Below are 1,046,058 nucleotides of genomic sequence, written 5' to 3'. Positions count from 1 at the left end.
GAGGTACGTGTAAATTTATCCACATGCACATTTACTGAGCACATGTATACATATAGCAATGATAAAAGCACAGAAGCAACAAACAGCAGTAACATGACACCAACAATTACAATTTTTCTATATTATATGACAATGTATCCGTCATGTGAAACCATAACATTATAACAGTAATTTCATGAACACATTCTAAAACACAAATATGCTTATGTGGAGATTTTTTTTAAAAGTCTGACTGAATACATCAATGTCCCGTAGCAGTAAGATTGTCTTGTGATATATATCATCCTTTACCATTGAAAATTTGTTAAAGAGGTCCACGAGCCACAAGGACGGTGTGACACCACCGCTAAATGTTGCAGTTTTGACCTTAATTATTTTATTCGTGACTAGAAACTAAAAGGCAGCGAGCCCAGAACATAACCTTACTATTCCTTGAAACCAAAACATATTCTTACCATTGATTGCACAGGGGTCAAAACTGATATCCATATTTTTCTTATTCTTCCAATATAATATACCTTTGGAGAGTCTTGTCCTTCAGACCTGGTTAAGGTTAAAAATTGCACTTGAAGCGACAGAGATAAACGAAATTCAGATTGCAGCAGCTAAAACATTAAATTACGCGAAATACAATAAACTGCTACAGTTCAATTAATTTGAAATTTCACTGGTGACAAGGTATACTACATCCTTAACATCAAGCTTGCGACATTTAACGATGGTTGAGACAATTAACGTCAATCTTGCGACATTCAGCGGTGTTGCGATATTTAATTGTGCCACAGAAGGTGTATTTAAGAGTTGTTCCTGCGTAAGGATAACAAAACGAAATTCATGTAAAATACAAGGACATATGTACAACAGGAAAAGTCACAGTTAAAGAACAGTTTACACTTATACAGGACTCCGCTTCACAGCAAGCGATAGTATATATGTATATATGTGCACTTGCAAATTACTCACATGTTGGAGTTCTGGATCTTTGTTCTTAGAAGTCATGTTTATTAGCTGTAGAAGTCTTGTAAATTACATGTGGTGATATCGCTAATTTCCTTATTTGCAATGGAACACCCGCTTTTCAAATGCTGTTGCTATGAAACGTGAAAATTAATACCAAATCAATACATAATACATGACAAGACGCGTTGATTTCCAAGAAACACTAAACTGTTTAAAAGAACCAAAGTTGCGTATTAAAATGACTCTTTTCTAACTAATTAGCAAATGCATTTTCTGTTTTAATAAGTCCTCTTGGTCTAATAGCCTTATATACAATCATAGCCTTTGTTTCAATATCTGTCAGCTATAGCTTTGATCTGAGCCTCCGATGGCTTCACATTGTGATCAAAGAACTAGAGGTAAAATAAATATTAAGACCATATTGTTTAGCTTTATACGACTATAGTAACGGTTCAACAAAGAAATAGCCTAGAAATAAACTAGAGATATCTCTAAATGTAATTCATGCCTAACGAAATGCTTGTCTGAAAATCTGCTTTCACTTTGTCACTTAGTCATTTGCCATTATATCAAGTTTCATAAAATACCCTACAACAAATGGGAAAACATGCTAACAATTAAGTAAAAAAAGGAAGATACTTTTGCAATTAATAAAGACAGGCCTATGGTTCCTGTTCTCTTTGCGTCCACCTTTTGCAGTCTTTTTAAACATCAGGTTGCAATAAATTCCCTTCAGGGAAGTCAAAATACTGAAAGTGTGTAAAAAAGTTAATATAAAAGATTGACAATCTTAACATTATGAAAGAAAAAAATCATGACTCTTGAAGCTTTCACTGTATAAATCTACTGAAAGTCCCTATTAAAGATTCAAAAATATTATCTTTTGAATGTCCAAAAAATGTGAACAATTCTGTTAATAATTCTATAATTATGAAAGACATAATTGTCGTTTTCGTGTTTTCCATGTCAATTATTTTATTACTGTTTTAGCATCTTTACGAACAAATCATGGACTGTAGAATTAATTGTCATACAGGATAAAACAAAACAGCCTCTGTAGAAAATCTCTTACTTCTTTTGAATAATGTTGCCTCTATATTTTGAAGGGCACGACCTATGATGATAATATTACAACATGAAACTCAGATTTGTGGAGGAAACAAACACAATACACTAACATAGAGGTGTAAAACCTGAAATAATTACAAGATGCTGATAAGCAAAATATGTTACGGTAACTTGTTTGAAATTATATAATATGATATTAGTTGACGGATGTTACAGCGGAGCATCATGTGGTTAATATGAAATGACACCATTATCGTTCGCAAACAAGAACACTTAAAGATGGCAAAGGCCCTTTATAAAGGATATCCAACTTTTGACACCGTAACCATTACAAATTCAGTTCAAATAATATGAAAAACTTATTACATTATAATTATTACATTATATATACTAAGATGACTGGAAATGACAGAAAAGGGGCAAAGTACGTATTTTACATTAGTAAACATTAGATAAAGCTTGAATGATGCTGTAAACAAATATCTTCTAGCACTGACCAGTTAAACATTAATCAACAAAGTGGTAATATGACATCAATGGAAATAAAGAAGCTGCAAATTAATGACTATCGGTTTGTCTTATAGTTTGAAGTGCGTACTTTAGGGAATCGGCTAATAGGACCAATGCGAAGATTCATAACATGAATTACATTGTTGGTAAAACCGTAAATTAGAAGATTTTGGTTTTGCTGACAAAAACAATTGTAAAAAAGTTCTTTAAATGTAGGGATAATACACATTTTTATGTATTTACATCTGCAAAAGCCTAACCAAGATCGAAGGTCGAGGTAACGAACATATACCATGGGCGTCTGCAGATATTAATACACAAAACAAACATGTACTGTCGCTATTCTTGGATGAGAAAATATAAGACTCGAAGACTAAACGTATTGTTTTCATAGGTGATGACATTACGATTCCGGTAAAATTCTTAATTACAATTCTGTTGTTCTTGGAAACGGTCAACCTGTTTTAAATATCCAAAATCAGGGCGAACAATTCAACAACAATACCAAAAGCATTTAATCAATGTTTTCAAACGATCATTTTTATTAACAAGCATGTCATTAACCATTTTTTAAAAGAAAAAGATTGCTTAACAGGAACACAGTTTAAGAATAATAAATTCAAATATGACTTAATTTGCGCACGAACAGTTATTTTGAGTACGAAAGTATTGACCTGCTTCAGAGTTCGACTATGCCACTCTGATACGGAGTGATTTCCCGTAAACGATTTACAGTCAACTCGCCCCCTAGTCAACAATTTCAAAAATTGTCATTTCGCCCACACCCCACCCCAACACACACACCTTTCGGCCCCTTCTTTTTTAGTCTTATTTTATGTCAAAGTTTCCTAGATTATGATTAATATAATCATGATGTAAAATATGTGTTCTGTAAGATATGTTCTACATAAAAAAACAACATAAAAATATTACTTAACAAACTACATTTTTTTTGCTTTAAAATACCCGATCGTATGTAAAAGTGCAGAGAGCATGCACGTTTCGAAGCTTAAAGTGTGCATTGACTAATGCGGCCGTGTTTCTTTTTTAAAGATACTTCTTGTTATGACTGAAAAAAACTGTTGAAAAAGGCGTTAAACGCGACAGAGACACAGTATAGTGCATAATGAAAGTAAAGACCAGGTTGGAATTGTTCACAAATGATTAAAAGGAAAGTCAGGATTGATGATTTCGCAAATTGAAGCGGCTTGGCATTTACTAAAGGTGCGTTCATAAGTGCTAAATGGTCTGATACTTAAAGACTATAAAATGCGCTCAGTAATACACTCTTCTCAGACTTGAGCATGCCATGTGTTAATGCTATTAAATTACTCAGTATAGTAACAGAGTGAGCAAAGAAATGGAAAACTTTGCAAAAGAGACGAAACAATGTGTTTCTTCCTTATTAAGTAACTTTGGAAATCTCTTCGATGACAATGTAAAAGAAAGAAGACGATTTTACGAGACAAAATATCAGCACAAGCAGAAAAGAAGTTCTGTTCAAGCTTTGGAAAGATGGAAGAAGGGGAGGAAAAATGTTCTTATGAATATGCAGAGTGAAGACTGTATCAGAAAGAATCAAAAGTTATCTAGCGGCGATGATTTTGATAATTTTGAACGAGAGAAATCAGCTCAGGTGGATATAAAGCGTTACAAGCCACAGAACGAATTAGAGGGTGTTAAAGGAAATGCACCGAAACGTAACACAGAATTATTGAAGAAACATCAACGCTTTTCATTAGACGATATAGTAACAACGAATAGAACTGAGCCAACGTTGAAGGAAAATATGAAAATTAAATATGGCGTAAAACATTCTTACAGTTTTGATGACGCCGAAAGTTTGTATTTTCAAAAGGCTCAGCACAACGCCGAGGATCCATACTACTTCAGGTACCGCTTCAATAGTAACAAAAATGATCGGTTTGAAGAATCATCTCAAAACCATGACGTAAAAGCAGATTTACACAAAATGAACGACCATTGGAGAACATTAAGAGAAAAGATCATTTCAACTGATGATTGTAGGAGACTGGAAAAACGGGGGGCCGTTACTGCACAAGCAAAAACAGGTCCGAATCATTGGAAACTATTGAAAGAAAATGTTTCCAAAGCCGTTACATGTATGGATAATGTGAGAAGGAAATCGGTAGACGTGTTGATGAATATTAAAGAAAAGTACGGGTCTTCATGTTGCTTAGATGGTGGCTCACTTTCGCACAGCAGCAGCGATGACTGCAGCAGCAACATCACGAAAGACACAGATCTCTCCAATCCTTTCAGTACCAAGAGACCAAAGTCGGCAAGGCCAGAGGTAAAATATTTTCCATTTTGTGCTGAATATGATGGGCGCTCTGTCCGTCGTACAAAAACAATATCCGAATCAATCCAAGCTATATTAGAGGAAAAGAGAAAAGCAGAAGAACTCAGCTTACGACGAGAAGTTGAAAAAATGGTTACCGAGATACTGACAGTACGAATGAGTCGATTTGATGATACGTGTGAGAGCACAACGGAAAATGGTCTTCTTCAGAGCATGGTTGAAACTGATATTCAGAAAATGAACTATAATGATGGCGCTGATATTCATAAATACAGCAGTCTTGAAAACGATGATGGAAGCTCATATGAAATATCTGAGCCTGAGGCAGATACCTTTTCAAATATCTCTCAAACAATGCAATGCTATACCAAGCTTAACGTAAGCATGGAACTGATAGAGTATAGAGATAAACTTAAAATTACTATTTTCTCCATTGAAAACATCTCCGATTTGACAGAAACGGAGAAAAATGAAAGAAGAGTATTTATAAAGACATGCCAATTGCCACAAAAAGGCGTAAAGCAAAAGAAAACGCAAACACTGAAGGGTAACGAGATGATAGTCTTCAATGAAGATTTTGAGCTTAATGACATTTCCGCAGATAATGTTGAAAATCTTGCAATTCGTTTTCGAGTTTACCTAAAGGCCAACAAATTTTATCGTAGTAAAAACAGGTGCATAGGTGAAGCTCTGATTTGGCTAGATGATGTTGATCTTAAGCAGAAGGTAAACCTGTGTGTTAAAGTAAACTCGTATTTATAAGTGATAACTTTGTCTGATGCTGCAACATTTTAGAGAAATTGAGTTCTCTACACCTGTCATAATGACTTGACATTTATATTATCTGACGAAGCCTCATATTTATATTAAATGTGAGCACATTGTGTTTTCTTGCTGCTTATTTTTGTTTTATGTAAAATAAATGTATACATTTTGTATAGTAATAAACATGTTGATGAATCACTGTTAATTATCTTTCCTTTCTGCATATAGCATTTTCACACATTGTGATTTACACCATCTGACAGAGCCATAGCTGATGACAAGTTTGAATTGAAAAAAGTGAAAAAAAAAATGTTTACCCGACCGAGACAAAGAATATTGAGAGCATGTTTGCAACATAAGCGACATTAATTAATTACACAACAAAATGAAACTAATTTTGATGACTTGAAAATGATTGTATAATCTAAGGATGTTGTGTTTATACAACAGCAACATGTAAATTATAATACTATATACAATAACGTAAAATACTAGTAACACTATGTATTGACTTCAGTATTCAATTGTATTTATTAAATTTATAAGAAATGTTTTTTCCCCTTTTTTTCTCATATGCCTTGATATACATGGCAAGTGTACTACTATACAGCCTTGAATTACATGATAAATATCCATGATTTAACCATTTTTGGTCTTGTCCTTTATTTTTGTGGTCAATACAGAATTCTAATACCATTATATATAGGACAGTCCGAATATAAAATGATACTGACCTTCTATTTTTCGAACCTGAGTGACATAATGCATATAATCGCTCATTTCACGGAACGCCCATGTGCCTATGCATTTTCTATTTCAAGGCAACGCGGTGATAGCCCTAGTTTAGTGATAACATGTTTATATTTGCGATTCTTCAAACGTATTAACTATTCTGTTTTTACAAATTTTGCTTTATCTCATTAAACAACATGATACTTGGGCTATCACAGGTATAAAACTTCCATTCGGCATTATACATATCCATACATATTTAATCAAATCACTGAAAGTGCTGACAGCAAGGGGCTCATTGCAGATCATGGATGTCAGATGGACAAATGTATACTCTCAGTAATACCAGCCTAGTATCAAGTACCACCATTAAAGTCAGATACATTCAAAAACCCTCTTTGTTTTGTTGGTTTCATGCCAGATTTCAACAGACTTTCAGTAAGAACCAGTAGAGTGTGAGTCACGACTTTCTCACATAAACAAGTCAATTTCCAAGTGTACGTCATTGGAGTGAGTATCAGAGATGGGCTGCGCAGAGCTGAACGCAGTTGAAGGAGATATCAATATCTCACTTTAGTCCATGATGTCTAACTGTTGAATGTTGACGATTATTACCGCTGATGCACAAGACCATGACTAAGACATGATCACTCGTAATTACAAACAGAGAAATTAGATTAACATAAAAGGTATCCGACAAAATCAACCATTATACTAACTGTACAATAATAACAACGAGGAGATGACTACTCAATAAATAAAATCTCGACAACTTGCTTCCAGTGGTTTGTCAAAATCGTGGAGACACTTCTGAAGAGGAACCCCGGAATATTGTTTACAAAAGGATTTTTTTTACAAATCCGAAACTTGCACCGAAAAACAGATGGCCCATATTGGCGTATTTGTTATATATATTGTATTAATATTGGCTAATTGTATAATTATCTCAAAACAATAACTATATTTTGGTATTTATTCTATCACTAGGGGAAAGATTATAAATATCTTTTCATAAGTCGGAATTGAAACTGACTCCATTTGTAGTCTGTTCCACTGATCTGCCTTAGCAATACAGCGTCAGTTATGGGGGCAAGGGACAGTAAATTTGAAAATTCCAAGAATCTGCGTTGATACCAGTGCGAAAAAAGCATTAAAATTCCAGTTTTGAGAAATTCCCGGAAAGTGTTGAGCGGATATATTGCATATATTTAACACTTCATCATGTGACATTTTCTGCCTGTCGATTCCGTTGTTCCTATAATAAAAACGAGTTAAACTCCGGTTTGAGGACACTAAATTTTGAGGCAAAAATGACACAAAATGCACACCTTGCGCGACCTGTACCGCAGTATCTGCAAATGACTGACCTAAATCCTATCTATATTTTTAAAGCATGTGACCAGACGATAATAATGGTGGGAAGAAAAGTATCTCATAATCGTTTACTTTTTCCGCAAATTTGAGCTGAATCTGGATGGATGGATGGATGGATGACCGTTTCTATTTTTTCTGACTTCCGTTTCCTCAGGTAAGATTTTAGCCCGGCCGCCTACACGGAGATAGGAACTTCGATTCAAGCATTTATTCTGTTATTTTACACAATAATTACTCGTACGCAGGAATCTTTAGTTCTATAAACACCATAAATAACCAGTTGAATATAAAGGCCTTCAAAGTACACCTGCCTATTTTATCTAAAAAACGTAACCGGGCCAAATGCGAAGCTGTCCCTGCCACTTAACAAACCAATTACAAGCGAACAGATTTCTTAGACTCCTATTTCAGCCGAGTCTGTAAGACAAGGGAAGCCACACAGTCCAACAGATTTCTGTATCGTATCAATACCATGATCCACCGCGCGAATGCTAATCTGAAAATAGCCAGGCTTTCCCTAAGAGAAATCTAGCACAATATAAACCTTGGTATTGAATGCTCATAGAAACTTGTCTTAATCCTCAAAAGCAAAGAACTTGACTTGCGTATCGTCAATTAACAAACAACATGTTATAAGAAAAACATTTTTCTCTGACATTGTGCCAGTTCCATTTGAAATGTACAAGCAACCTAAATGCATGCAAAAATACAATGTTTTAGCTTGATATCAACATTTTCAGTAACATACGACAATGCGTCAGATTTTGCCAAAAATAGCTGTCGCAACATAATTTTCAAGCAGTTACCCTAACAGTAGCCTTGTTTTGCCCAGTTTTGTCATTTTCTGCTCTGATCTGCATACAAATTACACATTTAAACTGTTAAATATGTTCATTTTTACCTCTGATTGCCAGAAATTAGCAATCTTTAGGCTATAAATATGCAGTTTTTGAAAATAATACACCCAAAACAGTGAAAATGTGATATTTTTGGGTCTTATCATCATTTACAACAAAATTGCAATAAATTTGTCATTTTCTATCAAATTCTAATCAAAGTAGCCCTTTTCCACCCTCATCTGGCCAAATTTCAATTTTTACCAATGTCATCTTATAGGTTACAACACATAGCTGTTCTTCTTTATTCTATATAAAATTGACATATTTCTAATGGCCGCAGCACACATCAGGACCCATTTTAAATGTCTGTAACTTACATTTTCTTGAAGAATATTATCAGTGCTAAATAAATATCAAAAGAAAAGTGGGGGTCATGTTTGATGGAAGAAAAATATTTTTAATCAAACACACAAACTGCAAAATCAGCTAAAAAATGAGACCCCAAATTGTAGTGGTGGTGTATGATCAAAGTTTACATGAAAAATTCTGTTATGTTGTTATTTCATTATGAAAATGCTACCTACATGCCAATCATAGATCTGTCATGTGATTTTAGCAAAAACATTGCAAAGAAAATAAGGAAAATAGCTCTACAGAGCAAAACAAAAAACTGAGGACTATTTGTATCCACCATTATGCGACTACCAATTGTTTTCGCGCCATTTTCCTATTTAGTGTCTGTATGCCTAAACCTACAACTATGAAGGTTTAAACAATACACAACTGATACGCGCACTGCCAGATAATTCCAGTGGAAGTGTCTAATTCCATAGCATTGTCCCATACAGTTCACGCGTGATAGGCACGATTCCATTCGTTGAAGGTCGCTTTCGCGTAGGTAGGAATGCATTTTTTTAATTCTGTAATTACAATATTTTAACAGCGAATTTCTCTTGGGTGATTTCTATTGTATAAGTAATATCACTTCAAATCCATTTTCCAGCTGATATCGCAAATGCTTACCGCTGCTTTCTTTTTGTTAACCAAGGACTACTTTCTTCATGCGAATTTGGCAGTTCAAATCTAAAGGCTTTCATCGAGTGTCTTCGGATTTAGCCTAACTAAAGCACTGTCTCTGACGAGACCCTTGCTAAAAACGTTAACACTAACTGAACCTGGACACAGCCACACTTCACAAAATCTGCTTTTGTCTAATAGTCTCAAATTTTGCTGTCCGTTTTCAGCCATGTGTAACAATGATTCATATAAAGCCAATAAAAAGAGTTCGTTTGTTAGTTTAAACCAGTTACTAGCGGATGCCTACCTGTCTCACAGCACACTTAGGTACTAGCGGTCTCACAGCACATTTAGGTACTAGCAGATGCCTACCTGTCTCACAGCACATTTAGGTACTAGCAGATGCCTACCTGTCTCACAGCACATTTAGGTACTAGCGGTCTCACAGCACATTTAGGTACTAGCAGATGCCTACCTGTCTCACAGCACATTTAGGTACTAGCAGATGCCTACCTGTCTCACAGCACATTTAGGTACTAGCGAATCACTTCATGTGAATGTGAACTTCAGAATGTGAAATATTGAAGTTAGGGAGAGTGGTTACGGAGACCATACTGGTGCGTTGTTTGTTTTTCTGTAAAAACAAACTGTTGAAAAACGTAAGTTCGGGTGAGGGGGTTTATACTCCATTGATAAAATACACTTTAATTCCAGTTTTCAATGTTATTTTATTATGAGATTTTGTCTTAAGATGGAAATAAAGTCGTCATAATTATAATTCTCTCATTCCTCTGGTCTAAAGTCACTTATTATCATAACTGTAAAATATTTCATTTCTTGTTTCTATGATCTGTCATTTTCAAAGTCCGAGCCAAAAGTAAAGAATCCCCTTCCCTAGTTCTGACCTAGGTTTATATACAAAAGCAGGTACCCTCCCATATTTGGAGTGTATCATAGTGATGAAAGACAAAGATTACCCCTAATATTTATGAGGATAACCGTTGACTGATGGTACCATCCCAAATATGGAACCACCTCTAACTCTAACAAACCAGACATGTTTACGATGGTACATGATGACAACATACCCAGATAAAATGATACAAAATGATACACACTCCAGTCCCAAGCAATTTATGAGGGTAACTGGTGAATGACATCTCTAGTAGCAGAGGCCAAAGTTTCTCATCAGTAGAATCAATTAATAAATCAGTTTTAATAAGACTGCTAAATTTACAACACTCCCCCACCCTTAGCTTCTTAATTGTCCCCAATTAAGTTTAAACATTAAAATATAAGTGACTACTGAGCCAGACTCTTGCTCTCAAATACTATGAAGAAGATACATAAAAATATGAATACCTAAACTGTTATATCATTGAAATTGCTCCTCAATATAAATGATTAATTGTCATGAATAGTAGCAAACGTGCTATACTCAGTGTTTTAACAAACTCAGGATTATAGTTCAGAAGAACTACGTGACTAAATACTTCTCAAAGTAGTATACATGTAAAATGACTATTATACTAATGTATGTATGAAACATTAAAAGTGTAAAAAAAAATCGCCAACTGTCCTAGTAAAACACATGTAAAATAAAATCCAGTGTTGAATTCAGTTCATCTAATAAGGTGAATATATATTTGTAAGTACATTCACACAATGTTTATTTCACTCACACTAAGTCCTGGTGCCTTTATTTATTTTAACATTAACACAGTATGATGATAGAAATAGGCACAATTTTGATTAATTTCATTGATATGGTAGTCGTCTTTACCATTTACTAATGTAAGTCCAGGTGCCTTTAATTTATTTAAATTAATTAGAAAAAAAGGTAATATGGCAAAATGTTCGATTTTATATGGCTATGGTAGTCGTCTCTACCAAAGTTTTAAGTCCTGTGTGCCAAGAGCATCTAATTATACAACATATGATTTTAATAAATGGCACAAATCTGAAAATGAAACCCACAAATAAATCCATTTGAATACACCAAGGCTGAATGGGATTATTATTACCAATGCAGCCACTAATTAAATCCATATAAAGAATAATAAATCCATTTGTATACACTTATGCTGAATGGGATTATTATTACCAATGCAGCCACTAATTAAATCCATACAAAGAATAATGAAATTAATAATTACACACTTATAATCCAGGATGAATATAAGTTAACACTTTAAATCCAGAAGGAATATGAACTTAATCCAAAACAATTAACACTGTTAATACTTATAACTATTGTGTACCATGTTGGTATGGTCTGTATTGGGTCCTGTTCCTTGAACTTCTCCTCACTTGGTGACTGGTACTGTCCAGGCAGGATTTGAAAGTTTGCTGGTACCCTTTCATTTTTGCTTTATGATTATTTTCCTCAGACTTACCCATGTTTGATTGCCAATGGGTCATTTTACTTCCATGAAAAGGTTTCAATCTGTCATGATGTACTATAATGTACCGATTTCCGGGTTCTGTCTCATGAAATGGCCCCATTATGTCCGTTTGTATATGATCCATAGGACGGCCAACTGTGTACTCTGTTAATGGTGCCCTCGGCATGTTTTTCGGCCTTTTTCGGAATGCACACTTTTCACAACTTTTGATATGCAACTGGACGTATTCCTTCATTTTATACCAGTGATATTTGAGATGTAATTTGGAATATGTCTTAGAAATTCCTAAATGTGCTCCAGTAATTGAATCATGACAAGATATCAAAAGTTCCTTATATAGTACTCTTTGCACTATCAACAAACGCCGATGGTCCTTTGCACTGACAATGTACTTTTTAAATAACACTCCATCAATCAGAGTTAACAGGTCATAATTTAGCCAATAATTCCGCACACTTGGTGAATTCCCAGCCACCTTATCTCTCAGGGGTCGTCTGTTTTCTTCAAGCCACTGTATCACAATTCCTAAATCTGGGTCAGCTCTCTGTAATTTGGCCATTTTGACAGGTGAACAATTAACTGTGTTAAACTGTTTGAGACAATCTAAGTTAGATGTTTGCGCTGCATCCTCGGATAATGCAACATGTTCATCCAGTATAGAATTTACGTCCTTGTTCAACACCTCCTCGTTATTGTCACCAAAGTTGAAGCTATTTCCACTTTGTACGTACCCATTTAAATCCAGACTATTATGGAATCGAAGTCGTTGAACACGATTTCGGAAGTACTTCCCAGTCTGTTTTAATCCATGGAAAAGTGTATTGAAACATCCTATCAACTTCATGATTTGCAGCTGCATGAGCACAAAAATACTGCTCCATAACCCACTATTTTGAGCCTTCGCTCGTAATATGACTGGCCTATTCTGATTCCCCATATTCAAGTTTTTATCGAATAATGGAACAATGTCATTGAATTGTGCAAAATCTGACCAGGAATCGTGGTTCTTCAAACAAGTCTGACACCCCTTACATGTTCATGACTGTCATCATCTTCAATTGTGACAGAATCTTTTTCTTGTTGCTTTTTAGGTCCCATGATTGTCACTTAATTGTCACCACAAATATATTAAATAGAAATATATGTCCAAATTTCTGATAAGCACGTGTGTAAGTCCGTTTCCGTCGCTGCCACCAGTGTTGAAAAACGTAGATTCGGGTGTGGGGGTTTATACTCCATTGATAAAATACACTTTAATTCCAGTTTTCAATGTTATTTTATTATGAGATTTTGTCTTAAGATGGAAATAAAGTCGTCATAATAATAATTCTCTCATTCCTCTGGTCTAAAGTCACTAAATATTATAACTGTAAAATATTTCATTTCTTGTTTCTATGATCTGTCATTTTCAAAGTCCGAGCCAAAAGTAAAGAATCCCCTTCCCTAGTTCTGACCTAGGTTTATATACAAAAGCAGGTACCCTCCCATATTTGGAGTGTATCATAGTGATGAAAGACAAAGATTACCCCTAATATTTATGAGGATAACCGTTGACTGATGGTACCATCCCAAATATGGAACCACCTCTAACTCTAACAAACCAGACATGTTTACGATGGTACATGATGACAACATACCCAGATAAAATGATACAAAATGATACACACTCCAGTCCCAAGCAATTTATGAGGGTAACTGGTGAATGACATCTCTAGTAGCAGAGGCCAAAGTTTCTCATCAGTAGAATCAATTAATAAATCAGTTTTTATAAGACTGCTAAATTTACAACAAAACAAAGAAAAACTCCCAACAAATAATCAGCTAACAAAAATGCATTTACATTGGCGTATTAAGCAGAACTTTCATAAACATTTTAGATATCATACGTATTTCAATTTACCTGCTGAAGTTAAAGTAATTCCCACAATCATTTGTTTTTTTTTTCTGACTGGGGAAAGGAAAGACTTATTAATAAATAAATTAATAAAAACTAACAAATTAAAATGACGTTGTGCAAGTCAGTTTCTTACCTCTCAGATCGGTGTTCATGAACTGAAAAAAACCCGCGGTCGTGCGGTAACACCTCGAGCGCTATTCAGATTTTGACGATGACATCTTAAAGTTGATAATTTGTTATTCTATTAGTATGTTACCATTTTCTAAGTGCAGATATGCGGCTAAACATTGCCGTTTTATAAACTTAGTGCGTGTTTTTCAACTGAAGCATCGCCTAGATTCATACAGTATTTTTATATATTTACTTACAAAAAAAGAGGAATACATTCAGAGACATTTCCCTGCTCTAAATAAAATACTTGTAAACTGGTACATAAGTATATCCTTCAGACTGCCTTCTAATTATAAAACAGATTTCATGTAAAAACACATTTAAAAAGTCACAGCAAGTTCTACCTTATCTGACTGATGAAAAGGTAGACAGGCGAGCAGGCATATACACGGATAATATTGAATAACAGTTGTCTTAATATTAAAAAAAATCAAAACCTATATCACCCTCAATCCGGAGTTCATCATTCTATTACATGTTATATATATTATCTTTATCAATTAACCCTAAAATGGATTAATAACTACACTGCTGCATTTTTACCATCCATGCATATCACAGAATGGGTGTCGAAAAAGTGATTAGACTGGGGTTGAAATGTCCAAGGAGGGGTCGAAATGTCCGAGGTGTTGGGGTTGAAATGTATCGAGGTGGAATTTACGGTCTCTCGAAATGTCTTGCAAGCGTTTGCGCAAGTCCAACCGGAAGGCGAAATTACGATATTAAAACATCGTGTTTTCGCGGTTTCGCCTTTGCAGTTGAGAGGGCGAAAACGCGAAAACACGATACAAGATCGCGAAAACACGATGCAAAAAATATCAGTATCTTCTTTTCGCGTTTTCGCCCTACTTATCACGAAGGCGAACACACGAAAAGACGATGGCAGATAGTTTTATAGCGATAATTTTTGCTTCGTGTTTTCGCGTTATAGCACCGTGTTTTCGCGTCAAAGTATCGCATTTTCGCGTAAAAATATCGTGTTTTCGCGATTTCGCCCTTAGGACGACAACGCGAAACTGCGATGGCCCCAACGGAACACCGTAGTAAATGGTTTATATTCACTCGTTACCAGGTTAAAATGTGATATCAAAATGTTCGACCACTTGGCTGAACCAATACTTTTGTACTGCGCAGAAGTATGGGGAGTATATAACACAAGCTTTGTTGATCGAATACATATGAAATTTTGCAAAAGACTGCTAGGAGTTAAATAACAAACAGCAAATATGGCAGTCCTTGGAAAGTTAGAAAATATCCTATTTCGATTTTATGTAAGGAGAGAGTCGTGAAGTATTGGTTAAAACTTAAACATAAATAATCCGGGTTCTATTATGGCAGATATTTTTAACACTCTGTGTAAGAATATAAAATCGTCAAGATGTAAATTTTGGGCTAAACATGTTAAAATACTGTTAGATCCGTCAGGATATGGATATCTATGGGGAAAAACTGAATTGAATGTTATTTTTTTATTTAATGTTAAAAACCTAACTACGAGACACATTTCTACAAGAATGGCATAACAATGTAAGTAGTTTGCCGAAGTTAGAAGACTACGCCAGATTTAAAACTTCGTTTAGTTTTGAGTCATGAATAATATTGATAACGATTACTTGAGAAAGTTGTTTACTTGTTTTAGAATGTTTTCTCATTGCTTAGCTATTGAAGCTAGTAGATATAGTGGTATAGTTAGAAATCAAGGATTATGTACATATTGTACCTTTCATGCGGTAGAATCAGTACACCATGTTCTTTTGACTTGTCCAAGATATATGAATATTCGCTCAAAATACTTGCCAAAAATATCATGGCCAAATCTAAACAAAATTAATAATTTGATGTCTTTTGACAGAAAGAAAACTCAGAATAATATTTGTAATATCTGAATTTCTGAAGGAAGTATATTTGTTAAGAGGGTAAATTGTTTTTGTTCAGGTATGTTGTACAAACCATATATCATATTTCTTTACTGTTCGTTAGCCCAAGACATGTAATTGTCGATATTGCTAATAAAAGTTGTTGTTGTTTTTCAATGTTTTGTTATTCATATTGTATTGTGTGTTTGATATTCATATTAAATGTATCGCCATTCTTGTTGCAAAAGTTGTTATGGTTATTCTGTATTTCATTATTGTTATTGTATGTTTAACAAATAATCAATGTCTTGGAGTGGTTGTAGTTTAATCTATCACGGTTCAGAGTTCAGATGCGCAGGTATTAAACCACGAGGGCGTTAGCATCTGAATGATAAACTGTGGTTAATAAGACGACAAACAACAAAAATGCCTTGATTGTTTTCATTCTTACAAGTTCGCTGAAACAGTTTGATAAAAGTTATGCGGGGCGTCATTTATGCGATTAGTAAAAAACTGGACGTCATGCATCAATTTGACGTCCTAATTTACGTCATATTGCTCTCTTAACCGTCCGCGTGTCAACCTTGTTTATCGCAGAATATACAGAGCTTAAACATCCTCTTTGTTTAACTGGCAATCAAATCGAGCCATGTTAGCATTGGTATTTTTAATCGAGAATGTTTCCTTATACATATTGTGACACGTCATTCAGTAATGTAATTATTATTGTATATCGAGCTATTTTTATTGTATACTTGTTTTATCCGTATTCTAAAGGTCGTCATTGCATTTGTTTGTTATTGTATGCTTCATAAACTATTAAAACAGTAGCCTTACCATGTGGGGACCCTAAAACGTATAAGAAACATATTTGTTCGTAATAAAACGGAGGTAAACCGCATTAATTTTGTTCATGCCAGAACAAGAGATAATAAAATTAAAGAAAAGTCAAAGAAGGCTTATAAAAAAAAGAGAGGGACAAAGAATTAATAATTTGGCTAAGTCTGAGCCACGTAAGTTTTGGAAAAAATGTGAAAAGGTCTATTAATAAAAAAAACCCAATAAACCTGATACATTGACATTGGAAGATTTACAGGCACATTTTAGTAATTTATTTGGAGGAAATGCTAATCAAAGTGATTTTGACCCCTTGGAAAATCCAATAAATAATGACTTATTTGTTGAGGAGTTTAATATTGATATTACATATGATGAGTTACACAGTGCAGTATTTACTCAGAATAATAACAAATCGCCAGAAATTGATGGCTTACCTGCTGAATTGTTTAAGTCATCATTTGATTATATATCGCCCTTACTGTTGAAATTATACAACAGAATGTATAAAAATTGCGAGTACCCACTTGCATGGGGAAAAAGTATTATAAATCCTATTTTTAAAAAGGGTGACCCAAATTTAGCGGATAATTACCGCGGTATATCTTTAATACCCATTCTGGGGAAAATTTACTCACAAATACTTCTAAACAGACTCACCAATTGGTCAATTAAGTATGACAAGTTATGTAAATGAGGAAAGTTTCAATTTGGATTCCAAAAGGGGAGATCAATTATGGATTGTATTTTTATTTTGCATTCTGTTATAAACAAGGTGTTGGATTCAGGTGGCAAGTTATATTGCTGTTTCATTGATTATGAACGTTGTTTCGATAAAGTGGACCGAAGTCTGCTAATATATAAATTGCTTGCAGAAAATGTTCACTGCAAAATGGTTAAAGCCTTAAAGGCAATGTACTCAACTGTAAAATCATGTGTGCGATATAATCATTCGCAGCCAGACTTCTTTGAGTCACATGTCGGTTTGAAACAAGGCGACCCGTCATCTCCTTTACTTTTTATGTTTTTGTGAATGATCTAATGAATAATATAAATTCGGATTTGAATGATATATTTACTATAGAGGAAATGAAGTTATTCCTTTATTCCTTTTACTCTATGCTGACGATCAGACAGTATTTGCTAGGTCTCCAGACAGTCTGCAAAAGTTGTTGAATGATATTGAAAATTATTGCAATGCCTGGGACCTTAGAATTAATACAGCAAAAACTAAAATCATGATATTTGAGAAAGGGAGACTAACACATCATGACTTTTATTTGTACGGTTCTAGCTTGGAGGTAGTAAATAGTTTCAAGTATCTGGGTATTAACCTGTATAGAAATGGTAACTGGTATAGGAGTCAGAAAGACATAGCTAAACATGCATCATATGTATTAAATGGTTTATTCCAAATATTCAAATCAATTGAATTACCAAATTCACAAAAACGTAAGCTTTTTGATGCATTAGTGTCTTCTATTCTACATTTTGGAGGTGACCTGATTGGTTCATACCCATGCACAGACTTGGAACTTGTTCACACTAAATTTCTAAGAAGAATCTTATTAGTGAAGCGTTCAACAAATACCGCGGCTTTGTATGGTGAATTAGGTAGGGTACCGCTTGTTATTATCCGTAAGGTTAGAATGATCAAGTACTGGCTCAAAATTCTGAAGTCACCACATGATAGTTTAATATATAAAACCTATGAAATGTTAAGGTTAGATGCAAATGCGTCAAGATCTTATAATGGTAGAAACTGGGCCTTTCGATAAAACAACTGTTGCAGGAACATGGGTTGAGTAATGTTTGGGACAGCAATGTACATGAGGGGATAAATTTTCTCATGATAAGACAGAGAATATTATGATATGTATCATCAACAATGGTATGCTAGTATAAATAACTCCAGTAAACTGAAAACATACAGTGTATTTAAACATGACTTTAATTTTGAAAGTTACTTAGATAATATAGCTATACCTAAATTTAGAATAGCACTTTCAAAGTTTAGAGTTTCTTCACATGAATTATCAATAGAAACTGGAAGATATTATAATATACCACAGTCTGAGCGCAAATGCCGTTGTTGCTCGATGAATGTAGTTGAAACAGAGTATCATTTTCTGCTGGTGTGTCTTTTTTATAGAGACCTTAGGAGAAAGTTTCTTCCGCCATATTTCTGTCACTGGCCAGCTATGAATAAATTTGATATTTTGATGTCTTCAGAACAAAAGTTTGTTCAGTTACATTTAGCAAAATACATATACTTTGCTGGAGAAAAAGAAAAACAATGTAACTTGAATATTAGTGAAAATACAATTCATACATGTATTGGGGATGTGCATCACTGTGAATGTTAAAATGATCTATCAATGCCTCTGTATTAACTCTCACCAACATATGTGGCTATATATATATATATTAATAATAATATATATATTATTTTGTGGCTATAAACACTATAACATGTTTAATGCTAATAAAATCTTTGTATTGTATTGTAAAAATAGTCTCTGTGTTGTTTTTTCTTTTCCTTCAGGATAATAGTCAATATAATGTTTCTTTCTTTCTGGTTGATTGAAGTTCCGCTAATGCCAGTTCTAGGGGGGCGTCAAAAATATTGAACACCTTTCTTAAACATGATCACTAAAACTTAGTCTGCAAATATATTGTTTTGTTGCGTTCTATGATTTCAAAGGATCGTCTAATAGGTTTTATTTACTGTCGAAGACTCAAAAGTTGGAGTTATATTTCTTGAAATAAAACGGGAATATAATTGCTTATTTTTTATTTCGATAAAGTCAATCAATTTAATCAATTTATATATTCAATATTCATTTTACAATTTCTTGTGTACAAAATCCTTTGATAGACATATATATACTTTATTCAGTATACAGTCATGATAATACAAATTACATAATATGTTTGATTTAGGTCAACATGACACATGATCAAACTTGACAATTAATAACACGTTCTGATAAAGAGTTTAAGTACATGCAAATTCACCTCGCTGTGATATATAATCCTAACAATTGCAAAGTTGTGGCAGGAGACTATGTATTTTCAGTTTAGTACAGTAGAAGTACAAAAAAATAGAAATAAAATAAAATAAACAATGTAAATATTTATAGTTACTCACTGTGTGTTAATCAATTACACAAGATTTTCTGTTTTCAAAGGCGCTGAATATGAAAGTAGCTAAATTTCTTATGCCTTTTATGTTGTCAGATGTTAGTAATTCGACTGTCTTTTACTTTTTTGTTTGTTTTACAGAAATATGGCCTAATATATTTCTTTCTTAAATTATTATACAAAAATATTCTAGCAAAACATGGTATTCGTCTTCTAGTTTATTAAATATCATTTTCTTCTGCTCTTATTCATATTGAAATGCTTAGATACTTATATTTATGTATATTAGTATATACATGTCTTGAGATGAGTTACGTCTCATGATACTTCGTAAAATGTTGCAGAATGTTAACAATCAATTTATGATAAAAGTTAATTCCGAAACACAAACAGGTTAAAATTTCTGCAAAATCCCGACATAAATTAACTTAAATTTCTAATAATATCAAAACATAAAACTGAACTAATGTAAAGTATATATACTAAGATTTGAGAGCTCAAAGGGATATGTAGGAATGTCTTATGGTTTCATATTATCACTAGTAATTCATGAATTGCCGCTGTAAATCAATTTTATATCCAGTTTGCGCAAAACTTAATGTTGAAAAATCAATACGTAGAGACGTCACAGTGTTAAGAATTTAGCTACTCGAAGACAAATACATTTGATGATAGAGTTAATTTACGATATTATAGAAACGATTTCTTTTCACAGACAAAAACATATCTAACACAAAAATAATTGTTTAAGACAGCGTCTGAATTGTTGGCTCATTCCACAATATATAATGATATTAATAGGACAGCTTAGAATAATCAAAGCATTACTTATGGAGATCAAAATCTGTTTTACTTCACTTATTGGAAGCACTTGCTTAATGGCGAGTTCAACAGCATCTACCGTGAACAAAATAGAACTTGGTATTTCACATAGCAAAAATATAGCAACAATACAAATGAGCATTAACGTTGTCCTAGAATTTTGCTTATCCTGTCGGTCAATAGAATTCGTTTTCCTTTCAAACAACCATCTTCTCCTTTTTTGTGCAGCAATAACTGTTTTTATCAACATTCCAGTGAGAACTGTTAAAATTATACAAGGTACAATACTCAAACACACTGCTCTAATAAAAAAGTATATGATGACATAAATTTCAACATCATTTCTAACCCAGTTCCGTGATAGAGGAATGCAACCTGTTGCATAAGTGTTGTCTTTCAGGAAATATACCCGTTCATAATATGTATCCATGAACCTTGTGATATGCATCAAAAATCCAACAATATGCAACATGATAACCAATACAACAGAAGAACTTGACGTAAATTTTGAATGTAAATTCTGTTTGCATATAAACAAGTATCTCTGTACCGCCAAAGCTACAGTCTGTAACACAGACACAGTATGGAATATAACAGCACATACGATCAATAATTTGTACGGAAGGCACCACGCAAAAGGGATGATATCCCCCTGATAGTGTAATGTGAAAAAGTTAAAAAAGACTGGAAAGAGACATGCAACAGACATCATGTCACTGAACGCTATTCCAGCTAAAATAATGTTCGTAGCACTGCGCATCTGTTTTTTGAGCATGATCACTATCACGACAGAGTTGGTGAACAATGTGAGAAGTATAACTGGCGGAAAAACGTATCCATATAGAGCTGGAAATCCGTAATTTAATGGGAAAAGGTATGATAAATGTAAGCAACCTTCACATGACACTGAATTGTTCACATCCATTTTCATTTTGTAGCCTAGTAAAAGCACACTTTACATTTCTTTTGACTGTATATCTGATTCAAATATCCTTTCAAAAAAGCTAACTACAACAATATAACTATACATTTGTGAGAGGACACAGCCTTAACATAGCTTGCATTTCTGAAATCACGATGATTAACATAGGTTTTTATTTGTCTGGCAAACATTTGAAAGGTCGTGATATTTGCTGCAATTCTGTGTATGCATTATAACACGATGGATATATGAATTTAACGATACCATTAACAAAAATATGTTGATTTGGAGCAATTTCTTCTCGTAATGTGAATAACATTGGGCTAAGTATTGTTTTAAGAGGCCTATTATTTTCATTAACTCATAATTAACACATTTCTGTTAGTTGCTGACAACTGATGGTATTCTAAATATGTGTGACCGAAATCAATCCACTACTGGTTTCCGTTGTGAGGGTTGAAAGAGTAGACTAATAATAGTTTGTAGCGAACAGAAATATCAGTTAGAATAACATACCTATTCAAATCTTGGTCTCTTGGGTATTATAATTTTGGACTTCGTACGACTTCACTGTGTTACCTGTTTCATTCAGTTCGAGCAGTCCTTTAGACCCGCTGAGCAGATAAATCTTAAAGCTTGAAAATCGATAGCTTCTTTCATATACATATAAACAGCAAACTCAGGCCGAAAATTTGCGTAAATACTTTTGTTCAGTAGTTCTTTAATAGTACAGCGAACTGAAAAATGCACATTAAAGTCTCAGACTAAATTTTAGTCAGAAAACGCTAATGACTGGTGTAATGTTAACTTCACCATTTGCAGGAAGCATTAAAATATTTTATATATAGTCTATCATTAAATTTCTGTAACCTGGAGATACAAGCTTCGTATGGCAGTAAATACATGGTTTAACGACTGCTATATATTAAGTCGCCAAACCTAAGCTCTTTATCTATACATTTGTCCTAACAAATACAGAACATTGGTGCGCCTTTTATCTATTCTATCTCACAAAACTAGTTTGTCACTTAAATCTATAAAACATCTTAGAAGCATAGAGCGCGACCAAGCAAAATAATGGCATACACGGTTTGACAGAATCTTGTGTAAGACTGATAATAAAATGTGCAACATACCTTACGCCCACTTACACTGACTTAATCCTTAGCCTGCTGGCGGCAAGTGATTCTGCCTTTGCGACCAGTGCAGACCAAGATCAGCCTGCACATCCGTGCAGTCTGATCATGGTCTGCACTGTTCGCTATTCAGTCAGTAATTTTTCAGTGAACACCCCTTTGAATAATAAGTGGTATGGCCCAAACTGAATGATGGACCGGTCCATTTTAGATATTTAGCAGGGTAAGGGTTAATCGGAATTCTATTTTAGTAAAATTAAATTGACTCCATGATCCTAGAGGACCAGAAGTACGCTTAATTGCATCATGCAAATTGAATCATAGTTCCTAGGTCTGCTTATTATAGATTCTAACCAGATACGTGTAACAGTTCCGAGTGCGGCCTTTGATTTGGTGAGTGGACTTGCAAATATTTCGTTGCTGGAAATGACTTGGTCTGTAGTTCCAACAAATATTTCAAGTATCACTGGCGTGTGTATTTTGCATGAAATTCTTCTTTCTAATAGAACGTTTGTGCACAATGCACCTCGTGAAAGTCTTCCCTTTCCAACATATAATTTCTTATTATATAGCTAGATTCAGCACCAGTACTAACTTGTTTTCAGCAAGTGACTATCAACTTCTCCATTTTAATAATTGTGTCATAGATGGAAGAAAAATGATTTCAGACACACTGTGAAATAGTCAGGGGCATCAAAGCAATATATCTGCATTCTTACTATTCACCTAAGCGGGCGGGCTATATTTTCTTTGAATCGGCATGTGCTACTTTTTCTATAAAATAAATAAATTCAGTTAGAAAAAATGTAATACGTGAAATTATCTTGTGAAATGCAAGTGTACCTGTATTTGTAAGACGCAAACTTTAGTGGCATTGGCTCTGAAACTTGTTTACACTACGTCTTACACTTGTAAATCAGATCTGAATATAATGATGCCATAATTACTTTTCGTTGAGGACACGGCCAGTTTGTGTGAATGTACAGGTAAATAAAATGTACTTTGTACAAATATCAGAGTCACAGTGACTTCATTATTGTACGAGCACGTTCAAATGCACTTGTGAATATAAAATCTGAAGTTTTAAACAGTCATGCTAATTTACTAGCTAAATAAAATTTATAGGACAACTTTACGCTGAAGCTAATCATCATGCATTTCGTGTGTTGACAATGTACGAATTAAATAAGCAACCTCAATTACACATACAAGAAGTGACAAAATGACTAAAGCGATCGAATCCTAAATTTAAAAACTACCTGTATAATTGGAATTCTATTTTTTATTTCTATCAATCTATCTTTTATCTGAACCAGTCAGACGCGTTTGGCTGATATCATTTAAAATTCGCTAGCATGAAATTTCACGCAAACCACAAAAAACAGTTTCGCGCAGGCATTAATTCGCGCATTTTCAATAAAAAAAGTTGTTTTTTTCATAAATCGCCAACATCGCATGTGTCACTATTATGTGCCGCCTGTAAATAAAAGCGGTCCTTTAATGATGTTGTTAAAAAATCAATATGACAGTGCAACTGATAATTGGTGGCCTAGTTTTTGACCCCAGATAACCCATTTTTCAACTTGACCAAGATTGTCTCAAGACAATCATTCTGACCAAATTTTATGAAGATCAATTAAAAATACAGCCTCTATGGCATACACAAGCTCAATGTTGACAGACAGACAGACAAACAGCGACAGACGCCGGATATCGAGCCACCACAATCACTCACCTGAGCAAAAGTTAACAGAATGTACAACTATTCAAAATTTACAATTATAGCCTTCTGAAAAATCTTCATCTAAACAATACTTGGCAAATTCATACATAGGTATATCCGATGGAACAGTGACCGCATATTATTTCAAAAGAGGAAGACCCAAAGTAAATATTGTAAACTTTTCAATATAACATTAAAACTATGAACATAGAGCTCTCTTGTGAAAACAGAACTATCTCCTTGGCGACATGACTACCTCCTCCACCACAGAGCTGTCTCTTATAATACAAAGTGAATATTTTTACTCCCAAACCATTTTCGGTATATATTTTATTTCCAAATGCATTGTATACTTTACAGCTATCTCATGCCTACTCGGTTTGCTTCTTAATATCAGTTAAAATGCAAATATTTGACAATGAAAGTGCTTTCATGACGAAACGGCCAAATTCACTGCTAAATCAACTTGCTGGTAAACACCACCACGACCACAAATCAAGAATAAATTAGCAAACTTTAAATTCTCTGTAAAGTTAAATCATATCTACATCGCCTACCATTCCCCGATTTTTTATATTCGATACAATGCTTGTAAAAATGCAAAAAATATGATGACACTCACCTTTGTTGACGTTCTTTTATGGCGACATGCACTAGCTCGAAAGTTGTGACAGAGCGATTTAGTGTATACCTCTGAAAGAGGTAGCTCTGTTGTTTACCAGGCGTGTTTTATGTTGTGGTAAAACATATATTTTGGAAGACACTACTTTTTCCTTTCCAGTTTGTGGTCTCTTTCTGCCAGTTCTACTGTATATATATATATTGTGGCCTATTTTTATGTGTGATCTTGAAATACTAATAAACTTTGATAATATGGCAGTTGACCTCAATACAACCGACACTGTTTATTTTCCAGTACAGGTAAATCCAACGATTGCTTTACAATAGATCTGTGACGGATTATCTTTAAACACCCCTGGACTTATTGGACCCAACTGCCACATTATCAAAGCTTATTCGTAACTGTATACCAGAATTTACAATAACAACGCGGATCATACATCCACAAACAATAATACCCATCTGTTAGATGTAGGCACGCATTGATTGTATAATATACTGACTAAAGGTTTTTATGATTTGGTTTAACTCCATTCAATTAAGAAATAATTTATAGCAAAAGAGTGCTTTAACACTATTTATGCACGATGACTTTTCCACAATAACTCAAAGACATAGAAAGAAGTTGGTTGATTCATCTGCCACCTGTAACTGGTCGTAAACTGCAGACGACAGGCTTTAATGAAAAACATTTTACGTACGTGAACGTATTCAGGCGTTATTCACCACACTTCGCAGACGTATTGTCTGAAAAATATTCTCCGGTAAGTGGGTATATTCATAATTTATTATATTTAAATATTGTTCCTCATTCAAAATAGGCTTGCTGAAGTGAACAGGCCTCCGCATTTTCCTTCATAGAATATTTGTACAAATACATTACTCGAATTCTAACGTATGTGATATTTTACAACAAGGAGTGGCTTTCAGATAGGTACGGTTGAATGGAGGGATATCACATATTCTTTTCTTGTTATAGCATCAACAGAATTACGAGGGATTGGTTGATGCATAAATCATGGCTATTGTTCATTGTTCTTGACCTTACGTATTCGTCTTTTAGTGATCAACAACTTAAAAAGTTTCGAAGCTAAAAAGCTTTTATAGCATTGAAGAATAATTGACCAAAACATCACATTATTTTTTTCCACAAAGTTAATCTCTTGTTCAACATTTAATTATTTATGAAAAACAATCGAAACAAGTTTTGCCTACTTAATAATTATGATTGTATCCATCCGTCCAAGCACTTGGTTTATAAAGGACTACATCATTCGCAAGCAAAACGAGTTATATCATGTTTCCTGCTTTTTAATACTTTTTCTGTTTGAACTGAGAATCAACAAATTAAGTTAAATATTGATCATTTTAATTCATCTGAAGGAATCCACAGAGCAGAATTGTGTTCCCTTTGCAACGATAATATATACTCCTCACTCTGAGCATAAATGAGCAACATAGGGGTATGCGAAACATTATAAGACAAATCGCTTTCTATTTATAGCATCCTAGTAGTATAAGAATTGTTTGTTTTGAGACATCTGACCCCATTTGACCTTTTGACCCTTGGTCCGAACTGACCAATGCCGGACAATTTAAAATTCACAGGTTTTAAACCCAACAATTAACCCAACCCTAAACTTATAATACTAACTCGCGAAGCTGAAAATTTCGAGGTCTTTGACCCAGTCAGACCTACAGTCTTCGGTTGCACTCGTACACTTGTACCTCAAAATCTAACGACACGGTGTCATTTTCTTTAACAAGTTTATCAATAATATCGTTTGATGAAGCGACGAGTTTAAACAAATATTGACTCAATGTAAGCGACACCGGTGCCGCTTTATTGGATTTATTTTCATTCATAAAACCGATATGTTACATTTGTAGTACAATTCGTTTAAACTTCCTTGTGATCTATTTACGTTTTACAGGGTCTTTGACCCAGTCAGACCTACAGTCTGCTGATTTAATATAAATGTCATAGGTAAATCAAGTGCATTTTTTAAAAATGATAATGCGGGAAACCACAAATTCAACCAATCAAAAGCCTGCCATTTTTCTGCCACGAAGGCAGCAAACTGTCATTTGCTTTTACTTTGGCCGAATCTTTGGCCGAATCTTTGGCAGAACTTTGGCAGATTATATTATATTATATTTATTAATAAAATGTAAGGTATTTGATCTTATTTTCAATTAGTAAGTATATTATCAGGGTACACATAGTAATTAAAACTTTAATTAAACCTTTAATCCAAAAGGCTGTTTCTATCATAGGATACAGGTTCATCTGATATGTAGAATTTGATGTAACTGCCCATCAAAAGCATAAATGTTAATTCTGTAAATGCATGAATCGTCATACGGGTGAATTATCAAACATTGTTCCTTGTTTTAGATAAATTTATTTTTTTCTTATACATTAGATATTAACTTATCAGTATCAAAGTCCTCAGCTGCCTCAGCTGTTATATTTACATTATCAAATATACCAAAAAGTAAAACATCATCCTGAGGCCTATTATTTCGCCACCTAAATATAAAAATGTGATATTGGGCTTTTAGTCGGTTTATACGGTTCACCGGGGAGCTTGCACCCTTTAATAAAATCTTAATATCTATTATATAAGTTCCGGTTTTTCTGACTATAAACACACCACTCAAAAGCATATCTGTCATCTATTTTATATTGTTGGTTTTATGCTTATATAAATCTTTATAATCTAAGATATTCCAGGTCTTATTTCAAATATATTTAAATAGTTCAGATCGGCCATATTTTTATATGTTGAATGTATCCAGGCACCACGACGGTCAAAAAACTTTTTCATTTGTATGTAATCAAAGTATGATTATAATAGTATTCAAAGAGAAACGCTTCATGTCTCACTTCCTCTACCCTTTTTTCTTATTTTCCTGTCTTTCTTTTTAAGTTTAAGAATTTATTTCAGCTAAATCATCAACTCGTTTTGTTGTAGCAACTCAGAAGCAGATAAATTGTCAACAGTTTTCTTTGTTCTAGCTAATGTGTTTCTTGTTTTAAGAAAACATTTTTTACTTTTGTAATTTCTTGGGTATTAGTGGTAATTTCTTCGACATTAGCGGTTATTGCTTTAGTATTAGCAGTAATACTTGGGTATTAGCAGTGATTGATTCTCCTGTTTATCTGATATTTTAACTACAGAGTCCAAATCATTTATTATTTTTTTAATTTTATCATTAATTTTATCATTAATTATCTTAATTGCTTCTTCTTGTTTAGCTGATATTTCAACTACAGAGTCCAAATCATTTATTTTTTTAATTTGATCATTAAATTCATTAATATCTTCTTGTAATTTTTTTGTAATATTACTTAATTCTGCATATTTTAAATTGTGACGGTTGTCAACAATACTAATCCAATTTCGAATTTGTTTTTTTAAAGTCATCTATTTTAGAATTAATTTTCTTTTTTAAGGTTATCTAATGCTGTATCATGGTCATCACCTCTTTGTGAAGCTGCCTTTTCCAGTTCAGATTTATATCTGCAAATTTATTTGAAAATAATTCTAATAAATCTTTATGCTTATTTTCAGTTTCAGTATTTAGTTTATTTATTTCTGTTCTGATTTCTAACTGATACATATTTTGTAACTTTTTCTCAGCTTCAATAATCTTGTCTTTTAGTTCTTCATGTTTAATCATACTATCTTTTAATCTTGAACTTGAGTGAATAAAATGTTTAAATTAACTCGAAATACTTCTTTTATGTTGTCATCTGTCAATCAGATTTCTCTTCAAGTTCTTTAATAGAATCAGTCATAGCTTTCATTTTTCTTCAATTTACCTTGTAATTGATTAATTAATAATGAATTCTTTTTAAAATCTTTTGTTAATTCTTCAATATTCTTTACTTCTTTTTCAAATTGTCTGTTTTATAATTTGTGTCTTCAATTTTTTAAATCTCTATTCCCTTTTTGAATTTTTTTTACACAAAGCTTGGAATCATCGGGGGTTTATCGGGTTTTCCTGGGTTTTATTATTTCTTTCCCTCCCAATCAATGTCTATTCATTGTTTTTAAAAGTTCCTTATTTCTGTGAAGATCGATTCCGTTCCTTTTTAACTTTTTGAATTGCTTTTTATAGCAAATACTTAAATCAATATCAAATTTTAAACTTTATTATTACGTCAGGTACTTATTTTTTTAAAACAAAAAAAACTCCCTTTATTAATTTATTAATATTACCATAAAGTTTTTCTTAAAAATTTCCCTTTGTTTGAAAAATATAAAAAAACCATTTTTTTTTGTTCATTCAAAACCGTCTATATTTTTTCATCGCAAATCCTATTTTTCCCATTTTAAACTGGACTTTAAATAAAATAAATGTGAACAGTTAATCGAATTTTTTTTTGTGTTTTATAGTAAGACTGAATAAAAAAATAAAACAGTTTTTGGACGTCCTGAAAAAAATTTTTTTTATTTCTTTTGAACTTTTTATCTTCACTACAAAAATCATCAAATATTACTATTTTTTGTTTTTCTGATTCAAATTCTCAAAAGGTTCAATTGGTTTGGGACACTAAATATTCAATATTTCATTTGGATCATTTTAAATTTTTTTTTTGAAATTTTGATTTAATTGTTAATAAATTTTGATTTTTAGATTGTTCAGGTTTTAGATACAATAAAATTTTATCATAATATAAAAAGGGGTTTTTCAAATAAGCTTAAATTTATTTGTTTTTCCAATCCAGAAATCCCTATTAACATTCTAAAACATGAATCTGGCAAAAAGGAAAAAAATTGTTTAAAGTTTTGGATTTATCTTTTTTTGTATCATTTTTTTGAATTTCCTTTATATAATAACATTATTTTACTTTTTTTTTTCAATATCTTACATTATCTTACTTTTTTTTTACATTATTTTACTTTATCTTACATTTTATATAAATGCAATCAAAATTAATAAAATAAGAATAAGAAAAAATAGTCGGACAAAAGAAAGCTCTTAGAAAAGAAAAATAGAGAAAAAAAAGAAAGTACAAATCGGATTGTATAGAATTTATAACCAATTACTGAAAAAAAGAAAGAAAAAAGAACAATTAAAGTCATTAAAAGCTTTTCCGGGAATAAAAACAATTAGCGTTACAGTGATAAAAAGAAAGACAAAAAACTCCCCGGGGTGTACCACGCATTCCAAAAAACCGAAATTTCATGGTTCCTGAAATGGGGGCGGGGGAAAATAAAAAAAAGGGGAAATAAAAAAAGAACCTACTGAAAAGAAATTAAAAAGTACTGAAAGATTTAAAAGAAAACAACTTTAAAATCGTTTCACCAATAGATTGGGGAGATAAATTTGTTGGGGGTTTCTAAGATGAATTTAAAAGATTAGAAGATTATGGAAGAAAAAAGAGGGGAAAAAAACTAAAAAAAAACTGATGATACAACTAAAGATACAATTAAAGAATCAAAGAAAAATTTTAAGGCAATTTAGATATAAATATCGTAAAAATATAATACAAAATAAAAAATGCCCCATTATCAGATTTTGCAAAACAAAGTAAAGACAATGGAAAAAAAAAAAAAAAAGGGTTTTAAAAATTTAAAGTTAAATGGAAAATTAAAATAATGGGAATATTAAAAATAAAATGAAAAAGTAAAAAAAGGGAAAAAAAAAATAGAAAAAAGGGGCAAAATTAATAAAAAAAAGCCTCCTTTTTTTTTTTTCAAGTTAACCCCAAAAAATACCCGATGGTTTTAAAAAAAAATTTTAAGGAAAAAACGGGTAAATGCATCCTGGTTTTATTCAAAATGGTAATAAGTAAAAAAATTAAAAAAATTTAATTGCATCTTTAATTATTCTTTTTGTGCATTAAAATTTGTAAAAAGGGGAAAAAACAAATTAAATAAAAAAAAATAAAGAAAACGTAAAATTTTCAAAAATTACAATAAAAAAAAAGAAAAAATGAAAAAATTTTATTTTTATGAAATGAAATTTAAAATAATGATGTTAAATTAATTAATCCATAAAGTTATAATATTCATTAACAAATTTATGGTTCTATAATTTTAAAAAAAACTTTAATAAAAACTTTTTAAATAAATTTAAGAAATAATAATGAAAAATACCATTATCGAAAAAATACTTTTATCGTATAACATGATAAGATGTTTTAATTTAAACATAATTGAAAAAGAATTTTTGGTTTATCAGAACAAAATTTAAAGATGTGATTATTTTGGGTTGAATTAAAAAAGTATCTTTATAATTTTTAAGAAAAATTTTTTCTTAACCCAAAAATTTTTTTTAATTCCTTTACATTTTTTTTTTAATGTTAACTTCAAAAAATTTTTCAATAAAATAAGAATACATTAAAACTTCTTAATCCCAAATTCAACAAATTACAAAAACCGGCAAGCTTTAAATTTCCAATTACTTTTTTTTTTTTATCGAAATAAAAATTTTGAGTTTGTTATCGTAAAAACACTATTAACAATAAAAATTGTCCTAATAAAGGGTTTTTTATCATCTTTTTGGTTTTTATTTAAAAAAAAAAAAACAGGTCAGTAAAATATTTCAATTAAAACCCTCGTACTTTTTTTCCCCTTAATGAATTATAAGAAAATCCCTACATTAAATATTTTTTTGATAAATCCAAATGCACATTCCAACATAAAAAAAGGTCTGTTTAATAACAAACTTCTTTTATTCTATAATACCAAAAAGGGGGTTTTTGAGTTAAACATCGTTTTTTTAACTAACAAATGAATTTGGCTATTATTTTTAAAAAAATATTTTCATCTGAGTTAATTTTTAAAAAATTCCCTTTTTTTCGTAAATTCCCCCCCAAACGTCTTACCGAAAACAGAAAAATTTTCATAAAACTTTAAAAAAGTCCTTTTCAATGAATTTTTTGCTTTTAAAATCTTTTTTATATTAAAATCAAATATACTTTTTTAAAAACCCAAGGATTTTTCGTCAAAAGTTAATTTTATGTATTTTGTTATTTTAAACCCCCAATTGTGTATAAAATTAAGATTTTTAAAGAAAACAACAATTTTGTTTTTTCATTAAAGTTGGAACCAAACTTTTTTTTACATACCTTTTTCCTATTTCAAAATTCTGTTTTAATATTTTTATATAAATCAAAAGCCAAAGATCTGGTTTTTTTAATTTTTTCAGGAGCTAAAGGATATTTTTTTTTTTTTGTGGGTTTTTTTTGTAATTCTTTTGGATATTCAAAATCACTTTTTTAAACTATAAAGTTTTTTTTTTTTAAACTTTTCAATTAATTTCTAAAATTGTTTTTCGGATAAAATTTAAATTTCCAGAGGGAAAGGTTTTACAAAAAAATAGCCCACCAAACGGTTTATTTTTGGCTCAAGGCATAAATGTTTTTTTTCTTTCTTCTTTGAATTTAATCTTTCATATATTTTTAAATTTTTTTGCTTTTTTTCTGGGTTTTTTTGTTTTTTAAATATAACTTATTTTTTCCCCTCCATCCCTTTTTAAATTTTTAAAAAAATACCTTTTTTTTTAAAAATCAGTTAAATTAAAAATTTAACTTAATTTCCATCAAAATTTTTTAACATTGCACCCCCAAAAACAAACCCGGACAAAATAAAAATAAGGACAAAGGATCTAATTTGTAGTACTCCAAAAAAAAAATTAAATTTTTTTAAAATTTTTGAATACATCAGCTAAAAATAAAACGTCAGTTTTTAAATAAATCATGAATTCTCCCCGTGTTTTTTTTTTTAAATTTTTCCAAATATTTTTAGCATGTTCGTATTCATTATCAGAAATATTAGTTTCATTTAAATTTTTTAAAAAACTTTTTTTGAAGGGAATTTTGTTTTTTTAAAATTTTTTAAAAAATCCATGAATCATATGGAAAACACCTTTTGTTTTAATAAATCTAGTAAACAAATTCTTAATAAAATTTTAAATTCGGAATATTTTTTACTAAGTTTTCCAATGATTTAGACATAAATTGGAAAGAATCAATAAAGACCCAAATCAAAATCATAAATGCCATATATCTTTCCATATTTTAAAAACATTAATTTCTTTTTTTAAATTTCCCTATTTTTTTGCATAATAAAATGGGCCGTCATACCTTAAAATTTAAAAAATAACAGGGAATTTTTGTGTTGTTTAAAAAAATATTACTTTGATGGCACTTCCTCTGAATTTTCCTTTTTTATGCAAAAGATCCCCTACTGGGCCCTTTACCTTCCCATATATCTTTTTTACAGTTACAAAAATTTTTTTTTTTAAATTCGGGTTTAATCATTTTTAGACATTCTTATTTTTTTGTTAAAATGTTCTTTAAATTTTTCTTTACAAAATTCCCTTCCCCCAACATTTTTTTTAATAAACTTATAAACGCATTTGGCCCCCCAAAAACTGGTTGGTTTTGTATATTTATCGTCAAAAACAAACAATTTTTAGCCGTAACCAACTATATGATTTTGATATGGTTCAAAAATAAGACAGTTGATTAAAACAGTTAAAAATTTTTATTATTGATTCAAAATCAGCATAAAATTTAAAAAAATAGCTAAACCTTTTTGATAATTTTAAAATTTCTTTCTTCCCCCTTTTGGCATTTTTACCCGGATCCATTTTTAGCTAAAAAAATTTGGAATAGTTTCATTTAAAATTCTTTTTGAGTAAAATGTTGAGACAAGATCTACAAAAATTTTTTTGTTTTATTTTTTGTTTGTTATTCATTAATCTTAAAATCTTTTATCCAAACATAATGTTGGACTACAGTTCTTGAGGGGTTCAGTCATCTCTTATTTAAACATTTATTTTTTCATTTTTTTTATCATTAGTTTACAACAGTCACATGTCTTCTAAAGATATTTTTAATGTACAGGGGGAAATCCCGTAGTTCTTCATATCCCAAAAATATTTAAAGAAAATTTTATTTTTAAAATTTTTATTTTAGGATTTGATTTAAATTTAAAAGGAAATTTAATTCCAGTAAATCAAAAACGTTTTATGTTTTTATAATTTAAAAATCTTTTGAATGTTTTTTTTCAGGAAAATTTTTAACTAATGAACCACTAAAAAAATTTTTTTATCATCTTCTTTATATTTATTAATCCTTTCATTGGGTGTGTAATGGGGTTTTGGTATTCAAATAACTTGAACACCAATCATCTTATATCTATTTAATAAAAAAATCAATGACCTATTCCCAGCAATCCTTCAAAAACCAATACCATTTTTATTTATATTCATCAAAAAACTTTATGTAAATTTTTTTTTTTTTCGTTTTTTGTTTAAAAATTTTTAAAGCCTTTTATTGAAAAAACTGATTTATTATTGTATCTTTTATCCATTTTGCAAAAGGTTTTTTTTTAAAACAACATTTTTTTATACCTTTTAAGTTTTAATTCAGATTTTTAATATTTCAAAGAGTCTTTTTTATTTAAATAAATTGATTCTTTGGGTTTGTCTATATTAATTTTAATTTTAAAAATTTTTTTATATTTTTTGTAGATCTCCGATTTCCTCTATATTTTTTTAGAAAAAAAAATCACTAAGGAAAAAAGGATTTAAAAAAATAATTTAAAAAAAATAATAAAAAAAATAAAAAAATAAAAAATTTTAAATTTTCTTTTTAAAAGAATTAAAAAAAAAATTTTTATCTTTTTTCCCCGGTTTTTGATATCCACTTTTAACTTGGTTTTTTTCCCTTTGCAGCACATTTTTTTAACCTGAATTAATATAAGGGCTTTGGATGCTGCAAAAGTGCTTTTTTTTTTTTTTCATTAGTGTCACAATCGGTTTTCAAAAACTTTTTTAGGATGTTTCGAATATTATTTGGGGCTGGGACATCACATAATCTTCGCATTTTTTTTTCTTTTTTAAATACAAACCCCAGTTCCATTTTAAAAAATTTTTTTTTAAAAGATAAGGATCTATAAATTTTTTTAATTTATCAATGACATTTTTATTTCACGTAACTATTTGATTAAATTTTGATTTTTTAAAATTTCTTCTTTTAAAAACTTTTTATATGAATTTTGTCTGGATTCATTATTTTTCCTAAAGTGCGATAATTTTGGTTAAACATTTATCACCTTTCTATTTAACCATCAAAATAAAACTTATAGAAAAAAAAAACCCAAAAACCATGTAAAATTTTAAAAACAGCTCTTTTTCTTTTTTTCTTTTAATCCTTAATTAAAATTTTTCTAGCATTTCAAGAGGTTTGAATAATTTTTTTTTCTTCTGCATTTTTAATTATTTTAAAAATATCCTAAAAACTTTAATTGGACTTCTTTATTTACTTTTTTTCCAATCCGGCTTTTTTTATAAGTTGTTTTTATTTTTGGTGATGTGATTTTAAAAAAAAAAATTTTGTCGTCAAATTTTTGTTGTTTGTAAATAGGTAATTACTGTGGGAAAAGCCCAAAATCCCCAAAAATAGGAAAAAGCTAACAAACTAAGCACTGAGCAACCAAAAATCCCCCTTAATATATAATCCAGTATTTACCTCCCACAAAATTTAAAACTTTTTTTTGTAAGCAGCAGCTATTTAGTTTAAATGAATAATTAATTTATCTATTTTTTCTATTTCCCTTATTATTTAAAAATTTGATTTTATTGCTCATTTTATAATTTAAAATTTTTATTTTTTTTAAAATTTTGTTCAAAACGCAAACGGAACCCAACTATTTAAATTTTTTTATTGTAACCTTTTTCCCTTTTTCTAAAGCTTGCTTTTTTTTAAGCTCGTCTAATAAATTTTTTTTTTTCTAAAAACTTCTTGTGTGTAGGGAAAAGTTTTTGTTCATAAAATGAACCTTTAAATATTTCACCATTTAAATTTTAAATTTACGTTCTGGATTTTTATTATTTTTTTAAAATTTTTAAATATTTCCTCTGTCCGTTTGGTGTATTCCTTTTTCAAAAGTCTTTTTAAGTTTGCTAAGCGAACTCACACCCAAATTTTTAAATTTTTCTTTCTCTTTGGGTTTTTTAAAACACCATATAAAATAAAGTAAAAAACCTTTTTTAATTTTTTACTAGCTTTGGTTGGTCCATTTTTTTACGAAAGTTTTGTTTTTTTTTTTATCAACCATATTGCAAATTATTTAAAAAAGTAAAGTATTTTTTGCTGTAAAAAAATTTTTCCCCATTATTCTTTTAAACTTCTATTTAAAACTTTTATTACTACAGCCTTTTTTTCATTAAATGTTTTGAAACATATTTAAACTTTTTTTTATTCAAAATGACAAACTTTTTATTATAAAATTCTTTTCCCTTTATCTACCCTAAATTTTGTGGGAAACCTTGCTCTTGGGGCTTTTGTCCCTGAATTCTATCTCAGAAATTTTTTTTCAAAACTTTAGTAACAGTTTTCCAGTTTTTTTTTTTAAAGGGAAAAACCCAACAATTCTAAAAAAAACAATAACGGGTTAACAAGTATTTTACTCCTTTTTTAATATTTTTTTAAAAAGCTTTCATGTCGACTAAATCACTGCCAAATATCTCAATTCATTAACTATCACTCTTCGTTCCTAAATTTCCCCTTTTAAATTTGGTTTGTGTAATTCTTCCCCTAATTCTCCTCCCGGGAGCTTGGTCAGTGATTCCCGGGGTATACTCTACCCCCCTTTTCCCTTTTTTTTACTTTTTTTTTTTGTCCCCGGCCAAATTTGTTTTTTTTTTAATTTTAGGTTTTTTTACAAATAAATGTTTGCAAACTTTCTCCAAATGTTTTTGATTTAGTTTTTTTAAAATTTGGGAAACATTTGCTTATCACTGTACCCTTTTTACATCACGTCAAGATAAAAAATCATGGGCCATACTACTGCACCAGTTCATTGACAGGGGGGTCCATTATCTAGGGATTTCCTGCCCACAATAATTTTTCCTGGGAAATGTTAAAAACCTTTTTTAGTAAAAAGTAACATTGCTTTTTTGGGAATATCTAAATTACCCCCTGTACTTTTAACAAACTTTGATTTCATCTTTCCACAAGATGAACAGGTAGCTTTTATCATTTTTCTCCCATTTTTTGTTATAACATAATGGGGGTTTATATTATCAGTAAATCTTCTTTCTTTCAAACAATATATTTTATTTTGTAAACTCATCTATATCATATGTATTTAAATTTAACTTTAAAACTTTTTAGTTGGTTTTTAAATGGGTTTAAAACCAGTGAATTTTAAAGTATTTTAAATTGTCCGGCATTGGTCAGTTCGGACCAAGGGTCAAAAGGTCAAATGGGGTCAGATGTCTCAAAACAAACAATTCTTATACTACTCATCCTGTTTTTTTTGACAAAGGATATCACAATTCGGGCTTCGTAGTACGACTGGAATATAAACAGAGACTTATCCTGGAAAATATGTCATAGATTAGTGAAAGAAAAATTGAGATACGAAGAAATTTCTGCAGACTTACTGATCTAAATATCGTTCAAGGATATCTGGATGGTGTGTATAAATGGTTTGTTCTTGCTTTCCTTTCTATTCCATACGAAAATATAGCAAATAAATCATGTTTTACTTCGTTTACTTAAAATCGGCATTTCCTTCGCATAAAGGAAAAAGACATGAAATATACCCGCGGTGCTTAAATTGCGGCACCGGAGATAGAATTGCACATATACGTTTTGTGAAATGATATTTGTATGTCAGATCACAACAGCGGCATACTTTTCGTTCAGACTAAAGTGAAAGATGCATTTAAGTACAGAATAAAGTGAGTAAGTTTTTAGACTGAATCAATGTGTACTGGAGGTGACATAATTATATTCTTCTTACAACTCTTACGCGTACGCGTATCTTGATCTGCGTCTGGATAAAATGATTGTATACCATTAAATTATTGTTCCATGCAGACAGTAGAAACAAAATATTTAAAGTCGGTAGATGTAAATAAGTCTGATCTCTACTGCTACTTATATACCGATATATACTATATCAAATTTGATTGTTATAAATGTCTTACATTTACGTGGCAAGGGCTTGATATCTATACTCAGGATTTGGAAATTAATAATGATATAATTTTGCTTTCCTGGTAAAAACCAACATACCCACTGCTTTCCTGATGTTGTTTTTGTTGTTGTTCTTTTGTTCATGCGAAGTACGGAAAACACTTCATAATGATAGATTTAACCTAATTGCCGAAACAACCAGAGAAAACTTTACATCGTACGTGTCATATGCTTCAATAGGTACGTTTGTATTACGGAAAGCGGCCATCTTGATATGTTCAATCTATTTCCTAATAAGATTCCCTTTGAGACGACCATGAATTCAAATGAATATCTGTAAGTAGGGAAAATATAAAGTACTCCATTTCAACAGGTTTATATATGATACATTTCTGGACCAAAAAAAAAATTGAGCCTACATTGAACAAACATTTAGCATATGCAAATTTCAATTTTACCAAAATAACTTATCTATCTTTTCAACATTTATTTTTCACTGAAATACTGCACATTAAATTACAGTCTGAAAGATAAAATGAAACATGTATTTTAGTTCGTTCGCATTCAATTTTCAGGCATGGTTTTGCTTAAATTTAGAAAATGTTTAACGTATCTGAAAAGAAAATCCATGTGTTCGCAACAAGAAAATCTCCTTTTCCAAATACAATAAAATAAGCAAACAAATACGTCTGGTCCACCAAAACTATATTCAGGAACTCCAATTAAGAAGTACGAAAATAGAATATATGATGTTTTGTTTGCTATATCTTCCTTTGAAAAGGAAAGTTAGCAAGAAAAGAACATTTATGTACAGCACTGTGGTTCGGTTTAACGACGTTTTGATAAAAATGCCTGCAGAATTTTCACCATACCTCATTCGTTCTTCCACTATTTAAGACGTCATTTTCTAGGATAAATCTTTATTTATATACAAGTCGGACTACTAAGTCCGATTTTTCTTATATCCTGTTCCAAAAACTTATTAACATAAAGAAAATGAAACCACATACTGCAAATATGTCTATTTTTTTGTGCGCAAATCGTTCACTGGAAGTGCCGAAATTCCATTAAAGCGGAGCACCGATGGTGCTCGAATTGCGCGATTAGCAGCCGTGTACATGTGATTTTGTAAAATCCTCTTTTCAAACTCATTTCTGATCTATTAAATCACTAGTTTTAATCTAGATGTCATACAAAGGTAAAGATTTCAACAGGTACACGTATTAAGGTTAAAAATATCTTATTGTTCTGAATATGATAGTTAAAACATTTGAAAAAGATAGTTAACGCAATAAAACTACGGTAACGATAAACGTATTATGTTATCACAACGGAAATGATTGTTACGGATCTTTGACTTTACCGTTGTTAAATATGTTAATATCTGAATTTAATGACTATCATACCATTCTTCAGTTATGCGTATTGTTACATTATTATAAAAGTATTACAAACACGTATTTCACTTCAATTCAGTACAGGACCGTTTCAAAATTAATAAAACAACAACAACATGAAAACATTGCGATTGTGAACTCTCTATCTCATTCCTGATGGAATTCATTTCTACGAGGGTATGAGAGAATATAAGTCAATGTCCTCTTTTATTAGCAATAAACGTGTTTACATCAACACAAACTACAACAACGTACGTATATATATAATAACCACATGAATAACTTCAGTTGCATGTATCACCGTAGAATACTGAAAACCTAATATGCAAATATAAATGTGTACGCATGTTAACAATTTTTCTCTTTTTCTATATATTGGTATGAAAATAGAATGGCTTAATTCACAGTCAAGTCAAATGTTATTTTTAATTTATAACTTTGTTAAGTATACTAAACTCGGAAACTAACTGAAGATATTTAACTAAAAAGGAAATGTAACACTGTGTAATTAATTTGTCCATGTGCTATAAAAGTGCTAAATATCCACTATCACCCCCATAATTATCCATGCATGGTGTTAAAATTTTATTACAGTGAAAAGGTAATAAAAATGACAAGCCAGGGACTGTCTTATTAAGTATCTGTTAGAGCTTACTCAAAAATTTGTATCTATTACATCTGATTGACATAAAATCCCGATATGAAACTTCTAAATTAATCTTCGCTTACGCTGTCAGAGTTTTGATTAACATGCTAAAAGATTGAAATACGGATAATTTACTCTCCATCTTATCATTCATTATGTATATATTGTCATTTAACCATATTAAAACACTTCGCTGAAGCGAACTAGTTAAAGAAAAGGTTGAGGAATCTTGCGTGTCAAGGTGTGTGCAAAAAGCAAAAATAAATCCGGCACATTTTTGACAGTTGAGGACTTTCTTCATCCAATACAAGGATCATATTTTGATGTACTTAAGAAAACAATTGGACAAATAATCAAGTTGACACTTTCTCTAAGAACAGACAATTTCATCTTTGTGTCTGCCTTTTTCCCCCAATAAAAGATCCCATATGTATCTACTTTTGTTTACCTCTGGTTCCTTCTTTCACGCATTCGCATGTCAGTCAAAATATGTATAACCTTTAATCATTGTTATGAAAAATAGACGCAAAACAATTGATAAATTATGATGATTACATCCAGGTATTTAAAAACGTAAATTTACTTTGACATAAAATTTGCGGTAACTGGAAACTACCTGTATACCGAGTCGACTGCTCGCATTCGGAAAAATCCGGAAAATTCCGAGTCGGCCCGAGTCTTCATTTTACAAGTAATAGTGCTGTTATAAAACACCCAAAGGGTAAGTTAAATAAAATATTTTTTTTTAAATTATTTTTGCACTGTTGAGTCGAGCAATAATTATTCTGTAGAACATCACCGAAGCAAAAATGATTATTTTCACCGATTTTCGTACTTTGAACAATATACAAACAAAACTTACCCTAAATTTTAGCAAAAAATAGACATCTACAATTGACGTCAATGGCAAACAAGGGTGGTACGTTTAAAAGTCCAAAGGGTAAGCGAAAGCGTAAACTTACAACATTGAAAATGATATCATCATTTAGATGAAAGATTAAATCAACGAATGCCACCGAAGCAAATTCGTTATTTTAAACCATTTAAAAGATATAGCGAATAAATTGAAATAATCCTTCTTTATTTAATGTGTCAAAAAATCGATAATACCGTAACTATATAAAACTTTCCATGTTTTATACTCTTTTCATAGGAGATCAAAATCCATCCTGTATTTTATAAAAAAGATATTTTATTACACAAATCATTAATATGAAACTATAAAAGTCATGATGGAGAATATATTTAGATATGTAACATTTTGTAGCTTTTACCCAACGTCTCTAACTCTTAGACCAATTATTTGAATGATCGTTGTACAGTAAGCACTAGATAACCTTTCTACTTCACATCTTACATACCTATGCGCCATAGAAATGGCTGTGTATGGTATACATTGAAAAAATTACCCTTTGAGCAAATTGTTAAAAGCTTAATAAGTAATGATATCATCCTTTAAATAATGATACCTAAAAATGTTATAAATTCATGAAAATTAACCCTTCTACACACCAATTATCAATCTGACTATCTGAGCGAAAAGTATCCTTTTATGTAGGGTTAATAAACGCTTTTTGTGTATTAACGTTTGCAGAAGCCGAGACCGTTTTCACAAACATTGCCCCAAAACAAACGTGTATTCTTGCATAAAGAAAACATTTATATGTATATGTAATGACTTTACGATTCCGGTACATTTTTTAATTACAATTCTGTTGTTCTTGGAAACGGTAAACATGTTTTAAATATCTATAACCAGGGCCTAGAAATCAACAACACTACACCAAAAGCACGTACAGAAGGTTTTAAAACGATTTTTTATCTCTCGTTTTACAAACATGACATTACCAATAATATTTCATATTACTTAAAAATTGGTAAAAGGAGGACAATTTCAAGAATAATAACTTTACATTCGAGATATTTTGAGTACGAATATATTTTGAATACGGATTAGTACGAACATAGTGAGAAGCTTTCAAACTTTTTACATAAATTCTTCGAGAAATAGATAAAAGCATACCGACTGATACTTACCAAATCATTAATATAATTCCTAAAAAACAAACAAGTTGCAAACGATTCTTAAACATTCACGGTTAAACCTATGCACAAAACTGGCAAGTGGGAAACTTTACAAAATGTGTCATATGATAGCGCATGACCATGTAAATATTGAAAAGTTTATCTACTGTGAAAAGCGTTTTATTTCTTGATTTTGTAGCAAACCTCACGTTTTTTTGCTAGCGTTATATAGTATTTGACATATAATTGACGTCTCAACTAGAAACGTTGGTAAGAAATCCTTACCACATTCTTTAATCAATAATAAAAATAAAACGAAATGGTAAAAGTGCTCATGATATAAACGGCGTAAGGATATAACACTGTCTAAAATTTACCTTTTGTGCGTTCCTCAGTCATATTGGGTATGTTAGTGTTTGAGACGTACCTGTATATACTTGAATTTATTCATTAGCACGTATGTTAACTACGTATGTAAACCATTGTTGGGCAAATGATATAGCCTGTTTCGTTCATCTGTAACAAACAAACTGGCTCATGGAAGTTTCTTGTTACATATCAACTGACCTGTCATACAAACTAATGTGAGTCGTTTATTTAGCATGTGAATAGTTGTGTATATTCAACGAGGTCATTTCTATAAAAGGATTTATTAGTGTTGGAATAATATACAAAAAAATCCATTGTTTATCCAAAGGTAAGATTGTCTAAACTTGATTATATCGAAATACGGGGCAATTAATAAAAATGTAAATGCCAGTCAATTTTTAGGCTGGCGATATTCGCCAGACTATTATAACCATATATCGACTTTCTGTAAAGTTCAACAGGTGCTGAGACTGACAACACAAAATATAATTTCATGTGCAATTCAAATAGTCCGCCACGTTAATCAGTTTTGCCATAGAGTTGTATAAAGATTGTTAAACTTACCTGTTTCAATAGATCTACTAGCGCGAACATGTTATAATAATGTTTTATTTTCCTAACGGTAAATACTTGAAAGATAACATTATAAAATATTAAATAATGATGGTAAATTAATTCGCCTCCATGAATGAAATGTCCGTATGAATGGAACTAACTCAACGTTGACCGCTTCGTTATAGATTATGACCTCGGTCTATAAGGAGCTAAGTAAACAAACGCTGATTCCGAGAAACAATCGTCGATATGAATTATACAGCGCATTATTCGACGACCTGACATAACGTCCATAATAAGAAATATGAAATATCAATTAAGATGAACTTATAGTGATATGGATTATGTCAGGTCTTATATTTAGGGCTTAAGTTTTAAGTATCTATTCTTTCAGATCATTTGTTATAGATACTAACGGACGTAATCGCTGCGTGATTGCCACAGTAACGTGAAACAAATGACCACATTATACCTGTTTTTAGGCTATTTTTATACTAAATTCGTTTTAAACATTCTGACGAATACTGAAAGATATAATGTAAAAAGCGCTTTGTCACCAATTTGCATTAAGGGTGGGGGTGTAGATGTAGCGAGTGTTGTTTAAACACACGTTTTTAACTTTTTCAGGTTATACTAAGATAGTGGACCCGTATTGGTAATGTGTAACAATTGCACTAACTTGATACAGTCCTGAATTTAACATATTTCGCACTGTGAGTCATCTTTAAATGACTCTTACCGTGTCGTTGTTGTTTGTTTGTTTTTTATTTGTAAATTTTGTATAAGTTATGTCTTTTTTTCCTCCAGCTGAAACAGAGACAAATTTCAAAGTGATAGCTGTTGTGCAAAACGATCACAGAGAATTCATTTTACCAAATATTTTTCTAAATGAAACCTCAAAATATTGTGTAACAATTATAAAACACAAAATAAAATTGGCGATAACAATTTTTCTGGGGAGCCTCGAGTAAAAGGATTTAATCGGAAAGAAATTAAGCTCCAACTTTTGAAAATTATGGCCTTGCTCTATGCATTCATAAAGAACCATAGGGCAGAAGTAAAACCAACCTACCTACATTTATTCCAAACTTTGTAAAAATAAATGCAAAATCAAGAACTTTGACAAATGTAATTAAGTATTTTTTAAAGATGTCTAAACATTCACCCTTCAGGTCAAATTCATTTGAAACCGCAAGAAATGACTAAGAAATGCCTAATCAAATAAAACATTTCCGCTTTTGTACGAGAGATCAATGATAATATGTCTTAAAAAACAACAGTTTATCTTACTCGACAAAAGAAAAATAATGAACAAAATTTGGTCCTAGTAGGGTTTGAACCTACGCCCTCCTGAAAAATTAGTTAAAGTAATCTCATGGTAGGAACTGAATACTCTTCAAAAAATACATTATTACGGGTACGTCAATTTTCCTAACCATCGTATTAAGGAAGCAACATGGCTAGACAATAATCATTAACAGTCCGGTTTATAGCGGGGTTCGAGCCCAAAATTTCCCTCATACCGATAAGAAAATCGCCCCATTTGATCAATGTTCATACATTCACACATAATGTGTGTGTTGGGTGGGGGGATTGCATATCGAAATATAGATGTTGTGTTTGTTACCTTTATATTTTATCTGATATTATGTCCCTCAATGTTTATTATCGCTTCGTAAGAAACATATATAAACGGTTATGGCACGCCAATTGTCCAATAATAGCGTTAACCCAGGTTTACGGTAAAAAAGTAGAATTAACAATTACAGATAAACAAGGGTTTTCGAACGTAAAACCAGATTTTTCTAATACTTACCCATATTTTCGGGCGAAAACACGCCCGTGAACCCAGGTTTCAACTAGGTTTTTCAATTGAACTTTGAATTTCGGCCGTTATTTTAACTTCACGAGTGTGAACCTACGTTTACGGGAGTATACCAGGGTTCTCGGGTGTAAACCATAGCTTACGAACGTGAACATATGTTAACGATCGAGAACTTAGGTTTACGAACGTGAACATGGGTTTACAAACGTAAACATAGGTTAACGCTGGTGAACATAGGATAATGACCAAAAACCATAGTTTTGTTCGAGAAACCACGTTTTTCGAACTTAAACCTACGTTCACGTTCATAAACTATGGTTCACGCTCGTAAACCCAAGTTCATGGTCGTAAACATGGGTCCACGTCCGTATACAATGGTTCTCGGCAATCAAATTATCCAACAATTACATTCTTTGTCGAAAAAATATGATTATCGAATACTAACATAAATTTTTAAGCGAACACACAGTATAACGGGCTTAAACTATAGTTTACTCTCTTGGACCCATGTTTACGTCCGATAAACTAGGTTTCTCGATTGAACTTTTACTTGGATGCACAAGTTAATCAAGATCACAACAATACTCTATGCTCGCCTTAGTTTAATATGGAAAACCCATAATATCTAAGATTGAACATCTTTCCCGCACAGTTTTCATTCAGTGTTTTGTGGTAGCCAGCCTTTCTGTACTTTCAGTACTTTGATTATAACCTTAATCATGTTAATGATACAAGTAAACTTGTTCATAATTATCAATCACACATAGAACATCTGTATATAGACATTAAAATTAGTATTTTATTATCACCTTTTAGTTGAGCCACACTTTTGAAAATCCCGGGCAACTGAATGTTCTGTTTCATAGCGAGTGCGAAAAGTATTGTTTTCTTGTTAGAGCCCTCCGTGCCCTTCACTGGTGTAGGTTTGAAGCCTCGGTTTGGGAGAAAACTTTTTGAGGGAGCCATCCAGCTGACTTAGGGACGAGTGGTGGTTGTATCCAGGTGCCCGCCCATACTTAAAACGATGCCTGGAGTGGCACCTGGGGTTTTCCTCCACCATCAAAAGCTGGAAAAGTCGCAATATGACCTTAATTGTGTCGGCGTAACTAAACACTTAACTGTTATAAGATATGTTTTCGTGATAGCTGAAAGAACGAAAAAGTTAAATTACGGGACCGTCCAGTATTTTACATATTGGATCGTTTGAGGCTTATATCTTACTTAAAACATTGTTTTTATGACATAACCTATAAAAAATTACGTATAAACCATTGACGTAAAATATTCTTGAATTAATTCGGTTTTTATTCACATTAATGCATTTAATAAAAGTTGCTATATGATTATGAAATACCCTGTAGATCCTCATGACAATTTTACGCACGTTTTTCTCATAATGCACGATTGCGTTTTTCTCGGGTTTCTCGCCTTCGTGATATTGGACTTTCGTTAGCCCGGGATTCTCGTGATGCTATTAATTGTGTTTACACATGTACACTGATGTACGGAATAAGCAGTAATATTCTCATGAGTGGCGGCGGGAGGAGATAAATTTTGTGACATTTTAGAAAGGATTTATTTTAATTCATGGCTAGGATAAAGTGATTATGTTTTTTATTTAAATGTGTACAAGGAAACTTTCTTTGTGTTAAAAATTACAAGGGTATGGCGGATTATGATAATGTTTCACTGAAAGTATAGTTGAAATCGGACAGCTGGAGAAAATGAATGCTGCATGTGCACTGAATGAGAAAATGGGTTGTTTGTTTACACGCCTGACAATATACTGTTGTGATTTATTAGTTCAATGACAGTTTTTGTTGGGTTGTACATGAACTTGCCCGAAAATCTTCAAACTTAGTGCAAGAAGACTTACAGAACAGACATTTTAATATATTATCGGATACAGCTACTGGTAAGTTCAAATCATATTATTTTCGTTCCTTTAGACGCATAGTGGCGAGGCGGATGCAGAAAACTAAGGAAAACTTGCTTTCAGTATGATTTTTATTGATGCACTCGAAGCTACTCGTATTTGTGTTGTTAATAATACAACGGATGTTTAATGTAGTCACGACTGAAATACTGAAAAATATATTTAATATCATTCACTTTGAATCTATTAGATTTATTTTCACTAAAATCTCAGTATTTCATAAAATAGCATAGAATGAAATAGAATATACGAGTACAAAATTAAAAGATATTTCGACAAAACTAAGGTTCATGCAAGTACATGTGTCCCTTAATTGCAGTTCCTTTTTCTTTCCGAATAGGCCATCTCACAGACTGAACAAATGTGAGCAAATGCTTCACACTGGCTTCGAATACAAGAAATAAAGGCAATTTATTCTACGTAGGGTGCAATAAACGTTTATTTTTTTTAAATAAACATCCTGTTTTTTTTACAGTTTTTTTTCAATACGGATGTAATACTTAAATAAACATAAACTGTAACTGTCAATACCCAACAAATCTATGAGCTGCACCATAAGAAAATCAACATATTGGTTTTGCGACCAGCCTGCGCAGTCTGGCCAGGATCCATGCTGTTCGCTTTCAAAGCCTAATGCCATTAGACAAACTGTTATCGAACAGTATGAATCCTGCCCAGACTACGTGGATGCGCAGGCTAATCTTGATCCATGCTGGTCGCAAACGCACTCTGTTCGTTTTCCCACGGCGCGGCTCATATCATTTTCAGGGGTTTACATGAACATTAACGTGTAAGCATTTGTTTAGTTTTTTCTATGTACAGATGAACGGATAAATACGGGAAATGTGGAATGTGACATAACAAAATATGAGCCATGTATACGATGATGCAATGCTTCACCTAATTTTCGTATATCGCAAATTAGTATTACTATTATTTTTATGCTTCCCGAAGGGCGAGCACTTTGGTTGACACTTTGTGCGTCTTTCCGTCCGTCCGCCCGTCCGTCCGTTGTATAACTTAAAAGGTATTAACGGCATTTTATTAAAATTTCACATAATCATAGAGCAATCAAAGAGCAGTGTCAAAGAACCATAGCTCTACCTTACCTAGCTGTTGGATTATCTCCCTTTATTATACAAAGTAAGGCTTTTTCCGGAGCATTACTTGAAAAGTATTGATGACATTTCATTTAAACTTAACAAAATCATAAAGGCTATTGACAGTACGGCCTAAAAGAACTATCATGATTGGTCTTATAAAACTGCTTTTTCAATAGAGAGCAATAAATTCTTGCACAATTTTTAAAACTGGAAGAAATTATTGCTCTAGGGAAACGTCGTTTAAGGAGTAAGACTACGTTGACGCATGCAGAATACATATATGTATAATGCTATTTTTAAAATTTTGCATCTAGATCTATACATAAAATTTAATTTTGATATTAATTTTCCCTTTTAGTATCAGTACTGTGTCATTTTATTGGACTGCTTTCATTTGATTACAATATTTCTGTATGGAATTACGCTACATGTATTGATAAATATTGGACTACACGAAGACATTGATTTTGTATATAAATCGTTTTCCTCGTGCAGTCCAATATTAAATACACAGTCCAATATTAAAATATAATATTGGACTCCACGTGGAAAATACTGAACTAAGTCCCATTGAAAGCAGTCCAATATTAAAAATACAGTACAGCGAGAACAAAGGAGTGACGTCATGACAATGTTTTAATTAATAATGAAATGTTATTTTCAAATTTCATATTTGGAAAAAAAATCAGTTATTGTCCGTAAGTATTGACCTGGCACTCATGAATATTCCGTATATTTCCGTTAATTAATTTTCGAACCCACATAGCGATATAACTATTGCATATACATTTATATATTTCTTCGATATTGTCGCAAGTACAGGTAGCTGTGCAGACAAAGCGTTTAGCTGTCAATCTCAGGGTTGTGGGTTGAAGTCCTAAGTCTGGCCATATCACCTCTTTTTCCAAATTTTGTATGCAAACTTACCACTTATCTGATCAAACTTATCGTGATTTTATGGTTCATATATTGGAAGTTATCAAAGCGTTGTAGAAAAAGTCGAATAAAAATTGTTTTAAATGTATCTTTGATAGCGTTTTCAGAAAATAAATTCTACAAGAGAAAACAATTAAGATTCATAAAATGTGACACAAAAATAATGTAAGAATAAAAGCAGTACCGATAAAATTACATTTAAAAAAAAGATATAAGGTGATTTCGAACCCTTGGTAATGTGCGTGAAAGTCAGACACCTTACCACTATACCACCGTGTCATCGGTTAACATTTAGGTTACTATTTTCATAATACAAATATTGCGTAAATAAACGAAAACGTACGAAAATATTGGCGAAGATTAATGAGTGCCAGGTCAGTACTTACGGACAACACTAGATTAAACATGTTGTGTATATATAAACAGTATTCAATATGTTTGTTATGTCAAAAAATAGTGTACAATAAATGTAGAACTAGCTGCAGTTTGAAATTGTACTACAACTAATAAAATGTTTTGTAACAAAATACTGTTACATCTTTAAAGTCAATGCTATGTAATAGAGAATGTTTGATATCTAATAGCCAATCTTATGGAATTCCTAGCTTCATGATACAGCTTTACATGAACTTTGATTACCTGCTTTCCTTTGAAAAGCTTCTTAAACACGCAACTCTTTTTAACACTGAAAATTATGGTGTTACGTTAGGGCTAACGACTGCTCCCTGTAAACGCGAACATACGATAGTATGATTGCGCAACGCAACAGTACAAAGGCAATGCGAGACAGTACGATGGCGATAACACAACAGTTCAATGGCGAAACGTGCACCGTACTTTCGTGCTTCCCCATCGTACTGTTGCGCATCACCATCGTATTATGTGCTACACAATCGTACTGTCGCGCTTCACCATCGTACCGGTAGTGTCACCATCGTACAGTAATCTCAGTTGTTGTCAAGACAATTTAAGTCTATTGAAATGCACGAAAGTGCGATGGCGAATCGTGATAGTACAATTGCGACAGAACAATGGCGAAGCGCGACAGTACGATGGTGACATGACGGTGGTAAAGCGCAACAGTACGATGGTTACACTACGATGATGAAGTACGCTAGTACGATGGCGAAGTGCGACAGTATGATGGCGAAGCACAACAGTACGATGGCGAAACGCGACAGTATAATGGCGAATCAAAACAGTGCGATGGCGAAACGCAACAGTACGATTAGCTGTCAGTTTTGTACTGTCCCGCTTCACCATCGTACTGTCGTACTTCGCCGTTATACCATCGGTTTTACACTCAGGCTTCACCAACGTAATGTCACCAACGTACTGTTGCGCATCGCCATCGTTCTGTCGCGCCTCACCATCCACCATTGTAGTGCCAACATCGTACTATTGCTGCTTCGCCATCGTTCTGTCGCGCTTCACCATTCATCATCGTAGTGTCAACATCGTACTATTGCGCTTCGCCATCGTTCTGTCGCGTTTCACGAATCATAATCGTAGTGTCATACGAACTAAATCACCACCACAATATGCAAGACCAGTTACGGTATATTACGGTGACATTTGCATATATATATTCACATCTCTAATTTTTATGTCTCACTAGTAACAGTAGTGACATTCTAATCTTTTTAACTGATTGGGACCAGAGAAGCTATGTTTTCTCTCTCTGAAAGTTAACTGGATCTCGAGGATACATTGAATATATAGAGATAGTTTGCATTATGGGATATAATAAAATTCAGAGCAGTTGACTAAAGGATACAAGTTCGCATTAAAATCTTTAACAACTAATTGGGTCTCCAATAAGATTCGTTCCGTAATTGCTGGGTCTCTTTCCATTTATTGGGTCTTTTTGTACTATTTATTTGGTCTTTGGCCCAGTATATATGTTGCATATGTATAAACATTATACAATATACATAGAAATTATGTAGAGAGATAAGCGGTCGGTATACTCGTAAATGATCAATAAAAGTAGTGTGGAAATAGAACGGCGGATTAATCCTCTTACAGTCTCCAGAATACGGTTGTAATAGATTGAAACCGCTTCGCAAACGTGCAATACACCTCATATCCCCTACCATCAGTATAAGCGAACATTAAATGGACCGGCACCATTACCGCGGATGACAAAATAGTTACGGTGTACAAATGTATATCTGACCGTTGTCAGCGTGACTTGACACCCATTTGTACCTTGATTTATTTGTACGTTGTTTTATGATAAAGCCAAAATAAATCTTACAAAGTTCATGAACTAATTGCAGTTTAACATATACATGATATAGACCTTCAAAAGAAGTAGTAATACGCTACGCTATGCATGTCTTCTGATGTAGTCTGATCATATACCTACATGTAGTAGAAAAAATATACGTATATGAAATATGAAATATGAAATATGAAATATTCTTGTGTACAAGAAGGTGTTTGAACAATTGTAGAGATTTAGATTTCAAGCGAAAAAGAAATGAGACAGTTTTCATTATGGAAGGCGAACCTCAGTTTGATAACTTTTTCGCGAATATAATGTAGTTTTCACAATTGTTTATTAACAAATCATCTATTATATGGTCAACTAAAATGTATAGGTCCTTATGCTTCTTTGTGAGGTATTTGTGTTTGTCAATGACTTGATAATAAACAGATTTCTGGATGAACTGAAAGTCAAATTGAAACTTTAGTATTTTATTCTATAATTTTGGACTCAAATTCAAACAGTTTCACATTTCAAATATAAATGATAAAGTGTTAAATCATCATTTTCATGTTTTAGACTTACTTCATTTTTTGTTAAATAAGGCGGCCCCTTGTCCATTTTACAGAGCTCCCTTACGAACAAGGATTGAGCTATTGCTCTCATCTTTAACCTGGCTTCTGTGTCGGCGTGGTCGTCTACGTCCACTACCTGCATGATTAAGGTTGTGTGAGTAATTTGGTATCTCAGTAACATGTGATGATTGGACATGCAATGCACAGGTCAAATGACCCTACTTTGTTTTTTCACAGAGTTATGTCCATTCCTTCACTTAACAATTTTAGTTAAATGTTTTGTGTAAGGTGGCATCTCAATGACAATTCGTGGGAATGGATTGAAACAATTGTCCAGCCTGTTGCTCTAATAATATGTAATACACATAGTACTTAACTCCATTTTGCATCTTTTACAAAGTTATGCCCCTTTTGCGATAAAGAATTTGGGTTCAGTTGTTGCATGAACGCTAGTTAAATGGTTTTTATGATTGGCGTCTGATTTTCTATTACTTTAATAATGTTTGTTTCTACTGGCTGTATTTTCCATGTGCCTGGTTAAATTGGTTTAAATAATGTTGTCAAGTGTATATTTCTGTTGATGTTCCGTGGACAGGGGAGTATTCAGCACAATGAAGTATCTCTCACATCTTGCAAACTTTGGGTTCATACGACTTACACATACAAACAAAATGTTGATAATTTACTAAACATTTATAAATTAATAACATTCTTAGGGCATGCTGGTGACCTATTTGGAATTTAATCGGGAAAATTACTGAAATGATTTTAAGGCAAACCTCTCGAAGGTCTTGATTATTTGATTAGTAAATACAACTAAACATGTATTTATGATACGTTTCATTGCATTGTAACCACCTTTTCATCTAGAAACACAATGATAAACGGAAATGACGTAACGTAAACGTGCAAGACAGCGCTCAAGCGCTGAACAACCTTAACCTTTCTTCCTGTGTAACTCTTTTTAGTGTTGTTCAATATAACAAAACAACTACCTACCTTTAAAGTGGTAAATGACTGTTGACCTTCAATAAACTGTTGATCTCGACTTCGTCTCTGTCAACAATTTCCCAAAGAGGGCCGATAGTCGTTTTCCGTGACTGAATAATTCTAACCATGGATCACTTAAAGGTAGATAATTGTAAACTGTTGACTGGCAAGCCATTTATTAAGAGTATGATTTAATTAGACACTGTTTAGCTTTTCTAAAGTATATAAAACTATTAAATACAGATGTCTTCGGAACTAGAACACCTTAATGGCAATGGCAAAAGAGAGAGTAAAGTGGAAGGTGTTACTTTGAACAAATGGAGTAATACAAAAGACGACATGAGCTCAGTTACTGACCTGAACCGAGAGGAAACAGCCTGGATTGAATCCGATAAAGAAAGTATCAGCCACGACCGTGGTGAATGGGCAAATAAATTCGAGTTCTTTTTGGCAATAATGGGCTATACAGTGGGTATAGGAAGCGTCTGGAGATTTCCCATAATTTGCAGGTATAACATTTAGTATCAGTTTACACTTGTATAAGAATGTGAATATAAACTTTGCATAATTCTGTAAATGAGACAGTTGGAAGATCACACGACTACCGTCTGTAATTGACTGCATGCCCTTTGTCCGTCAAATATGTACCACTAGTATTAAGGAAATGATACAGCTTGTTTTTGTACCATTTGTACAACGCCGTTGAACTTCATTCACTGAATTGGTTTTCTTCAGTGAAAGAATGCTATTGGCTTAGAAACATTCGTCTGCCAGTAACATTCTTATGCTCGCGTTTTGACTTCAGTAAAGTCAATAAACCAGATGTGAAGGGCACTGTTAATTGCTTGATTTTCCAATATTTTTATAGATAGTACTGGCATCAAAAGCTTTTTTTTTTACACCAAAGGCTAGTAATTTTGATAATTTTATTTTTCTGTAATGTCACATTCAAATCACTCATTTGTTTTCTAAGTTTCACGCGCATTTATTGATAATACTTTAAATTGAAAATAAGCCATCTTAATTATCACGATGCCATGTCATAAAAAAGCTTCTGATTTAAAAACTCTTTATTTTGGAATCATGATTTAACCATCCTCCCAATATCAGAATAACAAAGCAAAACAAGTACAGATGTCTAAATGGAAGAGCCATATTCAGCCACCACACGTTATTACTTAATTTTGAACTGAACCACCTCTCAAAGACAATTCACTCGCAGTTCTATATTATCTTTGGTTTCAGTCGCAATGGCGGAGGTGCTTTTCTGATCCCATTTTTCTTTTTCCTGATAACATCCGGTGGACCCCTGTATTACCTGGAAGTTTGTCTTGGACAATTTACGGGACAAAGTGCTGGACTTGCATTTGAATATTGTCCGTTATTCAGAGGTACCGGTAATTGAACATTTCATTGTTAAAAGTCAACAAATTTAATTTATTTAAGGTAGTTCTGCACGTTTGGATCGAAATCTTTTCTACAATGTAGAATTTTATTAAACTCTGATTTTTCAAAACTTCAGAAAATACCTAGAAATTTCAGCAAATAAAAAAGATAGGGTCGTGTGCTTGATATTTTGCTAGACTGATTTGAAAAATTTGGACCTCATGCAATATTTCATAATGGGAGTCTATCGGAAAATCATAACTTTCATAACATTTTCGCGAATAGAATTTTTTCTACAATGTAGATTTTGATGAAACTTCTCACGGTTGTTAATAAATATATGGACTATAATTTGGTGAAATAAAATGTATACGTCCGTGTGCTTATTTTTGAGATATTTGACCATGATTAAAGTGAACCGAACATTTCACGCTAATTTTAACACATTATTTTGAATTTTTAACGTACCGTATGTTTTAATATCATATTTTGACTTTAGAAATATAGCAACAGTGCCACTGTAATAAATTTACTCACAGGTTTCAATTAATTCATAAAATGATTTTCATTTCCGTACGCCCAATCCAGGCTTTATTCTACGTTTTCCGGATAAATAACGTTACGCCATCACTTCCGGTTTTTCAAACGTGCAGAACTACCTTAATAAGCCTAAACCCTAGTGGCAATTTGCTTGTCAGACCAGATTGAACAATATATATATATATATATATATATATATATATATATAGATATTACTCAGGCACCTACATGCCAGATGACTCCCGTCGTGTTAATGACAACTAAAGATGCGTGCATTGATTATAAATTATTTATGTAAAATATGAAAAAAAAAAACCTTGATACTTTTTCACCATTCCCAATTCTTAAAGTATATTTCTTGAAACGTCATGACGTTACTTACGTTTATGGACGTTAATTTCCCGCTTTTTGTTGAAATACGCTACTGCGGAAAAGAGTGCTTCAAAGAAAATACTTCATCTTGCTTTATGTATTCTATGATTTAGTAAAATACCGTAAGCAAAAAAATTCTTCCACTGGTTGTTGATACAGATGGAAATATACGGCTCTCGGGTAACTGAATTTTTTCGGTAACTCGGCAGAGCCTCGTTACCGCCAGATACAGTTACCCTCGGACAAGATATTCCTATCAGCATCTACAATCAGTGGCAGATTATCATAATCAATTCTACTTATGATTTCAGGCCTGGGCATTTTGCAAGTGGTGATATCATTTACTGTTTTATGGTATGTAATATCTATACTGGCATGGGTCCTATATTTCCTGTACAGTTCATTCTGCCCCGAGCTGCCCTGGACCACATGCAACAACTCCTGGAATACAGAAAATTGTACAGGTAGACGTTTTATATTTTGATACAATCAAGAAGTCACGTTTACGTGCTACATTTTATTACATGTGATACTGTTACCACATTAGAATGTGATAGTAAATTTTGTATTCAGGGTTGATGGTTAATAATGTGTCCACTGATGCAGTTATAATTTGTTTCAGTATTTTGCTGTAACCCTATCGTGGGTTTGATACTAAAATAATACATGGTTCGACTGTCAAGGTTACTTAAATCTTTGTTTACGAAACATATATTCAGTATTCAATTTTTGGTATTTCCGTCGTAACTTAGAGCATCAGTTTTTACAACTTCATGAAAACAATTATTGTCAGTATCTTAAAAGTGTTCGTGTTACCCTGTAAAAACATATCGTCAGCACCTTGTTTAATTTTTAACCTTTAGCCTGCTGGCGGCAAATGATTCTGCATTTGCGACCGGTGCAGGTCTGCACTGTTCGCTTTTTCAGTCAGTAAATTTCCAGTGATAAATGGTACTTCCCAAATTGAATGATGGACCAGTCCATTTTAAAAATTTAGCAGGCTAAAGGTAAATGTTAACGTAAATCACATTCAAGCAATATCGTCATTATTCTGGATGATTTTCAGAGCAAATTCACATTTAAACATGGTCTATCATCAATATTTTCACCTGCTTGTTACTAATGTTTTAACAATGTCAAGATTTCAAGGGGCCTCCGTGGCCGAGTGGTTAAAGTCGCTGGCTCCAAATCACTTTCCCCTCACCGGTGTGGGTTCAAACCTCACTCAGGGCGTTGAATTCCTCACGTGAGAGAGCCTTCCAGCGGGCTTACGGAATGTTGATTCTACCTAGGTGCTTGCTCGTCATAAAATAATTCATGAAAGCTGGAAATATGACCTATTATTGTGTCAGAACGACTTTAAACCCAACAAAAATATGTTTATAGTTAGAAGATACTAAATGTCCCCGCCACTTTCTAAATGACAATGTGTATTATGTTTTTATCAACATTTCCAGTCTCACTTTTTGTAAACCACTGTTGTCTTGAAAATCTGTCGTTAGGGAATCATATAGGATTGACCATAATGCAATGACACAATGGTCACGTGACCTAGCCACGAATATTGCGTTGGTTGACACCAGGAAATACCTACTTTCATTTTCGGTTTACCTAGAAGCTTCATTAAACCTTATATCTGGTATGAGAATTGCCTTTACTAGGCCGGAAAATGGTACTTTATTTTGATACAGTTGAGTGGACCACGGAGGCATATCCGAAGAATTACTACCATCGCACCTTATTTGAAATCCATAGTTCTGCTTTGCGCTCATATAATACCAGTTACATTCCATTCATTCTGCAGTGGTTAAACGTTGTGCCGATACAATGTAAAGGTCATATGGCGACTTTCCAGTTTTGATGGTGATGGAAGACCAAAAGTGCCCTCCGTGCATTATTTCATCACAAGCGGGCACCTGGGCAGAACCACCGACATTCCGTAAGCCAGCCGGAGGGCTTCCTCACATTGAAGAATTCAACGCCCCGACTGGCGAGTGAGGCTCGAACCCACATTGGTGATTGGCAAGCGAATTGAAGTCAGCGATCGTTACCACTCGGCCACGGAGGCCCCCTATTAATTCTGTAGGGTGCATTTTTAATGTACTTTCAGATAAACTTTTAGCAAAATATTCCAGTGGGTAAGACACCTTGTCACTCGTTTAAATTGATTCTACATCGCACTTAATAGGGTGTTTTCAGTTAAGTTTATATAACAGAAAAAATATCAGGTAATAACTAACTATTACTGCAACAGTGTGTATTTATAAATGGAAAATTATTTATCACCTCTGTTAATTTCTTATGTTCTAGCCACCTTGAAAGTATTATCTGAAAGAAGAACAGTACAGGATACCGTTTACACAAATATTTCACAATTGAATGATACACTTATCTCTAATACGACGTATAACCTGTCGATGTCAACACAACCCATCGATTCTTCTTCGAGTTTCCATGTAAACGGATCAACTCTTATAAAATCGAGCTCATCGGCATATGAGTTTTGGGAGTAAGTAATTAAAATGAAAGTCCTAATAGAAAAAAAGGTGTTTATCCAAACCATTTCTGATAAATCTAAATGTTTGCAAATATATAATGCAAATTACCAAATGAAGCGATGAAACGTCTAGATTATTAGTGTCTGTGTGTTTATAAATACCATTTAGAACTCTGACTGACTTTCGGAAGTATACAAATTACTAACAGTCGTCTAAAATATATATGCATCATGCAATATTTCCAGTGTAACTCTGTAGGGAAACTAACAGGTACTTTACGTTCTTTCCTCCTGAATAATGACTGGGGTCGTCTTTCGATATATTGGAATGAATTATTGGTGTCCCTTGGATGCTTTCGTATAATCATGATTGGATAATCAACAAGTGTTGAAATATTTTACCAAAATCATCTTTTATAGTTGCTTATATGTTATTTTGAAATACAATGTGCTTATTTTAAGCACGCTTCTGTTCAGTTATGTCCAGTTTAAGATATATTGTCATTTTAGACAAAATACGTAAACATACATCTTGGATTTATGCAAATATTTGTGTTTTCCATACATAAATCAGTAATATCCTAAATATAAATGTTCTTTAACAGAATTGGATTAAAAAAAACGGATGGAATTGTCAAGATTTACAGAAGTTCGGGACATTAATTATCAGACGAATTCGTCTGTCCGCGTTTTTCATCAACATATACAATTTCAGGTACAACGTTATAGGACGATCTCGTGGCCTTGAAGATATGGGAAGTCTACAACCGCACCTGGTGATATGTCTGTTTCTAGCCTGGGTATTCTGTGTTGCTGCAGTCATAAAAGGTGTCAAAACTCTGGGCAAGGCATGTACCGTAATACGCAAAAAAAAAGTTACACACATATTTACACATTCAAAATTCATATGACATCTTCATTACCAATTACCAGATGTACAGAATCTTTCAGTCGTATTGAAGGACCCACTTTTAGATATCAGCACAACTGAAAGCGGATTTCTTTCGTAAAATGTTTTGTTCATATATCCTTTCCGCGCCTGTATCGTAATAAAACGTATAAGCGTCTGAATGGCCCTTTCACGCTTCCGTGGAATCAACATTTATCACACGAAATTCATCTTAAATGTCTAGGTCTGCAGCTCCCAAATACAGAAATACATGTATCTTACATCCGAGGCATATACTGTCACTTTTAGAAACATCAAAAAGGACCGTTTAAACGATTTGACGAAATTCCAAAAATCTCCATATATCCATAATATGCTGCTTTATGGACCTCTGTGAGCTTTTTGTTTATTCCGAGTTCAAATATGTTTTCATAGATGAAAAGCTGACATCTCGAGTCAAGTATATATCGTTAGAAAGTGCTGACAATTGACTCCATAGAAACAAAAAAAAAAAAAAAAAAAGAAGTGCACGGGCATACATTTAGACGGGGTGACCCCTGTGCGTGACTCCTGACTATAAACCAATGCAAATGCGACTTTCGTTTCCAAATTTAGCCCGTTTACTTTCATTTTCTTTACTTCCAGAAAAAGTTGCCTGGCGAGATTGTATAATCAAAGCGCTCAAAGCGCTGATGGTGGCTGCTAATCAATGTGTAAAATATTCTTAAGAAAGTGACATCTGAGGAATTGTTAATATAAACCGGAAGAACTCTTTTTTCAAAATGGCCTTGGTTATAAAATTAATCCTTTTTCACCGCCAGTCGTTGTTTATATACACACTGATTCAGTCTTTAACGAATGGTTTTGATCCTTTTTTATTATTTGTGACGAAAACTACAACATAAATTACATCGACGATGTTTTACTATAAATAAATAATATAAGCTTTTTCTCCAAATCATTCAGCTTTTAAGATTTCTTTCTAAAGCTTTTGGACAGTGCCTGTCATGAATTATTTACACACTGATTTGGTCCTTATCAGATACCTGTGAGATTTTTGTGAATGAAAACAACACAAACATACACCACAAATGCACCTCAGAATGTCAGTTCTGCAACCAGTGTGTTTTAGAGGTGCATCAATTATCACTCCATCCGTTAAACTAAAAAATCCGCTCTACATAACAGCAGGCTTCGCAAAAACCGAGAAAAAATCGAAAAATATGTAACTGGCGAAACGAAACCGTTTTAATTTTTATACATATATTTGTATCAAATCAGATATATTGAACCGCACCATAAGAAAGCCAACATAATGCGTTTGCGAACAGCATGGATCAAGACCAGCTTGTGTATCCAAGTAGTCTGGTCAGGATCCATGCAATTAGCTTTCAAAGCCTATTGTAACTTGAGAAACCATTAGCGAACAGCATTATCCTGACCAGACTGTCAGGATCCTCAGCTTGATCTGGGTCCATGCTGGTCACAAATGCACTATGTTGGTTTTCTCATGGTGCGACTCAAATGAATTTAGCTGAGTTGGACAGAATCTGTCTTAAAACAATTAAATTTTTAAGGTGGTCAAATCTGTTACCCGACGACTTGCTATAGACTGCCGTTTCAAAAAGGCGAATATTAATTTCATCGTTAATTGGCAGTATCAACGCCTAGGGAAATCCATATCACTGCTGATTATCGATTTTCTATAAATAGTAAAGGCCATTTATGAAAAAAGGGGAAAAACTCGCAAAGAATTGATTTTTGGTGAAAGCATTATACAATATGTATGTAACAGCATACTAAAAGTATAGAATGTTATCATGGTGCAAAATGCATGTTTTGGGGTAAAAAGTTAAAAAATATTATTGAAACTGTGAATTTCTGGAATCGGTCCATAATGATGTCAATATTTTTATTAAGAAAGCGAAATTTTGCATAGTAGTAGAAAATTATAACACAAAAAAATTAAGCTCATGACTATTTTAAAAAAATCCAAGATGGCTGCCAAAATCCAAGATGGCCGCCATTAAATCTCATTACACAGGAAAACCGTTTAAGCATTTCACAAAGTTCAAATGGTGTGAAAAATGACCAGCATCATAGAAGATACAAACATTTTATTTCAAAACACACAAACTTCAGTCTTAAAAAATTCAAGATGGCTTCTCAATTCCAAAATGGCCGCCATACGGTCATATAGACAATACAGACCCCGAATAAAGAAACGGCTCTAAAAATGGTTTGAAAATATTTTTCTTGCATCAAACATGACCCCCATTTTTTTCTGATTTTTATTTAGCACTGACAATGGTCGTCAAGAGAATGTAAGATAAAGACATTTAAAGTAGGTCCTGATGTGTGCTGCAGCCATTGGAAATATGACAATTGTATATAGAATAACGAAGAACAGCTATTTAGTCTGCTGTAACATACAAGGGAACATTGGCAAAAATTGAAATCTGGCCAGATGAGGATGGGAAAGATCTAATTTGACTAGAATTTGATCATGTTGATAGAAGATGACAAATTTATTGCAATTTTGCTTTAAATATTGATAAACATAAAAAGACCACATTTTCAATGTATTTGTGTGTGTGCACAGTTTTTTTTCTCAAACTGCATTTTGGTGTCCTAACGATTGCTAACTTCTAGTAGTTAGAGGTACAGTTGAACATATTTTACAGTTTAAATGTGTAATTTGCCCTAGCAGTGTAGCAGATCGCAGTAGAAAATGACAAAACAGGGCAAAAGTAGGCTACAGTTATGGTAATTGATTGAAATTATTTTTGCCAAAATTTGACGAGTTGTCACATGTTACTGAAATTGCCATAAAACCTGAGAAATTGTTGGTATAAAATGAAACCTTGTATTTAGGTTGTTTGTACATTTCAAATGAAACTGGCACAATCTTCGAGAAAACGTTGATCTTATAGGCATACATACACTTAATAGGAAAATGGTTAAAAATCGTAGTCGTATAATGACGGATTCACATAGTCCTCATTTTTGGCTCTTTAGAGCTATTTTCCTTATTTTCTTTGCTTGACATGTAGGTAGCATTTTCATAATAAAATAATAACACTACAGAATGTGTCATGTTGACTTAGATCATACACTACCACTGTAGTCTGGGATCTCATTGGTTAGCTAATTTTGCAGTTTGTGTCTTTGACTGAAAATATTTTTCTGCATCAAGCATGAACCCTGCTTTTCTTTTTCATTTTATTCAGTATTGACAATATTCTGCAAGAAAATATAACTTACAGACATTTTAAATAGGTCCTGATGTGCGCTGCAGTCATTGGGAATATGTGAATGTTATAAAGAATAAAAAAGAACAGCTATTAAGTGTGTCATTACCTTAAAAAAACATTAACTGAATACATTTTACTAAAGTACGATTCGCAATAGCATAGAAATCTATATCATAACAACACTTCCACATAACATATGTAAATATCGGGATACGAGTTATATGACGAGTGTATATCAAAATCCCCTTGATCAAAATCCCCTCCACTGAAAAATGACTGGGTGTTACAAAATCCCCTTCACACATTTGCAGGGGTTATCATAATCCCCTCTGTGATTAACATTATAGATATATAGATATCAGTGCTCCAAATTATATTATGTTTGCTAAAGGCATTGTATTTACGTGCTTTATGCAATAGACTTTTAAGTTGTATATATTTGTATTTGAACTTGATGAAATAAGTAAAAATCACAGAGGGGATTATGATACCCCCTGCAAAAGTATGAAGGGGATTTTGTAACACCCTGTCATTTTTCAGTGAAAGGGATTTTGATCAAGGGCATTTTGATTGTCTCCCTTATAGGGGACACAGGAAAATGCTTACGCCTTAAATATCTTGAACAATGTAATGTGTCCAATCGCTATAGTGACTGTGCTATGTTAAAACGTAGAGCTGGTGAGACCATATGCAGTACCTTATAAAAAAAATTTCTCTGGCTACCTCGCCTAAATGATTCATGACTGTAATGATTTCAGGGATCAGACGAATCACTCAGTGTTTCAAACTAACAACCTTAAACTAATGATAATCAGCTCAAACTCATATAGGCTGGGAATATTGTGTTTAACCCTTTTTTTGAAGTTCCTGTCCGCCAATGTCTTTGAATTGACAACATACGATGGTCCTTTCGCATAGATGTTCAGCCGGTGTTCTCTTATATGAAGCTGCAACTCAGTATGACGCTCCTGGATGGTCAGCGCATATATGCTTTAAAATATAGCATTAAAATGACCCAAATGCCTTGGCTGTACTTCACCGATAACGTTGAACCTCGTTCTCTTACTGACTCAGACGATTACCAAACCAAACGTCTCTGTCTCAAATTTCCAATAATCAGCCTGTATTTTCTATCGTCTATCCCGTAAAGATTTAATTTTTATGCGCTGGCATTAACGCTCGAAACCTAGTTACAATACTGCAACTCTTCTTTAGTCTCAAACGTCTTTTTTATATAATTTATCTGCCCTGACAGTGTAGCTGCAACCGCTTTTTTTTCAAGGTACTGGGATAAAGTATAAGTTAAATCATTGATGTGTGGATACAGAATGATTTCATTGTAATTCATCCACTCATCTATACCCTAGCAGAGGTGTGCTTTGACTGGTGCTATTTATGGAACTTGTTTCTGATTGGCCCAAATTCGAACATATTTTACATTGAATACACGAGTACATGAACTAACAAATAGTTGGTTCTCTTTTACTATATGACTGTATATAACACAATGTGCGATGCTGAGATCCAGCTATGACTATTATTAACCCAAGTCGTTCATAAGGTTATAACACACTAAATAGCTGTTCGTCTTTACACTATATAAAATTGATATATTTTCAATGACTGCAGCACACACATCAGGACCAATATAGAATGTCTATTATTATTTCATTGTTAAAATGCTACGTACATGTCAAGCATAGATCTTTCATGTCATTTCAGAAATATAATTGCAAAATATAAGGAAAATAGCTCTACATAGCAAAAAAAAAAAAGAAAAAAAAGATGAGGACTATTTGTATCTACCATATTTTTCATGCCATTTTCCTATTTAATGAAGAAGACAAGAGCTGTCAGTGAACAGCACGCTCGACTATTCTCTGTGCTTCATAGTATAATATAAGCTATGAGTAAAACTTTAACATTACAATAAGCATATTCTTAGTTGAAAAGGGGCCATAATTGAGTCAAAATGCTTGATAAAGTTGCCTCCTCCATTTTACAGAATAGGGTCATGATGGTAAACAAGTATGCAAAATATGAAAGCAATATCTCAATGGACTTTGAAAATATTTGGGATGGTACGCAAATTTTACGTTACAATAAGCATATTCTAAGTCGAAAAGGGGCCATAATTCAGTTAAAATGCTTGATAGAGTTGCCACCTCCTTTTTACAGACTGGGGCCATGATGATCAACAAGTATGCAAAATATCAAATCAATATCTCAATGGACTTTGAAAATATTTGGGATGGTACGCAAACTTTAACATTGGTGTGATGCTCACACACGCTCACGCCGACGCCGGGGCGAGTAGGATAGCTCCCCTATTCTTCGAATAGTCGAGCTAAAAATTAACTGAAAACACTTTTTAATGTAATTTTGTCTCAAAACCATGATTATCATATGGGAAATGATCTTACTAAGAAAGAAAAGTACCCATACTCGTATATTTTGTTAATAAATAAGAAAGTTATTCAACTTATTGCTGCTTTACGACAGTTTCTACTGCCGAATGACTCAGCAATTTTATCTCTGTACTTCACTATTGCCCCGTATTGAATCTGCTGGCAGATATGTTTTCCATCTTCGGTAAACTGCATACTGTAACTAACAATAACCAGCTTATTATATGTAAAGGCAATGATATGAGACAATTTGACATAAAATCGACGACAATTCTGGTTTAAATGTCGTTTTTATGGCGGCCATATTGGATTTAGGACGCCATTTTGTTTTCTTCTAAATTTCTAATTAGTTTACATTTTCCACAATATAGTAATCTAATGTTGTGCCAAAGTTGGACCTCGTTAGATGCATAAATCTGTTGTTACGAGCCGATTCCAGAAATCCGCAGTTTCATTAATATTTTAAACATTTTAACCCCAAAAATAGACATTTTGCATCATGATATTTTTCTATACTTTTTATATGTTGTTGCATACATCTTGTATAATACTTACACAAAAAATCAATTCTTTGCGAGTTTTTTCCTTTATTTGGCATTTTGGCCATAAATGGCCTTTACTAAAATAGCCTAATTAACATTTGGTCATATTTTCGCGTGTTTGAAACGAAAACAAGACTAAGTTGACATTCTTAGATCACTAGGGTTGCATTAATATATCTTTCAAGTTGATAGCTATGACGAACATTTAAGTTTATTCTGACATATTTGAAAATTGCTACAACTTGCTGGAAAACCTATGGGAGGTACAAACTGGTATTGTCTATGGACCGGAAATGTTCGGAAACTTTTCCGTTGAAATTCCGTTTCTATTTTTAGCCGTGGATTATTGCTAGCAGAAGTCATCGATCTTTATTAAATACAGCCTTATATTTCGGGAGTTATACATATGACACTGCGGTTAGGAAACATGTTTGAATTTTCAGTCTAGATTCCCAGGCTAGGTTTCTACCTTTTCTACGTTATAAGCTACGTGAACTCTAGGGAGCTAATCAATATCATCGCTCCAGTTCACATGACATGAGGTCATCGTTTATTCACGTGACCATAAATTTGCATATTTGCATTCATACACGTGGTTGTTTTAATTAAAACGTTGACTTCAGTTTGTATTGATTTTAGTCGCCGAATTGACACTAAAAATGATATTCAGGCATATATTGTAGCATTGCATATTATGCACGTTGTGTAGATAATTGTTTCCATGAAAAGCCTGGAACTATTTTTGGTTGTGTTGTTAGGACGGTCTTAAGAACTGACAAGATTTCTCAAACTGAGTATTCTTTTTCACACTGGTGGCAGCAGCCACCAAAAATGTGATCGTAGTCCTTAGAATACAATACATCATCGCAAAAATGTTTAGCTACTAAATTCCTAAGAATATGTGAAACACTGGGAACAGCTTCAAGTGACAATACATTGTTTAGACTAATTTTGATTTGCAAATTATTTCTTCTTAATTGTACATCTTGTTCCTATTTCAGAATATAAAAATGCTACTGTGTAATTCAGGTCGTGTACGTGACTGCTACAGCTCCATACGTATTTTTGACAATAATATTTATCAAAGCTTTAACAATGGACGGCGCCATTGACGGTATCAAAGCCTTTACTGAACCTGATTTCTCCAAACTTTTAACAACTCAGGTAAATTTAGTTTCCTTGGCATTCGATCTATTTAAGTAAATGTGATAAAAAGTAAGTCCATAGAAAATTTACTCTCACTGTCGCTTCATTAATCATATCGAATACAATGAAAGCATAATCCAAATCGCTCCATGATAATTATCAAGCGTTTTGTTTACTGACGGATGATATTGCTCATGCGTTGGTAAGGCAGAAAAAGCCCATAAAGGATTCTTTCAGTTATCTTACGATGCATGCTGTTTGAAAGCTTGTCATCACATTTAAGCATTTGTAAGCAAAGCTAACCTAGCTTCTTTCACATAAGTCGTGTACACTGATTTCATTATAATATAAAATGCACTACCAATGTCTATTCTATTAAGTAAAATATAGATTAAAGTACTACTTCTCACAAAACATGGACAGAATTTTGTGTTGACTGTTTCATGTCTTATAAAGTTTCATGTACATACATTCTTATCAACGTTACAGAATATTGATTGTATGGTAATTGTATGTCATCATATCACACGTATTGAGTAAGGCAAACTATCTCTCATTTTACTTTGCTAATTTATGAGTTTTCCTACCTTGCACCCATAGGCCAGAGTAGTCTCTGTGAATTATAATAAGCAATAGTAACTTGTCTATTTGAACAGCATTACCACTGACTCAGTAAAAAAGACAATTAGTATAAATTTCCAGGTGTGGTTAGAAGCAGCAGTACAGGTGTTTTACTCACTAGGACCGACCTGGGGAGGCGTCATCACCATGTCAAGTTATAACAGATTTCATCAAAAATCATTTTGGTAAAGTCATTCATATAAATTAAAGTTTCTATTCAGCTTATCCGTCTATCGTCACCAGTCCCATTACTTTTATAAACTGCTCGATGGTTGGTAACCAAATAAAGACAGGTGCAGAATTTCAAGAACTCTACTAGAGTTTGTTAAAATGGTTCCTCTAGACTCACTAGAGTCTAAAAGAGCTAGACATAAAAAGGCAAGAGAAACTAAAACAAATAAAACGTCTAAACTTCTTTTTTGGTCACTCGAGATGCATGCTCCAGAGATGATAACTAAGGAAATCGTTCACTTTTAAAGCTGGTCGAAAATTTTGCGAATGAACGGTTGTGTATATTTATTAAATATGTAGGGATCTCCTTATTCATTTTTAACATCTTAACAGCTTTTTGATAAATAACTCTGTGAAAAAATGTGTTAAGAAAATAAATCATTAGAAGGTGTATCATAGTTTAGAATCGCATGCGATAACAGTTAATCTGATTGCATAAGATCTTTATGTTATCTGATTTGTTAAATATCAAGGACGTTTGTAATAAATGCTTATTAAATCATTAAAATTTAGTTTTGCACATAACTGAAGTTCATGGTAATCATGTTTGATAACATGATATACTAACTTGTTTCAGGTCGTCTACAATATGTGTCGCATTTGCCGGTTTCACATCATTCTATAATGGAATGGTTGTGTTCGCTTTGCTTGGATTTATGGCAAATTCATCTGGTATGACAGTCGAAGAAATAGCGCAGCAATCAGGTAGGCAGAAATTATATAAGTATTAAGAAAGGTTATAGAAACAGCAGGTGGGAATGCCATTAAAGACATTAGATAAGGTATACAGGAGAAACAAAGCAATAGCACAGCCATAAGGCAAGTATATAGTCGAATCACAAACAGGACACAACTAAAAGCTATATCGGTATGAGTCAATCACAGAAATAGCCCATCTACCAGCTAGCTGGGTAGGTCAAAGACTTAGCGAGGTAGATCAAAGACATTGCAGTTAGATCAAACACGTAGCGCATTGATTTTAAAACAACTAACAGAAACAGCTAGCAGGTAGGTTCCTCGAATGCAGTAAAGTACCGGAATCAGGTAAGTGTGGCGTTCACAGAAATTCCACAGCTTTTAGGTAGGTGCGAGAGACGCAGCACAGCACAAGGATCAGGTAGGTGTGGCGATCACAGAATTTGCGCATGTAAGAGTGGCGAAAACGTAATTACCACTGCAAATGGATAAGCATTGCGAAAACATAAATAGCACTACGAGCAGGTAACTACGGTGGTTGCAGAAAAGGGACAGGTAGATATGGCGATGGGACAATAATAAGGTTAATGTGGTCATAACATAAAAAACACAGCGAAGGTGCATATAAATAGCACAGCCTTTAGATTAGATAATTACAATGAGCGCCGCTAAAGCACATGAGCTAGGTAGGAAAGAATATTACATATATAGCAACCAACACAAAACAAAAATGTATAAAAAGTTACAGCATGCACGAGGAAAGCTTCTATAAGTTTTGCAATATTAAACAAGTTGAACGATGTACATAATGTTATGAAATGTTGAAAATAAACATTCACTATGTTATCTCCTCCAACTTTTCATGTGAATAATTTTTATGGCGCATCAATATATGACAAAAGGACGATATTATAGCCCTCACTACTTGATTTTCGTCTGTCATTTATCCTTTAAATGTGCGAATGGAGTGTTGGTGTTCCGTAATTGACATCGTGCTCATCGAATAATGTACTTGTTGAAGTAGTTGTGTTGTTTGTTTTATCATTATGTCTGATAGAAACCTAGAATTATCTTTACTAATTGCTCTGTTACATAGGTCCTGGCCTAGCGTTCGTAGCTTTTCCAACAGCACTCAGTTTGATGCCGTTACCTCAACTGTGGTCCGTGTTATTCTTCCTGATGTTGATTGCCGTTGTCTTTGACAGTCTCGTAAGATATCCAAGTTATATTCCGTCTTTTATTAGAGATACATACATTTGTGCTTCATGCAGGACTAACAAACGGCAATAAGGTTTTCTGTAAATCATAAAAAATACGATGGTCACTCATATTTTATTTTGAATGTTTACCACTTTTGCCGCAAAAGATTATGGTCAGAATTTGATCAATATATAACCACGTCACAAAATAATGAAATTAACGTTGAATGTCCTCCTTATTGATAACTGTTGTAAGGACATTCAAAATGAAAATCTTCAGAGCTTCGAACGCTGATCGGATTTTAAAATAATTGCACACGTATTTGTACAGGATAAACAGGTGGCCCTTTATTTTACAAACAGAACACAAAATAAATTTTATCATTACTTGATGGGCCACATATTTTAAAACAAAACAGGCCTAGGAATTTATTTTCATTTTTATAGTAATTAAAACAACATGTACACTATTTGAGTGTTCTCAATTTCCTTCAGTATGCCAATTTACTTTGTACAGTTTGGTATGTTGGAGACAGTCACTAGTGGAATTATAGACCAGTTTCCACACCAGCTGTTGAACAGACGGGTCCTTGTCAACATTTTAACTGGAGTATTTTTCTTTATTACGGGACTTCCGTTAACAATGAATGTAAGAACTTTTATACTTCTAAGTTATGACAAGTCGCATGTATCAAATACAAAGACATTATTCAATTTCATGATCATGTTTTACATGTATAAAGTCTTATTTTTTTTTAGATTCATCTTGTTCATTACTTTCCTGCTGGTTGAAATTCAGGTGGGCTTGGAAATAGAGTTATTGCGTCGAAATACTTTCGGTCTTTTTTATGCACGTAACATTTTTATACAAACATATACGTGGAGTGTGAAAACACGTGCCACGACTCGAAGGTTTTGCCAAGCTTAAAGGGTAAAACTTTAGTGTCAGTCTGTCTTGTCCGGAATTATTTAATGCGTTATTTGAAGTTTTGAAAAATGGCGCAGGCATTCACCAAATGTCACGCCCGCAGGACTCTGACACCTGGTCAAAGGGCAGTGCATCACGTAGAGATCTAGCAAATATGTGGCTTTTCTTAATATCCGGACTGTTACATCTTATGCACGAATGGAGCGTCAAATCACTGCACACACGTTTATGACAGCAAAATGGTATGTTCCGTCAAGACTCACCGTCTAGTTAATAGGTTTTCACCATATTTACTCAATTTCTCCTTTAGGCTCCATAAGGTATTTTAGACACAGATGGACATCCCAATGCCTAAGCACTGGTATCAAGAGTCAATGTCATATTTGTAGAACAATGATTTATCGTTATTTTCTGTCCGAACTAAAAACTTTCTAAAGGTGAAAGGATATTCAGACATTTCCCTTTACAAGATGATATCATTTTGTCAAGTGTTAGACTCAGACCTCAGGCATATATGTCATGAGGTAAAGTATTGTTACTTAGAGATTCAGTTAAGGCTGGTAGTATCCGTTTTACATTAAATTGCTTGCAAAACTGAATGAACTTCGATTAAAAGCATATGTTGTTATTTGTATTGAGTCCCGTTTCTGGCACAACAGTATCGGTGTCAGTTGTAGGATATACAATTGTAACCCAGACTGTGCACAAAGCGGCCTCTTGGTTTTGTTATTTCTAGTGATTTCTAGAATGGTGAGGTTCTAACTGTATAGAAAAGCAGAGAATAGGAAAGGTAAGGATCCTTTTCAATCATAGGTTCATGATTCAATGTTTCCAATTTAAGCTTGCAATGAGAGGCATGTGGGGTGTTGAATAATTTGCATGGAAGCGTTTTATGTTTAGATTTGACTATGTATGTATTTTTGTTTGTTATAGGGCGGAATTTACATCTTCCAGTTGGCAGACTGGTATTTTTCATCATTTGCTTTGCTGATTGGATCTTTGTTCGAGTGTATCTCAATATGCTGGATCTATGGTATAATTCTATGATGCTTTAAGTTTTAAAGTAATTAATTTAAAGGGTCATAATGACTTTGATTAAAATGTGGCTGCAACATTTTTATGAACATAAAATATATTATTATCTTGTTAAAATCCAATGTTTGATAATTGTTTATTCATGTTTGACTATATGGTTAACGTTATAGAAGGTACTACAAAATAGACTGTATTGAATATCTCCCTTAATAATATTGACTTCATACTTTGATGTGTAATATTGAAAGTTGAATTTTTCTAACTATTCAATTATATGTAGTCTCTTTATGGACAGCAGCATTATTTGTTTTTAACATAAAATTAAAAGCCTTATAGAACTTTCATAATTAATGCATAACATAAAGATAATGTTTAATATATTAAGTAATACTCATATTGATAATAAAATGATTAAAACACATATAATAACAACCTTGTTCAACGATTTGGTATCCGGCGAGAAGTAGTAATTATCTACAATGTACATTTGTAAATATTAAAAAACAGTGCTTTAATTAGTGTTCTATCTCATGTTCCGCTGTGATAAAGAGGTCTTTTTACATTACTTTTTATTGACACTGTCTTTTTGCTGCTATGCTGAACTCATAGTTTTAGATAGTAACGGTGAATGATCAATTTATTGTTTAGATAAATGCATTATTCAGCAAAGTTTAGCATTCTATGGGTACATGAAATAGACAACTATTAAACATGTACAGTAACACATGCAGTCTCTTGCAATTCATCTGTGAATGTCATTGTTCATAACATAAGCGAAGTAACAGCATTTACTATCACATCATTCGGAAATACTTGTTAATTTAGTCATATTCTAAAACGTCAGATTGCTAATAGTTATATCAAAGGCAATGACCTCCAGATTTTTTGTTGAAAATGACGTTTCTTCAAAATTGAAGCTTGGTCAAATTATGTACATTAGAGCATGAGTTTTTGTTTCTAAACTATCTTAAAATACCAAATCAAGACAAAAAAAAACATGCATGAGTCTTGAATTGAACCCGGGTCGCCGCGGCATGTAAATATTTTCCTGGGTCTAGACCAATGTACCATGTACAGATTTTTAAACATAACGCTTTATAACTAAGGTAATGTACTTCCGCCACCCCTTTACAATTGAATGGAAAAATAATAATAACAACTATTTCTTATGTGTATCCATAATAATAATAATCTGTCAGTAACTAAAGTTAAAAAAATACAGCATCTAAATATTTTCTGTTTTAATATTTTTGTCGATCTGGAGGTCAGTGCCTTTTATTATCAAACACTCTCCATCCTTTATCAATATAGCACACACATCATAAAACAACGTTAAGAAAAGTGACTAAATGAACAAATATATCCAAATAATGTATTAGTATGTATCTTGGCTTATGACCGTAATATTAACAATTAGCAGAGTATTGATACTATAACTAGTGTTTTATTTTCAGGAACAGAAAGGTTTGCCCGTGATATTTACATAATGACGGGACGCAATGTTTCTGTGATATTACGTATAATGTGGACGATCGTAATACCTTTATTTGTAACGGTAAGATTGATTTATGACCTCAGAATTTACATTACTAACTATTTACCGGAAAATCAGTCTATAAACTGCATGACAAATGGCTGCTTTTATTATTTTATGCATCTGTATATCATGTTTTTATTTTCTTGTCATTTGGTAGGAATGACCTAAACTAGACTAGTATGCCATTTTACGCATTTTATGCTGATTTGTAACTAGTTTTACAAAAGATCTGTCTGTTACGATTACATTTGTCAATATATACTTAAATATGTGCCGAATATTTTAATACATATTTCAATATGCCCTAAAAGCGTTTGTTTTCATTTTTTACGTTTCAAATCTATTTCAAAGAACTAGGACTGTTATACATATCTATAATTTTCTCTTTATGTCATTAAAATAAAAATAAACTGTTTATTTCAGATTGCATTTGTAGCACTGCTGACTCAATATTCAACACCCGCCTATGGTGATGGGTACAAGTACAGCTCCGGTGCCGTGGCTACCGGCATTATTGTTGGTTTGATACCAATCATTGCAGTGGTCATTGTAGGTATTGTGTCTGTACTAAGACAGAAAGGGTCGACTTGGAAGGTATGCTGTATTTCTTCCTTCACTATAGATACGTTTTATATTATAATGATATTTGTAACATTGTAATTAAAAATAAGAGAAATTTCCAGAGTTTGCAAAAGCAACCCATTTGTCTCATTAGAACCTTCATTCAATTTAGAAGTTAGATGATACAATCAGATGATATTAGTTCATAGTTTCTTTAACTTTCAGCGTTTAAAATGCAGTTTGAAGCCAAGTGATGAATGGGGACCGTATCAAAGAGAAACAAAGGAAAAATACAGATTGAAACCTTATATTTACCCAACTTCTTGGTGGCAAAGTTTCGTCTTAAATATTATAGGTACAAACGATAAGCCTAGTCTTTGAGCATTGCTCACTAGTGGTAGCGTGTTACGTTTTGGAATTCGTCAAAAGCAGGATTTTGGAGTCGACAGTAAATTGGTATAAGAACTGTCTGTCAGTCGATTCTATAAACAACCATCCATGTCTAACCCTTACCCTGCTAAATTTATATAATGAACTTGCCCATATTTCAATTTGGACAGTACCATTAACTGTTAAAAGGGGTTTTTTCCAAAAAATAATACTGATTAAATGATGATCAGACTGCACGGATGTTCAGGCTGGTCAAGATCTTCACTGGTCGCAAAGACCAAGCATGATAAGGGCTAAAGTGTTCGCATTATTCAGATGTGTGCTCAAATACAATAGTTGAATTCTAGGATTCAAGGATATTTTTAGCTTTATGGCAGTCAGTTTTGAATTTTGCCAGTATTTATTGAACATTAAAACTACCGTGATTCGTTTTCTCCACTTGCGTTATTTCAATTTTTTTAACAAGTTTCAAAAATGGTTAAGCATTTTGATTCAAGTGTTGTTGCAGGTGATATGTTTTCAAATATCCCAATAAAAGAACTATTGGGCTGTCAGATCGGCTGGAGGAACGTCCTGATGAAAACAGGGCGTCACTTTATAATTCCACTTTTCGAAACTGCAGGGTTATATATACATGTATATATATATATGCTTAATATCATTGTGAACAATTGTTATGTTTTGACTATAGATTATATATGAAACTCAAAACTCATAATAAACAGAATTATATCACATATTACTTTTGCTTTTCTCATTCTTATTGTTACTATACCATATTTATATAGCACCCTGTCTAATGATAAACAGGTTTAAAGATGCAACGCAATTCGCTCGATCGAGAGAGAGAGGGGGAGAGGGAGAGAGAGAGAGAGAGAGAGAGGGTATCTCAGACAAGCTCTACTGTAGAAAATGCCAGCTTTTTCCTTGCAAGAAACAGTGCCGTAGCCTTTTACTTTTGAACACAGAGTAAACGTTATTCCACGACGCTAAACATGTTATAAAACCAATTAAATGTAACAGAAATATATGTTATCTCTTCATAAACGGGATGAATTAAAACATAAAATGAGCATTGTATCTTTTATATCTAAACCATTTAATAATTTGGTATGGAACGAAACAAATGTAAAAGATTATTTTGTCATATGTTAACTTTTTCTGCTGAAACACCAAAATGATTCTGTGTTCCCTTACCTACTATAGACAAGCAAATTCCAACCCAAGTCTTCTTGTAACGATATCGACTAGAATTATACCAAAATATGACCTGGGGCCAGTTGTTCGAAAGGCTGTTAAATTTAACAGTCCGTTAAGTTAACAGCCCGTTAAATTGACTAACGGACTGTTACTTAACGGACTGTTAAAAAAGTGTTGCTCAAATGATTTTAACAGGAGTGTTAACTAACACTCATGTTAACTTTTAACAGGTGGTTAAATTTATTTAACAAGCTGTTAATTGCCACTGTCTGTCCCACAATTCCACTTCCTGTCTCCTGCAAAATGGCATCTGGCAGCCAAAATTTAGAGCTTGACAGTAAAAATACCAAGAAATCAAATAAAACCAGATCAAGCAACTTCAATGCAGACGAAACCTTAAAGCTGGAAGAGCTGGTAAGGGAAAACTTTGAAACACTTAACTCAAAATTAACCAACACAGTAACGAATATCAAAAAAGCAGAAATATGGAGAAGTATTAGTATGCAAGTTTCAGCATTAGGCTATGCACACCGGTCGGAAAAGACATGCATGGAGAAATGGTCCAACTTAAAAAGAAAAGCAAAAGAAGAAATAACAAAAGAAAAGATCCAGAGGAGGCAGACAGGCGGAGGGGCAAGCCAAGGATCCAGCCAGCAGTCAAATAGAATTGCAGACCTGTATCAAGATGCTGCATCATTTATGGGCATTAGTGGCGGCCTTGACAGTGACGAGCCTGGTAATTTACTGTTGTTTTTATTCATTATTATAATACAAGACGATGAAACAAAAATTCGTCTGCATATTTATTTTTAACTTCGCTGTTCTATTTTTATCTTATGGAATTTCCAACAAAACCATCGGACACATGTCTAACTGAATGATAAAGATCATTTAGAACATGCTGCATTTTAAGTCAATCTGATATACCATTTCTGTCAATAAAGTTCTTTTTCTTACCATCTGAATGTCTATTTGGACATTTTACTCTATAAAACAACTGACCCTATCATCCTTATTTTTTCTGTAAAAATGTGTCAAAGTCGCTTATACCAATGATGATATCATTACATAAAGAGCCCAAAGGATAATTAAATACGGAAAGAAGTCAATTTTGGAACAGAAACTTACCTATATACTCCAGTCAGCTTCCTATAAAAAAATATTGATAATATGAATGGTTCACACGTGCTAGACACATAATTGAATATTTTATATTATCTGACTGTATTGAAACATAGAACCATGGGCAATGCTAAGACTACTTGCATGAAATTATTTCATTATGATGACTATATCTTTATATATTTCTATTCATCCATTACATTTCAATTCATCCATTACATTTCTTTTTAGATGGTCAGCATTTTCTTAGCAATCAGAATTCAGATCTCTATCAAAACACGGAATCTGATGTCAGTGTTATTGATATACAGCCTCCTGCTCCTGTCACACTGCATGTAGAAACTCCAGAAGGCTCAAAGACTTCAAAACGTCTTTCTGAGAGTAAACTGTAAGTAAATATTTTAATTGTATTAAAAATAATAATAAAAAAAAACAGACCACCTACTATTTATGTGATGTTTAAATAGATCTGAGTCCAGATTTTGGTTGAAAACTATGTTTTTTGTATGCAAAATGGGCCACACTCAAGTGGTGTGAATATGTTAAAAGATTTGTAGTCATCTATTCAAGTTATTTTCAACAGCATGAGAAAATGGTTTTATACAATGTATCAAGACATACATCAGGAATTTTGAATCAATAATATGAATTTCTCTTTTGACTTACAATCCATTGTTGCAACACATTATATCAGAAAGTGTCATTAGATGGACAATGATTTTTGTTTATGAATGTCCCAAAATGTGTGATGTGATTTAGGTAAAAAATTATAAGAAATAATTTAATTTGAGCTAAGCTTTATAAAATAGATTAACAAGCGAGACAACAAGTACCATTTACTTTGGCAAATATTCACTGTGATCAAACATTCATTAGAAAAAGACAGAGTTGTTTGAGTAATTGATTGATGTGTACTAATTTGTCATGCAAATCAAATTGTTAATTTTAGACTGCTACTTTTCTTCTCTTTATTTCCTTAATATAGTTATCTCAGTCAGTTTTCTCAAGTTGATCAAGATATACAATTTTAACATGCCTGTGTAAAATCAGAAAGATTTAATCAGTGAATATCATTATTTGAATAAATATTTTCTTTTGACTTATAAAAAATTCTTGCAACATTTATTCAGATGTTATGAATAGATGAACATGTATGTAAAGATATTTAAACTCCTTCAGATTTATCTGATGTATATGATAATTAACACAGGCACAATAACATGCACTTTATATTTGGAAAATTCATTCATAATATTTAAATTCAACATTATACAGCTAATTTATAGTTGTTGGAAAAGTGAATTTTGTGTGCTAATGCCCAAAATACAAAGTATTGAGAATAGGTAAAAAATGGTAAAAATATTTCTGTTCAAGTTTTGTTACTTACAATAGCATGAACAAGTGTGACACCAATTACACTTCATTTAATATGCAATGTTTTATTGTGATTTAAAATTCATCAGGAAGGACAGAGCTGCTTGAGAAAGTAATAGATGTGTACTACTTTTACAGTATGATTGACTTGTTATTTTCATATTGCTTACTTTCTCCTGTTTGTTTCTTCAGTATATTTAACTGAATTAACAATGTATCAATAATGAACATTTCTGTAGAAAGTGTCAGGATTGAAGCAGTGAATATCATTTTCTGAATAATTATAATGTTTAGACTTATGATAAATTGAAGGAACATAAATGCAGAAAGTGTCAACAGATGAACAAGGATAAGAAGATTTCTTCTCCAACAAAGTTAGCTAACTATAATGATTAATACTTGCTGTACTTTATATCTGGGAAATTTCATCATGTTAGAATACATTAAATTACTGGTAAGCTATTATAAAAAGTGAATTTTGTGTGCAAATTCACAGGAAATAATCTTAAACTGGTTTGAATTCATAGTTAAAAATTATCCAAAACAAGATTCTGTTTAGTTTACTTATATACAATAGCATCAGTAGTTTGGACATCAAGCATACATTATTTGTACAAAGTTTCATTGTGATCAAACAGAACAGTAAAACATAGAGCTTCTTGAATAAGTGATTTGTGTGTACTTAGGGCAGAAAGAGATATGATTATTTTTTACTGCTTAAGCCCTCTTATTTATTTCCATAGTAAATATACATCTGTTATTTTGCTGCAGTTTAACAAGATATAAATTAGCAGTTTACATGACTGTATGAAATCAAAATGACTGAATTAGTGAATATCAATTTCTAGACAAATAGTCTGTTCTAAAATAAGATAAATTACTGCAGCATAAATTCAGAAAGTGTGAGTCTAGATGAATAGATACTTAACTAGTTCTACTCCATCAAAGTTAAGAAACTTATAATGGCTAACACAGGCACAAGCTACATATTATATTTGCAAAATTTCATAATTATTCATATATGAAATAAAAGTTACAGCTGTTGATGAAAATAAGTTTCATGAAAATTGTCAAAATAGGATTTATAGTACCAACATCTCTGGATAAATGAAGCAATGCCTCTCCTTAATCTTAACATTTAGCTGTTTATGTAATTATTTTAGTTATTAATGACTTAGAGATTTTATCATATCTATAAAATGAAGATAGATTCAAGCCATAAAGCTATCATTTCTGAATCAAAAATATATTATTATTTAAGACAATATCAGCTTGTGCTAATATGTAAAACTCCCCAGTTTAAAAACCAATTTCATTTAGTACAGTATAGATGTTGTGTGCAAATGGGCCAAAATCTGAATACTTTCTTGATGTTTGATCTTCTGATATTCTGTGATTTTGTTAATGCATTATTTGGTCTGCACTCTACAAAATAACATGTCTGTGTGAATTAACAAATAATCAAGGCCTTCGCGTTGTTTATCGTCTAATTTACCACGGTTCAGAGTTCAGATGCGTAGGATGTGAACCACGAGGGCGTTAGCCCGAGTGGTTAAATACTGAAGCATCTGGATGATGAACCGTGGTAAATTAGACGATAAACAACGCGAAGGCCTTGATTGTTTTCATTCTGACATGCACGTTGATATATTTCAATAAGTATTATACTGGAATTCATTTACACTAGGAGTAATGTATCGGACGTCAGGCGGCTACATGACGTCATAATTGACGTCGTAATGCTCTCTTACCGGTTCGCGCGTCAACCGTTGTTTATCGCAGGATATACAGCATTTGATTTTCTTCTTTGTTTAACTGGAAATCAATCGAGCCATGTTAGAATGTAGCATAAGTTGCATAAATATTAATAAATTTAATGCAAACTCCTATTGCATTGGTAATGGAAAAATCAGGACTGTGGTTGAATGTGTAACATTGTAACATGGCATGATTTGATTTCCAATTAAACAAAGAAGAAAATCAATTTCTGTATATTCTGCGATAAACAGCAATTGACGCCCGGACTGGTAAGAGAGCATTATGAGGTCAATTATGACGTCAAATTGCCACATGACGTCCGATGCATTACTCCTCACGTAAATGAAGTCCAGCATAATATTTATTTAAGAAATGAAACTATTTTTTTTTGATGTTCATGCGAAATGAACGACAGAATAGGATTGTGGTTCAATTCCTATGCATCTGAACTCTGAAACGTGGTAAATCAGATGATAAACAACTCGAAGGCCTAGATTATTTTTAATTCTAACATGACTCGGTTTGATTTCCAGTTAAAAAAGATTATAATTAAGGAATTAAATCAAGCTCTGTATATTCTGCGAGAAACAACGGTTGATGCGTGGACTGGTAAGTCTGAGAATTTTGACGTCAATTATGACGTCAAATTGCCGCATGACGTCCGATACATTACTCCTCGGGTAAATGAAGTCCAGCATGATATTTGTTAAAATATTTCAATGAGCATGTCAGAATGAAAACAATCTAGGCCTTCTTGTGATTTATCGTTTAATTCAACACGGTTCATCGTTCAGATGCTTCAATATTTAACCACTCGGGCTTAAACGCCCTCATGGTTCAATGCCTATGTATCTTATATTTATTTAAAAAATGAAACTTTTTTTTTTTGGTGTTCATGCGAAATGAACGACAGAATAGGATTGTGGTTCAGTTCCTATGCATCTGAACTCTGAACCATGGTAAATCAGACGATAAACAACTCGAAGGCCTTGATTAATTGTTAATTTTAACAGGACTCAGTTTGATTTCCAGTTAAACAAAGAAGCAAATAAAGCTCTGTATATTCTGCGATAAACAACGGTTGACGTGCAGACCGGAAAGGGAGCATTATAACGTCAATTATGACGTCAAATTGTCACATGATGTTCGATACAGTCCTCGGGTAAATGAAGTCCAGCATAATATTTATTAAGATACGTCAATGAGCATGTCAGAATGAAAACAGTAAATACCTTCTTGTGATTTATCGTCTAATTTACCACGGTTCATTGTTCAGATGCTTCAGTATTTAAGCACTCAGGCTAACGCCCTCGTGGTTCAAATCCTACACATCTGAACTCTGAACCTTGGTTAATCAGACGATAAACCACTCGAAGGCCTTGATTATTTCTTAATTAGATATTTGGTCATATCATATAGGCATTATAAATACTACTTCCATGTTCTACAGTTGTATACCTTAATTATGACAACAAACCAATGAATGTTGTGTTAAATCCATATTTCAAATACTTTGCATTTATAATTAACTCAATTTATCGTTATAGGCCTTGTACCAGACGGGTTAAGAGAAGTAGGAATGATGTCTTAGTGGACTATCAGATATCATACTTTAAAGGCATGGTTGAACGACAGGGATTAGAGAAAGAGTTATTGGAAGTGAAGCTCAGGATCTTGAAAGCGGCTGAAAATAAGATGAATGAGCTTAATGCAAGAGAACTTCTAAATCTGATAAGCGAACAATAATATTCGGTTAAGTTCATAACAGCGTATTTATTATTTGACAGCTGAGTTTCTATTTATTTCATTTCTGAGTATTATGCAAAATATTGATGCACAATAAAATTTCGAACAGTGCTGCCATCTCTTTCTGCATCGGCTATGTCTTCATTTTCCAGGTCTACAGCTTCATCCTGGTTCCAGTCATCAAGTTCAGGCTCATTCAACAAGATCGCTATGTTGAAAAGTGCAACACAAGCACATACAACTCGACAAACCTTAGATGGTGCCAGTCTTATCTGAAAAAAAGAGCAACTAAACACCTGTTTTTTTTTTATAATAAGCAACATCCAATGATGCATGCGCAGACCACATATTGCAGAAAATAAGTTTAGAGTGTAATAATTGTAAAAAGATTATATAATTGCACGTTATATATTCATCTAAATTCATTTGACAAAAACGACATAACTTTTGATATGTTGTCCGCGTGACTCGATGTTTTAAATGATTTGGTTAAGACTTAAAAATTATGTCTACATAGTACCTTAAACTCAATATCATTATGACATCCCGCTTAGCTAAGTAGGGAGAGCGTAGAACTATGGATCGCAGGTTCGTGCGTTCGATGCCAAAACAAACAATGCAATTACAGCTTGTTTAAATGGGTCAACTGTGTTGTTGCACTTATAAAATTGGTCCAGTTTATACGTTGGTCAGGGCTACGGATATGCATTGTATTTTGGCATCAAAATATTTCTATAAAATGCTTCTTCCCCTTCCGTTTGGATCTGTCCATGTTCACAAACACGTTAAATATAACTTGTTACGGCCTAGAATGTTTATACATGATAGTATCAACACATAGACATGTAGTCAGTACTGTAGTGGCATAAAATTCAGTCATGAATAAAGACTTATTTAAAGATTAAATGTATACTTCAGAATGAAGGACATGAAAGCGGCGTTTCAATTGTCCAAATGCTCTTTCTATTGTGACACGTGTCCTTGTGTGACTTTGCTGGTAACGTACTTTGCCTTCCGTGTCTGTCACAAGAAATGGGGTCATTAAAAAGGGTCTGCATGCATACCTGTATTCATTGAAAAAAATGCATAATTATAGCATGGAATTTGTATCGTGTTATGCCTGTGGAGATTCCATTTTTTTTATTTTAGAACTGTCACTTGTGTAATAGCTGAAGTGACACAGATGAAGAGAAGATCTTAAGGATGGATATATTCGAAAAACAAACTGATATTGCTACATGCTTTAATTTATATTAATGTAAATTGTTTGAAAAAAAAATCATATGGTTAAACCAGAAACATAAACGCTTTAGATATAGACAATATTAAGAAGTTTAGAGTACAAGAACTGTGGACTTTAAAAACTGATTGAATATTTCACTTAAAAACATATTTAAAATGAACACTCTCATATCACAACTGTCCTGATTAATATACACACACAACGAGTTGGGTTTTCACTGTGCAGAATTAACTGCAATAATTTGCACGTACTTACATAATCTATTTTGCTAGACTTGCCGTGTCTAAACAAAGGATTATTGTATGTATAATATCGGAGTCTTTAAATTTTGAGATATACTTTACCCACTGTCGCCTAGTAATACACCATCAGAAAACGCCTTGTTTTCCCGTTCTAGCTTATGGCATAATCCAGACGTCCTAAAGATATGACTGTCATGACACGATCCCGGCCAACTCGCATTTACACTGGTGAATCTTCCTGTTAGAACAATAGATGCATACGTCATTTATATAATAAAAACACCGTGTCACATTTCATAAATGGTTCTAACATGGTCGGATTTTAAAGCCAGTTAAACATAGAAGATTTCAAGCTCGGTATATAAATAATTTCTTTCATAAACCAGAGAGCTATAAAAATAAATTTGTATTTTATACTTTTGGTTCACGCGCGGACCGTTAAGAACAATCAGGCAAATCTCTGCGTTACAGTAAGCTTTTCGGTACATTGTTGATACGCTCTGTTCTTGAATGTGAACTTTCCGCTAGATACTTTACCTTCTTGGGCGGACTAGATATCCGGACCTGGAGGTTCTCTTACCTCAAATGAATGAATTTAAATAGTAATTTAGTACCAAATTAAAATCAATCATTAAAATAGGTCAAAAAGTACACAACTGTGAATGGTTTATGTTCAATTGAAAAATGAAGTAACACCCATCAAATCTGTAGTACTTTATCAATATATATGTACACAATTTTCATACCGTTCTTTATGGAGGTCAAGCCGTTCAGAATGAATTCATGTGATACTGTGTACGAGAGAAGGGGACATGAAAGTTAAGGTTCCTACATTCTATAAGGTAATTGTGATCTACACAGACAACTGAGTGATGGATTTTATACACATAACTTGGGATGTATTTTAGGATATTGTTAGCCTTGTTTGATACATTTTGTATGTGAGATTTCCAACTAAAGTCCTCACTGATGGTTACAACTAAGTACTTAGCATTTTTAGTAGTTTTTAATTCATGGTTATATAATTATAGGGAAAGGTGATGGTTTTTCTCTTTTTTGAATTCTAATCACTTCGCACTTATCAGGATTAAACTCCATGGACCAGGTCTTTCCCACAGTTCTAATTTACGGAGGTCCTGCTGGACAGTCTCACAGTCATGCATGGTATCAATAGTGAGGTTAACTACTGTGTCATCAGTCAAAGTCTTACAACTGCTTTTAAAGTGAGTCTGACAGGTCATTGATATAAGTAAGGAAAAGGCAAGGCCGAAGGACAGATCCTTGGGGTACCCCTGACATTACAGGTAGAACACCTGATTGGTGGCCTTCTGCAACCACGGTTTGACGTTTTTGAAGGAAAGATTTAATCCGCATGACAGTATTCCTGTCAATACCTTATTTAAATAGCTTATATATATACCAAAAGATTGTGTCAACTTTATCAAACGCTTTACTAAATTCCATTACACTGAAATCTGTCTGTTAACCAGCTTATAGGTTATCAAAGATTTCTTGACTAAAAGCAATTAACTGGGATTCGCAACTGTGCTTTGAACAGAAACCATGTTGGAAGGGATTAAGCATGCAAGTTTTTATTATCTAGATGAATCATAATATTTGATACTAAGATATGTTCCATCAATTTGGATGCAATGCAAGTAAGAGAGATGGGCCTGTAATTCATGGCTTTGCTGCGAGGGCCTTTTTTGTATACAGGGCTAACGATAGCCGTCATCCAGTCCTGTGGCACACTGCCAGTACCAAGTGAAGGCATGAAAGTTTTAGTCAAATAAGGGGCAATTTGGTGGCTTATCTCTTTTAAGAGTCTTGGTGATATTTTATCTGGACCTCAGGCCTTGTGAGGATTTAGATCTATAAGCAGTTTTGGGTTTTGGTATCCCTTCATTTTCAATTGTGATATTAGCCATGGAATCTTGTGAGGTTTGGGTTTCCCCTAGTTCTGGCTACCATAACTTATCCTGTCACTTGCAGTATTTTCGACCCGATATCAGGGTGCCGTATATCTTTCTTGATATACCGTCAGTTGATCATGTGACCAGTGATATACGGTCAGTTGATCATGTGATCTTATGATCGATATTGTTGTCATAAGAAATTTTGCAACGAAACCATCATCATTGTGTTGGAAATGTCCGAACTAAGAAAATGAGTGGTCAAATAATGAGTTTTTATTCAAAAACGAAGAAGTTATTGCGATTTTGCCGGTAATCACGTCATTATATAAGTGACGTCATTACGAATATGACGTCATTAAAGCGGTTGTCGCACACTTATTTTTGTAAAATGAATTGCCAAATATCGGAAAATGAAGTAATGACAAGATAAATAGAATAATAGGTTAGTGCCTAAGATGGAGAAAGTTTATCTGGCTCGGCTCCGGACGTTATCAGGTTCGCCTTCGGCTCACCCGATAACCTCCTCCACCTCGCCAGATAAACTTTCTCATCTACGGCACTAACCTATTATTCTCTATTTAACTGGCGCTGTTTTTAATTTCTGATGGTCTTGTCCATTATGTTAGGGAGAAACCCCATTTGGTTAACTAACCAGTATCAAACCGCAACATCTCGCACAGTCTCTCGTGAGAAACTGATGACATCTTGCAACAGTTCAGAGCACGTGTTTATTTTTGAAAATAAAGATCAAATTTTTACCTATTTATGAGTTCAATTTAATCATAACATAACAATTTTAGATAAAATTCATAAAAAAACATACCTATTAAGCTCTCAGAAAAGGTCAATGAATAACGATTCTATACCGCCTATTGGTTTTCAAAATGAAGAGTACCCTGATCAGGTCACAACTGCAGTGGCGGACAAAATATTGCTGACAGAGGTACCAATTTGAAACGTGTGTGTATAATTTATGTTCAAATGATGTTGCATCTATCATTTTATGCCAGATCAAAAGAGAAATCCGTTAGAAATATTTTAAAGTAAAAGGTTAAATCATTGCATTTCATTTGATGAAATTATAGCGTGACAGACTTTGGGCACGATTCCTGGTTAGGTTTTAGTACAGGATTCGTTTCAGCTCAGAGATCCGTAACAACATATAAACATCTCCGAGTTGAAATGTTTTAGCTAGGTTTCCCCATATTCAAATTTTGATAATTCAGACAAAAATTCAAGACTTAAGGGTTTAGGTTTTGACAAAAAAAACTGACTCAAATTGTTCATTTAAAATAGTAACTTTCTTTGTTGGACATGTACGTGTTATTCTATCAGAAATCAGTGTTGCTATTCCAAGTTCGGACGTGACGGAGACAGCTGCAGTCAAAAGTTATCGCGCTGTCCCGAAACGTCTATTATTTGGACTAACGGAGGTCCAGCTATTAGTTTCACCTTGATATGTTCATTTTATAAATGTCTGATGCAATATACACAAATGAGCATGCACAATTGTTTTCAGTCGGTATTGGTGGCTTTCATGACTTTTCTCCAGGGCCGTATTTTCAGCCAGCTAACTATAGTTTCCAGGACCGTATCATAAGTCCGATTATTGTCATTTAGACTCCATGTTGTAAGCGGTTTTGACCTACATCAACAGATGAAATGATGAATTTTATTTGTAGATTTAAGAGGATATTTACCTTTGTCATCACAAACTGCTTGGACTGAAATACTATGAAATCCTTTTCTGTTGACGTAGGAAGCTTCATCGCCAGCAGGAGCCTGTATCCTTACGTGTGTTCCGTCGATACAACCTATCACGTTTGGGAAACCAGCGAGCTGGTAAAATCCAGTAGAAATCTTTTTCTTTTCATCTGGAGTGGGCCATGATACAAAATCTTTAAAGTGGCCCAATAAAGCATTGGTCACACTATCTACTGCCCGACTGACGGTCCTTTGTTGAAGCCCATAGTATCTCCTATTACTTGGTACATAGAACCAGTGCAAAAAATCTCAATGCAATTAAAATTTGTTGCTTAGGTGACAAAGCACAACTACGATGTGTGGGCCTCTTGAGGTCATCTAACAGTAAATTTTCAAGATAATTTATGCCATTATTTGAAAAGCGGTACCTCTCCAACATTTCATTGTCGTTTAGGTTCTGTACGTGGGTCGTGTGCCTATATTCACGTTGCTTTCGCACATTGACAAACAAAGCGGCAGCCATCTTGGAAAGCTCTGTTAAATTTTAACGGAGCTCCAAAGCTTGATTAGTTTAACAGGAGAATCTTCTGTTAAAACTAACGTTAACTTCATCCGTTAAGTTTGAGCAACAGAATTTAACATAACGATTAAATTTAATGATTCGTTATCAGATATAACGGACCGTTAAATTTAACAGCCTTTCGAACAACTGGCCCCTGACGTTATTTCATTTCAACGAAGTCAAACCGTTAGTCTCGTATTTCTGGGCTTTTAAAAATACTCGTAAAAAAAAATTCCAGACTTTAAAGTGTTTATAAATGTCTATAACAGGACCACAACCTTAGGAACTATTTACTACAACAACGACCAAATCGTGACTCCAGCCAGTCGGTGCAGAATCAACAATACTTTCAAATTTCATCATTAGTTCTTTGGACGTATGCCGCCGGCATATTGAAAATCTGTCGAAAGTGCAATATGTACTATATATCACACAAATATCACAAGACATCCGCATCATAAGACATCCGCAAGCCATCCTGAACGCTATGAATAACAGCAGGAACATGGATTCGAGCACATCAAAAATAATCAAAATTACGGTTTTTAAAATGTTTAGATCATTTGTCGTCAGCATATAATGCAATAAATAGCTTAAAAGTATTTGATGGTGCATCTCATATGACGGACAAAATCTTGGCTTGAGTCACCGCTTTGGTTCAGAAAACAGCAGTAACAGAGTACCAAATTAGATTCAGTTTCGTAGCCTTTTCTGGATGTATGCTGTCGGCATATTGAAAATCCACCATCTATGCAGTATGCACTTTTTATTGAAGAGATATCACAGTTGTAATAGTGACGGTCCTTCACTACTGTAGTATATCAGCCAGGTTCAATGCATCATTAAGTCTTCTTAAACATTGTGAGTTACAACAGAAATAAGTGTCGAGCGAAATTTCTGACATTAAAAGTACGATAATTCTAATCAACTTAATGCTTCAATTGTTTAAACCGATTTTACAAACTCATTAGATGACCATAATGGACCAAATATTTGTACTAGTCTGTCGTTTCGGTGAAGAATGCAGCTGCAACCGGGCTATAAAAATTCGTGTTTCATAGACAGTATGCTACGCTATAATAAAAATCGCCGCCAATTCAATATGGACGATTTATTGTACAAACATCTCAGCAATATATTTATGTGGTTCAGTGCATCCGCCAGCCCTCCTGAACGTTGTGAATTTCAGCATTTACATGGATTCGAACATAGTTTACGACACATTATGATTAATAACGGTAGCGACAGGTTTTCGACAGCTCATTATGCATTAATAGGTCACAGTGTATGTCATGCAGTCCCCGGTGATGATCTAAGCGGACCAAAGTCCGGCTCGAGATAAAGATGCCGATTTAGAAAACAACAATAACAGACCTAAAAAGTATGTTCAAAATTCGTAAATAGGACATTTTTGAACGTATTGCGCCGGCACATTGAACATCCGTCGGGAATACAATATTTCTTTCACAGAAGCGCATAGACGTGATTCAATATACCCTCAAGCCCTTTTCAACTTTGTGAATTACAACAGTATCAAGGATTCTATCAATACAGTTTTTGTAGTAGCGGTATTAGCAGTAAAACTGATGTTACTCATTTAACTTCTATTAATAATACCAGTAATACAGCGGACACTACCGTTACTGCTGTACTGCTAACTTAATGCTGATGAGGTATCAGTCAATTTGCTAGAACGTGCATATAATGGCCGGAGGATTACGTGTCAAAACATAATATTTACGCTGGACAACCTTAGAGTATTGTTTAAAACACAATATGCAAATTACAGTACTTACCGGGCATGGTCATTTTGAAACTGATTTCATTGAATGCTAGTTAAATATCGAAAAATAATGTTTTATAGGAAAATCCTTTAAAAGGACTGTTTATGTCACTACAATTTACGAGTAAAGATGAGTTATTTTCATAAGCAGTTATGTGTCTATTAAACGCGCCTTTTTTTTTTTAAATTGATGCCGATTTCATCAATTCGTTCAATTTTATACACATAGAGCTACTGCTTGTCATTTCAAGTGTCACAGATGATTTGAGTTGCCTTTATCAGTTTTTATCACCAAATGATTAAATATAGGTATAATAACTTAGCTTTTACAAACATCAAAATATGCGGTAACTTATCACTTACTGTCCCATTCCCTAGATACAAATAGAAAATGTCCCTGACAGAATGCATGTATTATATATAACAATGTATGATGATCAAGTCATTGAAAAAGTTCATTTTTCGCAAACGTACATTGCTGGAAAATAACACTTTGCAGACTTCCATGCAAAGTCGAAAGTTCCCGTAAACGATCCACAATTTCCTTTGGAAGGCTCATTCTGCCCCCAGTTAGTGTAATCTTTATCCAGTTCTGTTTGTGTAGACATCCATTACCACTTCCCTTCAAGGTGCACCATTCCAAGTCACCAGCTCTCTAAATTTTCAAAACATACACGTATATTCAAAGCAGTACCACCACAAAATCAGTCGGCGACATGTGTTTTATGCAAATAAGCATCTGTCACTTAAATATGTGCGTGAAATTAGCCAGAGCAGCCAGAGTAGCCAGAGTTTAACCAGAGTAGCCAGAGAAGTCAGAACTCTGGTTACTCTGGCTAGCCAGAGTAGCCAGAGTTCAGCCAGAGAATCATAACTCTGGTTACTCTGGCTGGCCAGATTAGCCAGAGTTCAGCCAGAGTAGCCAGAGTTCAGCCAGAGAAGTCATAACTCTGGTTACTCTGGCTGGCCAGGGTAGCCAGAGTTCAGTCAGAGTGGAGTGGCCAGCCAGAGTTCAGCCAGAGTAGCCAGAGTTCAGCAAGAGTAGCCAGAGTTCATCTAGTATCCAGAACTCTGGTTACTCTGGCTTGCCAGAGCAGCCAGAATTCAACCAGAGTAGGCAGAGTTTCTAGATTTTTAACATGTTCTGGCTACTCTGGTCAGCCAAAGTAGCAACAGTAGCCCGAGACACCAGGATATCATTTGCTCTGGTAACAGAGTAGCCAGAGTTCAGCCAGAGTAGCCAGAGTTTCTAGGATTTTAACATGTTCTGGCTACTCTGGTCAGCCAGAGTAGACAGAGTAGCCAGGTCCCGTGTTCGCAAAATATTTTCAGTCTTAGCTGAGTTTGATTATGAAACTTAATACTAGTATGTCATTTCTATGTAAATAGCATATTTAAAACTGAATTTCAAGTTAATAACTATTTTCAAGTGGTTAATTAAAGTAGCTCTGGTTACTCTGGCTGGCCAGAGTAGCCAGAGTTTCTAGGGTTTTAACATGTTCTGGCTATTCTGGTCAGCCAGAGTAGCCAGAGTAACCAGGTCCCGTGTTCGCAAAACATTTACAGTCTTAGCAGAATTCGATCTTGAAACTTAATATGTTATTTCTTTCTAAATAGCATGTTTAAGGTATTAGATCACTAATAGAGAACCTCCTTTTTGAAGAGTATTCAATTCCTGCCATAAACCTACTTTGACACCAATTCTTAGGGGGGCGTAGGTTCAAGCCCTACTGGGACCAAATTTTTTCCCCTTATTTCCCTATTTTTGTAGTAAGTTTTTACTTCTTTCAAGACTTTATTGTGAATATTATTGTTTTCTTGTACAAAAATGGAAACAGATGAATCTTATAAGCGATTTCTTGGTGTTCAAAGTGAATTTACTACTTAAACGGAAGTGGTAGTGTTACACATCTTTCAAAAATATTGAGTTACACACGGTGAAAGTTCTCTATTTTGCTTTCACTCTTAGATTATATATTGTGGAAGAAATTTAGGTAGGTTTTACGTCTGCCCTAAGGTTATTTTTAAATGGAGTAAGCAAAATTCAAAATAAAAAACACAGCATTCGACCTTATTTTTTCAATGTTGAAGTATGAATTCTGTCTCAAATCCGTTTACTTGAGGCACCATAGAAAAAAATGATATTGACATTTTTATTTTGTGTTTTATAATTGTTTACCAATAGTTTGATGTTTCTTTTATTAAAATTAATGGTAAAATGAGTTCTTTGCAAACATTTTGGATAGTGGCTATCACATTGAAATTTGTCTGTACTTAAGCTTAAGGAGATACCATAAGTTATACAAAATTTATAAAAAACGACATGGTAAAAGTTGTTTAAAAATTGCAAAATAGTGCAAAACACGATTACCTTTCAGAATATACCAAGCAAAGGCCATTTTGTAAACATTACTATTAGTGCTCTAATACCTTAAAACTGAATTTCAAGTTAATAACTTTTTTCAATTGGCTATGTATAGTAGCCAGAGTAGGCAGAGTTCAGCCAGAGTAGCCAGAACTCTGGTTACTCTGGCTGGCTTGTGTAGGCAGAGATCAGCCAGAGTAACAAGACTTTATTAGGATTTTAACATGTTCTGGCTACTCATACCAAAGCAGCGTAACATCAATGCTTGAAACTTAAATGGCCGACACTAGAACATAGAAGAATACATGCATGCCGAATAATGTTGTACAAATAACCATAAATCAAATCAGTCAGTTTCAGTTTTAATATTGCATATGCCATGTTTTTGTGATTTTCCTACATATCTGCGATATGTCACATGTTTAGTTGTTAAGCGCCCTTGAACGTATATTTTATATTAAATGGGCACTCAGCAAATCTGGATTAATAATAATAATAATAATAATAATAATAATAATGATGATGATGATGAAGATGATGATAATAATAATATAATAATGATAATAATCTTATATACTAAGTTTTTCTGCAATGGATGCAATATGGTCTTACAGTATTCTAATTGCGGGCGAACGTATGTTTTTAGGCAGTTTCTTTAATATTATTGTTATTACATTGTACATATTTTTTATAAATCTGAGAGTGTTACTAGCTTTTGAAGATGTAATTTCAATATGTGTTTCCAAGTTAAGACATAACTAATAGTAATCCCAAGATATTAAGCATTTTCTGTAGTTTTTAGTTCTTGATTAAGTAATTTATATGGAAAGATGATATTTTTTCTCTCTCTTTTTTTTTGAGATTCATATTACTTCGCATTTATCAGGATTGAATTACAAAAACCAATTACGTTCCCATTCTTCTAATGTTGTCAAATCATCTTGAACTTTGTAAGAGTCTATTAACGAGTCTATGTTAAGGAATATGATAGTATCATCAGCAAATAAGTGTATTCTACCTTTAACAGAGTCAGGAAGGTCATTGATAAAACAATGGAAGAGACAAGGACCCAACACTGAACCTTGAGGAACCCCCTGATAGAACTGGTAAAAGAGTGTGAGCCTTCAGCTACTACAGATTAAGAACGGTTACTAAGGAAAGATTGAATCCGGGATAGAGAGATTCTGTAGACACAAATTTTGACGATTTTATAGAGAAGGAGTTGGTGATCGATCTTGTCGAAAGCTTTCGAGAAATCCATTACAGTGAGACATGTTTGTTTCCAGATTGGAGATTGTCAGATGTTTCTTGTGTAAAGGATAATAGTTGAGCCTCACAGCTATGTTTGGAACGAAAGCTATATTAGAAAGGTTTGAGAAGATTGTTGACTATTTTGATTTTTTTGTGTTTTATGTATCAAGTGATTCATAAAACGGACTTCTGCTAGAGTAGCCAGAGTTTCTAGGGCTTTAACATGTTGCGAAATGACCCTTTTTGTACCCTCGGTTTTTTTAGTGTTTCATGTATCAAGTGATTCATCAAACGGACTTCAAAGAATTGTCTTACTTATCAGTTAGCTGTCCTATAACTGTTTAATCCAAACACAGTCAATATCGTTTCATACTGAGGAATACCGAGTTAATACAACATGGAATGTTGATGGTCTGATGGCATAAGGTGACCACAATCAATTTTGAATGACATTTTGCGTTTTGATTGGCATGTCATAGGTACCTACCTTTTTTCCAAGGGTTTAGATGAAATACCGTTATTAAGCCGCTTTAAGTATATGTGTTCACATGTCAACATTTCGTCAACTTTCCACAACTTTAAAATGCATATTTCAGGAATTGATTGCTGTCAACAAGTATAAAAAAATTTATTCTCCAATTTCTTTATATTATGTCTTCAAGTTAATTTATTTGGTACAAATTCAAGGCAAACACTGAAGTTAAATATATACAAAACCAGAAGCCTTCAAATAAATATTCTTTATTTTTACATTTAAAGTTATATGGAATTCACTGCAATTGTTTATGATATCAGTATTAACAAGAGGACCCATATGGTCCTGAATAAGGTCCTGAATCTCTTACTTGGACCTTGTGGATTATGACAGTCATAGTAAAATTCACAATTTGTAATTGTTAACTTTAGATTCTGATTGGATCCTATTATCTAAGAAGCCTTTGACCCATCTTAGTGTGTTTCCTCTGACTCCGTATTCATGCAATTTTAGAAGAACTTTCTCATGGCTAACCTTGTCAAAAGCCTTACTAAAATATGATAGTATAAGATCAACATTTTTTGTATACTGAAGTGACCAGATCATTTACTAAAATAACTAACTGGGTAACACATGATCTTTTTTCCCTAAATGCGTGCTGTAGGTCATACAGAATACCATGGATGGTGAAGTGCTTAACAATAGATGAGGAAACAATGTGTTCAAGAACTTTGCAAAGGACACATGCTAATTAAATTGGCCTGTAATTTACTGGATTTGACCTATCACCTTTTTTAAAAATGGGGCCAACATATGCGGATTTCCACTGGGATGGAAGTGATCCTTCCTCCAGGGATTTCTGTAATATGACCTCAAGGATGGGGGATAGATCTACAGAGAGTGTTTTAAGAATTATAGGCTTGATTTTGTCAGGACCGTTGGCCTCATGGGGGTTCAGGTTGCTCAGAAGTTTCTCAATACAATTTGCGCCTATCCTAAAATTTGGCATAGTAGGGACTGATTCACTCATATGCGCGATTACGGGAGAAATACAAAGCCAGAGTTGGGCACCATAGTTCTCTGTTCAAAGAAAATTCCAGATATAAGTGTGACACCAACTCCGACACACACGGATGCCATACTAAAGGATTTCACGTGACTGGGTCCGTACACGTGCTTTTTGGCCAAGACAGCTCTTTAAAAACCACGTAACACGCCACTTTGCGAAAAAAATGCATTTACTGGTTTTACACCCATAACCGTTTCGAGTACCTGTGTTTTTTACTTTCGATTTGGTGCCATTTTTTTTCAACAGAAGGAATATGAGACAATACACTTGGGATAAAATATGCCATGAATAAGATCCAGAATGGGTCAATTCAAAACAAAAGACCATGACGGCCATGTCGCACTGCACTAAATCACAGTCCAGTGTGGTATGGCATACAGCCGTATAAATACTGAAGATCCAAGACGGATCGGTGTCGCTTCGTCGTATCTACCCTTCGTGGGAGGCAGAATTTAGCGCTGGGGTGCAGCAAAGTCCCTTTGGAAACCTTGTGGTAGTGTGGTATGTTTGTCTGTATTTTCTCTGGCTGTTCTGGCCAGCCAGAGTAACCAGAACCCGTGTGCATTTTAGTTATTCTTGGTTACTCTGGCCAGCCAGAGTAACCAGACTATGTGAAATTTATGAAACAGGCTGTCCTGGTCAGCCACAGTAACCAGTGTTCTAATTACTCTGGCTACTCTGGCAACAAGTTTTACTGTATTTTCTTTGGCTATTTTTGATTAGCAGGGTAGCTAGTACCAATGGCCATCTCGGAAATTCTGGCTGTTCTGGCTAGCCAGAGTAGCCAGAGCAAAAGAAATCATGGTCACTCTGACTACTCTGGCTGACCAGAGTAGCTAGAACATATTAAAGTCCTAGAACGTCTGGCTATTCTGGCTGCTGTCTGAAAAATAAGACAATTCTTTGAAGTCCGTTTCATGAATCACTTGATACATATAAAACACTAAAAAATCAAACCTGAGAGTACCAAAAGGGTCATTTTGCAATAGGTATTACAGTATTTTCTCTGGCTATTCTGGCTAGCCAGGGTAGCTAGAACCAATGGACATCTCGGAAATTCTGGCTGTTTTGGCTAGCCAAAGTAGCTAGAGCAATTGAAATCCTGGTTACTCGGCTACTCTGACTGAACTCTTGCTATTCTGGCCAGCCAGAGTAACCAGAATTCTGGCTACTCTGGCTAAACTTTGGCTGAACTCTGGCTACTATGGCCAGCCATAGTGACCATAGTTCTGGCTACTCTGGCTACTCTAAACGGCCACTTGAAAATAATTATTAACTTGAAATTCAGTTTTAAACATGCTATTTAGATAGAAATGACATATGAGTCGCGCCATGGGAAAACCAACATAGTGGGCTTGAGACCAGAATAGATCCAGACCAGCCTGCGCCGCGCAGGCTGGTCAGGATCCATGCAGTTCGCTAACAGTTTCTCCAAGTCCAATACGCTTTAAAAGCGAACAGCATGGATCCTGACAAGACTGCGAGTCGCAAAGCCACTATGTTTGTTTTTTTCATGTCAAGGCTCAATTATTAGATTTCATAATCAAATTCAGCTAAGACTGAAAAACTTTTGTGAACATGAGACCTAGTTACTCTGGCTACTCTGGCTGACCAGAGTAGCAAAAACATGTTAAAATCCTAGAAACTCTGGCTACTCTGGCCAGCTAAAGTAACCAGAGCAAATGAAATCTTGGTGACTCGGGCTACTCCGGATACTCTGGTTGACCAGAGTAGTCAGAACACGTTAAAATCCTAGAAACTTTTGCTACTGTGAATGAACTCTTGCTACTCTGGCCAACCAGAGTTCTGACTACTCTGGCTACTCTAAATAGCCACTTGAAATTAGTAATTAACTTGAAATTCAGTTTAAACATGCTATTTAGATAGAAATGACATATTAAGTTTCATAATCAAACTCAGCTAAGACGGAAAATGTTTTGTGAACCAGGTTACTCTAGCTACTCTTAAAATCCTAGAAACTCTGGCTACTCTGGCCAGCCAGACTAACCAGAACAAATACAATCCAGGTGACACGGGCTATTCTGGATACTATGGCTGACCAGAGTAGCCAGAACATTTTAATATCCTAGAAACTCTGGCTTTTCTTACTGAACTCTGGCTACTCTGGCCAGTCAGAGTAAACAGAGTTCTGGCTACTCTGGCTGAACTCTGGCCAGCCAGAGTAACCAGAGTTCTGGCTACTCTGGCAGAACTTTGGCTACTCTGGCCAGCCAGAGTAACCAGAGTTATGACTTCTCTGGCTAAACTCTGGCTACTCTGGCCAGCCAGAGTAACCAGAGTTATGACTTCTCTGGCTAAACTCTGGCTACTCTGGCCAGCCAGAGTAACCAGAGTTATGACTTCTCTGGTTGAATTCTGGCTACTCTGGCGAGCCAGAGTAACCAGAGTTCTGACTTCTCTGGCTACTCTGGCTAAACTCTGGCTGAACTCTGGCTACTCTGGCTAAACTCTGGCTGAACTCTGGCTACTCTGGCTGCTCTAGCTAATTTCACGCACATCACCTAAATAGCTTATATTTCTTATGTCAAGCATATTGTTCAAACATTTTGTTCCCTTCTAGTTCATTTATCAGAATCAAAATGCGAGAGACAATTTTGATAAGTTCTTAGAATTTTCACGAGTGGGAGTAAAATGTGCAATATCTCTCATACCCGCTTGAACCGATATTAACGGAGCACACTGAATAATTTCAATGGTCTAAACAGATCATAAGATATTACAACACTGACTTCAAGAAGGCCGCCACCCAGCACTGGTCTGTTTCTGAGATAGGATAAGACTCACCCCCGGGACATTTATGGATGTCACAATACTGCCATCTTATATCTGGATCAATAGTATAGCACCATGGCAACCCTTCCTTATCCGGATCACGGCAATAGTTAGCAGCATCAGCAAGCGTCGTTTCCGGGAACGTTTCTATATTATTTCGACTGTGGCTATGTTTTTCAAGCCTTGATATTCATTTGACGTAATTGGGAAACATTCTGAAATAATCATATAAAGTAACCTGAAGAAAATTTGAATAAAAACATTATATCCTTTTTAAAAATTACTATGTATGTAGGGTGTCATGCTAGGAGCATATTCGCGGAAAGGTTTTTTAAATTAAACTGCCAAAGTGCCACATCTTCTTTTCAGAAAAAAAAACCCCATCGATTACGGAATGTAAGTTGCTATTGAGGCAAGTCTGTGGTAACTTGAATGTTCATTAAGTATGCTATATTCATAATTCAGCATGATACAATGGAGCACCACGATGGTTGTTGAAATTTGCTCACTACACTATCGTTGAAATGACGTATCGTGCTGCTTTGGTATAGACCGTACTGTACTATTATTAATGACAGATTTCTGACGCACTGATTACTTTCTTTGTATTTTACATAATACACTATTGTTAAATAAATCGTAGTTACTTTAATTTTACTTTTATTTATAATGACAAAGAAAGTAAACAGCCAAGATAACACATCAGAACAACAAGTAATCAATAAGTAAAACAATTAAACAACACGAAATTATAGGTAAACCCGATGGACTCTCTCGATGATGATTACTTCCATCGACAAGGCACATACGTAGTCTTAGAGGACGTCTTAAAAGAAGTTTCTTAGAACTCCAATAAGTAGTGGTTGAGAAAAAGCACGCACATAATATGCATATTAACTCTTAGAAGTACAGCTGATGAATTTTAGCTGAATATCAACCACGGATTGCTGAGGAATACTCCGGACAGTTTTCAAACGTTATATAATCGAAGGGCAATAACTCAGGGAAAAATATTCTACCAGAACATGAAGATTATAGGCACTTTTCCTATAGAGAGTGAAGATACTTATGAATTTTCGCTGAATTCAAGCCAGTGGTTGCTGAAAAATAATTCGGACAAGGATGGCGCTATAGTTTACTTAGCTGCCTATGAATTGTCGCTGAATATCAACCATGGATTACTGAGGAATACTCCGGACAGTTTACAAAGGGTGAATAATCAAAGGGCAAAACCTCAGTGAAAAATATTGTAACAGAACATAAAGATTATATGTACTTTTCCTATTGAGTGTAAAGCTACTTTCGCTGAATTTAAGCCAGTGGATGCTGAGAAATAATTCAGACAAAGATGTCGCTATAGTTTACTTATATTTAGCCATCAAGGGCACAAACTCGGTGAAAAACCTGAATGTAATATACGCATCTCTTCATATGAAGTTTCTCTGAATTCCAGAGAGTGGTTGCTGAGGAATACTCCGGACAAGAAATGGTGTCATAGTTTACATACTAGTACGAGGGCTGTTCCAAAAATAATGTCATTTGTGTTTTATTTCGCGGAAATCGTGTCATGTGTACACAAAACCACCTCGTGTCGATAGAATGATCACTGAATCGTAACATATGTAAATATTTCGCTCACACGTTCACTGACCTTAGTACAGTGTATATTGCTTTATAGCGTATTCATTACACTTTACACAAAATGACTGGGAAAAGAGCTGAAAATTTGCTTGAAATTAGGGCCTACATAAAAGGTAGGTCGCTACTCGGCATGAAGCTTGTAGATATTCACCGTGAGGTGTGCTACATTTATGGGGAGGGTCAAATGTCTCACAGGACTATTTGTAGGTGGGTAGCTAAATTTAGGACCGGACAGCAGCAACTCAAAGATGCTGCTCGCACAGATCGTCCTGCAACAACTACGTCGAAAGGTAACATCGAAAAAATCCTCAATTTGCTAAAAAAGGATGCCCGATTCACCGTAAGGCAATTGGCCCGACTGACAAACTTGTCGTTCGCACGAGTTCATGAAATTTTGAAGAAACACCTAAAACTTAGAAAAATAAATGCAAGATGGATACCCCATTTGTTAACAGATGAACAAAAGAGGACTCGTGTAACAATGGCAAAAAAACTTCTGAACATGTACCTAAAAAAACAGCAAAAAGGTTTTTGATAATATAGTTACTGGTAATGAAACCTGGGTTTATTATTTTGAACCAAAGCGGAAGTATTTCAACCGAATTTGGGTCACCAAAAATGCGAGACGCCCAAGTATTGCCAAACGAATACGAACGGTGAAGAATGTTTTGTATGTATTTTTTTCACTCATAAGGGTCCAATCATTCAAATTCCGGTACCAAAAGGCAGTACGGTCATAGGAAAATTCTATAAAAAAAGTTGTTCTAAGAAAATTGAAGAACTACTACAAAAGTCGCCGCCCCAAAACAGGACTTAAGTACCTCCGACTTTTGCATGATAATGCACCCGCTCACAAGGCACGCATTGTGACCGAGTTTTTGGAGTCAGAGAAGGTTACCGTCCTTCCACACCCTCCGTTTTCGCCAGACCTGACCCCCTGCGACTATTTTCTGTTTCCTTAACTTAAATATCATCTGTCTGGAAAGAGATACAAATCGAGAAATGCTCTGGATCTGCTGTTTATCAGTATCTGATGGGTGTTCCCATAGAAGAGTATGAACAATGCTTCCAAAAGAGGATTGACCGGCTCAAAAGGTGTATTCAGGCTGACGGAGAGTATTTTGAAGTGCAGAGCAAGTTTAAATGATCAGAACATTTGCAGTATATGAGAACCGATACAAGTGACATTACTTTTGGAACACCCCTCGTATGTTGAATAATCAAAAGATAATTAATCATCGGACCTGAACACGAAGGTAATATGGGTATATTCTATTGAGAATGAAGCTCGCTAAATTCCATTCAATGATTGCTGAAAAATACTCTAGATAAGGATCGTGCTATAGTTAACTTATGTCAAATTATTAAGGGGCAATAACTCAGTGAAAATTTTTTCGACATGAAGAAAATATGCGTATCTGTTCTTGGAAGTGAAGCTCCCTATGAAATTTCGCTGAATTCCATCCAGTGGTTGCTGAGGAATACTCGGGACAATAAGTGGTGCTAAAGTGCATTAATATCTAAAAATCACAGGGCAATAACTCAAAGAGCAACAGACCGGAACATGAGGATTATATGCGCATCTCCTCTTTGGAGAGAAGCTTCCTGTTATGTTTTGCCTAATTCTGGCAAGCAATTGCTGAGAAATGCTCCGGATCAAAATTGCGGAACGGACGGACTGACGAGGTGGGGACATACATGTTCTCCCTTTCGGGGAGCATAAAAATAGTCTGTAGCCGGATGAAATGGCTTAAAGAAAGCATACATCTAGTGGTCGTATGTTATACTACTTTGTACTTACACATATCATATTTTCAAGTATAAATCTTACTTACACAGTACTTTTTACAACAAACCTAAGCACATAACGCAAGTTCTTGACTACCACGTACGTTCTACATTCTTAATCTTGTGTTTTCATCATTTTTGCTGTAAACTGATAAAATGAAACACCATCATTTACCTCTAATATCGACTTGTCTTGCAACAGTTTTTAGAAACTGGTTTTCTGCAGCAGTGTTTATCTCGACAAGATAACCACCTAATTTTTGACAACGTCCCTGAAACAAACATATCCTTGTAGTTAAATTAATTAATCTAACATCCTTTAGATTTATGTAGAAATCAAATAAGGTCCATTTTCGTCATGTTGATATAGGCGTTGTTTAGAAACTACTAAACGACTAATTAGAAAACAAACTTTTTCCTTTTTATAGCCTTACTTTTCTCTTCTAACACTGTATAATTTTTCACCTAATTTCATTTGATATACCTAGAATTTTTCTGTTTTAAATTCTGTCATTAATCAAAGAAATACATCCATTTGGATTAAACTTTCCGTGTTTTACAATAAAAGCATGACGTCCGTTGTAGAACCACAGCAAATGATAATGTCATTGATAGTTGTATTCATAACCTGTATTCATATGACATCTTTTACCTATAAAAGTTAGTTTTCATTGTTCTTGATGACTGAAGGTATGTGATAAAAAGATCATGTCATGAATGTGCTGTTCTAACAGGTTGTAACGCTCTCTAAGGTTGTGTAAAAACGCAATCCCATACTTCGTAGAATGATCCTGGTCCAGGCACTGGAAATTTCTCCCACCTAACGAAGAGGCCAGTACTAGTTCTTCTTAGAAAAGACTGCTTCGTGTGTTTCGGTGCTATGCACCGGGTAGGTTAAAGAACCAGACTTCTGTTCACAAAAAGCTAGGTTAAGTTAGCCGGTCAGGCCCTTAGTGGCTGCCTTTGTGCTATGTAAAGCGCCATTTAACGTGTTTATCAAGAAATAATAAAATAATATACTTTCTACTTTACAAAATCAACTTGACCAATTACAATAGCACAGGCATATCAAATTTCTTTTTATTCCATTTAAATGTTATTTGTAAATTTTATTTATAAAACATATCCTGTGACTTTGTTTACTGTTCTATGAAAGGGGTTTCACTGTCAAAGTGATTTAGGTAGATAACTTCGAATCACTTTCCTCTCACTGACGATTGTTTGAAACTTCCCTTTGGGCGTAGAATTCACGGGAAGAGCCAACTCTACTGGATTACGGAAGGTCGATGGTTCTACCCAAGTGACTATCTATGCCGGACACAGTACCCGGATAGACATTTGGGGTATTCTTCCATTATCCACCATTGTGCGTACATTGTGTCAATGTGTAAGAGAGACAGTTTACTTATACTTGAGCAGAATACAAATTCAATGATCTTAACTTCACAGTGACCAATGTTCGTTTGGAGATTTCTAACAATCGTTCAAGGTTATTTGTAGTTAAATTCCCATTTATCTTGCATTTCTTACGGTCAAGAAACGTCTTGAACAGATCAGATATATTTCATATATTGTTATTAATTTTCTGATAACAATTTTCATTACAACAAAATGGCTGCCACATCGCTGGCATATAAGAATCAAGTCGGATTATTATTCCAGCAGCTACAAATATATTTTTCCGCGAGTAAATTTGGTGTTTTATTGCTTTTTATGTACAATAATATAAATTTCGAATGATAAAATAACCATAATAGGCGGAAGTAGAAGAAGAATAGCTCTGTTACTCTGTAGAAGATAATGCGAAGATTTGGCTCATAAGTTCATAAGCTGAATCCTAGTAAAGCAAAGAATTTAACCTGTTTTCGAATCAGCAGTTTGTTGAGGGATCATTTAATCTACATTTAAAATAGAGGATTTGTTGTTTGTGCCGTTTGGCGGCCCGTACTTCCAATCAGGGCCGTTATATATTTCTCTTTTAGGGCAAAGCCATTATTTTAACTGGGGACCATACGCCGCTTTTCATGGAATTGCTGTCTGTGCATCAATAAAGGGTTCATGTGCACCGCCATAAGAATACCTCTGTGGGTGCCTTTTGATTATATTCTGGTACTAATAACATATGTTGAGTTTTGCTCAACCCGGTGCTAGAGAACGTGGACGGTAGCTTGCATTTCCACTACCATTCATGAACAGCCTCAGTAGCATTTTCGTTTATGTCGTGTTGGGCGACCGATTATTTTCCATTTTTTTGTATTTTTTAACAGCAAATAGGATGAATGCGAATGTTTCTAGACATTTCTGGAATAATGAAATCTGATGGTTTTCATAAAGTTTTTAGTGTTTTTAATAGACCTATGTAAATGAGCTTTGTCAAAATGCAGTTCAGTTTGCATTTATAGGATGGTCTTTATCAACTATAAACAAAACATGGTGCCATAAACCATGCAGGTTATAATTGCTGATTCTTGTCTGCACAGGAAGTAGCCTTGTTAGTTTACAAAATCTGTAAATTATACTATTAGGCACCTGTTTGTACGTATTTGGCTTGTATTATTTTGTGATCACTTACCATTGAATTGTCCAGTTATGACTTATTAGCAAATAGTGAAGTGGAGTAGCTGCCAAGATAAGGATTTCGTAAACAGCATAAATAGTGTCCAAATTCAGAAAATGCGGAATTTAACTTTAGTCGGTAAGGTAAAATCGTAAGACCGGATACGGCATATAGGCTGACGAGGAAATTTATTTCTGGCGAGATAATATCATTAGCCATTTGTGCTATGTCCGGGAATTTTAGCATTCATTCCTCGGTAGTTTCTAGTTTTCAACATGTTCAATGTCTGTTTATATCCCATGAGTCAAGCCACATCTTCTGGAAACATGATTGGTTTCTTTGTCGAAAATTCGAATATTTGTCCATTCCGCAGGTTGTTTCGTCGGTTTTTTTTTGTTTTACGTTATCTACGTACTTTGCGTACATGGCCATCATTTACGCATCAATAGATACGCTGCTTTCGGGTTTTGTCACCATATTGTCACATTTTCTTGTACAGTAATACCTTTTATATCAATAGTTTACAAGCATCATCACAAGTAACGAAGCTTCCCCGACGCCCTTTGCACAATGTCTTATACATTCTCTTGGAACATGCCCTTCGCTTAAAATTGAGCTGATGAACATTGCATGCTTTCCTGTTAATTTACCCAGAATGTTTCAGAAATAACATGATGAACTGTTCCGAGAAGATCTTGGCTTACATCTGTCTTTGTGTCGGTGGATTGACCGTCCAGATACATTACATGCGGTTGACTAATAATCTCAGATGTTACTGTTTGCGGTTTTAGGTATGTTACCAAGTTTTTTTTTCTTGCCATAATTTTTCATAATTGTATATTTTCTAGCTATCCCTGTTTCAGTCACCTGTTCCATTACAATTTGGTTATTGTTGTGAAAAGTGTGTATATATCTTAAACAGATAAAATACAGTGTTATCAGATTTTAGAAGTTATTAAACATCTACTTAATGCATAAAAGCATCTGTCAATCATGCACTAGATCTAGCTTATTTTACGTTTGATGTAGAGATGGTACCTACCAAGTAAATCTAAGGAAAACAACTCTGAATTGACCAATAAATTGAAGCTAACATAAAACATTGGACAAAAGTGAAAGAAAAATCAGATGGGTCCTTTTTCCAACAACTGATCAGGCAGACAAAATATGACCTACATTTGTTTAAATATGATTGTATTCAATATACAATATGCACACTTTTCTCATGGCTTACACTGACAGTTATTTTATAAGTTGTAGTGAGGCCCTGATAGAAAGTTTAGTAATGCATGAAGATAATGCAAAATAATGCATAAATTCCTTTAAAGAAAATTTACGAAATTAAGAAACGTTATTAAGTTCTGATCTTTTAGTCAATGTTATTTATTGTTCTTAATGGTGATACATTGGTTTACACAAAATTTATATATTAAAATGTAAAATTTCTATATCCAACAATGAGAAATAACAAAAAAAGTTAAACTAGTATCACTTTTGTGTAACAAAGTAGCTAGATTGCGTATATTTGTCACTTAAATGAATCATTTTGAAAGTGTTTCTTATGCTTTAGTCATTTGGAAGAGTTTCTCTTACTGTTCAGGAGTACTTTGCTTCAAATAATGTACACTGTGTAACACAAAAACTAATTGTAGTCAAATATAATTACAATGTTTTAAGGTAGTGGTTGTAATTACAACATTTGAAGGTGACTCATAGATAATGACTCTATGTAATGTATTTTAAGCAATTCAACATTCTCTGGATGGAACTATCACGATCATTGCTTTAATTGAAAAACGAATAAATGCTGAAAAAGTATATGGAGTTTGCTTTATTTGATGATTTTCGATACAGGTCATATACTTAAACAAGCAATAAGGTGTTTTATTTATTGGTTTTAACAAAGTGAGCGAGTAACTTCAAATATCAACATTAATTTTTTACCTCAACTGTTTACAGAACTTGAAAAAAAAAAGAAAAAAAGTTTTTGTTAGGGCCTCCCATTTACAATTATATCTGCAATTATCACCTGAATTGAGTACATTTATGAATGGGAAATATTGATGGTAAAATGTTGTAGGGGTTTGTTTACATTATAAAACCTTTAATAACTTATTTCAGGTAAACTTTTGGTATGGTTTTGGCAAGCTTATGATAAAGAGCATTTCATTCTCTTTCACACAGATTTTTTTCAAGCGTTTTAGACTCTTGGCTAGTCTTGGATTTTGACTTTATTAAAAGACAAAAGGAAGTTCAGTATAGGCTCTTTCAAAGTGTTGAAAGTAGACTAAACTTACATTATACTTTATTGAATTTATTTACCTGTGGAAACGTTTGATAAAGACTATAATGGGGGAAATCCTAAAATCATTGAAAAGCTGTCAATACAAGAGTTGTCCATTTTGCTTCAGATATTTTGAGAAAGTCGTTTTTCAAATATCAAATAATTCTATTTTTACATGGAGAAGAGGAAAAGCATAAATATATTTAAAAAAGTGGTGCACTTAGCTATCATTTCACTCTGAAAAAATATGTAAAGATGAATTTGAATTTTTTAGGTACCATCTCTATTTGATGTACATATATTTGTAAGTGTTCTGTTATTTTGATTGTAGTGAATTATTTAAATCGATTTTAGTAGCTACGGCTTTCCTTTGGCGTTTGGATTAGTAAATCAATACATTAAATTTAATTAGTTCAATTCTACATATTATGTAAACAGGACCTTGTGAGTCAAACAAGTTTGTTTAAATAGTGTTTCTGATGCCATATTACAGGCTGATAATGGGATAAATATTTTTACACAAAGTTGTAAAAGTGCAAGGCTTAGAGGTTAGATATTTCGCATGAAGCACTGACTTGTGGTCTCTAATCCGGTGTGTCGTAGGACTAAAATTCGGCCAGCCATATGAGTTTATAAGAGAAGGCCCTCATGAAATTCATAAAAGAGCTGCTTTCGCACTTTCATACACTATAAATTATATTTATATTGAAAGGTCATACCTCTAGTTATTTATGAACATTAGTTCTTTATTTAAATTTAAATTTACAAACGTCAATTAAAAAGACATTGAACTGACAGTGACCAGTGTTATGTTTCCTGCGAAGAGATGAACACCAAGTGTTAGTCATATTCATATTTTACTTGACACCAATCCCTATATAAAGTTTGTAATATACGACCATCCATCTAGTGAATTAGAACTTTACTCACAAAGATCCCGGATTCATAGCTGATAACAAATGTGCCATTATGCAAAGTGATTGAGAAAGCTATTCTGTGGATGCTTTAAACATGTATAGGCCAATGCAAAATGCCTGCCAGAGCGTCAATTATAAGTGAGTGAAGTATTGTGTACGATCTTTCATCAATGTCAACACTAATCCTTTAATTACATGCAGTCTACCTGGCACAGATTGGTCGTAAAATAAAAAGTGACAGTTTGGTTCTATCAGCAAAACTATTCTGGTAATATATCCATTCAAACATCTTCAATAGGGAAGTAGATGTAATAATTCATGTTAAAAATCACTCTTTATTGAATTTTTGGCCACCTTGCTTTTATCAAAACATGAAAAGTCATCGATACAGCTATGTAACATCCATTATATAATACTTGTTTTGTCTCAATGACGTGACGTCATTTCCTATACACACGACGTCAAACGACGTAACGTCACGTCTCGTACTATTTCACATGTGTCTGTCACTCAATATTTGTGACATATTTAGCATTGCAGCCATGTGGAAATTTTGTACTACCACCTGCAAGTCCCTTTCAGTATGACCTACAAAATGGCGATTGATAGGCCAACCTGCTGTCTGATATCACGTAAATGTTCTCTTATTATTTCTTTCAGACTCCTCTCAGTTTCCCCAATATATACTGTTTTAGTGCATGGTTTGCATAGTAATCTATACACTAGATTGGTATCACTACAACTGGTATGTTTTACTGTCTGGTATGTGTGGCTGTTTGTGGAGTCAGCTACCTCCCCTTTAAATATCAGTAGGCAAGGGCAGGAACACAGTTTTGCCATGTACCAATACATCACCAATTTGTTTTATCTCTTCTGAAGGCTAACAACGGTGGTTCCTGGAAGACAGTTCTCATACGTTCTGAATTATAGAGTACTTTTTGATGTTTTCGCAAGATGTTTCGTATATCTGGTAGCATTTTGGAATAGGTCAGCACCAATGGGACCTTCTTTTCTCCTGGTTCAGTCTTCTTTTTTGTTTGTAATAATTCCTGCCTGTCTAATTAATCGACCCGTTGCAGCTGCTGTTCAAGCTCTTTACTACTGTATCTTCTTTTTCTTAGCTGTTGTTTCAGTTCCCTGTGTTTAATATAGTCAGATTCTATTTCACAAATACTTTTAATTCTTATACCTAGGACATAGGCTAATGCTTTCTTGGTATGCGCCGGATAACATGAAGCTTTCTGTATATACAGCTGTTTGTCTGATGGTGTTTGGTACAGTTCAGTATAGATGTTACCATTCTCTAATCTAACCAGCGTGTCTAAAAATTCCAATTTTTGATAACTCCATCTCAGTTCAACTTTTACGTTCTTGTAAATATTATTTGCAAATTCACTAAGTTGCTTTAGCTTTTTAATGCCACCTGTCCATAGCCCAAATCCATCATCAAAAAATCTTTTGTAGAACCATGGCTGCACCTCGAAATTCATTAGTTGTTCATTCCACGTTCGCATGCAGCTGCATGCAATTTTTTTTCCTAGTCGCGAACCTGTTGCTACTCCGTTAGTTTGTATATAGTGTTTTTGGCCTAAATCAAAATTGTTGTTGTACAGTACAGTTTCTATCATTCGTAGAACACATCTAGCTGGGATTATTGGTTTAGAATGGGCTGTTTAATCTGTGTAATCTTGTCTATAAAATCTGTTGTGTCCCGTAATTAACTTGGTGACTGCGTGACATATCCATTCAATTCATATTCAGCTAATGGATGTTACATAGCTGTATCGATGACTTTTCATGTTTTGATAAAGGCCAGGTGGCCGAAGTTTCAATAAAGAGTGAATTATTCTGGTAAGAGTGATTTTTTTAACATGAATTATTCTGGTAGTAGTTAAAAAGTACATCACGGTTCATCGAATTAACATTTTTACTAAGTAAAACTAGTACCAAAGAATTTTAAAATTTACCTTTAGACAATAGCGCTTGGTCTTTAAGTTCACAAATTGGTTCAAGTTTTACATTTGTACAACTGATGTCAACCCATTTGTAATCAAAACCATTGTCAAATGCCACACAGTCTTCTTCCATGCCAAGGTTCGTTTGGTGCCCAGTCTGTAAAATCAAATTCACCTTTTTATACTTTCAAGTGCAAAGTTAAAAGGTTAAAATGATCAAAACATATACAGAATGCGTTCTTTTCATCATTAATTATTTTATCGTTTAACATAACATGCTTTTTCTTGTTTTTCTCTTATTTGTAACTGTATTACTGAAGTAATGTATCAACAAAAGCGATTAATATTCCCAGACGCCTCCTTGATACAAAAAAAACGTTACATTTTGTGAAAATGATATTTGACTTTCAAGTGTGACGATGACCTTTTATTTTGTGACCTTGGATGCATACTCTGTATGTGGTTTCATGTGATTAACAACTGATGCTTATTATAAGAAAATTCTTTAAAAGATAAAGAGCGGACACAAATATATGCAATTCGATCTTTGATCGTTTGCCTCTAGGTGCGATCTTGACCTTGGGCCTAGTGACCCGGGTTGAGCACTCTCGTTTGAATGAAGTTAAGAACGAACTGGTGCTACCTTTAAGAATTTATTCTGGCGGTTAAGAAGATATGGAGTGGAAAATATTAAATTTTATTTTATCTTTGACCTCGCGGTGTAAAACTGACCATAGACTTAGTTACTCGGGTCATGTGCCCAGCACTTCTGTACGATGAGGTAAATATTTAATTCTAGTTTTATGCAAATCTTCCAAGTGGTTTAGACAATATGGAGCACAAACGAAATAAAGTCATTTAATTTTGACCTCCAATTGTGACATTGACCTAAGACTTAGTTACCATTGTCATGTGCCCCGCACTTCTTCTGGAAGAGGTAAGTATTTGATGCTAGCTATATGCAGAAAAAGGTCGAAACTACGATGGTAAAAGTCGCAACAAAATCATGATGATGAAAAGTCAAAACAACGAAAGAACGATGGTTAAAAGGTGAAATTGCATTGTTAAAAAGTGGAAATAATTTTCTACTTTTAACAATAATTGCTTCGTTGTTTCGACTTTTTACCACAGTATTTTCGACATCAACCATCGTAATTTCGAATTTTCACCAGCGTTGTTTCAATAACCTTATTTCGTAATTTTGTTCTTTCGACTTTCTTTTATTTAATAAAATGCTATGATGACCTCAGCGTGACATCGTAATTAATTCTTAGCTCGCATTTTGATGTTTTCTGAGAAAACATGATTTTTTACATTAAATGAGAAATAAAACATATGTTGACGGCAATCAAATAAATAGAAAAAACAATTTATACACTCAATTCAAACGTATTTAAGTAAGTTCAAGTATTAAGTGTTGTTGAACTTACTTAAATACGTTTGAATATTAAGTATTAAGTGTTGTTATATTTTCTGAACCTTTGGGATCATACAATCCATCCAATAGATGTGTAATAAAGTTCCACTTAAGCTGGTGCTAGGGGCCATGAGAGGTACTGCACATTTCATTACTTCTCATTAACAGACTCAATCTAACCGAGTCTGCTTGTATTCTTTTTTGTTGTTGTTGTTGCATTCTATGCTTCCTAGGGATTTTTTAACAGATTTTATAATTCCCTAGGTTTAGTCAGTAATAAAGGTGCATATCCAGGTACAGAGAGGCACCTGGTTTAGTGGTCTTGTTTTGTGGTTGAAGACGATTTTCCTTTAAAATATATAATCAACTTTCTTTTAACAGAACGAACCAAAGTTTTCCAACTAAATAACTTAGAGTATTAAAGTGTAAAAACTTTAAGTCTTATAAACTGAAAGATAAAACCCAAGACTTGAACTTTTTGTACATAGCTGACTGCATCATGCCAGGAGTGATAAAATACTTAATTAACAGATATTTAAACATAATATATAAACATTTACCTGAAAATGTTAACGTCGTATTTAATGTATTCCAACGCCATTCATTTTCCACATTCTTGTCAGTAAGCCCTAACCAATGAAGTTGCTCTGAAAAAAAACCCACACTGATTTGGATAAGCAACTGTTTTATTATAAATCGAAAGGAAACCTCCTAATAAGATAGCTTTCCTTAAATCATCAAGTAGAAAACTTATTTCATGTGTTATTATTACAAGTTGAGTCTATCAGATGTAAGTCATTCTTCCAATTTTAGTGAATATCATTTCTGATGTTTCCAGTTTTAATGATTAAAACCTTGCCGTCATTTTTCGCAAGTTTCTTGAAAGAAGGTTTGAGAAGGAAGTGCAGCCTCACTACTGCCTGTTTTGTGATCTTATAAACACAAGCCTTTATGACCATGGTCATTACGTTTTCAGAGAAACAATCAAATCGAGCTGTTATTCCTTAGCACACTGATCTCAGCAATTTCGATTTGCTTGTCAGCTTGGTCTCATGAAGTTCGTTCGAAAACCAGGGACAGCTTCGTTGAAGTACAATTGTTTTGTGAGAACAGAAGCATATACATAGCACCAATTGATGTATGACTGTGAATATATGTAGGTATGCGTACATGCTGATTCATGCTACACGACTGGAGAATATTAAGTATCCCTATACATCAACATTGTGTATGCTTTAAAACAGCTGCACCTGATATACATTCAAATAATTACTGCTGATTATGTTGATGAGTTTGTTTCATCAGGAGAATATTACATTAGGTACTTTATAAAAAGAAAGAGATACGATTATTTGCATTCAATAAATTCTCATTTACAGAATATGTATGGAACAACGATATAACAAGAATTATCATTACATGAATGATGAAAAAAAGGTGTATGCTTTATAGGTCGCCCTAAATAACCTAATTCATTTTATGTAAAATAGATGTGTATATATTATATACTAGACTCATCAATGCAAAGAAACTGTCATATAACTGTTAAGAGTAATGTTAAATATTATGTAATTAATGTTTACTGGCGCAAACGACCTCGATTAAAACCACTTATCAAATACTATGTTTTACCTACCTCATACAATAGTTAATATTTTATTACATCAATCTCCTTTTTTGTAAACAACACTGATTTTAAACTCCTTTATTGTGCGAAACAACATCAAATTGGACGATTCCTTGAGTATATAGAATTCTGAGACGACAATTTATTTTAAAGGTGATAAAGAGAAAAAGTTTGATTACCTTTTAATCCTCTCAGGTGGTTTCTTATGAAGCTATTTTCTTCTACTGATTCTAGCTGCAAGAGGTAACTCAAATTGCTCGCAGTAATTCTGAAAATAAAACAAAAGGAAAACAACAGGCCCAAAACGACACAAATATGTTGCAGGGTCTTTTTCATGGACGGTAGCGGAAATGCTGTCGTCCACGCCCTCTAGCCACAGGTTGAGCAGAACTCAACAGTATACCTATTACAAGTGCATAAAGACAACCACATCTGCAGATGTATTCATCTGACGGTGTACATGGAACCTTGTGCAATTTATGAAAAGCGGCACATGGTCCCCAGTTAAAATAATGGGATTGTCCTAAAAGGAAAAAAACAACGGACAGAACTAAAGAAACTGGAATATAGAGGGAGGAACGGATATTACGGAGCCTGCATATCACAGGCACTGCCAAAGGACATGTTAAAAATCAGGTACCATATCCAAGGGTAATAAGACAATAACCATTTTTTGTTTTGTTGCGACATTAACAGACCGACACAATTCAGAACATATGGCGACTTTGCAGCTTTTATGGTTTAGAAAGACCCTATATTTTCATCATGGGCGGGCACCTGGGTAGAATCACTGACCTCCCATAAGCCAGCTGGATGGTTTCCTAATGTGAAGAATTCAACGGCCCAAGTGCCAAAACGAGGCAACAGCGCAGAAATACAGGCCCCAAAGAAAAATAACATCTGACACAAAGTAAAGATAAGACCATTTCACCCTGTTGACAAATACTCCGAATGGGAGAAATCGACGCCATGCTTTCCCGTAGTTTTGATCATTTGTTGCACACGACACGAATATCTTTGTCACTTTCATTCTAACAAACAGGATGAGTGTTATAAATTGAAGCCTGTTTTGGGCTAGTTTTACCCTAACAAGTATAGGAATAAGATTTTACGATAAAAAATGTATGACGCAAAGGAAAACGTTTCCGGCCAGTGAAGGCCTTCTTCACTTGCTATGAAATTGTTACCCATAGTCCATAGTTTAGTTCAAAACTTCTGTATCGTTTCATGTATATGTTACTGTATGAGATAGGTATTTTAACCTTTACAATATTCCGCTTTTATTAAATTTTCCGTTTTATTAAATTCATATAAAATTTTCATTAATACATGCTATGATTCATTCGTGAATTCGTAGATATTACTCATATTTCACACAAAAGTTCTCTCACTATAGTTAAATAACGACTATATATTGGGACAAACCTTATAGTTGCTAATTGCTCGACATTTATTGGCTGAATAAAGATGAAGGTCATGATACACAGCAAATTATAGTTCTTTAGCGGACGTGGTTATCTTATTTACCAAGTTAAACGCTATATCTTGGGATTGGTTTCTAACTGATTATGGCACTTCAACCGACGTATCTATTTATATTTTATGAATTTACTATTAAATTGTAAATAAAAAATATTTTCGGAGTTCTTGCGAAATGAATGACAGAATATGATATTGCTCTAGCGATTCGTAGCTAATATCCCGATCATATCCTGTCACACATTTCGCAAGAACTTCGAAATAAATAAATTCATTTCTTATATTGACTTTATATCTCCTTTCTATTTGTTTAAAATATGTTTTTAGAAACTGAACAAATTTTGTTGTATGTCACATTAGAATCGGCTTCCCGGTCATTCTATTCTCCGGACAGAACAACTGCGACGTCATATAAGAATATTTAGATGTTATTATGCAGGGCTGGTGTGCCTTGAGGCGATATTGGTATACTAGGTAATGTACTGGCCCGAGGGCTCTAGCCCGTGGGCAAATACCGGTCTGGTCAATATCGCCTTAAGACACACCAGCCCTGTTTTATAACCTTTTTTTGCATATGTTCCACTATACTGTTAAAGTGAAAATGACATTGTAATAACTTCATGTTGCACAGCGTCATTGAATGTTTATATAATAAGCGAGAATGTAAAAGTTTTCTGATGACGCTGACGTCATTTCCTTTCAAACATTTGTTTTTAATTCATGCATTTTAGTGCCGTAGTTTCTTGTGTCAGCCTTATTTAACCACCATAGAAGAAGAAGCTAGCGAAATTTGGTATTCATACCATGTATTCATTTGTAAAATAAATGTTAGTTTGTATTTACTTGACATTCTGCCAGTGAAAGTATAAAATCTTGAAGTTTTGAATAGCCGGAAGTGTGCCTGATATGAATTTTTGGCACACCCGAAAGTGTGCCTGATATCGATATCAAGCACACCAGCTCACACTAACGCAAATATTGGCCTCACCATGCTCATATACGTTTAAATGCAATGCAAATTTGTTACTATATTTAGTAACATATGCAATGAAATTAAATATCACTGGTTGAAGATGCAGATGGGAATATCCTGTTCAAGGGTAACAATTTTAGGCGATACGGAGGTTCCGTGAGCTGTTAGATTACTTGTTTACAAAAACATCATTCCGTTAAAAAGAAACATGTACCGAAATGTTCCGTTGGTAATGAAACTCATTCTGACCATGGGGCGTAAATTGTAACAGCACGTGAGCAATTTTCGAACTCCTGTCTTTATTTTATATTATATGTTTTTTTTCACTGACCTCTATTCCTTTGTCAAGAGTTCAAGAATGTTTTATAAATTGTATCTAGTGGATTTACAGTCGTGTAACCAGAAACATAACGAGATTGCAAAGAGATTATAACATTATTAGAAAACAGAATGTTGAATACATGCTCATTATACTTAGTAGTGATATTGGTCTGTTATTTGAGACTTCTAGTAGGTCCTTCTTTTTCACTATAGCATACGCAATTTTGATGGTACTGCAATAAGGAATAGTTGAATAAGCCACAAGGAGATTGGTTAATTCTTCAGATAGTTGTTTAAAAAAACATGTCGTTAACATTATAATATATGAATCGGACGCTTTTCCTAATGTCAGTGATATCGATTGTAGTGCCATAGTTACCTTCTCTTCAGTGAATTCAACAGAATTTAGACGTGGTGCAGTTTGCTCTATAGGTATATACGAGATTTTTTGTAACTGTCATCAATGTAAGTAAGTGCATTAGCTTTATCAGAATTGTCTTTGTAATATATGTAATTTTTTCAAAGTATTGGTATTTGAGAATTATCTGAGCTTGATTTGATAAATTGTTTGAATGTTTTCTAGCATTCGGAGGGAGGGTGCTAGCTACTGAGGTTTTAATTTCATCACAAAGCTTAATAGATATGTTTATTTAGGACGACAGTTCTGATACGTGTATGTTTGTATTGTGTCCTGTGTTCCAGATTCTGTGTTCTTTTAACTTTGTTATGCATTTGATTTCTTTTCCTAATGTGTTTTAAAATTTCATTATGCAACATGGAGGGTCCTTTGTTAAGCTGTTATATTCTATGTTGTGTATTCAGTTCTGATATAGGTATGATTCCGGACTCTCTTATTTCGAAATGTTTCAGAATGATTTTCAAAAGTACTGGACTCGGTATGAATTGTATTTCTAAGCCAGGTTTCAGTGAATAAAAGAATATCAATAAGCAGCAGTACACATTCAATTATTTCCTTTTTGTGATAAAAGCTTTCATATTTATATATAATGAACAAAGGAGAATTTTTTTCAGAAATTCTGTTCAGGAACTGCTTGGGTCAGGGCCATGTTTTCATGGACATCGCCAGCAAGAAAAACCATCGACCGCCAGGTAATTAGTTCAAAATTTTAGAAATATTTTAGACCCTTGATTCTCATATGTTTTGTGACGATATAAGGAACAAAGGAGATATTTTTTTCTAAAACTCTGTACAGGAACTGCTTGGGTCAGGGCCATGATTTCATGGACATCGCTAGCAAGAAGAACCATCGGCCGCCAGGTAATCAGTTCAAAATTTTAGAGATAGATCTATTTTAGATCCTTTATTCTCGTAAGTTTTTTGACGGACAATGCTACTCTCATCTTATATACATTGAGATCTACACACATTATGTTATTTCGAATTCGAGAAAGTGAGTTGGTGAGATATATTCACAGTGAGAGTGGCCATCAGTGTTAGGAAGGAAGAAGACAGAAATATTGACTTGAAAACTAAAAGAAAAGCTGTACTATGATAAAACAATGGAAGTAAGGATACATAATTCCATTTGTAGCATTTATATTACAAAAAGCAATATTGTTATAATTTGATAATTGAACAAAACATTATGTGTAAATTGTGGTGGGTGCATTTTCGTTTTATGGTCAAAATATATAGAATTCTAGATGCAGAGAATTTGGTGTAAATATTTAGATATTTAACAGAATGCCATCTCACAAATTTGTAAATTTTCAAATCACATGCTATTTGGCCAAAAATAAATTTTGACTTCTGATGTAGATATCAAGTAGTTGGTTTAACGTTGATTTTAATAATAAATAAATAAATATATATATATATATATATTATATAATATAAAATATATATAATATTATATAATATATATAAATAATATATATATATATATAATAATAAAAATGTATAAAATTATTAGTATGCAATACGTGATTTATATCGAAAACGAACAAGTATATACTTTATACACACATGCATGGCTAAATAAAAATATGTACGTGCAACACAAATTCAAGCAGAAATTGGTGATACAGCCAATATGCCACCCGTAGTACATCGCAGTCAAATCTTATCTATACTCACGACTGGAAAATTGTATCAATATTGAAATACACAACAGGTACTATATATATATATATATATATAGCCCTTAGATTTAGACAATAGGAATTCTTACGTGACTTGGATCTTCTTGTGAATTCATTGGATACAGAAAACGGCAGTGAGTTACCAGTCAGTTTTTTATTGTTTTAATTTATGAGCTACAATCATATTGAATAGTTTTTTCTTCTTCAAGGAAATCGAACTGGAAGTAGTAGAATAGAAACACGAACTAAACACATACATTATCATGGTTAACATTTCAAGGGCGGGGCTCCACATGGGATATTTATCAAGATCTTGACTGAAATAAATATTAGTTGTGGAACCCTCAATAGTTTTATCACATGGAAAGTTTTAAATAAAAAAATAGTGACTATGAATAGTTTATGTATTTTTATTTGATACTGTATTCCCTCTTTTCAACCGCAGAAAAAAATGTTGCAAATTTGCAAGACTATTTGACTGACAGCCACAATGTGTATATTACAAGGACACGTGTCCAGGCCAAAGAGAAAAGTTTGAGACCATACGTTCATTTCTAAATAATTTCTATAATACATTAAGCATGGAATAAAGATCATCTGCATCTGTAAATAGAAAGCAGGTTTTGGCTTCAAGCCCAACGCATTGTCTTTACAGAGAAACCTTTGTAGAAACCACCTGTGATTGTAAATCACGTGACTCTAAAGACCGCTAGCTTCATTTTCAAATTAAACATTTTCCCTTTGTTTTAATTTATTAAAATCACCAGTGCAAGAATATATACGTTTGATTTCTGTCTGAGCATCAATCTGACTAAAGTACATCTCCTAGGATCTGAGAACGAGCTATTGATAGCCTCGTTCTGACGACCCTTTCGCTAGCCAATCAGAGCTTAACTTACAACATCTTGCAAATCTATAGTTAGCCTTGATTTTTGATATTTACAATTCTTATGTCGTAATGTGTCAGATAGCCGGTCAGCTCAGTCGGTAGGCCACTTGCTCTGTAAGCGAGGGGTCCCGGGTTCGAGCCCTGGATTGTCTGCACATTTTTCTTACTCTTTGACATTCGAAAAAGTCTTCTGATTGGTTCAAATAATAAAAGATTTGCGAAAATAAAAATAGCAATATTGGAAATCCAAAATATACAGAAGAATGTGAACAGGTCATTCTCAGATTTTTGTTTAGAAAATCAAGTACAATAGTCGGATTATCTGAGCATGCACTTTTCATGTGAATTAGACCAAAAGCCAAATTATTGAACATTACTTTCTACGATAACCTGTGAATAAAGTCATACTTCACATAAAAAGACACCGATTGGCTTTCCAAAACATGGTCTTAAAAGTCAAACCTGCGATAGAAAAACATAATGAACAGGTACCAGACTTTTAGCAAAATTGCCACACTGTGCGATATATTTGCTTCATGTAGGGTCAAAAACAAAACGGTTTTCTTTATTAAAGCTTTTAATACTAAAATGTATTGGAGAATTGAACTGTACAAAATCAAGTAATGTTTTATAATATAACATCACAGATTTTGTCTGTTTATATGTTATACCATGCTTATCAGTTTGAAACGATCACACCATACAAAAAGGTAGAAATAATAGCAAATATTTAACTAACTTAAGCAGAACAACTTTTCTAACTCCACAAATGTTTTTTGTTATTATCTATGACATATTCGAATGAAAGTTGGACACAATTGTAAATTATTTTGCTTTTATAACACATATCAGTAATAATAGTCGAAACCTTTACAGTTACAATAACAGTTACAAAAATACCCTGTGCTCAACATGACCATGTTGGACAAAATCACGCCCCCACGCCTTGGATTTTTACAATCATATCCAAAGTTTCGCTTCATTCCGTGTAAAAATTCATAATTATCAGTTTAAGACTTGCTAAAGTTGCGCAACATCTACGTTAGAGAGTTCATGCTTATTTCCAATCACAAATTGTATAACATATAAAAATACAACTTGTGGAAAAGTTCACATGTCCGACCAAGTCCGTCTTCTATCTTTTTATTATTGTGACGTTGGCCCAAAAATTATTTAATAAGGAGGTAGTATACCATAACATTTGTGTGTGCATATATGCCCAACCGGAAGCTGACGTGACGATTTACGACAAGGCTTAAAGGCTTAAGCCAAACAATAATTAATTGCGTTCAGTTTTTTATTGGCAAATCGGCAAATACAATTACCTTTGGCCATCTAATAAATATCAAAGTGAATATGTCCAAGACATATATTACATATATATTACAATGATATGTACGATACCGACGTGAAAAATATGCTAAATAATGTAATATGACTTCTAATGAAGTATGTAAATGTATATATGTTAATAGTTAATTAAAATACTATTATCATCGCATGTGTTGAAACTGAATTCAAACGACGCATACAACGCACACTCAAGCATAAAAAAGAAGAAAAATACAATTTTACCAAATATTGAACACCAGGTTTTATTTCAGATGCCGAAAGGCTCAATTAAGCTTCATTTAAGTAAGCGTCACATTAAATACTTTCAAGATAATCAGCATGATATTTTCAAACTTTTATTTCTAAAGAGAAAATATACATCATGACGGAACACTGTTTCTACATTCATCTTTATCATATTAGTTTTGTGATGCACGTCCTTTTTATAACTCTTTTTGAAATACAAACAAATAACGTAGACATTTTCAGAAAATGATAATTCACATTTTGTACAAGTGTACACACTTTGCTGGGTTAAGAGGTTGGCATTGATTCTTCCACACTGAATGTACACACGCATTGATAGTACACTATCAAACCTATGTTAAACCTAGTCCTAACCTCAGTCAGTATATTGTACACTCAGACATGCGTACATCCAATAGATGCAATATAATGTTGGCATGGGTTAAGCGTTCAATAGTAGTGCTTAAAAGGAAAACATTCCTTTTGTTTCATTTCTTCTTTTTTATCGAAGATAAGGTATTCAAGAAAAGAACATATCACTAGTTGAAGGTGCAAATTGAAATATTACACTGTCAGGTAACACATGCACGCCTCGTGAGATCCGATCCGGCAAAAATCCACTTAAACCGAATACAGCATCCCAGATCGAGCTACTGTTATAATAACCCTATTATCTAGTTTTTTAATATACATGTATTGTATGCCATTAAGGAGCTTGTCTCCAGATTATGTAAATAGTTTCGAAATCAGAAAAGGCCTTCCTTGGTTAGTAATTGTAAATACAAATTAAAATTAAAGCGGTTGAGTGTGTTCCACATTACTTGATAACAAAACACCCGTGCAATGTGTACAATATACAGTAAAGCTCTCTTAAGCGTTAGTCATGCAATGAAAGATGTGATGTAAAAGTAATAATTAGCTGCATGTATTTCATATCCTACTCATAAAATGTTAAATGAAATACTAATGATTTGTGACGTTTGATACATGTACGTTGCTACCTGTCCGTATTGAGGCTGTCCCATTAAGGCAAACGAAAAACGAGAGTAAAATATGAAAGGCAAAATTCAAGCGGTTAAAATGATTCTTAAGTAGAACGCTAAATAACCTTAAAGGTGAGATTGAAGGAGTAACTAATTATCTTACTAAAAATTAAAAAAATCAACAAAGCAGCGAACATATTTTGAATGAGTTTCAGTGACGTATTTTAGTGGAGCATTCGTAGTAGGTGAGGGCATGTGTTATAAGGGAGGCCAAGTGTATATACAACATATTGGGTCTCCAGTAAGATTCATTCCGTAATTCCCGTGTCTCTTTCCACTTATTGGGTCTTTGTGCCATTTATTGGGTCTTTAAAGACAATACATAAACCCAGTATATATGTTTATGTATGGGGTGTGTTCTTATGTTAATTATATATTGCAACAGTACTCATTTTATTAGTATTTATCAGCTGCTAAACATATAGAATTATCTGATTTGATGGCATGTGTTTCACTGAATAATCGAAATATTAAAGTGAACTATAATTATTTGGTACTTTCACAGGTATTTTTTACTGGTTAGAAACTATAAAGTGGGCGAATTGAAGTAAAAACATGAAATGAAAGAAAATTTGTGAAAATATTTCATCTGGTGTTCATTTATGAAAGATATTCAAATGCTACACTGAAACAAACAAGTATCCTATATGTGATCGGTTTTATGAAATGTTCATTTTATAACCAAAAAACAAACAGAAAACAAAAAAGTTATATACTCAATGTAAAACCAGTAAATTAAAGCATCAATTAAAATGAAGGTAAACGCTGACGTCAGGATTGTCCAACGTTTTTTTTTGACGTCATCGACGTCACTTTGGCATCTTTTGAATTTTCCGTTAGCAGCGAAAGGATTAAGGCGATCATGGCATACTAGACGAATTTGCCTCATGACGTCCGGTTCATTACTACCCTGATAAATAAAACCCAGCATAATATTTATCAAAATATTTCAATGAACATGTAAGAATGAAAATAATCAAGACCTTCTAAAGGTCACCTTATGGTTTAGATGCTCCGATATTTAAACACTCGGGCCTGCCTGCGCACCGGAACTCTGAACCGTGACAGTGAGGTCAGAAACCTCATTTGATTAGTAAATACAACCAAACATGTATATATGATATGTTTAATTACAATGTAACCAACGTTTCACCTAGAAAACAAAATAATAAACGGAAATGACGTAACGTAAACGCGCAAGAGAGCGCTCCATCGTTGAACAACTTAAACCTTTCTTCCTGTTTGTCAAGATACGAGTTATATGACCCAGGGAAGTGCCTACGCCTTTAGTATCTTGAAAAATGGAATGGGTCCAATCGCTAAAGTGACTATGTCTTAGACTAGCTGACAAACGATGTAGAATTTCTTTGTTAAAACGTATAGCTGGTGGGACCAAGTATCTCATTTATAGAATTTATTTTCCTCTGGCTACCTTGCCTAAATAATTCGTGTACCAATGATTCGTAAATGATTTCAGTGAGGAGCTAAATAATTTCAGGGATCAGGCAAACCACTAAATATTTCAAACTAACAATCTTCAATTAAAATCAATCAGCTCAAACTCCTATAGTCTTTAGATACTACACTTGACTGTCTGTTTTGTTAAAGTTCCCGTCAGACTTTGTCTTTGAATCATCAACATACGAGTCCTATCGCATAGATGCTCTACCTATGTCCTTTTAATTGAAGCTCACTAAGATAAGCCGGACTCCTGGATACGCCGATATGCTATCACATATAGCATTCAACTATCATATAGGTACATGTCAAAAGTTTTTCCGCCGCCAGAAATGTATATTCAGATCAGTCATAATCAATGTCCTTTTAATGATCTCATAAATAAATGGGGTCATCTGCAGGTCATGGCAATCTAAATATTAAATTATATCCTAAAAAATCTAATATCTACAGTATATGCAAACTAACCACACTTTCCTAACCAGAATCCTAACAGAAGTAATGTAAACACATTTCCATTAACTCATCTCTATCAAAGGTTATCAGCTCACTGAATAGACTCTTCCACACATTTATACTACATATTAACTCTTTGAAGTTTAGTAGGCTGTAGCATTCTCTAGGTCAAGGGTATTTTTATTACCTTCTGTAACTCTGTATTCGCTAAGATAGATCAGTGTAATAGACTACTCACTGAACAGCTGATTATTTGTTTACATGTTATGTACGCGGATATTGATGACGTCATACACAACCTGTTTTTACAATTTGATATTGAGAAAAAGCATAATTCCACAAATCTCCGATGATCACCACCAAATTATAAAATTCTTGTATCTAAGTCAAATGTACCACACGAAAGGCGAAAATTGTAGAAATAAAAATGTAAACAAAAGGATCGTGTGAATTAGGTCACGGTCTTCCGAGATGGTTGTAACTTACGGCGTGTTACGAAGATGGTCGAAACGTGTCACGTGACACAAGTTTTTTTCTTATTTAAAAAAATTATATATATCATCATTTAAATAAAGTGTTAGTGTATCACACACATCTACGAACAAAAAATCTGTACAGGATCGAAAACCTGTCACGTGACTTGCTCCATGTCCCACACGCGAAAATGTTTTAGCATACCAATAAACCCACCGCCTCCTGGCGGCGGGTAATTACCCCAATGCTTTGGCTGTACTTCGCCAATAACGCTGAACCTCGTTTTTAAACTGGAACCCACCTACTGTCTTAGTAGATCACCAAAACATATGTGTCTGCCACAGCTTTCCGATGCAAAACAATAACCCTGGACCGTCTTTAAGCTTGATCTCACCTACTATCTGAGTAGATTACCAATCTCTGGGTCTCTGTCTCAGCTTTTTGATACACATCCTATATTTACTATCGCCTATAGCATTCAACTACCCTTAAGGTAAAACTATGCGCTGGCCCTATAGCTCAAAACCTTGTTGAAATTCTGCAACTGTTCTTTAGTTTATGAACTTCAAACGTCTTCTTTTTAATAATTTTATCCGCCCTAACAGTGTAGTTGCAATACATTCCTTATCAAGATACTGGGATGAATCATTAGTTGAATCCTCGATGTGTCTTCAATCGCCGGATACAGACTGATCTCCCTGGCATTCATCGGCCTATTTATACCTTTGCGGAAATGAGCTTTTATTGGTGCTATTTATAAAACTTGTTATAGTCTATGAACTTCAAACATCTTCTTTTTAATAATTATATCCGCCCTAACAGTGTAGTTGCAATAAATTCCTTATCAAGGTACTTGGATAAATTATTAGTTGAATCCTCGATGTGTCTTCTTCTATCGCTGGATACAGACTGATCTCCTTGGCATTCATCTACCTATTTATACTTTAGCAGAAGTGAGCTTTGATTGGTGCTATTTATAGAACTTGTTTCTGATTGGTCCAAATTAGCATATAGTATTTTACAACGGGTACTAGCTTTAACAAATAGCTGGTTCACTTTAATTATTGCATATGATATAATGTGTGATGCTGGTATCCAGCTAACACTGTAATTAACCCAAATCGTCTATAAATGACCCAAATCCTATTATTTACAACAATTCAACTATATTTATAGCAATGGTAGCATAAAAAATGAGTCAAGCAGTATCTGTACTTATGTATAACGTTATCAATATATCAAATATACAAATTGTTCTGACACTATGTAACTCTTTTTATTGCTGTTCAAAATAACAAAACAAATACTTACCTTTAAAGTAGAAAATGACTATTGAACTTCAGTAAACTGTTGATCTCGATTTCGTCTCGGTCAATAATTTCCTGAAGAGGTTCAATATTCATATTCCTTGACTGAATAATTTTAACCCTGGACCACTAAAAGGTAGATAATTGTATACTGTTGATTGGCAAGCCATTTATTAAGTGTATGATTTCTTTTCTTTTCTAAAGTGTATAAAACTCTTAAATACAGATGTCTTCAGAACTAGAACGCCTTAATAGCAATGGTAAAAGAGAGAGCAAAGTGGAAGATGCTACTTTTAACAAATGCAGTAATACAAAAGACGACATGAGCTCAGTTACTGACCTTAATCAAGAGGAAACAGTCTGGCTTGAATCAGATAAAGAAAGTATCAGCCATGACCGCGGTGAATGGGCAAATAAATTCGAGTTCTTTTTGGCAATAATGGGTTATACAGTGGGTATAGGAAGTGTCTGGAGATTTCCCATAATTTGCAGGTATATCGATAAGTATCAGTTTACACTTGGTTAAGAGAGCAAATAAAGAAAGAGATTCGTATGCTAGTAACATTGTTATGCTCGTGGCTTAAACTTATAGTCAGTTACCCAATTGTAAAAGACTGTTATTTGCATCGGTTCTCAGTGTTCCAACCTTCTTGAGAGATAGCACTGGCGTTAAAAGCTCTGTCAGAGCAAACGATAGTGATTTTGATATATTTTGTCTGTAATCTTTGAAATCACTGTTTACTTTAAGCTTTTGTTTTCTTTTTTTCTAAGTTTCACGTGTATTAATTGACAATAATTTAGATTGAAAAGAGACGTGTTAACTTATACGATGTCATAACATAAAAAGCTTCTGGTTGAAAATTGTTTTCTTTTTCAGTCGCAACGGCGGAGGTGCCTTTCTGATCCCATTTTTCATTTTCCTTTTAATATCTGGTGGACCTATGTATTACCTGGAAGTTTGTCTTGGACAATTTACGGGACAAAGTGCTGGCCTTGCATTTCAATACTGTCCATTATTCAAAGGTAAATGAATATTTCATTGTTAAAGCCAACAAGATCTATTCAATGAGTATCTGAATACCTTTTCATTCGACTTCTTTGCTAGCATTCCAGCCGCCTAAAACATATAATCGTTTGTCCTTTTGTTTTCAGGCCTAGGCATTTTGCAAGTGGCGCTATCATTTATTTGTTTATGGTATGTGATATCTATCCTGGCATGGGTCTTATATTTCCTGTACAGCTCATTATTTCCCGAGCTACCCTGGACCACATGCAACAACTCCTGGAATACAAATAATTGCACAGGTAGACTTTTGATATCTTGATACAATCACGAAGTCACGTTTACATATTACATTTTATTACATGTATACGTTTACCACATTAGTATGCAATATTAAATTTTGTTTTCAGGGTTGATGATTAATAGAAGGAAGAAGAAGAACTCGAACCAACATTGGTGATGGGCAAGTGATTTGAATTCGGCGACCTTAACCACTCGGACACGGAGACCCTCTATTAATTCTGCAGGGTGCTATTTATGTACTTTTTGATAAAGGTTTAGCAAATATTCCAGTGGGTAAGACAACTTGTCACTCGTTTAAGTTGAATCTACATCGCACTTAAAAGGGTGTTTTCATTTAAGTTTATATAACAAAAAAAATATTAGGTAATTACAGTAATTACAGTAACTATGACTGCAACAGTGTGTATTTATAAATTGAAAAGAATTTATCGATTCTGTTAATTTCTTATGTTTTAGCCATCTTGAAAATATTATCTGAAAGAAGAACAGTTCAGGATACCGTTTACACAAATATTTCACAATTGAATGATACACTTATCTCTAATACGACGTATAACCTGTCGATGTCAACACAACCCATCGATTCTTCTTCGAGTTTCCATGTAAACGGATCAACTCTTATAAAATTGAGCTCATCGGCGTATGAGTTTTGGGAGTAAGTAATAAAAATAAAAGTCCTAATAGAAGATAAGGTCCCAAAAGGGTGTTTATCCAAAATATTTCTGGTCAGTCTAAATGTTTGCAAATATAAAATGCAATTTACCAAATGAGGTGATGATACGTCTAGACTATTAGTGTCTGTGTGTTTATACTATTTAGAAATCTGACTGACTTTCGGAAGTATAGAAATGAGCCGCGCCATCAGAGAACAAACATAGTGCGTTTGCGATCAGCGTCCACGCAGACTGGTAGGGATACATACTGTTCGATTTAAAACTCTGTTGCAATAAGAGAAACCGTTAGCGGATAGCATGGATCCTGACCAAACTGCGCGGATGCTCAGGCTGGTCTGGATCCATGCTGGTCGCAAACACAATATGTTGGTTTTCTCTTGGCGCGGTTCAAATTACTAACAGTCGTCAAAAATATAAATCAGGTATCATGCAATATTTCCAGTGCAACTCAGTAGGGAAATTAACAGGTTCTTTGCGTTCCTACCTCCTGAATAATGACAAGAGTCGTCTTTCGATATATTGGAAAAATTATTGGTGTACTTTGGATGCTTTCGTAAAATCATGATCGTAAAATCAACAAATGTTGAAATATTTGACCCGAATCATCTATTATAGTTGTTTATATGTTATTTTGAAAAACTATGTGCTTATTTTAAGCACGCTTCTGTTTAGTTACGTCATTTAAGACAATATACGTAAACATACATCTTGGATTTATGCAAATATCTCTGTTTTCTATACATAAATCAGAAATATCCTAAATATAAATGTTCTTTAACAAAATTGGATTTACAAAACGGGTTGAATTGTCATGATTTACAGAATTTTAGGACATTAATTATCAGGTGAATTTTTTGTCTGTCCGCGTTTTCATTAACAGATACAATTTCAGGTACAACGTGATAGGACGATCTCGTGGCCTTGAAGATATGGGAAGTCTACAACCGCACCTTGTGATATGTCTTTTTCTGGCCTGGATGTTCTGTGTTGCTGCAGTCATAAAAGGTGTCAAAACTCTGGGCAAGGCACGTACCGTAATACGCAAGAAAAAGTTACACATATATATTCACACATTCAAAATTCATATGACATCCTCATTACCCATTACCAGATGTATAGAATCTTTAAGTCGTATTGAAGGACATACGTTTAGATATCATCACAACTGAAAGCGGATTTAATGTACTGGTGATATATCCTTTCCGCACCTGTAACGTAATAAAACGTAATAATACCCTTTCACGTTTCCGTAGAATCAACATTTATCACACGAAATTCATCTTAAATGTCTGGGCCCAAATACAGAAATACATGTATCTAACATCCGAGGCATATACTGTCACTTTTAGACAACATCAAAAAGGACCCTTTAAACGATTTGACGAAATTCCAAAAATCTCCATATACGCATATATGCTGCTTTACCGACCCCTGTGAGATTTGTGTTTATTCCGAGTTCAAATATTTTTTCGTAGATGAAAAGCTTACATCTCGAGCCCAGTATATATCGTTAGAAAGTTCTGAAAATTGACTCCCCAGTAGCAAAAAAAAAAAAAAAAAATGCACGGGCATAATACATTAGACTAATGCAAATGCTTCTTTCGTTTTCAAATTTAGCCTGTTTACTTTCATTTTCTTCACTTATAGGAAAAGCTGAAGGTCGTCTTACGTCACTTTCTGTGTTGTCAAAAACATACGTATGCCTGGCGAGATTGTATAAAAAATGTTTAGATACTAAATTCCTAAGAATATGTGAATCAGCGTATCACTGGCAAAAGCTTCAAGAGACAATACATTGTTTAGACGTATTTTGATTTGCAAAAATAAAACTTTCTGAAATTATTTCTTCTTAATTGTACATCTTGTGTATTATTGTTCCTATTTCAGAATATAAGAATGCTGCTGTATATTCCAGGTCGTGTACGTGACTGCTACAGCTCCATACGTATTTTTGACAATAATATTTATAAAAGCTTTAACAATGGATGGCGCCATTGACGGTATCAAAGCCTTCACTAAACCTGATTTCTCCAAACTTTTAACAACTCAGGTAACTTTAGTTTTCTTGGCATTCGATCTGTTTAAGTAAATGTGATGAACAGTAAGTCCATAGAAAATTTACTCTCATTGTCTCTTTATTAATCATATCGAATACAATGAAAACATGATCCCAATCGCTCCATGATAATTATCAAGCTTTTTTTACTTACGCATATTGCTGGTGCATTATTAAGGCAGAAAAAAACCCATAAAGGATTCTTTCATTTTATCGTACGATGCATGTTGTTTGAAAGCTTGCCATCACATTTATGGATTTGTAAGCAAAGCTTACACATCCGTCGTGTACACTGATTTCATTATAATATACAATGCACTACAAATATCTAGTCTATTAAGTAAAACATAGATAAAGGTACTACTTCTCACAAAACATGGACATAATTTTGTATTGACTGTTTTATGTTTTATAAAGTTTCATGTATACATGTTCTTATCAACGTTACAAAATATTGATTGTATGGTAATTGTACACGTATTGAATAAGGCAAACTATCTCTCATTTTACTTTGCTGATTTATGGGGTTTCCTGCCTTGCACCCATAGACCAGAGTAGTCTCTGTGAATTATAATAAGCAATAGTAACTTGTCTATTTGAACAGCACTACCACTGACTCAGTAAAAAGACAATAAGTTGTACAAAACCTTTTCCAGGTGTGGTTAGAAGCAGCGGTACAGGTTTTTTACTCACTAGGACCGACCTGGGGAGGCGTCATTACCATGTCAAGTTATAATAGATTTCATCAAAAATCGTTTTGGTAAAGTCATTCATATCAGAATTCTACTCGGATTTGTTAAAATGGTTCCTCTAGACACACTAGTGACACCAAAACAAAACAACATAAAACCCAAAATAAAACGTCTTAACTACTTTTCTGGTCCTTCCAGATCCATGCTCCAGAGAAGATAACTAAAGAAATCGTTTACTTTTAGGTATAGGGTTGTAAAGCTGGAGATTAGAATACGAAGAAAAATTTTGCGAATGAACGGCTGTTGAGATTAGCTGGTGAATCATAGTTTAGAATCGAATGCGATAACAGTTAATCTGATTCCATAAGATCTTCATGTAAACTGATTGTTAAGTATCAAGGACATTTGTAATAAATTTAGTTTTTGTATTTAACTCAACTTCATGGTTATCATATTGATAACATGATATACTTATACTAACTTTTTTCAGGTCGTCTACAATATGTGTCGTATTTGCCGGTTTCACATCATTCTATAATGGAATGGTTGTTTTCGCTTTGCTAGGATTTATGGCAAATTCATCTGGTATGACAGTCGAAGAAATAGCGCAGCAATCAGGTAGGCAGAAATTATAGAGATGACGCAGCTATCAAGTAATGAGGACGGTTTTAGAAACAGCTGTTGGGAATGCCATTTAAGGACTTTGATAAAGTATACAGGAGATTCAAAGCAATAATACAACAATAAGGCAAGTATATAGTCGTCACAATCAAGACACAGCTAAAAGCTATATGAGTCAGTCACAGAAATAACCCATCTACCAGCTAGCTGAGTAGGTCAAAGACATTGCAGGGTAGATTAAACACAGAGCGTATTAATAATAACACAGCTAACAGAAACAGCCAACAGGTAGGTTGGTCTGGTGCAGTGAAATACAGGAATCAGGCAAGTGTGGCAATCACAGAAATACCACAGCTGTTAGGTTGGTGCGAGGGACGAAGCACAGCACTGGGTTCAGGTAGGTGTGGCGATGACAGAAATCTTACATCTGTTAGGTAGGCGCGAATACCACTGTGAATGGGTAAGCATGGCGAAAACTTATATAGCGCTACGACCAGGTAACTACGGTGGTGGCAGAAAAGAAACAGGTACATATAGCGATTACATATCAATGGGAAATAATCAGGTAAATGTGGTCATAACATAAACACAGTGTATAGACTCTATACGCGAAAACGGAAGTCGCCAAAAACTAAGTGTTCACTTTTATTTTTTCAAACTGTCGGTAGTAAGTATTTTTTATGTTTTTCTTTTTTTGAAATAAATATTCTTGTTGTATATGTTTTTCAGTGTATGATAAATGTCTCTGCAATACACAGTCGTTACATTAACGCTTGAAATTTAAACATATTTTCACCAAAAACACAGATGGTCAAAGCAAAAGACGAAGCATTCAGGCTAAAAATGCCCGTTATTTTGGAATTGCGAAGGAAATTCGTCTCGGAACCGCCTCTGAATGTCTCATTATCAATCCGTGCACGTGAGTTTATACCTACAAATATGCATTTACAATCGTGAATAGTTGAAATATTGTTAAATCCAACATCCATCTGAATTATGCACTGTCGACCTAGTCGCAAAACAATATAAAACTGTTCCACTATTCGCCAACACGCTGTACGCCTATTCAATAAAGAAATGATGAAGTGTTTGGGCTTATAAGCTTAATACACTATGCTCATTGAATTAATAGCTGTAAGTTTTGTTTTGTATTTTACTTGTAACAATCAAATAGTATTTATTGGTCTATTTCACCAACGATGTCCTTGTCTTGGACAAGAAATAGAATATGTATGCCTGTTTCGGCTAATATACAAGAAAAATATATATTTATTCCGTTCAGTTTGACAGGACACATTGTTTTTATTTTTTTCTTTGTATTTTTAGCTCCACTATTCGGAGAATAGGGGTGAATAGGAGTGCTATTCTACTCGCCCTGGCTTCGGCGTTGGCTTTCTTGGTTGAAGTTTTTCGGCAACCATTGTTTTTCTGTCACATCTATTTTTTTACTTTTGTTTAAATCTTTCTGTAACTTCACATAAAAATTGTGCAGCATACAAACAAAGCCTTTTTATGCAGGGGCTGTGTCCATTATACCCAAGGTCAAGGTCATCCAAGGTGCTATTCTTAGTGTTTAAAACTATTTTTTGTCTTTAAATTTAGGCTGCGCCTACAGACACACGCCCTGTTATTAAACGAGTCCCGCTCACCTATCATGTAGATTTATTCAAATTAGTTGTACGTGTAGAACAGCTGATCAATGTAGTCACTAGGGAGCCGGGTCATTTTCAGTTTGTTCTGTGGCGAATACTGCAATAATTTTGAATGAAAACGGGAAAGACCTGGATGTTAGATTTTGAATGATATCATCGGTTATTAAAATAAACTGAAATTACCAGTTACCGCGCCGACGAGTTGTGCCACGTAACGATTACATGAATGATGTGTTAGTGATTAAAGTTCCTAACGGTGTAAACAATCTAGTCATTATTATAAAAATATAATTTGAAACACTGTGCAGGTTAGAGTTTATTAGTACACATTAATCAAATTAAATTGGTCCCGCGGCTGTGCCGCGCTAGACCAATTTAATTATTTTGATAAATGCTTACTAATAAACACTAACCTATACGAAAAGTGGAATCGAAACTGCAGTAATAACATCTAAACTGGTCCATGACTGTTCTGAAAACGAAAGAAATTATAACCGTTATTTTCTAACTGTTGGTTAACATAAAACAAAGTTAAAACATTGAAATATAAGAAAGAAAAGAAGTTTCGAATAGGCGTACAGTTTTTCAACTAAGCGTACAGTCCGGATTTTAAAAACTACGATTAGTGGGCCAGTAATATATCGAGTAGTGGGACAGTGTAATCGGCATACCTGTCACAAAAAAAACACATTTTTCTGAAAACGTATTCTTTACCATAGAGTCATGCTAGTATTTACCGATGTGTAAGTTCTTCATCTACAAAGTAGCAAAGGTTTTAATCCTTTGCAAAAGCTCATGATACATGTATTTCAAAGAATTGAGTTTCGTTACAAAATCGAACAATTATCAACACTTGATTTAACTTGAAATTGAGTATATAATGACTTTTATTAGGCGTGTTTGGTATCTACGTAAACAGCAGCTCTTGGACAATACGTAAATTAAAAATACACTTACTTTATGCAATATTAACGAAATAAACAAAGAAAATCCAAGGCATCCGCGACATCAAAGATATGTGTTTTGATTTTTGAAAGCCTAGTTGTTGGCGACTTCCGTTTGGACGTACAGAGAGTCTATAGCGATGGTGTTGATTTATCATCATATTAAAAGGACAACCTTTAGATTAGATAATCACTATCAGTGTCGCTGAAGCACATGAGCCAGGTAGGAAAGAATATTAATACATATAAAGCGAAAGATGAACCAACACAAAACAAAAATAAATAAAAAGTAATAGCATGCAGGAAGGCTATACGTTTCCCAATTTTAAGAACCGAAATTTTTAATTTTGAACGATGTACATAATGTTATGAAATATTGCAAATACACATTCACTATTTTAAACATGTTATCTCCTCCAAATTTTCGTTCAAGATTTAAAAAAGATGTGCGAATAATTTTTATGACCATCAATATATGACCAAAGTATGATATTATAGCCGTCGCTACTTGGTTGTCGTCTTTGGAATCATTTATCCATTAAATGTGCGAATGGAACGTTTATATTGGGTCGTGCTCATCGGCTAATGTACGTGTTGAAGTACGAGGAGTGTTCGATATGAATTGCTTATTGTCCTCTAGCTCGATATCCACGTGGGGCACGATAAAAACCAATACCTACCTGTATAGGGTTATTCAATACCTACACAACGGTGTATAAATGTACATGTTAGACTAAGTGTAAGACATAAAATTTGCCATTTGAATACACGCAATCATTGACCACTGTAGTAAAAATGGTTGGTAGAAGCGTCGACAAGAAAGATGAAATACGGGCTTACATCAAAGCTCGCTCAAAACTTGGCTGTTATTTGAAGCAGTTGATGACTGAACTTTCTACTGCTTATGGACCTTCTTGTGTGTCTTATGACACAGTTCGGCAGTGGAAAAAGAAATTTGAGTCTGGTGTAGAGTCCATAAAAAATGCACCGAAATCAGGTAGGCCAAAATCTGCATCTCGTAAAGAAATCGTTTTCAAAATAAAGGAAATCATTGAAGGAGATGCCAGATTTACAGTTCGTGATATTGCACGAAAGGTAGGCATATCACTATCAACGGTTCACCTTATTTTGAAAAAGCATTTGAAAGTCAGAAAGATTTCTGCTAGATGGGTGCCACATCTGTTGATTGATGAGCAAAAGAGGCAACGGGTTAAAGTGGCCAAAAAGCTGCTTCAAATGTTTCCAAAATATGACAAAAAGCAGTTTGCCAATGTCGTCACAGGTGATGAAAACCTGGGTCCATTATTTTGAGCCCGTCAGAAAGGTTAGCAATAAGATCTGGGCCACTAAACACAGCAAACGCCCAATAATTGCCAAACGTTCTTTGAGTGCAAAGAAGGTTTTGTATGCAATCTTCTTCTCTGGTGAAGGAGTCGCAATAAAGTGCCGGTGAAAAAGGGCAAAAGCATCACCGGAAAGTACTACAAAGACGTAGTACTGAAGAAACTGAAAAAGTATTATCAGAAACGACGCCCTGCCACTGGTTTTAAACATGTCCGTCTTCTACATGACAATGCCCCGCTCATACCTCCGCAATAGTTACGGCGTTTTTGAAGAAAGAAAAAGTAACTGTTTTGCCTCACCCCCCGTATTCCCCAGACCTTTACCCATGTGATTTCTTTTTGTTTCCGAAATTGAAATCATTCCTTGCTGGGCGGAAATACCCGACAGGCACTTGGATCTGCCATTCATCAGTACCTTATTACTGTGCCCAAATCAGCGTACCGTGACGCCTTCAAGAAGTGGATACATCGGATGAAACTTTGCATTTCTAGCCACGGGGAGTTCTTCGAGGGCATGAAATGAGCCATTTTGGGCTAAACTTGAAATTTGAAGTCTCTAGATAGAAATAAGCAATTCATTTCGAACATCCCTCGTATGTTGTTGTTTATTTTATCATTATGTCTGATAGAAACCTAGAATTATCTTTACTAATTGCTCTGTTACATAGGTCCTGGCCTAGCGTTCGTAGCTTTTCCAACAGCACTCAGTTTGATGCCGTTACCTCAACTGTGGTCCGTGTTATTCTTCCTGATGTTGATTGCCGTTGTCTTTGACAGTCTCGTAAGATATGAGTTATATTTCGTCTTTTATTAGAGATACATACATTTGTGTTTCATACAGGACTAACAAGCTGCAATAAGTTTTTTTTTGTAAATCATGAAAATACGTTGGTCACTTTTATATTTTTATTGAATGTTTACCACTTTTGCCGCAAAAGATTATGGTCAGAATTTGATCACTATATAATCACGTCACAAAATAATGAAATTAACGTCCTCCTTATAGATAGCTGTTGTAATGGCAAAATCGGTAACGTCGGATTTTATGATAATTACAAGCGCATTTATACATGATAAACAGATGACCCTTTATATTATAAACAGAACACAAAGGAAATTTTACCACTACTTGAAGGGCCACATATTTTCCCAGGAATTTGTGATCGTTTCTCAGTTTTATGGTAATTAAAACAGAATGTACAATATTTGGGTGAACGATATGTCTCCACTGTGGCCATCTTGTTCTCAATTTCCTTTAGTATGCCAATTTACTTTGTACAGTTTGGTATGTTGGAGACAGTCACTAGCGGAATTATAGACCAGTTTCCACACCAGTTGTTGAACAGACGGGTCCTTGTGAACATTTTAACCGGAGGTTTTTTCTTTATTACGGGACTTCCTTTAACAATGAATGTAAGAACTTTTATACTTCTAAGTTATGACAAGTCGCATGTTGAACCGCCTCAGTAGCCTAGTGGTAAGCGTCCGCTTCTAGTGCTGGAAGTTGTGGGTTCGATCCCTGGCCGCGTCATACCAAAGACGTGAAAAATGGTACCAGTAGCTCCCTTGGCGCTCAGCATTAAAAGGGAAACTGGCCTCTTCTCTCATACCCTCGTGGCGATGGATGCTATCAGGAATGAAGTGTCGAGAGTGATTAATATAAGTTGTAGAACTTCCTTCACAATTGACCTAAAATAAATTATGTATAAACAAGTCGCATGTATCAAATATACAGATATTATTCAACTTCATGATCATGTTTTACATCATGCTTGTTGAAATTTAGATTGGTCTTTGAAATATAGTCATTGCGTCCAAATATTTTCGGTCAATAACTTTGTTATGCATATATACATTTTCATATAGATTTACACAAACATGAACGTGGAGTGTGAAAACCCTTGCCACAACTCAAAAGTTTTGTCAAGCTTTAGTGTCAATTTGTCTTGTCCGGAGTTATTTCATGCATTCATTGAAATATGAAAAAATGGCACAGACATTCACCAAATCTAGAAATGCCAATGCATTACGTAGAGATAAGCTAATACGTAGCTTTTCTTAATATACGGACTGTGGCATTTTCTGCCCGAATGGAGAATCAAACCACTGCACACACGTCTATGACAGCAAAATGGCATGTCCCATCAAGACCCAGAGTCTGGTTCATATGTGTTCACCATATTTTAGGCAATTTCTCCTTTACTTCATAAGTTATCTTAGACAGAGATGGATATCCCAGTGCCTAAGCAAAATGTATTCAAGAGTCAATGTCACACTTTTAGAACAATGGTTCAAAGTTATAGTTTTTGTCCGAACTAAAACCTTTCTAAACGTGAAAGGATATTCAAACATTTCCCTTTACAAGATGATATCATTTTGACATGTGTTAGACTCAGACCTCAGGCATAAATGTCAAGATCATTGCATGTGGAAAAATATTAGAGATTCAGTTATGGCTGGTAGTATTCATTTTACATTAAATTGCTTGCAAAACTTAATGAACTTCGACTTTGAAGAATATGTTCATTTTATTGTTAAGAGTCCCGTTTCTGGCACAACAGTATCGGTGTCAGTTGTACGAAATACAATCGTGACCCAAACTGTGTACAAAGCGGCCTCTAGGTTCTGTTATTTCCAGTAATTTCTAGGATGGTGAGGTTCTAACTGTATAAAAATGCAGAGAATAGGAAAAGTAAGGATCATTTTCAATCATAGGTTCATATACAATGTTTCCAATGTAAGCTTGGGATAAGAGGCATGTGGAGTGTTGAATATTTCTCTCACATAAACAGATATTGTAAATAATTTGCATGGCAGCGCTTTATTTTTAGATTTGACTATATGTTATGTATTTTTGTCTGTTATAGGGCGGAATTTACATCTTCCAGTTGGCAGACTGGTATTTTTCATCCTTTGCTTTGCTGATTGGATCTTTGTTCGAGTGTATCTCAATATGCTGGATCTATGGTATAATTCTAGCTATGATGCTTTAAGTTTTATAGTAATTAATTTAAAGGGTCATAATGACTTTGATTAAGATGTGGCTGCAACATTTTTATGAACATAAAATATTTTATTTCCTTGTTAAAATCCAATGTTTGATAATTGTTTATTCATGTTTGACTATATGGTTAACGTAATAGAAGGTACTACAAAATAGACTGTATTGATTATCTCCCTTTATTATATTGACTTCATAATTTGATGTGTAATATTGAAAGTAGCATTTTTCTAACTATTCAATTATATGTAGTCTACTTGTAGCAGTGAGCACAATGCCCAACTTTATAGTGCTGCCTCACTGGAATATCACACCGTAGACACGTGGCATGATACCCCACCCAGTCACATTATACTGACACCGGGCTGACCAGTCCTAGCGCTATCCCCTTAATGCTGAGCGCCAAGCGAGGAAGTTGCTAGTACCATTTTTTACGTCTCATTTTTCATTCTCCGTGACTATTTGATAAACGACATTGTGTCTGAAATCATTAGTCCTCCACCTCTGATTCATGTGGGGAAGTTGGCAGTTACTTATGGAGAACAGGTTTGTACTGGTACAGAATCCAGGAAAACTGGTTATTTTAACTGCCCGCCGTTAAATGACTGAAATACTGTTGGAAAATGGCTTTAAACCCAAAACAAACAAATAAAAATTTTTTCAGGAACAGAAAGGTTTGCCCGTGATATTTACATAATGACGGGACGCAATGTTTCTGTGATATTACGTATAATGTGGACGATCGTAATACCTTTATTTGTAACGGTAAGATTGATTTATGACCTAAGAAATTACATTACTAAGTATTTACAGGAAAATCAGTCTATTAATTGCATGACAAAAGGCTCTTTTTATTATTTTATGCATCTGTATATCATGCTTTTATTTTCTTGTCATTTGGTAGGAATGACCTAAACTAGACTAGTATGCCATTTTACGCATTTTATGCTGATTTGTAACTAGTTTTACAAAAGATCTGTTTATTACAATTACATTTGTCAATATATACTTAAATATGTGCCTAATATTTTAATACATATACGTCATTTCACTTTATTTCAATATGCCCTAAAAGCGTTCGTTTTCATTTTGTACGTTTCATTTCTATTTCAATGAACTAGGACTGTTATACACGTCTATAATTTTCTCTTTACGTCATTCAAAATAAAAATAAACTGTTTATTTCAGATTGCATTTGTAGCACTGCTGACTCAATATTCAACACCCGCCTATGGTGATGGGTACAAGTACAGCTCCGGCGCTGTGGCTGCCGGCATTATTGTTGGTTTGACACCAATCATTGCAATGCTCATTGTAGGTATTGTGTCTGTGCTCAGGCAGAAAGGGTCGACTTGGAAGGTATGCTGTATTTCTTCCTTCACTATAGATACGTTTTATATTATAATGATATTTGTAACATTGTAATTAAAAATAAGAGAAATTTCCAGAGTTTGCAAAAGCAACCCATTTGTCTCATTAGAACCTTCATTCAATTTAGAAGTTAGATGATACAATCAGATGATATTAGTTCATAGTTTTTTTAACTTTCAGCGTTTAAAATGCAGTTTGAAGCCAAGTGATGAATGGGGACCATATGAAAGAGAAACAAAGGAAAAATACAGATTGAAACCTTATATTTACCCAACTTCTTGGTGGCAAAATTTCGTCTTAAATATTATAGGTACAAACGATAAGCCTAGTCTTTGAGCACTGCTCACTAGTGGTAGTGTGTTGCGTTTTGGAATTCGTCAAAAGCAGGATTTTGGAGACGGCAGTAAATTGGTATAAAAACTATCTGTCAGTCGATTCTATAAACAACCATCCATGTCTAACCCTTACCCTGCTAAATTTATATAATGAACTTGTCCATCTTTCAATTTGGACAGTACCATTAACTGTTAAAATGGGTTCTTGCCAAAAAATAATACTGATTAAATGATGATCAGACTGCACTGGTCGCAAAGGCCCAGCATGATAATATGGGCGGCGGTTACCGCCAAAATTAGTAAATATACAACCCATTCATTAACGAGCCAGTCAGTGCAGTGCATTTTAACACCGTCTAGTCTAAAATTCTATCCCGTTCAGTAACTTTTCATTCAATGCATTGTATTTAGATACCATTTAATACAAAACTTCATTCCATCCATTTAAACATGAAACGATAAGTTGAAAAAGTCGAGGCGATGAATCGAAATGTGAAACTGTCCGATAAGTTATGGTGCCATGCAGCCCAATGTGAAGACGTTTGATGCAACATGAGTTCATGCTGTGTAAAATCAGATGATTCATTAAAACAAGACATCATCTTATGCATATTGAAACCACGGTGTTTAATTAATACGAAGCGGTGTATAAGACCTTGATGCCATGCAGTGCAATGTGAAACCGTCCGACAAATTATGGCGCCATGCAGCCCAATGTGAAGACGTTGAACGCAACCCGAGTTCATGCCGTGTAAAATGAGATGAGACATTATTACTTGACGCCGTATAATGCATATTGGAATCGCCTTGTTTAATATTAAGCCCCCGGCTCCTACGCCTATGTTTACAAACATCACAGGTCACAGTTATTGCATAATATATATATAAGCATGATACCTGAATCACAGGTGCCCGTCCAGTCTTGGTGCCCATATGGGTGCCGCCCCTTCCAAAAAAAGAATAAAATAAAAACACTGTGTTAAGCTTAAAACGAAAATAAAATTGATTTTGTTTCCTTATATAGTACTCTTACATGGAAAAGGTGCTTGTGTTGCCGTAATGCTATGGAGGTTTTGTAGGACAAGCCGTGGAACAACCAAAATGTCCAGTTCAGTAACAGTTGAGGCTACCTTGCTGCAATTTACACATCATGCATTTATAAAATAGTGAACAGTCTTGTTCTGCCTAGCAAACAGCCTTAAATAACTTACATTTAAATTCAAACAAGCCAAATTGTCTAGGCACTTGCAAAATTACAGTGACGATCGGCCATTTTGTTTCAAAACGAAAGTAGAAAACCTATTCCGTTGTTGGCGTCTTAGAATTTAAATATAAGTTATTAAAGGTTGTATACTAGGCAGAATAGGATTGTTTACTGTTTTCTAAATGTCCGATGTGTAAATGGCAGCAGGGTAGCTTGCATTGGTACTGAACTGGACATTTTGGTTGTTCCACAGCGTGTCCTAGTAAACCTCCACAGCGTTACGGCAACACAAGCACCTTTTCCATATAAGAGAATATAGGATTTTTTGATTTTTTTTGTTTCAGCATTAAAACAGTGGTTTTTAATTTTTTTGATGGGAAAAGATGGGGGTGGGGGAGGAGGGTCGACACCCGTATGGGCACCAAGACAGGACGGACACCTGTGACCTAAATTACCTATATGTTACTTTATCTTAAATAGTCCAGGTTGGTTTCAGGTTTGCAAAACGTTTGTTTTAGTGCGTATGATTGAAACAACTACATAGAAATAGAAAAAAAACACCACGTGCTTAAAATGGCCGCGTACTAAAATTGTCCAATTTTCTACGCACCTGTGAACGTACGATCTGCATGAAAAACCAATGCACATTCGGTAAACATTGTGGTTAGCAACGTTAATTTAAACACATACTTCCATAACACAGAATCATCAGGATATAACACAGATGTCATTTTATCACAGTTTTAGAATATCTTCGAATAACTGCAAGTTTATTCAGTTTCTCGCCACTGTGTCGTATATATGTACTAGTAATCATGATATCATAAGGCCTGGCTATAGCAGAGGAACCAGCATGAGAACAATCTGGTCTAGTCGCGTAATTGCGGACAGGTTTTGAACACTATTTTTTCACTTGGCATGGCCAGAAAGATCTAAATTAAAGCTGGTTTCTGTTTAAATTTCATTGTGGGTGTATTTTTGACATTTTGGTAGAAAGATTGGGGGAGGAGGTTGTATTTGGTGAAGTGAAACTCAGTTTTAGTATGAGTAGTACTTCCAGTTCACAGCAGTATGATTTTGATGTGATTTTACAGTAAGCAAATGTGACAAGAGAAATCTCTCTTAGAGGATATATGACCCCTACTTTTCTCTTCATTTTATGTCAGTTTCATCATAACTCTTTAAAAAGAAGTAAGGATTTGTTCTCTAAAATAGGTCTAGCAATGTTTGGTAGCTCATTAAAAAAATGTCAGTTTTATATAGAATATATAGGGAATACTATTTATGCTAGTTTGACCTATAACAAGATCGTCTGGATCACGTGATATATAAATCGCTCAATGTCTTTTATGTTTTGGCAAAATAATCTGAAAATTACACCCACTACCCCAACCTGAGTATATATTGGGGGTAATATAAGAACAATAGAAAAGGACAAATGTTTAGATAACTTTTTTATTAACTTCAACAACTTTGTAAGACATACAGAATCAACAATATAGTGAGATTATTCCGAATTATTCAGATTGTTTTTAACAAATGCAAAATAGATAAAATTGCTCTCGGATGATAAAAAGATATATCAAAAATATTTACTACATTTAAAATGTAGATATTAGCACTTTTCTAGAAATACTGAAACTTTTGTGCGTTTTTACTATTATTGTGTTACCCCGATCGGGGTAATAGAACCCGTAAGGCACCTCCGATCGAGGTAATATAACACCGATCGGAAGATGTGCCCAATATTTTGACTTATAAGAAAAGCTTTGGTTCATATTTTCAATGAAGATTACTTATTATGATGACAAGTTTTATGAAGTGCGTGAACGCGAGACCACGACTAAGACGGCATGAAGTTGTAATGAATCGTTTCACTTTACAATACACATACTCATGTGTCGTTAAACGACTTCACTTTGGGCTGCGTGGCATCAAATTTTTATACGCCACTCCAAATTACACAACACGGTTTCAATATGCATTAAACGGCGTCAAGTTTTAATGAATCGTTCCACTTTAGACAGCACGAACTCATGTTACATTAAACATCTTGACATTGCACTGCATGGCATCAAGTTTTATACACCACTCTGAATTACACAAAGCGGTTTCAATATTCATTACACGGCGTCAAGTTGTGATAAATCATTTCATTTTACACTGCACGTACTCATGTTGCGTAAACGGCTTCACATTGTGCTGCATGGCATCATGTTTTGTCGGTTTATTTCATATTACGGTGCATTACAACAAGTATTTCAGTGCATCGTTTCATGTTTAAATGGGCGTCATGAAGTTTTTTATTAGATGATTTCAAAATACAAAGCGTTGAATCCAAATCTATTGGACGGGATGAAGTTTTAGATTACATGGCGTTGAAATGCAGTGCACTCACTGACTTGTTAATAGATGGATTGCATATTTACTAACTTTGGCAGTAACCGCCGCTCATATGATCAGGGCTAAAGTGTCCGCATTATTCAGATGTGTGCACAAATGCAATAGTTGAATTCTAGAATTCAAGGATTTTTTTTTAGTTTTATGACAGTCAGTTTTGAATTTCGCCAGTATTTATTGAACTTTGAAACTACCGTGATTCGTTTTCTCCACTTAAGTTATTTCAATTGTTTGATAAGTTTCAGAACAGTTAAGCATTTATGACTACATATGGTACTAATGTTTCAAAGAAGATTTTCTTTCAAGTGTTGTTGCAGGTGATATGATTTAAAATATCCCAGTAAAAGAACTATTAGGCTGTCAGATCGGATGAAGGAACATCGTAATGAGAAAAGGGCGTCACTTTATAATAATCTGTATAATTAGCCTTTCCGAAACAGCAGGGTTATATATACATATGTATATACATGCTAAATATCATTGTGAACAATTGTTATGTTTTGACTAAAGATTATAAATGAAACTCATAATAAACAGAATTATATCACATATCATTTTTGCTTTTCTCATTCTAATATTTATATAGCACCCTGTCTAACGATAAACAGGTTCAAAGATGCAACGCAATTCGCTCAAGAGAGAGAGAGAGAGAGAGAGAGAGAGAGAGAGAGAGAGAGAGAGAGAGAGAGAGAGAGAGAGAGAGGGTATCTCAGACAAGCTCTACTTGCAAGAACCAGTACCGTAGCCTTTTATTTATGGATACAGTGTACATTTTATTCCACGACGCTAAACATGCTATAAAAGAAATTAAATGTTACAGAAATATATGTTTATCTCTTCACAAACGGGATGAATTAAAACATAAAATGAGCATTGTATCTTTTATATCTAAACCATTTAATAATTTGGTATGGAACGAAACAAATGTAAAAGATTATTTTTTCACATGTTAACTTTTTCTGCTGAAACATCAAAATGCTTCTTTCTTTCCTTACCTACTATAGACAAGGTCATCTCCTTGTAACGATGTCGACTAGAGTTATACCAAAATATGACCCGACGTTATTTGATTTCAACGAAGTCAAACATGTAGTCACGTATTTCTGGGCTTTTGAAAATACCCGTAGAAAAATTTCAGACTTTAAATTGTTTAAAAATGTCTTTAACAGGACCACAACCTTAAAATAGGAACTATTTACTACAACATACATACAGTCCCCAGCTATAAGTGGACCAAATCGTGATTCGAGTCGGTGCAGAATCAACAATACTTTCAAATTTCATCATTAGTTCTTTGGACGTATGCCGCCGGCATACAGTGCAATATGTACTATATATCAAACAAATATCGCATCAATATCCCGACGCAAATCAAGACATCCGCAAGCCATCCTGAACGCTATGAATAACAGCAGGAACATGGATTCGAGCACATTATGCACTTTTTATTTGATAGATATCAGAGTAGTTATAGTGACGGTCCTTCAATACTGTAGTATACCGGCGAGGTTCATGTCTTCTTGAACATTGCGAGTTACAACAGAAATAAGGGTCGAGCGAAATTTCTGACATTAAAAGTACGATAATGCTAAACATCATAATGCTTCAATTGCTTAAACCGATTTTACGAACTCATTAGATGACCTGAATGGACCAAATGTTTGTACGAGTTTGTATGAAGTTTCTCGGAATTCTCTATAAATAAGAAAATGTCGCGGACAGAATGCGTGTATTATATATAACAATGTATGATGATTAAGTCATTGAAAAAGTTCATTTTTCGCAAACGTACATGGCTGGAAAATTACACTTTGCAGACTTCCATGCAAAGTCGAAAGCTCCCGTAAACGAGCCACAATTTCCTTTGGAAGGTTCATTCCGTCCCCAGTTAGTGTAACCTTTATCCAGTGCTGTTTGTGTAGACATCCAGTTCCATTTTCTTTCAAGGTGCACCATTCCAAGCCACCAGCTCCCTAAATTTCAAAACATACACGTATATTCAAAGCAATACCACCAAAAAATCAGTCGGCGACATGTGTTTTATGCAAATAAGCATCTATCACCTAAATAGCTCACATTTCTTATGTCAAGCATATTTTTCAAACATTTTGTTCCCTCCTAGTACACTTATCAGAATCAAAATGCAAGAGACTATTTTGATTAGTTCTTAGAACTTTCGCGAAGGGAAGTGAAATGTGCAATATCTCTGATGTCCGCTTGTCCCGGTATTATTGAGCACACTGAATAGTTTCAATGGTCTAAACAGATCATAAGATATTACAACACTGACTTCAAGAATAGGAATATTTTAAGGCCCCCACACAGCACTTTAAGACTGTTGTTGGTCTATTTCTGAGATAGGATAAGACTCACCCCCGGGACATTTATTGATGCCACAATACTGCCATCTTATATCTGGATCAATAGTATAGCACCATGGCAACCCTTCCTTATCCGGATCACGGCAATAGTTAGCAGCATCAGCCAGCGTCGTTTCCGGGAACGTGTCTATGTTATTTCGACTGTGGCTATGAGGTTCCTGCGAATCCCATCGCTGGCATACATGACCCTCATATGTCGTGTTTTTCAAACCTTGATATTCATTTGAAGTAGTTGGGAAACATTCTGAAATAATCATATAAAGTAACCAAAAGAAAATTTGAATAAAAACATTATATCCTTTTTATAAAAATTACTGCGTATGTAGGAGCATATTCGTGGAAAGATTTTTTCAATTAAACTGCCAAAGTGCCGCATTTTCTTTTCAGAAAAAAAAACAACACCCCATCGATTACGGAATGTAAGTGGCTATTGAGGCCGGTCTATGGTCACTTGAACGTCATTAAGTATGCTATATTTATAATTGAACATGATGCAATGGAGCACCACGATGGTTGTTGAAATTAGCTCAAAATATCGTAACAGATCTTAAAGATTATATGCGCTTTTCCTATTGAGAGTACAGCTACTTTTGCTGAATTTATGCCAGTGTTTGCTGAGAAATAATTCGGACAATGATGGCGCTATAGTTTAATTATAGCTAGCGATCAAGGGGCATTAACTCAGCGAAAAACCATCCGAACGGAACATGAATGTAATATATGCATCTCTTCATATACAGTTTCTCGGAATTCCAGACAGCGGTTGCTGAGGAATACTCCGGACAAGAAAAATTAATGGTACTAGTACGTTGAATAATCAAAAGACAATAAATCATCGGACCTGAACACGAAGGTAATATGTGTATATTCTATCGAGAGTGTAGCTCGCTGATTGCTGAAAAATACTGTAGATAAGGATCGCGCTATAGTTTACTTATGTACAATTATTAAGAGGCAATAACTCAGTGAAAATATTTTCGACCGGAACATGAAGAAAATATGCGTATCTGTTCTTCAAAGATAAGTTCCCTATGAAGTTTCGCTGAATTCCATCTAGTGATTGCTGAGGATTATATGCGCATCTCCCCTTTGGAAAGAAGCTTCCTATGATGTTTTTCTTAATTCTGGCAAGCAATTGCTGAGAAATACTCCGGAGAAAAATGGCTCAATGAAAGCATACATCTAGTGGTTGTATTTTATGCTACTTTGTACTTTTTACACCTATCATATTTTCAAGTATAAATCATACTTACACAGTACTTTTTACAACAAACCTTATATATAATGCAAGTTCTTGACTATCACGTACCTTCTACATTCTTAATCTTGTATGCTATATCATTTTTGTAGTAAACTGATAAAATGAAAAAGGAAAGCCAGCATTTACCTCTACTATCGACTTGTTTTGCAACAGTTTTTAGAAACTGGTTTTCGGCAGCAGTGTTTATCTCGGCAAGATAACCGCCTAATTTCTGACAACGTCCCTGAAACAAACATGTCCAGGTAATTAAATTTATTAATCTAACGTCCTTTGATGTAGAAATCAAATAAGGTCCGTTTTCGTCATGTTGATATAGGCGTTGACTAATTAGAAAACAAACATTTTTATAGACTTACTCTTCTCTTCTAACTCTGTATAATTTTCCCCCTACTTTCATTTACTATACCAAGAATTTTTCTGTTTTAAATTCTGTCATTAATCAAAGAAATACATCCATTTGGATTAAACTTTCCGTGTTCCACAATAAAAAAAATCTGACGTCCGTTGTATAACCACAGCAAATGATAATGTCATTGATATTTGTATTCATAACCTGTATTCATAAGACATCTTTTACCTATAAAATTAGGTTTCATTGTTCTTGATGAGTGAAGGTGTATGATAAAAGGATCATGACATGAATGTGCTGCTCTAACAGGTTGTAACGCTCTCTAAGGTTGTGTAAAAACGCATTCCCATGCTTCGTAGAATGATCCTGGTCCAGGCACTGGAAATTTCTTCCACCTAACTAAGAGACCAGTACTAATTCTTCTTAGAAAAGACTGCTTCGCGTGTAGCCTTAGTGGCTGCCTATGTGCTATGTAAAGCGCCACTTAACGTGTTTATCAAGAAATAATAAAAATAATATACTTTCTACATTACAAAATCAACTTGACCAATTACAGTAGCACAGGCATATCAAATTTCTTTTTATTCCATTTAAATGTTATTTGTAAATTTTATTTATAAAACATATCCTGTGACTTTGTTTACTGTTCTATGAAAGGGGTTTCACTGTCAAAGTGGTTTAGGTAGCTAACTTCGAATCAATTTCCTCTCAACGGCGATTGTTTGAAACCTCCCTTTGGGCGTAGAATTCACGGGAAGAGCCAACTCCATTGGATTAAGGAAGGTCATTGGTTCTACCCAGGTGACTATCTATGCCGGACACAGTGCCCGGATAGACATTTGGGGTATTCTTCCATTATCCACCATTGTACGTACATTGTGTCAATATTGAGAGAGACATTTTACTTATACTTGAGCAGAATACAAATTCAATGATCTTAACTTCACAGTGACCAATGTTCGTTTGGAGATTTCTAACAATCCTTCAAGGCTATTTGTAGTTAAATCTCCATTTATCTTGCATTTCTTACGGTCAAGGAACGTCTTGAACAGATCAGATATATTTCATATATTGTTATTAATTTTCTGATAACAATTTTCATTACAACGAAATGGCTGCCACATCGCTGGCATATAAGAATCAAGTCGGATTATTATTCCAGCAGCTACAGATATATTTTTCCGAGAGTAAATTTGGTGTTTTATTGCTTTTTATGTACAATAATATAAATTTCGAATGAAACAATAACCATAAAAGGCGGAAGTAGAAGAACAATAACTCTGTTACTCTGTAATGCGAAGATTTGGCTCATAAGTTCATAAGCTTAATCCTTGTAAAGCAAAGAACTTAACCTGTTTTCGACTCAGCAGTTTGTTGAGGGATCGTTTAATCTACATTCAAAATAGAGGATTTGTTGTTTGTGCCGTGTGGCGGCCGTAAAAGGTCTCCCCGTACTTCCAATCAGAGCCGTTATATATTTCTCTTTTAGGGCAAAGCCATTATTTTAACTGGGGACCATACGCCGCTTCTCATGGAATTGCTGTCTGTGCATCAATGAAGGGTCCATGTGCACCGCCATATGAATACATCTGTGGGTGCCTCTTGATTATATTCTGGTACTAATAACATATGTTGTGTTTCGCTCAACCTGGTGCTAGAGAACGTGGACGGTAGCTTGCACATGAACAGCCTCAGTAGCATTTTCGTTTATGTCGTGTTGGGCGACCAATGATTTTCCACTTTTTTGTATTTTTTAACAGCAAATAGGATGAAAGCGAAAGTTTCCAAGACATTTCTGGAATAATGAAATCTGCAGTTCAGTTTGCATTTATAGGCTGGTCTTTATCAACTAAAAACAAAACATGCTGCCATAAACCATGCAGGTTATAATTGCTGATTCTTGTCTGCACAGGAAGTAGCCTTGTTAGTTTACAAAATGTGTAAATTATACTATTACGCACTTGTTTGTACGTATTTGGCTTGTAGCATTTTGTGATCACTAACTATTGAATTGTCCAGTTATGACTTATTCAGCAAATAGTGGAGTGGAGTACCTGTCAAGATAAGGATTTCTTAAACAGCATAAATACTGTCCAAATTCAGAAAATGCGGAATTTAATTTAATTAGTCGGTAAGGTAAAATCGTTAGACCGGATACGGCATATAAGCTGACGAGGAAATTCATTTCAGGCGAGAGCGAACTAATAATATCATTAGCCATTTGTGTTATGTCTGGGAATTTTAGCATTCATTCCTCGGTAGTTTCTAGTTTTCAACATGTTCAATGTCTGCTTATATCCCATGAGTCAAGCCACATCTTCTGGAAACATGATTGGTTTCTTTGTCGAAAATTCGAATATTTGTCCATTCCGCAGGTTGTTTTGTCCTTGTTTATTTTTTGTTTTACATTATCTACGTACCTTGCGTACATGGCTATCATTTACGCATCAACAGGTATGCTGTTTTCGGGTTTTGTCACCATATTGTCACATTTTCTTGTACAGTAATACCTTTTATATCAATAGTTTACAAGCATCATCACAAGTAACAAAGCTTTTCCGACGCCCTTTGCACAATGTCTTATACATTCTCTTTGAACATGCCCTTCGCCTAAAGTTGAGCTGATGAACATTGCTTGCTTTCCTGTTAATTTACCCAGAAAGTTTCAGAAATAACATGATGAACTGTTCCGAGAGGAACTTGGCTTACATCTGTCTTTGTGTCGGTGGATTGACCGTCCAGATATATTACATGCGGTTGACTAATAATCTCAGATGTTACTGTTTGCGGTTTTCGGTATGTTACCCAAGGTTTGAAAAATATTCAATATTAAGCCAACACAAATGTTACGTCCGGGTAAAATGACAACTGTCTGGAACTCGTATATGTGAATGAAAAGTCTTGAAAAGCCAAAGTTCAGCTACATAATATTATACCGTGTAATTTCTCATATTGTAGTAGATAATTTTATTGTTTTTGAATTTTTGGAAAAATGAAAATGTATGCGTAAGGTATTGCAAGTCGAAAAACAGTGCTATGTTTGTTTTCACAATATATTCTGGTAACACTCCATAGCATTAAAGCGATACCGAGACCTTTTCATATACTAGTACGATATTTATATGTTTTTTAAACCAGTAGAATAGGGAGATATAGATGGCATAAGAAAGCACTATAAAGGCTAGTTCGTCAAAGAAATGCATGTTGCATATATTTTATTCATTTTATCAAACTATGGTAAATATATAATAATATTGATTTTTAATTCGTACATTGCAAAAATTCTTTGACACCGTTTCTTATCTTCTGACGTCTGTTGCTTTCCATTGAGTTTTCTATGCATGCTTTCTTTGCTTTCCCATTAAAACTCCAATAACATTTCGTCTCAACTCACTAATGTATATCATATAGTACTTACCATTGCCTCTAACCACATGACTGATTGATTACTGAAGTAGTAACATGATTGCCCGTATGTCAACCAGTTGTCGGGACAACCTGAATAAATATAGATGTACATACAGTATGAGGAACATCTGTTATGACAACAATCAAAAGCATATATCTCCATATGAAAGCACATATGTATCTTTCCTATTAAATGACTAATACAGAATAACAAATAAATAATTTAACATTACACCATATTCTCCCTCTTCGGGGTGGGGGGAGGGGGTAAAATGTTGAGCATTTTTAATGCATCAACAATTCTGCATTTTCATACGATGCAACTAACATAATAATCGATTTATCAATGATAATATTTCTGTTTATTCTTTCCGACAAAAATTAATACATTAAAATTGCAGTTACGGAAATAAGACACGCTCGCCAATTTGTTTAAACTTATTGTAAACATTTTCCTTTGGACAGAGCTTTAAAACTTATATTGTACAATATTACTTATGGAGAAAGCAGGTACAAATGATCCCTCAAGCTTTATAACGCATATTAAAGATGTAAGTGCTTACATATGCACTTAAACGCTTGAAGACATGAACCATTTTCCAACTGCATCCAAGAAGGTAAGTTATAGGACGAGTTTGTTTTCTTGCCATAATTTTTCATAATTGTATATTTTCTAGCTATCACTGTTTCACTGAATAATATTCAAATTAAAGTCACCTGTTCCATTACAATTTGGTTATTGTTGTGAAAAGTGTGTATATATCTTAAACAGATAAAATACAGTGTTATCAGATTTTAGAAGTTATTAAACATGTACTTAATGCATAAAAGCAGCTATCAATCATGCACTAGATCTAGCTTATTTTACGTTTGATGTACTCATATTTGTAAGTGTTCTGTTATTTTGATTGTAGTGAATTATTTAAATCCATTTTAGTAGCTACGTCTTTCCTTTGGCGATTTGAATTAGTAAATCAATAAATTAAATTAAATTAGTTCAATTCTACATTTTATGTAAACAGGACCTTGTGAGTCAAACAAGTTTGTTTAAATGGTGTTGCTGATGCCATATAACAGGCTGACAATGGGATAAATATCTTTACACAATGTTGTAAAAGTGAAAGGCTTAGAGGTTACATACTTCACATGAAGCACAGACCTGTGGTCCCTAATTCGGTGTGTCGTAGGACCAAAATTCGGCCAGCCATATGAGTTTATAAGTATGCCCTCGTAAAATTAACAAAAGAGCTGCTTTCGCACTTTCAATACACTAGAAATTATATTTATATTGAAAGGTCATACCTCTAGTTATTTATGAACATTGTTCTTCATTTAAATTTTAATTTACAAGCGTCAGTTGAAAAGACATTGAACTGACAGTGACCAGTTTTACGTAATTCCTGCGAAGAGATGAACACCAAGTGTTAGTCATATTAATATTTTACTTTACACCAATCCCTGTATAAAGTTAGTAATATACGATCATTCATCTAGTGAATTAGAACTTTGCCCACAAAGATCCCGGATTCATAGCTGATAACAAATGTGCCATTATGCAAAGTGATTGAGAAAGCTATTCTGTGGATGCTTTAAACACATATATGCCAATGCAAAATGCCTGCCAAAGCGTCTATTATAAGTGAGTGAAGTATTGTGTACGACCTTTCATCAATGTAACCACTAATCCTTTAATTACATGCAGTCTACCTGGCACTGATTAGTCGTAAAATAAAAAGTGACAGTTTGGTTCCATCAACAAAACTATTCTGGTAATATATTTATTCAAACATCGTCGGTAGGGAAGTAGATATAATAATTCATGTTAAAAATCACTCTTTATTGAATTTTTGGCAAACGATGTAACTATGTAACATCCATTATATGATACTTGTTTTGTCTCAATGACGTGACGTCATTTCCTATAAACACGACGTCAAACGACGTAACGTCACTTCTCGTACTATTTCACATGTGTCTGTCACTCAATATTTGTGATATATTTAGCATTGCAACCATGAGGAAATTTTGTTGCAAGCTTCTTTATCCATTTCTCCTCTACTATACACTAGACTGGTATCGCTACAACTGGTATGTTTTACTGTCTGGTATGTGTGTCTGTTTGTGGAGTAAGCTACCTCCCCTTTAAATATCAGTAGGCAAAGGGCAGGAAGACATATCAGGAGAAGATCTAAAAGCTCTGTTAGTTTTGCCATGTACCAATACATCACCAATGTTTTTTATCTCTTCTGAAGGCTAACAACGGTGGTTCCTGGAAGACAGTTCTCATACGTTCTGAATTATAGAGTACTTTTTGATGTTTTCGCAAGATGTTTCACATATCTGGTAACATTTTGGAATAGGTCAGCACCAATAGGACCCTCTTTTCTTCTGGTTCATTCTTCTTTTTTGTTTGTAATAATTCCTGCCTGTCTAATTTATCGACCCGTTGCAGCTCTTTTTCTTAGCTGTTGTTTCAGTTCTCTGTTTTAATAAAGTCAGGTTCTTTTTCACAAATTCTTTTAATTCTTATACCTAGGCCATATGCTAATGCTTTCTTGGTATGCACCGGATCACATGAAAGTTTCTGTATATACAGCTGTTTGTCTGATGATGTTTGGTACAGTTCAGTATAGATGTTACCATTCTCTAATATAACCAGCGTGTCTAAAAATTCCAATTTTTGATAACTCCATCTCAGTTCAACTTTTATGTTCTTGTAAATATTATTTGCAAATTCACTATGTTGCTTCAGACTTTCAATGCCACCTGTCCATAGCCCAAATCCATCATCAAAAAATCTTTTGTAGACCCATGGCTGCACCTCGAAATTCGTCAGTTGTTCATCCCACTTCCGCATGTAGCTGCATTCAAATTTTTTCCTTGTCGCGAACCTATTGCCACTCCGTTAGTTTGTATATAGTGGTTTTGGCCTAAATCAAAATTGTTGTTGTACTTGTTGTTGTACAGTACAGTTTCTATCATTCGTAGAACATATCTAGTTGGGATTATTGGTTTAGAGTGGGCTGTTTAATCTGTGTAATCTTGTCTATAAAATCTGTTGTGTCCCGTAATTAACTTGGGGACTGAGTGACATATTAATTCAATTCATATTCAGCTAATGGATGTTACATAGCTGTATCGATGACTTTTCATGTTTTGATAAAGGCCAGGTGGCCAAAGATTCAATAAAGAGTGAATTATTCTGGTAAGAGTGATTTTTAACATGAATTATTCTGGTAGTAGTTAAAAAGTACATCACTGTTCATCGAATCAACATTTTTACTAAGTGAAACTAGTACCGAAGAATTTCTAAAATTTACCTTTAGACAATAGCGCTGGGTCTTTAAGTTTACAAATTGGTTCAAGTTTTACATTTGTACAACTGATGTCAACCCATTTGTAATCAAAACCATTGTCAAATGCCACACAGTCTTCTTCCATGCCAAGAGAATTAGGTTCGTTTGGTGCCCAGTCTGTAAAATCAAATTCACCTTTTTATACTTTCAAGTGCAAAGTTAAAAGGTTAAAATGATCAAAACATATACAGAATGCGTACTTTTAATCATTAATGATTTAATCGTTTAACATAAGATGTTTTTTGTTGTTTTTCTTTTATTTGTAACTGTATTACTGAAGTAATGTATCAACAAAAGCGATTAATATTCCCAGACGCCTCCTTGATACAAAAAACCGTTATATTTTATGAAAATGATATTTGACTTTCAAGTGTGACGATGACCTTTTATTTTGTGACCTAGGTTGCACACTCTGTATGTGGCTTGATGTGATTAACAACTGATGATTATTATAAGAAAAGTCTTCCAATGGTTTAAAAGGTAAAGAGCAATCACAAATATATGCAATTTGATCTTTGATCGTTTGCCTCTACGGGCGATCTTGACCTTGAGCCTAGTGACCCGGGTTGAGCACTCTCGTTTGAATGAAGTTAAGAACTGGTGCTACCTTTAAGAATTTATCCTGGCGGTTAAGAAGATATGGAGTGGAAAATATTAAATTTTATTTTATCTTTGACCTCGCGGTGTAAAACTGACCTTAGACTTAGTTACTAATGTGTCCACCACTTCTTTACGATGAAGTATATATTTGATACTAGTTTTATGCAAATCTTCCAAGTGGTTTAGACAGTATGGAGCAGACACGAAATAAAGTCATTTAACTTTGACCTCCAGTTGTGACATTGACCTAAGACTTAGTTACCAAGGTCATGTGCCCAGCACTTCTTCTTGAAGAGGTAAGTATTTGATGCCTAGCTATATGCAGAAAAAGGTCGAAACTACGATGGTGAAAGACGCAACAATGACAGTGAATAGCCAAAATCATGGTGATGAAAAGTCAAAACAACGAAAGTACGATGGTTAAAAGGTGAAATTGCCTTGTTAAACAGTGGAAATAATTTTCTACTTTTTACAATAATTGCTTCCTTGTTTCGACTTTTTACCACTGTATTTTCGACTTCCACCATCGTAGTTTCGAATTTTCACTAGCGCTGTTTCAATATCCTTATTTCGTAATTTTGTTCTTTCGACTTTCTTTCATATAATGAATTGCTATGATGACCCCAGCGTGACATCGTAATTAATTCTTAGCTCGCATTTTGATGTTTTCTGAGAAAACATGATCATTTACATTAAATGAGAAGTAAAACTTATATAGACGGCAAACAAATAAATAGAAAAAACAATTTATACACTCAGTTCAAACGTATTTAAGTAAGTTCAAGTATTAAGTGTTGTTATATTTTCTGATCCTTTGGGATCATACAATCCATCCAATAGATGTGTAATAAAGTTCCACTTAAGCTGGTGCTAGGGGCCGTGAGAGGTACTGCACATTTCATTACTTCTCATGAACAGACTCAGTCCAACGGAGTATGCTTGTATTTTTTTTGGTTGCATTCTATGCTTCCAAGGGATCTTTTAACAGATTTTATAATTTCCTAGGTTTAGTCAGTGATAAAGGTGAATATCTAGGTAGAGAGAGGCACCTGGTTTAGTGGTTTTGTTTTGTGATTGAAGACAATTTTCCTTTAAAATATATATCTACTTTCTTTTAACAGAACGAACCAAAGTTTTCCAACTAAATGACTTAAAGCTGGTATTATAAACTGGAATATAAAACCTAAGAAGTGAATTTTGTACATGGCTGACTGCATCATGCCAGGAGTGATAGAATTACTTAACTAAAAGATATTTAAACATATACAAATATTTACCTGAAAATGTTAACGTCGTATTTAATGTATTCCAACGCCATTCATTTTCCACATTTTTGTCAGTAAGCCCTAACCAATGTAGTTGCTCTGGAAAAAAACACTGACTTGGATAAGCAACTGTTTTATAATGAATCGAAAGGAAACCTCCTAATAAGACAGCTTTCCTTAAATTATCAAGTAGAACACTCATTTTATGTGTTATTATAAGTTGTGTCTATCAGATGTAAGTCGTTCTTCCAATTTTAGATAATGTCATTTCTAATGTTTCCAGTTTTAATGATGAAAACCTTGCAGTCATTTTTCGCAAGTTTCTTGAAAGAAGGTTTGCGAAGGACGTGCAGCCTCACTACTGCCTGTTTTGTGATCTTATATAGACAAGCCTTTATGATCATGGTCATTACGTTTTCAGAGAAACAATCAAATCGAGCTGTTATTCCTTAGCACACCGATCTCAGCAATTTCGATTCGCTTGTCAGCTTAGTCTCATGAATTTCGTTCGTACACCAGGGGCAGTGCGTTGAAGTACAATTGTTCTATGGGAACAGAAGCATATACATAGCACCAATTGATGTATGATGTGAATATATGTAGGTATGCGTACATGCTGATTCATGCTACACGACTGGAGAATATTAAGTATCCCTATACATCAACATTGTGTATGATTTAAAACAGCTGCACTTGATATACATTCAAATAATTACTTCTGATTATGTTGATGAGTTTGTTTCATCAAGAAAATATTACATTAGGTACTTTATAAAAAGAAAGAGATACGATTATTTGCATTCAATAAATTCTCATTTACAGAATATGTATGGAACAACGATATAACAAGAATGATCATTACATGAATGATGAAAAAGAGGTGTATGCTTTATAGGTCTCCCTAAATAACCTAATTCATTTTATGTAAAATAGATGTGTATATGTTATATACTAGCTCATCAATGCAAAGAAACTGTCATATAACTGTTAAGAGTAATGTTAAATATTATCTAAATTAATGTTTACTGGCGTAAACGACCTAGATTAAAACCACTTATCAAATATTATGTTTTACCTACCTCATACAATAGTTAATATTTTATTACATCAATCTCCTTTTTTGTAAACAACACTGAATTTAAACTCCTATATTGTGCGAAACAACATCAAATTGGACGATTCCTTGAGTACACAGAATCCTGTGACCACAATTTATTTTAAAGGTGATAAAGAGAAAATGTTTGATTACCTTTTAATCCTCTCAGGTGGTTTCTTATGAAGCTATTTTCTTCTACTGATTCTAGCTGCAAGAGGTAACTATCAAATTGCTCGCAGTAATTCTGAAAATAAAACAAAAGGAAAACAACAGGCCCATAACGACACAAATGAATATGTTGCAGGGTCTTTTTCATGGACGGTAGCGGAAATGCTATAGTCCATGCCCTCTAGCCACCGGTTGAGCAGAACCCAACATTTGTACCTATTACAAGTGCATAAAGACAACCTAGGCACATCTGCAGATGTATTCTTATGACGGTGTACATGGAACCTTGTGCAATTCAATAAAAAACGGCGCATGATCCCAAGTTAAAATAATGGGGTTGTCCTAAACGGGAAAAGAACGGACAGAACTAAACAAACCGGAATATAGATGGAGAACGGATGTTGCGGAGCCTGCATATCACAGACTCTGCCAAAGGACAAAATTAAAAAGCAGGTACCATATCCAAGGGGTGATAAAACAATAACCATTTTTTGTTTGTTGCGACGTTAACACACCGACAGGACATATGGCGACTTTCCAGCTTTTATGGTAGAGGGAGACCATATTATTTCATCATTGGCGGGCACTTGGGTAGAATCACCGACCTCCCGTAAGCCAGCTGGATGGCTTCCTCACGTGAAAAATTCAACGTCCCGAGTGAGGCTCGAACTCACATCGGTGAGGGTCAAGTGATTTGAAGTCGGCGACCTTAACCCTCTGGCCACAAAGTCCTAAAAACAATACCCAAAGATATCAAAGCAGGAGTATTTCGATCCACACAAAGCTGAAAAAGTAAACAGTACACTAACACAACTGAAGAGATCGGAATATGACAGATATGATTGAAACAAAAAATGAATATGTTAACTAGGTTTGATATCTTTGATAGTGCTTTGCAGCGCACATTTATAAATCTCTGTTTGCTGATAAAATGTATAATATATTACTGGTAATTAAATCAACTGAGCACGTACATATTCAGAATATATCATAGTTATTCCTTCTCTTGAGAAGGAATATTATAGTTCAATAAGTCACACTTGACTGGGCTACTGATACCGAAAGCTGTTGTCATTACAAGCTGGCCAATAAAACTCCGTGACCTTAGAAATAACCTCTGACGTTAGACTATTCTTTCCTAATTGAGACGACTCTCTGACTGAACGCGTTCCGTGGATTACATATTACTAAACCCGAGGATGTTATTTCCTTCATTCTTGAGGAATATAACATACATTCAGTCGACCAGATAGACAAATATCAGCAAATTTAAATGTAAACAATTGAATATTATCGTTACCTTGAAATGCATAGTTAATATATGAAAACAAAATCCATTGTGACCCTCTAATTATGCGCAACAAATTCATGCATCGAATCGTAAATGATTAACCGGGTCAATGTCTTATTGCCGTATTTACTCTACTGAAAGTGGTAACAGATTTAATTTGTTGCTGGATTTAACAATTTATGTTAAATAACTAGCGTAAATACTTACTTGAAATTTTTTGGCAGTATAAAACAGACATTGCAACCAAAAATTTACAAGATGATCATTTTATATTTATATAGATACGCCCTAGAAGGAACTTTTGCTATGCTTTAACTTGTTATACCTGTGCTTCCAAGAAATTTCGTTCTTTGTCCATTGCAAACAAATAGCAAGAGGCGTTGTATGATAACCAACCATCCGGACACACCGTCATATCTTTTGTTCGTACTGTGTTTGGCCGATTGTATCCAAACGTTTTAGAAACTTTGTTTTGTTTCTGAGAAATGACATAACTCTCCGGCAGAACTAATCTGCACTCTCTGTCTCCACTTGTAACAAAATATACAAGTAATCCACATCCAATACACATTACTGTAGCTACATTTATTATCAAAGCTATTATTATAAAAACAGTCGATTTCTTGAGGTATTTGCCGTGTGTTGTTGGTCTCGTAGATTTATGAGAATTCCCATGTTGTGTTTTTGAAATTGTGTATACATTTTGAGAAGAATTTGTTCGCGTTTCAAATTCATCAAAATCACAAAAATGTGTTTCCTCCATGTTTAAACCTGTCAAAAGTTTTATTTTTAAGTTAAACACAAAAATATTTAAACCTTTATACGAACTTATACTCTAATTTATTCATAAACACATGAGTTGTTTTACGTAAACAAACAAACTTAACTAATGCGAATTAACAGTCTCTCTTCGTATTTTAGCAATACATCATGTGATGTGAATACATTATTAAAATGGTAACACGATAAATGTATATGTTTACAAAACATAAAAAATAAACAGAAGACAGAGTTTCTCTCTAATTTCGAATAAGGTGAATATATATATATATGATTCCAAAGAAAGTTGAGTACAGTATTTTTTCAGGGCCTTAAAAATCAGTCGCGCTCACTAGCTTGGTGCTGTTTCAAATGTTCAGAAGACGTTTATTGTAACTAAATGTACTTTGTAAAATATGTTCACAAGCTTAAAGTGTATGATTTACTGTCAACCTTTTGACACCATCAGTTTCCTTCACTTCATTTTAACTAGGTATGAGCGTATGTTGATATGTACAGAACATTAACTTCATGATATCATTAACCCATGTAAGAAGGCAAAATAACGAGGGGAAAGGTCTCGTATCTTTTGATAACTTTCTCTTACTTAAAATCAAACTGTGCAAATATCTTATTAGATGTTACATCAAATGTCCTGGATTAAATGCGTGCTTCTACACGTTGATATTAAACTTTATTACAGTTATTAAACATCAAAGTGTATTTTAACCTCATTGCATGGATTACTTCTATTTTAGCTTTATTCTGGAATGTGATTTCAATACTTGTAAGTGTATGCGCACAAGTATTAAAACCTTATATATGATCAAACAAGCTAAGAGATCTAAAAGGAACAAAAAAGTCACAGCCACATTAAAACAAACCTTTATAACCCTGTCAGTGACATTAAAACAAATTCGTTATGACCCTGTCAGTGTAATGTTTCAGCCACATTAAAACAAATCCGTGATGACTCTATGAGTCTTATGCAAATAAGCCACATTTAAACAAATCCAAAATGACCCTGTCAGTTCAATGCTTAGCCACATTAAAACAAAACCATTATGACCCTGTCAGTTCAATGTTTAGCCACATTAAAACAAAACCATTATGACCCTGCCACATTAAAACAAAACCATTATGACCCTGTCAGTTCAATGTTTAGCCACATTAAAACAAAACCATTATGACCCTGTCAGTTCAATGTTTAGCCACATTAAAACAAAACCATTATGACCCTGTCAGTTCAGTGTTTAACCACATTAAAACAAAACCATTATGACCCTGTCAGTTCAGTGTTTAGCCACATTAAAACAAAACCATTATGACCCTGTCAGTTCAATGTTTAGCCACATTAAACAAAACCATTATGACTCTGTAAGTTTAATGTTTTAGCCTCATTCACAAAACGATTATGACTGTCAGTTCAATGTTTAGCCACATTAAAACAAAACCATTGTGACCCTCTAAGTTTAATGTTTTAGCCACATTTAAACAAAACTATTATGACCCTGTCAGTTCAATGTTTAGCCACATTAAAATAAAACCATTATGACCCTGTCAGTTCAGTGTTTTAGCCACATTCACAAAGCCATTATGACCTTGTCAGTTCAATGTTTAGTCATATTAAAACAAAACCATTATGACTCTGTAAGTTTAATGTTTTAGCCATATTAAAACAAATCCGTTATTACACTGTTAGATATAGACATAGAACGGTGCCACAGATAGGGTAAGCCAGCAGTTAATTCCAATTATAATCGATAATTTACTTATACTAAAGCTAAACGGAAAATATACAATGATAGATAGAAAATGGGTGATTGAATATTAGTCCAAGAGAATTCGTCCCGGTTACCACGAGAATATTATGTTGTTTTTTTCAAACCAGCAGCTTAATCAAATAGATTAGGTTACAATAGGTGAATCATAAGTCATATTCCAAAGGGAAGTAACGAGTGCGCTGTTAATGTATTTTGACAAAACATATGTTATGTACCTTTGCATATACTTCAGTTTTGTATTTTGCACATGTTTGCACGATATCTGAACTTCTGATTTCAATACTCGTTCTGACTTTTAACTGCATTACTTCTAACTTCATGAAGTCTATCTTCAAAACGTATGACTTCGAACTTCCTTAAAACCTATTTTCAGCTTCATTACTTTCTACTCCCTTACATGTTAGAAGTAATTGGAGTTTGAATTAAAAAAGACTTTTAACAAAGGAAGTTGGAAGTTAGAAGTTATGTAAATGGAAGAGAGAAGTAATGAAGCTGGAAATCAGAAGTAATGATGTTGAAACCTGGAAGTTAGATGTACCTTATTGAAAGCTGGAAGTTAGAAGTAATGAAGTTGAATCTTAGGAGTTAGAAATAAAAAAGTTAGCAGTTAGAAGGAATGAAATTTGAAATTTGAAGAAATGATGTTGGAAGTAAGAGGTTACTTATAAGTTTGAACTTATAAGCTAAAAATAATGAAGTGAGCAGTTTGAAGTTACAAGCAATAAAGTGTGTCCGACGCCTTTATTTCGACTGATTTATTTTGTATAGCTAAGCTATACACTTCCAAGAAAACGTATTAGACGGTACATCGTGAAGAAAATTCCTTGCGTCTTTTACCTTGTTTACAATAAGATAAACACAAAATAAGAAAGGAAAACTCTAAAGGTGCATTTGCACAACAGAAAGTTAATTACGTGTTTTATTGTTTTATCAATTTAGGTGAATCGTTGACACAGTTCTTTGTGTTTTCTGATAATGTATCGTTCAGCGAACTGTACCGATTGTGGCAAACGAAATTTTTTTTATAAATCAGTCTCCTCCGCTTTTACATCGAATACGCTACAATATCTACAATGCCAAAAGAGGCAACAACGCAGAAACACCGCCTCCAAAGAAATTTTACATCTGATACAAAGAATCATTAAAGATAAAACCATTTTAGCTTATTGACAAATAGTACGAATCGGAGAAATATAAGCCATAGTTTCCCGTACTTCTGATCATCTGTTGCACACGACACAAATAGCTTTGCCATAGATAAAAAGCTGCTTTAAAAACTCTGTCATTCTACCAAACTGAATGAGTGTTATAAAATGAAGCTGTTTTGGCTAGTTTTACTTTAACAAGTATAGGAATAAGATTTTACAAGAAAAAAAAAGAATGACGCAAAGGAAAACGTTTCCGGCCAGTGAAGGCCTTCGTCTGTTGCTTTGTAGCCGTTGCCCATATAATGCTCTAACAGAACTTACTTAGCTCAAAACTTCTGTATCGTTTCATGTATATGTTACTGTATGAGATAGGTATTATAACCTTTACAATATTCCGCTTTTATTAAATTTTCCGTCTTATTAAATTAATATAAAAAATTCATTAATGCACGCTATGATTCAATCGTGTATTCGCATATATTACTCATATTTCACACAAAAGTTTTCTTACTGTAGTTAAATAGCGGTTATATATTGGGACAAACCTTAACAGATACTAATTGCTTACTAAGGTCATAATACACAGCAAATTATAGTTCTTTAGCGGATGTGGTTATCTTATTTACCCAGTTAAACGCTGCATCTTGGGATTGGTTTCTAACTGATAATAGCACTTCAGCTGAGGTATCTATTTATTTATTTTTTTAATTTATTATTAGATTAAAAACTTTTTTCGGAGCTCTTGCGAAATGAAGACAGAATATGATATTGCGCTAACGATTCTTAGTTAATATCCCAATCATATCCTGTCGTACGTTTCGCAAGAACTCCGAAATAAATAAATTCATTTCTTATATTAACTTTATATCTCTTTTTTATTTGTTTACAAGATGCTTTTAGAAATTGCACAAATTTTGTTGTATATAACATTAGAATCTACTTCCCGGTCATTCTGTTCTCCAAACAAAACAACTGCCACGTCTTGTAAGAATACATAGAGGATATTACATGAGTGTCTTTTCATATTGAGTTTATCAAACGAGTTGAATAAAATGATAAAATGCGAGGCTTTGCCGAGCATTTTATAAATTTTATTCAACGAGTTTAATAAATTCAATATGGAAAGTCACAAATGTAATATTCTTTTTATCACATGTAGCCTTTCTTGTCGAAAAATAAAAAAATCGACTTTCTTTTACTATATAAACAAGACAATTTGACCGACGTCGCCTATAGTATAAATGACGTCGACGTCAAAGCTTTATTACACTAGTGTATTATCATTTTTATTTAATGGTTTTATTACACTCCCGCGTCGTCAAACATGTGATAAAAGTATATATCACTAGTTGTAGAATCAGATGGGAATATCCGGTTTGAGGGTAACAGTTTTAGGCGATACGGAGGCTTCGTGGGCTGTTAGATTACCAGTTTACAGATACAGAATTCCGTTAACAAGAAACCGAAAAAGCATATTATTCGCATCCAAACTCATGCCAATATTTTATGATTATTTGGATATGTCACGGAAAACGAACTTAATTGTTACTAGTCGAAACACAGTTAAGTCAACAGAAACAATACAAGAAGTTTTAACATTATTAGAAACACAGATGTTGAATGCATGCTCATTGTACTAAGTAGTGATAATGGTCTGCAATTTGAGACTTCCGGAGGGTCGTTCTTTTTATATATATATAGCACACACGTTTGCTAACTTCAGCTCTGATAGTAGTTTGCAAATCGATAAGGACGAGTTGAATAAGTCACAAAAGGGTTTGGCTAATTCTTCAGATAATTCTTCAGGAAACGTGTTATTAATTTTAACCGACAGACCGGCAACTTTTCCTAATGTCAGTGATTGTAGTGTCATGCATTCCTTCTGTTGAGTGATTGCAGTACAATCTAGATATGGTGCAGTTTGATTTGTACGTATAAACGATAGTTCTTTGTTACTATCATCAATGATAGTTTAAGCTTAAAAGTAAGTGTTAAGTACGTTAGCTTTATCAAAATTGTCAGTGTAATATATCTCATTTTGTTTTCTAAATATTGTCTGAGCTTGATTTGATAAATTGTTGGAGTATTTTCCAGCAATCAGAGGGTGCAAGTTGCTGAGGTTTTAATGTTATCACAAAGTTCAACAGACATTTTCATTTTGGCATTTCTAATAAGGTCGATAGTTTTGTTACGTATCTGTTTGTATTAAGTCAAGTGTTCTTGATTCTGTGTTCTTTTAGCTTTATTACTCAATCCTTGTCTTTTCCTTCCGTGTATTCGAATTTCATTATCAATGAACAGTCCTTCTGTCGATTTGTTATAAGTTTATTTGGTATATACTGTTCTGTTATAAGTCTAATTTTCTCTCTTGATCAATGTCTTTATGAAACTGACTCCAAGTCTCTCTGGTATAATTAAGACAGCAGAAGATATAACAGTGATAACGAATATTCTAATCAAGGAAAGGTCTGTCCAATTCCACAAATAGCTAGTTTTACATGTTGGCGAAAGAAGGAAGAGAGAATTTGATGACTCAGAAAAGTGAGTTGGTTGGGAAATTATTTGTGATAAACTATATTGCATTATCATATCATTAATTTTCCTTCCAGTAAAAGATATTTTAAGATTAAGATTAAATCTCAATAACTATGTCTTATACATCAGTATCGTAAGTTAGCCCGTTTGAATTTTCTGTATTTGTTCGGACTACTGGCAATGCCATAAAGTAAAAATTCAGTTGGAAACTTTTAATTTAGTCCAAATGCTTTCAATGCCATGCACTTCTAAGTCATGTCATCTTATTGCAGCAGGAATGTGATTCTTGGCGTAAACTAATATTTCTCTATTAGTATCTTTAGAAATGGTGCAAGATAATTTTCAAAGTTATCAATCTGTATCAATGGCATCATCAAGCCGGGTTACCGTGAATGAAATAATATCAAAAGGCTGTAGTTCACTTTTTATGATTAAAGCTTTGAACATTATATTGAACAAAAGAGAGATTCTTCAGAAATTCTTCGACAAAATGTATAAAAGAACTCCTTGAAGTTAAGTCGGGCCAGGATCTTTATGGACATCGCCGGCAAAATGAATCATCAACAACTAAGTAATTAGTTCAAAACTTGAGAAATATTCTATACAATTAAGTTCCTTAATTTCGTTTAGACAATCGAACAGCGGCGCCCTTTTGCAGCGCCTTCCTGGTCGTCACGTGACTTTTCTATGGGTCTAGAGTTTTCTTACCTTTGAGTCTAGTTTATGTTTTACGCGCTTGCGCTCCGCATAGAATTTGATAGTAAAAAATTTTCTTCGATTGTTATATAGCACTTGAATAAAAATGACAGAAACTGAGCAAACAGTTTTAGACAAAAGCGATAATTCTAACTGTGAGGAACTTAATTTTGACGAATGGGTTAAAGCACTTGGATTACCCGAAAAAGTTGTTCAGTGCCTCTGAGAAACTAAAGCTTGTTGATGTGACGGATCTACCTTTAGGGTCAATTAAGCTTATAATGGAACAAGTGGAGAAATGGAATGATTGTGTCGTCAATACACCTACATTACCGAGTGAATCCACGAGTGAGACTTTACTCGATGCGGCAGGTAAGCCACTTGATAATTTGCTGCTTACAGAAAATCACTTTACTGCCATCCGAACCAGAACACACCAAACAAACCAGTTAATTACATGGACCCTAGAGTGTTATTGACTCTGAATGCAAAATCAAAAAAGGCTGTCCATACAATACACTTTCTCACGGAAAAATGCAAGAAAAGACGACAGAATAGGCGGAAAGAATTTGTGCTGAGAACGGGGTCCGTTCTCGGACCAAAATTTTTCACAATGTACACTAAACCAGTTGGTACAATATGCAAGAAACATGGATTAAATCGCCACTTTTACGCCGGCGACGGGCAGCTTTATTTATCTTTCAAGCCAACAAATCAGGTCTCTCAGAAGGATGCTTTACGCTGTGTTGAAAACTGTCTCGTCGAGATTGTATCGTGGATGAACAACAACATGTTGAAAATCAATGCCGATAAAACTGAAGTCATTGTATTTGCCTCTCAAAGAAACGAAAAACATATTGAATCGGTTTCTGTGAAAATTGGAGAAGAGAACATTAAACCATCTAAATGTGTAAGGAATCTTGGTGCTTTTCTATACTCCAAAATGAGCATGGAAAAACTTATTAACTCTGTTTGTAGATCAGGATACGGTCAGCTACGTCAATTAGGCCATCTCAGGAAATATCTAAATACAGATGCCACAAAATCGCTAGTAAATTCACTCGTCACTTCACGCCTTGATTATTGTAATGCGCTCTTGTATGGTGTTCAGAAGTCCTTGCTGAATAGACTTCAAAATCTTCAGAACACTGCAGCTCGAATCATAACGAGAATATCGCGTTATGATCACATTGCACCGGTCTTAAAAGAACTGCATTGGATACCAGTTACTCACAGAGTGGACTTTAAGATTCTATTCTAGTTCACACATATAAAGTATTGCATAACCAATCACCGATCTATGTTAAAGACTTGCTAGAACTCTATCAGCCAGTGAGAAATTTGAGATCCAAGAACAACTCAAAACAACTAGTTGTTCCAAAAAGCAAAACTGTGAGGTAGGGTGATTGTAGTTTTGCATCAGCTGTACCGAAGTTATGGAATACTCTTCCGGCTACCATTAGAGATGCTAAAAGTTTGGATGCTTTCAAAAGATCATTAAAACACACTTTCATTTTGGCATTTCTAATAAGGTCTATTGAAACTAACTTTGCACTGGAAAACAAACTATTGTATGACTGTGAAATAGAAGTTATTTACTGTTGTTTATTGTTCTTTAAAATATCTAGTATAATAAATATATAGAGTCAAACCTGATTCTAGCTAACAACCTTTAAATGTTGAACTATTTTTAAATATATTTTGTGTTGTATTGTGTGTCCATACCATTCTGTGATATGTAGTTTGTACAGCGCTTTTGAACGTTTATTTTATAGATGAAAAGAGCGCTATAAAAATCTGGTAAATGAAAATAATCATCATCATCATGACTGCCGTTATCGCCACTCAAAACCGCAAGGGGGAAGACAAACACCTGTTACACAAGGCGGTCAACAATCAACGAACAACCAGCCATCTATGTGACACGCCGCTGCGTCACTCAGTTACAACGCTTGGGAGCGACATCTTCCAAAGGAATACTGCGATCGCGAATTTATCTTAACTGGAATTAAAGACGGTTTCTATATAGTGAACCCAGACAATATCTCTGGTCCCGTAAATGTAGACAATTATAAGTCTGCCACTTCCGGGAATATGCGCGCGCGGTCTGAATCTCAGATCAAATATGAACTTGCTAATTGCCATTATAAGATGTGCATGAAAAGCCCCATATTGTGTCTGCACTTGGAACTATTCCCTAAAAGGATTCCAACAAAGTGAGATTAATTCATGATTGCAGCCGCCCTGCCGTTTCCTCTCTAAATGACTTCGCAGCTACTAACCATTTTCAATATCAAACGATTCTGGATGCTGTAGATTTTGTGACACACATAATTGCTACTTCGCAAAAGTAGATATAGTGTCTGGGTACAGATCAGTTAAAATACATCCATCAAATTTCAAAGCCACTTGTCTAAAATGGCGTTTTACCGGGGGCAGTCATTTTACTTATATGGTAGATCAACGTTTACCTTTCGGTGCCTCGTGCAACCCAGAAATTTGTAATAAGATTACACAGTCGGGAAGAGAAATTATGGTGAAGAAAGGTTTTAAGACAACAGTATGTTACCTTGACGATTTTCTTATAATTGCTAAAACTTATGAAGAATATCAAAAAGTTTTAACAACTTTGCTCAGACTTTTACGAGAACTTGGATTCGCCATAAATTACAAAAAAATATCTACGGACCAGTGCAAAAAATAGTATTCTTAGGAATTACCTAGGACTCAATTTATATGACAACTAGTGTACCCGGTGAAAAATCATGTGAAATCCGGAAAATATTAGAGCAATTCCTGCAGCCAAAGAAAGTAACTAAACGCGACATTCAGAGCCTTGCAGAAAAACTTAACTGTATCACACAATGTATTTATGGCGGAAGGTTCCATATGCGAAGACTTTTTGAACGGTCAGCAAAGTTGAAAAGTGCGTGGCATAGAACACTTGTAACCCGCGAGATGAAATTAGATTTAATGTGGTGGTTAAACTTCCTGGATATTTTTAATGGTTTCATGCCAATGATTGATGGCCGAACGGGGATAGCGGTCAGCATTGATTCTAATTGTGTTTAAACAGCAGCGGGAGGTTTCTACAATGGAGATTTTATATACACACCTTGGTCTTAACAAATTTCTCAGATGCCAATAAATTACCTGGAAGTTATGTCACTTGAACCATCCGCCCTCCGATGGGCCCCATTTTGGACCAATAAAAAGTGTATGTACATTGTGACAACAAAGCAGTCTGCGCAAGCATTAATAAAGGGACAAGTAAAGACCCAATAGTAATGGCTTGTTTACAGCGTGTGTTTTGGTTGTCAGCAATATTCAATTTTCGGTTAAAAGCTGTGTACTATAGTGGTGTTTCAAATTTTCTTAGTGACAGTTTAAGCAGACTACATGAAAAGAATGGATATACCAGACTTTTATTTCAAATGTCTAAATCGGGTTACTATATTTAATCACAGGTGGGCAAGAGGCCGACTTGGACAGAGCTGTGCAATTCTACACAGTTTGTGCTTTTGCAGACTCTACAAAACGGGCTTATAAAACACATCGGAAATCTTATCTGGATTTTTGCTCCAAATCTGGATATGCCCCTGTCCCATCAACTTCATCTACTATTTGCCGTTATGCAGCTTATCTAGCAAAATGACTTTGTTTTGCGCAAGAAACCTATTACTCCAGAACATCTACGTAGCATATCATCTTTCTTAGATGCTACGGTATGGACTGTATGTTTGATTATGTTTTACGGATTACTAAGGAAAAGTAATGTGTTGCCAGTGCAGTTTAGCCCGGAGAAGCACCTAAGGCGGAGAGATGTAACATTCCTTTCTTGGGGTCTTATGCTTCATATTAGATGGAGTAAAGTGATTCAGTTTAAATCACGAACTTTTGACTTACCCATACCCCGCCTCAAATCAAATCTATTTTGTCCTGTCCAAGCTATTTTAACAGTTTTCAGCTTACTCCTGGATCAGATTTGGACAGCCCTGCTTTTATCTACAAAGTTAATGGCAAATTGTTACCCCTTACTTGTGATCTTTTCATTAACCGTGTCCGCAATTGCCTCGCTATAAGTGGCTTAAACCCTTCGGAGATAGCCATTCATAGTTTCCGCAGAGGCGGAGCAAGCTTTTTTTACGCAGTTGGCCTTCCTACAGATTCCATTAAGTTGTTAGGTGATTGGCGCTCTGCCTGTTACCAGTCATACATAGACAATGACGCCCAAACGCGTTTCCATATTATTCGTCTTATACAACAGGCCGTTTAAACGGTCTTTGTACTCTTTTTCCTGTAACTACATCCCTACCATACTCTACGTCTGGTGATTGGACGATACTTTGTATTGATCATCACATGTATATTATATTTTATTGTCGGAGGGTCACATGTATTATATAATGTTGTGTAAATTGAAGTAATTTGCTTCATATACTTTTCCCATGCTTGGTTATGTATTATTACTTATTTTTAATGATCATATGTCTTGTGCTTAATGCTTTGGTTATGCTATAATTATTTAACAAATAATTATAGCATAACCAAAAGCATTATTATTAATGAATTCACATATATGTATTTTGGCGCGCTGCGCATATTAGTTAGAGCTGTAGTTAGTTTTAGGTAATAATAAAGCTCTCAGTACCACCCTTTACTTTGTCTTTGTTTTTTTTTTTTTGTTGTTTAAATAGAATTAAGTTCCTTAATTTCGTTTAGACAATCGAACAGCGGCGCCCTTTTGCAGCGCCTTCCTGGCCGCCATGTGACTTTTCTAGGGGTCTAGAGTTTTCTGACCTTTCAGCCCAGTTTGTGTTTTACGCGCTAGCGCCTCGCATAGAATTTGATAGTAAAAAAATTCCCTTCCTACCCTCCCTTAATTTATGTTACCTGTAAGTTTTTGTATTGCTCTTACTCTGTGAGTTAGACGATACTTTGTATTGATCATCACATGTATATTACATTTTATTATCGGATGGTCACATGTATTTTATAATGTTGTGTAAATTGAAGTAATTTGCTTCATATACTTTTCCCATACTTGGTTATGTATTATTATTTAATTAATGATCACATGTCTTGTGCTTCATGCTTTTGGTTATGCTATAATTATTTGTTTAATAATTATACATCTGTTAACGCATTATTATTAATGAATTTACATATATGTATTTTGGCGCGCTGCGCATATTAGTTAGAGCTGTGGTTAGTTTTAGGTAATAAAAAAGCTCTCAGTACCCCCCTTTACTTTGTCGTTTTTTTTTTTTGTTTTTTGTGTGTGTGTGTGTTTTATTTTTTTTTTTGTTTAAACTCTCTTTTCTCTTATTAAACCTACTCTTACCCTATGTACATTGAGATCTACAAACATTATGTTATTTGAATTCCAGAGATATATTCACAGTAACCGCAACCTAAAGTATGAGGAAGGAGGAAGACAGAAATAATGGTTTGAAGAATAAAAGAAAAGAACAAAGGAATTAAGGATCAATAATTCTAATTCTGTTTGTCTCATTTAAATAACAAAAAAAAAAAACAATACTGTAATAATTTAATAACACTACAAAAGAAATCATGTGTATTTTGTGGCTTGTGATAGATATATATCGAAACCATTGTAATTGTATATAAATAAAGAACAGTATACAATAGTTTCGCGCTCAGTCCTCGATGTATAGTATTCTAGATGCAGGGAATCTGGTATTAGTATTTAGATATTTGACAAAATGTCATCTCACGAATTTTGTAAATCAAATCAAATGCTATTTGACCAAAATTGAATTTTGACTTCTCCTGTATACAACAAGAAGATGGCGTAACGTTGCTTTTAATGTACATTTAAGTACATGAAATATATCATACGTGATTTATACCTAAAACGAACAAGCTATATACTTAATACAAACATGCGTGGCTAAATGAAAATATGTGACGCAGATTCAAGCACAAATGTTTGATACAGCCAATATACATTCCTTAGTGCATCGTAGTCAAGTCATATTTATACTCACGGCTTGAATATTGTAACATTATTGTAATACACAACAGGTACCATATATGTAGTCATTATACAAGGCGTTAATTAGTGTCAGGCGATTGAAAGAATAGGAATTCTTACGTGATTTGTGTATTTTTTGTCATTTCATTGGATACAGAAAACGGCAGTAAGTTACGAGTCAGTTTTTTATTATTTTGATTTATGAGCTGTAAGCTACAGTCATATAGATTTCTTTTTAAAGGAATCGAACTGGGAGTAATAGAATAGAAACATGAACTTCATCATAAATTTACGTTATCGTCGACATTTTAAGGGGTTCCACAGGGGATATATATCAAGGTCCTTGACTGAGATTGTTATCAGTTGGGAAGCCCCAAGAGTTTTATCACACGGAAAATTGTTTCAGTAACTTAATACCCTCTTTTGAACCCCAGAGAAATGTAATAAGACTATTAGAGTGACAGCCATAATGTGTATAATACAAGGACACGTGTTCAGGCCAAAGAAAAATGTTTTGTAAAACATGTTTGGAGACCATACGTTCATTTCTAAATTATTTTTGTATTTCACTTTATTTAAACATCAGCATTAGTATATAGAGACCACGCTTTGGCTTCAAGTCCAAAGCATGGTCTTGAGACTACATGTGATTATAAATAACGTGTGCCTGTAAAGACCAGTAGCTTCATTTTCAAATTTAATGGTTCCGTTTATTTTAACCTGTGATTAATTCACGAAGAATTCAGTCTTTTCCTTTTTGAGCATGCACTTTACAGTCAAACATGTGCTTAAGGACAACAGTGAACAGAGACCATGCAAATTAAACAATACCTTTTACAATAACCTGCGAATAAAGTCAGGCTTCACGTATAAAACAATCTTTTTGCGTTCCAAAGCATGCTCTTAAAGTCAAATTTGTGATAGAAAGCACATGTGAACAAGTACCACCTAATTATCTAGACCGTTAGCAAGATCGTCACCCCATGCGATATTTTTGCTTTCTGTAGCGCTTTACTTCAAAACCAAAATGTTTTTCTTTGTTAAAGCTTTTGATACTAAAAAGTATTGGGAAAATGTGCTGTAAAATTGTTCACATGTCGGAATAAGGCCGTCTTCTAGCTCTTCACGAGTTTGAGATTTTATGCTCATCGAAGCAGGAACATATAGTCGCCACCTTTTCCTTCCGTCTGTCTGTCTGTCTGCCTGTCCATCAAACTTCTTGTCCGGAAGATATCTCAAAAGTATTGAAGATACCAAGTTGTAACTTTATACAATAATAGAGGTCAGTAGGAGGAAGTGCAATGATAAAGAACCATAATTCTAGATGGTCCCATTTTTAAATTACTCCGTTTTATGCAAACCTTGTCCGGGGCATAACTCGAATACTATGTAAGGCATTGACTTCATATTTAATATATTGATAGAGGTCAGTAGGAGGGGATGCATTGACAAGGAACCTTAACTCTATGTGGTTCCATTTTTGAATGATCTCCCTTCGTTTGAAAACCTTGTCTGGGGCATAACTTGAATACTATCTAAGGCATTGACGTCATGCTTTATCTATTGATGGAGTGCAGCGACAAAGAACCATAACTCTAGGTGGTCCCATTTTCTAATTATCTCCCTTTTTCGAAAACCTTTTTCAAATCGATCTTGAAGATGGCCTAATTTTAGATTATTTACATGATTTTTAATTTTCCCACGGTATTTTCCCATGGCGTCTTGGCGATTCGCTTCTAAAAAAAAACTGCGCGGAACGAACGGTAACTTTAATCATACAACTGGCGACAACAGGTGCAGCACATGCAGTTTTTTTAAGGAAAATCGGCAAATTTCTCACTGCATGCTATTTCGGCACTTTTCGGTTTTAACGGAAAGCAAGATATAATTACGTCCGAAGATTGCCGAATTGCTTACGAGAATACGTAATCACACGGAAATTCATGCTGTAATCACTGATCCATTACCACTTTAAAATATTAGAATTACCTTTACTGATCCAAAAACCACTTTAAAATGTTAGAATTACATTTGAAGACCGTGGCCCTTTGTGTTACACTATTTACAAGGAGTTCTTCTGAACGGTCAGAGAAATGCATCAAAATGAGTAGGGTAAAATGGGGTAACTGGGACAATGGGGAAACTGGGACATTTTACACTTTTCAGTAAATTGGGGTAAATATTGGTTACGTTCCCTAAATAAGATCATATGTTGAAAAAGGACATTCAGTGTTAAAGCCTAATATGACAAAACTTTTCTGCCGATGGATTGGAAAATATTTTAAGAATCGATTTTCTTAGACATATGTTGAGAGTATTACTAATTAAATAAAAATAAGAAAACATAAAATTACACGCTGTAAATAGTTATGCCTATTTTTTCAGATGGTGCATTAAAATATTCTCGTTATGTTCCTGTCTAGTGAAACGCACAGTAGAAATAGTCGTCTGACTTTATAGATGTATTTGCTTATATGTGGTCGGTATATCAATAAGATCTTAAAGATATTTAATTTCGGTACCGTAACGGCTTGATCATAAATGTGACGTCAATTTTGACGCAAGAAGCTGGTTCTCGTATACACAAAATATCGCATTTAACTTGTTTGAAATATTGAAGCGTATTATGTATCATTGCAAATCAAGGACAAGGCATTATTTTTTTTACAATTCTATAAAAAAGTATAATGATTTTGTTTTATTGACTTTCATTTTGAACAATAAAGTGGCCTGTCATGAACCGTTGCGTTGACGTCAGACAACGACGTTATAAAACAGGTGCTTGTTTGTGAAATATGGCATGTCCAAAATATATATATTAGTATGTGTTGATACCTTCAGTTATGGGAAGAGTTGCAAAACTGTAGGTATCACATTACTATTTCATACAATGGGATTTGTTTTTGAGAAATTACAACATACTTTATTTTTTAACGTTCCTTTTCAAAAGTGTCCCACTTACCCTAATGTATTGGGGCAAGTTGGACACTGTCGTTAAGAACAAAGTTCTCCATGATTTTATTTTTGAACGAACTGGATGCTGGAAGAAAATGGGGATATGCTCCAATGGACAGTACATAAAATGTTGTACATAACTGGACATAACCACTATAAACTGTCAACTTTTAATCTTTTTCCACAAATGGAAAGAAAGTCTAGTAATGACGAAACTCTGATATTTTGTAAGTATACCACTAGTTCACAGGCGTGGTCATAATATATATTAGCTTAACTCTGGTGCAACTACTGAATTTTCTACCCGATACCAAGTTTACATGATCTAAGTCACTGTTTAGTCACATACGTTTATTTAAAGGGAGATCGTTCCGCGAACCCCTCCCACTCATTCCGCGTAAAATCTGGTGAGTTTAGAATTTTTGATAGTCTAATAGGCTAGTACTGATATTTCTTTCATGTTTAAAGAAACTGTCGGCAAATCTTATATTAATAAGTAGTATTTATACTAGGTGAAGCGCAGGAACCAACTGACAGTCAAGCCAACATAGTAGTTCTTTTAGTTAATTACTCCTTTAAAAGATGACGTTGTGTCAAATATTCAGGCTAAAGCAATAACCAAATATTGGCCAGACAACACATTTTAGGTACAGTTGCCAATAGTTTCCGAGAGCGTATGTCCATGTGTCCGTCTAGATCTCCTTAACCCTACCTTCATTCCCCTCACATTTCATCCCCTCCTCCCCGAGTCTTCCTGTATGCAAAAAGCTAGTTAATGTCCTTATTTCTTTGTGAAAAAAGACAGACATTTTAATTGTCCCATTAATTTTTGATAAAATCTATGTTTTAAGACTGTTTAAAATTTTGATCAGTTTCAAGTGTAAAAATCACATATATAAGTACATAATGGATTATGTCAAGTTTATGTTTAATTCATACATAGTTATTTACACTTATAACATTTTTCTATTTTAAACGATTTATATAATAAGCATATATTGAAACAAATAATGACATAATTTAGGCAAAACTTGGACATATTGATTTCTTTATGCATCCTTGTTTTACAAAACAGTCATAAATTGTAATTAATACGGAGCTATATTTTCAGTTTAGAATTCGTTTTTGATCTGTGGACATGAATGGTTTCATTTGTGATAAATGCGACTGTAATTTACATAAATTCTAATAAAACTAAAATGTCCCAAGTTACCCCAACTGGGTGGGGTAACTTGGGACACTTGACCAATGTTTAATTAATTTATAGTTAATCACAGGTTATCAGGTATTTGTAAAAGTTTACATTCGTCATATATTATATAGGTTGCGCATACTGAAATATCAATAAATCAGGTATATATTTTGTCTTTCTAAAATATTACTCAACAGTGTTTCTTTAAGTGTCCCAGTTACCCAATTTTACCCTAAAGTATCTGAAACACTTTCAAAATAATGAAATGAAATGGTGAATATAACAACATTCTACGTAGGTTGCACCAATAAAGTGGTACCAGTTTTAACTATTTTTGCCATTTCTTATTCTCGGATGTTAAATTTTTCATCAAATTATGTATGATCAAAATCATTCTTACTGAGATTTCCCGCTTAGGTAGGCGAGAAAAAAATATTACATACTAACATAAATCAGCAATGTTTGAACTTAATGTGCTCGAAATAGATATTTAGGCCATTTAAAACCAAACAATTCTTTGATTCACTCTTGTTAAATAGTACTGATAACCTCAGCCTAACCAACTGATAATGTACTAGTATGTTACAGTGATTTCTAGGGAACAATGAAGATGCTATATGTGCATATCATACATTTTGATTAATTTATCTTAAATCAGTATCTTAGCAGAATATCTACATTACGAAAAGTCCTTTCAAAATTCTATGTTATTATTTCAAATGCAAAAAGATGACCACTCTGATCAGCAGTTGCTCAAAAAGTCGGAAAAGTATCAAATAGTTACATACACTTTGTCATATTCACAGTGCATCATTCAGTAGATCTGATTTAACTTTTATCTTTTATCTTTTGTCATTCAGAAGATACAAGACATTTTAATCTGTTCTTCATGTTGATACCTTTGTAAATATTTTATAAAATGAAACAAACAAAAAATAAATACATGTGTATATAGTTTCTTTAAATCAATATCAGGGCTTTGTTTTTTAATTGTATTTTTCAATTTAGTTTATGTAGCATCATAAAGTATGACATATTCATCAAGATTTTCATATAGAGCATTGATATTTTCCATCAAACTCTTTCTATCACTACCACATCAGTTACGATAAAAAAAAAGCGCGCAGTATTACTGTCTACACTTCAAAATGTATTGCACGCAGTATAGATTGAGAACGAGATATACTGTAACATAGTTACCTCGTGCAAATGCGCTTGCGTGAAATTCTGTACTAATTCTGTGTCAATTTACTCTACAGGTTTTTTTTTTCAGACGTTATAGTGTCTATGCATTCTCTGTAGAACAGTGGAAGGCAGATGTATATTTTTATTTTTGTGTTCTGGATGCTTAGATATCACTGTTAGATTATTGTGAGTTCACTTTTAATACTTGACATGATTGAATTAGCAAAAAAGGTTTGCTGAATAATGTAAAATGGTCATTGATTCTATTTTTACTAGAAGATTATTGCAAGGTAAACCTGTTAGTTACTTTTTCTATCTAATAAGATGCATTATTTTGGTGTATGTTTGACAGTTCTCAATGTTTTTTTTGTTTGCACATTAGTGAATCGAAACTCCGAGGGAAGCTATTTAAACTGTGCATTTATTTGTGATTACAATTTGCTATTTCGTTAATTTTTAAATGTTATTTCCTAATACCCATTTGGCTTTGTGGTAGGTAATCTATTGCCATGTCATTAACATCGTTCTCTTCATTATATCGTAAACGTGCACGCAGATGACTATAAACATATGTTTCCTATCCTGGAATTTTAAAGGGAAGTTTGATTTAATGTTTTGTTCTGACAAAAACTGCATAGCCTGCCTGATTTTTCATTTAATTTCTTATCCAACCAGCTTTAACAATGGCAGAATCATTAGCATATACCTTTTTTTTATTCCTTACCACAGCTGACATATCATTAATAAAAGATGAACAAGGATGAAAACTTGAGAAACATCACGTATTACATTGCAGGGTATAGAACATACACATGAATCAACAACACGTTTTTGTATACCAGTTTTATATTATTTTTTGAACCAATGGATTGTATCTTTGACGAGAACTATCGCTTATAGAGTCAAGTCTAAAATTGAGTAAGCACCTTTCTAACGTTGTCCATCAGAAACAAGTTTTATTTTATTTATTTCTATTCTGAATTTGATAAAATGTTTGATGCAGATGTCAACGGAACTTGAATGCTTAAATAGCGATGGTGACAAAGTTGCCACACTTAAAGATGCTTCTACTGAGAAACCGAGTGATACAAAAGATACTGGCCTTGACAATCAGGATTCAAGCTGGCTAGAAACAGACGTAGAATGTGTAAATCAGGACCGAGGTGTATGGGCAAACAAATTCGAGTTCTTTTTGGCAATAATGGGTTACACAGTGGGTATAGGAAGCGTCTGGAGATTTCCCATAATTTGCAGGTATAACATTATAAGACAATTTTGCATTTGGTTTCTATTCACTCCAGTATATAGGAGTTATTAAATATAAATGCTTGTACATAACAGGCGGTGAGGGAGTCATTATATCATATGTTTTCATATCATGTCATTAACTAGCAAACGTTAGTGCCTTGAGACTATCAAACTGCACAATTATTATTATATTTACAGCCATTATGCATTTTGTAAAGAAAACACTTATGTCTGGTGAATTCAAGCACATGTTTCAGTGTGTCTGTAGGCCAGACAGGGTCACTTCTAAGCATGAAATTAATTTACATTTATATACCTATTCTGTATTTCAGTCGAAATGGCGGAGGTGCCTTTCTGATACCGTTTTTCTTTTTCCTGATTACATCTGGTGGACCTCTATATTACCTGGAAGTTTGTCTTGGACAATTTACTGGACAAAGTGCTGGGCTGGCATTTGAGTTCTGCTCATTGTCTAGAGGCAAGTATTTATTTGTTCGATCGCCAGATGAAATTTCATAGTGTACTCTGTAATAATGAGTTCATTCAATAATGGAAGCAATTGATTTCATACGAGGCAGAAACAGCTGATGAATTATTATGTTACATAATTTGTAATGACGTCGATATTACTAAAGCGCGGTGACGGTAAAGACTGATTTCTTCACTCAAGCTAAAATGCTCAAATGTGCGTGTTAAGAAAAAAATAATTATCAAAATCTAGTGAAAGCTGGATAATTTAAATTTGTTTACAATTAATAGCCCAATTAACACAACTTGAGGATCGAAGTTCAAATTTGGAAAGGCAATATTCGAGTTAGCAATGAACTTGGGGCTAGCTCGAAGACTGAAACTCAAAATTCCAAAATATTGAGTTTGAACTGAAAATGAATTTCGAGCCTGTTGGAAATTGAAGTTTAAATTTTCAAAAGGCTGCATTTCTACCAGGTATTATATTTTGAGAAGATCGAAAGTCAATGTTTGATAAAATCTAGATCTAGATCCAGCCTTAAATGTTGGCGGTTCGAAAATTGAAATTGAAGATGCAAAAGGACAAACATCTATGGTCAATCTCCTAGACCGAACTTTAAATTCAAATGCCGAATTTCCTGCTGGATTTAAAGTTAAGACCAGCTCGAATATCAAAATTCAAAGTTTTCGTTTTTGTTGAATTTTGAGTTAGCAATAATTTCGAGTCAATGCTAGCTCGATGATTGCCTCTTTGAAAATTTAAATTCCGATCTTCCAACTGGCTCGAATTCAAACCTAGTTAGTTTCATTTCCCGTTACGATGTCTTTTAGGTCTTTGTCAAAGCATGATAACGAGTTTGTGAACATCATATTTTCACTCGACTATACAAAGCATGTGGAGAGCTATCCTACTCGCGCCGGCGTCGGCGTCCACGCTCGCGCACGCGTCCACACTGTTGTTTATGTTTTGATGCACTCTTACACTACCTTTTTTATAACTGAATGGATTTGAGTCAAACTAAAATTAGTTGATCCACACCATCCCAAATCATTTCACTCAAGGTCCATAACTCTGGCAACAATTTATTTATGAATTATGCCCCCTTTTTACATAGAATTTAGGTTAATTTTGATGCATTATCATTACATCTCTCTTAAAGTGTTGATGCACTTTTGCTCTATCTCATTTATGACTAAATAGATTTGTTTCAAGCTTGAAATAATTGATTTACATTATTAGCCACATGATATGACACACGATGCATTGCTCTTGCAGAAATTATGTCACTTTTATGTTTAGTTAATGATTTGATAGTCTATCTTTGTTATTACTAAATACCTCTGACTCAGACTTAAACTTTTTTTAATTGGGGTCATTGAGCACTCCAGTGATAGCTCCCTCAGATGTGCCCTATTTCACTATCAATCATCAGAATAGTGGAGCACGTTTTCTGCACTGACGAGTCTTTATGAACTAGGTATGGATTGAAGTAAAAGCAGGTAACAAAATTTAAAGACAGTCTTACTATAGGGTATCCAATTGCTAAATACAGAAATAAAGTGACCGTGTCGATGTGCTTAAGTATACATGTTTTTTTCGGTAGTTCCTATTATTTTGATTTTAGGCTTAGGTATTTTACAAGTGGCGTTGTCATTGTGTGTTCTGTGGTATCTAATATCTATAATGGTATGGGTATTGTACTTCCTGTACAGTTCATGCTTCTCCGAGCTGCCCTGGACAACATGCAACAACCCTTGGAATACAGAAAATTGTACAGGTACTCAATTTAATTCTTATACTATTTTCATAATTACTAGTATGAGGACTTCTTATCAGTATACATCGGTTATCATGGCAACTTGCGACACATTGATGTTTTAAGTTTATCATGGTAAACGGTATCATATGAAACATACTTTTGAGGGCAGACGCATGCCTACACGCTGAATGGTACAGCTTACTTGTGTGAAGTGATCAATTAAAGCTCCATGACAGCAGCTGTCGAAAATAAATGTATTTGTGATTTTCTATTTTTCAGAGATCTTGGAAGTATTAACGGGACGAAAAACAGAACAGGATATCTATAACACAAGTGTTTCATTGTTAAATGATTCATTTTACACAGTTACAAATACTGACAACTTGTCCGTACCAAATCTGCCTTTCAGCTCTTCTCAGACCAATCATTCAAACGTCTCAACTCTAAGATCAAGTTCCTCTGTGTATGAATTTTGGGAGTAAGTAGCTTCCTTTATAGTACTGACGAAAAAATAGAACCAAATCATATTTTAAGAGATTGTTCAAGCATTATCATTTTCAGTCATAATTATCTTACGTTTAAGTCATCTATCAATTATATGGTCTATTTAATGCGTTACTTTTTGCGCGTATGTTTATTTCATTTGTTGTAAATTTTCATTAAGATCTTAAATCGATGACATTTCAGGTACAAAGTGATAGGACGATCACGTGGTCTTGAAGACATGGGAAGTATACAACCACACCTGGTGATCTGTCTATTCCTTGCCTGGCTATTCTGTGTTGCTGCAGTTATTAAAGGTGTCAAAACTCTGGGCAAGGCAAGTATCGCGCGTCGACAAATCTGCGTTTAGGTCGCATCATTTTATGTGATGTCGAAATATGATATCACATAAGAACATCCACTTCCTTAAGGAAATCATTATTAACGTTGGCAAAACTTTGACATCAGTTCTTTTTTTCTGTTTTAGCAACTTCATTTTAAAAAAAAAATTATTTTATCTACGTAACAAAACCATCTTAGATATACCATATAGCATAATTGTAACAGTTGGACTATCTGCTGAAACAGACAACACGTTGTTAACCATACAAAGACGTATGTGAGATGTATTTTGTAAGTCACCGACTGTAAGCTGTGTTCAAGCCCTCAAGCGAAAAGCTGAGCTGATGCATTTGGGGAGAGGAACTCGAGGGACAGATGCCATGCGTTTGTTTCCAAATGCTTGCATTTCGTTTAATTTGTGACTGTTTTGGCATAAATGATATTCATATTCTATGTAGCACCACTACCAATCATTTTTAGAGTTTTTGGTTCCTGCTGTAAATGAAATAGTTCGGGTTCTAAATACTGAGACAGCACGTCAATCTTCGCATTTGTATAAACATGGCCTCAGAATGATAATTTTAGATGATACATAACGTTGTATTGTATGAATCCTTATTAATCGTTTCGCTGGTAAATAGCTTTTGATTTATGGCCTGTCTATAGTTTGCTTATCGGGTAATAGTCTTACATTCCTTGTGGGTTGTTCTTAAGACATCTTTTTTGGGTTAATATGCGGACGACTAAGAAACAATATGGTAGAAAGTTTTGTCATCCATCCTAGCAAATTCAGTATAGGTTTGCTATGCATTAGTCAAAACTTGAAGAAGAAAAAAAACCTTCATAAAGATAATTCTGGTATCATGTTATGAAAAATAAAGTCAATTGTAATAGAACACTGACTGAATAGCTTGCCGTTTGTACTTTTACCATTTACCGGCAACAGATTCAGTAAATGTATTATGAGACATTGTATGTGATCCATTTCTACTTAAAAATATATTTTTTCGATATAATGTAACAAAATGCCAGACGGAATTCAGATGCGCTTCGTTCGATGTAAAAAAACTTAATGCTTATGTAGTTGTATAATAAAGTTTGTATGGAATAAATTGCCATCTGCAATCCTTTGTAAATACTGTTCATTCTAAAGAATATTTTACTCAGCACCTTGGAGAGAATACCAACGGAGAAATATCCAGTAAAGACCCCTTTTGGCTTAAAGACCCTGTAGGATTTTTTTCTTTTACTTTTTTTTTCAGGTCGTTTATGTGACAGCGACAGCTCCTTACGTATTTTTGACGATAATATTCATAAAAGCTCTAACTCTAGATGGGGCTATTGATGGTATAAAGATATTTGTTAAACCAGACTTCTCCAAACTTTTGACAACTCAGGTAACTTTTTTACTTTATATAAAGGATATTACTTGAGTGTCTTTTCATATCAAATTTATTAAATAAGTTGAATGAAATAATAATATGCGAGGTTCTGTCTAGCATTTTATCAATTTTATTCGAGTTTAATAAATTCAGTATGGAAAGGCACAAATATAATTTTATTTCTATCATATGCTACAAAAGAAGAAAGTTTGATGTTTCAGCTGGAAAAGCTAACTTGAATACATAATATTTATCAAGGTTCACCTTCTGTCAAGCATTATTTTTATAGGAAGCTTCACTCCAAAGAAGAGATGCGCAAATTATTTTTATGTTCCAGTTGGATGCTTTTTCACTGAGCTATTCAGCATTAGTATACTATTGTACTGTTTGTTGTCCGGAGTATCCTGCAGTAACCACTGGCTGAAAATCCATCGAAACTTCATAAGAAGCTTCATTCTTACGGAGAAATGCACATTTTATATCCAGGTTCCGGTTGGATGACTTCACTGAGTCATTGCCTTTTGATTATTTAATCTTAGTATGCTATAGCACCATTTCTTGTTCGGAGTATTCCTCAGCAACCACTGGCATTAATTCAGCGAAACGTCATATGAAGCTTCTCTCCCAAATGGAAATGCGCGTTCCGGTGAGGTGCTTTTGAACTGTGTTTAGTGCCTTTTGATTATTCAACAATACTATACTATAACTTACATCGCTTCTTGTCAGAAGTATTCCTCAGCAACCTATCGCTTGAATTCAGCGAAATTTCATCAGAAGCTTCTGTCCCAAAAGGAAATTCGCATATTATCTTCATATTTCTTCTTTGCATTTTTGCCCTTTGATTATTCACCATTGGTATACTATAATAGCATTTCATTTCTGGAGTAAACATCAGCAACCATACACTGTAATTCATAGGAAGCTTCACTCTGAAGACGAGTTCATGTTCCGGTCGGATGACTTTTTACTGAGTCCATGCCCTTTGATTATTCAACTATAGTAATAGTATTTCTCGGCAACCACTTGTTGGAATTCAGCAAACTTCATAGGAACATTCTCTCTTAAGAGGAGATGCACATATTATCTTCGAGTTTCGGTTGGATGACTATTCAACAATATTATACAAAAGTAACAATTATTGTCAGGAGTATTTCTCAGCCACCACTCGCTAGAATTCAGTGAAATTTCATTGGATGCTTCTCTGCCAAGTAGAATTTGGCTTACTGTCTTCATGTTCCATTCCGACAGTTTTTTCACAGAGTTAATGTCCTTTGATTATCCATCAATAGCATTCTATAGTACCATTTCTTTACGGAGTATTTTCGGCAACCACTAGCTAGAATTCATTGGAAGCTTCACTGCAAAGAGGAGATGCCCATATTGTCAGTTGATCTTTTGACCGAGTTATCGCCCTTTGAATATTCAATATTACTAAACGATAGCGCCATCTTAGCCATGAGTATTTCGCAGCAACCACTCGCTGAAATTCCTCGTAACTTCACTGGAAGCTTAACTCTGAAAAGAAGATTAGCATATTATCTTCATGTTTCGGTCGAATGAAGTTTACTGAGTTATTGCCCTTTTATTATTCAACCTTTGTATACCATTTCTTGCCCAGAGCATTCGCTGGAATTAGGAAGTTTTACTCCCAAGAGGAAATGTGCATATTATCTTCATGTTCCGGTCAGATGATTTTACATTGAGCTATTGCCCTTTTATTATGCAACATTAGTTTACTTTATTTACCATTTTCTGTCCGGAGTATGCATAAGCTACAACTCGCTGGAAATCTTCGAAACTTAATAGGAAGCTTTACTCTTTAGAGGAGCTGCGCGTATTCTCTTGTTCCGGTCGGGTGGTTTTTCACTGAGTTATTGACCTTTGATTATTCAATATTAGTTTACTTTAGCGCCATATCCTCAAGAAACATTAGCTGGAATTCAGCGAAACTGCAGTGGAAGCTTCATTCACTCTTAAGTGGAAATGTGCATACTGTGTTCATGTTCCGGTCCAATGATTTTCACTCGGGTTTGATTATTCATCATTAGTAAACTATACCGCCATCTTTGTTCGGAGTATTTTTTAAGACGAGGAATGGAGGAATGTGCATTTCGTTTTTGTTTTTTTTTTTTTTTTTTTTTTTTTTGGGGGGGGGGGGGGGGGGGGGGTTGGCAAATGCTTCGGTTTAATCAATATTTTGTTATTGATATTATTTCTGCCAGATATTGACAAATTTCAATGGTCACAATATTAATACGTAAGACATAACGTAGTATGTTTATCAAACCTACTCGCAAACAACAAAACACCAGAAAAAGCTGATATCCCATTTTGCATTTTACGTAGCAATAACTGCACCATTCTACGAATTAAATGATTTAGTCCATAATCTGATACAAGCAAATAGTATATTAATATGTTTTTAAGGTGTGGTTAGAAGCAGCGGTACAAGTGTTTTACTCATTAGGACCATCCTGGGGAGGCGTCATCACCATGTCAAGTTATAACAGATTTCATCAAAAATCATTCTGGTAACGTCAGACTGTTCTGGTGAATTTTATTATTTTTATTTCATTCAAATCAAACAAATAATACAGATTTAGTTAGCAATGGTTTTAAGAAAAGACACAATCATCAATGTCTTTCACTATAAACCTCACAGTATTCTTAAACCTTGTAGCTACCTGTGTCTCAGGATATTCGAGAGGTATACCGGATCAGTAAGGCACGAAAAATGTCCGACAATTATAATATTACATTAAGAACTGCTGCCTCATAAAACAGATGCGGGATATATCTCGCAAAAATATCTCTATTATACATAGTCTGAGACACATTCATTATTATGGCATCTCAAACGTAACTAATTTATATATCTGTGTTGTTATTTTTTGTCCGTTATTGTTATGTTTTGTTATTCATATTGTAAACTCTGTTATTTCAATATTGTGCAGCGTCGACATTCTAAGTACACGCGGTCTACTTCCGTCCATTACTAGTCCTTGTTACAAAGATAATTCCCAAATGAAAAAAAGAGCGCAACATCCATTACGAATAACAAGATACCAACAGTTAAAAGACGCTGAATATGAATGGGAAGTTGTTCAATAACAAAAAAGAAATAAAGCAATCGCAAAAATACAATAATGATAACAAAATATCGATTGGCAATAACGACTTTTACATTAAGAAAAACATAACATTGAATAACATTCTAACACAACCCGATTTCTTTCCCTATTAAAAAAAGAAGACTGGAACTGTGTGTTAATATGCAACACACACACACACACACAATTTGTACGTCACAACGATTACGTCATAGCTGCGCGCTGTAAAAGAAAACCACATAGAACATGCAAATATTTGGTGAATCTCTTCAAACATGTACACAATAATGCTTGATAACATGTTAGAATCGAAAAAGGATATTTCATTAAGTGATTTGTCCTTGAATAAAATCATAATTTATCATTCAGCTGTGTATTATTATAATTTCATTGCATTCAAACAATGAAATGTTTCGACGACAAATCACTAAATGAGATATATTATTTCTTAAATAACGAACATACTTTTAGGAATTATACAGGCAACAACCACGATTTCTAAATTAGGAATACCAAAACATTAAATACGAACACGGAAATACAACAATAACAAAATACTGAATAATAATAATAAAACAATGAATAACAGTACCGAACACACAATTATAATAATACAATGGATATTTAAGGCGTAAAAAAATGTTTGTTTCCGGTGGCCCGACCTACCCTATTTTTCTGGCCGCCGATCCTAAAGTTTTTTAGTGGTAAAATCGGGCCGCATATTTTTGCGACGCCGCGCAATAAAAATCGTGTCGTATATGTTCAACTTTATCCGCACACTAAACGTCATGAGAGTCATGAAAAGTCAGTTTTAGATGGGATTTATAGTAGTAAGACGTTGAACAACCACTTGCACCTTTATTAATTCACAATTTGGGCATACCAGTCAAAACTCCATTGTCTGACATTTCCAGTTAATCCAGAATTTTAGACTGGGGTAGGGGTTGATGGTATTAATCTCAATGCAGCTCAAAGATGCAATCATGTTCCTGGCCAGTGGGCTTTTATTTGGTTTTAGTTTGAAATATAAATATTGGTTGTTGAATAATATTCAGTATAAAAAGTATTATTTAAAGAGAGAATCCACAGCAAGATTTCATTCAAGTTTCATGTTTAATCAAATATAAACTCTGCTCTCCGCAAGTAATTGCCAACTTCTCCACATGAATTAGCGGCGGAGAATGAATGATATAGGACACAACGATCCTATGACCACTCGATCGACTGCTCTACCTATTGAGCTAATCGGACGGGCTAACCTGGAAATGAAAAAAAAACAACAACAAAACGCAAACATGTAAAGCAAGTATTTATTCCATAATATTTAAATACATGTGTAATCCAATGGCATTTTATATTGCTAAAACATTATCAAAGTCATTGTACGTTCAGGTGTAAATCAAACATAATAATAGGATGCATGTTTATAAGGTTTATAATCTCCCTGTTTGAAACTACGATGGTGTTAGGTTAAAAAAAATCCTACCTACCTACCTACCCTATTTTTTTTTGGCCATGCAACTGGAAACAAACAAATTCTTTTTTAGGCCTATTTAAGCAACATTTGACATGTCATACATTATCTGCATTAAAAATATTCTGATATAGCACTTGCATGTGTTACTTCTTGCCAATCTTAACATGTAATTGAACTATTTTTTCTTTACTTTCAGAAACTGCAGTATGATGAAAAACTACTATTTCAATATTTATTTCAATATTGAAACGAAATATTGCTTGCTTAAAATATCGCATCTATTTAAAGCTTTGTTTACTAAAAATGATTAATTACTCTATCGTACAGAAATGATTATTGAAACGTGCCTATGTGGTACATCATGCATAGCGTTTCATGGCTAATTGTTTCAGGTCATCAACAATATGTGTTGCATTTGCCGGTTTTACAGCTTTCTACAATGGGATGGTTGTATTTACGTTGCTAGGATTTATGGCGAAATCATCTGGTATGACAGTCACAGAAATAGCGAAACAATCAGGTAGGCAGAAACGTCCCAGAAATAGCGCAGCAGTAAGGTATGCAGAAATGTGACAAAAAAGTGCAGAAGTCGGATAGGCAGAAATGTTAGGTAGGTAAAATATCACAGAATTAGCGCAACCAATGTCAGAGAAATAGTGCAGCAGCTAGGTAGAAAGAAACATTTAAAAATTATCACAGAAATCATAAAAAAAAACATATTACTAAAATGCGCAGCTAACAGGCAGGATAAATGTCAACAAGCAGGTATGTAGAGATACTAGTATCACAGAAATTGCGCAGAGATAAGTATAGTATAGCAAAACTGTCAGAGAAAAGGCGCAACGGTCAGGGTAGACATGCCAAAGAAATAGCGTAACAGTCAGGTAGGCAGAAATGTCACAGAAATGGTACTGCGATAAGTATGGCAAAATGTAACAGAAAAAGCGTAGCAGTCAGGTAGGTACAAAGCCCACAGAAATAGAACAACAGACAATTAGGCAGAAATAGCGCAGCAGGCAGGTAGGTGGCAATGTCACAGAAATAGCATATAAACCGTATAGACCGAATAGTCAACGAAAAGAGAAGGTATATATAGGACAATTACAAAGTAACAATTATGGCAGTCACATTAAACCTACATAACGTAAGTGAAATACGAAATAAAATCTGTAAAAAGATCCTTTTGGAGCATTGTATGCAACAAAGGAGAATAATAGCAGACTCTGTTTGTTGAGTCTGTTCATGAGAGATAATGAAATGTACATCACCTCTAACGCCCTCTAGCACCGGCCTAAGTGGAACTCTATTACACATTTATTGAATGGACTCCATGATCAAAAAAAAACCAGAAAATATAACAACACTGAATCCAAGTACTGGGAGACTTTTTACAGCCGCCACACAGCACGTTGTAATAGTTAAATAGTAAAATCTGTAAAACGATCCTTTGGAAGTTTAATGTGCAACTAAGGAGAATAATAGCAAACTAGGTTTGATGAAGTCTGTTCATGAGAGGTAATGAAATGTGCAACACCTCTCACGCCCACTGGCACCGGCTTAAGCGGGACTCTATTACACATTTATTGAATGGACTCCATGGCATGATCCCAAAGAACTAGAAAATATAACAACACTGAATCCAAGTACGTCGTAGAAGCAGGACATCAGACGAAAATTTATTATACGTTGTTACTAAGCAAACATAACATCTGTAGACCGGTCACAGAAATTTAACAACAATCAGGGAAGAACGGCAATCATAGACATGATACAAGAACCACATACTTTATAGGTTAAGCAGTTACTTATATATCACAGTCATCAGGTGCGTAGGGAAATCAAAAACAATATACAATAAGAGCTGTTTGTAAAGCATTTATACTCCCATGATGACTAGTCCCATTTTCTGTCCCGAAATCACTATGATCTTTACCCTTGTCCTGCTGATCGTCAGCGCAACCACAGACAGTCAACCTGTGATGTTTCTGGACAAAACGTCATTACGTTATTGAGCAGAAACGGTTGTCAGTTCCAAAGTCACTGTAACCTACTGACCCAAAAACATTATGGTCCGGCTATTGACTACAGGGAATCTTCAAATAAAGTTTGAAGGCAGTTGGCCAAGAGTTACTGACTGGAAAGCGTCCTCAGTCCCAATGTGACCTTGACCTTTGAGCTAGATTTGCTCAAAGGGTGCTCAAAAGGTTTTCTACAGATCTCAGGCAATCTGTTGATACAGTTTGAAGGCTGTGAGCCGAGGTTTTCATGAGTAACTGAGCGGGAACCGTTTTCAGTCTCACGAATTTAGATTTACTAACGACCCCCTAGCCCCCAACCCCCTCCCCGCAAAAAAAATTAGATGTCATCTACTGACCAAAGACAATCATTCCATGAAGTTTGACCATTATGAGACCAAGCAATCGGAAATTCAAGGGTTTACCGACTGACCAAGAGATAGCAGATAATGAGTGGAACAATAAATCCCCTCTTTCCAAAGGGGAACACAGCAATCGGTTAAACGGTCACATAAAAATCAATACCATACATGTTATTAGTGAATTAATTTGTAAATATGGTAGTCACAGGTCGTGTAGTTTTGGGCAGTAATAGAAAATATATTATGTAAGTAAAACCAGCAGTCAAACAATTACATCACACAATGCTCTTGAATAGAAAGACGTTCACGACATAGCAAAAAATTCTGTAAATAGGGCATTCACAGTATAGAAATCAATAATATCAATTATTTATACATATATATGTATTGTACTGATTTCGCTGCTGTTTGTCTAATGTTTTGATTTGGAATGATGATTGTCAGGAATTGGGGCACTTTGGATCTTCCTCCATCAAAAGCTGGGAAGTCACCATATGACCTACAATTGTGTCAGTGTTACGTTAAACCCAACAATAACAGAACGAAACCAGCTGTGTGTAGTGTTTGGAGTTCTCAAAAATAAACGTATTGAACCAAGGATAAAACAAACACTGAAAGGAACACATGCAGGCACCACCTTTGCACAACAGTTTTTTCAGTTTAAGTGAACTATTCTGAAGTACTTGAAGCAAAGTTCTTGATGCTGCTTGTTACTGCTTGTACAAAAGTTGATGAGGCAAAGAGATACATGTACTCATTTCAAGTACACGTCTTTGTACATCTTGCCTGGCAATGGCTTAAATACCCCTAATAGTATGCGTAAAATGCTGCTGCTAAATCAAACCCCATCTGGTGCTTTTGGTGAAAATGTTATTCAATAGTTAAACAAGAATCGCTGAAATATATGGTTATCGATTTTCAATATTGTGAATATTTTGAGTTAACTTACAGACCTTGACCTTAGAACACAGCAATTTTAGAGAAAACGCGGGATACTTATTTTTTTGTATAGAAGCATTCATTGTAGATATATAATATTTTATATTCATTTGGCATTACATGAATGTGGCTATATATGGTTGAATTTCATTTCTTGTATGTTTCAGAACGTTTGTTAATTTAGAACACTTAGCAAGCAGTAACATTTTCCAGTAGTACTTTTCTGAAAGACTACACATACATGTATATGATATATGAAATGTATTTTATTTGTTTGTTCTTGACTAATCAACATACTAAGCAATCTGCTTTATAATTATGTTGATAGGTCCTGGTCTTGTGTTCGTGGCTTTTCCAGCAGCACTCAGTTTGATGCCGTTGCCCCAACTGTGGTCCGTGTTATTCTTCCTAATGCTGATTGCCGTGGTCTTCGACAGTCTTGTGAGATGTTTTCCAATTACATGTATTCCATTCATTACATTGCCAATTAGTCTATTCAAATAAAAACAAAAGATAGATTATTAAAAATTATAAGTTTTGAATAATACGTCAGATAATACATCAGATTGAATTTACACTTGCAGTTTTTTAAAAATATCGTGATTTAGTCTTTTTGTCTGATAAGTTCAACAAATTCTGTAACCATTCCAGGTGTTTGGCAGATTTATCTCTTTAAGCACTGTGCCTTTGAACTTAGGCAACCGGGTTTTAAATTATTGCTTTCATGCACAAGGGGTTTAATATTTATACATCTTAAATGAGATGACGATAGTAAAAAGATCTATTCAAAAAGACTGCAAATGAATTGAACATTAAATAATTTACATATTTCAGTTTGGTATGTTGGAGACAGTCACCAGTGGAATTATAGACCAGTTTCCACACCAGTTGTTGGATAGAAGGATTCTTGTCAACATCATTACCGGACTTTGTTTCTTTATCACCGCACTTCCGCTTACAATGAATGTAAGAACTTTTTAATTTGACATTCGCATTTCTGTGTATAGCAAAATCGTAGTTTCGTGTATTTTCACAGTAAATAAGTACATGAGTTCGTAAAAAATGCATGCTATTGCATGCCCTTGCTCCATTACTTTTTTGCAATATTCAATATAAAGCTTTTCCCAGTGACTTGACGTGGTTTCATCGTAACAATGTTTTGTATTAAGTTTGTATGTTACAGGGCGGAATTTACATCTTCCAGTTGGCTGATTGGTATTTTGCATCATTTGCCTTACTCATTGGATCTTTGTTCGAGTGCATTGCAATATGCTGGATATATGGTATATTGGAATTTTGTAATAAATAAGGCACAATATAACCATCGTAAATAATATATTTAGCGTTGTCACAATATACAATACATCATATGTAGGGGCATTTTAAAGACCGATGCTTTGTCTGTCAGATAATCAGACTAAAGGTTCCCGTTTATACTACTCTATTCTTTTTTAAAATATCCATATGACATAGTAAAACGACCGCACAACTATCTAATTATTTCGCCGTTTTATCAATGATCAAGAAATAGTGTACAAGATTAATTTTAATTTGCTCATTTTGGTACGTTGAGGCTTATGCAATGCTGTATTAACACATACATACATACTGTTTAAGGAAATTCTGCTTTCTTTGAACGTTGTTTCTGGAGTAAATGCTACAACTAAAAATGTTGACAAGATGTATGAACGAAATATCTACATTTCCATGGTAGATACTTGAATAGATTAGGTAAATGAACTAGATGTCCGCGCAGAGCAAATACTTGAACCGGATGTCTATAAACAGTAAGTACTTGAACTAGACGTCCACACCGAGTAGATACTAGAACTATATATTCACTCAGAGTAGAACTATTGTTGACATCATGTATAAATATAATAACTATAGACTATAGATGTTTACGCATATCAAATACTTGTGGTAGCATTTCACTTTCAGGAACAGAAAGATTTGCCCGTGATATTTACATTATGACAGGACGGACAGTATCTGTAATTCTACGTATAATGTGGACGATCTTGATCCCTTTATTTGTAACGGTAAGATTTAGAAATAATATAGTCTCCACCTCTTGATCAGTACTAAACAGTTATTGTATGATGATGATACAGATATTATCATACGGTAAATGTTCTATTTTATGACTGCACATAAAAAGAGTAGCATGGTTAATACCTCATTTAGATTGTTCATAAAAAAAACATGATTACAGACAGTCAATACCAAATTTAATAGAAATGTTATGAGGTTGCTGATTGGATTATGCGTTTTTTAGAAACTAGATTTGATTGGTTGATGTTTGAAATATCTATATCTAGGTTAGTTTTTGAGTTTGTCACAAGACCATCATTTTTTTGCGGTAAATATCATTTTCTGTGGACTTTCATTTGACTAGTTATCGACCAATGGGATAAGCGGAATTAACGTGTCTTTAATAAACCGATATATTGTTCACTCGGCTTTGATTAGAATTCCATAATATTACACTAATATGTTTTCATTTATATGTCATGTGGAGATAGTACCTATTTTTTCAAAACAGAAGTATGAACAGAAAAAGCTTTGAAACGCATACAAATGTCCATATATTTCTCAAACAGAGGTTTATTAAAAATATTTTAACTAAAAGTACATATTTTGAGCATATAATATTTCCATATAACAGAACTTTTTGTGAACAAGGAAATGTAACTGTATTGGACACAAGACAGAGCATCAAAGCGACATAATATATTGGATTACTCGATTTGAGGATATCTAATTTTATATTCAATAGTGATGGCCCATCATACTGTTTGCTAAAATATAGAACAACTTGAACAGTCCTATAACCTTCAAACATACTGTGAAAACATTTAATTTCGTCGGCACGAAATTTCGTGATTTTGGCCAAAACGGCTGTTTCGTGGGGACGTAAATTCGTGTAATTCAATTTTTTTTATATATGATTTCCAACATATTGCAAATATTTAAGATCTGACTGGGATTCGAACCCAGGACCTCCCACCCTTAAGGAAGGCAGACACCATTCCGCTATAACAGCAGATTCTATAGCTAGAAAGTGTAAGTGCGCCCTTATTCTCTGCCTGACTTCAGTATGTAATATGGAACAATTTTGTGACAATGACATGTTTTGATTACCCCGGATTATCGGTGTATTGACTTTGTTAGCGACGGATAACTCTCATGTAAAGAAAAAATATATTATAACTTCTCTACAATTTCAATCGGTCAAAACTGCACAAATTTCTCTGGCGTAAATATCGCTTTCAACAAATATTTTATATAAGTGTTCTTTTAACAGAATTTGAACGGCGAAGCAACGAGCTTTGTCCAGATCTCAGCAATAATTTTACTAGTTTCCAGAAAATTTCAATCGATGGGAACTTAGTATCTATTTGCATTACATAAAGCCATTAGCATTCGCAGTCAAGATATTGATTTAAACATATTTTATTACTTTCTTTTCATGACAACATATAAATATATACATATAAAGAACTTACACAAAACATTTAAGGAAAGGTAAAAGGGTTTGAACACAAGTTCATCTAACGTTAGTAATTTGGTCCGTCCGCGAAGGTAAATTTATATTATTGATTGCACTTGTAGTAAACCCCAGTCCCGGGGTTAAATTGTTCAACGAGGACCTAAAATGTGGTTGTTGGCAATGTTCTTATTGCTCGAGTTTTGGGAGTAAATGTTCAGGATGACCGACACCACTGGCTTAATTAATTTAAGGAAAAGCCAGATTCCTTATAAAGCCACTTTCTGGGCTATTTCAAAGTTATTATAATGCCAAGTGCTGTAATAATAAGTTCAATTGTTATAACACCACTTAGATTATAATTTGGAAAAAGTCAACACATTATGCAGAATTAAATGAAGACACAAGAGTAAGTCCAGTTTTATAAATCTATTTAATCAAAAGTACTCTCATAACCACACATTTACAACTACAAAGATCTAAATTATGTCTACAAATAAGCTTCTACAATTACTATATACACCAATTATGCAATTTAGTTCCTTTAAGAATATGTCAAAATTATCAGAAAAGTCCAAATAAAATGCATGTAATAATTCCAGTAATTTTCTTAAGCAAATGAATTAAACTCTAAATTTCTAAATTATTCCCCAATAAAACTAAGTCCAAAGTTCCTAAAATTGGCTCCAAATTTCCAATATTTTCCTAACAAAGTGAAGTGTTTAATCCAAAAGTGTAAACTAGAAGCCAAGAAATAACTGATAAGCCCATATTTATAGAGAAGCACCAAAAATGCTGCAATCTGATTGGTCAATGACATTTTCCCAAATATGTAAAACTTTTCTCACCAAATGTAAGAAACAGAATAAATGTCATCAAAAACCAATTACATAAACACAAACTAGAAGAAAAACTGCACCTTATCAGTATATTTCAAATTACAAATAATGATTTAAAAGTACTTAAATCAAGTGTCAAAGAATTGACACACAAATTTTCCCTAAGATATCCAATATGGCTGCCAAATCAGTCTTCACATCTAAGGGCCATTTTTAAAGGATTACAACAGAACAGGGCTTCTAAAAAATCTACAAAATTTCACATAACTAAAAATTAATACCCCTGACATGACAGTTAAGTTTCAGACCTGAACAATATCTCTAAATATTTTTAATAAATAATTTTCATTGGCCAGCTCTAGTCACATAAGAAATGGACTAGCAAAATGTAAACAAAGTAGATTTTTCAAGATTGCTTTAAAGCTACATAATGTCATGTCCTCAAACTTTACATAAATATTAAGACATATATTTACAATATATTGAAAGTGGAAATACCATGGCAAAATATAAAATATGTATTTAGGAGCATTTAATGGTTTCTGCTGATAAACTTTCTCGAAGTCGGGAGTTTTTTATGTATATTTTTGGGAATAACTTGAACAATATTTACTCAATAAGGTTCAAATTTTCAGCAAAGCTCCGTCTTAATGTATTCTTTAATATATGATAAAAGAACATGGTAATGTAAACTATTTATTCAGATATTTACAAAAAGCAAAATATTTCTGTGCCAAAACCCATGCAGGTTTACCACACAGCTCCTCCCTTTGGAAAGAATGCATTTGACCAAAATGCATTCCATTCCGGCCTCGGAATGTCACATACAACATATTATATAAAATATTGAGGTTTTGGCAAAAATTTAATATTAATAAATTGCATGAAACTAGCAATATATATATATCAACATCAAGCAAATATTAGCAATATGCTATCAGCTGGTTCAACTCTATATCAGCTGAAATAATTCTTACTCCTTACACCAATATTTCACAAAACAAATGGCACCATTGCCATGACTCCTTAAAATGCACTTGTACTGACTAATTTGTATTTATTTTTCTTTTCACAATAATAATAATTAAATCTCAAACCAAAATAATGAACAAATGAACATAATCAGGTATAAATGTACTTTCACCATATGTAACATTATGAGCACCTGCAGACTTGCAAAGTATTACCAATCTACTGACAAACTTCAAACAATATAGAGACAGGTAAGTGTTCGACCTGGCAATTTAAATATTGAATGAACAGTCACAAACTTGACATACACAGAAATGCATAACTTTTGAATGCATTAATTTAAGTGATATCAAAAATACCAAACAGTAATATCTTTAAGAAAAACAACTCTAACCATATTGCATCAAAAGTATTTATATTTTACACAGTATATAACTGTTGGATACACTATGAATGTAAGATAGAAATACTCAAAATAGCCTTTCATACAAATCAGAAGTAATCCAGTCCACCAGTGAACGGTGCAATGGTAAATCCTAGCTCAATTCCTTTGAACGGTACCATGCTAAATCCAGAATCAGCAGGCAGGCGGTCTTCTCAACAAATCCCAGCAAAACCTACAAACTCATTAACAAGAAAGTTAATAACAGTCGGCTAGACAGTCTTGAAAAATTGACACACCAAATCCATCACAAATAGAAATAGCACAAATTACTCAGTAAAGTTCCAAGTCCTATAAAACCATAGATGAACTTTATAAAGAGTCTTACAAGTTAATTAGTCTGATTGATCTGAAAAGTTCGGTTCAATTTTCAACACAAAATTAAACTTCTGATGTCCGCCACTTCACGATCAATAGTTCTCAAAGTCATCTATTACTCTTCTTGGAAGTTTACGGATTCCAGCCATCAAATCTATTGATATTTTTCCTACAAGGAAACATCATATAAAATGTTACATTGTCTCAGCTGTCTAAATAGCACACATTTGAATAGACAGCACAGTTCTGCAATTCTGGTCCTATAGCATCAAGTTTATATTTACAGATATTTACAAAAGAAGTCACTGTCTTCAGCAAAATTCATCATATATGGCTATAATGAAATAGTCAAATATAGATGGAAACATGTTAAATTAACATTTATAGTCACAAAGTCTTTTTGATGAGTTGGTCAAAAGTTGTCTCCTCTGCTTGTCACGATCCTTATTAGATGGTGACCTATACTTTATTGTTGGTATGCTTGAGCTTGAAGTTTTGTTCTTTTCACTTTCCTCGATTCTTGAAAGGGAAGTTGTTAAGTCTGTGAAAATGTTGATAACACACTTTTGCATTGATTGTACTCCGTCATAAAGTCCTCTCCCTGGCGCCCAACACGAGTACTTTTCCCCATGAAACGAGTTGTATTGTTCTTACAGGTCTCAAACCATGTAATCATCTCTACAGCTTGATAAATGTCCCTAGGTTTCTTTGTAAGGACATCGTAAGCCAGTCTTTGGTCTGGAAGTCCTCTTAGAAAGTGTTCCACAGCAAGTTGTTTGTATATTTGAAATCCAATCATCCCTGGATATGCCCTTGCCATAAGCTGATTTACCCGTGCACTGTATTGTTGAAGTGTCTCAGAAGGGTGTTTTTGAATACTGTACAAATTAATCCTATGGATTTCTGGCACCGCACTCTGCCCAAAACGAGTTGTTAGAGCCTCAATGAGTGTCTGTGTGTTTTCACGTGTATCTGGGGATAAGGTAGAGGCAAATTTCACAGCATCACCTTTCAAGGCCAAGATTAACTGTAATCTATATTGTTCATCTGTCCATGCATAGTATTTAGAAAACCGTTGTAGCTGCCATAAGAAAGCCTCAAAATAACCTTGCTTCCCACTGTAGGTAGGTAGTCTGTATCTGGGTTCATAAAAGTCTCCTTCATACTGGTTCAGGTAGCTTGGAGTGTGATTCCAATCTTGGTCACAATTTCTCATTTTGGAATTAACATACATTCCAGAATTAAAGTCAGTATTCATTCTAGAATCCATCCTAATGTCACTTATTAAATCCATTTTAGAATCACCATGTCTACAGATTCTACTCCAAAGCCTTAACTTTTTATTGTCTCAGAATTGTGGAAATATTCTGGAGTGTGATTCCTATCTTAAGTCACAATTTCCTATACTGGTATCAGTTTCAACATAACATCCCAGAATAACTGTTAAAATCCATTCTAGAATCACTTTTAAATCACTTTATTACATACTTTCATGAATCACTTTGTCTACTCCATTAAATGATATATAGCTTTTCTGTACATTAGATACAGATTTTTAGCCTTTGTCACAAAATTTGGGTTTTAAATCCTCTTTCGATGTAAGTATCCCACAATTGTGATAATCCACTTTAGAAAGCTGTAGAAAGAGCATCTATGGGATTAATTATAACATTTAACTTAGTAAAATACATGGAAAAATGTAGCAAGCGCACCGATGCTGTGCTCCCCTGCCCTTAACTCTAAGGTTTAAAGAAAATGTAGCAGGCGCACCGATGCCGTGCTCCCCTGCACTTAACACTAGGTTAGTAATGGTCGCAGGTGCACCGATAACAAGCTCCCCTGCTCTTAACACTAAAGTTAGGAAAAAATGTTGCAGGAGCAAAGACTAAGAGCTCAACTGCATCTACAACAAAAGTCATGAAAGAAATGTACAGGCGCACCGATGCCGTGCCCCCCTGCCCTTAACTCTTAAGGTTTAAAAAATGTTGCAGGCGCACCGATGCCGTGCTCCCCTGCATCTAACAAAGTTTGAAAAATGTAGCAGGCGCACCGATGCCGTGCTCCCCTGCTCTTAACTCTAAGGTTTAAAGTATGTGGCAGGCGCACCGATGCCGTGCTCCCCTGCCCTTAACCCTAAGATTAAAAAATGTAGCAGGCGCACCGATGCCGTGCTCCCCTGCTCTTAACACTAAGGTTAGGAAAAAATGTTGCAGGAGCAAAGACTAAAGGCTCAACTGCATTTACAACTAAAGTTAGGAAAAATTGTAGCAGGCGCACCGATGCTGTGCTCCCCTGCCCTTAACTCTAAGGTTTAAAAAATGTTGCAGGCGCACCGATGCCGTGCTCCCCTGCTCTTAACTCTAAGGTTTAAAAAATGTTGCAGGCGCACCAATGCCGTGCTCCCCTGCTCTTAACTCTAAGGTTTAAAAAATGTTGCAGGCGCACCAATGCCGTGCTCCCCTGCTCTTAACTCTAAAGTTTAAAATATGTTGCAGGCGCACCGATGCCGTGCTCCCCTGCTCTTAACTCTAAGGTTTAAAAAATGTTGCAGGCGCACCGATGCCGCGCTCCCCTGCACTTAACACTAAGTCTGAAAAATTGTGGCAGGCGCACCGATGCCGTGCTCCCCTGCCCTTAACACTATGATAGGATTTGGGAATTCAGAAAAAGTGAATGACCTGATTTAATAATCACAGGCCCAATCACCCAACTGAAGATTTGTATAGCAATAGAGGAAAGCCTAGTTCATTCACAGGCCTTTCACACTATCACCACAAGAAAGAAGGAGTTGTGATGCAATAAGCGATAGAAGAAAGCCTAGTGTATAATACAGGTCTTCCCTACTATCACCTATGTTTCAAAGATATGAGTATAATCCAGAGGTCCTGTTGAACTGCTGAGGTCCGATTATTAAAAATGATTCCTGCAGTATAAATTATTTCCAAATAATATTTCTGTATGAAATCCCCGCTTCTGACGCCAATTTTGTCGTAAACCCCAGTCCCGGGGTTAAATTGTTCAACGAGGACCTAAAATGTGGTTGTTGGCAATGTTCTTATTGCTCGAGTTTTGGGGGTAAATGTTCAGGATGACCGACACCACTGGCTTAATTAATTTAAGGAAAAGCCAGATTCCTTATAAAGCCACTTTCTGGGCTATTTCAAAGTTATTATAATGCCAAGTGCTGTAATAATAAGTTCAATTGTTATAACACCACTTAGATTATAATTTGGAAAAAGTCAACACATTATGCAGAATTAAATGAAGACACAAGAGTAAGTCCAGTTTTATAAATCTATTAAATCAAAAGTACTCTCATAACCACACATTTACAACTACAAAGATCTAAATTATGTCTACAAATAAGCTTCTACAATTACTATATACACCAATTATGCAATTTAGTTCCTTTAAGAATATGTCAAAATTATCAGAAAAGTCCAAATAAAATGCATGTAATAATTCCAGTAATTTTCTTAAGCAAATGAATTAAACTCTAAATTTCTAAATTATTCCCCAATAAAACTAAGTCCAAAGTTCCTAAAATTGGCTCCAAATTTCCAATATTTTCCTAACAAAGTGAAGTGTTTAATCCAAAAGTGTAAACTAGAAGAGCCAAGAAATAACTGATAAGCCCATATTTATAGAGAAGCACCAAAAATGCTGCAATCTGATTGGTCAATGACATTTTCCCAAATATGTAAAACTTTTCTCACCAAATGTAAGAAACAGAATAAATGTCATCAAAAACCAATTACATAAACACAAACTAGAAGAAAAACTGCACCTTATCAGTATATTTCAAATTACAAATAATGATTTAAAAGTACTTAAATCAAGTGTCAAAGAATTGACACACAAATTTTCCCTAAGATATCCAATATGGCTGCCAAAATCAGTCTTCACATCTAAGGGCCATTTTTAAAGGATTACAACAGAACAGGGCTTCTAAAAAATCTACAAAATTTCACATAACTAAAAATTAATATCCCTGACATGACAGTTAAGTTTCAGACCTGAACAATATCTCTAAATATTTTTAATAAATAATTTTCATTGGCCAGCTCTAGTCACATAAGAAATGGACTAGCAAAATGTAAACAAAGTAGATTTTTCAAGATTGCTTTAAAGCTACATAATGTCATGTCCTCAAACTTTACATAAATATTAAGACATATATTTACAATATATTGAAAGTGGAAATACCATGGCAAAATATAAAATATGTATTTAGGAGCATTTAATGGTTTCTGCTGATAAACTTTCTCGAAGTCGGGAGTTTTTTATGTATATTTTTGGGAATAACTTGAACAATATTTACTCAATAAGGTTCAAATTTTCAGCAAAGCTCCGTCTTAATGTATTCTTTAATATATGATAAAAGAACATGGTAATGTAAACTATTTATTCAGATATTTACAAAAAGCAAAATATTTCTGTGCCAAAACCCATGCAGGTTTACCACACACTGTATTACGATGGAAAAATGACAAAATGTATTTGGAAGAAAACGAAGCTAAGCAAAATAAATAAATAACAACACTATTGGAAAAGAAGTAAAAAAAATACCTAGAAATTAATAGAAATTGAGAAAGATGGAAAGATAGGGAGAGGGAGAGTCCGAGGTCCTGTGTCATAACTGTAATTGCGTTAAGCTAATAATTCAGCAGCATATCTTAACGAAAACGATTTGTATGTTTGATACATTTTTGTAATCGATACTTTGACTAAGATCGACCGTCCAATGATTCCTACTCATTACGTACATTGTTTACATTTTTATTCCTTATGGGTATGCATATAAATCGCATTGCATTACAAAATCAGTACGTACGGTCTCTAAGCCATGCATGTCCAACGACCCTATGATGTGATGTTACTAGATTATCTGTATTTTGTGCTTATAAGTAGTTCAATATATCTGAGCGCATTAATTATAAGAAACTTGGTCAGTGTCGGTAATGTTTCCATTAGAGTATACATTTTAAATACTGAATGTTAATTTATGTTGAAAATAGTCCCGAGTATTGTAATTGATCCGGTAGGTAACAGTTTATCTTAATTTTTAGAATAGAATTTGACAGGTTCCTTAATGTTCAATTTTTGTTACAGATAGCATTTGTAGCCTTGCTTACAAAGTACTCAGAGCCTGCATACGGTGATGGGTATGAGTACAGCTCCGGCGCCGTGGCTGCCGGCATTTTCGTCGGTATGATACCAATCATTGCAATGGTCGTTGTAGGTATTGTGTCTGTACTCAGGCAGAAAGGATCGCTTTTAAAGGTATTTTGCATTTCGCATTTTAATACCTTAGTCTTTTAAGAAAATTAATTATAAACTTGTTTATATAATAGTGTGTAGCTGATTTCGAGCTAGTTGCCTTCAGCCAACTGAAGCATGTGCAGTGCATTCGCTAGTACTACTAGTAAATTAAAACTTGAAATATTCGAATTGTACCAGGTGCCTTCTTGCATTGTTAAGAGTCGCAATAATACCTAACATTTTAAACCCGCCCGCTTAGCTCAGTAGGTAAGAGCGTTGGTCTACGGATCACGGGGTCGCGAGTTTGATCCTCAGCGGGGCGCATGTTCTCCGTGACTATTTTATAAACGACATTGTGTCTGAAATCCTTAGTCCTCCACCTCTGATTCATATGGGGAAGTTGGCAGTTACTTGCGAGAACAGGTTTGTACTGGTACAGAATCCAGGAACACTGGTTAGGTTAACTGCCCGCCGTTACATGACTGAAATACTGTTGAAAAAACGGCGTTAAACCCAAAACAAACAAATAAACAAACACCTAACATTTTCGTTTAAACCCAAGAAATATTGATATAAGTAAAATTGTATTTTAGTTATAAATAAATGTATATCTTTATTAACAATAGATGTTTGTAAAACACATATGCCTAATTTTTGCCAGTTATAGGGTACCAAGGGAGTTATTTAAAGTCTTAAATATGCTATGGCATTGACCTTTGGTGGTCTAATGATCCTAAAACTATACGAGATGATCAAATGCAATCTTGCCATGAAATTCATGATAACATGCGCAGGTGTTGTCCAGCTTTATATCCTTTCACCAATTTAGTATCAGTGACACTTTAACCTTTAATGTTGACCTGCAGCATATTAAAACCATCTACTGTCGATAGACAATCATGCTTGCTATTGAGAAGAGAAGAAATCATTTTTAGTCCTGGTGTAATCATGAATTGACCTGTGACGTACTGACACTGTTCAATCAGGTCGTCTACTGGCAACAGGTAATTATCTAATGAAGTTTGTTAAACCTAGACAAAATTATTCTGTAGTCATTAGTAGTAGGAAACTCTTTTCAGCCTCGAGGATATTTTGACATTGGCGTTTGACCTCCTTATCTCAAAATCAATGCGATTCATTAACTAACCGTAGGCTATCATGCTATGATCTCTGGTAGCCGTAGGTCTAAGCCGTTTGCGGCTATTGGCCATTTTAGTTTCAATATCAATGTAATCTTGACATGTTTTTCTGACCCCTATATGATTGGGGACATCCTCTCACAGACAATCATTCCTCGAAGGTTGACAGACATTGTATAAAACATTCTGTAGTTATAATTCGGAAACCGTTTTCAGCCTCGAAGACCATTGACCTGCTGACCCCCAAAACAGTAGGAATAAAGTAATTTATGTTGGGCACAAGCAGTCATCCTGTGAATTTGACAGCGCTACACCAAAGCACCCTAGTATAAATTGATATTAAACTGTTTTTAGTCTTAAGGTCAGTGACATATTGACCTTTGACCTGCTGACCTTTTGAAAACATACGGACGTTTACCGAACACAGGCTATCGTGTTATGAAATTCGATTACAGTAGACCAAAGCATTAATCGGAAACCAAATTGTCTACCGTTCGATTGACCGAGAGACAGACAGGTATTCCGACAATGATAAAAAAAAATAAACCAAGACAATATTCATCTACTTATCACTCATAGAAGTTTAAATGGTTATTTTGTTACTTTTTAGCGTTTTAAATCCAGTTTAAACCCCAGTGATGGATGGGGACCTTACGAACAAGGCACAAGACGGAAGTACGAGATGAAACCTTACATTTATCCGTCAACATGGTGGCAAAAGCTCGTTGTAAACATTACAGGGAGATAAATAATGTGCCTGATAATTGAGTTCAGACATGTCGAAGTGACGGTTAGATGGTAATCTGAAATAAAAATCACTTTAGGTAATTTGCATATTCAAACATTCATTCAGATGATGTTACAGATGTGATATATCTTAAGCAAGCAGACGGGTATAAAACATAGTGTTGACTTTATATAACATGTGCCCTATATGTGTTTTTGGAGTGTTTGGACACATTCAAATTGTTGTTACTATGATATATTATATAAAGTAAACAAAATCGAGTGCATCGTGTTTATGTGACAGCAATGCCTAGTTGAGAGGTGTAGAAGATTCGAGGCGTAAGGAATACCATGATCGTGTTTGAAATATTTGCATACACGTGATTTTGTCTTTAATTTCAAGTGTTTAGATACAGCTTTGGCTATGTGTTAGTTCTGCTTTAAAACATTAAGACTGATCATTTGGTCAATGACACTTAGGCATGATCACCAAGGAATATCTAATTAAATTTTCAATTACTTTGCATTTTTAATAATAATAATCAATTACATTCTTATTACTTCTGTTTATAAATTAAACTTACAGATAACTAGACAGACACCATACTTTTGTTACATCTTATTTTTATAACATGATTTACTGTCAATGAGATTAATAAGTATAAGTTTTCAAATGAAATCTTGTTTTCCCATCCTTTGCACTATATGCTTGTGAACTTTATTGTATGTATGTGATTTATGTACATGATATATCAATGAAATACTTTTTAATCAAAATGTAAATGCTCGCGTTACAATAACTTTATTAATGCAATCAAGAGTACTTTATTATTTCTTTGATCACTTTACAGTTTTAGACTAATACAAACATTTCTGCGTACACTTTTCCGGTTAGCTGGTTATTTAGTATTTTAAAGTACGGGCAACAAAGGATCTATAAACAGTTTGTTGATATTTTCTGTAATGATACTTCCTAAGAACATGATAAATATAATAATTTAAGGTCTTTTTGATCAAATAGAAAAAGTGGAAACTCCACAGGTCGCTCAACTGGACGAAAACATTAATTGGGAAAAAAACAGTTGCATTAACATACATTTAGGTTACACATAATAGGTGTTTATTATACAATGTATCACAAATGTTATTTACAATTTACATCTAGTTACGGTTCATTACTGGACAATTCTACTAGCCGAAGCTTATCCTATTCTTACAGTTTCGAACTTCTTACATAGTGTGACATTTTATGTCGTTTACATGGAAAAAACAAGTAACCTTAGAAAAAACTTGGACACTGTTAAGATGCATTCTCTTAAAATTATATAATACATTAATTTAAATCTGTAATGTAGAAGATTTTGTAGTACTTTCAAAGTTGAGGTAAATCCTTGAAACAATCAGGTCACTTGGTCAAAGGCATTAAAATTTACTCTTTTTCGACAGAAACTGATTTGATTTTCAAAGATAATAAACGCACCATACGTTATAGAAATTGCATACACTTGGAAGTGTGAATGAATAAATTGTTACATGCAGAGAAGTATAAAATACATAGCTCTTTGTTATATGAAATCATACACCAAAATGCACTAAAGACAATATTCTTGCCCAGATTCGTATAATCTTTATGAGGTACTAGTATGTGATTATTAAAGCAGGAACACGACTAGTGCAGCATTACGACTATAGCGATCCATATATTCCTGTAAAAGGAGTGTCGTTAATTCTTTTAACTAAATTGGACTGTAAATGGACTTTCAAGAGAGCATAATTTGTCTTATTTGTCACGATAATGTCTGTAAATATAATGAACGTTCCAGACTTACATTCATATATCATGACATAATGAGTCAAATAAACGGAAATCAGTAATAACGTACCGGGAATAAAAGTATCAGTGTATAAATATAAAGGATTCATGTTAGACACTGATTTTATTTTAATAATAGTCAGGTTGTTCTATTTTACATGATGCCTGAGAAGATTATATTAACCACATGATTGTTTACACCCTGCACCAAATTCAATTAAAAAACACAGGACTGCATGTTTGGGAAAAAACGTAAAACTCTTGACACATTTTTTTTCAGTTGCAAGACTTTTTATTTCGAATATTGTGTATAATTACCCGTCATGCATATGTTTTTGTCATATAAAATAGTGTTTGCGTGTTTAAACAGGTAAAGGGTTTTATTTATGTAGGCATTCAAAATTAGCTTTCATTATATCACGTATTTGAAATAAATTCAACATATCTGCATGCGTTTCAAGTATGTGTTACAATCTTGTCTTAAAGGAGAGTCTGTAACCTTCTTGTTGCGATATCACTTTAAAGTGATAGCTTATCAAAATTGATCGAAAACAAATTGTTTTGATGTCACCTGCTATCTTCTTTGTTACCTCATAAGTGTCCAGGTTAACCTATTAACTACCCGTACTAGAGCATTGTCACTGATTTTGTGTTTCAAGTAAACATGTATATACTAAGTTAATACTAATTCATTTTAGCATGATTATGATGAAAGCTTGAAGCTTATTTGAATTACCCTCGAATCCGCTTCCTCGAAAATCCAGTACTTCTGCAAAAGATTTTATTTTAAGCTCTTTGCTATAACTAGTTGTCATGTTCAGTGAAAAAGTATCGACACAATGTTACTATACTATATACTTATTCTCCTTCTGCATGGACATCATCTTGTATTTCTAAATAAAGGATATCCATCATCCTAATATTACCTATCCACAAACAGTCTCAATTAAACCGACCCTGCAACATTTTCATATTTGTAGTGTTGGCCGACCAGTGGAGTTTCGTTTCCAATTTTCTATTTTTTCCCGGGTGAAACGGGAAAGAACGCCATGTATAAATTGTCTGTGGGCAATCAGAAGATTAACTGTCCATTATACTATTAATTTAAACTTTTTGGGCTAGTTAATGAAAGCAACAACAGGATAGTGGAACATCAAAATGAATCTCGTAAATTTAAATAGACAGACAATATCATTTTGGCAAAGAGATTTCTTCTACAAATATAAAATGGAACTTATTTGGAATTCAAGGTTCAGTTTTATAAAATAGAATTATTAGAAAAAATAAAATTTCATGCAGATATTTTGTTGTTGATGTACTAGCAACACTAATCACTACATTAAAAACAGAAATCGTAGTGTTAAAAGGTTTTACATTCCTGAATGCGAAGTAGAATAAAAGATTCCATTTTGTGTGCTGCAGCAGTCGTAAGGCTTAGAGCTAGAAGCATGCATACTATTAACAATGTCTGCAGCCATTTTCTTTCAGTGTGATCATAGACTATATTTTCACTGGTAAAGAGGTATGTTCATGTACAAAAGCAGACAAATGTACAATATTTTTATGAAAATATTCAAACTTATCAATCAGCGTTCAATATTTTGTGTGTGTGTGTGTGTGTGTGTTTGTGTGTGTGTGTGTGTGGGGGGGGGGGGGGTTCCCCTGACCCTTTTCTGACTTTAGTTATCCGATGTTAATTTTTTAATGTATGCGTTACAATTATAATTTCTTGCAAAACACAATGTGTTCATTACACATTACATGTCGAAACATAACCTTGTAAGATCACATTTCATTACAATTTCACATAACCATTTACTCAGTCTGATTCTGTGAGTACTTACGCAATATCATTTTACAGATAAAGATTATAGGATATTTGGTAAGAAAAATGTGTTGGCCATGTAGAATACGTAAAATAATTTGTTGCTAAAACTCATTTCGAGCATTCATCGAAGTATGTATGCGTTACTTGCTATAAGAATAATACTGATGTCAATTTTGTAACAGCAAATACTATTATATTTAATTTGATAAGATATAGAAATGAAACTATAAAAGTTTATAATCGGCTTTATACCATCCAGTTAAAAACTTTCTTTCCGTCAATATGCTTATTACAGACAACTTTTCTGCAATATTTCGTATTACAATGTAAATGGTATTTTTTAACATTTCGTTAATGTAAGTTTTGTCATCTCAGTTGGGCATAGTTACATAAATTGTTGTAGATAACTCAGAAAATAGTAAAAAAAGTGGATACTCCACAGACGTTCGGTGCTCAAACACTTTTAAGACATGTCCACAGGATACGGACTTCTTGATATTATCAAAATAATGTATTTTGAGGTTACGAAGTCTGATTACAGACGGTGAAATAAGAGAGACACTGACTGTGAGCATGCGAAGTTTGTATTGTTTTATCGTGTTTTGATTATGACATATCTTACTCCAGCAGACTGGTGTGTGCTGGCTTCATAGTTTCCTACTTCGTTTCAGATCAATAGATCAAACAATTCATATAGAAATGTCTGTCAAGACCAGTCGTAAAATTGACGAGACTGCTTCCTTCCCGTTTAACAAGCGAGATTGAATTGTTTTTGTTTTAGGCCACAGGAAAGGAGTGTGGTCTGAAAAGGAGTGTGGTCTGAAAAGGTTGACTGATACATATTTTGAAAATAGAATGTATAGCACTTGAAAACTGTGTTACACTTATTTTTATGGTATTTCGCTAAAAGTAAGGTATGGTGTAATTTATGTAAAATGACCTGTAATAAAGGAACATGGTTAGGGTTTAAGAGAGTGGTTTTGCGCGAATAAACCAGTTGGAACTTCCCATGTGTGGTTTAGCCACTAACCGTTCGAAGACGGTGCCCTGCTGTGTTCATTCTTCTTTGAGTTGGAACTTCCCATTGGTGATTTAGCCACTGACCTTCCGAAGACGGTGCCTTGCTGTGTTCAGTCTTCTTTGAGTGGGCAACTGCATCCTTTAACATATAAGATATTTTCTCTTCGTTGTAATCAACAAAATTCTTTTATTAATTTTTCAGTTTTGTACAGATTTTGCAATAAAGAATATATTTACGGGAAGACAAAACTATACTCGTGTTGAAATCTAATCGCGTTACTCCTAATATCCAAGCGTAATTTTTTGAATTACATCTTTTTTCATGGATTAAGCTTTTAACGCAAGAGAAGGAGTGTTACACCGTACATAATGCATAAATGCAATTTCAGTTAAGGCAGCATTTGTATCTGTTCGTATTTCTTTCTTTTCTTTTTTTTTTTGGCAGCAATTGTTAACAAAACAGTCAAACATTCTGTTCAAAGTACATGTTATATCCTTGAAAGCGTCAGTCACATCCTCTACACCGGACTAATCCTCCGCAAATCAAAGTACAAACAGGTAGACAATGCAAGTGCTTCATATACTCTTCCCATCTACAGAATATATTTTAAATAGAAATGCCTGATTATAATAACACCAAAATAAATGAAGCGGTTAAGCATGATCACTGGTGGAAAAACGGGTCAAACTAATTAGTTCAGAAAATAGTGCGTGATCAGTGCGACAACATTCATTATATGTAGGCATACTACAAAACATGGAGTGGAGTCGTGGAGTGGAGTCATGGAGTGGAGTGGTGGAGTGGAGTCAAAATTGGAGTGGAGTCGTGGAGTGGAGTCAAATTTTGGAGTGGACTCAAATTTGGAGTGGAGTCATTGAGTCAAAATTTTGAAATGTTGTATTAAGCCTGTGAAGCTCCGTCTAAATTCCTGTTAACAAAATAATTGATTTATTGCCCTCTAGAGAAAATGCGAGTCAGTATATATATAACATATTTCTAAAAAAATAAATGTAGTGTCTATATCTATGTTCTAGTTCCATGTATTTCTAACACCTACCATGCGGTTGATTAAATATTTAAAGTTTTTATTAGAGTATATTGGATGGTTGTTGCCTACATTAATTTTCATTTTAAGTGACAGGAGAAAGGACGTGCATTATCATAGTGGTGTCAATTCCAATTAAAAATGATGAAAAAAATGTGTAGCATTTTATGATGTAGCACTGGATTTATTATTTAAATTTGAAATGGCATTTGCATTTATATATTAAATGTTCATCACATGGAGATAACATGATATTTTTCTTGTTTTTTTTCTTGTTAATTATAAGTAACAGACTTTTAGGTGAAACTTTATAAAATACATGTTTCTTATCTGTGAAATGCATTTGAGACCACTCGGATGAAGGGGCTATTGGAATCATTAGGTCAATGTGACCATTTGAAGAGAATTTTCTTTTAAACATTACAAGCAACAGCCCATTTCTTAACGATCTTACCATCACACTTGCACCAGATTTTAATTCTTCATATCATTTGGATTGATGCAGAAATGAAAGTGTAAACGTGGGAATCATTTTATTTTTTATAGATCAAGGCCTTATAGCTCTGACTCTGCTAGACTTTTTAGTCTGATTTGCCTTGTAATCACTCCTGATCTAGATCTAGATCTTAAGATCACTTCATATTGTTTATAAATATGATTAGGATTCCAAAAGAAATCAAGATACATGTAATGTACTAGATCTAACAAGGTGATATGTAACAAATTGTGTTATACTGAAGGGCCGACAACTCTTGACTTACAGTATACCGGTGTAGCCCAGAATCAAACTTGGCTGAGATTTTAAGATTACATGTGCATTGTATTTTATTTTGATATGTGTGTACATAGATGAAATAGTAATAAATTAACTAAATTATTTGCCCAATATATTTCCAGAAGGTATTTAGCTACCTGTGATAAACACAGAATGGTGAAAATCAATGAAAAATCCAAGTATTAGACAGTTTTGGATGAGCAGAAACATACCGCAGAAGTGGTAAACTTAGCAAGGTGGAAATTTTGGCAAATTGTAAAAATTCGCTAATATTTGTAAATAAAATTGTAATGTACCATAACAATGTGTTATCATTACATAAGTCAGGAAATCAGAAATTTGCTAAAATTTGTGCACCCCAAACAGATGGATTTCAAAAATTGCTAACTTTTTGACACTCAGAAATACGAGGGTCGTTCAATAAATAATGCTACTCCATGTGTAGTTCCTTAACTGGTGGTTATTTTTCAGTGCGGTTTTACACTGTAAAGCAATTTTTTGGGAACAAAGTAACATCGAAATAAAAAAATCGTTAAAGCCAAATTATAAAAAAAATAATTATTTGAATGAGGTGTACACGCTGGTTACTGGAGCATATCAAAAAATAATCATAACTTCGGTTTGACCTGGGCATCCAGGTCTCAGAATAATAGAATAACTTGTGAAATCTCATAATTCTATCATTTTTGTACGAGATACAGCAATTTGTGATGAGTTTGAGTTTGTTTTTAAACACTTATTGCGTTTTTCATTTTACAAGACAACTAAAACATCTTAACTCGAGGTTAATTCCATCTGAAATGAGTCTCGCTAGCGATTAATCTTAAGTTGTAAGAACTTGTTTCGCAATCGAAAATAAAGAAATTAGTGTAAACTTAAAATACAAGAATTTTTTCAATGATCAAGATCACACCTGACAAAATTGCAGAGGCTTATTGTACTCAACTTCTCATTTTTCGAGTAAAAATGTGCAACCATTTAATACAGTTACACTAAATTGTGGGTTGCTATAATGGAAAAATGTTTCATTATAGCAACCTGCAGCCCGCAAAATATATACATGTACACAAAATTGCGGGCTTCGGGCTGCAGGTCGCGGGTTGATACAATAGAAATTTTGTCAGCAATAAAATTAATGAATTTAACACACCAACATGCATGCTACTTATTTTTTTATTTACCCGAGCTAAACGGTAGTCATTTTTGCAATATCAGTGGACATAAACAATTTCAAACACTAATAATGCATAATCACAAATATTAAATTATTTATGTAACAAGTTTAAATATCTAAATTTTATCTGACTCATAAATTCCTCGTTTATTTTAGATTAAATACTGTTGAAATAATTCATCTAATAAGATAATTAAACTTGTAAATTGATATTGATATTTGGTATTTAGAATGGGACTGAAAGGTTCTCATAATAAATCTGTCAACAAGTTTTGAAAATGATCTAAGGCCAAGTGAAAAATTTGTTAAGTAAAACAACAAAAACAACAAACTTCAATAAAAAAAAACACTGATGAGGAGTGTTATATTTGTTCACTGATAAAGGTTATGAAAAATAATGTCTATTATTATACCCAGCCCATCAGAGAATACATCAAGTAGTAATTAGAACATGCTCCTACAGTTGTTCAGTTGGAACTTAGTTTTGGAAACTTGGTTATTACTTTTTACCAGTATTTTATACTGTGGTCTATTTGAATATGTTCCCATGGGTTGACCGCCTTTTGATTTGTTTACAACTGTTCTCAAATAAATAAATTTGTATTTCATATCTATGTGATGCTTTAAAATCTCTTCAAAAACAATGAGATAAAATATACTGACAATTAACAATTTGACCAAGCCCTCTGTTCCGTGTGGCTACAATCAATGTAAGACAAAAGCATTATTATGTTGAATAGTTATAAAAATATCAATAAATAAATATTATTGATAAAACAAATTTGACTCCACTCCATGACTCCACTCCAATTTTGACTCCACTCCATTCCAAATTTGACTCCACTCCATGACTCCACTCCAATTTTGACTCATCTCCACCACTCCACTCCATGACTCCACTCCACGACTCCACTCCATGTTTTGTAGTATGCCATTATATGTATGGTATGTCTGTCACGTTCTGTATGGTTCCTGTTCAATCGAAACTGACAACGATCAAATGGGAATAACCACGTTCAAAGTTTGCAATGCGTGTATTGTCAATTAAAGTGCCAACATCAAATTAGTTTAGCGCGGCCACTTATGCTATCTTACTTGAAGACAATTGAGTGATATACCATTCGTTATTTTAGTATTCCTAAATTAATTGAGTATTTGTGATAGTTAGTCAGTAATCAGTGTGTAGTAGGGTAGAGTATACGGCTACACTAATGTTGCCTTGCTATATGAGCTAGCTTTCACAGCGACGTGGAAGAGTGCCTGCCTTAGGTGTGAGAGGTTTCGGGTTCTATTCCAGGTCAGAGCTAAAGTATTTTCAGTCTCTTACGTTAGCATCCAGCCTAAATAATTCACGAGTAGATTAAAGAGTAGATATGAATGGACACGTAAAGATGTCACACAGATCAATCTGACTAAAGTACATGTCCTATTACGCTACGCATAGGATCTGAGAACGACCTATCCATAGCCTCGTTCTGACGACCATTCCGCTAGCCAATCAGAGCTTAACTTACAACATTTTGCAAATCTACCTGTAGCCTTGACTTTTGATATTTACAATTCTTATGTCATAATGTGTCTGGTAGCCGGTTAGCTCAGTCGGTAGCTCACTTGCTTTAAAAGCGAGGGGTCCCGGGTTCGCGCCCTGGAATGGCTGCACATTTTTCTTTTCTCTTTGACATTCGAACAAGTCGTCTGATTGGTTAAAATAAAAATAGCAATACTGGAAATCCAAAATATACAGAAGACGTATGTGAATGGGTCGTTCTCAGATCTTCGTTTAGAAGATCAAGTACTTAAGTCAGATTGTCACACAGATGTAAAAGAATCTAAAAGTTCGAGGAAAAAGTTCTAAAACGGAGGGATGTGTATAGTAGGGTAAATTTTAAGGGTGCTAATATAATGTCTTGCTGTATAAGCTAGATTTTATAACGGCGTCGTAGAGTACTCGTTCTATATGTGCGCGGTCTCGAGTTCGAACCCCGATCAGGGCTGAAATTATTTTCAATCTGTTACAAATGTCGACCAGTATAATCATACAATATAAATTCTCACGTGACCTGTACAGGTACACATTTTGAAAACTGAACAGTGGTATTTTTATGATGAAACGTGTTCATGTATTTATTTTTGTGGAACTCATTTCTGAAATATGTAGTATGGTTATGTTCTTTTTGCTCTATTGACACCTTAAGTTATGTAATTGTTGAAAAACATAGATTCGGGTGTGGGGGTTTATACTCCATTGATAAGATAACACTTCAATTCCAGTTTTCGATGTTAGTTTATTATGAGATTTTGTCTAAGTGATGGAAATAAAGTCATCAAAATTATAATTCTCTCATTCCTCTGATCTAAAGTCACTTATAATTATAACTGTAAAATATTTCATTTCTTGTTTCTATGATCTGTCATTTTCAAAGTCCGAGCCAAAAGTAAAGAATTTTCTCCCTAGTTCTGACCTAGGTTTATATACAAAAGCAGGTACCCTCCCATATTTGGAGTGTATCATAGTAATGAAAGACAAAGATTACCCCTAATATTTATGAGGATAACCGTTTGACTGATGGTACCATCCCAAATACGGAGCCACCTCTAACTCTAACAAACCAGACATGTCTACGATGGTACATGATGACAACATACCCTGATAAAATGATACACACTCCAGTCCCAAGCAAGTTATGAGGGTAACTGGTGAATGACATCTCAAGTAGCAGAGGCCAAAGTTTCTCATCAGTAGAATCAATTAATAAATCAGCTTTAATAAGACTGCTAAATTTACAACATAATGCTTTGTTGATTTTTAATCATTGTTTGTTTGTTTTTTGTTGTTGTTGTTGTTGTTTTTTAATAAAATTCAGTATGATAATCATTGTTTTTATAAATTGCAGTATAATCTGTATGTAGGGGCCTCCGTGGCTGAGTGGTTAAGGCCGCTGACTCCACATTGCTTGCCCCTCACCGATGTGGGTTTGAGCGTCACCTGGTGCGTAGACTTTGTCATGTGAAGAAGCCATATAGCTGGTTTAAGGAAGGTCGGTGGTTCTACCAAAGTGCCCAACCATGGTGAAATAATGCCCGGAGGGGCAACATGGGTCGTCCTTCACCACGAAAAGCATGAACAATTCCCAGATGATCTGTAAATATGTCAATGTGACGTTTAACCCAACAAAAACAAACAATTTGTATGCAAACAATCAAAAGTCATAATTCTTAAGTATAAAGCATATCTTTTTGTAAAGAACTGTAGTCTAGTGTCTTGTACATGATTAGATTAACCACTATCCTCACATTTAAATTCGGCCTCTAATTGGCGTTGATAAAAAAGTTTACGATGTCCCTTAAGTTTATACAGCAAGGAGTACCGTCTAGATGGGCCTATCTAGACGGTACTCCTTGCTGTATAAACTTTGATCTATACATCAAAGTTTACCGTGTACACTGTTTTATAAACCTCTCTGGGAGTATACAACAAGTTTTTAGGATAGAGCATGTTCTATTTCTGTAAACCTTGGCTGTGCCGCTTTTGTTTATTTTACCAATTACATCGAATTAAAGCGAATTAAAGGTTATTTTATGACATTTCAGAAGTATTGAGAGTATGAAAGTGTACAATTTATGAATTTATTTGTGATTATATACAAAAATGTTGGCTAGTTGGAGCATCGCAGACACAAAAAAAAATTAATTGAATATTATTATCGGGAAGAAGAATAATTATTATGGAATATAAGAAATCCTAATTATTCCAAGAAAGACTGCAGACAAAGAGCACTTTTGATAAGGGGTGTGACTAATTCCAACAGTTGAAGAAATGAAGGTCTGTCCATGCGTATAAAGTTTTTAAATGCTGTCGGATCTTCAGCATCAAGTTCATGTAACAGTGCATTATATGTACCAAATTTATCCCTTCTGGCTATCCATGACCTCACCTATTGTCTTCCTATCAAATTATCCCTTCTAATTTGCTTTACAGTAACACAAATTATTACTAAACAAACACACAACAAAAGGTCTTCTTCAAGCGTTGCCATTGTGCAGAAGGAATGTTGGAGGGAAATTATTAAAGGATAATGAGTTGCGGAAACCATGATTTGCCGTGTAGATGTACAAGGTGTACTCTTTTAAAAAAATGTACACCTCAGGTTTATACAGCAAGGAGTACCGTCTAGATGGGCCTTAAGATTTAGGCATAGCGCTAATGCGTCTGATTTATATCAATATGTCAAACTATTTATAGAACTTGACTTCAAGGTATAGAATCGGAACAAGCACCGTATTAACTTCATGCTTACGTACTCTAGCAATATTTTAGTTTTACTATCTGTATGTACTTTTTTTTTTACTTTTTTAAAAAAAAGAACACACAAATATAACTGAAAAACATGTTAGAAATGCTTCTGCAAAGAGGCGATATTTGCTCGCTAGTCATTAACTTTTATTCATTACTTCAAGTCATCGAATGCAGACACGTGTTTATATATCAATAAACGGCTGACACATGTGTTACACGACAAAGCATACTTTATACAACAACATTTAGCTGACCAAAAGGTTCCTTCTAGCGCATATGCAATGATTTTTCTTTTATGAAAATCCGATTTTAACACCATTTTACAGATATTTAATATGACAGTGATGAAAGTCTGTTAGTTTACTTTATGTTCAATATTAAAATCTTCGAAATTCTGTGCAGAAGTAGCACTCCCCCGTATATTTTCGTCACGTGATTAACACAAGTGAGCACCCGCATATTATATATACAAAAATATTTCACATATTCATTTACGAAACGCGAGTAAAGGTTCTAAACTGGTTAAAAAAGTGAAAAGAAGCATTTGCAAACCTGAACTTCAGCATTTGCAAATTGCACAGATATATCAGAAGATATAAAACATCACGTAACAAGTGACTATTGCATAACATGATTATTTGGCAGGAGCCTATTTTAGATCATGCATATTCATTATATTAATCTCTATTCTACAGTGTCAAATATTCAATTCACGGGTTAGTACTCTATACGAATTATTGTTCCTTGTCAGCCTGCTGTTAAATAACATGCATTTCAAAATAGATTTACGTAAAGGCGTAAGAACACACATTGGCATACATTGTAATGAATATGCATACGTCCAAGATGGCGGCGCCCTACTGGTATTCGGGTGCCTTTGACAGTAACCTTGTTTCCATTACCTGCTCAGTCAAGTGTGAAATGTTGACCATAAGTGTTCCTTCTCAAGAGAAGGAACAATGAAAAATGGACACAGTTCCCTACATCATCAGTTTTGTTATATGTCTTCGTACACTTAGTTGTATATTTACTTGAAGCTCGACTTGGTTTAAAAATTTCCAAATATGTTACCCATTGTCAACGTCCACGTCAGCATTTCATTAGGTTTTGCTTGTTAGCAGGTTTCTCAGAATCTACTAGGGCGAATGCTTTCAAAATCCACACATGCTAAGACCTCCTGTTACTCTAGCTTACATGTTATCAAGTATATATCCCTATTCAACTAAGAGATTTTGAATTTTGTAAAAGTTTTGCATGAATGTTCTCTATTCACTTAACGTGTTTCATAACTCTGACATATTCTTTGTCAAGATGTGTCCCTTTTAAGAAAGTTCTGTGAAAGTTTTACCATGTAAGCAGCTTTCTCACGAATGATTCGGAGGGCTGTGGAACTCTTCACAAATCTTCGGCATAATGAAAAGACATTAATGAGCCTACTGATCAAATGTTACAAATTATGCACTTTCTTTAGTTCGAGTTTTTATAACTGCTGTAGTCTTTAATTGAAATTTGACCAATGTTTCATTAATTAGAATTTAATATGTGCATAAATTCTTCGTTATTTTTCCTTTACAGAATAAATGTCATGTACCTGAAAAACGAAAATATTTTGTAAGTACCAAATGTAATTGATCTAAAGAACTTTAAGGAATATAAATTGTCGGTCTAACAATTAATGACTCGTATTTTCATAAGCAACAGTTTTATCTATGATGTACATATTGTTTTATTATTTCTTCTCGTTTTGATATACCTTCCCCCAGTAAACTGCCGCACGCCGGCTCAATAGTTTCGCCAATAAATCAAATGAAAAATGTAGAACTGTCATAACCAGTCAAGTAAGAGGAGACCACGTCCAATTTCCCTGGTGATATTTAGAAGCTGTTGCTGAGAAAGCCTTATAAATAGTTTGTCAATGAGAGATACAGTGACATGAATAAATGAACGATCTCGTTAGGTCTTCACTACGTGAACCTTTTCTTAGTACATACGTTGTGTAATTTGTGCTTTAGCATAACATTTGTATACAGGAGAATACGATCTTAATATACTGGATATTTATAACGTAGTAACGTGAAATAATATGATGGGTACTAATAGGCTTTCATTTAATAACAAGGGAATAAAATTTATTTTATATAAGTACATAACTTAAATTACAAATGCAGCATGGCTTTATCGGCCAAGTTTGTTAACATTTATACTTTGAGGCAAATTAAGCACATTTCCGGGAGTTGTTACTGCCGATCTGCTTCTTTCTGGTTCGCTTTTGGGGTTAAATAAAAAGTTATATAGTTGCTAAATGTGTCGGACTATCCAAGTATATCGAATAAAAATGCTTCACTCAACAGTTTTCAAGTAAGAAGACGGAAAGTAATGAAATTATTGTCATTTATGTAAAATCTTCCACATGAGGATTGCATACAGCGATAAGTATACAAACAAGACGAAGAAACTGTACAAATTACAAACTTCCAAGAATATCAACATATATAAGTCAAATAAATGCATTATTAAACGTTCAGCTCGTCAAAAAATGTAGATATACATAATATAAAATGAGCCCGTATAAGAAAGTAAAGAAAAGACTAATACTGACAAAAATCTAAACATTCACATTCAATCCATATCCAAACTATAAAAAAAAAACAGATCAAATCAATTAGAGGATTGTATAAATCAAGCTTTTGCATAAATGTATCACAAAAAAAAAGAACATATGCAACAAGATTTTCAAATTGCAACCATCCGTACACAAACAACCATGCACCACACTTGGTTCTAAATCGTATTACCTTGCTTATTTATAGACAATTAGATGTGTTATGACCACGTTTGAATCATAACAAGATAAACCGAAATCAGCAATATTTTCGATATACAATGCGTTGGCAATAAAGTCAGATTCCTAGCCAACAGAAAAGATCCCTAGTTGTTGACTTAAGATTGGTAAAATTGAATATTTTGTTATTTCTACGAGGACCATTTCAGATAATTTAAGAACTGTTTATGTAAGTGTTATTGCACGGTAGTCCCTTGCGCTTATTCCCACCGTTGTGTATTGTGACAGTTATTCCATGTTTCATTACGTCTGGAATATTCTGCATTTCGATCCGGTAAACAAGGTGGCCAGTACAAGTAATACAAACGCACCACCGTATAGTTGATGTTCATATGCAATGTCATCAGCTCCAGATGCTTTTCACAATGGATACGTTTGCAATATACTGACAATCGATTCAGTCTCATGTCTTGTTTAATGTTACGCGTACCTTATCTTCAACAGTGCTCTTCCAGTTGGAGTCATACGTGGAGTCTGCAATAAGTGTCTATAAATTTTTGAAGTAGTGTTCCCACTGCTATATAATCAGAAATATGCAAAAGACAATTTAATTGTTATAATGTTTTATGTAGAATTGAGTTATTTTTTGTACAAAAAAGTCTAGATCCTTAATAACTCAGAAGGAAGTATTGATACCCGTGATTTTTATGTTTCATTCTGTTGTATGTGATGTAAGCCACTTATAATTATACTGTTAAAAACAAAAAATGTCCGCTGGGAAAAAAAGCTATATATGAGTATTTTGGTTACACTTGTATATTATATGAGACATTTTCTCGAAAAAAAAAATAGAAAAGAATATTTCATGTAACTTTTGAAATTTTCGTAACTATTTGTGTCGGTTATGTAATATTATATTTATATATAAGTGAAAATTAAAGGGAAATGTGTGAACAAATTTGTTTTGTTACAAAATTTAGTTTGCGGTTGTTCACATATTTGAATACCAATTTTAAATTGGTCATACATTTGCCTTGCTATACATTTAAAACGGGCATGATGACACACCCTTATGATCGCTTAAACTGAAAAAGTATTGAAGTAGATATATGTATTTTTTTATTCTCTCCGTACAGAAAAATACATGAAATGTCCTTCAAGCCTTGTAGGTGGATCAAGACTCGTCGACAGACAACATATTGGACGAAATTAGAATTAACATGACTGTAACAGCTAAAATGCTTACAGATATATTGTACGAATCTTTCACTAAATATTTCTCCATTAGATATTTACTTTAAATGCAGATTTTAATACTTTACCCTTTTCATTATTTACACAAGCGACGTCAATTTTAACATTCTGCTGATCATATAGATGAAATATTGAAATATTAATCCCAGAAAGGCATTTCCTGGACCGCCAAGAAAGGCATTTCCTAGGCCGCCAAGAAAGGCATTTCCTAGACCGCTGCTTCATAGCACATGTACATTTATTGTTTTAACAATTCTCATTGCGAAATACATCTACAAGTAGACTTATTGTGCTTGCTTCTCTTCAGATCAGTAAATCAACCTGTTTGCAGTAAACATTAAGTTACAATGGAACATGAATAACTTATATTTCCACTTCTTTTGTAAAACATATGTCAACCATCGATTTCCATAACCGATTTGTTATAAAGTGTACATAATTATAAACTGACAATTTTTTATTTTGATGTCTATTTAAAATTATTAATTATGTCCGATCTAATATAATAGGGTTATTATAACAGAACCTTAAACGGCAATCTATTCGGTTCCACTGGATTTTGTCAGGCCTTGATCCAACGAGCCGCCTTCGCCGGATGTGTTCCGGTCTGGCAAAATCCACGAGAGATGAATGCATCATTGCAGTTCAAGGTATTGTTGTTATGACCCTTTTTATTATACACAAATACCTGGAAATACATGAAATGTCTAGACGCCATCATTAGGTCATTACTGGTTGAATGTTTCCGTATCCGATGAGAGTTGAATACAAGATTTTGTATTCGTAAGTTTAATACAAGCTGTATTGGTGACTGGAAATTCGTAGGTATATAATACAATAGGGTTGTTTTAAGAAATGAAATATATTTTTCGGTGTCCATGCGAAATGAACGACAGAATAGGATCTGCAAATCCATGAATCGCGCTATTTCATTTCTTATATTTACATTATATTTCCTTTCCATTTGTAAACAAGATAATAGTATAAATTGCACACATTTTGTTGCATTTAACATTAAAATCAGCTTCCCGGCCATTCTGTTTACCAGTTTAATTTGCCGATCCTATTCTGTCGTTCATTTCGCATGAACACCGAAAAAAAAATTTTCATTTCTTATATTTACATTATATTTCCTTTCCATTTGTAAACAAGATAATATTATAAATTGCACACATTTTGTTGCATTTAACATTAAAATCAGCTTCCCGGCCATTCTGTTCACCAGACGGGACATCTGCGACGTCATCTAAGGAACGTTCTCCCTGACTATACGCGGACGTCGTCAAAACAGCGGTCCGTTATCACTAAGCAGCGTTGACGTAACTTTCGCGCCTTTCCTTTTGTTGTTCATACGAAATGAACGTCATAATTTTCAATGGAAAAGAATAGGGCGAATGTAAATATATAATAATAGCTCGATCTGGCTTGCTGTATTCTTGCCAGATCGGATCTCACGAGGTGCGCATGCGCCGAGTGTGATCCGACCTTGCAAAATTCATGAGAGCCGGATACAAAATCCCAGATCTAGCTACTGTTACAATGACCCTTTTATTATATACACCCAACTGAAACACTGTTAAAAAACGGCATTAAACCCAAAACAAAACAAAATCCAACTTTTTGTCTGTTGTTTTGTTATCGAACAACATCTTTAATGTTTATCGATGTTAAAAAGAACTGAGTGAAGTTTTTATTTATAGAACTGTGCCAGGTCTGCCTGTTCATATTTAATTGTGAAATACATGACGCATGTTTCACAGAATTTATATAGGCATATAATAAAGTAGTTTATCACGGTGGCCTCGTGCTGTAATTCATGTCAGACAGAAAGACAAACATTTCCTATATTTGTTGTCTATCCATAAATTGTTGTACTCAGGTCGAATGGCGCATCTAAAAATCTTTAACTGAGGCGCACCAGCAGCAAACATCATCCATTATAAAGATACCTGAGGGTCAACGATAGTAGTCCAAACAGGGTATGATATCGCATTTCAAATGTGGAAGCATAACACGGATGCCAACGTCACAGGCGACGAGAATATCAACTCAGACTTTTATAGCTGGAAATCAAAGTAAATATATTTATTTTTCAACGTTGTCTATTTGTTTATCGGCTATATCCTGATGAAAATGAATCAAGCGAGCACTAGTCACGCTTCTTGTGGCACAGAGTAACTTAACTTAATTTTACAAACGGGATAAATTTATACATTTGAAATGCTTTCCAGAAACAAATTTCGAATCTATAGAAGGTGTCTTTTAAAATCACACAAGTATTCATTCTTAAGTGTATCTTTCTATTGAATAATTAAATCAGTAGGCCTTTATGGTTATACTATCATTTAAGATATTTTATCGTCATTCCAGCATGTACATTTTTTGGTCTGTAATGATAGGGTCATTGCGAAAATCACCCGCCAGGACTTTATCCATTTTACCCAGTATAATTTTGTTATGATTAAACGCAATTCATAACGTTTTAGAGCGTTTGTCTTTTTTATAGCTGAAAACCAAGAAAGAATAAAATATCTTACCTAATATCATGACAGTATCACTTCTATACTTCTCTGAGATGATTCAATCAATAAATGTAATTAGCAGTATAAACAGCGTGTTCGTAATGAGCAGAAGTAAAATGTCACTTGCACTTGATACCGCGATCATTTGGTGTTATGAGGAATCTTACTTAGAGTTATCTATAGATTTTGGTTCAGTGTCGCATCTAATACTATCAGTTGTTATCTGTTAATAACGTATAACGTTTAAAGCGTAAAAAAATGTTTGTTTCCGGTATCCCGACCTACCCTAAATTTTTGGCCCGGCCCTAAATGTTTTTATGGCCTTGGAGATTTTTTTCTTCAACTTTTTAACAAAATGTTGCAAAACTGCACATTTTATGATTTAAACATGGCCAGTGTTGTTAGAAATCAATTTACTGATGCTCTAAAGGCATAATCCCCTTATTTGTATTCATTTTTTGACACAGAAATAATTTCCGAAAAGTCTCCCTTAATAAAAATAATTCCAAAAAAAAAAATTTCCGACCGAATTACCCTAATTTTTTGAAGCATGTTACTGGAAACAAAGAAGTTTTTTAGGCCTTATGGAAAAACACTATTAATAAGAAAAATCAATTATGAAGAACAATATAAAATGACACTTCAACGAAAATAGTTGAGAATTTAATATCATAAATGGTAAGCAGCTACCATTAGCATATATATAATATATTATAACATATGCACACAGAATGAATAATTTCCTTAAGATCTATAAAATAAATTGTAGAATACAGTACTGGCAGGTAAGAATAATGCTTCCAATTTAAGATATTATTCGGTAAAGCAACAGTTACTGAAAGAAAACATTATCAATATTTAAGGTAGTTCTGCGCGTTCAGATAAAAAAAAATCTACAATGTAGATTTGATTATACCCTGATTTTTAAAAAATCATTCTAGACTGATTTGCAGTCTGGAAAATCACACTTTGATAACATTTTCGCGAACAGAGTTTGTTCTACAATGTAGATTTTAATGCAACAACTCGCAGCCATTAATAAACATATTAATATTTTTATGGCCATTACTGTGGTGAAATAAAATGTATACGGCCTTGTGCTTATTTTTCAGATATTTGCCCATGATTTAAAAGGTCCACACATTTAAAGCTGCCTTTTAGAATTTAACGTGTCAAATGTTTTGATATCATATTTAAACTTAAGAAAGATAGTCATGTCGCTGTTGTAATCTATAACTTACTCCGCAAGGTTACTCACGGTTTGCCATTGACACATAAAACAATTTTCATTTCCGTATATACCAAAAAAGTAGACTGCATATAGGGAGTGCGATTAAAAAATGTCATTATATCTATTTTCAGACGATTCAATGTCCATAACTGAAAATGCTGATGACTTATAGAACAGAATATGCGGTGCATGTTCATTAACTGTAGTATATCAATGAACGATAGCCTGACATCCATTTTAATTTTCTGACACTTATGCAAAACAATATTTTTTTTCATTTTTATTCTTTGTGTCTTTATTATTTAATCATATTTGTAAATCTGACAATTTGTTTCTTTCACTGCGGAACTGATGTCAGTGTTTGGTGTTCTGGCGTATGTACGGAATAAATCTGATACTTAATTCAAATATTTGTTTCTCCTTATGATATATAGTTATGCAGCAGACTGTTTTGTACCGACTCAATAAGTTCCTAATCCGTTTTGGATCAGTAGATCAAATATTTCATATAGACCTATCATAAACAGTCGAGACTGATCCCAGTCATACAAGCGAAATTCAGTCGTTCTTGTTTTCTTCTTAACTAGAAAGAAATATTAATGCAATCCAGTCTGTCAGAATACATCAGGTTATTGACATATTAGGATGTGATATATTTGCTGGTAGCGAACTTCAAAAAAATGCTTACATCTGGTTAAAACCATTGAAAAGACATAAAATAAAAAGAAATTATGTTTGCTTTTACAAGTAAGATCAAAAATATTTTATTCGTGGACAGCATGTTTGTCGCGTCTGAGTTATCACGTCAAAATATGCTGCAGGTGTCCAACGGATATATATATATCAGGGTATCAGTAGCTCATATTTCTCCTTCACATAGGTTAATAAAATTAGATCGTCACTGTCTAACAACATTATAGAACAGCTTCCAGGGACGGAAAAGTCGCCATCTTGCACAGCAATAGTTGCAAAAACGTTTTTACGTACATATAGGCATATATATTCAGCTGTGCAAAAACATTCATTTGTTAGTAATTGCAAATAGAGCTATATATAAAACACAAAGTGACTTCATTAATTTAGGTAATCATTCGTTATAACTAATTAAATCTGTAAAAAAAAAACCTTGGGTGCATAGAATGCAACCAAGAAAAATCGATACAGTCAACATCGTACATGCACGCACCTGACATAAGCGATTTTTCTATTAAGGTAGTTCTGCACGTTTGAAAAACCGGAAGTGATGGCGTAACGTCATTTATCCGGAAAACGTAGAATAAAGCCTGGATTCGGCGTACGGAAATGAAAATCAGTTTATGAATTAATCGAAACCTGTGAGTTAATTTATTACAATGCCAATGTTTCTACATTTCTAAAGTCAAAACATGATATTAAAACATATTGGACGTTAATAAATTCAAAATAATGTCTTAAAATTAACGTGAAATGTCCGGTCCCCTTTAATCATGGTCAAATATCTCAAAAATAAGCGCACGGACCTATACATTTTATATCACCAAATTATAGGCCATGTGATTATTTACAACTGTGAGAAGTTTCATAAATCTACATTGTAGAAAAATTCTATTCGAGAAAATGTTATGAAAGTTATGATTTCTCCATAGACTCCCATTATGAAATATTGCGTGAGGTCCAAATTTTTCAAATCAGTCTAGCAGAAAATTAAGCACACGACCCTATCTTTTTATTTGCTGAATTTTCTAGGTATATTCTGAAGTTATGAAAAATTAGAGTTTAATCAAATTCTACATTGTAGAAAAAATTTCGATCCAAACGTGCAGACTACCTTAAACGTACACTTAAAATCCCACCCTAACGTTTTTGCTATATAAATACATCCCATTGAACGACCTTTTCATCACGCGACAAGTGGCCAGTGACACATAAAACCAGTCCCAGCAGGTATAATTAAAAGCAAAAGTATCCATTAAACGACCGTTTATAAACCTCTCTCATCCGTCTTTTTTGCATATGTATGTAATTAACCTTCCTTATAGTTGAGCAAACAACATTTCAACGTTCAGTGGACCAGGAGAAATATTTACCATATTTAAACAAATTTTGAAGAAACTTTATAGATTTTTACGAATTGTTAATCAGCAGTTCAGTATATAACTTGTCATTCTGAATTTACCAAAATCTATTAAGAGACCATTCTGTTAAGAGACCACTTTTTGCCGGTGCCTTGTGTGTTCTCTTAACACAATATCTGTTGTACACGCCACAAATTTCTAATAGAAATTTCAATTATTACTGCCAGTCATTATGTCTTTTTCAATTATTACTGCCAATCATTACGTTTTTTTACTCGTAGTTTAATTATCATCCTTAATGTTTCCTGAGACCAAATTATGACATAGTTAAAAGTTAATCGTAAAATATGATTCACATAACTTGTTTTCAGTAGTATTATGTAAAATTTGTATGTTTAAAAATCGAACTAAAAGGTGGTAGTTTTGTCCAACGGCCAGGCAAATACATGTATTGCAACATTTTACCTGTAGTATAATATAATAGGGTTATTATAAAGGTAGTTCAATCTGGGATGCAGTATTCGGCTTATAGAGTGGATTTTTGTCAGATCGGATCTCATGAGGCGCCCAAGCGCCGAGTGTGGTCCGTTCTTGCAAAATCCACGAGAGCCAAATACAATATCCCAGATCCAGCTACTGTTGTAATGACCCGTTTATTATATACCTCCACCTTTTTGTTTGTTGTTTCGTTATGGAACGAAACTTTCAATATTTATCGATGTTTATATAGAACTGAGTGAAGTTTTCATGTGAGCTATTTATAGAACTGTGTCAGATGAAAGTAGTCGGCAACATACAATACAAAAGGTACAATATGGATGTTTTTCTGCCTGTTCATATTTTCTTGTAAAATACAAGCAGTATTTTTGACAGAATTTATATAGGTATAATAGAGGCCTATGCTGGTTCTTCCCAGGACAGACGGCTTCGCGTGTATCGGTGCTATACACCGGGCACGTTAAAGAACCAGACTGTCTATTCGAAAAGAGCTAGGCTAACTTAGCCGGACACGTCTGTATCTGAAAAGTTCTCTCTGTCTTTTCTGGGGGCTTTATCTCACTCTGTCCCTCTGGTCAGATCGCTCTGTGTCTGTACTAGTAGAGGATGATTTCGCGCCCTGTGTGGCTGCAGTTGCTGTAAAGCGCCTTTGAACGTGTTTACCATGAAAAGGGCGCTATATAAATCTGGTATAATAATAATAATATAATAAATTGTAAAAATCAAACTTAAAAGCCTAGATATTAGCAGTGGGCCAAGGGAATACTATCTTCATCAGTGCAGTCGGGTGCTATATTAACTTTCCCAGTATGGTTCCAGTAAATAGGAGAATCTAACTGTATCAGTAAGTGAGAAGGCTAAACAATGTATTTTATTATCGAAGGTGGATTTACCGGAAGTAGAAAGAACAGCAAACACGTTTTATCTGGTTGATGTTAACAACCATAGTTTTATAAATATAAACAACAATTTATTCAGTCTTGCAACCTTATTCAGATTGAATTTCAGTTAATAATCTTGTGAACATTTGTTTGAAATATGTACTGTACATCTTTCTAATTTTTATTTTACTGCTTCCTGAATATTGTAAAGCTGTACTTCAATGTTATAAAATAAAGTATAAAAAATATACACATTATTTAACTTATCACTGAAACGGAAAATTTCAATATTGATTAAAAAACAATAATTTGATTTTATCCCATTATGTTATATTCCAAAAAGAGTAATTGCATGTTTGCCATAAAAGTGTTTTTTTTTTTTTTTCCATTTTCGAAATATTGTATTAAAGTATCAGGTTAGATCACTTTCACTGGTATGACATTTTTAATTATTATGATATTGGCAGAATTTTTTTATCAATATAACGAAATAAAAAGTTGTAGCTCCGCCACACTTTGAGAGTTGGGTCAACATATGCTTTCGATCCCGACATTTTGTTCAAAAATTTATTTTCACAGAGATAGCAAATATAGGTAAAAACCTATGTAATTGCAGATATTTTTGGATATTTTCAGTACTCTAGACTGAAGTAAAACCCGCTGGAAATGGATATGTGAAGTTGTCTGAATATTTTCGGGATACCTGTTGAAAGGTTTGACAAACGCTCTTCCTCTTCCCCTACCCTTTGCCCCTCAACTTTGAAATCCCTTCTGAACCAATACGTAATAAGTAGTTATATTCGCTGACTTCGAAATATTTGCCCCTTACCATTATTGTTTTGAATCCCCTATTGAGATGGAGAAATATTTTATGAGAGAGAGAGAGACAGAGAGAGAGAGAGAGAGAGAGCTTTTTGCTATCTTACCTTAAAAGTACCCCGTTTTTCGATTGTAATAAAGAAAGAGTAAAGGTCATCTTTTAGAAATTACTCTACTTAAAACAAAAAACAGAAAATTGAAAAATAAATGCTAATCGTTCCAGCGCTTTAAAGCTATAGAAATTTGAAGCATGTGTATAACTATATACTTTGAAAGTGCACAGTGCCATATTGGCCATACTTTTCATTATGAGCTGTCAGTCATATGTAAACCCTTTAACAATACATCGCAAAGGATCATAGACGAGAAAACTCATGAATGTATAAGATGCAAAATATTTTGATATAGCGTTTAACAATATCGTTGTCTCTCTTTTTACTCTTTTGCGAACAAAAGAATCTACCTCATGAGTTAAACACACACAACAAAACAAAAATTGAGTGTATGAAACATATTTCCATTTATCCACTTCTAAATGAAATTGTTTAAGAAAGAATAGAAAACGCAGATATTTATGAGTTCTATACTTCTTTTAGAAGAAATGGGGCTGTTATAAAATCATGTAACTTGCACCTGATGCAACAGTCATTAAGCTTTTAAACTTGTTTTCCGTGAAAGATCGTCATGTCTTCCATCAAGCGAATTGCCTGTTCAATTTTCATGAATAGCGCATCCTCTAACAAAGATGTAAAACCTGGTGTCCAACAATGAAAGATATTTCTATCTTCAATTGTGCGCCACACAAATTTTTCTTTTATTTCATGTTCATTCAATGGTTTTTCAATACTACAAATTTTATCCACGGAACGTTACTCATAAAGGGAAAAGTAACACGCAATCATGACGACACAATGTTTATGTTGAGGAAAAATAAATAATTCTTTGATTTTTTCTTTATTTCCTTTATATTTTAATTAAGTGGAGCATTATCTTTAGATGTATAGGTATTTACATGCATCTATTTATTTATTAATGTACAGTTAGGGGGAAATATCTTATATATCATTTATATTCGTTTCCGTTCAAGTGTAGTTCTGTACCGGAGAAAACTATAACTAAAACACCCAGTGAAAGCTTTGTAGGACCACATTCGTAACAGATTCGTACGTATGCGATCGCATTCGTAGCAGGTAAAATGTGTTACGAATGTGTTTGTCCAACATGGAGGTTGACATGAGAATCACATATGTATCATGTTAAGTTTTATACTGCAAATGTTCAATTAGTTGGTTGTCATCGCAACATCATTAAATGACTGCCATAAGCACCATTACAAGTTAGCTTCATTGTCGTCGACGTCAATTACGTCATAAAAGGTTTTGAGCCGCATCATGAGAAAATGGGCCTTCGGGAATCTTCGAGGCCTTGCAACCAGTGTGGGCCCAGATCAGCCCGTGCATCCGCGCAGTCTGATCATAGCCCACACCGTTCGCTGCTATTTCAAAGAAGGCTTATTCTGCCTGAATATGAAGTTTACTGAACTTTATTCAGATGCATAAATGCACAGGTCAGCCTTAATATTGAGTTTCCGGAAATTCACGAAAATGTCCGAATGCCAATTTTCCCGTGACTTGGCTCAATTTTTATTATCATTTCTAAATCCATTGCCACTACTACTATAATATGATTACAACTTCAGCTACTTCTACTGTTACCTCGACTAGCTGAAATGTAGTCCCACATGCTCAGGTCACTGGTTCGAACCCGGTGGCGACATAGATTTGTACCTATCTTTCGTTATCCAAAGCTGTCTCAAGTTGGGTGACAAACAGGAAGTTGCTATGTCCTGGGACAAATTATATACAACTTGTCATGGACGGAGTCGTTAGCCTCAAGTCTAGGAGGAACCGACCTTGTGCATGCTGTGAACTAATGTCTATGAGATTTTAAGAAAATACACCTTAGTTTTTAATTACCCTCACCCCACTGAGCTCGCTTGTAAGGAAAGAGGCCTTCGTTTATTATAATCCCGCCGTGAAATAGCGGAGTTTGTGCGTTCGTGCAGTTATATATAGGTTCTTGTCCTTGGTATAACTTGCCCATGCATTGTCAGATTTTCAAATTATTTGGTACAAATGATCATCTTTGAACTTAGATTTGTTTTGTTATTTTGTTGTAATATATACATTCTTGTCCGGATCATAACTCGCTTTAGTCAGATTTCCAAATACTTTGGTACAAATAACCACCATTTATTGACAATCTGTAGTGATCAAATTACACCTATTACTGCAACTCAAATTTTGGCACCCTGTAGAATGGTTTTGATGAATATTATGATTGTTTGTTGGATTCAGAGCGCCTGTTTTCAACAGTATTTAGGTAATACAATTTAGGGCATTTAATCTTACCACTGATCCTACAACGGACCAGTCAAAGATGATGATGATGATTATGATTATGATGATAATGATGATAAAATGTCAAAAATATTAAAATCAGTACAACAGTATCTTTATGTTACTAACAGACAACTTCCCAGCTTAAAACAGCACTGATAGGCGAAAATCGCAACAGATACGAGTAGTTATCACCAGGTCTCGAACGTGTGTCTCTCGACACGCTGGTCGATGGTTAGTTCCTCCCATTAATAATATATTAATTGAAATTATACCCTGGCTCATTGACGAGTTTACACTCATACAATCGTTTACGGGTCTGGTAAAACGCACCGATACACGTGAAGTCTTAACTGGGTGGATGAGAGACACAATATCTCCGGAAATTCCGGCTCTGACTGGGAATTCAACAGGCTCCGCCGGTTTCGTAATCTGCAAAACTATCCACTGCATCACCCTCATCTATGGAGTTACTTGTACCGCTCATATAGAGATACAAAATAAGAATGTTTCCATACGAATACAGACACCAGGCCTGGCAAGAAGACTCTCTTAGTAAATATTATCCAATATATTTCACGTCAGGGTATTGAATAGGACATATTTCATTTGATGTATCCATTGTCGTCAGTATAAGTTTTTTTTATTTTTGATGATCAAAGCAATGCGGATTGACAAAGGTATACAAAACGAAAACGAAAAACCTATCTGTAAAAACGAACCTGCGCACGCCGACGACATCAGGATCAGAACAATAGCCATGAACAGTCTTCGAATAGTCAAGCTAGTCACTATTCAAAAGTATACATAAATGTATAAGTATACATAAATGTATATATACCCGGTGTTCTACGAAAACAAGCTTTTATAAGACTTTCTTTGTAGTCGAGACTGCCTTGATCTTGTTTTTAGTGCATTTTATTTGTTGTTGAAGCGATACAATCAGCGATTTGCCGAATATAAAAGTTGAATAGGGATTGCATATGGTGTGCACCTTCCTCTTTAATCATACATATTCATATATTCATGCATTCAGTAAAAATGAAATCTTACAAAGCAAAACCGATATGGGAAATTTATTAATGACATGTACATGTAGAACCATGCTACTATGTACAGATCAGTCATGATAACTGTATTCTTTCCAAGTTTAATTGCCAGATAACAAACCAGTACCAAGATATTAACCTGACCGGAAATATCCCTCTAATCAACAAGAGGGTCGTCATGGCCCACTATCGCTAACATGAGTAATACTACACTTAACATGTTTTTAAACTTGCGATTTTGCCATTTCAGGGGCCATAACTTTAAGACAAATAGCGTGATGTGGCTACTCTTCGAGGAAAAATAGCAAGATCTTAATGATATATAATTTCAATGCATGTTTGGTCAAAATCAAAAAATAAATGTGATCTATGTCATGTTTACAATGCTAAAGTCAGCAAATTTTGTCATTTTAGGGGCCATAACTCCAGGACAAATGGTGCTATATAGCTGGTTTTTGCACGGAATCGAAATGTTATAGATATTTAACTTCTATACAAGTTTGGTCAAAATGAAATAATAAATATGGTCTTTATTGTGTTCACAAGACTAAAATAAGCAAATTTTGCCATTTCAGCCGTTAATCCGAGACAAATGGCGCGATATGGCTGTTTTTAAAGGAAATGAGATCCTTTATAAGTTTGATAAAAATCAAATAATAAATGTAGAATCCATTGTGTAGACAAGGATAAAATCAGCATGTTTGTTTTGACAATTCAGGGGCCGTAACTCTAAGTAAAATGGTGCAATACGGTTGTTTTTTTAAAGGAACCGAGATCTTATAGATATATAAGTTGTATGCAAGTTAAGTCAAAATAAACAAATATGTGGTCTCTATCGGGTTCACAAGGCTATAATCAGTAATTATTTCCATCTCTTGGGCCATAACTCCAAGGCGAATAAGGTGATATGGCTGGTTTTTGAAAGGAACCGAGATATCATAGATATATACACGTTCTGTGCAAGTTTTGTCAAAATCAAATAATAAATGTTGTCTCTGTCGTATTCACAAAAAAAAAATGTGAACGGACGGACGGTCGGACGACGGACGACATACAAAGGTTGATCACAATAGCTTACTTTGTCACTTCGTATACAAGGGAGCTAAAACATGTTACAAATGTGTTTCAGATGTAAAAAATGCACTTTTTTGTTCATTTTTCCGATTGAAAATGACATGTGACAAATGTGATCAGATGTCACATCAAAAATCGGCATCGATCACATTTGTCTTATACGACTCCAGACACATCTACATCACAGCGTTGTAAAGATGTGATTTAATGAAATTCTTTATATATTTTGTGGGGTTGTATAGAATGTTTCAATTCCATTGAGTGGTAATGGAGCTGTTGATGTTGAAGTCATTACAGCAAATAATGGGTGACATCTGTCATAAGCCGTTTCAGTTAAAAAAAAAACTGATAGTGGATTTGATTTAATATACAAAAATCACTTTGATGTCTGCTTATTAGCTTTTTATCTGAAGACAAATCTAATTTATTTCATTTTGTAACACTAACCAGTCGCTGCTATTTCATCTGAATACTGTTCTAGTGGTATCCTAAAACAAAGCATAATTAAATGTACATTTTTCATATGAAGTATGGTTCATTTTTACCTAAGCAAAACAATGGATAAAAGTGAAATGTCTTACACCAAAAAAGACTGTTATTACGCTTAGTTCAGAATATGTGAAATGACTAGTGGGAAACAGTTCTGCAGTTATTTCACAAAGTAGAGTTCACAAGTAAAAGACCTATGGTATGCCATGGTTGATTAAATAGAGAAGTGTACTTTACTTTTTGTTTGGTTGATGTGGTCGTTTAAAATAATTAAAAAGACATGGCTTATGACAATGATCTTTCAACAGCCAAAAATTAGTAAACCCTAATACACATCAAATACATTTTCCTTATACAACCTTTCCTTATACAATTTTCACATCTAGATATTCTAGATAATATATGTATCTCAGCTAGATATATCACAATAATGTCACAGCCATAAATGGCATTCCACATGTGCCTGGACGGTGAAACTACGTGTGATAATCATGAAAAAGTGTAACTTGCACATGATACCATAATCTTTTAGTAATTGCAAACTTCAAATTCAGTAAAAGTACGTGACATTACCAGAAAACTATTTATGATTCAATTAAGAAATGAACATAAAGAAAATCGTACATATGTTATTTTTTACAGGCGGTTATTTCAGATAGATTGGTACCACTTACTGCAATTAAAATCTTACAGAGTGTTACCTATGTACAAAAAACTATTTAAGTTCATTGTACATAACCTTTAACGTACGTGATTGAGACAAATTTAACTTTTAATGGACATACGATGTACTTTAGTGCTGAATCTGTAGATACATTTATGCACATATTGATCACAATAACGAAGCTCAGTTTCAAGTTAGTGGTGAATTTCGAGCCAGCTCGAAGATCGAAATTCAAATTTTCAAAACGTTGAATTCAGAGATGAATGTCTTAAGTAAAATCTCTACTGTCGCCTGTGTTGCAGAAAATTACAGTAATGAGTAAAGGACCTTCCCTTCGGCGCATATCCTTTGTAAGGCTACATAGTCTGTTTTCTCGCATCAGCATCATCTTCTCAAAAGTATTTAACATGTTTTCCGTGGATATCAATTTTATTATAAAGATATATGCAATGCACCTAAATGAAGTCAAACGTGTTCTGAATAAGTTCATTTCGGGAGATAAACATTATGTAACACATATATTTTAGCAGGGATATTTTCTCATTTTCATCAACCTCACATGAGAAGCGATATTCTTTCCATTAGTATCAGCGGTATGTTTTAGAGGACCTATAAAAGATCTTTTCGTCTTTGTTTGCACTAAAATGAACTATTTTTCGGATCAAATATATCTATCCACATTCCTTTGGGCAGATCTTTAGTAAGATGGCATACTCTGTTTTCTCTCTGTATCTTTTCGAGCGCGTTTATCTTTTGCACATTAGCAGCCATATAGTTGTATAGAAACAGGTCGTACATCTAAACAAGGATAGCTTTTAAAAGAGCTACAAAGTGGCTCGCTTAGCTCTTGTTTTGAGAGGGCAGGTATGGAGCTCAAAGTGATATGCCATATCAGTATCATTAAGGATTCTTTTTAGAAGGATTTGCCAAGACCTCTTTCACTAGTCTTTTTTACGGGTCATTAACATCCCCGTATGAAATAAATACACATATGTAAGATTATCCTGATAATGGAAATCAGAGGCGGGTCACAAATGTTATGTACATAGGAGACCGCAAATGTATTTTTGAGCGATAAGTTGCAAACAAACGATAAACTATTAAAATTATTGGTTTACGTCTTATTTTAAGCAATAACATACACTCACAGTAATTATCTAACATAGTAACGTCAAATTACTTTACAGAATTGCTGATTAAAGACCAGACTCACTCGGGCATGTTTGCATATTATACGTTATATATATTTTGTGATAATACTACGCCCAGCAATTCTGAATTTTCGCCAATAATGTGATTTCGGAAATATCAATAATGTCAACATCAGAAGATAAAATAAAATACTCGAACTCGCTATTCTCAAATTCTGGTTATTTTAAAGACATTTTCAAGTACTGTCCCGAAAACACGTGCACAAAATAATATCATTTTAAGTCGAATGTTGGTTATCTCGAAATAAAACGCTCGATCCCTTGGAATTCGAGACACCAATTTTCAACTTTACAAGAAGATCTTATAAAATGATTGTAATAAATATTTAATCAAACTAAGATTACAATTAATCGGATAAGTGAGATCTATTACCAATTTTTGTCTACATAATAATGTGTGATTTTTATGTCTTTTTGAGGTAAGTTTATATTATCAAGATTTATGTTTGAGCTTGTTATACAGAAAACATAACTTACCTTGTGTGCAATTCTTCATGTGAGGAAGCCATCCAGCTAGCTTACAGAAGGTATGTGGTTCTACCCAGGTGCCCGATCGTGATGAAATAGTGCACGGAGGGGCACCTGGGGCCTTCCTCCACCGTCAATGCTGGAAAGTCGCCATATGGCCTATAATTGTGTCGGTGCGACGTTAAACCCAATAACATAAAATAAATAAATATTTTGTGTGCGTTTTGGCATCATATAATAATTTAATTATCACAGATCATAAAATTGCTATTAGTAGCAATTTGTCTCTATTTGTCCCTATTGTAGGGCATATACTTTAAAATATACATTTGTAAAGGGATCCTTCAAACATTAGGGATTGTTTCCTACAGAGTTTTAAGAAAGGAAATAAATGAAAATGTCCTGCAAAAAAATTTGTTTTAGATGAAAGTTTGTAGCTTGTATGACCCTGTATTTGTTCAAGAGCCGAATGATGATAAGTCTTCCTTTTTCTGTAGAGGATAGAGAATTTTTGAGTATCATGGATAATGGTTTAAGTAAACCACTAGTGGTAAGTAGACTGCTCCACTCCCTTTCAAGTCCCCTAGGCAGAGGTTACCCAATAACAGATCTGAAGCTCTTAGACGAGCTAAATTGTTTCATACTAGCTTGCAGAAGAATCCTGAAAAGAAGGAACATATGACAGAGTTCATGGGCAAAATACTGTTGAATGGTCATGCTGAAGTTGCACCAGATTTACTAGATGGGGAGGAATGTTGGTACTTACCAATATTTAGTGTTTATAATTCAAAAAAGCCTGGTAAGATCAGAGGTGTTTTTGACTCATCATCTACATATCAGGGAGTATCTTTGAATTCAGTTTTGTTAACAGGTCCAGACCTTACTAACAACTTATTACGCGTTTTGATGAGGTTCAGGAGAGGACTGGTAGCAGCTGCTTCAGACCTCGAACAAATGTTTTATTGTTTTGAGGTTAATAAGGAACACCGAAACGTTTTGCGGTTCCTTTGGTATCAAGACAACGATACAGAGAAACCTTTGATAGAATATCGCATGTGTAGACACGTTTTTGGTAATAGCCCCTCTCCTGCTATTGCCACATATGGTCTTCGTAAATCAGTAGAGAACAGTGAGGAAGATGTTAAAGACTTTGTTTACAATGACTTTTATGTACATGACGGTCTAACGTCTCGGTCCTGTCCAGAAGAAGCTGTAGACTTAACCCTTTTCCAATCAGTACTCCACTGGAAACCTATACCTACTGGGAACATAGATCTGTGTGATCTGATAAGCCTGTCTGAACAGAGATATTTGCCTATGATAATATTTTGCCAGTTATTCACATAAAAATGAGGGGGTGTTTCACTTTAAACTATTCAAAGTAACAAAGGCCATGCAAAAAACATAACAACACATGCACAGGATGGGAGATAATTAAATAAATTTACAGTAGATGACACTTGCTAAGATCTTAGTGGGGAGTATGTCTATTTAATCCCCACTCAATTAACACTAATAATTTCCAGTCATTGACACTTAGTTGATATTTGCTGATTTCCTCTGATATAAATTCCTTTTATATTGCTTTATTTTCCATTTTATCACATCTTACACTGACATTATTTATGCACAATTAAATTCTGATTATGTACAAACTTGCAATACATTCATAATTATATATAAACACATAAAATATATACTATATACTGTAAATGAAATTGTATTATATATATCATAGTTGAAATATTTGTCTATATACATGACTAAACAATATCTCCCATTGATATTTACATTTAACACTTTCTTGACTTGTTTACTGTTTTATTTTTTTTTGTACTTTCTATTAAATTAAAAAAAAATCAACAAAATTAATACAAATTTTATTCATATGCAAGTAGTTCAATTTGACACCTGACCAAATGTTTCTTTGAAAAGCTATGAGATTGCCTGAACGAAAACTATGATAAATAAATAGATAAATAAAATTTAATAAATGAATAAATAGAGTCTGCTGACATTCGTGATTTGAGTCCCCATTTTGTCGGCTTGTTAGGTATTTACTGTTTCAGCAAAAACCGGCCTTTGAAACCAATCACTGCTTCATCAACTGACAGATTACGACTTGGATGGGTAATATCACCCTTGAAATTTCTGTTATAAAGGTGTATAAGTGGCCAGACTTTGAATAACCTGTCGCGATATTGTCAGTCGGATCAGGCTGATCACGGTTATTTGAGATGATTTTTCAACTTACACCAACGTTGAATAGGCATGTTTTGGTAAAACACTCTACTCGAAGTCGGTCATCGGAGCTCCAGAAATATTTCACATAATGTTACGTTTTCTGACGATTATCATAACCAAAGAAGAAAGTCCGTATTTCATTTGCTGTTGTTTCTCCCTGAGCCTCCCAAACATCATCATTCCTTCAGTCAAACTGTTGTTGTTTATGTTGAATTTCTTGCCTTGTACCAGTACCATAAAAAATTTGGTTTCTTCAGCAATCATTAAAAAAAATTTGAACCGAACATCGTGTCAAAAAATTATAAAATCTATTTGAAATTTCAGTCAAATTTTGTTCGGCATCACGAATAAAGTCCCTAACATACCTCGATGAAATATTCGAGTCAGATTTCAATAATTCATCAACGGTCGTCGGTCTTCCAGAGGGGTGTCACATTCCGAATTATTTTCTATTTGTCACGAGTATAATTCTACTATTTCCGACGTATCGGAGTCGCTTGATAATTTCTCCGACCAAATATCACTAATATTCACAACTGAATCTGGATCCCGACGTAGAATTTCGTAAATATCGTCGTGACAAAATTGTCCGAAATCTCTATCGCTATCCGCCATTTTGGTACATGTACAATTCTATTTTCCGAAAATGAGTTGGGGATTTCCAAAATTTGCTGTATAAATAGTAACGTTTTGAAAGCGAGACTCGGGCATGATCGTAAAATGAACTTTTCCTAACCGATTTAAACTTTTAAACCAATAAGTTTTCGTCGTTTTCAATCGGAAAAAGACGACTATTAAACAGTGCATTATCCGGGCGGTTTCAGGCGAATCGTTTGTAGACAGCACGGGCGGATTGAGACGTTTCGTTGGATAAGCGATAAGGGCGGATTGGGGCGATATGATTGGAAAAGGGTTAATGCAACAGTCCCAGGTAGCTCTTATGCATAGTTCATTGCGTCTTCATAAGGTAGCATCTAATGATGTAGAGGTAATGAAATGCTTTCTAGTTGATGATCTTGCTAAAGATTTGAGAAGTTTGAACTTTGAGAAAAACTTACCTATGCATCGTAGCCTGGGCCTTGAGTGGGATTTGAACTCTAATTATTTTGTTTTCGTGGTTGATACACCACAATGTTAACCCTGCAGATATTTGGAAGCAGAGGTGATTCTCCTGATGAGCTGCAACGTAGTTTATGGTTTTTAGGTCCAACTTTCTTACGTAATCAGTCTTAGTCAATTCCAGAGTTCTTTCCCATTGTTGACCCAGAACAGGATAAAGAAGTCCATTGTAATGTGTCAGTCAATGTTGCTAGTATTAAAGTTTCAGAACACTTTGGAAGCAGTAGGTTTGAAAAGTTTTCATCATGGTCTAAACTTGTTGCAGCTCTTTCTAGCTTGAGACATATTGCTTGTTCTTACTGCAGTGAGTCACAATACAAAGGTTGACACAGATATCCACTTTCTAAGAGTCCAGACTTTCAATTGCAAACTGAATGTCTCATTTTTAAGGTTATTCAAGGTGAAGTTTACATGAACGAGGTCATTTGCTTGAAAGGTCATCGCAATATTGAAAGGGATTATTCTATCTTAGCCCTTGGCCCATATCTTGATGAGCATTGTGTTCTTAGAGTAGGTGGTCGCTTAAGTAGAAGTGGTCTTAGGTCTAGTCAGAAACATCCAGTAATTGTGCCAGGAAAGCACTATGTAGCCAAACTTTTAGTCAACCATTTCCACACCCTTGTGCAGCATCAAGGTCGACAATTGACTGAAGGTGCAGTACGAGATGCAGGTTTCTGGATAACGGGTGGAAAAAGTTTAGTTTCTTCTCAGGTTTACAGCTAGCTAACCAGTGACCACAACACTTTCTATTGTTCCAAGATTTATTGGGTTTAATATATGCGCGTGTCGAGTGTGGTAAGAGTACCATGAGGGGGCATAAATGGACCGCTATATTCTGTTGCTGTTTTTTTTTTAATTTTGGAAGACACCACCTCGTGATTTTTTTTTTTTTTGATCTTTTTAGCATAAAAACTGAATACATTTTCAAAAATATATGCATGATTTGGCAAAGTATATATACATGTCCCATTTTAAAAACAAACGATAGGGTATTTATAAGGTTACTGTTGTTATCTGAAGGCAGAAATATAATATATGCATTTCTTATTCTCAATGGTTGTGTTCCATTCCAACATATCATTGATGATATACGAAAATAGATGTTTTGTCTAAATCTCTGCTATGAGAGAAGAGATACAAGTATTCCTCTTCTCAGTGACTAAAATACTGTTAGAATCGTAAAGATGTTTGTTTTATTTACATGTAGCAGTCGTTTTCAGCATAAGAGTTTACCTTCGAACTTAAAGGGAACAATATATTTACATGAAAGTCCTCGTAAGGTTTACCGAAGAATTCATCGGTGATTTAGGAGTTATGGCATGGTTCCTAACCTTGAAAAGTGGTGTAGTCCACGTAATAAATTTTGTTTTAAAATATAACTGGTTGTAAGACTTTTCTACATGGATAACCATTTTTATTACAAGTTGTATTGACCTAATCATTTCGCTTGAGTACAATATTGCTGTTGGCGTTGATGTCAGATCACAAAGTTTTTTTGTAATAAGCTGATAGTAGATTTGATTTAGTATAGGAACTTTCACTTTGATTTCTGTTTATCACCTTGTAATCTAAACAATCTTTTCATATTACCTTGTAACACTAATCATTTGTTGTTATTTCAATTTAATACAAGTCATTTTGTAACCGAGAAGCACAGTATGGCGTGACGTCGGCTGAATAGTTTCTTTTCTTTTTTCATTTGTCCGCACCACATTATAACGTAATGTACCTGAGATGAAATGGGCGTGGCACACCTAGTACGTACCGTAATTGTCCGAGGGCATTATCCCGTAATCCATTATAAACCTAGGTGTAGAAGACACGCGTAAGTCGTGTTTTATACGTTGCTACACTACGCGCTGAAGTTCCGCTATAGACTAGAGTGTGTCATTAATACCTTATTAGACACACCAACAACTGGTCTTTGTCTAATTTTAAACGTGTTTTTTTTCGGTTTACAGTCAGGTTACAGTAAATACATTCGTTGGTGTACTTTAAACCAGTGCATTTCGTTGCCAAGTTTTATCTGTAATGCGATGTTTGTTATTTAAATACCAAAACTGTCACATTGATTTTGAAAAAGTATGGCACTTGATAGTGTAAAGGTTACAACTTGATTGTCTCAATAATTTCCTCCCGTATATCACATCAAAAATACCAAAGAAATCATACAGTATGACGAGACTGCTTCCAATTATCTATGAGATATTAATACGAAGCTAGGCAAAGTAACTAGAACGAATTAGGTTATACAATGACATACATGAATGAGAGATCTCGTTTTAGTACGCGTAGCTATACCACACATAGGCCCTAAAGAGCAGGTATTTTCAGCTCGTTATATATAGTTATACGTCAATTATAAATGAGTTTTAATAGCACAAAAAAAGAATTTTCATCCCATGTATTAAAAGTTTTGCATATTCTATGATATGCAAAATCGAAAGTTAAAAAGAAATAAACAATTAGTTGGCCTTGATGGGGTGACATTTGAAATGTCGTGTGTGTTGCAACAATGATTGCTTAACCATATGAAAAATATGTACGTTTATTACTATGCGTGTTTGCAAAATTATATCATATGAACCTTCAACAACAGTTTGATTTATCAAAAAAATAAATATCACAAAATACTTTATATAAGAAAGACAAAGAAATTTATACGACCAGACAAAGAACTACCTACTTTGAAATAAAAAAAAAACACGCAAGCTGTCGACATCTACATTTGCCATTTCACCTCAAACCTTTTAATCCTTTGCATTAATTGAGTCCCGACATAGTTTTAATGTATTTAAAATATAAACATTTGAAAGATTTGGAATATATTAAAATAGTTATCTATACAAACAGAATAAAACCTTGATAAGTATCAGTATGACTGAATAGAAAGACTCTTTTGCCGTACTTGGTCTGGTATATTGTGGTGTTGAATAGTTCGTATAAATTCTCTCTACTATATAATAATTTATAATGCGAACTTGTATCCTAGCGGATCTCACGTATGGGAAAGTCAACTGTTCTGAATTTAATTATATCCCTTTAATAATAGACACTATCTCTATATATTCAATGTATCCTATTTCAGAGTGAGAAAATATAGCTTCTCTGGTCCCAATCAGTTAAAAAGACGAAAATGTCACTACTGATCTGGAGACATGAAAACGGAGAACTGAGGATATGTGCAAATATTGAACCAGTGCGAATGTGTAATACAATTCGGGTGCGTATATAAAGCAGCATCGAAACTTAATCTTACTGGGTTAGTGGGCTTACCGTGGCATGTGCGCGCAGGTGCTTTGTCGTATTTGGTCTGGTATATTCTCTATATATAAAACAACCAAATAGTGAAGATTCATTCTGAATTAACGATATCTCACCGTGCTACATTATCATCTAAAATGCGTAAAGCTTTATAAGCTAACATATTTTTCCAAAATGTTGAAGAACATACTAAAATAATTTCTGGTCATAGAATATGTTTCAGTAAAGTATTCTGCCAGTTGTATAAAAGATGGACTCTAAAAAGGAATAACACGTGTGTCTGTATGTACAAATTACATCAAAAGAAAGTTTGCGAGTATACTTGTTACTTTGTCGATAGTTAACACCAATGTAAATCAAAGTACTGAAAGTACAGAAAGGCTGGCTACCACAAAACACTGAATGAAAACTGTGCCGGAAAGATGTTTGCAAAATCTTAGATAGTATGGGCTTTCCATATTAAACTAAGGCGAGCATAGGTTATTGTTGTGATCTTGATTAACTTGTGCATCCTAGTTAAAGTTCAATCGAGAAACCTAGTTTATCGGACGTAAACATGGGTCCAAGAGAGTAAACTATAGTTTAAGCCCGTTATACTGTGTGTTCGCTCGAAAATTTATGTTAGTATTCGATAATCATAGTTTTTCGACAAAGAATGTAATTGTTGGATAATTTGATTGCCGAGAACCATTGTATACGGACGTATGTTTACGACCATGAACTTGGGTTTAACCATAGTTTATGAACGTGAACGTAGGTTTAAGTTCGAAAAACTTGGTTTCTCGAACAAAACTATGATTTTTGGTCATTATCCTATGTTCAACAGCGTTAACCTATGTTTACGGTTGTAAACCCATGTTCACGGTCGTAAACCTAAGTTCTCGATCGTTAACATATGTTCACGTTCGTAAGCTATGGTTTACACCCGAGAACCCTGGTTTACTCCCATAAACATAGGTTCACGCTCGTGAACTTAAAATAACGGCCGAAATTCAAAGTTCAATTGAAAAACCTAGTTGAAACCTGGGTTCACGAGCGTGTTTTCGCCCGAAAATATGGGTAAGTATTAGAAAAATCTGGTTTTACGTTCGAAAACCCTTGTTTATCTGTAATTGTTAATTCTTTTTTTACCGTAAACTTGGGTTAACGTTATTATTGGACAATTGGCGTGCCATAACCGTTTATATATATTTCTTACGAAGCGATAATCAACATTGAGGGACATAATATCAGATAAAATATAAAGGTAACAAACACAACATCTATATTTCGATATGCAATCCCCCACCCAACACACACATTATGTGTGAATGTATGAACATTGATCAAATGGTGCGATTTTCTTGTCGGTATGAGGGAAATTTTGGGCTCGAACCCTACTATAAACTGGACTGTTAATGATTATTGTCTAGTCATGTTGCTTCCTTAATACGATGGTTAGGAAAATTGACGTACCCGTAATAATGTTTTTTTTGAAGAGTATTCAGTTCCTACCGTGAGATTACTTTAACTATTTTTCAGGAGGGCGTATGTTCAAACCCTACTAGGACCAAACTTTGTTCATTATTTTTCTTTTTTTTTTCGAGTAAGATGAACTGTTGTTTTTCTAAGACATATTATCATTGATCTGTCGTACAAAAGCGGAAATGTTTTATTTGATTAGCCATTTCTTAGTCATTTCTTGCTGTTTCAAATGAATTTGGCCTGAAGGGTGAATGTTTAGACATCTTTGAAAATTACTTCATTATATTTGTAAAAGTTCTTGATTTTGCATTTATTTTTACAAAGTTTTGAATAAATGTATATAGGTAGGTTTTACTTCTGCCCTATGGTTCTTTATACATAGAGCAAGGTCATATTTTTCAAAAGTTGGAGCTTAATTTCTTTCCGATTAAATCCTTTTACTCGAGGCTCCCCAGAAAAATTGTTATCGCCAATTTTATTTTGTGTTTTATAATTGTTACGCAATATTTTGAGGTTTCATTTAGAAAAATATTTGGTAAAATGAATTCTCTGTGATCGTTTTGCACAATGGCTATCACTTTGAAATTTGTCTTTTTTTCAGCTGGAGGAAAAAAGACATAACTTATACAAAATTAACAAATAAAAAACGAACAAGCAAACAACAACAACACGGTAAAAGTCATTTAAAGATGAATCACAGTGCGAAATATGTTAACTTCAGAACTGTATCAAGTTAGTGCAATTGTTATACATTACCAATACGGGTCCATTAATATAACCTGAAAAAAAGTTGAAAACGTGTGTTTAAACAAAACTCGCTACATCTACAACCCCACCCTTAAAGCAAATTGGTGACAAAGCGCTTTTTACATTATATCTTTCAGTATTCGTCAGAATGTTTAAAACGAATTTAGTATAAAAATAGCCTAAAAACAGGTATAATGTGGTTATTTGTTTCTTATCACGTTATTGGGGCAATCACGCAGCGATTATGTCCCTTAGTACCTACAGCAAATGATCTGAAAGAATAGTTTCTTAAAACTTTAGCTTAAGATCTTCAGCTCTCTCGGTTTATATACTGGATTTGGACGGGAGAGCTGAAGTGCACTCCGTAGGGAAATCATACCAATAATCGTGCCAGAAATCTGACACGCTCGCGTTTGTACATTTTAAAAGAAATCGGCAGCAGCACTTTCTGATCAGTTAATATATAGTAAAATCTACCATTGTGCCAAATTTTACGCATTGAAACCCATAATTGATGGCAGAACTACCTGACAATTTCGAACTGGTCTGAAACGTTTACTCTACGCCGCCATCTTGCTCCTTTGAAATACGAGACTGACCTTTCACCCGCGCGAACCGCTAAGAGAGCACTCACATGTGCCGCTTCGTATTTGAAGTTGCATCAGCATCCCGGTGGCACAAAAACTTGGGAAAATGGTTATTTTTTATTGAAATTGATTTGAATTATTACTTTCATAGATAAATTCTTAAGAAAACTTGTATGTATAAATCATTTCTTTTGTTAACAAGGTGCTCTAGAGACTCTACATGTGTATTTTTAGCGGCTCGCGCTGTTACGTCATGCGAGAATCTCGTTGTAGCTATTCAACAATGGCCGCCGAAATGATGCTGATCTAACAGTGACTTGTAAAAATCGGCGATTTTATTGTAAGATTTGCTTCCAGAATTTGATAAATGGTGTTAACTGATGTAGAAGTGATTACTTTATCAAGATACCCATACACCTTCGTTCAAAATTTCAGTTGTCTACGTTTGCGACGAAAAGTTGGACAACTTTTTATTTTGGTATGGTTTCATAGTAGGCCTGGTCCAAAACTCTAAAGCCGCAACTATGAAAAAAATAAAATATAAAAAAGCAGCATTTAGAGTTTTGGAAGCCAGGACTATTAAAACTTAAGCCCTAAATATAAGACCTGACATAACTCATATCACTATGAGTTCATTTTAATTGATATTTCATATTTCTTATTTTCCAAATATGTCAGGTCGTCGAATAATGCGCAGTATAATTCATATCGACGATTGTTTCTCGGAACCAGCGTTTGTTTACTTAGCTCCTTATAGACGGAGGTCATAATCTATAACGAAGCGGTCAACGTTGAGTTAGTTCCATTCATACAGACATTTCATTCATGGAGGCGAATTATTTTACCATCATTATGTAATATTTTCTAATGTTATCTTTCAAGTATTTACCGTTAGAAAAATAAAACATTATTATAACATGTTTGCGCAAGTAGATCTATTGAAACAGGTAAGTTCAACAATCTTTATACAACTCTATGGCAAAACTGATTAACGTGGCGGACTATTTGAATTCCGCATGAAATTATATTTTGTGTTGTCAGTCTCAGCACCTGTTAAACTTTACAGAAACTCGATATATGGTTATAATAGTCTGGCGAATATCGCCACCTTAGAAATCAAAATGGGTCAGTTTACGAAGCGTGAAACATCTGATTAGGAATTCCTATGTTTTGAAAGCCGGACTATTGTAATTTTACAGTTAGGCCTTAGTTGTCCGTGGACAAGTAAAAAAGTTGTCAGTCGAAAAATTTTTAATTCACATTCTTTAATCACGATCAAAATGCAGCTGATGCAAGTTATTTTTTATTTTTCGCAGGCCGGCCGGAGACCGTCTTTCTCAGATACAGCAAAAGTCACTGAATCACAGAGACCTGAAAGATATATCATGTATTTGTATGTTTTCTAATAATCTATAAACAATATCTGCCATATTGTCACTGTAGTCTGTACATAGCTAATAGTAAGACCTCGGTGCCAAATTTCCATATTAATACACAAAGTGACTTGATTTGGTGGCTAAAAGCTTTGTACACAGACATCACACCTTCCTCTTTTGCATAACAAAACTACCTACCCAAGCGTACTTTTAGTACTCTTTGCTGAATTAGGGCTTTGTTGATTGTAAAATATCCATTCTAGAGCACATTGTTAAAATCTGATTTGAATATTATTATATATATATAACTGACTGCAGTCCATATGACTACAAATATCTAAAGACCACTAAACGCAGGTACTACAAATAACCCATAAAACTATTATCGGGCTCCCGTGTTTATCTGAAAACAAACATTTTGGCTGCTAGAAGTGATTACGCTAGGTCACTAAAGTCAGTATGATTGTATACGATAATTTCATGTAAGTAATAAATGACTATGACCATTTTTAAACAACCGTATTAACACTGACAAAGGTGATAGTGTATAGCATGTGTGAAGTTCTTAATCTGTTAGTGTATTGGCAGATACAGTTCCATCAGGATGGCGGAACTTATGCGCAAATAATGACTGACCAATTAATATGTAATGAAATGCTCCCAGACGAGCAGTTGCAGCTGAACTAATTCAACCTCGTATCTCTTTATGATGATGCCTGTGAGGGATTTTGCACTTTCTATTACCTCTCATAAACCGACCCGATCAAACACAGCCTGCTATTATTTTGCTTGGTTGCATTCTATCCTTCCAAAGGATCTTCATAAAGATTTTATTATTTTATACATCCATATACTTTTCTATTCTATTACGAACAACCTTCGTTCATGACTATTCATCAATACTTTGAATATATAGAAACATGAAATGTGATTGAGGGAGTGCTGCAATTTATATAGAATTTAAATTGATACATTTTGTGTAAAGGTATGTTTATATTAACGGTTTTTTTTTTTACTTTGATCCATATGACGTAAAACAGCTGACAAAATCAGAGTATCAGATTATAAACTATACCTTCTGGTACTGACATTTGTCATCTGGCAATCAAAACAGGAAAATATGTGGGTGTTATGAAAACATTTTCTTTCAATAAAGCTCGTAGAATTACAAGACTTAATCACAGTAACATTTCCGTTACAACATTAACTTATTTATTTACAGTACAAATGTAGCATGTGCTTCTCCCATTTTTTCTTCACACCTGCAATAGGTAAATATGACAAATAATCCACACTTCATGTTACTAAATGCAAGCATTAAGTGCTGTAATGACGTGGCAATTAGTAACTACCGTAAACATTATCACTTGTGGCAGAACATATATAAATACTTCAGGATATCCGCAAAACACAAGCGCTTTACCATCCATGTATGCTGAACAAATTTTTATTTCATCAAATATTAAAAAGCTTAGAAATTTGATACCGGTGGTACAATTTTGAGAAATACCAGGAAATAATAGAGCGAATGTATTACATATACTTAGCACTTCATAATGTGACATTTCCAGCCTGCCGATTCTGTTGATTTTATGTAAAATGTTGGTCTCAGGACACTAAATTTTGAAGAACAAATGGTCAAAATTGCACACGTTGGAAGACTGTCCCGTATTATCTACAAATACAAATGCAATATTTAAAAGCAGGTGTCTGATAACCGTTTACTTTTTTCGCAAACTTTAACCGAAGCGGGATCCTAAAGCTGGATGACCGTTTCCGTTTCGTCCGACTTCCGATACCTCAGGTAAGATGTTAGACCCGACCGTCTACATGGATCTAGGAAAATAAATACACGCATTCATTTTTACAGAGCAAATACTCGTCCGTTCTATAAACATTTTAAATAACCAGTTGAATATAAATCATATTAAAATAAATCTACATATTTTATTCTAAAGAAATTCCCTGGCCTCTATGCGAAACTGGCCCCTGCCACATTGATACAACATCTTTATTAGACCTACACCGATTTTGGTTGCGCTGTTTATGAACTAGCAACGATCTGAGAAATACTGGACCCTCAGTCTCGCCTCCAGTGCTATTAAATTTAATCATAAACTAACCTAACTAATTTACGATATCAATGCAATTGTACATGAAACATTAGACAAACGCTCACCAAGAGGTCTCCTATATGTGTTATTTATTGATAGTAAGTTATAAACTTGGCGTGCTATCTAACAGATAAATGAAAAATGATCAAGTCTTCTGCTAGCATGGGCATGAAATACATTGCACGTGTTTTCATTGCTTTAGATTTCAACAAAAAATCACATGAAGTGTCATGGTAACCAAATAGTACTTAAATTATCATTCATAAAATTTCAGAAACATATATATCAAGATTCCTGCGGTCACAATAACATTATGAACAAACTCTAGGAAACATGAAAAAAAAAGATCTTACAGCACAGAGTGCCTAGTATTCGCTATTACTTTGTTTTTAATCTATGTTAATGGAACTGGAAATGTCAATACTTTTCCATACTGACGTCTGAATTTTACATCGGGTGCATGACGTCATTTTCAATGTGTGTCTTTGCGTTTATGATTTTTATTTACGTAAGTATTGTCAATCTTATGCTATTGAACACTTAATGTTCTTTACGTAATATAGATATGTGTGCAGTTTAAACAGTGAGTATTAGCTTTACATCGAGATACAGCGAAAAAATATTAGGCTCCTTTAGTCGTACACTGCAGAACTCGTGCATATTTCTTGATACAAAGCTAATAGCCTTAAAGTATTTTTTCATTATATCATCTCTGTATATAATTATTTTCTTCTTAGATGTGCATATTAAAGGCATTAGACACGCGAGGTTTAGTAAATGGACGGAAACATATTGTCATTAATAATGTTCATATTTCTGACTAGATAGCACGGTATTAGAAGATATTTCGACACAACATTTTTCTAACGTATTTGTATAAATGATTGAAATAGAATATGCCGTTATTTTTACTGCAGGCAAAACTGGTTGAAATCTTATATGATTACAGGAATATGTTTAAAAACAGCCGTTATGTGAAATTATAATGTATTACGGAAATATATTGTACAGTACTTGACATTCTCAATTACGCTGCACTTTTTTTTTAAGGATAAGGAATGTCCGATAATAAGTTATTTTTTATGAAAGCCCTTCTCAAGCCTTTCATAACACTAAAAGAATTTTTAAAATCGGACAACTATTGAAAAAGATATGGCAGTTTGAAATTTAAGAAAATTGCTGATCATGGAGGCAGCCATTTTAGTTTTTGTGACGTCATTTACACACTGCTTAATATTTTATTTGGCTAATAACCTTTTAAAAGATAAATTTCATATGTTTCTTGAGTGCAAGATGTAAAACATGATAATTTCTTTTATTATAGCTAGAAAAAGTAGAATAATTATTTTCAGGAAAGTTCAAATATGTATCTAAAAATTTAATAAATCCGCCATTTTGTTTGTATTTTTTTCCATGGAAACAAAATGGCCGCCATTTTTATCAAATATTTAAATGCTCATAAGTTTTCTCAATAGAATTCTGCCACCTGTAAGATCAACGTGGCGGCCGAGTATTGTGACTGCAGCATGGCGTAATGGAAGCGAAATAGATATATATGTAAATAGGTCAGATACAGCTTAAATGGGTCGAATTATTACTTCTAATGTTATCATTACAATAAACACGTAAAATGAATAAGAAATTGACTTGGTTGAAAAACTGATTACTGGACTGTACGTCATGGAGAATGTTAACATATTTTAGCGATGTCTCACAAGCTCATGATATTCTTCATGTATTCATATATATTCCAATTCTTCAGGATCTTAATAGAAAGGAAATACCGGTTCATTAAATTGATCGTAACTACTTATAATCATACTCAAAGCTTCAAGCAACCAGGTTTTACTAGAGAATGAAATAATACCTGATAGGGCACCTACATCAATAAGCCGCAAAAGTCGCCATATGACCTCAGTTGTGTCGGCGTGACTCTAAACCCAAAGAAACACAAATGAAAATAACTTTTATTTCAATACATACGCATAATGACTGAAAAGTTCTAAATCAATGTGTAAGATTTATTTCTTTGTTGAGGGAGAACCTAGTACATTTTTGAACTGGCTGGAAACCAGTGCCCAGAAAAAAAGTTTTACATTCATTATTTTCTCAGACATTATTTGAGTTAAAGGAAACTCGTGCTGCCTACACATTAGCGCATTCTACGTCCGGAAATGTAATAAGCACCATTTAGTGACGTACAACATGAGTCTTCTAGGGGTCAAATAGGTTAATAAAATATAGAAATGTTTCCCATTGCTTTAAGCAAGTGGCTTAACAAATAAACAAGACTGTCAAAAGAATTTACAAAAGCAATTGAAGCCATGTCTTTATAATTCGAATTTCTTTTAACACGAATACGTAATAATTGAAACTAATACAGAATAGAAATAATGCGAAAGTTGACAGTCGTTTACAGTGATGTGAACAATACTGTAAAATGAAAATAGACCATCAGCACAAACGCAATATTCCGTTCAGTACTTTCTTCGTCATTTATTACATCAGCAAGTTAGATATAATTACTGGGCATGCGGAACACTTTCTTCATTTTCAAAAACGACCGAATGTTGCTTTGTAAACACACGTGATGTTTCTTCACAAAGCTTTACCTATATTACATTACCATGAAGAACAAGCATACAAATGATCCAGAATAAGCGATTTCATGACAAATATCTTTTGTCAAATCGTCACGGAAAACAGACGCCTCGCTCGGGGATCGAGCTCACGAGATAGATCCGCTCTCTCCCTATTGACCTAAGCGGGCGGGCTATAAATATTTGAAACAACCTATGTGGAATTTTGATTTCTTTTCATGGTTTTTATGGGGTTTTTATGGTCTTAATCCATCAAAAAGGTTCTCAAATGATTACCAATTTTGAAACAATTCTGATGAACTTTACAGGGGTGATTCGCTGTCAATTTATTAACATCCACATTAAGTTACAGACTACATTATTTTAACAACAATATATGTTCAAGGTTTCTTTTGTATAAAAACAGTCGTCATATCAATTGAATTCTATCAATAATTTTGATTTCATCGTGTTTAACTTTTTGAAACGCCTCCATACAAAAACGCCCTCAACCGGCCTATCGGACTTACTATTTTTAAACGATGCTGGAAAAATACTATTTGATTTGATATATTTTGTCTAAATCCATCAAAAAGGTGTCACGTATATGTATGGATAGATTTACTGAAATAAGCTCCCCTTTTCTAATTCTTCTAACTTGTGTGCGTGTGTGTGTGCGTGTGTGCATGCGTACATGCGTGCGTGCGTGCGTGCATTGTGTGTTTATCTCTGCTAAATTCTGACAGATTGGGACAAATATTTGATGATTATTACATACTCGTTTCTATTCCCCGTTAAGTTACACTGGTGCCGGAAACGTCAATATTTTCCCATACACTGACGCCTGAATTTCATATCGGGTGCGTGACGTAATTCAGTGTGTGTTGTTGCACTATTTTTTTCTATTTAGTTCAGTATTGTCAATCCTATTCAGACTATTGAACATATTTATGATATTTACATCATATTTATAAGTGTAGATGCGTATGTAATAAAAAGGTTATTATCTTTGCATCGGGAAATATGCACTCGTTCTTCAGCGGAAGAATATTGCGCTCCTAAAGTCGCGCAATATTTCGGCTGAAGAACTCGTGCATATTTCCCGATACAAAGCTAATAGCCTATAATTACTTTATTTTAATAAAACATAACAACAATAATGATCCGAAGGAAACCCATTTAGCCGTAACGGTTACAATAAGAAAACCCTTAAACCAAAAGTCACATTCGACCGCAATACATGGCTTTACACAAAGCATTCCTTATATATACATGTTAATCATACATGTTGTTATATATACAAATCAAATTGAATACGAAACAGCAGGAAACTTAATGCGGAAAAAAGCTATCGATTTTGATTTTCCAAAAACCGACGCATCTATCTTTAGACTATTGCCTCCAGTATATTCAATAATTTCCTTGTCATATCAGACCAACTAAATCGTACATAACTGTCACAAACAGCACTGTTCAGTGACGAGACTGTTTCCAAATTCCCTTGAGAGATTTAGATGTAGCTAGGTCAAATAACAAGACGAAAATGGTATATAATAGCATGAATAAAAGATTGGTCTCGTTTTATTACCCATAATTATCTAACACACAGACCCTCAAGTGCTCTTTGTCCCTCTTGTAATTATCTTATGTATACTATATATTTGATATTTTATATGAGCAAAACTATTGCAGATTTTGTTTTTGTTTTAAACCGATCAAACGTGAAACACTTTTACGTTGTATTTATAAAGCAATACTGATAACAGGCTCGTTAAATTGCTTTGTATAGTTTGGCAATGTGGATAAGCCTATACCATTACCATATTTTTGGCTGTCGTACTGAAAGAATCACATTTTAATGGCCATCTCTTGAATTGGAGATACGTGATAGGGTCATTTATAATGGAAGCCTATGGAAAAAATAATATCAGTGCCTGGCCATATAAAATATAAATGCCAAGGCAACTGTCTGCAGTACAAATATATTATAAAAACCTGAATCACGTACCATTGATTCGGAAAATACCAATGGTATAAATGTGATAAAATATCCACCATAATCAGACTCGCTAAATTCTAAAACTTGCCACAGCATGAAGAAATAACCTAATATCAACTCACAACACGATTCAATAGCACCTTAATTCTTTAATTATGTTGTGAATTGATGCTGCTAACATAATGCCCTTATTTTTCCTGTATTTTTCAATAAAATGTGTAACATGTACAATGCTAACTTTTTGATTATTTAATTTGTGTGAGTCATAATTTGATAACTTACTAGAAACATACATGCTTCAAGATATATTCAGGTTGCTAACAATAATGCCTTTATTTTTCCCGTATTTTTCTCCTTCCGATACATGTATAACATGTACAATATACACTTATTGATTGTTATATTAGTGTAAGACTTAACTTGATAGCTTATTAGAGTCGTACATGTTTCAATGTATATTTATGGTGCTAACAATAATATCATTATTTTCCTTTATTTTCATCTGCAGGTACTTGCATAATCTCATTCTCCTGTTAACAGTACCTTATCTACCTGTATTTTTTCAGTATAATAAATTATAACAACCATTATATGACCATTGACCAACAATGTAAGTTGTAAAACTGTTTACCAATAACTATGTACACCATGTTGTATACGTTATTTAATAAACATTCTGTTCTGTTCTGTTCTGTTCTGTTCTGTTCTATATTAGACTGTTCATTTAATATCGAATGTATCTTTTCAAATGGACTATCGAATTGCTTGATAAAACTTACAGGTTAATAGATATAATTATTATCATAATAACGACATCGTAATGATAATAATAATGATAACAGGTCTATCTATCATAAAATTTTCTTTTTTCCCGAAAGAAAAGAGTTCCATTGTTGTCAGTCAGAGTAGAAGGCACATGAAGGTTTATGATAATTAAATAGCAGACTTAATCATTAAACATAAAATTTCGGATAAACATAAAAAATAAATATGTTCCCATTGTCACCAGGACACAACTTTCTCACTGGTTGCCAGGAAAACGAAGAATGTCTGAAACAAAAATCCGTTGTACAGCATATAATGTTAGCTACTTTCTCCATTTTGCTGTCTCTGTACATTTTAAAGAGATTAGACACGCGAGTTTTATTTAGTAAATGGACGGAAATAACTTGTCATTAATTTCTAACTAGTCAGAATAAGTTTTAGAAAGCGTCTTTTTAATGCATAGTTACAAATGAATGAAATAGACATTACCATCAATTTACCCACACATAAAAACCGGTTAAATTTAATGCTAAGCCTTACATTAAAAAATCAAACAACACCAAATCATAGAAAGAAAAGGTTGTTTCACATAAAAACGAACAGCATATAAAACATATTATTCTACAAAAGAATTGTCAGTTTACTGATATATACTTTAAATTCTAGAAAAAGACTGCATTAAAGGGCAACACGTTCGGACAGTCCCATGCCTTTAAAAACTAACCATTTGGAATGCAAAGAACTGTTACATATTACTTGTTTTGATGCATTTGCAATAATGTCCCAGTGTTGAAATATCACGTAACTAGGTGGAACGTAGTTTTAAGCAATCGTTTATATTCAATCCTTTACAAATGACATTCATTTTTAAAGGGAGTAGGTGGGGGACTTTTCTAATATTTTAAGTATCCATCGTACAGAACATGTTATGGTGAGGTAGATTGTAGGTAAAGATGTTGGTCGTTCATCAAATATTTTTGTGTTTTGATGATGTACTCCTTAACAGCAATACCGTCTATAATAGCTCGTTTATGAATGAAACCGGTACAGAATTAAAATAAATTACATAAACACATTCAGTATAAATTTAAAGCGGAAATATTCCAACATTCTATTAATATATAAGCATTTTATCACTACACTTGTCAAATGTTCTAAATACACACTTTGGGACTGTGAAAAAAATTAGGAAACAATATTCCAAAATTCAAACATATTTGATATATACTCAAGTTTAAGAGAAACTTTACCATTGGTGCCAAAATCATTGACGCGTAACGAAAAAGATGTCTAACACAAAGTCTTCGTGCATTTATCGTATGTGTAAAAATATTGATCAAATTTGTCTATACACGGTTTATTGAATTAATATAAATAAAATGACACACAATTATTAATTATTTGGTTTGTTAAGGGTGACCCTTAACGGAAATATGTGGAGTCAGTATGATAAATTGGCGTTAGCCGAGTCCCCCCATATTTATCATACTGACCCTAGATACTTCTGTGAAGGGTTTCTAACAAATACTTAATTGCTTTGTGTTACCCGCCACATATCTATAGCCTAGATCGAAGATCCTCTTTAGAAATATAGTGAGTCACCACGGGAACCAACTTTTAACCAGTGAAAATGGCAGAATCGTATGGGATATAAAACAAATATCGAAATGTAGCACAGTTGTCTTTGGAGGTGCTTCATGTCAAATGCAATATGTATGATTGTGAACGTTATTTGCATGGAATCTGAGAAACATAAACGTGTTATCATGATCACATATTGAAAGTCCGATGTTACGTAAATTCATTCATAACGAACGATGAAATACTTTTTTTAATATTTTAGAATCATTTTGGTATTAAAAGTATTCTTACATAACGATTAATTAGTATATCCCTTTTGTTTTTGGTGACAAACTATGACTCACTTTTAAAAGAACAACAATATGTCTGCCTAGGATATTTGACTACCAATAACGTATGTATAGGAAAAAACAGCTGCATTTACAACCCAAAAGCATTGCGCGACTTTGGCAGCAAGGACTTAAGTCTATGCACGTTATGACATTTTAAACGAATATTTAGCATAAATAGACAGTAAAATATCAATTACGTTCTAGCCTTCGTTGGTAAATTGATGATGAACATGCAAGAACTAAAGTGAACTCTATCCTTTGCTGTCAGACTATTTGATAAATGTATACATGTGCAACACAATACATTAGTTACCAGCGCTAAATCTTTGCTCGGCTGATAGATATTACGATGCGTCGCGGGGCGTGTGCCTTCTGCACAATATCAGCAATACGTTTCTGAATGAGTGTGAGAAGGTAACTGACTCGCGGCGTAATAACTCTACAAGTTAACATATATGAATGGCAGTGTCGCAGTAATTAAGGGCAGAAACAAAATGCTCCAGGAAGATTATTAAACAGTTCTTCAAGCCTCGGAACCATTGAATTTACATCTCTTGGGTTTTTAAATGCAAGACTTACTACAGTTTCACATAAGAAGTTTAAACAATATTGTTTCGTATTGAAAAGAATTAGAGGTAGTGATATAATATCGTAGAGTATAGCTTTACATCTTCCTTGTCTAGTGATCACAGTCCTAAGGCTTATCAGATATAATCCAATTGGCGAATAATGACATTTGTTTCATCTCAAAAAATGAGTTATTTCAAAGTTTATATTAAACTTTTCCTGAAATGGCTGTCATATTTATCACTTTATTGTTGGAAGAAGTTGTATGAAAGATAGCTTAAGAAACGTCTATATCAGTTAAAAACATTTGCATTTAAACGCAGTAAAGTTGTCTTTATCGCCAAATTCAAATGAAATATCATTTACAGACTTCGGCTGGATTCAGTAATGAAAGAAAAATACTCTACCGAAAGTATACCTATTTCTTCAAGTTAAATAAAATTTATCATTTTCCTGTAGTGCAAAATGTGTTTTTAGCCTTGACGTTGCTATAGAAAGAAGCAGTTGGCACCTGTTGTAAAGCCTACAAATTTATGGTAGAATTTCAGTCTACTTTTATTTTGCTTATCAGATTTTTTGTCTAAAACAAAATTGACTACATGTATATCATTTAATAACATTAACCGTTCGCTGTTATTACATTAGAAAACTAGTAGAACTTTTGTATCCGGGCAACAAGGGATAACAAGTGACATGACTGTAAGTTGACCTTTCACTGATACACTGCACACAATTACAAAATGTGGCCAAGATAAAGAGGTTAATATATGGCTGCAGTGTGCCTCCTAGCCGTAATGGCACATCTAGAACAATAATATCCGAGAGCTTTATCCCGAGTGTCGTTGGAAGAATAGGTGTTCCATAATCTAGAAGGCGCATGACAATGGTTCATTGACCGTTTTGATATAACCATTACTTTATCAGTTAAGCAAGTGAACTGGTATTTGGGTAATTTCAACTCATATTTGTTACTATTTGTAGAACGTATAATAACAAGTTAAAGCATACCATAAGTTCCTTCTAGGGCACATCTATATAAATATAAAATGACCATCTTGTAAAATTTTGGTTGCAATGTCTGTTTTATACTGCCAAAAAATATCAGGTAAGTATTTACGCTAGTTATTTAACATAAATTGTTAAATCCAACAACAAATTAAATCTGTTCCCTCTTTCAGTAGAGTAAATATGGCAATAAGACATTGACCTGGTCAATCTGTTATGATTTGATGTGTGAATTATGAGCACATTTTCAGATAACAGGTATCACTAAGTCACACTCAATGCGGTCATCCCTATTATTAGTAACAAACACACGTGGCAGAGAGATTTTCGGACAGTAGAATTCTATAGCATAATTATAGAGTTAATTTTGTTTGTTTGTTTGTTTGTTTTGGGTTTAACGCCGTTTTTCAACAGTATTTCAGTCATGGAAATGCGGGCAGTTAGCCTAACCAGTGTTCCTGGGTTCTGTACCAGTACAAACCTGTTCTCCGCAAGTAACTGCCAACTTCCCCACATGAATTATCAGAGGTGGAGGACTAATGATTTCAGACACAATGTCGTTTATCAAATAGACACGGAGAACATACGCCCCGCCCGAGGATCGAACTCGCGACCCCGCGATCCGTAGACCAACGCTCTTACCTACTGAGCTAAGCGGGCGGGCAATAGAGTTAATTTACTGTAAGGATTGCATATGCATATTCTTATCTCACAGAAAATGATGTACTTGGCCAGTGTTACAAAATGTGTTTATATTTAAGGCACTAGTATGCATATTAACTGAGATGGTTGAATATTTGATGCATTTTGTTCATATCTTTTAATATAACCATAAATGGTATATACATGTAATAATTGATCATGTATACATATTTTTGAGACTTATTCTTTGTAAAAGAAATGCTTATAAAATGTCTTAACAATTGGTGCTAATTTGGTGTGAAAACAGTTTACTGCATGTTATAATAACATCAGGTAAAATAGATGTTTCTGTAATTCAGTCAACAGAGTTCTAGGACATGTCTGAATCCATTTAAGTTCCTAAACAGAAAAAAAAAAATGTGTAAAACAATATTCAACCATCACATAACATTCATTGAGTCTATATAAATATTAACACACATCTCTCTGAATGTTTGTCCGAATCATAAAACCACAAACCTGGGTTTTATCAGGTCATTCTAAAAATAGACACAGGGGCTGATTAGAGAATGTGCTATTGCACATAATTAGAGGGTCACAATGGTGTTTGTTTTCACATATTAACCATGCATTTGAAGTTAACGGTAATATTTGATTGTTTACATTTAAATTTGCTGATATATGGCTATCTGGTTAATGTACATATGTTATATTCAGGAGGAAATAAAAGAATCAATTAATCATCCTCCGGTTTAGTACTGTGTAATCCATGAGTGGCCTCAATTGAGAAAGAATAGTTTAACGTCAGAGGTTATTTCTAAGGTCACGGAGTTTAATTGGCCAGCTTGTAATTACAACAGCTTTGGTCATCAGTAGCTCAGTCAAGTGTGACTTATTAAATTAAGATATTCCTTCTCAAGAGAAGGAATAATAAATTTGGTTTATCACAGAACCATTATTGACATATTTTGATCCAGTTCCTTGTCCTTCGGCTTGATTTATAAAGATAGGGAGCTTATTTTATATAAAAAGATGAAATTAAATTGAATATGAAAACAGCTGGGCACTCATTATTATTTCTTCATAGTTTAGTTTGGTTTGCCCAAAAACAACCTTGTTATATATACCTTTTTTTTTCTTTCCTATCATCACCAGTAGGTTCAGTAATTTCCTTCAGCATATCAATTAATAAACATGTAACTGTAAAATACAGACATGTCAGTAAACATACTGTTTCCAATTTCCCATGACATATTAGGCTATGTAAAATAACTAGAAGAAATAATGTTATACAATGGCATGAATAAATGAGAGGTAACATTTTATTACACGTAATTATCTTATACATACATCCTAAAATGAGCTTTGTTGGTATCATACTTATATCATACATTAAATTATATATACATATGTTACAAAAAAAATGTATCAGTTACCTATATAAAACAATATTCTAACACGATTCGCAGCAGTTGCTATATAAACTTATAGCAAAACCGCCTAAACATGAATCTACGGTAAGATATAGCTGTTCCATTCCACCCTATGATTGTGACAGAATAATTTGTATATTTGATATATTGGTAACGTAACACATAAGCACAGATATTGCTTGACTCCTTTTTCATGTTGTCATTGCTATAATTATTGTTGAGTTGTTGTAAATAATAGGATTTGGGTCATTTGTGATTGATTTGGGTTCATTATGTGGATAGCTGGATCCCAGCATCACACATTATGACATATACAAAAGTTAAAGGGAACCAGATATTTGATAGAGCAAGTACTCGTTGTAAAACGCTATGTTTAAATTTGGACCAATCAGAAACAAGTTCTAAAAATAGCACGTCTGCTAAGGTATAAATAGGTAGATGGATGACAGGGAGGGCATTCGGTATCTGACGATAGAAGAAGACACATCGAGGATTCAACTAATAATATATCCCAGTACCTTGATAAGGAAGTTATTGCAACTAAATTGTCAGGGCGGATAAATTATTAAAAAGAAAAAGTTAGATGTTCGTAGACTAAAGACGAGTTGCAGAATTTCAACCAGGTTTCGAGCTATAGGGCCAGCGCATAGGAGTTTTACCTTAAGGGTAGTTGAATGCTATAGACGATAGCATATATAGCTGAGCATCGGGAAGCTGAGACAGAGACCCAGAGTTTAGTAATCTACTGAGATAGTAGGAGAGAGTTCCAGCTTATAGACGTTTCAGCGTTATTGGCGAAGTACAGCCAAGGCATCGGGGATATACCTATATGGTAGTTGAATGCTACATGTGATAGCATATAAGCGTTGAGCATCCAGGAGTCGAGGCATTTATATAGAGTTGCAACTTCAATTAAGAGGACAGAGGCCGAGCATCTATGCGATAGTACTCGTATGTTGTTGATTCAAAGACATTGTATGACGGGAACTTCAACAAAAAGACCAGTCAAATATAAAGTCTCCAGCCTATAGGGTTTGAGCTAATTGAAAATTGTTAGTTTGAAGCATTTAGTGATTTGCCTGATCCCTGAAATTGTCTAGCTCATAATTAAAATCATTTACGAATCATTGGTACACGAATCATTTAAGCATTGTAGCCAGAGGAAAATTCTATATATATGAGATATTTGGTCTCACCAATTATGCGTTTTAACAAAGGACATTCTATTTCGTTTGTCAGCTAGTCTAAGACATAGTCACCTTAGGGATAGGACCCATATCATTGTTCAAGATATTAAAGGTGTAGGCAATTCACAGGGTCATATAACTCGTATCCTGACAGATTGTAACTGACTGTGAGATTTTACTCTGCTTCCGTTATATGCCGACTAAATACTCGACTTTTTCAGAGCTTAGTAGAAGTAATAAAAAGTACATCAAAATTTCTGAAACAAACAATTTCTAACTGATGAATTTACATTTGTTTATATTTTACCGTAAGAAAATGTTTCAGACCGGTAAGTTTCAACTTCAACATCAGTGCATCTATATCTGGTTGTGTGCGTAGATTACAATTTCTGCGTTGTAGGCACCACAAATGTTAACTAGATTCTACTTTGACAGTAAATAAATTATAATTCATGTTCCTATCTTCCAGACACAAGTGTTTACGTGTTTATATGTCCTTAAGGTAACAATAGAAATATTGCAATTTCTAAAACAGTGATACAATATAAAAGTAGCTATCACCCTTTTTGCAATTATATACTTAATTTCGATAAAGTATTGAGGCCAGTCAAAAATGTTTCGTTTTGCCAACCTTTAATAAAACGAATACTCAAGTTTACTCCCTTGCTAGAATGAGCCAAGTTGTAAATATATGACGAGAGGTATTTATCTATAGTGTATCATGTCTTAAGCATTGAAACATCGAAAACGTTTGATCTATTGACTATGCTCATGCAAGAATTGATGATCTTTCGATCTGTCAACCTTCATGATTGTAGTGTTCTGTACGTTGATAACAGTACATAATTTACTAAATTTGTTAAATACTAGCCCCTTCGACGCTCTTCCAAATATTTCCTTTCCATGAAAAAGATACCCAGTAAACACCTGACGTCGTACCGACGTTGGTTAGACGTTGGATTTTGGTCGCGACGTCGGCGACTTGGATCCAACGTCTAACCAACGTCATATCCACGACGTCTAATAGACGTCAGACTTAGACGTCTAGAAGACGTTGGAATTACGTTGGATAGAAAGTCTGATAAATGTTTTTAGTTATAAAACTAACTGGTATAATTTTGCTAGTATAGTTTAAAGATATTTACTTGTTTTCATAAAGGCCTGGACATGCACTTATTAATAATAGTTCATTCTCACAACAAACATTATATTAATTTAATTAATATAAATGTTACAATATCGCTTGAGATTGTCTGCTTTCGGAGTCGGATTCTTTTCACGAACTTTAAACTGTTCAAGATAAATATGCATTCTATACACATGTATAGATTATTCTAAATTCACAAAGATCTTCTCTTCTACACATGCTGTCTACCAGTCACACATTCGCGAGATAAGCCTGCATCGGTTTACACAGTCTTCCTGTAATTTGATATTTATTGGGATAAGATAGAGCAAGTTTATAAATACTTTAAACAAAGAGAAGGATCCGCAACGTGAGTGACAGATTTTTAAAAATTATACTTATTTTGAAAGTTATACTGTTTTTTATTCCGTATTTTTTTTTAAAAAAAAAGACTTATTTTGGTGTGTTACTTTAAAAAGCAATTGCATTTAATTATATTTTACGAAGTTATAGAATATTTTATTCATAGAATTTAAAATATTACATATTTGTTTGGCACGTATTAATTATGTTCTTAGTAATAGCACTAGTATATTTGTATATGTTAAATAATGAAACTGTCAAATTTTATACATTTCAGGTGGAAATGTTGGCGGAGTTGAAGAATCAAACAAAAATGACGAAACTTGAAAGTTTCAATTACTGCATTACTTTTTGGACCTACTGTATTAGACTTACGTCGCCATAATATGAAATAAAGATGATAAAATACATGTGTTGGTTACTTGTTTGATTGCAAATTATGTTGAAAATTTGATCAGATTTTGGTTGAAAAGCGGTTAGATTTAGGTTGGAAAAGGGTCGGATTGCGACGTCTAGCCAACGTCAGGATCCGACGTCTAAACGGTTTGCAAATCCAACCAAAATCCAACGTTAATCCGACGTCGGGGTCCGACGTCTATACGACGTCTAACCGACGTCAAATGCCTACTGGGTAAGGAGTTTAAATACATCTATCTGATTTACGAAGCAACTATAGCGGATTTCTAGTACCGCATAATTGATTAAACTGAATATTTGAAGCTCTCTGGCAAATAATATTAAATGATACTACCACATAATTCATCGACGTGTAAAACAGCTGTTTTCTTGCGCGAAATGAGTCAGAAATATATATTATTATGATATATTTACAACTTGGTTAACACCAGATAAACCTCCATTTTATTTAAGGCTTTTTTCAGCAAACATTTTGATTGGCCTCAAAGCCACATTAACAGAAATTATATCTTGAAACCATTTACTTAATGAGGCGTCTGTGATCGTGGCCGAGTGGTGATATCGAAACCTTTGCCCTTCCTCGAAATGGGTGAGAAAGTTATTTTGGTTCTTCAGTTGTTTATTAGAACCACAGACTTTCCGTAAGTCAGTTAGATGTTTTCCTCACACCAAACAAATTCTACTACCAAACGAGGTTTCAAACCCATAGTTTTGAGGAGCAAGTAATTTAACGTCAGCTGCCGTAACAACTCTACTACAGAGACCCAATTTTGACAAATATTACGTGGCTATATCTATAAGTAAATGCAGCTATGTTTAACAAAAAGAAAGAAAAATGTATTGCTATAGTCTTTCAAAAGCAAACATTTTAAAATTTACTACACAAGAAATATTTTCTGATACTATAATAATATCGAAGTCCTTCATTTCCAGCTTGTTAACAGAAGGTAGGCGGTTCTGCTCATGTGCCGGTCCATCATAAAAAGCTGGAAAGACGGCATATGACCTTTAATTGTGATGATGCGACGAGAACCGAAAAACAAAATATTTTCTAAGTACAAAAATGTTTTACAAATTTGTGCTTTCATATTTGGCTTAAATGTTTGTTTTTTTTATCAATTCTTGATTACAGCCAAAACACTAGGTTTTTTTCAAACAACACCATACAAAGGGTTCATCGTTGTTTTTCTTAACATACCCTTTTTGAAATATTCTCTGCTTGTAAAAATTATTCTGCATCAATAATGTTTTAACCACAGTTCAACATTTGTGCAAGTGTTGTTCTGAACTTCTTGCTCATTCCACAATATATGAAAATATTCACTGGACAACTCAGTATCACCATTATATTTGATATGCTTATCACAATCAGTTTCGCATCTGACACAGAATAAAAATTTATAGCTATTTCTATTGCGTCTACGAACAGAACAACAGCGTTAGGAATTTCACAAAATAGGTGTATTCCTACAACAACAATCAACAACAATGTTGTCCTCACATTTTGTTTGTCCTGTTGGTTAAGGCCATCAAATCGTCCTCTAAATAAACGTCTTCTCTTCACGCGTTGTGACGTCATAGATTTTATCAATAAAATGGTTAAGATTGTTAAAACTATACAAGGTAATAATCCAAAACATGTTGCTCGCAATATGAAGTAAACATTTATGTATAACTCGAGGTTTGTTTTTACCCAATCGCGGAAAATGGTTATGCATCCAGGTGTGTTTGACTGCACGGAGTATGCAGGCACAAAATAGGAGTCCAGAAACCTGCTGGCATGAGCAATTATTCCAATGATATGTAATATAATTACAACTTTCAAAGATGAACAAAAATTAAAGTTTGATCGAGATTTAGGTACACAAATGAAGAAATACCTTTGTGTTGCCAAGGCAACGGTTTGCATTACAGATATATTATGAAATGCTGAACCAAGTACTATTAACAGTTGATATGGAAGACACCAATCGAACGGTACAAATTCTTCGTATTTACCCAAAGTAAAGAAGTTAAAAAAGACAGGTAGAAGTGATATTCCACACATCATGTCACTAAATGCAAGTCCAGCTAGTAAAACATTAGTTGCTGTTCGCATTTCTTTCTTTACCAGCACTGTAATTACGAGACAATTAGTAATTAAAGTAAACACAATCACTGGTGGAAGAACATATCCAAATACTTCCGGATATCCGCCGTATAACGGAAATTGTGTTGATAAATGTAATAAGTACGACAGATCCATTATGTTCTGTGTTGCTTTCGTTACATTTAAACTTTCATCCATTTTCTTTGCTTATTTTCTGCTTTGAAAGTGATTGGTGCGGACTCTATCGCTAGATAATCCTTTATGTCATCCTTTCTTTAACGATTTACCATCCATTATTCTTTGTATACTGAACAAATTGTTATCAGATATTGCACATCCTTATATAAACATCTTTATTGACCGCAGCTACTGAACTAGCAGCTATTTGAGAAATACTGGACGCTAAAGTCTCGCGGCCAGTATTATTGAAGCGCTGGTTACGAACGTATTGGACTATTTTTTCGAGAGGAATGATACTATTTATGAAACATCGGACAAGTGCTCAGCAAGAGGTCTCTTACTCTTGTCATTAAGAGATTGTAAGTTGCAAACTTTAGAGTGTTATCAAGCGGATAAATACAAATAATCAGGTTGTAAGCTTTTTTGGCAATACAGTCAGATCATTCAATACAGGTTTTCACAAGCTGTCGCTCTGAGTGAAAAATAGGTATTACAGTAATGATACATAACCTCTCAGGATACATGAAAAAGATATAGTCCCGACTTCACGAGGCCGCAAGTCGCGCTTTGATTTGAAAGCAATTGTATTCGCTGAAAGCCAAGGATTAGCGTATCCCAGCATGCCTTACTCTCGCCAGCATACTTCGGACAATATTTCCTTTTTAAATGTGAAAGCGTTTATATACACGAAAATTAAATATAAGTAATTCCATAAAATGAATGTATAAATGTATTCGATTCACATTCAGAAATTCCACGAACATCGCATAAGTTTATATAACAAGGATATCTGCTAGAAGCAGGCGAAAACTGTTATAGCAACTAAGAGCGAGGAGTGATACGTTCAATATTTGTGCTGAAAGAGCAATATATGTGTATGTAAACATATCTGAGAATGATAAAATAATCAAATATCCTTTTTTCAGATGCACATCATCTGTTTCTTGCAGTTTCATATGTTTATTTAAAAAAAAACATTTTTAATACACCAGATAATTAAACAAAACAAAACGCAATTCGAGTTAAAGATTTTGATAGAACAACGTACATTTTCCGGAAATGCTTAGAAATTGTATATAAGGATACAACAATTATCAGACTCTTTTGATAAGTCCTGAAGAATATCCGCAAATTTCTGCAACAATATGCTGTACCATGACATGTCCCATATTTTATAGTATGCTAATGATATTCTTTCTGTGTTTTAACCCTAAATTTCTATAATGGACTGGTCCATCTTTGAATTTGGACAGTACCATTTATCATTTGAAGGGGTGTTTACTGAAAATTTACAGACTGAATAGCGAACAGTGCAGACCATGATCAGACTGCACGGATGTGCAGGCTGATCTTGGTCTGCACTGGTCGCAAAGGCAGAATCATCTGCCGCCAGCAGGCTAAGGGTCAATGTCTGATAATAAGTTTATTTCAACTTATCTTTTGTTTAAACTCCTTGTCAAAACGAAAAACAATGTCAACAAGGGGAACTGTAAGCATCAATACATTAACAACATTAAGATCTACTTTATTCCAGTGTCCAGCCGCGAAATGTCCAAATTGCTTCGCTTACAAGGTCATGTTGACTTGAAATGCGAGACATTTGACAAACTTAGCACGATTACGCTGAATAATTTCCCTGATGACTTTTACGGGCATTACTTTCCGTAAGAAAAATAATAACTAATAAATTTGCTAATGAATTGTATATCAATCAAACCTTTTCAATGTCTTCGGAAACAGCCTTTCTGATATAAAGGTTAAAGAGAGTGGTGGTGTCTCGAACAGACTCCTCGTTCCGTTTTGATATTCCGTTTGATTTTACTTTCTTTTTTATTTTTTTACTAAGTTGTTAAGTAAATGATCTGTTTCAAATATTTTCGAAATATGTTTATGTCAAAAAAAAGAGAATATTTTCTAATGTCATACGTTTTAGGGTTAGCTTCAGAGAAAAGCGTTTTTGTTTCTTTTTTACGCTGCGTGAATTATTTAAAATACTTGGTATCAATCATCATTAAACTTACGTATAACGTTTGTCGATTTATTTCGTATATAAATCCTTCCGCTTAGCCCAATAATGAGAGCGCTTATCTACGTGTCTCGGGGTCCTGAGTTCGATCCCCGGGAGGGGCGTATGTTCTCCGTGACGATTTGATGAAAGAAATTGTGTCTGAAATCATTCGTCCTCCACCTCTGAATCATGTGGGGATGTTGGCAGTTACTTGCGGCGAACAGGTTTGTACTTGTACAGAATCCAGGAACCCTGGTTAAATTAACTGTCCGCCGTTATATAACTGAAATACTGTTGAAAAACTGTACTAAAACCAAAACAAACAAACAACTTTCGTATACAAATGGCTTATTCTACGTTATCCGGATAAATAACGTTACGCCATTACTTCCGGTTTATCAAACGACGTGCTGAAAAGTTATGGACGTCCGTCCAGTCATTGATGTTTGGGCCCAATATCCTGTGTGATTGTATTATCCGCCTAGTGTGTTTCTGTTTGAATTTTTCATCATTAACAATCATTCATCCATGAAATCGTGGGTTAGCAATGCTCTAAGTAATCGCTATTTGTAATGATTATTAAATAAATAGTGTAAATGTTCGCAAAATACACATTATAACTAAACATGGACAGATGAAAAGAGCATGACAGGTCGACAACTACGTTTTCGTAAGAAATTTAGTGTGTTCTATTTTTCTTGAAAGATTTTTAAACGTTATTTCTATATCGGGTACAATTTGAAATATTCTGTTGTTATTTCTTCAATATCTTAAATATTACTGAAATTACGTTATGCTTAGAGCAATTTGCTGTCGATAACATTTCAGATTTTCGATGTACTCATTTAACCCTTTCTTGAAAAGTCTCTAAAATGCACTAAATGTCTGGACGAAAAATATTATACGGAAAGGAAATGACAACAAGAACAAAATAATATCATTGTTGTGTCCTACCGAATAAGAATATGAAATAATTGTGCAACCTGTAATCATTTTCTAGTGTTCTTAAGATTTAGGAGTATATTATCAAAATAGAAAAAGTGGAAACTCCACAGGTCGCTCAACACGACATAAATGAAAACACTGAAATAGTTAGTAAAAAAAATCTTTACAAACAATCAACCTCTCCATTACCTTCCTAAAGAACTGGATTCTTAAGATATTCTAAAAACGTTGTCCCCCTTTAAAAATGAATGCAGTTTGTAAAGAAATTTTTAAAAAAGCTGTTCATGAACACTATGTTCCACCTAATTTTGTGAAATTTCAGCACTGGGATATTATTTCAAATGCATCAGAACGAAAAAATGTAATAGTTCTTTGAAAGTGGTGAGTTTTTAAAGGCGTTGAACTTTTCGAAAGAATGGTCCCTTTATGCAGTCTGTTTCCTGAATTCAATGTCTGCATCAATAAACTGACTATTGTTTTGTAGAGTAATGCATATATTTATATACGATTCCATTTTCATGAAAAAGCTACCCATTCTTTCTATGATTTGATGTTGTTGGAATTTTTTCTCAAAATATGGGACAAACAATTAAAACTGGTTTCAACCGTTTTCTAGAAACACGACCTTCATGTGTATTTTTCTGATTTTATTGATGTGGTATGGTAGTAAATTTGATAAAATTATAAAATTGTTTGATTAGGTAATTATGATACTAACAACATTTTCATGGTAATATATATTACTTTTAGTATATTTTAAGATTTCAGCAAATTCTGAAGTGGCTGATTAGCTGGTGGGGGAGGGGGGAAGTGGAGGGGAAGGGCGGTTCATTATCAGTATTATAAATAATAAGTATTGTAATATATTCTGAAAAACTCTCAAGTGTAAAACAAAATTTCCATTGCCTCAGTTTTATTCATTTTTGCCGACATTTGTGATTTTTATTGTAAAATGACACAGTTTATATTTCTTTCTTTAACATTTGGCTTACAAAGCTTACAAAGTATGAAAATCATGCTCAGAGTTTCAATCAACAGTGCTGTAAATTGCCACAGCGTTTAAGGACAGAGTAAAAATGCCAATCAGAACGTTATACAAAACAGCTTTGCATGGACTTGTAAAAAGCATAGAAACGGTTGCTTAGATAAAAATGCCTTCGCATATTTTACCTACAAGAATCTTTTTTTGAGAAAATGTTACAATTTCTGAAGCAGAAATGAATAAATAATCATAGAATAAAACTGAAGTTAGCAAAATTGCTCACCCAAACCTAACCCTACATTTGGATAAGAATTACGTATGTACAAAATTTAGTTATTTTGCACAAGAAACGTAAACCATACTTTATTGTTCCAGACACATAACAAAAAATACACATATGCAGCGACTGCAAAAGTATCTCCTTTCAGGTATGACAATTTTTCCAAATATCTGAATGAATAACTGTTAGAATTTAAAAGATATTTATTTTGTCTTTCACCGGATTTCAAACATGAGATATATAATAAAGACCTTACATTTCAGTTTAGCGGAAACGGTATGTTTACATGAAATAGCGCAGTTGTTAAAGAATAATAAATATCCGCGATGCTCGAAGAATGTTGTATATTTCATATAATCAAACTAATCATCAGTTTTTCAGACTGTATGGCTATTAAAACAAATGTCAAGATTTTCTATAGCTAACGTTTAGTGAAACGTTCCTCAACGATGTACGAGTTAACTAAGTTAATAGGAGTTTTCTTACATGTAAAACGTTAATGATGATTTTATTTAAGAAATAATATACCACAACCACTGATTTGTCATTGAATAAAATCAGCAATAATATCACGAGGATGCAGCTCGAGTGACATATTAATACGCATCTTAATGTCAAAAAGAAATAATTTTATTCAAGAGCAAATCACTGTTTGAGATATATTATTTCGATTCTAACATGTCATGAAGAGTTTTTATGTACATCCTTGATGATATCCATTAATATTTGCCTGATTTCTCTTAGTATCTTTTCCAACGCGCCACTATTCCTGTTGACGTTATGGCGTAATAATTGTGATGTCAGAAAAAGTTATTGTTACATTTAAGCTTTCTTTGTTTAATAGGGAAACAAACCGGATCGTGTTAGAATCGCATTTTCGAAGAGAAATGTGCCATGGGGTTTGCTTTCTTCAAAGACATGTATCCATCCCATTTCAGTAATTCTATCGTTTCACTGAACAATTATGGAAGTGGAAATTCGCCTAGTGTGCAGTTGAAAACTATAATTGACATAGGTGACAAGAGATATTAAAACATGCCTCCAGATCGTTCGACAACAAAAACATGTTAGATATCTTGAAATAAATGCTATATTTCTTAAGAAGGTTTTAAAACTTAATTACTGACAAACTTTATGTTACGGAAAATCACGAGAATTTGCTGTTTTTACTACTTTTTACGATGAAAATCGAAAAGCGTTTGTCACGCTTTTACTCCATGTAAACTGTCTAGATTATAAATATCTATATTTTGAAGTCATTATTCACTAATTCAGCTATAGCGTTATTGATTACAACGACGGGAAAATGTCTTTATTGCCACGGCGGTCCGGGGTTCGATTCCCGACGCGGTCATTTTTTTTTTCTTGATTTGGAACTTTTAAAATATTTTAGAAGCAAAAATTCATATTCTTATGTTCATAATAAGACCAAACTTCAATTTGAAAGAAAGACTATTTTTTAACCAAATCTGGAGGCATGCTGCTTTAAACCCGCATAGATAAATATGTTTGTTGCTGTAAAAATTGTACGTTAAAAGTACTTGTTTTTTCACCATCAATGTAAAATAAATGATAGCTATTCGGTTAATTTCAAAAACAGATATGAGAATGTATTCATGCTGTCATCCTAACTTTCTCTAACACGACCCGATTCGTTTTCTTACTAAAGAAAGAAGGTTGAAACTTGTATGTTATTATGCAACAATTCATTTTTGACGTCACAATTATTACGTCATAGCATCAAAGGCTTCGTGGCGCGCTTGAAAAGACAGGCAAATATTTCATGGTATCGTCAATGATCACCGAATACATAATAATCCTTGTTATTATGTTAGAATCGAAACAATATATTTCAAACAGTGATTTGCTCTTGAATAGAATCATTGCTTATCGTTTATGTCGTTTAGATGCGTATTATTATGTCAATCGTGCTGCACCCTCGTGATATAATTCCTTGGCATCTAAACTCCAAACAATAATTTTATTCAATAATATTTCATTCTTTGGGATATATTATTTTTAAACACTATTATACTGATAACATTTTGATGAGCTGTATGTAGATGCTGAATACACATTCTTGAAAAGTTTCTGACTTTAAACATTTATGAATACTGTCCTGCATCCCCCATTCACTTTCCACAACTTCATACAAAACTTTGGATAAATTCCTTGTCAACTTTATTGCAAGGATCTGATTTAATTTAATTCTAGATTTCTTTTAAGAGACTTCAGCTCAATGCCATGTCATAGGATACAATACGTTGCAGAAAGATTAAACACTTCTTCAATAAGTTGTAAACAATTAAACATTTTGCTTGAGTGCATTTTTTTTTTTTTGTTATTGACGTTTAAATGTAATATTGTTTTTGTTGGGTATACAGCCACACCGTCATATTTTAATTCGTATAGCGAACCGTAAAGAGCAAATTTCGAAGTTAGCTACCTTAACCGCTCGGCTACGAAGACCCCTTCAAATAGTAGGTGAAATTTAAAGGTAGGCGTCCGTTAAATTTTCTATCACAAATTGATAATATATTTGATTTAGTATATTAAAGGATCCTTTCACTTTGATGTCTGTTTACTAGCTTTTCATATGAAAATATCTTATTATATTATTTCTAACACGTATGGCAAGAGCTCTGAATATGTTTTCCTTTTGACTTGTCCGCCCTTAGAACTATGGATTGTTATCGAGATAAGAAGTTTATATATGGCTTCGAAGTGTCCTCTGGCTTTAATGACACTGGCTCGTTGGTTTTATTCCAATGTCCATTGTGAAACTAGTGTGCCATTATGGTCAGAAGTCACAAGACCTTTCATTGACCTTTTTCTCATATACATTGATATATGCGCCCTATTGCATAGTTAACTTCTTATTCACCTGGTAAAGTATGCACTTCACCAATAAAAATAAATATTTGGCTGTTACTTCAATACATGTATAAAAAGAGTACCACATCTGTGGTTCAATAAACAGGCAATTAACATAACTCAAGAACTAATTACTAGAATATAATACAGTTTTGCATATTTCCAACAAGTCTCTAGCATGTTCATTACATCATTTCTGCATTTGTATATATTTTACCTCTCTCCAGATATTGATTAAAAGGAAAAGACCGGCAGTTAATCATGATGTATGAAATTGATCATAACTGGTTATAAATCATGTTCCAAACAACAGTTGTATAAATTGCCGGTTAGAAGCAACCTTTTGGTGAAAGTCATCGCAAAACTTACACAGAATGTAAAGGCACATAAGTCTGTTTTTCAAATACCATAAAACACGCGGAGTGTCTCTGCGATAGCAAATATTGAGAAAATACGACTGTTGTAATTATGGAAGATTTTTATTCTTTAAATGCATTTAACTGTTTTAAAATTGTCAAAACAGTAAGATCCCTTGGTCGAATTTTCCAATATTAAAGGTGGATAATCAGATTTTGGCCATGTAACGGATTTGTTCGAAACTTTAGCATCTGATCATTCACACTCATTTATGTTCACTTAACACTTAATACAAATTAGATTTTCACTGGAGGTATTTTTAAAATTTCATTTTCCTATCCTGTTTGCCCAACCAAGATAGAGTTATTTTATCATAAGTATAAATTTGATAAACATACTTTGCCTAAGGAAATGTATAAATATTAGACATATTGTAATATATTTGTAAAATATTTGCATTAAAAATTATATATTTAGATGGAATTCATTAGAAACGCAAGTCTGAAAAATTATTATTACCTCCCTTTGCCTATCTTGGTTGCGCAACCAAGATAGGTTGGAAATAAATGAATTCAGAAGCTACACACAGCTTAAAAACTTGCATTTTGGTTTAGATTGTTCAATAGTTGATATGTCTATCAAATGCAAATGTAAAACTAGACATTGTATCGAAATAAAAAGAAATACCCAGCTTTTTATATACTTTCATATTAAAGGGGAGTAATTACAAAAATTTATAGAAATAATAAAATATACATTTCAAATAGGAATCTAACTCTATGTAATCGGTCTTTTTGTTCCTTAAATAATTCTCTACCAGAATATACAAAAAGTAAAAAATGTCATTAAATGTTGATTAAATGTGATTGACCACCTTTAAAAATGGACACACCTTTCATATTGCTTGATGATATGTTTTTCCAGAAGGCGATTATTGGTCACTGATCATGGCTTAAGATTACACATCTGTATTCAGAAGACAATCCTGTCATACATATATATTATAACAAGGTTTGCAACATTTCATCAAATGTATTTACAACAGAATGACCACAGTCTATTCAACAGCCCGTTTCAAATCTTCCACATGTCTTTTTATACAATGTCATTTTCAAATCAATTAGAATCAAGATAAAGTGTAGCATACACCTGATGTAAACAATTCTGAAAGATATGTTATCATGACATGTAAGTATTGTACATGTTGTTCATCATATACTAGTAAAAACAATTTAGTGAAATCAGGAAACCAGTTATTTAGTTATTTATGTAATGTAACTAGTCAATTATAAAGACAATGTCATGTCTGTATATGTGAACGTAAGCATTGCATTTATATTTTATATGCAATAATGTTATCTATTGTAAGTGTAAAGAAAACATACTTTTTATGGAAAGGAATTGACTCTTAAAGAGGAACAATTGCTACTTCCGATCTATATAACTTAATGTGTGAGTTATATTTTGCTTATATTTTGCTTTTAATGTTAGAATTTGTTAACAAAAGCTCTACAGAATTCTTCATTTCTCCAGGGCGCATGCAAAACATTATATAATCATTGCCGTTTTCACAGACAATCACGACAGACAGCAAAATATCTTTTAACATCTAATTCGTTGTGTTCTTGTGTAAATACTCGACTAGACATATTTAATCAAATTTGTACATCTGCTGCTTTATTTTTTCTTTGATTTATATACAAGAACAGCTTCGGGTTACTTCAACATTGATGTTCCAAATGCTTTAAGGCATGTATACGGACAAAAGTTATATACTATTATATCGATTTGTATGTTAAGACACATGAAGGTAACTAAAAGAAACAAATGGTAGTGATGTTGCGCGTTTTGTCCGCAGACAAATGTATTTATTGTTTTATGGTTTCCTAAATTCAATTTTACTGTAAAACTCGTGAACATACTACATTTGATGTTCCTTCGCTAAAGATATCTTTCAGTGTTACACTAAAAGCTACAAGTACCCTCTATATATCGTATACTTTTCAGTGTGTTAATGAAATACAAGAATGAAAAATATCTGATCATTTCTACGAAAGACCCATGGTGACATTTCAACTTCATTATTTCACGATTTCTGCTTCCTGATTTCACGATTTCCACTTCATGAATTCACGAATTCACGATTTCTGCTTCCTGATTTCACGATTTCCACTTCATGAATTCACGATTTCACGAATTCACGATTTCACGAAAAAACTTCACGATTTCTTGATTTCACGATTTCATGATTTCACGATTTCCTGATTTCACGATTTCCACTTCATGAATTCACTAAGCAAAAAGGTGTTAACTAAAGTTAATTAAAATTTCACTTAGAGTTCATAATGTAAACAATTAAGAATTATAAGAAGCTGTACAAGAACTATATTTGCAATGAAACGAGCTTTATATTATTAAGAGTTTCCACTTTTTCTTAATATTGTTGCTTATGTTATAATGTTATATATCGTGTAAAGTTTATACTGCGGATAATCTATAACAACTTTGAAATTTGAAGCTTCATTAATTTCATTAGTATCAAGAAGAACTCGAATTATTTCAGAACTGTTAAACATTTACAAAATGCAGATGTCGAATGATGATATTATCTTCCGGATTGAATGGGCTTTTTGGATTCCTAAAGTTTAAGGGGAAGTAGGTGCTATAACTGATAATGTTTAAATATAAGTTGTCGGTGGGTACTTGCCACGCCGCCCGTGACAATCCACTGACAACTGACTTGTTTTCCCTGTCAGGAGGCTCTGATAAAATGGATCTATTGCTTGAAAGGTTAATAAGGTTTATCTTCTGTTTATGACTTTTGCTGTTTTACTGAATGAAGATGGTTGATAACAACACTTGGTTTCTTGATAAGGGTCGTCGTCTGGAATTTCAATTGAAAACATTAGCTTATTCTTCTTATCAGGGACAGTGTAAGGAAATTTGAAGTCGTATTTTTTCTTCCATTTTTGGGGAAAATCTCTTGAAGGAAAGCAAAAACATTTACAGGCTGTTACTGTTAGTGCATCGTTTTCAGCGTTCTCAAGACGATACCGTTTAAAGGAAAGTGACAGAATTCTGAAATATGACTACAACAAGCATCAACTGTAAAGAATAAATAACATACACATGTGGCTTACATTTTATCACATTTTCCATGAGCTACATCTCAACAGCAAACTTTAAAATCAAGTAAGGTATTAAAATCAACATGAAGGTCTGAAACGACTTTATTCAGCTGAAAATGACATTGATAATAGCTGTTTTATTTTTATGCAGACAATTAGAACTTCTGAGAAATACTTAGGAACAATTTCAATGACACGTCTGTCACGAAACCTATTGGGTATGTCCATAAAAATCAAAAATTTAAACAAAAAAAACATTTTAAGGCAATGTCTGCCATTGTCATATCCATACCTGCTTAATATGCTATAATTTCTTAACCAGAGTGGTTTGGAACAAGACTGTGTAGGTCACAAGTACGGAGTTATAGTATGTTTCAGTTATTTCATTTTGTACTTCGTACTTTTGATTCTATAAATCATGTCAAACAATGGCCACCAATTCTTTGGCAAATATAATAGATCTACAATTCTCTTCACAGGGTCAGAATTGGCCAAAATAGAGATGTGCGAAACACTACGAGAAAATTAATAAAATCATGAAAATACCTGTCAATATAAACGTCTTTTTCTATGACAGAATATGTTTTTAACAAAATGAAAATAACGAAACACGATCAGTTAAAGTGTAATACATCAAACCATCATGTTTGTGTCTAGGTGAAAAGTTACAGTGCTATATTGGCCATTTCTGATTATATTTCATTGTAAGCTTCAAATTCTTCGACTTCACAACGCTTTAGACCGAACATAGAAATGCAAAACATATCTGTTTTGTTATAGGGAATCGATCCTACCGATTTTTGTCGCGAACGATCCCTCTACGGTAACATACGATATATACCGAACGAGATATACTATCGAATTAAAAAATGTGGTCCTCCGGCACTTGCACAGATCGTCTGACTTGAATTTTTTGGAAGAATACGCTTTTTCTTGTGCGTAATAAGCGTCCACATAACTTGTCCGAACCGCAACGTCTTGCACATCAGTACAAATATGGGCAGTATTGATTTTTATTCCGAAATCTACCTTTAAATGGATACAAAAGAATATTTCTGGGCAAGCTGATGGACTGTAACGATTCCCGATTGAGACATTGCCTTATTTCATATTAACGTTAGACAAAAAATACTGGAGCGATGAATTTTTCCTTTCTTTTTTTCTTATTTTATAGCTGAACACATCAAATTGTTTTCTTTTAAGAAAGAATATACATCATACAGAAAATTTTTTAAAAGGATAAGAGATACGTTAGTTAATTAATTTCTTATTGAAATTATACGGCATTAATATATCACTTATTTTTGTCCTTGAGAAAGAAGACCTGGTATCACATCCATTTGCTGTCTGTTTCAGGTTCTTTGCAACCTAAAACATATGAACTATTCAAGAGCATATCAATGAATTGAGTCTGTTATTTTATATGTTTTAGACAAATTATTTATGTTCATTGTACATGGCTTTTCTATGTTCTTATTTTAGACACTTTATATATTTAGTATTAAATTGCTATATTTTAGTGTCGATACGTTAATGCATGTATTATCCTCAATAATCAAATACATTTTTTTATTATTTGAAGTGTTGGGAAGCGTATCAGCAATGGATCTTCTTTTATGGGCATATATTGTTTACGCGTATTCAGCACTCTAGTAGCATCATTTCTAGTCCTGATATTTAATGTGCTTACATGCTGCCTAGAAACGGTCATTCGATTATTAAGACATACACAGTGCATGAAACAGTCAGTTACTATATAACTTTAAAAACATGATGTGTAGTACAATAGCAGCATTCTGACAAGCATGTCTATACTAAATATAACAATCATTTACTATATAATTGGAATAGCATGATGTGTGGTACAATTGTAAGTACAAAGAACCGAGGAAATCAGAATTGTTCTACGTTTTAGTTAAAGTTCCATAAGACTTTTGATTTTATGTTAAAAACAGATACTGCTAATATCAAAATGGAGACTACACATAATTGAATAGTTAGAAAAGTCATTTATAAATTAAAGTTTTTAAGTAAAAATATCCCAGTTATAAAACTGGATAGTTTCTTTTGCTGTTCAGTATATATAACGTTATAAACATGATGTGGTACAATGATGTATTCTGACAAGCATGCCTATACTAAGTACAACAATCAGTAATTGTATAACTTTAATAACATTATGTGCGGTACAATGGCAACATTCTGACAAGCATTCCTATTCTAAATAAATTAATCAGAATACATAATCTGTGACAAAATTGCAGCATTTTGACAAGCATGCCTATACTAAATACAACAATAATTTACTAAATAACTTGAATATCAGGATGTATGATACAATGGCAACATTATGACAGGCAAGCCTATATTAAATACATGAATTAGCATTGTAAGTACAAGGAACAAAAGAAATTTGAATTGTTTATGTTAAGTAAAGTGTGCATGAACAATCGGTAGCACCTAAATGCAAACAGACATAGTCTGATATAACATAGAAGTAAAATAAACGTCGTAAATCATTTTTCAAACACAAAAATTGATGAGGTTTAGCAAGTTAAAAGCATTTTCAAAGAAAATTATGTTTGTGTACATAGCTGTATCATAGGGTTAAACTACTAATCAGGCCCGATAAGAGATCAATCGTTCTTCGCAAACCTACTTATACAATTTAACGTTTAAACGTATAAAACATTTGCTTCGTTTCCCTTTATGTCACAAATATTGTAAGATTTTAATTTTGAATAATGTAGCTTTGTCGATTTATTCCGTATTTCAAACACGAGTGCTTAAATTTTGTGACGCCGCTGTTTTCTCTGAGAATTTGCTGTGTATTAGACGCAGCACTCTTCTATTACAAACGAAGGAGAGCATAATGAACAAACCCTGGCCAGCATTCAGCGTAACAAATAAATATGCAAAAACGTTAACTTTGGTGAACACGAACATAAAACCAAAGATCCATGTCAGTCCCGTAAGTGTAGACAGCTTTGCAAATATTGCAATGTTTGAGCGCTCAGTTGCTCCGGCAGAAGACATGCTCGGATGTTTGCTTATCTTGTAAACAGTGATACAGAACATGCCTAGATTGAGGACAATAATTATGGCAGGTGGTATGGCCGCAGCACACATGATCATAACAGAATTCTTTATATAACAACCACATCCCCCGTAACCAATGTCATTCCCGCCTGATTGTACCTCGGCTGTTATTACTGTGGCAACAACAGCCACTGTGGCAACACTAGTTGTAAAGATCGTGTAAACGGTGAAAGTTAAACAATCATTTCGAGGAACTGCCCGATTTCTAACATTCATGAATACTTTCAGCATATGATAGGTGCATATAAACATCCAACTGAATGAATTCACAAAAGAAAAATGTGACTACTGCAAAGAAACTACATAGCCATGATATTTCTATGTCTGTTATAGTGTTTATTAAAGACATTGCCTGAAAGGCGAACATACTTGTAACTAACGCCATATTGTTCATGCCAGGTAAAGTGCGCAAATATTTGAAAACGGATAAACTATCAAGGTCAAACTGAGTGACAGAAGAGAAACGCTTAAACAAGAAATTGCCATATACATAATGATAATCAATAAATTTATATCCGGCGATATTTCCTCATCTTTAATGTGATAGGTATTTATTGACAGGTTACTAATGTGCTGAAAATAATCTTCATGACAGAAAAACAGATGTGTACTATTTTCACGGAGGGCCTTAGATGTAAATTCATCAGTAAGAATACTTGCGACACTTTTTGACTCGTTACAAATGTTTATGTCGTCTGCAAATGATAATTTAGGTAGAACAACTCTAGGACAGAACGGCTCGGGTTCTATATTAAGTAGGTCAACAGAAGACATATTCTTAATCTCGTCATTGAGTATATAAAAACTGAAAGTGTCGTTTGGCTGGTTAGGCTCGTATTACTTCTTGTAGACTGCTATCCCGCCAACATTCATACGAATGATCTTGTTTGTCATGAAATTCTGAATTGAATTCTCTGAAATTTGCTACAAAGTTGCCATATCTTAATAGCTGTGTAAACACTAGAGTAAAGGCAAGCACCGTTTCAAACAAGCGTCTGCGATGGTTTGTTCGTTTCATCATGATTTCTATGCTTACATCAATTGATCGTATAAACCTCAGGCTTATTTGTTTGTTTGACTCAAGTTTGAGTCTTAAAGCTTCTTTGAAATGAATAGCCCCTTGTATGCGTCAAAATGAAACATCCCGTGTAACAAGTAATTCTGATTTGTCTTTTATTTGTTTCGTCAAATATAGAGGTATGTTTTGTAGGGAATCCCTCGCCCGGCTACGTAGATCAGGAGTAAGCGATATTTCGATAGATATCGATGAAATCTGGGCAGTATCGTTTGGTTGGCATATCATATTCCATGTACTTAATGTCATTCCGACAGGACATTGCAGATTCCATTCCGATCTCTGAAAAACGAGAAATATGACGATATATTGAACAACTGGCAACTTTTCCAACATTTATTAACTTTTTATTTATGTTGGTTTTGAATGGAGCCTATAACGCTATTTGCATAACGCCCTTAAGGTTAACTTTTAAAATCGCTCGCACAATAGTTACAGCTATATATGGATACGCCAAACAAACACAATACTAATCATTACAAAAAATACAAATAAAACAGGTTTTTGGACAGTAGCTATAGAATAATTATAATACCAAAGTGTAAAATGAATTCACGGTCTGGACAAAGTTGCAAACAAACATTGGGAAAGAATGCACTGACCTTTTCGGTATCATAAATACTATTCGGATGACAAGAGTTGTTAGTATCTATTACTTTACGTTTAGATACTGTAGTATATCCATCGCGTGGCTTGAAAAAATCTATAATCGTGATGTAAAAGGCACCTGAATAAGCAACTTCTGGTTCAATTAGACAGTCCCGTTCGATATCCGTTTCTTTAAAGCCGTTGCAGATAAAACAATGAATGTTTTCGAACTTGTTTTCATAAATTGATGTATAGGACAAGCAAGATACCTCAGTTTCTTGATCATATATAAGCCATTGTCCTGTCAAATTACAACGATCAATGACATTTCGATTGCAATCATTCCCTTTGTATGGTGTAAACAAAATATTGCAATAGTCACCGCCTCTAAAATCAAGGTTTGCTGATAGGTCGCGGATATAAGTTAATCCTTTATTAGATTTCAAAATGTTTGAAAAACACATATATCTCAAACTTGCAAACTCGAAATGTTTCAGTTCTACATTATGACACTCTGCGCAGTAAATATTTTTATAATTTAAATTTGTCAATTTATCGAAAACAGGCAAAATGTAACGTCAAGGAACATCAAATTAAATGTCACTGTATTTCCGCCTGCATTTGATTTGTATGTCGGTATCACGGTAATTGTATGGACAATCTGACACCATCATGTACGATAATCCATTGACTTTATAAGAATCATATCTTTGATGTTGGGAATCTACACAATGCAAAATTCTTGCGTTGTAAAGAGCTTCTTCAGTCTCCAATTTACCTGAACGGTCCTGACAACAAATGAAACCACAGTCGTCACTACAGTTACATGCCTGACAGCATGGTGTGTAACGCAATGGCTTGGTCACTCCCTCTGGAGGTACCGTGGCGTTTGTAGAGCACGTATTGGTCTCTGGACAGTGCTCAGTAAACTGCTCAATTCTTCGTCGGATAACGTCATCGAGAGAAGTATTAAAAATTCCAGATGTACACTGTATATGTGTAATAAAACAAAACATAAGCGCAAATAATATTAAATATGTATTCATATTTATACAGGCAAGATTCAGAATAGGATACTGTCGCTGCGCTTTGACTATATATACGCTAGCAAGATATCCGAGAATGTTCTCTTGGTTCACCTTAAAAAGGCTTTCGCCAGTTCAGTCTCATAATCATCCATGTAATAGAAAACGGTTTTGCCGCCGTGTTTGCGCGATGACAAAGAAGTATTGTTTAGCTTCTAGTTCGCTCGTCAGTAATGTGGACAATTAAATGTTAAGTTAATTATAGCAAATTATTTGCTGCCATGCAATATCCTAAAAGCTTTAACATCTAAATAACTAGAACAATAAAATGTAATTTGACATGACTTAAAGTTTTGTTATTTTTCATCTCGGAAGAATATAGTTTTATGCGTTGTTCGTGGGTTCGTCCATCCTTCTGTTTCTCCGTTTCACGTTACCCGTCAGTCATTCCACAGCCATATCTCAATAACGGTTAGTCACATTAATTTGATGTTTTGTGTGTGTTTGCATTCTCCTGATAGTTACTCCCATGTACTTGTTTTGACAGGCACGTGTAAAAGTATTCTAGCTTCTCTAATTTGTAATTAGATATGCATGCTCTACACAATACATCTCCGTTGGTGTGAGAAGTTTGGACCATTGTTCCAAGTTTCGTGAATTTGGTAGGTAATGTCTTAAATTTTAAATAATGTGAAGCAATAAGTTTAAAGGGAGATTATTCTATAAATATTCAAGATAGATTGATGGTTCTCATGCTCCTTACTTCCCCGATTGTGTCTTCATTATTAGTTATTATCGTTTATTATTCTGTCAGAAACAAAAGACAATAGATCAGAAGGGGTATTGTTCACCAGTTTAACATGGGACCCAATTCGTGATTATAGGCGGTAAGTGAGTTGAATAGGCTGCTGAGTTTTCACCACTCGCCAGTCATCGTTCCACATTTAAGCCCGGTCTGAGCTTTGATTCGACTATTTTTATGCAATGATACAAACCAGAAAGCTCACAGAAGATCGATGGTTTAAGGTTTTGCCCCAACTATTGTAAGACATACCGCATGTTTATGGTAAAACACTTTTATAGCTGGCATTATTCTTTCCTCTTTTGTTGAGTCTGATGAAATAGTTAGAAAACTCTATGACAACTAGATCTTATAATCCACTGGGACTTTTTGATACTTGTCTTCTGACCTTTATAGTTTGGTTCTTTGTAGCGTTTCTCTTGTTGCTAAATTGTCTTCTGCAAAGAAATCAAGTATATGCGGCGTACTTGGGTCTTTTAGAGGGAGGGCGGAGTATATCTTTTGACACGCTCAATCTTTAAGTTTACATTTCGTGTCTTCTGCTACCATTACGTGTTAGAAATTAAACCAACGGTGATAAATGACAATGATTTTAAGTGTACAATTCTATAAAATATATAATTCTACATATTTTTGGAAGGGTATTTCAAATCAGAAGAGATCAAATGAAACTGATCATAAAGTTTATGACTACAATGGGATATAGATCATCAAAGGGAATAAAACGGATTACCATCATCGTTTCTGACCAAGATTTAAAGTTTTGTACCCGAAAGTTTTACTGCATTTTATACAGTATATTTGCTTCAGGAAACAGTGGTATAGTTTTTAATATATGTGTTCAAGTTTATTTTATACTTTTATATGTGTAGTGGCAGATGGTATATTATCCCTTTAACCATTCAAATAGATGTGACACAGATCTCTCAAGCAGGGAATAGTGTAAAACATGTAGTAAAACGTGGGATTGCCCCTTGCCTTTACAAATAAAAGGTAAGAGTAGACTCACTGGTAACATTACGCCTTGTTCCATAATTAATGCTGGGTAAGACATTTTATTCGCTCCATAGACCTTTATCTTTTTGCTTTTGTAAACTCTATAATCAGTTTGATCAATTTAGAGATGTGAAGACCTTTCCAAACATGTATGTACTTTGTAAATATAATAAAACAGAAAACTCGGTAATACAATCTACATGTCACTTTATGGTGTTATTGACACCATTTTCAGGGTCAACAGATTGAAGTGTTATCTGGTATTGGATTTCATGACATTTTTGGTTGAATTTCATCCCGTAATTGTTTTTGTCTCAAGACGCGTTATTTAATAACAGGAATTTTTGTTACCGCCATGCAGATGCTTGATCGGTTTATTTATGGTTGGGTAAGAAATGCATACGAACACAAGGACGCACATCCAATACGAATAGCCACGTACCAAGAACACAGTCTTCCAAAAATTTAACCCTCAAAGATAAAAATCGCGTACCAAAGATTCATATTTGGGAACTATCGGTCGAGGATGGAGATCTTAGGGAAAATACGGAATGTGTTGTCTTTTTTAACTTTAGTGTTCACCTACGATATAACAAGGTCTATTGATAAACCCAGAATCAAATGATTAATTGGATTATTTTAAGCAAGAGTCAGTAATGTCTATATTTATCCACCATTATATTTATAAAAAGGATCAACTCAAGAAATAGAATGGATCTTAAATTTCTACACAAGCTTATGATATTTGTGTAAAAACACAAAAGATCAGTTCTATGTAGAGAGAACTTAATTGTTCATGGAAAACAATACCGAATTGCCCCAGGATTATGTAATAATGTACCTGAATGTAAATAATTGCGGGTATTCGAAATTGTGCTGTTTTATATCCATATCCCAAAAAACAATTAATGTAACAAACAATTAATTCTATATCAATTCTATACTAATTTTATACTGTTTAGTATACTATTACAGTATAGAATTAGTATAGCATTGTATTGTATACTATTTGACCGTCAATAATATTACTATATCGTAAACAATGGTGTGTATACCATTAGTATACTATTATACTACGAAGTGAACTTGTGCATAATAGTGTCGGAACATGAATTATATTGCCTGGTTTAGGACTTAAGGGCCTTTGAATATTGTACAGAATTATTACTTATTTCTCAATGCTTATAAAAGGCCCCTGCCCGGAAAACTCCTCCTACAGATTTCGAGAGATTTGGCTCATTCTTACAGAAAGATATTATGATGCAATAAACCTGTGCATTGAGTTAAGATATACATTTACCATGTCTGGTCATTTGAAAGTTAACAAAATGCAAAAATAACCTATTTAAAGGCTTGTCTGGATAACTTCTATCCCAGTTTTTAAGGGATACAGGAGCGTTGACTACGAAGTAAATTTATGTACATTTTAGGACATATGTTCAAGTTATGGCCCTTAACGTTTTATATAAACAAACACAAATTTGACAAAATCTACTGGAAATAAAGAGTTTTTAATGCAGAAAACAATGCACTAAGTTTCCAAAGTTAACTCAATCTATCAAAATTGTACACAAAGATTATGCAATCAATTACTATATAACTATAATAATCAATTACTATATAACTATAATAGAATGATGTGAGGCACATTGTCCGCATGGTGGCAAGGGTGCCTATACTAACAGTCAATTGCTATATAACTTTATAAATATGATGTGGTACAATGATGCATTCTGACATGCATGCCTATACTAAATACAACAATCAGTAATTGTATAACTTTAATAATATGTGTGACAGAATTGCAGCATTCTGACAAGCATGTCTGTACTAAATACAACAATCGTTTACTAAATAACATGATTAACAGTATGTGTGGTACAATGGCAACATTCTGACAAGCATGCCTATACTAAATAAATGAATCAGCGTACATGATGTGTGACAAAATTGCAGCATTTTGATAAGCATGCCTGTACTAAATACAACAATAATTAACTATATAACTTGAATATCATTATGTGTGGTACAATGGCAACATTCTGACAAGCATGCCTATATTAAATACATGAATTAGAACTGTAAGTATAAAGAACAAAGGAAATCGGAATTGTTTATGTTTAGTTAAGTGTGTATGAACAATCGGTAGCACCTAAATGCAAACAGACATAGTCAGATATAACACAGAAGTAAAATAATCGTCGAAAAATAACATTTTTCAACACAAGCATTGATGAAGTTTGGCTAGTTACAAGTATTTTCAAAGAAAATTATGTTTGTGTACATAGCTGTATCTTGGGTTAGAACTACAAATCAGACCCGAGAAGAGATCAATCGTTCTTCGCAACCTTACTTATACAATTTAACGTATAAACGTATAAAACATTTGCTTCGTTTCCCTTTAGGTCACAAATATTGTAAGATTGATTTTAATTTCGAGCAATGTAGCTTTGTCGATTTATTCCGTATTTCAAACACGAGTGCTTCAACTTTGTGACGCCGCTGTTTGCACTGAGAATTTACTGTGTATTAGACGCAGCACTCTTCTATTACAAACGAAGGAGAGCATAATGAACAAACCCTGGCCAGCATTCAGCGTAACAAATATGTATGCAAGAGCGTTAACTTTGGTGAACACGAACATAAAACCAAAGATCCATGTCAGTCCCGTAAGTGTAGACAGCTTTGCAAATATTGCAATGTTTGAACGCTCAGTTGCCCCAGCAGAAGACATGCTCGGATGTTTGCTTATCTTGTAAACAGTGATACAGAACATGCCTAGATTGAGGACAATAATTATGGCAGCTGGTATGGCCGCAGCACACAAGACCATAACAGAATTCTTTATATAACAACCATATCCCCCGTAACCAATGTCATTCCCGCCTGATTGTACCTCGGCTGTTATTACTGTGGCAACAACAGCCACTGTGGCAACACTAGTTGTAAAGATCGTGTAAACGGTGAAAGTTAAACAATCATTTCGAGGAACTGCCCGATTTCTAACATTCATGAATACTTTCAGCATATGATAGGTGCATATAAACATCCAACTGAATGAATTCACAAAAGAAAAATGTGTGAATACTGCAAAGAAACTACATAGCCATGATATTTCTATGTCTGTTATAGTGTTTATTAAAGACGTTGCCTGAAAGGCGAACATACTTGTAACTAACGCCATATTGTTCATGCCAGGTAAAGTGCGCAAATCTTTGAAAACGGAATAAACTATCAAGGTCAGACTGAGTGACAGAAGAGAAACGCTTAAACAAGAAATTGCCAAATACATGATAATCAATAAATTTATATCCGGCGACGATATTTTCTCATCTTTAACGTGATAGGTATTTGTTGGCAAGTTACTAATGTGTTGAAAATAATCCTCATTGCAGAAAAACAGATGTGTACTATTTTCACGGAGGGCCTTAGATATAAATACATCAGAAAGAATTCTTGCGAGATGTTTTGACTCGTTACAAATGTTTATGTCGTCTGCAAATAATAATTTAGGTAGAACAACTCTAGGACAGAACGGCTCGGGTTCTATATTTAGTACGTCAATAGAAGACATATTTTTAATCTTGTCATTGATTATATAAAAATTGAAAGTGCCGCTTGTCTGATCAGACTCCTGCAAGCATATCATTAATCCTATAAGACTGGTATCTCGCCAACATTCATAAGAATGTTGTTGCGTATCATAGACTTCTGAATCGAATTGTCTGAAATTTGCAGCAAATTTGCCATATCTTAATAGTTTTGTAAACACAAGTGTAAAGTCAAGCACCGTTTCAAATAAGCGACTGCGATGGTTTGCTCGGTTCATCATTATCTCTATTCGGACATCAATTGATCGTATAAACTTCAAGCTTATTTGTTTGTTTGACTCAAGTTTGAGTCTATAATCTTCTTTGAAATGAATAGCCCCTTGTACACCGCCAAACGATACATCCTTTGTAACAAGTAATTCTGTTTTGTCTTTTATTTGTTTCGTCAAATATAGAAGTATGTTTTTTAGGGAATCCCTCGCCTGGCTATGCGGATGAGGAGTAAGCGATATTTCGATAGATATCGATGAAATCCGGGAATTTTCTTTTGGCTGGCACATCATATACCATTTATTTAATGTCATTCCGACAGGACATTGCAGATTCCATTCTGATTTCTGAAAAATAGAATATGACGATCTATTGATTAACTTGCATTTTTGCTTATATATTAAAGAACGTGATACTTGCATTATTTATTAACTGTTTTGAGTGAAGACTTATGCTATCTGCATAAAATTTTTAAATCGCTCCTACAGCAATTATATCTATATAGGATACATCTAACAAATGACAAAACAAACACAAAAAAAGTTTTTGGACAGTAGCTATAGAATAACCATGAAACGAAAGCGTAAAAGTAATCCACTGTCTGGCCAAAGTTGCAGACAAACATCAGAAAAGTAAACACTAACCTTCTCAGTATCATAAATACTATACGGATGACAAGAGTTGTTAACATCCCTTTGGTTACTTTCAAATACGTATTGATAGTAATGTTCATCGTGTGGTCCGGAAAAATCTATAATCGTGATGAAATACTCCTCTACGGTACTTGTATAATCAATTTGACATGAATATTCTATATCCGTTTCTTTAAAGCCATTGCAGATGAAACAATGAATATTTTTGAACGTGTCTGTATATACTGATGTATAGGATAAACAAGATGCCTCAGTTTCTCGATCATATATAAGCCATTGTCCTGTCAAATTGCAACGATCAATGAAATTTCGATTACATTCACTCCTTTTATACGGTGTAAACAAAATATTGCAATGGTCGCCACCATTAGAATCTAGGTTTGCCGATAGGTCGCGGATATAAGTTAATCCTTCATTAAATGTAAATCTGGGTGATTCAGAACATTCATAGTTTAGACTTGCAAACTCTAAACGTTTCAGTTCTACATTGTGACACTGTGCGCAGTAAATATTTTTATAATTCAAATTTGTCAGATTATCGAAAACAGGCAAAATATAACGTAAAGGAACATCAAATGAAATGTCACTGTATTCCCGTCTACATTTGATTTGTATGTCGGTATCACGGTAATTATATGGACATTCTGATACCATCCTGTACGATAATCCATTGTGTTTAAAAGAATCATATCTTCTATGTTGGGAGTCTATACAGCGTTCAATTCTACTGGCGTTGTGGAGAGCTTCTTCCGTCTCCAATTTTTCTGAACGGTCCGGACAGCAATTGAAACCACAGTCATCACTACATTTACATGCTTGGCAGCATGGTTTATGATTATATGACCGGTGCACCCCCTCTGGAAGTCCTTTCGCGTATTGAGAGCATGTACTAGTTTCTGGACAGTGCTCAATAAACTGCCCAATTCTTCGTCGGATAACGTCATCTAAAGAAGTATTTACCTTTCCAGTTATACACTTCTGTATACGTGTCATCAAACAAAACATAAATAATGTAAAACATTTATTCATATTCATAACATGTAAGATTCAGGCTGGAAAAGTACCGCGATGTTTTGTTTTAAATAGCAAGGTATCCGATCGTAACAATATGCTCTTCCTGTTGGCTTTAAAAAGACTTCCGCCAAACCATCTCATAATCATCCATGTTTTAGAAAATGTGTTGTTATTCAGACCGTTGTCACCGTATTTGCGCGATGATAAAGATAAGATATTAATCACTATATTTTAATTTGTTTCAGTGGACTCAAAATATCAGTTTGTGGCTTAATTCCATGCGAAAGTGAACACTGTATTAACATTTCATTCAAGTTATTGACGCATCCACTTGACTTTTACAAATTCAGTTTTCTCATTTTATATACTTAGGTCCGGCAATTTTTTGATATATGCTTTCAACACCGATATTTTGTTGAAATTCCTAAATTATGTTTTCCGGCATAAATTCCTAACATATTTATTCCTGTAATATCTAAATAATGCCACACCAGATATAATCAAGTAAATTATGTGGTTTGTTAGTTACAAAGGGCAATTGTATTTTTTTCAGCACCGAGATGTTAGTATCATTAGGAATTAACTGCAATGTAATTTCCTAAAAGCTTTAACATTTAGCTGGAAATGTTAGATAGATATTGATATCTTATTGAACAAAAGGTCATAGACCCATGAGTTCACATTCTCTATAAGCATTGCATAGTATATTATATTCAATAATATAAAACATGTTATAAAAATAAAAGCTGATAGCTACCATCAATTTTCATTTACAGTATATGATTAGGCAAAGTAAAATATAGCAGAAATGTGCCAATACATATAAAATACCATGTTACACAATTAAAAGCAAATTATACATTCTAAAATAAGATTAATGAGCATGCATATAAATTTCAAATACAGTGTGACATGTTCCTCCAATTCTAGTACACCATATTTTTTGTAATGAATAATAATAGTAGTAAAAATATCTCTTTGCATAAATTTCAAATGAATAACATATCACACCGAATTAGGATAAAACTTTAAAACTTTCTATAATAGGTTCTTAAAGTAAACGGATAACGGAAATATAATTATACATGTCAGTCCTTCTGTCCCTCTGCTTTACCTCACTTGTCCGTTATTCCACAGCCATATATCAACAACTATTTGTCACATAAAGAAGATATTTTGAGTGTTTACATTCTGTTACAGTTGCTTTTACAGACACATGAAAATTTATGTTAGCTACTCTCTTTTGTAACTGAATATGCATATTTTTCGCCATTCTCATCCATCAGAGGTTCATCAAAATCTAGGGAACCATGGTAGAACTCTGGTATGCCAGAATGATTTTATGTAATCTATCACAAGTTAAATGGACTATTCTTCAAAGTAATATTAAATGCCTTTGGTAGACCTGTAATGGCTTAAATGTTAAATGATGTGAAACAATATGTTCAAAGGGAGATAACTCTATAAATATTCAAGATTCGAACTTCTTATTTACCTGATTTGCTATTTATAATTGTGTCACATTACATCATCGATTGCTGAAATACGACTGTTATTAGTTAGTTTTTCATTCTGTTAGAAACAAAAGAAAATTGATCAGAAGAAAGATTCTAATATGCTTGTCCCTGTTAAAACACACTTCCGCTGGAATGACGTCACGTTAACGTGCGGTGACGTCAAAATTTTTGTTGCGACCAAGAAAGAGCGCTACTATATTTTATCTACTGTTTTAGATTAAAGGTATGTTAGAATCGAATAATTTGTAGCAAAAACGTGTTTTGACCCTATTTATACACTCGGGCGGTAATACGTCGTACAAATAATTTCTTACGCTCGACGTATAACCGCCCATCGTGCATAAATAGTGTTAAAACACTCTTTTGCTATAAACTATTTCTTAATTATAACATGGGACCCAGGTCATGATTATTGACGATAGATGAGTTTAATAGGCCACTGACCTTTCACCACTTTCACATTTAGTACCGCAAATGTTTTGAATGCAAGGATACAAACCAGAAAGTTATGACCCGACTATTGTGAGACATTCCGCGTGTTTATGGTTCAACACTTTTACAGCTGGCACTACGCTTTTCCTGTTTGGTTAAGTCTGATGGAACAGTTGGAAAACTCCATGACAATTGTTTAGATATCTGTCTTCTGACCTGATTTGCTGGGTTCTTTTTGACGTTTCTCTTGTTGCTCTGTCTTCTGCAAAGGCATCGGGTATATGCTGCGTATGTTCTTTCAGTATATATTTGGCAAAAATTTTTAAAGTTTACATTTCATGTCTTCTGCTACAAACCCGTGAAGTTCAACCGATGACGATAACTGACGAGAATAATTTCTATATACACTGTCCTGAAATGTTGGAACACAGTATGAGTTAGAGCAATGTTTTGGTGCGAACCGCTTTAAACTCCCAACTGCCCGTTCTTATGCGGTTCCTATATTAGTGTGTTTTGTTGTATTAATTGTTTGACAGTATCAGTGCATTTTGTTTAAATATTAATCGTTTACACATCCATACAAATACAGTTAGTGTTGCATTTCTGGGGATGCTGTGTTTTTGTAAACGTAGCTGTTTTTATTTTGTTCTTGGATGTTTTAACAAGATGCCAATAAAATCTGTAAAAAGGTCCTTTGGAAGCAAAGAATATATAAATAAAATATATTTCATGGAATTGAACAACATGGATTACCCATCATCATTTTTGACCAAGATGCATTTTATACGATATTCTCTTGAGGGAACAGTATCATAGTTTTAATATATGTGTTCAAGTTTGTTTTATGCTTTTATATGTGTACTGGCAGATGGTTATATCTCTTTAACCAATCAAATATCTGTGACACAGATCCCTCAAGCAGGGAATAGTTTAAAACATGCAGTCAAACTTTTAGGTATAGTGGGGTTTCCCCATTGCCTTTACAAAGAAAGATAAGAGTAGACTCACTGGTAAGATTACGCCTTGTGCAATAATAAATGCTGGGTAAGACAGTTTATTCGCTCCATAGACCTTTATCTTTTTGTTTTTGTAAATTCTATAATCAGTTTGATCAATTTAGAGATTTAATGGCCTTTCCAAAACAGAAAACAACGTATACATGTTTTACCACGTTGTGATGTAATTGATATAAGTTTCAGGATAAACATATAGAAATATTTCTGGCATTGCATTTCATGACATTTTAGTGAAATTTCATCTCATAATTGCTTTTGGTTCCACTCGCGTTATTTGTTAACTGGAATTCTGGAATGCAGAAGCTTGGTCAGTTTATTCATAGTTGTGTAAGAAATGCGTACGAAAATAAGGACAAATATTAAATCACGTTTCAAAAACGCAACCTTCCTTCTATTACATAAAAAAGAAGAAGGCGATTATATGTACCTTCAAAATAAGTAGGTAGAAGATCTATAGATACTGTAGATTCCTATCTGAAAATTATCGGTCAAAGACGGGAATTTTAGGAAAAGTACGGAATCCGTTGTGTTTTTAACGTTAGCGTTCACTTACATATTTTTTACTTTGTAACTCTTGAATTTTGCAATTATTATACTGTACACGTATTCCATACCGTTCTTTACTTACTAAACCATTTATTTTGCCTCGACCTACTCTACGAAAATACAACTCGTCCTGAAACTGTTTATATTTCTGCTTCCGTCCCCTAAAATGGTGCCCCTTTTTCAACACCTGTAACATTTCTACAGTTGTAACTTTTAGGCATATTTACAGCTGCAACGTTTTCATTTATTATAGCTGTAAGATTTTACAGCTGTATTTAAATTGCCTAATTCCAACTGTTTAACTTTCATTTTACAGCTGTAAAGTGAAATCTACACTGTAAAATCAATGTTGTTATATCAAATCTACAGGTAATAATTTAAAATAATCGTAAAAACAGGTATTTTATAGCTGTATCAATTCTTACAGAATACAATAGACGTGAACTACTTGATACTGGGGAAAACATTCTGGGGGATATTCGGCTAAATGTTACTCTAGGAATTTAAAAGTATAGTGACACAAGAAGGGTGAATACAGAACTGAGTCAATATGAGATATCGATGAAGGTCAATTTGAATAATTTACACGTAATGCGTAATTTCGTCTAGGAAATGAACCTTTTACGAACATTTCAAATTACATGTATGACCATATTATCTTGAAACTACGCAACATGTCACAAAACTCTTAACAAAATTCAGGATATATGAATCAATTACAGCAGCAAGAGGCGAGGTGAATATTCGTGTATGTAATTTCAATCAAAGATCTGTCAATAAAAAGACACTTTCTGTGTGTGGTAATATAGTTGTAAATGATTTGGACTTTATAACACTCACTGAGACTTGGCTAGGAACTACCCTGCAAACGTGCATTGAACTTGTACCAAATGAATATGTTGTACGATGCAGCAGCAGCCGTGGAGTGGGTGTGGCTTTCATCTATAAATCGAGTGGCAGTGAAAAGTAGACCACCACCAACAAACAACATGGTCTAAAGACAAGTGTGTTTCTAAAGGAAGAATGGCCTACTTTTCTGGCTAGATTCTACAGCTGATAAAGACATCAGCATTGTGAATCATTGTAGGAATCTTGAATTTTCATCTCTATATTCCATCATAGAGATTCTATAAGATTTGCCAGCGATCTTCCGTCATGTGGTATGCATCAACTGTGAACGGACCTACCCGTGGTCTACCAAGGACAACAGCAGAGTTACATCAGGTGACGCGGTCAACGATCCAGGTCTTTAATATGTAATATGAACATTATGCGATCAGTGCAACGCTTTTGCCATAAAACAAGCTCCGATGCTAAAGACGGTTTCTTTTCGGAAAGTTCGCTTTACTGAACTTGATCCATTACAAACATGGGTTTTGAAGAAATGTATTAGGAAAATAAAAAATAAAATAGAAAACCACAGGCCGCCCAACACCACATAAACGAAAATGTTGTAGGCTCGGTTTGACTGAGCCTGCTCATGGACGGTAGAGGAAATGCAAGCTACCTTCCACGCCCTCTAGCCCGGGTTGAGCAGAACTCAACATTTACAAATGTTATAAGTACCAGAATATAATTTAGAGAAAACTCTTGCAATTGATCAATACAAACATTATAGATACATCAATGGAGTTAGGTTATGTACCAAAAGACTGTAAGAGTGCAAGGATAAGGCCGTCGCGTTGAACCTTTCTTTTTTTTTTCTTTGTTTTGGGTTTAACGCCGTTTTTCAACAGTATTTCAGTCATGTAACGGCGGGCAGTTAACCTAACTAGTGTTACTGGATTCTGTACCAGTACAAACCTGTTCTCCGCAAGTAACTGCCAACTTCCCCACATGAATCAGAGGTGGAGGACTAATGATTTCAGACACAATGTCGTTTATCAAATAGTCACGGAGAATATACGCCCAGCCCGAGGATCGAACTCACGACCCCGCGATCCGTAGACCAACGCTCTACCTACTGAGCTAAGCGGGCGGGCTTCGCGTTGAACCATTTATTCTTGAAAGTTACAGGCAGTAGAGGCGGCACCTGAGTGAACACAAACTCCATGAGGGACTGTAGTTTCATTCAACTTAGGCAGCTTTGATAAAGGTATAGAATGACATTTTCTGCGGTCTCTTGACCAAACTTCTATAACAGTCCTCGGGATACTCGATTTGTCTGCAGCTTTCGACACTTTTGATCACCAAACACTCTTTGAACATCACTTACTTACACACACACCACGAGTGAGACCACGCTTTCTTTGGTTTAACAATATTTTATTCAACAAATAGTATGTGATTACAATATATGTTACAAAAGCAAGGGATCGAGTTGTAAGCTAATAAGCTTTTTTAGAAACTCTTTCCCGCTTTGTTTGTTAGGCAAATAGGGATCTGACAGTTAACAATGGCAGTGTCTTACTGCACTCTACACATCTGAGCTATTTTTATTCAGGTAGAGTTCCAGTTACCGTTTTTCTCCCTGCAAAACGTATGCTGACAAAATTACCCTCCCAATAGTATTTTCTGTAGTTTCCATCTAAAATTATTATACATAATTATGTAAACCTAACACTGGAGAGAAGTGTGAACATATTAATTATAACAACCTGTATATTGTGACAGAATCCCCTTTCACAAGAAAATGACTTGAAAATTCCCTGTCAGAGCAAAATGAACTGGCCCCATTACCCAAACTTGAAGAGAGGTCCCTGGGTATAACCTTCTTGCAGATAGGGACCAGAATCCCTAAACATTTGTAAAGTTTTATTCGTTATAAAGTTATTTCAGTTACTTTGAAATTGCGTCGTCAAGTAATTTGTGGCCAGTTTGACTGTGGAGTGAGGTCAGGATGGATGTATTAACTATAATTCCTTTATTTCCTAGAAAAGCCAAAGACATATTTTCCCTTTGCAATAAAAAGCATTTTGAAATACTGAAAAAATTTTGTACATGCGCTTTTTAGCTCACCGGAGCACGAAGTGCTCAAGGTGAGATATTATTACCGATCATTGTCCGGCGTCCGGCGTCGTGCGGAATGCGTCGTCCTTCAACATTTGCCTTGTTAATAAAATCTGTAAAAAGAATGCAACCAAGAAGATTAATATTAGACTCGGTTTCATTGAGTCTGTTCATGAGTGGTAATGAAATGAGCAACACCTCTCACGCCCCCTAGCACCGGCTTAAGCGGAAACTCTATTACACATATGTTAAATGGACTTCATGATCCTAAAGGACCAGAAAATATAACAACACTGAATCCAAGTACGGGGAGACTTTTACAGCCGCCACGCGGCACTTAAAGATTGCTGTTGTGACAGTTAATAAAATCTGTAAAAAGATGTTGAATGGACTCCATGATCCCAAAGGACCAGAATATATAACAACACTGAATTCAAGTACAACACTTTAGAGGCCACAGTTGTACCCCAATCTCTATGAAACTTGGTCAGAATGTTTGTCTTGATGATCTCTAGGTCAAGTTTGAAACTGGGTCATGTGGGGTTAAAACTAGGTCAGTAGGCTGGATCAAAGGAAACACTTGTTAGCACTCTTGTTAGAAGTCCACAGTTTAAGTTTGAAACTCATGGAAATTAGTCAGAATGTTTGTCATGATGACCTCTAGGTGAAATTTATATCTGGGTCATGTGGGGTCAAAAACTAGGTCACCCGGTCAAATCAAAGGAAAAGCTTGTTAACACTCTAGAGACCACATTTATGCTCCTATATATCTTCGTGAAACTTGGTCAGAATGTTTATCTTTGTAATTGCCGGGCCAAATTTGAAACTGGTCGTGTACGATCAAAAACTAGGCCACTCGCTTAAATCGAAGGAAAAGTTTGTCAACACCCTAGAGGCCACATTTATGAACCTATCTTCGTGGAACTTTGTCAGAATGTTTTCCTTGATGATATCTAGGGCAAGTTCAAAATTTGGTCATGTGGGGTCAAAAACTAGGTCACCCAGTCAAATCAAAGGAAAAGCTTGTTAACACCATAGAGCCCACATTTATGAACCTATCTTCATGAAACTTGGTCAGAATGTTTTTCTTGTTGATATCTAGGGCAAGTTCAACACTTTGTCATGTGGGGTCAAAAACTAGGTATCCCCGTCAAATCAAAGGAAAAGCTTGTTAACACCCTAGAGGCCACATTTATAAACCTATCTTCATGAAACTTTATCACAATGTTTATCTTGATAATTTTAGACCAAGTTCGAATTTGGGTCATGTGGAGTCAAAAGCTAGGTCAGTAGGCTAGATCAAAGAAAAATTTTGTTAACACTCTACAGACCACATTTTAAGTTTGAAACTCAAGAGAAATGGTAAGAGACCACATTTTAAGTTTGAAACTCAAGAGAAACGGTAAGAATGTTTGTCTTGATGAAATTTAGGTCAAGTTTGAATATGGGTCATCTGGGGTGGAGGTGGGGGGGGTCAAAAACTAGGTTACTTGGTCAAATCAAAGACACAAACCTTGTGTATGCAATAGGCGCTGCAGTTTTCATTTGCTGCGCATGCAACTTGATCAGAATGTTTGTCCCCATAAAATTTCAGTCACGTGGGGTCAAAAACTAGGACACCAGGTCAAATCAAAGAAAAAGCTTGGATATACTCTAGAGTCCACATTTGTGTTTCAAGCTTTATAAAACTTGGTCAGAACGTTTGTTATCATGAAGTCTTGAAAAATTTCTAATCTGGGTTACGTGGGGTCAAAAACAAGGTCACGAGATCAAATCAAAAGAAAAACTTGTTATCACTCTAGAGGCCACATTTTTGTTCCAATCTTCATGAAACCTGGTCAGAATGTTTACCTCCTCGAAAAGTCGGAGAAATTTGAAACTGGGTTAAGTGTTGTCAAACACTAGGTCACTAGGTCAAACATGTTTACACTGTTATGGTGTGTTACTCAGGTGAGTGACCTAGGGCCATCTTGGCTCTCTTGTTTAGTGTAAGGTTAACATATGTGTAATAATTTAGAACGTGAGGCACATTACATAAACTAAACACTTGGTTACATAAAATGCAGTAAACAGTCACGTCTATATATATATAAGTAGAGTAGAGAGAATTTATACGAACTAATCCCCACCCGCCTTGCAGAACAAACAAGCGTGTGCATTTCACAGCAAGATACTTACTGCTTTATATACACACCCGAATTGCACTACACATTCGTACCGGTTCAACATTTACCTATATACTCAAATCTGTTTTCATGTCTCACAAATCAGCAGTGACATTTTAGCCGTTTTACTGATTGGGACCAGAGAAGCTTTATTTTCTCTTTCTGAAATTTAACTGGATCTCGAGGATACACTGAATCTATAGAGATAGTTTTAAATATCTACATTTAAGACAGTTACACAAAAACATATGTTAACTGCATAAAATATAAAATGAGGAAACAACGTTAAATATATTTATCGCTCATATATAATGACCGACCGATTTGTTAAGATAAATAATAAGAACAGACTGCGTCGATAAGGTTTTAATTGTAAGGAAATAGGGCTACTTAGATATGATAAAAATATATATTTTCACGCAAAACATGTGTGTTTTGTATTATTAATATATAAATATATAATTCCTGATAGAACCTTATTTTTTGTATCGATATAATGGGGTCAATTTCCTACTATATAAATGTGGTAAAATAATAACAATAATAAATAATAATTATAGTGGCTTGTGTAATTGTAATAACATATATACAAACAAACATATTTAAAGAAGACCTGGCCCTATGGGCCTGTATGCCACTTTATAAACAGCGTAATAACTGACACATGTTTATACTCGTACACAATGGAACATAAAGAAAAGTTTAACATTTTTAAATCTCCCGTACTTTATACAAATATATTTTACTGTTAACAATTGCATTCATATCCAAAGAAGACGACAAGGATAAATCACATATATGTTCAACACAGTATTGTTCCAATCAAGTTTTATAAGAGCAATAAAGCAATAATACTTTAAATGGTAAAATTAACAAATATTACTTAATGAATCTATACCATGAAAAATGTAAAAGTTGTACATATTTAACACGGAGAAAATAATATGTAGATTTTTTATATTTACTTATTCTTATATGATATGCTTCCACAAAAAACTGACACATTTTGTAAGAAAATCTTAAACCAGATGAATTTGTTTTTCATTGTATCTTTTATTGGTTTCCGGCTGCACGTTATTTTATGCCAGTAATATTTGCTCCACAAAGGAGAGTTAGGTCGGTGACATGGCTCTCTAAGGCAACCAAGAGGGCGGTCGATTAGGCAATAGGTACCGGATCATATTAATTAATAAGAAAAATTAGAAAAAGATATGTTAAAATTATGTTCAATTGAAAAGCTATGAAGTAGTTGAAGATGTGAGATTTGAGTAAAATAGAACTGTTTCTAATGCGACTAAGCTGAACAAACCAAAATGTAACAACATTGTATATGTATCAGGCTTCAACAGTATAAACTAACATTATACCTGTTATGACAATAATATATGAAATGACCTCCTTTTAATGACTTGTAAGATATTAAATATGGCAAATCACTAGCATTGAAAACTGTTATCATGTACATATTTTCATTCAGGGGCCTCCGTGGGCGAGTGGTTAGGGTCGCTGACTTCGAATCACTTGCCCCTCACAGAGGTGGGTTCGAGCCTCACTAGGGGCGTTAAATTCTTCACATGAGGAAGCCATACAGCTGGCTTACGGAAGATTGGTGGTTCTACCCAGGTGTCCGCTCGTAATAAAACAATGCACGGATGGGCACCTGGGACCTTGCTCCACCATCAAAGTTTGAAAGTCGCCATATGACCTATAGTTATGACGCTGCGACGTTAAACCCAACAAAAATATTTACATTCGACATTTCATAAACTGTAACAACAATAGCAATCCAACAGCAATCATGAAAACTTGCAGACATTTTTTTTCAAAAATTATCTAAAATAACTAATTAGGACTTGATTTTTGAAAATAGACTGGAGATGAAAATACGTCAATAGTACTTTAGTTGAAACCTGCTATAAGAATACAATCATATTAAGATAGTGAGAGGTAATAAAAAGACAAATGCCTTCTTCATAAAACAATGTTTAGCCCCAGAATTTAGATTTTGTTGTACTTATGCGATTTAAATACCTGATTTACATGTCACAAACTGTTTAAGCATATACTTCTAATTAGCTACTTGAACATTGGTCACAGGAAAACCTCACCCATGCACAAAAAAAAATAACTTCAACACTTTAATGGACTGGAAGTGAAGCTGTGTTAGCTTTTTACAGCTGCACTTGAGTACTTTCTTTAGATCATGAAAATGCAACAAATAATTGATAATTTACACATAGCATGTAAATGGAAATAACAGGAATTACAAGAAAAAAGATAATAATGAAATCGATATATAGTATAATCATATTTCTTCATAGAAATGAAACAAATGTTGCTTAGCCGTTCACAAACGCAATATCACCTTTGGCACAAACATTACATGAGGAATCACATTTTATTTCTAATCATAATATTACAATGAATATAAAATAAAGAAATTTAATCAAATGTTAATGAGATCATGAACAGCATAGTGAAATAGGTCAATACAACTAAGTAACAGCATGAACATAACGATAAACACAGTGATGTTATCAAAGTAACAAAAAAGCAGTTACAATGCAATGAAAAATACGACAATAATATTTTAAAGCAGACATATGAAAGTGTATATCTTCAGTTTTAACTTTTAATGTGAATTGTGCCAATTGTATTTCTGATAAGTGCTTTGAATGTGCTTTATTTTTCTGCTGGACTTTCGTATTTATTTTTGTCTTAACTAACTCGGTCAATCCAAATATGACCAGTTCTCTTAAAAGAATACCTAAAATCATATGGATAATAAACATATTGCTGAATTATGCACACGTGGTGATACTCTTACATTTGAACTATTCGCAGTACTGTGAAATATATTAACAACTATTAATAATCAAATTATCTTATATTTACATGGCTTTTGTGCATGTTTTTATCGGTTAGGCATATAAATTTACAGTTCATATTTAATAATAATTTCTAATTAAGTGATTACATCTTTCAGAAAAAAAATTAATCGGGAATTTTTCATAAATAGATAATACTGAAGAAGCAGAATATTTTCTCTTTGTAGCGTCCGAAACAAAATTCCTTCACGCCTTGCACGTGTATTATTTTTCATTGACAATCGAATGTTCTGGTGTTCTCCAAGAAATAATAATAGTTGACTTAGACTCTATAAAGCTGAATATATATGTATGATTGATTATAAGATAATGAAAAAGGTTATGTGTTAATGTTTTAAAACACGACCTGAGCTGTAGGCATCAAATTTCGTCATTTGAGGACATCTCCAAAGGCAACAATTGTCTATTTACGGAAGCAACTGTAGCGTTGGGAGTTTCCACTATTTAAAGGTCTGAAACCACTCCGCGCACCGACGTGATCAAAGTCATCACTGCTACGACAAGTAAGATCAGCATCCCCAGAACGAAATCGACCAGGGACTGTCGTTTCATGTGTTGCCAGAGCAAAATTGTCTGAACTATCGGAAGTCCGAATGTAAATGATTGTCTTTGTACACTCTTGAGAACGTTTTGTAGACATGTTAGTGAACTTGAACTTCAGAACATTCAGAATTGTAACAAAGTTTCTATTCATTGAGTGTCATAGTGAATACAAATCTTAGAGGATATCTGTAATATATATTAAAAAAGAGATTAACCTCTACTTAGGGGCTTATATTGGCTTAATGCCTGCAAATAGGTATAATAAGGCCACAACTAATTTAAGCGGTTAAAGTCTTTGTCTAACCTAACTAATGACAATTCGTGTTTTTCCTGTTTTCTAATATTTGAAATAACAGTATGTGTTAATCAGATCATTTGCCGTTGTATTCTTTTCTTTAGTGTTGTTAGTGGGGGACAATAGATGGTGAAGTCCTCGTCATTGCAGTGATGCATATAATGCCTCAAGCAAGTCTACAGAATACAGTCCAAACATATTGTAAAATCCCATAATACGCTTCAATTTATCTGGGAAATATATGATGAAATGGCACTTATAAATAAAGAAAATCCATTTTGTATAAATGAAAGTTTTTTATTGGATTTAACGTTAAATAATTTAACATTTATAGGTCATATGGCGACTTTCCAGCTTTGATGGTGGAAGTCTCCAGGTGCCCTTGGAACCGTGCATTATTCATCACGGGTGGGCACTCGGGTAGAACCATTGACCTTCCGTATGGCAGCTAGACGGCTTCCTCACAGAAGAATACAACGCCTTGAGAGAGGCTCGAACCCACATTGGTAAGGGACAAGTGATTGAAGTCAGCAGCCTTATCCAGTCGGCCAGGGGGTCCCTTGAATGATAGTTACACGAAAACAGTTGAGAAATTAATAAGACAAACAGTAAGCACTTTGATTTTCTCACAGACAGGTGTCTATACCGACTGATATATTTAAATATATACTGTTCTCCAGCACACAGTTGTACAATAGATTAATTTCCCTTGGCGTTTCAGATCAATAGATCAAACGTATCACAAAACTGACATGTAAGAAGATTGCTCCTAATTTCATGCGAGCAAGATTAAGATTTAGCTTCTGAGAGAAAACATTATTAATATTTAATCAAAACATAGAGAAACAAAAACATGAAAAAATGAGAGGGTTCGGTCTGTTAACAATAAATATTGGTTTTTACATTGAGGTACTATTGCGCATCATCCTGATATATAGTTCATAAATTCAATTAGAAGGCCTTATTAGAAAAAGTTCGTATATTTATAACCTAAAATTTAAGAATGTACCAAATGAAATAGATATATGGGTGAAGACAGGTGGTTACATCAGATTGTATTAATCAAAAGAGATGAATATAACACAACAACTTATCGTAACATTTAATCATAGTTTATCAAAGTTCTCAATAAAGTCATTCATTATTATTTAGAATGGAATAAAGACATGACGATCGTATTACATCCATATCAGTTCATTTCTGCTGTGTGACTAGGGTTGCATTTGGTGTATTCGTTGATTTCGTGGACTCCATAGTTAGCAACTTATTTCAACACATTCTGAAGCATTTTTCCATTTAATAGTTCAGTTAGCTTTGAATTCATTTTAAAAAAGCGTTTGGCAGGGTATTTTCCAATATAACTGGCTGTAAGATTTCGATACATTGCAATTTTGATCCCATCTGTATTGATACGAAATGTTAAGAATATCATAGCAACATAAAAACAAAAATTACTAAAACACGAATCGGCAAACAATTTATAGATTGACTTTCCTGTAGAAAGAAATATCATTTTCCTTTAAGGAATTAAACTTGTTCAAGAACTCTTTAAAGATTTAAAAGTTTGTGCTACCACATCGGGGAAAGTGTAAAATCATGACTAATATGAAAAATACATTCACATGAGCCTGCAAAGGACAAAATAAAACTGTAAATGCTTCGAGAATACCGTTCACAAGGATTGTTTTACGTTTTCACCAATACATACATATCACTCTCCTGTATACAAAACGCACGTTGATTATTTTACGCTTTCACCAATACATATATATCACTGCCCTGTATACAAAACGCACGTTGATTATTTTACGCTTTCACCAATACATACATATCATTCTCCTGCATACAAACCGCACGTTGATTATTTTACGCTTTCATCAGTACATATATATCACTCTCCTGCATACAAAACGCACGTTGATTATTTTACACTTTCACAAATACATATACATTACTGTCCTGCATACAAAACGCACGTTGATTATTTTACGCTTTTTCACCGATACATATATATCATTCACCTGCATACAAAACGCACGTTGATTATTTTACGCTTTCATCAATACATCTATATCGTTCTCCTGCATACAAAACGCACGTTGATTACTATACGCTTTCATCAATACATATATATCGTTCTCCTGCATACAAAACGCACGTTGATTACTTTACGCTTTCAGCAATACATATTATATCATTCTCCTGCATACAACACGCACGCTGATTATTTTACGCTTTCACCAATAATGAATATCACTCTCCTGCATACAAAACGCACGTTGATTATTTTACGCTTTCACCAATACATATTATATCATTCTCCTGCATACAACACGCACGCTGATTATTTTACGCTTTCACCAATAATGTACATCACTCTCCTGCATACAAAACGCACGTTGATTATTTTACGCTTTCACCAATAATGTATATCACTCTCCTGCATACAACACGCTCGCTGATTATTTTACGCTTTCACTAATAAGGTATATCACTCTCCTGCATACAAAACGCACGTTGATTATTTTACGCTTTCATCAATACATATATATCACTCTCCTGTATACAAAACGCACGTTGATTATTTTACGCTTCCACCAATTCATGTATATCTCTATATCAATCTCCTGTATCCAAACGCACGTTGAATCGTCATTTACAGTGATAATACCTTCTATTTACCTCTTCAATGAACAGAGCTAATATTTTAAGTCCTTCTGTATCTATGTAAATTGCACTTGATGAAGAAAATTGACCATCTGTGTACTTCTTGCATCGGGTATATACTTGTATAGTATTTATCTTTGACATTATTATGGTAAAAATAAAACTCATACTAAAGTTAAATCAAATATTTTTCTGGTATGTTGTTTTATAAAGCGGTAAAACCTTTCCTGTAGCAATAAAACTTCTATTAAAATATTCAAAATATGGCAAGATGCAAGCACATAAATATAACAATAGTTAATAAATGATGCTGGAACAAGAACCTCACTTAAGGAGTTACGAATCACAATGTAAATTTTGACCATTTTGTCAATATTTCAGGAGTTCATGATTATGCTTATAATACATGAGGGAATATGTAGGCTTCTTTAAATGCCTACTGTAGGCCTGAATAGCCTAAAGGAACCAGGTTGGGAGCCATTTGGTCTACTGACGTAATTGCGGACAGGATTTTTTTATTTATTTTTTTCACTTGGCATGGTCACAGAGGTCTAAATTAAATCCTTTTTTGGTTGTTGTTGTTTAAATTTCATTCCGGATGTATTTTGACATTTTGGTAGAAGAATGTAGGAGTAAATGAAGTAAATGTCAAATTTAGTATAAGTAGTACTACAAGGTCACAGCAGTGTGATTTTGATGTGATTTTTCAGTAAGCAAATGCGGCAAGAGAAATCTCTTTGAAGACAGACGACCCCCTACTTTTCTCAGTTTTATGATAATTCTTTAAAAAGAGGTAAAGATTTGTTCTCTGAAATGTGTCTAGCTATGATTGGCAGCTGTCAGTTTTAAATAAAATATATAGTGAATACCATTTACGCGTGTGTGCACTGCATGTTACACGCATGGCTGTAAATGCCTGCACTATTTATTATGATGGAATAGTAGACCACTCTACTCGTTAACAAGCAAAATTACATAAATATTTTTTTATTCTTTTTTTTCATTGATACACAGGTAGTGGTAAAAATCAAGGCGGACTATATAAATTCTTAAGACGGTCGTTTTTCTTATGAGACGATGATTTAATTCTATTTATTACAATTTAGGACCCAAATTTGACTTTTGTGAGCTATCCTGGTAAATATCATCCTTGAATATCTACTACTACTGTTGTATGCCAAATACATTTTGTGTAAATATATCTATTAACTATCTCCAAAATAAAGCAATTGCTATATTGATATTCCGATTCGTAGTGAAATATTATAGAATTTACTTAGGAATGTAAATTTCTCTAGGAAAAAATCGAGAATGAAAAGAATCAAATGGTGTAGGTCAACACTGTTATTTCACTACTATTCCTCAGTATTGCGAGGTTGATCACAAACTTTAAAAACATCAATTGACCAAATACAATTTCACATATTTTTCTCAGAATTTGCAATATATGAAACTTTAATAACTCTTATGACTATATTGCAAAATCTTTTTACGAAGGCTTTCTCCATCTATGCACAGATAACTTTCGCCAAGAACTCTAGAGATAAGACGTTTAAATGTCAGTGCCATAGGGTGTGATACTTAGAATAAAGAATTACATTTTTTAATAGATTGAATGAAATTTATCATTTCCCTTGTGTCGAACATCGTTGTTAGCAATAATGCAATTATTGAAATTAAGGGGTGACATCTGTCGTAAGCCGTTTCAATTAATGTTTCTAATCCAATCTTTTAATGGATTTGTATTAGTATGCGAAAATCATTTTTTTCTGCGAAATACCGTTTAATCTAAAAAGGGCTGATTATACTACCTCATAATACTAAACATTCGCTGCTGTTTCATCTGAATGCTGATATTTTGTAACCGGAAAACACAATGTAACAAGAGACATGGCTAGGTGTTTTGTTTTTTTTTCATTTGCCTCCTTCACAGAATTATGAAGGTAGCCGAGATGTACTGGTTAATTACATAACAGTCTTTGATATATACGTGCTATTCGATCCGGTGCACTGTGTTTCAGTAAAATTTATGACAAGAATGAAATTGATATATATATATATATATATACAGAAATAAGAAAATGAAATTGAATACGAATACATCTAGGTACACCGATGATTACAAAAATATGCTACACATTTTGGTTTTCTCATAGATCTCTTAACCATATCCACTGACTTCTTTCCCGTGTAGGCTAAGTAATTGCCTTTCACATATCAGACCACGTGGATCAAGTGAATCATACAAAAATGTCAAACACAGCCATGTAAGTGACGATACAGCTTCCAAATTCTCTTGAGACAATTATAGATGAAGTCAAGAAAAGAAACAAGAAGATATTGTGTTATACAACAACATGAATAAATGAGAGGTCTCGTTTTATTACCAATAATTATCTAACACATAAGCCCTTAAGTGCACTTTGTTAGTATTGTAGTTACATGCAGTTACAAGTATATAATTTATACAACAATATACAATTATGGAATGGCTTGCCGGTCAAAAAAAATATTTTCCGAGGTCCGAAGGACACAGGATCAATAGCTTTTTATCGTTGACTTGTAAGCAATTTTCTCATCGCATGTAATCAGAAATAGATTTCATTTAGTTGTTAATTCACATTTTAACTTTAGCTCAACAAAATATAACGCTAAACTTTAGACCGGTAATATAGCACAAACTATAGACTGGCGATTCAGAAGAAGTCATGTCATAAAATAAATGAACTGTATTGCAACGGGACAATAGTAGAATAGTCTCTCCTTGCATGTAAAATACATCTGATAATATGTTCACGTGTAAGTACGCATATTTAAGAATGTTCAAAATGAAATATCAAAAAGGGCATATTAATTATTTGGCCTGGTCCAGGGAGGGTTCACATTTGAAAGGTCTCTGCAAGTTGCAACAATGACTGGTGTTAAAGGGAATAGATTTAAGTGTATGTATGTTTTACTGTGCTACAAAACAGTTTCATCGTTGGAAAAAAAATAAACATGACGTAACAATTTCTTTGATTTAGCGTCACGCCGACACAGTTAAGGTCATATGGCGAGTTTGACACAGTTTAGGTCATATGTCGAGTTTGACAAATAGTTTAAGAAAGGAAACAAAGGTATACTGCTACAGTCTTTCATCAAAGACCAAAAATAAATTTTAATATACATGAAATACTGTAATCTCCGGAGTGTTTCTATAAATATATTCTGAGCTTGACGGATATCACTTCTTCGGGGTTTTTTCAGTTCCTAATTACGTATGTATCACTTGACACGATACCGGATCTATTTGAAAACTGTTAATTCTGTCAGAACTATACATATTTGTTAATGCACGTTTTAACCACAGTTCAACATTTGTGCCAGTGTTGTTCTAAACTTTTTACTCATTCCACAATAAATGAAAATATTCACTGGACAACTCAGTATCACCATTATATTTGATATGCTTATCACAATCAGTTTCGCATCTGACACAGAATAAAAATTTATAGCTATTTGTATAGCGTCAATGAACAGGACAACTGCATTAGGAATTTCACAAAATAACTGTATTCCAACAACCACAATCAACAACAATGTTGTCCGCACATTTTGTTTGTCCTGTTGGTTAAGGCCATCGAATCTTCCTCTAAATAAACGTCTTCTCTTCACGCGTTGTAACGTCATAGATTTTATCAATAATATGGTTAAGATTGTTAACATTATGCAAGGTAATAATCCAAAACATGTTGCTCGCAATATGAAATAAACATTTATGTATAACTCTATGTTTGTTTTTACCCAGTCGCGGAAAACGGTTATGCATCCAGGTGTGTTTGACTGCAAGGAGTATGCAGGCACAAAGTAGGTGTCCAGAAACCTGCTGGAATGAGCAATTATTCCAGTGATATGTAATATAATTACAACTTTGAATGACGAACAAAAACTAAATTTTGCTCGAGCCTTAGGTACACATATAAAAACATACCTTTGTGTTGCCAAGGCAACGGTTTGCAGTACAGATATATTATGAAATGCTGAACCAAGTACTATTAACAATTGATATGGAAGGCACCAATCGAACGGTACAATATCTTCGTATTTACCCAAAGTAAAGAAGTTAAAAAAGACAGGTAGAAGTGATATTCCACACATCATGTCACTAAATGCAAGTCCAGCTAATAAAACATTAGTTGCTGTACGCATTTCTTTCTTTAACAGCACTGTAATTACGAGACAATTAGTAATTAAAGTAAACACTATCACTGGTGGAAGAACATATCCAAATACTTCCGGATATCCGCCGTATAACGGAAATTGTGTTGATAAATGTAATAAGTACGACAGATCCACTACGTTCTGTGTTGTTTTCGTTACATTTATACCTTCATCCATTTTCTTTGCTTATTTGCTCCTTTGAAAGTGATTGGTGTGGACTCTACCGCTAGGTAATCCCTTAAATTATCCTTTCTTAAACGATTTACTATCCATTATTCTTTGTATACTGAACAAATTGTTATCAGATATTACACATCCTCATACAAACATCTTTATTGACCGCAGCTACAGAACTAGCAGCTATTTGAGAAATACTGGACGCTAAAGTCTCGCGTCCAATGTTATTGAAGCGCTGGTTACGATCGTATTGGACTAATGTTTCGAGAGGAATGATACTATTTATTAAACATCAAACATCGGGCAGGTGCTCAGCAAGAGGTCTCTTACTCCTGTCATTGAGAGATTGTAAATTAAAAACTTTAGTGTTATCAAGCGGATAAATATAAAACAATCAGGTTGTACTCTTCCTTGGCAATATAGTCAGATCATTCAATACAGGTTTTCACAAGCTGTTGCTCTGAGTGAAACATAAGTTTAAAAAGGTATAATAGTCATGATATATAACATCTCAGAAATACATGAACAACAGATATAATCACGTCTTCACGAGGCCACAAGTCGCGCTTTGATTAGAAAGCAATTGTGTTCGCTGAAAGCCAAGGATCTCGGCAATAATTAGCCTATCACAGCATGCCTAACTCTCACCAGCATACGCATTTCTTTATATGGACATTACATGTATTTCATTTTTAATGTGAAAGTAGTATAGTTAGTGGACAGTACGAACTTTCATGCTATCTGAATGTATTTCCACCGAACTTTCATCTGATTCATAAGTTCAAATTATTCAAATAGGGTGAATTTCATTATAACAACATATGTGTTTATTTAAAATAATCCATTCTTGTACACTAGATAATTAAACAAAACAAAACGCAATTCGACTGAAGATTTTGATGTAACAGCGTACATTTTCAAAAAATAGTTAGAAACTGTGTATAAGGATACTACAACTACCAGACTAATTTGATAAGTCCTGAAGAATATTTGCATATTTCTAAAACAATGTGCTGTACCTTGACATGTCCAATATTGTAAAGTATACTAATGATAATAAGTCTGATTATAAGTTCATTTCAAATTTTCCTTTGGGCCGAAAATTTATTTCATTCTGTTGACCCTATGTTTCCTGTCAACCAATTAACATAGCATGGGTTTATGTTCAGAGTGGCAATATATCTTTGAATGATTTCTATTGCTTCGTATTCTTTATACTGTCTTTGATTGGCAAGTTTTTGTTTCTTGTTGTTGTTTATTTGGTTTTTGTGTTTTGCTTTTTATTGTTGTTAGTGTTGTTGTTGTTTTTTTTTTTTTTTTTTTTTTGTGTTTTGTTTTTTTTTCTTTTGTTGGGTGGGGGGTTTGTTATATTTTAACACAAATTGTGCCTGCTTGTGTAAATACTATGCATGAATAGTTTTTTCTAAGTTTCTTTGTAGTAGCATTATATTGTAATAACGTTATATTAGAAAATAATGATGAGAAGAAAATTGCATGTTATCAATCTTCTCCGTTTAGGTAATTGTCCACCATTTTCGTCTTTTTTTAAAACTTTGTGGTCAAAACGAAAAGCAAGGTCAACAAGTGGATCTTTAGATGAAATAAATGTAAGCATCAATACATTAACAATATTAAGATCTACTTTATTCCAGTGTCCAGCCGCGAAATGTCCAAATTGCTTCACTTCCAATTGCAAGGTCATGTGGACTTGAAATGTGAGACATTTGACCAACTTGGTACAATTACGCTGAATAATTTCTCTGGTGACTTTTACGGGCATTCCTTTCCGTACGAAACATCATTGTCACTAATAAATTTGCTAATGAGTTGTATATCAATCAACTTTTTGCAATGTCTTCGGAAACAGCACTTCTGATGTAAAAGTTAAAGAGAGTGGTGGTGGCTCGAACAGACTCCTCGTTCAGTTTTGATATTCCGTTTGATTTTTCCTTTTTTTTTTTTTTTTCTTTTTTTACTAAGTTGTTAAGTACATGGTCTGTTTCAATTATTCTCAAAATATGTCTATATAAATCAAAGAATATTTTCTAATGTCATCCGTTTTAAGGTTAGCTTAAAAGAAAAGACTGAAGCTTTTGCCTACTTAACACTATACGTAGTTGTTGGACAGACGCATGTTCGGTTTTATAAGCTTGTTTTTTTTTTACTTTTTTACGGTGCTTTTTACGCCGCGTGCATTATCTTAAGTATTTGGTATCAATCATCATCAAACTTGTGTTTAACGTAAGTCGATTTATTTCGTATACAAATGGCTTCTACGTTATGGCTAACAAACACTAATATACGATTTGAGGATATATCTCAACTTAAATTATGACCCTTCAGTCGATATATGACTATTTTGCAAAGTTTAATTTAAGGTAGTTCTGCACGTTCGGGAAATTATTTTTCTACAATTATAATCAAATTAAACCATGATTTTTCAAAATTTCAGAATATTCGGCATATGAAAAATGGTAGGGTCGTGTGCTTGATTATTTGCTAGACTAATCTAAAGAGTGGCCCTCACGCAAGTTATCATAATGGGGTTCTATGGGAAAATCCCAATATTTCGATAACATTTTTGGCAAATATATTTTTTTCTACAATGATATAATATTGTGTTTTATTGAAACTTTCTACTATCGTTAATAAACATATGGGCTATGATATGGTGAAATAAAATGTATATTTCCGTGCGCTTGTTTTGTAATACTTGCCTACGATTAAAGAGACTCAACTGATCTTAGGAAATTGTTTAGAATTATTTAACGTGTCAGCATTTATAATATCATGTTTCACCTTTAGAAAGAAAATAACCTCTTCGTTTTTATATCTTTATTCACGGGCTGCATTAATTACATAAAATGATTTTTGCTTCCAATATACCAAGTCCATACTTTATTCTACGTTATCCGGATAAATGACGTTACGCCATCACTTCCGGTTTATCCAACGGCATGCAGAAAGGTTATATACGTCCGAGTAATCATAGGTATTATGGGCCCAATGGCCGTTTGAGTATTCTGTATGATTTCATTGTCCACCTAGTGTGTTCCGTATGTTTCTGCTTGAATTTTTCATCATTTACAATCATTCATCTAAGACTGTGTTTTTGATACATGAAATGGCGGGTTAGCAGTGTTCTAAGAACCCGCTATTTGTAAATGATTCTTGAATAAATTAGTGAGAATATTCGCAAAATACACGTAATAACTAAACATGGACAGATGAAAAAGACAAGGACTGGACGAAAGGAATTTAGTGTGTTTTATTTTTCTTAAAAGATTTTTAAACCGAATGGCTTTATCGTGCATAATTTGAAATAACTTAAATATTACTGTAATTACGTGCACGCTCAGAACAATCTGCTGTTGACAACACTTCAAAATTTCAATGTACTCATTTTACGATTTTAACCTTTTTTGAAAAGTCTCAAAAATGCACTAAATGTCTGGAACAAAAAAAAAATACGTAAAGGAAGTGACAACAAGAACAAAATAATGCCGTTGTTGTGTCCTATTTAATAAGAACATTAAATAATTGTGCAACCTGTAACAATTTTTTAGTAAAAAAGACCGAACTATACACCTCTATGTTCTCCATTATCAAAACACAGAAATAGTTAGTAAAAACATCTTTACCAATAATCAGCCTCTCCAATACCTTCCTGAAGAACTGGATACTTAAAATATTCTCAAAAAGTTGTTCACTTCATTTGTAAAGAAATAAAAAATATCAGTTCAAAAACCTGTTCCACCTACTTGTGTGAAATTTCAGCATTGGGACATTATTTCAAATGCATTAGAACGAAGATATTAACAGTTCTTTGAAAATGGTGAGCTTTTAAAAGCATTGAACTGTCCGAAATTATAGTCTCTTTATGTAGTCCTTTTTCGGAATTCAATGTCTGCATCAATAAACTGACTATTGTTTTGAAGAGAATACACACTTTTATATACGATTCAATTTCCATGAATAAAGCCACCATTTTATTTCTATGATTTTATGTTGTTGGAATTTATTTTTCTCAGAATATGGGACTAACAATTAAAACTGGTTTCATCCGTTTTCTAGAAACACGACCTTCTTGTGTATTTTTCTGACTTTATTAATGGGATATGGTAGTAAATTCAATCAACAGTGCTGTAAATTGCCACAGCTTTGTAGGACAGAGTAATAATGCCAATCAGAACATTATACGAAACAGACTTGTAAAAAGCATAGAAACGGTTGCTAAGATAAAATGCCTTCGCATATTTCACCAACAAGCATCATTTTTGGGGAAATTTTATTTTGCACAAGAAACGTAAACCATACTTTGTTGTACCAGAAACAAAACAAAAGATACACACATGCAGCGATTGCAAAAGTATCTCCTTTCAGGTATGACAATTTATCCAAATAACTGAATGAATAACTATTAGAATTTAAAAGATGTTTATTTTGTCTTTCTCCGGATTTCAAACATGAGATATATAATAAAGACCATACTTTCCAGTTTCGCAGAAACGATGTTTACATGAAATAGCGCAGTTGTTAAAGAATAATAAATATCCCTGATGCTCGAAGAATGTTGTATATTTCATATAATCAAACTATTCATCAGCTTTTCAGACTGCATGGCTATTAAAACAAATGTCAAGATTTTCTGTAGCTAACGTTTAGTGAAATATTCCTCAACGATGTATGAATTAACTAAGTTAATAGGAGATTTCTTACGTGTAAAATTTATTAAAGATATAATATATCACAAACACTGATTTGTCATTGAATAAAATCAGCAATAATATCACGAGGATGCAGCCCGAGTGATAAATTGATACGCATCTTAATGTCAAACAATGATTTTATGCAAGAGCAAATTACTGTTTGAGATATATTATTTCGATTCTAACATGTTATTAAGAGTTTTTATGTATATCCTTGACGATATTTATTAATATTTGCCTGTTTTCTCTAGGTATCTTTTCCAACGCGCCGCTTTTCCGGTTGACGTTATGGCGTAACAATTGTGATTTCAGAAAAATGAATTGTTACAGTAAGCCTTCTTTGTTTAATAGGAAAACACACCGGGTCGTGTTAGAATCGCATTTTCGAAGAGAAATGTGTCATGGGGTTTGCTTTCTTTAAAGACATGTATTCATCCCATTTCAGTAATTCTATCGTTTCACTGAACAATTATGGAAGTGGAAATTCGCCTAATATGCAGTTGAAAACTATAACTGACAGGTGACAAGATATTTTAAGCCCGCAAAGAGAAATATGTTTGTCGCTGTAAATAACTGTACGTTAAAAGTACTTGTTTTTTCTTCACCATCAATGTTAAGTAAATGATAGCTATTCGGTTCATTTCAATAACAGACATGAGACTGTATTCATGCTGTCATCCTAACTTTATTGTGTATTCTAACACGACCCGATTCATTTTCTTACTAAAGATGGAAGGTTGAAACTTTGTATGTCATTATGCAACAATTCATTTTTCTGACGTCACAATTATTACGTCATAGCATCAAAGGCTTAGTGGCCGCGCTGGAAAAGACAGGCAAATATTTAATGGAGTCGTCAAGGATCACTGATGTATATAATAATCCTTGGTAGTATATTAGACTCGAAACAATATATCTCAAACAGTGATTTGCTCTTGAATAGAATCATTGATTGTCGTTTATGTCGTTTAGATGCGTATTATTATGTCGCTCGTGCTGCACCCTCGTGATATAATTCCTTGGCATCTAAACTCCAAACAATAATTTTATTCAATGATAATTCATTCTTTAGGATATATTATTTTTAAACACTAGTATACTGATAACATTTTGATGAGCTGCTGAATACACATTCTTGAAAAGTTTCTGACTTTAAACATTTATGAATACTGGTCCTGCGTCCCCCAGTTACTTTTCACAACTTCATACAAAACTTTGGATAAATTCCTTATCAACTTTATTGCAAAGATCTGATTTAATTTTATTTTAGATTTCTTTTAAGATATTTCAGCTCAATGTCATGTCATAGGATACAATACGTCGCAGAAAGATTAAACATTTCTTCAGTAAGTTGTAAACAATTAAAGGGCTAGAAATGCCTGACGAGGAGTTAATTTTATATGAAAGCCATCCTGAAGCCTTTCATAACACTGAAAGAATTTTTTAAAATCGGACCATTATTGAAAACGATATGGCAGTTTGAAATTTAGGAAAATGGCTGATCCTGGAGACAGACATTTGAGTGTGTTTATGACATCATTTACACACTGATTAATTCTTTATTTAGCAAATAACCTTCTACATAGATTAATTTCATATGTTTCTTTAGTGTAAGATGTAAAACAAGGTAATTTCTTTCATTATAGCTGGAAAATGTAAAGAAATTTTTTCACAGAAATAAGTAAATACAGTTCAAATATGTATGTAGAAATTTGATAAATCCGCCATTTTGTTTTCTGTTGCCATGGAAACAAAATGTCCGCCATTTAAATCAAATATTCAGATGCTCATAACTGTCTCATTTTCAAGCCGATTTTGATTCTTTTTCACTTCTTTAAATGATTTTATAAAAACAAACTATTAAACGAAAGTTATATTAGAACAACATTGACTTTAAACATTTTGCTTGAGTGCATTTTTTTTGTTATTGACATTTATGTTATATTGTTTTTGCTGGGTATACCGCCACACCGTCATATTTTAGTTCATATGGCGAACCCAATCCGTGTAGAGCAAATTTCGAAGATAGCTACCTAAACCGCTCGGCTACGAAGGCCTCTTTTTCTCATTGCATTGATATATGCCCCTTGCATGATTACCTACCTATTCACCTGGTAAAATATGCATTTCACCAATTCAAATATATATTTGGCTGTTATTCTAATACATGTCTAAAAAGAGTACCACATTTGTTGTTCAATAAACAGGCAATTAACTTAACTCAAGAACTAATTACTAGAATATAATACAGCTTTGCAGAATGTCCACATATTTCCAACAAGCAATATCATGTTCATTACATTCTTTCTGCATTTGTATATATTCTACCTCTCTCCGAGATATTGATTAAAAGGAAAAGATCGACAGTTAATCATGATGTATGAAATTGATCAAAACTGGTTATAAATCATATTCCAAACAACAGTCTTATAAAATTGCTGCAGAGATTTTAAAAAGTAGCAAAAACTTAATATAAAAAGAAATTGTGACACATTGGTGAAAAACATTGAAATCTCCGTAATCCTGTAGAATTAGTAATTTATAACTTATAATTATATCGGCACCAAAGACGTAAACATTGTGTAAGGTAGTAATTTTTATACAAAGTGTATGTCATCATGGGATTTGTAGCCTATATCAACGTATGAAAAAAGTTATTTCTCTATTTTGTATGTTATGAAAACATCATCCAACACCTGACTTTATTCGTAAAAGTCTTAAAATGGTTACCTGTACAATTACGAAATACAGTTGTATTGTGAAACATGTACCTCATTTTCCAAAATTAATATAATCTCTGCATCTGTTATGCATATGCATGAAAAAATCTATTGAAATCTTCATATAAACTCTTGTAGCAGCCATGGCATACATGTGCATTCAGATATTTACGATCTGTTTCATATATTGTATACGTCGACATATGGGATGTTATTAAACATGTTATCGTTATGTTGTTTCATACAACAAGTGCCAAACATTTAAAGACATAAGTTTCTGTACTATTGGTCCAAAATTAATTGTTTTTTTTGGATAATTTTTTTATATGCGATAACAAAAGGTGTTAGTTTTTAATCTTACGTGGTGTTTTACATTTCATCATTAATATTTTAGCGTTTGTTAAATTAAATGTACAGCGCCATTGAATACGTCATTGTATAGAAATAGGCGTCAGTTTCAGTTTTAGTTTTTATGATTGCTTTTTGAGAATTTCTAAAAGAAAGAAATAGATATATGCAGCTCAGGTCCTGCATGAAAGAAAAATAAAGAAAAAAATTATCACCTAGGGAATAAAATACCAGTTATCATACGTAGATCTACAGATCATTATATATTTCCAGAAAAAGCCGCCGTTACGTTATAGCATTGTCCACAAGAGTACTATGATATTTGTTTAAGCAAAATAGATTCAAAATTTATTCATAGTATGAATTGCTACAATGATTTACTAAAAATGTCGTGTAAATGAGTTAATAAAGCTTAATATTATAAATGTGTTACTTCGAAAACTGACGAAAAATATGAGTACAAGTTAATTAACCCCATAAGTCAACAGATATTTACTCATCACAGTATTGAGAGGCTATATACAAAACAAAATACTCTTATGTAGAATGAAAATATTTTCACAAGAAATGTCATTCAATGTGTCTTCTACTACATTATGAATTAATTAAAGTATATCATATACTTACAATTATGTATGCTGCTTTATATCTGTTATTTACCTGGAAGATATCAGGGACAATATCGTTTTGGTAACACAAGAGTTATAGTACTTGAAACACCTATAAGTGTCATATTTCACTTTTTAATTAATATTTAGTAAAAAGAGCTATGTTACCTTTATGCACCCGTTAAATGCCACATTTTGGTGAAAGTCATTGAAAACTTACACAGAATGTATATGCACGTAAGTCTGTTTTTCAAATACCATAAAATACGTGAAGTGTCCCTGCGATAACAAACATTGAGAAATTATAACTATTATATGATGGAAGATAAGTTCATTTAATGCATTTAACTGTTTTAATTGTCAACACAGTTTGATCTGGTTGCGTGATCCTCGGTCAAGTTTTCCAATATTAATTTGTACATAACTTTTATATTGCTTGGTGATAGGTTTTTTTTTCAGTAGGGGATTGTTTGTCACATATCTTGCTTAAGATTACACATCTGTATTCAGAAGACAATTCTGTAATTCATATATATCGTAACAAAGTTTGCAACATTTCATCAAATGTATGTACAACGATATGACCACAATTATATTCAACAGTACTTGTCAAATCTGCCACATGACTTTGTATACAATGTCATTTTCAAATTAATTAGAATCAAGATAAAATGCAGCACACACCTGGTGCAAACAAATCTGAAAGGTATGTTATCAAGACATGTAAGCATTGTACATGTTGCTTATCTTATACTAGTAATAAGAATTCAGTTGGCTTGGCAAAAATGTTGAACTGTATTCAGTTATGTATGCAAATCAGTTGGCTTGGCAAAAATGTTGAATTTTATTCAGTTATGTATGCAAATAGTCATTTATAAAGGCTATTTCATGTCTTTAATGTGAACGCAAACATTGCATTTATATTTTATATGCAATAATATGTTATCACGTTATCTATTGCAAGAGTACGAAAAAAAAACAACATTTTTATTGTGAAAAGGAATTGAATCTGAAAGAAGAACAATTGCTAACATCCGATCTATATAACTTAATGAGTGAATTATATTTTGTTTTCAATGTTACAATTTCTAAATTAAGCTCTACAGAATTCTTCATTTCTCCAGAGTTCATGCAAGTTGCCGTTTTCACAGACAAACACAACAGACAAAAAAAAGTCTCTTTTAACATCTAATTCGTTGTGTTCTTGTGTAAATACTCGACTAGACATATTTAATCAAATTTGTAAGTCTGACATCTGCTGCTTTCTCTTTTTCTTTGATTTATATACAAGAACATTTTCGGGTTACTCCGTCATTGGTGTTTCAAATGTTTTAAGGCATGTTTACGGACAAAAGTTATATACTGTTGTATCAATTTGTATGTTAAGACACATGCAGTTTACTAAAATAAACAAATGATAGTCATGTTGGGCATTTTGCCCGACGACAGTGTATTTATTGTCTTATGGTTTCCAAACTTCAATTGTACTGTTTAACTCGTGAATATAATACATTTGATGTTCCCTCGAACCTACAAATGCTTTTTATATATCGTATCAATTTCAGTGTGTTAGTGAAATAGAAGAGTGAAAAATATCTGATCATTTCATAGTAAATATCTGTGAAGTTGTTTTCCGTTGCAGTTTTCTTTTTTTTTTTTTCATTGCGATCTCTCTTTCTCCAGCAGACTAGTGTGCCCTGGCTCTAAAGTTTCCTGTTCTGTTTCAGATCAACAGATCCAACAATTCATTTATAACTGTCAAAAATAGCCATGGAAGTGGTGAGTCTAATCCCAGATTTACAGGAGAGATCGAATTTTTAACTTTGAAGAAATATTATTGATATTTTAACCTGTGGAAATAAATGGCTTATATTTCGCAATGATTTGATATTAAAATGTAGATAAACATCTAATTAGTCACACGCACGCACGCACACACAAACGCACGCAACCCCCTCACCCAACACACACAGGTGAGTGAATAATTTACTTTTATTCAACAACGAGAATTCAAACTATAAATAATAAAATAAACAAGGACAAACAAACACTTAATAAAAAGTGGGGCGCCGCCTTGGAATGGTCAGTGGCAAAAGACTGCTGGGAAGTTCAAGCCAGTTAATTACACGTATACCCTCACACTTTATCCCCATCACGTCCCATCTTTACAAGTCAGTTTAATTTATTTTTTTCCATGAGGTGAATTGGTAAAAGGCATGGTATATAAAACGCACAATATATGAGCCGCGCAATGAGAAAATCAACATAGTCGCCTCGCGACCAGCATGGATCCAGACCAGCCTGCGCATCCGCGCAGTCTGGTCAGGATCCATGCTGTTCGCTAACTGTTTCTCTAATTGCAACAGACTTTGAAAGCGAACAGTATGGATCCTGACCAGACTGCGCGGATGCGCAGGCTTGTCTGGATCCATGCTGGTCGCAAAGCCATTATGTTGGTTTTCTCATGGCGCGGCTCATGTACTAGAAACTAAAAGGGACTGTACATACATGCGCAATGCCTTTGCAGAAAGCATATCAACGACAGAACACACCGTTGAGCGATTGGTGAAACAGACCAATAAACAAATACGAAAAAAGCTTAGTCCTAGAGGCCTATGACGAAGTGTTTCATTTGTCACCTCAGACACAATCGAAAAGGAACGCGTTACATCCATCTGCAATAGCGCTGAACCCCTCTCGTATCATAAATTTAAGTATGGATGATATTAGTAGATGTAGAGAGATATAAATAAAAAAGGAGAAACAGTATCCGAATGTACATTTGTAGTTTAACTGAAGTTCTCGTGGGAAAATACTCTCAACCATTTGACAAAGAGATGCCTTATAGTATATATTAAGAATATCATCCAGACTGTATGATTCATTATTAAAATGCAGTAATTAGGTCTGCTTGCTTAATGCTAAACCTTAGGGCTTTCATACTATTAGTAATACAAAATCATCTCTGCCGTAACTTGTGCGCCGTTGATTCCCATAGAATTTCCAATCCAGACATAAATGTTTTTCCGTGTAAAGGAGAGGGCTTTCCAATCTTCGTCACAAGTCCAAATGGTATAGTATTTAATAATGATGGTGTGAAAAGGTTTAATTGAAATTTCATACAAGAAACATAGCATTCTTCCAAGCATAATTATTTTTCATTAAAGTAGTTACTTACAATATTAATTGATAAACTTGTATATAAGGTAGAAAACTGAATGTTCTGACAGGATACACTTTTCAAATATTAATATTATAGTTATCTATGATTTTACTAAGCAAAACGGTGTTAAATAAAGTTAACTAAAAATTCACTTAGAGGTCATAATGTTAACAATTAAGCTATATAAGAAGTCGTACAAGAGCTTTATTAGCCTTGAAACGAGCTTTATATTATTTGGACTTTCCACTTTTTCTATTTATATTGTTGGTTATGTTATATATGGTGTAAAGTTTATACTGCGGATAATCTTTGAAATTTAAAGCTTCATTAATTTAGTATCAAGAAGGACTCAAATTATCGATTTCAGAACTGTTAAAGATTTACAAAATGCGGGCATCGAATGATGCTTCATTAATTTAGTATCAAGAACGACTCAAATTATCGATTTCAGAACTGTTAAAGATTTATAAAATGCGGGCACCGAATGATGCTTCATTAATTTAGTATCAAGAAGGACTCATATTATCGATTTCAGAACTGTTAAAGATTTACAAAATGCGAGCATCGAATGATGATATTACCTTCCGGAACCAAAACATAAATTAAATGGGCTTTTTGGATTTCTAAAGTTTAAGGGAAAGTATGTACTATAACTGATAATGTTTAACTGGTCCTTTTTGTTTAATTTGGGCAGTACCATTTATTATTTGAAGGGTTGTTCACCGAAAATTTACTGACTAATAAGCGGACAGTGCAGACCATGATCAGTCTGCACGGATGTACATGCACTGATCGCAAAGGCAAAATCACATGCCGCCAGCAGGCTTAACGTTCTAAACGTTTACAGGCTGTAAGTGCATTGTAATCGGCGTTCTCAAGACGATATCGTTTAAAAAGAAGTGACTCAACAGATTCTGAAATATGACTACAAGAAGCATAAAAAGCAATATCTCTAGGAATTCTGATTTTTTTAAAGAATATATAACATACACGTGTGGCTTGAATTTTATCAAATTTTCCATGAGTTACATCTCAACAGCAAACATTTAAATCAAGTAGGGTATTAAAATTAACATGAAGATCTAAACGATTTTATTCAGCTAAATATGACATTGCTAATATCTATTTTATTTTATGCAGACAATTGCAACTTAGTGTTTTTGAAATATTTAGGAACAAAATCAATGACACGTCTTTCACGAAACCTTTTGGGTATGTCCATAAAAACAAAAAATTAACAATAAAACACATTTTAAGGAAATGTCTGCCATGGTCATATCCATACCTACTTGATATGCTATAATTCCTTAACCAGGGTGGTTTGGGGCAGGACTGTATAGATCAAAAGGAGTAATAGGGAACCGTTCCTATCCCAGAAGTAGCGACAAAAATCGGGATCGATCCCCCTACGGTAACATGCGATATACCGAATGAGATATATACTTTCGAATTAAAAAAAAATGTGTACTTCCCGCACGTGCATAGAGCGTCTGACTTCGGATTTTTTGGAAGAATACGATTTTTTTCCTTGTGTCTAATAAGCGTCCACATAACTTGTCCGAACCGCAACGTCTTGCACATCAGTACAAATATGGATATATGGTATATATACACGTAGTATGCACTTGTAAATAAAAGCACCTGGTGAGCAGAGTTCATATAAATAAATATACCTATCCAAGAGACGGAAATACATTATGGTAAGTGTTGTTTTTATTATTACAAAATCTACCGTTAAATTGATAGGGAATCGATCCTACGCTAAGCGGCGAAAATCGGGACCGATCCCTCTACGGCAACATGCGATATCCCGAATGAGATATTTACTGTTTTTGAGCCGGGGCTTTGCTCCGACTCAATGGAATTAAAGACGGAAAATGAAAATCCACTACACTTTTAGTGCAAAACGTCAAATAACAAAACTGACTGCAGCTATAACAAAGCGCATAAATCAGGAGTGGTATAGTACGTCATCAACAGGTGCACGCAACACTTCCCGATGCGGCTTTTTTGTGTCAAAACTTCTCGATTCGGTGAGTAAACTTGCGATTATTACATAGATAACTAATAGATTAGGAAATGACATATAGTCTAAAGTACCCGCACATACGTCTAGTTCATCATTTACGTTTGTATTTTTCAAGAAAGCCTTCCGTTTAAGAGAACATTCGTGCACAATGCACTTCATGGAAACACTTCCCTATTCACCACACCATATTATGTCGCATAACAAGTGTTTACATGCATTTCTGATAAATCCAAGCATTGACGGGTGTTCTTTTATGGTAAACAGATGTCAGTGATACCTTGATTAGTCATTGGAATCTAAACTTTCCGAAGAATCAGTAAACTAAAATTTCGCCTTCCCGGTTCACCAACTGAATTGATGTCTTTCCCGGCTCACCAATTTCCAGTATGACTAACACCGGGCTGGTGCTCATGTAAATGTGATCACGCTTGCCTGGAAGTTCTATTAATTGGAATAACTAATTGTTAGAGTGCTCGCACTAGACGGTCCGTAAACTTCATTTAAGCATTTGAAGATAATATTGAAAGAACGAGGCATATCTTGAACATATGTTGTATACTATAAACGTGCATATGTATGATATATTTTCTATCATGTCCTTATATTTGTTATTTCAGGTACATGAAAGATGAAAAAGGAAACAAAACTTCTAGTCTGCATCAATGGAATTGTCAATATATGTTAAAAAGGATTGTTGAGTGATTGGCATGCAAGACATAACTGACGTATTATATTTTCCAAAAGCTGTACGACATAATATTTGAGAAGTGGAGAACATCCTCTAACGGAATTAGCCCAGACAAGGATTTCAACGCTCAACTAGGTCTCCGTACCAAACACGACTATGTCGGTTGCTGTTTGAAGGTATGGATATAAATAACTGATTTAATTTCAATAATTTTACAGTAGATAAACCTTAATCAGGGGTATAGTTAGATAGGCACTTCAACACATAATAATATAAATAGGAAGTATTTTGGAAACCATTAGTTAACTTGTTACTCTAATTATTTTTTCATGATAACTATATATGGCGTGTCATCGAAAACAGTCGAGTATGATGGCTTTGAATCCGAACTTGAGTTCAAGGCAAGTCTCGATGAGACAAATAAGAATATGCATTGATAATATGCTAAGTAAAGCAAAATTATGTAGTTAAATTATTATCATGTGCTGTTTTTTAAAGGAGCAACCTTTTAATATATTTTTAAAGGTATAAAGTCGCACCAATGCAGTTTAGTTTTTAATGATATGCTACTATTTAATTTTGTTTAAACGTTTCAGGGCCACGTGTTCATCACAACTGCTCGGGAAAAAATGAGAAATTTCTGTATCGCGCCAACGAAATGTACTTATTAAGAAGTTTTAGATGTGCGCTGGGAAAGAACAAGAGTGACTGCAACCGAATTATAATTACAATGTAGTAGAATGGGACATCGATTGAATCTACACTAGAAAGCGGTTCAGGATTTAACATTTGACTAATGTTCAGATTTTGCTTGCAAATCTTAGTGCACCCAATTACATGTTAAAACTCGAAGTGAGCTTGAACAGTGGTAGAACAATTTTACTTGCAATGTAAATTATTTTACTTTTCTTAAACTGTTTAGTTGTTGAAAATGTTGTTGTATAAAAGATTTTTTTTAAATAGGAAATTTTACTGATTTTTTATTTAAACCCTTACACAGTGAAAGCCGCTGTGACATAAACATACGCACATATTATACACTTCCAAGACATAGCAACATTTTCCTTGTTATCAGCTAATGTTATATATTTACACAAATCAACGAAAGTAGATTTATTACTTGGTTGTAGCAATTCTAAATTTTATACACACTTACATGAGTATAATGATAACGTTTCATTAACTTTGGTCGTAATTCTTTATAACTCAACATTTAAAAAAAATGAAATTCACCTTAAGTTTCATTAAGATCGCATATCTGACAAATTCGTTCCACATTGTATACCTTAATTTTCTTCGATCAAGAAGTAGTGTACATCTCTATGTCACATATTCTCAACAATTGGAAATATTCAGACACGACAGGGAACCTTAAAATAATTAAAAAACTTTTGTGGTAATTTTAGTGTAAAAGAAAAACGATAAAAGACTATTGGTAATTAATCATCACATATTCTAAAACGCACAATACCCTCAACAACATGGTTATTATGAAATTAAAAATGTTTTATTTTAAATGGTCGTTTGTTTTCATCCACATTCTAAATAGACGACAGCAGCTTTCTGTGGAAAAAATGTCAAAGAATATGTCAACTTCTATAGAGGAAGGAATTACACGGAAAAGAAAGCTCTGAATGTTATTGATAAGTTACCGTTAAAACCAATTATTGCCATGATATACACATTGATATACATATTAAACTGGAAAATGTTGAGGTTTTTCCAACTACACTATAATTCAGAAATTTCATTAAAAACACACGAAAATTGATAGAGTGGCAATGTAGTATAGTCTGTGAACGTTTATTGACCGAAACATAGAGATAACAAGAATATTTACATTGTTGTGTTTTACCCGTTATGAGCATTAGTGTCAACTGCATTTCATACAAAGTTTAATACTGCTGTTGCCTTTCATCAAAATCTGTCAAATGGTATTTAGAAGAAAGGAGAGGCACTGACTAGACTCTGTGACTTCAACACAGACAGAAAAAAAATGTTTCAATAAAAAATTACAATTGTTTGAAGGGCACCATAATCACGCAAAATCACATTAAATTCCGTCTACAAAAGCTGTTCATGGCTAAATATTGTACGGTAATGGTCACACGTAACAGTGAGCTGTTTTAAACGGTGTCTGCACATATTGCCAGTGAGTGAACCTCAAACAACGACTACTTTTGTGGTCTTCATTTCTGACTTTTTCACAAACATCCACAACAAGCGGATATTGTTCTTTCTACAATTCTGATTTTTTGACGTGTCATTTTATTCCCGAGAAATGCATGAATTACTATATGCAGTTTATGTTCATCTGCCTACGGATATCATACAGCTGAACCCCAAGTGTTTAGCTTCATAATTTAATTTTGATAAACATAATATATCAGGTGTTTCTGTTGTGAATTGAAAAAGAAAGAGTAAATCTGTCATAATATAGCCCTTGAAGGTAAATTAAGCACTGTTTTTACTGACATAAACGTTCATTGCTAAATACTAGTTTTGCTGGTATGGCAACCGAAGTACCATGCGTCAAAATAAATTGAAAGGCTACATATAATTAAGTCAAACACGATGCCACACGGGCAGTGAGCCGGGAAGTGCATCGTTTTACCTAGTGAACCGGGAAGGCGAAATTTTATATTACTGATTTCTTTGAAACTATAGATTCCGATAATTAATTAAGGTATCACTGACCTCTGTTTGCCATAGAAGAATACCCGTCAAGGCATTTAGTCATTAGAAATGCATGAAAACTCTTTTTATACGATATCATATGGTGCGGTGAATGGGGAAGTGTTTCCATGAAGTGCATTGTGCTCTTAAACGTAAGACTTTCTTGAAAACTAGAGACACATGCGGGTACTTTAGACTATATGTCATTTCCAAATCTATTCGTTACCAATGAAATAATCGCAAGTTTACTCACCGAATCGAGGTGTTTTGACATTAAAAAAAGCCGCATATGGAAGTGTTGCGCGCACCTTTTGATGACGTACTACACCACCCCTGATATTCCGTACTTTGGGATATTTTCGTGTCGGCAAATTTTTGCCCTTTTTAACCCAGAATGTAGTGTTTTTATTTTGGTGTGTGTATTTTTCGCCATCTTACATAGGTGGCGAAAATTTGCCCAAAAATTTCATCAAAATCCAACATTACCCGCATTTTTGAAGAGTATCCAAGTTAGGTTACTTTTCTGCGATTATCCAACAACACAAACTGCGTACATGTGACTTTATTATATCTGGTATGTATACTGAAATTTATTGCAAATTGTATTAAAACATAAAAGCAATAAAACTGGTTAAAATGTTTTGTTGAAAATATTTGAGAATAGACGTTTGTTTTCACACTGTGACAACCATGTACAGTAAGTGTATCGAAATTCTAACCGCCTATTAATTATCAACTACACGTTTTCAATAGATTTAATAAAAATTGGTTAAGGTGAGAAAATCTCGGGTTTCTTCTTTTTGTAACAATCCAGGTAAAACAAAAGCAATTATCCTTTTATACCCGATGTCAGGTATTTGCAATCGATAATCAATGTAGATAAACAGTTATTGTAATGTTAATGTTTATTGGTGTCAAATTTTGGACATAGGTATATTTTTTAGCTTTATATTTTCGCCACTTCATATGGGTGGCGAAATAGGCGAAAAATTAACCATGACGAAAATATCCCAAAGTACGGTACATCATGCAGAAAAAGAGAACAGTAAAATTTAATAGGATAAGAGATGCATTCGTTAATCAATTTCTGATTGAAATTATACTGGGAAAAAGACAGACACTAATATATCATTTACTTTTGTCCCTGAAAAATAAAATAATGTAACTTAAACCTGGTATCACATCCATTTAGTGTTTGTTTCAAGTTCTTTGCAACCTATAAAGATGAACTATTCAAGAGCACATCAATAAATGAAGTCTGTTATTTTACGGGCAAATATTGTTTACGCATATTCAGTATTCTAGCAGCGTCTTTTCTAGTCCTGATATTTAATGTTAGAAACGGTCATTGGATTATTATGACATACACAATGCATGTAAATTAGGTCAAACGTGTTCTAATCAGTGAATTTCGGAGAGATAAACGTTTGCAATATCTATCACTCCAGGGAATTTTTTTTTCTTTAATACCGTGTTCACACTAGCAGATCGGTTTTATTTTTATCAGGCACTAATTGGCTATAATTGGTATTTGACATTCAAAACCCATCAAAATATAATCTAGTTTGCGTCCACACTAGGCAAAGAAATGAGGTTTAAATATATACATGCAATGTTGTAAGTTAACAAATATCTTGCAATAAGCAAAAAAGGTTACAAAGAATTGAGGCTAACAGAAACAAGAAGGGGTCATCAATGTTTAAACTTCTGTATTCATCTAAGTATTTCTGTTCATTCCATCTATTGTCCATTTTGAGCGTCAGCATAACTCCATATCGCAATTTAATGTTTTTGTTTCACCAACAGTCCAATTACTTTTGCCAGCCACAGCATCAATTGTTTGATACAAAAGAGAAACACATGGTATTCTTCCTTCAAAAGGTAAGATCTGTGGATTTGGGATTGTAAAACCAGTTATAACCCACATTTGCGTTCACATTTGTAAAATAATGTAGTATTACTTTTTAATGTAGTATTAAAACCACCTCCCGAGGTAGTTTTAATGCTACATTACAGAAACCACTTGACCTTTACAAAATTCACGTTTTACACCACATATAGTGTGGACGCAAACGAGTTTAAAAAATAAACCCAAGTTAATGTAGGATTAAAAACGTAGTCTGAACACGGTATAATAATTGTGTTTTTACCAACGTAGACTGACAAGTGAATGAAATTCGTCTTAAATTTTATCGTTTTATAAAGTAACGTACCTGCTACAAATACACAGATCTGAGATTTTTTCCTTTCGTGGTAAATTCTTTAAGTAAAGGTTAGGCATCCTGATCCAAGTCAATGATTTCATAGTCACTTTCATTGATTTTAAATATAGAAAAGTACTGACAACATTTCTCACTAAAATCAGTTTAAATAAGAATAGTTACTTTCATAAAGTTACCTGTTTAAAAAGAAAAATTAAAGTATTTACATAATTATAATGTTTTATGGAACCAAATAAATATTAGAGTTTTTGTAAATTATTTCTTTGGAAAGTATATACTTTGTACTACACTTTATCAAGTTATTAGACTGATGCTAATTGATGAATAAGATATCTTTCAGAATACGTCAACTAAAACTCTTGCCCTATGTATTAATTCAGATTTATATGTTGCTGTTTTGCCAAGTTCTTGCATTCTTTAATGGCTTGCTCAGATTTCTAGATTTTTATGACGTCATTTATCCCAGACCACATATGACAGTTCTACACAAAGAGTTGTTTATTTCAGACCAATTTAGGTTTTAATGAGACGTCAATTAAATGTTATAAAATGCATTCAAACAGTTGAGATTACATTCTGCTGCAGAATTGTAATTGTATCTGCAGGTATTGGTCGTTTTAGATTTAAGACACAGGAATGTTGACTGGAATGCTAACGCATTATTTTAAATATTGAATAACCTCTACATTATTGTGTATTAGGTGACGTCATTCTATTTTGATACTTATTGTTACTATCGGACACGTTACTGGTTATAACAATAGCCATACCAAATTTTGCATTTATTGAAAACACTCGTATTAGTATCAGATAAGTTGTCTAACTTTAGTAGTTATTTTTTGAACCTATATGAATTCTCCGTTTTTGCATACAATAAAATAAATTACTACCGGGCCAATAACATTACGATGTTCCCGAAGTCATAAATATCAAACCATATGCTTTATAAACAAACTCTTTAAACTGGTACGCAGTTGGCGATAAACTAAAATAATTCTCAGGCGATAACTATCAAGCACACGGTAAAATATTAAAACGAACGGTTTTATGGCAATTGCGCCTTCAGCAATTATCTAAAACAATAACATCAAATTATACATATTGAAAAAAGTGCTAAACCTCTACTGAAAGGCTTAATTTGCCTTAATGCCTGCAAATAAGTATAATGGTTTGTCTAATCTAATGACAATTCGTATTTTTGCTGTTTTCCAATATTTGAAATAACAGTTTGTCGGTGATTCCGTTTGTTTATCAGATTATTTACCGTTGTATTCTTTTCATAAGTTTTGTTAGCGGGAGACAATAGATGGTGAAGTCCTCGTCATAACAGTGATGCATAGAATGCCTCACGTAATTCTACAGAATACAGTCCAAACATACTGTCAAATCCCATTATCTGGGAAATGTATGATGAAATTGCACTTATAAATAAAGTAAATCCATTTTGTATAAATGAAAGTTTATTTGTTTTTTGTTGGATTTAACGTCGCACCAACACATTTATAGGTCATATAGCGACTTTCCAGCTTTGATGGTGGAAGACCCCAGGTGCCCCTCCGTGCATTATTTCATCACGGGTGGGCACTCGAGTAGAACCACTGACTTTCCGAATGACAGCTCGATGGCTTCCTCACATGAAGAATTCAACGCCTCGAGAGAGTCTCGAACCCACATCGGTGAGGGAAAAGTGATTTGAAATCAGCAGCCATAACCAGTCGGCCACAGAGGTCCCTTGAATGATAGTTGCACGAAAAAAGTTGAGAAGTTAATAAGACAAAGAGTAAGTACTTTGATTTTCTCACAGACAGGTGCCTATACCGACTGATATATTTAAATATATATTGTTCTCCAGAAGACAGTTGTACAATAGATTAATAATTTCCCTCGGCGTTTCAGATCAATAGATCAAACGTATCGCATAACTGACATGTAAGAAGATTGCTCCCAATTTCATGCGAGCAAGATTAAGATTTTGCTCTGTAAAGCAACTGAGAGAAAACATTATTAATATTTAATCAAAGTGAGAGAAACAAAAACATGAATAAATGAATGGGTTCGGTCTATTAACAGTAACTATTGGTTTCTACATTTAGGTACTATTGCGCATCATCCTGATATATAGTTCATACATTTACATAGAAGGCCATACTAGGAAAAAGTTCGTATAACTATGACCTAAAATTTAAGAATGTACCAAATGAAATAGATATATGGGTGGAGACAGATGGTTACATCAGATTTTATTAATCATAAGAGATGAATATAACTCAACAACTTATCGTAATCATAGTTTATTAAAGGTCTCAATAAAGTCATTCATTAGATTGGAATAAAGACATGACGATGGTATTACGATCATATCAGCTCATTTCTCGGTGACTATTTGTGGTGTGTGACAGGGATTGCATTAGGTGTACTCGTTGAATTCATGGATTCCATATTAAGTTAGAAATTTATTTCTACACATTCCGAAGCATTTTTTCATTTAACACTTCAGTTATCATTGAATTCATCGTCAAAAATCGCGTTTTTCAGATTATTTTCCATTGTAAATTTAACCATTTAAGATTAAGATTAAGATTTCGATACATTCCAATTTTGATCCCATCTGTATTGATGAGAAATGTTAGGAAAATTTTAGTAATGTGAAAACGAAAAATACACGTATCGGCCAAGAAATTATACCTTGACTTTCCTGTAGAAATAACATTTTCCTCAATGAAATTAAAACTGTTAAAAAGAATCTTCAAAAATTTAAATGTTTGCGCTACCACCTCATCATGAGTAACTTATATGTGTTTTTTTCACAAATGAAAACACATTCACATGGGCCTACAATAGACAAAATGAAACTGTAAATGCTTCGTTCACTAGGAATTTTTCACTCTTTCATCCTGTATACAAAACACACGTTGAATCGTTATTTACAGTGATAATATCTTCTATTTTTCTCTTCAATGAACAGTGCTAAATATTTTTTAAATCCTTCTGTATCTCTGAAAATTGCAGTCGATGTAGAAAATTGACCGTCTGTGTACCTCTTGCCTCGGGTATATACTTGTATCTTGACATTATAATGGTAAAAATAAAACTCATACTAAAGTTAAATCAAACATTTTTAAAGCGATAAAACCTTCCCTATAGCAATAAAACTTCTATCAAAATTTTCAAAATAAGGCAAGATGCAAACACATCAATATAAAAATAGTTTAGTTAATAAATAATGCTGGCTCGGGAACCTCAATTTACAATCAATGTCAATTTTGACCATTTTGTCAATATTTCAGGAGTTCATGAATATAATTATAATACGTGAGGGAATATGTATGCGTCCGTAGTTTAAATGCCTACTGTAGGCCTGAATAGCCTAAAGGAACCAGGTTGGGAACCATCTGGTGTAGTGGCGTAATGGCGGACAGGTTTTTTAACACATTTTCTTGTCACTTGGCATGGGCAGAGAGGTCTAAATTAAAGCTGTTTTTTTATTGTTGTTTAAATTTCATTCTGGGTGTATTTTTGACATTTTGGTAGAAAAATGTAGGAGAGAAGGTATGTATTTGGTGAAGTAAAAGTCAAATTTAGTATGACTAGTACTACAAGGTCACAGCAGTGTGATTTTGATGTAATTTTTCAGTAAGCAAATGTGGAAAGAGAAATCTCTCTTTGAAGATACATGACCCGTGCTTTTCTCAGTTTTATGATAATTCTTTAAAAGGAGGTAAAGATTTCTTCTCTGAAATGGGTCTATCTATGACTGGCAGCTCTTTAAAAAATGTCAGTTATATATAGAATATATAGGGAATAGCATTTACGGGTGTGTGCGCTGCATGTCACATGCATGGCTGTAAATGCCCGAACTATTTATTATGATGGATTGTAGGCTGATACAAGTTACCAAGTCATTAACAAGCAAAAAAAAAAAATATATATATATATATTTCTTCTTTTTTTATTGATACACAGGTAGTGATAAAAAATCAACGCGGACTATATAAATTCTTAAGACGGTCGTTTTTCTTATGAGACGGTGATTTAATTCTATTTATTACAATTTAGGACCCAATTTAGACTTTTGTGAGCTATCCTGGTAAATATCATCCTTGAATATCTACTACTACTGTTGTATGTCAAATAAATATATCTATTAACTGAACTATCTCCAACGTAAAGCAATTGCTGTATTGATGTTCCGATTCGTAGTGAATTATTACAGAATTTACCAGGGAATGTAAAATTCTCTAGAAAAAACTCTAGAATGAAAAGAATCAAATGGTGTAGGTCAACACTGTCATTTCACTACTACTCCTCAGTATTGCGAGGTTGATCACCAACTTTAAAAACTTCAATTGACCAAATACAATTTCACACTTTTTCTCTCAAAATTTGCAATATATAAAACTTTAATAACTTTTATGAGAGTGTATTACAAAATCTTTTTACAAAGGCAATGCTGTGGAATGTAACTCGAGGAAAATCTCCATCTATACACAGATAACTTTCGCCAAGATCTTGTTCAACTGAACTCTATATCTAAGACGTTTAAATGTCAGTGCCATAGGGTGTGATACTTAAAATAAAGAATAACATTTTTTAATAGATTGAATGAAATTTATCATTTCCCTTGTGCCAAACATAGTTGTTAGCATTAATGCCATTATTGAAATTAAGGGGTGACATCTGTCGTTAGCCGTTTCAATTAAAGTTTCTAACCCAACCTTTTAATGGATTTGTATTAGTATGCGAAAATCACTTTTTTTTTTCCTGAGAAATACCGTTTAATCTAAAAACAAGCCTGATTACACTTCCTCATAACACTAAACATTCGCTGCTATTTTATCTGAATGCTGATATTTTGTAACCGAAAGACACAATGTAACAAGAGACACGGCTAGGTGTTCTTTCACTTGCCTGCTTTCACAAAATTATGAAGGTGGCCGAGATATACGGATTTATTACATAACAGTCTTTGATATGCACGATATACGTGCTATTCGATCCGGTATTTATAGATATATATACAAAAATAAGAACATCAGTTGAATACGAATACATCTAGGAACTCCTTACAACAAAAACTCCACATTTTGATTTTCTCTAGATCTCTTAACCCTATCAACTGACTTCATTCCTGTGTAGGATAAGTAATTGCCTTTCGAATATCAGATCACGTGGATCATGTAATTCATACAAAAATGTCAAACACAGCCACGTAAGTGACGATACAGCTTCCAAATTCCCTTGAGACAAATATAGATGTAGCCAAGAAAACTAACAAGAAGAAATTGTGTTATACAACAACATGAATAAATGAGAGGTCTCGTTTTATTACCAATAAATTATCTAACATATAGGCCCTTAAGTGCACTTTGTTGGTATTGTAGTTACATATAGTTACATGTGTACACTTCATACAACAATACACAATTACGGAATGGCCTGCCAGTAAAAATGAAAAAACACAACTATTTTCCCATGTTCGAAGGACAGAGGGTCAATAGCTTTTTATCGTTGACTTGTGAGCAATTTTCTCATCGCATGTGATCAGAAATTGATTTCATTTAATTGTTAATTCACATTTAAACTTTAGCTCAACAAAATATAACGCTGAACTTTAGACCGTAAATATAACGCAAACTATAGACTGGCGATTTAGAAGCAGCCGTGTAAAAAAATGTATATTGGCCTTACCAAAATGTGTAAATTATTGGATGGGATACATTTTCCGGACAGTACCAGTTTCCGGACACATGTGATATCCGCTTTATTTCGTTGCGATTCATGTAATTGTTTCATCTAGATCATTTAAAAGTTTGTTATTCATGTCTGCCACAAACCGCTATATTATAAGGCTGTATAATGTTTGGGTTTTTGATGATAACTCACCTGCGTTTACAAAACAACTTCCGGTCTTAACTGGGCATGAAGATGGCATTGCGCATGCGCAGTAGTTCACACTTGCCGAGGTATCAAGTGGGGAAGAAATAATTAAACTACATAATGATTGTCTGCTGATAACATGTTTTACTTTTAATTTCAGGGTAAAAGTTACGTAAGATGCAGGGTTGCCGGTTTTTGCACTTATTTTATTCTATATCTATTGGAATTATCAAGAATTCGTGTTAGAGGAAATACGAGTTTTTTTATAGTCAACCTCGGTTTGCTCTCGTAGCTGCTATTGAACGCCGGGTTATGTTTCATGCGCAATTTTGAAGAGCTGAATGATAAAGAAATGTGTAGAAATAGTTTAATTACTTATTTTGATATCGAATTAACAGCAAAATACCGTCAAAATATTTGTCCGGCAACTGGTTTACCTGACGGGGAAAATAACTTCCTTTAGTGACCCCATTTGAGGCCCCATGGAATTCATATTTTACGTTACAACGCGATGCTGATTACAACAACGGATGCGGAAGGAGCTGAAGTTTGTGCAGTGTGGGCTTCATTTATGTCAAATATTTTTTTAGGGAATAATGGTACCAAAATATGGAAATGTGTCCGGAAAATGGTTCCCAGCCAGTAACTGTATTAAAACAAAAGTAGAATAGTGTCCCCATGCATGTAAAATACACCTGATGATATAAGTTGCGCACATCTAAAAATGTGCAAAATGAAATATTCCAAAGAGCGTATCAATTATTTGGCCTGGGTCAGGGTGTGTTGACATTGAAAGGTCATGCGTTCTATGCAAGTTGCAACAATGACTGATGTTAAAGAGAATAGATTAAAGTGTATGTATGTATTACTGTGCGTTTTGTAAAATATATCGAATAGGACACCACAAAACAGTTTCATTTGTTGGAAAAAAAAGTAAATATGACGTAACAATTTACATTTTTGTTTGATTTAAATTCACGCCGACACAGTTTAAGTCGTATGGCGGGTTTGAAAAATAGTTTGAGAAAGGAAAGAAATGTATACTTCTACATGCCAAAAATAAAGAAAGTTTAATACACATGAAATACTTTAATTTTTGGAGTGTTTCTATTAATATATTCTGAGCTTGACGAATATCACTTCTCCGATTTTCTTTTCACTTCTTAATTACGTGTGTATCACTGGACATGATAATGATCTTTTTGAAAACCGTTAATTCTGTCAGAACTGTACAGATTTGTTACAACACCTACACGTTTTAACCACAGTTCAACATTTGTGCCAGCGTTGTTCTGAACTTTTTACTCATTCCACAATAAATGAAAATATTCACTGGACAACTCAGTATCACCATTATATTTGATATGCTTATCACAATCAGTTTCGCATCTGACACAGAATAAAAATTTATAGCTATTTGTATAGCGTCAATGAACAGGACAACTGCATTAGGAATTTCACAAAATAGGTGTATTCCGACAACAACAATCAACAACGATGTTGTCCTCACATTTTGTTTGTCCTGTTGGTTAAGGCCATCAAATCGTCCTCTAAATAAACGTCTTCTCTTCACGCGTTGTGACGTCATAGATTTTATCAATAATATGGTTAAGATTGTTAACACTACGCAAGGTAATAATCCAAAACATGTTGCTCGCAATATGAAATAAACATTTATGTATAACTCTAGGTTTGTTTTTACCCAGTCGCGGAAAACGGTTATACATCCAGGTGTGTTTGACTCCAAGGAGTATGCAGGCACGAAATACGTGTCAAGAAACCTACTGGCATGCGCAATTATTCCAATGATATGTAATATAATTACAACTTTCAACGATGAACAAAACTTAAAGTTTGATCGTGATTTAGGTACACAAATGAAACAATACCTTTGTGTTGCCAAGGCAACGGTTTGCAGTACAGATATATTATGAAATGCCGATCCAAGTACTATTAACAATTGATATGGAAGGCACCAATCGAACGGTACAATATCTTCGTATTTACCCAAAGTAAAGAAGTTAAAAAAGACAGGTAGAAGCGTTATTCCACACATCATGTCACTAAATGCAAGTCCAGCTAACAAAACATTTGTGGCTGTACGCATTTCTTTCTTTTCTAGAACTGTAATTACGAGACAATTAGTAATTAAAGTAAACACTATCACTGGTGGAAGAACATATCCAAATACTTCCGGATATCCGCCGTATAACGGAAATTGTGTTGATAAATGTAATAAATATGAGATATCCACTACGTTCTGTGTTGTTACCGTTACATTTAAACCTTCATCCATTTTCCTTTGCTTATTTTCTATTTAAAAAATGTTTGATGTTGACTCTACCACTAGTTAATCCTTTAAGTCATCTTTTCACAAACGATTTACCATCCGTTATTCTTCGTATGCTGAACAAAGTGTTATTTTATCAGATATTGCACATCCTTGGTGTAAACATCTTTATTGACCGACAGACAGTTTGTTTCCGCTGTTGCTGAACCAGCAGCGATTCGAGAAATACTGGACGCCAAGTCTCGCGGCCAGTGTTATTGAAGTTAAGCTCTGGTTATGAACTAATTGAACTAATTTTGCGATACTAATGATATTATATATGAAACATCAGGCAGTTGCTCGATAAGAAGTGTTATTGATAAATAGTGTAACAAATTTAGAATGCTGTCCGAAAGATAAATATCTTGAGTTTTACATGAAGTATATATTTCTGAAGTTTGGCATGCAGAAATTTCAGTGAAAGAAGTTGCAACAATCATACAGTTTTGCTTATTTCACGGCAACATCTGATTTGTAAAATGTTAAAAATAATTCATAAATGCATCGATATTTCAAACAAGCAAGTTTTAATGCAACACATAAGTAAATCACAAAACGCACATTCTAGCATAAACTACTGTTTTTATCGTTTTCAGGGATTGTTTTAACATGAGAGTAAATGTGTGTTAACGGTGAGACTCTCGCGCTCACGCGCTGTGGGCATAGTGTTTTTTACATCTTTTACATTTGCGCGTTCTGTGGCAAAGTGTAAACCTATGACGACCCTATAACAGATAATACTAAAGGGAAAGACGTAAACGTAATCAAACGGCACTGACATTCCTGGCATTTCATAGACATACTCGTTTTATGCTAAAATAACGTTAACGCGTGTGCGTTTCATGGTAAAAGACAAGCAGAATGAATCCCTTGGGAAGGGATACATTGATACCATCGTCCTACTGGGTTCGGGCACCAACCAGTCCCGCGGGATTCTGTAGATATTGCAACTTGAAAAATCATGCGTTATCCCTACAATAACGACATTTTCCATAGGTAAAAAATGTTAACTTTTGAGCATAGTTCTGAGGAAAGTAAATTTTACCTTTAAGTCCAAGTAAGATCTTCCCATATTCACTTTTGGCTAATCTTCCCATATTCACTTTTGGCTAATGTTGCGAAAATTGTCTATTTTGTTCATTTTATTCAATCAATGCCAAATGCTTTGGTGCTAAGTGCTTATTTAAATTATGATCTGAATATATCAATGGATGAATACATCCTTTAAATATAGTCATTGGCCTTCGTTACATAACTTTTTTCTCTATTAGAATTTGTTTTCCTAGACATTTTAGAGATAGTTTTGGTCCGATGTTCCCATGGCCGGTGGAACATGTTGTTGCTCAGATCTTGAATTTAAATAATTATCAATCATGAAGAATTTGACGATTGACATTTATCATTTGGCAATAAACATTATCTGTTGGTCATTTAGCATTGGCATTTATGGTATGTATCATTTAGCATAAAAAAATGTCATTTTGTTCGGTCAAGGAGAAAATAGCCAAACTATGGTAGTTTAGTCATTGACTGATAAATCTCCCATCTTTCTTTTTACTTGAAATATTTTTACCTATATTGATTGAGCATGTTTACGTTCCCAAAAAAGATGCCTTAATGTCTCTCTTTTCTCCTGACAAGTGATATAAAGGCCATTAGACATTCCCATTAAATTTAACTTATGTTCAGTAAAAATAGTTCTATGGAGAAACTTCCATTGAAATTGCTTTGCTTTAGAAGAAGCATATGATTAATAAATAGACCCATTGAAAGCTTGTGCCAAATATTGCTTCCCATTTGCATTGTACTGCAAGTTTATTTTGCTTTGTGAAACATCTTTCCGCTTCAAGTCAGTATAGATTTTATAACAATTTGAAGCTCCGCAAGATTAAGTAAGTGGAAGATTTAACTTAATTTCTAAAACATAATCTTTTAATTTTACCACTTTAGATCGTGGTATAGTTTTTGTTAATATTGACTATTTGGAGATCCAGTTCCTTTTATATTGTAGTTTTTGAACAATATTTGTACTTTTGGTGAACATGTTTTCTTTAGAGTCCCATATATCCGCAATATTTATAACATTACATTTAGTAAATGACTCGAGAAACAGTGGCCTTTCTTTATACTTAATTTCAAAATTCCCAAAAAAAGGGATTCGTGTTTTAGGTACTTTCTCCCTTGAATTGATACAATTGTCCTAAATTCTACCCAATGATCATTCGATTTTGAATAAAAGTTAGACGTTTTCACATTAAAACCTAAACCTTTCAAAGAGAACATCTACATATAAAATATGTTTGTGAGAAACGCTCATCTTGTGTTTGCAAATAATGTCCAGTTTTGGAGCCCTGAATGAATTATTCGTTATATTGTTTTGACATTTACACCTTTTTGGATTAAACGTTTATCTGGAACACTTAAGCCGCCGTATTCGTACATAAGACGAATCGTCTTTTTATTTACTAATAGTGCTTTTTTTTATTATTCCAAATAAAGTCGTGGATAAGCTTTTCTAGTATGTTGATATATCTTTCTGGAATACCCTCTTGGTTCTTTTTCATAGCTTATTTTAGATACAAGATAACTTTTCAATAAAAGTACTTTGCCTTGAAATGTTAAGTTTCGCATTTTCCATACGTTTAAATATGTTTTTATTTTGTTTATTTTTATCATCCATACTACATCATCGTCAATATTATATCCATGTTAGGCAGATTTTTAATGTTTTTACAAAATTTTTGGTTATTATTACCTTTCAAATCCGGTTTTTATTCTTTATTTTACCTAATAACAACCCGGTGTTTTTTTTTTTTGGTTTTTTTTGTCTAATTTTGCTCCTGAAGCTTGTTCATATTTTGATAAATTGTGGAAAATGTACGGTAAATACTTTTCGTTTTTACACACAAAAAATTGTGTGTCATCGACAAATTGACTGATTCGCGCTTCTGGAGAAGAATTATTTTGTGACGGTAGTTCTATACGCTGAATGTATCGCACATGCCATAGCTTCCGCTTGTATAATGTAAATTAGAGGAGCGACAGGGCAGCCTTGTTTGATTGAACGCGATATTTCGAAATAGTCTGACATAAACCCATTTGTTTGAATTACGGTTTTTGAACCTTTTAGCAACATATATATCCACTTCCTGAAGTTTGTTCCAAAGCTGAATTTGTCTAAGCATTTGTCAACCCATTCCCACTCCACGCGGTCAAATGCTTTTGATTGATCGAGAAAAATGATTAACCCTTTTTCATTTATCTCATCAATGTAGTTTATTACATCCTAAATGGAGCGATTTGCTTCACTTATACATCTTCCCCGCATATATCATTTTTGATCGGCATGAGTAAGTGATGATAGAACTGGTTTTAATCGCTCAGCTAGGCATTTCGATATAAGTTTGTAATCTACACTTAGTAGCGTGATAGGTCGCCAATTTCCCCCTTTCCCCGTTTTTATATATGAGTGATAAAATACCTTTGTACATAAAACTTGACATTCAAGTAAAATTTTAATGCAGGGCATCAAGTCGCCGGAGAACTGAATTTACCACACTGGATAACCGGCTATCCTGACGCCCGCTGGACAAAAAAAAAACGCTGGAAAAGTAACCCAGCTGTAAATCGGTGGGTAAAGTTTTTCATTTATTTCTATTGAAAAGAAGCCAATTCTTGCAAATCAACTTGACAGTTTTACCAAGAAATGGACATGGCTTACATTTACAATTTCTGGGCCGAAAACGATCGTTATGTTTTAAGAAATTCCCTAACAAGTTCTTCAGTTTGAAAAATCGAGCAAAAATCCATAGTTTCGCGCAAAATACTTTATTTATGAACAACCTATGTAAACTTTTACCATCTGGTTTAACAGATGTTTCCTTTCGGAACACCTGTGTAAAGTTTCCGGGTTCTACGTTCTTTCTGAAAAAATATATTAGCCGTTAAATAGGCATGGTCGAGAAAAAAATGACTGTCGAAAACGGCCGCTGTAGTTGCAATAGAGTAAGACAGTCGTTGAAGTCAGCTGTGCTGTCGGCTATCGAGAATACAGCTGTATGAAAGTAAAAGACACTCTTGTAGACATGTTACATGCCCCGTAGTGTCTCTTCTTCGTGTATATTTTGTGTCTGTATAATCTATCTGTGTTTTTTTGCGATTTCTTTCGTCTTTCATTTGTGTAAAGTGTGTATACTTGCAGACAGTAAACAGTTTATATATATATTAATTCCTTATTGCCATGTCGAGTAATTCTGGTTGATTTCATTATCATTGTCCTTTTGTTTTAGGGTCTAAAATTGCTTAGTTCCTTTTGTCCGTCCGCCAGCCCGCCCGCAGTGTCTTGTCCGGGCTGTGATTCTACATGCATGGACTGTTTCTCAAGTATTGATTTTTAAACTTCAAATTACCAATGATACAAGTATGTGTGAGGCCTAGTCACGAATGACCACCTCCAATGTTAGTGTCGGACTGGCTATTTCTACATGCATAGACCAAATTTCAAATATATTCATGATATTCCATAGGTTTATAAAGCAATATTTCTTGTCCGGCGTAGATCTATGACTTTATTATTCCTTGAGAGATTTTGAAATATGTTACACAAATATTTACTTCAGCCAAATGGCCTTGGACATGCCTCTTTACCTCTGAGTCACATTAATACACGAATTTTAGTATACCTGAATACACCAAAAATATTGTGTTACGTGTAAAGCATCTATTTTTTATACAAAAAGTCATTATGTATACATGTGAAACAATATACAATACCTAACGTTGAACAAATAACAGTGTAAGATCTTGTTGACAGAAAGAACAAATGTGTGCACTGTACAAAAGGGGAGTAACTCTTGTGACATAAATCATGGGATCCTGGATCGTATGATCGTATAAACAAGCAAAGAAGAGTTCAGATCTACCTTGTTATATGTTGATTTAATTTAAAGCTACATATGGCTGGCATGTTAAGAAATAACCGATTTGATAAATGAACACTATTCTTTAAAAGTCATGTGACGTTTGCAAAGTTATGCTTATTTAGATTTTAAACAATCGTTTGCAACCGTTTGCATCTAAACATCAACAAATTGCAGTTTTAGACCATGTATGAACTGGTAATTTTTGAAAAGGTATTTATGAATAAAACAAAATAGCAGATTTACATTAAGAGCAATTAAATAATTATGAATGAACAAATAAGATTATACACCTATCTAGCACCGCACTAAGAACACTTTTTAAAACAAGAACGGGCATTTGAGATTCATTTAAGATACTGAATTCTTCAAACGAAATTCAAATAACTGACGACCAGAAGCAATCATTTGCACTTGCAAATCCCGAGGTGGAAGTACTTTTTGTAGTAGAGCGGAGGCACCTGGAGGGGTATTCCTTCACCAGTAAAAGCTGGAAAAGTCTGAATTGTTTCGGTGTGACTGCAAGCCTAACAAAACAAAAAACTATATGGTCGGCTTTCGCATGGCGAAAAAAAAGGCAAGAACACGTGTACTAGGTTAAAATTCATCCCGGATGTGAAGGAGTATAGTCATAAAGCCTGTTGAAATGAAAGTGCTATTTTCAAAAATAGTTAGTTTTTCGTCAAATCACTGCCAGTAATACATTTTACATACAAAGGTATGCAAAATCATCGGAGTTAATGGATAGTCTATAAATGTTAACATCCGAGTTCAGCGACAGCACTAGCGGCTATTTTCGATAGTCATTTTTTTCTCGACCATGGCTATTTAACGGCTAATATAGTTTTTCAGAAAGAACGTAGAACCCAGAAACTTCACAAAGGTGTTCCAAAAGGACACATCTGTTAAAGTTTTCACAGGTTGTTTATAAACAAAGCAATTTGCGCGAAACTATGTTTTTTTCTCGATTTTTCAAACTGAAGAAATTGTTGGGGAATTTCTAAAAAGGTAACGATAGTTTTCGGCCCAGAAATTGTAAATGTAAGCCATGTCAATTCCTTGACAAAACTGTCAAGTTGATTTGCAAGAATTGGCTTCGTTTCAATAGAAATAAATGAAAAACTTTACCCACCGATTTACAGCTGGGTTACTTTTCCAGTGGGGGTTTTTGTCCAGCGGGCGTCAGGATAGCCGGTTATCCAGTGTGTAAATGTCAATTATATTAGTGTCGCACGGCGTGATGCGTTTCTGAATTTGAGTTCTGGAGAATGTAAGCGACAATGGAGTAATACGTCTATATGTTAATGTTAACAAATTCAGTAGACAATACATAATTTAATCATATATTTATTGTTGTTTTCTGCTTACGATGACACTTTAAACTTATTTTTGTTCACAGAAACTAAAAGTAAACAGAACACATCAAAATTTATTTAACACAATAACCATAACAAAACTCAAATCGGGATGAGAAAGATGGATTTGATAACGTAAATGTTCTGAAAAAATGCATTTATGCAGTATACAGGGGTTTGCAAATCTATGTTCCAATCAACAAGCAATTAACAATGTTCAAGAACTAATTACTAGAATAGAGTACATATTTCTGCAATAGTGTTGTGTGGTGGCACGTTATTCCAGTATTCTCCAGCATGCTAATGATATCCTTTTGTGTTTATATATATTCTGCCCTCTCAGAGATATTGAATGAAAGGGAAAAACCGGCATGTAAATCAGCTGCATGAAATTGATCATAACAGTAATAAATCATGTTCAGAGCTCCAAACAACACTGGTATCTGCAAGTGATCTGGAGAAAAGTAAAATTGTACATAAGGAAAATAATCATTTTCTGGCAGATTGTAAAAAATAATAGAAAAATCATTTTATCCTTTAAAATTTTAAACTTTTGATTCTATTGGCACCAAAGACGTAACGAAATTTACGATCCGAATTATTTTCCTCTTAAACAAAAAGAAAAAAGAACGGAAGGGTGATGCTATTATGCAATAATACAGAATGAAGAAATAATCAGAAACGCTAAAATTTCATCAATGAAAATTGTATACATATAAAGTTCATAATTTACAAAAAAGGCGTAATTATCATTACAATCTTTCAAGTATGATGATTCAATTCTGTTATATACAGATTGATACGAGTCCCACAATGCGTGGGCAGCATCAGCAATACACATGTATATGCACAATTGTATATATATAACATATACATACATACGTATACATGCAGATAGAAAACAATTTAATTACACTAGTAAATTGGAAAACGACTACCTTCCAGTATGTGTGAAAAGAAGAAAAAGAAAAAAAGAGAAAAATATTCTACTGGTAATGTGATATTAAAGAGATTCGCATTTTCTAAATTAGATGTAATGTACATTACTTGGATTAACGAGATATGTCATGCGAATTCAGGAAATAAATGTCATTTCTTGTAGAATGATATAACATTAACCAATTAATATCCAGTTTGCTTTCATATAAAATCCACTTGCTTTATAACGGTTTTTCGACATATTCCCATAAAGAATTAGAACTTCGTGATTTTGGATGTCTGTAAATTAATTGAGAGATAATGATTGTTAATTCTTTAGAAAATTTAAACAGCTGATACATTTAAAATTCTGATGTCAGTTGTAAAGCTAACTGCTGCCAAATCATTGAAGAGTTCCATGTTTGTTGATTGACACTCGGGTACATTTTTCCTATTTTATGAAAAAAACGAGACGGCTAGGCCGACATTCCATTAATATCCTGTAGTTCAGTAGGGCCTATTAAATTCAGAAATGCAAAAACATTTGACATTGTTCCTGCAACGGGATTATTGCAGGTTGTCCAAAAAGTTCAAAATTGATGATTTTGGCGTGTTATTTTTAACGGATATGGTACAACTTTCGTTTTGATAGCTTTCTGTATTCTTGCATGACAGTCCTGATTTTGTGATTAGTGTTAGATATGTCCTTGTGTGTCGTTTCCTGGAGTTTAATTTTATTGAGTTATGCCTATACTGGTCAAACATAACATCGATTCTTTCATATTTTTCCTTTGTTCAAAATTGCATCAACACTGACCAAATATTGTTTCTCTTTCTATTTACCGATTGGCCAGCCACAAGTATATGCAGACTTTCCTGGTATATTTATCTGTCCACTTATCTCAATGCCCTTGACAAGTTCATCTAACAATGTGGATTTCTTACCCGTTTTGAGAGTTCCATTTCAGAACTGGCAGCAATTCATGTTTTAGTATTTCCTCCATATTAAGGTCCCTGTCTGCATTATATGAAGTCACTAAACGATGCGGGTATTTCGATCTGCTTTTCTCAGCTATTGACCTTAATGCTTTATCAATGTTGGACGAAGAAGCAAATGTAGATGGATTGTCCTTTTTCATTGTATCGCGTAGCTGAACGTTCGATACATTCTCACTGTTTTGAAACTGTAGTCTCTCCCTGACAAAATTATTAATATTTCTTGGCCTAATTGGAGGGCAGACAATAGAGACTTTTCTATGGTGTCCGTGGCTATGTCTTTAGTTACTGCATTCAGCAAACGTTCAACTTGCAAATTTGGATCAGCCGCATTATCTTTTTGTAACATATTTAGAACTGATTCTTCAGCTTGTTTGTCCACAAATTGCCTGCACTGTGATGTTTCCTTGTGCCAAGTATGTCATACTAATTATTCCTACTCCTTTCTTCCCAGTTGAATTCAACCATTCTTGGTTTTGACCAGGATCCACCTGATTGACTTTTGTGTTTGATGTTTTTTCCACAAAATTGCCACTTCTGAACTCTTGCAAGACTTTATGAAGCAGATGATGTGCATCGTTTAGATAGACAGTCCCCCTACGTACATAATTTGTATGATCATATCTATGAAATAAAGGCAGCATGCATCGAAATACGTGAGGCATAGATCCCAAAGATCATTCCTTGTAGCTCGCGTGAACAAAAGAAACACTGGTACTATTTCCAGGTGTGTCAACGAGAAGTTAGGTTTTTGACCATTCTAATCAAAATTGTCAAAGTGACCTCTGAAGTTGCATTTTCCAATGCAGTAACGAGATGAATATTAATGTCTCTCTCTTTCTAATTGTAATTGTGGGAGAAACGTTCAGAGAGCCTATCTTGTAAGCCCTAATTCTCCTGTTGTATTGCTTTCCAGCCAAGATCTGATGCGCGGCAATAGGACCCAGAAGATTGGATTTAACCAATATTTCATGTAAACTATGCCGATGCTTTCGTATGTTCGCCTTTTATTTTCAAGTAATTCATTGATATATACAAACCACACATTCTAGGTAAAAGCTTGCCGCTTTATGCGGGCACTGACCATTTCAAATCCATACGTTTCAAGTAAAGAGCCTGGTTTGCAGTTATGTCTGCAGTCCAAGTCTTTCCGATATATGCATACTTTTCTGAGAAAAAACAACAACAATGTTTAAGCACTGGGACATTATTGCAAATTGTTCAAAACGAAGACATGTAACAGTTCTTTGAAAATGGTGAGTCTTTAAAGGCACTGAACTGTCCAAAAGTGTGTCTCTTTTATGCAGTCCTTTTCCGACATTCAGTTTATATATCAGTGCTTTGTAGAGTAAAATACATGTTTTATATGCTGTCCAATTTTCATGTGAAATAACCCTTCCTTTCTATGATTTGTTTTAGTGTAAGGCTAAGCGTTAAAGAAGCATACATGTACTTGTGCTAAATCGGACAAGACTAATACAGCATATCACGTTGAAGCGATGCAGACATCAGTCAGATCATTTTATAACAGTTTCGTAATATATATCTTACATGACATATATAAGGTCACATTGCTTATAGTGTGCTATGTTTCTAAAGTCTGTAACCAAACTTTCTTTCCATGACTTTCCGTACAGTAAATCAGTGAAAGAAATCCACGGCTATTTATCAATATCTTCACATAAAGAAATTTTTAGATATACTGGCATGTAATTCTTATTAAATCTACCTACCCTATTTGATTTGATGCCGTCCGTTTTTCAACAGTTTTCAGTACCAAATATGTGGTCAAGTGGTCAAGTACTATTTTCCGCAAAGAACTTGCAATTAGAGGTGGAAGACGACCTTGTCTTAAAATCATCGAAGAGAATTCGATTCTAAAACCTCCCGATTGGGACAAAGTGCTTTGCTTATTGCACCAACTGCGTTGGCTATACACAACTTATGTCGCAGAAAATTCAAAACTTTCGATAGGTGAAAAAGTGGGATTCCAACTGTATAAATAGTGTGTGTAACGATGTTTAGACAGTTCATATTCAACAACAATGATGCTTGTATTGTATTTCGTATCTTTGATATGGCAATGTGCTACATCACAAACTCTCTTAGATGTTGCAAACACGCTAAATGCAAAAACTTTTGTCAGCTATGTACAAGCGACCGGTTTAGCATCACCGTTTACAAAAAATGGTAAGTAACATTTCTTTTAATGTTATTGTTGTAAACTTAAAATACATAGCTACTATTTCACTTCTTGTTTCTCTTACTGAAAAAAAAACCGTAAGCTGTCGCCCTTAGAAACTGTTAAAATATACCAGAAAAAGTGAAATAACTTTAAGCATTGTTAAGAAACAATTATTCTTGAGGCCAACTGGCTTGTTGTCGACTAAAATGTTCAAAAGAAGCAAATCATTATATTGCAAATAATTGATGTGATAGTTAATGTCTGTTGAGACAACACACCAGATCAGGTCCCGTTTTCACAAACCTAGTTATTTTTGCAGCTATCTTTCAGAATAATGAATAAATGCAACACTGTTTTTAAGTGTGTCACCAAGTTTTCTTTTAGTTTAAGGTGATGTCGAATAATCTCCTCGGCAATACAGGAATTGAATGTTTCTGACTCGGAATTAATTTGATACCGAAAAGTAAAATGTGTTTCCATGTGTCCCTTTACATACGCAACTACTTAATCTTGCAAAGTGTAGGAAGAAAATTGGCGACGGGTCCGAAGCGCCAACGGCTTGGAAATTGCGCCTCTCTTTGAAAAGATGCCAATTGTACATAGCAATACGAAATTTATTCTGCAACATCCGGATCCCGCGGAAACACTTATTTCCAGTAGATTTGGTGTATCTGTTCTCGTTTTGTTTAAGCGCCTTTGGCAGTATAGTGCTTATCAAAGACTTTTTTCATGTTCTAGGTCAGTTTACATTGTTTGTTCCGACTGATGATGCCTTTAATGCTCTACCAACCGATGTGAAAAGGCAACTGACGAAGGAGCCCGATCTTTTACGGAAAGTGTTGATGTTTCACGGAGTTGACGGAATCAAGTATTCGTCACAGCTTGCCGATGAAATGGAAATCAATTCGTTAGATCTGGATGCGAAAATAAGGATAAATATTTACAATAATCCTAAAACGGTAACTAATGCCTTACATTTTAACACCGATTCTTTTGCTATGGACTTAATCTAGATAGTAACTTTTAACTTAGCAGCCATTAATTCGTCTATTCTTGTTGCATTTTAATCTCCTTCTTTAAAATGTATTTTAGATTGTTTTAGCGTCTGGGAGTGAAGTTATACGCACGGATATAAATGCGACTAATGGCGTGATTCATCTCCTGTCACGTGTCATGTTTCCATTGCCAACTGCAGACGCTGTTCAGTATCTAGCCCAGAACAACGACCTTGGGACACTGTTGTATTCTGTTGCCATGACACCCCTAAGAGCAGTACTTCAAGGTATTAGTACATTTCAGCATGGGTTTAATGGCACGTTTAAAAGGTTTCAGTATTTTCAAATGGCCACGCAAATTAATAAAATACGTTTCAGAAGTAATTTTTTTTTGTGATGAAACTTTCAGGATATTTTAGTGACCATAAAAGCAACATGTCCGTGCAAAATATTGTGAAATTTGGGAAAAAATCGAATTTGTAATTTTGCACAGTTTTGACAATAGAAAAATACATTTTGGCCCTAAAATTGACAGGACATTATTAAGGTATTTTAAAATTAAAAGTAAGATGTGTTTGCAATCACGCATGCCCCATATGATGGCCTCCCTTTATTACTATGACCTTTGTCCTTTGACCAACTGACCGAAAAAACAATATTGGTTATATACAGACCACAGCCAGTCTTCCTTAGACGTTTGGCGCCTGCGATTAAAAGATTTCTTAGTTATCAATAGGAAACCCATAGTAGACAGACAGACAAACAGATAGACAGACAGACTTCGATTTAAAGGAAAAGGCAACGTTGTTCTCATGTTAATTCCATGTGCTAGGTTTTCTTAAATCATTCAAAGAAGTGAAAGAATTTTCAAAATCGGATTAAAAATTTAAATATTTGATCAAAATGGCGGCCATTTTGTTTCCATGGCAACAAAATTATTAAATTTCTAGATGCATATTTGAACTGTATTTACTTATTTCTGTAAAATAATTTTTCTACTTTTTCCAGCTATACTGAAAGAAATTACCATGTTTTACATCATATACTTACACATTTTCTTAAATTTCAAACTCCCATATCTTTTTCAATAATGGTCGGATTTTAAAAATTCTTTCAGCGTTACGAAAGGCTTGAGGATGGCTTTCATATAAAATTAACTTTTTGTCAGGCTTTCCTTGATGAAAACCGATTTCCAGGTCAAAGGCAAGGTCACCACGACCCGGTCCATGACATTTGAACAACTGGCATCAAAATCGAAAGGGGTCATCGGCCAACCATGCTGGAGATTCGTGTAGTAAAGCATTCTTCAATTATCGTTTCAGTCTTAAGGTCACTTGTCATTGACATATTAAGGGTCTTCTTCTGACAATAGGCAATTAACCTATGAAGTTTGATGACAGTAGGTAGAAGCGTTCTTCAAATATTAAGTGGAAACTGTTTAAAGTCTCAAGGTCAAAGTGACCTTGACATTTGACCTTCTGACCTCCAAAACAATAGTGGTAATCTACTGACCACAGGCAAATATCCTACGAAATTTGATGCCTGTTTGCCAAAGCGTTCTTCAGTTATCAGTCAGAAATAGTTTTTAGTTTCAAGGTCACTGTATCCTTGACCTTTACTCTACTGATCCCAGTTAGCCATCCTATGAAGCTTGATGATGAAAAGCTGAAGCGATCTTCATTTATTGATCAGAAACCTTTTTCAGTCTCAATATCACTACAACCTTGACCTTTGACTTATTGACCTTCAAAATGTATGGATGTTCTACTAACAACAGGCAATCATCCTATGAAGCTTTATGCCTGTAGGTCAAAGCGTTCTTTAGTCCTCAAACAGAAACCATTTTCAGTCTAAAGATTAGTGTCATTGACATTTGACCTACTGACCCCAACACCAGTAATGATCATCGACTGACCACAAGCAATCATCCTTTGAAGTTTGATGCCAGTTGGTGAGTGTTCGTCAGTTGTTTTCAGTCTTAAGGTCACTGTAACCTTGACCTTTGACCTACTAACACCAAATCTAAGAAGGGTCATTTACATAATACATGCAATCATCCTATAAAGTTTAATACTTGTAGGCTAAATTGTTTTTCAATTCTTGATCGGAAACCGTTTTCAGTCTCAAGTCACTGTGACATTGACCTTTAACTTAAATATTAGGGGTCCTCTAATGACTCTCTGAGTTCCTAAAAATGTTTACAGTTTAAATCTGTATCTTTACCGATAACGTGCAGTATTTATATATAAAAATGTGCAATGTAAAAAAGTTCTCTCCAGCCAACAGAAGAAATATTATATTAGTAACTTCAATGATATTTAAATTCATGATTTTGACATTTCATAGAATTGTTTTATGACTTCTATATTCTGTTTTGAAGAAACCGTTGATAACATTATATGTCGGAAAAAGTATAACACAAATAATGCTGTACATGATGCGAATATTGTATTTCATTCCAGCTGGGGGACCATTTACAATATTTGCACCAAACAATGATGCTTTCAACAAGCTTCAAGTTGGTTACTGGAGCGACCTGTTTAACCAGAATTATACAGCATATGTAGGTAGGACCATTTGTCTGTTTTGAAAACAATGTAAATTATAACCAATCGATAGTAAAGAGCTATAATCAAAGATCTACTAGTATTAGCAGCCAGTAACAATTCTGTTCTTATTAATTCCTTGCTGTAAAATATTGGAGGAAATATCCAAAGCTCATGTTTGTCATTTAAAATACTTCTGGCTTAACCAAATGGAAAAAAAATTGTGAAATAAGAACTGATATTATTGTAAAATCATATTTATGAAACAATGCCTTTGTTATTGTTTGATTAACCACTATTCAAAGTTCAGATGCCCAGGATTTGTTTGTTTTGTTTTGTTTGGGGTTTGACATTATATATTATATCAGAATTTCCTGTCACTGGTCCGCAAGCCAATCGTTATTGCAGAATATTAAATGCCCGAATTCCTCCTTTGTTTTACCGACACAGAATTGAGTCATAATAGAATTAAGAAATTATATATCTCATTTAGTGATTATGATAAAATCATTGTTTGTGAAGAAATTATATCATGAAGGCGCAGCCCAATGCATCTGAATAATAACCCATTGATTTCATCCAATGACAAATCACCAAAAGAAATCTATTCTAACATGATATATCAAGTACATTACCTACATCTTTGAAGATATTTACCAATGATTTGTCTCTCTTTTGGTGCAGATTTTCTTTTCCAGTGCAATGCTGTGACATTTGACCCCATGGTGTAATAATTGTGTAATAAGTCTTTTTTGTTTAATAGGAATATAATTTGGACCGTGTTAAAATGAATAATAATGCACAGTCTTGGAAATCCAACATTCTCAGTGAAATACATACATGTAATAAGTTCAGAATCCCAAAACTGGAGGTTTGCCATTTTTCAGCTGGAGTTGGGGTCTCAAAACTGGAGGTTTTTTTATCGACATAAATTAAGCGCGCGGACACAAAACTTGGAGACAAAATCCAACAGTTTAGGCCACACAATAATGCATAAGTCTACACCAGAAGAAAAATCCTTATAACTCTTGATCTGAATTTTGACAGTTATGCCACTTTTTAACTAACATTTTTTTGGTTAAGTTTTATATAATGTCCAGTATCTCTATTACATTCAAAGCTGTAGACTATTTTGCCCCTTTTACTGGCAAAGCTTTAATTCAGAGTCAATCACTGAGAAAAGTCGAGCATGACAGAAGCTCACTCTTGTTCTAACTTTAAACTTTCTTAACAGATTAAATTTGTAGAAACAAAATTTCAGTTTAGGTCTTAAATGTAGGTGAACATGCATTAACATTATTCTACTCGAGGACTCTAAATTGGTCTGAACACAACACATAAATTATGTAAATACCTTACCCCACCCGCTTTCGTATAAAATACTGATCACAAATGATTTTGACATGAAAAACAGAAAACAGAAATGCATCAACATATATTTAACCTTATCAAAATAATGTAGACTGATGTTATCAAATAAATGAGTGTGCGTTTTCATCCTATTTTCTATGAAATAAGTCCGACTTAGTAGCAAATTAATTTGGTAAACATTGGAAGAAAATGGCGTAATTGCATAAAGGGAAATAACATTCATGTTCTAAAAATAGTAATGGGTTGGTTTATGCGATTTTATTACAGTACTGAACAAAACTTTTCCTTGAATAATCAAAAATTTATTTCAGCAGGGAACTATTTCTTATGACTGGGAGTTTTTTGCTTCAGATTGGTAAAAAATGGAGTCTAATTGGCATTGAGAATGGGCCGACATTTGGCCCCGTGAGACAGGTGGAAAAGACCCTGCTTGTCTAATCCCTTATCAAAACAAACAATCATGTTATCAAAATTCACATGTGAAAAACAACTCTTTCCTCCAGCTACATGGGTGTCAAACATGTATAATACACAATAGTCGGTGACACTTTGATTACTGTGTAAAAATGTTTGGCACTCCTCGGTAATTATCAACCCAGTCATAATACTGATTTTTAATTTGAAAAGCTGGAGAATTATGGTTTTTGTTGGGAGACGGGAGGCAAGGTGAAAAAATCGGGATTTTGACCCTCCCGCGCGGGAGATCACATGTATGGTGAAATATATAGTGTTAAATGGCCTCAATGCGTTGCATACACATATATTCTTGTTGATTTTATACAAATATTTTAAAACAATATATTCATTTAAAATAATTCAACTTTCCAAGATAGCTACCGACTATATTGTTGCTTCATTCACTGTGTTTAGCTGTATTGGCTATATTGCAGATATGCTGAAATACCACGTTGTTCCTGGGACTGTGTATAGTGCTGGACTGACAAGTGGTCCAGTTGCTGCTCTCACTGGGCAGACACTACATGTACATGTCAATAACAGTAAGTACATAATGTATTCATCATTTTACCAATCTGTGTAAATGCATCCTTAGAAACGTGTTGGAAATTGTTTTGACATACTTAACTGTTTGATATACATAGCTCAGTCAATAACTGCTAAATCAGTAAATGACAACTATTACAGTTAACTAATACAATGCTGTTGGCTTATGGCTATTTTTTTTCAACTGTATTTCAGTTATAAATGGTGAAGTGTCTGTTAGTCACTGTCCCTTCTGCAAAAAATCTGACAGCTTCATAATGTATATCAGAGGCCGAGGATGGTGTTTGATTCTTCCTTTTCAGTCCATCATTATTGGGACTGTATGCCTTTCCTTGGATTCAAACATACAGCCTATTGGAAGCCTTCTGCACAATTTAATAATCTAGCTAGGACATGCCTATTCCCACCCTACCAGTAGGCTTTGATTTCTATTAATCAGTGTATTAACCTTTGTCTTAAGATATTCAATACTGATATGTTTGTCTATATTTTCAGATGGTGTGATGATCAACAATGCATCAGTGGTGCTAGCTGATCAAACTATCAAGAATGGGGTCATCCATGTCATAGATGCTGTGCTAATTCCAGGACCTTGAGCATTCAAACCCTTTTTATACTGTTGAATTTTGTAATAAACTATTTTTTTTAGGATTTTATTTTCATTTCTGTTTTACTCTGAAAACAGCTTTCACACACCAAGCTTACATCTAGTACCCTGTTGTCTTGAAGAATAAATAATTAATAAAGTCTTTGTTACTTACACAACAGACTACAATCAAGACATACATAATTTATTATTATTATTGACATGATTTTGTATGATGCTCAAAGCTCTTTTCTGGAACTCTGAACATTTACTAATACTGTATGTAAAATCATTTAATTTCGTGGGCAGGAAATTTCGTGGATTTGGCCAAAACAATAATTTCGTTGGGATATGAATTTGTGGAATTCAACTTTTCAACATAAAATGAATGGGAGCTTACTTGTTCGTTGGGATTAAATTTTGTTGATTGACTCAACCATGAAAATGAAAATTAGTCCCCCACGAATAATGATTTCATAGTATTTCAACAACAGGGCCATGATGGTAGAGACTTACCCTAAGCCTTCTTTACGCAAGGGAAACAATCCATTTATATAGTGAAATTATATAGTGATCACCGTTTGTTTATCCTAATCCTGCCCATGTTATATCAGTGCAAAGGAAAAGAAACTTATCTATGTTAAATGTCATGCGTGATAACACAGTTATACATCTAAAAGTGCATCGTTAGCATGAGGTTCTAGGTCAATAGCCACCTAAGCCTATCATAAAGTCTTTGCGGAGTTGTCTCCATTTTTTCTAAATATTTTACCCGGGATCATTTTTTTCAGCTCAAATAACTCTTTTTCAGGAAATGATATTTTAATAATTTTTTCAGTCCTTGTATTTTGATGCAATTACCTTCATATATATCTAATATAGATAGCTCCTACTTGAAGTTTGTATTTTTAGTTACAATGCCTAATGATGGACCTATATCACTAATCTAAGATTCACAGCTTGACTGAATAATTTTGGAACAAGGAAAAATACAGTGAAATTATTTTCAAATCCAGCAGAGATTTCAGTGGAGAAGATTTTCCAAGTTTTCCAAACGGCCATATAGGGAAAATCTGCCATACCCCGAAGGCTTTTTAATAAAACCAAAATATTTCTAATAATTTGAAGGAATTTAGTAGAGGGTAACCCAAGGAACACTGCTGTTAAACTTCTTTCAAATAGAGCCAGCAGTTTTTGAAGTTTTCCATATATTAAAATAGAGAAAACAAGCCCCCAGGCAGCCGCACTTTTCAGCTAATCAACATGGCTTGAAAGAATTTGATTAAAGGTAACCCAAGGATAATTGCTTTTCAATCCAAATATGGCTAGTGGGTTGAGAGAAGATTTCTAAGTTTTCCTTAGTCATATAGGAAAAACTAGCAACAACCCCTAGCAGGCATGTTTTTAATGAAACAGAATGATTTTAAGGAATTTAGTCGAGGGTCACCCAAAAAACATTGTTGTGAAACTATTTTGAAATCCAGCCAGCAGTTTCAGAGGAGATTTTCAAAGTTTTCCATACAGCAATGTTAGGGAAACAAGACCCAATTTTAACAAAACAAAACGATTTTAAAGAATTTGGTCGATGGCTAACCAAGGAAAATTTCTGTGAAATTATATCAAAGTTGGACCAGAGGATTCTGAGATTTTAAAGTTTTTCCTTTTGGTTGCCAGGGCGACCAGAATTCTGTATGCTTGACCTAAATTTGAAGGAATATGAAAGTGGACCACCAAGGAACATTCCTATTAAGTCTGGCTAAAATTGACATATCGCTTAAGGAGATGTTCTTTGACAAAATTGTGGATGCAGACTGACAGAATGATGACAGACATCCATCTATCCTCCAAGCTAGTCATGAGCACTTCATTGTGAGCTAAAAAAAGAAGACAACTGACTCTTTGTATTCAAAGTTGCAAAAAACACTTCTACACAAAGTCGAAGTAAATGACAATAACAGAACAGTGAAGAACAACTGAAAACTGATACATTTGTTAATCATTTTATTCCCTTAAGATTTATGGTACAAATAATTCAACCTTTGAATCATTATGTAGAAAGAACCTACAATGGAAACATACAATAGTGCAATGTTTTTTTATTTGCTGACATTTTTATTAGTCGTTAATACCTGTACAAAATGATAAAATATATTCCAATCAACCTCATGTAAACATACATACACATAGATATAGCTGTTGTCAATGCAATGTTATATGGAAAATCCAAAATAAAAGTTTTAAGGTGATTTTATGACTAATGTGTGTTTCAGTTTTAGCATACTAGTATTATTGTTTAATGTATTTAACTCAGTTTTGTGATACAACACTGTTTAACACTTTATCACGCTGGACACGACTTATTCTGCCTTTGCGACCAGTGTAAATCCTGATTAGACTGTACATCTGTGCAGTCTGATCATGATCTGCACTGTTGGCTATTCAGTCAGTATCTTTTATGGAATCTCCCCTTTAAACAGTTAATGGTACTGTCCAAACTGAAAGATGGACAAGGCCATTAAAGAAATGTAGCATGATAAGGGCTAATGTATCTCCTCATAGAGTGGAAATGTGTATTTGCATTATCTGCAGTTTTTACCTGCTGTGTGCTAATGTATATTGATAAAACATTTATAAACAATAAAATCTAAATATTTTGACCTGTCAAACTAAGTTATCTTTTTATGACACACCCTGGGGACAATATCAAAGTCTTGTGTGTGCACCTGTTAAATAACAATTAACCAAAAATAGAAAATGTGTAAAACTTTGCAATGATCCAAAGACTCTATCACGAGATGAATTTCTGATTTATATCTTTATTTTATCTGGTGAGCATGCGCACTAGTAATTACTATAGGCATTGGTTTCAGCCAATCATTGCTCCCCATTTTTTCGGCACGCTGAGTTTAAAACTTAAAACATCTCAGCAAGGTCTTGCTAACAATGAATAAAGACAACATTGCATAACTGCAATTAATAAAAATTTATTCCTCTAAACGGATGTTTAGAAATTTACCAAAAGAAATAATAATATTCCTTGTAATTCAGTGTCGATATTGGAAAGAATGCAGTCGAGGCCAAGTTTTGATTGGTTCACGAAGATTTGTCAATAAACATCGCTGACTGGCTAAACATTATACCTGTAATGCAACCAAATTAAAAATATCAGTGAAATGTGTCAGAGGTTCAACCATGGAACCTCTGGTATGTGAGAATGGTTTTATGTAAGTCTGTTTCTCTTTATATTTCTCAATACTTGACATGTCAGTAGTATATTCAAAGAAAATTTTTTGCATTTATAGAAACTGTTCCATAGTGTTGACCTGTCAGACAAAAAATTGTTATTAAACGATACATGTCACTTATTTTCTTGGTTATTTTTTGTGGTTTATGGGTCATTTATGAACATGGGGTTAGTATTTCTTTTTTTAAGATGGGCCTGGCTTTGAATGACAGCTCTCAGAAGATTGTTTATTTTATAAAGAACATACAGCACATTTATTTACTACTGTCCTATTGTTTGTGGGGGACTAATTCTTATACATTCCATGATTTAGTCAACCCAAGAAATTTAATCCCTTTGAAACACAAAAAATCCAATTTCTTGTTCCTTCAAAAAACTGATATCCACAAATTCAAATCACTATGAAATACATTTTTATAAATAACATGAAATTTTCTACCCACAAAATTAAATATTTTACAGTATGTAGAATAATTAAAATTATACCTTTTAAATATTGATTAAAGGATATTACTATAGAGATGAGAGAAGCTCAGTATTTGAACAAAGACCACTAGACATTAAATTCCACAAAAGTTTTATTTTCAGATGCTTACAAACATAATGCCAGATCTGTGACTTTACTTCTGAAAAGGAAGGTATATCTAATGCCTATCTTTCGCTAAAATATTTTATCTTTAGACATTTGCTTCAAATGTAGAGATTCCTACACAGACGTATTTAACTTTACTAAATATATAAACATAGCATGTACAGCTACATCCACAATAAAAATTCATGCATTTGTTAAAAAAATTCAAGTTTTTTTTTGTGGTAGTACACATAAAATCTTATTCTGAGTTTAACTACATGTATATGAGGGTTGATCAAAAAGTAATGTCACTGGAGCCATAAAAACAAGTGCACTGAAAAGAAAACAACAAAAATTCCTCTTTTTGCAATAAGTTTTGGAAATATCATAAAATTCTATTGCTTACTAAGGAAGGTATCGGCATCGGCATGCGCAGAAAGGATTGTAACATAGACCAACTCAAGTTATTGACATTACGGGTATAAAAAACTGATATTTTTGTCACTAAGCACACAGTGAACTTTAACCTGCGCAGATACCTCTGTAGTTATCATGACTGGCTGCCCATCAACCTAACTTCATATAATTATAATTTCAAATGACACATGTATTACTTGTATTTTGATGTCAATTGATGACTGTTTGGTTGTGTTGTTTTTTCTATTTACAAAAGAAAGCCTACCTTTGAACTTTGAAGTTCTATGTAATTAAAACGAAATAACCCTAAAATATAAAATCTACCTGTGCAATCTTAAAGTAATTAGTGTACATCTTGATAAAATTATTAACGATGAATAAATGTGTGATGAATGCTGCAACATTATTTCTGGATCAACCCTCGTACATGTATATAGTATATACTATTTAAAACTTAATGCACTAGTTCTGCTAATATGTATAAACTTGTTAATTTTAAATATAACTGTAAACAGCACCTGTTCACATATTCAGATATGAAATTTGGGTCTAGTTTACCTTTAATCTGACTTCATTATTTTGAAAACAAACAACAATCTCGCTCCCAAATATTACAAAATACAACAAGGCATTCATACACCTATCCAGATAAATAAATCAATGAAATCTTCTTTCAATTATAAATGTAGTGTAAGATAAGCAAGCACTGACAAATTATCTACAGTAACTGTTGCTGTTTCACTGTTTACATACTTGCACAGTCAGCTCTAATAATTAATGCACTGTTGCTAGGTTGCTGTATACTTTGAATGTGACTTGAACAATCTTGAAACAACACAACATTGTCTTCCTTCATTGCTGCCATGTTTTGTTAGAGTTATCTCCCATTTGTCATTACAAGAGACGGTGTTGAGAGAAGTTCCTTGTATTCTCTGAGAGCGTCTCTCAGGGCCTTACACACGCTGGGAGAGGGTGATGTTGTACAGTCCACTAGGTACGGGTATAGCTGTATAACCTGGTTCCACACGCTCACTTCCACTGAAATATACAGTAAACTCTCTTAGCAATTTAAGCATGAAATACAGTAATAATAACCTGTGAACACAATACAAAGTTCACAATTTATTAGGGTACTACAGTTTTGAACAACTGTCATAAACATATACAGGAAATTTGTTTGTTTTGAAAGAGATATATTCCAGCAGTGGGAAAATTTCAAATACAAATGTATTTTCAGGAGCATGAAGTTCAAGTGAAAATGTGAGAATTTTCTTTCTCCGAGAAGAGATATATTTCTAATTCAACCAAACTGGTATTTGGAAATGAATTTAAATTTCAGTGTGGGAAACAGATCTGCATAAATAAACATGATGTCAGACATCTTGTGACGTTACAAAAATGCACATGACACAAATTTGATTTCATTTCTTGCAACATAACATTATCAAATTCTCCTTAAGAAAAGTTATTTGAAACAATGAATATATTATTAAGCTCAAAGCACAACTACAATTTTCGTTCCATTTTAAGCCAAAAATTATACCTTATTACAAAGAGTACAAATAAATCAGCAAAGTTATATCACTTAAGCTAGAATTACAGTGTGTGTGATATTAAAAAAAAGTATTTATTTCTATGGACAATAAACCTTAATACAGAAAAATTCAGTAAAAAACAGTCAGTACAGTTGCTAAATACTTCTCCACTTTAATATTTATTTCCATGCACTGACATTACTTGAATAAATTGCAAAGAATCAAATCAATATAGAAACTAGAGATGCTTTTGAGAAAAGCGCATGTCTCCCACAACTGCCCCTATGTAAAATGTCTAGTTTCTTTAGATGGTTTAGACGAGTGGATCCAATTATATGGTCTGGATGAGTGGATCCTATCAGTAATTCAAGGGCCATAAATCAAAAGTGCTTGGGTGGATTTGGCTAGTTACCGACCTTGGCTAAGGTCTTATGGCCAAACGCATTTTGTTCAAGTTTAGTGAAGATCGGATGAGAAATGTTGGATTTAGAGAGCGGACAAGAGTAAAAAGGCGGATTTTTCGGTAATTCAAGGGCCGTAACTCCAAAATGCCTAGACCGATTTGGCTAGTTATCAGACTTGGCTGAGGTCTCATGGTCAAACACATTTTGTTCAAGTTTGGTGAAGATCGGATGAGAAATGTTCGACTTAGAGTGCAGACAAGAGTAAAACTGCCAATTTTTCGATAATTCAAGGGCCGTAACTCCAAAATGCCTGGACCAATTTGGCTAGTTATCAAACTTGGCCGAGGTCTCATGGTCAAACACATTCTGTTCAAGTTTGGTGAAGATCAGATGAGAAATGTTCGATTGTGCAGGTAAGAGTAAAACTGCCAATTTTTCGATAATTCAAGGGCCGTAACTCAAAAATGCCTGGACCGATTTGGCTAGTTATTGAATCTGGCCGAGGTCTCATGGTCAAACACATTTTGTTCAAGTTTGGTGAAGATCGGATAAGAAATGTATGAATTAGAGTGCGGACAAGAGTAAAAAGGCCGATTTTTGGTAATTCAAGGGCCATAACTCCAAGACGCCTGGACCGATTTGGCTAGTTATCAAACTTGGCCGAGCTCTTATGGTCAAACACATTTTGTTCAAGTTTAGTGAAAATTGGATGAGAAATGTTCGACTAAGAGTGCGGACAAGCTTTGTGACAGACACACACAGACACAGACTGAGTAAATCAATATGTCTCCCACACCACTGTGTGGTGGGAGACATAATAAACTGAATCAAGTTAAATTGTAGAAATTAAATGTAATTTGAATTTTGGAGTAAAGGTTAAGCAATGTAAACTTGAGCTCTGCAAAGTGGGGTAATATACATCTGAAGGTCTACACAAGAACAGGAGAAAATAAATTTAAAGATTTTTTAAATTTTTTTTGGGGGGTGGGGGGGGGGGGGATTTGGGAGGGGTGATGTTATGTAGTAGTGAGTTCAGCATTGCGGGGTTCTGTGCAGCAGCAGTGATGGAAAACTACGGCAACAGAATCAGAAAGTGAATGTGCTTTACACATCATCTCAATGCAACCTACCTATATGCCAAGTCGGACGTCAATACCTTGGATGGTTATTAAGTTATGCTCTGGACACAAAATATGACACAGATTTGACCTTGCTGTAACCTTGACCTTTGACTAATCAACCTTGGTCACGCACTCAAAGCCATAAAAATATACAAGTGAACTAAAAAGCACAAGAAAACCCAATGATTTTGTACATACCATTTGCTTGTGGCGCCCTCTTCAGTGAGGCAATTAGTGTGGTCACAGCTTTTAGTACAGATGCCATCTCTGCCAACCTAGGTCTGAAATAATTTTGATGTTCTACAATGATATCATGTACAGTACAGTACAGGACCTCAACAGCAGAGACAGATTGGTAACAATGATGGAATTTTCATAACAATGATAATAACTTTCAATATTATACAAATAAGTTCCTCTTTCTCTAACAATTTCTCCAATGAAACAGCAGTACAGCAAAGAGCTTTAGTCTTAAATCAGCAGTTAAAGTTTTAACTTTATTTCAGAGAAATGAGCCGTGCCATGAGAAAACCAACATAGTGGCTTTGCGACCAGATGGATCCAGACCAGCCTGCGCATCCGCACAGTCTGGTCAGGATCCATGCTGTTCGCTAACAGTTTCTCTAATTACTATAGGCTTTGAAATCGAACAGCATGGATCCTGACCAGACTGCACGGATGCGCAGGCTGGTCTGGATCCATGCTGGTCACAAAGCCACTATGTTGGTTTTCTCATGGCGTGGCTCAAATTACAGTGACCAGTTAATATGTGCCCTAATGCACAATCATGGTCTGGGTAACAGCTTGTCATCCATTATGAGAGGTTTGAGCAAATCTTGGGACATAATGGGAGCAAGCTATCCAGCCAGCTTTCTCAACCAAGGTCCACAGTTAATGCTTCCTCTGCCATTAAATCAGGAAAGTTGCCATATGACTTGAAACCCAACTAACAAACGGATATACTTAAGTATATATTTAAACCAACAAACATTATATTGAAGTGTACCTCGGGAGTGGACATTTCCCACTCAGCTTCTCATCTTCTGCGTATTTCTTGACCACATCCTGGCAGCGTTGTAACAATGATATCACAGCTAGTTTGGTTATACAACCTTCGTCTGTTTTTGATCTGTTGATGTAGGAAAACTGTAACAAGGTCTCAAAGCATGTCTTAGCAAACTCCTCTCTCAGTTTCCGACTAGAATCAGTATCTGCAAGAAAAACATTTACTGTAAAATTATTGAGTTTCATGGCTATGAAATTTTGTTGCTTTGCTTTAAACAGGCTACTTTGTGTGGATATGAATACAATGGATTTCACTTTTTCAACATGTATTGGAATTTTTTCTTGCTCATAAAAATTAAACTTCACAGAACAGGGCTCTTGCGAGTGGGCGACTTGGGCGAAATACGCGCTTTGGAACTTCAAACTTCGCTCAAATCTAACTTCAAAGCGAAATGCAAGTTGCCCGATTTTCTTTGACTTCCGCACTCGCTAATTACTGCTACCCGGACTGTTGACAATTTGCACGGTGTCATAACAAGTGTTGAAATACACAAACACACGCCGATAGCATAATCTAAGCTCCGCTTACTTCAGGTACTAGCAAGATTTTCCCCGAGAAGTGTGAAAGCAAATCAAATTATCCGATACACCAGAGTCGATTGTGTTCAGCCAATTAGCGCTGCAGTTACGTTTTTGACACTTCTCGTTTAATTGTCAACATGTTCGAGTGCAGAAAACAATGTTTTATAAAGAAACTGCTGATTAACCATGCGATTTATTGGAATATTGTACACAATTATTTGTTATCTATGATAAAAGAACGACAGGTAATGTATTAACTACATTAAATTGACTTCCATCGTTGAATTGACTTGAATTATGTAATTCTAGTTTACACAGTTTACTTTCAGTTTTATTCCAGAGAGATACTGACATTTACCGAGGTCGTGACTCGGTGTTAATAAACACTTTATACAAGATATAATCAAAATTCGGCGGGTTACATTTACAGCATCGGCTTGAATTTTAATGACTTTTTTCAGAATTTTGTAATGAAACAATAACCATTGTATGGGAAATGATCTAACTAAGAAAATCAATGTTCTTTATCTAGAATCAAGAAAATTACAGCCACTTTCTGAATCACTCAACAGCCTTGCGGTAGGAAAAGTCTCCCCACTTCTCCCTAAAGATCCCCACTTCTCCCTAAATCAGCTTGAGGGAGAAGTGACTTCTCCCAAAAAATTGGACCTAGCTAGACCCCTGCAGACTGACTCAACCACAAATTATATAGAGGGTCATTGACCCTAAAGCGCTCACCTGGGTAAAAGATTTCAAGCGTGTTTGTATACCGTAATGTAAAAGTACAGAGTTGGGTTTATATCAATATCAAGGATCTAGCTATTATGGATTCAGAGGAGATATCCAATTTTTTTTAAATATTAGCCAATATTATAAACATGTCACACACAGGGACTTTGCCATTTTTGACCCTAGGGCATAATTTGAACAACTGTGGTAGAGAGTCAAACCCTTATACATGTCAAATATCAAAGCTCTAGCGCTCATGGCTTCTGAGAAGAAAATTTTCAAAGTTTCTTATATATAAGCATACAGGGAAAACTGACCACGCCCTCTGGCTGCCATGTTTTTTTAATCAACATAATTTGAATATTCTTTATAGAATGTCACACAATTACAATTTATGTGAAATTATTTAAAAATCAGGCCAGCAGCTTTACGAAAGAAGATTTTTTAAAGTTTCCACGATATACATATAGGGAAAAGTGACCACACACCCTGGCAGCCATGTTTTTCAATGAATTGGAATAATTTGAATAATTTTGGTAGAAGGTTACATAAGAACCATTTCTGTGAAGTTATTTCAAAATCAGACCAGGGGTTTAGGAGGAGACATAGTTTGAAGATTTTTCTATTTTTAGCTGTGGCCCCTATGTGCAACCAAATGGATCTGTTTGAACAATTTTAGAAGAGCACCACCCAAGGAATATCCAGGCCAAGTTTCATCAAAATCAATTCAGTGGTTTTGGAGATGTTGTTTAAAGAGATTGTTGACTGATCACAATAACTCACCATGAGCACTTCATACTCAGGTGAGCTTAAAATTCATCCCCCATGAATATTAATGACTTTAAAATATTCGCCATTTCATTTCTTAGAAAGCTTTTTTTTGCAGTGGGTTTATTTCTAATAAAAAAGACACACTCATTAAAATGGTTGGGATTTAGGAGATGGCCAATTAGAGAAGCTAATATATCTTGTAATGTTGAAAATAAATGTCAGTAACTATTGAGGACTGTCTCATTAAATATATTATTGACATCATTATTTAAGGTTAGCATAAATTTATCTAATTTGTATAAAATGAGTTATTTACCTGGAACTAGTATTAGTATAGTTAATTTCAAGTAAAATAATGGAAACATTTGCATGGTAACAAGGGCAATAAATTGTTCATTGTCTTTAATCATTCATTAAGAGTACACAATGGTTAGAAAGTAAAGGCTTGGGTTACTTACCAATGAAAGTGTCAGAAGATGTAGAATGTATAGAACCTTTGTTTAGTATGGACATAATCTGCTCAACAAACTCTTTAGGCATGCTGTTAGCATAGGGCAGAATATCATCCCTTATCATGAACACAACCTGTAATACAAATATCAACACTGGATTTATACAAGCCTCTAGACTGATAAATGTCTAATATGTTTTGTGTTTAACATCAAACAACTATAGGTCATAAATTATGGTGACTTGCATGGCTTTTGATAGTGGGGAAAGACTCCTGCATTCTTTCATCATGGACGGGCACTTAGGTAGAACAATCAACTTTACCACCCAGAGTTCAGAGTTCTTTGAAAAAATGAGCATTTTTATTAAAAAGCTGAAAGTGTGTAGAGGCTAAAGATCAAACTGCATTTGGTGAACATATTAAATCTTTCTCATAATTACTTCACTAGAAATTTTAAACCGTGTGAAGGATCAAACATATGTCATGCTCACACTTCTGGAGATTCTCCATCCAAGTCTGTTACATTTACAAATTTTAAATGTGATGTTAACAGAAACAGACCGTGTCACTGATTGTTCCTGTGACAACAACTTATAAAATGTAACTTTTACCTTACAATCTAAGGCTTCATCTCTTTGAAAGTCTTCAATTGATAGTGTAGGTGGTGTGGGACTGTAAAAAGAAGTAGTAAAGATAAAAGTTTCTTGCATACCAGACGGGGATTTCCGGTATTTTTACCGGTGCTGGAAAAATCCATCTTACACCCCAGGGTGTAAGATGACTCTCGTGCTGTAAATGACGTATTACGAACTACATATATATGTAGAAGATTTCTGTAGTAATTTATATTTTCTTTTAAAAATGGAATAAAAATTCAATACCTTGACAATTCCTATTGGTTCCTGATAGTATATTTCTCGATTCAAATCACGTTATTTTATCAAAAATTCATAATGTTACGCTGCAACTGATCAAACAAAACCAGAACTAAACATTGTTATTTGTTTTGAAACATCATGACGTATTTCCTGTTTATGGACGTTGGTTTCCGCGCTTTGTTTAAATACACTGCTATAAGAAATAGTTCTAAAAAGAAAGCCGCTCGATTGATTTTATTTTTATTATTATTTCTTGAATTGGTATGCAAGAAAAAGATTCTGTCACTGGTTATAGGTGCAGATGGAAATATCCGGCTCTCAGGTAACTGTTTAGATGGTTACTCGGCAGGGAGCCTCGTTACCGCCAAAACAGTTACCCTCGAGGCCGGATATTACCATCTGCACCTACAACCAGTGAAAAAATCTTATAGAAAACAAGTGATGTGTTAGTATATTTCAGTTATACATTGCAGTGTGCTTAACATTTTCTTAAAACATTCCCTGTATCATTACAAACTTATTCCCCACACATGACCAACAACTTCCTCAAATGAATCAGATACCAAGGAATGACTTGACAAACTACTGTAAAACATGCTCCTTGCTGGAGGTTCAAACATTCAAACCTCTCAAATAGTAGTATTCGAGGGTTCAATGCAATAAGGGTGTATCTACATATAATAATCATATCTTATTGCGTTGAACCCTCGTATTGTGCTCTCCTTACTGAGGTAAATGAGAGGTCTCCAAAAAGTTTTTAAAATTCTGTGATAAAATTTCATCTTACAGCTTCATAACTGTTGACAATATTTCTCTAATGAACCAGATTTCTTTTTGTTCCCTCTCATTTGCAAGTAAATGTACATTAAAACTTGTTCATACTATTACAAACACAGAATGAATATACTAATTAGAAGAAGTAAAATATGTTACTTTTTCCAGCTGTACATTTCTGTTTAATCGTACTGTTTCTTGATTATTAATAGTATTAACTTATCACCCAGTGAAAATGGTAAATGTAATACACAACTGTATGTCTGATGAAAAGTACAGGAATACCAACAGTAAATATTCATAAAATATGGCATGGCAACAGAAGACTGTTTATTCTTTTTCATTAAATCCCTAAGTGTTGCATGTCTACAACCTAAGAAAAAAAACTTTTGTTTATGTTAATGTTGATAAAAGATTTTTACTTTTTTGAGAACAGGAACTCTTCTAGTGTTATCCCTAGCTCTGTCCACATTGACTGAAATCCTTTCTCTGAAAGTAGATATAAACTATGTAGTCGTATGTTAATGTAAGGGACATAACAACGTCTTAACTGATATGTTTTTTCAGGCAAAATTACTTCCCTTCTATATAATTTCATAGCAGGTGCGGACAAAACCATCCATGTTCTATAATACTAGCATTGAATTATCTTGTATGTAACTCATCCTACCCTATTTCCCTAAAGATTAGATATTGGACCTTTTATGAGTAAGCCTACAGACAAGACCTTGTATGCAAGTCAACTTAGCATGTTTCCTAGCAATAGGTAAGCCTGCAGACAAGACCTTGTATGCAAGTCAACTTAGCATGTTTCCTAGCAATAGGTAAGCCTGCAGACAAGACCTTGTATGCAAGTCAACTTTGCATGTTTCCTAGCAATAGGTAAGCCTGCAGACAAGACCTTGTATGTAAGTCAACTTAGCATGTTTCCTAGCAATAGGCAAGCCTACTGACAAGACCTTGTATGCAAGTCAACTTAGCATGTTTCCTAGCAACAGGCAACCTTGTATGCATGTCAACTTAGCATGTTTCCTAGCAACAGGCAAGCTTAAAGACAAGAACTTGTGTGCAAGTCAGCTTAACATGTTTCCTAGCAACAGGCAAGCCTACTGGCAAGAACTTGTAGGCAAGTCAACTTAGCATGTTTCTTAGCACCAGGCAAGCCTACAGACCTTGTATGCAAGTCAACTTGGCATGTTTCCTAGCAACAGGCAAGCCTATAGACCGTGTATGCAAGTCAACCTACCTTGTTTCCTAGCAACATGCAAGCCTGCAGACCAGACTTTGCATGCAAGTCAACCTACCATGTTTCCTAGCAACATGCAGGCCTACAGACCAGACTTTGCATGCAAGTCAACTTATCATGTTTTCCTAGCAACAGGCAAACCTTAGTAACAGACGAGGCATTGTATCAGATTGATTTACCTTGTATGCAAGTCAACCTACCATGTTTCCTAGCAACAGGCAAACCTACAGACAAGACATTAAGTAATGAGTTGATGACCAGCATCCAGGTACTCTGTGATGGACAACCATACTTCAGGTTCAATGGCTGACGGAATGTCTGAAAACAAAGTTAATTCATTTCATTTCATTTCATTGAAGCGTAACTAGTTATCTAGAAGTAAAGTGAAAACCCGTATGTGTGTTATGAAAAAGGCAAAGCATAGTTTGATTCAAAGCAGTAACTTATCCATCCATATTCATTCCAACCTTGCAAAATAAGCCATAATTATGATATATGGAAAGAACATGTACCCTTCACTTTTAACTGACTTGACAAGAATGGTATAAGCTATTTAACTTACAAAGAATCTATGACTTAAACAAACCATAAATCTATGGCTATAAAGTAAAATGTGACCAATAAGTTTTTAAGTATTGTTACCTTGAATAATATTTAACTAACAACCAACTTACCTTCTATGTATATTTGTTAAATTAAAAACTGTATTCTGCTTACAGCAACTTACTTTAAATCTTTGGCTTGATCTTCAGCTCAGATCAGTAGGTTTTAAACCTGTTACCATCAATCTGCAACTTACCTTGAATCTATGAGACATAATGTCCAAGTATGAAATTTGAGCTAAACAAAGTTGTATTAAATCTTAGTATAATATGACTATGGGTTGTAATATGTGAATTTTAATCACCAATTTGCACCTATGTCCTTAATGAAAGAAAACATGTTGCCGTGTTTAATTTTAGGGAGAAATGCAATAAACTTTGGAGATACAGTCATAATAAAACAAAAGCACCCCCTTGCGGGTGCAGACGCTCATCTGATTTTTTTTTGTCTCTGTATTAAAGAAATATTGTCCTACCCATGATTTTCTAAGTCCAAAAAGGGCCATAATTCTTACAAAAAGCAGGATGGAGTTATGTTTCTTGATATACAGTGTCAGCTTATGATGGTAAACAACTGATGAAAGTTTCAAAGCAATAGCTTTGATAGTTTAGAAGAAAAATTTACCTAAACATAAAACTTAACCAAGAAATCTGATATTTTCTAAGTCCAAAAGTGGCCATAATTCTTACAAAAAGCAGGATGGAGTTATGTTTCTTGCTGTACAGCGTCAGCTTATGATGGTAAAACAACTGTTGCAAGTTTCAAAGCAATAGCTTTGATAGTTTAGGAGAAAAGCTGACCTAAACACAAGTTTTAACCAAGAAATCTGATTTTCTAAGTCCAAAAGGGGCCATAATTCTTGCAAAAAGCAGGATGGAGTTATGTTTCTTGCTTTACAGGGTCAGCTTATGATGGTGAACAAGTGTTGCAAGTTTCAAAGCAATAGCTTTGATAGTTTAGGAGAAAAGCTCCTAAAAGTTGACCTTAACATAAAACTTAACCAAGAAATCTGATATTTTCTAAGTCAAAAAGGGGCCATAATTCTTGCAAAAAGTAGGATGGAGTTATGCTTCTTGCTGTACAGGGTCAGCTATTGATGGTGAACAAGTGTTGCAAGTTTCAAAGCAATAGCTTTGATAGTTTAGGAGAAAAGCTGACCTAAACATAAAACTTAACCAGGCAACGCCGACGCCGACACCGATCAAGTATCATGACAGTAACTCATCTTTTTTTTCCAAAAATCAGATGAGCTAAAAATGAAAAGATGTTAGGACAATATTTTCAGAAAATTATCAACATTTTCACATTATCAAACAATAACTTACTTCAGGAGTTGCAAATTGGTAGAAGTGCCCACATTTTAGTGGTTACAAAATGGTTGTAAGGTTGCGTATTTGGTAAGAACCGTAATATAGAATGGATAGCTTTTATTGATATGATCATTTTAATTGCTATCACCATCATTAGTATGAAGTAGTCTTAGCTTCTACAGTTTAAGCAAGATGACAGAATGTCCTAAAGGAATGTAGGATAAAGTTCCCACCCCCTGTTCAATTTGACAAAGGCTGACAAAATCACTGTCACTAATGATGACAAATGCCCCCGCAGCGCCTTGACCTTTGACCTGGTGACCCCAAAGTCAATAGGGGTTGTGTACTCAGTAAGTACTATTAGCATGTGAAGTTTGAAGATCCTGGGTGCAGTGGTTCGCGAGTAAAGTGCCTTCAGGCAAAAAGTTAACATTGGCCCCTGTGACCTTGACCTTTGACCTTGTGACCCCAAAGTCAGTAGGGGTCGTGTACTCAATAAGTACTATCGGCATGTGAAGTTTGAAGGTCCTGGGTGCAGTGGTTTGCGAGTAAAGTGCCTTCATGCAAAAAGTTAACGTTGGCCCCTGCGACCTTGACCTTTGACCTGGTGACCCCAAGGTCAGTAGGGGTCGTGTACTCAATAAGTACTATCAGCATGTGAAGTCTGAAGGTCCTGGGTGCAGCGTTTCGTGAGTAAAGTGCCTTCAGGCAAAAAGTTAACGCTGGCCCCTGCGACCTTGACCTTTGACCCCAAGGTCAGTAGGGGTCGTGTACTCAATAAGTAGCATGTGAAGTTTGAAGGTACTGGGGGCAGTGGTTCGCGAGTAAAGTGCCTTCATGCAAAAAGTTAACGTTGGCCCCTGCGACCTTGACCTTTGACCCCAAAGTCAGTAGGGGTCGTGTACTCAATAAGTACTATTTGCATGTGAAGTTTGAAGGTCCTGGGTGCAGCAGTTCGCGAGTAAAGTGCCTTCATGCAAAAAGTTTACGTTGTGACATGCTAGCGGACGGACAGTTGAAAACTAATATGCCTCCCTTGGGGAGCATAAAAATACTATTTTTAAGATGATAATTACTAATTCTAAACAGAATGAAGTGAAAATTTGGACATCATTATAAAAATTTAAAGGGAGTATGATTTGTCCATATTCTGTCCTAATTAAAGCACCTAAAACTGACACTGAATGATTACAGTCGACATTGTACTTGTGACCACCTCTATTAAGCGATTTTTGTATTAAACGACCGGTCAGAATCCCTCCCAACTGTTTTCAGTACATAAATTCATTCCATTAAACGACTTTTTTATTAAACGACTAGTGACCACATAAATATAGTCCCAACATGTAAAATATTCAACAAAAGTATCTATTAAGCAACCGGGTACCAAATTCCCTCCGGGCATTTCTTCACCTGTGTACTTGGCGAGAAGTTGTTTTTTTTTTCACCTGACTGAATGCAATTAACTTTGTTCACGATCTTAAATCAGATTTTGAAATCATACATGTAGTTTTTCGCCATCATGGCATCTACATAGGCTAAAAGCAAAGTACATTAACAGTTAAAAATAACTTTTCTCTTCACCTGACTGAAATTCATTAAGAGACCGTTCCATTAAGAGACCACTTTTTAGGAGTCCCTTGGGCGGTCTCTTAATACAGTGTCGACTGTATAATATTGACAATTATTTGCAAATTTGTATGAAATTTGGATGTTTTGATAAAAACATTAAACCTCAAATGACTTGCCTTTTAACAATGTAATAGCATTATTGTAAAGCTTTTAAAATGTTCAATATTAAACTCTACTGTAAAGCCTTAAATTATTTTTGGTATACAATTTCATCCAATTCAGATCTCGCATTTCTAATTTTGTTTAATTTCCACATTTCTTCAAGTTTTTTTATGTACTTTAAAATTCATAACATGGAATAGGACAGATCAGTCTGCTTATAAATTTCAATGATTCCGATGTAACATAATGACTTCAGCTTAAGATAAACCCATAAAAATATCCCCTCACAAACCTTTCAATATTTACAGTACTGATATTTCTAGTGCAATAAACAAGGCCAAATATGCACAGTATTATAATCCTAGATTAGGTTTGTTTGTTCACTGGACAACTTGTTATAGGGGTATTGGTCAACATGTTGTAACATGGACAGGTATAGTGAGGTCAATGCTCGACAGGTTACTTCCGTTTCATAAATCCACAATGGCAAATATATTTAACCTTCCGCAAAAAACTGTTCACATTCTACTTTAACTGAAAATTAAAAAATAGCAGTAAAAAAACATTAGCTTTCATAACTTTTGTATGTCAGTTTTGGTCACATTCAGGAGACAAAAAGAAATACATAAATCATTTTCTAGTAGTATTTGTTCCCATTTATCAACTGTTGCTCTTTTCTTGTTTAAAAGATTTTCTTTTCAAATTATTTTTTAGTAATATAAAATTTAATGTATAATTATGGGCTTAACATGATTTTTAAATATATAACGGCCAATCTGATTATTAAATTTAAGTGCTGAACTGCAGACATCTTTTCACTGCAATTCTTTTTTTTAAATCTGAAATATGACCCCTTCTGATAAATAAATCATATCTTGTTTTTCCACTCCTATATCTTCGCAGATGAAGTCCTGCCATTCAAATGCATGAAATTAACAAATGAAATGTGATGATGATTAAGGTCCATGCATTCATAACAACAGAAGTACCCTCATTTTTCCAGGAAGTGGACATGGGCTGGATTCCTTTCATCACAATCATGCTTGATCAATTTAAACTGTACTAACAGCAACAAACTTTGAACTATGACCATCAAAGCAGTTGACCAATGTCCAGATCTTGTCAGTGAAGGTCTCTGGCCTGTCTCTATACAGATAATTGGCCATCAATGGTAGCTTATCACCTCTTATATCATAGCGTCCACTAAACGGTCAATTTATGTCACTTATCTAACTACATGTATTTAACAGTACATAGTCTTCACTCTAGTGGACCTAGACAATAAATAAACTCAAAATGCATTCCATACACCCGCCTCCCCTTCCCACAAAAAGAGAGAACAAAATGAACGATACACTGCTAGAGGCAAGTGATTATGCCTTTGCGACCAGTGCAGACCAACATCAGCCTGCACATTAGACTTACAAAGTCTGTTTAGATCAAGTTATCTGTAATAAAGTTTATTCTTTCTTCATACTGATGCTAATATTTTCCAAGAAAACCATTCTCTGTCTAGGCTCATCTCAACAGAGTCAGAGGTTAGAGATATTGTAATTTGTTTCAGAAAATGCTATCAAAGAGGATTGATTTTATGGCCAAGTGCTTTACATTTAATGACTCTAAGGACTGATGCCAGTCTACATGCACATCCGTGGTCTGCACTGGATGGACCATGTCATTTTAGAACTTTAGCAGGGTAGAGGTTTAAGTTTGAGACAGGCTATATATTCAGGTCCCAATTTCACGAAAAAACTTAAGTAATTGCTTAGCTAAGTCTGTTATTTCAAATGCTTGTTTTTGCCATTTATGCATCTTCAATGTTGACTTTTTCATCTATATCAGACCCGTACATGACTTTCATAGATCAAAGCACAACAATTCTGAATTTTACAGAAAATGAAGTATAAAAATAAGAAATATACTTAACAATATACTTAAGTTTGTTATATCATGCTTAAATAGAAATATCAGATTTGCGTGACTGAAGTAAGTATTGCAGACAAATACTACTAAACCATAGTTTAATTTAGCTATAAATACATTGGTATAGAAAAAATCAACATTGAATAACAACAGCTTAAGCAATAGCATGATTTTAAAATAACAGACTTAACTAAGTACACTGGGACCCCTTTATAAGGCTGTCGTCGGGGCCCAAGGTTCGAGACCCGCGGATCTTGCGGGGTAAAATTTATAATGCGGGTTATGTAATTACGTAAGTTTTTTCATGAAATTGGGGCCAGACTTAATGGAGAAATTCACATAAAGTTGAAAGAGCAAAAGACATTGAATGTTCAAAAGATCAATGAAATAAAACAGATATGAAACTCCTGAAAAACATAGAGCATGATCATGTTAAATCTCAAGTATACAAAACGAGTTAAATCTCATCAAATGAGATCTTTATTTTTTTATTAACTGTTTATTATTTCACAAGGAAATGGCCAGCTTTGTTATTTATTATTATTTTGGTGGATGTTCTTCCATAATCTTGATTTATTTTCTCCAAGCATTTGAAACAGCTAGATCTATTTCCTCCAAGCATTTGGCGATTATATAGTTTGACAAAATTATGTGATGGGATTCATTGACAATGATGAGTAAATCTACAACTTAACATATCCTATACAATTCTATATTGTTATGAATTATAATAGTTCATTACCTGTTTAACATATCCTATACAATTCTATATTGTTATGAATTATAATAGTTCATTACCTGTAAGTACCCAGTATGAAAATAAACAAGACAAATGCCTCAAAGATATATAATTTTACATGCTGTGCTGGCAACAAAATGTATCATCCATTTCTCCCCTCTTGACATTATCTAAAAGAGGCAGACACTCAAACATGACATTAAGGGCCAATCAATACTTCACTTGAAAGCTATTTATAAGCCATTAATTTGAAATTATGTGGCCACCCCAAGGGAGGCAGTACCTTAAATGACCACTGGTCAAGCTGCTGATATGGTCATACAGGAAGTATCCACTGAGTTTTACACAGCTGACCAACATTTTAGCAATGCAGTATTTCTGATGGCTAATTCACATTTTAAGTACTAGTTGAAATTTCTGCTCCATTTTCATTCAAGTAAGGTTTTTTTAAAAATATTTTACTTAGCCGAGATCACTTTTAGTGATATATATGCACCTGAATTGGTCAATGCCCTTGTCTGGGAGGTTAATGAAGCTTAACCTGGGATGTAACAAATGTAGCACAAAGTCTCACAAGAATAAAACCCACCTTGCTGGATTTAATCAAGGTGGACAAAACCCCGCTTTGATTTTGATGATTAAAAATTCTAAATACAAAGGCTAAAAGAAATTCAAAGAACACAACTTTTGGGATTTCCTTGGCATTCCGGGCATAACATACATCTGAATGCCTTGAATTTGGAAGTTATAGCTGGCACATACTGATTCAGACAGACGGACAAACTAATCACCTGCCTCCCTTTGGACATTGTAACAACATCAAAATTTATTCACAACAATCATGTCATTATGTTAAGCAACCCGTGTCATTTTACTGGATAAATATATAACAAGAGCACCGCCTTGCGGGTGCTGACGCTCATCTGATTTTTTTTGTGTAATAGAAATATTGTCCTACCCATGATTTTCTAAGTCTAAAAAGGGCCATCATTCTTGCAAAAAGCAGGATAGAGTTATGTTTCTTGATGTACAGTGTCCACTTATGATGGTGAAAAACTGTTGCAAGTTTTAAAGCAATAGCTTTGATAGTTTATGAGAAAAGTTGACTTAAACATAATACTCAACCAAGAAAATGATTTTCTAAGTCCAAAAGGGGCAATAATTATTGCAAAAAGCAAGATGTAGTTATGTTGCTTGCTGTACAGGGTCAGCTTATGATGGTGAACAAGTGTTGCAAGTTTCAAAGCAATAGCTTTGATAGTTTAGGAGAAAAGTTGACCTAAACATAAAACTTAACCAAGAAATCTGATATTTTCTAAGTACAAAAGGGGCCATAAATCTTGCAAAAAGCAAGATGGAGTTATGTTTCTTGCTATACAGGGTCAGCTTATGATGGTGAACAAGTGTTGCAAGTTTTAAAGCAATAGCTTTGATAGTTTAGGATAAAAGCTGACCTAAACATAAAACTTAACCAAGAAAACTGATTTTCTAAGTCCAAAAGGGGCAATAAATCTTGCAAAAAGTAAGATGGAGTTATGTTTCTTGATGTACAGGGTCTGCTTATGATGGTGAACAAGTATTCCAAGTTTCAAAGCAATAGCTTTGATAGTTTAGGAGAAAAGTTGACCTAAACATAAAACTTAACCAAGAAATCTGATATTTTCTAAGTACAAAAGGGGCCATAAATCTTGCAAAAAGCAAGATGGAGTTATGTTTCCTGCTATACAGGGTCAGCTTATGATGGTGAACAAGTATTCCAAGTTTCAAAGCAATAGCTTTGATAGTTTAGGAGAAAAGCTGACCTAAACATAAAACTTAACCAGGCAACGCCGACGCCGACGCCGACGCCGACAACCGCTCAAGTGATGACAATAACTCATCATTTTTTTTCAAAAAATCAGATGAGCTAAAAATGAAAAAACGATAACATTTACAACACATTCGCTTTGTTTCGCTTCAAAACTGACCAAAAGTGAACACTTCCATGACAGCGGTAAATCCCACACCTAACCAGCTAGAAATTCCATCAAAGTGACTTTCTGTTCAATCAAAAGATTTTAATTTTTATCTTTTCTAATTGTATTTCCTGCTTTAAATGACCTGACAGTGCAGTGAAGTGGGGCGGAATGATTTTAAAGCTGATTGGCAGTGATATTAAACCCATCAATTTCACACTTTTCTCATCTGGGTCTTTGATCTACTTTGGCTTACATGCCTCTAGGCAAATATAGTTAATTTCTCTCATCAATGCAGAAAGATCTTATCCTCCATTTTTTCCTTAATAATTTACCTGTGAAGAATTACCCTGTATCTATGTCATTTTTTTTTACCTTAAAAATATTAGGATAATCTTCCCCGACTCTGGAAAATTCTTGATTGGAAAGCTGATCAAGAATGCTTAATATTACTGCTAATTTATGATAAAATAATTATTTTTTGCCTTTTAACCTTTAGCCTGCTGGCGGCAAGTGATTCTGCCTTTGCAACCGGTGCAGACCAAGATCAGACTGCACGGATACTGTTTGCTATTCAGTCACTAAATTTTCAGTAAACACCCCTTCGAATGATAAATGGTACTGCCCAAATTGAATGATGGACCAGTCCATTATAGAAATTTAGCAGGGTTAAAGGTTGATATCAGCATGCTCCTTCTTGCACAATTGTGGGTGGAGATATCTGCATGGAAAATTGTACAATGCTTTTGTTACACAATATTTAGTGCTATTCTGCTTTTTTAGTTTTATCTTAAAACAACATGCCCAGCTATATCTCTTATCCGAATGTAAGCAATTTGGGTTTCATTTATGTTTTATATCGCATGATGTTTTCACTTTTCAGTCATAAGTTGACATGCACAGGCTTTATGCTGAGGTCATCCATAAATCATGATAACAGATGTGCAAAACAGCTTGCAAATATAGAATGCACACAAAAATAGCCCGGGGTTATTGTCATGATAAATAATTAGTGCCATCATATGTATAGTTTAATGAAAAATACATATCTCATAACTGTGTAAACAATTAATAAATTTCCACTGGACTAAAAATGAGATCTAGGCACAAACAAATGAAGAAGCACTTTGACTTCTTTTGCATTCATTCCTCATAACGTAAATTTAAAAAATGCACTTCTGAAAATTTTTGTTTTCAGTACAAAATAAAATCATTTTCTTTGTATAGTTACAAAATAACATGCAAATAAAGTGTGATGTGTGATGTTAAAATGGACCGCCTATGAAAGTCTTGTTGTTGTTTTTTTTGATAATTCAGAAAGTATATAATGTTCTCATATTATTGACATCTTTAGTCTGTATTTTAATTAAGGACTTGAACAAAAACAGCTATTCCCAAATTAAGAGAAAATATTAAGTTCTGAATGTTGATTAATGTCAATTTCAGTATAATGTTCGTTTTTTACGCAATCAGTAAACAATCACCAAATTTTAAATCTAAATATTTCCTTAGTATTTACTATCAAGAGGCAGCTCTTTATGCCAAATGATAAATTCTCAGACAGTGGACTGCAGTGGTATCTGAACCCTTCCTGTTCAGGTCATGCAAGTTCTTGAGTACAAAACTTGCATACGACAGCTGATTACAACTAAGACCTTGATTATTAAACATAAAATATTTCAATATATCTGACTATTACAATATCAACAGAAGTTGCTAATGAAACTTGTACAGTTTCAGTAAAATATCAAGGTCTAACATGATAACCTCCTGCAACAATATAATAATCTAGATTTATTTGAAGCAATACAAGATTATAATCTGTCATTTTGTGCAGATTTTAGAGAAAGCTTGTCAAAAATCCACTTATCTGCAAATTCCATTGCAGCAAAATAATACCTCATCAATGCAAACCAATATACCTTTTGTGCAGCAAAATACTTCAATTGAATTTGTAACAATGCCAAAAAAGATTAATTGGAAATTTCCTATATAATCTATCCATCTACTTTTCCTATACCCTCAAGATATTATGGTTGAAAGCCTGGATAGCTATTAGTCAATTATGTGTACTGTGATTATGTAACATTACATCATATTGGATAAGACAGGTCACATGACCAACACAGGTAATCAGTATGCAAGGTCGTAGGGTCAGTATCATTGAAAATCATTGGTGTATGTGTGTTGAGTGGGTTTGTGTAACATTGACAAGTAATCTAGTAACTATTGGCCAGTCTTATGTGTAAATGACCAGTGGGCATAACATAGCATAACTTTATGTGATAAGAGTAGTGTTACCTAACTTTAACACATCACAGCATCCTGTGTTTTTAAAATTTGAAAATTTTCAACATTGTTTCCTTGAAGAATGGGAATTTTACAAAATTAATAGGTAATGTATAGTTCTTATTGATGTACTTTTAGTATAATAAGTAGCTTGTATGACTGAGTCAGTAGTAAACAATAGTAGTGGGCAGTATGCCAGTTCAAATGCTAGGTCAACAAGTTTGTTCTACAATAACATGGGATGGTCAATGCTGAAATAATTCTAAACTGAAATAAAAAGAATCATTATAAAATGTGCAGATAGATTTTTAGGAGGAATTACTCTCAAAACTGAATGTGTACTAACCTTTAATGTTTATGTTGCTTTAAGAATGTGCTATTTAAAAACACAACAAATGGAAGCACAATATTCTGAAGGAACTGCTTGCAATTCTGTAGATCCAGAACAACTTTAACAATTTGTTTTACACAGTACTTTTTGTGTACCTTTTTCATGTAGAATGTTGGCTGGATGCTTTGTGGACCAGCCAAGTTGGCAATTTTACATACTCGTTTCAGTTAGGCCACAGACTGCGGACAAAATCACCCCCAACCCCACAGTGTCATTTTTTCCAATTTTATCAGAATTTGCATATACGATCAATAATTATCATCTTAAAAATTGTAAAATTGTATACAGTTGATTAGTCAGTTCCAGATCATGGGGGTTCCGATCACAGCACTGTTTACACTTATATGATGAAGATAATCATTTAGTTCTTGGCATGAATATTTGCTTCAATGTGGGAAATAACATATATACCAAAATATAACTTTTGCAGATCACTGGAATGTGAAGAAAAACTGAATTTCCTATTTTGTGATCCAGAACTCAACAGGGACACAACACAATCAAATTATTTTTTAAACAAGAAAATAGTTTTGTATTTCCAACTTGTCAATGTGTAATGATTTGGTCAGATGAGAGAAAACAATTATTATTTCACAGGTGTCCCAGTGCATTTTAGTTTTATTCTAAAATGATCTGGGGTAGACCAAAATGATCCGTAACTGACCAAAGTGGTAACACCACTGACGCTCCTACAGCATAATTATTTACTTTGCATTTTCAAACCAAATGTGGAGATTTAAAAAGCAAAAGGATTTTCCTTTCTCCCTGTGCAAAAATGTGTTTTAGAAATATATTTTCAAAGCTAAATAACAAATATAGCCTTTAGTGATCCGGAACTGCCTACTTGACAGTATTTTTTTTCATTTATATTCATGTTCATTAAATTTCAAAGTTTTTAATAAAAAAATCAAAGGGGGCAATTTGTCTGCCTTGCCCAAGTTGAGGGGAGGGGATTTTCACCTACGTTCACTTCTTGTTTCTTCTGCCCAATTTAAAAGGCTTGTAACTGTCTTTAGTCCATTAATTTTGCTGACCTTTCCTTGGAGAAAACTCAATACACAATTTATCAACAAAAGAAAATATTCAATGAAAATCCTAATTGTTAATAGGCTTGTAATTAAACCAGAATAATTAGCTGTTGAACAGTGTAAAACCTTGGGTAGGAAGTCTATTCAATGATTCAAGTAGTGTCATTGATTTTGATAGTAGAATAGATTTTACTACAATGGAATGTAGGAAATAAACAAGTTATGTCACATTTGACATTGATGGACAATGGTCAAATCAGAGGTGAGAATTGGGAATGAATGGAGGGCAAATAGTATAGAAAATTTAAAATGTACCTTGTCCTGAATGGACAAAATATGCCATTTGATTTTAACACTTCAATGTTTTATATTGCTTTGAAACAGTTAAGTTGTTTTTTGCTGGTAAAAATCCAGTATGTATATTTGTTAAAAAGTTGTCAATAAACATATTTCACAATGTTTAAGAATTAAATAAAGAAATCACTTTTTTAATGCCCTTGAATTAACATCTAACATTTTGGAAAAAGCATTAAAAAACTGCATTTTGTGTGTGTGTGTGCTCTGCATCCTCTATCATATCTATGCATGGGTATAAAACATTATTTGTTGAAGTGAAGAGAAGACTATTTATCTGTTAAATTATGTAATAGATAAATGACCGTTTATGTTTGCTTGACTATTCTGTAAAAAAATATAATAGTATAATTTAAAATAAATTAGTAATAATGAATAATTTATTGACTGCAATTCTGTAAAAAAAAAATCTGAAAATAAGAAATAATTTTGCAATGTCTTCAAATGTATTTATTATGCAAACATGTTGAGGTATGAACTGAAAAAGTTGAAAGTGTGCAAAAAATATTACAGTAAAATAGTAAGAATAGTTCACATTTAAGTGAGATTTAACAATTAATGTTGAATAATATATTTTTGTTTCCTTCCTTATATTTCTGTAAACTTTCCTGTTTTCCATATGAATTCAAAAAGCATACATGTGTTCCTTAAGATAAATTTTTGCCTGTTTCAAAGTTGATTTTATACAGTTGTTCTTTTTAAGTAAAAGAAAAATATATATCTTTTCCTAAAAATCAATATAATAGAACAAAACAACAAAAAATTGAGAATTTTATATATATCTATCTCTGACACTCCACGCATTTAATTTTTTTAAAAATGTATTTCCCTTGAAGTTTTAAGTTATCCAGCACTTTTCACAGTCACACTATGTTTTTGTTATATTTTAAAAGTTATTTTTTAGCTCTATATTAAACAGCTGAATAACTCTTTCACAATGACCCATCTCTTTCAATACACTACATTTAAGTGTGAAAATCAAATTCTTATTACATAATGTAAATTACTACACCAGATCTGATGCAGAAGTTGCTAATATTACACAACCGGTCTGACCTTGAAAATGGGGTGAAATTTACAAAGGGAGATAACTGATGTGATGTCACATTACATAAACTGTGATCTGTGATGTCACATTACACAATTAACATTCTAATGACACCATTTTACATCCCTCTGTTTATACAGCAGTAATTTGATGTAATGTTGAAGAAGTAATCATGGGGGCAGTAAGGTCATTTAAGGATATTCTAAACAATATTGCATGCAAGTATCAATATTTACTTACTGTTTAAAAGTTGAAACAATAATCATAAATAGAAAATTTCAAACCCATTATGCCACATAACCTTCTCCAATTTTCTGTATTTTACAATGACAATTGTTTTATTTTTCACTTAAAAAATTATTTTTTACTTTGCTTATAAGCCTTCCGCAGTTTTCTAATCATAAGGGAAAAAGCTCAATTTATTTATTTATTTTTTTCCAAATATATCTGAAATTTGTCTAAAATGCATTCATATAAAATGAATGGATTTAAATGTTTATGAAAGTTGGACATCTGGGATGTCATATGTTTGGTAGTACTACATTAGTCTTACAACATTCTGATGTTTAGACCTCGTATCCAGTATTTTGGTCTTTTCATCAGGAAACTGGGTTGAGGCCCTGGACTTTTAATTGGGTTAAATGCTTTTTTGGGGAAAAATCATTTTAATCAAACTGACTTTTATAAAACTGTCTCACACAATGGCTGATGATTTTATAAGCTTGCATTATAGTGGACAAAATGCAGATTTCTCACATTCTAAAGATTAGTAAAGATTTAAAATATGCTTGTCCTAACATTTTAAATACATCTTAATATTTTTGGAAGAAAATTTTGACAATTCTATATTATATCAGGATACAATTATCATTTAGATTTTCACCACACATAACAGGCAATATTTTATTATACATTATCTAAAATACACAGAGTTGAGATTATCTAACTTACTGTTCCACTTACAATATAGACGAGATAAAGAGTCCGTAACAATCATTTAGATAAAACTATATATGTCATGTATGTGGTATTAATACACTGAAAATATGTAAATTAGAAATTAAATAAATGAATAGGGAAAAAGTTGGTATTATTGTGATTGTGTAATATTTATATTGGAAAAAGTTGGTATTATTGTGATTGTGTAATATTTAATTTGGAAAAAGTTGGTATATCTGAGACTTGTGTGATATTTATATTGGAAAAAGTTGGTATACAGTATCTGTGACTTGTGTAATATTCATACTGGAAAAAGTTGGTATATCTGTGACTTGTGTAATATATTTATATTGGAAAAAGTTGGTATATCTGTGACTTGTGTAATATTCATACTGGAAAAAGTTGGTATATCTGTGACTTGTGTAATATTTTTATATTGGAAAAAGTTGGTATATCTGTGACTGTATAACTGACTGGAAAAAGCTGGTACTTCTGTGATTGTGTAACTAACTGGAAAAAGCTGGTACTTCTGTGACTGTGTTATATTTCATTCGTAAGCACATTTGTAAGGTTGGATACATTTATTTTTAAGTAGGTCGTTGAAAATTTAAAAAATGTCTTCTAACAGTTTAAGCTGAAAGGTGAATTTGCCCTCTGTGTATTTATGTGTGAACATCACCGGTGGGCCTGTGTATTTACCATGATGTCACATTGCACCTTGACAACCAAGAATGATGTAATATTATGTCATGATAATATTACCTCTAATGACATATCAAAAACTATTAAAGGGTGATAATCTTATTTCAATACCTTTTGTCACAAAAACTGTTTCACTGTGGAATACACAACTTGGTGTCACAACATGAATCTGGAAACAACTTGCTGTGAACAACTTGATTTGATAATATTGTTAAGGTGAATGTCATCTTGTTGCAACATAAACTGCAATGGCTTGTTACTTCTAATATTGGATAATAGTATTTATTTCATAGAAGAGGTGAATTTTTTTTAAAGAAATTCAAAGGTAATGTATGAATTACAATCAAGGAGACTTCAAAGTTTTATGGTGTCATTTGAATTACATGTATGTCTTTCTTAATGATTCATACCGATTTCTAAAAAAAATTCTCTTATCAAGCTGTTTCCATTTTCTTACATGCACTAAAATTATGAAAGAATGTCCACATAATTAGCTTCAAACAAAAATAGTATTTTGATGGAATAAGATGACTGCCACATTTATATTTCTAATTTAAAAAAAATCCATGTTACAATCAAAATCATACCCAAGTAAAAGACACTCTGGGTTGCCAATAAATATATAAACTAAGATAAGCACAGGAGTTCTAGTTTCATTGGCAGTAACCAGTGAGACTACCAGATGGTGTTCTGTTACTAATACAAGTACCAGGAACAGAGTGGTTCTAATTAACTAGCCAATAAATCATTGCTTGCTTGATTAGTATAAATAAGTTGTAAATTATATGTTTATATTAAATTATCATACTGACGACTTATACCAGAAAGTACAGATCAGGATCTCCTGTGGAATATCTGCTAAATTTATTTCAATGAAACATTATTTTTTTGTTTAATCTGGTCTAGTCTGAAACCAACATGTTAGAGTACTAACAAAAGTCTTGGAATTTCTTTAAATACATCAATTTTACTTTATCATTCTAGGATGAAGGCTCAGTGAAGATTTGGTCAATGTCTCATTTATGACCTTCACCTGATCTCCATAGAAACCAGCTCAACAACAACAGACATCATGCAGGACCCCTACTCTGCCATGATGAGCTCTCAGCAGAGAACAGATCATTTCAAATCCTATCAAATGCAACGTCAGAATTCTACTACAACAAACCAGTCACCGCCTGGAGCTAGTTCAAACTTTAACATGAGTTACATGCATGGACTTCAGTATGGAACTATGGGAAGTTCTGAACTCTACAATGCAATGACAATGCCATCTTCTATGGCACAAGAGTTCTCCCCTTTACCGGCACATATAGGTTCTCATAACTCTATGAACTCCAATGCAATGTCACGAATAAATCCAACCACCCACACAATCACAAACACTGCAACTTCAGCAAATGCATCATCGCCACCAAATACATCTATGCCAATATCTGACGTTTCTTCTCCTGGACCTTCATCGAGCAGACTAAGCATGTCGCCAGATGGTCAAAGTCAGGGAGGTAACTCTCATATTTCCAACCAATCTCCTGGTGAAATCGGTAAAACTGAATCAAGTGACAGTAGTTCTGTTAAATCGGGAAATGAGGATGATAACGGAATTCCACCAAAGAAACGTGCACTAACCATGCCAGAAGAACCCAGAGATGACTCATACTGGGAGAAGCGTAAGAAAAACAATGAATCTGCAAAAAGATCTCGCGAGGCACGCCGAATGAAGGAAGAGCAAATTGCTCTGCGTGTTGTATACCTAGAGCAAGAAAATCTACAGTTAAGAACAGAAGTGTCGCTCTTGAAAGGCGAAATTGAAAAATTGCGATGTATGTTGTACAATTCCTAATATGCATATTTTAATTGGGAACTAGGAAAGAAAAAAATACGGCAAAATGCGCATTAAATACGTATCTAATTTCACAATTAACTGTTTATACTCAAATAAAGTAACTAATAAACATTATTGATATATATTGAAGACACAAGTAAAGCTGTGCCATGTGTTTTTATCCTATTTGCGCTAGTGGTTTCTACAACAGTTTAAATGTATTCGCAGACACTGAATCGCTGGATTTTTTGGTCTTGTATACGTATGGAGGAGTTGAAACACAAAATACAAGAGGAGCTTAAAACCAATTGCTCAAATTTTACGGTGAAAATAATTTTTGTGAATATTTTATGGAACTTGCTCAAATTACTCAGGGATATTTATGGTGAATTTAAACTCAGGGATGTATTACAAAAACTCAGGACCAATTTCTTCTGGTGTATTAACACCTTCACATTTTGTGATTCTTCGGAATAAACTATAGTGATACATAAAAACTGGAAATTATGGAGTTATTCAAACCCGGTGAATTTGACTTTAATGACTCTGTTTCATTGTTCTTGAGTACCAGTATTACTTGTATATTTGCAATTCTTTGTAGTGACATATTCATTGATGTAAATCCATGTTATTAATACCTTGCTGCCATATATGTTTCATGTATATCATATATTGTAAATGTAGTTGTTTTTTTTAAAGATTCTATTGCTGCAATGTTAAAAATGAACACTTTATCCAATATCATTATTGCTCTACTGGAAGGGAAGCCATTTCTATTTGAAAAACTCAAAAAAGGTGGGCATTTTTCTGCTTCATTTTATCATATTCCATAACAAATGCAATAACATGGAATTTCATTTTCAAGTTTCATACCTTTATCACTTTTTATGTATTTATGTGAATAACAATTCATGTTATTACCTTACTTCTAGCAAATACTGGATTCCACATGTTTTATTAAAATTATAAAGATGAAGTTTACCACTTTACAGAATTACTATATATAGCTGGGCATTTTAGAGGTCTAATTCCCTTCTTCTTTAACCTTTACCCTGCTAAATTTTTAAAATGGACTAGTCCATCATTCAATTTGGGCAGTACCACTTACTATTCAAAGGAGTGTTCACTGAAAATTTACTGACTGAATAGCGAACAGTGCAGACCATGATCAGACTGCATGGATGTGCACTGCAGGCTGATCTTGGTCTGTACTGGTAGCAAAGGCAGAATTACTTGCTGCCAGCAGGCTTAAGGTTAATTTGTTTGTAAAATATATAGTTATGAATTATAGATCATATTCTTGAATTGTAACAATTTTACTAAAAGTGAAATTCTCTTTGAAAAGGCGTTTGGTCTCTGTACTATATGTGAGATTCATAATTTTTGTGTTCATGGGAAGTATATTACTCGTTTTTTTCAGGCATTTCATTGAAAACTATCTTGTTATAAAATGTGTGATAGATTTTTTTTTTGTGGAGTGACTGTGCCATTGTTATGCAGTATGCACTGTAGAATTCTCCATTAAATGAATTTAAACCTTGTTATGCAATATGTTTAGTACTCAAACAGAATGAATGTTTTGTTTTAAAAATGCAATATCGAGTGTGTGTGCTTGATTGAGATGTTGTTGTGTACATTGAACCATATTACCTTTTATCAATTAGGGCATTAAAATATGGCCAGCAAGTCGGTTATAACGGGTATATTGTAAGATTATGTACAGTCATGTCTTTAAACTGACAGTTATGTCACATGAATGAAATAGTACAATGATGTATATATTATTATTGTTTTACATTACAGATGTAATAATATATGCTGTGTTTGTATATATATCCCAGCCGCTACATTCATGACCAGTATAAACGGTGTTAAACCCCAAACAAACAAAGTATTAACTTGTTCTCCACAATTAACTGACAACTTCCCCTCATCGCATAGGAGTGAAGAATGATCTGATGTCCAGCTTTCTTTCAATAAACATGAACAGCTTGCAAGTCTCTGTTTTAGGGCTGGGGCTTGCACTTTTTTCATAGTTACAGACCTTACCTGTTAAGCAGGTAATACTTCTACAAACTTTACAGACAATACAAATGCTTTTATATCTTTACTGATTTTTCGTTGGACTTATATTAAGAATAGGTAGAACTACTGCACTTGCCCATGGATTCATTGACATTGGTGTCCCTATTTGGTGCATGTAAGCTGGGATCTCAGTAACGACTTGTAGGAATGGACTGAAACTTCACACACTTACTCACTATGAGGAGCTGACTTACCTAGCAAGGATTCATCACTCTGTTCTGCTTTTTTACAAAGTTATGCCCCTTTTTTAACTAAGCAATTTTTGTATGTAAAAGGTATCTCCATATCCACTCATGGGAATAGATTGAACTTCCCACACTTGTCCCCTGTGATAACCTGACATGCAGTGTACAGGTTCCATAACTCTTTTTCGCATTTAGAAAATTTCCCCTTTTATCTACTTTTATATTCGTTCAACTGACAAGGTTGTTCAATAGTCAAGCATTGCTGTCTTGTGACAGCTCCTCATGCATAACCCTTTCCATGCTAGAAAAGCAGAAAAAAACCCATAAAACACAAGGAAAATTTCAACTGCAACACTTGAGCCGTGCCATGAGAAAACCAACATAGTGCATTGGCGACCAGCATGGATGCAGACCAGCCTGCGCATGTGCGCAGTCTGGTCAGGATCCATGCTGTCCACGAACAGTTTCTCTAATTGCAATAGGCTTTGAAAGCAGACAGAATGGATCCTGACCAGACTGAGCAGATGCGCAGACTGGTCTGGATCCATGCTGGTTGCAAACGCACTATGTTGGTTTTCTCATGGTGCCACTCAAATACTGCACTCCCAGAATCATACAGGAAAACTTAATCTATAATAAGATAAAGGGCACTTATGCAATATACTATAAATTCATCAATATTTTGAGGATAATTTCTTAAGATAGAGACAGCAACTGCTATAAAGCAAATCAGCTTTTGCTGAGCTCACATTAAAATATTACATACAGTCAAACCTTTATTAAGTAACCAGCCAATGGAGTGGCACAATAAGACCATTTGAAATCAGACCAAACAATTATTTAGGAAATTAGCTGACTGGCTTCTTAAGGCAAGTGGGTGCTTATTTCAGAACTATGGAACTGTTTAAAAGTTGTTGTTTCAAAAATCAGCTAAAATAAAGTCCGAAACTGACCTAAGTACACACCTATTTTCTCCATGTGAAATATGTATAAGATCACACATGTCAGTGCATGTGAAATTGACAAGCTGCCTGTTTATGACAACCTTATTTGTACTGTTATCTCAAACTTGATAAGATAATCAACAAGCAGTATAATCCTTTTGTATTCGGTCATAGATAGACATTCATTTATGTTCTTACATGTTATAAATATCTCATATTAAATCTTCATTCAATACAAGATTATCTCTCCAACAAGGGCATTAAGAATTATAAGAGCTGATTAACCAAATACTTTATTTTTCATTCATAAACTTAATCGTTCTTTTAAGAAAAACATATTTATAGAAAAACCAAAGTTTTATCCAATAACAGGACCATGAATTGGTGTAGAAAATGACCACATAAAAATACCTGCTAGAGATACTATCTAATTTTTTCTAAACAAAGACATAAAGTTATATTACATAATATTATTACATTATGTTGTTGTTGTTTTTTAAATGCATGCAAATGTCCATATACTTCTCAAAAATAAAAATATTATAATATATTTTACCAGGAAGTATACTAAATATAAAGATTTTTTAAAATAAAGGAAAATTTTGTTAAGGAAATGTAACTCCTCTTGGACATGTTGAGCAGAAACATCAAAGGGACATAATACACTGGATATTTTCTATTTGGGTGTATATCTATTCTAGTGACCTGGATAGCTAAACAATGGTCCAGTATACTCTTCACTAAAAATATGAAACAGTTGATCATTACAATAACAGAACTGATCCCATTACCAATGACCAGATTTGAACCATATAATTAATTAAGAAAACAGTTCATTAATTTATCATATACTTAACAATCTTAGCAACATGTACAACTGATTCCAGTATGAAATTATCAAATACCAAATTGGTATAATTTATGCCAAATATTCAATAAAATATTTCTAATTATACTTAAATACTAGAGATGCTTTTGAGAAAAGCGCATGTCTCCCACAACTGCCCCTTAGAAGATGAAAAATGTTAGTTTCTCTAGATGTTTTAGACGAGTGGATCCAATTAGATGGTCTGGATGAGCGGATCCAATCAGTAATTCAAGGGCCATAAATGAAAAGTGCCTGGGCGATTTGGCTAGTTATCGAACTTGGATAAGGTCTTATGGCCAAACATATTTTGTTCAAGTTTGGTGAAGATCGGATGAGAAATGTTCGACTTAGAGAGCGGACAAGAATAAACAGACGGATTTTTTCGGTAATTCAAGGGCCGTAACTCTAAAATGCCTGGACTGATTTGGCTAGTTATTGAACTTGGCCGAGGTCTGATGGTCAAACACATTTTGTTCAAGTTTGGTGAAGATCGGATGAGAAAGGTTCGACTGAGTGCGGACAGGAGTAAAAAGGCCGATTTTTCGATAATTCAAGGGCCGTTACTCCAAAATGCCTGGACCGATTTGGCTAGTAATCGAACTTGGCCGAGATCTCATGGTCAAACACATTTGTTCAAGTTTGGTGAAGATCGGATGAGAAATGTTCGATTAAGAGTGCGGACATGAGTAAAAAGGCCAATTTTTCGATAATTCAAGGGCCGTAACTCCAAAATGCCTGGACCGATTTGGCTATTTATCCAACTTGGCCGAGGTCTCATGGTCAAACACGTTTTGTTTAAGTTTGGTGAAGATTGGATGAGAAATATTAGAATTAGAGTGCGGACAAGAGTAAAAAGACCAATTTTTGGTAATTCAAGGGCCATAACTCCAAGACGCCTGGACCGATTTGGCTAGTTATCGAACTTGGCTGAGGTCTTATGGTCAACACATTTTGTTCAAGTTTGGTGAAAATCGGATGAGAAATGTTCGACTTAGAGTGCGGACAAGCTTTGTGACAGACACACACAGACAGACAGACTGGAGTAAATCAATATGTCTCCCACACCACTGTGTGGTGGGAGACATAATTACTACATTCTATTGTACAGATTATAAATCTAGCATTTACAATGCGGGGGAAATAAAATGCCAGGCAAACAATTTTCAGTATGGTACAACTACAGAACCATAAAAAATTTCATTATTGCAAAAAAATTACACTTCTTTATTAGAATTTTCACTTCAAACATGATGGCAAATGAAAAGCCAATGAAATTTCAAAGAATAAATTTACTGGTTGATTTTATTAAGTTTATTATCAAAGTGTTTAAAAAGAGATTTTATTGTCAGATGAATATAAATAATTTTGTAAGTCAACTTTGTATTTTCTTTTGTTTTCATTTGCTTTTCTTTTGGCAAGAGTCAATGACGTCACAGCTGTAGACAAAACGGCTACAGCCATTGCCCTTGCCATCTCACTGTTTTACAGATTATAAAATTGCTGTTAAATGTTTCTTCTTGGGATACGCAATGAGAACAGTAACATTTTTGGGAATATTTAAACATATTTTATCAATTCTGAATGAAATGAATGCTGCAGATTATTGTCTTCTAAAATACAAAATTCGTTACCCTGCTGCATTATCTACAAAAGCATATTAAGCCCCCAAAAAACATTCAAAAATCTGAAATTACATTATTTGGCAAACAGGCCTTCACCTTTCTGTTTCCCTGGCCATTTACCTATGATCTACCATGACAAAGTTGTGAAACAGATTAACTTGCCCACATTCCACCAACATCTACATGTGAAGCCTGGCAGATCCCCGGAGATCTGGTAATAAACTGGACAGTAGCTGAATCAAGAAGGTTTTAACTGATTAGTGTTTGACATGGGGTCCCTTGTGTACCCTGATAAAGGGTTTATGCTAAATTTAACAGTTTAATTGAGATTCCCAGGGGGCTTACAGCTATCAAGGAGTAAATGTTAGAGAAGAGGAGAGTGGGTGGCCTGACAGTTCCCATAGATAACTTACCAGGTATTTCCTGTCCATCACTAGTTCTTGTGAATGGAACAATTGTTTCAAATAACCACCTTTAGGCGTGTTTTAGTTTAGTAGCTTACAACAAAATGGTTGCTGCTATTATTTAGAGCATGACTGGTTGTTAAAACGACTAAATACATTTTTGGCACTGTGCAATGACTTAAAAATACTTTTTTGTTCAAATTAGCGCAGTATGTATGATTAGCAAACATTAACTCCTAAATGGATTCATTATGTTTAAAAGTTAAGACTGCTGAATTAAGGAGAGCATAGTACATTATGCTGGAGGAGATTCACTGATATTAAGTAGTGAGTTTTGAGCTACAAAGTTATGTTTCGAGTCGAAAAATTGAGCGATATCATTTAACTTCTAAAAGTACCATTCTGAAGTATGCATACTTTTGATAGTATCTGCTTATCACGTTGGCCGCTTAATCCAGGGGTCGTGGGTATGAGCACCACTGGAGTCATGACCACGACTTTTCGTATGACACCAGTACTGGTTTTTCCAGGAAGCAGATATAGTGGTTCAAAATAAGCTTAAAGCTTTCATTACAATCAAGCTAAAAATAATAAGTATAAACTAACCGGTTGTCCTAGGCATGCTTGTCTTAAATATTAATGAAAATTATTGCTTTACACTGTACATTGTATTTTTTTTTCAGCTTAAAACTCACTTTTTCCTGTAAAGTTCAAACTCACTTCTTCAACTTGAGGTGCAAGATGGCTACACCACAGGAGGGTTTCTTTTTAGCTCGACTATTCATAGAATAGTGAGCTATTGCACTCGCCCATGCGTCGGCGTCCGCGTCGGCGTCGGCGTCCGCGTCCCGATTTTGGTTAAGGTTTTGTATGTAAGCTGGTATCTCAGTAACCACTTGTGGGAATGGATTGAAACTTCACACACTTATTCACTGTGACAAACTGACTTACATTGCACAGGTTCCATAACTCTATTTTGCTTTTTTACAAAATTATGCCCCTTTTTCGACTTAGAAATTTTTGGTTAAGGTTTTGTATGTAAGCTGGTAACTCAGTAACCAGTTGTGGGAATGGATTGAAACTTCACACACTTATTCACTGTGATGAACTGATCTACATTGCACAGGTTCCATAACTCTATTTTGCTTTTTTACAAAATTATGCCCCTTTTTCGACTTAGAAATTTTTGGTTAAGGTTTTGTATGTAAGCTGGTATCTCAGTACTTACTAATGGGAATGGATTGAAACTTCACATTCTTGTTCACTATCATGATCTGACATGCACTAAGCAAGTCCCATAACTCTACTCTCTTTTTTTTCAAAATTATGCCCCTTTTTCGACTTAGCAGTTTTTGGTTAAATTTTTGTATGTAATCTGATATCTCAGTATCCACTAATTGGAATGGATTGAAACTTCACACACTTGTTCACTGTCATGATCTAACATGCACTGTGAAGGTCCCATAACTCTACTTGGCATTTTTACAAAATTATGCCCCTTTGACTTAGCAGTTTTTTGTTAAGTTTTTGTATGTAAGCTGGTATCTCAGTATCCACAAATTGGAAAGGATTGAAACTTCACACACTTGTTCACTGTCATGATATGACATGCAGTACAGAGGTTCAATACCTCTACTTTGCATTTTACAAAATTATGCCCCTTTTTCAACTTTTGTATTCATTCAATTGACAAGGCTGTTGAATAGTCGAGCGTTGCTGTCCTCCGACAGCTCTTGTTTTAAGTGGCAAGCTGCCAGTTAAAAAAGTTCACCAATGACCTTTCTATGACATTACAGAGCCCAGATGGTTTCAAGTGCATTCAGCTCCTGTCTCCAGCTTAGTCATTAACTTCTCATTTAGGCCAGTCTGTTGAAATCTGATTTCTAGTCTTCATATACAAAATCTCTTTACAGTTTTATTTTCAACATAAAGCAGAGATAAGAAACAAGACAACTTTTCAGCATGAAGTAGAGCAGAGGTGGAGAATAAGTGACCTTCAATGTTCTGGATTAAAAAAACAAAAAAAAAACATCACGATCAAATTGTTAATGAAAACACAGGGGTAAAACTAGAGACAGTTGTATCCTAACCAGTAGAGTTAATGGACCAGTACTGAAACTAAATAATCGTATTAACAAATAATCAAGGCTTTCAGTGGTTTATGGTCTATTTTACCAAGGTTTTTAGAGTTCAGATGCATAGGACTTGAACGAGGGCATTAGCCCCAGTGGTTAAATACTGAAGCATCTGAACGTAAACCATGGTAAATCAGACGATAAATCACATGAAGGCCTTGATTGTTTTCATTCTGACATGCTCACTGACATAATTTAATAAATATTATGCTGGACTTCATTTACCAGAGGATTAATGTATCAGATGTCATGCGGCAATATGACATCCTAATGCTCTTTTACCGTTCCACGCATCAACAGCTATTTATCGCAGAATATACAGAGCTTGATTTCCTTCTTTGTTTAACTGGAGATCAAATCGAGTCATGTTAGAATAAAATATTTACAAAAGTCTGATTTCTCAGCCAGCAAGATGCATGTTATTCTAAAGCCAGAAAATCAGGAGAATTATCTATCTTAATAATTTCTTCACCTGTTCTGGTCATTAATGACTGAAATCAAAGCTCAAACATGTCACTATCCCTTGGCCTAATCACCAGTGGCATAATACAGCTCTAATATTCTGAAGTATGTGGTAATTACAAATTCATTAATAGGACAGAACAAAATACCCCTCCTTGCTGAACTGCACCTTAAACTGGTAATTGCCAAATTAAATAGCAATGCTGTCAATCACAAGAAAAAAGGGGCACCTGGCCAGTCTGTAATTAGGTGAGAATGCAACAAGGTGGAGAAGCTGGGATTAAGTGGGTGTAAGTGGGAGTATCAGTAGGCTGCAATTTTTGGCACGTGCTTGCATTGTCAGCGTGGGCTAAGTGAAAAAAATGCAGAAATTGCATCTGATTGACTGATTCAGGTATGCAATTTCACAGATTTCTTTTATAAGTTATTCTGCATCAAACAAACAAAAAGGTTGACTTTTAAAGGTAATTCGAATACACTCACATGGACTTACAGGTTCAGTTTCTCGGCTACTGACATCATTTTTGCTCAGGCTATATAAATTTTTCTAAAACTTAGAACAAGTTGTCAACAACCCTCCCTAAAATCTGGCTTTAAATATAGAATTTTTCTTAAAGTAATTATGGGAGCTCTAATGCAGAAATGAACTTGTTTAATAATTATTGTATTTGTGTTGCTTACTAAGTCCAAGATTATTTTTGTCTCTTCATTTTGAAATGTAATAGACATAATTACCTATATTTTTGTTGTGACAAACATTACAAATGCTGTAAAAAAAGTGTGTTACTGTCAATGAACAATTTAAGGGGACAGTACTGTATCATATACTAAGGAGCAAAGAAATACTGTATTATTCCCCCTGATCACTAAGGATGGACTCCACTGCCTGTGACTATTTGACAGTAACTGACTGACTGACAGACACCCTACTTCTGGATATTTGGAAGATGTTAACTCAGCTGATGTTCAGTCAATCTATATTAAAGCTGTTTAGCTGAGCAGTACACAACAAGTATAACCTAGCTGAACTGACCTTCTTTAAAGCCTGTGCCGAGTGCCTCATTCATTTAAAGCCTGATTTACTGACAAACCAACTGATCTACAAATAAAAATATATTCTTTGACAACAATTTTTTTTAAATTGTGATGACTCGCCCTACAGCAATGACTGACTGACTAAATGAATGACTAATATTCTGTAAATTTAGGAATGTTTGACTTTTGTTTTTTTGTTTGTTTTAGGTTTAGTGCTACTTTTTTACAGTGTTTCAGGTATGTTACCTGTTCTGCCAACTTCTCCAGGTCAGAGGTGGAGGATGAAATGCCTTCAGGCACATTGTCTTCTTTAAAACCATTATGGAGAACACAGACCTCGCCCAGTGTCCTGCAATCTGTAGATCTGCACAGCCCTTAGTTAAGTAGGCTGATTGACTGACTATAAAAGACTCATAGACCAACTTACTTTGATGATATTCTGTAGGACCTGTGCCTGTATGTATGACTGGCTGTAACTGACTAATTTTCTGACTGACTAAATGCCTGAGTGACAAACTTACTTTGATGATATTCTGTAGGACCTGTGCCTGTATGTATGACTGGCTGTAACTGACTAATTTTCTCACTGACTAAATGCCTGAATGACAAACTTACTTTGATGATATTCTGTAGGACCTGTGCCTGTATGTATGACTGGCTGTAACTGACTAATTTTCTCACTGACTAAATGCCTGAATGACAAACTTACTTTGATGATATTCTGTAGGACCTGTGCCTGTATGTATGACTGGCTGTAACTGACTAATTTTCTCACTGACTAAATGCCTGAATGACAAACTTACTTTGATGATATTCTGTAGGACCTGTGCCTGTATGTATGACTGGCTGTAACTGACTAATTTTCTCACTGACTAAATGCCTGAGTGACAAACTTACTTTGATGATATTCTGTAGGACCTGTGCCTGTATGTATGACTGGCTGTAACTGACTAATTTTCTCATTGACTAAATGCCTGAATGACAAACTTACTTTGATGATATTCTGTAGGACCTGTGCCTGGATAACCGCTGTATGACTAGCTGTTACTTTGTACATATCCACAATGAACTCCACACAACGCTCAGCAAATGGCACAAAATTCATTGTCACCCAATCCACCTGGTAAATACAAGTAACACAATATGGCAATCAACCTGGTAAATACAAGTAACACAATATGGCATTTTTTTTAATGCAAATACCTATAATTAATTATATGAAATGTCTCAAGTAGGACAGATAAAAAAAAGTTCATGCATTTTATCTTACTGGTTGCCGACCCAGATTAGGACAATTTCACAACCTTTTCATCTGTCATATTTTAATTTTTAATTCAAGATTCATGAAATAATACCTGAATCAAGTTCAGTTCTTCAGTGTCGCTAAACACAAATTAAACTGAACACGTCACTGAGGCCAGAATAAGGGTACGTAAATTTAACATTTTCAGCGTGTTGCAGGACCCAGAAATCGGACAGTAGGAAAATACTAATTATCATCACTTCTGTTTGGCAGAATCACGTTTAAGTCGGTTTTGATGATAAAAAGACATTTTAAGTATTGTTAACCTTGTTTACATTCAATTGTAAATGTTTCATGCTGCTGAGAGTTTGAAAAATCCAGCTGGCCTACATACGACACAAAATTTTAGGTAAAACAATTTGGTTTAAACGCATTTAACTCGTGGTATTAATGGGAAAACATTGATACTTGTTTCATAACACACAATTTTCTCATCGGCATTTAGCAGATTGTAGATGAGTTCCCCTTGAATAATGCAGGGGCATCAAAACATGCATGTGCATGAGCACTGAAAGCACATGCAGCTTCCCCCTGTGAGAGCTGTCACAACATTTCGTGAACAAATGTAAATATTCCATTTTTGAAAGTTTAACTTACTGATTTGCGATTGTTGCAGATGAACATATGTTGCACATAATGCAAACGTCTATGTACTTGTCAAGAAATGATCAAATATTATGCCAAAATAAGCGTTTACGCGACTGTTCGATTTTCTGGGTCGTCCGAAATTCTGTGTCGCCAACCAGTACTCTTGATCAATTAATTTTGAAAACCTTCTTGCAGATGAACTTTGATTTCTAATACTGATGCAACTGCAGACAAAATGTGCTGTTCTGGTACATTCATCATATGGCTTTGTAAGCCAACATTTGTCAACAAACACTTTATTATAACAATTATAGTCAATGAGTTGTGTAAAACTGTTCTTGTATTTGTGGAGAGTTTAAAATCATAGCAAAGATCTTTAAATTTACACAAGTTACAACACAACCCGGTATGAAATTTTACCTTATGGACTGATGGAACTGAACGGACCTTTCTGAACTGAAAGTATGTTATACAAAGAGCATTCAAGACAGTAGCCATAACATCACAATTGTTTACCATTCACTTAATTACGATGTTTCTATTTTCAATAGGTAAGTAACATTTAAATGTCTTCTTTATTTCACTTAGAGAAGGCAAGCAAGAAAGCTGATTACTCTTGAAATGGGTAGACTAATGACTTCCTTGTAAAGAAACCCTTTAAATGCTTATATACTCATTTGAACCTGTCTGTAAATGGATGCAGACATTTGTAGACAGAGAAGTGTAATATTTGCGCTATTACAGCAAAATTTGCTTACTTTCTAAATAAATGTCTTGGTTTTTAGTTTAAAATGCACTGCACAGGCAGTATGTACTGTTGTTATACGCGCAATTATAGGCAAAATTCTGCAATACTCACATACATTTATTTTTTGTGAAAAATTGAGTGGTTTTGCCTTTGTGGCCAGTGCACACCAAGATCAGCCTGCACAGACTAAGATCAGCCTGCACAGACGTCTGTGCAGGCTGATTCATGGTCTGCACTGTTTGCTATTCAGTCAGTAAATTTTCAGTTAATACCCCTTTGAATAAAAAGTGGTACAGCCTAAATTTAATGGACCAGTCCATTTGAGAAATCTGGCAGGTTAAAGGTTAAAACAGTTATAGATTTCATTTGAAATATATTCTTACAGTAGGTCCTTTGACAGATCCAAATTGTTTTGTTTCTATCTTGCCAAACTTTGGTACTCTCACACCATAGTCAACGTAGGTCAGCAGTTGGTCATATATATCTGGATACATCGTGTGCATCGAGTCTGGGCCCTCCTGAACTGTCTGTTGATTACACATTATAAAAAAATATATCAACTGTTTAAATACTGACAATGTTTATTTCAAAACAATAACTAAATATCTAAAATATAATCTACCGGTACATGACATTGTAAGGCTTGTTCAGCAAAGAACTGTGTACAACAGTTGTAATCACTGACTGCATGGTATTTATTCCAAACTGCAGACCACCCTACCCACCTTATTCATAACCCAGTAAGAGTGCACCTCAGAAGATGCGATCCTTGCAACCAATTTCAAAACAAAAGACAACTGCCTTTTGAGAGATGTAACCATGGCAATCTAAAGACTGCAGATAAGGACTGAGATGTTACCCTGTGCAACTAAATACATGTATATAACCAAGGAAGGTTGATCATTAGGAGATGTAACTATGGCCGCCAAGGGTATAATTCAGGAAAGTTAATTATCAGGATCTAGATGTCATCCTTATTATAATCAATAAAAATTGCATATTTGAAGATCTATTTTACAATTCAAGAAGGTTGCACCAGTGATGTATACCTGACTGCCTAGTTTTATTTATTTATTTATTTTGTAGCGTTTAAAGTCGCACCGACACAATTATAGATCATATGGTGACCTTCCAGCTTAGTTGGTGGAGGAAGACCCCATTATTTCATCATGAGCAGGCATCTGCGTAGAACTATCGACCTTACGTAAGCCAGCTGGATGGCTTTCTCACATGAAGAATTCAACGTGATTTGAAGTCAGTGACCTTAACCACTCGGCCATGAAGGCCCCAACCACGTAGTTTAATACAACCCAGGAAGGTGGAAGATTAGATGTAACCCTGGTTAATTTATCTATAATAATTGCATACATGGAAGGGTGGGGAGAAAACAAGTACAATTTTATTAGGCTATTTTCTCCTTTAAAGAGAATTCCTATAGTTTTTTTCCTTTCATAGAATTTTTTTAAATTCACATATATGATAGGAAATTTTGTGCTGAAAACAATGAACAAATAAAAACAATAGGTCACCAGGCTTGTTTTTGTGAAAAATTGTACTGAACACACCCACTGTTGCTGAAACTGCTAGCGATTTTTCAACATTTTCATAATTTTCTGCTTTTTTTATAAATACCAACCAGAATATACATCAAGACAGCACAATAAAGTTTTTTCTTTTTACAGATTTTATTATATTCTTATTTGATATCATAGTCATATTTGTAATACTCTATCCTTACAATAATGGGTACAAATGAAAAAAAAATATTGTTTAATATTTACTTTTGTGAACTTTTTTCAGTGAAAAATACCCATAGTGAAGAATATTTTTTTAAATTTTGAAAAAACTCTTTCATAGAATTTTTTCCTGTTTTTCTTGTGTGTAGATAATTGTATTGTGAGCATAAAAATGGCTAAAAATATATGGGTCACCAGGCTAAATTTTATGTTAAGACCGCTAGAATACAATACCTGTTCGGACGGAAAATGGCGCGAACCTGGCCAAATTGATTACATGAATGTCTGCTAGAAGTTAAAAAAATGTTTTAAAAATTCTTAATTCTTTCTATAATTGAATACAAAATAATCTGAAAGGTGATATTGTCTTATCAGTACTAAGTCAATTAACTTACATTATATGAACAACACTGTCTTTGTACTAAAATGCGATGTGAAAACACAACCATAAAAATAGCAAGATACCTGTCAGGCACGATACTTTTCAATACAACATAAACCAGTATCAACATTTGATTACTGATAAAACTTATCAAAAATGTTATTTCATTCAAGATTCCTCATATTTAAGACTGTCTGTAACATGTTTCAACAAATGTTGACTTCAGTTCAGTTTTCCATAGAAAGTGTCGGCTGCGCAGAAAGATGCGCATAAAAACTATCGGAATTCCCTTTAAAGAAAATTTTAGGAGAAAATACTGAGTAATGATTATTGAAACTTCTTCTGCTGTAATACTTACCTATTGTGGCGAATCTTTTAAATCTATATGTTTTGTATGGTTTAACAAGCTACATGTATTTCAGTCTTAAAATTACTTAATCATCACAATTTACTGAAATGAAGTAACACATACTTTACTAGACCATTAAAAAAGTGTACCCTGCTATAATTTCTGAGAGTCTGGCAATAACGAAATCTTGGGGAGAATCCTGTATAAGAAGATGTCACCCTGACTTTCTTGTTTTCAACCCAGGATGCATATTAAGAGATGTACACTCTGTGATCCAGTTTTACAGCCCAATAAAGTTGCATATTAGATGTAACCAAGGCCCTCTAATTCATAACCAAGAAAGGTTGTGCATTAACCGATGGTACCATGGCCATCTATTTATAATGTAGACAGGATTGTCAACCTTGCCACCTAGTTTATTACCAAGAACTAAGATTAATATTAATGTGTCATAAAGGGGATTTGGTCCTACCATAAATTCTGCAGGCAGACCAAACACACAGGGACAGTCATTAATCTTACAGTAGTCAGTATTTTTCTATCTATATCTACATACACTTTTCACCTGAAAAATTCCCTTGTCTATTAAATTTGATAAATATCTCTTGCTATGACTCCAAAAATATTGTCTGCATCGTTATAGAGAAAACTGAAGGTAATAAGTTCAAATTATGTCTGCAAATCACACAAGCACCACATCTGGAAATCTAAGTTTTGTTTTGTTAACATAAAAGCTTGTGGTTTCAACCAAAAAAGTGTATTTTGGAAACACGAATTTGTTGATTCCTCATTCTAAAGTTAAATCAATGGAAATTTCATTTGTTTTGTTGGAATTTTATTTCATAAATTTATCTAAAAATCCTGAAAAAGCAGTCCCAAATTGAACATTTATGATTTCACAGTTCAAATCTGAGTGATATACATATAGATAAATAAATCATATTCTATTCCATATTTTTCTAGAAATCTTTTCCCCTTTCATATTTCAAAATAAAGGCCGACTGTGTTCTTGTACAAAAGAAAAAAACATTTCAAAACAAGAGCTGTCACTAATGGTGACAAATGCCCCAGCAGCACCTTGACCTTTGACCTGGTGATCCCAAAGTCAATAGGGGTGGTGTACTCAATAAGTACTATCAGCATGTGAAGTTTGAAGGACCTGGGTGCAGTGGTTCGCGAGTGAAGTGCCTTCATGCAAAAAGTTAACATTGGCCCCTATGACCTTGACCTTTGACCTGGTGACCCCAAATTCAGTAGGGCTGGTATACTCAATAAGTACTATCAGCATGTGAAGTTTGAAGGTCCTGGCTGCAATGGTTCGTGAGTAAAGTGCCTTCATGCAAAAAGTTAACGTTGTGACGAGCAAACTAACGAACGAACGAACGAACGAACAGTGAAAAACTAATATGCCTCCCTTCGGGAGCATAAAAAAGTCAGAATCAGCATTTTTTAGCCAGGAAAACTGTTCTACCATGAACTTTTTACAGGATTAACTAATAAGAACTAAAATACCTTAATTATGGCCTCAACAGCTTGTAAAGTTGCTTCTTGAAGAGGTGTAGTAGACACATCTGGGAATGTAGGAATTATAAATGGTGATGAATCACCATGAACAGGTACTGTTAGTGCTCGCTTTAATACTTCAGATAATTTCTGTAGATCTGTAACTGAGAATCGCACTTTTATATGATCCAACAGAGGTGGGAATGTTTGAATTAGAGCAGTCAAAAATGGTTGAGATGGAATATATAGTGAAGAAGAGTCCTCTGGCGGTTTGGTTAATTGTGAACCTATATTTAGCCACACTTTCCATGCAGATGACCATAATGCAATGTCATAATCGTTAGCACTTCCTGTTGTGTCATCATCAGCCTCATTCTGAGATTTTGACTTGATGTCTGCTGCAGGATCCCCTGTTCTATTCATAGCCTCAGCCGTTGGAGGCTTGACAGGAAGTGTCTGTATCGTGTAGCTGCTTGTGTCTTCCTTGGTAATAAGAAGCATCTCTTGAAAACTTTTGATTGCAGCAATGGAGATTTCAGCATTTTGACAAAGGGCAGCACCTTCTATATGGTCCAGCAATAAGGCCCAGGCATGTGGAAAATCTTCTAAATAAAACATTTTATAATGATCATTCAAAATTATTCTTAAATATTACGTATTTATTATGCAATTGGTTGCTTTTAGTCTGTATCAATCTTCAAAATACTACTATATTACATGACTTTAACTATAGCCAGGAATCAAACCAGCATAGAAACAACAAGAACACCTGGTTACAACAAACCAAATAATTTATGTTGTTACTAAAAATGATAAAATCACGATACAGCCAGCCCATTGCACAAGTAACCTTAAATTAAATACAATATATTTCAGCTGAAGCCAGAAATCATTAGTCATATTAGTTGTTTTACTTTTAATTATTTACAGATGATATAAGAAACACTGACTATACATTGGTGAAACATAGAAAAGTCTTACTGTAAAAGCCTTGTAAAATTTTACGCTGTGCTGTGAAGGTTCGAGCCACACCAGCCAGGGTGAGGACCCTGGTTTCTGCCCATTGCTTCTCTGCAGTGTCTCGTGAATGATGTATAAGTATATTTCCCTGTGTTGACTCATCCTTGGTGGTCGGTGCTGAGCTTGAAAGCTTCTTCACATTGTCCAGCAATGGAAACAACACCTTAATGTAAATAAAACATGTATAAACTTGTACAAAAGAACTAGTTTAGCTGCCATAATATGAAGTTTGATTATTTCAAAAGACAAGTACAACAACCAACACAAAAACAAAAGGAAACACAAAAAGATGTTTTATATTTCTCAATTCACTAGTAACATGTTTTCCATTGATATGACCTGACCCCATGTTCACAAAAGATGTTTGGTCTCAGCTGATTTTGAGACTGAAATTTTAATAGCAAATTTTGTCAGAATTTTTGTCAGATTAAATTTAAATTGAGACTATCACATGGGTATGAAACGTTGCCTGCGGCACAAAATGTGCCGCACTGAAATGAAGGCATCGCGCTTCCGACGGCGCAGGCATTGCGCAGGATGTTTACAAAAATAACAAGCACGGTCAGTAAAATTGAATGTTTTTGGTTATTGTCTTGTTAAAGTAAACACTTTTTAGAAATCGGGGAATGCAGCGGGATGTAGTTATGTCTTGCTGACAAATCCATGCCCAGTTTGTGAAGAAATATGTAATATTGTTGTTTTGAGCGTTTTTTTCATCGGATACAGTAACGTGAAAATTACAAAAGCAGTGAATATTCCGAGTCATTTCACATCCTGCAGAAAAAGGAATGATGTATTTCTGTAGTATATTATAAAAAGACATGATATCTGATCGATTGAGATAAAATACATGCCAAGGAAAAGGCATATCCCCTCGTTCTGCCGACTTTTCAGTGCAGTGCCGCAGGCATCTCGATGGTGCCGCAGGCATCGCGAGGGGCGCAGTCATCTTGAATACTATTGTAGTCAGTAGTATGTGTAATTTCGACCACCTAACATGTATTAAAGTACAAAAAAATCAAAAACAATGTTGTTCCTCCAGTTATTGTGTAAGACAAAATTTTCTGAACCCGAACTTTGTAATATTAATAGCTATTTTAAGAAGTATGCAGTATTTTTTCTCGCTGTTTTGGGGAATGGGGCCAGGTCGCTTCCAGTTGGGAAAATCACGTCATTTTATATCGAACTGGGATTATTTTCTCCTAAAATAACAATATTCAATTACAAGACATTACCATTAGTAACAATCATTGATGCTTACTTCAAAGCAAGGTATGAAAACCAGCATTGGAGCACAAAAACTGTCATAACTTTTGTCATTTTTCAGCCAGTTTTGATGTTTTTGTTTCAGCATCAAGTATTGTTGTTTATATTTTCTTTACAGTTTTGGCGTACTATTTTGATTAGCGATGAGCTGAGTTCCCCCACCCCCACCTTAACAAAAAAGAAAGAAAAACGAAAAAAAGAAATGGCAAAAAAATCACTGTTTTGGCTTTCCGAAATAAGGAACGAAACAGACAAAAAAAATGTAAAAACATGAAACTTCCCTTAAAACGATACTGTTCACAAATTTTATGTGGAAAAGAAGCAAATTATGAATTTATCGAATGTTAAGTATCTTGTTAATTTTATATTTTCAGATGGATGTGCATTCAGTGTTTATTAAAAGGGAAAAGAAAATCATTTAGAACTCCTTATGGTCAGACGTAAACTTTGTGTACTGTCAGTGCACAGACCTAAATCATATTTGAACGACAAAGAGTGAGTAAAGTACGTTAATATTTTTGTAGAATTTCAGAAATATTTAAAACAAGTTAAGCCCCATTTTGGACAAATTTTTCGAAAGATCTCAACTTCATTGGTTCTTTTCCACACAAAACTTGGGAACAGTAGTTTTAAATATTCTTCGATCGTTCGTATTTAAATATCTTGATCTAAGAGTGAATTTGGTGCTGATGTACTGTTACAGAAAAACATGGCGCGAGATGAGCCAAAGAAGTTTCATGTTTTTACGATTTTTTATTTGTTTTTGCGTTCCTTTTTTTTTGAACGCTGAAACGCAATAACAGCGATTCTCACCAATTATTTACTAGTTTATTTATCCTTTTTTTTTGGGGGGGGGTGGGGGGGGGGGGGGGGGGGGGGGGGGGGGATTCAGCTCACCGCTTTTAAAAAAAGTACGCCCAAACTGTAAAGAAAAAACACTCGATGCTGAAAAAAAAAAAAAAAAAATGGTTGAAAAATGACAAAAGTTATGACAGTTTTTGTGCTCCAATGTTGGTTTTCATACCTTGCTTTGAACTAAGTAGCAATAATTGTTACAAATGGTAATGTTTGGTAATTGAATATTGTTATTTAGGAGAAATAATCCCAGTTCGATATAAAATGACGTGATTTTCTCAACTGAAAGGGATCTGTGCCCCATCCCCCAAAACAGCGAGGAAAAATATATCAAACTTCTTAAAATAGCTATTAATATTACAAAGTTCGGGTTCAGAAAATTTTGTCTTACACAATAACTGGAGGAACAACATTGTTATTGATTTTTATTGTACTTTAATACATGTTAGGTGGTCGAAATTACACGTACTACTGACTACAATAGTATTCAAGATGACTGCGCCCCTCGCGATGCCTGCGGCACCATCGAGATGCCTGCGGCACTGCACTGAAAAGTCGGCAGAACCAGGGGTTATGCCTTTTTCTTGACATGTATTTTATCTCAATCGATCAGATATCATGTCTTTTTATAATATACTACAGAAATACATCATTCCTTTTTCTGCAGGATGTGAAATGACTCGGAATATTCACTGCTTTTGTAATTTTCGCGTTACTGTATCCGATGAAAAACACGCGCAAAATAACAATATTACATATTTCTTCACAAATTGGGCATGGATTTGTCGGCAAGACATAACTACATCCCGCTGCATTCCCCGATTTCTAAAAAGTGTTTACTGTAACAAGACAATAACCAAAAACATTCAGTTTTACTCACCGTGTTCGTTATTTTTGTAAACATCCTGTGCAATGCCTGCGCTGTCGGAAGCGCGATGACTTCATTTCAGTGCGGCACATTATGTGCCACAGGCAACGTTTCATACCCGTGTATCAATCACTATAAATTCTGCGTAGTCACTTACAGATAGATATTAACTTAACATACATATTTTAAACATACAATTTAGATATATATAACAAATAAAGTTTATCAAACTGTGCTGAGACTGACATTGTTTTTTGAAGATTTGGCCAGAAGTTCTCATTCTATCCATCCACTGCCCGACTTTAAACCCTACATATTGTGTCCTAGATCCAAAATTATCTAGTTTTCAATCCTTTTCCAAAGGAAGCACCCATTGCAGCTTGAAGGACTTTGTTTCATCAAAATATTTTGTCTCAGTTTTCGTACCTTCCATAAAACTTTCTTCCACGACTCCTGTTTCAGCAGTCCACCATGAGCAGATATTGTTGAGAAAAGTGTCTGACCCGCACTCTTTCTCACTGCTGGTCTCGCATCAACACATAAATCTCCCAGACGTGTGAACAAACACATCCAGAGTCCATCAAATGATGACATGCCATCAGACCTCTCAGTGACCTTGACCTCTTCCACTGAAGGCCTGGTTTCAAGGTCATGTTTGATCCTCTCTCGATTCTGATAGAAGTAATCGGATATATTCCACTGAAAAAGAAAAACAGTCCTCTTATAAATTTCCTATCAACTTCTAAAATGGTTTATTCCATCTATGAAATAGTCATAAAAACCCAACAAAATAAAAGCTTTTAAATTATATTTGTGTTAAAATTTTCCATTATCTAATATGTGACATAAGTCAGGAAAGAATCAGGCTAAATGAGCATTTATCGCAAGCAATACAACAAATGATCTTAGCATATCTGAACATGTACATTTCACCGCAGTAACTTCATATAAATGTTAGAAGTCATTATACAAAGTTCTACGAATTTCAATATATGATGCTTTGTGAATAAGATATTTCTTAGTCGTCATATTCAGCTATCTCATTGCAAACTGTTTCCATGTCACCAGTTATAATGGTCTCGCTCTGAGACAACAAAATGTTTCATTCTTTTTGTGTTTCATTTTCACTTTAGAAATAAGTCAAAATAGCTTACCAAGAGTCCAACTGCTGTTAAACTGACATTAAGTTCCTGTTTTTGAAGTCCAAATTTGGCAGCAACATCAACAACGTCTTCTAGGTAACAACATGGTATTATTGGTAGGAAGTCAGTAACAACCAACTGCAAACTTTGAAATGCTGTTTGCACCAACTTTTCCCTGAAATATATATATGTGAAGGGAAATGTTTTACAACATCACATATACATGATTTAATAAGTAACTTAAAGAAAATATTTTGGTCATTACTTTTCCAAGTGACTATTACTGGTAATAAGCATCAACTAGACACATGGATTTCCCAATGGAGAAAAAATGGCCCAAGCTGGCCACTGATCCTGGTTTTTCACAATTATGCTAGTGTCTCAAAAGGAAAATATCTGCTTTCACTATATACATATAGGAACCAATATATATATACAAGAGGGTCATGATGACCCTGGATTGCTCACCTGAGTAATATAAGCCACATGTTTCAAATGGCAAACTGATGCTAAAATATCAAGAATGTAGGTCATTAGGTCACATTCATGGTAACTGAAAGTCAGTTTTAGGATCAGTGTACAATTCATCCAAATTTCAAGGCTGTATCTTAAAAAATAAGAAAGTAGGTCAGTAGGTCAAGGTCATAGTCAAGTGATCCCTAATCACTTGGGGTCATCAGGTAATTATAATTAAACAGTCTAGGAAATATGATCTGATAATTTTTGAAGTATCTTTTCCTATATAACTCATAATTATATCAAGTGACCCCCAAGGCAGCACCTCTTTTCAACCCAGGGGCATAATTTGAACAAACTTGTTAGAGATCCACTAGGCAATACTACATGCCAAATATCAAAGGCCTATGCCTTGAACTTTCAGACAAGAAGATCTTAAAATTTCCTATATAAGTCTATGTTAAACTTGGTACCCCCAGGGCAGGACCTCTTTTCACCCTAGGGACATAATTTGAATAATTTTGGTATAGAAACGCTAGGAAAGGCAACAAACTTAATATCAAAAGGCTAGGCCTTGCATTTTCAGGTAAAAAGATTTTTAAAGTTTTTTTCCTATATAAGTCTATGTAAAACTTGAGACCCCCAGGGGCAGGGCCTCTTTTCACCTCAGGGGCATAATTTGAAATATTTTGGTAGAGGACCACAAGGCAATGCTACATATAAAATATCAAAGGCCTAGGTCTTGTGGTTTTACTTCTCCAGCCCGCCAGTGAGCGCACGTCTCGAGAAGGCACAGGGCATTGACAGAACTAGGTCATTGGCATTTTTCTGTCAATGTCCTGACTGAAGCTGGCGGGAGTGGCCGTAAAGGGGACTGTTTGTGAAAAGGAGCTATGTACTTGGCTGACGGCTTGCTGTTCAGACGGCCTGCAGAACATTGACGGCATGCAGAGAAGCCCCCGAGCTGCTCAAACTCCACGCTAAACGTGGGGGGCGAGCGGGGAGGGGCACACCAACCACCCACAGAGGAGGAGCAGCAGAGGATAACAGCGGCTTGCAGCACTTACCGCCCTTTTAAGGGCGCCTTCGAGCAACCACGTCTCTATATGGGTCTCTGTCGTTTAGGTCTCATTGGCCGTGACAGTGATTCACTTTTGGCATCAAAATTACTTTTCTTTGGCATATACTCTACGGAAATTGCGTAGAGGTAAATTTTCACCACTTTGGCTTCAAAAATTTATCTTTAACGGCATGCCTGGTGACATGTCGGGGGTCTATACTCCACATAGCTTTCATGCTATACTGTGCCCTAACGGGTGGATGGACCCTTATTAAACACAAATAGAAGAAGTCTTGTGGTTTTAGACAAGAAGATTTTTACTATACAAGTCTATGTAAAACTAGTGACCCCTGGGGCGGGGCCTCTTTTCACCCCAGGGGCACAATTTGAACAACCTTGATAGAGGACCATAAGATGATGTCACAGGCCAAATATCAAGCCTCTATGCCTTGCGGTTTTGGACAAGAAGTTTTTCCTTTTGGTTGCCATGGCAACCAGAGTTCTGCATGGAATTAAATTCTTTGAACAATTTTTAAAGAGGACCACCCAAGGATCATTCCTGTGAAGTTTGGTGTTATTCTGCCCTGTGGTTTTAAAGAAGATTTTTTTAGAAAATGTTGACGGATGGATGACACACGACGGACGACACACAACGTACGACACACTACCGACGACAGACATCGAGTGGTCACAAAAGCTCACCATGAGCCTTTGGCTCAGGTGAGCTAATAAAGGAAAAAGGAACTTTGTCCTCTATTGTCCCTGAAAAAGGGTCACTGAGGAAATATTTTTGTGAAATTTTGCAAAATCAGACCAATTTCATTACAACAAGAGCTCATAGAACACGAAATGCCCCTCTTGATGCATTCAGTAATTGCACAAGAAACAGAAATAATTTGGTCACTGTACACGAAAGTTCTACTGTTCGGGTCAATGTGACCTTGAACTTTGACCTACTGACCTCAAAATCAATAGGGGTTATCTGCTGGTCATGAGCAACCTCCCTATTAAGTTCCGTGATCCTAGGCCTAAGCGTTCTTGAGTTACCATCCAGAAACTGTTTAACTCTTCTGGGTCATTGTGACCTTGACCTTTGACCTACTGACCTCAAAATCGATATGAATCATCTGCTGATCATGATCAACCTCTCTATCAAGTTTCATGATCCTAGGCCCAAGCGTTCTTAAGTTATCCTCCGCAAATGGTTAAACTATTCTGAGTCAATGTGACCTTGATCTTTGACCTACTGACCTCAAAATCAATAGGGGTCATCTGTTGGTCATGATTAACATTCCTATCTACCTTCATGATCTTAGGCCCTAGCGTTCTTGAGATATTATCCGGAAACTGTTAAACTGTTCCTGGTCACTGTGACCTTGACTTTTGAAGGGGTCATCAGCTGATTAAGACCAACCTCCCTATCAACATTCATGATCCTAGGCCCAAGCCTTCTCGAGTTATCATTCAGAAACAGATTGGTCTACATACCGACAGCCAGACATCTGCAAAAACAATATACCTCTCCTTCTTTGAAGGTGGGCATAATAATGACTGGTTCATTGCAGCATCACTGTCGTCAATGCCTGATTGGCTGGGTCAACACAATCTCTAACAACTGCTAGCTGAAGCCCAATATAACTGTTGTCAAGGTATGATTGGTTGCGACAACTTGGTACTTATCCTGACTGCTTGTTGCAGACTAACATAATTGTGGTCAAGGCCTGTGAGTCTTAGTTAGTTACTTGTTACAGTCTCTGTAACTCCAAGCATGGGGACCAATAACATTCAGATTGAGAGGCCATCCATAGTTAAGAGAGTCACAGTAATCTACCTTGCTCATTAGCGACTCACAGGGTTTCCATGGTAAAGGGAGTCACAATAAGCTAACTTTGCTGATTGGTGACTGCATTGATAATACTGCCAACCATGGTTGAGGGTCACAATCACTTACCTTTGATAATTAGTGATGGCACCAATAATATGGCCAGCTATGGTAGTCATAGTAACTTATCTTTGATCATTAGTGGTCACAATAGCCTAAATAGTTTCCCCTATATATTCTATATAAAACTGACCTTTTTCAAAGAGCTACCAAACATAGCTAGACCCATTTCAGAGAACAAATCCTTACCTCATTTTAAAGAGTTATGATAAAACTGATATAAAATGAAGAGAAAAGTAGGTGTCATGTATCTTCTAAGAAAGATTTCTCTGGTCACATTTACTTACTGTAAACTGACATCAAAATCACACTGCTGTGACCTGGAAGTACTACTCATACTAAAATTGAGCTTGACTTCACCAAATACAACCTGCTCTCCCATTTTTCCTACCAAAATGTCAACAATACATCCACAATGAAATTTAAACAAAAACTAGCCTCAATTTAGATCTCTGTTGCCATGCCAAGTGAAAAATTAGTGTTCAAATACCTGGCAGCCATTACGTGACTAGACCAGATGGCTCCCACGCTGGTTCCTTTAGTTTAGTTAGGCCTAGTGATGGCACCAATAATATGGCCAGCTATGGCAGAGTCATAGTAACTTATCTTTGATCATTAGTGATGGCACCAATAATATGGCCAGCTATGGTAGAGTCATAGTAACTTACCTTTGATCATTAGTGATGGCACCAATAATATGGCCAGCTATGGTAGAGTCATAGTAACTTACATTTGATCATTAGTGATGGCACCAATAATATGGCCAGCTATGGTAGTCATAGTAACTTATATTTGATCATTAGTGATGGCACCAATAATATGGCCAGCTATGGTAGAGTCATAGTAACTTACATTTGATCATTAGTGATGGCACCAATAATATGGCCAGCTATGGTAGAGTCATAGTAACTTACATCTGATCATTAGTGATGGCACCAATAATATGGCCAGCTATGGTAGAGTCATAGTAACACCTTTGATCATTAGGGTCTGCAATAATAATGCTGGTAATAACGGTTATAGTTTCTTCTATCTATCAACTTAAGCTTGATTGTAAAGAAAGTTAAAAACTTAAAATTTATAGTTGTCCAGTTTACTTCCTGCAAAAAAGCACTGGTGTCATAAAAGGTCTGGTCATGACCCCTGCGGGGCTGAAGGGCCAGACATGGTTTAGTCACAATAACTTACCCTTGATCATTAGTTACTGCACCTATAACACCAAGAATGAGGGGCCATCCATGGTTGAGTGTGTCACCATTGTCATGGAGAATCTGGAACACACACTGAAGCTGTTTCTGTCTGATATCAGGCTGTGTTATTGTAGACAGGTCTTGTAGAGGAGCGAGGATACTGGACTGCAGTTTCTGAAAAAAAAAAAAAATGTCAAAATATTAGAATGTATTCTGTTTGCTATTTGATAAAACAGATATATTGATGTTTTGATCAGAAAGGCAATTGAAGAACAATATCTATGCACTTTCAAAGACAATGTTATTACTAGAGATGCTTTTGAGGAAAGCGCATGTCTCCCAAAACTGCCCCTATGAAAAATGTTTAGTGTCTCTGGATGGCTTAGATGAGTGGATCCAATTAGATGGTCTGGACGAGTGGATCTAATCAGTAATTCAAGGGCCATAAATCAAAAAAGCCTGGGCGGATTTGGCTAGTTATCTAACTTGGCTAAGGTCTTATGGCCAAACACATTTTGTTCAAGTTTGGTGAAGTTCGGATGAGAAATGTTCGTCTTCGAGAGCGTACAAGCATAAAAAGGCAGATTTTTCAGTAATTCAAGGGCCGTAACTCCAAAATGCCTGGACCGATTTGGCTAGTTATCGAATTTGGCCGAGGTCTCATGGTCAAACACATTTTGTTCAAGTTTGGTGAAGATCGGATGAGAAATGTTCGACTTAGAGTGCGGACAAGAGTAAAAAGGCAGATTTTTCAATAATTCAAGGGCTGTTACTCCAAAATGCCTGGACCGATTTGGCTAGTTATCGAACTTGGCCGAGTTCTCATGGTCAAACACATTTTGTTCAAGTTTGGTGGGGATTGGATAAGAAATGTTTGAATTAGAGTGCGGACAAGAGTAAAAAGGCCGATTTTTGGTAATTCAAGGGCCATAACTCCAAGAAGCCTGGACCGATTTGGCTAGTTATCGAACTTGGCCGAGGTCTCATGGTCAAACACATTTTGTTCAAGTTTGGTGAAGATCGGATGAGAAATGTTCGACTTAGAGTGCGGACAAGAGTAAAAAGGCAGATTTTTCAATAATTGAAGGGGTTAACTCCAAAATGCCTGGACCGATTTGGCTAGTTATCGAACTTGGCTGAGGTCTCATGGTCAAACACATTTTGTTCAAGTTTGGTGAGGATTGGATGAGAAATGTTTGAATTAGAGTGCGGACAAGAGTAAAAAGGTCGATTTTTGGTAATTCAAGGGCCATAACTCCAAGAAGCCTGGACCGATTTGGCTAGTTATCGAACTTGGCCGAGGTCTCATGGTCAAACACATTTTATTCAAGTTTGGTGAAAATCGAATGAGAAATGTTCGACTTAAAGTGCGGACAAGCTTTGTGACAGACACACAGACAGACACACACAGACACAGACTGGAGTAAATCAATATGTCTCCCACACCACTGTTTGGTGGGAGACATAATAAACAGAAACCATATTTTTGTGTGCCTGAGGCCTGATTGAATTGTAATGACTGAAAATAATTTGTCATAGATATAGATAACTCATGCAAAGATTGAGCTCTCCCCATCACCCACAACAGGTCAATCTATACTGCAACTCTCAAGCTCGTAACCTAGGCACTATTCCAAGTATGTACAGGTATAAAGCAAAATTTTCAACTGCAACAGTCTGTCATTCTCATAGTGCTCCAACAGTTCACACTGAAGAAAGAATTTTATACAACAGCCATGATGCCATGCTGAAACACCTTTACAAGGCCTGGTTTTCTTGGCATGTTGTTCAGCATAATATTTTAAATATAACTCTTCTATACAATGCCGTGTTTCTTTCCTATACTTGTTGTCTCCCTTTGATAACAATACTGCTTCATTGAATAAATATTTAAGAGGGACACACATGAACACTGGATGTTTAATTACTAGACTCATTTATATAAATATTTATAATTAAGTACAATGAATTAATAACTTATGATTCCCATCACCCCCAAATTTTCATGCCAGATGATCCTTTTTCTTGTCTTAAAAATAGAGTTTTTTTCCTATGATATTTGAACTTCAGTGATTTGCAACAACACATTCTGGAAGGTTTGTTCTATAACCAGTGGTTGTTATATTTAACAGCTGACCTATGACATTGTCACACAATATAATTATAGAATAATTTTCAGTTTGTTCATTAACTGGTTGTCTGGACAGAAGAATCAGAAAGAGTCATAAAGACAAACTTTGATGTACTTTAAGGTATTAGACCCCTAATAGTAATGTTTAAAAAATGGCATTTGATTCGTATATTCTTACAGTTGAGCGTGCTTCGCACTATGTTGCAACTTTTAAACAACTTTTACCGTGCCGTTTTTTATAAATTTTGTATAATTCATGGTATTTTCTCAAGCTCAAGTAGAGACAAATTTCAAAGTGATGGCCTTTACCCAAAATGTTTGCAGAGAACTCATTTCACCATTATTTTTTTTATAAAAGAAACGTCAAACTATTGGTAAACAATTATAAAACTTAAAATAAAACTGTCAATATCATTTTTTCTAGGGAATCTCAAGTAAACGGGTTCAATGAGACAGAATTCTAACTCCAACACTGAAAAATTAAGGTCGAATCCTGTGGGTCTGTTTTGAATTTTGCTCACTTCATTCAAAAATAACCTTGGGACAGAAGTAAAACCTACCTACATTTCTTCCACAATATGTAATCTAAAGAATGAAGGCAAAATAGAGAACTTTTACCGCATATAACTCAGTATTTTTAAAGATGTCTAACTCTACCCCTTCTGTTTCGGAAGTAAATTCACTATTAATAGCAAGAAATCACTTATCAAATGATTTTTTCCCACTTTTGTACAATAAATCGATAACGTCTTGAAAGAAGTAAAAACTTACAAGAAAAAAAGGAAAATAACGGGAAAAAAAAAAATTGGTCCGTGGGGCTTGAACCTACAACCCCCTGAGAATTGCAGTCAAAGTAGGTTTATGGCAGGATTTGAATACTCTTCAAAAAGGAGGTACTCTATTATGGGCCTAATACCTTAAAGTGACATCATGAAATGATTCAAGCTTTATAGAGTACCCTGTATATATCAAAATATGAAATTAAGATAAAGTGAAACAGTGAACAAGAGCGGCAAAATCTGAGCATTTCAAATCCCAATAAAATTGAATTTTTTCAAATGATGCATTCAATTTCTTGAATGGATATGCTTGAGTTATGGATATGTTTTCAGAACAAAATCACAGTTTCAACTTCAGTGTTACACATATATGCAACTGTTCATAATATTAATAGTGAAGGAAGATGTAATAGTGAAGGAAGACCCCAGGTGCACCACTGCATTTATATCATCAAGCACAGGTGGACATCAGTACAGAAACACTTACTGGTAATAGAATTTCTGGCAAAGACAGAACATAATGTCACTTACAGGGGGACCTTTGTGGAGAAAATTATATTACTTTGTCGCTGCATCCAAAAAACAAAATAATCTCACACATTTCAACAAAGTGAATTGTGCACCTGAGACTGACAAGAAGTGTAACTATAATCATTAAATTATATCTAAGTTGTTATTGCATCAAATAAGCTCATACAATACATCTGGGCCTTGATGTATTAGTTTATTTTGGTCATCAATAAACTTGGTAAGTCTGGATGTGAATTAAAAACTTTATGCCGGGTAATGCAGGCATCACTTGAGGAGGATCTTTATCTATTAAAGGGAAAGGTAACGTTGTTCTGATGTTAAAGGGAAAGGTAACATTATTCTTATGTTAATTCCATCTGCTAGGATTTCTTAAATCTTTCAAAGAAGAGAAAGAATTTTCAAAATCGGATTAAAAATGAGAAAGTTATGAGCACTTAAATATTTGATAAAAATGGCTGCCATTTTGTTTCCATGGCAACAAAAAACAAAATGGCAGCTTTGTAAAATTTCTAGATGCATATTTGAACTGTATTTACTATTTCTGTAAAATAATTTTTCTACTTTTTCCAGCTATACTGAAAGAATTTACCATGTTTTACATCTTACACTCAAGAAAGATAAGAAATTAATCTATTTAAAAGGTTATTTGCTAAATAAATAATTCAGCAGTGTGTAAATGATGTCATAAACACACTTAAATGTCTGCCTCCATGATCAGCCATTTGCTTAAATTTCAAACTGCCGTATCTTTTTCAATAGTGATCCGATTTTAAAAATTCTTTCAATGTTATGAAAGGCTTGAAGATGACTTTCATACAAAATTAACTTATTGTCAGGCTTTCTTGCACTTTAACCTTGCTTCTGACCAAGTCATATATCATAACTACAATGTATTAAGTTTTAGTCTATATTCTCTTATGAACAAAATTATAAACAAACCAGATTTTGTTGCAGTGGTGGCTGGTGACTGTAAGCTAATGCAGACTGTACAAGATGTGTAATTGCCTCAGCTCCCCAGTTCCTTAATCCTGTATGTGGATGTTGGCTCACCTGAAAATTCAACAAAAAATTCTGCTCATACTGGTATGAAGTTCTTATATATTCTAAATGTTTAGCACTTAACCCTTAGCCTGCTGCAGGCGAATTTAACAGCCTTTGCAAACAGCTTGGAACCAGATCAGACGCCGATTAAATCGGCGTCTGATCAGGTTCCAAGCTGTTTGCTACTCTGACAATATTTCTTCCAGTTTTGGAGCAAATTGAATGAACTTTACAATTCCAGCAGACGACAATTTATCTAGCATGCTAAGGGTTAAAAGAACTGTAATTTACACAAATCAAAACAGACTATTGACATTTAGTATTATTGAAAGTGGTAGGGGGAGGCAAATGTTCTCTGTGGCCAGTGATAACTAATGTCCTCTTCTTCTGAATCAGAGGTCACTTGTCCTTGTGGAGAACACACCTAAGGTGGCAAGGAAAACACCAAAGGGAGAATAAATGGTGAAACAACCACTACACAACTGGTTATACTAATCCATTATAACAAGCTAATAATGTGTCAACACTATAAAGCCGAAACTTGAAGAAAACAAGAAAGTGAAGTATTGCCATTTGAAACAGAGTCCCCTGCTGAAAGGGAATACAGTTATAGAAACTACAGCATAACATTTAAATACTGATGATGTATGTACAATGTATGTACAATATTATGCCATTATGCTGCAAAATCATTCATTTTCATGGGGGACTAATTTTAGTGAATTTTGCGACAGAAGAAATCCTTGTCAAGTAGCAAACAGTTTGGGTTTGAAAATGCATGTCTGAAAATCAACAGCTGTTAGTTGCATCTAAACATCTATCAAAATGAAAAATATATTTCATTTTTGAATTGGTGTGGAAATTTGGGAAAAATCTAAAGAAATACATTTATCATATTAAAGGGAAGTAACTCTGAAGAAAATGCACCAATGCATTATTTTTTCATTGGGTTTGTATGACAATTTGATTTTTTGTTGATTATTTACTATTAAAATCTCTTCATGGATAGCCCCAGTTATGGAGTGCACAGGAGGAACAGTTACACTCTATTGGCCCCTGACCTCCAAGACTGACTTGTAAAAGACTAGTTCTTATGAAAATTCATTCTAGACACACCTAATAAAACATTTATAGAAAGACTTGTTGATCAATGACTATTATAGGCAAGCCATTCTATAAATGTTTACTATATTGTTTAAAAATCAATAGAAATATAGGATAATTTCACGGAAATACATTTTTTTTGTGTTAATTTCCATTGCATTGAAATAAATCAATACATAGACTTCAAAATGCATGAAACTTAAATAACTTCTACCAGAAACAACACCAAATTATGTCTTCTCTTCTAATGGCAGTGAACAGTTGATGCAAAGAGCAACCGAATAGCAGCTGCCACTAGTGACGAACTAAGTATCTCTAATTTTACTCATCAATCAGGCTTGAAGAAAGAGAGACATTTTAAACCATTTAAAGCAGCAAAATTTGCATGACAGCACAATTTACTTGACTCTGATTGACATTAAATACTGACAACCCAATACAGTTGCTTCATTTTTTTGTTTCTTTTCCTTTACTTGGAGTTAGAGAAAAACTTTGTTTTTTTTTTATTAAAAGTTAAAGGGGCACTGTGTCCTTTACATTTATATAAAATTTTCAAAATTTGGAAAATGTGACTATAAACAGTGTACTTAGGTATTCTGAACCACTTTTACAAAAATTACTGTTTCAAATGTATTTCTTTTCATCAGTTGTAAAATGTCTAGAGTTGACCCACATTTTAGACTAATTCGAAATACCCGAGTAGACTGTATAATAGTAAGTTCTATTTAAACACACATGTAATCTTTAAGCTATATTAAAAAGCTCTAAGAAGAAATTTAGTCGCATAATAAAAATGTGACATAGGTCTGTATCATATCAATAAATTAGGATTTTGGATTTTTCAAAAACAAGAGGACCATGATGGCCCTATATCGCTCAACAGAGTTTATCAGGCCTACTGACCTAGTTTTTGACCCCAAATGACCAAGTTTCGAATTTGACCTAAAGATCATCAAGACAAACATTCTAACCAAGTTTCATATAGATTGAGTCACCATTGATGCCTTTAGAGTGTTAACAAACTTTTCCTTTGATTTGATGATGTGACCTAGTTTTTGATCCCAAATGACCTAGATTAATATCGGACCTAGAGATCATCAAGACAAACATTCTGACCAAGTTTCATAAAGATTGAGACACAACTATGGCCTCTAAAATGTTCACAAGCTTTTCCTTTGATCTTGCCTACTGACCTAGCTTTTGACCCCACTTGACCCAGATTCAAACTTGACCTAGAGATCATCAAGACAAACATTCTGACCAAGTATCATAAAGATTGAGTCAAAATTGTGGCCTCTAGAGTGTTCACAAGCTTTTACTTTGTTCTGGCCTACTGACCTAGTTTTTGATCCCACATGACCCAGATTCAAACTTGATTTGACCGGGTGACCTAGTTTTTGACCCCACATGACCCAGATTCAAACTTGACCTAGACATCATCAAGACAACCATTCTGAGCAAGTTTCATAAATATTGGGTCACAAATGTGGCCTCTAAAGTGTTCACAAGCTTTTACTTTGTTCTGGCCTACTGACCTAGTTTTTGATCCCACATGACCCAGATTCAAACTTGACCAAGAGGTCATCAAGACAAAACATTCAGACCAAGTATCATAAAGATTGAGTCAAAATTGTGGCCTCTAGACTGTTCACAAGCTTTTCCTTTGATTTGACCAAGTGACCCAGTTTTTGACCCCTGACCCAGATTCGAAGTTGACCTAGAAATCATCAAGACAATCATTCTGACCAAGTTTCAAGATTGGGTTACAACTGTGGCCTCTAGAGTGTTCACAAGCTTTTCCTTTGATCTGGCCTACTGACCTAGTTTTTGATCCCACATGACCCAGTTTTTAAATTGACCAAGAGATCATCAAGACTAACATTCTGACCAAGTTTCATAAAGATTGGCACAAATATGTGGCCTCTTGAGTGTTCACAAGGGAAATGTTGTCGGACGACGCACGCCGGACAATGACCAGTCACAACAGCTCACCTTGAGCACTTTGTGCTCTGGTGAGCTAAAAAGTAACATGGAGTTGTGCCCCTTTAGTATAATTAAGAAATGAAATGATTTTTTCGGTGTTCATGCGAAATGAACGACAGAATAGGATCGGCAAATTAAACATGAATCGCCCGCTAGAGATTCATGTTTAATTTGCCGATCCTATTCTGTCATTCATTTTGCATGAACACCGAAAAAAATAGTTTCATTTCTTATATTTACATTATATTTCCTTTCAATGTGTAAACTAAATAATATTATGAATTACATATAATTTGTAGCATTTAACATTAAAATCAGCTTCCCGGCCAATCTGTTCACCAGATGGAACAACTGCGACGTCATCTAAGGAACGTTCTCCCTGACTATACGCGGACATTGTCAAAACAGCAGTCAGTTATCACTAAGCAGCGATGACGTAACTTTCGCGCCTTTCATTTTGCTGTTCATATGAAATGAACGTCAAAAGTTTCAATGGAAAAGAATCGGGCGAATGTAAATATTATGTAATGACAAAAGCCAAAAACATACTAATATATGATGACTGATTAATGCAAAAATGGGTAAATTGGTTACTGAATTATATATATTTAGAGTGAAACTAAATCAAGTTAAAAATATACATACACTTAAGCACCATTTTAATAAATTTTGTAGGAATGGCTACCAACTATTTCTGGATATAGCAATCAAATGAAGACTACAAGATTAGTTTGGATTGAGAAGAGACAACACAGACATAAGCTATATACAACTTTGATTTATCCCAAATTAGAAGTATTATCAAATCTAAATTTAGCAGAGGAAATCATCAATCAAAACTAAAAAAAGAGACAATTTAACAGAATATTCTGTTTATGGAAAAGCCTTCGTCTTAATTGCATAGGAAGTTTAATGGTGTGAAACTTTTAATCAATTCCAGGTATTAGCATGCCCAAGAATGGTACAGTTGTCTGCACAAAAAAATCTCACATCATTTCGTGACTTTGTGTCTAATTATTTTCAAATCCCTTGATAAATGGCAGAGTTATGGACCAGACAAGAAACACTTATGACTTCTAAGTGTGACCTTGGAGCTACAGTCTGGGCCTTGCGCATGACACATCATCTCAATATAGGGAACATTTATGCCAAGTAATTTCAAAATCCCTTCATAAAAGGCAGAGTTATGGACCAGACAAGAAACAGACCCTGTTAACCTTTAACCTCTAAGTGTGACCTTGACCTTAGAGCTAGGGAAATGGATCTTGCACATGACACATTGTCTCATTATGGGGAACATTTATGCCTATTAATTTCAAAATCCCTTCATTAATGGCAGTTATGGACCAGACATGAAACAGACCCTGTTAACTTTTGATTTCTAAGTGTGACCTTGACCTTGGACCTAGGGGTCTGGGTCTTGTGCATGACATGTCATCTCATTATGGTTAACATTTATGCCAAGTTATTTCAAAATCCCTTCATGGATGGCAGAGTTATGGACCGGACACAAAACAGACCCTGTTAAACTCTGACCTTAAAGTGTGACCTTGACCTTGAAGCTAGGGGTCTGGGTCTTGCACAAGACACGGCGCCTCATTATGGTGAACATTTCTACCAAGTTATTTCCAAATCCCTTGATGGATGACAGAGTTACAGCCCCGGACAAGCATTTACTCTGAAGTACGGATGGACAGATGAAAAGTGCAATTTTAAAAATCTGATCAACATATAAAGTTACCTTGACATAAACAAGAGATCACAAAGTGATCTTGGCGCCCACCATTGAGCTATTTTTGAATGTTCCAATTTTCAAGACTAGATCAAGGTCTAAGTTCATTTCAGTACACAATACTGTGCATGTGGTCCAAATTTGAAGCTGTAGCTTGAGAAATGTGAAAGTAGTTACTAGGTCAAAATCAAGGTCAAAGTTAATTTCGGTACACAAAACTATGCATGTGGTCCAAACCTGAATGCTGTAGCTTAAGAATTGTGAAAGTAGGTCACTAGGTCAAAATCAAGGTCAAATTTCAATTCAGAACACAAAACTATGCATGTGTTCCAAATTTGAAGCCTGTAGCATGAGAAATGTGAAAGTAGGTCACTAAGTCAAAATCAAGGTCCAAGTTCATTTCAGTACATAAAACTATGCATGTGGTCCAAATTTAAAGGTTGTAGCTTAAGAATTGTGAAAGTAGGTCACTAGGTCAAAATCAAGGTCAAATTTCATTTCGGAACACAAAAATATGCATGTGGTCCAAATTTGAAGCATGCACCTTAAACAAGAGATCACAGAGTGATCTTGGCACCCACCAATGTGCCATTTTTGAGTGTTCCAAATTTCAAGACTTATTGACTAGCTCAAGGTCAAATTTTCATTTCCGTACACAACACTGTGCATGTGGTCCAAATTCAAAAGCTGTAGCTTGAGAAATGTGAAAGTAGGTCACTAGATCAATTTCAAGGACAAAGTTATTTGTACACAAAACTATGCATGTGCATCAAGTTTGAAGGCTGTAGTTTGAGAAATCTGAAAGCAGGTCACTAGGTCAATCTTAAGGTCAAAGTTTATTTCGGTACACAAAACTATGCAAGTGGTCCAAATTTGAAGGCTGTAGCTTGAGAAATGTAAAAAGAGGTCACTAGGTCAAAATCTAGGTCAAATTTCACTTCAGAACACAAATCTATGCATGTGGTCCAAATTTGAAGCCTGTACCTTCAAAAATGTGAAAGTAGGTCACTAGGTCAATGTCAAGGTCAAAGTTTGTTGCGGTACACAATCCTATGCATGTGGTCTAAATTTGAAGGCTGTAGCTACAGAAATGTGAAAATAGGTCACTAGGTCAATCTTAAGGTCAAAGTTCATTTCAGTACACAAAACTATGCAAGTGGTCCAGATTTGAAGGCTGTAGCTTGAGAAATGTGAAAGTAGGTCATTAGGTCAAAATCAAGGTCAAATTTTATTTCGGAACACAGAACTAAGCATGTGGTCCAAATTTGAAGCCTGTACCTTCAAAAATGTGAAAGTAGGTCACTAGGTCAATGTAAAGGTCAAAGTTTGTTTTGGTACACAAAACTATGCATGTGGTCCAAATTTGAAGGCTGTAGCTTGAGAAATGTGAAAGTAGGTCACTAGGTCAAAATCAAGGTCAACTTTTATTTCGGAACACGAAACTATGTATGTGGTCCAAATTTGAAGCCTGTACCTTCAAAAATGTGAAAGTAGGTCACTAGGTCAATGTCAAGGTCAAAGTTTTTTTCAGTGCACAAAACTATGCATGTGGTCCAAATTTGAAGGTTGTAGCTACAGAAATGTGAAAGTAGGTCACTAGGTCAAAATCAAGGTCAACTCATGTCAAGGTTCATTTTGCCACTCAAAAATATACATGTGGTCCAAATTTGAATGTTGTAGTTATTGACAAGAAGATTTTAAAAGCTTTTCCCTATATAAGTCTATATGAACCATGTGACCCCCGGGGCGGGGCCATATTTGACCCTAGGGGGATAATTTGAACAAACTTGGTAGAGAACCACTAGATGATGCTACATTACAAATATCAAAGCCCTAGGCTTTGTGGTTTGGACAAGAAGATTTTCAAATTTTTCCCTATGTAAGTCTATGTAAACCATATGACCCCCAGGGCGGGGCCATATTTGACCCTAGAGGGATAATTTGAACAATCTTAGTTGAAGACCACTAGATGATGTCACATACAAAATATCAAAGCCCTAGGCCCTGTGGTTTTGGACAAAAAGTTTTTCAAAGTTTTTTTCCCTATATAAGTCTATATAAACCATGTGACCCCTTGTGCAGCGCCATATTTGATACCAGGGAAATAAATTGTATCATCTTGGTAGAGGACCACTAGATGATGCTTCATACCAAATATCAAAGCCCTAGGCTCTGTGGTTTTGGACAAGAAGATTTTCAAAGTTTTTCCCTATATAAATCTATGTAAATTTCAGAAATAAACAAAGGGACATAACTCACTCATAAATTGTTGAACCAGTCTGATTTTCAGGGGGACAAAACTAGGGTACCATTACATCATTTTGACAAAGTTTGTTCAAAATCCCCCCAGTAGTTTCTGAAGAGATGTGATAACTAGAAATTGTTAACGGACGGACGGACCACAGACGCAGAGTGATTTGAATAGCCCACCATCTGATGATCGTGGGCTAAAAATGTGAATGTAGGTCACTAGGTCAATGTCAAGGTCAAAATTTATTTCTGTACACAAACCTATGCATGTGGTCCAAATATGAAGTCTGTAGCTACAGAAATTTGAAAGTAGGTCACTAGGTCAATTTCAAGGTCAAAGTTTTTTTCAGTAAACAAAACAATGCATATGGTCCAAATTTGAAGGCTGTAGCTTGAGAAATGTGAAAGTAGGTCATTAGATCAAAATCAAGGTCAAATTTCATTTTGAAACACAAAACTATGCATGTGGTCCAAATTAAATGTGAAAGTAGGTCACTAGGTCAATGTCAAAGTTTATTTCGGTACACAAACCTATGCATGTGGTCCAAATTTGAAGGCTGTAGCTACAGAAATGTGAAAGTAGGTCAACTCATGTCAAGGTTCATCTAGCCACTCAAAACTATACATAAGGTCCTAATTTGAATGTTGTAGGTTATGACAAGAAGATTTTAAAGTTTTTCCCTACATAAGTCTATATAAATCATGTGACCCCCGGGGCGGGGCCATATTTGACCCTAGGGAAATAATTTGGATTATCTTGGTAGAGGACTGCTAGAAGATGCTACATACCAAATATCAAAGTCCTAGGCCCTGTGGTTTTGGACAGGAAGATTTTCAAAGTTTTTTCCTATATAAATCTATGTAAATTATAAAAATAAACAAAGGGGCATAACTCACTCAAAAATTGTTGAACCAGTCTGATTTTCAGGGGGACACAACTAGGGTACCAATACATCATTCTGACAAAGTTTGGTTAAATTCCCCCCAGTAGTTTCTGGGGAGATGCGATAACAAGAAATTGTTAACGGAAGGACGGATGGACGGAAGGACGACGGACCACGGACGCAGAGTTATTTGAATTTCCCACCATCTGATGATGGTGGGCTAAAAATCAAAGCATTCATTTTTGACATTTTAACTGTGGTAGCTCTACAGTAACCCTCCTATTCAGAATAATTAGAGGCAACAGTGATCATAATATCCCTTCTAAATCACATTTTCCGTGGCCAGAGGACAACAATGACCATAAAGTCCACACAGAATCACAACTTCGATTGATGTTGACAAAATTCGAGGGCTCAGTGCGAAACCAGTCTATCTGCTTCTATTTCTATATTTCTATATATACTTAGACTTGTTTCGCTCTGAGCCCTCAAAATGTAAACATTCTGATGTACTAATAAACTTTCATAATGTGGCAGTTGAATCCAGTAAGTCCAGGGGTGTTTAAAGATAATCCGTCATAGATCTATTGTAAAGCAAATATTGGATTTACCTGTATTGGAAAATAAACAGTGTCGATTGTATTGAGGTCAACTGCCACATTATCAAAGTTTATTAGTTGATTCAATGCAAGCAGTGCCCCTTGTCTTGGACAATAAGACACTGAGCCAGCACTACTGTATTGCTGAAACAACTGTATAATTGTCAATCACTGTATGCTTAAATTTTCATCCGAGTTATTATGATTTGTGTGGTGTGTAGGTGTGTTATGCATCGGCTAAAAATATTTATATTGAACTGACGACATGGTAAATGTGCATGAGGCGCAAGAGGAAATGGTGGGGTACAAAATATGGTGATATTACCTCCTCATGTGCTGACTAAATTCAAACACAATGGGTAGGGAGTAACAAGAAGTGTACATGAAAAAACAAATTGAGGCAATACTACAGTCGAATTTGATGGCTCGAACTCGAGGGTCCCGTGGAAATTAGTTCGAGTTTTCCGTTGTTCGAGCCATCCAAATGGCGGCTATTTTGAATTTTGGAATTTGAGGGCATGATGTGTTACAAACCTTACACCGTAATATATTGTCATATTGTACCTAAATGCGTGTACGATACGATGATAAATAAAAAACGAACGCTGAAATATGCTTTATTATTTATTTTCAAACATGACATAGATACGGAAAAAACACAGATAAAACACTAATATAATTATAAGAATTTGGTGAAGACAGCATCATATAGAAAGACATGAATAACAAACCTGTTTGAATCATAGTCCAGTACAAATATTATCAAACATATTGCTTTCCAGTAGCCGACTTAGCTATCGCCACGTATCGGGGTCCTTTGCTAAGTTGTTCAGTCATGCTAAAGCAGTATGAAAGCTGACGTCGGATCTCCCGTTTTAATGCAGAAAAAATAAAGGCAGACGTAGTATGTACATTGCTCAATCATTTTAAATAATTTTATTCGTATAAATCAAAGCCCATTAAAGCATTGCAGTGAACGAAAGTCACTTTGTTTAATTTGTTTGTCGTATATCGACGCTAATTACGTAAGCGTGTGAAAATTACGCACGCGCCGGTTAAAGGGGAAGCTTGGCGAATGTCAGGCAGAAGTGTGAAAAACTTTGTAAATACAAGCCATCCCGGCAAAAATTGTCTGTTCGACTGAATAGGTGTAATTATCACTGTAATTAAGCTGAGAGGACCACCAAATGAGTTCGAGAGTTCGAATTATCGAAGTTCGAGCGATCCGAGGTAAAACTATATAGAATAAAGAAGGAATAAATTCGGGACCGGGCGAAGAATTCGAGCCATCCCGGGTGTTCGAAAGATCCGAGTTCGAGCCATTGAAGTTCAACTGTATTTGTAATCAAATAAATATTTAGGCATGTGCTTGTTGCATTTTCACGCCTAGTCAGTGTATAATATTTTTCTGTAAGAATTCTTAAGAGTTCAGAAGATAGGATTTTAATGTTTAATCATCAAAAGGCTGATAATGATGACTCTGTAACTTACACTGGTGAGAACTTCAAACTTATTCCTTCAAGTGCTGGGCTGGAAACAGAAGACAAATATATCTTCAAGCCCCTATGTGACCCTTATTTTCATGTGATAAGAGCTATTTTCTTTTTAATCCTTGGACCTCTTCTTGCAGTTATCTAGAGGATTCACATCACTATTGATTGTGAACTTTTGTGACTTTCTAGGTCTCAAAATGTCTGCTCTTTCAATTCAATTAACCGATTTCTGGAGACACAAGCGGAAGTATTCTCTATTTCTAATGTTATTTTATAGTGCCAATGCAAATAACAATTAAATCTTATTTTATAAAACTGCACCTATTGTTGTAGCAACAGATAAGTCTGGATTATAACACATTCATGTTATTCATTATATTTACTGCATTTGCTAACGAAAATCTGATTACATTAGAATTTCATTGAAACTATCCAAACATTATTGTGGGTGTTACATGAATCTAATTATATTATAGTTTCCATAGCAAAAACATTTCTTTCAGTAGTGACATTAAACAGAATCAAGTTCTGAGTGGAAAACATAATCAAATATTTCATAAAACCTTTGCTTTCTATTTTGTTAATATGCAGTTACTGCATATATATTCTACTTAAAAGAATACACTTAAACCTGCATTTGTCACCACCTGTATTAAGCAACCACTTGCCTTAAACAGCCAGATTGCTTTTTTAAGGACCCAGACTGAGATTCCCTCTGGACTGGCTGCTTAATACAGGTATGGCTAAAGCCACCACAGAAGAGTTACACAAATATTGTTGAAATGGAGGGGAAAATTCACTAAGAAGGGAAAATATAGTAGTTTCAAGAGGTATTTATTAAGTCAACAAAGTATTTCTGATGAAAGGTAAAACAATAAATGGTAACACACGACTAGTTATTATGGCATTGGTCAGGTTTTCTAACCCAATATCAATTTTTAATTAAACTAAATGTGTAGTGACTATCTGCAACAATATTGTAAGATAATCAACGCTGCTAAACAGTAATTTTAAGTCTGTAAGGCACAGGGAACTGCGTAATATTACTGCCATCAGTTACTTAAACTAGAACTGTCACAGGAGTGACTTATACCCCACAATACTGTCTTGTCACAGAATGGCAACCATAAGAAATTTTAAAGATACTTAGAATAATATAAAATGTAAAAAAAATCTTATTACTTAAAGAAAATTTTTTCTCGTCTTTGGAGTACTTCATACTGGGCTTCCACAGCACATGTAAGTAATACTAGTATATTATGTCCCAGGATGAGGGATGAGGTAAATATAAAAATCTCTAATATTAGAGATACACTAAAAATGAATACAAAAAAGTGTCTTACCGACACGTTACTGCAGAAAAATGTTGTTACTTTTTATATAGGACTAATAATAAAAAATACCTAAAATATTGAAAATCTAAAAATAGACTAATTCTTGGAATTTAAGGGGAAGTAACTCAGTACAAAAGTTATAAAAAGGTTACTTCCCTTTGGCTCTAAGCCAATCAGAATGATATATAGTGAAAATGTAACTAAATTAACCTTTAATTCTAAGTAAAAAGGGGCATAATTCATGAAAAATTGGTGTCAGAGTTATGCATCTTGTGTCACATGTGGGTGATGAGGTGTAACATCTAGTTTAAGTTTGAATCAATTCCATTTAGTAATAACTGAGATATAGTGGAAATGCAACAAAATTAACCTTAATTTCTATTTATCTATTTGGGTTGTACAGTGCACCAACACATTATAGGTTTTATGGCGCCAAACAGGACTGCAAATTTTGGTTTCACATCTCATTTACATCGAAATAAAAACATGAGGTATGGAATCAAAATTTGCATACCTGCTGGAATCACAGAGTTACAGCAAAACCAAGTGTTAAGACACTATTAGTCACCTCTTACGATCATGCAAGGGTAAGGCAGTGGTTCCAATTCTTTTCAAGTAAAAGGGGGCATAATTCATGAAAAGTTGGTGTCAGAGTTAGGCACCTTGTGTTACAAGATGCGGGTGATAAGGTGGAACATCTTTTTTATGTTTGAATCAATTCCATTTAGTAATAACTGAGATATAGCAAAAATGCATCAAAATTAACCTTAGATTCTAAGTAAAAGGGGACATAATTCATGAAAAGTTGGTGTCAGAGTTATGCATCTTGTGTCACATGATGTGGGTGATAAGGTGGAACATCTATTTTAAGTTTCAATCAAATCTATTTAGTTATAACTGAGATAATAGATTTCGCAACGGGACGTGACTGGACAAAACTGCCTCGTACACAGCCCCCCACAATCATGTTTGGCGGGGGTATAATAATTCATAGCTATGAAAATAACCCCTCAGATGCTATATAGTCAGTCACATACAAGGCAACTTAGTTTGTATTGGGTGAATGATTAACGACAGTCAAAGGTCACAGACAACCAATGGTAAATCTGCAATGCTGTGCAGTATATCATTTCTGATATTCAACGACATCCAAAAAATGTTAAAACTTATACCAGAAGTCATTTATCAAGAGTTTTTCTTGTATGTATTATTTAATTTGTTAGCCAGTCCTCTACACATATATGGAATACTGTAGCACATCTATCTTCTCCCACCCTTTCTGAAATGTCATCCCTCCACCAAAACTCCTCATAACTCACACCAAGATCAGCATGCTACTGTACAATTTATTGTTTTGCCTAGTCAGGGGTGTTTTTTTCTAACTAACTAAAATGATTTACAGCATTACAACAATCATAAACAATGAATACCAACATCCCTATTTTCTCCTTTGAATTATCAATGTTTTTTTATCTTGTTTGGGGTAGTTCCCCTTTGAATAAACTAACTGTAGACACCATGACGGAGTAGCCAGAAAGGTCTTGAAATGAGATGCTTTACATGTCTGATTCTTAACTTAACTTTTGCATTATATAGTGATACTTTATGGGCATTTAGGTTTTGGTAAACAGTTCATTTCCTCTTGCTTATTTTATTAAAGTAACAGAAAGAGCAACTGTATAAATCCCGCACGATAACACAAACGATAACATGTTTGATAATTATGATTTTTTCTTCATTAAAACATTTCAATACAGAAAATATTTTTGTATAACATTACAGTATGCACTTAACTTCTATCATTGACAACCTTTTTTGAGTTCAACGATGCATGACAACCATAACAATCAAACAATAATATAAACATGCTGTCGTTTAAATTATCATGTGGGAGTAGTAGTATGTGAAGTGGAATGGAATCATCATTGTGTAGAATCATCTCTACTTTGCTTAAAAATAAATATGTGTATCCTTTTTCTAATTATTTCTAATTAGAAAGATTCAAGTTCAACACTAGCAATTAATTCCGCACAGTAATATAAATTTTGATAGAGCTATTCCATTTCAATTATGTAAGCTAACACATGTCTGCATGTCTGTGTTACAAACATGAGAAGAAGTCCTTTACAGGTATTTCCATTTTTCGCACTAGTGACCCCTAAAAGGCGCAAGGTGCCAAAATTTGAATATTTTTGGGAGCTGAACTAATACAGTGATGCTACAGACCAAGTTTGATGAAGATCCATCTAGTGGTTCAAGAGAAGAAGTTATCTAAAGGTATTTCTATATTTAGCTCAAGTTGTCCCTAAGAGATGTCAAGCCCTCCCTTTTGAATTTTTTGGGAGAGGACCTTATGATGATGCTACAGATCCATCAACCAGCTTATGAGTATAAGTCATTTACAAGAATTTATTTATATTTCTAGCTCTAGCAGCCCCTACAAGATGCAAAGTGCCTCCACATGAATTTTGGGGAGGACATTATGAAAAAGATCAAGTCTGATGAAGATCCAGCAAGACAGTGGTGTTAATAATAGTATTTCTATTTTTAGCTCTAGCTGCCCCTGAAAGGGCCCAGGTGTCCTGATTTGAACAAAACTGGAAGAGGTCCTAAAGGTGCTAAAGATCAAGTCTGATGTAGATTTGAACAAATTTGGGAGAGACATTAAAATGGTGTTACAGACCAATTGCCCAACCTAAGGACAGATTTTTTTCATTTTTTCTGCAGTTTCAGAAAGAACACATCTAACTGGAGCCCAGTTACTTTTCAAGTATTATCATTGTAGAAACACTTTTTTTTCAACCAAACAACTGAAAAAAATTGATTGGCACAATAACTACATAACAAACCAATTATGTAAGATAGACAAAGCATGGAATGTAAACATAGACACCATGACAGTCTTGAAGTTGACATCAGATGACCTGATTCTTAACTTTTGCATTATATAGTGTTACTTTATGGGCAGTTAGGTTTTGGTAAACGGTTCATTTCCCCCTGCTTATTTTATTAAAGTAACAGAAAGAGCAACTGTATGTGAGGTGGATTCTTCATTAAGGTTTACAAGTATATCACAAAACAACAGAAATTATAAGTAAACAAACAACTTTTTGACAAACAACTTATCTGTCCAATAATACATGTTTTACTGTTCTGTCCCATAATATTGGATACTTAAAGTATTTTAAAGGAGTTTTCCCCCTTTAAAAAGAATGCCATTTGTAAAGAAATAAATGTAAACAATTGTCAAAAATGATGTTTTACCTAGTTATGTTACATTTAAACACTGGTACATTGTTGCAAATGCATCAAAATGAAGACATGTAACAGCTTTTTAAAACATGGTGAGTTTTTAAAGGCGCTGAACTGTCCAGAAGTGTGGCCCCTTCATGCAGTCCCTTTCCAGAATTCAGTAAAAATATGAGTAAATTGACAATGGTTTTGTAGAATAATATACATGTTTTGTATGTTGTTTAATCTTCATGTAAAACAATGCTTTCTTTCTATGACCTGGTGATGTTCAAACTTTTTTCTCCGAAACAAGGACCTAACTCTTAATGGGAATCAAAACGAAAACAAAATCATCGTGTAGAATCATCTCTACTTGCTTTACCAGCAAAGAGCAATTTACTTAAAAATAAATATGTGACTCCTATTTCTAATTAATTCTAATTAAAAAGTTTCAAGTTACACTGGCAATTAATTCCACACAGTAATATGTTTTGATAGAGCTATTCAATTTCAATTATGTAAGCTAACACATTGAACAGTTCATATAATCATAATGTATGCATGTCTGTGTTACAAACATGGGAAGAAGTCCTTTACAGGTATTTCCATTTTTAGCACTAGTGACCCCTAAAAGGCACAAGGTGCCAACATTTGAATATTTTTGGGGAGCTGAAATTATAGTGATGCTACAGACCAAGTTTGATGAAGATCTATCTAGTGGTTCAAGAGAAGAAGTTATCTAAAGGTATTTCTGTATTTAGCTCAAGTTGTCCCCAATAGATGTCAAGCTCTCCCTTTTGAATTTTTTTGGGAGAGGACCTTATGATGATGCTATAGATCCATCAACCAGCTTATGAGTAGAAGTCATTTACAAGAATTTATTTATATTTCTAGCTCTAGCGGCCCCTACAAGATGCAAAGTGCTTCCACTTGAATGAATTTGGGGGAGGACCTTATGAAAAAGATCAAGTCGGATGAAGATCCAGCAAGTGGTGTTTAACAGTATTTCTATTTTTAGCTCTAGCTGCCCCTAAAAGGGCCCAAGTGTCCTGATTTGAACAAAATTGTAAGAGGTCCTAAAGGTGCTAAAGATCAAGTCTGATGTTGATTTGAACAAATTTGGGAGAGACTTTATAATGGTGCTACAGACAAATTGCCCAACCTAAGGACAGATTTTTTTTCATTTTTTCCGCAGTTTCAGAAAGAATTTACACATCTAACTGGAGCCCAGTTACTTTTCAAGTATTATCATTGTAGAAACTCTTTTTTTCAACAAAACAACAGAAAAAAGTTGGCACAATAACTACATAACAAATCAATTATGTAAGACAGACAAAGCATGGAATGTAAACATATAACCTTGTTGAATGAAAATTGCCAGTGAGAGGAATTAATGATCTATCAGCAAGGTATACCTGCCACAGTGAGTGCCTGATATTGTCTGAGGACTATCTGACAGGGACAGGTGGTAGCTACAGGCATAGATTCCACACTAATTACTTTTTGTTCTTAAAAAAAGTTACATAGCTGCACCCTATGGTTTTATATCTTTTTTACTTTCTTACAATGCATAAAAGTATCCACACCTGTCAAACTAGAACTGTCACAGGAGTGACTCATACCCCCACCATACGGTCTTGTCACAGAAGAATGGCAACCATAAGGAATCTTAAAAATACTTTGGAGTACTTCATCCTGGACTTCCACATATAAGTAATACTAGTAAATATATTAAATCTCTAATATTAGAGATACACTAAAAGTGAATATAAAAAAGTGTCTTACCGACCCATGTTACCACAGAAAAATGTTTTTACTTTTTACATAGGACTTATAATAAAAAAGTTAGAAAAATACCTAAAATATTAAAAATCTAAAAATAGGATTTCTAAAAATAGATTAATTCCTGGAATTTAAGGGGAAGAAACTAAGTACAAAAGTTAAAAAAAGGTTACTTCCCTTTGGCTCTAAGCCAATCAGAATGAGATATAGTGAAAATACATCAAAATTAACCTTAAATTCTAGGTAAAAGGGGAAACAATTCATGAAAAATTAATGTCAGAGTTATGCACCTTGTGTCACATGATGTGGGTGATGAGGTGGAACATCTATTTTAAGTCTGAATCAAATCCATTCAGTAGTAACTGAGATATAGTGAAAATACATCAAAATTAACCTTAAATTCTAAGTAAAAAGGGGCATAATTCATGAAAAATTGGTGTCAGAGTTATGCACCTTGTGTCACATGATGTGGGTGATGAGGTGGAACATCTATTTTAAGTTTGAATCAAATCCATTTTGTAATAATTGAGATATAGTGAAAATACATCAAAATCAACCTTAAATTTAAAGTAAAAGGGGACATAATTCATAAAAAATTTATGTCAGAGTTAAGCACCTTATGTCACATCATCTGGGTGATGAGGTGGAACAACTATTTTAAGTTTGAATCAAATCCATTTAGTAATAACTGAGATATAGTGAAAATACAACAAAACTAACCTTAAATTCTAAGTAAAAGGGGACATAATTCATGAAAACTTGGTGTCAGAGTTATACACCTTGTGTCACATGATGTGGGCACATGATGTGGGTGATGAGGTGGAACATCTATTTTAAGTTTGAATCGAATCCATTCAGTAGTAACTGAGATATAGTGAAAATACATCAAAATCAACCTTAAATTCTAAGTAAAAAGGGGCATAATTCGTAAAAAAAATGGTGTCAGAGTTATGCACCTTGTGTCACATGATGTGGGTGATGAGGTGGAACATCTATTTTAAGTTTGAATCAAATCCATTTAGTAATAACTGAGATATAGTGGAAATACAACAAAATTAACCTTAAATTCTAAGTAAAAGGGGACATAATTCATGAAAACTTGGTGTCAAGAGTTATGCACCTTGTGTCACATGATGTGGGTGATAAGGTAGAACATATATTTTAAGTTTGAATCAAATCCATTTGGTAATAACTGAGATAATAGATTTCGGGACTGGACGGGACGGGACGGGACGCGATGGGACGTGACAAAACTGACTCCTATATACCCCCCTCAAACATGTTTGATGGGGGTATAAAAATATTTTTGTAATATGTTTTGAATATATAACATTATTTCCAATCTGAGAGTGATGTGCCTCAATTGCTGCCACTCTGAGAGGTCACACTAAAGAGAATACATTGTCCTCCTATATATTTGTTTAATAAAATCAAAACATGCTATACCTCCAGAATCTCTTGACACCAAGGTGGTTGAACCAAACATCATTTCTATTGTCATAAGCCAAGTAAATATTAACATCCTCTCTGCATAGAATATTAGGGCATACTTAATTAAACAGAGCATCTCCAAACCAACAATCAACTTATCTGCTGCAGGTTCATCATTTTGAAATTTCATTTTATACCATTATAAATAAGTAACTTATACTTTGTATATTTTCTTATCATTTTTCACCATTTTTCAGGTTATATTAAACCTGTAAATTTTTCCTGTATATCGACCAGTTCTACAAAGTTCAACATAAAAAGCAGACAAATAACTTGCTGTAATGTCACAGAGATAGAAGGGTTCCACCAGGAGATATTATGATGTTAATTTTAAAAAGTTTCTGAGTTCAGACTATCAAGGAAATAATCAAGTCCCACATAGAGTATTTGTTGTAGTTTTCTTTTGTGTAATCATCAAATAATCATGGCATTCATGTGGTTTATCACCTGATTAAACCACAGCTCAGTGTTCACATGTGCAGGAATTGAACAACAATAACGAAGACTGGAGTGGTTTGTCCCAGCATCATACTGTTGAACTGTGGTTAATCAGATGATAAAACACAAGATAGCCTCGTAAAAGTTTATTGAAATTTCATGGGAGGGGATCCAACATGTATTCCCAAATGGGCACCGCTTAAAATCATATGTTGTGCTTCCAGTAGTATATATGTGGTAAACTTTTCGCAGAAAAATATGTGAGATTTTTAATTGTGATTGAATATTGTGAAAATGAAATTGTTTTGCCAAAAAATCGCGATGCAGTGCAACCGAGTATACATTACCTAGCATGTAAGTGCATTTACCTTACCTGTATTTGTAGAAATGACAGAGAAAAACGTATCCTTCGTGAAGCGGTATAACTGAAAAATAGCACATTAGAAACAATAGAAACATTTTTATCAACCGGTGGAAATATGTTGTTTAGTTGCCTTGCACCTGCTTAATTTTGCCCTCGCAACCTTCCGTATGCTAAACCCCATCCAGACGAAAAAATATTTGGCGATCACTTTGCTAGTAAAATATTTTTGGGCGAAAAACCGAATGGGATACATATGTTATGCATGGGCTACATATGTGGGGCATTAGACTTTTTTGAACTCCACAGATCTTGAGCTTAAAATGGTACCTGGATAAAGAAACGAACAGGAAATACGTATATGTCACAGTCCAGAACTTATATACATGTGTATGAAAGGGATAACATATTAGAAGCGAGCACAGCTTTAAGCTTACATATGATGTTGTAGAACATTTCCACTAAAGAGTCAACGCATCTCTCCTAAATCCGAAGGCATTAATGTGTTGCTTATGTGTGTTGACCTGTGAATGTCGGAAATATGCATGTATAGTTTGGTGAATAGTATATTAGTTGCCGATACGGTCTGCGTAATTATATGTTCTTGAACCTAGTGTTCTTTTCATGTTTGTTTTACCCGTTCATGTGCGCCTCTATATATATCTTCAGCGGTATTTTGCATAGTTATCTTTGGAAATTGTCTGTCCGTGAACTGAGTTATAGAGCAAAATCAAAAATAAAATTTAATAAATACTTTACGGTCAGGGTGTTTCAGGGGGGGTTTTGGTTTGCCCGATACAGAACTACTGGCCCAGCCTCTTCACTACATGTACATATGATATTGTGGACCTGGCACTTACTTGTGTAAAACCACGTTGTTACATGTATACCGCAACTCCACATTCTAGGCCTATCATAGTTAGTGGATATATAGGAGGGAGGATATACTGCAAGGTACTCGGTCATATAATCAGAACATAGCTGCGTCTGGTAGGTTATTTAATCAAATTAAGGGCCCAGGACATGTTTCATAATTTAATGACCATGCTCAGTTATATTCACACAATGTTTGACCGAGTACCTTGCAGTATATCCTCCCTCCTATATTGCCACAAACTATATAGGTCTAGCTTGCAAAGTTACTGCGTAGTTCAACACAAGTAAGTGTCAGGTCCACAATATCTTATGTATTGGAGCGGCCGGGCCAACAGTTCTGTCTTGGGCAAACCAAAATCACCTCCTGAATTGATATCCCAGACCCTTAAGTATTTATTACATTTTATTTTCGAGTCCGTTGCCCAAGACACAGATATTTGTCTCTATAACACAGTTCACGTACATGATTCAAAGACAGACAATTTCCACAGTTAACGATGCAAAATACCGCCGAGGATATATATAGAGGCGCACATGAACGGGTAAAACAAACATGAAAAGAACACTAGGTTCAATAACATATAATTACGCAGACCGTATCGGCAGCTAATATGCTATACACCAAACTATACATGCATATTTCCGCCATTCACAGGTCAACACACGTAAGCACCACATAAACGCCTTCGGATTAAGGAGAGATGCATTGACTCCTTAGTGGAAATGTTCTACAGCATCATATGTAATCTTAAAGCTGTGCTCGTTTCTAATATGTTATCCCTTTAATATACATGTATATATTTTTTGGAATAATATGACATAATTATACTTAACAAGTATTTCCAGTTTGTTTCTTTATCCAGGTACCATTTAATTAAGCTCAAGATCTGTGGAGTTCTAAAAAGTCTAATGCACCACATATGTAGCCCATGCACAACATATGTATCCCATTTGGTTTTTCGCCCCAAAACAATTTTCTAGCGAAGTGATCCCCATAATTTTCTTTTCCTGGGTGGGGTTTTGCATACAGAAAGTTTCCAGGTCAAAATTTAAGCAAGCGCAGGGCACTTACAACATGTTTTCATCTGTTGATAAAAATGTTGCTATTTTTCAGTTATACCGCTTCACGGAGGATACGTTTTCCTCTGTCATTTTTTTTTTTTTTGGATTTAACGTCGCACCGACACATGATAGGTCATATGGCGACTTTCCAGCTTTAATGGTGGAGGAAGACCCCAGGTGCACCTCCGTGCATTATTTCATCACGAGCGGGCACCTGGGTAGAACCACCGACCTTCACTAAGCCAGCTGGATGGCTTCCTCACATGAAGAATTCAACACCCCGAGTGAGGCTCGAAGTGATTTGAAGTCAGCGATCTTAACCACTCGGCCATGGAGGCCCCTTTTCTCTGTCATTTCTACAAATACAGGTAAGGTAAATGCACTTATGTGCTAGTTAATGTATACTCGGTTGCACTGCATCACGATTTTTTGGCAAACAATGTCATTTCCGCAAGATTCAATCACAAATAAAAACCTCACCTGTTTTTCTGCAAAATTTTTAGCACATATGTACTACCGGAAGCACAACATATGAATTTAAGCGGTGCCCATTTGGGAATACATAATTATGTTGGATCCCCTCCCGTGAATTTTATGATACAAATTTTGCTGAACATTATTTATCTAAGAATAGAAGTAATGATCATCTGTTGTCATTTTGACATCATAAATGACATCATAATGCTGTCGGCATGCCAACTGCTGTTTACTGAATATTTTATCATTGTTGTTTTCATCCTTTGTTTAATGAACAACAAATTAGAAAATTGCTTTTTCCTTTTGTTCTTCAATGCCTTAAATACACTGGCAGTGACTTTTATGAGTGAGTAGTACATGTGACAAGCTAATGCAAACTTTCTGAGCAAGCAAAGCAACTTATGGTACCATATCTAGAGATGTCAATCACATAAAGAAATGACTTCTGATCTCAGCCTCGTTAACAGATTTCTGAGCAAAACCTCATAGATTTCAAGATTAAGTCTTCCTTACTGCCCTTTATTCCTAATTTCATACAAAGCTCATCTTTGAAAGCTGCAAGTAAGATTACACATAAAGTACATACAGATTTAAATCAAGATACAGAATTTGTCAATTTTGAATGTCTATAATTATGTAAAATGTTTGCAGGCAGAGAAAAGGCTCTGTTATTCTGGGTATTATTTTGTCCTGTCAGATATCCAGTCAATGGAAAACGCCTCACTTAAGCTATTCCCAAATCATACAAGTTGAGTATAGATGCCAGTAAAAGACTTCAAAAGAATTTGGTAAAATATCAGTGAATTTGTTCGAGTATGAGCTGTCTACAAACTGAAAAACATGAAGTACTATTTAGTAACAAAATGTAAACAAGAGGGCCATGATGGCCCTATATCGCTCACCTGTTTTCATTGCACTTGAGGACAAGAAGGTCCTCAGAAAAAATATCGAAGTCCAAAGGACAGTAACAACAAAGGGAAAAAATTTAACCAAAAAGAAAAAAAAAATTATTACAAGGTACAGATATGTCAAAATACACATAAAAACTGGAGGTACCATCCATGTTGTACCACAGAAAAGTGGTCTCGGTTTTTCCCTACGGCCAATAATAAAAAGTTATGAAATATAAGCTATTTATAGTAACGTAAAAGGAAAGTAATTAAAAAAAAAGTTATTGTAAGTGAACAAAAGAAGGATCTGCCAAATAAATCTGTTGACATAAATGAAATTTCAGATCAGTATCTTCATTAGTTACGGAGATATACCCATTTTAATTTGAAATAAAGGGAGGTAATTTGACATAAAATCAGTCCATAGTTATCTACCCTGACTGGCTTAGTCCAACTAATGACAATAATGAAATTTCAAATAAGTCCTATAAGTACTTACTGACATAAATCCATTTTCATTACAATCAGAGGAGGTAATCAGATATAAAATACCTCTGAACCAACGCTTGGATCTGATTTGTCATGGAATCCAAGAATTATTGTTGTTAAAGTTATTTTGGAAGTTTGTTTCGAATAAAACCATAAATGAAGTCTCTATATGGCTGCAAAAGCCAAAATAGCCAATTTTGGACCTGTATGGGGCCATAACTCTGAAACCCATGATGAAATCTGGCCAGTACAAGAAAGGAACCAAGATCCTGTGGTGATACAAGTTGTGTGCAAGTTTGGTTAAAATCGAATCATAAATGAAGCTGCTATTGTGCAGACAATGTCAAAATAGCTAATTTTGGCCCTTTCAGGGGCCATAACTCTGGAACCATTTATGGGATCTGGCCGGTTCAACTAAGGAATCAAGATCTTATGGTGATACAAGTTTTGTGCAAGTTTGATTAAATTCAAATCATAAATGAAGCTGCTATTGTGCAGACAAGGTAAAAATAGCTAATTCTGGCCCTTTCAGAGGCCATAACTCTGGAACCCATAATGGAATCTCACAAGTTCAAGAAAGGAACCAAGATCTTATGGTGATACAAGTTGAGTGCAAGTTTGGTTAAAATCGAATCATAAATGAAGCTGCTATTGTGCAGACAATGTCAAAATAGCTAATTTTGGCCCTTTTAGGGACCATAACTCTGGAACCCATTATGGGATCTGGCCGGTTCAACTAAGGAATCAAGATCTTATGGTGACACAAGTTTTGTGCAAGTTTGATTAAATTCAAATCATAAATGAAGCTGCTATTGTGCAGACAAGGTCAAAATAGCTAATTCTGGCCCTTTCAGGGGCTATAACTCTGGAACCCATAACGGAATCTGGCCAGTTCAAGAAAGGAACCAAGATCTTATGGTGACACAAGTTGTGTGCCAGTATCATAAATAAAGCTGTTATTGTGCAGACAAGGTCAAAATAGCTAATTTGGCCCTTTCAGGGGCCATAACTCTGGAACCCATGACGGGATCTGGCCAGTTCAAGAAAGGAACCGAGATCTTATGGTGATACAAGTGGTGTGCAAGTTTGGGTAAAATGAAATCATAAATGAAACCACTATCGTGCAGACAAGAAATTGTTGACGCACGCACAGACGCACGCACGGACTGACGATGGACGAAGGGTGATCACAAAAGCTCACCTTGTCACTATGTGACAGGTGAGCTAAAAGAAAAACCACAAAAAAAAAACAAACAAAAAAACAACAGCAGTGAGGTAGTCATACTTCCAGATTATCTACATTGCATGAGGTCTTAGTTGTTATTGGGTAGGGTAATTTATGATTATTAGATTGTTCCTTAGGACTTACATTACAGACCAGTGACTTATGTTTACCTCACACCATATACAGCTTCCTAGTACATAAAGATGTGTTTTTTTCTAGGAAAACTAGGTTGTTCATGACATAATCTCCTATATCCAACCTATAATTTGCTTCAGGGCAGCTTGCTGGAAGAGAGGATGTGACTGGCTTACAAACTATAACTGTTTCTGAGCTGCATAATTTAGGAAGAAATGAGACACAGTCTAGTCTGCATCTGACAGAGGCTTGTCAGTTTTCTCCTACCTATTTCTTGCAATATGCAAATAAATGAATAAAATTTAAGGCAATCACATTGAGATGATAAATGAGCAATTAAGCTTAAATTGTTTTAACACTAGGGAATGTCTCAGAATGAACACAAGAACATGTACAAAAGTAAGGGAGAGAATGCCACACACATTCATACATATTATAAATCAACACACAATGTATGACAGATGGGTCTGTGAGCAGGCAGGCCAGTCATAGAGCATAGAGATGGGTCAGTGAGCAGACAGGCCAATGGTAGAGCAAACAGATGTGTCAGTATGCAGGCAGGCCAGGGATACAGCAGACAGATGGGTCAGTGAGCACGCAAGTCAGTGGTAGAGCAGATAGATGGGTCAGTGTGAAGACAGACCAGTGGTAGAGCAGATAGAGGGGTCAGTGTGCAGACAGGCCAGTGGTAGAGCAGATAGATGGGTCAGTGTGCAGACAGGCCAGTGGTAGAGCAGATAGATGGGTCAGTGTGCAGACTGGCAATGGTAGAGCAAACAGATGGGTGAGTGTTCAGACAAGCCAGTGGTAGAGCAAATAGATGGGTCAGTGCGCAGACAGGCCAGTGGTAGAGCAGATAGATGGGTCAGTGTGCAGACAGGCAAGTGGTAAAGCAGATAGATGGGTCAGTGTGCAGACAGGCCAGTGGTACAGCAAATAGATGGGTCAGTGTGAAGACAGGCCAATGGTAGAGCAAACAGAAGGGTAAGTGTGCAGACAGGCCAGTGGTAGAGCAAACAGATGGGTCAGTGTGCAGGCAGGCCAGTGGTAGAGCAAACAGATGGGTCAGTGTGCAGACAGGCCAGTGGTAGTGCTAAGAGATGGGTTAGTGTACAGGCAGGCCAGTAGTAGAGCAAATAGATGGGTCAGTGTGCAGACAGGCCAATGGTAGAGCAGATAGATGGGTCAGTGGTCACACAGGCCAGTGGTAGAGCAAATAGATGGGTCAGTGAGCAGACAGGCCAGTGGTAGAGCAAACAGATGGGTAAGTGAGCAGACAGGCCAGTGGTAAAGCAGATAGATGGGTCAGTGTGCAGGCTGGCCAGTGGTAGAGCAAACAGATGGGTTAGTGTGCAGACAGGCCAGTGGTAGAGCAGATAGATGGTTCAGTGAGCAGACAGGCCAGTGGTAGAGCAGATAGATGGCTCAGTGCTCAGACAGGCCAGTGGTAGAGCAGAGAGACAGTTTAGTATGCAGGCAGGTTACTTATAGAGCAGATAGATGGGTCAGTGAGCAGACAGGCCAGTGGTAGAGCAGAGAGACAGTTTAGTATGCAGGCAGGTTACTTATAGAGCAGATAGATGGGTCTGTGAGCAGACAGGCCAGTGGTAGAGCAGATAGACGGTTCAGTGTGCAGACAGGCCAGTGGTAGAGCAATCTGATTAAAGTAGATATCCTATTACGCTACAGTTAGGATCTGAAAATGAGCTATTGATAGCCTCGTTCTGACGACCCTTCCACTAGCCGATCAAAAGCTAACTTACAACATTCTGCAAGCTTAAAAAAGCCTTGGTATTCGATATCTACAATTCTTCGTAAGAAGGTCAGATAGCTGGTTAGCTCAGTCGGTAGGGCACTTGCTCTGTTAGCGAGGGGACCCGGGTTCAAACCTTGGACTGACTGCAAATTTTTCTTACTCTTTGACATTCGAACAAGTCGTCTGATTGGTTCAAATAAAAATAGCAATATTGGAAATCCAAAATATACAGAAGACGAATGTGAATAGGTCGTTCTCAGATCTTCGTTTAGAAGATCAAGTACTTTAGTCAGACTGGTGGTAGAGTAGATAGATGGTTCAGTGTGCAGATAGGCCAGTGGTCAAGCAGACAGATGGGACAGTGAGCAGACAGGTCAGTTGTAGAGCAGACTGGTGGGTCAGTAAGCAGACAGGCCAGTGGAACAGCAGACAGATGGGTCAGTGTGCAGGCAGATCAGATATAGAGCAGATGGGCCAGTGAGTAGACAGCCTAGCGGTAGAGCAGACAGTTGGGTCAGTGTGCAGGCAGGCCAGTGGTACAGCAGACAGATAGGTCAGTGAGCAGACAGGCCAGTGTGCAGGCAGATCAGATATAAAGCAGAAACAGCCCAGTGGTAGAGCAGACAGATGGGTTAATGTGCAGGCAGGTCAGTGATAGAGCAGAGAGATAGATTGGTCAGTCAGCAGACAGGCTAGTAGTAGAGCAGACAGACTGGTCACTAAACAAACACACCAGTGGAAGAGGAGACAGAAGGCTATTTATAGAGCAGGTAGATGGGTCAGTAAACAAAAGGGCCAATTACAGACAGCATGTCCACTCATTTTTAAAATTAAGGGTACATGTACCTCCTGTCTTTGCAAAATAGGGGTACACTCAAAATTTGCAGATCTGAAATTTTTCTATCTAACTATTTGTATTTGATTTTGAAATTTGCATATACATGTTTTTTCATGCAGACTTGTGTCCTGCTTTGCAGCAATTTGTATGAGAGATAAAATAAAGCATTAATTTTTCATCATGTTTTATTCTCTGTAATGAAGTTCATGATACATTTATAAGGATTTTTCTTGAGCGGAATAGCTGGGTGCAGTGCCCTTCTGCCCGATTCACTGCCCTTTTGCCCTTTCAGGCCTTCAGGAGTAAATTATTTCTATCCAAACTGCCCATCAATCATATGTCAAAATATCAGATGTCCCAAATAAATGTCAATCAATACGCAGATGTGACACTCCCCGACTACACACAGGTGCTGCATATTTGCCCGAGGCGTGTATGCAGTAACAGTAATTAAAAATGATTAAAAGGTGATGACCGACTGTATGTAACAAACAACAATTAGAGAGGTCTGCAATCAAAGCAAACGGCAAAACAGATTAAAAAGGAAGAAGAAAAAACATATTTTAGAAAGTAAGAAAGAAATATTTTACAGTCTGGTGTTGATTAAAAGTCAATAAATTGGACAGTTTTGTTGTTCACAATTTGATCTCGGTTGAATATAATACTCAACCTTTAATAAGTATCATAATATTTATTCTTTCATCAAAATACTATTAAATTTACATGAAATTGATCTTGTTTAAAAGAAAAATAAACCACTCAATCTTTTACAGAACATAACAGCAATCTTAGCGCAAAGAGTAGTTTCCCTTTACTGAAATGGCGAAAAACGTAAACAATTTTATTAGGAAGTTGGAAAATCGTCTATACCTTTGTATAATACTCACCCACGATTCAGGGGTGGTCCTGATTTGGCAGTTGAACATAGGAGTTTCGAATCTCTGCGTGCATGTACCCCCAACAAGAGATTTTTATGCATTGCATTAATTTTGATATTTTGTGCGTGATTTGCAGTGCGTGAATGGGCAAGCTGACAGAGCAGATAGATGGGATGGTTCAGTAAAAGGAAAGGCCGGATCAGACAGATGGGTAAAATGGGGCTAGATCAATCATATCAGTGGATACTAAGATACCAGCATACATAAAAAACTTAGGGAAATCATGATGTCAGTGTAGAGGCTGACACATTAAGCTTATGATGATACATCAAGACCTCAACTCCAGTTGGACAACATTCAGACTTCTAATTCAAGGTTCATTGGCCGTAGGAACACTGAGTGCTTGGGGAACAATCAGACAGTAATTAATCCCTCTGTTTTATCTTGGTCTCAAAGTAAATTGAACTGATGTATATATTTTGTCAATGTTCTCCCCAGTTCTATCCAGATTTTAATTACAAAACAGTTTTTCTAATCCAGGAAAAACAATAAAATGACATGAGATCAGTGTATCACAAAACTTGAACCCTCCAGACTACTGTAAATTTCAGGTGGAATTTCTTGGCTCGCCAAAATATTTATGCACCAGAACAGCATTTTGCAATGAAAATGAGGAAGTACAAGTTATAGTCCATTTACAATCTAGCAAACTTGGGCCAATTTGTTTGTTTTGTTAATGTAGGTAACAATTAAATTGGGTTCATTGTCTATTAGACAAGTCCACTGACACATGAATCATGCATGGCAATTTTTTGTCTGAAATCACATGACCTCATTACTTAGTCACATGACCATGAACACAGACAAGCAGAAAGCAATTAATTGGTAATAAATTGGTTCAGTACTATCCATATGCCACATAATTTTTATTTGTACCCTCTTAAACCATGCTTACTGCTTTAAAAAGCTTCCAGATGTCCTTCTGCAAACTGTCTGTAAAATTAATGGGAAAACATTAGTAAGAAATGTTCTTATATTTCCAGTTCCTATACATATATAGTCTCTCTAACACAAGGGGGCAAGGGACAGTAAATTTGAAAACTCCACAACTCTGCGCTGATACCAGTGCGAAAAAAATCATAAAAAATCCAATTTCGACAAATTCAAGGCAATTGTTGAGCGAATGTCTCGCACAGACATAGCACTTCATTACGTGACATTTTCAGTCTGCCGATTCTGTTGCTTCTGTGATAAAAACGAGTAAAACGCAGGTTTCAGGACACTAAATTTTTAGACAAAAATGGCCCAAAATGCACTCCTTGCGCGACCTGTACCGTATTATCTGCAAATGACTGACCTAAACCACATGCATATTTTTAAAGCATGTGGCCAGACGAAAATAATGGTGGGAAGAAAATGGTCTCATAACCGTTTACTTTTTCCGCAAATTTGAACTGAAGTTGGATGGATGGAGGACCGTTTCCGATTCGTCTGACTTCCATTACCTCAGGTAAAGTTTTAGACCCGACCGTCTACATGGAGCTAGGAAAATCGATACAAGCACATATTTATTTTACACAATAATCACTCGTACGCAGGAATCCTTAGTTCTATAAACATCATAAATAACCAGTTGAATATATATGCCTGTAAAGTATATAAAATTATGTCTATTTTATTTAAACAAGAGGACCATGATGGTCCTGAATCGCTCACCTGTCCCCACATGAACTGGGTATGACGTCGTTTTTTCTATTATTTGACATAGTGACCTAGTTTTAGAGCTCATGTGAACTAGTTCTGAACTTGACCTAGATATCATCAAGATAAAAATTCTGACCAATTTTCGTGAAGATCCATTGAAAAATATGGCCTCTAGAGAGGTCACAAGGTTTTTCTATTATTTGAAATAATGAACTAGTTTTTGAAGGCATATGACCCAGTTTTGTATTTGACCTAGATATCATCAAGGAGAACATTCTCACCAAAGTTCATGAAGATCTATTGAAACATATGGCCTCTATAGAGGTCACAAGGTTTCTATGTTTAGACCTAGTGACCTAGTTTTCTGAACCGCAGTGACCCAGTGTAAATTGACCTAGATATCATACAGTGAACATCACAACATTAAAAGAACTTATGAAATCATATGCCTCAGTAGAGGTCTGACACATTAATCTATATGATATACATCAAGACCTCAACTGCCAGTTTGACAACATTAGACTCAATCAAGTTCAATGCCGTAGAACACTGATCTTGGACAATCAAATGAAATTAATCACCAATGTTTACATGCCAAAGAATTGAATGAGTAATAATTTGTCAATAGTCACCCAGTTTATCCAATTTAATTACAAACACAGTTTTATACTAACCAGGAAACAAAATAAAATGAACATTGAATTTCAGTGATCACAGAAAATAACCTCAGATACGTTACAATTTTCAGTGAATTTTGACCCCAAATATTTATGACCAGTAACCAGTTTCAGTTGACTAGATAGTGATACAAGTTAACATGTCTCACATTTTCATGACTACACAATTGACAAATATTTTGTTGCTCTAAGAGGTCACAAGGAATTTTCATTTCTTATAACACCACTGACAATGAACAGCAGTGACCCATTTTTTGTCGAAATACATGACCATATTACATTAAGATCACATGACATGACCGAAACTAATACAGCAATCATGGTAATAAATTGTCATCTACATAGTCACAAATTTTCTATTATTTACCCTAAACCAGTACTGTTTTAAGGCTCCGTGCCCATTCGAACTGTGCCTAAAATCATCAATGAAACATTTGAACAATTTTTAATGCAGATCCATGAAAATAGACTCTACAAGGGGCAAGGATTCGTAATTTGAAACTCCACAACTCTGCGTCTGATACCAGTTGCAAACAATATCATAAAAAATCATTTCGACCAATTCAAGCAATTTTGACGAAATACGGCCTCGCACAAGACAAGGATTCATTACGTGACCTATTTCAGTCTTGCCGATACCTGTTGCTTCGGATATAAACGATAAAGACAGTTCAGACACTAAATTTTAGACAAAAATGCCCGAAAATGCACTCCTTAGGCGACTGTACCATATTTATCTGCAATGATGACCTAAACCACATATTTTTTGAAAGCATGTTGCCAGTTACGAAATAATATGTCGAAGAAAATATCTCATAACCATTTATGGACTTTTCGAAATCTGGACTGAATGGATGGTGCAGACGTTTCCGATTCGTTAGACTACCATGACCGTAAGTTTTTGACCCACCGTCTACCGAGCTAGAAAACTTCGATACTAAGCACATAAGGTTAACACATACTGACGAACTTCATAAACCAGAAAAGTGACCTTAGAGTGTCAAACAAATAAGATTACACCAGTGAGGATAGAATGCTGGAAAGTATCAAAAAGCTCATGTCTACTTTTGACAGTGTAAAAAACGTACCCGGGCCAAATGCGAAACTGGCCCCTGCCACTTTAAGATTTTTCTTTTTATGACCAAAAGCGGATTTTACTAGTTCTGAATTTTAATACCTCTTTTGCGAATAAAACCACACAAAAATAATTTTAGTAGCATGAAAAGATGTCTGTATGTGAGCGTCTAAACTAGCCCACCCCTCTCGCGCAAAATGAGCCAAAATTTACAATATGTCGCTACGAGACAAATAATGAAAAATACGTCTGTTTTTATCATTTTCTGGCGTAATTCAATGTATTCTATCAGTAAAAATGAAATAAAGTCATATTCGCATCATTTTGCGAAAATAAAATGCCCCCACCCCCTATTTGCCTATTTCATTGGGTCCCCACCCCCCAAGCATCCCCCTGATTGATGGAAATCAGAGCTGATTGGCTAAATATGCGCTATGTGGGTAAAGAATAATGAAAACGGTGTTTTTACGGTGCTAAAACAGTGTTAATGGTGGCAGAATTAAAAAAAAATTGTCTGTGCAGATATTGACTTTCAAACCTTGATGTGTCCTCACCGTAACATTTTTGAGCTGCTGTGCCGTCATTTAGCGTTTTAAGTCCCCAGAAAGTTTAAAATATCAATCTAGAGGTTCTAAACTACCTAAAACTGCGCGAAATCAAGAGATTTTTCGAAATATAATTTTGGTCGAATCACTTATGGGGGCAAGGGACAGTAAATTTGAAAACTCCACAACACTGCGCTGATACCAGTGCGAAAAAAAACATAAAAAATCCAATTTCGACAAATTCAAGGCAATTGTTGAGCGAATGTCTCGCATAGACATAGCACTTCATTATGTGACATTTTCAGTCTGCCGATTCTGTTGCTTCTGTGAAAAAAATGAGTAAAACGCAGGTTTCAGGACACTAAATATTTAGACAACAAGAGCACCGCCTTGCGGGTGCTGACGCTCATCTGATTTTTTTTCGTGTAATAGAAATATTGTCCTACCCATGATTTTCTAAGTCTAAAAAGGGCCATCATTCTTGCAAAAAGCAGGATAGAGTTACGTTTCTTGATGTTCAGTGTCCACTTATGATGGTGAAAAACTGTTGCAAGTTTTAAAGCAATAGCTTTGATAGTTTATGAGAAAAGTTGACTTAAACATAATACTCAACCAAGAAAATTATTTTCTAAGTCCAAAAGGGGCAATAATTATTGCAAAAAGCAGGATGGAGTTATGTTGCTTGCTGTACAGGGTCAGCTTATGATGGTCAACAAGTGATGCAAGTTTCAAAGCAATAGTTTTGATAGTTTAAGAGAAAAAGTTGACCTAAACATAAAACTTAACCAAGAAATCTGATATTTTCTAAGTCCAAAAGGGGCCATAAATCTTGCAAAAAGCGAGATGGAGTTATGTTTCTTGCTGTACAGGGTCAACTTATGATGGTGAACAAGTGTTGCAAGTTTTAAAGCAATAGCTTTGATAGTTTAGGATAAAAGCGGACCTAAACATAAAACTTAACCAAGAAAACTGATTTTCTAAGTCCAAAAGGGGCAATAAATCTTGCAAAAAGCGAGATGGAGTTATGTTTCTTGATGTACAGGGTCTGCTTATGATGGTGAACAAGTATTCCAAGTTTCAAAGCAATAGCTTTGATAGTTTAGGAGAAAAGTTGACCTAAACATAAAACTTAACCAAGAAATCTGATATTTTCTAAGTACAAAAGGGGCCATAAATCTTGCAAAAAGCAAGATGGAGTTATGTTTCTTGCTATACAGGGTCAGCTTATGATGGTGAACAAGTATTCCAAGTTTCAAAGCAATAGCTTTGATAGTTTAGGAGAAAAGCTGACCTAAACATAAAACTTAACCAGGCAACGCCGACCGACGCCGACAACCGCTCAAGTGATGACAATAACTCATCATTTTTTTTCAAAAAATCAGATGAGCTAAATATGGCCCAAAATGCACTCCTTGCGCGACCTGTACCGTATTATCTGCAAATGACTGACCTAAAACACATGTGTTTTTTTAAAGCATGTGGCCAGACGAAAAAAATGGTGGGAAGAAAAGTATCTCATAACCGTTTACTTTTTCCGCAAATTTGAGCTGAAGCTGGATGGATGGAGGACCGTTTCCGATTCGTCTGACTTCCGTTACCTCAGGCAAAGTTTTAGACCCGGCCGTCTACATGGAGCTAGGGAAATCGATACATGCACATATTTATTTTACACAATAATCACTCTTACGCAGGAATCCTTAGTTCTATAAACATCATAAATAACCAGTTGAATATATATGCCTGTAAAGTATATATGTCTATTTTATTTAAAAAACGTACCCGGGCCAAATGCGAAACTTACCCCTGCCACTCAAGTCGTGGAAAAAACTTTTAAAACATTAAGTTTGTTGTAGGAGGAAATAGCACAAACTAAATTAAACATAATTCATATTAGCTTAAAGTATAGTTAACACAAAATATGCAATATGCAGAGCAACTAAAAAATCTTGAGACCTGCCATCGGTAGACACAAAACAACACCTTAACTATCATATAACCTTTTGTGTGTGCGACTTAAAGCCAAATTTGTGTGGGATTGAACTTATAATCTGAATGATTGTTAACAATGACTGTTATACATTAACAAACATTTCATTGATACTAGCCTGGCAAGTGTTGTGAAATACTTCAAAGTATTAATGTCACATTTTGACATCAAATATATATTTATGTCACACTGTCTATATAAACCTCATGTATAATTATAAAATCTATTATAAATCAAGATATTTTACATTACTGATGTACTTTCTAGATTATGTATTCTGATAATACTAGTATTAATCAAAGGAGAGAGTATAGTCCCCATTCTTTGGAAATATCTTTAGATAAGATATTGAAAATTCCACAACTCTGCGCTGATACCAGTGTGAAAAAAATCATAAAAAATCCAATTTTGATAAATTCAAGGCAATTTTTGAGCGAATGTCTTGCATAGACATAGCACTTCATTATGTGACATTTTCAGCCTGCCGATTCCATTGATTCTGTGATAGAAACGAGAAAAATGCAGGTTTCAGGACACTAAATTTTGAGACAAAAATGGCCCAAAATGCACACCTTGCGCGGCCTGTACCATATTATCTGCAAATGACTGACCTAAAACGCACACATATTTTAAAGCATGTGGCCAGACGAAAATAATGGTGGGAAGAAAATGGTCTCATAACCATTTACTTTTTCCGCAAATTTGAACTGAAGCTGGATGGATGGATGACTGTTTCCAATTCGTCTGACTTCCGTTACCTCAGGCAAAGTTTTAGACCTGGCCGTCTACATGGAGCTAGGAAAATCGATAAAAGCACATATTTATTTTACACAATAATCACTTGTACGCAGGAATCCTTAGTTCTATAAACATCATAAATAACCAGTTGAATATATATGCCTGTAAAGTACATATGTCTATTTTATTTAAAAAACGTACCCGGGCCAAATGCGAAACTGGCCCCTGCCACTTTAAGATTTTTCAATTTATGACAAAAAGCAGATTTTAATGGTTCTGAACTTTAATACATATTTTGCAAATAAAACCACACAAAAATAATTTTAGTATCATGTAAAGATGTCCGTGTGTGAGCGTCTAAACTAGTCCACCCCTCTCGCGCAAAATGAGCCAAAATTTACAATTTGTCGCTACAAGCCAAATAATATAAAATACGTCCGTTTTTATCATTTTCTGGCGTAATTCAACGTATTCCGTCAATAAAAATGATATAAAGTCATATTTGCATCATTTTGCGAAAATAAAATGCCCCCACCCCCTATTTTTGATGGAATGCAGAGCTGATTGGCTAAATATGTGCCACGTGGGTTAAGAATAATGAAAATGATGTTTTTACGATGCTAAAACACTGTTAATGGTGGAAGAATTTTAAAAAATTGTCTGTGCAGATATTGACTTTCAAACCTTGATGTGTCCTCACCGTAACATTTTTGAGCTGCTGTGCCATCTTTTAGCGTTTTAAGTCCCCAGAAAGTTTAAAATATCAATCTAGAGGTTCTAAACTACCTAAAACCGCACAAAATTAAGAGATTTTTCGAAATTTAATTTTGGCTGAATTCACTTATGGGGGCAAGGGCCAGTCAATTTGAAAATTCCACAACTCTTTGCTGATACCAGTGCGAAAAAAATCATAAACAACAGCTGTCCATAAGACAGCGCGCTCCACTATTCGGGGTTTGATGGTAAAATGAATATATGTCTGAATAAGAGATCTCTACTTTAAAAGGAAGATACACCAAGGGGCATAATTCCATCAAATACACAAACTTGAGTTTGATAGTAAAATGAATATATGTCTGAATAAGAGACCTTTACTTTAAAAGGAAGATACACCAAGGGGCATAATTTCATCAAATACAAAAACTTGAGTTATCAGGATTATTACAACATGCAGATGATGATGATAAAGATATAGTTTGAGTTTCAAGTCATTATCTTATAAAGTACCAAAGTTATGTCCAGAAAATGAAGTTTGTAAAAAATTTAAGTATAAAAGGGGCATAATTCGGTCAAAAATACAAACCAGAGTTATGGAGATTGTTACCATACATGCAGATGATGATGATAAAGATACATTTTAAGTTTCAAGTCTTTATCTTATATTGCATTAAAGTAGTATCCATAAAGCAAGATTGCAAAAAAGTTTAAGTACAAAAGGGGCATAATTCTGTCAAAAACACAATTAAGAGTTATGGGGTATGTAGCCACACATGCAGATGATTATAAACAAATACTTTTAATTTTAAGTCATTATCTTTTAAAGTACCAAAGATATGTCTATAAACGAAGCTTTCGAAAAAATTTAACATAAAAATAATTCAAAGTATAACTCCTTGGTGACCTTGACCTTTGGTATAATGGGCCCAGTCCCTTTACATACTTTGTATGTATGCTGGACAATGTTTATGTGAACTTACAGTATGATATAAGCAAAAGTAACAAAGATATGACAGAAAAACAAAGGTTGCCGAAAAACTTTAACCTTAAAAATAACCTAAGTATAAGACCTTGGTGACCTTGACCTTGTGTATAATGGGCCCAGTCCCTATACATACTTTGTTTGTATGCTGGACAATGTTTATGTAAAGGTACAGTAAGATATAAGCAATAGTGACAAAGATATTACAGAAAAACCAAAGGTTGCTGAAAAACTTTAACCTTAAAAATAACCTAAGTATAATAGCTTGGTGACCTTGACCTTGGGTATAATGGGCTCAGCTTCTACACATACATTGTTTGTATACTGGAAGTAACAGTAAGATAGAAGCAAAAGTAACAAAGATATGGCAGAAAAACAAAGGTTGCCAAAAAACTTTAACCTTAAAAATAATCTATTTTTTTTTTTTTTTTTGGGTTTAACGTCGCACCGACACAATTTTAGGTCATATGGCGACTTTCCAGCTTTAATGATGGAGGAAGACCCCAGGTGCCCCTCCGTGCACTATTTCATCACGAGCGGGCACCTGGGTAGAACCACCGACCTTCCGTAAGCCAGCTGGATGGCTTCCTCACGTGAAGAATTCTACGCCCCAAATGAGGTTTCGAACCCACATCGATGAGGGGCAAATGGTTTGAAGTCAACGACTCTAACCACTCGGCCACGGAGGCCCCTAAAAATAATCTAAGTATAAGACCTTGGTGACCTTGACCTTGGGTATAATGGGCTCAGCCCATAAACATAAATTGTTTGTATACTGGACAATGTTTATGTGAAGTTACATTAAGATATAAGCAATAGTGACAAAGATATGATGGAACAAGAGTGCCAGAATGTCACAATATACGCCCGTCACAGCAAATTTCTTTACTCTAGCACCTGTATTTGCAGATGTAATTTTAATTTTATGGTTGTTTAGTAATCATTGTACACCTTTTGTTTTTCTAAGTACAAAAAAACTCATTAACCAGGTAAATAACTTAAACACCTAAAATATAAGTAAAGACCTATGTGTACCACAAAATGTCTTGGTGTTTCCTCACCGCATTATAAAAAAGTTTACAATATAAAGTTATTATAATAAGAACTAAGGAAGTAAACTTTGAAAAAAAAAAAAAAAAAAAACAAAAAAAAAAAAAAAAAAATTGTAAGTCCACAAAAAAACTCCTTACCAGGTAGAGATTGTCAAAATACACCTCAAAATTAGGAGTAACTGCATGTTGTACACAGAAAAGTGGTCTGATTTTCCCTACGTCTAGTAAAAAAAAGTTACAATATAAGTCTATTTATAGTAACAACAAAGGGAAGTAATTCTAAAGAAGGGAACTGCGCATGACACTTAGTCTCATGATGGTGTATAATTGTGCCAAGTTACATCAAAATCCCTCTATGCATGAAGAAGAAATGCTTCGGAAAGTCATTTTTGTATCTGACCTTTGGCCTCTAAGTGTGACCTTGACCTTAGACCTAGGGACCTGGTTCTTGCGCATGACACTCCGTCTTGTGGTGGTGAACATTAAATTTTGTGCCAAGTTATATCAAAATCCCTCCATGCATGAAGAAGAAATGCTCCGGACAAAGTTTTCATTCTTGTATCCTTTGACCTCTAAGTGTGACCTTGACCTTAGACCTAGGGACCTGGTTCTTGCGCATGACACTCCGTCTTGTGGTGGTGAACATTTGTGCCAAGTTATATCAAAATCCCTCAATGCATGAAGAAGAAATGCTCCGGACAAAGTTTTCATTCTTGTATACTTTAACCTCTAAGTGTGCCCTTGACCTTAGACCTAGGGACCTGGTTCTTGCCCATGACACTCCGTCTCATGATGATAAACAATTGTGCCAACTTTCATCAAAATCCCTCTATGCATGAAGAAGATATGCTCTGGACAAAGTCATACTTGAATTTGACCTTTGACCTCTAAGTGTGACCTTGACCTTAGACCTAGGGACCTGGTTCTTGTGCAGGACACTCTGTCTCATGATGGTGAACAACTGTGCCAAGTTTCATCAAAATCCCTCCATGCATGTAGAAGATATGCTCCAGACAAGGTCTGTGGACGCCGACCGCCCACCCGCCCGCCCATCCGCCCGCCAGGGGCGTTCCCATAATACGTCCCGTTTTTCAAACGGGCCTATAAAAACGAAGGTTGCCGAAAAACTTTAACCAAGAAGGGTCACGCCGACGCCAACGCCGGGGCGAGTAGTATAGCCCCCCTATTCTCCGAATAGTGGAGCTAAAAATCCAATTTTGATAAATTCAAGGCAATTGTTGAGCGAATGTCTTGCATAGACATAGCACTTCATTATGTGACATTTTCAGCCTGCCGATTCTGTTGATTCTGTGATAAAACCAAGAAAAACGCAGGTTTCAGGACACTAAATTTTGACACAAAAATGGCAGAAAATACACATCTTGCGCGGCCTGTACCATATTATTTACAAATGACTGACTTAAAATGCACACATATTTTTAAAGCATGTGGCCAGACGAAAATAATGGTGGGAAGAAAATGGTCTCATAACCGTTTACTTTTTCCACAAATTTGAGCTGAAGCTGGATGGATGGAGGACCGTTTCCAATTCGTCTGACTTCAGTTACCTCAGGTAAAGATTTAGACCCGGCCGTCTACATGGAGCTAGGAAAATCGATACAAGCACATATTTATTTTACACAATAATCACTCGTACGCAGGAATCCTTAGTTCTATAAACATCATAAATAACCAGTTGAATATATATGCCTGTAAAGTACGTATGTCTATTTTATTTAAAAAACGTACCCGAGCCAAATGCAAAACTGGCCCCTGCCACTTAATGCTTGTGTAATATAGAGCTTTACCCAAGGGAAACAACCTGTTTATAGTGTAAATTTCCTATTCATGTATTTCAATGCAATGGAAAAGTATACTAATCTATCTATATTACCTGCAATATAGGATAACATTGTCATGCACCTGACAATTCCTTGATTTTCTCATATTTCCCATACTTTGACACACACACACATGCACACACATACATATTATATAGGCAGTATACAGAAGACGAATGTGAATAGGTCGTTCTCAGATCTTCGTTTAGAAGATCAAGTACTTTATGAGCATCACAAACAAAAAATCCACCATTTTGACTATTTCAAGGCCCGTAACTCTGTAATTAGCGCTAAAATCTCAAGAAGAATGCAAAGCGTGCCAGGTCATTTCTTGATAAAGTCTCATGCAAGGTTTCATGAATAAACATCAAATACTTTTTGAGATAGACACGTCATTAGGTGAAATAAGCATTTTTGACTACTTCAGGGGCAATAACTTTGGAAATAGGGGGGTGGAGCCAGACGAAAAATAGGAGGTGTGCAAGTTTATATCATGATAAAGACTCATGCAAGTTTTCATAAATTTATATCAAATACTTTTTAGCTAGGCACGTCACAAGGTGAAAATGTGCATTTTTGACTATTTCAGGGCCCATAACTATAAAAGCAGGGGGCAGAGCCAGATGAAAAATAGAAAGTGCGCAAGTTCATATCCTGATAAAGAAATATTCTGACAGAAAGATTCCTGCAAGGTTTTATCAATTTATATCAAATACTTTCTGAGCTAGGCGTGTCACAAGGTGAAAATGTGCATTTTTTACTATTTCAGGAGCCATAAGCCTGAAAATAGGGGGCAGAGCCAGACGAAAAATAGGAAGTGCACAAGTTCATATCATGATAAAGACTCATGTAAAGTTTTATCAATTTATATGAAACACTTTTTGAGCTAGGCGCGTCACAAGGTGAAAATGTGCATTTTTTAAAAACTATTTCAGGGGCATAACTCTGGAAATAGGGGGCAGAGCCAGACGAAAAATAAGAGGTGCCCAAGTTCATATCATGATAAAGACTCATGCAAGGTTTCACCAATTTATATGAAATACTAAGGCACGTCACAATTTTCAGACACATGGACGGACGGATGGACAGACAATACCAAATCTATATGCCCCCTCCACTCTGTTGTGGGGGCACAAAAAAAGCCATAAATCTGACAAAATGCAAAAGAAAGTCATAAGTCAAGGTTCTTGCAAGCTACCTATATTCCAAGTTCCAATGGAATCGGTCACTCCTAACTCAAGTTTCTGAGCGGAAACCAAAAGTTGATGAAGCCCGTCCGCCCAACGATATTTGCCAATCTTTAAACCAGTTTTGCTGAAAACATGGTTAATAATGCAAGCAAGAAATATGCTCTTTTAGCCAAGGTACTCGACTAATAATGCTAAACAAGTCTGTAAAGTTTCAAAGCTATTTCTCTTATAATTTTCAAGAAAATGAACCTAAACACAAAATTTAGTCAAGGAATTCTAAATAATAATGCATGAAAAAAGCCATTATTCTATCAAAATCTATGTGAGAGTTACGGTCCTTAAAATACTTACCCAATGATGTTAAATAAGTGTGCAAAGTTTCAAGGCTATACTCTTGTAGTTTCTGAGACAAAGTGGATCTACAAAAAATTCTTAATCAATGCCGATGCTGACAACAACAATCAACAACTTATTTTTTTTTTCAAAAAGAGGAGATAAAAGGTACTTGTTAGTTTCTAAAAATAATTCTGGAAATCACTTTTCAAAATAATCTTACATTTCAGCATTTAAGTCCTTTCTTAGACACTCACACTCAAAGAAATTAATACCTTTAGAAAATCAAATCCCCTAAGATAATTGGTACCGCTAGTTTTTTAATTAAATTTTTTAAAGCAGCTTCTGAAAAAGTCAGACTTTGAAAAAAATTTGCATTTCTCTATTCAAGTTTATGCCTTAAGCTACAGGATTGTGGTATATTAAGAAAAGAACAGAATCTGTATGCAAACACACTTTTTATAATTTCAAAGGTCTCATGGCAGATATTAAGATTCTGTTTAGGTTTTTCTGTCAACGGTAAGACAGTCTGAGAAGTACAGGGTGATTCAGGCATCTAAATTATGGATTTTTTTAAACAGAATACAAACATGAGCTGTCACAGGAGACAGCACGCTCGACTATTTAGATGCTGGATAGCGAACTTGGGCACATCTGAGGAAGCTAAGAGCTGTCACTTGAGTGTTTAATGACTCAAAATATGGATAAAGATATTGGACAAAAGCATTTGTGTCAATTGGATTTAGTAATAACATAGATAAAGTGTATCAAAACATTAAATAAATACAAAAGGGAAATGATTCATGGAAAACTTCTGCAAAAGTAATGCACAATGTGTCATATCATGTGGCTAACAATATGGAACAACTATTTTAATTAATTAAGTTTGAATAAAATCTATTTAGTAACTAGAAGATGCACATGTCTCCCCCAATGCATAGTTGTACAGGCATGAATTCAATAGGGGACAGGTGCGAAAGTCAAAGAGACACTGATGGTTGGCTGCAATAGGGATCATCTACCTGGCATGTCTAATCATTACACTAAGTTTCAACATTCTGGGCCTAGTGGTTCTCAAGTTATGAATTGGAAATGGTTTTCCATGTTCAGGCCCCTGTGACTTCGAACTTTGATCAAGTGACCCCAAAATCAGTAGGGGTCATCTACTCTGCATGTCCAATCATCCTATTAAGTTTTAACATTCTGGGTCAAGTTGTTCTCAAGTTATTGACTGGAAAGAGTTTTCTATGTTCAGGTCCCTGTGACCTTGACCTTAGCTCAAGAGACCCCAAAAACAAAGAGAGTAATCTACTCTTTAAGTCCTACCATCCTATGAAGTTTGAAGGTTTTGGGTCAAATGGTTCTCAAGTTATTGATCGGAAACTGTTTTCCATGTTCTGGTCCCTGTGACCATGACTTTTTATCAAGTGACCAAAAAAGCAATAGGGGTCATCTACTCTACATGTTTAATCATCCTATAAAGTTTCAACATTCTGGGTAAAGTGGTTCTGAAATTATTGATCAGAAACGGTTTTCCATGTTAAGGCCCCTGTGACCTTACCCTTTGAACTAGTAACCACAAAAATAATAGGGGTCATTTTCTCTGTAAACCCTATCACCCTAAGTTTGAAGGCTCTTAGGTCAAATGGTTCTCCAGTTATTGATTGAAAATGAAGTGTGACAGATGGATGGCCCCTGTGACCTTGACCTTTGATGGAGTGACCCCAAAAACATTAGAGGTCATCTAATCTGTAAGTCCTATCACCCTATGAAGTTTGAAGGTTCTAGGTCAAATGGTTCTCAAGTTACTGACTGGAATGGACAGCTGGATGCACGTGACCTTGACCTTTGATGAGTGATCCCAAAATCAATTTGAGGTCATCTACTCTGATGTCCTATCATCCTATAAGTTTGAAATTCTAGGTAATGGTTCTCAAGTTACTGATCAGAAATGGTTTTCCATGTTCAGGCCCCTGTGACCTTGACCTTTAACAGAGTGACCCCAAAATCAATAGGGGTTATCTACTCTGCATGTCCGATCATCCTATGAAGTTTCAACATTCTAGGTCAAGTGGTTCTCAAGTTATTGATCGGAAATGGTTTTCCTTGTTCAGGCCCCTGTTACCTTGACCTTTGATGAGTGACCCTAAAAACAATAGGGGTCGTCTACTCCATAAGCCATGGGGCACCCTATGAAGTTTGAAGGTTTTAGGTCATATAGTTCTTCAGTTATTGATTGGAAATGAAGTGCGATGGACGGACAGGGCAAAAACAATCTTGGGGGCTGGGGTGGGGGGAGGGGAAGACATAATAACTGAGATAGAGCAAAAGTGCATCAACCAACCAACTATAATCGAAACCTGAAGTAGTACTGGAAAGGAGATACGATTTTGAAGCTTTATTAACAAGCAAATTCCATGAATTGGTATCCCCACCGAAAGGGTCTGTGGTGAGGAACGGCAAAAAAATATATCTGGCAAAAAGTTAAGAATGTTATAAAGAAGCAATTAACATCATTAGTCAAAATCAAATTAACAGAAAATGAATGCTTTTTTTGAGTGTGTGTGTGGGGGGGGGGGGGGGGGGGTTACAAAACTTTACATGTTGATTATAAATACTGATGGAAAACTAAAAAATGAAAAAAAAAAAAAAAAAAAAATTGCAGGAAGGGGTGGGGAATGCATGTTGGGGTGGTGAGCATGACTGGGTGGAGGTGTGAGGTGAGAGAATGATACAACTTTGCATGTTGATAAATATTCATGGAAGATTTGAAAAGAAAGAAATAAAAAAAGGGATGAAAAAATGAAAAAAAAACATTTTTTTGGTGGAGGGGGGGGGGGGGGGGGGGGGGGGGGGGGTGGGGGGGGGGGGGGGTATGACCAAGGCAAGGTGGCGACCAGGTGTGGGTACACAACTTCACATGTTTATAATAAATGTTCATGGAAAAGAATGAAAGAAGTTTAATGAAATTCTTCCAATTGGTTGGTTTGTTATGTACAAATCTGTGAATTTTTAAACAATTAAAGGGCTGTAACTCTATGGAAAATTGACCAATAAAAAAGAAAATGATGGGCATCATCAAAGTATGTTGGTTCATAGTATTTCAAGTTTCATGAAATTCTACAAACTTGTTACTGAGAAATGACTGCAGATGTGTATTTTTCATTAAATCAAGGGCAACTCTTAAGGGAAATTGACCAATCCAAAAAAAAATCGACAGGCATCATTGCAGTATGTTGGCTCATGTTTATTTCAAGTTTGATGAAATTCTACCTGCTAGTTACTGAGAAATGGCTGTGGACGGACATTTTTGTGCATTTTTCATTAAATCAAGGGCAATAACTCTAAGGGAAATTGACCAATCAAAAAAAGAACTTAAAGGGCATCATCACAGTATCTTGGCTCATATCTATTTCAAGTCTGATGAAATTCTACTTGCTAGTTACTGAGAAATGGCTGCAGACATTTTTCATTAAATCAAGGGCAATAACTCTTAGGGAAATTGGCCAATCCAAAAAAAAACTTGACAGGCATCATCGCAGTATGCTGGTTCATGTTTATTTCAAGATTCATGAAATTCTACCAAGTACTGAAGTAGTTACTGAGAAATGGCTGCGGACGGACGGAGGGAATGACGGACGGACTAACGGACTGACAACGCCATTTCAATACCCCACTCCCGATTTCATCGGTGGGGGCTAATTAAATCCATTTAGTAACAACAGAGAAATGGTGAAAAAGCATCAAAACTAGAAGATGCTTTTGTAGAAAAGCGCATGTCTCATCAAATGCATAGTAGTAACAGGCAAGAAGTCAATAGGGACAGGAGCAAAAGTCCAGGAGACACTGATGGTTGGCTGCAGCAGGTATCATCTACTCGGTATGTCACAAATCACTCTGGCCATGATTGAATGTTTCAACATTCTGGGCCCTAGTGATTGGAAATGTTCAATGGGTCCATCTAAATTGATAAGGTCCATCACCTCTTGTAAGTTTTGAAGTTTCTGGGCAATGGTTTCAATTATTGATCGAATGGATTTCAAGGTTAGGTCCCTGTGACCTTGACCCTACAGTGACCTCAAAAATCATAGGGGTCATCCACTCTGAAAGTTCCAAGTTCTATCCCCTATAAAGTTTGAAGTTTTGGTCAAATGGTTCTCAAGTTATTGATCAGAAACGGCCCAATTTCTGGCCCCTTGAACTTTGATCAAGTGACCCAAAAATCAATAGGGGTCATCTAGTTTACATTTCCAATCATCCTATGGAGTTTCAATATTCTAGGCCAAGTAGTTCTCACATAATTGATCAGAAACAGTTTTCCATGTGACCTTGACCTTTGATCGAGTAACCACAAAAACAATAGGGGTCATCTACTCTGTAAGCTCTATCAACCAATGAAGTCTGAAGGTTCTAGGTCAAATGGTTCTTCAGTTATTGATTGAAAATGAAGAGTGACAGACAGATGACTCCTGTGACCTTGACCTTTGATGGAGTGGCCCAAAAAACAATAGGGGTCATCTACTTCATAAGTCCTATCACCCTTTTAAGTTTGAAGGTTCTGGGTCAATTGGTTTTCAATTTATTGATCGTAAATGGATTTCAATGGTCTGGTCCTGGTGACCTTGACCCTTAACAGTGACCCAAAAATCAATAGGGGTCATCTACCCTGCATGTCCAATCATCCTATGAAGTTTCAACTTTCTGGGTCAAATGGTTCTCAAGTTATTGATCGGAAATGGTTTTCCATGTTCAGGCCCCTGTGACCTTGACCTTTAACAGAGTGACCCCAAAATCAATAGGGATCATCTACTCTGCATGTCCAATCATCCTATGAAGTTTCAACATTCTGGGTCAAGCAGTTCTCAAGTTATTGATCGGAAATGGTTTTCAATGTTCAGGCCCCTGTGACCTTGACCTATGATGGAATGATCCCAAAAACAATAGGGGTCGTCTAATCCATTAGTCAAATGGTTCTCCAGTTACTGATTGGAAATGAAGTGTGACGGACGGACAGGGCAAAAACAATATGACTCCCCCGAGTGTGTGTTTGTTGGGGGTGGGTGGGGGGGGGATGGGAGGGGGTATGGGAGAGAGACGTAATTAAACTAAAATTCTAAGTAAAAAGGGGATATAATTTCTTGAAATATTGTGACATATGATGATGTGGTACAACTATTTTGAGTTTGAAGCAAATCCATTTGGTAATAACAGAGATAGAGAGAAAGTGCATCAAAACATTAAGCTAAAATTTTAAGTAGAAAGGGGATAATTCATAAAATATTGGTGCAAGAGTTATGATCCTTGGGTCATATGATGTGTGTGATGATGTGGTACAACTATTTAAAGTTTGAATCAAATCTGTTTGGTAATAAGAGAGAAAGTGCATCAAAACTTTAACATAAAATCTTAAGTAAAAAGGAGGATAATTAATAAAATATCAGTGTCAGTTATGGCCCTTATGTCAGATAATTAAGGTGATGATGCTGAACAATTATCTTAATTTTTAAATCAAATCCCTTTTGTAATAACAAAGATATAGTGAAAACAAATCAAAATTGACATAACATTCTAAGTAAAACTGGGGCATAAGTCATGAAGAATTGGTGCCAAAGTTATGAACCTTGTATTTTTTTATTTATTTGGGTTTTACGATGCACCAACACAGTATAGGTTATATGTCGCCAAACAGGACTACAAATTTTGGTTCCACATCTCATTTACATCGAAATATCATACAATGTGGGTGATGATGTGGAACAACTATTTTAAGCTTAAATCAAATCCATTAAGTAATAAATGAGATAGAATGGAAGTGCACCAAACTTTAACATTAAATTCTGAGTAAAAAGGGGGATAATTCATGAAATATTGGTGCGAGAGTATGACCCTTGAGTCATATGATGTGGATAATGATGAGCAATAACTTTTTCAAGTTTGAAGCAAATCTATCAAGTAATAAGAGAGATAAAGAGAAAGTGCATCAAAACTTAAACCAAGGTGCTGAGTCGGAAGCACGCCGACCCCAGCTCGAGAAGGATTATAGTTCTTCATACTTCATATCGTTGAGCTAAAAAGGGTTGGTTACTTCAAAATAACATCACCACTATTTACAGCATGATTCTTAAAGACCAAGTCTCCTGAGGTTTTTTGACACTTACAAAGCCAAAATAATATAACTAAAACATATTTTGTATTTGTTCTTCCTATGACAAACAGGAGTGCGTTATGTGCTTGCACCAAAATGTTTATCAGTACGCCTGCATGTTTTCCTTGAAAACTGAAAAAATCAAATGTCCATTTCATTCCTACTCATTCCAATTTTCAGCAAAAATCAATGTATAAGTACAATTCTGGTAAACACATCATGATCAACAAAGCCATGGTATAACACAGTTGTTATAGATACAATTTCTGAAGATACAATCATGGTAAACGTAATCACTGTAAACAAATTCATGATGGTAAACACAGTAATGGACAAGGAGCTGTGTTTTCAAAATGCAAACTCATGTCCCCAGGTGTATGACAAAAAAGGATTTAAATTCAAAGGTGAAGATCAAATGAAGGTCAAGGTGATCTAAATATAGGTCAGTTTGTAGCTCTTGCCACAAGGTTTGATGAGTATGTATATGAACTAAATAGGGTCATTATGTGGGCTGCAAGACAAAACATGTTGTTTATTAAGGGTTTTGGTTTGAAGGTGAAGGTCATATGAGGGTCAGTGTCATTTATATATAGGTCAGTTTGTATGTCTTGCCACAAAGTTTTTTGAGTGCGAGTATGAAGTAAACCGGGTCAAAAATGTGGGCCTTTAGTTGGATCTTTTTTTTTTCCAACTCAAATAACTTTTTTTCAGAAAATGATATTTTGATAACTTTTTCAGTTTATGACTTTGATGCAGTTAACTACACATATATCTAAAATAGATAGTTCCTACTTGAAGTTCCACTGCCTATATGGATATACACTGTATAATGATTTGTTTGTTTGTTTGTTTTGGGTTTAACGCCGTTTTTCAACAGTATTTCAGTCATGTAACGGCGGGCAGTTAACCTAACCAGTGTTCCTGGGTTCTGTACCAGTACAAACCTGTTCTCCGCAAGTAACTGCCAACTTCCCCACATGAATTATCAGAGGTGGAGGACTAATGATTTCAGACACAATGTCGTTTATCAAATAGTCACGGAGAACATACGCCCCGCCCGAGGATCGAACTCGCGACCCCGCGATCCGTAGACCAATGCTCTTACCTACTGAGCTAAGCGGGCGGGCTACTGTATAATGAAATACATCAATAAAAGCTGTGTCAGATTTGCAGACATTCCTGAAAGCAAGGACACATTAAAAACTTGGCACTTCATACATAGTATCTAAGGATATGGGGGCAATGTCCTTACATACAAATGTGTTTTCTTGCAATCTGAAGTAAGGGCATACTTCTGTATTATTTAAAAAAGTTATAACTGTACTGGATCCAACTTTTTTACTACCCATTACAACCTGTATCTGATAAAAACGTAAAAATTCTGGGACTTGGCATCAAACTATGTAATTTATTTCTCTTTTGTTGACTACACATCTCTGGACTGTCATCAAATCGCAAATAACAAACAAAAACTGGCTAAAAGAACAAAAAAATTCTTTTCATACTAAAAATTTCTGATAACAGAAGAAAGTTATGCGCTAATTAATCTAGCAAATCAACAATACTGTTTCTATGTTGTTATAAAACAACACATTATGCTGTTTTGCATTCAAATACAAATGTTATTTTCATAATATATTCACATTTCATCATCATATATCAATACACTGTACAAACAAATCTTTATTACAACAACCTCATTTATCATGCAATAACATCTCATAATATAAAGAAAATTCATTATTGTAATAACCGGGCAATAACCAAGTTTTCAAAGTCTATCTGTGAAATAACACTTAATTCATACTTAACTAAAACCAGTTCCATACAAGAGATCACAGAGTGATCTTGGCACCCACAACTGAGCCATTTTTGATAGCTCTAAATTTCAAGACTAGCTCAAGGTCAAAATCAAGGTCAAATTTCATTTCAGTGCATATCACTGTGCATGTGGTCCAAATTTGAAAGCTGTAGCTAGAGAAATGTGAAAGTTGGTCACAAGATCAATTTCAAGGTCAAAGTTCATTTCGGTATACAAAACTATGCATGTGCTTCAAATTTGGAGGCTGCAGCTTGAGAAATATGAAAGTAGGTACTAGATAAAAATAAATGTCAAATTTCAATTCAGAACACAAAAATATGCATGTGGTCCAAATTTGAAGCCTGCAGCTTCAGAAATGTGAAAGTAGGTCACTAGGTCCATCTCAAGATCAAAGTTCATTTCGGTACACAAAACTATGCATGTGGTCCAAATTTGAAGCCTGTACCTTCAAAAATGTGAAAGTAGGTCACTAGGTCAAAATCAAGGTCAGATTTCAATTCCGAACACAAAACTATGCATAAGGTCCAAATTTGAAGCCTGTACCTTCAAAAATGTGAAAGTAGGTCACTAGGTCAATGTCAAGGTCAAAGTTTTTTCTGGTGCACAAAACTATGCATGCGGTCCAAATTTGAAGGCTGTAGCTACAGAAATGTGAAAGTAGGTCACTAGGTCAAAATCAAGGTCAGCTCATGTCAAGGTTCATCTTGCCACTCAAAACTATACATGTGGTCCAAATTTGAATGTTGTAGGTTATAGACAAGAAGATTTTAAAAGCTTTTCCTTATATAAGTCTATATGAACCATGTGACCCCCGGGGGGCGGGGCCATATTTGACCCTTGGGGGATAATTTGAACAAACTTGGTAGAGAACCACTAGATGATGCTACATAACAAATATCAAAGCCCTAGGCTTTGTGGTTTGGACAAGAAGAGTTTCAAAGTTTTTCCCTATATAAGTCTATATAAACCATGTGACCCCCAGGGCAGGGCCATATTTGATCCTAGGGGGATAATTTGAACAATCTTAGTAGAAGACCACTAGATGATGTCACATGCAAAATATCAAAGCCCTAGGCCCTGTGGTTTTGGACAAGGGCTTTTTCAAAATTTTACCCTATATAAGTCTATATAAACCATGTGACCCCGGGGCGGGGCCATATTTGACCCCAGGGATATAATTTAAATCATCTTGGTAGAGGACCACTATGATGCTTCACACCAAATATCAAAGCCCTAGACTCTGTGGTTTTGAACAAGAAGATTTTCAAAATTTTTCCCTATAAATCTATGTAAATTATAAAAATAAACAAAGGGCCATAACTCACTCAATAATTGTTGAACCAGTCTGATTTTCAGTGGGCCACAACTAGGGTACCGATACATCATTCTGACAAAGTTTGGTCAAAATCCCCCCAGTAGTTTCTGAGGAGATGTGATAACGAGAAATTGTTAACAGACGGACGGACGGACGGAATGATGGACGGACTTTGGACACAGAGTGATTTCAATAGCCCCCCATCTGATGATGGTGGGCTAAAAATGGCTTCTCAGAATAAACCAAAGTAATAATTCATGCAACACCTAAGTCCAAAATAATCAGCATGGCTCAACTAGTTTTTGTGGTAGTTTCATATCTTGGATTCAAACATTCAACCTTCTTAGTTCATCTTAGTAAATAAAATCATATCCTGCTTTAAAATCATTATTTAAGTCATCATCAACAGACAAATCAGAATTCCCTGGAGCTGCTGTTCTCTCTGTAAACGCTAACACTCAGATAATGTCTTCCAATTAAGCTGTTTAAAACAAATCGGATTGTAACTCAATTTTCAACTTGATGTTTTTTAATCTCTGCAATTATTCAGGATTTTTTTTTTAAAGCAATAGCTGGAACACAATCAGCTTGTGTTTTAACTATTGCAAAAATTGATGGAAAATCGAAAAATACCAAAAACTGTATGCAAATGAATAAAAACAGGACTCTGAAATACTAGGAATGCTTGACAAAAGTATCCATAATTCTTTTCAAACTAAATCTGGATTTGATTGACCAAGAAGATAACCATTTGCATTCTACATAAACTTACGGTGTCCTAGACTGTATGAGGACCAAAAGTTAACCATTTGCATTCTATATAAGCTTACGATGTCCTAGACTGTATGAGGACAAAGAAGTTAACCATTTGCATTCTGAGGACCAAGAAGATAACCATTTGCATTCTACATAAACTTACGATGTCCTAGACTGTACAAGGACCAAGAAGTCATTCTATATAAACTTACGATGTCCTAGACTGTACAAGGACCAAGAAGTTAACCATTTGCAATCTATATAAACTTATGGTGTCCCAGACTGTATGAGGACCAAGTAGTTAACCATTTGCATTCTATATAAACTTATGGTGTCCTAGACTGTATGAGGACCAAGAAGTTAACCATTTGCATTCTGTATTAACTTATGGTGTCCTAAACTGTATGAGGACCAAGAAGTTAACTGTTTGCATTCTATATAAACTTATGGTGTCCCAGAGTGTATGAGGACCAAGAAGATAACCATTTGCATTCTATATAAACTTACTGACATCCTACAGAGTGAGAGGACCAAGGAAATAACCAGAAAGTTTCCAGTGAAAGTAGAAAAGGTATGACAAGCTAGAAATCTGGTACCATATCCTCTTGTACTGGTAAATCTGATAGTGGGGCATGACAGAAACCCTTTGAAAGAAACTATTTTTACCAAACATTACAACCTGATATAGTCATTGGGTCAATTAATGAAGTAGTAATCAAGTGTCTTTGCTGCAAGAAAACCTTCCCTTCCAAGAAAACAAAATGCACAAAATAAGTTATGAGGGGCAAGAGACAGATGTTGCTTTTTGGATCAAGAGACTTTCTAGTACTGTCTCTCTGTGAATAATGTTCAAGGTCCTTGGGATGAAAACAGAAGCAGATTTAAAGACAGTTCTCTGCAGGCTGAGACAGATCTGAAAATGGTTCTCTGCAGGCTGGGACAGTTTTGAAGACGGTTCTCTGCAGGCTGAGACAGATTTGAAGATGGTTCTCTGCAGGCCAAGACAGATTTGAAGACAGTTCTCTGCAGGCTGAGACAGATTGGATGAGGGTTCTCTGCAGGCAGAGACAGATTTGAAGATGGTTCTGAGACAGATTTGAAGACAGTTCTCTGCAGGCCAAGACATATTTGAAGACGGTTCTCTGCAGGCCGAGACAGATCTGAAGAGGGTTCTCTGCAGGCCGAGACAGATCTGAAGATGGTTCTCTGCAGGCAGAGATAGATCTGAAGACGGTTCTCTGCAGGCCAAGACAGATTTGAAGATGGTTCTATATCTGAAGACGGTTTTCTGCAGGCTGAGACAGAGTTGAAGACAGGTACCTGTATGCTGAGACAGATTTCAAGACAATTCTCTGCAGGCTGAGACTGCTGGATGGCTTTCTCAAATGAAGAATTCAACGCCCTGAACAAGGCACAAACCCACATTGGTGAGGGGCAAGTAATTTGAAGTCAGCGACCTTAACCACTAGGCCATAGAGGTCCCCAAAAATGAAAATGTGCTTAAAACAAATCTCTGACAAAATGGTAACAAACAACTGTTCTGGACTTGTCACATAATTGTAAAGTGTCCATATGATATGACACAATGATGGGCAGTTCTTTGCAGAAGATTCTGGCAGTGTATCAACAATAATTCTAAATTACAATTTTGTCTGAAACATAAATTGTCTGAATCATACCCTTTAGTCTGTTTACAATTCATACAGTTGTTAGATAATATGGACAGTTGATAGTGGATGCTTTTCATTTTGTCTTTGATCTGTCATTCCCTAATTTGCTGATGGATTTCAGTGTGAGCATTTTTATAATTCATCACTACAATCAACAGGCTACAATCATGAAATTGCTGTTCAATATTTTGTAAACAAATGCAAGCTGAACTTTCTGTGTAAATGTCAGTTAACAGTGCCACTGCACCAGTGAAACTAGGAATCAGTAAACAATGATAAAAGTTGTTAGAATAACGGCATTTATTAAATTAAAAAAAAATACCAGTATCAGGAATATGACCATGTTTGTATAATTATACAATGCATTCATGCAGGGAGTGATCAAAGACAAACTTGATATGAGCCGCGCCATGAGAAAACCAACACAGTGGGTTTGCGACCAGCATGGATCTAGACCAGCCTGCCCATCCGTGCTGTCTGGTCAGGATCCATGCTGTTCGCTTTTAAAGCCTATTGGAATCAGAGAAACTGTTAGCGAACAGCATAGATCCTGACCAGACTGCGCAGGCTGGTCTGGATCCATGCTGGTCGCAAACCCACTTTGTTGGTTTTCTCATGGCACGGCTCATATATTGTTATTGATGTGTTTATCTAAGTAGCTCAAACAAGGTGTGATAATGCATTTAGCAATTAGCAAATGTAATTTATGATATGAAGTAACTTGCACAGCCATTTGCAAATCATCTAACACTCCATGCAAGCATGAGTTATAGCAAACACACAACAACTTCTTGTGCTACTACATCAAAGTATATGTCCATTAATCCCTATGTGTTCATCATATATTTTAGAGATCACATTATTCAAAGGTTGAACTATTAAGATAACATCCATTTAACCCTTACCCTGATAAATTTCTAACATGGACTGGTCCATCATTCAATTTGGGCAGAACCACTTATTATTCAAAGGGGTGTTCAATGAAAATTTACTGACTGAATAGCGAACAGTGCAGACAATGATCAGCCTGCACGCATGTTCAGGCTGATCTTGGTCTGCACTGGTCGCAAAGGCAGAATCACTTGCTGCCAGCAGGCTAAGGGTTAAGATGTTGAACATACAAAAATTCTGGAGGAAAAAGTTAACATTTCTGGAAATGAGTAAAATCTCAAAACTTGTCTTTAGGACAACTGTCCGTGAAAGAAACTGAATTTGCAATGAGGATTAAGTGAATCAAAACTATATATATTACTGTAATAATCTCTACCTTTTGACTACCTGCATCTACATTGAGTAGAAGTTTTTTTATTGTGACACTAGTGAAAGACGCACACATGCACAAACACCAAAAAGAAGATATTTAAGCTATTTCATCTGTCACTTCTGCATCATCTATTTAGTTTTGTGTAGTTTGAAAATAATCTATGTGTAGCCTCATGCATACACCTTGTTGACAAACAGTTGATTTCAAATTTATTTAAAGTTTTCACTTTTCCTGAACTGGCAAAACACCTCATATCAAACTGCACTAATTTGTGTCCAAAGTTATTTTCATTTGTTTCCAGATCAGCCATGTTTGCACCCATGTTTATGATATATGTATGAGTTTGAAGGCCTAGTCAAGCCTTGTCCACAAGATGACAGAAAATATTTACTGTTGTTACAGACACAAGAAAATGCAAAAGTTGTAATAACTATGGCTGACTAAAGCATATGAAACATGAAGAAGGTATAATTTCATTGACAATACCATTCTTTACATGTTCTGTAACATAAATATTATAGTATCTGTATGAAGCTAACCCTCAAAAGGGTTCTTGCCCTTGAAACACATGACCTCAAAAAGCAAAGGCAGCCAATTCTCAATACAGTTTGGCTGTTCCTCATTAAAGTGTGGCTTTTCATATCAGGTCTTTATTCTTGCTTTGACAATGTGACAGAGACACCAGGTCTTTGTTAAAGACTTCTGGGAGTAATATTCTTACCTTTTACTTCAGATATCATTACAATTCACTTGTCTAATTATATTTTTAAATCTTATAAAACAGACAATGAACAGAATTAAGGTAAAATTCATATCAACCAAAGTTAGAAATAATTCTATCTCATACCATAAATAAAGTTAATGGAAGGTCTGGTACAGATAAATATGATCATATATGAATTTATGATGTCATGTCATAAGAAGATAGAATCTGCAGCAATAGTCCGCAACATAAAAATGACAGTAAAGATGAAGTATAATGCACATGTAGTAAGATTTATATTATAAAAGAGACTGGCTACATGACTAAGCACCAATGTCTGCTCTAAATTCATCTAAATATCCTAATTATAATGAAACTGCATCCTAAGTTTGCAACCCACAGGCACATTTTTGATTACTCTGATTATATAAAAGCTCCTTGGTATTTTTATCACCTTCTGACAGAGTTTCAAGTAAAAGTGTGCTTAATCATTTACAAAGCTACAGTCTGTTAATAGTGTTCTTCAAAAATGTATATGATTTTCCTCAGGATATAACATAGAATCATCCTTGCTAACAACTGTTCATTGCCTGCAGTTAACAGTTCAACAACAGAAAATGAGTAAATTTGCAATAAAGAGCAAATTATAGAGAGAGATATACTGTCAGTAACAAGAGACAGGTAATTTCCGGGTGTAAGTAAACAAATATATCTGCCAATGATACATTCCATATACAGAAGTAATTTCCTGTGTATCTATGTCCACTGTTGCATGCTTCAGGCTCCACAACACCCACATACATTACAACATGTCAGAATCAAGGGCAAATTCTGAGAAACAGGCAGAGGACTCTTATAAGTAGTTCTTAAATCAATCGCTGGGACTGTGCTATATTGATATATGTCTTCTGGTCTGTTTCATTTGGGCCTTCAGGGTGTTTCCATTATAGTTCTGTGGTAAGGCAGTGCCCTAATTCCTTTATTTGTTCATTTTGTCATGTGTGAATGCTTTGGGTGGGTGTGTGTGGGTGTGGATGCTGGTTGTGTATACATCTGCATGCTGTGCATTGCTGTTTGGGGAGGCTGGATTTTTTGGAATGTGGCTTTCCCTCTTTGGCATTTATCCTTGTTTTTGTTTTTTTGAAAAATCTGTTTCTTTACCAAAATCTGATTAATAACTTTAAAAGCAATGGGGAGCACAGAAAACAGTTTATCTAGAACAATTTATAACACAATTAACAAACCAAATTCATCAAGTGCTACAGAGTGAACTTATGTTATTGTCTAGGACATCTAGGGCAGGTAAACCCAAAGACTGGGACTACAGTGTCTAGCATCTAGAATCGGAAATGTGCAAGCCCACTGGCTAAGAGTCAACTGTATAAGGACATTTGGGGCAAGTAAGCCAGAGAAGACTGCATTGAGGAAAATGTTACAAAAGTTCTATGCAGAGTACAATGACATGCCACACATATCAAACAAGTCTCACCAAGTGCATTCATATTAATAAAATCACAATAATATTATTCTAATGTTTTCAGTACGAGTTCTGCTAGAATAAATAAAATAATTATACTGGATGAGACAAGCATCTGATATATGGAACTTTATAAAGAAGAGTTGTTTTCTTCAATCTACACAAAGGATCAAAATGTTCTTAAGCTAACCATTAATCTTGCAGTATCTCCTCAATCAGCAACTATATATAAACATTTTCCAATTCCTCTGACAAGAACTATTTAAAACCTACTGATAGAAGCGAAAAACAACAACAAAAAACACTGACATTCAATGTACTTAATACATCTTGACAAACGGGCAAACTGTTTAAAGGAATTTCACTGATGAAAAAAAAAACTGTAAGCGATTATTTAAATGTAAAGAAAAATTGATCTTAGGCTAACAGCTGATGAATCTTATCAGCTGGAACAAATTGGCAAATCAGGGAAAGACAAATCAAAACTAAATCTGTCAATTTTATCTCAGCATAAAAACTACCAAACTGTCTTGAGAAGCAGCAGATACTTTCTGGAATCAAGCTGATTAATGTGCTAAAAACCCAGGAAGGATTTATGATCTTTTAAATGTTTTCTGTTGAGTTTAGGTGTTTTGGAATTTCCAGTATAATTTAGGAGACAATAATGATCACTGCAAGTAAGGGTGACAATTCATAGTAGCATTTCCAACCTGATCATCCCAAATTATAAAAGAAATATCACATGATATTTATGATTGTGAAAACAAACAATCTCAATTTTACTCAGGAATCTTATTCAGTGATGTATTCTCAAAACATAGAACAATTTCCCTAAAAATGCCTTTAAAAGGACAAAAAAGGAAAATTTTAAAACTTGACTTTTATAAAATATTAATTTTTAACAGAACTGTTCTTTGACCTTGTCCATCACAAGGTACAGAATGTTGAACGAAAAATTTGTTTACATTTTGTTATGATTCTCTTAATGTTTTAAAATGTAATGAGCCAAAAAAAAAAAACTACTCTGTCAAATGGAGACCTTATCATAAATGAAACTATCTGTAAAAAACATGGATGAATATCCAACTCCAAAAACGCAGCCTCTCCAGTCTTTAAATGTTCTTAAGTCCACATACTTTCTGACAGACATTGCAGTACTGAATAAACAGATATATGTTCAACTTTGTTTTTAACTCAAAGCCAATTTGTTTACATTTTGTCTTATCTTTGATCTAAGATGCATTTAAAGTAAATAATGAATGTCTGAAATGCAAAATTAGGGTCATGCAAGTTTTGCAAGTTTTTGTACTGCAAAAGAGGACCTATTCACATCAAGAATTATTCACAGCATATGATATCAATTTTGTAATGAAAAGAAAACATTTAATGTAGAATTTAGCTTAGTTTCCTAATACTCTGATGTATATCTGATTATACAGCAGGAAAATCAAAAGAATCCAAGCTATAACAAGATTTGTAGAAAATATAACATATAAAATAATAATAAAGATATTTCATGAAGCAAGAAGGCAAATTAACAAAGAAAAGTTTCTTTCATTCTGCACAAAGGATCTCAATGTTCCCATGTTAATAAAATTCCTCATTAATTTTGTGGTATCTACTCTCTAATCAGCACATCTTTATCAAAAATGCTGTTTTCTTAAAAGAAATCAGACAGGAACCCTTCATAACTCTACTGTCTAAGAAGCAAAAACACCACTGATGTGACTTTAATACATCATTATGAAAGGGCAAACTGTTTTATAAGTATTTCACTGATGAAAAATCCTGTGGCTATTTTATCATAATATGTAAACAAAAATCTCACTCTGATGAGTCTTATCACTTTGAACAAATTGGCAAATCAGGGAAAGACAAATCAAAACTAAATCTGTCAATTTTATCTCAGCATAAAAACCACCAAACTGTCTTGAGAAGCAGCAGATACTTTCTGGAATCAAGCTGATTAATGTGCTAAAAACCCAGGAAGGATTTATGATCTGTGTTGAGTAGTGGGTGTTTTACTTTTACAGTTATGCTATTTGTTCACTACAATGCATTTATCTTCTTGTACTGTAAAAGATGATTGAATCACAACAAGAAACTTCCAAAGTATTTGACAGAAATATATATAATTCAGGAGGAGCCATTTACAATGAAAATATAATGTAGAAAGCACACAGCTATATATCAGCAGACAAAAGTGATGTCAATCAAGCCAAAATAGAACCAGAGTCAGAGATTTGTAAAAGCTAAAAAAAACAAAGTTTGCCATGACTATAGAAAGTAAATATAAAAGCAGATTCTAGATATTAAATTATACATCAATTTGAAGCTGAAGGTACTAAGAGTGTGGCCTCCAATGTATCACTGACATCATTTTTGTAGCCAAAATCACAGTTGTCTTACAGCAAACATTTGGTATATGGATTTTAAATAGTGTGTGCCAAAAAAAAACACTTTTAAAATGTCCTTATACAGCACATGGAACAAGGCTCCTTCCTTACAACATTCAAGCATGGTTGGCACACATGACATGACATTCCACTCAGTCACATTATAATGACAACAGGGTGATCAGTCCTAGAACTATTCTTAAATTAAAACAAGAGCTTGTAGAACACGAAATGCATCCCCCCCTGATGCATTCAATAACTGCACAAAGAACAGAAATTATTTGGTCACTGTGCACAAATGTTCTACTGTTCTGGGTCAATGTGACCTTGACCTTTGGCCTACTTACATGAAAACTAGAAAATGCTTTTGTAAAAAAGCGCATGTCTCCCCCAATGCAAAGTCCTATAGGCAAGAAGTCAATAGGGGTCAGGAGCAAAAATCAAAGAGACACTGATGGTTGGCTGCAATAGGGATCATCTACTTGGCATGTCCAGTCATCCCGCTAAATTTCAACACTCTTGGCCTAGTGGTTCTCAAGTCACTGTTCAGGCTCCTGTGACCTTGACCTTTGATCAAGTGACCTCAAAATAAATAGGGGTCATCTACTCTGCATGCCCAATCATCCTACTAAGTTTCAACATTGTAGGTCAAGTGGTTCTCAAGTTATTTCCAAAAAATGATTTTACATGAACAGGCCACTGTGACCTTGACCTTTAACAGACTGACCCCAAAATCAATAGGGGTCATCTACTCTGCATGTTCAATCATCCTATGAAGTTTCAACATTCTGGGTCAAGTGGTTCTCAAGTTATTGATCAGAACTGGTTATCAATGTTCAGGCCCCTGTGACCTTGACCTTTAACAGAGTGGCCCCAAAAACAATAGGGGTCATTTACTCTGCATGAACAATCATCCTATGAAGTTTCAACATTCTGGGTCGAGAGGTTCTCAAGTTATTGATTGGAAATGGTTTTCCATGTTCAGGCCCCTGTGGCCTTGACCTTTAACAGAGTGACCCTAAAATCGTTAGGGGTCATCTACTCTGCATGACCAATCATCCTATGAAGTTTCATCATTCTGGGTCAAGTGGTTCTCAAGTTACTGACCTGAAATGGTTTTCAATGTTCGGGCCCCTGTGACCTTGACCTTTCATAGAGTGACCCCAAAATCGATAGGGGTCATCTACTCTGCATGACCAATCATCCTATGAAGTTTCAACATTCTGGGTCAAGTGGTTCTCAAGTTATTGACTGGAAATTGTTTTCCATGTTCAGGCCCCTGTGACCTTGACCTTTAATGGAGTGACCCCAAAATCGATAGGGGTCAATTACTCTTTATGACCAATCATCCTATCAAGTTTCAACATTCTGGGTCAAGTGGTTCTCTAGTTATTGATCGGAAATGGTTTTCCATGTTCAGGCCCCTGTGACCTTGACCTTTGACGGAGTGATCCCAAAATCAATAGGGGTCAATTACTCTTTATGACCAATCATCCTATGAAGTTTCAACATTCGGGGTCAAGTGGTTCTCTAGTTATTGATCGGAAATAATTTTCAATGTTCAGGCCCCTGTGACCTTGACCTTTGACGGAGTGACCCCAAAATGAATAGGGGTCATCTACTCTTCATGACCAATCATCCTATGAAGTTTCAACATTCGGGGTCAAGTGGTTCTCTAGTTATTGATCGGAAATGGTTTTCAATGTTCAGGCCCCTGTGACCTTGACCTTTGACGGAATGACCCCAGAAACAATAGGGGTCGTCTACTTCAGCAGCCCTACAACCCTATGAAGTTTGAAGGTTCTAGGTCAAATGGTTCTCCAGTTATTGCTCGGAAATGAAGTGTGACGTACGGACGGACGGACGGACAGGGCAAAAACAATATGTCTCCTGGGGGAGACATAATTAATAGGGATCATCTTCCTGATCACAAAATCAATAGTGGTCATCTGCTGGTCATGATCAACATCCCTATTAAATTTCGTAATCCTAGGTCTATGCGTTCTTGAGTAGGAAATAGTTTAACTGTTCTGGGCCACTGTGACCTTGACCTTTGGCCTACTTACATAAAAACTGATAGGGGTCATCTTCTGGTCATGATCAACCTCCCTATCAACTGTCATTATCGTAGGCCAAAGTATTCTTGAGTTGTCATCCAGAAACCGTTTAACTGTTCCGCGGGTCACTGTAACCTTGACCTACTGACCTCAAAATCAAAAGAAGTCATCTGTTAACCATGATTAACTTCCTTTGGCCTACTGACCCCAAAATCAATAGGGGTCATTTGCTGCTAATGATTAACCTCCCTATCAACTTTCATGAACCAAGGCCTAAGCGTACTTGAGTTATTATCAGGAAGCCGTTTAACTGATCTGTGTCACTGTCACCTTGACCTTTGACCTACTGACCTTAAAATCAATAGGGGTCATCTGCTGGTTATGATCATCCTCCCTATCAACTTTCATAATCCTAGGCCCAAGCATTCTTGAGTTGTCATCCAGAAACTGTTTGACTGTTCCTTGTCACTGTGACCTTGACCTTTGACCTACTGATCTCCAAACCAATACGGGTCATCTGCTGGTTTTGACAAACCTCCCTATCAACTTTCATGATCCTAGGCCCAAGCATTCTTAAGTTCTTCTTCAAGGAAACAGCATATTAAAAAAAAAATGCTTGGACTGTGATTAAATAAACCTGAATGATATTTTTGTGACAGTGCTGATCCTCATTGGGAATGAAACTGCTGTATGTTAAGATGATCCAGACTTGAATTTATCCCTGACACTATAATGTAATTTTAGTTGTACAAATCTCCACTAGGTAGACAGCAAAAACTAAAGTGTAATGTGAAGTGTAATGTGATTGAAATAAATTTCCCGAATTTTAACAACCTATCAGACATCCAAAGTTGTCTTATTGTCTTGTTAAATTGTCAAATGTATTTATCAGTTCAACAAGTGATACATCAAGTTCTAAATCACACAGAACACAACAGTAATATAACCGAGACCTTCAAGAGACAACCATTTAAAGAAACCAATTTACTTTATAATCACAATTGCTACCAGATTTTGTGTTTCCATTCTAAGAATAGTTCAAGGTGATAGTGCTAATAGTATTTGAAATTGTACTTGACTGTTCCCTATTTAACCATAGGTATTCAGTCAAAGACCCTGTAATACGAAATCTCCGTCAAAACTTTCCTAAGTAAATATCACAGAATTTTTATATTGTATCAACAACTAAACAGAAATTTATCACATGCTTTTTTGACATAACTTAAACTAGATATGTGTGCAAAATCTTTTGAACTTTTTAGAAACATCTATAAGAAACTGAATACTTTGTTTAGTGAAGATCAAGTATTAGCTTTTTTATGAGAAGTAAATGTTGTTGTTTTTTTTTCAAACCTTTGTTGCCCCTAGAAAAGGCCAAGTGGAATCATTTGAACAAATTTGAGAGAAGTTCATATAAGATGCTACAGCCAAAATTTGAATATCTATCAAGTGGTTCCTCCGAAGAAGTTGTTTAGTTCAAGTAGGCCCAAAAATGAGTGAAGCAAAATCATCTGAACAAACGTGGACAGAGGTTTATATAAGGATGCAACATCCAAGTTAGGTGAAGATCAACCAAGTTGTTCATAAGAAGTTGTTATCTAAAGGGTTTTCTATTTTAAACTAGATCCTGAAAGGGTTCAGGCTGAATCATTTGAGAGAAAGTAAATATGGTCCAAGCCAAGATACTACAGCTCCAAGCTAGGATGCTACAGACCAAGTCAATGATAAAGAGGAGCAAATGTTTAAGTAAAATGATGATGCAGGACAATCAATGACGAATCGTGCACCTTTACTAATACCTCACCCTGAACTAAGTACATGTAAGCTAAAACGGATATCAGAAAATTACTGAAATGAATGTAGATAATAAAATTTTACATAGCTCTGTATCTCCCTATCAACCTTCCCATACAGGAATCAGGCAGAAACCAGAAAGTGACTATGAGAATGGGATGCTAATAGAAATGTCTACTACATACACTCATGCTGGGTAGCATTTAGATAATCTTTATAAACATTCAGTGCCTCTAGTAAAATCTGAAAGGATATCATCTGTTTGTATCATGGAGAAAATCAGTAGCTATGAAATAAATAGGGACATATGTTACCAACAGGAGACAGGTAATTTCCTCATACGTAAATGAAATATATCTGCGAATGATAATTCCATATATAGTGTTAATTTCCTGTGTATTTATGTCCGCTGTTGCATGGTTTAGGCTTCGCAATACATACTGTTATTACGACTTGTCAGAGTCATAAATAAATGTATGATTTTTTCACTGTGTACTTCAAGAAAATAGGAAAGTTAATAGACTATCAATTCAACTAAACAAAAAAGATCAGTAAATAAACTATCAAGTCAACAACAGAAGAATCTATATGCAAAATTACTTATAAACTTAAAAATGCAACAGTGCCGCATCTTGGTTTATACCAGGAAAGCAAAATCATTACTTAATTGTAATAGTCCACTTCATGCTGATAATATACACTAAGTTTCATTTGTTAATCGTGCCGGTGTGACGTTAAACCCAACACAACAAACAAAGTTTAATTTGAATTGTTAGAAATCTAGAAGGAGTTGAGAAGATAACCTACATATTTGGTCCATGACAGTGTTTGAGAACAAGAGCTGTCGGATGACAGCACGCTCGACTATTCGAAGAATTGAATGAAGAATAGGGTCAAAATATTACCACGGATTTTCAGACAAAAGAAAAAATAGATTAAACTAGAAATGTGTCCATGGGACACAGATGCCCCCACTACATGACATTAAAATGACAATTTTTTCCCAGGTCAGGGGCCAGAACTCCTACAATACTGAATGAATCCGGATGCGAAACCCCAGGTGCACAACTGCACATGCTGACCAACATTCCTGTAAACTTTGGTGACTCTAGGTCAAATACTTTTGGAGCTACGCACATCACAACATTAAAATGACCCATTTTTAACTAAGTCAGTGGCTATAACTCCTACACGACTGAATGAATCCAGACGCGAAACCCCGGGTGCATAACTGCATAATTATGCTGACCAACATTCCTGTAAACGTTGGTGATTCTAGGTCAAAAACTTTTGGAGCTATGCGCAACACAACATTAAAATGACCCATTTTTTACTAAGTCAGGGGCCATAACTCCTACACGACCGGATGAATCCGGACGCGAAACCCCAGGTGCACAACTACACATGCTGACCAACATGCCTGTAAAGTTTTGTGACTCTAGGTCATATACTTTTGGAGCTAGGCGCGACAAAAACACTAAAATGACCAATTTTTACAAAGTCAGGGGCCATAACTTCTATATGACTGGATGAATCCGGACGCGAAACCCCAGGTGCACAACTACACATGCTGACCAACATGGCTGTAAAGTTTTGTGACTCTAGGTCATATACTTTTGGAGCTAGGCGCGACACAACACTAAAATGACCAATTTTTACCAAGTCAGGGGCCATAACTTCTATATGACTGGATGAATTCGGATGCGAAACCCCAGGTTCACAACTACACATGCTGACCAACATGGCTGTAAAGTTTTGTGACTCTAGGTCATATACTTTTGGAGCTAGGCGCGACACAACACTAAAATGACCAATTTTTACCAAGTCAGGGGCCATAACTTCTATACGACTGGATGAATCCGGACGCGAAACCCCAGGTGCACAACTACACATGCTGACCAACATTCCTGTAAAGTTTTGTGACTCTACGTCAAATACTTTCAGAGCTACGCGCAACACAACATTTTCGGAAGGATGGACGGACGGATGGACGGATGGAAGGACGGACAAGAGCAAATCTATATGCCCCCCTAAAGTGGGGGCATAACAAACAATGTTCCTGTATTTGTGGATTTCGATAAGTCTTGCACTAAATGGCAATGTGTATGAAAAACTGAACCAATTTCAAAGTGCAGAAAGGGCCATAATTCAGCCAAAATAGTTGACAGAGTTCTGTACTCTTATCTACAGATGGTGATAAACAAGTGTTCAAAGTTTAAAGCCACATGCCAAATAGTTTTGACAAAACATGGACTTGTACAACAAGAGGGCCATGAAGGCCCTGTATCGCTCACCTGACCTATTGACCTAAAGATCATCAAGATCAACATTCTGACCAAGTTTCATTAAGATATGGTCATAAATGTAGCCTCTAAAGTGTTAACTAGCTTTTCCTTTAATTTGACCCGGTGACCTAGCTTTTGACCCCACATGATCCAGATTCAAACTTGACCTAAAGCTCATCAAGCTCATCAAGATTAACATTCTGATTAAGTTTCATGAATATATAGTCATAAATGTGGCCTCTAGAGTGTTAACAAGCTTTTCCTTTGATCTGACATAGTGACCTAGTTTTTGACCCCCACCTGACCCAGATTTAAAAATGACCTATAGATCATCAAGATTAACATTCTGACCAAGTTTCATTAAGATATGGTCATAAATGTGGGCACTACAGTGTTAACAAGCTTTTCCTTTGATTCGACCTGGTGACCTAGTTTTTGACCCCAGATGACCAAATATCAAACTCGTCCAAGATTTTATTGAGGGTAACATTCTGACCAAGTTTTATTAAGATTGGGCCAAAATTGTGACCTCTAGAGTGTTAACAAGCTTTTCCTTTGATTTAACCTGGTGACCTAGTTTTTGACCCCACCTGACCTGAGGCGACGTATATTACTGATATACCTCATTGGCCAGCACAGTCCCTTAGCTACATTTTTCACCCGTGTTAATCCTGTTGTCACCACCGACAACAAAAACTGCAGAAGTAGGATGAGTAATCTACAAGTATTAAAACTTTTAATTCCATTTATTTCTTAAGAAATGGTAATGTTTCTAGTAAACAAGGGAACTACATCATCCACTCTAGCAAATTCTGACCACTCTTTGTGACGTTTTATGCATGTTTTGCATCCTTTGCAAGGCAGGTTCTCCAACACTGTGTTCTGATCATAACAGTCACATTCACCTGGAGTACAGGGTATTCTACTTAAACTGTCACTGTTCAAATGTTTACTGCCCTTTCTGTGCTCTATTTTGAAATTAAACTGTGCAAGTACTTCCAACCATCTTGCCATCTGGTCTGTGGGAGATTTGAACGACATAATCCAGCGCAAACTAGAATGGTCAGTTCTCACTAGAAATTGTCTCCCTAACAAATAATGTCTAAACTTGTGCATAAATGTAACCATTGCTAACAGTTCACGCCGTGTCACACAGTATCACCGTTGTGTCTTGGTCAGAGACTTACTTGCAAACATTATAGGTCTTTCTACTTCTGCCTGTGCTTTCTGACAGAACTGCATATGTGAAAGGCATCCGCCGACCCCAGTGTCACTCGCATCCACATCCAAAATAAACAATCCCTGATCATTCGGATATGCCATAACTTCATCTCCAACAAGAGCAGATTTCAGATCCTCAAAAGACAACTGCTGTGCTTCACCCCATTTAAATGGCTGACCGGCCCCCATCAACACATTTAATGGAGCTGCTCTTGTAGAGAAAGATTTAATGAACCTCCTGTAGTAAGAGCAAAATAGAACGAAACTTCTAACATCGGTCAAGTTCTTTGGAACTGGCCAATTCTGAATAGAAGACACTTTATCATTAGTTGGCCTGACACCTTCAGCACTCACAGTAAATCCAAGAAATTGAACCAAAGTTCTAAATAGGTTACATTTTTCTGGTTCCAACTTTAAGTTTGCATTTTTCAGACGTTGAAAGATTTCTCTTAGTCTACTCAGATGCTCTTCAAAATTTTTGCCAAAACAAATTATATCATCCAAATAGATTAGAAGTGTTTTCCATTGGATTCCGCGGAACACTAATTCCATACATCGCTGAAATGTTGATGGTGAATTTGAAAGTCCCATCGGTAAGGTTACATATTCATATAACCCATTCCTACTTGTACAAAAGGCAGTTTTTGACCTATCTTTCTTATCGACCTCAATTTGCCAAAATCCGCTAGCTAAATCACAGGTGCTAAAATAAATCGCTCCGTCCAAAGAGTCCAAACACTCATCAATTTTTGGCAGGGGGTAAGCATCTTTTACCGTCGTTTCATTCAATTTTCTATAGTCGATACAGGCCCTGGTGTTGCCATCACGTTTCTTTACGAAGCAGAGCGGAAATGACCAAGGACTTTTACTTTCCTTGATAATTCCTGCACTAAGTTGTTGTTGGATTATCTTCTCTTCTTCTCCCTCAAACGCTTTTGGTACTCGTCTCGGGGGTATTGTTATAGGTCTTGAGTTTCCGGTATCTATAGTATGTTTCACAACGTTTGTCCGTCCCAAATCACTTGGTCCCGTTGAAAATATTGTCTTAAATTCCTCTAAAAGGCCGACTAAATTAACCTTTTGTTGTTCAGTCAGATTGGCACAAGAACGACTGTACAAATCTTGCAAGGGCTTACTCCATTTGGAGATAACACTGCCCAAATTTGTGTGATCAAAATGTAAATTATCAGAATCATTTTGTGAAACTCCTGTTTCACCATCAAAAATGTCACTATCTTCAATTTCTTCTACAAACCCCAAAGTTAATCCTTTTTCAATAGTGACATTTTCAGGAGATGTATTTATAACCCGAACTGGTACTGAATGTCCCTTTTTCATTCTTTCAGCATTAAATATTGGATTTCCAATAATAATGTTCTTTTTAATGGCATCTTTCTGCACAGCTGATTTACCAAATTGTCCAATTTTAAAGTTAACATTTGCACTTATAGTCTTCCCTGGAATAACACATTCAGATTCGGGTGGTAAACATATATCCTCAGCACTTGTAACCCGAACTGCTCTGAGTGAAACATTTTCAATAAGAGTTTCACACTTCTTTCCACCAAGTTTTAAACCATTTTTATTTAAGTTATAATCAAAATGGTGTAAAAAGTCTAAGCCCAAGAGGCCATCCTCCCTAATAGCTGCTACCAGTATATCCCATTGAAAGCACTCTTTTCCTATTTTTAGATCAATTGTGGCTATTCCGTCCAGCTGTAAAAGTCCATTGTCAGCTACTTCAAGTCTTAGAGAGGGGTCCACTTGTTTTAATTCAGGCTTTTTCGAATGGGGAATTTTATTGAATAGAGCTGTGGACATAATAGTTGCACAAGCACCAGTGTCAACCACAAAATGAGAAGGTATATCACAAATGTAAGTTTTAAGCAGGATTGATGTTCCAAAATTAACACCACGACATTTAATTATTGTACTATTTCTAACTGAAGATTGGACTAATACCGGGCCGGTGGTATTGGTCCCACTTAGTTTTCCGATTTTCTAGCATCCCTCTTGTCCTCCTCCTTGATAGGACAGCCGTTAGCAAAATGTCCGGACTCGCCACATTTGTAGCAAACAACATCACCATGTTTCTTTCCAGGTGCCTTTCGAAATGGCCTCTGTTCCTGCTTACCAGATTGACTACCACCAATCTGGTTTGCCAAATAGTCAATTTTTTTCCCAATCGATGTTTTAATATCCGGACCGAACGCCTGCAGTCTGCTCTCAGTTACATAATCATTTGAAGCTGGCTTGCTAGCAGGCTGCACTTCTTGAATCCTAGCCCCTCCTTTCATTTCGTCCTTAAGACTATTAAAAGTCTCAAGAATCATCCGTGCCTCATCAATTGACTTTGGGTCCTTCATACCAATATGAAGGGCTGCCTGCTGGTCTTGTAGACCCTTAATAAAATGGCGAATGTTAATTGTCTCTCTAGTAATATCATCAGCCGTTGGGTATCCCTTGATCACCAACTTCCTTATCTCTGAGACATATTCAGCCAGTTTTTCCTTTGGCTGAAGCTTACGATTTTCAAGTTCAGCCAAATATGAGGAACTTGTACGCCGTTCCTTGTATCGACTTTCGAGAGCTGCCATCAACTTTATGTATGATGACAGGGTGTCTGTAGTAGTCTGGTTGAATGCATATTCGGCAGCCTCACCCCTAAGGTTGCTTTGCAATCGGAAAAGGCACTCATCTTCACTCCATTTACAGGACTCAATCAGAGCCCTGAATGGCTTGGCGAAGCTCTCCCAGGTGCCTTTTCCATCGAATAGTACCTGGCGTGGCATTGGGACATCATGACCTTTCCTATGTGTCATGGTGCCCTGAACCATGTTCCTGTATAATTCATTAGCTCTAGTGAGGTTCCTTATTTCGTCATCCTTTTCATTGGTAAGTCGATTTACTTGATCTTGATATTGTCTGAGCAAGATATTCTTTTCCTGCACAGACTCCTGGAAGCCTCTCTCCTTTTTCTCCTCACTGATCGTTAATTTCCGCCGCAGTTCATACATTTGCCTGCGGAGTTCAATTTCCACTTGCGAATCCTCACGCTCATCTGACTCAGGGGTATGACACTCCTGACCTTCACCACCCGTTTGCTTTTTAGGTGGCATTTTGTAAACTTTAAATATGCCACCAAAATTAACACTAATTTAAAAATCACATATAAATTTTTCACAAGAATATTTGAAATTTTATTTTTAAATACAAACACTAACACCGTTTTAATATATCACTGATCAAGCAGAATGAAACACTGTTAGAAAGGACACTACTCACTGGAACTTTTCACAGAATTTTTAAGAGATACATTTATTTCAATTAATTCCTTCATATAACTGTCTTTCTTTTCCAAGATTTTTGAAAAACACTTAAGATATTCCAAAATTGTGAAGGGAAGATTTAACTGCTGTTGTTTCAGATGTTCTAACAAATTTTCTTGTTCTTGATGTAACAAGATTATTGTTTTCCTCAAATCTTCAATTTCCAAATTTGACATATTTAAAACAGCATAACTGATAATATTTTATTACACTAGATGATCAATGACTAAATACATCCACTAAATATACTTAGGTATTTCATCGCACTTCTTTTTCCACTTTAGTCACTTTTTATTTATATTTTTACACTATGAATTGCTGAACAGTATCCTGGATAACTTTTAGGATTGAAGCTACTGTTAATCCCAGAACTCTGTGCGAAAAAAATATGGAATATTTGGATGAATGCGCTCTGTTGCTTTTCCAACTGGTTTTAAAAACACATTTTCAATGTAATTATTTAACATTTCATCAGAAATAAGACAGCCGGTATTGTTTCGTCGAACAAACTGTTTTTTTGGTGGTGGACTCCGCTTGTATATCTCCGCAAATGAACTGACTTTAGTTTGTGATGACATTTTCAGATTCACATAAGAATCACAGTAAAAATTTGTTTGAAAGCACTAGTCTCCTCAAGGATGTGTTGAAGTCCGTAAATCAAAAATTAAAAATCCTCTTAGTCTTCAATTTTAGAAATCCCACCGCTGGTCACCAGTGTAACCGTATCTACTCCTCACTGATTCAGCTAGTAGTTGGCAGAACCTTTTCTGCCTGATAAATCTTATAACTATTCGCTGCCACCATCCAAGATAACTTGGAAACTTATTAAGTAATAAAAATAAGCAAAACTTGTTACTACTAATACTAATTTTAATTTACAGTCAGTCTGCACAGTCACACATTTTTATAAAGTCCAGAATACAATGTATAATAAAATGTCAGATATGAATACGCAAGATTTTAAATGCAAATACAAACAGTCAATTATAGTAAGATGTAACTTTCAACAGGATATACTGGTGCAAAATACAAAGTTTTAACCTAAACTCAACTTTCTCTAAAAAGACTCCCCTGTCTCTGTTTTTCCAAGGCTATATATACTCAAGTATTATATAATATACCCGAAATATCAGATTAACCTGAAATGTAAGATTAACCCAAAATAATTTATATCTGAAATATCAGGTTAACCTGAAATATAAGATTAACCCGAATTATAGAATATGTACCTGACTTTTCTGGTCATTTTAACTGGAAAGCATATTACATAATATATAAAATTACATAAGATACCTGAAGTTTCAGGTCAGCCAAGAGACATTATTACATATTAGATCAGTGAGCCTCTAGGGATTATTGTTCAATACACTGCAGCTAATTACCAAACAATTGCTGAATACCGTTACAGTTATGTAATGTACCCGAAATCTCAGGTCTACTGTTATGGTCAATTGATATAATAGGTACCTGAAGAAATTAGCTAACAAAGATTAACCTTCAAATACAGTAACCTAAAATAATACTTTAACAGTTTTAAGACTAGATATTTACTTGCAATTTAAGAGAATCATATAATAGGTAAGTCTAAAATTGCAACAAGATTAACATTCTGACTTGGTTTCATTTAGATATGGTCATAAATGTGGCCTCTAGTGTGTTAACTTGCTTTTCCTTTGATTTGATCTAGTGACCTAGTTTTTGAACCTAAATGAACCAGATTCATATTAGAACTTGAGATCATCAAGATTAACATTCTGACCATGTTTCATGAAGATACAGTCATAAATGTGACCTCTAGAGTGTTAACAAGCTTTCCCTTTGATTTAACCTGGTGACCTAGTTTTTGACCCCAGATAACCCAATATCAAACTCGTCCAAGATTTTATTGAGGGTAATATTCTGACCACGTTTCATGAAGATACAGTCATAAATGTGAAATCTAGAGTGTTAACAAGCTTTTCCTTTGATTTAACCTGGTGACCTAGTTTTTTACCCCAGATAACCCAATATCAAACTCGTCCAAGATTTTATTGAGGGTAACATTCTGACCAAGTTTCATTAACATTGGGCCAAAATTGTGACCTCTAGAGTGTTAACAAGCTTTTCCTTTGATTTGACCTGGTTACTTAGTTTTTGACCCCACATGACCCAGTTTCGAACTTGGCCTAGAAATCATCTAGATAAACATTCTGTGCAAGTTTGTATCAAATCAATTTCAGCATAAACTAGAAGATGCTTTTGTAGAAAAGAGCATGTCTTCCCCCAATACATAGTAGTAATAGGCAAGAAGTCAATAGGGGACCGTCTGAGAAGCAAAAGTCTAAGAGACACCGTCAGTTAGCTGCAACAGGGATCATCTACTCAGCATGTCCAATCATCCCAAGAAATTTCAACATTCTGGGCCTAGTGGTTCTCAAGTTATGGACTGCAAATAATTTTCCATGTCCTAGCCCCTGTGACTTTGACCCACCTTTGATCGAGTTACTTCGTTACAATGCAAAACTAAGTAAACTTTCATAATATTTGTCGTTTTTCCATGGAGGCAGGAGGGGGACAGGGACTGGAAGCAGATACTAAAGAATAAGTTACTAAACTGAAGTTACTAGATCCTCCTAAAATAGTGCTTAGTCATCTGGTAAAGTTCAGAGTTTGTAGTCCTTACTTTTTTTTATTTTCTGGCATAAGTCTGGAAACCTAAGTTATTGATAATGTAGTGACATAATACAATCTATATTTACGAAATTCACTGCAAACCACAAGAGATAAAAGTCAACATTTACTAGATTTATTTAGAACCACAAGAACCAGTTTATATCCACAAGAGGTTGAACATTTTTAGGATTAGCAACATATCACCAAACCATTACCAACAATCTTCCTGTTCAATACATGTTTTACTGTCACATAAGACTGGATACTTAAAAAATTCTCAAAAAGTTGTCCCCCTTTAAAAATGAAAGCCATTTGTAAAGAAATAAAACTAAACAAGTGCTGTAAACTACTTTAAACCTTAAGTTACATGAAATTTTAGCACTGACACACTATTTCAAATTCATCAAAACCAAGTCATGTAACAGGTGTTGAACTCGCCTAAGCATGTATAAATATATACCCTATTCAATGTATCAGTCAATCTATAACTGTTTTGTAGAGTAATATCATGTTTTATATTTTCATTTTAATTTCATGAAAAAAAAACTATTTGTTTTCATGATATGGTATTGTTTGATTTTTCTTTCCAAATATAATGAAACACTAGGGTGATTGACACAGGAGTTAACTAAAACAAGAGAGCCATAGTAGCCCAAAGTCACTCACTTTTATTTGACCATTTGACCCTGAATATATATATTTTTTTGTATGACAAACCGAATCACCAATGGTCACAATTGTGTCTAGTATAAAAATGCCAATGTCCATATTTGAACAAATTTGAGAGAGATGGTTTCAACGATACAATATGGACCGAGGGTGATGAAGATTGGCCAAGTTATTAAAGGGAAAAACTCATTTAGAGATATATTTATTTTCGATGGTTCTAGATGCCTTTTAAAGGGGTAAAATTTGAAGAACTTTAATAGAAGACTATACAAGAATGCTACAGACCAAGTTTGGTGAAGATCCATCAAGCACTTAATGAGAAGAATTTGCTATTTAACAGTATTTCTATTTATAGCCCTAGTGGTCACTTAAAGAATAACTTCCCCCATTTGAACAAAATGAACAGAGGACCCTTTAACCCTCAGCCTGCTGAATTTCTAAAATGGACTGGTCCATCATTCACGTTGGGCAATACCACTTATTATTCCAAGGGGTGATCTATACAAGCTTTGTGGAAATACTATGAGAACAAGAGCTGTCACTATTGGTGACAAATGCCCCCGAAGCATACACACATCATTTTGTGACCTTGACCTTGACCCAAGAGAGCTGGGTCTTAAGTGTGACACACCTTCTCAATATGGTTAACATTTGTGTCAAATTATTTTCAAATTTCTTGATAAATGGCAGAGTTATTGACCAGACAAGAAACACCTTTGACTTCTACGTGTGACCTTGATCTTGGAGCTTAGACTTAACCCTTTCCCACATCGATACAGAATCGTTTTATCCCGCGTCTCATAATCAATCGCTTTATTTTCGTTCTTTTCCTAAAGAAACAAATTCAGGATGTTTACTAACTCAAAATATGGGATTTAGTCATCATTATTTACATAAAAGATCATGTGGTTACTATTTAAATTTATCGAGTACTTTGCAAAGAAAGACACCGGGGTTTTTTCCTACATGTGCACGACGCTACGTCATGGAAAATAACTGAGAAGACTGCTTGCAACTAGCCGTTTCGCGGGGCTTTCCTCATTCTAAAAATAACAACCATTTAACATCAAAGTATTTTTAAATGTGTTAGGTCATGAAGGTCATGCGTGATACAAGCAGATTTCCCCTAAACAACAATTTGTGTATACGATGGCTTGGTATTTATGGCCTTACATAACAGGAAGTGTTAATCAAAACAGAAGGACCGCGGCTTTCAAATATTTTATGACACCCCAAGAGTTAATTGCAGTGGAAGTCACCCGTGATGTACCGACGTTTGATCATCAAAATATTACGTAATATTATCTTCAAAATATTTAATTTTTAGCACAAGAATACTGTAGTCGGTTACGAGTCTCGATCTCCGTGATCTTTTTGCACTTTCAGAAATTTTACGATCCGTTATTTTTGTAGTGTTATTCAGTTTGATGGTTGTTTTTTATATAAATACTTACCGATTCCGATTCGGAAGATAAGTCTATTAACTATAAATCAAACTTTCAAACATCAAAATGAAATTGTATATGAATTTCAATGTGAAAGTAATCCAAAACAGAATTTTATGCCCAAAAAATATATATTCCCGTACTTTAACACTTTATATCTTCGAAACTCAAAGAGAAACTACAATAAATTTTGTATCATCGGAAAGAGAATTTAAATTGCTATAAACTTTATATTGACAAAAATAATGTCAAACTTACAGAAAATATTAAAATAATGACATTTTTAACATGAGTGTGTGTAATCACAAAATAATGCCAACACCTCTGTTCAGATAAGACAGTCACCTTTATCAGCCATATACCGATTATTGATTATTGATTATCAAATATCAGTGTTATGTAAAAGAGGTTACTTTGGCTTCTGTTCTGTGTGGTAAAGCGTTGAAAGGGGTCTATGTCTTGCGCATGACACATCATCTCAATATAGGGAACATTTATGCCAAAAAATCCTTTCATCAATGGCAGAGTTATGGACCCGACAAGAAACAGACCATGTTACCCATTAAAAATCTAAGTGTGACCTTGACCTTAGAGCTAGGGGTCTGGATCTTGCGCATAACACATCTCCTCATTGTGGGGAACATTTAGGCCAAGTAATTTCAAAATCCCTTCATCAATGGCAGAGTTATGGACCGTACACGAAACAGACCCTGTTAACCTTTAACCTCAAAGGGTGACCTTGACCTTGAAGCTAGGGATCTGGGTCTTGCGCATAACACATTGACTCACTATGGTGAACATTTATGCCAAGTTATTGACAGAGTTACAGCCCGGACAAGAATTTACATGGACCGACAGACAATGAGATTTTAATATGACCACCTATGGGGGCTAGCATAACAAGAGCTGTCCGTAAGACAGCCAAGCTCGACTATTCGAAATATTGTCACAGAAGCAGGAAATTATTACCCAAAATGTTAAATATCGAAAGGGTTTTAAGTTCGAAACGGGACATAATTTGACCAAAATGCATATCAGAGTTATGGGACTTGATGCTATCAACCAGTTTAATAACCCCGAAGAAACATGTGAAGTTTCAATTCCATATCTGCATTAGTTTCGGAGATAGTAACTTGCACGCAAAACTTTAACCAGAATTTTCTAAGTCCAAAAGGGGGCATAATTTGCTCAAAATACATGTTTAGAGTTATGGAACTTGACCCAGTGAGGTTGGTAACTGACCTAGAAAAAGAATAAATAAGTTTCAAAGCTATATGCCTTTTGGTAATAGCTGTATGTACTTGCACGCAAAACTTTAACCAAAATTTTCTAAGTCCAAAAGGGGGCATAATTTGCCCAAAATACACGTCAGAGTTATGGGACTTGATTCTATCAACTAGTTTTATAACCCCGAAGACACATGTGAAGTTTCAATTTAATATCTGCATTAGTTTTGGAGATAGTTACTTGCATGTAAAACTTTAACCAGGATTTTCTAAGTCCAAAAGGGGGCATAATTTGCTCAAAATACATATCAGAGTTATGGGACTTGACCCAGTGAGGTAGGTAATTGATCTAGAAAAAGAAAAAATAAGTTTCAAATCAATATGCCTTTTAGTAATAGCTGTATGTACTTGCACGCAAAACTTTAACCAGGATTTTCTAAGTCCAAAAGGGGGCATAATTTGCTGAAAATACATGTCAGAGTTATGGGACTTGAGCCAATGAGGTAGGTAATTGATCCAGAAAAAGAAAAAATAAGTTTCAAATCAATATGCCTTTTAGTAATAGCTGTATGTACTTGCACGCAAAACTTTAACCAGAATTTTCTAAGACCAAAAGGGGGCATAATTTGGCCAAAATACATGTCAGAGTTATGGGACTTGACCCAGTGAGGTAGGTAATTGATCTAGAAAAAGAAAAAATAAGTTTCAAATCTATATGCCTTTTAGTAATAGCTGTATGTACTTGCACGCAAAACTTTAACCAAAATTTTCTAAGTACAAAAGGGGGCATAATTTGGCCAAAATGAAGGTCAGAGTTATGGGACTTGGTGCTATCAACTAGTTTTATAACCCGGAAGACACATGTGAAGTTTCAATTCAATATCTGCATTAGTTTTGGAGATAGTAACTTGCATGTAAAACTTTAACCAAAATTTTCTAAGTCCAAAAGGGGGCATAATTTGCTCAAAATACATGTTAGAGTTATGGAACTTGACCCAGTGAGGTTGGTAATTGACCTAGAAAAAGAATAAATAAGTTTCAAAGCTATATGCCTTTAAATGATAGCTGTATGTACTTGCATGCAAAAACTTAACCAAGGTGTGACGCCGACGCCGACGCCGACGCCAGGGTGAGTAGAACAGCTAGACTATTCTTCGAATAGTCGAGCTAAAAACAACTGAGATAGTGCATGGTTATGAAACATTTTGGAACTAAATGGAAAACAAGCAAAAAGGCATTTAAAGCTTTCCTGGAAACATGTCCTGAAAAATTCACATCTACTTTATCACTCACATGTAAAACATGTAAAAAAAGAAATATTAGGATAAATGTGACCAATCAGTGGATAATCAGAGAAATGCATCTCCAAACACTGGTGACCTTCCATACAATGTCAATGTCTAATGAGACAAAACTAGTCTAGATATGTTCTTCTGCTACAATACCAGCTAAAGAATTGTTCTGAAATGATCCAGCTGGATCAATATGATCTACTTGCAAGCATGGCAGTGCATAGAAACCACCTCATCCATCAGTTGTTGGAATATTTGTAAAATGAGCTGTGCCATGAGAAAATCAACATAGTGGGTTTGCGACCAGCATGGATCCAGACCAGCCTGCGCATCCGCGCAGTCTGGTCAGGATCCATGCTGTTCGCTAATGGTTTCTCTAATTGCAGTAGGCTTTAAAAGCGAACAGCATGGAGTCTGACCAGACTGCGCGGATGCGCACGCTGGTCTGGATCCATGCTGGTCGCACACCCGCTATGTTGGTTTTCTCACGGCACGGCTCAAATGATCTCAGATGATGTATGTTTAACAATACTTTATACTATTATCTGCAGTTAAAGAACATTTTTTTACACATTTTGCAGGAATATTGAGACAGCAATGTCAAAATAGAACTCTTTGCAAGCAGAAAACAATAACAGCATTGAAAAAGATTTATTGGCAAATGTACTCTGCTTTCAATTGTTAGTCTCAGTTGGTCATATACAGAATGTACAGAGACAACACATGATGGATCTGCCCTCAAACTGATATTGTCTTCACTGAGGGAGCTCCAAATAAGAAATACACCTTTTATTATCTGCAAAAAAGCAAACACAAAACTCATAAAAAAGCTTGATCAATTCACCATTGACTTCCTTTTTCTAAATATATCTCTCACAGAAAACAATAAGGACCAGAAAAGATAATGTTGTGTAAAAAAAGACAATTCCAGACAATCCCAGATTCAAGATTAAAGTGCACAATTCATCTAAAAGGCAATTAAATGTTGAAATACTAATATATCCTCCAAATGCAGCACCAATAAACAGCATATACTATTTTATTGGCGAGTCAATGGTTTTCCTATAATTATGTCTCAATTTGTCTTCATTTTACTGCAGGGAAAACATGATTCTTTCCAAACTTCTCTGTTCTGTCAACATAGAATGAAACTAGAAAATGCTTTTGTAAAAAAGCGCATGTCTCCCCCAATGCAAAGTCCAATAGGCAAGAAGTCAATAGGGGTCAGGAGCGAAAGTCAAAGAGACACTGATGGTTGACTGCAATTGGGATCATCTACTTGGCATGTCCAGTCATCCCGCTAAATTTCAACACTCTTGGCCTAGTAGTTCTCAAGTCACTGTTCAGGCTCCTGTGACCTTGAACTTTGATCAAGTGACCTCAAAATAAATAGGGGTCATCTACTCTGCATGTCCAATCATCCTATTAAGTTTCAACATTGTAGGTCAAGTGGTTCTCAAGTTATTTCCAAAAAATGATTTTACATGAACAGGCCCCTGTGACCTTGACCTTTAATAGACTGACCCCAAAATCAATAGGGGTCATCTACTCTGCATGTTCAATCATCCTATGAAGTTTCAACATTCTGGGTCAAGTGGTTCTCTAGTTATTGATCAGAACTGGTTATCGATGTTCAGGCCTCTGTGACCTTGACCTTTAACGCAGTGACCCCAAAAACAATAGGGGTCATTTACTCTGCATGAACAATCATCCTATGAAGTTTCAACATTCTGGGTTGAGAAGTTCTCAAGTTATTGATTGGAAATGGTTTTCCATAGTCTGGCCCCTGTGGCCTTGACCTTTAACAGAGTGATCCTAAAAACATTAGGGGTCATCTACTCTGCATGACCAATCATCCTATGAAGTTTCAACATTCTGGGTCAAGTGGTTCTCAAGTTACTGACCCGAAATGGTTTTCAATGTTCAGGCCCCTGTGACCTTGACCTTAAATGGAGTGACCCCAAAATCGATAGGGGTCATCTACTTTGCATGTACAATCATCCTATGAAGTTTCAACATTCTGGGTCACGTGGTTCTCTAGTTATTGATTGGAAATGGTTTTCCATGTTCAGGCCCCTGTGACCTTGACCTTTGATGGAGTGACCCCAAAATCAATAGGGGTCATCTACTCTTCATGACCAATCATCCTATCAAGTTTCAACATTCTGGGTCAAGTGGTTCTCTAGTTATTGATCGGAAATGGTTTTCAATGTTCAGGCCCCTGTGACCTTGACCTTTGACGAAGTGACCCCAAAATCAATAGGGGTCATCTACTCTTCATGACCAATCATTCTATCAAGTTTCAACATTCTGGGTCAAGTGGTTCTCTAGTTATTGATCAGAACTGGTTATCGATGTTCAGGCCTCTGTGACCTTGACCTTTAACGCAGTGACCCCAAAAACAATAGGGGTCATTTACTCTGCATGAACAATCATCCTATGAAGTTTCAACATTCTGGGTTGAGAAGTTCTCAAGTTATTGATTGGAAATGGTTTTCCATAGTCTGGCCCCTGTGGCCTTGACCTTTAACAGAGTGATCCTAAAAACATTAGGGGTCATCTACTCTGCATGACCAATCATCCTATGAAGTTTCAACATTCTGGGTCAAGTGGTTCTCAAGTTACTGACCCGAAATGGTTTTCAATGTTCAGGCCCCTGTGACCTTGACCTTAAATGGAGTGACCCCAAAATCGATAGGGGTCATCTACTTTGCATGTACAATCATCCTATGAAGTTTCAACATTCTGGGTCACGTGGTTCTCTAGTTATTGATCGGAAATGGTTTTCCATGTTCAGGCCCCTGTGACCTTGACCTTTGATGGAGTGACCCCAAAATCAATAGGGGTCATCTACTCTTCATGACCAATCATCCTATCAAGTTTCAACATTCTGGGTCAAGTGGTTCTCTAGTTATTGATCGGAAATGGTTTTCAATGTTCAGGCCCCTGTGACCTTGACCTTTGACGAAGTGACCCCAAAATCAATAGGGGTCATCTACTCTTCATGACCAATCATCCTATCAAGTTTCAACATTCTGGGTCAAGTGGTTCTCTAGTTATTGATCGGAAATGGTTTTCAATGTTCAGGCCCCTGACCTTGACCTTTGACAAAGTGACCCCAAAATCAATAGGGGTCATCTACTCTTCATGGCCAATCATCCTATGAAGTTTCAACATTCTGAGTCAAGTGGTTCTCTAGTTATTGATCGGAAATGGTTTTCAATGTTCAGGCCCCTGTGACCTTGAACTTTGACTGAGTGACCCCAAAAACAATAGGAGTCGTCTACTCCAGCAGCCCTACAACCCTATGAAGTTTGAAGGTTCTAGGTCAAATGGTTCTCCAGTTATTGCTCGGAAATGAAGTGTGACGTACGGACGGACGGACGGACAGGCCAAAAACAATATGTCTCCTGGGGGAGACATAATAAAATAGACAGATTCATACAGGAATACTTGATATGTGCAATGATGATCCACAGAATCTATCATGCATCGGATGCAAAAGTTCAGAATCTACAATAGCCGAATAGTTGTAAGGCAATGTTATTACAGGCATTTAACAAGAGCTGTCGGATGACAGGGCGCTCGACTATTCGAAGAATTGATTGAAGAATGGGGTCAAAATATTTCTACAGATATTCAAACAAAAGAAAAAAATACATAAGACAAACAATGTTCCTGTATTTGTGGATTTCGATAAGTCTTGCACTAAATGGCAATGTGTGAACCAATTTCAAAGTCCAAAAAGGGCCATTATTCAGCCAAAATAGTTGTCAGAGTTATGTACTCTTGCCTATAGATGGAAATCATGATGATAAACAAGTGTTCAAAGTTTAAAAGCCATATGTCAAATATTTTTGACAAAACGCGGACTTGTATGAAATCAGAACCAAATTCCAAGTCCAAAAAGGGCAATAATTCAGCTAAAATATAAGACAGAGTTATGTACTCTTTCCTACATATAGAGACTATTATACTGAACAAGTGATAAAAGTTTCAAAGCCATATGTCAAACACTTAACACAAAATATGAACTGGTACGAAAAACTTAACCAAGATTTCTATGTCAAAATGGGCCATAATTCAGCCAAAATCCTTGATGAAGTTATGTGCTCTTGCCTATAACAGGACATGGTGATGGTAAACAAGTGTTGAAAGTTTCAAAGCTTTATCTCAAAAGACTTTGTCAAAATATGAACTGGTACGAAAAACTTAACCCAGATTTCTAAGTCTAAAAGGGCCAAAATCCTTGATGGAGTTATGTGCTCTTGCCTATAACTGGACATGGTGATGGTAAACAAGTGTTGAAAGTTTCAAAGCTTTATCTGAAAAGACTTTGTCAAAATGTGGACTGGTACCAAAAACTTAACCAAGGTGTGACGCCGACGCCGTGGTGAGTAGGATAGCTCTACTTATTCTTCGAATAGTCGAGCTAAAAAACCACTTTATTGCAAACGTCATTCCAATTACTACACCAAGTCAGTGTTACATCTGATATATTACTGTACTTCGGACATTAAAGTGGCATTATGCGCATTTTACCACACACAGCGGGTGTTTGGTGAATGTTTTATAAAAGCAATTTTCGGTTGCTGTGCATTTAAATGTGTTAAATTAATGAAAAGCCACGTAAGTATTTAAAATTTGATGCTTTAGAAATAAAAAAATAACTAATAAAATAATAGTTCCCCTTCCCTTCATTTCACACAGTGATCCCCCTTACCTATAGGTAGAGATTTCTGAAGTTAAGGGGAAGAAAACCCCTGCTCACTTGATTTTTCTTAAAAAGTCCCCCAGTCAAAAAAAGAAGTTTTTGGGAAATTATTTTTTCGTATGGAAACGGGAAATTTGGTATACGGGGTTAAAACTAAAATTTCCCTCCCCCCTTTTTACACACACGCTATTCAGCTGTTTTTTTACTTGAAAAATGCACATAATTCCACTTTAATTAAGTTAACAAATGTGTTTCTACGCAAAACACTATCTTATAGAAAAATGATTTACTGATCTAACAATTTCATCAATTATCTTATCTTCAGACCTATCAGGACATGAAAATTTCAGTTATGCAAAAAAAAAAAAAAAAACTAAAAAATTGTGTGTCCTTGGGACACAGTCCCCAAATCGGGCACTGTTGATTTTTGACAAATTTAAAGGGGCCCAAACTTTGGACTGGCATTTGTGAAACCCTTTTTAAAATACAAGGTCCAATTAACATCTAAATAACTATCCGTTAGGTCTGGTGACTCTGGTAAAATATTTTTTGAAATGCACAGCCAGCCAAATTTTGGTGGGGGATAGGGGGAAGAAACCCCCAACCCCCAAAATTTGGGGGTCTCAAAAATTCTTAAAAAAACAAAAAAAACAATTTCTTAAAAAAACACCTTGGGGAAGGGAAAATTTTTCAAATATAGCCGGCCGGGGAAAAAACCCAACTAATGACTTTGCGCCCACATGGACGCCACCCCGCGCACCCGCAGTCTGGTCGGGGATCCATGCTGTTCTTTAAAAGGGTTTCTCTAATTCAATAGGCTTTAAAAGCGAAGGGGCATGGATCCTGCCAACTGCGGGATGCACAGGGGGACAGGTTCCATGCTGGTCGCAAAGCCTTTATGTTGGTTTTCCATGGCGGGGCTCATATATTTTTAAATAGAAAAAAAAGGGCAATCAAAAAAGAAAAATAAAAACTAAATCTCTAAATTCATCTCAGAATAAAAATCTATCAAACTGTTTTTAAAACAGAGAAAATACTTTCTGGAATCAAGTACTGATTAATCTTATTAGTGCTAAATATCTCAGACAAATAGAATGTTTTGAGACCTAAAGATACTTTTCTAAATAAGTAGTAATGCCAATTTAAAGGACAATTACCTTAAGGAACAAATATATCAGAAGAACACATACATATAAAATAACTTACTACTCTTTTCTATGAAAATGTAATCAACTTTTTATTACTCCCGCAATGACGGGGTAATTTTTTCCGCACAAGTAAAAATAAAATGGCATGCCGGCAATCAGTTCCTTGACTTACAAAAAATTTGAGTTCTGTAACAAGACATCCTTTGCCCCATGAGAAGATCTATTGCCCTGAGAAGATCAATTGACTTTGAACCATCTTTTTGCCCTTGAGACCTCCATTTGACCTTAAGAAGATAAATTTTTGACCTGGGAAAGATCAATCTGACCATGAAAGACCCATTTGACTTTGAGACCATTCTTGCCCTTTGGACATCATTTGACTTGGGACATCCTTTGCCCAAAGAGAAGATAAATTGATTTTGGGAATCACCCTTTAATTTTGAAACCACCAATGCCCTAGAAAAGAATCCTTTGACCTAGAGAAAATCAATTTGACTTTGAGACCATCCATTTGAAGTTGAGAAGATCCATTTGACCTAGGGATGATCAATTTGACTTTGAGACCATCCAATTGACCTAGAAAAGATCCAAATTTTGACCTAAGAAGATAAAATTTGACTTTGAGCCCTTCATTTGCCTGAGAAGTAAATTTTTACTTTTAGATGGTGGCTTCCCGAAAGCATCAGTGATTATTTCGTGTTGGTTTCATAACAATTCTGATAAGTTTGGGATATTAATTAGCTGAAAACTTTCAATTAGAGACCAGACAACTAAAGAGGCCCCTGCAGGTGATTCCATAATACTCCCTTTCATGGGCAAAAAAAACATACCAATGAAATTACCGACTACTAATTTTGCAAAAAAAGGCCTCAAGGACTTTTATTTACTACTGTTTATTTGTTTTCCCTTTTTCTATTTTCTATCTTGTTTTTTAAAACAGTGTATTGTGCAAGGTCAGTGACTCCCCATTTTTCAAAATTGAAGGACAAGAATTTTTGTTTGTTTTTTTTGGGTTTTAAATGTTTTTTTCAAATTTCGTTTTTAAAGCCAGCATTAGCCTAACCGGGTTTTCCCCTGCTTCCCCCTCAGTGACTGCCAACTCCCAAAATTCAGAGGTGGGGGACAATGATCAACCAATGTCTTTTATCAATTGTCACGAGAACAACCCCCCCGCCTGGGGATCAAAAAAGGGAATCCCTGTCCATAGAACTGCGCCTCCCTATGAGCTAAGCGGCGGTGTCTCTTGACTATAATTTTTGGGGGGGGTTTACAGATAAAAATTTTTTTTGGTTTTTTTTCCAAGAAGTGTCTGTAAGCTGAAAGTGGAAAATACCCCCTATCTCTTTTACTCCTTTTTAAACCGTTAAAAAGTCACCCCTTCTCGCTCCCCCCCCTTTTACGGATGCTAAAAGGGAAAGGGGTTATCTCCTTCCCTATTTAAAAACCAGTCCTTGACTGTCAAAATAAAAACCAACCAGTTACAAATAGTCCATTATGGAAAAAATACACCTTTGTTTAAAATTAACCATATTTTTCACTACCAAAAAATAAGTACTGTGGGGGATGCAAAATTCAAAACCAATGAAAAGGGTTGACATCAAAAAGCTTTGAAAACCCAAAACCACTACAATATCATCCGGGAAAAAAACTTTTTTGCCCTATTGTGCGAAATACTACAATACATTTTTTTTGGAACTCCCTAAATTAACATAAAGAAATGGGATATTTGGTTGTTTCAATCAATGAAGATTTCCTATCCATAGACCATAAAGAATAAGAGAGCCACTAGAACAAACAGAATGAAATTAATTTAAGACAGATTACAATTAAATCAGATAAAACAGGCAGGATAATTTTGTCTATTTTTGTTTTGTTTTGAAAATCACATTTATACACATTCATGCCATACTTTAAAAGGTTAGTGCCACTAGCAACATGCAGAGCATTTATGTGGAACTATCAACCTTCTGCAAATCAGCTGGATAGCTCCCAATTCGGGACTGAGTGAGACAAGTGATGAACCTGAACCCCACCCAAACCCTACAATTTTCCATCATTCGATTCAAGCATATTTAGGTACTTTTATTTTGGCCAAATTTTTTTCTTTTCCCTTCGCTTTTTTAAAAAAAGCCACTCAATCAGGCATGGCAAATGGTCTACAAGCAAGTTGATGCCAAAGGGGGAAATGCAGAACACATAAGAGTTTTTAAATTTTTATCTTTTTTAGCCTACCATTTTAATACCAAATTGACCCCCATAGCCGCCTATGAGAAAACAAAAAATGCATTTGCGACCACATGGACCAGCCACTGCGCATCCGTCAGTTGGCAGGGCCATGCTGTTCGCTTTCAAACTATTTCATTATGCCTATTTGGTTTTTTTTTGGGGCGGCTCATATTACAAAAATAGTTTTCCCATCACTTTTTTAAAAAAAATCTACTCGTATATAAAGAAACACACATCCTGACATGTGTATCATAAAGCACAATAAGTAAGGATATGATTTCTCTGATAGTCAATGGAAAATAAAAGAGTACATACCACCGCCATAAGCAACCTCTTACCCAAAACGACGAACAAAATGTTATAAAATAAATTATCAAAACGTGGTGAACTCCTGAAAATTGATTTAAAAAAAAAATGGTTTGGATAATATTTCCCCGAACACTTTGTACCCCAAAGCCACATATAAGTCCTTTCCAAACCCAATAAATTGCTGTTTAGGGATGGTTTTTTTTTTCTTCAACCCCTTCTAGGTGCATGTGCAACTTAATTTTCTATAGACAAAACAGTGGCTGCCCTTTCTTTTCAGATTAAGTCAAGAGTTTGTTAGTATCAATAACAAGTATATATTTAGTAGATATAAATCACAAATAATAGAGAGACCAGCAAATCAATGAAAGCAAAATTTTATTGGGGGCTCTCTCTCATAACAAAATTTTTTTGCAGCCGTCTCCCAGGGTGGGAAATTATGTCGCATTGTTGTCTGAAAACCAGAAAAAGTACTGAAGTTCTGGCTTTCCAAGCAATAAGCAAACAAGATAATCTATTACAGTTAACCAAGAAGGTGTCTCTCTAAATCAAAGTTGGTTTTCAGCAATGGTATAATTCCCGTATAGGTACCAAAAACTGTGTTTTGACATGTATTACGTAAAATGCATGAATTTAAATTTTTTTCAGGCTAAATCTGTGAAAAATTTTGGAAAAGATGCTGTAAAAAAAAAAGTCAAAACTAAAAATTTTTGTCACAAGTGGGGTTTTTTTGTTTTTTGTTGTATTAATTTGGCCCAGGAGTTAATATCTACATTATAACGGCTGGCTATTAAGCCATTTTCCTGCATGGTCTTTGAAGCGAATGGGATACTTTCAAAAAAGGAATATTAGCACAGATCTTCCAGTCTTTGGGTTTTTGAAAAACAAAGGTAGAAAAAACAACATTTCTTGAATAACACTAAATTTCCTTTCCCCTTAAAATAAAACTTTTCATATATAAAAAAAGTAAAAAGGTTCAATTTATTTGATCTGAGTTTTTGGGTTTTTCTGGGAAAAAAGAACTTATTTCACCCTGACTTCAAAGTCAATTCAGTTTTTGAATTTCCAAAAAAAAGTAGAAAAACTGCAATTGAAGAAAAAAAGGTTTCAAAAAAAAAGCTTTTTTTAAAAAAAAGGGTGTCTCCCCAAAGCAAATCCCATAGGCAAGAAGTCAATGGGGTCAGGGGCAAAAACAAAAAGACCTGTGGTTTGGGTCAAAAGGGCACTCTTGGCATTCCGTCATCCCGCTAAAATTTCAACACTCTTGGGCCCAGTGGTTTTTCCCCGTCACGTTCAGGCTCCTGGACCTTGCCTTGATCAAGTTACCCAAAATAAAGGGTACTACCTGCATGTCCAATCATCCTATTTAAATTTTTAACATTGTAGGTCAAGTGGTTCTCAAAATTTTTTCCCAAAAAAAGATTTTAATGAACAGGGCCCCTGTGACCTTGACCTTTAAAAAAGACCCCAAAAAAAATAGGGTCCTCTACTCTGCATGTTCAATCATCCTATGAAGTTTTCAACATTTTGGGTCAAATGGGTTTTCAAGTTAGTCAGAAGGGTTATCATGTTAGGCCCCTTGCCTTGACCTTTAAAAAGGAGTGCCCCAAAAACAAAGGGGTCATTTACTCTGCATGAACAAACATCCTATGAAATTTCAACTTCTGGGTCGAGAGGTTCAAGTTATTTTTGGAAATGGTTTTCCTGTTAGGCCCTGTGGCCTTGACCTTTAAAAACGGACCCAAAAAAACGTTAGGGTTTCTACTCTGCATGACCAATCATCCTATTTAAGTTTCAAACGGGTCAATGGTCTAGTTATTGACCGGAAAAGGTTTTTAATTTCAGGCCCCTGTACCTTGCCCCCTTTTTGGAGTGACCCCCCAAAACAATAGGGGTCACTCTTCGCATGTACAATCATCCTATGAATTTCAACATTTTGGGTCAAGTGGTTCCTAGTTATTGACAAAGGTTTTTAATGTTCAAAGGCCCCCGTTTTCCTTGCCTTGACGGTGACCCCCCAAAACAATAGGGTCATTACCCATGACCAATCATCTATGAAGTTTCAACTTCTGGGGTCAAGTGGTTCTCTAGTTATTGATCGGAAAGATTTTCAATGTTTAGCCCCTGTGACCTTTACCTTTGATGGGGACCCCAAATCAATAGGGGCATCTACTCTTTATGACCAAACATCCTATGATTTTAACATTTTTGGGGTCAAGTTTCTTAGTTTTGATCGAAAAAGTTTTCAATGTTTAGGCCCCCTTTGGCCTTGCCTTTTACAGAGTGCCCAAACAAAAAGGGGGCCTACTCTTTAGCCAAACAACTAGAAGTTTCAACTTTGGGGCAAATGGTTCCTAGTTTTGATCGGAAAGGTTTTTAATGTTTTAGGCCCTGTGCCTTGTTTCGGAGGGCCCCAAAACAAAAGGGGGTCATCACTCTTCATGCCATCATCCTATGAAATTTCAACATTCTGGGGCAGTGGGGCCTAGTTATTTATCGGGAAAATGGTTTTCAATGTTCAGGCCCCTGTGACCTTGACCTTTGACAGAGTGACCCCAAAAACAATAGGGGTCGTCTACTCCAGCAGCCCTACAACCCTATGAAGTTTGAAGGTTCTAGGTCAAATGGTTCTCCAGTTATTGCTCGGAAATGAAGTGTGACGTACGGACGGACCGACGGACGGACGGACAGGGCAAAAACAATATGTCTCCTGGGGGAGACATAATTAAATATCTAGATTCAGTTTCAAATGGGTGTTTCAAATTGGTATATTTCTGTTAGACATTTCAGGCCTCTGCTGATCATTCTTTTATAGAGTTATATAAGTTTAACTTAGTTTTAAGCCTGTGTACTGGACTAAAGCCCATCATGGAACTGTAGTTATAATGTAAATGTGATCAATGCAAGTGTACTTAACCCTCCAAATTTAAAATGATAATAAAATAAAAGCTGCAGGTTTCAATGTGTAATCAATTAAAATTATGCATGATTTAAATAATTAGACTAAAGAGTGAACCAATTATTGTTGATATGATCTTGAGAGAAAAACAGAGTGTAGACCATCTCAGGATCAAACCTGATGTCACCACAGAGATATCTTTGAGTAATGAGGCCATTTATTAATGGTCATTTTTATGTTATCTAAAAAAACCTGATATGACTGCAGTTATTGACATTACCAAAATTTGGACAAGATGTTATTGTCATAATTGATTTATTGGATTAAATCAATTTTGGTCAATAATATAATTGTGACCTGGTTACAGATAATAACAACAAGATGTGTTACTGTTTTATCCATCTGTTCTATAACAAGGTTTCTCTATGATAACTAAAAGATGCTTTTGTAAAAAAGCGCATGTCTCCCCCAATGCAAAGTCGTAGGCAAGATCTTTATAGGGGTCAGGAGAGAAAGTCAAAGAGACACTGATGGTTGGCTGCAATAGGGATCATCTACTTGGCATGTCCAGTCATCCCGCTAAGTTTCAACACTCTTGGCCTAGTGGTTCTCAAGTCACTGTTCAGGCTCCTGTGACCTTGACCTTTGATCAAGTGACCCCAAAATAAATAGGGGTCATCTACTCTGCATGTCCAATCATCCTATTAAGTTTCAACATTCTAGGTCAAGTGGTTCTCCAGTTATTTTCTGGAAATGATTTTACATGACCAGGCCCCTATGACCTTGACCTTTAATAGACTGACCCAAAAATCAACAGAGGTCATCTACTCTGCATGTTCAATCATCCTATGAAGTTTCAACATTCTCGGTCAAGTGGTTCTCAAGTTACTGACCGGAAATGGTTTTCAATGTTCAGGCCCCTGTGACATTGACCTTTAACAGAGTGACCCCAAAATCAAAAGGGGTCATCTACTTTGCATGTCAAATCATCCAAAGAAGTTTCAACATTCTGGGTCAAGTGGTACTCAAGTTATTGATCCGAAATGGTTTTCAATGTTCAGGCCCCTGTGACCTTGACCTTTAATGGAGTGACCCCAAAATCAATAGGGGTCATCTACTCTTCATGACCAATCATCCTATGAAGTTTCAACATTCTGGGTTAAGTGGTTCTCTAGTTATTGATCGGAAATGGTTTTCAATGTTCAGGCCCCTGTGACCTTGACCTTTGATGGAGTGACCCCAAAAACAATAGGGGTCATCTACTCCAGCAGCTCTACAACCCTATGAAGTTTGAAGGTTCTAGATCAAATGGTTCTCCAGTTATTGATCGGAAATGAAGTGTGACGTACCTACGGACAGGGCAAAAACAATATGTCTCCCCCAGAGGTGGGGGAGACATAGTTAGTCAAACATTTGACAATTTAGGCTGTTGAACTGTTATTATTATTATTATTATCATTATTATTATACCAGATTTATATAGCAACCTTTTCATGATAAAAACGTTCAAAGGCGCTTTACATAGCGCAAACGCAGTCAACACTGGGTGCGAAATTCATCCTCTACAGAGTGAAGAAATGAGTTCAGGCTACTTACACTATTATGCAGCAGTTGCACCCAGCTCATGAACTTATACATTAGCTTCGGAGTTAAGTTCATAAGAAGTCAGACGTTTGTTTAAACACTGGCTATTTGTCTTTATAAACACATCTCTTTTAGAAATATACACTGGGGAGGATGAAACTCTGTATTAACATACAAAATATTCAATAGTCTTATTCCTGGAAATTATGCCCATGTAATTCTGATAAATAGCTTCCTGTTAGAATAACCAAATAAGTGAGAAAACATTAGTCACTGTCCCTGTTTCCTAGTTTCATGATTAATAGACTGTACATAAATGTGCCACGATAAGTCTTAATTTCAGAATGTTAATTTTATTTCCCTTCTAAAATGTGCTTTTTCACTGACAAGCATGTTTTAAAACTGGCAGTAAACATAAACATCATTCACACAAAACCATTATTATTAACAGGAATCAATATCACTGGTTATATACCAATTTTTAACAATCACCACGTCAAGATGAAATTCTTGAGTTAAGGAACTTTTTTTCATGAGCAGTTCAAAATATTTCATGAACAGTTCTAGCATAATATGATCAGTTCATAAAGTGTGTTCAATAATTCATGAAATTTTCATGAATCCAACAGAAGTAATTCATGAACTATATATTTCTGGCAAACTTACTGGTAATTCATGAACAAGTAATAATTATTGTTCAAGACCATTAAAACCTTAAAAATTAATGTTTAAAAATATAGAACTACAAGTTCACGAAGAGTTCATGACCTTTAATGAACATTAATTCATAAAAATAATTTCCACAACCCTTTAAAATTTTTTGTGATGTTACAATTTTTGGCCATTCAAAGTTGTAAAACTAGTAGTAGTTGGTACAAATTATTTAATGTAGTTGTATTATTCCCACTAGAAGTCCAAAAAAGGCTCATTACTGTAAAGAAATAACCAAGAAACATTTCCTTCTAACAAAACTTGCACTAACGTTGTGCATGTTCTAGTTCAACATATCTTCTGTGTTTTTCTCTTGGAATTTTAAATGCTGTAATGAATGTTTTAAAGAAGTTCCTGAAAATGCAGAAAAAAAGAACATTTAATGAATATAATTGAGCAGAAATCTAATGCATTTTTGTATAGTTTTGATAAGCTATTAAATTTGTAACAGAGAGAACCCAGTTTAAGAAAGAAGTATGAAGGATGTACAATAAACACTGGGAAAAATGCTCTCATTTCTTTTATGTATCATTAAAAATAGATACTGCTACATGATGTTGATAAGTGAAATCTTTAGTCAATATAATGTTAAAATCATAATTTTTTGGAAAATAATCATTAAATGCTAGTCCCCATGGCAATGTCATGTGACGTCATCTAGCCAAAATTTGTTTCTTTTCCTGTTTTATGTTGGTTATATAAACCAATTTACTGTAATTTTACGAGTATAGGTCGCATTTGTGTATAAGACGCAGAGAAAAATATCTACAGATTTTTTAAAAAATGCTTATACCTGTGTATTGGTCGCAGAAACAAAAAGGTATCTCAAAATCACGTAAATTTGTAAGAAAATGCAATTTTCCTGGCAGCAGTCTGCCAATGTTGTGGCACCCATAATTTTAACAAAGTTGTGAAAACGACTTATTAAAATCGCGAAGTGTGATACTACTAAATTAACAGTTTCAATGGAATTTATTTATTTATTTATTACAGGTTAATCAAGTGACAGATGAGATGCTATTGAAAACACAGGTATTTGAAGTTTTGTCCAAACTATCTCAAACTTCTCAACATCTTTTCGATCTCATCACCTTCTCAAACATCTCCTAATCATCGACTTGTGTGTTGCGGCAATTTGTAATTACAGTTGGTTTGATGTACCACCCGTCTGCGCTTATAAGACTATTCGCCTGTAAGACGAGACCCTAACTGTTATCCAAAAAAATAAAGATTTTTTGCTGACGCTCACATATAAGACAAGGTGTAAAATTGACTGAGATGGTCAGCAGTTTGTTAATGCAGTGATTGATTTTTATCAGCTACCTTGTAAAATGGACATGTCTGATTGTTGATCGGCAGTTTGTTTCTGCTACAAATATTTTTTGATGACGCGGTAAAAGTGACAGGGGTCGATCACTGGCAGTTTCATAATGCTATAAATGCTTTTTGATTACACTGTTTGTAACATAGTAACTACCCTGTTGAGCTGTAGTTCATGAACTGATAAGCGTTCATGAATGTTCCTCAAAAAGTTTGTGAACTGTTCACGAACCAAAAGTTCATGAATTGTTCATGAAACTATTCCTGAAAAAGTTCACCAACTGTCTGTGAACCTAAAGTTCAAGAATTATTCATGAACTGGTTCTTCAAAAATTTCACCTTTGGTGCATGATTTTAAGTTCACGAATTATAATCAGTAATCAAACAAGTGACTTCATTCAGAACTCCAGTGCAGTATTTGATTTTATTTCAATTATGCTGATGGTTCATGAACCTGAAGTTCATACACTGTTCATGAACTTCAAATTAATGAATTGATCAATCAAGTCTGAAATTCATAAAATTCATAAAACAGGATCCGTTTACTTGTAAAAGCTTCTAGTATAGTATTTACAGCTAAAGGCTAATACCAGAGTTACTGATAACATACATATGACTAGGAATGTTACTACATGTATTTTGTATTTTATGTTGTCTGCAATTTGTACAAAATTTTGATTAAACATTGGGGATAGCTAACAGAAGTTTCATCATTATTTGGCAATTTAGAAAATGTCACTGGCAAAGAATAATGGTGTACACTGATACATGGTTGGTGAATTTATTGATGTCTTTCATTTCATACCAGAAATCCTTGAAATATTCATGAACTTGTTTAACCCTTTCCCACATGGATACGTTTATCACCGTATCTCTCGATTACCGAACAGAAACGTATTGACCCGAGTCTATCGGTTCCCCGATAGAAACGTATTATACCGATTAACGGCCATTTGAACAGAATCGTTTTATCCCGTGTCTCATAATCAATCGCTTTATTTTCGTTCTTTTCCTAAAGAAACAAATTCCGGATGTTTACTAACTCAAAATATGGGATTTCGTCATCATTATTTACGTACAAGATCATGTGGATACTATTTAAATTTATCGAGTACTTTGCAAAGAAAGACACCGGGGTTTTTTCCTACATGTGCACGACGCTACGTCATGGAAAATTACTGAGAAAACTGCTTGCAACTGGCCGGTTCGCGGGCTTTCCTCGTTCTAAAAATAACAACCATTTAACATCAAAGTATTTTTAAATGTGTTAGGTCATGAAGGTCACGCGTGATACATGCGAATTTCCCTAAACAACAATTTGTGTATACGATGGCTTGGAATTTATGGCCTTACATAACGGGAAGTGTTAATCAAAACAGAAGGACCGCGGCTTTCAAATATTTTTATGCACCCCAAGAGTTGATTGCTGCGGAAGTCACCGTGATGTACCGACGTTTGATCATCAAAATATTACGTAATATTTATCTTAAAATTTTTAATTTTTTAGCACAAGAATACTGTAGTCGGTTACGAGTCTCGATCTCGGCGATCTTTTTGCACTTTCAGAAATTTTATGATCCGTTATTTTTGTAGTGTTATTCAGTTTGATGGTTGTTTTTTTATATAAATACTTACCGATTCCGATTCGGAAGATAAGTCTATTAACTATAAATCAAACTTTCAAACATCAAAATGAAATTGTATATGAATTTCAATGTGAAAGTATCCAAAACAGAATTTTATGCCTAAAAATATATATTCCCGTACTTTAACACTTTATATCTTAGAAACTCAAAGAGAAACTACAATAAATTTTGTATCATCGGAATGAGAATTTAAATTGCTACAAACTTTATATTGACAAAAATAATGTCAAACTTACAGAAAATATTAAAATAATGACATTTTTAACATAAGTGTGTGTAATCACAAAATAATGCTAACACCTCTGTTCAGATAAGACAGTCACCTTTATCAGCCATATACCGATTATTGATTATTGATTATCACTTATCAGTGTTATGTAAAAGAGGTTACTTTGGCTTCTGTTCTGTGTGGTAAAGGGTTAAGAATGAATCAAGATTTTTTCATGAATGTCAATATACCTATAGAATTCAAGAAAAATTCTTGAAAAAAAATGATGAACATTTTATGAGCAGTTTAAGAATATTAAATGCTTAAAACATTCTTGATGTGTTCTTAAGAAAAAGTCATCTAAGATTCAATAAAAGTACTAAAAATTCAAAACCTTTTTCTAGTTCAGTACCAGTTCTTGAACCCAATAAGGAGTTTCTGAACTGTTCACTCATTAAACATAAAACTTAGGTTTTCCTTTTACAATAAATGAATAAGTTCATGAACTGTTCATGAATGTTCATGAACATTAAATTTATGTCACATGATCAGTTTCCATTATTTTGTTGCATGCTGGGAGATTTTTTGCACATGTGATTCAGCAATTTTTTAGAAGTTTGTGCAGCACATGAGAAGGAAATATTTATCATACTACAGTAAGGAATGGTTTAAAAGGAACATGAGTATACTGAATATCAAATAAGTATTTATGGTGTTGTCATAAATTGTTCATTTTAAAAATATAAAATCCTTTTAAAATGTCACATGTTTTCACGACCCTGAAACAAAGCTAGTATCTAATCTGAATATCAGTCTTGAGCTTAAAGTAAATTAGACCGTCTAGCAACTGAATTTTGGATAAAATTCCACTTGGGATTTTGTTGTTTTTTCCGCTTTTTTATATTTTTGAATTTAAAGACCTTTTTCAGTGTCGTATGAGGGCATAATAATTTTTAAATGCAAAATGGACACAATTGGATGTTCTTGGGATTTAATCACAGGTTTAAACAGTGCAAAGTGTTCTCAAGTCACTGACCGGAGAAAGCCTGCTTTTCTCAGACAGGCTTTATCAGGCAGTTGCTATAGTAACGTCACTATTGTCAAAATCACTGTTTCTAATTCAGCTGGGTTCATCAACTTTCCATTTATCTTGTTACTTTCAGTTCATGAACCCCTGGTTCATGAACTATGGTTCATGAACTATGGTTCATCAACTTGATGAATAGTTGATGCCGCAAAAAGTCCCATTTGTAGTTGATGAACTGTTCATGAATAGTTCACGAATAGTTCAAGAATTATTCATGAAATGTTCATCAAGTTCGCGAATTTCTGGTTCATCAAATTCATGAACCTATCAATTCATGAATTTGTAGTTCACGAACTTTCGTGAACTATTCGTGAACAAAGTTCTGGAATAGTTCAAGGATTATTCATGAACTGTTCATGAATTTCTCAACAGGGTAAATAATCTACTGCTTTAAATATTTCAGGTACCACATGAATACAGTTCGGAAGTCATGGACCACTTTCTAAAGGACGATTATTATATTTACCATATAATGCCATGATTTCATGTCTTGATTGAATAAACTGTTTGTTTGTGTGTTTCATTTTCGATATGTGATCGACATGACCCAAGATTACAGCAGACTTATAATAGGCAAAAAATGGAGTAATATAGTTGTAGAAGATATACTTTTTGTGTATCTAAGCTATGCTATTTCTATTACGGATATTACTATGACGGGCTGACAGACAGACGACGAATATAAATTCAACGGTGCTAAACAGACGTAAAAATGTACAAGGTTATGGAAAACTGCTAAAAATTGTTTGAATTGGCGTATAATTATACATGTTTGCATATTCTAACAACTGCTTTATCCGTGCCTCAGGGTATTGATTGAATCTCAAACACCAAACGGGTAATAAATTATGACAGGTGTCACTCTATCAATTAGTGTCGGTCCAATTGTAACACGCTTACTAGTATCTCCCTGTCAACAATTATTTTTCAAATCATGATAAATGTTACTATTGTGTAGCAGATGACAACTGTAAAAAAAGTTTACAAAATAAATAATTACATATAAACGTTTCCCCAGCAGAATTTCAATTTTTTTCTCTAATGGGTTTTCGTATTTTATAATGTTCGTTTTGTGCTATACTGACTCAATGCAACTGTTAACAGGTAAATATAATACTAGCAGTTGTACACTATGCCGATCTACCGTGATGGTTTAACATCCATTTTGTTAGTAGTTTAGACATATCCATTTACTATATTCCGTTTCCTGTTTCACTTTAGACGAATGCTGTTTCAGTGCATCATGTGAATAAAATACGATTTTCTACTTGTTTTGCAAGGATATTTCAGTACAAGTTGAGGATTTTCCTGTAAAAATGTTAAAGTTCTGTTACTGATAGAAATTTCACCATTTTTCGCAGAATTTCTACATGATTTTGGCTAAGAAAAAAACTTGGATATGATTTTGATCAACTTCTTCTGACAATTTTGGGTCTTGCTTTTGCACTTGCATATAAGACGAGTTGGAAATTAAAGGTAAAAAAGTAAGCCTCAAAAGGTCGTCTTATAAGCACAGATGGACGGTACTTGCAAAATGTGTGAAAACACAAACTTGGGAAAGTTTTACACAGGTTTTGCTAAAAACTTAATGAGTTATAGTAATGCGTTGTGAAATATATTTTAATGAAAAACAGAATTTCTTTAAAGCTTTTGCGGAAGCTCTTAATTTGACATTTTATACAAAATTCATTTAAGATGCTGGGTCTGGATACCGGCTATCACCTATGCCCAATTCATAGGTAGTTACTCCCCTTGAATTCCCTTCAATGTAAAGGTACATGGTGTAAACAAAGATTGATTTTCTTAATTTTTTAAGCCAGGGAAAAAATGTGGTCTTGTCCTATACCCATGTATAGGTCCTGACCATAATTTTGGTAAAAAGGTGTGACCTATACTCATATGATTATGATACTTGCCACATACTTTTCAAGTTTGATGGCTATTATAATTATCTTTCAATAACAGACCAAATATCCATAACAGACAAATAAATCAAGGAAACAGACCAGTCAATGGAGAATATCATTGCAGAAATGTCTAAAATAATCATTTCTTGATAAAATATCAGTCTTCTATCTTAATAAAATGTCAATATTGTCATACTTTTCCAGACTGTTTTGTGGTTTTCAACCAAGAAGGTTTCTACACTGTTATCCAAACCCCAGCAAAATGGAATTCATGAGATCATGAATATTTCATCACCATTATGAATTATTCATGAACTGTTCTGGATCACTTCTTAATCTGACTTCATGAAGTTTTATGCATGAAGTGTCATTTGATCTACTACATGATGATATCAAGCATTATTGACAGATTCATAAAATCCTTGAAATATTCATGAACTAGATTAAGAATGAATCAAGATTTTTTTCATGAATGTCAATATACCTATAGAATTCAAGAAAGATTTTTGAAAAAAAAAAATGATGAACATTTTATGAGCAGTTTAAGAATATTTAATGATTCATTAAAAGTACTAAAATTCAAAACCTTTTTCTAGTTCAGTACCGGTTTTTGAACCCAATTGTGAGTTTCTGAACTGTTCATTCATTAAACAAACAAGAGGGCCATGAAGGCCCTGTATCACTCACCTGACCTACTGACCTAAAGATCATGAAAATTAAAATTCTGACCAAGTTTCATTAAGATATAGTCATAAATGTGGCCTCTGGAGTGTTAACTAGCTTTTCCTCTGATTTGACCTGGTGACCTAGTTTTTGACCCTACATGACCCAGATTCAAACTGGACCTTAAGATCACCAAGATAACAATCTGACGAGGTTTCATGAGGATATGGTCATAAATGTGGCCTCTGGAATGTTAAATAGCTTTTCCTTTGATTTGACCTGGTGACCTAGTTTTTGATCATACTTAACCCAGATTCAAACTGGACCTTAAAGTCATCACGATTTACATTCTGACCAAGTTTCATGAAGATACAGTCATAAATGTGGCCTCTTCAGTGTTAACAAGCTTTTCTTTTGATTTGACCTGGTGACCTAGTTTTTGACCCCAAATGACCAAATATCAAACTCGTCTAAGATTTTATTAAGGGTAACATTCTGACCAAGTTTCATGAAGATTGGGTCCAAATTATGACCTCCAGAGTGTTAACAAGCTTTTCTTTCGATTTGACCTGGTGACCTAGTTTTTGACCCCAAATGACCCAATATCAAACTCATCCAAATTTATTGAGGGTAACATTGTGACCAAGTTTCATTAAGATTTGGCCAAAATTGTGACCTCTGGCGTTTTAACAAGCTTTTCTTTTGATTTGACCTGGTGACCTAGTTTCTGATCCCAGATGACCCAATATCGAACTCGTCCAAGATTTTATTGAGAGTAACATTCTGACCAAGTTTCATTAAGATTGGGCCAAAATTGTGACCTCTAGAGTGTTAACAGTCAAATTGTTGACGCCGCCGACGGACGGACGACGATGACAGATGACGGACACAGGGAGATCACAAAAGCTCACCTTTGAGCACTTCGTGCTCAGGTGAGCTAAAAACTTAGGTTAACCTTTTACAATAAAATTCATAATGTCACATGATCAGTTTCCATTATTTTGTTGCATGCTGGGAAATTTTTTGCACATGTGATTTAGCTATTTTTGAGAAGTTTGTGCAGCAAATGAGAAGGAAATGTTTATCATACTACAGTTAGGAATGGTTTAAAAGGAACATGAGTACACTGAATATCAAATAAGTAATTATGGTGTTGTCATAAATTGTTCATTTTAAAAAATATAAAATCCTTTTAAAATGTCTCAAGTTTTCATGACCCTGAAGCAAAGCTAGCATCTGAATTTCAATTTTGAGATTAAAGTAAATTATACATTGTTTAACTTAATGTTTTGTATTTTATACAGCAATTGTTTACTTCTTATTTAGCTCCCAATCCCACTCTAGTTTACTGTTTGACTCAACATGTCATTTGTTGAGGGTGGAAAATGTTATTGTCACAGTGACTCAGCAGAGACTAAAACAATCTCTAAGCCACTAACTGAACAACACTTTGACCTACAGGAATTTTTCTTGTATCAAGCTATACCGATATTGTTCAAAGAATTCCATTACATGCAGATCTCTCCAGTTTCATAGTGTTACACTCCTACCAGGTTACCTTGTTCATGAAACTTGTTTTGTTTTTTTACAATTTTTTTTTTTTTTTTTTTTTTTTTTTGGTTGGATTTAACGTAGCACCAACACATGATAGGTCATATGGCGACTTTCCAGCTTTAATGGTGGAGGAAGACCCCAGGTGCCCCTCCGTGCATTATTTCATCATGAGCGGGCACCTGGGTAGAACCACCGACCTTCCATAAGCCAGCTGGATGGCTTCCTCACATGAAGAATTCAACGCCCCGAGTGAGGCTCTAACCCACATCGATGAGGGGCAAGTGATTTGAAGTCAGCGACCTTAACCACTCGGCCACGGAGGCCCCCCCTTTTACAAAAATAGTTCATGAATAAATATTCATGAAAATCAAAATTGATGTTTCATGAATTTCAATACATTATCTCAGCTCTTAATAACAAGTGCATGGATACCACTTAATTGGTACAGGTATTATTTAGTAAATATGATGGATTACTGTATCATTTAAGGCAAAGAAGTCCTTTTATAATGTTTTGTATTGTTCATGAAATATTCAAGAAAAGCACAAATTAATGTCTTCATGAAGTTATAAGAATATTTATTCTTGAAGTGTTCATGGAAAAAACATGAAGTGCAAATGAGACATTGAAATAAAGAACAAAAAAATGCATGAATTCTTCATGAAGTATTTTTTTCAGGAATATTTTCATGAAGATTAATAAATACAAACTTCATGAATTCTTCATGAACACAGGCTATGCTTAATTTCATGCATTTTTAATGCATTTACCACTTCATGAATAATTCATGAATCTGTTTTCATGATGCATCTGTCTCATTTGCACTTCATGTTTTTGTCATGAAGACTTCATGAAGTCTCCTCATGAAGCATTTCTCATGAAGAAGTCATGAATGCTTCAAGAGTACTTCATGAAGTATGAATAAACATTTGACAGGGGAATTGTGACAGAGATTAATACTGCAAGAGTGATGGTGCTTTTTTTATATTATAAAGATTTAATAAAAAATACTGCAAGAGTATTGTTTTTTTGCAAGATTCGGGAAAAATACTACAAAAGTGGTGTTGTTTTTTTTTTCAAAATTCAATAATAAAATACTGCAAGAGTGTTGGGGATTCAATACAAAATATTACTAGTGTTGGTTTCTTGCAAGACTGTAATTTCTAACAAAAACAAAACTAAAGCAATATGATATAGAACAAGAGCACCGCTTGTGGTTGTCAACGCTCATCTGTACCGTATTTCAGTGTGTATAGGTCGCACTTTTTCTACCCATTCTGCTGCCTGAAAAAGTTCCTGCGACCTATACGACAGAACATTGCCACCAGTTTTTTTTTTCGGGCCAATTTTCTGACCGTAGCTCTCGCAAAATTACGTGCATCTGTTACGAACGAACAAAATGGATAAAAAATATCAATATCGGCGGCTTTTCAACCAATAGCGGTTACTTTCAATAAAATATATCGTAAATAACCAATACAGACTATTAAAATCACGAATGACTTTAATTCAAAGATGTTTTTGCAGACTGAATCACGTTTGTTTCTACTTTCATTTTACTGGACGCCATTGACATGTACTCCGGGTTGGATAAATTCTGGACAGATCCGTCCTCCATTCCAAACATTGTTTATACTAAGTCTTAGCGTATTAAAAAACTTGAAAGATAATTTTTTACTTTTGATTTTTAAATAAAAGAAAAAAATCCAAAAAGAGATATTTTGTTAATCTTTTTACTCAGAATCAAAAGAACGCGGTTAATTACATGACACGGAAAGGTGTTATAATTGCTGTGCAAACAATTCACACTTAAACTTGCATGATAACAGAATGTAAACGTAAACCGTCTGCTGCCAATTAGTGTCAAAAAGCCGCTTTTCTTTGATATAATCTGTTACCGATACTACTGTTGGTACGAAACGGTTGGGAACGAAAACAACACTGTCCGATTTCCACCAATCAGGTTCTGATAATAATTCAGTCCGCGGCATCAATATGGCCGCCGCCATAACTTTTTTGCCGGTAAATATTAAATATTGCTGGGGGAAAAATCCGAAATTTAACTGCGACTAATACGCTAGAAGTTCAATTTTCCGACCATTTCCAGAGCAAAAATTAGATGCGGACTATACATTACCGCGACCAATACACACCAAAATACGGTAAATGCTTCACATAAGGCAAAAAGGCAAGGAATGATTCACCTACAACTCTTATATACTGTGCTTTCAAAGATAAGTGAGTACAGTTATAAACGAATAGGTCAACAAATTAAATACTTTATAAATAATCTGATTGACCAATGATACATGCAAACGTGACAATGGGGGTTCTCAGGCTACACTCTAAAGTACAGCAGTTTTCAGGAAACATTTGACCTTAACAAAACCAATTTTATAAATTAAAACAGCCATAATTTTGAGAAACAGCAAGGGAGAGTTATTGTTCTTAATAAATACCTTATGCTTTTTTAATTAGACAAGCTCAAAAGATTTGTACAAAAAACAACAATAACAATTTGCCATAAATTACAGGTCTGCAACAGCTAGCTTTAAACAGAAAGTAATAAAATTTGTCTGGAAAATTGGAAGAATTAATCTGTATTGGAACATAAATTGTCTCAAGCAGGGAATTCAAAATAAGAGAAGGTAAACACTATATAGTCTGGCTCTATGCTTGATGAAATCACCTCTGACCTCCTTCCTTCCAATATATGTTCTTCTGCTGGAAAATAAAATTATCCAGTCCAAGGTGGGATCTGTTCAGTGGATAAGGTAAAGAAGTTAATACAATTTGCAAAATGACATCTACCGTATTTTGGTGCATATAGCTCGCACTTTTTCTTCCCATTTGGCTGCCTGAAAAAGGTAACTGCGACCTATATGACAGAACATTGCCAGCAGAATTGTTTTCGGGCCAATTTTCTGACCGTTACTCTCGCAAAATTACGTGCATCTGTTACAAATGAACAAAATGGATAAAAAATATCAATATCGGCGGCTTTTCAACCAATAGCGGTTATGTTCAATAAAATATATCGTAAATAACCCATATATACTATTAAAATTACGAATGACTTTCATTCAATGGTGTTTTTGCGGTTTGAATTACGTTTGTTTCTACTTTTGTATTACTGGACGCCATTGACAGGTACATGTACTACGGGTTGAATAAAATCCGGACAGATCTGGCCTCTATTCCAAACATTGTTTCTACTAATTCTGAGCGTAATAAAAACTTGAAAGATAATTTTTTTACTTTTAAAATTTTTAAATAAAAGAAGAAAAAAAACTCTAAAAAAGATATTTTGTTAATCTTTTTATTCAGAATCAAAAGAACGCGGTTAATTACATGATGCGGAAAGGTGTTATAATTGCTTTGCAAACAATTCACACTTTAACTTGCATAATTGCAAACCGACTGCTGCCAATTAGTGTCAAAAAGCCGCTTTTCTTTGATTTGAGATGCAGTCTGTTACCGATACTACCGTTGGTACGAAACGGTTGGGATCGAAAATAACGCTGTGCGATTTCCACCAATCAGGTTCTGATAATAATTCAGTCCGCGGCATCAATATGGCCACCGCCATAAGTTTTTTGCTGGTAAATATTGATGGGGAAAAAATCCGAAATTCAACTGCGACTAATACGATAGAACTTTAATTTTCCGACCATTTCCAGGGCAAAAATTAGATGTGTACTATACATTACTGCGACCTATACAACCAGAATACTGTATATAGTTTTAGGATATACAATTTTGTTGAGTGTGCAATGGTCTCCACTTTGTCCTAAAATTCCCATGAGACCTCCACAAATATGCATTGTCTGCATATTGTGTCTGTCTCATATTCAGATTCTGTTGTTGGAATTAATAAAGGGCATAATAACAGACTGGTTCATGTTCAGTCGGAATATTTGATATGCACAGTGTAGTCTCACATAGGTTCAATTTGCCTGCAATGCATTCAAAAGGGTACAAAATCATATTTCTGAGGTATAAGTTAATGCAGGAGTCATTTTGAATTAACTGATGCTTTTAGAGAACAAATTTGATAGTAAACAACATGGATGATGTTATTATCAAGTTGTAAGTGAAGATCAGATGAGATGTGCAAGTACTGGCGATGTCACTTCTGTATGTATCAGAATGAATTGTATCTTTCAATTTGAACTACCCTACATCCCAGTTTATACAGTGTCTATTTCCTAAATCTAAACAAGAGGGCCATGAAGGCCCTGTATCGCTAACCTGACCTATTGACCTAAACATCATCAAGATTAACCTTCTGACCAAGTTTCATTTAGATATGGTCATAAATTTGGCATCTAAAGTGTTAACTAGCTTTTCTTTTGATTTGACCTGGTGACCTAGTTTTAGATCCCACATGACCCAGATTTGAACTTGACTTAAAGATCATCAAGATCAACATTCTGACTAAGTTTCATGAAGATACTGTCTTAAATGTGGCCTCTAAAGTGTTAACAAGCTTTTCCTTTGATTTGACCAGGTGACCTAGTTTTTGACCCTACATGACCCAGATTCGAACTTGACTTAAAGATCATCAAGATTAACATTCTGACCAAGTTTCATGAAGATACAGTCATAAATGTGGCCCCTAAGAGTGTTAACAAGCTCTTCCTTTGATAGTGACCTAGTTTTTTAACCCACCTGACCCAAATTTGAATGTGACCTAAAGATCATCAAGATTAACATTCTGACCAAGTTTCATTAAGATATGGTCATAAATGTGGCCTCTACAGTGTTAACTAACTTTTCCTTTGATTTGACCTGGTGACCTAGTTTTTCATCCTATATGACCAAGATTCAAACTGGATTTAAGATCATCATGATTAACATTCTCACCAAGTTTCATGAAGATACAGTCATAAATGTGGCCTCTACAGTGTTAACAAGCTTTCCCTTTGATTTGACCTGGTGACCTAGTTTTTGACCCCGATTCGAACTTGGCTTAAAGATCATCAAGATTAACATTCTGACCAAGTTTCATGAAGATACAGTCATAAATGTGGCCTCTAGAGTGTTAACAAGCTTTTCCTTTGATAGTGGCCTAGTTTTTTAACCCATCTGACCCAGATTTCAATGTGAACTAAAGATCATCAATATTAACATTCTGACCAAGTTTCATTAAGATATGGTCATAAATGTGGCCTCTACAGTGTTAACAAGCTTTTCCTTTGATTTGACCTGGTGACCTAGTTTTTCATCCTACATGACCCAGATTCAAACTGGACTTTTAGATCATCAAGATTAACATTCTGACCAGATTTCATAAGATACAGTCATAAATGTGGCCTGTACAGTGTTTACAAGCTTTTCCTTTGATTTGACCTGGTGACCTAGTTTTACACCCCAGATGACCCAATATTGAACTCATCCAAGATTTTATTTAGGGTAACATTCTGATCAAGTTTCATTAAGATTGGGCCAAAATTGTGACCTCTATAGAGTGTTAACAAGCTTTTCCTTTGATTTGACCTAGTGACCTAGTTTCTGATCCCAGATGTCCCAATATCAAATATGTCCAAGATTTTATTGAGGGTAACATTCTAACAAAGTTTCATGAAGATTGGGCCAAATTGTGACCCTTAGGGTGTTAACAAGCTTTTCCTTTGATTTGACCTGGTGACCTAGTTTTTCATCCTACATGATCCAGATTCAAACTGGACCTTTAGATCATCAAGATTAACATTCTGACCAGGTTTCATGAAGATACAGTCATAAATGTGGCCTGTACAGTGTTTACAAGCTTTTCCTTTGATTTAACCTGGTGACCTAGTTTTAGACCCCAGATGACCCAATATTGAACTCATCCAAGATTTTATTGAGGGTAACATTCTGATCAAGTTTCATTAAGATTGGGCCAAAATTATGACCTCTAGTGTTTACAAGCTTTTCCTTTGATTTGACCTGGTGATCTAGTTTCTGACCCCAGATGACCCATTATCGAATAAGTCCAAGATTTTATTGAGGGTAACATTCTGACTAAGTTTCATTAAGATTGGGCCAAAATTGTGACCTCTAGAGTGTTAACAAGCTTTTCCTTTGATTTGACCTGGTGACCTAGTTTTTGACCACAGATGACCCAATAACGAACTCGTCCAAGATTTTATTGAGATTAACATTCTGACCAAGTTTCATTAAGATTACTGGTAGGCCAAAATTGTGACCTCTAGAGTGTTAACGTCAAATTGTTGACGACGACAGACCGACGACAACGGACGACGGACACAGGGCGATCACAAAAGATCACCTTTGAGCACTTTGTGCTCAGGTGAGCTAAAAAAATGTAAATAGTCCTTCTCATCTTCACACCAGTATCCTGACAGGCAAACAATATAACTCTGCAAATGTATTAACAACATTTTTTGCCTTGGTTGTTTCCAAATATTTCTGACAGGACTTTTTGCATAAAAAAAGATCAAACGATTTAACATACACATATCTTGATGAACGAGCAAACTGTTTTCTTTAAATTATTTCTAAGATTGGCAAGGAATAAAACTTGACGAATATCAGGTAAGAACCACTATGGCAAATCAAAAATAAATTTGTCAATTTTATCTGGGCATAAAAATACCCTTTCAAACTATCTTCAGTAGACAGACACTTCTTTGAAGTCAAGCTGAATAATTTCATGTACTGAATTCCAAAGATGAACATGTTTTCGTAATCACTGAAGAAACAGGCCAACTACTCAAGATGTTCCACATATTTTGAAAATGATGATATTCCGACTTGTTTCTTAAAATGATTTTCATGGTAACTTTGTTGTCACAATCAAAATAGTTATTAAATTCATAAAAACAATTAAATGTGAGGTAAGGGAAACCTTTGCAAATGGAAGTTATACAGCAAATGACACATTCCAGATGGATATGTCTGCAGATCTGAAATAAAATAAATTGCTTTACAAAGCCCAAATTTATTAATCCTTTAAATTTTCTAAATTGACATTGTCAGTGAAACATATCAATAGCTGCATTTTACAAAATAACATAGTTTTAATTTTCTAATATTACCGAGAAATAAAATTCCACTATATGCCAATTTCGCAAAATAGTTGTGCACTTATGTCACAAACTATTCCAAAACAGTGTTAAAGGCAAGCCTAATCTTAAAACATCATTTTCATGAGAAAACTGGTTCTGCCCTTTAAATAAGACATCTGATCTCCATGAACAGACATACTAAATTAGGAAAATGAACAGGTCAACAGTGTATATCACTGTAGAAATACCAAAAATGACTTTATCTTAATGCAATATCAGTAATTTATGATACTTTTCCAAGTGCTTTTGATAATAAAAGCAGCATACATAAAAAGCAATAAACCATATCAATAAGAGATTTATGCCTTGTCTCTGATTCATTTCTACAGAATTGCAAATCTAAGTTCAATATAAAACATGAAGGTTCCAGTGATCCAACGTAAATGTCACCAGCAAAAGACCATTCCTGGTATATCAAATTGTCACTCGTTTTTGCTTTCTGATAGCATCATACATAAAAATTCATGTTTACCAAATATTAATATTCACTGACAGTTCAAATATTACATGCCTACCGGGTATTCGGCATCCTGGGCTTATATGACATAGATCTGTTGAGTCTCTATGGCGCTGACTGGCATACTTAGGAGGTTACTTGTTCAGAAATTTAGAAAGGTGATCAGATGTTTCAACGTTATGCTGTAAGTACACTGCACTGGCGGTGCTATGTATCACAATTTAATGAAATACTGGTATACTACGAAAAGATGTTTTGGTAACAGCTGCTTTCCTTCTTATTTCTATGTTTTACGAAAATGCAATTTTATGAAAAATGCGCTCCTACGAATGTATCGTTATGCCCATACAGCCTGTTTTCAACTTGTCTGAGTTAAATTGCAATTTTACGAATATCAGTATAGGCTAAGTTTTCACACCTTCCATTCTTAATGTGTCAAGTCCAGCACTATGCTGAACGGTCGTCACGGTGAAGCGTGAAAAAAGCTTTAGAGTGGAAAGTGTCACTGTCCATTAGCTGGTCATAAACTGTAATATTAAAGTGTGAAAACTTACAAATACCCTGTAAATTACAACACAAGTTAGACATTAGAGTGATTAATCTTTTCTCTTGTAAATACTGGATGGGATAGCACAACAGTCACACTTGCAATGCTTCAATATCTATACTCGTTTTATCATTCCAAGCAATTCATTGAAAAGTCCAGGTCATCTGGAAGGATAGCTAAATCGGAATAGGCAATTTACGTTTTTGATGTATATGTTTTATGTATGCATTTATGTTTTATAAAATGTGCAAAAAAAACACACTTGCAATGCTTCAATATCTATACTCGTTTTATCATTCCAAGCAATTCATTGAAAAGTCCAGGTCATCTGGAAGGATAGCTGAATCGGAATAGGCAATTTATGTTTTTGATGTATATGTTTTATGTATGCATTTATGTTTTATAAAATGTGCAAAAAAAAACACATCCCGTCTTTATTATATTTTACATTCCAGATACCTTCTGAGTTCAATATTCAAATTAGATTTGTAGTTTTTTTTATAGTAAACCCAGATGTACCCAGGTGTACATATAAATCTAGTATACAGGTCTTCCGATACGAAAATCACGTGTAAATATCACGTGTATATATTACATTTGTGTAGTTGTTATGGTGTCACGCTGCGAAATTTCCTATGCTGCGCTCCAACGAAAATGCGATATTACGGAAAAAATGGCCAGTCCCTTGGCTTTTCATAGGACTGCGATTGTACTGTATTGAATAATAATTATGCTACTTTTCCACAATTTAAAAGGTTCTAGGAATGATAAAACAACTAGTGAATGTATAAATGTTTTAAGACATGTAAGCAGCATTCATTTTAGTTTAAAATTTGTTAATTTACTTAATTTTTCATCAGCATAAAGTTCTTAACAGACAAACATTCAGAGGAACTCTGTGAGACTAAATCCAATGTTGTGTAATTTGAAATAGCAGCTGTGAAAACATTTTAAGAGCAAAACAGACATTTTCAACTTTAACAGAAACATATGACAAAACCTATACATCTGTTTATCACTCATTTGCACAAGGAAAAAGACGAAGGGAGATTAGGACAATCAGTGGCTAAGTATGGAAATACAGCTACAGCCTGTGGTGGCCCGGCCCCAACAATTGTCCAAAACAAATATGGTTATGTAAAGCAACTTCAAGAACTGTTTGTGTAAAAAGTAAAGCCTGAGACCATATTATGTGTGTATCTGTATAAACACCAAACTCATTCATCAGTTCTTAAATTTTTGTTCCCAAGCTGTTCAACAAAAGATCAATTTCCAGACTTTATAATCAGCAAAAGCAAACAGCAAACAACTTAGCTATGCAAATATTTAAAACAAACAATGAAAAAAAACAAAAAAAAACAACCTACTTTATATAAAAAAATCAAACATTTTCTTAAACCCCACCCCCGCAAAAAAGGTAAAACATTTTGGGGAAGAAAGGTTAGTGATTATTCAGGTAAACAAAAACTGATTGCAGAATCTGTCAGTTAGAACGACTTGGCAAATCAGGAAAAGACAAATCAAAACTAAATCTCTCAATTCCATTTCAGAATAAAAATCCTATCAAACTGTCTACAACAGACAGCAAATACTTTCTGGAATCAAGTACTGATTAATCTTATCAGTGCTAAATATCTCAGACAAATAGAATGTTTTGTGACTTTTCAATAATATAAGCAGCCATCTAAAGACATCACCTTTCATGAAACAAAAAATTAAAAAGAAAATGTGGTTTTAGGGACGCAGCTCCATTTAAACAACAAGAAGAACACAATCATGCATACAAAAAACATTCCTACTCGTGTAATAAAACATTATTTAATTTCTGAAACTGGGGCACAATCTGTAATGACTGTACAGGCAGATTGTTATAATAACACAAATGTTTACAGGTTCTGGCCTTCAGACTATCCATATGACCTTGACAAGATCAGATCTGTATGAGCCTGCAAAGACCATTATGACCTTGAGGAGATCCTTCAGACCTTGACATGACTATATATAAGCAGCATACACATTAAATAAGAAAATCTAGATTTTTAAAAGCCTCCTCAGCTGTATTACTTCTTGTGGATTTCGTCTTAATACATCTGTTATACGTTACCTACACAGTAAACAAGAGGGCCAAGATGACCCTAGGTCACTCACCTGAGTAACATACCATAACAGTGTAAACATGTTTTACCTAGTGATTTTATGGAGACAAATATTCTGACCAATTTTCATCAAGATTGGACCAAAAATGAAGCCTCTTGAGTGTACACAAGAATTTTCTTTGATTTGACCTAGTGACCATGACCCAGATTCAAACTTATCCAAGATTTTATGAAAACAAACATTCTGACAAAGTTTCGGGAAGATTGGAGCAAGAAAGTGACCTCTAGTGTGTATACAAGCTTTTCCTTTGATATGACCTAGTTTTTGACCCCACATGACTCAGTTTGAAATCATCCAAGACTTTATGATAACAAACATTCTGACCAAGTGTTATGAAGATAGAATAAAAAATGTGCCCCCTAGAGTGTAAACAAGCTTAATTTTTTATTTCAAATCAAAGCATAAATGAAACCTCTATATGGCTGAAATTAAAGGGCCAATATAGAAAATTTTTCCCATTTTAGGGGGAGTAACTCTAGAACCAATAACTGGATCTGCTGGATTTATCATGGAATCCAAGATCTATTGTTGTTAAAGATATTTTGCAAGTTTGTAAAAATGAAACGATAAATGAAGTCTCTATATGGCTGCAAAAGCCAAAATAGCAATGTTTGACCCTTTAAGGGCCCATTACTCTAGTTTTCGAAAGGATGCCAATACAAGTTGTGTGCAAGTTTTATTAAAATCAATTGCAGAATGTGGTCTCTATTGTGTTCACAAGCCAAAAATAGCAAATTTTGGCCCTTTAAGGGGCCATAACTCTAGAACTCATGATGCGATCTGGCCACTTTTCGAAAGGAACCGAGATATTATGCCAATACAAGTTGTGTGCAAGTTTAATTAAAATCAGTTGCAAATGTGGTCTCTATCCTGTTCGAAAGTCAAAAAAAGCAAATTTTGGCCCTTTAAGGGGCCATAACTTTCGAACCCATGATGGGATCTGGCAGTTTTTGAAAGGAACCAAGATATTATGTCAATATAAGCTGTGTGCAAGTTTGATTAAAACTGATTGCAAAATGTGGTCTCTATCAAGTTCACAAGAAATTGTGGACAGATGACAATGGACTGACGACGGGCGATCACAAAAGCTCACCCCGTCACTATATGACAGGTGAGCTAAAAATAGAGTCATATACATCACATCTGTTTTATAACTACATTATGGGAACAATGAAATTCTGAATCAATATACAAAATATTCAAAATCCCAGGAAACTTTGCCTGTGTAATTCTGATAAATAGCTTCCTTTTAGAATAACTAAATAAGTTAAGACAACATCGATCACTATCCTTATTTCTCTGTTTCTAGATGAGTAGACTTGACCATGATAAATTTCACTGTCTAACTTATTTGCACTCTAAAATGTGCCTATCTTTTGTTTAAGAAATAATACAGTCTAACCTGTCTTAAGCAGCCAGCCAGGGGAAGCAGACAATCTGGCCGCTTAAGCCAGGTGACCGCTGATCGGAGGTGCAGCCAGTATATGTATTTTTCAGACTTCTGACCATTTTAGCCTTTAGGCCCATTTCTTTTTCTGTTTTCTATTATTATTTCACCAGGATATAATGACGTGCATTTGCCTTCGAATTACGAATGGTCTTCTTAGCAATCTAAAACTCCAGCGTGGATTTTTACAACAAAAATTGTTACAGACAATTTTCCAACTTCAAAACAAGTTTGTTTACAATTTTCACCATTTTGGTAAGGGAGCTACTCTCCGCGCTTATTGTCTACGCTAAAATGTAAGATTGCCGTTATGTTCCGTAAAAGATAGAGTGGTTTATATTTTTTTCAAACACAATTAATTTCGTATAAATTTAATAGTATTTTGATGACAGAAGTATAAAAAAAACCCACAAATTATGCTACTAATTAGTTATCGAGTATTATCTTAAACGGAGAACAAACTGTGAACAACAAAATTGACAAGAGGTGACACGCTAATTGCCTATAATTACTGGCCATTTGATCATAATAAAAAGGGGATTACACCTTTTTTTATCAGTTTTAATTGAGAAGCTCATGTCATTTTGTCGTTCTTTAGGTGAAGTCACGCGAAACTCAGCAATCATGTGCTTCTCAAAAATCAGATATCTTCGGCGATTATCGCCTAAAAATAATTGGTCTTGGAAGAAAAATGGCCGCTGAAAGGGGTCAAATAGGGTGGTCGGGAGGCAATTTTGGTGGCCGCTGGCCGCAGACGGCAGGTGGCTGCTGAATAAAGTGATAAAATAGAGGAAAATCCATCGGGGGCGTCATAAAATGACCGCTGAATGAAGATGACCGCTGATCGGAGGCTGATCGCAGGTTAGACTGTATATCTCATTTTGTGATTTGTCGTTGAATAAAATCACCCGAGTGATATAATAATACGCATCTGAACATGAAAACAATAATTTTATTCAAAAGCAAATCACTAAATGAGATATATTATTTTGGTTCTAACATGTTATCAAGGATTTTAAAGTACATATTTGACGATATCCATCAACTATTAGCCTGGTTTCTGTTGGTTTCTTTTCCAGTGCGCCGCTATGTCATTTGACGCTATATTATACTTAATGACTTTGACATCAGAAAAATGTATTGTTGTAAAATAACACACCACCTTTCAGCCTTCTTTGTTTAATAAGAAAATGAATTGAGTAGTGTTAGAATTATAAATGATAATATTTCAAAACTGGCAGTTCACAAGGAATACTGTAACTCACCTCAAAGACATTACCTGGAGCATTTCACATGAACCTGGATAGACATATGTTTTCAACAGATGAAGTTACACCAAAATAACACTTTCTTTCAACTCAGTTCTTATATTAAAATAATTCTCCCGTATTTTCAATGCTTACATTTATCAAATATATCACCCTTTAAAGTAATAAGAACTTTGAACATCTAAATTGTGCTACACATATCATTTTCTGTAGTGGGTATACACATAGCATACATGGGAAGATACACGTTTTAGTATTTTTCAATCTGTGACATGTCTGAACCAGTAAATATATTTTACAGAGAAACATATAATTTCTCTCAATTCTTCAGACAGAAAGTACTTTACTTTTTGACAGACTCATCTTTTGTTTGATTTTATTAATTTGCAGGTTTTACATTTTACAATCACGTTATTGCATGTTCCGCAGTGAACCATTACAGAACTTTAACTTCAAGTCTTGGCAATTGTGCTGTCAACAACATTCTCAAAATTCAAATCTTACACAAAAATCTGCAGTTAATGTTCATTGTTCATTCTAGCTAATACATTGCATGTTATAATTAGGCTTGCTCTCACGGAGTTTAAAATTACAATGAATAATAATCAGTTCTTGAAATACAGGACAAATAATTGTGTCACATTTGATGGATTTGAGCATTTGTTTTGAGAAGCTGAATTCCTAATTTAGAAATTATCATATGCTTCAATAATATTGTGTATGTAATTTTTGACAATTAAATACTAGTTAGTCCCGCCCGCTTAGCTCATTTGGGAGAGTGCAGATCTATGGATCATCGGGTCATGAGTTTGATCCCCGACTGGGGCATATGTTCTCTGTGACGAATTGATAAAAGACATTGTGTCTGAAATCGTTTTTCCTCCAGCTCTGTTTCATGTAGGGACGTTGGCAGTTACTTGCGGAGAACAGGTTTGTACTGGTACAGAATCCAGGAACACTGGTTAGGTTAACTGCCAGCCGTTTCATAACTGAAATACCGTTGAAAAACAGTGTTAAACAAAAAAAAAATCAAAAAAAATAAATACTGGTTTAAAAATGGAGTTGTCCTCTCAAATGACATCTTTTAATAAAATCTGTAAGAAGACCCTTCGAAAGTGCAGGATGCAATCAAGCAAAATAACAGCTGACTCAATTTGAGTCTGTTAATGAGAAGTAACGGAAAGCACAAAATCCCTCACATCTCCTAGCATCAGCTTAAGCAAAATTCTATTAAATAGAAAGAATGGACTCCATGATAAAAGTTTGGGATGTACAGCAGTGGCAATTTCCCCAAGATTTCTGCTATCAAATTTTGTCTGCCTCATATTCAGACTTTGCTGTCAGTGAGTGACTGCAACAGAAAAATTTAGTACTTAAAATGGCCAAAGATGATCCACAGACATCCCAACTTTTTCTGAATGCCAAGTGGGAGTTTTTGCCTTCCATAGTGGGAGATTAAGGTGTTCAAGTGGGAGATTTTATACCGCGGTAATAATGTTCATGATAACGAAGCTTTTAACAAATCTAATGATAATATAAACTTATTTGCCCTTACAAAATCACTGGTCTTAAAAAAATTCACTTGTCTATATCTTATTATTCATGCATTTTTAATGTTTTGGAACAATAATACATGAAGCCTTCTGTGCAAAATTAAATAGTTATGGCACTTTAAGCACTATGTCTAAATTCAAAACACCACTGATAATTAAACCTGCACTTTTATTTCTTTTGTTGGAAAGAAGACTCCCCAGGTGAATTTTACATGACAAACAGTACAGCTGTTAAAACTGTAAAAACAAACTGTATATAGCTAAAAGAATAAAAGTTCAAGCAATAGAAAATTTACTGTTTGATTCTCATCCTTGTCAACCAGTATTTAAAACCCCTGGCTCAAATACTTTTATTGATCAAAATCCTGTTATCCAAAATTGAATGTCCGGGTATTGTTACACTTTCGTAGATTTGCCTAAATCTCCAGTTAAAAGGATGTGTTTGACAAATTGTTATGATGCAAAGACAGTTTAACAGCATTTGATAGTAAGTGATATTAAAATTTACCATGACATTTCCTCTTATCAAAATGATTTTAAGAGAAATGTTTTTTAAAACCTAGCAGGTTGACTCGGCGACCATCTACTTTCGATTTCAAAAAGTTACAGAAAAAGGTAAAGCCAGTATAATTTCTAATCTAAATTTGATTGAATTTAATTAGATATCTAATGTCTGGATTTTAATTTCAATTGTGACACATTAATCAACACCTGGCTTTGTTAAATCGTGTAATAAACAATAATCAGCACGGGTAGAATAAGGTGCGAAAATATCCGAAAGCTGTTGTTTACAGACTCGTCAGCAGTGATACAGTATCAGATAGGCGCAAAGAAGTGGATTATTTCATAATTTGTGTGTGTTTATGTTGTTTTGTTTGTTTTTTTTTAATCGGGAGATTGAGACTTCTGATCGGGGTGATCGGGTTTTACAACCAGAATCGGGAGAAACCCGATCGGATCGGGAGAGTTGGGATGTCTGGATCCAGTAACATCCAGAGTACAAACTTGACAACAGATTTTTTGTAATTGTGAACCCTCTCTGTAGTACTCATCTCTGCATCCAAATGAAGTATGACATGCAAGAACTTAATCTGATGCCTCATTGTTGGTGTTGCAGGTTTTTCCAATGTCATTCTGTTCTACAATGCATGGAAAAGGATACAAAATATAATATTCTTCTATAAGCCTCAGCTATGTTGTTTATTTAAATTGCTTTTACAATTATGCAAAGAAATGAGTTTTATTTTTTTCCCACTAAAAGTTAAACTTAGAAATCATGTTCATTGTAAACAACAAGGAAGATACAATTTTCTATGCTGTCAGTTACCAGGAACAGCTAGAATGTCAAAGTACAAGAGGTCTCTTCAATATTGACAGGACAAACTGTATTAGAAATGTTTGGGTTTTTTCAGTGTACTACATTCGATAATCTTGTCCGATCTTCAGACCAATCAGGAAAAGCAAACAACAAGTGATTTTTTTAGTTGTTTCCAAATATTTCTAACAAAAAACTTTTACACAAACAAAAAATTCAACAAGATGAATGAGAAATCATTTCATTGATCTGACAGGGAACAAAAACTGTTTTCAAACAAATTGGCCAATCTGAGGAAAAGGAAATTAAAAATATATTTCTCAATTTTATCTATGTATAGAATGCTTTCAAACTGTCTTCAGCTGACAGCGGACTCTCTGAAAATATCAAACTGATGTGATGTACCGAATGCCTCAGACGAACCAGTTAAAGACTGCTTTTAATGTTTAGCAGAAACAATCAGAGCAACTAAACAATAAACTTAAACAATAAACTTAATATTACTTCCTTCTAAATTAATCCAACACTGGAATAATTATCAGAGAAATCAATAACTAAATAATGGAAATGACAAGAAAATTGTATTTTTCATGTTCATAATATGAAAAGCAGAAACTTCATTATACACATCTAAAGTCATTATTTGTTTCTTTGTTTTGGGTGTAACGCCGTTTTTCAGCAGTATTTCAGTCATGTAACGGCGGGCAGTTAACCTAACCAGTGTTCCTGCATTCTGTACCAGTACAAACCTGTTCTCCGCAAGTAACTGCCAACTTCCCCACATGAATTATCAGAGGTGGAGGACGAATGATTTCAGACACAATGTCTTTATCAAATCGTCATGGAGAACATATGCCCCGCCCAGGGATCGAACTCACGACCCCGAGATCCTTAGACCAACACTCTCCCTAATGAGCTAAGCCTGCGGGCTTCCTAAAGTCATAAGGACCCAGTTCAAGATGTTATGGAAACCTTTTCAAGTAGAAGTTATTGTTAAGACCTGCAATAGCAAACAGCAAAAGGGCTAAGAGTTCCCGAGACAACATAAAACAACTTCTTTCAGTTTACTGCTCCCTGAATTATGAACAAATTCAACACAAATCTTTCAGAATCCCCTTATGGATGTTGACTGTGGATAATTGCAGCTTTGCATGCACAAACCTTAATAGACTTGACTTTTAGAATACAAGGGCCTGTGTGGGACAGGGTTTACCTAACATGAAAGGACAGTGGGAAGGAGAAACCTAGTCACAAAGCTATCAAAGTTACTTATCAGCACTGACTAGAGGGTTGGCTAAACACCTGTCTGAAGCAAGCTGACATGATACTGTAAATCACAGAATTGCACATATAGTTTATGACATCAGAATTTTGCACATGGATGTAGCTTGGAACAAGAGCACCGCCTTGAGGGTGCTGACGCTCATCTGATTTTTTTTGTATAATAGAAATATTGTCCTACCCATGATTTTCTAAATCTAAAAAGGGCCATCATTCTTGCAAAAAGCAGGATAGAGTTATGTTTCTTGATGTACAGTGTCCACTTATGATGGTGAAAAACTGTTGCAAGTTTTAAAGAAATCGCTTTGATAGTTTATGAGAAAAGTTGTCTTAAAAATAATACTCAACCAAGAAAATGATTTTCTAAGTCCAAAAGGGGCAATAATTATTGCAAAAAGCAGGATGGAGTTATGTTGCTTGCTGTACAGGGTCAGCTTAGGATGGTGAACAAGTGTTGCAAGTTTCAAAGCAATAGCTTTGATAGTTTAAGAGAAAAAGTTGACCTAAACATAAAACTTAACCAAGAAATCTGATATTTTCTAAGTACAAAAGGGGCCATAAATCTTCCAAAAAGCAGGATGGAGTTATGTTTCTTGCTGTACAGGGTCAGCTTATGATGGTGAAAAACTGTTGCAAGTTTTAAAGCAATAGCTTTGATAGTTTATGAGAAAAGTTGACTTAAACATAATACTCAACCAAGAAAATGATTTTCTAAGTCCAAAAGGGGCAATAATTCTTGCAAAAAGCAAGATGGAGTTATGTTTCTTGATGTACAGGGTCTGCTTATGATGGTGAACAAGTATTCCAAGTTTCAAAGCAATAGCTTTGATAGTTTAGGAGAAAAGTTGACCTAAACATAAAACTTAACCAAGAAATCTGATATTTTCTAAGTACAAAAGGGGCCATAAATCTTGCAAAAAGCAAGATGGAGTAATGTTTCTTGCTATACAGGGTCAGCTTATGATGGTGAACAAGTATTCCAAGTTTCAAAGTAATAGCTTTGATAGTTTAGGAGAAAAGGTGACCTAAACATAAAACTTAACCAGGCAACGCCGACGCAGACGCCAACGCCAACGCCGACAACCGCTCAAGTGATGACAATAACTCATCATTTTTTTTTCAAAAAATCAGATGAGCTAAAAATGAGGTGATCTACTACCTTTCCACATTAGGTAGGCAAGAAAGGTTGGTAGTTACAGCTTACTTTCAAGAACACTAATAACACTGACACTGAACACAAGATCATAATCATGCAATAGCTTTTGATTCAGTGGAGATCCATCCTCTCAGTGGCATCAGCAATGAAGGCTGTTTTACCCATGTTAAAAGTGCAAGGGTAGTATCAAACTTAAATGCATTTTGCATCTTATATATTTTTGACAGATTTTACAAACCTTAAATGTATAATCTTAACAGACCTTTACTCCACATTATATATAAGAAACCATTTTTAATATCACTGAACAGACAAACTAAATTATAGAAGGAAACTGGTGAATGGTGTATATCATTACAAAAATGTCTAACATGACTGTATCTTAATAAACTATCAGTACTGTCATACTTTCCAGGAAATTATTGTGGATTTTGATCATAAAAACAATACATCATATCAATAAGAGATAATGCCTAGACACTTATATATAGAACTTCAAATCAATTGTTATACGGCAGTTGCATAAGGCACAAAGTTCAATTACCAAGAAATTCAATTCATATCCACAAGAAGATATAAATTCCATTTTAGTGAATCAACTTATGTCCACAAAAGAAAACAATCTTTTCAATATCTTCCAAATCTATTTCTATGGAAGATAAATTTAGTCAGCATTTTCCAGATCAATATTGATATCAACAGGAATATAAAGTAAATACTTTCCAGATACATTTATATCCACACAAAATGAAATGATCAACATTTTCTAATCTGATTTCAATTCACAAGGAGAAAAAAATCAACATTATCAAAATCAGTTGATGCCCCTGTGAAATGCAGTTCTTGAAATCATGAACACTTCAAACCATTAAAGAACTGTTCACGAACTAACCTTCAATAGTTCTTGATTTGTATTCATGAATTTTTGGACATGAACTGTCCTTTAAATGTGTTCAAGAAAGAAACACACCGAGTTCAATGAATTGTCCATGGTAAAAGGTTAAAGGAACAATCATTAGGTTATTTTCTTGAATCTTTCATGCACTACTCATGACAGGTAGTTCATGAACTAACGAAGAATCATGTTCATGAATGGTTCACTGCTAGTTTGTGAAGTTAAAATGGCACAATAAAAACATATAGCAAGAAGTTCATGAACTATTCATGTTCAAAAAAATATCAAGAACCATTTGTGAAGTGAATAGTTCATGCACATTAGTTATTGAAGTCATCTTTCACTTTTCATGCACTGTTCATGAACAAGGTATTTAAGAATGTTTCAAGAATTTGTGCCATTTTATCTTCACGAACAATTCTTGAAGTGTTCATTAACTCCATTCATGAAATATGCATGCACTGTTCATGAACAGTGATGTTTCATTTCGCAGGGGTATCCTCAAAAACAAATACACATAAAACAAGAGCTGTCTCCATAGGATGACACATGCCCCCGATGGCACTTTGAATGAATAGTTATGGCCGATGTTAGAGTTTAGGACCTTTGACCTACAGACCTGGGTCTTGCGCGCGACATGTCGTCTTGCTGTGGTACACATTCATGCCCAATAATTTTAAAATCCATGCATGAATGACAAAGATATGGACTGGACACGCCCATCAATGCACTATCATGAAATATGACCTTTAACGTCTAAGTGTGACCTTGACCTTTGAGCTACGGACCTTGGTCTTGCGCGCGACACGTCGTCTTACTGTGGTACACATTCATGCCAAGTCATTTGAAAATCCATCCATGGATGACAAAGATATGGACCGGACACGAATGCACTATCATGAAAATGACTTTAACGTCTAAGTGTGACCTTGACCTTTGAGCTACAGACCTGGTCTATGCGCACAACAGGTGTCTTACTGTGGGACACATTCATGCCAAGTTATTTGAAAATCCATCCCAAAGGAAAGACAAAGATATGGACCGGACCCACGAATGCACATCATGAAAAATGACCTTTAACGTCTAAGTGTGACCTTGACCTTTGAGCTACGGACCTGGGTCTTGCGCCGACATGTCGTCTTACTGTGGTACACATTCATGCCAAGTTATTGAAAATCCATCCATCGATGACAAAGATATGGACCGGACACGACAATTGCGGAAGACTCGAAGCTACAGACGGTTCCAAACTATATGCCTCCTTCGGGGCATAAAAGAATAAAAGAACTCATTATGAAATATGCATGCACTGTTCATTGACAGTATTATTCACATATCCAAAAACAATACAATAAAACAAGAGCTTTCATGGATGACACTGCCCCGATGCACTTTATGAATAGTTATCGATGTTAAGTTTAGGACTTTGACCTACAGACCTGGTCTTGCGCGCGACATGTCGTCTTGCTGTGGTACCATTCATGCCAATAATTTTAAAATCCATGCATGAATGACAAAGATATGGACTGGACACGCCCATCAATGCACTATCATGAATATGACCTTTAACGTCTAAGTGTGACCTTGACCTTTGAGCTACGGACCTTGGTCTTGCGCGCGACACGTCGTCTTACTGTGGTACACATTCATGCCAAGTCATTTGAAAATCCATCCATGGATGACAAAGATATGGACCGGACACGAATGCACTATCATGAAAAATGACCTTTAACGTCTAAGTGTGACCTTGACCTTTGAGCTACAGACCTGGGTCTTGCGCACAACAGGTCGTCTTACTGTGGTACACATTCATGCCAAGTTATTTGAAAATCCATCCAAGGATGACAAAGATATGGACCGGACACGAATGCACATCATGAAAAATGACCTTTAACGTCTAAGTGTGACCTTGACCTTTGAGCTACGGACCTGGGTCTTGCGCCCGACACGTCGTCTTACTGTGGTACACATTCATGCCAAGTTATTAGAAAATCCATCCATCGATGACAAAGATATGGACCGGACACGAAAATTGCGGACAGACCGACAGACTGACAGACGGTTCAAAAACTATATGCCTCCCTTCGGGGGCATAAAAAGAATAAAAGAAATAAAATACGAAAAACAGCCTTCATTTTTCAAGTTAATATATTCCTAAAGAAAGATAAAAATCAACTATTTCCACATTAATTTTTTAAATGAAAGTTAATATTCTTAATGTTTTAAATAAAGGTCCAGAACTTGAAACTGTTTTTCTATGATGGTGACTTTCACACTAATAGGAATCTGATAATGCAAGTTGCAAAATGAAGAAGTGTTGAAAAGTTCTAAGATTCTGGGCCATGGAGACTTTCAAAGTGTTTTGGGAAGATTATTATGTGGTAATGACCCAACTACTCTGAGACACACAGTGCATATTTAATATTTAGTCCTTTTACAGTTGGAAGCTACCACAAGACTCCATGGTGGGCAGTTCTCAAAGCCACCTGGGACTGGGCTGCTTTGACACTTGTCTTCTGTCCAGTTCCATCAGGACCTCAATGCAAAAGTACTGAGTTCATGTGTATGTGGTTCTTTATGTAACCTTCAAATAATTTTACACAAACATTTTTGTGTTTTCGGTTTTCAGTTTTCAATACATATGATAGGGATTTACCTTGTTTGAATAACTTTTATTGATACTATTATGTAACTCAGTGGAACATTGTGGGAATGATAAGTGAGGGACTGGTGCAATTAATTTGTGTACACTCATCAGTTTTTCCACTGCCAATTCCAAGACTGCCTACTACAGTGTTTTTACTGTGTTTATTTCATTCTTATTGTCTAAGATGCTGCTCTTGGGTTATGCTTATTAGAGAGGCTGCATGCCTATATTCCTATGTGATCATTTTCCTTGTTTTTTTGGGTTTTTTAAATGACCATTCAGAAAGTTCAGAAAGGGTTCAGGTATTCCATAACAATTATGTTGCATAAAGAACACTTAGCTTACTTCAACATGATTCTGTTTTAGACACTTTAAACAAATAACAAATGAATGAATTTTTTGCATTCACTTTAGATTTAAAATGTGTAAATCAATTTATTTAATATTTCTTAACATGCAACACTCCTAATTCATGTAAACATTCTGAGAAAATCTGTAATTGGAAATAGCGGCTGTGAAAACAGTTTAATCTTTTTCAGCTTTTGTTGAAATATATGCCAAAATTGCAAACATTTGCAAATGAAAGAGCTAGAAGTAAGATTAGGATAAATGTGAACAATCAGCTGATAGGTAAGGAAATACTCCACAGTTACTAGCTTTACCACTTCAGCATTTAATGAAACAGAAGTCTTTCATTGTTCTTTTAGAACAATGCTCTGAAACCAAGTTCAAGAAATGTTAATGAAATGGTTGGTTCAGATGGTGCCAATTATAATCTGTTTATAATATAGTAAAACCAACCAATCCCTCTGCATTGCTTCTATTATGATCTCAAACAGAAAGCAATATTTCGAGAATTGTTCTTTAAAACAAATGGTAATGGCAAGTTAAAAGAGTTCCTCTAACACTTCTCTACACCCCCACCCCCCGTTTCTACCCGCTACCCCTTCTTCTATATTTTGCATAAAATACTTGTTGGATTTTTGAAGCAACCCATCTATAATATTTTTCCGTTACAGCTTCTTTTTGTTGTTGGCCTACTTTGCAAATGCATGGCTCTGAGGCTGTTTGTTGTGCTCTGTGCTTCCGAGAAATCTACCCTTACCTATTATCTTTTGAAACTTTTGCAGGGGTAAAGACATTGCAATGGAAAGATGAACAAGAGCTGTCACTAATGGTGACAAATGCCCCCGCAGCACCTTGACCTTTGACCTGGTGACCCCAAAGTCAGTAGGGGTGGTGTACTCAATAAGTACTATCAGCATGTGAAGTTTGAAGGTCCTGGGTGAAGTGGTTCGCATGTAAAGTACCTTCATGCAAAAAGTTAACGTTGGCCCCTGTGACCTTGACCTTTGACCTGGTGACCCCAAAGTCAGTAGGGTTGGTGTACTCATAAAGTACTATCAGCATGTAAAGTTTGAAGGTCCTGGGTGAAGTGGTTCGCGAGTAAAGTGCCTTCATGCAAAAAGTTAACGTTGGCCCCTGTGACCTTGACCTTTGACCTGGTGACCCCAAAGTCAGTAGGGGTAGTATACTCAATAAGTACTATCAGCATGTGAAATTTGAAGGTCTTGGGTGCAGTGGTTCACGAGTAAAATGCCTTCATGCAAAAAGTTAACGCTGGCCCCTGTGACATTGACCTTTGACCTGGTGACCCCAAAGTCATTAGAGGTGGTGTACTCAATAAGTTCTATCAGCATGTGAAGTTTGAAGGTCCTGGGTGCAATGGTTCGCGAGTAAAGTGCCTTCATGCAAAAAGTTAACGTTGGCCCCTGTGACCTTGACCTTTGACCTGGTGACCCCAAAGTCAGTAGGGGTGGTATACTCAATAAGCACTATCAGCATGTGAAGTTTGAAGGTCCTGGGTGCAGTGGTTCGCGAATAAAGTGCCTTCATGAAAAAAGTTAACATTGTGACTAACGAACTAACTAACTAACAAACGAACGAATGGATGGATGGACAGTTGAAAACTAATATGCCTCCCTTCCGGGGCATAAAAAGTACAAACAGAAAAATAACAATACATAAAATATTTGTATTCTCAGCTGGTCATACACACACAGTACACAAATGATGCGAATTCATGAAACTGTAGGAAATCCAAGTAAAATCGCTTTTATATTGTCTGCAATAAACCATTACTACTAAGCTGAAACTGCTTTATTAAATCACCCCTGACCTCTTTCTTAAATATCTTTTCTTTCCGATGAAACTATCTCTAGAAAAAGACACATATTTCCAATAATTTGAAGCCCTATATATCTTCAAAACTTAATTTATAGAAAGTGAGGCTGCTTATATTTGTTAGCAGGGCAATGGTCTCCATAAAATATCAACACATACACTGGTTTTTCAGATCTCCCGATTTAAGAAAAGATACTTTGATGTTTTGTGTGGTGATATATTTCTTAGAAGAGTCAATTTGCCTAGTTATACTTATGTAAGTAAAACCTATGCAACAAAGAAAAATAATAGCAGACTCAGTCTGAGTCTGTCCACGAGGGGTAATGAAGTAACTGCAACACGACCTCATGCCCCCCTTACACTGGCTGAAGCAGAATTCTATTATAGTGAAACTGACTGGACTCAAATGATTGAGGACCATATAGGACCACTGTTTAAAATCCATCGATTTGATGATATATATATGTATGAAAAGATCTCTATGCTGATATTTACTTGTTGTTGTTTTTATATTGATTCGTAATTATTTTAGCATTCTTCAGTAAAATTTCTCTCTTTTCTAGATCTAATATTATGTAAAATTTTTCTCTTTTACAGATATATTTTATAAAATATGTATATGTAAAGAAGACGTGATGTCAGAAAATTCAGTCTTCTCATATTTCTCATAGAGTTTTAACCTTTACCCAGCTAAATTTCTAAAATGGACTGGTCTATCACACAATGTGGGCAATACCACTTATTATTTGAAGGGATGCTCATTAGAAATTTACTGACTGAATAGCAAACAGTGCAGACCATGATCAGCCTGCACGGATGTGCATGCTGAGCTTGGTCTGCAATGGTCGCAAAGGCAGAATCATTTGCCGCCAGTAGGCTAAAGGTTAAATTTTTTTGTATATTGGAATACTTAAACTGATCCACACAAGACCAGATGAAATATTAAACTTTAGGTCTGTAGTTATAACAAAAAAAAATTAGTTTTGCACTGAAATTCTTAAACATTGGACAACAAAATGTTAACTTGTTTTATACAACCTATGTAAATAAATACAAAATAAGCTTTTTTTTGAAATGTTAAAAATGCAAAATAAATACACTAGAAGTAATACTAATGTTAACAGAAAAAAGTTGTCAATGGTTTTACAGAGAAATAAGAGAATGTATTATGTATCTAGAAAATACATCACTCCAAACGATATAAGGTCTAGTCAACTATCACCATACAGGCTGCTATGATATGAACATTGAACTAACAGAGAGATCTGCATGTAATGTAGAGGTGCGCGGTATTACCGGTATACCGGTAACCGTGGTACCATCTTCCCGTGGTACGATACCATGGTACTATCGGGGAATACCGGTATTTTATCCCTAGTTCTGTTTATTTTTAATTTACATTTTCTATGTAGCCTTCCGTAACAGCAATTGACACCATGCATGATTTTCCAATTTATATCTCTGGAATTCCCATGCTACTATTATTAGTTTCCAAAAATAACCACCCAATGGTACAACTGAACATGTATGATCGACCGCGTGATCCCCAATCAAAACCCTCGAAAACCTCCAGATTATTCCGTATAGATGGATGACGTCATGGGCGCACTTGCTTTTACTTTGAGTCTGGTAAATTCGGCGAGTCCCGAATTCTTGTTTAAATGACGATAGTTTAAAATATCCCGGTATGTGTTTGCATGTATTAAAAAAGAAATAAATAGTATGGAAAATGTTGAGTCGAAATTTATTATTTTTTGTTTGAAAACGATTTGATGAAGCCTTCATGCTATTTGTAAACGTTACTGGTTTATCAAACGTGTGCACAAATCGAGCTTCAAACAAGCGCGACCTATACACATGTGACCCAGTGCTTCCCTAGAGACAATATGGCATCTTCCGACGAATACACGCTGGTAAAAAATACTAAGGGTCATTAATCTAACTAGTCATTAGTCAAGTTAATATTCCAGTGTATTTTTTTCTTTAATTCTAGTCAAGTACCTAGTCTTCATTGTTGCTCATAATAAATTAATTATTTCTGAGAGTTTTTCAATATTTCTATGACCACTACCATAGCTGTAAGTCTTACGATAAATATGGTGGTATACCGTGGTATATACCGTGGTAATTAGGAAAAAACCGTGGTATACCGCAGTATTTTTTTCAAGGCGGTACCTAGCCCTAATGTAATGGAATTCTTTAAACAATTTCGATAGAGCTTGATACAAGAAAAAATCCTGTAGGTCAAAGTGTTGTTCAGTTAGCCTGGCCAGAGACTGTTTTTTTAGTCTCTGCTGAGTCACTGTGACAATGACATTTTCCACCCTCGACAAATGACATGTTGAGTAAAACAGTAAACTAGAGTGGGATTGGGAGCATAATAAGAAGTAAACAATTGCTGTATAAAATACAAAACATTAAGTTAAACAATGTATAATTTACTTTAATCTCAAGATTGAAATTCAGACACTAGCTTTGTTTCAGGGTCTTGAAAACTTGTGACATTTTAAAAGGATTTTATTTTTTTTTAAATGAATGATTTATGACAACACCATGCTTACTTATTTGATTTTCAGTATATTCATGTTCCTTTTAAACCATTCCTAACTGTAGTATGATAATTATTTCCTTCTTATTTGCTGCACAAACTTCTCAAAAATTGCTGAATCACATGTGCAAAAAATTTCCCAGCATGCAACAAAATAATGGAAACTGATCATGTGACATTATGAATTTCATGTTCATGAACATTCATGAAAAGTTCATGAACTTATTCACTTATTGTAAAAGGTAATAAACCTAAGTTTTATATTTAATGAATGAACAGTTCAGAAACTGACAATTGGGTTCAAGAACTGGTTACACTGAACTAGAAAAATCTTTTGAATTTTAGTACTTTTAATGAACCTGTGTTCATGAACAATTTTGGTTCTTTGTCTTAGTCTAGACCAACAGTAACTGTTCGGGAACTGGTAAACTTCTATAAGTTCTTAAACTTTTGCAGTTTTTGAACCAATGTTCAAGAACTATCATTGTTCTAGAACCACAGTCTAAGAACTGTTATGCTGGTTCAAGAACAGTTCTTTAAGTTCTTCAGAAGTTCTTGAATGTTCAAGAACTTAATACTAGTTCTAGAACATTTTTTACAGGGTCATAACCCAGTAGTTCTTGAATCACAATTTCAATCATTATCTGAATTTCATTTTCAAGTTCATGAATTTCTTAAATTATTTAATGGATTTTCTGAAATGTTCATGAACTACATTTACATGTTCATGAAATGAAAGTAATATTCTTGAACTTGAGACTTCATGAATTTAAGTAAGTGAACTTTTCCTTGTAGTTCATGAACTTTTTTGATAATTCATGAATTCTTACAAATTCATGAATAAATTCATGAAGTTCATGAACCTTTTTCACAGGGGCGATGTTTAGGAAAGAGTGATTTCTTTCAATCTGCACCAAGGCAAACACCATGATATAGAAAATCCATTTTTTGTTAATCTGACAATTTCATCAATAATCTTGTCTTATCTTTAGACCTTTCAGGACATTCAGTAAACACGGTCCCTTTCAAGTGAAGTATTTTTTTTTTTTATTATTATATCATACAAAAAGAATGACTTTATCTAATGGTCCGAGAGCTCACGGACTTTTATTGCAACAATTGAGGCCAAAAGAAGTTTATACATTTTTGGAAACAATATTTCATATCCTGCATGAAAACCCATTTCTTAAGTGTTAAAGCCGTGCCTATCTATATTTTGTTCACTTATGTTTGTGATAGGGGAGGTAAAACTCACTTGTAAAAATATAAGGGGGTAGGGTAAAGTTTACGCCTACTAGTTTTTTCACTGATTAATTACAGTAACTATCTGATTGTCAGTAAATGTATATATGTCCAACAATGACAGCAATAAGAAATTCATCAAAAAGGACTGAAGGGCAAACTGGATATTCAAGGTCAAAGGTCAGACTTATGTAAAAATCACAAAAATTGGCATATTTGAAATTCATTTTTATTCTTAATAAATAGTTTGTTATCATAAGTCACTCATCTTTATTTATGTAATGTGTGTATATCAGCCAAAATTAGAAATGCAAATTTTATTGCGAAAAGTCAAGGTCAACCCTGATAATTGAAGGTCAGAGTTCATTTTAATGCAAATATGTGAAAATTATTACCTCACCTTTTTCTAATCTGTTGAATATGTTTTCACATTGTTAGTCAGTGAAGTTAATTCGTTTTAATGTTTGTATGTCAGGCAAAGTCAGCAGTGCAAATCTAACCCTAAAAATGCCAAGAGTAAAGCTAATATCAAGGGACAAAGGTCAAATTTGTGTGAAAAATCGCATGAATAGCTTCCTGTTTGAAAAACAACAGATATGTATTAATCATTATAAGTAATTGCTCATGATTTATTTTAATGTATATATGTCTCACAATGTCAGTCATAAAGATATCGTCTAAAATCAGACAAGTTCAAATGTAATATTAAGGGTCAAAGGTCATTTTCAAGTAAAAGAATGAAAAACTAGCTCTTTAACTTTTCTCGTTTTCAACAATGTCTTGTCGATATTAGTCAATGATATCAGTTCATTTTAATGTATAAATGTTAGGCCATGTCTGGTATGCACATAAAATTTCAAAACATTCAAGTTCAATCATAATATGAAAGGTCAAAGTTCAAAAAGTGAGTAAAATGTTGCAATAATATCACCTATTTGTAATATATTTTTATTGTTTAAAAGTATTTGTTTTGTCATTGCAGTAACTGATTGTTGTTCATTTTACAGTATATATGTCAGACGATGTCATAGCGGAGACAATAAGTCAAGGTCAAACTTGGTATTAAGGGCAGGGGTCATTTTTTGTGTAAAAGATCAAAATGTAGCATACTTACTCATTACTTTGTTAAAAAATAGCTTGTTGTTATAATTCACTGTTAGAAATTTATTTTAATGTATACATGTCAAGCAAGGTCAGCAATGTAGGTTTTATCCTAATAAGTCAAAGCCAGCCCTTTTTATCCAAGGTCAAAGGTCAAATTTGTGTGAAAATCCGCAAAAATAGCATTTTTGCAATGATCTTTCTTTATTGTTTTAGGGTATTTTTGTCAACACTAGTAACTGATCATTATTCATTTTCAAGTATATATAACAGGTGATATCATTCTTCCTTAATTATGAAAAATCAGTCATTGTCAAACCTGACATTAAAGGTCAAAGGAGAGGGTGTTCAAGAAACTTGCCATTATGAAAAAATGGCTTGAGCAAGATGGAGAGCAAATGAAAAAATCCTACGGCAAGTCTACACAGGCACCGTTCGGCCATAGCAGAGTACGCATACACCTCATGGGTAACTGCTTCCAAAACCAGTACAGATAAACTGGACGAGGTTCAAAATTCAGGCCTGAAGATAATTCTTGGAGCAATGAAAACAACTCCAATAAAAGAAATGAAAAAGACATCTAACTTTGAGCCATTAGAGACAAGATGAGAGTACAAAGCTCTTGTGCAGGCAGAGAAGGCAAAGAGACTTCCTTCACACCCACTCCATTCAAAATTGAGAGCAGAACTAAAAACATACTGAAACGACAGAATCTCAACGATATCGTCAAAGAACTGCAGAAATGAAAAACAGAAGCACTGGACACAGAGACAGAGCTGCTTGTGCCCGATGAATGGGTTCCTACACAATGTGCTCCAAAGATCAGATTGGAGGTACCAGGAGTAGAAGAAAAGGGAGAACAACATCAGGCCCATCAACAATCTTTTATGCTAGAAATGATCAATGACTGCTATCCAGCACACTCTTGGATCCAAGCATATACCGATGGATCAGCGGAAAAAGCAGTTCAGAATGCTGGAAGTGGTACTTACATCAAATTTTCTCTCACTCTCTCATCCAGTCGGCAAGAGATTCTCAGACTTTAGAGCCGAGACGCAAGCCCCCACTTCGACTACACCCCAACTGTATGAGCGAGGAGAAGATGGACACAATATTGTTTTCCTGACAGACTCCAAGTGAGCTCTTCAGACTCTCTCAGCAGGTCCATCAGACATCTTAACGAGACAGCTGCTGGAAATGTGGGCATAGCCGGAGATGAAGGTGTGGACAAACTTGCAAAGGAAGCAACCAAGGAAATACAGTTCCAAACCTCCAACTTCATACAGAGAATCTCAGATTCTGCAGAAGAACAGATTTTCGTCAGAATGGAAGAACATAAATGATGGAGGCTACCTGCCAAATCATGACAGTCTGCACAAGCTAATCAGGCACAGCAAAATAACTATCCTCCATCAGTGCACTTGACACTGTGGCCTGAGAAAACATATGAAGAAGCGGGGTGATGCAAAGACACCAAAATGCCAGTGCGGATCTGAGGAACAAATACCATTCCACATCCTGCAGAGCAGTTCTATCTGGAAGACGTACACCAGGCAGTTTAGCCCATAGACATCCCAAATGAGACCAAGCTGTGGGGAGATGCCAGCGACATGCAGAAGCAGTGAAATTCACTGCCGCATCTAGTGGCAAAGCAATGCCTATCTATATTTTGTTCTGGAAATTTGATGTAGGCACCACTTGCAGCATTATGAACTGCTTTTTCCACTGCTCCATCGGTATATGCTTGGATCCAAGAGTGTGCTGGATAGCGGTTATTGATCATTTCTAGCGTAAAAGATTGTTGGTGGGCCTGATGTTGTTTTCCCTTTTCTTCTTCTCCTGGTACCTCCAATCTGATCTTTGGAGCACATTGTCTAGGAACCCATTCATCGGGTACAAGCCTCTGTGTCTAGTGCTGCTGCCTTTCCTTTCTGCAGTTTTTTGACGATATCGTTGAGACTCTGTCGTTTCAGTCTGTTCTTAGTTCTGCTCTCAAGTTTTGAGTGGAGTGGGCATGATGGTAGTCTCTTTGCTTTCTCTGCCTGCACAAGGGCTTTGTACTCTCGTCTTATCTCTAATGGCTAAAGGTTGGCTATCTTTTCCATTTTTTCTATTGGAGTTGTTTTCGTTGCTTTGAGAATTATCCTCAGGCCTGAATTTTGAACCTTGTCCAGTTTATCTGTACTGGTTTTGGAAGAAGTTACTCATGCGGTGGATGCGTACTATGCTATGGGCCGTACGGTGCCTGTGTAGACTTAACATAGGATCTATTCATTTGCTCCCCAACTTGTTAAAAGCCTTTTTTTCATAATGGCGAGTTTCTTGAAGACCCTCTCCTTTGACCTTTAGTGTCAGGTTTGACCTTGACTAATTTTTCATAATCATGGAAGAATGATATCATCTGTTATATATACTTTAAAGTGAATAATGATCAGTTACTAGTGTTGACAAAAATACCTAAACCAATGAAGAAAAATCATTGCAAAATGCTGGGGGTTTTTTTTGCGAATTTTCACACAAATTTGACCTTTGACCTTGGATAAAAAGGGCTGGCTTTGACTTATTAGGATAAAATCTACATTGCTGACCTTGGTTGACATGTATACATTAAAACAAATTGTTAAAGTGAATTATAACAACAAGCTATTTTTGAAAAAAGTTATGAGTAAGTATGCCATATTTTGATCTTTTACACAAAAATGACCCCTGATCTTAAATACCAGGTTTGACTTTGACATATTTTCTCTTCCATGACATTGTCTGACATATATACAGTAAAATGAACAACGATCAGTTACTGAAATGACAAAACAAATACTTTTAAACAATAAAAATATATTACAATAAGTGATATTATTGCAACATTTTACTCACTTTTTGACCTTTGACCTTTCATATTATGACTGAACTTGAATGTTTTGAAATTATATGTGCATACCAGACATGGCCTAACATTTATACATTAAAACTGAAATGATACCATTGACCTACATCGACAAGATATTGTTAACAAAGAGAAAAGTTAAAGAGCTATTTTTTCATTCTTTTACTTGAAAATGACCTTTGACCTTTAATATTACATTTGAACTTGTCTGATTTTAGACGATATCTTTATGACTGACATTGTGAGACATATATACATTAAAATAAATCACGAGCAATTACTTATAATGATTAATACATATCTGTTATTTTTCAAACAGGAAGCTATTCATGCGATTTTTCACACAAATTTGACCTTTGACCCTTGATATTAGCTTTACTCTTGGCATTTTTAGGGTTACATTTGCACTGCTGACTTTGCCTGACATACAAACATCAAAAAGAATTAACTTCAGTGACTAATAATGTGAAAACATATTAAACAGATTAGAAAAAGTTAAGGTAATACTTTTCACATTTTTTGCATTAAAATGAACTTTGACCTTCAATTATCAGGGTTGACCTTGATTTTTTGCAATAAAATTTGCATTTCTAATTTTGGCTGATATACACACATTACATAAATAAAGATGAGTGACTTATGATAACAAACTATTTTTTCAGAATAAAAATGAATTTCAAATATGCCAATTTTTGTGATTTTTACAAAAAATCTGACCTTTGACCATGAATATCCAGTTTGCCCTTCAGTCTTTTTTGATGAATTTCTTATTGCTGTCATTGTTGGACATATATACATTTACTGACAATCAGATAGTTACTGTAATAAATCATTGAAAAAACTGGTAGACATAAACTTTACCCTACCCCCTTATATTTTTACAAGTGAGTTTTACCTCCCCTATCACAAACATAAGTGAACAAAATATAGATAGGCACGGCTTTGACACTTAAGAAATGGGTTTTCATGCAGGATATGAAATATTGTTTCCAAAAATGTATAAACTTCTTTTGGCCTCAATTGTTGCAATAAAAGTCCATGAGCTCTCGGACCATAATCTACACCCTGAAGAAGGCCAGACCGCGAGTTTTCAAATATATATTTGAGGGAAACAAGGAAGAAATTATTTATGTAAACAAAAATTGATCTTAGGGCCAACAGCTGAAGAATCTTATCATCCAGAACAAATTGGCAAATCAGGAAAAAACAAACCAAAAACTAAATCTGTCAATTCTATCTCACATAAATATCCTATCAAAATGTTTTCAGGAGACAGCAGACACTTTCTGCAATCAAGAGCTGACTAACCTTATATTTACTAAATATCTAAGACAAATAGAATGTTTTGTGACCTAAAATAACTTTCTTTATAACCATTTAAGGACAATTACCTTCCTAGAACAAAAATATTTCAGGAAAACTGCCACAAACAGTATCAGAAGACAAAATATATACAAGACAACAAAGCTGTCTATGAAAGTAATAAAACCACACCTGCATCTTGTCATAATGATACTGAAGCAGACTGTTTTAATCATCCTTGATCCTCCTTGCTATATAAACACTTTATAGCAGACCAATTTCAAATTGAGAAGACAAAGATCAATCTGACCTTGAGAAAATCCTTATCAGCTAGAGAATAAAATCTGTAAAAAGATCCTTTTGAATTGTTATAGTTGGCAAACAAACTACATAGTAGCAGACTATTATAATGAGTCTGTTCATGGGAGGTAATGAAATGTGCAAGCCCCTCAAACCGCCTAGCACCAGCTTAGCTAGACTTACACAGTCTGTTGAGATTTAACATTTCCCATTTTTTTTTTTTTTTTTTTAAAATATATTTCAAATTTTCTGTAGCTCCCTTTTACTGTGGCTTATCTCAAAAGAGGCTAGAGATATTGTAAATTTAATGAGAAAGTGGTATCAGAGAGGATTTTATGGCCAAGTTCTTTACAGGTAATGACTCTAACGACTGATGCCAGTCTACAGCTTAGCTAGTAGAATTCTACTATAGTAAAAATGAATGTACTACAAGTCATGATCCCAAAGGACCAGAAAATATATAACAACACCGAGTCCAAATACCTTGAAAAGATTCATTTGACATTGTAGACATGATGATGTGCAGAAGGTGCAGACACACCTGAATGAGCAAACTTACAATGGGATTAAAAAGCTTACTTTAAGCTCAGCTAATTGCAGCTTGTAACTTTAAGGATGTGTTATTTATGAACTTGTTCTTTATGAATTTGTCACACATCAGTTTCATTATAAGTAAGAAGGGAGTCCTGTGCAAACTGACTTTTTTACTTTATAGTGCAAAATGGCATTTTTTTAACATGCATGTTTTGAAGAGAACCAAAACCTATAACTAAGTTTGTTTTCCTGTGTGTAATAAAAACATATTATAATCTTGCACAAAAAACATGCATGTTTTATCTCAAATATTCTGTTTTAATTGGGCCTGCTTCCTGGGAACATCAATTGCCTTCATGAATATAATACACAAAAAAATACTTCACATTTGCCGGATATAATTGGTTGTTTTTTCTTTCTATGCATCAAAATGAAGTTTAAATTTCCACTCACACGCAAGGAGAATTTGGTTCATGAAGTACATTTAAATCTTGTTCTTTTAAAAATGGAAATGAAGCTAGACAAGAATCACTACAATGTCATACACTTTATCTAAGATAATCACAGGGACATAACTCAGAGAAAAATCACTCAACCACAAAATCTGTAATAGGCTATATACCAATAAAAGAAATTGTTCTTTGTTTCATATAAAATTCAGCTACTTCAGAACAATTTTTTTACAGTTTCTAGATTTTCACTCCGTCGTAGACCTATTTTCCACAAGATATCCATACAATTGCTTCAAGAAAACGAAAAGAAAAAGGGGTGTTGAATAGTATGCAGTGAAATGCAAGTCAACTGAAGTCAGGTACCCTCATATTGCCGCATTTCAGAAAGCACTCAGCAGAATAAAACACCCTACATTCGTTTTCAAGTAAACAACTCGAAAACATGCAAATATTAGCATGAAAAGTGTCCTATTTTATGTAAAATTCATTCCACAAGTGAAATAATGCCCATTTGGCCCTTGATTTATGCGCAAATGCGCGAAAAATGGAAAAATTAGGATCTATTTATTAGGGACTTCTTTCGACTACACCAAGGAAGCACATTTTTGACCGAGTTACTGCATAATAACCTAATAGGTGCTCATGCAACCTAATGCTTTGCAGTACTGATCATTCCTATGAAGTTTCAATCAATTCCCACTAGTAAGTGACCTTTAGCCCCAAAAAACTGAGCAGAGTTGACAACAATTATTTACAACTAGACTTTTTACCCATCACTCCTGCGAAGTTTCACTGAAATTGGCATGTTTTTTTTTAAGAAGTGCAGACAAGCCAGCAAAATGATATGGACTGATGGTAAAAACAATATGTCTCCATATAACTTCCATATAACTGTCATAATTTTGTAAAATAAATAACTGTCCTTTTGACAGTTAAAATACTGCTTGCGGAATTGAAACCAATGTTCTAGGAAGAAAGATACAAAGGCACATTGTCATTAGTGTATTAAATTTGCTGCTAAGAATGAATGTTAATGTTGCTGACAAATTGGTCAATATTGAGTACATCAAAGTAACATCTGAAATGATCATTCCTTGATTATATAGCAATGTTTTCATAATTTTTAAGACCCTAAGGTTTTAGTTCTTCACCCTGGAGGTGAGGTACAGGATATTTCAAAGACCTGTATTCCACTAAGACTTAATATTAACAAAAGGAACTGATACAAGCAGTATATTTCTTATGGCACACAATACTGCTTGTATCAGGTGATTTGTGACCGTCGGTTCGGCGGCTCCAAATAGTTGTGGGGGGAAATTATGCTCAAGTGGTAGCTGACCACCGAAGACCGATCAGTCAACAGATATTTTGTTGTGGGGTCATTGCCCCTGTATGGTTGCACAAATGATGAACTCCATGTTTCAGTTCAGTAATTAATTCTTTTATTTTATGATGGACACCAATGTGTAGTTTATGTAATGTTATTTCAATATTTTAGTATAGTCCAGTATTCTAAATGTTATCAAAGTTCTATGATCAAAATACAGTTAAAGATAAACACATCCAAGACAAGCACCAAATTTGTATTCTATACTGTCAATTTAGTTTGGCAATGTTGCTTGTTCAAAATTTCAAAGAAGACTGATTTTTAGTTGGAAAACAAATTATAAGTTTTCAAGGACAATCTCCAGGGTAACCATATTAGCCAATAAAAATTTAAAAGTAATTTTATATTTAAACCAATGAAAATTATTGTAACAAAAAGGTGAAATCATTTACTTAAGAATTTAGAAGTTTACTTAAGAACATGCCTGGGCTTCACACTTAATCAGCCAAGGAAGCCAAGGTGTTTGTTAACAAAAGCACCTAATGCAAAGTGCTAAAAGCAAAATCTGTTTTATAATCAAAATTGTTTAGAAAGTGATAAAGTAAAAATTTCTGACATGTTTAAGCAGGAAAATAATAAGTTAAGTAACACATGTTCAAGCAAATAATGTTACAAAATAGAAAAATCAATTTTGAATAATTTTTACTTAATTCACAAGATTTGAAATTAAAATAATAAAATTTTAATTTATCATTAAAATTTTATGAAAGAATTTGGCTGATTTTATAGCCTGGTTACACATTAATCACCATGGAAAACAACAAGAGAAGTAAATAAGCTAGTCACCAGGTCCCTAAAAAGAGCACCTGTCCTGTTATTTATTACATAATCTGCCTACTCAGTTCTGATTTAAGAATAAACAACTAAAGTATGCTGTGATTTATGTGTTTAACCAGATGTAAAACCACTCATAATGTTAACAAGTTTTGAAATTTTGCATCTTTCCACACAATTAACTGACAATAATCTGTAAAATCAATTAAAGATGCTCCATATCCTCCCTTTAAACAGCATTCAGCAGAAGATGTAAAGAAAACTTATTTTTTAATCATCAGACACCCAAACCTGTCTTATTTACTTGTTCAATTGCTACCCATTCTGCCAAATGCATTTTTCAGTTCCCATTGGCTAAATATTTGGCTAGACCAGTATCTGGTTAAAGACCTGCTCCAGTCCTACCTTTTAACCTTAAATTGTCACTGAAAAAGCATGAAAATCCGGACTATGAACAGAGACACCTGTCAAAATAGAGTCTATTTTGTATAAAATTCTATATAAAATACCTGTGGTTTTGCATAGCCGTTAACTGTTACCTATTGTAATCATGGGTTGCATACACACAACAGAATTTGAATAGCTGCGGAGAAGGGCTTTAAGTCAGACATTAACCAACATCTTGAAATGACTATTTTCTAACTTGTAATGAAAGTTTCAAGAAAATATTAAAAGTGTTAAAAGTATTATTTACCGCTTCCTACAATTTATATTTTAATTTGAATTGTTTCATTATTACAAAAGCTGGTACTTGTAGAAAGCCTGAAAACTGTTGTAATCTTAATACTTACCTTAAACCAGTATAAAAAAAAATTCTTTTGCAATCTGCATCAAAGCAAATATCACTTTATAGAAAATCTATGTTTATATATATGTAATTTTCAATAGTTTTGTCTACCAAGACCAAAAAAAACCAACTAATCACTGTTGAGAACTTTACAACACAAGATTCCCAGAAAAAACTTTATAAATGAAGAAGTCAAACTGTCTTCAACCTTTTTTTGCCATGATTATTTAATATATAAAAAAAATTCTGGGGGCTAACAGCTGATAAGTCTTATTAACAAAATTGGCAAAACAAGAAAAGACAGATCAAAACTATATATCTGTCAATCCTATATCCTATTGAACTATGTTCAGCAGACAGCAAATATTTCCTGGCTTATAAGATAAATAAAACTGTTTTTGTGACCTCAGAATGTTGTCTTAGTCATTCTGTTGACCAGAACAGACAGAGAAATTATTTCAACACCATATACTGGATGGATGCATATTCTCACATGAAGACTTTATTTTAAGAAAGGAGCACCAGACCTTCATCATTGCTTTTACTTTTATATTGTTTCATACATGTGATCTCCTGCGCAGGAGGGTCAAAATCCCGATTTTTTCACCTTGCCTCCCGTCTCCCGACCAAAACCATAATTCTCCCGCTTTTCAAAAAGAAAAAAAAGAAAAAGAAAAAAATCAGTATTATGACTGATAATTACCGAGGAGTGCCAAACATGTTTACACAGTAAATCAAAGTGTCACCGACTGTTGTGTATTATACATGTTTGACACACATGTAGCTGGAGGAAAGAGTTGTTTTTCACAGGTGATAACATGATTAATTGTTTTGATAAGGGATTAGACAAGCAGGGCCTTTTCCACCTGTCTCACGCGGCCGAATATTAACCCATAGGCTTCATTATTTACCAATTTGAAGCAAAAAACTCCCAGTCATAAGAAATGATTCCCAGCTGAAATGAATTTCTGATTATTCAAAGAAAAGTTTTGTTCGGTAATAAAATCACATAAATAATTGTTGGAAAAACCAACCCATTACTATTTGTAGAACATGAATGTTACTTCCCTTTATGCAGTTACGCCATTTTCTTCCAATGTTTACCAAATTAATTTGCTCATAAAATCGGGCTTATTTCATTGAAAATTGGATGAAAACACACACTAATTTATATGATAACATCAATCTACATTAGTTTGGTAAGGGTAAATACATCTTGATGCATTTCTGTTTTCTGTTTTTCATGTCAAAATCATTAATGATCAGTATTTTATTACGAAAGTGGGTGGGGTAAGGAATTCACATAATTTATGACTCGGACTATGAGTTGTGTTCAGACCAATTAAGAGCATCGTTTTTTGTTTTCAGTCCTCGAGTAGAATAATGTTAATGCATGCTGTTCACCACCATTTCAGACCTAAATTGAGACTTTGTTTCAGCAACTTTAATCTGTTAAGAAAGTTTAAAGTTAGAATTAGAGGGAGCTTCTGTAAGACAGCATGCTTGACTTTTCTGAATGATGGACTCTGAATTAAAGCTTTGCAAGTAAAAGGGGCAATTAAAGCTTTGTCAGAAAAAGGGCCATAATAGTCAACAGCTTTGAATGTAACAGAGGACATTATATAAAACTTTAACCAAAAAATGTAAGTTAAAAAGTGGCATTTATAACTCTGTCAACATTCAGATCAAGAGTTGAGGATTGTTTCTTCTGGTGTAGACTTATGCGTAATTGTGTGGCCTAAAATGTTGGATTTTGTCTCTAAGTTTTGTGTCCGCGCGTTTAATTTATGTCGATAAAAAACCTCCAGTTTTGAGACCCCAACTCCAGCTGAAAAATGGCAAACCTCCAGTTTTGGGTTTCTGAACTTATCACATGTATGATTGTTTTTTGGTTCATTCTCACACTGACACAAGTATAGGTCATATGGCACTTTCCAGCTTTTGTTGCTAGTGACAGACACCAGGTGCCCCTCTGTGCATTACTAAATCACTGGCGGGCCACTGGCACCAGAACAGGAAGAAAAAAAAATGCTGTACATGTTATATCTACCACTATGTATACTTCAAGAACCATGGTCATAAATGGGAAAATATACTAACCCAACATTTCCATCGTGTGTAAATGGGTACTGTGCATATTGGACAAGTTATAATTTATCGTCGATCACACACTGGTCACACTGCCTTAATATTTCTTATCGCAGAGACAGTTTATATTTCCATCAACGTCACAGAAAAAAACTTGAATCATTGAACTTCCTTATGAACTTCCGGTCTAGAGGACATGGCCGTGTGCGCAAGTTATGCTCCAGACACAAAATATGAGGTACAGATTTGACCTTTGAGATTCATCTGTGACCTTGACCTTAGTCCTACCAACCTGGTTCATGTGCTGTGCATGCTGTCTGATCAACACCTACCTATACACCAAGTTTGATGAGTTATACCCTGGACATGAAATATGACAGATAGATGGACAGACACACTCAATCACATTATGTGTCTGTTTTCCCAAAACAGGCATATAGAAAAGAAGATCGATAATTCAACTAGTAAGCAACATAGAGTTATGTTTTTCTACACTGCAGCCTCTAGAATTGTTTAAAGATTAAAGAAGATTCCTTTAGCAGTTTTAGATTTATGGTCTATTATGAAAAGAGAGGTAATTCAAACAGTAAGCAAGACAGAGTTATGGTTACTGTACACTGCATTTCTTCTCAATGGCCCCTACCACTGTGATATGTTTTAGACTGTTTAGGAGTTCTGCTCTTAACAGAAGTGTTACAAAATTATTGCACATGTGAATGGACATCAAGATGGATTCACAGATGGACAGACAGATCGACACAGACCATAAGCACATCCCCTTCACTGGACTAGCTCCTAGACTGTGACATATCTTTTAAGCTCACCTGAGCAATGCTCAGGAGAGTTTTTCTGATCGCTCGATGTCCGGCGTCTGTCAACATTTAACTCGTGTATGCGATAGAGGCTGTATTTTTCAACTGATCTTCATGAATTTTGGTCAGAATGATTACCTTGATGAAATCTAGACCGAGTTCGAAAATGGGTCATCTGGGGTCAAAAACTAGGTCACTAGGTCAAATCAACGAAAAACCTTGTGTATGCAATAGAGGCTGTATTTTTCAATTAATCTTCATGAATTTTGGTCAGAATGATTGCCTTAAATGAAATCTAGGTCAAGTTCAAATATGGGTCATCTGGGGTCAAAAAGTAGGTCACTAGGTCAAATGAAAGGAAAACCTTGTGTATGCGATAGGCTGTATTTTTCAATTGATCTTCCTGAAATTAAGTCAGAATGATAACCTTAATGAAATCTAGGACGAGTTTGAAAATGGGTCATCTGGGGTCAAAAAGTAGGTCACTAGGTCAAATCAAAGAAAAACCTTGTGTATGCGATAGAGGCTGTATTTTTCAATTGATCTTCATGAAATTTGGTCAGAATTATTGCCTTGATGAAATCTTGGTCAAGTTCGAATATAGGTCATCTGGGGTCAAAAAGTATGTCACTAGATCAAATCAAAGGAAAACTTTGTGTATGCGATAGAGGCTGTATTTTTCAACTGATCTTCTGAAATTAAGTCAGGATGATTGCCTTGAAGAAATCTATGTAGAAATTTGAATATAGGACATCTAGGGTCAAAAAGTAGGTCACTAGGTTAAATCCAAGAAAAACCATATGTATGCGATAGAGACTGTATTTTTCAATTAATCTTCATGAAATTTGGTCAGAATGATAGCCTTGATGAAATCTATGTCAAGTTCAAATATGGGTCATCTGGGGTCAAAAACTAGGTCACAAGGTCAAATCAAAGAAAATACTTGTTTATATTCAAAATTTTTGCTCTAATTTTAATGATAATTACATTTTTGATCCAATCTTACTGAAAATTGGCCAGAATATTTTTTTCCATGAAATCACTAGGTCAAACATGTTTACAGTTATGGTGTGTTTCTCAGGTGAGCGACCTAGGGCCATCCTGGCCCTCTTGTTTACATTCTTATGGTTTAATGTAGTGACCCAATCTATATCCTCTGTGAAAATATCTAAAATAGGCTGGCTTTTGTCTCTACGAAATGGAATTAGACAAAGAAGGGGAAAAATGTAGATATAGCTTTTTTACCAGTCTAGTGGTTAGTCTACCTCTTCACCTTTCTAAAGGGGGATAAATAAATGTTGCATTAAACAATAACTAAGTGATGCATGCACAGAAAAAACTAGATTAAGGAAACAGTCTAGTCAATTGAGTAGATCATTGTAATGAAAATATTTATTGCTTAATAAAATATCAGTTCTTGCTATCTTAATAAATATCAATCAATATTGTCATACTTTTCCAGACAGATTTTGCTTCTTTTCACAATAAGAGACTGATATAATTATGTTTGCGTATTTGAAGTAATTTAATGATAGAATTTCTACTGAATAGTACAATAGTACATGTAAACAAGATTTTTACATATTTCTCTCTGGAAACACAGGAAGACAATGCAAGCAAATTTATTATATTATAATACACAAAAACTTGAGGTATACACTTAAAAGTTAATTTTTTATCAGTCTTTATCAGTTCCACAGTAGATTTCTAATTAGGTATATATCAGGCACAAGGGATAGACATAAATGGTACCAATTTACTTTAAAATGAAAGATATGTTAGAGCTTTTGTTTTTTACTGGTCTTTGCCTTTAATAAATATTAATCACACAGCATTCAGTTTCATTCATAAATAGTGGAAGTAACTCAAGCAGGTTGTTTCTGTATTGACATTTTTATTGCCCCCTTGTGCCAAGCATAGGGAGACTGTATGGTTCAGCTGTCAAGACAAAAATGTGCTCTTTTAGAAGATTAAAACCCTTTACTTGTAAAATGTTTGCAGTATTTATAAACAAGAGTCCAAAATGGGCCTATGTCACTCACCTGAAGAGGACCTTGACCATCTGACCTTGCTTCTGACCTAGTTTGGTGCACATCTTTTAAGAGGTTCATTTAAATAAAAGTTATTTAAAGTTTTTTTTCTATATTTTGCTGTGATGTCCCAAAAATGCATTAACATTAGAACAAACTTGAAGATTTTTTTCTATTTCTAGCTTTAGTGTCCAATAAAAGGAACCAAGCAAAAATATTTGAACAAATTTAGGAGAGGACCTTACAGTGAGGTTACAGATCAAGTTTGATTAAGATCCATCAAGTAGTTCATGGAAACAAGTTGTTAAAGGCATTTCTATATTTAGCTAAAGCAATCCCTAAAAAGGGCCAGGTATCTCTATTTGAGAAAAATTGGGAGAAGACCTTATAATGAGGCTACAGACAAAGTTTGTTGAAGATCCATCAAGAGGTTCATGATGAGAAGTCATTTTAAGGCTTTCCTATTTTTAGCTCTGGCAGCTCTTACAAGGGGTTAAGTTCCTCCAATTGAGAGAGGACCTTTTACTGATGCTACAAATCAAATTTGATGACAATCTATCATGTGGTTTATAAAAAGAAGTCATTTAATGCATTTCTATTTTTAGCTCTAGTGGCCCCTAAAATAGGCCAAGTGTTTCCAATATTTGGAGAGGACCTTATGATGCTACAGACCAAGTTTGACGAAGATCCAGCCATCAGTTCATGAGAAGAAGTAGTTGAGAAATATATCTAATTTTAGTTCTAGTGGCTCCATCGCCCTCACTTGAACAAATTTATGAAAGACCATATAATAATGCTACAGACCAAGTTTGATGTAGTTCATGAGAGAAGTTGTTTAAAAGTTTTTCTATTTTACCTCTGGCGACCCCTACAAGAGACCAAGGTCAACAATTTGAAGATACATGATAGAGGTCCATACTAGGATGCTACTGAGTTTGGTGTACATTGACCAGTAGTTCCAGAAGAGAAGATGTTTAAGTAAAAATGCTGATGACGATCCACTTATACTAATAGCTCACCTTGAACAAATTTCAGGTGAGGTTAAAAGGCAACCATGCAGCTAAGGAGCCAGGCTAATTTCCCTACAGAGACTAAACTAAAACAAGAATAAGTCAATGGTAAGCAGGACTATCCAGAAATAAAAACAGGCTGACATTTCATCATTTCTTCAAACAAAGAAAAGAAAGCAATCGCTTGATGATAAGTCTAGACCATATTCTTTATAATGCATCCATTTACCAGACAATGACTATGCTGCAGAGAGAAGAAGCCATATATTTCAACAGAACTGCTGAAGTCAATGGAAAGTCTCCAGGCTGCTTCCGGCTATCAATCTCAAAGTGTTAAACAATCATACTCTGGCTCCTGAATACAACTTTACTTGTAATACTGACTATCACAAACAGATATTGTTACTTATTGTAATGATTCATTTACATGATATAGTATGAAATAATTTTATGCCATGAGAAAATGATGTGATTTCTGAAGCCTTAAAAAGAATAACCTTTTTTTTGAAAACCCCGGACAGTATTGTTTTCTCTTCTTTCTTGAAACTGGCTTGATTATATATTCCAGAAAGGATGGTTTTATCGACTTAGATCAATAAAATATATTCAAATAATGAAAACAAATGATATCTTCATCATTTTAGGAATACTTATCTTATCACTCTAGAGACAATTTGGGAATGGTGAGATAAAAATTTATGTAAAATAGACAGCGCTAAATCATTACCGTGGATCTTGAAATACAGAAATCATAGATATACATAATAATCCAATATATACAAATTATTACAACACATAAACCCTGACCCAGAGAAATCCAAACTGACCGGCTTCCAAGTTTCTAAAAACCAATCAATCATTTCAATCTATGAATTTTCAAAGTACATAATGAGTTGGGAGTATGTTAGTTTCTCATAAAGTCATCCTGTAGTTATGTGCTCCCAGTATGTATCTCAAAAATCACTGGAAGTCACTGCCATTACAAATGTCTAGCAAGGTGATTGCCTTAAAAAAGCTATCAGTTAATGTCATTATCATGGAAGGCAATCATTAACATTTTTAACCCCCCCGCCACATCTCCGTCCTTCTGTCCTTCCATCTGTCCGTAACATTTTGTGTCTGCTCTGTATCTCTTTTAACTCCCTGAAGGATTTTCATGAAACTTAGACCAAATGATCACCTCATCAAGACGATGTGCAGAACTCCTGAGCCAACCATGTCGACTCAAGGTCAAGGTCACAGCTCAAGGTCAAAGGTCGGAGCCTTCCATTTTGTGTTTGCTCTGTATCTCCTAAACCCCTTGAAGGATTTTCATGAAACTTTGGTCAAATGATCACCTCATCAAGATGATGTGCAGAACTCATGAGTCAGCCATGTCGACTAAAGGTCAAGGTCACAGCTCAAGGTCAAAAGTTTGAGCCTTCCATTTTGTGTCCGCTCTGTTTCTCTTAAACCCCTTGATGAATTTTCAAATTCAATCATGGCAACATACATGGACTATAAAATATAATTAACAATGTCAATCGCTTCCACCCAGTACCATCAACCCTTTCACCACCCAGTACCATCAACCCTTTCACTATACATAACAGTGGCGGGGGATATAGCTGTCTTTCAGACTGCCTTGTTTGCCTACTTACTTCCTTGATGTAAGTTAGTTGTAGACAAAAATGCAATGCTACAAAAGCTAGAGCTTCCATGTCTCAAGAATAACCATTTTCTGCAATAGGCTGTCTTGGATTGTTCATTTCCCTTGACAGCAGATAAATTTCCTGTAAAATGAAATAATTAGTAGAGAGGGTAACTAGTCAGGGTATAAAGCCACTGCTATGCCCAATGTTGATAGTAGGCATATGATGGTATTTTCCCTGGTTTCAGTTTCTTCAGTAAATGCCTTGACACTAGTTCACTTTGGAATTGGCTCCCGGCTAGTGCTGTAATACTTGTCCTGCAGGAAGGGTGTAAGTTTTGACCAAAACTATAAATAACAAGAGGGCCATGATGGCCCTGTATAGCTCACATGAGTACCATTGCTCAAAATGATATGATCAAGTTTTGACATAGAGCACATAGGCATGTATATACATTTTAATAAGATTTGAACAAATTTTGTAGAGGTCCACTAGGCAATGCTACATATCAAATATCTAAGATCTAGGCCTTCTGGTTTATTTTTAGGAAATTTTGAAGATTTTTCTGTGTACAATCAAGTAACCCTATGGGGCGGGGTCAATTTGACCCTGGGGGTCATGATTTGAATAAATTTTGTAGAAGTCTACTAGGCAATGCTACAGGTCAAATATCTAAGATCTAGGCCTTCTGCTTTATTTTTAGAAATTTTCTGAAGATTTTCCTATGTAAAATCAAGTGACCCCTGGTGCGGGGTCAATCTTGACCCCGGGGGTCATGAGTTGAATAAATTTTGTAGAGGTCCACTACGCAATGCTACATGTCAAATATCTAAGCTCTAGGCCTTCTGGTATATTTTTAGAACATTTTTGAAGATTTTCCTATGTAAAATAAAGTGACCCCTGGGGCGGGGTGAATTTTGACCCCGGGGGTCATGATTTGAACAAATTTTGTAGAGGTCCATTGGGCGATGCTACATGTCAAATATCTAAGCTCTAGGCCTTCTGGTTTATTTTTAGAAAATTTTTGAAGATTTTCCTATGTAAAATCAAGTGAACCCTGGGGCGGGGTAAATTTTGAATCCGGGTCATGATTTGAATAAATTTTGTAGAGGTCCACTACACAATGCTACATGTAAAGTATATAAGCTCTAGGCTTCTGGTTTATTTTAAGAAATTTTTTGAAGACTTTCCTATGTAAAATCAAGTGACCCCTTGGGCGGGGTCAATTTTGACCCCGGGGTCATGATTTAAACAACTTTAGTAGAGGTCTACTAGGTAATGCTACATGTCAAATATCTAAGGTCTAGGCTTCTGGTTTTTGAGCAGAAGATTTTTTAAGATTTTCCTATGTAAAATCAAGTGACCCCGGGGTCATGATTTGAACAAACTTGGTAGAGGTCCACTAGGCAATGCTTCACACCAAATATCTAAGCTCTAGGTTTTTGAGAAGAAGATTTTTAAAGTTTTTCCTTTCGGTTACTATGGCAACCAGAGTTCTGCATGGAATTCAATTCTTTGAACAATTTTTGAAAGGGGGCCACTCAAGGATCATTCCTGTGAAGTTTGGTGTAATTCTGCCCAGTGGTTTTCAAGAAGAATTTTTTTTTAGAAATTGTTGACGGACGACGCATGACTGACGACGCACGACGGACATCAAGCAGTCACAATAGCTCACCGTGACAGGTGAGCTAAAAAAAACAGCCATGCAGAAGTTGGATATCTACAGCCAGGCAAGCACAATGAGTGAACATTCTAGGCAGCTCATCCTAAAGGACGACTTGCTTTCAAAGCTCTGATGAAGGATTTTATGACACAAGAAGGAGTAAGATATAGGTTTTCATACTTAGGAATGTTCTGACTGTACTTGGAGTAATATTTATCATAATTCTGATTTTATCATGTTGATTTCTGAGTGAATGTCATGTGAACTCTTTAAAAAGACGTAATCACCAATTTAATTATTTTAACTTATTCTATGTTCTTCAAAATGACTGCAAACAAAGACCCACCAATCCAAACCTAAAAATCTGAAGTTTATTCCCGAAGTGTCACAGCCTAAGATTAAAATCATCCTCCAACAGGATGCAATCAATTACAAAGAATTTCTGATGTAATGATATAACTTTGCAACAGATCTATTTATGGTGAAGTGAGAAATTTATTTAACCCAGTATATTGTCTGGCACCTTTAGAGTGATGGAAGCTTCAAGAAAATGCCAAAGTTAGTGACAAGGCTGAGAGAAAAGGAAGAGAAACTGCAGCAGCAATCAAGGGGAAAGCAACACAAACACACAAACAATTTACTTAGAGTCTTATGTCCACATCCACCCCTACATTTTGGAAACAAGAGCTCGTAGAACACGAAATGCCCCCCTTGTTGCATTCAGTAATTGCACAAGGAACAGAAATTATTTGCTCACTGTAAACATAAGTTCTATGGTTCTGGTTCAATGTGACCTTGACCTTTGACCTATTGACCTCAAGATTGACCTCTTTATTAAGTTTCGTGATCCTAGGCCAAAGCATTCTCAAGGTGTCGTACAGAAAGGGTTTAACTGTTCCGGGTCAATGTGACCTTGACCTTTGGCCTACTGACCTCAAAATCTATAGGGGTCATCTACTGGTCAAGACCAAGTTTCGTGATCCTAGGCCCAAGCATTCTCAAGTAATCATCTGGAAATGGTTTAACTGTTCCTGATCACTGTAACCTTGACCTTTGACCTAATGACCTCAAATTCAATAGGGGTCATCTGCTGGTCATGACCAACCACTCTATCAATTTTCCTGATCCTAGGCCCAAGTGTTCTTGAGTTATCGTCCGGAAACCACTTTACTGTTCCTGGTCACTGTGACCTTGACCTTTAACTTACTGATCTCAAAATCAATAGGGGTCATTTTCTGGTGATGATCAACCTCCCTATCAACTTTCACAATCCAAGGCCAAAGCATTCTTGAGTTATCATCCTGAAACCGTTTAACTGCTCCGGGTCACTGTGACCTTGATCTTTGACCTACTGACCTCAAAATCAATAGGGGTCATCTGCTGGTCATGACCAACCTCCCTATTAACTTTCACGATCCTAGGCCCAAGCGTTCTTGAGTTATCATCCGGAAACTGTTCAGGGTTACTGTGACCTTGACCTTTGACATACTGATCTCAAAATCAATAGGGATCATCTGCTGGTGATGACCATCTCACTATCAACTTTCATGATCCTAGGCCCAAGCATTCTTGAGTTATCATCCAGAAACGGATTGGTCTACATACCGACCAACAGACCGACCTACCGACATCTGCAAAACAATATACCCCTCCTTCTTGGAAAGGGGGCATAATAAGACTGAGGTTAAAGGGAAACTTATCAAGACTTCAAACTACTAAATTAACTGGGTTGCTGCCAGTACTACACAAGTAGTTATGTTGAAATTCACAGAAATTAATAATATTAAGACCCCACCTGCAATTCTGTATTTGTCAAAATGGGAACTTAATTTACCATTTTTCTGACGATACTGGGCATCTCATGGTTGAAGGTAGTATCTGAGATAGGAAATATGAAGTATGGATCTCTTTAGGTTACATTATACCAATTCAATTCCATCTTTATTTCATATAAACTATCAAATCTTGTCAGACCTCATTTTCAGTACTTGAGAGCATTTCAATGATATAAAAACCATATTATAATAATTATAGCTATTTAGACTCTAACATGTCTTCTTACCACAGGGGCGTCGGAAGTGGGGCCGCAGGGGCCGCGACCGCGGCCCCAATATTTTGCCCAAAAACGATTTTTTGTAAATTCATAAGTTGGAGTCGCAGGTCCGCGGACCAAATATTTTGTATAGTATATTAAATTTTTGCCTTGCGTTAAACAATACACGCTGTCCAGATTAGTGTGTTACCGTGGTGACGGTGACACGATCGGGGTGTTAATTGGAGTCGTACACACGTGTCCGTGATTGGACTTAATTACGCATGAACAAATCAGCATGTTTTTAATTGGCATGTCTTTAGTCAATGGAACGTTTAAGCTATACCCAGCCGCAAAGATCTAAGGTATTACCGGTAACTTATAAAACTCAGAAAAATAATAATCATGTTTTTATTTAATGAAAGAGGTAAGTGTTAAGTTTTATCACACCGCTAAGATGTAAGGAATTAATTACATAAATTGTTTTTACTCAAAAAAATGATATTTCAAACAAAAATAAGAAATGAATGTAACAAGAATGATTATTGTTCAATACATTAAATACAAAAAAAAAAACATACATGCATTCTTTGTATTGCGTTATACATTATTAATTCTGATAAGAGTTTATTAAACTTTATTTTGCTTATAGTCATGTAAATAGTAAGAAAATACTGGAGACTTGAGATGCGATTCGGTACCCTTAAATGCACCAGAACTCGCCATTTATGATCCTGTTTTAAAAAAAATTTCAGGGGGATGCCCCCTCCCGTACCTACCCCACCCCCTCGCGGCCCCAGTATCAAACACCTTCCGACGCCCCTGTACCAAGAATGAAAGAATAGAGATGTTATTATTACATATAAGAAAATAATCTGATCTGAAAAATAATTATTACCCATGGTCTAGATCTTTTTTTTTTATCAATAAGCCAAAATTATAACTGTCACATCCTTATATGACTCATTACTACATTCTGGACACACTGAATAGTCACTTCCTATCTTTTAAATATGAAGAGTCAGATCCCTTAGGATTTGTGAAGCCCTGACAGCTGTAAGTGGGTTACAACACCAAGTAATCAGTCCTAGAGCTACCATGGGCCTTGCACTTCTATTTAATTTGTAACTGCTTGGTTACTATAAGGATATTATCTGGCAACAGGAGATTAAATCAATGGTGACGAGTTGAGAAAGGTCCCGGGATTCATTGGCAGATAACACTTATTTGGCCTCTCATCAGACATATTAGCATATTAATGTGTTTGTTGAAACAGAGGTAACAACCTTGTGTGAAATATATAGGAACAACAGAACTTTAAATGTTCAGTCAGAATGTTCATTAAACTTGAAATAGAACTAGCAATGCTTGAGATGTTAGAATACAAGAGTTCTGTAAGTTGTATGGCACTTTCACAATAGAACATGACTATACTGAAGCTATGAATAACTGTAGATAATTTATTTCAGATAATATTATTATCTTTTTATGGTGAAGTTTGTACTAAGTTATCTGACCATCCTTCTGTACTAATGAGTTATAGACTAGACAAGAAGTGAATATATCTTTGACCTCTTCTTGTGATCATGACCTTTGTGCTAGGGGTATTCATGTCATCATGTTACTGTGGTGATCTTTGTAATACTGACATGCAAAACATTATGAGCCACACATGAGAAAACCAACATAGCGCGTTTGCGACCAGCATGGATCCAGACCAGCCTGCTCATCCGCGCAGTCTGGTCAGGATCCATGCTGTTCATTTTCAAAGCCTATATATTGCAATTAGAGAAACCGTTATCTGAAACAGCATGGATCCTGACCAGACTGCGCTGGTCTGGATCCATGCTGGTCACAAACGCACTATGTAGATTTTCTCATGGTGCCGCTCATTTCTAGAAGCCGCAAGTAGTTTCAATGGAGTAGACCACACAGAAACAGACAGCACAGTTAAACTCAATGAGAATAGTTTTGTAAGGCCAAGTTCACAGGTAACAGACTAAGGTACCGTCATCCTACAAATATAAGATGCACATTTTTTTACGAGATTCTGGCCTCAAAAGACTGATGCGTCCTATATATGGGTATAGAAAAAGATCAAACATTTCCCCCAACTTAAAAATTAAGAAAATTGATCTTTGCTTATCCCGCGTACCTCTATATTGAAGAGAATTCAAGGGGAGTAAATACCAACGACTCGGGCATAGCTAATAGCCAGTATCGGGACCCGGCGTCTTAAATTACTTTTGTATAAAATGTAAAATTTAGAGCTCGCGTAATAAAAGATAAATAAATGCTGTTTTTCATTAAAATATATTTTACAACGAATTTCTGTAACTGATTATTAAGTTTTTAACAAGACCTGTGTAAAACTTTCCTGGCGCATTTTCACACATTTTGCATTAAAATACTTGAAACTCCATATCAGGTAGTCCGGAAATCGATTAATCTAATCTTCAAACTAATTTTGATAGTTGTCTCTTATCCTCTTGTTCATCGGGAAATTCACGCCTGAGGCATTACTTATCTTACACCTACTGTCACAGTCAGCAAACAATTAACTGTTTGTTAATCATACTCAGAGGCAATTGTAAAAATGTGCATGCGAGATTTTAGAATGATCTTATATGATCATAGCCGCTGATCCATAAAGTGTAAAACAATTTGCAAACCAGTCTTAAAATTACGTCATAATTTTATATACGTCATAACTCTAGACAGAGTTCATGGGTCACGGGGAATTTTATTTAGTTAAGATATAATTGTGATCAATGCAAGTGATATTGAAATATCCCTCCCTATCAATATAAATAATGAAATAAAAGCAGCAGATTTCAATGTGTGATCAAACTGTAATAATATGTCATTATGCATTAATATTCAAGCTGATAAAACAGATATAAAACCCTACTATGAAACAGAAATACTGTCTCTCACTCTCTCATAAAACTGAAACATTATCTTGCTAAAAGCAAGCAAGTCTTAAAATAGCATTTTATCAATAATGATTTCCTTTCAATATCTTTTTTTTTTTTACTTTCATGGGGCACATTTCCAGATTTATGTCATTTTTTTTCTTCAAAATTTATGAAATGTTCATTGTAAATCAAACTATGCAGTGTAAGTTCTAGGCAGAATTAAATATTTAAATATTTAAATACACATAAATAGGGACTTTTTTCAAGTATACTAATTAATAAAACTCGTCTATTTTTTCTGGTATTTGATTCATACGTCAAGTGCTTTCTTTTTAAACATTAACTCTTTAATGCTCTGTCTTGATCAGGAAATCTTAGTGTTTGAAATTATTTTTTGTAATTTTTTGTCCAATGGCATTGCAGTATTTTTCGAATTATCAGGAAATTTATTTTGGTAAATCAACATTTACTTCCAGTCATTTATTAACCCGGAAAGTCATCAACCTATACTTAAAGTGTGGTCTACAGTTCCAAATATAAACTATTCTTGTAAGGATACCAGACCTTTGCTTATTACCATATTTATATACAGTGCATTCATGATGCTACGAATCGCAATTTAACGCAATACTGGTATACTACGAAAAGGTGTTGTGGTCCCAGCTGCTTTTCTTCTTATTTCTATGTTACAAAGTCGCGGTGCAGTTTACGAAAATCCAATTTAACGAAAAATGCGCTCCTACGAATGTATTGTTATGCCCTTAAAGCCTGTTTTCAACTTGTTTTAGTTGCGATTTTACGAATATCTGTATTGTCTAAGTTTTCACATCTTCCATAAAGGCGTGAAAACACTTTAAAGTGGAAAGTGTCCCTATCATTTAGCTGGGCGTAAACAGTTATTAAAGTGTGAAAACGTAGTAATTAAATTCAAAACACATACGCTGTACACTATGACAAAAGTTAGTGGTTAATTCTTTCTCCTATAACTATCAGATCGGATGGCATACCAGTCACACTTGCTTCAATATCTATACGTCTCAATCACTGAATAAAGAAAATAAAAAATACTTAAGTCCTGATCGTCTGTATATTGTCGTTTTATTATTCTGAACTATTCAGTAAAGGGTAGCTGAGGGTATCAGAATATGCAGTTGCGATTTTTGTTCTCGTGCAACAATGTACCCTGTATATGTTTTATGTACAGTGAATAAAAAGTGAAGAAAAAAAACGTTTAATTTTCTAAATACCAGATTCGAATAAGATTTGTAGTAAACCCAGATGTACATATAAAACTGGTATACATGTACTCCGATATGAAAATGACATGTTTAAATACTTCCGGTTACGACGTGTAGATATTAAGGTGCTGTATAACGAAATTTCCTGTGCTACGCTCCAACGAAAATGTGATATTACGGAAAAAAACGGCCGGTCCCTTGGCTTTTCGTAGGATCGTGATTGTACTGTATACAGCTTTATTTTATTTTCAATTCCTACATTTATTTCATGAAAGATTAGTTTGTCGCATTTCTTTATATGATACATTATGTTTAAATAGTATTTTCTTCAATAAAAAATGTGTCTATTTCTTATAATCAGATAATTATATCCTAGAGAATAAATATGACTACCTATTATCTTAAATTTGTTTTATCAATTTCTTAATTGAAATCAGTGTATTTCAACTGCAGTCTCTCTATTTTCAGTTATTATTCATTCAGAGAAATTAGATAATGTTAAACCATTTTAAAGGCAAAATTAATAAGCCACCAACTGTCTCTATCTGGTAATTACAACAGCTCATTTAGGAAATTACATTTACAGAATCGTAATGCCTGCTGAGCAAATTTCATAAAATCTGCAGTGAAATTGGAAAGAAAAATGACAAGGTGGCTCCCTGCAACTAGAAAACACAAAAAAGACATTTCCTCAATGAGAATCAATATAAACTGCATCTGTAATGATATTTTTATAATCATGTTTGTAACAAATGAACAGTATAGGAGACAGCGTGCTCAACTATTTCGATGCTGGATAGTGAAAATGGGCACATCTGAGGAAGTTGGAGCAGTCACTGGAGTGTCCAATGACTTCAATGTGGATGAAGGTATTGGACAATAGCTTATGTTTGTGTCAAAAGAATTAAGTAATAAGAGAGATAAAGATAAAGCATCAAAACATTAAATACCGGTAAGTATAATTCTAAGCAATAAGGGGGCATAATTAATGAAATATTGGTGCAAGAGTGATGCACCTTGTGTCATATGATGTGGGTGATGATGTGTAACAACTACTTTTAGTTTGAATCAAATCCATTTAGTAATAACCGAGACAGAGTGAAAATGCACCAAAACTTTAACCTGAAATTCTAAGTAGAAAGGAGAGATAATTCATGAAATACTGGTGCTAGTGTTATGGTCTTTGTGTTATATGATGTGAATGATGATGCCGAACAACTATTTTAAGTTCGAATTAAATCCTCTCTGTAATATCAGAGATATAGTGAAAATGCATCAAAATTAAACTTAAATTCTAAGTAAAAGGGGGCATCACTCATGAAATATTGGTGCCAGAGATGTGGAACTTGTGTCATATGATGTGGGTGATAAGGTGGAACAATATTTTAAGTTTGAATTAAATCATTTTAATATTTTCAACTATTTTGTCACGGATAATGGTTTCACTACCCGATTCCCCTTTTCTCAATTATAACATAAACATGTTATCATTACAAATACCGTGCGCGAGTAGTACTCATTGGCACATTTTCACATAATGACATATACCTTTAAGCTACCTGCAGGACAAGTTTCATTTCAATATCTTAAATTGAACATAAATGAAAAACTTGACGCCACCCAGCCATCTGCATGCCAAAGGACATCTTCAATTTGATAACCAGGCTTTCAACTTTGAAAAATTAAAAATGAACTATATGGATTTTGGAGTTCAATGATCTTCTTATCTAGTTCAAAGTAGCTTCAATGATAAATGATTGGAAAATCATGTAGTGAGGTACTTCTGGTGTATTCTGGGTAACTTGAACAGTTAAAATCTGAAATAAATGTATAATCAAAACATTTATCCAAAAAGAAATCCAATTTAAATATTTTTGGGTGCCTGATTTCAAAGCTAACATCATAATCTTGACTTATAATTCAAGATATGAACATATGAGCAATTAAGGATTTCAAACAAGTACAAATGGCGCATTTATCTTTTTACTAACCATATGTATAATAAAATGCTGAATAAATCAAATAATAAGATAACTCTCATGTAAGGTTGTGAAAAGGAGATTAAATAATAACTTAACAAATATTATTTGGTTATTTAACATTGTTCTGTACAATACTGAGATATATTTTGGATGAGTACCCTGCTGAGAAAACCATATTAGCGGCTCGTCCAATATGGTTTTCTCAGCTGGGTACCAGTCCCAATATATCTCATATTGTACAGTACAATGGTAAATAACCTTTTTATTCTATATTTATTTTATTGTTTCTGCCTTTTCTGTATTTTCAACCCATAATCAAACCCTACTTCACCCGATTTACGTTCGGAACATTTTCAAGCGTTTCGGGCTTTATGGTATGTTTAACATGGGACTGTTGAACCATCCAAATACAGAAAAAACGTGCTTCCAATACGGTAATATATTGTACGGTCACGCGTTGCAAATGAAAGTTCGTGATTGGATAAATAAAATAGATATAGAATAATATACACCTGATGCTATTTTTTTTTAGTGAGAATGATTGTAACTGTATCTGTGTTATAATTACAGTCTCTAGGGTATAAGAAATTGTACTTGAAAAAAAAAAGTAATTTAGATGACACTTTTACCACCAACAACTTTTATTAGCAATATCAACAATTACATTTTTTTTGGCTAACAAACAGCAAAAATATGTTAAATATAGTTTGTACAGCATGCACATATATAAACAACTTACTGTTTCAACAAAATTAATAATACTTCCTTCAGCTATTTGCAAATATTATTTTGAATTTTCTTTCTGTCAGCGGAAATCTTGCCCAGTGTTCACAAAACATTTTCAGTCTCAGCTGAACTTGATAATGAAACTTTATTTGTCATTTATATCTAAATAGCAATTTTAAAGCTAAATTTTAAGTTAATAAATATTTTTAAGTGACTTTTCAGTATTGATGGTCAGTCTAAATTGGAATTAAGTCTTGCAGCTTTAGCAAAATTGTTATTTAAATTTCAAACTCAGTCAGCTGAGACAGAAAAATGTTTTGTGAACACTGGGCCTGAACTTACAAAATTTTCTTAGATTTGGCCATGATATTTCTGTCAAGTATTTTTAGGGAATGTTCATATATCTCAGACAAGCCGTAAGAACATGGTATTCCAATTCTACTGTCTTTTAAGTGACAGTATATACATAATTTTTGATTTTCTTACTATTAATATAAATGAAAATATAAAACTACATAAAAAATTATACTAACAAGAGCTGTCTCCATAGGATGACACATGCCCCCGATGGCACTTTGAATGAATATATAGTTTTGGCCGTTGTTAGAGTTTAGGACCTTTGACCTACGGAACTGGGTCTTGCGCGCGACACGTCGTCTTAATGTGTCACACATTCATGCGTAGATATTTTAAAATCCATGCATGAATAACAAAGATATGGACCGGACAAGCCTATCAATGCACTATCATGAAAAATGACCTTTAACGTCTAAGTGTGGCCTTGACCTTTGAGCTACGGACCTGGGTCTTGCGCGCGACAGGTCGTCTTACTGTGGTACACATTCATGCCAAGTTATTTGAAAATCCATCCATCGATGACAAAGATATGGACCGGACACGCCCATCAATGCACTATCCTTTAACGTCTAAGTGTGACCTTGACCCTTGAGCTACGGACCTGGGTCTTGCGCGCGACACGTCGTCTTACTGTGGTACACATTCATGCCAAGTTATTTGAAAATCCATCCATCGATGACAAAGATATGGACCGGACACACCCATCAATGCGCTATCCTTTAATGTCTAAGTGTGATCTTGACCTTTGAGCTACGGACCTGGGTCTTGCGCGCGACACGTCGTCTTACTGTGGTACACATTCATGCCAAGTTATTTGAAAATCCATCCATCGATGACAAAGATATGGACCGGACACGAAAATTGCGGACAGACTGACAGACCGACAGACAGACTGACAGACCGACAGACCGACAGACGGTTCAAAAACTATATGCCTCCCTTCGGGGGCATAAAAATGTCATAAAAGCCAACAACAAATGTTTAGCTTGATATAGCAGCAAGATTAGAATAAGTCCCTCAAGGAATTTCCTATACTGATGAGAAATGGGATAAAAAACTGCTTCACTTGTAGATTACTATCTAAAGCTTACATTCCCAGTTATTTTAACTGACAGACTGGAATCAAGGCAAAATAATGTAACTAATATAATAAAATCAAATCAAATAATTTAGAATACAAATAATACACTGTCAGTGAATGTTTCAAATTTAAATATTAAATCCTTTGGTACTATATTTTGACCATAAAGCTTTTGGGGCATGCCAAACTGGATCAATTTGGACATCATGGTATATAACAGTTATTAAATCTGTATCATCGTGATTAACCATGGCAATTTGTTCACATCTTTTGGATATTGGTCACATTAAGAAATGATTTCAAGGAGCCACGGTAAGAGATTTCCGAGAAAAGTTACAAGTAATATCCAAATTACCCATATTTGTAAGTCATAAATCAGTCATACTGTAGACGGAAATCTGTGATAGGGAAAAATGGACCGCCATGAAATCTGAAATGTCATTAGGTTTATTTTGCTCTTTTTATAATTTGTTCAAAAAGTCATTTTTATGGCAAAATAATACTGAATTATGAAAAATAAAGTTAAATATTGAACGGACATATCCATTCTGTTTCATTGTCATTATTTCTTTGTTTCACCAACATCCCTGAACGTGTTATTCCTTACATCTGCAGGCAAGCTACTCATATAAACAACTGTAAATTAATGGGGCAGAGATATATATCCTGACATATATTTTCAAGGGGCAGACATAAATATCTTGACATGTATTTTCATGGGGCAGACATATATATCCTGACATGTATTTTCATGGGGCAGACATATATACCCTGACATGTATTTTCATGGGGCAGACATATATATCCTGACATGTATTTTCATGGGGCAGACATATATACCCTGACATGTATTTTCATGGGGCAGACATATATATCCTGATATGTATTTTCATGGGGCAGATGTAAATTTTCATGGGGCAGATGTAAATATCCTGACATGTATTTACATGGAGCAGACATATATATCCTGGTATGTATTTTCATAATGTACAGCATGATTGTATACGGATATAGTTTCTATGGTATGCAAGTCTAAACTAGGGAAAATAAAGGAGTACATACCACCAGCAACAAGCAAAAAGTCTTACCTGAAAGCAGAATAAAAATATTTATAGAAACATGGAAATCAATAAACCATAGTTAACATGTGCACTGTCTTTTAGTATCAGTAACAAGTATAGATTTAGTACATAGTAAGGAATGATAGAAAGACAAGCTATATAATGACATCTAATTGCACCTGACTTTCTCAGCAAAGCTTTCAGAATACTGATATCCTTTCCGCAGCCTTAACATACTAAAACGTATTAGCGTCTGATGGCCCTTTCACACTTCCGTAGAAACAACATTTATTACACGAAACTTATTTTGAAAACATTTCTGAAATGTCTAGGTCTGCAGCTCTCAAATACGGTTATATCTTACATCTGAGGCATGTACTGACACTCTCAGACAACATCAAAAATGACATTTTGAGCGATTTGATGAAGTTCCAAAATTATCAATGTACCCTTGATCCGTTACGGAGCCCTGTGGGATTTCTGTTTATCCAGAGCTAAAATATTTTTTCGTAGATTAAAAAGCAGACATGCTGTACTAAAGCCCAGGTAATTTCAAATCGTAATAAAATGCTGAAAACTGGCTCCCCAATAGCAAAAAAAAATAAAAAAATAAGAAGTCCACGCGCATACATTTAGATGGGGTGACCCCTGCGCGTGACCCCTGACTATCTACGAATCAAACTGCGGCTTTCGTTTTCAAGTTTAGCATTTCTACTTTCATTTTATTTACTTCCGGAAATAGCTGAATCATTTTCTGTGTTATCAAAAACATACATATGCCTGGCGAGATTGCATAAATATGTGCTGGCCGTCCTGAGGATATTGGGCAATGTTTTCTTGGTGAAGAAAAAATAAGACAGAAGGTCAATTCTATATGTAGAGACAGAACATAAAATTTTCAAAGACTGTGAGAAACACATTACATAAAGTGTGAGAAACACATTAAATAAAGTCTAAAAATTGATTTCTAACTCCATCAAATGACTAAAAATCATTTTACAAATACAAATTTTATATAAGTTTTGTTTATATCAATGACTGAAGAACTGAGAATTAACTTTATACTGGTGTTTGCAAAGAATGATATCTGTGCTTGCCAGTACCTACTTGAGGCAAGAGTAATAATTACTCTTGCCTCAAGTAGGTACTGGCAAGCACAGATATCTATTAGTTTATTTCCCTTGCATGTTACAAAATTGGGTGGAAAATGAAAATAGTTTAAGATACAATATCATAATTCTTTTCACAACACAGGCCATTTGGATATATGCTTAAGTGTATGATATACCCTTGCTGCACTGCTTCAGATGTTTTTCTCAGCTTATTTACTTAAAAACACACAAACTTTTACCAGTTATAATCCCATAACAAAATGAAGTATCACTCAGATACTGGTATACTACATTTTGCTTGTAACAAGACGATTTTGTAATCTATAACAGGCAGGAATTATATTTATTTGTATTACTGTACCTATAACATGTGTATACTTTCACTTAAAATAATAAGACACAAAGAAAACAGTAAAGAAAGGTTGGGACATGGGATAACTCTTGTAGATGCTTGTTATACACCTATACATGTAAGATAAGTTTAATAAGGCATTCCATTGTGCAACAAGAAACGCGGCAATGCCACGAAACCAGGTTTTCAACACTTTTCATAAGAATAAACAAGAGTGCCAGAATGTCACAATATACGCCCGTCACAGCAAATTTCTTTACTCTAGCACCTGTATTTGCAGATGTAATTTTAATTTTGTGGTTGTTTAGTAATCACTGTAATTCTTTTGTTTTTCTAAGTCCACAAAAAAACCCCTTACCAGGTAGAGATACCTTAAAATACACCTAAAATTAGAAAGTAACAACTATGTTGTACCAAAAAAAGTTACAATATAAGTTATTTATAGTAACAACTAAGGGAAGTTGATCTTTAAAAAAAAAAAAAAAAAAAAAAAAAAAAATTGTAAGTCCACATAGAAATCCTTACCAGGTAGAGATTGGTCAAAATACACCTCAAAATTGGATGTAACATGCATGTTGTACTACAGAAAAGTGGTCTTGATTTTTCCCTACGTCTAGTAATGAAAAAGTTACAATATAAGCTATTTATAGTAACAACAAAGGGAAGTAATTCTAAAGAAGGGAACTGCGCAAGACACTTCGTCTCATGATGGTGTATAATTGTGCCAAGTTACAACAAAATCCCTCTATGCATGAAGAAGATATGCTCCGGACAAAGTTTTCATTCTTGTATCCTTTGACCTCTAAGTGTGACCTTGACCTTAGACCTAGGGACCTGGTTCCTGCGCATGACACTCCGTCTCATGATGGTGAACAATTGTGCCAACTTTCATCAAAATCCCTCCATGCATGTAGAAGATATGCTAACCCTAACCCTAACCTAACCCTAACCCTATTTTTAGTAACAATGACCTTGACCATGATCCCAGAAACCCCAAAATCAATCCCAAGCTACAACTTTATATAAATTTTCTATACACCAAGTTTCATCAAAATAGCTCATTCCTAAGTTAAGTTATTGACCGGAAACCCTTTTTCTATTTTAAGTAACAGTGACCTTGACCTTGATCCCAGAAACCCCAAAATCAATCCAGCCTTTGTCTTGATATAAGCTACATACATACCAAGTTTTATTCAAATACCTTTACCGAAACAAAAGTTATTGACCGGAAACACCAGTTTGACGCCGCCCGCCCACCCGCCCACCCGACCAACGACATACCCCAAAAATTTTGAGGCTTACAAACACACAGATGGATGTTTCCTGCATATATGTACTAATACGTATGAATACCACTACAATACAACACTTCCATTTTTACAGTATGCCCGCTTAGCTCAATAGGGAAAGCACTTAAGTCTACAAACTGCAGGGTCATGAATTTGATCCCTAGGCGGGGCACTTTATTCTCTGTGACAATTTGATAAAAGACATTGTGTCTTTAATCATCCGTCCTCCACCTTGGATTCATGTGCGGAAGTTGGCATTACTTGTGAAGAACAGGTTTGTATTGGTACAGAATCCAGGAACACTGGTTTAAGGTTAACTGCCCGCCATTACATGACTGAAAAGCATTGAGCCAAAAACAAACAAACACTTCCATTTGTTTCAAATGGATGTATCAAACTTCACGCTATCCAATCAAGATATCTGCTAACCATTCTTAGAATAGTTTTGTAAGGCCAAGTTCACAGGTAACAGACTTAGGTATGTTAAACTTCTAAATTTCTGTTACAGATTCACAAGTCAGACTCCCATATCTGCTGATCACTTATGATGCTTAGTTCTTGTGCCATGTGCCAGACTTGTACCAGACTTAACACCTAACTCTAGACAGAGTTCATGGGTCATGGGGAATTTTATTTAGTTAAGATATAATTGTGATCAATGCAAGTGATATTGAAATATCCCTCCCTATCAATATAAATAATGAAATAAAAGCAGCAAATTTCAATGTGTGATCAAACTGTAATAAAACATGATGCAAATAATTAGTCCAAAGAGCAAATTGCAATTGCTGATGTTGAAAGAAAAACACAGTGTAGACATCTTGGAATCAAACCTGTTGTCACCACAGATTTATCTCTCATTTATTAGTTGTCATTCCTATTTTATTTGATAAAAAAATAGTTAACTTCACTTATCAAGTAACAATCTTGACAATTGAGATTGGCAGCAAAAAGAAAAAACATGTTACAGAAAGTGTTTTCTACATCAATAGAGCCTACAAACAAAATTGTTTCTGCTAACGTGACTGACCCCTATATTTCGCCCCTACCCTGCAGTTTTCATTACCAAAAATATTCATAAGTAGAAATTTAAAACATTAAAACATTATATTGACATAATATCAACAATCAACAAGATTAAACTACTTAAAGTTACGAATCATATACCTCGTAAAAAGACCCCGGGTTTTTGACAGTGAGCAGCCACAATTCTTCTGTGTATCCTTTGCATATTTATAGGATGTGAAGTTGTGCTTCTGTTTTCATTTCACTAAGCCAGACCAGAGTTATGGTCCATGACTTTGTGAAAAATAGCTTTAATGAGGGGCACCAGAGTCCTATGGACACATATCTACTTTTTTTTAATCTGACATCTATTCTAGGAAACTAGGGCAGTTTTCCCTACTAGATCAATATAGAGTATTCTCTTAATGGAAACAAATTTCTGTATCTTCAACATACTAAGAGTACTCATCAAGAGTTCTAATTTAGGTAAAATAGACATTGGGCTAAATCATCAATTTAAATCTAGAAATACTGAAACCACAGAATGATATAAATAATAATCCGATACAAACAAAATATTACAAGAGACAGGTTTCAATTTTCTAAAAACCATCAATCAATCATTTCTACGAAATTGTATGTTCCGAGTAAGTTCCTTGGTGGTAGAGCCTACAATGATTGCAGTGTTTCATAAAGTTATCCTGTAGTGATGTGCTCCCAGTATGTATCTCAATAATCACTGGAAGTCATTGCAATTACAAATGTCTAGCAAGGTGATTGCCTTAAAAAAAGCTATCAGTTAGTGTCATTATCATGGAAGGCAATCTATAACATGTCTAGGAAGGTTCAGGTCCTTTGTTACTATAGTCTATTTCAACCTGTAGATTTTGTTTTTTGCTTTTTGTTGGGTTTAACATTGCAACAATACAATTATAGGTCATATGGTGACTTTCCAGCTTTGATGGTAGACGAACACCCAAGGTGCCCCTCCATGCATCATTTCATCAAGAGCCAGCACCCTGGTAGAACCACGGACCTTCTGTAAGCCAGCCGGCTGGCTTCCTCACATGAAGATTTCAATGCCATGAGTGAGGCTAGAACCCACATCGGTGAGGGGTAAGTGATTTGATGTCAGCGACCTTAATCACTCATCCACGGAGGCCCCCTTCAACCTGGAGAACTGAAATAACTATGTACTTAGGTAAAAGTTGACCATGGATTCTCCTACCTCTACTAACATCTTAGCAGTTGTATATGCTTAGGTGCAAGTTGACCATGGATTCTCCTACCTCTACTAACATCTTAGCAGTTGTATATGCTTAGGTACAAGTTGACCATGGATTCTCCTACCTCTACTATTGAAACATCTTAGCAGATGTATATGCTTAGGTACACGTTGACCATGGATTCTCCTACCTCTACTATTGAAACATCTTAGCAGATGTATATGCTTAGGTACACCTTAACCATGGATTCTCCTACCTCTACTAACAAAGTTGGCAGTGCTTTTCTGCTTCTACCACTAACCTTTTAACAGCTTTATATACTTTGGTAGAACTATGGATTTTACTACTAACTACTACTACTACTACTACTGCTACTTATGTGTAAACAGCCGTATATAATTTGGTACAAGGCAACTCTTAATAGTGATATTCATTAATCTCTTCGGGTCTATCTTTACAGGATTTTGAAGTCTTCTTCAGAGCCCATTTGCTACCTCAAATAAAAGATGACACTGGAAAACAGCAAAGATCACTAAAATTATCTTCCAGAATTTAAAAAAACACAGGTGCTGATAATGTGATATCAGTTTAGTCAGCCATTAAACTACCCATTACTTTTTCTGCATCATTAACCAGAAAATTCAGGCAACTTCTCTATCAGCAGAAAAAATCTCTCCAGAACAAAATGTATTCATCAATATGATATCTTGCAACAAAACAGTTAGGGAAACATTTTTTTAAATGAAAGGATGCGTCTTTGTCGATATCATTTGTACTGTCACGTAATGTAGTAATTGTCTCACTGGGGGTATTGGCATAATTCGGATGTGCTAAGTCTATTCTGACATCTATCTAAGGTAAACAAAATAATTTATATCTCTTGGGATGTTACAAGATGACAGCTTTCATATAGTACTATCACTCCATATCATTATATGTAAGCTTGAACAAAATTGGACAAACAAAGCTGAAATGACTGTCCAGATCATCTGGAGAGAAGCAAGGCATGAGCTTCAATGTAGGAAAGATATAGAACTGTTGTGTAAGTGGATTTAGTAAGAAGAAAAGTGCTCCAGACCTTTGATGCAAAGCTGGTTTTATTCTGAAAACTAGGTGCTTTTGAGAAAAGCGCATGTCTCTCACAACTGCCTAATCATCTGAATAGTAAGTCTGTCTTTATATACTGTTTACATGTTGGAGTAAGCGGCCTATTGGTAATTCACATGTTGGAGTAACCCGCCTATCAGTAATTCAAGGGCCATAATTCCATAGTGCCTTGGCCAATTTGGCTAGTTATCGGACTTGGCCGAGGACTTATTGGCAAACACATTTTGTTCAAGTTTGGTGAATATCGGATGAGAAATGTTCGACTTAAGAGTGCAGACAAGATTTGTGACACACAGACACACACACAGACAGGAGTAAATCAATATGTCTCCCACACCACTGTGTGGTGACAGACATACCGTATTTTCCCGAATAGACGCCCCCGGGGGCGTTACATTTTCCAAAGAGGGGGCGTTCATTTGAGGTAAAAAAATAAAAAATAATTTTTTTTACAAAACTTAAAAACATCGTTCAAACCAACTGTAAAGTGTTTCTGTGTTGTTTATTTCCCCCAAAATGTAATTATTTGGCATCCAATTTAATGCAGTGTGTCTTAAAATTATGCATTTAAATACGGTACCTCATGTATTCCGTGACACGCTCGCAACATTACACATTACGCCATCATACCCAAACAGCTGTGTACTCCGATAATATTTTCCTTAGTACATGCGGGTACTGCAATACACAATGTCAGTCGTTTGACACGCTGCTTATGTGCCGGCTTTTAAATTAAAAGTTATTAAAACTGCCGAAGAAAAGGTTAACACTTTGCCGCAAATTTGTTTAAAGTCGACAGGAAGCTTGTGCGCGGGTGGTGCAAAAACAAATCAAAAATGGATTTACTGTTTAATTTTCTATTTGATGATTGGATACGTACCGTACTTAGTATAAACGTTTTGGATTTACGGTACATGTACTGTTTAAAAGTGTGTTTAATTCTTAATACATTGGATACTTAACTGTAAATTATGTGGACTTATAAAAATGAGGTGATTTTTTTTCGTTCTTGTTGACTTTTTTTCCCCCTCCAAAACGGGTGGGGGGCGTTAATTAGAGGGGGGGCCTTAATTCGGGAAAATACGGTAATAATTTAATGACAGTAAAATTAAATCAAGTTACTTATTATATTTCTTATGTTTAGATTCCATTATGTAATCATTAATACTTTCAGATGAATAACAGACATATAAGTCAAAATATACTTGGTACTTTCACAGTGAAATCTATCAAAAAACACAAATGTATCATTTAATATGGTTTGGACTTACTAGTAGTTGTAACTTAGTGAAAGGGTCGGTTCTGTAAATCTTTTTGCACTAAATTTGGTATGTTTAGGCATAAGCATGTACAGCCCAGCAAAAACGGTCATTGAAGTAACAAGAGCTCATAGAACACGAAATGCCCCCCCTTGTGGCATTCAGTGATTGCACAAGGAACAATAATTATTTGGTCACTCTGCACAAAAGTTCTACTGTTCTTGGGCAAAGTGACCTTGACCTTTGTCCTATTGACCTCAAAATCGATAGGGGTCATCTGCTGGTCATGATAAACCTCCATATAAAGTTTCGTGATCCTAGGCCCAAGCATTCTCAAGTTATCGCCCGGACACATTTTTAACTGTTCCAGGTCACTGTGACCTTGACCTTTGACCTACTGACCTCAATATCAATAGGGTCATCTGCTGGTCATGATTAATCTCCCTACTAAGTTTTGTGATCCTAGGCTCAAGCGTTCTAAAGTTATTGTCAGGAAACAGTTTTACTGTTCCAGGTCACTGTGTCCTTGACCTTTGGCCTACTGACCTCAAAATCAAAAGGGGTCATCTGCTGGTCATGACCATCCTCTCTAACAACTTTCATGATCCTAGGCCCAAGCATTCTTGAGTTATCATCCGGAAACCGTTTAAAGTGTTCTTGGTCACTGTGACCTTGACCTTTGACCTACTGATCTCAAAATCAATTGGGGTCATCTGCTGATCATGACAAAGCAACATACTAACTTTCATGATCCTAGGCCCAAGCATTCTTGAGTTATCATCCGGAAACCGTTTAACTGTTCTGGGTCACTGTGACCTTGAACTTTGACCTACTGATCTCAAAATCAATAGGGGTCATCTGCTGGTTATGATCAACCATCCTATCAACTTTCATGATCCTAGGCCCAAGCGTTCTTAAGTTATCATCCGGAAACTGATTGGTCTACATTTCAACCAACCGACAAACAAACCGACCAACCGACATCTGCAAAACAATATACCCCTCCTTCTTCGAAGGGTGGCATAATAAATCACAACAAGAGGCCCACACGGGCCTAAGAGGACCTTGACCATCTGACCTTGTGTCCAACTAGGTAGATGAGATAGAAAATGTAGCTTCCAGGTTAACAAGGTTTTCCTATTAACTGACCTAGTGACTTAGTTTTTTGACCCCGGATGATCTCAATAATAAACTCCTAGGAGAATTTATTGAGGGTCACATTCTGACCAAGCTTCATTAAGATTTGGCCAAAATTGTGACCTCTAAAGTGAAAATGGTCAAATTGTTGAAAAGGGACATGTATGATGCAAAAATGACAGACACTGGACACGGGGTGATCACAAAAGCTCACTATGAGCAACTAGTGCTCAGGTGATACGTGCTCAGGTGAGCTCATAAAAAGAAAAATTGCTTTTTGTGTTAGATGAATTTCATTTCTTTGTATGAGCTTCAAAAGTAGTATTCTCACGAGATACTCATCAGAATACTATTTTCGAAGCACTTATGAGAATACTATTTTCAAGCTCATTTAATGAAATAAAATAACATCTTATACAAAAAACAAAACAAATATCATCCATGTCTTACACAAAACTGATGGTACAATACAACAAAAATGTGATATAACTGATGGTACAATACAACAAAAATGTGATATAAAAGAACTATTCAAAAAAGACCAAAATAAACATTGACAAACACTGATTGGAAAGGTATCACTGATTGGATAGGTATTATAATTGATAATATATTTCAGTAGCTGATTCTGCCAACCAATCAACCACAGATGACATGCATTTGTATTACTAAGTTACTTCAATTTAAATCTCCAGTCAATCTTTCAACAAATACAGGCTTTTTGTCAGTACCTAGAAGTAAAAACATCTTCTTACATGGTTCAATCATAGATTTTCACAACAGATATATATTTATCACCATGGTGTAGTGAGAAAATTATTAATAGAAGTATATTGTCTGGCACCTTTTGAGTGATGAAAGCTTTAAGAAAATGCCAAAGATATTGACAAGGCTGAGAGAAAAGGAAGTAGTATTGACTGAGACAAATTACTACTTTTGCAGTGCTGATAATCTGAAAGGCATTTCCCTAAAAAATACCGGGAAGCTCATGGTTGAGTATGGTAAAAATTCTAAGTAGATGGGTGTAAAGGAAAATAAGCAGTTAATTTGTTTTCTTTAATTTTCTTTGAAAAAGAAATGTCTAGGCTGCCTGGTGTTTTGCAACCCTCTGAAGGAAACTATCTGTTTTTGTTGAAAGGTTTTTACTCCTTGGAGGTGCCACTAAGATATAACATGGCAACGGATTCACACATGTTTAAGTTAGAATATGTAACAATTCAAGAGTACCTACTCCTTCCATTCTGATAATCAGTTCTAATATATACCATATTCTTAGCTGACTATTTATTATTTCATGTCTAGAAGACAAGACTCTTTTAGGATAAAAAAAAAAAACCCAATGGTATATGAACAACTTACAATGTTTCATATGTGTTCAATAGAAAAGATTTAATAATCTGTTTTTATTTTTTCCAATTTGCCAAAGAGACAATATTAAATTTTTGTTGTTGTCTGTATTTGTTTTTCTTCTTCCCACAGCGGAGACAAGATCTGTTGATTCTCATTCACCATTGAGACAATATTTTTTGTATTTGCTATTTCCAGTTCAAGTTTGCTCTTGAAATTTTTTTATACCATAATAATTCTATTTATAGCCCATGCTCTAATAAACGCCCAGTCCCGACTTTTTGTAAAAAAAACCGGCCTTTTTTAAGAAAAAAATCAAAAATACGATGTTATCTAATAAGCGCCCATCCTATGAATCTTAGAAAATAATCCTACCTTTTATCAGTTAAACAGCGAGTTTTCTTATTTCCCTTCTGATGTAAGAACGTACATCACTTTTCTTGTCTTTAATTCCGTATATTTTATATGAACACAGTATTTCAATGCCCGCTCCTTGCACGAACAATAGCACTATCACTGTGTTCATTTTCCGGTTCTAATATGCATGTCAGTATAGTTCCGAAAGGATGATTAATTTTATGAACATGATAACCTTTTATGGCTGCTTTAACTGAAACTAGCACACATGCCGCCATATCATATATACATGTAACGTGTATTGACCCAGGTAAACATGTGCTAATGCAAAGGCGCGCGCTTTTCGTAATTACGTCACGTCACTAGTCTAACATTTCAAGACAGGGGTCCCGCAAGGGAAATTTAATCAATACTCGATTCAAGGCGCTTTGGTCTAAAACAATAGGGTGTTTTTTAAATTTGCTTGAAAATGACAGAATCACGAACAAAAATACTTAATACTATATTCACCACAGAATAAATTAAATTTAATAATGTATCTTGTGAGTTTTAGCTTGGCCGGTTATAGTACCGATATAGTACGGCCGTTATCGATTTTTGTACGACTATCACATCCTTACTTTCTTATAGTCACCGGTACATTCAAAAATAAATATTACATCAAGATTTTGAATGTTTGCTGGTGATTTGTCTCTATTATTCGCCCATCCCTAACTTTTGAGCCGACCGTGTTTCTAATAAACGTCCGGGCTATAAATAGAATTATTACGGTATTTTGTTTTTGTTGTTTCCAGTTCACTACAGAGTTACGCTTTATGTTTCAAGTCCAGTTAGCCCTAGAGACAAAATTATTATTTTGCTACAATTGTTTCCAATTCTATCCTGAGACAAGATTTGATATATATTTTTTTTTTGTTCATAACCCATTCAACAGAACCAGACATGTCTAGAAGCTGCTGTCAATTTTGGGATGAAAATCTTACAATAAGACTGTTAATATAAAAAAGATTATCACTGAGCAGAAACCATGCAGTAACCATGCAGAAATACTGTCTACTCCATGTTACATATCCCTGCCAAGAGATGTTTCAAAATGCCAGACATTATATTTAAATAGTGCTAATACTGTCATTTACTAGCAGTATATTTCAGAAAAGTATTACCTTTTTATGCTCCAAAAGTAGAAATGTTGTATTAACTGCAAATAAGTGCAACTTTATGTGGAATAATCTGTATCATCAAACAAAAATGATTTGATTATCTAAAATGGTCTGAGTAGCTCAAAAATATCTGGCAACATGAAAAGACTGCGCAGTTTACAGACAGAGCTATGGGCAGACCTTATAAATGTATCATAGCAGAAAAAAAAGTATTTCAGACAAATGTAATTAAACAATTTATAAAGGCCTGACAATGTTAATATGTCACAGAACAAAAACTGATCATAATTTATGAAGGCCTGACAATGCAAACATGCCACAGAACAAGAGATGAAAATAATTTATGAAGGCTTGACAATGTAATCATGCCACAAAACAAGAGATGACCATAATTTATGAAGGCCTGACATTGTAATCATGCCACAGAACAAAAGGTGACCATAATTTATGAAGGCCTGACCATGTAAACATGCCACAGAACAAGAGATGACCATTATTTTGAAGGCCTTACAATGTAAACATGTCACAGAACAAGAGATGACAATGCAAACATGTCACAGAACAGGAGATGACCATAATTTATGAAGGCCTGACAATGTAAACATGCCACAAAACAAGAGAAGACCATACTTTATGAAGGCCTGACAATATAAACATGTCACATAACAAACAAGAGCTGTCTCCATAGGAGGACACATGTCCCCAATGGCACTTTGAATGAATAGTTATGGCCGATGTTAGAGTTTAGGACCTTTGACCTACGGAGCTGGGTCTTGCGCGTGACATGTCATCTTACTGTGTCACACATTCATGCATAGTTATTTTAAAATCCATGCATGAATGACAAAGATATGGACCGGACATGCCCATCAATGCACTATCATGAAAAATGACCTTTAACGTCTAAGTGTGACCTTGACCTTTGAGCTACGGACCTGGGTCTTGCGTGTGACACGTCGTCTTACTGTCGTACACATTCATGTGAAGTTATTTGAAAATCCATCCATCGATGACAAAGATATGGACCGGACACGCCCATCAATGCACTATCCTTTAATGTCTAAGAGTGACCTTGACCTTTGAGCTACGGACCTGGGTCTTGCGCGTGACACGTCGTCTTACTGTGGTACACATACATGCCAAGTTATTTGAAAATCCATCCATCGATGACAAAGATATGGGCCGGACACGCCCATCAATGCACTATCCTTTAACGTCTAAGTGTGACCTTGATCTTTGAGCTACGGACCTGGGTCTTGCGCGCGACATGTCGTCTTACTGTGGTACACATTCATGCCAAGTTATTTGAAAATCCATCCATCGATGACAAAGATATGGACCGGACACGAAAATTGCGGACAGACTGACAGATCGACAGACTGACAGACCCACAGACAGACAGACGGCTCAAAAACTATATGCCTCCCTTCGGGGGCATAAAAATGGCAATAATTTATGAAGCCCTGGCAATGTAAACATATCACAGAACAAAAAATGACCATAATTTATGAAGGCCCGACAATGTAATCATGTCACAGAACAAAAATGACCATAATTTATGATGGCCTGACAATGTAAACATGTCACAGAACAAGAGATGACCAAAATTTATGAAGGCCTGACAACGTAAACATGCCACAGAACAAGAGATAACCATAATTTATAAAGGCCTGAACATGTAATCATGCCACAGAACATGAGAAGACCATAATTAATGAAGGACTGACAATGTAAACATGCCACAGAACAAGAGATGACCATAATTCATGAAGGCCTGACAAGGTAAACATGTCACAGAACAAGAGATGACAATGCAAACATGTCACAGAACAAGAGATGACCATATTAATTTATGAAGGCCTGACAATGTAAACATGTCACATAACAAGAAACAATGATAATATACAAAGGCCTGGCAATGAAAACATCTCACAGACAAGAAATGACAATAAATAACTGACCTGACCATAAAATGGGTCAAAGACCAAGAATGACAATAATTTATATAGGCCTGACAACAAATGTGTGAACTAGGGTATGGATCTTGCTTGTGATGTATCATTTTGTTATGACGGTCATTTTTCAAAAGCAGGGCAATATATGAAATTTCAAAGTATATTAAACTATGACAATATTCAAAGAAAACGTTATTTTTAAGGAAGATGCTGATAAAATAGTCCTAAATTGAAAAGTTAATTATATGTTCATATCTGCATTTTTTAGACAAAATCAAAATTTTAACTTGAAATAACTTACTAGATACATGTTAGTGTTTCATGGAAAACAAATGACATGTTCTTGATTCATGCTTCTTTCTACAGAAACAAAGATCTTTACCATATTTAGCACCAATAGATTATTGGATCAAAAGTACTTATCCCAACAGATTTATTTTATTTATCTTGTTGGGTTTAACATTGCACCCACATAATTATATGACAACTTTCCAGCTTTGATTGTGGAGGGAGACCCCAGGTGCCCCTCCGTGCATTATTTCATCACAAGTTGGCACCTTGGTAGAACCACCAACCTTCCACCGCCTGGATGGCTTCCTCACATGAAGAATTTAACACCCCGAGTGAGGCTCGAACCAACATCGATGAGAGGCAAGTGATTTGAAGTCAGCGACCTTTACCATTCGGCCATGGAGGCCCTTACCCCTATAGAGGTCCAGCAAAAATATTGGAAAACAGGTTCATTAGCTCAGAACAGAATAAAAGGTGTACTTCCTAAATTCTCGAGTAAAAACAATTTTTCTATATTTAGTAACAATGACCTTGATTTAAGCTACCCAAGATAGAACCAACAATATTCAAGTCTCTAGGCACTGAGTTACCTATTTACCTAGTTCAGATTCCTTATTTTGTTACAAACTGCAAGTTATTTTGCAAAAAAGAAACATTTTTTTAATTTTTAGTTACAGTGACTTTGAACTTGACCCAAGCAACTTAAAATACAATTTAACTTTGGCCAACATGCAAGCAGCTTCCTGAAACTTTTGCTGCAGGACCCTATCTCTACCTGAAGTAATTGTGCAGACACTATTTTACTATTTAACCCTTAGCCTGCTGCAGGCGAATTTAACAGCCTTTGCAAACAGCTTGGAACCAGATCAGACGCCGATTAAATCGGCGTCTGATCAGGTTCCAAGCTGTTTGCTACTCTGACAATATTTCTTCCAATTTTGGAGCAAATTGAATGAACTTTACAATTTTAGCAGACGACATTTCCAGCAGACGACAATTTATCTAGCATGCTAAAGGTTAAGTAAAAGCAGCCTTGATCTTTACCCCAAAGCAAATACCTCAAGTCTACAGGAAGGCTACATTATTATTATACACCAAGCCGGGTCACAATATCTCATATGGACCTAAGAATTTAATTTTGAGGCTGAGCGCCAAACTATTGTATCTTGTTCTAATTTTTATACTGTTACAATACTTTCGTGCTTAGTACACACTATGCCAATTTCGAAGAAACAGTCTCTCTATAAGGCCATAAATATCGTCTCCGTTGAGTAATCTGACTTAAACGTATAGGGCCACATTTCCTTATAACAGTTAACATTACTGCCACATTTTATCAATCATTTTTACTGATACACAAAACATAATACTCTAATAATCTACAAAAAGGTTCCAAATTAGAAACATTTATGAAATCATAAACTGCATTTATCTGTACATTCATACAATTACCCTCAAGAAAAAACAAGAGGGCCAGGATGGCCCTAGGTTGCTCACCTGAGAAACATACTATAACAGTGTAAACATGTTTGACCTAGTGATTTCATGGAAACAAATATTCTGGCCAATTTTCAGTAAGATTGGATCAAAAATGTGGTCTCTTGAGTTTAAACAAGTATTTTCTTTGATTTGACCTAGTGACCTACTTTATTACCTCAGATGACCCGTATCCGCGCTCGACCAAGATTTCATCAAGGCAATCATTTTGGCCAAATTTTATGAAGAACACTTGATAAATACAGCCTCTATCGCATAAACATGGCTTTTCTTTGATATGACCTAGTGACCTAGTTTTTGACCCCAGATGACCCATATTCAAACTTGACCTAGATTTTATCAAGGCAATCATTCTGACCAAATTTCATGAAGATCAATTCGAGGGCTTGGCGCAAAACTATTGTATCCTGTTCTTTATTTATATACACTTACAATAGTTTTGTACCAAGCCCTCGAATTGAAAAATACAGCCTCTATCACAAACACAAGGTTTTTTTTGATTTGACCTAGTGACCTAGTTTTTGACCCCAGATGACCCATATTCGAACTTGGCCTAGACTTCATCAAGGCAATCATTCTGACCAAAATTCATGAAGATCAATTGAAAAATACAGCCTCTATGGCATACACAAGGTTTTTCTTTGATTTGACCTAGTGACCTTGTTTTTGACCCCAGATGGCCCATTTTCGAACCGGGCCTAGATTACATCAAGGTTATCATTCTGACAACATTTCATGAAGATCGGTTGATAAATACAGCCTCTATCGCATACACAAGGTTTTTCTTTGATTTGATCTAGTGACCTAGTTTTTGATCCCAGATGACCCATTTTCGAACTTGGACTAGATTACATCAAGGTTACCATTCCGACAATACTTCATGAAGATCAGTTGAAAAATACAGCCTCTATCGCATACACAAGGTTTTTCTTTGATTTGACCTAGTGACCTAGTTTTTGATCCTAGATGACCCATTATCTAACTTGGCCTAGATTTTATCAAGGTAATCATTTTGACCAAATTTCATGAAGATCAATTGAAAAATACAGCCTCTATCGCATACACAAGGTTTTTCTTTGATTTGACCTAGTGACCTAGTTTTGACCCCAGATGACTCACTTTTGAACTTGGCCTAGATTTGATCAAGGTAATCATTCTGACATAATTTCATGAAGATCAGTTGAAAAATACAGCCTCTATGGCATACACAAGCTAAACGTTGACAGATAGATGACAGACAACAGATGCCAGACGCTGGACATCGGGCGATCACAATATCTCACCTGAGCTAAAAATCTGAATCTTTCTGAATTGTTATCTGAATTATTGCTGAACATTTCTGAAATTGTCTCAAAATCCCTTCTTTGCTAATTTCCGAATACTTGCTTAAATTGGCACAATTCAGACAAATTCAGACATAAAGTCAGAGAAATTCAGACAAAATTCCGAAACATTCAGACAAGAGGACCATGATGGTCCTGAATCGCTCACCTGTCCCCACATGAACTGAGTATGACGTCGTTTTTACTATTATTTGACATAGTGACCTAGTTTTTGAGCTCATGTGACCTAATTCTGAACTTGACCTAGATATCATCAAGATAAAAATTCTGACCAATTTTCATGAAGATCCATTTAAAAATATGGACTCTAGAGAGGTCACAAAGTTTTTCTATTATTTGACATAATGATTTAGTTTTTGAAGGCATGTGACTCAGTTTTGTACTTGACCTAGATATCATCAAGGTGAACATTCTCACCAATTTTCATGAAGATCTCATGAAAAATATGGCCTTTAGAGGTCACAAGGTTTTTCTATTTTTAGACCTACTGACCTAGTTTTTGACCGCACATGACCCAGTTTCGAATTTGACCTAGATATCATCAAGGTGAACATTCTCACCAATTTTCATGAAGATCCATTGAAAAATATGGCCTCTAGAGAGGTCAAAAGGTTTTTCTATGTTTAGACCTAGAAACCTAGTTTCTGACCACAGTTGACCTGGTTTCGAACTTGACCTAGATCTCATCAAGATGAACATTCAGATTGACTTTCATACAGATCCCATGAAAAATATGGTCTCTAGAGAGGTCACAAGGTTTTTCTATTATTTGACATACTGACCTAGTTTTTGACCACAAGTGACCCAGTTTCGAACTTGACCGAGATATCATCAAGATAAACATTCTGACCAATTTTCATTAAGATCCCATGAATAATATGGCCTCTAGAGAGGTCACAAGGTTTTTCTATTATTTGACCTACTGACTTAGTTTTTGACCACACATGACCCAGATTCGAACTTGACCTAGATATCATCAAGATGAACATTCTGACCAATTTTCATGCAGATCCCATGAATATATGACCTCTAGAGAGGTCACAAGGTTTTTGTATTATTTGACCTAATGACCTAGTTTTTGACCGCATGTGACCCAGTTTCAAACTTTACTTAGATATCATCAAGGTAAACATTCTGACCAATTTTCATTAAGATCCTTGAAAAATATGGCCTCTAGGGAGGTCACAAGGATTTTCTATTTTTAGATCTACTGACCTAGTTTTGGACCGCAGTTGACCCAGTTTCGAACTTGACCTAGATATCATCAAGATGAACATTCTGACCAATTTTCATGCAGATCCCATGAAAAATATGACCTCTAGAGAGGTCACAAGGATTTGCTATTATTTGACCTACTGACCTAGTTTTGACCGCAGTTGACCCAGTTTCAAACTTGACCTAGATATCATCAAGATGAACATTCTGACCAATTTTCATGCAGATCCCATGAAAGATACTGCCTCTACAGATGTCACAAGGTTTTTCTATTATTTGACCTACTGACCTAGTTTTGGACCGGACGTGACCCAGTTTCAAACCTGATCTAAATATCATCAAAGTGAACATTCTGACCAATTTTCATACAGATCCAATGAAAAATATGGCCTCTAGAGAGGTCACAAGGTTTTTTTATTATTTGAACTACTGACCTAGTTTTTGTTGGCACGTGACCCAGTTTCAAACTTGACCTAGATATCATCAAGGTAAACATTCTGGCTAACTTTCATGAAGATCCATTGAAACGTATGGCCTCTAGAGAGGTCAGAAGGTTTTTCTATTTTTAGATCTACTGACCTAGTTTTGGACCGCAAATGACCCAGTTTCGAAGTTGACCTAGATGTCATCAAGATGAACATTCTGACCAACATTCATAAAGATCCCATTAAAAATGTGACCTCTAGAGTGGTCACAAGCAAAAGCCAAGCGATCACAAAAGCTCACCTTGTCACTTTGAGACAGATGAGCTAATAAACAAGGAACTGCATTCAATAAACGCTTGATGCCCCTGGTGGCATCCTTGTCGATACAAAGCAACCTAAGTCCAAAACGAGGTCAAGGTCAAACTGAGGTCAGGTGATGTTTGAAGATGAGGAATGGTCACAGGTTACATCTGTATTAGTATCAATTCATTTTTGTAAGCGGTATTAATGCTAGACGAAACGGTCCCATTTAGTTAACCAAGAGATGGCCCATATAAAGCAACCTAAGTCCAAAATGAGGACAAGGTCAAGGTCAAACTGAGGTCAGGTAATGTCTGAAGATGAGGAATGGTCATGGGTTACATCTGTATTAGTATCAATTCATTCTTGTAAGCGGTATTGATGCTAGACGAAACAGTCCCATTTGGTTAGCCAAGAGATGGCCCATATAAAGCAACCTAAGTCTAAAATGAGGTCAAGGTCAAGGTCAAACTGAGGTCAGGTGATGTCTGAAGATGAGGAATGGTCACAGGTTACATCTGCATTAGTATCAAGTCATTCTAGTAGGGGTATTGATGCTAGACGAAACGGTCCCATTTGGTTAACCTCATACGGACGGATGAACGAACGAACAGACGGACAGGACAATCACTATATGCCTCCCGCATCAGTAGATGCCGGGGGCATAATAATTTCATGAGAGTAAGCTCCTTAATAATGTCTTAATGACAAAAGCAACAGCCTCAAATGTTAGCAATAAACATCTATCAGTGAAAATTCTATTATACACCCATCAGAATAAAACTTTAGGAGAAAACCATTTGAACAATGTAATGTTTGTAAATGAACAAAATAAAACAACTATAAACCACAAATATAAAAAGGCATTTTTTTTTTTAATTCATTATGCATGCAGTGACTGCCAAAACCACTCCTCCCTAACACTTTCACACTAAACAGAAGTAGGTGTGAAATAATTTAAACAAAGCAAAGAACAAACACTTTTAGTTCAAGGAAACAATGAAGTTTCTACTAGGAGAACCCATATAAAATACATATGAAATCAAAATACATTTTCTAGTGGAGGAAAGAGGTGGGTAGGGGAATGTGATAATTTATCTTTATTGTAATATGATAAGTTTCCTTTACTGTCATCAAACAAGTGGGCCAAGATGGCCCTAGGTTGCTCACCCGAGTAACACACCATAACAGTGTAAACATGTTTATCTAGTGATTTCATGGAAACAAATATTCTGACCAATTTTCATTAAGATTGGACCAAAAATATGGCCTCTTGAGTGTAAACAAGCATTTTCTTTGATTTGACCAAGTGACCTAGTTTTTTACCCAACATGAACCAGATTTGAAGTTGTCCAAGATTTCATGAAAACAAACATTCTGACAGTTTCAGGAAGATTGGAGCAAAAAATTGGACTCTAGAGTGTATACAAGCTTTTCCTTTGATCTGACCTAGTGACCTAGTTTTTGAACCCATGTGACCCAGATTTGAAATCATCCAAGACTTCATGATAACAAACATTCTGAGTAAGTTTTATGAAGATTATACAATGATTAAAAGGAAATATGTTGTTTGTATTAATTCTAGTTCTTTAGCATACCATTTCTCCAGAAAGCTACAATATTCACACAACTTCATTAAGTGAATGCAAACCTTCTCAAATATTTAAACATACATTTCAAACTTTGTAAGATAACCCTAAAAACATGAAAGAACTGCCCAATAAGAATAATGTTTGATATATTATATACCATCTTATTACTGGAGATGACCAAATAGGCCCAAGTTAACAGAATTATTTTAATATACTGATAAAAAAGTAACAGTTCCTAAATTTTTTATAGTACTTTTTCAACTTTAAGAAAGAAAGCATTTTTGATTCATATGTTCATCTAACAGAATTTGTACATGTGAAATTTTAAGGAATATTCTAGTTTAATATTTCTTGTTACACAGTACTATATATATGTTTAACATAAATAAATTAGATTTGGAGTGTTTTAAAATGATTAAATAACCACAATTTTCGTTTTGGAGATCCATTTGAAGACCTTGTGTTTCCTTTCTGCAAATTCTACAACAAATATAGTCTATAATGTTCAGCACTGCAATATATTTTCTGTTAATTATTCTTGTTGTCTTAAATATAAATTGCACCTGCATGGATGTAAATTATGCATAAATAATTTGTTCTATGTTTACTGAAATTTGAAGCACAAACACAGCTACTGTAAAGAAAATTTCTAGACAAATCCAGTGCAAAGGAATAATGAGATACTTCAAGCCCTTTGATACCAGTGTTCCAAGCAATTAAATATAGAACTTCAATACCACCCCAAGGGGTGAACTATTTTCAACATAAACTTACTTTCTGCTGTTGCATTCTAGAAATTTAAAGATACATGCACTATTATTTTGCAAAGAAATCCTCTCATCAAAACAGGTATAAAACCATAATCATTATGAGACAGAAATAGTGTCTCTCACTCTCATAAAACTGAAACAATATCTTGATAAAAAACAGTAAATGAGTTTTAAAATGTCATTCTATTAACAACAATGACATCCTTTCAGCTTTAAATAACTGTTTTACTTTTAAGTTAGTGATTGTACACTGTTGAATATGTCATCAGGTGTTTAAAATGACAAGGACATCAAATTGCAACAGGAATTTGTTATAAAGCACAGCCACCAATACCGCACTCCATAATATGGAAAGAAATCCATCGAAAAGGCTTCAAAAAAGATTTTCTAGATGTATCACATGGGTACTGTGTCTCCACAAGGAATGAAGTCTACAATTCTGTATTAATGTCTTTCCAGATTAACCTATATATATGTTTCATAATCAGTTTTTACTGGTGCTAACTTAACCATTACACTTACACTGCTTTTTTGCACTAGTATTAAAATATCATACTTTGATCCTGTTTATGATTTTTTTGCCCAAACTCTCTATCTAATTTTTGCATCCTCGTCATTGTCATCATTTGGCACTGATGTCATTTCCTTAATCATGCTTATTTTGTACCCTGAAGAAGGCTAATTTAATGAAATATTGGTAATAAATAACTGTTACATTTTGTAATTTTGACTACTTCTAATACCTATAAATTATGGTCACAATAAGCTTATTGGTAATTCTTCAACATCAACTGACGACAAGTCTGCTGTGAAATAATCTTATTGGGTTTTATATTTCCATTTCGTTTCATTACAAGATAAACCAGCTCTAATGACTAATATAGTATTTATTTCTCATTTAAAGATATACATTGCCCATCTTTCACTAAAATATATTATCTTAAGGTCTTTACTTCAAATGTAGGTAATCCTTATCAAAACATTTAACATTTTATAACTAACTATATTAATATTATAAATTAGTTATGTATGTAGAGCTACAGTCATAATGCCATGCAGTAACAGTTGTTTGTTCAGTGATACACATTTTATATTGTATTATATTAACCCTTACTAGGCGTTCCATAACAACATTTAGATTGTAAAGATCCCTGGAGCCTCTATTTAGTTATTTTCAAATTCATTAAGAGAAATTACAATTTAAATGGCAAAATTAATAAACTACCATTTTCTGTCTGGTTACCATAGTAACTCACTTCACAGAATCAAACTGAACAGTACAGTTCAGGTCAAGAAAGCAAACAGTAAAAAAAAATATTTTAAATTTTTAAAATATTATAACTTCTGATAAAAAATTATAGGATATTTTGTAAGTAACTTTAACTACAAAAATGCATCATTTAAAGTCATTTCAATGTTTTTACTAAATTATACCAGATTTACTTGCTCAGTTGCACATTGGGTACAGTATCAGAATAACTATGAGGCAGAGCTCCAGATAAGCTTTTGGTGCAAATGGGTATTTACCCATCACTTTTTGTCTGAATTGGGTATTCGAAATTTGAATTGGGTAAAAACAATATCATTACCCAGCCTTTTCAGAAGTAATTGGGTATTTGCTAAAACCAATTGGGTATTTTACCAATCTCGCACTAACAATTGAGTATTTTTTGCTCACAGTCTACATGGTATATATCATTGAACAGGATTGACTATGTATTTAAAATTGTAATGAATGTTCCATACTGTTGTTTTCTTTTTCACTTTTTATAATGAAGTCGGAGATCAGTTCAACCACAATATCCCGAACGATGTGGTCTCCACAATGTGCATTCTCCCAAAAGATATCATCCAGTATTGGTGACACTACATCATCACAAACAGATATCTGTCATTTTTGAACAGCAAAATATCCTACTAATTAGTTTGTGCTGCAACAATGTTTATTCTTCAACTCTTTTACATTTTATCGGCGTAAAATTGTTTACAAAGTATCCAAATAACACCGATCAGCCGACTGAATGATCCTGTGATTTTTCCGATAAATTGCAACCTGTTCTGCAGTAACGTATAACCAGTCAGTCAAATCTAGCATTAAAGTCTCGTACCCGTTCTAGTAATAAGGAAAATGGAAAATGCGATACGTAAGCTATTTTTTATTAATTGGGTATTAGGAATTTTACTTGCGTTTCATTACGCACACTATGAATTCAATTGGGTTTTCTGCAATTTTAATTGCGTAAATACGCAAATACGCAGCTTATCTGGAGCTCTGCATGAGGTCAATATAGAACAAGAGCTGTCTCCATAGGATGACACATGCCCCCGATGGCACTTTGAATAAATAGTTATGGCCGATGTTAGAGTTTAGGACCTTTGACCTACAGAGCTGGGTCTTGCGCGCGACACGTCGTCTTACTGTGCCACACATTCATGCATAGTTATTTTAAAATCCATGCATGAATGACAAAGATATGGACTGGACACGCCCATCAATGCACTATCATGAAAAATGACATTTAACATCTAAGTGTGACCTTGACCTCTGAGCTACGGACCTGGGTCTTGCGCGCGACACGTCGTCTTACTGTGGTACACATTCTTGCCAAGTTATTTGAAAATCCATCCATCGATGACAAAGATATGGACCGGACACGCCTATCAATGCACTATCCTTTAACGTCTAAGTGTGACCTTGACCTTTGAGCTACGGACCTGGGTCTTGTGGGCGACACGTCGTCTTATTGTGGTACACATTCATGCCAAGTTATTTGAAAATCCATCCATGGATGACAAAGATATGGACCGGACACGCCCATCAATGCACTATCCTTTAATGTCTAAGTGTGACCTTGATCTTTGAGCTACAGACCTGGGTCTTGCGCGTGACACGTCGTCTTACTGTGGTACACATTCATGCCAAGTTATTTGAAAATCCATCCATTGATGACAAAGATATGGACCGGACACGCCCATCAATGCACTATCCTTTAACGTCTAAGTGTGACCTTGACCTTTGAGCTACGGACCTGGGTCTTGCGCGCGACACGTCGTCTTACTGTGGTACACATTCATGCCAAGTTATTTGAAAATCCAGCCATTGATGACAAAGATATGGACCGGACACGAAAATTGCGGACAGGCTGCCAGACCGACAGACTGACAGACGGTTCAAAAACTATATGCCTCCCTTCGGGGGCATAAAAAAGTTCTCTGAGATTATAGAATTTACTTTTGAATATTAGTAAAGGGGAGTGTGTACCTTTTTTGTTTTTATAGGTAATCATATAATTCAGTATCTCAATCAATTTTATCTCGATCAATTTTTTTGGAAAGAATTTCCCATTATTTCTATTTCATATTTCTTTGCATTAAAGTGTACTTCTGTAGCAGTGAAAATTGGAAAACAAAAATCCCACTAAATCCACTGAAAAGCATGACATAAAATAAAATAATGCTGTAATATGTATTCAAGAGACAAATTACAGCCACTGTTTTCCTTTCTTGGAAACAATTTCAGTTTAATCTTTTTCTCAATCAAAGTTTCTACTTTATAGCAGAAACAAGAAATTCAGTAAGACTCCGTGTCTGCTTTACATCAAAAACAAAATATCCAGTGCCTAGTAAGACTCCAAGTTTCCTAGTCAGATTCAATGTTTCCACTTTACAGTAAAAACAAGAAATTCTGTGCCTAGTGAGATTCAAAGTTTCCACTTTACAGTAAACACAAGAAATTCTGTGCCTAGTAAGATACAAAGTTTCCACTTTACTATAAAAAAAGAAGAAATTCAGTGCCTAAGTGAGACTCCAAGTTTCAACTTTACAGTAAAAGCAATAAATTCAGTGCCTTGTCACATTCACTTGTGTGAAGTTTAATTAATGTAGAAGATGCCTTTGTAGAAAGGCAGGTGTCTCCCCCAACGCATAGTTGTGTAGGCAAGAAGTCAATAGGGGACAGGAGCAAGTCAAAGAGACACTGACAGCTGGCTGCACTTGGCATGTCCAATAATCCCACTAAGGTTCAACATTCTGGGCCTACTGGTTCTCAAGTTATGAACTCGAAATGGTTTTCCATGTTCAGGTCCCTGTGACATTGACTTTTGGTTGAGTTTCAACATTCTGGGTCAAGTGGTCCTCAAGTTATTGATCGGAAATGGTTTTCCATGTTCAGGCCCCTGTGACCTTGACCTTTGATGGAGTGACCCTAAAAACAATAGGGGTAATCTACTCCATAAGCCCTGCCACCCTATTAAGTTTGAAGATTCTAGGTCAAATGGTTCTCCAGTTATTGATCAGAAATGAACTGTGACGGACAGACGGATAGGGTAAAAACAATATGTCTCCCCAAACTTCATTGTTTGGGGGGTACAACAAGAAATCAAGTGCCTAGTGAGACTCTCTTTTCTACTTTACAGTTTCAATTTTCTGGGTCAAGTCAGTTTCTCAAGTTACTGACTGCAAAGAGTTTTCTATGTTAAGACCCATGTGACTTTGACCTTTGATGGAGTGACCCCAAAAACAATAGGGGTCATCTACTCTGTAAGTCCTATCAACCTTGAAGGTTCTAGGTCATATTGACCTGAAATGGATTTCCATGTTCTATCCACTGTGACCTTGACCTTTAATAGAGTGACCCCCAAAATCAATATGAGTCATTTACTCTGCATGTCCAATCATCATATGAAGTTTCAACATTCTGGTTCAAGTGGTTCTCAAGTTATTGATCAGAAATGGATTTCCATGTTCTGTCCACTGCGACCTTGACCTTTAATAGAGTAACCCCAAAATCAATAGGAGTCATCTATTCTGCATGTCCAATCATCCTATGAAGTTTCAACATTCTATGTCAGGTGGTTCTCAGTTATTGACTGGAAATTGTTTTCCATGTTCAGGCCCCTGTGACCTTGACCTTTAATACAGTGACCCAAAAATCAATAGGGGTCATCTACTCTGCATGTCTAATCATCCTATGAAGGTTCAACATTCTGGGTCAAGTGGTTCTCAAGTTATTGATCGGAAATGGCCTCTGTGACCTTAACCTTTGATAAAGTTACCCCGCAAAAAATAGGGGTTGTGCACTCCATAAGCCCTGCCACCCTATGAAGGTTGAAGGTTCTAGGTCAAATGGATCTCCAGTTATTGATTTGAAATGAAGTGTGACAGAAGGACAGGGCAAAAACAATATGTCTCCCCCAGTGGAGACATAATTGTGTCAAGGGGATGAGTAGAGTTAGTGCGCACAAGATTACTATGGACCGATGGACGGACAACCTGAAACCAGTATACTCCCCCTTACAACTTCGTTGTTTGGGGCGTACAACAAGAAATCCAGTGCCTAGTGAGACTCCCAAGTTTCTACTTTACAGCAAAACAAGAAATTCAGTGCCTAGTAAGACAACAAGTTTCTACTATACAGCAAAAACAAGAAATTCAGTGCCGAGTAAGACAACAAGTTTCTACTTTACAGCAAAAACAAGAAATTCAGTGCCTAGTAAGACAACAAGTTTCTACTATACAGCAAAACAAGAAATTCAGTGCCGAGTAAGACCCCCAAGTTTCTACTTACAGCAAAAACAAGAAATTCAGTGCGAGTAAGACAAAAGTTTCTACTATACAGCAAAAACAAGAAATTCAGTGCCAGTAAGACCAAGTTTCTAATATACAGCAAAAACCAGAAATTCAGTGCTGAGTAAGACCCCCAAGTTTCTACTTTACAGCAAAAACAAGAAATTCAGTGCCAAGTAAGATAACAAGTTTCTAATATACAGCAAAAACAAAAAATTCAGTGCCGAGTAAGATAACAAGTTTCTACTTTACAGCAAAAACAAGAAATTCAGTGCCGAAGTAAGACCCCAAGTTTCTACTTTACAGCAAAAAACAAAAATTCAGTGCCAGTAAGATAACAAGTTTCTACTTTACAGCAAAAACAAGAAATTCAGTGCCAAGTAAGACAACAGTTTCTACTTTACAGCAAAAACAAAAATTCAGTCCCAAGTAAGATAACAAGTTTCTACTTTACAGCAAAAACAAGAAATTCAGTGCCGAGTAAGACCCCCAAGTTTCTACTTTACAGCAAAAACAAAAAATTCAGTGCCGAGTAAGATAACAAGTTTCTACTTTACAGCAAAAACAAGAAATTCAGTGCCAAGTAAGATAACAAGTTTCTACTTTACAGCAAAAACAAAAAATTCAGTGCCGAGTAAGATAACAAGTTTCTACTTTACAGCAAAAACAAGAAATTCAGTGCCTAGTAAGATAACAAGTTTCTACTATACAGCAAAAACAAGAAATTCAGTGCCGAGTAAGACCCCCAAGTTTCTACTTTACAGCAAAAACAAGAAATTCAGTGCCGAGTAAGACAACAAGTTTCTACTATACAGCAAAAACAAGAAATTCAGTGCCTAGTAAGACAACAAGTTTCTACTTTACAGCAAAAACAAGAAATTCAGTGCCAAGTAAGATAACAAGTTTCTAATATACAGCAAAAACAAGAAATTCAGTGCCGAGTAAGACCCCCAAGTTTCTACTTTACAGCAAAAACAAGAAATTCAGTGCCAAGTAAGACAACAAGTTTCTACTATATGGCAAAAACAAGAAATTCAGTGCCAAGTAAGAATCCCAAGTTTCTACTATACAGCAAAAACAAGAAATTCAGTGCCAAGTAAGATAACAAGTTTCTACTTTACAGCAAAAACAAGAAATTCAGTGCCGAGTAAGACCCCCAAGTTTCTACTTTACAGCAAAAACAAGAAATTCAGTGCCGAGTATGACAACAAGTTTCTACTTTACAGCAAAAACAAAAAACTCAGTGCCGAGTAAGATAACAAGTTTCTACTTTACAACAAAAACAAGAAATTCAGTGCCGAGTAAGACTCCCAAGTTTCTACTTTACGCAAAAAAAAATCAGGCGGTAGATACAAGTTACTTTACAGCAAAAACAAGAAATTCTGTGCCAGTAAGATAACAAGTTTCTACTATACAGCAAAAACAAGAAATTCAGTGCCAGTAAGACCCCAAGTTTCTACTTTACAGCAAAAACAAGAAATTCAGTGCCGAGTAAGACAACAAGTTTCTACTATACAGCAAAAACAAGAAATTCAGTGCCTAGTAAGACAACAAGTTTCTACTTTACAGCAAAAACAAGAAATTCAGTGCCGAGTAAGACCCCCAAGTTTCTACTATACAGCAAAAACAAGAAATTCAGTGCCGAGTAAGACAACAAGTTTCTACTATATGGCAAAAACAAGAAATTCAGTGCCGAGTAAGACAACAAGTTTCTACTATACAGCAAAAACAAGAAATTCAGTGCCTAGTAAGACAACAAGTTTCTACTTTACAGCAAAAACAAGAAATTCAGTGCCGAGTAAGACCCCCAAGTTTCTACTATACAGCAAAAACAAGAAATTCAGTGCCTAGTAAGACAACAAGTTTCTACTATATGGCAAAAACAAGAAATTCAGTGCCGAGTAAGACTCCCAAGTTTCTACTTTACAGCAAAAACAAAAAATTCAGTGCCAAGTAAGACAAAAAGTTTCTACTATACAGCAAAAACAAGAAATTCAGTGCCGAGTAAGACCCCCATGTTTCTACTTTACAGCAAAAACAAAAAAATCAGTGCCTAGTTAGACCCTAAGTTCTGTTTTTTTGCAGCAAAAACAAGAAATTTAGTGCTTAGTAAGACTCCAGTTTTCACTTTACAGCAAAAAGGAGAAATTCTTAGTGCCTTGTGAGACTCCTTAACAATAAACACATACAAATAAATGCTATATGTTTACTACTGATCATTTTTAATGGTCTCTTATATAGGCAAATAAATTGTATTTAAGGTGAGTCAATTCATACATCATTTCCTAAATTGAACTGGACAAGAAGTGTCTCTTGACAATAACTGTGTCATTTAGACAAGTCTCCACTGTACAATGATGGAGGCAGCTTTATCTCCGGCAATTGTCAAGCCTGTTCTAATACTTGAGTATGGAACGCCAGAGCTGCCTTATATTATTAGATGAATATGAGGTTATCTTCTTTAGTTAAGTGTAGTATCTTCTCAAGATCTTGTTATGTCTTGTTAATTTCTGTGTTATCACGTTGACTTGCAATGTTATCATACATACTATCTTCTCAAAGTGACATATTATTTTGTTAAACGACCATTCTATTTTCTCAAAGCAACATGCTATCATGTCCACTGTGTAAACTATTTTGTCAAGAGTGACATATTATTTTGTTAAACGACCATCCTATTTTCTTAAAGCAACATGCTATTATGTCCAGTGAACATAATATCTTCTCAGAGTGACCTACTATTTTGTTAAATGACCATCCTATTTTCGTAAAGCAACATGCTATCATGTCTAGTGAACATACTATCTTCTCAGAGTTACCTACTATTTTGTTAAACAACCATCCTATTTTCTCAAAATAACTTGCTGTCCAGTGTGTATACTATTTTGTCAGAGTGATATATGTTTTTGTTAAACGACCATCCTATTTTCTTAAAGAAACATGCTATCATCTTCTCAGAGTGACCTACTATTTTGTTAAATGACCATCCTATGTTATCATGTCCAGTGAACATACTATCTTCTCAGAGTGACCTACTATTTTGTTAAATAGTCATCCTATTTTCTCAAAATAACGTCCTGTCCAATGTGTATACTATCTTGTCACAGAGACGTATTATTCTGTTAAACAACCATCCTATTTTCGCCAAGTAACATGCTATCATGTCCAGTGTGTAAACTATCTTATCAGTGTGACATATTATTTTGTTAAAACTACCATCCTATTTTCTCAAAATAATATGCTATCATGTCCAATGTGCATACTATCTTGTCAGAGTGACATTCTATTTTGTTAAACATCCATCCTTATGCTATCATGGACAGTGATTTCAGGCTTCCCTAGGTGAGCTATGGGCCATGTAGTGTCCCCGAAACCAATATTTGACTCCTTTTCATCATACTCAATCAGATGAATTTGGTATGCTGCAAGAGACATTGAAATGCTATTTAACATGTAGTATTTTTGCTCTACTCTCTCCCTGACATTTCAAAAAATTATATTTTTGTCAGTCCTGGCCAATTATAATACCATATGACAAAATGGTTTCTCATGGCATTATGTTTTATTCCTGTTTATTAATGTGTTTCCTATTGCATTATTTCTAAAAGAAATCCTCTGATATAAATAAATGTACATTGAAGAAGATGTTCTCACAGACATAATATATTCTGAAATGATCATAATGCCTATCTTATAAAGGATTTGTTCATATGAACATATAAAACTAAGAGTACACTCCACCAGCCACTAGCAAAAGTTTTACAAGAAAATATATAAACAAACATGATCTATAATTATTATAGAATATCAAAATTTTATCACAATTATGAGGAATGAATCTGACAAGATGCCCAAGTGGGCCTAAATTGCTTACCTGAACAAGACCAGATTGACCATCTGACTTTGCTTCTAGCAAAGTTTGGTGGATATCCTTTAATCAGTTTATTAAGATAAAAGTTATTTCAAGTTTTTAACCACCCAAAAATGTGTAACCATTAGAACAAATTTCATGGTAAGAAGTTGTTTTTAAAAAATCTCATTTCTAGCTCTGGTGTCTCCCTAAAAGGGACTTAGCAGAGCTATTAAAATGAAGCAATAGACCCAGTTTGATCAAGATCAATCAAGCAGTACAAGAGAAGAAGTCATTCAAAGGATTTTTCTATTTTAAGCTCTAGCCATACCTAAAAGGGGCCAAGTATCCCATTGGAACAATTTTGGGAGAGGATCTTGTAATGATGTTACCGTCCAAGTTTGGTGAGCATCCAGCCAGCAGTTTATATGAAATTGTTAAAAATTTGTTTGTTTTCATATTCTTACTCAACTTGCTCCTAAAAAGGTCAAACTCCCCCATTTAAACAAACCTGACATTCATGCAAGGAAGCTACTGACCAAGTTTGGTTTTATTCTGACCTGTATTTTCTGAGGAGAAGATGCTTAAGCAAAAATGTTGATGCAGGATGATGAATGCCAGACCACCTATGCCCTCAAAAACGTTCAGTTGAGCTAAAAATTAATAGGCCATTACTGAAACAAATTGACCTTTCAAAGACACAAGAAATTACTTTATGAGTTGTCTGTTTTTTGGGGCTTCAACAGGATAGGTAACATGTGCAATATCTTTAACTAATTGTATCTCTAAGGAGTACAGACAGTAGCTGACATTTTCTATTAGATTGAGACAAAGTTGGTTAGTATCAGTAACAAGTATTACATTTTGCAAATAATCAAGAATGACATAAAGTCAAATAAATCAATGACAAAATTGCATCAGAATTTTTTCCGCCTTACTTTTTTTCCTGTGATACTTAAAGTAAAAGGACTCAAGCTGAGCATGAAATGTTTCAAAGATTTAAACCCGCAAATTAATATCCCCATGAAAAAGCAATGAAATGTTCTGCCTATGAAATTAACTGGAACATTTTACATGAAAAGCAATGACCAATCATTCTAAATGACAGCAATGACCAAATACAAACTGGAACAATTGTTATATGAAAGGCATTGACCAAATACATCAATTGGAAGATTTTACATGAAAAGCAATGACCAATTACACTAACTGAAACATTTAACATGAAAAGCAATGACCAATCATTCTAAATGACAGCAATGACCAAATACAAACTGGAACAATTGTTATATGAAAGGCATTGACTAAATACATCAACTAGAAGATTTTACATGAAAAGCAATGACCAATTACACTAACTGGAATATTTAACATGAAAAGCAATGACCAATCATTCTAAATGACAGCAATGACCAAATACAAACTGGAACAATTGTTATATGAAAGGCATTGACTAAATACATCAACTAGCAGATTTTACATGAAAAGCAATGACCAATTACACTAACTGGAATATTTAACATGAAAAGCAATGACCAATCATTCTAAATGACAGCAATGACCAAATACAAACTGGAACAATTGTTATATGAAAGGCATTGACTAAATACATCAACTAGAAGATTTTACATGAAAAGCAATGACCAATTACACTAACTGGAATATTTAACATGAAAAGCAATGACCAATCATTCTAAATGACAGCAATGACCAAATACAAACTGGAACAATTGTTATATGAAAGGCATTGACTAAATACATCAACTAGAAGATTTTACATGAAAAGCAATGACCAATTACACTAACTGGAATATTTAACATGAAAAGCAATGACCAATCATTCTAGATGACAGCAATGACCAAATACAAACTGGAACAATTGTTATATGAAAGGCATTGACTAAATACATCAACTAGAAGATTTTACATGAAAAGCAATGACCAATTACACTAACTGGAATATTTAACATGAAAAGCAATGACCAATCATTCTAAATGACAGCAATGACCAAATACAAACTGGAACAATTGTTATATGAAAGGAATTGCAGACAAAATACAACTAGAAGATTTTACACGAAAAGTAATGACCAATTACACTTACTGGAACATTTAACATGAAAAGCAATGACCAATCATTCTAAATGACAGCAATGGCCAAATACAAACCGGAACAATTGTTATATGAAAGGCATTGACCAAATACATAAACTAGAAGATTTTACACTAACTGGAACATTGCACATGAAAAGCAATTGGAACATTTAGCATAAAAAGCAATGACCAAATATAGTAGGTGGAACATTTTACATGAAACATTTGACAATTGTATTACAATTTATATGATATTTGAAAGATTATATATATATTAGATCTTTGTAAAATCAAATTGCTAATTTGAAGCAAAAAAGAAATCAATTTATATGTTATGTTTATGTTTAGCTCTCTTACTTTTAACATTTAAATTGATCAATTAGATCAAACTTTTGAAGTTATAAGAATACGGAGGATGTAAATTAAGGTCCTTTGCACATCATGAAACAGTACATATCTTTCACCACTTGTCATAATACATGCCTTCTGTATCACACAACAGGAGAATCAATTTTAATAGTGTATTACTGGCTGTTGGCAATTTCACTTAAAATTCAGTTTGTTTATGTTCTGAAGAACATTTCTATATTCACTTGCACTGAAGTCATGCATGTTCTAGCTCATATATTCTATATTTGATTTAGCTGGCTCCTTGGGAATTTCAAACATGTTAATGAATATTAAGCAGTTCTTGAAATACCAAAATAAATATCACATTTGTTCAATTTAATTGAGCATAAATCTGATGTATTTTCGTTTAGTTTTTGATAAGCTTTGCATCAAAATAAATATCTTATCTCCTCTAGTTGCATAGTTTGCAGAGAATTAAGTTCAAAAAGTATATGTCACTCTTCTGGAATGAATAAAATTTTAACAACTGAACAAAATTTACATTATTCTTGAACTGTTCTAGCATTGCATTTGTTGCAAATCATGAATAATACTCTAAATATCAAGGTAAAGACAAACAATTGGTCAGTTGAGTGTACCACTTTGTCATTCCTTAATAAAACATCAATACTCTTGTTTTTTGAGACAGTCTGTGTTATATTTAACAAGTATTGTAGTACATAAATGCCAGTGACTCAGATTCTTTAAAATCCTCTCTTTGCTATTAATTCTTATGAGTTCTCAAATGACAAAATAAAATTTCTGTCTGTCAAGAATGTTTTAAAGATACAGAATCAAAGTATAAGTTTTGTATATTTTCAGTAAAAAAATAATTATTTTTTATGTAACAAGAGATCAGATGGTGGGCTAAAAATGAAGGGCCATAACTCACTCAAAAATTGTTGAACCAGTCTGATTTTCAGGGGGACACAACTAGGGTACCAATACATCATTCTGACAAAGTTTGGTCAAAATCCCCCCCAGTAGTTTCTGAGGAGATGCGATAACGAGAAATTGTTAACGGACAAACAGAAGGACGGACGACCCACCACGGACGCAGAGTGATTTGAATAGCCCACCATCTGATGATTGTGAGCTAAAACTTGACCTCAGACTAATAGCTGATGAATCTATCAGATAGAACCAGTTGCCAAATCAGAAAATACCACAATCAGACAGTGGATACTTTCTAGAACCAAAGGAGCAATGCCTCTGTTTGTTTCATGGTGCTTCATCTAGAAAGAATCCTGGCAATTCTAAGCTTGAATGTGTAATTTTCATATGAGCCATGCCATGGGAAAACCAACATAGTGGGTCTGCGACCAGCATGGATCCAGACCAGCCTGCGCATCTGCGCAGTCTGGTCAGGCTCCATGCTGTTCGCTTTTAAAGCCTATTGGAATTGGTGAAACTGTTAGCGAACAGCATGGATCCTGACCAGACTGCGCGGATGCGCAGGCTGGTCTGGATCCATGCTGGTCGCATACCCACTATGTTGGTTTTCTCATGGCACGGCTCATTTTACTGCTAGAAATACAAGAGTACTCCAATATTACCAGCCTCTAACTTCAGGTAAGAAATATCAGGTAGACTCCAGACAGCTGAAATACTCCAAAAAGAAATAAAAAAAAAAGTAATCAGTTGACAGGTATTTTGTTTAGGCTTTCAATTGTCTGCAAAATGCATGGCAGTTTCCTCTTAGCTTTCCCCTCAAACTTTTAATGACACATAGCAAAAGGCCATTTGGATCTTTAATGTAGTTTGTAGTTTGTCATAAGTAGAAGAAGGTGGGATGGGTATGTTTAGAGTCACACTGACATAAAAATGGTCTATCTGTGACTCTTTCCCTTTTGCTGGTGCAGGACAAACCTAGGCTGAGGCATCAACACAAGCATTATTTAAAGCATGGATGGGCACCTGGGTAGAATCACAGACCTTCTATAAGCCAGCTGGATGGTTTCCTCACATGAAGAATTCCACAACCCAAGCAAGATTTCGAAACCCACACTGGTGAGGGCAAGTGATCCAAAGTTAGTAACCTTACCAACTCAGTCACTCATGGAGGCCCCACTTTTGTCACTAACATCCTAACAGATGCAAGCTGACCATGGATTTCACTTCTCCTGTCAATAACATGTTAACAGAATGTATAGTCAAACTTCACTTAATTCAAGCATCACCCTTTGCTCGAACTCATCATTAAGTCCCAGCAAAATCCCTGTATAATGTATAATATTCAATGGCCTCAACAATTGATAACTCAAACAAATTCAAATTCTAGTAAACAAAGTTTGACTGTATATGCTTAATTTGGTAAATGTTTCTCTATGAATTCTGCCACTTTGGCTACTAGCATGTAAACAGTTGTATTCATTTCTCTCAGGTCTGTCTCTGAGGGGTTTGACAAAGCCATATCTACACAGCCATATCGTTTCGTTTTGAGTTTCGAGGAAAAAGGCACCTGCTGCCTCTATGAAAAGATGACACTGGAAAACAGCAAAGGTTAAAATAATTATTTTCTAGAAATTAAGAACACACTTGTTGATAATATGATATCAATTAGTCAGCCATTAAACCACCCATTTAAATATTCCTGCATCATTACCCTGACAACTCTGTCAGCTTCTCCTTTCTTCTTTTATACCATCCAAAAAAATCTTGCCAAAGCAAAACAATATTGTTCATCATAACAATGTCTTGAGAGAGAAATAGTTAGGGACTTATTATGGAAATGAATAGATACGTCTTTGTCAATAACATTGTCCTGTCACGTAATTCAGTAATTGTCTGATGGGGGTATTGGCATAATTCTGAAGTACTATGTCTATTCTGACACCTATCTGAAGGAAAGCTGATAATTTATTCCTCCCAAGATGTTACAAGATGACAGCTTTCATATGGTTCTGTCACTCAACAGCATTATGTAGTTAGAACTATGTACATAAACTTGACCAAAAACAATAAAACAAGAAGCCCAACTGGACCTCATTAACCCTTACCCTGCTAAATTTCTATAATGAACTTGTCCATCTTCCAGTTTAGACAGTACCATTAACTGTTAAATGGGGTGCTTGCCAAAAAGATACTGACTGAAAAGCGAACAGTGCAGATCTTGATCAGCCTGCACATCTTGATCTGCATTGGTCGCAAAAGCAGAACCAATCATGTCCAGCATGATAAGGGTTAAGTTAGTCATTATAAGTTATTTCAAGCTTTTTTCCATTTTTGCTCTGATGGTCTCAAAACATGTTGCCATTATAGAGAGTTTGAGAGAGTTTGGTCCATAAAGTTCCTAGTACTTTGTTCAAAACCTTACCAGCTCTGACAATCTCAACCTACCCTCAAGCAAGACCATTTAGTAAGCGAACCAATCTGTACAATAGACATGTGTCTATAGGACACTGGTGCCCCCTCTTCCTGTCACTGTACATGGTTAAATGACTCTAAGTGAAATTTTTTTTTAAGATATACCAAAATTTGAACAAGGAGCTGCGTTCAATAAACGCTTGATGCCCCCGGTGGCATCCTTGTCGATACAAAGCAACCTAAGTCCAAAATGAGGTCAAGGTCAAACTGAGGTCAGGTAATGTTTGAAGATGAGGAATGGTCACAGGTTACATCTGTATTAGTATCAATTCATTCTTGTAAGCGGTACTGATGCTAGGCGAAACAGTCCCATTTGGTTAACCAGGAGATGGCCCATATAAAGCAACCTAAGTCCAAAATGAGTCAAGGTCAAGGTCAAACTGAGGTCAGGTGATGTTTGAAGATGAGGAATGGTCACAGGTTACATCTGTATTAGTATCAATCCATTCTTGTAAGCGGTATTGATGCTAGACGAAACGGGCCCATTTGGTTAACCAAGAGATGGCCCATTTGGTTAACCTCGTACGGACGGACGTTTCTACATATGGGTACTTATGTGGCTACTCTTTTGTTCTCTCTATTGTTCTTTTAGCCACGTAAGAGAAAAATAGCCACATAAAAGCCTTACGGAATGAATGACATCAAAGAAAAAGTACAGTTACCTATTGTTCCTATAGCCACCTAAGTATGCAAATGTGAGCTCGGACGGACGAACGAACAGACGGACATGATGATCACTACATGCCTCCCGCATCAGTAGATGCCGGGGGCATAAAAACAAATTTTAAGTAACTTATGTGTAGTTTTTACTTTGTCAATGACAATAGATCTAGTATTGCTGAGTGAAATCCTAAACAGGAGACAGTTTAGAATCTTCCAAGGATTAGCTATACTGACTGCTATGGCAGAGAACAGTTATCTAGCACATCTTGAGAAAGATTAGCAATTTCTATGTGTTTTCAATCGACAGGAAGACAAGAGTGACATGGTAAATAAAATTTTAGAAATACAATACCAAATAATCGGTTCTCTTGCACTTTTATGTACTTAATAAATCAACCAGATTCCTCCTTTGTAGGAAGTCTAACGAGAAGTTAATATAAGGAAATGTCTGGCAACAGGAGACAATGGTGATGAGTTGAGAATATTCCAAGGATTCACTGGAAGAGAACAGTAACTTGGCACATCATCTCAAAGAGCAGCATTTTTATGTGTTTTCTGACTCAAAGAAAACTATTTAAAATAAAATCCACAGGAATACCATTCAATCAGATATTCACCAAATCTGTTACTGAAAAATTGATTGTTCAAGACAAGGTTTCGATAAAACAAGAGCTGTCACTAATGGTGACAAATACCCCTGCAGCACCTTGACCTTTGACCTGGTGACCCAAAAGTTAGTAGGGGTGGTGTACTCAATAAGTACTATCAGCAAGTGAAGTTTGAAGGTCCTGGGTGAAGTGGTTCGCGAGTAAAGTGTTTTCATGCAAAAAGTTAACGTTGGCCCCTGTAACTGTGACCTTTGACCTGGTGACCCCATAGTCAGTAGGGGTGGTGTACTCATAAAGTACTATCAGCAAATGAAGTTTGAAGGTCCTGGGTGAAGTGGTTTGCGAGTAAAATGCCTTCATGCAAAAAGTTAACGTTGGCCCCTGTGACCTTGACCTTTGACCTGGTGAGCCCAATGTCAGTAGGAGTGGTGTACTCAATAAGTACTATCAGCATGTCAAGTTTGAAGGTCCTGGGTGCAGTGGTTCGCAAGTAAAAGGCCTTTATGATTCATTGTGCTATGTATAATACAAGATAAGTTATTGCTTATAATGATCAGTGCAAACAATATGACTGTGTGTGACAATGTTAATTTGATGTAAGTAATTTACACTGTATCAGCAGTGCTAAAGGAGTTAAAGCGTATAGGTAGCAATCTTTTGACAATTCTGACAAAGCCTAATCAAAGCCTTGAGATGTCTGGTGGTTGCGGGTTTTGCTTAGATGTGTAGCACATGAACATCCTTTGGATGTGATTTGGAATCAAACAAGTTAAAGCATAGCAAAAGTTCCTTCTAGGGCACATCTATATATAAATATAAAATGATCATCTTGTAAAATTTTGGTTGCAATGTCTGTTTTATACTGCTAAAAAATGTCAGGTAAGTATTTACGCTAGTTACAAATTAAATATGTTACCACTTTCAGTAGAGTAAATACAGCAATAAAACACTGACCCGGTCAATCAATTACAATTTGATGCGTGAATTTGTTGCGCATAATTAGAGGTTTGCAATGGGGTTTGTTTTCACATATTAACCATGCATTTGAATGTAACGATAATATTTAGTTGTTTACATTTAAATTTGCTGATATATGTCTATCTGGTCGACTGAATGTACATATGTTATGTTCTTCAAGAATGGAGGAAATAAAAGAATCTATCAATCATCCTTGGGTTAAGTAATATGTAATCCATGGAACGCGTTCAGTCAGAGAGTCGCCTCAATTAGGAAAGAATAGTTTAACGTCAGAGGTTATTTCTAAGGTCACGGAGTTTAATTGGCCAGCTTGTAATTACAACAGCTTTCGACATCAGTAGCTCAGTCAAGTGTGACTTACTGACTTAAAATATTCCTTCTCAAGAGAAGGAACAATAAAGATGCTACATGATTGTCAGAAATACACTTAATTTTGGTAGCGGGATAAACCTGCAACCAAAAACAGAAGCCAAACAGTACTCATTTTCAAAATGAATACTAAAGCCAGAATATCTTAACAATTCAAAGACAGGATCAACTCCTTCCATGTTAACTATCAGTTTATGTATGGTTACTGCTCACTGCTTCAGACCTGTTAACATGAAATATAGAAAAGTTACACTTCTACAACCTATACCCACAAGTTGGTCTTTGCTGAATATTCTCTTGTTGAAAGCTAACTAAACCCCAAGACAAAAATACTGAGGAAATTAGTAATTCAACACCAAAGTGAATAAGTGGAATGTGCATAAACAGATATAACTATTTGCGGTCCAAATCAACAGGAAATCAAAATATATGATTACTTTTGCATGGTTTATAATCTTTAAGCTGATTTTTGTTTTATGAAAGGAAGACTAATTTAGTATGAAAGAACATTGATACAATCTTCCAAGAGAAAAGATTAAATACATTGTTTTGTTTTTTGTTGTTGTTTCCAGTTCATTCAAGAGGTAATTAAGATTCCTATTTTTTTCCTGTTGTAATTTTCCAATTTGTTTATGAGCTTGTTTTTGTAGTTCATAACTCATTCAACAGACAAGATTTTATATTTTTCCCCAGACATGTCTGGAAGCTGCTGTCAATTTTGGGATGAAAATCTTACAATAAGACTGTTAATATAAAAGATCATCATTGAGCAGAAACCATGCAGTAACCATGCAGAAATACTGTCTACTCCATGTTATATATCCCTGTTGTGGTTGTGCATTCAGAGACAAAGGGAAGTAATAACAATTTTCAAAACTTGAATTTCTAATGAATTGTAGCTATTGGAGAGATCGTGTTTGTATACAAATCCATTGTATTTTCTATTTTTAGAACTGATAAGACACTGATTGGGTGGGCAGAAGCCAAACGTCCATGTTTCTTTGCAAACAGTGATGTTTTTGTAACGGCCTAAACTTTCTTAAAATACAAACTATATCAATAATTTTTTAATCAATGGAAAGGTTATAAAACAAGCAATTTATTAATTACTTTTAATTATTATTTCGAAATAAAATGGATTAATTATGAACGCTTAACTTACAGTGTTTTTCTAAAAGTTTTGAACAACACTACGCCTCTATTAAAATTATATGTCATTTAAAATGGTTATTTATTTTAAAAAAAGATATTTAAATACGAAAATATGAAAATTGTAATTATTTCAAAACTTTTGAATTTTGAAAATCCATAAATGAGCGAAAGTTATTAGAAATTAAAAATTCCGATCCCATACACAAACGATGTAAAAACTTTTGTTTTGCCCACCACCAGGTAAACAGATCTTAATGCGTGACGTCACGGCGATCTCTCCTATATATAGAATTGTAAATACAATTCTTTAAACAAGAGCACCGCCTTGTGGGTGCAGACACTCATCTGATGTTTTTGTCTCTGTATAATAGATATATTGTCCTACCCATGATTTTCTAAGTCCAAAAAGGGCCATAATTCTTGCAAAAAGCAGGATAGAGTTGTTTCTTGCTGTACAGAGTCAGCTTATGATGGTAAAGAACTGTTGCAAGTTTCAAAGCAACAGCTTTGATAGTTTAGGAGAAAAGCTGACCTAAACATAAAACTTAACAAATAAATCTGATATTTTCTAAGTCCAAAAGGGGCCATAATTCTTGCAAAAAGCAGGATGGAGTTATGTTTCTTGCTGTACAGGGTCAGCTTACGATGGTGAATAGGTGCTGCAAGTTTCAAAGCAATAGCTTTGACAGTTTAGGAGAAAAGTTTACCTAAACATAAAACTTAACCAAGAAATATGATATTTTCTAAGTCCAAAGGGGCCATAATTCTTGCAAAAAGCAGGATGAAGTTATGTTGCTTGCTGTACAGGGTCAGCTACTGATGGTGAACAAGTGCTGCAAGTTTCAAAGCAATACCTTTGATAGTTTAAGAGAAAAGCTGACCTAAACATAAAACTTAACCAGGGAACGCCAACACCCCTGTAAAAAATGTTCTAGAACTAGTATTAAGTTCTTGAACATTCAAGAACTTCTGAAGAACTTATAGAACTGTTCTTGAACCAGCAAAACAGTTCTTAGACTGTGGTTCTAGAACAATGATGGTTCTTGAACATTGGTTCAAAAACTGCAAAAGTTCAAGAACTTATAGAACTTTACCAGAGTTCTTGAACAGTTACTGCTGGTCTAGAACCAAAATTGTTCTTGAACACAGGTTCATTAAAAGTACTAAAATTCAAAACCTTTTTCTAGTTCAGTACCAGTTCTTGAACCCAATTGTGGGTTTCTGAACTGTTCATTCATTATACAAAAAACTTAGGTTCATTACCTTTTACAATAACGAATAAGTTCTTGAACATTAAATTCATAATGTCACATGATCAGTTTCCATTATTTTGTTGCATGCTGGGAAATTTTTTGCACATGTGATTCAGCAATTTTTGAGACGTTTGTACAGCAAATAAGCAGGAAATATTTATCAACTACAGTAAGTAATGGTTTAAAAGGAACACGGGTATAATGAATATCAGATAAGTAATTACGGTGTTGTCATTAATTGTTCATTTTAAAAAATATCAAATCCTTTCAAAATGTCACAAGTTTTCACGACCCTGAAGGATCTGAATTTCAATCTTGAGATTAAAGTAAATTATACATTGTTTAACTTAATGTTTTGTATTTTATGCAGCAATTGTTTACTTCTTATTATGCCCCCAATCCCACTCTAGTTTACTGTTCTACTCATGTCATTTGTTGAGGGTTTAAAATGTCATTTCACAGTGACTGAGACTGAAAACAGACCACAGTCTCTGGCTACTAACTGAACATCACTCTGACCTATAGTTGACAGATTTCATAGGATGGTCAGTCTGCTAAATAACAGTAATGTAGTTTCAAAAAAATGTTGTTTGTAGCCCCTGCCAAGATCAGTTCATGAAATTTTCGACAGGGTTCTTAAATTAGTTCTTGAATTTGTTCTTGAATTTATTCTTGAATAGTCAAAGGAAGGGACTCAATTATATCGAACTTCTGTAATCATATCTAGAAGTTCTTGAACTGTTCAAGATCATTGCAGAATTAATACTTGAACTAGTTCTTGGATAGTTCAAGAACATTAAATTGTCATTCTAGAACTAGGAGTTCAAGAATTTGTTCTAGGTTTAGTTCTAGAAAAAGTTCTAGAACTGCCATTTAATGTTCATGAACTATTCTAGAACTAGATTCAAGAACTGTTCAAGAACTATTTCTTGAATTCCTCGCAGGGGCACCTGGATGCCGACGCCGGTCAAGTGATGACAATAACTCACCATTTTTTTTTTCAAAAAATCAGATGAGCTAAAAAGTAGTACAGTATGTCTTATATCTTTCCCTAAGCAAATCTTACTGAGTTTATACTGATGCCAAGTTTAATCTTGGTTGGGTAACCAGCATAAGAGAGTACTTGCAGTGAAAATCTAACCTGCATTAAGTGCTATTAAGTGAACACAAATAAGTGAAAATGAACAAAGCCATTACTGATTAAACTCTAGGTAAAATTGGTAAGTTGTTCGAAATGATGATTTAAGTGACAGTCTCCATTATAACCATGTAGAAATCTACATTATGTTCATGCAGCTCTAAATCAGGCTTCCATTACCAGTACTAATACCATAATTACCAGCAAACTGCATAACAAGCATTAATCTTGGAATGATTAGTTAGGAAAAGTCAAATGTTCATTTGAATCAATTTCCTGACATTTCAAAGCAAATAACCTGTGCAACAGTTATTTCATCTGTAGTTAATTTGCAAAAATATCGGAGACATTCTGGCTGCAAATTTTTTAATTCAATATAGGAAAGAAAATCTGCTCTTGGCCACAAATACAAAACTGAAATCACAGCTGCTGGTGATGAAGCTTTCTCTTTTGTAAATACTGTATTGACCTTACATATATGGCATCACATTGCACAAAATGACTTTGTATATGGTATCATCTTACATAATATGACCTTGCATGTGGCATCACATTGCAAAATGATCATTTTATTTGGAAATTTTTGTAGAATTTCTTCTGGCAAATGTTCTTGTATATCTAACATTTGTCTACAAAAATAAATCCTTTGTCAAGAAATGGTTATAATATTATGACCCAGCGAAGTGCCTACTATATCTTTATCAATAAAATGGGCTTAATCACTAAGGTGACTATGTCCTAGACTATCTGACAATCAAGATTGAATGTACTATTAGGCCCAGAGCTGGTACATGGTTCATACAGACATTCCCTAAAAAATTCAAGTAGTTTTCAAGGAGTTTTCAAGTAGTTTTCCTCCATTTTCAAGGACTAAAACGGGCGCAATGTCACTGTTGCTGAGACATGAAATAACCAATTTAAATCCAATTTAGGACAAAATTAAACAATGTAACACAAGATTTATGTAAAATACAAATTTGTATTTTAGCTTTTTTAGGAGTTTTGGATGGCATTTACCGCAATCATAGAGTGAGGAGCAAAAAAAGCATCAATTGTTTCAGTCGAACTTCTCATGGCAGAGCTGTTTTTATGTTTTTCGCTTTTGGAATGTGATTTTAATGCACTTTCTCCCATAGCAGCGATGTCGATTATCTTGTCACAAAAAAAACACAAAGGCATTTTTGTTTTTCGCCTTTGAATTCCCGTAGCCAATGTTTATAATTGTCATCAGTAAGCCACTTTTGTGAAAAGACACAATTGTACTTTTTAGAACTCATGTTTTTCTCCTTCAACGCATCACGGATAAATTACACAGTGTGGAAATTACTTGAAAGAGCATAAAACCAGTAAAGTACAGTACCGTACCATACTATCGCCGACTCCGTGGCAGGCCCTTATGGCGGTAACGGTTGGTTTTTTTTTGTTATTTTTAGTTTATTTTGGTCCGTTTATAACGTTTGTCCATTTTCACTTCGCACCCGACGAATTTATGGACTATTTGCCATCTTTTGTACGTTTTTTCCTAAATTCAAGTAGTTTTCAAGTAGTTTCTGACTGTTACAAAATTCAAGTAGTTTTCAAGGAGTAGGCATCAAATTCAAGGACTTTTCATGGCCTGTGCGAACCATGTGGTAAGACCAAAATCTATTCTGTATAATTTTCCTCTGGCTATCTTGCTTAATGATCAGTAAACTGATGATTTTCAAATTATTTAAATTTTGAAGTAGTAATTTCAGGATTCATGCAAATCACTCAATGTTTTAAACAAATAGCATAGAGCAATGTCGGCAGTTATCGACACCTTAGCATACACTTAAGATAACATTTATTGAACAAGTTAATTGAATAGTTATGAACTTTTCCGAACATTAAATTCATTATAACACATGTTCAGTTTCCACCATTTTGTAATATCTAAAAAAGTATATAATTAAAGGAAAACTACAGCAAGGAATAGTTTAAAAGTTACATGAATACGATTAGCATCAATAACATCAAATAAAGTTATGACACTGTCATCATCAATATACGAGTTTTCATGGTCCTGAGAGTTACTACCCGACTTTAAATCTTGCAACTAAAATAAATTATACATTAATTCATTTTTTTTATTTTATGCAACAATTGTTCACCTCCTCTTATACCCTCCCCCTCCAACCCCTTTGATAAAGTAGGGTTTTACTGTTTTTCTCATGTCAGTTGTTCAGAGCTAAAAGACAGTGACTGAGACTGCACACTGTCTTTGATAATAACTGCACAACACTTAGAACCCCAGAGACCTGGCTTTGATTAGTCTACTAGACCAGAAAAACAAAGTCTAGGCAGATCAGGTTTTCTGCCCAAAGAAAATTCCAGGAGCTGTTCATAAACTGCTCATAAATAAATTCATGAACTGCTAATAAATTATTCATCAAAAGAAAATGAAACTATTCCGATTCTTGAACTGTACATGAAAATATTTTAGGAATTTGTTCATACACAGTTCATCAATAAATTATAAAATTTGTTCATGAACAGTTCATGAAATAGGCCAAGACTGGATATACAAATAATTTATGAGCAGTTCATGAATTTGTTCATGAACAGTTCATTACATTTTCATCAGACTGTTTTGGGTTTAATGCCATTTTTCACCAGTATTTTAGTTATGTAACGGCAGTCATGTCTACAACCATGTACATAATGTAAGGATATATTTCCTATGGTCTAAAAATGAAAAGTGTACATACCACCGGCCACTAGCAAAAATCTTACCTGAAAATAGACAAAACAATCTATATAATATTAAGTACAGGTTGCTTAGCATGAACATTAATAAAATAGTGGGGAAACAAGAGGGCCAAGATGGCCCTAGGTCGCTCACCTGAGTAACATACCATAACAGTGCCATCAACATTTTTTTCCTAGTAATTTCATGGAGACAAATGTTCTGACCAATTTTCATTAATTTAATTAAGACTGGGCCAAAAATGTGGCCTGTTGAGTGTAAGCAAGCATTTTCTTTGTTTTGACCTAGTGACCTAGTTTTTGTACCCTCATGACCCAGATTAGAACTCAAGATTTCATGAAAACAAACATTCTGACAAAGTTTCGGGGTAGATTGGAGCAAAAAAGTGGCCTCTAGAGTGTATTCAAGCTTTTCATTTGATTTGACCTAGTGATCTAGTTTTAGACCCCATATGACCCAGATTCAAAATCATCCAAGATTTCATGATAACAAACATTCTGATCAAGTTTTATGAAGATGTGCCCCTAGAGTGTAAACACGCTTATTCTTTGGTTTGACCTGGTGACCTTGTTTTGACCCCACATGCCACAGATAAAAACTGATCTGAGATTTTATGCAGACAAACATCCTGACATAGTTTCATGCACATCAAATGAAAAATGCAGCCCCTACTGCATGCACAAGGTTTTTCTTTGATTCAACAGGTGACCTAGTTTTTGACCCCAGATGATCCAGATACAAACTTGAACTACAGATCATCGAGATCATCATTTTGACCAAGTTTTTATGAAGATAGGGTCATAAACATGGCCTGTGGAGTGTTATTAAGCTTTTCCTTTGATTTGACCGAATGACCTAATCATTAACCCCACATGACCCAGATTTTAACTTGACCTAGAGGTTATCAAGAGAAACATTTTGACCAATTCTCACGACCAATTCAAACTTAAACTGTGGACTCTATAGAGTGTTAACAAGATTTACAAGATTTTCCTTTGATATGGCCTAATGACCTGGTTTTTGATTACACATGACCCAGTTTCAAACTTGACCTATGGATTATCAAGACAAATATTCTGACAAAGTTTCATAAAGATGACTCAAACTGTGGCCTCTAGAGTTTTCACAAGCTTTTCCTTTAATCTGACCAGGTGACCTAGTTTTTGACCCTACATGACCCAGATTTGAACTTGACCTAGAGGTCATCAAGACAAACATTCTGACTACTTCTCATGAGTTTCAAACTTAAACTGTGATCAGTAGGGTGTTCACAAGATTTTCCTTTGATCTGGCCTAGTGACCTAGTTTTTAACTCCCATGACCCAGTTTTGAACTTGACCTAGAAATTAATCAAGACAATCATTCTGACCAAGTTTCATAATGACTGAGTCACAACTATGACTTTAAGAGTGTTCAGAAACTTTTCCTTTGATTTGACCGGGTGACCTAGTTTTTGACCCCACATGACCCAGATTTGACCTAGAGATCTTCAAGATATACATTCTGACCAAGTTTCATAATGATTGAGTCACAACTGTGGCCTCTAGAGTGTTCACAAGCTTTTCCTTTGACTCTACATAACCCAGTTTCAAATCTGACATAGAGGTCATCAAGACAAACATTCTGACCAAGTTTCATAAAGACTGAGTCACAACTGTGGCCTCTAGAGTGTTCACAAGCAATCTTGACGCCCAAAGAGACCACGATTGGCCCAAATAAAAACCCAATTTGAACTCTACTAGGATTGTCAAGACAAACATTCTGACCCAGTTTAACAAAGATTGGATCACAGCTGTGGCCTCTAGAGTGTTCACAAGGCAAATGTTGACGGATGACACACGACAGACGATGCACGATGGACACTAACGGATGCCAGAGAATGACTGGTCACATAAGCTCACCTTGAGCACTTCATGCTCAGGTGAGCTAAAAAAGTAATATGCCATATTGACAATTACCTTTTAACTACATAATGAATTAGTATAAGAGTTGGGAGGTATAGAGAATGTGGATTCTGTGATAGGCAGTTCTTAAAGCCCATAGAGACTGAGTTACTTTGAAGTTTGTTCCTGGCCTTTCATGTTGGGCCCTGAATTCATCATGGTGTTACTCTTAGTGTGGCACGGAATATAAATGTTCTGCCACTGACTTCTAAGGTCAAACCCCACCATGTTCAATATTGTGTTTGTACCATCCTTGTTCTTTGTTTTACCTTGTATATTTTATTTGTATTTTGTCAGGACAGCAATGCTTGACTGTTCAAAAGCCTTGTCACTTAAAACAAGTTGAAATAATGACAACATATAAATTCACAGTGTATAGACTCTCTGTACGCCCAAACAGAAGTCGCCAATAACTAGGCGTTCACTTTCGTTTTTCAAATTGTTGGAAGCTGTCGGTAGCAATCATTTTTTTGTTTTCTGTGGCTATTTGAAATAAATATTCTTCTTGTATATATTTTTCAATGTATGATAAATGTATCTGCAACACACTGTCGCTAAATAGACACTATCACATGAAAATAAAACGTATTTTAACCAAAAACACAACCGGTCATAGCAAAAGACGATGTATTCAGGCTAAAATTTAAAAAATGCCCGTTATTTAGGAACTGCGAAGGAAAAACGTGCCAGAACCGCTCTGAATGTTACATTATCAATCCATGCACATGAGTTTATACCTACAAATATGAATTTACAATCTCGAATAGTTGAAATATTGTTTTATTCAACATGCATCTGAATTATGCACTGGCCGCCTAGTCGCAAAACTTTATATAAAAACTGTTCCACTATTCACCAAAACACTGTACGCCTATTCAATAAAGAAATGACGAAGTGTTTGGACTTGCAGGCTCTATACACTGTACTCCTTGAAATATAAATTTTGTATTGTATTTTACTTGCAACAGTGAAACAGTATTTATTAGTCTGTTTCACCAACGATGTCCTTGTAACAAGAAACAGAATCTTTATACGTGCTTCCGCTAACATACGAGAAAAACATATATTTATTTCACTCAGTTTGACGGACACTTTGTTGTTTTTCTTTTTTTTTCTTTGTATTTTTAGCTCAACTATTCGGGAATAGGGGTGCTATTCTACTCGCCTCGGCTTCCACGTTGGCTTTCTTGGTTAGATTTTTTCGGCAACCTTTCTTTGTCACATCTTATATATTTATTTCGCTCAGTGTGACAGGACACTTTATTTATTTTTTTTTTCTTTGTATTTTTAGCTCGACTTTTCGTGAATAGGGATGCAGTTCTACTTGCCCCTGCTTCGGCGTTGGCTTTCTTGGTTAAAAGTCTTAAGGCAACCTTTTTTCCTCACATCTTTTTTTTTTCTTTTGCTTATTCCTTATTGTAACTTCACATAAACATTGTGCAACATAGAAACAAAACCTTTTTATACAGGGTCCCTGAGTCCATTATACCCAAGGTCACTCAAGGTATTGCACTTAGTGTTTGAAATTACTTTTTGAATTTAAGCTCCGCCTACAGACACACGCGATGTCTGCCTGGTTGCTTTGTACAGTCAAAGTGTGCAATGAAAATGAGTCCCTCTCATCTATCTTTCAAGACGGTAGTAGCTTTATTCAAATTATTTATACATGTAGATCAACTGATGTAATCACTAGGAGCCAGGTCATTTTCAGTTTGTTCTGTAGCGAATACTCAATAATTATGAACGAAAACGAAAAAGAACCGGATGTTAGCTTCGATCTGCTTGATTCTGAATGATACCAGCGATGCTTTAGAGCCGGATATTAAAATAAACAGAAATTACCGCGCCGATGGCAACTGTTCCTTTTGTGAAAGATGATAAAGTTCCCGTCGTAAAGTCCGAACAAGTCTTTGAGATGCCGAAAATGGATCAAACACTGAGTTGTGCCACGTAACGATTACATGAATGATGCGCTAGTAATTCTTATGCGTAACGAATCTAGTCATTTTTGCAAAAATCAAACACAATGCAGGTTGTGTTTATTAGTGCGCATTTACCAAACTGAGTTAGGCGCACGGCTGCGCTGCGCTAGACTAATTTAATTTGATAAATGCTTACTAATAAAAAGTAGAATCGAAACTGCAGTAATAGCATTTAAACTGGTCCATGACTGTTACGAAAACTAAAGAAGTTATAACTATTATATTTTAACTTTTGGTTATTATAAAACAAAGTCAAAACATTGAAATATAAGAATGAAAAGAGGTTTTGAATAGGTGTACAGTTTTTCGACTAAGCGTTCAGTCTGGATTTTAAAAATTGCGATTAGTGGGCCAGTAATATATCGAATAGTGGGACAGGGTAATTGGCATTTATATCTCTGAAAAACACATTTTCCTAAAAGCGTATTCGTTACCATAGAGTTGTGCTAGTATTTATCTATGCGTAAGATATTTATCTATGAATTAGCAAAGGTTTCAATTCTTTGCAAAAGCTTGAGATACATGTATTTCAAAGAATTGACAGCTTCATTACAAAATCGAACAAATACCCACACGTGATTTGACTTGAAATTAAGTATATTACGAGTTTTAACAGACGTGTTTGGTATCCACGTAAACAGTTGTTCTTAACTGATGTGTAAAATAAAAAATACGCTTACTTCATGCTATATTAACGAAATAAACAATGAAAATCCAAGCCATCCGCGACAGCAAAAATTTGTTTTGATTTCTGAACGCCTAGTTTTTGGCGACTTCCGGTTTGGCGTACAGAGAGTCTAGACACTGTGAAATTACTGAGTATGTAAGTACATCAGAGGCAACAAATTAAATAATAAAACTTTGACCTCATTAAGGGTCATCTACTGACCAAAGGTAATCATCTTATGAAGTTTGATGACTGTAGGCCAAAGTGTTCTTCAAGTACAAATTGGACCAAGTTTCAGCTCAAGGTTACAATGACCTCTAGGGTCATCTGCCACTCTGGCTGCCCACCACAGAGTTTGGGGTCCCTGCACTAAAGCATTTTTTTCAGTTATATAAAACTGATCCGAAACTAAGGGAACAAATGTAAGATGGACGGATAAAATTTGTGAAGTCCAAAAAGAAGTATAACTTTGTAAACAATGCACAAGTGTGTGCAGTTTCAATACAGTACCAACTAGTGGTTATTGACAATTCTAACATTGCTCCATTTGACTGCCAGTTAAACAAAGAAGAACGTCAAGCTCTGTATATTCTTCAATAAAATTGACAAAATGACATCCAGTTCGTTACAACTAGGATAATGATTTTTAGCAAAATATTTCAATGAAAACAATCAAGGCCTTCTTGTGGTTAAACCTTTAATTTACAATGGTTCATCGTTCAGATGCTTAGATCAATTCCTGCCCATCTGAATTCTGAGCTGTGAAAACACTCAAAAGCCTCAAACAAGCATGCATATAAAACTTAAAACATCAATGCAACAAACGAATGGTTGAGTGCAATAGCTCAAGGTATTGCTGATAAAAGTACCTCACTCATCTGTTCACTTTAATATCAGATCAATATCTGGATTCTTAAAAAGAGGAAAATATGCCAATGACAGATGTACAGATGCACAAATGTGTACATAGGTGGCTACCAGTTTGTTTTCTGTATATTGTTCTTTTTGTGAAATATTTATTACAATATCCATTGTGAGCAATGATGGAAATCCCATAACTAATAAAGATCCTTTTACCATGGGTATATCAGACCAACCTTATTTTGTCACACTCCTGTGTGGCATTTCGGACACCTACCGAGATATCTCTTGATCTTTCTTAAAACATACTTTCATGAGGCAGAGTTTTTATGCCACCTGGATAAAATCAGACCCTAGGCAGAAACATGGAACTTACTTGAATTATGATACCATATTGTAATCTGCAAGTGGTACCCCATGCAATAAAGATAGTGAAATAAAAGCTCGGGTTTCAATTTGTAATCAATTGTAATTATGCATGATACAAATAATTAGAAAGCCAACCAATTGTTGATCTTGAAAGAAAAACACAGTGTAGACATCTCGGGATCAAGCCTGATGTCACCACAGAGATTAACTCTTGATTAATGAATGCATTTATCAGTGGTCATTTTTATGTTATTTGAAATGAATAGATATGAATGCCCTTATCAAAATTACCATCTTTTATGGTAAAATATTTTGCCCTAATTAATTTATTTGATTGAATTAACATTTTCTATAAAGCATGGCAACAGTTGGTAGCAAAAACAGATCACTACAACAATAGAACTTTTAAAGTATTATCAAAAAAATTTACTGTCTGATGTCTGATCCAAATTGATGATCCAACAGCACCTGAATACTAAATATATGAGCTGCACCATGAGGAAACCAACTGTGCGTTTGCGACCAGCATGGATCCTGACCAGCCTGTGCATCCACACAGTCTGGTCAGGATCCATGCTGTTCGCTAACTGTTTCTCTAATTCCAATAGGCTTTGAAAGCGAACAGCATGGATCCTGACCAGACTGCGTGGATGCGCAGGCTGGTCTGGATCCATGCTGGTCGCAAACACACTATGTTGGTTTTCCCATGGCGTGGCTCATATTGCTTTTATGGTAATTTTGTATGTCTGATAAACCAGAAGTAATGGTGTTTTCACATTATTTACAACTGTATCCAAAAATAAAAACAAGAGGGCCATGAAGGCCCTGTATCGCTCACCTGACGTATTGACCTAAAGATCATCAAGATTAACATTCTGACTAAGTTTCATTAAGATATGGTCATAAATGTTGTCTCTAAAGTGTAACTAGCTTTTCCTCTGATTTGACCTGGCGACCTAGTTTTTGATCCCACATGACCCAGATTCGAACTTGACCTAAAGATAATCAAGATTAACATTCTGACTAAGTTTCATGAAGATAAACTTATAAATGTGGCCTCTAAAGTGTAAACAAGCTTTTCCTTTGATTTGACCTAGTAACCTAGTTTTTACCTCACCTAACCCCGATTAAAACTTGACCTACTGATCATCAAGATTAACATTCTGACCAAGTTTCATTAAGATATGGTCATAAATGTGGCCTCTACAGTTTTAACTTGCTTTTCCTTTGATTTGACCTGGTGACCTAGTTTTTGATCTTACATGACCCAGATTCAAAATGGACCTTGAGACCATCAAGATAAACATTCTGACAAAGATTCATGAAGATAAAGTCATAAATGTGGCCTCTACAGTGTTAACAAGCTTTTCCTTTGATTTGACCTGGTGACCTAGTTTTTGACCCCAGATGACCCAATATTAAATTCATCCAAGATTTTATTAAGGGTAACATTCTGACCAAGTTTCAATAAGATTGGGCCAAAATTGTGACCTCTAGAGTGTTAACAAGCTTTTCCTATGATTTGACCTGGTGACCTAGTTTTTGATCCCAGATGACCCAAAATTGAACTCGTCCAAGATTAATTGTGAGTAACATTCTGACCAAGTTTCATTAAGATTGGGCCAAAATTGTGACCTCTAGAGTGTTAACAAGCTTTTCCTTGATTTGACCTGGTGACCTAGTTTGATATTTGACCTCCAGTAATGTGAGCACACTACATTATTAATCCAAAATTCATCCAAGATTTACAAATTGATGAGTGACAGCAATTGAGAACCTGACCAAGTTTCATTAAGATTGTGCCAAAATCGAGACCTCTAGAGTGTTAACAAGGTTTTCCTTTGATTTGACCTTGTGACCTAGTTTTTGACCCCAGATGACCCAATATTGAATTCGTCCAAGATTGTATTGAGGGTAACATTCTGACCAAGTTTCATTAAGATTGGGCCAAAATTGTGCCCTCTAGAGTGTTAACAGTCAAATTGTTGACGACAGACGGACGACTGACAGACAACGACGGAGGACGGACACAGGGCGATCACAAAAGCTCACCTTTGAAATAACTGATGGAAGTATGGGGTCAAAATATTACCAGAGATTTTCAGACAAAAGAAAAATAATAGATAAGACAAATAATGTACCTGTATTTGTGGATTTGGAGAAGTCTTGCAATGTGTAACCATGATGGTAAGCAAGTGTTCAAAGTTTCAAAGCCATATATATCAAACAGTTTAGACAAAATATAGAATGGTATGCGAAACTTAACTAATTTCTATGTCAAAAAAGGCCATAGCTGAGCTAAAGTCCTGGTTCTAATTATGTAGTTTTGCCTACATATGTAGACTATGATGGTAAACAAGTGGTCAAAGTTTTAAAGCCATATGACGTACAGGTTAGGCAAAATATTGACCGGTATGAAAACTTTTACTGATTTCTAAGTCCAAAAAGGACCATAATTCAGCCAAAATAGTTGACAGAGTTATGTACTCTTGCCTACAGATGGAAATCATGACAATAAACAAGTGTTCAAGGTTTCAAAGCCACATGTCAAATAGTTTTGACAAAACACTGACTTGTACGAAAATTGGTAAAGCCACATGTCAAATAGTTTTGAGAAAATGCTGACTTGTACCAATTTCCAAGTCCAAAAAGGGCCATAATTCAGCCCAGATAGCTGACAGAGTTATGTACTCTTGTCTACAGATAGAGACTGTTATAATAAACAAGTGATAAAGATGTTCAAGACAAGACTAGTTCAATATGCTCTAAGGAATTTGTAAAGTTCCTATAAAATCTTCAACTGTAAGAAAATGTGTCCTACAATCCTACAAATAAATGAAGTACATATATCAACATTATTGAACACAACTTCACAAAAATAAACAGGATGAATAAAACTATCCTTTGGGATTTAAAACACCACAATGTTGGGAAATTATTTACATTTATATAACACTTAATGAGAAATAAAATGAACTGACATAGTTTCTCTATCTACCTATTTATTTCATTATGTGGAAAAAGTTACTGTAAATGTAGAAAAAAAAAACAATCATAAATGTCTAACAAAATACAGAGGCCAATGTTCAGCAGTAGTGCATGGGAATATACATATCAGATAGTAAAGTCATTTTATTTCCAGAACAAGAGGGTCTCAACACTCACCTGTTAAACTTGGCCTTGGACTCATCAAGATAAACATTCTGACCAAGTTTCATGCAGATAGGGTCATAAATGTGGCTTCTACATTGATAACAAGCTTTTCCTTTGATCTGAGTGGGTGACCTAGTTTTGACCCCATAATTATGATCTAGTTTGTACTTGGCCTAGGAATCATCAAAATGAGCATTCTTACCAAGTTTCATGAAGCTTTTGATTTGAGCGGGTGACCTAGTTTTTAAACCCACATGACCCAGTTTTGAACTTGGCCTAGGAATCATCAAAATAAACATTCTTACCAAGTTTCATGAAGATAGGGTCATACATATGGCCCCTATAGTATTAACAAGCTTTTCCTTTGATTTGAGTGGGTGACCTAGTTTTTGACCCCACATGACCCAGTTTTATACTTGACCTAGGAATCATCAAAATAAACATTCTGACCAACTTTTATGAAGATAGGGTCATAAGCTTTTCCTTTGATTTGACATGGTGACCTAGTTTTTGACCCCACATGATGCTGTTTCAAACTTGGGATAGAGATCATCAAGATAAACATTTTATGCAAGTCTGTATCAAATCAAAGCATAAATGAAACCTCTATATGGCTGAAAGGGCCAAAATAGAAAATTTTGCCCCTTTCAGGGGCAACAACTCTAGAACCAATCAAGGAATCTAGCTAGTTTTTGAAAGGAACCGAGGTCTTATTGTGACTTAAGTTGTGTGTAAGTGTTGTTAAAATCCAATGTAAAATGCCACTTCTATTGTGTTCACAAGGTAAATCTTAACAAACTTTGGATCTTTCATGGGTCAATCAGGGGCCTTAACTCTGGAATCTATGATTGAATCTGATGGATTCAAAAATAAAACAAGAGCACCGCCTTGCGGGTGCTGACGCTCATCTGATTTTTTTTGTATAATAGAAATATTGTCCTACCCTTGATTTTCTAAGTCTAAAAAGGGCCATTATTCTTGCAAAAAGCAGGATAGAGTTATGTTTCTTGATGTACAGTGTCCACTTATGATGGTGAAAAACTGTTGCAAGTTTTAAAGCAATAGCTTTGATAGTTTATGAGAAAAGTTGACTAAAAACATAATATTCAACCAAGAAAATGATTTTTCTAAGTCCAAAAGGGGCAATAATTACTGCAAAAAGCAGAATGGAGTTATGTTGCTTGCTGTACAGGGTCAGCTTATGGTGGTGAACAAGAGTTGCAAGTTTTAAAGCAATAGCTTTAATAGTTTAAGAGAAAAAGTTGACCTAAACATAAAACTTAACCAAGAAATCTGATATTTTCTAAGTCCAAAAGGGGCCATAAATCTTGCAAAAAGCAGGATGGAGTTATGTTTCTTGCTGTACAGGGTCAGCTTATGATGGTGAACAAGTGTTGCAAGTTTTAAAGCAATAGCTCTGATAGTTTAGGATAAAAGCTGACTTAAAACTTAACCAAGAAAACTGATTTTCTAAGTCCAAAAGGGGCAATAATTCTTGCAAAAAGCAAGATGAAGTTATGTTTCTTGATGTACAGGGTCTGCTTATGATGGTGAACAAGTATTCCAAGTTTCAAAGCAATAGCTTTGATAGTTTAGGAGAAAAGTTGACCTAAACATAAAACTTAACCAAGAAATCTGATATTTTCTAAGTCCAAAAGGGGCCATAAATCTTGCAAAAAGCAGGATGGAGTTATGTTTCTTGCTGTACAGGGTCAGCTTATGATGGTGAACAAGTGTTGCAAGTTTTAAAGCAATAGCTTTGATAGTTTAGGATAAAAGCTGACTTAAAACTTAACCAAGAAAACTGATTTTCTAAGTCCAAAAGGGGCAATAATTCTTGCAAAAAGCAAGATGGAGTTATGTTTCTTGCTATACAGGGTCAGCTTATGATGGTGAACAAGTATTCCAAGTTTCAAAGCAATAGCTTTGATAGTATAGGAGAAAAGCTGACCTAAACATAAAACTTAACCAGGCAACGCCGACGCAGACGCCGACACCGACGCCGACAACCGCTCAAGTGATGACAATAACTCATCATTTTTTTTTTCAAAAAATCAGATGAGCTAAAAAGATGCTTTTGGCGTTTGTAGAAAAGCGCATGTCTCCCCCAATGCAAAGTTGTATATGCAAAAAGTCAATAGGGGACTGGAGCGAAAGTCAAAGAGACATTGACAGTTGACTGCAATAAGGATCATCTACTTGGCATGTCCAGTCATCCCAGTAAGTTTCAACATTCTGGGCCTAGTGGTTCTCAAGTTATGAACTGGAAATGACTTTCCATGTTCAGGTTCCTGTGACCTTGACCTTTGATCAAGTGACCCCAAAATCAATAGGGATCATCTACTCTGCACGTCCAATCATCCTATTAAGCTTCAACATTCTGAGTTAAGTGGTTCTCAAGATATTGATTGGAAAGGGTTTTCTATGTTCAGCCCCCTGTGACCTTGACCTTTGACGGAGTGAGCCCAAAAACAATAGAGACCATCTACTCCGTAAGTCCTATAACCCTATGAAATTTGAAGGTTCTAGGTCAAATGGTTCTCAAGTTATTGACCAGAAATGGATTTCCATTTTCTGTCCGCTGTAACCTTGACCTTTAATAGACTGACCCCAAAATCAATAGAGGTCATCTACTCTGTATGTCCAATCATCCTATGAAGTTTCAACATTCTGGGTCAAGTGGTTCTCAAGTTACTGACCAGAAATTATTTTACATGATCAGGCCCCTGTGACCTTGACCTTTAATAAAGTGATCCCAAAATCAATAGGGGTCATCTACTCTGCATGTTTAATCATCCTATGAAGTTTCAACATTCTGGGTGAAGTGGTTCTCAAGTTACTGACCAGAAACGGTTTTCCATGTGACTTGACCTTTAATAGAATGACCCCCAAAATCAATTGGGGTCATCTACTCTGCACTTCCAATCATCCTATGAAGTTTTAACATTTTGGGTCAAGTGGTTCTCAAGTTATTGATCAGAAATGGTTTTCAATGTTCAGGCCCCTGTGACCTTGACCTTTAACAGAGAGACTTCAAAATCAATAGGGGTCATCTACTTTGCCAATCATCCAATGAAGTTTCAACATTCTAGGTCAAGTGGTTCTCAAGTTACTGATCGGAATGGTTTTCAATGTTCAGGCCCTGTGACCTTGACCTTTGATGGAGTGACCCCAAAAACAATAGGGGTCATCTACTCCAGTAGCCCTACCATCCTATGAAGTTTGAAGGTTCTAGGTCAATATAATGAAGTTTCTATATGGCTGCAAAAGCCAAAATAGCAAATTTTGGCCCTTTAAGGGGCCATAACCCATTAAGGTATTTAGCAAAAATAATTCCCATGGTGGCTCTCAGAATAATTTTGAAAAATCTATATATTTAATGTAATGAGTGTCATATTTGCTATGACGATTGTAAGGTTATCATTTTTTGAGAAAATAGTATAAAGGATAAAACACATCTTATTTTGAAGGAATGTTCAGACAGGAATAATGGAATTCTTCAACTGTTTTTATACCAGTGTTAAAGATTTTCAATATCTGAAATGGAGGTGAACTATTTTCAAAATAGCACTGTTTAATGTAAGTGTTCTAGAAAATAACATGAAGAACCTTTTGATAATATACAAGCACTGTCATAAATGCAAAGAAACCCTGTAAATAAAACAGATATAAAACCAATTATTACAAAACAGAAATACAAATGTACTTGTTTCACACTCCCATAAAATCTCAGATTTTCAGATATTACAACGCTGTGCATGTTTCTCTATAGCTGGTCTTTAAACTGCATTCTGTAAACAATTTTGACATCTGTTATCATCTTATGTTGTAGCTTTATTGTTCCTTCTCTTCTCTTATCCCTTACCCTGCTAAATTTCTATAATGAACTTGTCCATCTTTCAATTTGGACAGTAACATTAACTGTTAAAAGGGGTGCTTACCAAAAATATACTGACTGAATGGTGAACAGTGCAGACCATGATCAGACTGCGCGGATGTGCAGGCTGATCTTGGTCTGCACTGGTCGCAATGGCAGAAACACTTGTCGCCAGCAGGCTAAGGGTTAAGGAACACTTAGAATTGGTAAGTCACACTTGACTGAGCAAGTGATCGCAAAAGCTGTTGTCATTACAAGCTGGCCAATCAAACAAGTTAATAAAGCTATTTGACATTTACCTCCAAATGTGACCTTGACCTCAGACCTATCTAGCTGGATCATGCAGGGTTCTAGAGAGTATAAAGTTACTAGGGAGATCATAAAGTTACTGTATTTGACTTTTGACCTCTAAGTTTGACCTTGACCTTGACCTTGGACTTAGTGCATGAATCTCATATCATATTATCATGGTGCATATGTATGTGTAGTTACTTGAAAAACAAACAGCAAGTCTGAAATAAAGGTATTTGAGCTTTGAACTTCCAGTGTGACCTTGACATATATATTTACCCAGGTTGTGCACTCTACAAATCACCTCAATCAGGAAACAACTGATGCTAGCTTTCTGAAATCCTACCAGTGTTTTTGAGGATTTGGAGCAGACACAAAGTTTAGCTATTACACATTTGACCTTCGAGTGTGACCTTGATCTTGATTGTTGTGCCCTGGATTGTACCTGCCATTTGTCATATTATCATGGTGGACGTGGTGTGCAATTATCTGAAAATCTGTAAAACTGTTAAAGAGATATGTCTAAGTAAAGAAATTACTGAGAGATGGACCAACAGATGTGCATGACTATTATATTATACTATGTATATGTGGATATAAATTTATAATCTGTATCTGGGGATATGAAAATCCTTTAAACAATTTGGATGCTCAAAATTTTATCAGCTTTAAAACATTTTTTCTTTGGCGACATAGTTCTATATATTTGATTTAACCTTTTTACTTGCAACATACCAGCTCTATGATGATGATTTTAGTCTATTTTAGAAACTTAGAAACTTAAAATAAACCTAGATTAAGACATTAATGAGAATTAATAATCAAACCCCTGTACCTAAACTTATTATTTGATCAATTTCTCATTTTCTTTAGATAGGTTTCTCTATATAGGGTAATTAAGTTTGAAATCATTAAGATTATATTTACCACTTTTATGGCAAAACTAAATAGATCACCAAAATGGTCCTTGCCTGGTAATCACAATAACTAATCTATGAAATTACATATACTGAATTGAACTGCCTGCTAAGCAGATTTCACAAAAGCCATTTTTGGAAGTTGTCAACATTTATTACACATGCCTAGGCTTGATAAAATAAGAAATAATGTCTACAATAACTCCAGGAAAAATATTCTGACATGAAAGTACCAAAAATATGTGCATGTCCACTTCTTGTTGTAGAATATACCAAGCTTCATTCAAATTGGATGGGAAATGTAAGAAGAGTTGAGTACCCAATGTTCTGAGGTAGTTATAATATTTCGAAGTCAAAAAAAGGACCAAACCTAAAAAAAAAATGTAATCAGATATTGAAGTCCCAAACATATGAACTTGGCCACTTCAAGTTCATGATGTTTTTCATTTTAATAGGATGCATGGAAATTGTAGGAGGACAGGAGTACACAAGGCTGCACACACTGTATGCCTCTCAGATCTTCGACAATGTGAGGGGTGGGGTAACACCTGGAAAGTGAAGATACAAAATAAGATGTGTTTCACTGATAAAAATTAGTGAAGAGGAAAGTTTAATATACATTTAATAATTTTTCAGAACTGCAAAAGCAAAGTGCTGTATAACATTAAATATCAATAACAAGGCTTGTTTTTCTTTTAAATTTGCTCTAATGACATTTAATATCAAAATCCAGGCTTGTTCTGTTTGTATATTTTCCCCACTGACATTTAATATCAATAACCAGGCTTGATCTTCTTGTGTATTTCCCTGATTGACATTTAATATCAATACCCAGGCTTGTTCTTCAGTGAGTTGTATAATTCCCCCAATTGACATTTAATATCAATAACCAGGCTTGTTCTCCTTGTATATTTCCTCACTGACATTGAATATCAATGACCTATAGTGTTTGTTTGAACAATTTCCTTACAGCCAGTTATAAACAAAAGTTAAAGCAGTATTGAGAAGCAGTTTGCAGAGATAATTCTGTCAAAAGGTTTGGCAATGAAAGAACATTGTGTCCTTGATTTTCAAAATTGAAAGATTTGGTACAGAACCGGATCCATATTTTAAATGAAAAATATTTTTGATGATTTTCTTTAAATGATAATAAAACTGTTAGTTCCAGGGCTGCCAGGATACATATTCCTTTGAGATACTTAAACTTACTATTTTAGGATGGTAAACTATTAACATAATGGTAAAATGTTAATTTTATTAGACTGAAAGAAAATCATTAACTTACTCAAGGTAATTCTACATGTCTGATTAACAAAAACTGAGAGCTTAATAAGTTTACATTATAGAACAATATTTTTTTCAAACCTGCAAAACTACCTTTTGTTCATTTTTGCATTTCATTGTTTCCAGTCTGATGTAACAACATACAACAACCAGTCTGTAATACATACATATGGAAGACTGATGTTAAAAAAAGCTCAGAATCTGTAACAGCCCTGAAAAACATTTATGTTGCCTGTTTACTTAACAAACTATCAACATTTGAACAAACAACTTGTTCTCTTTGATGGAACATTTTTTCTGATGAAAAAGACAAGTAAATGAGGTAAGAAGGTGGTAACAGATGATAGGGACATTCTAACACACAAATATCCAACAAAGGAATGCTCAGACAGATGAAAAATACTCTTTGCTCATAATAGATTATGACAGTTCAGACTTATACATTGTTAATTTATAAACATAGCTTTCTGATGTTGTATTATTCAGGTATATATTTGCTAAAACATTATGAAATTCTGCTAAAATATGATAAAGAGGAATATGCACCGTATTGCAAACTTTAATGATTCCCAACAGAGAACTACAGCTATATGTTTTGGCAGAGAATGTCTGAAAGATAAATTATTTCCAAACAATCTGTTATGCACCATGAAACAATAGTGATTTGCACATATTTTTCAACCAGGCCTGCTGGGATTCAGATGTTAGATATGCAAGCATTTAAGTGATACTGCATCCTCTTTCTATATAGTAAATGTCTATGGGGGAACAATTTCAGACAGTGCTGAAATATTTCCAGGAGAATCCTCTTTGACACTGCCTGATCAATTCTGACAACATGTTACAATTTTCTGACAATATTGTTACGACTCAGGGGTGTTGTGGAGATGGGTAGACTAGGCGTACTGTAGAACTTTGGGTAAACTTCACTCAAGTAGTCGGAAAGGCAATTAGGGTATAGCCAGGTTGACTCAGAGTACCGTAAAACTAACTAAACCAGAGAGACTAATAAGACTCAGGTTAACAGTTAATGAAATTTATTAATGTTGATATATCATACTCCAGGAAATACAGGTGAAGTCATCACATTAAACAAGCACATCTAACTGATAACAAATGTAGTCACAAATTCTTCTTGATAATAAATGTATTCCTATATTGATGGTTAAATTCTGCCAGTAAAAGTGCAAACTTGTCAAATGAGATTAAGACTGTTCCGGCTTTCCATAGTTTACAGGTAGCGAAGCGCGTTTCAATGAACTTTAAAAATGTTTTACAAATCAATACTGAGCACTTTTACAGGTACAAAATGCAAGATTTAATATACATCTCTTTTTAGATTAATCTATTTATGACTGATCTGGCGTTCCATAACTTGTAAATATTGATGCAGATTCAAAGACACTGTTCAGCAACAGAAATTCCTTTTATAAAAATATAGTCACTTATATTCTCAGTACTTTATATAAATCCATTAATTGCCTTTACTTTAAATAAGGCATGAATATGTAAATACATCTGTGTAGATAAAACTTGTAGAAATGTTACTAAATGAGGTATCAAAAAGGGCTTTTATAGACCAATGGCTTTTAATTAATATAAATTCTGATTGCAGAGCAACTTTCTTACATCTATGTTCAGCATAGTGTTCATTTTAAAGGTGGTCAATCACATTTAAACAACATTTAATGACATTTTTTACTTTTTGTATATTCTGGTAGAGAATTATTTAAGGAACAAAAAGACCGATTACATAGAGTTAGATTCCTATTTGAAATGTATATTTTATTATTTTTATAAAATTTTGTAATTACTCCCCTTTAATATGAAAGTATACAAAAAGCTGGGTATTTCTTTTTATTTCGATACAATGTCTAGTTTTACTTTTGCATTTGATAGACATATCAACTATTGAACAATCTGAACCAAAATGCAAGTTTAAAAGCTGTGTGTAGCTTCTGAATTCATTTATTTCCAATCTATCTTGGTTGTGCAACCAAGATAGGCAAAGGGAGGTAATAATAATTTTTCAAACTTGCGTTTCTAATGAATTCCATCTAAATACATAATTTTTAATGCAAATATTTTACAAATATATTACAATATATCTAATATTTATACATTTCCTTAGGCAAAGTATGTTTAATCAAATTTATACTTATGATAAAATAACTCTATCTTGGTCGGGCAACCAGGATAGGAAAATGAAATTTTAAAAATACCTCCAGTTAAAATCTAATTTGTATTAAGTGTTAAGTGAACATAAATGAGTGTAAATGATCAGATGCTAAAGTTTCGAACAAATCCGTTACATGGCCAAAATCTGATTATCCACCTTTAATGAAAATCTATTGAAACAAGCCAAACGTGGCTTTAGGTCTGCAAGTTTGAACTGAAGTGATTGAAGATGGCCAAAATCGGGCCCTTTTATAGTTTTCCAGAGAAAATGACCCAGAAAAGTTTACCAAAACAGTAAAAATGGGTTACTTTGGGTAAATTGACCAAATGGTTAGTGACCGACGGGTCACAGTGACCGAATGGTCACAGTGACCTAAAACGTTAAACTCTGCTGAATACTGCCGTATCATAAAAATGGCGATTTTATGAAATGTTTACATGAAAATAACATCAAAATATGCACCACTGGGTTAACTCTAACATGTTCAAGTGATTTAAACATCTTTGTAGATGACAACGATAATTTGTGTTGCTTAGTAACGGTAAATAGTCCAACAATGCAATGCGAATAAGGATGCATATCCTGTCAGGAAATGTGACAAATTCAGAGAGTTATCATGAAAATATTGTGATTTATGCAAAATTCAGACTGTACAAAAGGATCACACTTATCTTTAACAAACAATTAAGTACTGTAGATTAATTGTGCAAAGTCTATAATGATTCACATGTAGGAAAATGTTACAAAATCTGGATTAAATGTGCACCAGCCGAAACGGATGTCTCTCGGTAAATGTAAACAGAGTTCGGATAAGATTAAAACGAACATGGAGGTGTATAATATGAGTTTGGTCTGTCATATTATGTAGATCAACACATATGTGTACAATTCTGTGTTTCGTTACTGTCAGCTTGCGAGGGAATGTCTCTAAAACAGTTCAGATCACAGCCAAGATCGATGACTTATTTTATAAAACATGAAAATGGTAAGTCCCCATTGTTCGAGTCGTTACAATATGACCTATTATATGGTAAATATCATTGTGTAGTTGCTTATAAAATCAGGTATCTCAATCTGGCTTCATTTCAATGGAATATCAAAATCCTCAAGTAAAGCATCTGAACAACAGAATGATGAATGCCATCTAAATATGTATTTGTGAATGTAAATCTTTAATAAATATAATACAACTGTTACAGTTCTTATATGCATATAATTCTTTAGGCAAAGTATGTTTATTAAAGTTATACATTATGCTAACATAACTAAGTCCTGGCTTTAAGAATACCTCCATGTATCAAGCACTCAGAGAACACAGAAAAGTGTAAATGATCATTCGTTAAACTTTCGAGATATCCATTACTTGGTCAAAATCTGATTAACTACCCATAAATTGAAATTAAAGAATAACAGATTGAGACTAAAAATAATATTTATTGTTCTCTTCTCTCTACTGTATTATAATGACATAAAAAAAACTACAGAACTAAGACCTAATAGACCTATTAACTATTCTTCATTTTACTATTACTGTAAAAGCTCGAATATATTACGCTAGCATGTATATTACGCACCCCCGATTTTGTATCAAAATCTTGGGAAAAATGCTTACATTGGAATATATTACGCACCGAAAAATCAGTCAGAAAACGTTGTTTACAAAGTTGAAATCGGCCATTAGCGGCATGCGTAAAAACGATTTCTCATGAAAATCACAACTGCTGCATAATCGGTTACAGACAACAGTGACAATATCTGACAGACAAATTCTTTCTAAAGTATTTTCTCAAGCTGTCAACACCATAGTACACTTTAACTGACGTGCGAACAAACATCTCATAATTATGGGCACATCAAACGAGAAAACCGTGGCTAATTAGCGTGTTTGTTTAACAATGTACGAGCTGATGTATTGATCAGTAATAATTTGCTGGAAATAAAGAAGTAACAAACAATCTGTTTTAATTGCAATTTATTTGAGCATCCTTGAAAGATAATGATTTTAATGATCAAACATCTACAACCCGGAACCGTGAAATTTTGTATTTTGCCTAATTATTAAACTGACACATTATCCGGTGCTCTGGATATGTACAATACTTATTAATTAAATTCATAAATACAAAAAGTTTAAACTCACCAATAAAATCAACTTTACCATATATCATCAGAGGTTCCGTTCTGTACGTGTTTTTAGACCCACCAAATAAAAAGCTCTTCAAGAGGAGGTTAAAAAAGCACGGCCCAAAATGTAAACACGACAGTTGACAAAATTGTCCGATTTTCGCCGATATTTTCGGGTTTTCAAGCGGGGAAAAAATAATTGAAGCTCTACCTTGGTACATATGATGCACCCCTTTGAGAAAATGAAAAAAATCGTAAAAAAACTGCGTCATATATTCAAATTTTTACAGTAGTGTTTTTATTCACCTCTCTGAGAACATTCTGAATGTTTGAATTTTATAATTGTCAATGCAATCAATTACAGATTTCCATCTAAATTCTGAACCTGAGCATTCACAATAATTGGGGTGTGACATTAACTAACAACATATTAAAAACTATAAAAAAACAAGAGGGCCAAGATGGCCCTAGGTTGCTCACCTGAGAAACACACCATAACACACCATAACAGTGTAAACATGTTTGACCTAGTGATTTCATGGAAAAAATATTCTGACAAATTATAATTAAAATTGGAGCAAAAAATCTTGAGTATAAATAAGTATTTGCTTTGATTTGCCCTAGTGACCTAGTTTTCGACCCAGATGACCCATATTGGAACCTGACCTAGATTTCATCAAGGCTATCATTCTGACCAAATTTCATGAAGATCAATTGAAAAATACAGCCTCTATTGCATACACAAGGGTTTTCTTTGATTTGACCTAGTGACCTAGTTTTTGACCCCAAACTACCTATATTCGAACCTGACCTAGATTTTATCAAGGCAACCATTCTGACCAAATTTTATGAAAATCCAGTGTAAAATGCAGCCTCTATCGCATACACAAGGTTTTTCTTTGATTTAACCTAGTGACCTACTTTTTGACCCAGATGACCCATATTCGAACTTGACCTAGATTTCATCAAGGCAATCATTCTGACCAAATTTTATGAAGATTAGTTGAAAAATACAGCCTCTATCGCATACAGAAGGGTTTTCTTTGGTTTGACTTAGTGACCTACTTTTTGACCCCAGATGACCCATAATCAAAGTCAACGTAGATTTTATCAAGGCAATCATCCTGACCAGATTTCATGAAAATCAATTAAAAAATACAGCTTCTATATCGCATACACAAAGTTTTTCTTTGATTTGACCTAGTGACCTACTTTTTGATCCCAGATGACCCATTTTCAAACTCAGCCTAGATTTTATTAAGGTTATCATTTTGACTTAATTTCAGGAAGATCAATTGAAAAATACAGCCTCTATCGCATATACAAGCTTTTCCTTTGATTTGACCTAGTGGCCTCCTTTTTTACCCCAGATGGCCCATATTCGAACCTGACCTAGATTTCATCAAGGCAATCCCTCTGACCAAAATTCATAAAGATTAATTGAAAAATACAGCCTCTATCGCATACACAAGGTTTTTCTTTGATTTGACCTAGTGACCTAGTTTTTTACCCCAGATGACCCCTTTTCAACTCGGCCTAGATTTCATCAAGGTAATCATTCTGACCAAAATTCATGAAGATTAATTGAACAAGAGCACTGCCTTACGGGTGCTGACGCTCATCAGTTTTTTTTTTGTTTAATAGAAATATTGTCCTACCCATGATTTTCTAAGTCTAAAATGGGCCATCATTCTTGCAAAAAGCAGGATAGAGTTATGTTTCTTGATGTACAGCATCCGCTTATGATGGTGACAAACTGTTGCAAGTTTTAAAGCAATAGCTTTGATAGTTAATGAGAAAAGCTGACTTAAACATAATACTCAACCAAGAAAACTGATTTTCTAAGTCCAAAAGGGGCAATAATTATTGCAAAAAAGCAGGATGGAGTTATGTTTCTTGCTGTACAGGGTCACCTCATGATGGTGAACAAGTGTTGCAAGTTTCAAAGCAATAGCTTTGATAGTTTAAGAGAAAAAGTTGACCTAAACATAAAACTTAACCAAGAAATCTGATATTTTCTAAGTCCAAAAGGGGCCATAAATCTTGCAAAAAGCATGATGGAGTTATATTTCTTGCTGTACAGGGTCAGCTAATGATGGTGAACAAGTGTTGCAAGTTTCAAAACAATACGTTGGATAGTTTAGGAGAAAAGCTGACTTAAACATAAAACCTAACAAAGAAATCAGATTTTCTAAGTCCAAAAGGGACCATAATTCTTGCAAAAAGCAGAATGGAGTTATGCTCCTTGCTGCACAGGGTCAGCTTATGATAGTGAACAACAGTTGCAAGTTTCAAAGCAATATCTTTGATAATTTAGGAAAAAACCCTGAGTCCTAAACATAAAACCAAGAAATTTTATATTTTCTAAGTCCAAAAGGGGCCATAATTCTTGCAAAAAGCAGGATGGAGATATGTTTCTTGGTGTACTGGGTCAGCTAATGATGGTGAACAAGTGTTCCAAGTTTCAAAGCAATATCTTTGATAGTTTAGGAGAAAAGCTGACCTAAACATAAAACTTAACCAAGCAATGCCGACGCCGATCAAGTGATGACAATAACTCATCATTTTTTTTTTTTTTTAAAAATCAGATGAGCTTAAAATACAGCCTCAATCACATACACAAGGTTTTTCTTTGATTTGACCACGTTTTTGACCCCAGATGACCCATTTTCGAATTCGGCCTAGATTTCATCAAGGTTACCATTCTCAACAAAATTCATGAAGATTAATTGAAAAATACAGCCACTATCGCACACACAAGGTTTTTCTTTGATTTGACCTAGTGACTTTATTTCTGACCCAAGATGACCAATTTTTCGAACTCGGCCTAGATTTCATCAAGGTAATCATTCTGACCAAACTTCATGAAGATCAGTTGAAAAATACAGCCTCTATCGCATACACAAGCAAAATGTTGACAGACGACAGACAGACAGACGACAGACGCTTGAGAGATCAGAAAAACTCACCTGTGAGCTAAAAATCAATTTCTAATTTTCACTTTAATTTCAACTACAAAGTAAAATTTCAGTATCATCTAAATAAAACCTCAGGGCTACTTCAAAGCCTGTAAAAGTTTTATATTTTCAATCAATAAATTTAAGAAATAAAACACAAATCTGTTTATAATCTTAGGTGCAATTTTTTTGTCATAAAACAGCACTTTGTACAGGTGTACAGGTGTAAAATTTTATACAGATTAACAGTTCCATTAACCCTTAGCCTGCTGGCGGCAGATGATTCTGCCTTTGGGACCAGTGCAGACCAAGATCAGCCTGCACATCCCTGCAGTCTGATCATGGTCTGCACTGTTCGCTATTCAGTCAGTAAATTTTCAGTGAAAACCCCTTTGAGTAATAAGTGGTACTGTCCAAATTGAAAGATGGACCAGTCCATTATAGAAATATAGCAGGCTAAGGGTTAAAAAGAACTACCTAAGAGATGCTCAAATGACATAACAGTATTGTCCCGTTAATTTAATACTTAACACTAGTTAATTTAAACAGTAATGCCTACCTCAAATGACATAACAGTATTGTCCCTTTAATTTAATACTTAACACTAGTTAATTTAAACAGTAATGCCTACCTCAAATGACATAAACAGTATTGTCCCTTTAATTTAATACTTAACACTAGTTAATTTAAACAGTAATGCCTACCTCAAACGACATAAACAGTATTGTCCCTTTAATTTAATACTTAACACTAGTTAATTTAAACAGTAATGCCTACCATAATGATACAGAAGTGCAAGCTGAAAAGATTTCTAGAACAGTCATCTTTATCAATGGTTTGGTCTCAGTCACAATGAGTACATGTACCAACTTTCAATGAAAGACCTTCGGCATAATTCTTTAGAAATTTAATTAAAGTTTCATGTATTTTCAGAAACTGTTCAAAAATTGTTTTGACCATTTTAAAAACATAAAATGACTTCAACCATTCCATTCTTATTCAACAGTTTAAAATATCAAAATGAACAATTAGTTAAATATTTATTGAATATAGTTGGAAAGCAACAAGATTCTGAGTATTTAGACATTGAATAGTTAACATCTTAAATGTATCTAATCAAGCCATCAAACAAAATAAAATTTCTGATTTAAATATCTACTGGTACTGATGATAAACCCGAACAGACCATAAAGTCGAACACCTTGGAAATATTCGATTGCAATCGATGATTTATAAAACTGAACACACCATCTAATAGTTCCCACTTACAACACCAACTGGTGTAAACAAAAACAAAATTGGTAAATATTGTGTATAAATAAATGATTTACATAAAATTGTATAAAAAATATTTATCCAAAATTACTGGGGAAGAGGGTGTTTTTTGCGCATGTTCACTGTCGAAACATGAAGGTCGGACATATGTTAACTTTTCATTACTTGATCAAGAATGACTGTTGCAGCTTTTTGGGGAAAGTTTCAATATAATAATACCAAGAAAATTTTGTAAATGACAAAGTGTTCGAATTTATCATCAGTCAACGTTCATACAGTCCCCTTTTCACATACCCCTTTCAGGCCCTCACTTCGTGTGAGTTTGCTTACTAAATATAAATTTGAATTATGTAAAGTTTTCAGCAAAGGTTAAGCTTTATTGTGATACCGACCACTGATTTCAATTTGCAGAAATAAAAAAGTTACAGATAAAAAACCTCATTTTCTGTTCAGGTTTATCATCAGTACCAGTAAAGGTTCTTAAATTTCAAAGTTATCATAATAATTCTACCACATTTCTACAGATATTAACACAAATGAGATAATAAAGATTTCAATCAAATCGAAACGGCAAATTTATCTTGTTTCATACCATGTGTAGCGTAATAATTTTCAAATCAATCAATTTATATGATAAATAAAGCAAATTTTCAAAATTTCCAAGTAAATGTTACAGATTAAATATTTAAAAAAACTTTTTTCCTTGAAAATGCTGACATTTATAGGATGGACAGTAGTAAAATAAATCAGCTATATGTGCTATATAAATTACACAATCTTCTGAGAGCTGTCATGCATTCTAAGCCAGGACCATTTTAAAACAAGAGGCCCAAATGGGCCTTAGTCGCTCACCTGAGGCAGACCTTGACCTAATTAGATCTTGCTTGTGACAAAGTATTAAATTTAAAAAAGAATTTAAAAAATTAAAAAAAAAAATTTAATTAAACCAGAGGGCCATGATGGCCCTACATCGCTCACCTGTTATCATTGCACTTGAGGACAAGAAGGTCCTCGGAAAAAATATCTAAGTCCAAAGGACAGTAACAACAAAGGGAAGAAATTTAACCAAAAAGAAAAAAAATTCTTACAAGGTACAGATAAAATTGGTGGTACCATCCATTTTGTACCACAGAAAAGTGGTCTCAGGTTTTCCCTACGGCCAATAATAAAAAAGTTACTAAAAATAAGCTATTTATAGTAACGTAAAAGGGAAGTAATTAAAAAAAAATTATTGTAAGGCCATACCAAATTGATTAATAGTTCTTCGGAAAATTTTCCAAAAAAATAGGAGCGGGCGAGCGAAATTTTTATTTTATTTTTTTTTTCTCAATTTTCATCTTTTCAGAGGCGGGTAGATTTTACATGGAGCCAGTGGGCTTTTTTAAATTTTTTTTCCCAGCTTGAACCCTTGAGGAGGCGGTTATGATTATATATCAAGTTATCATTTCTTTAGAAATAACACAGAAATCAAACATTTACAGTGTGGGTAACACAGTATATAGCTTTTCTATATGTTTTAAAGACTACATGAATGATTTTGCAAATAAATTCTTGCCAAAACTCACTGAATCACTTTATTTTTTTTATTTTGTAATTTTAATTACTAAGGAATGAGTGTCTTATTTTTAATTTTGATTTTTCTACAATTAATCTGAAGACGTGCCTATTTAATGGCACAGGATGAGGAATATTTAAGACAAACAGGCACATGATTGTGTGGAATAACATTTCTTCTGAAACACAGTTAGATGGCTTTGACACATGAACAAATGTGTGCCCCTAGTGGAACTCCAACCCATAGAGGTGAGGGGAAGTAATAAACCACTTGACCAGTGAGACCAAACGGAGTTGGGCAAACAGATGCTTTGACATTGCTCGAATCCCTTTGGAATAATTTCTTAACAGATCATGATCAGGCTAGCTTAAGCTTTTGTGGTAGAAATTCATTTCAAGCAAAAATAATAACAGACGGACTAAGAATGATCCCAATATGGCCACCCTTAAAAAGTGTTGTTTGTTGTGCTTTGACTGAACTAGAATTTAGAGTTGGGGAAGTCTGTTTTCTTTTCAGTTTATTTCGTTCAATCAATTTACAGCCAATTTTAAATATATCTGGCGTCATGTTACAAACAGGCAAAATTTGGGGTTACAAAAGGACAGATTTTGTTAGAAATTATTTTCATATCAACACTACTATTTGAAAAGTTTAAACAATTTTTAAATTGATTAAATGCGTTTTGATAGAATATCTGACTGCTGTACTAAAGAAGTTACGTTCAAAAAGATTTGGGCCGAGACAATGTGATAGGTCGGTCAGGATCTGTGAACAAATATTTTTTAAGATAGTAGTTGGCCTCAGCTTTAGGCTCTAGATCTAACATGCTGAAATAAACAACTGATAACAAATGGTTTGAAAACTTTATATCTGAACAATTTTTCCCAAATATTTTTAACTGCATCCCGTGCACGTCTTACAAGTCGGGCTTCGTTCTTGTCACTGTATTGAACAAAAGTAGAATGTGCCTATTTCATTACCCACCGGCACATCCAAGGCCATGTGTGGCACTAGCACAGACTACTCCAGATTTAAAACAAATGACGAACAACACCATAATTCCTTACTTTTTGAGTTTGGATTATCAGCTACATGTATTACGGATGCATAAAATCCGATCAATATCATTTTGACGCATTAAAACAACGATAAAACCTGTTTTGTCATTATTATTCCAGACCGCGTAATCGAAAAAAAAATTATTTTTTTTCGGAGATTTTTATGTACGTGCGGGCAGGTAATTTTTATTTTTTTTTCTCGGGAATGAAATTATTGATGCGGTAGTTCCGACGAACGACATATCAATTTGGTATGGCCTAAGTGAACAAAAGAAGGATCTGCCAAATAAATCTGTTGACATAAATGAAATTTCAGATCAGTATCTTCATTAGTTACGGAGATATACCCATTTTAATTTGAAATAAAGGGAGGTAATTTGACATAAAATCAGTCCATAGTTATCTACCCTGATTGGCTCAGTCCAACTAATGACAATAATGAAATTTCAAATAAGTCCTATAAGTACATACTGATATAAATCCATTTTGATTACAATCAGGGGAGGTAATCAGATATAAAATAACTCTGGAACCTACGATTGGATCTGTTTTGTCATGGAATCCAAGATTTATTGTTGTTGAAGATATTTTGGAAGTTTATTTCAAATAAAACCATAAATGAAGTCTCTTTATGGCTGCAAAAGCCAAAATAGCCAATTTTGGACCTTTAAGGGGCCATAACTCTGGAACCCATGATGGAATTTGGCCAATTCAAGAAAGGAAGCAAGATTTTGTGGTGATACAAGTTGTGTGCAAGTTTGGTTAAAATCAAATCATAAATGAAGCTGCTATTGTGCAGACAAGGTCAAAATAGCTAATTTTGGCCCTTTCAGGGGCCATAACTCTGGAACCCATTATGGGATCTGGCCGATTCGATAAAAGAGCCAAGATCTTATGGTGACACAAGTTTTGTGCAAGTCTGATTAAATTCAAATATAGATGAAGCTGCTATTGTGCAGACAAGGTCAAAATAGCTAATTCTGGCCCTTTCAGGGGCCATCACTCTGGAACCCATAACGGAATCTCGCCAGTTCAAGAAAGGAATCAAGATCTTATGGTGACACAAGTTTTGTGCAAGTTTGGTTAAAATAAAATCATAAATGAAGCACTTGTTGTGCAGACAAGGTCAAAATAGCTAATTTTGGCCCTTTCAGGAGCCATTACTCTGGAACCCATAATGGAATCTGGCCAGTTCAAGAAAGGAACCAAGTTCTTATGGTGATACAAGTTGTGTGCCAGTTTGGTAAAAATCAAATCATAAATAAAGCTGCTATTGTGCAGACAAGGTCAAAATAGCTAATTTTGGCCCTTTCAGGGTCCATAACTCTGGAACCCATAATGGGATCTGGCCAGTTCAAGAAAAGAACCGAGATCTTATGGTGATACAAGTTGTGTGCAAGTTTGGTTAAAATAAAATCATAAATGAAACCACTATCGTGCAGACAAGAAAATGTTGACGCACGGACGGACGACGGGTGATCACAAAAGCTCACATTGTCACTATGTGACAGGTGAGCTAAAAAGACTTTTAAAAGTATTTCTTTTTTTGCTCTAGCGGCCCCTAAAAGGGGCCAAGTGCCCCCATTTGAACAACTTGGGAGAGGACCATCTAAATATGCTACATACCAAGTTTGATGAAGATCCATCAAGCGGTTCATGATAAAAAGCTGCTTAAAAGGTATTTCTATTTTTAGCTCTAGCAGCCCCTAAAAGGGGGCAAGTGCCCCCATTTGAACAAACTTGGGAAAGGACTATATAATGATGCCACAGGCCAAGTTTAATGAAGATCCATCAAGTGGTGCATAGTAAGAAGTCGTTTATATATATGTTATTGGGTCTTTCTTTTGTCTTTTGAAGACCCAACAATTGACCGAAAAAGACCCAATAAGCCACTCTTATTGCAGACCCAACAACTTACCTATTTTAAGGAGAGAGAGAGAGAGAGACAGAGAGAGAGACAGAGAGAGAGAGAGAGACTTAAAATAGGTATAGACTTAGAGAGAGAGAGAGAGAGAGAGAGAGAGAGAGAGAGAGAGAGAGAGAGAGAGAGAAGAGAGAGAGAGAGAGAGAGAGAGAGAGAGAGAGAGAGAGAGAGAGACTTAAAATAGGTATAGACTTAAATAGGTAAGTTGTTATATATAGACTTAAAATAGGTAAGTTGTTGGGTCTGCAATATATATATATATTCATTTAGATGAGAAAATGTTTTTATTTAAAATCCCCGGATTGGTAAAGAAGACCTCACAACTGGACACTTGAAAATACAATAAATGGATGATCTTCTTTGCTAATAAATAAGACATTGCTGTAAGAGTACTAATATTGAATAGCTTTATTATAATGATAGCAATAGGGATTTAGAAAATTTTGCAAGAGTACAACCATCAGTGAATGGTCTGCATTAAAGGGAGCATTTGTGCCAAAAAAGTTAATCAATATGTTAGAGCTTAGCTGACAAGAACAACAGAACACAAAATTTTTTGCTTCCAAGTTTTACCTTGACTTTTGAGCTACGAGTCTGGGTTGTTTGTGCTACAGTAACTGGAAAACTTGCACTAAGTAATATTAAAATCCCTTGATGAATAAAACAGTTATGGAGCAGCAAGAAGACATTAAATAGACTTAAGTCTTGTGTATGACATATTGTCTTACTTTTGTTATACAGTATCAAAATTCCTTCAAAAATGGATCAATTATGGAATTGTTCCAAATTGCAGGATGTCCATGATCCATTTTTAGGTCATAATATTTTATTTTGCTCATTTGTAGAATCTAAGACAAGTTCACTGCCTCTAGGTAATTGTGCCAACTGTGACTATAATTATGCAGCAAGAACCAGACAGATTTATGTCCCTAATTTGAAAATGGTGTGTCATTTAAAAGATGAGAACAACTGGAGAAGCTGCAGGCTATTTTGTTATAGATAATTATAACATTTTTCTGTCAATATTTACATAATTATTACAATTCTGCATACAAGTTCACCCCATCAATATTTGTCATAGGTTGTAGGATTGCCATTGATTACTAAAGTAAAACAATTAGGCATCAAAGTAATCCCCTCACTAGCTCTCTCAAAGTCTCTAGCAATAATGAGTAAATCTGACAGGAGGAAATGCTGACACCAATTCCCAAGACATCATATCAACTGTATGTCACAGATATTTTACAATCACACAATAAATGTGTTTCCAGTTTTTGAAAAGAAGAAAGAGAAATACAGCAACAGCTATTGCCTGAAAAAAAACAAAAACCAATTTACACAAAATATGTTTGTGAACCCCTGATTCAAGCCTTAAGTCTTTAAAACAAAAAATTTTGGTCAATTTAATAATAATCCAAACTTTCCCAAGCTAGCTCAGTAAATGTTTTATAGATCTTGTTTTAAATCAGTAAATTTCAGCAATAAAATAAAGTTCAGTTGCAAATCTTAATATGATCTTAATTATGCAATTGATTTATCATAAAACTGCAAATACAGTTTTTGATTTTTATTTAAAATGGCTTTAAATCCAGAAAGTATAGTTCTATCATTTGGCTGCACAAACAATCAAAATAATGGTTCTACCAACTGGCAGGACATGGCAATAGAAAGGAATGGACAGTGGCAACAGAAAGCATGGTTCTACCACTGAGCTGATAATGGCAACAGAAAGCATGGTTCTACCACTGAGTTGGATAATGGCAATAGAAAGCATTGTTCTACCACTGAGCTGGATAATGGCAATAGAAAGCATGGTTCTACCACTGAGCTGGATAATGGCAATCGAAAGCATGGTTCTACCACTGAGCTGGATAATGGCAATGGAAAGCATGGTTCTACCACTGAGCTGGATAATGGCAATGGAAAGCATGATTCTACCACTGAGCTGGATAACGGCAATGGAAAACATGATTCTACCACTGAGCTGGATAACAGCAATGGAAAACATGATTCTACCACTGAGCTGGATAATGGCAATGGATAACGGCAATGGAAAACATGGTTCTACCACTGAGCTGGATAATGGCAATGGAAAACATGATTCTACCACTGAGCTGGATAACGGCAATGGAAAACATGATTCTACCACTGAGCTGGATAATGGCAATGGAAAACATGATTCTACCAGACTGAGAGGTACTAATAAGTTTGTTTAAGGAAAACATTCTCTGTGACCATTTAAACATTTATCTACTGTATGTACCTCCAAACAATGTTGGGAAGTAATCAGTTACCTGTACAAAATGTATGGAATCCACTTGTAGATTGACCAAAATAAAGAACTAAACAGCATTAAAATCACAACTGCTAAGTTTATTGAACTTCTTATCTGGTTCACTGTTGGATTCTGGGTATTTAGACATTAAACAGTTATGAACTGAAATAAATATATAATCAAGCAATTTATCAAATTAAATTTCCAATTTAAATATTTAATGGTACTCAATTTTAGAATTTAACACAATAATTCTGACAAAGTTTTGAAGATGTAAAGACAAATGAGCAATTAAGGATTTCAATCAAATCAAAATGGTAAATTTATCTTGTTTCAAACCATATTTGTGATCATAAAATTCCAAATCAATCAATTTATATGATAAAGAGAACACTTTTAAAAACATCCACATAATTCTTGCAGATTAAATACTTCTGCAATATGTCATCAACAGACTTGAAATAATGTAGTTTTTCCTTGAAATGTTTGGAATAACAATTACTTTTCTTTAGTAAGAGAAACTGAAAAACATACACAAGTTGAAAATGGGCCTTTAAGTTACTCACTCTATAAGACTTTGGTCATCTGACCTTGCTTCTGACCAAGTCTGGTGAACATCCTTTAAGAAGTTCATAAAAAGAAAGTTGTTAAACGTTTTTTTTTTCTATATTCTGCTTTGACGGCCCAAAATTGGAACAAGCTTCAAAATAGGAAGTACCAGTGTTCATATATTTTTTCTATTCTTAGCTCTGGTGTCCACTAAAAGTTACCAAGCAGAATCATTTGAACAAATCTGTCAGAGGACCTTGCATTGATGCTACAGACCAAGTTTGATGAAGATCCATCTAGCAATTCATGACAGTATTTTTATTTTCAGCTCTGGAGACCTCTAAAAGAGCCAAGTGCCCCAATTTGAACGAGTTTGGGAGAGGACATTAAAATGATGCTACAGGCAAGTTTAATGAAGATTCACTCAGAGGTTAATAAAATGTCATTTAAAGTGCTTTTTATCCATTTTTAACTCTAGTGGCCCCTAAAAGGAACCAAACATCCCCACTTGAACAAATTTGGGAGGACCTTACAGCGCAAACCAAGTTTGATGAAGATCCATCAAGCAGTTCATAAGAAGAAGCCATTTAAAGGTATTTCTATCTTTTAGCTCTAGTGGTCCCTACATGGGGCCAAGCAACCTCATTTGAACAAAACTGGCAGGAGACCTTACAATGATTAACTTACACATTAAGTTTGATGAAGATCCAGAAGATGTTTAAAGGTATTCTATTTTTAGCTATGGTGGTCCTTAAATCAAGCCAAGTGCCCCCATTTGAACGAATAAAGGTTGACGAAGATCCATCAAGCGGTTCATAAGGAAGAGTCATTTCTACTTTTAGCTCTAGCAGCTGCTAAAAGGGGCCAAGCATCTCCATTTCTGGAATTTCAGGGGAAGACCTTAAAGTGATGCTTGAGACCAAGTTTGCTGAAGATCCAGCGATTATTTTATGAGCAGAAGTCATTTAAAGGTATTTCTATTTTTAGTTCTAGGAGACATTCCCATTTAAGAGATTTTTATTATTAGCGGCCCATAAAAAATGCTAAATGCTCCCACTTGAATAAATTTAAGAGAGGTACTTATAATAATGCTACAGACCAAGTTTGATGAAGATCCATTATGTTAAGAAGTCGTTTAAAGGTAATTTTATTTTTACCTCTAGTAGCCCCTAAAAGGGACCAAGTGCCTCCACTTGAACAAACTTAGGACATGACCTTATTATGATGCTACAGAGTTTGATGAAGATCTATCAAGCAGTTCATGAAAAGAACTTATTCAAAGGTTTCTTCTATTTTTAGCTCTGGCGTCTTTAGAAGTGGCCAAGGTAAACCAAATGAACTATATAAAATGATATTCCTCAACAGAATGAAAGCTCTAATGGAAATTAAACATATCTGAATGTAAAATAAGACTATAATTTAACTTTCATATAAATATGAGCTCACTCCTATGTTTTCTGTAAAATACAAACAGACTAGAATTCCTATTATAAAAATGTTTGGTGTTGATTATTTAACCACTTCTTTATTCTTGTTGACTTGACTTTGCTTTCATCACCTATAATCTTCACAAGCTGTTCATTTCCATTCACAAGATTGGCAGGTAGACATAGGAAAGTTTGTTTCTCACATTAGATAGTGAAAAAAATCTCTGCTAAACATCCAATGATTGATGTAACATAGAGCTATCCACAGGATTACCTGCAAAAATATTATGTTAAGGACATATCAACATGATCATGTTGACTTTGTAATCAGTAAAATGTTCCTTTGGGAAAGTTACATGCAAAAACTATCTTTTATTGTAATATACCAAAACATTCTAGGAGAGATCAAAAGATGTAAAACACACACATACATACATAAAAGTGCAAAAAAGTTCAAAAAGCAAACTTCCAAACATACTTACTTAAGAAAAAAAATGCTATTTATGTTTGTTTATACGAGTATAAACCACACTGTTACTTCTTGCAAATCCACGAATGATACTGGCGATTCTTGAGGTTCCAGGTCCTAATGCACCAAAATAGCAGTCAATGCTTATCAAGTAAAACTCGCTTATAGCAAATTAGGTTATAAGGAATACATAGACAAGACACAAAGTAAGAAGGACAGAATAATGATGTAGCCAATTCATAATTTTGTGCCCCTTTTTTTTCACTGAAAAAGCTGGTGACAGTAAAAGACTTAAAAAGGGGCATAATAAAAATAGACAATACACAGGATCATGCATCTCTTCAATCAACTGCTTTAAAGAACGTTGCCTCAAGGCACTGGGCTGAATAAACTAGCAGCATGCACCAGACAGATTCATGATCCATACGTGTCTGTTTGTAATTTAAAAATGGTGTGTCAAACAAGAGGGCCAAGATGGCCCTAGGTCGCTCACCTGAAAAGCACACCATAACAGTGTAAACATGTGTGACCTAGTGATTTCATGGAAAAATATATTCTGATCAATTATCATTAAAAATGGAGCAAAAACCTTGAGTATAAGCAAGTATTTTCTTTAATTTGACCTAGTGACCTAGTTTTAGACCCAAGATGATAATATTCGAACTTGACCTAGATTTCATCAAGGCTATCATTCTGACCAAATTTCATGAAGATCAATTAAAAAATACAGCCTCTATCGCATACACAAGGTTTTTCTTTGATTTGACCTAGTGACCTAGTTTTTGATCCTAGACAACCCATATTCGAACTTGACCTAGATTTCATCAAGGCAACCATTCTGACTAAATTTCATGAAAATCCTGTGTAAAATGCAGCCCCTATTGCATACACAAGGTTTTGCCTTGGTTTGACCTAGTGACCTAGTTTTTGAATCCAGATGACCAATACTCGAACTTGACCTAGATTTCATCAAGGCAATCATTCTGACAAAATTTCATGAAGATCAGTTGAAAAATGCAGCTTCTATCACATATCCGAGGTTTTTCTTTGATTTAACCTAGTGACCTACTTTTTGACCCCAGATGAAACATAATCAAACTCAACCTAGATTATATCAAGGCAATCATTCTGACCAAATTGTATGAAGATCAACTGAAAAATACAGCCTCTATCACATACACAAGGTTTTCCTTTGATTTGACCTAGTGACCTACTTCTTGACCCAAGATAACCCGTATTCGAATTTGACCTAGATTTCATCAAAACAATCATTCTGACTTAATTTCATGAAGATCAATAGAAAAGTATAGCCTGTATCGCACACACAAAGTTTTTATTTGATTTGACCTAATGACCTACTTTTTGACCCGAGATGACCCATTTTTGAACTCGGCCTAGATTTCATCAAGGCAATCATTCTGACCAATATTCATGAAGGTCAGTTGAAAAATACAGCCTCTATCGCATACACAACGTTTTTCTTTGATTTGACCTAGTGACCTAGTTTCTGACCCCCAGATGACCCGTTTTCGAACTCGGCCTAGATTTCATCAAGGTTATCATTCTGACCAATAATCATGAATATTAATTGAAAAAATACAGCCTCTATCGCATACACAAGGTTTTTCTTTGATTTGACCTAGTGACCTAGTTTTTGACCCGAAATGACCCATTTTCAAATTCTGCCTAGATTTCATCAAGCTTATCATTCTGACCAATATTCATGAAGATTAATTGAAAAATACAGCCTCTATGGCATACACAAGGATTTTCTTTGATTTGACCTAGTGACCTAGTTTTTGACCCGAGATGACACTTTTTCGAACTCGGCCTAGATTTCATAAAAGTAATCATTCTAACCAATATTCATGAAGATTAATTGAAAAACACAGCCTCTATCGCATACACAAGGTTTTTCTTTGATTTGACCTAGTGACCTAGTTTTTGAACCCAGATGACCCATTTTTGAACTCGGCCTAGATTTCATCAAGCTAATCATTCTGACCAAAATTCATGAAGATCAATTGAAAAATACAGCCTCTATCGCATACACAAGGTTTTTCTTTGATTTGACCTAGTGACCTAGTTTTTGGCCCCAGATGACCCATTTTCAAACTCGGCCTAGATTTCATCAAGGTTATCATTCTGACCAAATTTCATGAAGATCAGTTGAAAAATACAGCCTCTATCGCATACACAAGCTAAATGTTGACAGATGACAGACAACAGACAGACAGACAGACAGACGACAGACGCCGGACATCGAGTGATCAGAAAAACTCACTTGAGCATTGCTCAGGTGAGCTAAAAAGAGAGAAAAGCCAAAAATAGTGTAGTATTCTCAGTAGCAGTTATGTAACCTATTCTGCAACTTCTGCATTCTTCATACCAAGCACAACCACAACAGCTAGATGAACCTTTATCACTGCATCAATATTTGTCACACATGGTAGATTGCCATTGATTACCAAAGTAAAACAATCTGGCGTCAAAATAATCCCCACAGTGGCTCTCTGAATAATCGTCTCCAGCAATAACGAGAAAATTTGACATGAAGAAATGCTGGCACCAATTCCCTAGACATCATATCAACTGTATGTCGCAGACATTCTATTTTGAAATAATAGATATTTAAGGTAACAATTTGTATCTGATAAAAGGTGTCCTAATGCTTGCCATTTTCCTGTATTTTAATTCAATGGCATAATAAATGATGAAGAACAAGCAAATTCGATGAATTGGAATCCCCCGCCAAAAGGGTCAGAGTTGATGAATGGCAAAAAAATATATCCAGCAAAAAGTTAAGAATGTTACCAAGAAGCAAACAATTTCATTAGTCAAAATCAAATTAAAAGAAAATGAATGGTTTGTTTGGGTGGGGGTGGGGTGAGGATAAATATTGATAGAAAATGAAAAATGAAAAAAAAAAAAAAAAAAAAAAATGGGGGGTGGGGGGGGACCAAGGTAAGGTGGTGACCAGGTGTAGGTACACAACATCACATGTTTATAATAAATGTTCATGGAAAAGAATGAAAGAAGTTTAATGAAATACTTCCAATTGGTTGGTTTGTTATGTACAGATCTGTGGATTTTTAAACAATTAAAGGGCAATAACTATATGGAAAATTGACCAATCGAAAAAAAACTTGAAGGGCATCGTCGCAGTATCTTGGTTCATGTCTGTTTCAAGTTTGATGAAATTCTACCTGCTAGTTACTGAGAAATGGCTGCAGACGGACATTTTTCATTAAATCAAGGGCAATAACTCTGACGGAAATTGACCTATCAAAAAAAAACTTGACGGGCATCAGCACAGTATCTTGGTTCATGTCTATTTCAAATTTGATGAAATTCTACCTGTTAGTTACTGAGAAATGGCTGCAGACGGACATTTTTTATTAAATCAAGGGCAATAACTCTGAGGGAAATTGACCAATCAAAAAAAAAACTTGACGGGCATCAGCACAGTATCTTGGTTCATGTCTATTTCAAATTTGATGAAATTCTACCTGTTAGTTACTGAGAAATGGCTGCAGACGGACATTTTTTATTAAATCAAGGGCAATAACTCTGAGGGAAATTGACCAATCAAAAAAAAAACTTGACGGGCATCATCGCAGTATGTTGGTTCATGTTTATTTCAAGTTTCATGAAATTCTACCAAGTAGTTACTGAGAAATGGCTGCGGACGGACGGACGGACTGACAACGCCATTTCAATACCCGCCTCCCGATTTCATCCGCGGGGGATAATAAAATAAGTCTGACTGGATAAGAAAAAATTAAAACATTTGAGACATCTGAATAGAAATAAGCATCCATTAGTCACTTTATTCATGACAGGGTCATATCATCTTTGATCTAATTGGTAACCAATTTAGAGATGGCAGCTAGAGAAGGCATTTTAAAGGATTGTACAGATGAAAGGAATTTGACATGGCAGTTTTAATAATTAGCAAATACATAACAGGTTATCTCTCTAAACATGACAGTTATTCCAGGGCAGGTCCAATTTCGACCAAAGAGGCATAATATGAACAACCTTGAGTAGAGGACCACTACACAATGATCCATGCCAAATATGTAATGTCAGATAGTTTAAGACAAGAAAACACATGGCATGATGGTTTAAGACAAGAAGACATGGCATGATGGTTTAAGACAAGACGACATGACATGATGGTTTAAGACAAGAAGACATGGCATGATGGTTTAAGACAAGAAGATAAATGGCATGATGGTTTACTAAAAGAAGACATGGCATGATGGTTTAAGACAAGAAGACAAATGGCATGATGGTTTAAAACAAGAAGACGTGGCATGATGGTTTAAGTCAAGAAGGCTTGGCATGATGGTTTAAAACAAGAAGACGTGGCATGATGGTTTAAGACAAGAAAACACATGGCATGATGGTTCAAGACAAGAAGACTTGGCATGATTGTTTAAGACAAGAAGACTTGGCATGATGGTTTAAGTCAAGAAGGCTTGGCATAATGGTTTAAGACAAGAAGACAAATGGCATGATGGTTTAAGACAATAAGACAATGGCATGATAGTTTAAGACAAGAAGACATGGTATGATGGTTTAAGACAAGAAGACAAATGGCATGATGGTTTAAGACAAGAAGACTTGGCATGATGGTTTACAACAAGATGACTTGGCATGATGGTTTAAGACAAGAAGACATGGCATGATGGTTTAAGACAATAAGACAATGGCATGATAGTTTAAGACAAGAAGACATGGCATGATGGTTTAAGACAAGAAGACATGGCATGATGGTTTAAGACAAGAAGACAAATGGCATGATGGTTTAAGACAAGAAGATTTGGCATGATGGTTTACAACAAGAAGACATGGCATGATGGTTTAAGACAAGAAGACATTGCATGATGGTTTAAGGCAAGAAGACAAATGGCATGATGGTTTAAGACAAGAAGACATGGCATGATGGTTGAAGACAAGAAGACATGGCATGATGGTTTAAGACAAGAAGACTTGGCATGATGGTTTAAGGCAAAAAGACAAATGGCATGATGGTTTAAGGCAAGAAGACAAATGGCATGATGGTTTAAGACCAGAAGACAAATGGCATGATGGTTTAAGACAAGAAGAACAAGAGCTGTCCGTAAGACAGCCAAGCTCGACTATTCGAAATATTGTCACAGAAGCAGGAAATTATTACCCAAAATGTTAAATATCAAAAGAGTTTTAAGTTCGAAAGGGGACATAATTTGACCAAAATACATATCAGAGTTATGGGACTTGGTGCTATCAACTAGTTTTATAACTCCGAAGAAACGTTAAGTTTCAATTCAATATCTGCATTAGTTTTGGGGATAGTAACTTGCATGTAAAACTTTAACCAGAATTTTCTAAGTCCAAAAAGGGGGCATAATTTGCTCAAAATACATGTTAAGAGTTATGGAACTTGACCCAGTGAGGTTGGTAATTGACCTAGAAAAAGAATAAGTAAGTTTCAAAGCTATATGCCTTTTGGTAATAGCTGTAGGTACTTGCACGCAAAACTTTAACCAGGATTTTCTAAGTCCAAAAGGGGCATAATTTGCCCAAAATACATGTCAGAGTTATAGGACTTGGTGCTATCAACTAGTTTTATAACCCCGAAGACACACGTGAAGTTTCAATTTAATATCTGTAGTAGTTTTGGAGATAGTTACTTGCATGTAAAACTTTAACCAGGAATTTCTAAGTCCAAAAGGGGGCATAATTTGGCCAAAATACATGTCAGAGTTATGGGACTTGACCCAGTGAGATAGGTAATTGATCTAGAAAAAGAAAAATAGTTTCAAATCTATATGCCTTTTAGTAATAGCTGTATGTACTTGCACGCAAAACTTTAACCAGAATTTTCTAAGTCAAAAAGGGGGCATAATTTGGCCAAAATAAAGGTCAGAGTTATGGGACTTGGTGCTATCAACTAGTTTTATAACCCCGAAGACCCATGTGAAGTTTCAATTCAATATCTGCATTAGTTTTGGAGATAGTAACTTGCATGTAAAACTTTAACTTGCATGTAAAACTTTAACCAGAATTTTCTAAGTCCAAAAGGGGACATAATTTGGCCAAAATACATGTCAGAGTTATGGGACTTGACCCAGTGAGGTAGGTAATTGATCTAGAAAAAGAATAAATAAGTTTTAAATCTATATGTCTTTTAGTAATAGCTGTATGTACTTGCACGCAAAACTTTAACCAGAATTTTCTAAGTCCAAAAGGGGGCATAATTTGGCCAAAATGAAGGTCAGAGTTATGAGACTTGGTGCTATCAACTAGTTTTATAACCCCGAAGACACATGTGAAGTTTCAATTCAATATCTGCATTAGTTTTGGAGATAGTAACTTGCATGTAAAACTTTAACCAGAATTTTCTAAGTCCAAAAGGGGGCATAATTTGCTCAAAATACATGTTAGAGTTATGGAACTTGACCCAGTGAGGTTGGTAATTGACTAGAAAAAGAATAAATAAGTTTCAAAGCTATATGCCTTTAAATGATAGCTGTATGTACTTGCATGCAAAAACTTAACCAAGGTGTGACGCCGACGCCGACGCCGACGCCGACGCCAGGGTGAGTAGAATAGCTAGACTATTCTTCGAATAGTCGAGCTAAAAATGGCATGATGGTTTAAGACAAGAAGACATGGCATGATGGTTGAAGACAATAAGACATGGCATGATAGTTTAAGACAAGAAGAAAAATGGCATGATGGTTTAAGACAAGAAGACATGGCATGATGGTTGAAGACAATAAGACATGGCATGATGGTTTAAGACAAGAAGAAAAATGGCATGAAGGTTTAAGACAAGAAGAAAAATGGCATGATGGTTTAAGACAAGAAGACAAATGGCATGATGGTTTAAGACAAGAAGACGTGGCATGATGGTTTAAGACAATAAGACAAATGGCATGATGGTTTAAGACAAGAAGACGTGGCATGATGGTTTAAGACAAGAAGAAAATGGCATGAAGGTTTAGGACAAGAAGACTTGGCATGATTGTTTAAGACAAGAAGACAAATGGCATGATGGTTTAAGACAAGAAGACGTGGCATGATGGTTTAAGACAAGAAGACAAATGGCATGATGGTTTAAGACAAGAAGATGTGGCATGATGGTTTAAGACAAGAAGAAAATGGCATGAAGGTTTAAGACAAGAAGACTTGGCATGATTGTTTAAGACAAGAAGACAAATGGCATGATGGTTTAAGACAAGAAGACGTGGCATGATGGTTTAAGACAAGAAGAAAAATGGCATGATGGTTTAAGACAAGAAGACAAATGGCATGATGGTTTAAGCAAGAAGATGTGGCATGATGGTTGAAGACAATAAGACATGGCATGATGGTTTAAGACAAGAAGAACAAGAGGACCATGATGGTCCTGAATCGCTCACCTGTCTCCACATGACCCAATTTTCATGAAGATCCATTGAAAAATATGGCTTCTAGAGAGGTCACAAGGTTTTTCTATTATCTGACCTAATGACCTAGTTTTTGAAGGCACATGACCCAGTTCTGATCTTGACCTAGATATTATCAAGGTGAACATTCTCACCAATTTTCATAAAGATCTCATGAAGAGTATGGCCTCTAGAGAGGTCACAAGGTTTTTCTATTTTTATACCTACTGACCTAATTTTGGCAACATGTGACCCAGTTTCAAATTTTATCTAGATATCATCAAGGTGAACATTCAGACAAATTTTCATGAAGATCCATTGAAAAATATGGCCTCTAGAGTGGTCAAAAGGTTTTTCTATATTTAGACCTACTGACCTAGTTTTTGACCACAGTTGACCCAGTTTCGAACTTGACCTAGATATCATCAAGATGAATATTCAGACCAACTTCCATACAGATCCCATGAAAAATATGGCCTCTAGAGAGGTCACAAGGTTTTTTTATTATTTGACCTACTGACCTAGTTTTTGATGGCATGTGACCCAGTTTCGAACTTGACCTAGATGTCATCAAGGTGAACATTCTGACCAATTTTCATGAAGATCCATTGAAAAGTATGGTCTCTAGAGAGGTCACAAGATTTTTCTATTTTTAGACCTACTGACCTAGTTTTTGACTGCAGTTGACCCAGTTTCAAACCTGACCTAGATATCATCAAGATGAACATTCAGACCAACTTTCATACAGATCCCATGAAAAATATGGCCTCTAGAGAGGTCACAAGGTTTTTTCATTATTTGACCTACTGACCTACTTTTTGAAAACACGTGACCCACTTTCGAACTTGACCTAGATATAATCAAGGTGAACATTCTGACCAATTTTTATGAAGATCTATTCATAAGTATGGCCTCTACAGAGGTCATAAGGTTTTTCTATTTTTAGACCTACTGACCTAGTTTTTGACCGCACGTGACCCAGTTTCGAACTTGACCTAGATATCATCAAGATGAACATTCAGACTAACTTTCATACAGATCCCATGAAAAATATGGCCTTTAGAGAGGTCACAAGGTTTTTCTATTATTTGACCTACTGACCTAGTTTTTGAAGGCACGTGACCCAGTTTCGAACTTGACCTAGATATCATCAAGATGAACATTCTGATCAATTTTCATGAAGATCTTGTGAAATATATGGCCTCTAGAGAGGTCACAAGGTTTTTATATTTTTAGACCTACTGACCTAGTTTTTGACTGCACGTGACCCAGTTTCGAACTTGACCTAGATATCATCAAGCTGAACATTCTGACCAATTTTCATAAAGATCCCATGAAAAATGTGACCTCTAGAGTGGTCACAAGCAAAAGTTTACGCACGCACGGACGGACTAACGCACGGACGGACGACGGACGACGGACGCTGCGTGATCACAAAAGCTCACCTTGTCACTTTGTGACAGGTGAGCTAAAAATGGCATGAAGGTTTAAGACAAGAAGACTTGGCATGATGGTTTAAGACAAGAAGACAAATGGCATGATGGTTTAAGACAAGAAGACGTGGCATGATGGTTTAAGACAAGAAGACATGGCATGATGGTTTAAAACATTCTGCCAAAATATCTGATAATACGTTTTCGCAATATCATTAAATCGTACTTTAAACCACACAAAAGGTCATTAAAAATAGTCTATCAACATTGCACACACTTCAGGCAAAGCTACTGATACCATATGAAGAGAGTATAAATTTTCTGATTATGAAAGCTATTATTAGCAAAAAGAATGTAGAGTAACAAATTAAATAAATTGTGCACTTGCAGATCACTAAGTTATGAGATATTAGAATACTGTTTCAGGCTTTAAACAAGCTAACCAGACTGTTTCAACCATTTATCATGAAAACACACAGAAAATAAATCATAAAAGACCTACATAAACAAGGAGTGTAAAATTATATTCCTGGGTTTGTGACCAAAGATGTTTCTTTTTTAGGTTTTATGTTTAAAAGTGAAGATCATATGAAGGTCAAGGTCATCTATATATACGTCAGTTTGTAGGTCTTTCCACAAGGTTTGTTAAATGTGTGAGTATGAACTAAATTGGGTCATTAATGTGGATTGAAAGAACAAAAATGTTTTTTAAGGTTTAAAATTTCAAGGTGAAGGTCATATGAGGGTCAAGGTCCTTTATATATGTCAGGTTGTAAGTCTTGCCAAAACACTTGTTGAGTGTGGGTATGAACTAAATTCGGTCTATTATGTTGGTTGTAGGACAACAAAATATTGTTTATTAAGGTTTAAAGTTTCAAGGTGAAGGTCATATAAGGATCAAGGTCCTTTATATATAGGTCAGTTTGAAGGTCTTGCCAAAACATTTGCTGAGTGTGAGAATGAACTAAATCCAGTCATTTATGTTGGACCACAAAATATTGTTTATTAAAGTTTTAAGTTAGAAGGTGAAGGTCATATGCAGGTCAAGCTCATTTATATATATGTCAGTATATATATATGTCAGTATGTAGGTGCCAAAGGGATTGTTGAGTGTGGGAATGAACTAAATCAAGTCATTAATATTTGCTGCAGGGCCAAAAATGTTGTTTATAAAAGCTTTTAGTTTGAAGGTGAAGGTCATATGAGAATCAAGGTCATTTCATTTATATATAGGTCAGTATGAGGTCTTGCCCAAGTGGGTATAGCCTCAACAAACATTTTATATAAAGGATTCATAATTATTCTAGGTCATATACTTTTTGAGCTATGAGCATCACAAACAAAAAATCCACTATTTTGGCTATTTCAAGGGCCATAACTCTGTAATTAGCATAAAAATCTCAAGAAGAATGCCAAGTGTGCAAGGTCACATCATGATAAAGACTCATGCAAGGTTTCATCAATTTATATCAAATACTTATTGAGCTAGGTGCATACATGCCATATTTTCAGACGGTCAATAAGGAAGATTTGTCTCAACAGGGCATTTTTTAAGGGAGATTTGGGTAAGAATAAGGGAGACTTTTATTTGCTCATTTTTTACGTGCTAAATAGCCGTTTTCACGAAAAAAATCATCAAGTATTCTATATTGAATTGATGAGTGGAGCCAACAGTTGTGTACAGAATGCATGATTTTTACTACAGCACTTTACTTAATCCAAGAAAATTCAGAATTCCATAAAAGATTGAACCAGGAACTTTGTTTTTGCTTTATGTGTTGATGCTTCTGCATCTGGAGAGAGTGATCTTTTTGACATGTTTAACCATACAATACTCAAAAGATTGCGGAGATATCATGTCAAAACAGTCTATTAAGGGTAGTCATTTCTTTTCAGAATTGAAGTTGTTAAAAAAAATGAAAGTCCTTCTTTTGCTCGATTGTCCATGTTTAGATTAAAACTACATGTATTTAAACTGGGAATTCTTCTCCTGTTAATTATTACAACATGACAATTATATCACAAAGGAATGGCAGTCAATTCTTCGGGTAGTATGGACTGCAATTTATTTCATAAAATTCACTTATCCGAATTCATGTCTGTCCGAAATTCTGTGTAGTTCGGCATTAACTCGCCAATTTTTGTTAAATTTTAATTGATTTTTTTTGCATGTTGTGCAAGTATTTAAATTGAGAAGCATAAACTCGGTGTTAGCACTAACCTGTCTCATCCTCTGATGGCTCGATAAATATCGAGGTCAGCAAAAACGAAAGTACACTTTGGCAGGTGGCGGTAAAATGACGTAATTTTAAGACTGGTTTACATATTGTTTTGAAAACTACAAATTAGCCCCATGCACATGTTGACAATTGCCTACGGGTAAGATTAAATGGTGATGGTGACTGTAGGTGGTAAGATAATTAATGCCTCAGGGATTATAGATAACTATCAAAATTATGTTTGAAGAGTATTTCCGGGCTACTCGATATTGCATTTTAAGTATATTCTAAAGGTCTTCATTGGGTCCAAGATACGATTTTTCGACAGAGAACTTTTTTTTATTTATATTTTTTATGGGAGGTTTTCATGTCCCGGCGGGAGACCGGGAGATATACTGAAAATATGGGAGGAAAAGGCTCCCGGCGGGAGATATGGCATGTATGTAGGTGCGTCACAAGGTGAAAATGTGCATTTTTTACTATTTCATGGGCGAAAAAATAGGTGCGCAAGTTCATATCATGACAAAGACTTACGCAAGGTTTCAACAATTTATATCAAATAGATTTGTCACTGCTTGATGATACCTTGGAATGAAATATGATTTCTTACTAGTAAAACATTTTCCTTTGCAAAAGCATCATGCACTAAGTCTTGTCGGAGTTTGCAACATCCCTATCAACATTTATGACACTCGCCATGTATGATAATAATTATACAGGCACCAATGTAAACTGATGGGACAAGCTATTATAGCTAAAAGACAAAGTCAACATGTTTAAACCATAGTGAGTTTAAACTATTATGACTTAAGTAATCGAATTTGGCCATCATGTTATGGTTTTTATGGTCTGTATGATTTAACTGGAGAAAGCGAAGAGTACATACCACCGCCTACTTGTAATTCTTACCTGAAAATAGACAAACAAACTATATACCTTTGTTAAAATGTTTGTAAATCTGACTTGTGAGACTGAAAACTAATGAGAAAGACGTTTTTTTAAGAGCTAGGAAATAACTCTATTTCTCCAATATTGTAGGTAACATGTGCAAAGTCCAGTGTTCATTCCAGGCCGCGCCATGGGGCCATAGGCGCATATTTTACTGTATTGGCGCATAAAAGTTTGCCCTATAGCGCCCGTCGGGCGCACACTTTTTCAGAAAACAGTCCTTTTACAATGAGCCGACTTCCAGAAGTTGTGAATCGAATACGACTCTTCCGATGACGTAACGCGCATTTTCATTGGTCGATGTTAAAATAGTAGCCAGTCTCCGGTCGCCTAACAACATACAGCTTTCAATGTTGCTATGCAATGGCGGACAGAAAAAAACAGTCTCGATTCGGAGAAAAAAGAAATCCAATTTTACGTTTTTCTCTAACCGTTAAAAAAAAGCAGACGATGGAGAACAAATTTCCAAAGAAAGATGACATGTTTGAGACCGCTAGACCACTCAATAGCCTAACCTCTTAGCCAAAATCAGGCGACAAACATTAATTCCGTAGTAAATCCGCATTCATGGCTGTCGGACTTTCCGTGGTTAAGTTTCGGTAACGGTCAAAATATTATGACTTGTTTCGTTTTTTGTCGTGTTGAGCGACCTGTGAAGTGTCCACTTTTCTCTTTGTAATTATGTTTTACGAACCGCGAAAATAATACCTTGAACTCCATGTAAGAAAAGTGTTAAAAGTACAGCCTTTCCTTTCCTGTAAATCAGTTTTTCTTTCATGGCCCCTATTTTTTTCAAATGTCCCCAATTTTTTGCCATCATGGGGCCCTTTGACCCCACTTAAAAAAATCCTGGAATGAACACTGAAAGTCATTTACTAACACTGACAATGCAGTATCAATAACATTTATAGTCTGTATATTATCAGGAATGGAAATGACTGACATTAAGTTCAACAAAAGACTCTTAACATTTTCTAAAATATTTACTGGCACTTATGCACTATTCACAATGAAAAGATATTTTCTGTTTGCACATGTAACATATTCTACATTTGTGAACACTAATTTTTTACTTGTATCTCACCCTGAAAGAATCAAAAGCCTGTAAGACTGACAGTGGGTTTGGAAGTCTGACATAAGAGAAAAGTTCCCATCAGATTTCTTCATTCTCTTGTGACAAATGGGGAAAGACATAATCAGCAAGTGATCATAGAAACATTTATGTTAACTAGCCAAAATGCTAATTTCTGCTTCAGTTATAGAATTACATTCTGTCATATATAAGTCACCTTGAATTATGTAAAGTACGAGGGTTGTCCCAGAAAATCACAAACTTATTTTATTATTTCGAAAATAAGCGATGCATCAAATAATTATTTTAACTGATATCATTTCAATGTATACTCGACAGGACTATAGAGTTTAAATTTAAATATCTATCATATTATTTGAGTATTCTTTAAATAATGGATGGCAGTCAGTGCTAGTCGGAGCATGCTCAGTTTTCCTCCTACAAAAAGAAGCGGGTTCCTTTTAAATTCATGTAACCGATATACATCCTACACGATTAAAATTTAACGGCAACGTGCAGCGCATAATTATGCTGCGTTTCAAGTCTTTGACATCGCTTATGTTAAAATAGTGACGTAATTTTCAAAGTAACAGTCCCATGCACTTTCAGATTTGGCAACATCAGATAAGTTCGCAGCGCAGAAAGTATTACAGTATTATGTTGCTTCTCACTTTGAATCACTTGCCCAAACTTCCTAAAAACATTTGTGCGACGTAAAGACAAGTGTCTTGCTAAAATTTGCCTGTCTTCCAGAATTTTCCATTTCTGGTTTAGTTTGTGAAGGACTCATACCGCGATCTACACAATATTTTTGCGCCGCAAACTTATCCGACGTTGCCATTTCTGAAAGTGCGTGAGACCGTTACTTTCAAAAATCCATTTTTCTATTTTGAGTTACACTGACCTTGACCCTGATCCAAGTGACCTCAAATACATTCCCAACCTTTTGTGTTTGATAAAAGCTATCTACACACCAAGTATACTGACAATATGTACCCAAGCCAAAGATATAGAGTGGAAGCCATTTTTCTATTTTTAGTAACAGTTGCCCCAAGTATCATTCAAAGCTAATTTTTCAGAAAAGCTTGCTGTACACAAATTTTGGTGGAAGTAAGTAAGTAACTAAACTTTGCTGGTGAAAACACTGAGAAAAAAATCTATTTTTAGAGAAAACTGTGACCTTGACCTTTTCTACGAAAACCTGGTTAAAAAATACTCAAAAAGCATGCGTCGACTAGCACTGACTGCCATCCATTATTTAAAGAATACTCAAATAATATGATAGATATTTAATTTTAAACTCTATAGTCCTGTCGAGTATACATTGAAATATTATCAGTTAAAATAATTATTTGATGGGTCGCCTATTTTTGAAAAATTTAAAAACGGATTTTCTGGGACAACCCTCGTACATGTGTACAGTCTTCATTGTAGTAAGACAGGAAAGTTTTAATGCTGTCTCAAAAGCCTGTAGAGAAACATGACTCTTTAAATCAGTGATCTTTGATCAATATGTATGATATTAAATGATCACTTTCCATTATTATTAATAATGAAATAAAACAGCAGGTTTTAATCCTGTGATTAATTACCATAAAGCATGACACACATCATTAACCCAAGAAGCAAATCAATTGTTGATCTTAGAATAGAAGCATAGCAAAGATATATTGGGATCAAAGAATAATATATGCCCTTACTGGATTTTTAATGAAACCAAACAAAATTTAGCACGCTTTAACTGAAAACTTAGTACATTTAATTTTAATAACTTACTGGTGTAGTGTTTAGAACAATAAATTTTGGTCTATATGGAATATGTTAAGATTTCACAAAACTTATACTAATACAGTAAAAAGATTTCTAGAAATTGTAAATACAGGGTGATACTGTATTATAAGCATTTAAAAAAATAATGAAAAATACACACAATCATATCATGCTCACACACATAATTTTATTTAATGTGTGTTTGCACTTACTCTAATACACACTTCAAATATGATCCTTCTCACTAACACTCACTCACTGTGATGTGCACACTCACTGGTTTAGTGTCTAACACTGTGAAATCACTGATATATGTGGAGAATCAATTTTGGTGAATTTCACGGTTGCATTAATCAATGAAATTACATCCCAATGAATCCTATTTATGTTTCTTCAGAATCTGAAATACAAAAATTCTAATCCCAATTTGACCAATTTAACCCATAAAAGTTTGTGTCCATAAAGATGAATAACTTCACAGTAAGTACAAAATTTCTTCTATATTTTGACAAGTTCTGGTTCAAGGAATATTAATGCTTGACAATACAGTATCATACTTGAGATCAGTTTCATACACAGCCAGTAAAAGAACAATAAAATAATTTTCTGGGGTTTCTGAAGGTTTCCAGAACTATGGATCAGTTGATATTATTCCCTTCAATAGCCTACTAACCCATTTTTTTTGTACTGAACAATAAAAACATTTCCCATATCATCTTTTACTGACACCTGACCCTAACATTAAGTATATAAAAATAAAAATTGTAACACCTTACTACAAGTTTATGAAGAAATTCACCACTGAGAACTATAAAACATGATCCATAATATTACTGCAGTACTTTATCATCAATTCACAGGATGTTAAGAACTATCCTTTCTCATATAAAATACCACAAACCCAATTACATAAAACCACAGAATATAATTTACATTTACATAACCGCTAAATGAGAAATAAAATGAATTGACACATTTTCAGAGTATAAAAAATTGTCTTTTTCAAGAAAATGTAACAATTATGGAACATTAATATGTCTCCTAAGATTATATAAATATTGCATGCCTGAGAGGGTGATATGGAAAATGTTCACCGAGAGATATATGAATATTGACCTAGGCGCCAGCCGAGGTCTATATTCATATTTCGAGGGGTGAACATTTTTCATATCACCCTCTCAGGAATGCAATATTTATTTTATTATACCGAAAGCTTATAAGGGTCAAAGCATTAACTGGAAAATCAACATAATAATTTATTTAACATTAAAAACTAATTACTAACCAAATAATGAAGACAGAATTAAAAAGTGTTTACTTGTTAGGACTCGTAATTTGTGGCGACTTTGCTGTAATATGACTTTTTTGATAGATTTAGTCGAGACGTTTACATATCGCTGACCCCTATATTTATTTTTTAATATTTCAACATTGCGTCAGTCAGTAGCATTCCGAAATCGGCGATAACTTTCTTTCTCTAAATGAAACATATAAGTGTGAGCACTCATTTTCTTAGTTAGATCATTTCCAAGCTTATTGTTGTAGTTTCGATTCAATATTTGATGAAAAATTGTTTTCGAAATGTTTTGCACATAGCATAAAAAAGAAAATAATCAATGCGAAAGTATCAATCTCTCAACGGGTGATATGAAACAATAATATCACATGCGCAGGAAAGACAAAATAACGCTGGTGCGCATGTGATATGAAATTATGGATCATATCACCTGCGCAGAAATTGAAAATAACGATTTTGCGCGTGTGATATAAAATCACTGGGGAATATGATATATTATTCAAGTTAAACTAATGGGAAATTTGCATTGGACAGTTATGTGAGGTATAATAAATCTAAATATTGAAGTTTAACGGTTTTGTTGATATGTTTCAGACTTTCCAGCAAAATTTGTAGATCATGATTTTGGCTTAGGCGGTTTTCCAGCAACCTTAGCAGATATTCTTGTAGGCTTCCAATAACCTTTTAGGCTTTCCAGCAACCTTTGCTGATACCTTTTATGCTCTGCAGTAACTATTGTTATTTCATTCAGGCTTTCAAGCAATCTTTGCTGATAAACCCAGTGAATAAAATCATGGAATTCAGTTGGAATACATGAATAAATTCCACTGGAATGAATCTAGGTGGATTTACTGGAATTACATTTGAATTACCAAATAATTCCACTGGAACTGGAATTTGGAATACCAGTAGAGGTGACACTCACTGGAATTTTGATTTGTGAAATACTAGACAGTGATTCCTGGGGAAAATTGGTTTGGATACCAGTGACAATTCACCACTGATTTTCAGATTTTGAATAAAATAGAAACCAAAGTTTAGGAACAAAATATGGTTTTTTATTAGTTTGAAATTCTGTACCATATTTTTGTCATGGTATTCATGTACTAAGTTTATTTGTTGAAACAAAAGTTTTAATCAATTATAAATTGTGATATTTTTTCTGTTTCTTTTATTCATATAATTTTAGTCAGATGCATCATATTTTTGTCATTGGTTTTCATGACTTTTATTCTTATACATGTAAATATTTTGATCAGTTCTTGATTTCCATGCTTCTTACTTTGTCAAAATATGTGTTTTTGTGCCCCCACTATGAGTGGTGGGGCATATAATTTTAGTCTAGTGTCATCCATGCATCTGTACGTCCATCCGTTTGTGTGTATGTGTGTAGGAAAAAAAAATGTGACGCGCCTAGCTCAAAAAGTATATAATAAAAATTGATGAAATATTGCATAAGTCTTTAACATGATATGAACGTGTGCACCTCCTATTTTTCATCTGTCTCTGCTCCCTATTTCTAGAGTTATGGCCTCTGAAATAGTCAAAAAAGCACATTTTCACCTTGTGGTGCACCAAGCTCAAAAAGTATTTGATATAAATTGATGAGTCTAAATTATTATGATATGACCTTGTGCACCTCCTATTTCTATTTTCCAGCTGGCAATGCACCCCTCTCCCAAATTCCAGAGTTATGGCCCCCTGAAATAGTGAAAAATGCACATTTTCATCTTGTGATGATGCACCTACCTCAAAAAGAATTTCATATAGATTAATGAAACCTTGCATGAGTCTATAACATGATATGAACTTCCGGGCACCTCCTACGTTTCGTGGCCATCGCCTATTTCTAGAGCTTTGGCCCCTAAAATAGTGACAAAATGCACATTTTCATCTAGTGACTCACCTGGCTCATAATGTATTTGATATAAATTGATAAAAACTAGCATGAGTCTTTATCATGATGTAAACTTGCACATTTCCTATTTTACACATGATGATGACACCAACATCCAATTAAAAGCAACATTGCAAGATAAATATTTACCTAACGCAAGGATTTAAGTCACATGATAAATGAATATCCACTGACAGACAGGGCCATCTGTCAGAATCGTCACCTGTCCAGTGTCCCTTGAATGCCCGCCAGTTGCAGTGCGAAAAATGCTGTCCATGCAGTGCATTTTTTACCATTGAATTTCATTAGATATCATTAAAGTACCTTGTTTTTTTTCATTGACTTACCACTGAAATACCATTTATTTTCCATTAGAATTCTTCCAGGTGAGAGTTGTGGATGTAATTTAACTAGAACAAAAAGGATTTCCACTGCCTTTAGGGGTGGGGGTCATCAGCATTTCACTGGTATTGAGATGATATTCTGCTTGTATTCAGATGGAATTCCACTGGAAACTTGATGGAATTCAACTGGAATCTTGATGGTATACCCCTGGTATTTAAGTGGAATTCCACTGGAAACTTGATGGAATTCAACTGTAATCTTGATGGTATACCACTGGTATTCTAAGTGGAATTCCACTGGTATTCTGGTGGAATTCCACAGGTATTTTGGTAGAATTCCACTGGTGTTTTTCAATGGTATTTTGGTGGGATTCCACTGGTATTCCAAATGAATTCCACTGGAAAATAATCGCTATTCCAGTGGAATACCAACACTATTCCGTTGAAAAATACCAGTGGAACTGAGATGGAATTCCAGTTGATGTTTCAGTGGTATTCCAGATGTTCATTTTCACTAGGGAATCGTTTAAGTTTTCAAGCAGCCTTTTAAGATGATCTTTAAGGCTTTCCAGCAACCTTTTCTAATTATCTTTTAGGATTTCCAGTAACCTTTCCAGATACTCTTTTAGGCTTTCCAGTAACCTTTTCAGAAAATCTTTTGGGATACTCTTTTAGGCTTTCCAGTAACCTTTTCAGAAAATCTTTTGGGATTTCCAGTAACCTTTCAGATAATATTTTAGGCTTTCCAGTAACCTTTTCTGATTATCTTTTAGGATTTCCAGTAACTTTGCTGTAACCCTTTTAGGCTTTCCTAAATAGTTTTCTGAATCACTTCAACTGATAACTTCCTCACACAAATCAGATGTGGATGGTAAATTACTTTAGACACTAACTTCTGTCTAACTGTCATGGACAACATAAGCCACATCCGGGAACAGATCTCAAAACTTCTTAAATCAAAATTGTCTGCCCAACCCACTAAGCTAATTCTGTCATTCTTTCATAATTTCTCACAACAAAGTCTTGAGCTCTACTACCTGAGCTTACATTGTCATGCTTCTTCATCTATTCATTTCAAACACTTGTGTTCTTCCAAACTGAGCTCTGTCATGCTTTCACAGCTCCAAACATCAAAGTCATGTATACTATCTACTAAGCTAACTCTGTCATGTTTTCATAATTTCTCACATCAAAGTTATTTGTTCTTCCACACTGAGGTAAGTCTGCATTCATAACTTCTCAATTCAAAATCTTGCAGTCTACTTACTGAGCTAACCTACAGTTACTTAATTACATACATGTTCCCTCAGTAATGTGAAGAAGCCCTGTTAATACTGAAGCTGGTAAAAATATTTTTTGATATGACAGAAATATCTGTCTTGCACTCTCATAAAATTTAAGATTTTCTGATATTTCAGTACTGTTATTGGCTATTTCTCTGCATGATAGCAAACACATTTTTCAAGTAATATTTTCTGTTTGTTTTTTCATCCCAATAACTCTTTAAGAGACAGCTTGTCCTACAGTGTTTATTTCAGGAGTTTCATTCTGGTTACAGTATTATGGCACCATATTTATTAGGTTTATTACGAATTTGCACATTTTAATCAGCTTTGATTACCTTTTTATTTCATCATTAGTTGGAGCACAAATCTCCTACTCAAGATCGCATTACATCCAGATTGCATGACATCCATTGTAATAGCCGAGTCCCTTTGCCTACTTGGCACATAATGATTAATGAACATAAAGTTAAATAAAAAAGCAAAAATAGTACCTGATCTTCTCTGTCAGACAATTTTTATTTGAGAAAGAGGATAAATATGTTAAAATACACCTTAAATAGTTTTTCAATTAATTCCTTAATTAAGCCGAATTTGTTCAGTGTCTGCATTCTCTCTACTTAAAGTTATTATTCAGTTTTCACGAGAAATAAGATAATGTTAAACCATTTCAATAAGAAAATTTATACACCACCAACTGTTTTGGTTCTGGTTATCACAATAACTCATTTAGGAAATTACATTTACAAAATCGAAATGCCTGCTGAGCAAATTTCATAAACCTTCAGTGAAATTGGAAAGAAAAATGACAAGGTGGTGCCCTGCAATTGGAAGACACAAGAAATACATTTCCCCAATGGGAATCAATCTTGCAAATCATTCACTGAATAAAAGGAAATATTTATTTAATCATTCTAGTATCTCAAGCAAGTTTATTGTAATATACAGCCCACTATCTACATCTCAAATAGAGACTGTAACTGGCATCATGTGTTTAATGGGATTTATCTATTTCAGTTAAAAGCTGAACAGTGTGAAGCAGTGTGTAAGTTGTTCTACCACCATCAAGACAATGCTGTCAAGAAGTTCCAACACTGAACTGAGGGCAATTTTTCTGACTCTGCCTTTATTCTTGCATAAACATTTGGTATTAGCTCCAGAATAGCGTAAAACTTCGGCTTCAGTTCAAGCAGGAAATAAACCTTTGGCTTCAGCTCCAGCATTGAGTAAATGTTTGACTTCAGCTCCAGTACTAAGTAAACCTTTGACTCCAGCTCCAGCATTGAGTAAATCTTTGGCTTCAGCTCCAGTACTGAGTAAACCTTTGACTCCAGCTCCAGCATTGAGTAAATCTTTGGCTTCAGCTCCAGTACTGAGTAAACCTTTGACTCCAGCTCCAGCATTGAGTAAATCTTTGGCTTCAGCTCCAGTACTGAGTAAACCTTTGGTGCCAGCTCCAGCATTAAGTAAATCTTTGGCGTCAGCTCCACCATTAAGTAAATCTTTGGCTTCAGCTTCAGTACTGAGTAAACTTTTGGCTTCAGCTCCAGCATGGAGTAAACCTTTGGCTTCAGCTCCAGTATTGAGTAAACCTTTGGCTTCAGCTACAGCATGGAGTAAACCTTTGGCCTTAGCTCAAGTATGGAGAAAACCTTTGGCTTCAGCTCCAGTATTGAGTAAAGCTTTGGCTTCAGCTCCAGCCTGGAGTAAAATTTTTGCTTCAGCTCCAGTATTGAGTAAACTTTTGGCTTCAGCTCCAGTATTGAGTAAACTTTTGGCTTTAGCTCCAGTATTGAGTTAACCTTTGGCATCAGCTGCAGCATGGTGTAAACCTTTGGCTTCAGCTCCAGCATGGAGTAAACAATTGGCTTCAGCTCCAGAATGGAGTAAACATTTGGCTTCAGCTCCAGTATTGAGTAAACCTTTGGCTTCAGCTACAGCATGGAGTAAACCTTTGGCCTTAGCTCAAGTATGGAAAAAACCTTTGGCTTCAGCTCCAGTATTGAGTAAAGCTTTGGCTTCAGTTCCAGCCTGGAGTAAAATTTTGGCTTCAGCTCCAGCATGGAGTAAACCTTTGGCTTCAGCTCCAGTACTGAGTAAACCTTTGGCTTCAGCTACAGCATGGAGTAAACCTTTGGCCTTAGCTCAAGTATGGAGAAAACCTTTGGCTTCAGCTCCAGTATTGAGTAAAGCTTTGGCTTCAGCTCCAGCCTGGAGTAAAATTTTTGCTTCAGCTCCATTATTGAGTAAACTTTTGGCTTCAGCTCCAGTATTGAGTAAACTTTTGGCTTTAGCTCCAGTATTGAGTAAACCTTTGGCATCAGCTGCAGCATGGTGTAAACCTTTGGCTTAGCTCCAGTATTGAGTAAACCTTTGGCTTCAGCTTCATCATTGAGTAAACCTTTGGCTACAACTCCAGCATTGAGTAAACCTTTGGCATCAGCTCCAGCATTCAGTAAACCTTTGGCTTCAGCTTCATCATTGAGTAAACCTTTGGCTACAACTCCAGCATTCAGTAAACCTTTGGCTACAGCTTCAGCATTGGGTAAAGCTTTGGCTTCAGCTCCAGCCTGGAGTAAAATTTTGGCTTCAGCTCCAGTATGGAGTAAACCTTTGGCTTCAGCTCCAGCTTTTTTGTTTTTGGTTCAGCTCCAGTATTGAGTAAACTTTTGGCTTCAATTCCAGTATGGTGTAAACCTTTGGCTTCAGCTACAGCATGGAGTAAACCTTTGGCTTCAGCTACAGCATGGAGTAAACCTTTGGCTTCAGCTCCAGCTTTTTTGTTTTTGCTTCAGCTCAGTATTGAGTAAACTTTTGGCTTCAGCTCCAGTATTGAGTAAACCTCTGGCTTTAGCTTCAGCTCCATTATTGCGTAAACCTTTGGCTTCAGCTCCAGTATTGCGTAAACCTTTGGCTTCAGCTCCAGTATTGAGTAAACCTTTGACTTCAGCTCAAGTATTGAGTACACCTTTGGTTTCAGCTCCAGTACTGAGTAAACCACTGGCTTCAGCTCCAGGATGGTGTAAACCTTTGGTTTCACTTCCAGTATGGAGTAACATTTGGCTTCAGTTCCAGTATTAAGTAAACCATTGGCTTCAGCTCCAGCATGGTGTTAACCGTTTGGCTTCAGCTCCAGCATGGAGTAAACAATTGGCTTCAGCTCCAGAATGGAGTAAACATTTGGCTTCAGCTTCATCACTGAGTAAACCTTTGGCTTCAGCTTCATCACTGAGTAAACCTTTGGCTATAGCTTCAGCATTGGGTAAACCTTTCGCTTCAGCTCTAGTATTGAGTAAACCTTTGGCTTCAGCTCTAGTATTGAGTAAACCTTTGACTTCAGCTTCAGCATTGAATAAACCTTTGACTCCAACTTCAGCATTGAGTAAACCTTTGGCTTCAGCTCTAGTATTGAGTAACCTCTGACCTCAGCTTCAGCATTGAGTAAACCTTTGACTCCAACTTCAGCATTGAGTAAACCTTTGGCTTCAGCTCTTGTATTGAGTAAACCTTTGACTCCAACTTCAGCATTGAGTAAACCTTTGGCTTCAGCTCTAGTATTGAGTAAACCTTTGGCTACAGCTTCATCATTGAGTAAACTTTTGACTTCAGCTCCTGCATGAAGTAAACCTTTGGCCACAGCTCCAGTACTGAGTAACCTTTGACTTCAGCTCCAGCATTGAGTAAACCTTTGGCTACACCTCCAGCATTGAGTAAACCTTTGGCTACAGCTTCAGCATTGAGTAAACCTTTTGCTACAGCTCTAGTATTGAGTAATCCTTTGGCTACAGCTTCAGCATTGAGTAAACCTTTTGCTACAGCTCTAGTTTTGAGTAAACCTTTGGCTTCAGCTTCAGCACTGAGTTAACGTTTGGCTTCAGCTTCAGCATTGAGTAAACCTTTGGCTTCAGCTCTAGTATTGAGTAAACCTTTGGCTACAGCTCTAGTATTGAGTAAACCTTTGGCTTCAGCTTCAGCACTGAGTAAACCTTTGGCTTCAGCTTCAGCATTGAGTAAACCTTTGGCTTCCACTTCAGCATTGAGTAAACCTTTGACTTCAGCTTCAGAATTGAGTAAACCTTTGGCCACAGCTTCAGCATTGAGTAAACCTTTGGCTACAGCTCTAGTATTTAGTAAACCTTAGGCTTCAGCTTCAGCCTGGAGTAAACGTCTGGCTTCAGCTCCAGTACTGAGTAAACCTTTGGCTTCAGTTCCAGTATTGAGTAAACCTTTGGCTTCAGCTCTAGCATTCAGGGAACCTTTGGCTTCAGCTCCAGCATGGAGTAAACATTTGGCTTCAGTTCCAGTATTGAGTAAAAATTTGGCTTCATTTCCAGTATTGAATAAACATTTGGCTTCAGTTCCAGTATTGAGTAAACATTTGGCTTTAGCTCCAGCATGGAGTAAACATTTGGCTTCAGTTCCAGTATTGAGTAAACATTTGGCTTCAGTTCCAGTATTGAGTAAACATTTGGCTTTAGCTCCAGCATGGAGTAAACATTTGGCTTCAGTTCCAGTATTGAGTAAACATTTGGCTTCAGTTCCAGTACTGAGTAAACATTTGGCTTTAGTTCCAGCATGGAGTAAACATTTGGCTTCAGTTCCAGTATTGAGTAAACATTTGGCTTTGACTCCAGCATGGAGTAAACATTTGATTTCAGTTCCAGTATTGAGTAAACATTTGGCTTTGACTCCAGCATGGAGTAAACATTTGATTTCAGTTCCAGTATTGAGTAAACATTTGGCTTCAGTTCCAGTACTGAGTAAACATTTGGCTTTGGCTCCAGCATGGAGTAAACATTTGATTTCAGTTCCAGTATTGAGTAAACATTTGGCTTCAGTTCCAGTATTGAGTAAACACTTGGCTTTAGCTCGAGCATGGAGTAAACATTTGGCTGCAGTTCCAGTACTGAGTAAACATTTGGCTTTAGCTCCAGCATGGAGTAAACATTTGGCTTCAGTTCCAGTATGAAGTAAACATTTGGCTTTATAATATTTCAAGCACAGAATTTACCTTTTGCTTAGTTTCAGTACTGAGTAAACAGTTGAATTAAGTTCCTAGAATGAGTAAACCATTGACTTCAGACATTTGACTTTACAACTGTAAATAAAGATATAGCTTAAGTTTCAGTAAATGTAATGGCTTTTGTTACAGCATGGAGTTAGTTAACACTTTGACTTTAGTTTTTTTTGACAACAGAAACATAAAACAAAACTGACAGACATGCTCATCAAACTCTTGATATAAATGCAAACTGCTTATTCTTTTGTGGTAAAACAATATGCTGATAAAAGCAGCATAAGGAAGATGGCAAGTAACTGAGGTATTCAATGTAGTATGACTGAAAGGCTCATTTTTTAAATACTAACACAGTAATGGAACTTGGCATACATAACTAAGACATTTTTAGGTAAATGAAAAATACCTATTGCTCAGGGAAAATATAGATAAAGACATTTCAGACAAATTCCTGTCAGAGAATATCAGACTTATAACTTGGCTAAGTTAAAAACATGGCCTAATCTCTTGTTGTATGCTCATTAGATCAATTACATACATGAATTTGCAAAAAAAACATTATAGTTACTGATGTTGTGGGAACCCATGCATCTAAGCTAGCTGCTGCTTCAGTACATTCTCTTAGAAAGAAAATGACATCCATTTATGCACTTGCTAAGGTTTGAGAAATGCAATTATACCATAATGACAAATATTTCACTGTAACAATAATAAAACATTGACTTCAAAAACTAAATTTATGGTAACAGTGTTTAAAAATGTATAGGTTGTTATCAGTTAGGTATCTAGTCATCAGTATTACTATAATAGTGTAATGCAATCTGTTAGATGAACAACAGATTTTAGTACATTCAGTATAATCCAAGGAAATGGTGAAACAGTTGGTAAGCAGTTGTTTTACTGAATATGTAACATTTTAGCAATCTTTAACAGTTTAACAGTTTCTAGCATTTGTTCAACTCATAAAACAATGAGCGAAAGCATTCATATTACATTCCAACATTTGAAACAAGTATTTATATCAGATATAAAAAATACAAGAATGTGTTAAATATGCATTGTAAAACAATAATGGTTTAAACACACTTTCCTCAATCATACCTGCGGGGTTCTGAAGTGTTGATACTACCTATGCTGCTCTTTGTTGTCTATTATAACAACCTGTTGAATGTTGGAACATTTCTAAGAGATAATCATGTTTGAAATTTTCTGATCAATTTGACAAAGCGTAACATTTTTCTAACTATAATTATGACCCTCATCTTAAATAATCAGAAAATATTTGAGGCTTTTCATTTGCTTGCAAGGTGAATAATCTGAAAGGGGCCATCAAAAGAACATCAATGTGAACTTGGCTTAGAGGTCTACCAGGAGATGTTCTCTAAAGAAATTTAGGGTGATGGATAGACAAGAATCAAACAAGTTCCAAATGAGCACTTCCTGCTCAAGAGTCAGCTTTAAAACAACCATGCAGAGAAATTAATGGCTGATGCACAGCTGTCAATGTCTTTTTTAATGGCATCAACAACAACAATGGATCACTGAAAGATTTCTGTTTTGCCACCAATAGTGACAAAAGTTTCATATATTTACTAACTATAAACAGGTTCATGTTTTTAAATGCTTATCTGATTTATAGAGAACAAGATTCCAGAAAGTGTTGAGAACCAGTCAAACATTTCACAATGATTAACCATGTATCACTAATAGCCAAAACTGGTCCAAATTACTAGCTGTTTAGACTTCCAACATTCAAATAACTCTTGATTGTTAGTCTGTCAACTTTTTACAATTTCTATAAATAAAATCTGAAAAGTAGATCCCTCGGAAGCACCGAGAACAAAGCAAACAGTGAAAATTGCAGACTCGGTTTGATTGAGTCTGTTCATGAGCAGTAGTAGAAAATGGAACACTGCCCATGCCCCCTAGCACCGGCTTAAGCAGTATTAAATCTTCAAATCTATATGAGTTGAAATCAATGATCCCGAAGGACCAGAAAATATAACAACACTGAGATAAGTCGGGGCGACTTTTTACGGTCGCCACACAGCACTTAACATCCACTGTTGTGAAGTAAAGAAAATCTGAAAAGTAGATCCCTTGGAAACACTGAGAACAAAGCAAACAGTGAAAATTGCAGACTCGGTCAAACCAAAGAAATTGCAAAAATACTGAGTTTTTCTGTTAGAGAAAAAAGTTGCATCAAATGGCTCTTTTCAAACACTTTTTCTAGTTTCAGATATAGACACCCTATCCTCCTATCCAAGGTCTCAGTATAAACTTCTCTGATTCTCTTTTGACTATTTTGACTTACAGAGTGGACACTGGTTTTCCTTCTTTTTTCAGAAAGAGTGACCCACTGGACTTGGGGTTGTTAATGTCACACCTACTGTATTACAGGTCATATGGTGTCTTTCCAGTTTTTGATAGCGGAGGAAGACCTCATGCCCTTCCGTGCATTATTTCATCACAAGCAAGCATCCACTAACCATCAGTAAGCCAGCTGGATAGCTTCCTTGCATGAATAACTCAATGCCCAGATTGAGGCTCAAACCCACATTGCTGAGAAGCAAGTGTTTTGAAGTCAGCAACCTTAATCACTCAGCCACTGTGTCCTCTCCAATCTTAAAGAAATATTATTAATTAAATTACTGAATAAACACTTTTTTTCTAGGTTAAGCTACCTTATTCTAGCCTTAACTGCAAGCAATACCTTGGTACTGTTACAACATAAGCATCCTTAACAGTCAAAGTTTCGTTTGATTCATCGGATGTCCTTACTTGCTGATTTTTTTTTCATATCTAGTAACAATGACCTTGACCTTGATGCCAATCCTCCTATATCCCCTTACAACAAGCTACCTATTCGTCATTTGTAATTCAGTATATCAAGCAAAACTCAAATTAAAGAGAGGACATTGCTTTTCTATAATTAAAACCAGGGTCTTACCATCAGCAATCAATTCAACTTCTTTAGGCCTATGCTGATATGATTTTGACACCATCCACCTGCACAATGACTTTGGCAGATTTCATATTTCATTTTTCTAAAAAGCCTACAGAAAACAATAAACAGATGGAGAGACAGAGACAGCACCTGGTACCTATAATAACATTATAATATTGATATCAATGACCTTAGTAGATATTTTTCTTTGCATGTTTCAGAAAAGATCAATCTCTGACTGCTACCACAATGTAACAGCATTGATATTTTACAAAACACAAGAGTTTAACAATTCATAGATATTTGTCTATATCAAGAATATAACATAGTAACTACATATATTTCATGACCTTAATTATTAAAATAAGGACTTCCCAGGTACCCTCAATCAGTTTTGACAATTTTATCTTTCACTTCATGTTAAAGAGTGGTGTATGGTAAAAGTCAGTTACCAAGGATGAATGCCAGGCAATCAATGATCCTATTACTCAGGATGAATGTCAGATAGTCAACCATCATATTACTCAAGATGAATAACAGACAATCAGCCATCCTATGGTGGCAGGGGACAAAATATTTAAAAATTCCACAAATTTGCATTGATACCAGTGTGAAAAAATATCATAACAAGAGCTGTCCATAAGACAGCATGCTCAGTGCTTGACTCTGAATTAGAGCTTTGCCAGTAAAATCTTTATAAAACTTTAGCAAAAAATTCTAAGTGTTAAAAAGGGGCTAAACTCTGTCAAAATTCAAATCAGAGTTATAGGGATTGTGTAGACTTTGAAAGTAAATACTGTTTTAAGTTTCAAGTCAAAAGCTTTGATAGTAATAGAGATATTTGACTTATCAAAAACTTTAACCAAAACATTCTAAGTTAAAAAGGGGCATAACTCTGTCAAAATTCAATCAGAGTTATGTGGATTGTTTTATCTGGTGTAGATTTTGATAGTAAATAACTATTTTAAGTTTCAAGTCAATAGCTTTGATAGTAACAGAGATATTTGACTTTATCAAAAACTTTAACCAACGGCAATGGCAACACTGAGGCGAGTGCAATAGCTCTATTTTTTCTTTGTAAAGTCGAGCTAAAAGTTTTGAGAAATGTCCACATAGAGTAAAGCGTACAAACTGCATATACTTAGCACTTCATCATGTGACATTTTTAGCCTGCTTATTTCGTTGTTTTTATGATAAAAAGAAGTAAAATTTTAGTTCCAGGGCACTAAATTTTGATGCAAAATGGCGTAAACTGCACACCCAGAAAACCTGTCTCATATTATCTGCAAATGACTGACATATAACACAAGTATATTTTTAAAGCATATGAACAGACAAAAAATAATGGAGCTAAGAAAAGTGTCTCAAAACGTTTAATTTTTTTCGCAAATTTGAGCTGAATGTAAATGGATGGATGACCATTTCCGTTCCTTTGACTTCAGTTATTAAACTACAGACTTTAGACCCCAACCATCTACACAGAGCTAGAAAAAAAATTTTTTTACACAACAAAATTAATACTCATCCATAGAAATTCTTAGTTCTATAAACATCATAGATAACAAGTTGAATATAAATGCCTTTAAAATACCTATTTTATTCAAAAAACAAATGTGGGTCACAACTCTAAACTGCCCCTGCTACTTATTTTATACTCTGGATGAGTGTCATACAATCAATGATCCTCTTACTCAGAATGTATGTCACACAATCAGAGATCCTATTACTCAGAATGAATGTCTCAGAATGAATGTCTCAGGATGAATGTCAGACAATCAATGATCCTATTACTCAAGATGACAGAAAGTCAATGATCCTATTACTCCAGAAGAATGTCAGACAATAAACAATCCAATTCAGGTGAGCCAAAAAGGCAAAAATTGTCAAACTTGGTCCAGTTGGAATCAATTTTGAACATTACCGTCTACTTGCATGTAAAGATACTAATAGAGAATGTGTGTTCATGTCCTGGTTATAAGAAAATGTTGATTCACATCTTTATTATGGCATTATTCTTTTTTTTAAAGAGTCTTTCAACATCTTTCATAGAAATCAGTTATTTTAGTATTCTCTCTAACTAAAACTTTAATCCCAGGGATTGTGCTTCCCTGAACTGAGTAAATGCAGCAAAGCAATAATCTAACTGATATCTAGATATTCTTGCATATTCAAAATGCCTATTGTTGCAGACAGCTGTCAACTAGAACACTATTATTTTCTACTAATGATGGACAGATAACCCAAGAATATTTGATACTACATTAATTTTTAGGGGTGTTTTTAAACACAAAGTCTGGATAAAAAAGTGTATCCTGTTTCTGTTCCTTCCTTGTTGCTGGTAAAAGAATGTTTTATTCTAAGACCTTTTAAAAGCTGACTGTACTGGAATCAGACAGTATAATATCCCACAAGACACACTTCAGATAAAACAAAGAGCATTTTCGGATATCTTACTGGAGTTACTACAGTAAGTTGAAAGCTCCAAAGTCGAATGACCAGAGGGAGCGAAATGCACATGTGCTTAATCTCTAACCTACTAGTCCATAACCCCCACTTCTCCGCAGGTAAACTTGATCATAGATGGCGACACACGTAAACTTACTATGACAAAGAATATTTTAAAAACGGTTTTTTTGTGAAATCAAAGCTTTTTAAGCATAGTCATGCCAGAATGCAAGTGTTTATGTAAGATCTTTATTTTATTGAAAATGTTTTGGTGTATATCGTGTTTGATGCGCATTTTTAACTCAAGACCAGAATAATGCTTTCGGGAATGATTACACACATAAATTTACTGCGCCCAGAACCTCTACTTGTGTAACTCGAGTGTTCAGAGGTTGAAAAACGCTTAAGTCCAGGAGTTTAAGAAATAAAGCAGGTCTATACACTCTTTGTTTGCTTCCTTCAAGTAGATTCATATAAATCAGTACAGACAGTCACAAAACAAAAAAAAATTTAATGTTGCTTATTTAGTAACATCTTTACTTTTGTTGACCATATGACTTTCCTGTCATCATCTTTTATCGTCAATGTCTGTTCAATTCCATTCAAAAGATTGACATGTTGACAGAGAAAAGCTAATTGTCTTGTTATGGTGAATGTTTGTGCCAAATTATTTGAATTATCTATCCATGCACAAGAAAGTTATACAGCGGGCAGGAAAAATGATCTCAAATCTTGACCTCTAAGTCTGACCTTGACCTTTAAGGTAAGAGTATGGATCTTGAATTCAACAAGTAATTTTGTTATGGTGGTCATTTGTGCCTAGGTATTTCAATATCTGACAAGGAACAACAAAGTTCTAGGCCTGATATGACAGACGCACACACAGACAGGGGTAACATTTTTCATCACCCACCCCTATCTTTAGTAATAAGAGCATGAAAATGGAAAAATGTTCCTTGGGGGAAGATACCAGCAATATATATCTGTTTATTCTATATATAAAGTTTAAATAATTTAACACTAATAGAAAATATTAAAAGATAAATTATCAATGACAGGCTGCCATTGATGAAAATGGTTTCAATATATCAGCTGGTCCCTTGTGAATCAGATGATAGGTTTTGCCTGAAATTTTTTAGAATAGTTGAGGGGTAATTAAGTGATCTTCCCTCTGAATTTTCTTCAAAGGCTATTTTTCTATTAGAGATTAGTTTCTCAAGTTTTATGTTAATAATGCTTTTTCATTTTATAGGCAAGGCTGACTTAGATACTTAATTTTGTCCAAAGAATAAATATGAACACCTCTATTTGTTTGCTTATATTCGGGTTAAGTGCAGTTTTTTGTAGTAATGTTGTGCAGTTTAAATAACTAGTGTTTCTCAAAGGTATTTCTATTTTAACTCTAGTGGCCCCTTAAAGGGCCCAAGTGCACCCCTTTTAACAAATTTGGCATATGACCTTATAATGATGTTACAGACCAAATTTGATGAAGATCCACGAAGCAGTTCATGAGAAGTACTTTAAAGGCATTTCTATTTTAAGCTCTAGTGGACCAAAAAAGGGACCAAGTGAAAAAAATATGGCAAAAGACCATATAATGATGCTACAGACTAAGTTTGATGAAAATCATCAGGCAATTCTTGAGAAGTTGTTTAAAGTTATTTCTAATTTTAGCTCTAGTAGTGGCCCCAAAAAGGGGCCAAGTGCCCCCATTTAAACAAATTTTGGAGAGGACCTTAAAATGATATTACAGACCAAGTGTGAAGAAGTCCTTTAAAGGTATTTCTATTTTTAGCTCTAATGGCCCCAAAAAAGGGCCAAGTGCCCCTGTTTGAACAAATTTGGGAGAGGACCTTATAATGATGCTACAGGCCAAGTTTAATGAAAATCCATCCTGTGGTTAAAGAAGAAGTCGTTTAAAGGTATTTCTAATTTTAGCTCTAGCAGACTTTATAGGGGGCTAAGTGCCCCCATCTGAACAAACTTGTGAGAGGAAGAAGTTCTCTAAGGTTTTTCTATTTTTAGTTCTGGCAGGCCCCTAAAAGGGGCCATGGTGAACCATTTGAACAAACTTGATATCCATGCAAGAATACTGCTAACCAAATTTGGTGTAGTTCTGACCAGTAGTTTCTGAGGAGAAGATATTCAAGTAAATCTGTTGACGTAGGACGAAAGATGATGGACAACATATGATGGACGCTGGACTATTCACCTATACTAATAGCACACCCTTAACAAAGATCAGGTGAGCTAAAAAGTGAAACACCTTGTAGTTTAACACTTTTACAAAAGAGCTTTGTTTTTTGTAGTTCTTTGTGCATTTAATTCATTCTGACATAAGTTAATGATAGGAAGACTGTAAATGTCAATCGAGTATTTTTAAACAAAACATTTTAGCCCATACTTTTATTATATCTTTACAGATAGATAAAATATATACTTGACTGGTGTATGATAAGCTACTTTGCTGCTTTCTTGAAATTGTCTTTCATGAACTGGACAAAAACTGTCTATGTACAACAAATGAAAATAGTGTTCAATAAAATTTCATGACGTATTCTTAAATATTTATAATCAGTAACAACTATCTCTTCACTTAACAAGTCCATGAACTGTTCTGCTCACGCAGCCATTGGTCAGTCATGTATTTCATGTATTCACACGCAGCTCATCAACTTGTATTCTTGAACAAATGAAGAACAGTTCATTAACTGTCTTCTAAATTACGTAGAACATAATGTTCAAGAACTGTTCATGAACAACTCAAGAACAAAATTGAGCTATTCATGAACTGAAATCAAAAACATTTTTATGAAAATTTACTCCTCCATTGTTTAATTTGTCTCATTTAAAATTTCTGAGTATGCTTCAAATGTTTTTGAACAAGTTCATAGCAGTTCAGAAACAATTCACAAACTAGGCTCTTGGTTGATTATTAAAAATTCTTAGAACTCTTTCAATAAATTTTGCAGTTGAATGTCCATTAACCCTTATCATGCTGGACACATTACTGATTCTGCCTTTGCGACCAGTGTAGATCATGATCAGCCTGCACATCAGTGCAGTCTGATCATGATCTACACTGTTTGCCATTCAGTCAGTATCTTTTTGGTAAGCACCCCTTTTAACAGTTAATGGTACTGTCCAAACTGAAAGACTGACAAGTAGTTAAGATTCTGCAGAAAATTCTGCTAAAAGTCTATACAGGAGTCCCTAGATATCTTTACAGTCTCACCAGTGTTTTACTTTAAGACCCTTGCACTGGTCTGCTTAGAAATAAGTTCTTTTTCCCAATTTTCCTGAACACCATTTGCAGTTCCTGCTAAATTCCCTGCTCAAATTCAGAAGACTTTATAATTTGAATCAAATAAAGATAACAAATGGACAAAGTTATGTTCAATACAATAAAGGCAATCAATACACTTCTAACAGAAATTACCAAAATAAATCACATTCATATGAATTTATTCCATATGAGATATCATTCATTCCATTTTCAGACTTAATTCCAGGATGTTCCATTGTTCAGATTGCCATTAAGCATGTAATTTAGGAAATTCTGAAATAAAATTGTGAAATGAAACTTAAAGAAAATCAGACACTGTTTTTGCACTATGCATGATGACCTGTAAAAGGTGAAAGCACTCAGACAGTATTAATTTCCAGGTGACAAGGCTACTGCAGTGTTCCAGGTGACGGGGCTGCTGCAGTGTGAGGCTTCAGTGCTTGAAACTTACAGGGATTCTACACTTACCTCATTTTTTTTTATAGAAGTTGCATTGATCGTCACTTTTTAAGAAATTTTTGTTGTTCTGGTAAAGTTTAACTTTTTTAACTGCTGTTTAATTTTTAAGTTTTCGATTTCTATTGCTTCAAAACTCAAAAATGATAATGTAATGCAGCACCACCATTCTATGTCTTGAAAATCAGATTCAATTATTTGCAGTATATGTCACAACTAGTTTGATCCACCATTTATTTTGAATTGTGGCTTTATTTCAAAAGGTTATGAGACCAAATCATTCTAAAGGTCCCTGTGGGTATTAGAGGTCTTTAAAAATGATAATTTTATGAACAAACATGGACTGAAATTTCAATTGAAGATGTTTCCTAGTATTATTTTCTACGAACAAATTTTATTTGAATACTATATAATATATTCACTTCAATATAATATTATATTGTAACATTTTCAGTGATCATTAGTGTAAATTATGTAAAGGACAGAATATCAGCATGCATGGCCAATTTGAAACCATTATTCAGAATTGCGCAGTTAATGAATATTTTTAATATTCATAAATTTTCATTTCAGTATAATAGAATATTACATAACTTATATAAAATCAATATATAAATTTAAAAATTCACATAAAAAAAATACATTCTTGCATGCCAGATAGGATTTTTCTGTGCTTTTCCGGTGCTAGAAAAACTCATCTTACACCCAGGGGTGTAAGATGACTCACGTGCTATGATTTATGAATGAATGCGTAAATTCATACGCTACTATAACAAAATAGCATCTTAAAGAAAAACCTTCATTTTTCTTTATATCTTCTACAAATTGAAGAATAAGGCATGCAAGAAAAAGAATCGATCACTGGCAGTGGGTAAAGATGGGAATATCCGGCACTTGGGTAACCGTTTAGGCGGTACCTCGACAGGAGCATCGTTACTGCCTAATCAGTTACCCTCGTGCTGGATATTCCCATCTTTACCCACAACCAGTTAAGGATTCTTATAATCAGATTTTTTTTAAGAAAATTTCTTCTCAGAATATACTAAAATGTAAAGACAATTGCAAATATTTTCATTATAGATTTTTTTTTCCAATATATGAATTTCTTTTCTTTTTTACTGTAAGAGCATCCATATTTAGACCTTCTCTGTTTTTTATAGATTTATTTTTGCCAGGTGCCAAACATTACTATATCCTACTGCCTCATTTTCATTATGGGATATTTGGTTTAGCAAAATCATCATTAACACAGGTCTCTAATAGATTTTAATTATAATACATATTTAAAAATGAATCTGACTGAAACCTAAACACAGTTTATTTGTATATTAACACTTCCCAAAACTAATATTCTGTCATCTTACATGTAAAGAAGCATTTTGTTTTCATAGCATTTACATTTCCGATTGTTTACTGTAAGCTGCTTTACACAAAGTTTTAACAACTAGATCGATATTGTGCATTTTAATTGACCTGGCGAGGAGGGGTTTGGCGATGGTCCACTGCATTATTGTGCAGGATATGTAGTATATTTGGCAACCTGATTTCTTATTTAGTGGCCATCTACCTTACGTTGTTACCAATGTAGCATTGAATTTTAGTCTTTAATTATGGAATAAAACAATTATATTGCTCTACCTATTTTGCTCGTTTTTGAGATTACCATTATTTGCGCAAGTCAGAGATTAACTCCGCCCCACCAGGTCGAATAAAATGTACAATACGACAGCACAAAAAGTTGCACTATAGCAACTGTCAGAAATGCCCTTGATTAAATTAGTCACTATAATTATCATTGACTGAATAATAACAGGATGTTCATTACAACCCTACTGAATAATAGACATTAGAAATATTTAAAATATTTCCGTTCATAATCTCTTTGAAATACCAAGCATCAAGGCAGCTATTTTGACGGAAAGTTCTACAACTGCTCAGTGCAAAAGAATGTTGAAATACTTCAAGTGCTTTGATACAAATATTATAGCAATATCTCCCCCAGGAGATGAGCCTTTTAGACACATAATTATTACTTTACTTAGAAGTACTTTAGAAATTTAAAACCAGAAGTACTGTTTTTAATAACTGCGATGATATAGTGATGCAAATGTGTTGTTAATGGAAAGAAACCATGCATAAAACCAATATAAAACATCTCATAATAAAACATGTTACCACTTTACTAAACACTCAGACTTTTTGTCATTTTGCTTTTAAATTGCAATTTGTTTTTAAAACCTATAATTTTTCTCCATAACATGACAAGGTTTAGGAGTATATCATCAAAACACAGAAATACTTGATAAACAAACAACATCCTAACCAATATTTTACCTGACCATTACATGTTCTGCCGTACGACTGATACTTTAAATATTCTGAAAAAGTTGTCCCCCTTTGAAAATGAATGCCATCTGTATAGAAATAAAAATAAACGATTGCTGGAAACTGTGTTCCATCTAGTTATGTGAAATTTCACTACTTGTATACGCTACTGAAAATGCATCAAAAGTAACATATGTAATAGTTCTTTGAAAATGGTGAGTTTTTAAAGGCATTTCACTGTCCGGAAGTGGGGCCCATTTAGGCAGTCCTTTTCCAGAATTCAGTGTTTATATCAGTATACTAACACTTGTTTCATAGAGTAATATACATGTTTTACATGCTGTTCAATTTTCATGTGAAACAACTCTTTCTTCCTATGATTTGCTGTTGTTTGATTTTTTTCTCAAAACGTAATGCTTAGCGTTAAGAGGTAAAGCGATCAAGAACAATATATAAATAATTATGAGAATTTTGGAAAGCACTGCATCTAACAACAGAACAATATTAGCATTCAGTATTTTCTTTTTTCAAAATTTAGTCAATCAGAAAAATAAAGAAATTCAATATGAGCTGCAAATGTTAATAAGATATTAAGATGTTAATCCATAATATTTTTTCTATTAACTTTTGATTAGTGTGTTCAGATCCCCAGAGCATCTCAATTTAAAGTTATTATTCATTAAGAAAAGTCAGACAATGTTTAACCATTATTAATAAGGAAAATTAATAAGCCACCAACAGTTCTCCATCCGGTAATCACAATAGCTCATTTAAGTAATCAAATTTACAGAATAAAACTGCCTGCAGAGCAGATTTCACAAAACCTGAAAACAAATTACATAAATTGGACAGAAAAACTGAGGAGGTGGTGCCTGCCACCGGAAGACATAAGAAATGCATTTATTTCTTGATGAAAGGAAACAGAAACATCTCAATTTCATTTCAATAAAAGTGAATCGTGCACTGCTAAAGCAGAAAGCTGACAGCTTTTTATAATTATGATTTTATAATTATGATTTCAATACAGAACTTGATCGATGAAAAATATATATCTGAAAGGTACACAAGTTCTTTTTAATGTGTTAAAGCAACTGTGAAGAACTAAACAAATAGTATATAACAATAAGCTCATACATAAAACAGGCAATAATTGGTACCTGTACAAAACTGCTTGGGTATTTAACACCATATTGTCTTAATACGTTACAATACCAAGAAGATAAACAAAACATGGACTGTGAACAAATGCTGCACCACAGAATATTGTATATACAGATTCTGATCAAGTTTCATTTTTTTGGTGCTCAGGTGCACATAAAATGACAAACATTTATTTTGTCTGCATGCTTAACAAACTCCCAATATTATGCACAAATATTTTGATTTATTTGATGGAACATTATTCCCAGGAAAGAAGTGTAAGTGAGAAGAACTGCAGACAAATAAACTAGTTAACAAGTAATAGCAGCACTGCTTATTTGTAAATTCTTACACTGTAATGAAAGATGACAAGCATAACAAAGACATTTTAGCTGGAAATGGATATTGCTTTTCTATTGTGGATATTTCAAAGTTTTTGTGTCAGCAATTCACTTACCATTTATTCTGCAACTGACCACCTCAAATTAAGTTAGACTGACCCTGATCACTGTGTCAATACTTGTCATAGGCTGTAGGATTGCCATTGATTACTAAAGTAAAACAATTAGGCATCAAAACAATCCCCACATACATTGGCTCTTTGAATAATTCTCTCTAGCAATAATCGGTAAATCTGGCATGAGGAAATGCTGGCACCAATTCCTGAGATTTGTGTCACAGATATTCTACAGGCAAACAATAGCTGTCTTTTGCAATTTTGATATAAGAGACATTTAATCAGTATTTTAGCTTTACTGACAATAACATTTCGTCTCTATCTTTCCAAAATAAAAAAAATATTAATTTACAAAATCAAATCTTTCAATATGATTGCTTCCTGTATATTTAAATTGAATTCATGTGAACAATGCTGGACTGACAATAGCTATCTTTCCATATCTTAATATTATCATTTTACAAAACAGAATCTTTTAACATGATTGCTTTCTGTGTATTTTATATTAGACTAGGATACTGGTGGGAACAATGTCCAGACTGACAATAGCTTTTCAAAGCAAGGAAGTAATTAATTGTTTCACTGAATCCTTTCTATGGATATTCCTATGTACAAATGTGTTATTATACTAACAGATACTTGTTTGACATGGCTTGAAATGCACAATTTTGTCTTGTAAAATTTCAAAATTTTGCAAAAGAGGATCTGATTTTATTAAATAAGATCAACTTCAGCTTCAATATTCTCCATGCACACACATGCAGAAGCGCATTCACACGATAATTTAGAATATCAATGTAATTGTGCAACCCCACACCCCCGCCCACTTGTTCTGGCCTCAAGCCCCAATCTCATTAAAGTCAGATCAACATTGGGATGTTCAAGATACTGTCCGCAAACAAGCAGCTGCCTGTTAAGGATACAATTTAAGTCTGGTTACATCACTGAACAACCAGAAACATTATACAATCAAACTTGTTCAAAAGACCACAGTCATCTGTTAAAAGACCACTTTCATTTAGAGACCACTTTTACAGTTTAATTTTAAGTTGTAAAAGATACCATGTTGTATTAGGAGATAATTTTGTGTTAGGACTAAGACCAGTTTCAGCCCATCCATTAGGTGGTCTCTTAATCTCATTTGTATTGCAATGTCAAATGTGCGCAAGCTTCATTATAAGGAAGGCTACTAATTGACACTATATCATTGGAGCGAAGGCAAATATTCCTAGTAATTTTCCTGATTATGAAAGACAATATTTAGCAAAACAATGCAGACCGACAAATTGAATAAGTGCACCTGCAGACGCCTAATTTATGAGATGATAGAATATTGGTTCAAGTTTTATACAAGCAAACTACACATAAATAATCTGGCAGTGTCACAGTTACCAAGATTTATCTAAAACCCACTGCTACCATGAAAATATCAATCATAAATGACCTAAAATAGCAAAATAAATCATCAGTTTAATATGGCTTTTCCTGAAAAATAGTACCTAGTTTATTACTTACAGAAAATAAACACTGCAGGAATAATGTAAGGAAATCTGTTTTTTATGGTAACAATGAACCATTCTAGGATAAATCTTAAAAATAATTTACAAAAATGACAATTATGTACTTACCATTGACACGAAAAAAACTATTTTGAACCGGAACAAAAAAATCTCAAGGAAAACTAGCTACCTTTTGTATCTTGATTAGTATAGGTGTTTAGCATCACTTTAAAATGTTTGCTCCAGAAAGCATATTCAAAACCCCTAGCAAACAAATTCTTTATGTTGATGAATTAAATACAAACTCACAACAATTGTTAGGAAATTACTGTGGTAAAAAATATCTGCCAACTTTTCTTCAGTATTTTGTCATAATAAGATACAATCTTAATTTTTTATTTCATTGCCATGGATACAGGTTACCTTGACCTTGTCAGATATGGCAATTGACAATGAAAGCTTAAAACCACATGTAATAATCACTCTGACTCTCAACCTACATTTTCTGATTCAAACCAGTGGACACAAACAGTTCCCACCTGGTAAAATTTAATCAACATGAGAGTCTTAGAGCTCAACAAAACAGACAAGCCAGCTGGATGTAACAGGTATCTAGTTTACACATTCCAAGTCAAACATTTCTATTATCTCTGCTACAAGCTGTGCCTGTGTTGCACACTGTAACACTTCTGTCAAACTTGTATAAATAAATATTCTGCAACATGCAGTTGAAAACTCTAGCAGTATCATCATACTTCATTGTATGTTCACTGGAAAATCATGCAGTATCATCACACTGTACATTCATCTCTCAGTAATGTGACTGCATTTTCACTGTTACACATGAAAAGTCCACTCAGTGCAGCAATATTGCTTGTATGTACTTGACATTTCAGATGACAAAGTTTACTGTATGTACTCAACACTCCAGATGACAAGGTTTAATATCATGCCCTCAAACTGCAGATGACAAAGTTTATTGTATGCACTCAACACATAGTATGACAATATTTACTGTATGTTAAACTGGATGACTTTTTCCCTGATAAAGTAAATTATAACAAGAGCATCGCTGCAGGAACTCGTCTGATTTTTTTTGTCTCTGTACAATAGAAATATTGTCCTACCAGTGTTTTTATGATAAGTCCAACAGGGGCCACAGTTCTTGCAAAAAGCAGGATGGAGTTACGTTTCTTGCTGTACAGAGTCAGCTTTTGATGGTGGACAAGTGTTGCAAGTTTTAAAACAATAGCTTTAATAGTTTAGGAGAAAAGCTGACCTAAACACAAAACTTAAACAGAAATCTGATTTTTTAAGTCCAAAAGGGGCCATAATTCTTGCAAAAAGCAATGTAGAGTTACGGTTCTTGCTGTGCAGAGTCAACTTTTAATGGCAAATAACTGCTCCAAGTTTTAAAGCAATAGCTTTGACCGTTAAGGAGAAAAGATGACCTAAACGCAAAACTTAACCAAGAAATCTGATATCCAAAAGGAGCCATAACTCTTGCAAAAAGCAGGATGGAGTTATGTTTCTTGCTGTACTTGATGTACTTGCAGCACATTGTCTTTAGGTAATGGACCCATAATGACAATCAGCATTTTCCATGCAATAACATTATCCTCTGTGGGTCATTTCAGCATCCTTTTGCCATGGTTGTTTGTGTATCTTGCTCCGTCATATGTGTATCTTGTTATATTATAATGATAAACACATATAATTTGAAAAAACCATTAATCTTGCATATAAAAATGCCTTCAAGTTATGTCAATGACTGAAATGAATCCCTGTTATGCTTCATATCAGCCTAGACTGGGACTAAAACCCAGCTCTCACATTTAAGCCAGACACTATACCACTGCACTGTAACAGCAGTTTCTGAAGCACCCCTTATTCTTCACCTGGCTTCATTCCATTAACGGGAACCATTTTGTGACAATGACATGTTTAAAGTACTCTGGAGCGTCACTGTATTGACTTTTTTCTTTAGTTTTTCAAACAAAACTGCCCAAATTTCTCTTCCATATTTTTCTAGAGTATGAATATACTGATTCAATATCTTTTATATTTGTCCTTTAAGCAGCAAGCAAACATTGAAGACAGCAAGTTTCATCAAAACATGATTTTACCAAATAAGATCACATTTAACTTTTAACATTGGCTGTCAATTTTGACTAGGACTGACTGTCTTTCAATCAACTAGATATAATCTATTGTTACTGGTGCAGTGATTACCAAAATAAAAAGTATGTGAAGAACTCTTGGTGAAGAACTTTTACCAAAATACACTCAAAGAATAGCTCCTCCAGCTGTACAAGACCAGGCATAATCTGATGCATTAAATATCTTACGTGCATTTTTTGTTGAATACTGTAACTTTAGTTGTAACAAGAGAGACATAATTTCCACACCTGTAACAATGGAACTACTCAAATGTTTTAAATTAGATGTTTTGTTGACTTAAGGTATGGAAAGAACCAAATGGCCAGGTATAAATTTTCCCCAGTATATATAAGGTTATAGTTTCTATGGTTTTGGGGGAAATGAAGAATACATACCATCAGCTTCTAGAAAAACTCTTACCTGAAAATAGACAAACAAAATCTGTATACTATTATCTTAGGCCACACCAAATTGATAAGTTGTTCATCGGATTTTTTTCTGAAAAATTTGAGGCGGCGAGCGAAAAAATAATTTAAACATTTTTTTTGGTTTTTGAGAAAATCAGGAGCGAGCGAAGAGCGAAGAAATATATTTGTCTTCATTTGGCTCTCAACTGACTAATAAAAATCTTAAAATAGAATGTATAGACCTTTTAAATTAAAAAGTAAGTCCCCAGGGATTGAGAAAATCTAACCCGCAGACGCACAACAAAGCGAACTCGTGAAATAAGGTAATAACATTGTCATACAGTACACTGTAATCAAATGTCGAATCGAATATTTACTGCTATGAAAATGTAGCATTTTTAGCTGACTTTACAAAGTTTTTGATACATCATATGTGAGTGTTGCTAGATCTATTAAAGCTTCTGATTTGAAACTTAGAACAGTTATTTACTGTCAAAGTCTACACCAGGAGAAACAATACTCTTAAGTCTGAATCTAGACAGAGTTATGCCCCTTTTTATCATAGAAAATTTTTAATTTAGTTTTATATAATGACCAATAGCTCTGTACTTTAATAGCTTCTGACTATTATGCCCCTTTACTGGCAAAGCTCTGATTTAGAAAAGTCGAGCATGATGTCTATGTACAGCACTTTTTTCCAACTTTAAACTTTCATAACATTAAATTTGTTGAAACAAAGTCTCAATTAAAGTCTGAAATGGAGATTAACGTGCATTAACATTAGTCTACTAAATGATTGGAAAATATGAAAATCAAAACTGTCCTGAAAACAACTTGTAATGTAAATTCCTTACCCCACCAACTTTCGTATGCAAATGCTGATCATTTGGACAGGAAAAAACAGAAAACAGATAAGGCCAGAGTTTTTTTATTTTTCGTTTTACGGGAGCGCCGGTCCTAAATATTGCAAAAGTGGAATAAAATTAAAATTCATTTTCCCGAATTTTATTTTATTTTTTCCGCCGGTCGGTTGTTTACAGCCCCAAAGAAAATAAAATTAGTGTATTTTCACATGGACGTAATTTCACAGGAAGGGAGTTTAACGCGTGCAAAATCTCGTGTTTTGCCGTACATTTGTCGGCATTAACAGGGTGTAAAATTCCACTCGCCTGCTTGCATCGGCGAGTTAAGTCTGAGTAGGATGAGTGGACCTCGCTGTGTACTCGACCGATCGGGCGAGTGGTTTGTTTACGTCCTTACTTTATCAAAATTCAGAAATTACATCTACAAAACGTCAACAAACTTTGGGATGGTTCAGTCGCTACCTGGATTGACTGGAATTTACCCGCGAATCGTAAAGATATCAAAACGTCATGCCGGTAATTTTCCATTCCACAAGCACGTGTGACCTATCGTAACATCTAATTTACATTGACACGTACACAAAAACCGTGTGTAGTGCATTCATTTTTTTAATATTTTCGCTTCAAGTTTTCAACACCCCTTGAGAAATAATACTTTTTGAATTCTATAATGATTTTAATAAGATATCGACAGAAATGTAGGCAAAATTCTATAAAAACGGTCGAATTTTCAGATAATCATTTGTAAAAATTCAAACAGCGCGATCTTAGTTACTTATTTCTTTCTAAAAGTAAATAAATGATGAATACTAAGGGCTTAAAATTCAGACTTTTGACCAGAAAGTACAAAAAACAGAATAAAAAAAATCTTAAATAATGAAAGAGCGGCTGCAATTACAATACATGGAGTAAGACGATTTTTGGCAAACAGATTTCTGTTAGTGCGGCAGAATAGGTTACGTGACCTCATGAACGTAAGTAGAAATGCGATTTTAAAATAAAGCAATGTGATGTCACTGCGGTTTTTAATAAGTTTTAAATGAATCTTTGTACATGTATTTTTTGACCAACAATTTAAAAGTTTTTTCTTGTCAAACAATAATGTAAATTCCTTGAGGGCATATAGGTCACAGAGGTAGGATATCCACTATAGTAACTATCGTTTGAGACATTTACCTTTTATACGGGATATAGCACATTCGCTTTTGATAACAAATAAAAGAAGAAATTTTTTATTGATTTCTATTTCTCAGCAATTTTTAGAACCGATGCGGTACGATCAGACAGTGATATGTCACATGGCGCGAAAACATGACGTAATGTCATGACAATCTCGAGCAAAAATACCGCTTTGATCTCCGCTTCAGATGTCAAGATACTGACACACTTCTTATAGCTCTTAGAGGGGGTGTAAATTGATCATGAAAACAAGGTCAACATTACTTAGTTTATCACTGAATTACCGATAATCTTTAACGTTTTTTTTTTCTCTCTTTCTTCACGGGTGGATGGACGATGATTGTATCCAAATTTTTTTAGACACTTTTCAAACTATATTTTTTTTTTGGGAAATAACAATATTGTACATAATAATCCTTTCATAAAAGTGACAGTAATAAAAGTATTAAATTGTCTAAAGATTGTCTTACTCACATTTTGTTTTCAATAGATTCAACTTACAAGTTTGCCATAGAAAGGTAATACAATATCAAAGGTGCTTTGACATTAAATTTTATTCAAAACATTAGTTGTTTGCAGAACAAATAAATGTTTGTAACAGCTGATTTTTTTTACATTTTTATTTCAATGGTGACCCCTCACACTTTACACAGGCTTGGGACTGTCTGGCATAAAGCAGCTGGTAGTGTTGGCAAAATCTCAGACAGATGGTCCATTTCTTTTGTAACTTCAATAGAATTCATAAGTGTATAAAGAATAATAAAGAATACTTTTTATTGGAGACAATATTTTGACAAAAAGTGATGCAACTTCAGTACTTGAACTTAGTGTAGTATAAAAAGGTGCAAATTACAGAAGCAACTTCAGTACTTGAACTAAGTGTATTATAAAAAGGTGCAAGTTACAGAGTTAAATGAGGTAAATTTTCAGATAACTTTTTGCTAGATTATCTTTCGTTTTTCATCACTGAAAAAAAAATCTTGCCCTCTGCACTGTGACTGTTATTCAAAGTTATTAAATACTTTATTTTGCTGATAAAATCCAGTATATTATGAGCTGGCATAAACTGTTAAGTTAGCTCGTTAAAGATGATATTGGTGAAAGATACAATAAGTAAATATTATGTATAAAAAGCAGAGGTTACACAGATGAAGATGCAAGCAAACCAAACCACCAAAACTACTACACTACTAGGCCACTTTATACCAGACATGTTTAGTCTCTACTTGCTGTCACTGAAATTTACTGTGGCTGTTGTAACAGATAAAACAAGAGCTCGTCGAACACGAAATGCCCCCCTTGATGCATTCAGTAATTGCACAAGGAACAGAAATTATATGCTCACTGTAAACACAAATTCCATTTCGGAACACAAAACTATGCAAGTGGTCCAAATTTGAAGCCTGTACCTTCAGAAATGTGGAAGTAGGTCACTAGGTCAATCTCAAGATCAATGTTCATTTCAGTACACAAAACTATGCTTGTGGTTCAAATTTGAAGGCTGTAGCTTGAGAAATGTGAAAGTAGGTCACTAGGTCAAAATCAAGGTCAAATTTTATTTTGGAACAAAAAACTATGCATGTGGTCCAAATTTGAAGCCTGTACTTTCAAAAATGTGAAAGTAGGTCACTAGGTCAATAACAAGGTCAAAGTTTTTTTCAGTACACAAACCTATGCATGTGATCCAAATTTGAAGGCTGTAGGTACAGAAATGTGAAAGTAGGTCACTAGGTCAAGATCAAGGTCAACTCATGTCAAGGTTCATCTTGCCACTCAAAACTATACATGTGGTCCAAATTTGAATGATGTAAGTTATGGACATGAAGATTCTAAGTTTTTCCCTGTATAAGTCTATATGAACCATATGACCTCTGGGGCGGGGCCATATTTGACCCGAGAGGGATAACTTGAACAAACTTGGTAGAGAACCATTAAATGATGCTACATTACAAATTACCAAAGCCATAGTCTTTGTGGTTTGGACAAGAAGATTTTCAAAGTTTTTCCCTATATAAGTATATGTAAACCATGTGACCCCCACGGCGGAGCCATATTTGACCCTAGGGGAATAATTCGAATAATTTTAGTAGAGGACCACTAGATGATGTCATATACAAAATATCAAAGCCCTAGGCCCTGTGGTTTTGGACAAGAGGTTTTTCAAAGTTTTTCCTATATAAGTCTATATAAACCATGTGACCCTAGGTGTGGGGCCATATTTGACCCCAGGGAAATAATCTGAACAATCTTGGTAGAGGACCACTAGATTTTGCTACATACCAAATATCAAAGCCCTAGGCCCTATGGTTTTGGACAAGAAGATCAGAAACCATTTAACTGTTCCTGGCCAATGTAACCTTGACCTTTGACCTAATGACCTCAAAATCAATAGGGGTCATCTGCTGGTCATGGCCAACCTAACTATCAATTTTCCTGACACTAGGCCCAAGTGTTCTTGAGTTATTGCCTGGAAACCATTTTACTGCTGGTCACTGTGACCTTGACCTTTGACATACTGACCTCAAAATCAATAGGGATCATCTGCTGGTCATTACCAACCTCTCTATCAACTTTCGTGACCCTAGGCCTAAGCGTTCTTGAGTAATCATCTGGAAACCGTTTTACTGTTCAGGGTCACTGTGACCTTGACCTTTAACATACTGACCTTAAAATCAATAGGGGTCATCTGTTGGTCATTACCAACCTCCCTATCAACTTTCATGATCCTAGGCCCAAGTGTTCTTGAGTTATCATCCGGAAACCGTTTTACTGTGTAGTGTCACTGTGACCTTGACCTTTAACATACTGACCTCAAAATCAATAGGAGTCATCTGCTGGTCATTACCAACCTCCCTATCAACTTTCATGATCTTAGGCCCAAGTGTGCTTGAGTTATCATCTGGAAACCGTTTTACTATTCAGGGTCACTGTGACCTTGACCTTTGACATACAGACCTCAAAATCAATAGGGGTCATCTGCTGGTGATGACCAACCTCCCTATCAACTTTCATGATCCTAGGCCCAAGCGTTCTTGAGTTATCATCCGGAAACGGATTGGTCTACATTCCGACCGACCGACCGACCGACCGACATCTGCAAAACAATATACCCCTCCTTTTTCAAAGGGGGGCATAATAATTTTTGTCTTCCACTTAAATTAAGTAAAACAAGCTTTCTGAATTTTAAAGACTTGCCAGTGTGAGTTACAGTGCCTGAAGCAGTTTATTCACAAGCATGCATGAAAATTTTAATCAATGTTCATCCTGTATAAATGGCTTTTATAGTCTTAAAACATAACAATACATCACAATATTAAATACTGGACACAAACACAAGTAAACAAAACTTGAAACGAAAGTTAATCAAAATAAAAAAAATCTTAAAAAACTCTATTTTATATTTATTTTTTTCCGAGATGCTCACTTTCAAGCTTTTTATTTTTATTTTTATTCCCTCCTCCCCCTGCTCATTTTTCAAAAATCTCCCGTAAAACGAAAGATAAAAAAACTCTTGCCTAAGTGAAATGCATCAATATGTAATTTACCCTTACCAAAATAATGTAGATTGATTTTATCAAACAAATTAGTATGTTTTTCTTCATCCAGTTTTAAATGAAAATAGTGAAATAAATCGATTTTTGTAGTATGTAATCTGGTAAACATTTGAAGAAAATGGCGTAACTGCATGAAGGGGAAATAACTTTAATGCAACTAAATATAAGTATTATGATTTATTATAGACGATGTGTGCGTAGTATGTATTTATTTTGATTAAAATCCATTGAGAACAGTCTGGAACTGGAAGTATAAGCATTTATACACTTTTACGTCCGTAAAAAGTAGCGCACCAAAAAATTTTGGATTGATTTTTTTCAATGGGGCGAGCGCAAGCCAAAACCAAACAAAAATATTTTTCTTGTGTTTCTGAAAATATACGAGCGGCAAATCCGATGAACAACTTTTTAATTTGGTGAGGCCTTACATTGAAATGACTTGACAAAAAAATGTAAACTGGAAATTATATGAAATAACATATAAATCATGTGGCTTTTAAAGATAAAAAGACCTGATCTGTTCTGCTTCAACCATTTTAGGTAGCAAAGGCAACTTTTTTTTAAAATTAGATTGAGACAAAGTTGAATAGTATATAACTGATTCTTGTCAAATATTTTGACATATTAAATTATGTCCATATTGCATTTAACTTTGTGTGAAGTGTGTGCATGTGTTTACCCTGTGTGCATTTGTGTGTTGGGGTGGATGAGTTTAGAGTCAAATCAACACAATTTAGGTTATAATGGCAATTTTTCCAATTTTAGATGGTTGCAGAAGACACTCAGTGCCACTCTAGACATTGTGAATTCTACTCCCTAAGCATGGTATTGAATCCACATCAATAACAGGCAAGTGATTTGATAACAAAGATCTTAACCACTCTGCCATGGAGGTCAAAGTATTTATTAAACTAAAACAGGATGGTTTGAGATTTGACAGGCTTTGATGTCTTCTGCAGAGTCTGCAAGCTGATGCCACAGATTAGCGAATTTTATCTTTAATTAGTTATCATTTATCAATGTGTGATATTAAAAGAGCCATGCCTATTAGTATAGATATAATGAAAAAGAACCTGCAGGCTTTAATCTTGTTATCAATTTCGATACAAATGCATGACAGGAGCAATTAGGCCAAAGAAGGAACTGTTGATTTTAATGCAGACATCTTGGTATCAAGCCTGTTATCACTACGGAGATACCTGTTGATTAATGAGCTAATTCATTAGTGGTCTTTATTGTCACCTGAAACAGAATCAGATACTGCTGCTAAGATCAAAGTTAATCTCTTTTGCAAGATAAAGTTCCTCAAAAGTAGTGAGTTAATTAAGTTACTGTATCTTGAAATTTGACAAAGCTCCACAATATCATGTTTAACATTTCTGACCTTTGCTGCAGTTTGCATCAGCTCTCTAATATACAAGCAGCTCTAAATTCATCAAACTCATAAGATCCTAAGAGAAAGTATAACCCTTACCCTGCTGAATTTCTATAATGAACATGTCCATCTTTCAATTTGGACGGTACCATTAACTGTTAATTGGGGTGCATACCAAAATGTTAATGACTGAATGGCAAACAGTGTAGATTATGATCTGTGTAGATTATGATCTGCACTGGCCTCAAAGGCAGAATCAATCGTGTTCAGCATGATAAGGGATAATACACAACCAAGCAAAATAACAGACCCAGTTTGATCGAGGTAATCAAAAGATGACCCCAGCATCATCTTGTTGGGCGACTTAGCAATGGACATACCTGTAAATCGTGTCTGTCTGACCATTCTTTGGCCAAGACACCATGATGGATCACTAACAAGTGATTTTACCATTACAGACCTATTTGTCTTATGATGCAAGGCCTACATTGCCCTCTTGTTTATATTTCTCCTTATACTACTTCAGTACTTTTCCCAATACATTCTCCACTACTTTGCTTTTACCTTGTGATGCAATGCCTTCATTGCCCTCTTGTTTATATTTCTCCTTATACTACTTCAGTACTTTTCCCAATACTTTCTCACTACTTAGCTTTTACCTTGTGATGCAATGCCTTCATTGCCCCCTTGTTTATATTTCTCCTTATACTACTTTAGTACTTTTCCCAATACTTTCTCACTACTTTGCTTTTACCTTGTGATGCAATGCCTTCATTGCCCCCTTGTTTATATTTCTCCTTATACTACTTCAGTACTTTTCCCAATACTTTCTCCACTACTTAGCTTTTACCTTGTGATGCAATGCCCTCATTCCCCCCTTGTTTATATTTCTCCTTATACTACTTCAGTACTTTTCCCAATACTTTCTCCACTACTTAGCTTTTACCTTGTGATGCAATGCCTTCATTGCCCTCTTGTTTATATTTCTCCTTATACTACTTCAGTACTTTTCCCAATACTTTTTCCACTACTTAGCTTTTACCTTGTGATGCAATACCTTCATTGCCCCCTTGTTTATATTTCTCCTTATACTACTTTAGTACTTTTCCCAATACATTCTCCTCTACTTAGCTTTTACCTTGTGATGCAAGGCCTTCATTGCCCTCTTGTTTATATTTCTCCTTATACTACTTCAGTACTTTTCCCAATACTTTCTCCACTACTTTGCTTTTACATTTCTGCCTTTTGTTGTCTTGTATATGGCATTGCCTTCCTTTCAGACCAATTCTAGTAAACCTACATTCTATCATTCACCTGTCCTAAGCTCTTACCCAAGATGACTAATATCCAGCAAGACATATATTTCATTTAAACAAACATAATATAAATTAAATAGAATGTGTCAAGAAAGTTTTTCTATGATTTTTACCTGGTGATCTAGTTTCTGACCCTAGATGACCAAGTTTGGAACTGGGTCTAGACTTTACAAGGCAAATGTTCTGACAGGTTTTCATGGATTTCAGGAATAGAATTTGATACCTAGTAATTGCAAACAAGGTTTTTCTATATCTGACCTTGTGACTTTGTTTTAGACTTTATTTGATCCAGTTTTACACTAAACCTAGATTTCTTAATGACAAACAATGTTTCTGAGATGTTAACAAAATGTTCCATGGTTTCACCTATTGAGCTAGTTTTTGACGAAAAATTGCCCTGCTTGTAACTAATGACCTTGATTTTACAAAGAAAACAAGGAGCTGCATTCAATAAACGCTTAATGCCCCCGGTGGCATCCTTGTCGATACAAAATAACCTAAGTCCAAAACGAGGTCAAGGTCAAGGTCAAGCTGAGGTCAGGTGATGTTTGAAGATGAGGAATGGTCACAGGTTACATCTGTATTAGTATCAAGTCATTCTTGTAAGCGGTATTGATGCTAGACGAAACAGTCCCATTTGGTTAACCAAGAGATGGCCCATATAAAGCAACCTAAGTCCAAAATGAGGTCAAGGTCAAACTGAGGTCAGGTGATGTCTGAAGAATGGTCACAGGTTATACCTGCATTAGTATCAAGTCATTCTAGTAAGGGGTATTGATGCTAGACGAAACGGTCTCATTTGGTAACCTCGTACTGACAGACGAACGGACGAAACAAACGTACGGATGGATGGACAGGACAATCACTATATTCCTCCAGCATAAGTAGATGCCAAGGGCATAAAAATTCTAGTTTAGTTTATACTAATTTTTTTAGCCCAAGCTCTTGAGTCTGCTTCTTGGAAAATCCAACTTCACTGTTCACAATATTAAAATACCAAATATAGTTTCCCTGGTGTGATTTAGCTACAAAAACTGTAAATTTAAAATAATTCTTATTTTACGTGCTTCTATGTATTTTGTCCAAGAAAAAAAACTCCTCCAGTTTCCACGAAACCATGAGACTAATTTTTAATGAACTATTTATTTTACATTCCACAGACTAGCATAAATTATGGTGCTAACTCTATAAATTTCATAACAGAAGTACCAATTAGAACTGTATATACCTTATTATAGTAAAAGAACAAATCACTGTGCCACTCCTGGGAGATTTACAATATGATAAAATCAGATGCACCACCTGATACTCTAATTAACTGATTGTTTTACTTTAGCTTCATCTGTTTTCTCAAATTAAAAAAACCCCATTGTGATGCAAGTATAGGAGATTCATGCTAAAGCTGATGCCAAGCAATCAAAGTTCTATAATCATCAAAAAGGTTACATGCAAGAACTGTTACGAATAATCTGTTTTCTATTATGTCATTCAAGTTTGCATGTTATCATGCAAAATTTGGCTACTGTCACGGAAACTAGTCAATCTACACTAACTGTTTTCTCTCACCATTTAAAAGTCACATTAAAATTGTCAAAAGTAATTACTTTAAACAATAACAAAAAGTGTTGCTAATTTACATCAAAGATAACAAATAAATGGAATTATTTCTTTTTATGAACAAGAGATCACAGAGTGATCTTGGCGCCAACCACTGAGCCATTTTTGAGTGTTTCAATTTCAAGACTAGCTAAATGTCAAAATCAAGGTCAAATTTCATTTTGGTACACAACACTGTGCATGTGGTCCATGCATGTGGTCCAAATTTGAAAGCTGTAGCTTGAGAAATGTGAAAGTAGGTCACAAGATCAATTTCAAGGTCAAAGTTCATTTCAGTATACAAAACTATAGATGTGCTTCAAATCTGGAGGCTGCAGCTGAGAAATGTGAAAGTAGGTACTAGGTAAAAGTCAATGTCAATTTCAATTCAGAACACAAAAATATGCATGTGGTCCAAATTTGAAGCCTGTAGCTTAAGAAATGTGAAAGTAGGTCACTAGGTCATTCTGAAGATCAAAGTTCAAATCAGTATACAAAACTATGCATGTGCTTCAAATCTGGAGGCTGCAGCTGAGAAATGTGAAAGTAGGTACTAGGTAAAAGTCAATGTCAATTTCAATTCAGAACACAACTAGAGCTATCACTAAAGGTGATGAATGTACCCCCCGCATGCACTGACACAGTACATTGCAATTTGACGCACACAAGATTGCATAATTATGTGGACTGTATGTATATAGACTGTATGTAAACAGTATAGTAACAAAAAACAAAGTCCCATAACTATGCAGAATATTTATCTAAAAGAATGTAACATACACCATGCACAACTAGGGTTGGTACTGATCACTTGTGTGAAGTTTCATTAAATTGTGTGTAAGGGTTTGGTAGATTAGGCATGCACAAGATTGCATATGCAGACTGCATGTATATAGTATGTTAACAAGAAACAAAGTCCCATAACTCTGCAATTTTTGTCGCTGAAAGAACCTTACATGCCCCATACACAACTACTGTTGTTACTGATCACTTGTGTGAAGTTTCATTAAATTGTGTCAAGGGGATGAGGAGAGATGGTGCGCACAAGATTGTGTCTATGTATATAGTATAGTAACAAAAAAAACAAAGTCCCATAACTCTGCAAATTTTTTTTCTGAAAGAACCTAACATGCCCCATGCACAACTACTGTTGTTACTGATCACTTGTGTAAGTTTCATTAAACTGTGTCAAGGGGATGAGGAGAGATGGTGTGCACAAGATTGTGTCTATGTATATAGTATAGTAACAAAAAAACAAAGTCCCATAACTCTGCAAATTTTTTTTCTAAAAGAACCTAACATGCCCCATGCACAACTACTGTTGGTACTGATCAGTTGTGTGAAGTTTCATTAAATTGTGTCAAGGGGATGAGGAGAGATGGTGCGCACAAGATTGTGTCTATGTATATAGTATAGCAACAAAAAAACAAAGTCCCATAACTCTGCAATTTCTTTTTCTAAAAGAACCTAACATGCCCCATGCACAACTATTGTTGGTACTGATCACTTGTGTGAAGTTTCATTAAATTCTGTCAAGGGGATAAGGAGAGATGGTGCGCACAAGATTGCGTCTACGGACAGACGGACAGACGGACAGACAGACAACCTGAAACCAGTATACCCCCCCTTACAACTTTGTTGTCGAGGGGTACAAAAATATGCATGTGGTTCAAATTTGAAGCCTGTAGCTTAAAAAATGTGAAAGTAGGTCACTAGGTCATTCTGAAGATCAAAGTTCATTTCAGTAAACAAAACTATGCGTGTGGTCCAAATTTGCAGGCTGTACCTTGAGTAATGTGAAAGTAGGTCACTAGGTCAAAATCAAGGTGAAATTTCATTTCGAAAACACAAAACTATGCGTGTGGTCCAAATTTGAAGCCTGTACCTTCAAAAATGTGAAAGTAGGTCACTAGGTCAATGTCAAGGTCAAAATTTTTTTTCGGTATACAAAACTATGCATGTGGTCCAAATTTGAAGGCTGTAGCTTGAGAAATGTGAAAGTAGGTCACTAGGTCAAAATAAAGGTCAAATTTCATTTCGGAACATGAAACTATGCAAGTGGTCCAAATTTGAAGCCTGCACCTTTAAAATGTGAAAGTAAGTCACTAGGTCAAGGTCAAAGTTTCTCCAGTGCACAAAACTATGCATGTGGTTCAAATTTGAAGGCTGTAGCTGGAGAAATGTGAAAGTAGGTCACTAGGTCAAAATCAAGGTCAAATTTCATTTTGAAACACAAAACTTTGCATGTCCAAATTTGAAGGCTGTAGCTTGAGAAATGTGTACCTTCAAAAATGTGAAAGTAGGTTACTAGGTCAATGTAAAGGTAAAAGTTTTTTCAGTACACAAAACTATGCATGTGGTCCAAATTTGAAGGCTGTAGCTTGAGAAATGTGAAAGTAGGTCACTAGGTCAAAATCAATGTCAAATTCTTATTTCGGAACACGAAACTATGCATGTGTTCCAAATTTGAAGCCTGTCCCTTCAAAAATGTGAAAGTAGGTCACTTGGTCAATGTCAAGGTCAATTTTTTTTTTCTAGTGCACAAAACTATGCATGTGGTCCAAATTTGAAGGCTGTAGCTACATAAATGTGAAAGTAGGTCACTAGGTCAAAATCAATGTTAAATTTCATTCTGGAACATGAAACTATGCATGTGGTCCAAATTTGAAGCCTGTACCTCCAAAAATGTGAAAGTAGGTCACTAGGTCAATGTCAAGGTCAAAGTTTTTTCTAGTGCACAAAACTATGCATGTGGTCCAAATTTGAAGGCTGTAGCTACAGAAATGTGAAAGTAGGTCACTAGGTCAAAATCAAGGTCAACTCAAGTCAAGGTTCATCTTGCCACTCAAAACTATACATGTTGTCCAAATTTGAATATTTTAGGTTATTGACGATTTTAAAAGCTTTTCCCTATATAAGTCTATATGAACCATGTGATCCCCGGGGCGGGGCCATATTTGACCCTTGGGGAATAATTTGAATAAACTTGGTAGACAACCACTAGATGATGCTACATTACAAATATCAAAGCCCTAGGCTTTGTGGTTTGGACAAGAAGATTTTCAAAGTTTTTCCCTATATAAGTCTATGTTAACCATATGACCCCCAGGGCGGGGCCATATTTGACCCTAAGGGGGGTAATTTGAACAATCTTATTAGAAGACCACTAGATGAAGTCACATACAAAACATCAAAGCCCTAGGCCCTGTGGTTTTGGACAAGAGGTTTTTCAAAGTTTTTCCCTATACAAGTCTATATAAACCATGTGACCCCCAGGGCGGGGCCATATTTGACCCCAGGGAAATAATCTCAATCATCTTGGTAGAGAACCACTAGATGATGCTTCATACTAAATATCAAAGCCCTTGGCTCTGTGGTTTTGGACAAGAAGATTTTTAAAGCTTTTCCCTATATAAATCTATGTAAATTATAGAAATAAACAAAGGGCCATAACTCAATTATAAATTGTTGAACTAGTCTGATTTTACGGGGGACACAACTAGGGTACCAATACATCATTCTGACGAAGTTTGGTTAAAATCCCCCTAGTAGTTTCTGAGGAGATGCGATAACGAGAAATTGTTAATGGATGGACGGAATGAAGGACGGACCACGGACGCAGAGTGATTTGAACAGCCCACCATCTAATGATGGTGGGCTAAAAATGTGCTTCCTTTGTAAAGCTTTAAACAGAGGAACCTTTATATTATGACATCTTTCATAAGCCAAGACTCTTCCCCTTTTTTGCTAGTAAGATGGAACCAGTGTAATACATAAATACAATTTGTCTGTGTTGAAGACATAAATATAATTTGTCTGTGTTGAAGACTGAACTGTAACAATGGAAGAAGATGTTTTCCCTAATGTGTTGTCAACTGTTAGATCTGAATGCAGATTTTCTGTCAGTTGGCAATATTCTCTCTCTGAATTACATCAGTGCAAGTCCTTGAAAGAAAATGTTAACAGCATTTCAATAAACAGCCTGATGATTTCTGAAATTGCTATTATGTTACTTCTGGATGTGGTCATAAAACTCATAACATGAAGTCTACAATGAAAAAATACTTGTCCAGATTTTCTGTCTTTTCGACCTAAGTCTTACAATGATTGAAAAATGACTGTGTTTTTTTGTAGGTGTGTGTTTCAGGCTATAGTACTGTATATCTCTGCACAATTGTGTGACTAGAAGTTGTTATTAAAAATAACTGTTGTACATTTAACTGTGATTGTACTTCTACAAACAGTAATCTTTTTTTTTGTCAGTCTATTTATTTAGTGAAGATAAATTCATTTGATGTGGATTTTTTACATTAAACATTGTATCTAACCTAAAAATATTGTATTTTAGTGAAAGATGCTCAATGAATACTATTTTATTACATAGGTTAGTATTTCAATCTCACATATGGAAACAATATAGTTTGTTTGTATATATAAGGTAACCCATATCAGCAATTCCTCCAGAAGACTGTTAAGTTATCTTAGTGGGAGGATAGTGCAAGATACAGAAGATGCTCCAATACCAGGTATAAAGTATGTATACATGGGACTCTTATCTCGGTGTTACTAATATTTAGCTGGAGAAGCAGGGGCTTGAACGCACGACCCCTGGTTTCGTAGTCAAACAGTGTAACCACTAACCCACTGCGTCTGCTCTTGTAACAATAAAGATTGGAAGATATACATTTATACCAAGATGTACTCTCAGATAGATGTTTAATCAAATCACTCAAGCTCACAAAACAGTTCAGCTTTCTATCTCATCAAATATACTGTCTTACTCTGATAACCATTTGCCTAGAAAATAACGTAACATAAAATTATCAAAGGTATCACTAAACAGTATTATAGCTAGTGGTAACAGAGGAATCAAACTTAAAATTTTTTAATCAACAGAGAAGATATTTTTGCATTTAATAAAAAAAAAATGGGATTTTAAATATGTTATCTAAAGGTAAGGGAGTCATTCCATACTATATTTAATAACAAATGCGTTTTATTATACATAACTGAGATACATAAAGAAGTATAAAGAAAATCTTTTCTTTATATAACTGAACTTAAAAACAACATTGCAAGTATTTTTGGGGGGAAGGAAAGTAGGTAATACTATGAACATAACTGATATTTAAGCTCAGTGTTGGTTATGGATTGATCTAAATACTGGACTATTTTTTAAAGATAATTTTGGTTTATTTTATATTCAAATGTTGTTTTTTTTCCCTTCTTGACAGAATTTGTTATCCCTGCTTCTCCCCATATGTCAATGAACAGGACTGAGAAAGTCAACAGATAAAAAAAAAATCTACAAAATCTTGCCCCCTCCAATCTCCAGACTTTGATTATTGTTTTTTTTTTCTTCTCTCTAGAACATGAAAACAGTTTTCTAAAGTAAAACCTCAAATAAAGGTCATATAGTTTGTCTCTACTGAAGGCTAATATGAGAAAAGACAGACAGTTATTCCCTTATGTACTATTAAATGGTAAGATTTGGATGCACATTTTGTATGAAGTGATTTTTTTTTCCAGATGATACAACTAATGAAACATTATGGCATGTCGATAAACAACTACTGTTTCACTATTTCTGGAGCCAACAGTTTATTTTCTGAGCATAGTTGCATGGTGTTCATAAAATCCATTACCAGAAGACCCATAACATGAACCCATAATACTATTAACTACTGATTTTTTCCAAAGCAGTACATTTATTGTCAATCAGACACCCACCCATTCTCAATGCTATGGAGTTGAAAATTTCATTATTAACAAGGGATTCTTATAATAACTATAAAATAGTATGTTCTGTTTAAATTTTAAACCAGTTTGTCTCATTAAAGCCTTTCATCAATATGCTGATCTGACATTATGCTAACAATACCTTTAAACTAAGCACATGTTCTGCAAGAATCCTTTTATTACATTACTTAATTGGCTCACCTACTGAGTCAAATTAATTTATATGAGAATTTAATGAGAAAAAAAGGTTTTAATGAGGAACTTGCACCTTCACATCATATCAATCATAAGCTTAATTTCAGGCTTTATAAGGAAAGGCAGATTTATATCTTTCTCCCTCCTGTGAATCAAATGATGACATCAAGACTAGTCCAGAGGAGTTGTGGGGGGGGGGGGGGGGGGGGGGATAAGTAGGGAAGGGACAGAACAGTATGTATAAAATAGACTAGATGTAGTAATTCCAGCTTAACTAACTTTGTTAAAGGAAATTAATGAACATCAAAATGTACTGAACCCCAGAGTAAGTGTGCCTGTGGTGTTGACTGAAGCAAACCAAGTTTGCTAATATCTTGTTTGACTGCTTGGTTGCATCTATGTTTCCAAGAAATCTTCTTTAATACTAACTTCATTACATCAACAGGATCAGTAGAATAATGTAATTCATAGACCTTACACAAAAAGATAGTTGAATATGTTGGAAGTAAATCCATAAATTCATTGAATTAGAGATTAAACATATTCCAAATTAGAAGGGTCTGTGAAATGTCAAATGTTAGCATTGGTCAACAAAAAGATATTTGCTTGACATTAAATAAAACAAGGTAAATGTAACCAATACAAGTCCTACACCTTGGTTAGAATTGTCCAAGAGAAAATTTATGCAATTAAAATCCAATTTACTAAGAAGGAGGTTATTAAACTGTGAACAAATATGTAAATCATTTCAAGTAACTCAGTTCAAACTTTTCTTGGAAACTAAAATTATATATTTAATTAAACAACTTGATTGACAAGCTTCTGCAAAGTTTCTGGAGGGAATACTCTAGACTAATAAATATTTTAATGATTACATATAAATGTTAACAACACAAAACATCAAACCATTTGTCAATCAAAAAAGAACTTAGAACAGAAATAAAGATAAATCTACTTTAAAATTTCTAACTTAATTCCAGTTTTATGAGAATACATATGAAACCTGTGGAAAGCTGGAGGCAATAACAGAATTAGCAGTTATTATCACATATCATTTACCAGTCTTTCAATTCTTCCTAAGGATGTAGGAGAAAAAAACAACATAGTTATAATGATTATATAATTGATATCATTTATGAATTTCTGGATAAAACTGAGCAATATTGAACAGCTGCAGCTTGCATCATAAAATAGTAAAATATAGCCGAACTTTGACTTTTAATGTTCCTTCTATCTCTCTATCTTTGAACTATCAAACTCCAAGATATATCAAAGTGCTGAATGTTGACAGTAAAATACATAATGACCCACACTGGACCAACACAGGCTGATCACAATAGCTCACCCTGAGCACTCATGTGAGCTAAAAAAAAAAGATGTTAAAGACATGAAGAAATTGACTTCTGAAGTTCAATGTTCTTATTAAGATTTTTTGCACAGAAGATATTTTTTTTGTTTTGTTTTGGGTGTAACACCATTTTTCAGCAGTATTTCAGTCATGTAACAGCAGGCAGTTAGCCTAACCAGTGTTCCCAAGTAACTGCCAACTTCCCCACATGAATTATCAGAGGTGAAGGACGAATGATTTCAGACACACAGAAGAGTAAAGCCTTTTTCAGTTAGAATAAAATTAACATTTTGAGTTCATTAACTGCAAGTAAATGAACTTAATAACATCATGACATCAACAATTGTAGAGTCAAGGGAAATTAAAAACTATCCTAAACAACAGGATATATATTTGGTTTACACAGTATTTATTTCGAAAACAATATGTACATACATGCAAACATATGAGCAAAATATACATAGAATTTGCAAACAAGTTATATGAATTGGTTTCATTTGGGTGTGTAAAGTTTAATGGTGTTGATCTGAAATTGAAGTATGTGTTTGCCTGACATGCTCATGATATGACAATTCAAACTTAAAACAAGTGACCAAGTACTGCAGTGGCAATAAAAAAGTCGCCTATTGGTGTTAAAAAGGGTAACATGCATTCTGACCAAGTTTCATTAACACTGGATCAAAACTGTACCCTCAAGAGTGCAAAACAGTCAAATTGTTCCGTGGGGACACAGGGTGATCATAATAGCTCACCTTTGTGCTCAAGTGACCTAGAAATTATTCCATTCATGAACATTGCAAATCATAGGGTAATTTTTAAGAGATGAGGTGATTAATATGTTGAAGCTATTTTTTCTGTGCAGTTAAATAATACACATGATTGTATTTAACCTGACAGTAACCAATATGCAAATTTTAATATCTGGTACTAGGTTAATTAGGCTGAACTCCTTATACAGTGATGGTACACTTCAGGCAGAACAATAAGGGGTTGATTGAAAACTGACCATTGATGAATATAACTGATATTCAAGCTCAATTACTGAACTTCTTGTTTTATATGGATTGATCTAATGTACCCAAACTATCTTTTTTAAAGATAATTCTTGTTTACTTTATATTCAAATTGTTTTTTTGCTTCTTGAGACAGCACTTGTTATCTCCTGCTTCTCCCCATATGTTAATGAACACTGGACTGAGAAAGTCAACAGATAAAACAATCTACCAAATCTTGTCCCAACAATCTCAAGACTTTTGTATTTTTTACAGTTGTATTTTTTCTTCTCTCTAGAACATAAACACAGTTTTGCTTTTGTAAAAAAAAGCGCATGTCTCCCCCAATGCATAGTTGTAAATGCAAGAAGTCAATAGTGGACAAGAGCAAAAGTCAAAGAGACACTGATGGTTAGCTGCAATAGGGATCATCTACTTGGCATGTCCAATCATCCCACTAAGTTTCAACATTCTGGGCATAGTGGTTCTCAAGTTATGAATTGGGTACAGATGTCCATGATCAGGCTCCTGTGACCTTGACCTTTAACAGAGTGACTCCAAAATCATTAGGGGTCATCTACTCTGCATGTACAATCATCCTATTAAGTTTCAACATTCTAGGTCAAGTGGTTCTCAAGTTATTGATTGGAAAGAGTTTTCTATGTTCAGCCCTCTGTGACCTTGACCTTTGACGGAGTGACCCCAAAAAACAAAAGGGGTCACCTACTCTGTAATTCCTATCTCCCTATGAAGTTTAAAGGTTCTAGGTCAAATAGTTCTAAAGTTATAAACCAGATATGGATTTCCATTTTCTATCCACTGCAACCTCGACTTTAAATAGAGTGACCCAAAAATCAACAGGGATCATCCACTCTGCATGACCAATCATCCTACGAAGTTTAAACATTCTGGATCAAGTGGTTCTCAAGTTACTGACCAAAAATGGTTTTCCTTCTTAAGTCCCCTGTGACCTTGACCTTTAATGCAGTGATCCAAAAACCAATAGGGGTCATCTACTCTGCATGATCAATCATCCTATGAAGTTTCAACATTCTTAGTCAAGGGTTTTCAAGTTACTGATCGGAAATGGTTTTCCATGTTCAGGCCACTTTGACCTTGACCTTTGACCGAGTGACCCCAAAAGCAAAAGGGGTCGTCAATTCCATAAGCCCTGTCACCCTATGAAGCTTGAAGATTCTAGGTCAAATGGTTCTCCAGTTATTGATCGGAAATAAAGTGTGACGTATGGACGGCAAAAACAACTGAGACATAATAAAAGTGATATGATTCCTCTCTACTGAAGACTGAACTATGAGAAAAGACAGACAGTTGTTCCCTTATATACTATTAAATGGCAAGATTTGGATGCACATTTTGTATGAAGTGAATTTTTTTTTTCCAGATGATACAACTAATGAAACACATCTATGCAAGTTCTTACAAGTAAATCATTATGGCATGTCAATAAACAACTACTATTTCACCATCTAAATCAGTTTATTTTCTGAGCAGAGTTACATGGTGTTCATAAAATCCATTACCAGTAGACTCATAACATGAACCCATAATATTATTAACTACTGATTTCTTCCAAAGCAGTACATTTATTGCCAATCTGACACCCACCCATTCTAAAGCTATGGAGTTGAAAATTTCATGATTAACAAGGGGTTTTATTATAACTATAAATAGTATGTTCTGTTTAAATTTTAAACCAGTTTGTCTCATTAAAGGCTTAAATCAATATGCTGATTTGACATTATGCAAACCATACCTTTAATTTAAGCCAGATGCTCTGCAAGAAACCTTTTATTACATTACTTATTGGCTCACCTACAGAGTCAAATTAATTTATATGAGAATTTAATGAGAAAAACAGGTTTTAATGAAAAACTTGCACCTTCACATCATATCAATCATAAGCTTACAATTCCAGGCTTTATAAGGAAAGAAGATTTATAACTTCCTCCCTCCTGTAAATCAAATAACACCATCAAGACTAGGCGAGAGGAGTTGGAAGTGGGGGAAAAGGGAGGAATAAGTAGGGAAGGGACAGAAGAGTATGTGTAAAACAGACAAGCAATTTTGGCTAGAACATCATAGATATTGTAGTAATTCCAGCTTAACTAACTGTGTTAATTTAAAGGAAATTAATGAATATCAAGATGTGCTGAACCCCAGGGCTAGTGGGCCTGTGTGGTTGACAGAAGCAAACCAAGTCTGCTGTTGTCTTATTTGACTGCTTGGTTGCATTCTATGTTTCCAAGAGATCTTCTTTAATACCAAGTTCATTAGATCAACAGGATCAGTGGAATAATGTAGTTCATAGACCTTACACAAAAGGAACGTTAAATATGGTTCATTGTGTTTGTTGGAAGTAAATCCATAAATTCATTGGATTTAGAGATTAAACAGATTCCAAATTAGAAGGGTTTGTGAAATGTCAAATGTTGGCATTTGTCAACAAAAAGATATTTGCTTGACATTAAATAAAACAAGGTAAATGTAACCAATACAGCAATATAAGTCCTACACCTTGGTTAGAATTGTTCAAGAGAAAATTAATGCAATTAAAATCCAATTTACTAAGAAAGAGGATATTAAACTGTGAACAAATATGTAAATCATTTCAAGTAACTCAGTTCAAACTTTTCTTGGAAACTAAAATTAAATGAGGAAATGAATTAATATAAGTTATCGCTGAAAACTTGTTTTCAGATCCTTTACATCATTTTGATTGTAGATGTTATTGATATATTTAATAAATACTGTTTAAACCAAAATTAAATGTTGAATTAAACACCTTGATTGACAAGCTTCTGACAAGTTTCTAAAGGGAATACTCTTGACTAATAAATATTTTAATGATTACATATAAATATTAACAAAACAAAGTATCAAACCATTTGTCAATCAAAGAAGAACTTAGAATAGGAATAAAGATAAATCTAACATTAAAATTTCTAACATTATTCCAATTTTATGAGGATGCATATGAAACCTGTGGAAAGCTGGAGGCAGTTACAGAATTAGCAGTTATTATCACATTACACTTATGAGTCTTTTCATTCTTCCATAAAGGAATTAGAAGAAAATAACAACATAGTTATAATGGTTATTTATAATAGTAATTCTGTTTGGATAAAGTTGAGTATACAATAATGAACAGCTGCAGCTTGCACTAGAAAATAGTAAAATATAGTTGCACTCTGTTAATCAAACTTTCAATGTTCCTTCTATCTCTCTATCTTTGAGCCGTCAAGCTCCAAGATATGTCATAGTGCTGAGTGTTGACAGTCAAATTGTTGATGACGCACACAGGACTGACACAGGGTGATCACAATAGCTCACCTTGAGTGCTCATGTGAGCTCAACAAGAGCTGTCATTAAAGGTGACAAATGCCCACACAGCACCTTGACCTTTGACCTGGTGACCCAAAAGTCAGCAGGGGTGGTGTACTCAATAAGTACTATCAGCATGTGAAGTCTGAAGGTCCTGGGTGAAGTGGTTCGCATGTAAAGTGCCTTCATGCAAAAAGTTAACGTTGGCCCCTGTGACCTTTGACCTGGTGACCCCAAAGTCAGTAGGGGTGGTGTACTCAATAAGTACTATAAGCATGTAAAGTTTAAAGGTCCTGGGTGCAGTGGTTCGCGAGTAAAGTGCCTTCATGCAAAAAGTCAACATTGGCCCCTGTGACCTTGACCTTTGACCTGGTGACCCCAAAGTCAGTAGGAGTGGTATACTCAGTAAGTACTATCAGGACGTGAAGTTTGAAGGTCCTGGGTGCAGTGGTTCACGAGTAAAGTGCCTTCATGCAAAAAGTTAACGTTGTGACGAATGAACAAACTAACTAACAAACGGACAGACAGTTGAAAACTAATATGTCTCCCTTTGGGGGCATAAAAAGAGATGTTACAGGCATGGCGAAATTGACTTCTAAAGTTAAATGTTGTTATAAAGATTTTTTTCTACAGAAGACTAAAGCCTTTTCTAGTTAGAATAAAATTAACATTTCGAGTTCCTTTAAACTGCAAGTAAATAAACTTAATAACATCTCAGAACAATAAAAATGTCATCAACAATTGTAGAGTCAAGGGAAATTAAAAACTATCCTAAACAACAAGATATATATTTGGTTAACACAGACAATATGTACATACATACATACATATGAGCAAAATATACATAAGATTTGCAAACAAGTTATATGAATTGATTTCATTTGGGTGGGTAAGTAAAGTTTAATGGCGTTGATCTGAAATAAAAGTACAGTCGAAACTCGGTATCTCAAACTCGCTTACCTCGAAATTCCGCTTAAGTCGAAGAAACTTTCAAGTCCCTTCAAATTTCCTACTTTACATATGTACTTCAACTCCGGTTACGTCAAAATTTGACTTGCCGAGATTCCGGATATGTCGAAAGGGATTTTCAGTCCCGTCAATAAAATTCAAGTGCATTGTAAACTCGGTAAGTCGAAGTGAGAAAAATATGCGATAAAATTTCACACATCTCATTGTGGATGTGGTTGGTTTTTAACACATGTTCATGTTTATTGCCTAACCAGAAAGCTGTGATGCCCGACATATCAAAGGTGCGGCAATTATCAAAGTGAGACTATGTCATACTTGTTTGCACGTGCCATAATGATAATTGTTTGATGTAAACATTAGATTTCTTAACTAGAAAATGCTTTTGTAAAAAAGCGCATGTCTCCCCCAATGCAAAGTCCTATAGGCAAGAAGTCAATAGGGGTCAGGAGCAAAAGTCAAAGAGACACTGATGGTTGGCTGCAATAGGGATCATCTACTTGGCATGTCCAGTCATCCCGCTAAATTTCAACACTCTTGGCCTAGTGGTTCTCAAGTCACTGTTCAGGCTCCTGTGACCTTGACCTTTGATCAAGTGACCTCAAAATAAATAGGGGTCATCTACTCTGCATGTCCAAGCATCCTATTAAGTTTCAACATTGTAGGTCAAGTGGTTCTCAAGTTATTAATCGGAACTGGTTATCAATGTTCAGGCCCCTGTGACCTTGACCTTTAACGGAGTGACCCCAAAAACAATAGGGGTCATTTACTCTGCATGACCAATCATCCTATGAAGTTTCAACATTCTGGGTCGAGAGGTTCTCAAGTAATTGATTGGAAATGGTTTTCCATGTTCAGGCCCCTGTGGCCTTGACCTTTAACAGAGTGACCCCAAAAACGTTAGGGGTCATCTACTCTGCATGACCAATCATCCTATGAAGTTTCATCATTCTGGGTCAAGTGGTTCTCAAGTTACTGACCGGAAATGGTTTTCAATGTTCAGGCCCCTGTGACCTTGACCTTTGATGGAGTGACCCCAAAATCGATAGGGGTCATCTACTTTGCATGTACAATCATCCTATGAAGTTTCAACATTCTGGGTTAAGTGGTTCTCTAGTTATTGATCGGAAATGGTTTTTCATGTTCAGGCCCCTGTGACCTTGACCTTTGACAGAGTGACCCCAAAATCAATAGGGGTCATCTACTCTTCATGACCAATCATCGTATGAAGTTTCAACATTCTGGGTCAAGTGGTTCTCTAGTTATTGATCGGAAATGGTTTTCAATGTTTAGGCCCCTGTGACCTTGACCTTTGACGGAGTGACCCCAAAATCAATAGGGGTCGTCTACTCCAGCAGCCCTACAACCCTATAAAGTTTGAAGGTTCTAGGTCAAATGGTTCTCCAGTTATTGCTCGGAAATGAAGTGTGACATACGGACGGACGGACGGACGGACAGGGCAACAAGAGCACCGCCTTGCGGGTGCCGATGCTCATCTGATTTTTTTTTGTGTAATAGAAATATTGTCCTACCCATGATTTTCTAAGTCTAAAAAGGGGCATCATTCTTGCAAAAAGCAGGATAGAGTTATGTTTCTTGATGTTCAGTGTCCACATATGATGGTGAAAAACTGTTGCAAGTTTTAAAGCAATAGGTTTGATAGTTTATGAGAAAAGTGGACTTAAACATAATACTCAAGCAAGAAAATGATTTTCTAAGTCCAAAAGGGGCAATAATTATTGCAAAAAGCAGGATGGAGTTATGTTGCTTGCTGTACAGGGTCAGCTTATGATGGTGAACAAGTGTTGCAAGTTTCAAAGCAATAGCTTTGATAGTTTAAGAGAAAAAGTTGACCTAAACATAAAACTTAACCAAGAAATCTGATATTTTCTAAGTCCAAAAGGGGCCAAAAATCTTGCAAAAAGCAGGATGGAGTTATGTTTCTTGCTGTACAGGGTCAACTTATGATGGTGAACAAGAGTTGCAAGTTTTAAAGCAATAGCTTTGACAGTTTAGGAGAAAAGCTGACCTAAACATAAAACTTAACCAAGAAAACTGATTTTCTAAGTCCAAAAGGGGCAATAATCCTTGCAAAAAGCAAGATGGAAGTATGTTTCTTGATGTACAGGGTCTGCTTATGATGGTGAACAAGTATTCCAAGTTTCAAAGCAATAGCTTTGATAGTTTAGGAGAAAAATTGACCTAAACATAAAACTTAACCAAGAAATCTGATATTTTCTAAGTACAAAAGGGGCCATAAATCTTGCAAAAATCAAGATGGAGTTATGTTTCTTGCTATACCGGGTCAGCTTATGATGGTGATTAAGTATTCCAAGTTTCAAAGCAATAGCTTTGATAGTTTAGGAGAAAAGCTGACCTAAACATAAAACTTAACCAGGCAACGCCGACGCAGACGCCGACGCCGACGCCGACAACCGCTCAAGTGATGACAATAACTCATCATTTTTTTTCAAAAAATCAGATGAGCTAAAAACAATATGTCTCCTGGGGGAGACATAATAAGCGATCATTTGTTATGAGACGTTATGAAAACTGCTTTTAATTTAAACAGTTGGGATCTTTAATAAGGATTAATTTGAGGTAATCGCGATGAGACTGTAAAAGAAAACTTCTTTGGGGAAAGCATCATTCGTTCAAAATGTCAGATCGAAATGCTGTCAATCCTCCGGGAAAGAAACAAGGTACGAAAAGGAAACTTGCCTCAAAAAAACAAAAACAAAAAAGAAAAAAACATTTGAGGTAAGTGCCATTTTTATTCTTCGAAAAACTGAAAACTTCGATAAACACAAACTGTACAGAATCGTGTACGCGTAAAGTGCCAAGAGCGTATACACGGCATCAAAGAAACAGTTTTTATTTTTTTTTTTATTAAATCTTTTCGTAACTTAACCAACTTTTTTCATCATTCGTCCATATACATCCCTCCTCATAACTCGAATTTCGGTTATCTCGAAGTAAAAAGCACTGTCCCTTGAAATTCGAGATACCGAGTTTCGACTGTATGTGTTTGTGTATATCTGAGGCCACTGACATGTCCATAATATGACAATTCAAACTTAAAACAAGTGACTGAGTACTGCAGTGACAATAAAGAAGTCGCCTACCAGTGTAAATAAGAGCTGTCACAGGAGACAGTGCGCTCGACTATTTCGATGCTGGATAGTGAAACTGGCCACATCTGAGGAAGCTGGAGCTGTCACTAGAGTGTTTAATGACTCCAATGTGGATGATAATATTGGACAATAGCTTGAGTCTGTGTCAAAAGTATTAAGTAATAAGAGAGATAAAGATAAAGTTATCAAAACATTAAATAAGTATAATTCTAAGCAAAAATGGGGCATAATTCATGAAATATTGGTGTAAGAGTGATGCACCTTGTGCCATATGATGTGGGTAATGATGTGGAACAACTACTTAAAGTTTGAATTAAATCCATTTCATAATAGTTGAGATAGAGTGAAAGTGCACCAAAACTGTACCCTGAAATTCTAAGTAAAAGGGGGATAATTCATGAAATATTGGTGCAAGAGTTATGACCCTTGTGTCATATGATGTGAGTGATGATGTTGAACAACTATTTAATGTAGAACCTCAAATAAAAGTGATTTAGTTAGTTGCTACTAAAGGCTGAACTATGAGAAAAGACGGATATTTATTCCCTTATATACTATTAAAGTGTAAGATTTGGATGCACATTTTGTATGAAGAGCAGCAAAAAGCGTATATCTTTTTTTCAGATGATACAACTAATGAAACACATCCATGTAAGTAAATCATTATGGCATTTCAATAAACAACTACTATTTCACCATCTAATGATTTTTCGAACCATTATATTATCAGTTTTTTTCTGATGCCAAAATCCACAGCAGAGTTACATGGTATTCATAAAATCCATTACCAGTAGACCCATACAATGAACCCATAATATTATTAACTACTGATTCCATCTTCCAAAGCAGTACATTTATAGCCAGTCTGACACCCACTCATTCTAAATGTTAATGAGTTGAAAATTCCAATTTTAACAAGGGATTTTACAATAACTATAAATAGTATGTTCTGTTTAAAATTTAAACCAGTTTGTCTCATTAAAGGCTTTATTCAGTATGCTGATCTCACATTATGCTAACATACTTTTAAACTAAGCCAGATATACTGCAGTCATGCTCTGCAAGAAACCTTTTATTGCATTACTTATTGGCTCACCTACTGAGTCAAATTAATTTATATGAGAATTTAATGAGAAAAACAGGTTTTAATGAGAAACTTGCACCTTCACATCATATCAATCATATGCTTAGTTTCAGGCTTTATAAGGAAAGGAGATTTATATCCTTCTCCCTCCTGTTAATCAAATGATAACATCAAGACTAGGTGAGAGGAGTTGGAAGGGGGGAAATGGGAGAAATAAGTAGGGAAGGGAGAGAAGAGTTTGTGTAAAATAGACAAGGAGTTTTGGCTATAACATCATAGATATTGTAGTAATTCCAGCCGAAATAACTTTGTTAAAAGGAAGTTAATGAATATCAAGATGTGTTGAACCCCAGGGCTAGTGGGCCTGTGTGGTTGACAGAAGCAAACAAAGTCTGCTTTTATCTTATTTGACTGCTTGGTTGCGCTCTATGTTTCCAAGAAATCGTTCATTACATCAACAGGATCAGTGGAATAATGTAGTTCATAGACTTTACACAAAAAGGAACATTAAATACGGTTCACTGTGTTTGTTGGAAGTAAATCCATAAATTCATTAGATTTGAGATTAAACATATTCCAAATTGGAAGGGTCTGTGAAAGGTCAAATACCATGGCATTGGTCAACAAAAAGATATTTGCTTGACATTAAATAAAACAAAATAAATGTAATCAATACACCAATGTAAGTCCTACACCTTGGTTAGAATTGTTCAAGAGAAAATTAATGCAATTAAAATCCAGTTTACTAAGGAGGTTATTAAAATGTAAACGAATACGTAAATCATTTCATGCAATTCAGTTCAAACTTTTCTTGGAAACTAAAATTAAATGTTTAATTAAACACCTTGACTGACAAGCTCTGCTAAATTTCAGGAGGGAATACCCTTAACTAATAAATATTTTAATGATTACATAAAAATGTTAATAAAACAGAATATCAGACCATTTGTCAATCAAAGAAGACTTAGAACAGAAATTAAGATAAATCTAACATTTGATTTCTACCTTAATTCCAATTTCATGAGAATACATAATTATGAAACCTGTGGAAAGCTTCAGGCAATAACAGAATTAGCAGTTATTATCACATAACATTTATGGGTCTTTTAGTTCTTCCTAAGGATGTAGGAGAAAATAACATCAAGGTTATAATGATCACAATAGTATCTGTTTGGTTAAAGTTGAGTATACAAGAATGAATAGCTGCAGCTTGCACCAGAAAATAGTAAAATATAGTCGAACTTTGTTAACTCTGACTTTTAATGTTCCTTCTATGTATCTATCTATCTTTGCGCTGTCAAGCTCCAAGGTATATCATAGTGCTGAGTGTTGACAGTCAAATTGTTGGTAACACACAGGACCAACACAGGGTGATCACAATAGTTCACCTTGAGCACTTTGTGCTCATGTGAGCTAACAAAAAAAGATGTTACTGACATGAAGAAATGGACTTCTAAAGTTCAATGTTGTTATCAAGATTTTTGCACAAAGGACTATTTTTTTATTTATTTGGGTTTTACGGTGCACCAACACAGTATAGAGTACATGGCGCCAAACAGGACTACAAATTTTGGTTTCACATCTCATTTACATCGAAATAAAAACATGAGGTATGGAATCAAACTAAAGCCTTTTCTAGTTAGAATAAAATTAACATTTTGAGTTCATTTAAACTGCAAGTAAATGAATTTAATAACATCTCAGAACAACAAGAGGGCCATGATGGCCCTATATCACTCACCTGTTATCATTGCACTTGAGGACAAGAAGGTCCTCAGAAAAAATATCTAAGTCCAAAGGACAGGAAAAACAAAGCGAAGAAATTTAACCAAAAAGAAAAAAAAATCTTACGAAGTATAGAAATGTCAAAATACACCTAAAAATTGGAGGTACCATCCATGTTGTACCACAAAAAAGTGGTCTCAGTTTTTCCCTACGGCCAATAATGAAAAAGTTACTAAAAATAAGCTATTTATAGTAATGTAGAAGGGAAGTAATTAAAAAAATAAATATTGTAAGTGAACAAAAGAAGGATCTGCCAAATTAATCTGTTGACATAAATGAAATTTCAGACCAGTATCTTCATTAGTTATGGAGATATACCCATTTTAATTTGAAATAAAGGGAGGTAATTTGACATAAAATCAGTTCATAGTTATCTACTCTGATTGTCTCAGTCCAACTAATAGCAATAATAAAATTTCAAATAAGTCCTATAAGTACTTACTGATATAAATCCAATAGCCAATTTTTGACCTTTAAGGGGCCATAACTCTGGAACCCATGATGGAATCTGGCCAGTTGAAGAAAGGAAGCAAGATCTTGTGTTGATACAAGTTGTGTGCAACTTTGGTTAAAATCAAATCATAAATGAAGCTGCTATTGTGCAGACAAGGTCAAAATAGCTAATTTTGGCCCTTTCAGGGACCATAACTCTGGACCCCATAATGAGATCTAGCCAGTTCAAGAAAGGAATCAAGATCTTATGGTGATACAAGTTGTGTGCAAGTTTGGTTAAAATAAAATCATAAATGAAACCACTATCGTGCAGACAAGAAATTGTTGACGGATGGACGGTCCACTACTTTCAGATAATGGGCCATCAGCCAAAGAGCCATTTTTTAAGGGGCCAACAAGGGCCTCCAATCATCTGCTGGTCAACCAAAATGGCCCCCTAGTTTCGGACACATTGTGTAATGGGCCATTTCTTGAAAACACAATTTTTACCTCCCCTGAGGCCCTGTGACTCATTTACAGCAAAAAACAAAGGGCCATGGCCCCTTGCTTATAAACGGCCCCTAGTCACCTCTGGGCTACTAAAATGGCCCGTTATCCCAGTTTAGAGGCACGGACGTACGCACAGACGAACGGACTGACGACGGACGAAGCGTGATCACAACAGATGGGGGCAAGGTCGGTGCAGTTTTACAACTTAACATGTTGAAGGTTTGAACATTTAAAAAAAAAAAAAAAAAAAAAAAAAAAAAAAAAAAAAAAAAAAAAAAAAAAAGGAATGGAAATATATATATATGTTTATATATATATATTTTTTTTTGAGTGTGTGTGTGCGGGGGGGGGGGGGGGGGGGGAAGATGAACGGGTGAGGAAACAAAACACATGTTGATTATAAAAATAACAAGAGCTGTCGGAGGACAGCAACACTCGACTATTCAACAGCCTTGTCAATTGAATGAATACAAAAGTCAATAAAAGGGGCATAATTTTGTAAAAATGGGAAAAAGGGTTATGGAACCTTCACAGAGCTTATCAGCTCATAAAGTGAACAAGTGCGTGAAGTTTCAATCCTTTCCCATAAGTGGATACTGAAATACCAGCTTACATACAAAAACTTAACCAAAAACTGCTAAGTCAAAAAGGGGCATAATTTTGAAAAAAATGCAAAGTAGAGTTAAGGAACCTACACAGTGCATGTCAGATCTTGACAGTGAACAAGTGTGTGAAGTTTCAATCCATTCCCATTAGTGGGTACTGAGATACCAGCTTATATACAAAACCTTAACCAAGAATTTCTAAGTCGAAAAAGGGGCATAATTTTGACAAAAATGCAAAGTAGAGTTATGGGACCTACACAGGACACGTCAGATCATGACAGTGAACAGGTGTGTGAAGTTTCAATCCATTCCCATTAGTGGGTACTGAGATACCAGCTTACATACAAAACCTTAACCAAGAATTTCTATGTCGAAAAGGGGACATAATTTTGTAAAAATGCAAAATGGAGTTATGGAACCTGTCCAATGTAGGTCAGTTTATCACAGTGAATAAGTGTGTGAAGTTTCAATCCATTCCCACAAGTGGTTACTGAGATACCAGCTTACATACAAAACCTTAACCAAGAATTTCTAAGTCGAAAAGGGGACATAATTTTGAAAAAATGCAAAATAGAGTTATGGAACCTGTGCAATGTAGGTCAGTTTATCACAGTGAATAAGTGTGTGAAGTTTCAATCCATTCCCACAAGTGGTTACTGAGATACCAGCTTACATACAAAACCTTAACCAAGAATTTCTAAGTTGAAAAAGGGGCATAATTTTGAAAAAAAAAAAATAGAGTTATGGAACTTGTGCAATTTAGGTCAGTTTATCACAGTGAATAAGTGTGTGGAGTTTCAATCCATTCCCACAAGTGGTTACTGAGATACCAGCTTACATACAAAACCTTAAGGTTTCGATGGAGGCCTTGAGAAACAAAAATCAAACAAGACCAAATCATAGAAAGAAAGAGTTGTTTGACATGAAAATTGAACAGCATGTAAAACATGTATATTACTTTACGAAACAAGTGTCAGTATACTGATATAAACATTGAATTCCGGAAAAGGGCTGCCTAAAGGGGTTCCACTTCCGGACAGTTAAACGCCTTTAAAAACTCATCATTTTCAAAGAACTTTTACACATGTTTGTTTTGATGCATTTGCAATAGCGTGCGAGTGGTGAAATTTCACGTAACAAGGTGGAACATAGTTTTCAGCAATTGTTTATCTTTTTTTCTTTACAAATGGCATTCATTTTCAAAGGGAGACAACTTTTTCTCAAAGATTACTTAAAATTATCGGAAAAAGTTGTTTCCCTTTGAAAATGAATGCCATTTGTACTTAAAATAATCGGGAACAGTTGTCTCCCTTTGAAAATGAATGTCATTTGTAAAGAAATAAAGATAAACAATTGCTGAAAACTGTGTTCCAACTTGTTATGCGAAATTTCACCACTCGCACGCTATTGCAAATGCATCAAAACGAACATGTGTAACTGTTCTTTGAAAATGGTGAGTTTTTAAAGGCGTTTAACTTTCCGGAAGTGGAACCCCTTTAGGCAGCCCTTTTTCCGGAATTCAATGTTTATATCAGTATACTGACACTTGTTTCGTAAAGTAATATACATGTTTTACATGCTGTTCAATTTTCATGTCAAACAACTCTTTCTTTCTATGATTTGGTCTTGTTTGATTTTTGTTTCTCAAGGCCTCCATCGAAACCTTAACCAAATCGGGACGCGGACGTGGATGCCGACGCATGGGTGAGTCCAATAGCTCTACTATTCTTTGAATAGTCGAGCTAAAAAAATTTGGGGGGGGGGGGGGGGGGGGGGGGGGGGGGGGCAGAGGATGCATGATTGGTGGTGGTCATGACTGGGTGGAGGAGCAAGGTGAGAGAATAGTACAACTTGCATGTTGATAAATATTCATGGAAGGTTTGAGAAAAAATCTAAAATAAGGAATGAAAAAAAAATAATTTTTTTTTAGGGGGGGGGGGGGGGGGGGGGGGTGGGGGGGGGGTGTGACCAAGGTAAGGGGGTGACCAGGTGTGGCTGCACAACTTCACATGTTTATAATAAATGTTCATCGAAAAGAATGAAAGAAATTCAATGAAATTCTAACAAATGGTAAGTTTGTTATGTACAAGTATGTGGATTTTTATGCAATGAAGGGGCAATAACTCTGAAGTTACAAAAGATATCCGAACGAAACTGTGTGTGCACAACCACATTATGGTGCTCTAAATTCTGTTTAAGTTTCATAGTACAAGGTCAAATATATCAAAAGTTATGATGCAGAAATTGCCATATTTATAGTACCCTATATAGTTAACACTAGAAACTTCTAAGGGCCATAACTCTGGTGTTACTTGGGCAATCTGACTGAAACTTGACGGGCCCCATAACTCATAATGGTGGACATGTATATTAAGTTTGTTTGAAAAAAATAAAAAATAAGGAATGATTTTTTTATTTTTTTTTTGGGGGGGGGGGGGGGGGGGTGTGACCAAGGTAAGGGGGTGACCAGGTGTGGGTACACAAGTGTACATGTTTACAATAAAAAATTTAGCAATCAAGATCACTGATGAATGTTAAATGAAATACACCCAAATAAAAAATATTCAATATAAATTATTATGTCCCTATTAGGTACTATCTTTAAAACATGTGTGAACACTCATAATTTCTTAGTTTGATCATTCTAAGGTTTCAATTCAAAATCTGATAAAAAAACAACTATTTTCAAACTTTTGGATGTGGAGAGCCAAAGTATTAACAAGAGCATCGCCTGTGCGTGCCGTCTCTCGTCTGTAAGCGCTAGACAATATGCAAGAAAAGAGTTATGGTTCTTTGTGTTCGTACTCATGTTAACTGATGACAAAAAAATTATATGAAGTTTCTGTAAGTAATCAGGGACAGTGAACTTAAACAAAAAACAACCAAGAAATACTGATTTTCAAAGTTCAATATTTAGAGAGTTATAGTTCTTGACCTACTTACTAATCTAATGATAATAAACAAGTGTACAAAGCTCTTATAGAATTCATGAAAAGTGGGCCTCAATAAGAATTTACACATACATGAACACAGGAAAAAAACTATCCTAAATTGAATATCTTTTATTTCAAACAGCGAGAACCTGCATTGTGTGCCTGTAGAATATCTTTGACAAGAGTTGATATGATGTCTACGGAATTGGTGCCAGCATTTCCTCATGTCAGATTTTCTCATTATTGCTAGGAACAATTATTCAGAGAGCCACCACGGGATTACTTTTGTGCCTAACTGTTTTACTTAAGTAATCAATGGCAATCTACAGTGTGACAAATATTGACGCAGTGATCAGGGTTCATCTAATCGCATGACTGTGCTTAATTTGAAGTGGTCAATTACAGCATAAATTGTAGTCCCAATACGTGCCTTTAGTTATCCTTCCCCCTACCTGATGGTCTGTCCATAGAGTCGCAAGCAGCATCTATTTGATATCTGCATAATCAAGGTACTTCAGACTCCTAGACATGATTGTTAATACAATGAAAGTTTCATGGCAAAAAGAAAAATAGTTCTGAAGAGCGAATTTTCTTTTGTGTTTGGTTTTGCATGTGTAATATGTTACATGTCACAGCAGCTGAAGAAAGTCACCTGTTGACCTAATTATCATTTGTTTTCCGCTACTGGTGGCGTCACAGCTTTATTATGTTGCTGTAGGCACATTTCATTCAGTATAACATGTTCCAGTGCAAGATATAGTTACTGGAAAGCACATCTCAGTTAACAGCTCACATTATGTTGGGTCAATGAGAACAAGTGCTATGCTCTTCATATAAGAAGATACAAATATTCCATTTAATCATTTTGTTACAGTAATTGTTGTTGAGCCACTCATTTCTTTTAAATGATATTTTCTCTTCACTTCAGGCTTAGAATGTATTGAAAGATTTCATCAATATGAATATGTAATAGGATTATTACAGTAGTAGCATGATCAGGGATGCTGTATTTTTTATTAAAATAGTAGGCTAAGCATGATCTGGGATGCTGTATTCCACTTGTCGGATCACACGAGACGCACAAGCGGTGAGTGTGACCCTACCTGGCAAATTCCATGCGAGCCGAATGCAAAAGTCCTACATATAGCTACTGTTATAATGACCCTTCTATTATATACCTCCAACGTTTTGTTTTTTCTTATCTAACGAAATCTTCAAAGTTTATTGATGTTAAAATAGAACCGAGTGTTGTTTGCACTGGTCAAGCATATTAAATTAGTCTGGCAACATACAATACAAAAGGTACATTATTTAATTATTTTCTGCCTGTTTGTAAAGGTATATAATGAATAGTTTTCTCTAAGTCTAACAACAAAACAAGATGACTTGTTAGAACATTTCCTCAGTGGGGTCTAGGGAAACTTAAGAGTACATACCACCAGCCACAAGCAAAACTCTTACCTGAAAATAGACAAACAAAATCTATATAGCATATTATTAATAACATCAACTAAATTCTGGTGATTCTTGTGCATGTATTACTAAGAAAGAACATGTATAAACAAGGCAAGTCGCATGCTGTTCATACATTTTTTATCTTTCAAAGGATTTGCAAGGGCCATATATTTATTCTTGTGCAAATGAACATCTTGATGGCCACCCAAGGAACGTTGCTGTCAAATTATTTTGAAATCAAGGAGGTATTCCAGAGAAGATTTTCAGTTTTCCATATAACCATATAGGGAAAACTAGCCCCGCCCCCTGGATGCCATGGTTTTTAAACAGAATGATTTGAAGGAATTCAGTAGAGGGTGACTTAAGAAACACTGCTGTGAAATAATTTTGAAATTGGGCCAGCACTTTCAGGGGAAGATTTTCAACAAGAGATCACAGAGTAATCTTGGCACCCACCACTGAGCCATTTTTGACTGTTCCAATTTCAAGACTAGCCCAAGGTCAAATTTCATTTCGGTACACAACACTGTGCATGTGGTCCATGCATGTGGTCCAAATTTGAAAGCTTAGCTTGAGAAAGGTGGAAGTAGGTCACAAGATCAATTTCAAGGTCAAAGTTCATTTCAGTATACAAAACTATGCATGTGCTTTAAATCTGGAGGCTGCAGCTTGAGAAATGTGAAAGTAGGTACTAGGTGAAAATCAATGTCAAATTTCAATTCAGAACACAAAAACATGCATGTGGTCCAAATTTGAAGCCTGTAGCTTCAGAAATGTGGAAGTAGGTCACTAGGTCATTCTCAAGATCAAAGTTCATTTCAGTACACAAAACTATGCATGTGGTCCAAATTTGAAGGCTGTAGCTTGAGAAATGTGAAAGTAGGTCACTAGGTCAAAATCAAGGTGAAATTTCATTTCGAAACACAAAACTATGCATGTGGTCCAAATTTGAAGCCTGTACCTTCAAAAATGTGAAAGTAGGCCACTAGGTCAATGTCAAGGTCAAAAAATTTTCGGCACACAAAACTATGCATGCAGTCAAAATTTGAAGACTGTAGCTTGAGAAATGTGGAAATAGGTCACTAGGTCAAAATCAAGGTCAAATTTCATTTCGGAACACGAAACTATGCATGTGGTTCATATTTGAAGCCTGTACCTTCAAAAAATGTGAATGTAGGTTACTAGGTCAATGTCAAGGTCAAAGTTTTATCTGGCGCACAAAACTATGCATGTAGTCCAAATTTGAAGACTATAGCTTGAGAAATGTGAAAGTAGGTCACTAGGTCAATGTCAAGGTCGAAGTTTTTTTTCTGGTACACAAAACTATGCATGTGGTCCAAATTTGAAGGTTGTAGCTTGAGAAATGTGAAAGTAAGTCATTAGGTCAAAATCAATGTCAAATTTCATTTCGGAACACGGAACTATGCATATGGTCCAAATTTGACACCTGTACCTTCAAAAATGTGAAAGTAGGTCACTAGGTCAATGCCAAGGTCAAAGTTTTTTCCGGTGCACAAAACTATGCATGTGGTCCAAATTTGAAGGCTGTAGCTACAGAAATGTGAAAGTAGGTCACTAGGTCAAAATCAAAGTGTCAAGGGTCATCTTGCCACTCAAAAATATAAATGTGGTCCAAATTTGATTGTTGTAGTTATTGACAAGAAGATTTTAAAAGCTTTTCCCTATATAAGTCTATATGAACCATGTGACCCCCAGGGCGGGGCCATATTTGATCCTATGGGGATAATTTGAACAAACTTGGTAGAGAACCACTAGATGAAGCTACATTACAAATACCAAAGCCCTAGGCTTTGTAGTTTGGACAAGAAGATTTTCAAAGCTTTTCCCTATATAAGGCTATGTAAACAATATGACCCCCAGGGCAGGGCCATATTTGACCCTAGGGGGATAATTTGGATCATTTTGGTAGAGGACCACTAGATGATGCTTCATACTAAATATCAAAGCCCTGGGCTCTGTGGTTTTGGACAAGAAGATTTTCAAATTTTTTCCTATATAAATCTATGTAAATTATAGAAATAAACAAAGGGCCATAACTCACTTATGAATTGTTGAACCAGTCCGATTTTCAAGAGGACACAACTAGGGTACCAATACATCATTCTGACAAAGTTTGGTCAAAATCCCCCAGTAGTTTCTGAGGAGATGCGATAACGAGAAATTGTTAAAAGGACGGACAGATGGAATGACGGACGGACCACGGAAGCAGAGTGATTTGAATAGCCCACCATCTGTTGATGGTGGGCTAAAAATGTGCATATAGCCACACAGGGAAATCTAGACACTGCTCTCGCCACCACTGACGGCCATCCTTTTTATTGAAACAGAATGAATGACCTGATGGAATTTGGTAAAAGGTCACCAAAGGCACATTTCTGAGAAATCACTTCAAAATCAGGCAAGCTGTTTCTGAGAAGATTTTTAAAAAATTTCCTTTTGGATGATATGGCAATCAGATCTAAGCATGGGCAACTTATATTTGAAGCAATCTGAAGGAACACTAAAAGTTTGGCTGAAACTGTCTTTGTGGTTTAGGAGAAGATGTTCATTAAAGAAATTATGGATGATGGACAATGACAAATGCAAGTCTATAATGATTTTCACACAGACCTGGTTGTAATATTTTCAGGATATTGGACATAGGATAGTGACAGGCTACATTTACATTTTTAAAAATGAAAATTAAACAAGAGGGCCAAGATGGCCCTAGGTCGCTCACCTAAGAAACACTCCATAACAGTGTAAAACATGTTTGACCTAGTGATTTCATGGAAACAAATATTCTGACCAATTTTCATTAAGATTGGACCAAAAAATTGGTCTCTTGTGATAAAACAAGCATTTTCTTAGATATGACCTAGTTTTTGAACCTAGATGACCCATGTTCAAACTCGACCTAGATTTTATCAAGGCAATCATTCTGACCAAAATTCATAAAGATCAATTGAAAAATACAGCCTCTATCACACACACAAGTTTTTCCTTTGATTTGACCAAGTGACCTAGTTTTTGACCTCAGATGACCCATATTCAAATTCAACCTAGATTTCATTAAGGCAATCATCCTGACCAAATTTCATAAAAATCAATTGAAAAAAACAGTCTCTATCGCATACACAAGATTTTTCTTTAATTTGACCTAGTGACCTAGTTTTTGACCTGAGATGACCCATTTTCGAACTCTACCTAGATTTCATCAAGGCAATCACTCTGACCAAATTTCATGAAGATCAACTGAAAACTACATCCTCTATTGCATACACAATGTTTTTCTTCGATTTGATCTAGTGACCTAGTTTTTGACCCCAGATGACCCATTTTCGAACTCGGCCTAGATTTTATCAAGGTAATCATTCTGGCTAAATTTCATGAAGATCAGTTGAAAAATACAGCCTCTATTGCATACACAAGGTTTTTCCTTAATTTGACCTAGTGACCTAGTTTTTGACCCGAGATGATCCATTTTCGAACTCGGCCTAGATTTCATCAAGATAATCATTCTGACCAAAATTCATGAAGATCAATTGAAAAATACCGCCTATATTGCATACACAAGGTTTTTCTTTGATTTGACCTAGTGACCTAGTTTTTGACCCGAGATGACCCATTTTCGAACTCGGCTTAGATTTCATCAAGGCAATCATTCTGACCAATATTCATGAAGATCAATTGAAAAATACAGCCTCTATCGCATACACAAGGTTTTTCTTTGATTTGACCTAGTGACCTACTTTTTGACCTGAGATGACCCATTTTCGAACTCGGCCTAGATTTCATCAAGGCAATCATTCTGACCAAAATTCATGAAGAAAAATTGAAAAATACAGCCTCTATCGCATACACAAGGTTTTTCTTTGATTTGACCTAGTGACCTAGTTTTTGACCCGAGATGACCCATTTTCAAACTCGGTCTAGATTTCATCAAGGCAATCATTCTCACCAATATTCATGAAGATCAATTGAAAAATACAGCCTCTATCGCATACACAAGGTTTTTCTTTGATTTGACCTAGTGACCTAGTTTTTGACCCGAGATGACCCATTTTCGAACGCGGCCTAGATTTCATCGAGGTTATCATTCTGACCAATATTCATGAAGATTAGTTGAAAAATACAGCCTCTATCGCATACACAAGGTTTTTCTTTGATTTGACCTAGTGACCTAATTTTTGACCTGAGATGACCCATTTTCGAACTCGGCCTAGATTTCATCAAGGCAATCATTCTCACCAATATTCATGAAGATCAATTGAAAAATACAGCCTCTATCGCATACACAAGGTTTTTCTTTGATTTGACCTAGTGACCTAGTTTTTGACCCCAGATGACCCATTTTCGAACTCAGCCTAGATTTCATCAAGGTTATCATTCTGACCAATATTCATGAAGATTAATTGAAAAATACAGCCTCTATGGCATACATAAGGTTTTTCTTTGATTTGACCTAGTGACCTAGTTTTTGACCCGAGATGACCCATTTTCGAACTCAGCCTAGATTTCATCAAGGTTATCATTCTGACCAATATTCATGAAGATTAATTGAAAAATACAGCCTCTATCGCATACACAAGGTTTTTCTTTGATTTGACCTAGTGACCTAGTTTTTGATCCTAGATGACCCATTTTCGAACTCGGCCTAGATTTCATCAAGGTTATCATTCTGACCAATATTCATGAAGATTAATTGAAAAATACAGCCTCTATCGCATACACAAGCTAAATGTTGACAGACGACAGACGACGGACGCCGGATGCCGGACATCGAGCGATCAGAAAAACTCACCTGAGCATTGCTCAGGTGAGCTAAAAAAAAATATATATAACATAGACTAGGGGCTAGTTTAGCTATCACACTGACTGATATTAAATGGCCAGGTAGAATGCACTTTAGCAGTCCCCGGAAGTTTACAATGCCCAGCAAGCTGGGTTGTGGGACTAAGCAAAGACTGCTGCCCCTAAAATCTTTTAATCTTTTAAGACATTTTTAAACTATCATTATTATAGGGACCACTAAGTGCAAGTGCTCCAAAAGGCTATATCTCTTTCAACAGAGAATTCCTGATACATAATTATGCAATACTAAGCCTTGGTACTAAACCTTTCTACAATGTTTTGGGGGTTGTTTTATGGGATTGAAAGGCAACAAAAATACTACCTAATCTAACACTTGGTTGAAATCCAACTCCCAGTTTCACAGGAATAGTCTGAACAAAGACAGACAGACAAAGACAAAATCATTATATCTCCCAATATATTTTGTCAATAATAAACACATAACTGAAAAGAAGTTCTTTGGAATGTTAAAAGTTAAAATATATACCAGTATTGCAATTCTGAACTGCAGATAACATTGTATGACCTAACAAGCAGCAGATAACAAAACAAGTCCACTCACCTGCCAGTGATGATCTACAAAAACCGTTAATTGCATTACTTATTGGCTCACCTACTGAGTCAAATTAATTTATATGAGAATTTAATGAGAAAACAGGTTTTAATGAGAAACTTGCACCTTCACATCATATCAATCATAAGCTTAGTTTCAAAGCAGATTTATATCTTAATCACACTGTAAATAGCAGATAGGATTAAAGGAGAAGGGGAAAATAGAACAGGACAAGAATTTTGTGGCTTTTGGATAAGTATATGTAAAATAGATTAGGACTTTGGCTAAAGCTATATAACACTCACTAAACAAGTGAATGGAGCAAAGTCATGCAATACAGAAATCCCTGCTAGAACCTCCCAAACCAAAATACAAGCATACAGCAAGCTTGTGAGAAGTTTGCGCGAGCTTACTGCAATCTGCAATCTTAAAAAGACTGCAGTCATGTAATATAATGCTTGCATAGAAATTAAGTTTGCGGATAAGTCTTGCTTCGCAAGCTTGCAGCGGACATCCTGCAATCTTAATACTATTTAAGACTGCGACTAGCTTGCGATTCTGTAACATTTTTAAAACTCTTTCAGTTCATTGATATGTACAAAAGGGAGATAATACATTTAATCAATTATTAAATTTTTTATGTCAAAATAGGCTGTTTTAAAAAATATTGTCCCTGATTTTTAAGTCTTTATCTACTGATCACTACAAATAACGTTTCATTGGAAGTGCGAAAGTTTTATAAACTGTCAATTTAAAGGAAGTACATATATAATTTTTAGACTCTCAGGTTATTTGGTCTGCTCACAATGACGAAGATAGTCCTTGATATGCATGGTTGCACTTTGTGCTCAGGTGAGCTAAAAATAAATGGGAAAAGCTGATTTATAATCTTTCTCTTCATACAAAGAATTATGTCTCATGAAACAGAGACTCTATTTAAAGTCAGGTGTGAGTAAAACAATTGTGAATACCCTCTATAAAGACATAATTTTGATATGGCTTTGTACATATAAAAACCATATTGTTTTTGGGCTGTCATATTGTTGTTTTTTTTGACAAGGTCATAAATGGGCCACTTTTGACAGGTGGTACATGATAGTGACACATGCGATGCTGGCGATTTCTGAAATAAATAAATATTTTGTTTTAAAATTTTTATCTTAAATTGAAAATGCGCGAATTAAAGCCCACGCGAAACTGTCATTTTTGCTGTTTGCGCGAAATTTCATGCCAGCGAATTTAAATGATTTCACAGTAATTGCCCCAATGGCTCTAGTTACCTCAGATATGCCCTCTATGTCACTATTCAGCACTGAAATGATCATGCACACTGCTACTCTGACAACCTCATGCCAAACAAGTATTAAGAGAAGTCTATTAACCTTTGAGATGCACACACACATATATAAAAATATATAAGATTCCGGATGATATTTTTCCAGAATAAAACTAATGCTTTATTAGGGAAAGATAATAAAAGAGGAGTCTATATCGGCTATAAAGCACTTTATGAGATGCCAGCATAATGACATTGTCTCGCTGAACAAACAGTGTAAGGAAATCTATACTAATTAAGCAGAAAAACCATCATCTCTGAGTATAAAATGTAAATTCTTAGGTAACAAATCTTCTTTTTTCGTGAAAAAGAAGTATGGGGTATCCTTTTATGCGTCCCTATCAATATCATATAATACAGACAGCAGCCTAAGCTTTCAAGACATCAAAATTTCCTAAATAAGGTCTTTTATACCTTTGTCATTTGAAACAAGAGGACCATAATGGTCCTGAATCGCTCACCTATCCCCACATGACCTAGTGTTGAACTGAGTACGACGTCGTTATTTCTATTATTTGACATAGTGACCTAGATATCATCAAGATAAAAAGTTCTGACCAATTTTCATGAAGATCCATTGAAAAATATGACCTCTAGAGAGGTCACAAGGTTTTTCTATTATTTGACCTAATGACCTAGTTTTTGAAGGCACGTGACCCACTTCTGAATCTGACCTAGATATCATCAAGGTGAACATTCTCACCAATTTTCATGAAGGTCTCATGAAAAATATGGCCTCTAGAGAGGTCACAAGGTTTTTCTATTTTTCAACCTACTGACCTAGTTTTTGACCGCACGTGATCCAGTTTCGAACTTGTCCTAGATATCATCAAGAGGAACATTCTGATCAATTTTCATGAAGATCCATTGAGAAACATGGCCTCTAGAGACGTCACAAGGTTTTTCTATTTTTAGACCGACTGACCTAGTTTTTGACCGCACGTAACCCAGTTTCAAACCTGACCTAGATATCATCAAGGTGAACATTCTCACCATTTTTCATGAAGATCCATTGAGAAATATGGCCTCTAGAGAGGTCACAAGGTTTTTCTATTTTTAGACCTACTGACCTAGTTTTTGACCGCACGTGACCCAGTTTCGAACCTGACCTAGATATCATCAAGGTGAACATTCTCACCAATTTCATGAAGATCCATTGAGAAATATGGCCTCTAGAGAGGTCACAAGGTTTTTCTATTTTTAGACCGACTGACCTAGTTTTTGACCGCACGTAACCCAGTTTCAAACCTGACCTAGATATCATCAAGATGAACATTCTCACCATTTTTCATGAAGATCCATTGAGAAATATGGCCTCTAGAGAGGTCACAAGGTTTTTCTATTTTTAGACCTACTGACCTAGTTTTTGACCGCACGTGACCCAGTTTCGAACTTGACCTAGATATCATCAAGGTGAACATTCTGATTAATTTTCATGAAGATCCATTGAGAAATATGGCCTCTAAAGAGATCACAAGGTTTTTCTATTTTTAGACCTACTGATCTAGTTTTTGACCCCACATGACCCAGTTTCGAACTTGACCTAGATATCATCAAGGTGAACATTCTGACCAATTTTCATGAAGATCCATTGAGAAATATGGCCTCTAGAGAGGTCACAAGGTTTTTCTATTTTTAGACCTACTGACCTAGTTTTTGACCCCACGTGACGCAGTTTCGAACTTGATCTAGATATCATCAAGGTGAACATTCTGACTAATTTTCATGAAGATCCATTGAGAAATTTGGCCTCTAGAGAGGTCAAAAAGTTTTTCTATTTTTAGACCTACTGACCTAGTTTTTGAGCCCACGTGACCCAGTTTCGAACTTGACCTAGATATCATCAAGGTGAACATTCTGACCAATTTTCATGAAGATTTCATGAAAAATATGGCCTCTAGAGAGGTCACAAGGTTTTTCTATTTTTAGACCTACTGACCTAGTTTTTGACCGCACGTGACCCACTTTCGAACTTGACCTAGATATCATCAAGATGAACATTCTGACCAACTTTCATAAAGATCCCATGAAAAATGTGACCTCTAGAGTGGTCACAAGCAAAAGTTTACGCACGCACGAACGCACGGACGGACGGACGGACGACGGACGACGGACGCCACGCGATCACAAAAGCTCACCTTGTCACTTTGTGACAGGTGAGCTAAAAAAACTTAAAAGAAAGCAAAAGGCTATAAATGCTTTCAGACTTTCTAAGAAAGTAAAATTGTTTGACTGTGTTCCTCAATCTTTGTTAAAAGAAATTAAAGCTGTAACTTTGAAGAACCATCACTGATTAGACTAAGTTTTATCATATTTTAACTATAATGAAGATCTTTGAAAAAATGACATTAGTTCTCCATTCTGGGCATGCTTGCTTTTAACCAAAATATGAAACATGGGGCAGGGGGCTGCTTCAGTAGTGCCAGAGTTATGGACCTTGTGTCCTATGATGTGGGTGCTGATGTGGAAAACCTGTTTCAAGTTTGAAACAAATTCATTTAGTAATAACTGAGACAGAGTTAAATTGCACCAAAACTTAGACCTTAAATTCTAAGTAAACAGGGGGAATAATTCATGAAATGTTGGTGTGAGAGTTATGACCCTTGTGCCTTATGACATGGGTGATTATGAAAAATAACTATTTAAAGTTTGAAGCAAATCTATCTAGTAATTACAGAGAAAAAAAGAGAGAAAGTGCATCAAAACTTTAACCAAGGTATGGACGTGGAAGGATGCCGGCACCAGGTTGAGTACAATAGCTCTCTATATACCTTGTATAGTCAATCTAAAAATCCTTTAATGGATGACAAAGTAATAAACCAGAGAGGAAAAAAATCCTTACTGGCCTTTGACCTTCATGTGTGACCTTTACCATTAAGCTAGAGTCTGGATTTTGTGCAGAAGTCATCTATTTATGGGGAACATTTGTGCCAACTAATACTGTAATACCTCACTGGATGACAGAACAAAACAGACACACTTAATGCCATGCTAAGTTGACTTCCAAGTGTGACCTTGACCCTTCAGCTAATGGTCTTAAAAACTGTGCATGACATATAAACTTATTATGAGGAATATTTGTGCCAGGTAAAATTAAAATCCCTTGATAGTTTGTCGAGTTACAGACCGAACAGGAAAAAAGTCCTGTTGACCTTTGACCTCCAAGTGTGACCCTGACCTTTGAGCAGGATTCCAAGTTTTTCACATGACATGTTGTTTTTTATGGGCAACATCTTATTATTGGAAACATTCATGCAAAATAATATTATAATCCCTTGATGAATGGCAGACTGGACAGATGGAATGACAGAAGGACAAAATGATGAATGGATAGAAAAGCACAGTCCTATAATCCCAGAAATTGGTTTTTCAACTAGAAAGGGATTAAAAGCCAAAATTCTATTCCACTGTGCAATTTAAATGTTCATAGCATATGCATAATGTTGCAAGGTTGTCTGTGATAAATTTTTTTTACTCCCACAAATTAGCATAAGATAAAAAGAAAATTTATTTATTGAAATACAGCAACATCAATAAGGGAGACAATTCTGACATTATCACTCATGCTTCATATTCAGGGAAATATTGAACTGTCTCTCTTACCAATAAGAATATAAGGGAGACAATTCTGGAGAAAAAAAACTGAATTGTCTTCCTCATCGATGACCATACATTTTGATATATGCACAAGAGGAAATGTCAGAATTGTCTCTCTTACGGATAATGATACATTCTGATATCAGTATCACACTGAAAAAACAAAAACAAAACAAAAACATTCCTATATGTTGTATTCTAAAAGAAAGTTTCTTATACAAAATTTTTTCAGGAGATGTAATTCAAGCACTTTTTATTCAAGACTGAGATGCAGTTCCCCAGTTGTCATGACATTCTCCTTGTTGTCAACCTGCACTGTTATTATGCATGCCCAGCTCCAGGATTTATTTAAGGGGAAAATAATTGAAATTCAGCCATTCCTGAATATCAATTACAAATCAATTCCATTTGCAAATTTAATCAGACAGTTTAAATTATTTCATCAAGGGAAATGAAAAATTCAATTAAACTAACATAAAAAAAATCCAGAAAAAAAATCACAGCAAAAAAAACAAGAGCTGTCCGTAAGACAGCCAAGCTCGACTATTCGAAATATTGTCACAGAAGCAGGAAATTATTACCCAAAATGTTAAATATCAAAAGAGTTTTAAGTTCGAAACGGGACATAATTTGACCAAAATGCATATCAGTTATGGGACTTGATGCTATCAACTAGTTTAATAACCCCGAAGAAACATGTGAAGTTTCAATTCCATATCTGCATTAGTTTTGGAGATAGTAACTTGCATGTAAAACTTTAACCAGAATTTTCTAAGTCCAAAAGGGGGCATAATTTGCTCAAAATACATGTTAAGAGTTATGGAACTTGACCCAGTGAGGTTGGTAACTGACCTAGAAAAAGAATAAATAAGTTTCAAAGCTATATGCCTTTTGGTAATAGCTGTATGTACTTGTACGCAAAACTTTAACCAGGATTTTCTAAGTCCAAAAGGGGCATAATTTGCCCAAAATACATGTCAGAGTTATGGGACTTGATTCTATCAACTAGTTTTATAACCCCGAAGACACATGTGAAGTTTCAATTTAATATCTGCATTAGTTTTGGAGATAGTAACTTGCATGTAAAACTTTAACCAGGATTTTCTAAGTCCAAAAGGGGCATAATTTGCTCAAAATACATGTCAGAGTTATGGGACTTGGCCCAGTGAGGTAGGTAATTGATCTAGAAAAAGAAAAAATAAGTTTCAAATCAATATGCCTTTTAGTAATAGCTGTATGTACTTGCACGCAAAACTTTAACCAGAATTTTCTAAGTCCAAAAGGGGGCATAATTTGGCCAAAATACATGTCAGAGTTATGGGACTTGACCCAGTGAGGTAGGTAATTGATCTAGAAAAAGAAAAAATAAGTTTCAAATCTATATGCCTTTTAGTAATAGCTGTATGTACTTGCACGCAAAACTTTAACCAAAATTTTCTAAGTACAAAAGGGGGCATAATTTGGCCAAAATGAAGGTCAGAGTTATGGGACTTGGTGCTATCAACTAGTTTTATAACCCCAAAGACACATGTGAAGTTTCAATTCAATATCTGCATTAGTTTTGGAGATAGTAACTTGCATGTAAAACTTTAACCAGAATTTTCTAAGTCCAAAAGGGGGCATAATTTGCTCAAAATACATGTTAGAGTTATGGAACTTGACCCAGTGAGGTTGGTAATTGACCTAGAAAAAGAATAAATAAGTTTCAAAGCTATATGCCTTTAAATGATAGCTGTATGTACTTGCATGCAAAAACTTAACCAAGGTGTGACGCCGACGCCGACGCCGACGCCAGGGTGAGTAGAATAGCTAGACTATTCTTCGAATAGTCGAGCTAAAAAGGAGAAAATAAACAAAATGTTGATTAAAAAAGAAATTAGAGGTAATTTACCATTTATGGCTTTCTTGCCTGGAAAAATTAAGGAATCAAACAGTGTGATAGTGGACAATTTGAGTAAGCACCCGTTGAGTCGAAATAGCATAACGGCAAGAGAAGCAACTATATTGATTATGATCCTCACAGACCAATCACAGTCTGGTATCGGAGAGAACTATTTCAGAAATAAGCTCACAATTGAACAGATAGGAGTAAAACCTTTAAACAATCATGGTGATAATAAACAGATATTTCATTTTCACAGTTTTGCGAAACAGTTTAGGTACAGTTTAAGTACAGTTTAAAAGTAAATTGGGAATATAAACTTCAGTAGACATACGGAGATGCTGTATTACTGGTTATAAAACAGGTAATTATAGGAATAATTATAAATTTTATTCTAGAAATAATAAAACATAAAAAAGACTGTTGAACTTTAAATAACATTATTTATTTGATGTTTTCTATTTTATGATGGATTTGATAAGTTAAACAATATCAGACAATAGGATACATTAAAGTGCTTACATATAAATATTTAAGTGCATCTATACTCTAGTACAGAAGCATTATATTATATAATTCATTATGAAAGTCTTCAGTTAAACACTGAAGGCTTGGGGGGGGGGGGGGGGGGGGGATGGTCATAATTCTACAAAAGGTTAGTTCTTTACTCTTTTTAACATTTAAGGCTCTGCAATCATATTTCTTATTTTTAAAGTCTGTACAAATATATGATTACAAAATATATGATGAAAATATTATTATATATTTTTTGTAAACAACAGCAATCATGTTGTTTTTTTCCAGCATTCACTTCATCAAAAAGATTTACTTTATGAACCTTGTTAAATTAATTTTTTTCACAACTGATATTTCTGATTTCTCAAGTTTCGTACAAAGATACTGCTACAAAAAATATGATGATAACATTATTTTGTTGTTAACAATGGAAATCCTTTTTTTGCAGCAGTGATTTACTTTATAAAACTTATAATTGATTTTTTTTTCACCTCTTTCCACTAATAATTTCACTGTAAGCTATTTTTTAAAAAGAGATCATCTCTTTCTTTCACATTTTAATATGATGAAAGGAAAACGAAAACATGAAAGAGGTAATAATTAAAAGCCAATGCAATCCTTTTTTTAAATTAGCTCTTTAAATGTAATATTTTTGCAAGAAAAAATAACATGTAAAAGTTCTTCTGTTAGTAGCCACAATATTATTAAACTCTGATTTCTATCTGAAACTACATGTCTAAACTAAATCTCAGAAAATATGTTGAAAGAGGATAATTTTTGATCCAATGATATATTTTTTTTTTTCACAATTTTTCTAGATAATTTCAATGAACTGAAAGGGATTTTTTTCTCGTTAATGTTTTGTTTCTGAAGCTCAGGGAGAAAAGGAAAAAAAAACAGGAAAAGAACAGAACTATATTAAAACATTAGTGTAACATATCTGCAGATATAAAACCAAAGCCAAGAAATATTATCATCATGCAGTTACATATTTTGAGCATACAGTTGTCAATTATCATGAAGGAAGCTTAGAAAATTGGATGAAAGTAGGTATAGATAGTCTTTGATCCTATGGTCTAAATTAGTGTACTCAGTAAGTTACACAGCTGATTCCGTGCTTCTGTAGGTTCCCTGTATCAAAGAACTTTGAAGAGAAGGAATATTTACATTTCAAAGTGGTGGATGGATCAGTGAAAGATTATCATGTGATTATTTGTAATGTTTATTGTATAATCCTCTAATGATCTATAGCTGCAATATATTATAAATAAATACTTGACATATAATAGCTTACAAAATGTTTCGGCAATAATGGAAATAACACATGGAATTTTGCTCACTTAAGTAAGAAAATTTAATTATTTATATACAAGCTGATATTTGTTTCAGATGTACATTGTAATGTAAGAAAGGTTTCATAATTTATATTATACCTTAACTTATTGACTAATTTCTGATTTTTCCAATATGTCAGTATTTTGTACACTGCCTTTTTTGATTGCGTTTGGTTATATAATTATGGCTGTACACCACATATATCGTTAATTATAATATAAAAAATATAACATCCAGTTACTTTCTATTATATTCTATCTTTCAGATACACTTCAGTATAATTACAGAAAAAATCTGAAATATTTAGAACATAAAAACTTTCTGTTCGAAGAGATTCTGACTGCTAAAAATGGTTCATACAAGGTTCAGTCCATGTTTTTTTTTTTTTCAAACATGTTTCAGAAATACTCAGAAATATAATTTCATGAGGGTTGTTGTATTCTGACATTAGAAATTTGAAGATCAATGCCTCCTGCTTTCAAAATTATGCATCTTTGATCTTTTTCCTACAGAAAAAAGTACTTAATATTACTTCGCAGAAAAATATTCTAATTTTGGAACAATATCTTAGAAATTTCTGTTGCTAATTACAGTACTCAAATGTCTTAATTTGTTTAATTACATAGAGTGTAACATCATAATTAGATAACCTGAAAATTCTGTAATCTTTTATTTTATATCATATCTCAAATTTTATAGATTCATAAAAAAAACTAGCCAAACTAATGAACAAAAAATAAAGATAAAAGAAGAGTTATATCATCAACATTTTTATTATAGAAAGCACAAAGTTTGCACCTCTAAGCAATTCCTTTAAATAAACATGTAAACATAAAACTAATTATTTTGTGTCCTTTTTGTTGTTGAAGTTTTGTTAACTTTTAATGAGAAACATTCACACCTTGATTAATTCATGGCAATTGAATTAAGAGCTTAATGATTTACAGGAAACAACATTTTAAAATATCTACGTAATCATGATTTCCTGGCACACTTGCATAATCACGATTTCCAGATATATTTATTCAAACACAATATAGTGCAATGCTATTACTTTTGTTTTCATTCTGGAAGGCTTCACACTTACTATATTAATTCAAACACAATATACTGCAATGCTATTACTTTTGTTGTCTTTCTGGAAGGCTTCACACTTACTATATTTATTCAAACACAATATACTGCAATGCTATTACTTGTGTTTTCATTTTGGAAGGCTTCACACTTACTATATCAATTTAAACACAAAATACTGCAATGCTATATTACTTTTGTCGTCTTTCTGGAAGCTTCACACTTACTATATTTATTCAAACACAATATACTGCAATGCTATTACTTGTGTTTTCATTCTGGAAGGCTTCACACTTACTATGTTTATTCAAACACAATATCCTGCAATGCTATTGCTTTTGTTTTCTTTCTGGAAGGCTTCACTCTAAGTCTTACTTACTGACCTTTTAAATAACAACCATCAACCATTTTGTTCCTAATAAATTAACTTGAAAACATGAGAATAGTGTGTCTCATATCTTAAGCAAAATAAGTGTCAGAAGTTAGATAACATCCTGTTTCCCCTGATTAGCATTCAAAGCAGAAATCTAATAATTTCATTATAGGGCTTTTCTTTTTGGCTTGAACACAGACACTTGCTTCAGACTGAATAATTGCTATTACCCACAAGGTTACATACAAGTCAGAGTGAGGGGGTTAGAGCCAGGAGAGATTACTCATTTTCTGTAACCATCAATACAACTAATTAATTTATCAGTTTTATTAATTATGCATGCAACGGTGTTGTTGAGGTTACTAATGGACTGAGGACATGAAAGAGCAGAAGTGAGATCAGTCTTGGATGCATGCTCAATTCCAACTTGCGAAACAGTCTGCAGATCAATGACAATACCATTAAAATCTGTCCATCATGAAAGGGAAAACAATCTTCATTCATTAGCTGGGTCAACTGTTGTCAGCCTTCTATTGGAAATCATTATCTATTATGAATGATTTGTCAATAAATTACAATGATAGAGTACACTAAAATCAAATACATCATCTTCATGTACTGATCCTTCACTGATTGTGGCACCCGGAGTGTTTGTTAATGTTCTCGCTCTCTTTGATTATTATGAACTTTTTTCTTTCTTTTTTTCCTACTGGCAACCTGCTTTAATTACAATGAGAGACATTTTCTATTAGAAAGATTAAGCTTGCAATTTTACTGGGTGGGTAAATTCACAGGTTTAGGTAGCAGACTGCCAAAAGTCAGGTTCAGTTTACAGAATCGGATCTGCTTGATTAATTAAAAGACAAAAAGACAGACAGACATATTATTATCTCTTTATTTTCACTCACTGTAAGCAATCTAGAACACTGGGAGACACGAACTGTAGTCAAAAACATAGCACTCAGAGGACCTTTTTTTATTGAAAGTTTATCCCTTTAGACAGGCAGCTGTTATTCCTTTAAATGGACAATACATTTTCTCTATTTTTTTTTTCTTCCAAGAATGGCATTCCCATCTCCCACCAGTATACAACTTCAAATATTCAAGCATTTGTTGCACATTAAGATTTCATTACAGCAATCTGTTTCCTAGCTAACATTGTGGAAGTGTCTTAAAAGCTATTGGGAGTTAAGAAAACCCATTTTTGTCTTCTAAACTGATAAAAACATGTAAATTTCTCACCCATTTTTGCTTTCTGAAGTTGCAAATGACACTCAATCTAATTTCTGAAAGTAGCTCTCTCCTGTGTTTAGGTCAGCATTTTATTGATGGAAATGTGAATATATTCTAGAGAAATAAATGAATGCCCATGTTTTTCTGGAATTTCATTCATTTAAAGGGCTAGCTATACCAAAGTTATCTAGCTCTGAACTTCTATAGATCTGTAGCTTACAATAAGACAGAATTCCCAAAGAGGAAGAAACACTGACAACTTAAGATGTTAAAAATCAAGCCAATTCCACACAGGAGACACATGATGTTTTATCTTTTTTATCTTGCTATTTTAATGACAATAAGAGTTGTCTGTTGACAGCAGTCTCAACTATCCAAAGAATTGATGCAAGTATGGTGTCGAATACAACCAGAGATTTTCAGACAAGTAGGCAGATAGATAAGACAAACGATGTACCTGTATTTGTGAAACTGGATAATTGAAGTCTTGCACTTTATGGCGATGTGTAACTTATTATCATTATTAAGTAATTTCTATGTAAAAAGGGCCATAACAGAGCCAAAATCCTTGTCCTAGTTAGGTAGTATTGCATACTTATGGAAACTATAATGATGTTAAATAAGTGGTTAAAGTTTTAAAACCGTATGTCTAACAGTTTAGACAAAATATGGATTTGTGCGAAAACTGAACCAATTTCCAAGTCCAAAAAGGGACATAATTCAGCCAAATATCTTTGACATACTTACATACCCTTGACTACAGATGGAGATCATGACTATGAACAAGAATTTAAAGTTTCAAAGTCACATTGTCAAATAGTTTTGACAAAATGTGGACTTGTACAAAAATTAAACCAATTTCCATGTCTGAAAAGGGCCATAATTCAGCCAAAATAAATGACAAGAGTAAAACATTCTTGCTTACAAATAGAGACTGTTACAATAAAGTTTACAAAAGTCTGAGTATTATATTTTAGCAACTGTAGCTGTTACTAGCCAAATTTTATACCCATTTAATATAAAAGAAAGTTGTAACTAACTTGTAATAGTGTGCAACCTACTTTTTTGACCATTAATCAGAGTGAGTTATTTTCCAAAAAATGTGGCTTCTTATTCCTGAAGACCAATGTGACTGTAGCAATGATTTTCGAAGAACAGCTCTAAACACTGATGCGTACCAATGACCACCCCTTCATCATATTTCAAATGAAGCCAACACATTTTTGTTACTTTGAGGTGTCAGTCAAAGATAGGCAGAGAATCCAATACGATTTGTAAACGTCAATTAAATTAACACGACTGACTCTGCAAATCTGATTGGTCAAACGTTGATTTCACACTATGTCAGATAGAGTCCATGAAGAGAATTCTTCGAGCAAAAGAAACCTCGGCCGGTCACTCTGCTACGCTCCGTTTTCCCTCCCTATCTGTTTCTTTTTCACGAAGAATTCACTTCATAAACTCTATCTATAAGGAGGAGAGGCAACATTTGCAATTAGTTTGTAAAGTCAGGAACGGTAAATAAAACACAATATTGTGTGAGAGGGACAAGAACAACCTGATTGACTGTCTAAAATTTTATATAAATTCCATTAGCTTGAGACTTAAAATTGTGTGACATGTTTGGTAATGAGTATACATACAATCTAAAACTATAACAATAAAATGTTTACAGAGAATAGATCCATTAACTGTTGACAATACTGAAAGGTTACAACTTGGACCTGCTGAACAATATCAATATGTTCGAACATGATCTTTCTAGTTAAGGTTTAGGTCCATGTTTTGGAGAAAAAAGTTCGAACATCATCAAATCATAGAAAGAAAGCATTGTTTTACATGAAAATTTATTAGCATATAAAACATTTATATTATTCTACAAAACCATTGTCAATTTGCTGATATATGTATTGAATTCCGGAAAGGGACTGCATGAAGGGGCCACACTTCTGGACAGTTCAGCGCCTTTAAAAACTCACCATTTATTAAAAGCTGTTACAGGTCTTCGTTTTGATGCATTTGCAACATCGTGCGAGTATTTAAACTTTACATAACTAGGTAAAACATCGTTTTTGACAATTGTTTACATTTTTACTTTACAAATGGTATTCTTATTTAAAGGGGGACAACTCATTAAGAATAGTTTAAGTATCCAACTCTGTGGGACAGAACAGTAAAACATGTATTGGACAGATAAGTTGTTTGTCATGGTGCTGTTCATTTACTAAAAAAATCTGTTGTTTTGTGATATACTGCTAAACCTTAAATGAAAATTTGGTGTAAGAACTGCTGTATATATATATGTAAGAATTATAATTTATGGAGATAATGAGAAACTATTTTATCAAAAGATGAGCACAGGATTAAACTATATTTAGGAAAAAAAAGAATAGCTGAAAAGAAGAAATTCTTGTTCCAAAAAAAAAAAAAATCAAGTTTACATACTTAAATTAAATTATGATAAATGGGTGACATTATAACAAGAATTAAACGATTTGTTCATCATGACCAATTTTCAACATGGCAAGGTGGACAATGTTAAATTTTTGCTCATGGCTGTATATGGGTAATTTAATCTTTTGTTTAATTCAACATTCATATTGTGTCAAAATATAATTTTCTGCAGTTAAACACAGTGATTAATTAGAAGAAAATTATTTTCCCTCTGCGGACCACCGTGAGGCCTTAATTTTGTGCTCTGATGAGCACGTGTATTCTCACAAAGCGTGGTCAGTTCATTCAGCACTTGGACAGTCAATCGTCAACATGTCAGACGATTTTTTATAGGATATGATTTCATAATCTGTTGGTGTTCCATCTTGTCAGAATTTTACTACAGCTGAAATATGTTATAATATAACATGCTACATAATAATATATAGATTGAATATATGACAATATCTGATACAAGACTGATTATGAATTGCTTTATATAATATACATAATGTTGTGAAAAATGTTAACGTCGACAACCATTAGTCGCTTATTTACATTAAACAATAATTTATTTAATTATTGTTAGTTATCATTTTAAGGTTGTAATTACAATATTTTACATTAAATATTGTGATCACGTCGTGTCCGTGTGGGTATGATTTGAGTGGAGAAATAGTAGTGTGAATTTGTCAGACATGACTGTATTATGCGATACTGAACCTAACTACGTATTAAGTAAATACCCTGGAAACAGATATTTGCGTATATAAAAATTGATTGCATGTTCACTTAAAGAGAAAAAATGGCACTTAAATACTTCAAGGCTTTTTTGTTATTTTGTGAAATTACATGTGTTACCAAAGGTAAGCAAGTACCTTTATATGTTTAAATAGGAATTTTTCTTACTTACTCATAGACAAAGAGGTAGTTGCAGGCAAACTGTTAGGATATACATTATACTCTATCTACTTCAAGGTAGGTAGCCTAAACCCTACATCCTATCAATTAGATCTGATCTTATATTGTTGTTTTTTTTCACCTAGGGTAAAAAAGAAATTATTTTGGCAGACAAATTTTCATGGAAATCAGCTCTCAGCAAGAAGGATTTCAGATTAATTGCTTTGTTATCTAAACTGATTACTTTGAGAGTATAAAATCTTTTAACTGTTTGGTCAGGTGTGAATAAATGGGAAACTTTATTTCGAGATATCAGATTTTTGAAATTATTATACAGTTAAGATAACAGAATTTAATTTCTCTACCAGAGATCATTATTAAAAGCTAAAGACGGAATTAAACTATTTCTTGAAGCTTCTAGATCACGGAGGTCTAATTTTGTTAAACTGTTGCCTTAAGCTGCTGCCAAAATTATTTCAAGTCAATAAGCCATTGCTGGGGCTGTTAAATTATTTTACACCTATGGCGTCCATGATTATATGATTTCCAAAAGCCCCTGTATCATTTAACTTTTATGGAGATCTGTGATATAGCTATTGTACTTTTTAAAGAGGTCCTGACCTCTGCTAGCAAGATTTATGTACACTGTGAACTTAATAAGGAGTCTCTAATAGAAATTTATCCCCAGGGACTGCAAGCTACAAAGTGCTCCCCCAATACAATACAAGTCCCCAAGAAGCTTAGTCCTAATTGGCACAATGTATATGACACAGAGAACAAGAGTTGGTTCTTATTCAATTACCAGAACAAAAGTGAGTATATTTTCCCCAGTAATCAGATCAGTCATATATTGATCTGCTTCACTACATTTGCAAGCACTCACATTTAATATGCCCTACAGGCATTTTGTTCCGGACATGCCTTTAATTGCTTAACATTTGAGTGAACATAGGGAAGCTTTTCAGGATTGTAAAATTTATTATTTTTATATGCATTATTGTTATATCAAACAGGAGAGGATTTATCTGTGTATAAGTGAAAATTTCAGGTATGTTGATAAAAGTTATATATATATATATACAAAATATTTTCTAGTAAAGATTCACAAAGGATAAAAAACAGTTTTGCCAGACTTACTTTAATGCACAATATGCACAGAAAGCAGATTGTGATGGTTAAATATTTCCTATTTTTTTCTGACTGAAAAATGGTCGGTCTTTTTTTTTTTTCTTCAAATAAAAAGCATACTTGTTCAAATGTCAATATCATCATTTACAGCAGTTGAATAAAAAATCAGTTTTAAATATTTATAAAACCTCATGCAAAATGTTGATTTTGCTCACACCTGTATAAGTACTAAATCTGCATTTTTTGTATTTTGTGTCAACGATGTAACTTTGAAAATTATTATAATTATTTATCAAATGTGATTTTTACAAATTCTGACAGCATATTTTAAATATAAGTTAACAACTAAGCAATGCTAACAAACTAAGCTTATATACTTTAAGAGAAAATGGTGAAAAGAAAGAAATTAAAAATATAAATAAGAAACAGATGTGTATTGCATATTTAAAAGCCAACTTCAAGACATTTAACAAAGCAACTGGAACTTCACTGTTAGACTCTTCAATCTGTTGTATAGTACCATATAAGCAGTTTGGACTTAAAGATCACTGTTTTTTTGATTAAGCAGTTCCCTATGGCAACAAGTCTTTGTGAAAGTACCCCCTTGTGAAGGCATTCCTTACTGCAATTTGAGTCTGTGAGTGCATTCCTATACCACTATCTACACTATCAGTGTCTTTGAGAAGGCATTCCTTGTATTTAACAACTGTTATTACAATCTGCACTACAACACATTTGGCAGATTATCTAATGAGACATTGCATATCTTGTGCAACATCTGAATTATATATTACATAGCCTGTACATCTTGTGCAACATCTGAATTATATATTACATGGCCTGTACATCTTGTGCAACATCTGAATTATATATTACATGGCCTGTACATCTTGTGCAACATCTGAATTATATATTACATGGCCTGTACATCTTGTGCAACATCTGAATTATATATTACATGGCCTGTACATCTTGTGCAACATCTGAATTATATATTACACGGCCTGTACATCTTGTGCAACATCTAAATTATATATTACATGGCCTGTACTTCCTACTGTACACTGTTTGAACTGTATACTCACAGCCTTGAGCAACAGTCTTCTTACAGAATTTATAATTCTGTATGCAACACAATGTTGTTTTTGAGGTTTTAAGTTTGAAGGTGAAGATCATATGAAGGTCAATGTCATCTATACATAGGTGAGTTTGTAGGTTTTGTCCCAAGGATTCTTGAGTATGAGTATCAGGTTATTAATGTGAGCTGTAGGCAATCTGGTTCATTATGGATGAAGGTCAAGGTCATCTTGGTTGTTTGATTGCAATCTTAACTAGCAGCCAATCATGATCATTATGACAAAATATGTTGTTTATTAAGGTTTTAAATTTGAAGGTGAGTAACATATGAGGAACAAGGTCATTTATATAGGTCAGTTTGTAGGTCTTGCCACAAGGACTGTTGTGTGCATGATTAATAATAAAACAACAGACTTTTATAAACTATTCATGGCCTGTTTAACAGATGTACTGAATAACATTTGTAAAATACAAAGATTTACAGTGGAAAGAGAAGAGAAACAGCACAAAAAATGTAATCATCGTAATGCCATTCATCACCTGATACCATGACAGCAGCCTTTTGTAGATGACTGTATCATATAAATCACTGTGCACAAAAATCTCAGCTCTTCTTCTTTGACATTTTAATATAATATAAAAAACTGTATATGCAATTTATCAAGAAACTGTATGTGCAATCTATCAACATTAAAATCAATCCTTCTGACACCAATTTTAATACATATTTTTTGCTTTAATAGATAAAGCAATCAAATAGCTGGTATGAAAAAATACATTATTCATAACAGACTAAATTCCTTTTGTGGGCTTCCTCGGAGTATAATGGCGTTAGCACTGCTGGGCGCAAAATAAATGAGGAGACTCCCGAGGGTCAGACATCTTTTCTTCTATCTGAATGCCAATATGCTTATAGGTATGCTTGTCCTAAATTAGTTATAATCTGATTAAATTCTTGGCATTCTATTACAATTTTTGGAAGATGAATCACTTTGTGTAACAAATGTGACTGATAGCTCTTAGAAAATAACAATGACAAAGTTTGAACACTAAAACACAATTTGCTTTGCAACATGATTGTGTATGTACATAATACTAATGTAACAGTCTTCATCAAATTCCAAATATCTGAAAAAATATCTGTTTCTTTCTTTAAAGCCATTCAACGAAAATATGCAACATTTACCTCTGAAAGAGTTTTAAATGTCTATTATTTTAGACCCTTGAGAATAAAAGCAATTAAATGGCCTTCTTAAAAAGGAAAAAAAAAACTCTTTCAATATGGTATAATTGATTATTAACTGTCTGAATATCTCATTTTTAAATTCCTCTTCCCTCTTATATATCTCAAACATTTTTCATGACTGAAATATTTGATATAATTATCTTCCTGTAAGTAAAATTGCCAAAACTTGTCAGCAAACAGTCTGTTTCCTGTCAAAATATTCCAATTCATCTTTAAGGCTGCTTGAAAAAGAAACCACTTTCCTGTGTCAATCTTGTAATTGTTGTTGTTTATATTTCCCACTCCAAGAGAACCTCTGCAAAATCTCATTTGAGACAATGTCACATAAAGTAGCTGTATACTGCCCGGTCTCCCACAAATATATAGACTTCTATGTCCTAGACTGGCATGTTTATGGTTAAATGGTGGCCAATGTATCCTTCATTACACATAAACCATTCAACTGGAAGAGACCTTTTTCCTGGAAAACTAATGAATACTCTCACTCACTCCATATGGTGGGGGAAAACTTTTTATGCTTTCTTGGAGCTTCTGCCTGAAACCATTCAAGCTTAGTAAATAACCAAGTAAAAAGATTTTCTGCTTTATTTGCACCATTGACCATGACATTAACCATTACTGACAATGATGTTGGAAAATCAAATGCAAGTAGAAACAGAACCCTGTTCAGTTAATCACTATATACTGTGCATGGATTTAATACAGCAATGGCTTACCTCAACAGTTAATCACTATATCTGCCATAGATCTGAGCTACCTTCTGCAGTTATTTACTACATTTTCCATTGATTTGATAGGAGCAATGGCTATCCTCTATGGGTATTCACTACATTTTCCATTGACTCAATGGAGTCATGGCCACCCTCTACAGTTAATCAGTATGTCTTTAATAGATTTGATGGAGTAATGGGTATTCAAGCAAAATATGCTATGATCTTTTACTCCTAATGGATGGAGGAAGTTGATTTTGCATAGCCTTGCTTAAAAAGTTTAAGTTATGGTTGCTCCTTTACCTAAATTTGTGAGGACCAATACCCTAGTTTGACTATATTTATGTTTTACTCTATACAATCATGTGATTCAACAAGGAATTTCCTTATTTACACTGTCTACATTCTAAGGTAAAACCTGGATAAGTGTGAAATTGGCTAGCCACTATAAGGTCTAAATCTCACCTACCCTTTATAAGAGTTACCAACTTCTCCAAGACAGTGTCTCAATTTTTTAGTTATTTGTTTACACCTTTTTATATATTATGTATTTTGTCTTGTCTTGTATTCAGATTAGTATTACCCTGCTTTGATCTCTGTGGCTCTTGTGGAGTTTGCTTTTTATGTCTCTAGTAGATATTGCTGTTTGTTGCTATAATATAGTGGTGTTTGTTGTTTTTGACTCTAGCAGTATTTGCTGTTTTTGACTTAGTTTTGTCTTTGTAGATTTGCCTGTTTGCTTCTGTGGATTTGGTGTGTTTGCTGTTTTGACTCTAGCAGTTTTCTGATTTGTGGATTTAAGTGATGTCTGCTGTTTGTAGCTCTTGCCATGTTTGCTATTTGTGGATTTGGTGCTGTTTGCTGTTTGTAGCTCTTGCCATGATTGCTATTTGTGGATCTGGTGCTGTTTGCTGTTTGTAGCTCTTGCCATGTTTACTATTTGTGGATTTGGTGCTGTTTGCTGTTTGTAGCTCTTGCCATGTTTGCTATTTGTGGATTTGGTGCTGTTTGCTGTTTGTAGCTCTTGCCATGTTTACTATCTGTGGATTTGGTGCTGTTTGCTGTTTGTAGCTCTTGCCATGTTTACTATCTGTGGATTTGGTGCTGTTTGCTGTTTGTAGCTCTTGCCATGTTTACTATCTGTGGATTTGGTGCTGTTAGCTGTTTGTAGCTCTAGCCATGTTTACTATTTGTAGATTTAGTGATGTTTGCTGCTGTTTGTAGTTCTTGCCATGTTTGCTATTTGTGGATTTGGTGCTGTTTGCTGTTTGTAGGTCTTGTCATGTTTGCTATTTGTGGATTTAGTGCTGTTTGCCATTTGTAGTTCTTGCCATGTTTGCTATTTGTGGATTTAGTGATGTTTGCTATTTGTAGCTCTTGCCATGTTTACTATTTGTGGATTTTGTGCTGTTTGTAGCTCTAGTGGTTTTTCTTGTTTGTGGCTATAGTGGTGTTTGTTCCTTGTGGCTTTTTTGGTGTTTGTTCTTTGTGGATCTTGAGATGTCTCTACTGGTGATTACTGGTTGTGGCTCAAGTGGTGATTGCTGTTTGTGGTTTTAGTGGTGTTTGTTCTACTCGTATTTGGCAGTGTTTGCTGTTTGTGGATGAAGTGGTATAAGCTGTTTGTGGTTCTAGGTGTTCACTGTTTGTGGCTCTAATGGTAATTGCTCTTTTGGCTTTAAGTGTGTTTGCTGTTCGTGGCTCTAGTGGTGTTTGCTGTTTGTCCATGCTCAAGTGCTGTTTGTGGCTCAAGTGGTGTTTGCTGTTTGTTCATGTTCAAGTGCTGTTTGTGGCTCAAGTGGTGTTTGCTGTTTGTGGCTCTAGTAGTGTTTGCTGTTTGTTCATGCTCAAGTGCTGTTTGTTCATGCTCAAGTGCTGTTTGTGGCTCAAGTGGTGTTTGCTGTTTGTGGCTCAAGTGGTGTTTGCTGTTTGTGGCTCTAGTGGTGTTTGCTGTTTGTGGCTCAAGTGGTGTTTGTGGCTCTAATGGTGTTTGCTGTTTGTGGCTCAAGTGGTGTTTGCTGTTTGTGGCTCTATAGTGGTGTGGTGTTTACTGTTTGTTCATGCTCAAGTGATGTTTGTGGCTCTAGTGGTGAATGTTGTACTCAATTTAGGGATATTAGTGTCTCCATAAAATTGAATTTTTTACAAATTTTATTGCCAGCTTTGCAACAAAATGTAGTGAATTAAAGCAGTTCCACATTAATTTGCTCTGGCTAATTGATATGCTCAATCATTAGTGACAAAATGCAAATGTCACATTTCTCTCAAAAATTCTGAATCAAGAACACATTATTAAGCAAAAACTTGTGCAGTCAATTTTGTTTGGAGTGTAATGTGTTATAATCAAGTCATTAAAATGTCCAGGAGTGTTCATTTATCTAATGAACTTAAAAAACCTAAAAAGGCAATAATAAATAAATTGATACCTTATTAAATTAAAAACTGATAAAATATTAATTTTCATCTGGTTAAATTTTTCTTCTGTTAGTCAATGATGCCATATATCTTACGGTGTTTTTTTTTTTTCATTTTAACAATGGAATTTTAACTGAAACTTTATCAACTGATCATTTACACATATTCATGCTTATTGAAAACTTTACAGTCCTGTAACAATTTTACTAGAGGCTAAGTACTATAACTTAAATATCTGATGGAGTTTTTAAGCACAAGTATAAATTTGATTAAAGTACTTTGCATAAGGAATAATATATTAATTTAAAAACAATTGTATTACAATTATCAAAGATCACCATTTACAATATCATGTTTAGCCGAAACTTATCATTAGAAATGAAAGTGTGTATAATTATTACCTCCCTTTTTTGCACATCCAACATTGAATTGAAATAAATGAATTCCAAAGCTACATTGTAGTTTTTAAACTTGCCATTATGGTTCAGATTATTGAAATATCATGACATCTATCAACTACAAATGTAAAACTGGAAAATATATTTAATGAGAAGAAATAATACTAAGTTTTTTAACTTTCATATTAAAGGGAAGTAATTACAAAATTTTGTAAATATCAGTAAAAAAAACCCATACATTTCTAACTTGATGTAAAGGACCGTCTTATTTATCAAATATAACTGTAACAGTATTTTTAAAAACTGAAAAAATCATAAAATATTTACTTAAATGTGATTGACCACTCTTACTATCAGATCAATTTTGCAGTTTCTTCAAAAGGGAACGGGCACTGATTTCTGATACTTGTCTTAGACCAACATAAAAAGATTTAAACACACATAAGATCAAACTAAATTTGATCGTCAGTTCTAAGTATCTGCATACTTGTGGTCTTTTTTACTGCTATATTGTAAGATATTCTTTATTCAAATCTTTACACCATTAGCATAGTGGTTTAGGCATCTCTCTCATGAATGGGAGGTTGCAAGTTTGAGCCCAACTGGGATCTATTCGAATGTAACCAGTTGGTGAGCCGCTGCCTATTGAAAGAGCAGTTCCCATTAATTTTGCTTTCTTGCCTTGTGCCAGACATTAGAGAAAAGCACTGGAGAGGTAGATGTGTATCAGGCAAATGTGTCACATAAGTCAAAATGACTGACCTTTCCAAAAGGGGTGACATTTTCATAAACCAATATAAAATTACCTTTAGCTTTATCTTAAACATAAATCCACTTTCACTGCTGTTTCACATCAGGTACATGAAAAATATACTGCAAACATATCATTTAGTTTGACATACCTTGCAATATCAAGTTTGGATTTCATGGTATTGTATATAAAACAACAGTTGTTCAAATTGATTTTTTGAGTTCATATTTAAATGATAATAGTTATAGCCCTGGACTTCTCAAGTTGTAATGTTTTATATTTTTGTGTTACAAAAACTGTTAGGATATCTGTAACAGATCACAGAAACATTTGCCTAAGTTTCATTTAATCAATCTGTAATTGTTTCTATTTTCAGTCATTCCCATGGTATGTTGATATTTACCTTAGTTGCCGAGGTAACCAAGGATTTCTTCAAGCAGTTTAGCAAGACTTGACATGGAATTTAACAAGCATTGACCAAGATAACCTTCTGTGATAATTCTTCATGGGAGAATATTTCCTGGGAATCTAAGTCATGCAATAGGTGATACAGCTTGGAAAGTTTCTCCAAGAAATAAATGTTTCCTTATCATCAGTGCTACCCACAATCCAATTTAGCTACCCGTTATTGAGCTGTTTAATGTATATAAACGTTAGTCTAGAATGTCTCCTAGTATTGCTTTAATACAACTTCTCCTGCTGTCAACATTTTCCTGCTAAACAGTGCCTTAGAAGAAATCAATCCCACTTAACGATGTCGTTTGCAATTGGTCAAGAACATTAAGCCATGTAAATAAAAATAATGTGCTGCTGAAATAGTGGGTAAACATTGTGGAAGGATTTAAGCAGACTTACAAAAGGAGGTTTAATATTTTTGTAAACAACAGATCACCACAACTGATATTATTGCTGATTAACAAGTGGGACAAAAAGTGGATTATGATAACATAAAAAAAATAAATTGGTATTTTAGGTGAAATTGGATAACAAGCTCTAAACATGGTATAAAAGAAAAAAGTGTGATTTGTGTAAAAATGGATTGATTTATCATTCTGAATCCTGTGTGAGGGGTCAATATTGTTACTTAGGAGAGAAAATACAGTCATTTAAAGGAAACAGGATTCTAACGAAAGATTATAGACAAGCTAGAAGCTTTGTTCTGACGTTAAAATGATCAAATGCCACTTCCTTACCATTCTTATGAAACATCACAGTAATTTTAAAACCTAGACTTCTCAATTAAGTGTTTTTGTTGCTGGCATATAAATCTATAAGAAAGGTTTGGGAGATATAAAGATGTCAGCCATGCTTTCTCAAGCAAACGTAACGATGGCCGCTATCTTAAACAGTACAGTGTCTGATGACCTGCTGACCACTGCAAGTACACCCACCCCAATGGAAGAATTTCAGAAAAGTTACGGGAAAGTGCATGGATATGTAAGCAATATTGTTTGTATATTTGGAGTGTTATCGAACATTCTCAATGTAATTGTGTTAACAAGAAGACATATGATTACACCCACAAACTGCATACTGACAGCCCTTGCAATCGCAGACTTTTTGACGATGCTGACGTATTTGGTTTATGCCACTTATTTCTACATAGCAACTGAACCAAAGTGGGAAGCAAATCATTCGCAAGGATGGATGTATTTTATTCTTGTGCACAATCATTTTATAATCACATGTCATAATATGGCTATGTGGTTTACAGTGTCGTTGGCTGTGTTTCGATACATATTTGTCTGCCATCATGTGATTGGAAATCGTCTGTGTAGCCTTCAAAGAGCCGTCTTAACAATTACAATAATTGTGATCGCAACAATCATAGTGTGTATACCAAACTACTTTCTTTACAAAGTGGTCAAGCTGACGGAAATAGTTCCTGTTAACGTCACAGGCTACTGGATTGTGGATTCAGACTTTGTTAAAGCACACGATTTCTACAAGGTGTTGATATTCTGGTTCTTTGGTGTGATAATGAAAGTAGCTCCATGCATTTTGTTGACATTACTGAGCAGTATGATAATACTAACAATGCATCAGGCTAGTAAACGTCGTGTACGTCTGCTTCAACAGACACGATCATCTGACCACGACGTCAACCACGAGCACAATCGTACCACGTGGATGCTTGTCTCAGTTGTCCTGTTTTTTGTGATCACTGAAATGCCACAAGGAATCCTTGCAATGATAAGTGGCCTCAATGACCATTTCTTCCAGGAAATATATTCAAACCTCGGTGACGTATTAGATCTCTTGGTCTTGCTCAATTCAGCAGTGAACTTTATTCTCTACTGCATAATGAGTCAGCAGTTCAGAGACACATTTAAGAACCTGTTTGTCCTTAACTGGATGTGCCAGCGTCAACAATACGGAAAAGTAAATGGTCACCAAAATGGTATTACACAGTATACAACTGTAAAAACTGAGGTTACTATGCTCTGATCCTAAGAAATAAAGTTGTATCAAGCAGTTTACCTAAATTGTTTACAATGTATCTGCTAACAGGATAAAAACTTGCATATTCTTGAATTTTCACTTAAAGGACCATTTTAATCTTCAGCCTGCTAAATTTCTAAAATGGACTAGTCCATCATTCAATTTTGGCTATACCATTTATTTTTAGATGGGATTTTCACTGACAATTTACTGACTGAATAGCGAACAGTGCAGACCATGATCAGGATATGCGGCTAAGCTTGGTCTGCACTGGTCGCAAAGGCAGAATCACTTGCTGCCAGCAGGCTAAAGGTTAATGAATTTTTACAAAATCTTCTTTTTTTTTCAACTTGAGAATCATGGGAAAATGTCATGAAGAGGTTCATGACTAATTCTGCCAGACTTGTACATGACAATAACAGTGCCAAGCAGTTTTTACATTTGTAAACAATGCCCGAATCAGTGTATTTACTTGTTAAGATATTAATGTTGATGATTTTCTTCATGTTAATATTTTTGACATAATTTATACCATTCACTGTCTGTGATTTCACTAGAATTACTATTTGTAAACTTCTGATTTTTCTTGAGTAACTCTTTTTAAAAATATAGTTTTTCGAAAAGGACATGAACATAAACCCAAGTCAGAAAAGCAATTTTCAGAAAACACTTTGTTTCAATCTAGATGCCATTTGAGCTATTAATTCTGTGTAAGAATATTTTAACTTCGATATATAAACTCAAGAAACATTTGTTTTTGTTTTAGTTTGTAAATATTGATTAAATTATTCATCCATTAAGTTATCTATTAATTTAATTATTCATTATTTAAGTTACCCATTAATTATATTATTCGTTAATTAAGTTATTCATTAATAAAGTTATCTATGTATATAAGTTATTACTCTTTGATATCTGAATCACATTAAACTGTTGTTATATTCTGCACACACCATTCTGCAAGATTTCAACCCCATTATATTTGAAGTCAGTTCATACTAGAGTAATAATGTTGACACATTCAGCACTGATCAGACATTTCTGCATCTTGAGTGTCTCAAAGTGCACTGTTGATCTGAGCGAACAAAAAAATGAAACATTTACCAATGTCATACCCATTGATTTGTCCTATTTCAAGTCAAAACAAACAAAAACTGTGAACATGTGAATATGTTATTCCCTTGCAAGGCTGCGCAGGAGAAGAGAAAAAAACTTAAGTCATGCAATGGGAAATATTACTGTAATGTGATAACAAATGAATTCGCACTTTAAGCTAATTGAATGGATCTGTAATCAGCTACAAATTCTTCTTATGCGATTTCAGCATTCTCTGTTTTTATGGAACTTTTTAGCAACATTATGGCTGAACTTAATTTATGCCAAACAATGCTAAAGCAGCAAACAAGATTACGTAATTGAACGGAAATTATGGATCGACATTACGGGATCATCAACTTAAATGAAAGTGAACATTTATCACTTCTGTGGCTTCACTGGGTACTGATTCTAAAACTAACTTCCTAAGGATACACCTTGCTTCCTTGCTCTGCACTTTATCAATCTCTTTCATTGGTATAGGAGCAGGGAGGGGGGTGGTAACCACACAGTAAATAAAGAGAAAAAATGCCTACTTGATGTTCTGGCAAGGTTTATATCAAGAATATTGTGCTTGCCCAAAAATGTTGCTAAAATATGGTAGGTTTGGCTGATTGGCACCCTCTTGACATCCAACATTGAAATCACACCTATGCCCAGTGTACTTTCTTTTTCCATGGTTACAATATTCTGAATTAGAATAATTATGTGGTCTCAAAGAAACTCTTATTCTACCAACAATATAATAACCATGTGATGTACATTTTTTCCTGTAAAGTCTTCACATTAATGATATTGAATCACTATAGCTTTACCTTTTAACTGCAGTAATAGTGTCTGCCTCTTTTCCAAATCAATTAAAACATGATCTGTACAAACAACTTTTACAATAATCGCCATTCATTATAACAGGAGAAAATATAAATGTATAGGGACACATGTTAACTCTGGAATTAATTGCTGTAATTTAAAGACTTGCCATGAAACACTTTGGAAGAACTGATGGGAGCATACTTTTACACATTGACATTTCAAATCACCATATAGTTTGTGAATTTATATGCAAAAACAGAAAACTAGCACAGACTGATTTAAGTTTCCCCAACAGTTTAATTACAAGATTATTCAGTAAATCTTGTTTTCCTCTTTCTGGTTCAAAGAAAGATCAAATTTATTTCTGTTTTCCAATAGACCGATTGTGCTTTAAGTATATAATTATAAAATCAAGACAGATTTATCATTGTGTGCTGGGTGGAAACCAGTTGGTGGACAAAATGCTTTCTTTATTATCTTTGATAAAGCGGAACTCTTTATCATCAGCCACAACCCACACATGGAAGGGGCAAAAAACTTTGATGTCAGCATTATAAACTTCTTGAGAACATACCTACTAAAACATACACATTGATCGATTCCTGTTATTTAGGACTATAATTTTCAAATCAAAGAACTAAGTTTATATCAAAGGATATGAAAAAATACAAAGTAATTTAATTCTGACATTGGTACTCAGCAATTGTTTAATCAGGAAGGTGATCCTAAAGTAAATAATGGGGGAAGTATAAACACTGTAAACAACTGACACATGCTGCTGGCTGGCTGGAAACAAGCTGTTCCATCCATTTCTAAGTGACCTTTCCCCAACCACCCACCTTTTACCTTTACTTGTCTCAATTTTCTATGGAAAGTCCTAATGACTACACATAATTTGCGTAACAGCTTATCACGTCTTGTTTTGGTGCCATCCGTATATAACATTGCAATATTCTGCCTGTAAGACATCCATAAAGTAACCATTATGTCAGTTTAGCCATCAAAACCCCAGGAGAAGTTTACTGCCAAAACAGGAGCCATCAAGTTATATCAGACATGAAAATAAACATCACTCTCTGTTTTTCCTCCAGTGATAGGATTCCCATTATATCACATATATTTTCATCAAGTGACATTAGTGTTAAGCCTCGATCAATCATGCTGATTCTCTAGCGGACTACGTAATGAATATCTTATTTTTGTCTCAGAGACAAAACATTTAAATTCTCTTCTTACTTAATGAAGTTTCATCCATTAGGTTTGCGTAAATGTGAAAAAAATAACTGCGCAATGTGGCATATTGCTAGGAATATTGCACAACCTTATGATATGGATAAAACTTATCATGTATCACTCAATATACTTTTACATTATATTACTAACTGGTATCTAAAACGAAACATTTTTTTTATTCATTACCTTTTCAGTACCTCTCTTCAATTTTTGTTTGTAATGCAGGATATTATTTTTCAATAATTCATAGGACTACAGTCAGTTTAACTCTCCTCTTGCTGAACAACATTGTTCCTTTTGAACAAATTTATCCAGTGCTAAAACCTTTGCTATTGTCCCATGCTAGGACAGCTCCTTTCACCCCATGCTATATCGTCCAATGCTATATTTGTTCCTTTTCTCCTATGCTAACACTATTCCTTTTGTCCGATTACAAGAACTTTTCCTTATGTCCAATGCTAGAACTGTTTCTTTTGTCCTATGCTGGAATTGTTTCATTTGTCCCATTACAAGAACTGTTCCTTATGTTATAACACGAAAATAACATGCGTTAACGCTATTTTAGCATTATCCCTCAACATCATTAAATTTCCATGAAATGCGTGGGAATATCCGAGATGTTTTTTCACACTGACGTCATTTCCAATTGAATTATTCATTTTGTGGCTGTAATACGTTTACGTTCTGCAACGGAACGCACATATATAAAAAGGTGTTATAACAGCATGTGAGCGCGAGAATCTCTCTGTTAACACACAATTTCTCTCCTGTTAAAACACCCCCAAAAACTGACAAGAACAGCAGTTTTATACTAGAATGTCCTATGCTAGAACTGTTTCTTTTGTCCCATTACAAGAACCGTTCCTTATGTACAATGCTAGATCTGTTTCTTTTGTCCTATGCTAGAACTGTTCCTTTTGTCCCATTACAAGAACTGCTCCTTAATTGTCCAATGCTAGATCTGTTTCTTTTGTCCTATGCTGGTATTGTTTCTTTTGTCCCATTACAAGAACTGTTCCTTATGTCCAATGCTAGATCTGTATTTTTGTCCTATGCTAGAACTGTTTCTTTTGTCCCATACTAGAACTGTCCCTTTCATCCCATGTTACTAAGAACCATTCCTTTTGGCTTATGACAAATATTTTCCTTTTGTCCCATGATAGACCTGTTCCATTCTAGAACAAATTCTTTCATTTATAATGCTTAAACTATTCATAAAATCCCATGCTAGACCTGTTCCATTCTAGAACTAATCCTTTTGTTCTATGCTAAATCTATTCATAAAATCCCACGCTAGATCTGTTCCTTTGATCCACATGTCCTCTTTGAGATATTTCATAACCAGACAAAAATCATAATTGATGATCAGAAATAATCAAAAAGCTCTTTTTGATCAAATATCAATAATAATAATCAAAGTAATTCTATAAAAATATGAACAGTACAGAAAAATATTACATGGAAAAATTTTAGGTACATCTATCAATTAATTTTAAATGTTTGTATGTTTTTCCAAATCAAACATCTTCTAATGGAATATGACTGTCACCTTACAGAAATTAAAATGTACAGCATGTAGTACCTTATGATGTTTATGTTTGTTCTGTCAATGGTTTTATACTTCAGCAAAAAATATTGTACTTTCAATTTTATAAAGTTTCAAACTTACTGTATCAAACACAACCTTAACACAACCTATCTCTACACCTTTTAAAAACAATTCTGCATCAGGATGATCTGTTGAAATAAACTCAAGATCTGGAACTACCATATTCAAAGACAGAAATTTAGTTGAATAATTATCAAACTTTTGGAGCAGTATGCTTCCCTATCTGAACATAAACCTACCTGACACTACTACCGTTTCCAACATACAAATGCCAATATTTCAAGAATAACAATTTTATAGACAACATTTTTTCATATATTTTAAAACTAAGACAATCTACAGCACAGTATACACATTTTGATTACATATCTGGGTTTTATTCCTTTAATTTTGAAAGAAAAACCTATCCATTTGCCTTTGGGAACAGTTGATTATTTGGTCCCAACTGAGATGCCTATAAAATAACTTGGATTATACTCCTTTAAAGGAAGATATTTTACAACAAATTCTAGAGAAATGTCAAAAGAAGAAGAAAAAAAGTCTTTGATTTGGGAATAAAAAAACTGTTCTTTTACTATCTGTCTCAACACTTTAAATATCGACAAGAAAAAAAGCTTCAGACAATGAACTGTTGAAAATTGTATTCAACTGTAGCCAACCCATCTTTCAAACAACCGGTTTTTCAGATTTACTCTACTGTTATTTAACTTTTCTGCTTTAGAAAATTTCCATTTATTTTAAATGAGATAAAATCACAGTAATTTTCTCCATTATAGTTTAATCAAATAAGCGCATGTTAGTTTAAATATGCCCTTGATTTAAAATCTGAAACCTAAGGGGAAATTAAACTAAAACAATCCATCCTGATTGTACAAAACTGTCTTGTATAGAGCATCCTGTAATTTTGTAGTACACATTTTTGAACCATTATGTACAAAGACTCACATTTTACAATTTCAGATTAACTTTCAAAGTTGCATGAAACTTCACAAAAAAAAACCTATCCCTTCTACAAAGGGAGACAAATCTCACACAGTCTTTCCTTGTACAATTCGAAGTATGATGTTGTCTTTTTTGTATTGTTTTTAGTAACAAATAACCAACTTTTCACAAGTTATCTTCACAAAAATTTGTATTACAGCCGCATTAAACACAGCTACCATTTTTGAAGCTGGGCCTTTCAGTCTGCTGCAGTTTAAGTCAGTCTGCTGCAGTTTTAAGTTTTTTATTCAAATAAAATTTCTGGATCAGTATTATTTTACTTGCACTAAACACAAGTCAACCATTAAAGTGTTTTCTTAAATTGATATAAATGTATATCAAAAATATTTGTATCTTTAATTATTAGCATGTGAAAGTATAAACTGGGTGCAAATATTTTTAAACCTCAGTATAATTTAATAATCCTTTAAATACATCTCTGCACAATTAAATACTATAATATTATACATTCATTTTCTTTCCTTCTTAAAGTCGTTAGATTTTGGATTGAAATGAAATGGTATTGCTTTCCTATTTTGGCTCAACAGAGCTTATCATATATATGTAACATGATGATTTTTTTTTTCTTCTGAATTTACCAGTTGAAGGAATTTTATTATTTTGTCTTTCAATGTAATTAAGAGTTAGTATAATCAGTGTCTACTAACTTGAGATGAGATAACATTTTTATGAATTATGTTTTACCTACTGTATATGACTCGCCATCAGTCAAAATTTTACCAATTTATATCAGCATCTTTTCCAATACAGTTAAACCTGCCTATGCAGCCACCTGTATTGAGCAGCCACCTGTATTAAGTAGCCACCTGCATTGAGTAGCCACCTGTATTGATCAGCAACCTGTACTGAGCAGCCACCTGTATTATGCAGCCACCTGCTTTAAGCAGCCAGAAAGCTAACTTCCCAAACTGACTTTTTCTTAAGCAGCCAGATGGTGATGCTGATTTTGTTGCAAAGCAGCTGGCTGGTCAATACAGGTATGACTGTATACCATCTGTCTTCAAACAGAAGTACAGATCGTGTGAATCTTATCATATATTTTGTTAATGCTGATGCACAGTTGACAATATTCAGCATTTTGGTGCATTGTTTTATTGAACATGTTATATAAAGACTGTAGATATGGTGCACATATAATGTGAAATATTCAGTATAAATGTTTTATATATCGCTGATGATTGTGTATAAACTCACTAATAGACTATTATGTTATTATTGTTGAAACGCTGATCACTTTGTCATTAAACAGTTCAAGGAAAACTTGTTATGTTTTATATTTACAAATGTTTTAAAATAAGGTTTCAATGAAAAGATGCTAGAAAATGTAATCTGGATTCTTTCTAAATAAAATCCATTTAGTAATAATCATAAATGGTAAAAACATAACTAGCGGACATGTAACACAGCTTGCCTTCATTTAGAAAAGTTTCAATTGCATATTAGCGTTTTAGAATTGGCAATGTAATATCTACCATATTGTTAGTAGGCGTATTTATGTCTTTTTCAACTAGCTGAGAAAGTGTTATATTTGGAAGTGAGACATTAACTTTCTAAATGAGTATTTGTGTTATTGTAATTGCTAATGAAAATATACAGGGGGGATAGACATTAACATTATACCCCAGCAACTGATGACATCAGCATATGGTGTCAATAAAAATCTTATACTATTACATTTAAGAAATAATCTATTGAAAAACAGTGTTTTAACGTTAATAATACACAGAAAGCGGAATAATTTCACTCAGGCATAGCCCGATGGAATTATTCTGGCGACGTATAACCCATTTTGAGTGTATTAATTTAGATAAAACATGATTTTGCTATACATTATTTCGATTCTAATATGCCCTTAATCTAAAACAGTAGAAAAAATATAGTAGCGCTCTTTCTTGGTTGCAACAAAAATATTGACATCAATTCGCACGTTAATGTGACATCACTTTAACGTAAGCGTGTTTTAACTGGAACAAGCATATTAGAAATTGGATTAACTCATTGGTATTTTGTTCGAGTGCTCTTAGCAGTTTATTGGTGATTCGATAATGGTTAGCATGAAACAATGATTTGCTAATATTGTTGCAGTTAAATTTTTCTTGCTTAAAATATGAATCAGAAATCACTTTTGTTTTTTGGGGATTTTTTTAGAAAATAATTTTACTTGCCTAAAAGTCTGATCAATATCGTACAGTGAAACACAGACTGTAACAAGAGCTGTCTGTAAGACAGCGCGCTCCACTATTCAGGGATTTGACAGTAAAATTTTTATGTAAAGTTACAGTAAGATATAAGTAATAGTAACAAAGATATGACAGAAAAACAAAGGTAGCTGAAGAACTTTAACCTTAAAAATAACTTAAGTATAACACCTTGATGACCTTGACCTTGTGTATAATGGGCTCAGCCCCTACACATAATTTGTTTGCATACTGGACAATGTTTATGTGAAGATACAGTAAGATATAAGCAATAGTTACAAAGATATGACAGAAAAACAAAGGTTGCTGAAAAACTTTTTTGTTTGCATACTGGACAATCTTCGTGAAGATATAGTAAGATATAAGCAATATTAACAAAGATATGACAGAAAAACAAAGGTTGCCAAAAAACTCTAACCTTAAAAATAACCTAAGTATAACAGCTTGATGACCTTGACCTTGGGTATAATGGGCTCAGCCCTTACACACACATTCTGTGTATACTGGACAATGTTTATGTGAAGTTACAATAAGATATAAGCAATAGTAACAAAGATATGACAGAAAAACAAAGGTTGCCGAAAAACTTTAACCAAGAAGGGTCACGCCGACGCCGGGGTGAGTAGTGTAGCCCCCCTATTCTCTGAATAGTGGAGCTAAAAAGTAATAGGGTCTAATTGTTATACCAATACAAAAACAACAGATCTGCTCAATTGCCGCTTGTATGTTACTTGTCCAAGACATACAAATGGCGCCAATCGATTTGTTAAAAACTCACAGCAGCAGGCTGATAATGAAGTATAAATGTTAGAAGTCAGTCTGAACATTTTCTCCAGAAACCATATGGTAATGAACAATACAGTTAGGAGAGTTTGTGATAATGTAAAATTGCCACCTATATCTTTTGAAAAGCTATTAAGACATTTTTATACAACATTTTCATACATCCTTGCAATCTCATAGCTTTTCCTGATGGAAAATTCAGTGGTCAAACAATGGAGGCACTGTTGTAATGTGATCACAATAAATTTAAGTTACTAATAAGGTGTAGTAATTATTTTCAAAATCAGGAAAGTACTTCATGATCACTGATGTTGTGCTGTTGTACTGAAATTGCTGTCTTCTCTTTAACAAAGACGAGTGACTGAACATCCAAATTAACTTGTACAAAGTTTGTTTTTTTTTCACATCTACCTCTGGTGGCCCCTTAAATCGGTGAAGCTGAACTACAGTCTGAGAGAGGTCCATGCAAGGATGCTGCACACCAAGTTTTGTAATGATCCGCCAAGCAGTCTATGTGAAGAAGTGGTTTAAAGATTTTTCTATTTGTAGCTCTGAAAGCCCCTAAAAGCAGTCAAGTGGAACATCTGAACAAACTTGAAACAGGTCCATACAAGAATGCTACAATGCTACAAATTAAGTGGATATTCATCATGAGAAGAGGTTGTTTAAAAGTTTCCTCTATTTTTAGTTGTGACAGCCCATCACAAAAGCCTTTAAACAAAACTGGGAGAAGTCTGTCTATACACAGATGCTGCAGAACAAGTTTGGTGGATATCCAACAACTTGTTCATGAAAAGAAGTTGTTTAAAGTTTTTTCCATTGCTAGCTAAAATAGAGAAGTGAAGGCATACAAACTAACTTGAGTGGTCCATGCCAGGATTCTACATACCAACTTTGGTGTAATCCTGACCAGTAGTTTTAGCGGTGGAGATGTTTAAGTGAAAATGTTGACGCAAGATGCCAGATGCAGCATGACTGACAAATATCTGTTTTTCTTTCATTTTCAAACTGCACAATATGCATTTAGTATAAAATATCTGTCAGGTAAAATGCAAAATCCAATGTTAACCCTTTACCACACAGAACAGAAGCCAAAAAAACCTCCTTTACATAACACTGATAAGTGATAATCAATAATCAATAATCGGTATATGGCTGATAAGCCTGACTGTCTTATCTGAACAGAGGTGTTGGATTTATTTTGTGATTACACACACTTATGTTAATAATATCATTATTTCAATATTTTCTGTAAGTTTGACATTATTTTGGTCAATACAAAGATTATAGTAATTTAAATTCTCTTTCTGATGATACAAAATTCATTGCAGTTTCTCTTTGTTATAAAGTGTTTAAGTAAGGGAATATATATTTTTAGGCATAACTTTCTGTTTTGGATTGGTTTCAAATTGAAATTCATATAATTTAAAAAATTTTAGAGTTCAATTTATAGTCTATAGACTCGTCTGCCGAATATGAATCGGTATGTTTTTACATAAAAAACGACTTTCATACTGAATAACGCTTTATAAATAACGGATCGTTACATCATTGAAAGTATAAAATTTTTGTCAAAAAGATTGCTGATCTCGAGGCTCATAACCTAAAAATACTCCGGCTAAAGATAAAAATATTTTTTGATAATATTACATAATATTTTGAGGTTCACTCCCCAGTAAACCACGGGTGACTTCCGCTGCAATTAACTCTTGGGGTGTCATAAAATATTTGGAAGTCAAAGTCCTTCTGTTTTGATTAACACTTCCTGTTATATAAGGCCATAAATTCCAAGCCATCGTAAACACAAATTGCTGTTTATAGGAACTCCGCATATATCACATGTGACCTTCATGACCTACACATTTAAAAATACTTAGGTGCTAACAAGAGTGCCAGACTGTCGCAAAGTACACTCATCATCGAACTTGGCCTAATTCAAGGGGCATAATACAAAAGAACCTGAGGTGATTTGAGTTGTTATTGTACTTGGCAGAGATATTATGCCCACAAACATTGTCAACAAGTTTGGTGAAGATGGGATGAAAACTGTTTGACAAGGCTAAATTTGCAGTTTTTTGAGTAATTCAAGGGCCATAATCCAAGAGTGCCTGGGGCGATTTGGCTGGTTATCAGATTTGGTTGAGATATTATGCCCATTAACATTGTCAGCAAGTTTGGTGAAGATCGGATGAAAACTGTTTGACTTAGAGAGCGAACAAGGCTAAATTCGCTGATTTTCGAGTAATTCAAGGGCCATAATCCAAAAGTGCCTGTGGCGATTTGGCTGGTTATCCAATTTGGCTGAGATATTATGCCCACAAACATTGTCAGCAAGTTCGGTGAAGATCGGATGAAAACTGTTTGACTTAGAGAGCAGACATGATTTGGATGCTGACTGCCTGCCCGCTGCCGCCTGCCACCACGGGTATTCACATAATATGCCCTGCTCTTTCAGAGATAGGCGTATAAAAATTCTAGCTGTCCCAAAGACATAGAAAAAATGATAAGCATGCAAATATGAAAAATACGCTTAATACTGATTTATATATTTCAATATCTTTCACTGGAAATTTACCAATTATCTTTCACTCTAATACTTTAATTATTTCACTGAAAAGATTAAATAAATTCTTCTGACTCTCTTGTGACAGACATGAAATATGAAGGAAAAATAAATTAATTTTTATCTCAAACCAAACATACATCATAATAGAAGCATAGCAATGATTCCACCATACTGTTACATATCCCATTAACAGACATCTGTGGGCTTATCCAAACTGAAATCTACCTTATAGGAGAAGAAAATTCTGCCTTTAACTGTTCTGTAGAATAAAACAAATGACTTTTATGACATGTTGTACATTTTGAATATCTGAAATTAGATTTTGCTCCTCATAAACATTGATTTTCCCCAATAAATATGCTTTTGCAGGCAGGCTTCTCAGATATGATAAAATGCTGGACTGGGCAATATTCTTACATCACCAACTAGAACTAGAAGATGCTTTAGTAGAAAAATGCATGTCTCCCCCAATGCATAGTCATATTAGGCAAGAAGTCAATAGTGGATAGAAGCAGAAGTTAATGGGAAACGGATGGTTGACTACTATAGGAATATGCTTCTTGCCAATGAAGTTTCAACATTCTGGGTCAAGTGGTTCTCAAGTTATTGATCGGAAACCATTTTCCATGTTCAGATTCCTGTGACCTTGACCTTTGATCAAGTGACCTTAAAATCAATATGGGTCATCTACTCAGCACATCCAATCACCCTACGAAGTTTCAACATTCTAAGTCAAGTGATTCTCAAGTTATTGATCGGAAAGAGTGTTCTGCGTTCAGGCCTCTGTGACCCTGACTTTAGCTCAAGTGACCCGAAAAACGATAAGGGCCATCTACTCTGATAGTCCTATCATCCTATAAAGTTTGAAGGTTCTGGGTCAAATGGCTCTCAAGTTATTGATCGGAAACCATTTTCCATGTTTTGGTCCCTGTTACCTTGACCTTTGATCAAGTGACCCAAAAATCATTAGCGGTCATCTACTCTACTTGTCCAATCATCCTATTAAGTTTTAACGTTCTGGGTCAAGTGGGTCTCGAGTTACTGATCAGAAATGGTTTTTTCCATGTTTAGGTCCTTGTGACCTTGACCTTTGATCTAGAAACCCCAAAACTAGGTCATCTACTCTGTAAATCCTATCACCCTATGAAGTTTGAAGGTTCTAGGTCAAATGGGTCTCAAGTTACTGATCAGGAATGGACTGCCATGTTCTGGCCGCTGTGACCTTGACCTTTAATGGAGTGACCCCAAAATCAACAGGATTCATCTACTCTGCATGTCCAATCATCCTATGAAGTTTCAACATTCTGGGTCAGTGGTTCTGAAGTTATTGATCGGAAATTGTTTTCCATTTTCAGGCCCCTGTGACCTTGACCTTTAATAGAGTGACCCCAAAATCAATAGGGGTCATCTACTCTGCATGTCCAATCACCCTATGAAGTTTCAACATTCTGGGTCAAGTGGTTCTCAAGCTATTGGTTGGAAATGGTTTTCCATGTTCAGGCCCCTGTGACCTTGACATTTGATGGAGAGACCCCAAAAACAATAGGGGTCATCTACTCCAAAAGCCCTCCCATCCTATGAAGTTTGAAGGTTCCAAGTCATATGGTTCTCCAGTTATTGACAGGAAAAGAAGTGTGGAGGACGGACGGCTGGACAGGGCAAAAATAATATGTCTCCCCCAGTGGGGGTGAGACATAAATATATATATTGTATATATGCTGTAAAATTATTTAATACCAAGAAATGAGGATTTCATGGAAATATTAATTTGTGGAAATCCACTTATGAAGATAAAAATTAATTGGGATTTTATTTCAGACTGACACAACCACAAATATTAGACCCCCATTTATAAATGTTGGTTTCACAGTACTATTCTCTAACAGTAACTGCAATTTTAAGAAAATTCACTTAAACAACATAACCTATAATATTTAGCACTTTATTGTTTTTATTTATTATGCTGTTGCAAAATTTTTTGGTTTTCAGCTCCAATTAAGTTCCAAAATTCAATTGTTATTCATAATTTTAACTTCACTTACGTTTTATTTATGATCAATAGATCTAGACCTCCACCGATTGTCAAAAATGTAACAAGACCATAGACATTTTCAATATAAAGTCTAAACAACTTGTTACATAAATGTGACCATTATACCACCTGCAGAAACCACTGTCATGTACTATCACATAAAATACATCATTTTGTGATATTAAAAACATTCTTGCAAACTGTTAAAAATGTGATTCAAATATATTATATAAACATGAATACTGCCAAGAAAAATGGAATATATCAAAAGACAGACAACCAAAAAACATTTGTCAGGTTAATGTTTAATAAAACATAAGAATACAAACATCTGTCAGCAGTAACTTACAGGAGAAAGATTCTTGGAGACTTGCATGAGAAACGCTATTTGGAAAGGTGATAATATTCATTTATGTGAAATGAAATATTCATGGTTCTGATTATATATTGACTTGTTGTTTTCTAGACTTGGAACTCATTTATCATTGTTGGAGAATAATATCTATGTTTCTTTCCTTGAATTTATTAATGTTATATACAGCCATAGTGTCAGAATCTGATTGCAAATATAGTATAATTTCTATATGGCAAAATGACAGCCAAGTCATCTACACCTAAAAGAACTATATTTGTTCAATGCATAGATCACATTTTGTCCTATCATTTTTCTCAACTTCCTGACCATAAGCATTAACAAACAAGTTCCCTTAACTCACTGGCTTACCGATATTTACCAGTAATACACTGTCACACTGATACACCAGTAATGCACTGTCCATGGTTCATACAGGACTTGGCAAAAAAAATTCAAGGACTTGTCAAGGACTTTTTATCGATTTTCAAGGACTATTTTAATCGCTTTAAATCTTAAATTACAAAACCATTTAGGCTCTTTATAAGGCATTATGATAGAAGAAAAGTTACAGAACAGTTTTATTTTCCATAAGCTACAATAGCATATCTTAACCTTTATGAGATCTTCAATGGGATTACCTTTTATGAGCTATATTTGCCTGTATACATACTTAGTACATGTTTCTTATAAGTCTTTCAACCTCTCAAGACTAGTTTTCAATTTGTCCTCAAGGGACTTCACTTCTTGTTTTTGCTCGTTTTGACTTATTTATTATTTATTTTTTGTATTTTTCCCCTACAATACGATTTGCACCCCCGATCAAATTCAAGGACTTTCAAGGACCTGTGCGAACCATGCTGTCATTATTATCTTACGGCTACCATACTAATAATGGACTGTCGTATCAGTCTTGCAGGTACTACACTAGTAATGCACTGCCACATTGCCCTACAGGTATTATATTAATAATGTACTGCCACATTGTTTTACAGGTACTACACTACATTAGAAATACACTGTTACATTGTCTTACATATACTATGCCAGTCATATACTGCCGCATTCGTACTGTCAAATTATCTTACATGTATTATACTCAAAATGCACTGCAACATTGTACTACAGGTATAATATACTAGTAATGCACTGTCACACTGCCTAACAGATACAATACTGACAATGACAATTTACTTTATTGACCAATAAATAAATTGTCATTGATACAATACTAGTAATACACTGCCACATTGTCTTACAGGTACTATACTAGTAATTCACTGTCACACTACCTTACAGGTACTGTACAAGTAATGCATTCTCACTCTGCCTTAAATATACTGTATTAGTAATACATTGTCACACTGCCTTACAGGTACTGTACTAGTAATGCACTGTCAAACTGCCTTACAGGTACTAAACTAGTAATGCACTGTCACACTGCCTTAAAGGTATTGTACTAGTAATGCACTGTCACACTGCCTTACAGGTACTGTACTAGTAATGCATTGTCAAATTGCCTTACAGATACTGAACTAGTACTGCATTGTCACACTGTCTTAAAGGTATTGTACTAGTAATGCACTGTCACACTGCCTTACAGGTACTGTACTAGTAATGCACTGTCAAATTGCCTTACAGATACTAAACTAGTACTGCATTGTCACATTGCCTTACAGGTACAGGTACAGGTACTGTATTAGTAATGCATTGTCACACTGCCTTACAGGTACTGTACTAGTAATGCATTGTCAAATTGCCTTACAGATACTGAACTAGTACTGCATTGTCACATTGCCTTACAGGTACAGGTACAGGTACTGTATTAGTAATGCATTGTCACACTGCCTTACAGGTACTGTACTAGTAATGCATTGTCACATTGCCTTACAGATACTGAACTAGTAATGCATTGTCACATTGCCTTACAGGTACAGGTACAGGTACTGTATTAGTAATGCACTGTCACACTGCCTTAAAGGTATTGTACTAGTAATGCACTGTCACACTGCCTTACAGGTACTGTACTAGTAATGCATTGTCAAATTGCCTTACAGATACTGAACTAGTACTGCATTGTCACATTGCCTTACAGGTACAGGTACAGGTACTGTATTAGTAATGCATTGTCACACTGCCTTACAGGTACTGTACTAGTAATGCATTGTCACACTGCCTTACAGGTACTGTACTAGTAATGCACTGTCACACTGCCTTATATATACTGTACTTAAGTAATGCACTGTCACACTGCCTTACAGGTACTGTACTAGTAATGCACTGTCACACTGCCTTAAAGGTATTGTACTAGTAATGCATTGTCACACTGCCTTACAGGTACTGTACTACTAATGCATTCTCACTTTGCTTAAAGGTACTGTACTAGTAATACTCTGTCACACTGCCTTACAGGTACTGTACTACTAGTAATGCACTGCCGAACTGCCTTACAGGTACTGTACTAATATACTGTGCCTTACAGGTACTGTACTAATATACTGTCACATTGTCATATAGGTACTGTACTAGTAATACATTGTCACATTGCTTACAGGTATTATTTTTCACTACAAATGCTCTGTCAAATTGTCCTACAGGTACTATACTAGTAAAGCACTGACACATTGTCTTACAGGTTCTATAGTAGTAATGCACTGTCAAACTGCCTTACAGGTACTATACTAGTAAAGCATTGTCACACTGTCTTACAGGTACTGTACTAGTAATATACTGTCACACTGCCTTACAGGTCCTGTACTACTAGTAATGCACTGTCACATTGCCTTACAGGTACTGTACTAGTATTGCACTGTCACACTGCATTACAGGTACTGTACTAGTAATATACTGTCAAACTGCCTTACAGGTACTGTACTACTAGTAATGCACTGTCACACTGCATTACAGGTACTGTACTAGTAATATACTGTCAAACTGCCTTACAGGTCCTGTACTACTAGTAATGCACTGTCACACTGCATTACAGGTACTGTACTAGTAATGCATTCTCACTCTGCCTTAAAGGTACTGTACTAGTAATACTCTGTCACACTGCCTTACAGGTACTGTACTACTAGTAATGCACTGCCGAACTGCCTTACAGGTACTGTACTAATATACTGTCACACTGTCATATAGGTACTGTACTAGTATTACATTGTCACATTGCCTTACAGGTACTGTACTAGTACTGCACTGTCACACTGCATTACAGGTACTGTACTAGTAATATACTGTCACACTGCCTTACAGGTACTACACTACTAGTAATGCACTGTCAAACTGCCTTACATATACTGTACTAATATACTGTCACATTGTCTTAAAGGTACTGTACTAGTAATACATTGTAACATTGCTTACAGGTACTATTCTTCACTACAAATGCACTGTCAAATTGTCCTACAGGTACTACGCTAGCAATGCACTGTCACACTGCCTTACAGGTACTGTACTAGTAATGCACTGTCACACTGGCTTACAGGTACTGTACTAGTAATGCACTGTCACACTGTCTTACAGGTACAGTACTAGTAATGCACTGTCACACTGTCTTACAGGTACTGTACTAGTAATATATCTGTCACACTGCCTTACAGGTACGTACTAGTTAAATGCACTGTCACACATGTCTTACAGGACTGTACTAGTAATATACTGTCACACTGCCTTACAGGTACTGTACTAGTAATGCACTGTCACACTGTCTTACAGGTACTGTACTAGTAATACACTGTCACACTGCCTTACAGGTACAGTACTAGTAATGCACTGTCACACTGTCTTACAGGTACTGTACTAGTAATATACTGTCACACTGCCTTACAGGTACAGTATGTCTAGGTATTCTGAATCTAAAGCAGTTCCGAATCACTTCAATTTTTTCTTCACATATTGCCAATAAAGTGTAAATGTTTTGTCAGTTGAATGTCCCTAAGTAACACGAATAATACCACAAACTTTTGAGAAGTTGCGTGTTATATTGTTCTTGCAGGGGAGATAAATGTTGTAAAAAGTGATTCGGAACTACTTGACTGACTACATTTGGAAATGACCTCATATAAAATTGAAGGCTTTCTTATTTTCAAAATAACTTTTTTGCAGATGGAAATAAACAGTCATGGCTATGTTTTGAAATGTTTATTGCGTATTTTTCATAATTCTGTATATTTTTCTTTAAAATGGCAATTATTTGCAAATTTTCGACGAAAATCAGTATGTACCCTGTGACCAAACTAGTAATCCCAGAAATGAAATTATACCTTTTATTTTTTCATCTTGCCATATGAACACTAAACCCCAAAGGACACAATTCTGTTTGACATATTGAACGTTTTCTGTTAGGTGATTCAGAACTGCTATACACACTATACTGTATTACTAGTAATGCACTGTCACATTGCCTTACAGGTACTGTACTAGTATTGCACTGTCACACTGCATTACAGGTACTGTACTGCCTTACTATGGTCAAGCCTGTAAGGTACCACACTGCCTTACAGGTACTTTGTCAGTAATGCACTGTCACATTGCTATTTGGATAATATGCTAGTATAAATGCACTCTCACATTGCCTTTACAGTGTGTGCGTGTTTGGACTTAACTTCTTTTCTAACATTTTTTCAGTCATATAAACAATGGTGTCTACTTGTAGCAGTGAGCACAATGCTAACTTTTAGAGTGCTGCCTCACTGGAATATCACTCTGTAGACAAGTGACATGATACCCCACCCACTCACATTATACCGACACCAAGCTGACCAGTCCTAGCAATATCCTCTTAATGCTGAGTGCCAAGCGAGGAAGCTACTAGTACCATTTTTTAGCTCTTTGGTATGACACAGCCAGGGATTGAACCAATGACCTCTAACACTCAAAGCGGGTGCTCTACCAATAGGCTACCGGTACCACATTAGTAATGCATTTACAGGTACTACACTACTTAGCCACTGTTAAAATGTCTTACATGTCTACAGCAGTAAGATACTGTCACAATAACTTCCAGGTATCATACTAGTAAAACAAGCAAGTGATTATCTCAGACAAGATCATTCAAGTGGTATCAGAACATAATGCATTTTCATTACTGACTAACATGCTAATAATGCAGAATAATAAACAAGATCCTTACCATTACTTTGTCATAAAGTGGGTAATTAACAACAAACTTATATAAGATATTGAGTAAACAAGCACCTAATCATTTTTTCACTAACTACATTAGACAATGCACTTACTGAAAGGTTGTTTATTATTGATATGGCAATTAGACATCTGAATCATAATGTCTGAATTTACTTATTTTAATGCAGGTTCTATTTTGGTCTAAAAATAATTAACAAGATACATTTTACTATTGTAACAGTAATTAAGTGAATGAAGTATTGCCATGCAATATAATGTCCCCTACTAGAAAGTGCCTATATATCTCAACTGTGGAATAACCTAATGACCTGATATCTGTCAATGATGTCGAAGTTTGATGACAATCCATCCACCGGTTCATTAAAAGAAATTGTTTTTCTATTTTTAGCTCTGGCAGCCCCTAAAAATCAGTCAAGTAGAACCATTTGAATAAATTTGAGAGAACCTTACAAGGATTTACAGACCAAATTTGGTGACATGATCCATCAAGCAGTTCATGAGAAGTTATTTAAAGGCTTTTCTATTTTTGGATGCCGGACTATCCACCTATACTAATAGTTCACCATGAATTGAGTTAAAATTCTCTTGATGGGTAGTAGAGATACAGACTGTACAAGAAAAAGCCCTGTTGACCTTTGACCTCCAAATGTTACTTTGACCTTTGTGCTAGTGGTTCGTGTTTTTGCTCAAGACATGTTGTCTCATTTTGGGGAACATTTGTGCCAAGTAAAATTAAAATCTCTACACAGGTGAGAGTTATTAACAGGACATAGAAGTGTGGACATACAGACGTACTGACAAAAAAAGGGTAATCTTTATAGTCCCCGAAAATGGTTTTCAACTATAGGGAAATAATTATGACTGTCATTACATTGCACTTATAATGTATGTTACTACACTGCATTTATTATATTGCACTTATACATTTGTCATCACATTGCACTTACACAATATGTATCTAATTACCTTTCTGTTCTGTTTTTGTTGAGTTTAGAGTCACACTGAAACAATGTAGGTCATATGGTGACTATAATTTTAACTTTTGATGGTGAAGGAAGACCCCAGGTGCCCCTTTTTTCAGTCTGATTACCTGATTATCTATGATACTTGCAAGGCTTATACATGCCTTATTTCTTAAATATATCAGTTTTGACATGTCTAATTCTGTGTCAACACTGCACTTATGTATGTCTGATTCTATAAATACATCACAGTTTTTACACGTCTAATTCTGTGTCAACACTGCACTTATGTATGTCTGATATCATCACAGTTTTTACATGTCTAATTCTGTGTCAACACTGCACTTATGTATGTCTGATTCTATAAATACATCACACTTTTTACATGTCTAATTTCTGTGTTAACACTGCACTTATGTATGTCTGATATCATCACAGTTTTTACATGTCTAATTCTGTGTCAACACTGCTCTTATGTATGTCTGATTCTATAAATACATCACACTTTTTACATGTCTAATTCTGTGTTAACATTGCTCTTATGTATGTCTGATATCATCACAGTTTTTACATGTCTAATTCTGTGTTAACATTGCTCTTATGTATGTCTGATATCATCACAGTTTTTACACGTCTAATTCTGTGTTAACATTGCTCTTATGTATGTCTGATATCATCACACTTTTTACATGTCTAATTCTGTGTAAACATTGCTCTTATGTATGTCTGATTCTATAAATACATCACACTTTTTACATGTCTATTTCTGTGTTAACATTGCTCTTATGTATTTCTGATTCTATAAATACATCACACTTTTTACATGTCTAATTCTGTGTCAACATTGCTCTTATGTATGTCTGATTCTATAAATACATCACACTTTTTACATGTCTAATTCTGTGTCAACACTGCACTTATGTATGTCTGATTCTATAAATACATCACACCTTTTACATGTCTAATTCTGTGTTAACATTGCTCTTATGTATGTCTGATTCTATAAATACATCACACTTTTTACATGTCTAATTCTGTGTTAACATTGCTCTTATGTATGTCTGATATCATCACAGTTTTTACATGTCTAATTCTGTGTTAACATTGCTCTTATGTATGTCTGATATCATCACAGTTTTTACACGTCTAATTCTGTGTTAACATTGCTCTAATGTATGTCTGATTCTATAAATACATCACAGTTTTTACATGTCTAATTCTGTGTTAACACTGCACTTATGTATGTCTGATATCATCACAGTTTTTACATGTCTAATTCTGTGTTAACACTGCTCTTATGTATGTGTGATATCATCACAGTTTTTACATGTCTAATTCTGTGTTAACACTGCACTTATGTATGTCTGATATCATCACAGTTTTTACACGTCTAATTCTGTGTTAACATTGCTCTTATGTATGTCTGATTCTATAAATACATCACACTTTTACATGTCTATTCTGTTAACATTGCTCTATGTATGTCTGATATCATCACGTTTTTACACGTCTAATTCTGTGTTAACATTGCCTTATGTATGTCTGATCTATAAATACATCACAGTTTTTACATGTCTAATTCTGTGTTAACACTGCACTTATGTATGTCTGATATCATCACAGTTTTTACATGTCTAATTCTGTGTTAACACTGCTCTTATGTATGTTGATATCATCACAGTTTTTACATGTCTAATTCTGTGTAACACTGCACTTATGTATGTCTGATATATCACAGTTTTTACACGTCTAATTCTGTGTTAACATTGCTCTTATGTATGTCTGATTCTATAAATACATCACACTTTTTACATGTCTAATTCTGTGTTAACATTGCTCTTATGTATGTCTGATATCATCATAGTTTTTACACGTCTAATTCTGTGTTAACACTGCTCTCATGTATGTCTGATTCTATAAATACACCACACTTTTTACATGTCTAATTCTGTGTTAACACTGCACTTATGTATGTCTGATATCATCACAGTTTTTACATGTCTAATTCTGTGTTAACACTGCACTTATGTATGTCTGATATCATCACAGTTTTTACATGTCTAATTTCTGTGTTAACACTGCACTTATGTATGTCTGATTCTATAAATACATCACATTTTTTACACGTCTAATTCTGTGTTAACACTGCTCTTATGTATGTCTGATTCTATAAATACCTCACATTTTTTACACGTCTAATTCTGTGTTAACACTGCTCTTATGTATGTCTGATTCTATAAATACATAACACTTTTCACATGTCTAATTCTGTGTTAACATTGCTCTTATGTATGTCTGATATCATCACAGTTTTTACACGTCTAATTCTGTGTTAACATTGCTCTTATGTATGTCTGATTCTATAAATACATCACACTTTTTACATGTCTAATTCTGTGTTAACACCGCACTTATGTATGTCTGATTCTATAAAATTATTAATACATCACAGTTTTTACATGTCTAATTCTGTGTTAACATTGCTCTTATGTATGTCTGATTCTATAAATACATCACACTTTTTACATGTCTAATTCTGTGTTAACATTGCTCTTATGTATGTCTGATATCCTCACAGTTTTTACATGTCTAATTCTGTGTTAACACTGCTCTTATGTATGTCTGATTCTATAAATACATCACACTTTTTACATGTCTAATTCTGTGTAAACATTGCTCTTATGTATGTCTGATATCATCACAGTTTTTACATGTCTAATTCTGTGTTAACACTGCTCTTATGTATGTCTGATTCTATAAATACACCACACTTTTTACATGTCTAATTCTGTGTTAACACTGCACTTATGTATGTCTGATATCATCACAGTTTTTACATGTCTAATTCTGTGTTAACACTGCACTTATGTATGTCAGATATCATCACAGTTTTTACATGTCTAATTTCTGTGTTAACACTGCTCTTATGTATGTCTGATTCTATAAATACATCACACTTTTTACACGTATAATTCTGTGTTAACACTGCTCTTATGTATGTCTGATTCTATAAATACATCACACTTTTTACATGTCTAATTCTGTGTTAACACTGCTCTTATGTATGTCTGATTCTATAAATACTTCACACTTTTTACATGTCTAATTCTGTGTTAACACTGCACTTATGTATGTCTGATATCATCACAGTTTTTACATGTCTAATTCTGTGTTAACACTACACTTATGTATGTCTGATATCATCACAGTTTTTGCATGTCTAATTTCTGTGTTAACACTGCACTTATGTATGTCTGATTCTATAAATACATCACTCTTTTTACACGTCTAATTCTGTGTTAACACTGCTCTTATGTATGTCTGATTCTATAAATACATCACACTTTTTACACGTCTAATTCTGTGTTAACACTGCTCTTATGTATGTCTGATTCTATAAATACATCACACTTTTTACATGTCTAATTCTGTGTTAACATTGCTCTTATGTATGTCTGATATCATCACAGTTTTTACACGTCTAATTCTGTGTTAACATTGCTCTGATGTATGTCTGATTCTATAAATACATCACACTTTTTACATGTCTAATTCTGTGTTAACACCGCACTTATGTATGTCTGATTCTATAAAATTATTAATACATCACAGTTTTTATATGTCTAATTCTCTGTTAACAAAACACATAATTATAAATAAATAAATCATAATATATACATCAGAGTTTTTATATGTCTAATTCTGTAATAACACTGCACTTATGTATGTCTGATTCTAAAATACATCAGAGCTTTTATATGCCTAATTCTTTGATAAGAATGCACTTAAATATGTCTGTTAGGCTGGATATTACATAATGGAAATTATACAATGGTCCTTTATGCAGCCCATTCAATTTTGTATTATTATAATAAGAGTTTTGCTAAGGGATATGACAGGTGTTGAAAATTTCATAACCTCTCATAAACAGATTCAGTCAAACAGAGTCTGCTATCAGTTTGCTTGGATATGTTATAATACTAGCAAAAAATGGACATACTGTTATTCAGGTTATGTGATTTGCATGGAATTACTTGTATTAATGAATCATTTCATGTATTTCCTCAAATCCATATAGGGAAAAAATTAATGCAGATAGTTTATTAATATTAGAGGACAACTGAAGGACAAAACAATACAAAAGTCTGTATGATGACCTTACAGAAAAAGGTTGCAGCCTATATAATCATATACTAAACAATATGTTACCATTTTTGCCACAGGCAGATAAGAATTTGCCAATAAGACTGCTCTAAGTTAGACCACAAAAGTTGATAAAATTACAGCTAAACAGGTTTTTTAAATTTTATTTTGAAACTGACAGCAGATCTCTCAAAATATTGCAAAAGTTTCAGTATGGTTGTTTATCAGAACAGTAGGTCATATTAAGTATCACATGGGTAGCTCCCTCTGCAGTACGTCATATTTAGAATCACATAAGTACCTCCCTCTACAGTAGGTCATCTCTACAGTATGTCATTTTTTGTATCATATCACATAAGTACCTCCCTCTACAGTATGCCATATTTAGTATTAGTAGGGTTCATACAGCCAGACTGACAAAAAATTCAAGGGGTTTTCAAGGAGTTTTCAAGGACTTTTATTACGTTTTCAAGGATAAGCAAAAAAATTGAACAAGCACTTATTACACACGAAATGACTGGCTTACAATTGGTGAACACTTCTTACATCCAAAATGACTATCACGTGATATAAGTTTTTCTATAGAGTTCCAATTTGCAATTGATCAACACTTTATCACACACAAAATCACTGGCAAACAATTGATCAACACTTCTTACATCAACAGCGACTTATCATGTCATATAAGATCAAGTTTTAGGTGCCTCTGGCTGCTGGGGGCGAAGGTGGAATAGTAAACACATCAAGAGCGGCCGTTGGTGACTCTCGATCAGGTACATTTTTCTTGTGCTTCTCAGACTTGACGTGCGATTTCAGCGCCGATTCACCCATTGAACTAATGTCAATAACTTTGTTACAATATTTGCACATGGCTTTCCATTTGTTTTCGTGCTCGACCAGCCATGGATAGGATACAAGCCACTTTTTGTTGAAAATACACGACATTTTCTTCAATATCGGTAACGGAAATGGTGTCCGTAATTTTTACATGTCGTAATTTTCCTAGTCCCAGTCTGTTTTAAACCCGTATCGTACGGTACACATAGGTTATGTAGACATAAAACATGGCGATGCGTCAAAGCGTCTTTTACGATCTATTTTTATTAACCTGACCAAAATTTCTGAAGAAGGAAATTCAAGGACTTTTATCATAAAATCAAGCACTTTTCAAGCAGTTTTCAAGGAAAGAAACTAATTCAAGGAGTTTTAAGGAGGTTTTTGCAAATTCAAGCACTTTTCATCTAGCAGCTTGAAATTCAAGGAGTTTTCAAGTCTGTGCGAACCCTGATTACGAGTAGTTCCACTTTACAGTATGTCATATTTAGTATCACATGGGTAGCGCCCCCTATAATATGTCATATTTAGTATTACATGGCTAGCTCCCTCTACAGTATGTCATATTTAGTATCACACGAAAATATCCCTTTACAGTATGTCATATTTAGTATTACATGAATAGCTCCCTCTACAGTATGTCATATTTAGTATCACATGAAAAGATCCCTCTACAGTATGTCATATTTAGTATTAAATGAATAGCTCCCTCTACGGTGTATATTTAATATTACATGAATAGCTCCCTCTACAGTATGTTATATTTAGTATTACATGAATAGCTTCCTCTATGGTATATTATATTTAGTATTACATGAATAGCTCCCTCTACAGTAGGTTATATTTAGTATTACATGAAAAGCTCCCTCTACAGTATGTCAGATTTAGTATTACACAAATAGCTTCCTCTATGGTATATTATATTTAGTATTACATGAATAGCTCCCTCTACAGTAGGTTACATTTAGTATTAATGAGTAGCTCCCTCTACAGTATGTCAGATTTAGTATTACACGAGTAGCTCCCTCTACAGAATGTCATATTTAGTATTAAATGAATAGCTCCCTCTACGGTGTATATTTAATATTACATGAATAGCTCCCTCTACAGTATGTTATATTTAGTATTACATGAATAGCTTCCTCTATGGTATATTATATTTAGTATTACATGAATAGCTCCCTCTACAGTAGGTTACATTTAGTATTAATGAGTAGCTCCCTCTACAGTATGTCAGATTTAGTATTACACGAGTAGCTCCCTCTACAGTATGTCATATTTAGTACTACATGAGTAGCTCCCTCTACAGAATGTCATATTTAGTATTACATGAGTAGCTCCCTCTACAGAATGTCATATTTAGTATTACACAAGTAGCCCCCTCTACAGCTACAGTATGTCATATTTAGTATTACATGAGTAGCTCCCTCTACAGTATGTCATATCTAGTATTACATGAGTAGCTCCCTCTACAGAATGTCATATTTAGTATTACATGAGTAGCCCCCTCTACAGTATATCATATTTAGCATTACACAAGTAGCCCCCTCTACAGCTACAGTATGTCATATTTAGTATTACATGAGTAGCTCCCTCTACAGTATGTCTTATCTAGTATTACATGAGTAGCTCCATCTACAGTATGTCATATCTAGTATTACATGAATAACTCCCTCTACAGTATGTCATATTTAGTATCATATGGCTAACTCTCTCTACAGTATGTCATATTTAGTACCCCCTACAGTATGTCATATTTAGTATCACATGGCTAGCTCCCTCTACAGTATGTCATATTAAGTATTACATGAGTAGCTCCCTCTCCAGTATGTCATATCTAGTATTACATGAGTAGCTCCTTCTACAGTATGTCATATTTAGCATTACATGAGTAGCTCCCTCTACAGTATGTCATAATTAGTATTACATGAATAGCTCTTTCTACAGTATGTCATATTTAGAATTACATGAGTAGCTCCCTCTACAGTATGTCATATTTAGTATTACACGAGTAGCTCCCTCTACAGTATGTCATATTTAGTACTACATGAGTAGCTCCCTCTACAGAATGTCATATTTAGTATTACATGAGTAGCTCCCTCTACAGAATGTCATATTTAGTATTACATGAGTAGCACCCTCTACAGTATGTCATATTTAGTATTACATGAGTAGCTCCCTCTACAGTATGTCAGATTTAGTATTACACGAGTAGCTCCCTCTACAGTATGTCATATTTAGTACTACATGAGTAGCTCCCTCTACAGAATGTCATATTTAGTATTACATGAGTAGCTCCCTCTACAGTATGTCAGATTTAGTACTACATGAGTAGCTCCCTCTACAGAATGTCATATTTAGTATTACACAAGTAGCTTCCTCTACAGTATGTCATATTTAGAATTACATGAATAGTTCCTTCTACAGTATGTCATATTTAGTATTACACAAGTAGCCACCTCTACAGTATATCATATTTAGTATTACATGAGTAGCACCCTCTACAGTATATCATATTTAGTATTACATGAGTAGCACCCTCTACAGTATGTCATATTTAGTATTAAATGAATAGCTCCCTCTACGGTGTATATTTAATATTACATGAATAGCTCCCTCTACAGTATGTTATATTTAGTATTACATGAATAGCTTCCTCTATGGTATATTATATTTAGTATTACATGAATAGCTCCCTCTACAGTAGGTTACATTTAGTATTAATGAGTAGCTCCCTCTACAGTATGTCATATTTAGTATTACACGAGTAACTCCCTCTACAGTATGTCATATTTAGTACTACATGAGTAGCTCCCTCTACAGAATGTCATATTTAGTATTACATGAGTAGCACCCTCTACAGTATGTCATATTTAGTATTACACGAGTAGCTCCCTCTACAGTATGTCATATTTAGTACTACATGAGTAGCTCCCTCTACAGAATGTCATATTTAGTATTACATGAGTAGCTCCCTCTACAGAATGTCATATTTAGTATTACATGAGTAGCTCCTTCTACAGTATGTCAGATTTAGTACTACATGAGTAGCTCCCTCTACAGAATGTCATATTTAGTATTACACAAGTAGCTTCCTCTACAGTATGTCATATTTAGAATTACATGAATAGTTCCTTCTACAGTATGTCATATTTAGTATTACACAAGTAGCCCCCTCTACAGTATATCATATTTAGTATTACATGAGTAGCTCCCTCTACAGTATGTCATATCTAGTATTACATGAATAACTCCCTCTACAGTATGTCATATATAGTATCATATGGCTAACTCCCTCTACAGTATGTCATATTTAATACCCCCTACAGTATGTCATATTTAGTATCACATGGCTAGCTCCCTCTACAGTATGAAATATTAAGTATTACATGAGTAGCCCCCTCTACAGTATATCATATTTAGCATTACACAAGTAGCCCCCTCTACAGCTACAGTATGTCATATTTAGTATTACATGAGTAGCTCCCTCTACAGTATGTCATATCTAGTATTACATGAGTAGCTCCATCTACAGTATGTCATATCTAGTATTACATGAATAACTCCCTCTACAGTATGTCATATTTAGTATCATATGGCTAACTCTCTCTACAGTATGTCATATTTAGTACCCCCTACAGTATGTCATATTTAGTATCACATGGCTAGCTCCCTCTACAGTATGTCATATTAAGTATTACATGAGTAGCTCCCTCTCCAGTATGTCATATCTAGTATTACATGAGTAGCTCCTTCTACAGTATGTCATATTTAGCATTACATGAGTAGCTCCCTCTACAGTATGTCATAATTAGTATTACATGAATAGCTCTTTCTACAGTATGTCATATTTAGAATTACATGAGTAGCTCCCTCTACAGTATATCATATTTAGTATTACACAAGTAGCTCCCTCTCCAGTACGTCATACTTAGTATTACATGAGTAGCTCCTTCTACAGTATGCCATATTTAGCATTACATGAGTAGCTCCCTCTACAGTATGTCATAATTAGTATTACATGAATAGCTCTTTCTACAGTATGTCATATTTAGTATTACACAAGTAGCCCCCTCTACAGTATATCATATTTAGTATTACACAAGTAGCCCCCTCTACAGTATGTCATATTTAGTATTACATGAGTAGCTCCCTCTACAGTATGTCATATCTAGTATTACATGAATAGCTCCCTCTACAGTATGTCATAATTAGTATTACATGAATAGCTCTTTCTACATTATGTCATATTTAGTATTACACAAGTAGCCCCCTCTACAGTATATCATATTTAGTATTACACAAGTAGCCCCCTCTACAGTATGTCATATTTAGTATTACATGAGTAGCTCCCTCTACAGTATGTCATATCTAGTATTACATGAATAACTCCCTCTATAGTATGTCATATTAAGTACCCCCTACAGTATGACATATTTAGTATCACATGGCTAGCTCCCTCTACAGTATGTCATATTAAGTATTACATGAGTAGCTCCCTTTACAGTATGTCATAATTAGTATCACATGAATAGCTCTTTCTACAGTATGTCATATTTAGTATTACATGAGTAGCTCCCTCTACAGTATGTCATATTTAGTATTACATGAGTAGCTCCCTCTACAGTATGTCATATTTAGTATTACATGAGTAGCTCCCTCCACAGCATGTCATATTTAGTATAACATGGCTAGCTACCTCTACAGTATGTCATATTTAGTGGCATATTAATAGCTCCCTCTACAGTACATCATATTTAGTATTAATGAGTAGCTCCCTCTACAGTAAGTCATATTTAGTATCACATGGCTACCTACCTCTGCAGTATGTCATATTTAGTGTCATATTAATAGCTTCCTCTACAGTATGTCATATTTAGTATTAATGAGTAGCTCCCTCTATAGCATCTTATATTTAGTATCACATGGCTAGCTACCTCTACAGCATGTCATATTTAGTATCACACTGTAGCATTAATGAGTAGCTCCCGCTACACTATGTCATATTTAGTATTACATGGCTAGCTACCTCTACAGTATGTCATATTTAGTGTCATATTAATAGCTCCTGCTACAGTATGTCATATTTAGTATTAATGAGTAGCTCCTTCTACAGTAAGTCATTTTTAGTATCACATGGCTAGCTACACCTACAGTATGTCATATTTAGTATCACATGGCTAGCTACCTCTACAGTATGTCATATTTAGTATCAAATGGCTAGTAACCTCTACAGAATGTCATACTCAGTAAAACTCTACAGTATATATTGTAATAAGTACCAACAAGAGGGCCAAGATGGCCCTAGGTCGCTCACCTGAGAAACACACCATAACACAACATATTAAACAGAGTAAACAACTTTGACCTAGTGATTTCATGGAAAAAAAGATTCTGACCAATTATCATTAAAATTGGAGCAAAAATCTTGAGTATAAGTATTTTCTTTGATTTAACCTGGTGACCTTGTTTTTGACCCAGATGACCCATATTCGAACTTGACCTAGATTTCATCAAGGCTATCATTCTGACCAAATTTCATGAAGATCAATTGAAAAATACAGCCTCTATCGCATACACAAGGTTTTTCTTCGATTTGACCTAGTGTCCTACTTTTTGACCCAAGATGACCCATTTTCAAATTCGGCCTAGATTTCATTAAGGCAATCATTCTGACTTAATTTCAGGAACATCAACTGAAAAAATACAGCCTCTATCGCATATAAAAGCTTTTCCTTTGATTTGATCTAGTGACCTAGTTTCTGACCCAAGATGACCAATATTCGAACTTGACCTAGATTTCATCAAGGTAATCATTCTGACAAAAATTTATGAAGATTAATTGAAAAATACAGCCTCTATTGCATACACAAGGTTTTTCTTTGATTTGACCTAGTGACCTATTTTTTGACCCCAGATGACCCATTTTCAAACTTGGCCTAGATTTCATCAAGGTAATCATTCTGACCAAAATTCATGAGGATTAATTGTAAAATACAGCCTCTATTGCATACACAAGGTTTTTCTTTGATTTGACCTAGTGACCTAGTTTTTGACCCGAGATGACCCATATTCGAACTTGGCCTAGATTTCATCGAGGCAATCATTCTGACTAAAATTCAGGAAGATTAATTGAAAAATACAGCCTCTATCGCATACACAAGGTTTTTCTTTGATTTGACCTAGTGACCTAGTTTTTGACCCAAGATGACCCATTTTCAAACTTGGCCTAGATTTCATCAAGGTAATCATTCTGACCAAAATTTATGAGGATTAATTGAAAAATACAGCCTCTATTACATACACAAGCTTTTTCTTTGATTTGACCTAGTGACCTAGTTTTTGACCCAAAATGACCCATATTTGAACTTGGCCTAGATTTCATCAATGAATTATTCTGACCAAAATTCATGAAGATCAATTGAATAATACAGCCTCTAATGCATACACAAGGTTTTTCTTTGATTTGACCTAGTGACCTAGTTTTTGAACCCAGATGACCGATTTTCGAACTCGGCCTAGATTTCATCAAAGTAATCATTCTGACCAAAATTCAGGAAGATCAATTGAAAAATACTGCCTCTATCGCATACACAAGGTTTTTCTTTGATTTGACCTAGTGACCTAGTTTTTGACCCCAGATGACCCATTTTCGAACTCTGCCTAGATTTCATCAAGGTAATCATTCTGACAAAATTTCATGAAGATCAGTTGAAAAATACAGCCTCTATCGCATACACAAGCTAAATATTGACTGACGACAGACAGACGACAGACAGACGCTGGACATAGAGTGATCACAAGCTAAAAATAAATTAAAACAACCCATTATTTCAAGAGATATCACTGGTGTACTGACAAACAGATGGACACATGCACTGACATGGTTATTCCAAAATGTTAACAAAAGGTGAAATATAAGATTTTTTCCTACAAGGACAGCTATATCTCTTCTTTGATCATTATCTCAGTGTTTGGAGATGAATCTATTGCATATATTTTTAGAGCCATGATTTACTGTCTTGAAAATTTCTTATCTTTAAGGAAACCATCAACTTTGTATTCTTTATAAACAGAATATAAAGTAAGGAGGAGGCTGGTTTAACTTGTAAACTCAACTCAATTGCAGATCATTACTCCAAATGCCAGTTACAATTAACAATAATTCATATATCAGACAGATTATGATCTAGAGCCAGGACTTAAGAATAGTATAGTGAATGAGGTCTAATGATAAGAACACATTCTTTACAAGTTCATCCTAATCAAGTCAATTATAATCAATACTTCTTGACCTCTCATAAACATTACTGGGCATATGTTTCATAATTCTGAGCATAAAAAATCAAGCAAACTGCCAGTTTAAAGAAGGTGAAAAGAACCTGAAATTTCATTTACAATTTTCCATTGAAATTTGTAAGAGATGCTGTGTCTATATATCCTGTCACTAATGGCCGCCAATAAAAGCCTAGGATAATTTTTTTGCTACTTTGGTTATTTTCTGCCTGTCTGAATACATATATACTGTTAAAACTCAATACTGGGAATTCCGAGGGATGGAGCGTTTTACTTCCACAAAACCAAAATTCAATTTTAAAATGATAATTAGTGCAAATGTTTTTAGGACAGGTCTTGAAAAAGTTGGAATTTTGAGATAAACAAGTTCAAGACATTGAGTTTCAACTGTATACATATAGCATCACTCCTAAACAAAACATTGTCGATTCAAACCCTCATGAAATCAGCTGGGTACACCCACAAGCACTCTGTGATTATCTATACACTTCACTGTATCAGCTTTAGTACTATTCAATGATCCACTTGGGACAATATACAGATTCATATTGACCCTGGGCAAGTATAACCTATTTCTGGTCAGCATGTCATAAATATTTATTATATGAGCAATAAAGCATGCAAACATGCAGCTGAAAGTGCCTGGAATATGTCAATATAATTGGGAATATGTCAATATTCTTCCCTTGAACTTTACAGACCAATATTCTACAGTGTTATGACAAGTGGTCATAAACCAGAGATATCTGTGTGACATTACCTTTGAAAATTGTTACAATTGCAGTCATTTAGATAAACTGGGAAAGTCCTTACAGTCGACTTTGTTACTGTTTGGCATTTTTGTTATCGTCATCTATTTTGTGAAGTTCCGATTTTATTCCTTCTTTTTTCTATATAAACTTAGTTGTTTATCTTGAGATTTAAATCTTAAATATTTCATTATCTTGAGCTATTTTTTCTCCCTAATGCATTTTTTCGTTTTGAAAATAATGCATTTAAAGATCTGAGTGGAACATAAAATGGGTGAGTTAGACGTTTGTGGCACAGCAATTTACCCTCTTCATGTTAGAGCTACACGCATATAAGTTAGTGCATGTTGTAGGGCATTTGGAGACGAATCCAATGATACCAAACACTCCATTTTGTCAAAAACAGACTTAAACGCGTCTGGAATTAATGTGACATCACTTGTCAACTGGAAGAGATGTGAACGAAATCAAGAAAGAAAATGTGAAACACAATTTTCTTATAATTTGACCCACTGACCTTTTTTTACCTCAGATAACCAATTTTTGATTTTGACCTAGCTAAGAACTAACAAAGCGTAGTAAAGTTGGTAACTTTATATATAAATTATTTTCTTCACTCAGGTAAATCAGTTTCTGAAATGATCATGATTTTCAAAAAGATATTAAACATTCTGACATAGTTTTATGAAGATCAGATAAGAAATGCGGATCCCTAAAAGCCTTTTAGACAAATTGTTCCAAAGCAACCAAATATTTCTTGCAGCAGATGACATCTTGATAGTGAATGACACCAATGATTTCAATTAGTCCCTAACTTCCTGGTAAACAAGAGGGAATGCTTCCTGGCTAAGATAATCATTGGGATGTAGAAAATGGGAATGCATCTTTTTGGAATTACTGACATAATGTTTGATAAGATTGTAGATTTATTGAATTAAATAGCAGTTTATACTGGACTGACCAGATCTGTCCTGAAAAAAAAAACAAGAGGGTCATTGACATTTGTTTAAGAAAGGACATCAAGACTGTGCAAATGCTGGATAACTGTGACATATATCTCAGGGCTTGCCCATTTAACTAGAACTGTCACAGGAGTGACTCATACCCCCACCATACGGTCTTGTCACAGAAGAATGGCAACCATAAGAAATCTTAAAAATACTTAGTCTTTGGAGTACTTCATCCTGGGCTTCCACATATAAGTAATACTAGTATAATACTAGTATAGTAATACTAGTAAATAAATTAAATCTCTAATATTAGAGATACACTAAAAGTGAATACAAAAAAGTGTCTTACCGACCCATGTTACCACAGAAAAATGTATTTACTTTTTACATAGGACTTATAATAAAAATTGTTAGAAAAATACCTAAAATATTGAAAATCTAAAAATAGGATTTCTAAAAATACACTAATTCCTGGAATTTAAGGGGAAGAAACTCAGTACAAAAGTTAAAACAAGAGGGCCAAAATGGCCCTAGGTCGCTCACCTAAGAAACACTCCATTACAGTGTAAAACATGTTTGACCTAGTGATTTCATGGAAACAAATATTCTGACAAATTTTCATTAAGATTGGACCAAAAAATTGGTCTCTTACGATAAAACAAGCATTTTCTTAGATATGACCTAGTTTTTGACCCTAGATGACCCATGTTCAAACTCGACCTAGATTTTATCAAGGCAATCATTCTGACCAAAATTCATGAAGATCAACTGAAAAATACAGCCTCTATCACATACAGAAGTTTTTTCTTTGATTTGACCAAGTGACCTAGTTTTTGACCTCAGAAAACCCATATTCAAAACCGACCTAGTTTTCATCAAGGCAATCACTCTGACCAAATTTCATGAAGATCAATTGAAAAATACATCCTCTATTGCATACACAATGTTTTTCTTCGATTTGACCTAGTGACCTAGTTTTTGACCCCAGATGACCCATTTTCGAAATCAGCCTAGATTTTATCAAGGTAATCATTCTGGCTAAATTTCATGAAGATCAGTTGAAAAATACAGCCTCTATTGCATACACAAGGTTTTTCTTTGATCTGACCTAGTGACCTAGTTTTTGACCCCAGATGACCCATTTTCGAACTTGGTCTAAATTTCATCAAGGCAATCATTCTGACCAAAAACCATGAAGATCAATTGAAAAATACAGCCTCTATCGCATACACAAGGTTTTTACGTGATATGACCTAGTGACCTAGTTTTTGACCCCAGATGACCAATTTTCGAACTCGGCCTAGATTTCATCAAGGTAATCATTCTGACCAAAATTCATGAAGATCAATTGAAAAATACCGCCTCTATCGCTTACACAAGGGTTTTCTTTGATTTGACCTAGTGACCTAGTTTTTGACCCGAGATGACCCATTTTCGAACTCGGCCTAGATTTCATCAAGGCAATCATTCTGACCAAAATTCATGAAGAAGAATTGAAAAATACAGCCTCTATCGCATACACAAGGTCTTTCTTTGATTTGACCTAGTGACCTAGTTTTTGACCCCAGATGACCCATTTTTGAACTCGGCTTAGATTTCATAAAGGTTATCATTCTGACCAATATTCATGAAGATTAATTGAAAAATACCACCTCTATCGCATACACAAAGTTTTTCTTTGATTTGACCTAGTGACCTAGTTTTTGACCCGAGATGACCCATTTTCGAACTCGGCCTAGATTTCATCAAAGTTATCATTCTGACCAATATTCATGAAGATTAAATGAAAAATACAACCTCTATAGCATACACAAGGTTTCTCTTTGATTTGACCTAGTGACCTAGTTTTTGACCCGAGATGACCCATTTTCGAACTCGGCCTAGATTTCATCAAGGTTATCATTCTGACCAATATTCATGAAGATTAATTGAAAAATACAGCCTCTATCGCATACACAAGCTAAATGTTGACAGACGACAGACGACAGACGACAGACGACGGACGCCGGACATCGAGCGATCAGAAAAACTCACCTGAGCATTGCTCAGGTGAGCTAAAAAGGTTACTTCCCTTTGGCTCTAAGCCAATCAGAATGAGATATAGTGAAAATACATCAAAATTAACCTTAAATTCTAGGTAAAAGGGGACACAATTCAAGAAAAATTAGTGTCAGAGTTATGCACCTTGTGTCACATGATGTGTGTGATGAGGTGGAACATCTATTTTAAGTCTGAATCAAATCCATTCAGTAGTAACTGAGATATAGTGAAAATACATCAAAATTAACCTTAAATTCTAAGTAAAAAGGGGCATAATTCATGAAAAATTGGTGTCAGAGTTATGCACCTTGTGTCACATGATGTGGGTGATGAGGTGGAACATCTATTTTAAGTTTGAATCAAATCCATTTAGTAATAACTGAGATATAGTGAAAATACAACAAAATTAACCTTAAATTCTAAGTAAAAGGGGACATAATTCATGAAAACTTGGTGTCAGAGTTATGCACCTTGTGTCATATGATGTGGGCACATGGTGTGGGTGATGAGGTGGAACATCTATTTTAAGTTTGAATCAAATCCATTCAGTAATAACTGAGATATAGTGAAAATACATCAAAATCAACCTTAAATTCTAAGTAAAAAGGGGCATAATTCATAAAAAATTGGTGTCAGAGTTATGCACCTTGTGTCACATGATGTGGGTGATGAGGTGGAACATCTATTTTAAGTTTGAATCAAATCCATTTAGTAATAACTGAGATATAGTGAAAATACAACAAAATTAACCTTAAATTCTAAGTAAAAGGGGACATAATTCATGAAAACTTGGTGTCAAGAGTTATGCACCTTGTGTCACATGACGTGGGTGATAAAATGGAACATGTATTTTAAGTTTGAATCAAATCCATTTGGTAATAACTGAGATAATAGATTTCGGGACGGGACGGGACGCGACGTGACACGACGTGACAAAACTGACTCCTATATACCCCCCTCAAACATGTTTGGTGGGGGTATAACAAGAGCTGTCGGATGACAGCGCGCTCGACTATTCGAAGAATTGATTAAAGAATGGGGTCAAAATATTTCCATACATTTTCAGACAAAAGAAAAAAATGTTCCTGTATTTGTGGATTTTGATTAGTCTTGCACTAAATGGCAATGTGTGACCATGATGGCAAATATGTTATTAAGTTATATGTTAGGCAAAATATGGACTTGTATGAAAAATTTAACTAATTTCCAAGTGCAAAAAGGGTCATAATTCAATCAAAATAGTTGACAGAGTTATGTACACTTGCCTACAGATGGAAATCATGTTGATATACTAGTGTTAAAAGTTTAAAAGCCATATGTCAAATAGTCTTAACAAAACATGGACATATACGAAAACAGAACTAATTTCCAAGTTCAACAAGAGCACCGCCTTGCGGGTGCTGACGCTCATCTTATTTTTTTTGTGTATTAGAAATATTGTCCTACCCATGATTTTCTAAGTCTAAAAAGGGCCATCATTCTTGCAAAAAGCAGAATAAAGTTATGTTTCTTGATGTACAGTGTCCACTTATGATAGTGAAAAACTATTGGAAGTTTTAAAGCAATAGCTTTGATAGTTTATGAGAAAAGTTGACTTAAACATAATACTCAACCAAGAAAATGATTTTCTAAGTCCAAAAGGGGCAATAATTATTGCAAAAAGCAGGATGGAGTTATGTTGCTTGCTGTACAGGGTCAGCTTATGATGGTGAACAAGTGTTGCAAGTTTCAAAGCAATAGCTTAGATAGTTTAAGAGAAAAAGTTGACCTAAACATAAAACTTAACCAAGAAATCTGATATTTTCTAAGTCCAAAAGGGGCCATAAATCTTGCAAAAAGCAGGATGGAGTTATGGTTCTTGCTGTACAGGGTCAACTTATGATGGTGAACAAGTGTTGCAAGTTTTAAAGCAATAGCTTTGATAGTTTAGGATAAAAGCTGACCCAAACATAAAACTTAACCAAGAAAACTGATTTTCTAAGTCCAAAAGGGGCAATAAATCTTGCAAAAAGCAAGATGGAGTTATGTTTCTTGATGTACAGGGTCTGCTTATGATGGTAAACAAGTATTCCAAGTTTCAAAGCAATAGCTTTGATAGTTTAGGAGAAAAGTTGACCTAAACATAAAACTTAACCAAGAAATCTGATATTTTCTAAGTACAAAAGGGGCCATAAATCTTGCAAAAAGCAAGATGGAGTTATGTTCCTTGCTATACAGAGTCAGCTTATGATGGTGAACAAGTATTCCAAGTTTCAAAGCAATAGCTTTGATAGTTTAGGAGAAAAGCTGACCTAAACATAAAACTTAACCAGGCAACGCCGACGCCGACGCCGACGCCGACAACCGCTCAAGTGATGACAATAACTCATCATTTTTTTTCAAAAAATCAGATGAGCTAAAAAGGGCCATAATTCAGCCAAAAAAGATGACAGAGTTATGTACTCTTGCCTATTGATAGAGACTATAATACTGAACAAGATATAAAAGTTTCAAAGCCATGTGTCAAACACTTTACACAAAATATAAACTGGTACGAAAAAGTTAACCAAGATTTCTAAGTCAGAAGGGGCCATAATTCAGCCAAAATGCTTGATGGAGTTATGTACTCTTGCCTACAACTGGACATGGTGATGGTAAACAAGTGCTGAAAGTTTCAAAGCTTTATCTCAAAAGACTTTGTCAAAATGTAGACTGGTACGAAAAACTTAACCAAGATTTCTAAGTCAAAAAGGGGCAATAATTCAACCAAAATGCTTGATGGAGTTATGTACTCTTGCCTACAACTGGACATGGTGATGGTTAACAAGTGTTGAAAGTTTCAAAGCTTTATCTCAAAAGACTTTGTCAAAATATGAACTGGTACGAAAAACTTAACCAAGATTTCTAAGTCAAAAGGGGCCATTATTCAGTCAAAATGCTTGACAGAGTTATGTACTCTTGCCTATAACTGGACATGGTGATGGTAAACAAGTGTTGAAAGTTTCAAAGTTTTATCTCGAAAGACTCTGTCAAAATGTGGACTGGTACGAAAAACTTAACCAGGGTGTGACGCCGACGCCGACACCGTGGTGAGTAGGATAGCTCTACTTATTCTTCGAATAGTCGAGCTAAAAAGCTATTAATAGAACAAGATTTGCATTCAATGCAATATAATTATGAATCTATGCAAAGACAACTCTTTTTGCCATGTGAATGAAAATAAACTCAGCAAATTATGTATAGGATATATTTTTTGCATCAAGTAAGACCCGGTGCAATATGTTCAACTCGATTCATTGTAATCCCCGTTCCAGCCTGAGGTAACTCTCAGATAACGTTATTATTGTAGATTTGGCTTTAAAATGTTAAGCGTAATTATACGCTGGAAGCAAGATGTTGAAATTTTGTTATCTGCTTCAATTTCAGAAACTCATTTTCAAAATCAAGCAAATCTGATGATTATAAGGGCAAAACCATTCTGCACATGCAAGAAGATAATTATATTCCAGTGCAGGAAATATCTGTTTAAGGTTCGTAATCAGTTAACAGTTTATTTCTTACTACTATCATTCTCCTTTCACTGCTTAAAGTTTCTGAAATTTGATTATTATAGCGGAAAGGTGACAGGTATTCAAATGACTTTTATTAATTTTCAGCAGCTATATCTTTAAAACAAGATTAATACAGTGTAGGTAATATATACTGCAAAATTAAATATGAAAGTCTATAGGGGATACCAGGTCTTTTAGGATCTACAGATGGCAAAAACATTTTCCTTCCTTCAACTATAGCATTTCATACATTCTCTTATTAAGACTTACACATTTCCATCTGGATCTACAGATGACAAGGTAATATCCTCCCCTTTAACGATATCCAGCTTTGATGTCACCCTAATTTCCAATGATACATATATAAATTTTTCTCCAGGCTTTACAGATGGCATTCTTTTTTTCCCCAGGAAGAGCAGATAACAAGGCTTTATTTCTTTCAGATCTACAGATCAGACTAGTATCCCCAGATGACAAGTTAAAACTGTTGCAAGGATCAACTGAAAACAATGCAGTTGTTCCAATAGGATCAACAGAACTGAAAACAATGCAGTTGTTCCACTAGGATTAAAAGAACTGATAACAATGCAGTTGTTCCACTATGATCAACAGAACTGATAACAACTAGGATCAACAGAACTGATAACAATGCAGTTGTTCCACTAGGATCAACAGAACTGATAACAATGCAGTTGTTCCACTAGGATCAACAGAACTGATAACAATGCAGTTGTTACACTAGGATCAACATAACTGAAAACAATGCAGTTGTTACACTAGGATCAACTGAAAACAATGCAGTTGTTCCACTAGGATAAACAGAACTGATAACAATAATGCAGTTGTTCCACTATGATCAACAGAACTGATAACAATGCAGTTGTTACACTATGATCAACATAACTGAAAACAATGCAGTTGTTACACTAGGATCAACTGAAAACAATGCAGTTGTTACACTAGGATCAACATAACTGAAAACAATGCAGTTGTTACACTAGGATCAACTGAAAACAATGCAGTTGTTCCACTAGGATTAACAGAACTGATAACAATGCAGTTGTTCCACTATGATCAACAGAACTGATAACAATGCGGTTGTTACACTATGATCAACATAACTGAAAACAATGCAGTTGTTACACTAGGATCAACTGAAAACAATGCAGTTGTTCCACTAGGATCAACAGAACTGAAAACAATGCAATTGTTCCACTATGATCAACAGAACTGATAACAATGCAGTTGTTCCACTAGGATCAACAGAACTGAAAACAATGCAGTTGTTACACTAGGATCAACTGAAAACAATGCAGTTGTTCCACTAGGATCAACAGAACTGATAACAATGCAGTTGTTCCACTAGGATCAACTGAAAACAATGCAGTTGTTCCACTAGGATCAACTGAAAACAATACAGTTGTTCCACTATGATCAACAGAACTGATAAAAATGCAGTTGTTACACTTAGTAAAATAAGGATCAACTGAAAATGCAGCTGTTCCACTAGGATCAGCTGATAACAATGCAGTTTTTCCACTAGGATCAGCCTATAACAATGCAGTTGTTCCACTAGGATCAACTGAAAACAATGCAGTTATTCCACTAGGATCAACTGAAAACAATGCAGTTGTTCCACTATGATCAACAGATAACAATGCAGTCGTTTCACTACGATCGACAGCTAAGAATGCAGTTGTTCCAGATTAGCAGATGCAGTTTTTCCAGTAAGATCAACTGAAAACAATGCAGTTCTTCCGCTAGTATATACAGAATGGACAATACAAGATTCAACAGATGATAACAGTAAATAATATTATTTTGTATACAGACTGATGACAGATGAAAAGACCGATATTTCTGATAGACTGAGACAGTCAAGCAACCTTTTCAAACTATTTTGCTTAAGATGTTCAATTTGAGATGTATCATTTTAATTTTCCACTGAAGTCCACTTAATTCTTTATTTTCAATTCGGAATTTTACTTCTTGCTTAAAAAACAAACTTGCAGACATACTGTCATTAAATAATATGGCTTTAGCTAATTGACAGATAGACAGATAATTGCAAAGCTTTCAGCTTTCACCACTACATGGCTTACTGCACTGATGACACAAGGACTTGTTATATACAATGAAAACAAGATCCCAAAAGTATCTTAGAAATTTTCACAGAGGTCATAATGACCTTCTGTCAATCTCAATGTTAGGGGTCATTTTTAAAAATTATTATTAACTGTTTAGAAAGGAAGAAAAATAAATGAACCCTCAGTGGCCTGACACTTTGTGTTTATAGGCTACCACAATTGGGACTTATTCTAAGCTTAATGTTTTCAATACAAAGCCATCCATATTTGTTTGATCACATTTCAAGCATTGACCTTGTGGCTAAGACAGACCATGCATCACTTTCTTTGTGAAAACAGTGGATAACAGAAAACAGAAAATAGAAAACATATGTTTTTAGGCCAGGTGCCCCAATTTGAACAAAAGTAGGTTAGGACCTTAAAATGATGCTACAGACCAAGTTTAAGGATGATCCATCAAGTAGTTCATAAGATGTTGTTTAAAAGTATTTCTATTTTTAGCTCTAGTTGCCCCAATAAAGGGCTGAGTTCCTCTGTTTGTACAAATTTGGAAGAGTACCCTATACAGATGCCACATGTTTGATAAAAATCCATCAAGTCATTCAAAGAAGAAATTGTTTAAAGGTATTTCTATTTTTAGCTCTAGAAGCCCCTAAAAAAGTCCTTGAAGACTTCTATTTAAACAAAATTATGAAAGGGCACTATAAAAAATGATGCTACAGACCAAGTCTGATGGAGATCCATCACTGCATATTTGTTTACCATTGTCGCCATAACTCTGGCTGAATAAAATCTATCAAAACCACAGGTGCACAGCTTCACATGCTTAATTATACTCGTGTAATGGTTCATTTTCCTAGGTCAAATACTTTTTGAGATAGATCTGACACAAACTTTTAGGCCCTTTGCATACTATTTTGACTAAGTCAAGGGCCATAACTCTGGTCTGGCTGTATGAGACTCCAATTAAAACATTAGGTGCAAAACTTCATGTGCTGAATAACAATCTGGGTCACATCCTTTTTGAGATATGCATGACACAAATTCTGACTAATGGAAGGACGGATGGACAAATGGACAGACATGGGATGGTGATCACAAACGCACAACCCCGAGCACTTGGGTGTTCAGATGAGCTCTAAAGCAGCAAAGAACATTTGCAAAAATGATCAAACAAATTCATGACCTTTTAAATCCAACTGACTCAATTAAAGTTATAGCTAAAACCTGTTGGACAGTCTGAACATATACCCCAAACTACAGTGTCAATTTATTAAGAGAGAAAAGGAACTGTAATTTATATTACTCTACTGCTTTTGAAAATATTCCTAGATATTTTGTAGTTTCCATTCACTGCTGTTAGTTTTTCACTAAATAAAAAACTTTGCAGGTAGGAAAGAAGATTTTGAAAACATGTTGTGTTTTTAGTCTAGAATTGTAATTACCTCCCTTTCGTGAGTAAATAACTTATGAACTAAGCAATTGGATTGGTTACACATAATTGTCTGCTTTATATTTTTTCATAGTCATTTGCTATTTCAATGTTCTGATTTTCAGTGAATTCAGCTTTAGAAGTAATTCTTTCTACAGCAAACAATGTAACCATTGCAGTGGTTAGAAGCAAATCAGAATGCTGGTAACAGCCGGGACAGATACTTTCATCATTTCCAGCAACTAGCTTTTCTTTTTCATCTATTATGTGCTTTGTGCATATATCATTACAATTAACATGGTCCGCCACACACCAAGCATATCCTGCAGTGTACAGCTTTATAAGCTTTGAACATATGTACAGTTTAACAGAAAAAAATCATTCACTTAATGTAGGTGCAAATTCTAAGGCATATCCCACTTGAGGGTTACTATTTAATTCAAGTTAATGAGGCTCTTCCCTGTTACATTGCTCAAACTAGACATTTCAATCTGCAGCTATTTCCAGTGACTGATTCTTTTTCAAGCATTATACCATATTACACACACACACACACACAAAAGAAAACAAACAAAACAAAATGACTTTGATAACAGAATTTTTTCTAACATTGAAATCTATTCAAACAAAGCAATGAAAAGGTTCTTCGGTAAAATTTGAATTATGTAACTATAAGGACTTATTTCAATACTATCGTTCTTGCTGCTGAGTAGTCGGGTATTTCCAAACATAATGTTTTCTCAAGATCTTTTGCAGACATTAAGCACTACATAGAAGGAAGGAATGGGATTGTGGTCCACTTTCCCCAAATTTTGTATAATTATGAAGTCAATTTAAAAGACAATAAAAAGATGCAAAAAATGATGGAAGACCCCAGTTTTATGTCTGTAAAACTATGTTTTGTGAAGTCTGTTTGAAGGAATAATGGTATAAAGTATTTACTTGTATTGCATGACAACTTCCACCACTAACCATTACAATCCATCAAACGTGTAATGTTATGTTACACCTTGGGTTTTTACTTTCCAATGAAATTAGTTTTATGAAAATTCCCCTGCGGAGAAAACTTTAATTTAGCAAGGCCGCTGAAAATCTGTGATGCCAATAACTCATATCTGTCACGTTTCAAATTTCATCTAACCCATGCATTTTGATTATGTAATTTTTAGTTTGGCACTTCCAAGAGAAATTTCTAATAATGACTTCCATATTTGAGTAAAAACCTGTTGATTGCTTTGCTAGCAAAGATGAAAATTTTGTATAAGATTTTTTACTTTTTAACATGTTGCCAATAACAGCAGACATTTCTCTCATGGCATAAGAACTTTCTTCTGAAAGGTAAAGGAACTACGCCACTTTCTTTCGAGCCACCATCTCAGACCTTCCTTGTCCATTTAACTGCAATTCCTTTATAGCTGTCAAACTTTGTCAATTTTCACTTTGTCAGATATTGTAAAATTGTGTTTTTCTTGTACACTGGCGATTTCAAAATCTGTGAGAGACATCCCAGCTGGACTGTACAAAGTATGAATATTACATTTTGATGTTTTATACACAGACATTGACAAATGTTTCAACAACAGTATTGTCTAGACAAATCTAAGGAATCAATCCTCTAAGCAGCTCCTTGGGGCTAATATTTGGACAATTTATTCCTGAATTGATAGAGACAAAGGCTGAAAAGCTGCAACAGCCATTTATCAGAAAATACCATTTCATTTTTTTTTCCCATTTACATACCCCTGAAATCTTTTATCAAACTGACATTGACAATAAATTCTTCTGACATGCATTGGTGTGAACATTTGAGCCACGCCATGAGAAAACCAACATAGTGCATGTGCGACCAGCATGGATCCAGACCAGCCTGCGCATCCGCGCAGTCTAGTCAGGATCCATGCTGTTGCTTTCAAAGCCTATTGCAATTAGAGAAACTGTTAGCGAACAGCATGGATCCTGACTAGACTGCGCAGATGCCCAGCCTGGTCTGGATCCATGCTGGTTGCAAATGCACTATGTTGGTTTTCTCATGGTGCGGCTCATTTATTATAATTCTCAGAACAGTTTCAATGGTGCTTGATCATATCTATTGTTCTGCCTGATAAAGATGTTGCAAAACTCCTTGCCATTTTCACAATGCTTTTAACACTGCAATCAGTAACTGGAAATTTAAAATGGGGGAAAAGTTCACCATGTATTCTTGGACCATGCAAGTTACTCATAATGACAACTAGGAAACATTATTTCAATTTTTTTATACAAAATACTTTCTTTTATTTGTCATAACCAATACTTTATACAGATAAAAAAGTTTATGGTCTCTTTTACAGCAGCTGTTATCTAATTCCAGCTAGCACCAGAAATAAAATCCATTACTGTAAAACAGTTCATAGGAAGTAATGCCTTTGAAAAGCAGATTTTTCAGAAACAAGGCAACCTGTCTATGTTGTGGGCCTACTTTAGAAATGCGTGGCTCTGTGACTGTGTTTGTGTTGCTGTGTGCTTCCTAGAAATCTACCCTTACCTTTTACCTTACAAAATGTAGCAAAATCTTTTAAAATACATAAAGTAAAATTATCAAATATAATTCTGTTTAATGTTATTCAGTGGTTAATTCAAATACAACAACAGAATATCTTTAATGTTTTCTCTATATAAAGACATATCATCAAGAACATATATTGTGTAATCAACAATACTCACACTTTGGGAATGATTTTTGTGGATTTTGTTTTGTTAACCCTTATCACGCTAGGTATGACTGATTCTGCCTTTGCGCATAGTGCAGATCATGATCAGCCTGCACTGTGTATGATCTGAGCAGTCTGATCATGATCTGCACTGTTTGCCATTCAGTCAGTATCTTTTTGGTAAGCACCTCTTTTAACAGTTAATGGCAATCTGACTAAAGTACATATCCTATTATGCTACGCATAGGATCTGAGAACGACCTATTCATAGCCTCGTTCTGACGACCCTTTTGCTAGCCAATCAGAGCTTAACTTACAACATCTTGCAAATCTACCTGTAGACTTGACTTTTGATATTTACAAGTCTTATGTCGTAATGTGTCAAATAGCCAGTTAGCTCAATCGACAGGCCACTTGCTTTGTAAGCAAGGGGTCCCAGGTTCGAAGCCTGGAATGACTGCACATTTTTCTTACTCTTCGACATTCCAACGAGTCGTCTAATTGGTTAAAATAAAAATAGCAATACTGGAAATCCAAAATATACAGAAGACGTATGTGAAGAGGTCGTTCTCAAATCTTCATTTAGAAGATCAAGTACTTTAGTCAAATTGCAGTTAATGGTACTGTCCAAATTGAAAGATGGACAAGTTTGTTACAGAAATTTAGCCAGGTAAGGGTTAATCAAAAACATTAAATCCAAACAAACAAAGACAATCCCAATTCATTTTATCTTTAAAAGCTGAAATCCTCAAAGTCATGAAACTGTCATCTGTGCCCAAACAACAAAATTTAATGCCCACTGAATCAAATGATTTAACAGTACAGTCAAACTTTGTTAGCTTGAACTTGATGGGACTGGAAACATTTGTTCAAGTTATCAGTAGTTCTAGGCATTAACAATATACATTATACAGGGACTTTGCCAGGACCTGATGAGTTCCAGCAAGGGCAATGTAGGAATTATCCAAGTTCAAGCAAACAAAGTTTGACTGTATTTTGAACTTACTTTAAACCATCTGCCATTTTATCTTGCAAAAAATGTTTTAGGCAATAAAAAGTTCAGACAATAGTAAGGAATGCCATTACACACATCTGCGCATAATGCAGAGTTAGAATTCTCACTTTTCCTTTCATGGGTTATCTTTTCCATCATTCACATTTACCTTGCTGACAAATATAAAAAAAGATAGCAAACAGTTTAGCAAACAATGTACAGCTATAAAATAAATCAAGCGGAAAAAACCTGTTATGATATTTATGGCCTTCTTTTACACAAAGCTGTTACCTTAGTATCCTCTCTTGTGAAATATTCATATGAATGTACATCAAATATTCTCAAAGGAGAAAGGTTTTATTAGTAAATATAATTACTTTCTATTATCTCTGCCTAAACTATTGCATACTGAACACTACAAAATCCAGGGCAAATTAGCTTTATATTCATAGACACTGGTGCAATCAGGGAAACTAAAATAAACAATGGCTAGCAATATTCCAGACATAGAAAAGATCCTTGAATGTTGTGAAAGAAGTAATGGGTCAGTCACACTACACCATATAGCGTTAATGGACGTCCAAGGTATAACAAAATTTTCAATCTGTTCGTGTCCGTGCGCACGAGTTTCATTTCTGTTTCTCATGTGGCGCCTGCGCTCCTTGTCCAGTGATGTTCTTTCCATCCAGTGGAAGGTTTTGAGCATGTTCAACATTTGGAATGTACACCACCGGACAAAGTTGTCCGTTAGATGTATGGTAGCACTGCGCTGGTATGTGTTTTGTTCGTTACTCGTGCGTTCCTTATTCTGTACTTGTCCAGTTTGCATTCGTTCTTGTCTGGTGGACCTGATTCACGGCCGGACTACTACCAGACATGCAACGAATGTAACTTATGTTCAACGGACAATAACTGACATTAGAACGTTTTGTCAGTTTCTCGTGCGTTGCGCTTATGTTTTACACGGTACAAGTCTGTTACTAGCACTGTGATATCTGTTAATTGAACGTTGTTCATCCTGTATACGTGTGTTGATCTTGCGGTCATTGTGCGTTCTGCCCATTTAATGCGCCCCATACACTGAAAGCGAGAGCATTGAGCAGCAGCTGGGGATGCCTTTCGTCACCGCATAACTTTCTGCCACAATTTTTCTATACGTTACGCGTCTGTTAACACTATACAGTGTAGTGTGACTGACCCATAAGGCCTCTAATATATAGCCTCTAATATAAACATAACATGAAATCCTAAGCATTATTAGATTAAAGTTCTATAACTCAGGTGTAATAGCAGCAAACGTTATGTTTTACTTTTCAAGTGGATTGATAAAGTAAAAGATGTGGTCGAGTTAAGATGTGGCAACCTTTGTATTACCAGAGTAATCTTTCCTATGGCAGTATGTAAGTGAGATCTGGCAATCTTTATGTTACCAAAGAAATCTTTTATGTAACTGAAAGTGAGATTTGGCAACCTATGTATTACCATAGTAATCTTTCCCATGATGGCAACCTTTGTATTATCTTTATACATGAACATTACATTTAACCAAGTACGGCCTAAAGAATACAAACTATGGCAATCAAGTCATTGACTTGTTCAATGGCCATAACTGCAATTTTGACTATAGTAGAACCCTGCTAAAGAGACCACCTCCAGTTCTTTTAAAAAGTGGTCTTAATAGTGGGGCAGTCTTAAAATGGAGTTCTCCTTGCATAATATTATGATGGGAAAATTTTAAAACTTAAGCTAAAGAAATACACAAAATAATTTCTAAGAGTTTTGCTATTACTATAACTTTCTGTTACTGATATTGAAATTGTTATTTCTATACAATATTCAAAGTGATTACATTTACTATTTGGGACTGAAACAGGTGGTCTTATTTGCTAATAGCGAGGTAGTCTTTTTAAAGGGGCTCTTACCATTAAGACATAGAAGAAATGATTCCCTTCTGGAAAAAAGTGGTCTTAATAATGAGGTGGTCTTAATTTAAGAGTGGTCTTACTGCTATACACTGTAGTTCAAGGGCCATAACTCTGGTGCTACCAGAATATTAAAGGACTATAACTTTGACTGATCATTTTTAAACATTTTTTAAATGTTTTCTCTTTCCTATACAATATTCAAAGTGATTACATTTTATAACCGGAATATTAACCTTTAGCCTGCGGGCAGCGAGTTATTCCGCCTTTGTGACCAGTGCAGACCAAGATTAGCCTGCACATCTGTACAATTCAGTCAGTAAATTTTCAATGAACACCCCTTCAAATAATGAATAGCATTGTCCAAATTGAGTGATGGACCAGTCCATTTTAGAAATTTAGCAGGGTAAGGGTTAAAGGACTAGAAGACTGACTGTACAAGAATGACCATAGCAAGCTTGCCTGCAATCATCTACATTCTGTGTAAGTTTCATGAAGATTTTTAAAGAAATGGGGCCTTCAATATATTAATATTAGAATTCTTAATGGAAGAAGAATGGATGAGGGAAGAAGAGGGATCTCATAAATTTACCTCCAAGCACACCATCCTCAGGTTAGCTAATAAAAAATTCAAACTCAATAATCAAAGATGGTACCATAAAGTACATTTGAACTTAAAATACTAAGTATAAATAACAGCAGTTAAAATACCTTGGGGTAAAACATGGATGGTGCAGCAACATTATACTGCAGATTTCATTTTAAAACTCTACTTCATCTATTAAGTTATATAAAATATCAATTGTAATTTCATAGATTTGAACTGAAGTGCTCATGCAAGTAGCAGAGACTTCTCCAAGTGATTGTTGTAGGATTTCCAAGAGCTTTGCAAATAAATTCCTTATGTTTAAAGGAGGTAGGTTCCCTTGTTACCAGGGTAAATTCAAATTAGTTGAACCACTGCATCTTTTTTTTCATTTTGTGTAATTAAATGTTCTGACAGCTACAATCTCAATTTCGTTTATCTCTGTCCCTTCAAGTACAATTTTTATCCAGGTTTGAAGTACATGACCCTCCAAAGGTATTTTATATTGAAAGAAGGACAAGAGGGCCAAGATAGCCCTAAGTCGCTCACCTGAGTAACAAACAATAACAGTGTAAACATGTTTTACCTAGTGATTTCATGGAGACAAATATTCTGACCAATTTTCATTAAGATTGGACCAAAAAACATGGCCTCTTGAGTGTAAACAAGCTTACTCTTTGATTTGACCTGGTGACCTAGTTTTAGACCCTACATGACCCAGATAAAAATTCATGCGATATTTCATGCACACAAACATTCTGACCAAGTTTCATGCACATCAAATGAACAAGAGCGTTAAAAAGCTTGAACAAGAGTGTTAACAAGATTTTCCTTTGATTTGATTGGGTGACCTAGTTTTTGACCCTATGAGACCGAGTTTCGAAATTAGCCTAGGAATCATCAAGATAAACATTCTGACCAAGTTTCATGAAGATAGGGTCATAAATGTGGCCTCAAGAGTGTTAACAAGCTTTTCCTTTGATTTGACCAGGAAACCTAGTTTTTGACCCCATATGACCCAGTTTCGAAATCTGCCTAGAAATCATCAAGATAAACATTCTGACCAAGTTTCATGAAGATAGGGTCATAAATGTGGCCTCTAGCTTGTTAACAAGCTTTTCCTTTGATTTGACCCTGCTGACCTAGTTTTTGACCCAACATGATCCAGTTTCGATCCAGGCCTAGACATCATTAAGATAATCATTCTGTGCAAGTTTGTATCAAATCAAAGCATAAATGAAACCTCTATATGGCTGAAAGGGCCAAACTAGAAAATTCTGCCCCTTCCAGGGGCAGTAACTCCAGAACACATGATGGAATCTAGCCTGTTTTCGAATTGTACTGAGATCTTATTGTGACTTAAGTTGTGTGTAAGTGTGGTTAAAACCAAATATAAAAAGTCATTTCTATCGTGTTCACAAGGTAAAAATTAACAAATTTTGGCTCTTTCATGGGTCATTTAGGGGCCGTAACTCTGCAACCTACGATTGGATCTGACAGATTCATTATGGAATCCAAGATTTATTGTTGTTGAAGATATTTTGCAAGTTTGTATCAAATCAAACCATAAATGAAGTCTCTATATGGCGGCAAAAGCCAAAATAGCAAATTTTGGCCCTTTAAGGGGCCATAAGTCTGAATGCCATGATGGAATCTGGCCAGTTTTCGAAAGGAACCGAGATATTATGCCAATACAAGTTGTGTGCAAGTTTGATTAAAGTTGATTGCAAAATGTGGTCTCTATCGTGTTCACAAGCCAAACATAGCAAATTTTGGCCCTTTAAGGGGCCATAACTCTGGAAACCATGACGGGATCTGGAAAGTTTTCGAAAAGAACCGAAATGTTATGCCTATACAAGTTGTGTGCAAGTTTTATTAAACTTGATTACAAACTGTGGTCTCTATCATGTTCACAAAAAAATTGTTAACAGATCACAAAAGCGTGACAGGTGAGCTAACTAGAGTTGTCACAGGAGTGATGAATTATACCCCCACAATATGGCCTTGTCACAGAACTAAGTCAATGTCAAAGCTGAACTTGCTTGACCTTTGACCTACTGACCTTAAAATTAAATAAGGTCATCTGCTGGTATTTATTAACCTCCCTATGAAGTTTCATGATCCTCGGCCCAAATGTTCTCAAGTTATTGTCTGGAAAAGGTTTAAATGTTCCTGGTCACTCTGACCTTTGACCTTTGGAACTCAAAATCAATACAGGTCATCTGCTGGTCATGACCAACCTCCATATTAAGTTTCGTGATCCTAGTCCCAAGCGTTCTGAAGTTATTGTCCGAAAACCATTTAAATGTTCCGGGTTACTATGGCCTTGCCCTGTGACCTACTGACCTCAAAATCATTAGGGGTTATCTGCTGGTCATAACCAACTTCCCTATCAATTTTCATGAACCTAGGCCCAAGCGTTCGCAAGTTAACACCTGGAAACCATTTAACTATTTCGTGTTACTGTGACCTTGACCTTTGACCTACTAGCCTCAAAGACGAACTTGACCTGTATTTTATCATGTTACACCTGTGTACAAAAATTTATGATCCTAGACCCAAGCGTTCTCAAGTTATCATCTGGAAGCCGTTAAACTGTTCCGAGTCAATGTGACCTTGACCTTTGACCTACTGACCTCGAAGTCGAACTTGACCTGTATTTCATAGTATGCGCGTTAGCTTTCTAATATCAGCTTAAAATGTACATGTCGCAGGGCTTGTGTTTCCATGGTAACACATTTTATTTCATTTTTAAACAACTATGTATGAAAACGGGTTTTTCGACGGCTTAAGTGCCATTCTGTAAATGACCAACAAGGAATATTTGGGTAATATTTGCAAAATACCAAGCACTTTACATGGTACCCTACTTTTCTTAAAGTTTGTATTTGAAAATGGTTGTTACCTTTCACCCAACTATATTCCCAATAACATATCAGTAACTATCATCCATTTTCTTACATTCCGCATAACATTTCAATAGGACTACATAAAAGAAGCAAAATATTGATCATTATTCAGAGCGAAAGGCTCATAAACAAGAGCTGTCCGTAGGACAGCCAAGCTCGACTATTCGAAATATTGTCCCAGAAGCAGGAAAATATTACCCAAAAAGGTTAAATATCAAAAGAGTGTTAAGTTCAAAACGGGAATAATTTGACCAAAATGCATATCAGTGATGGGACTTGCTGCTGTCAACTAGTTTTATAACCCCGAAGGCACATGTGAAGTTTCAATTCAGTATCTGTATTAGTTTTGGAGATAGAACTTGCATGTAAAACTTTAACCAGAATTTTCAAAGTCCAAAAGGGGGCATAATTTGCCCAAAATACGTGCCAGAGTTATGGGACTTGATCCAGTGAGGTAAGTAATTGATCTAGAAAATGAAAAAATAAGTTTCAAATCTATCTGCCTTTTAGTAATAGCTGTATGTACTTGTACGCAAAACTTTAACCAGAATTTTCTAAGTCCAAAAGGGGGCATAATTTGGCCAAAATGAAGGTCAGAGTTATGGGACTTGATGCTATCAACTAGTTTTATAACCCCGAAGACACATGTGAAGTTTCAATTCAATATCTGCATTAGTTTTGGAGATAGTAACTTGCATGTAAAACTTTAACCAGAATTATCTAAGTCCAAAAGGGGGCATAATTTGCTCAAAATACATGTTAGAGTTATGGAACTTGACCCAGTGAGGTTGGTAATTGACCTAGAAAAAGAATAAATAAGTTTCAAAGCTATATGCGTTTAAATGATAGCTGTATGTACTTGCATGCAAAAACTTAACCAAGGTGTGACGCCGACGCCGACGCCAGGGTGAGTAGAATAGCTAGACTATTCTTCGAAAAGTCGAGCTAAAAGTGCAAAAAATAACCATATATAATGAACAATTTTTTACTAAGTCAGGGGCCATAACTCCCACATGACTGAATGAATCTGGACGCGAAACCCCAGGTGCACAACTACACATGCTGACAAACATTCCTGTCAAGTTTTGTGACTCTACGTCAAATACTTTTGGAGCTAGGCGCAACACAACATTCTCGGAAGGACGGACGGACAGACGGAAGGACAAGGGCAAATCTATATGCCCCCCTACCCCCACCCGCCAAAGTGGGGGCATAAAAATCAATTTTCTGTTCATTCTCAAAAGTTTTTTTTATCCCAAAAGAAGCCCTTTAAGCAACATCTGATACTGCTTGCAAACAGTTTTAACAATATTTAAAGCTATAAGAAGATCTTTGGGAAGCATAGAATGACACCAAGCACAACTCAACAATAGCAGACCTGCTCTGCCTGGGTCTATTCATGAGATGTCATGGAAACTGCAACATCTCTCATGGGCTGGCTTTAGCAAAATTCTATTTCAAATTTATTGAATGGACTCCATGGTTTCTAAAGGACCAGAAAATTTAGTGGTTTCTAAAGGACCAGAAAATTTAGCAAGACTGAGGGAGCATTTTACTGCTACCAAATGGCACATATGGGTCTGCCGTTGTGATAGTTTAAAACAGAATTTATAATAAACTGCTCAACCTGAAATTCATTTAGTGATTCCATTTGATTTTCTGCCTTGTCAGCTTTTTACCAACTGTAAGAGAATTTCAGTTAATCCTCACTACCAATCATTGTTACAATGTGACCAGTCCAGATAGATGATGTCTGAAATAGCATTAAATTAATCATCATAGAACGTCCCTAGATGGCAATCAGTAAAAAATATTCCAAAAGCAAGTCTGGTGCCCACCTATATATCATTTTTCCTTTTATTTTTCTCCACTTCATTCATTTTACAAAGTTTCTCCGGGATGAGGTACAGCATATATAATGCGCTTACTGGGTAAATTCAGGTTCCCTGATATCTGAAAAATATACTCATTTTAAGAAATATACACTGAAAGAATTATGAAACACTTTCTAATCACTGGTACAAATCTAATTATTTTTATTCACTTTAAAAACAGCTTTCTATAATTCAGAAAGTAACTTGTTAATAAAACATGTTCATGTGAGGGCTAAAAGTTTTCAATAACAATATAAACACCAGGTTCTCTTCCTAGAAATTTCTATATAGCTCATCATTTCCTGCTGAAAAGATTTATGGATCTCAATTATTTTAATTGATGGCACATGGATAGAAGATAAACACTTTTTTTCAACCATTTAATCAATTAACACTGGGTTACTCAACATATAAACACACTGAGAGAAACAATTATGTATACCGACAGGGCTCTTAGAACCTGACTGCTGAAGATGCTGGGCTGAAGACTAATTTAACACCACAAATGTCATTAATGTTTGGCTTCTTTAATCTTACACAAGATCTGTTCAACTCACTGTAGAAATACTAATAGAGTGGGATCTCACAGAATAATATGACACCTTAAGGTGCATAATTTACTTCAGTAACCAATCCCAAAGCAAAGTAAACTAGAAAATGCTTTTGTAAAAAAGCACATGTCTCCCCCAATGCAAAGTCCTATAGGCAAGAAGTCAAAAGGGGTCAGGAGCGACAGTCAAAGAGACACTGATGGTTGGCTGCAATAGGGATTATCTATTTGGCATGTCCAGTCATCCCACTAAATTTCAACACTCTTGGCCTAGTGGTTCTCAAGTCACTGTTCAGGCTTCTGTGACCTTGACCTTTGATCAAGTGACCACAAAATAAATAGGGGTCATCTACTCTGCATGTCCAATCATCCTATTAAGTTTCAACATTGTAGGTCAAGTGGTTCTCAAGTTATTTCCAAAAAATGATTTTACATGAACAGGCCACTGTGACCTTGACCTTTAATAGACTGACCCCAAAATCAACAGGGGTCATCTACTCTGCATGTTCAATCATCCTATGAAGTTTCAACATTCTGGGTCAAGTGGTTCTCAAGTTATTGATCGGAACTGGTTATCAATGTTCAGGCCCCTGTGACCTTGACCTTTAACAGAGTGACCCCAAAAACAACAGGGGTCATCTACTCTGCATGACCAATTATCCTATGAAGTCTCATCATTCTGGGTCAAGTGGTTCTCAAGTTACTGACCAGAAATGGTTTTCAATGTTCAGGCCCCTGTGACCTTGACCTTTCACAGAGTGACCCCAAAATCGTTAGGGGTCATCTTCTCTGCATGACCAATCATCCTATTAAGTTTCAACATTCTGGGTCAAGTGGTTCTCAAGTTACTGACTGGAAATGGTTTTCAAAGGTCAGGCCCCTGTGACCTTGACCTTTAATGGAGTGACCCCAAAATCACTAGGGGTCATCTACTTTGCATGTACAATCATCCTATGAAGTTTCAACATTCTGGGTCAAGTGGTTCTCTAGTTATTGATCGGAAATGGTTTTCCATGTTCAGGCCCCTGTGACCTTGACCTTTGATGGAGTGACCCAAAAATCAATAGGGGTCATCTTCTCTTTATGACCAATCATCCTATGAAGTTTCAACATTCTGGGTCAAGTGGTTCTCTAGCTATTGATCGGAAATGGTTTTCCATGTTCAGGCCCCTGTGACCTTGACCTTTGATGTAGTGACCCCAAAATCAATAGGGGTAAGGTACTCTGCATGACCAATCATCCTTATAAGTTTCAACATTCTTGGTCAAGTGGTTCTCTAGTTATTGATCGGAAATGGTTTTCAATGTTCAGGCCCCTGTGATCTTGACCTTTGACGGAGTGACCCCTAAAACAATAGGGGTCGTCTACTCCAGCAGCCCTACAACCCTATGAAGTTTGAAGGTTCTAGGTCAAATGGTTCTCCAGTTATTGCTTGGAAATGAAGTGTGACGTACGGACGGACGGACGGACAGGGCAAAAACAATATGTCTCCTGGGGGAGACATAATAATAGGGTCATTATAAAAGTAGCTTGATCTGGGCTTGAGTGGATTTTTGCTAGACTGGATCTCACGAGTTGCGCAAGTGCCGAGTGTGATCCAACCTTGCAAAGTCCACTCGAGCCGAATACAAAATCCCAGATCAAGCTACTGTTACAACGACCCTTTTATTATACATCTCCACCTTTTTGTTTGTTGTTTTGTTACTGAACGAAATTTTAAATGTTTATATCGATGTTCAAATGGAACTTAGTGTGTGCTATTTATAGAACTGTGTCATGTCATGCATATTAATGAAAGTAGTCCAGCAACATACAATACAAAAGGTACAATACAGATTTTTTTCTACCTGGTCATAATTAGCAAATTTTATACAGAATTTATATAGGTATATAATAAAAATTTTTAGTTTAACAGAATCTCAATAATCTTAAACTACAGTCTCATGGTCATTAACCCTTACCCTGCTAAATTTCTATAACAAACTTGACAAATTTCAATTTGGACAGTACCATTAACTGTTAAAAGGAGTGTTTACCAAAAAGATACTGACTGAATGGCAAACAGTGCAGATCATGTTCAGACTGCATGGATATGCAGGGCTGATCATGATCTACACTGGTCGCAAAGGCAGAATCAGTCCTGTCCAGCATGAAAAGGGTTAACTGGACTTTGCCCTCAGTAAATCCTGATTATCCTGATATCAAACTCACTAAAAGGCAATAATTTTATAATATCATTTCACATCATTTCATTTTAACAAGATGTTCAAGTAAAGTCAAATCAATCAGTCAATCTTTGAAATATGTTGGCTTCATTTTTGGACAGAAAACATTAAGGAAGGAAGGTTTGGCACACAGCTGTACTAGTAACTCCCTAAATGAACACTTACTGAGAAAGAGAAACATTTTTCAAATTTACCTGGAAGCAGATCAAACATAAGTTAGATAACCTATCAAATACTGCTGATGAAAATTACTCCCTTAAAATGATATTTCACAAATTAAAGGCACACTGCCAGTAACAATGCACCAAAATTGAACCTGAATAACTTGTGTATTCACTATACTAGGCCTAAACTAGAATTATGCAAACTTTTCTTCTAATACAATGCCACTGGTCATGACCCATCATAGCAAAATATCTTACATCTTGAATGTCAATATATATTTAAGATTATAAAGAAAATGTTCACCTGGAGAAAAAAAAAGTAAGTTATTGGGTTTGTTAGGGACCCTTAAGGGAAAAGTGTGGGATCAGTTTGATATATGGGGAGGGGTGTAGCCCAGGGGAGGTTGGGTTTAGCAAAGCACTAGCTAAATCCCCATATCAATCATGTGGACCCTACATAGTTCTGTGGTGGGTTACTTAACAAACCCAATAACTGAACTGTTTTATCAACCACTTATTTTTTAACTTAATCCTACATTAAAATCTACTAGCCAGGCAGTCACCATGTGACCATCTTTTGTCCAATAGAAATGCCTGAATTTTGCATGTGATCATCTTTTGTCCAATAAAAATGCCTGAATCCTGTAGGAGCTAAAGCAACAAGAGCTGTCAGAGAACTGCAATGCTCGATTATTCAACAGTCTTGTCAACTGAATGAATATGGAAGTTGAAAAAGAGGCAAAATAGGGTTATGGAACCTGTACAGTGCATATCAGATAATGACAGTGAACAAGTGTGCAAAGTTTCAATCCAATCCCATTAGTAGGTACTGAGATACCAACTTACATATAAAAACTTAACCCAAAACTGCTAAGTCAAAAAAGAGGTATAATTTTGTAAAAATGCAAAGTAGAGTACTGCATGTCAGATCATGACAGTGAACAGGTGTGTCGAAAAAGGGGCATAATTTTGTAAAAAAGTAAAACAGAGTTATTGAACCTGTGTAATGTAAGTGATTAAGTGTGTGAAATTTCAATCCATTCCCACAAGTGGTTACTGAGATACAAGCTAACATACAACAAGAGCTGTCAGTGGACAGCGCGCTCAACTATTCTCAGTGCTTGATAGTATAATATAAGCTATGAGTAAAACTTTAACATTACAATAAGCATATTCTATGTCGAAAAGGGGCCATAATTCAGTCAAAATGCTTGATAGAGTTGCCTCCTCCTTTTAACAGACTGGGGTCAATCAGAGGTGGAGGACTAATGATTTCAGACACAATGTCGTTTATCAAATAGTCACGGAGAACATACGCCCGACGCGAGGATTGAACTTGCGACCCCGTGATCCGTAGACCGAAGCTCTTACCTACTGAGCTAAGCGGGCGGGTGCTGCACACACAAATTAAGAACAATATTTTCACAATATTATAACAGAAATGAATAACAAGAGCTGTCCGTAAGACAGCGCGCTCGACTTTTCTGTGCTTGACTCTGAATTAGAGTTTTGCCAGTAAAAAAAAAATCAAAGTTAAAAAGGGACATAACTCTGTCAAAATTCAAATCAGAGTTATGGGAATTGTGTCTCCTGCTGTAGACTTTGAGAGTAAATAACTATTTTGAGTTTCAAGTCAATAGCTTTAATAGTAACAAAGATATTTGACTTTATCAAAAATTTTAACAAAAAATTCTAAGTTAAAAAGGGACGTAATTCTGTCAAAAATCATATAAGAGTTATGGGGATTATTTCTCCTGGTGTGGACTTTGATGGTAAACAAGTATTTTAAGTTTCAAGTCAAAAGCTTTGATAGTAACAGAGATATTTGACCTTATCAAAAACTTTAACCAAAAATTCTAAGTTAAAAAGGGGCATAATTCTATCATAATTCAAATCAGAGTTATGAGGATTGTTTTTCCTGGTGTGGACTTTGATAAATAATAACTATTTTGAGTTTCAAGTCAAAAGCTTTAATAGTAACAGAGATATTTGACTTTATAAAAAATTTTAACAAAAAAATCCAAGTTAAAAAGGGGCATAATTCTGTCAAAATTCAATCAGAGTTATGGGGATTGTTTCTCCTGGTGTAGACTTTGATGGTAAATAAATATTTAAAGTTTCAAGTCAATAGCTTTGATAGTAATGGAGATATTTGACTTTATCAAAAACTTTAACCAAAAATTCTAAGTCAAAAAGGGGCATAATTCTGTCAAAATTCAAACAGAGTTATGGGGACTGTTTCTCCTGGTGAAGACTTTGATAGTAAATAACTATTTTAAGTTTCAGGTCAATAGCTTTGATATTAAAAGAGATATTTGACTTCATCAAAAACTTTAACCAACGGCGACGCCCACGCTTTTTTTTTCTTCGAAAGTCAAGCTAAAAAGTACATGAAGCCTACAGAACTACATCTACGCCTTGCAGCAGAATGAGAAAACATCAGCTCATCTTCAAATATAGTACACTGGGACCCCGTTATAACGCTGTCGTAGGGGTCCAAAGTTCGAGACCCGCTGATCTACGGGGTTAAATTTATAACGCAGGTTGGTTGTATCAGTGGTATAGGCAATACCCCACCCACCGGTAATGTATTAGACATATTTTTCAACGCTTGTTATGCAAACAATCTAATTTTGACATGGTACTGATTGCCTAATTGTCACATGTCTACATGTATTCAAACTTTAACAATGGCGATACACAAACAAGTAAGCTAGCAGACAATTATTGATTTTTGTCACAGTTGTCATGGCAAAGGTGTTAATGTACACAGGTACATGTAGTTTTTATGCTGGTTATGATCAAATTAAATAACATCCGCGGACTGTTTTTTTTTATCCCCAAAAATTTGGGAGCCAAGAGCATATTGCGTTATAACGAATACCGCGGTATATCGAGTAGCGTTATAACGGGTTTCGAGTGTATATATAAGGTGCAAGTTTCAAATAAGCTTGGCTTTCTACTCAATCCTTAATGCTGTAATTATGTAATGTTTCATATTGTAAATATATATGAATAAAATGTTGTTTAAACCAAATATAGCACCACTGGTGAGTTAACTGAGATTTATTATCAATTTTGACATGAAAACAGTACTGTTATAATGTAAGGTTTCCCCTATGGTGTTTAAACTGCTATAATCCAGGATATCAATTGATACATGGAAGGCTTCAATGCCACTCATACAGGAAAAAACATTTCCAATTTGATATTCTTTACTGTATGCATTTAACCTTTACCCTGCTTAATTTCTAAAATAGTCTGGTCCATCATATAAACTGGGCAGTACTATTTACGCAATTTTGTCAGAGATAGGATTTGCTCTGTGTACTGTTTGAAACGATGTCAGATTGTCGAAAAACAGATAAATATATGAAAATATGTTTAGGTAATTTTAAAAGTTGATTAATTTGGATAACTGAAGGCAATGTTTGAATGGGAAAATAGCTGACAATATTTTTTTCTTTGCCATAAAAATAAAGTAGCTGAAAGGAGTAGTTATATTAGCATGGGTTTTTGTCATAATTATGGCTCTAGGACTCAAAAAGTCACTTAATTCAATCCACTCATGTGCCCGACCCCTGTGAATGCAATAACATGATACAAAGACTGATTCTAACATCCCATTTCCCATCATGTGATCGTACCATCTCCCCTAAATCTAACGTTGATACCACGGAAGCACGATAGTGCCATGTTGATATCGCATTTTGGCATTGTCACACAAATGTTTGTGTTTCTGCACTGTATTTTCTCACAAACACATCATATATTTGCATTCTCAATTCACACTATTGCACTGTCATCTTTACCAACCTGTAGGGCGAAGGGGCGATGGCCCTAATGGAACAATGAAGTGATGGCATATCGTGGGCTGAGCGCGAAACTATTGTAACTGTATATTAATAAAGAACAAGATACAATAGTTTCGCGTTCAGCCCTCGATATATCACAAAATCTCTCTACCCATATACATAGGAAAAACATATGTCTGTTTTCTATTCCAGGATAATACATGTAGATCTAATAGACAAGCACAGTTCTAGTGAAACCAGTGTAAACATTGGTGTAATTGTCAGCAACTTCCAACTTGGTTTAGATGAGCTCATAGTTGCATTCTAGCAATACATCAAAGAAAAAATTGTGTGAAAGATCCATCATTTTAAGAAATTATAAAGTGTACTTGATTAAAGATGATTGATTTCTGAACTTTCAAAATGGCAGTCAGAAGAAAGGGTGTTAACAACTCTTATGTGTTTGCATTGAGTATTTTCTCAAGAACCAAATCCTCTAGAGTAATCAAACATGAAACAAATCGGCCACTTTCTCAAGTACAAAATTCTAAATATTTGTACATCAAAGAGAGTGTAAAGCAGTTAAATCTGTTATAATTGTTCAAGAAGATTTTCTAACAGGAACTGAAACCTTACTCTAAACTAATTATTATCTTTCCATTTCTAAATCAAAGCTACAAACGACCCATCAGTTACAATATAAACACCTTTTTGACAGGTTATGACCAGCTGCTGTAAATAGTTCATTAAATAGTTTTTTTCTCCAGTTGGCATGGAAAATAATATTTTTTGGTAATTAACTTGTGTCTCAAGACAGAATAATTAACAACTTTATATATCCTGTACTCGTAATTGGGAGCTTATTTGTTTCTCAATCCTCGACGTCTTATGTAGAGCTAACTTGATTGAATTTTGCTCTACGGGACTACCAAATATTGAATTTCTGCATGCCAATGTCAGACTTTTAAACGCAATTTGTGCACGACATTATCTCTGTATATTGTACCATATATGTAGAATAATTTAAACTTGTACAGACCTGAATTATAACAAGCAAATCATTTTTTAAACAGTCAAAATTTATGTATCTAATTTTACATCAATTTAACCATAATACGTCATTCATTATTCCTGACCAGTTCCTAACATGTAGGATCTGTGACTATTTCTCATTTGAAACAACAGCAAAAAACAGCCACCCTTACGTTTACAAGAAGCAAGGTCACATACAAACAACCTACAATGCATGGGTTTTCCATGCACATATATACTAAAAATGAATGTCATCTATGTTTAAATGTATTTGGCTGTACATTTAAGTAAACAATTTTTTTTTTTTTGTTACAAACTGGCATGTTTCTATTTCTATCTCATCATATTGATTCAAGCAACACCTTTTCCTTATTTGTTCATGTTCTGGAAACACATTATCTGATAGTAAATTTATTTCTCTTTAAAAGGTAGCCTGGTTTCATAAAAACACATTCATTTCAGTACAAAGGTGTAACACATGTCTTTTGAACATCAAGTGTTATGTATAATCTATATAAAAAAAAAAAAGACACCCGATCTATTCTGATAAAAAGAGTCAGGAAGAAACTGATACAAGAGACAGGACAAAATATGTGAAATCAACAGTTTTACTGGTGTAGGACATGTCTAAGAAAAGGGCTTAAAAACGATCTTAAATTACTCAGCAGGGCCTAAAACAATTGTTGACAGTAATTCAAGTGCCAAATATATGTAAATTAAGGCTAGGTTTGGTAAACTTTTGAAATCTGACTGCCACTTTAAAACACCAATAACAAAGGAGAAGAGGCCTGCTGCCCATTTTTGGGCCAGTAGCAACAGAAGAGGCGAGCTGGTCATTTTTAGGCCAATGGCAAACAGAAAAGTCCTGCTAGCCATTTTGGGGCTAACAGAAAACAGGGCCCCTGTAACCTTGACCTTTGATCTAATGACCCCAAAAACAATTTGGATCATCTACTTCCATAAGCCCAATCATGCTATTAATTTTAATGTTTTTTGTGTCAAGTGGTTCTCAAGCTATTGGGCGGAAACCGTATCAAGGTTCGGGTCCCTGTGACCTTGACCTTTGATCTACCAATTCCAAAACAGAAGGGGGCATTAACATCATCAGCCTAATCATGCAATCAAGTTTGAAGGTCCTGGGTCAACTGGTTCTCAAGTTATTACATGCAAACTGTTTTCAATGTTCATGACTCAGTGACCTTGACCTTTGACCTACTGACCCCCAAATATATATAGGACTTATCTATCTTATAATTTTAATCATGTTACCAAGTTTAAAAGTTCACAAGAAACTGTTTTCAAGGTTCATGCCCCAGTGACCTTGACCTTTGACCTACAGATGCTAAAAATGAAAGTGGTCATCTACTTCATAAGCCTAAACATGCTACCAAGTCTGAATGTCCTGACTGACTGATGCAACAGACAGGTACAAAGCAATACACCCTACTTCCTCCAAATGACGGTGGGAGGGGGGATAACTAAGCAACACTGGATGCTTATAAAATTCATTTACTAAAATCTTGTGTGCTGTTTTTTTTTCTTTTTTTTTCAGTATTAAAAACATTTTTGTGGAAGTGAAATGTAAGATATAAAATTTCGCAATTCAGAAAATTTTACAACTTAATTGGCATACCATGCTCATGCATTTTATTTTTATCTTATTAAAGACACAAAGATGGATGTCTTCTAAACATTTTTAAAGTTTTTAGACAAGTTTCATCATTGTGATTTATGAGCTTAAAATGAATCATGTGCATTCTGACAATACTGACATCTCAGAGAATTCAAATACAGTGCTAGATAGAATGCTGCAACTTAGTTTTGTGAAACATTACTCTCAATAATGAAAATACTTTCTCAATAGATTTCCATGAATAAAAGCTATATCTTTGAATACATACCCATTAATGTTCAACTATATAAAGCAATGAGATATGATTTTAAGTTGAACTTTAAACCTATAAAAATGGGTGCATACATTTCTGGGAAGAGTATAGTAATGTTAAATTTTACACAGGCAAAAGAGTAGGTCAAGCTAAATAAAAACTTAAACTTTTTCTTGGAATTATGTAAGTTTTCTGTGAATATTAACCTAAATGTCATCGCAGAGACTTTCCCCAAGATCTCTGTTTTCAAGTAACAGGTAATTATGACCATACAGACTTTTCCCAAGTTCTCAGTAGATACAACCACTGTCATCATAGAGACTTTTCCCAAGTTCTCAGTAAATACAATTACAGTCACCATAGAGACTTTTTCCCATGTTTTCTGTTAATACAACCAAACTGTCATCACAGAGAGCTTTCCCAATATAACCTTACTCTCAACACTAAGTTTTCTGCCAATATATCTTAATTGTGACCACAGCAACTCTTCCCAAAATCTCTATAAGTATAATAATTGTGACCAGAGAGACTTTTCCCAAGTTTTCTATAAATATAACCAAACTAACACCACAAAATGTTTTCCCAAGTTCTCATCCAACATAACCAATGTGTATCCACAGGGATGTTTCCAAAGGTTTCTGCCGATGAACCTTATTGTGGCCAAAGAGACTTTTCCCACAGCATCCGTAAATATAACCTAACTGTGAGCACAGAGACCTTTCCCTAGTTCTTTGTCAATATAACCTAACTGTGAGCACAGAGACCTTTCACTAGTTCTTTGTCAATATAACCTAACTGTGATGAAGGAGACTTAGACACTTCCCAAGTGCTCTTTAAATATAACCTAACTGTCACCACAGAGACTTTTCCCAAGTTCTTTGTAAATATAACATAACTGTCATCATAAAGACATTTCTCAAGTTCATGTAAAAATAACATTATTGTGAACACAGAGACTTTTTATAATTTCTCCATAATAATAACGTAACTGTGAACACTGACACTTTTCCCAAGTTCTCTGAAAATATAATCTAATTGTGACAACAGAGACTTTTTTGCTATAAAAGTAAAAATGCTTTACTATACATAGTGTACTTTTACTGGGTTGTGATATTTCAACAGTTTTCCAGAAATATAGCAGGCCAACAATTGTTCAACACTGCTCCTTGATTACAAACAGTAAATGCTTGCAAGTTGGTTGACAACCGTATATAATATTGGCCTCATAGCAGCCAACGTTTTGGTTCCCTTAGGTTCCAGCAAAAATGAGCAAGACTAGTAAAATGTGCTGAGCTAAGCTCAATTTTTTCAAATATTCATCAGTTTTCAGTGTCATAGCAGTGCCTTGAAAACCTTAACACAGACAGTTGATGCAAAAGAAAACTAATTTGATATCATTTGATAACATCATGCTACATAATAAATTCAATTATTGTCCCATTCTGGCTTGTTCGCACACTATATATTACCACAATTTAATTACAATATTACAAAAATATTAGTGTATTGTGGGATTTCCATAATAATTCTACGACATTCTTCTTCTTTATGATCCACTGCCTGAATTTAGTGTTTGCCAAGGGAAACCAGAGCAGGAAGTTTTCTTTAATTCCTTAGAAAAAATCAAGTTACGTCAACACTCACGCATGAGACAGTGTCAGTGCCAGCAATGACAATGATATGCTTTTAGAGGCATTAATACTACAATACGCCTAGTGTACTGTCATTCTCTTGCAGTGTACTGTCATTCTCTTGCAATATAATTGTAACAATCGGACTTCTGACTTTTCTGAGTGTCAACCTCAGCCAGGGTTAGAGACTATTTACTGTCAGTATGTTGTTGAAGTGTTGTCACCCTCTTGACAGGGCTAGAGACTTTTTACAGCCAGTAATATTGTTGTCAAAGTGTTCTCAACCTAGACTACAAGGGTTGTTCAATATAATTGTGATTGAAGGTATAACTGCAAAACTCGCCAATAGAGACGTCTTAAATTTATATCATTCTGAAAAACAATCTAATATTATGATGACAGCAGGCTACAAGTTAATCAAATCTTAAATTGTAAAGATGCATTATATTTGTGTCATTTTCATTTGTGTAAACAAGGGGTAATCATTCCAACAAACGTCAGTGACAATTTCATTACATCAACTTTGATTACCACATTTTCATAATAAATTTAATTAATCAATTTTTTTATATTAAAATTTAAAACAACTTAGGTCATGAAAAAAATGGTGTATCCTTTGAAAAATAAGACTTTCCATTTTCAACAAGATTCCTGGCTTGGTTAATAAGAAAAACACATTTAACTGACATTAGATTTTTTTTACTGCCAGTATGTCAAAATGTTGTGAATCTTTCATAGTTAGAGACTATTTACAATCAACCTCTGTATTTACTGGCAACCTCTAAAAGGGTCAGTGACTATTTACTGCCAATATGTCAAAGTGTTGTCAACCTTTCGTATGGTTAAAACTATGTACTGTCAATCTCTTTATTTACTGTCAATCTCTTAAAGGGTCAGGGATTATTTACTACCAGTATGCTGTCAAGCCCTGGCAGGATTAGAAATTTGCAGTGTACTTCATTTATGACAATGCTTCATTTGCAAATCCCAACAATAGTAAGACAATGCTTTATTTGCAAATCCCAACAATAGTTAGACAATGCTTCAACTGCAAATCCCAACAATAGTTAGACAATGCTTCAATTGCAAATCCCAACAATAGTTAGACAATGCTTCATTTGCAAATCCCAAACAATAGAAAGACAATGCTTCAATTGCAAATCCCAACAATAGTTACACAATGCTTCAATTGCAAATCCCAACAATAGTTAGACAATGCTTCATTTGCAAATCCCAAACAATAGTTAGACAATGCTTCAATTGCAAATCCCAAACAATAGTTAAGACAATGCTTCAATTGCAAATCCCAAACAAAAGTTAGACAATGCTTCAATTGCAAATCCCAACAATAGTTACACAATGCTTCATTTGCAAATCCCAACAATAGTAAGACAATGCTTCATTTGCAAATCCCAACAATAGTTACACAATGCTTCAGTTGCAAATCCCAACAATAGTTAGACAATGCTTCAATTGCAAATCCCAAACAATAGACAATGCTTCAATTGCAAATCCCAACAATAGTAAGACAATGCTTCATTTGCAAATCCCAAACAATAGTTAGACAATGCTTCAATTGCAAATCCCAACAATAGTTAGACAATGCTTCATTTGCTAATCCCAAGCAATAGTAAGACAATGCTTCAATTACAAATCCCAAACAATAGTAAGACAATGCTTCAATTGCAAATCCCAACAATAGTTAGACAATGCTTCAATTGCAAATCCAAAACAATAGTTAGACAATGCTTCAATTGCAAATCCCGACAATAGTAAGACAATGCTTCATTTGCAAATCCCAACAATAGTTAGACAATGCTTCAACTGCAAATCCCAACAATAGTTACACAATGCTTCATTTGCAAATCCCAAACAATAGTAAGACAATGCTTCAATTGCAAATCCCAACAATAGTTAGACAATGCTTCAATTGCAAATCCAAAACAATAGTTAGACAATGCTTCAATTGCAAATCCCGACAATAGTAAGACAATGCTTCATTTGCAAATCCCAACAATAGTTAGACAATGCTTCAACTGCAAATCCCAACAATAGTTAGACAATGCTTCATTTGCAAATCCCAAACAATAGTTAGACAATGCTTCATTTGCAAATCCCAAACAATAGTAAGACAATGCTTCAATTGCAAATCCCAACAATAGTTACACAATGCTTCAATTGCAAATCCCAACAATAGTTAGACAATGCTTCATTTGCAAATCCCAAACAATAGTTAGACAATGCTTCAATTGCAAATCCCAACAATAGTTACACAATGCTTCAATTGCAAATCCCAACAATAGTTAGACAATGCTTCAATTGCAAATCCCAAACAATAGTTAAGACAATGCTTCCATTGCAAATCCCAAACAAAAGTTAGACAATGCTTCAATTGCAAATCCCAACAATAGTTACACAACGCTTCATTTGCAAATCCCAACAATAGTAAGACAATGCTACATTTGCAAATCCCAACAATAGTTAGACAATGCTTCAATTGCAAATCCAAACAATAGTTAGACGATGCTTCAATTGCAAATCCCAAACAATAGACAATGCTTCAATTGCAAATCCCAACAATAGTAAGACAATGCTTCAACTGCAAATCCCAGCAATAATTAGACAATGCTTCAATTGCAAATCCCAACAATAGTTAGACAATGCTTCAATTGCAAATCCCAAACAATAGTTAGACAATGCTTCAATTGCAAATCCCAACAATAGTTAGACAATGCTTCAATTGTAAATCCCAACAATAGTTCGACAATGCTTCAATTGCAAATCCCAAACAATAGTTAAACTTTCCTGTTGCTATAGATACTGTAGGCCCAAAAACTGGCATAAATGCAGTAGAAGAAAAATAACAAACAGCTTATAATCACTTATGCCAGCATTGTTGTAGAATAGCTAAAACTGAGAGGAAAGAAATATTTCTTCAGATTCAGGCTTTCCAGATTATTTCCTCTGTTTTGACAATGATTCACCTAGCAACTACTTTACTCTACTGTTGCCACATATTTCTCGGTTGTCAGATAAAGCCACCTAAAAGTAAGACTGTTGTCAGTGTGTTGTCAAGCTCAGGTAAGGTTAGCAATTTCCTTTTTATAGTGCTTCATCCCATCAACTGTTATTCTTTACATTGAGACTGTTGCCAAGGTTAATTTTAGATGTCAGCCATGTTTTTTTACAAAATAATAAATAATTTTTTTTTGCTACCAAAAATCATTTTCAGGCAACTTCTGTCAAAACAAAAATTGGTATCAATATACTGTGACTTTTCACTTGGAAATAAACAGTACATCATTGACATCTGATTCTATTGCTTACTATGCCTTGTGAACTGTCAAGCATTGACAGTCTAAATGAGACTGATTTCCAACAAACGACCCAACAATGACATCAAATGACAACATGTATAACTTATGTTCATGTAAGTTCAAAACTTACTCAAATTACTTTTACAACAAATAAAAGTCAACATAATACCAAATCGAACCAGGATCATTTTTTTGTCTCAACATGCACATGTTTTCCTCAACCAGTAAACAGTGCATGCTATATAAGCATGACACCTTTCTGGGGGGAACGTTGTAAGCATAGAAAACAAGTGCTCTCATGATTAAAAATGACTTTTACGAAAATGAACACTGACAATAGGGGACATAAATGGCAGGAGATGTGAGATTCAGCCACAATAAAAATGACAAAATATAATTTTCCAAATACGATAGAAGCCAATACAGAGGCAATTTATACACCCAGAGGGATTCAAATGATAGGTCTTCTTACTGTTTTCTAATTAAGGAATATGGAATTATTATGTGTGGGTTTGTGACAAACTCTCTCACATAAAAAAAACATACAAATATATGTGGAATACCTCTTATAACTTCCAGTCTGACAATATATGATAGGATTTGGAATGATTTCCTGAAGTCACTATCGATCAATGAGTAAGTCACATGGTATCTTGGTTTCTGAATTCACCGTCAACAAGTCTGATTATATATAAACAACATATTCTTTATTAGAATAAACAAAATATTATTGTGTTGGCTTCCTTCTGTCAAAGGCCATTGAAAGTCTCCCTGGATATTCATTATCAATATATCAGGAAAATGAAGCTCTCTCTGTAGGGCAAAAGCCATCCCAACATACTTGTTGCACGGAATATTTGTCTGACCTGTGACAATATAATTACTTATTTTGCATTTTCTGAACAAAGTGCACATAAGATCAGTGCTCAACACATGTATGAGACATATCTATACTGATATAAACATTTAAAACTTTATAAATTAACATAAATTTCTAAAACAGCAATTCTTACCTTAGTAATAATAAATATTTCAGATGTTATAAGCCATCTCTTATGGTACCAGGCGGGTAAGCGAAATGGTCAAGTTGACAAAGAAAATATGGGGACAACATGAAATACTTGAGCAAGCCAGAGTGTACCAGAAATCAATGCCTGAGTGAGCATTGTTTCACTGTAATATAAATTCTGAAAGTTTATACTATTAAAACCTCAATCATTAGCTTTTGAAAAGTTTCTGTATGCTGTCAATCAATTGCTCACTAAAGAGATGTAAGTGGGTGCTACATATATTAACAATGTTCTGACCAATTAAAGGGCAATAACTGATGTTTCTACAGCAACTATCAGCATTATCAAACTTGCTTCATGTCAGCTGTTCAAGAGGGCACCAGCATGTTAACAGTAAACCTACTGACAAAGGCCAGATGAACAACAACAGACAAAGGTTAAGCACAATGTCTAACCAATGACCATTTCGTGCTCAGGACAGCTAAAAATTACATTACACAAAATGAAAAAGAGCTGTCCATAAGACAGCGCACTCGCCTTTTCTCAGTGCTTGACTCTGAATTACAGCTTGGCCAGTAAAAACTTTATGAAACTTTAACCAAAACTTCTAAGCTAACAAGAGCTGTCTCCACAGGATGACACATGCACCCGATGGCACTTTGAATGAACAGTTATGGCCGATGTTAGAGTTTAGGACCTTTGACCTACGGAGCTGGGTCTTGCGCGCGACATGTCGTCTTACTGTGGTACACATTCATGCCAAGTTATTTGAAAATCCATCCATGGATGACAAAGATATGGACTGGACACGAATACACTATCATGAAAAATGACCTTTAACGTCTAAGTGTGACCTTGACCTTTGAGCTACGGACCTGGGTCTTGCGCGCGACACGTCGTCTTACTGTGGTACACATTCATGCCAAGTTATTTGAAAATCCATCCATGGATGACAAAGATATGGACCGGACACGAAAATTGCGGACAGATCGACAGACCGACAGACGGTTCAAAAACTATATGCCTCCCTTCGGGGGCATAAAAAGGGGCATAACCGTGTCAAAATACAAATCAGAGTTATGAGGATTGTTTCTCCTGGTGTAGACTTTGATAGTAAATAACTATTTTAAGTTTCAAGTCAATAGCTTTGATAGTAACAGAGATATTTGACTTAATCAAAAAAAATTACCAAAAATTCCAAGTTAAAAAGGGGCATAACTCTGTCAAAATTCAAATCAGAGTTATGTGGATTGTTTCTCCTGGTGTAGACTTTGATAGTAAATAATATTTTAAGTTTCAAGTCAATAGCTTTGATAGTAACAAAGATATTTGATGTTATCAAAAAGTTCAACCAAAAATTCTAAGTTAAAAAGGGGCATAACTCTGTCAAAATTCAAATCAGAGTTATGTAGATTGTTTCTCCTGGTGTAGACTTTGATAGTAAGTAACTATTTTAAGTTATAAGTCAATAGCTTTGATAGTAATAGAGATATTTGACTTTATCAAAAACTTCCACAAAATATTCTACGTCAAAAATGGGCATAACTCCATCAAAATTCAATCAGAGTTATGGGGATTGTTTCTCCTGGCGTAGACTTTGATAGTAAATAAATATTTTAAGTTTCAAGTCAATAGCTTTGATAGTAACAGAGATATTTGACTTTATAAGAGGAGACTTTAGTTATTGTTTATTTTGTTGGGTTTAGAGTGTCACCAACATAATGTAGTTCATATGATGACTTTTGAAGGCCAAGGAACATCCCAGGCGTCCCTCAAGGCATTGTTTCTGGCATAGTCAGGTACCAGGTCCTGGGTAGTACCACCAACATTCTGTATGTATAAAGACTTCTATATCCAACACAAATTTCCAAACCCATACTGGTAAAGAGCAAGTGGTTTCAAGTCAGCAAGCATTATCATTACCAAGAATATCGCTAAATCAAAACTAGGTCACAAATTCATACTAGATGCCCACGGCCAATATGTCGAGCCCACCCTTTGACCCCTAACTGTGACCTTGACCTTTGAGATAGAGTCTGTCTCAATGAGTTAAACATTCATGCCAAATATATACAAGATTCCTCAAAGCATGTCAAAATATGGGCCGGACAAGATCTGACATGACCATTGATCTCCAGCTGTGACCTTGACCTTTGAGACAGAATCTGGGGTTTGCACATGACACTGTCTCACTGAGGTTAACATTCAGGCCAAATATAAACAAGATTCCTCAAAGCATGTCAAAGTTATGGGCCGGACAAGATCTGGCATGACCTTCGACCTCCAACTGTGACCTTGACCTTTGAGATAAAACCTGTGGTTTGCGCATGACATTCTGTCTCACTGAGGCTCACATTCATGCCTAATATAAACAAGATTGCTCCATGCATGTTAAAGTTATGGTCCAGACAAACAAATCCGGACAGACGCACGCATGATCGGGCCCACGCACGTACGTACATACACCTAACAGCCATTTCAGACAATTATGTCTTTGCTTCAGCAAGCGGGCTCAATAAAAATTACATAACAGAGTCATAAAACCTGTGTCAAATTCCAAAAAGGCAAAAATTTGTACAAAAGCAAATTAGAGTTATGGAACCTGTGCTATGCATGTCAGATGATAACAGCGAACAAATGTATTATGTTTCAAACCATTCCAAACAGTGGTATCTGAGAGACTACATACAAAAACGTTACCATATTGGACACCAACACCGACAAACAGGTGAGTGCAATAGCTCTCCAGCGTGCAGAAGTTGCAGAGAAATTTATTCTTATATCCCTGTGATCCATATCACACTACCACTTACCTCTAATAGATGTGCTGTGACTGGTCGCCATAAAATTTCCACCCTTGACAAATTCACTAAACCAGTCTCCAGTAACTTAGCAACTGCAAACAATGATGGTTCCTGTAAATACAACAGAAAAATATTTATTGCAGCCTGTAGACATCTTCACCTTTTTTGTATAAGCCTTTATTTCTGCAGGCTTTGTATTCCAGAGATTTTACAGTCTGAAGTGGGTATTTTATTCCTGTGAAAATATTTCTGAGGCATAAGATTGGAATATAAGAAGATTCAAACTAGAAGATGCTTTTGTAAACAAGAGGGTCATGATGACCCTGGATCGCTCACCTTAGAAATATGAGCTACATGTTTCAAAAGTCAAACTGATGATTTTTATAAATATTTTGGAATATTTTCCGTTGTACAATCAAGTAACCCCTGGGGCGGGGCCAATTTTACCTCTGGGGTCATGATTTGAACAAATTTTGTAGAAGTCTACTAGGCAATGTTACATATCAAATATCTAAGATCTAGGCGTTCTGGTTTATTTTTAGCAAATTTATGAAGTTTTCTCTATGTACAATCAAGTAACCCCTGGGGCTGGGTCAATTTGACCCTGGGCGGGGGGTCAAGATTTGAACAAATTTTGTAGAGGTCCACTAGGCAATGCTACATGTCAAATATGGGTGGTTTTCAAAATAATGAAGCAAATGTGTGACATAGGGGTTGAAAATTCAAACTTATTTCTTATGGTGGTCACCTATTTTTTATTATAGCAAATACTTCAAATTTCAAGGAAATAACTTTGGGGAAGTGTTGAGAAATGCCAATCAGAAAATATTTCAGCCTTTAATTCGAAAGTTCAGTGAATTTCCAGTAAGGTGGGTGATAAATGTTGCATGGTTTTATGACAAGGAAATATGTATAACAGTAATTTTTTCAACATAAATGATAAGTAATGGGTGTATGTGTATGGTTTGAAACTTATTTAAACATATGTTTGTGGACATTGGTTTTTAAAATCACCCTTTCTGCACAAATTTGACATGAAAATAAAACTTTACCTAGAAAAGTTGTTGCTGAATGCAAAATAACTATCATATAATTATAAAACCAACTTTTTTCTGACATGTTGCATGTTTATAAACCACATGCCAAATTTCAAGAATGTCCAGTAATTCTAATTTCTAGAATTGTCTACTCAAAATTGAGTTATTTTAAAGATGCACAGGGGACACATACTGAAGATCAGTGTAATATTCATCCATTATTAGTTTTCTATTCATAAAAAGACTACTGGTAATAAACTTTAGACAAATACTATCAAAAAATAGTTTATTCCACAAAATAACTACAAAATTGAAAATTTTCACTACAAAAACATGAAAATTCAACAAAATGTAATGCTTTAAATGAAAAATAAGTGACTTTTTACATAACTAACAAATTGAAATGATTTAATTTACATGAACTGCTTATTCATATTAGAAAAATGACAAAATACCATGCATGATAAAATGGAATAGTAAAATTCATACATACTTTATAATGTTACTAAAAAGGGTGCACAGGGGACAAATTGTATCAAAATATTTATTCATAGAATATGTTCATGGTAAGTAAAATTCTTTTAACTACATAATATTTACTAGTGAACATTTACATATTTAGGTAAACTTAAGAGCTTAAGAAGCAATAAACTTGATATTTCCACTTTTAAACTTGAAAATTGGCAACTTCGGAAAAAAATGCAAACAATGAATTTTTAATTGTCCAGGGTTTCTTATATAATGCTAAATTATCAAGTAATGCCTAAATTTTGCATACACACTGCTAAGAATATAGAAATGCCACCACAAATTACAGTAATGCTATGATAATTGATATATGTCAAAAAAAAGGGTGCACAGGGGACATCACTTTTGGCCTTGTGAATGTTTAACAGTCGGTAATATGTGAAGTTGAAGGCTGCTTTTGTATCTGTTGTAACTCCCTTTCAAGGAAAATAAAGTAAAATCCCATTTTATTTAAAGAATAAAAGAAATCTGACACTTAACAACTGAAAAGGTGCATAGGGGACATTTTTAGGTGTATAGACATTCATCAAGTTTCTGAGAAAGTCGATTTATTAAAGAAAAAAATCATACTGTGTCTTCACAGCTGAAAGGATAAAGATCTTAGAAAAACATTAAGACTTTAGAAAAGTAATAGGGTTATGAAATTGTAGTGTTCAACATTTAAATTTAGTATTTTTTTCACTATTTTTCGTGAAAAGGGTTCCATCACAAGATGTGAAATATTGGTAACAATAAGATGTAGGTAATGAAAAGAAGTATTTTATTTAAATGTGCAGAGTTTAAGTTACATTAAAAAGCCAAAGCTGTAACAATAAATCATGGTTTTAAAAAGTAAAGCTCAGTTGAAAACTATACTTCATACAAAATGTCACACTTTTTTGGGTGCACAGGGGACAGAATTAGCTATATAATTTAATATAACTTTAAAACTGCTTGAGCCATCAAGATAAAATTGCACACATTTATTGAGTACATTGATTTGGATATATTTTGCTCCAAAACACATTCTAAAACTGAACTGAATTAAAGTAAGGTGAGAGAGAAGAAAAAGCTTCATTATTTTGAAAACCACCCATATCTTAGCTCTAGGCCTTCTGGTTTATTTTTAGCAAATTTTGAAGATTTTTCAATGTACAATCAAGTAACCCCATGGGGCGTGGTCAATTTGAAGCCGGGGGTCATGATTTGAACAAATTTTGTAGAAGTCTACTAGGCAATGCTACAGGTCAAATATCTAAGACCTAGGCCTTCTGGTTTATTTTTAGAAAATTTTCCTATGTAAATGAAAGTGACCCCTGGGGTGGGGTCAATTTTGACCCCGGAGGTCATGATTTGAACACATTTTGTAGAGGTCCACTAGGCTATGCTACATGTCAAATATCTAAGCTCTAGGCCTTCTGGTTTATTTTTAGAAAATTTTTGAAGATTTTCCTATGTAAAATCAAGTGACCCCTGGGGTGGGGTCAATTTTAACCCCGGGGGTCATGATTTGAACAAATTTTGTAGAGCTCTAGGCCTTCTGGTTTATTTTTAGAAAATTTTGAAGATTTTTCTATGTACAATCAAGTAACCCCATGGGGCCGCATCAATTTGACCCCAGGGGTCATGATTTGAACAAATTTTGTAGAGGTCCACTAGGCAATGCTACATGTGAAATATCTAAGCTCTAGGCCTTCTGGTTTATTTTTAGAAATTTTTTGAAGATTTTCCTTTGTAAAATCAAGTGACCCCTGGGGCGGGGTCAATTTTGACTCCGGAGGTCATGATTTGAACACATTTTGTACAGGTCCACTAGGCAATGCTACATGTCAAATATCTAAGCTCTAGGGCTTCTGGTTTTTGAGAAATTTTTTAAGATTTTCCTATGTAAAATTAAGTGACCCCTGGGGCGTGGTCAATTTTGACCCCGGGGTCATGATTTGAACAAACTTGGTAGAGTTCCATTAGGCAATGCTTCACACCAAATATCTAAGCTCTAGGGCTTCTGGTTTTTGAGAAGAAGATTTTTAAAGTTTTTCCTTTCAGTTGCCATGGCAACTAGTGTTCTGCATGGAATTCAATTCTTTGAATTTTTTTTAAAGAAGATCATCCAAGGAACATCCCTGTGAAGTTTCATCAAAATTGGCCTGTTGGTTTAGTAGGAGATGTTGTTTAGAGGAAAGTGTGGACAGACACCGGATGGACGGATGTACAACGGACGGACGGACACTGGACGGTGAGCGATCACAATACCTCACCCTAAGCACTTTGTGCTCAGGTGAGCTAAAAAGCCCATGTCTCCCCCACTGCATAGTCGTATATGCAAGAAGTCAATAGGGGAGAAGAGCGAAAGTCAAAGAGACACTGATGGTTGGCTGCAACAGGGATCACCTATTTGGCATGTCCAATCATCCCACTAAGTTTCAACATTCTGGGCCTAGTGGTTCCCAAGTTATGAATTGGATATGGTTTTCCATGTTTGGGTTTGATCAAGTGACCCCAAAATCATTTGGGGTCATTTACTCTGCATGTCCAATTATCCTATTAAGTTTAAACATTCTAGGTAAAGTGATTCTTAAGTTATTGATTGGAAAGAGTTTTCTATCTTCAGTCCACTGTGACCTTGAGCTTTGAAAAGTGACCCCCAAAAACAATAGGGGTCACCTACTCTGTTATTCCCATCTCCCTACGAAGTTTAAGGTTCTAGGTCGAATGGTTCTGAAGTTATAAACTGGAAATGGATTTCCATTTTCTGTCCACTGCGACCTTGACCTTTAATGGAGTGACCCCAAAATCAATAGGGGTCATCTCCTCTGCATGCCCAATCATCCTATGAAGTTTCAACATTCTGGGTCAAGTGGTTCTCAAGTTACTGAATGGAATTTGTTTTCCATGTTCAGGCCCATGTGACCTTGACCTTTGATCAAGTGACCCCAAAATTAATAAGGGTAATCTAGTCTGCGTGTCCAATCATCCTATGAAGTTTCAACATTCTGGGTCAAGTGATTCTCAAGTTATTGATCGGAAATGGTTTTTCACGTTCAGGCCCAAGTGACCTTGACCATTAATAGAGTGGCCCCAAAATCAGTAGGGTCATCTACTTTGCATGACCAATCATCCTATGAAGTTTCAACATTCTGGGTCAAGTGGTTCTCAAGTTATTGATCGGAAATGGTTTTCCATGTTCAGGCCCCTGTGACCTTGACCTTTGACGGAGTGACCCCAAAAACAATAACGGTCATCTACTCAATAAGTCATGCCACCCTATCAAGTCTGAAGGTTCTAGGTCAAATGGTTCTTCAGTTATTGATCAGAAATGAAGTGTGACGGACGGACAGATGGACGGACAGGGCAGAAACAATATGTCTCCCCCAGAGGGAGGGTGAGACATAATTCTGCAGCTACATAAGAAAGTAACATAATACTGTTATCGCAGAAGTAACAAGCTGACATGGGATGTTGTATTTGGTTCAAGTGGATTGCATTTTTATCTGACTGTGAAAGTATTGAATTTTGTGGGAATGAAATTTTGTGCCTTTGGCCAAAACAGCTCTTGTAAGGGCATGAATTCATGAATTGCAAAGTTTGAAGATTACATGAACTGGAAATATACATGTTCATTGTAATTTTATTTTATGGGTTGATAAAGCTGTAAAGTCAGTGAAAACAAGTTTCCAACAATATTACTGATTTTACAGTATAGACTGCAACAATGAATAACACGGTCATGATGACCCTGGACAACTCACCTGAGTTATATGAGCTACATGTTTCAAATGTCGAACTGATGCTAAAATATTAAGAAAGTAGGTCAATGCTATTCATGGTCACTGAAAGTCAGTTTTAAGATTGGTGTGTAAAACTGTATACGTCATCTAAATTCAAGGCTGTATCTTGAAAAACAAGGAAGTAGGTCGGTAGGTCAAGGTCACAGTCATTTTTTTTAACAAAATAGAAAGCCTTAAGCAATTCTGGTTGAGGGTCACCTAAAGATCATTTCTACAAAATATTTTTGAAATCTTGGTAACAGTTTCTGAGAAGAAGATTTTTAAAGATTTTCCTTTCGGTTGCCATGGCAACCACAGTGCTAAATGGGTTTTAATTCTCTGGGCAATTTTAAAAGGGGGCCACCCAATGCTCATATCTGTGAAGTTTGGTGTAAATCGGCCCAGTGGTTTTGAAGAAGAAGAATTTTGAAATTTACAATATAGCCATTGAGGGAAAATAAGCCCCGACCCTGGCAGCCATGTTTTTTACAAAAATAGAATCATCTGAATTTGTGCCAGAATTATGGACCTTGTGTCATATGAGGAGGATTGTGATATTGAAAAACTATTTTAAATTTGAATCAAGTTCATTAAGTAATAACAATGATAAAGTCGATATGAGTGATGTTAACAGATATAGAGTGAAAGTGCATCAAAACTTTAACCTGAAATTTTATGTAAAAAGGGAGCATAATTCATGAAATAGTGGTGCCAGAGTTATGACCCTTAAGTTAAATGATGTGGGTGACAATGCTGAACACTTTAAGTCTGAATCAAATCCCTTTTGTAATAACAGAGGTATAGTGAAAATGCATCAAAATTAACCTAATATTCTAAGTATAAGAGGGCCATGATGGCCCTATATCGCTCACCCAAGTTCCGTTGCTCTTAATGATAAGATCAAGTTTTGACATAGATCACATGGGCATACACATTAAATATCATCAGGATAAACATTTTCTTGTAACCGTCCCTTTTGACCTTTGGGTCAAATACTAGTCTGGGCCAATCTCCATATCGAGTGGGGTCTTAGGCTCAAATGCTGCCATTTTTGTACTAGCATGATTATTTCTTACCCTTTAAGACTTAAATAACATTTAAAACCAATCTCATTAGATGCTGCTGAGGTATGTTCATTTACATAAAATAAAGGGAGGCAATTTGTCACAAATTCAGTCAAAAATTATCTACCCTGATTGTCTGAGTCCATCTGATGGCATAAATGACATTTCAAATCAGTATCTTAATTGGTTACAGAGATACACCCATTTTAATTTGAAACAAAGGGAGGTAATTTGACAACAAATCAGTCCATAGTTATCTACCCTGATTGTGTCAGTCCAACTAATAACAATAATGATATTTCAAATGAGTCCTATAAATACTTACTGAGATAAATCCATTTTTATTAAAATCAGGGGAGGTAATCATGCATTGGTATATGCATGTAGAAAATACAGAGTTCAAACATTTACAACAACTTATTAGAAAAGTATTCATATCGATAAACGGTCAATCAAGAGTTATCTAACATAACTATTTCTTACCATGGAACACATAAGTAACATTTCAAACCAATCTCATTAGAAGCTGCAAGGTATATTCATTTTCAAAAGAAATAAAGGGAGGTAATTTGTCATAAATTCAGTCAATATGTATCTTCACTGATTACCCAAGTCAATCTGATGGCATAAATGAAATTTCAGATCAGTATCTTCATTAGTTATGGAGATATACCCACTTTAATTTGAAATAAAGGGAGGTAATTTAACATAAAATCAGTCCATAGTTATCTACCCTGATTGTCTCAGTCCAACTTATGACAATAATGAAATTTCAAATATGTCCTATAAGTACTTACTGATATAAATCCATTTTGATTAAAATCAGGGTAGGTAATCAGATATAAAATAACTCCGGAACCTATGATTGGTTCTGACAGATTCATCATGGAATCCAAGATTTATTGTTGTTGAAAATATTTTGTAAGTTTGTATCAAATCTAACCATAAATGAAGTCTCTATATGGCTGCAAAAGCCATAATAGCAAATTTTGGACCTTTAAGGGGTCATAACTCTGGAACCCATGTTGGGATCTGGCCAGTTTTTGAAAGGAACCAAGTTATTATGCCAATACAAGTCGTGTGCAAGTTTGATTAAAGTTGATTGCAAGATGTTATCTTTATTGTGTTCACAAGCCAAACTAGAGCTATCACTAAAGGTGATGAATGTACCTCCTGCATGCACTGACACAGTACATTGCAATTTGACGCACACAAGATTGCATAATTATGTGGACTGTATGTATATAGACCAGGGGCGTCGGAAGTGGGGCAGTTGCGGCCCCAATAATTTGCCCAAAAACAATTTTTTATTTATTTTCTTAAGTTGGAGTCGCAGGTCCGCGGACCCAATATTTTGTATAGTATATTAAATTTTGCTTCGCGTTAAACAATACACGCTGTCCAGATTAGTGTGTTACCATGGTGACGGTGACACGATCAGGGTGTTAAATGGAGTCATACACACGTGTCCGTGATTGGACTTAATTACGCATGAACAAATCAGCATGTTTTTAATTGGCATGTCTTTTAGTCAATGGAACATTTAAGCTATACCTAGCCGCAAAGATCTAAGGTATTAACTTATAAAATTCAGAAAAATAATTATCATGTTTTTATTTAATGAAAGAGGTAAGTGTTAATATTTATCACACCGCTAAGATGTAAGGAATTGATTATATAAATTATTTTTACTCAAAAAATGATATTTCAAACAAAAATAAGAAATGAATGTAACATGAATGATTATTGTTCAATACATTAAATACAAAAAATAAAAACATACATGCATTCTTTGTATTGCTTAATACATTATTAATTCTGATAAGAGTTTATTAAACTTTATTTTGCTTATAGTCATGTAAATAGTAAGAAAATACTGGAGACTTGAGATGCGATTCGGTACCCTTAAAATGCACCTGAACTCGCCATTTATGATCCTGTTTTAAAAAAATTTCAAGTGGGAGGTCCCCCTTACCCCCCTTACGGGAGGGGGATGCCCCCTCCCATACATACCCCCCCACATCCCCCTCGCGGCCCCAATATCAAACACCTTCCGACGCCCCTGTAGACTGTATGTATACAGTATAGTAACAAAAAACAAAGTCCCATCACTATGCAGAATATTTATCTAAAAGAACGTAACATGCACCATGCACAACTAGGGTTGGTATTGATCACTTGTGTGAAGTTTCATTAAATTGTGTGCAAGGGTTCGGAAGATTAGGCGCGCACAAGATTGCATATGCAGACTGTATGTACATAGTATGTTAACAAGAAACAAAGTGCCATAACTCTGCAATTTTTGTTGTTGAAAGAACCTAACATGTCCCATGCACAACTACTGTTGTTACTGATCACTTGTGTGAAGTTTCATTAAATTGCGTTAAGGGGATGAGGAGAGATGGTGCGCACAAGATTGTGTCTATGTTTATAGTATAGTAACAAGAAACAAAGTCCCATAACTCTGCAATTTTTGTTGTTGAAAGAACCTAACATGTCCCATGCACAACTACTGTTGTTACTGATCACTTGTGTGAAGTTTCATTAAATTGTGTTAAGGGGATGAGGAGAGATGGTGCGCACAAGATTGTGTCTATGTATATAGTATAGTAACAAAAAACAAAGTCCCGTAACCCTGCAATTTTTTTTCTGAAAGAACCTAACATGCCCCATGCACAACTACTGTTGTTATGATCACTTGTGTGAAGTTTCATTAAATTGTGTCAAGGGGATGAGGAGAGATGGTGCGCACAAGATTGTGTCTACGGACATACAGACAGACAGATGGGCGGATGGACAGACAGACAACCTGAAACCAGTATACACCCCCTTACAACTTTTGTTGTCGTGGGGTACAAAAATAGCATATTTTGGCCCTTTAAAGGGCCATTACTCTGGAACCCATGATGGGATCTGGCCAGTTTTCGAAAAGAACAGAGATATTATGCCAATAGAAGTTGTGTGCAAGTTTGAGTAAATTTGATTGCAAAATGTGGTCTCTATCATGTTCACAAGCCAAAAATAGCAAATTTTGGCCCTTTAAGGGGCCATAACTCTGAAACCCATGATGGGATCAGGCCAATTTTCGAAAGGAACCGAGATATTATGGCCATACAAGTTGTGTGCGAGTTTTATTAAAGTTGATTTCAAAATGTGGTCTCTATCATGTTCACAAGCCAAAAATGGCAAATTTTGGCCCTTTAAGGGGCCATAACTCTTGAACCAATAATGGGAACTGGCCAGTTTTCGTAAGGAACTGAGATATTATGCCCATACAAATTGTGTGCAAGTTTGATTAAAATCAAATAAAAAATGTGGTCTCTATCGTGTTCACAAGAAAATTGTGAACGGACGGACGACGAACGAAGGGCGATCACAAAAGCTCACCCTGTCACTACGTGACAGGAGAGCTAAAAAAGGAGGCATAATTCATAAAAAACTAGAGTTGCTGTGGAGAAAAGCACATGTCTCCCACAACTGCCTAATCATCTAAATAGCAAGTCAGTCTTTATATACTGTTTACTCACTACAAATATACCTTTGACAGTGTTCGTGTTTTCTGAAAATTTCACTGAGTCCCTGGGACTCAGTACTCCCAAAAATGTTGAGTCCCAGCCAAAAATGGTTGAGTCCCAGCCAAATATGGTTGAGTCCCAGGTTTTGCGGCTACAATATTGACAAATGCCCATGTTTTACAATAAATAACACCTCTTCTTTAACTTCATAAATGCATTCCAGTTCTGATAAGCATAACAGAGGTATAAAAATATTAGAATCTACAAAGTTACATCAAATATAATGGGTTTGACCAGCTAATAGTTACTTTACTTTAACAGATTTAAGCACTAGACTAATATTTTACAGAAAAAGTCACTTCTTTGTTTAAATCTATTAAATTTTGTTCAAGTCTATCAAATTATAAAACAAACCAACTGAAAAGATCAGTGAATCTGCTTTCTTATCCTTGTTAATATAATTTCTCATTCTTGTGAACTTATATAATATGATTACTGTAAATTGTAATTCTAAGTATTTCTTCCAGTTAATTTCCTAATCACTGCCAAAACCAAACACCCTTTAGTTAGATCTATGAATACAATTTCAAAACAGTTTGATCATTTCATATTCTAAAATTAGCCCTGCAAAAAATAAATCAAGCTCCTAGTGCAATGTTTAGTCAAAACACTAAAATCTATAAAAGCAATATTGTACTGAGAAAGTTAAATACATGCCATCATGCCATCAGCAGCAGTGATGTCACACAAAGGGTAACACGGTCCTTTTGATCCCCTAATGTGGGTACACATCAAAAGAATAAGTTGTCAATCATGTTTAACCCAGTTTCTGCAGCAGTTGTCAGAAATTTGTGTAAATTTCAGTAAAGTTATTTTCATCACAGAAAGTGTCAGTGATATGTTTCTAAGTTCGGAGTAAAATGATTCAAATTACGTGGATATAAGGAAATTATTCAAGGTAAGATAATTTTTTGAAAAGTCAAAGGAGAACGTACAAGTTAATGTAATATAGAGCGCTCTAAATTGCTACTGTTTAGTTTATGAAATCAAAGGTGTCAGCGACCATTATAACTGCTTTCAAACTTCTCTGTATCAGGAGACAGAGGCGAAATTATGCCATGTGTATTCAAGTAAAATGTCAACAGGCTGTATCACAATAGGCTGTTAGTGGATGAATAACAAAAACTGGGCGACCTGAATTTCACTTATGTCGACCCCTAGCTAAAGCCCTGCTTTGAAAAATAAAATCAGTGTTCGAGTTCGCCGGAGACTCCATCTTACTTTCGGTTTGCAATGCAAGAAGTAACTGGGCTGTTTCCATGTAATTTACATCGATAAGTAGGGATTTTGATCAATACACTAAACCAGTCTGAATACGTCACTGAATGACTACAAGCTACGTTACTCTGTTATTTTTAGAAAATAATACTGCTGAAAATGAAATTGGGATTCCGACATCGTGATTAGTATTTGTTGTCTTTAAATTAAAACATTCAGTTCCGTTTTTATTTTGCGTCCCATGTACGCAATGGTCTTGAAAAATTTGCCTACCAACCAAATTTGTTGCGTATTTAGATACTTTTACGCCGTAAACGCGAACACTGCTTTGAAGAGTAAAAAAGCCGATTTTGGGTAATTCAAGGGCCATAATTCTGGAGTGCCTCAGGCGATTTGGCTAGTTTATCAACCTGGCCAAGGAGTTATGGTCAAAAACATTTGATTCAAGTTTGGTGAAGATGGAATGAGAAATGTTGGACTTAAGAGAGTGGTTGAGAGTAATTTTCCGTAATTCAATGGCCATAATTCCAAAGTGCCTGGGCCGATTTGGCTAGTTACATAACTTGGCCGAGGACTTATGGTCAAACACATTTTGTTCAAGTTTGGTGATGACTGGATGAGAAATGTTCGACCTAGAGCACGGACAAGAGTAAAAAGGCCTATTTTCCGTAATTCAAGGGCCATAACATCGAAGTGCCTGGACCAATTTGGCTCATTATCGAACTTGCCCTACTAGAGCGCATGCACATTCATCAAGCCAAAAGGACTCCTATACTACTCATGAGCAGTATAGGGGTCCTTTTGGCTCCAAGAATGCGCCTAAAATCTGAGCGTTTTTCGGTAATTCAAGGGCCATAATTCCAAAGTGCCTGGGCCGATTTGGCTTGTTATCAAACTTGGCCGAGGACTTATTGGCACACACATTTTGTTCAAATTTGGTGAAGATCAGATAAGAAATGTTCGACTTAGAGTGCGGACAATCTTTGTGACAGACAGACACACAAACAGACACACAGACAGGAGTAAATCAATATGTCTCCCACACCACTGTGTGGTGGGAGACATAATTGGTGCCAGAGTTATGGACCTTGTGTCATATGATATGGATGATGATGTGGAACAACTATTTTAAGTTTGAATCAAATCCATTTGGTAATAACAGAGATAGAGTGAAAGTGCACTTATACTTTAACCTGAAATTCTAAGAAAAAAGGGGGGATAATTTATAACATATTGGGGCAAGAGTTATGGCCCTGGTGCCACATGTAGTGGGTGGTGATGAGGAATAACTATTTTAAGTCTGAAGCAAATCCATCAAGTAATTAAAGAGATGAAGAGAAAAAAGATAAAATGCATCAAAACTTTAACCAAGGTGTGGACGTGGAAGGACGCTGATGCCAATGCCGACGCCAGGGCTAGTAGGATAGCTCTCCATATACTTCATAGAGTCAAACTGAAACAATTAGAGGAAAATTTAGATGCTTATTAACTTTCATTAATCTAAAACTATTTTTGGTCTACAATTTCACTCATTGATACTTCCCATTCAATATCTGACCTTACTTCCCAGGGGGGAACAAACAGTGCAATATCCTCAAAGCAGCTTTTCGTAAACTAATCTTATTACAGACATTTTAAAAAACCAATTAACTTTAAAGCTATTTCACAATCAACTCCATTATCTTAAATACAGGAGAGCTCATAGGGAGAAAATTGACATTTTCTAATCCTTAGAAAACTCATCTGCTTCAATTAGTACAATAAAATTTTCTTTAAAAAAAAAAGACAGAAAGAGTGGAGGCATGGCAAAACAGGGATGATATTGAATGTGTCTATTAATATTCTGCTGTCTTAAATTGGATAAGAAATCATTATCAGATGACTCCGCATATAAATCACACAGTTTGTGCTATATGAGCATTCTGTTATATTCAACAGCTAAGTCATAATTTTAAAAATTAAGACAGTCAAAATTATTTCTGATATCATGTTATTAAACATACATTGAATTTTTACTTGCTGGTCAACAGTCAAAACTATTGGCCCTCTGTCTTTCAGATCTTGGCCAGTAGTTTTGACTTTTGACTGGCAAGCCATTTATTAAGTGTATAAAAATCACCCTATTACAGAAGGAATTATTTATCAAACTCCCTTTTACTTCAAATAATAAATACCTGCTAGTAAGTGTTTTATTTTGTTTTTCTTTTTTTGTGGGGTACATCATATGGTGACTTTCCCAGCTTTTGATGGTGGAGGAAAATTCCACGGGATGCTCTTCTAATCATTATTTCAGGCTAGAACGGGCAGCTAAGGTTGAACCACTAACCTTCCATAATATAAGCCAGCTGGATGGTTCCCTTACGTGAAGAATTCTAGAACCCAAGTAAGGTTTTGAACCCGTAACGCTGAGGGGCAAGTGATTTTATGTCAGTGACCTTTAGGTAGTTCTACATGTCTGATTTACCGGAAGTAACATTGTAACATCATTTATCCAGAAAACCTAGAATAATGCCTGGTAGCCATTAAACAGGTAGCAATTTTTTTGCTGGAAATTTATTACACCCCCTGTACTAAGTGTTAAACAGTCAGCACTACTTTCTTTCATAAGATTTATTCTGACAATGGATAGGATAGGACATAAACTAACTCAAAATAATAGTGTATTGTGGCTGGGTGTGAGCCATGGAGGACATGCTCTCTTGTTGGTTAGATATCTTCTCTGACCAGTTTCGTTCAGCAGTTGTGAACTTCTTCAGAGGACTTGACCGTAATGACTAGGCAAGTTTGGTTTGCATTATGTGCAGTGTGATGCTGCATTCTGCTTATATACTCTCTGGTGCCGGTTGGTGCCGGTGCCAGAGCCTGTATGAGGCCGGTTTGGCCTTTACATGGCTTTCTGGGATACTCCTGGTGCCGGCTTGGTGCCGGTTGCTGTTTTCAGTGATGCTGTGGTGCCGGTAGTGATCTATTTTTAGGTGGTGCCGGTTTTAATCTATTTTTAGATTTTCAGATCAGTGCCGCTGGTGCAGTGATCTATTTTTAGTGGTGCCGGTATGGTGCCGGTTTTAATCTATTTTTAGATTTTTAGATTGGTGCCGGTGGTGCCAGTAATGATCTGTTATTGGGGGAGCCGGTATGGCGCAGTTTATATTAGATCGTGGGCAAATTTTATCAAGAGTATGGGGAAAACGTAGAGTATTTTATGCAAACAGGACACTTATCTTGGATTTAGCTTTATTTTTAATTTTGCAGTTATTTTCAGGGCAAGATGAATGCATTGTTCAGTACTGCAAGGCTGATGTACAGCTTCTCCACATATCTCTCTGGCGTGGCGACTTGTTTGTAAATCAGTTATATTTTGTTACTGTTCAGTCCGTCTTCTCCATCTATATACATGATATAGTCTAGTTTTAATGTTTCCCCCTTGATTGCTATGAGGAGTTGGTCTAGTATTTAGAATGCGTTCTCAGTGGTATCATTAAATTTCCAGTGATTTGTTGTATGTACCAGGGGCGTCCTTTTTGATAGCAGATATGTTGCCAGAGTAGCAGCTTTGTGAACATTTGTCCAGATCCTCTTTCCTGGTAGAATACTGAATACATTTTCGACATTTGTAACAAGTGTATTGTATCTTGTGTCTGTTGTGTTTGTATTATTTGTAACAAATTTCTGTAGTAGTGCATCGCGTCTCTGTTGTAGGAGTTTTTATGTTTTGTGGTTAGTTATATGTCCGTATAACTGATTAAGCTAAAAAGTGTGTGTTTTTGCACCTGGAAGATAAGTGTTCATTACCAATGCTTACTTTGTACTTACATATTGACGGGTAGCATGGAGATGAAAGAAAAAACATATAAGATAAATGAAATGGCTGAGTATTCCCATTCTATCCGTAAATATTGATCCCTACTGGGTTGAGAGTGCGAAGCTCGTGGATCCAGGAGTATTACCTGTTACATCTTATATTTTTGTGTTATTTGCTGTCTCTGGTCATTCTGCATGAATTCAATGATTTTGATTAGATATACTTATGCTGCAGTTTATATTAGATCGTGGGCAAATTTTATCAAGAGTATGGGGAAAATGTAGAGTATTTCATGCAAACAGGACACTTATCTTGGATTTGTTATTAGTTGGTCCCACTGCTATGTTCCCTCTTGGTCCCTCTGCAATGTTCCCTCTTGATCCCTCTGTGATGTACCCTCTTGGTCACTCTGTGATGTTCCCTCTTAGTCCCTATGTGATGTTCCCTCTTGGTCCCTCTGTGGTGTTCCGTCTTGGTCACTCTGTGATGTTCTTTCTTGGTCCCTCTGTGATGTTCCCTCTTGGTCCCACTCTGATGTTCCCTCTTGGTTCCTCTGTGATGTTCCCTCTTGGTCACTCTATGATGTTCTTTCTTGGTCCCTCTGCAATGTTCCATCTTGGTCTCTCTGTGATGTTCCCTCTTGGTCCCTCTGCGATGTTCCCTCCTGGTCCTTCTGCAATGTTCCCTCTTGGTCCCTCTGCAATGTTCCCTCTTGGTCCCTCTGTAATGTTCCCTCTTGGTCCTTCTGCAATGTTCCCTCTTGGGCCCTCTCTGATGTTCCCTCTTGGTCCTTCTGCAATTTTCCCTCTTGGTCCCTCTGTGATGTTCCCTCTTGGTCCTTCTGCAATGTTCCCTCTGTGATGTTCCCTCTTGGTCCCTCTGCGATGTTCCATCTTGGTCTCTCTGCGATGTTCCCTCTTGGTCTCTCTGTGATGTTCCCTCTTGGTTTCTCTGTGATGATCCCTCTTGGTCCCTCTGTGATATTCCTTTCTGGTCCCTCTGCAATGTTCCATCTTGGTTTCTCTGTGATGTTCCCTCTTGGTTTCTCTGTGATGATCCCTCTTGGTCCTGTAATGCGACCTTTAAGTCTCTATGAGATGTTCCCTCCAGGATGATCCTCTATCTCATGCCCCTTTTAACTATCTTTCACCTAGTAATTATATCTCTGAATACTGATTTCTTGTTCGAAACAACCAACAAGGAGGACAAATGTGTGGCTCCTAAATGGACTTAAGCAGGACCATTTGAATACATTTGAGAGAAATTCAAGCGAGGATGCCACAGAACATGGCTGTGCACTTCTGAAAAGTTGTTCAGATAAAAAGATGCTGCATCATCTATCCACCATCTAACAGCCATGGGGATGGTGAGCCAAAAAAAAAAAATCGATTATTTGCATTTCATGTATGAACTTATAGCGAAATTGTTTTACAGGTGTTTACTTGGACATGAAATAGGAAAAGGCATTTTATGCCTGCATTGCAAAAAAAAATCCATGTGACTTAGCTATATATCCACTGAAGAAAAATCAATGCAAAGTAAAAAAAAAGACAATAATTGGTACAATAGTAGTAATTCTCAGGACATGCTTCTGAGATCCACATGAATGTTACAAGTTCGTATCAGGATATGGTGCCAATTTCCCACCTAGTAAAGACCTTTTTCAAGTATTTATGTTTGGTGGTAAAGAGGAATGTCTGCGAATGATTTTAATCAACTGTATATACTTCGAAGTTTGCATTGAAACTGCTGGGTAAAATGAAAATGAAAGTACTTAGAATGTATTTCGTAATTTCTAGGTAACCTATACAATATTAGTGTTTTTATTACCTGACTCAATCCCGTGAGCATGGTTTCTTTGCATTATTGTTAACGTCATATTTTTGGTATTTTTTATTGTCTATAGACAGAATTTTAAAACAGGGGCAGTCTCACTAGAAGTGAAAGGCTGTATACCCTGATTAAAAGATTTTGTACATTGCTGTTTTTACATAGAAAATAATAGCAGAGACATTTAGTACTGTCTAACCTTTTACAGGCAGGTCTTGGAATTTAGAGCTTTGGAAATATACAAATGACTGATTACTTCTTGCAACTTGTGAATACTCCATTACTTTTCAAAGACAGCAGTACAATTAACACTTGAAATTTGTGTTGAATTTGGAAAAAACAAGTCAATGAGATATTGCCATGCAATACACAGTCCCCTACTGGAAGGCGACTGCAGTACAACATAATGATCTGATATTCTGTCAATGATGTATATACAATATTGTACTATATATACAATATAACAAAAACATTTGGATTACTATTTGCATATATAAAAATCTGCAGTTGTTGATTGCTTATAACATCTATCTATACAAAAATGGTATTTTTCAAATTTGATAACATTTCATTTTCAAATTGGTAGGACAGTATATGGAAAAATATAAGAAATCATCATATTAAAGGGAAGTAATTCTGAAGAAAAAACACATGAGCTTATATTAAATATTTTACAGACTGGGCAGGAAAAGATCAATGTTGACTTTTGACCTTCAAGTGAGACCTTGACCTTTGAGCTAGGGGTCTGGGTATTACACATGACACATTGTCTCATTATAGGGAGCTTTTATGTCATGTAGTATTAAAATCCCTTAATGGATGACAGAATTATGGACAGGAAAAAAATCTTATTGACTTTTGACCTCAAAGTCTGGCCCTGACCTTTGAGATAGGGGCCTGGGTGTTGGGGTCTGGGTGTTGTGCATTATTATAAAGTTCATTTTGTGCCAAGTTATATTAAAATCCCTTTAAGGATTGTCGAGTTACAGACCGGACATGAAAAATGCCCTTTTGACCTTTGACCTCCAAGTATGACCTTGATCTTTGAGCTAGAGGTCTGGATTTTGTGCATGACATGTTGTTTCATCCAGGGCAATATTTGTGCCAAACAATATTTAAATCCTTTTTGCATGATAAAGTTATGAACCTGACAGGATAAAAAACCTATTGACGTTTGATCTCCAAGTGTGACCTTAACCTTTCAGCTAGGGTTCTGGGTGTTGCGTATGACATGTCATCTGATTATGGGGAAACATTTATGACAAGTAAAATTGTAAACCCTTGATGGATGACAGAGTTCTGGACCAGGCATGAAACAGACCCTGTTCATGCCATGTAAACATTTGAAATGCAAAGTGTGACCTTGACCTTTAAGCTAGGGATCTGAAAGTTGTGCAAGACACATCATCTTATTATGGGGTACATTTGTGCCCAGTTATATCAAAATCCCTTCATGGATTGTTGAGTTACAGACTGGACTGGAAAAAAGCCTTGTTGATCTTTGACCTCCAAGTGTGACCTTGACCGTTGAGCTAGGGGTCTGTGTATTGCGCATGACATGTTGTCTTATCTTGGTGAACATTTGTGCCAAGTAATATTGAAATCCCTTGATGAATGACAGAGTTATGGACCGGACACGAAATTGTGGACGGATGGATGGAATGACGGATGGACGGACGGAAAAGCGCAATCAAATTGTCACCAAAACTGGTTTTCAACCAGTAGGGGACTAAAAATTTAAAATCAAGGCTATTAAATCGGCAAAAAAAACGTAATTGCTTCTTTGTGTGTGTATTACTGTGTATTTAAAGCAATAAATACTAATGTAATCATCCTCTAATGATTGTTGAAACTGCAAAATTCTGATGTTTCCAACCTTTCATATTCAGGTGACTGCATGTACATCTTGACAAGGTGCTCATATAAGCATCCAATTACATAATGTTACTTTTAGAATGCCACTCTTAACAGCTCAATATCTGGAAATGAGAAGCAAACACTGTGCAACGGCTCATCAAAGCAAAAATGTATTCGGACTGTATACATTTTATATGTAACCACACAAAACTTGTTCTCAATATCTATCATAAACAGTAAACAAAATATCAAAAGTCACAAAATAACCCTTGGCAAACATGAATCAGTTGTTTTTTTTCCCCCTGAAAATACTTCTAAAAGCCCAAAATATAATATTGCTTCACTCAAAACTGATCACATTTGGAATTATAAAAGCACAATTCATCATTTTGACAAAATTTTATAGCCAGTAGAAAACTAACCAGGGAAAATAATCAAGAAAATTTTAATGGACACACATCTGTAACAGAAACTGCTTTTATTTAGAAATTTAGATAAATCACTTAATTAAATATAAACGCTCTTCAGGGAAATTTGACAAATGTAGAAAATGGACGAGAAAATTACTATGTACTTCAAAGTTCTACAGGAAGATAAATTTTTGATAAATAAGTGTACAAATATGGGGAATGATCCAATAATTAAAATGTGTATAATGACAAGAAAACAACAAAAATTCCTATAAAAGTACAGTTGAAGATCGTTACCTCGATATCGGTTAGCTGGACACTCCGGTTAGCACGTGTTTTGGTCAGTCCCGATATTTCTCTATATACTTTAATGGTATTACTTATCATTACCTCAATATTATAAGCATGACATTTTGTTTACCTCGATGGGATTTTCCAGTCCCGTCAACTTACCTGTACTGTTTTAAACTTTTAACACCTATTTTCATGGATACCACAGCTTGTCATCAAATATCCATGGTATTTGTAAGGTGTGAAAAACAACCATTTGTTGTTTATTATAGAAAATTTAAACCTTTTTTTGGGTATGAAAAATATTTAGATACAATAACAAATGTTAAACTAAGAAAATGTTTTGCATGTTTTAGAATGTGTTCTCATAATCTAGAAATTGAATTTGGAAGATTTCATGGAACTCAAAGACATGAACGTATATGTAAAATGTGTAACTCCAATATGGTTGAATCCGAGTATCATTTTTTATTAAGCTGTCCTGCATATGCTAATTTAAGAAACAAGTACCTTGGTCACTGTGCATGGCCTAGTGTGCAAAAATTTGTAAATATTATGTCATCTAAAAGTAAATTTAGGTTATATAAAACTGCAAAATATATTTATGAGGCTTTTCAGTTTAGAAAGACAACCCTTGAAACAGAAGCTGCTTCTTAAAAGCTATATGTATATGTATGTGTATATTTGTAAAATACTCTTCAACACGTTATTCAATTCTGTTTAAATGTATTTTTTACATGTTGTTGTATGTCTTGGCCATATTCATCATTGAAAATTGTTAAATTGGCCAAAGGCATGATGTATGCCGATTTGCCAAATAAAAACTGAAACTGTTGTCCAGCGCTGTATTGATTATAAACAGGTTAGTTTGCGTGTTTGTTTTGTTTGTTATTTCGTCTTTATGCCAATTTAAATGTTTGCAAGTTTGCATTTAATTCCCAATAATTAGTCTAAAACAGCATGCAAGCTGTTTTCCAATATAACAATTCAGGGTTTATTTTCGGTCGTTTTTATAGCCGTTATTCGGCTATATTCCCAATGCCAAAAATACGCTAAATATGCCAAAGTATGTATTTTTCCCAAAATGAGTGCAAAAATTCCCAATCTACATTCTGAAAAAAATTTCATCAAAATTGCACAAACATTGACCAAATTATGGACAATTTTGTGATGGAAGTATGTTAAAAGAGGTTGTACAATGTGAAACAAGTGTATGAGAAAGTGCTTAAACACATCTTTACTATATCCCATGGGACTAAATATTTCCCAATTCGAAACATTTATGCGTCAAAATTCCCAATTTAGGGGTATAGGCTATGTTCCCAAATTAGCTAGAAAAAACCCTGCAATTAATTTGGAGGATTATGTTTCTGTTTGACTGAGTAAATTCTGTTTTGACAGAATTCTACCAGGATACGTCACGAGACCATCAGTGAAAAAAGCTGTGAAAGTTGTATGTAAAGAATTGATGTGCTATTGTTCATATGTCAATAAAATGATAAAAATTTAAAAGTTACATGTATGTACCATTGATTTAAGATATTTTATTTGTCAATAAAATTAAGATCGTATTTACGTTTTATATTATTTCTTTCCGCTTTTAAACCCTCTACAAGAAGCATGGGATGTAATGACAATATAGACGTCCTACACAGATATAAAATGTAGTCCTAGATAGACGGTATCATTATGTTGAACTTCAGATACGTCAATGCGACTTTTGCAGTCCCTTGAATATCGAGGTAAAGGTATTTGACTGTACCTAGATTTATTTGCAATTATTTCTTTTCAATATCATAGAAATTTATCGCTTACTTAATATCAAGATATTAACATGCACAAAAGCATGCATGGTTACAATAATTGCCACACTTTACTGCATTACTGACGTCAGAAATTGATATTTTTTGTCACTTAGAAATAACAAGTCTCAGCACTATGCAATGAACCTTAACATGCATAGATTATACTAATATAGTTTTCATGGCTGACTGCTGGAAGACATAATTTCACATCATTATAATTTCATAATTATGGTCTGTTATTTTGATATCAATTGCACACTTTTATAGCATGTATATTGTATAACTGTTTTGATTTAAAGGAGGCTACAACGCATATGGTATACATAATGCCAGAAGTCGAGTAACCAGGTACATATTCTGTTGTAATGACTCAATTTTAACCTCAATGGCTCAAACTACGGTCACAACTCAAACAAATATTGCCTATCCAGGCAAGTGGCTCAAACTACTGACAACTCAAACAAATATTGCCTATTCAGGCGAGTGGTTCAAACTACAGACAATTCAAACAAATATTGCCTATCCAGGAGAGAGGCTCAAACTATGGACAACTCAAACAAATATTGCCTATCTAGGTGAATGGCTCAAACTATGGACAACTCAAACAAATATTGCCTATCCAGGCGAGTGGCTCAAACTACACATGACTCAAACAAATATTGCCTATCCAGGCAAGTGGCTCAAACTACAGACAATTCAAACAAGTATTGCCTATTCAGGTGAGAGGCTCAAACTACGGACAACTCAAACAAATATTGCCTATCCAGGCGAGTGGCTCAAACTACAGACAATTCAAACAAATATTGCCTATTCAGGTGAGAGGCTCAAACTACAGACAACTCAAACAAATATTGCCTTTCCAGGCGAGTGGCTCAAACTACGGACAACTCAAACAAATATTGCCTATCCAGGCAAGTGGCTCAAACTACAGACAATTCAAACAAATATTGCCTATCCAGGTGAGAGGCTCAAACTACAGACAACTCAAGCAAATATTGCCTATCCAGGTGAGAGGCTCAAACTACGGACAACTCAAACAAATATTGCCTATCCAGGTGAGAGGCTCAAACTACGGACAACTCAAACAAATATTGCCTATCCAGGTGAGAGGTTCAAACTATGGACAACTCAAACAAATACTGCCTATCTAGGTGAATGGCTCAAACTATGGACAACTCAAACAAATATTGCCTATCCAGGCCAGTGGCTCAAACTACACATGACTCAAACAAATATTGCCTATCCAGGCGAATGGGTCAAAGTACAGATGACTCAAACAAATATTGCCTATCCAGGCGAGTGGCTCAAATTGATGTTTGAACAATCCCTTTTGATGTGTGTTGTATGTCTGCTGCAGATCTGCTTTGTGTATACATTCTAACTCACTGCTCCTTGGGCCTAATGCTGACACTCACTGCTCCTCGGGCCTAATGCTGACCAAGATATTGCAGTCTTAGGATTTTACCATCTTTTTTCGGCAAGATTTTACAAAAATGCTTACAGTAGCTAAATAAGACTGTGACCTAGTTTGTGTGGTTTTTTACCTCCTTCTCCCTAATCAAGTCTAATATCAACAACACTCTGCAGCACAATCATATTTTCCACTGGGCAATTTGACACAAAATGTGATTCTGGCACAAAACAGAGAGCAATATTTCCAGACAAAAAGTGACATTACATCCACCAGTGAAGTGATTGGCTACAACAAATAATCATAGATTATTTAACAAGCCCAATCCACACAGAATCCCTGGAAAATTTCATATTGCTGAATTAAAGTCAAACATCACTACAGAACTTTACCAATCTAAACTTTATTATTTAACTTTTATCATGCTGGACATGATGATTCTAAATCCATGCAGTCTGATCATGATCTACACTGTTTGCCATTCAGTCTGTATCTTTTAGGTAAGCACCCCTTTTAACAGTTAATGGTACTGTCCAAATTGAAAGTTCATTATAGAAATTTAGCAGGGTAAGTGTTAAATAAATATACCTATACATAAGGGAATTGTGAAACTTCAGAAAAGGAGAAAATTTACTGAAAGGTCTTTCATCATGTTGATCTCACTTCTAGAGAAGTAGAACTGCAGAAATGTTCATAAAAATAACTGAATATTATCCAGATGATAATAATTTCAAAATACGATATCATCCTCTTGGGGAAAATGTCTTCTGCAGTTATTCAAATGTTTCAAGTTAATTGTTTTATAAGCTGAGATAAGTTCATGCCATGCTGGGAAAATACATGTCAGAAAGAAGTACCAGGCTGTGATATTATTACTGTTATACACTGAGCATAAAAACCATTGTTCCAGAATGCAACTTTGCTATGTCGAAAATTGACTGATCTCCGATAGCTGTTTTGTAATCTTGGATGCTAACTTTGTGACTAGATTTTGTCTTCAAAGTATGTCTGTAATAGTGAAGTCAGAAATTAATTTATGACATCGGAACAAAACATTCTATTGAATATCAGCAACAAACAATTTGTCAACTATAAAAATAATAGATTACATCTTCTGATGGGATTATAATTAATCCTCACAGACCTGATGCAGATTATTTTTAAAATACAAATAACACATTAAAAATCCTTTCTGAGCAATTATTTTAATCAAAACACAACCCGTTTGCAAAACAACATGTCCCCCAAGATGATCTGTCAGAGGCAAGTGGGTATGTTGTTTTGTATGCTGCGACCTTGACCTTTGACCCAACAAAAAATAGGCAACCATTCTATAAAGAATGACAACAAAAAACTTTTAAAGTTATTGAGCAGGAACTATTTTCAGTCTAGAGGTCACCTGGTCTGTAGCCTTTGACCTACTGATCCTAAAAACCATAAGGGTCATATAACCACCACAGGCAATTATCCTTCAGTGTTAGGACTGTAGACCAATGTGTTCTTAAGTACTTGAGCCAGGATGTTTTCCAGTCTCAAGGTCACTGTGAACTTGACCTTTGACCTACTGATCCCGAAAACAGTACCGATCATCTACTAAACACAAGCAATCATCTTGTAATGTTTGATCATTGTGAGACCAAGCATTCTCTAGTCATTGATTGGACACCAAATGGTGTACCAACAGACCAACTGACAGACAATGAGCAAAACAATAATATCACCTCTGCTTCAAAGCATGGCATAACAGATGGGTTGACAATTTTTCATGCCAGTTTACAGAAACATTAACTAACTCAACTCTAGAAGATTTACAATAGATATGTTACATGATGTTTCAGTTAACATCATGTACATCAACACAACAGAATTGTTTGAAAAAAAAAGAAATGTTAAGGAGAATAACACACTAATAAGATAACAAAATTTTGAACAGAAACTACAATAACTTCATAGAGGGAAATGACTCTCAGCAAAATGATGTAACAGTTCTATTACTGGTATATCTTCATGTGAGTGTTCACAAAAGTGTTTTGCAGATAATGAACAAAAGGTAACATCATACTGACAATATTGATGAAGATCTGAAAAAGTGAATTTCTTGTCTTACAACAGGTGAGATACATGTACACTCTATCCAATACAAGTCTTATAAAATGTCTTCAACATTTGACCTAGTTTTATAACAGAGTGAACAATATACTGAGCCCATTATACCAGTCAGCTTCAGAATTATATTAGTGTCATGTGACCTATTTCAACATCTACAATAAATATGTGTATTTTATTCAAATGAATCTTAAAGAACACAATTATTTCTAACAAAGCAGTGAAGGAGACAGATTGTGTATGCAAATAAGCAAACAAAACAGATGAAACCCACTTGTTACAGCAAACATAATTACACACACACTGAACAAAGAGAAGACAAACACTGAAATTAAGCGAAGTAATACAATATATAAAAACCTACACTGTCCAATACAAAGTAAAAGCCCTGTTAAAATAAAAACACATTGATCAACAAAGCGCAGCATCAACTGATAGCTTTCTATTGTCCATACATGCGGATGCTGCTATGCTCTGTATATCACATCTTCAACACGTGCACTGTGTACTCATGCACGGCATATTTCATTGCATACAGTTCCAACAATTATTATATGCACCATCTATGACATAACATGCATGTTTAACCTGTATCAAAGCACATGCTAAAACTGCTTTTTTAACTATCCAACAACATGACATAATATGCAACAACTATTTTCATCATAACAACTTGAGAGACCTTAGACTAATCATTTGGAAACAGCCTCACCCATTTAAAGCAACTTTCCACTGAACAATTTAATTTTGTTACAGAGAAATATCGTTCCACTTGAAAGTCGTCAAAAAATTCTGTTTTCGACACTGGAGCTATAAAAATTGTTAAAATTTGCGTATTTTCAAGATTCTGATGGAAACACTAAATGTTGTTCAACAACACGTATCCATTAAATAGAATATAAAGATAACAGTTCAAGCTCGGGTCGCACAATGTTAACAGGAGCAAATACTCTCCTGTGACATGTAAAACAATGTCATCCTGTTCATGTCACGTACTAAGAAACCTTCACAGAAATGATTGACTGAAGAGGAGAGGAAACGGGCGAAACAGATATAAAAAACAACATGTTCTTTAAAGACCTTTACCATTCAAATAATGAGGGAAGCATGGGACAAATGGCAACATTTCAAAGGATTTGACAAAACTTCAAGTAAAGGACATCTGGCGATTTTTTTCCGTGCAGGAAAACCGCCGAAAATACTCTACTTTCAATTTCACGCTAAAAAAAAGTTCCACTACTACTTGAAAATAAGCGACTGCAAAATAACAAAATGGAACTCAAACATTGATGCTAATCTTTAACCTCAAGTGTACATGGAATTCCATTAAGAAGCACAAAATTCAATTAAAGACTCATTAATTAACTAAGGAAACTTGCCACAAAAAAAAGAAGCTCCAATATTTTACTTGTTCCCATGCGACATTAAGTAACAAATTTCACAGTATTCTGAAATGGTTTGGAACCAATTCAACTTTCAATACAAGGCGTTTATCTACAGTAAACATTAGGACTGTTTTACCAATAAGCGTATCAAATTCTGGCTGATAATCATCTTCCCTGGGAATAGCATGCTCATAATTCCTTGTTATTTGGAAAATAATTACATATAATTACACAATCGAGACACCAATCAAAAAACTTACAATACTTTTCCCAATTAGTGTAGAATTATACACCAATTTATGAGTTCTGGCTAATTCTGGGGACTGTATAACATGGCAAAAAATACATATAATACACGCATAATTAAACTTAATGTTTGTAACTGAACTGCTGACCAGGCTTACTAAAGGTGACAAGCACAATATAAACATGGTTTATGGGTGATCATTTTGCAAGTAACTGTCAGAAACAAAGTACAAGTTATGATGAAATGTTGTTTTTGTGTAGGCATAAACTAGACAGATTATTAAAGTACAATGCCTGCACAATAATGTTATATGTTTGGTAATATGAAACAACATCAACATAAATATTCCTAAATTGTTTGCCTTATCAAACTGTCAAACAGAACAGATCTAACAAAAGCACAGCTTTGTGCAGCAAAATTCACCTGAAGTAGTGTGTCTAAATCAAGTTTCATAATCACAAGTCAAAACATTCTGAAGATACTGAGTGGAAACTAAATTGCAATCAGCAGACGGACAACCAGCACTATTGCATAGCAAGTCTACCTGAACATTTAGCATGACAGTGTCCATGACCTTTCACGAGGAGACTTTAAAATCAAGATGAGTTCATAGTGAATTTGCTTTTTTTGTAATACTGGTCACTATGGTCTTGACCTCTGACCTCTCAAAACCATTTTAGCCCAGTCATTTCCCTCTGACAATGTGCATGCTAAGTTTGAAGTTTGTATATTAAGTTGTTTTTAAAATGCTGAGAGGGCCCATTTACTGTACTAACAGTCAACTTGACATAGACCTTTTACCAAAAAAAAAACATTAACGGTGATCAACTGCACAAGAAATATGTCTATCAAGTTTAAGGATTGTAGGTCAAGGCATTCTAAAGATATTCAGCCGAACAATGATTTGTCCTAACAATCACCATGACCTTGACCTTTGGCCCACTCACCAAAAATTTATTAGGGTCATTCAATGCCTACAGGTAATGTTCTAAATAAGTTTAGGATTGTTGGTTAAGGGGTTATCAATTCACTGACAAGAAACAATTTTTTGTACAAATAGTCACTGTGCCCTTGATGTTTAATCAACTGACCTCAAAATCAATACAGGTCATTCAATGCCCATGAACTATGTGCGTATCATGTTTGAGGATCATAGGTCAAAGCACTCTGAAAATACTGAGCAAAAATAAAATTGCTTTCTAACAGACAGGCAGACAACCAATACCATTAAATAATATGTCCCTTGAAGCATATAAAACTTACTTGATTGAAAAGTAACAGCAAAACATTGGACTAATTTCATTAATTTTGTAACCTTATGGACATTAAATATCCCAGTCACACTAGGTTAAGAAGTAAAATGGTAATAATGCTTTCAAAATGGCAAAGTAAAAGATCCTAAATCAAGTTATTTGGACCTGCAACCAGCTGGTATGTGCAGCCTCTAATAAGTTACACAGACCTCGCATCTATAACATTTACAGGACTATACAGTTACGAGTTTTTAATGTTCTTAAGCATATCAGTGCCAGCATACATTGAGCCGTGGGTTGACAGCAAAGTTAGAATATAAAGCATCACATGACAAAATTGTTGTTCACAAGTTTTAAAGTAACTATCCTGTACAACCGCAGGAATGGATTTTGTGTGTTACTTGTAACTTCAACAGTTTATTTTGCTGAATATTGCAAATTTTCCTAGTTTCGTTAAATATCTTATAAATTCCCATTGGTGATTGGCCTATTGATTTGTCTTACAGGATAGTTATCAACAATGTGTTTAATCGAGTAAAACCAACAGACAAAATCCTGAAGAATTTTTCTACAGTACAATAACCACTTTGATCATTGCCCAAAAAACAGTCACATTCAGCCAATTTTGACTTTTCTTTCACATAAAATAATCTGCTTTTTTGTCCAATGTCTTACAAGCTGTATACGACTGAAGTGTTTTTTTTTTCAAAGTAATGTACTACTAAGTAGTTTTTTCATTGACATGATATAAGAATAGAATTCACAAAATCTATTTCCATAGAAGGTATTTTTTCTGTCTTTGTTTTTCATTTAAATCATAATAAAGGGCAGAATTTCATGATTTTCTAATTATAACAAATTTTATTGCAACAAACGATCTACAATTATAAGTTTTACCTCAGAATAAAATCATAGTAAGTTTATAACAAGTTTTGTTCATTTGGATCATATTAACCCTTAGCCTGCTGCAGGCGAATTTAACAGCCTTTGCAAACAGTTTGGAACCAGATCAGACGCCGATTAAATCGGCGTCTGATCAGGTTCCAAGCTGTTTGCTACTCTGACAATATTTCTTCCAATTTTAGAGCAAATTTAATGAACTTAACAATTTTAGCAGACGACATTTGCAGCAGACGACAATTTACCTAGCATGCTAAAGGTTAATTAAAAGAATAATTTTTGCGGCCAACTACTGTTGCATCTCAGATGCATCTATCCTATTACACATTTTTCACAGGGATGGAGGTAGGGGGAGGAGTGGGGCACTTATTTGAGAACCTAAGCTGTTGTAGCAAATGCCTCACATAGTTTTGTTAAGGATGACAGTTTTATCTTGTGCAGTTGCTGGCAATCTACTTAAATTAAAGACAACTTTCAAGGCTGAGAAAAGTATTTTTCAGTAAAAAAGAATTGGTAGAGGGTATTAAAAAGGCAAAAGTCTTTATATGGCAGCTCAATTGGTCACAGTCTGGTCTCAAATGGACACAGTCTGGCCGGCCTCAAGCAAGATTCACTTCTTTCTAAAAATAACATCAATTTTCATCTGAAGTATTCCACAGAGATGGAAATCATAGAAATCTATGCAAAAAAGGAAGTGGTATATACCCTAGTGTACAAAATATATTTATTGAAATCAATCAGTGTTTCAGTTCAGAGCATACTAAGTGATAACTTGCCCTAAAGAAGATAAAAACCAAACAAATATAGCAGAAATAGTCATAAGTCTAGACTTTTTTAATGAATGTTGTTTTAGGGCAATGAGGAAATTGGATTCACCAGACATTACATAATTTTATAACATTAGATCATTTTCTGCCATATTTCAAAATGATTAAAATATTTCCCATGTTTACACAGTGTTATACTGGCTCTCAATAAAACGCGATTCCTGACAGATCTTAAATGGCTTGGCCAACATTAACTTTTTGCAGACTTTGATGGGTAGCAGCTTTTAATGTAATTCCTTTACAATTTTCGCTTGAAGTTTCATTTTGTATCTATTGGCCAAATACCCTGTGCTGTCCTATATATATATTCTGTAGTGTATATAGAACAGATAAACACAATACTTACCCTGTTTGAATAGGCAAGTTCCATGGATTCAGTGGACAGTTTACACAGGGCATCAATCAGATGATGCAATGCCACGTCATCTAAATACCTGAAATGTAAAAACGTAGTTCTTTATTATGTTTTTTTTTTGTTGGGTATAACATCACATCAACACAATTATAGGTCATGTGGTGATATGGTGAACTTCCAGCTTAGATGGTAGTGAAGGTGCCTAGCTGCCCCGCCGTGCATTATTTCATCATGGCGGGCACCTAGGTAGAACTATGGACATTCCGTAAGCCAGGTTTGTGAAAATTCATAATGTGAACAGGAGCTGTCCGTAAGACAGCGCGCCCCACTATTCAGGGATTAAACAGTAAAATGAATATATGTCTGAATAAGAGACCTCTACTATAAAACGAAGATACACCAAGGGGCATCATTCCATCAAATACACAAACAAGAGTTATTAGGATTGTTACAACAAATGCAGATGATGATGGTTAAGATATATTTTGAGTTTCAAGTCATTATCTTATATAGTACCAAAGTTATGTCCAGAAAACGAAGTTTGTTAAAAACATTCAAGTATAAAAGGGGCATAATTTGGTCAAAAATACAAATCAGAGTTATGGGGATTGTTACCACACATGCAGATGATGGTGATAAAGATACATTTTAAGTTTCAAGTCTTTATCTTATATTGCATTAAAGTAATATCCAGAAAGCGAAGATTGCGAAAAAAATTAAGTACAAAGGGGACATAATTCTGTCGAAAATACAATTAGAGTTATGGGGTATGTAACCACTCATGCAGATGATGATTATAAACAAATATTTTTAATTTCAAGTCATTATCTTTTAAAGTACCAAAGATATGTCTATTAATAAAGCTTTTGAAAAAATTAACACGAAAATAATTCCAAGTATAACTCCTTTGTGACCTTGACCTTGAGTATAATGGGCCCAGCCCCTGCATATATAATGTTTGTATGCTGGACAATGTTTAAAAGAACTTACAGTAAGATATAAGCAAAAGTAACAAAGTTATGACAGAAAAATAAAGGTTGCCGAAAAACTTTAACCTTAAAAATAACCTAAGTATAAGACCTTGGTGACCTTGACCTTGGGTATAATGGGCCCAGTCCCTGTACATACTTTGTTTGCATATTGGACAATGTTTATGTAAAGTTACAGTAAGATATAAGCAATAGTAACAAAGATATGACAGAAAAATAAAGGTTGCCGAAAAACTTTAACCTTAAAAATAATTAAAGTATAACAGCTTGGTGACCTTGACCTTGGGTACAATGGGCTCAGCCCCTACGCATACTTTGTTTGCATACTGGACAATGTTTATGTGAAGTTACAGTAAGATATCAGCAATATTAACAAAGATATGACAGAAAAACAAAGGTTGCCGAAAAACTTTACCTTAAAAATAACCTAAGTATAACAGTGTGGTGACCTTGACCTTGGGTATAATGGGCTCAGCCCCTACACATACATTGTTTGTATACTGGACAATGTTTATGTGAAGTTACAGTAAGATATCAGCAATAGTTACAAAGATATGACAGAAAAACAAAGGTTGCCGAAAAACTTTAACCAAGAAGGGTCAAGCCGACGCCAACGCAGACGCCAACGCCTACACCGGGGCGAATAGTATAGCCCCCCTATTCTCTGAATAGTGGAGCTAAAAATGAAGCAAAAAGCCTTAAATCTACAAAAATAAGACATAATCAATAAGCGTTCTGAAAAAAAAAGTCCTTTTTTCTGACACAAGAGCATGCATATTTATAAAAATGTTACAGTTCGTAAAATCTTTTCTGGTTTACAATGAATCAGAAGTATCTTCTTTGTACAAATGTTTCTATATGAGCTACGCCATGAGAAAACCAACATAGTGGGTTTGTGACCAGCATGGATCCTGACCAGACAGCACGGATATAGTTGAAACTCAGTATCCCAAACTGGCTAAATATCTCAAAATTCCACCTAATCCAAAGACATTTTCAAGTCCCATCAAAACTCTCTAAAGTACATGGCTTCACTTGATGTAGGTGAAATTTAATGTACTACAACTCCAGATGTGTCAGAGTCGATCTAAACAGCCTTCAGTCAAATTGCTATGTATAATCCTCTTCATGTGTCAAAGTAAAAAAAAAAAAGGTTGCATCATGCATTGCTAAATTTCTATAATGAATTTGTCCGTCTTTCAATTCGGACAGAACCATTGACTGTTAAAAGGGGTGCTTACCAAAAAGATACCGACTGAATGACAAACAGTGCAGATCTTGATCAGACTGCATGGATGATCCGCACTGGTTGCAAAGGCAGACTCAATCATGTCCAGCATAATAAGGGCTAAAGTTGGTGGCAAATATAACAAGTCAATAATTAATATATTTAAGTAATTTGTTTAAAGCTACCTTTCAATGGACATGTTGCCTCATCAAACCTAAGGCTTTTGCTAGGAGAATACACAGAGTATCTGTTCATTGTCTGAATTATCACAGAATGTATCTTCATGTGATTATCTCTGTGACCAGTTGTGCTGGAGATATGAAATTTACTAAGAATGTTCAAATATTTGTCTTGAGTCACAATCTTAGCACAGAATCGTGTTTTCTTCTGTTATCCAATACTAAAAATTGACCGATTTGTGCACACGTCAACAACTGGACGCCCAAGTGTCTAAATTAATATAAATTACAAACATCTGACCCCAATGACCTTGACCTTTAAGGTATCTGACCTAAATCCATTCCTAAGATCAATTTGAGAAGCTTGCTATAAAACTTTAATCAGCATTATTACAATATATGACCCAAATGACCTTGACCTTAACGATGCCTGACCCTATACTATCAGAGGTCTGTTCTGTATTAAATTCAACCCTTATGGGAGGTCTATTGATAATAGGGGCAAGAGTGAAAGGCAATGACAATGCAACATCTCTCCTTCTTCTTTAAATAGTCCAGATAATAAAGTCAATGAAAAACTGTGTTTCAAATACTTAGAACTCTCAAAATGTGTAAGTTCTGTCAACATGTACATGTATATTGAGGCTATGACAACGCATTTAGCAAATAGCCCCTGCACCTAGTTTATTTTAGGTTGAATTCTGGTTATTCTGAAACAAAATGCTCAGTATTTTGGTATTTGAGAAACCAAGTTTCAACAATCAAACATGTGACAATCACATTATTGCATGTTTAATATTACTTTATCTAAACAGAAACAGGATGAAGTGGATCTAGATTGCTTCAAATAAATCATGGACTAGACAAATATTAATTTTTATCATCAAATGAATCAGTTTCAGTTACATCTCCTAGTCAAATCAAGTAAAGTAAAAAAAAATAATTGATTTTTTTTTTCTAGTTCAGAGGCTCATGTCCAACTTTTCATATAATTTTCATACACTAGATACCTGTTTCTGTCAGTATGATAGACAGATTGGCTGAAAATAACCAAATTTAACAAATCTTCGCTATAATTATTTTAGCCGGCTATCCAGCTAATCAATAACTAAAACATAATTCTATCAGTCTGTTCTCTTACCAAATTACCATTTAAATCTAACCACTGTCTTATTTGTGTTGTAAGCATTTTGGAATCTTTGCTTCACATTCAAACAAAAACTGATTTCCACATGACCTTGTTCTCCTCAAGAAAAACTTCCTAATGGATGACATTACCATATTTGACTAGCACAAAGTAACTCATTAGTAAAACATTTCTAGGAAAACATGCTTTCCTGTTTCCATTTCCACCAAGAAGGCCTTGATATGATTAAAATAAATTCTGCATCCAAACAAACAAATTAAAGTAGTTCCATTAGCAGTGCTCATTGTCATGCTGACAGATAGTAATTCTTGAAAAGAAATAGTGCAAGTACATTAATCAGGTAACAAAATACACAATGAGCCTGTTAAGTCAGCATGGAAAACCAATTGTAAAATTAGCTGGAAACATGTGACAACATCTTTAACTCTATTAGAGAACACATAGAGGCACTAATAGCTTGATGAAACAGAACGTTTTATTTCATTAAGGCTTTAAAATTGACCTGACATCATCTTAGGTTGCAGCTTCGCTAACAGATTTCTAAACAAAACAAACCTGCCCCTCTCGTTTTTGTACCATCCACTTCAGAGCAGAACAAATTAATCAGGAAAAAGTTTTTGCTGAATAGCTGCAATGAATTTAAATTGTTCCTGCTGATGGTGAAGTTTCCTTAAACCTGGACGTCTTTTATCGAGGTCATACTAAAAGACCTTAAAGTACAGAATGCTATTAATTCCAAAGGGAGAAATTATTGTGTACAGTTGAACTTTGTTCGTTTGAACTCGACAGGACTGGCAAATTTTATTCCAGTTATCAGTATAGTTCGAGCCATCAAATTAAATACAGTGAAACACTGCTCGCTCGAACATTGATGACTCAAGCACACAAGCTCACTCAAGCAATTCATGTGGTCCCGGCCGATTTCCTTCTATTTTCTATGCGAAATTACCATGGCTGGGTAGAGCATCGATAACTCGATTGCTCGAGCATGACATTTGGTCCCTGTGTATCAATTTATTCTTTGTTTCTTCTGGCAAACTCGAGCAGAAGTGTCAAAATTTTTCACACCTTCGGCGGTCAGAATGTATCGGTTAATCAAAAATTTTCACACACTGTGAGAATTGCGTAGTCTATTCCCAGACTATCTTAAATGTTTGTTTGTCAGTATATTTGATTTTATAAAGAGATTAATTATTGATAAATGGTTAAAGAAAAGTTTAATTGATCAAATATGATCAATTACTGATTAGTCAAAACATCTTTTCTGCGGGATCGAGAAGATAGTTATGAGATTTTAGTATTTTAATCAGCAGTTGTTTGCATGCAAATGAAGGAAATAATACAGCCTTTTCATTAAATTGAGACGATAATTATGGTATGCACTTGTTGATGAACATAAACAAGAGGACCATGATGGTCCTGAATCGCTCACCTGTTCCCACATGACCCAGTTTTGAGTACGACGTCGTTTTTTCTATTATTTAACATAGTGACCTAGTTTTTACCCAGTTTCAAAACTGACCTAGATATCATCAAGACGAACATTCAGATCAATTTTCATGCAGATCCATTGAAAAATATGGCCTCTAGAGAGGCCAAAAGATTTTTGTAATTTTAGACCTACTGACCTAGTTTTTGACCGCAGTTGACCCAGTTTCAAACTTGACCTAGACATCATCAAGATGAAAATTCAGACCAACTTTCATACAGATCCCATGAAAAGTATGGCCTCTAGAGAGGTCACAAGTTTTTTTTTATTATTTGACCTACTGACCTAGTTTTTTAAGGCATGTGACCCAGTTTCAAACTTGACCTAGATATCATCAAGGTGAACATTCTGACCAATTTTCATGAAGATCCATTCAAGGGTATGGCCTCTAGAGAGGTCACAAGGTTTTTCTATTTTAAGACCTACTGACCTAGTTTTTGATCGCAGTTGACCCAGTTTCAAACTTGACCTGTATATCATCAAGATAAACATTCAGACCAACATTTATACAGATCCCATGAAAAATATGGCCTCTAGAGAGGTCAAAACGTTTTTTCATTATTTGACCTACTGACCTACTTTTTGATGGCACCTGACCCACTTACGAATTTGACCTAGATATCATCAAGATGAACATTCTGACCAATTTTTATGGAGATCCATTCACAAGTATGGCCTCTAGAGAGGTCACACAGTTTTTGTTTTTTCAAACCTATAAAATAGTTTTGACCACAGAACCTGTTTCGAACTTGACTTAGATCTCATCAAGATGACATTCAGACAATTTCATAAAGATCCATGAAAATATGGCTCAGAGAGATCACAAGCTTTTTCTATATTTGACCTATGTACCTAGTTTTGAAGGACGTGACCAGTTTCAAACTACTATGAGTATCATCAAGGTGCAACATTTGACCAATTTTCATGAAGGCTTGTGTAATTATGAGCCTCTAGTGAGTGTCACAAGGTTTTTCTATTTTCAACTACTGCCTTAGTTTTGGACCACACTGACCAGTTTCAGAATTGATAGATATCATCAAGGTGAAATTTGACAATTTTCCATGTAAGATCTCATGAAATATTTTATAGGCATCTAGAAAGGACCTAAGTGTGTTTTTATTTTTGATACTGAACTTAGTTGTTTGACCGACAGGACCTGTTCGAATTGATTTATTCATTCAAGTGAACTTCGACCAACTTTCATACAGATCCTGAAAAATTATGGCCTTAGAGAAGTTAAACATAGGTTTTTCTATTATTTGGACATTACCTAGTTTTTGAAGGCACATGAACCAGTTGTCGAATGACTTGTCCTAGATTATCAATGGTTGATCGTTCTTTGGAAATCGACCAATTTCATGAAATCTTGTGAATATTCGCCTCTAGAAGGTACAAGGTTTTCATTTTAGACCTAATGACCTAGTTTTGGACCGCACATGACCAGTTTGAATTGACATATGATTTATAAGAGAAATTTGACAATATTTAAAGAAGTTCATGAAAAATGTGACTCTGTGTGGTCACAACAAATTTACTGCCGGGACGACGGATGACGATGAACGCGGTAGCTGCGTGATACAAAAAGTTTTCTAACCTTGTACATTTGGTGACTGGTGACTAATAAAAAACAAGTCTTAGTTGTTTCTTCACATGTGCCATTTATGTTTGGGTTGCTCGAAACCATGGATAACTGGAGCATTTTGCTCATCCCCTTGCGACCTCGAGCGAGCGGTGTTTAACTGTATACTATGTAGGGACTTTGCCGGGACGTGACAATGAGTTCCATTGAATGGTGAGTATTATCTGGAGAACAATCATTTAGTAAACTAATCTTGCACATTTTTGACACAATATATTCCTTGCATGTTTACTCAATGTGAAACATTGTACTGTCTACACACTGTGAAACATTGACTGTTTACTCACTGTGAAACAGTGTACTGTCTACACACTGTGAAACATTGACTGTTTACTCACTGCGAAACAGTGTACTGTCTACTCACTGTGAAACACTGACTGTTTACTCACTGTGAAACATTGACTGTTTACTCACTGTGAAACATTGTACTGTCTACACACTGTGAAACATTGACTGTTTACTCACTGTGAAACAGTGTACTGTCTACAGACTGTGAAACACTGACTGTTTACTCACTGTGAAACATCGACTGTTTACTCACTGTGAAACATTGTACTGTCTATACACTGTGAAACATTGACTGTTTACTCACTGTGAAACATTGACTGTCTACTCACTGTGAAACAGTGTACTGTCTACACACTCTGAAACATTGACTGTCTATCCTGGTGACACGTGTTACTGTAAACTGTGTAACATTGCGGTCGTATCATGATGAATCAGTTTACTGGTAACAACTGTGAAACATTTGACTTTTACTCATGCAAACGTTGTATGTCTACTCACTGTGAAACACTGACTGTTTACTCACTGTGAAACATTGACTGTTTACTCACTGTGAAACATTGTACTGTCTACACACTGTGAAACATTGACTGTTTACTCACTGTGAAACAGTGTACTGTCTACACACTGTGAAACATTGACTGTTTACTCACGGTGAAACATTGTATTGTCTACACACTGTGAAACATTGACTGTTTACTGTCTACACACTGTGAAACATTGACTGTTTACTCACTGTGAAACATTGTATTGTCTACACACTGTGAAACATTGACAGTTTACTGTCTACACACTGTGAAACATTGACTGTTTACTCACTGTGAAACAGTGTACTCACTGTGTAACAGTGTACTGTCTACTCACTGTGAAACATTGACTGTTCACTCACTGTGAAACAGTGCACTGTCTACTCACTGTGAAACATTGACTGTTTACTCACTGTTAAACATTGTACTGTTTACTCACTGTGAAACATTGTACTGTTTACTCACTGTTAAACACTGTACTGTTTACTCACTGTTAAACATTGCACTGTTTGTGTGTTTACTTACTGTGAGCTCTCAAACAAGCGAGACAACATGGATGAGAGTACTGGTAGGTCAGCCATCACAGCTGTCGTGATAACAGCACCTGTGGAGTCCGGCTGACTGGCCTTCAAACTGCCACCACTTGACGGTTTCAAACCTAGGATCCACACTAGATGCTGTAAGAACAAACAAGTGAAGGATTAAATCCCCTACTGGAAGTTGACTTGTTATCCCAACTGGAGTAAAACCTGATGGTCTGATATCTGTCAATGATATATAATATAATTATACAATATTGTGCTATATATACAATATGTTACAACACATAACATTTGGATTAAAATTTGCAGATATAAAAATCTACTGTTGTTAATTATAACATAAATACATATAAAAAAGTATTTTTAATAACATTTCATTTCTGAATTAGTGGGAAAGTAAGAGAAGAATATAATTAAATACTTCACCATATTAAAAGAGTCATTCTGATGAGTATACAACAACAGTTTTCTTTTAATTGGGTCCTTCGTGACAGATGAAAATTTTCCAGAACTAAAGTTAAAGTAAAGGAATACCATTGCAAAGTACTACAGCTTATAAAAACTCAAACACTATTATATTGACCTACCCATATAATAGTCAGTACATGATGCCAAACTGTACTTAGAGTACCTCCATGGCAACATGCTACAGCTTACAATAAATATTGTATCATAGTGTCCTATCTGTACATTGTATCATAGTGACCTACCTGTACGTTGTATCATAGTGACCTACCTGTACGTTGTATCATAGTGACCTACCTGTACGTTGTATCATAGTGACCTACCTGTACATTGTATCATAGTGACCTACCTGTACACTGTATCATAGTGACCTATCTGTACACTGTATCATAGTGACCTATCTGTACACTGTATAATAATGACCTATCTGTACACTGTATCATAGTGACCTATCTGTACACTGTATCATAGTGACCTATCTGTACACTGTATCATAGTGACCTATCTGTACATTGTATAATAATGACCTATCTGTACTTTGTATCATAGTGACCTATCTGTACACTGTATCATAGTGACCTATCTGTACATTGTATAATAATGACCTATCGTATAGCAGGTTATTTCTGCGGGGGCAATATTTCTGCGTTTCTGCGGTCTCTCGGTAGAATCGCAAAAATATTTCCAGCAGAATATACATCCAGCAAAAATTTAAAACGCAAAAAATCTGCATTTTTTTTAAATTTCACCAACGTTGTTTCACGCTATGTTATCCGAGGTAATCCGAAGTTCACAATTGCCTGGTCTAATTATTGAAAATTACCGTCGTCATCTAACAATTACCGATAGTGGTATAATCATGATAATTAGGTGTGATGGTCAGTCAAAGTCCTAACTGTTAATCCTTCAGAAAACGTTTTTCTTTTGTGAATGAAATAAACTGAGTGAATTTCACTTGTGTTGTTCTTATTAATCCCTTGTGGCGATCATCTAAACAATTGATACTTTAGTAACCTTTATATAAGTGTAACCGTTATATATATATACCGTATTTTGTAGTTGCTGTTTGTGCAATGATTTATTGTTGTTGGACTTATATTTTTTCATTTCGCAAATTATTATATCCTACAATGTATTCATTAAATACAAAGATACTTTACTGCAGTTAACAGTAATTTAGCTTATTGTTTTCATACGCTATCATTCTCACAAGGTCCGATCATGCGAGGAATTACCTCCTCCTTGGCATCGAAAACGCAGAAATTTCTCTTCCATTTTAAGTGAAAACGCAGAAATAAAACACGCAGAAATTTGTTTCACATTTTTTTGGGCCAAAACGCAGAATATTTTGACCGCAGAAATAACCCGCTATACGGTATCTGTACATTGTATCATAGTGACCTATCTGTACACTGTATCATAGTGACCTATCTGTACATTGTATCATAGTGACCTATCTGTAAATTGTATCATAGTGACCTATCTGTACACTGTATCAAAGTGACCTATCTGTACTTTGTATAATAATGACCTATCTGTACACTGTATCATAGTGACCTATCTGTAAAGAGGTCAGTACAAAATACCAAACCGTACTAGGAATACCTCCATGGCAATGGGCTACAGTTAACAAAAAATCAAACATTGTATTTTAGTGACCTACCCTTAAAAGGGTCAGTGCACAATGCCAAGCTGTACTAGGAATATCACCATGGCAACTGGCTACAGTTAACAATAACTCAAAACATTAAAAAGGTCAGTACATGATGCCAAAATTTGCTAGGAATACCTCCATGACAACATGCTACAATTAACAACAAGGCAGTCTGAAAGACAGCTATATCCCCCACCATTGTTATGGATAGTGAAAGGGTTTATGGTATTGGGTGGAATCATAAAACAATCGAGTTGTGACCTTGACCTTAAGCTGGCAGGGGTGAAATTTGAATTCTGCACACTGTCTTGATAAGGGAAATATTACAGCCAAGTAATATTAAAATCCTGCAAGGGGTTTAGGAGATACAGAGCAGACATAAAATGGAAGGCTCAAACATTTGACCCGGAGTTGTGACTATGACCTTAAGCCAACATGGCTGACTCGTAAGTTCTGCACATCCTCTTGATGAGGTGATCATTTGACCCAAGATTCATGATTATCCTTCAAGGGGTTAAGGAGATACAGAGCGGACACAAAATGGAAGGCTCAAACTTTTGACCTCGAGTTGTGACCTTGACCTTGAGCCGACATGGCTGACTTATGGGTTCTGCACATCGTCTTGATGAGGTGATTATTTGATCCAAGTTTCATGATTATCCTCCAAGGGGTTTAGGAGATACAGAGCGGACACAAAATGGAAGGCTCAAACCTTTGACCTTGAGTTGTGACCTTGGCCTTGAGCTGACATGGCTGACCCATGAGTTTGCACATCGTCTTGATAAGGTGATCATTTGACCCAAGTTTCATGAAAATCCTTCAAGAGGTTTATAGGAGATACAGAGCAGACACAAAATGTTATGGAAGCACAGAAGACGGAAGGACGGCTGGAGACCATTTCTATAACCCCCACCACTTATGACGAGGGATTAATAACTCAAACATTGTATGATAGTGACCTACCTGAAAAATGGTCAGTACAAGATGTCAAGCTCTACTGAGGATACCTTTGTAGCAAAGGGCTAATTAAAAATAACTCATTGTATTTTAGTGAACTACCGTTTAAAAGAGAACATCCCCATGGCAATGGGCTACAGGTTACAAAAGCTAATACACTGCCTTATAGGGACATACCTATAGAGTGGTCATTATAAATGCCAAGCTGTACTGAGAATACCTCCATGACAATGAACCTTAGCTTAATACCATATCATACACTGTATTGATAGACACCTACCTATAGAGTGGTCATTATAAATGCCAAGCTGTACTGAGAATACCTCCATGACAATGAACCTTAGCTTAATACGATATCATACACTGTATTGATAGACACCTACCTGTAGAGTGGTCAGTATAAATACCAAGCTGTAATGAGAATACCCCCATGACAATGGGCTACAGCTAACAATGATCTCATATACTGTATGACAGTGACCTACCTGTAGATTGGTTCACAGTTTAAGATGCTAAGCTGTACTGTGAAAACCTCCATGGCAATGGACCTTAGCTAAATATGATCTCATACAATGTATGACAGTGACCTACCTGTAGATTGGTTCACAGTATAAGATGCTAAGCTGTGCTCTGAAAACCACCATGGCAATGGACCTTACCTAAATATGATCTCATACAATGTACGACAGTGACCTACCTGTAGCGTGGTCAGTACAAGATGCCAAGCTGTACCTAGAATACCTCCATGGCAATGGGCTACAGCTAACAATGATCTCATACACTGTATATTCTTTGCTGTTAACTGAAATATCAAACACCTTATATTAATTGTTTTGTTGGGTTTAACATCGCACCAACACAAGTATAGGTCATACGGCGAGTTTCCAGATTTGATGGTGGAGGAAGACCCCAGGTGCCCCTCTGTGCATTATTTCATCATGACAGGGCACCTGGGTAGAACCACCAACCTTCCATAAGCCAGCTGGATGGCTTCCTCACATGAAGAATTCAATGCCCAGAGTGGTCAGGGGCAAGTGATTCCATGTCAGCGACCTTAACCACTCAGCTACAGAGGCACTCTCTTACATTAAAATATCATTTCCAGTTAGTAAAACTATTTTATTATCTCAGAAAATGAAATCTGAAATTTGGTAATCAGTATAGATTATATCATACCATAGGCCTACTTATATACAGCATCGTTATTTCTAGATAAACACATTCAAAGATGCTTTAAACACATAAAAAACACAATGGCAGCCACTCAAGCATGCAATTCATCCTCTACTGGGGACACAATGAGACAATGAGATAACAGCAAGTGTAGTTTTTAGCCTAGATATTCTGTAGTTTCCCTTTACTGGAATGGCGAAAAACGTAAACAAACTTGTTTCAAAGCTGGAAAATTGTTACACCTGTGTAGAATATGCACTCACGAGTCGGGGTAAAAAGACTGTGCATTATACACAAGTATCTATGGTATGAATTGTATAAATGACAAAGAAGATATGTATTGAGACTGTGGTACTTCATTTCAAAGCTACAATAATCAAAACACATACTATGTAATTCACACACTAGAAACCATAAATAGAACTCAAACTGACATCAATATAAGAACTAAGGAGCCCCCCAAATCTTTTTCAAACATGGGCAGGCTGCTTCTTACCACAAGCGAAACATTACAGAATTACGACAATTAATGCATTTATAATGGGAAAAAAAGTATGTCTGCAACCTTAATCATGAAGTCACATGAACATAATCTATTGTAATCTATACTCTTGATGCAAATAAATACTTATACCATAACTGGTCCTTGATGAGCCCCGACAGCCAGGGCTGCTGTAGGAAGAGGTGTACCAACAGCAACGACCTGGGACCTTTCATTGGCTTCCAAGTTTGTTGACTGCAAATCTTGGCTTGGAGATCTTGCATGACCTGAAAATAATTTGACATTTTTACTTAAAAGTTTTTGGGGTTTTTTTTACTATAAACCTAAGTTATTTGATGTATTGTATGTATATGATTCTGTTTGTACTCTATCTACTCAAGACTGTTCTTGTAACACTGACAAGCTTTTAAGGTAGATCTGCATATTGGATCAAAAAATTTTTCTGCAATGCAACCTGATTTTTCAAAATTTCCAAATATACTTAGAAAATCTGGCAAATAAAAAATATCGGGTTGTGCGCTTAATTTTTTGCTACAGTGATTTTAAAATTTGGACCTCACACACATTTTCTTGATGGAAGTCTATGGAAAAATCACAATTTTGGTAACAGAACTTTTTCTACAATGTAGATTTTAATGAAAATTCTCACAGTCATTAATATATTGCCTTTAATATGGTGAAATGATATGAGCAGCACCATGAAAAAAACCAACATAGTGCATCAGTGACCAGCATGGATCCAGACCAGACTGCACATCTGCGCAGTTTGGTCAGGATCCATGCTGTTCGCTAATGGTTTCTCTAATTGCAATAGGCTTTGAAAGCGAACAGCATGAATCCCGGTCGCAAATGCACTATGTTGGTTTTTCTCATGGTGCGGCTCATATGAGCCAGGCCATGGGAAAACCAACATAGTGGGTTTGCGACCAGCATGGATCCAGACCAGCCTGCGCATCCGCGCAGTCTGGTCAGGCTCCATGCTGTTCGCTTTTAAAGCCTATTGGAATTGGAGAAACTGTTAGCGAACAGCATGGATCCTGACCAGACTGCGCAGATGGGCAGGCTGGTCTGGATCCATGCTGGTCGCAAACCCACTATGTTGGTTTTTCTCATGGTGCGGATCATATGTATATTCCATGTGCTTCTTTTGGGATAATTGCTCATGATTAATTTCAAGCTGACTTTAATTTACTCACAAATTACCATAAATTCATAAAATGGTTTTCATTTCCGTACAATCAATCCAACCTTTATACTACATTATCCGGATAAATGACGCTACCCCATTACTTCCGGTTTATCAAATGTGCAGAACTACCTTAAATAATAACAGTACTATGACTATTTCATAAAATCAATATGCCATAAACTTATACATTGTTTTTCATTTCATTTTTTTCATAAGCTTGTTAACAGGCCTTCAAGACATTTGGGCAACTGATGCAACATGGTGTACAAACTTCACTCGTTTCCTAGCTCCCAAGGAGATTATTTGCAATGCTGTTGTAGGTCTAATCTGAAAATTATTTTGCAGAAACCATGGAGTCTAAAATAACAATTACTGGTATCTGAAGTCAGTATTTACTTCTAAAGAGTGAACACTATTGAAATCTTGTTGTTACTCTTAAACAGGTGTGTTTATTACCAATGTTATCTAATGGAAAGTAAGTATCTGTGTTTGTAAAGGGTTGCTGGCTCTTCACAAGTGTTTTAAAAAGAGGTAAGACTGTATCAACTACATCAATGGATATGGCTTAATGATAATATTAATATACACTGTGAAAAAAAAATGTTAGGAAGTTTGGAAATTATCTTACAAACAGCTTTACTTGATGCCCCAAGATGTCCTCAGCAAAAGTTGTGTGCACAGTGCAAAAGTTTTAGGAAGACTGATATCTTGTTGCAAAAGCTTGTTGCCATGAACGGGTTAATTGATTCAAATTGACTTGTCAATGAATTTACTCAGATTTCAGTCAATTATCTTACTCAGAATTTGGTCAATTAATGTACAAGAACTCTGTGAACTACTGATCATTTACTCCTATTACTCTATTTTCTAAGAAATTTGGAAAATAAATTTACATTGTCAAACTAGAGATGCTTTTGAAAAAAGCGCATGTCTCCCACAACTGCCCCTAAGAAAAATGTCTAGTTTCTCTAGATGGCTTAGATGAATGGACCCAGTTAGACAGCTTGGACGAGTGGACTCAATCAGTAATTCAAGGGCCATAATTCAAAAGTGCCTGGGTGGATTTGGCTAGTTATCAAACTTGGCCAAGGTCTTATGGTCAAACATATTTTGTTCAAGTTTGGTGAAGATCAGATGAAAAATGTTTGACTTAAGAGTGCGGACAAGCTTTGTGACAGACAGACACACAGACTGGAGTAAATCAATATGTCTCCCACACCACTGAGTCCACTCGTCCAAGCTGTCTAACTGGGTCCATTCATCTAAGCCATCTAGAGAAACTAGACATTTTTCTTAGGGGCAGTTGTGGGAGACATGCGCTTTTTTCAAAAGCATCTCTAGTTTGACAATGTAGTTTGAAAATTAACTTACTCAAAATTCAGTTAATCCATTTATGCAGAATATGATCAATTAATTAACTAGGAAATTAATCAATTAAATTTATTTGAACTAAGTCTAATTATTTATTCAAAATGTGCTCAATTAGTTTACTGATTCATTTACTTAAAGCTGGAATTATACCTGCCTGTGCAGGTAGGTATTTGCCTGTCAGAGATGTTGACTGCAAAAGTTATACTGTAACAACACTATCCCACTCACTGGATTGCTTTTGAACAGAAATAATGCTGACTGAACACTGGGAATTTAAATGCCAATGCTTCTTATGTCAAGCTCTTCAATCAAAGGAAAAGAAGATTTCTGATGGTGATCATTATACTGCAGCTAGTTTTTATATGTTGTTCATCTCTATTTGTACAGAATGTTTCGACAAATGCAGGCACTAGCAGACTTTCACAAACTGTTATTAAATTAATTGACAAGCACTTTACAGGGCATAAACACAAGGGGATAAATCATTTCAAATTAAGAAACAATAGGACCAGAGGGCCTTCATCAAACTCACATGTTTCTTTTGAAATTATTTCTGACTGCTATGAAATGTGTTTGTACTGAAGTGACTTTTTCAAACAAAATTCAACAAACGGTATAGGAAGAGATGTGCTGACAAGGGTTTCATAATTTACTTATTATTACAGCAATAACTGTATAGAAAATTTAGGAACCAAAATATGGAGAGATATGACAAACTACACTTCATACAAATTATTACTGTGAAATTTCATCAAAATCTGGCAAGCTGTTATGAAAGTAACGTTCTGTATTCAATTAAAAGGCAATACCGAGATGAAACCTGAATTTAGGGACAAAATACACATCTGCTTTTAATACTGAGGTTCATTTTTCAATTTCTTTTGTCATGAAGTATCAAATACAAAAACATCTGACTCCTGGTACTGATGCATACAGCATGAACCAGAAGTTTGATTAATGGATTAAGGGCAAGAAAGTCCCAACAACATATGCATGTGTATTTCATATGGATGAAGTTTTATATGAACTGGATGGAACCTGTAGGAGGCATTAAGTACACAAACTACAGACGTAGTTAAAATATTGTTAAGTTCAAAACAGGAGCATAAATGTACCAATAAAATGCACACATCCTCATGTTGATGAAGTATACCAAGTTTCATTTAAATACGACGGAAACTGTAGGAGAATCTGAGTACACAAGAAATACCCACAGACTGATAGACAGACTGACAGTACAAACATTATAGTGTCTCCAGGGTCATCAACACTGAACGGCTGTATCATTACTTTACTCAAGGGGCCAATGACTCTAAACAACAAGAAGGTAAGGGCCATCATTTGTGCACATTTTTTGATTACATACCACTGGAGGATGCTTCCAGTCAAAACTGCTTGAAATCCAGCATGTAATTCTGGAGAAAAGTCCTTTGTTGGAATATCCTTTCCACACCTACCAGGCCCAAGCTCATTGTGAGGAAAACATGATAAAGAATTTTGTTTCATTACACTATAAATATGGAGAGGAAAATCTTCAGATTCTAAGTCTGGAAGTCCAATGTGCATTTACCTTACCAATAGCAATTACACTTTCAGTTTCTTTGAAGAGACTTGGCATAGGACCCACACGAATGTTAATAATTTATCAGGAATGTTCAACTTTACGTAGGATATAGAGGATGTTTGTTTGTTTCAACCAAAATAACTTTCACCGAATGAACCAAATATGCAGTGTTTTCTTAAGTGCACAACCAGGGGTGAAAATTAATATCTGTTGTTCACAAGTGGAATATATTTTGACCTGACTAATAAAACAAACAGGTTTTCTTTGTGGACAGGTAGCTTTAACTATAGCAGTGGAATATATTTTGAAATTTCACAATGAAAAATGTCAAACAATTTTTTTACTGGTTTCATAGGCCAGAAATGGGTAAAATTAGCTTCAAGTATTTAAGACACGAAACATTTCCACCAACTTTGGCAAGTATTTAAGACAGGAAACATTTCCACCAACTTTGGCAAGTATTTAAGACATGAAACATTTCCACCAACTTTGGCAAGTATTTAAGACATGAAACATTTCCACCAATTTTGGCAAGTATTTAAGACAGGAAACATTTCCACCAACTTTGGCATAGAATGTATATATGACACTGAAAAGGATAAAAGTAGGTGAAAATAAAGAATGCAAGAAGAATGTAAAGTTTCTGCATTATTTCAAAAGTGTCAAAATGGTTTACTACCTTTTGCAGTATATTTTTGGTCCCTTTAATTAGAAATGCAGCAAATCCACTAACTGAAACAATTATCAAGCAATATCACAACACCTGTATCTTGCTATGAGTAAAAATGTCATTTTGCTTTCGTCAAAGTAAAGAAAAGAATCCTGACAGTGACTAGTTTTAAGACATGTTGAGTGTGCAAGAAATATCAACAATTTGACAAAAACTATAAGAAAATAGTGTGACAGACTACACTTTGGTAAAAATTCATTAGAATGTGATACGTCAATTTTGTAACACCGACAGTGAACATTTTTTCAACAACTGAAACTATTTCTTTACAAATTTCACTTGTTACATGTACCACATGTGGAGTAATTTCTACAGATATGAAATGTGTGCACAAATATACAATAGTACAGTACAGTATAAATAAGACAGTATAAACACCTTTAATAAATCTATCTTATTAAGATGATAACATCTCTAAACACTATAGACAACACTATAACGTTAATAAACATCTGTTTTCATAATAGCCTTGTAATAGATATGACGTATGTGGTAATCACACTGATCAAGAATCTATCACTGGGCCATTGTGAAAACAAGTTTTTATTGACAATTTTATGACCCTTACCCTGCTAGATTTCTATAATGAACTTGTTCATCTTTCAACTGGGACAGTACCATTAACTGTTAAAAGGGGTGCTTACCAAAAAGGTACTGACTGAATGGCAAACAGTGCAGATCTTGATCAGACTGCACAGATGTGCACACTGATCATGATCTACACTGGTCACAATGGCAGAATTAGTCGTGTCCAGCATGATAAGGGTTAAATAGCTACAATTAATTACAGGTCATTGAAATCATTTTGCTTGCCTGGAAAATATTCTCAGTGTTAGTATTGTTACTGACAAGGAGGCGCTGCTGTAAAAAAATACATTGTGAGAAAAAAGGGTGTATTGGTCCGGGCATATTCATAATTCCCTGCCACAACAAAGCTGGTATTGTTGGGTCATCACACACTTGCAAAATACTGTTAATGTTAATATAACATTACAACGGCTAGAATGCCTGTCACAGGGCTTATTGTTATATAATGGCTATTATTACATAAAGTCTGTAAGGAAAATGGACAATTTTTTTTTTTACTGGCTGATTCACACTCTTTAAACAGGAGATACCAAAACTGACAGGATCTGTCTGCCATCTCCAGTCAATTATTATCTAGCAATAAAGTCATTAACTGAAAGTAGGGACTTCAATTAGGTTTAGGAACAGCACAGCTAAAATCTTACTCAGATGATTAACTTTATCAACTGCAGCTGAAAATCTAGGGACAACTGCCAAGGGTTTTGTTTAGTGCTGATCTTCAGACAAAGTTCAAAATCCACAAAAAGGTAAAGAAAACTGGACAGAGTAAAAAGAATTTGTGAGGTTAAAATATCTCCTTGAGGATTAAATGGCCAGCACAGAACTGAAATGCAGGTTTCTTTTTAAGTGTATTGTTCGTTAAACCAGGTGGGTGGGGTAATGTTTGGTACCAGAACCATGAATGAAAGATGATGAAGACTGCACCACTGTGCCATCTCAGTAATCAAGATAGAGGCGAATCCTGTATGTAGCTCAAACCTTAACCATCATTATCAAGATCTATGAGTGGTGTACATTATCAGTACAGAATGAAATGGTTCTTTGCCTATTTCCATGTTTAAATAGAAACTTTAAGAAACAAATAACTGCTTAGTAGTTTCCATTTAAGTATGAACAAGAGATATGTGTAAACAAGAGCTGTCACTAATGATGACAAATGCCCCCGCAGCGCCTTGACCTTTGACCTGGTGACCCCAAAGTCAATAGGGGTCGTGTACTCAATAAGTACTATCAGCATGAGAAGTTTGAAGGTCCTGTGTGCAGTGGTTCGCGAGTAAAGTGCCTTCATGCAAAAAGTTAACATTGCCTTCATGCAAAAAGTTAACGTTGTGACAAACGGACGGACAGTTGAAAACTAATATGCCTCCCTTCGGGGGCATAAAAATATATATATAATTCCCCCCTCATGATGGCACATGAGAAGCACTGAGTATGTAATTTTCAGTGCCAAGTATGCTGCCACCTTTACTTTTGATCTCAGAAAAACCAGGGGTCATCTACAGACTACAAAGGATCATCTAAAGAAGTCTGAATGCCACGGCCCAAGCTTTCTCCAGTAATTGATCTGGAACCATTTTAAGTCTCAAGGTTTGAAAAGAACTGACCCCCAAAAACAACTGGGTCATCTCCTAACTGCAAGAATTTGATGTTTGTAAGCCCAAGTGCTTACAATTAGATATTGATCAGAAACCATTTTCAATTTTAAGGTCATACTAACCCCAGAATTACTTGTGGTCATTTACTGACAATAGACAGTCATCACGTAAGTTGAGGGTGGGGTGAAGGGTATAGGACCAAAAGCTTTTCAATTCTTGGTCAGAAACTATTTTTCATTTTCAAAGTGACCTTTGACCAGAAAGCATTAAGTGTCATCTGCTGACCATGTGCAATCATCCTACTGTATGTGAATTTTGTAGAACAGTCAGTAAACATTTTTTCAACAACTGGAACTATCTCTTTACAAATTTCACTTGTTACATGTACAACATGTGGAGTAGGCAGTAGGCAAATATGTTCTTTAGTTATCGTGTAAAAACTTTTACCAGACTAGAGGTCAATGTGACTTCAACCCATTGACCCATAAAATAGTAGGGGTCATCTACTGACCACAAGAAATCACAGTATGAAGTCTGAAGACTTTTGCCCGAGATTTTTGTTTATAAAGCAGAAAAACTTTAAGTTCACACAAGGTAATTATAACCTTGATCTATAACCAATGCTCCTTCAAAATGAAAGGGTTTATCTAGTGACCACAAGAAATCCTATGAACTCTGTCCACTGCAGGCCCAAGCATTCTAGTTTTCAGATATTAAAAGGAAAATAAATGTTCTACCATACCATCCAACAGAAATAAGTAAAATAATATAACCATTCTCCATGAAGGAAGGCCTATTCATAAAAAATGTTGTTTGTTTCAGGGTTAGAGCAAAATATCTTTCATTGCACAGACACCAAACGAAATATTTACATAAGATCTGGTGGTCAAGACTGAAAGATATCTGATCTTACAAGTTAAACAAACACAATTCCTTTCTATTTCATCTGTATATTCAATATTATTCACCCAGTGAAAATAATATTTGATATGTTTTGCTGTGAAATGTATTTTTCACTTTAATATTTCCAAAATCAACTGAACAACTGTCCACATAAGGCTGTTCATAGAATAGCACAAGGCTTGCACAGAGAAATTATAAACTCACCTTTCTGAGGCACATTGCCATGGGTATTTAGCACTGTTAGTGCATAATGTGGTGGCAGGGAGGCCTTGCACAGGGCAGTTATGAATGCATCCCTCGGTAGTGACATCTCAAGCTTTCCACACAAGCTGATATAAGCTTCCATACACTTCAGTACTGATTCTGTTGCACTTTCATCAGTACTAAAACAGAATATGAATATAATTCCATTAACAATACTTCTTTTACATGATAAAACAAGAGGTGTTTGCATACATTTGCTCTTGGAGGTAAATAGATGTGTAATGTTCAGTCTAAAGTATGCTCTCACCCTACTCTTTGGCCTGATGTCCAAGTTTTCGCCAACTATTGATAAGAACCCATTTTCAGTCTTTAGGTCACTGTGGCCTACTGCCCCAAATTCAAAATTTTGGAATTCATGGCATTTTAAAATTCATAGTGTTCTCCATTTATTTATCAGAAAGCATTTTCAGTCTTATGGTCACAGTAATCTTGACCTTTTCATCTACTGACCCCCACAAAAAATAGTGGTCATCTACTAAAATAGTGGTCATCCACTAACTACAAGCAATCATTCTATAGCTTAGAAGTTATACTCCAAAGCATTATCTTGCTATGTAACTGAAAATTTGCAGATCACCAGACCCTTAGGGCCACCCTAAGAGGTTAAGGGTTGACCTGCTTTAACATGATTTTTTCCCCACATTTCTGAAGAATAAACACGATGTGTAGCTTATCAAAATGAAGGGGAAAGATTGAACTATATCAAGATACTATATTAATAAGAAATAAGGCAATGCCTCAATCGGGAATCATTACAGTCCATCAGCTTGCCCAGAAATATTCGTTGTATCAACTTAAAGGTACATTTTGGAATAAAAAACAATACTGCCCATATTTGTACTGATGTGCAAGACGTTCGGACAAGTTATGTGGACGCTTATTACGCACAAGGAATGAGTGTTTTCTTCCAAAAAATCCGAATTCAGACTCTCTGTGCATGTGTCGGAAGACCACGTTTTTTAATTTGATAGTATATCTCATTCAGTATAGAGCGCCGTCGGGTAATCTTGGATATAGTTTTAACTCGGATAGTTTTAACCAATCGGCGTTTCCGTTAATTTTAATCATACTCGAAACCTGCAGTGCGCATGAGCAGAGAATATAGCTTTCCTTTTCCGGTTTAAAAGTTTTACGAGCGGGAGTTTTTAAAAACAAGGAACGGAAAGGTCCAGTGTTACAGGTACAGTAATATTTTACATCGAATTTAAACCGTCCGCTAAGCGTACTGCATGTATTGATTTTTTCAGTTTGATTCAACTTCTACGATTACAGTGTATCAGAGTTTAAAGTGTGTATTGATTATTTGTAAACACGTGATTCCACCAGATTCTGGAATGTTTGAAGGTCATTTAAGCACAATAGTGTAGGTATCCGGAGACCCGACACAATGTAATATGTTTCGGGTATTGCCGGATACCTGTTTTTCAAAACTGAAAATGATATTAAATCTTCATCTTGACTGTTGCAAAACAAATAATAATAATAAAAAGTTATTTTTTTGCACACATTAGATACGTACTATAATTTTGATCTAGTAGATATAGACATGTTTAATTTAAAGTAAGATACGGCTAGATTCTCTAGCTAACATTTATCTTTTTTATTTCGGCAGGATGAGTAGGCAATTGAAAGGGAAACAATACGACAAAGTAGCTCTGCAAAATGCAGTGCATGCTGTTAAGTCAAAATCGATGGGCTATTTAAAGGCATCAAAATTGTATGGTGTCCCAAGAACAACTATCTATGATAAGGTTGTTGGTAAATCATCCGTTGAGAGCTTTCAGGGATCTCCAACTCTTTTATCTTCGGAAGAGGAATCCCGAATCGTTAAGTGGTTGACAGACATGTCAAAAATAGGGTATGGACGTAGTAAACAAGAGCTACTGGACGTTGTGCAAAAATAATCCGGGCAGATGGTAGACCAAATCGTTGTAAAGATGACAGACCAGGTAAAGATTGGTACTACAGTTTTATGAACAGGCATCCTGAAATTTCGTTAAGATCGCCGAGACAGTTAGGTAAAGAAAGGGCAGTCATTAAACCTGAACATGTTGAAAAGTGGTTCACAGATTTCGAGTCTTTCATTAAGGATACTGTCCCTGATCCAGTCATACTTCTAGACCCAACGCGGCTGTACAACGCCGATGAGACAGGGTTCAGTATGTGTCCAAAAACGGGGCATGTTCTGGGTCTAAGAGGTGCAAAATCGGTTTATAATATAACTGCGTCAGATAGATCACAGATAACAGTTATGGCTGGAATGAGCGCCGCTGCTCATTATCTGCGCCCGATGATAGTGTTTGCTGGGCAGAGATTTACCAGAAATATGTTAGAGGGGTTTGATGATGCAGTATTGGGGAGGTCAGAAAACGGATGGATGGATAGTGAATTGTTTGTCATGTGGCTGAAAACCGTTTTCATCCCAGATATAGAAGAAAGGCAGGTGAAAAAGCCAGTAATTTTGTTTGTTGATGGACATAAAACACATATGACTATTGAAGCATCTGATGTATGTAAAGATAATGGGATCATATTATATTGCCTACTGGAACATGCTAGTCATCTAATGCAGCCATGTGATCTAAGACTGTTTTCGTCCCTAAAGGAAACATGGAAATCTTCTTTACGTGAATGGCAGATAGATCATGTAGGTCAGTATGTGACAAAGTTTGAATTTGCTGCGATATTCAAAAAGGCATGGGTAAATGCATCAAAGGTTGAGAATGCTGTGAATGGATTCAGAGACGCAGGCCTTTTTCCATTAGATAAAGACAAAGTATTAAAGACTGACAAGTTTCAAACAAGCATTCTGTTCAGACAAAAAGAAAGTAAATCAAATGAAACAGAAGATAATAGAACAACTGAACAGACAGAAACAGCCCAAGATGAGGAAAGCAGACCAGACACTCAGATGAGACAAGTAGAACAAACAGTTGCAAAACAGAATGAAACCCGTCAGATGGTTAATAAAGAGAAACAGACTGAGAATGAAAAGCAAGATGAAGCATCGAAGGAGAAGGAGAATATTGACCCAAAGTCGATAATTACAGTAAACGTAAAAGTCACCACTGATAATAGTTTAAGTCCGCAACCTTCAACATCGGGGGCTGCATCGCCAATGAGCAAGATCCTGAATATTCCGAAGCCTAAAACAACAAAGAAGAGAAGTTTCAAAAGAGAAATATTGCCAAAAGCAATTACAGGGGAAGAATTTCGTAAAATACTGAGTGAAAAAAAGAGAAAGAAGGAGGAAGAGGAGGCTGAAAAGCAAAGGCGCAAAGTGCAAAGGGAACAAAAACGTCTTGAAAGGGAAAAAGAGAAACAAATTAAGGCCGAGCAGCGTCTTCTGAAGAAAAAACAGAAGGAGGAGGAAAAGGAAAAATTGGCCAAAATGAAAAGTGTCATTAAAAAAATAAAAAAGGCCGAGGTCGTATATTCTGATGACGAAGGTAGTGATTTCTCCGTGCAGGACGACTCTGATGATAACATGCCGATTGACCCAAACAAGTGTTACAGATGCGATGGTACTGATGATGATTCTGGGTGGATTGGTTGTCAGCGTTGTTTCCGTTTCTTTCATAGAAAATGTACAGATATTGAGTTTGAAATAATGTCAGAGGAGGAGATTCAAGGGTTTCCTTTTGAATGTCTCTACTGTTAAATACTGCAGCCGTGTTATGCAATGAAACTCTGAAACTCGTTAAAAGTGTATGTCATAAATTGGGTTCCTGTTAACATACGAAAATGAAAAAAAATGTCATAAATCATGTTTCTATGAAGCAACGAAATGGAAAAATAATATTTTCATTTAAATATGTTTTTGTTAAACTACGAAATGTTGTCATAAGTCTGATTTCTGTTGACTTAGGACAATGAACAAAATATTGTCATAAATTAGGTTTCTGTTAAGCTACGAAATTGAAAGTTTATTGTCATATCTATTTCTGTTTAGCTACGAAATGTAAGAGTTCATTGTCATAAATCATGTTTCTGTTTAGCTACGAAATGTAAAAGTTTATTGTCATAAATCATGTTTCTGTTTAACTAAGAAATAGAATACTTGCACTGTTTCTAAAAGACACTTGTTACATTATTTTTTAAAAATATTTTTAGTATCCGAGATTACCCGCACTATCCGACTATACCCGAAATTAAACTGGCGCATGGTTCCCTGTTTACAGATGCGTTCCGTTTATATAGCATATTGGAAACTAGAGTCAAAGGCCGGTAAGAAGCTCCTTTTATTTTTCGGATATATGGCGGCGCGAAATTCTACTTGTTTTCCCAAATATGTCTTTGAAGACATAAAGTATCCGGAAATACCCGACGGCGCTCTATATCACATGTTAGGGATCGATTACGATTTTCATAGCTTTGTGACGAAAATCAGTAGGATCGATTCCCTAATCACATTTTATGCATCATAATTATTTTAAGATAACAAAATATGTAAGAGTCTATTGCTATCTTTAACTCTCTCATCAGTATTTCAAATGAGCCAAAATTTTGTCTGCAGTCAGGAAGACCATAAACTACCAAAGGGTATCACAAATTTTCCCTACATTGCCAGAAAAAGTAAGTTACAGACAAATCAATTATTTATGGGTATCTGTTTCCTACTCCAATGAATTAAAATGGATATAATTCAAGAATGGGTCCATTTATTACAAAACTGTGATACACTTTTATAGAACACCGCTGCCAACTTTTATACAATTTCCTACTGAATCACATCAAACAATTAACAAACAAGTTGAGAATTTCTGTTCGAAAATGTATAATGAGACCTAATTCCTCAGGCCCCCACATTCATCAAAGCATGACCTTCCCTTATTTTTCTGCCAACGAATCAGACTACTTCACTCTTCCATTCCATGTAAAAATAGGTCCACTATTAGAACATTAGTAATAATTATTTACAATTCTAACACAACCAGCAAATAACCGATATGTGTCACTCAACAGTTATTTTGCGATAACCCATGCGCGTGCAAAGGATTGTTCCATATACCGCCAAACCCCCGCGTGCATTCTTTTTATGAATGAAAGTCATGTGACATTTGTAAATACTAACATAAAGTCGTAGTATCTGCGTACAACAACAACAGCAACAACAAAGTTTGGCTGCAAAATGGCATCAACAACTACTCTGTTGCGTACAGGAACAATCTGCAAGATTCACCGTGGTTCTGAGGACTGGAGGGTAATTGATGAAAGGTTTGATGGCCATGTTACACAATATTTGCTGCATATTTAAGCAATGGGGAAAATACATGGAGGAAATTTCAACAGCCAAGTCCAGGTGCATAGCATGAAGTGTAGTACGTCGTAAAAAGTAGTTACTATTTTTTCTAACACTGTTGTTTCAAGTATGTCGTGTTAGAATCGAAACAACAAGTTCCCAAGTGTGATTTATCATAGGATAACCCTTGCTTTTTCGTTCTTATGCGAAACAATATATCACTTAGGCCTATGGCCTTCGTGATATATTCTTACACATAAGAACTCAAAACATGGGTTATTCTACGATAAACCACACTTGGGAACTTATTATTTCTTAAATTATTAACCTTCTCTACCAAGACAGCAAGTCAAAATCAGTTATATTTCCCTGATGAAAATCACCCATATAATTTTGTTTACATCAAGGCAATACAACTTCCATTAACGCTCCCTCTAGAACCTTGGATGACCACATTATAATTACTGAGATTCAGGAAATCAAATCCAGAAATACTGTGACTAAATTTATAGCCTGGCTGTTCGTTTCAGAAGGATGTTATTGTAAATACATGTCAAATATCTACTGTTTATCCTGGAAATGCATCAAATAAAGGTTTTATCTTTGAACTTCTAAATTCTTCTTACTTTTTTTTTTTTTTTGGCATCTGATAGAGGAAAGTATGGTGAATTTATATGAAATAAAAACAAAAAATGTCCAAAAAATGTTAATTGACCCCCTAGAGTATCCCTAAACTACTGATCCCCATGACAAAAGGTCACATGACAACACATTGTAGACCAAAACATTCTCCAGTTACTGACTGGATATTCAGTATGAATGTCACTATGACCTTAGTTTAATTTCACCCCTTAAAATAAGTGCTGATCATCCTATGAAGTTTGACCACTTGCAGGTGGGCTGGAAAATATATTATCAATATCCACATAACTGATCTAAAATACAGTGAACCTGGGCATGAACAGTTTTCAATTCCCAAAATGGAAACATCTAAGAATCTTGTCTGAATAGCAGATTTAACAATTCAAACCATCAATTTGAACAGAGCTAATGTGGATTTATTTTGGGTGCAAAAATATCTTTGAGCAGGAAAATGTAAACCAGAAGAGAAGGAAACACTTTTTTTTCATTTGAAATTCATTTGCTGTTTCAAGACCAATAATTGTCCTTTGATCGTAAGAAGAATAACTCCTATGGTACTCTTACCACATCTCAGTAAAGTAACTGCCCTTAGCTACTCTTCAAGAACATGCATGGATGTTTTTCATAAACCATGAAACAAAACAGAAAAAATATTTTAAATTTTACCATTCTAAATATTTCTGAAGATCTTATATTGTTTTTGATATAAACTTGTTTGAGTGTATGTTGGGAATCTTACCTGGCATCTAATAGCAATGCAAGTGCTGCAAGCATTCCACACCAGGAAGAATTTACTACTTCCTCACTTACCTGGCATCTAATAGAAAGACAAGTGCTGCAAGCATTCCACACCAGGAAGAATTTACCAATTCCTCACTTACCTGGCATCTAATAGCAAGGCAAGTGCTGCAAGCATTCCACACCAGGAAGAATTTACTAATTCCTCACTTACCTGGCATCTAATAGCAAGGCCAGTGCTGCAAGCATTCCACACCAGGAAGAATTTACCAATTCCTCACTTACCTGGCATCTAATAGCAAGGCAAGTGCTGCAAGCATTCCACACCAGGAAGAATTTACTAATTCCTCACTTACCTGGCATCTAATAGCAAGGCCAGTGCTGCAAGCATTCCACACCAGGAAGAATTTACTAATTCCTCATACAACTTCTTCTCTTCCCCTGAAATAACAGAAACGCATTAATACATGTTATAATACAAAAGATGTTCAACTGGTATTTCAGTCCACACAGGGCTTTTTATCCTTATATGACACAGGCTGCTGTTCAGCCACCTCCCAACTTAACAAGAGCTGTCTGTAAGACAGCGTATGAAAGGGGCATATTTGGTTAAAAATACAAATCTGAGTTGTGGGGATTGTTACCACACATGCAGATGATGATGATAAAGATACATTTTAAGTTTCAAGTCTTTATCTTATATTGTACTAAAGTTATATCCAGAAAGCAAAGATTGCCAAAAAACTTTAAATATGAAAGGGGCATAATTCTGTCAAAACACAACAAGAGTTATGGAGATTGTAACCACACATGCAGATGATGCTTATAAAGAAACAGTTTAAATTTCAAGTCATTATCTTTTATAGTACCAAAGATCTGTCTATAAACGAAGCTTTCGAAAAAATTTAACATGAAAATAATTTGAAGTATAACACCTTGGTGACCTCGACCTTACGTATAATGGGCCCAGCCCCTGCACACACTTTATTTGTATGCTGGACAATGTTTATGTGAAGTTACAGTACGATATAAGCAATAGTAACAAAGATATGACAGAAAAACAAAGGTTGCCAAAAAACTTTAACCAAGAAAGCTCACGCCGATGCTGACACCGACGCCGGGGCGAGTAGAATAGCCCCCATATTCTCCGAATAGTGGAGCTAAAAAGGGTTGTTTTTTTCCCAATTATGACAAAGAAACTTCCCACAATGTAGAAAAGAAAATAGTTTACAATTCTACCTCACAAATAAGGAATTACTGAGCTCATTTAGAATTAACAAGCCACCAGATTCCATCCTGTTACCTCTACTACAGGAGGAAGAAAGGCTCTGTTTCTATAAACGTTCTTTTCCCAAAATGAGCAATTATTGCGTAAGAATTTCCAATTTTGAAAGGCCAGTGTCCCTTGCTAATTTCCTAATGAAAAGCCATGCCACTCACTAGAATTCAAGCCTTATTTTTGTTCTTTAAAAGGGTGTCAAATGACCCATTGTACTATATTAAGACTAACATTACAGAATGGTGGTATCACTGTGGTAAAACCGATTTACAAATGGTGATAAGACCAACTTACAGATGTTGGTATGACCAACTTAAAGATGGTGGTAAGACAGACTTAAAGATGTTGATATGACCAACCTACAGATCGTGGTAAGACAGACTTACAGATGTTGATATGACCAACTTACATACTGACTTAAAGATGTTGGTATGACCAACTTACAGATCGTGGTAAGACCGACTGACAGAGGCTGATATGACCAACTTATATACTGTCTTACAGATGTTGGTATGACCAACTTACAGATCGTGGTAAGACCAACTTACAGATGTTGATATGACCAATTTACAGATGTTGGTATGACCGACTTACATATGGTGGTAAGACCGACTTACAGATGGTGGTATGACCAACTTACATATGGTGGTAAGACCGACTTACAGATGTTGGTATGACCAACTTACATATGGTGGTAAGACCGACTTACAGATGTTGTATGACCAACTTACATACGGTGGTAAGACCGACTTACAGATGTAGGTATGATCAACTTACAGATCACGGTAAGACTGACTTACAGATGTTGATATGACCAACTTACATACGGTGGTAAGACCGACTTACAGATGTTGATACCACCGACTTACAGATGTTGGTAAGACCGACTTACAGATGTTGGTAAGTCCGACTTACAGATGTTGGTAAGACCGACTTACACATGTTGGTAAGACCGACTTACAGATGTTGGAATGACCAACTTACATACGGTGGTTAAGACTGACTTACAGATGTTGGTATGACCAACTTACAGATGTTAGTACCATTGCAGCAGATGGACTTACAGCCTGTGGTTAGACCAACCTACAGATGGTGGTATTTTGTGGTAAGGCAGACCTACAGATTGTGGTATCACTGTGGTAAGACCAACTTACATATCTTAAATGACTGCCTGTCTAAGACAGGGGTTTCCCAAACACAAGGGGCAGCAATGAATGGAAAACCAAGCGCTAGTGAGGTTTTAATCTACTCTGCTGTGAGGGATGGAAAAACACCTGCCTTACTCATACAGTCATTGTATAGTAAACTTTCATTTGCCATATGAATATTAAACAAGCAAGAGGGAACTACCAGTTGTTTCTTGTCCACTTTCTTGTTGATCTTCTGACTGTGTTACTTTTTTATCTTTAGGTTTTTCTGTTTTGTCACAGCACTCCCCTTCTACCAAATGTTGAATAGTCCTAACTGCTTCAACCAAACAGTAGAAACCAACAGACAAGCCATACCCATCAGGAACTGTAGGGGGATCAACTTTGTCTAGCATCTCCAAGCTGAAGAAGAATTGTCACAATATAGTGAATAGAATACAAAGTTAGAAACAGAAAGATACTAGACTGAAGAAAATAGATAAACACACAGTTATTGCAGAAATAAAGTTTGAAGATTACATGGGTAGTTAACTTAAAAATAAATTACCCAGATATTGTTGCAACATGAACAATGTCTATTATATGAAGCTAGAAATAAAAAAGAACCTAATATTACTATTATCAGTCCAACAACATGGCAAAATTATCTCACTTACACAGCAAACAACTGTCTCGCTGTCAGAGTAACAGGAAATAAAAGTAATGTAAAAATCATTTATTTTCATGGTCATGCAATTTTGATGTTTTGTTCAAAATGGCTATTTCATTGAAATATAAACTCATGGATTTCAGTTTCTTAAAATCAAATGAATGTGAATTTTGTTTCAATGCTGGGATTTGATTTCGTGATTAGCCATGAAAATTAGTCCAATGTGAACATTACTGATTTCACAATACACATCTTTCACATTACTTATGCTATTTAACAAAAAGAATATCCTTTACACCATAATGGAATAGACTGTTAAGCAAAAATCAAACTTCACCAATGAAATAAACTTGACACAAATAAACAGGATCTGTATTCATCAACATTCAAAACTAAGAAATTTATAATAGACCTGACAATTTCCTATATACTATGACTATATCTTTTATAATATACCTATTTGTTGGCACTGGTCAAGTTTTATGTAATTCTGTAACAAATGACATACTTAATATATTCAGAAAGAATGTAGCAAATAGGAAAGTTTTCTTTCTTAATTTTACTTTAAGTTCCTGTTTAGAATGTGTATGAATGCAGACTGCATAAAGTGTGCCTCCAACATTAGAACATTTAAAACCATGACACATATTGCTGTAAGCAAACCCAAAGCTATCATTCCTCAATGTGCTATTTACAATCTAACATCCTGTATATATAGCTACTGATATACAACATTCTGTTAGTGTTGTTATTGCATGTAGTTTTCATGTTTATTAGCTTAGCAATTTTACTAGAAATACGAATATGCATTATAATGGTATCCATGAAGAACTGTAGACCTGTTGCGATATAAATTGGTGTTCTCATATAGAAGAACTAATCTGACCACATAGATTCTGACAAACCAACACGCATCAGTTAAGTTCACGATTCTAAGACTTACTAACAGGGGATTCCCTTCTTACATGCACGTTATTTCAACTTTTGCATATGCAGTTTAAATGTGTCATGTTTTCTTTAATAGCTACCATGCTTTATTCATTCCTTAGCAGGATTAATGAAAATAAATAAGCTGACTTCTAGTAAAAGCAGTTTGTGAACCATATCAGAGATTATTATTATAGATCTCCTGGACCAACTTTTACAATGAATCACTCTGTTAAAGACAGTGGATTGGCCTATTGAGATATTCAGTGCTTTATCCTAAATCTACACTTGTAATTTTAAAATGAAAGTCAACATGATGCCACGCAAGATCTAGTAGAGTTAAACAAAAACACAGCCATCAACATTTTAGCATAGGGATATCCCAGGATGCACTAGCAAATCTCATTCAATACCTATAAATGTACTTGTCGTAGGACAAGACATAGGTAAAGGCATCTCTCGGCACATCTTCACCTAGGATACGACTAGAAAGAAAACATAGCAAACTTTATAGATAGTTGTTACAGAATGAAACAATCAGGCTGGCGAAAATGCAGAAAGAAAATCAAATTACAGTTTCCAACAAAATACTTCCTTTAACAAAAATATCATATTGTAGTAATAGTTTAGTGGGAAAATAACTTAAAGATTTATAGATTTTGTAAAAGCTAGTTCTATGTAACTTGCGTACTTGTAACAAGGAGCAGGAGAAAAGGTTAATGAAGAAGTTCTGTAGTCAGACAGATGACATGCACAACAATAACCATATTTAGTGTATCTAACCCATGGATTAGTAATTTCCAAATAATTCCCTATTCAGGTTTTTTGTACAGTTTATAAACATAATGCATTAATCTCCATAATTAGCGATAAAAATTCTAACAATTTACCATTAAAAAAGACCCATTTATTTACAATGACATCCAGCAGGCATAGCAAAAGTTTTTCAATTCTGCTTTTAGTTGCAATACATCTGACACCAGGATTTATGTTATAGTCCTTTGAGTATTACTTTCTATGACACGGTTTTTCATGAATGTCTCTTTAAATTCTTTGCCAAAATATTGAAGCATATATCGTTCTGTGCTCATATTGATCAATATTTGAAGTTTGAAACTTGGACTTCAAAATGCTAAATTTCATTTTGCTATGTCATTGTTAACCTTTCGCCCTGCTAAATTTCTAAAATGGACAGGTCCATCATTCAATTTGGGCAGTATCCATTTATTACTCTAAAGGGTGTTCACCGAAAATTTACTGACTGAATAGCGGACAGTGCAGACCATGATCAACCTGCACAGACGTGAAGGCTGATCTTGGTCTGCACTGGTCGCAAAGACTTAATTACTTGCCACCAGCAGGCTAAACATAAAGCAGGCCCTCCTCTGGCACTCGCCAATGTAGCCAAATGCTACAAATTCAAAGAACTGGCTACAGATTTTTGAAAGTGGCTACAAGAATTTTATTAAATGTGGCCAAATTTCAGCAATTCAGATTCAATTTGGCACTTTCGCTCAAAAAGTGGCTACAACTTTATAAGGCCCAGGTGAGGCCCTGATAAAGTAAGCACATATAGTAATGCTACTTTGCATGAAAGTGCATTTTGCAGTGTTGAAGACAAATCTGAATTCTTTTAACCCTAGGACACCTCAACATGTGGTAACAGGATTCTTTTTTCAAAATAAATTCCTTGATTATGAACTTATCATTTATAAAATTCCATCTTCTATTGCAAATTTCAAAAACCTAATAGCTTTAAAATAAAATGTTGACTCCGTTTATAAAACTTCCAGGATGTATTTGTTAGCATAAATGCAGTCTTTTCCTGTACAAATATTCTAAAGAAAACATGATTGAAAAAAAAAAAACAACTGTTATTGAGTTGGCGAATTAAACAGTAGCATTAGTACCAGCCACCTACCAAACATTAATCTCCTTTCAGATACAGACTAACTTCTAATCTATTTCAAGCAATGTTCCTCCATAAAGCATATCTGGCAGACTAAACCATTGTGAGTAAAGTGCTAACTGCAGTAATATCTTCCCAGTAAAAATACCTTCAGGCATTGCTTAAACATTGCACCAGTTTAATAGTATGGCTAAGTTTCCAAAAATACAATTCAATGTTTACAGTACGTGGCTTTAGATTTAGACAGTGTGTAAGACACTGGTGCCCCCAATTACTGTCACTGTATGGTCATATGTTATACTTGTTAACAATGCAATACTAGGTAAACTTTCATATCACCTAGGAAGGGGATGTCAGTCGAAGTGGGGGTAAAAGATACATCACCATGAAACACAAGATAAAAGAAACTGGAGTAAAAAAAAAAACAACATTTTGGGCAGGGTTGGTGGTTGAGTAGGTGGAGGGAGGGGAAATCCCAAAAAAAAAACACCATGTGCACAACTTCACATGCTGAATAACATTCCTATAAAGTTTTATGACTCTAGGGAAATACTTTTTGAGATAAGTATGACAAAAATTAGTGGGCTCCTAATGCATAATTTTGACTACGTCAGGGACCAAACAAAACACTCCAGGTGCCTAACTTCACATGCTGAATGATAATCCTACGGCTTATATATATATACATGTATATAGATCACACACATTTTTTGATATGTGCAGCACAAACTTTGAGCCCTTCATGCTTATTTTTGACTGGGGCAAGGGCCATAACTCTGCACAACTTCACCTGCTAAATAACAATCCTATACTTTCTGACATTTCTAAGTCGAATACTTTTTTGAGATATGCATACATGAATTTGGACTTATGGACAGGTGTCCAGAAGGACTGACATCTGAACGGACATACGTACAAAGGCAAATCTAAGTGCCATCCCCCAAAAATGTTGAGGGGGCACAATAACACAAGCAATATAAGATGTATTTTTGAAACACTTTAACAACTAATATAAAGAATAAGGCCAACTTTTTCTCTCTTTTCTCACAAAAAAAAACAGTCTGGCATATTAAGTGATGCCAAGAAATAAAATGTGAATTGTGTATAATTTCCTTAGTGCAAATTGATTCCATCAATAAACAAATGAATAAACTAAATCATATACATACCAGGGCTTATTTACATCAAATATCACTTTGAAAGCTATAGAATCAAGTGGTCCAAAGAAACAGATAATAGGAAAATGTTGGCCTATGTAAGAATAAATGTGACTTGTAAAAATGTTGCAATCTATCTCACCAGCTAAAATAGTTATGCTTCCTACAAATGTAACACATAAAACTCACTTTTTAACAGATAATGTTAGAAGATATATAACGTTTTACAGAAAATACGCCAAGAAAATATGAGCCATGCCATGAGAAAACCAACATAGTGCTTTTGCGACCAGCAAGGATCCAGACCAGCCTGCGCATCTGCACAGTCTGGTCAGGATCCATGCTGTTTGCTTTCAAAGCCTATTGCAATTAGAGAAACCGTTAGCGAACAGCATGGACCCTGACCTGACTACGCGGATGCACAGGCTGGTCTGGATCCATGCTGGTCGCAAATGTACTATGTTGGTTTTCTTTTGGCGCAGCTCATACGTCCAAGAAAATTTATCAACCATGTTCACTGGTTTCCTTGCAGAGTTTCTCTACAATGTTATGACAACTTTCACACAGCAAACAACTGCGAAAAACAAATAGCTAGTTCTAAACATCTTTTGTATGTCGACAGTGCGAGACTGTTTTACATGGATTGAACTTGATACGATACAGTTGTGGAAACTTTAAAAGTTAATATCTGACAATGCTTGCTGATATATTTGGGTTTCTGACCACTTTTTTTGCTACAGCTTCTAAAATAGTGGGAAGTGCAAGTTTTTGTTTGTCAGTTAAACAAAGAAGGAAGCCAAGTATTGTATATTCAGTGATAAACAATGATTCAGATGCTTGAATATTTAAACACTTGAGCTATCATCCTCAAAGTTCAATTCTTGTCTGTGCTTGTGAACTCTGAACCACGGTAAATCCGACAATGCCACAAGAAGGCCTCGATTATTTGATAAACAAAACTACTAGGAGGAGTTAAACAGGTTTTGAATCCAAATGTGACTATCTATCAATTAACTTACAATGTAGGTCTAGTTTGTCCCTGTGGAATGACTAGAATCAGTGGAATCCAAACTCCTCTGTACATGAAGGCAGGCTGTGGTGAGACTCCGCCCCCTACTGGCATTCCGGCAACCAGAGAAGGAGGACTGCCCTGTATGTCTCCAGGTTTTGGTCCTGCAAAAAACCCCAGATATATCACATAACAAATACATTACACATCTAAAATTTTCAGAAGTATTCCAACAAAATGCCCTTGATGCAATGCTTATCATACTTAATTCTACAAACTTCACCACAAAGCTAGTAAACATATTTTTATCGTAGAAAAAACCTTTGATATTTTTAAAATCAAAAACAGAACAAGTTGCCTTGTTCTGCATAGAGGGGTAATTTTTTACTAAATTTCCAGACAGAAAATGTCAACGAAATATTGTAAATATTACAACCACTATCAAATGTGTTGTCTCAACTTTTAGAGGAAATCCAATTAAAGCAAAATGATGGTTTGTGTGAAGAACTGTTTGACATGCTCTAAAAAAAGTTTTAAGACGATTTTTAAATTAAGAAGTGGAATGTGATTGTTTTTGCAACTATTTGTAGATGTGGCAGTACACAGTTTTCAGCTGTTAAGTGTTGAATTGGCTCAGTGTCAAATTTACAAATTAGAGGATATTTATAGATTGAAATTCAATACACTAGCATTTAAGTTTCAGTGGAAAGTATTGAGTTTAAGCCATTGAGTAAAACATCATTTAAGTAGCCTTGACATTGAAATTATGACTTAGTGACTTGCAGATGCACATACATGCCTTCCTATAGCTGGCTTTAAGTGAAGCTGTTACTTTGACAGGTGCCTTCGGGAAATTGAAATAGTGCACAAATGGTACGGATGGCAATACTTTTGAGCTTATTTTTAGATTTTCACAGCATTACTGGAGTAAAAACTTTGTAGCAGTTGGTGCTATCATTTGCAGGGAATTTTCCACATTGGTTTGACATTTGGCAACTTGAGCATTTCTCATCAGATTTTGCAATAATTCAGGGCTTGCAAAATGGAAACATGATGTCAGGCATGAAGATGATGGTTTATAAAGAAACAGATATAGTCATGTTCACACTGCAATATTTTTATTTCAGGTGCATATTTACATACTTTTGCAAGTGGTTTTGAAAGTAAAGTACACGACTGTCATCTGAGAAGCTTTGAAAACTGTTTATTGCCTGGTGAATGTCTATTGCTTAAGACATGGAATATCATCAGGCACCAACTTTAGACTCTATCCCTACTTTTATTGTATCAATATGAAGAAGAAATTAACCCTTAGCAGGCTGGTGGCAAGTTGTTTTGCCTTTGCGACCAGTGCAGACCAAGATCAGCCTGCACGGATATCACTGTCTGTACTGTTCGCTATTCAGTCAGTAAATTTTCAGTGAACGCCCCTTCAAATAATAAGTGGTACTGCCCGAACTGAATGACGGACCAGTCGGTTTTGAAAATTTAGCAGGGTAAAGGTTAAGACATACATACCTTGTGCTGCAGGTCCTCCAGGTGGATTCATGAACTGTGACTGTATGAATGCTCCTATACCATTTATCATGTCCCGGAAAATTTTGGTTGAATGAGGTTTCATATCATAGCTTAGACAAAATGACCTGTAAATATGATACACATTTTAAGACTAGTTTAAAAGCTGAAAATAGATTGTTGTGCTCATACTGGTCTATCCTGCCTAGCTGGGTCATATAGAACACCCTACAACTACCAAATCAAAGGTCTCAAGTCTGATAAGCAGGGCATTTGTCACAACTGCCAAATCTAACCATCACCATTCAGGATTAATTCTATTCCTGAAATGAGTAATGTACAGAAATTGTCAACTAGATAATGCTAGTAAGAGATTCTAAAATTAAATTACCGTGATAATAAAACTGACTTATGTAAGTTAATTGAAACAATGAAAATCAATTACACATTTTGGGAAGGAATCTTACTTGACTAATTCTGGTTGAACAAACAGTTTATGTAGAACTTCAAGGGCAAGACATCTCTGCCACATAGGTTTCTCTGGTTCCAGAAACTTCACAAGCAATGACAGGAAAATCTCACATTCTGTAGTCTGAAATAATAGCAAAGTGTTAGAAACAATTTTCAGTCAAACTGTGTTTTTCCACTGCTACAACCACTGTACAGTCAAATTCATGAATATAAAGTTTTTTGGCACATGTAGGTATCAACAATTCATATGGAACAGTTGGAAATTGAACTTTTTTATGTTATTTGAACAAATTTATTGACCTTTTCCTGCAAAATCCACTGTCAAATCAAATTTATAAATGTAAAAAAGTCCCAAAATTTTATTGAGATATAATGCAACGTTATAGTGAAACTTTGACTCTATGATACTTGTACAGTACTTGTTTATATACACAGTTAAATATTGGCATAACTACTGTGTGACAAAGTAATAACACAATTTTGCAATCATTTACATTCATTGAGACACCACTAGTTCAGCCATTTTTATACTAACCAACAAGTTATAGTAGAACTGTATAAGTGAGGACACAATACGTAGAAGCCTCATCACTATAGGAAAGAATGGTTTCTCTACGGCAACTGGTGACGGGGGTGAAGGGGCACCTTGTCTATACTTCAGACTCGGAGAGAACAGTTTAATCACAAGTGGACACACACGCTCCTTCAGTAAAAAACTGAACTCTTTGTGCTGTAAGAAAGAATGTGTGTGAATATTTACATCATCAGTCCTTGTTTAACATGTCAGTGTTACTATAAGCCTGTTTATCTTACATTGCTCTCAATGAAACTGAGGCAAGACATTGTCCAATGGAATATTATTCTTTTTATATATCAGTAAATCTATGAAGTCTTAAAAATTTCACTGGCAAAAAAAACCAACTAATTTCTGCCAAAATGACTATGGGGACATAATCCATGGAGTAAAAATTAGGGAAAAAAATATTTGTGAATTCTATTTGTTTAACGGGATCAATGTAATCTTGAAAATTAGTCCCCAACAAATACAGGATTTCACAGTTAGTTGTTACAATACTGAATTGCTAACATATGGTATGTGATTTCTGATGAAACTTTGTACACCTGTTAAAAATTTACAATTTTTACACATATCTTGACAAAACTGAACAAGGTTTTTACTTTTTTTCAAGCGGAGAAATCAGCTGAAAAGATGAAGAATCAAATCTCTACAATATTCAATTGGGTCCATTGCAAATATAAATTGTATTACAAAAATTCTGTTTTATCACATAACAAAATCTAACAAAATGGACTAAAACCACTTGAAAACTTATCATATCCTACTTGTTTTTAATCAAATATAAAGGAGCCAAATTGAAGCTCATAATTAAAAGTATCAAAAATTATGTACATAGAAATTAATCTTCAAAGGCAGAAGATATTCAGATAATGAGAATTACCTGTGAGAAAATGACAGGGAAAGCAGAAAGGACTGACTCCAGCAGCTCCAACCCAAATGTTCTTGTCATCTCTGTCATACCAACAAGCCAGTATGGCTGATCAGCATTCACCAACTGACATAGATCCTACAAAACAGAAATGACTTTAGTCATATAAAACAAAGCTCACTTTAACAAGTAATATATACTGGGCATCAATGAAAAGTTACCACTTAATATATACCTCTTTACTTTTTTATATAATATCGACGTCACTTTTTCATGGCCTGTGCGCGGTCTATTACTCATAGACCCTGTCTGATCATGTTTCCTAACCCATTTCATGACTATCAGGTGAGAACAGCACATACGACGTGCAATTTCACGACAAGAAAGTTCGGCGTCAACCATGCCAATGGCCTGATGGCGTTGATCCTGCTTTAAATGTGGCATTCTTAGCAAGGATGTTCTGTTTTTTAACGTATTCCTTTTAGTCTGTCGACTAACTTTTAAGTGCGATGAATGATTTGCAATAGAATTTTCGTACATGTCGACATTGCTGGAAAAAGTCATTTTGCACGTGCAGCCCATGTCTCAAATAGAGTTAATCGAATTTGAGAAATCTTTCCACCAGTGATGTCTCAGTTGCGTCAAAAATGTAGTCGTGTTATGCTTTTATCGTGTTATGCTTTTATCGTGTTATGCTTTTAACAGTCAAATGCGATTTTTAAAATATAAGGGCCATAAGGGTGGTAACTTTTCAGTGACACTGAGTATAAAACAGAATTGACATATATCCTTCAAATCACATTTGACTTAAGTTACATAAAACAGAACAGACACAAATCCTACAAAACAGATATGACTTAAGTCATATAAAACAGAACTGACATAAATTCTACAAAATTGACTTAAGTCATATAAAACAGAATTGACATAAATTCCACAAAACTAACTTAAGTCATATAAAACAGAACTGTCATAAATCCTACAGAAGGGAGTAGACATAAAACTACAAAATGGAATTAAATACCTTCTACTCAAGCTTACAGGAAGATAGGCAGTATTCTACAGGTTGGTTGGGGGTGGGGGTGGGTGTGGGGGAGGGGGTACTTATCAAAAACCATCAAGAAGAACTTCTTTTAACAAGATAAAATCATTTTATTTTATTTTAATTTCTATAAATTATTTTCAATGAGAATTTGGCACTTTTTACATATAAGTTGGAAATCCAAGAGGACTAGGAACAAGTTCAAGGAACTTCTAGTCTATACAGTACTCTAGTACAAATGATTTTACCTGAAACAAGAGGTAGGCATCCCCTGCACATGGTCTCAAAGAGTGTGGTGCTTTGTTTGTCCCCTTCTTCAACTCTTCTTCTGACATACTGTCTAGCTTCTCTACATGTAGAAAAAGAAACCCATTCTCCGATATTGAATTTCAAGTTTTTGGATATAAATCAATTATTTAAACACAGATTAACTAAATAATAATAAGAGCACCATCTATCTATCCACTGACAAGAGTTCTAAACTTCAATGAACACACATTGGACTGGTGCGCCACAACTTTGGGCAGTCATTCCATCATTATGTAACAACTTTATTGCAAACAACAACAATGGTAAAGTTATATCTTCAACCAACCCGCCCGCTTAGCTCAGTAGGTAGAGCGTCGGTCTACGGATCGCGGGGTCGTGAGTTCGATCCTCGGGCTGGGCGTATGTTCTCCATGGCTATTTGATAAAAGACATTGTGTCTGAAATCATTAGTCCTCCACCTCTGATTCATGTGGGAAAGTTGGCAGTTACTTGCCAAGTACAGGTTTGTACTGGTACAGAATCCAGGAACACTGGTTAGGTTAACTGCCCGCCGTTACATGACTGAAATACTGTTGAAAAACGGCGTAAAACCCAAAACAAACAAACAAACAAATATCTTCAACCAGAAGTACCTAGGGGTTCCTTTAGGCCAAGCAGATAAGGTCACTGACTTCAAATCACTTGCCCCTCACAGCTGTGGTTTCAAAACCTCACTTGGGTGTAGAATTCCTTTACACAAGGAAGCCATTCAGCTGCCTTACAGACTTTTGTGCCAACCCATGCCTTAACCTTTAGCCTGATGGCGGCAAGTGATTCTGCCTTTGCGAACAGTGCAGACTGATCATGATCTGCACTGTTCGCTATTCATTCAGTAAGTTTTCAGAGAACACCCCTTCTAATAATAAGTAGTATTGCCCAAATTGAATGATGGACCTGTCCATTTTAGAAATTTAGCAGGCTAAAGGTTAAGTTAAATTCGTGTCATATAGTATAAATACATAGCCAGTTTCCTCTGATGAATGACAACAATATCTCACCTTGTGCCTGAACCTTATCCTCTGCAATGACACGTTCAAACACAATGCTGACAAGGTGTTTTATAGCAGCAGCAGCGGTGTTATTGGTTGTACTGTCCTTTGTGAAATGTAAGCGCAGACACAGCACCATCGCCTGTAATAAACAGTGTGAAATGTAAGTGTGGACACAGCACCAAAGCCTGTAATAAACAGTGTGAAATGTAAGTGTAGACACAACATCATAGCCTGTAATAAACAGTGTCAAAAGTAAGTGTAGACACAACACTATCGCCTGTAATAAACAGTGTGAAATGTAAGTGTAGACACAACACCATAGCCTGTAATAAACAGTGTGATATGTAAGTGTAGACACAACACCATAGCCTGTAATAAACAGTGTGAAATGTAAGTGTAGACACAACACCATAGCCTGTAATAAACAGTGTGAAATGTAAGTGTAGACACAACACCATAGCTTGTAATAAACAGTGTGAAATGTAAGTGTAGACACAACACCATCGCCTGTAATAAACAGTGTGAAATGTAAGTGTAGACACAACATCATAGCCTGTAATAAACAGTGTGAAAAGTAAGCGGAGACACAGCACAATAGCCTGTAATAAACAGTGTGAAATGTAAGCGTAGACACAGCACCATAGCCTGTAATAAACAGTGTGAAATGTAAGCGTAGACACAGCATCATAGCCTGTAATAAACAGTGTGAAATGTAAGTGTAGACACAACACTGTCGCCTGTAATAAACAGTGTGAAATGCAAATGTAGACACAACACCATAGCCTGTAATAAACAGTGTGAAATGTAAGCGTAGACATAGCACCATAGCCTGTAATAAACAGTGTGATAAGTGTAGACACAGCACCACAGCCTGTAATAAACAGTGTGAAATGTAAGCGTAGACACAGCACCATAGCCTGTAATAAACAGTGTGAAATGTAAGTGGAGACACAACACCATCGCCTGTAATAAACAGTGTGAAATGTAAACGTAGACACAGCACCATAGCCTGTAATAAACAGTGTGAAATGTAAGCGTAGACACAACATCATCACCCATAATAAACAGTGTGAAATGTAAGCGTAGACACAACACCATCGCCTATAATAAACAGTGTGAAATGTAAGCGTAGACACAACACCATCGCCTGTAATAAACAGTGTGAAATGTAAGCGCAGACACAGCACCATCACCTGTAACAAACAGTGTGAAATGTAAGCGTAGACACAGCACCATCACCTGTAACAAACAGTGTGAAATGTAAGCGTAGACACAACACCATCGCCTGTAATAAACAGTGTGAAATGTAAGCGCAGACACAGCACCATCACCTGTAATAAACAGTGTGAAATGTAAGCGTAGACACAACACCGTTGCCTGTAATAAACAGTGTGAAATGTAAGCGCAGACACAGCACCATCACCTGTAACAAACAGTGTGAAATGTAAGCGTAGACACAACACCATCGCCTGTAATAAACAGTGTGAAATGTAAGCGCAGACACAGCACCATCACCTGTAATAAACAGTGTGAAATGTAAGCGTAGACACAACACCGTTGCCTGTAATAAACAGTGTGAAATGTAAGCGCAGACACAGCACCATCACCTGTAACAAACAGTGTGAAATGTAAGGGTAGACACAGCACCATTGCCTGTAATAAACAGTGTGTAAACGTAGACACAGCACCACAGCCTGTAATAAACAGTGTGAAATGTAAGCGTAGACACAACATCATCACCCATAATAAACAGTGTGAAATGTAAGTGTGGACACAGCTCATATTCTGTAATAAACAGTGTAAAATGCAAGCTCAGAGAAAGTGACACATCCTGTTTTAAACAATATGACATACAAGCATAGACATTGTTCATAGGCTTCTGGAAGAGTTGCCAATATGGCGACTATCTAAAACTGGCTCTGTGTTAACATACACTTCTCAAATTTGCACAATGTATATTTATGTACATTTATGCAATATTTTCTCTCTCTGTCTACCCATGTACTTTACCTTAGCTAGTGATTCATGCTGAACCACAAAGTTTGTCGTAATAAGCAAGATGGCCGTCTGTAAGAGTTTAAGTTCCTCCTGTCCACTTTCCATCAGTCCCCATAGCATTGTCAAAATATCGTCTGCTGCTCTCTGTAACATATTAAACAGTAAACATAAAAGTTCTGTCGAACACATAGTGTGTATTGTCAAATTCAATATACAGATTTTATATGCAATGACTGGCTACCTAGCACAACTCACCTGTACTTCTGAGAGAATGTGATAAAAAACCTTAAAGCTCTGAGCAAAGGGGTATTAATCATACCACCTGACAGAAAAGTCTGAACCTGAATGCTCTAGCACACAACTGAAGAAGTACATACATATGAACTAAACCATGTGGCTTTAAACATGAAACCAAATGCCTTGCTCTCTGTAAATGAAGGTCCCCAACAGTTTACAAGTCACATAGTTTAGTGTCAAATTTACATTATCAATACGTTTGCATTTCTCCTTGGTTAACAGAATCACAGTCATACATCAAACAGATATAAACAACTTACAGTAGATATAGTATATATATATATAGTATATATGAGATCAATTTCTGTACTGCACATCTAACTGACATACACAGCTTACTACAGATAAAAACTTTTAAAGTATCATGCGAGATCTATTCCTGTACTGCACATCAAACTGCTTTAAAGAACTCAGTAATGCAATGGTTTCATTAACATATGAGATCAATTTCTGTGCTGCACATCAAACTGCTTAAAAGAACTCAGTAAGACAATGGTCTCATATGAGATCAATTTTTGTACTGCACATCAAACTGCTTTAAAGAACTCAGTAATTCAATGGTCTCATATGAGATCAATTTCTGTACTGCACATCAAAATGCTTTAAAGAAACTCAGTAATTCAATGGTCTCATATGAGATCAATTTCTGTGCTGCACATCAAATGGCTTTAAAGAACTCAGTAATGCAATGGTCTCATATGAGATCAATTTCTGTGCTGCACATCAAACTGCTTGAAAGAACTCAGTAATACAATGGTCTCATATGAGATCAATTTCTGTACTGCACATCAAAATGCTTTAAAAAAAACTCAGTAATTCAATGGTCTCATATGAGATCAATTTCTGTGCTGCACATCAAACTGCTTTAAAGAACTCAGTAATTCAATGGTCTCATATGAGATCAATCTCTGTACTGCACATCAAACTGCTTTAAAGAACTCAGTAATTCAATGGTGTCATATGGGATCAATTTCTGCACTGCACATCAAACTGCTTTAAAGAACTCAGTAATTCAATGGTGTCATATGAGATAAATTTCTGTACCACACATCAAACCAATATACTCAGTTATAAACTTACAACAGATACACTCTCATGTGAGATCAATCTCTGTACAGCAGTAAGAGCTATCTGTATCAGCTTGACATTTTTTGTCTCGCAACCCAACATGAATGGATGTAAAATGTCTGCACTGGCTGACACTAGGCCTGAAATATAGAGGACATGGTCATAATAGTACACAGTCAATAAGCCACATGGTCATGGTCAAAATCAGATGAGATCCTGCTTGAGGTTTATCAAGTTCATGGCCACTACCATACAGATTCAATAATATTGTCAACTTAGAAACTTTACTCAACTACTGACCTGTTTATGAACTTTAACACTAAACCGAAAATGATGTAAACTGTAGAAACAAGTCTAAAAGGTTTATATACTGAGAAAGTTGTCTACCTGAATTAATAACATCATTTTCTCACTCTTTTTTTGCTCTCAAGAGTGGTCTAAAACTGAGGTAATGCTGCACTTCAAAATAAATCTAACAATTCAGTGCAATTACATTTATTTTAATTCTGAGATTCAAGAGTAAAAGTTCTTTATACATAGCTTATAAGGTGCTTAGACATAATATAAGATGTTCTGAAATAAGAATATTAAAACTTATATAAAACCAAAGAAATTACCAGAGATGGTATCTTCTGTCTTTGCTGAGATCGTTCTCAACTTGAGTTGTACTTGCTCAGAGGACTGCAACATAAAGAAAATATAAAGTACCTTGATGACAGGACTGTAACAAACGGAAAACAATCGACTACTTTTGAAAAAGTGCATGCCAATCATACTGCTCCATTTGAATGGAAGTGATAAACATATTAAAACATTGCCTCCATATGTCACATCTGTTGTTTAATTCTGACACAGCTCTCCTAGAGATGGCATAAAAAATAAGCAAGGAAGAGTTTTATGTCTTGTATGAAAAATCAATAAAGGGAGATAACTAACAGTCTGGAAGAGTTATGGTCCATGTGTAATGCACTTCCTCTAAATGTCCTCTTTCATCGTGTGCAATTTGCTTACACTGCCTACAGTAATTTCAGAGTTGGACAAGAACATTCAATAAAGTGAGATAACTCAAGGATAGAGTTATTGGTCTAATATAAACTTTGTATAGTCAAGCTAAAAAGGACAACTTGTATAAAATTCTGATGTGTTATTTTAATTGTCATAGAGCGATTTTTTTAGGAATCTGCCTTTAAGACTTATGTCTATTTGAATAAATAAGTTTAAAAAGACATTCATTTCCTTTATGTTACAATTCTTGCATCTCAGTAAAAAGGAAACTTTGTGGAGATTAATCATGGTAAAAAAATAAATGTACCTCTTTCACATTTGGATACTTCCTTTTTCCTTCAGTAGACAACAAACGTAGATCACTCTGTAGGTTTTCAAACAATTTCTTCACAACTGCAGGATCCCTCATATTTCCTCCCGCAGCCATGTTGGCAGTCAACAAGTCTTGTTAACCTCTCACAATATATGCGTCTTTTAAAGTTCTGTTTAAATTCTGCAAAATAAAACGAGGAGGACCTTCATTAAAATTATCAAGTTAAAACTGAGTTTGCAAATCACTTTGTCAGACAGTCAGAGCACATATTCAATGTAATGACACCCTCTGAAAAATAATGAAGATCAACCCCATAATATATAGAAAGCTAATGATATTATGACAACTTCAATTTTTCCCAATTAAGACAATTTCATAGAACATTTTCCCAATTATACCAGTGTTTGTGGTATTACTAAAAAGATGAAACGGCCTGCCCAGGACAGCTGGCCCAGGAGCCTATCAATGCCTGCAACAATGCTATGGGGCACTTGGGGTCATCCTCCACCAACAAAAGCTAGAAAAATCAACATGTGAGCTAACTTGTTTCAGTGTAACTTTAAAGCCAATAAAAATGTAAATACATATATTTAACAGCTGTTTTTCTTTAATTTTAAAACCGGCTGAAATCTTACAGATATACAGCTGAGAATTCACATACAATTACACATGCCTAAGGATGTGGATGAAATAAATATTTTCTACTACTTCACTGGTTTGTAACAATCTTACCAATAATTCCATAATCAAACCATAAATTCCTCATTCTGAAAATGCCAGAAAGAAGTACTTTCTGTGAACTGAAAGGATAAAGCAGGGTATAGACTTATGGGTAAGGTAAGTTTTTGTATACAAATTTTAGTACCTAGTAGATCTGGTACATGATAAGTATAATTTACAGTGAATTATTACATGACTCGCATTAATTGCTACGTAAAATTATAGCAACAGCCTATATATGAATCTTCAATAAAATATGATTGGCTGATACATTTTACCTCCTATGATTATGGAAGAAACCATGAACATTGTTATTCATTACTTTGTCATGTTAATTGTGAAGCTTACAATCTGGTGATAGGATACACAAGCAGATTTGACACTCAATCTATGCCCTAGCATTCTCATCTATTAATTTGTCATTCTAAGTCTGAGACGAAAATCTGACCAATTTACTTCTTTTGTTTATTTGGTGAACAGGGAATCAATATTGTATGCAAAAATGTAGCCTTACTAAAACTCATTTCATTTTTTTATGATCTTGTATTTTACAGTTGCCATCCTTTCAACTGCTAGAAGTGGCTAGAGGTCCAGTAATCAATAATATACACGTATTACTTATTATTAATAACTATATACTGTTTTACCCTTGACCCATGTTTGGTAACTGTTGAGGAAAAGGAATGATTGATAGTTGTCATAAAGTTGCCATTACTACGTGACATTTTTGTAAATATTTGTTTTATAAAATGACTCTCATGCAATGTAGGAGACATACTGAATATGCAAGTTAAACAGGTATTTCTGTTAGTCACTGCTCTTTACTCAAGCAAGCGAATTTAACAAAATCTGGGCACAATTAAAATCTAAAATACTAAATAAAGCATAAAGTGATCAATTTAATCCTCCGAGACTGGTTGGTTAAGGTCAGTTACATCAAATCACTTGCTCCTCACCGATGTGGGTTCAAGCCTCACTTGGGACACTGAATTCTTCATGTGGCTTACTGAGGGCAGTAGATCTATCTTGGTGCCCACTTGTGATGAAATAATGCACTGAGGGGCACCTGGGGGTCTTCCTCCACCATCAAAGCTGGAAAGTCCCCATATGACCTATAAATGTGTCGGTGCAAAGTTAAACCCAACAAAAGCAAAACAAACAATTTTTAATACTCCAATCAGGTGAAAAACATGAATATGATATCGCCGCCCAGTGATAGTCGGAAATCGATGGTTGGGTGAAAGATTCAGGGTGCGAATTAAACTATTAATAATTCATTGAATTCGTGTTTTTCCCTGGGTTAAATGGTAGCAAGACGTTTTGACCCCTTGACACCTTGACCCCTAGACACTTTGTCCCCTATTGTCAATTTTTTCATAGTGACACTTTGACCCCTAATTTATTTTTTTTTCATTTTGCTTTGTTTAAGTGAAAAATTTACATGTTATATGTCAATGTGCAGTATTTGTAGTTAGTTTTTAGTGTTTTTGTTGAATATTGACAGAGATTCTGGCTCAAATATTTCACATTATTTTACTTTTTTGAAAGCAGACATCAGAAAATAATACAATTTTAATCAAATTATTTGAAGATTTTGACATCACAAGACACATCAAAGAATATGTTACAGGCGATAATGATATATGGTAAGTATAAATGCTGTATTAAAATATAATGACTTTGAATCTCTCAACGATTACTCTCTTATTGTAGATTTAAACATTCATTTAATTTTGAAAAGTACTTAAATATAATTGAAGATAAAAAGTTTCGAATTGCTCTTAGTAGATTTAGATTATCATCACATAATTTGAAAATAGAACGAGATAGATATAACAACATGGATCAAAATAAAAAAAACGAGATAAACTTTTTAAAGTCATCTACGATTTTTGATAGACAGATTATAGTCTCCTCTTTTCATATACCATTTTCAGTAACAATATTGATTACCATACCTGTAGACAGACCTATACTATAAGAGTTGTCTAGCTGCAACCAGACCTCTTGACTGGTTGGGTTTACAGGTCCAGTTACAGGACCCCTAGCCACAGTCCGAACTGTCAGGTTAGATCATGCTGCCCCGAAACTCATGCTAAAGAAACTTCAAAATTACCATAAACTATCAGGGTATTGCATTTGATATTTTAGAAATGTTTCGGGTTTTGTGCATGTTACTGTTTTCGCACAACTTACAGTCAAGTCCTCATCTGATGCCCAAACACTACAAAAAGATGTGTACGCCCTTGAAAAGTGGGAACGGGACTGGTCAATGGAATTTAATCCAGACAAGTGTGAGGTGCTGAGAATTACAGCTGCACGTTTATCTTTAACGACTATAATTATACAAGCAGTGTAACCCAGATGATTAACACCCTAAACTGGCAAACTTTAGAACAACGGCGCATACAATCTTCTCTCATCTATTTTTACAAAATCAGAACGAATCATGTATACGTCGACCATAACCATCTAACTCCGACCAGAAACCTGAACTACCTAATCAGGGCCCACACTGGGCTGAAAAAAGTTGGAGCCACCTGTTTTCTCGGGAACGGTAGGGAGGGTGCTGGAGAGGTATCCCTTCCCGCGGCATGCGCGTCGCGTTGAAATTTTTTTCACTTCCCATAAGCAAATGGTGATATTATAGCTATATAGGGGGACTTTTGAAAGAAAGTGCGTATACCTCTAAAGCAAGTTTTGTATTTTAAAATGTTGTTGGATGTTTGAAGCAACCCGTCTGAAATATTTTTCCATTTTAGCTTCTTTTTGTTGTGGGCCTACAATGTAAATGCATGGCTCTGGGGCTGTGTTTTTGGTGCTCTGTGCTTCCTAGAAATCTACCCTTACCTATTATTTTCTGTGTTGGTAACTTTGGTAAAACTAATACAGGATTACATTTCAAATCCATTCCTAACTTTTAAAGACATTAAAAAAAAAACAAAAACAAAAAAATACATGGCAAACACCTTTACTAATTACTTACTAAGATCCGACGGTGGCGACATCGTTAAAAAATTCATCAAACCGTTCATTATTTTGCCGATTTGTTTATTAATTATTTGATCCATGGAAATTAAAGGCATCATACATTTAATCTGCCATAATGTCAACAAAACAGAAAGATTTTTTTTCTCGATAATTGATTGCAAATTCTCGCCTGTCAAGATGTTTATTACACATTGTTAAATGAAAGTGAACGTAGACTGGGTAGTACTATCCCGAAGTAAGTTAATTTTATGAGATAAAATTATCGGAACCAGTCAAAGGTTTTTTAACATAATTTCTCGGAGGTTACGATTTAGAACGTTTGAAACAAAATGGCGGACCAAATTACGAAGATTTTTTTCATTTTCGCCACTCGCGATTTTTCTTCGCCACTTTCATCGCAAATTCGCCAAATGGCTCGAGTGGCGAACGGCAGCGTGGGCCCTGCTAATTCCACAGTCCCGTACTCAATACCACATGAACTCCTTCTTCCCCCGTACAATCAGACTATGGAATGGCCTTCCTCAATATGTACAGTCCAGCCCCAGCCTCAACATATTTGCTGAGCGGCTGGCTACTGTACATCTGCAGTAACTTCCTTCACTATGTTTCTAACTTAGCACCTGTAGTAATTTTTATTCTTTGCACCTAATGAGTTTTCTCATTTTTAACACTGCCCAGACGAGTGCCTTCCAGTCATAATCGTTAATGATTGTTAGAAGAATCATGTAGATGTAGATAGATAATTTGTGAAAGTAGACTCGTTTTACCTATGCTCGACCAGATTTACAAGTATTTTTCTCGGAACAAATTAAAAACTGACAAGGTTGTGGAAAACGTTTAGTTTCTGAATTGACCTACTTTTATTGGTAAATTTCCACTCAAGCGTTTGGCTGACATTGATCAGGATAAAATATAGCGCGGTTCATACTATTCATAATTTTAACATGTCCAAAACATTGCGGAATGATACTTATTTCACTTGGGTATTGATTACATTTTACTCGGACTTTATCATAGACTCCCTATGTAAAATCTTAAACTTTTAACTAAAATAAAGGTATTAAATCGATATAATATTTCAGTGAAACTTCAAAGTTTTGTTGTTTGTAGCATCATCTGGGGCATGTGCAGTGAAAAATCTGAATTTGATTTCTAAAATAGTGTGATATCTATTTCTGAAGTCACTGTATCTTCATTGTAAATATACTTCGTTATACCCAAGTGGAAACTGGCAGGTACTCGAAAATGCAGCTCTCTGATTGGTCAATTAGAACCCCTAATGTACTGTGATGTCATGATAAAGTTATGAATAGGGTGTAAAACACTAAATTTTAAAGTGACATTTTCCTATGCTCGACCAGACCGATTTCTTTTTTCAGAGGTAATTATAAAATCAAACAAACAAATATTTTTATAGTCAAAACTTCATATTTTCTAGTTCTGTTTTCAGATTTTAAAATCAATAAGTTTCAGACTTTCAAACAAGAGATAGAAACACCTACCTGAAAAGCGGGCAAAGGAACTTTGGTAAATGGTGTGTCTGCAGTATCCATCAAGTAATTTAACAAGAAATCGAACTGTTTTAACAATCAAACAAACCTAAAAACTTCAAAAAGTCAAATGTCCATAATCATTTTATCCAACTTGTCTTGTGGCGCGGTGAATCTTTTTATCTCAAGCGTCTACATGACGCAACTAATGAAGGCGCCATTTTTGTTTTGACCTTTCGAGAGGTGGGCGTGTTTGTTTACATCTTAAATTTTACTTTCAAGTCGATAGTTTACAGATATAAGCTTATGTCAAATTATCAATAAAGGTTAGAAGACTATAAAATACGTTGTTCCAGTACTCTTCTTAAAGAATTCGGGAAAGACGCATCATTTTCAAGAGGAGATTCACGGTAAGTATTTTCACAGATGCAAAGAAGCTGTCGTCTGTAAACAAACAAAGCCCCTTAAAGATCTAGATCAAATATGTATGATGTCATACAAGGATGCTGGGAAGGAAATAAATGAACAAAAACCGTGAGTTCAAAGGTTTATTTCAAAAAACATGTACATTTATAAATAGTGGTCGAGCACTTGGCTGGTCGAGCATAGGTAAAATGACTCTAAACTGGAAATAGATTATGACAGCATAGTCATAGAGGGTTCAGTACAGTAACACTGACAGCAAGAAAAATAACAAAGTAAATTGAAAGCAAGAGTTTACGTTATTAGTGGCTGCTGATTTACTCGAAAAGATATTCCATAAACTCTTTAAAACGGAGAAACTTCCCAAAACTGTTCCAGACAAATGTCAAAAGTTGACGTAGCCGCACGAATGATGGTAATAACAGAAGTAAACCGAACATATTCCGTTCGAAAATAACAGAATTATTCCGAAATTGCCAGCGGGAACGAAACCACTAAATTTTGACGGCGGGGGAAACTGAAGGTTACAACACACTAAATAACTGTCCTTTATTCCATATAAAATAACATATTTCCAATGGCCGCAGCTAACATCAGGACCTATTTTAAATGTCTATAACTTACATTTTCTTGAAGAATATTGTCGGTGCTGAATAAAAATCAGAAGAAAACTTGGGGTCATTTTTGATGAAAAATTCTTTCATGTTGTTATTTCATTATGAAAATGCTATCTACATGTCAAGCATAGATCTGTCATGTGATTTTAGCAAAACAATTGCAAAGAAAATAAGGAAAATAGGTCTACACAGCAAAAAACTGAGGACTATTTTTATCTGCCATTATGCAACTACCATTTTTTTTGCGCCATTTTCCTATTTAGAGTCTGTATGCCTATAAGAAAAACTTTTTCCCTGACATTGTGCCAGTTGCATTTGAAATGTACATGCAATCTAAATGCATGAAAAAATACGAGGTTTTAGCTTGATATCAACAGTTTCTAAAGTTTTATGGCATTTTCAGTAACATATGACAACAAGTCAGACTTTGCCAAAAATAGTTGTCGCGACGTAATTTTCAAGCAGTTACCCTAACTGTAGCCTTGTTTTGTCATTTTCTGCTCTGATCTGCATACAAATTACACATTTAAACCGTTAAATATTTCATTTTTACCTCTGATTGCCAGAAATTAGCAATCTTTAGGCATATATATGCAGCTTTTGAAAAAAATACACCAAAAACAGTGAAAATGTGATTTTTTTTGTGTTTTATCCTCATTTACAACAAAATTGCAATAAATATGTCATTTTCTATCAAATTCTAATCAAAGTACCCCATTTCCTCCCTCATCTGGCCAGATTTCAATTTTTACCAGTGTCATGTTATAGGTTACAACACACTAAATAGCTGTTCTTCTTTAATCTATATAAAATGGACATATTTACAATGGCCGCAGCATACATCAGGGCCCATTTTAAATGTCTGTAACTTACATTTTCTTGAAGAATATTGTCAGTGCTGAATAAAAATCAAAAGAAAAGTTGGGGTCATATTTGATGCAAGAAAACTATTTTCAGTCAAACACGAAACTGCAAAATTAGCTTAAAAATGAGACCCCAAATTGTAGTGGTGGTGTATGATCTGTTTCCATGAAAAATTCTATCATGTTGTTATTTCATTATGAAAATGCTACCTACATGTCACGAATAGATCTGTCATGTGATTTTAGCAAAAAAAATGTAAAGAAAATAAGGAAAATAGCAAAAATTAACAACAGAGGAAAGGCACAAAAGTAAAGCTGACATAGCTCTGGAAACCACAATACCTAACTGTTGTGTCCTAAAGCAATGCATAAAATTCTCTAAAAGATTTTTTAGATAATATTTGATGCAAGAAAAATATTGTCAGTCAAAGAAATCAAAGAACTATTTTTTTTTTAATTGATATGGTCAAATTAGCCTAAAAATGCAACCCACAAATGGTAGTGTTGGTGTATGACTTAAGTTTCAATGATGAAAATTTTATAGTCCAATCATTTCCTTATGAGAATGCTTCTTAAGTGTCAAGTACAGACGTGTCATGTATTTCAGCAAATACATAACAATGAAAATAATGAGATAATGCTCTACAACGCCAAAAATGGCCACTGTTTGAATTCACAGTATAAAATTATTGTTTAGTTTCGAGGGGTTTTTTTTGTGTGTCCAGAGTGACACATATACAGCCTAGGTGATACAATGACTTATACGCCTTTGATGCGCTTTTGATGGTGGAGGAAGACATTAGGTGCAATTCTGGGCATTGTTTCAGGCATGGGTGGGCGAAGTTAATGGATAGAACTACCGGAATTCTATAAACCAGATAGATGGCTTCCTCACACGAAGAATTTTACACCACAAGCGAGGTTTCAAACCCGCATGTATCTGTGTCAGCAGCCTTATCCACTTCTTCACAGAGGTTCTATGCAGATGTTTGTCTGAAAACGGGCATACGAAGGGTAATAGTCTATATGCGACACGCAATTATGGCAAAGCCGTTTGCAGAATAACCTAAATTATACCGAGGGGTGCGAGACAGTATGAAGAATTGGATAGGAATATATATATGCTTCCGAAGGTGCTGTGTGGCGGCCGTAAAAATCGCTCCGACTTCATCTCAGTGTTGTTATATTTTCTGGTACTTCGGGATCATTGATTTCAACTCATTTAGATTTGAAGATTGAATACTGCTTAAGCCGGTGCTAGGGAGCGTGGGCAGTGTTGCATTTTCCATTACTGCTCATGAACAGACTCAATCAAACCGAGTCTGCAATTCTCACTGTTTGCTTTGTTCTCGGTGCTTCCGAAGGTTCTACTTTTCACATTTTATTTTTATACACAATAAAGAAGGAATTGATAGGACATCAGATGTGCCGCGAATTTCTGCCATTACAGACGACATTGAATTCTTAATTGTCACTGGCTGTAGGTGATCCATGGTAGGTAATCTTCAAAATAATTCCAAAACGAAAACTTACGTTTTTCGGATGAGAACATAGACTATTTATGAAATATTTGGATGAGCAGCTCAGGTGATTCTTTAAAAATACATTAACTATATCGAATATGAGATTATAGAAACTCTTTATTTTCTCCTGATAGAATGAATATTGTGTACAATGTAACATTTTCCTCTGTTAAAGGTTTTACCAAAAATATCGATGTTGTCACTAAAATGTTTCTGAAGATATATGTTGTGCAAAATATTTGATAGAATCTATGAAATAATGTCACCCCTAGAATATACGAGTTGTTTAAAAAGCTTTTGAATTGATGATAAGGACAAAGATTTTCAAAAAAAAATCTTTTGATATGAGGGTCATTCTAAAAACAATGACAAATAAATCTTGCACCATTTTCAGTATTCATATTGATTACAGGGCCTTTAGACAGCATTCTTTGGTTACCAGACGCCTAGCCACTGCTGCTTGAGAGGAAGTGAGATGTGCCCAGAAAGTATGAATACCAAATTCTTTATCAAGGGCGGGGGCCTGATCCCGAATCCACTAGATTATGGTGCCTACACATCCATTTCGGGCAAGCTACGTCCCTGCTTGCCTATTTTGGTTGTGCAATCATATTAAACCAAGATAGACTGAAAATACTCTGTTACCAAGTTAATTATAAGCGTGGGCCTTCAATTCTGTAGGAAAGCACCTTATTATAGCCGTCTCGGCCAACGAATTACGGAAACTGCAAAATGTTATAAAATGTTGTTTACACAAACATCGGGTGATATATGCATCCGGTAACATTAAAATTAACTTAAATTTTTTATATATGTTTTTATTTTGAAATTATTTTAATGTCTTCTTGCTTCCCCGGACGTTTAAAAGTTGGTGATTTTTGTAAAATTTCTTTATTGCTCATGTCCGTGGTATTTCCGAACGCGCGCGGAAACGCACGAACTCGACCGAAGTTAAGCTGCCGATGATACAGAGAGCTGATGGTTACAGAAAAGTATTATTATTAATAGGTGTTCAATCTGTAATATTACAAATTACATTTAAAGAGTTCCAGGATGTTAATTTTTCGAATGTAGGAAATAGAGTTAGGCAATTAAGAATGAATCATATGCATAAGATATACTACAGAAATAGTCCTGTTTATCTAAGAAAAACTTCACTTTTTGTAAAGAGGCTTACATTCGCTCCAGTAGTTATAACTTTGTTTTACCTCACTGTAATTCTTTAATAAAACAAACTTTTTATGTCATAGGCATTAAAGAACAGAATGCCCTCCCAGAAAGTATTTAATCCTTAAAGAATATCAAATCTCATTTACAAGAAATGCATAATCTTAGTCTGAAGATCCATATTTGTATTACTGAATGTGATGTTATCTTCGTTGATCAGTATTAAAATGTATTTTTTTACCTACTATAGTCATTTTAACTATGCATATGGAGCCAAATAGCTATAAAAATAATGTATTTTATACTTCTTGGATGGAGCCTACTTTTACTTCAGTTTTCAAACTAAGTCTTGACAAAGGATTTCATTTTTATTATTCACATATTTTTTATCTTTGTGCATATCAATTTCACCCATGGACCCCACTGGAAATAATCTTTCAGCTTAATGTGTTATCCATAGGAACATATAGTACAAATCTTTCAATTTTTTAATACTAACTTTCCTTTTTTGGTGTGTGTGTGTGTGTGTGTACTGGAAGGTATACGTATGCATTGTGTATGTATATATACATATGGTGATTCTTAATATCTGCAACTTTATGTCTGTGATATTTAAGTTATATGTTTGTCTTGTTTGTATTATGTACTGTCCTAAAAAAGTCCATTTCGCGAAATAGGGCCATGTTCGCACTCTTTCCTTACTGTGGGCGCGTTCGGCATACATACTCAAGCTAACCCGAGTCACCCTGGGTATAACTCGAGTATAACTCGTGTAACCCGGGCGATGGTAGTTGTGTCACCCTAATTCTACCCACCTCTTGAAGCTGGGAAAGGCGAGTGATCGTATCCGAATGCATTAACACGTTAAACATGGCGTCGTTGGAAACTGGTAAAGTTTTGTGTGCAATTACTATCAATAATATGCATTTTGACAAAATTATGCCCCTTTTGGACTTAGAAGATGCAGTTTTAAGTTTTACATGCAAGTTAGTATATCCAAACTAATGCAAATGTTTGGTTAAAACTTCACACATTTCTTCGGGTCTATAAATAAAGGTCATATCATCATATCACAAACCTCATAACTCTTACTTGAGTCAGACCCCATTTTGGGGTTAATGTTTTGTATGCAAGTTATTTTTTTTTTAAACTAATGCAGATATTGAGTTGAAACTTTACACATGTCTTCCATGTTGTAAAGAACATAGCATCAACTTCAATAACTCTTACTTAAACTTTGGCCAGGTTATGCCCCACTGTTTAAACGTAGAAAAAGTTAGTTAAAGTTATGCATGCAAGTTATTATCTCGGAAACTAATGCAGATATTAAATTGAAACTTCCATACATGTCTCCAGTGTTGTAAAGGAAGGTCAAAGCATCAATTCCCATAACCTAAATAAATCATTTTGGACAAGTTATGCCCTCTTTCTTGTGCATAGATATTGTTGGGTTTGCATGCAAGTTGCTATCTCCAAAACTAATGTGGGCATCGGGTTGAAAATTTCACACATGTCTTCAGGATTGTAAAGTAAGGTAAAAACATCAAGTCCCATAAAATTTGCTTTAATTTTGGCAAAGTTTTGTCCCTTTTTGTAGTCAAGTTGCTGTTGTCAAAACTAAGAGCGGTACTGGGTTGAAAACTATTCAGAGTTTTAAAGCCAGATCATAGAATCAAGTTAAATAATCCTTGAATCATTTTTTCAATTCTAGAACCGAAAATCATTTATATTGACAATTGCCTTCGAATAGTGAAGCGTGCTGTCATTGTTCTTTTAAAAACCTTTTACTTTCTTCTAAATGCAGAATAACTTTGAAATGCTCTTTTGTCATTCACGCCAACCTCTGTAAATTCTGCTGAATAGCACAAAGGTTGAGAAATCTGCTTCTTACAGCAACATCCATGTCAAGCATATTTCTAGGGTTCTCGATCTGATTCATAAAGCTGGTAAGTTTTCTTTCTAGATTCACAAGGGACAACTTTGAGAAAAACATCTAGACTTAAGAACACATTATGGGTGATAAGGACAAAAATCCACAAAAGAAGCCACACATTGATGTTGAAGTTATAAGTAAAATATTCAACCTCCCTACTTGTCGACAAACCTTCTTTCCACAGACACATATGGTACTGTTGTCTAGTTATCTCTGTAGTTGATGCACTGTACTGCCAGTCCAAAGGTCACGGGTTTGATCCGGTTAGCGAAGAAATTCCTTCCATGGTCATTTGCAGTCTACCTCAGTCCATGCGAATGTAGAGTTGTCAGTTCCTTATTGAAGTGCACTTAGGCTGCTAAGCTTGCCAGTGAGAGTGAACATTTGTTACCATTATAGTGACTGTCAGTCATATATGGCAATAAGATTGTAGGAAATGGTGTTGGACCCAACTGAACAACATGAAGAAATGGTGCTTGGTCTTTGAAAAGTCAAACTAGCATTTAGCACATTTCATGGCTGTACTACGTACAAAGTTTGAAAAAGCATACTGTTTGTTATGTGCTATTTGTGAGCAATGTGAATTCAGTTATGTCATTTTAAACAAAGACATTTTCATTAAAAAAAAATATTCATTTTCGTAACATATTTCTTCAATGGACATGGCTAAAATATAGATCAACGTCCCTGGCTAAAGGTTGCGGATTCGATCACCTGTCAAGATATATAAAAGTAGTTGAAAATGGTAAATGTATCAGCAACTGTTACTGGCATTCAGCTAAAATGTGGAAAGTAGATTCTCTTATCGTGACCTGCGTGGCAATAATTACCGCCAAGAGTGATTATTATGCACAGTGTCCTATAAATGGGTCTTGGCAAACAGTGCAGACTAAGTTGAACACCGCAAAACAGATCATGTGATCAGGGTCTCCACTGTTTCCTTAAATGAATTTCAGTCACAACAATGGAAAAAAAGGAATAATTATACCAAACACCCTTTTAATTTGAAATGGTTCGAGGTAGTAGAGTCATGATTAGACATAAGAGGATTAATATAAGTTGTAGCTCTTGCTTCAGAAATGAATTAAAGTATAAATTAACATAAAATAGAAATTTCTAGTCTATCAAACATTATGGGCTGGACATTTTTTTCCAAGTGTTACTTGTTTCCAGAATCTAAAACGTCGACTGATATTAATCCAGGTTGATTTTTCACTCTGACAGAAGACGTACCAGTTCATCTCTAACAACGCTACCAGACTGTCTGTCCTCATTATGGTCAACAAACATATCTATATTAGGTTCTTCACAAATATCATTTATTTCACTGTCATTGAAAATGCAAACATTATTTAAGATACACGCAGCGAAAATGCAATCAACTAACAGCACTATACCGCAAACATAAAACATAATTATAAATAAATATAGACCACTAATTCAACACAATTTCTGATACGAGAGATACTGTCTCGTCTGATCAGCTGTTTATTTTGGAAAATGAAGTCATTATGTTTTAAAAGTAGCAACCATTCTTTATTTATTGTTACATCTCAGAAGCTTTTGAACTGTTAGCATATAGGTAACGTTCTCCATCATTTTCAGTTACCCGATAAAGCGTTCGGACTACAATTGTTACTCGTGTCACTCAGGTTAACTCGGGTGATCTAGTCAGAGTTACACGGGTTTGTATGCCGAATGCGCCCTGTATGTGTCCTGATAATTACTATATTTAGTTGCAATACGGTTATTTCCCTTTTATGAAGTTACACCATTTTCCGTAAACTTTTGTAACAAATGAAATCTGGTTCACATCATTGAAATACGAACGAATAAACGTGCTACGGTAATTTATTTGCTAACATAAATCAACATTGTATATTTTGTATGGGTAAATACATTGTTACGCATGTCACTTTTCTGTATGAAAGTGGGTGGGGTAAGGAAAACAAATCTAGGTTACATTCTACCAATTCACTTCCTTCAGTATGTCATATGAAATATTCAGACCTCATTTACAGTACTTTAGAGCGTTTCAATGATATGAAAACCATATACCCTTGAGTAATCTCAAATCGTGATACCCTTCATTTCTTGATACTGGAAAATTTACATGTACACATGATGACATGTAGCTCGCGGACTGTTTTGTTTTCTGACGTCATAACCTGGAAGCAGTGTACGAAATTCAGATTTGAATCCGCTAGCCTGTTCGGGCTACCAGATTGGAAATTTTCCAAGCCCGACACCAATTTCACTAGCCCGAACTTCTCTATGCATGTTTGAAGAAAAGACATACAGTACATGTTTGCCATGTTTTTGAAAAATTTTAACTCTAAATACTCCAGTCCAGATCAGCATCGTCAGAGTCCAAAAGCATCGGACATGACATTCCTTGCCAAAACAAAATCTAAACTGTTACGCCCGATTTTTTAGGATCCGCATTCGCCAATTACTGCAACTAGGACTGTTGACAATTTGCAAGATTTAATAACGAGTGCTGAATACACATGTACACACACACTGATAGCATAATTTAAGCTCCGCCTTCTGCAGGTACTTGTGAGATTTCGCGAGAAGTATGAAAGCTAATCAAATTATCCGTTACGCTAGAGGTGATTGTATTCAGCCAATTAGCGCTGTGGTTACGTCTTTGACACTGTGTTTGATTGTCAATACGTGAGAGTGCAAAACCAGCAATTATTCCATAAGTGTTTCTCAGTCTGGACGCAGTACTCGTTTAATTAGCATGATTTTTTAAACAAATTAGGAAAATTCGTTAGCCTGGTCGGGCTTGTGCCTGCGGAAAATCGGTAGCCCGAGCTGAAATTTGGTAGCCACGGGCTGTCCGACTACCGCGAATTTCGAACACTGTGGAAGCCAACTTCAGAAACGTCAAGTCATCTTCTGCACCCAAAAAATGCTCCATGTAGTAGCTCTACTTGGAGGTGGAGAAAACAGTTTTACTGTGAAATAGTGTTATCTTTGCACCTGGGGAAAATAGCTAGATTCTAATGTGAAATAATATAAACATTTATTAATTCAATAATTCACGTTACATTTCCATTAAATGGTAGATAATACATCAAGGCTTCCCAAAAATGACATGTTGCAGCCAATTGTTTACATTTTGTACAAGAAGGTCACGGCCTTGAAAGACAGGTTCAGAAGCTTTAATTAATTTAACGAAATGGAGAGGAAAGGTACTTCCTTATATGGCTACAGACGCGAAAAGACTGTTGTTGTTGGGTAATAAGAAGGTCATGCTCATTTGTTTCAGTCAAAGCATGTTATCAGTACACAGATAACAGTCATATTCATTGATAGATACTGGTTTCCCAGTAGTTTCCGGACCCAAGTAGTTTTCAGGACCTTTTACATTTCGTGCTGTATAGTATAGACTTTATTCCATCGTAAAGCATCTGGGTAACAATATTATATCATCTAGAGCTTTGTTGCCTTTACATAGCAGCGAAAACCTAGCATTACCAACTTATTTATTATTTGAATATCCCAGTTGTTTAAACTTGCTTCATTGTAATTGTTTACACAAGCGATTCTCAACTGTAGGGGAATTCCAGTTACAGTGCGCATGCGCAGAAATTGAAGCTCCTTGAAGGTAAACATCAGTCAGTTAATGCTCCCATTTGCAGGCGATACAGTTAAAACATTCCGATAGTATTAAAAGTCAGAAAAATAGACTTATTCACTACCAATATACTATGGTAGTAAATTATCAATTAAAATAAAAATAGGAACCAAAATAGATGGGTATTTACATATGATAACGTAGATCAATCAAATGTTTAGCAGCAGTGCCTGAGTGGTCAGGGCGTTAGACTATCAATTTTGAGACCGTTCTTGTTCTTTTTTTTTTTAAAGTTGTTAATTATATTAAAAGTTCTTAATTTCTTTTTTTTTTTTTTGTAATATTACCAGTCCGCTCAATTATACGTTCCGTCATTTTTAGCGTGAAGTTACAAACGTCATTCAAACGTAATTAGACGTAACTGTAATGAGCGTATTTATTAAATTCTTGAAATATACTCTTCAAATCATCATCACGCCTTAGAATTATGTTTTAATTTTGAATATTTATTACGAAATCAGAAATGTTTGCTTTTACGGAAAGGTTATAACTGTTACAATGAAAGGTCCGGAAATCTACTGAGAATAACAGAGATATTAATGGAGTTGATTGCTCTTTTTGAGGCCTCTACATTTGTGTTAATGAACGCATATGTAATACGACTTCTGCATGGTGTTTATGAAGAACCTAGCTTTTTTCTGTGAAAATTTTATGTTTCTACTTGTTTGAAAGTTACTGGCAAAACATAGCAATTTTGGTCCAGAAACTACTGGGAAACCAGTAGATTGTTCATTGTAAACTTCCTGGTAAAATTGCTGTAGGTTTATAGAAACCCACCTCTAGCAAAACGATAATACAGACAGTATTCTCCAACTACCCTTGGCAAGGCATACAAGAGTGTTAATTTGTGTATGCAAATGAAATCATAGCAGTACATTTGTGTCAAAATTGCAGATAGAAAATGAAGAAATTCTGAATATTCTAAGATCTCTGTTATTGCATGCAGTACCTTCATTCCGATTAATTCAACCATTTCGTAAAGGTAATGAAAACTGTTCTACCAGTCTAAATAGAAGTCAGTTCCAGTTGATGTTTAAAAATGGCAGCGCCTATCAGTTATCAACATAAAATACGATTTGAATCTGTGGGGATAACACAAGGAATGATTTTCATGTTATTTCTGAGTAAAATAGTTTGAGTTTATACAATTATTATTCACGAATTTGCGTACTGTTTCCTTACCATAACAGAAACTGGTTACTCGAGGGTATGCTTATTTAGTGTGACAATAATCACTTTTGTGAAGTGTGGTATAATTTCTTCTGGTGGTTTCTGAGCAGTTGTGCAGACAAACTTTTTGACAGACACACAGACTGACAGACAGATGGATGGCACTAAATCAAATGTATCCTCATTGTTTGCGGCAAATCTAATTTGCATGTGAAAAGTGAACACCAAACGAACATCCCGCGAACATTGAATCAATTGTTTCAAAAGTGTTCATGGCATGTTTGCCTGATATTTGCCGCATGATTGCAACAAGTGTTCGCGGAAAACTATAATATTTCCGTAAGGGTGAGGGGCATCCCCGTTGGTTTTGAAAAATGCCACTTTTTCTTTTTTTTGTCAGACAAAGATGGGATTTTCCCCCATTTTTCGATCCCTGGTATAAACACTGCTTCAGTAACTTCAGAGTTATTGCCCTTTAATTATTTTACAATCCATAACTCCCCACATAACATAGTAATTAATCCATTGATGGATCTTCATGAAATTTTACACAATTTTAGATTTCTCTAGGGTGGTGGTACATGCACATTTTTCGTCAAGATTGCTTCAATAGGTCATACAACTAGAATTTTAGGCTATCCATATTAAGCCTGTCTGATAATTTTTCTTGGTACTAAGAGATTACTGGGAATAAACCCAGTAAAATTACTGACAGACTTACATGATGATATATTCTTTTACACCAGGAATATTGGAAATGAAAGATTTTATGTGTGTAGAATCATGAGTGGCGGCATTGCACCCAGCAAAAGTACAATCTATGTGTCAAATTTTCCATTCTCACTTACCAACAACGATCTTCACAAGATTTTTGAGAAATATGGAAAAGTTGTAAAGTAAGTAATTGATAAGAAAATAAACTTATCCAGTGAAATGGGGATATATTTAAATTACTAGAAAAAAATGTGTATTATATATCTTGATAATTTTTTGTCATACAGGTATGTTTTGAAATTTGATTTTTTTTTTTTTGAAAATTATTGTTTCTTTGTGTTTTATGATAATAAAACAGAATAAAAACTCTTTTATTTAAGAAAATTATTGCAGAATTTTTTTTTATAATGCAGTGCTTTTTGCAGGTTACAAAATTTTCATTGCAGTATGTTTTACATAAAATTTTCAGTTTTGAAAATATGAGCACACTAATATATTATCAAGATGAAAATTTCAGTATCAGAGATGAAATAATTTATGTTGTCCCCTCAGAAAGGACTGTTATTATTTAAGGTACTACTTATTTGTTTATACAGGGTGACAATAGTGAAAGACAGAGTAACAAGGAAGAGTAAAGGTGTAGCATTTGTACTTTTTCTCCAGAGAGACGCGGCATATCAGGCTGTGAGAGCACTCAACAAAACACAGGTTCCTTAAGTTCTTCACTTGACTGTTCGATGTATGGTGGACCTATTGACCTTTTGAGAATTATAGTACAACAACAGTTACTGCAGTGTCAGTGTTGTCCACAAGAAAATAAACTTAAACTGCTAAAAAAAAGTTATATTGGAAAAATGGGCATTTGGGCTGGGATTTTTTTTTTTATTTGGAGTAATTTTAAAACAGTTGTTATGCAATCAAGTTTTTTGTGGCAGATACAGATACATTCGAATTATTGTGGTCCTTGTCTTTGGTCATATGGTCACTGTTTGCCAGTTTGGTGATTTCAGCTGAGTTATTGCCCTTGATTTATCAAATTTTATGATATTTTGGCCACTTCTCTTATGTTACTGGGCAAATTTTCACCAAACCTTACAGGAAAGATCAGGCAAACCTCATTTTGAGTATTGAGTAAATTATTAACAAGGTTTTAAAAACAAACACTGGTTATAGTATTAGAATGGGGTGCATCATTGTTCGGGCAGGCGCGCAGCATCAAATTTATCATTTCCGCTGAGTAAGTTTAGTTTGGATTGAGATATTGCAATGAAACTATGCTTATAGGTTGCTTATGGTGAGACCAAGGTATGGATTGCATTTGTGTTCAGTGGAGTCCAGTCAATCTCACTGTTACTTAAAATATAAAAAACAGTTTCTGCTCTTTACGTCGGATCAATGCATCAGACTTCAGATTATATATGGGGTCATCGGAATCAAGTTAAGCTCCGCATAACTTAATTAATCTGCATAATTAGAAAATTCCACCGTGGCACTGTTAACTAAAGTGTTGGTCTTTTGTACTTTTTGTAATGTTGTACAGATGGGTAGAAGTTCAAATCCCATTTTGAGCCTTACTTTAGTTAGGATTCCACTCTATATCACTTTAATTAAAGAATGAGATAACTTAGTTCATCAGCATGCTAAGAAAATTTCACCATGGCAATACCACTGCATTGCCGCATTATTTGTTAATTATTATTTTTTCAAATAGTAATATTTACGTCACTAGATTGGTAAACAATGTGTTTGTTTTGTTTTCCAGTTGTTTGGAAGAACAATCAAGTGTACAATAGCTAAAGACAATGGGCGAGCAACAGAATTTATACGTAAGAAGAATTACCCAGACAAATCCAAGTGTTATGAATGTGGAGTAAGTTTATATTTCTCTTCCTATCTTTTGAACATAATTCACATGAGGCTTATTACCATACTGTTGCTGATGTTATTTTTGAATATTTTAATTTTGTGGATATCAGATTTCGTGGTTTTTACTATAACGGCAATTTCAGGGGGATATAAAATTTACCCTTACCCCGCTAAATTTCTATTATGAACCTGTCCATCTTTCAGTTTGGACAGTACCATTAACTGTTAAAAGGGGTGCTTACCAAAAAGATCCTGACTGAATGGCAAACAGTGCAAATCTTGATCAGACTGCATGAACGTGCAGGCAGGTTATGATCTTCACTGGCCGCAAAGGCAGAATAAATCATTTTCAGCATGATAAGGGTTAATCATTTCACGGTATGTGATTTGTCAGGGTTACAGGCTATTTCAGTCTTTTAGCTAATACCAGTTCTTGTTGGCAGTAGTAATGCTTTCATGTAGGGATTTACTTGTATTTTGTTAATTGCAAAGTTTTGTTGTTAATGTTAACAAGTCAGAAACAGTAGAAAGTCTGTAAGCTTTTGATTTCCTAATATTTATTTTAGTTCTTATACATTTGTAAATGAGTATGATGTGCGGGTATATGAAACATTGTACCTTGTAATAATATTTTAATGTATTTTTTCCTTGTTATATTTTGCTGAATATGTTCATTGATGAGACTATAATAATTAAATAAATATACATGTAAATTAAGAAAAAAAAATCAAATTGCGTGACTTCCTAATACAACTCTTATCTCAGTATCAGTACCTGATAGACTATGATGGGGATGAAGGGTAAAGTGTGCTAAATATTGTGTGTGATTTTATATACAAATGTATGTCATATACTTTTTACAAAGGCGCGAAAAGAAGAGTTAACTTTGTTCATTTCTGAATTTTAAAGCATTGGATATAATATCATTGTTTTATTATCAGTACATTTTGTACTTCGTTTAATCATGTAAAAAAATTTATATATATTATAACTGTTATCCAGGAAGAAGGGCATTTGAGCTATAAGTGTCCTCATAACATCCTGGGTGAAAGAGAACCTCCGCCGAAGAAAACAAAGAAGGAAAAGAAACGAGAAAGGGAGGAAAAAATTGACTTTTATAACCTGTGAGTTTTCACCCTTTATGGGCAGGTGGTTGCAGGGGGGAGGTGGTGGGGGGATGAAATTGTGTGCTTGGTAAGAATTGAATTTGTTTTCTGAACAATACCAGAATTTTTAAAAAGTGTGTAGTTCTATAAAATTTAGGTAAAGTTCAATAGCTATTATAGTTTCAACTAGTATCTCCAGTGTTACAAGTTGTAACTTACAACCCTGTAATCAGTCAAAATTAATAGTGTCCACTTGATAACTAGAATATTTTTTGTTTGATCTCAGCCATATTTATACAGAAGGTGTTTCACAATAAAATCTAAGTAAGTTCTATAACCAGCCAATTTATCCTGTATTATGGCTGTGGAATTAGTTAAAATAATTGATTTCTATCCAATTACTGTAATATTTTTTCCTCACAACTTTTACAAAGTGTGTACTAGTATCTCTATGAAATCTAGGCCAAGTTTAATATAAACTAGCCAGTTTAGACCAATCGTCTAACTCGATCCATCGAAAGAGAGGGAGAGAGAGAGGAGAGAAGAGGGGGAGAGGGAGGGGAGAGCTTTAATATTAGCCACACAATATCCACTTAATAACTAGTTTATATTTTCTTTGATCCTGACCTTACTTATACATATGATTTTTCTGTATCATTCTTGTATGGTTGTCTCAAATCTATTGAAATGGTTGTAAAAACACAACCCACCTGTGCTTGCTGATCAAACATGTACACACAGCAATGTTGATATCATTTACTTCATGTCAATTTGAGCCGTGCCATGAGAAACCAACATAGTGGCTTTGCGACTGGCATGGATCAAGACCAGCCTGCGCATCTGCGCAGTCTGGTCAGGATCCATGCTGTTCGCTAACAGTTTCTCTAATTGCAATAGGCTTTGAAAGCGAACAGCATGGATCCTGACCAGACTGTGCGGATGCTGGTCGCAAAGCCACTGTGTTGGTTTTCTCATGGCACGGCTCATTTAGTTTAATCTGCAAATTTAAATGATTTGAAGACCATCCCTGTTCACTTTATCTTGAATGCAACATCATATATACATGTACATGAAACTATGTCTGTATATTTATAGAAACACATTTCTAGCAGGCTTTGATTTTTAATTTGAATTCCAGTTGTCTCGAGGTAAAAAGTTTGGTTGTTTGGACTTTGCTTGCTAATGTTATATCCTGCAGCATGTGTAACAAAACATTGATATGAATAATTTGTTTTTTAGATCAGAATCTGATTCTGATGAGCAAGGTGAAGATCCAAAAGCTGACAGTTTGGCAGCAGCTATACAGTATCAGGTAATAGTTAATGCCATTTCACATGTACACAAAAACTTTAATAAAATACAACAACAACAAAAAAACAACAGAATGCATTATGACCAGTTGGTCATTTCATATTTACACCAAAATTGAAACAAAACTGAACTGAAAAAGAAAATAGTATGCATTATGGCTAATGAGCCATTTCACATATACACTGAAACCGAAAGAAAACCAAACTGAAAACAATATTATTACAGTATTATGACCAATGAGCTATTTCACATACATGCGGAAACCAAACTAAAAAGTAAACACAACTAAAAAGAAAAACATGAATTTAAATCTTAGTTGGGTTAACAAATTCAGTCTAAAATGAGGACTAAAGTCACATTTTTCCAAAAATTTGTCAATATTTTCTTTGCTGATACAAAACAAAATGATAAAAAATAACCAGTATTCTCATGCACTTGCTAAACAAGCTTGTGGTATTCTCCAGATTTGTTTATATATCACATGTATCCATTTCAGTCTCCGACTGCAACTTTTAACGCCTTCTGCTAGTAATAGCTGAGTAAGAATGTATCTTTATTGTCCACATTAAGGTCATTTCACAGGTGTTTCTATTCATTATGCTATGCTTCTAAAATATTTATACCCAGAATTTTGGATCCATATTCGGCATATGATGGGAGACTATTTATACATCAGGATACCACAACCTGGCGACCACTGTTCTGCAAAACCAGTGAGAGATGTCACACTGTAACATTGTCACATATTGCAGGATCATTTGCTACATATCTTATTGACGAAAAGCCCGTCCGCTTAGCTCAGTAGGGAGAGCCTTGGTCTACGGATCCCGGGGTTGTGAGTTCGATCCCTTGACGGGGCATATATTCTCCGTGACGATTTGATAAAAGATATTGTGTCGGAAATCATTTGTCCTCCATCTCTGATAATTCATGTGGGGAAGTTGGCAGTTACTTTAGGAGCACAGGTTTGTACTGGTACAGAATCCAGGAACACTGGTTAGGTTAACTGCCTGCCGTTACATGACTGAAATACTGTTGAAAAACAGCGTTAACCCCAAAACAAAACAAAAAATATTGAAGCAAACTTCATCACTAATCTTTTAATTTGTCAGTTAATTGGTACTAGAGTATCTGGACACAGTTTAGATACTTTCTTCTTCGTAGAGAAGTAAATTGGCAAAAAATTGGCAAATAAAAGAAGAGATAAAAGAGAGAGAAAATTTGTTTACTTTGCATATAGGATCAAACTGTCCTCCTCTTGTGAACACAATCTTACACACTTCTCCATTAACTGACATGTAAATTACACTTCTCCATGTGGCTGTGGACTAACATGTAAATTACACTTCTCCATGTGGCTGTGGACTAACATGTAAATTACACTTCTCCATGTGGCTGTGGACTGACATGTCAGTTACACTTCTCCATGTGGCTGTGGACTGACATATAAATTACACTTCTCCATGTGGCTGTGGACTAACATGTAAATTACACTTCTCCATGTGGCTGTGGACTGACATGTCAATTACACTTCTCCATGTGGCTGTGGACTGACATATAAATTACACTTCTCCATGTGGCTGTGGACTGACATGTAAAAGGGCGCTATATATAAAATCTGGTATTATAATTATAATTATAAATTACACTTCTCCATGTGGCTGTGGACTGACATGTAAATTACACTTCTCCATGTGGCTGTGGACTGACATGTAAATTACACTTCTCCATGTGGCTGCGGACTGACATGTAAATTACACTTCTCCATGTGGCTGTGGACTGACATGTAAATTCACTTTGTGAAAGATCTTTTGACCTATAATACATGGAAACAAACAGAGATCCTCTGTATACTGTAGATATTACACAGTCAGTTTAATCTAAATGTAAAATATATACTTTCTGATGAATAGTATTTCTTATATAGTGTTGTATCACTGTTTTCAGCAACAGAAGCTTTCAGAAGAATCAGCAACCACGAGTTATGCTGCTGCCACTAACTATTTATCTTTGGAAGATTTCAGTGAGCCAAAGAGAAAACGTTACAAGAAGGACGCTTACTTTAGTGATGAGGAGGAAATTGATGATGACACTTGATGTTTATTCCTCTATTTTGTGGTTATTTGTGTTTGTGTGTACCGTACTTTCAAAGGAACATAGCAATACCATTATTTCATTGGTCAGTCAAATATGTTAAAGGCCGTTCTGACATACCTTGAAAGTATTTTATTTTAGTTTATTTATAGTCGTGACTGGATCCCAGTATGGGCAACTCCTCCAAGAGAAAGCATGTCATTTTAGGTTTTCTAGGACCACAGTGCAAGATACAAAAGTTTCTTTTGTGTGCACAGTATAAAGTGCTCTGCATAGATCTTCTGTTTAAAGTCATTCCAGAAAGATGCTATTAATTTTAGGCAGAGAAGTGGGAGATTGAACCCATTATCTGCTGTTTTGCAGCTGGGTATCTTACCGCTGAACCACCGGGCTCACAGTTTATCTGTAATAAATGCTGAGTTAACCAATTGATACAGTTCTTTGTATAATAAAGCTTTAAGGTAATAACTGTGTAATGACAATTTGAATTTCCATTCAGTATCAGAGCTAAAGACAGAAAAATCTTACTTATGTGCTTGTGTAGTGTACGAGGTGTAAAGCACCTGTACATGTGACTCTTATCCAGATGTTTTTATATTTGTTAGTTGGAGGATTTTCATTAAACAAAGCTTTCGTTTAGACCTATCTTTGTTTTTATCTCACCTGAGTACAATGTGCTTGGGGTGGACGGTTGTGATCACTCACTATCAGTCATCCGTCCATCTTCCATCCCTCCACGCTTTTCTTCAAACGACATCTCTAAAACTATGTTGTGGAAGTTGATCAAAATTGGCCGGGATGTTCCTTGGGAAGTCTTCTTTTAAAATTGTTCAGACAGTTCTGCTTGGTTGCATATAGTGGCAACCAAAGCTAGAAATAAAAAAATCTTCAGACTACAACTACTCCTAAACTGCTAGTCCAAATTTGCAGTAATTTCACACAAATGGTCCTTTGATTCTCTATCAAAATTGCTCAAATTATTCTGATTCATCAAAAATATTGCTGTCAGAGGGAGTGATCACTTTTTCCTTTATGTATATAGTGGAAAAGTTAATAAATCTTCTTGTATAAAGCTGCTGGCTCAATTTTGAATTGATTTCACACTAATTTTCCTTGTGTGACCCTCTACCAAGATTGTTTAAATTGTTATGATAAAAAAAACATGGCTGCCAGGAGTGTGGTCACTTTACTCTATATGCATAAAGAGGAAACTTCGATATCTTCCTGTCAGAAACAGCAGGCCTTGTTTTAAAATGATTTCACACAGTTGTTTCATTGTTGACCCTTTATGAAGATTCACATCATTTTACCCTATATGTATATAGTGGAAACTTTGAAAATCTGCTTGTATGAAAGTGCTGCCCCGATTTTCTAATAATTTTACACAAATGATCCTTTTCTGACCATTTATGCAGTGTTCAAAATATTCTGATTAGTCGAAAAACATGGCAACCATGGAATGTGTTCACTTTCCATATATTTTTGAAGCGGAAACATAAACAAATCTTCTTGTTTGATATTGTCTTTTAGTATCCTATTTCATCATTCCCCCAAACCTCTTAACCCACTGCCCCCTCCTCCTCCCTCACCCCCTCCACTCAACACATACACACATATTACCCACCTATATTTATTTAGTACAAACTTTTATTATTTTTGAGAGAACACTGGCACTATTTCAAAGAACTGACAATACAATAGCAATACTTCTATTCAAGGGAATTGACTTAAAACTTTGCCTATATGTAGACGGCGATAAAACAATGTTCAGAGTGTATGAACCGGATTGGTAGGTCAAAGGGCAAGGTCACAATTGAAACTTAAATGTCAATTTTTTCCTCATAAATCGTGTTTAGATTATAACTTAATAACTATTCAAGGTATATAACTGCAATCTTTGCATGTAAATAGGTGGCGACGAGAGGATGTGCAGATTGCATATTAACCAGTTTTGTAGGTTTATGTCAGAGCAAGTTCAAATATGTCCATCATGTTTTGTGTTCAGAGCATAACTTAATAACCATTCAAAGTATTGGCACATAGGTAGATGGCAATGAGATGACGTGCAGTAAGCAATGACTTTGTCTGTAAAATGACACAATTTTAGTTAACATCTGACCAATTTTGCACATTAGGCAAAATATTTACTAGCAACCGATCTAAATTATAATACGAAAATTTATCTTTAGCCTGCTGGCGACAAGTGATTTTGCCTTTGCGACCAGTGTAGAGCAGCCTTCACTGTGAACATACCTAATAAAAATGGTATTGCACAAATTGAATGATAGACAAGCCCATTTTAGAAATTTAGCAGGGTAAAGGTTAAAGAAATGATCGTGACATTCAAACAAATGCAAGGGAAAAACATTAACGTTTACTGACAAAATAACAGTTATCAGAATCATTTGATGAAACTGATAAGGAACGTACTGTTATTAAACTCCTTTACCACTGATAAAATGTTATTTTTTCAAGTCATTGTTCCATAACTGATAGAACATATATAATCTATAGATAACCTTAAGGTGTGACACTGACCTTTACCTTGAACCAACATTTTAACAATTGAATGTTAATTGTGCACATCTTAGTATAAGGGAGTCAAGATGACCCCCGAGTCATTCGCCTGATCTGGATTCTATGTCACTGTGCACAACATTGTGAACTGTGTATGAAAGCATTCCTAAACCATGATGGATAGAACCAAAGAAGTATAAAATGCTTAAAATTATTTTTTATAGCTCTTTGATAGAACCGCGACAAGAAAACTAGTGATATAAAAGGTGCATAATGCTTTTGTTTAGAATGTGGCTGCCACTTTTTCTGTTATGAACATAAAATATATTAATGTCTTGTTGAATCTTCTTTCTGAATATTGTTTTGTCTGTTATTTGTCAAACGTTTGAATATTGATTAACATAGTAGAAAGTTTTACTGAATCCTTCGTTTTTGATTACCTCCCTTTATGACTCCTGCTGTAACAATTCATTGGCAGGAAGTAGCGTCATTTTGAAGCTTTAGTTTTAAATTAAAGTACTTATAACATCTATTTGGACGACTGTATCATCTGTCTTAACATAAAATTTAAAGCCCTATGGAACTTTAAACGTATGGCCGTGACCCTGAAGATATGTGAGATCCTCTTTAACCCAGATTTACTATTTTTTAAAAATAATTATTAAGATTTTACTTTCATACTGGCTAGTCTAGTACTTATTTTTGATCTCTACTGTTTTTATCTACTTGACAGTACAAATGTACAGTAAAAATGGCAAAATTTGGTTTAAAACGGTGGACGAATATGTAAACAAACGCACACGCACTAGTGTAAATAAACAGTCTTACCGAATGTTCAAATATTCAACAGTTTGTATATACCATTTCATTCTTTTGCACAAAGGTTCAAGACAAAATTCTTTATAACCCTGCGTATCCCCTTGCCCCTGAGTCGTGAGGGTATATAACTCGGACGCTGCTAAGTCCTACATATCGTGTATCGGGAAGTTAAAGGAACAAAGTATAGCCGATCTATGAAGAAATATATTTGTATAAATTTAATTGAAATTCTAATCAAAAGAAACCATGACTAATCCGCAGTAATCTTTTGTAATACCAGTATCTTAATTCTATTGGATATTCAATTGGTTTTTGTTAGTTTTACCTATACCCGTATTAACGACAGTGTTATAAACCAGTGTCAAGCACTCATCTTAAAATATCATTGTACATGTTTATGCGTCGCGAATTGGCATGCTTTCAAAAATGAAGTTTAATATGATTTATTGATGTATACTAAAATGAAAAACTTTTTTCTGAGTTTTGTGTTTGGAGTAATACAGATTGGTACGTATCTTTTAAATCTTATGCCTTTGTTAATTCTTTTTCGTAGGAAATGGATTAACTTGTTTAAGACTAAAATAATACCTCGTTATTGAAAACGTTCAAATAAGTTTTCTTTTATGAATTTATTATGGGTACACACTTACTGAATGTCTCACCTATCAATAGTCAAAGCTCAACAAACCTGTGTTGAACTATTGACTGGTCAGTGGCACAAACTAAGTACCTGTAATTGATATAAGGAGGCGTGCATTAATGTGATGGCAATATTATGGTATTCTGAGTAACAGCATAAGTTCCGTACGTATTTACATTGATATGATATACACTGAATTACCTGTCGTTCAATAGTCAAAACTATTGCCATAGGTCCGAAGGAAGTATTGCCTATAGTTTTGACTATTGACCTGCAAGTCATTCAATGTGTTTTATTACATGACGTCAGAAATTAAGTTTGCCCAGTAAACATAATTATGTTGAGTAGCTGAATATAGACCGGTCATCCTTCGATTTATACAAAGAGTCATGTAATGAATAATTAACACTATTTACGCATATATTATTATACCCCTCTTAGAAAATTATATACTGTAGCAAGTTTATGAACTGTTCTAGGATTCTCACGAGCCGGGTATTACTGCACAAACTATAACTATGCGGGCAATTATCATTATTGTGAGAATGGGTGCTGTGACTCCTGGCCGTACGAGACATGTTGTTCCAACGAGGCATGGTTGGGCTGGGCCATTGCTGGGGGTGTGATAGGTGGCATACTTCTCATCAGTCTTGCTGTGTGCGTCGTCTGCGCTCTCGTCAAGCAAAAGGGAAAAACGGGCCGGGTTATACAGCCAAGCCAAGGACAGGGACAGGTTCAACCCCCAGTCTATAGTAAGTATTACACTGTTATTCGAAGTGGCCCTGATATTGTTCTTGTCTGCATAGCTAACCTGCTTTTCCGTATCACTTTACACAATCTTATTTTTCTCTCTCAATATGTATACCAAATATAGCGTTATATTTTCTGATCGATATCCTAGGCTTTCAACAGCTTGTCAATACGAGAATAACATCATTAAAGGCTTAAAGCGCGACCAAGTACTAAATCGTTTTAAATTATGATCACATTTTGTTAGAAATTACGCATTTAGGCAGCGAGGTCATTTCGTTGCTATTTAATAATTTAATGTGCGGTGCTAGTATATTTGTAATAAGATGGAGGATGTTGTTATCATTTCATCCATTTCGTTTTGATGCATTATTCCGATTCCCGCCATCTTTGTTTACATGAATTGACTACGAACCAATAAATCGTTACGATCACGGTTTTCAAAAGATTCTAATTCCTAATTTTCAGCTTCAACGGTATCTCACATGACAGCGTATCCACAAAGTCAAGGATATTACCCGCAATACACAACCACCGTTACACACAACCCGACAGCCCCACCCGCTCCCCCACCTGCTTATCAGACTCTGTATGGACAACAACAACAACAACCACTACCGCCACTACCTACTGGTTTGCAACAACAGGGAAACAATCAGATTGTATGAAATGTCGTCAGTACGGGTCAAAATCAGCAAAGTGTGAACTCTACAACTACATATATTAAGTGTTGGCGCTTGATAAATGTTGCGACACTTTAATCATAATAATCACAAAAAAGTATCAAAAATCGAATCTGCATAGGCTAACTGAAATTACCCTTTGTAAACTATTCGGTAGTAAAATATAATCTGTGATAAATGGATACGTATCGCAAGTATCTACATATTGTCATAGTTCGGCTTAAAATTCAGCACAAGAATATCAACTGTAGAAAAAGCTTATAACGTATGTCACGTCATCATAAAGTTTTCTTGTCAAATTTGACATCTTGTTACAGACAAGAACTTATCTTTGTAAATCCAACAGTCACTATTTCGACTTGCGAATCGATCAGCTTATTCAGTAGACGTCACCTTTCTTGTACGTCGCCTTTCTTGAACGTCACCTTTTCATACATGACAATTGGGATGCCGCGGTTATTATCAGGATCCTGTATCTACGATGCAAGTAGGGTGAAATTAGACACAGATTTCGTGTTGATGAGATTCCATCCATAGATTCACGTTGAATAGACTCCGTCCATATGGCTTGGCAGAAAACAGTATTCATTCCTTTTTATCGGAACTAAATATAATGCAAACTATCTGTGATAATTTTTGACAGACAATTTTACACATGTATTAAATTTAATGTTTTCATTTTACTTCATGCAATGTGATTTTGTTAATGTCGCGTTTGTTTTCTCGTAAGTTCATTAAGGTAGAAATGTTTTTTTCCAGTTTTTCACTTTTGTTGTAAGCCCTTCTTGTTGTCTAATTTAAAAGTCTTCTGTTAAATGTTACTACTATTTTAAGTTCTTACATTAAAAAATTCTCTTCTGAGTTTGATGTCAAAATTTCTGAACTACAGGTGTATATTTGCAAACACTTTTTTCCTTCAAAGTCATTTTGAAGCTTTGGTTTACTTGGTAACACGTCGACCGCTCAACCCAGATGTATCGTTCTACTACACAAATGGCATGCGAGAACTGAACACGTAAACTGAAAAAATAACGTGGTTCGTGACAAAGGTAAAAAGGAAGTAAAAATGAAGAATTTAAGTAACATATTTCCCATTTGTTGTTGGATTTCACACCAGTATAAACAAAAATCATATAATTTCATTTTGATTCCTCGACTACTTACAGTACATGTGTATATGTATGTACCATAAAGCCCTCTACAGACGGTAAGTTTTTGTTGTACAACACCAATTAATTTCAAGATGTACAGTCAAATATTACCGTGTGTACGATGCTATTCCTTGATTTCGTAAATCTTAAGTCTTGACTTACAGATTAGGACATGTTCTATTTCGTAAGTTTTGCCTTACGTACCACCCACGTTGACAAGCAACAAATTGGTAAATAATTAGTTGATAAGAGGCAAGTGAATGAAATTCCAGAAACAATTGCCCAAAAATAAACACAAATCTTAATATAAAATGGCTTCTAATGCATAATAGAAAAAGGATGACACTGAAAAGTTAAATGATTTGAGCCGCGCCATGAGAAAACCAACATAGTGCGTTTCCGAGTCTGGTCCATGCTGTTCCCTAACGGTTTCTCTAATTTTAATAGAGCTTGAAAGCAAACATCATTGATCATGACTAGACTGCACGGATGCACAGGCTGGTCTGCATCCATGCTGGTCGCAAAGTCACTATGTTGGTTTTCTCATGGCGTGACTCATTTGTGTCATACGTAATCAAATTTATGGAACATATAAAGGTGAATATTATTTTTATTATTAATAGTTACATTTTTTTCAGTACCTGATGCACTATGTTTACTAGGTAAATCTCTGTGATTTTTATGAGAATGGAATACTGTCTGTATGTGAAAAATGTACAATTTCAAAATTGTACATCTTCGAGATAATTAGTGTTGTACAACAAAAACCTACCGTCTGTAGAGGGCTTTATATATATATTTATTATATATTCATAGCGTTGAGATTTTTTTATTAGCTCGACTGCTTATTCAAATAAACGCTTTTGTCGGCGTCTGCGTCCGCCTCACAAAAGTTTTTCATGTAAGCAGGTTTCTTAAAAAACCACAAATACTAAAAGACTTCACACATATCTTTGGTACCATGAGATTAACTGACAGGACAGGTCCCATAACTCTAGCTTTTATTTTGACACAAGTGTGTTTCTTTGAACTAAGGAAATTTGGTTTGAATTTTGCATTAAGCAGATTTCTCAAGAGCTACAGGACCAAATGTTTTCAAACGTCACACACGTTTTCAGAATCAAGAGATAACCTCTCAGGAAAAGTGTTATAAATATTTTACACAAATATATTATCTTTTTAGCTTGAAAAGTTTGGTGAAAGTTTGTTCAAAGAACACATGAGATGACCTTGAAAGGACAAGATATACAGGGAAAGCGAAAACTGCATTAGAAGAAATATCAAAGCAAAATAGCAGTTAAAACGAAAATCCATGAGGTTAAGTTTCAATATCATGTACATATGTACTAGTTCTACCATATGAAAAGCTGTCCATGAATTTGTAAGGCACGCCTACGTAGTATCGATAAGGTAGGACAAAAGTGAATAAATTTTCTGTACGTTCTGTATAAAATAAAAAATCTGCTGCTGAGAGCTGCCAAACATAGCTAGACCCAATCTATAAAAGAATTACTAGCCTTGTGCTCTCAAATGACCTATAAACCAGTAACAAAAAGTCTGAATCACATATCTTCTAAGAGAGATAGTTTTGTCTCACAGATCAACACTGAGGAACATTTTCCAAACTGACAGCTAAAAACTTATGTAATAGAAGTTTGTTTAAATTTCTTTAAATGCAAAATATCTTCTTGAAAATGACACCAGAATGTCAAGTATAGGTCCACAATGAAATGAGAACAGGATCTGGCTTATATAAAACATGAAAATGACACTTTTAACTCGGAAAATCAAATATATTAACTGCCACTGAATGAGAATCAATCAGTCAGGTAGTATCCTATTTTGTGCCACTTGGCAGTGCTTCCATTTTTCATTTTCCTTTTAACATATGATAGCAAAACACAACCACGCCAGAAGAGAGAACACCAAGACACGGTAAGCAAAAAAAAAAAAAGCTGTGCTAGCAGGTTTATATAAATTGGCTACGCAACTGAACTTTGATATCTTATCACATGACTGCGGCATTCCTTTGAAGTTTTGTGTTCACTAAATTCTGATATTGCCACGGTTAGTCGTGCTCTAAATTCCGTTGCACACAGATATCGGGCACAGGTGTTTTTTTCTAAAACAAGTTAGAGGATTTCTTTATATGTATGTATACTCCAAAAGATTCCTTATATTTACTCCATTCATTTCAAGTCAGTACCTATACTAAACAAAAACACAGCAAAAGGTCATGATTGATACAAATAAATCAACTGTCACATACGAACGGTCACATTTCTTCCACTCAAAAGTTCAAGCAGTATATAATAGAACGCGGGGTTTAAAGCGAGGGGGTGGGTGGGGGTATTCCGAGTTTATGGGGTTCCGGGGGCTTGCCCTCTCCAGAAAAAATTGTCAAGTATACCTCAAATGGTGCAATCTGACGTATATTTGACATATTTGAGCATGATTTTTTTTATACAATGTCATCTTTTGAATTTGTACTACTACGTAATGTGCAGATTCTTAAATTTGTCAAATCAAACCACGATTGAAATATATAAAGCGTATACCCTAACGAATTTATAAATAAGATATTTTAAGACATTGTTTCAGTCCAATGGTATCAGTTTCAAATCTAGGTAAATTCTATACTTGTTCAATAGCCATATAAATAAATTGTCCTATATCGATTACATTATTTACTGACATGCCTGGTAAATGCAGCACAAACGTTTTACTACTAAAAGTGTTAATTCGCTACAAACGTATTTGCGTGTGAATATTTGCGAAATACCAATGGAAAGTATTAAAGTATTGATTTTAGAGGAGGATTTAAAAAAGTCAACATTATTCTACATGTATGTTTACAAATGCATGTAGTTGATATATAGTACTGCAGCACAGTGCAGTGGCACAGAGTAGACATGATATGTTTAGTACAATTCCTGTGCACGTACTACCTAATATGCGCGCACGTATTAGTACATAAAAAAACATCTGCACACGTATAAGTACGTGCACATAAATTAATATAAAACACATCTGTGCACGTATTAAGAGATACGTGCGCGCATAATAGCTAATAAGTGCGCACACGACAGTCAGGCTGTCACCGGGCGAGTACGCGGTGGCATAGAGGATGCATAGGTGTTTTTTTTAACTAATACGTGTGCACGTAATAGCTATTGCGTGCGCACTTAGTAAGCTATCATGTGCGCAGATGTTTTTAACAATACGTGCGCATCTAATAAGTAATACGTGCGTACGTAATAACGTGTCATTGTATTGATTTATTGATTAGATACGAGTTTAATAATGTTTAGTTTTTAGTATTGTTATTTTGTTAACTTTCATTTTCTTTGGAGCTTTTTCATTCCAGGTAACGTTTCAGTTTAGTTCTGCCGGTGCGACGTTAAACCCAACAAAACAAAACAAATCATGTGCGGTATAAACTTGCCACTTTAAGCTAACACAGGTGTATTTATGCTAGTACCTTAATATTTGTAACATGAACAACGCCATTTATGCGGGAAGTCAACTTAAAAAAATGGACAATATTTGTGTTAATTTATTTTTATTAGGAATTCAGATAATAGGTAAGAAAAGTTTGAAGTTTTTCCCCTTATAAGTTACATTTAGATTGCACAATGTTGGTGATTTTTTCTTACTTTACTCTATCTGCTAGAAAGAATAAAAATTATACATTTTGACTAACTTTTCATGCAACTTATTCAATGACAGATAATTTGATATATCGTACATGTATACATTTTTGTATACCTGTTCGAAGACTGGACCATCAGCGATCATGGTTATTGATTTCTCTTGCTTTTATTTGTTTTTGATGAAATATTATAATGCTATTAATGTGCTTTTATTTATGTTGCTGTAAAATATAGTGAACACAAATGAGCCGTGCCATGGGAAAACCAACATAGTGGCTTTGCGACCAGCATGGATCCAGACCAGCCTGCGCATCCGCGCAGTCTGGTCAGGATCCATGCTGTTCGCTAACACAGTTTCTCTAATAGCAATAGGCTTTGAAAGCGAACAGCATGGATCCTGACCAGACTGCGCGGATGCGCAGGCTGGTCTGGATCCATGCTGGTCGCAAAGCCACTATGTTGATTTTTCCATGGCACGGCTCAAATGTGAATAATCAAAGGTGTTTTGTCTATAGAGTTGAACACGCCTGTTCTGAAATATTGCAGGTGCTGTGTCTCATAGAATTAATGATATTTTAATGGAGTTGTGTCGAAATGAGCGCACGTAATCCTGCTTCAGTTTGACTGGAAGCGAAGGACTCTACCCATACATTCTAACGAACCTTGATATTACTTTGCTTAAAGACGTATCCGGGATCATATCTCAAGTTGCCAATGCGCATCTTTTTGCGCAATCATTTTTATGTTGCGAACACTTGTTAAATTATAAATGCGGAAAAAGTTTAGCAGACACACAGTGAGTTGAACACTTTATCAATCAATATTTATAGATATATTAAACAATTCGATTGTAATGTGCTAGATATGAGTTGCTTAATATGTAATAATGTTTTATCAGATGAAATGGTAAAACAATTAAAAGCAACGGACATTGTCTCCGGTTTTTGAAATAATTCATTACTCACAATGGTTTTGATGGTTTAAATCACTTTTTCACCGAGACATTATGAGATAGGAAGACTGAAGGTGTTTTCAAGGGTAAAACATTGTGTACGGAAATATTAAAAGTTCAAAAGTATGAAAAGGGAGGTAATTAAATGTTATATATCTTGAAAAACAAGCAAGGCGAGCTATCGTTTTTTTTTAACATTTTCTAGTGTTACATATGTTGAGGTATATATACAAGAAAAATGTACATTTCTCTGCGCTGGGATTATTTTTATTTATAAAAACATTTAAATTTTACCTGGAATAACTGATACAGTTATGTTATTCCAGATTTTACATATAGACCACGTGCGGCTGAAATTCAAATTTTAGTAAATAACATACATGTAGGTACTATCAAATATCTTGGAATATTAATATTTAGCTTTTCTATTTAAAACTATGATACATAGTTTTATGATTTTTGGTAACTAATATTTTTTCGCCCATTTTTAATTAAATGACAAATAGTAGTGTTCTAAAAATAGCCAAAGTACAATAGTTAGCATGGCAACCGATGCTTATGAAGGTTGTTTTTATTTTATTATATCTTAAAGAACATACAAGCAAAATTTTAGAAAATTCTCTGCGCTACAACTTATTCCTGGATACGTCTTTAAAGATAAAATATTAATAAATATTACTGCATAACAGGCTATGCACATGGCGAAGAATATTGCATAAACACGGACACTGGAAACAAATATTGTGAAAGTTGCTGCGGTAGCTGGCCAAGACAATACTGCTGTGAAGAAACATCATGGATAGTTGGAGTTGCCGTCGGTTGTACTTTTGGAGCCCTATTCATTATTGGAGTCTGTGTTGTTCTTTATTGTATAATACAACAGAAGGGAAAGTCCGGACGAGTTATTCAGGCTAGCACCGTCGGTCAACCTCCAGTATGCAGTAAGTTGCAGTGCCGTAGTACAGAAATTGTTTGTTTTTTGTGTATGTGTATGGTGGCAGCCTTTATAACAAGTGCTTTTACTACTGTATCCATGAATCACACATCAAGCTGTATATAATGAAATGAATAACTAAAGGAAAAGTGCTATTCAGATATTCCAAATTAAATGTACCTCAATGGTAGGGTGACTTCGACAAAGAAAGTCCACAATTTCTAGGGACAACAATTGATATTTCACTGAAAAGAACAAATTTTCTTTTTATTTCATGTGTAAAACTCTACTTTTGTCGCGTAATTTATAAAACGTCGTATATCGCGGGAAAGGTCAGCAGAAAGCATAACACAAATGACGTCATTTTAACGACGTCATAGTCACTATGGTCCCCTGTATTCATAACGCTCGGTATACAATTTGACTTCAATCGCGATGAGGTACCGGAACTAGTTCGGCAAAAACAGTGAAAAATAAAAATGATAATCTACTGTTTCAAAACTGTGGATTATCACTTTTATTTCACTGAGAAAACTCTATAATTCACTGGAAAAAATAAAAATTCAATGTGCCTCATATCTAAGAAGAACTCTGCCTGACCAGCTTGTGATGTAACCATTGGCTGAATATTTTCTGTGATTATATAACCCAATGGTGTGTGAGTAGTACATGGTTGTAACTGCTTGTTCATGATACATCCGCCTTTCGATGGGTATGTGTTGGGATTTCGGAATAAAATAAAGATGCTATGATTGTCAGAAATACACTTTAACTTTGGTAGCGGGATAAACCCGCAACCAAAAATGTGCTTTTTGTATAAAAATAAGGTTTTCTTCATTCACTTTTGATGGAATAAACTGTTGGCATGCATTGTTTTGTAGATTATTGCAACACACCTTTCATGAGTTGTAAAACATTTTAATTGTTACATTTAAAGGTAAAAATATATGTCAAAAGGTCAAATTCCTGCTAAAATACAAATTTTACCCATTCATTATCACTAATTTGTAGTTTTGAAAAGTAGAACTTATAAATCCTTTTGAAAGAATTCAAAGAATGTTACAAAAAGATTATCTGATACAAAGAGTGACAATTATTGATGTTTTACAGTAAAACTGTTGTAAAAGGTACTCGTACTAACGTGACTTTATATGCGCATTACAAGCAGGTAAACAGAAAAGTACTTGAATAAATTGATACATCTTGATACATGTGTCTAATTTTCTTCCTCAAGTTATGCTGGTATGAAAGACACATTGTGTGGCCAGTTTCCAGTTCGATTTTATGTTTTGTATTCCCCAAAGGATATAGAGGATATTTGTTTGTTTTGAGTGAATATGGAATATATCTCACTGAGAAGTGAGAAAATTTCAAATATTTTCACGAGCGCGTAAAAACCAAACAAATTTTCTTTTTATTTTATGCTCAATTACGTTGAGATGTGCATTTTGCAATTATTTTAATCTCAGCGCGGGAAACAGACGCGCGTAAACAGACATGACGTCAAACGTGCTGTGACGTTATAAAGACGCATGCAACAAAGTTCCATTTTGTTTTATTTTTTGCTGCATAACGGTATGAAATTCTCTTTAAGTAAAATCATTTGAATTAAGAAATATACTATAAAGAACAAAGTGCGGCTACAATTTTCATCTTGTTTTAAGCAAATAATTTAAAATTCATACACAATGTAATGAGGGGGCGGAGCTATATCTCTCACAGTTTCATATTTTCACAGTGTGAGTAATGAAATATGAAAATATTTAACTGATAGAATACAGTATTTCATTAGTTAGCATAAAATAAAGGGATAAGTTATGCGGATTATTTAAGCAACTGTTACCGCATAACATCTAATAATGAATGTAGCTTTACAACTGATTTATATATTTGGTAAAATTATAGGCTGCATTTTGTATGAGGATTTTCTACATTTGAAAATATCAAAATTAAAAATATTTTAGTGAAAGATAGCATCTGATACCTTTAACCTTTACCCTGTTAAATTTTTAAAATGGACATGTCTATCATTCAGTCTGCGCAGTACCATTTATTATTTAAAGGAGTTTGTTCACTGAAATTTTACTGATTGAATAGCAAACAGTGCAGAACATGATCGGCCTGCATGCACAGTTTTATAGTGGTAGTACCGTGAAAGTTTTACATATTTCATAAATATGTACCTATGTTAATGTTTATACATACAAACATGGTGACGTAATTACTGAGTATTAAAGGTGGTCAATCACATTTAAACAACATTTAATGACATTTTTTACTTTTTGTATATTCTGGTAGAGAATTATTTAATGAACAAAAAGACCGATTACATAGAGTTAGATTCCTATTTGAAATGTATATTTTATTATTTTTATAAAATTTTGTAATTACTCCCCTTTAATATGAAAGTATATAAAAAGCTGGGTATTTCTTTTTATTTCGATACAATGTCTAGTTTTACATTTGCATTTGATAGACATATCAGCTATTGAACAATCTGAACCAAAATGCAAGTTTTAAAGCTGTGTGTAGCTTCTGAATTCATTTATTTCCAATCTATCTTGGTTGCGCAACCAAGATAGGCAAAGGGAATAATAATTTTTCAAACTTGTGTTTCTAATGAATTCCATCTAAATACATAATTTTTAATGCAATTATTTTACAAATATATTACAATATGTCTAATATTTATACATTTCCTTAGGCAAAGTATGTTTATCAAATTTATACTTATGATAAAATAACTCTATCTTGGTTGGGCAACCAGGATAGGAAAATGAAATTTTAAAAACACCTCCAGTGAAAATCTAATTTGTATTAAGTGTTAAGTGAACATAAATGAGTGTAAATGATCAGATGCTAAAGTTTCGAACAAATCAGTTACATGGCCAAAATCTGATTATCCACCTTTAAAGTTTTTTTTTATTAATACAAAATGCATTTTGGCATAATATGTCTAAATGACCGATTATGGGAGAAATCAACAAACATACTATGGTTAGATGGTCCTGAACTGACAGTGTTTATTTAAAAATGATGTAATAAAAAATCATACAGCATTTCTGAAATTTGTGAAATCAGTTTTAAAGGGAAAGGCAATATGTTATTCTTATGTAAATGCCGTCTTCTATTTTTATATTGTATTTGTTTTACTGCAATTAATACTAGATAAAATGTTTTATCACGGTGCATACAGTTGAAATTGTCTTTGTTTCTTTCAATTCACGTACAGTATATAACTGGATGGAACTGCTTCCAATCAGAATTTCTGATTACAAACAGTATCAGATTGTAGAAATTCAATGAGGCTGTTCCTCCCACCGCCAGTCATAAATTTCGCTGCTGCTACAGGAGCATAGCTAGTATTTAAAATTGTGTAAACAGAAGTATAAGTATCACAAACCTTTTTCAGCTTCAACAGTCGTCAGTCATGCGCCATATCGCCAACAAGACCAACAAGGCGTGTCGTATGGCAACCAAGGCGTGCCATATGGCCAACAAGGCGTGCCGTATGGCAACCAAGGAGTGCCATATGGCCAACAAGGCGTGCCGTATGGCAACCAAGGCCTGTCGTATGGACAACAAGCTTCGGCTCCACCACTAGCATATCCTCCGCCGCAGTCTCCACCAAGCACTCAGAATCTTTATGGAAATCAGGCTCTCACCTAAGCTGAAGGTTTGCAAAGCCAACCTCAATCAAGCGATGGCCTGCCAGGAAACCATTGCGTTGTTTACACTGTGATAAATTGTAATCAGTGCCAAACTATAGGCTCTACATTTCATATTAAATGTAATATTAATTACCAAAACTACCATTTTGTAATTTTTAATAGTATGAGACGCAACGTCATCAAACTAGAGTCTTTTATAATATCATCATAGTCGTCGTCATCTTCGTCGTCAACATCATCACCATCATCATCGTCGTCGTCGTCACCGCCACCGTTATCGTTGTGGTATTAATATTGTTAAAGGTCACGTCTACTTCGTGCCCAGTCTACCAGGACTTCTTATTCATTTAGGCAGTGAAATATTGTTTAGAAATGACTTCAAAATCAGAAAGGTATAAACATTTCAATATTTGGATAAATATTATGTTGGTAATTTCGATTCCATGGCAACATGGCCAGTCCAGTATGTTTTTGGAACTGGTATTCCTTCAAATATACCGCCGTTAGAACTATGTTAAATTAATGTAATCCGTCCACTTCCAGAAAAAGCTAGCCAATGGTGTCATATGGGGTGTTAGAAGTTGTCGTTAGGACATAGGATGTTCGCTGTTATGGTCAAAGATCGGCTCAAAGGTTAAATTTCCATTTTCTTTTCTTCCGTATTTGGGATGTCAATCCGTCGGGAATGTGTTCTTTTGCAACTATGTGCGCCATATTTTTAAATTATGTTAAAGTTTAGATAAAATTATTTAATTATTGACATTTTTGTACTCGTATAGCGATACATGTCAAATATTTCTTGTTGATAACCCATTTTTTTATTCTGTTGTATCTCCAATAAATTATACTGAGGTGGTACTGTAAGAATGATTCATCAGCAAACCACTGGCTGATCATAATATGGTATTCGATCAGCGCTTCTAGTTTCTATTAAACAGGTACACATTATTTATTCACTCAGAACTAGAGCTAGTTTTATAATTATCATTCTCTATATCGTTTCGGTTACACTAAATCAAACAATGAGGCTGACACTACCACAAATATGAAGATGGATTGGGAACTGAGAAGAAAATTAAAAGGTTCTAGATGAAATTACTTGTGTTAGTTAAATATACTAGCTAATGGCAACTGATCAACATGAAAAATCCAGTTCTTTGATCTTTTTGTCTATGAATGTATATCAGATTGATAGTTAACTTATGTTTTCGGAATATATGCATATCATGCACTGTTATAAACTAGTAATCTTATTATAAAAAGTATGTAAGATTCATCATTAATATGTATACTATGTCTTGTAAACGAATCATAATCTTACATTGATGTTTGTAATAGATCTACATTATGTTACTTTTATAAAGAAAGAAAAAATTATTTATCTATATGTGCAAAAAAAAAAACCTATACATTCTGTACATGTACAATGTAGATTTTTAGGTGCTACGTTAGATTTTGTCAAGTAATGGATTTGTTCGAGAGTTTAAGAGATGATCATTTACACTTATTTGTGTCATAAGTGTTGGATTTCTGCTGGTTTGATCATATCCGATCCTGATTGCTCAAGAAAGGTAGAGCTTTCTGTATATGTATAAATGTAATAAAACAACTCTTTCCAGTTGGATGATATGAGTATAAGAACTGTTGTGCTATATTTGTAAACGAATTACATTGACAAATATTTAAAACTTCCTTTGTGATTCAGATTGTTAAATATCCTAATATCTTTCGAATGCAAGTTTGAGACTAGAAATTTTTAAAAGGAAAAGAAATAATCCACATTTTGAACACTTTCATATTAAAATGTAATAAAATAAGATAAAAAACATACATTTCTAAAATAGATCTTACTGTGTGTAATGGGTCTTTTTGTTCATTATATAAATATCTAACAGAATATATTAATGAAAGAACGGAAATACTAATGGTGCGATTGTCTTGTCAGTCTGTTCGAACCCCGCTACCAACCGGACTGTCAATAACTCTGGTCTAGTCCTATTCCTTCCCTAATACAATGGTTAGAAAAATTGACCACCGCAAGGAAAATTGACCGCCTAAATATAAACTGAAATACTGTTGAAAACGGGTGTTTAAACAAAAAAAAATTGCATCTACCCCAGAGAAGCAAATTGGAGATAAAGCACTTTTACAATATTTCTTTCAGCATTCGTGAGAATGCTTCTAAAACGAATTTATTTAGCATAAAATTGTCAAAAAACTACCTTTAAGTCATTCATATGAATTATACTGCGCATTATTAATTACATGTATATGTTTAAATAATAAAAAATATTACTTTTACTAGGTATGGTTTTGCATATAATACAGTAAATAATGTTTACAAAATATTTATAATGTGAAAGGGAAGCATCAGTTTTAAAAATAAATTATTCCTGATCAGTTGCTATAGTACGTATATGGTCCGAGAGCTCATGGACATTTATTGCAACAATAGAGGCCAAAAGAAGTTTATGCTTTTTTGGAAACAATATTTCATATCCTCCATGAAAACCCATTTCTTAAGTGTCAAAGCCGTGCCTATCTATATTTTGTTCACTTATGTTTGTGATAGAGGAGGTAAAGTTTAAGGGGTAGGGTAAAGTTTACGTCTACCAGTTTTTTTCACTGTTTAATTACAGTAACTATCTGATTGTCAAATGTCAATAAAGGTATATATGTCAACCAGTGTCAGCAAAAAGAAATTCATCAAAACGGAATGAAGGGCAAACTTGATATTTAAGGTCAAAGGTCAAATTTATGTACAAATCACAAAAATTGGCATATTTGAAATTTATTTTCATTCTTTAAAATTAGTTTGTTATCATAAGTCACTCAGCTTTATATATATAATGTGTATATATCAGCCAAAGCCAGAAATGCAAATCGTATTGCAAAACGTCAAGGTCAGCCCTGGTAATCAAAGTTCATTTTCATGCAAAAATGTGAAAAAATGTTACCTTTACTTTTTCTAACCTGTTTAATACGTAATCACATTATTAGTCACTGAAGTTAATTTGTTTTAATGTCTGTATGTCAGGCAAACTCAGCAGTGCTGATGTAACCCCAGAACTGCCAAGGGTAGGTTATATCAAAGGTCAACGGTCAAATTTTTGTGAAAAATTGCATGAATAGCTTCCTATTTGAAATAACAGATATTTCTAATCATTATTAGTAATTGCTTGTGATTAATTTTAATGTATATATGTCCCACAATGTCAGTAATAAAGATATCATCTGAAATCAGACAAGTTCAAATTTATATTAAGGATCAAATGTCACTTTCAAGTAAAAGAATGAAAAAATAGCTCTTTAACATTTCTTCTTGTTAATAATATCTTCTCGATATTAGTCAACGATATCAGTTCATTTTAATGTATAAAAAAATTAGGCGATGTCTGTAATAATTTATTGTTTACAAGTAATTGTTTTGTCATTTTAGTAATTGATCGTTGTTCATGGAAGAGAAAATAAGTCAAGGTCGAACCTGGTATTAAAGGTCAGGGGTCATTTTTGTATAATAAAAAAACAACCACACAAAATGTAGCATAATTACTCATTACTTTGTTCAAAAATAGTTGTTATTATAATTCACTGTTAGCAATTTGCTTTAATGTATTCATGTCAAGCAAGGTTAGCAATGTAGGTCTTATTCCTGTAAGTCAAAGGCAAACCTATTATCAAAAGTCAAAGGTCAAATTTGTGTAAGAATTCGCAAAAAAATAGCAATTTTGCAAAAACATAACCTTCATTATGTAATATTTTCTAATGTTATCTGAAAGGATAACAGAGAGCTGTTATGTATGACATAATCATTTACAGAATCACGTAGAAATTATAGTAGTCTATGTATTTTGAACATATATATTTATTTGCCATAATAATAATAATAATAATAATAATAATAATAACTTTATTTAAAGAGGATAACATATTTGGCTATAGCCAGTCTTACATATGGTCCTCTAACATAATAATGTAAAAACTCATCCTAATATATACAGTGAATTGAAAGACATGAATAAAAATTAATGTATTATGAACAAATTAATTCTTAGTGGCATAAACAGTATATATGTAGTACAATGAACAGGGATTAAAATAAGATAAAATTATATACAAGTGGTGAAAGGATAAATGTTATTTGTAGCCCGTGCACTAAAACCCTAAAAAACTCTTGTGTGAGAAAAATACAGGGAAGCGTTGGATTATATTAAAGGAAATAATATTGTTATTATGTCACATTATGTAATAACAGATATAGACTCAAAAAAATAATAACACATGATATAAAAATGCGGACATTGCAAGGCTATTACATACATGTTATTACTGTACTGCTAAAATGTTAGGACTTTTTCGGGGGTGATTGTTTACTGGTTGCCTGCATACAGATGGTATTAAGAGATTGTTCACTCTGGGGCTAATCGCCCCAAAAACGTTAGAATGTAAGGAGGACACATTTAATAAAGCATATAGGAAATATATGATTGAAAGTTATGGTGGACATAAGATGGAAAATTCGAAAATTCCTAGAAGTTCTCTGATATGGTAGATATAATGTGACAATAAAAACCTAAACAATGGTTTTAAGAAAATTGTTACATCAACGTTTATATTTACATAAACCTGAAATGGTCATCTGTCCATAAATATTAAACTGTTTTTGTAAATATGAACGTTGATGTACATTTTTTTTAAAACCATTGTCTATTTATACGTCCATCATAACTTTCAATCATATATAACAACGTTAGAATAGACACCTGTAAGCATATAGAAAATATATGATTGAAAGTTATGGCAGATAAAGTTAAGATCTATATATATTTTTTTATAAATTCATTGAATATAAATGCATGCACATGACACCCATCTCTTTTATTCAGAAAACCTACCTGGGCCAAAATACGGTTTTAAATGTGACATTATTTCATTGCAATATAGAAACAAATACTAAAGTTACTAAGGCTTGTAATACCGTACTGTATCCAGTGTTCACTTGCGTTGAGCCTCATAAGGGTGAGTTTTGTGAGGCAATGAATCAAATCAACAAGCACCAAATGTATTTAATAGGTCATATGTATTAACTTTTGTTATATCAAATTTTAATTGCTGTCAAAGTTGAGAACGCCATCCTGTCCTTACCACTGCGCCGATTCCAAAGTGATACACTCAAGACGCAGTGGCTCGATAGTACTAAGGCATGTTTGCTTTGCGCCGTATAAGAATGAGTTCATCGACGAACTGAAACAATTCAACCAAAGTCGTGTATTTCTTAGATGACATACATATAAAGTTTGCAATGTAAGGGATTAATCGTTGTCAAAATTGATAACGTTATCCAGCCCTAAGCACTCAAGCGATTTGGCAGAGAAACATCGGTAATTGTACATCGCATACTTGATACACAGATTGTGGAATGTACTGTTTCATATCAAATATCAATGCACGTAAGCACGTAAGCTTAGCCGAATAAATCTGTTAACTGGGCTCCTGAATAGTGTCAGGACAACAAGAACCTACGATGTCTACAAACAACCCAGATTCATGATCAGGATGCAGTGGGGAACCTATAGTGACGCCCTTTCCACCAGTATATTACATTTGGCATTTGAATACAGATAAACGATAGTAAAACGGCAACAAAGATTGATAAGAACGTGTCAAATATCAGTCAGACAGATGTGCAAGAATCTTTTATCAGATGCTTGAATATCTAAGCAGGTAACTTGCAAGATACATGTTTACGCTGAACATTGTGACTGAACATGGCTCCACCATTTCCTTTTACGAAATGTTTTACTAAATTTTAGACACATTTTCATAGCATTTTGAAAGTAGTTCTGAAATTCTTAGGTCTGCAGCTCTCAAACACGAAAATATCTGACATCCGAGGCAAAATATATTATACTGACATTTTTAGACAACGTCAAAAAGAACCCTATGAACGATTTGACGAAGTTCCAAAAACCTCCGTACATTGTATACAAATTACAGGCCCTTGTGAGAATAGTGTTTTTCCGGGTGCAAATAATAATCTCAATACACAGATGCATTTTCATTGAAGCATAGAAACAAATACTAAAGTTGCTAAGGCTTGTAATACCGTATCCAGTTCTCTCTTGCGTTGGGCCTTGTGAAGATGAGTTTTGTGAGGCAATGAAACAATTCAACCAGCACCAAATGTATTTGATAGGTAATTTGTATTAATTTTTGCAATGTTAAATTTTAATTTTGTATCTAAATTGAGAACATTATCCTGTCCTTACTACTGTACCCATTCCAAAGCGATACATCTCTTTTTAAAATTCACAAGGTAGATACACAAGAAGTAGAGCGACGAACACTTAATACACATTGACCCGATAGTACTAAGGCATGTTATATCGGGTGCAGTTCTCATTTGCTTTGCGCCGTATAAGGATCAGTTCACTGAAAAACTGAAACACTTTAACCAAAGCCATGTACTTCTCAGATGATATACATATAAATTTTGCAATGTAAGGGATAAATTGTTGTCCAAATTGATAACGTTATCCAGCTCTATGCACCCAAGCAATTAGGCAGAGAAACATCGGTAATTGTACTTCACAGACTTAATACACAGATGAATTTTCATTACAACAGAGCGACAAACACTTAAGTAATTGTGGCCATATAATACTAAAGCTTGTATTATCGTTTCCGGTTCGCACAAGTGTTGAGCCGTATTAAGATGATTTCTTTAACAGAATGAAACAATTCAACCAGCGCCAGATCTATTTTAAAGGTCATGTACTAATGTATTTATAACATTTGCTATGAGAAAGTTCAATTTTTTATCTAAATTGAGACCCCCATCCTGTCATAACCACTGAACCATTCAGAAACGATGTAGCTCTACGGGTAGAGGTAGATCACAAGCTTAGGGGGCAAGGGACACTAAATTTGAAAATTCCACGAATCTACGTTTACACCAGTGCGATAACAAATCATTAAAATCCAGTTTTGAGACATTCCCGGGAAGTGGTGAGCGGATGTATTGCAAATATTTAGCACTTTATCATGTGACATTTTCAGCTTGCCGATTCCTTTGTTTCTATGACAAAAACGAGTAAAACTCCGGTTTCAGGACACACAATTATGAGGCAAAAGTGGGCCAAAATGTACCCCTTGCGCGACCTGTACCGCATTATCTGCAAATGACAGAACAAAAACACATGTATATTTTTAAAGGATGTGACCAGACAAAAATATTAATTAGAATTAAAAATGTCTCATAACCGGTTACTTTTTCCGCAATTTGAGCTGAATCTGGATAGATGGATGACCGTTTCTATTTCGTCTGACTTCCATTACCTCGGGTTATAATTAAGACCCGACCATCTACATGGAGCTAGGAAGATCGGCTCAAGCATTTATTTATTTTACACAATAATTACTAGTACGCAGGTCTTTAGTTCTATGAACTCCATGAATAACCAGTTGAATATAAATGCCTTTAAAGTAGATCTGCCTGTTTTATTAAAAGAACGCACTCGTGCCAAATACGAAACTGACCCCTGTCACTTTACTACACATCTCTATTTTCATTGTAATAGAGCGACAAGCAGTTTAGATACAGAAACCCTACATTAAGTGGCAGGGGCCAGTTTCGCATTTGGCCCGGGTACGTATTTTAAATAAAATAGACATATGTACTTTACAGGCATATATATTCAACTGGTTATTTATGATGTTTATAGAACTAAGGATTCCTGCGTACGGTTGATTATTGTGTATGAATAAATATGTGCATGTATCGATTTTCCTAGCTCCATGTAGACGGCCGGGTCTAAAACTTTACCTGAGGTAACTGAAGTCGGACGAATTAGAAAGGGTCGTCCATCCATCCAGCTTCAGCTCAAATTTGCGGAAAAAGTAAACGGTTGTGAGACACTTTTCTTCCACCATTATTTTCGTCTGGTCACATGCTTTAAAAATATGCATGTGTTTTATGTCAGTCATTTGCAGATAATACGGTACAGGTCGAGCAAGGTGTGCATTTTGGGCCAATTTTTTCTCAAAATTTAGTGTCCTGAAACCTGCGTTTTACTCGTTTTTTTTCTTCACAGAAGCAACAGAATCGGCAGAGTGAAAATCTCACATAATGAAGTGCTATGCCTATGCAAGACATTCGCTCAACAATTGCCTTGAATTTGTCGAAATTGGATTTTTTATGATTTCTTTCGCAGTGGTAATAGCGCAGAGTTGTAGAGTTTTCAAATTTACTGTCCCTTGCCCCATAACTTAGACAATAATATCGGGCGTAAAATTCGAGTATCAGAACGAATTTTGTGGCAGACAAAAACAACTCAAACAAAGGCATTTCATAGGCAACATACTTTTACTTTTGCTAAGTAAAATTTCAATTTTAATTTACAAAATGTGTAAAATTCAAATGGGTTTATGTTCTATTTAATTGCGCTTAAAATCATATATTGACCTTGCATGGTCATTTAAATCGACTAAAAGTACCAGGATATTACGTAAATGTTATACAGCGCTAAAAATCTCCGTGGAACCGGTAAATTTGATTCACCGATACAATGCTCCAACATAAAATTTGCTCATCCAATGGAATACCTATAAATATGAATGTAACTACTATATATAATAGATAACTAAAACAATATATGCGCAGATCACTGTTTCAACTGCAACAATATTATATGCGTCACTGAACAAACATTGTCTTGCGTTTCTCTGCATGTGTAAATTAATACTCCGTGCAGTGTTCATTTTCTGATAATAGGTATATAGATCTTGCGCAATAGTAGTTTCACAAATGAGTAAACATCTGGTCCTAAAACCCTGCGTTAAAACCCTACGCTTTACATAGGGGCTGCATATCTTAGTGCATATCACCCGTATAATCAAGTCATAGTATCGTTAGATGCAAGATATCGTAATCCTGTTCAATACTGAAAGTCGACTTTAGAGTATGGCCGCACGTGGAATGTACTGTTTCCATATTTGCATCAATGACTAAGGGTAAATTCGAAAAAAATCCGTAACTGGGCAACCTGAACAGTGTAAGGACAACAAACCCCTCGAATTATCAGACATACAGATTTAAGATCAGGGGTGTCATTGTGAACCTATATTACGACCTTTCCGCCGGTATTACATTTCATTTGACTAGATTAAGCGATAGTAAAACGCAACAAGTTCAGATATAGAACGTAAATGTTAGACAGCCCTAAAAATCTCCGTGGAACCGGTAAATTTGATTCACCGATACAATGCTTCAACATAAAATTTGCTCATCCAATGGAATACCTATAAATATGAATGTAACTACTATATATCATAGATAACTAAAACAATATATGCGCAGATCGCCGTTTCAACTGCAACAATATTATATGCGTCACTGAACAAACATTGTCTTGCGTTTCTCTGCATGGTAAATTGATACTCCGTCAGTTTCATGTTTCTGAAAGGGGTATATAGATCTTGCGCAATAGAGTTCTACAAATGAGTAAACATCTGGAAAATTAAACAACCCTGTGTTAAAACCCTACGCTTATACATATGGGGCTGCACATCTTAGTGGTATATCACCCGTATAATCAAGTCATAGTATCGTTAGATGCAAGATATTGTAATCTGTTCATTACTAGTAATGTCGACTTAGAGTATGGCCGCACGTGGAATGTACTGTTCCATATTAGATATCAATGTACGTAAGGTAAGTCGAAAAAATCTGTTAACTGGGCTCCTGAACAGTGTAAGGACAACAAACGCCTGCGACGTCTACAGACAACCCAGTTTTATGATCAGGGTGTCATTGTGAACCTATAGTGACGACCTTTCCACCGGTATGTTACACTTGGCATTTGACTAGATATAAGCGATAGTAAAACGGCAACAAAGTTTGATAAGAACGTAAATGTTATACAGCCCTAAAAATCTCCGTGGAACCGGTAAATTTGATTCACCGATACAATGCTTCAACATAAAATTTGCTCATCCAATGGAATACCTATAAATATGAATGTAACTACTATATATCATAGATAACTAAAAAATATATGCGCAGATCGCCGTTTCAACTGCAACAATATTATATGCGTCACTGAACAAACATGTCTTGCGTTTTCTGCATGGTAAATTGATACACCGTCAGTTTCATGTTTCTGAAAGGGTATATAGATCTTGCGCCAATAGAGTTCTACAAATGAGTAAACATCTGAAAATTAAACAACCCTGTGTTAAAACCTACGCTTAATACATATGGGGCTGCATACTTAGTGGCATATCACCCGTATAATCAAGTCATAGTATCGTTAAATGCAAGATACTGTAATCTGTTCATTACTAGTAATGTCGACTTAGAGTATGGCCGCACGGGGAATGTACTGTTCCATATTAGATATCAATGTACGTAAGGTAAGTCGAAAAAATCCGTTAACTGGGCTCCTGAACAGTGTAAGGACAACAAACCCCTGCGACGTTCTACAGACAAACCAGTTTTTATGATCAGGGTGTCATTGTGAACCTATAGTGACGACTTTCCGCCGTATGTTACATTGGCATTTTGACTAGATATAAGCGATAGTAAAACGGCAACAAAGTTTGATAAGAACGTAAATGTTAACAGCCCTAAAAATCTCCGTGGAACCGGTAAATTTGATTCACCGATACAATGCTTCAACATAAAATTTGCTCATCCAATGGAATACCTATAAATATGAATGTAACTACTATATATCATAGATAACTAAAACAATATATGCGCAGATCGCCGTTTCAACTGCAACAATATTATATGCGTCACTGAACAAACATTGTCTTGCGTTTCTCTGCATGGTAAATTGATACTCCGTCAGTTTCATGTTTCTGAAAGGGGTATATAGATCTTGCGCAATAGAGTTCTACAAATGAGTAAACATCTGGAAAATTAAACAACCCTGTGTTAAAACCCTACGCTTATACATATGGGGCTGCACATCTTAGTGGTATATCACCCGTATAATCAAGTCATAGTATCGTTAGATGCAAGATATTGTAATCTGTTCATTACTAGTAATGTCGACTTAGAGTATGGCCGCACGTGGAATGTACTGTTCCATATTTGATATCAATGTACGTAAGGTAAGTCGAAAAAATCCGTTAACTGGCTCCTGAACAGTGTAAGGACAAAAACCCTGCGACGTGTACAGACAAACCAGTTTTATGATCAGGTGTCATTGTGAACCTATAGTGACGACCTTTCCGCCGGTATGTACATTGGCATTTGACTAGATATAAGCGATAGTAAAACGGCAACAAAGTTTGATAAGAACGTAAATGTTAGACAGCCTAAAAATCTCCGTGGAACCGTAAATTTGATTCACCTACAATGCTCCAACATAAATTTGCTCATCCAATGGAATACTTAAATATGAATGTAACTACTATAATAATAGATAACTAAAACAATATATGCGCAGATCGCCGTTTCAACTGCAACATATTATATGCGTCACTGAACAAACATTGTCTTGCGTTTCTCTGCATGGTAATTGATACCCGTCAGTTTCATGTTTCTGAAAGGGGTATATAGATCTTGCGCAATAGAGTTCTACAAATGAGTAAACATCTGGAAAATTAAACAACCCTGTGTTAAAACCCTACGTTTAAATACATATGGGCTGCATATCTTAGTGGCATATCACCCGTATAATCAAGTCATAGTATCGTTAAGATGCAAGATACTGTAATCTGTTCATTACTAGTAATGTCGACTTAGAGTATGGCCGCACGTGGAATGTACTGTTCCATATTTGATATCAATGTACGTAAGGTAAGTCGAAAAAAATCCGTTAACTGGGCTCCTGAACAGTGTAAGGACAACAAACCCCTGCGACGTCTACAGACAAACCAGTTTTTGATCAGGGTGTCATTGTGAACCTATAGTGACGACTTTCGCCGGTATGTTACATTTGGCATTTGACTAGATTAAGCGATAGTAAAACGCAAAAAGTTTGATAAGACGTAATGTTAGCCAGCCCTAAAAATCTCCGTGGAACCGGTAAAATTGATTCACCGCTACAATGCTCAACATAAATTTGCTCATCCAATGAATACCTATAATATGAATGTACTACTAAATAATAATAACTAAAACAATATATGCGCAGATCGCGTTTCAACGCAACAATATTATTTGCGTCACTGAACAAACATTGTCTTGCGTTTCTCTGCATGGTAAAATTGATACTCCGTCAGTTTCATGTTTCTGAAAGGGTATATAAATTGGCATAGAGTTCTACAAATGAGTAAATCTGGAAAATTAAAAAAACCCTGTGTTAAAACCTAGCTTATACATATGGGGCTGCATTCTTAGTGGCATATCCCATATAATCAAGTCATATATCGTTAGATGCAAGATCTGTAATCTGTTCATTACTTGTAATGTCGACTTAGAGTATGGCGCACGTGGATGTACTTTCCATATTGATATCAATGTACGTAAGGTAATCGAAAAATCCGTTAACTGGGCTCCTGAACAGTGTAAGGACAACAAACCCCTCACGTTTCTACAGACAAACCAGTTTTGATCAGGTTCATTGTGAACTACGTGACGACTTTCCGCGGGTTTATGTTACATTTGGCTTTGACTAGATATAAGCGATAGTTAAACGGCAACAAAGTTTGATAAGAACGTAAATGTTAGACAGCCCTAAAAATCTCCGTGGAACCGGTAAATTTGATTCACCGCTACAATGCTCCAACATAAATTGCTCATCAATGGAATACTATAAATATGAATGTACTACTATCATAATAGATAACTAAAACAATATATGCGGCAGATCGCCGTTTCAACTGCAACAATATTATATGCGTCACTGAACAAACATTGTCTTGCGTTTCTCTGCATGGTAAATTGATACTCCGTCAGTTTCATGTTTCTGAAAGGGGTAATAGATCTTGCGCAAAGAGTTCTACAAATGAGTAAACATCTGGAAAATTAAACAACCCTGTGTTAAAACCCTACGCTTAACATATGGGGCGCATATCTTAGTGGCATATCACCCGTATAATCAAGTCATAGTACGTTAGATGCAAGATACTGTAATCTGTTCATTACTAGTAATGTCGACTTAGAGTATGGCCGCACTGGAATGTACTGTTCCATATTTGATATCAATGTACGTAAGGTAAGTCGAAAAAAATCGTTAACTGGGCTCCTGAACAGTGTAAGGACAACAACCCTGCGACGTTACAGACAAACCAGTTTTATGATCAGGGTGTCATTGTGACCTATAGTACGACCTTTCCGCCGTATGTTACATTTGGCATTGACTAGATAAAGCGATGTAAAACGGCAACAAAGTTGATAAGAAGGTAAATGTTAGACATCCCTAAAAACTCCGTGAACCGGTAAATTTGATTCACCGATACAATGCTCCAACATAAAATTTGCTCATCCAATGGAATACCTATAAATATAAGTAACTACTATCATAATAGATAACTAAAACAATATATGCGCAGATCGCCGTTCAACTGCAACAATATTATATGCGTCACTGAACAAACATTGTCTTGCGTTTCTCTGCATGGTAAATTGATACTCCGTCAGTTTCATGTTTTGAAAGGGGTAATAGATCTTGCGCAATAGAGTCTACAAATGAGTAAAATCTGGAAAATTAAACAACCCTGTGTTAAAACCTACGCTTAACATATGGGGCTGCATATCTAGTGGCATATCACCATTTAATCAAGTCATAGTATCGTTAGATGCAAGATACTGTAATCTGTTCATTACTAGTATGTCGACTTAGAGTATGGCCGCACGTGGAATGTACTGTTCCATATTGATATCAATGTACGTAGGTAAGTCGAAAAAATCCGTAACTGGGCTCCTGAACAGTGTAAGGACAACAAACCCCTGCGACGTCACGACAAACCAGTTTTATGATCAGGGTGTCATTGTGAACCTATAGTGACGACCTTTCCGCCGGTATGTTACATTTGCATTTGACTAGATATAAGCGATATAAAACGGCAACAAAGTTTGATAAGAACGTAAATGTTACAAGCCCTAAAAATCTCCGTGGACCGGTAAATTTGATTCACCGATACAATGCTCAACATAAAATTTGCTCATCCAATGGAATACCTATAAATATGAATGTAACTACTATATATAAAGATACTAAAACAATATATGCGCAGATCGCCGTTTCAACTGCAACAATATTATATGCGTCACTGAACAAACATTGTCTTGCGTTTCTCTGCATGGTAAATTGATACTCCGTCAGTTTCATGTTTCTGAAAGGGGTATATAGATCTTGCGCAATAGAGTTCTACAAATGAGTAAACATCTGGAAAATTAAACAACCCTGTGTTAAAACCCTACGCTTATACATATGGGGCTGCATATCTTAGTGGCATATCACCAGTATAATCAAGTCATAGTATCGTTAGATGCAAGATACTGTAATCTGTTCATTACTAGTAATGTCGACTTAGAGTATGGCCGCACGTGGAATGTACTGTTCCATATTTGATATCAATGTACGTAAGGTAAGTCGAAAAAAATCCGTTAACTGGGCTCCTGAACAGTGTAAGGACAACAAACCCCTGCGACGTGTACAGACAAACCAGTTTTATGATCAGTGTGTCATTGTGAACCTATAGTGACGACCTTTCCGCCGGTATGTTACATTTGGCATTTGACTAGATATAAGCGATAGTAAAACGGCAACAAAGTTTGATAAGAACGTAAATGTTAGACAGCCCTAAAAATCTCCGTGTAACCGGTAAATTTGATTCACCGATACAATGCTCCAACATAAAATTTGCTCATCCAATGGAATACCTGTAAATATGAATGTAACTACTATATATAATAGATAACTAAAACAATATATGCGCAGATCGCCGTTTCAACTGCAACAATATTATATGCGTCACTGAACAAACATTGTCTTGCGTTTCTCTGCATGGTAAATTGATACTCCGTCAGTTTCATGTTTCTGAAAGGAGTATATAGATCTTGCGCAATAGAGTTCTACAAATGAGTAAACATCTGGAAAATTAAACAACCCTGTGTTAAAACCCTACGCTTACACATATGGGGCTGCATATCTTAGTGGCATATCACCCGTATAATCAAGTCATAGTATCGTTAGATGCAAGATACTGTAATCTGTTCATTACTAGTAATGTCGACTTAGTGTATGGCCGCACGTGGAATGTACTGTTCCATTTTTGATATCAATGTACGTAAGGTAAGTCGAAAGAAATCCGTTAACTGGGCTCCTGAACAGTGTAAGGACAACAAACCCCTGCGACGTCTAACAGACAAACCAGTTTTATGATCAGGGTGTCATTGTGAACCTATAGTGACGAACCTTTCCGCCGGTTATGTTACATTTGCATTTGACTAGATATAAGCGATAGTAAAACGGCAACAAAGTTTGATAAGAACGTAAATGTTAGACATCCCTAAAAATCTCCGTGGAACCGGTAAATTTGATTCACCGATACAATGCTCCAACATAAAATTTGCTCATCCAATGGAATACCTGTAAATATGAATGTAACTACTATATATAATAGATAACTAAAACAATATATGCGCAGATCGCCGTTTCAACTGCAACAATATTATATGCGTCACTGAACAAACATTGTCTTGCGTTTCTCTGCATGGTAAATCGATACTCCGTCAGTTTCATGTTTCTGAAAGGGGTATATAGATCTTGCGCAATAGAGTTCTACAAATGAGTAAACATCTGGAAAATTAAACAACCCTGTGTTAAAACCCTACGCTTATACATATGGGGCTGCATATCTTAGTGGCATATCACCCGTATAATCAAGTCATAGTATCTTTAGATGCAAGATACTGTAATCTGTTCATTACTAGTAATGTCGACTTAGAGTATGGCCGCACGTGGAATGTACTGTTCCATATTTGATATCAATGTACGTAAGGTAAGTCGAAAAAAATCCGTTAACTGGGCTCCTGAACAGTGTAAGGACAACAAACCCCTGCGACGTCTACAGACAAACCAGTTTTATGATCAGGGTGTCATTGTGAACCTATAGTGACGACCTTTCCGCCGGTATGTTACATTTGGCATTTGACTAGATATAAGCGATAGTAAAACGGCAACAAAGTTTGATAAGAACGTAAATGTTAGACAGCCCTAAAAATCTCCGTGGAACCGGTAAATTTGATTCACCGATACAATGCTCCAACATAAAATTTGCTCATCCAATGGAATACCTATAAATATGAATGTAACTACTATACATAATAGATAACTAAAACAATATATGCGCAGATCGCCGTTTCAACTGCAACAATATTATATGCGTCACTGAACAAACATTGTCTTGCGTTTCTCTGCATGGTAAATTGATACTCCGTCAGTTTCATGTTTCTGAAAGGGGTATATAGATCTTGCGCAATAGAGTTCTACAAATGAGTAAACATCTGGAAAATTAAACAACCCTGTGTTAAAACCCTACGCTTATACATATGGGGCTGCACATCTTAGTGGTATATCACCCGTATAATCAAGTCATAGTATCGTTAGATGCAAGATATTGTAATCTGTTCATTACTAGTAATGTCGACTTAGAGTATGGCCGCACGTGGAATGTACTGTTCCATATAAGATATCAATGTACGTAAGGTAAGTCGAAAAAATCTGTTAACTGGGCTCCTGAACAGTGTAAGGACAACAAACCCCTACGACGTCTACAGACAAACCAGTTTTATGATCAGGGTGTCATTGTGAACCTATAGTGACGACCTTTCAACCAGTATGTTACATTTGGCATTTGACTAGATATAAGCGATAGTAAAACGGCAACAAAATTTGATAAGAACATAAATGTTATATAGCCCTAAAAATCTCCGTGGAACCGGTAAATTTGATTCACCGATACAATGCTTCAACATAAAATTTGCTCAACCAATGGTACACCTATTAATATGAATGAAACTACTGTATATAATAGATAACTAAAACATTATATGCGCAGATCGCTGTTTCAACTGCAACAATATTATATGCGTCACTGAACAAAGATTGTCTTGCGTTTCTCTGCATGGTAAATTGATTTTCTGTTAACTGGGCTCCCGAACTAGATAGTGTAAGGACAACAAACCCTTACGATGTCTACAAACAAACGAGTTTTATGATCAGGGTGTCATTGTGAACCTATAGTGACGACCTTCCCACCAGTATGTTACATTTGGCGTTTGACTAGATATAAGCGATAGTAAAACGGCAACAAAATTTGATATGAACGTAAATGTTTTATAGCCCTAAAAATCTCCGTGGAACCGGTAAATTTGATCCACCGATACAATGCTTCAACATAAAATTTGCTCATCCAATGAAATACCTATTAATATGAATGTAACTACTATATATAATAGATAACTAAAACATTATATGCGCAGATCGCCGTTTCAACTGCAACAATATTATATGCGTCACTGAACAAAGATTGTCTTGCCTTTCTCTGCATGTTAAATTGATTCTCTGTTTACTGGGCTCCTGAACAGTGTAAGACAACAAACCCCTACAATGTCTACAAACAAACCAGTTTTATGATCAGAGTGTCACTGTGAACCTATAGTGACGACCTTTCCACCATTATGTTACATTTGGTATTTGACTAGGTACAATGTATAAGCGATAGTAAAACGGCAACAAAGTTTGATAAAACTTGTTAAATGTCAATTAGACAGATGTGCAAGAATCTTTGGTCATATTGACAGATGCTTGAATATCTAAGCAAGTAACTTGCAAAATACATGTCTACGCTGAACATTGCGACTGAATATAAGCTCCACCATTTCCATTTACAAAATGTTTTACATTCTAGGCACATTTTCTTAGCATATATTTTCCAAAGCCGTAACGTACTAAAACGTATTACCCTCTGGTGGCCCTTTCATGCTTCCTTACAATCAACATTTATAACAGGAAACTCATTTTGAAAATATTTCTGAAATGCCTAGGTCAGAAGCTATTAAATACGAAACTATCTGTAATACGAGGCGTATACTGATATTTTAGACAACGTCAAAAAGGACCCTATGAACGACTTGATGAAGTTCCAAAACCTCCATACTTTGTAATACCAATTAAAGACCCCTGTGAAGATTGTGTTTTTCCGGGTGCTAATAATAATATTAATACACAGATATATTTTAATTTTTGTCTAAATTGAGAACGTCATCCTGTCCTTACCGATTCCAAAGCGATACATCTCTTAATGTAATTCGCAAGCTAAATACATGGGAAGTAGAGCGACAAACATTTAAGACGCCGTATAAGGATGAGTTCATTGACAAACTGAAACAATTCAACCAAAGCCATGTATTTCTCAGATGATATACGTATAAACTTTTGCAATGTAAGGAAATAATTTTTGTCCAAATCGATACCGTTATCCAGCCCTAAGCACCCAAGCAATTAGGCAGAGAAACATCGGTAATCGTACTTCACAGACTTAATACACAGATGAAATTTTATTACAATCTAGCGACAAACACTTAAGTCATTGTGGCCATATAAACTAAGGATTGTATCCAATTTTGAGACATTCCAGGGAAGTGGTGAGCGGATGTATTGCAAATATTTAGCACATTATCATGTGACATTTTAAGCCTGCCGATTCCTTTGTTTCTATGACAAAAACGAGTAAATCTCAGGTTTCAGGACACACAACTATGAGGCAAAAGTGGCACAATATGTACACCTTGCGCGACGTGTATCGCATTATCTGCAAATGACACACCTAAAACACGTGACATTTTTAAAGGATGTGACCAGACAAAAATATCAATGGAAAGAAAAATGTCTCATAACCGGTTACTTTTTCCGCAATTTGAGCTGAATCTGGATAGATGGATGACCGTTTCTGTTTCGTCTGACTTCCATTACCTCAGGTTATAATTAAGACCCGACCATCTACATGGAGCTAGGAAGATCGACTCAAGCATTCATTTATTTTACACAATAATTACTAGTACGCAGGAATCTTTGGTTCTAGGAACACCATGAATAACCAGTTGAATATAAATGCCTTTAAAGTAGATCTACCTATTTTATTAAAAGAACGCACTCGGGCCAAATACGAAACTGACCCCTGTCACTTTACTACACATCTCTATTTTCATAGTGATAGAGCGACAAGCAGTTTAGATAGAGAAACCCTACATTACTTAGACATGTAATACCGCGCGTGAAATTCCCGTATCAGAACGAATTCTGTGGCAGACAAAAACAACTCAAACAAATGCATTTCATAGGCAATATATATTTACTTTTGCTACGTAAAATTTCATTTTTTTTTTACAAAATGTGTAACATTCAAATGCGTTTATGTTCTATTTAAGAATCTTTTTGTCATATTAACAGATGCTTGAATATCTAAGCAAGTGACTTGCAAAATACATGTCTAAGCTGAACATTGTGACAGAAATTAAAATTTGACATTGCAAAAGTTGATATACATGACCTATTAAATACTTTTGGTGCTGGTTGAATTGTTTCATTACCTCACAAAAACTCATCTTCATAAGGCTCAACGCAAGTGAAAACTGTATACGGTATTACAAGCCTTAGAAACTAGTATTTGTTCTATATTGCAATGTACATATATCTGTGTATTAAGATTATTATTTGCACCCGATAAAAGCAGAATTCACACAGGGGTCTGTAACGGGTATGCAATGTATGGAGATTTTTTGGAACTTCGTCAAATCGTTCATAGGGTATTTTTTGTCGTTGTTTGAAAATGTCAGCATTTGCCTTGGATGCAAGATATTTTCGTAATTTAAGACGCATTTAAGAAATATTTTCAAAATGAGTATTGTGTTATAAATGTTGTTTATACGGAAGCGTGAATGGGCCACCAGAGGCTAATACGTTTTAGTACGTTACGGCTATGGAAAGTATAACCTATTAAAATGTGTCTAGAATTTTAAAAAAGATATTGTAAATGGAAATGGTGGAGCTTATGTTCAGCCACAATGTTCAGCGTAGACATGTATTTTGCAAGTTACTTGCTTAGATATTCAAGGATCTGTCAATATGACAAAAGATTCTTGCACATCTGTCTAACTGACATTTGACATGTTCTTTTTAAACTTTGTAGCCGTTTTACTATCGCTCATCTGTATTCAAATGCCAAATGTAATATACTGGTGAAAAGGTCGTCAGTGTAGGTTCACAATGACTTTCTGATCATAAAACTGGTTTGTTTGTAGACGTCGTAGGGACTTGTTGTTCTGACACTATTCAGGAGCCCAATTAACAATTTAGTCGTCATTACTAGTAATGAACAAATCACAATATCTTCCATTTAACGATACTATAACTTAATTATAAGGGTGATATATCACTAAAATACGCCGCTCCATAATTATGTATAAGCGTAGCATTTTAACACAGGGTTAGCATATTTTCCATATTTTTACTCCTTTGTAGAATTTTATTGTGCAAGATCTATATACCCCTTTCAGAAACATGAAACTGACGGAGAATCAATTTACCATGCAGAGAAACGCAAAACAAACATTGTTTTAGTTATCTAGAGTTGTTACATTCAGATTTATAGGCATTCCATTATATGAGCAAATTGTATGTTGAAGCATTGTATCGGTGAACTAGTAGGCTGGTCTGGATCCATGCTGGTCAAAACCTTTGACAAATGTTAGAGAAAATCGGCTCTAACAAGAAATTAACAACGGAAAATGTGGCAGCCGCATTTTAAACAAATGCATTATGAGCCTTCCTTTAATCATGAATGTAGCTCTATATGCACAATCAATTTATATATTTAGTAAAGTTATGAGGATTTTATACATTTGATGTGAATATCTAAATAAAATTTAGTGAAAGATAGCCATTTGATATCTTTGAAAATGCCTGTTTTATAGAGGTAGTGCAAATGCATATTGTAGTAAGTTATATATTTGATAAATGTGTACCTATTTTGATTTTATGCATACAAACATGTTGACGTAGTTACTATATATTAACGCTTTATTTTCAAATACAAAATTGACATTTTATGATTTGGGCATAATAAAACTTTATACTTGTGCAAACAGAAGTATACATTTTTATAACAAACCTTTTCTTCAGCTTCAATAGTCGTCTATCATGCGCCATATGGCCAACAAGGCGTGCCGTATGGCAATCAAGGCGTGTCGTATGGGCAACAAGGTGTGGCTCCACCGCCAGCATATCCTCCGCCGCCGTATCCACCAAGCAGCCAGAATCTGTATGGAAATCAGGCTCACGCCGCACCCGAAGGTTTACAAAGCCAACCGCCAGCTAGCGGTGGCCTGCCAGGCAACCATCGTGTTGTTTAAGCTGTGATAAATTGTATCCAGAGCCAAATTATAGATTTTACATTTCGTTTTTATTGTTTCCTACCATTTTGATATTTCTTGTACTAACAGACACAACTTCATCAAACTAAAGTCTTACATAATATCATCAATATCATATTTGTCGTCGTCGTTATAATATCATCTTCATCACCAGCATCATCGTCACCACCGTCGTCGTCGTCGTAGTAGTAGTGGTGGTACTGTTGTCGTCACAATTGTCATTATTACCATAACAGAGACAAATGTCTGATGGCATGTATGATATACATGTTCTACGACTCGGGTTTCAGCCTGCTCGGAAAAATACATCTTACGGACGAGATATTTTAGCACTATTGTGAAACACAATAGGTAGTGAAATTTTATTACCGATATATGTGCCTCAATAAATATGTGTAAATAAGGGGTCTATTTTGAAAATTACAATATTGTGAATGGCTCTAATTAGTGTCTATTGATTGAAACAATAGGAATTCTTTGGATAGAGAAGTCGACATTAAGTTAACTGTCTGTTATTTTATTTTTTAACCTACGAGTTATGATCAGAAATTGATCGTTGTGAGTATCTCCGTAGATGTAAACTAGAGAATAGAAGAGTCTTTTTAAGAAAATAGAACTGGAAGGTAGAAATAACTGCAAACTTTTAATTAGGTCATGAGTCATGTACCACCTGTCAGAATTTGTCATTGGTTTTCACGATCTGTCCAAATTAGTTTTATCTCTCAATTTTTCATATGTATTGGTTTTGCAAGTAGCTTAATATTACATTGTAGTGTGTAACATAACAAAAACATTCATTATAATAATTGTGCTAGAAATTGTTTTGTTGAGCCCATTGAAGTCACATAATATCTACTATTGTTTTAGTTAATTGTTGGTAATGAGGGCACAAAAAGTGGTTCCTTACTGATGGGTAAAGAAAAATATTAGTGTAACTCTCATTTTGTTTTGTTAACTGTTGAATATTTTTTGTCACCGGATATTCAAATGTACATTTTGCAGTTTGAATGGACACACGTTTAAATGTACTGCCGCAGTTTGAATGGGTACTCGTTCAAATGGACTGCCGCAGCGCATAGAACAAGATTAAATTTACCAGTATGAGTTGCTTAGAATGATTTTTGAAATCCAGTTAAATCAATAAGAAGTTTATTGAGGCAAACGGTAGTCAAATACTTAAAAGACCCGCTTTCTTGTACGAATACTCTAACAAGCTTGTTCAAATATTTCAAAGATTAGTCTCCCTTTCGTATAAAATATAGAGCTAATCTACTTTCTTGAAAAACCAGCCACTGGTGTCAAGTGAGGTGTTAGAACTAGTCGTTAGGACGTTTAGTGTATGTAGGATGTTTGCTGTTTTGGTATTACAGGTCAACTCACAAGTCTCCATTTGCAACTCTGTGCACTTCATTTTTTAAAATTATCTAAGTTTAGAATAAAATACCTTAATCATTGACATCATGCTGTCATTTTTGTGTTGCTACTGTAACATAAATATTCATATGATGATACGTGTCAAATATTTTTTGTTGATAACCCAAAATTATTTTTATTCAGTGTTATCTCCAATAAGTTACAGTGAAGCGGCTGCATGTACCTTATAGTTGATAAAAATGAAATTATCAGTTAAACCGCTGCATGTGGCTGATTATAATACGCTATTCAGCGCTTCTGTTTTCTGTTAAACAGGTATACATTATTTATTCACTGCGAACTAGTTTTAGAAATGAATTAATAACATTTAAGAAATGAATCGATTTTTTTCGGAGTTCACGCGAAATGAAAGGAAGAATAGGATTGGAAATGCATGAATTGCATTCATGTTTAATTTGCCGATCCTATTATGTCATTCATTTCGCACGAACTCAGAATTTCTTTTAATTCATTTCTTATATTTACATTATTTTTTCCTTTCCATCTGTAAACTGGGTTATATTATATATTGCACACATTTTGTTGCATTTAACGTTAAAATCAGTTTTCCTGACATTCTGTTCACGAGACGGAGCAACTGTGACACCATCTAAGGAACGTTCTCCTTGCCTATACGCGGACGTCATCAAGACAACGGCCCGTTATAAGTAAGAATATCCAGGAATAGTCCCCTCTACGGAATGAAGTGTGTTATATCCACCTCAATTCCCAATCACCACCCTTAAGACTGTCTTAAACTTATAGATATTTAATTACGACATTCTGAAAGGTTTCTAAATCACAGTATTTTACCTCCCTTTATTATTTTTGTTCATTCCGTATATAGAGGGGACTATTCCTGGATAATGCCCGTTGTCGTAACTTTGATACCTGTCCTTTTGGTGTTCTTACAAAATGAAGATACATCATAATTTTCAATGGAAAAGAATAGGGCGAATGTAAAAATTCTTTTTTATCGTTTCGGTTCAGGAAATGGCGTAAACAGACGTCCTTGGTGCAGGTTTACACTTGCATTTATATTCTTTACATGTGAAAGGAAAACGACACATTTTGTTATCTTTAGCCCAGTTGAAGGATTTTTCTCATCATTAATATCAAATATATAAATGATAACAATTGATAATATCTTTCTATAAATAAAATTTGATATCACGCCGTAATCTATAACATTGAATATGAACATAAATACTTTTGAAAAAGTCCAACGTATTTTGTGGCGGTCTTGTTCGTCGTGTAGTTGCTACAAAAACTAACGTTGCCGCAAAAATGACCATTTAGGGCAAATGTTGTTATACAGAACAGTGGCATTTCGTCTACCAGAATATTCGAGTGACCGTGCAGATCTACCAGACGTACTCGGCCGGAAACATCGGAGTTTAGAACGCCGTCTATCTTTCCCATATTTGAAATACTTAAGACATATGGCGATTTCCCCGGTACTTCCGGTTGAACCGGAAATCTGTTATATTTGGCAGCCTCTTCTTTTATCCATTCGAACAGTTCCGGTGAATCAACGTTTTGGTCAAGGCACTCACCGAACTGCTGCGCTATTTTCCAAAATATTTCCGTCGTTATTTTTGAACCACCAAGACGCAGCTGTGCCAAAAGAGGGATGTGTAACGCAGCTACCCCAGGATAGTGTGGAACACTTTTATCCGGAAGATGAAATTCACCTACTCGTCTGAAATCCGCCATATATTCTATTGGTATTGAACAGTTATTGCACATTTCCCAAGTTTTATCCTGATAAACAAGTTCTAACAGCGCAAGGGTACTTGCTGCAATAATTGCACCTTTGGGAGTACATTTCTTTGATTTGATCATTTGAACAAATGTTCGCGTTTTTATTTTGCTAAATTTAAAAACTATGCAATTGTTTCTAAGCTTCTTCTTCGGCGAAATATCAATTTCATCTCGGAATGTTCTATTGTATGCTTTCAATAATGTATCGTCGGTCGAGTCATGGCAAAAAGAAAGGGCACAGTCCTTTAACTCTACATTTTTTCCATCATTCCCATCACAGTTGAATGTAAAAATATTTTCAAACGGAGGTAGAAGTGGTAATTCTTTCACATGACCTATATCTATATTCATAACTACAGCGTCTAGGAAGTTGACGAACTCTTGGAACATCCACAGTGAGTACCCACCGTCCATTATGGAATGGTGCATGATAAACAGAAAAGTCGCCTGGTAATCAAATTCTTTTTCGGAATTACCTACTTCCCTATTTTCTTCTAGAGCTGGTTCTTTACATTCATTAACAATGATTCTAGATGCTTCTTTACTCTTATTTGTTATCGATGACGAATTCAGCATACGACATCGGATAAGTGACCGACTTTTTCCGGTGGAATGGTAGTCCAGCTCATCTAACAAACATTGCAACCAGTCCAGACGATCATATACTGCAAAATCGAAGGAGGCTTTTTCTTTTTCGACAAAGTCCATGTGACCGTCATCGTAATGGCGGCTTTTTCTTATGGACATTCGAAACAACGGATGTCTTTGTTGTAAGAGGTTTAATGCCTCTGTGACAGCAGACGATGTGACTGGGTAAATCGTTTCGATTTTGGTCATCAGACAGATGATGTCTGTTCCCTGAGATGAGTATATATTGTACATTTGTTCTATACCCCCTAAAGGTCTACTTAAAAGTTCACGTCCCGTGTGCTTATAATCTCGTGAGACTGGGAGATGCAATGATAAATTATGACTACTGGAGCTGCATGTCTCTATGTTAGAATTGTTAATTGGTTGTTCGTCTGGTAAATTCACAACGACAGCTTGCTGAGAAATGTTGCGTGGGGTATAGTGCCTACGCTGTGTCTGCTGTGTATTGCCACACCCCATGCGCGTTAATTTCAATTTTGTGAGCATTTGTGTGATGGTGCGCAGTACTCTTGTATCCTGTTTTTGTATTAGAGTCCATTGTTATGAGGATTTTCTGTCTGTATAATGGTTGATCACCTGAGAAACATGTGGATTGCTCTACCGGCCCACCATTTGAAACTATTCTGGTGCTCTTGTTGCAGGTCGTAACATCACTCAGTCTGAAACAAACAAAAAAAAAAGAGTTCTGTAGCTCACCATACTAACTGCCTTCAAGTAATTACTCGGGTAAGCCTTATTAAACATGTACTTCGACTGTTCACGTTCTTTTTGTAGAATATATCAACTTTCTGTTAAACATAGTTTTTCTTTAATTTCATTTGGTTGTGTGTCTAACATATCTAGGTACTCCCAGTAACGAAAACTGATTAACTTACACGTTTTTTTAAGTAAAGAAGTAAAGCAGTTTTAGTCATTCTGACAGCCCCTTTGCAACATTCTAAAAACTAAAAGTACCTGGAGAAATACGATAAGCATACACAAATCATAAACACAGAGACAACATTTTTTTAAAAAGTTACAGAATGCGGACAGTCAAGGTAGGTGTATTATAAGACGAAATTTGTTGTTTCAAACAAACAAACCTTTCTCGAAAGCCTCTTCTGCTTGTTCTGAACATGTTTGTATCCCTTTTAAGGCCTATAAAAGGCATATAAACCTAAAACAAAAATTCCTTGAGGGAACGTTTCATTGTCTTAAACATAAAACATTTTACTTAAACTGAAACAGGATTTGTAATGAAAGAATACAGATTTATCATTGTTGTGGCATATGGCACATTACTATAAATTATAGTAAGAAAATATATATCATACTTGTGGCAAACGACACGCCGCAAAAATATTTCAATTCATAATTCACTGTGCTTTTTGAATGATTAGTTTAACGATATATGAGCCGCACCATGAGAAAACCAACGCCAGCATGGATCCAGACCAGCCTGCGCATCCGCGCAGTCTGCTCAGGATCCATACTATTCGCTTTCAAAGCCTTTTGCAATTAGAGAAACCGTTATCGAACAGCATGGGTCCTGACCGGACTGCGCGGATGCGCAGGCTGGTCTGGATCCAGGCTGGTCGGAAATGCACTATGTTGGTTTTCTCATGGTGCGGCTCATATGTATATATTAAGTATAGGTTAAATGTGTACGCGTCGGTCTGGTTATACCAATAATACATTTGTATGACTATGGGTGATCAATAGTATACTTGATATATATACCGATAAAAGTATACTGAAAGGATTAATAATATATTACTCACAAACAAGTAATTACTCAGAAAAAAGAAATCACTATCAAAGGAAATAAAATCAATATTATTTTAAAATACCTTGTTGACGCAAAATCAATCAATAAGACTGACACTACTCCAGTGCAAACAACAAAAATATGAAAACTGATTGGGAACTGAGAACTCTGAAATGTTCTTAATAAAATTATTTCTGTTTATTACATACAATAGCTGCAGCCTTGTGCAACTGATCAAAATGAAAAAGTCCTGCATGTCAAAATCTCCATGTAAATTTACAAAAACATTTGCCGCAAAATGAAAACCATAAACTTGCAAATATACATGCACAAATAAACAAACTCTGTATGCTTCTAGATTTATCTGAACACAAGCATGTGGTAATTGTATAATGATAAAACTAGATACATGTATTCAGGTAAATCATTCAAAAGGTTGGTTATTTCATCTAACACTCGGCTGAATTAGCAAAGGATGAAGTCTTGATTTTTTCTTTTAAACTGAAAATCCATCCATATTTTCACTGTTACACATGTTAATCCTTACAAAACTTATCCAAAATTCAGACCTCAAACCTAGCAATCCTTCTGTTGTTGAAAAACGTAGATTATTTATGTTTGTAATCAACAAAGCAGGGATGCGGCGGTATGTTTAGGGCACACTTACTTTTTTAAGGTTATCTCGAGCCCTCGACATAATATAGATTGTATATTTGCTGACTTAATATACTTAGGATACTATGAAAAATACTGAATGTTCTATTACAACACATGAATGGTTTAATTAAGTCTTTTTAAGTCTATTTCTAGCAACGGAACAGGAATTGCACTTGGAAGAAAGAAATTCCAAGACCATGTGAGGCGGTTCTATGTTTCTACAAGAAAAAACTTCGAAGAGCATGTAATAAAACCTCTAAGAGGTGTTAAAACTTATTCTAACACGACCCGATTTATTTCCCTATTAAACAAAAAAAGTAAGTACATAACGACTTTATTTCTAGATGTTACATCATGGATTCCCCATCTACCATGTGTGGGCCTCAAGGCTGAAACTGTATGTTATTGTGTAACACATGCACTGTTTATACGTCATAAATATTACATTGAAAGAAAACTACACAAAACAGACAAATATTTGGTGAATATCTTCAAAGATGTAGATAATAATCCTTGAAAATGTGTTAGAATCGACACGATAATTATGTATCAAACAGTGGTTTGCTCTAGAATGAAATCATTGTCGTTCAGATGCGTATTATCATATCACTCGGGCTGCACCCTCATAATAAAATCCCTCAGTTGCATCTGAACTTTATACATTAATTCAACGACAAATCACTGTTTGGGATATATTGTTTCTTAAATCAGTATGATTTAACGTTAATGCACATGATAAATCAGTTTAATTTCAAGAAAATATATAATAAAAAATAACTCATTGTATGTATGATGTAGGATTGAATGAGATTTTTTGTTGCGTTTTAAAATAAAGGTATAAAACCACATTGGCACTACTGGCCATTTATCCAACTTGAATTGCTAGACTGAGTGCCAATTTAGATTATATCTGTACAAACGCAAAAATTACAACCAATCCTTATTTTAAGCAACTGAGTCATTCAGTTACACTGAAATATACACAAAATCGAGTGCAAACCTATTTTATTTTCAGTTAGAATGTGACCATCCCCCCTTCCTTTTCCTGACTGATTATTCACTTGTCAATAGTAATGTTTATCATTTGTATTAAACTAAACAATTCTAGTACAACAAATAGTACCGCTCGTTCTTCTCTGAATCTTACCGTTGTATATGATTAAATTTATTTACGTCTGATTTTTCTAATAGATATATAAATGTATTATCCACTAGTAATTAGAAAAGAACATCTGGTACAATATTTATATTGTCCCTAGTACAACAATTAGTATCGTTCTCTTCATTCATTACCGTACTGATGTATATAATTATGTATATTAGTATTTTATTTTCTACATTTTTGTTTCTGTAATATATTACCTGGTTAGAGCTACTGCTTACAACATCATACGTGTACTATTTTGCAATTAGTTTGAAAATTTTGTAGTTAATTAAATATGTATTATTCTCAATCTACTGGAAAGAAGTTTTGATACAAGCTTTTAGCTTACTCCTCAATCCTATCACATTAATATATGTTTGTAAGAAACATATTTGGAAAATAAATATTGTTTAAACCAATCCTTATTTTTACACTTCTAAGTCGCATCTACTACAATCAAATGATTCTATCCAAAAATTGCCGCAAAAAAATCGTAATAAATCTTCGACACAATATAGAGCTAGAACAGCCAAAAAGACCCACCAACATTCATTTGCAGTTTGCCTTTCGATGAAAAATACAGTGTTCCCGATTATAATTTTAAAAAAATCCCTAAATCAAATAAAAATCACATTCTTAGTCTTTACCATGAGAACATTAGATTTAGCTAACACTTGATGTTCTTCTTGAAAATTTTAGTTGCTGATTCCAATGGTTTTTTTCTCCATAATAACGACAGTCCGGCGGAAAATGTTGCTCTTGATATAATTTTAGTTTATACCAATTTATTTAAGCTCGATTTTTACGGATGAAAGCTTCAAGATTATTGGAACCACACCCGAGTCCGCTTCCTGTAAAAATCGAGTCCGCTTCCTGTAAAAACCAATAATTGTGTCTTAAGAGAATGCCTGACCCTAGTAGAGCTCGAACCCATGACCCCCGAGTTGAACGGCCATCGCCTTAACCACTAGACGCACCGCTCCCTCCCCGTCTTGATATTACTGCTACGTAAATAAACCGTTTATTTTCTTTCTATATGAAATGCTAAGTGAATGTATCTTTCTATATAAAATGGAAATTCAACGCTAATGGCAAAACAGTATTCAACGTTAATAATAAATCAATATTCAAGCTAATAATTTTTCAGTGCACATAATAATGAAGACAAATTTGCCGTCTATTGTTCCATTTTATATATTTTTCCTACAGGTCACCGACTCAATTCATTTACAATAGCTTTAAATACAAATGAAATTACTTAAATTTCGGGAAAAAATGTCTGAATTTCTGTTTAATCTTTATCATTACACATATCTTGCTTTTCGAGGGATCCATTGATTTTAAATAAATATTTACAATGCACTTGAAATGAAATTAAAAGGCACTAGATGGTTTCTGCAAATGCACATTAAGTACTTTGAAAATCAGGTACATTAATTTTGTACATAAAAATAAACCATCTTAATCACACTTTTATAAAGAAAATGTCTTTGAAAAAACTTGATTTTATTAAAAAATAATACCTTTTAAAAATGTTTAAAGTCTAACTTACGGTTTACGTTTAACACTCCGCACAGGTCTTATGAACTAGATCACAGTTAACGCTTGCTACTGATTATATCAACCTGATGATCAGACATTCATTATCATATAACCTATTTTTCAAATATTAAACCAGATATTATAATAAACGATATGATTCAAGTTACGTTTTTTTCATATTTGGATTCGGCAAGGCAGAACTAAATCCAGCCACAGGTTGACACTATTAACTTCCTATCTTAAAGCATTGCATGAATGGAATGCACGGAGGAATGCTATTTTATAATTATAATGTAATTATTTAAAGGTATTTGAGTATAGAGTGAAGTTATACCATATTTATTTGAATTTGTTGATTTAGCAATATGCAGATCACAGCGATGTGTGTGATTATTTAAATATATCTATACTGTAATTACGGAAGCCTATAAATGCCATTATTAATTTGAACCAGTGTTATTTGGATGCTGATTATATGCTTTTGTCTTGTTACAAACTAATGATTGGATATAAAAAATAGGGTTGATAAACTTAAAATACTGAACTTGTGAGCAAGACTCGATCAATTGCATTCTATTTGCTTCCAAAGGAGTTTTTCACAGAGTTTACATGTTACTGCGAAAAGAAGCCTTGATAGGCCTATACCTGTCATATGACTCAAAACGGTTTTGTTTTGAGTTTAGCGCCGTTTTTCAACAGTATTTCATGCATTAATTATCACATACGGCGTGATTCGTACAGTACAACTGTTCCCGCAGTACTTGCCATTTCCCACATGAACAGGCTGTGGAGAGGAAATATTTCAGACACATTCTTTCGCCAGGGCTCGAATCAGAACCCGCGATCGTAGGTCTGGCTTTCCTGTTAGCTAACGGGTGGCTGTTTTCTGGTGCTTTACATAATTATGCTAAATGATAACAGCGTTCATGACTATATATATATACACATTGCCGAATGTAAAAGCATACAACATATCATATAAGCATTATCAGTTTAGAATGGAGATATTAATATATTATGGTTGAAAATGAGGAACAAAAGTATTACAGCTGGTGTTGAGAGAGGATGTGAGTAGCAAGTAACACTGTATATATAGCTAATTAAACTGCATTCGAGAAACTAAAATGCCAAATATTTAAGCTCGAAGGCACGTTGCTTTAGGCATTAAGTTCTGAAATACAAGTGACCTCATGGGCGGGGCCAGTTTTGACCTCAGGGACATGATTTGAACGATCTAGATGATGCTAATACCAAACATCTGCGCTCTGGGTTTTACAGCTTCAAACAAGAAGACTTCTATTTTTGTTACATAAATATTTGACACCCCGTTCGGGGCCAGAGTCTAACTTCCAGTTTATATGTCAAAAATTGCCATAGACTGCTTGATTATATAATATTACCCTCTTTTTTTATTTGGTACTGTTTATGTTTGTTTATCCATGGCTTGCCCGGTTATCAATGTACTATGTATAATCATTGTCGCAGTTAAGATAAAAATACAATATTTACAATATATTTTATTACATTCCGCAGTGTACCAGGCCTGGTATCAAGAGAACGTTTGAGTACTCTGTTTGATCCATGTAATCCGCAACAACATATTGCGTGATATTGAGTGATATTGTGTGAGTCTCAGTTTTATTTTGGAAGACCCAAAAAAAGACATTAGAAAGGTGACCAACTTCATTATAGCAACAAAATGCTTCATAAAATTAAAATACCTGAAAAAAAAGAACATTTGTTTTACTTTTATAAAATTTTGTTATTATCTCCCTTTAATGATAATGTTATATATTTAATTTTCATTATTTTCTGTTCCATATGACAGTGAGTCAGCTACTGAATAAATCTATATTTACAGTCACATTTCTTCGACTAATTCGGACTTCGTACCTTTTATTAAATTAATCTGTTCAAACTGACATTTACTTTAATTGTATTCAAAAAGAAAAGAACAAGAGCTGTCTCCGTAGGATGACACATGCCCCCGATGGCACTTTGAATGAATAGTTATGGCCGATGTTAGAGTTTAGGACCTTTGACCTACGGAACTGGGTCTTGCGCGCGACACATCGTCTTACTGTGTCACACATTCATGCATACTTATTTTAAAATCCATGCACGAATGACAAAGATATGGACCGGACATGCCCATCAATGCACTATCATGAAAAATGATCTTTAACGTCTAAGTGTGACCTTGACCTTTGAGCTACGGACCTGGGTCTTGCGTGTGACACATCGTCTTATTGTGGTACACATTCATGCCAAGTTATTTGAAAATCCATCCATCGATGACAAAGATATGGACCGGACACGCCCATCAATGCACTATCCTTTAACGTCTAAGTGTGACCTTGACCTTTGAGCTACGGACCTGGGTCTTGCGCACTGCACGTCGTCTTACTGTGGTACACATTCATGCCAAGTTATTTGAAAATCCATCCATCGATGACAAAGATATGGACCGGACACGCCCATCAATGCACTATCCTTTAACGTCTAAGTGTGACCTTGACCTTTGAGCTATGGACCTGGGTCTTGCGCACTGCACGTCGTCTTACTGTGGTACACATTCATGCCAAGTTATTTGAAAATCCATTGATCGATGACAAAGATATGGACCGGACACGAAAACTGCTGACAGACCGACAGACTGACAGACCGACAGACAGACAGACGGTTCAAAAACTATATGCCTCCCTTCGGGGGCATAAAAAAGATACACTTGCTTTGAAAAAAATGCTATCTTGAATGATAAATTTAAAGAAAAGAAAATATCTCCTATTAATAACTATATTTACTCGAGTGCTTTGGAATTTTAAATCAAAGTGCACAGTCTCACACTAAAACCGTGACATTCCTGACAATCAGACTGACCACCTTTAAGATCTTACAGTTGGAAGTTCATGTATAAGTTTTTTTGAAAGGTCAACATGTTTTTTTCTTTCTTTTTGGTTTACATTTCAATTTAATGTGTAATTACATATACAGATATACTTATGGTCCATGAAAAGTTTTGTTTTTTTTTAATGTGGGTGTGTGGGTGGAAAACTGTTATATATGAAATTTATAATGGAAAACAGCTAGACAGTACTGAAATACTTCAAACGCTTTACACTCAGATCTGAGTAAACGCAATAAAAGAACGATGCTTTGAGGGTTTTAAAGAAAGAAATGTTGCTGTTTCAATGTTTTGTTGCAAACGTTATTTCCGCTCATCGATATGCCTTTCATCTGCGTTATTTCTGTCCTGATAAGAAAATGGGAAATATTTACTGTCTGTAAATTAACAGAAAAAAAAGACTGCGGAATTTCCTATGTTTTATTTCAAATCTACTACAAAGCTAGAATAATTATACTGAAATACCGAAATTCAAAGTATTATGTGCGTTGTTCTGTCCACTTAAAAGGTTTCGTAAATTGTGTTTGGTTCACAATTTGTGTATTTTTGCAGAGCCTACAAAGTTTGTGTTTTGCACAATATTAATAAGTTTTGTACATTTTTATACGGAGTTATCGAAGTATAAATGTCTTACAAGTTTTCGATCAATTTCCAAAAATATAAAAGTTTTGTTTATTTACTTTTTTCAGTTTGAAATTTTGGTCCAAATCTACTCCGTGACAAGCATTTTTGTCTTGTACTTTTGACAAACACGATAATTCCTGAAAAATGGATGCAACAAAAGATTCTTTTTCATGTGTTACCAAATTATGATGCTGTATTTGTCTAACACAACTGAGCACGTGTCGTAGAGATAGTGAATTTGCGAGGAATAAAACATTTATTCAAAGTACAGCATATTTCAATTTTATGCATTTATAGTAATTATACCCCCAAAAAACTTTATTGGAATCAGTGTGTCCCCTCCGTAACTTGAACTATACTGATAACTGATTGAAAACCCGTGTTTTAACGTTATTAATACACGGAAAGGGGTTATACGTACGCTGAATAATTTCACGAGGACGTGGCCCGAGTGAATTATTCTGGCGACGTAACGTATAACCGATTTTGCGCGTATTAATTTAGGTAAAACGCGAACTTGTAATACATTATTTCGATTCTAATATGCCCTTAATCTCTCTTGGTCGCAACAAAAATATTGACGTCACCGCACGTTAACGACGGTGACGTCAATTTAGCGTAAGAAACAGGAATATTAGAGTTTGAAGTGTTGAATTTTTTCAAAAAGGTCGACTCCAGTAGGGTTTTTTTACCTTTTCAAAAGCTTGTTCTGGGTATGAATCACCTTCATCTACATACACTCAACAAAGATGTATTCAACTGAAACTAACACACTGGATAAGCACAGACCACACACAAATTAAATCACCACGAGTGTCTTTTTCGATATCTAGAGATTATTTTTATTTACGTGTAATTGATCAGTAAAAAAATACAGTGCTTCAGTATGTTTTGGCACCTGTGTTGTGTAACAACTGAAGGTCGTTGTGACAACATAAAAGTTTCAGTTCTCTATAAAAGCTCTCATAAGATATCAACCTAAAATTATATTGATTTATGGTTTTAATGGGGTTGCACAATAAAATTGAAATATCATGTAGTTCCAGATTTTAGGTGATTAGATGAGGAAGTGTTTTAAAAAATGATTTGAATGCGTATCTGCACGTAACAGATGTCAGCGTGAAAAATGCCAATATATGCCCCAAAACGCCTATTATGGTCTAATAAATGTGCGACACATTTTGAAAATATCTTACAAATTTTCGTGTTCTAAAATGGCTAGGAACCTCAGGAAGTTTACGTTGTGAAATTACTGAATAGATCTGTTGCAAAAATGTGGGTGAAATCACAATATCTCAGTGAAGAAAAGCATCTCATACCATGTTATTTAAACCGCAGAAATACTCAGACATATGGACGGTTTCATAAAGATGAATTTTCTTGGAATCATCACTTGGACGTTATGCGTCCGTCATTTGACTGGTTTTAGTAAGTGCTTGAGACTCGAACCTATTCGTAAAATACACGCGCTTTCGAGCGTAATTGATTCTGCACATTTCTGTTGATTCGAGAAGAAAAATAAAAGATACATTTTATTAGACATAACAAAGATTTTTACAAAAATCTTGAGCATAGTTACCCGATTTTCCTCCTCCAAAACAACCTAGCACACTCGCTGTGTATTCCAACCTGTCTCGTCGGCAATCTTCTCACAAAATGCATTTTCTGAATTAAAATCACAGGTGCAATATCTAATGCACTTAAATTGTACACCGTGCACTTCTTTTGAATTAAAACACTATCTACTTTTGATATGTGGCGATAAGTCTCGAACGAAATGAGCTTAAGACGTCAAACTATCAATACATAATCATTTTATCATTTGTCGAACATGAGGAATTCTCATTACCGTTCGGTAATGAATTATGATGCGCGCAAATTGTTGAAGTGACATTCATTGATATGTACAGATATAAAAATGCCTAAAAGGCCCTGAACGGTCCAGCACACAGGGGATAGTATCACTATACAATTACGTAAATAGCTGGAAAAAAAACCACGGCAAAAAAGGCACAATAATCATCCAACTCGTGCGTGGAAACCTTCCCAAAATCGCCCACCATTCTTCATTAAAAGACATACCCATCCTAATAAATAGTAGACCTGTATACGGAACGGCCAGTCAACATGTTTTACGTATATAATCGTTACCGCCCATCTAAGCAATGTTTACGATGTTGACGTCGTATGTTTCTGGGGTAAAAATGAAATCCCCTGAAGCTTTATGAAAAGTGACCTTTATAACTGGTAGAAAATCATCGTGACACATGAAGTTTTGAAAAGTATACCAGAAAGAAATGGACCGTCTCAGTAAAGACAATAGCCTATTTTTTTTTTTATAAATTGTTGACATTTTAAAAAGTATATATATTTATCTGTCAGGTTTCACTTTTGTTGTATATTGACACAGGAGGTTCAAAACTGGCGATTTTAGAAAGCCATCCGTCTGCTGTAAAAGCACCCATAAGAATTGAAATTGAAAATTTTAAACAGAAATGTATTAAGGTAGCAGGGTACACTTTCGAATTTTGGCCCCCGTCAATATTTGTTATAAAGAGAACATCGTGATTTTGGATGTCTGTAAATTAAGGTGAGAGATAATGATTATTAATTCTTTAGAAAATTTATACAGCCGATACATGTAAAATTCTGATGTCAGTTGGAAAACTAACTGCTGGTAGCTTTGTATGATCAATGAGACACCATTTCGCGGAAAAATTCAATTCACGTAAGGGTTCTGTGCTTGTTGATTGATACTCAGGAACATTTTCGTTATTTGCCGAAAAAACGAGCTGGATGTGCCCCCATTCCGTTTATGTCCTGACGTTCAGTAAGGACTATTAAATTAAGAAATGCAATAAAATTGGACAGTGTTCTTGCAGCGGATCATTGTAGACTGTTCAAAAGGTGCAAAATTGATGATTTTGGCACGCTATTTTTCATGGATGATGTAAACCTTTCGCTTTGATAACTTTCTTTATTCTTGTATGAGAATCCCGATCTTGCCATTAATTAAAAGCACAAAACATGCGCGCAATTTATAAAATAGCCACCCATATTTTGCTCAGAGGGGAAGTGCAATATTGCGACGCGCTACATGTAAGACTGTCCGTGCCCAAAATTTTCGCATCTAAGTGTACCTTGCTACCTAATTCTTTCGTCTTTCGAGCGTATCTTATAACGATTTAGTCTGTGAACGTCAGAAAATGAACAACTGCAGTGTTGTCAAAATTTAAAAGACAACATTTTGCGTAATGTCAAACTAGTAGTAATAGTACGGGAACGAAATTTTCGGCATACTTTCAGAATAGCAATATCTACGTACCTTTTAATTCAGACTGTCCGCGATGTAATTCACCACAGGCTATAATCAACAAAATCATATCGCATTCCTAAAAAAACAACACCTTTTGTTAAATGTATCATTATTATGCTTATATCGACCTTACAACTATTTTGACAGATCCAATTATACTAATTCAAAAGTTGATGTATTTTTGTTATGGTTGGTCGAGATTTATACCATATTGACTCTTAAGCTGTCAAAATACTATTGGAAGAGTTATAGTTTTTGAGTTTATTGATTTATCACAAATCAATAACAACTTCCCGCCAAAAAAATTGCGACCATCGTAGAAAAAATATTTTAGGACCACGTATCATCTGCAATATGTACTGCTGTAATTCTTCAATCTGGTTTCAATAAGCATTCATTTCGCATGCATGTGGTCCAACATTTTTTGAGCTAATCTATCTTACTGCAACTAAATCATATCCCACGCAAGTCTAGCACTTTTATAAAACTGCAAGCCACCAACATACAACGTTCAATTATTGTAATAAGTATACACTGATATGAGTACTGCAAATATTCTCTTTTTAAGGGTGACATTACCAAAATACTTTCTATTAAAAAACAAAACAAAAAAAAAAAAAAACATAAAAAAAAAATGTTTGTCGGGATCCATTTCCCTTTACAATGATAAGTAATATCACCACAAATATTAATTTGTTTTTGATGTTTCTAAATAACCCGCTTTTTTTATTTGTTTTGTACCGCTGATGTTAAAGTCACAGCAGAACTGTTCGGTGCTATGATGACTTCCAAGCGTTTTACCCAAATCGGACAAGGCTTCCTGCATCGCAAGCACCGTGTTAATTTGATAAAAATGTTAAAAAGTCTACAAGTAAACATTTGGTATCTTTTAGTAACCTGTTTTGAGTAACCATAAACATTTTTAGGCCGTTCGTAAATGATGATGCGTAACATTATGGCTTTCAGCTTACTCGAGTTGTATATGGTCGGGCAATGACCCATTCTAAAATTTTTATTGGTTTTTGTTTTCTTTCATTTAAATCACTGAACCATGAAATTAAAGTAACGCGTTGGAGTTTTATACTTCTATCTAATAAGCATATCGAGGGTCCAACGCAATAAGGGCGTATCTACATATAGTTAATATATGTAGATACGCCCTTATTGCGTTGAACCCTCGATATTTTCACTTGAAAAAGATCTACTCAAACGCCTTTACGTATCTTTCTATATGAAAAAGTAATGTGTCATAAAAAAAAAATAAGTCTTGCATAAAAAATCTGAAAATCACTGTTAGACACAAATGAATCTGTGTCTGAGAAGTGGGCTAATGTCCAATATGTATATGCATCAACAGACTTTGACAATTTTTTCTATGTCCAGACGCTGATAACTGTATGCTCTGCCTTTCAGTCCTATGTCCAGCCGTATATACTTAATTGTATGCCTTAACTTTCAGTCCCACGTCCAGACAGAGTTAATTGTATGCTTAAATTTCAGTCCTATGTCAGGACTGCTTTAACTTTCAGACCTATGTCCAGACGTAGGTATTTGCTCATAGACAGAAAGTTGCATTTGAACTTGGGGACAGATAATTAAGGTACTGACTTGCAGTCCTATGCTCTGACATGTACATCAACAGGTTTATTCAACACAGATGACCACATACCCAAACACATATATGTCTGTCTGAACAACGTACTGCAAATCAAAACTGCCTGGTCGCTGTAGACAGAGAAATGTGAACCAATAAAAAAAACCTAAAGAGGTGTTCGAAGAACATGCATGCATCCCCAGCCCCTTTGTGACCAGTCTGTAATGTGGATGAAGAAGATATACCGAATATTTACCAGAAACCATTTTCAAGCTCAAAGTGACCCTGACCATGATGTTTGAACTACTGATCTGACCAAAAATGTTTGGAAAAAATGTAAGCGCACCTAATGGTGGGTAGTTGGTTATTGCAATCGAACCAGTCCAATCCAAGTTATATGTCATTAATTCACAGCAACTGACCGATTGACCATCATGTGGAAAGCAAGACGTTTTTCAATGGGACATAAGGGCCATCTACATTTTAAGCCAAAGCATCAAACCAAGTTTGAAGGGTTTAGGTGAAGTGGTTCTCAAGAGGTATTCAACGCTAAGGTCCATGTGACCTTGACCTTTGACCCTAAAAACTATAGGGGTCATCTACTTTATAAGCCCAATCAAGCTATCATGTTTAAAGATACTAGGTCAAATGGTTCTCAAGTTGTAAGCGGATACCCTTTTCAAGGTTCAGGCCCCTGTGACCGTGACTTTTGACTTACTGACCGCCAAAACAATAGGGGTCTTCTATTTTATACACCCAATCATGCTTTTCAGTCTGGGTCAAGTGGTTCTCGAGCCAATGTGCAGAAATTGTTTTCAGTGTCCAGGTCCTTTTGACCTTGACCTTGTCCAGGTCCTTTTGACTTTGACATTGATGTATTGTCCAAAAACAATAGGGGTCATCTACTTTACAAAACCGAATCCCACTATCAAGTTTAAAGGTTCAGGGTAAAACGGTTCTCTAGTTATTGAGAGGAATTCGTTTTTCAAGGTCCAGGCCTTTGTGACTTGACCTTTGATGTACTCACCCCAAAAACAATAGGGGTAATCCACTTCATATGCTCAAGATTTTAACACATTAATTTAGCCCAAAAATGTAACCATCTGTCGAAAACCATAGGACTACAAAATCAAGCACATAAGCGTACATGCCTCAGCAGAGATGATTGCAAGTCAAATGGCATAAGTTCAAATACATTATGTCTAAACGCAGATCTGCACGCCCAAACACATATGACAGTGTCTTTCTGTGACCATCTACATTTAAGTATTGATGTCTGTTCCAAATTAAAGAAACTGAAAGCTTGTAATGCATTGATTTTGTCATAAAGTCTTTGTCTGAAATGAGGACTTGCAAACCTAACACATTAGACATAGTGTCTTTGCCCTAAATGAGAATTGCAAACCTGAACGCAACAAACATGGTCTACTTGCCTGAAATGAGAATTGCAAACTTGAACACGTAAGGCAAGGTGTCTTTGTCTGACAAGATGACTGCAAACTTAAATATAATTTTATCAGACATAGTGTCTTTGCCTAAAATGAGGATTACAAACCTAAACATGTCAGACATAGTGATGGTGTCTTTGTCTACAATGAGGATTGCAAACCTAAACACTGCATGACTTTTTCTGAAATGAAGACTGCAAACCTAAATACAACAGACATGGTGTTTTTGCCTAAAATGAGGATTGCAAACCTAAACACTTCATAACGACTTTTTCTGAAATGAGGACTGCAAACCTAAACACAACAGACATGGTGTTTTTGCCTAAAATGAGGATTGTAAACCTAAACACATTATAGCAGCTTTGTCTGAAATGAGGACTGCAAACCTAAACACATCAGATATAGTACTTTTTTCTGACATGAGGACAGAAAACTTATATATATCAGACATGGTGTATTTGCCCAAAATGAGGATAGCAAACTTGAACACTTAAGTCATGGTGTCTTTCTCTTAGGACATGGGGAATGCAAACCTTAACACATCATACATAGTGTCCTCGCCTGAAATGAGGATTGCAAACCTAAACACATAAGACACTGCGTCTTTTCCTCAAATGAGAACAGCAAACCTAAGCACATCAGAGTGTCTTCACCGGAAATGAATATTGCAAAAGACAGTTTCTTTGTCTGAAGTGAGGACTGGAAACCTGAACAAGTCAGACACTGTCTTTGTTAGACATGAGCATAGTGCCACAACACATCAGACATAATCAGATCAGGCATAGTGTCTTTGCCTAAAATGAGCATTGTGTTTTTGCTTGAAATGAGGATTGCAAACTTTAACACATTACACTTAATGTCTTTGTCTAGAATGAGGATTGTAAACTTAAACACATCAGACACAGTCTTTGCCTCAACCTAAACACATCAGACATAGCGTCTTTGTCTGAAAGGCATAGAGTGTTACCTCAAATATAGACAGCAAACCTAAACACATCAGACATAGTGTATTTGCCTAAAATGAAGACTGCAAACAAAAACACATAAAACATAGCATCTTTGTCTGAAATGAGGGTTGCAAACTTACAGATTTTATTAACTATCACAACAGCAATCTTTCAGTGCTGTGTGGTGGCTGTAAAGTCTCCCTGTACTTGGATTAATTGCTGTTATATTTTCTGGTCGTTTGGGATCATGGAGTCCATTCAATATCTTTGTAATAGAGTTCCACTTAAGCCGGTGCTAGGGGGCGTGAGGGGTGTTGCGCTTTCCATTACCTCTCATGAACAGACTCAATCAAACCGAGTCTGCTTTTATTCTGCTTGGTTTTATTCTGTGCTTCCAAAGGATCTTCCAATAGATTTTATTAAACACACAAGACATAGTGTCATTGCCATGATCAGAAGACACAATGTATCCTTTATCCACGGGGCACCACAGAAGGCCTGTTTTATTTATTCCACAGAAATAATAAACAACAAATAGATTTCATAAAAAAATCTTCTGTCTAAAATATCATTATGGAACAAAACAAGTATTAACAACAGAAAATTGTGTATGTTCTATTTAAATCATGGCACAACTATTCATATACAGTAAGACAAATGAACATACTGTGAAATCCTTTACTTTGCTGGAATAAAATGTTGTTGCTCTGGCCAAAATGGAAGTTTCTTGGTGATGTGAATTGGTGAATTTAAAAAATACAAATGGGAATACTACACATTTTGGGGTTTAAATAAGCAAGATAACTAGTTTTTAAGAAAAAGTAATGACTTCACAGTAAAGAAACAATAAAAATATAATAACAATAATGCCTTGTCTAGATTGTAATGTAGTATAGTCCATCTTCATAAGAATTGTTAGTCATACAAAATATGTATATGTTGCCTGTCTCATATACTTCACTTATTCTTTACCCTCTAATGACAATTGTCCATCTTGAATACATTTAAACACAGCCATCCTAACTCGCATGACTCTAGACCACCTACCACATAATTATACCTTCAATGTTTCACAATTTATCTCAATCAGTAATTTACATAATGACTCTGGTAAAATGTTACATGGTATTTGCTGCGGGTGTAATCTCAGGATGTTGGTTAAAGTGAAATAAAAAAACAGTTACTGTTTTACTTACAATTAAGCAGGTACCAATATACTTTAAAACATTATACTATGCTTAAATCTCAGTGAAACATTCTATTGTTAGATACTGTTTCCATAACAGGCATCTATAGTTATAACATTTCTTGAAAAAAAAGTTTTCTACTACTTAGATTTTAATGAAACTTTTTATTAGATATTTCCCAAAAATAAAAAGATTCCCATATTATACACTGATTTTAAGATATTATTTGGAATTATTTAACTTATCAAATGTTTAATTTAGAAAGATAGTAAAATTGCCTTTATCATAAATTTACTCAAAGGTTACCATTAATAATTCATGAAACAATCTTCATTTCATATATACCTAATTCAGGCTTTATTCTACATTATCCAAATGTAGAATCTATTTAATCTTAATAAAATCTATGTAGAGCAGCATTTGAAATTAAATGGCATGTGTAAAAAAACTTTTCTTTTTTTGTTTTTCAACTGGTATACATTCAGACTGTGTTAACTTCTCTACATTTACTGTGTACTATTTATTTACCTAGCACACACTACTGTTTTACAAGCAGACGTGTTTATTTTATTTTTACATAAATATTGTGTAGGGCCTAATTGTTTTTTTTTTGTTTTTTTTTTCTCATATGAAATGGGCATAGTGAACCCTTTGTTAAAAATCTGTAGGTCCTTCATTTCTGAAGTTTTTAAAGATCACCCAGAAATAATTCCCACTCCTTGACTTAACTAACAGTTATTTTTTTTGCTAAAGCATATACCATCTTAATGGGTGTTTGACAGATTTTATGAGAAAATAAGTAACATGCATGAATACTTTAGAAATAAACAAAATATTTTGTCTAAATTGATCACTTCACCCTTGAATTGGTAAGGCAAGGTATATTTTTTTTTCTGTTTTCAAGATATGATTTTGTTGTTAACTAGTCCACAAGCCAACTATTGATAGACAGACAGACATACAGACAGAGGTTCTCACAGACAGAAAGACAGACAGACATATGCCTGTTAACATAAAACCATAACTAAATAAACAACATGTACACAATACCAGCACCAAACTTGACGTCATTTTCATTACATAAACACAAATTCATTTGAATATATTTTTATCTTAACAGATATCAAATTTTACAGATGCAAGCAAATAAGCTAAACCTGTATTTATACAAAGCTGTATAGAAATTTGGCATCTGTGAACTAAAAATTCCTTCTATTGGTATGCAAAGCTAAGATGCAAACCTACTGTCATTTGATATGTTGTGAAACATGTTTCAATACAAAATGCAATATGTAAATTTTGATAATAGGAGTGCAGTAAATACTTCAAAACTTTTTTTGGAAAAAACTCCCTTTAATTTTATGTATGCATATATAAATAGTTTGAAAAGGTTATCTTAATATTGATTTCAGAATGTTATATGCAAATATATTTCTATTAAGGTGGGTCTACATTTTTGATAAACCCTAAATAATGACATAACAACATATATCTGGAAAACATAGAATAAAGCCTCAAATTTATGTACTGCAAAGAAAATCATTTTATTAATTAATGGCAACTTATGGGTAAATTTATTACAGCAGTAATGTTACTATCTTTCTTAAGTTAAGATATGATATGATATCTAGCATTTACTTGCGTGTTGCCTAGTCATAAATGAATGGTAGCATATGAACGTTGTCAATTAAGAAATTAATGTAGGTTTTGAGTACAAAACACTTAATTATAATTTTTGAGTTTCAAAATGAATTTCACGCAGCAATGTACAAAAGCTTGTCCACCTACAACACTAGGAGGATCATTTTCTCAACCTATCCTATATCTAGTAAAGTATTTAATCCATACCCGTTTCAATGTATTGAAAGGTAAATGTATATGTAGGTGAAAACATGACATATTTACCATTCAGTTCTGCTGAGACAGTTGTAGTATACAGTAGGGAACAAAATATTGAAGTCAGCTGGATACCTTTTCATTTGCAAATTTGACATTTAATACATCTTTGTCATATTACGCTTCAAAGCTTTTTATGTCTTTTTTATTCAATTGCTGTTTCTATAATGGTAACCCAGACCAGTTTACAGTGGTTGTTGGTCCAGTGCCTACTTTTGGCTGCATGCATGATTGAGTGTGTGTGTGTGTATGTATGTATGTAAAGTAACCCTGAATGTGTTTATCATAAAATTATCATAAATTATCATTAACTTTTGTATAATAACCAAGGTTACCCTAAAAGATACCGACATCTTCCTTACAAAAATCAGTGGTAAAAGATACATGATTTAAAGTAGAACAAATATTGTTCTACAATATAGACTTTTAGTAAACCATATCTTAATATTTTTTCAAAAGATCACTGCATATATCAGAAAGAAATTCAGCCAATAAAAAAGATGGGGTTTTGTCCCTTACCTTTTGTAAAACCAATAAGAAAATATTGGTCCTCCGTTAAGTTTTCAAAATGGGCTTCTATAGGAAGCTTTCATCACTTTTGAGGACATTTTCGCATACAGGAGAAATTCCACAATGTAGATTTTAATAAAACCTTTTAACTATACATTTATAACAATCATACTGCCAAATAAATTGTATATGTCCTTGAGCTTTTTTTACAATTCATCATATATCAACTAGAGCCCTCACATTGCTACTTTTGTTATTACCTCAAATGAGCCGTGCCATGGGAAAACCAACATAGTGGGTGTGCGACCAGCATGGATCCAGACCAGCCTGCGCATCCGCGCAGTCTGGTCAGGCTCCATGCTGTTTGCTAACAGTTTCTCCAATTCCAATAGGCTTTAAAAGCGAACAGCATGGAGCCTGACCAGACTGCGCGGATGCGCAGGCTGGTCTAGATCCATGCTGGTCACACACCCACTATGTTGGTTTTCCCATGGCATGGCTCAAATAATTTTACATTAAAACCTACCTCTTGACAATATCAACCTTAAGAATGACAGTACCACTATTTCACACTTAACACATGGAAAATAATAAATTCCCCAAAACATTAATGTGTAATGGCTACCAGGTATTATTCTGGATTTTCCCGGATAACTCATGTTATGTCATTATTTCCATTTAATCAAACATGCAGAACTACCTTAAACCTATCATAAACTTTGTCTCATATAGACCAACCAACCATTGGATTTGTAATTCAAAGCTTCCCATACATTTTACTTTTTCTTATGTGATAACTGGCAGCTGAGACAAAGAAAAAAAACCCATATTTTTATTATAATGTTCATATAGACAGTGACCCTTTAAGAACTCCTATTCCAAGAATAGCTGAACATATGGCCCATCCTCTATGAGTGTTACCTATTGAGAATGAGCATCATGTTACAGGTAAGAGAAAGTATATACACCTCAGAATAGGTCTGTAACTGTGTAATATAAATTAATTTAGTATAATATAAATGAAATGCTGTTATCAAGATCAGAACCTAAAATTACTCACATACCAGACAGTCATATCAAAGCAAGTAAGTAGTAAAACCATCAAAATATAATTAAAGAAAAATGTCATAATGATATTAATTTTAGATAAAACAACATTACACTAAACAAATATGAGTGATTACATTGCAATTCATCTTCAAACAACTTTAAGCAATAATATAACTAAAGTTGCTTAAATATCTTGAGGTAATCTATGATTCACAAAATGATTGAAACAAATATGTGACCTTAAAAATTATACACCAGTGAAAGGTGAAATATTAGTGGGGTAGCAATGTCATACTTGTACGAACATGGCTAACATTTCATTCCTTATTTTCGTAAGTGTATACGTTGTCCAAATTCAGAACATATTCAACTATACCTGTACACAGACACTTGAGGTCAGGACCCCTCCCCACCATCCTCTGCCCCTGCCAATGGTTAGCCAGTAGTTTTAAGCTGAGTGCATGTGATGCCAGTCTTTACTTTAACAGAGCATGATGGTAAAAAAGTGCATTTCTAAAACATGCTGAAATTGTAATAAAACCTGTTTTATGATTGTCACCTATATTTGGTATGTGTTAAAATGCTAAAAAATACTGGCTAACAGTTGGCAGTGGCAGAGGAAAGTGTCTGTGTACCTGTCTTAGCATACTCACAGGTTTTCAACATGTTTTGTAGATTTACCTGTAGTCAGCAATTTGGTTAAAGTTTTTGAACAATAACAGCAGATGCTTATTGTTATGTCCTTGGAATTTACTACACATATGTATACACATATACTGTACACATACACGTAGGAAATGGCTACCTCTCTATTAACCCTTATCCTGCTCAATTTCTATAATGAACTTGTCCATCTTTCAATTTGGACAGTATCATTAACTGTTAAAAGAGGTACTTATCAAAAAAAAACTGATTGAATGGCTAACAGTGCAGATCATGATCAGACTGCACAAATGTGCAGGCTGATCATAATCTACACTGGTCGCAAAGGCAGAATCAATCGTGTCCAGCATGATAAGTGTTAACAGTCTCAATGGTCTTTCAATGTGAAATGGTATACACGACAAAAGTTCTTTTTGAAAAACCAATATGAAACAAAAGGATGCTTTACTTTCACATTGCAATTTCTTGGTTTAAGGACACAATGTAAATAAAACAAAATGGAACAAAACATAAAGATTAGACTAACGCTAGATTAAAACAACACAAATATTGCACAAAATTCAATTTCAAAATAGGCATAAACATATTTTGCATACTAAATATGAAAGAAAATATTCCACACACCCAGTATTTTGCCCATAAAAACCTTCTATCTTCATTCTAACCACAAACATAAGAATATTTACAAACATTATAACATGTAAATGCACCATTAATCACTAAAATATCAGTATATGCTTCTTTACCTATACGCAGTTACAATACTTTGTTGTTGATATGCCACAATATATGTCAATGCTACAGAAACATTAGCAAACTAAAATTCAGTCAAATAATAAAAATTTAGACTCAAAAATTTTCTGAATAAGGACCTACGATTAAAGGGACTAAACCACATATTTTAGGCAAAAAATAAATTCTCTCAAAAATCTATAAAAAAGTGATTAATCTGAAAATGACTACTGGAACAAACTTATTGACGTAAGATTTTTGCAAGACATTCTTATAAATAACCAAAAATATTGTGCAGAAGGTAGTAAACCATTGTGACACTTTTGAAATAATGCAGAACATTTACATTCTTCTTGCATTTTTACCAATATCTAACCTGCTTTATCATTTTTCAGTGTCATATATACAGTCTATGCCAAACTTGGTGGAAATAAACATTTTGAAAAATTTCATCCAAACTGTGGGCAAGTAGTTTTAAAACAGAATGACTGAGTTTGTTCCATTACCATATTGTTCTTAATTAACAAGCCTAACAAAATATATTCAGACCCTAATAATATTACTGCATAAGATACATCAGTTATAACAATGATCTATCTTACATAATGACAATTACAATATAAATAATTTAGTTGACAATGTGTCATGTCTGACAAAACCCATACTATATATGTCACATCATTCATCCATGTGCTGTATGCAAACTTATAAATCAAATCTTTCTTTGTTAAATAGGGCATGAAAAATTAAATCACTTCTAGCTGGCAATATTAGGGCAATTAAGTAATTTCAAGATGCATGCTTGATTTTCATGATTTCACTACTTTTGACACAAATAAGGGCAGTCAGGAAATGCATTTTTTTTTTAGTTAACTTTACACTGACAGTTCTTCATTTTATCAAAAGATATTAAAGACAAGAGGGCTAGGTTTCAATGGTCAATTTTTTTACAGGACAATCTGTCACATCTTCACATATTGTCAAGTATGTGTATTTGTCATGCTTGCAATTTGGCATATTGTCAAACAAGGGCTTTTATAGCAAAAAAACATAGAACTAAATCATTTTTATCTGTTTCTCTTAAATAAAATACAGTGAAACTCAAGCCATTCATTTCCATCAATATTTTCATTTCACTCAGAACGGCAGAAAATGGATGTAACCATGCTTATGGCTACTAGGACTTAGTATTTAGTTCATGATATGTTTTGTTAAATTGACAAAATTTATGTAATTAAAAAGTTTTTCAAAAACACTGCATCTACATCATCCATGATAGTTAAAATATTATGGCCCCTTTTATCAATACAGCACACATATGCACCGCAGGCCTCCCCTAATATTACTGCACTTCATAAATGCATTGTAAATAATGTCCGAGTATTTTTTTTCTTTCCCAATTTTCAGAGTTTTGGCCCACTTTTGTCCACTGTGACAGCTTTCTTCAATCCAGACTTGGAAAATCCTGTGATAGAGCTGAGTAGAGCCCCTCTCCCTGCTGATGATGGGGGTGGGGCTGGTGGTGGTGGTGCAGCACCAGGTGGTGGAGGAGGTGGGACTGGTGCCCCCATGCCTGGTGGTGGTGGAGGAGGTGGAGTTGCTCCTGGGGGTGGTGGGGCTGAAATTACAAGAAAAATAAATTATTTTCAAAACATACTAAGTTAATAACATATATCTAAACATGTGACTTTAACCATCATGAGAGTACACAACTGAAAAGTATATGAGAGTCATCAGTTTAAAAAGGACCACACAGCTGGAATTATCAAATTTTTGCAGACTTTTTTTTTCATTCTAATTGTTAAAATAATTCACAGTTGTAGATTTCATATGGTGACATGTTCTGAAATATGTTTAGAGGCAAAAAATGAGAACTTTAAATGTTGAAACACTTTTCACCAAAATTGTCTTTTACAACTTGATAACACTTACTTCAGCTGTCTCAAATCTTAATATAATATTAATTGCAATATTTACACAAAAGCACCGCCTTGCGGGTGCTGAAGCTCATCTGATTTTTTTTGTGTAATAGAAATATTGTCCTACCCATGGTTTTCTAAGTCTAAAAAGGCCATCATTCTTGCAAAAAGCAGGATAGAGTTATGTTTCTTGAAATACAGTGTCCACTTATGATGGTGAAAAACTGTTGCAAGTTTTAAAGCAATAGCTTTGATAGTTTATGAGAAAAGTTGACTTAAACATAATACTCAACCAAGAAAATGATTTTCTAAGTCCAAAAGGGGCAATAATTATTGCAAAAAGCAGGATGGAGTTATGTTGCTTGCTGTACAGGGTCAGCTTATGATGGTGAACAAGTGTTGCAAGTTTCAAAGCAATAGCTTTGATAGTTTAAGAGAAAAAGTTGACCTAAACATAAAACTTAACCAAGAAATCTGATATTTTCTAAGTCCAAAAGGGGCCATAAATCTTGCAAAAAGTAGGACGAAGTTATGTTTCTTGCTGTACAGGGTCAACTTATGATGGTGAACAAGTGTTGCAAGTTTTAAAGCAATAGCTTTGATAGTTTAGGATAAAAGCTGACCTAAACATAAAACTTAACCAAGAAAACTGATTTTCTAAGTCCAAAAGGGGCAATAAATCTTGCAAAAAGCAAGATGGAGTTATGTTTCTTGATGTACAGGGTCTGCTTATGATGGTGAACAAGTATTCCAAGTTTCAAAGCAATAGCTTTGATAGTTTAGGAGAAAAGTTGACCTAAACATAAAACTTAACCAAGAAATCTGATATTTTCTAAGTACAAAAGGGGCCATAATTCTTGCAAAAAGCAAGATGGAGTTATGTTTCTTGCTACACAGGGTCAGCTTATGATGGTGAACAAGTATTCCAAGTTTCAAAGCAATTGCTTTGATAGTTTAGGAGAAAAGCTGACCTAAACATAAAACTTAACCAGGCAACGCCGACGCAGACGCCGACGCCGACAACCGCTCAAGTGATGACAATAACTCATCATTTTTTTTCAAAAAATCAGATGAGCTAACAAGAAAAACTTTCTCATGATTTATTCAAATTAATGTTTTGCAACATAATATTTTCCTTTTTATTCAGCAAGATGTTTTCTCCATTATCCAGTTACAAGTCTACAGAAAGCATTCAAGATATCTATTATGCAATTATTACATAAGTGCAACTTTTTAATTTATGGGTAAGAGTCCCTTCTTTTGACTCATGTCACTTCAATATACTGCAATATAATCTCTTCCTACTGTTCAGAGAAGTGTTTTCTCCCTGTACCTTCCGGTGGGAACCACTTCTCAAATTAGGTCCTTTCAAAATTTAATTTATACATACAGCTTTCATCTTGAGCACAAAACCTTGGTATTATAATTTTATTTCTGAATGCTGGGACATTTAACCTTTACCCTGCTGGCGGTAAGTGATTCTGCCTTTGTGACCAGTGCAGACCACAATCATGGGCTGCACTGTTTGCTATTCAGTCGGTAAATTTTCATTTAACACCCCTTCGAATAATATATGGTACTGCCCAAATTGAATGATGGACCAGTCCATTTTAGAAATTTAGCAGGCTAAAGGTTAAAGTAAGAGACTGGATATCCTAGATATAACTACCTACTGTTTGTTCTACCTATTTCATATCAAGGTTTTTTTGTCTTTATTTCTCTATAAGGCAATACATTTTGTACCATAGATTGCACACATCATTCTAAAGTAACTCTGATGGAGGTAATAGGAACAATCACACTAAATAGCTGGACTTCTATATTATATATAAATTGGAGAAACTTCCAATGGCTGCAGCATATACCACACCCTGGACCCATTTTAAATGTCTCTTACTAAAATTTCTTGCAGAATATTGTCAGGGCTGAATAAATATCACAAGAAAAGTGTTGGTCATAATCTGTGAGAAAAATATTTTTAAACATACAGTAAAATCCACTAAACAAGAGGGCCATGATGGCCCTATATCGCTCACTAGAGTTGGTCTGGCCTAGAGACCTAGTTTTTGACCCCACATGAGCCAGGTTCGAATTTAACTTAGAGATCATCAAGACAAACATTCTGACTAAGTTTCATAAAGACTGAGTCACAACTGTTGCCTTTAGAGTGTTCACAAACTTTTTCTTTGATTTGACCATGTGACCTAGTTCTTGACCCCAAATGACCCTGATTAAAACTTGACCTAGAGATCATCAAGACAAACATTCTGACAAAGTTTCATAAAGACTGGGTCACATTTGTGGTCTATAGAGTGTCCAAAAGCTTTTCTTTTGATCTGGCCTACTGACCTAGTTTTTTACCCCACATAACCCAGTTTCAAAATTTAACTAGAAATCATCAAGCTAAACATTCTGACAAAGTTTCATAAATATTAGGCCACAACTGTGACCTCTAGAGTGTTCACAATCTTTTCCTTTAATCTGGCCTACTTGCCTAGTTTTTAATCCCACATGACCCATTTTCAAACCCAACCTAGAGATCATCAAGACAAACATTGTGACCAAATTTCATAAAGATCGAGTCACAACTGTGGCCTCTAGACTGTTCACAAGCTTTTCCTTTGATCTGGCCTACTGACCAAGTTTTTGACCACACATGACCCAGATTTGAACTTGACCTAGAGATCATCAAGACAAACACTCTGACCAAAAATTATAAAGATTGGACTGTTCACAAGTGCTTTTTTTATTTGACCCTGTGACCTGGTTTTTGACCCTACATGACCCAGATTAAAACTTGACCTAGAGATCATCAAGACAAACATTCTGACCAAAAATTATAAAGAGTGGATCACAACTGTGACCTATAGAGTGTTCACAAGCTTTTCCTTTGATTTGACCCCGTAATCTAGTTTTTTTGACCCCACATGACCCGGATTCAAACCTGACCTATAGATTATCAAGACAAACATTCCGACTAATTCTCATGAGTTTCAAACTTAAATTGTGGTCTCTAGAGTGTTGACAAGATTTTCCTTTGATCTGGCCTAGTGACCTAGTTTTTGACCCCACATGACCCAGTTTCAAACTTGACCTAGAAAGCATAAAGACAAACATTCTGACCAAGTTTCATAAAGATTTGACCTTGTGACCTAGTTTTTGAACCAACATGACCCAGATTCAAACCTGACCTAGAAATCATCAAGACAAACTTTCTGACCAAGTTTCATAAATATTGGGCCACAATTGTGGCCTCTTAGAGTGCTCAAAAGCGTTTCCTTTGATCTGGCCTACCAACCTAGTTTTTGACCCCACATGACCCAGTTTCAAACTTGACATAGATATCATCAAGACTAACATTCTGACCAAGTGTCATTAAGATTGGATCAAAAATGTGGCCTCTAGAGTGTTCACAAGCTTTTCCTTTGATCTGGCCTACCGACCTAGTTTTTGACCCAACATGACCCAGTTTCAAACCTGACCTAGAGATCATCAAGACTAACATTCTGACCAAGTGTCATAAAGATTGGATCAAAAATGTGGCCTCTAGTGTTCACAAGCTTTTCCTTTGATCTGGCCTACTGACCTAGTTTCTGAACCCACATGACCCAGTTTCAATCTTGACCTAGAGATCATCAAGACTAACATTCTGACCATGTTTCATAAAGACTGGGTCACAAATGTGGCCTCTAGTGTTCACAAGGCAAATGTTGACGGACGCCGGACAATGACCGGTCACAATAGCTCACCTTGAGCACTTTGTGCTCTGGTGAGCTAAAAATCAAAAACCCCTAATTGTAGGGGTGGTGTATGACCCAAACTTCAATTACAAATTTTGTAGTGCTACTATTCAATCAAAAGTCAATCACAGATCTGTCTTGTGACTTCAGCAAATAATTATTTAATGAAAATAAGAAAAACTAGAAAATGCTTTCGTAAAAAAGGGCATGTCTCCCCCAATGCAAAGTCCTAAAGGCAAGAAGTCAATAGGGGTCAGGAGCGAAAGTCAAAGAGACACTGATGGTTGGCTGCAATAGGGATCATCTACTTGGCATGTCCAGTCATCCCGCTAAATTTCAACACTCTTGGCCTAGTGGTTCTCAAGTCACTGTTCAGACTCCTGTGACCGTGACCTTTGATCAAGTGACCTCAAAATAAATGGGTCATCTACTCTGCATGTCCAATCATCCTATTAAGTTTCAACATTGAAGGTCAAGTGGTTCTCATGTTATTTCCAAAAAATGATTTTACATGAACAGGCCACTGTGACCTTGACCTTTAATAGACTGACCCCAAAATCAATAGGGGTCATCTACTCTGCATGTTCAATCATCCTATGAAGTTTCAACATTCTGGGTCAAGTGGTTCTCAAGTTATTGATGGGAACTGGTTATCAATGTTCAGGCCCCTGTGACCTTGACCTTTAATGGAGTGACCCTAAAAACAATAGGGGTCATTTACTCTGCATGAACAATCATCCTATGAAGTTTCAACATTCTGGGTCGAGAGGTTCTCAAGTTATTGATTGGAAATGGTTTTCCATGTTCAGGCCCCTGTGGCCTTGACCTTTAACAGAGTGACCCTGAAATCGTTAGGGGTCATCTACTCTGCATGACCAATCATCCTATGAAGTTTCATCATTCTGGGTCAAGTGGTTCTCAAGTTACTGACCGGAAATGGTTTTCAATGTTCGGGCCCCTGTGACCTTGACCTTTCACAGAGTGACCCCAAAATTGTTAGGGGTCATCTACTCTGCATGATCAATCATCCTATTAAGTTTCAACATTCTGGGTCAAGTGGTTCTCAAGTTACTGACCGGAAATGGTTTTCAATGTTCAGGCCCCTGTGACCTTGACCTTTAATGGAGTGACCCCAAAATCGATACGGGTCATCTACTTTGCATGTACAATCATCCTATGAAGTTTCAACATTCTGGGTCAAGTGGTTCTCTAGTTATTGATCGGAAATAGTTTTCCATGTTCAGGCCCCTGTGACCTTGACCTTTAATGGAGTGACCCCAAAATCAAAAGGGGTCATCTACTCTGCATGACCAATCATCCTATGAAGTTTCAACATTCTGGGTCAAGTGGTTCTCTAGTTATTGATCGGAAATGGTTTTCAATGTTCAGGCCCCTGTGACCTTGACCTTTGACAGAGTGATCCCAAAATCAATAGGGGTCATCTACTCTTCATGACCAATCATCCTATGAAGTTTCAACATTCTGGGTCAAGTGGTTCTCTAGTTATTGATCGGAAATGGTTTTCAATGATCAGGCGCCTGTGACCTTGACCTTTGACAGAGTGACCCCAAAATCAATAGGGGTCATCTACTCTTCATGATCAATCATCCTCTGAAGTTTCAACATTCTGGGTCAAGTGGTTCTCTAGTTATTGATCGGAAATGGTTTTCAATGTTCAGGCCCCTGTGACCTTGACCTTGACCTTTGACGGAGTGACCCCAAAAACAATAGGGGTCGTCTGCTCCAGCAGCCCTACAACCCTATGAAGTTTGAAGGTTCTAGGTCAAATGGTTCTCCAGTTATTGCTCGGAAATGAAGTGTGACGTACGGACGGACGGACGGACAGGGCAAAAACAATATGTCTCCTGGGGGAGACATAATAACTCTATAAAGAGCAGAGAAACAGAACTATTTGAATTATACGACTCTCATATTTAAAAATATCCCACTACCACCCTCAGAGTATTAAAATGATGTATTGTTTATATCTGGATCCTGCAAACAAAGTCATGGAAACCTGTAACAGATTACTGATAGGTGGCTCAAACAGCTAGCAGATAATAAACATTGAATCCAGGGAAGTAACCTTTTTTAAAATTTCTATTCATAATATTTTATGGTGTATGATTGTAGTATTACTAAAGCACATTGAATTTCAGTAACACAGATAGAACCAGTTCTACCTTAATAATTGTATCTTTTTTTAAAGGTATTATGTAGGAGGACCAAAACTTGCTACGGTGCAAAATTTCATTAAACTTGTCACTAAAAAACATATCTGTGTAGTTGCTGATTTTAGCTACTCTGAAAAAAAATTGTGACCTACACAGTTTTTCGAAGTAGAGCCTCGCTCACCTGACATTCACAGCTGAATTGAAAAATTTGGAAAAAGAAACAATACTGTGAAATTATTTCAAAATCAGGCCAGCAGTTTCAGATAAACCAGTTTTCAAAGTTTTCCATACAGCCATATAGGTAAAAGTAGTCCTATCCTTTAAAAATTTTTTTATGAAACACAACAACTTGAAGAAAATGGGTAGACACTTACCCAAGGTATATAGCTGCAAAACTATTTTAAAATCAGTACAGCAGTTTAGGAGAGAAAGATTTGGGTAGATCTGGGATTTTGTATTCGCATTTAGTGGATTTTTGCCAGACTGAATCTAGTGATCCGACCTGGCAAAATCCACGAGAGCCGAATACAAATCCTAGATCTAACTACTGTTATAATGACCCTTTTATTATATACCTCCGCCTTTTTGTCTGTTGTTTTGTTATTGAACAAAATCTTCAATGTTTATCAACGTTAAAATAGAACTTAGTTTTTATGTGCGCAGTTTTTAGGACTGTGTCAGGTCATACAATGAAAGTAGTCCAGTAACATAAAATACAAAAGGTTCAATTCATTTTTTTTCTGCCAATTCATATTTACTTTTGAAATACAAGCTGATATTTTTACAGAATTTATATAGATATATTATAAACAAGAGGGTCATGATGACCCTGGATCGCTCACCAGAGTAATATGTTTCAAATGTCAAACTGATGATTTTTAGAAAATTTTCCGATGTACAATCAAGTAACCCCTAGGGCGGGGCCAATTTTACCCCGGGGGTCATGATTTGAACAAAGTTTGTAGAAGTCGACTAGGCAATGTTACATATCAAATATCTAAGATCTAGGCCTTCTGGTTTATTTTAAGCAAATTTATGAAGATTTCCCTATGTACAATAAAGTAACCCCTGGGGCTGGGTCAATTTGACCCTGAGGGGATCAAGATTTGAACAAATTTTGTAGAGGTCCACTAAGCAATGCTACATGTCGAATATCTAAGCTCTAGGCCTTCTGGTTTATTTTTAGAAAATATTGAAGATTTTTCTATGTACAATCAAGTAACCCCATGGGGCGGGGCCAATTTGACCCCGGGGTCATGATTTGAAGAAATTTTGTAGAGGTCTACGAGGCAATACTACATGTCAAATATCTAAGACCTAGGCCTTCTGGTTTATTTTTAGAAATTTTTTGAAGATTTTCCTATGTAAAATCAAGTGACCCCTGGGGCGGGGTCAATTTTGACCCCGGGGTCATGATTTGAACAAATGTTGTAGAGGTCCACTATGCAATGCTACACGTGAAATATCTAAGCTCTAGGCCTTCTGGTTTATTTTAAGAAAATTTTTGAAGATTTTCATATGTAAAATCAAGCGACCCCTAGGGCGGGGTCAATTTTGACCCAGGGGGTCATGATTTGAACAACTTTAGTAGAGGTCCACTAGGCAATGCTACATGTCAAATATCTAAGCTCTAGGGCTTCTGCTTTTTGAGAAGAAGATTTTTTAAGGTTTTCCTATGTAAAATCAAGTGACCCCTGGGACGGGGTCAATTTTGACCCCGGGGGTCTGATTTGAATAAATTTTGTAGAGGTCCACTAGGCAATGCTACACGTGAAATATCTAAGACCTAGGCCTTCTGCTTTATTTTTAGAAAATTTTTGAAGATTTTCCTATGTAAAATCAAGTGACCCCTGGGGCGGGGTCAATTTTGACCCCGGGGTCATGATTTGAACAACTTTAGTAGAGGTCCATTAGGCAATGCTACATGTCAAATATCTAAGGTCTAGGGCTTCTGGTTTTCGAGAAGAAGATTTTTTAAGATTTTTCTAGGTAAAATCAAGTGACCCCTGGGGCGGGGTCAATTTTGACCCCGGGGTCATGATTTGAACAAACTTGGTAGAGGTCCACTAGGCAATGCTTCACACCAAATATCTAAGCTCTAGGTCTTCTGGTTTTTGAGAAGAAGATTTTTAAAGTTTTTCCTTTCAGTTGCCATGGCAACCAGAGTTCTGCATGGAATTCAATTCTTTGAACAATTTTTAGAGAAGACCATCCAAGGAACATCCCTGTGAAGTTTCATCAAAATTGGCCTGTTGGTTTAGGAGGAGATGTTGTTTAAAGGAAAGTGTGGACGGACGGACGGACGATGGACGGACGGACGGACGGACGCCGGACGGTGAGCGATCACAATAGCTCACCCTGAGCACTTTGTGCTCTGGTGAGCTAACAAGAGGGCTAAGATGGCCCTAGATTGCTCACCTGAGTAACATACCATAACAGTGTAAACATGTTTTACCTAGTGATTTCATGGAGACAAATATTCTGACCAATTTTCATCAAGATTAGACTAAAAATGTGGCCTCTTGAGTGTACACAAGTATTTTCTTTGATTTGACCTAGTGACCTATTTTTTTTAACCCCGCATGACCCAGATTCAAACTCAATGTCCAAGATTTCATGAAAACAAACATTCCGACAAAGTTTCGAGAAGATTGGAGCAAAAGAGTGGCGCTAGAGTGTATACAAGCTTTTCCTTTGATTTGATCTAGTGACCTAGTTTTTAACACCACATGACCCAGATTTGAAATCATCCAAGACTTTATGATAAAAAACATTCTGGCTAAGTTTATGAAAACAGAATCAAAAATGTGCCACCTAGAGTGTAACAAGCTTAAATTCAAAGCATAAATGAAACCGCTATAAGGCTGAAAGGGCCAATATAGAATATAGAAAATTTTTCCCCTTTTAGGGGCAGTAACTCCAGAACCTATGATTGGATCTGCCAGATTCATCATGCAATCCAAGATCAACTGTTGTTAAAGATATTTTGCAAGTTTGTAACAAATCAAACCATAAATGAAGTCTCTATATGGCTGCAAAAGCCAAAATAGTATTTTTTGGCCATTTAATGGACCATAACTCTAGAACCAATGATGGGATCTGGCCAGTTTTCGAAAGAAAATGAGATATTATGCCAATTTTAGTTGTGTACAAGTTTAATTAAAATCAACTGCACAAGGCAGTCTGAAAGACAGCTAAATCCCCCGCCACTGCTATGGATAGTGAAAGGGTAAACCTTTGACCTTTAGCTGTGATCTTGACCTTGAACTAACATGGCTGACTCATGAATTCTGCACAACGTCTTGATGAGGTGATCATTTGACCCAAGTTTCATGAAAATCCTTCAAGGGGTTTAAGAGATACAGAGCTCAAACCTTTGACATTGAGTTGTAACCTTGACCTTGAGTTGAAATGGCTGCATATGAGTTCTTGATGAGGTGAGCATTTGACCCAAGTTTGATGAAAATCCTTCAAGGGGTTAAGGAGATACATCTAGTGGACACAAAATGGAAGGCTCAAACCTTTGACCCTAAGTTGTGACCTTGACCTTGAGCCAGCATGGCTGACTCATAAGTTCTGCACATCGTTTTGATGAGGTGATCATTTGACCCAAGTTTTATAAAATTCCTTCAAGGGGTTTAGGAGGTATAGAGTGGACACGAAATGGAAGGATAAAATCTTTGACCTTGAGTTGTGACCTTGACCTTGAGCCTCCATGGCTGACTCATGAGTTCTGCACATCGCCTTGATGAGGTGATCATTTGACCCAAGTTTGATGAAAATCCTTCAAGGGATTTAGGAGATATAGAGCAGACACAAAATGTAAGGCTCAAACCTTTCACCCTAAGTTGTGACCTTGACCTTGAGCTGGCATGGCTGATTCATGGGTTCTGCACATCGTCTTGATGAGGTGATCATTTGACCAAAGTTTTAAAAAATTCCTTCAAGGGGTTTAGGAGATATAGACGGACACAAAATGGAGGGCTCAAACCTTTGACCTTGAGTTGTGACCTTGACCTTGAGCTGACAAGGCTGACTCATGGGTTCTGCACATCGTTTTGATGAGGTGATCATTTGACCCAAGTTTCATGAAACTCCTTCATGGGGTTTAGGAGATATGAAGTGGACACGAAAGTATTATGGACAGACAGACAGAAGGATGATGGAAGGATGGACTGAGAACATTCCTAACCCCCCCCCCCACCACTTGTGGCGGGGGATTAAAAATATGGTCTCTATCATGTTCACAAGCCAAAAAATAGCAAATTTTGGCCCTTTAAAGGGCCATAACTCTGAAACTCATGATGGAATCTGGCCAGTTTTCGAAAGGAACCAAGATATAATGCCAATAAAGTTGTGTGCTTGTGTCAAGTTTTATTAAAACTGACTGCAAAATGTGGTTTCTATCGTGTTCACAAGAAATTGTGGATGGATGGGTCACAGACGGACGGATGATAGACGAAGGGTGATCACAAAAGCTCACCCTGTCACTATGTGACAGGTGAGCTAAAAATTAAAACAAATTTTTGGGTTTCCTATTCAGTTAACTGTTGGCTGCAGTAATTATTGTAAATAGAGGATTATATTACTATGCATGGAAGCAGACAAAAAAAAAAGAAATCTACTTGAGAAAATATGCTATAGTTTGCCTGAATTTACTTTACCTTAGATTTAACAAACATAGGTCATAAACATATATAAGAGATCTACTGAATGTGCAGATATCACAGAAATCCATATATGAGCCACACCATGAGAAAACCAACATAGTGCATTTGCGACCAGCATGGATCCAGACCAGTCTGCGCATCCGCGCAGTCTGTTCAGGATCCATGCTGTACGCTTTCAAAGCCTATTGCAATAAGAGAAACCATTATAAGCGAACAGCATGGATCCTGGCCAGACTGCGCAGGCTGGCCAGGGGGGTCCATGTTGGTCGTAAATGCACTATGTGGTTTTCTCATTCTTTCAATGCATACAGACTTTCATAGTTATAATGGAATATTAATAGGATCTTGAAGATGCTACAAATGAAATGTTAGTTATTAGATGTTTAAATGGCATCAATTAATGCTGGATCAGTGGATTAATGTTATATTCATAGAGCATATACTAAAATCAGTAGCTTGGACAATTTATTATCAAACTATGCCTAGTTATGGCAATTAATGTTATTTTTCTTAGATTATGTTAAAGATACGGTTAAGTCAAATCAGTATGACAAATGTCTATGAAAACATGAGTTAAAAGCAATACATGATTATTACTTAGATTAGTTTGAAAACCTGTTAGATATAATACAATACCTCAGAAATGTACATTTAAACTGCACACTGTTAGCAATCTCAAAAATGTTACATAACCCCTACTTTATCTTTCAAATGGTATAAATTTTTCAAATGGTAATTTTGAGAAAATTAATAGTACAGACTTCACAACAGTATGATATACTGACTTTTATGCAGTTTAAACAGTTAATTTATTTCTAACATGCAATGAACAAACAGAAAAATTTGCTTACAGCAGTATCATAAGTTATATAATCATGTATATAAAACAGACTAACCAAAATGTTCGGTAAGTAAACACTATGCTTCCATTACAAATACACTATATGCAAACTAAACTGTACTAAATATGACTTATATAAGAAGAGTTTAGTAAGCAAATAAAGAAAAACACCATTCAAGATGCAGAGTGAGTAAGCAGCAAAACAATTATTGAATACAGTTATTATACATGTGAGGAAAAAAGATCAAGTTACCAACAAAGAAACAAGTATGTTAGTGTAGCACATTTAACCTTTAGCATGCTAGATAAATTGTCGTCTGCTGGAAATGTCGTCTGCTAAAATTGTAAAGTACATTCAATTTGCTCCAAAATTGGAAGAAATATTGTCAGAGTAGCAAACAGCTTGGAACCTGATCAGACGCCGATTTAATCGGCGTCTGATCTGGTTCCAAGCTGTTTGCAAAGGCTGTTAAATTTGCCTGCAGCAGGCTAAGGGTTAAAGAAACAGGCATGGACATTCTCTAAAGCTGAAATTTGCTCATCCCCGTAACTAACAAGGTTCTAAATACCACAAAAAAGCCAAGTTCCGAATACCCATTTCCTACATTATTAATAATAATTGTCATCTTGGTGCAAATCATTGAAAACTGCTTCATTACGTCAATGCAATTACTCATTTTCTTCACCGAGGAAACAATAAAGCCTATTGGAATTAGAGAAGCTGTTAGCAAACAGCATGGATCCTGACCAGACTGCGCGGATGTGCAGGCTGGTCTTGATCTAGGCTGGTCGCAAAGCCACTATGTTGGTTTTCTCATGGCATGGCTCATATGACTTAGAAATGCAAAAACAGCTGAATCTTGGTATTTCAGACTCGCTTTTCTAAAAATTCCGGCTATCTCCAAGACATTTCAAGTCCTGTCACGAAAACACATGCACAAAATATAATTTTAAGTCAATTCTGTTTTCTCCAAGTAAAATACTCGATCTCTTAGAATACGAGATACTGAGTCTCAACTATATTTCAATGAGCTGTTCACCACTTATGTGATTAAGAAATATTTAAGCCAGCACATAAGCTTAATTTTCTTAGAATATAAGTCTGCGAACAAATTATCTTTATAAAGATCTAATTTCTATTATCTTAATAAAGCTTTGGTGAATATATATTAAATATAACATTTACCTAACGTATTTAAAAAAACCACTGAGACACCATTTTTACAGGATAAAATAGTGGATGAAAATGAAAACATATAGCAGTTTAAACAGACGTTGACTTGCTATAATTTACATTAGTCATTTTCTACACTAGAGTAGTCTCCCTTCCATTACACTTACTAAGGTTACAAACAACAAAATAGCTGACATTAGTCATTTCTGTTACAAGATACCTTACTGGATGATTTCAGCAAAATAATCTACTGAATGTTTTGGGAATGCCCTGTTTATAGTCATGGTCTATTTTTGATAATATTCAAAGCTCCAATTTCCATAGTATAATGATGCCATTTGGTGGTTTTACACCTCTGTTAGAGTCTAGCACCGTTAGAGAATAACCCTAGCATGCATACACTGATCAAATGTACAACACAGGTTACCTATTAGGCTTCCTCTGGTAAATCTGCAGACAGTGTAACAATAAAATTGTTAGTTTTAACTCATAACTGAGCCGTGCCATGAGAAAACCAACCTAATGCATTTGCGACCAGCATCTGCGCAGTCTGGTCAGGATCCATGCTGTTCGCTTTCAAAGCCTATTGCAATTAGAGAAACTGTTAGCAAACAGCATGGATCCTGACCAGACTGCGCAGATGCGCAGGCTGGTCTGGATCTATGCTGGCCCCAAATGCACTATGTTGGTTTTCTCATGGTGCGGCTCAAATTTATTAACTATTATTTACACGCTTTCATCATATACATATACAAGACAAAAATACAAGCAATTTAACTGAAAACTTGAAAAATAACTAGGAAAAGGGGAAAAAAGCCTGTCTAAAACAAAGTAAAAAGCCCGAAAAGCAAATGCCCCCCCTTCACTTGATGAGAGAAATTTTATAGCATTTTCGAGGAAAGAGTTAATTTTTCAATACGGGTGAATGACGACATAAAAAAGTCCAGTGGTGTCACAACACTTACAATTATACCAATCGGTGCTTATATTTGCCTCTGGAATGTTTCCTGTAAGGCAGTATCCTCGCTTATAATTGCTACTAACTTGTTTTTCTATTAAAATGTATCTGCAACAGTTACATTTGCCACTAGCATGTTTCCCTGTCAGACTCTTATAGCTGCCACTAGAATATTTCCCTTTTGGACTAAATACCCATACTTATAACTGTCTCTACTATGTTTCCTTTTCAGACTGTATCACTCTTACAGTTGCCACTAGAACGTTTCCCTGTCAGAATAGAACAATTCTTGCAACTGTTTTGAATGTTTTTCTGTCAGAAAAAGAACCAATACTTTTTGCTGCCAATAGAATGTTTACTTACCTGACAATACCTATCCTTTCTTTACAAACAAGAGCACCGCCTTGCGGGTGCTGACGCTCATCTGATTTTTTTTGTATAATAGAAATATTGTCCTACCCATGATTTTCTAAGTCTAAAAAGGGCCATCATTCTTGCAAAAAGCAGGATAGAGTTATGTTTCTTGATGTACAGTGTCCACTTATGATGGTGAAAAACTGTTGCAAGTTTTAAAGCAATAGCTTTAATAGTTTATGAGAAAAGTTGACTTAAACATAATATTCAACCAAGAAAATGATTTTTCTAAGTCCAAAAGGGGCAATAATTATTGCAAAAAGCAGGATGGAGTTATGTTGCTTGCTTTACAGGGTCAGCTTATGATGGTGAACAACAGTTGCAAGTTTTAAAGCAATAGTTTTGATGGTTTAAGAGAAAAAGTTGACCTAAACATAAAACTTAACCAAGAAATCTGATATTTTCTAAGTCAAAAGGGGCCATCATTCTTGCAAAAAGCAGGATGGAGTTATGTTTCTTGCTGTACAGGGTCCACTTATGATGGTGAAAAATGTTGCAAGTTTTAAACCAATAGCTTTGATAGTTTAGGATAAAAGTTGACCTAAACATAAAATTAACCAAGAAAACTGATTTTCTAAGTCCAAAAGGGGCAATAATTCTTGCAAAAAGCAAGATGGAGTTATGTTTCTTGATGTACAGGGTCTGCTTATGATGGTGAACAAGTATTCCAAGTTTCAAAGCAATAGCTTTGATAGTTTAGGAGAAAAGTTGACCTAAACATAAAACTTAACCAAGAAATCTGATATTTTCTAAGTACAAAAGGGGCCATAAATCTTGCAAAATGCAAGATGGAGTTATGTTTCTTGCTATACAGGGTCAGCTTATGATGGTGAACAAGTATTCCAAGTTTCAAAGCAAAAGCTTTGATAGTTTAGGAGAAAAGCTGACCTAAACATAAAACTTAACCAAGCAACGCCGACGCAGACGCCGACGCCGACGCCGACAACCGCTCAAGTGATGACAATAACTCATCTTTTTTTTTCAAAAAATCAGATGAGCTAAAAATGAATTTCTGATATCAATAAAATTATAACAAATTCCCTTTGTAAAAGGACATAGCAACAAGTACATGCTTACTGTGAAATCATCAATATTTGTGGGGGACTAATTTTCGTGGATTTCTTGGTTGAGTCAATCTACGAAATTTAATCCCAACGAACATGTAAAATTCCCATTCATTTTATGTTCAAAAGACAAAATCCACGAATTCAAATCCCCACGAAATTGCCATTTTGACCAAAACCACGAAATTTCCTGCCCACAAAATTAAATGATTTTACAGTACTTTATTTTGCATTATCAGAAGCATGCACACTTCAATTCATATGTTGCTGTTCTGACGTAACTAAATCTTGGTACCATTCTTAGACTTCCGAGTTTATACACGTGATATTTCTAAAATGAAAACCATTAAGCGTGTTCTTACAATTTTTTGTTTTAATACCGTTGAAAAGGATTAATGTAATTCTTTGAGATAGGGAAAAGCAATCTTTATAAATGTCATGCCATCAATTTTGATACAGGGCAATTAATACAGGGATATGGTACTAAGAAGTAAGAATGGTACCATTATAGTTTTAATAGTTTTATTAAAATACTCACCAGGGGGTGCTGCAGGAGCTGCTGGAGCAGTTGGGGTTGGGGCAGGCGTAGTTGTAGGTTCTGAATTCTCTGTCTTGTTTACATCACCATTCTCCAGTGCTTTCTGTTTAACAAAGATATTCAAATTCAACATGTCTGCCCATCAGTGCATGCAGGCATTTTTACAACAAACTAACACAAGAGAATACATTCCTATTCCACAATATTTCATTAAAAAAATTGAATGATATTACATTATAGGGAGGCTGCAGCTTGTAAAGCCACATAACACGACTATTGCCTAGCAATGAAAGTCCCCCACTGGAAAGGATATTTGTCATAATTGCTGACACAGAAACCACAATTTTTAGAACGGATCTTGACTGAAGAACCTGCATGTTTTCCAAAACACCTACCATCTGTAAGTCAGGTTTCATCGAAAAAAAATTTTGTACTTTAAGTTAACAATGGATCTATGTCTTGTGGCTGATGGATGGACAGACAAATGTATCAAAAGATGAAAAAAGAAACAAAATAAAATGATCTGTGCATTCTACATATACACAAAGTTTCATGAAAAAATCTCTTGTATTTTTAAAGTTGTAATATAATCTACCATTTGTGACAGACAGAAGGACAGATAAATGGATGAATAGACCAAAATTGTTGCCATAGCAACAAAATACAAGAGGGCCATATTTGCCCTTTACTGTTTATAAGAGTAGGTAATAAGTAAATGATTTATTAGTAGACAACGTCTACACAATTCTTTATGCCATATTATCTTGGCCTTAAGGTTTAAGACAGGAATATTTTTTATAAAGTTTTTTTCCTGTATAAGTCTATGTAAAACAACTGAACTGCTAAGCGGGGGTTTAAAGTGGGCAAATTGAAACAAACTTGGTAGAGATTTACTACACAGTGGTAATGCTAAATATCTAAGCTTTAGGCCTTCATGTTTTAGACAAGAAGTTTTTTAATGTGATTTCATATATAAGTCATACATAAAGCAAACAAACCCCTGAGCAGACCCAATTTAGTCCACAGGGCCATTTATTTATTTATTTATTTTGTTGGGTTTTACATCGCAACGACACAATTATAGGCCAAATGGCAACTTTTCAGCTTTGATAGTGGATGAAGACCCCAGGTGCCCCTTCATGCATTATTTCATCTTCAGCGGGCACCTGGGTAGAACCACTGACCTTCCAAAAGCCAGCTGGATGGCTTCCTCACATGAAGAATTCAACGCCCTGAGTGAGGCTCGAACCCACATCCATGAGGGGCAAGTGATTTGAAGTCAGCGACCTGAACCAATCGGCCACAGAGGCCCCCTCCACAGTGTCATGATTTGAAAATTTTTTGCAGAGGACCACTAGACAATGCTATATACCACATAACTAACATCTGGGCCTTGTGCTCTTAGAGATTTTTTTAAAAGATTTTACTTTTGGTTGCCATGGCAACAAGAATTCAGCATGAAATGGAAATCTTTGAACACTCGGTAGAAGACCATCAAAGGAACATCCAGACTAAGTTTCATCAAATTCCATTGAATGGTTTTTCTGAGATGTTCTAGTAAAAATGACAACACACGCCATACAATCCATCTATAATAGCTCGTCCTAAACAAAGGTCAGGTAAGCTGCAAAGGATGAGCATAATCTACATATTGCCATCTAACCATGTATCAAGTTCCATGCAAAATTGTATTGTATGTTTTAACTAACATAGGATTCCTTGTCATTTTTTTTACTATTTGTTACTATAGCAACCATATGTTTTGCCATAGCAATAAAATAAAAGGATGTGTATTTTATATATTGCTATCTATCCATGAACCAAGATTCATGAAAAAAATATCTTGTACTTTTGAAGTTATCATAGAATCCCACTCGTGTGATGGACAGATGGACTGATGGACAGACACACACAGAGAACAAACCGTAAGTGCCCTTGTGTGAAACATCAGTAAGTGACTAAAAAATATCAGTAATCTGCATAAACTAAATTATTACTCAGTACAAACCTTTTTTGATTTTCGTCTTTCCTTTTTCACATCCTCAGACATATGGTACTGTTTTGCCCTTGATACCCGCTTCTTTTTGTATATCTGTAAATAATACAATGACATGAAAATACGGTAAGTGCCTTATTCACTTTCAACAATTGTGACCTGTTTGTATAAGCACAAAGCAATTTGGTCTGGAATTATCTTAAACTAATATACACTGTTTGTTTTCAAACATAGAAAAAATCAGATCACTTGAGTCATCCCCAATTTCAAGCGATCCAAATATAAACAAGAGCTGTCACAGGAGACAGCGTGGATTACTATTTTGATGCTGGGTAGTGAAACTGGGCACATCTGAGGAAGCTGGAGCTGTCACTGGAGTGTTTAATGACTCCAATGTGGATGAAGATATTTATTGGACAATAGTTTGAATCTGTGTCAAAAGTATTAAGTAATAAGAGAGATAAAGATAAAGTGTATCAAAACATTAAATAAGTATAATTCTTAGCAAAAAAGGGGCATAATTCATGAAATATTAGTGCAAGAGTGATGCATCTTGTGTCATATGATGTGGGTGATGATGTGGAACAACTACTTGAAGTTTGAATCAAATCCATCTAGTAATAACTGAGATAGAATGAAAGTGTACCAAAAATTTAACCTGAAATTGTAAGTAAAAAGAGGAGATTATTCATGAAATACTGGTGCTAGAGTTATGGACCTTGTGTCACATGATGTTGGTGATAAGGTGGAACAACTATTTTAAGTTTGAATCAAATCCATTTAGTAATAACCGAGATAGAGTGAAAGTGCACCAAAACTTTTAACCTGAAATTCTAAGTAAAAAGGGGGCATAATTCATAAAAAATATGTGCCAAAGTCATGAACCTTGTATCATATGATGTGGGTGATGATGTGGAACAATTATTTTAAGTCTGAATCAAATCCATTTAAGTATTACTGAGATATGGTGAAAGTGCACCAAAACTTTAACCTGAAATTTCAAGTAAAAAGGGGGCATAATTCATGAAAAATTGGTGCCAGAGTTATGGACCTTGTGTCATATGATGTAGATGATGATGTGAAACAATTACTTGAAGTTTGAATCAAATCCATTTTGTAATAACTGAGATAGAGTGAAAGTGTACCAAAATTTAACCTGAAATTGTAAGTAAAAAGAGGTGATAATTCATGATATACTGGTGCTAGAGTTATGGACCTTGTGTCACATGATGTTGGTGATAAGGTGGAACAACTATTTTAAACCTGAATCAAATCCATATAGTAATAACTGAGATAGAGTGAAAGTGCATCAAAACTTTAACCTGAAATTCTAATTAAAAAGGGGGGATAATTCATGAAATATTGGTGTGAGAGTTATGGCCCTTATGCCAGATGATGTGGGTGATGATGAGGAATAACTCTTTTGAGTTTAAAGCAAATCCATCAAGTAATTACAGAGATAAGGAGAAAACAGAGAAAGTGTAAAAAAAACTTGAACCAAGGTGGGGACGCTGAAAGACGCCAACGCCGGGGTGAGTAGGATAGCTCTCCATATACTTCATATAGTCAAGCTAAAAATGAAAAACAAAAACACAGGAAAGTACATAAATTTCTCAAGTGAGCCCTGGTGCTCAAGCTATTGCTGTTCAAACAATCTGTGTTTCACTGTAAGAATTATTGGTTAGCATATAAAATTCTTCGAGAACAATGTATTTCTTTACTTACAAAGGAACTTAGCAATAAACATAAAAATAAAACCTGTTTGAAAACATTCAAATTTTGAAGAAATTGTATCCAGACTTCATTAACTTGTTAATCTTACTCTTCAGAGATTCCCTGAAAAAAACTTTTCACACTGACCAAACCTTTCATCATAATATTTGAAAATTTACGAAGACTTAAAAAAAGATTTAATATAATTGTGGCTAGTGAAAAATTTTGCAGAGATGGAAAATAAACTGAACAGGAGGGCCATGATGCTCACTTGTGTTTTCAAACTTTCTCATAGGACTATACTAGGACAACTATCCCTACCCAAGGCAGCCATTGTTTAAGGTAATCAATACTGCTTTAACATTTTTGGTACAGGGTTGCCCAAGAAACATTTCTGTGAAATTATTTTGAAATCAGGCCAGTGGCTTTTGAGGAGAACAGTTTTTAAGTTTTTCCTCTTAGTTGCTGTGGAAACCAGAATTTTGTTTGGCTGACCTAGATTTGAAAGAATCTGAAAGGGGACCATCCAAGGAACATTCCTGTGAAGTTTGGATGAAACAGGCAAAGTGGTTTAGGTGGAGATATGGTGGACAGCAGATTGACTATGGACATACAACGATCCTTGAGCTCAGGTGAGCAGCAAATTGACAAACAGTCAAAAAAGAGTGTGCAACTACCAGTATTTTACACTATGCAATAAAAAAATCTTACAGCCTTTTGTTCCTCTTTAATTCTTCTTTCAAATTCCTCCTTTGCTTGTCTGAGTGGCTCCTTCAGTTTACTGGGTATCTTCAGGAATGGTTTCTCCCCAGCTGGTAATGAGACATCTGCGAAGAATCTACAAAAGAGGAGACAATTAAATGCATGTATGTTGTAATTCTTATGGACGGTTTATGTTTGCAATGCTAAGCTAACTTCACTGAATTTAATCAAAGACATAATACATTACATTTACTGCTGTAAGGACTGACTTAAAAGACACATTACATATATTTAAAACGCAAATCACAATGTTTTTATTTCTGTATGCAAAACATTGTGTACTGGTACACTTTATGGTTACAAAACTCATTGTGTATACTTATGGATATAAAAATATCTTTGTGTATACTTATGGATGAAAAGCACAATGTGTATACTTCTGTATGTAAAAAACATTGTGTATACTTAATACAAAAACACTGTGTATAAAACACAATGTGTATACTACAGGATACAAAATATATTGTGTATATTTAAAGATGCAAAACACATTGTCTATATACTAAGGGATACTACACACTTTTTTTTTTGCAGGTGCAAAACACATTGTGTATACTTACACGCAAATCATATTGTGTATACTTAAGGATGCAAAATACAATATTTATACTTACGGATGCATAAGAAGATTCTGTACTGTAGGCAGACCATTTTTACATGCCTCTGTAGTGAGTATTGATTCAAGCACTGATCCTGCAATAAAACAAGTGCCCTTACATGACACAGAAGACTAGGTCTGTGTAACATGTATTTCTATAAATATCAGAGAAATTAATTCTAGCAGGAAACTGGTCATTTCTAGGATAATCTCACAGAATTTTAGAGTAATCTTCTAAGCTCTCCAAGGAGTAAACAAGAACACTGTTCTTCTCTGCCACCTGATGCTATTGAAACCATCAGCGGTAAATTTATTAAAGTCCAACTAATGTTTTGTACATATTAGAACACAGCTCTGTTTTTCTTCAATGACCTAGAATATATTTGAAGTACTAAACATTCTCAAAGGAATAGGTGGTAAAAACTTAAACTCACTAAGCTGAGCAGGACATTGTGGCGGGAAATCGTCACAGCTTTCAGCTGGTACCTCACAAGCAAATGTCATTTCATATAAAACACAACCAAAACAATATACATCCATCATTTCTGTAGTCTGTAATGTTAAACAGAAAAACATTATATGGTAATCAAAGAAGAAAAACATTTATTTTGGTCAGTTACCATATGGTAATCAAAGAAGAAAAACATTTATTTTGGTCAGTTACCAGTCTTGTAATAGAAGTTGTATTTTTCAATTATTTTTATTACTGTTTGTTATTACTGAAGTGCTCTGTCAACAACAAAGTTAGGATGTAGTGACCTTTTCAAGTTTATTCAACTGGGGCTTTGTTTCTTTTATGGGGTTTAACGCTCATTTTTGTTCAGCAGTATTGCAAGTATTGGACTTTGTTAACCTGATCTGTTTTCCTGACCTTGCATTCTCAGCAAGTAATGTGACAACTTCTTCACGGTACTCTTGAGGTTGAGAACAAATGACTTCAAACACATTTGTCTACTGTCAAACAGTCACTGAGAACATGCACTTTTGTCCACAGGTAGGACTCAGGATTTTTCAATTCAAAGTCTTGTGTCTACCTTCTGAGCAAAGCAGGTGGGCCCAGAGGCTTTTTTACATATACATTATACATATTATACAATCTGATGGTAAATTAGTTAAATAAGAGGTATAAGAAAGGTCTAGATAAAAAAAATGGCACAAAGTGAGAAAATTTATTTATTGAATCTCAACTCTGGCAGTCAATTTGAACACCAGAGCTGAATCTAAGGAACTGAAATTTGTTTTTCTCAAATCCTTTGTGCAAAACAGCTGTATCATCTGAATAATCCCAGGAAAGTACTTTAGACATAACTATTTTTATAAAATTTTATATGGCATACAATCAGACTTAGCTTCAAGATTTGTTTTTCTATTTTCAACTGACTAATGCACACATCTATGTAGCTGACAGAAACATTTTAACAATATAGATCATTCAAGAGATTACAATCTTGCAGTTTGTCTTTCTGCTTCACTTGTCTTCCTTTTAAATAATTCATTTAATACCTCTGAGAACAGCTATGCCATAATGCTACTGAAGTTTGGTGAAATTCACCTTTAAAATATATTTCAAATTATACTCACCAGCACAAATTACTATATGTTTAAAATATCAATAATCTATTTACTGAAAAGAAGAGATCTAAGTATAGTAAAGACACCTTGAAATGAAATCTTCATCATCAGAAAACCAATAACGAGGGAGCATAGCAAATGATATGCTTTCTTAACAATGAAGATTTCACTTGATAGTCTCCATCTGACTTAATGTTTTTACTATTTTTTTAATGTAGCTTTAAACAGATCAGACTCTGAAGAACTCTCCTCACAGATAATGTACAATCTTTATTGGAAATATCTGAAAATGTCTTGCATGTTTGTTTGATTTGGGTTTAACGCTTTTTTTCAACAATATTTCAGTCATGTAACGGCGGGCAGTTAACCTAACCAGTGTTCCTGGATTCTGTACCAGTACAAACCTGTTTTCTCCACAAGTAACTGCCAACTTCCCCACATGAATCAGAGGTGGAGGACTAATGATTTCAGACACAATGTCGTTTATCAAATAGTCACGGAGAACATACGCCCCCCGAGGATCGAACTCGCGACCCCGCGATCCGTAGACCAACGCTCTACCTACTGAGCTAAGCGGATGTCTTGCATGTGATTGGTTGAAAAAAGTAGGGTAAACACTAACATTAGGTAACAGTTACTTACTTGAATTTTTTTGAACTGTAGAATATTCTGTCTATAATAGGACGGCAAACCTAACAACCAATTTTCAATGTCTAAGAGTTTACAACAATTTTTGTCTATCAGAATGTTCCCACTATGTAAGTGACCTGGAACACAAAACGTAATCAGTGTTTCATTCTTGCTTTGATGATTTATTAAATAACAAGTAAACGATATACTGCCATGCAAAACAGAGTCCCCTACTGGAAGGTGAGTAATTATTCCAACTACAGTATAGCCTAATGATTTAATATCTGTCAATATGTCTATACAATATTGTGCTGTATATACAATATGGATAGGATTTAAATTTCTACATTTCATACTTGCCATTAACATCTATTGATATAAAATATGAGGGCCATGATGGCCCTATATTGCCCACCAGACTCAAATAGGTACACTATTTCCTTTTAGGGGTATTCAACACAAATGCAATAGCTTTAGGGCTTGAGGTTTTAGACAAGAAGATCAAAAACTTTTTTCTATAGTATCCTAAGCTCTAAGCACAGATATTTGGCTTGTAGTATTGTGTAGTGGTCTTCTATCAAATTTGTATAACTCATGTCCCTTCAGTCAAAATTGGCCCTACCCTGGGTCTCACTTGTTTTACATAGTCTAATCCCATGATGGATGGCTGAGTTACGGATTGGACAGGGGAAAAAACTCCTTTGACTTCCAAGAGCAACCTTGACCTTTGAGAACATTAAAGAGAACATTCATGCCATGTAAAAATTACAGTCCATTGATGTATTGCATAAAACAAAATCCTGTCTATACAATGTTAACCTTTGACCTCAAAATGTGACCTTGAACTTTAAGCTAGGAACCTAGGTATAACACAAGACATATAGAATCATTATGAGGAACATTTGTGTCAAGTAATTTTAAAACCCCTTGATGGATGACAGAGTTATAGACCACATCCAAAACTGTGTAAAGATAGTTTAACCAGTGTTAGCTTTACAACTTCTTTACAAAAACATGTATGAGTACAATAAAATAAGTAATATTTGGGGTGAAGGGACAAAATTTTAGTATGATTTGGCTGAATGAATCATCGGGGACATGCTCTCTTGTTGGCTAGACATTTTTTAGTTGATTTTTTCATTGCATTAATCCATGAAATCAAATCCTGATGAATCAGCAAATTTTCCAAAATTATATCTTAAAAATTTGAAATCTGCGAGTTCAATTCTCCACAAAATCATCAATTTTGTCAAACCCATGAAATATCAATCCCATGAAATAAAATGACTTTACAGCATTAGCTCTAACGAAACTGTACCATGAAACTTACCATAAGGCAGGCCTTTTTCATGTAATAAACTTAGTGTCTCTAAAATCTGCTTGCTGATCACTTTAATCATTTGTTCATCTAAACTTGTCAATTTTAAAGGATTGGCGTATTTTTTCAGAAACTGTCCCTTTGGTTTGCATTTACATATGTAGTCTCTTAAAGTTCCCCTTTCATTGAAGGGTCTTATCACAAGTCCTCCACTTTCATTGGATGTTGATAAAATAGGTGTTTCTATATATGGGTGCTGAAAGAAAAGGAAAGAAAAAAACAGGATAAGCATTAAAATTTATCATGATGGTATCAAAGTAAAACTTACATTAACTTTTAACAACAGCTGTATTAGCTCAATAATACTGTATGCGTTTAGTGTGGGAGGTTTGGGGTTCAATCCTTTGCTGCACCATACTAAAATGTCAATAACTGTACCAAAGATGTTAAAAATGGTACTGGCACTCACTGCTCCCTTGCGTGGCACTCAGCATTTAAAGGGTTGTTCCATGAGACAAAATAAGCTCAGCTAAGAGCCTTTTGATATACAGTCAAACTTGTCATAGCGACTCACTGAATTAAACCACTTCCTGTCGTATACGACCCTGTTCCAGACCGCCCAACGTAAATCACTATATAAAGTCACTGAATTAAACGACTCCCTGTCTGACGCGACTAACGACCGTATTTTATGCGTCCCATGACGATTACATGGCTGATTTCAACGACCCTTGGCATTTTTCACAGCCTAGAAATTTGCAAAAAATGATTTTCGCACCTCGTCGTAAGCCTGCCAGTTAGCGATAATTAGCAGTAACTGGTCATTCTTGTTTGCTAATAAGATCATAATTATATTTAATTGACCCACGTCTACAGATTATCGACAATTTGAACAAAAACATATATCCATATGTCTCATAAAGTATCTCTACTTTTATTCTTTTCCTAAAGAAACGAATTCCGGAGGTTTACTATACAAAGTATGGGATTTCGTCATCAATATTTGCGTAAAACATCATGTGGTTACTATAAAAATTTATCGAGTAATTTACAACCAAAATTATCCAGAATTTTTCCTATCAATGCACGACGCTACGTCACGGAAACTTAGTAGGAAAGCTATATGCAGATGGCTAGTGCGGGGGACTTTCTTCATTCTAAAAATAACAACCATTAAACACCTAAATATTTTAAATGTGTACGGTCATGAAGGTCACACGTGATTTATGCGGATTTCCCCTAAACAACAATTTGTGTATACGATGTGTATCAACGGCCTTGTATAAAGGAAAGTGTTAATCAAAACAGAAGGACCGCGGCTTTCAAATATTTTATGACACCACAAAAGTTAATTGCAGCGGAAGTCACCCATAATGTGCTGTCGACTGATCATCATAAAAGTTATGTAATATTGCAATGCCAAAAAAACAACAACAAACAAACGTATTTAACTTCTGCAGACAATGAAATTAATTAAAGTAAATACTGTGGAACTTGATATGATTGTCTTTTTGAACTGATGATATGGATGTTGCAAGGTTAGTTACTAGACTGTACAATGTATTCAGAGATTTAATCATGATCTTTTATACATTACTTCCATATTATCAGTTTATCAGAACACAACATATTTTTATTGTGTTTATTTTTTACATAATATTTTAAAATATTTTGACAACATAATATCATGTCTTAAACATACATAAACGATAATAGAATCCAAAAATGGCATACACGTAGTTTATATTTAACAAATGACCTTGCTATTTAGTGAACCTGAATTAAAAGACTCCCTGTCATATGTGACCTTTTATGGATGGTTCCGTGGAAAGTCACATATGACAAGTTTGACTGTTATAACTTGTTTGTAGCTCATATTAATTTCTTTATATGTAACGTAAAATAAAGCTTATCCTTAACTTTACCTGACCACAAATGATGTTGCCTAGCTACAAACTTGATGGAGGAAGGCTGAAGGTGCTGGTACACTAGTGGAGCCACAAATCTTGCCTAACCCACCAAGATAAAGGTCTTCAGTAGAGGGGAGGGCTTTGTTAAACCAGCAAAGCCAGACTGACTGTCATGTGAACAAACTAATACAAGCTTAACTGAATACCTTGATATTCTGAAGAACAGTCATGAGAGCACTGAGTTCCTTATCTGGTAGATATCTGTCTGGACCATACTCTACCTGCAAAAAGTATCCAAATGCTGACATTTTTATTACCATAAATAACATAAATACAGAACAAAATTTGGATGACTTTAAGATCATTTAAACTACTTAAATACAACCATCACACTCCCCCTTTTTCAAGCATAATATCTTCTTTCATGTGCAAGAGACAAAAAATTGTTCGACTTACCCAAGATAACATCTGTCTTGTTTTAGAACTGGCTACCGGCTTGACTAGAATATACTCCTTTCTTATCCTCCAACCTACATATATGAAATACAGCACTACAATTAATTACAAACTATTCTTACTGTTCACAGAAAACTGGGTAAATACATAAAATCCATGAATAACACTATTTATTCTTGGATAATTTGCAAGATGTCCCAATGTAGTTTATAACTGCCTAATCACACAAAAAACAGCACCGTTACAAAAACAAGTAGCTTGCTTTACAGGAATATCAGAAATCAAAATAAATATCGGTACACCAATCTTTTCAACATCTAAATGGAACAGCCAAAAAGACTGCCCATATTAAATTGCAGTTCAACTTCCAATAAAATATCATATTGTCATGTTGATTCAGTTTTGACCTTAACCATCAGAATAAAAATAGTTTTAGCTACAATCCGATGTTCTTTTTAAAATTTTGGTATTCAATTTTGGAAGATTTTATCTAAAACTTTTTTTTTTTGAATGACATCAGATCGTGCATGCAATCTCACGGAAAATGCCGCTTTTGATATTATGGCACCAGTGTTGTTTGCATTTTTCGTTCTATAAATAAAATATAGTAACTGTAAGTATTTAAGATTCACAGTACTTCGGAATGAATCCGTCGGCTTTTCAATGCTGTCTTACCTATTTCTGGTAATGGTTCAACCACTTCCCACTGTTTCTCTGACCTCAACACCATAGAAACATGTTGTAATGCTATCTCTGAAACAAACATAAAAACATCATTGTCAGCAACAGTAATCTGGCCCTTCACTTGAATTCAACTTATCAGTTTTACATGAACATTTAAGAAAATTCTAACAAGCCAGTTAACTATACAGGATGGCAGCATCCTGCATTTTTACTAATAATTTCATCTTAATGTTAACCTTTTGTCTGCTGGCCGCAAGTGATTCTGCCTTTTCAACCAGTGCAGACCAAGATGCAGGCTGATCTTGGTTTGCACTGTTCGCTTTTCAGTCAGTAAATTTTCTGTGAACACACCTTTGAATAATAAATGGTACTGCCCAAATCAGATGATAGACCAGTCCATTTTTGAAGTTTGGCAGGGTAAAGGTTGATAGAGAAAGTAAGAGAATGCAGAGACCATCCTCAGACTCTACTTTCATCAGAATGAAACTTTGCTTCCTAATGTGCTAATTCTTTTTTAAATATGACAACTTCCATCTTATTGTCAATCTTTACCTCTGACAGATGACTAATGGTTACCTGTTCTCTTATGGATGTGGTGTACCATGCCACAATGGAAGTTTCAATTCCTGTGAATTTTATTTGCTTAAATGTCTGATTTGCTCTAACAGGTTCTTATCAAGCATATTTTTTCTTAGGACAAAATAAATGAGATTCTTTAGCCTGCTGGTGAATAGTGATTTTGCCTTTGTGACCAGTGCAGACCAAAATCAGCCTGCACGATTCACTCAGTAAATTTTCAGTGAACACCCCTTTGCTTTATAAGTGGTACTGCCCAAACTGAATGATGGACCAGTCCATTTTAGAAATTTAGCAGGGTAAAGGTTAACAACACTGAGTTGAGCAACCCTGTATCTTGTTTGTTACACTGAAGCAAAGAAAAATGGAAAGCATATAAAAAGATCATTCTAGCACAACTGATGCAAGTTTTTTGGGTTTTCACCAGTGTTGCCAAAATTGACCTAACCCCTGTCTGTAGGATAACCTTCATGCAGTAAACAGAACTTTATCATTTCTGTGTAAATTCATAAGCTTCAATAAGAAAATGTGCTTAATAAGTGTCTGCATCGGGCAGGAGGCTGCTGAAATTAGAACAAAACATAAATTTGGAATTAGCTGATTGGCTGATTTAGGCAAGTGGCTACTTAATAGAGGTAACTGCTAACACAGGCTCATCTGTATCAACCTGAACTTCCATTCAAACAAACAACAATTCTGGATACTGTGAAATCATTAATATTCGTGGGGAACTAATTTTCATGGATTTCGTGGTTGAGTCAATCAACGAAATTTAATCCCAATGAACAAGTAAAATTTCCATTCATTTTATGTTCAAAAGTTGAAATCCACGAATTCATATCCCCACGAAATTGCCGTTTTGCTCAAAACCACGAAATTTCATGCCCATGAAATCAAAATGATTTTACAGTAAGACATTTAGTGTAATTCGTACCTGTAAAGTTCACTGCGTAATTCTCAGGATCAAGAAACCTTTTCACAGGTAAACTATTGGCCAGAATTGGTTTGCTCAGTACAGCAGTCATATATGTCTGAAACGTACAATAAAATATCAATAATCCATATAGCTTAAATGTGTCAATTAGCAAAGTAATTTTAAAATGTCATGAAATAATTCTTTATCAACTTATTTTTGGGCCTAATCTTCTATCTGCGATAAAGACTTGTTGCTGAAAGTCGTCAGGTCATATAAGAGTAAATCTTCAGGTACCCACATTGCAGCACAAGGCACAAACAATGATTTGGTTACATTACATCAACCAATGCAGTGACAAGGAATATAGTCAGTTGTGGGTATCTGACAATGATGGCTATATAAAGCGCCTTTGAACCTATTTATCATGAAAAGGGCGCTATATAAATCTGGTATAATATAATAAAGTATTAAGATGAAAACAATGCTTTTATACTTAGTAAGTTTACCTGGAAACTTCCTTCAAGTTTCTCCTGTTATCAACTTTTTAGATACTGAATGATATTTAGACCTGTTGTTCAAATAAATTGTCATAGACTATAATATTATCTGTTTTAAATTGTTATGAATGTACTATGCCAACCAATAAATAATACATTTATAAATTACCTGTAATCCTAACTTCCGTTCTGCAACAAACTCCCTGTCAAAATTACCAAAAACTTTCTTTGGAGGTAGGGGTAAATTGATGTTGGAAATTCTCAAATCATTATCAAGTGTTGTAAAGTCCGAATATCTCTTCTTCTGCATCCAGCAAAGGTCAGATGCAATACCTCTTTGAACTTTAAGTGTATACTCCTGGAGATGAGAATTCAAAGAAATGACCTGTCAAGCTAGTAACAAAAATATATGGCACAAATGTCATGTGGATAAAGAAAATTATAGGTATGAATGACATGCAGATAGCCTATGCTTTGCAGAAAACACAGTGTACATGACATACAAACCACACATATATTATTATAGCAATTAAGGTCAGTTTTTGAGTCCTTTGAAAGTACCATGTTTTACGTCATAAAAAAATAAAGTTGGTTAGCCGGCTGTGAATTTATGCAGATTGTTTAGAATGGCCCTCACGTACAGCAGATGATATTTTGAATTTAATTTTGTTGTTGTTGTTGTTGTTGTTGTTACTGTCTGTTGTTGTTTATGATATCAGTATCAATTAAGATATATTTTGAAAGATTTTCCTTAATTTCATGAATGTGATGCAGGCAAGAGCAAAAGAAACAACACTTAACAAACATACTGGAATAAACAACTCATGCAGAAGGACCATAACTACTGTACATAATCATCCGTCAAATCATCATAAGGCAGCAGCTAAGTTCATTTTGCACTGGTATGTCAGTAAGTACTGCGATAATGTATCTTTCTACAGTGGTGGCTGATTTCTGCCATGACATGTCGGTGAGGCAAAAACACGAAAACATGACTCATTGCACATAAAAACACATCATTTAGAGGGGGTCAACACAACATATTTATCTGTCCAGTTTTTGTTTTGGCAGGTATGAATATGTTGTGTTTTTGTCATGCTGTCGTGACCTTGCCCTGCCGATACAAAAACACAACAAACACCTTATTTGTCAGTAAATACGGCCTCTAAACATGGAGTTTTCTCATACAATGTGTCATGTTTTCATGTTTTTTGCCCTACCAAGATGAAAACATGAAGACAAAAAACTCGGCAAAAAAGGTATTTGCTGAGTTTTTGTGTTTTTGCCTTGCCAACACGACATGGCAGAAATCAGCAACCATATTCAACAGCTGAATGTTTTGGAAAAACCAAAGGTTTTCTCCAGCTAAAGTTAATGTATACACATCTATGTCAAAATATACCTATAATTATAACATTCAACTTGCGAATACCTTTTACTTTTAAAAGAACCACTTTGTTGTTTTTGTTTTCAACTTATAATTCCCAGAAATGCTGCTTGCTGTAAATAATTTTCAAAACGACATACAATAAAATAAAATTGCTTAGACCTACTACTGAAAAAACAGCAAGACTTGTTTTCTATTAGTTGCAATTCTCTTTAAAAACGTTAATGTTTTAAAAGAAAATCCAAAACTTTCTATTATGCATGAACAGTGTCACGTTGCACTAACGTCATCAAAATGTGCTGACATCATGGAAAATAAAGCATGACATTAAGGTAGTTCTGCACGTTTGAAAAAACGGAAGTGATGGTGCAACGTCTTTTATCCGGAAAACGTAGAATAAAGCCTGGATTTGGCGTACGGAAATGAAAATCAGTTCATGAATTAATGGCAACCTGTGAATTGATTTATTAAAATGGCACTGTTACTATCTTTCTAAAGATAAAATATCATATGAAAACATGTGACACGCATAATTATTCAAAATAATGTCATAAATATAGCCTGAAATGGGCAGTTCACTTTATTTTTTCATTTTTTATTTTTCTGGTTGGATTTAACGTCGCACCGACACATGATAGGTCATATGGCGACTTTCCAGCTTTTTTAATGGTGGAGGAAGACCCCAGGTGCCCCTCCGTGCATTATTTCATCACAAGCGGGCACCCGGGTAGAACCACCGACCTTCCGTGAGCCAGCTGGATGGCTTCCTCACATGAAGAATTCAAAGCCCCGAGTGAGGCTCGAACCCACATAGATGAGGGGCAAGTGATTTGAAGTCAGCGACCTTAACCACTCGGCCACGGAGGCCCCCAGTTCACTTTAATCATGGCCAAACATCCCAGAAGTAAGCACACGGACCTATACATTTTATTTCATCATATTATAGGCCATATGTTTATTCAACTTTATGAGAAGTTTCATTAAAATCTACATTTTAGAAAAATTTCTATTCGCAAAAATGTTATGAATGTTGCAAATTTCCCATAGACTCCCATTATGAAAAATAGCGTAAGATCCAATCTTTTTCATATCAGTCTAGCAAAAAATCAAGCACACGACCCTATCTTTTTTATTTGCTGAATTTTCTCAATATATTCCGAAGATTTGAAAAATCAGAGTTTAATCAAATTCTACATTGTAGAAAAAATTTCGATCCAAAAGTGCAGAACTACCTTAAGCCAGCTTGATGTGTAAATTGTAATTTGTTGTTAAATCACTATCAAAACATAAAATGAAAAGAAACTTTGCAAGTGTGGATTCAGAAATTGAAAGCGTGATTATTGAGGCCCTTAGCGCTTAGTGGAGGTATGTATGAAGAGGGTATCCCTTACTTGCAATGAGGGTCAGGGTGATTCCCCCTGGATAATTTTTATATAGGTAGATAAATGGTCGTCTCTGGTGCATTTTGGGTCTAGATTCTAAGCACCAAAATATCACAAATATCAACAACATTTTGCATCACTATTTTGGTCCTATGACACAACTGAAAAAAATGACTACGTGCATTTAATTAAGATTTTGAAAGACTAATTTTCATAACAAGAGCTTTAACAAAACATTACACTTACTGAAAATATTCGATACTGAACAATTTATGCCAATAGAACTGGTTGTTCCTAATGCCTATACCCGTACCATACATTTGTTTTCGGGAATCATCGTTTGTGTATGGAGAATTGCAGAAAGTACGGATTTTGCAAGGGTCAGAATTTTAAATCATGTTTATGTGTCATGCATTGCCCACATGGTCCTTAATTATTTGCACAATTTTTAACACCTTCTGTACAATACAGTAAATCTAAAAATGCATGTTCTTGGATTTGTCAGGGGAAAAAAATGATCAATCTTGTATATATATTTTATTTTCTGCTGGTCACTTATGATACAATGTCATGCCTTCTAGCAAACTTGAAGAGTTCAAATATCTAAGACATATATATATTCATTGTATACGTGTATCAAAATGAAAGTTCATTGTAGACAAGAAAATAGAAATATTACATAATGCCCCCTCTACAATATAAGATTAATACAGATGTGTTATTTATATCCTGACAATGCTTAATTGAAAGTGCAAAAGAAAAACTTCATATTACTGCAAACAGTGATAAGTTCCACTGAACACAACTGATAGTTCCCAAATAAGAATGCAGAGTAGGGGTAGGGTATCGGATTAGGAACAATTGACATATAGAACCTACTTATCTTACATGTCTGGGCTTTCCCTTTGGGACAAGCAGTGCCTAAATTTTATATTATACTGGAATAGCAGTAATACTGCAAATATTAAAATGTAGATATTAGGTGGGCTCAATTCATACAACACCAGGCTGTCCAAGTCATGTGATCGGTACACTGAAATGAGCCGTGATGTTTCAACTGGGCTATTCAGCATACTCGCATGCTAGTCAAAATAATTTGACAGTCAGATTGTTTCATATTTGTGATTGGCAATCTAACCATCAAAACTTAGAAGGACCAATTTCACCAAAATAATGGAAGATAAATCACAGTACATAGTCATGTAAAGTTGTTGGTTTTATCGCTTGCGCATATTGCTGTGTAGATGCAGAAAACGTTAACCGTTTACAATAATACACAGGTTTAAATCACTAGAAAATTTGTTACTTTAGAAATTATTTGGTAATTTTTACAAATCAATGAGGAATTGAATCCCCTTTTGATACATGTAAGTTTTATTTGAATTTATCTCAAATTCCCAACAAATCAGCATTTAAATCAGCAGCGATGACAATTTCCTTGGAAATTTCCTCCACTATTTTGGTCTTTCGAGTGTTTGACGTGAGTATAGATATTGCCCATAAGAAAGGATTGCATCAAATTAGTTGGACTTACTCACATGTTAGTCCAACAAATTCGATGCGATCCTAGGAAATATTGAGATTTTTTTTTCATATGGGCAATATCCCCACTCGTGTCAAACACTCAAATGACCAAAATAGTTGAAGCAACTTCTGACGAAATTTTCATCGCTGCCGACGCTTTACATGCTATAGGTTTAAGTGCCGATTATTTCACGAATTGGCCATAAATATAACTTACATGTATCAAAAGGGGATTCAATTCCTCATTAATCTTCTTAAGATTATTAAATAATATCCAAAATTACAAATTTTCTGGTGATTTAAACCTTTGTATGTACTGTACATGTTCAAGGTTTACTGTGTGTTTACACGCCAGGGGTGTAAAATTCTTTTTCACACCACTCGCCCTGCAGGACTAGTAGCTAGTAAAATCTACTGACCCTTAGTGAACAGTCACCCGCCCTAATAATTGACATTTTTAATACTGTCACGTTTTATGGAAAGAGTATTTATGATGATGTACAACAAGCAAATTTCAAATATAACTATAATATATAATTTCCTTTTCACACCAGACATTTTCCTTTTTCTTTCACTAATTTTGTCATCTCCACCATCAAGTTGCTCTCCATAATAACTGCATCGATAGTAAAAATAATCACAGTCTAACCCCTACCGTAGTTTCCCAAAGTGTCAGGAAAGTATTAAATATCAGTTATTTTCATTTTCTTAAGTCTCATTTCCTGAAAAATAATTATTTTGAAAAATGTCCTAAAAATACATGTATGGACACAATAATCATCATCCTCCTACCCGTCTTGAAAGCGAAAAAAAAAGTTGATGATCATCGGTAATTATTCTGTTGATAAACTAAGTAATTGGCCTTGTTTTCATCATCAATTAACATCCTCTCAAAGAGCTACAAGAAGTGTGTTGTATCATGACATCTGAAGCGGAGATCAAAGCGGTATTGTTGCACGAGATTGTCATGGCATTACGTCATATTACAGTTTTCGCGCCATGTGACACATCACTGTCTGATCGTACTGCCTCATTCTTTAAATTAGAGAAGCAGAAATCAATAAAAAAGTTCCTTCCTTAATTTGTTATTAAAAGCGAATGTGCAATATCGCGTATAAACGGACAAGTAAATGTCTCAAACGATAATAGTGGAAATCCTACCTCTGTGACCTATTTGCCCTCAAAGAATTTACATTATTGTTTGAGAAGAATATTTTGTCAAAAAATACATGTACAAAGATTCATTTAAAACTTATTAAAAACTGCAACAACATCATTTTGTTTTATTTTAAAACCACATTTCTATTTACGTCCACGAGGTCACGTAACCTATTCCGCCACACTAACAGAAACCATTTTACCAAACGATCGTTTTACTCAATGTATTTTAATTACTGCCGCTTTTTCATTATTTAAGATTTTATATTCTGTTTTTTGTTCTTTCTGGTCAAAAGTCTGAATTTTATACCCAATGAGTATGTATCATTTATTTTCTCTTAGAAAGAAATAAGTAATTAAGATCGCACTGTTTGAAATTTAACAAATGATTATATGAAAATTCAACCGTTTTTATACAAATTTGCTTACATTTCCGTCCATATTTTATTGAAATCTTAATAGAATTCAAATTGTAAATTACTTCTCAAGCGTGTTGAAAAATTGAAGCGATATGCTAAAAAATGAATGCACTATGCGAGTTTTTTGTGTACGTGTCGATAAACAAAAGTAACGGTGATGTAAATTAGGTAATACGATAGGTCACACATGCTCTCAGAATGGAAAGTTACCGGCACGACGTTTTAATATCTTTACGATTAGCGGGTAAATTTCAATAAAAGTAGCAACTGAACAATCTCAAAGTTTGTTGACGTTTTTCGAGATGTAATTTCTGAATTTCATTAAAGCTATGACATAAAAACCACTCGCCCGATCGGTCGAGTATACAGCGAGGTCCACTCGTCCTATCCAGACTTTAACAGCTCACCAATGCGAGTGGAATTTTACACCCCTGCACGCCATATAAAACCATAACTTTACATGACTGTGTACTGTGATTTAAGGTAACTTGACATGAACAACCAAGATGGTGTCACGAAATTAGGGTTGGTCACAATATTTACCCCTATAGACAATATGCTGCTATAGAGTTCTAAAGATGCATTTTAATCATTTAACACACACATAAACAATTGTAAAAATGCACTTAATTTATAAAATTATAAAATCAGATGTTTTGAAACTCACCATGAAAACTAGTCAATTTTTGTGCGCATTTTGCAGAAAAGTTATGTATCCAAACTGAAAATAATTTATATCATCATATGTTTGAATATGTCCTTCGGGTGCTCCACCTATGAACAAAAGAACTTATCCTCTGAGTTTTATGCTATTTGCTCTGGAATTTCATCAGTAAATTATAAATTTCAATATTTGTTGCAAATAAATTCAGTAACAAGGGGCTATGCAATTCCAAAAATATGTTTATTGTAAAACTCACCCAGTCCTATGAATGGAAAATGAACCCAAACATAGCTGATTTTGGGTATATTACATTATGTTTTATGACCCTTTAATGTTCAAATGAAGAAATCCTTATCTAAACTGTCTCTATATTTTTTGGGAGGCAACAGAAAATCAAGAAAATGTACTTTATCAATTACATTAAACATACATAAATTTAGTATGGCCTAAGATCCACGCTTTCCATGAGATCTCCATGCAAGTCAGTAAAGTTTTGACATTGAGGGTTATTCAAACAGTAGCAAACACATTTGAACTAGGACACATATTGAAAAGATTGTAAACGTTTTATAAAATTTAAATACAAACAATGTAGAATTACTAAGAAATGAACACATCACTCAAAACTCTTAATATGTGAGGATGTAAAGTCTCAGAAATAAGGACAACGTAAACTTACATGTACTTTGAATTTTTTTAACGACCCTCATACTGCAGGCAGGTTTCAACTTTTTAGGGTGTAAAATATAGAGATTTATAAGTTACTGATGAAATTCCAGAGCAAATAGCATAAAACTCGGTGGATATGTTCTTTTGTTCATAGGTGGAGCACCTGAAGGACACATTCAAAGATATGAGGATATAAATTATTTTCAGTTTGGATACATAACTTTTCCGCAAAATTCGCACAAAAATTGACTAGATTTCATGGGGAGTTTCAGAACATTTGATTATATATTTTTATAAATTAAACGCATTTTTACAAGTGTTTATGTGTGTGTTAAATGATTAAAATGCATCTTTAGACCTCTGTAGCAGCATATCGTCTATAAGAGTAAATAATGTGACTAACCCTAATTTCGTGACGCCATCTTGTTTTCCCTGTCAAGTTACCTTAACTTCTATTATTTTGGTCCTTCAAAGTTTTGATGTTTAGATTGCCCTTCAAAAAAATTATATAAAACAATCTGAACGTGGAATTATTTTGACTAACTCACTTGACTAATTGATACGCACAGAGCTAGCCCAAATGAAACAAGTATAAATACGACAAATTGGCGTACCAGGTTAAAACGGTGTACAAGTGAGTCTATCTATTGATGTTCAAAATCTCAATTAGTCAAAAACAAAAATAGTACCACATGATCTTGAATTTTCTCTCCACTTTCAACAACACAAATCAGTGGTGTTGTGTCGTCAATCGACAGCTTGACAGACTTCTGCTTTTCCAGCTTTTTACTTGCCATATCGAGTATTTAACTTTCAACCTTGATAAGTACACCTCACTTCTTTTATATGCAAGATTTTCATTTTCTCAGAAATATGCTACGCAAAACGAAAGTAGGCGTATCGTTGCCATAAACCTATATTAGCATATTGTTGCAAAAGGGACTGAAGCAGCAAATGCAACAGTTCTGAACAATTTATTCACAAGTCATAATTATGCTTTAAAAATTAATTCATTGAATTATTTGTATCAGCACTCGGAAAAAAGTAAGTGTTGTCGTAAATTGTTACTTCCGGTCCAAAATGTCAACAAGAATTTGGGGTCACGTTTTCAGGAATGTTTTGAAACCTCAAAGAAAATGTCAACGTTTTATTGCGCCTGGATTTTGTACAAAAGCATCAGGGTCACCAGATGAGTTCAGTGTGCAATACCTAGAAGAAGGTATAATTTTGAAAGACATTGTTTTTATCATTAATGTACTATATTTCGGATACACATATTATTTGGACATCTTTGTCACAGTTTGTGGACATATATTTTTGATAGGTATAGTGAATTTAAATTAATGTAATGTGATTCCGTAAAGCTAATATGTATTCATATTTATGCCCTCCTTTGAAGAAGCTAAAGAATTTTAGCTCAGAGATGTTTATATGCTCTTATGGATCTCTGAGCTGAAAGGAATCCTGAACTGAAACCTAACCAGGAATCGTGCCAGAAGTCTGTCACGCTATAATTTCATCAAATGAAAAGCAATGGACTCAGCTTTTACTGTAAAATATTTCTAATCCATTTTTCTTTTGATTTGGCATAAAATAATCCATGCAACATAATTTGAACACAAGTTATACGCACAAGTTTCAAATTGGTACCCCTGTCTGCAATATTTTGTCCGCCATTGCAGTTGACACCTGATCAGGGTACTCTTCATTTTGTATTTATTGACCTTTTCTGAGAACTTAAACCTTTTAAGGTATGTTTTTTTATGAATTTTATCGAAAATTGTTATGTTTATGATTAAATTAAATTCATAAATAGGTAAAATTTTGATCTAGATTTTCAAAAATAACCACATGCTCTGAACTGTTGCATGACATCATCAGTTTTCACGAGTGACTGTGCGAGATGTTGCGGTTTGATACTGGCTAGTTAACCAAATGGGGTTTCACCATAACTTAATGGCTGGCGCGACTATCAGAAAATAAAAACAGCATCAGTTAAGTTATGGTAGCCAGAACTACCTTGGAAGAAAAATGGGCATTTTGCTTTGCTCATGTCACGTTGTTATGGTAGGTATATGTAAAGCAAATGGTTTTAGCCCAATAACTGGAGAACCAATTGACCCTGAACATTCAGACTTGATAGCATATTTGGGCTTATGTAGTAGATGACCCCGGTAGTATTCAGAGTCACAGGGGTCTGAACTTTGAAAACAGTTTCCATTTAATAATGTGAGAAAAACTTGACCCAGAACCTACCAACTTTATTGTATGATTGGGATTATGAAGTTGTTGATGTCTAAGTCAAAGGTCAAGGTCACTGGATCCTGAATGCTGAAAACAGATACACTAAATAACTTGAGAACCACTTGACCTAGAACATTCAATCTTGATAGCATGGTATGGCTTATGAAGTAGATTACTTTTTTTAGGGGGGAGAGTGGGGGGGGGTCTGTAGGCCAAGGTCACAGGGACCTGAACATTGCAAACTACTTCTGCATGATAACTTGAGAACCTCTCACCCCAGAACCTTCAAACTTGATAGCATGATTGGGCTTATCACAATGACCTGAACATTGCAAACTACTTCTGCATGATAACTTGAGAACCTCTCACCCCAGAACCTTCAAACTTGATAGCATGATTGGGCTTATGAAGTAGAAGACCTCTATTGTTTTTTTGGTCAGTAAGTTAAAGGTCAAGGTCACAGGGACCTGAACCATGAGAACGATTTCCATTCAATAACTTGAGTACCACTTGACCTCATATCTTCAAACTTTATGACATGAGTAGATGGCCCCTATTATTTTTGGAGTCAGTAGGTCAAAGGTAAAAGGGACATGAAATTTAAAACTATTACTGCATAACTTTAGAAGCACTTGAGCCAAAACCTTCAAACATAATAGGATGATTAGGCTAAAAGCGTAAATCATGCACATGTCAGTCGGTTGGTCATTATGTCTGCTAGTAAGTAGAACAAATGGTTTCCGCTCAATAACTTAAAAAACACTTGACCCAGAACCTTCAAACTTGATAGCATGATTTGGCTTATGAAGTAGATGACTCTTGTTGTTTCGGGGTCAATAGGTCAAAGTTCAAGGTCATAGGGACCTGAACCTTGAAAACAGCTTCTTCTCAATAACTTGAGAATCACTGTAACACACATGACCTAGAACTATCAAACTTGATGGAATGTTAGGGCTTAATGTGTAGATGCCCCATTTAAAGAAGCTAGCACACATTGCTTTGCACGTCAGTCACATCAGTAGGTCAGTCAGTCGTTCAATATCGGTTTGTTGTTAGAGCAAACAGTTTCTGCTCAATAACTTGAGAACCAGTTGACCGAGAAAATTCAAATTGGGAAGCATGATTGGGCTTATGAAGTAATGAACACCTATTTTTTGTGGGTCAGTAGGTCAAAGGTCAAGGTCAATTAAGCCTAAACCTTGAAAATGGTTTCCACTTGATAATAACTTAAGAACTCATTGTCCCAGAACCTTCAAACTTAATAGTGAAGTAGATGATCTAGTTTAAAATAAAAATAAAAATTAATATAATTAATTACAAGTGTCCTTTTTCCATGTACATTATTGTGTTTGTTCATATTTTTTCTTTTGCTTATATTTGAAATTTAATTAAGTTAGTGTGAAGAAATGGAAATACTGATAACAATAATGCAAAATCTAACTGACCACAGATAAATGGTCATAATGGTCAAACTAGTACACATATTAGTTCAGCTTAAAGAGTTAGCTGTGTGTTTACACATTATTGCAGGCTGATATAGTTGGCGCAACTTGACCCCGATGGTTGACCTTTGTATTATAATACATAATGAGGCACAACCTATTATTGAAAAGGAGTGTACGTAAAACACATTTTAAGCTGCACGAGAAAAAGGAAATATAAATTTGTGTAAATATAAAGTAGTGTATTGGAAAGTTTTAACTGATCAAATGTAAGTATATATACTTTTGAAACTGCACTATATACAAACTAATTCCATATAAATATATACGGCTACCTTAAGCACCCTTAATTTCTATAATGAAATAATCAATATGAATAATCAGCCTAAGGACAACCATCACGGTCAAGTTGCGACTACTATAGTATGCAGTGTTGGTCTACTATTTACTGGTATATTCACTATTTTGCAGGTCTTGTCATCCTTATATAAAGAGGCTGATATTCAGCTACTTTCAAATTTAATTAAAGGTTACTTTTTCCCCAACTTCCCAAAATGTAAAAAATGGAAAAAGATAATAATTGGTAATATATTTCATAAATAAGGAAGTAATGAGCTCATTTAGAATTAATGTGGACACCACCAAATATCATCCTTTTGCAGAAGGAAAAAGGCTCTGTTTCAGTAAAATGCTGTTTTGCCAAAATGAGCAATTATTGAACATGAATATCCCAATTTAGAAGGCCAGCGACTCTTTCCAACTTCCTGATGAAAAACCTTGTTTTCTGATTTCTTAAATTCATATTTCAATATCATCAACTCATTTTATGATATCATTAATTCATTTATATGATATCATGAATTCATCATAATTTTATGATATCATTAATTCATTTATGGATATAAATTCATTTTTTGATGTGTTAACTTAAAATGAATTTTAGATCATTAAATCAAACAGCAAATATTGCATAATTATGGTGATTCAAGCAATACACTTTGAAATTCAGGAAATCTTCACTAGACTGCAGGAAGTTCAAAATTGAAATAGGTCTAAAAGTGGTTGCCATTTTCAAGATTGCTGCCTGAAATAAGACATAATTTAGTCATTCTGATAAGGTACATTTTGTAATAGATTTCTGTACTTACAGGCTGACTGGAAATCTCTTTGCAATTTTACCAGAAATTATATAGAAATGTTCTGATCTTTAAAAGATGCAATTTTTGGGTATTTTGGAATTTGAAAATAAATTTTGGGTTAGAGATTTAATCAAAATTTTCATTTCGGCAAGGACACTTATTTACATATATTTTTAGAACCCATCAATAGCTTTGTGACTGGTGAGTAGTGTCATATCAATAGTTCATCCTGTTGGCACCCTAGTGAGCCACTTACACCTTATTTAAGTGTAACAGGTGCTGTTGTAAATTTCATGACTTGTTCAGAATATTAACATACTGTGTCCCCCTTCTCATTTTTACATACCAAAACAATCTCTATTAATGATTTTACCATTTGAAAATGCATATAATACAATTCTCATAGATTCAGACAACAACATTACTATTTAAATCCAGTGATTGTATTGTTGTAAAAATCAACAGGATGATTATATTTCTATTTATAAAAATGAGCAGAGGGAGTTGTGGTTGTCTTACATTTGTCTTTTTTGCCATGTCAGTTTTCCTTTCCTTTATATTGCAGGGGCAGTTGCAGTGTTTTCTCTGAACAGACAGTCAGCAAGAAATGCTATCAGTAAAAGTCTGATGACAAAGGTATCCAAAACATTGCTACTATATGTCCGATTCTTAAAGCTGTGCATGTAACCTAAATATAGACTGAAACTGGTCTGTAAGAAAGCCAAAATTATATTTTTGGGTCACTATGGCCCAGTGGTTAAGGCATCCGCCTCGGGATTGGGAGGTCGAAGGTTTGAGCCCCATGTGGAGCGTTCGTCTGGGGGATGTTTGTAATGGGACTCTTTCCAAAAAGGCCAGTTCGTGAGCTAGTTAAATGAATGGTTACCGACTTCTATCCGCCTGGCGCCTGGCATAGTGGTAGGAGTTGGGAGGTAATTGGTACGTACAATAAAGGTGTCTCATAAGCCAAATTGGCTGGCCCTTTCAATAGGGGTGACACTATATTAAACAAGACCTTTACCTTTACCTTTTATATTTCCTCTAAAATTATTTAAACAAACAGATAACATACAAATTCATTCTTCATTATTTTATTTTATGTGAAATAGTTGTCGGTTATATAAGTTGGTACTAATCCAGGTAGCATAATTTAGTTAAAAAGAAAGTTATTTATTCTTAAAACTGAAGTCCTGTTGATTTTTATATGCCCCTGAAGGTAGGCATATTAAAATCGCACTGTCCGTCCGTGAATGTGTCTGTGCGTCCATGTAAATTCTTGTCAGGGCTGTAACTGTGCCATCCATAAAGGGATTTTGTAATAACTTGGTGTAAATGTTCACCATAATGAGAAGATGTGTTGTGCGCAAGGCCCAGACACCTAGCTCCAAGGTTAAGGTCACACTTTGACATGCATGCTTCAGGGGTATTTGTCACTACCGGTAATAGTGACAGCTCTTGTTTTTGTGACAACACTAATAAACATAATATTCTAAGTTACACAATAGCTATATTGCCTCACACAGGTACAGTGCATGGGAAATTCAAACAAAGAGTCTTTTAGACTTGAACCTTTGGACAAGCTAAATCAGCGGTATCAAACTTGTCATATAACAACATTCTTCCTATGACTGTGAGCTAATCAGTGTATTTATCAGGAGAAATTTCATAGGAAAGTTGAGTTTATTGTTAACATTCTAGAAATATCATATTGATTTAGTACTTTTCATGTATCAGATATTGGTCTAACGTGCCACATATATCACACATTGATTTGAAATTCCACATTTTATTACTATCATCAAATAGATTTTCACATTCCACATACATGCATATCAAACATTTATTTAACATTCCACATCAAGTATTGGTTTAACATTCAACATGTACTGGATATTAACATTCCAAATAGGTATGTGCAGTAGTGATTTGACATTCCACATAGGCTGGATTATTTTTTTTATATTATATTTTATATTATAATTACGGTACAATACATGGTTCACTGTTGAAATAAAAAAAAAAAGAAGATGAAAAAGTTTTTTATTCCACTTAAATTAACATGCTGAGTTTATAGATCACTGCAATCTCCAGCCAAGAGACAAATAATATGACTGTTTCCAGTAATCAAATATTTGCAACTAAACATCTAGCTTTCTGGTGAGGAATTTTACCAGTCCCAGGGCAGTTCTCGCAGTAAAAGCCAGTTTTGGTATGCTGCAATATTTAAGGTGTTCGTTTTGAGGTAAGCTCCCTCCTTTCCCGATACCAGTGCTCTGTCAAGATAAGCCATGGCTAGAAATAGGTCGTTGTCTTGCAGAGTCCTGGCCTTGCAGAGCGAATAAATCATTTCTCGCCTACTTTCTATTCTAGAGAAGTTTTGTTCCAGTTTTAACAAAAGCTGTTCAGCTGCATACAGATGCTCAGCTTGAAGTGGAATAGAGTGATTTATACTGAAATCATTCCTGATTCCAAGTAGGGTTTGTGCAAGGTTCAGCTGGAATACTCGTCGAATGAGTTCTATATCGGTCTGGTCCATTTCTGTTAAGACATCCAGCCCTAGATTACAGTGTAAAACAGCACTGAACAGGTTTTCTTGACTTGGGTTTTGAGAGTAGAGACATCTTTAGATGTACTGTAAATAGTAAAAGCTAAATGTCCTGATGAAAGGATTTTTGTTGGTAGAGCTCAGTATGTGGACCTGTCGAATGTGGTCACAGGCAGAAACTTCATTTCCTCTAAGAGCATAAGACATACCAAACTTGCAGTGGTAGAGAACATCAGTATAGAGGGTTTCTATCCCTTCTGGCATATTCCGTCTCATTTCTTCTAAGATAGCTTCTATGGTATTGCTGTCATTGTAATGTTTGGTGCGGAGTTGCATAAGCGTAGCGTATCTGTCTGCTGCCCATTGTCTCTCATGCCTGTTTTGTATATTTGGCAGCATTTGTTCAAAATCAGTTGCAGTTTTAAGAAAGCCATCCTGCCTGTCATAAAAGATGTCATTGTCACTGCAGCGCTTCATCATTGTGTAATATTTCACAATATGAGTACCATTTGGGACATCATTGCCTTCAATGAAGTACATTTGTCTGTGGTATCTCTCAACCTCTAGCTCCTCAGCAAAACTTTTACAGTTTATAAGATGCAGAAATCTTATGAACTCTCGAAATGAGACCAGTTGTAGCACATCCAAGATAAATGTGGCAAATCTGTTGTTGTCTTCATGAGCTGCACATTTTCTTGCAAGAGTTTCATATTGCCTTTTCGTGATCATTTTGTGTTGATGCAAAGTGTGTAAGGCACTTAACATGTCAATACCTGTATCCAGGTAATTTGGTGCCACTTTTACAATAGCATCTATATCTCTGTCTGTATACTGTTCCAAATCCACAAAATGTTCCAAATCCATTTTCTCACAATTTTTCTGACAATAGCAAGTGTATTTGTCTGTGGTCTGAAATTAATACACATTGACATTTCAGGGTTTTTTTAAGGTAGCTGGCAAAAAAAAGAGGAAAACTTAGGGGATTTTAAAAAGCTAATTTTGGAATCCCATAAGAAGTGACACATTTATTGAATTATTAGTATTTCTTATTTATATATTGAATTAGCATATTTGAGCAAGCAAATTTACTTGATAATATCATTTTACAGTCTGTTAATTCTAAAAGGTAAACATATATTTCAATTGCTTTATCAAGGTTGAACAGTGTAAAAACATGATGTCTCCATATGAACATCAAAATTTCAAAAAGGTAGCTATTGATATCAGATACTGAAGATGATAACTCTGTATTGATTAAACAGATGTTTTAAGGTATATCGTATAAAGTACTATTTAATACCTTCTATTTTATATCAAATTGCAAAAGCATAACTAATGATTTGGGGAGTTTTCCACATATTTCAGACTAAGTGCGTCTTTTTTTATAGAGAAGACTTACATAAAACATTATACTAATTGTGAATCTAAAACTGTTGACTATTTCACGATCTTTATTATAACAACAAGTGTCATTCCACGCTGTTCTTATCGGAACTTTTGTTGTGATCTATCAAGGTGATTTATAAATTTCCTAAAGGAAAAATTTAGCTCAATTAATACGTTAAACAAGATGTCCTTCAAGGATTCCATTTAGAGTAAATATGAATACTGACATTCAAATTATGTTATCAAATCACTGATTATGAATTCGAGATTTCCCTCAATGTTTCTTACTTTCTTGATTTTTTTACACAAACACAAGTTTACAATATGTCTGGCAATGAAATGCAAATATTTAAAACCAATGGCAGAAATTTGTTGGGTACTTTTATTTGGGGAACACATTTTCTAAAACAGAAGTTTTAGTGTTTCAGTCAGCGAGGCGCAGAAAGGGAATCAAAATAGTAAAAATAATAATAAACAAATTTAAATGAAAATAATATATAAATTTTAATGATAAACTATGCGATAAAACAGTTATAATATGTAGTGCTCGTGTGTTACCAGGCTATATCAGAGCTAGGGGTACATCTCGTTATTTTTCTCTTCACATATCTGTCTCGGCCTACCGGCCTCGACGATATGTGCAGAGAAAAATACCCTCGATGTACCCCTAGCTCTGATATATCCTGGTAACACACTCTCACACATACTATAACTATTACCTATTTGTCAGAATTTCCCTCCATATGTTTTGTTGACCTTTCTGTACTACTTATAACACACATTACAGGCCTGGACTGACACCTTACTCAGAATAATGAAAAAAAAAAAAAATCAAAAATGCAGTAAAAAGTGTAGTTCAATTGGGATGCCAGGGGTAGGGTATATTCTTCTCTTTGAAAAAGAAAAGCGCGTGAAATAAATAGCAAATGCAGGGATTTATCTTATTGAATTTTCACCATTCTAATACTAATACACTTAAGTAATGTTTACAAGCATCATAATTATACATACTAAAAAATTTTCAAAGTTTTCAAAAATCACCTAGTGCTAACCATTTATTCCCTTACATTCAAAGTTAAGCAACTTTTTATGACATTTTTAGCTGGACTATACAAAGTATGGATAGCTGTCCTACTCGGCACGGCGTCGGCGTCCTTCTGCGTCCGCACTTTGGTTAAAGTTTTGATGCACTTTCTCTTTATCTCTGTAATTACTTGATGGATTTGTTTTAAACTTAAAATACTAATTCCTCATCATCACCCACATCAAATGGCACAAGGGCCATAACTCTTGCACCAATATTTCATGAATTATCCCCCCTAAATGGATTTGATTCAAAGCTAAAAAAGATATTTCGCATCAGCGCCCACATCATATGACACAAGGTCTATAACTCTGGAACCAATTTTCCATTAATTATGCCCCCTTTTAACTAAGAATTTCAGGTTAAAGTTTTGGTGCATTTTCACTCTATCTCTGTTATTACTAAATGGATTTGATTCAAACTTAAAATAGTACACAATTAAAGGACAGTTCTGGTTATATCTTTCAAAATTAAATCCCTTCATTCATGAAACAATCCATTCCACGAGGGATATTAATTGACTGAATTTGCTTGTGCTGGTTAATTTTATTTCCATTTAATTAATTTAATATGAAATTTAAAACTATATTGTATAAATGTTTAATTTGATAATTATCTTCCTTAATGAATTTACATGGTTTTATTTCCAGTTACGAGATGCACTTCAAACTGTTAAATTTGACAGCAACTTGCGGGCACTTATTATAAGAAGTCTGGTACCAGGAACATTCTGTGCAGGTATTAACATATAGCATCATGAGAAAACTAATATATCAGGGCTTTCGACAGCAATCGGATCCAGACCGAGCGATGTTTTGATTGCCCAGTTTCAAAATCCATTTGCTAGAGCTTCCATACTTAAAATAAGCTTACAATTGTAATTAGAGAAAACTAGATTAATGAACAGATTATGGAGTCCTATACAAACAACTCGAATCAAACAGTAAGTGGTTGGCATACAAAAGCATTTACTGGTCGCAAAATATGTTGTTTCATCTATTGTATGAGCTCATAATTGTTATTACTATCGTATATGTAAGAAAATACATAATTATATCCTGTTGTTATTGGTAGGACCCAGTAGAGTTGACATAATGATTCTGAAGTAAATCTAGCTGGTAATCAGATAGGACCATCATTGTTTATATTCATATCAATGTATTTACAATATTGTCAAGAATAATTCAGAACTTTCTTTTTATGTTAGTATAGAATAAGAATAAAGTAAAAGAACACTGTAAAATGAAACTAAAATAGCAAAAATGAGTAAAGAATATTTCCTTTAAATATTTTACTGGTGAATGGTGATTTGTCAAGTGTTGAACAGAATTAACTGTTGTAACTAGTTCTCTAAATCAGTTGAGTTATGCAAATTTCCTTTTTAGCCCACCATCATCAGATGGTGGGCTATTCAAATCACTTTGCGTCCCTGGTCCGTCGTCCGTTCATCCTTCCATCCGTCCGAGCCCACATTTGCATACTTAAGTGGCTGTAGGAACAATACGTAACTGTACCTTTTCTTTGATGTCATTCATTCCGTAAGGCTTTTATGTGGCTATTTTTCTTTTACCTGGCTAAAAGAACAATAGAGAGAACAAAAGAGTAGCCACATAAATATCAATTTGTAGGAACTTCCGTCTGTCTGTTAACAATTTCTCATTATCGCATCTCCTCAGAAACTACTGGGGGGGTTTTTGACCAAACTTTGTCAGAATGATGTATTGTTACCCTAGTTGTGTCTCCCTAAAAATCAGTCTGGTTCAACAATTTTTGAGTGAGTTATGGCCCTTTGTTTATTTTTATAATTTGCATAGATATATATAGGGTAAAAACTTTGAAAATCTTCTTGTCCAAAACCACAGGGCCTAAGGCTTTGATAATTGGTGTGTAGCATCATCTAGTGGTCCTCTACCAAGAGTGTTCAAATTTTTTCCTTGGGGTCAAGTATGGCCCCGCCCTGGGGGTCACATGGTTTATATAGACTTATATAGGGAAAAACTTGGAAAAACTTCTTGTCCAAAACCATAGGGCCTAGGTCTTTGATATTTTGTATGTGACATCATCTAGTGGTCCTCTACTAAGATTGTTAAAATTAAACCCCTAGGGTCAAATATGGCCCCGCCCTGGGGATCACATGGTTTATATAGACTTATTTAGGGAAAAACTTTGAAAATCTTCTTGTCCAAACCACAAAGCCTAGGGCTTTTATATTTGTAATGTAGCGTCATCTAGTGCTTCTTTACCAAGTTTGTTCAAATTATCCCCCCAGGGTCAAAATGTGAAAGTTGGTCACTAGGTCAGTGTCAAGGTCAAAGTTTGTTTCGGTACACAAACCTATGCATGTGGTCCAAATTTGAAGGCTGTAGCTACAGAAATGTGAAAGTAGATCACCAGGTCAATATCAAGGTCAACTCATGTCAAGTTCATTTTGCCAATCAAAACTATACATGTGGTCCAGATTTGAATGTTGTAGCATATGGACAAGAAGATTTTAAAAGTTTTTCCCTATATAAGTCTATATGAAATGGTTCATATAGACTTATATAGGGAATTTCATATAGACTTATATAGGGAAAAACTTTAAAATCTTCTTCCTATTGACTAGTGATGGAGCCTGAAAATTTAACTGATTGCCAAAACAATAACTGTCATAACAAGTACCCAGTTATAATCATAAGTTCCTTGCAGATGCAGTATAGAAATTAATACTTTTTATACTCTAGGTGCAGACTTGAAAGAACGAGCTACCATGAAGCCAGAGGAAGTAGGACCATTTGTTACCAGCTTACGGGGATCTCTGTCAGATATCGCAAATCTTCCAATACCTACTATAGTAGCACTAGATGGAACAGCTGTTGGTGGGGGACTGGAAATGGCCCTGGCCTGTGATATCAGAGTAGCTGGTAATATATTAGCTCTTTCTACAACTAAAAGTAGATTCAACATGAAGAACAATTGTGCTATCATAATAATTATTGTCAAATAAGTTGATTAAAGAATTGACTTGAATTATTTGATGTTGCAGAACAAAAGATTAAGTGGTCCATGTGTGCCTGTCAAAAGGTTGCAGGGTGAGACGTACCTGTTCAGTAGTTTCTGGTAAGGAGGGTTACCACTGACATGGCACATAAGAAGGTTGAATGATGTCAATGTTGTTTTTATTTCGGTAGCACATACTGCCACATAGCAAGAGAACCATTTAGAAAAGTTATTTATATTACCCATTTTATCCATTCTGGTGGGATGAAACTCATATAAAGTGTGACTCCATCTGCATCCTGTTTAGTTTACTCATTGTCCACTGACATAGCCATTTAACAGTGTTGCAGGTCATAACCAAGAAATAATATATAGCAGGACCATGTTTAACATACCAAAACAATACCATGTGGTTATACACCTGCGGAATAATTTCACGAGGGCATAGCCCTAGTGAATTATACTTGCGGCATGTAACCCATTCGTATTGTTGACATATGTTAAAACATGGTTCTGCCAATTTTATTTCGATTCTAATAATTATGTCTTTTATGTAAACAAGTAGGTTAAAAAGGGATGCACTATTTCATGGCATATACATGTATGAAATTACTGTTTAAGTGCAAACTGTTTCACTATATATCAGCTTACAGCTGTTTGCAGGTGAATTAAAATATATCTGGTAGAAAGTATCAACAAGTCAAAATATAGTAACACGGAGCATATTTTCGACATATTTGTTAAAGATTTCCTTTGGATTCACCAATATCACTGCCTAAGAATTAGTATTTCAGTGGGTAAATAAAATGAATATTTTTTTGAAATATAACAAATGGCACTTTTCTGGCTTATTTCCAGCGGATACAGCTAAGATGGGACTTGTGGAAACCAAGTTGGCAATTATACCTGGTGGAGGTATGTTTTAGTTTGACTATTCGAAGAATAGGGGAGCTATCCGACTCGCCCTGGTGTCGGCGTGAGCGTCACACAAATATTAAAGTTTGCGTACCACCCCAAATATTTTCAAATTCCATTGAGATATTGCTTTGATATTTTGCATACTTGTTAACCATCATGACCCCAGTCTGTAAAAAGGAGAAGGCAATTCTATTAAGCATTTTGACTGAATTATGGCCCTTTTTCGACTTAGAATATGCTTATTGTAATGTTAAAGTTTTACTCATAGCTTATATTATACTATCAAGCACTGAGAATAGTCGAGCGTGCTGTCAACTGACAGCTTTTGTTTATTTCTTGTCACAGGATGGTATATTAACCTTTAAATTGCTTTATCTTCAAAAACAGAGGAAAAGGCCCTAGACTTTTATTTCATGAAATAAGCACTGTACACTGCCTCTTTCAAATTTATTTTGGAAACATGATGACCAGTGTTATTATAACATGATCTCATCTTGCATATGTTGTCATACGGATTTTATCAAAAGTTACTGCAGTCAGACTTATTTTGTCTTTTAGAAATCAGAAACATTTATTTAAAAAAAATTTCAGTAGAGTATTAAAATGTTACAGTGGATTGTATAATTTTCACTGAGATGGGACTACACTTGAATGCAAAAGAGTATGAAACATTTGGAATTCTTCCCAAAAAAATATATCAGAAAAGAAGTATATGAATTCCTGCAAAAAACATGCCTGCTCCTGCTCCACCATATTAAAAATGTATTTAAGAAATCTTAAGATTTCAAAGAACTACTTTAACATTTTTCAGTATCAACATTCACAGTTTTGCATATGACCTAATGCATGTGATGTTGCAGGGTTAAAACTGAAATAATTTGGTAAAACTAATTAAAAGACACAAAATAGAAAGAAAATATGATTGGTTTACATGTAAGATCAAGATATCTTTCACTGATGAACACTTATTAAGATTTTAAATTTTCACATGTGGCTGTGCCACTAATGAAAATATTACATGTAATGTTGATTCGATGGAAAGATAATCAATTTAAAACTTTCAATGAAAAGGCTTTTTTTCTAGTATTTTGACAGAAGTTATAATTGTAATTTATTTACAAAGTAATTTTTATCCTCTCATTACAGGTGGAACACAGAGGCTGACAAGAGTTGTGGGTCCTTCTATTGCTAAGGAAATGATATTTACTGCACGGATAATTGATGGTGTTCAAGCACGTGAGATAGGTCTCGTCAACCATTCTGTGCCTCAGAATGATGACGGTGATGCCGCGTTCCAAAGATCAATTGAATTAGCCAGGGAGATTGCTCCTCAGGTATATTGTAGTCCACTCAGTAATAATGTGTACCTATGCTGTTAGCCAGTCTTCCATTAGAATTGAAGCCATCTAGCTGGCTTACGGAAGGTTGTTGGTCCTACCCAGTTGCCTGCCATGTCTGAAATAATGCCTGGAATGGCATGCAGTGGATCTTCCTTCACCATGAAAAGCTGGAATGTTGCTTACTTTTGCATAAATGTAAGAGGCGTCTCATACAGTTCAACACTTAGTTTTTAGCTCACCTGAGCACAAAGTGCTCAGGGTGAGGTATTGTGATCACTCACCGTCCGGCATCCGTCCGTCTGTCCGACGTCCGTCCAGACTTTCCTTTAAACGACATCTCCTCATAAACCGCTATGCCAATTTCATCCAAACTTCACAGGAATGTTCCTTGGGTGAAGCTCTACAAAAGTTATTCAAAGAATTGAATTCCATGAAGAACTCTGGTTGCCATGGCGACCGAAAGGAAAAACTTTAAAAAACTTCTTCTCAAAAACCAGAAGCCCTAGAGCTTAGATATTTGGTGTGAAGCATTGCCTAGTGGACCTCTACCAATTTTGTTCAAATCATGACCCCGGGGTCAAAATTGACCCCGCCCTAGGGGTCACTTGATTTTACATAGGAAAATCTTTAAAATTCTTCTCAAAAACCAGAAGCCCTAGAGCTTAGATATTTGACATGTAGCATTGCCTAGTGGACCTCAACTAAAGTTGTTCAAATCATTACGCCGGGGTCAAAATTGACCCCGCCCCAGGGGTCACTTGATTTTACATAGATTTCTATAGGAAAATCTTCAAATTTAAAAAAAAAATAAACCAGAAGGCCTAGAGCTTAGATATTTGAAATGTAGCATTGCCTAGTGGACCTCAACTAAAGTTGTTCAAATCATTACCCCGGTTTCAAAATTGACCCCGCCCCAGGGGTCACTTGATTTTACATAGATTTCTATAGGAAAATCTTCAAATTTTAAAAAAAAATAAACCAGAAGGCCTAGAGCTTAGATATTTGAAATGTAGCATTGCCTAGTGGACCTCTACAAAATTTGTTCAAATCATGACCCCTGGGGTCAAAATTGACCCCGCCCCAGGGGTCACTTGATTTTACATAGGAAAATCTTCAAAAATGTCCTAAAAATAAACCAGGAGGCCTAGAGCTTAGATATTTCACATGTAGCATTGCCTTGTGGACCTCTACAAAATTTATTCAAATCATGACCCCCAGGGATCACTTCATTTTACCGGTACACAGGAAAAGCTTCAAAAAATTTCTAAAAATAAACTAGAAGGCCTAGATCTTAGATATTTGACTTGCAGCATTGCCTAGTAGACTTCTACAAAATTTGTTCAAATCATGACCCCCGGGGTCAAATTGACCCCGTCCCATGGGGTTACTTGATTGTACATAGAAAAATCTTCAAAATTTTCTAAAAATAAACCAGAAGGCCCAGAGCTTATATATTTGACATGTAGCATTGCCTAGTGGACCTCTACAAAATTTGTTCAAATCTTGACGACCCCCCCCCCCCCCCCCCAGGGTAAAATTGACCCAGCCCCAGGGGTTACTTGATTGTACACAGGGAAATCTTCATAAATTTGCTAAAAATAAACGAGAAGGCCTAGATCTTAGATATCTGGTATGTAACATTGCCTAGTAGACTTCTACAAACTTTGTTCAAATCATGACCCCCGGGGTAAAATTGGCCCCGCCTCAGGGGTTACTTGATTGTACATCGGAAAATCTTCCAAAATATTTCTAAAAATCATCAGTTTGACATTTGAAACATGTAGCTCATATTACTCAGGTGAGCGATCCAGGGTCATCATGACCCTCTTGTTTGATAGAAAAGTAAAAGGCAAGTTATTATCAGAATAAAAAAATGTTGCCATAACATTTTCAATTTGTTAAAAAACTATAATGAAATAACTTACTCTGAATTATACAAGTCTTGCCCTGTTATGGCTCTTATTCAACACCAAAGTCATGGAATAGACAATAAATAGTCTTATGGATAGCTAAGTGTGATAAATGATAAATGATGCCTTGGTCCTCGCATAGTTTCTTGTCTGACTGCCCAGTGGGATTTACATATGAACCTCCATGCCATAATAAGTAGCTGAATGATGAACAAGTTGATAGGGAGTTTATTATGTATTTGGTAAATCAGGTATGGTTGTTACATTTTGACTGTCATTCTATTGCAGTTTTGAACTGAAATACCATAGAATGTTACCATTTATTTATTTGTATTTTTTAAATAGTGGATCTGACATGAAAGTCTCTCCATTCTGAATTTAATAAAAATGTGGAATAGAATAATGACTAAGATGATATGAGCCGCGCCATGGGAAAACCAACATAGTGGGTATGCGACCAGCATGGATCCAGACCAGCCTGCGCATCCGCGCAGTCTGGTCAGGATCCATGCTGTTCGCTAACAGTTTCTCCAATTCCAATAGGCTTTAAAAGCGAACAGCATGGAGCCTGACCAGACTGCGCGGATGCGCAGGCTGGTCTGGATCCATGCTGGTCGCAAACCCACTATGTTGGTTTTCTCATGGCACGGCTCATATATGGAAGGCTCTATTAAGTATCTTATCATTTTTGTGTCACAAGTTTAATAAATTCAATGTGTAAAGACAAAAATGTAAGGTCCTTTCTTTACAGTAATGCTAAATTTTTCTGCTGAAGCATCAAACTTCCTTCTTTCTTTATTTATTATATTGGAAGTCAGTTTGATCAACTTCTTCCATATTTGAAAGGGCATCAGTGTCTAAATGTTACTACACAAGTGTAATACAATTGTACCATGTTTATGACATGGCTTTATTTCACTCTCACAATGTCAAACATGTGATAAATGAAACTAAGAAGAATTATTTCTTTATGTTTTTGAAGGGACCCATAGCACTAAAAATGGCAAAGCTGGCAATCAATCAGGGAAATGAGGTGGACTTGGAAAGTGCTCTTAAGTTTGAGGAAATGTGCTATGCTCAGGTAATTACGTCTTCAGCTGTTCCTACTTTACTAGGTATGGTTTAGGGAACTGATGTAGCAGGATAGGGCTTCGACTATCTAAACATACAGTCTACAGCTATATCTTGTGGGAAAGCTGTCAGTCACACTTGGATAAAAAGTTTGATATGGAAGTAAAATAATGGCCTTTTTATAAAAAAAAGTAACTAGATATAACCTCATAAAAGGTTAGTAGTTTATTGAGTTGATGTAGTTTTACAGATACTGTAATTCTTAAATTTTCATCAAGATTTTATGTGATTTCTTGGTCACAAAATTTTGTTGTTTCATAAAAAATGACAAGTTTGTAGGGATATAGATTTGTGGATTTTAAATTTAAAAGATTATGTAAATAAAAATTTAATTTGTTCATGGGTTGATGCACAAAATCGTTGAAAATAAGTGCTCTTTGAATTGTAACATTTTTAGCTCGACTATTCGAAGAATAGTCTAGCTATTCTACTCACCCTGGCGTCGGTGTCGGCGTCGGCGTCACACCTTGGTTAAGTTTTTGCATGCAAGTACATACAGCCATCAATTAAAGGCATATAGCTTTGAAACTTATTTTTTCTTTTTCTAGGTCAATTACCAACCTCACTGGGTCAAGTCCCATAACTCTGACATGTATTTTGAGCAAATTATGACCCCTTTTGGACTTAGAAAATTCTAATTAAAGTTTTACATGCAAGTTACTATCTCCAAAACTAATGCAGATATTGAATTGAAACTTCACATGTGTCTTCGGGGTTATAAAACTAGTTGATAGCACCAAGTCCCATAACTCTGACCTTCATTTTGGCCAAATTATGTCCCCTTTTGGACTAAGAAAATTCTGGTTAAAGTTTTGCGTGCAAGTACATACAGCAATTTCTAAAAGGCATATATATTTGAAACTTATTTTTTCTTTTTCTAGATCAATTACCAACCTCACTGGGTCAAGTCCCATAACTCTGACATGTATTTTGGGCAAATTATGCCCCCTTTCAGACTTAGAAAATTCTGGTTAAAGTTTACATGCAAGTTACTATCTCCAAAACTAATGCAGATCTTGAATTGAAACTTCACATGTGTCTTCGGGATTATAAAACTAGTTGATAGCACCAAGTCCCATAACTCTGACCTTCAGTTTGGCCAAATTATGCCCCCTTTTGGACTTTGAAAATTCTGGTTAAAGTTTTGCGTGCAAGTACATACATCTATTACTAAAAGACATATATACTTGAAACATACCTTTTCTTTTTCTAGATCAATTACCAACCGCACTAGATCAAGTCCCATAACTCTGGCATGTAATTTGAGCAAATTATTCCCCTTTTTGCACTTAGAGAATCCTGGATAAAGTTTTGCGTGCAAGTACATACAGCTATTACTAAAGGGCATATAGATTTGAAACTTATTTTTTCTTTTTCTAGATCAATTACCAACCTCACTGGGTCAAGTCCCATAACTCTGACATGCATTTGGGGCAAATTATGCCCCCTTTTGGACTTAGAAAATTCTGGTTAAAGTTTTGCGTGCAAGTACATACAGCTATTACTAAAAGGCATATAGATTTGAAACTTATCTTTTCTTTTTCTAGATCAATTACCAACCTCACTAGATCAAGTCCCATAACTCTGACATGTATTTTGGGCAAATTATGCCCCCTTTTGGACTTAGAAAATGCTGGTTAAAGTTTTACATGAAAGATGTATCTCCAAAACTAATGCAGATATTGAATTGAACTTCACATGTGCCTTTGGGGTTATAAAACTAGTTGATAGAAGCATGTCCCATAACTCTGATATGCATTTTGGTCAAATTATGTCCCCTTTTGAACTTAAAACTCTTTTGATGTTTAACTTTTTTGGGTAATATTTTCCTGCTTCTGGGACAATATTTCGAATAGTCGAGCTTGGCTGTCTTATGGACAGCTCTTGTTATTTTCACAATATGCCAAAAGTATGTTTCCAGTCTGCAGGGATATATCATAAAATTATAATTTTTTATCCCCTGCCAAAGGCAGTGGGATATTGTCTAGGGTGTTGTTTGTCTGTGCATCTGTCATCTTGAAAATGCTTTTAATTCAATAAGTATTTTAGCTGGAATCACCAACCCTCAGATATTTATTAATCAGCACATGACCTTTGCTCACATTTATTATCATCTCCCTTGACCCTGTAAAAGCAGAGTTTTTCCCTTGATTTGGTAAAAAAAAAAATGAAAATGCTTAAAATTCAAGAAGTATTCTAGCTAGAATCACCAAACCTAATATAATTACTGTATTAATTAGTTTATGAACTTTACTCATTTAGTATTACCTGCAGAGAATCCCCTTGACCCAGCAAATGCAATACCTTTGAATTGGTTGAAAAATAGGAATTTTTGACTTTATCTAAGTAACCTGTTAATAGATCTTAATAAATTTTACGTAAATTTAGATCACTGTAGTGCGGTGGTGCACTGTGATGCAGTTTCATCATGATTACTTCATTAACTTCAGAGTTATTGCTTTTTAATTGTTTTACAATTCATAAATTCCCACATAACAAAGGAGTCCCTTGATGGATCTTCATGAAATTTAATGCAAATATAGATCTCTTTAGGGCTGGTGGTGCATGCACATCTTTCATCAGAATATCTTCAGCAACTGCAGAGTTATTGCCCTTTAGTCATTTTAAAATTCATAAATTCCCACAAAACAAAGTAACCCACAGATGGCTGTTCATGAAACTTAGTACAAATATAGATCACTATAAGGAAGAGTTTTTCCCCTTGCTTTGATAAAAATTAGAATCCAACAAACCATAGCTCAGCCCTATTGTACAGAACTTGTGTATATCTGAAAATTTATTATCTTTCAAATATATCCCCCTATTCACAAAACAACCTTTTTGGTGGGGGATATAAATTCATGAATTTGTTTGATATATATATTAACATTCATATGTTTGTTACATTTACAGACGATTCCAACCAAAGACAGAATGGAAGGTTTGATGGCCTTTAAAGAAAAACGCCCACCTAAATACAAAGGTCACTAAGAAGTAACCTGCTTCATACAGATGCATTATAAACATTGCAGAACAAATCATTATTGAGCAAAATTGACAACTTTTTAATTTTAGTATGAGTGATACCTTTGTAGTCTATTTATGCAGTAGTTTTCATTAATTATATTTGCAGTAAGAAAGAGCCAATATCAACTTTTGTTACAAAAAAACAAAATCAATTTGAAATCTGAAAATGTTTAGTAATTTTTAGCTCATCTGATTTTTTGAAAAAAACATGAGTTATTGTCATCACTTGATCAGCGTCATCGTTGGCGTTGGCATTGCCTGGTTAAGTTTTATGTTTAGGTCAGCTTTTCTCCTAAACTATCAAAGCTATTGCTTTAAAACTTGCAACACTTGTTCACCATCAATAGCTGACTCAGTACAGCAAGAAACATAACTCCATCCTGCTTTTTGCAAGAATTATGGTCCCTTTTGGTCTTAGAAAGTATCATAAAAACACATTGGTAGGACAATATTTCTATTATACAGAGATAAAAAAATTTAATCAGATGAACGTCTGCACCTGCAAGGCGGTGCGCTTGTTTTGATTTTTTTACTCCTGAAAGAATAATAGGTTAATATACATCTGCGGTGAAACTGGGTGTGCCATTGCAACCAAAAGCACACCCCAGAGACAATGACGTCAGATGTGCCAATGTCACTTCAGCAAGTTAATCATATTTGTGTAATTTAAAGGTAAATGTGTTTACTGTTTGTAGTAAGGTGTGTGATCAATATAGGTGTTGTTACTTTGTTAAAATTGTATTATTTAATGCAAAGTATATTTGATATACAATCTATGTTGACATATATACATTTCTGATTGGTATTTGTATCACATGTGGGTGATTGTGTGTGTATTGTTGAACATGTACTGTAGAAATACAAAATGATTGTGTATGCATGCCTCTTGTTCAATATCAGGAGCACAGTGTATCTGTAAGCCAGTTGCCAATCAGTAAAGATAATATTCCATGACAATAGCTATATTTGTGAAAATCAAAATTTAGGTGATAAAATATTCACGGATAACATTTTGACCTTTCAAATCTGAGAGTTTAAAGAAGTTATCTTCACTATACAAGTTTTGATAAGTCATGGACATGGCATCAATATCAAAGCATTTTTAGAGCATGTTTATTTTATGTCCTTTATGCAAACACTAATTTGACATTATATATTTAACTATTTAAGAAGTATTCAAAACAAATTTAACCATTTTTTGTTTCATTAAGTACTTTTTTTCTATAAACCACTGCCTAATTATGGTGTTTTTGAATTATGGTTGTCATGGCAATGAAGATAACATTTGTTTTTAAAATGTCTCAGATTTTGTTTTGTCATAGATTACTTGTGATACATTAGTTCTAATTTCTGTAATAACAGCAGAAAAAACAATCATTTTTCCGGTGTGTTGAAGTGTTTATTGTGAAATGCTTATATAATTTCACTGTTAAATACAGGATTTCTTACGAAATGGTCCATGTATATTTGCACTCCACTGCCAATGAATTTCAAATATGTCACAGTAGTGATGCAGTATAAATGTGTATTGAAACTGAACAACATTTAAACAATGTCAGAAGTCTTCTCAAAAGTAATATCAAAAAGTTGAGTTCAAAAATAAAATTATATGGCTATAAAATGTGACCTAAAGTGGGACATTTTGTTGCTTCCTCTGCACAATTTTTCACTAGCAGTAATATTATATATATTGGCTTGTTAAAAATTCAAAATACAACTCCTGTTTGGTTGAGGAACCAAATGATCACAAGTATTTTTATCTCAGTTTTCAGGTTTGAGTTTGGCTAGGCATAAAAATTTTGAAAAGTTTATAGTAAGGGCAGTGCTGTGATAGTTTTCTAGAATTGTTTTTTTTTTATATATTTGTGGATTAAAGGTTAGATAAATGGCTTGATCTGTGAGAGTTTGGCTTAAAATACTCGTATATATACTTACTTGATAGACAGAATTTATTTTGCTGATAGACAGAATTTATTTTGCTGTGAGGCATGGTTGTGAAGATATTGACTAATAAAAAAGAAATGTCATGAAAACAGGGAAAGTGTTGTATTTATTGCTGACAAACCATGCACACATATAGTGGTCAAATTTAATAGTTTGACTATTTGAAGAATACGTATGGCCATTGAACTTGTGCTGACATCAAGTTGCTTTCACATTAAAGTTTTATGGAAGCACAACTCCACTATATCTTTTTCTCTACTGCTCCTGTTATCACAAACCTCACAAAAAGAATTGTGTTGTTAAAGCAGCATGTAATGTTTAAAAAATGGCATTTACGTGGTATATTCTTAAAGTTGACAGTTTTGATAAAAGAAACATCAAACTGTTGGTAAACAATAATAAAACACAATAAAACTGTCGATATCATTTTTTTAGGGTGCCTCAAGAAAACGGATTTAATGAGACAGAATTCTAACTTTAACATTGAAAAATTAAGGTTGAGTTCTGTGAGACTGTTTTAACTATTGCTCACTTCATTCAAAAATAACCTTGGGGGCAGAAGTAAAACCTACCTACATTTTTTCCACAATATATAATCTAAAGAGTAAAGGCAAAATAGAGAACTTTTACCACATGTAACTCAGTATTTTTAAAGATGTCTAACTCTGCCCCTTCTCTTTCAGTGATAAATGCACTTTGAACAGCAAGAAATCGCTTATAAAATGAAAAATATTCACTTTTGCACAATATAAAATCAATAATAAGTCTCGAAAAAGAGTAAAATCTTATTAGAAAAAAGGAAAATAAGGCGAGGGGGGATTTTTGGCCCCAGTGGGGCTTGAACCTACGCGTCCCCCAACCCCCTTGAAAATTTTCAGTCAAAGTAGGTTATGGTAGGAATTCAATACTCTTCAAAAGGAGGTACTCTTTTACGGGTCTGATACCTTAAGTTGCAAACATTTTGTGGTTTAGAGCCAGGCTGCAGTTCTAGGGTTCCTCATTTGACACCACATGTCAATATCGCATTCACTGGAGTTTTGCAACGTAAAAATTCAACTTATTTTTTTATCATTGGACAAACTTGTCATTTATTTATCTTTTTACAGTATAACAACTTAAACAGATATTCTAGCATAAGAGTGATGTTATTGTCGCTTTTCGGGGGTGTTTTAACATGAGAGAAAACGTGTTAACAGAGAGATTCTCGCGCTCACGTGCTGTTCAAACACCTTTTCATATATGCGCGGTCCGTGGCAAAGCGTAAACGCATTACGGCCCCAAAATGGATCATTCAAAAGAAAATGACGTCAACGTAAAAAAACGCAGACGTTCCCATGGAAATTTAATGACGTTGAGGGATAATTTCTTACGCGTTTTATACTAGAATAGCGTTAACGCATGTTCA

The 1,046,058-nt window shown here is 34.8% G+C and overlaps 17 protein-coding genes and 1 pseudogene across 31 annotated transcripts; 11 read left to right on the top strand and 7 right to left on the bottom strand.

Moving 5' to 3' along the window:
* The first annotated feature begins 42,611 nt into the window (after positions 1-42,611).
* LOC123530001 (sodium- and chloride-dependent betaine transporter-like) lies at positions 42,612-73,951 on the top strand. Of its 4 annotated transcripts, none has more exons than XM_045310671.2 (15): positions 42,612-42,729; positions 52,890-53,155; positions 53,892-54,043; positions 55,256-55,408; positions 57,255-57,453; positions 58,157-58,289; positions 65,564-65,698; positions 66,383-66,486; positions 67,110-67,237; positions 68,325-68,437; positions 68,945-69,076; positions 70,289-70,388; positions 71,845-71,945; positions 72,351-72,521; positions 72,714-73,951. In XM_045310671.2, exons 2-15 carry the CDS (start codon positions 52,890-52,892, stop codon positions 72,867-72,869), a joined length of 2,043 nt encoding a protein of 680 aa, XP_045166606.2. In that variant the 5' UTR covers positions 42,612-42,729; the 3' UTR covers positions 72,870-73,951. The 4 variants fall into 4 exon arrangements, with proteins under 4 accessions (XP_045166606.2, XP_045166607.2, XP_045166605.2 ...); XM_045310672.2 differs by having other exon boundaries at positions 42,643-42,842; positions 53,892-54,037; XM_045310670.2 differs by having other exon boundaries at positions 42,643-42,842.
* A 201-nt stretch (positions 73,952-74,152) lies between these two features.
* LOC123538405 (uncharacterized) lies at positions 74,153-80,188 on the top strand. The gene is made up of 3 exons (XM_053521593.1): positions 74,153-74,814; positions 75,432-75,588; positions 79,880-80,188. The coding sequence occupies exons 1-3, from the start codon at positions 74,292-74,294 to the stop codon at positions 80,076-80,078; spliced, it is 879 nt and encodes a 292-aa protein (XP_053377568.1). The 5' UTR covers positions 74,153-74,291; the 3' UTR covers positions 80,079-80,188.
* On the bottom strand, positions 80,086-85,473 carry LOC123538404 (putative nuclease HARBI1; annotated as a pseudogene).
* A 48,436-nt stretch (positions 85,474-133,909) lies between these two features.
* Positions 133,910-135,854, top strand: LOC128547655 (sodium-dependent proline transporter-like). The gene is made up of 4 exons (XM_053520703.1): positions 133,910-134,003; positions 134,702-134,802; positions 135,226-135,396; positions 135,589-135,854. Exons 2-4 carry the CDS (start codon positions 134,734-134,736, stop codon positions 135,742-135,744), a joined length of 396 nt encoding a protein of 131 aa, XP_053376678.1. The 5' UTR covers positions 133,910-134,003; positions 134,702-134,733; the 3' UTR covers positions 135,745-135,854.
* Positions 135,855-138,384: 2,530 nt separating this feature from the next.
* Positions 138,385-155,398, bottom strand: LOC123529885 (secretory phospholipase A2 receptor-like). Its single transcript, XM_053521592.1, has 8 exons — positions 154,848-155,398; positions 153,217-153,307; positions 151,980-152,066; positions 150,067-150,219; positions 146,757-146,836; positions 143,116-143,212; positions 141,721-141,972; positions 138,385-141,320 (listed from the first exon to the last, which is right to left on the bottom strand). The coding sequence occupies exons 1-8, from the start codon at positions 155,283-155,285 to the stop codon at positions 141,121-141,123; spliced, it is 1,398 nt and encodes a 465-aa protein (XP_053377567.1). The 5' UTR covers positions 155,286-155,398; the 3' UTR covers positions 138,385-141,120.
* Positions 155,399-158,754: 3,356 nt separating this feature from the next.
* LOC123528966 (sodium- and chloride-dependent betaine transporter-like) lies at positions 158,755-203,012 on the top strand. Of its 2 annotated transcripts, none has more exons than XM_053521591.1 (15): positions 158,755-158,897; positions 173,778-174,028; positions 174,355-174,500; positions 176,116-176,268; positions 176,530-176,728; positions 176,938-177,070; positions 178,338-178,472; positions 180,885-180,988; positions 183,437-183,564; positions 186,689-186,801; positions 187,195-187,326; positions 187,544-187,643; positions 188,302-188,402; positions 197,534-197,704; positions 199,433-203,012. In XM_053521591.1, exons 2-15 carry the CDS (start codon positions 173,778-173,780, stop codon positions 199,568-199,570), a joined length of 2,004 nt encoding a protein of 667 aa, XP_053377566.1. In that variant the 5' UTR covers positions 158,755-158,897; the 3' UTR covers positions 199,571-203,012. The 2 variants fall into 2 exon arrangements, with proteins under 2 accessions (XP_053377566.1, XP_045165019.2); XM_045309084.2 differs by lacking the exon at positions 158,755-158,897 and adding an exon at positions 172,804-172,960.
* A 55,993-nt stretch (positions 203,013-259,005) lies between these two features.
* LOC123530413 (sex peptide receptor-like) lies at positions 259,006-260,094 on the bottom strand. Its single transcript, XM_053520826.1, has one exon. The coding sequence runs from the start codon at positions 260,092-260,094 to the stop codon at positions 259,057-259,059; it is 1,038 nt and encodes a 345-aa protein (XP_053376801.1). The 3' UTR covers positions 259,006-259,056.
* Positions 260,095-279,733: 19,639 nt separating this feature from the next.
* On the bottom strand, positions 279,734-284,197 carry LOC123529859 (uncharacterized). The gene is made up of 2 exons (XM_045310422.2): positions 282,701-284,197; positions 279,734-282,403 (listed from the first exon to the last, which is right to left on the bottom strand). Exons 1-2 carry the CDS (start codon positions 283,742-283,744, stop codon positions 280,721-280,723), a joined length of 2,727 nt encoding a protein of 908 aa, XP_045166357.2. The 5' UTR covers positions 283,745-284,197; the 3' UTR covers positions 279,734-280,720.
* Positions 284,198-340,715: 56,518 nt separating this feature from the next.
* On the top strand, positions 340,716-347,387 carry LOC123530414 (transforming growth factor-beta-induced protein ig-h3-like). Its single transcript, XM_045311187.2, has 6 exons — positions 340,716-340,865; positions 341,599-341,819; positions 341,953-342,142; positions 344,318-344,422; positions 346,663-346,770; positions 347,270-347,387. The coding sequence occupies exons 1-6, from the start codon at positions 340,721-340,723 to the stop codon at positions 347,368-347,370; spliced, it is 870 nt and encodes a 289-aa protein (XP_045167122.2). The 5' UTR covers positions 340,716-340,720; the 3' UTR covers positions 347,371-347,387.
* A 1,957-nt stretch (positions 347,388-349,344) lies between these two features.
* Positions 349,345-902,707, bottom strand: LOC123528756 (protein MON2 homolog). 4 transcript variants are annotated; one of them, XM_053521587.1, is made up of 37 exons: positions 902,573-902,707; positions 896,645-896,830; positions 895,950-896,013; positions 895,345-895,472; positions 893,980-894,111; positions 891,976-892,108; positions 890,917-891,017; positions 889,639-889,764; positions 888,714-888,908; positions 888,175-888,299; positions 887,711-887,835; positions 886,203-886,356; positions 885,326-885,346; positions 882,531-882,602; positions 880,744-880,943; positions 878,471-878,555; positions 871,433-871,611; positions 863,421-863,554; positions 862,311-862,415; positions 858,521-858,672; positions 850,504-850,591; positions 820,875-820,976; positions 408,457-408,567; positions 404,075-404,250; positions 399,441-399,603; positions 398,713-398,985; positions 395,259-395,460; positions 394,287-394,882; positions 390,691-390,834; positions 388,660-388,788; positions 361,289-361,406; positions 360,265-360,331; positions 358,802-358,862; positions 358,198-358,324; positions 355,659-355,863; positions 354,851-354,933; positions 349,345-352,630 (listed from the first exon to the last, which is right to left on the bottom strand). In XM_053521587.1, the coding sequence occupies exons 2-37, from the start codon at positions 896,762-896,764 to the stop codon at positions 352,470-352,472; spliced, it is 5,157 nt and encodes a 1,718-aa protein (XP_053377562.1). In that variant the 5' UTR covers positions 896,765-896,830; positions 902,573-902,707; the 3' UTR covers positions 349,345-352,469. The 4 variants fall into 4 exon arrangements, with proteins under 4 accessions (XP_053377562.1, XP_053377564.1, XP_053377563.1 ...); XM_053521589.1 differs by lacking the exon at positions 882,531-882,602; XM_053521588.1 differs by lacking the exon at positions 885,326-885,346.
* Positions 371,578-379,745, top strand: LOC123528758 (transcription factor VBP-like). 3 transcript variants are annotated; one of them, XM_045308727.2, is made up of 2 exons: positions 371,578-371,747; positions 377,088-379,745. In XM_045308727.2, exon 2 carries the CDS (start codon positions 377,176-377,178, stop codon positions 377,944-377,946), a length of 771 nt encoding a protein of 256 aa, XP_045164662.2. In that variant the 5' UTR covers positions 371,578-371,747; positions 377,088-377,175; the 3' UTR covers positions 377,947-379,745. The 3 variants fall into 3 exon arrangements, with proteins under 3 accessions (XP_045164662.2, XP_045164663.2, XP_045164661.2); XM_045308728.2 differs by lacking the exon at positions 371,578-371,747 and adding an exon at positions 375,485-376,319; XM_045308726.2 differs by lacking the exon at positions 371,578-371,747 and adding an exon at positions 375,485-376,428.
* On the top strand, positions 730,583-755,638 carry LOC123528757 (G-protein coupled receptor dmsr-1-like). Of its 2 annotated transcripts, none has more exons than XM_045308723.2 (2): positions 730,583-730,959; positions 746,561-755,638. In XM_045308723.2, exon 2 carries the CDS (start codon positions 747,481-747,483, stop codon positions 748,630-748,632), a length of 1,152 nt encoding a protein of 383 aa, XP_045164658.2. In that variant the 5' UTR covers positions 730,583-730,959; positions 746,561-747,480; the 3' UTR covers positions 748,633-755,638. The 2 variants fall into 2 exon arrangements, with proteins under 2 accessions (XP_045164658.2, XP_045164659.2); XM_045308724.2 differs by lacking the exon at positions 730,583-730,959 and adding an exon at positions 732,253-732,455.
* A 7,387-nt stretch (positions 902,708-910,094) lies between the features above and the next one.
* On the top strand, positions 910,095-920,926 carry LOC123529364 (zinc finger CCHC-type and RNA-binding motif-containing protein 1-like). Its single transcript, XM_053521586.1, has 7 exons — positions 910,095-910,223; positions 913,943-914,092; positions 914,507-914,618; positions 915,673-915,780; positions 916,779-916,900; positions 918,122-918,194; positions 920,141-920,926. The coding sequence occupies exons 2-7, from the start codon at positions 913,980-913,982 to the stop codon at positions 920,288-920,290; spliced, it is 678 nt and encodes a 225-aa protein (XP_053377561.1). The 5' UTR covers positions 910,095-910,223; positions 913,943-913,979; the 3' UTR covers positions 920,291-920,926.
* A 3,027-nt stretch (positions 920,927-923,953) lies between these two features.
* LOC128547893 (cysteine and tyrosine-rich protein 1-like) lies at positions 923,954-926,558 on the top strand. Its single transcript, XM_053521585.1, has 3 exons — positions 923,954-924,130; positions 924,743-925,015; positions 925,482-926,558. The coding sequence occupies exons 1-3, from the start codon at positions 924,073-924,075 to the stop codon at positions 925,679-925,681; spliced, it is 531 nt and encodes a 176-aa protein (XP_053377560.1). The 5' UTR covers positions 923,954-924,072; the 3' UTR covers positions 925,682-926,558.
* Positions 926,559-930,314: 3,756 nt separating this feature from the next.
* LOC123529759 (uncharacterized) lies at positions 930,315-938,358 on the top strand. Its single transcript, XM_045310278.2, has 3 exons — positions 930,315-930,431; positions 932,142-932,393; positions 935,799-938,358. The coding sequence occupies exons 1-3, from the start codon at positions 930,344-930,346 to the stop codon at positions 936,053-936,055; spliced, it is 597 nt and encodes a 198-aa protein (XP_045166213.2). The 5' UTR covers positions 930,315-930,343; the 3' UTR covers positions 936,056-938,358.
* A 21,647-nt stretch (positions 938,359-960,005) lies between these two features.
* On the bottom strand, positions 960,006-973,241 carry LOC123528949 (uncharacterized). Of its 4 annotated transcripts, XM_045309038.2 has the most exons (3): positions 973,224-973,241; positions 971,478-971,563; positions 960,006-961,938 (listed from the first exon to the last, which is right to left on the bottom strand). In XM_045309038.2, the coding sequence occupies exon 3, from the start codon at positions 961,763-961,765 to the stop codon at positions 960,047-960,049; it is 1,719 nt and encodes a 572-aa protein (XP_045164973.2). In that variant the 5' UTR covers positions 961,766-961,938; positions 971,478-971,563; positions 973,224-973,241; the 3' UTR covers positions 960,006-960,046. The 4 variants fall into 4 exon arrangements, with proteins under 4 accessions (XP_045164973.2, XP_053377559.1, XP_045164975.2 ...); XM_053521584.1 differs by lacking the exons at positions 971,478-971,563; positions 973,224-973,241 and adding an exon at positions 966,351-966,583; XM_045309040.2 differs by lacking the exons at positions 971,478-971,563; positions 973,224-973,241 and adding an exon at positions 966,380-966,583.
* Positions 973,242-977,738: 4,497 nt separating this feature from the next.
* On the bottom strand, positions 977,739-1,022,507 carry LOC123528763 (PX domain-containing protein kinase-like protein). Of its 2 annotated transcripts, XM_053521583.1 has the most exons (15): positions 1,022,254-1,022,507; positions 1,014,531-1,014,719; positions 1,013,883-1,013,979; positions 1,012,364-1,012,441; positions 1,011,689-1,011,762; positions 1,011,439-1,011,513; positions 1,009,335-1,009,578; positions 1,008,017-1,008,141; positions 1,006,237-1,006,354; positions 1,005,819-1,005,897; positions 1,005,154-1,005,280; positions 1,002,742-1,002,825; positions 1,000,734-1,000,836; positions 998,187-998,209; positions 984,730-984,859 (listed from the first exon to the last, which is right to left on the bottom strand). In XM_053521583.1, the coding sequence occupies exons 1-14, from the start codon at positions 1,022,359-1,022,361 to the stop codon at positions 998,190-998,192; spliced, it is 1,521 nt and encodes a 506-aa protein (XP_053377558.1). In that variant the 5' UTR covers positions 1,022,362-1,022,507; the 3' UTR covers positions 984,730-984,859; positions 998,187-998,189. The 2 variants fall into 2 exon arrangements, with proteins under 2 accessions (XP_045164670.2, XP_053377558.1); XM_045308735.2 differs by lacking the exon at positions 998,187-998,209 and having other exon boundaries at positions 977,739-984,859.
* Positions 1,022,508-1,022,623: 116 nt separating this feature from the next.
* On the top strand, positions 1,022,624-1,044,744 carry LOC123528764 (methylglutaconyl-CoA hydratase, mitochondrial-like). The gene is made up of 8 exons (XM_045308736.2): positions 1,022,624-1,022,783; positions 1,026,955-1,027,025; positions 1,032,055-1,032,142; positions 1,034,128-1,034,307; positions 1,035,242-1,035,298; positions 1,036,448-1,036,635; positions 1,039,534-1,039,632; positions 1,042,596-1,044,744. The coding sequence occupies exons 1-8, from the start codon at positions 1,022,645-1,022,647 to the stop codon at positions 1,042,671-1,042,673; spliced, it is 900 nt and encodes a 299-aa protein (XP_045164671.2). The 5' UTR covers positions 1,022,624-1,022,644; the 3' UTR covers positions 1,042,674-1,044,744.
* The last annotated feature ends 1,314 nt before the right edge of the window (positions 1,044,745-1,046,058 follow it).

This window comes from Mercenaria mercenaria, chromosome 13 (genome assembly GCF_021730395.1).
Source record: "Mercenaria mercenaria strain notata chromosome 13, MADL_Memer_1, whole genome shotgun sequence".
Classification (NCBI taxonomy): Eukaryota; Metazoa; Mollusca; class Bivalvia; order Venerida; family Veneridae; genus Mercenaria; species Mercenaria mercenaria.
The sequence above is the reverse complement of the archived record's forward strand: the minus strand, read 5'-3'. Positions and strand labels throughout refer to the sequence as shown.

What these genes read in the sequence shown, in the direction of transcription:
- LOC123530001 (XM_045310671.2), top strand. Translation starts at nt 52,890, where the DNA reads ATGTCTTCGGAACTAGAACACCTTAATGGCAATGGCAAAAGAGAGAGT. An exon ending in GAATACAGAAAATTGTACAG is followed by an intron (nt 55,409 to 57,254) that starts GTAGACGTTTTA and finishes CTTATGTTCTAG; the next exon opens with CCACCTTGAAAGTATTATCT. An exon ending in CCGTTGTCTTTGACAGTCTC is followed by an intron (nt 68,438 to 68,944) that starts GTAAGATATCCA and finishes TACTTTGTACAG; the next exon opens with TTTGGTATGTTGGAGACAGT.
- LOC123538405 (XM_053521593.1), top strand. Translation starts at nt 74,292, where the DNA reads ATGTTAACTTTTAACAGGTGGTTAAATTTATTTAACAAGCTGTTAATT. An exon ending in CCTTGACAGTGACGAGCCTG is followed by an intron (nt 74,815 to 75,431) that starts GTAATTTACTGT and finishes ATTTCTTTTTAG; the next exon opens with ATGGTCAGCATTTTCTTAGC. An exon ending in CGTCTTTCTGAGAGTAAACT is followed by an intron (nt 75,589 to 79,879) that starts GTAAGTAAATAT and finishes TTATCGTTATAG; the next exon opens with GCCTTGTACCAGACGGGTTA.
- LOC128547655 (XM_053520703.1), top strand. Translation starts at nt 134,734, where the DNA reads ATGACGGGACGCAATGTTTCTGTGATATTACGTATAATGTGGACGATC. An exon ending in TAATACCTTTATTTGTAACG is followed by an intron (nt 134,803 to 135,225) that starts GTAAGATTGATT and finishes TGTTTATTTCAG; the next exon opens with ATTGCATTTGTAGCACTGCT. An exon ending in AGAAAGGGTCGACTTGGAAG is followed by an intron (nt 135,397 to 135,588) that starts GTATGCTGTATT and finishes TTTAACTTTCAG; the next exon opens with CGTTTAAAATGCAGTTTGAA.
- LOC123529885 (XM_053521592.1), bottom strand. Translation starts at nt 155,285, where the DNA reads ATGGAGGAAACACATTTTTGTGATTTTGATGAATTTGAAACGCGAACA. An exon ending in TCATGTGGTTAGAGGCAATG is followed by an intron (nt 143,213 to 146,756) that starts GTAAGTACTATA and finishes TGTTTGTTTCAG; the next exon opens with GGACGTTGTCAGAAATTAGG. An exon ending in CATCAATAAATGTCCCGGGG is followed by an intron (nt 141,321 to 141,720) that starts GTGAGTCTTATC and finishes TTTGAAATTTAG; the next exon opens with GGAGCTGGTGGCTTGGAATG.
- LOC123528966 (XM_053521591.1), top strand. Translation starts at nt 173,778, where the DNA reads ATGTCAACGGAACTTGAATGCTTAAATAGCGATGGTGACAAAGTTGCC. An exon ending in AGATTTCCCATAATTTGCAG is followed by an intron (nt 174,029 to 174,354) that starts GTATAACATTAT and finishes TCTGTATTTCAG; the next exon opens with TCGAAATGGCGGAGGTGCCT. An exon ending in GTGTCAAAACTCTGGGCAAG is followed by an intron (nt 177,071 to 178,337) that starts GCAAGTATCGCG and finishes TTTTTTTTTCAG; the next exon opens with GTCGTTTATGTGACAGCGAC.
- LOC123530413 (XM_053520826.1), bottom strand. Translation starts at nt 260,094, where the DNA reads ATGGATGAAAGTTTAAATGTAACGAAAGCAACACAGAACATAATGGAT.
- LOC123529859 (XM_045310422.2), bottom strand. Translation starts at nt 283,744, where the DNA reads ATGAATATGAATAAATGTTTTACATTATTTATGTTTTGTTTGATGACA. An exon ending in GTATTTATGATACTGAGAAG is followed by an intron (nt 282,404 to 282,700) that starts GTTAGTGTTTAC and finishes TCTATTTTTCAG; the next exon opens with AAATCAGAATGGAATCTGCA.
- LOC123530414 (XM_045311187.2), top strand. Translation starts at nt 340,721, where the DNA reads ATGATGCTTGTATTGTATTTCGTATCTTTGATATGGCAATGTGCTACA. An exon ending in ATCACCGTTTACAAAAAATG is followed by an intron (nt 340,866 to 341,598) that starts GTAAGTAACATT and finishes TTCATGTTCTAG; the next exon opens with GTCAGTTTACATTGTTTGTT. An exon ending in TTTACAATAATCCTAAAACG is followed by an intron (nt 341,820 to 341,952) that starts GTAACTAATGCC and finishes AATGTATTTTAG; the next exon opens with ATTGTTTTAGCGTCTGGGAG.
- LOC123528758 (XM_045308727.2), top strand. Translation starts at nt 377,176, where the DNA reads ATGCAGGACCCCTACTCTGCCATGATGAGCTCTCAGCAGAGAACAGAT.
- LOC123528757 (XM_045308723.2), top strand. Translation starts at nt 747,481, where the DNA reads ATGTCAGCCATGCTTTCTCAAGCAAACGTAACGATGGCCGCTATCTTA.
- LOC123528756 (XM_053521587.1), bottom strand. Translation starts at nt 896,764, where the DNA reads ATGGCTGCGGGAGGAAATATGAGGGATCCTGCAGTTGTGAAGAAATTG. An exon ending in GACAGAAGATACCATCTCTG is followed by an intron (nt 895,473 to 895,949) that starts GTAATTTCTTTG and finishes TCTATATTTCAG; the next exon opens with GCCTAGTGTCAGCCAGTGCA. An exon ending in AGTTCTACTATAACTTGTTG is followed by an intron (nt 888,300 to 888,713) that starts GTTAGTATAAAA and finishes CTATTATTTCAG; the next exon opens with ACTACAGAATGTGAGATTTT.
- LOC123529364 (XM_053521586.1), top strand. Translation starts at nt 913,980, where the DNA reads ATGAGTGGCGGCATTGCACCCAGCAAAAGTACAATCTATGTGTCAAAT. An exon ending in CCAAGTGTTATGAATGTGGA is followed by an intron (nt 915,781 to 916,778) that starts GTAAGTTTATAT and finishes ACTGTTATCCAG; the next exon opens with GAAGAAGGGCATTTGAGCTA. An exon ending in AAAATTGACTTTTATAACCT is followed by an intron (nt 916,901 to 918,121) that starts GTGAGTTTTCAC and finishes TTTGTTTTTTAG; the next exon opens with ATCAGAATCTGATTCTGATG.
- LOC128547893 (XM_053521585.1), top strand. Translation starts at nt 924,073, where the DNA reads ATGTATACTAAAATGAAAAACTTTTTTCTGAGTTTTGTGTTTGGAGTA. An exon ending in GTTTGGAGTAATACAGATTG is followed by an intron (nt 924,131 to 924,742) that starts GTACGTATCTTT and finishes GAACTGTTCTAG; the next exon opens with GATTCTCACGAGCCGGGTAT. An exon ending in GGTTCAACCCCCAGTCTATA is followed by an intron (nt 925,016 to 925,481) that starts GTAAGTATTACA and finishes CCTAATTTTCAG; the next exon opens with CTTCAACGGTATCTCACATG.
- LOC123529759 (XM_045310278.2), top strand. Translation starts at nt 930,344, where the DNA reads ATGAACAACGCCATTTATGCGGGAAGTCAACTTAAAAAAATGGACAAT. An exon ending in ATTAGGAATTCAGATAATAG is followed by an intron (nt 930,432 to 932,141) that starts GTAAGAAAAGTT and finishes ACTGCATAACAG; the next exon opens with GCTATGCACATGGCGAAGAA. An exon ending in CGGTCAACCTCCAGTATGCA is followed by an intron (nt 932,394 to 935,798) that starts GTAAGTTGCAGT and finishes AACCTTTTTCAG; the next exon opens with CTTCAACAGTCGTCAGTCAT.
- LOC123528949 (XM_045309038.2), bottom strand. Translation starts at nt 961,765, where the DNA reads ATGCTCACAAAATTGAAATTAACGCGCATGGGGTGTGGCAATACACAG.
- LOC123528763 (XM_045308735.2), bottom strand. Translation starts at nt 1,022,361, where the DNA reads ATGGCAAGTAAAAAGCTGGAAAAGCAGAAGTCTGTCAAGCTGTCGATT. An exon ending in TGAAAAAGGCCTGCCTTATG is followed by an intron (nt 1,008,142 to 1,009,334) that starts GTAAGTTTCATG and finishes TTTGTGTTCCAG; the next exon opens with GTCACTTACATAGTGGGAAC. An exon ending in CAGAATCTTCTTATGCATCC is followed by an intron (nt 1,005,281 to 1,005,818) that starts GTAAGTATAAAT and finishes CCTCTTTTGTAG; the next exon opens with ATTCTTCGCAGATGTCTCAT.
- LOC123528764 (XM_045308736.2), top strand. Translation starts at nt 1,022,645, where the DNA reads ATGTCAACAAGAATTTGGGGTCACGTTTTCAGGAATGTTTTGAAACCT. An exon ending in ACCAGGAACATTCTGTGCAG is followed by an intron (nt 1,032,143 to 1,034,127) that starts GTATTAACATAT and finishes TTTATACTCTAG; the next exon opens with GTGCAGACTTGAAAGAACGA. An exon ending in GGCAATTATACCTGGTGGAG is followed by an intron (nt 1,035,299 to 1,036,447) that starts GTATGTTTTAGT and finishes CTCTCATTACAG; the next exon opens with GTGGAACACAGAGGCTGACA.